Here is a 1,153,433-nt window from a genome sequence, read left to right as displayed (position 1 = left end):
TTCTCTCACTATCAGTATGCTCAACTTCAGAGGAGCTGACGTCTGTCTCGGAACGTGTGTCTCTCTCCAAGTAGACTTTGTTAGTCTTAAAGTCTTGGAGATCCCTATTAAATTGTATATGTTTACGTTCCTTTATTTGTGATGTCAATTTTTCAATATTATTCTGTAAAGCCTTTTCCTTTGCTGCAAAATCTGCATCAGAGGCAAAGGTTTTGGCTTTTTCTAACAGATCAGTGAGTTTTTTCTGATTATCAATTAGTGTCAGTTTCTCCTCCTCAAGTAAGAGTTTAATAAGCTGGAGAGAAAAAGATGTGGACTCACTTTCCCATTTCTTAATAAAATCCGGATTTTTTATCCTCCTGGGTGGAATAATGGGATTCCTTAGGCCCCTTGGGACTATTTTGTGTTCATCGTATCTCTGCAAGCCCTGAACTTCCCACCAATTGCGCGTAAATTCGCGATATTGTGTGGTTAGGTCCTTAAAGCATGTGTCTATAGAATAGCTCTGTGATTGATGACTTAATTCTCCTTCTGAGAAGACAGCACCGGCATCTGACAGCCACTGGGTGGCGGTGAGGTCCCTCGAAAGGAAGGGATGCAAGATGGTGTCCTAAAAAAGCTGCGAACACCACTCATAGTATTTGCGCTGACAAACTACACTTCTCCAGGTAATGATGGAAGGACATCTGTCCCTTATAAATCAGGGAAAGTGCCGAACACCTGCCTAAAAGCAGGGTGATTGTCCCAATAATGACAGCCCTACTGTCTTCATCTGTAACCTGGCTATCCATGATAAGGAACCTGGAGAGATGCACCAAACACAGGACACGACACTGATCACACACACTGAACACAGAACATGACAGTTCACACCTCATGTCTGGCCACCTGCACAGACATACAAAACATGTCGCTGTTCACACCAATACACAAGGTTACGCAAACCACATAGAACAGGACTGCACATAGACCACATGTCTGGCCACCTGCACAGACATACAAAACACATCACAATTCACACCAACACACAAGGTTATTCAAACCGCATAGAACAGAAGCCCCACCCAGAACTCACATGCATCCAGATAGCAAACCATAGCTAGTCCAAGTGTCCTCACACCAAGGGGATAGAGAGTCAGCCACCATGCTGAGATATAAGTGTATCACCCACCTGACACCCACACCAGACATCAGACGTCTGGAGCCCGCAGCTGCCAAGGGATAAGGAGAAACCTGCGGGCGCATGCACCTGCAGGGTCACCGTACCACACACTACTCAATGCATGCCCCCCAGAATGCAGGGAAGGAAGGGACAACAGATGTCCAGATTGTCCTCAGGGAAGGAGAAGCACACTTCAGACAAGTATGCATAACACCAGCTCTGAATGGGTTTACAAAACAGTAAAACAAGTAAAACACTAAAATGATTAGCATCTACTACAAAGAGATGCTGTTTTTAAATGCAGCAGACCAGAGGGGAATGGCTGGTGGAGAATACCACACCCAGCCAGCTCAATTAACCCTCACCTGTGAAGCTGTGCTCATGGAAACCTGTAGAACCACAGGTCCCAGATGCACAGCCTAACAGCAGCCATTCATAAAAGAATCCCTTCACAGATGTAGATAAAAATTAATAACGTTTATTAAATTATTTTAAAAGACATTGGTTTACGCTGACACAAACACACAAAGATCAAGACGAAACGGGAAAAACCAAAGAAAGAACCCTGGTTTAGAATTGAGTGGGGGATTCAGCACCTCGATAGTACGTAGAGGTGGGTATATTCATCCCTTGTGATGTATATAGGGATAGCCCATAGGGATTAATACAGACACGATTTGTTGAGGGGTAGATGATGTGAGACACGTCGGATCTAAATACTCAGATCATACTAGAGTCTACTCAAACGGGGTGTATGTATACCCTTAGGCGATTGGTGGCAGAACACCTGTATAGATATGTAGTCATATAGTGAATCCCCAATGATGCCACAATCATTATTCATATATATAGAGATTTTGTTTCAGGGTCTGGTTATGGTGCACTTGGATATTATTGTTAACCAGAACCCGCAAAAACAAGCTCTTTGCACCTTGGTAGTGTTGGATCTACCAGTACGAGGCCAAGATTGGCCCTGGCATTCGGCAAGTAGGAATCTACAAGTTCACAGCTTGCCGTAATGCCATGTAGTAATGTTTAGGAAATAGATTCATGCTCAAAGATAGGCTCGACGCGTTTCCCTATCCGATTTTTGGATAGTTCCTCAGGAGCAAAAGGTACGTATACCATCAGTACATATATAGTCCTTTTACTGTGGACCAGTCAACACCAGGGTAGGTGAAAGAAAAAATGTGTAAATGATAAAATGGTTTTTCGGTGGATTTGCGATTTAACCACCAGTTTCTATTAGAAAAATACCGTGAAATACGGTTGTAGATTACTACTCTTACTCTCGATAGGCGCAAGCAACGTATCCGCACTGACTGTCGGACCGACTGGTGTTAAAATATAACCATCGCTGCTGTTACAAGATCAGTCATTTAGTGAGATAGGTTGGAGCCAGGTAACCCTGGATGTATATCAGTTGCTTCACAGGAAATTGTCTCAAAATACGAGCAATCTCTATTGTGAACCCGGTTTTTGGAGGGTTATTTTTTATCTAAGTGCTCAATCCCCCCATTAATCCTGTAAGAGGTTGCGTAAGCAAGTCCCCTACAGGTTAGTTATTAACACCTGATCTATCAGTGATATGGCTGTATGTCAGTCTATAGACAGCCAGAGTAAATACTCCATATATCACTCAGTAGTAGCTCTGTAAAATTAGAAAAAAGGGAAAAAGGTACCCAGATGGCAACTTCCAGGGTTAGATCCCAACAGAGCAATACAGGGAGAGCCTAAATAGAGAGGACAACAACACCCCTAAAAATAGTCCCATCCACAGTCAGATGGGGCCCGGGTGTGTGGTCAGAATGAGGAGAGCAAGAGATAGTGCCTGCGGCTCTGATGGTGAGCGGCCGGCTATAAGGTATTGAGGCTAATGACGGGGGTTTTATAGGAATAACTCCTCCTCTGGAAGGGAGGGGTGTAGACTAAGTGGCCTATCCGGGCCATCAGGAGGCGGTCCCTTCCACGCTGGTACACTTCATTATATTTGTTGCCAGTACCGCTCCTTTTATACAGCAGCCCTGTGTTGGAGGCAGGTTTCTGGTGAACGGAGCTGCAGGATTGCCGTAGTCGATCGCCGCTAGCGCCCCCCGATCGATCTCCCCACAGACGTTACTGATTCTTCCGCGTTCCATGCTGGAACGCTAAACGTGATGCACGGTTGCGTCATCACGCTAGTACAGCGCCCCTAGGTGAAACGCGGTGACGTATATACCGTGCCGCGTCACCGTGGGCGTGGTCAGACGTAGCTGGTGTGGCTTCAGCGTTCCAGGCTGGAACGCGTCGCACGCTGCGTGACTACGTCATACCAGCTGAAGTCCTGCATTTGGGTAGCGCTGTAGCGCAGTCACTTCCGCGCTCCAAACTGGAACGCATCACGTGCTGCGTGACAACGTCATTACCGCTAGAACCCTAACCATTGGGTAGCGCTGTATGGTAATGACGTGCCTCATAACCATGGGAGGAGTAATTTCGTCCAAATGATGGATATGGGTGGACCATTTGTGGAGCATCACTAACCTACGTCACAACTCATGGTAAGTTGGTGCGCATAATGGATGTAAAAGAATACATTAAATGGGGTATCAATACGGAGGAGACGTGTGTGCGGGGGCGGAGTTAGTATCGTTACTAATAAGGCAACTTAAAATATATAAAGGAAAGGGGTATTGATACTTCTTAGTCTTATCCTATAAGTATTAACCCTGTTTCAGTCATCTTATAATATCTCAATAGATAGTACAGTCAAGTGTAAATCCAATGAAGTTACATGGATAAATATTTAATATGTCAGAAGTCACAGATATAGGTGCCCGGTGAATGAATATACACGGACAATACCGTAGGACAATGCCTTAGTGTGTCGATTTATAAGTCCTCAAGGGACAGTCATATTTTGGAGAATTAGATAATCAGAGCTTATAGGAAACAATTGAAATTCAAATTCAAAACTGCATTAAGACCATCTGGTTTCACTGTATTTAATCTGAAGATCCAGCCGGCTTCCTTTTGCAGGAGTTTTTTGTCAATATTCCCACGTCTTGCATTGGTCCGTAACAACTCGATGCCTTGGAATTTTAGATCTTTTACTTCGCCATTGTGGACGTCATGGAAGTGATCTGCAAGCGGGGTTGATTCGCCGCGACAGATATTGCCCACGTGCCCCAGGATACGACGCCGGAATTCTTGAATAGTTTTTCCGACGTAGTTCCTGGGGCACAGGCAGGAAGCCATATAGATGATGTTACGTGTTTTACAGTTTATAAAACCCCGATTTTGATAAGTCTTGCCTGTGCTTGCACAGTCTTCCCCTGTCATAATTGTGTAGCTTGTACATTTATCCTCAAAAGTAACACCTTTACGAGTGCAAGCACAGGCAAGACTTATCAAAATCGGGGTTTTATAAACTGTAAAACACGTAACATCATCTATATGGCTTCCTGCCCGTGCCCCAGGAACTACGTCGGAAAAACTATTCAAGAATTCCGGCGTCGTATCCTGGGGCACGTGGGCAATATCTGTCGCGGCGAATCAACTCCGCTTGCAGATCACTTCCGTGACGTCCACAATGGCGAAGTAAAAGATCTAAAATTCCAAGGCATCGAGTTGTTAGGGACCAATGCAAGACGTGGGAATATTGACAAAAAACTCCTGCAAAAGGAAGCCGGCTGGATCTTCAGATTAAATACAGTGAAACCAGATGGTCTTAATGCAGTTTTGAATTTCAATTGTTACCTATAAGCTCTGATTATCTAATTCTCCAAAATATGACTGTCCCTTGAGGACTTATAAATCGACACACTAAGGCATTGTCCTACGGTATTGTCCGTGTATATTCATTCACCGGGCACCTATATCTGTGACTTCTGACATATTAAATATTTATCCATGTAACTTCATTGGATTTACACTTGACTGTACTATCTATTGAGATATTATAAGATGACTGAAACAGGGTTAATACTTATAGGATAAGACTAAGAAGTATCAATACCCCTTTCCTTTATATATTTTAAGTTGCCTTATTAGTAACGATACTAACTCCGCCCCCGCACACACGTCTCCTCCGTATCGATACCCCATTTAATGTATTCTTTTACATCCATTATGCGCACCAACTTACCATGAGTTGTGACGTAGGTTAGTGATGCTCCACAAATGGTCCACCCATATCCATCATTTGGACGAAATTACTCCTCCCATGGTTATGAGGCACGTCATTACCATACAGCGCTACCCAATGGTTAGGGTTCTAGCGGTAATGACGTTGTCACGCAGCACGTGATGCGTTCCAGTTTGGAGCGCGGAAGTGACTGCGCTACAGCGCTACCCAAATGCAGGACTTCAGCTGGTATGACGTAGTCACGCAGCGTGCGACGCGTTCCAGCCTGGAACGCTGAAGCCACACCAGCTACGTCTGACCACGCCCACGGTGACGCGGCACGGTATATACGTCACCGCGTTTCACCTAGGGGCGCTGTACTAGCGTGATGACGCAACCGTGCATCACGTTTAGCGTTCCAGCATGGAACGCGGAAGAATCAGTAACGTCTGTGGGGAGATCGATCGGGGGGCGCTAGCGGCGATCGACTACGGCAATCCTGCAGCTCCGTTCACCAGAAACCTGCCTCCAACACAGGGCTGCTGTATAAAAGGAGCGGTACTGGCAACAAATATAATGAAGTGTACCAGCGTGGAAGGGACCGCCTCCTGATGGGCCGGATAGGCCACTTAGTCTATACCCCTCCCTTCCAGAGGAGGAGTTATTCCTATAAAACCCCCGTCATTAGCCTCAATACCTTATAGCCGGCCGCTCACCATCAGAGCTGCAGGCACTATCTCTTGCTCTCCTCATTCTGACCACACACCCGGGCCCCATCTGACTGTGGATGGGACTATTTTTAGGGGTGTTGTTGTCCTCTCTATTTAGGCTCTCCCTGTATTGCTCTGTTGGGATCTAACCCTGGAAGTTGCCATCTGGGTACCTTTTTCCCTTTTTTCTAATTTTACAGAGCTACTACTGAGTGATATATGGAGTATTTACTCCGGCTGTCTATAGACTGACATACAGCCATATCACTGATAGATCAGGCGTTAATAACTAACCTGTAGGGGACTTGCTTACGCAACCTCTTACAGGATTAATGGGGGGATTGAGCACTTAGATAAAAAATAACCCTCCAAAAACCGGGTTCACAATAGAGATTGCTCGTATTTTGAGACAATTTCCTGTGAAGCAACTGATATACATCCAGGGTTACCTGGCTCCAACCTATCTCACTAAATGACTGATCTTGTAACAGCACCGACTGTTATATTTTAACACCAGTCGGTCCGACAGTCAGTGCGGATACGTTGCTTGCGCCTATCGAGAGTAAGAGTAGTAATCTACAACCGTATTTCACGGTATTTTTCTAATAGAAACTGGTGGTTAAATCGCAAATCCACCGAAAAACCATTTTATCATTTACACATTTTTTCTTTCACCTACCCTGGTGTTGACTGGTCCACAGTAAAAGGACTATATATGTACTGATGGTATACGTACCTTTTGCTCCTGAGGAACTATCCAAAAATCGGATAGGGAAACGCGTCGAGCCTATCTTTGAGCATGAATCTATTTCCTAAACATTACTACATGGCATTACGGCAAGCTGTGAACTTGTAGATTCCTACTTGCCGAATGCCAGGGCCAATCTTGGCCTCGTACTGGTAGATCCAACACTACCAAGGTGCAAAGAGCTTGTTTTTGCGGGTTCTGGTTAACAATAATATCCAAGTGCACCATAACCAGACCCTGAAACAAAAACTCTATATATATGAATAATTATTGTGGCATCATTGGGGATTCACTATATGACTACATACAGTATCTATACAGGTGTTCTGCCACCAATCGCCTAAGGGTATACATACACCCTGTTTGAGTAGACTCTAGTATGATCTGAGTATTTAGATCCGACGTGTCTCACATCATCTACCCCTCAACAAATCGTGTCTGTATTAATCCCTATGGGCTATCCCTATATACATCACAAGGGATGAATATACCCACCTCTACGTACTATCGAGGTGCTGAATCCCCCACTCAATTCTAAACCAGGGTTCTTTCTTTGGTTTTTCCCGTTTCGTCTTGATCTTTGTGTGTTTGTGTCAGCGTAAACCAATGTCTTTTAAAATAATTTAATAAACGTTATTAATTTTTATCTACATCTGTGAAGGGATTCTTTTATGAATGGCTGCTGTTAGGCTGTGCATCTGGGACCTGTGGTTCTACAGGTTTCCATGAGCACAGCTTCACAGGTGAGGGTTAATTGAGCTGGCTGGGTGTGGTATTCTCCACCAGCCATTCCCCTCTGGTCTGCTGCATTTAAAAACAGCATCTCTTTGTAGTAGATGCTAATCATTTTAGTGTTTTACTTGTTTTACTGTTTTGTAAACCCATTCAGAGCTGGTGTTATGCATACTTGTCTGAAGTGTGCTTCTCCTTCCCTGAGGACAATCTGGACATCTGTTGTCCCTTCCTTCCCTGCGTTCTGGGGGGCATGCATTGAGTAGTGTGTGGTACGGTGACCCTGCAGGTGCATGCGCCCGCAGGTTTCTCCTTATCCCTTGGCAGCTGCGGGCTCCAGATGTCTGATGTCTGGTGTGGGTGTCAGGTGGGTGATACACTTATATCTCAGCATGGTGGCTGACTCTCTATCCCCTTGGTGTGAGGACACTTGGACTAGTTATGGTTTGCTATCTGGATGCATGTGAGTTCTGGGTGGGGCTTCTGTTCTATGCGGTTTGAATAACCTTATGTGTTGGTGTGAATTGTGATGTGTTTTGTATGTCTGTGCAGGTGGCCAGACATGTGGTCTATGTGCAGTCCTGTTCTATGTGGTTTGCGTAACCTTGTGTATTGGTGTGAACAGCGACATGTTTTGTATGTCTGTGCAGGTGGCCAGACATGAGGTGTGAACTGTCATGTTCTGTGTTCAGTGTGTGTGATCAGTGTCGTGACCTGTGTTTGGTGCATCTCTCCAGGTTCCTTATCATGGATAGCCAGGTTACAGATGAAGACAGTAGGGCTGTCATTATTGGGACAATCACCCTGCTTTTAGGCAGGTGTTCGGCGCTTTCCCTGATTTGTAAGGGACAGATGTCCTTCCATCATTACCTGGAGAAGTGTAGTTTGTCAGCGCAAATACTATGAGTGGTGTTCGCAGCTTTTTTAGGACACCATCTTGCATCCCTTCCTTTCGAGGGACCTCACCGCCACCCAGTGGCTGTCAGATGCCGGTGCTGTCATTTTTTGCATATATCAGTGGTATACACAGGATTCCTGATATATACCTTGATGTAAAGTTGCAACATGTCCTACTGTAAAAGAATATAGGGGGGTGTTTTGCATATATAGAGCTCCCCACACACCCATGGATAATTATCACTGGAGCTGAGCCACAGCTGTGCAGCACAGTAGAAGATATGGCAGGGAGATCAACCCTATACGGCAGTGTCTATGGTGTCTGGTAGCAGCCGTTCCAGCAGGGCTCATAACAACTAGGGTGCTGGAGTTGTGGTGCTGTGTAGCCTGGAAATGAGGGATAAGCAGTGACATCCTGGGCTGCCAATTTCCCATAGCTTTATATGAGCTATGGGAAATTGGCAGCAGATCATTTGAGCAAAGGACTGTATTTGGGAGACCTTACAATGGCTCCCCCCCTTGCTTCTTCAGTACCTGGCTACAGTCTCAGTGTCAAAACTGTGCAGTGAAGTTGTGAATATGGCAGGGAGAATAATTCCCCAGGCTGGTTAGGTGCCTTGTAGCAGCCCTATAGGTCCACCAAATACAGTGGTACAGACAAGTGAAGCAGTGTTTACTAGATACATTAGGTAGGCGCACAGTACATACAAGCTTACAATCTACATAGAACAGAAAGTAGGTACAGAAAAGGGAGTAAACAGATCTATATATCTCAGGTCATAGTGATCTTGGAAGGACAGTAGGAGGACTCTTTAGGCCAGGTTGTTTGCATGAAAAAATGGACTTGGTGATTCAATTCACAAGAGATGCTAATTAAAATCCATATCTTTATTGAAGCAAATTGAAAGATACCCATGCTGATGTTCACAAAGAAATTTCCAACATGTTTTAAACTCCATGTGTGTCCCTAATCATGGCATGCAGTCATGGTGTCATCTCAAACCCAGGCAAAATCCATCCACCAGGAGTACTAAACCAACGGTGGGATGGTTTGATTTTCTTTGGCAGGTTATATACATTTATGAAAATGTAAGTTTTTACTGAGACCATGAATAGTTAGAAAATGTCTAATAGAATGACGGAGGGAATTACAGAAGAGAGAGAGGAGGTGAGAGAGAAGTCTTATATGCAGAAATGTGAGGAGGTAATTACAGTAGTAGGCCTCAGTCAGACGGGCGTTTTTTGCCGCGATCTGCAGATTGCATGACGGATGCGCATCCGCAAATCGCGTGACCGGGGCCGAAAAATCGCCGGAAAATCTGCTCCTAGCTGCATTTCCTTTGAAGCGGGCCGGAGCAGAGGAGCACTGTCCAGCGCATTGATTTCAATGGAGCCGGCAATACAGCCGGCTCCATTGAAAGCAATGGGGTGCTGGCGAGTGCGGGATGAATTTTCGGGAAGGGCTTAAAAATATAAGCCCTTCCCTGAAAATCATCCAAAAAGTGAGTGAATGCTGCCTCTGATTGGCTCAGCGCAGGGACCAATCAGGGGCAGCTCTCAGCTATTGAATGACAGCTGAGAGCTGCCCCTGATTGGTCCCTGCGCTGAGCCCATCAGAGGCAGCACTCATTCAGCCATTCAGGAATTCATGAATGGGTGAGTGAGAGCTGCCTCTGATTGGTGAGGGCTGTTACCAATCAGAGGCAGCCCATTCAGCAGGCGGGGATTTTAAATCCCCGCCTGCGGAATTCTACTCACAGCAGTTCAGGAGAACTGCTGGCCGGCCGCGGCTGAACTCCGGCTGCACGGACAAGGTGAGTATATATATTTTTTTTATTTTTACACATTTTTGGATGATTTTCAGGGAAGGGCTTATATTTTTAAGCCCTTCCCGAAAATTCATCCTGCGCTCCCTGGCACCCCATAGCTTTCAATGGAGCCGGCTGTATTGCCGGCTCAATTGAATTAAATGGGCAAACATCATTCTTCTCTGCCACAGCTGTTACAGCTGTGGCAGAGGAGAATGATTTGTGTAGTATATGTTCTCAATGGGGTCGGCGCTGCTGCCGCCGGCCCCATTAAGCGCATATAGAGAACACAAGGAATCGCAGTTAGCCGCGATCTGCGATTTCTTGTCCTATAATTTATCGGACAAACGCATAAAAAGCGCCCATGTGTCCGATACCATTGCAAAGCAATGGTTCTATAAAATCGCCGACCGCGTGCGCAAATCACGCGAAAAATCGCCCGTGTGACCGAGGCCGTAGAGTGGAAGTTGTATGTGGGGTGGGATTCATAAATTATAGGAGAACATAGAGAAAATATTCTATGACCATTGTCAAACAGTAGTTAGCATTAGGCCTTGATCAGACAAGCGTTTTTTTCTGCACATAAATAGGTGCGCAAAAATATCGCTACTATTAGAACCAATGCTTTCCTATAAAAGTGTTCACATATACGTTTTTTAGAATCACAAAATACTCGCACCTGTCAAAGATAGGACATGCTAGTGCAACTCGCATCTAAAGGTCTGTGGTGCACACAAAGATAGAACCTGTCCTATCTTTGGCGCATGCTTTCAATGGACTCCTATGGAAGCTGGAAAACATGCACCACGCACTTCCGATCATGTAAATGAGCTACTTCAATAGCTGGAATTTACCGGGTCACGCAATTTTTTCCATATGTGAAGCTGATCTTTTAGCACGCGTATTCGTGCGTGGAAAAAACACTCGTCTGACCGATGCTTTAAGGTGCATTGTACTGGACATTATTCAATATATTAATGTATTTATTTCATGGTGGTTATATTTTACATAGAATGGCAAAGAGCAAATTGAAATATGTGCTTTATCAGTGCTTTATCTCTCTTCTGCTGACACACATCTGCCACCAACTTCAAGAATTCATAAAAATGTCATATTGTGGAACTCACAGAAATAAAGCTCTCACCTGCTGTCAGCTACGAACAGTGGACAAATGACTACAAAAGTGGATATTCTGAATCTAAATATAGATATACATAAAAAAATTGAAGAAATGAATATCTAACTGATATATATGACATTATTGTTACAGCTATAGTAGAAGACTTTTCCTCAAACAAATAATGTATCGCTTTAATGCAGATCGATCAAATACAATTCCATTTAAACAGCAACAGTTACCATGTATACAAATATATGCACATACTATAGTTTGCTGCAAAAATGAAAAACAGTATTCAATTTCATAAATATTTATAGCCCATGAACATATTCAAGCTAGCGTCTATTGACAGATAGCTATGGAGGCAGTTGTGACAAATAGCCCAAGTGGCACAAATGTATAATCTGGCGATTAGTTTGCACAAATGCTTTACTTTAGGAATAAATCAACTGTTCCATGTGAAATTAGCTGCATTTACATTACCCTCCCTTCAGTGTGTTTTTAAGGAATCCCAATACAGATTTTCATGAACAAGGCATTATTTTACAAGTGAAATTTATTGAAACATTTTAGCACAGCATCTTTACTGCTAAATTACAGTGTTTATACATTGCAGTTGGTACAGTAAGTTCTTTATTATCACAATCCATTTCTCTAAAAATTACATAGTTCTATAATTGGTTCTGTGGAAAAGAAACCACTTAATCTGCTAGTAGGTGAATATAATAATTCACAAACCTTACAAATATAATTATATGTTTTCAATGTATGTAAAACCTGCATTGTTTTGCAGCATATTAAAAAGAAGGCAAAACCTTGGATTTTACATGGAGCTTAGTTCATATGGTACATATTTGAAAGGACACTAACTTTTCAGGCAACATATGATCATTTGATAGTCTGTGTGTTTCATCAATTTTGTAATAGAACTTTGTTTTTGTTTTACCACTGCAATTCAAGTTCGAAGTGCAGCCCCTCTGCAATGTACAGCCTGTTGTTCATTCAGCTTCTATAGTTGTTTGTTGCAGGAGGTAAGGGGGGGGGAGTCTATCATCATAGCCTTGCTATCGTGCACTAAGGGTTCCTTCACGCAGGTATTTGCGTATGGTTTTGCATGTGTAAAATTTGCGTATGCAATAAGCAGAGAATAGAACATATTAAATTCAATAGATTTGTTCACATTTCCTTTTTTCATGCATGCATTTTGAAAAAAATGCAGTATGTTCTACCTTTTTACACATGTCCCTATAAAAGTCCATGGGGGTGTGCAAATGCGTGTGAAATATGCAAGGAGATGCAAAACACGTTCCACAAACCCACGAAAAAAGATACTCATTAGGCTAAATAGCTATTTAAATGGGGGCATGGTTATGTACCCTGCACAAAAAAACATGCCTTGTGTGTGCAAAAAATACACCGATATGCATGCAAAAAAGCCTCGTTCATAGCGCAAATAGGTACTCATCATCATCAACTACTTGACATAGGAGCTGCAGCCTCTTCTCTTTCTGCTAGCCCAGGAAAACAGAGGCAGACACTGGACATTCTATGCAAAGGCGAGCGATTCATCACATACACTGTAACACTAGATTCAAATTGAGTCTAATATTACTGGATATTCTACACTATCGAATCTCCTATGGGTCTAACTGAAAGATTCCCTACATCTGTTTCTCCTACTATCACTCCTACCTCATCGTCACTCAATTAGAGAGGGAAAGACGGAATTACCTGTGGCAAAACATTTCTGTGGCTAGGAACACAGCATAGAGCAGATGGGAGTTATCATACTAAAAGGCAACTTCAAATGTCAGTGTCACAGAAGAATTTGGAAGTATAAATTTATGGCCATGTTTGATACCCTCAAGAATGGAATGAACCTCGGCCCGGGATTCTTGCATAAGTGGAGAATATGAAAGGTCTGAAGTAGGTCAAGAGAGGTGTCCTCTTCCCAATCATTGTTTTTTTTCTTTTGTTTTTTTTTTAAACTTCATAAAAATTCAGAAATTGATTTGTAAAACTGTTGCCCTCCAATTGGTGGTGCTGCAGAGGTATTGATCCATATTCTTCTAAATGCAGGTTGACGAAGAGATAACACTCATCATAAAACTGTCACATTCCTGAGCTCAGTGGAAGGATTAAGTATTTATCTCTCAGCTCAGATGGTCTGGTGTTTTGAGTTGTGAGTGCAAAACAATCTCAAATTTCTGTGCGTGAACATTTGTATTTAGATTAAGAGGGGAGTCGTCTCTGCATTTGTATATTATTTATGTGCCCCATCCGAACTAGTTTCATTTTTGTCTGATGAAGGGGCGTTAGAAGACCCAAAAGCTTGCTGTAAGATCATGCATTTTTGTTAGCCATTAAAAGGTATCATATCTACAAGATTACTTGGTTTTTCTTACTGAGAACAATCACACCACACCCTAACATAACTCTGATCAATGGTTTCTAGCATTCCAACTCAGTTTGAAGTCATCTAATTGTGCAAATCACCTAGAAACCAATAGAAAGCTTTTATACAAATGGTACCTGACTCCTTATCATTTAGCAAAGATTTCACCACAACATTCAAACGTATGTTGGAGATGCCACAAACAGGCACGCTGATACATATCTGGTGGTTGTGTGATTCACTCAGGCCTCTATGGGAGCAAATACATCTATCACTCTGCTACAATCTACAGATTAATTTTATCTGGAGCGTAAGTGTAGCTCTCCTATAGCTAGTCGTAGAACGATGTAACCCCCCTGACCTTTACATTTTATCCCATGTACTGACAGTAACTAGATCAGCTAGTGCTAGAAAATGAAAATGCTCTGATATCCTCTCCTTTTCCGAGATTTTCCTAATGGTCCAACACAACTGCGTAATGGAACATTTCATTACTACTAGACTGGACCACTTGGCAAAATTTAAAAAAAACTGGGTGAAGTGGCTTCAATTCTCAGATTATTCATGTTAAATCTCTTTCCCTGCACTATGATCATTGGATATAGGAAAGAGGAAAAGAGGTAGTGTGTTGTAGCATTTGGCGTGTATCTTAAATTAACTACACTCAGCGGTATGGCCAGACTGTCCTGGTGAAGCTTTACCCAGACCAACAGTTCTTAATTTTAAAATGTTGTTATTAATACTATTTGTTATTACTGTTTTCCCCAGGAGATATACTTTTGCATGGTTATTTCTCATCAGTCTTATGTCCACAATTCACAGGAACTAACCATTATGGCTACCCTATAATTGGTTATGCATATATAAAATACATGAGTACATATGAGAACCCTAACAAAACATCTTTCATGTCTTGTCACAACAGGGTACATGATTGACCTAACTTTAAGTACATAGTTATTGAAGCCTGTACAGTTATGATGTCAGAAGACATCCGGCAGGGTATTCTTACCGTATATTACTGGACGTTCTGTTGTCGAGTTGCCTCTCCGGCATGTCACATACTGCAGTACTGGCTCTAGCAAGCAGATAGCGCCATTGTAAAATGGCAGAAAGAAAAAGCCCCCTAATCCAAAAACCCTGAATCCAAAATTGAAATTTTCAAAGGGTTAATAGTCCTTAAAAAGGGCATACATTTGGGAAAAAGTTAAGTCACTGTCCTCATATATTTTTGTGCACAACAGACACATGTAGCCTTAAAAAACACTTTTTGTATGAAGAACCCAAGCTATCCTAACATATTTCAATCCTATTACAATTCCAGATCTAGAGGAGTGTTAATTGTGATAAAAACTTCTGTAGCATTTCAGCTTATTAAAGAGGAAGTAGACACACAAGGAAGATATATTATGCTCCATAAATAACACAATCTATCCACTAGCTTTCATTTATGCTCCAAATAAAAAACATAGGAGCTTTACCCACAAACTTTTATGCATTCTTTCCAAACTAAAACAAGCAAACTTCTTATTTGTGGACATTTCAACACAGTTTCAGACATTAGCAAAGATACAACCTTTAAACTGCATAGACATGTCCAGTCTCTTGGTGATATATGGTGGAAAGAAGAACTGTTTGATGTTTGGCGAGCTATGCATAGCTCTGAAAACTATTATTCCTTTTACTCATAAGTACATAAGAATTATTCGTGGATCAACATGTTCATAATTGATAGACATTAGAGATGAGCGAACGTACTCGTCCGAGCTTGATACTCGTTCGAGTATTAGCGTGTTCGAGATGCTTGTTACTAGAGGCGAGCACCACGCGATGTTCGAGTTACTTTCACTTTCATCTCTGAGACGTTAGCGCGCTTTTCTGGCCAATAGAAAGACATGGAAGGCATTACAACTTCCCCCTGCGACGTTCAAGCCCTATACCACCCCCCTGCAGTGAGTGGCTGGCGAGGTCAGGTGTCACCCGAGTATATAAATCGGCCCCTCCCGCGGCTCGCCACAGATGCATTCTGACAGAGATCAGGGAAAGTGCTGCTGATGCCGGAGCTGCTATAGGGAGAGTGTTAGGAGTTATTTTAGGCTTCAAGAACCCCAACGGTCCTTCTTAGGGCCACATCTGACCGTGTGCAGTACTGTTGAGGCTGCTTTTTGCAGTGTTGCACTTTTTTTTTTTTTTGTATATCGGCCGTGCAGAGCATTGCATCCAGAGCATTGCGTCCTGCAGTAATTTTACATAGTCCACGGCCAGTAGTGGTGGTGAGGCAGGGACAGTGAAAGACATATCCAGTCTATATAGGCAGTGGGCTTTTCCAAAAAAATTTGGGAAAAAAAATCTATTTGGGCTGCCTGTGACCGTCCTGACTGTACTGCTGTCAGAACCAGCAATTCTAGCGGCCGCCGTGCACCACCAGTCATGCCACCCGGGTTACAGAAGTGCGGCGCAGGGGAGCCCCGGTTCTAGTAATCTCCCCGGGCCGCTGGAAAACTGGTCACCGCCGGGTTGCTAGGGAGGCAGCAGGTGCTTCTCTAGTTACTTGACTACCTAGCTGGCTTCCCTGGTAACGGTCTGTTCTGCAAGGCTGGGGGCGTGTCCCCAGCACCTCCTTGATTGCCCTGCTGCTGTCAGACTCCCCACCCCAATCAGCTGCTGGGGCGGGAGCTCTGACAGCATTTAAAAGTGTGTGTTTTCCTTCCAGCCCTTGCCAGTGTTAGTTTGGTTCTCCAGCTGCACCCGCGTTATTTTTGACTGCTCTTGTGACCCCGGCTTTCCTTACCTCTGCTTTTGGACCTTGACTTCGTTTTTGCCTGACCCCTCTGTACTGCGTACCCTCCTGTTGCCGACCCGGATTGTCTGACCACTCTACCGTTTGTTTGTCTTCAGTGTCTGTTTGTCTTCCCGTGTCCCGCTTCCCTAGTGAGGGTAGGGACCGCCGCCCAGCTGTCGCCCTGGGGGTTAGCCCAGGGGGGCAAGTAGGCAGGGACAGGGGTTGCGGGATATCTCAGGGACCCCCATATCCCGGACACTGTCCTGACAGTAACACTGGCCGAATGAAGGTCGGACCCTTGCATCCGCCCGGCAACTTTGAACCCCTCGATGGAGGCCGTGGCGGCCTTAGCAAACCAGGTCCAGGTCCTTACGAACCTTGCGCAGGACCTAACCGCCCGCTTGCAGCTACAGGAAAAAGTGGCGGTTGCAGGTCCCATGCAGCCCCCTTCCGCTCCAGAAGCGATGCCAGAACCTCGAGCCACGCTTCCGGATTGCTTCTCCGGAGAGAGGGATCAGTTTTTTGCATTTAGAGAGAGCTGCAAGCTCTACTTTGATCTCCGACCCCACTCCTCTGGTACTGAGTACCAGAAAGTGGGAATTGTAATTACCCGCCTGAGGGGAGAGCCCCAAAATTGGGCCTTCTCGTTACCAGCTGGCTCTCCCGCCCGACTATCCCTTGACGCTTTTTTTTCTGCCTTGGGCCAAATTTATGACGAACCCGACCGGGCCGGCTACGCAGTCTCCAAGCTTCTGGCCCTGCGCCAGGGTTGCAAGATGGCGGAGGACTACTGTTCCCAATTCCGCCAACATTGTATGGAATCCGGGTGGAATGATGCCGCCTTAAAAGACTTATTTTTGGCCGGTCTGTCTGAGGGTCTCAAGGACCTACTCGTGGCCTACCAGGAGCCAAGAACCCTGGAGCAAGCCATGTCGCTGGCTATTCGGTCCGACCGATGTTTGAGGGCCAGACACGCCGCTCAGACCACTCCACTCCCCACGCCCACTTCTTCTACGGACCCGACTCTTTCACCTCCCACCACCGAGCCAATGGAGCTGGGAGCCATGAACCCCAAGCAGCGACGGGAATATCGCCTGAAGAAGAATCTCTGCTTCTACTGTGGGGAGCCGGGTCACCCCATTGCAGCCTGCGCCAAGAAGCCACGGCAGGAAAAACGTCCGCTCCTAGGTAGTTGTCGGGAGGACTGTCTAGGAGCCAAGGTACTCCCTGTGTTGTCCAAAATGTTATTGCCCTGCACCCTAGAATTCCATTCTTTCCACCGTACGGGGCAAGCCTTCATTGATTTTGGGGCTGCTGCAAATTTTGTTAATTTTAATTTCGTTGCTCAACTGTCCGGGGTTTTGATACGCTTAGAGACTCCGATTTTTGTTTCAGGAGTAGACTCCACTCCATTGCAGGCAGGGGTAGTTAATCTGGTTACCCCTGAGGTAAGGTTTACTATAGGAGCCCTACATGTTGAAACCTGCACATTTCTGGTGATGCGAGATTTGTCTGTGGACGTCGTCCTAGGTCTTCCCTGGCTTCGGGAGCACAATCCGGAAGTAAATTGGGACACGTTGGAACTGGTAAAGTGGGGTCCCCGCTGTGCCAACCACCTATGTCCAGTGGAAGTGGGTATCTCCACCTGCAAGGGGGTTCCCCTACCAGATTACCTCTCCGAATTCTCGGACGTGTTCTCCAAGCAATTATCTGAAGCCCTGCCCCCTCATAGAGAATGGGACTGTAAAATTGATTTGATTCCTGGGGCCAAACTTTCCAAGGGCCGCATTTATAATGTTACGGTTCCAGAGAGAGAATCCATGAGGGATTATATCCAGGACAGCTTGGCCAAGGGGCACATATGGCCCTCAGAATCCCCGGTGGGTGCCGGGTTTTTCTTCGTCGAGAAAAAGGATGGGGGTCTCCGTCCCTGCATAGATTATAGAGAGCTAAATAAAATCAGTCAGAAACCAGTATGCTCTTCCACTCATTCCTGACCTCCTCAACCAGGTCGCTGGGGCCCAATGGTTTTCTAAACTGGACCTCAGGGGAGCGTACAACCTCATTCGCATTCGGGAGGGGGATGAGTGGAAAACCGCCTTCAATACGCCTCTCGGTCATTTCGAATACCTAGTAATGCCTTTTGGATTGTGTAACGCCCCCGCCATTTTTCAGGGGTACATGAATTCCGTGTTTCAGGATATCATGTGGGTGTTCGTTGTTGTATATCTAGACGACATTCTGATTTTTTCCTCCGATTTGCCAAGTCACCGTACTCATGTTCAGACCGTGCTAGCTCGACTCAGACGTAACCAGCTGTTTGCTAAGCTCGAGAAATGTGTTTTCGGGGTACAAAAGATATCATTCTTAGGGTATATCATCACGCCATGCGACTTCCAGATGGATCCTGGGAAGGTGAAAGCCATCACGGAGTGGGCCCGGCCAGGTACCTTGAAAGCTCTTCAACGCTTCCTCGGCTTCGCCAATTACTATCGCAAGTTCATTAAAGACTTCTCCGTGGTTCTCCAGCTGCACCCGCGTTATTTTTGACTGCTCTTGTGACCCCGGCTTTCCTTACCTCTGCTTTTGGACCTTGACTTCGTTTTTGCCTGACCCCTCTGTACTGCGTACCCACCTGTTGCCGACCCGGATTGTCTGACCACTCTACCGTTTGTTTGTCTTCAGTGTCTGTTTGTCTTCCCGTGTCCCGCTTCCCTAGTGAGGGTAGGGACCGCCGCCCAGTTGTCGCCCTGGGGGTTAGCCCAGGGGGGCAAGTAGGCAGGGACAGGGGTTGCGGGATATCTCAGGGACCCCCATATCCCGGACACTGTCCTGACAACTGCGTCTCTGCTGGGGGTAGTTGTCCTAATTCATACGCAGCCAGCTAAGTGTTACAGCAGGCTTGCACAAAATTCTTTCCTGCCTCTGCGTTGCCTCTTACATCACTGCTGTCATCCTGTCCAGAGTGAAACAGTCTGCAGTAATTTTACATAGTCCACGGCCAGTAGTGGTGGTGAGGCAGGGACAGTGAAAGACATAGCCAGTCTATATAGGCAGTGGGCTTTTCCAAAAAAATTTGGGAAAAAAAACTATTTGGGCTGCCTGTGACCGTCCTGACTGTACTGCGTCTCTGCTGGGGGTAGTTGTCCTAATTCATACGCAGCCAGCTAAGTGTTACAGCAGGCTTGCGCAAAATTCTCTCCTGCCTCTGCGTTGCCTCTTACATCACTGCTGTCATCCTGTCCAGAGTGAAACAGTCTGCAGTAATTTTACATAGTCCACGGCCAGTAGTGGTGGTGAGGCAGGGACAGTGAAAGACATATCCAGTCTATATAGGCAGTGGGCTTTTCCAAAAAAATTTGGGAAAAAAAATCTATTTGGGCTGCCTGTGACCGTCCTGACTGTACTGCGTCTCTGCTGGGGGTAGTTGTCCTAATTCATACGCAGCCAGCTAAGTGTTACAGCAGACTTGCGCAAAATTCTTTCCTGCCTCTGCGTTGCCTCTTACATCACTGCTGTCATCCTGTCCAGAGTGAAACATTCTGCAGTAATTTTACATAGTCCACGGCCAGTAGTGGTGGTGAGGCAGGGACAGTGAAAGACATATGCAGTCTATATAGGCAGTGGGCTTTTCCAAAAAAATTTGGGGAAAAAAATCTATTTGGGCTGCCTGTGACCGTCCTGACTGTACTGCGACTCTGCTGGGGGTAGTTGTCCTAATTCATACGCAGCCAGCTAAGTGTTACAGCAGGCTTGCGCAAAATTATTTCCTGCCTCTGCTGTGCGTTCCGTAAGCGAAGTCAGCCTACAACCACAGGCCAATATGCGGCACATTTAATTACAGCGTTCTGTTTCTGCACTACTGGTAATACAGAATGCTGAGGGGTAGGGGTAGGCCTAGAGGACGTGGACGCGGGCGAGGACGCAGAGGCCCAAGTCAGGGTGTGGGCACAGGCCGAGCTCCTGATCCAGATGTATCGCAGCCGACTGCTGCGGGATTAGGAGAGAGGCACGTTTCTGGCATCCCCACATTCATCTCACAATTAATGGGTCCACGTGGTAGACCTTTATTAGAAAATGAGCAGTGTGAGCAGGTCCTGTCGTGGATGGCAGAAAGTGCATCCAGCAATCTATCGACCCCCCAGAACTCTGCGCCATCCACTGCTGCAACTCTGAATCCTCTGGCTGCTGCTCCTCCTTCCTCCCAGCCTCCTCACTCCATTACAATGACACATTCTGAGGAGCAGGCAGACTCCCAGGAACTGTTCTCGGGCCCCTGCCCAGAATGGGCAGCAATGGTTCCGAATCCTCTCCCACTGGAGGAGTTTGTCGTGACCGATGCCCAACCTTTGGAAAGTTCCCGGGGTCCGGGGGATGAGGCTGGGGACTTCCGGCAACTGTCTCAAGAGCTTTCAGTGGGTGAGGAGGACGATGACGATGAGACACAGTTGTCTATCACTCAGGTAGTAGTAATTGGGGTAAGTCCGAGGCAGGAGCGCATAGAGGATTCGGAGGAAGAGCAGCAGGACGATGAGGTGACTGACCCCACCTGGTTTGCTACGCCTACTGAGGACAGGTCTTAAGAGGGGGAGGCAAGTGCAGCAGCAGGGCAGGTTGGAAGAGGCAGTGCGGTGCCCAGGGGTAGAGGCAGGGCCAGACCGAATAATCCACCAACTGTTTCCCAAAGCGCCCCCTCGCGCCATGCCACCCTGCAGAGGCCGAGGTGCTCAAAGGTCTGGCACCAAAATGCTCGGGTGCTCGTTACTCGAGACGAACTTTTCGCGATGCTCGAGGGTTCGTTTCGAATAAAGAACCCCATTGAAGTCAATAGGCGACTCGAGCATTTTTGTATATCGCCGATGCTCGCTAAGGTTTTCGTTTGTGAAAATCTGGGCAATTCAAGAAAGTGATGGGAACGACACAGCAATGGATAGGGCAGGCGAGGGGCTACATGTTGGGCTGCATCTCAAGTTCCCAGGTCCCACTATTAAGCCACAATAGCGGCAAGAGTGGGCCCCCCCCTCCCAACAACTTTTACTTCTGAAAAGCCCTCATTAGCAATGCATACCTTAGCTAAGCACCACACTACCTCCAACAAAGCAAAATCACTGCCTGCATGACACTCCGCTGCCACTTCTCCTGGGTAACATGCTGCCCACCCCCCCCCCACGACCCAGTGTCCACAGCGCACACCAAACTGTCCCTGCCCAGCCTTCAGCTGCCCTCATGCCACGCCACCCTCATGTCTATTTATAAGTGCGTCTGCCAGAGGAAAAGCAGGCACACACTGCAGAGGGTTGGCACGGCTAGGAGCGACCCTCTTTAAAAGGGGCGGGGCGATAGTCCACAATACTGCACAGAAGCAATGAGAAATCCAATCCTGTGCCACCTCCATCTGGAGCTGCACACGTGGGCATAGCAATGGGGAACCTATGTGCCACACACTATTCATTCTGTCAAGGTGTCTGCATGCCCCAGTCAGACCGCGTTTTTTTATAAATAGTCACAGGCAGGTACAACTCCGCCATGGGAATTCCGTGTGCACCCACAGCCTGGGTGGCTCCCTGGAACCCACCGGCTGTACATAAATGTATCCCATTGCAGTGCCCTGGACAGCAGAGCTAACGTCAGACTAAATGCAGGTGGGCTTCGGCCCACACTGCATGCCCCAACCTGACCGGGGTTTTTAATTCATAGACACAGGCAGGTACAACTCCCTATTGTGAAGTCTTTGTGGACCGACAGCATGGGTGGGTGCCAGGAACCCACCGGCAGTACATAAATATATCCCATTGCATTGCCCATCACAGCTGAGGCAATGTCATGTTTAATGCAGGTGGGCTTCGGCCCACACTGCATGCCCCAGTCAGACTGGGGTTCTTTAGAAGTGGACACATGCAGTTACAACTCCCTGTGGACCCACAGCATGGGTGACTCCCTGGAACCCACCGGCGGTACATAAAAATATCCCATTGCATTGCCCAACACAGCTGATGTAACGTCAGCTGTAATGCAGGTGGGCTAAAAATTAATTGGATTACACTGTAGGCGAGGGCCCCCCAAAATTGGTGTACCAACAGTAGTAATGTACCTCAGAAAAATTGCCCATGCCCAACCAAGAGGGCAGGTGAAACCCATTAATCGCTTTGGTTAATGTGGCTTAATTGGTAACTAGGCCTGGAGGCAGCCCAGTAAAAATAAAAATTGGTGGAGGTGAAAGTTTCAACGCTTTAATGAGTATTGAAACGTATAAAAATTGTTTAGAAAAATTATATGACTGAGCCTTGTGGGCCTAAGAAAAATTGCCCGTTCGGCGTGATTATGTTAGGTTTCAGGAGGAGGAGCAGGAGGAGGAGGAGGAATATTATACACAGATTGATGAAGCAAAAAGGTCCCCGTTTTGGATGGGGATAAAGAACGATGCTTCCATCCGCGGGTGCAGCCTACGTATTGCTTAGGTATCACTGCTGTCCGCTGGTGGAGAAGAGAAGTCTGGGGAAATCCAGGCTTTGTTCATCTTGATGAGTGTAAGCCTGTCGGCACTGTCGGTTGACAGGCGGGTACGCTTATCCGTGATGATTCCCCCAGCCGCACTAAACACCCTCTCTGACAAGACGCTAGCCGCAGGACAAGCAAGCACCTCCAGGGCATACAGCGCGAGTTCAGGCCACGTGTCCAGCTTCGACACCCAGTAGTTGTAGGGGGCAGAGGCGTCACCGAGGACGGTCGTGCGATCCGCTACGTACTCTCTCACCATCCTTTTACAGTGCTCCCGCACTGACTGGGGAGCGGTGACACAGTCTTGCTGGGGAGCCATAAAGCTGTCAAGGGCCTTAGAGAGTGTTGCCCTGCCTGTGCTGTACATGCTGCCTGATCTCCGCGCCTCCCCTGCTACCTGGCCCTCGTAACTGCGCCTTCGGCCACTAGCGCTGTCGGATGGGAATTTTACCATCAGTTTGTCCGCCAGGGTCCTGTGGTATAGCATCACTCTCGAACCCCTTTCCTCTTCGGGTATGAGAGTGGAAAGGTTCTCCTTATACCGTGGGTCAAGCAGTGTGTACACCCAGTAATCCGTAGTGGCCAGAATGCGTGTAACGCGAGGGTCACGAGAAAGGCATCCTAACATGAAGTCAGCCATGTGTGCCAGGGTACCTGTACGCAACACATGGCTATCCTCACTAGGAAGATCACTTTCAGGATCCTCATCCTCCTCCTCCTCCTCCTCAGGCCATACACGCTGAAAGCATGACAGGCAAGCAGCATGTGTACCCTCAGCAGTGGGCCAAGCTGTCTCTTCCCCCTCCTCCTCATCTTCCTCCTCCTCCTCCTCCTCACCGCGCTGAGATATAGATAGGAGGGTGCTCTGACTATCCAGCGACATACTGTCTTCCCCCGGCTCTGTTTCCGAGCGCAAAGCGTCTGCCTTTATGCTTTGCAGGGAACTTCTCAAGATGCATAGCAGAGGAATGGTGACGCTAATGATTGCAGCATCGCCGCTCACCACCTGGGTAGACTCCTCAAAGTTTCGAAGGACCTGGCAGATGTCTGCCAACCAGGCCCACTCTTCTAAAAATAATTGAGGAGGCTGACTCCCACTGCGCCGCCCATGTTGGAGTTGGTATTCCACTATAGCTCTACGCTGCTCATAGAGCCTGGCCAACATGTGGAGCGTAGAGTTCCACCGTGTGGGCACGTCGCACAGCAGTCGGTGCACTGGCAGATTAAACCGATGTTGCAGGGTGCGCAGGGTGGCAGCGTCCATGTGGGACTTGCGGAAATGTGCGCAGAGCCGGCGCACCTTTCCGAGCAGGTCTGACAAGCGTGGGTAGCTTTTCAGAAAGCGCTGAACCACCAAATTAAAGACGTGGGCCAGGCATGGCACGTGCGTGAGGCTGCCGAGCTGCAGAGCCGCCACCAGGTTACGGCCGTTGTCACACACGACCATGCCCGGTTGGAGGCTCAGCGACGCAAGCCAGCGGTCGGTCTGCTCTGTCAGACCCTGCAGCAGTTCGTGGGCCGTGTGCCTCTTATCTCCTAAGCTGAGTAGTTTCAGCACGGCCTGCTGACGCTTGCCCACCGCTGTGCTGCCACGCCGCGCGACACCAACTGCTGGCGACGTGCTGCTGCTGACACATCTTGATTGCGAGACAGAGGTTGCGTTGGAGGAGGAGGGGGAGGAGGAGGGTGCTTTAGTGGAGGAAGCATACACCGCCGCAGATACCAGCACCGAGCTGGGTCTGCAATTCTGGGGGTGGGTAGGTTGTGAGCGGTCCCAGGCTCTGACTCGGTCCCAGCCTCCACTAAATTCACCCAATGTGCCGTCAGGGAGATATAGTGGCCCTGCCCGCCTGTGCTTGTCCACGTGTCCGTTGTTAAGTGGACCTTGGCAGTAACCGCATTGGTGAGGGCGCGTACAATGTTGCGGGAGACGTGGTCGTGCAGGGCTGGGACGGCACATCGGGAAAAGTAGTGGCGACTGGGAACTGAGTAGCGCGGGTCCGCCGCCGCCATCATACTTTTGAAGGACTCCGTTTCCACAACCCTATACGGCAGCATCTCCAGGCTTATAAATTTGGCTATGTGCACGTTTAACGCTTGAGCGTGCGGGTGCGTGGCGGCGTGCTTGCGCTCAAACACTTGCGCTAGCGATGGCTGGACGGTGCGCTGACAGACATTGCTGGATGGGGCCGAGGACAGCGGAGGTGAGGGTGTGGGTGCAGGCCAGGAGACGGTAGTGCCTGTGTCCTCAGAGCGGGGTTGGATCTCAGTGGCAGGTTGGGGCACAGGGGGAGAGGCAGCGGTGCAAACCGGAGGCGGTGAACGGCCTTCGTCCCACCTTGTGGGGTGCTTGGCCATCATATGTCTGCGCATGCTGGTGGTGGTGAGGCTGGTGGTGGTGGCTCCCCGGCTGATCTTGGCGCGACAAAGGTTGCACACCACTGTTCGTCGGTCGTCTGCACTCTCAGTGAAAAACTGACAGACCTTTGAGCACCTCGGCCTCTGCAGGGTGGCATGGCGCGAGGGGGCGCTTTGGGAAACAGTTGGTGGATTATTCGGTCTGGCCCTGCCTCTACCCCTGGACACCGCACTGCCTCTTGCAACCTGCCCTGCTGCTGCCCTTGTCTCCCCCTCTGAAGACCTGTCCTCCAGTAGGCGTAGCAAACCAGGTGGGGTCAGTCACCTCATTGTCCTGCTGCTCTTCCTCCGAATCCTCTGTGTGCTCCTCCCTCGGACTTACTGCCCTTACTACTACCTCACTGATAGACAACTGTGTCTCAACGTCATCATCCTCCTCACCCACTGAAAGTTCTTGAGACAGTTCCCGGAAGTCCCCAGCCTCATCCCCCGGACCCCGGGAACTTTCCAATGGTTGGGCATCAGTCACTATAAACTCCTCTGGTGGGAGCGGAACCACTGCTGCCCAATCTGAGCAGGGGCCCGAGAACAGTTCCTGGGAGTCTGCCCGCTCCTCAGAATGCCTCATTGTAATAGAGTGAGGAGGCTGGGAGGAAGGAGGAGCAGCAGCCAGAGGATTCTGAGTTGCAGCAGTGGACGGCGCAGAACTGTGGGTGGACGATAGATTGCTGGATGCACTTTCTGCCATCCACGACAGGACCTGCTCACACTGCTCATTTTCTAATAAAGGTCTACTGCGTGGACCCATTAATTGTGCGATGAATGTGGGGACGCCAGAAACGTGCCTATCTCCTAATCCCGCAGCTGTCGGCTGCGATACACCTGGATCAGGAGCTCGGCCTGTGCCCACACCCTGACTTGGGCCTCCGCGTCCTCGGCCGCGTCCACGTCCTCTTGGCCTACCCCTACCCCTCAGCATGCTGTATTACCAGTAATGCAGAAACCGAACGCTGTAATTAAATGTGCCGCTTATTGGCCTGTGGTTGGAGGCTGACTCCGCTTACGGAACGCCAGGAAATAATTTTGCGCAAGCCTGCTGTAACACTTAGCTGGCTGCGTATGAATTTGGAGAACTACTACACCCAGCACAGACCCAGAACACTGAGGACACTCACAGGCAGCCCAAATAGATTTTTTTCCACAAATATTTTTGCAAAGGCCCACTGCCTATATTCAATCAATAATATGTCTTCTGTCCCTGCCTAAGCATTTCTGGCCCTGGAGTATTACTGCAGGGCGCAATGCTCTGCACGGCCGATATACAAAAAAAAAAAAAAGTGCAACACTGCAAAAAGCAGCCTCCACAGTACTGCACACGGTTAGATGTGGCCCTAAGAAGGACCGTTGGGGTTCTTGAAGCCTAAAATACTCCTAACGCTCTCCCTATAGCAGCTCCGGCACCAGCAGCACTGTCCCTGATCTCTGTCAGAATGCATCTGTGGCGAGCCACGGGAGGGGCCGATTTTTATACTCGGGTGACACCTGATCTCGCCAGCCACTCACTGCAGGGGGGTGGTATAGGGCTTGAACGTCGCAGGGGGAAGTTGTAATGCCTTCCCTGTCTTTCAATTGGCCAGAAAAGCGCGCTAACGTCTCAGAGATGAAAGTGAAAGTAACCCGAACATCGCGTGGTACTCGTCACGAGTAACGAGCATCCCGAACACGCTAATACTCGAACGAGTATTAAGCTCGGACGAGTACGTTCGCTCATCTCTAGACATTACATAAAAAAAAAGAAAGAACTAAATGCCATTAGGAGATAATATTGTTTAAAAGGTCCTTGAAACACAGAATAAATGAATACAAATAATAATTTCAGTGCAGACAGGCACTCTGAATTACATTGCTTCAGAATTATGAGACAAAATGCAAAAGAATTAAGAGACTAATACTACATACAAAACACCAAATCTGAGAAACTATTGGCTTTTTGTCTTAAGGCCCTGCATCCTAAATCTTGAATCCCAAATAACACAGGGAAATTAAGGATTCCAATAGATATTGCAAACAGTTTTAGAGACTACTATTCAGCCCTATATAATCCGAAAGATGACCCTTTACCATTTCCAAGTGCAGCTCATCATGTTCAAACATTTTTATGATTAATTTACCTACCATTTCTGCAACTCAGAGAGAATCTCTTGACTCTCCAATCACAGTACTAAAGTGCTTAAACATAATTCCTTCCTAGTGGGTAAATCACCAAGCCCAGATGAACTCACAAATGCTTACAAAATTTTGTGGGTAATTCTATCTCTGCATATGTGTAAAACCTTTCAACTAGTGACCACAAAGGATTCTTTTACAAAGGAAAATCAGCAAGTACTAATTGTCACCCTTCCTGAACTGGCGAAATACCAAGATGTTCCCCAAAATTTCTGACCTATATCACTACTGAACACAGAAATCAAAATTCATGTAAAAATTCTAGCCTCTATATTGACACCTATTTTGTAAACGTTAATTTGGGAAGATAGGTGGGATTTGTGAAATGCTGCCAAGCTCTGTATAACACATGGAGAAGCATTCTATTCAGTTTTCTTGAGGAAGGGGCTGTCTCCCCCAAACACTTAAAATAGGAATTTTCAACATTAAAGTCAAGTTTTACTCCCTAGTCTCTATTGTTCTTCATCAAAGGTCATGCCATTCAGCCCAGTATCTTTAGTTTTTCCTTTCACTATCATTCCCAGTTCTATAGATTGTGGCATTTCTTGGGTTGGCAGTACCTATAAATGTATCTTCTTTACCTGAATCCTGAAGAAGAACCCTAAGCAGGTTGGAAAGCTCACTATAACATCATGTCTTTTTGTTAGCCATTAGAAGTTATCATATCTACAAGATTACATGGTTTCTCTTGCTGAGAACAATCACATTATTCTTCACCTCATCACTCTGATTGCACTCCATTGTTCATTGGAATAGCTCCACTTCTTGCATATGCTTTGATGCTAGATTTGACTCTGCCCTCTCCTTCAAACTGTACAAGTCCTCACCACCTCCAGCTCAAATAACTTTTTGGATATAATCTTTTCTCAACCCTTAGGCCTCGGTCAGACGACCGTTTTTTGCAGCGATTTGCGGATCGCATGACGGATGCGCATCCGCAAATTGCGTGACCGGGCCGACGATTCGCCGAAAAGTCTGCAGCTAGCAGCGTTTTCGGCGAAACGGGCCCGATCAAAGCAGCGCTGTCTGGCCATTGAAATTCAATGGAGCCGGCAATACAGCCGGCTCCATTGAAAGCAATGGGCTGCCGGCGAGCGCAGGATAAATTTTAGGGAAGGGCTTAAACATATAAGCCCTTCCCTGAAAACCATCCAAAAATGTGTAAAAAAAAAAATATATATATATATATACTCACCTTGTCCCTGCAGCCGGAGTTCAGCCGCGGCCGGCCGGCCGGCAGTTCTCCTGAACTGCTCTGTGTAGTATTCAGCAGGCGGGGATTTTAAATGGCTGAATGGGCTGAATGGGCTGCCTCTGATTGGTCACAGCCCTCACCAATCAGAGGCAGCTCTCGATCACCCATTCATGAATTCATGAATGGGTGAGTGAGTGCTGCCTCTGATTGGCTCAGCGCAGGGACCAATCAGGGGCAGCTCTCAGCTGTCATTCAATACCCTGTTTCCCCGAAAATAAGACGTGTCTTATATTAATTTTTGCTCCCAAATATGTTCTACGTCTTATTTTCAGGGGGTGTCTTAATTTTCAATGAATAAGAATTCCCATTTATTGTTTAACAAAAAAAATGAACATTTATTACCGCATATACTGCACAGTACCGTAGTTGTCACCACAAACCAATATAGCTAGACAAACTGTGAAAACAAAGCAAAAATTACTCAATGACAGTCATGTCATCATTTCCTGGCACAGAAAATTTGCCTGACTCACATACAGGGCCACAAAAAATAAGGGCTATAAAGTACCTGGCTCCCACACACTGTCTGGAGACTGTAATGCTCACCCCCTAAGGCTGGAAATACACTCTGTGAGAACCCAGCCTTAAGAATCACACATATGGTTGCCTGACTCACACGCAGAGCCATAAAAAAAATAAGGGCTGTAATTTAGTAACGTACCAGTCTGCAGACAGAAGTTCCTGTACCACTTGTAAGCAGGGATGGTATTGCAGCTTCCGGCCACCAGGGAGAGCTCATCACAGCAGACGTGTACAGCAGGAATAGAACATATAGTATGGACTTTTCCAGCCAGCAAGGGGAGCTCACAACAGCAGACTCGTACAGCACAGGAGGAGGTAGGAGACAACGGGGATGGTAGCAGGGGACAGGCCTCTCGACTTGCCTGCACACTTTAGTATGCCTTACTATCGGGGTGTGCCTTATATTTGCGATTTCTGCAAATTTCTTAATGTGTCTTACTTTCGGGGGTGCCTTATTTTCGGGGAAACACGGTAGCGATTCGTCGTATCCTATAATTTATCAGACATCCGCATAAAAAGCGGACATGTTACCGATCCCATTGCGAAGCAATGGTTCTATGTATGCACAGATCGCATGCGCATCCGCAAATCGCGGCAAAAAACGGTCGTCTGACCGAGGACTTAGTCAGCAAAAATGCTAGTGCATGCCCTCATCTCCCATATAGACTACTGCAACATTCTCTTTTGTGGTGCCATTTCCAATGCTCTTGCATCCCTTTAATTAATGCTCAATTTAATAGGTGAAAAGTAGAAATGAGCGAGCGCACTTGTCCAAGCTTGATGCTTGTTTGAGCATTAGGGCTCCAACCCACTTGTGTTTTTTTCACGCGTTATAGCTTGCCTTTTTTCACGCGTTATAGCTTGCTTTTTTTTTTCACGCGTTATAGCTTGCCTTTTTTTCACGCGTTATAGCTTGCTTTTTTTCCACGAGATTGTCAATGGGACTTTCTAATGTTAAAATTGCTTTGCAAGTTGGTGCGTTTTTAAGATTAGAAAGTCCCATTGACAATCGCGTGAAAAAAAAGCAGCAATATAGCATGAAAAAAAGGCAAGCTATAACGTGTGAAAAAAACGCAAGTGTGCAGGAGCCCATATGGCATGAAAAAAAAGCAAGCTATAATGCGTAAAAATAACACAAGTGGTTGGGACTAGAGATGAGCGAGCCTACTCGGCCACGCCCCTTTTTCGCATGAGTACCGCGATTTTCGAGTACTTCCGTACTCGGGCGAAAAGATTCGGGGGGCCCCGTGGGTGTGGGGGGGGGGGGAGAAGGAGAGAGAGAGGGCTCCCCCCAGTTCCCCGCTGCTACCCCCAGCTCCGTCACGCCTCCCCCGGCGCCCCCCGAATCTTTGCACCCGAGTACTGAAGTACTCGAAAATCGCTGTGCTCAATCGAGTAATTACTCGAAATGAGTAGGTTCGCTCATCTATAGTTGGGACCCCTTAGGGTGTTTGAGATGCTCGTTACTCGAGACGAGCACCATGCGGCACTCAACTCCATTACATTTCCTTCCCGGAGAAACTTGCGCCCTTTTCTGGCCAATAGAAACACAGGGAAGGCATTACAACTTCCTCCTGTGACGTTCCAGCCCTATCCCACCCCCCTGCAGTGAGTGGCTGGCGAGATCAAGTGACCCCCGAGTATTTAAATCTGCCCCGTCTGCGGCTCGCCACACACACACGCTAAGAGAGATCAGGGAAAGTGCTGCTGATGCTGCTGCTGCTATAGGGACAGTGTTAGCGTCTTCAAGAACCACAACGGTCCTTCTTAGGGCCACAGCTCACCTAGTGCATTACTGTTGTGGCTGCTGTGAGCAGTTTTGCACAATTTTTTTAAAATGTATATCGGGCGTGCAGGCTGTAGCGTTCTCAGGCTGCAGTCTGTACTTGAGTATAGGGCCAGTATTGGTCAGGCAGGGACAGTGGTAGTGTAGAATCCTGTCTACAAGAACCCCAACGGTTCTTCTTAGGGCAACCTGTGACCGTGTGCATTAATTCTGTGGTTGCTGGGAGTTGTAGTACCTCTGTATTGCACAGCAGAGCTTGCGTGCAGCCTTCATTTAAACATTTTTCTGTCCGTACTTTGCGTTGCGTCAGTTCAGTCTGCCTTTAAGTGTACGCCAAGAAACCACACATTTTCTACAACGCTCTGTCTTATACGTGTGCTGTCTCACAAGTGCACAGTATGCCCGACACCCATAGATTGAAAGTAGTACACACTGCATAGCCTCAGCCTGCATTGCATAGAAAAATAAGGAGATTTTTTTAAAAATTCCTTTTTACGGCTACCGGTGACCCAGTGCATTTGCCTGCGTGGCCTGCGGGACTTCACGTGCATTCAAACTGCATACTTCACAGCTAGGCCTAAGTGCAGCCTTCATTTAAACATTTTTCTGTGCGCACTTTGCGTTGCGTCAGTTCAGTCTGCCTCTAAGTGTACGCCAAGAAACCACACATTTTCCACAACGCTCTGTGTTATACGTGTGCTGTCTCGCAAGTGCACGGTGTGCCCAACGCCCATAGATTGAAAGTGCAATACACACTGCATAGCCTCAGCCTGCATTGCATAGAAAAATAAGCCGTCCACTGCTGCAACTCTGAATCCTCTGGCTGCTGCTCCTCCTTCCTCCCAGCCTCCTCACTCCATTACAATGACACATTCTGAGGAGCAGGCAGACTCCCAGGAACTGTTCTCGGGCCCCTGCCCAGATTGGGCAGCAATGGTTCCTCTCCCACTGGAGGAGTTTGTCGTGACCGATGCCCAACCTTTAGAAAGTTCCCGGGGTCCGGGGGATGAGGCTGGGGACTTCCGGCAACTGTCTCAAGAGCTTTCAGTGGGTGAGGAGGACGATGACGATGAAACACAGTTGTCTATCAGTGAGGTAGTAGTAAGGGCAGTAAGTCCGAGGGAGGAGCGCACAGAGGATTCGGAGGAAGAGCAGCTGGACGATGAGGTGACTGACCCCACCTGGTGTGATAAGCCAACTGAGGACCGGTCTTCAGAGGGGGAGGCAATTGCAGCCGCAGGACAGGTTGGAAGAGGCAGTGGGGTGGCCAGGGGTAGAGGCAGGGCACGAGCGAATAATCCACCAGCTGTTTCCCAAAGCACCCCCTCACGCCAAGCCACCGTGCAGAGGCCAAGGTGCTCAAAGGTGTGGCAGTTTTTCACTGAGACGGCGGACGACCAACGAACAGTGGTGTGCAAGGTTTGTCGCGCCGAGATCAGCCAGGGAGCCACCACCATCAGCCTCACCACCACCAGTATACGCAGGAATATAATAGCCAAGCACCCCACAAGGTGGGACGAAGGCCGTTCACCGCCTCCAGCTTGCGCCACTGCCTCTCCCCTTGGGCCCCAACCTGCCACTGAGATCCAACCCATCTCTCACGACACAGGCACGACCATCTCCTGGCCTGGACCCACACCCTCACCTCCGCTGTCCTCGGCCCCATCCAGCAATGTCTCTCAGCACAGTGTCCAGCTGTCGCTAAGAGAATCGTTGGAGCGAAATATGCCGCCACGCACACGCACGCTAAAGCTTTAAATGTCCACATAGCCAAACTGATCAGCCTGGAGATGCTCCCCTACAGGCTGGTGGAAACTGAGGCGTTCAAAAACATGATGGCGGCGGCAGCCCCGCGCTACTCTGTCCCCAGTCGCCACTATTTTTCACGGTGTGCCGTCCCAGCCCTGCACGACCACGTCTCACGCAACACCGTACGCGCCCTCACCAACTCGGTTACTGGCAAGGTCAACTTAACAACGGACACGTGGACAAGCACAGGCGTGCAGGGCCACTATATCTCCCGGACGGCACATTGGGTGAATTTAGTGGAGGCTGGGACCGAGTCAGAGCCTGGGACCGCTCATGTACTACCCACCCCCAAAATTGCGGGCCCCAGATCGGTGCTGGTATCTGCGGCGGTGTATGCTACCTCCACTAAAGCACCTTCCTCCTCCTCCTCCTCCTCCAACGCAACCTCTACCTCGCAATCAAGACTTGTCAGCAGCAGCACGTCGCCAGCAGTCGGTGTCGCGCGGCAGCACAGCGGTAGGCAAGCGTCAGCAGGCCGTGCTGAAACTACTCAGCTTAGGAGAGAAGAGGCACGCGGCCCACGAACTGTTGGATGGTCTGACAGAGCAGACCGCCCGCTGGCTTTCGCCACTGAGCCTCCAACTGGGCATGGTCGTGTGTGACAACGGCCGTATCCTGGTGGCGGCTCTGCAGCTCGGCAGCCTCACGCACGTGCCATGCCTGGCCTACGTCTTTAATTTGGTGGCTCAGCGGTTTCTGAAAGGCTACCCACACTTGTCAGACCTCCTCGGCAAGGTGCGCTGGGTCAGCGAACATTTCCGCAAGTCCAACACGGACGCTGCCACCCTGCGCACCTTGCAACATCGGTTTCATCTGCCAGTGCACCGACTGCTGTGCGACGTGCCCACACGGTGGAACTCTACGCTTCACATGTTGTCCCGGCTGTATGAGCAGCGTAGAGCTATAGTGGAATACCAACTCCAACATGGGCGGCGAAGTGGGAGTCAGCCTCCTCAATTCTTTACAGAGGAGTGGGCCTGGATGGCAGATATCTGACAGGTCCTTGGAAACTTTGAGGAGTCCACCCTGATGGTGAGCGGCGATGCTGCAATCATTAACGTCACCATTCCCCTGCTATGCCTGTTGAGAAGTTCCCTGCAAAGCATAAAGGGTGATGCTTTGCGGGCGGAAACGGAGGCGGGGGAAGACAGTATGTCACTGGATAGTCAGAGCACCCTTATATCTATATCTCAGCGCGTGGAGGAGGAGGGGGAGGAGCATGAGGAGGAAGAGACAGCTGGGCCCACTGCTGAAGGTACCCATGCTGCTTGCCTCTCATCCATTCAGCATGTATGGCCTGGGGAGGAGGAGGAGGATACTCAAAGTGATCTTCCTAGTGAGGACAGCCATATGTTGTGTACAGGTACCCTGGCACACATGGCTGACTTTATGTTAGCATGCCTTTGTCGTGACCCTCGTGTTAGACGCATTCTGGCCACTACGGATTACTGGGTGTACACACTGCTTGACCCACGGTATAAGGAGAACCTTTCCACTCTCATTCCCGAAGAGGAAAGGGGTTTGAGAGTGATGCAATACCACAGGGCCTTGGTGGACAAACTGATGGTAAACTTCCCATCTGACAGTGCTAGTGGCAGAAGGCGAAGTTCCGAGGGCCAAGTAGAAGGGGAGGCGCGGAGATCAGGCAGCATGTTCAGCGCAGGCAGGGGAACACTCTCCAAGGCCTTTGCCAGCTTTATGGCTCCCCAGCAAGACAGTCTCACACCTCCCCAGTCCAGGCTGAGTCGGAGGGAGCATTGTAAGAAGATGGTGAGGGAGTACGCAGCAGATCGTACCACCGTCCTCCGTGACGCCTCTGCTCCGTACAACTACTGGGTTTCAAAGCTGGACACGTGGCCCGAACTCGCGCTGTATGCCCTGGAGGTGTTGGCGTGCCCTGTGGCTAGCGTCTTGTCAGAGAAGGTGTTTAGTGCAGCTGGGGGAATCATCACGGACAAGCGTACCCGCCTGTCAACTGACAGCGCCGACAGGCTTACACTCATAAAGATGAACAAAGCCTTGATTTCCCCAGACTTCTCTTCTCCACCAGCGGACAGCAGCGCTACCTAAAGAGCTTTGTCAATCTGTGTATGATATTCATCCTCCTCCTCCGGCTCCTCCTCCTGAAACCTCTCGTAATCATCGCGAACGGGCAATTTTTCTGTGGGCCAAAAGGCTCATATAACTTTTCTAAATAATATTTATCTGTTTCAATTCTCATTAAAGCATTGAAACTTCCACCTGAACCAATTGTTTTTTAGACTGGGCTGCCTCCAGGCCTAGTTAAAAATTAAGCCACAGTACGCTAAGCGATTAATGGGTTTCACCTGCCCTCTGGGTTGGGCATGGACACTTTTTCTGGGGTAAATTTGTACTGTCGGTACACCAATTTTTCTGGCCCTCGCCTACAATGTAATCCAAGTAATTTTTATGGGCTTCGCCTGCACTCATGGTACACCACTGTGTCTGGGGTTGGCCTACACTTTTGCTACAGAAATGTAACTCTGTTCTGCCTACCTATACTTCTGCCACAGTAATGCTACAGGGGTCTGACTTAACTTCAGCAACAGAAATGTTACTTCGGTCTGCCGATACTACTGCTCCTGAAATGTTACCTTGGTTGGTGTATACAGTTACTACTGTAATTTTACTAATACTGGGCTCTGCCCATAATGCTTCAACGGAAATGTTACTGGGGCAGGTCTATACTGCTATAACAGAAATGTAACTAATAGTGGGCTCTGCCCATACTGCTTCTACATTAATGTTACTGGGGCCTGTCTATACTGCTACTACTGAAATCTTATCAATACTATGCTCTCCCTACACTGCTGCCAGGGAAATGTGAATCTGCTGCTTTGCCCATACTGCTTCTACGTTACTGTTACTGGGGTCTGACTATACTGCTACTACTGAAATGTTACAAATGCTGTGCTCTCCCTACACTGCTGCCAGGGAAATGTGAATCTGCTGATTTGTCCCTACTGCTTCTACGTTAATGTTACTGGGGCCTGTCTATACTGATACTACTGAAATGTTACAAATGCAGTGCTCTCAGTACACTGCTGCAAGGGAAATGTGAATCTGCTGCTTTGCCCATACTGCTTCAACGTTACTGTTACTGGGGTCTGTCTGCACTGCTGGAACTGAAATGTGACTGGGGCATGTTGCAACTGATACTACTGAAATGTTACTGGGGTCTGTCAATACTGCTGGAACTGAAATGTTACTGGGGTCTGTCTAGACTTATACTACTGAACTGTTACTGGGGTCTGTCTATACTGATACTACTGAAATGTTACTGGGGTCTGTGTATACTGCTGCAAATGAAATGTTAGTGGGGTCTGTCCTCACTGCTGCCAATGAAATGTTACAGTGGTTTGTGCATACACTTACCGCTGAAATGTTACTAATTCTCGGCTCTGCCTATACTGCTGCTACTGCAATGTTACAGGGTAGTGGAAATGGAGGCTTCCCAAAGACATGATGGTGGCGAGGCCGCGCTACTAGGTTCCACAGGCGCGACAACTTTTCGGCGACGCGGTCACTGGGAAGGTGCATATAACCATGGACACGGGGACAGGACACGTACTGCCTCAAAAACTTCCCCGTGTGAAAACCTACTTGGCTGAAGCCCACCTGTATTTAATCTGTCTTTAGCTCTGCTGTCCAGGGCACTGCAAGGGGATATATTTATGTAGCGCCGGTGGGTTCCAGGGAGCCACCCATGCTGTCGGTCCACACGGACTTCACATAGGGGATTTGTACCTGCCTGTGTCTATGTATTAAAAACCCCGGTCACACTGGGGCATTCAGTGTGGGCCGAAGCCCACCTGCATTTAATCTGACGTTACCTCAGCTGTGCTGGGCAATGCAATGGGATATATTTATGTACCGCCGGTGGCTTCCTGGGACCCTCCCATGCTGTCGGTCCACACGGACTTCACATTAGGGAGATGTACCTGCCTGTGTATACTCATAAAAAACTCTAGTCTGACTGGGGCATGCAGTTTAGGCCGAAGCCCACCTGTATTTAATCAGTTGTTAGCTCTGCTGTCCAGGGCACTGCAATGGGATATATTTTTGTACCGCCGGTGGGTTCCAGGGACCCTCCCATGCTGTGGGTCCACACGGACTTCACATTAGGGAGTTGTACCTGCCTGTGTATACTTATAAAAAAAAACAGTCTGACTGGGGCATGCAGTGTGGGCCGAAGCCCACCTGCATTTAATCTGACGTTAGCTCTGCTGTCCAGGGCACTGCAATGGGACATATTTATGTACCGCCGGTGGGTTCCAGGGAGCCACCCATGCTGTGGGTGCACACGGAATTCCCATTGCGGAGTTGTACCTGACTGTGACTATTTATAAAAAACCCCGGTCAGACTGGGGCATGCAGTGTGGGCCGAAGCCCACCTGTATTTAATCTGACGTTAGCTCTACTATCCGGGGCACTGCATTGGAACAAACTACAGGAGCAATACAGCGCTAATGAGACGTGCACAGCTACGCTATCATTGGAGTCCGCTGTAGGCCCGCGATTGCTGAGGGTTTGTGCAGAGGCCTATGTCCTTGGTGCAGTGAAAGTCCGCTTCCTGCCTAGGATTGCTGAAGCTGTGGGCCGAGGCCTATGTCGTGGGTGCGGTGTAAGTCTGCCATGTTTGGCCGCTCAGATCAATTTTTTGTTCATGTATTGGGTTTCCTAGGACCCACCTATGCTGTTGGTGCAAACTTAGCTCCCATCGCGGTGTTTGACCTGTCTGGCACAAAGACACTGACTGACTTGCGTATGGGGGCAGAGCGCAGATGGCTTTCCCCTTGCAGTGTCGATTGAGCTATGCGACACCTTGACAGAATGAATACTGTGTGGCACATGGATTCCCCATTGCTATGCCCACGTTTGCAGCTCTTGACGGAGGTGGCACAGGATTGGATTTCTCATTGCTTCTGTACAGCATTGTGGGTTATCGCCCCGCCCCTTTTAAAGAGGGTCGCTGCCTGGCCCTGCCAACCCTCTGCAGTGTGTGCCTCCGGTTCCTCCTCATGGCAGACGCACATATAAATAGACATGAGGGTGGTGTGGCTATGAGGCCAGCATGTGGCATGAGGGCAGCTGAAGGCTGCGCAGGGACACTTTGGTGTGTGCTGTGGACACTGGGTCATGCGGGGGGGGGGGGGCAGGTTGGGCAGCATGTAACCCAGGAGAAGAGGCAGCGGTGTGTCCCACAGGCAGTGCTTGTGCTTAGTGGAAGGTAGTGTGGTGCTTAGCTAAGGTGTGGCTTACTAATGAGGGTTTGTCCAAAGTAAAAATTGTTAGGGGGGGGGGGGCCCACTCTTGCCCCTATTGTGGCTTAATAGTGGGATCTGGGAACCTGAAATGCAGCCCAGCATGTTGCCCCTCGCCTGCCCTATCCGTTTCTGTGTCGTTTCCATCACTTTCTTGGGTTTTGCAGATTTTCACCAATGAAAACCTTAGCGGAGCATGGGTGATATACAAAAATGCTCGAGTCGCCCATTGACTTCAATAGGGTTCGTTACTCAAAACGAACCCTCTAGCATCGCGGAAAGTTCGACTCGAGCAACGAGCACCCGAGCATTTTGGTGCTCGCTCATCTCTAGTGAAAAGCAATGGATATGCATTGTTTGAGTTTAAAGTGGTTTTTGATAAAGATAACTATATTTTTAATGTATTGTCAGTCCAAAAATACCTGCAATGCTATATTATCTACCAGCAACATTATCGGTTGTCCTTCACTAGTTGGAATAAAAATCATGCAATTTTCAATAATATCTGAAGTATTTCCATCTGGAGTTCTTTGGATTTTTATTTTTAAAGGTTTATGCTATGTCCTTTTTAATGAGGAAAAACACAATTTTGGACAAACTACAATTGAATCACTTCCAATCACTTCCAACCAAATTGCAATATGGAGGAGCACTGCACCAGGTGCAAAATACTGATAAACAGCCACTCACATACCTACCATATACAAAGTGTGCTAGACCAACTGATACATGTGGTGCACCATGCAGGCTTACAATCTATTAATCTATTAATTATGTTACATACGATTCAGCCAGATGGGTTGCCCTGCATCTCAAAAATGAACCACACTAGCACTGCAACTCTGGCCTCCTCCAACATATAAGACAGATAACCATAAGTTATTAGTTAATATTTTGGCAAAAATATGTAACCCAACATCATAGAATCGTGGAATTGTATATTTAGAAGGGACCTCCAGCCTTATTGTGTCCAACGCCCTGCTCAATGCAGGATTCCCTAAATCATCCCAGACAGATGTCAGTTCAGCCTCTGTTTGAAGACTTCCATTGAAGGAGAATTCACCACCTCCCATGGAAACCTGTTCCACTCAGTGATCACTCTCACTGTCAGAAAGTTTTTTCTAATATCTAATTTATGTCTCCTCCATTTCAGTTTCATCCCATTGCTTCTAGTATTTTTTTGTGCAAATAAAAATAAAACTGACCCTTTGTACTGTGACACCCCTTCAGATATTTGTGCTAATATAACAAATGGTTGCTTCAAATTCAACACAAAGTGCAACTTAAATAACTTTTGCAGTCTCAGAATTACAATATTCAATCCTCTGAATAGTATGCCTTAAATGAGCACACATTTGCAAATCCGGTGTTGTCTCAAGCACAGCTGATGCAACTAATCAAGGGCTGAATTAGTAGTATCAGGTGTGCTAGGGATAAAACACATCAAATTTCTGGACTGGCTACGGCTTAGTTGACTGTGACGTTTGATTGCATGTTAAAAGTATAGATAATTCAAGAGAGTGGTCCAAAAACTTAAAGAGATCATTACTTTACAAAGCAAAGAAAAGAATACAAAAAGATAACAAAGGTACCAAAATTTCCTAGAGACACAAATGGAAGCAGTCTGAAGTGTTATTTATTCAGTTCAAAACACAGAAACTAAAGGAACAAAATCAGGGCTCAGTCACACGGGGCGCATCGGCGCCCGTGTTACTGCAGGTAGCGGACGGCCGTACCTAAAGACGAACGTCTCTCTGCAGCGCCGGAGGAAAGAACATGTGACCGGCTTCATTGCTGGTCATGTGTTCTTTCATCAGCGCTGTAGAGAGACGTCCGTCTTCAGGCACAGACATCTTCTAACTGTTAGTCACACGGGCGCATCGGCGCCGGTGTATGGGTGCAGATGCGCCCGTGTGACTGAGCCCTTAAACTGTAAGCTTTGCCTTCAATTTAATTTTTAAACCCATTGAAATTAATGGGGAAAAATACAGATCAAATTTTAATTCACTTTTTCTGCACCAAAAATGGCACAGTGAGACATAATTATAACTCTTTTAATTGTAATTTTTGCATTGTTATATGTGATTTTTTAATTAGAATTTTTTATTGATTTTATTTTAACAAAATGTATTCACTCCACAACAGGACATAAACATGTGATAACAATTTGATTGCTTAGATGATGCACTACTTAGATACTGCAGTGTATTATCATCAACTGTCATTTTCTTTATTGACACTGAGGCCTTGCAAACCCTGCCTCTGGTTATCTCTAGTCCTGACAAGCTGTCTGTTATGGCTGGCATTCGCTGAGGACACTCCAAGCTCAACTTCTGAGCCCCCATAACACAAAAGGCCTATATGCACAGCACTAAGCACTAAGAGTTTGATGGCTGTGACTTACATGTACCTCATATGTTGCCAGGGGGTTAAAAAGACACAAACCCTTTAATATTGTTAATAACTAAACTCATGTTTAGTGAGTAAAGCTTAATCCACACAGAAAAATCCAGGAGTAGATACTAAAGAAAAGAAATACTTTTACTTCTCTGCTTGTTTTGTATCCAATTCTTGTTCTGGATATAAATCAGTCAGAAATGAATCATATACTGCACTGTATGAATCTGAAATTTCAGCTTTTCTTTTTTTTTTTTTTTTTATTTTCTTAATATGTTTGACAGAGGACAGCAGCACAGGCTTATTCCTTAGGCTTCTTGTCTGTCTTTTTATTTTGTATTTTTTTAAATTTATTTTGCCTTTAAAACCAGGTAAAAATATGATGGAAAATTCAACTTTTATTTTTATAGTAAACAACATATTGTAATTTGCATAGTTCTGTAACTTATTTTATGTTTTCATTTTTATGGCAAATTCCATCATTAAAGTGGCAGATTTTAATACAATACATTAAACCAACATATTTGCATTGACGTTTATTCATTTGAAAATGTAATTATTTGTTTTTACAATAGACATAGAGGCACATTGGTACAACATTTTCTGGTATTCTGATGTGCTCTGCAGTCATAAATTTGCTATTTATTTGAACTTATCTAGAGTAACATTAAACTGTAATTTTTAGCGTTTGTTGGTTTGACATGGTTTTTATTTTTTTTTTATTTTGTCAACACAAATGCTTTTAAAGAAAGGGAAAAAGTTTTAGACCCAGTGGACACATTGCAGTTCTATTTAGGATTTTTTTTTTATCTACAGGTTTTGCAGCTTAATCTATAAATGCATGGAAAAAAACAGCATTTTCTTATCCTTTCTGTAAGCCCCAGTATTTATAAGCTCATAGATTTTACTGCAGCCAAGCATTGTATTTGTACTGAGACCAAGGTCACTGGATGAAATTTGCTAAGCCAAAGCCCTTTCAAGGATGTCTCTACAAGGCCTCTTTCACACAAATGTAATTTTGCCACAGAGTAGACGCATAAAAAAATTGCATCTGAAAGAACCAATCGTTTCCTAAGGGATGTTTTGGACAAACGATTTTTCCACACACATAAAAAAATAGCAAATTTTTTTAAGCCGATACTTTACTTCATCAAAAGATAGAACTTGTACTATCTTTTGATGGCTAAACATTGGAGACTCCATAGAGTGCCATGCGTTACTAAACAACATCAGGTACCCCCGCTTCTAAATTCCCTCCCCGGTAGCAGAAAAAGGGAAGAGGAAGGAGTTTAGCAGCACTGCTAAACAATGACAGGTTCATTTCATTTCATTGTACATTGTCCTGGTGGCTGAGGGATTTCGGGGCAGTGGTGTCAGTGCACTGCAAGACGTTGCAGCCTGCCAAGTAAAATGGGGAAAAATAGTCGTGATGTAATCATGGCTATTGTTCGTTCACACCAGTTAGTACTCCAATAGCCACATTTTTTTTAGCGCGGCTATTGGAACGCTACAATGATGTTACTGTGAAAGAAACCTAACCCTATGACTTTGGAGGGATGGAAACAATTAAAAAGGAAGTACTCTAGATGGAGCATAGTGTGTGGGTACAAGCCATGGGTCTTCATTCCATTGTTACTGAAAATCAAATTCACAAAGGGATGGGAGTTTAGAGAAAAGGGGCACTTGTTAGCTTAATATCGCTAATTGGTATGTTTTTAGGCATCCAAATTATTTGTTAATTGCTCGAGCATTGAGGATGCTTACAAATCACACACACCAGATGTGATTGGAAAGAATCTCTCACTTTATTAATGGTACATTCCATTATATAGGGTAAAAGTAAAAAGAGAAACTAATTTTACCATGCGTAATAAGCTTCTAAAAACACAATTTGCAAAAATAAGATATCGATTTTTCTTGGAGCACTGGTTATGATCACACCAAGGTTGTGTTGTTTGGTTTTCTTGTCTCAAAGTCCTCAACGTATGGGGTGTTCTGACCAAGCAAGGTTGTGTACTAGATGTACATCTACAAAGTTTTCGTAAAAGGAAAATGTCAACAATATAATATGACAGGCTAAAGCATACAAAATGGAAGATGGACACTAAATGGATACATATTTATTGCTCTAACACACTAAGCTGGCAAAAGGCCAGGCCATCTTCTCAAATTCGTTAAACTCTTCCGGGGTTTTGTCTAAAATGCAAGTCAGTAAATTTCCCGTATGCCATCAGCTCTGCTCTCAGCACCTTGTAGTTGTGCATGGCATCCTGAACGTCTTTTAAAACTTCAGTATGTTTGGTTCTTTGGTTTAGGCACACTATGTTGGTAGCAAACACTGGAATTAGGTCACTATTAGAGATGAGCAAGCACCAAAATGTTCGGTTGCTCGTTACTCGAGTCGAACTTTCATTGATGCTCGAGAGTTCATTTTGAGTAACGAACCCCATTGAAGTAAATGGGCGACTCGAGCATTTTCGTAAATAAGACTGGTGCTCCGCTAAGGTTTTCATTTGTGAAAATCTTAGCAAATCACCAAAGTCATGTAAAAAACACAGAAATGGATAGGGCAGGCGAGGAACAACATGCAGGGCTGCATTTTGGGCTCCGAGGTCTCACTATTAAGCCACAATAGTGGCAAGAGTGAGACCCCCCCACTGTCAGCATAACGATCGTTCTCCTCTGCCACAGCTGTAACAGCTGTGGCAGAGAAGAACGATGTTAGCCCATTGAATTCAATGGAGCCGGCAATACAGCCGGCTCCATTGAAAGCAATGGGCTGCTGGCGAGAGCGGGATGAATTTTCGGGAAGGGCTTAAAAATATAAGCCCTTACCTGAAAAAGAAAGATTTTAGTGTAAAAAAGAATAAAAATGCAGGCATTCTCTTCAATGGAGCCGCTGGCACATCTGAATTCTTTTTCAGGGAAGGGCATTACATATAAGCCATTCCCTGGAAATGAATTAAAAGTGATTTAAAAAACAAAAAAAATAGATACTCACCTCCCTTCAGCTGCCGGGGCACAGCTGCGTCTTCTCCTGCTGTCCCCTGCACTGTGGTGCTGAACTGCTGTCATTCAGCTGAGAGCTGTGCTGAGCCAATCAGAGGCAACACTCACTCACCCATTCATGAATTCATGAATGGGTGTGAGTGAGATCTGCCTCTGATTGGCTCAGCGCTGAGCCAATCAGGGGCATGTCTGACTCACACCCCCTTCACACCCACTGCAGGCCGGCCACGCTGAACTCCGGCTGCCGGGACAAGGTGAGTATATATATATTTTTTTTTATTTTTACACATTTCTGGATGAATTGCAGGGAATGGCTTATATATTTAAGCCCTTCCCGACAATTCATCCCGCGATCGCCGGCAGCCCATTGCTTTCAATGGAGCCGGCTGTATTGCCGGCTCCATTGAATTCAATGGTCAGTGCTCGTTTAATCGAGACGAGTACCGCGTGGTGCTCGTCTCGAGTAACGAGCATCTCGAGCACCCTAATACTCGAACGAGCATCAAGCTCGGACGAGTATGCTCGCTCATCTCTAGTCACTATCTTTTGCTGAACCATGTGAACTTATTTTATCATTGCGTAAGGTATCAGTGATCTATAGGATGAGCAGCTTTATGTAGATTGGTATTTTTCTCATATTTTGTATTGTTTAATAGAATTTTCAGGTGCATGGTTCAGGAAAGGAGGAACATCTAGGATGCTATGAATTATCTTGGTGAATTATAGTTTTACGAGAACATCAATGAATGTCCAATTTTCATTACTGTACAGATTGAGAATTTTAATTTTATATCGACACCTAAAAGGAATTAGTGTTTTGCAATAAAAATAATTTTAGAGATCAAGATCAATTCCCTTTATGTTGTATGCAAATTATTTGCTGAGTTGCTTTAAGATAATTTGGAAGACTTATTGGGGGTTAGTAAGCTGTGTAGCAGAAATGGAAGTTTTACCTCCAGTAACTCTAGTCACTGTGTTTCAGGAAAATTGAAAGTGCTTCATTCTAATTGTCACAGACTACAGTAGGTGATAAGGAGAGGCGCCATAGGATAAGGTGGTTGCTCAACCAAGAATCTCATGGAAAAGCTTATTTTTAAGTGATGCAGTAGAAGCAGTAGCTAGTGTGAAATATCATGCTACTTCAATTACACCTTCATAGGTGACATTTGGGATCCATTGCGTAATGATTTTTCTCAAATAACCTGCTGCAAATATCCTGTATCTTTCAATGGTCCTTGTGATTATGTGATTATGGTGGCTTATTGATGCTCACAGTAATGACTTGCCTACATTGTGACATCAGTTTTGCATTGATGGACTGGCCACTGTCTTCACGTGATATGTCATCTAATGAAAAATAAAATAATAGCAGAATTTTATTACGTTTTATATGCTACATATGCTATGTATTTTTATCTTATGCAACTTTTCTATATTCTTGTTCTTTGTAATAAACCATGTGATAATATATACTTTGTGTAGTATAATGTGTACAATAATATTAAAAACTGTACACATTCTTGATTAAAATCTTAAAGATATATTATTGGACCTTTACATACATCATCAAGCAGAAATGATCATGTATAATTTTAGAATTATATTGTAGCAATCTCTGACTTTCTTTTATCGTTTCAAACTACTGCCAAAGTGATGGATCGTCCCAATAGTGAGGTGATGTTAGACTGTATATTTCTTTGTTTCTAGGCCAAAAGCAAATACTGTGAAGGTCAGGTGTTGAATACTACTACTATAATTCAAATCAAGCCTTGTGAGGCATCAAATTACATGAGCCTTAGTGATATCACAGCAAGCCTGAAGGTGGAATAGACATTTTTACTCTTTGTTTAATGGAATCCTCATTTTGCTATCAAAGAGAACAGCAAAAGACTCTAATAGCCTGACGTGAGTTGGTTATTAGGTCAAAAAATGACATATTTAAAATATATACAAATACTATTTTGCTGTACAATTTGTATTTTTAATGTCAAATAGTAGCATTTAATGTAACAGCATGGCTATTAATAAGGCAATATTCAATAGTCATAGTCTGTATTGTGTGTACATGTATGAATAAATTGTGTATTTACCTATGGATAAATAAAATATCTGAATAATCGCATCTTCTCACTTTGGGCAAAATTATTTGACCGCTTCACGACATCCGATATTAATTATTGTTAGATGAGTGAGAATTTATTTTAACCATGGCATTTTAAGGCAAGTGCTTGTAAGGTCTTACCAACGCTGGATTGGAGCCCAGATGTAGTAGCCAAGCCGGACTGTAGAGTAGTCAAGAGGAAGCTGCGTTGTTAACATGTAGTCATGGCTGTGGTATAGAGGATGAGGCAGGAATCGTAGTCAAGTGGAAGCCGGGTCGTTAACAGGTAGTCGCAGTTGTAATAACAGAGGCGTTAGTAGCAGTGGGACTTGATTACAGGCTGAGAGATCAATAATCAAGAGGTTGTGGGTTCGAGCCCTGATAGTGCTCCTTCTGTCTCCTGAATAGCCCTCTCATGACAACATTGCAGCCTGCAATTCAGTTTCCATGGTAGCCTGGGGCCTTATGTAGGCTCCCAGGGCTGTCATGTGTTTCAGTCTATTAAGCCCTCCCTGTAGCACGGATATCATGTGTTTCAGACTATTAAGCCCTCCCTGTAGCAGAGCTTAATAGGTTGCCATCTAAATGTTCAATATACTACAATATGCGGTATCATGATCACAAATGTAGGTCCTCAGTAGGGATTAAGAAAAAAGAAAGTAATATATCCATCTCTTTTGTATGTATTTAAGAATTACCCCACACTTGCCTAGTGTAATTTTTCTGTAGTCAGACCTGCCCCCTGATTGGCTCAGCGCTGAACCAATCAGAGGCAGGTCTCACTTACACCCCCTTCACACCTACTGCAGGCCGGCCGCGCGGAACTCCGGCTCCCGGGAGCAGGTGAGTATATATATATTTTTTATTTTAACACTTTTCTGGATGAATTGCAGGGAAGGGCTTATATTTTTAAGCCCTTCCCGACAATTCATCCCACACTCGCCCGCAGCGCATTGCTTTCAATGGAGCCGGCTGTATTGCCGGCTCCATTGAATGCAATGCGCTGGACAGCTCCGGCCCGTTTCTAATGAAACGCGGCTAGGAGCAGATTTTCGGGCGATTTTCGGGCACCGGTCACGCGATTTGCGGATGCGCATCCGTCATGCGATCCGCAAATCGCTCGAAAAAACGCCCGTCTGACTAAGGCCTAAGAGTTCTAAATTGATGGAAGAATTCCTGGCAGGCGGTTCGGTGTGAAGAGAATCATGTGGTGACTTCATGAAAGTTCTTGTGAGTTCCGGAGCATCCCTACACACAGACCAGCAGTAATCTGCAAGCATTGCTTCATATCACTGATATCTTTGTTCCATTACAGAAATATCCTGATTGAATCTTTCTCTGTGTTCATCACTGACAGCTCCACAACTAGGAGGGAAAAGGTCTAGGTGGCAGTAGAGAAAATGGATTTTAAGGGACATGTTGCATCGGAGTTGATGGTATTTTTGCAGAAGTATTGTCACCAACTGAGTATAGTTTTCATCTCTTTTGCTGCCTAAGAATATATATGAAGCGGTGACCCAATTACAGATGAATTAGCAATTACAGACCAAGGTGCAGCACCTAATCATGTGAAGAGAGGCATGACCAGAGGAGCCCAGGATCAAGGCAGGCAGCTTAAAATTCAATGCAAAAGACACGAAAGACAGTCCAGAGGTCAGGACACACAGAGTTGGTTCAGTATGGTGAAAAAAAGGCCAGGAGTTGTGACAAACAGCAGACAGGAGAATGGTCAATATAACAAGCTGAGATGAGAAGTGGAGAATGCAGAGTAGTCAGGGTATAGCCAGAATCAATAATCAGGTAATCAGGACAAATAAATAGCACCCTTAGATGGGCAAGCAGATCAAAAGCTTAGGTAGCTTTTTTAAGGTGAATGTGCTTAATGGCTTGGGGGCACAATTACAGGATGTGTGCTGACCCTTAAGACTTTGGGTGGTGTGTGTACAGATCATTTGGGTAGTAGAGAGTGGCTGATAGGAGGCCAGTGTCTTGCACAGATAGGAAAAGAGAGTGTGTCATGGCTGTCACTGGGGTCAGGTGAGGCAAGATGGTGGGCACAAATCCTAATATATTGTTTGTAGTCACTTTGCACCAAATTTCAATAAAATATGTTTTTAAAAGTTGTTAAATATGCATACACCACAAAATGGATAAAATATGTGTTTAAGATAGTTTAAGAAGCAGGAACATATTGCCCAATTCAATTTGAGAAATAAATATATTTTTTTATTTTAGCAATTTATTAAAGTATTATGTCCATTGTGACTGTTTAATTTGTACATTATACAGTAAAACCTCTACTGGCATTGAGATCTACATAGACCAATTTCGAGTAAGGCCATTTTTTTACCCCAAATTTTGTCTCTAGTAGCATTGGTTGCCTCTAATAATACCGCTGTGTGCCGGCCCACATGACCTTGCTGCTGAACCCACGTGATCTCCTGCTCGACATCTCTTCCTACTCCTGCTGCTAATGCAACCCACCCATCTTCATCATAGGCGACGGGTAATACTGTACAATTGCACTCCAATGTAACAGAACACAGTAATAACGCTGAGGACAGATAATGGTGTCACCTATAGTCCTATGTAACAGCACAGAGAACTCAAAAATAACGCTGAGGACAGATAATAATGTCACCTGCAGTCCTGTGTAACAACACAGAGAACACAGTGATAACGCTGAGGACATATAATGATGTCACCTGCAGTCCTATGTAACAGCACAGAGAACACCGTGATAATGCTGAGGACAGATGATGTACTGTAGTATAGCAGATGTCACCTGCAGTCCTATATAACAGCACAGAGAACACAGTGATAACGCTGAGGACAGATGATGTACTATATGTGACCTGCAGTCCTATGAAACACCACAGATAACACACAGTAATATGTTCAATAACATGTTAAATGTTCATTAATTCTTTACAGTAGTCTTTTATATTCATTTATTATTGTTATTGTTTTTGGCATTAAAGACCATATTTATTCTCCATTAAACGTTGTTTGGTGGGTTTTTGAATGTCTACAATGAATTAATTAGATTTACATTGATTCCTATGGAAATAATTACCTAGAGTAGCAACGGTTTCAGGTAAAGCCGATTGCTTTCGGACAGATTACCAACGTTAGTAGAGGTTTTACTGTATTTCTAGCAAAAATTTGTTTTAAATTGCAACAATGCTGGTTGTATCTGCTTAAATCCTAATTAAAGAAACAGATCTAAACAACTGTACAGAAATAAATGATTTACATATGAATATTGTAAACCTCTCATAAGAATTATGCAAATTACATACTCTATTTATATCCTGGGAACCAAAAAAATCCTTTGGTACCTCTAATGCAACAAATTTAGCAATTGAAAGTTAGTCCTGTGTAATATGTACTGCTATCACTCTTTTAATGAACATAACATTATAAAAAAATGTATTGTAGGACTAATAGAATGATTGAGAATTCTGTTTAAAGGTATTATACTCCTAGATTCCTGATGTATTACTTGATTTTTTTGTCTAATAATCTATTTGTTAGATCACAAAATGTTCATATTACTGTATCTTGTTACTAATTATATTATGATTTACAAAAAGCGGTAACCCAGCCAGAGAAAACAAATAAAAAGCATACATACACTCTTTAAAAAAGAAAACATCAAGCACCTAGTAGGAGTTCTCATTTTGCTGCAAAACTCAGCATGCAGTTACATCACAGGCAGATTTGCTAATGATTAGAGTTGTGGTGATTAGATCAACAGTCTTGACACTGAAGGCCCTAAAATTGGTTCCACCCATAGCCTATAAAAAGGTTCTACTTGTGTGTAGTGACTAGAGATGAGCGAACACCAAAATGTTCGGGTGTTCGTTATTCGGAACCAACTTCCCGCGATGCTCGAGGGTTCGTTTCGAACAACGAACCCCATTGAAGTCAATGGGCGACCAGAGCATTTTTGTATTTCGCCGATGCTCGCTAAAGTTTTCATGTGTGAAAATCTGGGCAATTCAAGAAAGTGATGGGAATGACACAGAAACGGATAGGGCAGGCGAGGGGCTACATGTTGGGCTGCATCTCAAGTTCACAGGTCCCACTATTAAGCCACAATACCGGCAAGAGTGGGCCCCCCCCCCCCCTCCCAACAACTTTTACTTCTGAAAAGCCCTCATTAGCATGGCATACCTTTGCTAAGCACCACACTAGCTACAACAAAGCACAATCACTGCCTGGATGACACTCCGCTGCCACTTCTCCTGGGTTACATGCTGACCAACCGCCCCCCCTCCCCCCCACAGCGCACACCAAAGTGTCCCTGCGCAGCCTTCAGCTGCCCTCATGCCACGCCATACTCATGTCTATTTAGAAGTGCGTCTGCCATGAGGAGGAACCGCAGGCACACACTGCAGAGGGTTGGCATGGCTAGGCAGCGGCCCTCTTTAAAAGGGGTGGGGCGATAGCCCACAATGCTGTACAGAAGCAATGAGAAATAGAATCCTGTGCCACCGCCATCAGGAGCTGCACACGTGGGCATAGCAATGGGGAACCTATGTGCCACACACTATTCATTCTGTCAAGGTGTCTGCATGCCCCAGTCAGACTGGTAATATGTACCTTAACAGTAACCGCGTTGGTGGTAATGTGGTGGTGACTGAGGACCTAGTAGCACGGTTGTATTTTGTTGGTTTTCGGAATGCGGCCAGGATTAAGTGGGCCGTGGCGGGGGGATGGTGTGGGGGCTCTCGTTGTGTCGGTAAAGGTGAAATTCTTGGACTGCCACCAGACGAACCAATGTAAAGGCATTTGCCAAGAATGTTTTCCCTGTTGGAGGAGGAGGGGGATGTTTTTGAGGCACTACGTGTCCTCTCCACGTGTCCGTGGTTATATGCACCTTTACAGTAACCGCGTTGGTGGGAAATGGCCTCGCCGCTATCATGTCTTTGGGAAGCCTCTGTTTCCACACCCCAGAGACATACCATTAGCAGCAGTATAGGCAGAGGCCAGAATTCGTAACATTTCAGCCGTAGCATTAGGACAGGCCCCACTAACATATCACTAGCAGCATTATAGGAGGAGCGCAGTCTTCGTTCCATGTCAGCAATAGTAGCACTCAAGACAGGCCCCAGTAACAATTCCGAAGCAGTATAGCGGGAGCGCAGTCTTCGTTCCATGTCAGCAATAGTAGCACTCAAGACAGGCCCCAGTAACAATTCCGAAGCAGTATAGCGGGAGCGCAGTCTTCGTTCCATGTCAGCAATAGTAGCACTCAAGACAGGCCCCAGTAACAATTCCGAAGCAGTATAGCGGGAGCGCAGTCTTCGTTCCATGTCAGCAATAGTAGCACTCAAGACAGGCCCCAGTAACAATTCCGAAGCAGTATAGCGGGAGCGCAGTCTTCGTTCCATGTCAGCAATAGTAGCACTCAAGACAGGCCCCAGTAACAATTCCGAAGCAGTATAGCGAGAGCGCAGTCTTCGTTCCATGTCAGTAGCCTTAGTATAGCCAAGGCCCAAGTTACATTTATGTAGCTAAAGTGTAGGCCAACCCCACACACCTTTCTGTACCATGAGTGCAGGCGAAGAACATACAAATTGCTATGATTACACTGTAGGTGAGGGCCCCAAAAATTTGGTGTACCAACAGTACTAATGTACCTCAGTAAAAATTGGCCATGCCCAACCAAGATGGCAGGTGAATCGCTTTGGTTAATGTGGCTTAAGTGGTAACTAGGCCTGGAGGCAGCCCAGTGTAACGAAAAATTGGTTCAAGTTAAAGTTCCAACGCTTTTAAGCGCATTGAAACTTATAAAAATTGTTCAGAAAAATTATTTGAGTGAGCCTTGTGGCCCTAAGAAAAATTGCCCGTTCAGCGTGATTACGTGAGGTTTCAGGAGGAGGAGCAGGAGGAGGAGGAGGAATATTAGACACAGATTGATGAAGCAGAAATGTCCCCGTTTTGGATGGTGAGAGAGAACGTAGCTTCCATCCGCGGGTGCAGCCTACGTATTGCTTACGTATTGCTGCTGTCCGCTGGTGGAGAACAGAAGTCTGGGGAAATCCAGCCTTTGTTCATCTTGATGAGTGTTAGCCTGTCGGCACTGTCGGTTGACAAGCGGCTACGCTTATCTGTGATGATTCCCCCAGTCGCACTAAACACCCTCTCCGACAAGACGCTAGCCGCAGGACAAGCAAGCACCTCCAGGGCATACAGCGCTAGTTCAGGCCACGTGTCCAGCTTCGACACCCAGTAGTTGTAGGGGGCAGAGGCGTCACCAAGGATGGTCGTGCGATCGGCTACGTACTCCCTCACCATCCTTTTACAGTGCTCCCGCCGACTCAGCCGTGACTGGGGAGCGGTGACACAGTCTTGGTGGGGAGCCATAAAGCTGGCCAGGCCCTTAAAGACTGTTGCACTGCCTGGGATGTACATGCTGCTCGATCTACGCACATCCCCTGCTACCTTGCCCTCGGTACTGCGCCTTCTGCCACTAGCGCTGTCGGCTGGGAATTTTACCATCAGCTTGTCCGCAAGGGTCCTGTGGTATAGCAACACTCTCGAACCCCTTTCCTCTTCGGGAATCAGAGTGGGCAGGTTCTCCTTATACCGTGGATCCAGCAGTGTGTACACCCAGTAATCCGTCGTGGCCAGAATGCGTGCAACGCGAGGGTCACGAGAAAGGCATCCTAACATGAAGTCAGCCATGTGTGCCAGGGTACCTGTACGCAACACATGGCTGTCGTCACTAGGAAGATCACTTTCAGGATCCTCCTCCTCCTCCTCCTCCTAAGGCCATACACGCTGAAAGGATGACAGGCAATCAGCCGGTGTACCGTCAGCAGCGGCCCAAGCTGTCTCTTCCCCCTCCTCCTCATCCTCCTCATGCTCCTCCTCCTCCTGTACGCGCTGAGAAATAGACAGGAGGGTGCCCTGACTATCCAGCGGCATACTGTCTTCCCCCGCCCCCGTTTCCGAGCGCAAAGCAGCTGCCTTTATGGTTTGCAGGGAATTTCTCAAGATGCATAGCAGAGGAATGGTGACGCTAATGATTGTAGCATCGCCGCTCACCACCTGGGTAGACTCCTCAAAATTACCAAGGACATGGCAGATGTCTGCCAACCAGGCCCACTCTTCTGAAAGGAATTGAGGAGGCTGACTCCCACTGCGCCGCCCATGTTGGAGTTGGTATTCGACTATAGCTCTACGCTGTTCATAGAGCCTGGCCAACATGTGGAGCGTAGAGTTCCACCGTGTGGGCACGTCGCACAGCAGTCGGTGCACTGGCAGCTTAAAGTGATGTTGCAGGGTGCGCAGGGTGGCAGCGTCCGTGTGGGACTTGCGAAAATGTGCGCAGAGCCGGCGCGCCTTTACGAGCAGGTCTGACAAGCGTGGGTAGCTTTTCAGAAAGCGCTGAACCACCAAATTAAAGACGTGGGCCAGGCATGGCACGTGCGTGAGGCTGCCGAGCTGCAGAGCCGCCACCAGGTTACGGCCGTTGTCACACACGACCATGCCCGGTTGGAGGCTCAGCGGCGCAAGCCAGCGGTCGGTCTGCTGTGTCAGACCCTGCAGCAGTTCGTGGGCCGTGTGCCTCTTATCGCCTAAGCTGAGTAGTTTCAGCACGGCCTGCTGACGCTTGCCCACCGCTGTGCTGCCACACCGCGCGACACCGACTGCTGGCGACATGCTGCTGCTAACACATCTTGATTGCGAGACAGAGGAGGAGGAGGAGGAGGGTGCTTTAGTGGAGGAAGCATACACCTCCGCAGATACCACCACCGAGCTGGGGCCCGCAATTCTGGGGGTGGGTAGGACGTGAGCGGTCCCGGGCTCTGACTCATCCCAGCCTCCACTAAATTCACCCAATGTGCCGTCAGGGAGATGTAGTGGCCCTGCCCGCCTGTGCTTGTCCACGTGTCCGTAGTTAAGTGGACCGTGGCAGTAACCGCGTTGGTGAGGGCGCGTACAATGTTGCGGGAGACGTGGTCGTGCAGGGCTGGGACGGCACATCGGGAAAAGTAGTGGCGACTGGGAACTGAGTAGCGCGGGGCCGCCGCCTCCATGATACTTTTGAAGGACTCCGTTTCCACAACCCTATACGGCAGCATCTCAAGGCTGATGAATTTTGCTATGCGGACGGTTAACGTTTGAGCGTGCGGGTGCGTGGCGGCGTACTTGCGCTTGCGCTCCAACAGTTGCGCAAGCGACGGCTGGACGGTGCGCTGAACTACACTGCTGGATGGGGCCGAGGACAGCGGAGGTGAGGGTGTGGGTGCAGGCCAGGAGACGGTAGTGCCTGTGTCCTGAGAGGGGGGTTGCATCTCAGTGGCAGGTTGGGGCACAGGGGGAGAGGCAGGGGTGCAAACCGGAGGCGCTGAACGGCCTTCGTCCCACCTTGCGGGGTGCTTGGCCATCATATGTCTGCGCATGGTGGTGGTGGTGAGGCTGTTGGTGTTGGCTCCCCGGCTGAGCTTTGCGCGACAAAGGTTGCACACCACTGTTCGTCGGTCGTCAGGCGTCTCTGTGAAAAACTGCCAGACCTTAGAGCACCTCGGCCTCTGCAGGGTGGCATGGCGCGAGGGGGCCCTTTGGGAAACAGTTGGTGGATTATTCGGTCTGGCCCTGCCTCTACCCCTGGCCACCGCACTGCCTCTTGCAACCTGCCCTGCTGATGCCCTTGACTCCCCCTCTGAAGACCTGTCCTCCTGAGTAAGCGTTGCACACCAGGTGGGGTCAGTCACCTCATCGTCCTGCTGCTCTTCCTCCGAATCCTCTGTGCGCTGCTCCCTCGGACTTACTGCCCTTACTACTACCTCACTGCAAGACAACTGTGTCTGATCGTCATCGTCCTCCTCACCCACAGAAAGTTGTTGAGACAGTTGGCGGAAGTCCCCAGCCTCTTCCCCCGGACCCCGGGAACTTTCGAATGGTTGGGCATCAGTGACGATAAACTCCTCTGGTGGGAGAGGAACCGCTGCTGCCCAATCTAAGCAGGGGCCCGAGAACAGTTCCTGGGAGTGCTCCCGCTCCTGAGCAGGTGTTATTGTAGTGGAGTGAGGAGGCTGGGAGGAAGGAGGAGCAGCAGACAGGGGATTCGGATTGGCAGCAGTGGACGGCGCAGAACTGCGGGTAGACGATAGGTTGCTCGAAGCACTTTCTGCCATCCAGGACAGGACCTGCTCACACTGCTCATTTTCTAATAACCGTCTCCCGCGTGGACCCATTAATTGGGCGATGAATGTGGGGACGCCAGAAACGTGCCTCTCTCCTAATCGCGCAGCAGTCGGCTGCGACACACCTGGATCAGGAGCTTGGCCTGTGCCCACACCCTGACTTGGCCCTCCGCGTCCTCGGCCGCGTCCACGTCCTCTAGGCCTACCCCTACCCCTCAGCATGCTGTATTACCAGTGATTTGATTTCACAGGCAGGAAATAAATTGGCGCAAGACTGCAGGCCAAATATAATTTTTTCCCTTTTTTGAAAACGAAAGGCCCCACTGCCTCTAGTGAATGAATAATCTAAGTTTAATAACTGTGCTGTTTTCCTGCTTATGTGTCACAGAACGTGAGGGTAGCAGAGTTATTAACTGTGGCAGAGCAGGTATTTTTTTTCCCAATTAAGGAAAGCAAATGGCGAAGCCAGGAGTAAAACGTAGCTGGGTGCGTATGATTTTTAAAGGTGTCACACGCAGCCGACACGTGTCCACCGCCCTTAGGACGGACAGAGGCCGGACAAATAGAATTATTTTCCGTTTTTTGGCACCAAAAGGCAGCACTGCGTATATTCTATGAACATGAGAAGTTTAATAACTGTGCTGTGTCCCTGCTAATGTGTCACAGAACGTGAGGGTAGCAGAGTTATTAACTGTGGCAGAGCAGGTATTTTTTTTCCCAATTAAGGAAAGCAAATGGCGAAGCCAGGAGTAAAACGTAGCTGGGTGCGTATGATTTTTAAAGGTGTCACACGCAGCCGACACGTGTCCACCGCCCTTAGGACGGACAGAGGCCGGACAAATAGAATTATTTTCCGTTTTTTGGCACCAAAAGGCAGCACTGCGTATATTCTATGAACATGAGAAGTTTAATAACTGTGCTGTGTCCCTGCTAATGTGTCACAGAACGTGAGGGTAGCAGAGTTATTAACTGTGGCAGAGCAGGTATTTTTTTTCCCAATTAAGGAAAGCAAATGGCGAAGCCAGGAGTAAAACGTAGCTGGGTGCGTATGATTTTTAAAGGTGTCACACGCAGCCGACACGTGTCCACCGCCCTTAGGACGGACAGAGGCCGGACAAATAGAATTATTTTCCGTTTTTTGGCACCAAAAGGCAGCACTGCGTATATTCTATGAACATGAGAAGTTTAATAACTGTGCTGTGTCCCTGCTAATGTGTCACAGAACGTGAGGGTAGCAGAGTTATTAACTGTGGCAGAGCAGGTATTTTTTTTCCCAATTAAGGAAAGCAAATGGCGAAGCCAGGAGTAAAACGTAGCTGGGTGCGTATGATTTTTAAAGGTGTCACACGCAGCCGACACGTGTCCACCGCCCTTAGGACGGACAGAGGCCGGACAAATAGAATTATTTTCCGTTTTTTGGCACCAAAAGGCAGCACTGCGTATATTCTATGAACATGAGAAGTTTAATAACTGTGCTGTGTCCCTGCTAATGTGTCACAGAACGTGAGGGTAGCAGAGTTATTAACTGTGGCAGAGCAGGTATTTTTTTTCCCAATTAAGGAAAGCAAATGGCGAAGCCAGGAGTAAAACGTAGCTGGGTGCGTATGATTTTTAAAGGTGTCACACGCAGCCGACACGTGTCCACCGCCGTTAGGACGGACAGAGGCAGGACAAATAGAATTATTTTCACATGTTTTACAAGCAAAAGGCAGCACTGCGTATATTCAATGAATAATAACTGTGTTGTGGCCCTGCCTATACAATTCTTTCCCTGCAGTATCAATGGAGGGTGCAATGCTCTGCAGAAGCGATTTTGAGAAGCAAAAAAAAATGCAGCACAGCTAACAGCAGCCTGGACAGTACTGCACACGGATAAATATGGCCCTAGAAAGGACCGTTGAGGTTCTTGAAGGCTACACTCACTCCTAACACTCTCCCTGCCTATGCAGCACTTCTGTCCCTAATGCCAGGTGCAACGGTCTGCAGAGGCGATTTTGAGAAAAAAAAAATTGCCACTGCTAACAGCAGCCAACACACAGCTATCAGTGGCCCTAATAAGGACCTTTGGGGGGTCTTGAAGCCTACACTAACTACCAATTCTTTCCCTACAGCAGCTCCGGTACAAACAGCACTGTCCCTCATCTAAATCACACGGCATCTGAGGCGAACCGCGGGAGGGGCCGACTTTTATGTTCGGGTGACACCTGATCTTCCCAGCCACTCACAGCAGGGGGGTGGTATAGGGCTTGAACGTCACAGGGGGAAGTTGTAATGCCTTCCCTGTCTTTCAATTGGCCAGAAAAGCGCGCTAACGTCTCAGGGAAGGAAGTGAAAATAACCAGAACACCGCATGGTGTTCGTTACGAATAACGAACATCCCGAACACCCTAATATTCGCACGAATATCAAGCTCGGAAGAACACGTTCGCTCATCTCTAGTAGTGACCCCTTTTTGTGCAGAGATTTTGACCATTAGCATGTCTCTACAATGCAATCAAGGAGATTTCATCCAGATAAGAGTTTGAGAGGGAGTTCATTATTGGAATGCAAGAAGCTGAATGGTCATTTCAACAAAATTCCGACCACCTGGGACATTCTTACCAGAATGTTAGGACATGTTGGGACCAGTAAATGTGTAAGGGCACGCACACAAGGTTACCAGGCTTAGAATACCCCCAACAGACCATTAATAGAAAGGATAGTGATTGTCTGACAATCATGAGCAGCACCAACTGTTTCATGGTCCACCATCCAGAGACAGGTGACACCACCATTACAGACCCCCTGTGTCTGTCAGAACCATTACCAGCCACTTGATTAAAAAACATTTGGTCTCACAGCACTCACTACATCTTTGCACTAGTGTACTGAATGACAACAGTATCATTTCTACTTTAAGGCAGCAGAAATGCAGTCCTAAGCTCTTGCTCATGACCTAAAGGTTGCAGGTTCAATCCCCATGAGGTTCGAGTCGCTGGCTCAAGGTTGACCCAACCTCCCATCCTTTCAAGGTCAGTAAAATGAGTAATCAACTTGGTGGGGAGTAACCCCCAATAGTCATATGAGGCAAAATGACAGCTCAGCAATATATTCAGGACATCCTGCAGCCACATGTGTTGCCTCTCATGGCAGGGCTTCCAAGAGGCATTTTGCAGCAGGATAATGCTTGGCTTCACACAGCAAGAATGCTACAGGAATGCCTCCACAACATTGCTACACTTCCATGGCCCACTTGGTTGCCAGATTTATCACCAATAGAACATATATGAGACCATCTGAGATGCCAACTTCAATAGCCTACTTGTTTACATGATCTATAGGCTCAGTTACAACAAATGTGGACCAATATGCCACAGGACACTATATAAAACCTGTAGGCCTCCATTCCTCCCCGTATCACATCTTGCATCCAAGCTAGAGGCAGCTCAACATAGTGCTAGAGTGTCCCTTCAAGTGTTCAGTTTTTCACAATAAATTATTCTTTTGCTCTGATATTGTAATCACTGACTTACATTAATATTACAACCACACATATAAAGTTTCATTTGATTCCGACAACCCCTTCTAGGTGCTTGATTTTTTTTACAATGAGTAAGCATTTGGATCCATTTGAAAGACCTTTTATCGTTTAAAGGGAAAGTGAAGCATTTCTGCTATCAATGCACAGCCTTGGTCATATATGAAGAACATCTGAGGAGGAACCCTATTGTGTGTGTTTCAATCCCTATCCGTGTGACTCAATGGCAATTGAAGAACGCATCCTACTCTAATCAACAGTATCAAGTCTATTTGGAAAAAATGGGAAATATTGTCATAATGTGGGCACTCTGAACACATTGTTTCCTTTTTACCATTCAAAAATTTTCCAATGATGTACACCTATTTCAAATTGAGCCAATCAGTTTCCCAATTTCTGGAGGGGGTGGTGGTTCTATCACAATATCCCTGCACTCTGTTGTGAAGAATCCAGTTCTGTAGTTCATCCCCTCTTGGATATTTATTCTACACTTTTCTTCCAGCCTAAAGTCACATGAACAGCACTCTGACAATGCTCTGTATCCTACAGTTAATGGGGCAGATTTATAACAACTGTTGATAGGAAACATTGTCTTTCTTGTGCACGGCAACCAATTTATAGAGCAACTTTTATTCTGCGTTTTCCCCATTAACTGCCGGACACAGAGCTCTTAGAATGCTGGTCATGTGCTCGATACAGGAAAAAACTCATGAACTCTGATTTAATATGGAAGCATATAGAGGTCTTTCTAACAGATAAATGTGTGTGAATTTAGCTGGAAATAATTTGCGAACTCCATTGGACACAATTTCCCTAGAAATATCGATTCCAGAAAAGAACTATGTAAAAAGGTATTGTACAAAGGTTTTATGTCACCTCAAGCAACAGTTCCAACAATGCCAACAACTCCATAGTACCTCTATGGAGGCTCTTTGCATATGGCTCTTCTGAGATCATGGGACCTTATTTTGAATAATAATATCCATTGCACTTTTCTGTAAGATGCACTATTTAAGCAGGCAATTAAACAGTTTAACAATACATATATTGGATTATTCTCAAAGCATTATCTTCCCCTCCCTTCCCTTCGATCCCCTTCCTCTTTTTAATTTGATCACTGAAATTCTACAATATGATAAAATCTAGTGTAATGTTTAAAGCTCATCTTTGTCTTTGAATGAAAATATATCTCATACATTTTAAAATGTAAGCTTTTAACATCAATTATTTTCCTTGTTCTTGCAGAATTAAAATGTAAATAACATACACAACAGGAGATTAGTACAAAAAACACTCAATGGATGTTTTAGCAGAAATTGTAGGACTGAAACATTGATTTGTCACTCTGGATATATTTCTGCATATTCATGTATGCTAGATTCCACTTGATATGTACTAATGGGAATCAAAAGCAATGTGACAACCACCATTGGCTTCTATATTATTGTGCATATTCATCCTATGTTACTGAAGTTTGAAAATTCAGCAATTGCCCAGTATTTTAAGTGTCTTTATAAAACAATCTTCTGTTTCTTAGAATGTATAACATGATTGAGGTAATAAATAATATAATTTGGTAAAACTGTATATGGTCTGCATCAGTAAAAGCCAAGCCAGACTTTTCATGAATAATTTCTAGAGATAAGCGAGCACCAAAATGCTCGGGTGCTCGTTACTCGAGACGAACTTTTCGCGATGTTCGAGGGTTCGTTTCGAGTAACGAACCCCATTGAAGTCAATGGGCGACTCGAGCATTTTTGTATATCGCCGATGCTCGCTAAGGTTTTCATTTGTGAAAATCTGGGCAATTCAAGAAAGTGATGGGAACGATACAGCAACGAATAGGGCAGGCGAGGGGCTACATGTTGGGCTGCATCTCAAGTTCCCAGGTCCCACTATTAAGCCACAATAGCGGCAAGAGTGGGCCCCCCCCTCCCAACAATTTTTACTTCTGAAAAACCCTCATTAGCAAGGCATACCTTAGCTAAGCACCACACTACCTCCAACAAAGCACAATCACTGCCTGCATGACACTCCACTGCCACTTCTCCTGGGTTACATGCTGCCCAACCCCCCCCCCCCCCCCGCACGACCCAGCGTCCACAGCGCACACCAAACTGTCCCTGCCCAGCCTTCAGCTGCCCTCATGCCACACACTGGCCTCATAGCTACACCACCCTCATGTCTATTTATAAGTGCGTCTGCCATGAGGAGGAACCGCAGGCACACACTGCAGAGGGTTGGCACGGCCAGGCAGCGACCCTCTTTAAAAGGGGCGGGGTGATAGCCCATAATGCTGTACAGAAGCAATGAGAAATCCAATCCTGTGCCACCTCCATCAGGAGCTGCACACGTGGGCATAGCAATGGGGAACCCATGTGCCACACACTATTCATTCTGTCAGGGTGTCTGCATGCCCCAGTCAGACCGGGTTTTTTTATAAATAGTCACAGGCAGGTACAACTCCGCAATGGGAATTCCGTGTGCACCCACAGCATGGGTGGCTCCCTGGAACTCACCGGCTGTACATAAATGTATCCCATTGCAGTGCCCATCACAGCTGAGGTAACGTCCGATTAAATACAGGTGGTCTTCGGCCCACACTGCATGCCCCAGTCAGACTGGGGTTCTTTAGAAGTGGACACATGGAGTTACAACTCCGTGTGGACCGACAGCATGGGTGGCTCCCTGGAACCCACCGGCGGTACATAAATATATCCCATTGCAGTGCCCATCACAGCTGAGGTGACGTTAGCTTTAATGCAGGTGGGCTTCGGCCCACACTGCATACCCCAGTCAGACTGGGGTTCTTTAGAAGTGGACACATGGAGCTACAATTCCGTGTTGACCAACAGCATGGGTGGGTCCCAGGAAGCCACCGACGGTACATAAATATATCCCATTGCATTGCCCATCACAGCTGAGGTAACGTCAGGTTTAATGCAGGTGGGCTTCGGCCCACACTGGATGCCCCAGTCAGATTGGGGTTCTTTAGAAGTGGACACATGGAGTTACAACTCCGTGTGGACCGACAGCATGGGTGGCACCCTGGAACCCACCGGCGGTACATAAATATATCCCATTGCAGTGCCCATCACAGCTGAGGTAACGTCAGCTTTAATGCAGGTGGGCTGCGGCCCACACTGCATGACCCAGTCAGACTGGGGTTCTTTAGAAGTAGACACATGGAGTTACAACTCCGTGTGGACCGACAGCATGGGTGGCTCCCTGGAACCCACCGGCGGTACATAAATATATCCCATTGCAGTGCCCATCACAGCTGAGGTAATGTCAGCTTTAATGCAGGTGGGCTTCGGCCCACACTGCATGCCCCAGTCAGACTGGGGTTCTTTAGAAGTGGACACATGGAGTTACAACTCTGTGTGGACCGACAGCATGGGTGGGTCCCAGGAAGCCACCGGCGGTACATAAATATATCCCATTGCAGTGCCCATCATAGCTGAGGTAACGTCAGCTTTAATGCAGGTGGGCTAAAAATTAGTAGGATTACACTGTAGGCGAGGGCCCAAAAAATTGGTGTACCAACAGTACAAATGTACTTCAGAAAAATTGTCCATGCCCAACCAAGAGGGCGGGTGAATCCCATTAATCGCTTTTGTTAATGTGGCTTAATTTGTAACTAGGCCTGTAGGCAGCCCAGTTCAAATAAAAATTGGTTCAGGTGCAAGTTTCAACACTTTATTGAATTGAGAATTGAAACGTATAAACATTGTTTACAAAAGTTATATGACTGAGCCTTGTCGGCCTAAGAAAAATTGCCTATTCGGCGTTATTTTCAGGAGGAGGAGCAGGAGAAGGAGGATGAATATAATACACAGATTAATGAAGCTAAAAGGTCCCCGTTTTTGATTGTGATAGAGAACGATGCTTCCATCCGCGGGTGCAGCCTATGTATTGTTTGGGGTGCAGCCTATGTATCGCTGCTGTCCACTGGTGGAGAAGAGAACTCTGGGGAAATCCAGGCTTTGTTCATCTTTATGATTGTAAGCCTGTCGGCACTGTCGGTTGACAAGCGGGTACGCTTATCCGTGATGATTCCCCCAGCCGCACTAAACACCCTCTCTGACAAGACGCTAGCCGCAGGACAAGCAAGCACCTCCAGGGCATACAGCGCGAGTTCAGGCCACGTGTCCAGCTTCGACACCCAGTAGTTGTAGGGGGCAGAGGCGTCACGGAGGACGGTCGTGCGAACGGCTACGTACTCCCTCACCATCCTTTTACAGTGCTCCCGCCGACTCAGCCTTGACTGGGGAGCGGTGACACAGTCTTGCTGGGGAGTCATAAAGCTGTCAAAGGCCTTGGACAGTGTTCCCCTGCCTGTGCTGTACATGCTGCTTGATCTCCGCGCCTCCCCTGCTACCTGGCCCTCGGAACTGCGCCTTCTGCCACTAGCGCTGTCGGATGGGAATTTTACCATCAGTTTGTCCACCAGGGTCCTGTGGTATAGCATCACTCTCGAACCCCTTTCCTCTTCGGGTATGAGAGTGGAAAGGTTCTCCTTATACCGTGGGTCGAACAGTGTGTACACCCAGTAATCTGTAGTGGCCAGAATGCGTGTAACGCGTGGGTCACGAGAAAGGCATCCTAACATGAAGTCAGCCATGTGTGCCAGGGTACCTGTACGCAACACATGGCTGTCCTCACTAGGAAGATCACTTTCAGGATCCTCCTCCTCAGGCCATACACACTGAAAGGATGACAGGCAAGCACCATGGGTACCCTCAGCAGTGGGCCCGGCTGTCTCTTCCCCCTCCTCCTCATGCTCCTCCCCCTCCTCCAAAACGCACTGAGATATAGACATGAGGGTGCTCTGACTATTCAGCCACATACTGTCTTCCCCCGCCTCCGTTTCCGAGCGCAAAGCGTCTGCCTTTATGCTTTGCAGGGAACTTCTCAAGAGGCATAGCAGAGGAATGAGGACGCTAATGATTGCAGCATCGCCGCTCACCATCTGGGTAAACTCCTCAAAGTTTCCAAGGACCTGGCAGATGTCTGCCAACCAGGCCCACTCCTCTGTAAAGAATTGAGGAGGCTGACTCCCACTGTGCCGCCCATGTTGGAGTTGGTATTCCACTATAGCTCTACGCTGCTCATAGAGCCTGGCCAACATATGGAGCGTAGAGTTCCACCGTGTGGGCACGTCGCACAGCAGTCGGTGCACTAGCAGATGAAACCGATGTTGCAGGGTGCGCAGGGTGGCAGCTTCCGTCTTGGACTTGCGGAATTGTGCGCTGAGCCGGCACACCTTTCCGAGCAGGTCTGACAAGCGTGGGTAGCTTTTCAGAAAGCGCTGAACCACCAAATTAAAGACGTGGGCCAGGCATGGCACGTGCGTGAGGCTGCCGAGTTGCAGAGCCGCCACCAGGTTACGGCCGTTGTCACACACAACCATGCCCGGTTGGAGGCTCAGAGGCGAAAGCCAGCGGTCGGTCTGCTCTGTCAGACCCTGCAGCAGTTCGTGGGCCATGTGCCTCTTCTCTCCTAAGCTGAGTAGTTTCAGCACGGCCTGCTGACGCTTGCCCACCGCTGTGCTGCCACGCCGCGCGACACCGACTGCTGGCGACGTGCTGCTGCTGACACATCTTGATTGCGAGACAGAGGTTGCGTAGGAGGAGGAGGAGGAGGAGGGTGGTTTAGTGGAGGAAGCATACACCGCCGCAGATACCAGCACCGAGCTGGGGCCCGCAATTCTGGGGGTGGGTAGGACGTGAGCGGTCCCAGGCTCTGACTCTGTCCCAGCCTCCACTAATTCACCCAATGTGCCGTCAGGGAGATATAGTCGCCCTGCCCGCCTGTGCTTGTCCACGTGTCCGTTGTTAAGTGGACCTTGGCAGTAACCGCGTTGGTGGGGGCGCGTACAATGTTGCGGGAGACGTGGTCGTGCAGGGCTGGGACGGCACATCGGGAAAAGTAGTGGCGACTGGGAACCGAGTAGCGCGGGGCCGCCGCCATCATGTTTTTGAAAGCCTCCGTTTCCACAAGCCTATAAGGCAGCATCTCTAGGCTGATCAATTTGGCTATGTGCACGTTTAATGCTTGAGCGTGCGGGTGTGTGGCTGCGTACTTGCGCTTGCACTCAAACACTTGCGCTAGCGATGGCTGGACGGTGCGCTGAGAGACATTGCTGGAGGGGGCCGAGGATAGCGGAGGTGAGGGTGTGGGTGCAGGCCGGGAGACGGTAGTGCCTGTGTCCTGATAGGGGGGTTGGATCTCAGTGGCAGGTTGGGGCACAGGGGGAGAGGCAGTGGTGCAAACCAGAGGCGGTGAATGGCCTTCGTCCCACCTTGTGGGGTGCTTGGCCATCATATGTCTGCGCATGCTGGTGGTGGTGAGGTTGTTGGTGGTGGCTCCACGGCTGATCTTGGCGCGACAAACCTTGCACACCACAGTTCGTCGGTCGTCTGCACTCTCAGTGAAAAACTGCCACACCTTTGAGCACCTCGGCCTCTGCAGGGTGGCATGGCGCGAGGGGGTGCTTTGGGAAACAGTTGGTGGATTATTTGGTCTGGCCCTGCCTCTACCCCTGGCCACCGCACTGCCTCTTCCAACCTGCCCTGCTGCTGCACTTGCCTCCCCCTCTGAAGACCTGTCCTCAGTAGGCTTAGCAAACCAGGTGGGGTCAGTCACCTCATCGTCCTGCTGCTCTTCCTCCGAATCCTCTGTGCGCTCCTCCCTCGGACTTACTGCAATTACTACTACCTGAGTGATAGACAACTGTGTCTCATCATCGTCGTCCTCCTCACCCACTGAAAGCTCCTGAGACAGTTGCCGGAAGTCCCCAGCCTCATCCCCTGGACCCCGGGAACTTTCCAAAGGTTGGGCATCGGTCACGACAAACTCCTCCGGTGGGAGAGGAACCATCGCTGCCCATTCTGGGCAGGGGCCCGAGAACAGTTCCTGGGAGTCTGCCTGCTCCTCAGAATGTGTCATTGTAATGGAGTGAGGAGGCTGGGAGGAAGGAGGAGCAGCAGCCAGAGGATTCAGAGTTGCAGCAGTGGACGGCGTAGAACTGTGGGTGATCGATAGACTGCTGGATGCACTTTCTGCCATCCACGACAGGACCTGCTCACACTGCTCATTTTCTAATAAAGGTCTACCGCGTGGACCCATTAATTGTGAGATGAATGTGGGGACGCCAGAAACGTGCCTCTCTCCTAATCCCGCAGCAGTCGGCTGCGATACACCTGGATCAGGAGCTCGGCCTGTGCCCACACCCTGACTTGGGCGTCCGCGTCCTCGCCCACGTCCACGTCCTCTTGGCCTACCCCTACCCCTCAGCATGGTGTATTACCAGTAGTGCAGAAACAGAACGCTGTAATTAAATGTGCCGCTTATTGGCCTGTGGTTGGAGGCTGACTTCGCTTACGGAACACACAGCAGAGCCAGGAAAGAATTTTGCGCAAGCCTGTAGTGAGACGTAGGTGCGTATGACTGAGCTAGTGGAATTCACAGCGCAGAAGCAGTCAAGTGTCCAAAGGCCACTAGTAGGCCTTAAAGGGGTTGTCCGGCCATAATCATTAGGTCTCATTACTTCTGTTTGCCCAATACAATGCACTTTGTAATATACATTGTGCATTGTAAATTAGGCAAACAGAAGTTATTCACTTACCTTTTGGAGTGCCCCCCCCTGTGTTGCTCCTCGGTTGCCATTGGTTCCGACAAGTCTCTTGTCCTCTTCTTGTCGGGCCAGCTCCAGGTGTTCTCTGCACGGGACGCGCTTCTTCTACTCCGCGCATGCGCAGTAGATCTTCTTCTGCCGGCTGCTTCAGGAAGCTCTGGTGTGCCTGCAGGGGACGCGCGGCCGCGGGATCTTCAGCTGACAGGTAAGGGGAGTGGAGAGGAGTGCCGGTCTCTCACGGGGGAGGGGTGCTGCAAGCTGTCAGTAGTCAGGGTGGGGGTGGGGAGGTGTAGGGGTGACAGACCTGTCAGTCAGTAGTCCCGGGATGGGGGTGAGGGGGAAGGTGGGGGAGCTGCTGGTCGGAGCTGTCAGCCAGTGGGGGGGGGGGGATGCTGCTGGTCGGAGCTGCCAGCCAGTGGGGTGGGGGGGAGGAGGAGGATGCTGCTGGTCGGAGCTGTCACCTGTTGGCTTGCGGGGGGGGGGTCTCTGCTGGTCGGAGCTGTCAGCTGGTGGCTTGTGGGGGAGGGGGGGCACTGGAGGGGGACACTGTGGGGTGCATGTGTGGAGGGGGCTGTGTGTGTGTCAGTCATGTTTGGTGCTACTTTCACTTTCAATAGCTGAGGATCGCGATTCTCTGCTATTGAAAGTGATCACGATCCTGCTAGAGCTGTGACAGCTGTTAGCAGGAGATTCCTTCATCTCCTCAGCATGTCCCCTCATCACTGGACACTGTGACAGGGCTGTCACAGTATCCAGTGATGAGGGGACATGCCAGGGAGAAGAAGGAATCTCCTGTTACAGTTATCACAGCTCTAGCAGGAGATCGCACTGCTCTCCCTGCCCTCTCATTGCTCTGAATGGGATCGGACGGCTGCCGGCTCTATCCAAAGCAGTGAAGCGTGCGTCTGCATTATGACGCCGGTCCTCCAGTCATGTGACCGGTGTCATCGGGAGCGCGCACGCTGAGGAGAGAGAGGCAGCAGTGCATCATGGGAACTACCCTGCGGAGCCATCTTTGAAGAATTCTTCAGGCAAACTTTATAAAAGGAAGAAAAGGAATGAAAAGGTAAGCAGAATATCGATTTTTATGGGAAAGGCTGTTGTGTGTGATGCTTCTATTCCACAGGGCATTAATGGGGGGAAAAAAACCAGTTTGGGCGGCGGACAACCCCTTTAAGTATTTTGCTTCTATTTTTTTAAAGGCTGAGCTGAGACAGCAGACAGATACTGTAGGCAGCGTATATATGTATTCTGTTTCCCTCTGGACGGGATGACGGCGGTGATGTAACGGGCAACGCAGAGCCAGGAAAGAATTTTGCGCAAGCCTGCTGTAACACTTGGCTGCGTAATAATTAGGACTACTACCCCCAGCAGGGACGAAGTACACTCAAGACGATCACAGGCAGCCCAAAGATAGCATTTTTCCCAAATTTGTTTGAAAAATCTCACTGCCTATATAGACAGTATATCTCTTTCCCTGCCTCACCAGTACTGGCCCTATACTATGTACAAGGACTGCAGACTGTTTCCCTCTGGACGGGATGACGGCGGTGATGTAACGGGCAACGCAGAGCCAGGAAAGAATTTTGCGCAAGCCTGCTGTAACACTTAGCTGCGTAATAATTAGGACTACTACCCCCAGCAGAGACGCAGTACACTCAAGACGATCACAGGCAGCCCAAAGATAGTATTTTCCCCAAATTTGTTTGAAAAAGCCCACTGCCTATATAGACAGTATATCTCTTTCCCTGCCTCACCAGTACTGGCCCTATACTATGTACAAGGACTGCAGACTGTTTCCCTCTGGACGGGATGACGGCGGTGATGTAACGGGCAACGCAGAGCCAGGAAAGAATTTTGCTCACGCCTGCTGTAACACTTAGCTGCGTAATAATTAGGAGTACTACCCCCAGCAGAGACGCAGTACACTCAAGACGATCACAGGCAGCCCAAAGATAGTATTTTTCCCAAATTTGTTTGAAAAAGCCCACTGCCTATATAGACAGTATATCTCTTTCCCTGCCTCACCAGTACTGGCCCTATACTATGTACAAGGACTGCAGACTGTTTCCCTCTGGTCTGGATGACGGCGGTGATGTAACGGGCAACGCAGAGCCAGGAAAGAATTTTGCGCAAGCCTGCTGTAACACTTAGCTGCGTAATAATTAGGACTACTACCCCCAGCAGAGACGCAGTACACTCAAGACGATCACAGGCAGCCCAAAGATAGTATTTTTCCCAAATTTGTTTGAAAAAGCCCACTGCCTATATAGACAGTATATCTCTTTCCCTGCCTCACCAGTACTGGCCCTATACTATGTACAAGGACTGCAGACTGTTTCCCTCTGGACGGGATGACGGCGGTGATGTAACGGGCAACGAAGAGCCAGGAAAGAATTTTGCGCAAGCCTGCTGTAACACTTAGCTGCGTAATAATTAGGACTACTACCCCCAGCAGAGACGCAGTACACTCAAGACGATCACAGGCAGCCCAAAGATAGTATTTTTCCCAAATTTGTTTGAAAAAGCCCACTGCCTATATAGCCTGTATATCTCTTTCCCTGCCTCACCAGTACTGGCCCTATACTATGTACAAGGACTGCAGACTGAGGACGCAATGCTCTGCACGCCCGATATACTAAAAAAAATGTGCAACACTGCTCATAGCAGCCTTAACAGTACTGCACACGGCCAGATGTGGCCCCAAGAAGGACCGTTGGGGTTCTTCAAGCCTAAAATAACTCCTAACGCTCTCCCTATAGCAGCTCCGGCACCAGCAGCAGCACTGTCCCTAATCTATGTCAGAATGCATCTGTGGCAAGCCGCGGGCGGGGCAGATTTAAATACTCGGGTGACACCTGATCTCGCCAGCCACTCACTGCAGGGGGGTGGTATAGGGCTTGAACGTCGCAGGGGGAAGTTGTAATGCCTTCCCTGTCTTTCTATTGGCCAGAAAAGCGCGCTAATGTCTCAGAGATGAAAGTGAAAGTAACTCGAATATCGCGTGGTGCTCGTCTCGAGTAACAAGCATCTCGAACACCCTAATACTCGAACGAGCATCAAGCTCGGACAAGTACGTTCGCTCATCTCTAATAATTTCCTAACTAGGGTTCTTAGTTCTTCATGCTCAGTCCTAAAAGCAAAATGTAGAAGTTAGTTATATTGCCCAAAGATTCCTTTTACAATATTTTTGTTTTTGTTTTATTATTTTTTATTGTAGGAATAAACATACAGTTTAATGCTATTGTAGATAACAGTATAGCAAAACACTTTCTCCTAGAACATCATTATTGAACATATGTAATCACATTTAAAGACATTTCCAATTCTTTACAAATTGATCTGTAAGATCTAACTGTCCTATGAGTAAACCTTCATTTCTAACATCTATTACTAACTTTCTATTTATTTAAATGCAGCTGTCTTTTGAGTTTAGGGTTTGGGGAGGGTTACTATTAGGAGGGTGGGTAAAAGGTTATATGAGGGGGGAGGAGGGGAACCACACTTTTTTATGACTTCACAGATCTCTGTATGAGTTTTTATAACTATCTTCTCCTCGTACTTGTCTTCAAGATCATTTTATTGTTAGTTTATTAATTCTGTAACATAATTATCTATATATTTAAGCCAACTCTCCCATGCGGCCTTAAAGGCAGGTAGCATATTTTGTCTTGTTGCCAAAGCTGTTCGTAAGAACAGTGTTCGCTAATTCAGTGACTTGATGTAGTGAGGGTACGTTGAGTGATCTCCAGTTTCTAGCGATCATTAATTTCACTGTTAATGGAATGTGAGCTATGAGAATTCCAGCTTTCATTGGGATTGACTCTGTACCCAGTAGCAATAATGCTAATTGGGGATTTGGGGCAAAGTAGGTCCCTATCAATTTATGTATTAGTTTAAACATTGCCTTCCATATAGGTGTAATTTCTTTACATTCCCAGAAAATATGAATAGGGCAGCCCGCTACATCACAGCCCCTCCAACATGTTCCTTTACCTCCCGGGAATAGTCTGGGGGAGTAATGCCACCTTGTTATCACTTTAAAGTGCACTTCCAGAAGATTGGCGCAAGACAAGCCTTTTTGGCCTCTTAAGAAGGCTTTTGTCCACTGAGTTGGGATGAATTACTTTTAATGTCTCTTTCCCAATTTAGTATTTGAGCTTTTTTATATTTCTGCTCTTCTTCCTCATGCCCTCCAATGCATATATCATAGATAATTTTAAATGGTGTGTCAATAGATATAGGATTAAAAATTAACACATAAAATGCATTTGGTATTGAGGCCACACAATGGATGTGATTGCTTATAAAGATTTTTATGTGTAAATATTGGAATATTTCTGAGCTTGGGATTTCAAATCCTTTTCTTAGTTCTTCAAAGCTCCTAAGCTTATTTACTGATAGCATATCCCCAATATATCTGATCCCTTTCTTTTTCCATATTTCTATTTTTAAGTCGCTGATGGCTATTTCAAGGCTTTCAGATGGGAGGGGGATTTCCTTTATGGGGAAAGATTCCTTAGTGAAATGTAAGATTTGGAGCCATCCCAAAATTGAGGCTCTTATTGTAGGGCTATCTGGCAGGTGAAGTGATGGGTCCCAAGCGTATGTCAGTAATAATGCCTGTAATGGTATTCCTCCTGCAAGCTGTTGTTCTAGCCCTGGCCAGCTAATATATTTTGGGTGTGAGTTCCAGTATTTGGCTTCTTTAATTAGAATGGTATTATAGTACGGTGAGATTTTTGGCAAATAGTATTGATGCCACTACCCTTGGTTTTTTGTCATTCTATTTAAAGTTTAGCAGTTGTTTCTGAATCTTGGTTAATAGTTTTAATGGAATGGGAATAATCAATGTGCGGATTATGTAGAGGATCCTCGGCAGAATCCTCATTTTATACAGAGTAAGTCTGCCCAGCTAAGTGGGTTGTGTTTTTGCAAAGTTTTTTAGTTCTTCTTTTAGAGAGCTAATTGACGGGTCTAGGTTCAACTCTGGAAGTTTATCTGTTGGGTAAGAGAGTTTTATTCCAAAGTATGGTATTCCTATTTCTTCCCATTTAAAAGGGAACTCCTGTTTAATAATTTCTTTAAGGTTTTTAGGGATGTTGCTGGAGTTTATCTTATAATAAGTGACCTTTTCAAACTAATCCAGTAGGATTGAAACCTCCCCTAAGAAGCTGAGTGGATGATTTAGCATTAAAATTCTGTTGTTCGCAAATAGTCCTTTTTTATGCTGCCTATATGACATCGGTATCCCTCTTATATTACTGTTGGTTCTTATGGCTTTCTCCAATGGCTCTATTGTCATAATCAATAAGATGGGTGAAAGTGGGCAACCTTGGCGTGTTCCATTTGTTATATTAAAATACCTCAATAATACCTCATTTATTAAGACCTTCACAGAAGGTGCTTTGTATAGCACTTTCATTGCACTTATGTGGATGAGGAGGAAAGAAAAGAGGTATGGAGCAAAACCCATACAGTCATCTTTATTGTGAAGGATGAAACTACATATTTGGTGAAGAGAGTAGAATGGTATCTAAAATGGTGAAAGCTGATGCACCACCTGGGTGAGCATGATAGAACAAGAGAATAGAACTAAAAACTGGCAGTGGAAAAGATGCAACACTCCAGGTTAAAGCATGTAGGATGTGACCAAAGGAGTGGGAAAATTCTCCTTTTATTTCATCCAAAAATACAAAAAAACAATAACCCCCCCCCCCGCGCGTGCGCACGCTCGTAGGATCCAGGTATTCACAGTCAGACGCAGCGGTCCGTATAGTATATATTTATGTAACATATGTTTTAGTTTATATATTTATCATAATATATGAGGATAAAATTTAACACTTGTACGCCATATGTACTGAAATAGAAGGGTTTATTGGTTTTGTAATATATTACATTATATATAAATTATGTTAAATACCTTTAAAATATAGAATAGGGAAGTTTTTATAATAATGTTTTAGAATTAATGTTCTTTTAAAGAAAAGTATTATACATGATTAGATCCGAGATCGAATGAATGGCCATGTGATAAATACATGATAGAACAACGAGAGAGCCCACTAAATAGATGGTGGAGTTTTTATGAATGAATGGACATGTGACTGAAGAGAAAGACGTAACATGCACGAGATAGAATAATGGAATCATTAGGGTTCCAAATGGATCTAATAAAATAGTGGAAACGGGGGATAACTTAACTGCTAGAAAGGTTTTCATGAATAGATCATTGATAGCAAAGACGTAAATAGTCATGTGACCTAATGAATGACGTGCCAACCAACACACGTGACCAATTTCTATGCACGTGATACAAAGATGGCCCCCGTCAGTGGCGGCTACAAGCGAAATGTAAGTCTCTCATTCTATATAAATGTAATACTATTGTACTGTCATGTATGCTTGAAAAGAGTGATTACTATATATCGCCGAAACGCTTTGCATTTTTTTGAAATAAATATATACTATACGGACCGCTGCATCTGACTGTGAATACCTAGATCCTACGAGTGCATTTTTTTTTTTGTATTTTTGTATGTGCAAGTTCATATTACCGCCCTTAAAAATATAAGCCCTTCCCTGAAAATCATCCAAAACTGTGTAAAAAGTAAAAAAATATATATACTCACCTTGTCCCCGCAGCCGGAGTTCAGCCGCGGCCGGCCAGCAGTTCTCCTGAACTGCTGTGAGTAGTATTCAGCAGCCGGGGATTTTAAATGCCCGCCTGCTGAATGAGCTGCCTCTGATTGGTCACAGCCCTCACCAATCAGAGGCAGCTCTCACTCACCCATTCATAAATTCATGAATGGCTGAGTGAGTGCTGCCTCTGATTGGCTCAGCGCAGGGACCAATCAGGGGCAGCTCATTCAGCAGGCGGGGATTTTAAATCCCCGGCTGCTGATTACTACTCACAGCAGTTCAGGAGAACTGCCGGCCGGCCGCGGCTGAACTCCGTCTGCCGGGACAAGGTGAGTATATATATATTTTTTATTTTTACACAGTTTTGGATGATTTTCAGGGAAGGGCTTATATTTTTAAGCCCTTCCCGTAAATTCATCCTGAGATCGCCCGCAGCCCATTGCTTTCAATGGAGCTGGCTGTATTGCCGGCTCCATTGAATTCAATGCGCTGGACAGCGCTGCACTGCTCCGGCCCGTTTTTAATGAAACGCAGCTAGGAGCAGATTTTTCGGGCGATTTTTCGGCCATGGTCACGCGATTTGCGGATGCGCATCCGTCATGCGATCCGCAAATCGCGGCAAAAAACGCCCGTCTGACCGAGGCCTGACTCTACGTGCCATGAACCTGCTACACTAATTGTTGTCCGAGTAATAGGATAATTTGAGAGCCTTCATCTGCCTATCATAGTCTGCTAACAATAACTAAGTTCATGTTGTTTCTTCATCAGCTGTAATGTCGGGTCATACTAGGTTCTTTCCTGATTTGATCCTCTTTCTCTTTATTTGTTGCTATAAGGGATGTTATTTCCTTGCCTTTTCCTTTTTTAGATGAATCATAATGCCTCTAATTACAGATTTATGAGCATTCCATAGTATAAATGGGCTAGTTCCCGGGAGATCATTAAGAGTAAAATATTCTTGCAAGGATTGCCTAATCTTCCCCTGATGCAGAGGAAGCCCCATCAAATATGTATTGTTACGCCAGATCTTTTCCATGTGGGCAAATTTGGACATGGACAATGTCAGTATGACCGGGGCATAGTCCGGCCAGGATATTGTTCCAATACAAGATTTCTTCATCCTCTGCACCAAGAAAAATCGATTTTGGAAAAGGTTTTATGCCTGGATGAGTAGCAGGAGTATTCTCTGGATTGTGCATTAAGGCATCTAAACGAATCATACAGTTCCTCTTTGTCTAACCATGGTGACAGCTACCAGAATCCACTTCCCTATCAGCTACTAAATTAAAGTCTCCACAAATCAATAAGGGGTCTTTTTGAATCTTCATAATTTTATTTAGGAATCTGATCTGTGATGAATTTGGAACGTATATAAAAATTTTACCTTTTGTAGTTATAATTTTAGATTATTTTTTTAAGGGTCAGTTTTATAATTTTGGTGTGTGAAGGGAAATCACTACAGTGACTTCAATCTGTAAAGGAGTTAGGAAAGAGGGTTAGTTTTGTGCATTGCCCTTGGTTCGTGTCACATAATTCCATTTGAGGATGGTGCAATGACTGACAAGGACTCAGCAAGTTCAGCTGCAGCAAGTATTTACTAAGTTTGCGGTAACTAGCATAGTGGTTACAGTCTCACAAAGAGGGTACAGTGTTAGTCTGAGTTACAAACAGAATTAAGGTATTGAACTTGATAGTTACACAACAGAATAAAGGCATAACATAACATTAGTTACCATGTGACAAACTGATATTCTGGCTACAATTCAGCCCTGCTGTTTTTATGCTTCACCAGAAAAACTAAATTATAAATGTGTATTTTAGTTCTGTATGCTGTCTGAGTCTACAGCAGACTAGACTTGGACAGCATATGCACCCATAGTAGTTAATATGCCAATTCAGAGATCATCATTTTCACATGGGACATACAGTACACATGAAAAAAATTACAGAATGGATTACTCTGGTCCAATTTGTGCATGAGACTAGCCCATTCAATTCAACTGGAAAGCAAAATAAATTGACGGCACACGGTCGCCATTCATGTGCTGTATATACTTCATAGATCTATTGTTAAGAGATATAGCCAAAAAAAAGTTGGTCTTTTTTAAAATTTTTCTTTTGCAGACATGAAGAATGGTTGACTTACAGAAAAAACAGACAGACTATATATGGATGTCATAATGAACTTCACAAAGATGAAAAAACATTCTTTTTTGTGAACACAATACAGAAGAGTTTTGAAACGCTTGTGTGTATTATCCTTAACACTCTTCTCTGAGTTCAGGGCTCTGCTGCTAATCAGCTGTTCTGAAGAGTGTGTTAGCTCAGCTATAGATCTCCCTAGCTGTAAAAAAAAAGTAAAAGAAAAAAAAATTAAACTCACCTAAAAGAGCCGCCCTCCAGAACACAGAAGAAGACTGCCGCAACGGAGAGAAGAGTCGGACAGCTCTTCTAGGTGAGTATAATGTTTGTTTATTTTTTTACAGCTAGGGCTGATTTTCAGCGAAGGGCTTCTATTTCAAGCCCTTCCCTGAAAATCTTTTTTCCTTGGGGGATGTCTGCAACCCACTGCTTTCAATGGGGCCGCAGCAGTGCCGGCCCCATTGAAAGCAATGGGATAGCAGCATGGACATCTGCCACAGCTGTGACAGAAGATTCCTGTGACAGCTGTGGCAGGAGTTTCCTTCATTCCTACTGTCCCCCCGTAGATGAAGGAATCCTCTGCCATAGCTGTCACAGCTGTGGCAGAAGTCTGCAATGCACTCCCTATGTTTTCAATGTGGCTAGCACTGCTGCCGCCGGCCCCTCTGAAAACACTGAGCGATATCGCAGATTTTTTCTCTGCAGTGCGGGACTTAAGAGTAAAGATCACAAATGAGTATGAAACCATTGAAAATCATTGGTTTTATAATCATCGCTCTGACATCGCAGGACAAAATAGCCACCCTTATGGGCCCCCTAAGGCTTGTGGGCCTGTGTGCAACTGCATCCCCTATAGTTATGCCCCTGGGTCTATGACCATGCTCCATCCTGCAGTGCTGATCTGATCTGGAAGAATGGAACTAGTTTGATGTAGAATTTGGTTTTTGTAAACTCTTTTTTATTTGCATTTTCATAGATTACAAACATGGATGTACATTTCTACTTCCTCTGTCTTTGCGGTAACAACTTATACAAAAAGAGTTTCTCTAATAAACTTGTTTTCGTACAAAGAAAAGGTTTTTATGCGTATTCTATTTTGTATTCTTACTGATAATTCAGATTTATCTCATTCCCATGTATAATCTTTTCCTTTTTCTTTATTGTCTCCTCTCTCTTGTCTTATAGCTTTTATAAAAAAAAACAAAAAAAAACGTTTAAACATTAAAATATTGAAATATTGAACTGTTGGGACTCGTTGACGGTGTCCAATTTTCCGTGACGTTTATCCTTCTTTAATCTAGATCTTTTGTGATCGGCTTCTCTCATGACATCTCTAATATTCCTAATCTGTTCATATCTTTCTGGCTGTAATACCATGTAGTGTTAGTGTCGAGGGTTAGTCTGCACAAACAGACTGGTCAGTGATGTTGTCCGGTTGCAAATTGACCTAAGTAGGAGCGCTCTTGAGAGTCAAAGTATTGAGCCATACACAGTATATGGTTAAAGCAATGAACTTATTCACTCTAAAATATGGACGGGGCAGAAAATATAGGAAACAGGCAACAACCAACCTCTAGTCCGTTAGAGACACACAGAGATCTAAAGAATCCAGACTGTATAATAGTAAGATAAGCTCTTACCTTTACACCAGTGTTTTCAGTCTGGGGTCTCAGGATCCAGTATCCACGTCAACGGGCCAGGAGTTTGTTTCAGTCTACTGGTTGCGATGTCCCGTAAAGATAAGCCCCGCCCCCTAGTTGGGCGCCAAAAACTGTCGAGGGTTAGTCTGCACAAACAGACTGGTCAGTGATGTTGTCCGGTTCCAAATTGACCTAAGTAGGAGCGCTCTTGAGAGTCAAAGTATTGAGCCATACACAGTATATGGTTAAAGCAATGAACTCTGAGTTTATTATTTGCATGTCTTGGCTTTTATAGCCAGTCCCCCTCGTGGCTAAACAAGGAAAAACTCGTGATTTTACATACATCTTAAACTTGTGATTTCACATGACTTTTAGACAAACACATTAATTTTAGAGAGAGCTGACAACTTCTTTGTGGTTAGGCCATCTCTTGCTAAATTTATGAACATCTGCTATGGTGAACTTCCTGATTTCCACTTAGATCAGACGTACAACTTAAGAGAGAAACCACAAGCCTGTTTCTCAATAGTCATGAGTTCTGTTACACATGAAAATATATTTGCAATATATTCATTTAGATAAGCAACATATATTAACTCCTTCAGCCCCTCTTGGCCCCTATCATTAGTGAATTGCATCATGCATTCCTTGATTTCGTTGGGGTCGAGGAATTTCTCGATGAATTCCCTCCATTTCTCAAAAAACTTTTTGGCTTGAGATTCCACCTTGCGTTCTATTTCAATTCTTTCCATTTTAAGGAGGTGTTTTACTTGCTGTATGACCTCTCCTACTCCCAGTGGGTCGCTTTGTAGCCAATTATTGAGTAAGCATCTTTTGCTAATCAGAAGTATGGTGTGGGTTATTGCAGTTTTTTTTGTCTGGTCTGGTATTACATGTAGTATGAATGTTTGTGGTGTAAGTTGTAGAGGTTGGGGTTGCCCGCCTACTTCTTGTATCAGTTTTTGGATCTCTGCCCAGAACGTTTTAATTTTTGGGCAGTGCCAAATGCCATGCAGGAAGTTAGACTTGGGTGCCGCACATCTCGAGCACGCCTGTAGTCTCGTCGGACCGTTGGAGTTTTGGGGTTTGTCAAATCCGTATATTGCCCTGTGTATTATTTTGAAATAGGTTTCCCTCCACCTTTCGTTTAGTATTGCTTTTCTTACTGAGTTCCAGCCTTCAACTATTCCCTCTTGTAAGTCAGGGTCTTGTAATTCCCGGGTCCATGATTTAAATATGTTCGAGCTCTTGTCTTTCCCCCCTACTTCCCTGATCCTAGTGTATATTGTAGAGATTGAGTTTCTATAGGCGCGGTTGTTGGCAAGAGTGTCTATGGGATTAGTAGTTGCTTCTTTTGAAGCATCAGCTAGTCTATTTCGTAGAAAATTTTTCACTTGTGCATATGGGAGGAAATGTGATGACGGTAGGTTATATTCCTCACTCAGCTCCTTGAAGTTTTTATACCTTGGAGTGTCCCGGTGCATAAGTTGCTGGGTATTTAGGATACCGTTGTGTTGCCACATTTTGAACATTTTATTCTCCCTGCCTTCTTTAAATTCGGGGTGTCTCCATAATTCCATGTGCTTGGATATTTTAAATGGCAAGTTGTATAATTTACGGGTTATCTTCCACTCTGCTATGGTATCTTTGGCCATGACCGAATGTTTGCTTTCTATTGGGAGTTTGGAGAAGCTGGTATGCAAAAGTGCATTTAGGCTCCATGGGGCGAATAGCTCTGATTCAAGGTCGTAGTTGGAGAAGTTGCTAGTTCCCTTTAGCCAATCCAGGGAGTGTCTCATAATGCTTGCTATATTATACAGTTTAATGTCAGGGAAGTTTAAGCCTCCCTCACTTTTAGGGAGCATCAATTTTTTAAGTGTGACGCGTGGTCTTTTTCTTGACCACAGAAAGGTCGTGAACGCTTTATGGAGTTTTTCCAGGTCTCGCCTTTGTAGTAGGAGGGGAATTGTTTGTAATGGGTATAACATTCTTGGGAAGCTTATCATTTTGATTAGGTGGGATCTGCCTATCAAGGAGAGTGGTAAGTTGCTCCATTTGTCTAGTTCCTTAACTATTTTGGCTATCAGAGGAGGATAGTTTAATGAGTATATTGATTCTGGTCTTTTTCCTATATGTATCCCCAAGTATTTGATACTATTTTTGACTATGTTTACTGGGCAGTCTTTGAAGGTTGAGTCTGTTAGTTTGCCTCGTGGTGAGATATCAAGTCGCATTTTGTGGTGTTGGCTTTGAACCCTGATTTTTCCTCAAATGTTTTCAGTAGGTTAAAGATTTTATATAGGTCTGTATGTGGACGCCCTAGTGCTATCAGTATGTCGTCAGCGAATAGCATGGTTTTGATTGTTTTGTTCCCGATTTTGATCCCTTCAATCTCTATGGAGCTTTCTAAGGTTCTTGCTAGGGGCTCTATTGCTAAATTGAATAGGAGTGGGAATAAGGGGCACCCTTGTCTGGTGCCTTTCTGTAGAGGGAATTTTTGTGATAAGAAACCTGGTGTGTATACTTGTGCTTGTGGTGTGGAATATAGGTTCCATAGGTATGTGCAGAAGGGGCCCCCAAACTTCATTTTGTCCATTACTGCCTTTAGCCAAGGCCATAGGACGTTATCAAAAGCCTTCTCTGCATCTATTGCCAAGAAGGCTGGTGTGGGATGGAGCAGAGGGTGTATTTTAATTTCGTCTAGTATTGTCAGTATTTTTCGTATATTAGTGATGGCTGATCGTCCTTTTGTGAAGCCAGCTTGTAGTGGGGAGATTAATTGGGGCATAATTCCGGCCAGGCGGTCAGCCATGATTTTGCCCATCAACTTCAGGTCTGTATTGATTAGAGATATTGGTCTATATGATTTTACGTCTGTTGGGTCTTTTCCCAGTTTGGGTAGTAATTTGACATGTGCTGTATTCATCTCAGAAGGGATGGGGCTGTCTTTCATGTATCCATTGAATAGAGATTCTAGTATTGGGGCAGTCTGGTCTTTTAGTACTTTGAAAAATTCACCTGTATAGCCGTCTGGGCCAGGGGCTTTGTTATTTCCCAATTTCGATATATTTTCTTTGATTTCTGCTATAGTTATGGGCGCATTTAGTTCTGTTTTTTGGTCTTCTGACACTGTAGGCCAGTTTATGTTTATAAAATTGTCTAATTCTGGGTCCTTGTCTGTCTGCGTGTGGGAGTAGAGTTTGGAGTAAACTTTAAAGAATAGTTGGTTAATTTTTTGTGGGTGGTTTTGTGTTTTCCCTAAATTGTCTTTTAGGCCCACTATATTGCTCCTATGAGACGGTCCCCTTGCCAGGTTAGCCATTATTTTCCCTGCTTTGTTTCCATATTTGAATAACTTTGCCTCTTTTCGTGTGTATAGCATTTGTTCTCTTTTATGGAGCCATGTCTCATAAGATTCTTTTGCTGACTTCCATTTTTTTTTGTTACTTTCATTTGGTTTCTCTTGAAATTGGGTGTATGTTTCCCGTAGTTGTTTACTGTAGTTGTTTATTTTGTCCTTGATTTTCTTTTTAAGGGAGATTACGTAGGCTATTATTCTGCCTCTTATTACTGCTTTGGCCGCATCCCACAACAGTTGGGGGTTGCTTGTATGTGGTTCATTATCAGACATATATTCCAGCCACCATCCTTTTAGTGAGGCACAAAAGGTTTCGTCTTCTATCAGAAATGTTGGGAATCTCCATATGTAGTCCGTTCCCCTTGGTGTTTGCTCGTTTAGGGACCATATCACAGGAGTGTGATCCGAAATGATCATTTCTCCTATGGTGATGCTAGATGTTCTAGAAACTAGCTGGGGTGTTGTAAATACATAGTCTATTCTAGACCATGATGTATGTGCATGTGAGAAGTGTTTATATTTGCGCCCCTCTGGATTAAGTTCCCTCCATATATCTTTGAACCTAACGTTGTGTATAAAGTTTGTTAAATTGGTGTCTTGGTGTCTGTTACTATCTCCCTTGTTGTACTGGCCGCGCCGGTCTTCTGATGCTTTGATTGTCGCGTTAAAGTCTCCTCCCACTACTTTCTGGGGCTCTGTGTCTGTAAGTAGTCTGTCGGATAGTTTTGTTAGGAATTGTTTATTGTTTGAGTTCGGTCCGTACACACTGTAAACACTAAATCTCTCTGATCCTATTTTTATATGTAGGTTTACAATCCTCCCCTCTGTGTCACTCCATTGATCCTGCACCTCAAGGTTTAAGCCATTTCTAATAAGGATCAGCACCCCTGCTTTCGATTGCACTGATGGTGATCCATATACTTCCCCTACCTATAGCTTTCGCATACGGAAAAAATCTTCTTTGGTTAAGTGAGTTTCTTGGAGTAGTACTATATCTGTTTTAAGTCTTTTGAGATGTCGGAGAACTGCCGTTCGTTTGTGGGGCAATCTTAGACCCTTAACATTCTACGTTATAATTTTCATTTTTGTGTTGTTTTGTGCTTCTATCTAATTGTTACGTGGGCTGGACTCACCTGGCTACGTCAACGAGTTCTTACTTTTAAACTTTAACTTTTAACTGGGATTAACCTTTTCCTTATCTCTGGTGTCCTTCCCCCTGCGTCTAATGGTTAATGTTGGGATAGCTGTTAGTCGGGCACCAGGAAAGAAATATTATGCTTTCTCCCTTAGGGCGCCCACCCACTGGCGATTTTTTTTCCCTGCGAAATTCGCAGCATTTTTTTCTCTGCAGGGGTCTATGGGACTTGTAATGTTAAAATCGCGATCGCGCAAAATCGCGATTTCGTGGTAAATTGCGATTTTGCGCGATCGCGATTTTAAAGGGGTTGTCCCGCGGCAGCAAGTGGGTCTATACACTTCTGTATGGCCATATTAATGCACTTTGTAATGTACATTGTGCATTAATTATGAGCCATACAGAAGTTATAAAAAGTTTTTCACTTACCTGCTCCGTTGCTGGCGTCCTCGTCTCCATGGTTGCCGTCTAATTTTCGCCGTCTAAAATGGTCGAATGGCCAAATTAGACGCGCTTGCGCAGTCCGGGTCTTCTGCTTTCTTCAATGGGGCTCCGTGTAGCTCCGCCCCGTCACGTGCCGATTCCAGCCAATCAGGAGGTTGGAATCGGCAATGGACCGCACAGAAGAGCTGCGGTCCACGGAGGAAGAGGATCCCGGCGGCCATCTTCAGCCGGTAAGTATAGAAGTCACCGGAGCGCGGGGATTAAGGTAAGCGCTGAGCGTTTTTTTTTTAAGTCCCTGCATCGGGGTTGTCTCGCGCCGAACGGGGGGGGGGGGGGGGTGTTTGAAAAAAAAAACCCGTTTCGGCGCGGGACAGCCCCTTTAACATTACAAGTCCCATAGACCCCTGCAGAGAAAAAAATGCAGGGAAAAAAAATCGCCAGTGGGTGGGCACCCTTAGGGTACAACACCTTGCGTACCTCCCTAGGGAGAGTGCATAAGATGACTTCCTTCAATTCCACTTCGTGAGCAGTTTTCGTGGGCAAGATTTACTTGCAGCCGTGCAATGTCGGCTGTGCTTTTTCTTATTCCTATTCCTTGCTCCTACGTGGGTCACATAGTGGAATGGAACGAAAACAGTTTCATTCAAGTATATGCATACATAAATGTATTCTTTCTTTCCGCTCCAGCATTTTCTATTATCTTGCTCTATTACATTCTATAACATTTTTAACTATAGCATAATGGCATACTGTCTGCAAACCGATTAAATTTCACTCTATATCAAATAATCTAAATCAAAGATTCTCTGCTCTTGAAGTGTCTCTGAAATGTCTCTGAAATGTCTCTCGTGTGTTTTCGTACTCACGGCTGATGATCTCACGGTGGTGGGTCAGACGTTGCTATGTTCTTGCGATGAGGTTCTCTTGTTGTTGTCGTTTCTTCTGATGTTGGCGAATGGTTTGGTTTGTCAGCTTGTCCGCGGCCATTTTCATCTGTCGTCGGGCTTGTGTGGTTCTTCTGCTTTTCCGGTGTTTTTCTTGCTCTTGGGGAGAATAGTACTTGTTCCGCTTTCCTCGGATCATGAAAAATGAGAGTGTCTCCATTAGTATAGGATACTTTCAATATCGCCGGGTATAGCAGTGCAAACTTAAATTTTTTCTTGTAGAGTTCTGAGCATATTGGGGAGAACTCTTTTCTCTTTTCTCTTACGTTGTACTTCCGCTGAGTAGTCTGCAAAGATTATTATTTTGTGGCCCTCGAATTCTAGTATGTTGTTGCGACTTTTAAAATTACGTAGGATTAGCGATTTATCTGTGAAGTCCAGGTATTTTACTATTGTAGGTCTCGGGCGTACTTTAGTTGCTGCGTTTGCGTTAGTATTCGGGTTTACAGATCGCTTGTCAGGGCCTAGACGGTGAGCTCTTTCGATCTTACATATTTGGGAAATTCCCAAAATATTGGGAATCGTTGATTCACATAGTTGGCGTAGATCTTTTTGTAGATAGGATTCTGGGATTCCGATAATACGTAGATTATTTCATCGAGATCTATTTTCTAGGTCCTCTAACAGGTCCCAGAGCAGTCTATTGTCTCGCATCAGTTTCTCTACGTTTTTGGTGTTGGCGCTCTGTTCTGAAGATATTGCCTCTATGTCGTACTCCATTACGTCTAGTCGGTTGCCATGTTGGGATACCGCGTCTCTGAGATCATGCAGGGTGCCCACCACGGTGTTTGCCAGTGTAGTTTGAATATCTGGAGCAATCAGCTTTGCCACCTCAATCGCTAAGGCCTTATAGTCTATCGTTGCCACGTCTTGAGATACTAAATTTTCTTGGTCTAACGGTGAGGGAGGCATAGAGGAGGGATTTTTGCACGATGTCATTTCTTTTTCCGTTGGTGTTTTAGCCGTGGCTTTAGCCGGTGTTTCATTTTGCTTTGCTCTAGTTCTCCCCATCTTGACCACAAAGTCCTCCATGTAATTAGTTTACGTGCTGGTATGCTGTTATATATAGTATTGCACGTGTGTTGGGGAAACAGAATTTTTTTTAACACCTTGCGTTTGTCAGGTGAATGGCTCTGCAGTTAGATGTTAAGGTGCTTCTGCTATTCTCTGCCGTCAATTATCCATTAACGGCAGGTGCTATTCTTTGGTCAGCTTCTCTGCTGTGTTTTGTTGTTATGTTTTGTACAGTTCACTTCGTATTTTAAGTGCTTTCTGGGGTAGCTCCGGGGCGGTTTTTTATTATTTTGAACGTTTGGTTGGTGCTTGCTGGGAACTAGGGGTTACTGGCTTGTTCCTGTGCAGTGTGTCTCACTGCCTCATAGGTCTCAGAATGGCCGTTGTAACTTCTGAGGGGAGGGGGGGAGTGTGTGTGTTTCACTCTGCTCCTCTGCTGTGTCTTGCAGGGCAGTTGGATTATGATGGCTTAGGTTTTTTGTTTTTTTTATTGCCCCCGTGGCAGATTCCCTCTGTCTCTCCCTGCTTCTGTTTCTCCCCTCCCTTGTTACTTTCACTTTGTGCACTGTCCCGATGGTTGGGGCTGCAGCTGTCCTGCACTCTCCTCTGCCCTCCGGAGCCCCACTGTGACTGGTGAGTTGTGGAGGCTGTCGGTCGGCAGTCCGGGGGTCTGAGCTGTATACTCTCACTTTGTGCACTGTCCCAATGGTTGGGGCTGCGGCTGTCCTGCACTCTCCTCTGCCCTCCGGAGCCCCACTGTGGTTGGTGAGTTATGGAGGCTGTCCGGGGGTCTGTGCTGTATAATGTCTTCTACCGGGGGGGGGGGGACACATGTCGCCTACCGTCTCCCGCACCCATCCGACCTCAGCTGGCCCATCCACGTTGTGCCTCCGGGCTCTGCTTTCCTGCTGTTGGCACTGCTCCGGTCCTCCCCATCACTCTGTCTGGGTGGATCAGTCTCAGGGCTGCGGCCGGCGTGCTGCACCTCGCGGTCAGCAGTTTTTGGAGCTGATGGGGTTTGCGCTGCCGTCTTTCTTCCTTCTCCGGTGTTCTATGAAGCCTCCCTGGGGTTAGGGCAGTCTTCTCCTGGTTGGGGGATCAGCGGCAGCTAAAGTCGAGGTTGGTTGCTGGAGCGGCGTTATCGGAGCTCTCTGGCTTCACTGCTCACTCCATGGCGCCGGAACCGGAAGTTGTAGAATATTTTTATATGAACATGAAGCCCATGTCTCAAAGAATTTAATTTTCACAAAAGCCCTGTGAGTTTGCTTTTTGCTAATAATTTTGTATCTTTTTCCTCAACAGTGAGTGATTCACGATTATTTTCCTCCAGATAGAATGCTCTAAGACACATTTTGTTTTGAAGCCCAGAAGCTTCAAATTATGTCTCTAGATTTAGTGATGTCTAAGAATTCTCCAGATGAGGTTATCAATACTTAAATCCTTAAAGGAGAGAATTTAAAATCATTTATTGAACATATTTTTACCAATATACCTGTTATCTAAAACAAATTGCGTTAGGAGTTTTTCCTTGTAGTAAAGTACAGAAATGAGGTTCTGTTTATTGAACGTTGTTATAATCTTTAGGCTAATTTATTGCCATTACCTTTGAGGTTTAAATTAATATTGCCCCTGTAATGACAATATCATGGCTTAAAATTCACACTCCTTTACATCTTAATTACTTGTTAATATTAAAACAAATTTATATGACCACTTCATGGCCAGTGTAGTATCTTTAACTCTTCTCCAATAAAGTTTAGTGTAGGTGAAAGTGAATCATTCCACTTGACTGCAGATGTCTTCATTAAAATGATCTAGCACAAATCTGAAACAGCAACTTAGGAAATAATGTTGGCAACTGCAATTTGTGTTCTTTTTTGCAGGACTAATCCCCCTATTCATATCACTATTTCATTTACCGGCTTAACATTTTATGATACCAATATTCTTTTATGACCTGCTAAGTTTATCAGCTGACAAGACTTTATGCAGCTATTGCAATGTACTGGCTTCAGAAGTAACAATTATTTGAAACATATAAATAGGATACTTCCAAAAAGATCAATTTGTTTGCTTATGCAAACTGCGACAAGTGGATAGTGAAGATTACTCCTACAGAGTTAATCATTAATGTAAAAATATATTTATCTACTTTTGAAAAGCCTGTATTTATATAAATATTCTGCTAATTTCAAAATAATTTAGGTTTTAACAAGTTTTATTTTAAATTAAAAAGTCTAATTTACTTTAGTAGACAAATGCATTTAATGTTGGTCATCTCATCACTCTTTGAATGATGACGTGCACTTTATATCTATACTTTATCATATATTGTCTCTGTTTACTGCAGACATTACACTGTAGTAGGTTGTGAAAGCCAGCCTCCCTAAAGGCTCATAGACTAGGTATTGTGAATCAATATTGCCAGCTCTGCAGTATGGCACCCATGGAAATTTATGGAACAATGCTTTACCACAATGTGCCTCATATTTCATATAAATCTATACAAAAATGTTATTTTCCCCATAAGGACTCATACAGAATTTATAAGTAAAAAATTGCAGCATGCTGTAGTATGAAGGCGTTTTACACTAGAAGCATTGTTTTCACAAAAATACAGTGTGGCATCATATGACCAGACACACAAATTACTACAGCTGTGTGAAACAGACCAATAGAAACTCCCTATGCTTCTATATATCAGTGGTTTTTCTTGTCTTTGTACAAATCTTTGCAATGTGCATGATGTCTGAATACAACATTCTCATCAATTCCTGCTCCTATTTTGTCCCCGGTTGTTGGCAACAGTCATTTTGAAAATAAGCAGGGCCAGTGGACAGGTTGGACACTGACTGCATGGTATGCACGACCACTCAGCCATTCACAGAATTTTGAAGAAGCCAAACTGCTCAGCAAATCAGAATGCTAGCTGTCTAGCTAATCAGAGACCATAGAAATCTTTATGATTAGGTTGAAAGTAGAAGGGCATCAGCTGACCTGCAGGGAAATATTAATGTGCTTTCATTGCACAGAAGTAGGTAGCCTCTGTAGATGCATATACTTGGAGAAAGTCCAGCACATCAAGAATCACATGAAAAAGCTTCAATACAACATGCCATGAATACACTATGCCATGGAAAAGAGCTATAGCTTGAAAAATGCATTTTTAGAGCTATGTTTTGCATAACAAAGCTTTTTCATGTGATTCTTGATGTGGTGTTCTTTCCCCAAGTACGAGGGGCTGCTGATACGTCTTTGGCTTTGTGTTCTTTTTGGTTTCTATGGTAACGAATGTTACATCACATGAAAGCCTTATGTGTCTAATATATGTTATCAAAATTCTGTGTTTGTAGCTTATGGCAACAGTGATCTAGGCACACGGGAAAACAAAATGTCAGAGTCTAAGGCGATATTCACAGCAAATGAGAGCAGAGGAGTGATAAAATTCTTGCTTCTGCAAGGAAAATGCGCGAAGGATATTCATGGTGATATGTCGCAGACATTGGGGGATCAATGCCCTTCATATTCTACAGTTAAGAACTGGGTTGCCAAATTTAAAACAGGCCACTTCAGCACCAATGATGAGGAACGTCCTGGATGACCGATAGAGGTTGTTGTTCCGGAGATCGTCGTTGCTGTACACAACCTCATACTGGAGAATCTGCGAATTTCAGGTAAAGGAATAGCAGACATCATGGGGATTTCTTGTGAACGTGTTTGTGTCATTATCCATGAACATTTGAACATGAAGAAGCTATCTGCAAAGTGGGCCCCCAAATGTTTGACAACAGATCAGAAAAGCATGCGAGTGAAAACTTCCTGGTCCATTTGTCAGCGTTTCCGGACTGATAAGAACTTCCTGGATCGACTGGTCACTATGGATGAGACCTGGATTTATTTGTATGACCCTGAAGCAAAGGAGCAGTCAAAAGAGTGGAGGCACAGTGGTTCTCCTCGCCCAAAGTGCATGGTGCAAAAATCAGCCACTACGGTGATGGTGTCTGTGTTCTGGGATAAGGAGGACGGGCTGCTAGTGGACTACCTTCAAAATGGTTCCACCATTAATGCAATGTATTGAATTGAACTTTTGGACCAATTAAAGGCATCTCTGAAGGCCAAAAGGCGTGGCAAGTTGTCCAAAGGAATCTTGTTACTGCAAGACAATGCCTCCGCTCGCATTGCACAAGCGACCATGGCAAAACTGGTGGAGCTAGGCTTCCAGCTGGTTGACCATCCACTTTATTCACCAGATCTGGCTCCCTCCGATTATCATCTGTTTCCAAACCTGAAGAAACACTACAAGGGTACCAAATTTCACACCATTTATGATGCCATGGCTGCTACGGATGACTGGTTTGAGGCACAACCGAAATCCTTCTTTTTGCAAGGCTTACAGAACTTGGAATATCGATGTAAGAAGTGTGTTGACATCAGTGGAGAGTATGTGGAATAAATTTAACGTTTTATGATCCTATCTCGTTTCTTTCTGGGTATAGAAATCAGCAGCCCCTCGTATATACAATCTTTCTGGGTGTCCTGTGTCATGGCCACAGTACCAGTTATTATTTTTGTGCTATTTAGTATGTTATCCTTCTTTTGGCATTTTTAGATTCTGTACTTGGCAAGTCCCTTTCCTAATCTCACTTTGTGGATTAATGACTTCTGTTAATACATATCAGACAAAAAAGAGGTAAGCATGCAACAGCCTCAATAAAAAGAATCCTTACATTTTAATAAATAGAATAATATTAAAATATCACATTAGAGAAGAGATGAGTTCCCAAACAAAAATAAATAATGCTTCAAAAAAGGAAGTCATGTAAAGAGAGACATATGTATGCAAGAGATATCCAATGCTATCACAATCATGTTTACAATGATGACAATAAAATAACAAGCGTATTAAATACTGTATATTCCCATGTACTGGTCAATAATAGGAACATAGATATAAGAATAGTGTCTCATAAGGGAATCATGGTCCACAAGGACAATTCAGTGTTGAGCAAATAGATACACTATATGGACAAAAGTATTTGGACACTGCATGTGTTTTCAGCAAATATGCAAATACTGAGTTTGCCGAATAGTATGCTGGGAAGGGCATGGGTAAAATAAAAAGCTGCTCATTTTGTAATAACTATTCATTTATCCAATTGAGCACTTGTGGGATGAACTGGAGCGACGGGTAAGACACAGCCACCCACGCCCATCTTCACAACCATCTCTTCTCACAGCCTTGCCTGAGGAATGGTAAGCCATTCCAATCCAGACTTACAGAGAACTTGTAGAAAGTATGCCATGATGTGTTACCGCTGTCATAGAAGCAAAAGGAGGGCTGACATGTTACTAAAAAGAATAATAAAGCACTTTTTCTGAAAACATGCAGTGTCCAAATACTTTTGTCCATATAGCATATATAGATACTACAGATCAAAACCATTTCAATCATGTGTAGTAGTGCAGTACACAGAAGGGCCTGTAGAGGGCTGCAGACAGGACGTCTGGTGCGAGGGTTAACAAAAAGGGGTGGAGCAGGAACTAGATAAGGGCCAGTTCCTGACAGAATCAAGAGAGAGAGAGAGAGGACCAGTGCAGCCAAGGGAGGTGCTGCAGGCTGGTGGCCTAGCAAAGGCCAGAGTCTGATAGGGATGACGCCCCTGGACTCACACCCAAGTTGGGGTGCTTATTTGAACTGTATATATTGACGTTGTGTGATGTGCTGTGCAATAAAGGCTGGCAGGAGCCAGACAAAAAAAAATACACATCTCCTGAGTCGTGTTTACACATGTGGTGCGCCTTTTCACAAGCAAGAGGTCAGCGATCCTGAGGCGAGAGCAGCCCGCTTGCTACATATGGTGGAGGATGCGCTGGCATGATCTGGAGTGGCGCACAAAGCTGCAGGAGCAACACGTGGATGTCGCTGGGAGCAGTGCTGCGGTTAAAGGGCCAGGAGGCCGTGTGTGCGGTTGTGCTGTATACAGTGTTTAAAGGGCCAGGAGGCCGAAGCTGCAGTTAAAGGGCCAGGAGGCCGAAGTTTGCGGTCACTGTGGGAGCAACAGCGGACCAAGCAGAGAACGTCTGTGAGGCAAGTTAGTGAACTTGTTTTATGGACTGTGCAGTCAAGATGGCGGGTGCGGCAGGAGGCAACCAGAAAGAGCTATGCTGGGGGTGTTTGCAAATGGACTTATGTATGTTCGGATGTCTAGTGGTAAAGTGACCAGTAAAACCCCACTGGTCTGTGTTGGAGGCTAACTGCAAAGCTTTGAGGGCACAGCAGGAGGTGTCCCCACCAAAAGACTGTAACCGAGATCTGGAGAAGAATCCATGGAGTGGTGAGGCCACTAAAGAGACTGTGTGTTCTGGGCAGTATGGACTTGAGAGTGAAAGAATTGATGCCAATGTGATTAAAATGCTATATAACAGAATGTTTTCCTTGCAGGAGAGTACTGAGAAAACTGCAGTGTCTGCACTGGGTGCAAAAAAGTTCAAAAACCGTATGGTACATAATGCGTTGGTATAGTTCCTCACACGGGGACATAACTGCGCACTTTATTACAGATTACATAGTCTTATACCCTTTGGTCACATCACTAGGAATGGGTAATGGTCTCATTCGCTCAAACTTACTGCAAAACCATATATGTTATGTCCGGATTTCCGGCTGAGGCACTGATGGTTATATACGTAGTTAAACAGTCGTTATCTAGATAAGGCGCTTCTGGGAAAACAGCAAAGCACACGGCCTTCGTATCCGGTTCTTCCTTGCGGTGTTCAAGATACATTTTGTCTTCGCCTTGCAAGGCCTTTGGAATATCTGATGTAAGGCGACGTATTAAGTTTTTCTCATTTTAGACTTGAATAGAACTTGCATACAGGTATAAAAGCATAAAAAACATATAGCAATATATACATATACCCTCACAAACCCCCCTAAAAACTTAATATGGAGATCAAGCACCAGACCTTGCACTCTTCCTCGGTCGCCTCTCCCTTGTGTCAGGGTTTCCCCACTGCCCGTAAGGCCCTACTCCTAGGAGGGGGGATTCCTACCTCACCTCAGAAGGAGGCCATGGATTCCCTGGGCTCATTTCCGGGCATCCATACCCTTTATCTGTACAAGTTAACACCCGCAGAGTGCTCCCTCGCTGGAATCTAAGGTCTTCTGCACTATCCCTAGGCAAATGGGAAGTCCACTGACAATCCATCTTAGGAGATCGGGGCAGGCGCAGTACTAGTACATTTCTCCATTCTTCTGGTAACGTACGTGGTTGACATTATCGGAACTGGCTCTTCATCTTTTTCAAACAAGGGAAATGTTGGTGTCACATTATCCAGTCCCTTACTCATACTCTTTTTGATCAAAGGGATAATACACATACAGGAAGTTACATACCCCACGTCTTTCTACTAAAATCATATCCAGGGCCACTCTATTTTGGAACGCCATGGATGCAGTGGGCCCTAACTGGTCAACTAACCCTTGCAAAGTTCCCCTGGTGTGGTTTACAAACCTCTGCTGATTGTAATAGATATAATTCATCCAATCTACATTATTATTAACAGTGACAATAGCAAATAAGGACTCAAAACCTGCTTTAACCTGATTTCTAGAATTAAATTAATCTGGCACCCCCCTTGGCACTCCTATTGCATCTATGTGTACATGTGGATCAAAGTTACCACCTGGAGCATCAACTTCTCTCTTAGCACGATGCGGTGTTGGATTCTCACCTTCAGTGTAGTCTTCATATTGCACATTTGATTGTATTACTTTGTTCTGATCCCTGAAACAGGGGGCTAGTGTACAGTAGTCAAAGGTGTGTGTTAGAGGAATTGTACCACATTATAGCATGTAAAGGATATGCAGGATCATGAGTTCTTTCTTCCGGGACCCAGGGCCTTTTTGCAGTGCGAGGTGTGGATCCACGTGGGCTTTCCTTCGAGCTTGACTGCAGTTGGGGTGGTGAGCAACATCTGGTAAGGACCTTCAAACTGGGTTTCTCTCTCAAACTTTTTTACATAGACCCTGTCACCTGGTTTCAGATTGTGACACTCATCTGTAGGACCTGAGAGAGAAGCAGAGACTGCAGAATGCGTTATTGACAATTCCTTGGAGAGACCTATGACAAAATTAACAAGAAAATCCTTCCCCAAACTCAGCTACTGTGGCATGTACCCTCCTGGTAAAGAACTAATGGAAGACACTCAATTCAAGATTTGCCCATTTCCTTCATTGCCTTTTGTATCTACTTTCCCACTACTCCGTGGATGGAAAAGCCTGGAATATACCCAAGCAGACATGATGTGTTGTATTATTTCACCTGTGAAGTGTGTACCTTTGTTTGACTCAATCACTTCCGGTGCCCCATATCTGCAGATTACCTCATTCATGAGCTTCTGTGCGGTTACCTGCTTATTTACTTTGGTAACAGAGTAGGTCTCTCCAACCTGAAAAGAAATCATCAACAAGCACATATTCATACTTCCCAACAAGTGGGAGCTGAATGTAGCCAATTTGCAATCCCTGAAATGGGTACAGTGGCCCAGGCAAGTGTGATGTGGCAAATTTACTTCTGCCCTGTTGCTTACGGCAAAGATCATGCAAAATTGGACAAATGATGCAGCAGCTACAGAAAACCCAGGAGCCACCCGTCCTTTTTCAAGTGCCGATATCATTGCTGCTTTGAGAGGTGCGTCTTTCTATGCGTCAGCTGGGCCATCATGGGGCACAGGGACCGTGGTAGGCAAGTTCTGTTGATTGTTCGCCATACGCCGTCCTGTTTCTGCTGCTCCCATATTTAGTCCATTTGTCTTTTTCTTCCTTTCTGGTTTGTAACTGTAAAGTCTTTAGCATATCAAAGTCCAAAATGTTTATCAAAGTCCAAAGTTATTGTTAAATTCTTCTTTTCTTCCACGGCTTCAGGGCTGCTGCCTTTGCTCTGTGGTCTGTGATGGTGTTGCCTCTTGTTTCTCCGGTGTAGGAATTGGTGTGAGCTTTCCACTTTGTTAGGTAAAAGTAGGGCCTCCGTGAGACTCTGCACCGCTGCACCATTCTTAATTGGCTGTCCTGTTGAGGTAAAAAACTGTCTGGCCTTCCATGTTGGGCCGTAATCATGAGCTATGCCAAATGCATACCGGGAATCAGTGTAAATGTTTGCCGTCTTACCTTCTGTCACTCTACACACCTCAGTGAGGGCCTTCAGTTCCGCTTCTTGTCCTGAGACATGCGGAGGCAGAGCTTCTGCTTTTAGGACATCTTGTTGTGTGACCACTGCATATCCAGTGTGGAGTCGTCAATCCTCACCCTGGGACCATCTACAAAAAACAACTCAAAATATGCATTGTTAACAAGGGGCTTCAGTAACTTTTTAAAACTTAAATTTTCTTGTTGCATCAATGCTAGACAATCAGGCTGGTATTCTATTTCAAAAAGATCAGAATCTTGTTGCAAAAAATTTAAAAATGGCTGATTTGCAATACCTAGATCACCTATGCCTTCTCCTCCCCCCCCCCCCCCTTTGAACCAGGGTACTCAATTGGAAGAAGAGTAGCCGGGTTCAAGGTAGTACAACAATGGAAAAATAATTGATGGATGCAGATAAGGCCTGTAAGATGTTAGCGCTAATAACAGTGACATGAGTTACAACAGGGCAGAATAATCTACAAACATCTATTAATATTTGAAATGTGATATCCTTTAAGCAAATTCATTATTAGTCTGATCCTGCCTGCAATGTCTTATCAAATTTGGGAGAGAAAAAAAAAGCAAAAAAAAAGCAAAAAAAAAAACTTTTACTAGCTGCTCACAATTCTCACCCCCTCCTTTGTGGACGAGAGGGATGACCCATTACGTACTTTTACATCATCTAGCTCCACCCCCTCGATACTGGCTGCTTGCTTCTTTCTTCACACCTTCATTTAAGCTTAACAGTCTGCACGTCCACATCACAACCAAGTGAAGTCTTATGCATGGGGAGGAACTTTTATCCCCAGTCAATATCCGCATCACACATTTTACATTCATCACAGCCTGAACACGGGTCACTAACTCTCATCCATCCATGCACTCAAATCTGCCCCGTCACCCCCTATTGAAGGTGTACCAGTACATACAGATGCACAGACAAAAAAAGTTTGACAAACAAACATACATCAGTTGAAAAACATTGAGGTGAGTGCTATAATGTTATAAAGTACATGATTCTATTGAGATGAGATTGTGAATGAGCGCTATTTTTGACAATTTGTGTGAAAAAGTTTGCTGAGTGACTGAGACATTCTATCTTTCTTATTTACTTAAGCTATTATATGCTATATTAAATGCTGAAGTATTTTAGTTTCTGTGACCCTGAGCTTAGAGTGATGTCTGAAAGCCCCCACCTTTGCAAAATAACTGTTATCTCTCTGCGAATATGCATTCACCGATTGAGCAAAGTTGTTTTAGTTTAACTATTCCCTGCATTTAAACTATAAACTATTATAAATAATACATATGCTGGGAGCTTCTGACAACGCAACATGTTCTTCATTTTCAACCCCTGTATTCTTAAAAGCCCTACACAGGATGTGAGTGGGGTATAACTTTCTTACACCTGTATGAAAGAGACCAAGACATGTCCATTTGTGACCTCAGAACCCAGTAAGAATATACCTTAGAAATTGCTATATTTCCTGCCTTCTAAGACAGTATAATTCATTAGATTCATTTCAAGCTTCCATTCTATTTAAAGGGGTTGTCCCGCGCCGAAACGGGTTTTTTTTTTTTTCAACCCCCCCCCCGTTCGGCGCGAGACAACCCCGATGCAGGGAGGTAAAGAAAGCTCACCGGAGCGCTTACCTGAATCCCCGCGCTCCGGTGACTTCTCTACTCACCGCTGAAGATGGCCTCTTCCTCCGTGGACCGCAGCTCTTCTGTGCGGTCCACTGCCGATTCCAGCCTCCTGATTGGCTGGAATCGGCACGTGACGGGGCGGAGCTACACGGAGCTACACGGAGCCCCATAGAAGACTGCAGAAGACCCGGACTGCGCAAGCGCGGCTAATTTGGCCATCGGAGGGCGAAAATTAGTCGGCACCATGGAGACGAGGACGCCAGCAACGGAACAGGTAAGTATAAAACTTTTTATAACTTCTGCATGGCTCATAATTAATGCACAATGTACATTACAAAGTGCATTATTATGGCCATGCAGAAGTGTACAGACCCACTTGCTGCCTCGGGACAACCCCTTTAACCAAGCAAGGCTACTTTTCAGGGTTAGTATTGCATTTTCTCTCGCTCTGTTATCACTTGGCCTTGGAAAACTAGACACAAGCTGCAGCTTCAAGTAAACAATCCTTCTCCCACTAAAAGCGAGCTCAGTTAACCATTTGTACATATATACATATATACACACACACATACATCTATATCTATCCACCTAATATTATACACCTTTTCCTCTCTTTCTCTGCCAACAAATCACATGTCTTGTAACCTTCTTCTCAACTTTGCTTGTTCCCCATACTTCTCTCCCTACCTGCCAATGTAACCTTCAGTAGACACTCTCCCGACACCCTCCAGATCACTTACTGTACTTTCCAACATTTCACTTACGGATACTTTCTTAAACAAATAATGTGTACATACTAGAGATGAGCGAACGTACTCGTCCGAGCTTGATGCTCGGGCGAATATTAGGGTGTTCGGGATGCTCGTTACTCTTAACGAGCACCACGCGATGTTCGGGTTACTTTCACTTTCATCTCTAAGACGTTAGCGTGCTTTTCTGGCCAATAGAAAGACAGGGAAGGCATTACAACTTCCCCCTGTGACGTTCCAGCCCTATACCACCCCCCTGCTGTGAGTGGCTGGCGAGATCAGATGTCACCCGAGTATAAAAATCGGCCCCTCCCGTGGCTCGCCTCAGATGCATTGTGAGTTAGCTGAGGGAAAGTGCTATTGTGTTGGAGCTGCTGTAGGGAGAGTGTTAGGAGTGAGTGTAGGCTTCAAGAACCCCAACGGTCCTTCTTAGGGCCACATTTAACCGTGTGCACTATTGTGGAGGCTGCCTTTTGCAGTGGTGCACATTTTTTTTTCCAAATCGGCCGTGCAGAGCATTGCGCCCTGCAGTAATACTACAGGGACAGAAGTGGTTAGGCAGGGAGAGTGTTAGGAGTGAGTTAGGAGAGTGTAGGCTTCAAGAACCCCAACGGTCCTTCTTAGGGCCACATCTAACCGTGTGCAGTACTGTGCAGGCTGCTGTTAGCAGTGTTGCACATTTTTTTTTTGTCCCAAATCGGCCGTGCAGAGCATTGCGCCCTGCAGTAATACTACAGGGACAGAATTGTGTAGGCAGGGCCAGAAGACATATATAATTGATTGAATATAGTCAGTGGGCCTTTCCTTAAAAAAAAAGGGCAAAAATTCTATTTGGCCTGCAGGCTTGCGCCAATTTATTTCCTGGCTGGGAAATCACCGCTCTGCTGCAGTTAATAACACTGCACTTCTGTGACACACAGCAGGGCCACACAACACATTTGTTACTTGATTGAATATAGTCAGTGGGCCTTTCCTTTTTAAAAAAAAGGGGGAAAAAATTCTATTTGGCCTGCCTCTGACAGTCCTCAGCGTTCTGGGTACGTGTGTGGTGGGTGGAGAACGTCAAAAAAATCATACGCAGCCAGCTAAGTTTAACAGCAGGCTTGCGCCAATTTATTTCCTGGCTGGGAAATCACCGCTCTGCTGCAGTTAATAGCACTGCAGTTCTGTGACACACAGCAGTGTCACAGAACACATTTGGTACTTGATTGAATATAGTCAGTGGGCCTTTCCTTTAAAAAAAAGGGCAAAAATTCTATTTGGCCTGCAGGCTTGCGCCAATTTATTTCCTGGCTGGGAAATCACCGCTCTGCTGCAGTTAATAACACTGCACTTCTGTGACACACAGCAGGGCCACAGAACACATTTGTTACTTGATTGAATATAGTGAGTGGGCCTTTCCTTTTTAAAAAAAGGGGGCAAAAATTCTATTTGGCCTGCCTCTGACAGTCCTCAGCGTTCTGGGTACGTGTGTGGTGGGTGGAGAACGTCAAAAAAATCATACGCAGCCAGCTAAGTTTAACAGCAGGCCTGCGCCAATTTATTTCCTGGCTGGGAAATCACCGCTCTGCTGCAGTTAATAGCACTGCAGTTCTGTGACACACAGCAGGGCCACAGAACACATTTGTTACTTGATTGAATATAGTCAGTGGGCCTTTCCTTTTTAAAAAAAGGGGGGAAAAATTCTATTTGGCCTGCCTCTGACAGTCCTCAGCGTTCTGGGTACGTGTGTGGTGGGTGGAGAACGTCAAAAAAATCATACGCAGCCAGCTAAGTTTAACAGCAGGCTTGCGCCAATTTATTTCCTGGCTGGGAAATCACCGCTCTGCTGCAGTTAATAGCACTGCAGTTCTGTGACACACAGCAGGGCCACAGAACACATTTGTTACTTGATTGAATATAGTCAGTGGGCCTTTCCTTTAAAAAAAAGGGCAAAAATTCTATTTGGCCTGCAGGCTTGCGCCAATTTATTTCCTGGCTGGGAAATCACCGCTCTGCTGCAGTTAATAACACTGCACTTCTGTGACACACAGCAGGTCCACAGAACACATTTGTTACTTGATTGAATATAGTCAGTGGGCCTTTCCGTTTTAAAAAAAAGGGGGAAAAAAGTCTATTTGGCCTGCCTCTGACAGTCCTCAGCGTTCTGGGTACGTGTGTGGTGGGTGGAGAACGTCAAAAAAATCATACGCAGCCAGCTAAGTTTAACAGCAGGCTTGCGCCAATTTATTTCCTGGCTGGGAAATCACCGCTCTGCTGCAGTTAATAACACTGCACCTCTGTGACACACAGCAGGGCCACAGAACACATTTATTATTGATTGAATATAGTCAATGGGCCTTTCCTTTAAAAAAAAAGGGCAAAAACTCTATTTGGCCTGCAGGCTTGCGCCAATTTATTTCCTGGCTGGGAAATCAAATCACTGGTAATACACCATGCTGAGGGGTAGGGGTAGGCCTATAGGACGTGGACGCGGGCGAGGACGCGGAGGCCCAAGTCAGGGTGTGGGCACAGGCCGAGCTAGTGCGGTGGCCAGGGGGAGAGGCAGGGCCAGACTGAATAATCCACCAACTGGTTCCCAAAGCGCCCCCTCGCGCCATGCCACCCTGCAGAGGTCAAGGTGCTCTACGGTGTGGCAGTTTTACACAGAGACGCCTGACGACCGACGAACAGTGGTGTGCAACCTTTGTCGCGCCAAGATCAGCTGGGGAGGCACCACCACCAGCATGCGCAGGAATATGATGGCCAAGCACGCCACAAGGTGGGACGATGACCGTTCACCGCCTCCGGTTTGCACCACTGCCTCTCCCCCTGTGCCCCAATCTGCCACTGAGATCCAACCCCCCTCTGAGGACACAGGCAGTACCGTCTCCTGGCCTGCACCCACACCCTCACCTCCGCTGTCCTCGGCCCCATCCAGCAATGTCTCTCAGCGTAGCGTCCAGACGTCACTAGCGCCACAGTTTGAGTGCAAGCGCAAGTACGACGCCACGCACCCGCACGCTCAAGCGTTAAACGTGCACATTGCAAAATTGATCAGCCTAGAGATGCTGCCGTATAGGCTTGCGGAAACGGAGGCTTTCAAAAGCATGATGGCGGCGGCGGCCCTGCGCTACTCGGTTCCCAGTCGCCACTACTTTTCCCGATGTGCCGTCCCAGGCCTGCACGACCACGTCTCCCGCAACATTGTATGTGCCCTCACCAACGTGGTTACTGCCAAGGTCCACTTAACAACAGACACGTGGACAAGCACAGGCGGGCAGGGCCACTATATCTCCCTGACGGCACATTGGGTGAATTTAGTGGAGGCTGGGACCGAGTCAGAGCCTGGGAACGCTCACGTCCTACCAACCCCCCGAATTGCTTGCCCCAGCTCGGTGGTGGTATCTGCGGGGGTGTATGCTTCGTCCACTAAACCACCCTCCTCCTCCTCCTACGCAACCTCTGTCTCGCAATCAAGATGTGTCAGCAGCAGCAGCACGTCGCCAGCAGTCGGTGTCACGCGGCGTGGCAGCACAGCGGTGGCCAAGCGTCAGCAGGCCGTGCTGAAACTACTCAGCTTAGGAGAGAAGAGGCACACGGCCCACGAACTGCTGCAGGGTCTGACAGAGCAGACCGACCGCTGGCTTGCGCCGCTGAGCCTCCAACCGGGCATGGTCGTGTGTGACAACGGCCGTAACCTGGTGGCGGCTCTGCAGCTCGGCAGCCTCACGCACATGCCATGCCTGGCCCATGTCTTTAATTTGGTGGTTCAGCGCTTTCTGAAAAGCTACCCCCAGCTCTGCGCACATTTCCGCAAATCCCACACGCACGCTGCCACCCTGCGGACCCTGCAACATCGGTTTAATCTGTCAGTGCACCGACTGCTGTGCGACGTGCCTACACAGTGGAACTCTACGCTCCACATGTTGGCCAGTCTCTATGAGCAGCGTAGAGCTATAGTGGAATACCAACTCCAACTTGCGCGGCGCAGTGGGAGTCAGCCTCCTCAATTATTTACAGAAGAGTGGGCCTGGTTGGCAGCCATCTGCCAGGTCCTTGGAAAATTTGAGGAGTCTACCCAGATGGTGATCGGGGATGCTGCAATCATTAGCGTCACCATTCCTCTGCTATGCCTCTTGAGAAGTTCCCTGCAAAGCATAAAGGCAGACGCTTTGGAATCAGAAACGGAGGCGGGGGAAGACAGTATGTCGCTGGATAGTCAGAGCACCCTCATGTCTATATCTCAGCGCGTTGAGGAGGAGGGGGAGGAGCATGAGGAGGAGGGGGAAGAGACAGCTTGGCCCACTGCTGAGGGGACAGATGCTGCTTGCCTGTCATCCTTTCAGCGTGTATGGCCAGAGGAGGAGGAGGAGGAGGGGGAGGAGCATGAGGAGGAGGGGGAAGAGACAGCTTGGCCCACTGCTGAGGGTACAAATGCAGCTTGCCTGTCATCCTTTCAGCGTGTATGGCCAGAGGAGGAGGAGGAGGAGGAGGAGGATCCTGAAAGTGATCTTCCGAGTGAGGACAGCCATGTGTTGCGTACAGGTACCCTGGCACACATGGCTGACTTCATGTTAGGATGCCTTTCTCGTGACCCTCGCGTTACACGTATTCTGGCCGCTACGGATTACTGGGTGTACACACTGCTCGATCCACGGTATAAGGAGAGCCTTTGCACTCTCATTCCCGAAGAGGAAAGGGGTTCGAGAATGATGCTATACCACAGGGCGCTGGTGGACAAACTGATGGTAAACTTCCCATCCGACAGCGCTAGTGGCCGAAGGCGCATTTCCGCGGCCCAGGTAGCAGGGGAGGCGCAGAGATCAGGCAGCATGTACAGCGCAGGCAGGGGAACACTCTCTAAGGCCTTTGACAGCTTTATGGCTCCCCAGCAAGACTGTGTCACCGGTCCCCAGTCAAGGCTGAGTTGGCGGGAGCACTGTAAAAGGATGGTGAGGGAGTACGTAGTCGATTGCAGCACCGTCCTCGGTGACGCCTCTGCCCCCTACAACTACTGGGTGTTGAAGCTGGACACGTGGCCTGAACTCGCGCTGTATGCCCTGGAGGTGGTTGCTTGTCCTGCGGCTAGCGTCTTGTCAGAGAGTGTGTTTAGTGTGGCTGGGGGAATCATCACGGATAAGCGTACCCACCTGTCAACCGACAGTGCCGAAAGGCTTACACTCATCAAGATGAACAAAGCCTGGATTTCACCAGACTTCTCTTCTCCACCAGCGGACAGCAGCGATACCTAAGCAATACGTAGGCTGCACCCGCGGATGGAAGCATCGCTCTCTCTCACCATCCAAAACGGGGACATTTCAGCTTCATCAATCTGTGTATAATATTCCTCCTCCTGCTCCTCCTCCTGAAACCTCACGTAATCACGCCAAACGGGCAATTTTTTTTAGGGCCACAAGTCTCACTCATATAATTTTTCTAAACAATTTTTATACGTTTCAATGCTCTTAAAAGCGTTGAAACTTTAACTTGAACCAATTTTTCATTCAACTGGGCTGCTTCCAGGCCTAGTTACCAATTAAGCCACATTAACCAAAGCGATTAATAGGTTTCACCTGCCATCTTGGTTGGGCATGGCCAATTTTTTCTGAGGTACATTAGTACTGTTGGTACACCAATTTTTTTGGGCCCTCACCTACAGTGTAATCATAGTAATTTCTATGTTCTTCACCTGCACTCATGGTACAGAAAGGTGTGTGGGGTTGGCCTACACTTTAGCTACATAAATGTAACTGGGGTCTTGTCTATACTGCAGCTACTGAAATGTGAAAGAGACTGTTATCTCCCTAAACTGCTGCAATGGGAATGTTACTGGGGCCTGTCTTGAGTGCTACTATTACTGAAATGGAACTAAGACTGCGCTCCCCCTATACTGCTGCTAGAAATATGTTAGTGGGGCCTGTCCCTAATGCTACCGCTGAAATGTTAATAATTCTGGGCTCTGCCTATACCGCTGCTAATGGTATGTCACTGGGGTGTGGAAACAGAGGCTTCACAAAGACATGATGGCGGCGAGGCCATTTCCCACCAACGCTGTTACTGTTAAGGTGCATATAACCACGCACACGTGTAGAGGACACATAGTGCCTCCAAAACATCCCCCTCCTCCTCCAACAATGAAAACATTCTTGGCAAATACCTTTGCATTGGTCCGTCTGGTGGCAGTCCAAGAATTTCACCTTTAACGACACAACAAGAGAGCACCACCACCATCCCCCCGCCACGACCCACTTAATCCTGGCCACATTCCGAAAACCAACTACATAAAACCGCGCTACCAGGTCCGCAGTCACCACCACATTACCACCAACGAGGTTACTGTTAAGGTACATATTACCAGTCTGACTAGGGGAATGCAGTGTGGGCCGAAGCCCACCTGTATTGTATCTGACGTTAGCTCTGCTGATTAGGGCACTGCAATGGGATATATTTATGTACTACCGGTGGGTTCCAGGGAGCCACCCATGCTGTAGGTGCACACGGAGTTTAACCTACATCTGTCCACTTGTAAAGAACCCCAGTCAGACTGGGGCATGCAGTGTGGGCCGAAGCCCACCTGCATTAACCACGACATTACCTCAGCTGTGATGGGCAATGCAATGGGATTTATTTATATACCACCGGTGGGTTCCAGGGAGCCACCCATGCTGTAGGTGCACACGGAGTTTAACCTACATCTGTCCACTTGTAAAGAACCCCAGTCAGACTGGGGCATGCAGTGTGGGCCGAAGCCCACCTGCATTAACCACGACATTACCTCAGCTGTGATGGTCAATGCAATGGGATTTATTTATGTACCACCGGTGGGTTCCAGGGAGCCACCCATGCTGTAGGTGCACACGGAGTTTAACCTACATCTGTCCACTTGTAAAGAACCCCAGTCAGACTGGGGCATACAGTGTGGGCCTAAGCCCACCTGCATTAAGCACGACATTACTACCTCAGCTGTGTTGGGCAATGCAATGGGATATTTTTATGTACTACCGGTGGGTTCCAGAGAGCCACCCATGCTGTAGGTGCACACGGAGTTTAACCTACATCTGTCCACTTGTAAAGAACCCCAGTCAGACTGGGGCATGCAGTGTGGGCCGAAGCCCACCTGTATTAAGCACAACATTACCTCAGCTGTGATGGGCAATGCAATAGGATATTTTTATGTACCGCCGGTGGCTTCCTGGCACCCACCCATGCTGTGGGTCCACAGGGAGTTGTTACTACATCTGTCCACTTGTAAAGAACCCCAGTCTGACTGGGGCATGCAGTGTGGGCCGAAGCCCACCTGCATTAAACATGACATTACTACCTCAGCTGTGATGGGCAATGCAATGGGATATTTTTATGTACCGCCGGTGGCTTCCTGGCACCCACCCATGCTGTGGGTCCACAGGGAGTTGTTACTACATCTGTCCACTTGTAAAGAACCCCAGTCTGACTGGGGCATGCAGTGTGGGCCGAAGCCCACCTGCATTAACCACGACATTACCTCAGCTGTGATGGGCAATGCAATGGGATTTATTTATGTACCACCGGTGGGTTCCAGGGAGCCACCCATGCTGTAGGTGCACACGGAGTTTAACCTACATCTGTCCACTTGTAAAGAACCCCAGTCAGACTGGGGCATGCAGTGTGGGCCGAAGCCCACCTGTATTAAGCACAACATTACCTCAGCTGTGATGGGCAATGCAATAGGATATTTTTATGTACCGCCGGTGGCTTCCTGGCACCCACCCATGCTGTGGGTCCACAGGGAGTTGTAACTACATCTGTCCACTTGTAAAGAACCCCAGTCTGACTGGGGCATGCAGTGTGGGCCGAAGCCCACCTGCATTAACCACGACATTACCTCAGCTGTGATGGGCAATGCAATGGGATATTTTTATGTACCGCCGGTGGCTTCCTGGCACCCACCCATGCTGTGGGTCCACAGGGAGTTGTTACTACATCTGTCCACTTGTAAAGAACCCCAGTCAGACTGGGGCATGCAGTGTGGGCCGAAGCCCACCTGTATTAAGCACGACATTACCTCAGCTGTGATGGGCACTGCAATGGGATACATTTATTTACAGCGGGTGGGTTCCAGGGAGCCACCCATGCTGTGGATGCACACGGAATTCCCATTGCGGGGTTGTACCTGCCTGTGACTATTTATAAAAAACCGCGGTCTGACTGGGGCATGTAGACACCTTGACAGAATGAATAGTGTGTGGCACATAGGTTCCCTATTGCTATGCCCACGTGTGCAGCTCCAGATGGAGGTGGCACAGGATTGGATTTCTCATTGCTTCTGTACAGCATTGTGGACTATCGCCCCGCCCCTTTTATGGGGGGGTCGCTGCCTAGCCATGCCAACCCTCTGCAGTGTGTGCCTGCTTTTCCTGTGGCAGACGCACTTATAAATAGACATGAGGGTGGCGTGGCATGAGGGCAGCTGAAGGCTGGGCAGGGACAATTTGGTGTACGCTGTGGACACTGTCGTGCGGGGGGGGGGGGGTTGGGCAGCAGGTAACCCAGGAGAAGTGGCAGCGGAGTGTCATGCAGGCAGTGATTGTGCTTTGTTGCAGGTAGTGTGGTGCTTAGCTAAGGTATGCCATGCTAATGAGGGCTTTTCAGAAGTAAAAGTTGTTGGGAGGGGGGGGGGCCCACTCTTGCCGGTATTGTGGCTTAATAGTGGGACCTGTGAACTTGAGATGCAGCCCAACATGTAGCCCCTCGCCTGCCCTATCCGTTGCTGTGTCGTTCCCATCACTTTCTTGAATTGCCCAGATTTTCACACATGAAAACCTTAGCGAGCATCGGCGACATACAAAAATGCTCGGGTCGCCCATTGACTTCAATGGGGTTCGTTACTCGAAACGAACCCTCGAGCATCGCGATAATTTCGTCCCGAGTAACGAGCACCCGAGCATTTTGGTGCTCGCTCATCTCTAGTACATACTTAACTTTCTCTGACTGTCTCTCGCCTCCTCACTTCAGCACTTTCTAGCAACCCTTGGTCATTCAAGGAGCCCTTCTTGGTCCTAAAGACCTCCTCCCAGACATCATGCTGTAATCTACTGTGCGGGTCCTTGTTACACATTTTCATAAGAGTTTTTTTTTTTTTTTTTACATTTTACAAATCGGGACCCTTGTCTCTCCTCCACCAATTCATCCGCACGTTGGCGGTCCATAAGGGGATCCGTCTTCTTTAATAAGGTCTTATGCATATTACAACAACAACAATAATAATAATAACACGCTCCATAGAGTGTATCCTTCTGACCCGAATTGTTAGCCCCTTATATACAGTAAAACAACCGAAGGTATCTCCTTCTATGGAACCAGTCTCATAGAGTGCATCCCTCTCCTCAGCTAAACCATCAACAACTAACTAAACTAAAACCGAGGGTCCCTTCTTCTATGAGACAAAATGAAAAGAGAAAGAGAATAAAAAAAATTCTGCAGATACAACAAACAACCTTCACTATTGCTAAAACGCTACGGACTTCAGAGTACAAATAGACTACAGACTAGTTTCTGGGTGAGTAATCGGTGCGCTTATCACGGTCAGTGGTCCGTGACGGCAAACCCGAAGCCCACGAGTTACCGTGTAGAACTCTTAACCCAACCCGTCCGGTCATAAAACACAGATAGTCCCTCCTGCTGCAAGACTCTCAGTGTAAAACGCAACATAAATATATGTCGGTCTTACCTGGAGTTCTGTGAGTTGATCAGGCTCGGTTTGCAGCAGGACGGCTTCCCTGTTGTGTGGATCCGGGTGGACAGGGCTGCATGGCTCCGGTTTTACCGCCCCACATTTGGGCGCCATTTGTCAGCGAAATTTTTGTGTACAGCACGAATCAGGCCCACCCCAATGCCCCGCTGCCGGCGGTAAGAAAGAGACACCACACACGGAGGTCTGGTATAGTTTCTCACACGGGGACATAACTGTGCACTTTATTACAGATTACATAGGGTCTTATACCCTTTGGTCACATCACTAGGAATGGGTAATGGTCTCATTCGCTCAAATTCACTGCATAACCATATATGTGAAGTCCGGATTTCCGGCTGAGGAACTGATGGTTATATACGTAGTTAAACAGTCGTTATCTAGATACGGCGCTTCTGGGAAAACAGCCAAGCACACGGCCTTCGTATCTGGTTCTTCCTTGCGGTGTTCAAGATACATTTTGTCTTCGCCTTGCAAGGCCTTTGGAATATCTGATGTAAGGCGACGTATTAAGTTTTTCTCATTTTAGACTTGAATAGAACTTGCATACAGGTATAAAAGCATAAAAAACATATAGCAATATATACATATACTCTCACAGTCTGAGCCGGTGAGCAGACTGCAGGTGGAGCTGGAAGCTCAGAGTGAAGAGTCCCAGAAGTTACTGCAAGAAGAGATGCAGCAGAGGCATGGTCCCAGTGCAGACCTGAAGACTATGCAAGATGAGAAAAATGTGTTCCTCAAGCAGGTAGAGGAAGATGCAGAAGCTAAGAGAAACCTGTCAGAGCAGATTGCAACACTTCAGGCTGAGGTGTCTGACGTAGAATATAGACTGGAGAAGAGTGCTGTGTGCTTGGATTCTGTGGAAGAGCAGAAAAGAGAAATACAAGAGGAGTTAGAAGCTACAAGACAGCAGTATGAAGAGAAGACAGCAGCCTGTGATAAGCTTGAGAAGGTTAAAGTAAGTCTTCAGCAAGAGATAGAAGATGTTTCTGTGGAGCTTGGTCTCCAAAAAGAGCTTGTGTCCAAACTAAGAAATACGCAGAAAATATGTGAACAGCAGCTTACAGGGGAGAAAATCAGGTCTGCAAGATATGTCATTGAATGTGAGCATGCTGAAGAAAGGGTCTGTATGAAAGAGACCGAAGTGTTAACTTTAACACACACCCTGAAAATGATGTCAGAGAAAAAGGGGCTGTTCCAAAAGTTTGCCAAGCATTCAAGCGTGAAGATGAAACACTGGGCAGGGCTTGTGGAAGATTCCCAATAATGATGCTGAAAAGCGAACTCTGGTACAAAGAAAACGCAAGGGCGTAGTCCAACAACCGGTGGGAGGAATGAAAAATTGTAAAAACAAGACACAAGTGGTGAAGCATACCAAATTATGTGGAGGTGACCTGGGCACTCCAGGTGAACAGTTTGTAAAGACTGGGACGGTCTGGAGGAAAGAAATCACTTCTATAAACAAAAGAAAAGTCATTAAAGTGTGAGCTGAGCCACAGATGGGAGGTGAGCAATCCTCTGAAGTTCAAGTGACCAAGAGAAGGCAGAAGGTGAAACTGCTGAAGCAGAGAAGGCCACGAAGGTGCAAAGGAATGGAAGTATCTCTGTGGTAAAAAGCACACAGATGGAAATAAGTGCACATGCCGCTACTATAGTGCAGACTGAAGAAATGGCACCTGCAACAGTTGAACAGATGAGTGATGTACGATGTGAAGTATTCAACATGGAAGCTACTGAAAATGCCAGTTAGGGCAAGAAACCCCCGAACCTGGAGTTTTGACCCTGGAGGGCCAAAAAGAAAGTGTGATACGGCCTACAGCCTATATCAAAGGGGAGGGGAGGTATGTAGTAGTGCAGTACACAGAAGGGCCTGTAGAGGGCTGCAGACAGGACTTCTGGTGCGAGGGCTAACAAAAAGGGGTGGAGCAGGAACTAGAAAAGGGACTGCAGGCTGGTGGTCTAGCAAAGGCAAGAGTCTGACAGGGATGATGCCCCTGGACTCACACCCAAGTTGGGGTGCTTATTTGAACTGTATATATTGACGTTGTGTGATGTGCTGTGGAATAAAGGCTGGCAGGAGCCAGACAAAGAAATACACATCTCTGAGCCGTGTTTACACGTATGGTGCGCCATTTCACGTACAAGTGGTCAGCAATCCCGAGAGCAGCCCGCTTGCTACACATGTTAAAATTTGGTTAAACCTAAGGGGAGGTAAGGTAAAAGGGTGGGGGTGGTAGGGCAGGGAAACTGAGTCACCACCGCACATCGTGCCCAAGGGGTGTGATCAGCAACTGCCTCCGTGAATGGGAGAGTTGGTGCACAGCCGTACAGGGCAAGCAGCTCCCAAGTAAAGGTAAAGGTGTGGGGGGAGGGGGTGGGGTGCTGGGTCACCTATGTGCATCCTGGCCAATGTTTATGTTTAATAACTTTTAAGTAGAGACCATTGGTCCATAGGCGTACAGGGGTAAGCAGCTCTAGGGTATAATCAGGTTAGACAAAGACATTTATGATGAGTATATCAACATTTTCTCAAAGCAGTTAACTAAAAAAAAAATTGGTTGTATTCAATAATTTTTCAATCTGATGTATAATAACAAATTGAATGCATGGCGGAGTGTGAAGTGATTGTTGTAGAAGTTGTCTCTGCATTTCTGTATTTCCTCCCAAATGGACCGTAGAGACAGCAACAGCAAGATATGTTCAGGTGGTGGATGAAGTTAGCAACTCTCAGTTACATAGCTCAACGGGGCGGTAATATAAACAAACACTGCAACTATGTCCGATGGGGGTTGTAGTATAGATGAGGTTTGAATTTAGCAGGGCAACTGAGGTGGTGAGGGGTTTCTGTGGCGCACAGCAGATTACTTGTTGGATTGACAGTGTCCACTGGAGATTGCAGCACAAATGGGGTTCATGGGCGAACACCTCAATGGCATCCGAAGGTGGCTTTTGTATAATTGGGTTCAGCAGTCAAACAACTCAGCAGTGTCTGCAGGAGTTGTAGGGCAGATGGGACCTTTAGTAATTCTTTTTGACATTAACGGTAAGGTCTGTAGCATAAATAAGTTGCGGTACAGATGAGATTATAGTCAAACACCCCACCAGCGGATGATGAGAGCTGCCATACAGATGAGGATATAGTCAAACACTTCACTAGTAGTATAAAGAAGTTGAAGTACAGGTGAGGTTATAGTCAAATGCTTCACCAGAGGCTGTTGGGAGTAGCAGTACAAATGAGGTTATGGTCAAACGCATTACCAGCAGCATAAAGCAGTTTTAGTACAGATGAGATTATAGTCAAACATCTCACCAGCAGAAGCTGGGAGTTGTAGAACAGGTAAAGTTATAGTCAAACATTTCACCAGTGGTTGACTGGAGTTGTAGTACAGATGAGGTTCTAGTCAAGTTCCTCACTAATGATAGATAGTAGTAGTAGTACAGATTAGGGTTTAATCAAATGATGTACCAGTGGCAGATGGGAGTTGTAGTATAGATTAAGTTATATTCAAATGCTACACTAGCGGTAGATAGTAGTTGTATAATAGATGAGGTTATAGTCAAGATCTTTACTAGAGATGAGCGAACGTACTCGTGCGAGCTTGATATTCGTGCGAATATTAGGGTGTTCGGGATGCTCGTTACTCGTAACGAGTACCACGCGGTGTTCCGGTTACTTTCAGTTTCAGTTAGCGCGCTTTTCTGGCCAATTAAAAGACAGGGAAGGCATTACAACTTCCCTCTGTGACGTTCAAGCCCTATACCACCCCCCTGCTGTGAGTGGCTGGGGCGATCAGATGTCACCCGAGTATAAAAGTCGGCCCCTCCCGCGGCTCGCCTCAGATGCCTTGGGACTGAGTTAGCTGAGGGAAAGTGCTGCTGCTGGTGCTGCTGTAGGGAGAGTGTTAGGAGTGAGTGTAGGCTTCAAGAACCCCAACGGTCCTTCTCAGGGCCACATCTATCCGTGTGCAGTACTGTGGAGGGTGCTGTTAGCAGTGTTGCACAAATTTTTTTTTTTTCAAAATCGGCAGTCTGCAGAGCATTGCGCCTTGCAGTAATACTACAGGGACAGAAGTGGTGCTTAGGTAGGGAGAGTGTTAGGAGTGAGTGTAGGCTTCAAGAACCCCAACGGTCCTTCTTAGGGCCACATCTATCCGTGTGCAGTACTGTGCAGGCTGCTGTTAGCAGTGTTGCATATTTTTTTCTTTTCAAAATCGGCTGTCTGCAGAGCATTGCGCCTTGCAGTAATACTACAGGGAGAGAATTGTGTAGGCAGGGCCAGAAGACATATATTATTGATTGAATATAGTCAGTGGGCCCTCCGTTTCCAAAAAAGGGAAAAATTGTATTTGTCCTGCAGTCTTGCGCCAATTTATTTCCTGCCTGGGAAAAGTAACCGCTGTGCTGCACTTCATATAACTGCATTTCTGTGCAACACATATCTTATCTGATTGAATATAGTCAGTGGGCCCTCCGTTTCCCAAAAAGGGAAACATTCTTTTTGTCCTGCAGGCTTGCGCCAATTTATTTGCTGCCTGTGAAAAGTAACCGCTCTGCTGCACTTCATATAACTGCATTTCTGTGCAACACATATCTTATCTGATTGAATATAGTCAGTGGGCCCTCCGTTTCCCAAAAAGGGAAACATTCTATTTGTCCTGCAGGCTTGCGCCAATTTATTTGCTGCCTGTGAAAAGTAACCGCTCTGCTGCACTTCATATAACTGCATTTCTGTGCAACACATATCTTATCTGATTGAATATAGTCAGTGGGCCCTCCGTTTCCCAAAAAGGGAAACATTCTATTTGTCCTGCAGGCTTGCGCCAATTTATTTGCTGCCTGTGAAAAGTCTCCGCTCTGCTGCACTTCATATAACTGCATTTCTGTGCAACACATATCTTATCTGATTGAATATAGTCAGTGGGCCCTCCGTTTTCCAAAAAGGGAAAAATTGTATTTGTCCTGCAGTCTTGCGCCAATTTATTTGCTGCCTGTGAAAAGTCTCCGCTCTGCTGCACTTCATATAACTGCATTTCTGTGCAACACATATCTTATCTGATTGAATATAGTCAGTGGGCCCTCCGTTTCCCAAAAAGGGAAACATTCTATTTGTCCTGCAGGCTTGCGCCAATTTATTTGCTGCCTGGGAAATCACTGGTAATACAGCATGCTGAGGGGTAGGGGTAAGCCTAGAGGACGTGGACGTGGCCGAGGACGCGTAGGCCCAAGTGAGGGTGTGGGCACAGGGCGAGCTCCTGATCAAGGTGTATCGCAGCTGACTGCTGCGCGATTAGGAGAGAGGCACGTTTCTGGCGTCCCCACATTCATCGCCCAATTAATGGGTCCACGTGGGAGACCTTTATTAGAAAATGAGCAGTGTGAGCAGGTCCTGTCATGGATGGCAGAAAGTGCTTCGAGCAAGCTATCATCCACCCACAGTTCTGCGCCGTCCAGTGCTGCAAATCTAAATCCTCTGGCTGTTACTCCTCCTTCCTCCCAGCCTCCTCACTCCACTACAATGACACATGCTCAGGAGCGGGCAGACTCCCAGGAACTGTTCTCGGGCCCCTGCTCAGATTGGGCAGCAGTGGTTCCTCTCCAAGCAGAGGAGTTTATCGTCACTGATGCCCAACCATTCGAAAGTTCCCGGGGTCCGGGGGATGAGGCTGGGGACTTCCGGCAACTGTCTCAAGACCTTTCAGTGGGTGAGGAGGACGGTGACGATGAGACACAGTTGTCTTGCAGTGAGGTAGTAGTAAGGGCAGTAAGTCCGAGGGAGGAGCGCACAGAGGATTCGGAGGAAGAGCAGCAGGACGATGAGGTGACTGACCCCACCTGGTGTGCAACGCCTACACAGGACAGGTCTTCAGAGGGGGAGGCAAGGGCAGCAGCAGGGCAGGTTGGAAGAGGCAGTGCGGTGGCCAGGGGTAGAGGCAGGGCCAGACCAAATAATCCACCAACTGTTTCCCAAAGCACACCCTCGCGCCAGGCTACCCTACAGAGGCCGAGGTGCTCTAAGGTCTGGCAATTTTTCAAAGAGACGCCTGACGACCGACGAACAGTGGTGTGCAACCTTTGTCGCGCCAAGATCAGCCGGGGAGCCACCACCAACAGCCTTACCACCACCAGCATGCGCAGACATATGATGGCCAAGCACCCCACAAGGTGGGACGAAGGCCGTTCACCGCCTCCGGTTTGCACCGCTGCCTCTCCCCCTGTGCCCCAACCTGCCACTGAGATCCAACCCCGCTCTGAGGACACAGGCACTACCGTCTCCTGGCCTGCACCCACACCCTCACCTCCGCTGTCCTCGGCCCCATCCACCAATGTCTCACACCGCACCGTCCAGCCGTCGCTAGCGCAAGTGTTTGAGTGCAAGTGCAAGTACGCCGCCACGCACCCGCACGCTCAAGCGTTAACCGTCAACATGGCCAAATTTATCAGCCTTGAGATGCTGCCGTATAGGGTTGTGGAAACGGAGTCCTTCTAAAGTATGATGGAGGCGGCGGCCCCGCGCTACTCAGTTCCCAGTCGCCACTACTTTTCCCGATGTGCCGTCCCAGCCCTGCACGACCACGTCTCCCGCAACATTGTACGCGCCCTCACCAACGCGGTTACTGCCAAGGTCCACTTAACAACGGACACGTGGACAAGCACAGGCGGCCAGGGCCACTACATCTCCCTGACGGCACATTGGGTGAATTTAGTGGAGGCTGGGACAGAGTCAGAGCCTGGGACTGCTCACGTCCTACCCACCCCCAGAATTGCGGGCCCCAGCTCGGTGCTGGTATCTGCGGCGGTGTATGCTTCCTCCACTAAAGCACCCTCCTCCTCCTCCGCAACCTCTGTCTCGCAATCAAGATGTGTCAGCAGCAGCAGCACGTAGCCAGCAGTCGGTGTCGCGCGGCGTGGCAGCACAGCGGTGGGCAAGCGTCAGCAGGCCGTGCTGAAACTACTCAGCTTAGGAGATAAGAGGCACACGGCCCACGAACTGCTGCAGGGTCTGACAGAGCAGACCGACCGCTGGCTTGCGCCGCTGAGCCTCCAACCGGGCATGGTCGTGTGTGACAACGGGCGTAACCTGGTGGCGGCTCTGCAGCTCGGCAGCCTCACGCACGTGCCATGCCTGGCCCACGTCTTTAATTTGGTGGTTCAGCGCTTTCTGAAAAGCTACCCACGCTTGTCAGATCTGCTCGGAAAGGTGCGCCGGCTCTGTGCACATTTCCGCAAGTCCCACACGGACGCTGCCACCCTGCGGACACTGCAACATCGGTTTCATCTGCCAGTGCACCGACTGCTGTGCGACGTGCCCACACGGTGGAACTCTACGCTCCACATGTTGGCTAGGCTCTATGAGCAGCGTAGAGCTATAGTGGAATACCAACTCCAACATGGGCGGCGCAGTGGGAGTCAGCCTCCTCAATTCTTTACAGAAGAGTGGGCCTGGTTGGCAGACATCTGCCAGGTCCTTCGAAACTTTGAGCAGTCTACCCAGGTGGTGAGCGGCGATGCTGCAATCATTAGCGTCACCATTCCTCTGCTATGCATCTTGAGAAGTTCCCTGCAAACCATAAAGGCAGCCGCTTTGCGCTCGGAAACAGAGCCGGGGGAAGACAGTATGTCGCTGGATAGTCAGAGCACCCTCCTGCCTATATCTCAGCGCGTTCAGGAGGAGGAGGAGGAGCATGAGGAGGATGAGGAGGAGGGGGAATAGACAGCTTGGCCCACTGCTGACTGTACCCATGCTGCTTGCCTGTCATCATTTCAGCGTGTATGGCCTGAGGAGGAGGAGGAGGAGGAGGATCCTGAAAGTGATCTTCCTAGTGCGGACAGCCATGTGTTGCGTACAGGTACCCTGGCACACATGGCTGACTTCATGTTAGGATGCCTTTCTCGTGACCCTCGCGTTACAAGCATTCTGGCCACTACGGATTACTGGGTGTACACACTGCTCGACCCACGCTATAAGGAGAACCTTTCCACTCTCATTCCCGAAGAGGAAAGGGGTTCGAGAGTGTTGCTATACCACAGGACCCTGGCGGACAAGCTGATGGTAAAATTCCCATCCGACAGCGCTAGTGGCAGAAGGCACAGTTCCGAGGGCCAGGTAGCAGGGGAGGTGCGGAGATCGAGCAGCATGTACAGCCCAGGCAGTGCAACAGTCTTTAAGGGCCTGGACAGCTTTATGGCTCCCCAGCAAGACTGTGTCACCGCTCCCCAGTCAAGGCTGAGTCGGCGGGGTCACTGTAAAAGGATGGTGAGGGAGTACGTAGCCGATCGCACGACCGTCCTCCGTGACGCCTCTGCCACCTACAACTACTGGGTGTCGAAGCTGGACACGTGGCCTGAACTAGCGCTGTATGCCCTGGAGGTGCTTGCTTGTCCTGCGGCTAGCGTCTTGTCGGAGAGGGTGTTTAGTGCGGCTGGGGGAATCATCACAACCGACAGTGCCGACAGGCTAACACTCATCAAGATGAACAAAGCCTGGATTTCCCCAGACTTCTCTTCTCCACCAGCGGACAGCAGCGATACCTAAGCAATACGTAGGCTGCACCCGCGGATGGAAGCATCGTTCTCTCTCACCATCCAAAACGGGGACATTTCTGCTTCATCAATCTGTGTATAATATTTCTCCTCCTCCTCCTGCTCCTCCTCCTGAAACCTCACGTAATCACGCTGAACGGGCAATTTTTCTTAGGGCCACAAGGCTCACTCATATAATTTTTCTAAAAATTTTTTATACCTTTCAATGCTCTTAAAAGCGTTGGAACTTTAACTTGAAACAATTTTTCGTTAAACTGGGCTGCCTCCAGGCCTAGTTACCACTTAAGCCACATTAACCAAAGCGATTAATGGGTTTCACCTGCCATCTTGGTTGGGCATGGCCAATTTTTACTGAGGTACATTAGTACTGTTGGTACACCAATTTTTTTGGGCCCTCACCTACAGTGTAATCATAGCAATTTCTATGTTCTTCGCCTGCACTCATGGTACAGAAAGGTGTGTGGGGTTGGCCTACACTTTAGCTACATAAATATAACTTGGGCCTTGGCTATACTGCAGCTACTGAAATGGAACTAAGACTGCGCTCCCACTATACTGCAGCTTCGGAATTGTTCCTGGGGCCTGTGTAGGCTGCTACTATTACTTAAATGGAACTTAGACTATGCTCCTCCTATACTGCTGCTTCGGAATTGTTACTGGTGCCTGTCTTGAGTGCTACTATTACTGAAATGGAACGAAGACTGCGCTCCCACTATACTGCTGCTTCGGAATTGTTACTGGGGCCTGTCTTGAGTGCTACTATTACTGAAATGGAACTAATACTGTGCTCCCCCTATAATGCTGCTAGTGATATGTTAGTGGGGCCTGTCCTAATGCTACGGCTGAAATGTTACGAATTATGGGCTCTGCCTATACCGCTGCTAATGGTATGTCTCTGGGGTGTGGAAACAGAGGCTTCCCAAAGACATGATGGCGGCGAGGCCATTTCTCACCAACGCGATTACTGTTAAGGTGCATATAACCACGGACACGTGGAGAGGACACGTAGTGCCTCAAAAACATCCCCCGCCACGGCCCACTTAATCCTGGCCACATTCCGAAAACCAACAAAATAAAACCGCGCTACTAGGTCCGCAGTCACCACCACATTACCACCAACGCGGTTACTGTTAAGGTGCATATAACCACGGACACGTGGAGAGGACACGTAGTGCCTCCAAAACATCCCCCTCCTCCTCCAACAATGAAAACATTCTTGGCAAATGCCTTTGCATTGGTTCGTCTGGTGGCAGTCCAAGAATTTCACCTTTACCGACACAACAAGAGAGCCCCCCCACCATCCCCCCGCCACGGCCCACTTAATCCTGGCCACATTCCGAAAACCAACAAAATAAAACCGCGCTACTAGGTCCGCAGTCACCACCACATTACCACCAACGCGGTTACTGTTAAGGTGCATATAACCACGGACACGTGGAAAGGACACGTAGTGCCTCAAAAACATCCCCCGCCACGGCCAACTTAATCCTGGCCACATTCCGAAAACCAACAAAATACAACCGCGCTACTAGGTCTGCAGTCACCACCACATTACCACCAACGCGGTTACTGTTAAGGTACATATTACCAGTCTGACTGGGGCATGCAGACACCTTGACAGAATGAATAGTGTGTGGCACATAGGTTCCCCATTGCTATGCCCACGTGTGCAGCTCCTGATGGCGGTGGCACAGGATTATATTTCTCATTGCTTCTGTACAGCATTGTGGGCTATCGCCCCACCACTTTTAAAGAGGGTCGCTGCCTAGCCGTGCCAACCCTCTGCAGTGTGTGCCTGCAGTTCCTCCTCATGGCAGACGCACTTATAAATAGACATGAGGGTGGTGTGGCATGAGGGCAGCTGAAGGCTGCGCAGGGACAGTTTGGTGTGCGCTGTGGACACTGCGTCGTGCTGGGGGGAGGGGGGTTGGGCAGCATGTAACCCAGGAGAAGTGGCAGCAGAGTGTCATGCAGGCAGTGATTGTGCTTTGTTGTAGGTAGTGTGGTGCTTAGCTAAGGTATGCCATGCTAATGAGGGCTTTTCAGAAGTAAAAGTTGTTGGGAGGGTGGGGGGGGGTCCACTCTTACCGGTATTGTGGCTTAATAGTGGGACCTGGGAACTTGAGATGCAGCCCAACATGTAGCCCCTCGCCTGCCCTATCCGTTGCTGTGTCGTTCCCATCACTTTCTTGAATTGCCCAGATTTTCACACATGGAAACCTTAGCGAGTATCGGCGAAATACAAAAATGCTCGGGTCGCCCATTGACTTCAATGGGGTTCGTTACTCGAAACGAACCCTCGAGCATTGCGAAAATTTCGTCCCGAGTAACGAACACCCGAGCATTTTGGTGCTCGATCATCTCTAATCTTTACCAGTGGTTGATGGGAGTTGTAATGCATATGAGGATATATTCAAAACACTTAGAAGTGTCCGAAGAGTCTTGTAACTTCTCCGTTGTTATTTCCTTTCTCTCTCTTCAACCAACCCTGCTCTCCTCTGTGGCTTTGTGTGGGAGCTGCTGTTATTATGTCCCTCCACTACTCTGCATCTCAGTTGGTAGCTGAAGAGAAGATGGCGGACAGAAAAGATGCTATGTCTGTGCTGCTCTAATGGTCTCTGGTGACCAAGAACACCAGCTCTGGAGCGCAGTGCAAGGGGCGCAAGATAAGGCAGGCCCTGATGCAGAAGTTGCTCCAGCCTGATTTGTACTGGTGAGGCGATCTGAAGCACCATGCACCAGGTCACCTCCCCAAGATGGCTCCTAAAGGCAGCTGATAGAGGCTCCAGCTACACCGCATTCAGCAGTTCACAGCTGATGGGGCAGAGGATAACAATGAAGGAGCTGCAGCCCCCTTTCAGTGAGTTTCAAAGTCTCATAGACCTCTCCCAATGGCTGTGGGCAGAAATCAAGGCCGAGTCTGCACAGGCCTTAGCAGGCCTCAACTTTGTTTCTCCAATTAGAGAAGGAATATGGGTCTCACCGGCTCCCTAGGTGTTGTAGAGGGCTTTTCAGGGAAACTGAAGCTCTAGCTGCGTGAGGAATCGGCGGGATGGCAGGGATTGTAGAGAAGATTTAGCAGAGCTCGTTGAGACCTGCTTCCTTTAGCGGTTAAGCCATACCATCTTATTAGTTTGCTCTGAGAATAATGTACTTTACAAACAATCATGACAGTCACACTGATTGAGCACAAAAAATGGCTACTGTGCACAGAAAAGGGCCTCTTTACCCTAACATTTTCCCCCTTTTGTGAATGTTCCTGTCTGGTCGCACCATGTCATACATTTTCCATTATGATTTTTTATTAAGAAATCAGTCAGGGAAACATCAATAAAATGACATGTAAAGATTGTGTCATTACAACTGAGCATGCAAATGATTCACATTGTCGATTTTGTATAATCACATAGTTTCTTCTAACAAAACTCCTCTATTATATTAATTATTATAAACATTCAGTTTATACTAATTAGTTACTGATATTCCAGTTTTACAAAAACAACAACTTAAACAACAAATATTTGGCATCCTATTTTCCACACAGCATGTTAGTGTTTAGATTTCCATTTACCCCAGGTCTCTTCGTATTTCTTTATCGAGTTATTTCTATATGCTAACCAACCCTCAAACATACATTGTTCTGCCATCCGACCCAAGAACTCCTCTATTGTTGGAGGGGATTTCTCTCTCCAGTGCTTAGCAATGATCGTTTTTGCAGTCATGAGAGAGTGCCCTAATAAGTATCGTTTGTTCGCAGGGAACTTTTCAAGGCCTATTAAAAATAGGATTAATTTGGCTTTTCTGGGAATATAGCAATTTATAACGTTAGACATTTCGCCCAGAACTCCACTCCAGAACTTGTTTATTTTGGGGCAGGACCAAAAGATATGCGACAAGGAGCCCTTTAGTCCACACTCTCTCCAACATAGGCCTGTTCCCAATTTAAATCTATTTGCCAATATCGAGGGAGAGAAATATCATCTTAAGTATATCTTTGTTTGGGTTTCTAATATTCCCATCCCCTTAGTGGATTTTAAAGAGGTTTTATATGCTTTTTCCCATGAGTCCATGGCTATTGTTTCCCCCAACTATTTTTCCCAATTTAGCATATGAGATTTTTTCTTTGGGGTTGTGTTGTCAGACAGTGCATCATAAAATTTTCTAGTGTCCGATTTGTCTCCGTATACCCCTAAAGTGATTCTATTGATAATTGTGGTGGGGAGTTGCATGTTATGTAACGAGGTTCTTTGTAGAAATGAGGTAATTCTGCAGTATGTGAGGAATTCTTTTTGGGGTAGATGATATTCAGAACTAAGCTCTGAGAAGGATCTCATTTCCCCTGTAGTCACCAGCTCATCTATCTTTTTTATACCTCTTGTTATCCATTCCACTATTGACAGGTCTGGCATAAGAAGGCACAGGGTCTCAAGAGGCAGCAAAGGTTTTATTTTTTTCTCATTTAAAGCTAAGTTCTGTGTAAGATCATTCCACGCCTCTCTTGACGCCAGCATGGGAGGAGACATTCCGGGTAGTTGGCACGTTAGTCCTGGTACCTTACATGTGCCTATCAGGGATACTGCATATAGAAATGCTTGAGTTGAGACACCTCCCATGAGACTTTTTTCCATTCCCACCCATCCCGCAGGTCTGTCCTCGGACATCCATCCTTTAATTTGATTTAGTATAACTGCCCGTTGGTATACTTTCAGGTTAGGTATATCTGCTCCTCCATATCTACGGTGTAGTGCTAAAATTGATAAGGTTATGCGGGTTTTTTTTCCTCCCCATATATATTTGTTCAATTGTTTCTGTAGGTTGGATATAGCTGTGTTTGAAAATGGAATTGGGAGGACTCTAAAATAATACATGATCTTGGGTAGGATTTTCATCTTGTATGACATTATTCTTCCGAACCACGTCAGGTTTAGTTTGGCTAGGTGATCTATTTCTTTCTGTGTGGCGTTGAGCAATATGGGTATGTTTGCGGTTTCTAGGTCTTTGGTCTTGGCTGTCAGTTCCACTCCTAAATAGGGTATAGATCTTTCCCTCCACTTGAAACAGAATTCAGCTTGTATATCTGCTTTTAAACATCTGGGTATATGTATGCCCATGATGAGCGATTTATCTATATTTAATTTGTATAGGGAAGCTTCGCTGAAGTTTTTCAGAATTTTATATGCGGCTCTCAAGGATTCTAGCGGGCGGGCCATTGTTAAAATAACATCGTCCGCAAACAGACCGATTTTGTGCTGTCTTAAATTCATTGAAATACCTCTTATTTCAGACGATAGGCGAATTGTCTCTGCTAAGGGTTCAATTGTAAGAACATATAGGATAGGGGATAGTGGGCACCCTTGTCTTGTCCCATTTGTTATGTGTAGGGGCTCTGATCAAGTTCCATCTACCAGTACTCTAGCGGTCGGGGATGCATAGAGGGCTTGGATAGCTCGTATTACACCTTCATTCATACCATATTTTTTCAAGGTCTCGAACGCAAACCCCCAGTGAACTCGATCAAAAGCCTTTTCGGCATCTAAGGCTAATAAGATCACTGGTGTCTGAGTCGAGTCTGTTCTGTGGATTAGATTTAGAATTCTCCTCGTGCCGTCTGAGGTCTGCCTGCCCTTGACAAAGCCCAGTTGGTCCGTATGGATTAAGTTTGGGAGTATTTTTAACAATCTGTTGGCTAGGGTTTTTGCATAACTTTTTACGTCCGTATTAAGCAACGATATGGGTCGAAAGTTAGCTGGGTCATTTGGATCCTTGCCAGGTTTAGGCAAGACTACAATCGTTGCTTGGAGCATTTCTTCCGGAAATTTCCCTCTTTGCATAGCAGTGTTAAATATTTTGACTGCAAAGGGAGACAGAATATCCCAGAATGTTTGATAATACTCTGCCGAGTATCTATCTGGGCCTGGTGCTTTGTGTTTTTTTAGGGACAAGACTGTTTCAGATATTTCAGATATATCAAATTGTTGGTCTAGTGATGTTGCCTGTGCAGCAGTAACTGTTGGCAATTTAGCACCTTCCAAGAATTCGGCTATTTTGGCACTATTTGGTTGAGTGACCAGTGGATTATCTTTTATATTATATAAGTTGTTATAAAAGGTACGGAAAGCTTCTGTGATTTGTTTAGGGTGAGTTAATTTGTGTTCCATTTTTTTGGAGTTCCATATATATGGGATATTGGCTTTTATTGTTTTCCTTTTTAATAATTGTGCCATCCATCTCGAGGGCTTGTTCAGAGACGAATATATGTTTGCTCTATTAGCATTGACCTCTCTATCAAAGTCCCCAAGTAATAGCTTGCGGAGGTCTAGTCTCAATTTGCGTATTTCGCCTAACGTTTTTGGAGAGGGATGTTGCTGTGCTTCTTTTTCTTTTAGTGAGATTTGGTTTATGAGTTCTTCTGTCCTTATTATTTTTTCTCTTTTAAATTTAGCTCCCATTTTTATAAGAATGCCCCTCATGTATGCCTTATGGGCATTCCACACTGTCAATGGGTCCATATCTGGAGTGTTGTTCAGTATAAAGTACTCCTCTAATGCCTTATGAATTGCTTTTTTTTGGTCCGGCAGATTCATTAAGTGTGTATTATTCCTCCACAACTTATTGGTTTGGCGTTTTTTTCCAAAATTTAAATGCGTCATAGTTGGGGCATGGTCTGACCATGTGGCCGTCCCTATTTCAGCTGCTGACACTGTTGTGGGAAGACTTTTATCCACCAGGCATAAATCGATTTGTGAAAAGGTCCCGTGTCTGGGGAGAAGTAGGAATACTCCTTGGCGGAAGCATTAACACAGCAGAAGGTGTCATAAAGTGCCGACTTGTGTAGCCAATTACTTAAAGTGGGCCCTTTCTTTAATTTTGGGTTAGTGGTATCTGCTATTTCATCAGGAACTAAGTTGAAGTCCCCGCACATAAGCACTGAACCTCTAGCTATCCGGTTTATTTTTTTGATAAGTTTGTTAAGAAAGCTGATTTGCTTCGTGTTTGGGACGTGGACATTGACTAGTGTAATTAAGGTATTGTTTAGGGAGCCCACCAAAATTATGTAGCGACCTTTAGTGTCACATATTTGTTTATCTATAACAAATGTTACGCTATCTTTAACAGCAATCATGACCCTAGCATGTTTCTTGGGGGCGCAGGCGAAGATCCTGTATTGAAATTTTTTGTGTATCATGAGACCTACATCTTTCTCCAGCAAATGAGTCTCTTGTATACATACTATATCTGCGACGCCGGATAGCGAGTCCTTCCAAGCAGCCCGTCTTTTGTATGGAGAGTTGAGGCCGTTGGCATTCATAGAGAGGATTTTCAAAGCCATGTCGAGGGTGGTGATGCTTGTCTCTGGATACCCGGGGTTCTGTGGAGATCTAGGATGCTTAAAATAGAACAATAACAACAGTACCAAACAAAACAGTCCACTGAGCACTTCCTCCCCAGAGAAAGGGGGCCAGTGTAAGTAGATGGCCTTTGGGGAAGAGTCGCGCCAGGGTCTTTAGGAATTGCATAGCAAGCCGGAGCTTGTATGTGCATTTGGGGGGTGAAAGTCCAGCATAGGCGGCTAGGCACTTATGGTGTTCTGTAGTTGTACAGCAGGGTGAGGTGATACCATAGTATTTTCATTTCGGGCTTGAGGAGCCTTTAGTGATAGGCTGGCGACTTCTCTTGGGACCTACAGGCGCAGTGGAGGGTTTACTGATCTGTGGTGATATTCCCCAAGATTTCAAAGCTAGGACAGCATCTTCGGGGGCCTGAAGTATATGTGTTTCATTGTCCTTTGTTACTATCAGTTTAGTGTGGAAGCCCCATCTGTATATGATGCCGGCATTTCTCATAGCCGCGGTGACAGTTGAGAAGCTTCTTCTTGCTTCCATTGTTGCCTGAGAGAGATCTATAAAGAGGCGAATATTTTCGTAAGGTTCTGGGAGTTTTGGCGACTTTCTAGCCACGTTCATCAGGGCTTCTTTGGTACGGAAATAGTGAATACGTACGATAATGTCTCTAGGACTATCTTCGTTTAAGAATTTTGGACGTGGCAGACGATGGGCTCTGTCTATCTTCAGTTCCTGATTGGGAATGTTAGATAGAAGCTTTTTCATAAGACGTGTAACATAACCGTGGATTTCTGCATTGGAGATTTTTTCAGGCACCCCTCTGATTCTAACGTTGTTGCGCCTGTTCCTGTCTTCAAGATCCGTTAACTTGCTTTGAAGTTTGGACACTTTCTCTTCTAGATCATAATGCGCGTCTATAAGGGAGTTGTGAGAATTAACTATTTCTTCCATTTTATTCTCTGTTTTTTCAACTCTGTTTTTCACCTCAAGCACAGACGCGTTCATGTCAGAAGTCAGGTTTCTTATATCAGAGTGTATGGTGTCTTAAAGAGCCATCACTATTCCTTTAATGTACAGTTCTGTGGCATGTCTATCTTGCGCAGAGAAGTTTTTAATATCTTTCCCTCTGGTGCTATCATGAATCTCTTCTAAGTTTCCCTCTAAGTCTTCTGCAGAAGACATTTTTTGCCTCTGCTTCTCTGGGCTGCTAGTGAGAGAGGGAGATGTGCTTCCCTGGGAAAACGTGGCCGGCGCCATCTTTGAGGGAGAAAGCCCCGGACCCGCGCCCCCCTTCTTCATTTCTTTCTCCTCTATATGTTTTCTCACCTGCTGCGCTGAGATGCCGAACTCTGTGCTAGTCTCTCCGGCAGCTTTCTGGTGTCTTTCTTCCTCTGGTGGATTAGTTTTGCAGCCGTCTTTCTCTCCCTCCCTTGTGTCGGAGGGAGAAGCTTCCCCCGCAGCCATGGCAACGGCAGTCCCTCGCGCTGAAAAGAATGTCTCCAGCCTCGTCGGGACAGATTTAGAGGTCCTCCTCTGGGTCATCTCTCGCTGCAGGTACAGTGTAAGGCTCCCAAGGTGTTTTTTCTCACCTCTGCTTGCTTTTTATAGGCTAAGTGCCTTTGCCGAGCGGATCCAAAGCTGCAGCGTCCGTCTCGGCACCTCGTCAAGCCACGCCCCCCGCACCATGTTATACACACCTCCCATTTTTTTCCTCCCAACAGCTATCCCTATTCTAAGAGGGACAGGATGTCTTACCTAAAACAGAAAGAAGTAGTCACTACCAAAGAAGTGCCCAGGTATCTCCACACTTGTTCCTTTGACCGCTTTTCTACCCCTCTGCAGAAAAATAGAGTATGCATATGTTGCTGGGGGACCATCAGAAAAAGTCCACAACACTCTAATGGTAACACTCTAATGTGTATTACCATAAAATGGCTGACTATAACAACAGTGAACAGTTTTTGTAAGTGGCTGAACACCTCTCTTGCTAGTGTTACATAAGTATGGTATACAACAGAGAATTAATCTAAAAATCACATAAGAGGCAAAACACAGTAGCAATATTTGAAAAATTGCTTGCAATATTAACATAAGACAACGCTCCTATGGACTTGAACCAATTTGCTGGATTAATCATAGAGAACTAATCATTTAACCAGGAGTTTTACATTTTTAATTTTCTTTCAGACATCTATCCCTCACTTCCGAAATTATTTCCACACTTGCCCATACCTGCATGTTGCCCTTAGAATCAATGTAAAAGCAATAGGCAGGTCCAATGACTTGGACTTAAAGGGGTTGTCCCGAGAAAGCAAGTGGGGTTTAGCACTTCTGTATGGCCATATTAATGCACTTTGTAATATACATCGTGCATTAAATATGAGCCATACAGAAGTTATTCACTCACTTGTCTCCGTCCTTGCGCTGTCTCTGCGTCCCCGTCGCCATGGTGCCGTCTAATTTCTTCCTCAGCAGTCTGTTTTAGACGCGCTTGCGCAGTCTGTACTCTCCCCACTGTGAACGAGCCGCTCCAGCGTGCCCGCGCGATACAGCTCGTCTGCGCATGCGCAGACGAGCTATCACTGCACGGGAAGCCGCAGGGGCGGCCATTCAGCTCCCGGCCTCCCTTTAAATACTGGTGAAGGCGCAGTCAAGGCTTTCACCCAGAACCAGCAGCAGCTAGCCGGGACCATCAGCCAGCAGCCGCCAGCCATACGGGACCAGCAGCCGCCAGCCATACGGGACCAGCAGCCGCCAGCCATACGGGACCAGCAGCCGTATAATGCAACCTAGGAACTACACAGGTCTAGGAGTTATCACTCTGCACCCTGTATAGTGCTTCTTAGAAGAAATGAGTAGTAAGTAGTAAGTTGGCACCCTTTTCTTTGGTAAGTCACAACTTTCAACATCAACCATGCAAAAAACATACAGAAAAACAATCCTAGGGCAACCTGCATTGCTATTTTACTTGAGTTTTAGTTCTCACATACGTCAGTCCTCTGAAAATGCTCCATCTAGGTTAGTTCTCAAGACAGGTGGTGGTTCCCCCGGACAATAAACTATTATATTCCAGGGCAGTAAGGTCCTAACTACTTCACTTCAATTTTCACTAAGGAGCCTAGGGTCAGGTCTAACATGGAATTTCAAAATATGTACGCTTCTTGCCTCTGTAATGTGATCAATCTTTGAGTCTGTCAAATACTAGGTCACCGCTGGCAGTTATTTGCAATTCAACAGAGAATACATACAAGGGTCATCTGTACATATTAAGACATCCAGTAATTATCACATGACATATCCTTCTTTGGATTCTTGGACACAGGTTGTCAACACAAAGATAAGTGCCATCCAACTCACCTAGACCTTGGGAAATTCCACTCAGGTAACTCCTAGTCTGTCAGTCTTGGGATGGAATCCTCATGGAGGTCTGGAAAAAAAAAAGGAAAAGTTCCCATGCCATTGGGCACCAAATTTTTTTAAGCGCATTTGACGCTGCTAATATGTCGTGGGTATCCAATTATGTAAGTGTAATTATATTGAGCTTGAAGAATCAGACTCATGACACATTGATGGAGTTTAGAAGCAGATTCCTGTCTACGTTTATTGTTGAAAAGTGATATATTATTTTGAATAGAAACAACATCCTAGAAGAGGCAAATAACAAGAGTAGCTTCTATGACAACATAAAACCAAGCCTAACTTGTATTTGTATCAAAGTATTAACATATAGTACAAATCTAACCTCGTGTGACACGAGGGGCCTCGTGTGGTGCACAGTGTTTGGGCAGCAGTATGCAGTCCTAACCTCTTACTCATGACCTGAAGGTTGCAGGTTTGAACTGCATGGTTCAGGTAGCCAGCTCAAGGTTGACGTGGCCTTCCATCCTTCCAAGATCAGTAATATGAGTACCCAGCTTGCTAGGGGTAAAGATGCCAGGGGAAGGAAATGGCAAACCACCCCCCAAAAACAGTCTGCCAAGAAAACGTCACAATGTGACGTCACCGTAGGAGTCGGTCATGACTCGGTGCTTGCACCAGGGGACTCTACCTTTATTAACCTATTAGCATATAATCAATCATGGCAGATGTTAATGCACATGTTGTTTGTCTGTTGTTAGCAAATTTTTTATCCTAAGGGGTACTTTACAAACAAAGCTGATTGCTCAAAAGATGACTTTTGAGCGATCATTTTGCACAAACTACTAATTGGTACTAATGCCAATCTTATTAATGCGTGTGAGATGCAGAGAGCTATATTCAGAGAACAGCAGAGCTGACAGCTGAGATAATGTTATCAGTGCTTCCCATGGAGAACACAGCGTGAAGCCCCTGCTATCAGATCTTCTGCAGAATGGTGGATTTTATGTCAAACATAAAATCATTGCTCAGCAAAAAAGTGAAAGATGGACACATTTACATGCAACGATTATCGCTCAGAAGATGGCTTTTGAATGAATTTTGACCAATAATTGTTGTGTGTAAAAGAGCCTTAAGGCTCCCAAATCATCTGCTATTTGTTTATGGCTAGACCCAGTAAGATGGCAACATTGTTATGGCAACACTTATTTTTGTACCTACTGTAAGGCATACAATCACGTAATTTAATGCGCAGTACATGTTTGTTTTCCTGTTTGTTTATATTTTCCACGCTGTCGCTTAGTAATTGTATTTGCTAAAAGTTCAGCATCTAAATAGTTTGCTCTGAGAATTATGGAATTTGCAAATAATCATGGCTGTCACATTGACTGAGCATACAAAATGGCTACTGTACACAGAGGAGGGCCTCTTTACCCTAACGTGATTGTTGACTAACTGGTTTTGCTGTTGACAAATTAATGTTTCTGATATTTCATATTAAGTTTTATCTATAAATTGTTGTTTTTGTTAGACGTTTAGTCGTAGATGACCCTCAGCAACCCTAAAGGCGAGCTCCTTCCATGTTTTTTGGTTTTACACTGCTTCTTTCAGTTGTGTGCTATCCATACCAGTATCTATATCTATAGTATCAGCTAAACTCACAGCCATCATGCACTTGTCATGCACTGTTCGTTCATCACTCATTTCTAGCCAGGTAGAAATGAGCGATGAGCCTTATCAGCACTGCACACTGAAAATCTCAGCAGGCGGTGCTGATAACATTTTTTCACCGGTATCCCCCTGCTCGTTCTCAGAGGGACACAAGCTGAAAGCCTGTAGAACAAAGCAGCTGTTTGCACATATAAAGCGGCTGCATTGTTCTATGAACTATCGCGGTATTCCGCTCTGCCTGCATTAACTCTTTAGTAGCTAATTAGTGACTTAGAGTTATGCAAAGATGATCGTTCAAAACAATCCCTCTAATGACAAACTTTTGAGCTATCATCGTTCCGTGTAAATGGGCCTTTAGTCATATTTAGATGTCCCTTGCTTGGATCACTAAAAATTGAAGAAAAAAAATATACTTAATACACTTTTTTCCAGGAAAACAGTTGAAACATGTTGGAATATAGAAAGATCGTAGCTACAAATGTATGCGTTCTTAAAAAATATTTCTGCATGGTAGCAATGCCTTAAACCTCTGTTTATATTATATAGATAAGTTATAACCCTGAGAAATTCTGCATCATTTTGAATTACATGTAGATATTCACCTACTTAATTCCTGAGGAATGTAATGATAGTATTAATAGAAATTATGTGTTTCCTGACCTTATAAAAAGAGGGTTGATTTTGTTGTTTCAAATGAACATAAATTATTCAAGAGTTTCTATAAGCAGGTTATCATTACCTACCAAAATGGAGCTCTTAATGCAACATTCAGTATTAAAAATGTATGACTTCTTATGTATTATTGAAACACAGAAAAATGTTAATAATATGCATCAAAACCTGATAAAGATATATTGGTGTTTTAACACACAACACTTGTTAACACCAATATACCACTTGAAGTTTGTAATTCATATTGTCCCACAATGTAAATTATTATTATTCCCTGTATAAAGAAATAGATGACTTCAAATCATGTTATATATATCTCATTGACAAAAAATATGCAAATAGCTTTTAACAAAAAAATTTGTGTTTCTAAAGTATAATTTACAATCTTCGAATATGACTCGAGTAGTAACTAAGGGAAAAAAAACAGCAATCTGGTATGATCACTTGTAAGGCCCTTTTACATGGGCCGACAGTCTGTGAAACGACTGCACGGACGCTAACGGCACCACTAAGATCGTCAGCGCCCATGCAGTGATTTCAAACTGAAAGTGCTGCCCGTGCTGGCAGGCTTCTCGTCTGCTTCTTGCTCCCCGCTCAGCGCTGTGCGGGGAGCTGTCTCTCAGCGTGAGAAGCCAGCAAGCCAGTGAGTGCTAACGAGGTTGTTTAGGCTGATAGAGAAGTCAGCTTTAATGACTGCTAACGGCAGGTGATTGATAGTTTCACTTTCCCACATAACGATTATCGCTAACTTTGGCTGTTTGGACGAATTTTGAGCGATAATCTTTGCGTGTAAAAGGACCTTTAGTCTTCTGGGCTGAAACCAATTACAGATGTCTATATAATAAAAATGTAAATTGCACTTTGTAGGCCATTGTATTCATTTTTGAAAAGAGCTAGTTGAATACATTTCCCAGTGGGCATGGCCTGAAATCACTTTGTCTTTCTACTCATCCTCCTTAGTGCTTATTTACATGGCTGAGAAAATTGTACAGGTTCTGTACGTTTATGCAATAAGCAGAAATAATGTGATGTATTAACCCATTGTTTCCAATGGGTAAAATTACAGGGGCATTTTTCCTTTGGCAACGATTCTGGCACAAAAATCACCCATTATGGTCTATATGGGAGACCAAAAATCCCATTGCATATGTCTCAGTAAAATTTCTCCCCACGTTGGCCAATTTATTTATGGCATGGTGGGAGTAGAATTAAATTTTCAATGATAATAATTCACACCAGCAATCGATTGTCTGGTTTGGCCAATTTATTGACGATTTTATTGTTAATATGTGACTTTGGTAAGAATATTTGAATGACAACCCCTTAATTTTAAGTTTGCAAGTAAACCATTTGAACTGAGTGCAGTTTTTCTGAACTTAGAGTTGAGGGAAATGCTGATACCTTATTGTAATGTAAACCTTGTGCTGGAAGCTAAATCTTACCTGCAAAGAACTACCAACCTATTTACATTGTGCATCCCATTTCCACTGGTGATTATTAGAGATGAGAGAACGTGTTCTTCCGAGCTTGATATTCGTGTGAATATTAGGGTGTTCGTGATGTTCGTTATTCGTAACGAACACCATGCGGTGTTCGGGTTACTTTCACTTCCTTCCCTGAGACGTTAGCGCGCTTTTCTGGCCAATTGAAAGACAGGGAAGGCATTACAACTTCCCCCTGTGACGTTCAAGCCCTATACCACCCCCCCTGCAGTGAGTGGCTGGGAAGATCAGGTGTCCGCCGAATATAAAAGTCGGCCCCTCCCGCGGCTCGTCTCAGATGCCGTGTGAGTTAGATGAGGGACAGTGCTGTTTGTACCGGAGCTGCTGTAGGGAAAGAATTGGTAGTTAGTGTAGGCTTCAAGACCCCCCAAAGGTCCTTCTTAGGGCCACTGATAGCTGTGTGTTGGCTGCTGTTAGCAGTGGCAATTTTTTTTTTCTCAAAATCGCCTCTGCAGAGCGTTGCACCCGGCATTAGGGACAGAAGTGCTGCATAGGCAGAGAGAGTGTTAGGAGTGAGTGTAGCCTTCAAGAACCTCAACGGTCCTTTCTAGGGCCATATTTAACCGTGTGCAGTACTGTGCTGGCTGCTGTTAGCTGTGCTGCATTTTTTTTTGGCTTCTCAAAATCGCCTCTGCAGAGCATTGCACCCTCCATTGATACTGCAGGGAAAGAATTGTGTAGGCAGGGCCACAACACAGTTATTATTCATTGAATATACGCAGTGCTGCCTTTTGGTGGAAAAAAACGGAAAATATTTCTATTTGTCCTGCCTCTGTCCGTCCTAAGGGCGGTGGACACGTGTCGGCTGCGTGTGCAACCTTTAAAAATCAGACGCACCCAGCTACGGTTTATTGCTGGCTTCGCCATTTGCTTTCCTTAATTGGGAAAAAAAATACCTGCTCTGCCAGAGTTAATAACTCTGCTACCCTCACGTTCTGTGACACATTAGCAGGGACACAGCACAGTTATTAAACTTCTCATGTTCATTGAATATACGCAGTGCTGCCTTTTGGTGCAAAAAAACGGAAAATATTTCTATTTGTCCTGCCTCTGTCCGTCCTAAGGGCGGTGGACACGTGTCGGCTGCGTGTGCAACCTTTAAAAATCAGACGCACCCAGCTATGGTTTACTGCTGGCTTCGCCATTTGCTTTCCTTAATTGGGAAAAAAAATACCTGCTCTGCCAGAGTTAATAACTCTGCTACCCTCACGTTCTGTGACACATTAGCAGGGACACAGCACAGTTATTAAACTTCTCATGTTCATTGAATATACGCAGTGCTGCCTTTTGGTGCAAAAAAACGGAAAATATTTCTATTTGTCCTGCCTCTGTCCGTCCTAAGGGCGGTGGACACGTGTCGGCTGCGTCTGCAACCTTTAAAAATCAGACGCACCCAGCTACGGTTTACTGCTGGCTTCGCCATTTGCTTTCCTTAATTGGGAAAAAAAATACCTGCTCTGCCAGAGTTAATAACTCTGCTACCCTCACGTTCTGTGACACATTAGCAGGGACACAGCACAGTTATTAAACTTCTCATGTTCATTGAATATACGCAGTGCTGCCTTTTGGTGCAAAAAAACGGAAAATATTTCTATTTGTCCTGCCTCTGTCCGTCCTAAGGGCGGTGGACACGTGTCGGCTGCGTCTGCAACCTTTAAAAATCAGACACACCCAGCTACGGTTTACTGCTGGCTTCGCCATTTGCTTTCCTTAATTGGGAAAAAAAATACCTGCTCTGCCAGAGTTAATAACTCTGCTACCCTCACGTTCTGTGACACATTAGCAGGAAAACAGCACAGTTATTAAACTTAGATTATACATTCACTAGAGGCAGTGGGGCCTTTCGTTTTCAAAAAAGGGAAAAAATTATATTTGGCCTACAGTCTTGCGCCAATTTATTAGCTGCCTGTGAAATCAAATCACTGGTAATACAGCATGCTGAGGGGTAGGGGTAGGCCTAGAGGACGTGGACGCGGCCGAGGACGCGGAGGGCCAAGTCAGGGTGTGGGCACAGGCCGAGCTCCTGATCCAGGTGTGTCGCAGCCGACTGCTGCGCGATTAGGAGAGAGGCACGTTTCTGGCGTCCCCACATTCATCGCCCAATTAATGGGTCCACGCGGGAGACGGTTATTAGAAAATGAGCAGTGTGAGCAGGTCCTGTCCTGGATGGCAGAAAGTGCTTCGAGCAACCTATCGTCAACCCGCAGTTCTGCGCCGTCCACTGCTGCAAATCCGAATCCTCTGTCTGCTGCTCCTCCTTCCTCCCAGCCTCCTCACTCCACTACAATGACACCTGCTCAGGAGCGGGAACACTCCCAGGAACTGTTCTCGGGCCCCTGCTTAGATTGGGCAGCAGCGGTTCCTCTCCCACCAGAGGAGTTTATCGTCACTGATGCCCAACCATTCGAAAGTTCCCGGGGTCCGGGGGAAGAGGCTGGGGACTTCCGCCAACTGTCTCAACAACTTTCTGTGGGTGAGGAGGACGATGACGATCAGACACAGTTGTCTTGCAGTGAGGTAGTAGTAAGGGCAGTAAGTCCGAGGGAGCAGCGCACAGAGGATTCGGAGGAAGAGCAGCAGGACGATGAGGTGACTGACCCCACCTGGTGTGCAACACTTACTCAGGAGGACAGGTCTTCAGAGGGGGAGTCAAGGGCATCAGCAGGGCAGGTTGCAAGAGGCAGTGCGGTGGCCAGGGGTAGAGGCAGGGCCAGACCGAATAATCCACCAAGTGTTTCCCAAAGCGCCCCCTCGCGCCATGCCACCCTGCAGAGGCCGAGGTGCTCTAAGGTCTGGCAGTTTTTCACAGAGACGCCTGACGACCGACGAACAGTGGTGTGCAACCTTTGTCGCGCAAAGCTCAGCCGGGGAGCCAACACCAACAGCCTCACCACCACCACCATGCGCAGACATATGATGGCCAAGCACCCCACAAGGTGGAACGAAGGCCGTTCAGCGCCTCCGGTTTGCACCCCTGCCTCTCCCCCTGTGCCCCAACCTGCCACTGAGATGCAACCCCCCTCTCAGGACACAGGCACTACCGTCTCCTGGCCTGCACCCACACCCTCACCTCCGCTGTCCTCGGCCCCATCCAGCAGTGTAGTTCAGCGCACCGTCCAGCCGTTGCTTGCGCAACTGTTGGAGCGCAAGCGCAAGTACGCCGCCACGCACCCGCACGCTCAAACGTTAACCGTCCGCATAGCAAAATTCATCAGCCTTGAGATGCTGCTGTATAGGGTTGTGGAAACGGAGTCCTTCAAAAGTATCATGGAGGCGGCGGCCCCGCGCTACTCAGTTCCCAGTCGCCACTACTTTTCCCGATGTGCCGTCCCAGCCCTGCACGACCACGTCTCCCGCAACATTGTACGCGCCCTCACCAACGCAGTTACTGCCACGGTCCACTTAACTACGGACACGTGGACAAGCACAGGCGGGCAGGGCCACTACATCTCCCTGACGGCACATTGGGTGAATTTAGTGGAGGCTGGGACAGAGTCAGAGCCCGGGACCGCTCACGTCCTACCCACCCCCAGAATTGCGGGCCCCAGCTCGGTGGTGGTATCTGCGGAGGTGTATGCTTCCTCCACTAAAGCACCCTCCTCCTCCTCTTCCTCCTCTGTCTCGCAATCAAGATGTGTTAGCAGCAGCATGTCGCCAGCAGTCGGTGTCGCGCGGTGTGGCAGCACAGCGGTGGGCAAGCGTCAGCAGGCCGTGCTGAAACTACTCAGCTTAGGCGATAAGAGGCACACGGCCCACGAACTGCTGCAGGGTCTGACACAGCAGACCGACCGCTGGCTTGCGCCGCTGAGCCTCCAACCGGGCATGGTCGTGTGTGACAACGGCCGTAACCTGGTGGCGGCTCTGCAGCTCGGCAGCCTCACGCACGTGCCATGCCTGGCCCACGTCTTTAATTTGGTGGTTCAGCGCTTTCTGAAAAGCTACCCACGCTTGTCAGACCTGCTCGTAAAGGCGCGCCAGCTCTGCGCACATTTCCGCAAGTCCCACACGGACGCTGCCACCCTGCGCACCCTGCAACATCACTTTAAGCTGCCAGTGCACCGACTGCTGTGCGACGTGCCCACACGGTGGAACTCTACGCTCCACATGTTGGCCAGGCTCTATGAACAGCGTAGAGCTATAGTCGAATACCAACTCCAACATGGGCGGCGCAGTGGGAGTCAGCCTCCTCAATTCCTTTCAGAAGAGTGGGCCTGGTTGGCAGACATCTGCCAGGTCCTTGGTAATTTTGAGGAGTCTACCCAGGTGGTGAGCGGCGATGCTACAATCATTAGCGTCACCATTCCTCTGCTATGCATCTTGAGAAATTCCCTGCAAACCATAAAGGCAGCTGCTTTGCGCTCGGAAACGGGGGCGGGGGAAGACAGTATGCCGCTGGATAGTCAGGGCACCCTCCTGTCTATTTCTCAGCGCGTACAGGAGGAGGAGGAGGAGCATGAGGAGGATGAGGAGGAGGGGGAAGAGACAGCTTGGCCCGCTGCTGACGGTACACCGGCTGATTGCCTGTCATCCTTTCAGCGTGTATGGCCTGAGGAGGAGGAGGAGGAGGAGGAGGAGGAGGATCCTGAAAGTGATCTTCCTAGTGAAGACAGCCATGTGTTGCGTACAGGTACCCTGGCACACATGGCTGACTTCATGTTAGGATGCCTTTCTCGTGACCCTCGCGTTACACGCATTCTGGCCACTACGGCTTACTGGGTGTACACACTGCTCGATCCACGGTATAAGGAGAACCTGCCCACTCTGATTCCCGAAGAGGAAAGGGGTTCGAGAGTGTTGCTATACCACAGGACCCTTGCGGACAAGCTGATGGTAAAATTCCCAGCCGACAGCCCTAGTGGCAGAAGGCGCAGTACCGAGGGCAAGGTAGCAGGGGATGTGCGTAGATCGAGCAGCATGTACATCCCAGGCAGTGCAACAGTCTTTAAGGGCCTGGACAGCTTTATGGCTCCCCACCAAGACTGTGTCACCGCTCCCCAGTCAAGGCTGAGTCGGCGGGAGCACTGTAAAAGGATGGTGAGGGAGTACGTAGCGGATCGCACGACCGTCCTCCGTGACGCCTCTGCCACCTACAACTACTGGGTGTCGAAGCTGGACACGTGGCCTGAACTCGCGCTGTATGCCCTGGAGGTGCTTGCTTGTCCTGCGGCTAGCGTCTTGTCGGAGAGGGTGTTTAGTGCGACTGGGGGAATCATCACAGATAAGCGTACCCGCCTGTCAACCGACAGTGCCGACAGGCTAACACTCATCAAGATGAACAAAGGCTGGATTTCCCCAGACTTCTGTTCTCCACCAGCGGACAGCAGCGATACGTAAGCAATACGTAGGCTGCACCCGCGGATGGAAGCTACGTTCTCTCTCACCATCCAAAACGGGGACATTTCTGCTTCATCAATCTGTGTCTAATATTCCTCCTCCTCCTCCTGCTCCTCCTCCTGAAACCTCACGTAATCACGCTGAACGGGCAATTTTTCTTAGGGCCACAAGGCTCACTCAAATAATTTTTCTGAACAATTTTTATAAGTTTCAATGCGCTTAAAAGCATTGGAACTTTAACTTGAACCAATTTTTCGTTACACTGGGCTGCCTCCAGGCCTAGTTACCACTTAAGCCACATTAACCAAAGCGATTAATGGGTTTCACCTGCCCTCTTGGCTGGCCATGGCCAATTTTTCTGATGTACATTAGTAATGTTGATACAGCAATTTTTGTGGGCCCTCGCCTACAGTGTAATCAAATTAATTTTTAGCCCACCTGCATTAAGCGCGACATTACTACCTCAGCTGTGTTGGGCAATGCAATGGGATATTTCTATGTACCGCCGGTGGCTTCCTGGCACCCACCCATGCTGTGGGTCCACAGGGAATTATAAATGCATCTGTTTCCACTTATAAAGAAACCCAGTCTGACTGGGGCATGCAGTGTGGGCCGAAACCCACCTGCATTAACCCTTTCCAGTCCACTGTCTGACCTGTGAAGACATTAGGGTTTAAGGCTGTACAGCTCCGTTGTTGATAGACGTCCGTCGGGGTTCTCTTACTGTATATTGCCAGCCTCTCTGCTGTCGGAGCCTATCCTACGTGTCAGCTCATGCAGTACTGGCTTTAGCCAGCATATAGCGCCGTTGTATAACGGCAGAAAAAGAGTAAGCCCCCTAGGAAAACCATATACAAATTGGATTGGAAAGGGTTAAGCACAACATTACTACCTCAGCTGTGTTGGGCAATGCAATGGGATATTTCTGTGTACCGCCGGTGGCTTCCTGGCACCCACCCATGCTGTAGGTGCACACAGAGTTTTTACTGCATCTGTACATTTATAAAGAACCCCAGTCAGACTGGGGCATGCAGTGTGGGCCGAAGCCCACCTGCATTAAGCACGACATTACTACCTCAGCTGTGTTGGGCAGTGCAATGGGATATTTCTGTGTACCGCCGGTGGGTTCCAGGGAGCCACCCATGCTGTAGGTGCACACGGAGTTTTTACTACATCTGTACACTTGAAAAGAACCCCAGTCAGACTGGGGCATGCAGTGTGGGCCGAAGCCCACCTGCATTAAGCACGACATTACTACCTCAGCTGTGTTGGGCAATGCAATGGAATATTTCTGTGTACCGCCGGTGGCTTCCTGGCACCCACCCATGCTGTAGGTGCACACGGAGTTTTTACTACATCTGTACACTTATAAAGAACCCCAGTCAGACTGGGGCATGCAGTGTGGGCCGAAGCCCACCTGCATTAAGCACGACATTACTACCTCAGCTGTGTTGGGCAATCCAATGGGATATTTCTGTGTACCGCCGGTGGGTTCCAGGGAGCCACCCATGCTGTGGGTCGACAGGGACTTCACAATAGGGAGTTGTACCTGCCTGTGTCTATGAATTAAAAAGCCCGGTCTGACTGGGGCATGCAGACACCTTGACAGAATGAATAGTGTGTGGCACATAGGTTCCCCATTGCTATGCCCACGTGTGCAGCTCCTGATGGCGGTGGCACAGGATTCAATTTCTCATTGCTTCTGTACAGCATTGTGGGCTATCGCTCCGCCACTTTTAAAGAGGGTCGCTGCCTAGCCGTGCCAACCTCTGCAGTGTGTGCCTGCGGTCCCTCGTCATGGCAGACGCACTTCTAAATAGACATGAGCGTGGTGTGGCATGAGGGCAGCTGAAGGCTGCCCAGGGACACTTTGGTGTGCGCTGTGTGGGGGAGGGGGGGGCCGTTCTGCAGCATGTAACCCAGGAGAAGTGTCAGTGGAGTGTCATGCAGGCAGTGATTGTGCTTTGTTGGAGGTAGTGTGGTGCTTAGCAAAGGTATGCCATGCTAATGAGGGCTTTTCAGAAGTAAAAGTTGTTGGGAGGGGGGGGGCCACTCTTGCCGGTATTGTGGCTTAATAGTGGGACCTGTGAACTTGAGATGCAGCCCAACATGTAGCCCCTCGCCTGCCCTATCCGTTGCTGTGTCGTTCCCATCACTTTCTTGAATTGCCCAGATTTTCACATATGAAAACCTTAGCGAGCATCGGCGAAATACAAAAATGCTCTGGTCACCCATTGACTTCAATGGGGTTCGTTGTTCGAAACGAACCCTCGAACATCGCGGGAAGTTCGTTCCGAATAACGAACACCCGAACATTTTGGTGTTCGCTCATCTCTAGTGATTATGTAAGAGCTAAAAGAGTATGTTTAGAGAAGTCCACTTTTAAGCAACAGTGTAATGAGATTAACACTAGATTAAGGAGAAGAGGCTCCTATTTTTTCTATGCATGCAAGAGGTTCTGAGTGAGGTTTTCTTCCATCTGTGAAGTGAGCAGACTTTAGGTGTGAACAATGACTTGTTCCATGTGTATGTCTGAAGGCGTGGACTACACTTGGTGTGAACAATGACTGGCTCAGTGCATGCCTGGAGGTGTGGACAGCACTTGATGTGAATAGGTTCATGTTCTGTGTATTTTTGTAAATGTTGAGTACATATGGAGTGAACTGTCCTGTTCAGTGCGTATGTTGTATATCCCTTGTCTCGTGTTCCTGCCTGTTACCATCTGGAGAGAGCCAGGCCCTAGGGTCCAACATGGAGCAGTCCTTATTCAGTTGATCATTCTGTTTGTAGGCAAAGTTCCTTTTTTGTTGTTTTAGTTGTTTTGTTAGATTAGGGACTCACAAGTCAATGAGGACTCTTGACATTGACTCGTGAATTCATATTTTTATCTGCTTGAGTTATTGTAGATTTAGTAAATATTTTGCGTCTGTTGTTTTTGTGGTTGTTTGTATGCACTTTCTTTTTTTTGCAGTGTGGGAAATAAGAAGGTAATAGTAGGGGCATCAATCTCAGAAGAAAACCATAGCCCCAAGGTATTTCAATTTTAAGCCTTAGCAAACTCTCTGAATAGGCTTACAGATCCTGTCCATAAAATGAGAATATCATCAATAAAACATATAGAAAAGGAGGCTTTAGATATCCATCTCTCCTTTGAATCTTGAAAAACAACACACTCCTCCCACTAGTCCAGGAAAAAGTATGAACACATGGGGGCACAGGTAAATAGATTCGTGAGCTACAGGCCTTGACTGTCAGAATGCTTTATCTATCCTTCCATGAGGATAAAGTAATATTGGGGTGTTTCCAGCATTAGATTGGAGCCACAAGTGTAGTAGCCATGCAGGTCCAGAGAATAGTTGGGAGAGAGTCAGGAATCAGCAACAGGTGGTTTCAGGTCGCCGTACAAAGGAGGAGGTGGATAGCATTGTCAGGAGGAAAACCAGAGATCAATAGCAGAAGGTCTCGAGTCACAGTACAAAGGAGGAGGCGGGTAGCATTGTCAGCAGGAAAGTCATAGGTCGATAATGGAAGGTCTCAAGTCATTTGCAGAGGAGCAGGGTGATAGTGGAGCTTGACTAAGGATGTAGAGCACAATAATCATGTGTTGAGGGAGTTGCAGGGTCAGGTTTTTATAGTGAGCCTAATCAGGATCAGAGGCAGAGTCAGGACAGGGAAACAGACCAGGAACCTCAGGATCATTGCTAGCTGTTAGCAGAGGAGCTGTCCAAGGGCTTGATGGCTCAGTGGAGAGAGCTGCTGACTGGAGTGAGGAGGTCCAGGTTTGAGCCGTGACAGATATTGAAGCCCAATTGTCCATCTTTCTCCAAAATCAATCATGGTCCTGACAGCCTTCTGTGCCAAACCTATCCCAAAAGGAGGAAAGAAGCTTACAGGTTGAGAAAAATTGTAGCAAGGCCACTCAAATATAAAGCTTCATTTATAGTACCGGTCTCCTATGGGGAAGATAGACTTTATAGGCCCAAAACTTCCAAGGCTTTCTGCATCTATTATACTTATGTCCCTGTCCAGAAGGTGCCTGTGCTAAGTCTACCATAACCACAGCAAAGTAATAGGCAGAGCATGCTCAACTACCAGCTGCAACCATCTGTCAGATAGCATAGTGTAGCACACAAAATAGCTTCCTCCACCATTATATGTTAGACTTATCTACAAAGAAGATTCTTCCTTTTGGTCATTTAGTTTTGCTTGCTGGTATTTCCCACCCTTATAGGATCTTGTCACATCCCCAGCTGTTGGGCCTGAAAAATGAATTCTACCATCACTAGTCAAAACAACAGTTTTCACAAGTAGCCTTTCTTCCTGCTCTGGCAACTCAATTCTAAACAAATCAGTACATTTTTATACAGATAGATCAAATCCTGGAGGCCTCAATAACTGGAAGCTACTATTCTATCATTGCTTGTTCAATACCATGTCATGATTTATTTAACCCGTTAGTGATCACCCAAAAGACTTTTATATTCTGGCTGGCTGGGCTTTAATCCCCAGGGCCATAAAAACATGCTTCCTCTGGGCATTAAAGTCCTGCGGGCTGTGGGCATTACAGCTCCATGCTGAGAGTACTCACCCTCATCCTCCACAATGTCCCACGGCGTTCTAGTTCTCCAAGACCGGGAGGCCCAGGAAATTTAAAAACTCTCTGCTCCCGGCTGCTATGAGTAGCCAAGAGCAGGGAGCTGTCACCACCAACCACTGTATGCGATTCCCGGTCACATGATCGCCATTATCCAATGGACAACAGGGACCATGTAAAAGTAAAAAAAAAAGAGTTAAGAAAAAGAAAAAAAGTTTGTTTCATCTCCCCTCATGGATCATATCAGCTTGTCCGCCAGGGTCCTGTGGTATAGCATCACTCTCGAACCCCTTTCCTCTTCGGGTATGAGAGTGGAAAGGTTCTCCTTATACCGTGGGTCGAGCAGTGTGTACACCCAGTAAGCCGTAGTGGCCAGAATGCGTGTAACGCGAGGGTCACGAGAAAGGCATCCTAACATGAAGTCAGCCATGTGTGCCAGGGTACCTGTACGCAACACATGGCTGTCCGCACTAGGAAGATCACTTTCAGGATCCTCCTCCTCCTCAGGCCATACACGCTGAAAGGGTGACAGGCAAGCAGCATGGGTACCCTCAGCATTGGGCCAAGCTGTCTCTTCCCCTCCTCCTCATCCTCCTCATGCTCCTCCTCCTCAACGTGCTGAGATATAGACAGGAGGGTGCTCTGACTATCCAGCGACATACTGTCTTCCCCCGCCTCCGTTTCCGATCGCAAAGCGTCTGCCTTTATGCTTTGCAGGGAACTTCTCAAGAGGCATAGCAGAGGAATGGTGACGCTAATGATTGCAGCATCGCCGCTCACCACCTGGGTAGACTCCTCAAAGTTTCGAAGGACCTGGCAGATGTCTGCCAACCAGGCCCACTCTTCTGAAAATAATTGAGGAGGCTGACTCCCACTGCGCCGCCCATGTTGGAGTTGGTATTCCACTATAGCTCTACGCTGCTCATAGAGCCTGGCCAACATGTGGAGCGTAGAGTTCCACCGTGTGGGCACGTCGCACAGCAGTCGGTGCGCTGGCAGATGAAACCGATGTTGCAGGGTCCGCAGGGTGGCAGCGTCCGTGTGGGACTTGCGGAAATGTGCGCTGACCCGGTGCACCTTTCCGAGCAGGTCTGACAAGCGTGGGTAGCTTTTCAGAAAGCGCTGAACCACCAAATTAAAGACGTGGGCCAAGCATGGCACGTGCGTGAGGCTGCCGAGCTGCAGAGCCGCCACCAGGTTACGGCCGTTGTCACACACGACCATGCCCGGTTGGAGGCTCAGCGGCGCAAGCCAGCGGTCGGTCTGCTCTGTCAGACCCTGCAGCAGATCATGGGCCATGTGCCTCCTATCTCCTAAGCTGAGTAGTTTCAGCACGGCCTGCTGACGCTTGCCCACCGCTGTGCTGCCACGACGTGCGACACCGACTGCTGTCGACGTGCTGCTGCTGCTGACACATCTTGATTGCGAGACAGAGGTTGCATTGGAGGAGGAGGAGGAGGAGGAGGAGGGTGGTTTAGTGGAGGAAGCATACACCGCCGCAGATACCACCACCGAGGTGTGGCCCGCAATTCTGGGGGTGGGTAGGACGTGAGCGGTCCCAGGCTCTGACTCTGTCCCAGCCTCCACTAAATTCACCCAATGTGCCGTCAGGGAGATATAGTGGCCCTGCCCACCTGTGCTTGTCCACGTGTCCGTTGTTAAGTGGACCTTGGCAGTAACCGCGGTGGTGAGGGCGCGTACAATGTTGCGGGAGACGTGGTCGTGCAGGGCTGGGACGGCACATCCAGAAAAGTAGTGGCGACTGGGAACTGAGTAGCGCGGGGCCGCCGCCGCCATCATACTTTTGAAGGACTCCGTTTCCACAACCCTATACGGCAGCATCTCCAGGCTGATCAATTTGGCTACGTGCACGTTTTACGCTTGAGCGTGCGGGTGCGTGGCGGCGTACTTGCGGTTGCGCTCAAACACTTGCGCTAGCGACGGCTGGACGCTGCGCTGACAGACATTGGTGGATGGGGCCGAGGACAGCGGAGGTGAGGGTGTGGGTGCAGGCCAGGAGACGGTAGTGCCTGTGTCCTCAGAGCGGGGTTGGATCTCAGTGGCAGGTTGGGGCACAGGGGGAGAGGCAGCGGTGCAAACCGGAGGTGGTAAACGGCCTTCGTCCCACCTTGTGGGGTGCTTGGCCATCATATGTCTGCGCATGCTGGTGGTGGTGAGGCTGCTGGTGGTGGCTCCCCGGCTGATCTTGGCGTGACAAAGGTTGCACACCACTGTTCGTCGGTCGTCTGCACTCTCAGTGAAAAACTGCCACACCTTTGAGCACCTCGGCCTCTGCAGGGTGGCATGGCGCGAGGGGGCGCTTTGGGAAACAGTTGGTGGATTATTTGGTCTGGCCCTGCCTCTACCCCTGGACACCGCACTGCCTCTTGCAACCTGTCCTGCTGCTGCCCTTGCCTCCCCCTCTGAAGACCTGTCCTCAGTAGGCGTAGCAAACCAGGTGGGGTCAGTCACCTCATTGTCCTGCTGCTCTTCCTCAGAATCCTCGGTGCGCTCCTCCCTCGGACTTAATGCCCTTACTACTACCTCACTGATAGACAACTGTGTCTCATCGTCATCGGCCTCCTCACCCACTGAAAGGTCTTGAGACAGTTGCCGGAAGTCCCCAGCCTCATCCCCCGGACCCTGGGAACTTTCCAATGGCTGGGCATCAGTCACGATAAACTCCTCTGGTGGGAGAGGAACCACTGCTGCCCAATCTGAGCAGGGGCCCGAGAACAGTTCCTGGGAGTCTGCCCGCTCCTCAGAATGTCTCATTTTCATGGAGTGAGGAGGCTGGGAGGAAGGAGGAGCAGCAGCCAGGGGATTCTGAGTTGCAGCAGTGGACGGCGCAGAACTCTGGGTGGACGATGGGTTGCTGGAAGCACTTTCTGCCATCCACGACAGGACCTGCTCACACTGCTCATTTTCTAATAAAGGTCTACCGCGTGGACCCATTAATTGTGCTATGAATGTGGGGACGCCAGAAACGTGCCTCTCTCCTAATCCCGCAGCAGTCGGCTGCGATACACCTGAATCAGGAGCTCGGCCTGTGCCCCACCCGGACTAGGGCCTCCGCGTCCTCGGCCGAGCCCACGTCCTCTAGGCCTACCCCTACCCCTCAGCATGCTGTATTACCAGGAATGCAGAAACACAACACTGTAATTAAATGTGCCGCTTATTGGCCTGTGGTTGGAGGCTGAGTTCGCTTACGGAACGCCAGAAAATAATTTGGCGCAAGCCTGCTGTAACACTTAGCTGGCTGCATATTTATTTGGAGAAATACTACCCCCAGCAGACACGGACCCAGAACACTGAGCAGAGTGACAGGCAGGCCAAATAGAATTTTTCCAAATATTTTTTTCAAAAGGACCACTGCGTATATTCAATCTATAATATATGTCTTCTGGCCCTGCCTACACAATTCTGTCCCTGATGTGTGTGTCACGGAACTGCAGTGTTGCACTGTTATTAACTGCAACGGACCGGTGATTTCAGAGCCAGGAAATATTTGGCGCAAGCCTGCTGTAACACTTAGCTGGCTGCGTATTTATTTGGAGAACTACGACCCCCAGCAGACACGGACCCAGAACACTGAGCAGAGTGACAGGCAGGCCAAATAGATTTTTTCCAAATATTTTTTTCAAAAGGACCACTGCGTATATTCAATATATAGTATATGTCTTCTGGCCCTGCCTACACAATTCTGTCCCTGATGTGTGTGTCACGGAACTGCAGTGTTGCAGTGTTATTAACTGCAACAGACCGGTGATTTCAGAGCCAGGAAATAATGTGGCGCAAGCCTGCTGTAACACTTAGCTGGCTGCGTATTTATTTGGAGAAATACTACCCCCAGCAGACACGGACCCAGAACACTGAGCAGAGTGACAGGCAGGCCAAATAGATTTTTTCCAAATATTTTTTTCTAAAGGACCACTGCGTATATTCAATCTATAATATCTCTTCTGGCCCTGACTACACAATTCTGTCCCTGATGTGTGTGTCACGGAACTGCAGTGTTGCACTGTTACTAACTGCAACAGACCGGTGATTTCAGAGCCAGGAAATAATTTGGCGCAAGCCTGCTGTAACACTTAGCTGGCTGCGTATTTATTTGGAGAAATACTACCCCCAGCAGTAATGGACCCAGAACACTGAGCAGAGTGACAGGCAGGCCAAATAGAATTTTTCCAAATATTTTTTTCAAAAGGACCACTGCGTATATTCAATCTATAATATATGTCTTCTGGCCCTGCCTACACAATTCTGTCCCTGATGTGTGTGTCATGGAACTGCAGTGTTGCACTGTTATTAACTGCAACGGACCGGTGATTTCAGAGCCAGGAAATATTTGGCGCAAGCCTGCTGTAACACTTAGCTGGCTGCGTATTTATTTGGAGAACTACGACCCCCAGCAGACACGGACCCAGAACACTGAGCAGAGTGACAGGCAGGCCAAATAGATTTTTTCCAAATATTTTTTTCTAAAGGACCACTGCGTATATTCAATCTATAATATGTCTTCTGGCCCTGCCTACACAATTATGTCCCTGATGTGTGTGTCACAGAACTGCAGTGTTGCACTGTTATTAACTGCAACAGACCGGTGATTTCAGAGCCAGGAAATAATTTGGCGCAAGCCTGCTGTAACACTTAGCTGGCTGCGTATTTATTTGGAGAAATACTACCGCCAGCAGACACGGACCCAGAACACTGAGCAGAGTGACAGGCAGGCCAAATAGATTTTTTCCAAATATTTTTTTCAAAAGGACCACTGCGTATATTCAATATATAGTATATGTCTTCTGGCCCTGCCTACACAATTCTGTCCCTGATGTGTGTGTCACGGAACTGCAGTGTTGCAGTGTTATTAACTGCAACAGACCGGTGATTTCAGAGCCAGGAAATAATGTGGCGCAAGCCTGCTGTAACACTTAGCTGGCTGCGTATTTATTTGGAGAAATACTACCCCCAGCAGACACGGACCCAGAACACTGAGCAGAGTGACAGGCAGGCCAAATAGATTTTTTCCAAATATTTTTTTCTAAAGGACCACTGCGTATATTCAATCTATAATATCTCTTCTGGCCCTGACTACACAATTCTGTCCCTGATGTGTGTGTCACGGAACTGCAGTGTTGCACTGTTACTAACTGCAACAGACCAGTGATTTCAGAGCCAGGAAATAATTTGGCGCAAGCCTGCTGTAACACTTAGCTGGCTGCGTATTTATTTGGAGAAATACTACCCCCAGCAGTAATGGACCCAGAACACTGAGCAGAGTGACAGGCAGGCCAAATAGAATTTTTCCAAATATTTTTTTCAAAAGGACCACTGCGTATATTCAATCTATAATATATGTCTTCTGGCCCTGCCTACACAATTCTGTCCCTGATGTGTGTGTCATGGAACTGCAGTGTTGCACTGTTATTAACTGCAACGGACCGGTGATTTCAGAGCCAGGAAATATTTGGCGCAAGCCTGCTGTAACACTTAGCTGGCTGCGTATTTATTTGGAGAACTACGACCCCCAGCAGACACGGACCCAGAACACTGAGCAGAGTGACAGGCAGGCCAAATAGATTTTTTCCAAATATTTTTTTCTAAAGGACCACTGCGTATATTCAATCTATAATATGTCTTCTGGCCCTGCCTACACAATTCTGTCCTTGATGTGTGTGTCACGGAACTGCAGTGTTACACTGTTATTAACTGCAACAGACCGGTGATTTCAGAGCCAGGAAATAATTTGGCGCAAGCCTGCTGTAACACTTAGCTGGCTGCGTATTTATTTGGAGAACTACTACCCCCAGCAGACACAGACCCAGAACACTGAGCAGAGTGACAGGCAGGCCAAATAGATTTTTTTCAAATATTTTTTTCTAAAGGACCACTGCGTATATTCAATCTATAATATATGTCTTCTGGCCCTGCCTACACAATTCTATCCCTGGAGTATTACTGCAGGGCGCAATGCTCTGCACGGCCGATATACCAAAAAAAAAAAAAAGTGCAACACTGCTAAAAGCAGCCTCCACACTACTGCACACGGTTAGATGTGGCCCTAAGAAGGACCGTTGGGGTTCTTGAAGCCTACACTAACTCCTAACACTCTCCCTACAGTAGCTCCGGCACCAACAGCACTGTCCCTCAGCTATCTCACAACGCATCTGAGGCGAGCCGCGGGAGGGGCCGATTTTTATACTCGGGTGACACCTGATCTCCCCAGCCACTCACTGCAGGGGGGTGGTATAGGGCTTGAACGTCGCAGGGGGAAGTTGTAATGCCTTCCCTGTCTTTCAATTGGCCAGAAAAGAGCGCTAACGTCTCAGAGAGGAAAGTGAAAGTAACCCGAACATCGCGTGGTACTCGTTACGAGTAACGAGCATCTCGAACACGCTAATACTCGAACGAGTATCAAGCTCGGACGAGTACGTTCTCTCATCTCTAATAATGACATCAGGAATATCTCAAAAACTAGAACTTAGAATGAAATAGATGGTACTTTTGGAATCAGTCGCACAAACATACCCAGAATTAGGCCTAAAATTCCAGGCACCTTAAAAACTTTGTACCCTCGTGTTATCACTTCTTTGAAAACATAGGAGTAATATTCATTCCATATAAAAGTCCATTACAATTGTAACAGAGTAGGGCATTTAAAAAAGTTTTTTTTTAATTCATCTCATCCTACAATTTGTTTAGCTGTCAGACAACCTCTTCAAATCAATTTTTTACACTAAACATATTTCAATGAATTTTGCCAATCTTTCATATTAACATTATCGATGACACAATGTTTATATATATATATATATATATATATATATATATATATATATATATATATATATATATATATAAAACATTATACTTGCACAAAAAAGCTAATTATATTGGCCAAAATACACAAATTCACAGCGCAGTGTCAAGGGTCTTTGTGTACTTGTGAGTCTACACCAACATCAATTAAAATCGCAGAGAAGGGAAATATAAACAGACAAAAAAATCACAGAGAACGGCCATATAATCACTGATCTACTGATGCAAGAGGGAAGGCAAAGATGCCATATTTCAGTCCAGCAGGTTGCCCTGCACTTCATAGGTGAACAACGCTGGCACAGATAGTATATAAAAGGGTGAAAGTCCTCACTGACTGACTCCCAACTAATTCTCTAACTTCTCAGTGTTGTACAAACTTGAAATTTGGCACAACCATTCTTTGGGTCCTAAATAGGAAAGGTAAAGGGGTCACAACTTGATTATTCAATGCTAAGTGCAAAAATATTGGCACTCCTCTGTAATGTACCTAACCCAATAATCTAACTTCTTGGTGTCATACAAACATGAAATTTGGCATGACCATTCTTTAGGTCCTAAGTAGGAAAAGTAAATGGGTCACAACTCAATTATTCAATGCTAATTGCAAAAGTAAGTGCACTCTATGTAATGTAACTTCCAGTGTCATATAAGCGCAAAACTTTGCACAAGTATTCTTTAAGTCATAAATAGTATAAGTAAAGAGGTAACCACTTGATTATTCAATGCAAAGTGCAAAAGTAAGTGTTTCCCTATGTAATGTAACTTCCCAGTGTTGTACAATCGTAAAATTTGGAGGAGAATCTACCTCTCCTTTATGTGTATATACTGAGAACAATCTAACTGACCTTTGGGGCACATTCTGCATTCTACATAGGGACATTGGTACATAGGGAATCTAATGCTCCTTTATGTGTATACATATTTTACTCCTCACTTCCTCCAAAGTAACCAGGACTTCATGAAAATTTTCTGTGCAAACAACAGCTAGCAATATATGTAATCCTAATACATTGCAGTTTACACAGTGACCACTCAACCTAATAATACTCTGATATTTGCTGTTCTGTAGAAAAAAAATCATCTCATAATCTTCTCAGGCAGGAATACAACAAAAGGTGACAGATTTATATATATATATATATATATATATATATATATATATATATATATATATATATATATATATATATATATATAAATTTATGTATGTATGTAATATAGGAGCCAACATTCACAGTTGTTGGTGGTCACAGCTTGTTTTTGCTCCCTCCCTGCACAGTGACTTCTGCAAAGGTTACATGGCAGGGTATCCCAAAAAGGAAAGGAACTAAAGAGATATACACCCAGAGTAGATGCACCCACTTTTATAAAATCTTAACTATGTACAGAGCCACAAAACAATAAAAATGGCAAGCATGAACATTTTTATTATATGATTTTTCAGTTTTTTTTAATTTAATTTTTATTTAAACTTCAGAGCTAATGTACAACATTTTATTAGTAAATGTCATTGTGTTACATAGGCATTTAAGAGCTAAATATTTGTTACCATGGCTAATGTTTGTACCAATAAAGCTACGAACTAATAGTTTTGATTGCCTGCCAAGTTCTATAATAGTTAATAGGAGAGGAATGTGAGCCCCAGAGCACTAACTCTTCAATGTCACCTGATGTCAGCTGAAATCTTCTAACGTAAAACAAAACCGGAAAAGCAATTAACGATAACTTTTCCATATATATATATGTAAAATAAAGAGAGAGATAAACAGATGTTTTAGAAGATTATCTTTTGTTTAGTGGGATGCAATTTGTATGAGTTAAATATCTTCCATTTAATAGGGTGTGAGACATCTGAATGAAATGTTTACCCTGTGAATAATATATTGTTCATTTTGGGAATACAATCTTTAAAAAAGATGTCCCACTGAAACGAGAGATAAAAATATTTGCAGTCTGTTCATTTCATTAATTTGATGTGCTGTGATGTGAATGGCCACAATGTCAGATATAATTAGACCAAAGGGTGGTATGTCTGCCAAGAGAAAAGTTGCATCTGTTCCAATTTATCAAGTTGCTGCTACTTCATTACTAAATACTTAACGCTATTAGGAGATGTGTTAAAGCTATTATTGAAGAATAGATTTATAATGATAATACTACATTAGCTGAAGTCAACTTTTTATTGCATTTCTCTATTATTACTGACGAGAGTATGAAAATTAAAACACAAGAAAGTTCCTTTGAAAACACTTTTGACCTCTTCAGGACATGGCTTTTTTTAACATTTTTTTCTTCCTACTTTTAAAAAATCATAACTATTATACTCATCCATCAACATAGCTGTCTGAGGGTTTGTGTTTGCAGAATGTTCCATTTTTCAATGGTACTATTTAATGTAACATAGACTTCTGAAAAGCTTCAAAAAAATTCTAAGTGGAGTGAAATGGAAAAAAGCACAATTCTACCATCTTTGGAGCGGTGTTCTTTCTACGATGTACATACAGTGGCAAAAATGACATGATAACTTTGTTCTATGGGTCAATACAATTACTATGATTCCAAATTTTTATAGTTTTATTTGCTGTACTACTTTGAAAATATAAAATATCCTTGGGAAAAAAAATTAATTATTTTCTGCTACCATCTTCTAACAGGCATAACTTTTTAATTTTTTCTTCAAGGACTTGCTTTTTGAGGAACATCCTCTAGTTTCTATTAGTACCATTTTGGCATACATATTGTAATATAAAGAGATGAATAAGATGTCCCCCCAGCTGTCCTGTATCAATCAGCTGCCATTCAGGACACTAGGAAAGCTGAGTTAACATCCTTCTCCTTTGAATTTGCCCTTACTAGATGAGGTGATCGATAGATAGATACATAGATAGATAGATAGATAGATAGATATAAGTGGTAGACATTGTAAAGACTGTGGTTTGGCAACCCGCTGTGGAAGGGTTAAATGCTTTTCCACATCCAGGAAAGCTGAGTGCTGAAATACCTTTGAAATAGACTTCAGCAAAGGCTGTTACACTCCCCCCCCCCCCCAGGGGGTCTCTGATGTCCTACAGCCCCTCTGAAGCCAGAGGAAATGTTTATATTAAAAGATAAGGAGAGGAAACAGGCTTCACACCCCAGTAGTTCTTTCCCCCTCACCCCACCCACTGGTTCAAATGGACGTAGCCAGATCTGATAACTTTTGGAGGCAAAGTTAACAAAGGACGTGCCCTCAAGACAAAGAAAAAATGTAATTTCGAAACTATGACAGATATGTATGTTGCAGTCCGCTGACAAGGATATTTTGTGAAATGTTGCATCACCGCGAATAAGATGCATGGACTCCCATCTTTGCAGAATGCTCAGAAATTGAGAATCACGTATCTCAGTTAGGGTACCCCTGAAGCTGCTCAGGTGTGGGCTCAAAACGCACATAAAATCATGGGAGGAAACATCCTTGTCATATTTTCATGGTGGGTCACACCCACATGGAGTTATGAAGAAAATATGTATTCCAGGGATTATGTGTTCCAAGGTAAGGGACTGGAAGGAACTAAATGAGAGTTACCCCTGTGAGAGTTTAAAAATCGCACACGGCCGTGTGCTCAGGAACAGCCCCTTGGAGGTCACATACGTGAGGTCTGATCTGATGTTCTGTGCACATAAAAATAGTAACACTCTTATTTTAATCCGTTATTTAACTGTCTGTGATATCATATGTACGTCTTTTGCCGATTATCTTGTAACATCATTTTTGTATTTTTCTGTAAATAAGCACTGCTCTTTCTTTGAGAATTAAACTTTGAATTAATTAGTGTGCCTCGTCTGTGTTAACATGAAACCATATTCTCTGAAAATTATGTTAATAAATCAGGGTCCATGCCCGTGAACATTGGTGGTGGCAACATTTTTGTATGCATATTGTAGAGCTTGGGAGTGCGTTAGAATGGATCAGGTGGGTGATTTAAGCTTTTGCTTCGCATACGTGCAGAAGTCTGAGAAAGCTGGGTACAAATTAGCTGGTATTCTAATGACTGCCAGCTTGCAATACCCCTGTCTCCTCTTGTCCAGTGAAGGACAAATTGGTTTACAGTACAGAGCCAGGTGGATTGCTGTGTGTGTTGTGGCTGTAGGTGATGGTTGCTTGTCTGGTTGATGTGCAGAGTCTTGGAAATTTGGATACTAGTCACTCTACAATTTAAGGTCATCCTCCCTCGCTTTGCCTTGCTGTACTTGACACATATGACTTTTTGATCGTTTTTTTCTGACATTTTTTCTTGTAGACAGGGTAACCAAAAAAGCACAATTCTGGCATTGTTCATTTTTTTCTAATGACATTCACCACGTGTGGTAAATAATGCACTATTTTCATTGATCAGACTTTTATGGATGCACTGATACCAAATTTTTTTTTTCAGATATTTCTATAAATATGGTGAAAGTTTTTTTTTTCTTTTATTACCTATTTTTAATAATTAATAAAACTTTTTAAAACTGATATCTAATTTTTTTGTACTTGCAATGGTTTAATCTCTCCTGCAATATGATGTAATACCATCTCTCCTGCAATATGATGTAATACCATAGTACTACATCATACGGCGATCTGACAGGCAATCTATCAAGCCACCCCACAGGCATGGCTTTACAATAGCATCCCTGGGGACTTTCACAAGGCCCTCAGCTGCCATGACAATCAAACGGCACCCCACAATCTTATTTAAATGGTTCTGTCAGAATTAACTTTGGCATTTAAAGGGCTAGCAGCCACACTTAGCATGAGGGCTGATTGAAGCTGTTGCGGATCTGTATCAGTTGTAAGAAACAGCCAGCACCCACATTGTAATTAAATTAAAATTAAAATTAAATAAAAAACTCAAACCTCGATAACGTAACTGTACATCATATAGTAAGAAGGGTTCGAAAATGCAGAAGAACATGACAGTTAGACAGTAAGCGCAGTGTTATGCAAAATATGCTCTTCTTTTGATGATTAGAATGAATTTATATCACCATAGTTAGGAATCTTTACTTCATAGCTTCCTTCTTAATGTCTGCAATGCATCAATAGCCAGAATAGATAGAGATTGATAGGGATTTGGGATTTAACTGTAACTCAGCAATTATCATACTCATCTGGTCTTTGTTGTACTGTTCCCTTGTGTACCTGGTTGTGTTTATTAATCTGTATGTCGATTACAGCATCTGTGACACCAGTCTTTGTGTCTTCTGACTATAAGAATGTTTACTTGCTTGTTGCTGATAGAACAACCTATAATTACCTATCTACTGTACATTTACACTGAAATATTTTCTGGAAGAATTAACTGTTCTCCCATGTATTTGTTTGACATGTACTCTAATGCAATAATGCTCTGAATCTTATCTATTGTTCAGAAAAACAAACGAACACATAAATCAAGTGAGGAAGATAGTTTTATCATTTCTTTACACTGCCTCGTTCAATTGCTCAGAAACTAGCAAATACCAATAATAAGTGCCCACTGTTGAGAGAGAGAGAGAGAGATTTTTCTCATATAATGCCATATTATGGAGGTATTCTCCCCTAAAGGATTGAGAGATTATGCTGCCATGCTGAGCCACCACATGGCAGCACATAGAGATCTTACTGCTCTGCAATATAGAACCATAGGAAGCCCATATAAGAAAGTCTTATAATTTTTTAAGAAACCTTAATCTTCTATACAGATATAAATGCAGAAAGGAGTGTGCTACACAAATCCCCCAAGATATTTAGTAATACGTCATTCATTCCAAATATCTTAGTAATAGCAGCACCACTAGGATTATGTATGTCTTAGCTCAAAAGGAAGAAAAATCATTGTAAAAAAGAAGACTGAAAATATGCATACAGTTATCCAAGAGAAGATAAACTAAACAAGGAATCAGATATGACAATGTGTATCTTCAGATAATGTTATCTACAAAAAAAGGGTCTCAGAAATACAAATTTACCAGTTGGTGTCACAGTATTAAACATGAGCTGTACTCATGAAAATACCATTAAAGAATAATTTAATGGGGGAGGAGCCTGACCACGGAGCGTGATGGCAGCTTGAAAGGAGAGCTTAGTTACAGCGACACTATTACGGGACCAGAGCAGCTGATTACAGAGGCGTAAGATGGGTAAAATGAGCAGACAGAAGGGGGGAGAGCACCTGGGAACCCCCTGCCTGGCTAGAGGTCAGTCGGACATGGAAAAGTACTTTAAAGAGCGGAGTGCCCATTCTCCTCATGCGGCCGGCAAGATGGCACTGAGCCAGGAAGCTACAGTGGCTCACAGTGCAGAGAGGGAGGAAGAGGCCCTTTACTGATGGTGAAGAAGGTGAGCAGATCTCCAAGGGGTTCATGCGGAAGTTGATCTCTCAGGCAATTCGGCCTGATATGTCTGATTTAGTTGAAATCAAAGATGAGATCAGACACATGGGGAGACGGGTAGAGGACTTAGAATCTTCATCAGCCGCCATTACTAATCACTCTCTGGAGATGGCCCGCGTGATTGAGGATCAACATGCTCATCTGAATAGAGCACTTATCATTCAAGAGGATCTGGAAAATCACAACAGGCACAGCAATGTGCTCATCAAAAGACTGCCTGAGTCATAGATGACAGATGCTTTGCACAGAGTGGCGATGGAACTTTTTGTGAACTTACTGGGTATGAACAGAGCAGCCTCTATTTCCATCGAGCGCATTCATAGGGTGCTACGGCCCATGCCTGCTAATTCAGAACCGCCAAGAGGCATTATTTGCAAACGCCTGTCTTTCCCAGACGCGCTAGCTATCTTAGAGGCCGCAAGAAACCGCAGGGATCTGCAATATGCACCTGTGCAGCTGTTTCAGGACCTGGCGCCGTCAACCTTAGCCAAGTGCTGTATGCTGAGACCGTTACTAGATGTGCTGAGGGCCAAGGATATAAAATATGCTTGGTTGTTCCCCTTTGGTTTAGGAATCAACTATAAAGGCAGGAGATTCAACATTCGCTCTCCGGAAGATCTGCAAGGCTGCTGGCATAATTTGGATCTTGATCAGATTGATCTCACATGATGGTTATCCATACCAGAGCTACCATGTTTCTCACAAATACCCAAGCCGGAGGGCTGGCAGATAGCAGTAAATCTCAAGTCCCCTAAGATCAAAAAGAAGAAGAGCGGGGAGGAGGTTCCTATCAGTGACACTTGAAATACGGGTCGGGGGCACCCTTCTGAGTCCCTGTTCTGATGGTCAGACTAACTTTGGTTTGAAACTGCTGCTCTAGTTCTCCTGACCGGTGGCTTGCACTTGGAGATTTAAATTGTTGATACCTTTCCAGTGCTCTCTGCCATGTCATAGATTTTTTGTTTCTTTTATCTGAAAAGAATTATAACTGTTCCCCTTTTTGCTAAGGTCCTGGTCTGTGCCTGTCTGATCAGGTCTAGTTTGTATACTAACTTACGATTGTTAAAGTTGCTGTTTGCATCCCATACACATTCACATATATACGAGGTGGTTCTGAGTTTTGTGTTGAGCCAACTTGTATCTCCCATGAGAAAGTCTGCAGCCTGTTTTATTTGTGTCCACTGTCCCCCCCCCCCCTTCCCCTGTCTCTTGTCTTCTGTTCCCTTCATCACCTGAGAAGGCAGAAGCAAGCACAGGGTATATAAGTTCCCAACTGCTTTTACAACCTATTTGACTACTAATGCATTTATTTTTATTGTATATTTCTTTCCGTAGAGGCTCAAGCTGGTGGTCGTCCCTGTCCGTTCTCTAAGCGCCTTGTGCCGAGATGAATACCATCCACTTTACATCATTTAATGTCTGGGATCTCAACTCCCCTTTCAAAAGGCACAATGTCTCTGTGCTACTAAAAAGGTATGATACGAAAGTCCTACTTTTACAGGAAACACTCTTTTAAAGAAACAAATGTATGAAACAAATCTCTTTTAAAGAAACAAATCTGAGCCCATTATCCATGCCATATCAACGTTATCTCTACAAAAGATGAGTAAATTGGCAGCATGCAAAAATTTCATAAAACAACTGTGATCTTTATTATTCCATGATCATTCCTTTAAAAAAAGGTAAGCTACGTTTCAGCTCTAAAAAGGCCTTTTGCAAGCTACCCAATACATAAACGTACATCACTTAAAAAAATAACAAAAGAAAAAACTGTTTGCACAAATCACAGACAAATACACACCCACATTAATCAATACATATGAGTAATCAGGTGCACATAAATAGCACATACCGAACCTGAGCAGGCAGTGCATCCGGAACGGAACACGGAGACTCCTCTGCTGTATACTGCGTCATCGTGCCCATAATAATTGACTGCACATGCGTGAGAATAGGCCGCTATCGCGGCACTCTCCTGCAATGAAAAACGGTATTATCTGCACATGCGTCATAACCATAGTGATGGCAACGCCAGAAGGACGTTGGGGCGAGCCCACAGACAGTCACGCTGCAGAGTCATGTGATAAAAATAATCACATGACACCCATCATGGAAAAGACACAGAAAAGAGGGCAGGTGCATTCAAAAATAAGAGAAAATATTATATCAACTGCTAAAACAAGCAGGTCAAAGTATATCAATACTTTAAAAAAAATCTTTTAGGGTGCCTACTAGGGATGAGCGAGTATACTCGCTAAGGCACTACTCGCTCGAGTAATGTGCCTTAGCCGAGTATCTCCCTGCTCGTCCCTAAAGATTCGGGGGCCGCCACAGCTGACAGGTGAGTTGCGGTGGGGAGCAGGGGAGAGCGGGCGGGAGAGAGAGATCTCCCCTCCATTCCTCCCTGCTCTCCACCGCAGCTCCCCGCCCCACGGCGGCACCCGAATCTTTCGGGACGAGCGGGGAGATACTCGGCTAAGGCACATTACTCGAGCGAGTAGTGCCTTAGCGAGTATACTCGCTCATCCCTAGTGCCTACCCACTGCTGTTTTTTTTTCACTGAGAATTCGCTGTGTTTTTTTTTTCCAAAGGTCAATGGGACTTTCTAATGTTAAAAATCACAACGCACGGGGGCGGAGCCTGACTGTGGAGCATGATGGCAGCTTAGGACCGGAGCTCCCACAGAACGGTGCCCTCAGAGAGCTCCCAGCAGCGATAATAGCGGCAAAATGCCCAAACAAGCAAAGGAAAAAGGAAGAGAACATACCAGCACACCGAAGACATCTAAGAGCCAGACGGGGATGCAGTGATTTCTAAAGGAACAGGGCTCCCGCTCTCCTCACCCGTCCAGCAAGATGGCTGAGGCCTCGGAGGCTGCTTCTGCATACAGTAAGGAGGGGGAGGGTGATACATCCTCAGATGAAGAGGACTCAGGAACTGTTTCCCGGGGGTTTATGAAAGAGCTGCTGACTAACGCTCTGCGCCCTCTTATCAATGAGCTGTCAGAGATAAAAGGTGATATAAGGCAGATGGGCTGCAGAGTGGAGGAGCTTGAATCTGCCTCTGCATCAGTCACAACACATGCTCTAGCTATGGCTGCAGTCTTAAAGGAGCAGCACGCTAATTTAAATAAAGCTCTCATTATCCAAGAAGATCTGGAGAACAAAAATCGGAGATGTAATGTCCGCCTTAAAGGCTTACCTGAATCCTGGGCGACGGAAGCCTTGCCTAAAGTCGCCTCAGAAATATTTGGTCAGTTACTTGGGCAAGACAGAGCAGCGACAATTTCTGTGGAGCGTATCCACCGCGCTCTGAGACCCCCCCCTCCTCCTACAGAGCCCCCCAGGGATGTTATCTGCAGGCTCCTCACCTTTCAGGACACGTCTGCCGTCCTTAAAGCTGCCAGACAACACAAGGACTTAAAATATGGGGACTCCCCGGTCCAGATCTTCCAGGATCTTTCCCCTGCCACCCTATTAAAGAGACAAATCATGCGTCCTCTGTTGGAGGCCCTAAGAGCACGAGACATTCGTTACGCATGGCTTTTTCCCTTTGGCATCAACATCACCTACAAGGGACGCAGACTTCTCATCCGTACTCCAGAAGACCTCAACGATGCATGGGAACACCTTGGAATGGACCCGATTGAGCTGCCAAACTGGCTGCCTCTCCCGGAGTTCCCCAGGCTCCCTAAGCTGACCCCCCCGGAGGTCTGGCAGCCAGCGGGTAGCCTCAAATCGCCCAGAGGTAAAAAAAAAGAAAGCGAAGGACCCTCCTGCTGGCCCTGACGGGTGAAGATGAGGAGACTCTCAGGTTTTCTTTTTTTCCTATCACCATCCTTTGGATGTACCTGTTGTTCCGCTGCTTCCTGATCTGGGGACCTTTTATTGTTCTCGTAAGATCTCGGCAACGTGTTCGTATATGATGACTTTGTTATTTACCGCGTTAAACAAATTAATGCATTAATGTTCCTTTTCTTCTCCCTTATAGCGATCAACTACCTAAGGCATTTGCCCCTCAGCTCTAGGCTCCTGGGGGCGCCTACCTGTTCAGGCTACTATTGACGCAGTTGGTGGGCCTTCCCGGTAAGGCACACACAACTCACCCTCATCCCCCAGCAGGGTCTGCTCAAGTTTGCTGACCTGCTGACCTAAATTTACGTTTTTAGTGTCGTAGTTTGCGACACATTTTTTTTTTTTTTTTTTTTTTAGCACTTGTTCTCCCTTTTGTGTCTACCCAGTGTTTTCCCCTCTCACTCTCTGCACTTCCCCTCCATCTCCTCTTCCCTCCGTGTCAGACCGTGTGACAAGGAATTAGTTCTAAGTCACTAAGCGCTCACTTACATAATCTTGCTTCCTCTCTCTACCCCCTTGCTAGGGTACTTCCGGCCACTCCTGCGTGTCCGTGATGGCAAAACCTCTACTATTTACTACCTTCAATGTGAATGGACTGAACTCTCCTAGGAAAAGACACCACGTGGCCCTTCTTCTGAAAAGGTATGGCTCTGGGGTAGTGTTTCTGCAGGAGACCCATTTTAAAGGGGACAGATGCCTATCCCTTCCTGGGGGGCAGTTCCCGCTAGCTTTCCACAGCTCCCACACCTCCTCCGCCTCCAAGGGTGTGTCCACACTAATACACAAGTCCCTTAAGTTTAGTTGTGAGGCTCGCTTCGCTGATGAGGAGGGCAGAGTTCTGTTCCTGAGGGGCTACCTAAACGAAACTAAAGTTACCCTTGCCAACCTCTACGCCCCTAATAAGGACCAAGTAGAATGGCTCACAAAACAATTAGAAGCTCTCAGGATCTTCGCCACTGGGCAGGTCATCCTGGGTGGAGATTTTAATCTCACCATCTCCCCCTCCATAGACTCATCGACTGGAAAATCCCAGATTTCACAGAGGAAATTAAGTAAACTCAGCAGATCCCTCGCGCAACTCCATATCGTGGACGCCTGGAGGTACTCTAACCCATCCTCCAGGGATTATACCTTCTTCTCGCAGGTCCACTCCTCCTTCCAGCGGTTAGACTATGTTTTTATTTCCTCCTCCTTCCTACAATACACGAAAAAAGCTGAGATAGACTCCATTGCCTTGTCAGACCACGCCCCAGTCCACTTGTCTATCTACCTTCCAGGCTCCACTCCCCGCGAGTGGAGATGGAGACTCAACCCCTCTCTCCTGGACTCGGCTGAGGATAGAGCCCAGCTCAACAAAGCGTTGGAAGAATATTTCCAACTCAACACCACTGAGAAAATGTCAGTTCCGGTGGTATGGGAGGCTCATAAGGCCTATGTGAGAGGCCTTCTGATCTCTGCTGGATCCAGAGCAAAGAAGAAACAACAGAAAGACATTGACGAGAAACTTGGTCAAATTGCCAAATTAGAGCGTGTGACTAAGCTCTCACAAAGTGTAGCGGCCATGGAGAAACTCACCTCCCTCCGAACTGAACTTAAACTCCTTTTGGAAGCTAGGTTTAACAAAAAGCATCTATACCTCAGACATATCTCTTACGCCCAAGGTAACAAGGGTAGCAAATTCACGTCGTCCCTTATCAAAAAAGCCCAAGCAAGGAACCTTATTAAGGCCATTAAATCCCCCACGGGCCATCGCGTCACATCTACCCCTGATATTGCCAAAGAATTTCAATCCTTTTATTCCCGTCTATACAACCTTAAAGATCCTCCCACTCCTGAAGAAAGAGCTGTCTTGAAAAAACAAATCGACCACTTCCTCAAAGATCTAAACCTCCCCAAAATTCCAGATGGCGAGACCACATCCCTCCTGTCCCCAATCACCCCGCAAGAGATACAAGACCTTATAAACTCATCTCCCCCGGGTAAAAGCCCAGGCCCAGACGGCCTCCCCCTTATATACTATAAGGCCCTGAGTACTTCGCTCATTCCTAGATTAGTAGACTTGTACAATGCTCTCCTGAGCGGGACCCCCCTGCCTAGACAAGCGCAAGAAGCGCATATTACTCTGGTGGACAAAGAGAACAAAGACCCTGAGTCTTGCAGGAGCTACCGCCCCATCTCCCTGATTAATTTCGACATGAAATTGTGGGCCAAAATCCTAACAAAACGCCTAGAAAAACATACTACCTTCTTGATCAACCCTGAACAGGCGGGCTTTGTGCGGGGAAGAGAGGGGAGAGACAGTTGTCTCAGACTCCTACATGCTGCTAGATTTGCCCAAAAACTAAACATATCACTCGCCTTAGTAGGTACTGATGCCGTAAAGGCGTTTGATCGCGTGAATTGGACATATATGGAGCAAGTCTTGCTACACTTTAATCTCCCACCCCAATTCGTCTCAGCGATCTTCTCTCTCTACGCAATGCCCCATGCGAGACTCAAGATTAACGGTTCTCTCTCCCCTTTGAAATAGGAAATGGCACTAGGCAGGGGTGTCCCCTCTCCCCTACGCTCTTTGTCCTGGCCTTGGAGCCTCTTCTCCAAAAAGTGAGATCGGACCCTTCCATAAAAGGTCTCAAAATTGGGAACGACACTCTCTCGACGGCGGCTTACGCCGACGATATTATTTTCCTTATTACTAACCCGGAGGAGGGGCTCCCTCGCCTGGTTTCTATGCTAGAAAATTTTGGTGACCTCTCTAATTTTAAAATTAATTTCACCAAGTCAATTGCTCTAAATGTTTCCATTCCCGCCAACCAAATTAATGCTGTCAAAAAAGTATCCCCATTTGCGTGGTCCGACATGACAATCGAATTCCTAGGCATAAAGATACCCAAGAAAGCGGAAGACCTATTCGCGACAAATTTCCTCCCCGTCCTGGCCAAAGTTAAAAAACTGCTAAGATCATATGATCTCCCTTTTATCTCATGGCTAGGTCGTAAGAACATCCTAAAATCCTATGTTATCCCAATAATCCTTTATAAAATGAGGCTCCTCCCCATTTCCCTCCCAGCCAGCTTCTTCAAAGCACTTCGCACAATCTTTTCCAGATATCTCTGGATGGGAAGGAGGCCTAGACTGGCTTATGGCCTGTTGATTAAAAGGCGCACGGAAGGAGGAGTGGACCTCCCCTGTCCACGGGAGTTCTATCTTGCTACTCTCTTGAACCACTGGATAGAGCTTACACACCCTAGTAGAGATCCGCTGTTACAACGCCTGGCAAAAGGATCCTACGGCCCTACTCTGATAGAGGATCTCTGGTTCCCTGAGGGGACGAGCAGAAGAGATCGGAAGAAAAATCCTCTTGTGGAGGGAGCAATGGAATCCTGGGCTGTCTTGGGGAGGACCTTGCCCCCCCCCTTCCCCTCGCACGCCCCTGTCTGCCTTATATAAATTTATGAATCTTTCCCTAGACTCTTGCTCGACACGGGCGTGGAGGATGCTCTCTGGCAAACACTTCCACGATGTACCTACCCTTGAGCAGGGGGCCGACCTCACTCTTACGGACGATCTCCTACCAAATCTCCCCCTCCCCTTCTTGGTGTCGGCCCATGTTATGAAGGTCCTGAGCGAATTTCGGAAAACCCGCGGTCCCTCTAGACCACTTACCCCTTTTGAAACCGCAATTGGCATCTTCCCTAACCCCTCTTTGAGGAAAATTTCTCTCATCGGCAAAGAGTTCGTTTCCCGCCCCTCGTCTGGGAAACCTGCCTTCCTCTTCTCCTGGGAGAAGGAGCTACACATTTCCCTCTCAGAAAGCGAGACCAAAGCGATTCTGAAGACAGCTTTCGGGCTCTCCCCCTGCGTCACCGCCCAGGAGTCACATTACAAGCTCCTGGCGCGGTGGTACAGGACCCCGCAGTGGCTGCATGACCATAATTTGGTGGCGGAGGACATGTGCTGGAGATGTGGGAGTTCCACAGGCTCCTACCTTCATATTTGGTGGGATTGCCCGAATATCATTCCTTTCTGGAAGGATTTGGCAATCGTGTTAAAAAAACTCCTACCAGACTTAGTGCTCTCCCCAGATGTGGTCCTCCTGTGGAGACCTACCCCTGCCTTCCACCCGTACAAGCACAAGCTTGTCGCCCTGCTGATCGACTCTGCCAAATCTCTTATTCCACTTTTGTGGAAGCAGAGGGACCCTCTGACGATGGCCCTCTGGAAAGTTGATAGGTTAGCGAATTTAGAGGAGCTCTCAAGCTGGTCAAACGGAACACATGATAGATTCTTGAAGATCTGGGAACCCTGGCAGGAAATTAGGAAAGCGGACCCGTGACCCAGGCACTCTAGTCCTTTGCGGTTGAACCCTCCTCCTGGTTTCCCTGTGTGGCGGTTGATCCCCGAAACGCCGTTTGCTCCCCTTAGCTCTAAAGAGGGAAGATATCGGGCGACCTTTTGATCGCGCATACGATCAAACGGCACAACGAGACACGGATCTACTCTGGAAGTGCAGTACCCCTCCCCTCCCCTTTCCTACCACATCTCTCCCCACCCCTCCCCTCTCTTCCCTTCCCCACTACTCTGTAATTTACTCCCCCGACTGTTTGTCTTGTACTGTCTGTATCTAAGAGGCAGCTGAGCGCAACCTATAGCTATCTCACCTCAGTTACAGCCTCACACTCAAGAAGGGGTCCACATACCCCTCTCTTCTCGCTTAAGTGCCCCCCCCCCCCCCAGCCTGTAGATGTATTGAGAGTTACGTTATATCTTGCTCCAGAACTCACGGGGGAGGCGCACCTGTGCCTTTATGGTTTATATTTGTACCCCTTCTTTGATATATGTTTGTTATGTATATCTGTGTTTATTCTAAAACCAATAAATATTAATTTATAAAAAAAAAATCACAACGCACAAAAAATGCAATTTAGTGCTAAATTGCGTTTTTTGTGTGTTGTGATTTTAACATTAGAAAGTCCCATTGACTTTTGAGGAAAAAAAACGCAGCGAATTCGCAGCAAAAAAAACTAAAAACGGTAGTGGGTAGGTATCCTTATTCAAACAATAATATATTAATAAAGTGCATAGTAATCTTTTATTTTTATTAGTACAAAAACAAAGGGACAGTAATGAAGCAGAGGAGACATCCATTCTAGCTGGAGCAACACAGATTTATCAGCAGTGACCTTGGCGCAGAAGCAAAATTTGCTTTCTATTACTTCAATGCTCTGAGATAACAAAATTATATATGGATGGGTATTTCCTGTGCGTCTCCTAATCACCCTCAGCAACAGTACCTTTGTTGTAAAATCGTCAGACAAAGGAAACAGCCTGCTGTACCAGTGGAACATTAATATTTCTATCCTTACAAAACATCCTAAACAACCCACTCAACAACTGAAAGACGAGTGCCAAGTAGTGAAGCCTTGCAAACAATCTCATATCTAACTGAAAAATCAGCCCTGTTAAGGCCCATTTACACGGAGCGATGATCACTCAAAGGTCGCCTAAACGACAGCTGTGGCAGAGGAGAACGATCTTTATGCTGACATTGCGGGGGGGGGGGGGGGGGTGTCTCACTCCCGCGCTCGCCGGCAGCCCATTGCTTTCAATGGAGCTGGCTGTATTGCCGGTTCCATTGAATTCAATGGGCTAACATCGTTCTTCTCTGCCACAGCTGTTACAGCTATGGCAGAGGAGAACGATCTTTATGCTGACATATTTTTTTTTTATTTTTTTTTTACACATTTTAGGATGATTTTCAAGTAAGGGCTTATATTTTTAAGCCCTTCCCGAAAATTCATCCTGAGATCGCCGGCAGTCCATTGCTTTCAATGGAGCCGGCATGGTGCTCGTCTCGAGTAACGAGCATCTCGAGCACCCTAATACTCGAATGAGCATCAACCTCGGACGAGTGCGCTCGCTCATCTCTAGTCACAATAAATTATCTAGACTGGATACAATTATAGTCTCAGTGATGAGTTAAATATGTATTTTTAACCATTGAATGTAAAGAATAAATGTTTTTATTCACTTAAAGAAAAAAAAGTCTTGATAGTGTTGAAGAAAGTAAGCAAAGTATATTAAAAAGTTACATATCTTTTCATTATAAAATAATTATGTTTTTAACTTGTAACAAGAAAACCAATTTAATAATAATGATGTTTATACAGTCCATACATTTTAATCCCACATTGTTACCAATCATTATTTTGTACTTTTTTATTTTCAAACTAGCTTACCCGTCGCGCGTTGCTGCGAAGACAGACAGACATACATTCATTTTTATATATCTAGATAACAACCAATCACAGCACAGCTTTCATGTTACCTCAGTGGTATAATATATAACAACCAATCACAGCGCAGCTTTCATGTTACCTCAGTGGTATAATATATAACAACCAATCACAGCGCAGTTTTCATGTTACCTCAGTGGTATAATATATAACAACCAATCACAGCGCAGCTTTCATGTTACCTTAGCAGTAAAAAATATAACAACCAGTCACAGCGCAGCTTTCATGTTACCTCAGCAGTAAGAGAAATAACAACCAATCACAGCACAACTTTTATTCTGCCTCAGCAATATAAAAAATAGCAACCAATCACAGCGCAGCTTTCATGTTACCTCAGTGGTATTATATATATAGCAACCAATCACAGCGCAGCTTTCATGTTACCTCAGTGGTATAATATATAACAACGAATCGCAGCACAGCTTTCATGCAACCTCAGTAGTATAAGAAGTAGCCACCAATCACAGCACAGCTTTCATGTTACCTCAGCAGTATAAGAAATAGCAACCAATCACAGCACAGCTTTCATTTTACCTCAGCATTCTCAATATCCAGCAATTGTCTTGCGAACCGTTCGGCGGATGCATCATTTTGTAGTTGAACACTCATCCTGTTGCTCGTAATGCCTTTTGGTTTCGTGCTTGAGATGGAAATCAAACGATCTTTGTCTGGGGGGCATAACTGTCGACGATGCTTGTACGCGCGGCACCTATCGTAGGATAGTTGTACTATGCCAGTAATCTTCCCTGGAGTGTACTCAGCAACTTCCCAAAGTCTCATGGCAATTGGATGAATGGTGTAGTAATGCATAAAGGACAGACAGACAGACAGACATACATTCATTTATATATATCAGGAAGTGAGAGAATTAGATTCTGTACGTAAAATTTGGACGCTAATTCTTTTGCGCATAGAATCGAATATTCGAGTTGGGACCCATTAGCTTTTCCTATTTATGACATATTCAATGCCCGTGCCAAATTTCAAGTTTCTATGTGAGAAAATGACATTCCGTACGTAAAATTTGGACGCTAATTCTTTTGCGCATAGAATTGAATAATTGAGTTGGGATCCATTAACTTTTCCTATTTATTACATAATCAATGCCCGTGCCAAATTTCAAGTTTCTATGTGGGAAAATTACATTCCGTACGTAAAATTTGGACGCTAATTCTTTGGCGCATAGAATTGAATAATCGAGTTGGGACCCATTAACTTTTCCTATTTATGACATAATCAATGCTCGTGCCAAATTTCAAGTTTCTATGACATTGGGAAGCGAGAAAATTAGATTCCGTACGTAAAATTTGGACGCTAATTCTTTGGCGCTTAGAATTGAATAATCGAGTTGGGACTCATTAGCTTTTCCTATTTATGACATAGTCAATGCTGGTGCCAAATTTCATGTTTCTACAACATTGAGAAGTGAGAAAATTAGTGGCAATGATGGAAATCGAACGATCTACGTTGGGGGGTCGTAACTGTCGACAACACTCGCGCACGCGCCATTTATCATAGAATATTTGTACTATGCCTATAATCTTCCCAGAAGTGTACTCAACAACTTCCCAAAGTTTCATGGCGATCGGATGAATGGTGTAGTAGCGCATAAAGGACAAACACACAGACAGACAGACAGACAGACACGCATACATTCAATTTTATATATATAGATGTATGTTTTCATCAGACTAAATCAATGTCAATAAGATAATTGTATCCTTTTAATATGGTTTGTATGTTTTCTGGTATTTTTAAAATTATTGCATTATAAATGCCACATCAATACAACCTTGATATGTATTTGCATAATTTTTGGGAGGAATGACTGAAACTAGTTTACCAGAAAGCAGAATCAAATTATATCCTACAGCGATAGCTCTCTAACTGGGAACATGAAGAGCATAGTCATGGTAGTGGAGAAAGCTTTGTCTCCTATTGCATATGTATGAGCAGTCCACAACACGGACTGTGGTCGAGCTGTTTAGGTGCAGAATCGGCTAATTAAGTTTTAAAAAAACTATTATCTTACATAGACCTGCATAATAATGATTTTTTTTTCTATAGAACAGGAAGTACAGTTTACAGAATACTGGAAATGTCTAAATTAGGCTTTAGAGAGCTTGTCACATATTAGGGCATTAAAGCAACCTATTTTCCATGGTTGCCCATTCACTTAAGGGCTCATTCAGATGAACATAAAAAGATCACTGCTAACAGCATTGTAAAGAAGTAGCCCGTTCACTTGATCGCAGGTGCACGCTGCGCATTATCCGGCTCCTGATAGGAGTCAATGGAAAGTCCTGTGCAGCAAGCAGCAAAGATAGAACAGGTCCTATCTTTTGTGCGCACCAAGATGCTACATGCGGCATGCACTCGCATGTCCTATGTTTGTTAGGTGTGCGCCGTTTCGCGCGCCTAACATTCTCTCATGTGAACGCTTCTATAGGAACCTATTGGTTCCTAATAGAGGCACATTCTGTGCACTGCTAGCAGCACAAAAATTACGTTTGTCTGAATGAGCCCTAAGTGAGTGCCACTCGTAGTATGAGTTGCCAAATGTCAATAGCTGTTTTCTGGGGATTAGATAAACATTTCGATATAGTTTAAACCATCATAAATGTATTTATTATCAAGTAGGCAAATTCTTTTCTGGTCCATCAGTGCAATAATTATTTAAAGAATACTTATAAATTAATATTTTATGTTACAAGTCTAGAATTATAGATCAATGCAAAAAACCTGGAAGTGATATCACATTTTCTATTTATTTTTATTTATATTTTGTGTCTTAATAGCAAAATGTTAGGTAATGTCAATGTTATTAGTGCAAACAAATAACCCTAAGGATATTATATGAATGGTAAAAAATGTAATTGGGGTATACCTTAGTTCTTACAAAAGGATTAAAATTTGCACTTTATATTGAAATGGTTTCTTCAACATGGAAGATTTTTAGGGTTAACTTGTTGATCATAGGAAATAGTTTCTGGAAAGATGCCATGTAAGGCAATGTGCATGTCAATGCTGAGTAATAATTGAATTTATAGCAGTGTTATATATAAGAGTTTGGAAATGTTATTTGCAATGGCAATGGTCTTTTTAGATAGACTTACATTGTGCTAATTTATTCATTAAATGTCTGTTATGTTGTCAGCATCTCTTAAATTGGCCCTTGTTTTCTATGATATCACTGATACAGCAGAATATTTTGCATAGATTAGTTTCTTCTCAATGTCTCAGCTTTAATTGTTTTATAGTATCATGGTAACAGCTCGTAGCCTTCAGAGAAAGAATGATGTACTGTACTTAGTTGCATTTGTGCGCAGTCAAAGATCAACCTAATCGGAAAGATGTTGACAGCATACATCTTGTGCGCTGTAGATAAATTGCTTTAATTTATTTTTTGATAGATGATATTCTAATGAATGTTAATGTACTTTGGATTTAAAGTGGGTAAAAGCAAGCAATGGAAAATGTATCCTGCATTACTTAATAAAGGTAAGCTGGTGAATTCACAAAACCCAGGCATTAAGTACAATAAAGATTTTGGTTTTAAATTTAAGTACTGTAGTGGCCCGGAGTTTGCACCACAAAGGGTTATATCTAATTGCATTTTAATATATGTATGTATCTTTAAATTTGTATTTATAACATTAATACCTTTAGTGATTAGAGAACCCCAGTGGGGAAATTAAATAAAATAAAGAAAGAATTTTTAACAGGGGGAAAAATATTGAATTCATGAAAGAAAAAAGAAATTCTCTAGTCATCAAATGCGACACTGTCAAGTGTATCTGCATAGCATCTCTAAGGAAAACTGCGAATAAACAGTGAGTTGTATTGCTTCATCCGTTACTTTGACTCCTGGAGTTCCTTCTCACATAAGACCACCTGCACTGCACCACATACTACACCACCCACCAGGGGAAGGGACTGCAACCCCCAACAAACTATTCCTATGAACTTTTGTGGTGGCAACCCGAATATATAAATCTTTATATATTGGGGTTTGGTGGGCCTTACGGGGAACATTTGTCAATTCAAATGCTTTAATTCTGTTTTGATTCAACTATAGAAGTGTACGTACAATTATGCAATACTTATATTAGGCAATGCTTATATGAAATATCTGTTTTTCATAACTCTGTTGACAAAGATGGAATTTAGCACGCAACCAAAATATATAAATATCTGTTTGTCCAGCTGCATGGGTGATTAAGGGAACTAGAAATTAGACAATTAACCGCATCTGAGACAAACTACCGCTTTCAAGTTACCGCAGAAGTTCCCCCAGCGATTTTACTGGAAACAGACGCGAATAACATGGGCGGTCTATGCTATTACTAACTCATGACGACACAGCCAATCGTTTCGGTGAAGAGACACGTGGGATACGAAATAGTATCCGCCCTATCCAATCTGCTACCACGTGATGAGCCATACCAGATGACCGGATGAAGGAAGATGCTTATCCAGTAATCAAACAATACGTTGTGCCTATGTAACCTTTGCCTGCCCCAAAAGGGCTGTTTTGATGTGCCTTATAAAAGATGATATGCGCCAAAAATAAACAGGAAGTTACTTTTCTCTGAACTCGTGTCAGACTAAATAATTTCAGTGCGCACTGTCCAATACCTTTGATCGATCAATCTGGAAGGGTGTGATCATTCCTAATTGAGTAAGGCGTGGTTCCACAAAGGAAATTCCACGTCACTTTGTTTGTAGTGAGACCAGGGTGTGAATGTGACTACCTGGTTGCCCCTTGCTCAGGCCTTGCTGCAGAATGGTATCACGACAATTATTGTTACTATCATAATTTCCTGTGTACGGTACCTTTTTCATTATCTCCGTGGAGCGGTCGGGAATTGAGATTGGTAGCCACCGTGAACTTCCTAAGCTGATATATGTCCCCCAAATTCCCAGTCAGCAGGCTGCATTACTATTGCTAAAACTTACTGTATTAAAGAAATTTTTATTCTATTAAGTTTAAAATAGATACAGATGTGTCCTTCCTTACCACCATATCTGTTGAGCACCTTGTTCACCCATCTGTCCCAAGCCATTTAATAAGCAGGACTCTACTTTCCCTGAATTTATTTGGAGGCATTGGCCTAAAGAAAGGTGAGGATGGTAGTGTAGGTTCCCATTTACATAAGATTGCATTGACATGGCAGATGGGTAGAGTTGCCAATCGTCTGTGAATTCACAAACAGTCTGCAAAATACAAGTGAATTTTTTCTGCCATCCATAATGTTTGGCAGAAAAAAACACAATCTGTAAATTTATTTTTTCCTACAAAGTTTGCACTGCCAGTGTGCCAGTGTGCGCAGTGCAAAGGACATGACAATGGTGACATCAGCTAGAGGAGTTGGGAAAGGGTGGAGATTATATTCACCCAATCAGTGCTTCTATTGTGACTTTTTCTGCATCAGCAGCAGAGCATGAAGAGTAAAGCAGTATAGTTGAGCCTGCTGATGCAAAGTGATGTAGTGAGAAAGATGCACAGCTTGTAACTGTAGGGGCCGTTAACTGGAAGAGGAAGGCCAGAAACAGAAAGTCAGTTACAGAGGAGAATGGTCACAACAACCAGCAGCTACAGGGATGGTTAGATCCCTTTGAGTTGGTGTAGTGGATTAGGGAAAGAAGAGGAGGAGGCAGTAATAGGATAGGTGTGAGACTGTCAGTGTAAGGCTGTGATCCTTCCCATTGCACTTAGTCCTCCTTCTCTCAGCAAGATTTCCTCTATTCCCCCTCTTTTCTGTGTTTGACCATGCCGTCGTTACTGTTTAACCTTTTCTAATGCTGCAACTTCACTAATGACAGGCAACAGAGACTCAGAATTCAAGAATAGTGATGAGCAATTATTGGGATCATTGGGTCTAATGATTATACTGACTTTCCAAAAATAATTGGGAATTGGGGTGACCTGATCCCGATTCCCAATAAAGTCAATGGGAATAAAAATTGGGCTCACTAATTTGGCCAACAGAAGATCCTTTATACAGCCAAATGCACCCAAATTTTATGGAAATACAGCAACATGCCATGATGGCGGTACCTCCTCAATGTATGTGGTTCAGTGGTTAGCACTGTTACCTTGCAGTGCTAAGGTCCTAGGTTTAAATTTTATCAAGAACAAGATCAGCATGAACTTTGAAAAACTCCATAAATATGTTGTTCTTTGAAAGATTTGAAAGATAGAACTCAAGCATTGAAAGGTATCAATGCTAACAACTGAGCCAACACACTTGTTCTTTGTTCTCCAGAATAGGGGAAGAAGAATGAATAAATGAGAATATAAAAACTCCATACAGATGTTGTCCTTGGACAAATTTGAACCTAAAACTCAAGCACTACAAGGCAGTAATGCTAACAACTTGAACACCATACTTCTTTGTCCTTCTCCCTTCTTCAGAGGAAGAGAAGGAGAAAGAGAAGAAAAAGAATAAACGCTAAGAGAACATACAAACACCATGCAGCTGTTGTCCATAGTCAGACATGAACCTAGAACCCCAGTGCTAGGCACTGACCCACAATTCATCTTCCTTTTTCTGCCTCTTTCTTCTTTCTCCAAAGGAGGAGAATAAAGAAAAGAAGAAGGAAAGTAAGATATTATTCTTATTCTACTTCTCATCTTTCTACTCCCTTCCTATTTCTACTCCTTCTCCTTCTCCTCTCCTCCTCCTCATTCTTCTTATTTCCTTTCTACTTATTTTCCTTCTTCTTCTCTTTCTTCTTCCCCTTCCCTTTCTCCTCTGAAGCAGGAGGAGGAAAAAGGAGAAGGAAGAACAAGCATGGAGGCTCAGTCATTAGCACTGTTGCAATGCTTGGGTCCTTGGTTCTGAACATGGACAACATTTGCATGGACTTTGTATGTTCTCTTTGTGTTTTTCCTTCTCATTCTCCACCAGAGAAGGAAGAAAAAGCATGGTGGCTCAGTTGTTAGCACTATTGTTTTGCTGGAGTTCTAGAGAAATCTGATGAAGGCCAACATCTGTATAGAGTTTTTATGTTTTATTTGTGTTGATTCTTCTTCCTGTTCTCTTCCTCTGCAGAAGAAAGAACAAGTGTGGTGGTTCAGTTGCTAGCACGGTTGCCTTTTAGTGCTTGAGGTTTAGGTCCAAATCTGACCATGGGTAACATCTGTATGGGGTTTTTCAAAGTACATGCAGATGTTGTCCTTGATAACATTTGAACCTGGAAGGCAATGGTGCTAATCACTGAGCCACATTCATTGAAGACAAACACACATTGTGGATAAGCCAATTTTTTTTAGAGATTTTTGCCAAAAATTGGGTTGTGCTGACCTGATCTGGTTCTGCAAAAATCATTCCAATTTTATCTCCCAGCCAAGCAAACCTATTCAGGAACCTCACACAGGCTCTGCACTGCCTATACCTCCATTTCATAATATAACAGAGTGCACACACAACCAAGTATACAGTATAAGGCTTTAGTCACATTGGCATTTTAACCCCTTAAGGACAAGGCCTATTTTTGCGTTGAGGACCAAACGATTTTTGGTATTTTTTCATCTCCATTTTTCAACAGCCATAACTTTTTTATTTTTTCATCGACGGGGCCATATAAGGGCTTGTTTTTTGTGTGGCGAACTGTAGTTTTCATAGGTACCATTTTTGGGTACATAGACTATATTGTAAAACTTTTATTATTTTTTTATGATCGTAGGGATAGAAAACGCATCAATTCTGCCATAGCCTTTTTTTTTTTAAGCGTTAATTATGCAGCATAAATGACAGCACACATTTTTTTCTGCGGGACGGTACGATTACAACGATACCAAAATTCTGGTGTCAATTATGTGGCAGAACAGGTACATTACAATAAGCAGTCCAAATCAGGGAAGGCAGTTGACAGAGAGAGTATTCCAATAAACATAGCCGAGGTCATGAATAGAAAAGTCAGAATAGTCAGGAACAAAGAGGAGTGAGAAAATCAGGAGAGCACACAAGCAACTGATTAGGCTTAAAAAAAAGGTGTAACCAAATTGTATAGAGTCTCCTACATAAAGAAAAGGAGTTTGAGTGGTAACCAACCATGGCAGCTGCAACAGAAGCAGGTGAGCCAAAATGGCAGGAGCAACAAAGCACCATGATAATAAGTATAGCATGGGTAAGCAGCCAAGCCCACTCCATATCTGGTATGTGCTGGCTGTATAAAATAACTGACGACCACCTACAACAACTGCAATCAGAGTTAGCTCCAATCAATGCTAACCATATCATGTAAGCTGTTGGGGTACGGTCCTTCCTCACCCATCAAACTCCCTATAATGTGATTACACATGCTGATGGGCTGCCAAGGCAGCCTGTGGCTTTTAAGAAATTTCTATCGCAGGACTTATCATTGTAAAGTACAATATGTTCCAGTATAGTATTGCAGTATATTGTACAAGCAATCACACCTTCAAGTCTTGAAGTGCAACTAAGAAAATGAAGTTTAATCCTTTTTTTTACATTTTTGAACTTTGAATATTTTATGTTTTCTAGGTAAGAAAAAACCTTTCCACATTTTAGCCATAAATAAATATGAAAATGAAAAATAAACATACATTATGACCTATTTTATAAATCTGTTTTGCAAAAGACCCTTTAGCAAGTTCCTTTTTGAAAGTATCCTAAATATTCCAGAGTAGCTCTATAGTAACAATAACAGAATTCTGAGTTGTTGGTCTAAACTAGAAGCTGTAGATAGTAGAGTTGAGCGAAGGTTCGAGTATTAGCGTACTCGATGGTGATCGTTACTCGAACGAGCATCACGCCATGTTCAACCCAGTTTTTGGCTCCTCCCCGCTGTTTTTCGAGAGAGAGATCAAGTCTCCCAAACGCCGACCCGAGCATTTGGGTGCATGCTCATCTCTAGTAGATAGGAATTGCAAAGATGCCATTGATGCATCTTGGAGTTTCCTGTGTCATGTTGAAACATTCAAGAAAGGTACAAGATCAAAAGCTGTGTATGATACTAAATATCCAAATAGAAGCCATGCAATTCCCATTGATAAACAGGATATAAAAAGATTTGAAGAAATATGAAGGCTGGTAAATATCTATACAAGAGTTGATGCTGTTTTCAAGGCAAAATGTAGTTAAATTTAATATAGGTTTGATTTAAATTTATTTTGTAATAATTCACGTTGTATTTTCCTAATTTAAAAAATAAACTACTAACACTTCTATTATTGAAAGAATTCCTGCTTTGCAGGATTTTTCCACACGCAACAACAAATATATATTTGTCAGCCAGCTGGCAATGCCTTAAAATTGGACTGTTAAAAGTAAATGCAAGTGCATAGTCATATACTTAAGGATGCCAAATCAAAGTTATTTTTCAGGTTCTTTACCTATTGGAATATGGGTGACACAATTGGTGTTAGATTTGCAGTTTTTATACACTTTTAAGGCTTTTTTGTTAAATTAAATTATACATTTAGCATAACTTCAAATTCTTAGAGCTGAATTGAAAACTTGTTAGCTTATCAAAATGATTATTAAAGATGAGGACAATGGATGCATTTACACTGATATATTACTATAATTGAAATATAGCACTAAACACTGAGTTAAATATACTGCACATTTCTTTATCTTGAGAAAACCTATTTAATGTAAACACATTCAAGACTTTCTATAAGATTGTTTCTGTGCACTGACAAATAATTATTTTTGTTTGATGCTTCAGCTAAAGTTTAACTTCAAGGCTCTAAATTTAATGGGTTTTGTTTTTGTCAACCTGAACTTTTGGTTTAAAAAAGTAACATCAAGTAACATCTTTAATCTCATAAGAAGATTTACAAAGAACAAAAAAGACTCACTCCATCAAATATATTCTTTTGAAATCCATGAACTAAGCAATGTTCAAGGAAAAGATTTTGAAGCATTTCATTTGTTTTAGTAGCTGGATGTACTGTATAATGTTTAATAAAAGATCTCTACTGTGGTACAATCTTCATAAAGTTTAATAACCAATAGACATCATTTGTTTTATTGTTTACTTAAAGCATGTACAATAAAAACATAAAATGATAGTAAAATAAAAATAGAACAATTGTTTATAATCTAGTCTGAAATTTGGGAACTGAGTAACGATCATCTTGTCTAATATGTTTATCTTACTGAAATTGTACTATTTGCAAGCAGCCATATTACAAATAGTATTTCATATTATTTGTGGCTGTCCTTCTAGCATTGTCATACAAAAACATCTACATTAATGATTGAAAACACTCCCACAAACAAATTATTTGATAGCTAATAAATAAATATTAAATAGATTTTCCCACTTCAAGGGAAAATGTCATCATGTTTAAGCCCCATAAACTATGTCATACGGCTCAAACGTGATGGAATGTTGAGCCCAGAATACTCATCAAGTCCCCTGTTTCAGCGTTGTGCACCTGCAAAGTTGCTGTGTGCACATAGCATGACTCTAAACAACTGGCTCTCCCGTTCATCTCTGTGGCAGAGCATGCACACATAGCCCACTGAAAAAAGTCTCACTGTGTGTATAGCAACCTTGTGGGGACACAGCGCTGGAACTGGGGACCCAATGAGTATCAAACACAGCTCTCCGTAGTTTATGGGGCTCAAACATGATGACAGGTTTTCTTTAAAGAGAGACAACCCCTTTTCAAAAGCTGCCATCACTTCTGGTTCATCTTCTGTTTGTGGAAATTGAAGCCATTCCCACAGATTACCTGCAGAGATTATGTAACAGCTTTCAATTTTGGCATATAGAGGTGGCATACAATTGAGGATCTCTCTCTATTTATTCCAATGAGTTGTCTTGATGCAACAACCCCTTCAGGATAGTGATGCCATATTGCTCAGATATTTCATTAATGTCCAATTGGTGGAAGTGTGACAAATGTGACCCCTGACAAATTGCTAAAATTATATGATAACAGTGGAGATATCTTCTTTTGGAGATAGTTAAAAAGTGCTGAATTAGCACTGTGATTAGTTTGATCTAAATGGTTGTTCTTGGCATCAATATCTCTATTTTTTACAGATTTTCTCACAATGTAACTTCCTTACATAATAAAGTAATGTGATACTTTCAGTATAATATTTCTAATATCTATTATGTCTATGCTCTGCTACTCCATTGCTGAGAAATCAAAGTTCTGGAGAGATATGCAGTAGATTCTCTTGTTGTTCTATATATTTTTTCTTTTTTTAACCTTTTTGCCTACAGTACATAATGGATTATATAGTAAAACAAAAACTAGACAATCTGGTGGTATAATTTCTTTTAGAGAAAAAAAAGTTAAGTATTCATTAAAGGAGATGTCCCGCGCCGAAACGGGTTTGTTTTTTTTTCAACCCCCCCCCCCGTTCGGCGCGAGACAACCCCGATGCAGGGGTTAAAAAAACCACCCGCACAGCGCTTACCTGAATCCCGGCGGTCCGGCGTCTTCATACTCACCTGCTGAAGATGGCCGCCGGGATCCTCTGTCTTCGTGGACCGCAGCTCTTCTGTGCGGTCCACTGCCGATTCCAGCCTCCTGATTGGCTGGAATCGGCACGTGACGGGGCGGAGCTACACGGAGCTACACGGAGCCCCATAGAAGACTGCTGAAGACCCGGACTGCGCAAGCGCGGCTAATTTGGCCATCGGAGGCCAAAAATTAGTCGGCACCATGGAGACGAGGACGCTAGCAACGGAGCAGGTAAGTAAAAAACTTTTTATAACTTCTGTATGGCTCATAATTAATGCACAATGTATATTACAAAGTGCATTATTATGGCCATACAGAAGTGTATAGACCCACTTGCTGCCTCGGGACATCTCCTTTAAATAGAATTTACTTTGATTAAATTGCTAGCAAATTTGTCTTAGTCCACAATGGTTAACTTAAGTGTTCTGAAAATGTCATCTCACATAATAAAAAAGCATAAACATTAAAAATGCATTGAGTGCTTTGTGTGAACAATGATTATACACATTTCATGCTGTTATTGAATATTGTTTCAGAAACCAGGGAATATAGACTATTGAAGGCATGAAACCCATTAAAAAGTAATTTAAATTGTGCTTCTACTGAAATTATTTTTACCAAAGAGCAACTTATTGCATTTATTCTAAATTGCAACATTATGAGAATGTACAAAATGCCCACATATTTCTTTCTGTACTTCCCTTCTGCAGAAAACATTCACAGGTTAAATGTTCTACTTGTTTCAGTTTTCTTCAATGTTTTATAATTAAAAGATGTATAATATTTAGTTATTTAGCAACAGTGATAACTTAAATCATAAATGGATTTCTTTACATTTTTCTTTTTTTGCATTGATAGGCTAAAAGCAAATCTAAAAATAAATTTAAAGAAATGTTTAAAGCAATTCTTGAATATACCAGATAATAAAATACAGCTTTACCACATTAAATATTTTTTTTATCAAATACTAATCAAAATGATAATCAGAGTAATAAAGTAATAAGAAGCAATTTAACACAATAGTTGTTTTACTAAATATGGGAAATGGAAATACTGTATAAGTTTCATTGTAGGGATTTGCATCGCAAAGTCATATTGAATAGAACAGGAAGCATTATGCATTTAAAATACTATGAATAATGTAGAGAACTCATGTTACTTTAATAGACTCCACTTAACAAGAGATATTAAGGGTATGTTCACAAATTGTCACATGCAGACAAAACCAAATCCACATACAATGCACAAGTTCTTTTGTTGATAATACCACAGTCTTTTTTTCCATTTTTTAGTTTTATTGGAGGTAAAATGCTCCAAAAAAAGATTTTTCTTACATTCACAGTTTTTTTAAATTAGTATATTTACAATAAAGTATAAAAATGGGTTCCTCATTTTGTTTTGAATGTTTTGATATATAATATATATGGTTTTGGATTACAGGGTGCATACGGCAACGGTTTTGGTTGACATCGGCTTTGGATTATTTTCTTTTTTATGTATATGAATTTTTATTTTATTCTGTCATTTTGTTTTACTTATATGTATTTTTTTTCACCATCTATGTCCACCATTATATCATATAATACCTCTGGGGGACATTCACCTGTGTTTTTTATTTTTTTTCCCCCAGTTACAGGGAAAACAGCACCTTAGCCAATCACAGGCAGCTCTCACTGAATGAATGAATGACAGGCAAGAGCTGCCTGTGATTGGCTGAGCACCCCAGCCAATCAGAAGCAGCTCTTTCAGCAGGTGGGGATTTTCAATCCCGGCCTGCTGAAAGAACTGCATTGGAGAGCCGGGGACAGCGCTGAGCCCGGGCATCTGAAGGCAGGAGAGTATGTGGTGTTTATTATTTTTTACACCACTTTTTCTTGTTTTTCGGGGAATGGCTTATATTTAAAGCCCTTCCCTGAAAAACAATTACAGGATGCCGGGAGATTTGTTCTTCATCCCCACGAGGATTTGGAATTCCTTTGCTGCATCTGTCACAGATGTGGCAAGTGCAGCAAAGAATTCTTTTTCCTTGAAGGGATGAAGGAAACATCTGCCGCATGTGGCAGATGTGTTCTTCATCCCCGCGGGGACACGGCAGCAGCGGACAGGTAAGTATTTTTTTTTACACTAAAATTATTATTTTTCAGAGAAGAGCTTATATTTAAAGCTTTTCCCTGAAAAACAATTACGGGGTGCTTGCAGACCATTGCCTTCAATGGAGCCGCTGGCAGCAGCCGTGGCTCCATTGAAGACAATGCGTGCATTCCCTGTGGTGCACGCATGTCCTATCTTTGCAGGCACACGCCTGTAAAGCACGGACATGTGCACACACCATAGGGAATGCATTGGTTCTAATAGAAGTGTGTTTTTGTGCGCGCGTATGCACGCACAAATGTACACTCGTGTGAAGCCACTCTAAAAGTCATAAAGCAAAAACAAAACTATATAAATTTGGTATTGTAGTGTAGTGGCCCAGAATTAGTGGGGCCTCTCCATAATGTTTCATACCTGTCTTGTGTCATTGTCTTGTTAGTGTCTTGTTTGTGGAGTGCATTTGATATATGTGTATTGAATGTTTGCAGGACTGAAAGGGTTAATGTCTGGTATGTTCTGTCTTGTCTGGAAAATGTATCCTATTTAGTGTTTTGTTTGTGGTCAAATGATTAGGATATATGTAAATGTGTTTGTAAGAATGCAGTGCAGAAAGAAGTCAGTCAGTCTAAGTCAGTCTAGGAGTCTGTCAGTAAGTGAGACACCCAGACACTAGAGAAAATGGTCTGTGTGTGGAGTATGGAGGAGGCCGAAAAATTGCCTGATGCTCAGCCTGGGCCCATCTACTGAGCATCAAGAAAAGGACAGACAGCTTCACAGTGAGAAGAAGAATGGGAGCAAGTGAGTGTTTGCTGGTAGAGAGAGAGAGAGTTTGCCAGGGGAGGAATGTCACAGATTACTTGGACTGTGGACTATCCAAATGCCCTGAGAATCCTCCCGGTTACATCACTGCGCCTTGTTTTTTTCTATACAAAGATGGTTTATGTGGATCTAAGTTCAAGAGTTTTCAGTAAATGTGCAAAATCAACTGTTCCCGGTTCTTGTTCAGAAGGCTACCCTGTGTGTGGACTACTTTATTACATCTGAGAGATCTTCCGCAGAGGACAGAATGGTAGCATCATGAGTGACAACTGAACTTAAAGTAACCCCCGTTTACAACCCCTGTGATCTCCCTCAGCAGTAACGTGGTTTGGTCCTAAGCTACAGCCAGGGGAGGAGATGGTAGAGCCCCCGTTACAAGGCCTTCTTCTACCCTGCTGTCTCCTTGGCTGTGAGCCTGCTCCTCTGACACTGCAGTAGTAATCATACTGACCCATAGAATAAAGTTATCAAGTCATTTTTGTTGCAGTAAGTACACCATAGAAACAAGATGCACCCAAAGATGGCAGAATTGCACTTTTTTCCCCATTTCACTCCACTTAGAGTTTTTTAAAGTTTTTCAGTACATTATATGGAACATTAAATAGTGCCATTGAGAAAGGCAACTCGTCCCACAAAAAAACAGGTCCTCATACAGTTATGTCGATGGATAAATAAAAGAGTTATGATTTTTTAAAAGGGGGAAAGAAAGAACACAAATAGGGAAAAAAGGACCGTGTCCTTAAGGGGTTAATGGTCGCACAGTTTTCTAGGTAAAACTAAAGAACCAGAAAAAATCATGTGACCAGTTAAAAGACTATTTTAAAAACTCACTCATCATATGTGACCATGTTTTTTTCCATATGTGGCTAATACAATTGGTGAACATACTCTCAATGTGTCTTATTCAGTGAGGTGTATTAAAGTAGTATGAGGGTGTGGAATTTTTCTGAATATTCTAATATTTTAATTGCATAATGATGGCAAAAATGTTTCCTGTTTAATTCAATATAACCTTTCTCTTGTTGCTGCAGTTTAGCATCTCATGAATAGCTAAACATTAGGTTCCATTCTAATCCTCAAATCATATGTCTTGTAGGCCTCATACAGACAAGTGCTGTTTTCACGCACTATACCTGTGAGAAAAGATCGTGGCTATAGTGCTGTAAAGATCGTGTTAACAGGCTACTTCACCAACTCCAAGGCACGTGCTTTCAAGGCTCCCATAGGAGCCTATAGCAAGCATGCAGCAAAGATAGGACATGTCCTATCTTTGTACGCACCTCGGAGCACACATGCGAGTTTGCACTCGCATGTCCTATATTTTCTTAGATGTGCTGATTCAGCGTGTCTAAAAGTTCTCTCATGTGAATGCATGTATAGGAACCTATTGATTCCAATTAGAAGCGTGTTCTATGCGCTGCTGACAGAGCAAAAATCGTGCTTGTCGTAATGAGCCCTTAAAGCCTAATGATTTTGCACCACAACTCTATCCTCCTTTACATCATTTCCTCTAAAGGGGTGTTTCCATCTTGACTTTTCATTGCTGTTTGTTTCCAACTACCTGTTGGGAACAACTAAGCATTTCCATATCTCTTATTGAAGTGAATGATAGCATAGTACAACATACTATGCTGTATCCATAACTCCCTGAGTTATGGAAACAGCATAGTGCGCTGTGTTACATAGAGGCCAGTGAGCTGATATCTCTTTCTGTTTATTTTTATTCTTAGGTCCCCTTCACACAGGCGTATTTGTGAGCATATGCAGAAAATAGAACCCATTGACTTTATTCACAGTAAACAGGCAATCATTCATAGGTGAAAGACTGCCTGTTTACATGGGCCCATCGTCATTTGATTTTTATGTCTGCATAAAATAAATGGTAAATGTTATGCAAATGAACTACTGTTTGTCATTCAGTTGCTGACAGGGTTTATACTATACAATTATTGTTCAGTTTTGCAGGATCCAGTGATAGGCCTTAGTCAGACGGCGTTCTTTCGCCCGATTTGCGCATGCGCATGCGTCTGGCGATTTTTTTAAAACCATTGCTTTGCAATGGTATCGGACACATGAGCGCTTTTTATGCGCTCGTCCGATAAATTATAGAACAGAAATCGCAGATCGCACCTATCTGCGATCTGCGATTCCTGTTCTCTTCTCTATATGCGCTCAATGGGGCCGGCGGCAGCAGCGCCGACCCCATTGAGAACATATAGAAGACAAATCATTCTTCTCTGCCACAGCTGTAACAGCTGTGGCAGAGAAGAACGATGTTTGCCCATTGAATTCAATGGAGCCGGCAATACAGCCGGCTCCATTGAAAGCAATGGGCTGCCGACGTGCGCGGGATGAATTGTCGGGAAGGGCTTAAATATATAAGCCCTTCCCTGCAATTCATCCAGAAATGTGTAAAAACAAAAAAATATATATACTCCCCTGGTCCCTGCAGCCGGAGCTCAGCGCGGCCGGCCTGCAGTGGGTGTGAAGGGGGTGTGGGTCAGACTTGCCTCTGATTGGCTCAGCGCTGAGCAAATCAGAGGCAAGTCTGACTCACACCCCCTTCACACCCACTGCAGGCCAGCCGCTCTGAACTCCGTCTGCCGGGACCAGGGGAGTATATATATTTTTTTGTTTTTACACATTTCTGGATGAATTGCAGGGAAGGGCTTATATATTTAAGCCCTTCCCGCCAATTCATCCCACACTCGCCCGCAGCGCATTGCTTTCAATGGAGTCGGCTGTATTGCCGGCTCCATTGAATGCAATGCGCTGGACAGCTCCGGCCCGTTTCTAATGAAACGGGGCTAGGAGCAGATTTTCGGGCGATTTTCGGGCCCCGGTCACGCGATTTGTGGATGCGCATCCGTCATGCGATCCGCAAATCGCGTGAAAAAACGCCCGTCTGACTAAGGCCATTAACTGAAGAATAACACGGTGGAACAAAAAATAGGTTTTTGAGATATTCATGATGTCATTATCTATGTTTATTATATTTAGTTTATTTTCCCGCCAGCATTTGCTTACTATTAGTACATATAACACATATTGCCACCATTGCACATCAAACTTGGTTTGATGAAACAATTTGCTAAGACATTGAAGAGAAATGGAATGTGTTTCGGCTACAAATGTAGAAATTTTCCTGCGATGAGCATGGTAGAAGCTAAAAGCAGGTAAATTCAATGGATCACAAACCCGGGAACCAATGAAATACCAGCATTTCCAAGATTCAGTGGATAACTTTGAGACATGTGCGCGGTCGTCCTTTTGTATGGTTGGAAAGCACTTCCTTGGGAACTATAAGGTCGCTAACTAGGGTGTCACTTCTGTTTCAGAACACTTGATTGTAACATGTGCATCAAAATGCAGGACCTGCAGTAATTTTGAATTGATTTCCAGATTGTCTCAGTGATGTAAATGATGAACAGGGTGAACAATTTCACCAGGAAATAAAGACCGTGGAAGAATAGAACTGGAACATCTTATCACAGGAAATCGCAGAAATGTAGTTTCATCAACATGTCTCAATGAAGAAACTTTTTTGTTTTATTTGTGCTCTAGTCTTCTTGGGATTTATCTTTGTGCCTTTAGCTTTTGACTGTCAGTCATTACATATATAATACAATATGTGTGCATATATGAGTTCATATGTACATATGTCATATCTTGATAAGCAGACCTGATGAAGAAAAACTCTTTTTCAGAATCTATGACCCCAACATACCTTCAAAAAGTTCTCACATCTCAGTCACCAAAAATGTATTTCCCAGTGTAATTGTTCCATCTAAAAGGGCCCTTAGACTGTCTCTTCTGCTGTAAGTTTACACTGTCTAAATACTGCTACGTACGTCCTGAACTGGCAACGAGACCCACAGATCACTTGGTACTATGGCAGCCAGGACAAATGTGTAAGCTTGTTATTTAGATGGCTAGACCCAGGAGCAGACAGAAACAAGCAGAACTAGCATCCACCTATCAATGGACGAAGAACGGATGGGTAGGACAAACAAATAGGAACTGGGTGTCAAACAACCAACAAACGGATCAGACATAAAATGGAATACACACATAAAACAGCGACTGACAAAAACCCAAAACACTTACCTAGAATACCTGCACGCATAGGTAGATTTAATTGCTATGGTACATATGAGGTATTGGTTTGTATTTTCGCCAAGACACTTAAACCCACAAGCCAGTGACAAGGGTCCTTGTTGTCATGTCAGTTCCTACTCTCACAAGACAACTTACCCTAGGAGTTCTGCCTGCAAGTGGGGCGGTCATGCCAATAGGGATGGCCCCTCACTGGAACCTATGGACCTAACTTGCCTTAGATGGTAAACGATCCAAGCAGCACAGGATACAGTTCACACCAGCACATAATAGAATGCATACCACATGGAACATGCCAGTTCACATCATATGACTGGCAACCTGCTTAGACTCACAAACCATGTTACTGCTCACAACATACAGAACAGCACTCATGCAAACAAACACCAGGGTGTAGGGAAACTAGCATCCTCTAGCCCCTGGGGCTGGTATATATGTACAGCAGACCAGTGGAGATTGGCTGGCTGGAGAAATCCACACCCTGCCAGCTCAATTATCCCCCACCTGTGAAGGTGTGCTTCTGGAAACCTGTAGAACAACAGGTCCCAGCAACACAACCTAACAAATATTAAACAAGTTTAGTGAAACTGCTTCAATGTTTGTTGTTGTTGTTAGTCATTCACAACCCTCAGCAACCCTGAAGCCGAGCTCCCTTCAAGCTTTTCGGCTTTGCATAGCTTCTTTAAGTTGTGTGATATCCATGGCAGTATCAACTTTAACGGTATGAAGCCATCATGTTCTTTGGAGGCCAGGTCTTCTTTTGCCACTGATCTGTCCAAGCATTATAGATTTTTCTAGCGAGTGAGTTTGAGTCCGGTCATCTTGCCTGTAAGTGATATATGAGGTCTTATACTATTCACGACTTCTCTGTTTGTTACTCTCACCATCCAGAGCATACAAAGCAGCTTTCGCCAGCACCACAAGTCAAACGCATCAATCCTCCTTCTATCAGCTTTTTTCACAGTCCAGCTTTCACACCTATACATGGCTATGGGGAAAATGGCGGTTTGCACTATCTGTGTTTAGTTGGTATGCTAATATCCCTATTATTCCAGATTTTGTTCATGTTTAACATTGCGATTCACCCCAATGCTATCCTACGTTTTTTTTCTCTGGCATAGATTCTCCATCCTAGTGGCTCTGGTGATTTGGTCATCAATTGAAGTGGTATGGTAGCTCTGAATTAAAAATGCCCTTTTAAGATGGTATAGATGTTCCTCTCTGTCTGTTGGATTAGAGCACATCTGGTTGTATCTGATGGCCTGGCTGTAAACAATCAACTTTTTCATGTGTTTAGGGTGGAAGCTGTCCCATCTGAGGTATGTGAGCTGATCAATCATGTTTCTGGTATAGGGATGTCTGTATTAAGTTGTTTGAAATTTTTATTTATGGTGGTGTCCAAAATGTTGATTTTGGTATATAAGTAACCTAATGTCAGGTTTATGGTGGGGTGGAATGCATTGAATCTCTTATGGAATTTTATTAGTTCTTGTTTGGTGTTGGTCCAGATGATTATGATGTCAATAATGTTGCAGAAGTAGGCCAGTGATTTGCTGGAGCAGGAGGCTAGAAAGTTACTCTCCAGTTTTACTATCAATTGATGACCAAATCACCAAAGCCACCAGGATACTCAGAAATCAACTACTCCGATACACAGAGAGTACCTCTAGTAGTGACCTACAATCCACAGCCAGAGGTACTAAGGAAAACCACACGGAAACTTCATCATACCCTACAGAAGGATGATCGTCTGAAAATCCTATTCCCAGACCCTCCCTTTCTGTGTTGCGGGCAACCTCCAAATTTGAGGAACTTTATAGTCAGGAGTGCATTGGCCTCTGACACACAAAAAGGAACTTATCCCTATAATGTAAGGAGCTGCAAGACCTACTCACATGTACAGACCTCTGACAGGATACAAATCCCCAACACACAACGGGACTATAAGATCCCAGGGACATTCACATGTTCCATGTCTGATGTTGTGTACCTGATCCTGTGTAGTAAATGTCCTGTTGGTGCCCTTTATGTTGGAGAAACAGGACAAAAACTTAAAGCGAGGATGAGGTCTCATTGTTACACAATTAAACAGAGAAGGACAGAACTACCTGTTGCAGGGCACTTTTCTAGTCATGGACACAACATAGAAGATATGAAAGTTATGATACTGAAGGGTGGTTTCAAGTCGCAAAGTCATAGAAGAATTTGGGAATATAAATTTATACCAACTTTTGACACTTTCAATGGAGGGTTAAATTCTTCTTGAGGATTTATGAGTGAGTGGGAAGTATGAGAAGTTCATAGCACAAATAACACAGCTGGTGATCCCCCCAACAGTAATTTAGGGACCATAAAACCTTCACTTCCTTATCAATGTCTATTTAAAAATGTTTGTATTTCTATTGCAGTATTCTTTTAAGTGCAAATCAATCACATCCATTTCTGTGCCTTTTCATAAGCCTTAAAAAGAACCCTGCGTTGGTTCAGAAGCTCTCATTAACATCATGTATTTTTGTTAGCCATCAAAATGTATCATATCTTCAAGATTATGTGGCTTCTCTTGCTGGGAGCAATCACATTTTGCTCTACTGGCTAACACGTTACCAAACCTTACTTTCATTATACCTGCTTCTGTTTCTGCAAGCAGAGTTGTGTCATCTGCATAACAGAGATTGTTGATGTTTCTTTCACCTATTTTCATCCCAATTTCCAATTTGTCTAGGTCCGTTTTACCCATGATCACTTCCGCATATAGGTTAAAGAAGAAGGGTGAGAAGATGCAGCCCTGTCGGACACCTTTGCCAAATCCAAACCCATACTGTGTTCTCACAGTGGCTTCTTGATTGGTACAAAAATGATTTTATTAGCTTGACTAGATGTGCTGATACATCCAGCTCTCGTAGGGCCAGCAATAGCTTGTCATGGTCGACACAGTCAAAGGCCTTGATGTAGTTGATCGCATGTAGATATCCTTAGAATCATAGAATAGTAGAGTTGGAAGGGACCTCCAGGGTCATCTGGTCCTTCTCCCTGCTTTCTTTTGGTATTCTCAAGCTTTTTCCATGGTCCATTGCAGATTAGCTATATGATACAACAGAATACCATAGTAGAAAACAGACAGTTTTTTAATTCATTAATATTTTTTCATAAAGATTAATATTCCCAAGTAACCTTAGTCCTAAAATAAACAAGATTGACACTCTGCCTCCATATCCGCCTGCACAGAATATAATTACTGCAAGCCAAAGTATGAAGACAACGTGATTATCTAATCAATACACATTACTGCTTCCTTCAATTCCTTCAACTCTGCTTTATCATGTACATGTGTTTTTATTTTAGTGTGGAGACAAAGTGTCTGCTTTGTTTACATTAGAAACTGTTATTTCAGTCTACTAGCTATAAAGTAGACAATCCCTTTAAGCATAGTTAAAATGTAAGTAAACTCACAGCACGGTGATGTGAACAACTGGATACATAAAGCTTCATTATTTTAAGTGACAAAATGTTATTTTCTCAAGAAAGATGGAAATAAAACATTATATCTATCCCATCAAATAAGATTTGCAAAATGTTTCAGGAGAACCATAAACATAATTTCACAAAGTTTTCAATGTTTCTGTTATATGAGTTAAATGATGCTGCTTCCACACAGGAAGTAATTGCTGTACACAGTACTGTAAATTGCCTAAAACATACAGTATATTGCATTTAGTTGCAGCTATTGTATCTGTCTGATAATATGCTATTTATCTATATGACTTAGGTATTGTTCAAACGAGCGTTTTTTTGCACACAAATAGCCCTGCAAAAAGAATGCCTCTCGCGTGTGTAAAAAACGTGTGAATGAAGTTAAGTGAACGATCTGCATTCGTGCATAATTTGTGTGTTCAAACGAGGGCATAATGCGCGGATAGCAGCAAAGATAGGTCAGATCCTATCTTTTTCACGCAGCATGGACCTTAGATGCGTGCATTGTAGCCATGCTTGTCCTATCTTTTGCAGATGCGAGTATTTTGTGTGTCGAAAAATTGTTCATGGGAACGCTTCCAAATAAAACCATTGGATCTAATAGATGCAATTTTTTCGCAAGTTTACAATGCGCAAAAAAAACCTGCTCTTCTGAACGAAGAGTTAAGTAGCCTTATTTTGCACAGTAACTTAATAAATAGAGATGAGCAAGCACACTCGTCCGAGCTTGATGCTTGCTTGAGTATTAGGCTACTCGAGATGCTCAGTACTCGAGTCGCGCACCACGAGTCAATTTCATTTCCCCTCCCTGCATGTTTAGCGCCATTTTTTGCCAATAAACATGCAGGTAAGGCATTACCACTTCCTACTGAGACGTGACAACTCTCTGCACGTCTACAGCAGTGAGTGGCTGGCGGGATCAGGTGAACGCCGAGTACTTAAACTGGGGCCGTCCGCGGCTCGCCTCAGATGCATGCTGGCAGAGGTTAGGAAAAGAGCTGCTGCTAAGATAGGGAAAGTAGGGAGGATCCTGTCTTCAAGAACCCAACAGTCCTTCTTAGGGCTACTCCTCATTGTGTGCATTACTTTTTTGGTTGGCTGGGAGCAGTAGTGCACAAATTTTTTTTAAAGCATGTAGGCCTGTGCAGAGCATTTCACATCTACCATTCTCTGTGTGCGGTGAATTAGCCATAGTTTTCATCGCTAACCAGTTGGTTAAGTGTTGGCTGGGCCAGTGCAGAGCATCTTACATCTGCCATTCACTGTGTGTGGTGAGCTAGCCTAAATTCTTCAAGCTAAAGAGTGGGTTAATTTTTCCTGGGGCACTATAGAGTGTCTCACATCCGCCAATCGCTGTGTGTGGTGAACTATCCTAAATTCTACACGCTAAACAGTCTGTTGATTTTTCCTGGGGCTCTGCAAAATATCTCACATCTGCCAATTGCTGAGTGTGGTGAACTAGGCTAAATTCTCCATGCTAAAGGGTCCGGTAATTTTTCCTGGGGCACTGTAGAGTGTCTCACATCCGCTAATCGCTGTGTGTGGTGAACTATCCTAAATTCTCCATGGTAAACAGTCAGTTAATTTTTCCTGGGGCTCTGCAGAATATCTCACATCTGCCAATCGCTGAGTGTGGTGAATTAGGCTAAATTCTCCACGCTAAACGGTCCGTTAATTTTTCCTGGGGCACTGCAGAGTGTCTCACATCCGCCAATCGCTGTGTGTGCTGAACTAGCCTAAATTCTCCACGCTAAACAGTCAGTTAATTTTTTCTGCCCCTGTGCACAGCATCTTACATCTACCATTTTCTGTGTGCAGTTAATTAGCCCTAGTTCTTAGCACTATACAGTGGGTTAATTTTTTTCTGCTACTCCATACTGTCTCTCTTATCTACAAGTCTCTGTGAGCGGTAAATTACCCATAGGTATCAGCGCAAGACAGTGGTTTAATTTTTTCTGTCACAGCATAGAGCCTCTGGTATCTACAAGTCTCTGTGTGCGGTGAATTAGCCCCAGTTCTCAGCGCTATACAGTGGGTTAATTAATTTGGGTCCTGCTCTATCCTTTATCCAACATGATGAAAAGTAGAGGCAAGGGTTGAGGACGTGGACGTGGACGCGGGCGTCCAAGTGAGGGTGTGGGCAGAGGCCGAGGTCCTGGGCGGGGTGAATCAGAGCTGGCTGCTGAGGGATTAGGAGAGTGCCATGTCTCTCCACTCCCCAGCTTCATATCACAATTTGCGGGTCAGTGTGGTAGACCTTTATTACAAGCACAGCAGTGCGAGCAGGTCCTGTCGTGGATTGCGGATAACGCGTCCAGCAATGTATTGAGCCCCCAGTCTTCCATGCAGTCCACTACTACCGGGCTAGGGACTGCAACTCTAAATCCTCAGGCTACTCCTCCTTCCTCCCAGCCTCGTCACTCCATGAAAATGACAGATTCTGAGCAGGCAGACTCCCAGGAACTGTTCTCAGGTCCCTGCCCTGAGTCGGAAAAAATGGTTCCTCACCTATCTGAGGAGTTTGTCGTGACCGATGCCCAACATTTGGAAATTTCCCTGAGCCCGGGTGATGGGGTTGGGGATCCCCGGCAACTGTCTCAAGAGGTTTTTGTGGATGAGGATGATGAGACACAGTTGTCTCTCAGTGAGGTCGTTGTAAGGGCAGGAAGTCCGAGTGAGGAGCCCACAGAGGATTCAGAGGAAGAGCTGCTGGACGATGAGGTGACTGACTCCACCTGGCTTGCTAAGCCTACTGAAGACAGGGCTTCAGAGAGGGGGGCAAGTGCAGCAGCAGGGCAGGTTGGAATAGTCAGTTGGGTGGCCAGAGGGAGAGGCAGGGCCAGAGCAAATAATCCCCCAACTGTTTCCCACAGCACCCCCTTGCAGCAAGCCTCCGTGCAGAGGGTTAGGTGTTCAAAGGTGTGAATGTTTTTTAGTGAGAGTGCAGACGACCATCGAACTGTGGTTTGCAACCTGTGCCGCACGAATATCAGCTGGGGAGCCACCACTACCAGCCTCACAACCACCAGCATGCGCAGGCATATGATGGCCAAGCACCCTATGATGTGGAATGAAGGCCATTCACCACCTCCGGGTCACACCACTGCCTCTTTCCCTGTGCCATAACCTGGCACACAGATCCAATCCCCCTTCCAGGACACAGGCATGAGCGCCTCCCGGCATGCACCCACACCCTCACCTCCACGGTCCTCCACTGACTCCAGCAATGTCTCCCAGCACAGCGTTCAGCTGACGCTAACACAAGCGTTGGAGCGAAAGCGGAAATACGCCCCCACCCGCATGCACAAACTTTAAACGTGCACCATGCCAAATTACTCAGCCTGGAGATGCTGCTATACAGGCTTGTGGAACCGGAGGCTTTCAAAAACATGATGGCGGCGGTGGTCCTTCGGTACCCGGTCCCCAGTCACCACAATTTTTCTCGGTGAGCCATCCCCGCCCTACACCAGCACATCTCACGCAACATAAACCGTGTCCTCACCAATGCAGTTACTGGGAAGGTCCACTTAACTACGGACACGTGGACAAGTGCTGACGGGCAGGGACACTACAGCTCCCTGACGGCACATTAGGTGAACTTGGTGGAGGCTGTGACCCAGTCAGAGCCTGCGACTGCTCACGTGCTACCCACACCGGGGATAGCAGGTTCTACCTCGATGATGGTTTCTGCGAAGTATTATGCCACCTCCTCCAAACCCCCCCCCCCTTCCTCCTCCTCCGCCACCTCCACCTCTCAATTAAGAAGTGTAAGCACGTTGCCAGCAGTCAGTAGCGCGTGGCGCGGTTTCTGAAAAACTATCCCCACTTGTCTGACCTGCTCGGCAAGGTGCGCCGCGTGTGCGCACATTTCTGCAAGTCCACCACGGATGCTGCCACCCTCAGGACACTGCAAAATCGGTTCCAGCTGCCAGAGCACAGACTGCTGTGCGACGTGCCCATGCACTGGATTTCTGCTCTGCACATGTTGGCCAGGCTTTACGAGCAGCGTAGAGATATGTAGAATACCAGCTGCAACATGGTAGTCAGCCTCCGCAGTTCTTCACAGAGAAGGCATGGATGGCAGACATCTGTCAGGTCCTCAGAAACTTTGAGGAGTCTACACAAATGGTGAGCAGCGATACGGCCATTATTAGCATTACCATCCCGTTGCTTTGCCTGCTGAGCAGTTCGCTGCTAAACATAAAAGCCAACGCTTTGCGGTTAGAACAGGAGATTGGGGATGACAGTATGTCACTTGATAGCCAGACCATCCTCACGTCTGTATCTCAGCGCGTTTTGGAGGAGGAGGAGGGGGAGGAGGAGGGGGAAGAGACTGCTGGCCACACTGCAGAGGATACCAATGCTGCTTCCCTCTCATCTGTTCAGCGTGTATGGGCTGAAGGGGAGGAGGATCATGAAAGTCATCCTGCTAGTGAGGACAGCGATGTGTTGCGTACTGGGAGTCTAGCACACATGGCTGACTTCATGTTAGGCTGCCTTTCCCGTGACCCTCTCGTTAGACGCATTTTAGCCAACATGGATTACTGGGTGTTCACTCTTCTCAATCCATGGTATAAGGAGAACCTTTCCACTCTCATTCCCGAAAAGGAAAGGGATACGAGAGTGATGCAATACCACAGGGCCCTGGTGAAAAAACTGGTGCAAAAGTTCCCATCTGACAGCGCTAGTAGTAGAAGACATAGTTCAAAAGGCCAACTAGCATGGGAGACATGGGGCAGAGGCAGCATGTCTAGCACAGGCAGAGGAACACTCTCCAAGGCCTTTGTCAGTTTTATGGCTTCCCAGCAAGACTGTGTCACCACACCCCAGTCAAGGCTAATTCAAGGGAGCACTGTAAAAAGATGGTGAGGAAATATGTAGCCAATCTCACCATCGTCCTCTGTGATGCCTCTGCTCCATACAACTATTGGATGTCAAAGCTGGACACGTGGCACGAACTTGTGCTATACGCCCTGGAGGTGCTGGCCTGCCCTGCCGCTAGCATCTTATCAGAGAGGGTGTTTAGTGCTGCTGGGAGGATCATCACGGATAAGCGTACCCACCTGTCAACTGACAGCGCCGACATGCATACACTCATTAAGGTGAACAAATGATGGATTTCCCCACCGGGTGAAAGCAGCGGATCATAAAGATTCTTTTAGCTGCAACAGGAAAAATATGCATCTCAAACCCCAAAAAAGGGGAGAAGTAGCTTGGTCTATCCCTCTCAGATCTTTCTCAATCTCCTAAAACAGCATGTCATCACACTGAAGTGACAATTTTTCTGCGGGCCAAAAGGCTCTGTTAAAACCAACTTTTTCAGAGGACTGCCTCCAGGCTCTATCACAAATTAAGCAACAACAACCTCTATCTTTAAAAAATGATTATTGGTTTAAACCAATTTTCAGTGATACCCTTGTACTCTTGGTACACCAATTTTTCTGGCCTTCGCCTATACTCTTGGTGAACACATTTTTTCAGGGGTTCACCTATACTCTTGCTACAGAAATGTTTCAGGGGTCCACCTATACTCTTGCTACAGAAATGTTTCAGGGGTCCGCCTATACTATTGCTACAGAAATGTTTTTCCGGGGTCCACCTATACTCTTGCTTCAGAAAGGTTTCAGGGGTCGGCCTATACTCTTGCTACAGAAAAGTTTCAGGGGTCAGCCTATACTCTTGCTACAGAAATGTTTCAGTGGTCGTCTATACACTTGCCACAGGAATGTTTCAGGGTTTCGCCTATACTATTGCTACAGAAATGTTATTGGGGTCCGCCTATACTCTTGCTACAGAAATGTTTCAGGGGTTCACCTATACTCTTGCTACAGAAATGTTCCAGGGGTCCACCTATACATTTGCTACAGAAAGGATTTAGGGGTTCGCCTATACTCTTGCTACAGAAATGTTTAGGGGTTCGCCTATACTATTGCTACAGAAATGTTTGAGGGGTTTGCCTATACTCATGCTACAGAAATGTTTCAGGGGTCCGCCTATACTGTGGGTGCACAAAGGCTTTCCTATTGCGTTGTTCAGCTATCTGACACATACACAGAATGAATTGGGCAGAAGTGTGGGCCGAGGTCCTAGGAGGGGTGAAACTCTGCCATGTTTGGGCACTCTCTTTTCTTCATGTTTAATATTGTCCTTGGGTTTCGTGGGCTTGCCTATGCTGTGGATGTACAAAGGTTTCCCAGCACGGTGTCCAGCTGCCTGGCACAAATACACTGTATGACTTGGGTTGGGTGCAGACGGCTTTCCCATTGTGTTGTTCAGCTATCTGACACCTAGACAGAATGAATTGTGTGGGGACAGATGGGTTTCCCATAGCTATGTAACTCACAGCACCTTGGGTCACATAAGGTGGAGGCTGGGACCGAGCCTGACCTTGGGCCCGCTTACATTCTTCCCACACAGAGTATTGCGGGTCCTACCTCGGTCACAGGTTTTTCGGGCTTATTATGCCACCTCCCCCTCCTGTATGGGGTCTGGGGATCAGCGCTATTTGACATGTATTTGCTCTCGTGTTACCACAGTTATCTGAGACACTGGTATGGACCAATCAAAAAAAAACCTAACTAAATTAATTAGACGTTCACAGCAGTACTAGCATCTGAGTCTGCTTTATGCCCACTATTGCTGAGGGTGTGGGCAGAGGCCGAGGTCCTGGGGAGGGGGGATGCAACTGTGCCGGGTTTGGCCTGTGGAACATCTTCGTGGTTCATCCAGTGTTTGGAGGGCTGAAAGGAACCATAACTGATTTAATGATATGTTCACAGCAGTACTAGCATCCGAGTCTGCTTTATGCCCACGATTGCAGAGGGTGTGGGCAGAGGCTGAGGTCCTGGGGGGTGCAACTGTGCCAGGTTTGCCCTGTGGAACTTCTATGTGGTTCATCTGGTCATTAGAGCGATGAAAGGAACGGTAACTGACAGCACATTGGGTCAACCAGGTGGAGGCTGGGACTGAGTCTGACCCTGGGCCCGCTCACAGAGTATTGTGGGTCCTTCCTCGGTCATGGTTTCTTGGGCTTATTATGCCACGTCCTCTTTCTCCTTGGGGTCTGTGGATCAGCGCTGGTCGGCATGTATTTTCTTTCATGTTACAAATTACCACAGTTATCCGAGATACTGGATTGGAACGTTCACAGGAAGCGTAACTTATTTAATGAGACTTTCACAGGGTCACTGTATACCTTTGGTGGCTGCTTTTGCGACACCTCCTGCTTCAAACCAATCTTTGGTGTTAATATGCGCTGCTGCATTGTGGAGATGAGTAGAAGTACTGGCAACTGAGTCCCCTTTATGCCCACGTTTGCAGCTCCTGACAATTTTGTGACGGAGGTGGCACGGGATTGGAATTATGATTGTACGTCAATTTATCATCAATTCTCTTCAGCATTGTGGGCACAAACAGGGTCGCTGCCAGGCCCTGCCAACCCTCTGGAGTGTGTGTCACCTGTTCCTCCTCATCCAGTACGCACTTATAAATAGACATAAAGGCGGTGTGGCTATCAAGCGAGCATATGGCATGAGGGCAGCTGAATGCTGCGCAGGGAAAATTTTGTGTGCGTTGTGGACGCAGGCTCGTGCAGGGGGTTGGACAGCAATGCCAGCATGTAACCCAGGAGAAAAGGCAGTGGTGTCATACACAGACGGGGATTGTCCTTGGTTGCAGCTAGTGTGGTGCTTGCATGTGCCTTGCTGCTTATGGTCTGTCCCAAGTAAATTGTTAGGGGGGTGACCGCCACGCTCTTGCCCCCACTTTGGCTTAATAGTGGGACCTGGGAGCCTTAGATGCACCTCTGCACGCTGCCCCTGCCATTCCCTGTCAGTTTCTGTGGCGTTTCCATGACTTTCTGATGTTTTCAGGTGTTTCACACAACCTCCCCTATGCGGAGCATCGGTCAGCTTGAAAAATGCTCGAGTCTTCCATTGAATGGGGGTTCATTACTCAAAACAAGCTCTCGAGCATTACAAAAAGTTCGACTCGAGTAACGAGCACCCGAGCATTTTGGTACTTGCTCATCTCTATTAATAAACACAGGTCCAGTGATCAGCAGTTTGCTCCAGGTTGGAATAGATGCCAAAAATACATTGTGTAAATGGGACCATGGGTAATTACATTTTGGAATAAGTATTATTCATTAAACAAACTACTTTAAGCCCTTAGAGACAAAGCCTGTTTGCATCTTAATAAACAATTAATTTTTCAGTTTCCCTCCTGGTCGCATTCCTAGAGCCATAGGTTTTTATTTTTTCCATCAACATAGCTGTATGAAGGCTTTATTTATTTTTTAATGACATTATTTTGGGGTATATATAATGTACTGTATAACATTTATTTATTTATTTATTTTGGTGGATTGAGAATGAAAAAGAAATTCTGGGATTTGTTTTTTAATGTAATTTTTACCATTCTCTGGTCCAGCATGATTCCGGCGATACCAAGTTTTTACAGTCTTTTTATGTTTTTCTATTTTTGTACACTAAAAACACTTAAAAAAAGATTTGCTTTTGTATGGCCGTATTCCAAAAGCCGTAGCGTTTTTATTCTTCCATTGACAGAGCTATATGAGGGCTTGTTTTTTGTGGGATGAAGTCTTGTCTTCATTTATCCAATTTTTGAGAACATGTAACATTTTAATTGCTTTTTATTCTCTTATTTTCTAGGGCAAGATTAACAAAATCTGCATTTCTGGCATGTTTTTTATTTTTATTTTTATTGTCTTTCAGTGTGCAGTATAAATAACATGTTACATTAAGTTTGTGGATCAGTATAATTATGTCAATACCAAATTTATACAGTTTTTTGTATGTTTTTCACACTTAACAATTAAATAAATTTATTAATGCATTGGTTGTGTTAGGGTTTTTTCGTGGGATGAGTTGTATTTTTAAATTTTTCTATTTGATGATTCATATGACCTTTTGATGCCTTCCTATTCCATTTTTTGTAGGGCAAGATAGGCAAAGTTAGCTATATTTGCCATGATTTTTGTATTTCTTTCATGGCATGCACCGTGCGGGTTAAATGATGTAATAACTTTATTTTCTGGGTTATACAATTTTGACAGATTATTATAAAGCCCATAAAGCTCAGCCGGAAGCTGAGACCCCTAGGCCACTGTAGCAGGCACACCTAGAAGCCGTATTCAAGCCTCTGGGCACCATAGCAACCAATCAGCACCCCGTGATTACATCGCAGAGTTCCTATGGGTGACAGAGGGAGCCCTCACCCTCTGTTAGCCTTTTACATGCCAAGGTCACATTGACCATGAAAGGTAAAGGGTTAAACAGCAGGATTAGAGGTTTCAATGAATGGCTAAGAGCTGCCTGTGATTGGCTGAGCACTTAGCCAATCAGATACAGCCCTTTCAGCAAGCGGGAATTTTAAAACCTCGCCTGCTGAAAGAGCATCAGAGCAGTGCAAGGACAAGACAGGCTAGATGCGCCTGAACCCAGCAGCTGAGGAGAGGTTAGAATATATATATATTTTTTATAACACATTCTAGGGATGATTTTCAGGGAAGGGCTTATATTTAAAGCCCTGCCCCAAAAATCCTCTCAGGATTTGCATTCAGTAGAACTGCAGAAGTGCCAGTCCCATTGAAAGCAGTGGGAGAACTGAATTCATGAATGGGTGTGCGTGAGAGCTGCCTCTGATTGGCTCAGCGCTGAGCCAATCAGGGGCAGCTCTCACTCACACCCACTCACACCCACTGCAGGCCAGCCGCGCTGAACTCCGTCTGCCGGGACAAGGTGAATATATATATATTTTTTTTTTTTACACATTTCTGGATGAATTGCAGGGAAGGGCTTACATATTTAAGCCCTTCCCGACAATTCATCCCGCGATCGTCCGCAGCGCATTGCTTTCAATGGAGCCGGCTGTATTGCCAGCTCCATTGAATTCAATGCGCTGGACAGCTCCGGCCCGTTTCTATTGAAACGCGGCTAGGAGCAGTTTTTTCGGGCGATTTTTCGGCCCCGGTCACGCGATTTGCGGATGCGCATACGCCATGCGATCCGCAAATCGCGGCAAAAAACGCCCGTGTGACTAAGGCTATAAAGTGTAAAATCATAAATGTTTATAATTATGGGTTTGATTTAACTATAACCAATATTTGTCATGGGATAATGCATCCAAATGTCACTCTGTCTTTTATACTTTGCAGTTCTACTTTAATAGTTCTCAAACCAGGTCACCAGCAATCCTAACATTATAACTGACTATGAGAGAAAATTTACAAAATAATTTTTATTTGGTAAGTGGATAATTCCTGTCTAGGCATGAATTTTCCATTAGGCATGGAAGTTAGTCAACTTCCAGCAACCCTCTAAAAAAATCACTGTCAAATAATCGTATTTGGGTAGCAAGTAAGTAATCAATAAAGCAAATAAATAAGCCTTATGCTAGAGAGAAATGATGTGTCACTAACATTCTGACTCATATCAGGTGCATACTTTTGAGTACAGTAGATACTTTAGATACTAGATATACGCATTATCCAGAAAATGGAAATTATAACTTCACTTTGCTGTCTATATGTCAAATAGATGAAGACAAATCATTTTGAGCAACCTCACACTTTATCTAAACATACAGAATATAAAAAAACAATCCATTGCATGAAAATAAGATTTATGCCATAATTGTAACTGCGTATATATCTTTGGTTAAATTTGAATTTCAACATTATGCATATGAATTGCACTCACACCTAATAATCCTTAACATCTTTGCTCTGCTGCAGTAATGATTAAAAGCTTCTCTTCACAACTCTGAAATGAATGCTGTTTCACTGTGTGAACAGGCAACTGTGTTAAAAATGACTCCATGAAATATTTATAGGATAATGTCTACATCTTTTGCCATGCATGCTTGACAGGAAAGATAAAAAGCCAAAATGTTTCTTATGGACTTTATAATAAATAAAGCTGTAATTATTTGAAATGTTAATAATCAGTCTCTTGGATGGTAGCAGCTTAAAACAAGAAAAGTTACAATTATGATTTATAGAGGCTAATTATTTTTCTAACAGATTAGGAGTGTTTTTCATTGGGATTACATAATTGATTGTTCATAACATAAGTAATTATATTTTAGTGTGTTTTGATGCATAGTCGGTATTAAATAGATTAAAAGCCTGGTTTTATTATTACATGAGCCATAAACAATATTCAACTTCCTAAAATTTATAGTTTAAAAAATGGCCCCTTTAAGGCGGTCTTCACAATAGCCAGAAATGTTGTGGAATTTCCACTGGTGGAATGGCAGCAAAATTCCACTGCATTTACAGTATGAACCATGTGGAGAGGATTTTAAAAAATTTCCTTCACATGGTTCAAAATTTTTTCCCACAACGTTTTAGAAAAAAGGTGCAGATTCTTAATTTGCAGCCTATCTATTTATGAGGTGGATTTATGCTACAGAATTCAACGCTTGCAATACCAGCAGTGGCGTAGGAAGGGGGATGCGGCTGGCTGGGCCTCTCCGGGTGCCATTCCCGAGGGGGGATGACAGCTTTGCTGTGGAAATCGGGAGACTTCTATAGGCGTGCTCTGTGATTGGCTCGACAGCTTCTTGAACCTACTCCCGTAGAACCAGAGAGAAGCCTCCCACACTGGGCCAGCAGCAGCCCCCAGTTTGCGCACAGGACAGCGCTCACTTACTGATGGCCAGCTGTGCTCTCCGGCTGGGCTCTGCTGGCACGCGTCCTACTCCTTTGTGTCTGGCACACAACCCTCTTCATAGTGCTTGCATACAGCCCCAAAACAGTCCAAGCTAACTTGGGGCACAGTGTCCCAGCTTCTTGGTATCCTCCGCTCCACACCTGCTCATTGGTGGCTCCCGCTTGGCTGCAGAGTGACGCTAATTTCATTAATGAATAGAAAGTGAGCTAACAATAGGAGGGCCGGGACGGGGGGAGACACGTGTGTCTGAGATGAGGCAGGCTAGGAGGCAGCTGAGAGGACACTCTACAGGATGGAGAGTGGGGACCGCAGGAAAGTTATCGCTATTTGTATGAGAGGCTCAGAATGTTGGTGTGTATTCATCCCAGGGGCTTATATCCTATGACCAGTTATGTATTGTGATTTGTTATCATATCCTATAGCTATATGCATATGTATATATGTGTGTATATATATATATATATATATATATATATGTGTGTGTGTGATCATATCCTATGGCCAGTAAGATAGAGAGAGAGGTGATATTATATCCTGTGCTAGATTATATATATATATATATATATATATATATATAAAATATCCTATGACCAGCTATGTAGATAGATATCATTATTTCCTATCAATTGTAAGGCCTCCCTCACACAGATGTTTTTTTTAGTGTTTAGCACTCTCGCACAGCCTCGACCACTCAATCGCGGTGATTTTTGAGCGGTGTCTGTATTGTTTTTTGGAGCGTGTAGCACTCCTCATTAATGACGCAGCCAAAATGCGGCAAAGCGCTATGAAAAGAAGCTATCTTTTGGGCGAACACTGTGTCGGGGTGTGCATCTAGGTCTGTGCTTTATATGGTATAAGTATGTTCATTTATTTTGCGTGGTAACATGTGACTGCTATTAATGTATTGTGATATGATGCTGGTCATACATTGTAACACACATATGGGACATCAACCATTTATACTAATGCATATTTGTCTGATGATGTACTGTGCATGGATCAATAAAAATCCATTGACATTCATTGTCTCCATTCACCACGTATCATAAGGCCGTGGAACGCACGCATAGTATGCGGTGAAAATATAGTTGTAGACATGAGCCCTAAAGGTTTCTTCACACGGCCGTATTTGTGTGTGTTGCCATGATTTGTACCGCCAGAAAAAGATAAGACATGTCCTATTTTTCCCTCCCAAAGTGAACAACACCCACAAGAGAGATCGAACTGCCACTGACTTACCGCCTTTTATCTCAAACTTCTGTCCGCTCACGTGGAGTTTGAATTGTGGGAGAAGGGTAAGGGATTCTCATTATTCAGGCACAGTTTTGCCAATGCCAGTGTGAATAAGCCCTTAACCCTTTCCAATCCAATTTGTATCCTGGTTTTCCTAGGGGGCTTACTCTTTTTCTGCCGTTATACAACAGCGCTATATGCTGGCTAAAGCCAGTATTGCATGAGGTGAAACATTGGATAGGCTCTGACAGCAGAGAGGCTGGCAGTATACTGTAAGAGAACCCTGACGGATGTCTTCGAACATCAGAGCTGTACAGCCTTAAATCATAATGCCTTAAGACGTCAGACAGTGAATTGGAAAGGGTTAATGCTGTAGAACACGGTGCATACCAAAGCACAACAGATGTAAAAAATCTGCATACACACCCAAAATGCACCAAAAATGCACATACGTATGCAGTTACAATGGTGTGGTTTTCACAGACCAAAATTGTACATGCTGGTGGGAATGGGACCTTAGTATGAAGGTACTCTTTCACTTTTTCTCTGTTTATGGGCAGCTTCAGATGCCTGTATGCACAAATATGCTTGCTTCAGTACAACATATTTGCACAGTGAACAAGGTTTTTTTGTCCATGCGCCTGTGTACTTTACTGTACATATTTTTGCAGACACAGCATAAAAAACAGCACTGAAATACAATAAAATGCATAGATATGTGCGCTATAGTGCGACCTTCAAAAGTCTGCCTGTGCTTATGCTCTTTGTGCTTATGCTCTTGTAAAGAAGCCCTTAGGCTGACTTTACCTGAGCATCTGCATGTTTGCAGAATTAAAATTGTCATTTGTATGCACATAGGCGTACTTTACTGCACTTTTTATGACTTGCGCATGCTAAAAAATATGCTCCGATGCTCCTAGCCGTTGAAATGGCTAATTAGTCTAGTAAGTTCAAGATGTGTGTGTGTTTTTTTTTTTAACAATTTATTTTATTGAAATACAACGTAAAAGGCAGGGAAGGTAACCCCCTCCCTGGGAGACAGTCAACATAAGTGGACTTGAAGGTCTCTGTGGTTTAAATACAGCACAAGAATAGCAAAAGGAAAAGAAAACCTTTGTGTCCTGCTGAAAGATGAACTTATTGTATAAACTAATTAACATTCCATAATGTTGTCTCCAAAGCTAGCACGGCCAAAAGCAATTGAAATATAACAGCTGAAGGGTTTTTTTGGGGTGGGGGTATATGGGGAGCGAGTAGAGAGGTGGTAGACGGGGAAAAGATACAGAGGAAAGAGGAGTGAGGGGTAAACTGCCAGAGGTCCATTACCATTTAGGCAATACTGGAATGCACATTGTTAAAAGAGGCATGAATTGAACATGTACATGTTAAGTACTGTAAATCACATTTGTGTTTGTTTTGTCTTCACTATAACCAACCCATGGCGTCCACAAAGACAAGAATTTGTCCTTGAGCCTATTTCCCATGCTGGAATTTCCTCAAAGTGGGAAATCTGAGAGACTTTTTTTTTCACTGTGTTACTGTATGGATCTCTTTCGTCTTCCAGTGAAGGGGAATGTGTGGTTTTGCGGCACATAATAGAGTAGTAGCCAAGGATTTATTTGATGGTCTAAATTGTTTAGAGGGTTTCCATAATAGGACCTTCCCGGGTGTGAGGGTCTTAGGTGTTCCACATACCTTACTAATGTTTTCAAGAATTAACTGCCAAAACATTTTGATCATCGGGCAATGCCACCATAGTTGGAGAAGTGTCCCCTTCTGGGAGTCACATCTCCAGCAGATGTCCAGCTTCCCAGGTTCTACTTTTTCCATAGAAAATGGCATTCTATACAATCTAGTGATGATTTTATATGAAATTTCTTTGATTGGCACACATTTGGAGAAACCATGGTAATTTCTTAAAATCTTGGCAGCCTCTTCTTTGTTAAAGGTAGTTTCCATATCCCTCTCCCATTTTGTTGTGTTTATTGTGGCAGGTCTTCCGAAATCTCCTCAAGGCAGAAGCAGAAATTTGCTCTCCCAAGGAAATCCGGAGGATATCCGGTAACATGTGAGTCAAAATATTCTTGATCAAATGTTCCCGCGTCTTTTTTCCTGTGCAATTACAGTGTTTCATGCATGTCCTAGCTTATCACGCACGCTTGTGTGCATCCCCAGTGCTGTGGTTTTTTTGTGCGACCAAAATGTGCAGCAAAAATATGCACGTGTGAATTAACACATTGGAATCAAAGGCTTCTATTCACTGCCTATTGCACATGCAAATAAGCTGTGCAAAGCTGACCTTAGGGCTTCTTCACACAGGCGTATTTGTGCATGGTTTTTTGTGCGGACATATGCTGGCACAAACCGCATACATTAGAATCCATTTATTTCAATGAATTACTGAGGCAGAGGGGGTATCAAAATTACAGAAAGTGCTTCACAGGAAACAACTTCCTAAAATCTAATTTCTTAATAAACTTTGAAAAGATGCGGCTACATGACAATACAAGTAACTGCACCCAATAATCACGCCAATAATAACTTGATGTTATATAAGTGTTTCTCTAGGGGAATCCCATTTAATCAGGAGCCTAATGTCCCAAGGAAAGTTCTTTCTGCTAAAATAATTAGTTTATTGAGCAAAAAGGTTCCTAGTAGTCAGAGGTCTGATAAAATCACTGAACAGCCCATAGCAAATAACACCAAAAATAATGTCTTAACAATTAAGTACTCTCAGAAGAGGCACTATGATAAAATGTAGAGACAAATTTGCTACTGACTTCCAAATGAGAACATGAAAATGGCAAGGTTGCTGATGAAAACAACCATGGTGTTATAGGAAAAATAACAAAAAGCACATAGCCACTAATAAGGCCAGGAGCGATATCCAAAACAAATAATAATAATATTTTTGATGATCCTACTTTAGAAGCATGCTCAACCGAGTTGAGATGGTTATGCTCATCAGTTTAGCTACTTGAACAGAGGCCGTCACTCTCGGACACCAGAGGATGAACCTTGAACCCCTGATGCCTCCTTCTAGGAACAACCACTGCCATCTCACGTGACTGCCAATATCTGCGACACAGCAACCAAAGCAAAAGAACATCTTTGTCATTAGAAGATATAGCTCCAACCTCAGCTACTCTCTCACGAACACGGAAAGTACCAGAAGCACAGCAGAATAGCATCATGCTATGTTGAACAATTATGGGTGATTACAGTGGGCTAGGTCAAGGATGACAGCATTTCATATTGCTAGCGTGTTTTTATGCGTGCGCAAAAAAGACTAGTTCACTATGTTTTTTCCCCCTTTGGCCGTTCGAACTCTGCACCATTCACGAGAAAATAGCTAGTGAAAACGAAACCATTGAACTCAATGATTTTGTTTTCTCCCATCATGTGACCATCATTTTCATGGCCGCATAACAGGACTAAAATACGTTCGTCTGTTTAAGCCCTTAGTCCGTGATATGGCCGAAAAGAGGACGTGCTGCAATTTTTTTTTACACTGGTAAAATTTGCACATAAAAAACACACATCTGAATACACCCTTTAAATTCAAAAGAACCATATTCATTCAGCAAAACTACGAACTAAATACAGACAGAAAATATGACCATGTGAATGGGCCCTAAAGTGTCTTAAACACATAGTCCTGACAAAACTAAAATTATAATACTCCTTAATATATAAACTATTATGTTAATGAATCTAGACTTGTTTACTAGAGATGAGCGAACGTACTCGTCCGAGCTTGATACTTGATACGTTCGAGTATTAGCGTGTTCGAGATGCTCGTTACTCGAGACGAGTACCACACGATGTTCGAGTTACTTTCACTTTCATCTCTGAGACGTTAGCGCGCTTTTCTGGCTAATAGAAAGACATGGAAGGCATTACAACTTCCCCCTGCGACGTTCAAGCCCTATACCACCCCCCTGCAGTGAGTGGCTGGCGAGATCAGGTGTCACCCGAGTATAAAAATCGGCCCCTCCCACGGCTCGCCACAGATGCATTCTGACAGAGATCAGGGACAGTGCTGCTGGTGCCGGAGCTGCTATAGGGAGAGCGTTAGGAGTTATTTTAGGCTTCAAGAACCCCAACGGTCCTTCTTGGGGCCACATCTAACCGTGTGCAGTAGTGTGGAGGCTGCTTTTTGCAGTGTGGCACTTTTTTTTTTGTATATCGGCCGTGCAGAGCATTGCGTCCTGCAGTAATTTTACATTGTCCAGGGCCAGTAGTGGTGAGGCAGGGACAGAATACATATTTAGTGTATATAGGCAGTGGGCCTTTCCAAAAACATTTGGGGAAAAAAATCTATTTGGGATGCCTGTGACCGTCCTCAGTGTACTGGGTCTCTGCTGGGGGTAGTTGTCCTAATTCATACGCAGCCAGCTAAGTGTTACAGCAGGCTTGCACAAAATTCTTTCCTGCCTCTGTGTTGCCTCTTACATCACCGCTGTATTCCTGTCCACAAGTGTACTGGGTCTCTGCTGGGGGTAGTTGTCCTAATTCATACGCAGCCAGCTAAGTGTTACAGCAGGCTTGTGCAAAATTCTTTCCTGCCTCTGTGTTGCCTCTTACATCACCGCTGTATTCCTGTCCACAAGTGTACTGGGTCTCTGCTCAGGGTAGTTGTCCTAATTCATACGCAGCCAGCTAAGTGTTACAGCAGGCTTGCGCAAAATTCTTTCCTGCCTCTGTGTTGCCTCTTACATCACCGCTGTATTCCTGTCCACAAGTGTACTCGGTCTCTGCTGGGGGTAGTTGTCCTAATTCATACGCAGCCAGCTAAGTATTACAGCAGGCTTGCGCAAAATTCTTTCCTGCCTCTGCTGTGCATTCCGTAAGCGAAGTCAGCCTCCAACCACAGGCCAATAAGCGGCACATTTAATTACAGCGTTCTGTTTCTGCACTACTGGTAATACACCATGCTGAGGGGTAGGGGTAGGCCTAGAGGATGTGGACGCAGCTGAGGACGCGGAGGCCCAAGTCAGGGTGTGGGCACAGGCTGAGCTCCGGATCCAGGTGTATCGCAGCCGACTGCTGTGGGATTAGGAGAGAGGCAGGTTTCTGGCGTCCCCACATTCATCTCACAATTAATGGGTCCACGCGGTAGACCTTTATTAGAAAATGAGCAGTGTGAGCAGGTCCTGTCGTGGATGGCAGAAAGTGCATCCAGCAATCTATCGACCACCTAGAGTTCTGCGCCGTCCACTGCTGCAACTCTGAATCCTCTGGCTGCTGCTCCTCCTTCCTCCCAGCCTCCTCACTCCATTACAATGACACATTCTGAGGAGCAGGCAGACTCCCAGGAACTGTTCCCGGGCCCCTGCCCAGAATGGCCAGCAATGGTTCCTCTCCCACCGGAGGAGTTTGTCGTGACCGATGCCCAACCTTTGGACTTCCGGCAACTGTCTCAAGAGCTTTCAGTGGGTGAGGAGGACGATGACGATGAGACACAGTTGTCTATCACTCAGGTAGTAGTAATTGGAGTAAGTCCGAGGGAGGAGCGCACAGAGGATTCGGAGGAAGAGCAGCAGGACGATGAGGTGACTGACCCCACCTGGTTTGCTACACCTACTGAGGACAGGTCTTCAGAGGCGGAGGCAAGTGCAGCAGCAGGGCAGGTTGGAAGAGGCAGTGCGGTGGCCAGGGGTAGAGGCAGGGCCAGACCGAATAATCCACCAACTGTTTCCCAAAGCGCCCCCTCGCGCCATGCCACCCTGCAGAGGCCGAGGTGCTCAAAGGTCTGGCAGTTTTTCACTGAGAGTGCAGACGACCGACGAACAGTGGTGTGCAACCTTTGTCGCGCCAAGATCAGCCGGGGGGCCACCACCACCAACCATACCACCACCAGCATGCGCAGACATATGATGGCCAAGCACCCCACAAGGTGGGACGAAGGCCGTTCACCGCATCTGGTTTGCACCGCTGCCTCTCCCCCTGTGCCCCAACCTGCCACTGAGATCCAACCCCCCTCTCAGGACACAGGCACTACCGTCTCCTGGCCTGCACCCACACCCTCACCTCCGCTGTGCTCGGCCCCATCCACCAATGTTTCTCAGCACACCGTCCAGCCGTCGCTAGCGCAAGTGTTGGAGCGCAAGTGCAAGTACGCCGCCACGCACCCGCACGCTCAAGCGTTAAACGTGCACATAGCCAAATTTATCAGCCTGGAGATGCTGCCGTATAGGGTTGTGGAAACGGAGGCTTTCAAAGGTATGATGGCGGCAGCGGCCCCGCGCTACTCAGTTTCCAGTCGCCACTACTTTTCCCGATGTGCCGTCCCAGCCCTGCACGACCACGTCTCCCGCAACATTGTACGCGCCCTCACCAACGCGGTTACTGCCAAGGTCCACTTAACAACGGACACGTGGACAAGCACAGGCGGGCAGGGCCACTATATCTCCCTGACGGCACATTGGGTGAATTTAGTGGAGGCTGGGACAGAGTCAGAGCCTGGGACCGCTCACGTCCTACCCACCCCCAGAATTGCGGGCCCCAGCTCGGTGCTGGTATCTGCGGCGGTGTATGCTTCCTCCACTAAACCACCCTCCTCCTCCTACGCAACCTCTGTCTCGCAATCAAGATGTGTCAGCAGCAGCACGTCGCCAGCAGTCGGTGTCGCGCGGCGTGGCAGCACAGCGGTGGGCAAGCGTCAGCAGGCCGTGCTGAAACTACTCAGCTTAGGAGAGAAGAGGCACACGGCCCACGAACTGCTGCAGGGTCTGACAGAGCAGACCGACCGTTGGCTTGCGCCGCTGAGCCTCCAACCGGGCATGGTCGTGTGTGACAACGGCCGTAACCTGGTGGCGGCTCTGCAGCTCGGCAGCCTCACGCACGTGCCATGCCTGGCCCACGTCTTTAATTTGGTTCTTTAGCGCTTTCTGAAAAGCTACCCACGCCTGTCAGACCTGCTTGGAAAGGTGCGCCGGCTCTGCGCACATTTTCGCAAGTCCCACATGGACGCTGCCACCCTGCAACATCGGTTTCATCTGCCAGTGCACCGACTGCTGTGCGACGTGCCCACACGGTGGAACTCTACGCTCCACATGTTGGCCAGGCTCTATGAGCAGCGTAGAGCTATAGTGGAATACCAACTCCAACATGGGCGGCGCAGTGGGAGTCAGCCTCCTCAATTCTTTACAGAAGAGTGGGACTGGTTGGCAGACATCTGCCAGGTCCTTGGAAACTTTGAGGAGTCTACCCAGATGGTGAGCGGCGATGCTGCAATCATTAGCATCACCATTCCTCTGCTATGCCTCTTGAGAAGTTCCCTGCAAAGCATAAAGGCAGACGCTTTGTGCTCGGAAAGAGAGGCGGGGGAAGACAGTATGTCGCTGGATAGTCAGAGCACCCTCCTGTCTATATCTCAGCGCGTTGAGGAGGAGGAGGAGCATGAGGAGGATGAGGAGGAGGGGGAAGAGACAGCTTGGCCCACTGCTGAGGGTACCCATGCTGCTTGCCTGTCATCCTTTCAGCGTGTATGGCCTGAGGAGGAGGAGGAGGAGGATCCTGAAAGTGATCTTCCTAGTGAGGACAGCCATGTGTTGCATACAGGTACCCTGGCACACATGGCTGACTTCATGTTAGGATGCCTTTCCCGTGACCCTCGCGTTACACGCATTCCGGCCACTACGGATTACTGGGTGTACACACTGCTCGACCCACGGTATAAGGAGAACCTTTCCACTCTCATACCCGAAGAGGAAAGGGGTTCGAGAGTGATGCTATACCACAGGACCCTGGCGGACAAACTGATGGTAACATTCCCATCCGACAGCGCTAGTGGCAGAAGGCGCAGTTCCGAGGGCCAGGTAGCAGGGGAGGCGCAGAGATCAGGCAGCATGTACAGCACAGGCAGGGGAACACTCTCTAAGGCCTTTGACAGCTTTCTGGCTCCCCAGCAAGACTGTGTCACCGCTCCCCAGTCAAGGCTGAGTCAGCGGGAGCACTGTAAAAGGATGGTGAGGGAGTATGTAGCCGATCGCACGACCATCCTCCGTGACGCCTCTGCCCCCTACAACTACTGGGTGTCGAAGTTGGACACGTGGCCTGAACTCGCGCTCTATGCCCTGGAGGTGCTTGCTTGTCCTGCCGCTAGCGTCTTGTCAGAGAGGGTGTTTAGTGCGGCTGGGGGAATCATCACAGATAAGCGTACCCGCCTGACAACCGACAGTGCCGACAGGCTTACACTCATCAAGATGAACAAAGCCTGGATTTCCCCAGACTTCTCTTCTCCACCAGCGGACAACAGCGATACCTAAACAATACGTAGGCTGCACCCGCGGATGGAAGCATTGTTCTCTATCACCATCAAAAACGGGGACCTTTTAGCTTCATCAATCTGTGTATAATATTCCTCCTCCTCCTCCTGCTCCTCCTCCTGAAACCTGACGTAATCACGCCGAACGGGCAATTTTTCTTAGGCCCACAAGGCTCAGTCATATAATTTTTGTAAACAATTTTTATACGTTTCAATGCTCATTAAAGCGTTGAAACTTTCACCTGAACCAATTTTTATTTTAACTGGGCTGCCTCCAGGCCTAGTTACAAATTAAGCCACATTAACCAAAGCGATTAATGGGTTTCACCTGCCCTCTTGGTTGGGCATGGGCAATTTTTCTGACATACATTAGTACTGGTTGGTACACCAATTTTTGGGGGCCTTCGCCTACAGTGTAATCCAATTAATTTTTTGCCCACCTGCATTAAAGCTGACGTTACATCAGCTGTGTTGGGCACTGCAATGGGATATATTTATGTACCGCCGGTGGGTTCCAGGGAGCCACCCATGCTGTGGGTCCACAGGGAGTTGTAACTGCATGTGTCTACTTCTAAAGAACCCCAGTCTGACTGGGGCATGCAATGTGGGCCGAAGCCCACCTGCATTAAACATGACATTACCTCAGCTGTGCTGGGCAATGCAATGGGATATATTTATGTACCGCCGGTGGCTTCCTGGCACCCACGCATGCTGTCGGTCCACACGGAGTTGTAACTGCATGTGTCTACTTCTAAAGAACCCCAGTCTGACTGGGGCATGCAGTGTGGGCCGAAGCCCACCTGCATTTAATCGGACGTTACCTCAGCTGTGATGGGCACTGCAATGGGATACATTTATGTACAGCCGGTGGGTTCCAGGGAGCCACCCATGCTGTGGGTGCACACGGAATTCCCATTGCGGAGTTGTACCTGCCTGTGACTATTTATAAAAAAAACGCGGTCTGACTGGGGCATGCAGACACCTTGACAGAATGACTAGTGTGTGGCACATAGGTTCCCCATTGCTATGCCCACGTGTGCAGCTCCTGATGGAGGTGGCACAGGATTGGATTTCTCATTGCTTCTGTACAGCATTGTGGGCTATCGCCCCGCCCCTTTTAAAGAGGGTCGCTGCCTAGCCGTGCCAACCCTCTGAAGTGTGTGCCTGCGGTTCCTCCTCATGGCAGACGCACTTATAAATAGACATGAGGGTGGTGTGGCATGAGTGCAGCTGAAGGCTGCGCAGGGACACTTTGGTGTGCGCTGTGGACACTGTGTCGTGCGGGGGGGGGGGGGGGGTTGGGCAGCATGTAACCCAGGAGAAGTGGCAGCGGAGTGTCATGCAGGCAGTGATTGTGCTTTGTTGGAGGTAGTGTGGTGCTTAGCTAAGGTATGCATTGCTAATGAGGGCTTTTCAGAAGTAAAAGTTGTTGGGGGGGGGGGGGGCCCACTCTTGCCGCTATTGTGGCTTAATAGTGGGGCCTGGGAACTTGAGATGCAGCCCAACATGTAGCCCCTCGCCTGCCCTATCCGTTGCTGTGTCGTTCCTATCACTTTCTTGAATTGACCAGATTTTCACAAATGAAAACCTTAGCGAGCATCGGCGATATACAAAAATGCTCGGGTCGCCCATTGACTTCAATGGGGTTTGTTACTCGAAACGAACCCTCGAGCATCGCGATAATTTCGTCCCGAGTAACGAGCACCCGAGCATTTTGGTGCTCGCTCATCTCTATTGTTTACCTGTTAAAATACCAAAAATTGCAGTTCAGCCATACATATACATTATTTTTCTTTGACTTTTAAGTTGTTATAATTGCTTACTTGAGAAAGCCTTATTATAAATGTAGAGAAACCAACATTTGTTTCCATAAACAAAAAAATTTAATTTGCTAGTGTTTTCAGGCTCGGTATTTATTATAGCACATTTAGAAGGATTGTATCCATAATAGTCACAAGATTTAGAAATTATGGAATAAGACAGGGCAAAAAATGCAAAAGAACAACAGCTGTTTATTACAAAGGAGCTTCAAAGCATAAGAAATAATGACTGAAGAATATTTTAGCCTAAAATATATCTCATTTAGCTGTTCACAATTCTAGCCAGGATAATGTAAGATTCAACGTAAAAAACATAAAAATATTAACATTTTGTTATATTTTGTTTCTAACAGCAGTAACTTTGTCTAAAAAGTCTTCAATATAAATTGTGAGGTATCTATAAATATGTTTCTTTGTGTTCTCTGTAGAAACACTTCTATATAAAATTTGAAACATCGATAAAACAAGTAGTTCAATTTAGATGTATACATTTGATCACAACAGCAGTCAGAAAACAAGCAATAATTCCTGTCGCTAAGACTATGGTGGAAGTATAAAGCACGACTGTGGATAATAATAACAACAATGATAAGAATTGTTTATAGATTTGCAAGTGCAAAATAAAGAAATGCAAACTTTGTAGCAAAAAGGGGAGTTTCACGTGTAGTTATTGACAATTCTGCATTTTTTGTGCTTTTTTCATCCTGCAAAAACACTGCTGCCAGATGTTAGCTTTTAGTCAATAGCGAATTAAACATTGCTTTTTTTGTAGTGGCATTGTTCTTCTCACTTTAAGGGCTCTTTTACATGGGTCGACACGCGATTTTGTAGCATCACAATGCTTCTTCTGAGGATAATCTCGCAGCGCATCGCTGCTGCCCGCGATAAAATTGTGAAAGTCAATAGGAATTTCTAATGTTAAAATCACATCACATAGCACGAAAATCGCAAGTTCGTGCTATGCAATACGATAAACAAGGAGGCTCCATAGGGAAATATGGGAGAGAAAAAAATTGCACTTCGCAAAAAGAGCATGCCGCTATTTTTTTTCTCACAATATCACACCAGTGAAACCACCGTTAATGTAAAGAAATCAATCAGAAAGCTTGTGTTTCACAAACATGCGTTTTGTAGTGGTCTCGCATTGCACGATTTTGTAGCCCGTGTAATAGCGGGTTACACGAGCGAAAATGCAAAAACGCACACAATATTGTGACTTAGGGCAGGACCTATCTTCCCTTTTTTTTTTTTTCAAATTAGTGTGCAATTGCACAGAGTTTGAATAGTCAAAAAAAAAAGAAAAACAGGGGTTGTGGCCTAGCTAAGCACCGGCATGGTCGCATAGTCCAGAGCGTAGAGAAACCAGGCTCTCATAAGCGACTCCAAAGCTTTTTCAGTGGCTGTTACAGTATCAGAAGCCCTTCAGTGCCGTTGGACTACAGATGATCCACCACAAGACATCCTATGCCATACCCGGGTGCCTGGAGAATTGTTTACAGTGTGTGGCTTGTCACAGCTTCACCAGCCTCCCTGCCAGACGTTGAAGGGAAATCCCTGACATCAGACACCTCCTCACCGCAAGCACTGGGGTCCGGACAGGCAGAGGATAGTAAGATGAGCTCGCTGCATGTGTTTCCCGCGCACTCTCCCTCTCAAACAGCAAAGCCTAGGCTGTCCTCTAAAAGAAAAAGCACTCATATAGGAACACAGCATGCTTCCAAAATGGCGCCGGTTCCTCGAGTGCAGAGACAAATACAGCTCTCTCCCTCTGCTAGCCCACTTAAACAGTGCCCCAAGTTAACAGAAGGTCAAGCAGGGGGGTTCCATGTACCTCATGAAAGTGACTCTATCTCCCTAATGCTCACATCAGAAAAAAACGAGACTTTCATGAAAGAGATAGTAGTCGCTTTAAGAAATTAATTACAAGCCAATTTTGATCTGCTGACTTCCACTTTAAAATCAAACGCAACAGCGTCAAGTTTAGAGGAATTTCTGAGTCAATTCCCGCAAACAGATATTACAAAATTCCTGCAACAAGTAATAGGAACCATATTGCCAGAGGCAATATTGCCAGAGGTAATTGACAGGGCTCATAGGCTGTCCAAGTCTAAATTCAAATCAGAAGCAGTCCCTATAGATGATCTGGCAAGAATACATTTTTTCCACATCAAGGAAGCTATGATGCAAGCAGCCCACAAACTTAACCAACTGCCAACGTCCTATTCTGACATTCATCTCTATAAGGACCTTTCACAATTTACTCTGCAGGCGAGGAGAAAATTTGCGGCAGTCACCAGCGTCCTCTGCCAAGCGAAAATACCCTACAAATGGGGTTTTCCCCAAAGCTCTTGATTCAGAAAGAGGGCGTCAACCACATATTCTCCAGACCCGAAGATGCGACTTTCCATCTGAAAAAATGGGGCATCGTTCCAACTGATGGAGTACCCGCACTCTCGACCAGAAGACCCAGAGCTCAGAAGAAAAACCACTCGGCTGATGACATAGGCCGCTGAAGATATGAAAAGGTCTTCAGGAATACTGAGATCCTGGCTGTTGCTCTTTTTCAGGTGAACTTTTCCACCCCCTATGTGCAAGCCCACATTTCTCATGGACTTGTTATTCTACTGTGGTTTATTAGTATACGAGTATATACCAAAGTTAAAACCTGTTTTAACAAATTTGTTTTTCCCCCCTTCGGTTCTGAGAAGACATCTAATAATATCCACACTATCTCTTAGCGAAACATATAATATGCATGGCGGCTAAACTTCTTTCCTTGAATGCTAATAGGGTGAACTCACCATTCTAACACTCATCATTATGGAAAGAGGCTCTCTCTAATAATGCAGATATTATATGTGTTCAAGAGACCCACTTTGATGCATCCGCTTGCCCAAAAATATTGCACAATAAATTTCCCAATGTTTACCTGGCCTGTACACCTAAAAAAAAGCAGGCGTTATGATTGTATTTAGAGATACTGTCACTTTGGAGGTATCTTTTCTAGATCTAGACCCTGAAGGTATATTTATAATTTTCTCAGGGAATCTAAATTCTGTTCCCTTTACTTTACAGAAGATATATATGCCTAATTCTGCACAAATACATTTTTAAAATAAGACCATTAAGAGGCTGCAGAAGCATGAAAAGGGCAGATTGATTGTGTGTCGGGATTTCAATCTCATACCGGATAGAGTTATGGACTTGTCAAGCCAACTTTCTAGAGGGGCCCCTTCCTTGCTTACCTGGCTTTAGAAAGAAGTGTTTTATGACAACTTCCACTGTCTAAATGCTTCAGCCAGAGAATACACCTTCTACTCCCCACGACATAGGACTTTCTCACGTATAGACCTAGTGCTAGTGGATAGATGGACTTCACCCTTCGTTAAGCATGTTAAAATTAATATGGCTACCTGGTCTGACCATGCCTCGATCTCTGCAACCTGCTCGTGGGGACATTTGGGAGGAGGAGCGAGGTCATGGAGAAATAATCTCTTCTTGATGGGGATCCCCAAACACTCCAAAAGTATTTCTAATGCCTTGACAGAATATTTTAATAATAATTTCACTGCGGAGGTATCTCCTTTTACGGTTTGGAATGCCCACAAGGCTTTCATTATGGGGGTCCTCATCAAGATGAGTGCCAGACACAACAAAGAGAAGGAGGCACAGATCACTGAAGTTTTTCCACAAATCATTAATACTGAAGTACTACTTCAAACCTCTTCCTTGGATGATAATCATAAAAAACTTTACAGTCGAAGACAAAAACTACGCTCCCGCCTGGAAAACTTTGATAGGTCAATGAGAACCTCTCAAATTAACTACTACACTTCATTAAACAAACCTTCCTGACTGATGGCGAACTTAGTTAAAAAAAATTAATAAAAGCAAAAATCCCTTGTATGATTAGCCCAGATGGCAGAGGTGGGAAAGTTTCCCATCCAAAACAGAAATTTTCCGCCAATTCTATGGAAAACTATACAACCTTAAGGAGGATGTCTCCACGCCCCAGCCAACTCAGCAGGGGATTTCGTCCTTCCTCCAAGACTTAAATCTACCCTCTATCTCAGAGAACCAAAGTAAATCCCTGAACGAACCTATATCGAATGCAGAAATACTAGATACAATTAAAATACTGAAACCTCAAAAATCCCTGGGGGCCAGACGGATTCTTCAATGAATATTAGAAGCTCTTCACAAATTCTTCAATGAATATTATAAGCTCTTCACAAAGATTCTTACACCATGGTTGACTCTCGCTTTTAACCAAGGTACAGCACAATCCAAACTTCCTTTAGAAATCCTTGAGGCAACAGTGGTCACCATCCCCAAACCTGGCAAAGATTCCACATCGCCAGCAAATTTCCAGCCAATATCTCTATTAAATTGTGATACAAAAATGTACTCAAAAATTATAGCCCAAAGACTTCTCAAAATCCTCCATAGCATGTCCACTCAGACCAGGTTGCTTTCACTAAGGGAAGACAAGCACCAGATGGTATGCGAAGAGTTTTGAATCTTCTTACTAAGATGGAATCCTCTCGTTCCTCTTCCATTTTATTAGCCCTTGACGCTGAAAAATCTTTTGATAGGCTACAATGGGGCTTTGCTTTTTCAGTTCTTGAAAAATCTGGCTTTACCGGTAACATCATGAAAGCAATTAAAGCATTATACTCATCCCCTACAGCCAAGGTTTTAATTGACGGCACGTTTCCGAATCCTTTCACATTACAAATGGCACCCGCCAGGGATGCCCACTCTCGCCTTTGATATTTACGTTATTGATAGAACCTCTGGCGGAACATATTATATAAATTCTGATATACATGGAATACACGCTGGCATTAGACAACATAAAATAAGTCTTTTCACAGATGACATACTGCTAACATTAACCAACCCTATGTCTTTTCTCAGAGCAACCTACGCAACGCTCTCTAAGTTTTCTGAGGTCTCCTATTACAGACTAAAGGTCTCCAAATCACTAATCCTAGGGGTACATGTAAATGTGGAATTGAAAAAAAGAACTAAAACAGGAACTTCCCTTTCAATGGCAAACAAAAAGCATCCCTTACTTGGGAATACATCTTTGCTTTCCTCTCACAGATCTGGTCCCTGTTAATTACCTCCCCCTGTTAAAAGATCTACAAACTGAATTAGATTCTTATAAGAAACGACAAGCTGCATGGATTGGTCACATAGTACTGTATAAGACGATGATTCTTCCAAAATTAATGTACTACTTTCATATTAGTATCGGTCCCACAGTCCATAATGTAAAAATTTCAAAGACAATTGACCAACTACGTCTGGGCTGGAAAACTACCTAGTGAAAGGGAGATTTCTTAAAACAATCATACAGTGAACACAAATTTTCATTTAAACAGAGATACACCTGCAGGTCTAATTATGTGATCTACATGTTGGAATGTCCTTTCTGCATGATATATATTAATGAGATTATGATAGACATAAGGAAGAGCCTCAATGAGCATAAAAGTGCTATAAGGCAGGAACTGACATTTACTATTATAATATTTAGAAAGAGGCCATTCAATCAACCAGTTAAAATTCAGAGTCATTGTAATGATGTTGGTTGCAGGTTAAGATTCCTTCAGGCAAGTCTGACCACAGAGCTTTAACTATAGTCCAATTTATTGCAAAACCAAGTCACAGCACAAAGAATAAAACTGAATTGCAATATAAAAACATCAACTAAAGTTCAGTAACATAAATTATCATGGAGCAAGCACTGTGACACATCATGGGGTAACATTATGGAAAAGAAGCCAGATATTGCAGAGTAGAATATCAGAACCAAACTTTCAGCATGGTAAACATTCTGTACATAAGACATAGGCTTCAAGGGTGGGACAGACTTTAAGATACAGGCCTAACAATACATGGAAACATAGAAAACTGAAGGCAGAAAAAGAGCACATGATCCATCCAATCTGCCCTTACATAATTTTCTTTTTATTTCTCTCTTAGGATAGATCTTTGCTTATCTCAGGCATGCTTCAACTTGTTTATTGTTGTTTTTTTAACCATGTCTGCTGGAAATTTGTTCTAAGCATCTACTACTCTTTCAATGAAATAATATTTTCTGACGTTGCTTCTGATCTTCCCCTCAACTAATCTCAGATTGTGCCCCTTTATTCTAGTGTTTAGTTTCATAATGTGGGTCAAGAAGCAAGACTGACCTTTGTGCTGTTCATCCTGTGCAAGCGCACAGAGTACTTTGCTCCAATAAAATGAAAATTCTCGCAGGTGGAAGGGGTTAACTTCAGTAATAAACATAAATGCTGCCCTTTGCTCTGAGTTTAATGCCCTGATTGTCTGTACTATCTTGTATAGCAGAGCTTTTTCACTCCTCCCCAGCCCAGCTTCAGTACTCAGAGTACAAGGACTGGTAGGGGGGGAGCAAAAAAGCTCTGCTATACAAGATAGTATGGCCAATCAATGTTAGAGCAAGGGACAACCCGTGTGTTTATTTCTGAAGTTAACCCCTTCCACCTGCTGGAGTTTTAGATATGAGGCACAGAGTGTCCTATTAGTATGTAAAATTATTAATGCCTAGGCATAAATTAACCATAGGTTACACTAGTCACACAAGCGTTTTTTCGCGCAATTTGCGGATCGCATGACGGATGCGCATCCGCAAATCGCGTGACCGGGGCCAAAAAAATCGCCCGAAAAATCTGATCCTAGCCGCGTTTCATTAGAAACGGGCTGGAGCTGTCCAGCGCATTGAATTCAATGGAGCCGGCAATACAGCCAACTCTATTGAAAGCAATGCGCTGCGGGCGAGCGCAGGATGAATTGTCGGGAAGGGCTTAAATATATAAGCCCTTCCCTGCAATTCATCCAGAAAAGTGTAAAAATAAAAAAAATCTATATACTCCCCTTGTCCCGGCAGATGGAGTTCAGAGCGGCCGGCCTGCAGTGGGTGTGAAGGGGGTGTGAGTCAGACTTGCCTCTGATTGGCTCATTGCTTTCAATGGAGCTGGCTGTATTGCCGGCTCCATTGAATTCAATGGGCAAACATCGTTTTTCTCTGCGACAGCTGTTACAGCTGTGGCAGAGAAGAATGATTTGTCTTCTATATGTTCTCAATGGGGTCGGCGCTGCTGCCGCCGGCCCCATTGAGTGCATATAGAGAAGAGAACAGGAATCGCAGATTGCAGATAGGTACGATCTGCGATTTCTGTTCTATAATTTATCGGACGAGCGCATAAAAAGCGCTCATGTGTCCAATACCATTGCAAAGCAATGGTTTTAAAAAATCGCCGGACGCATGCGCATGCGCAAATCGCGCAAAAAAACACCCGTCTGACTAAGGCCTCAACGTGATTAGTACAATGTTGAATCTTTATTCATTGGTGGACAATCATAGATCATTGTGAAGTTAAAATCTTCAAGACTATAGACATATATAGTTTAAATATTTTTGTACGACAACTGTCAGTATTGTATTAGTAACAGCTGATGGCTGTCAAAACAAAAGGTTTATTACTCTTAATCAGTTTAGTAGATATACTGATAGTATTGTTTAGAATCTAGTAGTAGACTATATTTCTTCTCGTTATGTAATTATCACAATAGCATATTGTAAACCTACAGCTGATAGTCAGATTGGACATGGCAGAAATTTGGCTGTGCTAGTCAGCAAGCCACAATGGTATTGAGAGAAGAAAACTGAATATTGCTGAGGCACACAGTTAACCGAGGCAAAGGACAGACAAGTCTTCATACAGCATGATGGTTAAGACTGCTGAAGAACTACAGAGAAATCCAGAGTTCAAGTTCCAGCAAGCACAATTCCTGATAATCATAGACTGCGTACATATCCTAAATTGGGTAGTGATTGCAAGACATTGTTAAGGCAGAAGGAATTGAGATGAAATTACACATTGAATGCCCTACGGTATAAAGGCTAATTTTAGGATTCCAATGTTAGTAGCATATATAAAGCCATTATGATCTTTTTTGTGCTTTGGATATTTTTTATATTAATGTGGTACAGTTTTACCTTGACTTGACCAATGTAAACATTAGTATTTACTTTTTAATCTTAGGGTAAACCAGGGAGGTGAAAAACACAACACCCCTCAAGCTCAAAGTGGAGCTTTCTGTATATACAGATGCAGCCCTAGATCACAATATGATGAATATTTGGACTGTGCCTCTCCTTTTTTTCAATACAGCCAGTGATCAGTATATGATAAACTTTTGTACTATACTACAAGTAAAAAGGTTGGAATACATCAATTTTTTCAGTTTTCATTGATATTTATACAATTTAATGTCTTAAATGTACTTTGAAATGAAAGCTTACAACAAATAAACAAGTATGGTCAATAAAAATTAATCTAGATTTTTGACTTTCCAAAGTAGCTACCTTTAGCTGATATACCAGCTTTACTCAATTGAAGCATTCTTTCTAAATTTGCATTCAGATATTGTTCAGAAATTTCTTCCCAACATTGTTGCAGAAGTTCCCACAAATGTGCTGCACTTGTAGGTTGCTTTCTAGAGATGAGCGAACGTACTCGTCCGAGCTTGATATTCGTGCGAATATTAGGGTGTTCGGGATGCTCGTTACTCTTAACGAGCACCACGCGGTGTTCCGGTTACTTTCAGTTTCCTCTCTGAGACGTTAGTGCGCTTTTCTGGCCAATTGAAAGACAGGGAAGGCATTACAACTTCCCCCTGTGACGTTCAAGCCCTATACCACCCCCCTGCTGTGAGTGGCTGGGGCGATCAGATGTCACCCGAGTATAAAAGTCGGCCCTTCCCGCGGCTCGCCTCAGATGCCTTGTGACTGAGTTAGCTGAGGGAAAGTGCTGCTGCTGGTGCTGCTGTAGGGAGAGTGTTAGGAGTGAGTGTAGGCTTCAAGAACCCCAACGGTCCTTCTCAGGGCCACATCTATCCGTGTGCAGTACTGTGGAGGGTGCTGTTAGCAGTGTTGCACAAATTTTTTTTTTTTCAAAATCGGCAGTCTGCAGAGCATTGCGCCTTGCAGTAATACTACAGGGACAGAAGTGGTGCTTAGGTAGGGAGAGTGTTAGGAGTGAGTGTAGGCTTCAAGAACCCCAACGGTCCTTCTTAGGGCCACATCTATCCGTGTGCAGTACTGTGCAGGCTGCTGTTAGCAGTGTTGCATATTTTTTTCTTTTCAAAATCGGCTGTCTGCAGAGCATTGCGCCTTGCAGTAATACTACAGGGAGAGAATTGTGTAGGCAGGGCCAGAAGACATATATTATTGATTGAATATAGTCAGTGGGCCCTCCGTTTCCAAAAAAGGGAAAAATTGTATTTGTCCTGCAGTCTTGCGCCAATTTATTTCCTGCCTGGGAAAAGTAACCGCTGTGCTGCACTTCATATAACTGCATTTCTGTGCAACACATATCTTATCTGATTGAATATAGTCAGTGGGCCCTCCGTTTCCCAAAAAGGGAAACATTCTATTTGTCCTGCAGGCTTGCGCCAATTTATTTGCTGCCTGTGAAAAGTCTCCGCTCTGCTGCACTTCATATAACTGCATTTCTGTGCAACACATATCTTATCTGATTGAATATAGTCAGTGGGCCCTCCGTTTCCCAAAAAGGGAAACATTCTATTTGTCCTGCAGGCTTGCGCCAATTTATTTGCTGCCTGTGAAAAGTAACCGCTCTGCTGCAGTTCATATAACTGCATTTCTGTGCAACACATATCTTATCTGATTGAATATAGTCAGTGGGCCATCCGTTTCCCAAAACGGGAAACATTCTATTTGTCCTGCAGGCTTGCGCCAATTTATTTGCTGCCTATGAAAAGTCTCCGCTCTGCTGCACTTCATATAACTGCATTTCTGTGCAACACATATCTTATCTGATTGAATATAGTCAGTGGGCCCTCCGTTTCCCAAAAAGGGAAACATTCTATTTGTCCTGCAGGCTTGCGCCAATTTATTTGCTGCCTGTGAAAAGTAACCGCTCTGCTGCAGTTCATATAACTGCATTTCTGTGCAACACATATCTTATCTGATTGAATATAGTCAGTGGGCCCTCCGTTTCCCAAAAAGGGAAACATTCTATTTGTCCTGCAGGCTTGCGCCAATTTTTTTGCTGCCTGTGAAAAGTCTCCGCTCTGCTGCACTTCATATAACTGCATTTCTGTGCAACACATATCTTATCTGATTGAATATAGTCAGTGGGCCCTCCATTTCCCAAAAAGGGAAACATTCTATTTGTCCTGCAGGCTTGCGCCAATTTATTTGCTGCCTGGGAAATCACTGGTAATACAGCATGCTGAGGGGTAGGGGTAAGCCTAGAGGACGTGGACGTGGCCGAGGACGCGTAGGCCCAAGTGAGGGTGTGGGCACAGGGCGAGCTCCTGATCAAGGTGTATCGCAGCCGACTGCTGCGCGATTAGGAGAGAGGCACGTTTCTGGCGTCCGCACATTCATCGCCCAATTAATGGGTCCACGTGGGAGACCTTTATTAGAAAATGAGCAGTGTGAGCAGGTCCTGTCGTGGATGGCAGAAAGTGCTTCGAGCAAGCTATCATCCACCCACAGTTCTGCGCCGTCCAGTGCTGCAAATCCAAATCCTCTGGCTGCTACTCCTCCTTCCTCCCAGCCTCCTCACTCCACTACAATGACACATGCTCAGGAGAGGGCAGACTCCCAGGAACTGTTCTCGGGCCCCTGCTCAGATTGGGCAGCAGTGGTTCCTCTCCAAGCAGAGGAGTTTATCGTCACTGATGCCCAACCATTCGAAAGTTCCCGGGGTCGGGGGGATGAGGCTGGGGACTTCCGGCAACTGTCTCAAGACCTTTCAGTGGGTGAGGAGGACGATGACGATGAGACACAGTTGTCTTGCAGTGAGGTAGTAGTAAGGGCAGTAAGTCCGAGGGAGGAGCGCACAGAGGATTCGGAGGAAGAACAGCAGGACGATGAGGTGACTGACCCCACCTGGTGTGCAACGCCTACACAGGACAGGTCTTCAGAGGGGGAGGCACGGGCAGCAGCAGGACAGGTTGCAAGAGGCAGTGCGGTGTCCAGGGGTAGAGGCAGGGCCAGACCAAATAATCCACCAACTGTTTCCCAAAGCACACCCTCGCGCCATGCCACCCTGCAGAGGCCGAGGTGCTCTAAGGTCTGGCAGTTTTTCACAGAGACGCCTGACGACCGACGAACAGTGGTGTGCAACCTTTGTCGCGCCAAGATCAGCCGGGGAGCCACCACCACCAGCCTCACCACCACCAGCATGCGCAGACATATGATGGCCAAGCACCCCACAAGGTGGGACGAAGGCCGTTCACCGCCTCCGGTTTGCACCGCTGCCTCTCCCCCTGTGCCCCAACCTGCCACTGAGATCCAACCCCGCTCTGAGGACACAGGCACTACCGTCTCCTGGCCTGCACCCACACCCTCACCTCCGCTGTCCTCGGCCCCATCCACCAATGTCTCGCACCGCACCGTCCAGCCGTCGCTAGCGCAAGAGTTTGAGCGCAAGCGCAAGTACGCCGCCACGCACCCGCACGCTCAAGCGTTAACCGTCCACATAGCCAAATTTATCAGCCTTGAGATGCTGCCGTATAGGGTTGTGGAAATGGAGTCCTTCAAAAGTATGATGGAGGCGGCGGCCCCGCGCTACTCAGTTCCCAGTCGCCACTACTTTTCCCGATGTGCCGTCCCAGCCCTGCACGACCACGTCTCCCGCAACATTGTACGCGCCCTCACCAACGCGGTTACTGCCAAGGTCCACTTAACAACGGACACGTGGACAAGCACAGGCGGGCAGGGCCACTACATCTCCCTGACGGCACATTGGGTGAATTTAGTGGAGGCTGGGACAGAGTCAGAGCCTGGGACCGCTCACGTCCTACCCACCCCCAGAATTGCGGGCCCCAGCTCGGTGCTGGTATCTGCGGCGGTGTATGCTTTCTCCACTAAAGCACCCTCCTCCTCCTCCTCCGCAACCTCTGTCTCGCAATCAAGATGTGTCAGCAGCAGCAGCACGTCGCCAGCAGTCGGTGTCTCGCGGCGTGGCAGCACAGCGGTGGGCAAGCGTCAGCAGGCCGTGCTTAAACTACTCAGCTTAGGAGATAAGAAGTACACGGCCCACAAACTGCTGCAGGGTCTGACAGAGCAGACCGACCGCTGGCTTGCGCCGCTGAGCCTCCAACCGGGCATGGTCGTGTGGGACAACGGCCGTAACCTGGTGGCGGCTCTGCAGCTCGGCAGCCTCACGCACGTGCCATGCCTGGCCCACGCCTTTAATTTGGTTGTTCAGCGCTTTCTGAAAAGCTACCCACGCTTGTCAGACCTGCTCGTAAAGGTGCGCCGGCTCTGCGCACATTTCCGCAAGTCCCACACGGACGCTGCCACCCTGCGCACCCTGCAACATCGCTTTAATCTGCCAGTGCACCGACTGCTGTGCGACGTGCCCACACGGTGGAACTCTACGCTCCACATGTTGGCCAGGCTCTATGAGCAGCGTAGAGCTATAGTGGAATACCAACTCCAACATGGGCGGCGCAGTGGGAGTCAGCCTCCTCAATTATTTTCAGAAGAGTGGGCCTGGTTGGCAGACATCTGCCAGGTCCTTCGAAACTTTGAGCAGTCTACCCAGGTGGTGAGCGGCGATGCTGCAATCATTAGCGTCACCATTCCTCTGCTATGCATCTTGAGAAGTTCCCTGCAAACCATAAAGGCAGCCGCTTTACGCTCGGAAACAGAGCCGGGGGAAGACAGTATGTCGCTGGATAGTCAGAGCACCCTCCTGTCTATATCTCAGCGCGTTCAGGAGGAGGAGGAGGAGCATGAGGAGGATGAGGAGGAGGGGGAAGAGACAGCTTGGCCCACTGCTGACGGTACCCATGCTGCTTGCCTGTCATCATTTCAGCGTGTATGGCCTGAGGAGGAGGATCCTGAAAGTGATCTTCCTAGTGCGGACAGCCATGTGTTGCGTACAGGTACCCTGGCACACATGGCTGACTTCATGTTAGGATGCCTTTCTCGTGACCCTCGCGTTACACGCATTCTGGCCACTACGGATTACTGGGTGTACACACTGCTCGACCCACGCTATAAGGAGAACCTTCCCACTCTCATTCCCGAAGAGGAAAGGGGTTCGAGAGTGTTGCTATACCACAGGACCCTGGCGGACAAGCTGATGGTTAAATTCCCATCCGACAGCGCTAGTGGCAGAAGGCGCAGTTCCGAGGGCCAGGTAGCAGGGGAGGTGCGGAGATCGAGCAGCATGTACAGCCCAGGCAGTGCAACAGTCTTTAACGGCCTGGACAGCTTTATGGCTCCCCAGCAAGACTGTGTCACCGCTCCCCAGTCAAGGCTGAGTCGGCGGGAGCACTGTAAAAGGATGGTGAGGGAGTACGTAGCCGATCGCACGACCGTCCTCCGTGACGCCTCTGCCACCTGCAACTACTGGGTGTCGAAGCTGGACACGTGGCCTGAACTAGCGCTGTATGCCCTGGAGGTGCTTGCTTGTCCTGCGGCTAGCGTCTTGTCGGAGAGGGTGTTTAGTGCGGCTGGGGGAATCATCACAGATAAGCGTACCCGCCTGCCAACCGACAGTGCCGACAGGCTAACTCTCATCAAGATGAACAAAGCCTGGATTTCCCCAGACTTCTCTTCTCCACCAGCGGACAGCAGCGATACCTAAGCAATACGTAGGCTGCACCCGCGGATGGAAGCATCGTTCTCTCTCACCATCCAAAACGGGGACATTTTTGCTTTATCAATCTGTGTATAATATTCCTCCTCCTCCTCCTGCTCCTCCTCCTGAAACCTCACGTAATCACGCTGAACGGGCAATTTTTCTTAGGGCCACAAGGCTCACTCATATAATTTTTCTAAAAATTTTTTATACATTTCAATGCTCTTAAAAGCGTTGGAACTTTAACTTGAAACAATTTTTCGTTAAACTGGGCTGCCTCCAGGCCTAGTTACCACTTAAGCCACATTAACCAAAGCGATTAATGGGTTTCACCTGCCATCTTGGTTGGGCATGGCCAATTTTTACTGAGGTACATTAGTACTGTTGGTACACCAATTTTTTTGGTCCCTCACCTACAGTGTAATCATAGCAATTTCTATGTTCTTCGCCTGCACTCATGGTACAGAAAGGTGTGTGGGGTTGGCCTACACTTTAGCTACATAAATGTAACTTGGGCCTTGGCTATACTACAGCTACTGAAATGGAACTAAGACTGCGCTCCCACTATACTGCTGCTTTGGAATTGTTCCTGGGGCCTGTGTAGGCTGCTACTATTACTTAAATGGAACTTAGACTATGCTCCTCCTATACTGCTGCTTCGGAATTGTTACTGGTGCCTGTCTTGAGTGCTACTATTACTGAAATGGAACGAAGACTGCGCTCCCACTATACCGCTGCTTCGGAATTGTTACTGGGGCCTGTCTTGAGTGCTACTATTACTGAAATGGAACTAATACTGTGCTCCCCCTATAATGCTGCTAGTGATATGTTAGTGGGGCCTGTCCTAATGCTACGGCTGAAATGTTACGAATTATGGGCTCTGCCTATACCGCTGCTAATGGTATGTCTCTGGGGTGTGGAAACAGAGGCTTCCCAAAGACATGATGGCGGCGAGGCCATTTCCCACCAACGCGGTTACTGTTAAGGTGCATATAACCACGGACACGTGGAGAGGACACGTAGTGCCTCCAAAACATCCCCCGCCACGGCCCACTTAATCCTGGCCACATTCCGAAAACCAACAAAATAAAACCGCGCTACTAGGTCCGCAGTCACCACCACATTACCACCAACGCGGTTACTGTTAAGGTGCATATAACCACGGACACGTGGAGAGGACACGTAGTGCCTCAAAAACATCCCCCTCCTCCTCCAACAATGAAAACATTCTTGGCAAATGCCTTTGCATTGGTTCGTCTGGTGGCAGTCCAATAATTTCACCTTTACCGACACAACAAGAGAGCCCCCCCCACCATCCCCCCGCCACGGCCCACTTAATCCTGGCCACATTCCGAAAACCAACAAAATACAACCGCGCTACTAGGTCCGCAGTCACCACCACATTACCACCAATGCGTTTACTGTTAAGGTACATATTACCAGTCTGACTGGGGCATGCAGACACCTTGACAGAATGAATAGTGTGTGGCACATAGGTTCCCCATTGCTATGCCCACGTGTGCAGCTCCTGATGGCGGTGGCACAGGATTATATTTCTCATTGCTTCTGTACAGCATTGTGGGCTATCGCCCCACCACTTTTAAAGAGGGTCGCTGCCTAGCCGTGCCAACCCTCTGCAGTGTGTGCCTGCAGTGCCTCCTCATGGCAGACGCACTTATAAATAGACATGAGGGTGGTGTGGCATGAGGGCAGCTGAAGGCTGCGCAGGGACAGTTTGGTGTGCGCTGTGGACACTGCGTCGTGCAGGGGGGAGGGGGGTTGGGCAGCATGTAACCCAGGAGAAGTGGCAGCAGAGTGTCATGCAGGCAGTGATTGTGCTTTGTTGTAGGTAGTGTGGTGCTTAGCTAAGGTATGCCATGCTAATGAGGGCTTTTCAGAAGTAAAAGTTGTTGGGAGGGGGGGGGGCCCACTCTTGCCGGTATTGTGGCTTAATAGTGGGACCTGGGAACTTGAGATGCAGCCCAACATGTAGCCCCTCGCCTGCCTTATCCGTTGCTGTGTCGTTCCCATCACTTTCTTGAATTGCCCAGATTTTCACACATGGAAACCTTAGCGAGCATCGGCGAAATACAAAAATGCTCGGGTCGCCCATTGACTTCAATGGGGTTCGTTACTCGAAACGAACCCTCGAGCATTGCGAAAATTTCGTCCCGAGTAATGAGCACCCGAGCATTTTGGTGCTCGCTCATCTCTATTGCTTTCCTTTACCTTCTGTCCAGTTTATCCCAAACAAGTTCAATGGGGTTTAAATCTGGAGATTGTGCAGGCCATTCTATTCCTTGATGCCTACCAGCTTCTTCTTGTCTTCTTAAGTAGTTGAGACATAATCTAGAAGTATGTTTTGGATCACTATATTTCTGTAATATGAACCTCTGACCAACTAGGCATACATCAGAGGGTAATTACATGGTGTATCAAAATGCAATCCTGTGCAAGTTACCAACTCTGGATCCAGCAAAAGAGCCCCAGAGGATCATGCTTCCTCCTCCACATTTAACAGGAAATGTCACATGCTAAGGAACCATCATTTAACTACTTTATGGCATACATAAGCCCTGTGTGATGTACCAAAGATGGCAAGTTTTAGTTAATCAGGCAATAAAACTTTCTTCCACTCTTTAGAAGTCCACTGGGGGTGTTGCTAGACTCAAATAAGTCTTTTTTTGTTTTGCAATCTTAGCAGTGGCTTTCTTAATGACGCTCAACCTGTCAAAGCTGCAGATAAAAGTCTTCTCTTCAAAGCTGAAATAGAAACTTGTTTATATTTTGCTGTATTCAGTTGTGCTTTAAGATTTTGTGCTGAGAGGAGCCAATCACTCACACTATTGAGTCTCAAACACTTGTCATCTGATTTTTTTTAGTGGCCTTTGTTCTACAAGACCTGTTAGAGTTTTCTCCGGTTTCCAAGTACTTTTTTATAGTATAGGAAACTGTATTGACTGCCACCTTGGCTTTCTTGGCAATTTTGCTATAGGACAGACCTATACTTCTAAGGGTTATTAATGCCTGTCTGCCTTCTTTGGTTAGCTGTCTTTTTCTTGCTATTATGATAGCAATATGCTCTGTGCTGAGGAGCAAAACTGTTCAAATCCTGTCTTATAGGGTGTTGTAGTGTACTCTGCTCCAATACTGGTTATATAGGATCAGAGGGTTTGAAAGTAATCTATAAAAGTTGAGAGACCTATAGAAATAGTTTATTCCTATTTCAAACTATAATTTGCTTTCTGTGCTGCAGAACAGCATGCCTTGATGTGTTCTCTGAAAAAAAGCAATTTGATTAAAATCATAAATTCAGACTATTGTTGCATTTCAGGTTAAAATGTCATAATATTTTATGGTATTAACTTACTTTTGAACATTTGAACCATTTCACGTTATTTGCTGGACTTGAACTGTGTTAATGTAAAAAATAACTTGAAAAATTGGGTGTTCGAAAACTGCCCACGATCACCCAAGACATTTAGTGGACAGTAGCCATATGATGCATCAAAATCGGATTGTATATATACATTCAATTTTGTCATATATGTTTTTTTAGTAGTTTCCCTTTTAACCAATTTATTGCACCTCAACATATTTAAGATGAAAAATGCTTGCAATTTATACTGTTATTTTAGCTGCCTTTACTTTGGAATATTTGGGCTGCTAGTTTAAATCTTACACTTGGTCCCTATGCACTTTCTGTCACCTTAAAGGTTTCATTCTTTTTGAAGTGTTATCTGTGATTGGGTTATAAGCTACACATGGCAGTAGAAATGATCTTCTTATTGTACCAAAAAGTATTATGTAACTAAATCAAATCTTATCTTAGTAGGTTATAGACAGAAAAATGTATAGTCGTATTATAGAAAAACCTGTTAAAATTAAATTTAAAAAAGATATATACAGTTTTTTAAGATATTGAGGATTTGTCACACTTGACCCACTTAATTTTACATAAAATTAAATTAGATTCTTCCTTCAACAAAGAACGCTCTGAAGCGGTTTTCGTCTTTAAGTTAATAGTGACTCCAAGTCAATGGAAAAACATATTTCATTATAAAGCATTCCTCTAATTTTGACCGTGCAGGTGGATATTGCAATCATTGCATATACATTTATGTACATGCTTTTTTTTCAGTAATTACCATTTACTTTGTATCAATTATTAAATTATTTTGTTCTCATTTACTGCAGTTTTCAGCTTACTAGGATCATAATGATGAATCTTATCAGCTATACAATACATAGCTCAGTAGGTTTCTGAGATAACCCTTGTGTAAGGTATCATGTCATGGAAGTTTCTCCCATTTATGTGAATGTATGTAGGTATTTTTAAACATGTGTTTTCTGAGCTTTGATTTTTTTTTGTAAAGATGTTGTGGATGTTTTTGATCTACATTTGATTTTTTTTTCTTACTGTAATTTTTATTTGAAATTTTCAAATTTTACAATAATGCAGTAAACATTTAACTGAAATACATTTGATCTTTTATGAAACCTACAGATACAAGTAGTCTCTTCACTACTGAAAATGAAACTCGTTTTTTTTGCAGCATGATAGTATTGATTTATTTTTTGTACAGTACATGCATATATGCTTTGCCTTAACTTGGCACTTAACTGAACATTAATTAAACAATATAGCATAAGATGGAAAAAAAAGTATATGTTTGATTGATCCCTTTGACGGATATCATCTGTTGGGCATTTGCTTGGGCTCTCACGTTACAAAACATACACATTCCACCTATATGTTGTTTTACTGGATTGCAATCTGTCTGTTGCGAATATAAACTGTTCATAGATAATCTATTTTTTATATAGGGAGACACAGAGGAGCATTTTTAATGATTTTACGGCTTTTTTAAATCAAAATAAATTTTAATCTATTCTTTTCGGGCAAATACTCTACTAACAATATTGGGTTTTTGGATCTCCTCTTTATCAATGAAGAACGGAAAATCACCAGGAAAACATTTTTCAAGCCCACTGATACAAATAGTCTTTTGGATTTCAAGAGTGCCCATTATAAAAAAAGAAAACTAATACACCCTCTGGGCAATTTAACAGACTACGGAGGAAAAAAATGAAGATTTTGTCTGTCAAAGCAACATTGTTAATAAGAGATTACAACAAAAAGAGTACCCTCACAGCCTCATTACAGCAGCATTCATAAAGGCAAAAACAAATAATACACAATATGATTGCCTGCAGAGAAAAGAAGACTAACAGGAAGACCCCCAAAGATTCAACTGAAGTTTAATTACCACCTATAATGATCTACATCCATCTATCTGCAGAACATTTAACAAACGCTGGCCTATTTTAACACAAGACCCCCATTTACACGAGCAGATAATCGCTCAAACCACAGTTTGAGCAACGGCTTTGAGCAATTATTTTGCTTAAATAATAATTGGTATTTAAGTAGCGTTTCAGCTACTTAAATGCCAATTATGTATGTTAAGGAAGCCTTCACTGAGCGCATGCTAATAGCCTGGGGCTATTCGCTGCACTCAGATGCTTTGTTCTCCACGGGGGAAACAATGCTAACAACACTCCCCCGTGGAGAACAACTGATAAAACTGATTGCTAAAATCAAGCTCACTTGATTTTAATGATCAGCGAAAAGAGCCCGAAATGCGGGTGCCCAGCGCCCATTTACACGCACAGATTATCACTAAAACGATCGCCGATGAGCGAAGTTTTAGCGATAATCGTTCAGTGTAAATGGGCCTTAACAAAATCAATCCCATCAAATCCACAGATTATCTTTCGAAGGGCAAAAACTTTAAAACATTTTTTGGCACCAAGCAGATTAAAAACTGTTAAAAAAAACTGCAGATAACCATCACTTCCTTCCCAATATCATTGGTTGCTTTAGTCGTACAACCCAAAATCTAAAATGCAGACTAAATAAACAAAGATTGAATACCAAAAATAGTTTTCTAGAACAGTGTGTCTAGACATGCGACACTGATGCACAATGGTGACTTTGATGTATTCTCGATAATAGCTATCAAACAGATCCCTATCGAATCCCCTGACAGGTTTGAGGCTCTCAGGAGGAGAGAAATGTATTGGATATATAAACTGAATACACGCATTCCAATGGGTCTAAATGAAGCCTGGGAGAGTATTGAATGAACCAATGAACTGATGATACTAGTTCAGCTTATAATAATAATCTGTTACTATTAAATCATATTTTCCTATTTTTCATATTTTAATCATACTTTTCCCCAACCCCTGAACAAACACATTATTATTTCTTATTCTAATGAACTTACATTGCAATAGGTAAGTTGGCAATTTTAGGTATGGAATATTAATGATGCAATTAACTCAATGTGGTTATCTACATAAGCTGTAGATAACCACAACAAAAACGAATGTTTATTTGCATAACCAACTAATAACATTACATTGATCCACATCAAACTCTAATTCATAATATAGACATGTATCTTCTCATTCCCTAAATAATATGTATTAATTTCAACTAATATTTATAGCTATTTATTTTCAATAATTAATGTTTACATGGTGATTTCATGTATAAAATGCTGCTGATGTAGTAGATTAGCTGGAGACAATGGAAATATCTTTGCTTGATTAACTTTCTAATAGACTTAATTCACATTAAACTTTAATTTTAACCCCTGCTTGATGTACATTGTGACACAAACACAATCCTTAATAAAGGATTGTCACTAGTACTAGATAAGGAGTCCTTTTCCTGTGAGGAAGAACAAAATAAACAAATTCAGAGCACCCCCTATGGCTCCTGAGTATTTAACTCTAATTAATCAACCACATTCCAAAGTAGAGGTGGGAAAGGCTTTTCTCCCTTTTTTACAAGCACTCGAGGAGAAGTCCTTCCCATGCAGCAGCCTATACAGAACGATCTCCGCTGTTTCAGAGCATTATCCTCTGACAGGTCTTTCACAGCGCCTGTGCAAAGCCTTTACAGGGTTTTCGCTCTGCTTCTTGTGAACGACTGCAGGGTGCATGTTTCGGAGTCTATTTCTCATGCTTTTTTTTTAACTCAAATACCGGCATTGAGTAAATTCTATATAAAAAAAAAAACGATAAAAAAAACAAAGATACAATAGCTCATTTCTGTTCATCATGTTTCACCAAAACAGGAATAAAAAGTAATAAAAACTGCTTATACTTCAAAAAGGTACCAATAAAAATTACAAGTCATCCTATAAAAAACAGGCCCCATACAGCTCTGTTGCTGAAAATATAAAAATGCTCTGGTTTTGGAATATTAAGCCAAACAAAAAGTGTTTATTGTGCACAGTAATACAAAATAGTAAAACCTATGTTTATTTGGCATTGCTGTAATTGTAATGACCCTTAGAATAGATTTAACAGAATATTTATAGCACATGGTAAATACTGTACCAATACATTCTAAAATACTATGATGAAATTCCTTTTTTTCCATTACCCAACAGAAAAAAATTAATAAAAGTTATTCAATACATTATATGTCTGTCATTTACTATTGGTTCACTTCTTGTTATAACCGACTTTCAGTCAGCATAAAAACCATCGCTGGATCATGGCCTTGTCATTCATAGAATCATAGAATGGAAGAATTGGAAGGGACCTCTAGGGTCATTTGGTCCACCCCCCTGCTCAGTGCAGGATTCACTAAATCATCCCAGACATTCAGCACAAACACTCCTCGCTCAGCGCTTCACATGCAAACTAGCGGTAAAATCTGTCAGTCCTAACACTGTGCACGAGCGCTAACAACCTTAGTGGTGACATCAGCGCTCATGCAGTCATTTAGACCACTCTTGTCCCGTGTAAAAGGAATATTAGAAATATTAACATTTTCACTATTCCACTATAAATTAGATGGAAAGCCTTAGTTTTCTGTCTTCCTCTTTTCCTCTTCACACCTCAACACCTTAACAATGGAACTGGTTTGTTCTGCCAAGTAAATCTTGATGGTTTAATTTTCACCTTTGGATAATATTAGAGATGAGCGAGCACGCTCGGATAAGGCAGTTACTCGAGTGAACATTGCTCTTCTCGAGTAACTGCATTCTCGTCCGAGCAGGCTCGGGGGGGAGGGGGGATAGCAGCCCTCCAAGCAAGCTCGGACAAGAATGCAGTTACTCGAGAATGGCGATGCTCGCTCGAGTAACTGCCTTATCCGAACGTGCTCTCTCATCTCTAGATAATATGTATACATATACTGCTGAAGCACTGTAGATTGTTTGTTGAGATCTCTCTGATGCTTCTTAAAATATTTGAAGACACACCCAAACTGTCAGACCCTGTGTGCCTTTTAGCATTTTTCTTTACAGAATGACAAGCGATTGCTTGTGAATTTGATTAAGTTTGTTTCTTCAATAAAAAGTTATTTGCAAAACAAGAAAAAATAATTCTAGCGACAGTGACCCCAAAGAATATCAATCATTGCTTCCCAAGAATCCCAGTTACAATCTTTGAATAGTCCAATCCAGAAATGTTCTTATATAGTTACTACCAAATGTCTTCCATACAGTGATCACATGCCAAAGGAGACAACCTCTCAGCAAAAGCGATCTCTGCTTCTGTGGATATGAGCAGTACCATCATTGATGGCAAATGTTACCAGCTGGCTTCACTTTGCCTGTGTTCCTTGCTTTGGTATGGTTAATCAATAATAATCTATCCTGCTGCACTATTCTAACAATTTGGAGAACTGAAAAAAGTAAATTGATGACCTATAATTCACTTTTTATCTTAGTACATCAGCTTGCCTAACTGTGTGGATGTGCCTGATACCACAGCTCAGCTCCAATCAAGATATGCTGATTGGGGGAGGGGAGGGGGGTTCTGTAAAGGGCCACTTACACGAGCTGATGATCGCTAAAAAAATCGCTAAAAGGCGATCGTTTAAGCGATAATCGTTGCGTCTAAATGTGCGCCCATGTGCGCTTTTCGGGCACTGCTAGCAGATCGTTAAATTCAGTCCAAACTAAAAATCATCCACCTTATCAGCAGTTCCCCACGGGTAGTGCTGATAGCATTGTTACTCATTGAAGAACAAAGGATCTGAATGCAAATAAGAGCCCTTGGGCTATTAACTGCATTCAGCTAAGGTTTCATTTGCACTCTTAATTGCTCTTAAGTAGCTGAGTAGCTACTTAATAGTTCGTGCAAAATGATCGCTCAAAGCTGTCACTCAAACTGTCATTTGAGCGATCTTTGATCGATCATCTGCTGGTGTAAATGGGCCTTAAGTTACGAAGCCCCCTGCTGCTTAGGCTAGACCAACAATGTGTTTTCCTTTTAAAGGGAACCTCTCACCAGCAGTAAGCACCATAAACAGATTAAGCTATGATGCTTATAGCTTAGGTGACTTGGAGACCAGGGACCTTCTTTTAATACTCACCTGGTTACCCATCAAAGTCAGTTCGCATTTTAGACCCTGAGTGCTTTTTGAATGCTTTACAAGCTATTGCAGTCCAATAGTTTTTGAAATGAAAAAAAAAAAACATGGAAAATTGTCTTAAGATATGTTTGATTTTAAGAATAAAATAATGTAAATATAAAATATCAAAGTATTTTAAGAAAGATATTCAGTTTGGAATTCACAACTTCAATTTCGTTCACATATTCATTGTTATGTTCTAATTACCATTGTGAAAAAGGATGCAAAATAATAAACGACTCCTTCCCTAGAGAAAAATTAAAACTGTATGCTGTTTTTTGATGCATTTTTAATTCTTGAAAGAAAATCATTAATATGTAACAATGTAAATTGAAATGAAAGACAAATAATGAGGGCAATAGCTGGCCTAAATGGACAAAAAGAATAAATAAAATTAGTGCATTGAAATGTATATATTAGCACTGAAACAGTACAAAAATGTGTGCTATCAAGTCACAATGTTGTTAACCAAAGAACTAGTCACTTTGTAAGGATTTTACCCATGTGGTGGTTTTCTTCAGCTACCAGAATTATTTTTACAGCTTTTTTTTTTTAGTGACTATTTTTTTTATATCTTTTTCCCTGAATATTTTTCGATATTTTAGTTTTTGGCCAAAAACACATGGCTGTAAGCCCTGGAGCATAGTTACGCATGAACTTTTTTTTTCCTCTCAGGCTTTTCAAACTCCGCACTAGTGCACACGAGTTTGAAAAAGCAGTGGGAGATAGGTTCTGCCCTATATTACGTGTGAGAAAAATAGGGAAAGTCCTATCTTTTCTTGCCTGTACAATTAATGAGCGAGAATACGGTAATAAAAACAAAAGCATTGAAATCAATGGTTTCATTTCATCTCATTATGTGGTTGTGAGTCTCACAGCCACATAGCAGGACAAAATCCCACCCATTTGAAGAAGCTTTAATTAAGGGTAAAAAGCTAAATAAAAAAAGATGTTATTTTTTAAAATTAGAATATTTACGCTAAAATAATGTGCAGGGATGGATTCCTCATTTTGTTTTGGATGTTCTAATATTTGTATAGTCTTGGGTTATAGGGTGCATATGGTAATGGTTTAGGTTAGCATTGGCAGTGGGTCATTTTCTTTTTTATATATATATTTTTCTAAAAACTTATTTTTGTAACTCTTTTTTCAACATTCATGTCTCCCATGACATCATATAAGATCTCGGAGGGTCATTCACATTGTCTTTTTTTTATTTCACATTTCACTGCAGCTGGGGAATCCATAGAAGCCTCAGTAATAGGGTAAATCATCCCCCTGTAGTGGCAGTAGTCACTGGCAGAAGCTGGTCTGGGTCTGATAGGACTCTGCAGCTCTGCTGTGGTAGGGGATATCCTGCAGCACTTCCGCTTTCTCTATTCATTACATAGGCCTCATTCTTCTCCGAGTCCTCAGCTGTGACTAACAGCCACAGACCTGGCCTGTTCCTGCTACATTGCAGGAGCAGGACCTTTATTCCTGTGCTGTATTTTTATCATCGGCCAGGATTAAGGTCTGCTTCACAAGGGCGACGTGATTATCGCAGCGAGAAAATTGCAGCATTATCACATCGGTGGTCTGTGCGATATTGCTGCACATTTTCACTATGATATTGTGATTTTGTGTCGCTACAAAGTCGCACGTGGTGCTACAAAGTGCTTGAAATATAAGCCCTGCCCCCAAAATAAGCTCCATCTTCATAAAAAAAAAATAATAATATCACGTATCAGGCACTGCCAGCTCTGGCCCGCGTCTACTCTGCAGCTCTGAGTCAATTTTCTGTAGTCTTCTTTCTGGATTGGAGGTTTAAAATCCCTGCCTCCAGGAAGCACTGACTGTGATTGGTTCATCCAATTAGAGCCAGCGCTCAGTGAACCAATCACAGCCATTCATGTTTTTTTTTTTTTTTTATGCAGATAGGGATTATTTTAAAGTTTTTAATTTTGGATTTCCTATCTAGCAATCCATGATTTTTTCCAGGCAATCTCACAGGCTACAAAACATCGCTAATGTGAAGGAACCCATAGGAAAGCATAAATTTCACATACATGCGATTTGTCGCATTGTCGCATCACGAGAAAATCCCGCGATTTTGTTGCCCGTTTGAAACAGGCCTAAAGCCCAGGACTAAGTGCCACAAATTTACGGCACTTAGTCCTTATCAGGTTAATTTGATTGCTAGCATGAAAAAGGAAGGTGCTAAAATGAAAGGACCAGAACTGAAAAAAAATAAACAAGAAAATAAGGAATAATGCATAAGTGGAACAGCATGAAATAAGGATAATTAGCTTTGCAAACTCTAATTCAAATGCAATTATATGTTATTGCAACTTTGTTTCTTTTCCTTCTAAATCTTTTTTTCTTCTCCACATATCATGGAGGCAGATAAAACAGCTGTCTGTCATATGACTCTTTTTTGCTGTAGGTTTTACAATGCAAGCAATATTTGTACAACAGCAAATACTTGCAATGTGCTTTTCTGTCAATGGACTCAAAGCACATTCTAGGATTAACTAATAGAGATGAGCGAACGTATTCGTCCGAGCTTGATATTCGTGCGAATATTAGGGTGTTCGGGATGCTCGTTACTCTTAACGAGCACCACGCGGTGTTCCGGTTACTTTCAGTTTCCTCTCTGAGACGTTAGTGCGCTTTTCTGGCCAATTGAAAGACAGGGAAGGCATTACAACTTCCCCCTGCGACGTTCAAGCCCTATACCACCCCCCTGCAGTGAGTGGCTGGGAAGATCAGATGTCACCCGAATATAAAAGTCGGCCCCTCCCGCGGTTCGCCTCAGATGCCGTGTGAGTTAGATGAGGGACAGTGCTGTTTGTACCGGAGCTGCTGTAGGGAGAGAAATCGCAGTTAGTGTAGGCTTCAAGAACCCCAAAGGTCCTTATTAGGGCCAGTAATACCTGTGTGTTGGCTGCTGTTAGCAGTGACTTTTTTTTTTTCTTTCTCAAAATCGCCTCTGCAGAGCGTTGCACCCGGCATTAGGGACAGAAGTGTTGGATAGGCAGGGAGAGTGTTAGGAGTGAGTGTAGCCTTCAAGAACCTCAACGGTCCTTTCTAGGGCCATATTTAACCGTGTGCAGTACTGTGCTGGCTGCTGTTAGCTGTGCTGCATTTTTTTTTTTTCTCAAAATCGCCTCTGCAGAGCATTGCACCCTCCATTGATACTACAGGGAAAGAATTGTGTAGGCAGGGCCACAACACAGTTATTATTCATTGAATATACGCAGTGGGTCCTTTTGGTGTAAAAACAAGGGAAAACAAATCTATTTGTCCTGCCTCTGTCCGTCCTAAGGGCTGTGGACACGTGTGAGCTGCGTGTACAACGTTAAAAAATCAGACGCACCCAGCTACGGTTTACTGCTGGCTTCGCCATTTGCTTTCCTTAATTGGGAAAAAAATACCTGCTCTGCCAGAGTTATAATAACTCTGCTACCCTCAAGTTCTGTGACACATTAGCAGGGCCACAGCACAGTTATTAAACTTCTCATGTTCATTGAATATACGCAGTGGGTCCTTTTGGTGGAAAAACAAGGGAAAACAAATCTATTTGTCCTGCCTCTGTCCGTCCTAAGGGCTGTGGACACGTGTGAGCTGCGTGTACAACGTTAAAAAATCAGACGCACCCAGCTGCGCTTTACTGCTGGCTTCGCCATTTGCTTTCCTTAATTGGGAAAAAAAATACCTGCTCTGCCATAGTTAATAACTCTGCTACCCTCAAGTTCTGTGACACATTAGCAGAGCCACAACACAGTTATTAAACTTCTCATGTTCATTGAATATACGCAGTGGGTCCTTTTGGTGTAAAAACAAGGGAAAACAAATCTATTTGTCCTGCCTCTGTCCGTCCTAAGGGCTGTGGACACGTGTGAGCTGCGTGTACAACGTTAAAAAATCAGACGCACCCAGCTACGCTTTACTGCTGGCTTCGCCATTTGCTTTCCTTAATTGGGAAAAAAATACCTGCTCTGCCAGAGTTCATAACTCTGCTACCCTCAAGTTCTGTGACACATTAGCAGGGACACAGCACAGTTATTAAACTTAGATTATTCATTCACTAGAGGCAGTGGGGCCTTTCGTTTTCAAAAAATGGAAAAAATTATATTTGGCCTGCAGTCTTGCGCCAATTTATTTCCTGCCTGGGAAATCAAATCACTGGTAATACAGCATGCTGAGGGGTAGGGGTAGGCCTAGAGGACGTGGACGCGGCCGAGGACGCGGAGGGCCAAGTCAGGGTGTGGGCACAGGCCGAGCTCCTGATCCAGGTGTGTCGCAGCCGACTGCTGCGCGATTAGGAGAGAGGCACGTTTCTGGCGTCCCCACATTCATCGCCCAATTAATGGGTCCACGCGGGAGACGGTTATTAGAAAATGAGCAGTGTGAGCAGGTCCTGTCCTGGATGGCAGAAAGTGCTTCGAGCAACCTATCGTCCACCCGCAGTTCTGCGCCGTCCACTGCTGCAAATCAGAATCCTCTGTCTGCTGCTCCTCCTTCCTCCCAGCCTCCTCACTCCACTCCAATGACACCTGCTCAGCTGCGTGAAGACTCCCAGGAACTGTTCTCTGGCCCCTGCTCAGATTGGGCAGCAGTGGTTCCTCTCCCACCAGAGGAGTTTATCGTCACTGATGCCCAACCATTGGAAAGTTCCCGGGGTCCGGGGGATGAGGCTGGGGAATTCCGCCAACTGTCTCAAGAACTTTCTGTGGGTGAGGAGGACGATGACGATGAGACACAGTTGTCTTGCAGTCAGGTAGTAGTGAGGGCAGTAAGTCCAAGGGAGCAGCGCACAGAGGATTCTGAGGAAGAGCAGCAGGACGATGAGGTGACTGACCCCACCTGGTTTGCAACGCGTACTCAAGACAGGTCTTCAGAGGGGGAGGCAGGGGCAGCAGCAGGGCAGGTTGCAAGAGGCAGTGCGGTGTCCAGGGGTAGAGGCAGGGCCAGACCGAATAATCCACCAACTGTTTCCCAAAGCGCACCCTCGCGCCATGCCACCCTGCAGAGGCCGAGGTGCTCTAAGGTCTGGCAGTTTTTCACAGAGACGCCTGACGACCGACGAACAGTGGTGTGCAACCTTTGTCGCGCAAAGCTCAGCCGGGGAGCCAACACCAACAGCCTCACCACCACCAGCATGCGCAGACATATGATGGCCAAGCACCCCACAAGGTGGGACGAAGGCCGTTCACCGCCTCCGGTTTGCACCCCTGCCTCTCCCCCTGTGCTCCAACCTGCCACTGAGATGCAACCCCCCTCTCAGGACACGGGCACTACCGCCTCATGGCCTGCACCCACACCCTCACCTCCGCTGTCCTCGGCCCCATCCACCAGTGTAGTTCAGCGCACCGTCCAGCCGTCGCTTGCGCAACTGTTGGAGCGCAAGCGCAAGTACGCCGCCACGCACCCGCACGCTCAAACGTTAACCGTCCGCATAGCAAAATTCATCAGCCTTGAGATGCTGCCGTATAGGGTTGTGGAAACGGAGTCCTTCAAAAGTATCATGGAGGCGGCGGCCCCGCGCTACTCAGTTCCCAGTCGCCACTACTTTTCCCGATGTGCCGTCCCAGCCCTGCATGACCACGTCTCCCGCAACATTGTACGCGCCCTTACCAACGCGGTTACTGCCACGGTCCACTTAACAACGGACACGTGGACAAGCACAGGCGGGCAGGGCCACTGCATCTCCCTGACGGCACATTGGGTGAATTTAGTGGAGGCTGGGACAGAGTCAGAGCCTGGGACCGCTCACGTCCTACCCACCCCCAGAATTGCGGGCCCCAGCTCGGTGGTGGTATCTGCGGAGGTGTATGCTTCCTCCACTAAAGCACATTCCTCCTCCTCCTCCTCCTCCGCAACCTCTGTCTCGCAATCAAGATGTGTTAGCAGCAGCACGTCGCCAGCAGTCGGTGTCGCGCGGTGTGGCAGCACAGCGGTGGGCAAGCGTCAGCAGGCCGTGCTGAAGCTACTCAGCTTAGGAGATAAGAGGCACACGGCCCACGAACTGCTGCAGGGTCTGACACAGCAGACCGACCGCTGGCTTGCGCCGCTGAGCCTCCAACCGGGCATGGTCGTGTGTGACAACGGCCGTAACCTGGTGGCGGCTCTGCAGCTCGGCAGCCTCACGCACGTGCCATGCCTGGCCCACGTCTTTAATTTGGTGGTTCAGCGCTTTCTGAAAAGCTACCCACGCTTGTCAGACCTGCTCGTAAAGGCGCGCCGGCTCTGCGCACATTTCCGCAAGTCCCACACGGACGCTGCCACCCTGCGCACCCTGCAACATCGCTTTAAGCTGCCAGTGCACCGACTGCTGTGCGACGTGCCCACACGGTGTAACTCTACGCTCCACATGTTGGCCAGGCTCTATGAACAGCGTAGAGCTATAGTCGAATTCCAACTCCAACATGGGCGGTGCAGTGGGAGTCAGCCTCCTCAATTCTTTTCAGAAGAGTGGGCCTGGTTGGCAGACATCTGCCATGTCCTTGGTAATTTTGAGGAGTCTACCCAGGTGGTGAGCGGCGATGCTGCAATCATTAGCGTCACCATTCCTCTGCTATGCATCTTGAGAAATTCCCTGCAAAGCATAAAGGCAGCTGCTTTGCGCTCGGAAATGGGGGCGGTGGAAGACAGTATGCCGCTGGATAGTCAGGGCACCCTCCTGTCTATTTCTCAGCGCGTACAGGAGGAGGAGGAGGAGCATGAGGAGGATGAGGAGGAGGGGGAAGAGACAGCTTGGCCCGCTGCTGACGGTACACCGGCTGATTGCCTGTCATCCTTTCAGCGTGTATGGCCTGAGGAGGAGGAGGAGGAGGAGGAGGAGGATCCTGAAAGTGATCTTCCTAGTGAAGACAGCCATGTGTTGCGTACAGGTACCCTGGCACACATGGCTGACTTCATGTTAGGATGCCTTTCTCGTGCCACAACGGATTACTGGGTGTACACACTGCTCGACCCACGCTACAAGGAGAACCTGCCCACTCTCATTCCCGAAGAGGAAAGGGGTTCGAGAGTGTTGCTATACCACAGGACCCTTGCGGACAAGCTGATGGTAAAATTCCCAGCCGACAGCGCTAGCGGCAGAAGGCGCAGTACCGAGGGCAAGGTAGCAGGGGAGGTGCGGAGATCGAGCAGCATGTACATCCCAGGCAGTGCAACAGTCTTTAAGGGCCTGGCCAGCTTTATGGCTCCCCACCAAGACTGTGTCACCGCTCCCCAGTCAAGGCTGAGTCGGCGGGAGCACTGTAAAAGGATGGTGAGGGAGTACGTAGCCGATCGCACGACCGTCCTCCGTGACGCCTCTGCCACCTACAACTACTGGGTGTCGAAGCTGTAACAGCTGTGGCAGAGAAGAATGATGTTTGCCCATTGAATTCAATAGAGCCGGCAATACAGCTCTGAGCCAATCAGGGGCAGGTCTGACTCACACCCCCTTCACACCCACTGCAGGCCGGCCGCGCTGAACTCCGTCTGCCGGGACAAGGTGAGTATATATATATTTTTTATTTTTACACATTTCTGGATGAATTGCAGGGAAGGGCTTATATATTTAAGCCCTTCCCGACAATTCATCCCGCACTCGCCCGCAGCGCATTGCTTTCAATGGAGCCAGCTGTATTGCCGGCCCCATTGAATTCACTGCGCTGGACAGCTCCGGCCCATTTCTAATGAAACGCGGCTAGGAGCAGTTTTTTCGGGCGATTTTTCAACCCCGGTCACGCGATTTGCGGATGCGCATCAATCATGCGATCCGCTAATCGCGGGAAAATACGCCCGTGTGACTAAGGCCTGACAGTGTTAAAAAAGCATCACAATCTCATGGCATGCAATTTCCATGCAATTTTTATGCAAGTGTTTTGCGTTTTTAATGTGGGTTACTATGGAGACCACATGTAAAAAAACAGGAAGTGCAGAGCACAGAAAACTGCGCAATAAAAAAACACGCATGAAAAATGTGTCTGAAAATCTCAAAATTGCATAGGGAGAGATCAGCTTTTAGTGGCCAATATTGCACTCATAGTAGAGATGTCAAAATAGCTGTTATCTTTATCACTAAACTTTGATCTGCAGTAGCACGTGTCTTCTTTGAGCTTGACAAAGACCACATAGGTTGAAACTTCGCATCATTTAATGGAGGAATGAAAAGGAAATTTTTGCACCACTCATGCTGCCACTTCTCTGGATTATTTCTTGAACTGCTATTTTGAAGGCTCTGGCTTAGCATGTATGTTTTTAACCCCAACCATTTTGGCCGCCTGCAGACGAGCGGGTCGGATCTGGCAGCGAGAATTCTCACCGCGCGATCCGACCCGAGCGCCTGCAGGGACGAGCGCGTACTCACCCGCGCCTGGCGGCCCCGGCTCTTTCATGTGCCGGCTGCCGCGCAGCCCGGAGCCGGCGGCCGGGTGAGTGCGTGCCCCGCAGAAAATTAGGACATGCCGCGGTTTGTTTGCCGCGCGAGATTTCGCGCTGCCAAACCGCGGCCATCTGCATAGGAGTGCGTATTTTAATGCACTCCTATGCAAACTTTCAGCGGCGGAAATCCCGCGGGAAATCCCGCGGCGGGATTTCCGCTCGTGTGCAGGTGGCCTTAGGCTAATGTGAATTGTGCGCTGCGAACTACAAGTGGAAATTGAAAGTGTCTTCATTTTTAAACTGTGTCATGTCACAATTGGTGAGGTGTCATTCCATTTTTTCTTTAGGCCTCAATCAGATAGATGGGTGTTTTTATGTTACAGGCGTTTGCGATCCGCATCTATATAGAACCAATACTTTTCAATGGCAGCGGTCACATGTCCGATTTTTACATGCGCATAAAATTCGCAACTACAAAAAATAGAACATATGGGTGGCAATGAACATGGTCACACTTTTGTTTACGCGAGCAGTGTGATCTTTTTGATGCGCGAATAAACGCCTGTCTGACTGAGCCCTTAAAGGTTATATTTATTGATTTTTTTTTAACCTAGTCTTGTGTATGACAAGTGAGAAAACCTTGCTTCATATATAAATGTCAGGGTTTTCCATATAATTCTTCCTTGGAGCAAGGAGACGATAAGGATCCAGTAAATAAATCCAGTAAATAAAAGTAAATAAATCTAGTAAATAATAATCTAGTAAATAAAAGGAAAAATATGAACAACATGAACAAAATATGTATTGAGAGAGGCTGAAATTATTAAAGAGGTTGTCCCGCGAAAGCAAGTGAAGTTATACACTTATGTATGGCCATATAAATGCACTTTATAATATACATCGTGCATTAAATATCGGCCATACAGAAGTTATACACTTACCCCCTCCGGTGTTGGCATCCCCGTCTCCATGGCGCCGACTGAAGCCTTCTTCTGCCTGGATTAGACGTGCTTGCGCAGTCTGCTCTTCTGTCCTGTTGAATGGGGCGGCTCCGGCGTGCTCGCGCCGCACAGGTCTTCTGCGCATGTGCAGACCAGCTGTGCGGCACGAGCACGCCGGAGCGGCCCCATTCAACAGGACAGAAGAGCAGACTGCGCAAGCACGTCTAATCGAGGCAGAAGAAGGCTTCGGTCGGCGCTATGGAGACGGGGACGCCAACACCGGGGAGGTAAGTATATAACTTCTGTATGGCCAATATTTAATGCACGATGTATATTACAAAGTGCATTTATATGGCCATACAGAAGTGTATAACTTCACTTGCTTTCACGGGACAACCCCTTTAAATCATTAACATGGATGTACCTTTTTCATATAAAATCTGAAAGCGTGAAGGGAAAGAATATGACCTGGCTTTATTTATTCCATTTGGAAAGATTACAAAAGTAATAAAAGATATATGTAGATAAGTCATACAGGTGTAAATGAGGTAAGAGATGAGGTAGAGTAGGTTATTAGTAGAAGTTTCTCAAAATTTTCTATGGCTTCCATTTTCTGTGGAAAATGCGTCCAGATTAAACCCCCCAGTGTAAAATTTCCTGGAAATCTAAACACTTTTCTTTACCTAATGTTCAATACTAGAAAAATCTTTTGTAAGCCAATGTATAAGCATTAGTAATTTCATGGACACGGAGTTCCAGAAAGAAGAGTCGTTTCAGGTGTTTGAGGAAGAGCAGTGCCACAAATAGGATTATTTATTTCCACCATGAATTAATTTAGTCACAGGACCACCAGATATGATAATTTGGGGCTTTCCAACAGATATCAGAGTTATCAGAGCACATCAGGGTACATTACAGTGATATTTAGCATCTTGTGTTAACTTATGGGTGAAAGTTCCATCCAAATCTCTTTCTCACAGTCTAAGTTATTGGAGAAGTAAAGAAAGGGAATGATTATCTATTTAAAAGATTGTGAGATACAGTAGGTTTATTTGAGTAAATGTTGCTGGCTGGGCATGAAAAGGATGGTGATTTATTTGTGCCAGATATAATAGTTTGCAAATAGCATAATAATAGGTTGTGAATAGAGATGAGCGAGCATACTCGTCCGAGCTTGATGCTCGTTCGAGTATTAGGGTGCTCGAGATGCTCGTTACTCGAGACGAGCACCACGCGGTACTCGTCTCGATTAAACGAACACTGACCAATGAATTCAATGGAGCCGGCAATACAGCCAGCTCCATTGAAAGCAATGGGCTACCGGCGAGCGCGGGATGAATTGTCGGGAAGGGCTTAAATATATAAGCCCTTCCCTGCAATTCATCCAGAAATGTGTAAAAAAAAAAATATACTCACCTGGTCCCGGCAGAGGGAGTTCAGCGCGGCCGGCGGCAGTCCTCCTGAACTGCTCTGAACAGCTGTGAGTAGTATTCAGCAGCCGGGGATTTAAAATCCCCGCCTGCTGAATGAGCTGCCTCTAATTGGTCACAGCCTGACCAATCAGAGGCAGATCTCACTCACCCATTCATAAATTCATGAATGGGTGTGTGAGTGAGATCTGCCCCTGATTGGTCAGGCTGTGACCAATCAGAGGCAGCTCATTCAGCAGGCGGGGATTTAAAATCCCCGGCTGCTGAATACTACTCACAGCTGTTCAGAGCAGTTCAGGAGGACTGCCGCCGGCCGCGCTGAACTCCGTCTGCCGGGACCAGGTGAGTATATGTTTTTTTTTTTTTTTTTACACATTTCTGGATGAATTGCAGGGAAGGGTTTATATATTTAAGCCCTTCCCGACAATTCATCCCGCGATCGCCGGCAGCCCATTGCTTTCAATGGAGCCGGCTGTATTGCCGACTCCATTGAATTCAATGGGCAAACATCGTTCTTCTCTGCCACAGCTGTTACAGCTGTGGCAGAGGAGAACGATCTTTATGCTGACAGTGCGGGGGGGGGGTGGGGGGGTCGGGTCTCACTCTTGCCACTATTGTGGCTTAATAGTGGGACCTGGGAACTTGAGATGCAGCCCAACATGTAGCCCCTCGCCTGCCCTATCCGTTTCTGTGTCGTTCCCATCACTTTCTTGAATTTCCCAGGTTTTCACAAATGAAAACCTTAGCGAGCATCAGCGATATACAAAAATGCTCGAGTCGCCCATTGACTTCAATGGGGTTCATTACTCGAAACGAACTCTCGAGCATCACTGAAAGTTCGACTCGAGTAACGAGCACTCGAGCATTTTGGTGCTCGCTCATCTCTAGTTGTGAGTAGTTGGGATATTGAGTTTCTGAGTGGTAGCATTTTATCAAGAAGATTTAAAATTTAGGTTGTTACGGACCTAATAGCCCAGGTGCACTACCCCACAAGATCTACTAATAACGTCTTTGATCTGTGTTAGAAGCAAAAGAGCGGTAAAGTTATATTTTGGGATAAAACAATTCCAGGATAAAAGGAAGGTCTCTATATGACTTGCGATTATTATTGAAATATAAGGTGCACAGAAGAAATAGAGATGTTATCTTCTTTGTTGACCATGTTTTGTTTTGGGGAAATTTATTCCAATCTATGATTCTAGCAAGGTTGATAGCATTGGAGGACATCTCTGTATCTGATAATCCAATGCTGCAGGCATATGGCAAACAATATGTAAGATTGATCCATCCCCTCTCTATTTTTAACATTTCCTACCAGGTCTAGGTGTACTAGACCCGGCAGGATAGGGAATAGTCTTAGGGCAAAAACTTTGGCAATTAATTAGAAGTCTATTCTTAATAAGGACATTGTTCTATAGTTCCCGCAGTTAGTGAAGTCTTTGCCTTTCTTAGGAATAAAAGATAGGTATACATATGTCATTTGGGGGTATATAGAGGGTGCTTCTACAGGGCCACGTTGCATATGGGGCAGGGAAGTATCGTTTTAAGTGGTCTTTGTCTTTATTAGGCTAGTTTCACATCTGTGTTAGAACGTCCAGTCGGAGGTTCTGCCACAATTCCGGCTCAAAATGCAACAGTGCACACAGTGCTTTTTCTTCCATCCAAAAGCCGGGCACCTGAGCAAAAACCGAACAGACCCTATTATAGTCAATGGGTTTCATTTAGCACTCTTTAGTTCCATCCTGAGGGAGAGCCTTTCAGCCGCAAGGATTTCCCTTTCCTGCTTCCCAAAAGGAGCACGAGAGCGGAACACCAGGATCAGGTGTGAAACCACGCTTAACAGACTATATTTTTATGATATCACAATATTGTATATATTTATTCCCATTCTGTGTGTTATTGTCCCAATGTCACAGTTGCTTTTATTGGTAAACTATTTTCAATAGTAATAATATATCAATAGCAATTGTGTTTTATTGTCATTAGATCATTACAATGTTTACCTTATTTCTTGGCTACATTCTATTATGTGGATGTCACAATAGTTTTTGCCTTCATTCCTGGTCTTTGTTTTACATTGGTAAGATTACAAAAGGCTTGTCTTGTAGAATTTTTCTTTACTTTTTTATTATTAGACTGTGTTTTATTGTGCTAATGCCAGTATAGCTGGTGTATTTATTCCTAGGTTGTATTTACATTGAAGATGTCAAAATTTTGTTTTGTTTCTTTTTATTCATACTCTGTGTTCTCTTTTGACCATATCACTGTACTTTGTGTTTTTATTGCTAAACTGTATGCATAAGATATTTCCTGTCAGATCACCACAGTATAAGACATAAACTGATCCTGCAAAAGGGTGAAAAAATTACTGGTGTGAAGAGATATATAATTTTATATAGAAATATAGAGATAATTTTAATAAAATGAAACCTTTATTTATTAATTAAAAAATAAAAGTATGGCATCTAATAAAAATGTTAAATCAATTTAAGTATTTGCTGGATGCTAATTTTCATTTTACCTGTCAACATTGGAAAAAGTTTTATGATCAGTCATGCCACTATTTTATGATTATTGTTTTATTTACAGTAGATTAGGGCAAAAAGAGAATGAACATAAATATCTTCTGTGCATTATGTTTATACATTGCATGGTCCCAATAGTTGGTATTATTCTGTACAGTAATTATTCCCAGAGCAATTTAACCTATTAGCCCCTAATGTTGTAATTTATATTAGAAATACAGTAAGATGCTATATTTGGATGGGCACCACACAATAGTTGGGGTGTGTAGCGGCCCAGAGTTGGGGTCCATCCAGCACTTAAGAATCATATGTTTTATGTGCGTCTCATGTCACTGTTACATGTGTTGAATGGTACAATATTATCTATCTTAACTCAAAACAGAACATGAATGAGTTAGGGCTCAGACAGATGAGCGTTTTTTTCACGCATGATAGGCATGGGAAAATAATTTGCAAAATGCATGTATAAAAACCATGTGACCGTAGCTTTACATGTGTTTTTAATTCGCACTTGTTGTATGCAAAGATCAGACCACCTGTTATTTTCTGCATGCATCTGGGGGAACATTGACATGGCAGCGAGTTTTAGAACATGCAAGTGGACATTATTATTTGCACTTTATATAAAACCTTTACTAAAAAGGTCAACCTTGCATTGCCCTGGGGATACATACACTAGTGGATATATAGAGGATTATACAATTTTATCTTACATGCAATTGCGTGAGAATTTACAGATGCCCAGATTACAGCTTTTTAGATATTTTCAACTGCGACATGCTCTGAACACCCAATTTCCCCCGAATTTTACCAAAATTTCTAAATATCCAATAGTGGGTATTCTAAAAACACAGAGACCTAGAGGACTTATATCAATACTTTACACACATCTGTTGTCGGCCAAGATAGACCATGATCCACTTTCTATCTATGATAAGTGCAAGGCGAGCATTCCCACACTGATACCGGAAGACTGGCAGGAAATAATGTGATCACATTTGCAAATGTCAACGGCAATCAATAATAAACTTATACAATTATATATAATACACCAGGAATATCTTATGCCAGTCCGACTGTGTAAGATCGGCAGAATTAATACAACATCCTGTCATAGATGTCACCGGTCAAACGCCGATTTTTGGCACTTGCTTTGGGAGTGTTCTCAGATTAGAAATTTTTGGGAAGAAGTCTTCACTTTTTTATCCGTGCTTCTGCCACTCCCTCTGGTTCTAGACTAGAGATGAGCGAACGTACTCGTCCGAGCTTGATATTCGTGCAAATATCATGGTGTTCGGGATGCTCGTTACTCGTAACGAGTACCACGCGGTGTTCCGGTTACTTTCAGTTTCCTCTCTGAGACGTTAGCGCGCTTTTCTGGCCAATTGAAAGACAGGGAAGGCATTACAACTTCCCCCTGTGACGTTCAAGCCCTATACCACCCCCTTGCTGTGAGTGGCTGGGGCGATCAGATGTCACCCGAGTATAAAAATCGGCCCCTCCCGCGGCTCGGCTCAGATGCCTTGTGAGTTAGCTGAGGGACAGTGGTATCGTGCTGGAGCTGCTGTAGGGAGAGCGTTAGGAGTTACTGTAGGCTTCAAGAACCCCAACGGTCCTTCTCAGGGCCACATCTAATAGTGTGCAGTACTGTGTTAGCACTGTAATTTTTTTTTTTTTTTCAAAATTGGATCTGCAGAGCATTGCACCCTGCAATAGGGACAGAAGTGGTGGTTAGGCAGGGAGAGTGTTAGCAGTGAGTGTAGGCTTCAAGAACCCCAACGGTCCTTTCTAGGGCCACATCTATCCGTGTGCAGTACTGTCCAGGCTGCTGTTAGCAGTGTTGCATATTTTTTTTTTTCTCAAAACCGGCTGTGCAGACCATTGCACCCGGCATTAATACTTCAGGGATAGAATTGTGTAGGCAGGGCCAGAAGACATACATTATTCATTGAATAGACGCAGTGTGGCTTGTCCTTTGAAAAACAAGGGAAAAAATTCTATTTCGCCTGCCTCTGACAGTCCTCAGGGCTCTGGGTACGTGTGTGCTGCGTGCAGAACGTTAAAAAAAATGAGACGCAGCCAGCTACGTTTTACTGCAGGCTTGCGCCTATTTTTTTCCTGCATGGGAAATCCCTGATCTGCTGTAGCAAATAACTTTGCATCACTGCAGTTCTCTGACACATTTGCAGGGCCACAACACAGTTATTAAACTTAGTTGTATTCATTGAATACACGCAGTGTGGCTTGTCCTTTTGAAAAACAAGGGAAAAAATTCTATTTTGGCTGCAGGCTTGCGCCAATTTTTTTCCTGCATGGGAAATCCCTGATCTGCTGTAGCGAATAACTTTGCATCACTGCAGTTCTCTGACACATTTGCAGGGCCACAACACAGTTATTACACTTAGTAGTATTCATTGAATACACGCAGTGTGGCTTGTCCTTTTGAAAAACAAGGGAAAAAATTCTATTTTGCCTGCCTCTAACAGTCCTCAGGGCTCTGGGTACGTGTGTGCTGCGTGCAGAACGTTAAAAAAAATCAGACGCAGCCAGCTACGTTTTACTGCAGGCTTGCGCCAATTTTTTTCCTGCATGGGAAATCCCTGATCTGCTGTAGCGAATAACTTTGCATCACTGCAGTTCTCTGACACATTTGCAGGGCCACAGCACAGTTATTAAACTTAGTTGTATTCATTGAATACACGCAGTGTGGCTTGTCCTTTTGAAAAACAAGGGAAAAAATTCTATTTTGGCTGCAGGCTTGCGCCAATTTTTTTCCTGCATGGGAAATCCCTGATCTGCTGTAGCGAATAACTTTGCATCACTGCAGTTCTCTGACACATTTGCAGGGCCACAACACAGTTATTACACTTAGTTGTATTCATTGAATACATGCAGTGTGGCTTGTCCTTTTGAAAAACAAGGGAAAAAAATTCTATTTTGGCTGCAGGCTTGCGTCAATTTTTTTCCTGCATGGGAAATCCCTGATCTGCTGTAGCGAATAACTTTGCATCACTGCAGTTCTCTGACACATTTGCAGGGCCACAACACAGTTATTACACTTAGTAGTATTCATTGAATACACGCAGTGTGGCTTGTCCTTTTGAAAAACAAGGGAAAAAATTCTATTTTGGCTGCAGGCTTGCGCCAATTTTTTTCCTGCATGGGAAATCCCTGATCTGCTGTAGCGAATAACTTTGCATCACTGCAGTTCTCTGACACATTTGCAGGGCCACAACACAGTTATTACACTTAGTTGTATTCATTGAATACACGCAGTGTGGCTTGTCCTTTTGAAAAACAAGGGAAAAAATTCTATTTTGGCTGTAGGCTTGCGCCAATTTTTTTCCTGCATGGGAAATCCCTGATCTGCTGTAGCGAATAACTTTGCATCACTGCAGTTCTCTGACACATTTGCAGGGCCACAACACAGTTATTACACTTAGTTGTATTCATTGAATACACGCAGTGTGGCTTGTCCTTTTGAAAAACAAGGGAAAAAATTCTATTTTGGCTGCAGGCTTGCGCCAATTTTTTTCCTGCATGGGAAATCCCTGATCTGCTGTAGCGAATAACTTTGCATCACTGCAGTTCTCTGACACATTTGCAGGGCCACAACACAGTTATTAAACTTAGTTGTATTCATTGAATACACGCAGTGTGGCTTGTCCTTTTGAAAAACAAGGGAAAAAATTCAATTTTGGCTGCAGGCTTGCACCAATTTTTTTCCTGCATGGGAAATCCCTGATCTGCTGTAGCGAATAACTTTGCATCACTGCAGTTCTCTGACACATTTGCAGGGCCACAACACAGTTATTACACTTAGTTGTATTCATTGAATACACGCAGTGTGGCTTGTCCTTTTGAAAAACAAGGTAAAAATTCTATTTTGGCTGCAGGCTTGCGCCAATTTTTTTCCTGCATGGGAAATCCCTGATCTGCTGTAGCAAATAACTTTGCATCACTGCAGTTCTCTGACACATTTGCAGGGCCACAACACAGTTATTAAACTTAGTTGTATTCATTGAATACACGCAGTGTGGCTTGTCCTTTTGAAAAACAAGGGAAAAAATTCTATTTTGGCTGCAGGCTTGCGCCAATTTTTTTCCTGCATGGGAAATCCCTGATCTGCTGTAGCGAATAACTTTGCATCACTGCAGTTCTCTGACACATTTGCAGGGCCACAACACAGTTATTACACTTAGTTGTATTCATTGAATACACGCAGTGTGGCTTGTCCTTTTGAAAAACAAGGGAAAAAATTCTATTTTGGCTGCAGGCTTGCGCCAATTTCTATCCTGGCTTGGAAATCACTGGTAATACAGCATGCTGAGGGGTAGGGGTAGGCCTAGAGGACGTGGACGCGGCCGAGGACGCGTAGGCCCAAGTGAGGGTGTGGGCACAGGCCGAGCTCCTGATCCAGGTGTGTCGCAGCCGACTGCTGCGCGATTAGGAGAGAGGCACGTTTCTGGCGTCCCCACATTCATCGCCCAATTAATGGGTCCACGCGGGAGACCTTTATTAGAAAATGAGCAGTGTGAGCAGGTCCTGTCGTGGATGGCAGAAAGTGCTTCGAGCAAGCTATCATCCACCCAGAGTTTTGCGCCGTCCAGTGCTGCAAATCCGAATCCTCTGTCTGCTGCTCCTCCTTCCTCCCAGCCTCCTCACTCCACTACAATGACACTACAATGACACTACAATGACACTACAATGACATGCTCAGGAGCGGGAACACTCCCAGGAACTGTTCTCGGGCCCCTGCTCAGATTGGGCAGCAGTGGTTCCTCTCCCACCAGAGGAGTTTATCGTCACTGATGCCCAACCATTGGAAAGTTCCCGGGGTCCGGGGGATGAGGCTGGGGACTTCCGGCAACTGTCTCAAGACCTTTCAGTGGGTGAGGAGGACGATGACGATGAGACACAGTTGTCTTGCAGTGAGGTAGTAGTAAGGGCAGTAAGTGCGAGGGAGGAGCGCACAGAGGATTCGGAGGAAGAGCAGCAGGACGATGAGGTGACTGACCCCACCTGGTGTGCAACGCCTACTCAGGACAGGTCTTCAGAGGGAGAGGCAAGGGCAGCAGCAGGGCAGGTTGCAAGAGGCAGTGCGGTGTCCAGGGGTAGAGGCAGGGCCAGACCGAATAATCCACCACCTGTTTCCCAAAGCGCACCCTCGCGCCATGCCACCCTGTAGAGGCCGAGGTGCTCTAAGGTCTGGCAGTTTTTCACAGAGACGCCTGACGACCGACGAACAGTGGTGTGCAACCTTTGTCGTGCCAAGATCAGCCGGGGAGCCACCACCAACAGCCTCACCACCACCAGCATGCGCAGACATATGATGGCCAAGCACCCCACAAGGTGGGACGAAGGCCGTTCACCGCCTCCGGTTTGCACCGCTGCCTCTCCCCCTGTGCCCCAACCTGCCACTGAGATCAAACCCCCCTCTTAGGACACAGGCACTACCGTCTCCTGGCCTGCACCCACACCCTCACCTCCGCTGTCCTCGGCCCCATCCACCAATGTCTCGCACCGCACAGTCCAGCCGTCGCTAGCGCAAGTGTTGGAGCGCAAGCGCAAGTACGCCGCCACGCACCCGCATGCTCAATCGTTAACCGTCAACATAGCCAAATTTATCAGCCTTGAGATGCTGCCGTATAGGGTTGTGGAAACGGAGGCTTTCAAAGCTATGATGGCGGCGGGGGCCCCGCGCTACTCAGTTCCCAGTCGCCACTACTTTTCCCGATGTGCCGTCCCAGCCCTGCACGACCACGTCTCCCGCAACATTGTACGCGCCCTCACCAATGCGGTTAGTGGCAAGGTCCACTTAACTACGGACACGTGGACAAGCACAGGCGGGCAGGGCCACTACATCTCCCTGACGGCACATTGGGTGAATTTAGTGGAGGCTGGGACAGAGTCAGAGCCTGGGACCGCTCACGTCCTACCCACCCCCAGAATTGCGGGCCCCAGCTCGGTGGTGGTATGTTCGGCGGTGTATGCTTCCTCCACTAAAGCACCCCCCTCCTCCTCCTCCTCCTCAACCTCTGTCTCGCAATCTAGATGTGTCAGCAGCAGCAGGACTTCGCCAGCAGTCGGTGTCGCGCGGCGTGGCAGCACAGCGGTGGGCAAGCGTCAGCAGGCCGTGCTGAAACTACTCAGCTTAGGAGATAGGAGGCACACGGCCCACGAACTGCTGCAGGGTCTGACAGAGCAGACCGACCGTTGGCTTGCGCCGCTGAGCCTCCAACCGGGCATGGTCGTGTGTGACAACGGCCGTAACCTGGTGGCGGCTCTGCAGCTCGGCAGCCTCACGCATGTGCCATGCCTGGCCCACGTCTTTAATTTGGTGGTTCAGTGCTTTCTGAAAAGCTACCCACGCTTGTCTGACCTGCTCGTAAAGGTGCGCCGGCTCTGTGCACATTTCCGCAAGTCCCACACGGACGCTGCCACCCTGCGCACCCTGCAACATCGGTTTAATCTGCCAGCGCACCGACTGCTGTGCGACGTGCCCACACGGTGGAACTCTACGCTCCACATGTTGGCTAGGCTCTATGAGCAGCGTAGAGCTATAGTGGAATACCAACTCCAACATGGGCGGCGCAGTGGGAGTCAGCCTCCTCAATTATTTTCAGAAGAGAGGGCCTGGTTGGCAGACATCTGCCAGGTCCTTCGAAACTTTGAGCAGTCTACCCAGGTGGTGAGCGGCGATGCTGCAATCATTAGCGTCACCATTCCTCTGCTATGCATCTTGAGAAGTTCCCTGCAAACCATAAAGGCAGCCGCTTTGCGCTCGGAAACAGAGCCGGGGGAAGACAGTATGTCGCTGGATAGTCAGAGCACCCTCCTGTCTATATCTCAGCGCGTTCAGGAGGAGGAGGAGGAGAATGAGGAGGATGAGGAGGAGGGGGAAGAGACAGCTTGGCCCACTGCTGACGGTACCCATGCTGCTTGCCTGTCATCATTTCAGCGTGTATGGCCTGAGGAGGAGGAGGAGGAGGAGGAGGAGGATCCTGAAAGTGATCTTCCTAGTGCGGACAGCCATGTGTTGCGTACAGGTACCCTGGCACACATGGCTGACTTCATGTTAGGATGCCTTTCTCGTGACCCTCGCGTTACACGCATTCTGGCCACTACGGATTACTGGTACACACTGCTCGACCCACGCTATAAGGAGAACCTTCCCACTCTCATTCCCGAAGAGGAAAGGGGTTCGAGAGTGTTGCTATACCACAGGACCCTGGTGGACAAGCTGATGGTAAAATTCCCATCCGACAGCGCTAGTGGCAGAAGGCGCAGTACTGAGGGCCAGGTAGCAGGGGAGGTGCGGAGATCGAGCAGCATGTACAGCCCAGGCAGTGCAACAGTCTTTAAGGGCCTGGACAGCTTTATGGCTCCCCAGCAAGACTGTGTCACCGCTCCCCAGTCAAGGCTGAGTCGGCGGGAGCACTGTAAAAGGATGGTGAGGAAGTACGTAGCTGATCGCACGACCGTCCTCCGTGACGCCTCTGCCACCTACAACTACTGGGTGTCGAAGCTGGACACGTGGCCTGAACTAGCGCTGTATGCCCTGGAGGTGCTTGCTTGTCCTGCGGCTAGCGTCTTGTCGGAAAGGGTGTTTAGTGCGGCTGGGGGAATCATCACAGATAAGCGTACCCGCCTGTCAACCGATAGTGCCGACAGGCTAACACTCATCAAGATGAACAAAGCCTGGATTTCCCCAGACTTCTCTTCTCCACCAGCGGACAGCAGCGATACGTAAGCAATACGTAGGCTGCACCCGCGGATGGAAGCTACGTTCTCTCTCACCATCCAAAACGGGGACATTTCTGCTTCATCAATCTGTGTCTAATATTCCTCCTCCTCCTCCTGCTCCTCCTCCTGAAACCTCACGTAATCACGCTGAACGGGCAATTTTTCTTAGGGCCACAAGGCTCACTCATCTAATTTGTCTAAACAATTTTTATATGTTTCAATGCTCTTAAAACTTGAACCAATTTTTAGTTAAACTGGGCTGCCTCCAGGCCTAGTTACCACTTAAGCCACATTAACCAAAGCGATTAATGGGTTTCACCTGCCATTTTGGTTGGGCATGGCCAATTTTTACTGAGGTACATTAGTACTGTTGGTACACCAATGTTTTGGGGCCCTCACCTACAGTGTAATCATAGCAATTTGTATGTTCTTCGCCTGCACTCATGGTACAGAAGTGTGTGCGGGGTTGGCCTACACTTTAGCTACATAAATGTAACTTGGGCCTTGGCTATACTGCAGCTACTGAAATGGAACTAAGACTGCGCTCCCACTATACTGCTGCTTCGGAATTGTTCCTGGGGCCTGTGTAGGCTGCTACAATGACTTAAATGGAACTAAGACTATGCTCCTCCTATACTGCTGCTTCGGAATTGTTCCTGGGGCCTGTGTAGGCTGCTACAATGACTTAAATGGAACTAAGACTATGCTCCTCCTATACTGCTGCTTCGGAATTGTTCCTGTGGGCCTGTGTAGGCTGCTACAATGACTTAAATGGAACTAAGACTGTGCTCCCCCTATAATGCTGCTAGTGATATGTTAGTGGGGCCTGTCGCTAATGCTACGGCTGAAATGTTACTAATTCTGGGCTCTGCCTATACCGCTGCTAATGGTATGTCTCTGGGGTGTGGAAACAGAGGCTTCCCAAAGACATGATGGCGGCGAGGCCATTTCCCACCAACGCTGTTACTGTTAAGGTGCATATAACCACGGACACGTGGAGAGGACACGTAGTGCCTCCAAAACATCCCCCGCCACGACCTACTTAATCCTGGCCACATTCCGAAAACCAACAAAATAAAACCGCGCTACTAGGTCCGCAGTCACCACCACATTACCACCAACGCGGTTACTGTTAAGGTACATATTACCAGTCTGACTGGGGCATGCAGTGTTGGCCGGAGCCCACCTGCATTAAGCATGACATTACTACCTCAGCTGTGTTAGGCAATGCAATGGGATATTTCTATGTACCGCCGGTGGCTTCCTGGCACCCACCCATGCTGTGGGTCCACAGGGAATTATAAATGCATCCGTTTCCACTTGTAAAGAACCCCAGTCAGACTGCGGCATGCAGTGTGGGCCGAAGCCCACCTGCATTAAGCACGACATTACTACCTCAGCTGTGTTGGGCAATGCAATGGGATATTTTTGTGTATCGCCGGTGGGTTCCAGGGAGCCACCCATGCTGTAGGTGCACACGGAGTTTAACCTACATGTGTCCACTTGTAAAGAACCCCAGTCAGACTGGGGCATGCAGTGTGGGCCAAAGCCCACCTGCATTAAGCACGACATTACTACCTCAGCTGTGTTGGGCAATGCAATGGGATATTTTTGTGTATCGCCGGTGGGTTCCAGGGAGCCACCCATGCTGTAGGTGCACACGGAGTTTAACCTACATGTGTCCACTTCTAAAGAACCCCAGTCTGACTGGGGCATGCAGTGTGGGCCGAAGCCCACCTGCATTAAGCACGACATTACTACCTCAGCTGTGTTGGGCAATGCAATGGGATATTTCTATGTACCGCCAGTGGCTTCCTGGCACCCACCCATGCTGTGGGTCCACAGGGAATTATAAATGCATCCGTTTCCACTTGTAAAGAACCCCAGTCAGACTGGGGCATGCAGTGTGGGCCGAAGCCCACCTGCATTAAGCACGACATTACTACCTCAGCTGTGTTGGGCAATGCAATGGAATATTTCTATGTACCGCCGGTGGCTTCCTGGCACCCACCCATGCTGTGGGTCCACAGGGAATTATAAATGCATCCGTTTCCACTTGTAAAGAACCCCAGTCAGACTGGGGCATGCAGTGTGGGCCGAAGCCCACCTGCATTAAGCACGACATTACTACCTCAGCTGTGTTGGGCAATGCAATGGGATATTTTTGTGTATCGCCGGTGGGTTCCAGGGAGCCACCCATGCTGTAGGTGCACACGGAGTTTAACCTACATGTGTCCACTTGTAAAGAACCCCAGTCAGACTGGGGCATGCAGTGTGGGCCGAAGCCCACCTGCATTAAGCACGACATTACTGCCTCAGCTGTGTTGGGCAATGCAATGGGATATTTTTGTGTATCGCCGGTGGGTTCCAGGGAGCCACCCATGCTGTCGGTCCACAGGGAGTTGTAAATGCATCTGTTTCCACTTCTAAAGAACCCCAGTCTGACTGGGGCATGCAGTGTGGGCCGAAGCCCACCTGCATTAAGCACGACATTACTACCTCAGCTGTGTTGGGCAATGCAATGGGATATTTTTGTGTATCGCCGGTGGGTTCCAGGGAGCCACCCATGCTGTCGGTCCACAGGGAGTTGTAAATGCATCTGTTTCCACTTCTAAAGAACCCCAGTCAGACTGGGGCATGCAGTGTGGGCCGAAGCCCACCTGCATTAAGCACGACATTACTACCTCAGCTGTGTTGGGCAATGCAATGGAATATTTCTATGTACCGCCGGTGGCTTCCTGGCACCCACCCATGCTGTGGGTCCACAGGGAATTATAAATGCATCCGTTTCCACTTGTAAAGAACCCCAGTCAGACTGTGGCATGCAGTGTGGGCCGAAGCCCACCTGCATTAAGCACGACATTACTACCTCAGCAGTGTTGGGCAATGCAATGGGATATTTTTGTGTATCGCCGGTGGGTTCCAGGGAGCCACCCATGCTGTAGGTGCACACGGAGTTTAACCTACATGTGTCCACTTGTAAAGAACCCCAGTCAGACTGGGGCATGCAGTGTGGGCCGAAGCCCACCTGCATTAAGCACGACATTACTACCTCAGCTGTGTTGGGCAATGCAATGGGATATTTTTGTGTATCGCCGGTGGGTTCCAGGGAGCCACCCATGCTGTCGGTCGACAGGGACTTCACAATAGGGAGTTGGACATGCCTGTGTCTATGAATTAAAATGCCCGGTCTGACTGGGGCATGCAGAGACACCTTGACAGAATGAATAGTGTGTGGCACATAGGTTCCCCATTGCTATGCCCACATGTGCAGCTCCAGATGGAGGTGGCACAGGATTGGATTTCTCATTGCTTCTGTACAGCATTGTGGGCTATCGCCCCGCCCCTTTTAAAGAGGGTCACTGCCTAGCCGTGCCAACCCTCTGCAGTGTGTGCCTGCGGTTCCTCCTCATGGCAGACGTACTTCTAAATAGACATGAGGGTGGTGTGGCATGAGGGCAGCTGAAGGCTGCGCAGGGACACTTTGGTGTGCGCTGTGGGGGGGTGGGGGGGCGGTTGGGCAGCATGTAACCCAGGAGAAGTGGCAGTGGAGTGTCATGCAGGCAGTGATTGTGCTTTGTTGGAGGTAGTGTGGTGCTTAGCAAAGGTATGCCATGCTAATGAGGCCTTTTCAGAAGTAAAAGTTTTTGGGAGGGGGGGGGCCACTCTTGCCGCTATTGTGGCTTAATAGTGGGACCTGTGAACTTGAGATGCAGCCCAACATGTAGCCCCTCGCCTGCCCTATCCGTTGCTGTGTCGTTCCCATCACTTTCTTGAATTGCCCAGATTTTCACACAAGGAAACCTTAGCGAGCATCGGCGAAATACAAAAATGCTCGGGTCGCCCATTGACTTCAATGGGGTTCGTTACTCGAAACGAACCCTCGAGCATCGCGAAAAGTTCGTCCCGAGTAACGAGCACCCGAGCATTTTGGTGCTCGCTCATCTCTATTCTAGACCCCAAAATAGCACTATTTGGTCTGGTGAATGAGGAGGCTTGGACACATCATGACAAGATATTTATTAGAGAGGTACTGTTGTTGGCCAGAAAAATGGTGGCTATGAGATGGATGGCAATGAGACCACCCTCCATCTCACATTGGAAAAAACTGGTAGATACAATAATTCTCTATTAAAAAGTGGTCTATCAGCATAGAGGATGTCCTGATAAATAAAAAAAAAGTCTGGGGCCCATTGATAGGCTCACACTCCACCTTATAGACTGAATACATACAGTAAAAAGGAAAGAGGAAGAAAATGAATACACAATGAACCAAGCATATTAAAGGTTTTTATTCTCAATTGTCTATTATTTATAATAAAAAATAATGCTGAATTGATAAAGTTTTGCTATAAAACAAACAATAAACATGAGAAATATATGTGTACAGAAATGGATGTAATCTTTGTCTTGTAACCTGCTAATAAAATGAAGTTAAAAAAGGGCGAGTGGCGGGAAAGTCGCAGGAGAAGGAGCTTCTCTGCAGCCTAGCACAATCGGGCTCATACCTGTGAGAGAGGCCACTCAGGAGACTTGAGAGGCAGACGACCGACACCCCTGAGACCGGAGGAGCAGTTAGAGCCGTCCTGCGTCCGGGTTGGCCGCGGGGCGCGGTGCGGCCTGCTCGCCGTGCAGAAGCCGCGGACTAGAGTGCCGGAACCCGTGGACTGGAAGTGAGCGCCGAGCGGATCGGAAGTAAGCACTGCCGGGGGGTAAGAGAGAGGAGCTCTCTGCAGCAGCAGAAGAGGATCGTCCGACCCGGCGATCCTGAGGAGAAGCAGCAGACGGCGGTCCCCGTGAGATGGGAGGTAGGACTTTGCGGAGAGAGGGGAAGTCGGGTGCCAATCAGCAGCGGTAGCCCGAGGGAAGGGAGGAGACCCGCGGCTGCGGGATACAGCACCAGAGCGACCCGCTCACCCTCGCTCTCCCCCCCAAGCACAGCAGAGGCCTCCCCAGGCAGCCATATAAGCCTGGAGGACTAATAAAAGACATTAAAACCTCAGGGTATTAGGCCCTTACACAGGCCAAAACCTGCAAAAGTGGAGGACATAGAGGAAGGGGCATCGGGAGCTCCCCCCTCTCCACCCCTTCACCCCCTGTAAAAGGGTGACGAGAGAAAGAATAACAGAGTGGATTCACTTCCAGTGCCCTGAGGAGGAGTCCCACAGACAGTTAACAAGCGAAGAATCTCCCCAACTAAACTGCCACACAGAACTTGCCACAGCTACACAGAGCTTGACGCTGCGCCAAACGCTTCTGATGCAGAACGCTGCTTGCCCCCTCGGCACCGCACAGACACATCTGAATAGAGGAAAAGAGTACTCCTCTAAATCGGAACTCCGACCCTCGTACCCCCAGGGAAGTAGAACACTCATCTCCCCACAGGCGCCTACCCACACCTAGTCTGAGTAGCTCTAAACCTAGATCACACTAAAGAAAAGACCCTCATCAGGCAAAGCCATACTTAACTAACCTTTCAGAACTCCGTAGGAGCGCTGCTCCACGGCACTCAAGATGGAATAGTAGGACCGAATGTCGTAACCTGATCCGCTACATGTGGCTCCAAGGCAGCACATAACAAGACCACCCAACACCAATGAGCCCCTGAAGAACTTCATACAATTTGACTACGCCTTCCAATGACTCTCATTGATAACACTTCTTCTGGCGGACTAGTAGATATACAAGCGACGGCTAATTCATAATGCATATTCAGACACTAACTGCACAGGATGGTTAAGCGACGCATCAAAACAACTGTCCCCAGGAGACTCTCAGAGTAATTTCCCCCTGGTCCACGGAGCAATAGAAACAAACCCTCTATGCCTCATCCAAGCAACCTTGAAACCAAAGAAACATCCAACACTCAAAGTCCTATGGCTCTGTCCCAAAATTCCTCTCTGGGATCTTTCCCGCATACCCCGGGCAGCCCCAATATTCCCCCCAGGAGTGGTGACAAAAGGAATGCTCAAGATTCATCATCAACCTCCCCCGCCTCAAAAGGTCCGGTGACAAAAAAGAACCAAAACAACAAATCACAAGGTACCCCCCAGCAGACAGATGCTATCAACAACCTACAAGCTTACCCGGACTCTGAAAGCCCATTAACCGTAAATGCTCTAAAGAATATGCTAATCTCAGTACAAAAAGACATCTCCAATGATATCCAAAATCTCTCCGGTCAACTACAGGCTAACATCGACCACCTAGCCACCAGAACTGACCACATCGAGCATAAAATGGGAGACATTACCAAAGCCCACAATGAGCTAGTAGACGCCCATGGTAGCTTAGAAGAAGAAGTTGCATATCTGAGAGAAAAGGTTACAGATTTGGAAGACCGATCCAGAAGAAACAATCTTAAACTCAGGGGAGTTCCGGAGGATGTATCACCTTCAGACATTCCACAATATATACTTAAACTACTCCAAACGCTCCTTCCAGACCTCCCTGAGCTAGAATACGCGGTTGACAGAGCTCACAGAATCCCGAAAGCTCGCTCCAAGGGACATCCTAGCAAGAATACATTTCTACAAAACCAAAGAGGAAATCCTCTCAGTTGGAAGGCGTAGAGGCACACTGCCGGCCCCATATGAAAATATACAAATATTTCTGGATCTATCAGCCACCACCTTGCAGTCTCGCAGAAAATTTGCAGAAATCACAGCAGCCCTACGAGAGGCGAGTATCAAATATAGATGGGGATTCACAACCAAGCTGCTGATTTCTAAAAATGGAACTCTCCAGGTTGCAAATTCAGTAGAAGAAGGTGTTTCCCTCCTAAAACAGTGGTGGATCATTACCCTCCGGGAACCCCCGAGGTCGGCAGAGAAGTCCCCTCCTAGAATTGAACAAGATTGGAAGATAGCAGATAAACACGGCCGACACGCATGAACTGGTGCAGTATAAGGTCTTGTCCCCCCTGCGTATGTTTCCCTGTTACGAAGACTAATGTTGATGGTTTGGAATGCTACCCCCCCCCCCTAATGTTCATTCACCCAGTGCACATAGGTGCTGGATGAACAATATTTTGATTCTGTTGATCGTTAAGGATGTTTTTTTTTTTTATGTTAAATATAGTTTTAAAAGGTTCTCCAGGAGGTAACTTCCCCACCCCCCTGCTGCATGTAATATGAAAAGACGCTACGTCATCCCAGCCTATAAACTACCTATTAGTTATGCCTATTAACATTACATCCCTAAATGTAAAAGGTTTGAATAGCCCTTACAAACGTAGCTTTGGAGACAGGCTCTCAAATCCCACTCGGATGTCTTCTTCGCCCAAGAGACTCACTTCCTGAGGGATAAACATCCCTCTTGCAACCACCCTAAATTCCCAAACCTCTTCCTAGCATCAAATAGGGGGGAAAAAAAAGAAAGGCGTAATGATAGCCATTAGCCGGAATGTAACATTCTCCAAAAAAAAATTATACGTAGACCCAGACGGATGGTTTCTAATACTAGTCTGTGAGATTAACAGCACTACCTATACGTTGGCAAATGTCTACTTACCATTTAAACAACAGGCTAATTTTTTTAGACATGTTTTATCAGAAGTAGCCAAAATATGGGAGGGCAACCTGGTAATCGGAGGGGATCTAAACTCGGTGATAGACCCAGCCTTGGACTCCACTGCGGGCGGCAGGGACATGTCACCCATTGTTCCAATCATTCACTCCGAGGAACTATATGATGTGTGGAGGTGCACACATGGCTCAGAGAGGGACTATATGTTTCTCTCCGCACCAAATGTATCTTATTCTAGGATCAATGTGTTCCTGCTGACGCGGAGAGGCCTAGAGGGGGTTTTGCGGGCCGATATCGGAATGATATCATGGTCTGACCATGCTCCCATATCCCTGATCCTCGAAGAGAAATTCAAATATGCTCCATCATTTCCATGGAGACTAAATGAATATAATCTAAAGCACCCTGAGTACGAACTACTCCTTAAGGAGGAATTAGAGAGATTTTTTGAGAATAATATAGGATCGGTCACGAGCATGTCCACAGTGTGGAACGCGCATAAAGCCTTTATGAGGGGCATGTTTATTAAACTTGGAGCAAGAGCCAAAAGAAAGAGAAAGGAGTAATTCAATCACCTAATGGACCACATTAAAGCTCTAGACTCACTGAATAAAAAGGAACCAACCCCACAAAGAACAACGGACCTCTTTAACCTTCGGGCGAAGCTCCAAAATCTGTTACTTACCAAACATGACAGCACATTTCAAAAACTTAAAATGCAATTCTATGCAGACGGCAACAGAATGGGAGTCTTATTAGCAAAACAACTCAAGGACCTAAGAGATAAAGAAAGTGTCAGATACCTCCTCGACCCACAGGGTGGAAAAATTTTCCACTCTCAAAAGATGACAAACGCGTTTGCCGCATAATATACCTCCCTATACAACCTAAAGAATAACGGAAGTATGCTCCACCCCCAGAAGGAAGCAATTCAGAACTTCTTACAAAGCGTGAACCTCCCTCGCCTTTCCCCCGAGCAAATAGACAATCTTTCTATGCCGATTTCCCCTCAGGAAGTGCTAGACTCAATCAAATTATTAAAGCCCCATAAAGCCCCTGGCCCAGACGGCTTTTCAAACGGCTACTATAAAAAATTTGCTTCACTCCTGTCCCCCCACTTGGCGTCTGTGTTCAACGGGGCGATGGAAAACGGCTCCTTCCCAGCCGAGTTGCTGGAGGCTTTGATTGTTACAATCCCCAAACCGGGGATGGAGGATACATCCCCGGCCAATTTTCGACCTATCTCCTTGTTGAACACATGTAAAAATTTACGCGAAAATCCTTAGTATAAGACTGTTCACGATCCTACCGATGCTGGTAGCGGCGGACCAAGTGGGTTTTGTCCCCTAAAGACAGGCCCTGGACGGTACCCGACGAATTCTGAACCTGGTCAAGGTGGCTGAAAGGAATGGTACACCTGCTATGCTTCTAGCACTAGATGCTGAAAAAGCATTCAATCGTATACATTGGGGGTTCCTGGAAGCCACCCTGGAAAGGTTTGGGTTCTTAGGGCGCATCAAAACAGCAATTATGTCCCTATACTCAGCACCGTCTGCAAGAGTATTCTCCTCAAGATGCCTCTCCATTTACCATCTCCAACGGCACAAGACAGGGGTGTCCCCTTTCACCCCTAATATTTGCCCTGGTAATTGAGCCGCTGGCCAAAAAGTTTAGAACTAACCCAAACATACAAGGGATCAAAGTAGCATCACAAGAGCACAAGAGCACAAGAGCACAAGATCGGTCTGTACGTGGACGATGTCATACTGGCTATCACTAACCCAATTTCCTCCTAGCCACATGCCCAATCTACCCTAGACCAATTTGGAGACATCTCATATTATAAAATTAACAATGCGAAATCTCAAATGTTAAACTTGGAATTGGACGCCATGATGACCAAGACTATCACGGAATCTTTTCCCTTCACCTGGTGCAGCGGGTCTATTCCATATTTGGGCATTAACATAACATACCCTAGCTCCCTCACCTTCTCCAAAAACTACCTCCCACTTCTTAATCATATCCCTAGTATCCTAGGCAAATTGCGCAAACCCTTCATTTCCCTTCATTTCCTGGTCACCCCTTCTCCCAAAAAGTGGGTGAGCATAGAAACAGCGGCCCTAGGAGCCCCTCTGATCTCCCTCCTCGGAGTCAGCCCTCCCCCGCTTCCGGCCCATACTTTACCGAATATACGAGTGTCGGTCCAGATATGGAACCAACTAGTTTCTTCCAATTTGGAAAAGATCACGGTCTTATCCCTCCCCTTGAGATTCATTTCTTCCATACTCCCAGATTTTGAATACAGGACTTGGGAGAGAGATGGAGTAAAGAAGGTTGGGGCCCTATGTAGGGAAGGAGTCATAATGGACTTCCCTACATTAAGTGGAATATTCAACCTACCTAGTAAACTGGGTTTCTCACATCTGAGACTAAGATACGCACTACAATCTTTAGACACTAATAAACCGATATTCCCCAAAACGGCCTTCACTTTCTTCTCGCTCTCCACGGAGGTCTCTGGAGGCATATCTACTTTTTATGAGAGCTCGTTCTCCCAGTTCTCACAGACTAAATCGGCTCATATGATACTAGATTTTAAACAAACATTTGGTCTGGAGGACTGGAGTAGGGCTCTTGTGTGGACGAAAAAGATCTCGCATGCCATCAGTCACTGGGAAACCTCCCAGAAGATTTTCCTTCACTGATACCTTACCCCAGCAAGAATATCCAAAATGAGCAACTCAGCCCTGGAGTCCTGCTGGAGAGAATGTGGGGCAAAAGGCACATACTTTCACATGTGGTGGCTTTGCCCAGTTGTAAGATCATTCTGGAATGCAGTATTTAACTTTATATATTCAGTTACCCACCAATATGTAACTCCTGAGCTGACGGTGGCATTATGCTTTCTGAACACGAATAGGCTATCCCACTTCTACTCGGCTCTCACCTCGCACATCCTCCTAGCGTCACGTATGGCAATTGCCAAACATTGGAAATCAAAAGAGGCCCCCACTATATTAGAAGTAAGGAACTCAGTGAAGCGCACCTTTCCCCTGGAAGAGGCCTACTCAAGAAGATTTGCCTCTAGCGTCCCATGAACGACCTTCTGGACAACCTGGTTAGACTATACGACCAAAAGCCCCTTATGAGAGGGATGGAGGCCTGAGAGGTTAACGGAGGAAACCGCTTAAAAACCAAGGCAGACTAAAAGTACGAAAAGGCAGAGACACATCTCTTACCTATTAAATCCAACCAGTGATGATTAAATAGATCTCACGGGTTCAAACCCCCCCCCCCCCCACACTCAGCTTCAACATCCCCCTCATCCAACTCCCAAAACATAAGGTAGTACTATAATATTTGAGAAACATCAGATTTAAATAAGACATAATTCACACCCATAAGTGTACCTCCTGAATTTATTATTCTTTATTCTGTTTTTGTTCTGTCATATTTTGTGTATTGTTCTAGCAACAGCTTATCACAATATGTTTTCTACAATATGCTAATGCTATTTCCTTTTTTTTTTCTTTTGTTGTTTTTTCCTTTATTGTTGATTATAATGGAAGACTGTTATTAAAAAGATAATTATTAGAGATGAGCGAGCGTACTCGGAGAAGCGGTACTCGCTTGAGTAATTGGCTTTATCCGAGTACCGCTGTGCTCGGGGCTAAAGATTCGGGTGCCGGCACGGAGCGGGGAGCTGCAGGGGAGAGCGGGGAGGAACGGAGGTAAGATCTTTCTCTCCTTCTCTCCCGCCCGCTCTCCCCTGCTTCCCGCTGCGACTCACCTGTCAGCCGCAGCGGCACCCGAATCTTTAGCCCCGAGCACAGCGGTACTCGGATAAAGCCAATTACTCGAGCGAGTACCGCTTATCCGAGTACGCTCGCTCATCTGTAATAATTATTTAAAAAAAAAATAAAGTTAAAAAAAATAATGTCAACCTTGCTATCGTTTAAAAGATTGTAATTGCATGGACGTCTTTATTGCTATGCTTGCAACCAATTCTCTAAAATGCACACAGTGTAGAAAATGACCTTTTTGGCTCCTTGCCAAGTGCCCCTAAATTTACCCTCTGGAAAGGGATTAAATAAAGTGTATATGCAAAATCATTTAACATAAACCCCTTGGGATCACCATGTAGCTCTTGTAGATGTTTTTTGAATACCACCAACCACACTGTAAGTGGCAGAGGGCAAGTGTGTCTGCAGCTAACTTGGCTTTTTGGCCTTACAAATATTGTCCCAGGTTTATTTGTGTTTGTGCTGGTTACCCATTTCTATGTCTGCTTAAGCTGCAAGGTTTTTTAAGTTCATTGTAAGATGTCTTCTCTCTCTCTTCTTCATCCACGTTTCTAGCTACTGAAAATACTTTGGCTTTGCTGCATTTTGATTTCTGGGTTGGCCGCTCTACCATTGGTGGAATCATCAGGGAGACCTGTGACATCCTTTGGCAGCATCTGGTGCGTTTAGTGATGGCTCCGCCCTCTCATCAAGATTGGATGGATGTCACTGGGGTTTTGTGGATGCTGTGCACTTTCCGAATTGGGGAGCTGGAGAGGAAGCATATTCATATCTAAAAGCCACCTAACTCAGGGTCTCAGTATTTCAACTATAGGCTGTTCTTTTCTGTGTTTCTGTTCGCAGTTGCTGTCAATAACTATTGATTCCTGCTGGTTGATATGGGGGCCTTTGGGAGCTCTGGGGATGCTTGCATTTTCAGTGCTTCCAAAATGAGTAGGCATCTGAGGGCCTAGCAGCTCTCTGTGCCTGAGCCCCAGACCCTTCTTGGCTTGTCAGGTCCAGATGCCCCATTTGTCTTTGTGGAGGTTGAGGCATTTGGCCTGGCAAATCATGTTATGAATCCCTTTACTCGCAGAGACATAGACACCAGGAGGCAGGTGTTTAATTACCGTCTTACATATGCCCGGCGTTATGTGGAGTGTGTGTTTGGGATTCTGGTGAACAGATGGAGAGTTTCACTAAGCATCATTCACCTGGCTCCGGAAAATGCAGGTGTGGTAATTCATGCCTGTGTCTTTCTCCATAATTTGTGCCAGCAGAATAATACTGTTTGAAATGCACTGGAGGCTAAGCCCGCTGCTTTCGGGGGGGAAGTTGTGGAGGAGACTGTATAGTATGGTAGGCCAGCACAATCTGCTCTCCAAGTCAGGGACCTCTTTACAGATTACTTCCTGTCGCTGCAGGGAGCAGTTCTGTGGCAGTTGGACCATGTCCAAGGAGACTGATAAACTGGTCTCTCCAGATAGTATGTTTTGTTTTTTTTAAGCTGGCTGTTCCCATTTTTTTCTTAGGTGGCTACTTATTGGCACATGTTTTTAGTTAAGGACTTACAATACAACGAGGACCCTTGACATGGGTTGCGAGCTTATACTAAATTGGCCACCTCCCACTCAATTACAAAAGTATGTAACCCCCTTGGACTTTGGAAAACTTTGATCACAGGAGCAGAAGGTGGCCAATGTAGTTAACCAATATCTCATTTATTTGGCCCTCCCAGGGACCATGTCCAATATGAGAGGTGTCACATCAATTGTCAAGTGATGTTTCTCTCATTCAAGTGGCCCCCCAGGTGCATTTTGCCTCAATTTTGGGTAGCTAGGTTCCAACCAAGATTGATACCATTTGTGTAGGTGCTGCTTTTTGAAGGCTGTGAAAGTACACTTATTTCCTCCAACTTTGTTTGGGAGACAATATATTTGTGACTTTTTGCTCCAGCTCACCACACCTTATTAAAAATGACAAAGTATACCTCTTGTTTAAAAGCTTTTTGGTTGTTATTGATGCATGGCTGAGAGTTAACAAACAATTCTGTGCTGTCTCTATAGGTATTCTTCCCGGATCAGGAGGGCTATTCTGGCCATGGCCCAAAATTGTGTTTCGGCATAAATGACCAGCTAGCAAAGCAAAACTGGATTTCCTAGCCATTTTTGATGTTGTTGTGTAAAAACAGAAGGTGTCCCCACTTCCACTTCTATGAAGGCTGTCAAGCAATATGTATGATCCTCTGGAATCCTTTCACAAATCTCTTAAATGGATGATTTCCCAGTAAAAGTATTCCTAATCGCCAGATCTTGGGATGATTTAGTGAAGCCTGCACTGAGCAGGGGGTTTGACCAGATGACCCTTGAGGTCTCTTCCAACTCTACCATTCTATGATTCTATAAAATGCTATTTTACTGGCGCACAGAGTGGGAATGGATGTTATTATATGTGTTAAAAGAGTGGGGAGGAAGCAGCACAATCTTCTAAGCCGGATTCAGCTGGCCAAGTAAGATGCCAAAGCAATAAAGTGAGCTTGATTCCAAACAAGGCTGAATATAGTGCATTGCAAAAAACACATATGGCAGAATAAGTGGTGCTGTTAAAAATTTACTTATTCCTCCAGATGAAAAGACTTGCATACAACGTTAGTACTACAGATAGTTTCTGTCTTGTAGTATTTCACGAAGACTATCTGTAGTAGAAACATTGTATGTACTTCTCGTCTGGAGGAAATAAGGTCCTTTTTACTGCATAACTTATGTTACCAAACCTGTTTTTTACATTGCATGGCATTATATGTGACTTACAGCTTTCCCAACTAAATGTTTGTTATTTTTGTTTAACTGATGTTGCCCACCTTCTTCACTCATCAGTGTTCTCCATGTGAGACTAAATCTGCTTGTTCTAAGTGCGTCGCAGTGGCTACCCACACCTGGTGGATTTTGGAAGGACAAGGCGTCTAGCCTGCAACACAGATGAGAGCATGTGTAACTGCTCTTTTTCTGCTGACTTACATGCTGCCATCTTCTTGAAGTGACTGGACTGTGGCTCATCCAATCTGTGTGTGTGGTTTTGGCCGATTTCCATGTAAATATTTGTGTGCATTGTTGTCCCTTTGAAAAAATTTATTGCAGCTCAAATCTGGAGCGCACAATATGGCCTTACCCAAATTTGCAAAGGGGCACACAATGTAGACAAGTTGTAACAAGGAAAGAAACGCTGAATGCTCTGTGGATGAAGGCATCAGCTGCAGTAGCTAATATTCCAGACACAATCAGCTCTCCTCTAACAGACTTTCAAGTAAGCCCATGTCAGCCATGCCACAGTTTGAGCAAGGCCATACATACGTGATTCTGCTGATTTCATGGTGACATAGCTAGCCTTTTTCGTACTTTGGTAATACACCCAACAAAAGTCAATTTGTCTACAAGCTTGGGATGCAAAGATGTTTGGTGTGGGAATAGTTGTTAGCTTTGGACAATATATTTCCTTCAAACAGGGTGACTAGACCACTGTGTATGGCAGCAATCAGTTGCCTGTCAAATCTAAAAGACTTCCCTGCTTTTTAAAATGTATTGTGTTGTGGCTAATGTACAGATTTGAATAAATAAAAAATTGTAAAGGCCCTAAATTTTCTTTTTTTTATACAAAATATAAAATTTGACAATAAAATTTTGATTAAACTGGCCAACAAGGCACATGTGTAAAACAAATGTACAACCTCTGAGACATCAGGAAATCCAGCTTCTGTATGTTCAGACAAAGGATGGCAACGCAGAGCCCTTTCTGCATCCCAACAGCCAGAAGTCACCGATGCACAGAAACATCCATGGGCGATGGCATTGACGTTGACTGTGCGGAGGTGCAAGCTGGGTGGAACGACCTCTCTTCTGTCGTTGGGAAGTGATGCACTCCCCACTTATGGAGGTTGGTCAGGCGCTCCCGGAGTCCATCAAGGCCACTTTACAGGGCAAAGAGATGCACATGACAATGATGGATCTCCTGGAAGTACCAGGCCACCCTCTCCTCAGGGGGAACATCTCGCCACGCTGTTGGGGAAAAAAAGCTTGTGTAAATATCACACTTTGGCTTTGCACCCAGAAAATCCACATATGTCTACATGTTTATTTTTTTTTTAAATGGCCCTCTGATTTTTAAACTTGCACATGCATCTCCCAGTCCATGCAGCACAAAGTCATTAGCTTAAGCTTCACCAGCTTGGTGCAGTAAGGACACAGAAGAAGCCTAACCTTGCCAACACACCTGTGGTAAGGAATAATTAGCTAAAAGTTGTAATTTTCTCTTGGATTAAAGTGGCTTGTATTTGAGCACTATATCAAGCTATGGCGTTGCATTGGTTGTACAAGTTAAAGTAGGTTGGCTTTAATTATGGACACTAGCCCATACATGGATGTTACATGCAGCAAACTGTTGGGATACCGCAGAGGCTGTTTGGGGCTAAAAATAGTGTCTGGCAAAACTTGTTATATCATAAAAGGTGTGTGGCCATTGCTCTGTCACTGGCAGTTGCTAAACTATTCCTTTGGCAAATATGTGCAGCGTTTAAAAAATTCTCAATTACACTCATCAGGCGTCAAGGACCACACTAGCTGCAAATGAGCTGGTGTCTATGTCATGTGTTTTTCCTTATTTGGACATACTAGAATACTGTTTGCAGCTTTGTCTACTCTTAGTGCATGGACAGTTTGTCTGGCCCCAGTGTCTGACATCTGCTTAGCAATTACCTGTCACAGGCCGGACGGGTCAAACACTGGTGTTTGCACCTCCACCAGAGCCGGTGGGGACCTCAGAGGAGCCACTCTAACAGGGGAACCCTCTGCCGAAGATGCAAAAAGGGCAGGGGACTCTTCTCCTGACAAGGAGAGAATGCCATTGTGTAAAAAGTTTCTACAAAAACAACCAATTCTAACAAGGCCAGAATGCATTTAGTGGGCAGTATCAAACTTACAGGAGGCTTCTCCATAGCGGCTTGTCGTGGAGGTGTGGCCTGGCGCCCCAGCCGTGGTGTTCAGGGGCCAGTCTGCTCTTGTTCCACCTTGTGATGTTGTGACTCTTCAGTTGGGACATTAAAGATAAATGGGAATTATCAAAACTCAAGCAAGAGCTGGATACTCGTGACAACAAGTTGAAGTAAGGCCTTGCAAAATCCACACATCTCCAGACACAGAGTATCTGGCATGCACCATTTTCTTTCCTTCTCCAACATTTCCAAAGTGTGTATCAACCAATGTCTTCTTTTCAGTCAACGCAAAAATTTAAAGGATACAAATATTTAACTACTGTGGTTCCTTCCATGGACAGGAGCACGCTACATCACTAATGAGGGGGGATTTGCACAATGGCCATGGTAGCATACATTTGACACTCGTCAGACATACACCTCTAATATTTGCAGGATACAAACTCCATGGGTAGCAACACTTAAAGGGGTTGTCTCGCGCCGAAACATTTTTTTTGTTTTTTTCCATAGGCCCCCCGTTCGGCGCAGGAAAACCCCAAGGGATGTGTTAAAAAAAAAAAAAAAACATATTACTTACCCGAATCCCCGCTCTGCGACGTCTTCCTTCTTCTTCCTTCACCAAGATGGCCGCCGGGATCTTCACCCACGATGCACAGCGGGTCCTTTCCCATGGTGCACCGTGGGCTCTGTGCGGTCCATTGCCGATTCCAGCCTCCTGATTGGCTGGAATCGGCACACGTGACGGGGCGGAACTACGATGACCAGCTCTGCGGCACGAGCGGCCCCATTCACCAGGAAGAAGACCGCACAGCGCAAGCGCGTCTAAAAAAGCAAGAAGACATCAGAATTAGACGGATCCATGGCGACGGGGACGCTAGCAACGGAGCAGGTAAAAGTGCATTAATATGGCCATACAGAAGTGTATAACCCCACTTGCTGCCGTGAGACAACCCCTTTAAGACTCCCTGGGACTGATGACATCTCCAAGTCAGAGGGTGATTATGCTTCCTGAGCAAAGAATTTGTTTTATTCTGATTAGAAAAAGGGGAAAAGCACATAATGTATGGCCAAAATATTCTTATTATCAGACAAATAAAATAGTTGCTGTTTGCCCCGCTGTACATTAATATGTGCGAACATTGCTACTTCCACCCAAGCACATAATCATGTTACCTGTTTCCCGACGAAGAAGCTCCCTCCAGATGCTTTGTAGGCACTGGGGGTCCTTTAATTTTAGGTCGCTCCACCTCTTTTGCAGTTGTTGATGGCTCTGCACAGTCCTGTACTTGCGTGCCATCGCCCATGGGATCTTTTGTAAGACGAATTTTTTGTGGCTGTTAGGGTACAGGTATGGACTGTGCTTGCTATCATAGTCAAGCTGGTCCATTATCTGTGTTTCCCACCGTTCCAGAGGTGATGTACAGCCGGACATGCTTACAGTTTGGCTAAAATATCCAAAATGGCGATTTCCATGTTCTTTGGGCCCGCACATATGACGATAGACGCTAGTTGAGTCCTCCTATAGCATTTGGCTCCTACTCAATATTCACTTTTCAGCTCAAGCTGGCATAAATTTGCACCGCATGTTCGGTCAGGCAAGTGAAATTTCTCAGAAAGTGGTATTGTTTGGGTCATTTGGAAACAAAAAAAAAGAGTGACCATATGCTTGTAAATACTAAAGGCTTCTGGGGCAGACAAGTGCCTAGACGCAGGTGACTACACACAGGCGCCCACCCATAGCATTGCTTATGCACGCTGGGTGGAAATATCTAAGATGTTTCTTAAGCCATGTCAAAACTATAAATTTATTTGACAGACAAACCAAAGACAAATGTTAAAAAAAGCCCTTGGGCAGAGAAAGATAAATCAAACATTTTATAAATGATCGAGAGTAGAGATGAGCGAACACCAAAATGTTCGGGTGTTCGTTATTCGTAACGAACTTCCCGTGATGCTCGAGGGTTCGTTTCGAACAACGAACCCCATTGAAGTCAATGGGCGACCAGAACATTTTTGTATTTCGCCGATGCTCGCTAAGGTTTTCATGTGTGAAAATCTGGGCAATTCAGGAAAGTGATGGGAATGACACAGTGACGGATAGGGCAGGCGAGGGGCTACATGTTGGGCTGCATCTCAAGTTCACAGGTCCCACTATTAAGCCACAATAGCGGCAAGAGTGGGCCCCCCCCCCCCCCCCAACAACTTTTACTTCTGAAAAGCCCTCATTAGCATGGCATACCTTTGCTAAGCACCACACTACCTCCAACAAAGCACAATCACTGCCTGCATGACACTCCACTGACACTTCTCCTGTGTTACATGCTGCCCAACCGCCCCCCCTCCCCCCCACAGCGCACACCAAACTGTCCCTGCGCAGCCTTCAGCTGCCCTCATGCCACACCACCCTCATGTCTATTTAGAAGTGCGTCTGCCACGACGAGGGACCGCAGGCACACACTGCACAGGGTTGGCACGGCTAGGTAGCGACCCTCTTTAATAGGGGCGGGGCGATAGCCCACAATGCTGTACAGAAGCAATGAGAAATAGAATCCTGTGCCACCGCCATCAGGAGCTGCACATGTGGGCATAGCAATGGGGAACCTATGTGCCACACACTATTCATTCTGTCAAGGTGTCTGCATGCCCCAGTCAGACCGGGCTTTTTAATTCATAGACACAGGCAGGTACAACTCCCTATTGTGAAGTCCCTGTCGACCCACAGCATGGGTGGCTCCCTGGAACCCACCGGTGGTACACAGAAATATCCCATTGCATTGCCCAACACAGCTGAGGTAGTAATGTCGTGCTTAATGCAGGTGGGCTTCGGCCCACACTGCATGCCCCAGTCTGACTGGGGTTCTTTATAAGTGTACAGATGTAGTAAAAACTCCGTGTGCACCTACAGCATGGGTGGGTGCCAGGAAGCCACCGGCGGTACATAGAAATATCCCATTGCATTGCCCAACACAGCTGAGGTAGTAATGTTGTGCTTAACCCTTTCCAATCCAATTTGTATATGGTTTTCCTAGGGGGCTTACTCTTTTTCTGCCGTTATACAACGGCGCTATATGCTGGCTAAAGCCAGTACTGCATGAGCTGACACGTAGGATAGGCTCCGACAGCAGAGAGGCTGGCAATATACAGTAAGAGAACCCCGACGGACGTCTACCAACAACGGAGCTGTACAGCCTTAAACCCTAATGTCTTCACAGGTCACACAGTGGACTGGAAAGGGTTAATGCAGGTGGGTTTCGGCCCACACTGCATGCCCCAGTCAGACTGGGTTTCTTTATAAGTGGAAACAGATGCATTTATAATTCCCTGTGGACCCACTGCCTGGGTGGGTGCCAGGAAGCCACCGGCGGTACATAGAAATATCCCATTGCATTGCCCAACACAGCTGAGGTAGTAATGTTGTGCGTAATACAGGTGGGCTTCGGCCCACACTGCATGCCCCAGTCAGACTGGGGTTCTTTAGAAGTGTACAGATGTATTAAAAACTCCGTGTGCACCTACAGCATGGGTGGCTCCCTGGAACCCACCGGCGGTACACAAAAATATCCCATTGCATTGCCCAACACAGCTGAGGTAGTAATGTCGTGCTTAATGCAGGTGGGCTTCGGCCCACACTGCATGCCCCAGTCAGACTGGGGTTCTTTACAAGTGGACACATGTAGGTTAAACTCCCTGTGGACCCACTGCCTGGGTGGGTGCCAGGAAGCCACCGGCGGTACATAGAAATATTCCATTGCATTGCCCAACACAGCTGAGGTTACGTCAGCTGTAATGCAGGTGGGCTAAAAATTAATTTGATTACACTGTAGGCGAGGGCCCACAAAAATTGCTGTATCAACAGTACTAATGTACATCCCAAAAATTGGCCATGGCCAGCCAAGAGGGCAGGTGAAACACATTAATCGCTTTGGTTAATGTGGCTTAAGTGGTAACTAGGCCTGGAGGCAGCCCAGTGTAACGAAAAATTGGTTCAAGTTAAAGTTCCAATGCTTTTAAGCGCATTGAAACTTTTAAAAATTGTTCTGAAAAATTATTTGACTGAGCCTTGTGGCCCTAAGAAAAATTGCCCGTTCAGCGTGATTACGTGAGGTTTCAGGAGGAGGAGCAGGAGGAGGAGGAGGAGGAATATTAGACACAGATTGATGAAGCAGAAATGTCCCCGTTTTGGATGGTGAGAGAGAACGTAGCTTCCATCCGCGGGTGCAGCCTACGTATTGCTTACGTATCGCTGCTGTCCGCTGGTGGAGAACAGAAGTCTGGGGAAATCCAGCCTTTGTTCATCTTGATGAGTGTTAGCCTGTCGGCACTGTCGGTTGACAAGCGGCTACGCTTATCTGTGATGATTCCCCCAGCCGCACTAAACACCCTCTCCGACAAGACGCTAGCCGCAGGACAAGCAAGCACCTCCAGGGCATACAGCGCGAGTTCAGGCCACGTGTCCAGCTTCGACACCCAGTAGTTGTAGGGGGCAGAGGCGTCACCAAGGATGGTCGTGCGATCCGCTACGTACTCCCTCACCATCCTTTTACAGTGCTCCCGCCGACTCAGCCGTGACTGGGGAGCGGTGACACAGTCTTGGTGGGGAGCCATAAAGCTGGCCAGGCCCTTAAAGACTGTTGCACTGCCTGGGCTGTACATGCTGCTCGATCTCCGCACCTCCCCTGCTACCTTGCCCTCGGTACTGCGCCTTCTGCCACTAGCGCTGTCGGCTGTGAATTTTACCATCAGCTTGTCCGCAAGGGTCCTGTGGTATAGCAACACTCTCGAACCCCTTTCCTCTTCGGGAATCAGAGTGGGCAGGTTCTCCTTATACCGTGGATCGAGCAGTGTGTACACCCAGTAATCCGTCGTGGCCAGAATGCGTGCAACGCGAGGGTCACGAGAAAGGCATCCTAACATGAAGTCAGCCATGTGTGCCAGGGTACCAGTACGCAACACATGGCTGTCCTCACTAGGAAGATCACTTTCAGGATCCTCCTCCTCCTCCTCCTCCTCCTCCTCCTCAGGCCATACACGCTGAAAGGATGACAGGCAATCAGCCGGTGTACCGTCAGCAGCGGCCCAAGCTGTCTCTTCCCCCTCCTCCTCATCCTCCTCATGCTCCTCCTCCTCCTCCTGTACGCGCTGAGAAATAGACAGGAGGGTGCCCTGACTATCCAGCGGCATACTGTCTTCCCCCGCCCCCGTTTCCGAGCGCAAAGCAGCTGCCTTTATGGTTTGCAGGGAATTTCTCAAGATGCATAGCAGAGGAATGGTGACGCTAATGATTGTAGCATCGCCGCTCACCACCTGGGTAGACTCCTCAAAATTACCAAGGACATGGCAGATGTCTGCCAACCAGGCCCACTCTTCTGAAAGGAATTGAGGAGGCTGACTCCCACTGCGCCGCCCATGTTGGAGTTGGTATTCGACTATAGCTCTCCGTTGTTCATAGAGCCTGGCCAACATGTGGAGCGTAGAGTTCCACCGTGTGGGCACGTCGCACAGCAGTCGGTGCACTGGCAGCTTAAAGTGATGTTGCAGGGTGCGCAGGGTGGCAGCGTCCGTGTGGGACTTGCGGAAATGTGCGCAGAGCCGGCGCGCCTTTACGAGCAGGTCTGACAAGCGTGGGTAGCTTTTCAGAAAGCGCTGAACCACCAAATTAAAGACGTGGGCCAGGCATGGCACGTGCGTGAGGCTGCCGAGCTGCAGAGCCGCCACCAGGTTACGGCCGTTGTCACACACGACCATGCCCGGTTGGAGGCTCAGCGGCGCAAGCCAGCGGTCGGTCTGCTGTGTCAGACCCTGCAGCAGTTCGTGGGCCGTGTGCCTCTTATCGCCTAAGCTGAGTAGTTTCAGCACGGCCTGCTGACGCTTGCCCACCGCTGTGCTGCCACACCGCGCGACACCGACTGCTGGCGACATGCTGCTGCTAACACATCTTGATTGCGAGACAGAGGAGGAGGAGGAGGAGGAGGAGGAGGGTGCTTTAGTGGAGGAAGCATACACCTCCGCAGATACCAGCACCGAGCTGGGGCCCGCAATTCTGGGGGTGGGTAGGACGTGAGCGGTCCCAGGCTCTGACTCGGTCCCAGCCTCCACTAAATTCACCCAATGTGCCGTCAGGGAGATGTAGTGGCCCTGCCCGCCTGTGCTTGTCCACGTGTCCGTAGTTAAGTGGACCGTGGCAGTAACCGCGTTGGTGAGGGCGCGTACAATGTTGCGGGAGACGTGGTCGTGCAGGGCTGGGACGGCACATCGGGAAAAGTAGTGGCGACTGGGAACTGAGTAGCGCGGGGCCGCCGCCTCCATGATACTTTTGAAGGACTCAGTTTCCACAACCCTATACGGCAGCATCTCAAGGCTGATGAATTTTGCGATGCGGACGGTTAACGTTTGAGCGTGCGGGTGCGTGGCGGCGTACTTGCGCTTGCGCTCCAACAGTTGCGCTAGCGACGGCTGGACTGTGCGGTGCGAGACATTGGTGGATGGGGCCGAGGACAGCGGAGGTGAGGGTGTGGGTGCAGGCCATGAGACGGTCGTGCCTGTGTCCTGAGAGGGGGGTTGCATCTCAGTGGCAGGTTGGGGCACAGGGGGAGAGGCAGGGGTGCAAACCGGAGGCGGTGAACGGCCTTCGTCCCACCTTGTGGGGTGCTTGGCCATCATATGCCTGCGCATGGTGGTGGTGGTGAGGCTGTTGGTGTTGGCTCCCCGGCTGAGCTTTGCGCAACAAAGGTTGCACACCACTGTTCGTCGGTCGTCAGGCGTCTCTGTGAAAAACTGCCAGACCTTAGAGCACCTTGGCCTCTGCAGGGTGGCATGGCGCGAGGGGGCGCTTTGGGAAACACTTGGTGGATTATTCGGTCTGGCCCTGCCTCTACCCCTGGCCACCGCACTGCCTCTTGCAACCTGCCCTGCTGATGCCCTTGACTCCCCCTCTGAAGACCTGTCCTCCTGAGTAAGCGTTGCACACCAGGTGGGGTCAGTCACCTCATCGTCCTGCTGCTCTTCCTCCGAATCCTCTGTGCGCTGCTCCCTCGGACTTACTGCCCTTACTACTACCTCACTGCAAGACAACTGTGTATGATCGTCATCGTCCTCCTCACCCACAGAAAGTTGTTGAGACAGTTGGCGGAAGTCCCCAGCCTCATCCCCCGGACCCCGGGAACTTTCGAATGGTTGGGCATCAGTGACTATAAACTCCTCTGGTGGGAGAGGAACCGCTGCTGCCCAATCTGAGCAGGGGCCCGAGAACAGTTCCTGGGAGTGTTCCCGCTCCTGAGCAGGTGTCATTGTAGTGGATTGAGGAGGCTGGGAGGAAGGAGGAGCAGCAGACAGAGGATTCGGATTTGCAGCAGTGGACGGCGCAGAACTGCGTGTTGACGATAGGTTGCTCGAAGCACTTTCTGCCATCCAGGACAGGACCTGCTCACACTGCTCATTTTCTAATAACCGTCTCCCGCGTGGACCCATTAATTGGGCGATGAATGTGGGGACGCCAGAAACGTGCCTCTCTCCTAATCGCGCAGCAGTCGGCTGCGACACACCGGGATCAGGAGCTCGGCCTGTGCCCACACCCTGACTTGGCCCTCCGCGTCCTCGGCCGCGTCCACGTCCTCTAGGCCTACCCCTACCCCTCAGCATGCTGTATTACCAGTGATTTGATTTCACAGGCAGGAAATAAATTGGCGCAAGACTGCAGGCCAAATATAATTTTTGCCCTTTTTGGAAAACGAAAGGCCCCACTGCCTCTAGTGAATGAATAATCTAAGTTTAATAACTGTGCTGTGTCCCTGCTTATGTGTCACAGAACGTGAGGGTAGCAGAGTTATTATAACTCTGGCAGAGCCGGAATTTTTTTTCCCAATTAAGGAAAGCAAATGGCGAAGCCAGCAGTAAAGCGTAGCTGGGTGCGTATGATTTAGCAATGTTTTTCACGCAGCTCACACGTGTCCACAGGCGTTAGGACGGACAGAGGCTGGACAAATAGATTTGTTTTCAGTTTTTTCCCACCAAAAGGCAGCACTGCGTATATTCAATGAACATGAGAAGTGTAATAACTGTGCTGTGTCCCTGCTTATGTGTCACAGAACGTGAGGGTAGCAGAGTTATTATAACTCTGGCAGAGCAGGTATTTTTTTTCCCAATTAAGGAAAGCAAATGGCGAAGCCAGCAGTAAAGCGTAGCTGGGTGCGTATGATTTAGCAATGTTTTTCACGCAGCTCACACGTGTCCACAGGCGTTAGGACGGACAGAGGCTGGACAAATAGATTTGTTTTCAGTTTTTTCCCACCAAAAGGCAGCACTGCGTATATTCAATGAACATGAGAAGTGTAATAACTGTGCTGTGTCCCTGCTTATGTGTCACAGAACGTGAGGGTAGCAGAGTTATTATAACTCTGGCAGAGCAGGAATTTTTTTTCCCAATTAAGGAAAGCAAATGGCGAAGCCAGCAGTAAAGCGTAGCTGGGTGCGTATGATTTAGCAATGTTTTTCACGCAGCTCACACGTGTCCACAGGCGTTAGGACGGACAGAGGCTGGACAAATAGATTTGTTTTCAGTTTTTTCCCACCAAAAGGCAGCACTGCGTATATTCAATGAACATGAGAAGTGTAATAACTGTGCTGTGTCCCTGCTTATGTGTCACAGAACGTGAGGGTAGCAGAGTTATTATAACTCTGGCAGAGCAGGTATTTTTTTTCCCAATTAAGGAAAGCAAATGGCGAAGCCAGCAGTAAAGCGTAGCTGGGTGCGTATGATTTAGCAATGTTTTTCACGCAGCTCACACGTGTCCACAGGCGTTAGGACGGACAGAGGCTGGACAAATAGATTTGTTTTCAGTTTTTTCCCACCAAAAGGCAGCACTGCGTATATTCAATGAACATGAGAAGTGTAATAACTGTGCTGTGTCCCTGCTTATGTGTCACAGAACGTGAGGGTAGCAGAGTTATTATAACTCTGGCAGAGCAGGTATTTTTTTTCCCAATTAAGGAAAGCAAATGGCGAAGCCAGCAGTAAAGCGTAGCTGGGTGCGTATGATTTAGCAATGTTTTTCACGCAGCTCACACGTGTCCACAGGCGTTAGGACGGACAGAGGCTGGACAAATAGATTTGTTTTCAGTTTTTTCCCACCAAAAGGCAGCACTGCGTATATTCAATGAACATGAGAAGTGTAATAACTGTGCTGTGTCCCTGCTTATGTGTCACAGAACGTGAGGGTAGCAGAGTTATTATAACTCTGGCAGAGCAGGAATTTTTTTTCCCAATTAAGGAAAGCAAATGGCGAAGCCAGCAGTAAAGCGTAGCTGGGTGCGTATGATTTAGCAATGTTTTTCACGCAGCTCACACGTGTCCACAGGCGTTAGGACGGACAGAGGCTGGACAAATAGATTTGTTTTCAGTTTTTTCCCACCAAAAGGCAGCACTGCGTATATTCAATGAACATGAGAAGTGTAATAACTGTGCTGTGTCCCTGCTTATGTGTCACAGAACGTGAGGGTAGCAGAGTTATTATAACTCTGGCAGAGCAGGTATTTTTTTTCCCAATTAAGGAAAGCAAATGGCGAAGCCAGCAGTAAAGCGTAGCTGGGTGCGTATGATTTAGCAATGTTTTTCACGCAGCTCACACGTGTCCACAGGCGTTAGGACGGACAGAGGCTGGACAAATAGATTTGTTTTCAGTTTTTTCCCACCAAAAGGCAGCACTGCGTATATTCAATGAACATGAGAAGTGTAATAACTGTGCTGTGTCCCTGCTTATGTGTCACAGAACGTGAGGGTAGCAGAGTTATTATAACTCTGGCAGAGCAGGTATTTTTTTTCCCAATTAAGGAAAGCAAATGGCGAAGCCAGCAGTAAAGCGTAGCTGGGTGCGTATGATTTAGCAATGTTTTTCACGCAGCTCACACGTGTCCACAGCCCTTAGGACGGACAGAGGCTGGACAAATAGATTTGTTTTCAGTTTTTTCCCACCAAAAGGCAGCACTGCGTATATTCTATGAATAATAACTGTGTTGTGGCCCTGCCTATACAATTCTTTCCCTGCAGTATCAATGGAGGGTGGAATGCTCTGCAGAGGCGATTTTGAGAAGCCCCAAAAAAATGCAGCACAGCCAACAGCAGCCTGGACAGTACTGCACACGGATAAATATGGCCCTAGAAAGGACCGTTGAGGTTCTTGAAGGCTACACTCACTCCTAACACTCTCCCTGCCTATGCAGCACTTCTGTCCCTAATGCCAGGTGCAACGGTCTGCAGAGGCGATTTTGAGAAAAAAAAAAATGCCACTGCTAACAGCAGCCAACACACAGCTATCAGTGGCCCTAATAAGGACCTTTGGGGGGTCTTGAAGCCTACACTAACTACCAATTCTTTCCCTACAGCAGCTCCGGTATAAACAGCACTGTCCCTCATCTAACTCACACCGCATCTGAGGCGAGCCGCGGGAGGGGCCGACTTTTATATTAGGCGAACACCTGATCTCGCCAGCCACTCACAGCAGGGGGGTGGTATAGGGCTTAAACGTTGCAGGGGGAAGTTGTAATGCCTTCCCTGTCTTTCAATTGGCCAGAAAAGCGCGCTAACGTCTCAGGGAAGGAAGTGAAAGTAACCAGAACACCGCATGGTGTTCGTTACGAATAACGAACATCCCGAACACCCTAATATTCGCACGAATATCAAGCTCGGACGAACGCGTTCGCTCATCTCTAATCGAGAGCCCTGTGTTTGGGAAAAAGCTCTAACAGGAGAGCCTCTAGAGGGGCCTGCGCCTATATTCCCTCGACACCCTGTGCTCATCTCTCAAACTTATATCTGAAGTAAACTGTAATGGGGAGCGGAAATAAATATCCCACACAGAGGTTCCCTCTGCATAGAGCTCCAGGGATAATTCCTCCGCCCTAGCCCTCGGATATCGGAAGCAACTCTCATTCTTCCACCTACGGTGGTGCCTCCCTCTTCCATGGAGACGCCAGTGGTCTAGGAACCAGAATATTTCCATTGCCGGTTTTTCCTCGAGGGCAGCATCTAGAACAGTCTCTATTGCCACTCTCACTCTCCCATCTAGGCTCCTGGGCAGCTGCGGCAAGCGGGTTGCAATCACCCACCTGAATATGTCAGCACAATCATCATCTGTCTGGACTCTCAAGTATTGCAAGACAGCACACTTGATCATATCTCCGGACAAATTATGATAGAGCTGCTAAGCCGGGCTGGACAGTGACATGACTAGAGATGTGGAGGATGGCAGCTCCAAGTCCTCCTCCACCTCATCCTCAAAGGCAGTGTCATCCCACACATTGCTGTATCTTCTAAGGACAAGAAGGGTTAGAAAAAAAACCAGTAACAATAGAACACATGACCCTGTTATGATTGCATATGGTGGAAGAGCATACAGCCACCTGGCTCAAACATTACATGTGTAGCATTTAGCAAGGGGAAAAGCGACTGCCACAAAAGTAACAATTGGCTAAGGCAAGTTGTAAGTCCAACAAAAGGGCATTAGGGCTCCCACCCACTGGCGTTTTTTTCTCCTCTGCGCTGCGAGAGTAAGTGAAAACTCTCGCAGAGCAGTGCGAGAAAATCGCTGCAATATCGCTGCAACAGTCTTTTCAATGGGGCCAGCGGCAGCAGCGCTAGCCCCATTGAAAAGATATGGAGAATGCCGCGGACTTCTGCCACAGCTGTGACAGCTGTCACAGCTGTCACAGCTACGGCAGAAGTCAGCGGCATGCTATCCCATTGCTTTCAATGGGATCGGCACTGCTGCCGATCCCATTGAAAGCAGTGGTTTCTTACAAGCCCTGCAGAATGATTATCGGAGAAGGGCTTGAAATATAAGCCCTTCTCCGATAATCATAAAAAAGCGGTTAAAAAAATAATAAAAATGTTACTCACCTCTCCTGCTGTCAGCCGCGTCCTCCGGCTGGCTCCCCGGCACTGCTACTCAGCTCTTTCAGCAGACGAGGATTTAAAAATCCCCGACTCCTGAAAGGGCTGTGCGGATTGGCTGAGGGCTCAGCCAATAGCAGCTACTGCTTAGGTATTGGCTGAGCGCTCAGCAAATAGCAGATAGCTCTTAGCTATTCATTCATGAATAGCAATATCTTAGCTATTGTGAGACAGAGGTTGCGTAGGAGGAGGAGGAGGAGGGTGGTTTAGTGGAGGAAGAATACACCGCCGCAGATACCACCACCGAGCTGGGGCCCGCAATTCTGGGGGTGGGTAGGACGTGAGCGGTCCCAGGCTCTGACTCTGTCCCAGCCTCCACTAAATTCACCCAATGTGCCGTCAGGGAGATATAGTGGCCCTGCCCGCCTGTGCTTGTCCACGTGTCCATTGTCAAGTGGACCTTGGCAGTAACCGCGTTGGTGAGGGCGCGTACAATGTTGCGGGAGACGTGGTCGTGCAGGGCTGGGACGGCACGTCGGGAAAAGTAGTGGCGACTGGGAACTGAGCAGCGCGGAGCTGCCGCCGCCATCATACCTTTGAAAGCCTCTGTTTCCACAACCCTATACTGTAGCATCTGTAGGCTGATAAATTTGGCTATGTGCACGTTTAACGCTTGAGCGTGCGGGTGCGTGGAGGCGTACTTGCGCTTGCGCTCCAACACTTGCACTAGCGACGGCTGAACGGTGCACTGAGAGACATTGGTGGATGGGGCCGAGCACAGCGGAGGTGAGGGTGTGGGTGCAGGCCAGGAGACGGTAGTGCCTGTGTCCTGAGAGGGGGGTTGGATCTCAGTGGCAGGTTGGGGCACAGGGGGAGAGGCAGCGGTGCAAACCGGAGGCGGTGAATGGTCTTCGTCCCACCTTGTGGGGTGCTTGGCCATCATATGTCTGCGCATGCTGGTGGTGGTGAGGCTGGTGGTGGTGGCTCCCCGGCTGATCTGGGCGTGACAAAGGTTGCACACCACTGTTCGTCGGTCGTCTGCACTCTCAGTGAAAAACTGCCAGACCTTTGAGCACCTCGGCCTCTGCAGGGTGGCATTGCGCGAGGGGGCGCTTTGGAAAACAGTTGGTGGATTATTCGGTCTGGCCCTGCCTCTACCCCTGGCCACCGCACTGCCTCTTCCAACCTGCCCTGCTGCTGCACTTGCCTCCCCCTCTGAAGACATGTCCTCAGTAGGCGTAGCAATCCAGGTGGGGTCAGTCACCTCATCGTCCTGCTGCTCTTCCTCCGAATCCTCTGTGCGCTCCTCCCTCGGACTTACTCCAATTACTACTACCTGAGTGATAGACAACTGTGTCTCATCGTCATCGTCCTCCTCACCCACTGAAAGCTCTTGAGACAGTTGCCGGAAGTCCCCAGCCTCATCCCCCGGACCCCGGGAACTTTCCAAAGGTTGGGCATCGGTCACGACAAACTCCTCCGGTGGGAGAGGAACCATTGCTGGCCATTCTGGGCAGGGGCCCGGGAACAGATCCTGGGAGTCTGCCTGCTCCTCAGAATGTGTCATTGTAGTGGAGTGAGGAGGCTGGGAGGAAGGAGGAGCAGCAGCCAGAGGATTCAGAGTTGCAGCAGTGGACGGCGCGGAATTCTGGGTGGTCGATAGATTGCTGGATGCACTTTCTGCCATCCACGACAGGACCTGCTCACACTGCTCATTTTCTAATAAAGGTCTACCGCGTGGACCAATTAATTGTGAGATGAATGTGGGGACGCAAGAAACGTGCCTCTCTCCTAATCCCGCAGCAGTCGGCTGCGATACACCTGGATCAGGAGCTCGGCCTGTGCCCACACCCTGACTTGGGCCTCCGCGTCCTCGCCCGCGTCCACGTCCTCTAGGCCTACCCCTACCCCTCAGCATGCTGTATTACCAGTAGTGCAGAAACAGAACGCTGTAATTAAATGTGCCGCTTATTGGCCTGTGGTTGGAGGCTGACTTCCCTTACGGAACGCACAGCAGAGCCAGGAAACAATTTTGCGCACGCCTGTAGTGAGACGTAGGTGCGTATGACTGAGCTAGTGGAATTCACAGCGCAGAAGCAGTCAAGTGGCCAAAGGCCAGTAGTAGGCCTTAAGTATTTTGCTTCTATTTTTTTTTAAATGCTGAGCTGATACAGCAGACAGATACTGTAGGCAGCGTATAATATTATGTATTGTGTTTCCCTCTGGCGGGATGACAGCGCTGATGTAACAGAGACAGCAGATCCAGGAAACAATTTTGCGCAAGCCTGCTGTAACGCTTAGCTGCGTAATAATTAGGACTACTACCCCCAGCAGATAGATACTGTAGGCAGTGTATAATATTATGTATACTGTTTCCCTCTGGTGGGATGACAGCGATCATGTAACAGAGACAGCAGATCCAGGAAACAATTTTGCGCAAGCCTGCTGTAACGCTTAGCTGCGTATTAATTAGGACTACTACCCCCAGCAGATAGATACTGTAGGCAACGTATAATATTATGTATACTGTTTCCCTCTGGCGGGATGACGGCGATCATGTAACAGAGACAGCAGATCCAGGAAACAATTTTGCGCAAGCCTGCTGTAACGCTTAGCTGCGTAATAATTAGGACTACTACCCCCAGCAGATAGATACTGTAGGCAGTGTATAATATTATGTATACTGTTTCCCTCTGGTGGGATGACAGCGATCATGTAACAGAGACAGCAGATCCAGGAAACAATTTTGCGCAAGCCTGCTGTAACGCTTAGCTGCGTATTAATTAGGACTACTACCCCCAGCAGATAGATACTGTAGGCAACGTATAATATTATGTATACTGTTTCCCTCTGGCGGGATGACGGCGATCATGTAACAGAGACAGCAGATCCAGGAAACAATTTTGCGCAAGCCTGCTGTAACGCTTAGCTGCATAATAATTAGGACTACTACCCCCAGCAGATAGATACTGTTGGCAGCGTATAATATTATTTATACTCTTTCCCTCTGACGGTATGACGGCGATCATGTAACAGAGACAGCAGATTCAGGAAACAATTTTGCGCAAGCCTGCTGTAACGCTTAGGTGCGTATTAATTAGGACTACTACCCCCAGCAGATAGATACTGTAGGCAGCGTATAATATTATGTATACTCTTTCCCTCTGGCGGGATGACGGCGATCATGTAACAGAGACAGCAGATCCAGGAAACAATTTTGCGCAAGCCTGCTGTAACGCTTAGCTGCGTATTAATTACGACTACTACCCCCAGCAGATAGATACTGTAGGCAGCGTATAATATTATGTATACTCTTTCCCTCTGGCGGGATAGCGGCGATCATGTAACAGAGACAGCAGATCCAGGAATCAATTTTGCGCAAGCCTGCTGTAACGCTTAGCTGCGTATTATTTACGACTACTACCCCCAGCAGATAGATACTGTAGGCAGCATATAATATTATGTGAACTCTTTCCCTCTGGCGGGATGACGGCGATCATGTAACAGAGACAGCAGATCCAGGAAACAATTTTGCGCAAGCCTGCTGTAACGCTTAGCTGCGTATTAATTAGGACTACTACCCCCAGCAAATAGATACTGTAGGCAGCGTATAATATTATGTATACTGTTTCCCTCTGGCGGGATGACGGCGATCATGTAACAGAGACAGCAGATCCAGGAAACAATTTTGCGTAAGCCTGCTGTAACGCTTAGCTGCGTATTAATTACGACTACTACCCCCAGCAGATAGATACTGTAGGCAGCGAATAATATTATGTATACTCTTTCCCTCTGGCGGGATGACGGCGATAATGTAACAGAGACAGCAGATCCAGGAAACAATTTTGCGCAAGCCTGCTGTAACTCTTAGCTGCGTATTAATTACGACTACTACCCCCAGCAGATAGATACTGTAGGCAGCGTATAATATTATGTATACTATTTCCCTCTGGCGGGTTGACGGCGATCATGTAACAGAGACAGCAGATCCAGGAAACAATTTTGCGCAAGCCTGCTGTAACGCTTAGCTGCGTATTAATTAGGACTAGTACCCCCAGCAGATAGATACTGTAGGCAGCGTATAATATTATGTATACTGTTTCCCTCTGGCGGGATGACGGCGATCATGTAACAGAGACAGCAGATCCAGGAAACAATTTTGCGCAAGCCTGCTGTAATGCTTAGCTGCGTATTAATTACGACTACTACCCCCAGCAGATAGATACTGTAGGCAGCGTATAATATTACGTATACCGTTTTCCTCTGGCGGGATGACGGCGATCATGTAACAGAGAAAGCAGATCCAGGAAACAATTTTGCGCAAGCCTGCTGTAACGCTTAGCTGCGTATTATTTACGACTACTACCCCCAGCAGATAGATACTGTAGGCAGCGTATAATATTATGTATACTGTTTCCCTCTGGCGGGATGACGGCGATCATGTAACAGAGACAGCAGATCCAGGAAACAATTTTGCGCAAGCCTGCTGTAACGCTTAGCTGCGTATTAATTAGGACTACTACCCCCAGCAGATAGATACTGTAGGCAGCGTATAATATTATGTATACTCTTTCCCTCTGGCGGGATGACGGCGATCATGTAACAGAGACAGCAGATCCAGGAAACAATTTTGCGCAAGCCTGCTGTAACGCTTAGCTGCGTATTAATTACGACTACTACCCCCAGCAGATAGATACTGTAGGCAGCGTATAATATTATGTATACTCTTTCCCTCGGGCGGGATGGCGGCGATCATGTAACAGAGACAGCAGATCTAGGAATCAATTTTGCGCAAGCCTGCTGTAACGCTTAGCTGCGTATTATTTACGACTACTACCCCCAGCAGATAAATACTGTAGGCAGCGTATAATATTATGTATACTCTTTCCCTCTGGCAGGATGACAGCGCTGATGTAACAGAGACAGCAGATCCAGGAAACAATTTTGCGCATGCCTGCTGTAACGCTTAGCGGCGTATTAATTAGGACTACTACCCCCAGCAGATAGATACTGTAGGCAGCGTATAATATTATGTATACTGTTTCCCTCTGGCGGGATAACGGCGATCATGTTACAGAGACAGCAGATCCAGGAAACAATTTTGCGCAAACCTGCTGTAACGCTTAGCTGCGTATTAATTACGACTACTACCCCCAGCAGATAGATACTGTAGGCAGCGTATAATATTATGTATACCGTTTTCCTCTGGCGGGATGACGGCGATCATGTAACAGACACAGCAGATCTAGGAAACAATTTTGCGCAAGCCTGCTGTAACGCTTAGCTGTGTATTAATTACGACTACTACCCCCAGCAGATAGATACTGTAGGCAGCGTATAATATTATGTATACTGTTTTCCTCTGGCGGGATGACGGCGATCATGTAACAGAGACAGCAGATCCAGGAAACAATTTTGCGTAAGCCTGCTGTAACGCTTAGCTGCGTATTAATTACGACTACTACCCCCAGCAGATAGATACTGTAGGCAGCGTATAATATTATGTATACTCTTTCCCTCTGGCGGGATGACGGCGATCATGTAACAGAGACAGCAGATCCAGGAAACAATTTTGCGCAAGCCTGCTGTAACGCTTAGCTGCGTATTAATTAGGACTACTACCCCCAGCAGATAGATACTGTAGGCAGCGTGTAATATAATGTAAACTCTTTCCCTCTGGCGGGATGACGGCGATCATGTAACAGAGACAGCAGATCCAGGAAACAATTTTGCGCAAGCCTGCTGTAACGCTTATCTGCGTAATAATTAGGACTAGTATCCCCAGCAGATAGATACTGTAGGCAGCGTATAATATTATGTATACTGTTTCCCTCTGGCGGGATGACGGCGATCATGTAACAGAGACAGCAGATCCAGGAAACAATTTTGCGCAAGCCTGCTGTAACGCTTAGCTGCGTATTAATTACGACTACTACCCCCAGCAGATAGATACTGTAGGCAGCGTATAATATTATGTATACCGTTTTCCTCTGGCGGGATGACGGCGATCATGTAACAGAGACAGCAGATCCAGGAAACAATTTTGCGCAAGCCTGCTGTAACGCTTAGCTGCGTATTATTAACGACTACTACCCCCAGCAGATAGATACTGTAGGCAGCGTATAATATTATGTATACTGTTTCCCTCTGGCGGGATGACGGCGATCATGTAACAGAGACAGCAGATCCAGGAAACAATTTTGCGCAAGCCTGCTGTAACGCTTAGCTGCGTATTAATTAGGACTACTACCCCCAGCAGATAGATACTGTAGGCAGCGTATAATATTATGTAGACTCTTTCCCTCTGGCGGGATGACGGCGATCATGTAACAGAGACAGCAGATCCAGGAAACAATTTTGCGCAAGCCTGCTGTAACGCTTAGCTGCGTATTAATTACGACTACTACCCCCAGCAGATAGATACTGTAGGCAGCGTATAATATTATGTATACTCTTTCCCTCTGGCGGGATGGCGGCGATCATGTAACAGAGACAGCAGATCCAGGAATCAATTTTGCGCAAGCCTGCTGTAACGCTTAGCTGCGTATTATTTACGAGTACTACCCCCAGCAGATAGATACTGTAGGCAGCGTATAATATTATGTATACTCTTTCCCTCTGGCGGGATGACGGCGATCATGTAACAGAGACAGCAGATCCAGGAAACAATTTTGTGCAAGCCTGCTGTAACGCTTAGCTGCGTATTATTTACGACTACTACCCCCAGCAGATAGATACTGTAGGCAGCGTATAATATTATGTATACTCTTTCCCTCTGGCGGGATGACGGCAATCATGTAACAGAGACAGCAGATCCAGGAAACAATTTTGCGCAAGCCTGCTGTAACGCTTAGCTGCGTATTAATTAGGACTACTACCCCCAGCAGATAGATACTGTAGGCAGCGTATAATATTATGTATACTCTTTCCCTCTGGCGGGATGACAGCGCTGATGTAACAGAGACAGCAGATCCAGGAAACAATTTTGCGCATGCCTGCTGTAACGCTTAGCTGCGTATTAATTAGGACTACTACCCCCAGCAGATAGATACTGTAGGCAGCGTATAATATTATGCATACTCTTTCCCTCTGGCGGGATGACAGCGCTGATGTAACAGAGACAGCAGATCCAGGAGACAATTTTGCGCATGCCTGCTGTAACGCTTAGCTGCGTATTAATTAGGACTACTACCCCCAGCAGATAGATACTGTAGGCAGCGTATAATATTATGTATACTATTTCCCTCTGGCGGGATGACGGCGATAATGTAACAGAGACAGCAGATCCAGGAAATAATTTTGCGTAAGCCTGCTGTAACGCTTAGCTGCGTATTAATTAGGACTACTACCCCCAGCAGATAGATACTGTAGGCAGCGTATAATATTATGTATACTCTTTCCCTCTGGCGGGATGACGGCGATCATGTAACAGAGACAGCAGATCCAGGAAACAATTTTGCGCAAGCCTGCTGTAACGCTTAGCTGCGTATTAATTACGACTACTACCCCCAGCAGATAGATACTGTAGGCAGCGTATAATATTATGTATACTCTTTCCCTCTGGCGGGATGACGGCGATCATGTAACAGAGACAGCAGATCCAGGAAACAATTTTGCGCAAGCCTGCTGTAACGCTTAGCTGCGTATTAATTAGGTCTAGTACCCCCAGCAGATAGATACTGTAGGCAGTGTATAATATTATGTATACTGTTTCCCTCTGGCGGGATGACGGCAATCATGTAACAGAGACAGCAGATCCAGGAAACAATTTTGCGCAAGCCTGCTCTAACGCTTAGCTGCGTATTAATTAGGACTACTACCCCCAGCAGATAGATACTGTAGGCAGCGTATAATATTATGTATACTCTTTCCCTCTGGCGGGATGACGGCGATCATGTAACAGAGACAGCAGATCCAGGAAACAATTTTGCGCAAGCCTGCTGTAACGCTTAGCTGCGTAATAATTACGACTACTACCCCCAGCAGATAGATACTGTAGGCAGCGTATAATATTATGTATACTCTTTCCCTCTGGCGGGATGACGGCGATCATGTAACAGAGACAGCAGATCCAGGAATCAATTTTGCGCAAGCCTGCTGTAACGCTTAGCTGCGTATTATTTACGACTACTACCCCCAGCAGATAGATACTGTAGGCAGCGTATAATATTATGTATACTCTTTCCCTCTGGCGGGATGACGGCGATCATGTAACAGAGACAGCAGATCCAGAAAACAATTTTGCGCAAGCCTGCTGTAACGCTTAGCTGCGTATTAATTAGGACTGCTACCCCCAGCAGATAGATACTGTAGGCAGCGTATAATATTATGTATACTGTTTTCCTCTGGCGGGATGACGGCGATCATGTAACAGAGACAGCAGATCCAGGAAACAATTTTGCGCAAGCCTGCTGTAACGCTTAGCTGCGTATTATTTACGACTACTTCCCCCAGCAGATAGATACTGTAGGCAGCGTATAATATTATGTATACTGTTTCCCTCTGGCGGGATGACGGCAATCATGTAACAGAGACAGCAGATCCAGGAAACAATTTTGCGCAAGCCTGCTGTAACGCTTAGCTGCGTATTAATTAGGACTACTACCCCCAGCAGATAGATACTGTAGGCAGCGTATAATATTATGTATACTCTTTCCCTCTGGCGGGATGACGGCGATCATGTAACAGAGACAGCAGATCCAGGAAACAATTTTGCGCAAGCCTGCTGTAACGCTTAGCTGCGTAATAATTACGACTACTACCCCCAGCAGATAGATACTGTAGGCAGCGTATAATATTATGTATACTCTTTCCCTCTGGCGGGATGACGGCGATCATGTAACAGAGACAGCAGATCCAGGAATCAATTTTGCGCAAGCCTGCTGTAACGCTTAGCTGCGTATTATTTACGACTACTACCCCCAGCAGATAGATACTGTAGGCAGCGTATAATATTATGTATACTCTTTCCCTCTGGCGGGATGACGGCGATCATGTAACAGAGACAGCAGATCCAGAAAACAATTTTGCGCAAGCCTGCTGTAACGCTTAGCTGCGTATTAATTAGGACTACTACCCCCAGCAGATAGATACTGTAGGCAGCGTATAATATTATGTATACTCTTTCCCTCTGGCGGGATGACAGCGCTGATGTAACAGAGACAGCAGATCCAGGAAACAATTTTGCGCAAGCCTGCTGTAACGCTTAGCTGCGTATTAATTAGGACTACTGCCCCCAGCAGACACGCAGTAAACTGAAGACGGTCACAGGAGCCCAAATATAGTATTTTTCCCCAATTTTTTGGAAAAAGCCCACTGCCTATATAGCCTGAATATCTCTTTCCCTGCCTCACCAGTACTGGCCCTATACTCTGTACAATGACTGCAGACTGCGGACGCAATGCTCTGCACGCCCGATATACAAAAAAAAAAATTGTGCAACACTGCTAAAAGCAGCCTCAACAGTACTGCACACGGTCAGATGTGGCCCTAAGAAGGAACGTTGGGGTTCTTGAAGCCTAAAATCACTCCTAACGCTCTCCCTATAGCAGCTCTGGCACCAGCAGCACTTTCCCTGATCTCTGTCAGAATGCATCTGTGGCGAGCCGCGGGAGGGGCCGATTTATATACTCGGGTGACACCTGATCTCGCCAGCCACTTACTGCAGGGGGGTGGTAGAGGGCTTTAACGTCGCAGGGGGAAGTTGTAATGCCTTCCATGTCTTTCTATTGGCCAGAAAAGCGCGCTAATGTCTCAGAGATGAAAGTGAAAGTAACTCAAAAATCACGTGGTACTCGCCTCTAGTAACAAGCATCTTGAACACGCTAATACTCGAACGAGTATCAAGCTCGGACGAGTACGTTCGCTCATCTCTAATAACTATATATATATGTGTATATATATATACATACATATATATATAGTTATATAATTAGTATTTTTTTTATGTTTTTGATTTCTTTGGTTTATATTGTTTTTTTCCAGTTTTTAGTTAAAAAAAGTCATAACTTCGTGGCACTCAATTTGGGACAATTTCTCTCTCTCTCTCTTTATTTATATATATATATATATATATATATATATATATATATATATGTATAAAGAAAAATAACCCTACATCCAAGAGTGCGTACAAATATCAGGACACATATAATAATGGCAGACAAAGGGGGGCAAGGCACAATGAAATGGCATGCAAGTGTTTAAGGCTAGTAGGTCAAAATAAATAAGGATAATAGGAATATAGGTACATACAGGGCAAACAGAGTGCATGTACAAAGGTTAACAAATACAGCCACATAAAATACATTGAAGATCAATTTCAGTGCAAAATTGCTAATTGGTAGATAAAATGAATTTGCAAAGGCACAAACATAGTGTAAACAGGACAAAAAAGCTTTGACGAAATATACTCTCTATTGAAATGCCGTGTATTGGGGATGCAAGATCGCTAGAGCCGCCTGTAGACCATTCTGGTGACCTCCTCCCACATCGCTAGCTTCTGCCTGCAGTTCTTATAAGCGCTTCTCTCCTTGTCTGCCACAATGCTGGGCGGTTCTCAACTGCACAGATGAACACTCTTAGAAGTGGCAAAACTGCACCCATAATTAATAAAAAAAAACTTGTGAAAAAATCGTACATCTGAGCGTTTTGCGTAGGGAAGTGCCCAGATTTACATATGCTAACAAAAGTGGCATATTAAGCAGGTGTGGAAACACATGATGAATATAGCTCCAAAATACTAAGTAAATGATTGAAAAAGTGAGGTGACGGCGTGGACAATTACATCTAGTGCAACAAGTATGTACAATGCGTAATATTCTACTCTTACTCGTAAAATTGCCATTCCCAAATGCTCAGGTCAGCGTTATTCGAGTCGAGCCTTTCATAAAATTTGAGAGCTCTACTCGAGTAACTCTCTCTCTCTCTCTCTCTCTCTCTCCCTCCCTCCCTCCCTCCCTCTCTATCTCTTTTTGTGACATTCACCTTGGGGCATAAATAACATGATAAACATATTCATTGGATCAATATGATAATGTATATAATGTTTTGTTTTACTATTTTTGCACAATAAAAATGTTTAAAAAACAATACTGATAATATTTTTTAGTTTTCCGTTGTCAAACCTGTGTGAAGAGTTCTTTCTTGTGGAAAGAGATGGAATTTTCATTAGTACCATTTCTCGGCTGCATGAAACTGGCCTCAGTCTGGCACATGCATGTGCCACCAAGTGCTATAAATGTCTGCGTCTCTTAATACATTTGTCACACTTACTCCAATGCATACTTTACTTAGATGGTTTATGAAACACTGATCTAATTAAATATGTCCCAATGTTTTGTCTTTTTTAAAGGGTCAAGTCTATTTTGTCAGCATATCATAAGAACATCTCAAGTTGTACTTAAGCTGCAAAAAGCAAGTAAACACATTTTTGTTATCATTATTTTTTGTAGGAATAGATACTGTACCTCAACATAAGGTACTATTCTGCACTCTATATTGGCATAGAAAATGTATGTTATAGTTTGTGCCCTACTCTGGGAGAATTGTTGAATAATACATGAGCCAAACTGAGAGATACCTGTTTCTTCATAGGTATTCTGATTGCATTTAAAACTAAAAATGGAAGGTCTGCACTATTAGAACTTTGTTTTCTTTTAGCTTACTTGGTTGGACCTTAAAGAATCCTAAAATATAACTTTTATTCTAACTAATTGAAAAGGTATAGAAGGACAAACATATACATGTATTTACAAATAGAGAAAAGATTGTTGAAAATAATCCGTTTAGATAACAACTAGAGATGAGCGAGCGTACTCGGATAAGCACTACTCGCTCGAGTAATTGGCTTTATCCGAGTATCGCTGTGCTCGGGCTAAAGATTCCGGTGCCGCTGCGGCTGACAGGTGAGTCTCAGCGGGGAGCAGGGGAGAGCGGGCGGGAGAGAAGGAGAGAAAGATCTTACCTCCGTTCCTCCCCTCTCTCCCCTGCAGCTCCCCGCTCTGTGCCGGCACCCGAATCTTTGGCCCCGAGCACAGCGATACTCGGATAAAGCCAATTACTCGAGCGAGTAGTGCTTATCCGAGTACGCTCGCTCATCTCTAATAACGACTGATTTGGTTAAGTTCCAACGGTGGGCGCTCAACCAACTAGTTCAATCAGTCCAGAACGTAACAGATATCTTAGTTGTTTACAGTGATTACAGCGCAGGTGTCTACCCGATAACTGGGTGACTACTACAAAGAGACCTGGACGGTAAGTTTAGCCCTACGCGTTTCCCCCATTAAAGGGTTCCTCAGGGGCAAGAAAAATTGGATGGTTCCAGTCGTAATGAACCGGATAGTGGCTTAGAAGATTAATATATAGAGAGATTAGCTTTAGTTAGACCAGATGGTGGCTAAAAAAGTTGCATATCTGAGTAAGAGGATAATAGCAATCCAAAAGATATAAGTCCAGATGAACTGGACAATGGTTAAAGATATATATATATATATATATATATATATATATATATATATATATATATATATATATATATATATATATATATATATATATATATCAGTTGGTAGATCCTAAAACAGACCGCAATTTCGTGCAGCTAAACGCTGAAAGGAGTAGAGGATAAGCAATCAATCCCCCTCGTTGATAAGGACTAGTATGATAGAATAAGAAGTCCTAATCTCAGTCATGCCATTATATTCTAATGCATGTGATCCAAACTGAACCCTCCACTAAGATATCTGGAGTAAGTATGATGCCAGCTGGTCACTGAAATAAAGCTCAGCCAGAAACTAGATATAACCCAAACTGGATAATAACTTCTAGTACAGCTAAATAGCTAACGGCGCAAGCTAGATCCAAAATGAAAACAAAATAAATGAAAAAAAACGGCGGCATGTCAGCCCTGGTGGTGGACTGACAGCAGTCCACCACCAGGGCTGACATGCCGCAGTTTTTTTCATTTATTTTGTAGGGCTAAACTTACCGTCCAGGTCTCTTTGTAGTAGTCACCCAGTTATCAGGTAGACACCTGCGCTGTAATCACTGTAAACAACTAAGATATCTGTTACGTTCTGGACTGATTGAACTAGTTGGTTGAGCGCCACCGTTGGAACTTAACCAAATCAGTTGTTATATTAGTGCTTTAGTGGCTCTAAACGGATTATTTTCAACAATCCTTTCTCTATTTGTAAATACATGTATATGTTTGTCCTTCTATACCTTTTTAATTAATTAGACTAAAAGTTATATTTTAGGATTCTTTAAGGTCCAACCAAGTAAGCTTCTCGATATATACAATTCTTGGACTCACACTGCCGCTGTGAAATTTTTGTTTTCTCTTACAACTGCTGAAACCATTTTACATTATATATGGATTATCTTTGGTTTCATACTTTTAGACTGAGACTGACCCAGTTTAACGAAAGGATCACTGACTTGTTAGAAAAACAGATGTATGCCCAAGAATCTTAATATAGCAGAACATTTCTGCAAGTTTGTCATTCCCCGATACCACTGTATGTTGCATACAATAGTACAGGCTTATAGTTGTAAATTTTAATAAGCAAGGTAATGATCAACAATAATGTTTTATCTCTTTTCTGATGCAAGATAAAGATTTTAATTAATAAATTAGTGAAAAGCGGAAAAAGTAATCTCACAAGGTATGTTTTAATCCTACAAAGTAAATTACACTATGTGTAAAAATACATAAAAAGGCAAAAAGTCAATCAAAAAAATATTTTAATACTGTACCATTAGACAAGAAACACAGCTATTTAAATGATAAGCCCCATGTACAAAGCATGCCTGAATAGTAGTGGCAACACTTTTGCTCCTGTGCTTTTTCCTTCAAATGTTCACTAATGGTCCTTTCCCATCTGTATTAGGGCTTTCAGTCACAATTTCATTTCTCTGTTCTACTTTTGGAGCAGAAAAACAGAATGAAATGTTTTAGGTCCCCCCCCCCCCCCCCCCCCCATAGATTTAATTTTTTTTTTTTTAAATAATGCTTTCAGTTTGTTTCTGTTTCGTTAGGTTTTTCATTTTTTTTTGCTGGAACAAATAGCCCTGTGGGATGTGCTGTTTGTTCTGTTTAAAAAAGAACCAAACATAATGGAATGAAAGCAAACTTAAAGCACCCTGTGTTTGAAAACCCAATCAAATCAAAGGGGAAAGGTTTAATTCGATTTTAAATCAGATTTTCTGTCCCCAAAACAGAACAGAAATATAGAATTGTGACTGAATGGGCCCTTACTCCCTAAATATTGAAAGTTATAATGTGATATTGACACACATTTCCATCTACACAATCCCTCAGGCTTTGCTAAACACTTGGAACACTTACCCTGAACAGTTTTTGAAATAATGTACTTGCATATATAACCTATCAATAGTTGATATCTAGGATATATTTTTGTAACATTGTTAAAATACTAAACATGTACACAATGGCAACAATTTTTATTGCTTAAAGAGATATTTCAGGCAAATTCTATTGATGTCCTTTTCTCAGCATAGGCCAACAATAGTTGATTGGTAGTTCCAACACTCAGGACCACGGACGATCAGCTGATCATGCACTCCTGTTAGCACCACAATACACAGGAGTACAGTGTGGAAGCAGTTAGCTCTGACCCCTGTGTAGTGGCCAGCACTGGTAATTGCAGACTCTGCTCTTATTAAAATCAATGAGAGCTGAACCTACAATTACGAGCACCGTCCACTACACATGGGTCAGAGTGATCTGCTTCCACTCCATACCCCTGTGTGTTGTGGCACTGACAACAGGCACCTGATCAGCTGATTAGCTAGGGTCCTGAACTGTGGATCCAGCTGATCAAGCACTGATGACCCCACAGGATAGGTTATCATCATTAGTATTGGTTTGCAAAGCTCCTTGAAATGCATTTAAGATAATAGACTGAGCAAGTACACAAAATAGTCTTCAGTAAAAATGTGTTGTTCACATGATGCAGATTTTCTGCCACATAAAATCCACTGCAAATTTCATAGTGGATCCTTGTCAAAATTGGCATAAGAAGGCTCATTTGAGGAGATCAAATATGAGCTGAAAATCTGCAGCATAAATTGAGGCATCTCCAATTCTATCTTGGCACATGGTCAACCAAGAACTGTTTAGTCAGCATTCTAAATCTCAGTATAGTATTGAAGTCACTACTATGCCCTATTATATGATAAGCCTCAAATTTCATACTCAAAACCTTTTCAGAAAGGGGCTCTCCAGTCATCAGAAAGGGGCTCTCCATTCAACAGTTATCTCTTAGGGATAGTAATTGAATAGCCATCTACTCCTTGGCACAAAATTAATGGATACTGAAGGGTATCATAGGATCTGTGGCTTTCCTCCAATCTTTTGTATTGTCTCATGCATGCAGTACTATATCTTGTTAGACAAATTCTTAACCGACAATCATGAGAGCCACCTAATCATTCATGGGTGTATCATATCAATGTTGATGCAGGCCTGCAGGTTTCCTATCTCCGTGCACAATCATCTTAAAAATGCCCAGATTTGACCACTTGTTTGGCTCTGAAAGACGTTATTTCAAAATCATTATTGTAACTGCAGACAAGTCTGATATAAATTCTTTAGATAGCTGATGCTGTCCAGACAACAGCAACATGAGGTTTTCTTATGGAGGTAGTAGAGGTACTAGTTTAACTTTAATAGCTGACAACATAGCCCATTAAGCTTTAAGTTTTAAAGCACAGCAACAATGACATATGTATGTCATTTGTCTAGAATAGATCAATCTATCTTTTATTTATATATCTGATGGTATTGTATATCTCTATTTTCTGAAAATTCTGTATGCATCGATAATGTACATGCCCATTCCTCAAAAGAACCAGTGTGACTGAGATTAAGAATGGCAGAATTCTGGAGTTCAATATGACGAACTTGGCTGCGTTGGAGGTGAGCAGTTATGTTTTTTCAGGCATCTTGTATTCCTGTAGTCAAGCCTATGGATACCGTTTGAAAAAGTGTCATATCTATACTATGCTACTGTACATTTAGAAAAAAAAAAATACCAGTGATCATAAAAATATACCAAAAGCCATAAATGTCTAAAATATTTCTCAAAAGCATTATGTCTGAAACCACCTTCATATGGTTGTCATCTAGGTTCATGAGCCCTCTGCTGCTCTTCTTTATGTTTCATATTTCATTTGGCAGAAAATGAAGGGTCTTTTTTTGTCATGTTCCATACAAATCCATCAAAAAATAGTTGTTGCATGCTCCATCGGACTTTGTATGTATGAAAGTATTTTCCCTTGAAAGTATTGTGTTTAAGAGACAATATTTCCTCACATGCAGAGTCTGACATAGTCTGTATAGCAGTGTACAGAGCCTGTGAAGGAACCCTTAGTCATATCCTTGTGTCGTAAATTTCTGTACAGGCTTATTCTACATAGGAACAAGAAAAGATAAACTTAGCAGATAGGAGTTCCCATGATCATGGTAACAGCTCAATGACTCCCCTCCATATGCAAATACCTCTGCACATGTCAAGAAGTATTTCTAGAACATTATCCAACAGAAGTCAGTGGGTCTGCTCTTGTCCATTGTGTTAATGGCCTATTACTTGTAAGAATCTATGAAGACTTATTTTTGAGTCAGGAGACACACAGTTAGACTGGAACTGGAACATTTGTATAATGGATGCATAAATGTGCCTTTAGGCAAAATTAAAAGTAGGGTCCAACTAGAGAGATATTGTAGCAGCAACAGTTACATTAAGCCAGTTCCACAATTGTGGCGTCTGTGATGTCAGTGTGCTCCCAGGATCAGCGCAGAAAAGAGGAGGAGTGGCAAAGAGGAGGTAAGTATATGGGTTGGAGGGCTGTTATTACTGTGGCTACTGTGGGGTTGATATTATTATTGTGGGGGTTAATATTAATACTGTGGGGATAATATTACTGAGGGGGTTAATATTATTACTGTGGCTACTGTGGGGTTAATATTACTGAGGGGGTTAATATTATTACTGTGGCTACTGTGGGGTTAATATTACTGAGGGGATTAATATTATTACTAGTGCTACTATGGGGCCACAGTAGGGGTCACCTATTATTACTGGGGCTGCAATAGGAGTCACCTATTACTACCGGGGCTGCAATAGGGGTCGCTATTACTATCGGGGCCACAATAGGGGTCTCTATTACTACCGGGGGGCCGCAATAAGGGTCACAAATTACTACCGGGGCCACAATACGGGTCACTATTACTACCGGGGCTGCAATAGGGGTCACTATTACTACTGGGGCAAATATAGGTATGCTATTACTACTGGGGCCAATATAGGGGACACTATTACTACTGGGGGCAATATAGGGGATGCTATTACTACTGAAGCCACTGTGGGGGTCACCTATTACTACTGGGACCCCAATGGGGGTCACCTATTACTACTGGGGCCGCAATAGAGGTCACCTATTACTATTGGGGCCGCAATAGGGATCACTATTACTACTGGGGCCATCAATACATTGGACGCTATTACTACCAGGGCCACCAATATAGGGGGGTCACTATTATCACTGGGGCCACCAATATAGGGGGTCACTTTTACTACTGGGGCCACCAATATAGTGGGTCACTATTATTACTGGAGCCACCAATATAGGGTTCACTATTACTACATGGGGCTAATTTGCTCTGAAATTTACCAGTAGCTGTAGCAGCAAATTTTGAAAATCTCATCCACACACTGTGGAAAAAATCTGCACAAAACCTAAGAGGATATTGTTATGTTGTGTGGGATTTAATTGTGGGGAGTTAATTTTAAATAGAATGTATATCAATAGCCCATCCATCTAATCATATCACAGGAGTGCAGGAAGCACAAAGAGGAATGTGTAGTTACTGTAGAGCTGAACAGTTCTCTCTATAATTGGGAAGTGAGCTTCAGCAGTTCTCTGTATGATTGTCAAGGATGGGGAAAATTGTAAGCAGCATGACAGTGCTGCTGTACAGCTTAAGGGGAACAGGGTCTGTGGGATCCCTTTGGAGATGGGGGTCACATACCCCACTGTTGGCCGTAATGGCAGTATTGTTGATGTCTGGTGCTTTCTGCCTTTACCTACTGTATATATTGCATATTTTATCATATATCTCACAAATCCTGTATGGGTGGTGAACAATGGAACTTGTACTATCATATACAATATTAGTAATACTCCAATACAACAGGAAAATTAAAAACAATCCTGCTTTTTAGTTCATGTTTAAAAACACAATGTACACATCTCAAAAAGTGTTAATAAGGGAGATGGAACAATACCTCTGCAGCACCACCTATTGGATGGCAGAATTCCTTCAAATCAATGCTTGACCCTTTATACAGATCTGTAGAGCAATAATTGGGAATTGAAAACCAAGCCAGAATCCATACACAGACAGCTGTTTTGGGATTTTGTCTTTCATCAGTGTGCAGTAGGATCTTGGCTTGGCTAGTAAGAGGCCTATGACGTAAGTCGAGAGTGGTATTATCGCTCCTTAGGAAGATCATCAAGAAGGTGAGTGAGGAGACTTATAAGACCATTCATGCTCCTCTGGGTAATATGCAAATAAGGAAGATGGAACAATACCTCTGCAGCGCCACCTATTGGATGGCAGCATTCCTTTAAATCATTGCTTGAGCCTTTATACAGGTCTGTAGAGCAATGATTGAGAATAGAAGTCAGAATCCATACACAGACAGCTGTTTCAGGGTTTTTGCCCCTCATCAGTGTGCAGTAGAATCCTGGCTTGGCTAGTGAGAGGCCTGTGACGTGGGTTTACACAATTCAAATCTACAACACAATCTTAGTGAAATATCAATTGTGGATTCGAAATGCATAAGTGCCTTTTTAGATGTGTACATCATGTTTTTAAACATGTACTAATAAAGAAGAATTATTTTTAATTTTCCTCTGGTGTTGCAATACTACTGCTATTGTTTATGGTCTTAGATTACTGGTTAGCTGGCACAATGTCTTCCTCCATGCATCAAGCCCTACCTGGATTCAACTATGTATCCTATAGCAGTGAGCTAATTCATATATTACTTATTGTTTTATTTATTGCACCTACATATAATAGTTGGGGTCCTAGCTTCAAGTTACACTTGTGTACTTATCTAGTAACTCAGAAAAGACTTTATTTTTACTTACTTAGTAGTCATACTCCAAATTACTGTTGATATTTAGAATACATATGACATGAATAAGAAAAAACAGCTGAATTAATCATTGTAATTTTCCTTTTATAACTTTAGAAGCAGTGCTACAAAATGAAATAATAAAATAGATAATGTTGATAAGAAATATACTGTATGAAGAATTTATCATTAGTTGAGTCTCACAAATAAAGTGGTTTGAAGAAAATAATTTGTTTTACTCTGAGAAATGCCACTCTGTTTTCCCCTTTTTATTTAATTTGAATTTCAATGCACCTAATCTTCATAAAAAAATAATTAGGTTGATTTTCATGAAATCTTTAGCCCTTTCTTTAGCATACCAAACCATTTTGACTACATTCAATAGGTTTAACAGCTTTCACCCTAAGGCTATTCTGTTGTTATATTGCCTGTGAAACACAAAGAACACACTACCATCCTTGAAATTGCTAGTGCATGCCCTAACTGCTCATTATGCTTTAATTGATAAACACTATGTTTAACTAATAAATGGCATGCACAATTAAATATAGAAAAGTTAACCTCAAGAGTCAGTCTATAAGTTGGCAAGCTCATCACATTTCTGCACTATTTGTTGTTTCACTATTTGATATTGATCCTATAGCAGCAGTGGAATAAAAAATGTGTTTGTGCTGCTAGAACTTTTTTAAGAGGTAGATGAAAAATAGTTTCCTAATACAACACAAATGTACTGGAAGTTAGCAACAGGAAATGTGAACAACAAATATGAATGAGGACTCAGTAGTCAGGACTCCTGCTTTTCTTCGCTGGGATCTTGGGTCAAAAGAACAATATTAGCATGGGGTTGACAGGTTCTCTTCATGTTAGCATAGGCTGACCAGGTTCCTATGAAGTTGACCTAAGGCTATTTTGCATTAGAGATTCGGACAATATTTTCATGAGCTAAAATCAGGAGTCTAAATAATACCTGAAAAGTAATGTGTTCTAATGGCTTTACACTAGCCATGCATAACAAATAGGAGGTAAGTTGTCTGAGCTTACTGATTTTAGTGAGATCTAATACGTATGACAGCCTTTTAATTGTAGTCCAGCACTAACAGTTGTGTATGGCAGCCTCGTAACTGTACGCCAACAGTAGCTGTCAGGAAAAAGATAAGTCAAGCATGTCGGATTTAAACATGCCTGAGCCTCTGTCTCTCAGGAGATAAGCTTTTGGTTCAGTTATTCCCATATTTCCATATCCTCGTTTAAATTTAAGTGAACTCAAACTCTTGGACAAATGCATGGTGGAATCTGTTATTACCATGAGCCAGTGGAGGTACTCAGCCTGGCCACTGACTGAGATGGCTGCATGTCTGTAAGCACCTCAATTTAACCCAAACTATCAGTTGTGCATTGTCTCTCTAACCTACTCTCATCATCTCTCCAAAAAAACGACCTTGCTCCTTAATTAGAGAACCTCGATGCGAAAGAATACCAGACGTCACCAATTTATTTTCTCCCTCGCAGCCTGCACACTGGCATAATGGCGGCAGAGTCACTTCCTTTCTCGCCTGCTCACAACACTTAGGCATATGACATGCAAGCAGCATCCCACACAGTTCTGACTGTGCAGATGACGAATGAGCAAAACAGGGAGTTCTCTATAATCAATGGATCCAACCCTCGTCTGTAGCAACATCTATGGGTCCTTTCACACTGCAAGATTTTATCCTGATGATGAGTGCCAATTAACAAGATCAGTGTACTTCTAACTCATTTTTGAACAGTTCAATTCAGAATGTATGGGGGGGGGGGGGGTGAAATGCTTATCAGCTGATCAGGTGCAGCTTCACATTGGGCAAACAAAAATTTGTACCTGATTATCCGATTGTGTAAAATGACTTTAACTCTTAAAGTTTCGTGCAAAAGAAGATATAAAAAAAATGGCAGTCAACATCCTAATAGGTTGAGGCCTAAACCAGCTTCAAGTAATACCATCCAGCAATAAACCAGTAAGTGAAAATGCTTTAAAAACGATGCTCACAATACTTCACAAGTTTATTAACAAAGATTTTAGTGAAATAGTATCAAAACTTTAGGCATTTGTTGCAAACCTTGAAATTCACACCCACATATATGAGACAACAAAATGGCGCAGTATGCCACTGAATTTAATAGCATTGTGAATTATCATTCCTCATTAGAGGATGAAGTGCTATCACTTAGGCCTATTTCACACAGGCTACAAAATCACAAGATTTTGCGACATCGCTACAAAATGCTTCTATGTGAAGCCCATGGTTTTCAATGGGTTCTTTCAGGCTGCAAAACATTGCTCATGTGAAAGAACCCATTGGAAACCATGGGCTTCACATGCATGCATTTTGTAGTGATGTTGCATCGCTACAAATTCTCACGATTTTGTAGCCCATGTGTAAGAGGCCTTAGAGCTAAGGTCACAGGCCATAAAGGTGAGTCTAGACAAAGCAACATGGAAAGTGTTGTGCCATGATTGAAAGTTATCCCCTATTTACAGGATAGTTAATAACTTTCTGATTGGTAGGGATCTGACTTCTCAGACTCTCCTGATACCAAGAGGTCCTCACATAATTGGGATGGCAGTCAAGTATGCACAGCACCCTTGCATTTATTTTAATGGCACAGCTGTGGATATCTGAGTTTACGGTGGTAATTGTACTTAGTGATTGATATCTACCTCTGTATACAGTCATACAGGGAGGGCAGTCAGTCACAGAGTAGGGCCATAACTCCAAAACCCAGACTAAGCAGGGATTTACCTTAAATGATTAAATATAAATTATATTGAATGCTTTCCCACAAAACCATATCAATCTACTCAGCTCCTCCTGTTTTATACCTTGCGGTCCACAGAAAGCACTGCATGTACAACATGACAGGTTCCCTTTAACTATCAGTACAATAAGTTACTGTGTACCTAACCTTACCTTTAGTTCTTTTCCTTAATGTTACATTTTTAGCTTGCACATATTTTGTTAGGACTGACTGGCTACTAGAGATGAGCGAGCATACTCGTCCGAGCTCGTTCGAGTATTAGGGTGTTCGAGATGCCTCCAGAAACACACGTGCCTTCAGCCAATCACAGCCAATGACAATGGTGTCATTGAATGCCTGTGATTGGCTGTGTTTCTGGAGGCGGGGATTTCAAGCCCTGCGTCCAGAAAGCAATGCTCTGCCAGGAACCAGGAGGGAGCGACAGCCTGCAGGAGCGCCGCAGAACGTCAGAAGAAGTGAGTAATGATTTTTATTCTTTGCTCCACTGTATTGCCGGCGTATAAGGTGACAGTTGGGGGGTCGTCTTATACGCGCCGTCGCCTTATACGCCGGTATATATTTTTATTGTAACACATTTCTGGATGAATTGCAGGGAAGGGCTTATATATTTAAGCCCTTCCCGACAATTCATCCTGCGATCGCCGGCAGCCCATTGCTTTCAGTGGAACCTGCTGTATTGCTGGCTCCATTGAATTCAATGGGCAAACATCGTTCTTCTCTGCCACAGCTGTTACAGCTATGGCAGAGGAGAACGATTTTTACGCTGACAGTGCGGGGGGGGGGGCACTCTTGCCGCTATTGTGGCTTACTAGTGGGACCTGGGAACTTGAGATGCAGCCCAACATGTAGCCCCTCGCCTGCCCTATCCATTGCTGTGTCGTTCCCATCACTTTCTTGAATTGCCCAGATTTTCACAAACGAAAACCTTAGCGAGCATCGGCGATATACAAAAATGCTCGGGTCGCCCATTGACTTCAATGGGGTTCGTTACTCGAAACGAACCCTCGAGCATTGCAAAAATTTCGTCCTGAGTAACGAGCACCCGAGCATTTTGGTGCTCGCTCATCTCTACTGGCTACTTATAATGTTACTACCATATTTTGGTACAGATGTAATAAAGTTTACCTTGACACAACGCATTAAGATAATGCTCTGTGCCACAATTTACTTGCATATTCAACAGCTTTTCAATGGCTTTTGCAGTGCGAATATAGCATAGCATTTCAATGGTCTACAATAAGATTAATTATTGCAGAGAGTTATCACAGTCAATATAAACGTGGCTACATCTGTATATATATATATATATATATATATATATATATATGTATTTTTTTACACTGAATTGTATTTCTAAGATTATACTAAAGACCTCGTAGTTTATGATTATAACACACTCAAGAGTGTTATTTCCACTTTATTATAATATTGATAAAAACTATCGTTGAAAAAATAAATAGCGAGTGGGCGTTTATTGACAGAAATTGCATGTATATGGCCAGCTTAAATAACATAGTAAAATAGTAAATGTGTGTTTTGAGATGATATATTATGTTTGGATTCCTAACCATTTCTAAAATCTATGATAAAGCTTGTCTATTGAGGAATGCTTGTGATATAATGTGATTCTAATAAAAAGATAATGTAATGGGGCTCATATATCAATAATGTCACTTGGATGAGTCTTGGCAAACTGTTATCAAACTGTCCTAGATTTGATTAATGCCTAATACATATCCCTCAAAATATTGCCAAAACCTATGGTAAATGACTGTAATACTACAAACATTTATCCAGTTATTAACAATTACAGTCTCTGTTTCTGGTTTGACTGAGTATTTAATTAACCTTTTTACAGTAAATTGAAGACTGATACATTTATGGATTAAGGTACAGTACTGCACAAAACTCCTACTATTGTCACCTCTTCTTTTGAAAAACAAAATATAGATGTTATCCATGATGCATACTGTGCTACAGTAACTTTTCTTTGGAATCGGACCACTTTTGGTCAGTATTAATCACTACATACTGGAAATACCCCATGAGATCTGCCATCCAGCCCTGACCCAGATACTCTGGCACAGTCGTCCAGCCATTAGAATTTAGCCCTTGTCTAAGTTGTTTAGATCCTTAAAGTTCCTTTACACAGGCAGATCTGTCCATGCTAACGACCACTGACCAACAATGAGAATGCTGGTTAGCATTCGTTACATTTGTATATAGAGGTAGATTAACTACTGTATGAGGATAACTAATTGTTAAGATAGAGAGATGTGTAGCTGAGCAGAGAGCATTTTTATGCTTGCATACATAAATCAATCAACTGACAAATGAATGTTTGCTCATTCGTCAGCTGATCTTTAGCCCCTTTACATAACTTGAATGTGAACAAACGCTTAGAAGAACGCTCTAGCTCAATAGTTGACCCATGTAATAGGATCATAGACTCGCCAAATTTTACTGTTTTCAACATATAAACCTCCAAACCTGGCTTCATTAATCCGAGTGGCTTCCTCTAGCAGGGCAATCCTTCAGTCATGTTCGTTATGAGAGCCACACAGACCAAAACCTATTATTTTATGACTTCCATTTTGTTCTACCAATCACTCATTAACTTCATATTCGCTACTCCCTGTAGATATATTGTTTCATATGCTGATACTTCAATATGCTTCTGCTGCATAATAAATTGAATTTGTGCTGGATAATACATTTTGGATGTTTCACGACTGCTGTGGACTTTTTGCTTATTATCTGGTGAAATGTCCTCACCACAATAAGCATGGTCATTAGAATGGTGGTTTGCAGAGCATTAACCCTTTATTGTCATAAGAAAATCAATATTTTACCTTACCTGTCAGGGGCTTTAGTCTTATGGCTGATTATTGTGTATACATGTGCATTAAACATGTCTTGTCGTGTGTTATTAGATGCTATATAATGTCTTAACCTATTGGTAATTCCATTTAGCATTCTATTTGCCGAACGTTTTAGAATTTGTTTTTGGCAGGATTACACATATTGATGCAAAGTCTTGGCTATGGCAGTCACACTTAATAGAGTCCTGGAATAGTGATGGTTTTTGGCTACTGGTTTACTGGGGAAAACATTTTGCCATCAGGGATCATATACTATGTATTTTACTGAACTGATTAATATCTGAATAATAAATACTCCAATGGAGATTGGCCTTTCCCCCTTGTTACATTACCAATATGACAGTATAAGATATGTGCTTCTAACAATTAAACCAATAACATTGAGACATACCTTTTCACTGATTTCCAAAGTACTGACAGAGGCATATTAGAAAAGCAATATAAATCATTTAATATGCATGTATATATTACATTGCTTAACTCTCAAAATATTTTGTAGTTTTTAATAGAAATATCAATCACTTCTAGACAATCTGTATACTAATACAATGAGGTTTTGAATATTTGCAGTGCTAATTGTCATAGGATGTTTTATCCTTTATCTTGAGTTCTTTATTACACTGATTGTCTTAAACATATGTATGTATATAGTCATTGTGCTTTTGCATAATGCCCCAGTTCATGTAACAGATGTTCAAATACAAAACCCGGACAGTAAAGGTAAGCATGCTGGAGTACACAGGCAGACTACACGACCATGCACAAAATATAGGTTGAAGACAGTAACATCAACATGCATGTGTATGTAATGTTTTCCGAAGAAGCAGGGATGTTGTCCTATATTCATTTTTCTTGAAAAAGTTTCTTCTGGTTTGAAAAAGAGCCAAGTGCAAAAATATAGTAGGTCACATTGTGTCCTATTTTGCTGTTTTCAATAAATTTTACAGCATGCATTCTGGTCTCTTCCAAGAAATGGTATTTGTTTTAAATACTGAATCAGTACTTGTAGGTTTAAAAGTTTATTGTTTCAGTGTTTTCCTTAACCACTGAAAAAGCTCTTCTCTGTAAAGGAGTTGCCATCGTACATTTGCATCCACTGTTTCCAGCGCTCGAGTCAGAGGAGCCACTGCTGATCCAGTTTTATGAAGCTGTATAAAACTTTTTAGCTGAAAAATACAACACATGGAATAAATAGTTAAATGAGTAAGTAATGAATTATTAAGCAAAAATGCTGACATTGTGCAAATTAGTGCTTTAAAACTACACTAATATACTTAGTAGCAGTTTTCCAATGCATTGATATTACAAAATATGCTATATTTTAGTAGTGAAATACAGAATATGTACAAAGTCAGCAGCTGCAAGGACATCAATTTTCAATGGCTACTTATCAGCAGTCAAGTAGAGGACAATTATGAAGCATTTGGGGCAGAAGTCATACACTGTGTTATGCCTAGTGCAGGGTCTGAGGATTTTCTCCTTGAATCTCTGAGAGTTCAACCCACTCAGACTCTTCATTCAGCATAGCATAGTGTATTGGTTTTCCCTGGAGTGTTCCTTTTGACCTCCTGTTACGTGTGCTGCTGGGATCTGTAGTTCTAAGCTTCCTAGCAGCACAGCCCTCACAGGGTTAATTGAATTAACCCAGTGAGGGCTGTGCTGCTAGGAAGTTTAGAACTACAGATACCAGCAGCACACGTAACACCTCCTTTGTGCACTTTTTTTAGAGCCATGAATTGCAAGACTTTTAATTGCCTATTCTACAAAAATTTGTGGTGGTATTCTTTAATTTATTTTATTAACAAATGTTACTAAAAATAACATCAGTTTACCTGGTGCTTTTTAAGTCCTATACAGAAGTATTTGGGAAAACTTGATATCCAGAACATGTTGTGCTTTGACACAAATGCAACTGACCAACATGTAAAAAAATCATTAAAATATTGCAAGCAAAAATGTATTGTTTGTATTTTGCTATAGACTTGAGTGCAACATTTGGCAACGCATCAAAATGCCACCAAAAGTGTAATTCTTATGAATAATTATGTATGCCTTAGGCTGCCTTCACACTGATTTTTGAGCGATAGGAGAGTGCAGGAAAATGAAGAATTATTGTTAAAACAAATATATTAAAAAATCTGTACTACGCATGACCGGCAAGCATCTGTGGTCATCCACAATTCAGAAAGAGAAGGCACACAGTGTCTCCAGCCAAGGTTAGAGACGGATTCTATTATGCGCTCCCGGATGCGGAATCCGACCTGTCTGTGTGAGACCGGCCTAAGATAGTGACTCGTACACATTCTTCTGAAGGAAAAGCGCTGTTTTTAGCTAGCACTACCTTTAGTTATGATTTATTTTTATTAAATTGTGAATTCATCCTCTGTACAAGTCAACTTTTTATTACTTTCTCACTTTACTCTATGGCTTACAACTGGACCAAACAGTGGTGACTGGATAAGGTTGGATGGAGTCTGTACTGATTAAAACATCATAGAATTGTTGTGCCTTGCATTTGCACAACTAACATAGGTGAATTAAGTCCAATACTCGTGAGCCCATCTATACCATTAAGATACTGAACATGCAGCGATTTTTAGTCTTCTTTTCTAAGGCACAATTTAATTACAAATTGACAGGCAACTACTTATTTTGCAAGTAATCTAAACAGATTGAAAATAAATATAAAATTGACAATTGTTTCCAACATTTAACTATGAAAACAGTTCAACAGTTCTTGAAAAAATGACCATCATGGAAATGATGAAGACTTATGTGCTTTGAGGCTACTTTATGTTCCACAGCAATTAAAATCAACTGTTGCTTTATCTATCAGTCCTGTCAGGTATCTCTGCTCCAAGTAAAAAAAAAAATTTTCATACTCTGTAAGGATTCTTAAAGGGGTTGTCCCGCGCCGAAACGGGTTTTTTTTTTTCAATAGCCCCCACCCCCCCATTCGGCGCGAGACAAACCCGATGCAGGGGTTTAAAAAAAAAAAACGGATAGTACTTACCCGAATCCCCGCGTTCCGGTGACTTCTTACTTACCTTGCGAAGATGGCCGCCGGGATCTTCACCTACGGTGGACCGCAGGTCTTCTCCCATGGTGCACCGTGGGCTCTGTGCGTTCCATTGCCGATTCCAGCCTCCTGATTGGCTGGAATCGGCACACGTGACGGGGCGGAGCTACGAGGAGCAGCTCTCCGGCACGAGCGGCCCCATTCAGAAGGGAGAAGACCGGACTGCGCAAGCGCGTCTAATCGGGAGATTAGACGCTGAAATTAGACAGCACCATGGAGACGAGGACGCTAGCAACGGAACAGGTAAGTGAATAACTTCTGTATGGCTCATAATTAATGCACGATGTACATTACAAAGTGCATTAATATGGCCATACAGAAGTGCTGAACCCCACTTGCTTTCGCGGGACAACCCCTTTAACTCTTAGCCAGAATAAGCAAGTCCTACATAAAGCAACTCTTGCTCCTGGAGCAAATGTTACGTCCTGTGTTACGCAGGCAACCCAATGATTTGAATAGTCACTGTTCAATGTTTAATTTCTTTTGCTGTGATACTGCAGAAAAACTGAACACTTAAAAAAAATTATAAGGACTTAAAATGAAGAAACTTGAATAATCACATATCCCGCTGGCTCTATATCCAGTGCTGCATCCTGTGACCACTCAGCGAGTCACAGGCTCCAGTGGTCATTCTTCCATGACTGCTGAAGCCTGTGACTGGCTAAGCGGTTATGTGCACAATGAACAGAACATAACTGCCCACCACTTCTTCTAGGTTCAGTGTGGGGGGCTCTTGGGCTGCAGTGCTGGACAGGGAGCCACTGAGATATGTTAGTTTTCAATTTCTCTTCATTTTATAGTCATAAAGTTGGAAGGAAACTCCAGGATCATTGGGTCGAATTCGCTGCTCAATGCAGAATTCACAAAATTATCCCAGAGATTCACTAAACCATGATTTATGTCATGATTTATGTCAATGGATCTTTTAAACATGTAGGGAATGTACAAAGCTGAAAACCCCTTTAAAATACACAACATTAAAATTATATAAAAGCTATATTTTCCTAATTAAATAGTTGAGTCCTATGTTTACAATTAGAGATGAGCGAGCCCCAAAATGCTCAGGTGCTCGTTACTCAGGACGAAATTATCGCGATGCTCGAGGGTTCGTTTCGAATAACGAACCCCATTGAAGTCAATGGGCGACTCGAGCATTTTTGTATATCGCCGATGCTCGCTAAGGTTTCTATTTGTGAAAATCTGGGCAATTCAAGAAAGTGATGGGAACGACACAGCAACGGATAGGGCAGGCAAGGGGCTACATGTTGGGCTGCATCTCAAGTTCCCAGGTCCCACTATTAAGCCACAATAGCAGCAAGAGTGCCCCCCCCTCCCAACAACTTTTACTTCTGAAAAGCCCTCATTAGCAATGCATACCTTAGCTAAGCACCACACTACCTCCAACAAAGCACAATCACTGCCTGCATGACACTCCGCTGCCACTTCTCCTGGGTTACATGCTGCCAACCCCCCCTCCCCCCCGCATGACGCAGTGTCCACAGCGCACACAAAAGTGTCCCTGCGCAGCCTTCAGCAGCCCTCATGCCACACCACCCTCATGTCTATTTATAAGTGCGTCTGCCATGAGGAGGTACCGCAGGCACACACTGCAGAGGGTTGGCACGGCTAGGCAGTGACCCTCTTTAAAAGGGGCGGGGCGATAGCCCACAATGCTGTACAGAAGCAATGAGAAATCCAATCCTGTGCCACCGCCATCAGGAGCTGCACACGTGGGCATAGCAATGGGAACCTATGTGCCACACACTATTCATTCTGTCAAGGTGTCTGCATGCCCCAGTCAGACCGCGTTTTTTTATAAATAGTCACAGGCAGGTACAACTCCGCAATGGGAATTCCGTGTGCACCCACAGCATGGGTGGCTCCCTGGAACCCACCGGCGGTACATAAATATATACCATTGCATTGCCCATCACAGCTGAGGTAATGTCATGTTAAATGTAGGTGGGCTTCGGCCCACACTGCATGCCCCAGTCAGACTGGGGTTCTTTAGAAGTGGACACATGCAGTTACAACTCCGTGTGGACCGACAGCATGGGTGGGTGCCAGGAAGCCACCGGCGGTACATAAATATATGCCATTGCAGTGCCCATCACAGCTGAGGTAACGTCCGATTAAATGCAGGTGGGCTTCGGCCCACACTGCATGCCCCAGTCAGACTGGGGTTCTTTAGAAGTAGACACATGCAGTTACAACTCCCTGTGGACCCACAGCATGGGTGGCTCCCTGGAACCCACTGGCGGTACATAAATATATCCCATTGCAGTGCCCAGTACAGCTGATGTAACGTCAGCTTTAATGCAGGTGGGCAAAAAATTATTTGGATTACACTGTAGGCGAGGGCCCCAAAAAATTGGTGTACCAACAGTACTAATGTACCTCAGAAAAATTGCCCATGCCCAACCAAGAGGGCAGGTGAAACCCATTAATCGCTTTGGTTAATGTGGCTTAATTTATAACTAGGCCTGGAGGCAGCCCAGTTAAAATAAAAATTGGTTCAGGTGAAAGTTTCAACGCTTTAATGAGCATTGAAACGTATAAAAATTGTTTACAAAAATTATATGACTGAGCCTTGTGGGCCTAAGAAAAATTGCCCGTTCGGCGTGATTACGTCAGGTTTCAGGAGGAGGAGCAGGAGGAGGAGAATGAATATTATACACAGATTGATGAAGCTAAAAGGTCCACGTTTTTGATGGTGATAGAGAACAATGCTTCCATCCGCGGGAGCAGCCTACGTATTGTTTAGGTATCGCTGCTGTCCGCTGGTGGAGAACAGAAGTCTGGGGAAATCCAGGCTTTGTTCATCTTGATGAGTGTAAGCCTGTCGGCACTGTCGGTTGACAGGCGGGTACGCTTATCTGTGATGATTCCCCCAGCCACACTAAACACCCTCTCTGACAAGACGCTAGCCGCAGGACAAGCAAGCACCTCCAGGGTATACAGTGCGAGTTCAGGCCACGTGTCCAGCTTCGACACCCAGTAGTTGTAGGGGGCAGAGGCGTCACAGAGGGCGGTCGTGCGATCGGCTACGTACTCCCTCACCATCCTTTTACAGTGCTCCCGCCGACTCAGCCTTGACTGGGGAGCCAGAAAGCTGTCAAAGGCCTTAGAGAGTGTTCACCTGCCTGTGCTGTACATGCTGCCTGATCTCTGCGCCTCCCCTGCTACCTGGCCCTCGGAACTGCGCCTTCGGCCACTAGCGCTGTCGAATGGGAATTTTACCATCAGTTTGTCCGCCAGGGTCCTGTGGTATAGCATCGCTCTCGAACCCCTTTCCTCTTCGGGTATGAGAGTGGAAAGGTTCTCCTTATACCGTGGATCGAGCAGTGTGTACACCCAGTAATCCGTAGTGGCCAGAATGCGTGTAACGTGAGGGTCACGAGAAAGCCATCCTAACATGAAGTCAGCCATGTGCGCCAGGGTACCTGTACGCAACACATGGCTGTCCTCACTAGGAAGATCACTTTCAGGATCCTCCTCCTCCTCCTCCTCCTCCTCCTCAGGCCATACACGCTGAAAGGATGACAGGCAAGCAGCATGGGTACCCTCAGCATTGTGCCAAGCTGTCTTGTCCTCCTCCTCCTCATCCTCCTCATGCTCCTCCTCCTCCTCCTTAACGCGCTGAGATATAGACAGGAGGGTGCTCTGACTATCCAGCGACATACTGTCTTCCCCCGACTCTGTTTCCAAGCGCAAAGCGTCTGCGTTTATGCTTTGCAGGGAACTTCTCAAGAGGCATAGCAGAGGAATGGTGATGCTAATGATTGCAGCATCGCCGCTCACCATCTGGGTAGACTCCTCAAAGTTTCCAAGGACCTGGCAGATGTCTGCCAACCAGGCCCACTCTTCTGTAAAGAATTGAGGAGGCTGACTCCCACTGCGCCGCCCATGTTGGAGTTGGTATTCCACTATAGCTCTACGCTGCTCATAGAGCTGGCGCACCTTTCCGAGCAGGTATGACAAGCGTGGGTAGCTTTTCAGAAAGCGCTGAACCACCAAATTAAAGACGTGGGGCAGCCATGGTACGTGCGTGAGGCTGCCAAGCTGCAGAGCCGCCACCAGGTTACGGCCGTTGTCACACACGACCATGCCCGGCTGGAGGCTCAGCGGCGCAAGCCAGCGGTCGGTCTGCTCTGTCAGACCCTGCAGCAGTTCGTGGGCCGTGTGCCTCTTCTCTCCTAAGCTGAGTAGTTTCAGCACGGCCTGCTGACGCTTGCCCACCGCTGTGCTGCCACGCCGCGCAACACCGACTGCTGGCGACGTGCTGCTGACACATCTTGATTGCGAGACAGAGGTTGCGTTGGAGGAGGAGGAGGAGGGTGGTTTAGTGGAGGAAGCATACACCGTCGCAGATACCACCACCGAGCTGGGGCCCGCAATTCTGGGGGTGGGTAGGACGTGAGCGGTCCCAGGCTCTGACTCTGTCCCAGCCTCCACTAAATTCACCCAATGTGCCGTCAGGGAGATATAGTGGCCCTGCCCGCCTGTGATTGTCCACGTGTCCATTGTTAAGTGGACCTTGCCAGTAACAGCGTTGGTGAGGGCGCATACAATGTTGCGGGAGACGTGGTCGTGCAGGGCTGGGACGGCACATCGGGAAAAGTAGTGGCGACTGGGAACTGAGTAGCGTGGGGCCGCCGCCACCATCATACCTTTGAAAGCCTCCGTTTCCACAACCCTATACGGCAGCATCTCCAGGCTGATCAATTTGGCTATGTGCACGTTTAACGCTTGAGCGTGCGGGGGCGTGGCGGCGTACTTGCGCTTGCGCTCCAACACTTGCGCTAGCGACGGCTGGACGGTGCGCTGAGAGACATTGGTGGATGGGGCCGAGCACAGCGGAGGTGAGGGTGTGGGTGCAGGCCAGGAGACAGTAGTGCCTGTGTCCTGAGAGGGGGGTTGGATCTCAGTGGCAGGTTGGGGCACAGGGGGAGAGGCAGCGGTGCAAACCGGAGGCGGTGAACGGCCTTCGTCCCACCTTGTGGGGTGCTTGGCCATCATATGTCTGCGCATGCTGGTGGTGGTGAGGCTGGTGGTGGTGGCTCCCCGGCTGATCTTGGCGCGACAAAGGTTGCACACCACTGTTCATCAGTCGTCTGCACTCTCAGTGAAAAACTGCCAGACCTTTGAGCACCTCGGCCTCTGCAGGGTGGCATGGCGCGAGGGGGCGCTTTGGGAAACAGTTGGTGGATTATTCGGTCTGGCCCTGCCTCTATCCCTGGCCACCGCACTGCCTCTTCCAACCTGCCCTGCTGCGGCACTTGCCTCCCCCTCTGAAGACCTGTCCTCAGTAGGCGTAGCAAACCAGGTGGGGTCAGTCACCTCATCGTCCTGCTGCTCTTCCTCCGAATTCTCTGTGCGCTCCTCCCTCGGACTTACTCCAATTACTGCTACCTGAGTGATAGACAACTGTGTCTCATCGTCATCGTCCTCCTCACCCACTGAAAGCTCTTGAGACAGATGCCGGAAGTCCCCAGCCTCATCCCCCGGACCCCAGGAACTTTCCAAAGGTTGGGCATCGGTCACGACAAAGTCCTCCGGTGGGAGAGGAACCATTGCTGGCCATTCTGGGCAGGGGCCCGGGAACAGCTCCTGGGAGTCTGCCTGCTCCTCAGAATGTGTCATTGTAATGGAGTGAGGAGGCTGGGAGGAAGGAGGAGCAGCAGCCAGAGGATTCAGAGTTGCAGCAGTGGACGGCGCAGAACTCTGGGTGGTCGATAGATTGCTGGATGCACTTTCTGCCATCCACGACAGGACCTGCTCACACTGCTCATTTTCTAATAAAGGTCTACCGCGTGGACCCATTAATTGTGAGATGAATGTGGGGACGCCAGAAACTTGCCTCTCTCCTAATCCCGCAGCAGTCGGCTGCGATACACCTGTATCAGGAGTTCGGCCTGTGCCCACACCCTGACTTGGGCCTCCGCGTCCTCGCCCGCGTCCACGTCCTCTAGGCCTACCCCTACCCCTCAGCATGCTGTATTACCAGTAGTGCAGAAACAGAACGCTGTAATTAAATGTGCCGCTTATTGGCCTGTGGTTGGAGGCTGACTTCCCTTACGGAACGCACAGCAGAGCCAGGAAACAATTTTGCGCACGCCTGTAGTGAGACGTAGGTGCGTAGGACTGAGCTAGTGGAATTCACAGCGCAGAAGAAGTCAAGTGGCCAAAGGCCAGTAGTAGGCCTTAAGCATTTTGCTTCTATTTTTTTTAAAATGCTGAGCTGATACAGCAGACAAATACTGTAGGCAGCGTATAATATTATGTATACTGTTTCCCTCTGGCGGGATGACGGCGATCATGTAACAGAGACAGCAGATCCAGGAAACAATTTTGCGCAAGCCTGCTGTAACGCTTAGCTGCGTATTAATTACGACTACTTCCCCCAGCAGATAGATACTGTAGGCAGCGTATAATATTATGTATACTGTTTCCCTCTGGCGGGATGACGGCGATCATGTAACAGAGACAGCAGATCCAGGAAACAATTTTGCGCAAGCCTGCTGTAACGCTTAGCTGCGTATTAATTAGGACTACTACCCCCAGCAGATAGATACTGTAGGCAGCGTATAATATTATGTATATTCTTTCCCTCTGGCGGGATGACGGCGATCATGTAACAGAGACAGCAGATCCAGGAAACAATTTTGCGCAAGCCTGCTGTAACGCTTAGCTGCGTATTAATTACGACTACTACCCCCAGCAGATAGATACTGTAGGCAGCGTATAATATTATGTATACTCTTTCCCTCTGGCGGGATGACGGCAATCATGTAACAGAGACAGCAGATCCAGGAAACAATTTTGCGCAAGCCTGCTGTAACGCTTAGCTGCGTATTAATTACGACTACTACCCCCAGCAGATAGATACTGTAGGCAGCGTATAATATTATGTATACTGTTTCCCTCTGGCGGGATGACGGCGATCATGTAACAGAGACAGCAGATCCAGGAAACAATTTTGCGCAAGCCTGCTGTAACGCTTAGCTGCGTATTAATTAGGACTACTACCCCCAGCAGATAGATACTGTAGGCAGCGTATAATATTATGTACACTGTTTCCCTCTGGCGGTATGACGGCGATCATGTAACAGAGACAGCAGATCCAGGAAACAATTTTGCGCAAGCCTGCTGTAATGCTTAGCTGCGTATTAATTACGACTACTACCCCCAGCAGATAGATACTGTAGGCAGCGTATAATATTATGTATACTGTTTCCCTCTGGCGGGATGATGGCGATCATGTAACAGAGACAGCAGATCCAGGAAACAATTTTGCGCAAGCCTGCTGTAACGCTTAGCTGCGTATTAATTACGACTACTACCCCCAGCAGATAGATACTGTAGGCAGCGTATAATATTATGTATACTCTTTCCCTCTGGCGGGATGACGGCGATCATGTAACAGAGACAGCAGATCCAGGAAACAATTTTGCGCAAGCCTGCTGTAACGCTTAGCTGCGTATTAATTATGACTACTACCCCCAGCAGATAGATACTGTAGGCAGCGTATAATATTATGTATACTGTTTCCCTCTGGCGGGATGACGGCGATCAATTTTTTGGAAAAAGCCCACTGCCTATATAGCCTGAATATCTCTTTCCCTGCCTCACCAGTACTGGCCCTATACTCTGTACAATGACTGCAGACTGTGGACGTAATGCTCTGCACGGCCGATATACAAAAAAAAAAAAATTGTGCAACACTGCTAAAAGCAGCCTCAACAGTACTGCACACGGTCAGATGTGGCCCTAAGAAGGACTGTTGGGGTTCTTAAAGCCTAAAATAACTCCTAACGCTCTCCCTATAGCAGCTCCGGCACCAGCAGCACTTTCCCTGATCTCTGTCAGAATGCATCTGTGGCGAGCCGCGGGAGGGGCCGATTTATATACTCAGGTGACACCTGATCTCGCCAGCCACTCACTGCAGGGGGGTGGTATAGGGCTTGAACGTCGCAGGGGGAAGTTGTAATGCCTTCCCTGTCTTTCTATTGGCCAGAAAAGCACGCTAACATCTCAGAGATGAAAGTGAAAGTAACTCGAACATCGCGTGGTGCTCGCCTCTAGTAACGAGCATCTCGAACACGCTAATACTCGAACGAGTATCAAGCTCGGACGAGTACGTTCGCTCATCTCTATTTACAATGTATTTTTTTGAATTGTGTTTTTTGCTCTGATCAAGCAATGAATCCTTTACATTTCTATAAGAAAAAATAGTACGTTGAAGTGCATCAGTATTGATCTATAATGAACTTTGAAAACCCCGCCTCCAGCAAAGCGAACGCTGTGATTGGCTTATCGAGCGCTTTCAGCCAATCACAGCCGGCGCTCAATGAGCCAATTGCAGCCATTCAGTGAATAGCATCACTGAATGGCTGTGATTGGCTCATTGAGCGCCGGCTGTGATTGGCTGCCAGCGTTCGATTAGCCAATCACAGCGCTCGCTTTGCTGGAGGCGGGGTATTCAAAGCCCTGTCTCCAGAAGAAGGCTGCTGTGACACGAGGAGGACGCCGCCCCCTGACAGCATCGGGACACCACAGACAAGGTAAGTATAAGCCGCCCCCCAAAAAATAAGACACTGTGCCCTTTTTGGGGCAAAATAAAAATCCTACAGGTAAAAATGTTGTGTGAAGTTGATTGTATCTTAAGAGATATGCAAAGGTGTATTATCTTGGGGCATATATTTGGATCAAACATATATGCTTTGACATTTTATATTTTTTATCATACAGTATTGAATTGTGAATAAATGCTGCCCACACGTATAATAAATTAGCAAAAAAAATGACTAACGTTTTCAAAGCTGATCATTTATATACATTTCTGGCTATGTGTCAGTTTAACAGACAATATTTTAAGGCAACGCTTGTGGAACTGCATTTAGTAAAGGAGAATATAACAAACTTGTCTAAGTTTTGCTGACATCAGGCTGATTATTAATAGTGATTTCATTTTCATGGCAACTATGGAAAGAAAATAAATTGCATAAGCAGTGAGGAGGAACTGCTTTAACAAGATTTTTTTTAATTTAACACAAGATTTTTTTTAAAAAATGTCATATACTGTATATCTAATGAGATGCTTTGTATATACAGAGCAGCTCTTTAAAGTGAAAGATGTTTATGACATAAGGAAAACACTTTTATGCCATAGAGAAAATGTTGCTTAAAGAGAACCTTTCACGTGGGAGACCTAGTAAAGTGAGTATATAATTATAATACTGCAATACAGTATATACTAGTTAGCAAAGTTTTTACAAGTACCAATGTTATATTCACCATAAGAACCAGTGTGCTTTAACTAAGTGCATCTATGCTATTTGTGTAGCACTATCACACATTCAATTTGCATTGAAATGCAAATAGCATACAAATGTTTGGTGCACTATGCTATCACATAGTACTATACACCCACTAAAAATTCCTAAAAGTGCTAAATAGAGGGGTCAAAAAAAAGCACTCTAATTCACATGATGTCTCACATGATCTATATGAACCAGTCAGTAACTGTGAAAAGAATCATGTTGCATATACTCAATGAAGGCAGGGGATTTATTTGTATAGCGTTAACTTATTCTGCAGCAATTTCAGGTAATGTTTTTATTACCCCCCAGGCAAGCTGGGTACTCATTTTACCTACCTTGGAAGGATGGAAGGCTGAGTCAACCTTAAGCTGGCTACCTGAACCATGCAGGGAATGAACTCGTGAGTGAGAGCTTAGGACTGCATACTGCTGCCCTAACACGAGGCCCCTCAATGAGGTCTCAAAAAGAGGTGCCCCAGACTGCATTACATGTTCCTTTTCAGAGTTGCCAGATAGCTCACAGAGAGCAAGTGACACATTAAGCACTTTGTAGGGCTTTTGTGTGGGTGTAATTGCATCCAGTATACAGTAGCTGTATTCAAACATCATACATTCAAGTTATCACTTTAGCACTTAAACTCTGCTATCTCCGCTACTCTGGATGAAATAAGTGGAGAGGTAGTGATCTTGTGCGACCATTATTTTATTTGCGGAAGCTCTGGACCTTATTTTAATGATTGAGAGTTTCCCACATCTGAATCGATAATTATAAACTTATTACTCCCTATCCTGTGGGCAAAGGATAACTTAATTTTGTGGGATAACCCCTTTAAAGATAATACATTAGTATAGATTAGAGATGAGCGAGCCTACTCGGCCACAACCCTTTTTCGCCCGAGTACCGCGATTTTCGAGTACTTCCGTACTCGGGTGAAAAGATTCGGGGGGGCCCGTGGGTGAGTGGGGGGTTGCTGCGGGGAGTGGGGGGGAGAAGGAGAGAGAGGGCTCCCCTCTGTTCCCCGCTGCCACCCCCCGCTCCGTCACGCCTCCCCCCGTCCCCCGAATCTTTGCACCCGAGTACTGAAGTACTCGAAAATCGCGGTGCTCGATCGAGTAATTACTCGAAACGAGTAGGTTCGCTCATCTCTAGTATAGATACAATACGGGTTACTTCATTGTTTTCCTTACGTGGAAAGCCTTTGTTGTGCTCAACAATTTGAAAGACTTTATATAAAACACAGCGAGATTCCAGTATGACAAAACAAAAGTACACAGCTAAACATGTCCTAATCACTCATACACTGAAGAAAAAAATGTTACAATATAATTGAGAGCATGTGGTGACATGAAAAATATAAATTATTTCTTTTCGATTTACCTATCACAACAGTTTTTCAAAATGTATTGTTTGTAAGCTAACCAGGATTCATTATGCATAATAATTTATAACAAAGACAATGAAAACATCAGTTTTTCTAAACCATTTTTACATAAAAGTCATCAGGACAATGGATAAAAACATTTTATAAAATTGATTATAAACAATCTGCTATGATTCATCATTTCACAGACGGAATCTTAAAACAGTTTATTTTTTTTCTTTTCTTAGCCTTAAGAGTACAACATGCTGCATTATTCAGCATGGTAAGTAAGTTTTCTGATGGCACATGTGTAAAATTATGACACATTACGCAGCTATTTCATTTAAATCAATCTCATGCTTTGTTTTCAATAGATTCACTCAAAAGTTTTACATTTAATTTTTTACTTTACGTTAAAATGTGAAGTTTGGCGTACCTCATTCAGTTCTTCTTCTGTATTGAGAAATTCTGTAACACCGCTAATAAGTTTTGAATTCATAAATAGCGCTTCTCCATATCTAAAACACAAGAATATATCATAATATATACATTGTAAAAAAAGGAATATTTCTATCAAAGACACATACGCAGTGTAGCAGAGAGAGAGAGAGAAGTACATGTGACCACCTTGGAACATTAAGGGCTCATGTCCACGGGCAAAATATGATTTAAGATCCGCAGCGGATCTCTCGCATGCGGATCCGCATCCCATAGGGATGCATTGACCACCCGCGGGTAGATAAATACCCGCGGATCGTCAATAAAAGGGATTTAAAAAAAAATGGAGCATGGAAAAATCCGGACCATGCTCCATTTTCGTGCGGGTCTCCCGCGGGGACGGCTCCCGCGGGCTTCTATTGAAGCCTATGGAAGCCGTCCGGATCCGCGGGAGACCTAAAATAGGAATTTAAAGTATTTACCATCCGGCGCGGGCGGGGAAGGTCAGCTGTTCCTCACGGCCGCATCTTCCTTGCTTCGGCTCGGCGGATGTGCCCGGCGCATGCGCGCGGCACGTCGGCGACGTGCCGGCGACGTGCCGCCGGCGTCAGGAATTCATCCGCCGGCCGAAAATGAAGATCCGGCCGTGAGGAACAGCTGATCTTCTCCGCCCGCGCCGGATGGTAAATACTTTTAAATTCTTATTTTCGGCGCTCATGTCCGCGGGGCAGGAGGGACCCGCTGCAGATTCTACATGTAGAATCTGCAGCGGATCTGATTTTCCCCGTGGACATGAGGCCTAACTGAGGTGAACACAGAAGAGAAACAGCAGGTGGAGCCATGGTTACAGAATATCTTTGATTTTTTTTTTCAATAAGTGTAAATACAAAAAAAAAATATAATAATGGTACGAATTTAACTCCTAGTAATGTTACTTTTTCATGGGACAACCCCTTTAACAACTTCCTGACATCTCATACACATGTATGTCACAGTAATATTATGGTCTAAGAGGCTGAGCCTGCTCCATCGGCAGCAGAGTACAGCTGTAACATATAGCTAATACACTGCTACAATGGCCGATGATGTCAACCATTTAACTCCTTAGATGCTGTGATCAATAGTGACTGTAGCATTCAAGTAGTTAGAACAATGGCAGTCACTACTCTAAGATACCTGAGGATGTCAGTTAGCAGCAAAACATTTCTTGGAGGAGCGCTGATATTAATTTTTACATTTCAAAGTAAGATTCTGATGAACAGTGTCTTCTGAGTGATGTGTAATGCAGTTACATCCCTCTAATCATAGGCTAGTTTCTCTTTCCTGATTACTAATAATGGGTGGATATATCTAATAGTAAATACAAGTCAACATTATCAAAAATCCTTGATTTTCAATAGTTAGGCTAATAATAATAATAATGAAAGTTATGTTTTAATAAGGCTTCACAAATGCACTTTTATTTAGGAGCATAGTGGCACAAACACAAATAATATATATTCTACTGTTTTTATTGTGCAGTCGCTGGAACACATAAAAGAACTACAAAAATTTGGTACATCTGTTATTTTATTGACCACAGAATAAAGTTAAAGGGATTGTCTCACGAAAGCAAGTGGGGTTATACACTTCTGTATGGCCATATTAATGCACTTTGTAATATACATCGTGCATTAAATATGAGCCATACAGAAGTTATTCACTTACCTGCTCCGTTGCTGGCGTCCACGTCTCCATGGCTCCGTCTAATTCTGATGTCTTCTGGCGTTTTTAGACGCGCTTGCGCTGTGCGGTCTTCTGCTTCTGGTCGGCCCGTGCACGAGCTGCGTTCTGGCTCCGCCCCTTCTACGCGTCATCGCGTAGCCCCGCCCCGTCACGTGTGCCGATTCCAGCCAATCAGGAGGCTGGAATCTGCAATGGAACGCACAGAGCCCATGGTGCACCATGGGAGAAGATCCGCAGTGCACCATGGGAGAAAACCGCAGTGCATCCCTGGGAAAGGACCGGCGGCCATCTTGGGAGAAGAATTTTATAAGTTCATCTTTCATCACATCAGTGAGTAGCAAGCGGTTTAAAAAACGCTTTAAAATGCTATTTTATGCCAGGGGTGACAGGGGGAATGGGCTAATGTAAAATTTTTATGTTTGCCGCGAGACAACCCCTTTAAGGTGTCATTAATATTACAATGTGAACAACGTAAACATAAAAAAATTGTCAAATTACTGTTTGTTCTATCACCCCCCCCCCCCCCAAAAAATAACACAGATTTCAATATGTTATATCTATCCAATGATGCCATTAAAAAAGGAATTCATTCCACAAAAAAAAAGTCCTCGGTCACGTCAACATAAAAATAACACAGTTTTGTCTTTCAGAAAATGAGGATGAAGTAAATGAGGAAAAAAAAGAATAGCCATGTCATGAAGTTGAAAACTCAATGCAGTTGTAAGGGGTTAAAACATTATTTCCATTGTATTGAGTTTTCTGCTTTATTTTCAACCTAAAACAAGAAATATTTAACCATAATCTAAAAAGACACGTCATACCTGGCATTTAGAAGTTTCCATTTATCCCTGAAGAATTTCCAGGCTAAATCTCTTCCATGTGGATTTCTTGCTACATGAATTATAACGTCTATGGCATCTTGATCCAATACCACTTCAGAATTCAAGGACAGGTTTAAAAGCCTTTATTGTAAATGTAGAAAATTGTATTAATTTTGTCTCAGTGAAAACAAATAGCTATTTTAAGGAATGAAAGGAGAATAACTAAATGGCTATAACCATAAATTCAGTTTTCAGTGTACAATTTTGAATCGAAAAACAAAAGTGGATATCAAAAGATAAGTTTAAGTCTGTCCTTTAGACTACCTACACATGGGTGAGTGATATCGGGTCAATATCGTGCTTGCCAGCCTGTGCTTTCACACAAAAAGTCTTCCATAACTTCAGTAAAGTAGGATTAGCAAATGTTTACTATTGTTTTCAATGAAAAACCTTGCATCGTACTTAATGAATGGCTGAGCACTGCCTGCGATTGGTCACAGCACTCAGCCAATCAGACCCTGCACTTTCAGGATTCAGGGATTTTTAAATTCCTGGCTAAGAGAAAATGCTTCAGAAGAGTGCTGATGAGTCAGGGAGAAGACGCGCTGGAGCTGGACAGCGCCGGAGAGGTAATGTATACATTTTTTTATTTTTTCAAGCAGCTAGGGCTTATTTTCAGGGAAGGGCTTATTTTTTAAGCCTTTCCCCGAAAATCTATGCGGGGATTGACTTCATCCCATTGCTTTCAATGGGTCTGCAGTAGCGTCGGCCCCATTGAAAGCAATGGCATAGCATTACAGTCCTCTGCCACTGCACAGAGCTTCAGTCATGTGTATTTGGCAGATCTGTGGAGGGCATTTTTTTTTGTTGAAGAAAAAACGCTTGTCTGACTGAGCCCTAAAACTCTGTAAAATGCCACGTTTAAAAACATGGCATTTTTTTCAAATGTCTGTGTGAAAGTGGACTTAGGGTGGGTTCACATGAGCGTGTTTTGGTGCGTACTTAGGTGCGTACATACGTCCGCACCTAGGTACGAGCAACAACACGCGTGAACACAGCTGCGTGCTTGTTGTCAATAGAGCCGTGGCTGCTGCCGGCAGCTCCACTTAAAACAATGCTCTGCTGGCCCCCTGCATTCTTTTTCAAGGAAGGGCTTTACATATAATCCCTTCCCTGAAAAAGAAACATTTTAGTGCAAAAAAAAAAAATTACCCCTCCGCCACTGCTGTGACCCCCTTCACCCCTGCTAGTTAAAAGAATTCTCTGCTGCTACATCTGCCACTTCTGTGGCAGATGCAGCAAAGGGAATTCTTCAGTTCTCCACTGCAGCTGTCACACATGACAGCTGCGGTAGAGAATCCTGCTGCCGGCATCCCGTCTATGGCTTTTTAGGGAAGGGCTTCATAAGCCCTTCCCTGAAAAGCCATTTAAAATAGTGCAAAAATTAAAAAAAAAACAATACTCACCCCCCTTCAGCTGTCGGGGCTCAGCCGCGACTTCTGGCGCTGTCCCCGGCTCTGTAGTTCTGAGCTATCAGCAGCAGGGGATTTAAAATCCCCGCCTGCTGGTAGCTCTGATTGTGATTGGCTGAAGTCCCCCCTGAGCCCCGGCAGCTGTCAGTGGCTTTGCAGGGAAGGGATTCATAAGCCCTTCCCTGAAAAGCCTTTTAAAATAGTAAAAAAAAAAAAAAAATACTCACTTGCCAGGGCTCAGCATTGACTTCTGCCGCTGTCCCCGGCTCTATAGCTCTCAGCTCTCAGGGAGGTGAGTATCTATTTTTTTTGTTTTTTAAATCACTTTTACTTGATTTTCATGGAAGGGCTTATATGTAAAGCTCTTCCCTGAAAAACAATTCAGGTGTGCCAGCAGTCTGTTGTGTTCTATGGAGCCACCGGCAGCAGCAGCGGCTCCATTGAAGTGAGTGGCTGCATTTTTTTTTTTACACCAAAATTTGTCTTTTTCAGGGAAGGGCTTATATGTAAAGCCCTACCCTGAAAAAGAATGCAGGGAGCCGGCAGACTATTGTTTTCAATGGAACCGCCGACAGCAGCCGTGGCTCCATGGAAAACAATGCGTGCATTCCCTATGGTGCACGAATGTCTTATCTTTGCAGGCACGCACCTGTAAAACACGGACATGTGCACACACCATAGGGAATGCATTGTTGTAAATACAAGCGTGTTTTTGTGCGTGCGTATGCACGCACCAAAACACGCTCGTCTGAACCCACCCTTAGGCCTCAGTCAGACGAGTGTTTTTTTTCCCGCAATTTGCGCATGCGCATGTGATCTGCGCATATATAGGACTATTGCAATGGGATCAGTCACATGTCCGCTTTTTATGCGGATATGCGATAAATGATTGGACACGACGAATCGCAGATCGCGCCTATCTGCGTTCTGCAATTCCTTGTGTTCTATATATGCATTCAATGGGGCCGGCGGCAGCAGTGCCGACGCCGTTGAGAACATATACTATAAAGATCATTCTCCTCTGCCACAGCTGTAACAGCTGTGGCAGAGAAGAACAATGTTCGCCCATTGAATTCAATGGAGCTGGCAATACAGCCGGCTCCATCGAAAGCAATGGGCTGCCGGCAGGCGCAGCATGAATTTTTGGAAAGGGCCTAAAAATATAAGCCCTTGCCTGAAAACCATCCAAAAATATGTAAAAAAAAAAAAATATACTCACCTTGTCCCTACAGACGGAGTTCAGCCGCGGCCGGCCGGCAGTTCTCCTGAACTGCTCTCTGTAGTATTCAGCAGGAGGGGATTTAAAATCCCCACCTACTGAATGGGCTGCCTCTGATTGGTCACAGCCCTCACCAATCAGAGGCAGCTCTCACTCACCCATTCATGAATTCATGAATGGGTGAGTGAGTGCTGCCTCTCATTGGCTCAGCCCAAGGACCAATCAGGGGCAGCTCTCAGCTATGGAACGACAGCTGAGAGCTGCCTCTGATTGGTCCCTGCGCTCAGCCAATCAGAGGCAGCACTCACTTCCCGCCTGCTGAATACTATGGCTGGCTGCGGCTGAACTCTGGCTGCAGGGACAAGGTAAGTATATATGTTTTTTTTTTTTTTTACACATTTTTGGATGGTTTTCAGGGAAGGGCTTATATGTTTAAGCCCTTCCCGAAAATTCATCCTGCACTCGCCGGCAGCCCATTGCTTTCAATGGAGCCGGCTGTATTGCCGGCTCCATTGAATTTCAATGGGCGGACAGCGTTCCTTTGATCGGGCCCGTTTCGCCGAAAATGCTGCTAGCTGCAGATTTTTCGGCGAATCGTCGGCCCCGGTCACGCGATTTGTGGATGCGCATCTGTCATGCGATCCGCAAATCGTGGCAAAAAACGGTCGTCTGACCAAGGCCTTAATCTGTGTTTTTATTTCCTCAAAAATGTTTGATGTCTATTTGTAGTGATTTTTTTTCACATTTTGTTCTTGCACTTTTGCTTCTCTTCTGAAAGTCTCATAGAGAAATCAATTGAGAAAACTGCCAGAAAACATGTGACATTTTTGGTGCAGTTTTCATAGCTTTTTATTGGTGCATGTTTAAACACATGAATGAAGGCCTAGTAGGTTCTCCACCTTTGACCAGTGTAGCCTATATTACCATCAATAATACAATTTGACATCTTCAGGAGGTAGAAATGTTAACACATTTGAAATTTGTCTTTACTTTTAGATAAGGTAAAGTCTGCTGGTGCATGACTAACTCTTAGGGTGACATCACATTGTGATGTTTTCTTGACAGACTGTTGTTGTGGGGTGGGTTGCCATTGCCTTCTTTAGTTAAGTTTTACCACACAGCAAGCTGGGTAATCATTTTACCGACCTTGGATGGATAAAAGACTGAGTCAACCATGAGTCAGCTACCTGAACCAAATGAGGATTGAACCCATAACCTTCAGGTCATGAGCGAGAGCTTAAGACTGCACCACATCTAGCTTTTCTTTGAGGGTACATGCACACAGAGGATATTTCTGTCTGCATGGATGCTTGGTGCTCTACATCTGTAGCGCAGACTGCAGGGCACATTTTGGTTCTGCTACCCTAATTATGTAAAGTGGCTGCTGCCATTCATAGTGAATCATAGTGAATGGCAGCAATGCTATGTGATTAGCATCGCTGCAGCAAACCACAGCTTGTCACAGCTCAGTAACAAAGTAGCGCGCTAATACACCATGCATTAGCTCTGCTTGATCAGTCTTTAATTTTATCTTGGAGAGAAAATGATCAAAAAGCACAATTTTTAAATACTATGTTTTTATTTTGAAAATGGGAAAACCTTTTTACTATTCTTTAATTTTTATAATAATAAGAATCTTTTAACTTATTTTTACTTTTTTTTACTTTTATCAGCTCAACAACATACTGCAATATTTCAGCACTGTAATAAATTTTATTTTTACTGGTAGTCTATTAAGATGTGCAGCAAGCATGTCTTAATAGGCAGAAATACATGGCAGGATTTGGGGCCTTCAAAAGACAACAGTTTGCCATGACACTCTAACGGCACCAGCAAACTCATTGTTGGGACTGTTCAGGAGAGATCCCACTCTCTGTTGGGTCACTTTAGTCTCTCTCTCAGAATTGAAAGCAGCATTTAAAGCATTAAATCTGATCACAGCCATTTTTCTCCGATCTTTGTCACTTTGTATGGAGCAGGCTCAGCTCCTAACCATACTCCATACAAACCCCATGCACATCCACCATACATGTGCAATGGAAGTCAACAAAGGGCGCCCAGGTATATGTAGAGCACCTATCTGCATCACTATTTGGGAAACAAAATATACTTAAATTGATTTTTGGAGTGTGCAGCAGTTTTACTATATTGAATATTTGTAATTAGGCCTCCACATGGTGTATGTGAATAGAACAATCAGGCAAAACTGGTGTAATCACTCACCAGCATCTTTCTGCCTGCTCCCTTGTGATGCTGAAAGAGGATCAATAGGAAAATGGAGGAATGTAATTAATTTTTTTTTAACTATCTACCACTGCCAAAGATACCCATTGGTGGACCAGAAAGACTGCCTATTCTTCAGACTAGATAAGAAGGAAACAGGAGGTAAAAGGCTATCAAGATGCTAGTGGACACACTGGTGATAAAAATGATTTTATTGAACCAGGAGGTATTGCATTTTGAGGTAGTATATCTCATCATCAGACAGCTGGAAAAGGCAGTTGTGGCCCAATGGATCTTGATGGCTGTCAGTACTTTCTCCCCAGCCACTACTTTCATTTTCACTTGTCTGATGGAGAGGCATTACGCCTTTAAATGTGATACTTGCTGGTTCAATAAAATCCTTTTAAACGTTTACTAGTGTGTCCAGTAATATGTTGATACAGATAACACTAGACCCTAGAATTTTACTTACTATTTTGCTGGTGTCTATGGTCACTAACACAACTATTGGTTGATTAGTGTATTTAAGTTGCCAGTAACTCAGTCCTATCAAATTAAACATGACAAAACCAAAGATCTTGCACACCACATGCTGAAATAAGCCCCCTTTATACCATCCATTTCTCCCTACCTCTAAGGCACTCTTTTTCTATCAATAAGCCTGGATAGGCTGGATAGTCACTCTAACATAACAAGATTTGACCTGGTGACTAAAACAAAGCATTGTATTATGAAATTAGTAATTATAAGATTGTTTTTCATTGAAAGAGTCAACGGATGTTAATTATGCTTTTCATTACTAACTTGAAGACTGTTTTCTGAATTTATCAATGAAAAGATATATTATCCATTAACTTGTTTATCACTCTTAATTCTAATTAACTTATATATGGCAATCTTTACGTTTTAGATGGAAATCATCTTTAATCCACTGACTTGTTCAGTAGGTTTCTATTATCACTGCAAGTAAGTGCTTCCAATAATATCTTCTTTTCGGAAACTGCTGTGGTAGAATGGAACTTCATCCAAATAAACTCCCAAATATCTTCATCCATTAGAGAAACAACTGTGCAATACACAATATCCCGGACATTTGGTGGAATTCTAGGGATTGAAATACACATGAAATATTAGATTTATGTACCTGTAGCTGTAATCGTTTTTATAGACAAAGAAATACAGTGTAATGTTTTAGAGTTTATTCTGCCAATCCAAAGCCTGATCATATCATTGACTTATCCCATTAGAAAGTAATAATAATAGTAAAGGATTCCTGCCCATAATTCTCTTTAAATGTCCTTCCATCAATTTCTTTAAAAGGGAAACGGTCACTAAGTTCGTGTTGTTTGGCCAATGGACCGCATGAACTCAGAATAGGCTTGACCATTGCAGACATGTATGTCTTACTTTGAAATGTTGCAACATTTAAAAAAACAAAACAGTATTTTAAAGCGTGACATGGAAAGCAGTCAGCTGGGCAACATTCTGCTGTCTTCTCTCCACCGATCAACTAAATTGATAGGTCTCTATATACACTAAGAGAGGATCTGTAAGTCTAACCAATCCCACTATAGAGAAGCCAGAGAGGCCCTCCCTCTGTGAGTCCTTGTCCCATTACAAAAGTTTTTTTAATACACATTCTTTTTCTTAAACTTTCATTTTTATTAAAAATTAATATCAAGTAGCATGAATACAATAGGCAAAAAAGAAAAAACATTTTCTTCTTTCCAAAATAGTGTACTGACACATAGGTTAATGTAACAGAACACAGCCAACAGTTTAATAGTGATATTGCATATAATAAACTGCATGGAAAAAATTACTACAAGTATTACCACAGTATAGCCAAATTTAATTTTCAAAGCGGGAAAGTGGGAAGCATGGGGTAATAGCCCACTCCAGAATGCAGAAACGCTTCCATCTGGGATAGCTGCCTTTGAAAGACTGACACTCCAGCCCCACATTGGGCATCAAATTTGTTAGCAAAATATTTGCTAATTGATATGCTTTCAGGTAACCTAATTAATAGTTAATGCTCGAGCATTGAGGAAGCTTACAAATCACACACACAATTGAATGTGGTTAGAAGTCATCTGATATATTTCTCAAACTGCAGAGATATTTTAAACAAAGGCATTTGAAAAAAGGCTAGAACACACCTCACTTTTAATAATTATAATTTATTATAATTCATTTATTATCATTGGTTATTAAAAACTCAACAAAAACAGTGACATCTCTTTAAGGGTGCGGGCAGACGAGCGTAGGCGTATTTACGTTCGCACGAGCACAACGTATAATCGCCCGAGCGATCGTTTTTCACCGATCACGACCAGAGCTAGAAAGCGTATTTTCGTTTGTTCCTACTTTGCAAACGGTCTTTTCGGCGATCGAATATGCGTTGGCGCGTATTTCGGTCGCATATGTTCCGTTTTTTTTCGAATTGCCGTTTTTACGCGCCGTAAAATCGCCCATGTGAACGAATACATTCGAAACCATTGCCTCAGATGGTCACGTATATACGTTTGGTCGCAAAAACGCGCCGTTTATGCGCTCGTCTGCCCGCACCCTCAAGGCAGGACTCTCAGGCAGATTAAAGCTGTTTCTCATGAGACTTCGTAAATGACCTTAGAAGACACCCTTGCATTCTTATGATAGAAACAAAAATATGACCTAAAGAAAGACAGTGAAAGTCTGTAAAAAAGAGCAGGTTACAAGATATACAATGGAGGATGCCAAATCTTATACCTTCCCTTACGGTTGGAAAGAGAAAAGATTCAAAAGAACCTCTGAAAATAAATGTTTAGAAAGATGAAATCTTTATCAAACAGAATGTTAGAGATACTTAAAGGGGTTGTCTCGTGAAATCAAGTGGGGTTATACACTTCTGTATGGCCATATTAATGCACTTTATAATATACATCGTGCATTAATTATGAGCCATACAGAAGTTATTCACTTACCTGCTCCGTTGCTAGCGTCCCTGTCACCATGGATCCGTCTAAATTCGCTGTCTTCTGGCGTTTTTAGACGCGCTTGCGCAGTCCGGTCTTCTCCCTGGTGAATGGGGCCGCTCGTGCCGGAGAGCTGGTCCTCGTAGCTCCGCCCCGTCACGTGTGCCGATTCCAGCCAATCAGGAGGCTGGAATCAGTAATGGACCGCACAGAGCCCACGGTGAACCATGGGAGAAGACCCGCGGTGCATCGTGGGTGAAGATCCCGGCGGCCATGTTGGTAAAGGAAGAAAGAAGTCGCCGCAGCGCGGGGATTCGGGTAAGTAATAAACTTTTTTTTTTTTAACCCATCCCTTGGGTTTGTCTCGCTCCGAACGGGGGGCCTATTGAATAAAACAAAAAACCCGTTTCGGCGTGAGACAACCCCTTTAAGATATAAAGTATGCTTAAAGTGTACCTAACTTTTCAGACAACTTTCACTCATTAATAGCTTGTGTGTGTTTCATCTGTTTTCCAATATGCTTTCATTATTTTTTGTTCTACCAATGAAAATCAATGCTGAAGTCCAGCTCATCTGAAATCCACTGCTTGTTATTAGGCATTTAGATTCACTAGCAACACAGATGTTAGGATATCCTCTTAGCTGTGTGGAAGGGTCTGTCTCCAATGCATTCACACAGTCCTCAGACCTGCAGAGAGTGAGTATACAATCTTTGCCTCTCCTGTTGCTTTATTTACCTAACCTGCTATGTTCACTTATGTTTGTGTAGTAGGCATTATGAGGCCTCGGTCAGACGGGCGGTTTTTCGCGCGATTTGCGCATGCACATGCGTCTGGCGATTTTATAAAACCATTGCTTTGCAATGGTATCGGACACATGAGCGCTTTTTATGCGCTCGTCCGATAAATTATAGAACAGAAATCGCAGATCGCACCTATCTGTGATCTGCGATTCCTGTTCTCTTCTCTATATGCGCTCAATGGGGCCGGTGGCAGCAGCGCCGACCCCATTGAGAACATATAGTAGACAAATCATTCTCCTCTGCCACAGCTGTAACAGCTGTGGCAGAGAAGAATGATGTTTGCCCATTGAATTCAATGGAGCCGGCAATACAGCTGGCTCCATTGAAAGCAATGGGCTGCCGGCGATCGCACAATGAATTTTCGGGAAGGGCTTAAAAATATAAGCCCTTCCCGGAAATTCATCCACAAAAGTGTAAAAACAAAATATATATATATACTCACCTGGTCCCGGCAGTTCAGGAGAACTGCCGACCGTGGCTGAACTCCGTCTGCCGGGACCAGGTGAGTATATATATTTTTTTTGTTTTTACACATTTCTGGATGAATTTCAGGGAAGGGCTTATCTTTTTAAGCCCTTCCCGAAAATTCATCGTGAGATCGCCCGCAGCCCATTGCTTTCAATGGAGCCGGCTGTATTGCCGGCTCCATTGAATTCAATGTGCTGGACAGCTCCGGCCCATTTCTAATGAAACACGGCTAGGAGCAGTTTTTTCGGGCGATTTTTCGGCCCCGGTCACGCGATTTGCGGATGCGCATCCGTCATGCAATCCGCAAATCGCGGGAAAAAACGCTCGTGTGACTGAGGCCTAAATGTCTCCAGTTCATTGTGGGAAAAGCAAAAAAGGTAGCTGCTTTGCACACAGCAAACTGGAGATGTGTATAATGCCTACAATGCTAAGATAATTGCACATAACTCACTACGCATCATAAACCGTCCATTTACCTACAGTCTTGTAGTCCAGAGAGCTTCTCCTCTCACAACATCTGGGTGGACATTTGTCCGACCCAGGAGCCTCAAGCTGACTGCTGATGGAATCAACTTCCTTTCCCCCAAAGTCATCAGGTACCACCTAATTAACAACTTGAGGCACCCTTTCTCTGCCAAAACACTGTTCTAGAGACTTCTAGAGGTGATATCTGGTATTGTTTTGCCATACAGGTTAGGTAAATATAATATCTAAAAAAGCTACAGACTACAAGTTTACAGTCAGAAGGATGAGCTGTGATATCATCTGTTATGGACAGGAGCTGTGTGATCATCATCAGTAACTGTGATAGGAGTATATGTGTCCTCCTCTAAGCAGTTCATATGGCAGGTAAGTAGAAGTTTACTAGAAACTGAGAGAGAGCAGACAGAAATAAATAACCAAGTTAAAGGAGATGTCTCGAGGAAGCAGTGAATTTTTTTTTTGCCCAGTCCCCCTAATTAAGCATACATTACTAATTACCCCTGTAAATGACTTTTCTAGCTGGTTTCTACTTACAGTTCCAGCGTTTCAGCAACTTATAAAAATTTTCCCAAGATGGCTGCCAGCTCTTTTCCCTTCGCTTGCTGTAGCCCGACGTGCGCGCTCCCGAGACGCTACCAGCTGTGTCTCCCTGACAACCAGACGCCCCGCAGCCGCCGACCGGACCCCTGGATTCAACGCGGCCGACCACGGCACACAGTCACCCACCGCCAGGCAGCAGGTAACCGGCGCAGCCCCCCCGGCCCAGCGACAGCCCCCCCCCCGGGCCCAGCGACAGTTCCCCCGGCCTAGCGACAGCCCCCCCCCGGCCCAGCAACAGTTCCCCCGGCCTAGCGACAGCCCCCCCCGGCCCAGCGACAGTTCCCCCGGCCTAGCGACAGCCCCCCCCGGCCTAGCGACAGTTCCCCCGGCCTAGCGACAGTTACCCCGGCCTAGCGACAGTTCCCCCGGCCTAGCGACAGCCCCCCCCGGCCCAGCGACAGTTCCCCCGGCCTAGCGACAGCCCCCCCCCCCCGGCCCAGCGACAGTTCCCCCGGCCTAGCGACAGCCCCCCCCCCCCCGGCCCAGCGACAGTTCCCCCGGCCTAGCGACAGCCCCCCCCGGCCTAGCGACAGTTCCCCCGGCCTAGCGACAGTTCCCCCGGCCTAGCGACAGCCCCCCCGGCCTAGCGACAGCCCCCCCCCCGGCCTAGCGACAGCCCCCCCCGGCCCAGCGGCAGCCCCCCCGGCCCATCACTTACCTGGATGGCTGGGCGGCTTCTCGGCTGGGCGGCTTCTCGGCTGGGCGGCTCTGCACCTTCCTCTAACAGAGGATGGTACAGAATGGCTGCTCCAGCGCGCTCCCGAGCAGTGACAGCTCGTCTGCACATGCGCAGAAGAGCTGTAGCGGCGAGCACACTGAAGCGGCTCGTGCTGAAAGGAGAAGACCAGACTGCGCAAGCGCGTCTAAAAAAGCAAGCTGCCAGTGAATTTAGACGGAACCATGGAGACGAGGACGCTAGCAACGGAGCAGGTAAGTGAATAACTTCTGTATGGCTCATAATTAATGCACGATGTATATTATAAAGTGCATTAATATGGCCATACAGAAGTGTATACCCCCACTTACTGCCGCGAGACAACCCCTTTAACACTAGCTAATTTATGTATACATAAAGAATTAAAAAAATAAACAGGAGTAGCCCTTTAATAAACTTAACATATTGCTCCAAAAACTATCCATATTATTCCAAACAGTATATTAGACTCTGTTTGTATATTAAATCATCATTCGGCACAATTTGGATCTTAAACATTTCTATATTCCGATGCTTATTGTGCTAGTATATTAATAAAACTATTCAAGCATATAGATGTGCATTAAAAAGTGTATCTTCTACACAAAGAGCCATAAGTGTCCCTCTTTGACTGTCCAAAAAACATCAATAAAAGTATGTTACAAAATTGCTAAGACATAGAGACTATTAAATGTGCATAAGTTGTCTGAAAAATTAGGCAATAGAGCATGATGACCAGACTGATCGTCTTCTTTTTAACTAAGTCAAATGATAGCCATTACATGCCATTATAAGCCTGTGCTGTATATGCACGTTTACTTTACAGCAGATCTCTGCAAATGTAGCGGGTGCATTACCTTTCCATTTCGAAGGTAACCATTGTGTCACTGATGTTAAATTTAAAGTATGTTCTTCTGAAACACTTCAGCATTTCAGAATGAACATACATGTCTATAATGGTTGTGCCTGCCCTTAGTTCATGCTGCTCTTGGTTCGGCAACATTAACCTAGTGAAAGGTTCACTTTAAATTAAACAGATTTGTGTTATGTATTGTGCATAAATGATTAATATAAAAAACTGGACAAACAATGGTCTAAAAATATATTGAGTTGCATATTTAAGCTCTGATGATCATTCCTACCCCTGTTATCATCAGCAGCAACATAATGATACGTCTTTATTAAACATTAGACTCACTACTAGCTTGCTGGCATTTCATTTTAGCTTTGCATTTGCAGGCAATTATCTGTATTTATTTTAAAATGTTTGTTGAGAGAATTATTTTGTATAATTGCAGAAAGGTGTAGAGAATGATTTTGTATATAACAACCTGCAATCAGGCTATAGATTTCTACATAATAGTGCATAAAAGACAGTTAAGTCAATTTAAAAAGAAAATGGTGCTGTAAAATGTGGGGTTATCCATGTTCAGAGAAAGCTATCTGATTACTACCATGCAGATAGCAGGAAATGTCATCTCATTCCTAACATCATCATTTACTTCTATCTTTTGGAGTCTAATGATATTTAGATTTCTTCCATTAATGGTATTGCTCCTGACTCCTTTAGAAATTTCTCCGGTTGTTTGGGGATGTACATCACCTTCCATATTCCTCATTTTTGTCTCCCCTCACTCCCTGTTGCCTACAAAAAGTGAGCTTTTTTTTCCTTTTATAAAGCCATATTTCCCACATAAAGGTATCAATAGACACACAGGTTAGTTTCAGTGTCAATAAAAGTATTCACTCATAGGTCAGCTACCCAGGGCAGCTGGACTCTTGCTGTTCCTGGCAGACATGGGCGTCACCCTGTTCCTCCTATGTGATTAATCTTTTACTTTCCATCAGCACTGCAGGAGTTAACCCCTCTGCTCTCACCCAGCTGCAGGGTAATTGGCAATTATCTCCCAATTTTAGCTGCATCGGTGACCCTCCTCTTTGCCTAAGTATTGATGTTTGTTCCTATTCCAGCAAATCTATTCAGTTTCTGATTCCGGTGCACCGAAACCTGGACCGGTTATTTGGATTTTGTTTGAACTCTGCTTGCCTTCCCCTTCAGACTTGTGACCTGGATCTCGCTTGAACACCGCCAGCCCCAACATCGGTCCATATCCAGACTGTATGCGTGGGCCTATCTCATGGTGCGTCGCACCAGTGTTGCCAACCCCTGTGGGTCAGCCGCCAACTACACCGGGACTACTCCAGGAGGTAGCAGCCTAGTTGGTTCCCCTGTGCAAAAAGCCAGATCCCTGTGCAAGGGTTAAAGGGTGAATACTGGAGAAACCCCAGGATAATGCCCTCAGATTTAGCCCAAAGCCAAATAAGTTAGTTGGCACAGTGGGTCCACACCTACTAGTCAAAACATCACCGAAAATTAGTACTAGAAATATCATAAGAGAGGCAGGTTGAATTTTTATGATGCAATGTAGATAATACATTTAAAGGGGTTGTCCCGCACTGAAACGTTTTTTGTTTTTTTTCAATAGCCCCCCCGTTCAGTGCGAGACAAACCCGATGCAGGGGTTAAAAAAGAAAACGGGATAGTGCTTACCTGAATCCCCGCGCTCCGGTGACTTCTTACTTACCTGGTGAAGATGGCCACCGGGATCTTCTCCCTCGGTGGACCGCAGGTCTTCTGTGCGGTCCATTGCCGATTCCAGCCTCCTGATTGGCTGGAATCGGCACGTGACGGGGCGGAGCTACAAGGAGCCGCTCTCCGGCACGAGCGGCCCCATTCAGAAAAGAAGAAGACCGGACTGTGCAAGCGCGTCTAATCCGGCGATTAGACGCTGAAAATTAGACGGCACCATGGAGACGAGGACGCTAGCAACGGAACAGGTAAGTGAATAACTTCTGATAACTTCTGTATGGCTCATAATTAATGCACAATGTACATTACAAAGTGCATTAATATGGCCATTCAGAAGTGTATAACCCCACTTGCTTTCGCGGGACAACCCCTTTAACATCATTAATACAAATCTGTGCCACCATTTCTATATCCTATATGCATTTTGTCACTTTTAGACAGCCATAATGTGACCACATTTTAGCACTTGAATTATGACAATGATGGTTGAATTGAACGTAAAGGGTCTATCCAGGATTAGAACATCATAGCTGTGTTTTTTCCAAAAACATTGCCACAACTGTACACAGGTTGTGCATACTATTGTACCTCAACCCCATTTACTTCAGTGTAGCTGAGATAATATCATAAAAAGCCCATAGACAGGTAGGGCACTGTTTTTGGAATTAAGCAATCAGGTCAACCTAGACAACCACTTTAAATCCATGTAGGCTGACATTACAATCCTGAAAGTAGTCTTACGGAGAGGTACAACAGAAGAATGTTAGAATTATATCATCATTATCATCATCATGTTTACCAGATTGTTTTCTGACTATTATTTCAGTTTTGTAATGTGGAACACACAGGCTCCATAAGATAATTATAAAAATAGTGTTTCTAAATAAAGTGCGAATATGCAAAGCCCTAAAAAGACCAGCTACAGTATAAGCCTACTTAGGATCTCAGAGAACTAAGTGCACCCTATTTAAACCTCCATTTATTCAGATGTACTTGTGAACTCATTGATTTGAATGGGTATATTCACATGGGCTGTTTTACTCAGATAATAAGTCTGAGTAAATGTAATTTCAGCATGTCCTGTTCTTGTCCAACTCCTGAACAAGAATAATATGTGTAAATGTGCGATGTTCTGGACAAATATCTCAGACACAACTTTTAAAACAACCATGTGCGTATAGTCTTAGTCTGAGAACCATGACAACATATCATGATAACATATAGATACATTTTGCACGTAGTCACTGCAATATATACCCATATATAGGATGATCACAGAGAACATGTGAATATTTTATCATAGGCTAAAGAAAATATTTTCTAATATACAATTCTGATAAATTAGGAAAATATTCAGTACTACCTTTCAATTTACAAATGCTTTTAAACATTTACAAATGTTTTTACACAGTGAAAATGAGGACATTCTAAACTGAACTCAGAATTTCTCTTGTCACTTATCATCCCTTGTAAAAAGCATTTGAAAATCTCAATTTCTTTACATTTTTCTTTATTTTAATGGCTGCACCATCTACATTTCCAGTAATAGGCCAGCTGAACAGCTGTCTGAGCAACCCTGCAGCAAACCTGTCATCACTCATCTTTCTTGTCCATCTCTTTTCATCTATCGTGACTTATGTAAGCTTCTGTACTATATTTCAGATGTGTGGAGAGAGCATTTGTATTAAGCATGCTGGCTGGGCTGTGGAACACTTCTATATTTCTTGTATCCATGTAATATTGCGTAACGTGTAACTGTCATTTCCTTGATTCCAAGTTAATGTAGCTATAATTGTTTTTGTGACTTCAATGACAACTATACAGTACATCAATATATATCAGATATTTTACTGCATGCTACGGTTATTATATTACCATCTTTATCTGTCTTTGTACATAGCTATATACCTCTAATTTGTGCCATAGGAAGAATGTGTGCCTGTTTGGACACATTGACTTTCTCCTTAGGGATCAGATAGAATGGTCAATAAAGTTTCTTTTACATGGGTCAATAAAAGGGAATGAATACTAGTCGAAATATTCAATCACCAAATCATTGCCCTTGAAATCCCCTTGAATTCTGTCTGCTTTTTCTTTCACATGATGGATGCGCATCCGCAAATCGCGTGACCGGGGCCGAAAAATCGCCCGAAAAAACTGCTCCTAGCCGTGTTTCAATAGAAACGGGCCGGAGCTGTCCAGCGCATTGAATTCAATGGAGCCGGCAATACAGCCGGCTCCATTCAAAGCAATGTGCTGCGGGCGATCTCACAATGAATAGTCGGGAAGGGCTTAAATATATAAGCCCTTCCCTGCAATTCATCCAGAAATGTGTAAAAATAAAAAAAAAATATATACTCACCTTGTCCCGGCAGACGGAGTTCAGCGCGGCCGGCCGGCAGTGGGTGTGAGTGGGTGTGAGTGAGAGCTGCCCCTGATTGGCTCAGCACTGAGCCAATCAGAGGTAGCACTCACTCACACCCATTCATGAATTTATGAATGGGTGTGAGTGAGAGCTGCCCCTGATTGGTCCCTGCGCTGAGCCAATCAGGGGCAGCTCTCACTCACACCCACTGCCGGCCGGCCGTGCTGAACTCCGTCTGCCGGGACAAGGTGAGTATATATTTTTTTTATTTTTACACATTTCTGGATGAATTGCAGGGAAGGGCTTATATATTTAAGCCCTTCCCGACAATTCATCCCGCGATCGCCTGCAGCCCATTGCTTTCAATGGAGCCGGCTGTATTGCCGGCTCCATTGAATTCAATGGACAAACATCGTTCTTCTCTGCCACAGCTGTTACAGCTGTGGCAGAGAAGAATGATTTGTCTAGTATATGCTCTCAATGGGGTCAGCGCTGCTACCGCCGGCCCCATTGAGCGCATATAGAGAAGAGAACAGGAATCACAGATCGCAGATAGGTGCGATCTGCGATTTCTGTTCTATAATTTATCGGACGAGCGCATAAAAAGTGCTCATGTGTCCGATACCATTGCAAAGCAATGGTTTTATAAAATTGCCGGACGCATGCGCAAATCGCGCGAAAAACGCCCGTCTGACTAAGGCCTTAAGGAGGCCATTTTTGCAAAAGAAAATGCAAGCACATCACTTGACAGTTTTGAATTAGCTTCTCAGCAACTGACAATCCAATTTCATTATTTAAGAATGTTCTTTCAATAAAATAGTGACAATTTAAAAAAATCATAATTCAAAGGTGACAACTGATATAACTGCTAACACAAGAAATCTGAAGAATGACAATATTTCTGCAAAGGCTTGTTCACATCTCGTTTTTATCTATGTCCAAGGGTTCCATCAGACCATATATGTAAAAAGCTGAAAATGGAACCCATGGACAGAACAGTGATAAAGCCTATCTCTTTTATTGTTTAAATCTGAAACAGAAATCAATAGGTCAATGTTTTAGCAGGTTTCCTTTTGTTTCAGACATTTTGTACCTTAAAGAATAATCAGGACTTCAGTGCTAACTATGACATCTAAGCCGTTAGCTGGTGGTATTATGAATGATGCAGTCCCTTAATTATGCTGAACAGTCATGGTCCTGGAGTTTGGACTCATTAATGAAACATTGTTGGACATAAAGGTTAAAATTGTTGGTAGTAGATTAAAGAGGTTTGTGAGTGAAAACTATTGGTGACCTGTTTCTTAGGGTAGGTCGCCAATATAGATTGGAAGGAATCCTTCACCTAGGAGCCCTTATGATGAACTAAATGAGGAGGATGACCATAACTCTCCAAATTACCATCTCTAGCACATTTGCCTAGTTTGGTAATGTAGTTCTCTCCTATTCATTTTAATAATAGAAAGCAGTACTGCTAAACCAGGTCAATGCACTATGGACGGTGTTTGAGAGTTCCAGCTATCAATAGCTCTCCTTCATAGCAGTAAATTGACAGGACCCTCCCCCACCCCCCATGACCGATACCCTCTGATCTGTTCTTGGTAACCTACAGATGTAGAAACATGTCTGACACATCATGCTAACTCAATTCACAGCATTGTAGTTAAGTGGCTATAATGTGTTAAATGTCAAGTTGACATTTGCTACAGGTTTTTGCACAGAAATAACAGGAAGCAGTAGTATAGGTTTAAAATAAGTAAGGAAATGAAAGGATATTTCTCTCTGTGATTTTAATGAAGTCAAGCGGAAGTAGGATTAAGACTTTTCTTTTGTAACTAGGCTTAGCAGAACTTTTAATCAATTTAAACATATCTTCTATATAGTTTTTATTGAAGTGTGATCCAATTTTAGGACTTTAGGTAATAGGATTCCAAAGAAACCTCATTTAGTGTTTAGTCACATTTGAGAAACTCAAAAAATTTGAAATGTGCAAGTTGTAAAGCCAGTAACAAAATAACAAAATAGGAGCTGTTGTATATTACATGAAGTACACAAGAAGGGAATATACTGTTTATTGCTAATCATCTAAGCATTGACATATCAACATAACTGGTGCTTTGTGATGACTGGATTTATTAATGTTCAGCAGTGCAGTACATTGTAGTTAAATTATTGGAATGCGTTAAATGTCAAGTTAATGACAGTTTGCTGCATCCTTATATATATATTTACAGTATATAAAATATATTCATAGATATCAAAATCACTTTAACTCATCTAGCATTACATAGCCTCATGATGCTGAAATAAAAGACAGGACTTTTGTGTTCGTTAGTACAAGTATTTAAGGAAATAATATATCAAATTAATATATCAAGTTTAACCACTGCAATACAAATTTAAAAGGTGAAATCTTTATGGTTTGGAAGCAATAAAAAAATCATATTCATGCTAGATCACTCTTTTTAAAAAAAATAATAAATTCTCTTTTCAGCTGTAAGCCCTTAATGATCACCCATATGATTCTTTATGGCTGTCCTTAAGAGGCCTAATTCTGATACATGAGCTTTTTTACCACACTGCATTAGAAGCCTGGCATGGGTCTCCTGAGCAAGTGGGAGTGTGGGGGCCAGTTGCCTCATGATAGCCATGCAGCAGCTTTAACAGTGAGCAAAGAAACCACAGATCCCTGTTTAACCTTTTACATTTTGTGGTCAATGCAATGGCAGCATGTAAAAGAGTGACAGAGCAAGTTGGCAAACTCTGTCAACCATCAGAGCCCTGCAATGTGAGGACGGGGTTCTGATCGGTAGCTATGGCATGCAAAGGCTTGAAGATAGCCTCCAGGTTTGCCATCTATGGTGGCCTATGAGGCTCAGGTACTGGCTGAGCCTAAAAGGAACATATAATACACTGTGAGGCCTTAGTCACACGGGCGTTTTTTCACGCGATTTACGGATGAATGAGTGTGAGTGAGACCTGCCTCTGATTGGCTCAGCGCTGAGCCAATCAGGGGCAGATCTGACTCACACCCCCTTCACACCCACTGAAGGCCAGTGGCTCTGAACTCCATCTGCCGGGACAAGGTGAGTATATATATATTATTTTTTTTTACATATTTCTGGATGAATTGCAGGGAAGGGCTTATATATTTAAGCCCTCCCCGACAATTAATCTGGCGCATGCCGGCAGCCCATTGCTTTCAATGGAGCCGGCTGTATTGCCGACTCCATTGAATTCAATGGGCAAACATCGTTCTTCTCTGCCACAGCTGTTACAGCTGTGGCAGAGAAGAATGATTTGTCTTCTATATGTTCTCAATGGGGTCAGCGCTGCTGCCGCCGGCCCCATTGAGCGCATATAGAGAAGAGAACAGGAATCGCAGATAGGTGCGATCTGCGATTTCTGTTCTATAATTTATCGGACGATCGCATAAAAAGCGCTCATGTGTCCGATACCATTGCAAAGCATTGGTTTTAAAAAATCGCCGGACGCATGCGCAAATCGCGTGAAAAAACGCCCGTCTGACTGAGGCCTAATACTGAAGTATTGCAGTGTATTATAAGAATAATCAAAAGTGATAAGAATGTGTAAAGAGCAAAAAATATAAAAAAAATACAAATGTCAAAATGCTTCCTTAGGCCTCGGTCAGACGAGTGTTTTTCTCGCACATGAATAGGTGTACAAAAAGATCATGTCTATTAGAACCAATGCTTTCCTATGAAAGTGTTCACATGTACATTTTTTAGAGGTGCAAAATACTAGCACCTGCCATGCTAGTGCAAATCACATCTAAAGGTTTGTGATGCATGCAAAGATAGAACCTGTCCTATCTTTGGAGCGTGCTTTCCATAGATTCCATAGACATGGGAGCTGGAAAACACGTACCACACACCTCCAATCATGTGAACGAGCTACTTCAAATAGCTGGAATTCACACGGTTATGCGTTTTTTTTCCACACGTGAGGGGCAATCTTTTTGCGCATTTATTCGTGCGTGGAAAAAACGCTCATCTGACCAAGGCCTTTTTATGTAAAAAAAAAAACCCACAATAAATTTGGCATGGTTGCATTCATAATGACCCACGTAAAAAAGTTAGTACATTATTCAAACTGGAAATATAGCTAATTTTGAATGTTGCTTCACAAATAATGGAATAAAAAGTGATCAAAAAGTTATATGTATAATCAAATGGTACAATTAAAAGTTCATCTCTTCCTGAAAAAAAAACCCTCACACAGTTCCATTGAAGGAAAAAAAAGTTAAACAGCTGGTGTTCACATTATGTAGATTCTGAGCCAGGGCAATTTAATATGTGATGGCCATCAGTAAATATAATAAAAAATGGCAAGTAATACTTATAGATATATTACAGTAAGGCAAAAAAAATAAAGAGCAACATTTTTTGGTCAAATAATGGTTGCAAACAAAAACTCACATTTTAGCCATCCAAATTCAGGAGCGTTGCCTAAAAATCCAGCAGGCCTCCTGCTGCAGAAGCATCTGGTCCATTATCTTCCCTGGGTCCCAGTTTCAAATGTCAAATTTCCATGAATATGAGGTCTTTGAGATTGTCACCATGGGTTGACCATATATGTCTAGTTATTGGTATGTCTCCCTTAGGGCTCATTCAGACGAGTGTGTTTATGTGCTTACAATCGTGCGCACATAACCATGCGTCTATTAGAACCATTGGTTCTCTATGTTGTGTTCACATGTCCGTGTTTTACAGGCATGCAAACGCACACACCTGCAAAACATAGGACATGTGTGCACGCATAGGTCCGTGCTGCGCTTCAATATTCCCCGCAGGGAGTCCCCTTGTCACTGAACACAGTGTTCAGTGCCAAGGGCACCCCCCCAGGGTAGTAAAGAATCCCCTGCCACAGCTGTCACAGTTGTGGCAGAGGATCGGGTTGTTTTCAACGGGGCCACCGCTGCTGGGATGCAGGCAACCACTGCAGTGATTTGAGGGGAAGGGCTTTAAATATAAGCCCTTTCCTGAAAAGCATCCCTGGCTGGTGTAAAAAAATTAAGAAAAAGATATACTCACCTCTCCGCTACTGTCGGGGCCCGGGTGTGTCTTCTTTGCTTGGTCCCTGGCAATGTAGTGGAGTTCTTTCAGCAGGCAGGGATTTAAAATCCCCGCCTTCTGAAAGGGCTGTATCCGATTGGCTGGGTGCTCAGCCAATCACAGGCAGTGCTCAGCCACTCATTAAATGACAGCTGAGCACTGCCTGTGATTGGTCACCGCGCTCAGCCAATCACAGGCAGCGCTCGGCAATTCATTGAATTCATTGAATTTTAAATCCCCACATGCTGAAAGAACTTCACTACACTGGCGGAAGATCAAGCAGCTAGACGCTCCTGAGCCACAACAGTGGTGAAGAGGTGAGTATATATATTCTTTTATTTTTTACACAAGCCAGGGATGATTTTCAGGGAAGGGCTTATATTTAAAGCCCTTCCCCGAAATTCACTGCCGGGGTTGCCGGCAACAGCAGCGGCCCCATTGAAGGCAATAGGCATGGATCTGCATTCACCCGTGTTTTGATACGTCTGTGGATGCCTGGATTTATGCGCAAATGCACGCTCGTCTGAACAAGGCCATAGTATGAATACTACTCAGATGCTTTGAAATGTGCCTTCTAAGCTCCTGAATGATCTTTTCTATTTAAGTTTTTGAACAGTCACACCATGCCACAGATATACTGTATAACCACAGTGGAACTGCAGTTTATAAATGTTCATAGCTTAGAAGCTTGCTGTCAATCATATTGGTAAATTGTTTCAGTTTAGTTTTTTATATATTGACAGAAACTGCAATTATCACAAGGGTAAGGCCTCCCTCACACAGACATTTTTGTACAGTGTTTAGCACTGCCTTTTCAGCGCTGCGCTAAACACTGTACAAGGTTCCAATTCATTTCAATGGGGCTGTCCCCACAAGCATCAAGATGCAGTGTCTTTAATGCTACACTTCAACAGCGATGCATGTTCTATCTTTGGCCGTTTTCAGCACTGCTGAAAATATGGCACAACTTGGTTCCACGTTTTTTGGCAGTGCTAAACGTCAGCGCTATTTAAAAGGAATACCTAAAATAAAAGGAATACTAACCTAGTTGAAGCTCACTCTCTAGCTGGTCTCCAGTGCTCCCTACAGGCTTCTGGGCACTTGTCAAGCCGACAAAGCATCTTTTGCTAATGATGGGGATTGAAATCCTCGCCTCCAGCAAGATATTGCCCTAATTGGCTGAGCACTGCTGAGTGTCAGCTAGCTCCGCCAATCACAGCCAGTGCTGGATGCACCAATCCCAATCACAGCCATGCCCCCCTCCCCCCGTTCTTTTAAATGGGCCATGCAGGGCATCAAAAATGCTGCAATGCCTGAAAATAGAACACACAGCGTTAGTTTTAGCATGTATTATAAATGCTGCACTAAAACGCTTGTCTGAGAATCCTTGTTGAAATGAATGAAGGCTTAGTGCAACATTTTAAGTGGGCTTTAAAGACACCCACTAAATGCTGTACAAAAATGCCTGTGTGAAAAAGGGTGCCTAAGAACCATACAGTGGGGATCTCAACCAATTAGATATTCCAGTCAGTTCAGTACTAAAATAGCTATGGACTAAGACGTGACATAAGTTTTTTTATCCTGTTGGTATGCAATGGTGGGCTACAAAGAAATTACTAAATCCAGATCTGCAGGCCAGTATTTTTGTAGGATGAAATGAACCTTTGTGACATACCCATCACAGGTACCAATACATCTGATTAATCAACAAAAATTAGCTGACACTTGATCTGGCCTTGGTAAAGGCTTTGCTTAGCAGCCCCCTGGGGTATCCTTACACATGGAACCTGTCATATAGAGCTATACATGCTATCTGGAAATTGAAATCTTCAGAGCAATTATAGCTTTCACACAAATAATGATGACCTATAGACAAACCCTGTTTCATGGCAGGTGGATGCTAATTTTACCTATGTAAAAAGTCGTTCATTGATGTCTACTTTCATTTTATGGTCCAGAAAGTTTATTTCTTTAGGGTGTATCTAGTAGACATATTTTCTCTACTATTCTCCACTTTCCCCACTGCCATGAGACCACATACTGATGGGATAAACATTTCTGTGATTTATTAGTCCACAGCCACTTTAGTATTGAATCAGTTGGAATAACAAATTGGATGAAATCTCTAATGTATGGTTATTATCCTTGTAGTAATTGCAATTCTTGTCAACATATAATTAAAACAAAACAAGTTATCGATATGATTGATAGCAAGGTTTATAAGATATGACAATTTATAAATTGCCCTTCCAAGGCAGTTATATTGTAGTGTAGGTATCAAATCCAATGGATCTTAATAAATAGTAATAATTAAAAATAAGTATTTAATAGATTGCACTGGTAGTGCAAAGTGTCTTGTAGTATTTTGAGTGTGGTGATATACACATTATCAAAATAAAAACAAGCACCTAGACAGAGTTGTCGAAATCAAAATAAACTTTATATGTAAATTGTAATATTGATATAAGTAAGTGATTATAATATCAAAGTTAAAGGATAATTTATTGCAGAAAACTGAACACTTGAAAGTAGGCTCTAGTAACCTGTTGGGTTGCCTTTAACTTGGATGCAAGATGTGATACAGGTGGGCATGAAGGTATGCAGTTTCCATATGGTATCCTGCAGAATATCGGTCCACATTTTCTATAACGGAGCATCCTCAGACCATCACACTCGTAGTGGGGGTAGTGTGCTACTCCACAGCAAAGGCTGGGTTGAGGCGCTCTCCAGACACAAACACGGCCATCATCAGTGCCCAAACTAAATCTGGATTTGTCACTGAAGACAACCTAATTCGACTCCATCGCAGTCAAGATTCCATGAGTTGATCATGGGTGGGTGTCATATGCAGCACAAGTAATGCATGCCATAAGGCCAATGTCCTTCAGCCAAGCACCTGGAAATCATTCCAACAGACACAGGGGCCTGTAATGATGGTGCCACCTGTCTTTGGATGGCAGACAATGAAACAATTGGAGCAGCTCATGCTTGTCAGGCAATTAGATGATCCTCTCTACTAGTGGTATGTTAAAGGCGTCCTGAGCTTGGTCTCCTTGTGTTCATGTCACAACACCTCCTAACAGTCTGGTCAGAACAGCCCAGTGAGCAGGCAATTCATTGAAACAACCATCCAGCTTCTCGCATTCCAAAAATGTGCCCTCTCTCAAAGCTGTTAACTGGGCAAAATCTCTTTGATTGCATTGAAGAGGTATGTCTAGTGGTCAACTAGCTCTACACAAGTGGAAAAAGAGGTCAATAGCTGAAAGCTGCCCCTGATTGGTCCTTGTGCTGAGCCAATCAGAGGCAGCACTCACTCACCCATTCATGAATTCATGAATGGATGAGTGAGAGCTGCCTCTGATTGGTGAGGGCTGTGACCAATCAGAGACAGCCCATTCAGCATCCCCACCTGCTGAATACTACACAGAGCAGTTCAGGAGAACTGCCGGCCGGCCGCGGCTGAGCTCCGGCTGTAGGGACAAGGTGAGTATATATTTTTTTTTTATTTTTACACATTTTTGGATGATTTTCAGGGAAGGGCTTATATTTTTAAGCCCTTCCCGAAAATTCATCTCGTGCTCACCGCCAGCCCATTGCTTTCAATGGAGCCGGCTGTATTGCCAGCTCCATTGAATTGCAATGGGTTGGACAGCGCTCCTTTGATCGGGGCCTTTTCACCGAAAACGCTGCTAGCTGCAGATTTTTCGTGCGATTTTTCGGCCCCGGTCACGCGATTTGCGGATGCGCATCCGTCATGCGATCCGCAAATCGCGGCAAAAAACACCCGTCTGACCGAGCCCCTAGAGTCCATTTTGATTTTTGGTTTTGTCTCATTAATTTGGCACCCAGAGTGAACAGCTGATACGCTCAAATCCTGGCTCTCAGTACCCTTGACAAATACCTGATTTTGCAGGGAATGACAATGGCCAGCCAGAAATGTAATATATTACATGATGGCTATTCAGATGACTGTCACCCTACAATATAAGGATAGCACAAAATTTACTAATATGGTTAACACAAGGAGTCTGAGTAGGGGATCCCTTCCATGGTGTTCACATGTCCTAATATAACAGAAACCCTTAGCGCGATGCCATTAAGCATGATGAATAGAGATGAGCGAGCGTACTCGTCCGAGCTTGATGCTCGTTCGAGTATTAGGGTGTTTCGATGCTCGTTACTCGAGACGAGCACCACGCGATGTTCGAGTTACTTTCACTTTTATCTCTGAGACATTTGCGCTCTTTTCTGGCCAATAGAAAGACATGGAAGGCATTACAACTTCCTCCTGTGACGTCCCAGCCCTATACCACCCCCCTGCAGTGAGTGGCTGGCGAGATCAGATGACACCCCAGTATTAAAATCTGCCCCGCCCGCGGCTCGCCACAGATGCATTCTGACAGAGATCAGGGAAAGTGCTGTCTTGCTGTAGCAGCTATAGGGAGAGTGTTAGGTGTTATATTCGTCTTCAAGAACCCCAACGGTCCTTCTTAGGGCCACATCTGACCGTGTGCAGTACTGTTGAGGCTGCTTTTAGCAGTGTTGCACAATTTATTTATTTTTGTATATCGGGTGTGCAGACCATTGCGTCCTCAGTCTGCAGTCATTTTACAGAGTATAGGAGCAGTACTGGTGAGGCAGGGGCAGTGGGAAAGGTGAAAGAGATATACTGTCTATATAGGCAGTGGGCTTTTTCCAAAAAATTGGGGAAAAATACTATATTTGGGCTGCCTGTGACCGTCTTCAGTGTACTGCATGTCTGCTGGGGGTAATAGTCATAATTAATACGCAGCTAAGCGTTACAGCAGGCTTGCGCAAAATTGTTTCCTGGCTCTGCTGTGCCCGTTACATGACCGCCGTCATAGCGCCAGAGGGAAACAGTATACATAATATACGCTGCATACAGGGTCTGTCTGGTCTTTCAGCTCACCATTTAAAAAAATAGAAGCAAAATACTTAAGGCCTACCACTGGCCTTTGGCCACTTGACTGCTTCTGCGCTGTGAATTCCACCAGCTCAGTCATACGCACCTACGTCTCACTACAGGCGTGCGCAAAATTGTTTCCTGGCTCTGCTGTGCGTTCCGTAAGCGAAGTCAGCCTCCAACCACAGGCCAATAAGCGGCACATTTAATTACAGCGTTCTGTTTCTGCTCTACACCAAGCTGAGGGGTAGGGGTAGGCCTAGAGGACATGGAAGCGGGCGAGGGCGCGGAGGCCCAAGTCAGGGTGTGGGCACAGGCCAAGCTCCTGATCCAGGTGTATTGCAGCCGACTGCTGCGGGATTAGGAGAGAGGCAAGTTTCTGGTGTCCCCAGATTCATCTCACAATTAATGGGTCCACGCGGCAGACCTTTATTAGAAACTGAGCAGTGTGAGCAGGTCCTGTCGTGGATGGCAGAAAGTGCATCCAGCAATCTATCGACCACCCAGACTTCTACGCTGTCCACTGCTGCAACTCTGAATCCTCTGACTTCTGCTCCTCCTTCCTCCCAGCCTCCTCACTCCATTAAAATGACACATTCTGAGGAGCAGGCAGACTCCCAGGAACTATTCTCGGGCCCCTGCCCAGAATGGGCAGCAATGGTTCCTCTCCCACCGGAGGAGTTTGTCGTGACCGATGCCGAACCTTGGGAAAGTTCCCGGGGTCCGGGGGATGAGGCTGGGGACTTCCGGCAACTGTCTCAAGAGCTTTCAGTGGGTGACGAGGACGATGACGATGAGACACAGTTGTCTATCAGTGAGGTAGTAGTAAGGGCAGTAAGTCTGAGGGAGGAGCGCACAGAGGATTCGGAGGAAGAGCAGCTGGACGATGAGGTGACTGACCCCACCTGGTTTGCTAAGCCTACTGAGGACAGGTCTTCAGAGGGGGAGGCAAGTGCAGCAGCAGGGCAGGTTGGAAGAGGCAGTGCGGTGGCCAGGGGTAGAGGCAGGGCCAGACCGAACAATCCACCAACTGTTTCCCAAAGCGCCCCCTCGCGCCATGCCACCCTGCAGAGGCCGAGGTGCTCAAAGGTCTGGCAGTTTTTCACTGAGAGTGCAGACGACCGACGAACTGTGGTGTGCAAGGTTTGTCGCACCAAGATCAGCCGTGGAGCCACCACCACCACCCTCACCACCACCAGCATGCGCAGACATATGATGGCCAAGCACCCCACAAGGTGGGACGAAGGCCGTTCACCGCCTCCGGTTTGCACCACTGCCTCTCCCCCTGTGCCCCAACCTGCCACTGAGATCCAACCCACCTCTCAGGACACAGGCACGACCGTCTCCCGGCCTGCACCCACACGCTCACCTCCGCTGTCCTCGGCCCGATCCAGCCATGTCTCTCAGCGCCAGAGTGCAAGCGCAAGTACGCCTCCACGCACCCGCACGCTCAAGCATTAAACGTGCACATAGCCAAATTGATCAGCCTGGAGATGCTGCTGTATAGGCTTGTGGAAACGGAGGCTTTCAAAAAGATGATGGTGGCGGCGGCCCCGCGCTACTCGGTTCCCAGTCGCCACTAATTTTCCCGATGTGCCGTCCCAGCCCTGCACGACCACGTCTCCGGCAACATTGTACGCGCCCTCACCAACGCAGTTACTGCCAAGGTCCACTTAACAACGGACACGTGGACAAGCACAGGCGGGCAGGGCAACTATATTTCCATGATGGCGCTTTGGGTTAATTTAGTAGAGGCTGGGATTGAGTCAGAGCCCGGGACCGCTCACGTCCTACCCACCCCCAGAATTGCGGGCCCCAGCTCAGTGCTGGTGTCTGCGGCGGTGTATGCTACCTCCACTAAACCACCCTCCTCCTCCTCCTCCTACGCAACCTCTGTCTCGCAATCAAGATGTGTCAGCAGCAGCACGTCGCCAGCAGTCGGTGTCGCGCGTCGTGGCAGCACAGCGGTGGGCAAGCGTCAGCAGGCCGTGCTGAAACTACTCAGCTTAGGAGAGAAGAGGCACACGGCCCACGAACTGCTGCAGGGTCTGACAGAGCAGACCGACCGCTGGCTTTCGCCGCTGAGCCTCCAACCAGGCATGGTCATGTGTGACAACAGCCGTAACGTGGTGGCGGCTCTGCATCTCGGCAGCCTCACGCACGTGCCATGCCTGGCCCACGTCTTTAATTTGGTGGTTCAGCGGTTTCTGAAAAGCTACTCACGCTTGTCAGACCTGCTCAGAAAGGTGTGCCGGCTCAGCGCACATTTCCACAAGTCCAAGACGGACGCTGCCACCCTACGGACCCTGCAACATCGGTTTAATCTGCCAGTGCACCGACTGTTGTGCGACGTGCCCACACGGTGGAACTCTACGCTCCACATGTTGGCCAGGCTCTATGAGCAGCGTAGAGCTATACTGGAATACCAACTCCAACATGGGCGGCGTAGTGGGAGTCAGCCTCCTCAATTCTTTACAGAAGAGTGGGCCTGGTTGGCAGACATCTGCCAGGTCCTTGGAAACTTTGAGGAGTCTACCCAGATGGTGAGCGGCGATGCAGCAATCATTAGCGTCACCATTCCTCTGCTATGCCTCTTGAGAAGTTCCCTGCAAAGCATAAAGGCAGATGCTTTGCGCTCAGAAACGGAGGTGGGGGAAGACAGTATGTCACTGGATAGTCAGAGCACCCTCATGTCTATATCTCAGCGCGTTGAGGAGGAGGAGGGGGAGGAGCATGAGGAGGAGGGGGAAGAGACAGCTTGGCCCACTGCTGAGGGTACCCGTGCTGCTTGCCTGTCATCCTTTCAGCGTGTATGGCCTGAGGAGGAGGAGGAGGAGGAAGAGGAGGAGGAGGACCCTGAAAGTAATCTTCCTAGTGAGGACAGCCATGTGTTGCATACAGGTACCCTGGCACACATGGCTGACTTCATGTTAGGATGCCTTTCACGTGACCCTCGCGTTACACGCATTCTGGCCACTACGGATTACTGGGTGTACACACTGCTCGACCCATGGTATAAGGAGAACCTTCCCACTCTCATACCCGAAGAGGAAAGGGGTTCGAGAGTGATGCTAGACAACAGGACCCTGGTGGACAAACTGATGGTAAAATTCCCATCCGACAGCGCTAGTGGCAGAAGGCGCAGTTCTGAGGGCCAGGTAGCAGGGGAGGCGCGGAGATCAGGCAGCATGTACAGCACAGGCAGGGGAACACTCTCCAAGGCCTTTGACAGCTTTATGGCTCCCCAGCAAGACTGTGTTACCGCTCCCAAGTCAAGACTGAGTCAGCGGGAGCACTGTAAAAGGATGGTGAGGGAGTACGTAGCCGATCGCACGACCGTCCTCCGTGACGCTTCTGCTCCCTACAACTACTGGGTGTCAAAGCTGGACACGTGGCCTGAACTCGCGCTGTATGCCCTGGAGGTGCTTGCTTGTCCTGCGGCTAGCGTCTTGTCAGAGAGGGTGTTTAGTGCGGCTGGGGGAATCATCACGGATAAGCGTACCCGCCTGTCAACTGACAGTGCCGACAGGCTTACACTCATAAAGATGAACAAAGCCTGGATTTCCCCAGACTTCTCTTCTCCACCAGCGGACAGCAGCGGTACCTAAACAATACGTAGGCTGCACCCGCGGATGGAAGCATCGTTCTCTATCACCATCAAAAACGGGGACCTTTTAGCTTCATCAATCTGTGTATTATATTCATCCTCCTCCTCCTGAAACCTCACGTAATCACACCGAACGCGCAATTTTTCTTAGGCCCACAAGGCTCAGTCATATTACTTTTGTAAATAATGTTTATACGTTTCAATTCTCATTAAAGCGTTGGAACTTGCACCTGAACCAATTTTTATTTTAACTGGGCTGCCTCCAGGCCTAGTTACAAATTAAGCCACAATAACCAAAGCGATTAATGGGTTTCACCTGCCCCCTTGGTTGGGCATGGGCAATTTTTCTGAGGTACAGTAGTACTGTTGGTACACCAATTTTTTTGGGCCCTCGCCTACAGTGTAATCCTAGTAATTTTTATGGGCTTCGCCTGCACTCATGCTACAGCAAGGTGTGTGGGGTTGGCCTACACTTCTGCTACACAAATGAAACTGGGGCCTTGTCTATACTGCAACTACTGAAATGTGAAAGAGACTGTTATCTCCCTAAATTGCTGCAACGGGAATGTTACTGTGGCCTGTCTTGACTGCTACTGCTACTGAAATGGAACTAATACTGTGCTCCCCGTATACTGCTGCTTCGGAATTGTTACTGGGGCCTGTCTGGACTGCTACTACTACTGAAATGGAACTAATACTGTGCTCCCCCTATAATGCTGCTAGTGATATGTTACTGGGGCCTGTCCCTAATGCTACCGCTGAAATGTTACTAATTCTGGGCTCTGCCTATACCGCTGCTAATGCTATGTCACTGGGGTGTGGAAACGGAGGCTTCCCAAAGACATGATGGTGGCGAGGCCATTTCCCACCAACGCGGTTACTGTTAAGGTGCATATAACCACGGACACGTGGAGAGGACACGTAGTGCCTCAAAAACATCCCCCTCCTCCTCCAACAATGAAAACATTCTTGGCAAATACTTTTGCATTGGTCTGTCTGGTGGCAGTCCAAGAATTTCACCTTTTCCGATACAACAAGAGAGCCCCCCCACCATCCCCCCGCCACGGCCCACTTAATCCTGGCCACATTCCGAAAACCAACTAAATAAAACCGCGCTACTAGGTCCGCAGTCGCCACCACATTCCCACCAACGCGGTTACTGTTAAGGTACATATTACCACTCTGACTGGGGCATGCACTGTGGGCTGAAGCACACCTGTATTGTATGTGACGTTAGCTCTGCTGAGCAGGGCACTGCAATGGGATACATTTATGTACCGTCGATGGGTTCCAGGGAGCCACCCATGCTGTGGGTCCACAGGGACTTCACATTAGGGATTTGTACCTGCCAGTGTCTATGTTTTAAAAACCCCGGTCAGACTGGGGCATGCAGTGTGGGCCGAAGACCACCTGCATTTAATCGGACGTTACCTCAGCTGTGCTGGGCACTGCAATGGGATATATTTATGTACCGCCGGTGGCTTCCTGGGACCCACCTATGCTGTCGGTCCACACGGAGTTGTAACTGCATGTGTCCACTTATAAAGAACCCCAGTCTGACTGGGGCATGCAGTGTGGGCCGAAGCCCACCTGCATTAAACCTGACGTTACCTCAGCTGTGCTGGGCACTGCAATGGGATTTATTTATGTACCGCCGGTGGGTTCCAGGGAGCCACCCATGCTGTCGGTCCACACGGACTTCACAATAGGGAGTTGTACCTGCCTGTGTCTACTTAGAAAGAACCCCAGTCTGACTGGGGCATGCAGTGTGGGCCGAAGCCCACCTGCATTTAATCTGACGTTAGCTCTGCTGTCCAGGGCACTGCAATGGGATACATTTATGTACAGCCGGTGGGTTCCAGGGAGCCACCCATGCTGTGGGTGCACACGGAATTCCCATTGCGGAGTTGTACCTGCCTGTGACTATTTATAAAAAACCACGGTCTGACTGGGGCATGCAGACACCTTGACAGAATGAATAGTGTGTGGCACATGGCTTCCCCATTGCTATGCCCACATGTGCAGCTCCTGATGGAGGTGGCACAGGATTGGATTTCTCATTGCTTCTGTACAGCATTGTGGGCTATCGCCCCGCCCCTTTTAAAGAGGGTCGCTGCCTGGCCCTGCCAACCCTCTGCAGTGTGTGCCTCCACTTCCTTCTCATGGCAGACGCACTTATAAATAGACATGAGGGTGGTGTGGCTATGAGGCCAGCGTGTGGCATGAGGGCAGCTGAAGGCTGCGCAGGGACACTTTGGTGTGCGCTGTGGATACTGGGTCGTGCCGCGGGGGGGGTGTTGGGCAGCATGTAACCCAGGAGAAGTGGCAGCGGAGTGTCATGCAGGCAGTGATTGTGCTTTGTTGGAGGTAGTGTGGTGCTTAGCTAAGGTATGCATTGCTAATGAGGGTTTTTCAGAAGTAAAAATTGTTGGGAGGGGGGAGCCCACTCTTGCCGCTATTGTGGCTTAATAGTGGGACCTGGGAACTTGCGATGCAGCCCAACGTGTAGCCCCTCGCCTGCCCTATCCGTTTCTGTGTTGTTCCCATCACTTTCCTGAATTTCCCAGATTTTCACAAATGAAAACCTTAGCGAGCATCGACGATATACAAAAATGCTCAGGTCGCCCATTGACTTCAATGGGGTTCGTTACTCGAAACGAACCCTCGAGCATCGCGAAAAGTTCGGCTCGAGTAACGAGCACCCGAGCATTTTGGTGCTCGCTCATCTCCAATGATGAACAATAAAATGGCAAGCCTTATGCAATGCCTCCCTGTCGGAAAAAAAAAGTGTATAACTGAATAATTTCTGACAGTGTAGAAACAACCCTCCACCCCAAATATCTGTAAATTTAAAATGTTGAATAATTCATAAGACATTTTAAGTCAAGTTCATTTTAAGAAGAAAGCAATATACAATATATATTACATGCATGCATGTAGAATATTTCCAATAAAATAGAAATATAGCAGAAAAAATGAAAATTAGTCTGGGAATGAAACTATAAAATCCTCATAGTCTTTACGAATTTAAGTTGAAATGGGTCAACAAATGGGACAATCTCAGAGAATACCTCATTGGATTCCAATTACATGGTTCAAAAGTTGCTCATTGCTTCTAAACTCAATGTCCTTCAGGGAAAGAGAAACAGTATACTTCATTCTTCCCACTGCATGATTTTAGTATGAAAAGAACACAGCTTTGCTGAATAGCTATGATATGGTTAAGGAAGATTAACTTTAAAGGAAATTTCACATCATGGAGTGGTCCATGATAAATAAAAAAAGGCTTATAATTACCAATTGTTATAATTGTAATGTCAATTACAATATCTTGTTGGAAAGAACAGGCTGTAGTCTGCACACCAATAGTCAAGTTAAAATGAGAAAAAAGGAAGAAAAATATAGAATGTACTGTATGGATGTTCTTCGTGTCAACAATATATGCAAAAAGAATAGAATTTTGAATCGTACATTTAGGGATACCAACATAGCATTAACCTCTTGAGTGGAGGGTTTCTTACCACCCTGTCAGACCCACCAGGGCAGATTTTTTAAATGGTCAAATCATTTAATTTCAACTAATTTTGCAGTCGCGTTCCAAGAGCTATACCGTTTTCATTTTTCCATTGACGCAGCCATATGAGGGCTTGCTTTTTTGCGGGAAAGCTTGTACTTTTTGATGGCATCATTTTTGGGTATATATAATATATTGCATAACTTTTGTAAAAAAAATTTGTAGGGAGATTAGGGGAAGAAAAAAAAATTCTGCCATTTGTTTTTTCGATTTTATTTTTACGGCGTTCAGTGTGCAGAATAAATAATGTGATAACCCTATTCTCTGAGTCAACACGATTCTGGCAATACCAAGTTTATACAGTTTTTTTATGTTTTGCTATTTTTGTACATTTAAAACATTTTTTTTTCTTAATGGTTTGCTTTTGTGTCGCCACATTCCAAGAGCCGTATTAATTCTTTTCCCATTGCCAGAGCTCTAGAAGGGCTTGTTTTTTTTGGGATGAACTCTAGTCTTCATTTATCTAATTTTTTGGAACATGTAAAGTTTTGATCGCTTTTTATTCCATTTTTTCTAGTGGCAAGATTAACAAAATCTGTAATTCTGGCATGTTTTTTATTCTTATTTTTCACTGCATTCTCTGAGCAGTATAAATAATGTATTAAAATAATTCTACAGGCCAGTATGATTATGCCAATACCAAATTGTAATAGTTTTTTTTCTTTTTCATGACTTTTCCACACTTAAAAAAAAAAAGGAATGAAAGTTTAACTCACCCTCCTTTTGCCATATCTATAATAAAAAATCTAAATCATAAAAGAAAAATACATATTTGGTATCACCGCGTCCATAAAAGTCCGATCTATCAAAGTAGTGCACTATAAATGCACTTATTCAGTCACCCTGTCTCCCAGAAAAAATGCAATTTAAAGCGATCAAAAAATCTTATGTATTCTGAATTAGCACTAACTTAGGCCTTAGTCAGACGGGCGTTTTTTGCCGCGATTTGCGCATGCGCATGTGTCCAGCGATTTTATAAAACCATTGCTTTGCAATGGTATCGGACACATGAGCGCTTTTTATGCGCTCGTCCGATAAACTATAGAACAGAAATCGCAGATCGCACCTATCTGCGATCTGCGATTCCTGTTCTCTTCTCTATATGCGCTCAATGGGGCCAGCGGCAGCAGCGCCGACCCCATTGAGAACATATAGAAGACAAATCCTTCTTCTCTGCCACAGCTGTAACAGCTGTGGCAGAGAAGAACGATGTTTGCCCATTGAATTCAATGGAGCCGGCAATACAGCCGACTCCATTGAAAGCAATGGGCTGCCGGCGTGCGCGGGATGAATTGTCAGGAAGGGCTTAAATATATAAGCCCTTCCCTGCAATTCATCCAGAAATGTGTTAAAATAAAAAATATATATATACTCACCTGCTCCCGGCAGATGGAGTTCCGTGCGGCCGGCCTGCAGTGGGTGTGAAGGGAGTGTGAGTCAGACCTGCCCCCTGATTGGCTCAGCGCTGACACCCGTCATGCGATCCGCAAATCGCGCGAAAAAATGCCCGTCTGACTAAGGCCTTAAACTGCAGTACATCAAAGTACTGCAATACAGCAAAAAATGAGCCCTTTCTCAAGTACATCGACATAAAAATAAAAAAGTTATTGCACGCAGAAGATGCAGCAGAAAATAATTTTTAAAAATTAAATATCTTTGAAAAAAAAATACAAGTACTACAGCAAAAAAAAAATTGTGCAAGTTTGGTATCGTAGTAATCGTACTGACCCATAGGATAAAGTTATCATGTCATTTTTGTTGCAGTTTGCGTGCCGTAGAAACAAGACGCACTGAAAGATGTCGGAATGTAATTTTTTTTTTTCATTTTACTCCAGTTAGAATTTTGTAAAAGTTTTTCAGTACATTATATGGTACTTTCAGTAGCACCCTTGAAAAATACAACTTGTCCCTCAAAAAAACAAGCCCTCAGACAGCGACGTCGATGAATAAATAAAGGAGTTATGATTTTTTAAACGGGGGGAGGAAAAAAAGAAATGGGGAAAAAAGAAAAAAAGGGGCCGTGTCATTAAGGGGTTAAATCATGTACTAGCTTCCTTCTCTAGGTCATTACGTTGCAGGGATACCACGTGTGTAATTTTATTTTTAATTTTTTACAAAGTAAAGGGAGACAAGTGTTTTTGTTTTAATTTTTTAAATAATTTTTTTACTTTTTTTTGTCCCTTTAGGGGACTTCCAGAGAGACCCATCAGGACCCCCTGATCACATTCCAGGGGTCCGATGGTGACAGCCCTTTACATGCTGCAGTCACTTAGACTGCAACATTTAAATCATTAACACAGCAGAGATTAGAGGTTTTCTCTGATTTCTGCTGTAAGAGCTGGTGCCTGGCTGTCCTTTGACAGCCAGCACCAGCTCTCCCTGCCACAGAGACCATCAGTTGCCATAGAGCCGATGGTCTCTATGGCAACCTGTAAACAAACCAGTGCAGGAGTTTGAATTCAGAAGCGGGAGATTGCCGGCAGATCGGCAATATCTTCCTGCTTCTGTTTTTCAAAGTCCTGCATTGGTTCTCTGTGGGACTGTGCAGGCAGAGCACAATGCCACAGCTTGTGGCATTGTGCTCTGCAGCTCCCATAGTGATACATAGCCTGGAAATCTTCCGGACTATATCGCTATATCGCTATGGGCAGTGGAGCTCGTCCACTCAAGGGGTTAAAGGACATGGCCCCTTTTTTTTACATTTTCATTTTTTCCACCCCCTTTTTAAAAAAAATCATAACTCTTTTATTTATCCGTTGACATTGCTGTGTCAGGACTGGTTTTTGCAGGACCAGTTATATTTTTCACTGGTACTATTTGATGTACCATATAATGTAACAAAAAACTTTTAAAAAATTCTGAGTGCAGTGAAGTGAAAAAAAAGAAAATTCCGCCATCTTTGGCCTCGGTCACACGGGCGTTTTTTCCCGCGATTTGCGGATCGCATAACGGATGCACATCCGCAAATCGCGTGACCGGGGCCGACGATTCACTGAAAAAGCTGCACCTAGCAGCGTTTTCAGTGAAACCGCCCCACACTGCCTGCTATCCTCTGCCACAGCTGTGCCACAGCTGTGGCAATGGAGAACGATGTTCGCCCATTGAATTCAATGGAGCCGGCAATACAGCCGGCTCCATTGAAAGCAATGGGCTACCAGCGAGCGCGGGATGAATTTTCGGGAAGGGCTTAAAAATATAAGCCCTTCCCTGAAATTCATCCTAAAATGTGTAAAAATTTAAAAAAAATATATACTCACCTTTTCCCAGCAGCCGGAGTTCAGCCGTGTCTGGCCGGCAGTTCTCCTGAACTGCTCTATGTAGTATTCAGCAGCCGGGGATTTAAAATCCCCGCTTGCTGAATGAGCTGCTCTGATTGGTCACAGCCCTCACCAATCAGAGGCAGCTCTCACTCACCCATTCATGAATTCATGAATGGGTGAGTGCTGTCTCTGATTGGCTGAGTGCAGGGACCAATCAGAGGCAACTCTCAGCTCTCAGCTCATCGTTTCTTCAATATCGATGTTTGCATGGGGCGAACATCATTTGATTTTTATGCCTGCATAAGCTGAAAATGAATGATAAGCGAAGTAATTATCATTCGTTGTTCAGTCACTTGCAGTATTTTCACTCAAAAGATATGGTTCAGTTTTGCACGATTCAGCAATAAACTGAACAATACTTTTCCATGTAAAAGTATCCTAAGACTACAAATTATGTACGCATCTGGCTTAACAGCTTATGATAAGAACATTATTCAAAGATTTTCCTTTTGCAGTATTTCATCCATGTGTCCCAGTAAATTCTCAATTTTCCAGTTTCCTTTCTATTTTTAGTTACCACCAGCTCATAAGTTATGATTCTTTTCACCAAGTTTCTCCAATTTTTTGGAAGAGGGAATATCTTAAAGCAACCACTTTTTTGTCATAACTAACTGAGCTAAGTGAGCTTTAAAAAAATACAATAGTTTATAAAGAATATTTAGATTTGTTACATCCCTTTTATCCCAAGTAAGTCTTTCAAATTCCCACATATGAATTTATCACTTATTTCAACCTTTTTTGTGGCTTTACTGTACCAAATATTTCATTCCAATATTTCCGTATTGGTGGCACTGTAGAGGTATTGTTCCATCTTCCCATTTTCAGAGGTCTATGAACATCAATTCAGTCTACATTTTCTATTTTTTTTACTTGGCAAAGAATAATATAAAATGTTATGTTTATGTTTGGAGAAAAAATGAGTACTGCATAAAGATGAGCGAACACCAAAATGTTCGGGTTCGCGTTATTCGAAACGAACTTCCCGCGATGTTCGGGTGTTCGTTTCGAATAACGAACCCCATTGAAGTCAATGGGCGACCGGAACATTTTTGTATTTCGCCGATGCTCGCTAAGGTTTTCATGTGTGAAAATCTTGGCAATTCAAGAAAATGATGGGAACGACACAGCAAGTTCTCCTCTGCCACAGCTGTAACAGCTGTGGCAGAGAAGAACGATGTTAGCCCATTGAATTCAATGGAGCCGTCAATACAGCCGACTCCACTGAATGCAATGGGCTGCCGGCGATCGCGGGATGAATTGTCGGAAAGGGGTTAAATATATAAGCCCTTTCCTGCAATTCATCCAGAAATGTGTAAAAATAAAAAATATATATATACTCACCTGGTGCCGGCAGACGGAGTTCAGCGCGGCAGGCTGCAGTTCTCCTGAACTGCTCTGAACAGCTGTGAGTAGTATTCAGCAGCCGGGGATTTAAAATCCCCGCCTGCTGAATAAGATGCCTCTAATTGGTCACAGCCTGACCAATCAGAGGCTAGCCCTCACTCACACCCATTCATGAATTCATGAATGGGTGAGTGAGGGCTGCCTCTGATTGGCTCATTGTTACAGCTGTGGCAGAGAAGAAGGATTTGTCTTCTATATGTTCTCAATGGGGTTGGCGCTGCTGCCGCCGGCCCCATTGAGCGCATATAGAAAACATTTCTCAGGGAAGAAAGTTAAAGTAACCCGAACATCCGAACATCGTGTGGTGTTCGTTACGAATAACGAACATCCCGAACACCCTAATATTCGCCCGAGCATCAAGCTCGGACGAGTACGTTCGCTCATCTCTAGTACTGCACACCAATGCAAAAACCTCATCTTCACTATCATGGTAAAATGTTCATCTTTGTTTGGGGCTGCTTTGGTGTCTCAGGGCCTGGAGGTCTCTCATTCATTGAGAAAACATTGCCTTCTAAGGTGTGTCAAAATATTTACAGGACCTCAAACTGAAGAGATGTTGAGGGCTACAAAATATTTTAGCTCTTTTTTTCTCCTGCATTACGGGACCTTTATGTCTCCTACTATGAAGGAGCTTTGTTTTTAATGCAGTTCTTTTTTACAGTTCTTTAATGGAACAACCTATTCATGGAAAAGTCATACAAATCTTATATATTTTGATTAATTAGCATATTTTAATTTCAGCCAAGTTACAATAAAATGATATACATTTGTAAAATAGAAGATATAATTACTTATCTTCTGGGCAAATTGTGTTCTAATTTCATAAAATGTAATTGAATGCATTTTATACCATTCTTTAATTAAGTGGAAAATTGAAATTCTACTTAGAACTGCAACTTTTTAAAACAAAAAATCTAATCATTCTCTCACTAGTTTAAAGCTGTGTCAGTTCTAAAAATTATGAATAAAAGCTAATTAATATATACAATGATTTTAAGGGAAATTGTGTAATAAAATTAAATGGAAACTGGAGAACAAGTATTCAAGACAAATAATTTATCAATTATTTCTGAAGTTTGGAACTCTGAACACAAAGTCAATTTCAAAGATGTACTTGTTTCATACCAAGAGCTTCTTTGCATTGCATAGACTGCTAGAAGATGGACTCTTAAAACATATATTCATATACATTCCAATTATTTGCAGTGTTAAAGTTTTATTCAAACTTTATTAATTTTACTTTATCTTTGGCACATAAGGAGGAAAAATGTCCTTGCCATAAGTGTTAAACATATAGCCTCAACATATGCACCATACAGATTCATGCATCATCCATGGACTTCATATATATATATATATATATATATATATATATATATATATATATATATATATATATATATATATATATATATATATATATATATATATATATATATATATATATATATATATATATATATATACACACACTATATGGACAAAGGTATTTGGACACTGCATGTTTTTCAGAAAAAGTGCTTTATTATTCTATTTAGTACCATGTAGGCCCTCCTTTTGCTTGTATTACAGCGGCCACACGTTGAGGCATACTTTCCACAAGTTCTCTGGAAGTCTGGGCAGGAATAGGTTGCCATTCCCCTTCCCAGCATACCATTCGGCAAACTCAGTATTTGCATATTTGCTAATTTTCTGCAGTGTCCAAATACTTTTGTCCATATATTGTATGCTTGAAAAAGTTTGGCAGCAACTGAAACATTGCTGCTCTTGTACATTTTTGGGATTTAATAAAGTGACTATATGGACATGTCAGCATCACAAAGTCTTCTGTTAGTGCATTGAAGTTGTAATTGATTGACCTAACAATTGATGTTCTGGTGCTTATCTATGGTAAACAGCAAAAAGGGACATCTGATGCTGTTGATATAACTTATACTCTTTTGGTATATGCCTAAGGGCTCCCACCCACTAGCGTTTTTTTACTGCGAAATTCGCAGCGGTTTTTTTTTCTGCAGGGGTCTTTGGGCTATGGGAGTTGTAAAGCTAAAATCGCGATTGCGCAAAATCGCGATTTCACGGTAAATCGCGATTTTGCGCGATCGCGATTTTAGCTTTACAAGTCCCATAGACCCCCTGTAGAAAAAAAAAACGTGCGAATTTCGCAGTGAAAAAAACGCTAGTGGGTGGGAGCCCTAAGGGCGGACACCCACTGGCGATATTTTCTATTTGCGCTGCGAGAGCTAGTAAAAACACTCGCCTCACAGCTCAAGAAAGACGCGGGAATAAGACCGGGATATCGCCAGTCTTTTCATTGGGGCCAGCGGCAGCAGCGCTAGCCCCATTGAAAAGATATGGAGAATACCGTCGACTTCTGCCACAGCTGTCACAGCTGTGAGAGCTGTGGCAGAAGTGCAGCATGCTATCCCATTGCTTTCAATGGGATCGGTGCTGCTGCCGGTCCCATTGAAAGCAGTCGTTTTTGGCAAACCATGCAGTATGATTTTCAGGGAAGGGCTTGAAATATAAGGCTTTCCCTGAAAATCATCAATAAGTGGTTAAAAAAGTAAAAAAAAGAAAAGTACTCACCTCTCTGCCGCTCACACGCAGTCTCCGGCTGGCTCCCCGACGCTGCTATCCAGCACTTTCAGCAGGCGGGGATTTGAAAATCCACACCTCCTGAAAGGGCTGTACTGATTGGCTGAGTGCTCAGCCAATACCAGCTAGTGCTTAGCAATTGGCTGAGCGCTCAGCCAATTACAGATAGCGCTTAGCTATTTATGAATGAATAGCACTATCTTAGCTATTCATGAATGAATAGCACTATCTTAGCTATTCATGAATGAATAGCTAAGGACTATCTGTAATTGGCTGAGCGATTTTTAAATCCCCGCCTGCTGAAAGTGCTGGATAGCAGTGTCGGGGAGTCAGCCGGAGGACGCGTGTGAGCAGCGGAGAAGTGAGTACTTTTTTAAAAAACTTTTTTAACTACTTATTGACGATTTTCAAGTAAGGGCTTATATTTCAAGGCCTTCCCCGAAAATCATACTGCAGGGTTTGCCAAAAACCACTGCTTTCAATGGTACTGGCAGCAGCGCCGATCCCATTGAAAGCAATGGGATAGCATTCTGCACTTCTGCCACAGCTGTGACAGCTGTGACAGCTGTGGCAGAAGTCCGCGGTATTCTCCATATCTTTTCAATGGGGCTAGCGCTGCTACCGCTGGCCCCATTGAAAAGACTGGCGATATCCCGGCATCATTTTCTCGCACTGCGAGGCGAGAGTTTTCACTTGCTCTCGCAGCGCAATGGAGAAAAAAACACCAGTGGGTGTCCGACCTTACTCATAGTCTAGAGATGTACTTTCCATTTATATTGGAAGCATTTCCCAGTGTAAAAAAATTTATATATAATCACTTGCTCAGCCAATAGCTATTCCTCTTGGCATCTTTCCAGACATACAGATGAACACGCATCTTGGCATGCATGTGTGCTCCATAGGCAGAGGGGAATTAAATGTTGCCATACACCTCAGATTGGGCATGTTGAAAGCCAACAATGCAATTCTAGTGTCCATGAGGGGGTGACACTCTAGCTCCATTAACACTCATCATAACAAAGGGCCAACACTTATCTCTTCATGAATTCCCCACCTCCCTATTAAGTCATGCACTATTTGCATCCTGTCTGTGTCATCAAATGAGGCAAGGTTTCCTTCTCTAGCTGTAGCTTGTCAGAGTGGCAGTGCCGCTTGTATTTCTGCTAGTTCACGGAAACTCTTCCGCTTCTTTACAAGTAGACAACATGTTACACAGATAGAGGAGCTGGGCAAATTAATATATTGTGAAGCGGGATATTATTCACTGTAACTTGGATTTTATTCATTTAATTGAATGCTCATTTTGAGTTTAGCAGTCCACAGGGTAGTCCTAATCAATGATTGACAATTGTCTCATGAAATGATATATCATTCTGCTTAACTCTTGCTGTCCTATAACATGATCTTAGTTTAAACCGAATTTTAAAGATGTTAAGTTTGCTTTAAAAGTGTTTGATATTAATCCAAGAGTATAATTTTTCGTTATGAATGTGCTCTCAAATATCTGTCATTTTTTTTATAGTTCATATACCTTCAATTTTCAACACTGACAATTTTCAGTTTTCTCCAATTAGGAAAATAAAAGCTGTACAAATATATGGATTAGTGTAAAATGAAATAATTGACTTTGTACATTTAACAACCAATACTGTATGCTCCATCTCACACACGCCATTGTTTGCATTACTCGTTAAATCTACAATCATGTTTAATGTAATTTGTATTATAGCGCAATAGTGGTTTCAGTGTGCATGAGAAAAGCAAGCATCAATACTTTATTGAATTCTTAAATATGGATAAATTACACAATTCATGCAGTGTGAATAGCATGACAAATGTGTACAGTGTTTATATTGTATAATGCTCTAGTCTGTCATATCTTTTCAATGAACCAGAAGAATTATGCATTTTCAAGAACTGTTAAAGGTATATTCTATTTATAACAGAGAGTTGGAGACCGCATTTGTATTACTATATCTTGTAATGCAAAAGGTTTGCAGATTCAGCATTTTTCCTAGCGCAAAAGACTTGGGCTACATTTATCAAAAGTGTCTAACAGGAAAATGATCCTTATTGCCCATAGTCATTAATAACAGTGAATCATTTTGAAGAAATTAAAACAGAACTCTAATTAGTTGTTATGGGCAATTTAGTCAATTTTCCTCTTGGGCTAACTTCACACGGGCGAGCACGATATGGGGGCATGTGAAAACAGCCTTGTATCATTTTGGAGATGCAGGCATCCTCTGGCATGGCAAATGATAGTGGAGTTTCCCCCATTGTTTTCAATGGAAGACATCGCATTGCATGCACCTAGCCAGTGGTGTGATGTTGCTGCCGGGCCTATTGAAAACAATGGGTGGTGTAATGCGAGAGCATGCAAAAGATAGAACATGCCATGATTTGTTTCCTGCATAGCATCACATCACGGTGCCATGTGGAAAAACATTACTCATGTGTATGACCCTATTCAAAAGAATGGAGTTACATTTGTGTGAGATTTGTGCATCCCACATTGCACAAATCTAGCGTGATTTTGTCCCCTATGTGAAGCTAGCCTTAGACGCAGTAAAAAGAAAATATATCATATTGTCCATTGTTTATTGTATCAAAACTGTGGAACAGGCTATACGTCTTATCCATAGAAACTAATTGGATGTAAATCTGCAAACGTCATTTATCCATCATGTGCAACATAAGACTAAAAAAGGTCCCAGTAACATTTTTTCTGTGATATTTCAGCATTTTTATGCTTTTATTAACCCTAATCCCACAAGCCTCAGTGTATCATTTGTGATTTGACAATATTAGAAACAAAGTTTTGGTGCCTGTGTCTTATATTTATTTACATTAGTTTCCAATACATTCATCAGATATTTTTTGTAAACAATGGTTGAAAAAAGGTCTATAGGTTAAGGGCTTAGTCACACAGGCGCATCGGCGCCCGTGTTACTGCACGAAGAAGACGGACGCACTTCAGGATGGACGTCTCTCTGCAGCGCCAGAAGAAAAAACACATGACCGGCAATAGAGCCGGTCACATGTTCTTTCTTCGGGTGGTGAGGAGATTCATCCGCATCTGCAGTGCGGCCATCTTTTAGTGCAGGAACACGAGCGCCGATGCGCCCGTGTGACTAAGCCCTCAGAAAGTATTATTTGTATTGGCTCAAGGACAATATCAAGAAATGATTGGTAATTAATTCCTATTCTGAATGGTCCCTGGTTATAATAGTGTACTCCAAAGTTCAATGGTTATTTCACTATATTCACCTTATTTATTAATAATGTAGAAGATAGAAATAATGGTACTGTTTCTGTTTTTGAAAAGGATAAGCTATATTTGGAAAAGAGTTAAATGAGTGCCATCTGTTTCCAACTTTCTTGACAGAAATGTTTCATGTATTAGTCAGAAAAAATGTAGTTGGTATCCAGTTAACTCTCTATTTTGCAGTATGTTTTTTTATTAAACTTTATTAACTTTTTATTAAACTTTTATTCAACTGTATCCGCCATATATGGCGTAATCTGAGCCTCATTTGCATTCCATATTTCTTCTAATATTTGTAATACACCAAAATAGACTAAATAAAGTCCCATATATCAACTGTAAAACAACTCTAAGGCTGGGGTCATATGGGGCGGATTCCCGCCGGAAATCTCGCAGTTTGGCCGCAGCAAAAACCGCGAGATTTCCGCCGGGAGAAGCGCCGTGGCGGCTTTGAAGCGGCCTGGCCGCTCGCTCTTCCACTGCGGACGGCACTCCCATAGAGGAGAGCGCGGCCGCAGCGGAAAGAAAAAAGAATGGACATGCTGCGGTCGGCAAAGCCGCGGCTGCGGTTTTAGACGGATTAACCGCAGCGGATTGGCCGTCCCATGTGAACGAGATTTCTGAGAAATCTCGTCCACATGGCTGGCTAATCCCGAGATTAGCGGCCGCACGCGGATTTGCCGCGGCGAAATTCCAGACGGAATTTCCGTGGCAAATCCGCCCTGTGTGAATCCAGCCTAAATGTTTCAATGTGTTGCTTATTATACTTTCTTTTTTATTTACAGAGTACATACAGTGTGACTTGTTTCAGTTTATTTCTAGTAAGACCTAGGACAGGGAATCACTTAAACAATGGAGTAGATAAATATAAAATAGCAGAAAAGAACATCTGTAGAATGAACAATTGTGGATAGCAAGTCTTTTTATAATTCTTTAAAAGCACCACTAAGCCTAAAAGTTGCTTCCTATAAAAGTGTAGCCCTCTTTCATTATACAGTACCTTGTTTTCTTGCTTTATCAAATATTCAGTTTTGTTTCATGCATTTATTGCACATTTTACCACTGAGTATATTACCTTCCATGGATATAGCAATACCAGAATTAAAACTACCACTTACTTGTTACTGAAACTAATCTGGTATTAACCTTTTGTTCTTACATTTAACCTTTAATTTCAATGTTTTACTATACAGTATGTCTACTTTTCCAACAATTGTCTCCATTGTATTCAAAATGAAATTGTGGCAACTTTTCAATTACAAATCTATCATTCTTTGAGTTCCAGTGGAGAAATATGTGTCTCCATCGATAGAAGCGACACACAATGCATATGTTGTATTGTCCTGCAGCTATAACCTTTTTCATCTCACCCCATTTCATACTAAAAAAAATACATATACTCACCTTGTCCCAGCAGACGGAGTTCAGCGCACCCGGCCTGCAGTGGGTGTGAGTGAGAGCTACCCCTGATTGGCTCAGCGCTGAGCCAATCAGGGGCAGCTCTCACTCACACCCACTCACACCCACTGCAGGCCGGGTGCGCTGAACTCCGTCTGCTGGGACAAAGTGAGTATATATATTTTTTTTATTTTTACACGTTTCTGGATTATATATTTAAGCCCTTCCCGACAATTCATCCCGCGATCGCCGGCAGCCCATTGCTTTCAATGGAGCTGGCTGTATTGCCGGCTCCATTGAATTCAATGGGCAAACATCGTTCTTCTCTGCCACAGCTATAACAGCTGTGGCAGAGAAGAATGATTTGTCTTCTATATGTTCTCAATGGGGTCGGCGCTGCTGCTGCCGGCCCCATTGAGCGCATATAGAGAAGAGAACAGGAATCGCAGATAGGTGCGATCTGCGATTTCTGTTCTATAATTTATCGGACGAGCGCATAAAAAGCGCTCATGTGTCCGACACCATTGCAAAGCAATGGTTTTAAAAAATCGCCGGACGCATGCGCATGCGCAAATCGCGCGAAAAAACGCCCGTCTGACTAAGGCCTTACACACATTTAGAAAGTCAGCAAGAAGCAAGGAATATGGCTATTAGAAAAGAACACATGAGGTCTGTAGTATATAAAAATGGATATACTCAGGTAGACACAGCCTCAAGACTATTTGCAAAGCTTCATTTTTATGCGTGTGTGAGAGCACAGAGTATTTGCATGTAAATATACATGCTGGTAACTACAGTATGCGCCTTAATACTTAACTGTCAGAACAAAGGGGGAGATAGACAGCTCATATACTGTATGTCAGAAGCTAAAGTTATAAGGATTAGAGATGAGCGAACACCAAAATGTTCGGGTGTTCGTTATTCGGAACGAACTTCCCGTGATGCTCGAGGGTTCGTTTCGAACAACGAACCCCATTGAAGTCAATGGGCGACCAGAACATTTTTGTATTTCGCCGATGCTCGCTAAGGTTTTCATGTGTGAAAATCTGGGCAATTCAGGAAAGTGATGGGAATGACACAGTGACGGATAGGGCAGGCGAGGGGCTACGTGTTGGGCTGCATCTCAAGTTCACAGGTCCCACTATTAAGCCACAATACCGGCAAGAGTGGGCCCCCCCCCTCCCAACAACTTTTACTTCTGAAAAGCCCTCATTAGCATGGCATACCTTTGCTAAGCACCACACTACCTCCAACAAAGCACAATCACTGCCTGCATGACACTCCACTGACACTTCTCCTGGGTTACATGCTGCCCAACCGCCCCCCCTCCCCCCCCACAGCGCACACCAAAGTGTCCCTGGGCAGCCTTCAGCTGCCCTCATGCCACACCACGCTCATGTCTATTTAGAATTGCGTCTGCCATGACGAGGGACCGCAGGCACACACTGCAGAGGTTGGCACGGCTAGGCAGCGACCCTCTTTAAAAGTGGCGGAGCGATAGCCCACAATGCTGTACAGAAGCAATGAGAAATAGAATCCTGTGCCACCGCCATCAGGAGCTGCACACGTGGGCATAGCAATGGGGAACCTATGTGCCACACACTATTCATTCTGTCAAGGTGTCTGCATGCCCCAGTCAGACCGGGCTTTTTAATTCATAGACACAGGCAGGTACCACTCCCTATTGTGAAGTCCCTGTCGACCCACAGCATGGGTGGCTCCCTGGAACCCACCGGCGGTACACAGAAATATCCCATTGCATTGCCCAACACAGCTGAGGTAGTAATGTCGTGCTTAATGCAGGTGGGCTTCGGCCCACACTGCATGCCCCAGTCTGACTGGGGTTCTTTATAAGTGTACAGATGTAGTAAAAACTCCGTGTGCACCTACAGCATGGGTGGGTGCCAGGAAGCCACCGGCGGTACATAGAAATATCCCATTGCATTGCCCAACACAGCTGAGGTAGTAATGTTGTGCTTAACCCTTTCCAATCCAATTTGTATATGGTTTTCCTAGGGGGCTTACTCTTTTTCTGCTGTTATACAACGGCGCTATATGCTGGCTAAAGCCAGTACTGCATGAGCTGACACGTAGGATAGGCTCCGACAGCAGAGAGGCTGGCAATATACAGTAAGAGAACCCCGACGGACGTCTACCAACAACGGAGCTGTACAGCCTTAAACCCTAATGTCTTCACAGGTCACACAGTGGACTGGAAAGGGTTAATGCAGGTGGGTTTCGGCCCACACTGCATGCCCCAGTCAGACTGGGGTTCTTTACAAGTGGACACATGTAGGTTAAACTCCCTGTGGACCCACTGCCTAGGTGGGTGCCAGGAAGCCACCGGCGGTACATAGAAATATCCCATTGCATTGCCCAACACAGCTGAGGTAGTAATGTCGTGCGTAATACAGGTGGGCTTCGGCCCACACTGCATGCCCCAGTCAGACGGGTTCTTTAGAAGTGTACAGATGTATTAAAAACTCAGTGTGCACCTACAGCATGGGTGGCTCCCTGGAACCCACCGGCGGTACATAAAAATATCCCATTGCATTGCCCAACACAGCTGAGGTAACGTCAGCTGTAATGCAGGTGGCCTAAAAATTAATTTGATTACACTGTAGGCGAGGGCCCACAAAAATTGCTGTATCAACAGTACTAATGTACATCCCAAAAATTGGCCATGGCCAGCCAAGAGGGCAGGTGAAACCCATTAATCGCTTTGGTTAATGTGGCTTAAGTGGTAACTAGGCCTGGAGGCAGCCCAGTGTAACGAAAAATTGGTTCAAGTTAAAGTTCCAATGCTTTTAAGCGCATTGAAACTTATAAAAATTGTTCTGAAAAATTATTTGAGTGAGCCTTGTGGCCCTAAGAAAAATTGCCCGTTCAGCGTGATTACGTGAGGTTTCAGGAGGAGGAGCAGGAGGAGGAGGAGGAGGAATATTAGACACAGATTGATGAAGCAGAAATGTCCCCGTTTTGGATGGTGAGAGAGAACGTAGCTTCCATCCGCGGGTGCAGCCTACGTATTGCTTACGTATCGCTGCTGTCCGCTGGTGGAGAACAGAAGTCTGGGGAAATCCAGGCTTTGTTCATCTTGATGAGTGTTAGCCTGTCGGCACTGTCGGTTGACAAGCGGCTACGCTTATCTGTGATGATTCCCCCAGCCGCACTAAACACCCTCTCCGACAAGACGCTAGCCGCAGGACAAGCAAGCACCTCCAGGGCATACAGCGCTAGTTCAGGCCACATGTCCAGCTTCGACACCCAGTAGTTGTAGGGGGCAGAGGCGTCACCAAGGATGGTCGTGCGATCCGCTACGTACTCCCTCACCATCCTTTTACAGTGCTCCCGCCGACTCAGCCGTGACTGGGGAGCGGTGACACAGTCTTGGTGGGGAGCCATAAAGCTGGCCAGGCCCTTAAAGACTGTTGCACTGCCTGGGATGTACATGCTGCTCGATCTACGCACATCCCCTGCTACCTTGCCCTCGGTACTGCGCCTTCTGCCACTAGCGCTGTCGGCTGGGAATTTTACCATCAGCTTGTCCGCAAGGGTCCTGTGGTATAGCAACACTCTCGAACCCCTTTCCTCTTCGGGAATCAGAGTGGGCAGGTTCTCCTTATACCGTGGATCGAGCAGTGTGTACACCCAGTAATCCGTAGTGGCCAGAATGCGTGCAACGCGAGGGTCACGAGAAAGGCATCCTAACATGAAGTCAGCCATGTGTGCCAGGGTACCTGTACGCAACACATGGCTGTCTTCACTAGGAAGATCACTTTCAGGATCCTCCTCCTCCTCCTCCTCCTCCTCAGGCCATACACGCTGAAAGGATGACAGGCAATCAGCCGGTGTACCGTCAGCAGCGGCCCAAGCTGTCTCTTCCCCCTCCTCCTCATCCTCCTCATGCTCCTCCTCCTCCTCCTGTACGCGCTGAGAAATAGACAGGAGGGTGCCCTGACTATCCAGCGGCATACTGTCTTCCCCCGCCCCCGTTTCCGAGCGCAAAGCAGCTGCCTTTATGGTTTGCAGGGAATTTCTCAAGATGCATAGCAGAGGAATGGTGACGCTAATGATTGTAGCATCGCCGCTCACCACCTGGGTAGACTCCTCAAAATTACCAAGGACCTGGCAGATGTCTGCCAACCAGGCCCACTCTTCTGAAAGGAATTGAGGAGGCTGACTCCCACTGCGCCGCCCATGTTGGAGTTGGTATTCGACTATAGCTCTACGTTGTTCATAGAGCCTGGCCAACATGTGGAGCGTAGAGTTCCACCGTGTGGGCACGTCGCACAGCAGTCGGTGCACTGGCAGTTTAAAGTGATGTTGCAGGGTGCGCAGGGTGGCAGCATCCGTGTGGGACTTGCGGAAATGTGCGCAGAGCCGGCGCGCCTTTACGAGCAGGTCTGACAAGCGTGGGTAGCTTTTCAGAAACCGCTGAACCACCAAATTAAAGACGTGGGCCAGGCATGGCACGTGCGTGAGGCTGCCGAGCTGCAGAGCCGCCACCAGGTTACGGCCGTTGTCACACACGACCATGCCCGGTTGGAGGCTCAGCGGCGCAAGCCAGCGGTCGGTCTGCTGTGTCAGACCCTGCAGCAGTTCGTGGGCCGTGTGCCTCTTATCGCCTAAGCTGAGTAGTTTCAGCACGGCCTGCTGACGCTTGCCCACCGCTGTGCTGCCACACCGCGCGACACCGACTGCTGGCGACATGCTGCTGCTAACACATCTTGATTGCGAGACAGAGGAGGAGGAGGAGGAGGAGGAGGAGGGTGCTTTAGTGGAGGAAGCATACACCTCCGCAGATACCAGCACCGAGCTGGGGCCCGCAATTCTGGGGGTGGGTAGGACGTGAGCGGTCCCAGGCTCTGACTCTGTCCCAGCCTCCACTAAATTCACCCAATGTGCCGTCAGGGAGATGTAGTGGCCCTGCCCGCCTGTGCTTGTCCACGTGTCCGTAGTTAAGTGGACCGTGGCAGTAACCGCGTTGGTGAGGGCGCGCACAATGTTGCGGGAGACGTGGTCGTGCAGGGCTGGGACGGCACATCGGGAAAAGTAGTGGCGACTGGGAACTGAGTAGCGCGGGGCCGCCGCCTCCATGATACTTTTGAAGGACTCAGTTTCCACAACCCTATACGGCAGCATCTCAAGGCTGATGAATTTTGCTATGCGGACGGTTAACGTTTGAGCGTGCGGGTGCGCGGCGGCGTACTTGCGCTTGCGCTCGAACACTTGCGCAAGCGACGGCTGAACGGTGCGCTGAACTACACTGCTGGATGGGGCCGAGGACAGCGGAGATGAGGGTGTGGGTGCAGGCCATGAGGCGGTAGTGCCTGTGTCCTGAGAGGGGGGTTGCATCTCAGTGGCAGGTTGGGGCACAGGGGGAGAGGCAGGGGTGCAAACCGGAGGCGGTGAACGGCCTTCGTCCCACCTTGTGGGGTGCTTGGCCATCATATGTCTGCGCATGGTGGTGGTGGTGAGGCTGTTGGTGTTGGCTCCCCGGCTGAGCTTTGCGCAACAAAGGTTGCACACCACTGTTCGTCGGTCGTCAGGCGTCTCTGTGAAAAACTGCCAGACCTTAGAGCACCTCGGCCTCTGCAGGGTGGCATGGCGCGAGGGGGCGCTTTGGGAAACACTTGGTGGATTATTCGGTCTGGCCCTGCCTCTACCCCTGGCCCTGGCCACCGCACTGCCTCTTGCAACCTGCCCTGCTGATGCCCTTGACTCCCCCTCTGAAGACCTGTCCTCCTGAGTAAGCGTTGCACACCAGGTGGGGTCAGTCACCTCATCGTCCTGCTGCTCTTCCTCCGAATCCTCTGTGCGCTGCTCCCTTGGACTTACTGCCCTTACTACTACCTCACTGCAAGACAACTGTGTCTGATCGTCATCATCCTCCTCACCCACAGAAAGTTGTTGAGACAGTTGGCGGAAGTCCCCAGCCTCTTCCCTCGGACCCCGGGAACTTTCGAATGGTTGGGCATCAGTGACGATAAACTCCTCTGGTGGGAGAGGAACCGCTGCTGCCCAATCTAAGCAGGGGCCCGAGAACAGTTCCTGGGAGTGTTCCCGCTCCTGAGCAGGTGTCATTGTAGTGGAGTGAGGAGGCTGGGAGGAAGGAGGAGCAGCAGACAGAGGATTCGGATTTGCAGCAGTGGACGGCGCAGAACTGCGTGTTGACGATAGGTTGCTCGAAGCACTTTCTGCCATCCAGGACAGGACCTGCTCACACTGCTCATTTTCTAATAACCGTCTCCCGCGTGGACCCATTAATTGGGCGATGAATGTGGGGACGCCAGAAACGTGCCTCTCTCCTAATCGCGCAGCAGTCGGCTGCGACACACCGGGATCAGGAGCTCGGGCTGTGCCCACACCCTGACTTGGCCCTCCGCGTCCTCGGCCGCGTCCACGTCCTCTAGGCCTACCCCTACCCCTCAGCATGCTGTATTACCAGTGATTTGATTTCACAGGCAGGAAATAAATTGGCGCAAGACTGCAGGCCAAATATAATTTTTGCCCTTTTTGGAAAACGAAAGGCCCCACTGCCTCTAGTGAATGAATTATCTAAGTTTAATAACTGTGCTGTGTCCCTGCTTATGTGTCACAGAACGTGAGGGTAGCAGAGTTATTATAACTCTTGGAGAGCAGGTATTTTTTTCCCAATTAAGGAAAGCAAATGGCGAAGCCAGCAGTAAAGCGTAGCTGGGTGCGTCTGATTTAGCAATGTTGTTCAAGCAGCTCACACGTGTCCACCGCCCTTAGGACGGACAGAGGCTGGACAAATAGATTTGTTTTCAGTTTTTTTCCACCAAAAGGCAGCACTGCGTATATTCAATGAACATGAGAAGTTTAATAACTGTGCTGTGTCCCTGCTTATGTGTCACAGAACGTGAGGGTAGCAGAGTTATTATAACTCTTGGAGAGCAGGTATTTTTTTCCCAATTAAGGAAAGCAAATGGCGAAGCCAGCAGTAAAGCGTAGCTGGGTGCGTCTGATTTAGCAATGTTGTTCAAGCAGCTCACACGTGTCCACCGCCCTTAGGATGGACAGAGGCTGGACAAACAGATTTGTTTTCAGTTTTTTTCCACCAAAAGGCAGCACTGCGTATATTCAATGAACATGAGAAGTTTAATAACTGTGCTGTGTCCCTGCTTATGTGTCACAGAACGTGAGGGTAGCAGAGTTATTATAACTCTTGGAGAGCAGGTATTTTTTTCCCAATTAAGGAAAGCAAATGGCGAAGCCAGCAGTAAAGCGTAGCTGGGTGCGTCTGATTTAGCAATGTTGTTCACGCAGCTCACACGTGTCCACCGCCCTTAGGACGGACAGAGGCTGGACAAATAGATTTGTTTTCAGTTTTTTTCCACCAAAAGGCAGCACTGCGTATATTCAATGAACATGAGAAGTTTAATAACTGTGCTGTGTCCCTGCTTATGTGTCACAGAACGTGAGGGTAGCAGAGTTATTATAACTCTTGGAGAGCAGGTATTTTTTTCCCAATTAAGGAAAGCAAATGGCGAAGCCAGCAGTAAAGCGTAGCTGGGTGCGTCTGATTTAGCAATGTTGTTCAAGCAGCTCACACGTGTCCACCGCCCTTAGGACGGACAGAGGCTGGACAAATAGATTTGTTTTCAGTTTTTTTCCACCAAAAGGCAGCACTGCGTATATTCAATGAACATGAGAAGTTTAATAACTGTGCTGTGTCCCTGCTTATGTGTCACAGAACGTGAGGGTAGCAGAGTTATTATAACTCTTGGAGAGCAGGTATTTTTTTCCCAATTAAGGAAAGCAAATGGCGAAGCCAGCAGTAAAGCGTAGCTGGGTGCGTCTGATTTAGCAATGTTGTTCAAGCAGCTCACACGTGTCCACCGCCCTTAGGACGGACAGAGGCTGGACAAATAGATTTGTTTTCAGTTTTTTTCCACCAAAAGGCAGCACTGCGTATATTCAATGAACATGAGAAGTTTAATAACTGTGCTGTGTCCCTGCTTATGTGTCACAGAACGTGAGGGTAGCAGAGTTATTATAACTCTTGGAGAGCAGGTATTTTTTTCCCAATTAAGGAAAGCAAATGGCGAAGCCAGCAGTAAAGCGTAGCTGGGTGCGTCTGATTTAGCAATGTTGTTCACGCAGCTCACACGTGTCCACCGCCCTTAGGACGGACAGAGGCTGGACAAATAGATTTGTTTTCAGTTTTTTTCCACCAAAAGGCAGCACTGCGTATATTCAATGAACATGAGAAGTTTAATAACTGTGCTGTGTCCCTGCTTATGTGTCACAGAACGTGAGGGTAGCAGAGTTATTATAACTCTTGGAGAGCAGGTATTTTTTTCCCAATTAAGGAAAGCAAATGGCGAAGCCAGCAGTAAAGCGTAGCTGGGTGCGTCTGATTTAGCAATGTTGTTCAAGCAGCTCACACGTGTCCACCGCCCTTAGGACGGACAGAGGCTGGACAAATAGATTTGTTTTCAGTTTTTTTCCACCAAAAGGCAGCACTGCGTATATTCAATGAACATGAGAAGTTTAATAACTGTGCTGTGTCCCTGCTTATGTGTCACAGAACGTGAGGGTAGCAGAGTTATTATAACTCTTGGAGAGCAGGTATTTTTTTCCCAATTAAGGAAAGCAAATGGCGAAGCCAGCAGTAAAGCGTAGCTGGGTGCGTCTGATTTAGCAATGTTGTTCAAGCAGCTCACACGTGTCCACCGCCCTCAGGACGGACAGAGGCTGGACAAATAGATTTGTTTTCAGTTTTTTTCCACCAAAAGGCAGCACTGAGTATATTCTATGAATAATAACTGTGTTGTGGCCCTGCCTATACAATTCTTTCCCTGCAGTATCAATGGAGGGTGCAATGGTCTGCAGAGGCGATTTTGAGAAGCAAAAAAAAATGCAGCACAGCTAACAGCAGCCTGGACAGTACTGCACACGGATAAATATGGCCCTAGAAAGGACCGTTGAGGTTCTTGAAGGCTACACTCACTCCTAACACTCTCCCTGCCTATGCAGCACTTCTGTCCCTAATGCCAGGTGCAACGGTCTGCAGAGGCGATTTTGAGAAAAAAAAAATTTGCCACTGCTAACAGCAGCCAACACACAGCTATCAGTGGCCCTAATAAGGACCTTTGGGGGGTCTTGAAGCCTACACTAACTACCAATTCTTTCCCTACAGCAGCTCCGGTATAAACAGCACTGTCCCTCATCTAACTCACACCGCATCTGAGGCGAACCGCGGGAGGGGCCGACTTTTATGTTCGGGTGACACCTGATCTCCCCAGCCACTCACAGCAGGGGGGTGGTATAGGGCTTGAACGTCACAGGGGGAAGTTGTAATGCCTTCCCTGTCTTTCAATTGGCCAGAAAAGCGCGCTAACGTCTCAGGGAAGGAAGGGAAAGTAACCAGAACACCGCATGGTGTTCGTTACGAATAACGAACATCCCAAACACCCTAATATTCGCACGAATATCAAGCTCGGAAGAACACGTTCGCTCATCTCTAATAAGGATCATTCCAGGTTGTGAGTATTACAGATGCATGTCTAACAGTATTTTTACAATTTTAAGTGATAGCTGTCCCGTGTAAACACAGGAATTGACAAGTTACGAAGTGAAAAATTGCTAATTAGTCACTAGTAGATTCATTTCAGATCACTGAAACAAAGCAACTAGTGACCAACTTTTTGCTCAGTGTAAACAGGCAGTGGTTGATCTTTTTAATGACTGCCTGTTCACAGTAAATGAAGGTGGGTAGCTGAAAGAGATCTCTGGAGATCTCCACCTCCATACACTGAACAACTATTGCTCCTGTGTTGAAAGAACAGGAGTAATGATCATCCTGTGAAAGTACCGTTAGTGTCCGTATAGACCTTGATATTTCTTGTTTGAACGAGCAAAGGAGCGAACAATGTCAGACCTCGTTTGTTCACTCGGGCAGCCTGTTTATACAACCAGATTATGCAGGCTCATTTAAACGAGAAATTGTTTAAACATTCACATTCACTGTATAAGTGAATGAAAATGACTGAATGGTTTTTGTTTAAACTGAACGATTCGTGAATGAGCCAACAATAATTTTTATGCCTGCATAAAATGAATGATGAACGCTAAGCAAACAATTTATCATTCAGTTTTTGTCCATTGGCTGTATTTACACTGAACAATTATCGTTTATTTTCACTAATTTGAATGATTTTTTTGAACAATTATCGCTCTGTATAAAAGGGCCTTTAGGCACAGGAGGGCTGGAAGATTGTGTCTGTGTATCAGCCTGTATGTCAAATGAATTGTGTTAACTCCAGTTCACTGCAGAAGTGAAGAAATGATTAGTTTAAAATGTCTCAAATGACTTTACTATAGTTTTCCTTTAGAAAATAGAAAGCAGGCATAGAAGAGTCAGCAACCACAGAAGAATGCCCAGGGCTATGCAAATTTGTGTTTGATACCCACTGTTTTGTGTATATGTGTAAATTTACGTACATGCATGTGCAAAAATTCACATGGAAAACAATGGTTTTCCCCAAAATTCAGAGTTATTATACATAATTCGCAATTAAAGGCGCCCAATTTACTTTGTTTTTTTTTTGATGGTTTAATACTCACTCACCGATTTCTGTTACTGGAAATCCAGTCAGAGATCATCGTTGCTGCTTCTTGATGACACTGCTTGTTGCCAAAACTGCACGCCAACATTATAACTTCTCTTCTAAGCTCCCTTTAACAAAAAGAGATGAAAAAGGTGATTATTAGAGATGAGCGAACACCAAAATGTTCGGGTGTTCGTTATTCGTAACGAACTTCCCGTGATGCTCGAGGGTTCGTTTCGAACAACGAACCCCATTGAAGTCAATGGGCGACCAGAACATTTTTGTATTTCGCCGATGCTCGCTAAGGTTTTCATGTGTGAAAATCTGGGCAATTCAGGAAAGTGATGGGAATGACACAGTGACGGATAGGGCAGGCGAGGGGCTACATGTTGGGCTGCATCTCAAGTTCCCAGGTCCCACTATTAAGCCACAATACCGGCAAGAGTGGGCCCCCCCCCTCCCAACAACTTTTACTTCTGAAAAGCCCTCATTAGCATGGCATACCTTTGCTAAGCACCACACTACCTCCAACAAAGCACAATCACTGCCTGCATGACACTCCACTGACACTTCTCCTGGGTTACATGCTGCCCAACCGCCCCCCCTCCCCCCCACAGCGCACACCAAAGTGTCCCTGCGCAGCCTTCAGCTGCCCTCATGCCACACCACGCTCATGTCTATTTAGAATTGCGTCTGCCATGACGAGGGACCGCAGGCACACACTGCAGAGGTTGGCACGGCTAGGCAGCGACCCTCTTTAAAAGTGGCGGAGCGATAGCCCACAATGCTGTACAGAAGCAATGAGAAATAGAATCCTGTGCCACCGCCATCAGGAGCTGCACACGTGGGCATAGCAATGGGGAACCTATGTGCCACACACTATTCATTCTGTCAAGGTGTCTGCATGCCCCAGTCAGACCGGGCTTTTTAATTCATAGACACAGGCAGGTACAACTCCCTATTGTGAAGTCCCTGTCGACCCACAGCATGGGTGGCTCCCTGGAACCCACTGGCGGTACACAGAAATATCCCATTGCATTGCCCAACACAGCTGAGGTAGTAATGTCGTGCTTAATGCAGGTGGGCTTCGGCCCACACTGCATGCCCCAGTCTGACTGGGGTTCTTTATAAGTGTACAGATGTAGTAAAAACTCCGTGTGCACCTACAGCATGGGTGGGTGCCAGGAAGCCACCGGCGGTACATAGAAATATCCCATTGCATTGCCCAACACAGCTGAGGTAGTAATGTTGTGCTTAACCCTTTCCAATCCAATTTGTATATGGTTTTCCTAGGGGGCTTACTCTTTTTCTGCTGTTATACAACGGCGCTATATGCTGGCTAAAGCCAGTACTGCATGAGCTGACACGTAGGATAGGCTCCGACAGCAGAGAGGCTGGCAATATACAGTAAGAGAACCCCGACGGACGTCTACCAACAACGGAGCTGTACAGCCTTAAACCCTAATGTCTTCACAGGTCACACAGTGGACTGGAAAGGGTTAATGCAGGTGGGCTTCGGCCCACACTGCATGCCCCAGTCAGACTGGGGTTCTTTACAAGTGGACACATGTAGGTTTAACTCCCTGTGGACCCACTGCCTGGGTGGGTGCCAGGAAGCCACCGGCGGTACATAGAAATATCCCATTGCATTGCCCAACACAGCTGAGGTAGTAATGTCGTGCGTAATACAGGTGGGCTTCGGCCCACACTGCATGCCCCAGTCAGACGGGTTCTTTAGAAGTGTACAGAAGTATTAAAAACTCAGTGTGCACCTACAGCATGGGTGGCTCCCTGGAACCCACCGGCGGTACACAAAAATATCCCATTGCATTGCCCAACACAGCTGAGGTAGTAATGTCGTGCGTAATGCAGGTGGGCTTCGGCCCACACTGCATGCCCCAGTCAGACTGGGGTTCTTTACAAGTGGACACATGTAGGTTTAACTCCCTGTGGACCCACTGCCTGGGTGGGTGCCAGGAAGCCACCGGCGGTACATAGAAATATCCCATTGCATTGCCCAACACAGCTGAGGTAGTAATGTCGTGCGTAATACAGGTGGGCTTCGGCCCACACTGCATGCCCCAGTCAGACGGGTTCTTTAGAAGTGTACAGAAGTATTAAAAACTCAGTGTGCACCTACAGCATGGGTGGCTCCCTGGAACCCACCGGCGGTACACAAAAATATCCCATTGCATTGCCCAACACAGCTGAGGTAGTAATGTCGTGCGTAATGCAGGTGGGCTTCGGCCCACACTGCATGCCCCAGTCAGACTGGGGTTCTTTACAAGTGGACACATGTAGGTTTAACTCCCTGTGGACCCACTGCCTGGGTGGGTGCCAGGAAGCCACCGGCGGTACATAGAAATATCCCATTGCATTGCCCAACACAGCTGAGGTAGTAATGTCGTGCGTAATACAGGTGGGCTTCGGCCCACACTGCATGCCCCAGTCAGACGGGTTCTTTAGAAGTGTACAGAAGTATTAAAAACTCAGTGTGCACCTACAGCATGGGTGGCTCCCTGGAACCCACCGGCGGTACACAAAAATATCCCATTGCATTGCCCAACACAGCTGAGGTAACGTCAGCTGTAATGCAGGTGGGCTAAAAATTAATTTGATTACACTGTAGGCGAGGGCCCACAAAAATTGCTGTATCAACAGTACTAATGTACATCCCAAAAATTGGCCATGGCCAGCCAAGAGGGCAGGTGAAACCCATTAATCGCTTTGGTTAATGTGGCTTAAGTGGTAACTAGGCCTGGAGGCAGCCCAGTGTAACGAAAAATTGGTTCAAGTTAAAGTTCCAATGCTTTTAAGCGCATTGAAACTTATAAAAATTGTTCAGAAAAATTATTTGAGTGAGCCTTGTGGCCCTAAGAAAAATTGCCCGTTCAGCGTGATTACGTGAGGTTTCAGGAGGAGGAGCAGGAGGAGGAGGAGGAGGAATATTAGACACAGATTGATGAAGCAGAAATGTCCCCGTTTTGGATGGTGAGAGAGAACGTAGCTTCCATCCGCGGGTGCAGCCTACGTATTGCTTACGTATCGCTGCTGTCCGCTGGTGGAGAACAGAAGTCTGGCGAAATCCAGCCTTTGTTCATCTTGATGAGTGTTAGCCTGTCGGCACTGTCGGTTGACAAGCGGCTACGCTTATCTGTGATGATTCCCCCAGCCGCACTAAACACCCTCTCCGACAACACGCTAGCCGCAGGACAAGCAAGCACCTCAAGGGCATACAGGGCTAGTTCAGGCCACGTGTCCAGCTTCGACACCCAGTAGTTGTAGGGGGCAGAGGCGTCACCAAGGATGGTCGTGCGATCCGCTACGTACTCCCTCACCATCCTTTTGCAGTGCTCCCGCCGACTCAGCCGTGACTGGGGAGCGGTGACACAGTCTTGGTGGGGAGCCATAAAGCTGGCCAGGCCCTTAAAGACTGTTGCACTGCCTGGGATGTACATGCTGCTCGATCTACGCACATCCCCTGCAACATGGCCCTCGGAACTGCGCCTTCTGCCACTAGCGCTGTCGGCTGGGAATTTTACCATCAGCTTGTCCGCAAGGGTCCTGTGGTATAGCAACACTCTCGAACCCCTTTCCTCTTCGGGAATGAGAGTGGGCAGGTTCTCCTTATACCGTGGATCGAGCAGTGTGTACACCCAGTAATCCGTAGTGGCCAGAATGCGTGCAACGCGAGGGTCACGAGAAAGGCATCCTAACATGAAGTCAGCCATGTGTGCCAGGGTACCTGTACGCAACACATGGCTGTCTTCACTAGGAAGATCACTTTCAGGATCCTCCTCCTCCTCCTCCTCCTCAGGCCATACACGCTGAAAGGATGACAGGCAATCAGCCGGTGTACCGTCAGCAGCGGGCCAAGCTGTCTCTTCCCCCTCCTCCTCATGCTCCTCCTCCTCCTCCTGTACGCGCTGAGAAATAGACAGGAGGGTGCCCTGACTATCCAGCGGCATACTGTCTTCCCCCGCCCCCGTTTCCGAGCGCAAAGCAGCTGCCTTTATGGTTTGCAGGGAATTTCTCAAGATGCATAGCAGAGGAATGGTGACGCTAATGATTGTAGCATCGCCGCTCACCACCTGGGTAGACTCCTCAAAATTACCAAGGACATGGCAGATGTCTGCCAACCAGGCCCACTCTTCTGAAAGGAATTGAGGAGGCTGACTCCCACTGCGCCGCCCATGTTGGAGTTGGTATTCGACTATAGCTCTCCGTTGTTCATAGAGCCTGGCCAACATGTGGAGCGTAGAGTTCCACCGTGTGGGCACGTCGCACAGCAGTCGGTGCACTGGCAGCTTAAAGTGATGTTGCAGGGTGCGCAGGGTGGCAGCGTCCGTGTGGGACTTGCGGAAATGTGCGCAGAGCCGGCGCGCCTTTACGAGCAGGTCTGACAAGCGTGGGTAGCTTTTCAGAAACCGCTGAACCACCAAATTAAAGACGTGGGCCAGGCATGGCACGTGCGTGAGGCTGCCAAGCTGCAGAGCCGCCACCAGGTTACGGCCGTTGTCACACACGACCATGCCCGGTTGGAGGCTCAGCGGCGCAAGCCAGCGGTCGGTCTGCTGTGTCAGACCCTGCAGCAGTTCGTGGGCCGTGTGCCTCTTATCGCCTAAGCTGAGTAGTTTCAGCACGGCCTGCTGACGCTTGCCCACCGCTGTGCTGCCACACCGCGCGACACCGACTGCTGGCGACATGCTGCTGCTAACACATCTTGATTGTGAGACAGAGGAGGAGGAGGAGGAGGAGGGTGCTTTAGTGGAGGAAGCATACACCTCCGCAGATACCAGCACCGAGCTGGGGCCCGCAATTCTGGGGGTGGGTAGGACGTGAGCGGTCCCAGGCTCTGACTCTGTCCCAGCCTCCACTAAATTCACCCAATGTGCCGTCAGGGAGATGTAGTGGCCCTGCCCGCCTGTGCTTGTCCACGTGTCCGTAGTTAAGTGGACCGTGGCAGTAACCGCGTTGGTGAGGGCGCGCACAATGTTGCGGGAGACGTGGTCGTGCAGGGCTGGGACGGCACATCGGGAAAAGTAGTGGCGACTGGGAACTGAGTAGCGCGGGGCCGCCGCCTCCATGATACTTTTGAAGGACTCCGTTTCCACAACCCTATACGGCAGCATCTCAAGGCTGATGAATTTTGCGATGCGGACGGTTAACGTTTGAGCGTGCGGGTGCGTGGCGGCGTACTTGCGCTTGCGCTCGAACACTTGCGCAAGCGACGGCTGAACGGTGCGCTGAACTACACTGCTGGATGGGGCCGAGGACAGCGGAGATGAGGGTGTGGGTGCAGGCCATGAGGCGGTAGTGCCTGTGTCCTGAGAGGGGGGTTGCATCTCAGTGGCAGGTTGGGGCACAGGGGGAGAGGCAGGGGTGCAAACCGGAGACGGTGAACGGCCTTTGTCCCACCTTGCGGGGTGCTTGGCCATCATATGTCTGCGCATGGTGGTGGTGGTGAGGCTGTTGGTGTTGGCTCCCCGGCTGAGCTTTGCGCGACAAAGGTTGCACACCACTGTTCGTCGGTCGTCAGGCGTCTCTGTGAAAAACTGCCAGACCTTAGAGCACCTCGGCCTACGCAGGGTGGCATGGCGCGAGGGGGCGCTTTGGGAAACACTTGGTGGATTATTCGGTCTGGCCCTGCCTCTACCCCTGGCCACCGCACTGCCTCTTGCAACCTGCCCTGCTGATGCCCTTGACTCCCCCTCTGAAGACCTGTCCTCCTGAGTAAGCGTTGCACACCAGGTGGGGTCAGTCACCTCATCGTCCTGCTGCTCTTCCTCCGAATCCTCTGTGCGCTGCTCCCTGGGACTTACTGCCCTTACTACTACCTCACTGCAAGACAACTGTGTCTGATCGTCATCGTCCTCCTCACCCACAGAAAGTTGTTGAGACAGTTGGCGGAAGTCCCCAGCCTCTTCCCCCGGACCCCGGGAACTTTCGAATGGTTGGGCATCAGTGACGATAAACTCCTCTGGTGGGAGAGGAACCGCTGCTGCCCAATCTAAGCAGGGGCCCGAGAACAGTTCCTGGGAGTGTTCCCGCTCCTGAGCAGGTGTCATTGTAGTGGACTGAGGAGGCTGGGAGGAAGGAGGAGCAGCAGACAGAGGATTCGGATTGGCAGCAGTGGACGGCGCAGAACTGCGGGTAGACGATAGGTTGCTCGAAGCACTTTCTGCCATCCAGGACAGGACCTGCTCACACTGCTCATTTTCTAATAACCGTCTCCCGCGTGGACCCATTAATTGGGCGATGAATGTGGGGACGCCAGAAACGTGCCTCTCTCCTAATCGCGCAGCAGACAGCTGCGACACACCTGGATCAGGAGCTTGGCCTGTGCCCACACCCTCACTTGGCCCTCCGCGTCCTCGGCCACGTCCACGTCCACGTCCTCTAGGCTTACCCCTACCCCTCAGCATGCTGTATTACCAGTGATTAGATTTCCCAGGCAGGAAATAAATTGGCGCAAGACTGCAGGCCAAATATAATTTTTGCCCTTTTTGGAAAACGAAAGGCCCCACTGCCTCTAGTGAATGAATTATCTAAGTTTAATAACTGTGCTGTGTCCCTGCTTATGTGTCACAGAACGTGAGGGTAGCAGAGTTATTATAACTCTTGGAGAGCAGGTATTTTTTTTTCCCAATTAAGGAAAGCAAATGGCGAACCCAGCAGTAAAGCGTAGCTGGCTGCGTATGATTTAGCAATGTTTTTCACGCAGCTCACACGTCTACACAGGCGTAAGGACGGACACAGGCTGGACAAATAGATTTCTTTTCAGTTTTTTCCCACCAACAGGCAGCACTGCGTATATTCAATGAACCTGCGAAGTTTAATAACTGCGCTGTGTCCCTGCTTATGTGTCACAGAACGTGAGGGTAGCAGAGTTATTATAACTCTTGGAGAGCAGGTATTTTTTTTCCCAATTAAGGAAAGCAAATGGCGAACCCAGCAGTAAAGCGTAGCTGGCTGCGTATGATTTAGCAATGTTTTTCACGCAGCTCACACGTCTACACAGGCGTAAGGACGGACACAGGCTGGACAAATAGATTTGTTTTCAGTTTTTTCCCACCAACAGGCAGCACTGCGTATATTCAATGAACCTGCGAAGTTTAATAACTGCGCTGTGTCCCTGCTTATGTGTCACAGAACGTGAGGGTAGCAGAGTTATTATAACTCTTGGAGAGCAGGTATTTTTTTCCCCAATTAAGGAAAGCAAATGGCGAACCCAGCAGTAAAGCGTAGCTGGCTGCGTATGATTTAGCAATGTTTTTCACGCAGCTCACACGTCTACACAGGCGTAAGGACGGACACAGGCTGGACAAATAGATTTCTTTTCAGTTTTTTCCCACCAACAGGCAGCACTGCGTATATTCAATGAACCTGCGAAGTTTAATAACTGCGCTGTGTCCCTGCTTATGTGTCACAGAACGTGAGGGTAGCAGAGTTATTATAACTCTTGGAGAGCAGGTATTTTTTTTCCCAATTAAGGAAAGCAAATGGCGAACCCAGCAGTAAAGCGTAGCTGGCTGCGTATGATTTAGCAATGTTTTTCACGCAGCTCACACGTCTACACAGGCGTAAGGACGGACACAGGCTGGACAAATAGATTTCTTTTCAGTTTTTTCCCACCAACAGGCAGCACTGCGTATATTCAATGAACCTGCGAAGTTTAATAACTGCGCTGTGTCCCTGCTTATGTGTCACAGAACGTGAGGGTAGCAGAGTTATTATAACTCTTGGAGAGCAGGTATTTTTTTCCCCAATTAAGGAAAGCAAATGGCGAACCCAGCAGTAAAGCGTAGCTGGCTGCGTATGATTTAGCAATGTTTTTCACGCAGCTCACACGTCTCCACAGGCGTAAGGACGGACACAGGCTGGACAAATAGATTTGTTTTCAGTTTTTTCCCACCAACAGGCAGCACTGCGTATATTCAATGAACCTGCGAAGTTTAATAACTGCGCTGTGTCCCTGCTTATGTGTCACAGAACGTGAGGGTAGCAGAGTTATTATAACTCTTGGAGAGCAGGTATTTTTTTCCCCAATTAAGGAAAGCAAATGGCGAACCCAGCAGTAAAGCGTAGCTGGCTGCGTATGATTTAGCAATGTTTTTCACGCAGCTCACACGTCTCCACAGGCGTAAGGACGGACACAGGCTGGACAAATAGATTTCTTTTCAGTTTTTTCCCACCAACAGGCAGCACTGCGTATATTCTATGAATAATAACTGTGTTGTGGCCCTGCCTATACAATTCTTTCCCTGCAGTATCAATGGAGGGTGCAATGCTCTGCAGAGGCGATTTTGAGAAGCCCAAAAAAAATGCAGCACAGCCAACAGCAGCCTGGACAGTACTGCACACGGATAAATATGGCCCTAGAAAGGACCGTTGAGGTTCTTGAAGGCTACACTCACTCCTAACACTCTCCCTGCCTATGCAGCACTTCTGTCCCTAATGCCAGGTGCAACGGTCTGCAGAGGCGATTTTGAGAAAGAAAAAAAAATCCCACTGCTAACAGCAGCCAACACACAGCTATCAGTGGCCCTAATAAGGACCTTTGGGGGGTCTTGAAGCCTACACTAACTACCAATTCTTTCCCTACAGCAGCTCCGGTATAAACAGCACTGTCCCTCATCTAACTCACACCGCATCTGAGGCGAGCCGCGGGAGGGGCCGACTTTTATATTAGGCGAACACCTGATCTCGCCAGCCACTCACAGCAGGGGGGTGGTATAGGGCTTAAACGTTGCAGGGGGAAGTTGTAATGCCTTCCCTGTCTTTCAATTGGCCAGAAAAGCGCGCTAACGTCTCAGGGAAGGAAGTGAAAGTAACCAGAACACCGCATGGTGTTCGTCACGAATAACGAACATCCCGAACACCCTAATATTCGCACGAATATCAAGCTCGGACGAACGCGTTCGCTCATCTCTAGTGATTATGCAAATTTTGTGAACATACATTTACCCTAGTAAATGGTTTTAATAGAATATTGTAACAAAAGGAAATGGCTGTTTTGATGTACAATCTTGTGATAAAAATGATATTGCAGGCATTTCACTTCCATACAGTTCTATTTTCCAACATAATCAATTTTGATTACTTCTGTCATTGCTAGAAACATGTGGCTGTGTTTTTGTTTTACATCCCAGGCTCCTTTCTCAATTAATGGCTAGCATTAAGCAGCTCCAATTTTCATTAACATATTTATCTTCAGATATTAATTTGCATTTTATGAACCTTACAGGTAAAATATTCAAATTACAGTTTATGGCTTGATAAGGCCATAATTCTGATTTTAATTATGTTCTTTTATTGTTTAAATGTGCTGTTTGCCAAACAACAGCTTTGGGGAAAAAAACAAGAACAAATTGTAAATATTCTGTAAAGAAATCCGAATTTAAGCATTTCTGTTTTCATTTCTTATGCAATTTTAAAGCAACAATGTTTTTAATTAATCAGCAGTCAAAATGAAGTACCTGTTTAAAAAAGGTTACTGGACACCTTTGAAACATGTTGCCTGGCTATTCTTGCTCCTGCTCTGCCTCCCCCATGTGTATGTGTGTGTGTGTGTGTGTGTGTGTGTATATATATATATATATATATATATATATATATGTATTTTTGTGTGTGTGTGTGTGTGTGTGTGTGTGTATATATATATATATATATATATATATATATATATGTATTTTTTTGTGTGTGTGTTTTTCTTGTTTTGTTCAATAATAATTGTTCTGTCCATCTTGGGAAATAAACGACTGGAAGTTCCCTTCAAAACCTTGGGGTGAGTTTAGTATCTGTGAACTTGGCTTAAAGATTGAATCTTTTAGTTGTCTATAACGGTGATATTAATTTAGCAAGCAATAGGGGAGCAATCAGAAAAGAAGCAAAATGTGTGAGTTTGATTTATTTTAGTGCAATACATTTCTAACTTAAGTTTCACTATCAGCACTAAAAGTCAGCACCAAGAAACAGCATCATGTGCAATACTCCTCTATATAGCAATTTGGCTGCATGCTGAAGGATATGGTGTTCATACCTGTCCTTGTATTTTTTATCAGTATATGAGTAAATATGGCTGGCAATGATATTTTAAATATGTCCTTTTTCTGTGATTTGCTTGTAATGTTAATGTAGGTGCTCGCAAGAAAAGGAGGACCCTAGACGTAGGTTGAGAGGTTGCGTATTTTGGCCAAGATATCAACCAATATCACGCATTTATTTCTATTGATCATCATTTCTACAGCAAGCAGTCTGGCTTTAAGTGCTAGGGGAGCCCTGGGTATCACTGCCAGTGTGCTTCACTTTTCAGGAATAGGGCAACTCACCAGGCTGAATCGCATGGGACGTGATTAACACATTGTAAGCCTGAATGGCTTAATTTGGCACTCTTTGAATAATATTAAGCAGACACTCCCCTCAATGTGCGGTAGGTATGTAAGTGGTTGTTCATCAGCACATTGTACTTGTGTAATACTCTTCCATATAGCAATTTGTCTGTCTGCATGCTGAGGGATGTGGTGTCTATAACTACCTTTGTATTTTGTAGTAGTATATTAAGAAATATGGCTGCTGGCAGTGATTACTGTGAAAATCTGATATTAATTTTGTGGAGCAATCAGAAAACAAGTAAAATATGTTGGTTCAATTTCTTTTAGTGTGACATATTTCTAACAGAAGTTTCATTACAAGTGCTAAAAAACAACAAAGAACATTCACCTTAAAATAAAAACATCAGTCAATATAATTATTTGAGTTGGCCCCATATGGCAAGTTGTTCCTCTCTTATCTGCTTTAGAAATGCTATGAAAAGCTGATACGAGCATCATTACCAGTCCAAGATCATTAATAGAAAGTGCAATGTGGGCAGCACCTTGATAGGGGGTCAATGATACTAATAAGCAAATGAGGATGTAACTCACCTGGTGCCAGGGGGACAATCCCGGTATATACTGGGATATCCCGATGGTACCTGTAGTCCAGGTGTGCCTTAAGTATAATCCCACAGAGTACTGATTGGTCTGGAGAGCATGCTTCGAAACTTCCTTCGATACACTCCAGTGTAGGTAGGTAGAATATATAGCAAAAATGCAAAGAGTGCAGAGCACCCCCCAAAAAAAGAGTTTCCTTGGTGCTTCCAACACAAACAGAAGATTTAGACTGATAGTATATTGACCCTTAGGAACGCCAAGAAAACTCTTTCCTTTGGGGGTGCTCTGCACTCCTTGTATTTTTGGTCCAAGATCATTGTCACTCAGTATAAGACCTCAGGTAACTGGCAAATGATGGTAAACTGAGTAGTTATGGAAATGTACTATATAGTTGTAGGCACTTCATATGTTGATAGAGTGAATCTGTATGGTGTTATATAAAGGAGATATTCTAGAGTAGAAACAATGCATAGCAAAGGAATAAGGAGTTATAGCAAAGCTCCATAAACTTCTATTGGTGTCAAATTACAGTTCAAAAAAACTCTGAGCTCTAGGACTATAATAGTTATTGGCATCAGCGCTCATTTTTAGAGTATGTAATGGTAAATCAGCCTAGATTTGTAGCAAGATAGGAGCTGGGATGTATCAGAGAGTAAGTGGAATTTACCCTTCTGCGTAGAAAAGGTGACTGACAGCCATTATGACAACTTTCTCAGGAGCAAAATTGGAACATTTTATTTTTCACAACTTGATAAGAGAAAGCAACTCAAGCATGTAAAATCCCCGATGATGTATCTTTATTGTTATGTTATAGGAAAATACTTTTTAATCATTAACTACTATATTTTTATAAAAAAAGGAAAAATGCAGGTAACAATTGAAACGTTATCAAAGAAATACATTCATGTGAGGAGTTCCAGTGCCCTTTGAATGTACTGACAAGCGTTAGTAAAAATGAATGTTTCATTCAACCAAAAGACTGCATTTAAAACATAAGTATATCTGAAGCACCAATGTTATGGAAAACAACATTTCGTGTATGTGCAAGCATTCTGGTACCCAGTGATAAGCATAAGTTCAAATCTCAACATCACTTTCGGGTCGTAACTCAAGAGATAAGCAGAACATTGTTTGCTTTAAAAATGTCATGCAGGGGAATATAAATCTTAAAGATGCTGGGCCTTAGAGAAATGAAATATCAAACAGGAAAGACAGGAAAAAAGGTGCATCATGCTGCTACAGTCACACTGTGTAACACTAATGGAGCTTTCTTCTTTTGAAGCTACATTGTATGGCTTAACATAAAAGATAAACTCCCTTAGAATTCAGAAGAGTTAACTACAGCAGAAATTGCGTGAGAAGAAGGAAAACACATGAAAAAACAAATAAGAAAAAGCTGTGAACTAATCCTAGTCCAAATATTTTCTGAACTTGTACGTTTGAATGATATAATATCCAATATAGATTCCCCTGCATTTACAATTTAACACAGCAAACTCTGTCAGAAAGAATATTGCACAACCCAGGAAATTTCATGTAGATTATAAGAAAGTACAATACACATGACTGTAAATAACCCTTCTCCTTAGCTATTCTGATATTTTGACAAAAAATATAATGTCATACTCTGTCTGGTAAGATGTCTGGATTATTGATCCATTGTGTCCATTAACAGGCCATCCAAGTCGATAGTACATTGTTGCCACTTGCTTCAATACGTATTCCTAAAAGAAACATACATTATACATTGCATGCCTTATTTAGAACTTTTTTATTCACTTGTGTATAAAAATAAGATATAATAAATATATAAGATCTCACGTATAACACATTACATTCCGTATAACAATGTGTTACTGTTTAAGGCCTTAGTCAGACGGGCGTTTTTTCGCGCGATTTGCGCATGTGCATGCGTCCGGTGATTTTTTAAAATCATTGCCTTGCAATGGTATCGGACACATGAGTGCTTTTTATGCGCTCGTCCGATAAATTATAGAACAGAAATCGCAGATCGCACCAATCAGAGTCAGGTCTCACTCACACCCATTCATGAATTCATGAATGGGTGTGAGTGAGACCTGCCTCTGATTGGCTCAGCACTGAGCCAATCAGGGGCAAGTCTGACTCATACCCCCTTCACACCCACTGCAGGCCGGCCGCGCTGAACTCCATCTGCCAGGACAAGGTGAGTATACATATATTTTTTTATTTTTACACTTTTCTGGATGAATTGCAGGGAAGGGCTTATATATTTAAGCCCTTCCCGACAATTCATCCCGCGCTCGCCCGCAGCGCATTGCTTTCAATGGAGCCGGCTGTATTGCCGGCTCCATTGAATTCAATGCGCTGGACAGCTCCGGCCCATTTCTAATGAAACACGGCTAGGAGCAGATTTTTGGCCCCCGTCACGCGATTTGCGGATGCGCATCCGTCATGCCATCCGCAAATCGCGTGAAAAAACGCCCATGTGACTAAGGCCTAAGGGTGCGTTCACACGAGCGTGTGCGTATGCGTTAATACGCGCGCGTACACATACATGCAGAAACATGCGTGAACGAAGGTCAGTGCTTGTTATATGCGTGTAAGAACGTTGAATTTTGGCTGCGTGGAGCGCCCATAGATGCACTCCATACCTTGCGCTCTATCAGCATACCAGGAAATATGCACGGCGCCAATAGTTAGGCATTGATAGTTCTGAGCATCAGGATTTTATTGCCGCCACAGAGATTCTTTTATTCCTACCTTTTTTCCTTTACCCACAACCATTAGCGATAATATATATATTTTTATTCTATTCTCCACCTCAACTGGCTGTGTGAATGTATGCTGTATATTGGGTAGTTCACACGGCCAGACTCCCGTGCTGCATGTCCCATAGGAGCCAATATAAAGATCAGCGCAGTATGGACCAAACAGCCACGCATGTCCTTTTTCCTGTGGTTCGCGTTGGCACGCAGGAAAAACACGGACATATAAACACTTCACAGGAAAAACATTGTTTTAATAGGCACGCGTATGTACGCGCGAACACACGCTCGTGTGAACCCACCCTTATGGGTAAAAGTTTAATACATTTACAGCATTTTGGGCTATTCTGCCAGTCAACAGTCTTTGGTCATGACTCATATATTATATCCTTGAAGTGATTATTGTAGCTATTAGCTACTAGCTACTAATATTCTTATTTTTTCTTCCAATTTTAAAATTAATTTGCTTTGTTCATTAGATCCTTTGGTCATTATGATGCTGTGTACATTCTGGGCAGTATGAAGACCATTGAATGTTTTGAATTATTGTCCTAATGTAACCTCCAACCTTTTTGAGCTTCTGTTACTTCACTAAATCTGAGACATTGGATTGCATGATTTGTTTCCTCTATCTGCACAATATTGTTAGTTCTATTGGATGTGACACAGCCTAGAAATATCTAAATTCCCTCTGATTTCCCTATTTTTTTGCTGTATGTTTCTGTGTTTGCTAAAAACCTTAAATTGAGTTACATGGGGAGAAAAAATTCAAAAGCTGATCACCATGCTATAAAAAATTCAAAGAAACCATACTCACCTCACCTGCTTTCTCGACGCTTGTGTTCTGCTGATGTCTAGTCTCTCACTGATCTTCACTTTTGACTTCAGATCGATAATATTCCAACATTGGGACATCTTTTCTCCTTAAGGCACTGTGGAGGTATTATTCCATCTCCCTTATTAACATTGGGATATGTGACCACTGCAGCTAATTATCAGATGAACGGAACAGTTACATGTCCCTGGTGTCGGTGACATCGGGGACATGTAGCTCACTTCAGCTGGGAGTAAAGACCAGTAAGAAACTGAAAGCACCAGAAGAGTGGCGGGAGTGGGTGATGTGAGTATGGGTAATTTTGCTTACAGCATGATGAATACCTTTTGAAATAAAAATTGTTCTCGGATAAACTTTTTCTATTTTTGTTTCATTTGTTCAAAGACTTTTTAAAATGCAGGACATATTTGGGACATTTATGAACAAATCATTGTTATGGTTTTATTCTAGTGACATTTATAGTACATGCAGTACTTTGGCATTTTGTTTTGTATATGTGACCAGTTTCTAAGTGGTTCTATTAAAGATTTTTTTTGGTAATGTTTTCAAAATGACATTTTGACTACAACAGTTTCCTGTAACCTTTTCTTTGTTTTTTTGAGCCTGTAGGAAGCAATCCCCCATAAACTGTCTAAAATATCTGGTATCGGCTATGTTGATTTTGTAAGACAGCCCATGTAAAATGATTAATAAGTTGTTTATTTTCTAATAAATGTGTGTATTTTTGGATTTTGAAAAGATGCTTAATAGACGTCCCTACCTAGATTAAGAAAAAAAACAATATCTTATTGGTTGTGCTGTGTACAGACTTCAGAAAAACAGAGGAAGGAGAAGTTAGATGGTTTGTCCTATCTATCTATCTATCTATCTATCTATCTATCTATCTATCTATCTATCTATCTATCTATCTACCTATCTATCTTAACCATCATGTTTTATTACATGTACAATGATGTTAAACATGCCTTTTCATTGGTTCTATTGAGATAGATAAAGCACTAAGAATTTGACATGTGCAATCAAGTGTGGAAGATGCCTGTAGACTCCATAAAAAATATAACATGTTTCCTGTTTCTTTTTAATAGAATATGTTTCTATTGGTGAGTGGCTAGCTATAAGTCTCCACCTCTGGTAAGGATCAATATTGATGTCAATTAGCTTTATTATATTATTTAAAAATGTTTTTGCACATTGCACTTTATGTATGGAACACTTGTAGACAGTGTATATCTAAACATAAAATTCTTATATGCTGCTTTATTGGATATATGTATTTTAAATATGAATTTTGATACTGATTGCTATTTATTGCCTATTAATTCACATCCAATAGAACTACACACTTGTATAAGTATTATGATGCATTTCCTGCACTTAGTTTACTTGAAAGAAGCTTCAGCAGCAAGGCTGAAATAGATGGGCAATTTTTTTCGCGCATGTATAGGCGCGATTAAAAATTGGCTTTATTGGAACCAATGCTTTTTAGGCTTTAGGGTGGCTTCACACAAGCGTGTTTTTGTGCGTGCATACGAGTGCACAAAAACACACGTCTATTACAACCAACGCACTCCCTATGGTGTGTTCACATGTCCGTGTTTTACAGGCGTACACCTGTAAACATAGGACATGCGTGCACCATTGGGAATGCACGCATTGCCTTCAATGGAGCCGCAGCTGCTGCCGGCGGCTCCATTGAAGACAATGGTCTGCTGACACCCCTGAATTGTTTTTCTGGGAAGATAAGCTCTTCCCTGAAAAACAACCATTTTAGTGTAAAAAATATATATACTTACCTGTCCACTGCTGCCATGTCCCCGGCGGGGATTAAGAACACATCTCTTCTTCATCCCCGTGGGGAAAAAAGAATTCACTGCTGCACCTGTCACAGATGTGACAAATGCAGCAAAGGAATTCTTCATCCCCGCGGAGAATAAAGAATTCCCTACCACAGCTGTCACAGATGACAGCTGCAGTAGAGGATCCAGTTGCCTGCTCCCCTTAATTGTTTTTCAGGATAGGGCTTTAAATATAAGCCCTTCCCTGAAAAACAAGGCAAACTAGTGTAAAAAAAAACAAAACAAAAACACTCTCACCTTTCTTTAGCTGTCGAGGCTCAGCCGCATCCTGTCTGCGCTGTCCCCAGCTCTGCAATGAAGTTCTTTGAGCAGGCGGGAAATTAAAATCCCCACCTGCTGAAAGAGCTGCTTCTGATTGGCTGAGGTGCTCAGCCAATCACAGGCAGCTCTCGCTGAACGAATGACATTCAGCAGCTGCGGCTCTATTGAAGGCAACAGACTTGCATACATGCGTGTTTTTGTGCGTACAGGGGTGCGCACCTATGTTTGCACCTGTGTACACACAAACACACGCTCGTGTGAAGCCACTCTTAGATATGTTTGTCTTTCAGGCTCTGTGTAGTTGAAATATGTGTATAATATTTGAAAATGTCTGAATAGCACAAAAGCCTCAACATTACCAAAGCACAATGATTAAATGATGGTGGTAAACTTTTATGACCATAAACATACAATATGTCTAACTCTACAATTCGAGTTGTTTCTCATCCTTTCTAAAGAACTAATTGTGCCCTAAGGCTCTAGATTTATGTTCACACTTTACAGTTGCTAAATTCTTCTTTACCTTTGATTATTGTCTTTTCACATACATTGGAAGAATCAATAAAATGTTTTGTTGACCACATTTTTGCCATTTCCCTTATTTGTAACTTGGCTTACATTTGTGAAATATTTTCTCTAAAATACATTTACAGTATAACATTCTGTATAGAGCCTACTTTTAAAAAGAACAACAATTAAATTATGTATGTCTCAGTAAACCAAGGTTTTAGGTTCACAGTAGAAAATAGTTTATCTTTTACACTGAATATACTGTAGTCCTCGGTTCGGTCCAGCAATTTATCTAGAGGATAAAGAGCTCGGCTTGCTGCATGCCATGGAAGAAAATCCTTTTCTTCAGAAAGATATCTTATAATCTCTAGAGGGATATTTTGTGTCAGATATCCAGCTCTGGAAAATTAAAGAAAGAGATATTAAATATGATATACTGCAAAGTTTGTTTGAAGTTATTTTGCAAATAGTAAAACAGACATGTTCTTGAGAGACTAGAGAGCTATTGGAGTCATTTAAATTCTTCATCTAAAAACTCATCTAGCGATCATCCAGATATTAACTGTTCTTTCGTACATTTATCATTAAAATAAAGGGATGTGTGTCACTCTGTCCTCCTAAACTTTCTTTTATGTTAATGTTTTATGTTCATCTATTCTTTTCATTGACACTTGTTCTCTTCATGTTTTAACATTTACAATGACTGTTTGATCTACATCAAAAAGAACATCAAATAAAATAGTCACCCTGAATACATAGAAGTGAATATTTTAGAATAACATTAAGAATTAGTTTTGGTTGTTTTTTTGTCATGTAGCAACCTATGGATATTCTGTTGCTTGAGGTGGTAACAGAAATAGAGTTTTTTGCATTGTGTACATACAAAAAATCCTCTATTTAAAAACTATACATTATTGAAGACAATTGCTTTCATTTTTATCTTTTCAAGATTTTTAATATATTAGAAGAAACAAATATAGTTTTAAACAAAAGAAAATGAGTATCTTTAAAACTATCCATAGTATGGAGAGAAAGTAAAAAGCACACATTTGCATAAATATACTTGGTCAAAAATGTGTAACTTTAGTCTGCAAGAAAACTGGTGAAAATAGTTTAGCACATTCACTTTAATAAGTTTTTGGTCCCCATTCAGTGGCTTGGTAGCCTAGTTGGTGACATTTATATATACCATTATGCCATGAAGGCATAGAGTAGTCCAAACCATGTAAAATAGAAAATGAACACTAAGGTATTAGCTATATGACTTGTTAATATCATATATTTGGTCTTGCAATAATCATGGTCACAGTGACACAACTTATTTATGCATTTTAGGCCTAATGGATAAGAAAAAGTGTCAGTGTTCATGGCAACCACTTTTTAACTTTCATCTTCCAGGGCTTGTAAATTTAAAGAGTTTTTTAACAAGATATATATAGCAAATGTTTTGAAATTATCAATAAAATAAACTGCAACAGAAATACTAAATAAAGATTACTGTGAAACACCATAAGAGGGATTTTTATCATACATCATTATGTGAATAATGGGAAGGGAACAGATTTATGACATTCATGCAGTACGTAATAACATCCTATATTAATGCTCAAAAAGTAATATATAAGCAGCTAAAGCAGCTTGAAAAATGAGTTAAAAAAAGGAATAACTTATGTAACATGTTGAGCTATTACTGTATGATATATAGCATTTAAGGAAAAAAGGTTTAACACATTGCAAAACTTGCATAATGCTATTATTAATATGCAATATATAAACAAGTGTTGTTGACATATTTGTTTTAGATCTATTAATTTTATGCCCTAGTGCCAAAGTACAATGATCCTCAAATAACATTATATGTTTTGAAAGTAAAGTACAGTGGGTTAAGGATTTGAAGATCAAACATACACAATGGGACATAATTCATAGCTTAATACTTGAGTTACCTTAATTTCTTTTTAACAAAAATGCCATTATTTTATAGTGCATAGATTGTATTATACCCCAAAGTGGTTAGTTAAAATTAGTCATTGTTCTGCACAGTAGCAGACCTGAATGTGATTGTATGTAAATCAGATATTGGGTAAATAAAGTTCACAAATCTAATATAGCATTGATAATAATATCTCATTAGATTCTATATCACATTTGTTAATAGAAATGTGTTTTTATGGAAAGGTAATTAAGGTAAAGCAGTATTGAATATTGTAAGGTGAGCTTGGATCCACTGTAAGAGACACTGCCACTACCTTCTCCACAACTTCCTGTTTAGCCAAATGTTCATTGAAATGTCTGGCTTCTCTGAAATGTTGTCACAGTATTCCTGTATAAAACAGTAGTGACCCTGTTTTGCATGCTGACTGCTAGATAGTGTTTCTACCTACTTAAAAAGATGGAGATTGAGGAAGCATAGGCCCCCTTGGTACTATTAGAATTGGTAATGCATCACCAGCTCTACGTACAGAGTAGGGAGGACCCTGTTATGATTGACAGTCAATGGCAGCTTAGAAATAGGAACACGTACCCTTGTATCTAGTATTGGGAGACCTTTTTGAAAAGTTTGGTTTGACTAGTTTGCTAAACTGTTGCAAAAAGTTTGGTTTATTCTGAATTAGTTTAAACTGACTAGGATATTCAACAAAACCCTAAAACTGGTGTATAACACTGTCTAAGAGGTATAAAAGCCCTGTCTAACACTCTGAGTCAGTGTTTAGGACTAGTGCTGAGAAAACCGCACCAGTAGAACTCTGTTTCAGGTAGAACTTTGTTAAAAGCTCTGTTCGGGTTTGTGCCAAACTGAACTTTTAGCAAAGTTTGAACTGAAACAGGGTTCTACTGGTGCGGTCACTCAACACTATTTGCAGGAGAATGAGAATTAGAGCATGTATCCTTCTTCTGTGGTGTGGTCCATTTAGCCTTCTGTGAGTGTTGCAGCAGCAGAAGAGCAGCCAGGGACATCAGGGTTACTGGGACACTTATACAGCTGGCTACAGAAGTAGACCATAGACTACACCAAGAAGACCCAGTTTGTACAGATTCCCCAGCTGGAAATGAATAATGATGACCATGGATATGGAGCTGCTAAAGAGTTTCTTCAATTTGAGTGAAAAGTTTCAAAAAATGTAAGCTTGTCTTGTGTGCATATTTCTCTCCAGAACTATCTTTAAGGTAACTGTTCCCATTTACCAGTGTTTGCTAACTTTTCCAGGCTTGTGGCACCTCTGAGAATTTTTTTTAACCTTGCAACACATGCAAAAGAATATTTAAAAAGCTGAAGCTCTCTTTCTGATCATGGCACCCCTGGTGGGTTTTCATGGCACACCAGGGGGATGTGACTGGTTGGGAATCACTGCCCTATACTTTACAATACACAGTTAAAGATCTTTAAGTACTAACCATATTCATAGGGTATATATAGGTAAATTAGGTCCTTTCATTCACACATATGTACTTTAAAGTAGACATCATGGTCTCTGAAAACCATGGATGTTCTCTTTCAAATATTCACTATTCAGCACCATTTAGTTTAATTAAAATAGGTTACAAATATGGGCTGATTCATTTCTTAGCCACTTGGTAACCTAAATATAGTATATTTAAAATGGCCATTTAAGGGGCCTCTTCAGATACACCATGTTTTTACAGCACTGGCTGCTATTAACAGCAATGGAAGCAATAATAGTCAATAGCGACTACTGCATCTAAGGAGTTTTACAAGGTGGGGGATCCCTTTGCCAGCACATTGGCTCTCCTGAAATGCAATCACAGTGGACAATATTTCAGTATGGTAAACGGGGGGCCAAGAAAGACTCCCAGGTTTGACATAAGCATTTAAATATTTGCCTATTAGGCAGTCTTCCATGGCCCCCTCCAAATAATACTTTTTCATGATTTAACTTTTTTAAACAAAAAAAAAAAATTTGCATCATTACCATCACTGCAAAACAGTATATTAAAATTAATTAAAGGGGTTGTCCCGCAAAAGCAAGTGGGGTTAAGCACTTCTGTATGGCCATATTAATGCACTTTGTAATATACATCCTGCATTAAATATTGGCCATACAGAAGTTATACACTTACCCCCTCCGGTGTTGACGTCCCCGTCTCCATGGTGACGACCGAAGCCTTCTTCTCCCTGGATTAGACGCGCTTGCACTGAAGGGACCGCTCCGGCGTGCTCACGCCGCACAGGTCTGCAAGCACGCCGGAGCCGGTCAGAAGAGGGCAGACTGCGCAAGTGCGTCTAATCGAGGGAGAAGAAGGCTTCGGTCGGAGCCATGGAGACGGGGACGCCAACACCGGAGGGGGTAAGTGTATAACTTCTGTATGGCCAATATTTAATACACGATGTATATTACAAAGTGCATTAATATGGCCATACAGAAGTGCTTAACCCCACTTGCTTTCGCGGGACAACCCCTTTAATAAATTATATACGTACAAAATAGTAATCTTGAACATTTCCCCAAAAAAACAAGTCCTCATGTGGGTAAATTGATGGAGAGATAAAAAGTTATAGCTCTCATGATGCGGCTACATAAACATTCCCTTTCTTAAATAACATTTTAATTGTGCAAAAGTACTAAAACGTAAAAGCTTTATACTTATTTGGCATGTTTATTTTTGTACTAACCCAAAGAATAAAGTTAACTTCTTATTTGTATTGTATGTTAATTAGTGACAAAAATAGCAAGATTCCTGCTTTTATGCATCTCCTCTCCAAAAAAATTAAGATATTTAAATAAATTATATGTACTACAAAGTGGTGCCATAGAAAACTGCATCTTGTCTCGCAAAAAAGAAGTCCTTACACTTCCACACTGACAGAAAAGTAGTAAAAGTAAGCATTTTGAAATGCAACAATGAAAATACAAGCAAAACATATGCAGCATTGAAGGACTAATAATGCTTTAGTAGCATAGTGCATTAGTAGCCATTGCTATGTTGTTTTTTTTCCATTCAGGGCCACAATTCCTTTGTTAAGACAGAATGTGGAGGGGATGTGTAATAAAAAAAAACTATTGTTTAGATAAAGTTTTTTCATGGTAAGTATATACTTTTTAATATTTTTTCAATTTTCCATGTCACTAAGTATATTTGAAAGCAATCTTAATATCTTGCTTCTTTCACAAATGCTAGGCTAATACTTCCTGTCCTGTACGGCATGCTCAGGGAGCATAAAAACAACAGACTTGAGGGAATTCATTCCCTTTTATGTTAGAGTATTCTAAGCATCGCCTCTAACATACGCAGAGGTCACCAGGCAGGCATTTGTGACCATCATCTTTTGTGAATTGTAAATCCCATATTATATACAGATGTTACCTTTCATTGTAATCAAGACTGTGATGATAATGAGATGACTACTGAATGGCTTTCTCTAAAGACCAGAAATTGCAGACTATTTTTAGATTTGTGGCCAGAGTGAAAAGTACGAGAAATTAGGAATTTTTTAAAATATACATAGTGAAATTGAAAAGTTTAAAAAAATCACCAAAAATATAACAAATATATGTTTTAACACAAAAACATGATTTAAAAAGCTACAAATTTTTAATTGCCGTAACTATTCCATCATTATATATAACTTGGCTAGTATTATCTTGTTTAGTTAGTAGTTATTCTGTTCTTTTTGTTAAGCATATAATTTTAGTTATTCCTTTCTATCTGATATTCCTGGAGCAAATTTTTACACTTAGTGAAATCTTATAGTTTAACTATCATTACAAGAATTCTTGACTATGAGAAGTTTCGAATTGGACATCAACTGACTATGTGCAGCATGGAATAGGAGAGTAGCCATATGGTGAGCTGCAATATATGCTATATGTTTAAAGACCTACCAGAAAAAAAAGCCAAACTTCACCTGCCAGAAATGCAAGTTTATGTCTCTATTTGAGGAAAAGGTGCAAAGTACTCGGGATAGAATAGCTACAATGAAACTCATTACAAAAAATGAGGATCTTCTTGACAGAGCAGAAGAAACTCTTCTGAATGTTGAAAAAAATGTGTACCTGCACAAACAGAAGAATAGAAGCATGTGACTCAAAGAAGCAGGAGGATCTAGAGTCAGTTAGCATCTATACGGTTCAGGAATCAGTACCAGGCTCTCACGCAAACCAAGTAAGCACTCAGAAACCTCTTGGATGGAGAAAAAGAAGTGTTATGAGGGAAAAAAAGAGAGGGCTGATTGTAGGGGATTCCTTATTGAAAGGAATAGAGGCAGCTATTTGCAGACCTGACAACCTCACAAGAGGTGAGGTGCTTACAGGTGCACAAATTAAAGATATGTCTGATAGGCTATTAATACTCTTCAGTTCTACAGTCTACTACCCATTCCTAATAATACATGTAGGGACAATGATACAACAAAAAAGACCTTGCAACTATTTGCACAAACTTTGAATACCTAGGCAAGTAAGTGCACTAGTCTTCTCATCCAATCTCCCAGTGGATGGTCATGAAATAGTAAGATGAAACACAATTCCAGAGGTGAACAACTGGCTACATCAATGATGCCACCAGCAAGCATTTGCATTGCTAGACTATATAATGAATTACCTATACAATGGACTCATTGCTAGAGATGGGTTGCACCTTACAAAGACAGGATACCATATATTTAGTAGGCACCTTGCTACACTCATCAAAAGAGCTTTTGAACTGGAACAATATGGGAAAAGAAGTAAAGGCTAGGCAAAAATATACAACGAATGAATACAAATGAGAACCTTCTTATTAGAAGTGAAAAGAAAGAACAAAGACAAAAACATTCAAAAGGAAAGTAGAGGAACAAGAAAAATCGATCACAAACTAAAATATTTCTATACAAATGCATAGAGCATGGGAAACAAACAAGAATAATTGGAGCTATTAACATATGAAGAGAAATATGATGTCATAGGCACAACTGAAACTTAGTGGGATGATACACATGATTGGAATACAAGGGTTGAAGGATACAACTTATTTATTAGAAACAGACCTAAAAAAAGGTGAGGAGGTCTTGCGCTGTATGTTAGGAAAACATTCATCTCCACAGAAATTCAAGCGTCAGACAATAGTAGTTCTATAGAAACTGTTTGGGTAAGAATACAAGGAGAGAACAACAGTAAGGACACCATTATTGGTGTTTACAATAGGCCTCCTAGACAAGCAAAATCTATGGATGTACTCTTTCTACATCGGATGGCTAAGTTCTTAAAAAGTATGACATAGCGATCATGGGGGATTTTAAGGAAGTCGCATTAGAAAGGAGGCTGCACTACATGGAAGTGACTGCAATATACATAGAAGATGTCCAGAGTAACAGGCAATTAAGTACGGATGGCAAGGATGGAAAAATGTATTTCTGCTGGAAGGGCCCTTTAAAAAATAAGTCATTTTCTGATGACACATTCTCTTTAAGAGACAACATGCTGACTACCTGCACCCACTACTGAATACAGACCTTTGTTTACACCCTTACGTTCTGTGGTAATTTTTGACTGTCATCCCACCCATCTACAACTGACTCACACAGGTAAAGGCATGGGTACAGCTTCTAAACTTGCAACAGTGAGCTGTGCACGTTCAATACTATTCAGAAATTAACTTGTCTCAGCGTTATACATGTAAAAAACAGTGGGTTTTGGTGTGGAGCATGAATTATTTAAATAATATGACTTGAAATGAAGAAAAATATGAGTTCTCCCTTTTTCCAGCAAAGTGGTGGAAGGTGCAGGGAACAACATATTGCATGTGTTTTAAGTGATCTATATACAATATATTTTTACCTAAAAACATAATAAAGAGATATTTAATTAGAATAGGAGTTTCAGGTGCTCATCCTCATCAATCTTTTTTTGATAATAAATAAATAATCTAAACTAGTAAAGGCACTCACATGAAAATAGATGTAGTCTCTTATGTACGAGTAGCCCTACATCATGGTGATACATGCGAAATCCCAGAGACACTAAAAGAATTGAACGCATAAATCATGTGATACAAGAAGAAGCAAACAAAATAAACTTCCTTTGCGATCTGGGAAATGAAATAATGACCTCAGAGATTGTGTTATACATCTTATGCAGAAATTTTACATCTGGGAGCTACTAAGCGCTTTGTCCCGGACAACATCAAAACAAGAATATATTAAACTTTGAATGGTCAGTTTCATAACTCATAATGAAAGAAACATCCCCTTTGGTAAGTTATTCTGAGTAGACAAAATAGTTAACTGACGCAATGAAAATGAACCCATCATATTAAAAGCTCTAAATGGACAGCATCATTTGCCAAATAATCTATTTGAAGCTGAATATGTTTTGTTATTTTTTCTGAAATATTATAATAATGATGACTGCAAGAAAACATTGCATACCAAGTCAAAATGATAAGCATGCAAATAAAAGTTCTGAATATGTTTTGATTAGCCACAAAGTAAATGACAGCAAAAAGTGTATGAATCAACTGAGGTACTCACTAGACAAACTGCAGGTACAATGTATTATTATGAAGTGAGGAAGTTCATGTCAAGTGTACATAGGTTAAGGGCTCACTCACACAAGCATATTTTTTACACACATAATACGCAGTGCACAGCAAATATGTATTTAACAGTGGGGCAATATGGTTTCTGATTTGCTCTGCAGATGATCCAGATGGATTTTTTTGCTGGGTGTTCTTGTCCTATATTGCAATCTTTGCTGCTTTCTTTTTTATGGAACCTTTGTGTTGTCCACATTAGGGCTCATGTCCACGGGCAAAATGACATTTAAAATCCGCAGCGGATCTCCCGCGCGCGGATCCGCACCCCATAGGGATGCATTGACCACCCGCGGGTAGATAAATACCCGCGGATGGTCAATAAAAAGGAATTTAAAAAATCTGGAGCATGAAAAAAAACGTGCCATGCTCCATTTTAGTGCGGATCACGCTCCGGATGGCCCCCATAGACCTCTATGGGTGTGGGAGATCCGCTGCGGATTGTAAATACTAGTTTATCGGGTGCATGAGATCCGCTGCGGATTTAACCCCTACCCGCTCCAGGACGTACCGGTACGTCCTCGGAGCATGGTACTTACCGCAACAGGACATACCGGTACGTCCTGGGGATAGTGCGAGATCACATAAGATCCCGCGCTATCCTGCAGCGGGAGCCGGCTGTCAGTCACGGCCGGCGTCCCGCTGCAACAGCGGGGGGGCATGCCCCCCCCCCCACCCCGCTGTTAACCCCTTCCCTGCCGCGATCTAAGTAGATCGCGACAGGGAAAGAGTTGACAGAGAGATCGCGCTCCCTCGGTGTCTCCGGCCGGCGAGAGCCCGGCCTGTCGCCATGGCAACAGGACGCCAGACACTGGCGTCCTGTATTGCCTGTGCCTATAATCGCTGTATAGGCGATAAGGCATGGGGGAGCAGTAGCTCTGCCATGCCTTATGACAGCGATCATAGGCACAGTACTGCAAGTCCCTCAGAGGGACTAGAATAGTGTAAAAGAAAAGAAAAGAAAAATGTAAAAAAAATGTAAAAAAACACCTTTTTTTATGCTTTTTCTAATATTAGCATAAAAAAAGGGAAAAAAAATTAAAACCCCACATATTGGGTATTGACACGTCCGTAACGACGTGTACAAAAAGTTGAACACGCTTTTTATTTTGTACGACAAAAAGCGTAAAAAAACACGCTAAAAAACAGAGGCAAAATGCTAATTTTTAGCATTTTGCCTCCCAAAAAATGCTATAAAAGTGATCAAAAAAGCCGTACATTCCCCAAAATGGTACCAATAAAAACTACAGCTCATTTCGCAAAAAATAAGCCCACATAGAGCTCCGTATTTAGAAAAATAAAAAAGTTACAGGACTTTGAATGCAGCTATAGAGAAACAAAATGATTTCCAATAAAAAGGGGGTTTTATTGCAAAAAAGTGTAAAAACCTAAAAAAAATATAACAATTATGGTATCGTTGTAACCGTACCGACCCCCAGAAAAAATTTAGTGTGTCATTTATGCTGCATGATTAACGCTGTAAGAAAAAGAAAAAGAAATCTATGGCAGAATTGATGCGTTTTCTCTCCCTGTTATCATAAAAACTTCTTTTTCAGTGGCCTTGCGTTTTTTTTCACGCGCAGATGCAAAAATGCCATCCGCGTGCATACACGCGTGAAAAAAAACGCATCCGCGTGTCATCCGCATGCAATAAAATACAATAAAATACTATTTTAAGCTCATCCGCACTGCATCCGCGGCCCAAATCCGCGTTACAAATCCGGAGCAGATTTGATTTTCCCCGTGGACATGAGGCCTTAGGGCTCATGTCCACGGGCAAAATATGATTTAAGATCCGCAGCGGATCTCCCGCATGCGGATCCGCATCCCATAGGGATGCATTGACCACCCGCGGGTAGATAAATACCCGCGGATCGTCAATAAAAGGGATTTAAAAAAAAATGGAGCATGGAAAAATCCGGACCATGCTCCATTTTCGTGCGGGTCTCCCGCGGGGACGGCTCCCGCGGGCTTCTATTGAAGCCTATGGAAGCCGTCCGGATCCGCGGGAGACCTAAAATAGGAATTTAAAGTATTTACCATCCGGCGCGGGCGGGGAAGGTCAGCTGTTCCTCACGGCCGCATCTTCCTTGCTTCGGCTCGGCGGATGTGCCCGGCGCATGCGCGCGGCACGTCGGCGACGTGCCGGCGACGTGCCGCCGGCGTCAGGAATTCATCCGCCGGCCGAAAATGAAGATCCGGCCGTGAGGAACAGCTGATGTTCTCCGCCCGCGCCGGATGGTAAATACTTTTAAATTCCTATTTTCGGCGCTCATGTCCGCGGGGCAGGAGGGACCCGCTGCAGATTCTACATGGAGAATCTGCAGCGGATCTGATTTTCCCCGTGGACATGAGGCCTTACTCTGGACATGTCTCATTACGTTTGCTCTTAATAGCTAAGCAGGGTTGGGCTTGTACAGTATTGCAAGGGAGACATTTTAGAAACATCAGTCAGAGATTGCTGTATTATGCATAGGATGATTGATTATGTTTATATCATTTTATATCATTTTGTATTTTCTTGTCCTCCCCTTACTATCCTTCGGCTAGTCATATTACTCTTGATATACTCATTCTTGTTAGCTTTTAGTAGCTAAGCAGGATTCAGCTTGTACAACATTTAGAAGGGTTGACTTATATTGGGTAATGTGCAATATGTCTTTTAAAATTAGCTTACATTTCATCATTTATATAATATATTGTTCTGTTTTTACCCTGCCTTTTCTGTGCTATCCATATACTGGCTATATTATCTTGGTGATACTTGATCCTGTTTGCTCTTGATAACTAAAGCAAGGTTGTGTCTGCATTATTTTTGAAAGGGGGATTTTGGGGGTATATTGAGTGCTGCATTATGCCATTTTTGTAATTCTTTTTTGTTTTTGAACATGTGAGAATTCGCAGTAGTTGCTCGGTATGGTCTGGTGTGAGTGATTCCAATATAAAAAAATTTTCTTGATGTTGGATATCTGTACTGTATTTGTGATCCTAATTTTACCATCGTGTTTCATTAGCTCATTCTGTTGTTTGTTTATACAAAATTCTTATGCTTGTTTTTGTTCTATTACCGTATGGTGACTAATTCTACTGTTATGGTCCTGCGGTTTTGGTGCATATACTCCAATGTGCCCTTTTTATTTGACTTCCAACTTGGAATGGAGAGATTTGCCATTTTCTTGTTCTTCTTTTGCAATCTAACATTGACCTGTACTGAGTTTACTGTTCATTGAACAGACACTTGCTGTGGCACATACGGGGGTGGATAGTAGTATGAGAGCGCAAGATGATGAGGAAGTTAGCTGGGAGACAAATAGAAGGTGAGGTAGAGAGAAGAGTTCTAGGGAGACTAGTTCTGTTCGTGCACACCCTAACATATTTGCCAAGTTAGTGTATGAGGGGAATGTCAATTAAGGGTTAGCACAGATACAGCAAGACATATCCTCTGTCAGTTAGCAGAATATCTGTACCAGCAAAGAGGGGGAATGGAATGCAAGGCAAGCCAGGTAGGTCCAGCATACATTAATAAAGTATTAGTCCTTCCACACATAAATAACTCTGCAGTTGTGCCAATCGCAAAATAATAATGCCTCATTTGTGCCCACACACAGTTATATCATTTTGTGATTCCCACTGTAATAATTCACTTTTATGTCCCCAAAGTAATATTCCCTCTTTTTTCTTCAAAAACTAATAATACTTCATTTGTGCTCCCCCCAATACAGTGCCCCTCTGCGATTCCCAGAAAGGTAATACCCTCTACACTGTTCCAAAGTGATGGGCAGAATGGAGTGCACAGACATTACCAGTTGAACAAGAAGAGAAACCTATTTCCCTAAAGGGGTATTACAGTTATAAGATGTTCTTTCAAATTTCCCCCCATTCACACAATGGGTGAAAACTGATAAATCAGTGGGGGTCCAACTGCTGAGACCACAACGATCCTGATAATAGGAAACATGTGCCCCCCCCCCCCCCCCCCCCCATTTCACAGTTGTAGATGCAGGCACTCATTTCTGTAGTGTAGTAGGGAATAGAGTCAGTGAATGTACATGTGTGCAATGGCACAGACACATAGCTCCCATTCTTTTCTTTGGGTTAGACACAGATAGGTGAACACAACACCTGGCTATTTCTTTATTTTCAATAGCAATAAATAGGACAGAGGCACTCCATTGATTTCTATGGGGCAGACAGGGATAGCCGAGTGCAACCCTTGGCACAGTGCACACTGGGGTGTGGGGTGCGTTCTCATGGCATGGGTAGGGTCCACTGGTCTACCTAAACATGTCATTGACTGGTGCCTGTTACATTTCACTGCCTGGTGACCACCTGCAGCCATTCATGCAGTTCATGTACCATCCACAATGATGTGATATTCCAGCAGGATAATGCATCATGTTATTGGGCCTAAGTTGCCCAGAATTGATTTAAGGAACATTCTGGAGATACCCTACAAATGGCCTGCTAGTGTTCATGTTTTGCCAACAATTTCCAGGCTGCACCTGCAAGTGCAAGTACAGCCCAGCAGTTAGCGCTATTACACAATTGTTAATGGCGGTCATGTAAGGGTCGGTTCACACATGCAGGTTTTATTCATTTTTTTTAAAGCAGTTTTGAAAGCAAAATTCAGGAGTGGACCCAGTTTCTATGGGACAGACAGTGATAGCTGAGTGCAACCCTTGGCTATGCATCTGTGCCATTGTGTGGTATAGAGCTGCTGCTGCATATGTGTGCGACCAGTGGCTTCATTCCCTACTACACTACAGAAATAGAGCAGTGTATGTTGAACTATGAAACAGGAGGGACAAGGGTCCCCCATTCTCAGGATCAGTGGGTGTTCCAGCGGTCAGACCCCCAACATTCACTGGATGGGTAGAAAACTTTATGCACAACTGAAATACTCTTTTAGGCCTTAGTCACACGGGCGTTTTTTCCCACGATTTGCGGATCGCATGATGGATGCGCATCCGCAAATCACGTGACCGGGCCCGAAAAATCGCCCGAAAAAACTGCTCCTAGCCACGTTTCATTAGAAACGGGCCGGAGCTGTCCAGCGCATTGAATTCAATGGAGCCGACAATACAGCCGGCTCCATTGAAAGCAATGGGCTGCGGGCGATCTCACAATGAATTTTCAGAAAGGGCTTAAAAATATAAGCCCTTCCCGGAAATTCATCCAGAAATGTGTAAAAATAAAAAAATATATATATACTCACCTGGTCCCGGCAGACAGAGTTCAGCCGCGGCCGCCGGCAGTTCTCCTGAACTGCTCTGAGTAGTATTCAGCAGCCGGGGCTTTAAAATCTCCGCCTGCTGAATGAGCTGCTTCTGATTGGTCACAGCCTCATCAATCAGAGGCAGCTCTCACCCACACCCATTCATGAATTCATGAATGGGTAAGTGAGTGCTGCCTCTGATTGGCTCAGCGCATGTCAGTCAGCTGAGAGCTGCCCCTGATTGGTCCCTGCGCAGAGCCAATCAGAGGCAGCACTCACTCACCCATTCATGAATGGGTTTGAGTGAGAGCTGCCTCTGATTGGTGAGGCTGTGACCAATCAGAGGCAGCTCATTCAGCAGGCGGGGATTTTAAATCCCCGGCTGCTGAATACTACTCAGAGCAGTTCAGGAGAACTGCTGGCCGGCCACGGCTGAACTCCGTCTGCCGGGACAAGGTGAGTATATATATATTTTTTTATTTTTAAGCATTTCTGGATGAATTTCCGGAAAGGGCTTATATTTTTAAGCCCTTACCGAAAATTCATTGTGCGATCGCCGGCAGCCCATTGCTTTCAATGGAGCCGGCTGTATTCCCGGCTCCATTGAATTCAATGGGCAAACATCATCCTTCTCTGCCACAGCTGTTACAGCTGTGGCAGAGGAGAATGATTTGTCTACTATATGTTCTCAATGGGGTCGGCGCTGCTGCCACCGGCCCCATTGAGCGCATATAGAGAAGAGAACAGGAATCGCAGATAGGTGCGATCTGCGATTTCTGTTCTATAATTTATCGGACAAGCGCATAAAAAGCGCTCATGTGTCCGATACCATTGCAAAGCAATGTTTTTTTTTATAAAATCGCCGGACGCATGCGCAAATCGCGCGAAAAAACGCCCGTCTGACTGAGCCCTTAATGTCCTGCTGACTGACAGTGCCGTATGCAGCAGCATGTACAGATGTAACATTGCCATCTTTGAAGTATGACACGCTAATTCTACAGCATAGACAACCAGGCTCTTTGTGTAACACATCCACTGCCATTCCCTTTTAGTGGTGGATGGGCCATGCAAATAGCATAGCCATGCCGAATCACACTGAGCCTTGACTTATCACTGCAGTAACCTGCTGATTTGAGTAGCGTTTGTGGTCTTACATTAGTGGTCTTACTGTAAATTTAATCTATGCACATGACTTGCTTAAAAATGTTATATGCTAATACGGTCAGTGTTACTGAGGAATATAGAATTAATATTTGCTCTTAATCATATGACTAAGAGCAAATATGAAATAGATCACAATGCTAACAACCAATTGTTCGGCAGTCCATGTTTGCTGTTTGAGTTACATGCAGAGCCTGACAGCACCAGTGATGATGTCACCATCATGTAATCAGTTACCAGCTCTTAGCTCCGCTGCCTGGTCACATGACAGTGACATCATCAAAGGTCATTTATCCCCTTTATGCACTGAATGAGGGATTATGGGCGGACTACATCCCCCACAAACCCCTGCAGCCTTAGTTGCTATTGATACAGCAGTACTCAGTCTGGAAGTTTGTACCTGGTTGTGAGACTGCTGCACACCTGTGTGGAAACTCCAGTAAATGACACCTCACAAATTTACACATATATAGCTTGTATGCTGACTGTTATGTGTGCTGCTGGGATCTGTTGTACTATGTACTCCTAGTAGCACAGTTAATTGAGCTGGCTGGGTGTGGTACTTCCTGCTAGCCAATCTCCTGGATCTGTTCTCACATATAAACCCAGCTCCTGTCAGTCTCTGGCTGGGTCCCCTAGGGTGAGTACTCATGTTAGTTATGTGTCCTGTAACTTGTTATCAGTCATGTTCGGCTTGTTCCCACTCTGATCTGTGTTTGCAAGTAAGTCTATTGTGTGGCTCTGCTTCCCCAAGATTGTCTGGACACCTGTCGTCCTAGTCTGCAGTACATGCAGCCCCCTTTTCCTTCCCCCTGTTCAGGTGCAGCCTCCAGAAATCTTATGTCTTACTCCGGGTGTCAGTTGGTGTAACTGGACACTCCCTATGTCAGCTTGTGTAGCTGAATGTCTGTCCCTCCCCCGGTATGAGGACACATAGACTTGCTGTGTGTGACATGTGAGTTCTGAGTGGAGTCTGTCTTGCTCTGTTCCCTGTTCTCTGTCCTGTTCCTGATGCAGCTGGCTGTGTGTCCAGTGCTCTGTTCTGTCCTGTTGCAAGCTTTGCTGTGTGATTTCTGTCTTGCTGGTTCATGTCCGTTTGTACGTTTAAATTCTGTCAGTTTCTTGTCAGTCTGCTGTGTAACCTGCTATCTGTGTCCTGTCCTGTTTCAGCTTTCTGTGTGAACTTTGTCCGGTTCTGTTGGACTCCTGGTTAGTGTAGGGACTAGCGGTATAACCAGGAGCCGTGAAGTGGCCCGCTAGCTTCCACATATTGTACAACATGTCAACCAATACCTGGTATTTACGTTCAGCTTATCTGTTTCTAGTGGTTGCATGTTGTGTGCTGTGTATCCTGTCTGTTCTCTGTCCTGTAGCATGTGTATGTCTCCAGTTCTGTGGCATGGCTCCTAGGATCAGCTAGGGCCGAGTTCCGAAGACCGCTGGGCTGCCCTTATTGGGGCAATGTTCCCCGCTTAGGTAGGGCCATGCCGTCCTCCCGGTAGACAGGGTCAGTTGCCTGAAACCTGTGTGAATCCTGTGTGACCCTGGTGCCTACCTGTGTGCATCCATCCCATCCATTACATTTCCCTTTTAGGGTGCGATCGTGTGGGCTCCCGTGCTTAGGTTGCCCACACTATCGTAACACTGACTGGACCTGTGATGATGTCACTGTCATTTGATCAGTCTCATCGTCTCTGAGCTGAATGAGGGATTATGTGTGGACTACATCCTCCACAAACCCTCGTGGCCTCAGTTGCTATGGATACAGCAGTACTCAGTCTGGCAGTTTGTAGCTTGTTGTGAGACAGCTGCACACCTGTGTGGAGACTAAAATAAATGTCCACATACATAGCTGGAAGTGCATATTGACCAACAACATTGAAGCATAGTCCTTCACCACTATTTTCACATCTCCTGAACGTGATATCATGTCATCTCAAGTGCTAACGCCCACACCAGTCCAGCCTTCATCTAATCATCACCCATTGTCCAGTGTTGAAACCAGCTGTTGCTGCCATGCAAACATGCCACCACAGAAGGTTCAACACTGCTGTGTAGCTAATGCAGCTTACATGACACAGTGACAAGCCACAATTTCACCTCAGCCACCAGCTGAAGTTTGTAAACCACGTGCAGCTTATATGCGAAAAAAACGTTATAGAGCTGTGTTTGTGTGTGACGTGCATGTAGCAGAGCTGTATGGTGCAATGCACCACCAGAAACATTGGTACTATGATTTCCTAACAATTACTAGTCTTTAATAATACAGTAAAAATGGACAAACTTCATAACAAATTTGATTACATAAACACACTGAATGACCAGAAAACATTAATTAGCCTCATATTTTGAGATACACTTTTGAAATTCTGCTATATTTTATCATAGTCTGGAAGAAGTTCCAACTGAATAATGGACAGCACAGTGTTGCCTTCCAAAATATACAAAATAAGGCATTAAACCAGATATATAATGTAGTCCTTTAATTATGCTGTGTAATACAGTCATCATTCACGGTACTCAATGATACCTAGCAAAGGAAAAAAATGTTTGAGGAAATAGAGGCATTCCAAAGTTACATATATTTCTTGTATGCCAGCGTGTTCACTTAATTATTAATATGAGCACACAGAGACAATATATTCTTGTTATATATTGTATTCCCAAAGAGACTACAAAGTATATAAGACATACTACTCCTCATGTATAAAGGAACGTTATAAATACAATCTCTTCTGAGGTGCTTTCTCTAGAAATACTTGACCTCTTACCATTCTATTTTCTAACCGCATGAGCTGCTAATGAGACAGACAGAGACAGAATTAAGCCTCAATATATTCTACAGCATTTTGACCTTGCTTTGTTCTTTAAAACAAGCTGCTGAACTCAGGGATATATCCTAGTGAATTCATTCTCCCTGTGGACAAAGTACCAAATGGTGATATAATTGCCTAGGGAAAATTATCAGTGAGATACGAATTATCTCTACCATAAATTCAGAAAATGTGTAACAGACCCAGTCATTAGCATGACAGGGTAGATTGACAAGCAGCATGTCTACACTGACGAAAGTAAACAATTAATGCTAACAGCGCACAATAGATGTCTAGCTAAACTTCATTGTAAATTAACTTTTATATTCTATTAAATTCAAAAGCCTAGTATGGTTGCAAATCCAACTAAGGTACAGATGAATGGCAAATCATTCTCATGACTGGCATATTATTATAACTCAATTTACAGCATTGTAGTACATTATAGTTAAAGGGGTCATGTAATTGCAAACAAATGGAATGGCTGGCCATGGGTTAAAATAAATAAAGATGCCATCGTCACCTGTCTTCACCACTCCCCCCCCCCCCTCCCGCGACACAGCTGAGCAGTTCTTGGAACTTCTGCTATCAGTGCTCACACCATGAGCATTATGATGCCTGGAGTTTGGGACAGAGATGCTGCAGGCTCTGATTTCCAGAGGCCTTCTGAACCATGTGCAGGAGATAGGGCCACAGAAGATGCTCTCCTGTTTCCCAGAGAGCCAAGGACAGGTAAGTATACCTCTTTTTTGTTTTATCCCATGGCCAGTTGTTAAAGGGGTTGTCCCGCGGCCAAAATGAAAATTTTTTCACAGCTCAGTCCCCCATGTTCAGCAAACATCACAAACTACCCATGTAAATTGTTTGTATAGAGCATTTCTACTCACCATGAAGCAGTTTTATGAAGTTATAAAATTCTTTTTCCAAGATGGCTGCCATCATTTCCCAAGGTGCACCGCTGGTCTTCTCCCAGGGTGCACCGTGGGTCTTCTCCCATGGTGCACCGTGGATGTTCTTCTCCAGTCTGAGCTCCACTGCCGATTACAGCCACTTCATTGGCTGATCGGCACCATGTGACGGGGCGGAGCTATGTGATGACACGGAGCAGAGGGAGGAGCCAGGACGCAGCTCGTGAGCCCGGACCATCCAGAAGAGAAATCTTCAGTGCGCAAGCGCGACTGTTCCTGCGACCAGAGGAGAAGTTTGGTCGGCGCCATGGAAATGGGGACAACAGCACGGGGGGGGGGACCCCCTGTAGGTAAGTAAATAACTTCTGTATGGCCAATATTTAATGCACGATGTATATTACAAAGTGCATTAATATGGCCATACAGAAGTGTTTAACCCCAGTTGCTGTCGCGGGACAACCCCTTTAAATTTAACATGGTAAAATTAAACATGTTAAATCTTGAATTAATGTTTGCCATATCTGTAAATACAACAGTCCAAAAAATTGTTTAGTCTCATGTATGTATATTTTCACAAATTCAACTCGGAACACGTGTCAAAGAGTTCATAGAGATGAGTGGGAGAGTATGCTCACACAGCATTGTGAAAAGAGTTGAGTTGTGTGCATGAGCCTCACCTTTGAGACCCATAATATAGTTTATGGGACTCAAAGATGAAGACAGATGCCCTATAAAAGGGTTGTTTGGGGGAAGGGGGGTATTTTGAAAAGTTATCAGTGTTGTGTAAAAACATAAAAGAAGGCAAATTTACATTGTTCGATCCCCCATTACTTTCTACTTTCACCTTGCTGCAATAAGGACGTCCCAAAACACGGACATATGACCCCTGCAGTTAATCACCAGTTACTCGCTGTGAGTTTCTGCAGTCATCTGACTTGTATCTTCAATATGTGTAGCTTATCTAGGCCATCTCAACCTGTGTGATGTACTCCAAGGATTACATGACATGCCATAGATATCTAAGGTACTTGTGTTATCCCAAGACCCTGTTTTTATCAAAGAATTCCTCCACCCTCTTTTGCTGTTGCAGGCTTGCTGTCTCATTAGCAAACTACGGTACTGAAATCTGGCTCTAATATGGTTAGTGGTGGGGTCTGTTGCAGGTTGCTTCTACAGTATGATGGTATTTTTGAAGTCTGTTTTTATATGTGGGCAGTATTGCAGGCTAGAACTAATGTACAGTAGTGACACATTGGCTAGCACTGTGAAGGAAGCATTTTGAGTAACTCTGTTATGAGTTCAAAGTGGCACTTAAAGGGGTTGTCTCGCGAAAGCAAGTGGGGTTAAGCACTTCTGTATGGCCATATTAATGCACTTTGTAATATACATTGTGCATTAAATATGAGCCATACAGAAGTTATTCACTTACCTTCCCTGCTCTGGCGTCCCCGTCTCCATGGCTCTGTCTAACTTCAGCGTCTAATCGCCCGATTAGATGCGCTTGCGCAGAAGGGTCTTCTGCCTTCGGATCTGTTCGGCAGCAGCGGCGTTTTGGCTCCGCCCCCTTCTACGCATCATCGCATAGCTCCGCCCCGTCACGTGTGCCGATTCCAGCCAATCAGGAGGCTGGAATCGGCACACATGACGGGGGTGGAGCTACGCGATGACGCGTAGAAGGGGGGGGAGCCAAAACGCCGCTGCTGCCGAACAGACCGGAAGGCAGAAGACCCTTCTGCGCAAGCGCGTCTAATCGGGTGGTTAGACGCTGAAGTTAGACGGAGCCATGGAGACGGGGACGCCAGCGCAGGGAAGGTAAGTGAATAACTTCTGTATGGCTCATATTTAATGCACAATGTATATTACAAAGTGCATTAATATGGCCATGCAGAAGTGTATAACCCCACTTGCTTTCGCGAGACAACCCCTTTAATTTTTTTATTTACACATACTCAGTGTACAATGTAGTTATGTCCTTAAGGCTGGATGTACATGGCCACATGCGAGTTGGGCCCGAAAAACTCTGGCACGATTCGTATGAGACAGCACACACACCCAACCATGTGCTGTTTGATTTCTAGTGACAGAGCACATTGCATGTCCTATTGTAGTCCATAAAAAAGGATGAGAATAGAACATGTAGGAATTATTTTTGGTCTGTGTGAAAAATAATTCATGTGAATATCCTCATAGTCTATAATGGGGCTGTGTGCTGACCATGGAATACACGGACAGCACACAGCCCAAAACTAGAATCGTGTGAATTTGCCCTAATTTCTGTTTTTGAAATCTAGATATGTTCTCCCACTATGGCCCACAGATTTTAGTAATGCGTCTCAAAGGTATAAAGCTAGAAGGCACCCACTTTCCATGAACCAAGATTTCAAAGAGAATCAATTTAATAGAAACAGTTAATAATGAAGCAGCATGTCACTAATTGATACAACACCATATAACATGACGAATGTTGAGCATTTTGTTCCAGATCTTCACTAAGCATACCCTTGGGGCAGTTGTTGGCTTAAAAACCTTTGAAACACTATTCACCGGTAGGTAATAAAAGTGCTTTTATTTAAATTCAACTACGTGTAATATAATGAATACCCCTGAGTGTCTCTCCCAAAGCAATTAATATCTACCTACTATAGTTGGCTTTTGAACATGAGGAAAATCATAGATATTTGATAAATTAAAAATAAAGAAATAACTAAGTATATCTTAAGGTGGTTCTGTGGGATACCGTAACACATTTTTGTTTCAGCACTGAAATGTTTTAATTTACAATGATAATGAAATTTATGCATGCAGCATGTTAAGAGACTGTGCTGTCACTTATTAGTAAACACACTGAAGAAATAATGGTATTTGTAGTGCTACAGCATCCACAAAAAAGTCCATCTTTATTCAAAACTTCATTAAAAGCAAGGTTTCTTAATCATAGTTGATATAAGAAATGGATACATGACTAAGAATGGTGATATGGGAGGGGAAATTGCTCCACCATCAATAGACGATGAAAAACCACATATAAGTACATCATTAACTGCTTCTTAGCCTGCAATGTGCAAACATGCAAGGCAAAACATAACATTGTCAATCAATAAAAGTACTTCATATCAGTTTTAGGCTGGGTTCACACAGTGCGGTTTTGCCGCAGAATGCCGTTGCATATCTGCACTGCGGCAAAATCGCTGGGTTTGCAGCCCAATGCAGCACAAATGAGTTTTGCCAAAAAGCTGTTCGCACAGTGCAGATTTTTTCCGCACAGCCGCAGTGCGGAAATGCAACTGCGGCACGGTTTTCAAAGATGCAGCATGTCTATTCTACTGTCTTTTCCGCAGCGCTTTTGTGTCAATAGACCTCTATGGACGCAGCTAAATCTGCGGCAAAAAGTAAAAAAGCGCTGCGGAAAAAACCGCTTGCGGATTTTTCCGCACGAAAATCAGCAAGCCAAAATTAACCTTTGAAGCGGTTTTGCCGCAGAAGTATTTCTTCTGCGGCAAAACCACAACGGAAAAACCGCAGCAAAATTGCGGCAAATTTGCCCTGTGTGAACCCTGTCTTAAGGTTCAATCCCCTTAGGCCCAGTGTCCACAGAATTGCAGAATATGCACGGGGTACCCGTGCAAAAGATCCGCAGTTCAACCCATCCACAGGGAAGCATGGGGCATCCTCATCTCAATTAACACATGCGGATTTGATTTGCGGATGCCCTGTGCGGAAAAGAAATTGCTCTATTTTAGCATGGATTCCATGCAGAGGAGCTCCATTAATCTCTATGAAAGCGAGCAAGCCACAATGCATCCGCAATTCAATTGCGGATTTGTAGGCAGATACCACTCTGGTTGCTTGGAGACCAATCAGGGAGGTGGGGAGGAGAGGGAAGGCAGTCACTTTGGGCTTGTGATTTTTTTCCCCCTGTGTGAATAATCTGCAGTACATCCCTGCAGGAAAAAAAAAAATCGCACTTGCGATCGCTAGGAAGCATTTAAAAGTAATTTCCATACTGACTCACAGGTCTTCTGCAGCAGAGTGTTAAGGCAGCAGTATGCAGTCCTAAGCTCTCCCTCACGACCTGAAGGTTGCAAGTTCAATCCCAGTATAGTTCAGGTAGCTGGCTCAAGGTTGACTGAGCCTATCATCCTTTCGAGGTTGGTAAAATGAGTACCCAGCTTGCTGGAGGGTAATAAATAAAATTACCTGAAAGCGCTGCGGAATGTGTTGGCGCTATACAAATAATGAATCCCATCCCAAATTTACCTTTAAGGTGACTCTATTTGGAAATAACACTTGCAAAATATGAAACTAACTATATTGAAAAACGACCTCTGGCAACACCCTATGACATGCCGCAAGCGGTTACACAAGGCACTTCACAACAAATTTACCAATTGGGGAATATTTGAGAACATGTAGGTCATGTTTATGAAAAGAAGCAAGCCAGATACAATGTGGAATTATCGATACAAGATTATTGTAATAAGGATGTAACAATGGACTTGTTTACGAACAAAAATATAGTAGGTGTTAAGCAAAGTTCATCCTTTATATAAAAATGTGATTAAAAAAATGAAGTATAAGTGGGGTAACCTTTTCTATTACCTACAGCTGTCAGTACAGACAAGTGGTAAAAATCATTCAGAAGACGTTACCTTTACTATCTTAAGGTTCTTTACCTTGGTATAGTACAGGTAACTTCTTCTTGCAGATATTCTAACAAAGGAAGATATTTTCTAGCCAAGAAAGGATTGTCTCTTAGTAGGTTACTGTCCCTCAATTTGTATCTGCAAAGTGGTTTAAATCTTACCAGGTTAAAATATACAGACAGTATGGGATGTAGAATACTGCAAATGTGGTTTGTGTAAATATATAATAAAGACAGTAATTTTACTTTTATGTCCACAAGTATTAAATATCCCTTTAGGGCATATGTCAATTGCAATGATATCCACTCTTTCTATATGATTACATGCATGGAATGATGTGTACATAGCAGGTGTGCTGCTTGTTTTAAAAGCAATTACATACATTTTTCTAAGGACACATAGAAGAAGCAGGAGGAGAACAGCAGCAGCACCATCACCATCACCAGCAGAACTGGCAGTACCTTTAGGGCAGAGTGTGCTCCTCATGAAAAAATGAGAGCTGTAGCTCTGTATTTCCATATTAACATATTTTTCATCTGGAGGGGGGGGGGGGGGGTAGGAGGAAGAAACTGGTGGAAGCAGGAGAAATATAAGTACATCAGCAGTACCACCACCAACACCAGCAATAGTACCTTGAGGGCAGAGTGTGCTCCTCATGGAAACATGAGAGCTGTAGCTCTGTATTTCCATTTTAGCATATTTTTCATTTGGGGGGAAGTAGGAGGAAGAGACAAAGTGCCTAAGGATGATGGTTCACATTTCTTGGGGTCAGGACTTCGAGTGTCCCCCAGCTTGTTCTGTCATCCATGTTGAATAGCTGGCTTAGTGATGAATAGAACAAACATTGTATAGCCCCCTCCTCTGCCTCTGGACCTATTTAATCTCCTCTTCAGCTTTCTGCTCTTTCTCCTATATACTTCTTCCATGGGTAGAAAAACAGTTGAAGAAGATGCCCCCTATGTTTCTCAAAGCCGCCCTCTCTGGGATGTTGAGCAATGGTCAGAGTGTCCAGAAAGTTGGGAGATTGGTATACCTTCCTTCTTCTCCTGTGACAACAACATGTTGTTGTCCCTAAGGCTCTGTAGCATCTGTTCCAGCAGGCAGAAGACAGGGATAGTCACACTGTGTAGTGCATCATCATAAAAGACTATTGCTGATGCTCCCTCAAAGTAGGCGAAAACAGCACAAACATCTTTGATCAGCAGTCACTCTACAGTCATCCAGTGAACAACCTCCATACAGGGCCTCCTTTTGGCATACACCATCTGTCACTCTGTGATCACTCTCTGCTGCTAGCTTACACTCTGAAACATATACAATATAGAATTCCACCATATAGACATGTTGGAGATGAGGTGGTTCGGAGGTAGGCTGAACTGTCATTGCACCTCTGCCAGATGAGAGGCGGTTTGGTGTGAACACTAAAAATTCCAGCACTGGATGTAAACATGGATAATTGTTTAAGAATTGCTGCATTATAAGGCTTATCACCTGGGAGGGTAAGGTTCATGTGAGATATCCAAGGTGAAGGGCTGCCAGCTGGATGGTTCCTTTGTCACACATGTCCTTGCCTGTCCTGTGCCTGTAGAGCTGTCAGAAACTCTTTTTTCCTTGTGGCTGCACTCCCCGAGATTTATAAGCTTTAGTAAAGCATGTTGGTATTTACCGCATGCAGCATTGTATGGAGGCCGGGTTTTGTCACATACTGTTATCTATGTTGATGTGGAGGGTGTTGAAAGATCGTACGAAGAGGTGAAGGAAAATATTGAGGAGGAGTAGAGTGAGGAGGGCACAGACATGGGAGAATGTCCAGTAAGTCTTGTGAGTACCATGAAATGTGAACCATCACTTTTGGCTTCATATGCCACCTGCAGAACATTAACCCAGTGTGCTGTTAAGGATCTGTAACACTCTTGGCCATGCTTGCTAGACAATGTGTTCATGGTCAGGTGCACCATGGCACTGACAATGTTCTACAACACCAGGGACATGTTATCACTCACATGGCGGTATAGTACAAGAATGCAAGCTTTCCCACCAGCAGCAATATATCTTCTGCAGAATATCTCTCCCTAAGAATAGACAAAATTTTATATACACATGTAAAGATGATGTAGTTTATCTATCCTATGCTCAGCTGTTAAAAGCGCTGCTGGTTACACTGTGCCTATGATAGTTACAGCTAGCTGGAATCTCTGTGGGTAGAAATACAGGGAGGAAAAAATAACAAAATCCTGATAGGGGTCTTCTATCGACCACCAAAAGCAACAGAAGAAACTGAAGACTTACTACTAAGGCAGATAGAGGAGGTGTCAAAACGAAACGAAGTAATTATCATGGGGGACTTTAATTACCCAGATATAACATGGGAGAACGAAACCTGCAAATCTCACAGGGGTGATAAGTTCTTGAGAGTAATTAAAGACAATTACCTGAACCAACTTGTGCAGGAACCAACAAGAGGGAAAGCCATTCTGGACCTAGCGCTAACTAACAAACCGGAACGTATAAAGGGGGTGCAGGTTGAGGGGCACTTGGGGAACAGCGACCACAATATAATCAACTTCCAGCTGTCAATCAATAGGATGCCTTATCAAGGAGTGACAAAGAAACTAAACTTTAGTAAAGCAAAATTTGATGAGCTTAGAACTACTATCGGTAACATTAATTGGGACAACATCCTCAAAAATATCAGTACGGAGGAAAAATGGGAAAAGTTCAAAAGGATCCTAATCGCCTCATGTGAGCAGTTCATTCCCTTTAAAAATAAAAGAAACTCAGCTAAAAGGAAACCAATGTGGCTCGACAAGACGGTACGAGGGGCAATAAATGAAAAGAAGAAAGCGTTCAAACTACTAAAGCAACAAGGCAGCGAAGAAGCGCTAAAATCATACAGGGAAAAAAACAAAATATGCAAAGATACGATTAAAACTGCCAAGGAGGAAGCAGAAAGACGGATCGCAAAAGAGAGCAGAAACAACCCGAAGCTATTTTTCAACTACATAAACAGCAAAAGGATTTGCAGGGAGAGCGCTGGCCCTTTAAAAAACAATGCAGGAGAAATCATTGATGATGACGAAGGGAAAGCAAATCTAATAAACAGTGTCTTCTCAAGTGTGTTCACCAAAGAAAAGGAAATGCCACACGAGGTGCAGGGGAATAAAACGAACCCCTCACAAAATATCTCATACCTAACGCAGGAGGAGGTGCGGAAGCGTCTAAAGAAAACTAAAATTGATAAATCACCGGGCCCTGATGGATTACACCCAAGGATACTAAAGGAACTAAGTGACGAGATAGCTAGGCCGCTATACCTTATATTTCTAGACACTATCAAGACCGGAGTAGTACCATTGGACTGGCGCATTGCCAACGTGGTTCCAATTTACAAAAAAGGGAGCAAAAGTGAGCCTGGTAACTACAGGCCAGTAAGTCTCACTTCAGTAACGGGAAAAATTTTCGAGGGGATTCTGAGAGGCGCCATCAATGAGTACCTCAAGGAGATTAAGGGAATAACTCCTCACCAGCATGGATTCATGAAGGGTCGCTCATGTCAGACAAATCTGATCAGTTTCTACGATGAAGTAAGCTCTAAGCTGGACCAGGGAGAATCTATTGATCTTGTATATCTGGACTTCTCTAAAGCCTTTGACACCGTGCCACATAATAGGCTAATATACAAAATGAGGCAGCTCGGACTGGGCGAAAACGTGTGTAAGTGGGTAAAAAATTGGCTCAACGATAGAAAGCAGAGGGTGGTAATAAATGGTTCGTACTCTGATTGGACCACAGTCGCTAGCGGGGTGCCACAGGGTTCAGTATTAGGCCCCACTCTGTTCAACATATTTATTAATGACCTGATAGAGGGGCTGCACAGCAAAATATCAATATTTGCAGATGACACAAAATTATACAATGTAATTAATGCAACGGAGGACAATGTGTGGCTACAAACGGACCTGGATAAGCTGGGGGCTTGGGCAGAAAAATGGCAAATGAAGTTCAATGTTGAAAAATGTAAGACTATGCACATGGGCAAGAGGAACGGATGTCACAAATATTCACTTAATGGGGTACCACTAGGGAAAAGTGATATGGAAAAGGATCTGGGGGTATTAGTGGATAATAGACTAAACTGGAGTAACCAATGCCAGTCAGCCGCTGCAAAGGCAAATAAAGTCTTGGGGTGCATCAAAAGAGGTATAGGGGCGAAGGACGAGAACATTATCCTTCCATTATATAAGGCACTTGTCAGACCTCACATGGAATACTGCGTACAATTCTGGACACCGGTGCTCAGGAAAGATGTCACAGTGCTTGAGGGGGTTCAAAGAAGAGCGACTAAACTAATACATGGAATGACGGGACTGGAATACCCAGAGAGGCTGTCCAAATTGGGACTATTTACTCTAGAAAAAAGAAGGTTAAGAGGCGACCAAATAACCATGTATAAGTACATGAGGGGACAACACATGGATCTCTCCCGCGATCTGTTTACACCCAGGACCACGACGGTAACAAGAGGACATCCGCTACGATTAGAGGAAAGTAGGTTTCATCACCAACACAGAAAGGGGTTCTTTACTGTAAGAGCAGTTAGACTGTGGAACTCTCTACCGGAGGAAGTGGTGATGGCAAAATCCATAGAGGAGTTTAAAAGGGGACTTGATGTCTTTCTGGAGAAGAAGGATATTACAGGATATAAATATTAGGTTAAGTGTCAATCCTGGTATATAGGCAGGTAGGAACTATTAGGGGTTGATCCAGGGAACAGTCTGATTGCCATTAGGGAGTCGGGAAGGAATTTTTTCCCCAAAAGGGCTAATTGACTTCTGGCCTTGGGGTTTTTTGCCTTCCTCTGGATCAACACAGTAGGATAGACAGGCTGGACTAGATGGACAATGTCTTCATTCGGCCTTACATACTATGTTACTATGTTACTATGTTACATAATGCAGGTGTCCAATGAAACTGCTGCCCATATACAAGGAGAAGGACATATTTGGTGACACATATTTTGGTATCAGTTATAGAGGACTTTCATCTTGTTTTTCTTAAATGTATTTATCTCAGAATAATTCTGAGCTATAAATGCTGCTGAGGTGCTTAAAATGAACTATTTATTGTTGTCTATTCTCAACATTCAGGTTAATTTTCCTGTCAATATATGCACAGTCCATATTATTGTAGTGTATGAATAGTTCATAGCTACCTAGGGTAAAGTACTTTGGAAAAGGAAAATGACGCCTGTTCAAAATCAATGTCCCTATTATCTGCTTTTTATAAATAAATGTTTATTCAAAGTTGTTAGTAGCAAACAGTTTTACAGCTCCACTGCCCACACTGACAAATTGTTAGAGGTTATTACTATCTATAATATGCCCTTTAGTATGCTTTGTACTACAAAGATAATCACAATAAAATAAAATGCCACTGATTAATGAAGATAAATTGCTTTGAAAATATTTAATGAAGCATGCTGTAGCTAGCAATACATAGAGGTGTTGTTTGGGTACAAGGGTTCAGAAGAGCAAACTTCAGAGAGAACGCAGAACCGTATATTCTTTCACATATTAGGAACTGCAGGGAACCGTACATAACCACACTATTTTCTAAACATTACAGTCATCTAATGAATTGATCAACATCCTTTTAAAGGAGAAAAAAAGACCTTGATACGAAAAAAAACCAACAATATCATTTTCAAGGAACTTAACGACTGTTCCTAACGGTGCATTCACACGAGCGTGTTTTTGTGCGTACTTAGGTGCGGATGTAGGTACGAGCAAAAACACGCATGAACACAGCTGTGTGCTTGTTGTCAATGGAGCCGCCGGTCCATTGAAAACTATGCTCTGCTGGCCCTCTGCATTCTTTTTCAGAGAAGGGCTTTACATATAAACCCTTCCCTGAAAAAGAAACATTTTAGTGCAAAAAAATTAAAAAAACTTACCTCTCCGCCGCTGCCGTGACCCCCCCGGCAGATGTTTCCTTCACCCCCGCTAGTTAAAAGAATTCCCTGCTGCTACATCTGCCACATCTGTGGCAGATGCAGCAAAGGTAATTCTTCAATTCTCAACCGCAGCTGTCACACATGACAGCTGCGGTAGAGAATCCTGCTGCCGGCATCCCGTCAATGGCTTTTCAGGGAAGGGCTTCATAAGCCCTTCCCTGAAAAGCCATTTAAAAAAGTTTATTAAAAAAAAATACTCACCTCTCTTCAGCTGCCGGGGCTTAGCAGCGACTTCTGGCGCTGTCTCTGGCTCTGTAGTTCTGAGCTATCAGCAGACGGGGATTTAAAATCCCTGCCTGCTGGTAGCTCTGATTGTGATTGGCTGAGCACTTCAGCCAATCACAATCAGAGCTACCAGCAGGTGGGGATTATAAATCCCCGGCTGCTAATAGCTCAAAACAGCAGTGCAGAGCCGGGGACAGTGGCAGAAGTCGCCGCTGGGCCTCGACAGCCGTCAATGGCTTTTCAGGGAAGGGCTTCATAAGCCCTTCCCTGAAAAGCTTGTTTAATAGTGTCCAGAAACAAGAAAATATTCACCTGCCGGGGCTCAGCTGCGGCTTCTGCAGCTGTCCCCGGCTCTGCAGTTCTGAACTATCAGCAGCCGTGGATTTAAAATCCCCACCTGCTGGTAGCTCTGATTGTGGTTGGCTGAAGTGCTTCAGCCAATCACAATCAGAGCTACCAGCTGACGGGGATTTTAAATTCACGGTTGCTGATAGCTCAGCAGCGCTACAGAGCCGGAGACAGCGGCAGAAGTCGCCGCTGAGCCCCAGCAGCTGTCAATGGCTTTTCAGGGAAGGGCTTCATAAGCCCTTCCCTGAAAAGCCTTTTAAAATAGTGAAAAAAAAATAAAAATACTCACCGGGGCTCAGCGGTGACTTTTGGCGCTGTCCCCGGCTCAGTAGTTCTGAGCTGCCGCCGGCAGCAGCCGCGTCTCCATTGAAAACAATGCGTACATTCCCTATGGTGCACGCATGTCCTATCTTTGCAGGCACGCACCTGCAAAGTACGGACATGTGCACACACCATAGGGAATGCATTGTTGCAAATAGAAGCGTGTTTTTGTGCGTGCATAGGTACGCACAAAAACCACGCTTGTGTGACTGCACCCTCAAGTCCGGTTACAATTAATGTATTGTAACACATCTGTAATACAGGCATTTACATTAGTTCAGTATTACGGTCCAAAAAACACATACCAAATATACGAGTAAATATATGCTCATCTGAGAGCTGCGTAAATGTCAGGAACACAAATTTTAATTAAAAAGGCTTAATTATCTCCATTAAAGGACTATTTTTTCAGAAGATTTATTTAATTTAATGATCTTCTTGTTTTATTATTCAGCTTCAAAGTTACTTAAATTGCCCAAAGTAGAAAATGCCATTAAAAAAAGTTTCATAGAATTTTAAGGAAAATATAGCTTATCATTTCCGTCGACTAGAATTAAACTACAGTACATTTCATGGTAAAATTAAATAAAACCTATCAAGCATCATCAAAATCATGTACATATATATGACTCCTGTCATCTTCTGACCACTCTCCTTATGATTACCTTTAGCTCTGTTTCTAACTATGCTACTGCTGCAACATCACTACTGCCACAAATCACAGACAATTCTGGGCAATGCAATTTAAGAGTTCTCGTAAGATCATATCAGGAATATTGTGCTTACTTCTGGAGACCTTACCTACAGAAGGAAATTGATAAAATAGAACATGTCCAAAGATGAGCTTTTCCAAAAAGAACATTCATTGGAGTAGTATCTGCTGCTGAGACCTATTTAAAATAATCAAAACTATGAGTCTGGTTTGATTTAACATGTGGTTTGTTTTAAGAGTGTGTGATTTATAATGGGGTGAAATCTCTGCTGAATTTTATTAGTATTTTTATTTGTGTTTTATATCAAATTGCAGTGGTCCAATAGTTTATACATGATGGCTATAGTTGTCTTTCCTAGAGGTTAATACATTGTGCTAATGGAGTACATTGGGGGATACATTGTTATATTTAAAAACATATATATTGTTACATTTAATAATGCATATAGTCTGCTAGGGTGTTGGATCTCTAGTGTATTGCACAGGTGATTAATTAAGGGCGGGGTTACATAATTAAGATGGAATAAATTGCATCTGCTAAACTTACTGTATCCTTTCCAAACAGATGATTTATTAGAGAAGTTACTGTTGCTAAGGGCTATGTAAATCAAGTAAAACTACAAGTGTGCAAGCTTGTGAGTGTGGTTTGCTTTAAGTGTGTGTGACTTAAAATTGGGTTGCATTAGATTTGGGGCCTCTAAAAGGGAGTCACTTATATCTAATTACTGTTACTTTTCACTTGTATAAATTTCTTGATTTTTATCTGTATAGTGGGAGACTCAATTATTAGAGGGATAGACAGGGTATTCTGCCACAAAATCTGGGATCATTGAACAGTCTGCTGTCTTCTTGGCGCTCAAGTTTGACACATTACTTGGATGGGCTGGTTGGGACCCAGTGGTCGCAGTGCGCATTGGCAACAATGACGAAATTAGAGGTAGGTTGAAGGTCCTTAAAAACTATTTCAGGAAACTAGGATGTAGGTTTATGGTAAGGACCCCCAAAGTATTATTCTCTAAAATACTACCTGTTCCATGTGCCACAACAGAAAGATAGTGGGAGATTATGGAGGTAAATGAGTGGTTTAAGAGTTGGTGTAGAAAATAGGGATTTGGGTTCCTGGAGAACTGGGCTGACTTTGCTGTTAGTTTCAAGTTCTACTATAAAGACGGGCTGCTTCTTCTTGGGGAAGGTGCAGCTCTGCTGAGAGAGAAGATGGCTAGAAGCTTGGAAGAGTATTTAAACTGGGTACTGGGGGAAGGACACCCAGAGACATAGATGGGAAAACAGTATAAATAGTGAAAATTGGGGGTGGCGTGGTGGGAGGGGTTAGTACAATTAGAACTGGCAGGATACTTAATAGGAATACACTTAAAGAAAAAATAAGCAAAAACCTCTAAACTGTATGGTAACAAATGCTAGTAGTCTGACCAATAAGGTTAACAAACTGGAAGTAATACTTTTTGGAGAAAAACATAGTGGGAATAACTGAGACTTGGTTGGATAAAAGGTGTGACTGGGCAGTTAACTTACAAAGTTACAGTTTGCTCATAAGGGACTGTAAAAATAATTGGAAAGGAGGTGGGTGTGTCTTTATGTAAGGTCCTGTTTAAAGCTTACACTATGTGAAGATCTATGTGAGGGGAATTTACATGTGAAGCCTCTATGGTTAGAAATACATGAAGAGAAAAACAATAATAAAATTCTAAAAAGGGGTTTGCTATAGGCCACCAAATATACCAGAAGCCACTGAAAATCTAATACTGAGGCAAAGAGATGAAGCAGTAAATCACAATGACTCAATTACTATGGGGGACTTTATCTGGATATAAACAGGGAAACTCAAACCTGCAGATCTCATAAAAAAAACAAGTTTCTCTCGAAAAATTAAAGATTATTACCTTCATAAACTTGTGCAAAACACAACTAAAAGAACAGACTTTTTGGAATTAATATTAACCAACAAACTTGACAAAATAACAGGGATGCAGATTAGTGGGCACCAAGGAAATAGTAACCATAATATAATACATTTTCACTTAGGAATAGAAGTAAACCAATGTGACACAATAAATATGTAAAGGGAACAATAAACAACAAAAATAAAGCATTTAAAGTTCTAAAACAAGAAGGCAGCAAAAAGTACTAACAGCCTATTAGGCAAATAAAATTATGAAAAAGCAGATAATAGCAGCAAAAATGGGGGCAGAGAGACTCATGGATAAAGAGTAAACCTCACCATAAGCTGTTCTTCAATTATATAAATAGTAAAAAGATTAATACTTAAAGTGTTGGCCTGTTAATAAATAATGGAGGAAAAATTGCAGAGGGTGATGAGAAAAAAGCTAATCTATGAAATAGTTTTTTGCTCCAGTGTATTCTCAGAAGAAAATGAAAAGTCAGATAAGATGAAGAGTGAAAAAGTAAACTCTCCACTATCACCACTTTAACCTCAGGAAGAAGTGCAGAGCCCCCTTAAAAGATTAAAATAGACAAATAGCAGGTTTCCGATGGCATAGACACCTGGGTTCTAAGGGAATTAAGTAATGTGCCAGACAGACCATTGTTTCTTATATTTAAGGACTCTATGATTGGCATCTATTCCACTGAATTGGCACATCACCAATTTGGATCCAATATTCAAAAAAGGTGTTGAAAAGTGAACCTGGAAACTACAAGCCAATAAGTCTTACTTCTTGTTAGTGCAAAAAATAATATTTGCTATGATATGTTTTGGGGTCCAATTATTATTTAAAGGATAGGCTGAGTTCAAGAGAATAACTCTCACCAGAACAACACTTAGCAGGATCAAAGTTATGTTTATTGTTTGACAGGCAACCGTTTTTATAGGGGCACATGCTTCGATTACAATAATTCAAATCTATTATAATTCATTTATTACAATTAGTTAAAAGAAACAAGCACAATATGAATATGCAAGATAAGGAATTTAACATCTAAAATGCCAAGCAAATAATCATACATGATTAACTTCTTGAAATAGTTAATCTAAATAATAAGTTATTTAGAGAGAATGCTTAGAAACATATGTGAATAGCTAGGAACATGTTAGTTTGATCCGTCGGCCAGTCTAAATGCCCCATAGCTATTTTCTGGAGCAAAAGCCTTAATGATTCACTCAAGGTATATTAAATAACCATTTAATATCCAAAAATCCTCCAGAAAAGGACAAATAAATATAGTGAAAAGAGGCACAGAAGATGGCTACCTGCTTACAAAATGGCTATGCATAGAATAGAACATGGAGTCATATTTATTTCACTAACAGTCCTCCTTTTTGCGGCTACTTCATCATGCTGTACAGTCCCTCAACCATACTGTCAATGACATGACATCCTCCCTCATCCCAAGAACTTGAGCTAACCACCAGGGAATGTGTTCCTTAACCTAACCAGGAAGATGGAGGTTCCTAGGAGCCATCCATGATCCTCTGAGTACACCCACATAGGGTGGTCCCAACTCGTCCCTAAGGCTTTTATTCTATATATACAGAGGATTCAAATATGCTGCATACTGGGATAGATGATGAAGCATGACGCAACCATTTCATCATATCTGACTTCACATAAACAACATAACCATATTTTTCTTTTTAACAAAACAAACTACAAATCTGTGTATTAATGGACCCGTGAACCAATTATTGTATAAATACTAGATCAGGTATGCACAGAATGCAACAGCTAAGGAGTATACTAATTACCACTACATTACAAAGTATGCACAAAAATAAGCAAAAACCCAAAAATACACTGACGCAGGAACTGGGAAGTAAATCAAACTATTAGTTAGGTTGAAATAAATACCACAAAATTTCTTACATCTATTATCAAATAACATCAATTGTAGCTCTGCTCTGTAAAACAGCATCCCAAGTACTTTGTACATCCACCAGTAATAAGTCAAAAGTCTATAAGGTAACATTAGGTGCTCGTGCTAAATCACGTGATATACCATTTATTATCCTTCCACTAGTTATTGCTAGTCCCCAAACACCCACTAGTGATGCTCTCAGAGCCATTACTTCACGATAAAGGTGTGTTTACATGGGACGAATGTCAGGCAAATGATGCACGACACTCGTCCCTGTGTGTCCTCGCTCCCGTGCTCATCCTAGTAGTGCTGGCTCACTCACAGAGCGGCCAGCAAGGGGTGGGGCAGCTGCAGGAGATTTCTCTCCTGCCCCTCTCCATTGACATAACACAGCGGCCATTCAGTACTGAAAGGCTGCTATTTATACTGAACGATGAGCGATCAGCAGGTGCATGGGAGTTAGTATGTGAGGGGACCAGTGTCGGGCATCGTTTGCCCGACAGTCGTCCAGTCTAAAAGGTCCTTTACTCAGCAGTGTGGAAGGTTTATCACAGGCTTCAACCAGTACAAAGGATTGCCTTTAGTTCTAAATTGTAGTCAGGTGTTCGATGCATGAGAATAACTAAATGCAAAAAAAATACAAAACATACTAACATATACCACTCTTCAGGCAGCTGTAAGGTAATCTAGCACTGTTGTGTATTGGTTAGTAACACAGTCAATTAATTAATCTTGAATTGCATTAGTTGGTTAGCTAGCCTTAATATTCAAAAAATGTTATAATCTAGACCAGGGGTGTCAAACTCATTTTCACCGAGGGCCACATCAAGCTTATGGTGACCTTCAAAGGGCCGATAGTAAGAAAGTATAGTAAGGGTCTGTTCACACAAGAGTATTTATGTACATAACATGCAGTGAATGGAAGCCATTGATTTCAATGTGTTTATTCACATGATGTATATTTTCATACAGCATGACCTATTTTGTTGCGTACTGCGCACCCCAATAGGCCATTGAAGTGAATGGGCCGCGCAAATACATGGTAAATGCGCAGGAAACCTGTGTATTCAATGCATATTTGCGCAGCATCACAGTGGCCCCAGTAGTAACAGGGCACCCCACAGTGGCCCCAGTAGTAATAGCGACCCCCACAGTAATATTAATCCCTTCAGCAATATTATCCCCGTCAGTAATATTAACCCCCTCCCAGCAGCAATATTAACCCCCTCCCAGCAGCAATATTAACCCCCTCCCAGCAGCAATATTAACCCCCTCCCAGCAGCAATATTAACCCCCCAGCAGCAATATTAACCCCCCATAGCAGCAATATTAACCCCCCCAGCATCAATATTAACTCCCCCAGCGGCAATATTAACCCCCTCCCAGCAGCAATATTAACCCCCCCAGCAGCAATACTAACCCCCCCAGCAGCAATATTAATCCCCCCCAGCAGCAATAGTAACCCCTTCAACAGCAATATTAAACCCCTCCCAGCAGCAATATTAAACCTCTCCCAGCAGCAATATTAACCCCCTCCCAGCAGCAATATTAACCCCCCCAACCCAACCCATATACTTACCTCCTCCTTGCTGTCAGCGCGCTCCTCCTCTGCTCACGCTAAGCCTGGGTACACACTGACATCAGTGTGTACGCCCGGAATGTGTCCTCCCTGAGTCCTCTCCTGCGGAACTAAAGCGCAGGGGACTCAGAGGAGGAGGATCCTGGCTGCACACTGGCATCAGAGAGTGCATCAGGATCAGCAGTAACAGCGCGATTACCAGCGGGGAGCTGCAGCACCCCAGCTGGTAATCGCTACAGTGTTGAGCCGCCGTCGGCATGCCGTGGGCCACATAAAATGAGGCAGCAGGCCTTGTGTTTGACACATGGGATCTAGACAATCGGTAGCTTGCATGAACTAATCTCTCATTCATAGTATGATTGAGCAAATAAAATCATCTAGTTGTTGCGCCTGTCAGCTCATAGTTAATTTTGCCAGCACAGCTTGTTCTGTCCAGACTAGCCAGGGTTAACATCTCCTGTGCCTTCTAGTCAGGTTAATTACCCTGCTATGTGTCTGAGAAGTGTGCTGGTGATTGACACATCTATCTACCTATCGGCTCCCCCCGCCTCCCTATAATCTCCAGCTCTTGCTGCCTGGGAGTTGCCGATTATTCTTCAGTGTTCTGTTTTCTGTGTCCTCAGAGTAGTCCGGCTACTCTGACCTGCTGGTAGTCTGGCCCTGCTACTTTGGGTTTATGGTTCTTTGTTCAGTGTTCAGTGTCTGTTGAGTAGTCCAGCTACTCTAACCTGCTGGTAATCTGGCCCTGGTACTTTGTGCCATTCCCTCTGTCTGCTAGCTTGTCTGCCTGGTTTGGTATCCTTGTCCTCTAGACCTCGCTGTTATCAGCCAGGGCTTTACCATCTGCCTCTGTCCTGTTTGTACTGTTTGTGTTGGTTTTGTCATCTGCCTTTCCTGTCAGTGCTAGTGGGTAGTAGTCTCTTGCATAAGTACGGCGGTCCCTGCCTGTTCTCCCCTAGGAAGCATAGGATCAGAGTTGGTGGCCTGGACGAGTCCACCACCAGGGCTATCTCCAGGAAGGGACAGTGGCGTGGGTTTAGATCAGGGAGCCCTGCGCCGTGAGTACCTAGGCACCCCACTCGTACCGTAACATAATAATCGGTCCAAACAAACTGCTCTAGACGCAGTGTGGATCCTGTTCAGGCTCTTTCAAGCCAGTTTAGTATCATGTCTGTACAGGATCCAATGCAAGTCCTGTTTCAGCAAGTGCTAGCGTTAACGCAGTAGGTGGCGGACATCATGCAGCAGAGGTCTGCCATTAAGTATGTGCCTGCAGCTTTGGACTTGTCTGCACAATCTGAACCAAGGTTTGAACTACCAGACCGTTTTTTTGGCAAACGTAGTGAATTTTTTTTTTACCCCGTGTTCCAGTATAGCTAGCCATCCGTTGGTGGGCGGACTCCCGATCTGTATCCTGACCCCTAGTCCATTGGTAGGCGGATGTAGGGCCCTGTCCGCCTGAGCCACCCATCCTTTGGTTGTGGACGCCCATTTCTTGTTACTTACAGACTATTGTGGCTGTGTCCTATTGTGTAGGCGCAATAAGTTCTGTTCAAGGTATATATGCATTTTTTCCGCTCCTTATTGTGACTGCTATGCGTTATTGCAGGCCATATTCATGAGTCCTGTAAGACGTGCATCCATTAAAGGAGTTGGTATTTCTATATATTTTTGCCTAAAGGGTCTGAGGCCCCTTTTTTTGAGGGGGGGGGGGGGGGGGGATAATGTTACATCTGTCAGCTCATAGTTAATTTTGCCAGCACACCTTGTTCTGTCCAGACTAGCCAGGGTTAACATCTCCTGTGCCTTCTAGTCAGGTTAATTACCCTGCTATGTGTCTGAGAAGTGTGCTGGTGATTGACAGGTCTATCTACCTATTGGCTCCCCCCGCCTCCCTATAACATCCAGCTTGTCCGCTAGACCTCGCTGTTATCAGGCAGGGTTTTCCAGTCTGCCTCTGTTCTGTTTATATTGTTCGGGTTGGTCATTTACACCTGCCTTTCCTGTCTGTACTAGTGGGTAGTATTCTCTTGCATAGGTACGACAGTCCCTGCCTGTCCCCTCTAGGAAGCGTAGGGTCAGAGTTGGCGGCCTGGACGTGTCCACCATCAGGGCTATCTCCAGGAAGGGACAGTGGCGTGGGTGAAGATCAGGGAGCCCCACGCCGTGAGTACCTAGGCACCCCACTAGTACCGTAACACTAGTAGGCCTAGTCTATAAACACTACATGAGGCTTACTATTTTCCTCAGCCAATTATCTGCAGCTCCCCTGCAAAAGTGTGCACTCTGAGCTCGCCATTCATGACAAACTATTATGTGGTAACACAAAATTTAGCATGACTACTACCATGTAATCTAGGGTGCCAGACAATTTGTGATTTAAAAAGGCAGAGCATAGCTCTGGCCCAATTTTCTACCAATTTTATTTCACATATTGTATACTGCTTTACAGAACATATAAACAAAGCTCACTATTGTAGACAGTGGGCAAGAAAACTGAAGTATGCCCGGGTATGTGGGAGACCTAAAGAGGGTGTCTACTAGAGATGAGCGAACACCAAAATGTTCGGGTGTTCGTTATTCGTAACGAACTTCCCGTGATGCTCGAGGGTTCGTTTCGAACAACGAACCCCATTGAAGTCAATGGGCGACCAGAACATTTTTGTATTTCGCCGATGCTCGCTAAGGTTTTCATGTGTGAAAATCTGGGCAATTCAGGAAAGTGATGGGAATGACACAGTGACGGATAGGGCAGGCGAGGGGCTACATGTTGGGCTGCATCCTAAGTTCACAGGTCCCACTATTAAGCCACAATAGCGGCAAGAATGGGCCCCCCCCCCCCTCCCAACAACTTTTACTTCTGAAAAGCGCTCATTAGCATGGCATACCTTTGCTAAGCACCACACTACCTCCAACAAAGCACAATCACTGCCTGCATGACACTCCACTGCCACTTCTCCTGAGTTACATGCTGCCCAACCGCACCCCCTCCCCCCCACAGCGCACACCAAACTGTCCCTGCGCAGCCTTCAGCTGCCCTCATGCCACACCACCCTCATGTCTATTTAGAAGTGCGTCTGCCACGACGAGGGACCGCAGGCACACACTGCACAGGGTTGGCACGGCTAGGTAGCGACCCTCTTTAATAGGGGCGGGGCGATAGCCCACAATGCTGTACAGAAGCAATGAGAAATACAATCCTGTGCCACCGCCATCAGGAGCTGCACACGTGGGCATAGCAATGGGGAACCTATGTGCCACACACTATTCATTCTGTCAAGGTGTCTGCATGCCCCAGTCAGACTGGTTATATGCACCTTAACAGTAACCGCGTTGGTGGTAATGTGGTGGTGACTGCGGACCTAGTACCACGGTTGTATTTTGTTGGTTTTCGGAATGTGGCCAGGATTAAGTGGGCCGTGGCGGGGGGATGGTGGGGGGGCTCTCTTGTAGTGTCGGTAAAGGTGAAATTCTTGGACTGCCACCAGACGAACCAATGCAAAGGCATTTGCCAACAATGTTTTCCCTGTTGGAGGAGGAGGGGGATGTTTTTGAGGCACTACGTGTCCTCTCCACGTGTCCGTGGTTATATGCACCTTAACAGTAACCGCGTTGGTGGTAATGTGGTGGTGACTGCGGACCTAGTACCACGGTTGTATTTTGTTGGTTTTCGGAATGTGGCCAGGATTAAGTGGGCCGTGGCGGGGGGATGGTGGGGGGGCTCTCTTGTAGTGTCGGTAAAGGTGAAATTCTTGGACTGCCACCAGACGAACCAATGCAAAGGCATTTGCCAACAATGTTTTCCCTGTTGGAGGAGGAGGGGGATGTTTTTGAGGCACTACGTGTCCTCTCCACGTGTCCGTGGTTATATGCACCTTAACAGTAACCGCGTTGGTGGTAATGTGGTGGTGACTGCGGACCTAGTACCACGGTTGTATTTTGTTGGTTTTCGGAATGTGGCCAGGATTAAGTGGGCCGTGGCGGGGGGATGGTGGGGGGGCTCTCTTGTAGTGTCGGTAAAGGTGAAATTCTTGGACTGCCACCAGACGAACCAATGCAAAGGCATTTGCCAACAATGTTTTCCCTGTTGGAGGAGGAGGGGGATGTTTTTGAGGCACTACGTGTCCTCTCCACGTGTCCGTTCCATGTAAGCAATAGTAGCACTCAAGACAGGCCCCAGTAACAATTCTGAAGCAGCAGTATAGCGGGAGCGCAGTCTTCGTTCCATGTAAGCAATAGTAGCACTCAAGACAGGCCCCAGTAACAATTCTGAAGCAGCAGTATAGCGGGAGCGCAGTCTTCGTTCCATGTAAGCAATAGTAGCACTCAAGACAGGCCCCAGTAACAATTCTGAAGCAGCAGTATAGCGGGAGCGCAGTCTTCGTTCCATGTAAGCAATAGTAGCACTCAAGACAGGCCCCAGTAACAATTCTGAAGCAGCAGTATAGCGGGAGCGCAGTCTTCGTTCCATGTAAGCAATAGTAGCACTCAAGACAGGCCCCAGTAACAATTCTGAAGCAGCAGTATAGCGGGAGCGCAGTCTTCGTTCCATGTAAGCAATAGTAGCACTCAAGACAGGCCCCAGTAACAATTCTGAAGCAGCAGTATAGCGGGAGCGCAGTCTTCGTTCCATTTCAGTAGCCTTAGTATAGCCAAGGCACAAGTGACATTTATGTAGCTAAACTGTAGGCCAACCCCACACACCTTTCTGTACTATGAGTGCAGGCGAAGAACATAGAAATTACTATGATTACACTGTAGGTGAGGGCCCCAAAAAATTGGTGTACCAACAGTACTAATGTACCTCAGTAAAAATTGGCCATGCCCAACCAAGATGGCAGGTGAATCGCTTTGGTTAATGTGGCTTAAGTGGTAACTAGGCCTGGAGGCAGCCCAGTGTAACGAAAAATTGGTTCAAGTTAAAGTTCCAACGCTTTTAAGCTAATTGAAACTTATAAAAATTGTTCTGAAAAATTATTTGAGTGAGCCTTGTGGCCCTAAGAAAAATTGCCCGTTCAGCGTGATTACGTGAGGTTTCAGGAGGAGGAGCAGGAGGAGGAGGAGGAGGAATATTAGACACAGATTGATGAAGCACAAATGTCCCCGTTTTGGATGGTGAGAGAGAATGTAGCTTCCATCCGCGGGTGCAGCCTACGTATTGCTTACGTATCGCTGCTGTCCGCTGGTGGAGAACAGAAGTCTGGCGAAATCCAGCCTTTGTTCATCTTGATGAGTGTTAGCCTGTCGGCACTGTCGGTTGACAAGCGGCTACGCTTATCGGTGATGATTCCCCCAGCCGCACTAAACACCCTCTCCGACAACACGCTAGCCGCAGGACAAGCAAGCACCTCAAGGGCATACAGGGCTAGTTCAGGCCACGTGTCCAGCTTCGACACCCAGTAGTTGTAGGGGGCAGAGGCGTCACCAAGGATGGTCGTGCGATCCGCTACGTACTCCCTCACCATCCTTTTGCAGTGCTCCCGCCGACTCAGCCGTGACTGGGGAGCGGTGACACAGTCTTGGTGGGGAGCCATAAAGCTGGCCAGGCCCTTAAAGACTGTTGCACTGCCTGGGATGTACATGCTGCTCGATCTACGCACATCCCCTGCAACATGGCCCTCGGAACTGCGCCTTCTGCCACTAGCGCTGTCGGCTGGGAATTTTACCATCAGCTTGTCCGCAAGGGTCCTGTGGTATAGCAACACTCTCGAACCCCTTTCCTCTTCGGGAATCAGAGTGGGCAGGTTCTCCTTATACCGTGGATCGAGCAGTGTGTACACCCAGTAATCCGTAGTGGCCAGAATGCGTGCAACGCGAGGGTCACGAGAAAGGCATCCTAACATGAAGTCAGCCATGTGTGCCAGGGTACCTGTACGCAACACATGGCTGTCTTCACTAGGAAGATCACTTTCAGGATCCTCCTCCTCCTCCTCCTCCTCAGGCCATACACGCTGAAAGGATGACAGGCAATCAGCCGGTGTACCGTCAGCAGCGGGCCAAGCTGTCTCTTCCCCCTCCTCCTCATCCTCCTCATGCTCCTCCTCCTCCTCCTGTACGCGCTGAGAAATAGACAGGAGGGTGCCCTGACTATCCAGCGGCATACTGTCTTCCCCCGCCCCCGTTTCCGAGCGCAAAGCAGCTGCCTTTATGGTTTGCAGGGAATTTCTCAAGATGCATAGCAGAGGAATGGTGACGCTAATGATTGTAGCATCGCCGCTCACCACCTGGGTAGACTCCTCAAAATTACCAAGGACATGGCAGATGTCTGCCAACCAGGCCCACTCTTCTGAAAGGAATTGAGGAGGCTGACTCCCACTGCGCCGCCCATGTTGGAGTTGGTATTCGACTATAGCTCTACGCTGTTCATAGAGCCTGGCCAACATGTGGAGCGTAGAGTTCCACCGTGTGGGCACGTCGCACAGCAGTCGGTGCACTGGCAGCTTAAAGTGATGTTGCAGGGTGCGCAGGGTGGCAGCGTCCGTGTGGGACTTGCGGAAATGTGCGCAGAGCCGGCGCGCCTTTACGAGCAGGTCTGACAAGCGTGGGTAGCTTTTCAGAAAGCGCTGAACCACCAAATTAAAGACGTGGGCCAGGCATGGCACGTGCGTGAGGCTGCCGAGCTGCAGAGCCGCCACCAGGTTACGCCCGTTGTCACACACGACCATGCCCGGTTGGAGGCTCAGCGGCGCAAGCCAGCGGTCGGTCTGCTGTGTCAGACCCTGCAGCAGTTCGTGGGCCGTGTGCCTCTTATCGCCTAAGCTGAGTAGTTTCAGCACGGCCTGCTGACGCTTGCCCACCGCTGTGCTGCCACACCGCGCGACACCGACTGCTGGCGACATGCTGCTGCTAACACATCTTGATTGTGAGACAGAGGAGGAGGAGGAGGAGGAGGGTGCTTTAGTGGAGGAAGCATACACCTCCGCAGATACCACCACCGAGCTGGGGCCCGCAATTCTGGGGGTGGGTAGGACGTGAGCGGTCCCAGGCTCTGACTCTGTCCCAGCCTCCACTAAATTCACCCAATGTGCCGTCAGGGAGATGTAGTGGCCCTGCCCGCCTGTGCTTGTCCACGTGTCCGTAGTTAAGTGGACCGTGGCAGTAACCGCGTTGGTGAGGGCGCGCACAATGTTGCGGGAGACGTGGTCGTGCAGGGCTGGGACGGCACATCGGGAAAAGTAGTGGCGACTGGGAACTGAGTAGCGCGGGGCTGCCGCCTCCATGATACTTTTGAAGGACTCCGTTTCCACAACCCTATACGGCAGCATCTCAAGGCTGATGAATTTTGCGATGCGGACGGTTAACGTTTGAGCGTGCGGGTGCGTGGCGGCGTACTTGCGCTTGCGCTCGAACACTTGCGCAAGCGACGGCTGAACGGTGCGCTGAACTACACTGCTGGATGGGGCCGAGGACAGCGGAGATGAGGGTGTGGGTGCAGGCCATGAGGCGGTAGTGCCTGTGTCCTGAGAGGGGGGTTGCATCTCAGTGGCAGGTTGGGGCACAGGGGGAGAGGCAGGGGTGCAAACCGGAGGCGGTGAACGGCCTTTGTCCCACCTTGCGGGGTGCTTGGCCATCATATGTCTGCGCATGGTGGTGGTGGTGAGGCTGTTGGTGTTGGCTCCCCGGCTGAGCTTTGCGCGACAAAGGTTGCACACCACTGTTCGTCGGTCGTCAGGCGTCTCTGTGAAAAACTGCCAGACCTTAGAGCACCTCGGCCTCCGCAGGGTGGCATGGCGCGAGGGGGCGCTTTGGGAAACACTTGGTGGATTATTCGGTCTGGCCCTGCCTCTACCCCTGGCCACTGCACTGCCTCTTGCAACCTGCCCTGCTGATGCCCTTGACTCCCCCTCTGAAGACCTGTCCTCCTGAGTAAGCGTTGCACACCAGGTGGGGTCAGTCACCTCATCGTCCTGCTGCTCTTCCTCCGAATCCTCTGTGCGCTGCTCCCTGGGACTTACTGCCCTTACTACTACCTCACTGCAAGACAACTGTGTCTGATCGTCATCGTCCTCCTCACCCACAGAAAGTTGTTGAGACAGTTGGCGGAAGTCCCCAGCCTCTTCCCCCGGACCCCGGGAACTTTCGAATGGTTGGGCATCAGTGACGATAAACTCCTCTGGTGGGAGAGGAACCGCTGCTGCCCAATCTAAGCAGGGGCCCGAGAACAGTTCCTGGGAGTGTTCCCGCTCCTGAGCAGGTGTCATTGTAGTGGAGTGAGGAGGCTGGGAGGAAGGAGGAGCAGCAGACAGAGGATTCGGATTGGCAGCAGTGGACGGCGCAGAACTGCGGGTAGACGATAGGTTGCTCGAAGCACTTTCTGCCATCCAGGACAGGACCTGCTCACACTGCTCATTTTCTAATAACCGTCTCCCGCGTGGACCCATTAATTGGGCGATGAATGTGGGGACGCCAGAAACGTGCCTCTCTCCTAATCGCGCAGCAGACAGCTGCGACACACCTGGATCAGGAGCTTGGCCTGTGCCCACACCCTCACTTGGCCCTCCGCGTCCTCGGCCACGTCCACGTCCACGTCCTCTAGGCTTACCCCTACCCCTCAGCATGCTGTATTACCAGTGATTAGATTTCCCAGGCAGGAAATAAATTGGCGCAAGACTGCAGGCCAAATATAATTTTTGCCCTTTTTGGAAAACGAAAGGCCCCACTGCCTCTAGTGAATGAATTATCTAAGTTTAATAACTGTGCTGTGTCCCTGCTTATGTGTCACAGAACGTGAGGGTAGCAGAGTTATTAACTGTGGCAGAGCAGGTATTTTTTTTCCCAATTAAGGAAAGCAAATGGCGAACCCAGCAGTAAAGCGTAGCTGGCTGCGTATGATTTAGCAATGTTTTTCACGCAGCTCACACGTCTCCACAGGCGTAAGGACGGACACAGGCTGGACAAATAGATTTCTTTTCAGTTTTTTCCCACCAACAGGCAGCACTGCGTATATTCAATGAACCTGAGAAGTTTAATAACTGTGCTGTGTCCCTGCTTATGTGTCACAGAACGTGAGGGTAGCAGAGTTATTAACTGTGGCAGAGCAGGTATTTTTTTTCCCAATTAAGGAAAGCAAATGGCGAACCCAGCAGTAAAGCGTAGCTGGCTGCGTATGATTTAGCAATGTTTTTCACGCAGCTCACACGTCTCCACAGGCGTAAGGACGGACACAGGCTGGACAAATAGATTTCTTTTCAGTTTTTTCCCACCAACAGGCAGCACTGCGTATATTCAATGAACCTGAGAAGTTTAATAACTGTGCTGTGTCCCTGCTTATGTGTCACAGAACGTGAGGGTAGCAGAGTTATTAACTGTGGCAGAGCAGGTATTTTTTTTCCCAATTAAGGAAAGCAAATGGCGAACCCAGCAGTAAAGCGTAGCTGGCTGCATATGATTTAGCAATGTTTTTCACGCAGCTCACACGTCTCCACAGGCGTAAGGACGGACACAGGCTGGACAAATAGATTTCTTTTCAGTTTTTTCCCACCAACAGGCAGCACTGCGTATATTCAATGAACCTGAGAAGTTTAATAACTGTGCTGTGTCCCTGCTTATGTGTCACAGAACGTGAGGGTAGCAGAGTTATTAACTGTGGCAGAGCAGGTATTTTTTTTCCCAATTAAGGAAAGCAAATGGCGAACCCAGCAGTAAAGCGTAGCTGGCTGCGTATGATTTAGCAATGTTTTTCACGCAGCTCACACGTCTCCACAGGCGTAAGGACGGACACAGGCTGGACAAATAGATTTCTTTTCAGTTTTTTCCCACCAACAGGCAGCACTGCGTATATTCAATGAACCTGAGAAGTTTAATAACTGTGCTGTGTCCCTGCTTATGTGTCACAGAACGTGAGGGTAGCAGAGTTATTATAACTCTTGGAGAGCAGGTATTTTTTTTCCCAATTAAGGAAAGCAAATGGCGAACCCAGCAGTAAAGCGTAGCTGGCTGCGTATGATTTAGCAATGTTTTTCACGCAGCTCACACGTCTCCACAGGCGTAAGGACGGACACAGGCTGGACAAATAGATTTGTTTTCAGTTTTTTCCCACCAACAGGCAGCACTGCGTATATTCAATGAACCTGAGAAGTTTAATAACTGTGCTGTGTCCCTGCTTATGTGTCACAGAACGTGAGGGTAGCAGAGTTATTAACTGTGGCAGAGCAGGTATTTTTTTTCCCAATTAAGGAAAGCAAATGGCGAACCCAGCAGTAAAGCGTAGCTGGCTGCGTATGATTTAGCAATGTTTTTCACGCAGCTCACACGTCTCCACAGGCGTAAGGACGGACACAGGCTGGACAAATAGATTTCTTTTCAGTTTTTTCCCACCAACAGGCAGCACTGCGTATATTCAATGAACCTGAGAAGTTTAATAACTGTGCTGTGTCCCTGCTTATGTGTCACAGAACGTGAGGGTAGCAGAGTTATTAACTGTGGCAGAGCAGGTATTTTTTTTCCCAATTAAGGAAAGCAAATGGCGAACCCAGCAGTAAAGCGTAGCTGGCTGCGTATGATTTAGCAATGTTTTTCACGCAGCTCACACGTCTCCACAGGCGTAAGGACGGACACAGGCTGGACAAATAGATTTCTTTTCAGTTTTTTCCCACCAACAGGCAGCACTGCGTATATTCAATGAACCTGAGAAGTTTAATAACTGTGCTGTGTCCCTGCTTATGTGTCACAGAACGTGAGGGTAGCAGAGTTATTATAACTCTTGGAGAGCAGGTATTTTTTTTCCCAATTAAGGAAAGCAAATGGCGAACCCAGCAGTAAAGCGTAGCTGGCTGCGTATGATTTAGCAATGTTTTTCACGCAGCTCACACGTGTCCACCGCCCGTAAGGACGGACACAGGCTGGACAAATAGATTTGTTTTCAGTTTTTTCCCACCAACAGGCAGCACTGCGTATATTCTATGAATAATAACTGTGTTGTGGCCCTGCCTATACAATTCTTTCCCTGCAGTATCAATGGAGGGTGGAATGCTCTGCAGAGGCGATTTTGAGAAGCCCCAAAAAAATGCAGCACAGCCAACAGCAGCCTGGACAGTACTGCACACGGATAAATATGGCCCTAGAAAGGACCGTTGAGGTTCTTGAAGGCTACACTCACTCCTAACACTCTCCCTGCCTATGCAGCACTTCTGTCCCTAATGCCAGGTGCAACGGTCTGCAGAGGCGATTTTGAGAAAAAAAAAATCCCACTGCTAACAGCAGCCAACACACAGCTATCAGTGGCCCTAATAAGGACCTTTGGGGGGTCTTGAAGCCTACACTAACTACCAATTCTTTCCCTACAGCAGCTCCGGTATAAACAGCACTGTCCCTCATCTAACTCACACCGCATCTGAGGCGAGCCGCGGGAGGGGCCGACTTTTATATTAGGCGAACACCTGATCTCGCCAGCCACTCACAGCAGGGGGGTGGTATAGGGCTTAAACGTTGCAGGGGGAAGTTGTAATGCCTTCCCTGTCTTTCAATTGGCCAGAAAAGCGCGCTAACGTCTCAGGGAAGGAAGTGAAAGTAACCAGAACACCGCATGGTGTTCGTCACGAATAACGAACATCCCGAACACCCTAATATTCGCACGAATATCAAGCTCGGACGAACGCGTTCGCTCATCTCTAGTGTCTACCCATCTCCGACCACCATATAGTGTGCGGAGCAAGCGGACAGTTCGGACCTCCCTAGCATAGCCGTGCATGTGGGGGCATAGAGCGAACATGTCCCACAAGGAGGGAGACTGGGCGAGCCGCCCAGACCTCAGAATTAGCTAAGCTAAGTAGGGGGTGTGAGTCACAATAATTCTTATTGTAGCTGGTGCCGAGCGCATTCCACCACCGTACCGCCCTGGCCACACACCCAGAGAGATGGGGAGGGAATGGGCGAAGGGCCACGCGCCAGCAGGAGGAGAACGGCCCCAGCTGCATCCAACATAGCATACATGAAATCAACATGAGAGAATGTATCTGAACTCATTAGAAGTTTCTTGAGTGTTGTTACAAGTGTGCTCAAGAAACTTCACAATAAATTTAGTGTGTAACACGCAAGCTTCATTTTTCTTTTTTTAATTTACAGTAGAGTTCTGTTGCAACCTTGCTGCCGGAGGTCTTTTGAAAGTGAGCTAAGATCGTATTAAGGGCTGCCTCACAGCCTAGTTGCGAAGGTGTTTCCAAAGCACCAGTAGGTTGTCTACTGGGGTTGATCCTGTCCCACTGCCATGACCCACGGATCATCGGCCACTGGAGGCGACGAAAACAATAAGGTGGGCGGGGGGGACACAGCAGTAGGAGAGAGCCTCTCCATAACCTAGACCCAAAGCAGCTACAACAACAAAATACAATGCATCCATTGTGGGCTTATGAACTCACGAGTCCCAAGGAGGTGAGATCTCCAGAGTCCTAGCCGATTGAAGTCTGCAGAGAGTTTGTGCGTGAACGGGGGGACCTTTGTTCTCATAAAGAGGGAAACAGAAAAGAAAAAAAAGCAACAACTGTCAAACTATGTGATTTATGAATCGGCAATCAACTTGCTTCTGGAGGTTTTGCACTTTGTAGTAAGCTTCCACTTATCCAGCATCGTGAGCTGTGGTATCTGATGTTGTAGTTGAACCAGAAGCCACGAGGGGATGTCGATTGGTGGAATTTCTTTGGCCAAGCTTCTTTGAGGTCTTCTGGCGATCTGATGGAGATCTGTTGACCTTCTTTAAAGGTGGTGAGACCAAAAGGGAAGAGCCATTTTATTGAAAGCTTTTTTGCCTTCAGGGTGTCTGTTAGAGGCTTTAGGATCTGTCTCTTTGCCAGTGTACTTGGTGCTAAGTCCTGGAAAAGTAGGATCTTGGAGTTTTCTAGAAAGACGTCCTGAGCCTCTCATGCTTTTTAGAGTATGGCTGAAGTGTCCACATAGGAAAGGAGGCCACAAATTACATCTCTTGGCGGGTCTGTAGAGGAGGATTTGGGACGTAGTGCTCTATGTATGCATTCAATTTTTATGTCCTTTGCGAGCTCCTCTCCAAGAAGGGTCTGAAAGATCTGCGAGGCAGTAGACTCAAGAGCTTCTCTGGCGATGGACTCGGGATGCCTCTGAAGCGAATGTTCTTGCGCCTGCTGCTGTTTTCTTGGTCCTCAAGTAGTAGCATGGCCTGGTTCAGCTGATGTTGTTGTGCTATTAGGTTGGCCTGCAGTGCAGAACTTTGGAGGAGTACATCCTGTTGGGTGTTTTCTAGTTCTTCGACTCTACGCCCTATGTGTTTCACCTCGGTTTTGATGTCAGCTAGCTCTTTTAGGACAGGCGAAATAGATTGTGTTAGAAATTGTTTAAAGAAGGCATTTGAGATTATGCCTTGATCTTGGTCTTTGCTGTGATCTGAGGTGATCGATGCACTGTCTATAGCAGAGTCCTCCATATCCAGATTTGGTTGTGCATCATTTGTGGCTTTGCTTTTCTGTATAGCTGGGGAACTATGCTTTTTCTTAAGATATTTATCTATCTCGTTTTGATTTTTGTTTGGTCTTGGAGTTCCCATCTGTTCCCTACTCCTATCCCTGTTGGTCTTCACCATTTTTGCGCTTAGAATTAAATCTTAGAGATAAAGAAAGCCTGTGCGGAGGTCTTGTGGAGGCTCGTCCCACATTAGTTTAAGTTATTCATAAGTATGCAGCATTGTTCCTTTGCAGGAACTGGTAGACGTTAGTTTGCAGTTTATACCCTCCATTTTAAAGAATGCAGCGCCGGGAGCTGCGGACAGCGGTATCTCGGGTCTTTGTTGCTCACCACACAGCGCGGGGGGGGGGGGGATGGGGGAGGGGGCATCCAGCATCGGATCTTGTGCCCTCAAAGCAGGAACACCTTGAGATGGGATGAGGGGTCAGGTTCTCCTCAGGAGCTTGAAGGAGACACGTGCGTTCACCGGATGTACCCTATCAATAAGGAGAGTAGAATGGCTGCTTCTCTCTGTTTGAATTACTTATTTATAGGTCCAGAATTATTCTCTGTCTAGCAGGGTGAGATTAAGTTGTGAACAAGCTCCAGGAAGAGGTAGACACAGAGTCAATTGCCACATGTATATTTTTCAGACACTAGATGGTGCTGCAGTCCACCAGACTGGGGACAGAAATATGGGACTTGTTTAATAGAGATAGTTTAGAACTAGAAATGTTCTGGGCTATTTGCATCCACCCCTTTTTGTGATGCAAGATATGGCTTATATGTTGGGTGGCTCTGAGCCCCACCAGACTCAAATGAGCCACCTTATGTTTAATATATACTATTCTGCAGTTCCCTCCAATGGGGCTGTTTGACGTCTAGGTTGCTCCCCTAGTCCTCCCGATGGGCTTACAGCTATATTTAATAAATGAAGAAGCGGGGGTGCTACATAACTTTTCCCCTCCTGCACTTATATTGGGTGTTTTGGGAGTTTGCTGAAGGTCTCTCTTCACTCTCTGGCTCCAACTGTCTGAGGGCCGCACTATGCATCCCCTCTACACAGATCCTAGATTGCCGCTGCCTTACCAGAGAGCGGGAGCCTCCGCTGAACTTGAGATGCATCCCGACTGCAGTACCCCGCCGTCAACAGCACCAGAAGGCTTTGGAAATGGATCTGTCCCCGGAGGTCTTCACCCGGCAGGTGTATCACTTCAGATGTGTGCGGGCCGAGCAGCTGACCGCCAGCAGCGGTGAGTGTGGTGGGAGTTACAGTGGGGATCAATTAACTGTAAACTTAACTGAAGCAACCAGTGCCAGGCAGCTGCAACCAAGGCAAATAGGATCATGGGGTTTATCATAAGAGGAATGTGATGACAACATTAATCTTCCTCTTTACAAATCACTGGTTAGAAAAGACATGGGATATTGTGTACAGTTTTGGGCACCGATACTTAAGAAGGACATATCAGAGCTTGTAAGAGTTGAAAGACAATCAACTAAATTAATAAATGGAATAGCTGAACAAAAATACCCAGAGCAGTTCTCCAAATTGCATTATTTAGTTTAAAAAAAAGATGGCTGAGGAGGCAATCTAATAACTACGTATAAATATATCAGCGGCAATACTCCCCCATGATCTATTGGTACCAAGGATTTGTGACTGCAACAGGGGGCATCATTTATTCCTAGAAGAAGGAAGATTTCTATACCAACATAGACGGAGGTTCTGCAGTGAGACTGGGGAACTCCATGCCTGAGGACAAGCGGATGGCAAACTCACTAAAGGAGTTCAAGAGGGGCTTGAATGCCTTTCTTGATTGCAACAATATTATAAGGTATAGTCACTGATTTCTTCAGAAGGATCGTTGAGCTAGGGAGTTATTCTGATTGCCAGAATGGAGTCAGGAAGGATTTTTTCCCCTTAAAATTAGTACATTTTACTTCTACCTCATAGTTTTTTTTACCTACCTTTGGATCAACATTGCTGGATAATAGGTTGAACTGGATGGACATAAGTATTTTTCAGCTTTACACATTATGTTACTATGAATTTTCAAAAGAACAAAACGTACCAGGGAAGACTTAAACCCTGGAGGAAAGAAGGGAAAGAGGGAACATGATCAAAACCTTTAAGAATGTTAAAGGTTTAAAAAGGTTCAAGGGCAAATTATTGAATTTTAATATGGTTGCTAAACACTAGAATAAGGGGGCAAAGTCTGAGACTAGTTGGTGAAAAATCTGAAGCAATGTCAGAAAATATTATTTTACTGAAAGATTAGTAGAGGCTTGGAACAAACATCCAGCAGATGTGGTTGGAAAATCAACAGTACATAAATTCAAGCATGCCTGAGATAAGCATCTATTTAAGAGAAAATTAAAAAATAGAAATAATATACATGTAAGGGAAGGCTAGATGGACCATATAGTATTTTTCTGCTATCAATTTTCTATGTTTCTAATCTGACCAGGAATGTCCATACCTTATTGCAGGTGAAAAACAGAGATAATCCTCAGACTCGGTTCCCCAGTCTAGTCAGTATTAAACTGATTGTGCCAAAAGGCCCATTTAGATGGGATGAATGTCAGGCAAACTATGCCTGATACCTGTCCCTGCACATACTTGCTCTGGTGCTGCTGCATGGGAGCTAGTATCGCTGGCTAACAGCAGGGCAGCTGGAGGAGATTTCTCTCCTCACACTCCCCCGCCCATCTCCATTGACTTAACATAGCGGCCATTCAATACTGCACCATAAATGATGGACGATGAGCTGAACAATGGTCATTCAGTATAAATAGCAGCCGTTCAGTATTGACTGGCCGCTATGTTAAGTCAATGGAGAGGGACAGGGGAGAGTGAGGAGTGAAATCTCCTGCAGCCTCCCTGCCCTTCTGCTGGCCACTCTGTGAGTGAGCAAGTGATACTAGCGCCAATGCAGGAGCACAGGAGCGAGTCTGTGTACAGACGAGTGTCGAGCATCGTTTGACCGACATTCATCCCATCTAAATGGACTATAAGAGACTTCAAATATATGGTAAAGACATAACAGTATCAGCAAGAGATAGATCCCAAAAGTACTTCAATGTGTATCTCTTGGCTGTTTGCCAAACAAGTGGCCCAAAAAGGCTCCTGTCAGCAATAAATTATACAGGCTCTCCTGGGAATCCCATGTCATTTGAATGGCTTGTAAAAGTGTTGATGACGCTTGGGTTTATCCTTGACAATGCTACTGCCTCTAATTGGTGACTATTCTGGAGATTCTGAATTGTGAATCCAGTGGGGTAAGTCCATACCCCATTGCAGGGTTAGGGATGAAAATAGGGTAAATTTGTTAGACTCTGCACCCCAATCTTACCAGCACTAATGTGGTTTAGAGAATCATCATTTCTAATAGGGGACAGAACAGTTGAATAATTGAGCTATGTTTGTAATAACATTGAGTTGTCTTCACCAAGACACAGTTCATGTTTGCCATGAAAATAAACATCTGTTCAGATATAATTGTCAAATTTTACAGTTCTTGAGATTTGTGATACGGGCTTTTACTTATAACTACAATGGGTCTTTTATTTCTATTGTTGATGTAAATTTTAATATTCTTTATTTAATTGAACAACACACATATTTGATTGAAATAAAAAATAAATATTAATTATTTAACTAATTAATAATACTAATTTAATATTGACGCTGATTTACCTCATCAATAACTATGGCTCAATCCGAATGTCCCATTATTGATAGTAATAATAGCCAATTATTTACTGATTTGTACACATTTTTCCAACAGTTCTCATTGATTAACTTTTTACATGGCTCAATGGCAACAGTTTTCAAAATATAGTAATAATGATTCAATTGATTCACTAGTCAAAATTACACAGCAAATCAGAGTGATTTTAACTTTGTAGAAAATCTAAAATGAACTTTTAGAGATTTGTTCAATTATAAAATGTAAATTTACAAAAGGCAACCTTCACACAGACAATAAGGGCTGCAAACTTTCCACCGACGGAATCACTGTGGAAATTTTGCAGCATTTAAAGTACAAGCCATGTGGAGATTTCAGAAATCTTGCTCACATGGTGTAGAGATTTTCTGCAATGAATCCACAGTGTTTTTGAAATTCGAAGAATGTCCATTTATTCTGTGGATTTATGTTGTGGAATTCAACCTTTGAAACACCCTTGAAAGTGTGTATTCTGCCATTGGTCCACTATTTAAAATCTGTGAATTTTCAGCAAAATTGCTGTGGCGAAATGCCCACAGGGATTTTGCCACAAGTGAAGATACCCAAAATACAATCTATTATAGGTCTTACCTCTCTATGCTAATTTATGATAACACTATTTATAAGATTTTATTTATTGAGATGCTCCAAAATACCAGCTCATTAATTTTATTCATTGTTTCTTTAGTTCTTTATATCCACGCAGGTTCCAAAAATAATTTCTAATCATCTCAATTCTACATGTATACAACTCATGCATCACATTGATATTTATTGTTGTCTGTATTACAGCCAATCAAATGAGGATTTGCAGTCTATTGTTATATAGGTCAGATGAATAGTGACAATTGGGTTATAATGCTCCATCATTCAGAATGATTTGCCTTATCTATTTGCAAAAAGCAAGAGTTAGTCATGCTAACTGGATAAATATTTACAGAAGAGTAGATAGTCAACAGAATATATGAGTGAAAATTATTATTTTCAAAATCTAATTGAATTTCCTTGATTAGAGCTTTTAGAAATGTACCTAAAAGTTAAATTAACTTAATAAAATATGTTCAAATACTTAAAAGATAACAATAAGAGGACCACTGAAAAACATTTGTCAGGGCAAAACAATACAAATAACAAGAATTTTCTTTTAGAAAATATTCCTGGTTACGAATGGATTCACCAAAATTCTAAACATTCTTCAAACTGGTAAATTGTTTGATGTTCATGTTCAAGAAAGTCTATACTATACAAAGACAAACTACTGTACTATTACAATGTTAATTGGGTTAATTTTTAGCTTTTACTTTGTAATACAACTTGCAATTTAGTTTTTCTTCTATAATGTTAGCACACTTTATTTGATCACTCATATTTATAACATACATGTCAAGACCTTTACTAGATGTAATGTTCTTTACATTGCCTTTGTGTTATCTATGAAGGAGGATATGTTGTGGAAAGCAGAATATGTAATTGTGAAACGTATTATGATACATTCTTGAGTTATGGGTATCTGAAAGCACTAAAAAAAAAGAGTAAAATGAAACATATCTTTCAAATGTACATTTTCGGGCAATTTCTGAAACTCAGTGATAACAAAAAACTATAGTTTAAATACAGTTTAATACACCTAAACTAAATAATAAAAATGATAAATTTTTATAGTGATCAAAATAATTAATTTTCAGTAACTTCATGCTTTGTGAAAACAAAACAGAGTAATTCAAGCATGAAGGTGTCTCCTTTGAAAAATGTAATATAGCATCCTCGTCATTCTTAAATCAGTTCATTAGCTAAAGAAAAAAGTGGTGGATCATTAATCTTCAGCATAAACCTGCTAAGAAATTGATCAAGCCTTTGTGTCTACGGAAATACCCTGAAGCAGCTATTGATCAGTAATGGAGTGAATGCTTCAGATTGTGGAAGGATAGCATAGAAAGAAATAAAAGAAGTGTTATGCACAGAAAACCAGGAGACAAATCTTGCCTCTTCAAGTGTGAAACCCATCCACATAAACTGAAAGGAAAAGTGGTGCCTTATCCACTGAAGCTTTCAAACAATAGTTGACAAGATTGCTCATTAAGCTGGACATCTGCAAGAAAACATACCTTGCCAGATTGAAAGCATCATCGATCAGTCCAGCACGATTACTGACAGAAATGACCTATGAGAAAAATGGAACCATTAAGGATTATTATGCCAGCCGGGAGCCTTAGATCAAAACAAAGCCTTGCAAAAGTAACTTAACAAGAACTTACAGTACCTCATAGTTCCTCATTAGCTGGTCAATCAGTAATCTCCAGTTCTTGATATCATAATTAACTCTAAAGTAACCAATTTGATCAATGTTCCCAAGGATCCAACTGCATTCATCCAATGTGGGAATATGGTGGTATTCTTAAAACATGAAAAAAATGCAAACTGTTTGATATAGTATAAATTGTGCTATTTTTTAACAATTAGTAGAAACATGTTACAATAGGAACAAAAATGGATGATAAACAGTAGTTTATGCTCATTAAGCTTACTAATTGTCTGAGGCAATTACTTTGTCATTAAGAATGAAATTTTCTCTGTCTAAATAACAGAGCATTTGGAATTATTTATACAGCAGCTGCAAACAGAAAAAAAAGCATTCATAATCTAAGAGGTTGAAGTGATACACATTTTTCTAAGCACATGCATGTTCTAAAGTTGGCACTATATTAAATTCTGTTTCCTTTTTACAGTCAATGCAATTAGATATATGTTCAGTCTTAGTTTTCTGTCAATCAATTAGGACAAAAATGAAACAGCCATATATTCAATATGAGAAATATATGAGAAAATTCAGATATGCTACTTAAAAGCTATCTTTATGTACAATACAGAATATACATATTATTCAAACTGTTTAAAAGAAAAGTTACATTTTTCCAAAAGTTTAGATTGGACAGTATTTTTTTCTTTTGGATAACTAAAAAAAGCATACTGTAGAACATAATTAATCATTTATTTACAGAATATAAAATGTATGCATTACAGTCCATATACTGTAAGTAGATTTCATGAATCATAGAAAGGTAGAGTTGGAAGGGACCTCCAGGGGCATCAGGTCCAACCCCCTGCTCAATGCAGGATCCACTAAGTCAACCTAGACATATGTCTGTCAAGCCTCTGTTTGAAGATCTCCATTGAAGGAGAACTCACCACCTCTTGTGACAACCTGTTCCATTCACTCATCACCCTCACTGTCAAAAGGTTTCTTATAATATCTAATCGGTGTCTCCTCCCTTTTAGTTTCATCCTATTGCTTTTTTGGAGTTTCCTTGTGGAAATAAGACTAGGGCTGATCCGCCTGGACTGTGGCAGCCTTTCAGATATTTGTAGACCGCTATTAAGTCTCATCTCAGGCTTCTTTTTAACAAGGTAAACATTCCCAGGTCCTCTAATCATTCCTCATAGGACATAGGTTGCAGACAGCTCACCATCCTGGTAGCTTTTCCTTGAACTAGCTCCATTTTGTCTATATCTTTTTAAAATTGTGGTTCCCAGAACTGCACACAGTATTCTGGATGTGGTCTGACTAAGGAAGTTTAGAGGGGGATAATTACCTCACATAATCTAGACTCTATGCTTCTCTAAATACATTCTAGAATTTCCTTTTTTGCTGCTGCATCACACTGTTGACTCGTGTTTAGTCTGTGATCTATTAGTATACCCAGGTCTTTCTTCACATGTGCTGCTGCTAAGCTCAATTCTTTCCACAAAGTATGTGATTTTTTTAATTTTTCTTGGCTATATTTCAGACCTTCCATTTCACCTTGTTCAATACCATTATGTTAGTCACTGCCCACTGTTCAAGCTCATCTAGATCTTTTTGAATCCTCTCTCTTCTCTAGTGTTAGTGTAAGGATTGGCGGTTCGCGGGTCCGTCGTGCCCGCACCGCCGGTCCGGTCACACGTGCGGCCGCTGTGCGGCGCAGGGGAGCCCCGGTTCTCGTCACCTCCCCTGGCCGCCGGGCCCCGCCTCGCCGCCGGGTGGCTAGGGACGCGGTGGGTGTTGCCCCGCATTGTGTCCTAGGTATCCTGGCAACTAAACGTGTGTCTCCTGTCCTGCCTCCTGCTACACCAGCGTACTGCATATTTCTGACTCCTGTTACTGACCCTCTGCCTTTGGACCTGACGTTGCCTTTGCCTGACCCTCTTGTACCGCATACCCTCTTGTTGCTGACCCAGATTGTCTGACTCTCCTTGCTGTTGTTTGTTCCAGTGTCTGTCTGTTCGTTAGTCCCCGTGTCCCCCTTCCTTAGTGAGTGTAGGGACCGTCACCCAGTTGTCGCCCTGGGGCTTAGCCCAGGGGGGCAAGTAGGAAGGGACAGGGGTTGCGGGTATTTTCAGGGATCTCCAGTTTCCCGGACCCCGAGTCCTGACAGTTAGCTATCTCTCCTAGCTTTGAGTAGATGACAATAATATATTCGATCATCACTGCTGTAATGGTCCTTATAGAGAATATTGCACTGTCCTTTTTCCACTAAAGCATTAAAACATGTCTTTATCATTTAACTAGTTGCCAGTAATTATGAGGCAAGTATGCTCATCCTGAGTGTGACAGACTGGAGTCACATTATGACAAACATACTCATCAAGTTGATTGCACAAGCACTGATACTGTGTCAACATGACTAAGAAATGGACAACATAAGATCTTTATGACAGATTATGACATAGACTATTGTGCAAGTCCACTTTTTTCATGTCAGAAGCCCAATAAATGCAGACACAATAGCATAAATTAATTCATAAGACAGTATTTTTAGACATGGTGCTAACTTTTATTCAATAGATTCCAAATCAATCATAATTAAACCCAATTGAAAAACTCAACCAATAAATAGGCATCAGATATTAAAACTGCTGTACAATTATAGAGCAAAGAAAATAATTTGACTTGACACACTGAATCTCCAGGGACAGAATACGGGTCTGGAGAACACTGATTAATCTTTTCCCGTCTGCGCTACATAAATTAACAGACTTTTGACTGGTCCCTGTGCATGAAGTCCATTGACTCATGTGCTGAGTTTGATAGAGCTGCGCAGCTCTACATACAACACCATTAGCAGGATGGGGCTGTCACATTGACAACCCATTTTAGTCGGTTGAAGTAATCATTTCTTTATCACAAAGACTCCGAGCATTCATATTCAGTGCTGTGTTCTCAAATGCAGAAGGTCTGCTTCTGATTTCTTGTGATTACAAAATATACAGTGACATCAGTAGTGATGTCACAGGGACTCCCTCTGCAGACTCTGCAGGAAGCTTGGAGGCCCGATGTCCATCCTCTCTGCATATCTTTGAATACAGATTTCTGGTAACAGTGATATAATGGGCTGTTATCATTAGATCACTATTTAGCAGTGACCTGGATACATGGACAGCAAGAAAGATATAGATTATAACAATTTGTTCCTTGCTAATATTTGCCCCTTTGTAAAACAAAATAATAATACTATGATGAAATGTTAAAAAATAAATAAAATGGGAAAATAGATAATAAAAAAGGGGAAAAAAATAGAAAGCAACCCTCTCCCGAAAGTGTGCATTTCTCTGAACCCATGCGCACCAATTTTGCATCATGGGTAACGTGTTTTGTACAAGTGTCATGAATTATTATGTTTCTGACATTCTGAATGTACTGTATGCAATGCCAAACATACAATAATTACCTCCAGCACCAATTTTAGTTTGTTCTATCCTGACCTTATTTGCTTTTGTGCCTTTACTAACAACATTTTTTTACTTTGAAAATTATCATCCGCATACATCGGCTGTGGGTAAGTATAACCGAGGGAGATACAGTTAAAGCTAAAATGAGGTTTTTGCTTTTGGTGCTATAGCAACAACATATATAACACAATGTGCAAATATTTAATATTGTTATGAACAGGAGAATTATAAGATTAATTTTAAGGTACATAACATTGAACAAACTGCCTTAAAGCAACACAGCAAAAGGAGGAAAAACTATTCTTTTCCTATCTCTGACCATTTTTAATAAAAAAAGAACTACAAAATTAATAATTTATCTGCTCCAATTTTAAATTATATGTAAGACCCATGTGTCCTGAAAAAAAAAGAAACAGACATGTTGGGGTAGATTAAGAATAAAAAAAATGCCTTCAGGATTCTCTCTTTTAAAAAAAAAATAATCTGAACATGCATTATTCTTAGATATATTGTTGAAAAACAATTTTTCACCTAGTCAATACAATTTTATTTACTAGTCAATACATATGGTAATTTCTAGAGATGAGCGAACCTACTCGTTTCGAGTAATTACTCGATCGAGCACCGCGATTTTCGAGTACATCAGTACTCGGGTGCAAAGATTCGGGGGGTGCCAGGGGGCAGGGGGAGGCGTGACGGAGCGGGGGCAGCAGCGGGGAACGGGGGGGAGCCCTCTCTCTCTCCTTCTCCCCCCCCACTCCCCGCTGCAACCCCCCACTCACCCACGGGGCCCCCCGAATCTTTTCGCCCGAGTACGGAAGTACTCGAAAATTGCGGTACTCGGGCAAAAAAGGGGCGTGGCCGAGTAGGCTCGCTCATCTCTAGTAATTTCCATTCTCTTACACTGATTTACAGATTAAGGTATTTAATTATATTAAGCAATACTACTTTTAAAGCAGCTTTGCTATTAGGGCTCGGTCAGATGAGTGTTCTTTTTGGGTGTGCAAAAAGAGCGCTTCTAAAATAACTAATGGGTTCCTATAGAAGCGCTCACGTGAGAGAATGTAGTAGCGCAAAACGGTGCACTCCTAACATAGATAGAACATTTTCTATCTTTGGTACGTGCTGTGCAGAAGTTTCCATTGACTCCTATGGGAGCAGGAGTTAATGGAAACACCTGTGCTTGGAATAGATTTCCCCCAGGTTAAATCAGGGCATTTAAAAGGTGCTGCCCAGAAGCACATTTTAAATGTCCCTCTGTAAACTCCTGGAGTCGGCGCAGGGATACGGAGGCTCCCCGGGGGTTCTGTTAATCTCCGCGGGGACTAACAGGGAGAGAGAGCAGAGTCTCCTCTATGACACTGTGTTTAAGCACCCAAACATATGAGCATTGTCATGTCATTCCAGTTCTTAGAATTCCGTGTCTCCTATTGACATGTTCCTTATTAATGAGTTTATGTTACCTGAAGTATGTCAAGTTGAACATTGGAGTAGAATTCTCTCATAAGGGAACAGATCTTTCTATTGTTAGTTTCAACTTAGCCCAAATCATTTATTCACAATTGTGACTAATGCATGTTCATGCATGTAAAAGTACGCTCTTTATTGTCATCATTTGACAATATATTAAAAATTAAGAGAAATTTTACGTTTTTTTTTTTCATTTTCTCATAAGCAATGTTTTTCCATCCCTCAAAAAAGTTAACAAAAGTTAGCCAATAAAATATTGTATATGTACCTCAAAAAGTAAAAATCCTGCAAAACAAAAGCTCTCCTACAGCCATGCTGATGATTAAATGAAAGTTATGACTTTCTGATTGCAGCAAAAAAATGAAATCAAAAAAGTTCAGTGTTCCTCAATTGCAAATTATATAATCCTTAAGAGGTTGAAATTATTATGCAAGTAATCATTCTCTATTCAGGGGAATATACTGCTGAGCTACAGCTTATATTTTATATTACTAGCAACAAATAGTACCTTATTACAAAATAATAATAAAGCGCTGACATGTTGATTGCGGAATCTATGTGATAGAAAACTAATGTATATATGTCATGTGAATTAAAATCAGTCTATTAAAAGTTCTAAAATACAAGTACGGTAATAAAACAGCTTTTGCACAATGTTTTAGGCTACTCTAATTTAATTATTTTCTAATGTATAGTTGCAGCCTTTTGTCATAGTCTATGTGTTTCTGAGCATGACATAAACAGCCTCCCACATAATCTTGCTATGGAAACTATTTTCCTTGTAAAGTAGCTGTCAATGAGAGAGAAACTAATCTAAAAATAACGAATCAAGGTGAGGTAAAGTTAAAAAGAACTTTTCATAAAAACGGAAAAGTTCATATTTAAAGACAAATTTATGGACTTTGTATAGTAATCATGATTAAAACTTTGGGAATATGCTGCATTTGTAAATATAAGCATAACTAAACCTGCTGTATCATTTAAAGCTATGTAAATTTGCTAATCAACTTTTGCCTGGAAATCCTACAAGAAGAGCTAAAAGAAGAGTCATGTAGCACATTGACTAGTTGCTCCAGACTAAGCTCTTAAAATAGGAGGAAAAAATATTGGCAAAGCCTTAAAGAGAACCTGTCAGCTTTTTAAAACCTTGAAACTGTCTTATTACATGACAATCATGTAGTCACCTTTTTTTAAAGACCATGCGCTTATATGTATACTAGCTGATATACCCGGCTTCGCCCGAGTTAATTTGGTACTGGTGTTTATCTGGTGTTCACACAGAAAATCTTATGAAGTCGTGGTTACTTTAGAGATACTAAGGAAAAACATTTGTTCACCATTTTGCATAGTTCTCTGCGTTACCCAGGAAACACCACATAGAGGCAACCATGCGACGTTTCCTTCATATAAAATGACATCAGGAAGTGAGAGAATTAGATTACATACATAAAATTTGGACACTAATTCTTTTGCGCTTAGAATTGAATAATCGAGTTGGGACCCATTAGCTTTTCCTATTTATGACATAATCAATGCTTGTGCCAAATTTCATGTTTCTATGACATTGGGAAGTGAGAGATTTAGATTATGTACGTAAAATGTTGACGCTAATTCTTTTGTGCATAGAATTGAATAATGGAGTTGGGACCTATTAACTTTTCCTATTTATGACATAATCAATGCTCGTGCCAAATTTCCCGTTTCTATGACACCGGAAAGTGAGAAAATTACATTCCGCACGTAAAATTTGGACGCTAATTCTTTTGCGCATAGAATTGAATAATCGAGTTGGGACCCATTAGGTTTTCCTACTTATGACATAATCAATGCTCGTGCCAAATTTCACGTTTCTATGACACCAGAAAGTGAGAAAATTACATTCCGCACGTAAAATTTCGACGCCAATTCTTTTGCGCTAGAATTGAATAATCAAGTTGGGACCCATTAGCTTTTCCTATTTATGACATAATCAATGCTCATGCCAAATTTCATGTTTCTATGACACCAGAAAGTGAGAAAATTAGATTCCGTACGTAAAATTTGGACGCCAATTCTTTTGCGCATAGAATTGAATAATCGAGTTGGGACCCATTAGGTTTTCCTACTTATGACATAATCAATGCTCGAGCCAAATTTCCCGTTTCTATGCCACCGGAAAGTGAGAAAATTACATTCCGCACGTAAAATTTCGACGCCAATTCTTTTGCGCTAGAATTGAATAATCGAGTTGGGACCCATTCGCTTTTCCTATTTATGACATAATCAATGCTCGTGCCAAATTTCCTGTTTCTATGACACCGGAAAGTGAGAAAATTACATTCCGCACGTAAAATTTGGACGCTAATTCTTTTGCGCATAGAATTGAATAATCAAGTTGGGACCTATTAACTTTTCCTATTTATGACATAATCTATGCTCCTGCCAAATTTCCCGTTTCTATGACATTGGGAAGTGAGAGATTTAGATTATGTACGTAAAATTTCAACGCCAATTCTTTTGCGCTAGAATTGAATAATCGAGTTGGGACCCAATTTCTTTTCCTATTTTGGAGATAATCTATGCTTGTGCCAAAATTCATGTTTCTACGATATCGGGAAGTTGGAGAACTTTTGGCGAGTCAGTCAGTGAGTCAGTCAGTCAGTGAGTGAGTGAGTCAGTGAGGGCTTTCGGTTTTATATATATAGATTATCTTTAAGGAGCCACCTGTAGGTTGACCAGCAGGCTCCTCGATTGTACTCTACATTACGAAAAGTCACATAGTCTGAACTGTAACCCATCCATCCTGGATTGATTAACGCTACCTAGATAGTCTACATCACCAACAGCCTCCACCAAATCTCATGTATGCATGACTGATAGTGTATGTAATAGCTGGACATTAACAGTGCTGTGAAGTGTACTGGGCCCAGCTTTACCATTGTACTTCTTTTTTAGGTAGTCACAGAAAGGATAATTCTTTGGGAATCCTTTTCTGACAGTCATGTGGATAATCTAGAGAATGCACAGCACAGTACTAGATTGATAAAGAGAAGATACAGAACATTACTCTGTGCATCTCCGAGATGAAGGATGTGAGATTTATGGGTAATTCATAACAATTGATATGAGTCATAGGGAAAGATATATGTAAGAACTATATAAAGCACCTTCCTCAATGTGTAATGTTGCCATAGAGATGCAATGGGAGAGATGTGCCAAAAATTGTGCCAAAATTATAGCATGATGCAACGGAAAATTTGATGCAACGGAAATGTGCATGCTAACTAGATACTTATTATATGATGCTCTGATATAAAAAGGGACATTTTTTTGCTGCATGATGTGTGTGCTGATGCAGGAAGAAAGGCTGAAGAAGCAGGAGGTGGTCATACCAAATATTGATTTGATTTACATCCCTATTTTGTTCATTCACTTTGCACTTTGTTAATTGGCCAAAAAAACACTTCTACTTTTAAAAGCATTCTTACTTTGAAGCATTTTTTCACAGCTGCCTAAAACCTTTAGGCTGTGGTCACATGGGGCAAAAATTCTGTGAAATGACCGCAGCGGGTCTGCACGGAAATAAAACAAGATTTTTGCACGAGAGAGGAGAGAGGCCGCCGTGGAAACAGCAATATAATTGATATGCCGCGGCTTTGAATTCTGCATGGCATGTCAGCTTCAGTGCGGCTTGGCCACTGGCTTTTCTGCAGCATGTGGATGAGATTTTTGCAAATCTCATACAATTTGCTGGTTAGTCTCGGGTTTAAGATTGACAGTTGAATTTCCATTTGGAAAGTCCGCATGGAAATTCTGTAGCAATTTCACTTTGTGTGAACCGAGCCATAGGGCTCTTTCACACAAGCATATATCGTCCTTAATTTTTACGGCCGGCCGATATACCCTGCAATCTGATGCATTGGATTCCAATGCATCAGATCACATGGCTGTAATCCCGCGGCAAGAAATCACCGGCCGCACGAATGTAGCACCAGGGGCTTTCCCGCTGGGCGGAGAAGACAGTCCTGGAACTAGCTTTCCAGATGGAGTACCTCGGCCGCTACATGGGCTCCTATGGGAGCCAAAGACACCAGCTGGAGAAGGGAGGTGGGAAGAAGTTTAGCAGCGTGACTGCTAAACTCCCTTCCTCTTCTCTCCTCCTCTCTCCTCCCCTCTGGCTGTTTGCAATGGGAGGGGGTGGGTGCTTATCTCTGCCCCTCCCCACTCCCACTGCAAACAGCTAGAGGGAAGGAGAGAGGAGGTGAGCCGTTGAGGGGGAATGAAGGGAAGGCAACGGCATTGTGGTTTCGGCATATGTGCGCTGGGACCCGTGACATCTGAATGGGCGCACAATTTTTAGATTTGTGTGCCTATTCACGCATTTTTACGCCGCCGGCGGGTGCACATAAAAATGGTTACGGACGTGTGAAAGAGGCCTCACACAGCACTGTTTGTATATCACACCAAGGTAAAGAGAATTATTTAATAGTTAGCAAGCTTGCTGCAGCATCATTGGCTTTTGTTAGGGAGATTGGACTGTAAGAGATACTGGTATATCACCCATTATTCATGGACTGAAATATTTTGCAGGTGTAAATAGAAAGCAACTTTACAGGTAAGTGATTACCGCACAGAGAAAGTATGTATTATGTTCTACATGGTAGTTCAGTGGTTAGTACTATTGTCTTTGGGGCCTTTCAGATGGGACAGAATTAGCTTGTGTGATGCAGCCAAATCCGCAGCTGTAGAATTCCAGGCCAAAATCTGCTGGTCTAACTGTAGATTTTGATGCAGAATTATATGAAACTCCATTATACCCTACACAAGGATGACTGTCTGAAAACCATATTCCCAGACCCTCCCCTTCTGTGTTATAGGAAACCTCCTAATTTGAGGAACTGTATAATCAGAGGTGCATTGCCCTCGGACACACAAAAAGGAACATATCCCTGTAAGGTAAGGAGCTGCAAGACCTGTTCACATATACTGACTGTGGGTAGGATGCGGATCCCCAACACAGAGCAGGACTATAAGATCCCTGGGACATTCACATGTTTCACATCCACTATTGTGTATCTGATCTGCTGCAGTACATGTCCTGTTGGGGAGGCTTTATATCAGGGAAACAGTACAAAAACTGAGGGCCAGGATGAGATCTCATTGCCACTCAATTACAGAGGGAAAGACTGAACTACCTGTGGCAAAACATTTTTGTGGTCAGGGACACTGCATAGAACAGATGAGAGTTATTATACTGAAGGGCAATTTCAAGTCGCAGCATCACAGAAGAATTTAGGAGTACAAATTTATAGTCATGTTTGATACCTTCAAGAATGGAATGAATCTCAGCCCGCGATTCTTGCATAAGTGGAAAGTATGAAAGGTTTGAAGGAGGTCTAGAGGGATGTCCTCTTCCCAATCATAATTTTTTTTTAATGTTTTCCTTTCTTCATAAAAGCTTTCCTTTCTTCATAAAAATTCTGAACTTGACTTGTAATGATGTTGCCATTCAATAAGTGGTGCTGCATCTCCTTCCACGTACAGTTTGAAGGAGAGATAAGACACATCATAAAACTGCCCTGAGCTCAATGGACTGATTTTTGATTTATGTCTCAGCTCTGTTTGTCTGTTGTTTTAAGTTTTGAGTGCAAAACAGTCTCAAATTTCTGTGTGTGAACATTTATTTAGATCTCCCCTCTTCATCTGTATGTTTATAATTATGTGCCATCCAAACTAGTTTCATTCAATAGCCTGATGAAGGGGGCGAGATATCCCCGAAAGCTCGCTGCAACATCATGCATTTTTGTTAGCCATTAAAAGGTATCATATCTACAGGATTAGGCCTTATTCACACGGGCGTTTTTTCCCGCGATTTGCGGATCGCATGACGGATGCGCATCCACAAATCGTGTGACCGGGGCCGAAAAATCGCCCGAAAATACTGCTCCTAGCCGCGTTTTAATAGAAACAGGCCAGAGCTGTCCAGCGCATTGAATTCAATGGAGCCGGCAATACAGCCGGCTCCATTGAAAGCAATGCGCTGCGGGCGATCACAGGGTGAATGTTCGGGAAGGGCTTAAATATATAAGCCCTTCCCTGAAATTCATCCCGAAATGTGTAAAAACAAAAAAAATATATATACTCACCTTGTCCCGGCAGACGGAGGTCAGCCGCGGCCGGCGGCAGTTCTCCTGAACTGCGCAGAGAATGAGCTGCCTCTGATTGGTCACAGCCTGACCAATCAGAGGCAGCTCTCACTCACACCCATTCATGAATTCATGAATGGGTGTGAGTGAGAGCTGCCCCTGATTGGTCCCTGCGCTGAGCCAGTCAGAGGCAGCACTCACTCACCCATTCATGAATTCATGAATTGGTGTGAGTGAGAGCTGCCTCTGATTGGTCAGGCTGTGACCAATCAGAGGCAGCTCATTCAGCAGGCGGGGATTTTAAATCCCCGGCTGCTGAATACTACTCTGAGCAGTTCAGGAGAACTGCCACCGGCCGCGGCTGAACTCCGTCTGCAGGGACAAGGTGAGTATGTATATTTTTTTGTTTTTACACATTTCTGGATGAATTTCAGGGAAGGGCTTATATATTTAAGCCCTTCCCGAAAATTCATCCCACGATCGCCGACAGCCCATTGCTTTCAATGGGCAAACATCATTCTTCTCTGCCACAGCTGTTACAGCTGTGGCAGAGGAGAATGATTTGTCTACTATATGTTCTCAATGGGGTCGGCGCTGCTGCCGCCGGGCCCATTGAGCACATATAGAGAAGAGAACAGGAATCGCAGATAGGTGCGATCTGCGATTTCTGTTCTATAATTTATCGGACGAGCGCATAAAAAGCGCTCATGTGTCCGATATCATTGCAAAGCAATGGTTTTATAAAATCGCCGGACGCATGTGCATGCGCAAATCGTGCGAAAAAACGCCCGTCTGACTGAGCCCTTACTTGGTTTCTCTCACTGAGAACAATCACACATAGGAATGTGAAGCACTGAACTAGAAGTGAAAAATTCTTAATGATGATCTACCTGTGTAAACATTCTTCTTGTGCGAAAATAACTGCAAATAAATTAGTTGTGACGTCACTCACTTGTGCACTTGTTTAAATGAGAATTAGCTCATGTAAAAGGGGCATTAGGGTATAGAAAATGCCCGCAGGAATGTAAATTCTAGACAAACTTGAGTCCCAGTTGAAATATGATAGGATCAATGAGGCTTACACAATAAAATCATACCGGGGAGAACCACAGGTCAAAACACCCTTTGAACAACACAACTATTAGTCTACAAAATATTACATATTGTCACATAGAACTTATAGATTGGCATTGATATCTATCTCTTACTTAAGATAACATGGGCAATCGTTGAAGCAGGTGGCTACACAGAGAGTTTCAGGTTTTCAATGAGACCACAAGTCATGCACAATCAGAAGCATATGAACATACTACAATATCACAGAACCTCCCAAAATTAAATGAAGCTCAGATGACTCAGGGAGGATTAAGGGTTAAATCAGTGACATTTCCAGTGCAGTGTTTCATTGGCATCTCACCTTCTGCAAGGACACAGCAGCCGGAGGCACGGAGAATGTGTTGCCAGAGGATAAGAAAGTAGAAAAGTCATAATGCCCACTAGCTTAACAGTAAACTTACATGTTCTGGTTAAGCTGCACATGCTGAGAAATATAGACTGCCACATCAGCCAATATCTCACTTCAGTGTAGGTTGATTTTTTTTCTTGTTCTTGGATGACTTAGCTTTAGATGCCTCTTAATCTTAGGGAGGGGTGGCAGAGCTCCTAGATCCTGTGTGGGCATCCAGAAAGGGACAGTAATAGGATCAATGCCCAGTGCAGGTCTCCAAGCTTGCAGGTGTATGGATGATGATCATTCTGCCATTATTCTGTATGGATGTGCAAAAAGGAACAGCCATGCATATTGTAAGTAGTTCGCCTGCAGGATATCTCGTAGCGGTCTTAACTTGTGGCACTTGACTAATGTCAAGGTAGAGATGTATTGGTAGAGCTGTAAGGGTGCATCTCCAAATTTGACCTGGGGTTTTTCTCTTGTGGTTGACAGAATTGCAGTGCTATCTGTAAAGGAAAGCAATCCACAGACTACATCCCTAGGGGGTTCATTTAACCCGTGCTTGGTCCTCAATGCTCTATGGATCCTTTCTATCTTGATGCCAGCAGCTTGGTCAGGATCCAGCAGCTCAGCAAATAGTTACCCCACTACAGGCTTTGTGGTCCAGGACTATGGTAAGCTTTTGATGCAGATATTACGTATGTTGCTCCTATTTTCCTGGTCTTTGATGATGGTAAGCGCTCTCCGAGTAAACCTTTTGTTGGGAAACCAGGTCAGCTAAAACTCCAGAGTGAGTACTGAGCTCTGCATAGACACCCTGTATGTCTTCGACTCGGTGGTTTCTGTGTTGCATTTAATTCTTAGTATCAACCAACTCTGTCATGACTGGGCACATTGCCCGCATGAGCATTTTGCTAAGGAAACCTTTGGAATTGGGAGCTGTTAGATCACTCTAATCTCCATCGGCATTACTGTCTAAATTGGAGTCAATCTGCATGATGTCCTCAGGAGTGTAGTCTGGCACTGTTTTGTAGGCCACAAACGGAAAGTGTGAGTTCCTACTCCTCATTTCCAATATGTCTGTTTGCTCATTTGTGGGGATGCAGGAGAGTCAATAGCTCTGTCTCTTCTATTTTTTACCGTACTGTTGTGGGATTTTGCTTTTGGAGTGCTCAATAGAAGAAAAGTGTGATGGAGTAGCAGGCTCAAATGTCCGTCGCAGTCCTCAGTCAGGCTCTGCTCCCCCTCACAAATTGAGCTGCTTTTTGACCCTTCCAGCATTCATTTGTTTTCTGTCACTAGGCATCAAAAGATGTAAGTCCTCTTTGAAACATGTTTTGGGGTTATTAATACAGCTGTTCTTAATTAATTAAAGTACTGTATTAAGCTTCCATTTTCAAGTTGGATATCCACTCTTGTGGCCCTCAAGTTATTCCTACTCTCTTGAATATGGGTCTTGACAAAGCATATGAAATGGAGGAAGTCTCATGGTGATCTGAACTGTTGTTTATTCTTACTTTATGATTATGGCTGAATGCAGATGGCCGAATTGGATTCCAACTGCAAGATTCTCGCAGCGGGATGTGACCCGTGCCCCTGCAGTGATCTGCGGCTTACCTGTCCAGCGTCTTTGCTCTGCTCTGCAGATGTGCCTGGCTGGCACACAGCCACACATGCGCAGTGCAGAGCTGGTGCATCAGTGATGTAATAGGACATGCCACAATTTTGTTATGGCATGAGTTTTCCATGATCAAAATTGCGGCTATCTGCATAGGATTGCATTTACCAATGCAATCCTATGGCAGTGTGTAATGGAAGAAATTCGGCTTGAACCTTTATCTAGCTTCCCTTTAAAAAGTGCAGTGTTCCTTTGTATTTGAAACCACCCCATGACACTCTTCTATTTGCTAACAAGTTCAGACTACTGCGCTAATGAAGATAGAAGGCAGCAAGTCTGACTAAGCTGGGAAGCTAGCTGCATATATCTTTATTCATATCAGATCTTTATTTTAATACATAACTAATAAAAGTTATATTTTAGTTCCCCTGCAGTGATTAAATGATTGTAGGTTGGTCTTTCTAGACCGGTGTCTTTTTGCAAACTTTTAACCCATATACAAATAAGAAACTGTTCAGTGTGAAGATGGCAAATGTGCAATTCTGTTTCAGGCACTATTTGAAAATAGAATATTTATATAATCTCATCTGTATAACTTTAAAATAGTTAGATATGCTGGTTTTTTGAAGGTTAATGTTCACCCAGAGTATTTCCTGTCTTTTCTAAGACAACGTACATTCAAACTAAAAATCTTAGAAAATTGTTGCCTTATCTGCAGGTCCTGAAACATGTTCTTACCTGTTTTGTTAGACACCCATAAAACTGTTTGGTGGGAGATGTGGCTGCTATTTCCTACTGCAATGGTTAATGGAATCTGCCAAAGGTAACTGCAAAATAATAAAAGAAAGCATATGCAAGCAGTCATCAGATTATTCATACAGGAAAGTGAAAAATGAAAAGCAAAGTATCTCTTATGGTTTCCAATCCTGGCAATTAGTAGTAGGTACCATTGGCAAGTTATACAGCTTTTTGCTTCTCTGTTTGTAACATAAAACTGAAGACTCTCTATATCTCTGTGGAAGTGTCCATCTTGTTCATTTTTACTTCCCTATGAATGGACTGAGTCATAGTCCATTTCTCTCATATACAATCTGAAGATATATTTTGTTCACTTGTTAACAGATTGATAACTTTTCTGTAACCTGAATGTTCTATAGCTATTAAAGGAAGTTGCCAGAATGTCAATGTAATTCACTATTATGTAAATAAAATGCTTGGCATGTAAAAATGATATGCCTAAAATTAACAGAATTTATAGTGAAAAAAGTGCAGTGATCTTGAGAAATTGTGGAATATTTGACAATTAAAGCATCACAAATAACACTACATGCTCCATTGTACTTGATTACAAGACTTCTCCAGAGCAGCACCTGTCCTCTGGAACGCACTACCAAAGGCTACCCGAGCAATCCAGGACTCGCAGAACTTCAGGCGTGCTCTAAAAACGCACCTCTTCAGGGAGGCATAATGCATTCCCTAAGAAAAAAACCTCTGTACTCCGCCTGATAACATGCTCCCTGACCTACTGACTGCAATCCCTGCTAGCCATCATAAACCGCTCCTGCAGTCACACCGTTTCTGCCGTCACACGGCTAAATGTCTGACCATTGTCTATGTGTATAACATCGCTCACACTTCGCCATACCGTGCACATCTCCAGCCCCTTTACCTTCTGTATCCCCCCATTACTTGTAGTATGTAAGCTCGTTGGAGCAGGACCCTCACCCCTATTGTTTCCATCAACTGATTACTATATGTAACCGTGGTTCTGTAATGTTTGTATTTTGTCTTTCTGTATTCCCCCCTGTCTATGTAAGCGCTGCGGAATATGTTGGCGCTATACAAATAAAGTTTATTATTATTATTATTATGAAAAATATGTGGTACAAAATATATTTAGCAAAACAGTGGCAAGATCAGCCCAATGCAAATAATGATCTATTTCCGCTTATCTCTGGATAATATCCAGTCAATATTATCTAATGCTTCTTAAGGGACAAGGTATTGGTGTTAAATAGTTTCATATCTTGAAACATTTTAAAAAATGACAGAAACTCTAGGGATCACCTTCTACTTGCAGGTCTGAATATGAGATGACACCTGCCCTCTTGTGAGTCACTATGTGCACCACCACATACAGCCTGTTCTCTGAGTCGCTCCAAATGTCACAGCGCAGAGCGGACATGTGAATAAACAGTGGATAGGCTGTGAGTATCCTTGGGAAGATTTGTTCCAATTGTTGATGTCCAATTGTCCACACCTGGTCTGTTGCCTGAAGGTCGTCCAACAAATGTGGTTTGTTTTAACTCAGTAATTGTTGTATGGTGATTGGTGAAGGTGGATATATATGTGAACTGTTTGTGTAGTTTGGCATTAGCTTGACAAAGACTGCTGGTGCCATTGAAACATTGCAGGCTGTATGCTGTGGACCGAATAAAGAATACATTTTATGATGTGAGGACTCCATACTCCTTTTTTATGTACCCCTTCTGCTGCTCATCCCTTTTTTGTATGTCTACAGATCAATGGGGGATTCAGGACTCTATACCCCTGAAGTGAGCATGCAGGACTGTACAAGTTGTGTCTCCCTCTGTGAGTACTTTTTGCTGTGCCGCTGACATTTCTCTGCATTGATTTGGTCCCATTATGCGTCCCTGATAATCACGGCCACATAACAGGACAAAATGAAAACATTGATTTTAAATGATTAAGTTCTCATTAGTAGTATTCTCGACCATTAATAGTACGGGCGAGAAAAGATAGGACTTGACTTATCTTTCTTGCAAATAGCATTAACTAAGTGCAGGAAAGATAGGGCAGGACCGAACTTCCCGCTGTTTCTCACTAGTGCAGAGTTTGAAAAGTCCAAGAAGAAAAGAAAACCCTGTTCATGCTCAACTATGCTCTGCAGTAATATATATATATATATATATATATATATATATATATATATATATATATAATGTGTATATGTGTATATATATATATATATATATATATATATTAATGCTGAATACTAGCACAATTAATATATTCACTAATTATGAAATAGGGATAATGTCTTGAATTCATTGGGAATGAGGGAATTCTTGTCGTACCTTTTTTATTTGAGCTACATTATATATCAACATAGAACAGTATACTGATCAACATTGCACAATGACAGTGATTTCAATCATTTAGACCTTTTAATCAATTAACAGTGATTATATTAGGCTTGCAAAAAAAAAGGTGAAATGAGTGATAATAACTTCTGCCTGAAGTTATTGACCTTTAGGATGATTTAAAGCAATCACCTCTGGGGGGTTATTACTAAGAAATTAAAGTTTTCCAGATGATATAATTTGTCATTTTTTACAAGTAGCATAAGTGTCATTTAATGATGGTGATGATAAATATGCAACATTTTAGTGAATTATAACTCAATGGCAAAGTATGTGAGAAAATGATCATAGTAACCTCTTGTACTTCATATAAAAATCCATGCAGACCAAGGATTTTGGATAAATAAGACAAACTTTAATTATGAAAATGATAAAGTATGGAAACTTTTGAATGCAATACGGAAAATTTTAAAGGTAAGCAGAAAATATATAATAGTACATAAACACCTTATATTTTAGTGGTTCATATACGTTATATAAAAGCAAACATTTAACATTTAAAAAGTAAACTTTAAACTGGTAAAGCCTTACTACAGTTTTTTTGTTTGCTCATGGTTGCTTTGCTGTCTAGATTCCACAATTTAAAAAAGTATTTTATTATCACATTTTCATAGTTGTTTATAATTCGCCTGTTGCTATCACACAATTTTTGAAGTCCTTATCTCTTCTATTATTTTGGTCAAGATGCTAAGTGGATTGTCTCATTTTGAAAACTCATTTAATCCTCCCTTTTCAGGAATTCTGAGTAGAGATGAGCGAACGCGTTCGTCCGAGCTTGCTATTCGTGCGAATATTAGGGTGTTCGGGATGTTCGTTATTCGTAACGAACACCATGCGGTGTTCTGGTAAATTAAACTTTCTTCCCTGAGACGTTAGCGCTTTTTTTTGGCCAATATAAAGACAGGGAAGGCATTACAACTTCCCCCTGCAACGTTTAAGCCCTATACCACCCCCCTGCTGTGAGTGGCTGGGGAGATAAGGTGTCACCCGAGTATTGAAATCTGCCCCTCCCGCTGCTCGCTATGGATGCATTCTATATGCGCTCAATGGGGCCAGCGGCAGCAGCGCTGACCCCATTGAGAACATATAGAAGACAAATCCTTCTTCTCTGGCACAGCTGTAACAGCTGTAGCAGAGAAGAACGATGTTTGCCCATTGAATTCAATGGAACCGGCAATACAGCCGACTCCACTGAATGCAATGGGCTGCCGGCGATCGCAGGATGAATGGTCGGAAAGGGGTTAAATATATAACCCCTTTCCTGCAATTCATCCAGAAATGTGTTACACTAAAAATATATACCGGCGTATAAGGCGACGGGGCGTATAAGACGACCCCCCAACTGTCACCTTATACGCCGGTAATACAGTGGAGCAAAGAATAAAAAGCATTACTTACGTTTTTAGATGATCTGCGGCGCTCCTGCAGGCTGTCACTCCCTCCTGGTCCACGGCAGAGTATTGCTTTCTCCACGAAAGACTTTAAATCCCTGCCTCCAGAAGCACATGTGCCTTCAGCCAATCACAGCCAATGACAATGATGTCATTGAATGGCTGTGATTGGCTGTGTTTCTGGAGGCGGGGATTTCAAGCCTTGAAATCCCCGCCTCCAGAAACACAGCCAATCACAGCCATTCAATGACATCATTGTCATTGGCTGTGATTGGCTGAAGGCACATGTGCTTCTGGAGGCAGGGATTTAAAGTCTTTCGTGGAGAAAGCTTGTCTGCCGTGGATTAGGAGGGAGTGACAGCCTGCAGGAGCGGCGCAGATCATCTAAAAACGTAAGTAATGCTTTTTATTCTTTGCTCCACTGTATTACCGGCGTATAAGGTGACAGTTGGGGGGTCGTCTTATACGCCCTGTCGCCTTATACGCCGGTATATATTTTTAGTGTAACACATTTCTGGATGAATTGCAGGAAAGGGGTTATATATTTAACCCCTTTCCGACCATTCATCCTGCGATCGCCGGCAGCCCATTGCATTCAGTGGAGTCGGCTGTATTGCCGGTTCCATTGAATTCAATGGGCAAACATCGTTCTTCTCTGCTACAGCTGTTACAGCTGTGCCAGAGGAGGACGATCTTTATGCTGACAGTGGGGGGGGGGGGGGGGGGGCACTCTTGCCGCTATTGTGGCTTAATAGTGGGACCTGTGAACTTGAGATGCAGCCCACCATGTAGCCCCTCGCCTGCCCTATCCGTCACTGTGTCATTCCCATCACTTTCCTGAATTGCCCAGATTTTCACACATGAAAACCTTAGCGAGCATCGGCGAAATACAAAAATGTTCCGGTCGCCCATTGACTTCAATGGGGTTCGTTGTTCGAAACGAACCCTCGAGCATCACGGGAAGTTCGTTACGAATAACGAACACCCGAACATTTTGGTGTTCGCTCATCTCTAATTCTGAGTTAAAAGAGGGGAGTCCCCCATTCAGAACCCTCCTGTCTTAATCAAAGTATGGAGCAACTGCAAAAAGCATTTTTGTCTCTGGAGGACCCAATAAATCTGTGCATTATACAAATTATCTATTAATTTCAATAAGAACACTGTGCTACTTTATTTACAAGCCTATGTAAGATTTTTGTCTGGTGCATGGACTTTGGTGGTATGCAATGTGGGAACCAGGATGTGTGTGAGTATGAAAAATATAGCACCCAGCTCCCTGTCACCTGGCCTTCTCATCCAGTCATTCAGTTTCTGCATGCTTTTACACAGAATGATTATCGTTCAAAATGATTTTTAAAATGCTAATAGTTCCATCTACAAGCAGCTATAGTCTCTTGTTTATCTGTTCCACTTGTGGGTAAAGAATAACTGAAGGAATGGAGCTTGACAATATTTTTGTCATACTTCAGGTAGGGCACAACAGGGAGGCACGTGCCCCAAACAATTGAAAGTTCTAACACTGAAAAGTTTAAGGTTTCTAGTAGAGATGAGCGAACACCAAAATGTTCGGGTGTTCGTTATTCGAAACGAACTTCCCGCGATGTTCGAGGGTTCGTTTCGAATAACGAACCCCATTGAAGTCAATGGGCGACCAGAGCATTTTTGTATTTCGCCGATGCTCGCTAAGGTTTTCATGTGTGAAAATCTGGGCAATTCAAGAAAGTGATGGGAATGACACAGAAACGGATAGGGCAGGCGAGGGGCTACATGTTGGGCTGCATCTCAAGTTCACAGGTCCCACTATTAAGCCACAATACCGGCAAGAGTGCCCCCCCCCCTCCCAACAACTTTTACTTCTGAAAAGCCCTCATTAGCATGGCATACCTTTGCTAAGCACCACACTAGCTACAACAAAGCACAATCACTGCCTGGATGACACTCCGCTGCCACTTCTCCTGGGTTACATGCTGACCAACCGCCCCTCCCCCCCACAGCGCACACCAAAGTGTCCCTGCGCAGCCTTCAGCTGCCCTCATGCCACACCACCCTCATGTCTATTTAGAAGTGTGTCTGCCATGAGGAGGAACCGCAGGCACACACTGCAGAGGGTTGGCACGGCTAGGCAGCGACCCTCTTTAAAAGGGGCGGGGCGATAGCCCACAATGCTGTACAGAAGCAATGAGAAATATAATCCTGTGCCACCGCCATCAGGAGCTGCACACGTGGGCATAGCAATGGGGAACCTATGTGCCACACACTATTCATTCTGTCAAGGTGTCTGCATGCCCCAGTCAGACTGGTAATATGTACCTTAACAGTAACCGCGTTGGTGGTAATGTGGTGGTGACTGCGGACCTAGTAGCACGGTTGTATTTTGTTGGTTTTCGGAATGCGGCCAGGATTAAGTGGGCCGTGGCGGGGGGATGGTGTGGGGGCTCTCTTGTTGTGTCGGTAAAGGTGAAATTCTTGGACTGCCACCAGACGAACCAATGCAAAGGCATTTGCCAAGAATGTTTTCCCTGTTGGAGGAGGAGGGGGATGTTTTTGAGGCACTACGTGTCCTCTCCACGTGTCCGTGGTTATATGCACCTTAACAGTAACCGCGTTGGTGGTAATGTGGTGGTGACTGCGGACCTAGTAGCACGGTTGTATTTTGTTGGTTTTCGGAATGCGGCCAGGATTAAGTGGGCCGTGGCGGGGGGATGGTGTGGGGGCTCTCTTGTTGTGTCGGTAAAGGTGAAATTCTTGGACTGCCACCAGACGAACCAATGCAAAGGCATTTGCCAAGAATGTTTTCCCTGTTGGAGGAGGAGGGGGATGTTTTTGAGGCACTACGTGTCCTCTCCACGTGTCCGTGGTTATATGCACCTTAACAGTAATCGCGTTGGTGGGAAATGGCCTCGCCGCCATCATGTCTTTGGGAAGCCTCTGTTTCCACACCCCAGAGACATACCATTAGCAGCAGTATAGGCAGAGCCCAGAATTCGTAACATTTCAGCCGTAGCATTAGGACAGGCCCCACTAACATATCAGTAGCAGCATTATAGGAGGAGCGCAGTCTTCGTTCCATGTCAGCAATAGTAGCACTCAAGACAGGCCCCAGTAACAATTCCGAAGCAGCAGTATAGCGGGAGCGCAGTCTTCGTTCCATGTCAGCAATAGTAGCACTCAAGACAGGCCCCAGTAACAATTCCGAAGCAGCAGTATAGCGGGAGCGCAGTCTTCGTTCCATGTCAGCAATAGTAGCACTCAAGACAGGCCCCAGTAACAATTCCGAAGCAGCAGTATAGCGGGAGCGCAGTCTTCGTTCCATGTCAGCAATAGTAGCACTCAAGACAGGCCCCAGTAACAATTCTGAAGCAGCAGTATAGTGGGAGCGCAGTCTTAGTTCCATTTCAGTAGCCTTAGTATAGCCAAGGCCCAAGTTACATTTATGTAGCTAAAGTGTAGGCCAACCCCACACACCTTTCTGTACCATGAGTGCAGGCGAAGAACATACAAATTGCTATGATTACACTGTAGGTGAGGGCCCCAAAAAATTGGTGTACCAACAGTACTAATGTACCTCAGTAAAAATTGGCCATGCCCAACCAAGATGGCAGGTGAATCGCTTTGGTTAATGTGGCTTAAGTGGTAACTAGGCCTGGAGGCAGCCCAGTGTAACGAAAAATTGGTTCAAGTTAAAGTTCCAACGCTTTTAAGCGCATTGAAACTTATAAAAATTGTTCAGAAAAATTATTTGAGTGAGCCTTGTGGCCCTAAGAAAAATTGCCCGTTCAGCGTGATTACGTGAGGTTTCAGGAGGAGGAGCAAGAGGAGGAGGAGGAATATTAGACACAGATTGATGAAGCAGAAATGTCCCCGTTTTGGATGGTGAGAGAGAACGTAGCTTCCATCTGCGGGTGCAGCCTACGTATTGCTTACGTATCGCTGCTGTCCGCTGGTGGAGAACAGAAGTCTGGGGAAATCCAGCCTTTGTTCATCTTGCTGAGTGTTAGCCTGTCGGCACTGTCGGTTGACAAGCGGCTACGCTTATCTGTGTTGATTCCCCCAGCCGCACTAAACACCCTCTCCGACAAGACGCTAGCCGCAGGACAAGCAAGCACCTCCAGGGCATACAGCGCTAGTTCAGGCCACGTGTCCAGCTTCGACACCCAGTAGTTGTAGGGGGCAGAGGCGTCACCGAGGATGGTCGTGCGATCGGCTACGTACTCCCTCACCATCCTTTTACAGTGCTCCCGCTGACTCAGCCTTGACTGGGGAGCGGTGACACAGTCTTGCTGGGGAGCCAGAAAGCTGGCCAGGCCCTTAAAGACTGTTGCACTGCCTGGGATGTACATGCTGCTCGATCTCCGCACCTCCCCTGCTACCTTGCCCTCGGTACTGCGCCTTCTGCCACTAGCGCTGTCGGCTGGGAATTTTACCATCAGCTTGTCCGCAAGGGTCCTGTGGTATAGCAACACTCTCGAACCCCTTTCCTCTTCGGGAATGAGAGTGGGCAGGTTCTCCCTTTAGCGTGGGTCGAGCAGTGTGTACACCCAGTAATCCGTTGTGGCCAGAATGTGTGCAACGCGAGGGTCACGAGAAAGGCATCCTAACATGAAGTCAGCCATGTGTGCCAGGGTACCAGTACGCAACACATGGCTGTCTTCACTAGGAAGATCACTTTCAGGATCCTCCTCCTCCTCCTCAGGCCATACACGCTGAAAGGATGACAGGCAATCAGCCGGTGTACCGTCAGCAGCGGGCCAAGCTGTCTCTTCCCCCTCCTCCTCATCCTCCTCATGCTCCTCCTCCTCCTCCTGTATGCGCTGAGAAATAGACAGGAGGGTGCCCTGACTATCCAGCGGCATACTGTCTTCCACCGCCCCCGTTTCCGAGCGCAAAGCAGCTGCCTTTATGGTTTGCAGGGAATTTCTCAAGATGCATAGCAGAGGAATGGTGACGCTAATGATTGTAGCATCGCCGCTCACCACCTGGGTAGACTCCTCAAAATTACCAAGGACATGGCAGATGTCTGCCAACCAGGCCCACTCTTCTGAAAGGAATTGAGGAGGCTGACTCCCACTGCGCCGCCCATGTTGGAGTTGGTATTCGACTATAGCTCTACGCTGTTCATAGAGCCTGGCCAACATGTGGAGCGTAGAGTTCCACCGTGTGGGCACGTCGCACAGCAGTCGGTGCACTGGCAGCTTAAAGTGATGTTGCAGGGTGCGCAGGGTGGCAGCGTCCGTGTGGGACTTGCTGAAATGTACGCAGAGCCGGCGCGCCTTTACGAGCAGGTCTGACAGGCGTGGGTAGCTTTTCAGAAAGCGCTGAACCACCAAATTAAAGACGTGGGCCAGGCATGGCACATGCGTGAGGCTGCCGAGCTGCAGAGCCGCCACCAGCTTACGGCCGTTGTCACACACGACCATGCCCGGTTGGAGGCTCAGCGGCGCAAGCCAGCGGTCGGTCTGCTGTGTCAGACCCTGCAGCAGTTTGTGGGCCGTGTGCCTCTTATCGCCTAAGCTGAGTAGTTTCAGCACGGCCTGCTGACGCTTGCCCACCGCTGTGCTGCCACACCGCGCGACACCGACTGCTGGCGACATGCTGCTGCTAACACATCTTGATTGCGAGACAGAGGAGGAGGAGGAGGAGGAGGAGGGTGCTTTAGTGGAGGAAGCATACACCTCCGCAGATACCACCACCGAGCTGGGGCCCGCAATTCTGGGGGTGGGTAGGACGTGAGCGGTCCCAGGCTCTGACTCTGTCCCAGCCTCCACTAAATTCACCCAATGTGCCGTCAGGGAGATGTAGTGGCCCTGCCCGCCTGTGCTTGTCCACGTGTCCGTGGCAGTAACCGCGTTGGTGAGGGCGCGTACAATGTTGCGGGAGACGTGGTCGTGCAGGGCTGGGACGGCACATCGGGAAAAGTAGTGGCGACTGGGAACTGAGTAGCGCGGGGCCGCCGCCTCCATGATACTTTTGAAGGACTCAGTTTCCACAACCCTATACGGCAGCATCTCAAGGCTGATGAATTTTGCTATGCGGACGGTTAACGTTTGAGCGTGCGGGTGCGTGGCGGCGTACTTGCGCTTGCGCTCCAACAGTTGTGCAAGCGACGGCTGGACGGTGCGCTGAACTACACTGCTGGATGGGGCCGAGGACAGCGGAGATGAGGGTGTGGGTGCAGGCCATGAGGCGGTAGTGCCCGTGTCCTGAGAGGGGGGTTGGATCTCAGTGGCAGGTTGGGGCACAGGGGGAGAGGCAGGGGTGCAAACCGGAGGCGGTGAACGGCCTTCGTCCCACCTTGTGGGGTGCTTGGCCATCATATGTCTGCGCATGGTGGTGGTGGTGAGGCTGTTGGTGTTGGCTCCCCGGCTGAGCTTTGCGCGACAAAGGTTGCACACCACTGTTCGTCGGTCGTCAGGCGTCTCTGTGAAAAACTGCCAGACCTTAGAGCACCTCGGCCTCTGCAGGGTGGCATGGCGCGAGGGGGCGCTTTGGGAAACAGTTGGTGGATTATTCGGTCTGGCCCTGCCTCTACCCCTGGCCACCGCACTGCCTCTTGCAACCTGCCCTGCTGATGCCCTTGACTCCCCCTCTGAAGACCTGTCCTCCTGAGTAAGCGTTGCACACCAGGTGGGGTCAGTCACCTCATCGTCCTGCTGCTCTTCCTCCGAATCCTCTGTGCGCTGCTCCCTCGGACTTACTGCCCTTACTACTACCTCACTGCAAGACAACTGTGTCTGATCGTCATCGTCCTCCTCACCCACAGAAAGTTGTTGAGACAGTTGGCGGAAGTCCCCAGCCTCTTCCCCCGGACCCCGGGAACTTTCGAATGGTTGGGCATCAGTGACGATAAACTCCTCTGGTGGGAGAGGAACCGCTGCTGCCCAATCTAAGCAGGGGCCCGAGAACAGTTCCTGGGAGTGTTCCCGCTCCTGAGCAGGTGTTATTGTAGTGGAGTGAGGAGGCTGGGAGGAAGGAGGAGCAGCAGACAGAGGATTCGGATTTGCAGCAGTGGACGGCGCAGAACTGCGTGTTGACGATAGGTTGCTCGAAGCACTTTCTGCCATCCAGGACAGGACCTGCTCACACTGCTCATTTTCTAATAACCGTCTCCCGCGTGGACCCATTAATTGAGCGATGAATGTGGGGACGCCAGAAACGTGCCTCTCTCCTAATCGCGCAGCAGTCGGCTGCGACACACCTGGATCAGGAGCTCGGCCTGTGCCCACACCCTGAATTGGCCCTCCGCGTCCTCGGCCGCGTCCATGTCCTCTAGGCCTACCCCTACCCCTCAGCATGCTGTATTACCAGTGATTTGATTTCACAGGCAGGAAATAAATTGGCGCAAGACTGCGGGCCAAATATAATTTTTTCCCTTTTTTGAAAACGAAAGGCCCCACTGCCTCTAGTGAATGAATAATCTAAGTTTAATAACTGTGCTGTGGCCCTGCTAATGTGTCACAGAACGTGAGGGTAGCAGAGTTATTATAACTCTGGCAGAGCAGGTATTTTTTTTCCCAATTAAGGAAAGCAAATGGCGAAGCCAGCAGTAAACCGTAGCTGGGTGCGTCTGATTTTTAAACGTTGCACACGCAGCCGACACGTGTCCACCGCCCTTAGGATGGACAGAGGCAGGACGAATAGAATTATTTTCAGTTTTTTTCCACCAAAAGGCAGCACTGCGTATATTCAATGAACATGAGAAGTTTAATAACTGTGCTGTGGCCCTGCTAATGTGGCACAGAACTTGAGGGTAGCAGAGTTATTATAACTCTGGCAGAGCAGGTATTTTTTTTCCAAATTAAGGAAAGCAAATGGCGAAGCCAGGAGTAAAACATAGCTGGGTGCGTCTGATTTTTAAACGTTGCACACGCAGCCGACACGTGTCCACCGCCCTTAGGACGGACAGAGGCAGGACAAATAGAATTATTTTCAGTTTTTTTCCACCAAAAGGCAGCACTGCGTATATTCAATGAACATGAGAAGTTTAATAACTGTGCTGTGGCCCTGCTAATGTGGCACAGAACTTGAGGGTAGCAGAGTTATTAACTCTGGCAGAGCAGGTATTTTTTTTTCCAATTAAGGAAAGCAAATGGCGAAGCCAGCAGTAAACCGTAGCTGGGTGCGTCTGATTTTTAAACGTTGCACACGCAGCCGACACGTGTCCACCGCCCTTAGGACGGACAGAGGCAGGACAAATAGAATTATTTTCAGTTTTTTTCCACCAAAAGGCAGCACTGCGTATATTCAATGAACATGAGAAGTTTAATAACTGTGCTGTGGCCCTGCTAATGTGGCACAGAACTTGAGGGTAGCAGAGTTATTAACTCTGGCAGAGCAGGTATTTTTTTTTCCAATTAAGGAAAGCAAATGGCGAAGCCAGCAGTAAACCGTAGCTGGGTGCGTCTGATTTTTAAACGTTGCACACGCAGCCGACACGTGTCCACCGCCCTTAGGACGGACAGAGGCAGGACAAATAGAATTATTTTCAGTTTTTTTCCACCAAAAGGCAGCACTGCGTATATTCAATGAACATGAGAAGTTTAATAACTGTGCTGTGGCCCTGCTAATGTGGCACAGAACTTGAGGGTAGCAGAGTTATTAACTCTGGCAGAGCAGGTATTTTTTTTTCCAATTAAGGAAAGCAAATGGCGACGCCAGCAGTAAACCGTAGCTGGGTGCGTCTGATTTTTAAACGTTGCACACGCAGCCGACACGTGTCCACCGCCCTTAGGACGGACAGAGGCAGGACAAATAGAATTATTTTCAGTTTTTTTCCACCAAAAGGCAGCACTGCGTATATTCAATGAACATGAGACGTTTAATAACTGTGCTGTGGCCCTGCTAATGTGGCACAGAACTTGAGGGTAGCAGAGTTATTAACTCTGGCAGAGCAGGTATTTTTTTTTCCAATTAAGGAAAGCAAATGGCGAAGCCAGCAGTAAACCGTAGCTGGGTGCGTCTGATTTTTAAACGTTGCACACGCAGCCGACACGTGTCCACCGCCCTTAGGACGGACAGAGGCAGGACAAATAGAATTATTTTCAGTTTTTTTCCACCAAAAGGCAGCACTGCGTATATTCAGTGAACATGAGAAGTTTAATAACTGTGCTGTGGCCCTGCTAATGTGGCACAGAACTTGAGGGTAGCAGAATTATTATAACTCTGGCAGAGCAGGTATTTTTTTTCCAAATTAAGGAAAGCAAATGGCGAAGCCAGGAGTAAAACGTAGCTGGGTGCGTCTGATTTTTAAACGTTGCACACGCAGCCGACACGTGTCCACCGCCCTTAGGACGGACAGAGGCAGGACAAATAGAATTATTTTCACTTGTTTTACAAGCAAAAGGCAGCACTGCGTATATTCAATGAATAATAACTGTGTTGTGGCCCTGCCTACACAATTCTTTCCCTGCAGTATTAATGGAGGGTGCAATGCTCTGCAGAGGCGATTTTGAGAAGAAAAAAAATATGCAGCACAGCTAACAGCAGCCAGCACAGTACTGCACACGGTTAAATATGGCCCTAGAAAGGACCGTTGAGGTTCTTGAAGGCTACACTCACTCCTAACACTCTCCCTGCCTATGCAACACTTCTGTCCCTAATGCCGGGTGCAACGCTCTGCAGAGTCGATTTTGAGAGAAAAAAAAATTTCCACTGCTAACAGCAGCCAACACACAGCTATCAGTGGCCCTAATAAGGACCTTTGGGGGTCTTGAAGCCTACACTAACTACCAATTCTTTCCCTACAGCAGCTCCGGTACAAACAGCACTGTCCCTCACTAACTCACAAGGCATCTGAGGCGAGCCGCGGGAGGGGCCGACTTTTATATTAGGCGGACACCTGATCTCCCCAGCCACTCACTGCAGGGGGGTGGTATAGGGCTTGAACGACGCAGGGGGAAGTTGTAATGCCTTCCCTGTCTTTCAATTGGCCAGAAAAGCGCGCTAACGTCTCAGGGAAGGAAGTGAAAGTAACCCGAACACCGCATGGTGTTCGTTACGAATAACGAACATCCCGAACACCCTAATATCCGCACGGATATCAAGTTCGGACGAACACGTTCGCTCATCTCTAGTTTCTAGTGAACACCTACAATTTTATGATTATAAATATGTTATGCAGAAAAAATAGAATATAACAAAAAAAAAGTTTAAATTATAACAAAAAACAACCTGTTTTCAGAATTCACAGTATATCATTATGATTGAAGCAAAAACTCTCCAGCTTCAATTTTGGGCAGTACTTGAATTGATTCTGCTACTTAATAATTTACTGAAAAAGCATAGTTGTACTATCACTCTGTCACAATAGCCCTTATAATAATATACCAAACAACTTAGGCATCCTATTAATGCTTTTTCCCCATTTTGAAATATGTAATGTTGATCATATTCTAATATCCAAAACTTAATGAGGCGAGATGTGTTCAATCAAATTAATCTACCAATCAATTTTGACTGGTCAGTTGGTTGCTAATTTAATTATTTAGTTAGTATAGTAAATTATTGGTAAGTAATCGTTGAAAAAGTACATCTCTGCTTAGTTCCTATTATGTAAAAATCATATGAAGAAAAAAAATGTGAATGAAGCATTAACAAGGAGAAATTTAGATTTAAAAGCAGTTACAAACAAGATTTCCAGAGCTCATATTACCTTAATGGAAAGAGGAAAGGCTTTGGTGTTATACGCTGATGGTCATCACAGTTTAAAAAAGGTTAGGCTGACCACCTCAATTTCATGTAATATTTTAGCCCAGCTTATTTCATCATGTGTTTGGAAAGTTGTCAGTTAGCAGCCAGAAATAGAAATAGAAAATGTTCTGACACACCCGATACTTTATTATAAAATATTAAAACGTCTTACAAAATGGTTCAAAAAGAGTGGTGTGCATCCTACACATCTCAATCCTTTTAGTTCTTGATCACAAAATCAAGGGTACATTGCCCAAAACTATTTAAAAGCAAATTTAAAGTCAAATACACCATATTTCTGAGATACAATTAACTATATACTGAGAGCTAGAGTTTCACTGTTATTTACTTAGCACTCATAACATAGAGATCTTTCTACTAAACACAAATTAAATATATAAAAATACATTTTGTAATTCATACCTGCCAGGTATTTGTACCCAAGTAAAGAATCCAAGAGGTCTAATGATTGTGAACTAGAGATGAGCGAACGTGTTCTTAACGAACACTTACGCACCCGAACACCGGCTTTTCCGAGGACTTCCGTGTTCGCGCGTAAGTATTCGGGGGGCGCCGGGGGGCGGGGAGAGGCGCGGCGGCGCGGGCGGCAGCAGCGGGGAACAGGGGGGAGCCCTCTCTCTCTCCCTCTCCCCCCCACTCCCCGCCGCAACCCCCCGCGCTGCCACGGCGACCCCCGAACTTTTTTCGCCCGAACACGGAATTGCTCGCGAAGTTCGGTGTCCGGGCGAAAAGGGGCGGAGCCGAACACGTTCGCTCATCTCTATTGTGAACACATCGGCTCAATTTGCCCCTTGTTTCTCTTGAAACAAAAAGCATTAGAGATGAGCGAGCACCAAAATGCTCGAGTGCTCGTTACTCGAGTCGAACTTTCAGTGATGCTCGAGAGTTCGTTTCGAGTAACGAACCCCATTGAAGTCAATGGGCGACTCGAGCATTTTTGTATATTGCTGATGCTCGCTAAGGTTTTCATTTGTGAAAACCTGGGAAATTCAAGAAAGTGATGGGAACGACACAGAAATGGATAGGGCAGGTGAGGGGCTACATGTTGGGTTGCATCTCAAGTTCCCAGGTCCCACTATTAAGCCACAATAGTGGCAAGAGTGAGACCCCCCCCCCCCCCGCACTGTAACAGCTGTGGCAGAGAAGAACGATGTTAGCCCATTGAATTCAATGGAGCCGGCAATACAGCCGGCTCCATAGAAAGCAATGGGCTGCCGGCGATTGCGGGATGAATTGTCGGGAAGGGCTTAAATATATAAGCCCTTCCCTGCAATTCATCCAGAAATGTGTAAAAATTAAAAAAAAATATACTCACCTTGTCCCGGCAGAACGATGTTAGCCCATTGAATTCAGTCATTCAGCTGAATGTCAATCAGAGGCAGCACTCACTCACCCATTCATGAATTCATGAATGGGTGTGAGTGAGCTCTGCCTCTGATTGGTCAGGCTGTGACCAATCAGAGGCAGCTCATTCAGCAGGCGGGGATTTTAAATCCCCGGCTGCTGAATACTACTCACAGCTGTTCAGAGCAGTTCAGGAGGACTGCAGCCGGACGCGCTGAACTCCGTCTGCCGGGACCAGGTGAGTATATTTTTATTTTTTTTTATTTTTACACATTTCTGGAAGAATTGCAGGGAAGGGCTTATATATTTAAGCCCTTCCTGACAATTCATCCCGCGATCGCCGGCAGCCCATTGCTTTCAATGGAGCCGGCTGTATTGCCGGCTCCATTGAATTCAATGGTCAGTGCTCGTTTAATCGAGACGAGTACCGCGTGGTGCTCGTCTCGAGTAGCGAGCATCTCGAGCACCCTAATACTCGAACGAGCATCAAGCTCGGAAGAGTATGCTCACTCATCTCTAAAAAGCATCCAAAGAGCCCCTATTGTATTTTTTAGAAAATGTTTTAGGAATCTGAAATATGAGATTGTTTCTTCTCTGTGCCTGATAAATATTTTGTGGTCCAGACATTTAATTTTCTTACAGCAAAGCCAATGTAAGACATGCTATACACCAAACAATCTTTTGCTCAGATAACATGGTGTATTTTACAGTTAACAAACTTTTTGACTTGGGATGTATTCTAAAATCATCTATGGAACATAAAAGACTGCATTTACTAGCAAATGTACATACCTTTAATCTTGCCTTTCCACACCTAGAAAAAACTCTTTTGAAATACCCAGGTTTTGCTTTGTGCAGGGGTTCTAAATTCACTGTGTGATAAAAGATTACCTAATGTCTTACATCTATTTGTCACACATTTTATACTTTCTTCCATACTTTTCCCAGGATTTTACCTTGATACAAGACTTGGGAAATTCTAAAGCTATTTTACAAATATCTGCCCAAAATTCTACAGTATTATTCTATTCAACAAACAGTCCCTGAGTTGCTATCTACAACTTTGTGAACTAACTTATCAGAAAGCAGCATCTTTGTAATATTTTGAACACTATGTGAAACCCACATTGGTCTCAGCTTATATACTGGATCGGTTTCCCCCAAAAGGAGACTTTGGCTTGTTGCATCTTTTTCTAGAGGCCGTCTTACCTTTTGTTCATAGGCACTAACATGAGCATATATTGCATCTAGGACTCACAACTTTGATATACATCACTTGGCTCTTCACCTTGAGCACAGTGATTTATCTTTGCAACTTTTGTTCATAGGCATTAGCATGAGCACATATTGCATCTAGGACTCACAACTTTTATATACATCACTTGGCTCTTCACCTTGAGCACAGTGATTCACCTTTGCAAATTATACGACTTATTTAGTACTATCACTCCTGATGATCCACATTTACGAAGTGGTGAAACGCGTCGAGATTATAGTACGATGCAATAACCCGAGACCAAAAGTGTGATGCAATAAACCTAAGAATAGTGTACCTAGTGAGAAAATTCTGTAGTTCTTGCACTAAGACGCGCAAGTCCTTATTAAGTATTTTGTTGCGTTAGCTACATATGGAGACGTGACCGTGACACTATCATCAGTTTCGGTCTGACTGAAATATCTGAACAAAGTGTATGATCATCTTATCCTCTGGTTGAGGATTTATCATTCCCATACAGTGACACGATCCATAGTTCTAGTTCCAATAAGTATATCTCTCTAACAAGAGTATTTTTGTAGCTAACGACGTCTTGTCCTAGGTTGGTCGGAGGCGCTGCCACCTGGTGGCTTGACCACCCTTGAGTGGCTGCAACATCCTTCCCAACTCTTTGCTTTGTGTTGTGCCCTGAGTCTACTGTCTCTTTTTAAATTATTCTAATAAAGATTATTATTTTAGCATAAGTCTTTCCTGTGAATAGGGTAGAAAATCTGGGACAGGTATGACCCAGCCAACTACTGAGGCATATGTGTTAGCAGTAATTTGGGGAAAGTGTTCAATAACATCCTGAACTAGAAGATTCTCAGCTTCCTTACCTAGCCCAAAGCCCTCAAAAAATGCCAAGCAAGGTTTATGCCAAACTGGCGCAACACGGACCACATCTACACCTTGCACAGCCTTATCAAGAGCCACATCCACCACACAAAGCAGGAAAAGATCTAAGCCTGTTTTATTTGATTTCAAAAAGGCTTTTGGCACCATTGACAAACTTAGAGGCATGTGGAAGGTCCTTAAACACATTTCAGGGACTAGGATGTAAGCTTAGGGCAAGGACCTCCAAAGTAGTATTTTGGAACTATTACCTGTATCATGTGCCAAACAAGAAAGGCAGTGGGAGGTTGGGGAGGTAAACAAATGGTGTAGAAAGGAGGGATTTGGGTTCCGGGAGAACTGGGCTGACTTTGCTGTCAGCTACAGATTCTACTATAAGGATGGACTGCATCTCAATTCGGAGGGTGCAGCTGTGCTGGAGGAGGAGATTGCTAGAAGGTTGGAGGAGTGTTTAAACTAGGGACTGGGGAAGGGCAATCAAAGAGATAGAGGGAAAGATAGTGCAGACAGCAACCTGGGACTAAGTAATGGAAATGGGGGTGCAATGGCAGTAGGGGGTTAGTAAGGTTACAACTGGCTGAATAGTTAATAGTGAGACACTTAAAATAAAAAAATAACCAAAACTTTCTAAAATGTATGGTGACTAATTATATAAATCTGACCAATAAAGTAGATTAATTTGAAGTAATATTGTCTGAGGAAAAGTACAACATAGTGGGATTGCTGGAGACCTGGTTAAATGAAAGCTGTGACTGGACAGTTTATTTACAGGCTTACAGTCTGTTCAGAAGGAATCGTAAAAACTAGAAAAGGGGAGGGGTTTGTCTTTATCTAAAATCCTGTTTAAACCAACACTTCGGAGTCTGTATGGATAAAAAATCATGGAGGGAAAAACAGCAATAAAATCCTCATAGGGGTTTTCTAAAGACCATGAAATATAACAGAAGCTGCTAAAAATTTACTACTGTAGCAAATAGATGAAGCTGCAAATCACAATGAGATAATTATTATGGAGGACTCTAACTATCCGGTTATAAACTGGAAAGCCGAAACCTACGAATCTCATAAGGGTAACAACTTTCTATCAATTACTAAAGATAATTTTCTTATCCAGCTTGCACAGGGCCCAACTAGAGAGACAGCCATTTTTGGCTTAATATTAACCAACAGACCTGACAGAAAACAGGGGTGAAGATTAGGGGGCACCTGGGAAATAGTGACAATAATATAATACAATTCAACTGTTCTTTCAAGAAAGAGTTTTATAGTGGAGTGCCAAAAATACAAAACTTTAGGAAGGCAAAGTTTGACCAGCTCAGAAGTGTCCTAAACCATATTGACTGGGACGATGTCTTCAAAAATAAGAACATGGACAATAAATAGGAAATGTTTAAAAACATTGTAAATACTTATAATGAGCGGTTCATACCTTACAGAAATAAAAGGGTTAGGGATTGGAGAAAATCAATGTAGATCAATAAAGATGTAAAGGGGGACAATAAACAGCAAAAAGAAAGTGTGAATGGCAATGAAGCACTAAAAAGGTAAAAACTAACTTATAAAAAAAAAATCGGATAAAAGCAGCAAAAATGTAGACAGAGAAAAACTAACCCTAAGCTGTTCTTCAAATTATATAAATAACAAACAGATTAATATTGGAAATGTTGGCCGTTTTAAAAATAATATAGGAAAAATTGAAGAGGGTGATGAGAAGAAAGCAAATCTACTAAATAGCTCTCCAGTGTATTAACAGAGAAAAATTAAATGTCAGATGAGATGCAGAATTATAAAGTAAACTCTCAACTAAGTGTCACCAATTTAACCCACTGATAAATGCAGAGCCATCTTAAAAAGATCAAGATAGACAAATTGCCAGGTCCTGATGGCATACACCCCTGGATTTTAAGGGAATTGAGTAATGTGATAGACAGTTTCTTATATTTAAGGACTCTATAGTGACAAGGTCTGTTCCATTAGATTGGTGCATAGCGAATGTGGAAACTACAGTCCAGTAAGTCTTACTTCCACTGTGGGTAAAATATTTGAAGGGTTTCTAAAAGATGCTATCCCGGAGTACATCAAGGAAAATAGCTGTATAATTCCATATCAGCATGGGAAATACCGGTCACCTTTACACACTAAATGGAAAACTATTAGCTAGCACGGACATGGAAAAGGACTTGGGGATTTTAGTTAACTGTAAGCTTAACTGGAGCAACCAGTGTCAGAAGGCTGCTGCGAAGGCAAATAGGATCATAGAGTGCATCAAAAGAGGTATAGGGGCACATGACAAGAACATTGTTTTTCCCTTTTTAGAGGCAACTCTTTAGACCACACATAGAATACTGTGTACAGTTTTGGGCACCGGTACTCAAGAAGGATATAGCGGAGCTTGATTGGGTTCAAAGGCAGGCAGCTAAAGTAATACATTGAACGGGTGGACTATAATACACAGAGAGGCTATGGTGTTATTTAGTTTAGAAAAAAGATGACTGAGGGGCGACCTAATGACTATGTGTAAATATATCGGGGAATAATACAGAGATCTCTCCCATGATCTGTTCATATCCAGGATTGTGACTGTAACAAAAGGGGCATCGTCTACATCTAGAGGAAAGAAGATTTCTATACCAACATAGAAGAGTGTTCTATACTGCCTGAGGATTTGGTAATGGCAAATTCACTAAAAGAATTCAGGAGAGGCCTGGATGCCATTCTTGAGCGATACAATATTATATGTTATAATCACTTGTGACTTCGGAAGGGTCGGTGATACAGGTATTATTTTGATTGCCAGATTGGAGTCAGGTCGGAATTTTATTTACCTTAAATGGGAAAAATTGGCTTCTACCTCATTGGATTTTTTTTTGCATTCCTCTGGATCAACATTGCCTGGGGGTAATAGGCTGAAGTGAATGAACATATACCTTTTTTCGGCTGTACATACTATGTTACTCTGTATGGCACCCGGGCATGTTCCTGAAACTACAGGAGAGTGGAATATGAGGGAAAACATACAACATCATCAAGAGCTTTAACACCAAGAAAAGGTTCAGCGTGAAAGTGAATGGGAGGAGATTAGCTTATTTCCAGCAGAGTCTAGAAGTCAGACAGGGTTGCAGCCTGAGTCCAATGCTCTTCAACATCTACATTAATGAGCTGGCTACAGCTCTGGAATCCTCCACAGCACCAGGTCTCACCCTGCACAACACCAAGGTGAAATTCTTGCTATATGCAGATGACCCCCTGCTACTATCACTAATTGAAAAGAACTCCAGGACAACCTGCAAATTTTGGAAAGACTCAGCACCACATTGGTACTGCCCATCAACCCAAAGAAGACCTACATCATGGTGTTACAGAAGAGTAACATATAATAACCTGGCCAACTTACCTTGATGCTGAACAACTGCCTACTTACAGCAACTGACAAATACGCCCATCTGGGTCTAGAAATCAATAAGTCAGAAAGTCTCAAATCAGCCATAGTGACTCTAAAAGATGAGGCATGCAGAACCTTAAATGTCATCAGAATCTTTGACAGCATCATTGCCCCATTCCTCCTGTATGGAAGTTAAGTCTGGGTTCTGTACACATACCCAAAGCAGTCAAAGTGAGATGCCAGCCTAATTGAAGTATTCCACTTGAAATTCAGCAAGCACTTTATCCAAATCCATTAGTGCACCTCAAACAGCATCGTTAGAGCTGAGATAGGAAGATTCCCTCTACACCTTACAATCTAGAAGAGGGTGCTATCATTCTAGGCCCACCTACAAAATAGCAGTCTAAACTTCTACCATCACAAAGCCATGCTACACCGAAGGGCCCCCAGCCAACCAGACACCTGAACAAATCCAGCCAAACCCAGCCAGACTAAATCCCCACCCAACACTGCCTCACAAAAGATAAAATGAAGAAATTGATAAACGAGAGCAAAGTGAAATATATATCACAGACTGTAGAACTAACATAAGAGCAACCCGGAAACTGACAATATACCAGGGCCTACAAGGAATCTAAAACTGACCCCATATCTAGAAACTCTACCAGATCCGAGAGAGCACCACCTCTACAGACTGTACACTGACTGCCAAGCCCTTAAATCAGGATGGCACAGGCAGAACAACAAGCTCAGGGAGAGCAGACTGTGACTACATGGCGACCAAAAGACAATGGAGGATAAGGCCCACTTACTGCTGTAACATCCCCAGTACTCAGCAGTGAGGGCCACTCACTTCAGAGGACTGTCTGATCTCTGCACAGAATTCAACTCCATGGAGTAAGAAGAGAAACTGCACATTTTGCTGGGGGAAAGGAAAGACACTGTTGCCATAGCAGCACTCTATCTGCCATAGACCAAGAGGAGTGTGATATGCTATGGACTCTTATATCCCCTTCATGATATGCCATGAACTCTTCCTCCCACCCCAGAAGTGCCCCATAACACCTAAATACCAAGACCTAATCTGCCACTCCTATTCTCCTATGCTTTGGCGGTACTGATGTCTATTTAGTCCTTCCAATAAAGCATCTTTGATTCTTGGTGTGTCATTTATGCTGTGATCTGGAACCTAGAAACATCTAAAGATGTACACCAAGCTTTATGAACCAAGCTGTAAGACATTTTAATACTTTACAATAAAGAAATCCTATATGAAGACAGCTGTAATCCAACCAGAAAATGTCAGTCCTACATTTTTATTAATATGACAAACCCAAAATCAATGTCCAAGACAGTACTACAAAAATTCTCATTAAAAAATGGTTTATTGAAAATTACATATATAATAAAAAAATAAAAATAACAGAACATGAAGGAAATACTGCAACAATACATAAGCAAATACATCACCTCAGTTCACACTTATAAGAGGTTCCTAAAGAAAATAAAGCTCATATTAACCTGCAATAGACGCAACCAAGCTCAATGTCATGCATATTATAAAGTGTTACCACATAACCGAGGGTCTGGAAATCCCTGTGCCCTGACGCCCACGTTTCGCCTTTAGCTTGGACATTGATTTGGGGGTTTACTTTACTTTAAAGAAGATTGTATTGGATGTGCCAGACCATTTTATATTTCTGATGTCCATCAGAGCAGCCCCCCCTCTCTCTCTTTATTGGCAATACAAGTGAACAGTGGTAATGAGTAAAGCTGCTATATAGTATGAATTGCCGTATAATTCCTAGATCTAGTAGATTCATCATGTTTACATGGTTTATATAAATACACTAAATCAGTTTCTGTGCAATTCTCAGTTAACTGCTTTGAGCAAATATGAACAATATCAATTGGAAGATTTCTGCGCAATATATGAAACAAACAAAAAAATTTTAAAACTTGAAAAAACATACAATATAAATTAGTTTTTTAAAGATAAAGTCAAATATTATTTATACTATAAAATATTAATATAAAATGAAAATGTAATGTAGACTGCACATATATTGTAAACAATCAATATTAAAAATAAAATGTCAGGGACATATAAGTAACCATACCTATTATTCCTTTGTTCGAGGTCTCGGATATTTACATCTATATTATATAAAAAGTGTTCCTGAGTAACTGTTATGCCATCATCCATAGTCTCATTTCTTATTATAGTTATGACAGGATATCCCATTTGTAGTGTCCACTGGTCCATCACTTCTTGAATGTTGACAGATTTACCTTCATTTTTCAATACCTTAAAGATATGTTAAATTAGTTTTTCTTGCATAAAAATAAAGTCTCTCTGGTTGTATAGCCTCTTTTTGTAATATAATATATGATGCCACTTGCAGAATACTATATATGTACTGTCAAATATTGCATGGGACTCCCACATGCTAACAGAACAGCTCTGACACAATGAGACATGGACCCCACAAGACCTACAAAGGTGCTGTTGTATCTAGCACATATCATTGGCAGCAAATCTTAAGTCTTATAAGTTTCAAGGTTGGACCTTTATGGGACGGACTTGTATCTCTACCAGATGATCACGGAGATTGAGCAATTTGTTGGAAGTTTATGCAACTTTATTAAAGAAAAAAAATGGAGTTACTAGTTGATCAGTCATCCATTGATGCTTGCATCATTTTATTCAGTCTTATATTAGCAGTGTTTTAAATAAAATTTAAATAAAAGCCTGTGTGAAAAGATTACAAAAAACTTTGGATTCTATCTTTGTTATTTCATGGGGTTTCACTTCCAATTTCAATCTGTCATGTTTATTGACATGCATAAAATACATTGCGTCTGCAACTATATCATGTCAACACAGGCTCTCCACCCAAAACATAAATTATGAACATAAAGTAAATGAAAGTCTTAAACATCTGGAGATTGTGACAATATCCATAGTAATTCCACATTTTTTAATTCTACAATAAAGCGAAGATTTAATTTTTTGTCTGTTTTAATTTTGTCCAATACCTTTCTCCCCCCACCCCAAAGAAAAGGCACTAATCTTCACCACTTCATTAAGAAGTGAAGAATGAGTTTATCTCATAACCAAGTTACAGTGAAGACGACAGGCATGTTTTAACACATGCTCAGTTTGATAAGATTAAGAATCTCGGGCAATTGTATTCTGGCAACGAATTGACAGTCTAGAGTAGTTTATGCCCAATAATCTAAATTCTTCTGATATACGGATGTGCATGAAGGGAGGCAGCACAAATAAAAAATGGGGATTCGGGGTAAGTAGATGAGGTCAGAAAGGGAGGTGAAAACAGTAATTTAAAGTTGTTTTTTTTTCAGCTAAAATGATTGTGTATTTAGACTTGAAGGTAGCATCATGTGGCATACATCTGAGTCAATTTCCGAACTATTATGTTAAACTTTTTCCTGTTTTCCTGTGCAATCTCTGGCACTGGAGGGTCAACTTGGTTTAGGTCCCATAACAGTGAACAAATTGACAAAAGAAACTCAGAAATAGTTAAAGCGGGGGACCAATGTGATCTGTGTATGTCAAGACAAATGCTGCCATTGCTGTTAATATTTGGATGCTAGATTCTTGTAAATGCAAGTTGTAGTAAATTTAATGGGGTAGTCTGTTAGATAGTGGATTGTCAAGAAAAACACCACTTTGATATGAACTGTCATTAGAGCCCATTATTGTTGCTTTCCAATGTCATCTCCAACTGCACCTGTAGAACATTGTGCAGGAGGATCATGGACCAAGTCATTTGGTTCCTTGTAAATCTGCTTCACTGCCATGATGCTCTTGCTGCTGCTGATGGCAGGCAGGTATTTTGGTGAGCTGAGCAGAGGAGGAAAGCCGAGGAAAAGGTACAGTAAGAAAAAAAAGTTGAACAATTTTTGTAGAGCACCAAAGCGTATCATGCTACTGAAAGAAACCAATGACATCAGGGAATATCATTGCCATGAAAGCATGTACTTGGCCTGCTGCTTTTCTATCATAGCCAGCCTTAATTTTTAAGCATTTTATGATACAGTAGCTCTTCTTTGGAATTAGGCCAGACCATCTCTGGTGCCCATGACTCTATCACTGGTTCCCTGGTTGACTTTCCTTGGACTATTATAAATAGGTAGAGACCAGTGCATGTCAAGATCAATCCACAAAAACTGCAGTATTGGAGATACTCTGACCCAGTCTTCTAGTGATCACATATTGACCTTTGTCAAAGTCAGTTTCCTATGCCCGTTTTTTGTTTTTTTGTTTCTAACACATCAACTTCAAGAACTGACTGTTCACTTGTTGCCTAATGCATCTGTCTGTGTATGTACGTGTTACTCACCTTTGAAAGTATATTCCACAGATCCTTCCTTGCAGCATTACCATATTTGTGGATTGTTAAATAATCCTATGAATAAAAAAGTTTATTGAAGACAATGTATTGCAATTTAAGATACATTCTGCATCGAATAAAACAAACAGAATAATAACATTTAAGGGCTCAGTAACACGGGAGTTTTTTCAAAACTGATGCACACAAAAAATTGCATGACCGAAGCCAGCATCATGGCTGAAAAAAATGCTGCTAGCAGCGTTTATCAGCCCGCAGGGCTCGGTCACATGGGCGCTACCCGCTATCCTCTGCCACAGCTGTGCCACAGCTGTGGCAGAGGAGATCGATATTCACCCATTGAATTCAATGGAGCCAGCAATACAGCCAGCTACATTGAAAGCAATGGGCTGCTGGCAAGCGCTGTATTAATTTTCAGGGAAGGGCTTCAAATATAAGCCCTTCCCTGAAAAGAATCCAAAAAAAGTGGAAAAAGTAAAAAAAATATGTATACTCACCTTTTTGCAGCTGCCAGAGATCAGCTGTGTCCAGACGGCTCTTCTCCTGAACTGCTTTCTGTAGTATTCAGCAGGCAGGGATTTAAACTCCCCACCTGCTGAATGGGCTGCCTCTGATTGGCTGAGCACTGTGACCAATCAGAAGCAGCTCTCAGCTGTCATCCAATATCTGAGAGCGGCCTCTGATTGGTTACAGTGCTCAGCCAATTCACCCATTCACCCATTCATGAATACATGAATGGGTGAGTGAGTGCTGCCTCTCATTGGCTAAGGGCTGGGACCAATCAGAGGCAGCCCATTCAGCAGGTGGGGATTTTAAATCCCTGGCTGCTGAATGCTGCAGAAAGCAGTTCAGAAGAAGAACCGGCTGGACGTGGCTGATACCTGGCAGCTGCAAAAAGGTGAGTATATATTTTTTTTACATTTTTTACACTTTTTTTGGATGCTTTTCAGGGAAGGGCTCATATTTGAAGCTCTTCCCCGAAAATTAATACAGCGCTTGCTGGCAGCCCATTGCTTTCAATGGAGCCGGCTATATTGCCGGCTCCATTGAATTCAATGGGAGAACATCGTTCTCCTCTGACACAGCTGTGACAGCTGTGGCAGAGGAGAACGATCTGTAGTATATGTTCTCAAAGGGGTCGGCGCTGCTGCCGCTGGCCCAATTGAGCGCATGTAGAAGAACAACGATTTGCGCAGAACGCAGTTACATGCGTTCTGCGAATCATTGTGACATATAATTTTCGGTCCATCCGCATTAAAAACGGACATGTGACCGCTCCCATTGCAAAGCATTAGGTATATATAGGTGCGGATCGCAAGCGCACCTGCAAATCAGGCTTACAAACGCCCGTGTGACTAAGCCCTAAGAGTAGATATGACAATTGAAAAATTCCAATACTAGTATGTCATTTACTTGACTGGCCATGGATGAAGTTTTTTAATCACAACAAAAACTTCAAATGACCTTTCATAAGCAGGCATGTGTGTGTACTGGGAATTACAATAGTCTCCAAAAGTATATAATTTTATTCTGCATTTTTAAGCCATTTTAACCTTTGAATTGTTAGTTTTTTTTGTCACCTCAGCTCCAGGAGGGATGGAGACTAGCCACTATATTTATCACATAGCACACCCCTACTCTCAGAAGGAGCAGCAAGGAGGATTTGATGCAACACTACTGAGCTATTAGCCCATTGGGATGGCTGACGTTAATTCCCTGGCAGCATTTCCAGCACAAGTATGCTGACATGCACTCCATTTGCTTATTGTCTGTGTTATTTGAGAAAAGGGACCATGGCTCCCCAAAGCACATTGTTTTTATGAACTTTTATTGTATGCAATAAAGTGTGCTTTTAATCTATGTTCAGTTTGCAACTGAAGTGCACAATCAATCTGTAGATCTGTTTTTTAACTCATTAAGGATCAGGCGCGGTAAATATACGGCGCCTGGTCCTGGGCTTAAAGCCCCGCCGATAGTAAATTACAGCAGCGCTTTAAGCCTCCTGCTCGGCAATCAATTAGAGGCAGGATGGGTTATCAGCTGTTAGTGACAGCTGATAACCCAAAGGAGGAAGCAGGAGCGTTATTTAACTCTTCCTGCTTTTTCCTTCCACAAGTACACAGTGCTCATTGAACACTATGTACTAGAAAGTGAAAGCAGAAGTGTAGCTTTCACTATGGGAACCGGGGGGGTCATGTTAACCCCGGGGTTCTCTGCTACAGCAGAGCTGGAGGGTCATACTAGACCCTGGCCAGCTCTGCCAGTGACTTATGTCACTACAGGGGTTGCTTTCCCCTGTAACTGGGGCTCCTATGGATGCCCCAGCTACAGTGGGGAAGTGTCAAATAAAAAAAAAATGAATGTCCCTCAGAGGTCTTATGTGACATCATGGGGGACACAAATAGTAAAAATCCATGATGGCATACACAAATAAAACAAAATTACAGAATAAAACAATATATGCATAAGGGCTTATTCAAACGACTGTATATTGGCCGCGTATTCACGTCGGCTGATATACAGTGTCCCTCTCTGCAGGGGGAGTAGGCTGGAAGAGACGGGAGCAGTGCTCTGAGCTCCCGCCCCCTCTCCGCCAACTCTCCACCCCCTCTCCGCCCCTCTGCACTATTTGCAATGAGGGGAAGCGGGACGGGGCAGAGCTAATTGCCAAAGCTTAGCCCCCCCCCCCCTCTCATTGCAAATAGTGCAGAGGGGTGGAGAGGGGGTGGAGAGGAGGCAGAGAGAGGGCGGGAGCTCAGAGCACTACTCCCGGCTCTTCCAGCCTCCTCCCCCTGCAGAGTGAGACGCCGTATATTGGCCGACGTGAATACCCGGCCGATATACGGTCATCTGAATAAGCCCTAAGAAAGAAAATAACACAAAGCTGACACCAACCAAAACCGACGCCGTATGCACCATGTAAACCAAAACCATACATACTATATATCAAAATGTCTGAAACAAATAGAGCAACCCATTCCAATACTTTATTTTGGCATAAATATACTGAAAAAAAAATAACTATAAATGTTTTAAAAAATAATTTTATTTAGCATTTTACCCCCAGAAAAACTAAAAAATGGGAGAAAAAGTCAGTGAAAAAGATATTTTAAAAATTGCCGTATATGTCACGGGGAAAAAAACACAGTAAAAATTATTTTGGTAGCTAAAGGAAACAAAATAGGGCAGTAAAACCGCCACATGGGTTAAATCCCTAAAACGTGTCTGGTACTTAAGGTACAAAACAGCCTGGTCCTTAAGGAGTTAAGCACAGACTATTGAGGCTCATTGGGAATTGCACAATGCACCATGGGCTGCAGACCTCTGATATAGGGCTTTCTGTAATTCCAAACTTCAGTGAATAAAATTAATCAGTTTAAGAATATTTTTCTTACAGTATCATGATAACAAATCATGTGCTTGTTTGTCTATGTCATGTACTTGATTTTATTTTGAATTTTGACATATAGTGGCTTATACAACCAATTTAGCCTGTTTAGCTAATAGAGGTGAATTTTTCTCTCTCATTAGCTAAAGTAAATAAAGTAAACGGGGTACCGACCTTCATCCCTACAGCCATTTGCTTACAATAATTGAAGTTAAATGATGTTAATGCCATGCTAAAATGCTTAACAGTGTATTGTACTCCCTTATAGTACTGTACATGTTGATACAAGGTTTTATTTTCTCTTTACAAAGCCTTACAATTCTTTTTCTTGAGTTATTTTGTTCTCAGGTCATTAATATAAAATATGTTAAAGTTATTGCGGACATGAAGATAGCCTCTGGGTCTGCGAACTATGGTGGCCTATGGGGCTCAGCTCTGGCTGAGCTTTATAGGTTTCATAAAACACTACAATACTGAAGTATTGTAGAGTATTAGAAAATTGATCAAAAATGGAGAAATTCAAATCCTCTGGTGTGACAAAAATAAAAAAAGATATAGTAAAAAATGCATAAAAAATATCAAAATTACCTTTCTCCCCTCAGTACATCCAAAAGAAAAACTCCACATATTTGGTATCACCAATTTTGTAATGACCCATGTAAAGTTAGTATATTATTTAACCCACACAGTACAAGACATTAAAAAATACAAAAAATGCAAGAAATAGCAAATTATGCCTATTTTGCCTTACAAAAACAAGAGAAAAAAGAAAAATACCTTAACCCACCATCAGGTTTGAGGGCTATGCTCTCCATTTGTTATTTTATGCGCTACTCTTAAGAGACTTAGAGGCAGGCGATCATTCTACCATAAAGGAGAAAATAGACCTCTACTTTAAGACCAGCCAGTGCAAGATGAATCCTGACTGGGTGCTACTGAGTGAGGGAATCTAAGCTTTATGTGGGGACATTAACCCTGACAGGGATAGTGTATTGGTCATATACATCTCTTGAGCATCTACACTATTTTTATATACTTCTAGGGGTCTTGAACTCAGAATTCTACTGCATCATATCTGCATGGGTATAACGACCCCTGACAAGAGTAGTGGATTGAATATAGTTATCCAACACTACTGATCTATACTAGTTTTACAATTTGAGGTATTCCCACTCGCCCAGATTTTATGTCTCAATACTATCTGCCATTAAGCTGATACCCCCCATTGTCCATCCTGTTTGTGCAACACTGATTCATTGACATGGGAGGTGACTAGAGATGAGCGAGCACCAAAATGCTCGGGTGCTCGTTACTCGGGACGAAAATTTCGCGATGCTCGAGGGTTCGTTTCGAATAACGAACCCCATTGAAGTCAATGGGCGACCCGAGCATTTTTGTATATCACCGATGCTCGCTAAGGTTTCCATTTGTGAAAATCTGGGCAATTCAAGAAAGTGATGGGAACGACACAGCAACGAATAGGGCAGGCGAGGGGCTACATGTTGGGCTGCATCTCAAGTTCCCAGGTCCCACTATTAAGCCACAATAGCGGCAAGAGTGCCCCCCCCTCCCAACAATTTTTACTTCTGAAATGCCCTCATTAGCAATGCATACCTTAGCTAAGCACCACACTACCTCCAACAAAGCACAATCACTACCTGCTAACACTCCGCTGCCACTTCTCCTGGGTTACATGCTGCCCAACCCCCCCCCCTCCCCGCACGACCCAGTGTCCACAGCGCACACCAAAGTGTCCCTGCGCAGCCTTCAGCTGTCCTCATGCCACACCACCCTCATGTCTATTTATAGGTGCGTCTGCCATGAGGAGGAACCGCAGGCACACACTGCAGAGGGTTGGCACGGCTAGGCAGCGACCCTCTTTAAAAGGGGTGGGGCGATAGCCCACAATGCTGTACAGAAGCAATGCGAAATATAATCCTGTGCCACCGCCATCAGGAGCTGCACACGTGGGCATAGCAATGAGGAACCTATGTGCCACACACTATTCATTCTGTCAAGGTGTCTGCATGCCCCAGTCAGACCGCGGTTTTTTATAAATAGTCACAGGCAGGTACAACTCCGCAATGGGAATTCCGTGTGCACCCACAGCATGGGTGGCTTCCTGGAACCCACCGGCTGTACATAAATGTATCCCATTGCAGTGCCCTGGACAGCAGAGCTAATGTCAGATTAAATGCAGGTGGGCTTGGGCCCACACTGCATGCCCCAGTCAGACTGGGGTTCTTTAAAAGTGGACACATGCAGTTACAACTCCGTGTGGGCCGACAGCATGGGTGGGTCCCAGGAAGCCACCGGCGGTAGATAAATATATCCCATTGCAGTGCCCAGCACAGCTGAGGTAATGTGATGTTTAATGCAGGTGGGCTTGGGCCCACACTGCATGCCCCAGTCAGACTGGGGTTCTTTAGAAGTGGACACATGCAGTTACAACTCCGTGTGGACCGACAGCATGGGTGGCTCCCTGGAACCCACCGGCGGTACATAAATATATCCCATTGCAGTGCCCTGGACAGCAACGCTAACATCAGGTTTAATGCAGGTGGGCTTGGGCCCACACTGCATGCACCAGTCAGACTGGGGTTCTTTAGAAGTGGACACATGCAGTTACAACTTCGTGTGGACCGACAGCATGGGTGGCTCCCTGGTACCCACCGGCGGTACATAAATATATCCCATTGCAGTGCCCAGCACAGCTGAGGTAATGTCAGGTTTAATGCAGGTGGGCTAAAAATTACTAGTATTACACTGTAGGCGAGGGCCCCAAAAAATTGGTGTACCAACAGTATTAATGTACCTCAGAAAAATTGCCCATGCCCAACCAAGAGGGCAGGTGAAACCCATTAATCACTTTGGTTAATGTGGCTTAATTTGTAACTAGGCCTGGAGGCAGCCCAGTTAAAATAAAAATTGGTTCAGGTGCAAGTTTCAACGCTTTAATGAGCATTGAAACGTATAAACATTGTTTACAAGAGTTATATGACTGAGCCTTGTGGGCCTAAAAAAAATTGCCCGTTCGGCGTGATTACGTGAGGTTTCAGGAGGAGGAGCAGGAGGATGAATATAATACACAGATTGATGAAGCTAAAAGGTCCCCGTTTTTGATGGTGATAGAGAACGATGCTTCCATCCGCGGGTGCAGCCTACGTATTGTTTAGATATCGCTGCTGTCGGCTGGTGGAGAAGAGAAGTCTGGGGAAATCCAGGCTTTGTTCATCTTTATGAGTGTAAGCCTGTCGGCACTGTCAGTTGACAGGCGGGTACGCTTATCCATGATGATTCCCCCAGCCGCACTAAACACCCTCTCTGACAAGACGCTAGCCGCAGGACAAGCAAGCACCTCCAGGGCATACAGCGCGAGTTCAGGTCACGTGTCCAGCTTCAACACCCAACAGTTGTAGGGGGCAGAGGCATCACGGAGGACGGTCGTGCGATCGGCTACGTACTCCCTTACCATCCTTTTACAGTGCTCCCGCCGACTCAGCCTTGACTGGGGAGTGGTGACACAGTCTTGCCGGGGAGCCATACAGCTGGCAAAGGCCTTGGAGAGTGTTCCCCTGCCTGCGCTGTACATGCTGCTGATCTCCGCGCCTCCCCTGCCTTCTGCCACTAGCGCTGTCGGATGGGAATGTTACCATCAGTTTGTCCGCCAGGGTCCTGTGGTATAGCATCACTCTCGAACCCCTTTCCTCTTCGGGTATGAGAGTGGAAAGGTTCTCCTTATACCGTGGGTCGAGCAGTGTGTACACCCAGTAATCCGTAGTGGCCAGAATGCGTGTAACGTGAGGGTCACGAGAAAGGCATCCTAACATGAAGTCAGCCATGTGTGCCAGGGTACCTGTACGCAATACATGGCTGTCCACACTAGGAAGATCACTTTCAGGATCCTCCTCCTCCTCCTCCGCCTGCTCAGGCCATACACGCTGAAAGGATGACAGGCAAGCAGCATGGGTACCCTCAGCAGTGGGCCAAGCTGTCTCTTCCCCCTCCTTCTCATGCTCCTCCCCCTCCTCCTCCTCCTACTCAACACGCTGAGATATAGACATGAGGGTGCTCTGACTATCCAGCGACATACTGTCTTCACCCGCCTCCATTTCCGAGCGCAAAGCGTCTGCCTTTATGCTTTGCAGGGAACTTCTCAAGAGGCGTAGCAGAGGAATGGTGATGCTAATGATTGCAGCATCCCCGCTCACCATCTGGGTAGACTCCTCAAAGTTTCCAAGGACCTGGCAGATGTCTGCCAACCAGGCCCACTCTTCTGTAAAGAATTGAGGAGGCTGACTCCCACTACGCCGCCCATGTTGGAGTTGGTATTCCACTATAGCTCTACGCTGCTCATAGAGTCTGGCCAACATGTGGAGCGTAGAGTTCCACTGTGTGGGCACGTCGCACAGCAGTCGGTGCACTGGCAGATTAAACCGATGTTGCAGGGTGCGCAGGGTGGCAGCGTCCGTGTTGGACTTGCGGAAATGTGCGCTGAGCCGGCGCACCTTTCCGAGCAGGTCTGACAAGCGTGGGTAGCTATTCAGAAAGCGCTGAACCACCAAATTAAAGACATGGGCCAGGCATGGCACGTGCGTGAGGCTGCCAAGCTGCAGAGCCGCCACCAGGTTACGGCCGTTGTCACACACGACCATGCCCGGTTGGAGGCTCAGCGGCGAAAGCCAGCAGTCGGTCTGCTCTGTCAGACCCTGCAGCAGTTCGTGGGCCATGTGCCTCTTCTCTCCTAAGCTGAGTAGTTTCAGCACGGCCTGCTGACGCTTGCCCACCGCTGTGCTGCCACGCCGCGCGACACCGACTGCTGGCGATGTGCTGCTGCTGCTGACACATCTTGATTGCGAGACAGAGGTTGCGTTGGAGGAGGAAGAGTAGGGTGGTTTAGTGGAGGAAGCATACAGCGCCGCAGATACCAGCACCGAGCTGGGGCCCGCAATTCTGGGGGTGGGTAGGACGTGAGCGGTCCCAGGCTCTGACTCGGTCCCAGCCTCCACTAAATTCACCCAATGTGCCGTCAGGGAGATATAGTGGCCCTGCCCGCCTGTGCTTGTCCACGTGTCCATTGTTAAGTGGACCTTGGCAGTAACCGCGTTGGTGAGGGCGTGTACAATGTTGCGGGAGACGTGGTCATGCAGGACTGGGATGGCACATCGGGAAAAGTAGTAGCGACTGGGAACCGAGTAGCGCGGGGCCGCCGCCGCCATCATGCTTTTGAAAGCCTCCGTTTCCACAAGCCTATACGGCAGCATCTCCAGGCTGATCAATTTGGCTATGCGCACGTTTAACGCTTGAGCGTGCGGGTGCGTGGCGGTGTACTTGCACTTGCGCTCAAACACTTGCGCTAGCGACGGCTGGACGGTGCGCTGAGAGACATTGCTGGATGGGGCCGAGGACAGCGGAGGTGAGGGTGTGGGTGCAGGCCGGTAGGCACTCATGCCTGTGTCCTCAGAGGAGGGTTGGATCTCAGTGGCAGGTTAGGGCACAAGGGGTGAGGCAGTGGTGCAAACCGGAGGCGGTGAACGGCCTTCGTCCCACCTTGTGGGGTGCTTGGCCATCATATGCCTGCGCATGCTGGTGGTATTACGAGTAGAGCAGAAACAGAACGCTGTAATTAAATGTGCCGCTTATTGGCCTGTGGTTGGAGGCTGACTTCGCTTACGGAACGCACAGCAGAGCCAGGAAAGAATTTTGCGCAAGCCTGCTGTAACACTTAGCTGGCTGCGTATGAATTAGGACAACTACCCCCAGCAGAGACGCAGTACACTGAGGACGGTCACAGGCAGCCCAAATAGATTTTTTTTTCCCCAAATTGTTTTGGAAAAGCCCACTGCCTATATAGACAGTATATCTCTTTCACTGTCCCTGCCTCACCACCACTACTGGCACTGGACTATGTTAAATTACTGCAGACTGTTTCCCTCTGGACAGGATGTAACGGCCAACGCAGAGCCAGGAAAGAATTTTGCGCAAGCCTGCTGTAACACTTAGCTGGCTGCGTATTAATTAGGACAACTACCCCCAGCAGAGACGCAGTACACTGAGGACGGTCACAGGCAGCCCAAATAGATTTTTTTCTCCCAAAATTGTTTTGAAAAAGGCCACTGCCTATATAGACAGTATATCTCTTTCACTGTCCCTGCTTCACCACTACTGGCCCTAGACTATGTAAAATTACTGCAGACTGAGGACGCAATGCTCTGCACGGCCGATATACAAAAAAAAAAAAAAGTGCAACACTGCAAAAAGCAGCCTCAACAGTACTGCACACGGTCAGATGTGGCCCTAAGAAGGACTGTTGGGGTTCTTGAAGCCTAAAATCACTCCTAACGCTCTCCCTATAGCAACTCCAGCAAGACAGCACTTTCCCTGATCTCTGTCAGAACGCATCTGTGGCGAGCCGCGGGAGGGGCCAATTTATATACTCGGGTGACACCTGATCTCGCCAGCCACTCACTGCAGGGGGGTGGTATAGGGCTTGCAGGGGGAAGTTGTAATGCCTTCCCTGTCTTTCTATTGGCCAGAAAAGCGCGCTAACGTCTCAGAGATGAAAGTGAAAGTAACTCGAACATCGCGTGGTGCTCGCCTCTAGTAACGAGCATCTCGAACACGCTAATACTCGAACGAGCATCAAGCTCGGACGAGTACGTTCGCTCATCTCTAGAGGTGACATATAATATCAGCAGAGATCTTCTTCCTCCTCAGTCTGGACCCCGTCGCTAAGTAGCAGCATTTTTAGACACCTGTTTTACACAGTTGGTGTGTTCTAGGACAGTGAGAGAACATAAAATCCTGTCCTTGATTCATGTGTTCTGATGAACTAGTAGGGAAACGCATTGAATGAATAATGAGCCGAATGAATAATTTACTCTTTAAAGAATGAATATATGAGTACAATGAACTGTGAATTAAGACATAATTCATTGAATCAAAAAAAAAAATTAATATTCATCATAACCCCCTGAGGGCTTAGTCACATGGGCGCATTGGCGCCCTCTGTTACTGCAGATAGCAGACAGCTGTACCTGAAGACGGACGTCTCTCTGCAGCGCTAGAGGAAAGAACATGTGACCGACTTTATTGCCGGTCATGTGTTCTTTCCTCCAGCGCTGCAAAGTGATGTCCGTCTTCAGGTACAGCCGTCTTCTTTCTGCAGTAACGGTTCAGTCACACGGGCGCATCGGCGATAGTGTACGGGTGCCGATGCGCCCGTGTGACTGAGCCCTGACTCTATGTATCCTGAACAACTGAACAATTAATGCTGTGATCAAATTGGGTCAAACTTGAGGATCTACGGATCCTCCTGTTTTTGTTCAATACATGGCACCATTCTTTTAAATGAGGCCATCCACATGAGTAATGTTTTCCTGCCTGGCACCGTGATGTAGGAAATAAATTGTGGAATGTTCTTTCTCGTTGTGTGCTCTTGCATCGCAGCGCGCACTGTTATCTATTGGGCCAGCAGCAGCAGTAAAACATCTCCAACTGAAAACAATGGGAAAAACTCTGCGATCCTCTGCAGCGGCTGATAGCTGCTCCTTCCCTGAAGTGATGCAAGGTTATTTTGACATGAAAACGCCTTACATCCTCATGGAATTCACATTATGGGAAGCACAATATGGGGGGCAGGATTCACAGCCCCGTATCGCTCTCGCAATAATCATTTGAAGCCCCTTTGAATATGGCCTTTATATGATCACATGACATTGTGGTGGAATCTGAATTTCTTTTCATTTGCTGAAGGGGGCACATTATGTACATATAATTATTATCTGTACTTTAATGATTTTCTTGGCTGTAGCACACTTGCTGAAAATGCAGTTCAATTCAAAAGGGTGAGTGTTGGGGAACTGCTGGGGTTAATCCACTGAGCAGCCTTTGGAATTCTTGTACTTCCTCTAATGGGGAGAAGATTGTTCTTGCTAATAGGCTACCTGGCTCTGATAACATGCAAGCACAGACTGATTATATTTAACATTATCAGTGATCAGAAAAAAAGAGGTTAATGGACTACTTACATTGGACAATTAGCACTAAAAAAAATTTCTAACGGATTGAGCAAAAATCGTTTAATGTAAATACAAAAAAAGTCATTTACTATTTGCTCACTACTCATTATTGCTGACTTTCAGGCCACTCTTCCAGAGACCACTTTTTATCACAAATTGAAATGCAGCCTTCATTGATTTCAATGAGACTGCACAGACTAGTACTCGAATTTGATGTTTCTAATGCTGCGATTTTTTGAGCACTGTCTCTATTTTCGTACATTTTAGCACTTGTAACACACTTCATCACCCATTACAATGATGGGATGTATTAAAGAAAACACCGTCAAACACAGTAGAATGCATTAGAAAACACTGTGCAAAATTTCATTAAAATGCTGAGGTTCCGAACGCAGCATTTTGAAAACGCATGTGTGAGAGTGATCTAAGTCAGTATAAAAACCATAGCTGGATTGCAAGCTTGTTGTTCAGTGTAAATGTTCCCCACTAAGAACTTCACATAGAATGTGAAGTGCTGAGCGAGAAGCCAACAAGAAGCCAGCGATCCAGTGGGGAGATCTGTCAGTCTAAACGTTCTGCACGAGCGATAATGACCTTACCGGTGATGTTAGCGCTCGTGCAGTTGTTTACTTGACTATCTGCCCATATAAAAGGGCCATTAGAAGCTTGGCAAGGGTCATAAATAACATACAGTATAGTGAGGACAAATGCTAAAGGCTGCATGAAACAAATAAACACTTATTAGGTAAATCACACTTAAGAGAGTACAGATTTTCCCTAAAGAACGGAATAGATATCTAGGTTCCAAGCCAAGCTTCAGAGTCTTTTGGCAGTAGAACATGATATTGTTTTTCTAAAAATGAATATTCAGTTTAAGCACATGATAACTACACTGGTGCACTATTGGCCAAACAACTTAAAAGTCTTAAATCTAAGAAACAAGTAGATATCTTAGACTCTTGTGGGCATAAAATTATTCATGCCCAAGAAATTGGTAATGCATTTGCCTCATATTACTCCTCTCTTTATAATCTAATAGAAGATACAAATATTCATCAATCCAAATTGAAAGAAATTTCAAATTTTTTTCCAGAGCATTAATCTCCTGTCTCCTGACCAATTAGCCTCTCTTTCTACACCAATCTCTACGTCTGAAGTTGTAGAAGCTGTCAAAATGCTAAAACCCCTCAAATCTCCGGGACAAGGTGGCTTCTCTATTGGGTTTTATTTTTAAAAAATCTCCACTTCTGGCCCCATATCAGGTGCCGGTGTTTAATGAGACAATGGATAAGGGTTCTTTTCCCTCAGAAATTTTAGAGACCCTTATTGTCACTTTAGCCAAACCTGCCAAAAAACACTACTTTCCCAACTAATTTTCATCCTGTTTCCCAATTAAATACTGATGTAAAAATGTATGCCAAGATCCTCAGCTTTTGATTCTTTACCATTTTTCTGCAGTAGTTGCGGCAGATTAAGTAAATTTTGTCCCACAGAGACACGCTCCCGATGGAACCCACCGACTGCTGAACCTGATTGTACAGTATTCCTAGCACTAGATGCAAAAAAGGCATTTGATCAGTTTAACTGGGGTATTTAGAGGCTATCTTAGGGAAATTTGGTTTCTCTGGTCCCATTAAAGCTGTATTATATTCGGCACCATCTGCACACATTTTTTCATCTGGGTGTATTTCCCCTTTGTTTACAATTTATAAAAGTACTTGAAAGGGCAGCCCTCTCTTGCCTCTTATTTTTACCATACTTATGAAACCTTTACCTGAACAGATTAAAATAAATAATAATATCAAAGGAATTAAATTAGGACATTGGAAATGCAAAATAGTATTATATGCAGGTTACATTATCTAAGCTTTAATGGACCCTATCTCCTCTTTAAAACAGGCATCTGTAATTTCTAATTTTGGAAAAATTTCATATTATAGGGTAAACAATACAAAATCCCAATTCCTAGGTGTTGGGATTGACAATAAAACTAGGCAACATATAATTAATTCCTTCTTGTATGTATAGAATGATCATTCCATGCTTTAGCTAGGTATTCATTTACATCTATACATTCACCAAAAATGATTTGTCAATTGCTTAACTACATTCCATAAATCTTAAAAAAAAACTATTGTAAACCCTTTATTTCCTGGGCAGGAAGGGTAACAGCTAGAGATGAGCGAGCACCAAAATGACGAACTTTTCGCGATGCTCGAGGGTTCGTTTCGAGTAACGAACCCCATTGAAGTCAATGGGCGACCCGAGCATTTTTGTATATCACCGATGCTCGCTAAGGTTTTCATTTGTGAAAATCGGGGCAATTCAAGAAAGTGATGGGAACGACACAGCAACGGATAGGGCAGGCGAGGGGCTACATGTTGGGCTGCATCTCAAGTTCCCAGGTCCCACTATTAAGCCACAATAGCGGCAAGAGTGGGCCCCCCGCCCGCACTGTCAGCATAAAGATCGTTCTCCTCTGCCACAGCTGTAACAGCTGTGGCAGAGAAGAACGATGTTAGCCCATTGAATTCAATGGAGCCAGCAATACAGCAGGTTCCACTGAAAGCAATGGGCTGCCGGCGATCGCGGGATGAATTGTCGGGAAGGGCTTAAATATATAAGCCCTTCCCTGCAATTCATCCAGAAATGTGTTACAATAAAAATATATACCAGCGTATAAGGCGACGGGGCGTATAAGACGACCCCCCAACTGTCACCTTATACGCCGGTAATACAGCGGAGCAAAGAATAAAAATCATTACTCACTTCACCGGGCGTTCTGCGGTGCTCCTGCAGGCTGTCGCTCCCTCCTGGTCCCAGGCAGAGCATTGCTTTCTGGACGCAGTGGTTGAAATCCCCGCCTCCAGAAACACACGTGCCTTCAGCCAATCACAGTCATTCAATGACATCATTGTCATTGGCTGTGATTGGCTGAAGGCACGTGTGTTTCTGGAGGCGGGGATTTAAAGCCCTTCGTAGAGAAAGCAATGCTCTGCCGGGGACCAGGAGGAAGCGACAGCCTGCAGGAGCGCCGCAGAATGCCCGGTGAAGTGAGTAATGATTTTTATTCTTTGCTCCGCTGTATTACCGGCGTATAATGTGACAGTTGGGGGGTCGTCTTATATGCCCCGTCGCCTTATACGCCGGTATAGATTTTTATTGTAACACATTTCTGGATGAATTGCAGGGAAGGGCTTATATATTTAAGCCCTTCCCGACAATTCATCCCGCGATCGCTGGCAGCCCATTGCTTTCAGTGGAACCTGCTGTATTGCCGGCTCCATTGAATTCAATGGGCAAACATCGTTCTTCTCTGCCACAGCTGTTACAGCTGTGGCAGAGAAGAATGATTTGTCTTCTATATGTTCTCAATGGGGTCGGCGCTGCTGCCGCCGGCCCCATTGAGCGCATATAGAGAAGAGAACAGAAATCGCAGATCGCACATAGGTGCGATCTGCAATTTCTATGGCCTAAGAAGGACCGTTGGGGTTCTTGAAACCTAAAATCACTCCTAACACTCTCCCTATAGCAGCTCCGGCATCAACAACACTTTCCCTGAACTATGTCAGAATGTATCTGTGGCGAGCCGCGGGAGGGGCAGATTTTAATACTCGGGTGACACCTAATCTCGCCAGCCACTCACTGCAGGGGGGTGGTATAAGGCTTGAACGTCGCAGGGGGAAGTTGTAATGCCTTCCCTGTCTTTCTATTGGCCAGAAAAGCGCGCAAATTGCTCAGGGAAGAAAATGAAAGTAACCCGAACATCGCGTGGTACTCGTCACGAGTAACGAGCATCTCGAACACCCTAATACTCGAACGAGTATCAAGCTCGGACGAGTATGCTCGCTCATCTCTAGTAACAGCAGTCAAAATGATGGTTCTGCCAGGCATTTCTATCCCAAACTCATTCTTCACTAAACTGCAGAATATTCCTAACAATTTAATTTGGGACGGCACTCTTACTAATAAATTTTACACTTTAGCTAAGCCATAATAAATCGGTGGTATGAAAGCCCCTGACATCAAATGTTATTTTCATGCAGCACTTTTGGACTAAATCAAACATTGGTAGATAATATCTTTGAATAAAAAGACTGTATCAATTGAGGCCACCTTCTTGGGAGCCCCTCTATTTTCTGTTTTGGGGGTTAAATCTTCCCCTTTCCTGTCTCACTCCTTAATGAGCTTGCTAATTGTGACCTATGTCTGGCAACATTATGTTTCCTCATCAGTATCTCTGGTTCCAATCTTCGTCATTCCTTTATGTTTTTTATTCTCCATCCTCACAGACTTTGAATTTGGAACTTGGGAATCACTTGGCATAAGGAAAATTGGCGATTTTTATGAAGATAATTCAATATTAGATTTTCCTACACTTTTTAAGTAATTCCCAATACCTAGTAGTATGTTTTTTGCCTTTCTAAGGTTGAAACTCGCTTTTCAATCCCTAGATGTTGATAAGCCTAATTTGCCCAAGTCCACTTTTATTTATTTTTTTCTTTGTCTACTGGGACATCCAAAGGCATTTCCATCTTTTTAACACTTTTTTCTACCTCCTCAAAGCAAATTTCTTCACATGCAGCAATGGGAACAATACTTTAAACATCAATTCCAACTGAGGGAATGGAAGGTGGCTTTCTCTTGGACTAAAAAGTTTCATGTGGAATCAGGCATTGGGAGTCCTTGCAAAAAATATTTGTGTGTTGGTATCTTATTCCTGCTAGACTCACCAAAATGAACAATTCCATCCCTGAAACATGTTGCGAAGGATGTTGCCTCGAGGGTTACATACTTCCATATGCGGTGTTCCTGCCCTTTCATTCGTTCATTTTGAAATATGATTTTTGATTTTGTTTATACTGTATCATGTCCGGGCCCATATGCCATGGGAGACCATATGGCCTGCTGTTTTGATATGTTCAACCCCTCTTTCTTTTCTGTTTCTTTTTCCTTTCTATGGTTCTCAGTAATGGTGAACACTTGACTCCTACTCCTAATTATTATTTTTAATCTTTACTCATCTTTTTGTACACTCATGCAATTATTTTGAATGCACACACTCTCTCTAGCACCGATTGTTCTAAATTTGTGATATGTCTACCGAGTCTTTGTTTTAGATCCAGGCTGTTAACTCTCAAGTTTGCTTTATGTTATGTTAACTATTTCAAAATAATTTTAATTAATAAGTGGAAAAATACTGACATAAATATAGCAATAAAAACTAAGTGGAAAAATACTGACATAAATATAGCAATAAAAACTAAGACATGTGCATGTTGTAATGTACAATCTTTTACAGTAAAGATTATTATTGCATGATGTATTTTAAAAAGTATGAACTTGTAAAATAACATAGGTCATTGATCTGTCCTGTAGCAATTGTAATAACATTGACACTGTTGAGTTATCAAGCAGAAGTTGATTTACAGGGGCTGGTATCTCCAGAGACTGAAAAACAATATAGTCTCCACAGCAGTCATTTTGTATCTCAGATAAGGGCAAACTACCTTCTCATCAAAGAAAGCTGCATAGTTTAGCTATCTTACAGTTATTGTATGTGGACTACCAAAGCACTAAATAGAATCCAATATTATCACACAATTCCCAGAGCTAATTTAGGTCTCTTTGGCAGATAGAAAAGAGATTACTTTTAATTAAGTTGACTTTTCACAGAAGGTTGCAACTTTATCAACCTCATATTGATTAAAAATACACAGCCCATTTCCAATTTGCTCTGATTGATCATTTTATTCATTTATCTATTAGAGATGAGCGAACGTGTCCGTTACGGACACATCCGCACCCGGACACCGGCTTTAGCGAACACTGCAGTGTTCGCGCGTAAGTGTCCGGGTGCCGCCGGGGGGCGGGGAGATGCGCGGCGGCGCGGGCGGCAGTAGCGGGGAACAGGGGGGAGCCCTCTCTCTCTCCCTCTCCCCCCCACTCCCCGCCGCACCCCCCCGCGCTGCCACGGCGGCCCCCGAACTTTTTCGCCCGAACACCGAGGTGTTCGCAAAGTTCGGTGTTCGGGCGAAAAAGGGGCGGGGCCGAACGTGTTCGCTCATCTCTATTATCTATCTATCTATCTATCTATCTATCTATCTATCTATCTATCTATCCATGTTGTTATCTAATCAGTCACATAGCTTGATTGTTGGTACCAAGTAAGGATGGAGATTAATATAGTGGCTTCTGCATGTTCAGGCCTTAGTCACATGGGCATTTTTTCCCGCGATTTGCGGATCGCATGACGGATGCGCATCCGCAAATCGCGTGACCGGGGCTGAAAAATTGCCCGAAAAAACTGCTCCTAGCCGCGTTTCAATAGAAGCGGGCCGGAGCAGTGCAGCGCTGTCCAGCGCATTGAATTCATTGGAGCCGGCAATACAGCCGGCTCCATTGAAAGCACTGCGCTGCGGGCGATCTCACGATGAATTTTCGGGAAGGGCTTAAATATTTAAGCCCTTCCCTGCAATTCATCCAGAAATGTGTAAAAATAAAAAAAATATATATACTCACCTGGTCCAGGCAGACAGAGTTCTCCTGAACTGCTCTCTGTAGTATTCAGCAGCCGGGGATTTAAAATCCCCGCCTGCTGAATGAGCTGCCTCTGATTAGTCCGAGCCTGACCAATCAGAGGCAGCTCTCACTCACACCCATTCATGAATTCATGAATGGGTGAGTGAGTGCTTCCTCTAATTGGCTCAGCGCTGAGAACATATAGTAGACAAATCATTCTCCTCTGCCACAGCTGTAACAGCTCATAGATATCCGTGAGGGGAGATGAAATTATGTACCTGAGGACTTTACCCCGGCTTCTGCGCACGCGTCCGTCGCCAAAATGATGGATGCAGGCCCAAAAGCCACAGATTGCCAGGGTAATTTGAAATCTCCTCGCACCTGGCTACTAAATGTAGCCAAGAGCGTGGAGATTTCATGGGGGGCCACAGTACATGGTTCACAGTCACATGATTGCCATTATCCAATGTTCCTTGGTCATTTGATTGCCATTATTCATGGATAATGGCGATCACGCAAAAGTTAAAAGACAGCGTTGTGCATCCAAACAGAAGATTAAGGCCACAATGGGTATGTTTCTGAACACGGGACACATGGGAGTATCGATTTTGGGGTGAAAGTCTTCATTCATATGTATACTGTACAAAAAAAATATTTTTAAAATGACACAATTGTCAAAACACCAAAAATACCAATTTTTTCCTTCTGCTTTGCTTCAATTCGTTCAAAAACTGGTCCAAATAGTTCTAGTCAATAGGTCTAGTTTTCGAAATGGGGTCATTTCTGGGGGTTCTCTGTCGTTTTGGCCTCTCAAGGGCTCTACAAGTGGGCAATGGGGCCTAAAATGCCTTCAAGCAAAATGTCTGTTCTGAAAGCTGCTCCTTTTGGTTTGGGCCCCGTTGTGCATCCGGACATAATATTAGGGCCACAGTGGGTATATTTCTGAACACAGGACAAATAGGGGAATCCATTTTGGTGTGCAAATCCTCATTTTCATGTGCAATATAGAAAAAAATCCTGGGTTTAAAATGACATATTTGCAAAAATATTACATTTTATTTTTTCTCGTCTAAATTGCATTAATTCCTGAAAAGAAACTGTTAGGTCAAAATACTCATGACCCCCCTCAGTGAATATATTAAGGTGTGTTTGTTTGTTTTTTGTGGGGGTATTTATCATTCTGACACCTATGAGCCTTTACAATCTTGGCTTGGTCCGGGAAAACAAAGTGTTCCTCAAAATGTTAATAATCAATGTTAAATTTGTACTTCTCCTAAATGGTAAAAAAAAAATGAAAGCTTTTCCAATATGCACCCAAAATAAAGTAAATAGATAAAAATATATATATTATCAAAATTTTCTATATTATGTTTGCACATATTTGAGATATTGTTGGAAATGTGAAAAAAATTACGATTTTTTCCAATTTTGGCACTTTTAATAAATATACACAAATTCTATCGATCTATTTTTTCTGCCTAAATGAAGTACAACATGTGGCGAAAAAACTATGTCAGAATCACTTGGATATGCAAAACCTTTACAGTGTTATTCCATGTAAGAGTGACACATGCCAGATTTCCAAAATTTGGCCTGGTCATTAAGGCGCAAACAGGCTTGCTCACTAAGGGGTCAAAATGCACAGAAATTTCCATAGCACAATAAGGACAATGGGGTCTACAGACCTTCATCAAAAAGAGCAGCTGATCACTGAGGCAGCCAACTGATCTCAAGGAGACATACAATCTGAAAATGCAGAGTCTTCTGCATGTGTTATATTTTGGCCACCATGGGCAATTTGTTGTTGACCATAAATCGATGTACACAATATAATCACACTTTACTAAGACATTGTCAGCTTGCAAAGGAGGATAATTGGAAGAAGTATATAATGTTTATATGCTCATTGACATATTTATTGTTTTTAGTAACCAGATCACATTTCATAAAGGCAGGCTAATAATATACTTTCTGGCTTCTAATCTGTTTTGTGCAAATACAATTAAGGCACCAAACAAATAAACTGGAGAGTAAATACACAATAATAAAATCAAGCAGGGCAAACATAACAAATTCGTCTTGTCTTATTTAGCTTGACTCAGGTCCCAAATTATATGAAAACACATCCCTAATTAGTTAACTACAAAACATCTTATGTGCTTGGCTACAATGTAATAGTTTTATTCAAAGTTGATAAAGTTAATAAAGCAATTTTAATGTATAAATAAATCTATAGGATTACTTTATTCTGGGAAAGTGAATTATACAACAATGAGTTTTCAGCAAAAAGTGTAATTACAAAATAAAGCTATATATTACAAAGGATAAAAATGATTTACCCAATGATCTTACTTATGTACAGTAAAATATGGTTTTCCCTTTTGGATTCCAACAAAGAATAATTTACTTCAGATTTGAAATATTTTTTAAGAAGTACACATGAGTCATGTAGGAAGAAAAGAATCTAAACTCAGCATCTAAGTCACATATTATTTTACTATTGTACTTTTACAGAGTTTTATGCTGCACTTCACTTTAAGGGTTATTTCAATCACAGAAAATGATGGTTCATTGGATAAGCCAGCACTTTATGATGACTGAGAGTCTGATTGCGAATATCCTGTACATAGTAACTCACAAATACCTACACGCTGTGGTTTTCTGCACAGCCAGTGGCGGATGCTTTCGTTGTGCAGGAAAAACATTGAAGGGTACACAAGTAAATTAGCACTATGGCTCCTTTTATCTCAAGATTACTGGGGAACCTGGAAGTTGGGGAACCATTTATCACAAAGTAATGGAATATCGTAAATATGCAAGTGGCGTTCAAAAGTTTGTGAACCCTTCAGAATTTTCCATATTTCTGCTTATATTTGACCTAAAACTACATCGGATTTTCACACAAGTCCTTAAAGTAGATAAAAAGAACAAAATCAAATAAATAAGCCAAAAAATATTTAACTGGGTTATTTATTTATTCATTATGGAAAAGTTTAATATTTTATTTTTCCAATAGCATTTTGGCCTGTCCAGGTGATCTTCAGCAGACTTCAGACAGGCAGCAATGTTCTTTTATTCCCATTGACACCATAGTTTTTTTTAAATCCTCCTGAACATTAACCCCTTCCCGCTCCAGGGAGTAAGTTTACATCCTGGGAGCGGGGTACTTCCCGCAACACGGCGTAAACTTACGTCCTGGGGATAGCGCAGGATCACATATGATCCCGCGCTATCCTGCACAGTCACAGCCGGCATCCCCCTGCTGTTAACCCCTTCCCTGCCGCGATCTAAGTAGATCGTGGCAGGGAAAGAGTTCACAGAGGGAGCGTGCTTTCTCTGTCTCTTCAGCCAGCTCTCGCGATGTTATCGCGACAGCCTGGCCTGTCGCCATGGCAACAGGACACCAGACACTGGCGTCCTGTGCTGCCAGTGCCTGAGATCGCTGTATAAGCTACTGCAATGCCATGCCTTATCACAGCGATCATCAGGGCTGTGGGGAAAGTCCCCAGGGGGACACAAATGTTGTAAAAAAAAAAGATTAAAAAAATGAATTAAAAAAATGTAAAAAAAAGTCAAAAAACCCTTTTTTGATGCTTTTTCTCAGATTAGCATAAAAAAAGGTAAACAAATTAAACCCCCCACATATTTGGTATTGTCGCATCCGTAACAATGTGCATAATAAGTTGCACATGCTTTTGGCTGTGCACAGAAAAAAGCGTAAAAAAAAAAACACTAAAAAACTGAGGCAAAATGCTCATTTTTAGCATTTTGCCTCACTAAAAACGCAATAAAAGTGATCAAAAAGCCGTATGCACCCCAAAATGGTACCAATAAAAACTACAGCTCGTCTTGCAAAAAATAAGCCCTCATAGAGCTCCGTTCATCAAAAAATAAAAAAGTTACAGGACTTTGAATGCAGCGATTTAGAAAAAAAAAGATTTCCAAAAAAAGGGTTTTTATTGCAGAAAAGTGGAAAAACCTAAAAAAATGTAAGAATTTTGGTATCGCTGTAACCGTACCGACCCGCAGAAAAAATGGATTGTCTTATTTATGCTACATGATTAACGCTGTAAAAAAAACCCATCTATGGCAGAATTGATGCGTTTTTTCTCCCTGCTATCATAAAAAAAAAAGTTTAACAATATAGTCAATGCACCCAAAAATGATGCCAATAAAAACTACAGTTCGCCACGCAAAAAAACCAAGCCCTTATTTGTCCGCGTCGACGGAAAAATAAAAAAATTATGACTTTTGATAAATGGAGAAGAAAATCCGCCAAAAATCCTTGAGTCCTTAAGCCCAAAATAGACCATGTCATTAAGGGGTTAGTATTAGCTAATGTGAGAGAAACTTTCAGTTGCTAAAAGGTTACCTGGGGTTCCTCTGTGAACTTGCAGACTATTATACACCTTGCTCTTGGCATGATCTTAATTGGTCGACCACTCATGGGGAGGGTAATAACAGGCTTGAATTTCCTCCATTTATTCACAATCTGTCTAATTGGCGAATGGTGGACTCTACAAAACTATCTCTAAAGAGTTTAAACTGTTCCAGCCTGATAAGCATCAACAACTTCTTATCCTCAGAAATCTCCTTTGCCATGATATACTTCCACAAGCATATGTTGTAAAATTCAGACTTTGATAGTCTCCTATTGTCTACATAAAGCAGGTTACTGACTCACATCTGATTGTCATCCCATTGATTGAAAGCACCATGCTCTAATTTTACCTGCAAATTATCTGCTAATCCTAAAAGTTCACATACTTTTACAACTCACAGACATGTAATTTGAATCATTTTCCTCACTAAATAAATAACCAGGTCTAATATTTTTGACTAATTTTTTCTATTTATTTCTCTTTAGCTGCTTTTATGATTTGTGTGAATATCTGATGTCATTTTAGGTCAAATCTAAGCAGAAATATTGAAAATTCTGAAGGGTTCATAAATAGAGATGAGCGAACGTACTCGTCCGAGCTTGATACTCGTTCGCGTATTAGCGTGTTAGAGATGCTCGTTACTAGAGGCGAGCACCACGCGATGTTCGAGTTACTTTCACTTTCATCTCTGAGACGTTAGCGCGCTTTTCTGGCCAATAGAAAGACAGGGAAGGCATTACAACTTTCCCCTGCGACGTTCAAGCCCTATACCACCCCCCTGCAGTGAGTGGCTGGCGAGATCAGGTGTCACCCGAGTATATAAATCGGCCCCTCCCGCGGCTCGCCACAGATGCATTCTGACAGAGATCAGGGAAAGTGCTGCTGATGCCGGAGCTGCTATAGGGAGAGTGTTAGGATTGATTTTAGGCTTCAAGAACCCCAACGGTCCTTCTTAGGGCCACATCTGACCGTGTGCAGTACTGTTGAGGCTGCTTTTTGCAGTGTTGCACTTTTTTTTTTTTGGTATATCGGCCGTGCAGAGCATTACGTCCTGCAGTAATTTTACATAGTCCACAGCCAGTAGTGGTGGTGAGGCAGGGACAGTGAAAGACATATCCAGTCTATATAGGCAGTGGGCTTTTCCAAAAAAATTTGGGAAAAAAAATCTATTTGGGCTGCCTGTGACCGTCCTGACTGTACTGCGTCTCTGCTGGGGGTAGTTGTCCTAATTCATACGCAGCCAGCTAAGTGTTAAAGCAGGCTTGCGCAAAATTCTTTCCTTCCTCTGCGTTGCCTCTTACATCACCGCTGTCATCCTGTCCAGAGTGAAACAGTCTGCAGTAATTTTACATAGTCCACGGCCAGTAGTGGTGGTGAGGCAGGGACAGTGAAAGACATATCCAGTCTATATCGGCAGTGGGCTTTTCCAAAAAAATTTGGGAAAAAAAATCTATTTGGGCTGCCTGTGACCGTCCTCAGTGTACTGTGTCTCTGCTGGGGGTAGTTGTCCTAATTCATACGCAGCCAACTAAGTGTTACAGCAGGCTTGCGCAAAATTCTTTCCTGCCTCTGCTGTGCGTTCCGTAAGTGAAGTCAGCCTCCAACCACAGGCCAATAAGCGGCACATTTAATTACAGCGTTCTGTTTCTGCACTACTGGTAATACAGCATGCTGAGGGGTAGGGGTAGGCCTAGAGGACGTGGACGCGGGCGAGGATGCGGAGGCCCAAGTCAGGGTGTGGGCACAGGCCGAGCTCCTGATCCAGGTGTATCGCAGCCGACTGCTGCGGGATTAGGAGAGAGGCACGTTTCTGGCGTCCCCACATTCATCTCACAATTAATGGGTCCACGCGGTAGACCTTTATAGAAAATTAGCAGTGTGAGCAGGTCCTGTCGTGGATGACAGAAAGTGCATCCAGCAATCTATCGACCACCCAGAATTCTGTGCCGTCCACTGCTGCAACTCTGAATCCTCTGGCTGCTGCTCCTCCTTTCTCCCAGTCTCCTCACTCCATTACAATGACACATTCTGAGGAGCAGGCAGACTCCCAGGAACTGTTCTCGGGCCCCTGCCCAGAATGGGCAGCAATGGTTCCGAAGCCTCTCCCACTGGAGGAGTTTGTCGTGACCGATGCCCAACCTTTGGAAAGTTCCCGGGGTCCGGGGGATGAGGCTGGGGACTTCCGGCAACTGTCTCAAGAGCTTTCAGTGGGTGAGGAGGACGATGACAATGAGACACAGTTGTCTATCACTCAGGTAGTAGTAATTGGAGTAAGTCCGAGGGAGGAGCGCACAGAGAATTCGTAGGAAGAGCAGCAGGACGATGAGGTGACTGACCCCACCTGGTTTGCTACGCCTACTGAGGACAGGTCTTCAGAGGGGGAGGCAAGTACAGCAGCAGGGCAGGTTGGAGGAGGCAGTGTGGTGGCCAGGGGTAGAGGCAGGGCCAGACCGAATAATCCACCAACTGTTTCCCAAAGCGCCCCCTCGCGCCATGCCACCCTGCAGAGGCCGAGGTGCTCAAAGGTCTGGCAGTTTTGTCACTGAGAGTGCAGACGACCAACGAACAGTGGTGTGCAACCTTTGTCGCGCCAAGATCAGCCGGGGAGCCACCACCACCAGCATGCGCAGACATATGATGGCCAAGCACCCCACAAGGTGGGACGAAGGCCGTTCACCACCTCCGGTTTGCACCGCTGCCTCTCCCCCTGTGCCCCAACCTGCCACTGAGATCCAACCCCCCTCTCAGGACACAGGCACTACCGTCTCCTGGCCTGCACCCACACCCTCAACTCCGCTGTGCTCGGCCCCATCCACCAATGTCTCTCAGCGCACCGTCCAGCCATTGCTAGCGCAAGTGTTGGAGCGCAAGCGCAAGTATGCCGCCACGCACCCGCACGCTCAAGCGTTAAACGTGCACATAGCCACATTTATCAGCCTGGAGATGCTGCCGTATAGGGTTGTGGAAACGGAGGCTTTCAAAGGTATGATGGCGGCGGCCCCGCGCTACTCAGTTCCCAGTCGCCACTACTTTTCCCGATGTGCCGTCCCAGGCCTGCACGACCACGTCTCCCGCAACATTGTACGCGCCCTCACCAACGCGGTTACTCCCAAGGTCCACTTAACAACGGACACGTGGACAAGCACAGGCGGGCAGGGCCACTATATCTCCCTGACGGCACATTGGGTGAATTTAGTGGAGGCTGGGACAGAGTCAGAGCCTGGGACCGCTCACGTCCTACCCACCCCCAGAATTGCGGGCCCCAGCTCGGTGGTGGTATCTGCGGCGGTGTATGCTTCCTCCAGTAAACCACCCTCCTCCTCCTCCTACGCAACCTCTGTCTCGCAATCAAGATGTGTCAGCAGCAGCACGTCGCCAGCAGTTGGTGTCGCGTGGCACGGCAGCACAGCGGTGGGCAAGCGTCAGCAGGCCGTGCTGAAACTACTCAGCTTAGGAGAGAAGAGGCACATGGCCCACGAACTGCTGCAGGGTCTGGCAGAGCAGACCGACCGCTGGCTTGCGCCACTGAGCCTCCAACCGGGCATGGTCGTGTGTGACAACGGCCTTAACCTGGTGGCGGCTCTGCAGCTCGGCAGCCTCACGCACGTGCCATGCCTGGCCCACGTCTTTAATTTGGTGGTTCAGCACTTTCTGAAAAGCTACCCACGCTTGTCAGACCTGCTCGGAAAGGTGCACCGACTCTGCGCACATTTCCGCAAGTCCCACACGGACGCTGCCACCCTGCGCACCCTGCAACATCGGTTTAATCTGCCAGTGCACCGACTGCTGTGCGACGTGCCCACACGGTGGAACCCTACGCTCCACATGTTGGCTAGGCTCTATGAGCAGCGTAGAGCTATAGTGGAATACCAACTCCAACATAGGCGGCACAGTGGGAGTCAGCCTCCTCAATTCTTTACAGAAGAGTGGGCCTGGTTGGCAGACATCTGCCAGGTCCTTGGAAACTTTGAGGAGTCTACCCAGATGGTGAGCGGCGATGCTGCAATCATTAGCGTCACTATTCCTCTGCTATGCCTCTTGAGAAGTTCCCTGCAAAGCATAAAGGCAGACGCTTTGCGCTCGGAAACAGAGGCGGGGGAAGACAATATGTCGCTGGATAGTCAGAGCACCCTCCTGTCTATATCTCAGCGCGTTGAGGAGGGGGAGGAGGAGGAGCATGAGGAGGATGAGGAGGAGGGGGAAGAGACAGCTTCGCCAACTGCTGAGGGTACCCATGCTGCTTGCCTGTCATCCTTTCAGTGTGTATGGCCTGAGGAGGAGGAGGAGGATCCTGAAAGTGACCTTCCTAGTGAGGACAGCCATGTGTTGCATACAGGTCCCCTGGCACACATGGCTGACTTCATGTTAGGATGCCTTTCTCGTGACCCTCGCGTTACACGCATTCTGGCCACTACGGATTACTGGGTGTACACACTGCTCGACCCACGGTATAAGGAGAACCTTTGCACTCTCATACCCGAAGAGGAAAGGGGTTCGAGAGTGATGCTATACCACAGGACCCTGGCGGACAAACTGATGGTAAAATTCCCATCCGACAGCGCTAGTGGCCGAAGGCGCAGTTCCGAGGGCCAGGTAGCAGGGGAGGCGCGGAGATCAGGCAGCATGTACAGCACATGCAGGGGAACACTCTCTAAGGCCTTTGACAGCTTTCTGGCTCCCCAGCAAGACTGTGTCACCGCTCCCCAGTCAAGGCTGAGTCGGCGGGAGCACTGTAAAAGGATGGTGAGGGAGTACGTAGCTGATCGCACGACCGTCCTCCGTGACGCCTCTGCCCCCTACAACTACTGGGTGTCGAAGCTGGACACGTGGCCTGAACTCGCGCTGTATGCCCTGGAGGTGCTTGCTTGTCCTGCGGCTAGCGTCTTGTCAGAGAGGGTGTTTAGTGCGGCTGGGGGAATCATCACAGATAAGCGTACCCGCCTGTCAACCGACAGTGCCGACAGGCTTACACTCATCAAGATGAACAAAGCCTGGATTTCCCCAGACTTCTCTTCTCCACCAGCGGACAGCAGCGATACCTAAACAATACGTAGGCTGCACCCGCGGATGGAAGCATTGTTCTCTATCACCATCAAAAACGTGGACCTTTTAGCTTCATCAATCTGTGTATAATATTCATCCTCCTCCTCCTGCTCCTCCTCCTGAAACCTGACGTAATCACGCCGAACGGGCAATTTTTCTTAGGCCCACAAGGCTCAGTCATATAATTTTTGTAAACAATTTTTATACGTTTCAATGCTTATTAAAGCGTTGAAACTTGCACCTGAACCAATTTTTATTTTAACTGGCCTGCCTCCAGGCCTAGTTACAAATTAAGCCACATTAACCAAAGCGATTAATGGGTTTCACCTGCCCTCTTGGTTGGGCATGGGCAATTTTTCTAACGTACATTAGTACAGTTGGTACACCAATTTTTTGGGGCCCTCGCCTACAGTGTAATCCAATAAAGTTTTTGCCCACCTGCATTAAAGCTGACGTTACATCAGCTGTGCTGGGTACTGCAATCGGATATATTTATGTACCGCCGGTGGCTTCCTGGCACCCATCCATGCTGTCGGTCCACACGGAGTTGTAACTGCATGTGTCCACTTCTAAAGAACCCCAGTCTGACTGGGGCATGCAGTGTGGGCTGAAGCCCACCTGCAATAAACATGACATTACCTCAGCTGTGATGGGCAATGCAATGGGATATATTTATGTACCGCCGGTGGGTTCCAGAGAGCCACCCATGCTGTCGGTCCACACGGAGTTGTAACTGCATGTGTCCACTTCTAAAGAACCCCAGTCTGACTGGGGCATGCAGTGTGGGCCGAAGCCCACCTGCATTAAACATGACATTACCTCAGCTGTCCTGGGCAATGCAATGGGATTTATTTATGTACCGCCTGTGGCTTCCTGGGACCCTCCCATGCTGTCGGTCCACACGGACTTCACAATAGGGAGTTGTACCTGCCTGTGTCTATGAATTAAAAACCCCGGTCAGGTTGGGGCATGCAGTGTGGGCCGAAGCCCACCTGCATTACACATGACATTACCTCAGCTGTGATGGGCAATGCAATGGGATATATTTATGTACCGCCGGTGGGTTCCAGGGAGCCACCCATGCTGTCGGTCCACACAGAGTTGTAACTGCATGTGTCCACTTCTAAAGAACCCCAGTCTGACTGGGGCATGCAGTGTGGGCCGAAGCCCACCTGCATTAAACATGACATTACCTCAGCTGTGCTGGGCAATGCAATGGGATTTATTTATGTACCGCCTGTGGCTTCCTGGGACCCTCCCATGCTGTCGGTCCACACGGACTTCACAATAGGGAGTTGTACCTGCCTGTGTCTACTTATAAAGAACCCCTGTCTGACTGGGGCATGCAGTGTGGGCCGAAGCCCACCTGCATTAAACATGACATTACCTCAGCTGTGATGGGCTATGCAATGGGATATATTTATGTACCGCCGGTGGCTTCCTGGCACCCACCCATGCTGTCGGTCCACAGGGACTTCACAATAGGGAGTTGTACCTGCCTGTGTCTATGAATTAAAAACCCCGGTCAGGTTGGGGCATGCCGTGTGGGCCGAAGCCCACCTGCATTTAATCTGACGTTAGCTCTGCTGTCCACTGCAATGGGATACATTTATGTACAGCCGGTGGGTTCCAGGGAGCCACCCATGCTGTGGGTGCACACGTAATTCCCATTGCGGAGTTGTACCTGCCTGTGACTATTTATAAAAAACCGCGGTCTGACTGGGGCATCCAGACACCTTGACAGAATGAATAGTGTGTGGCACATAGGTTCCCCATTGCTATGCCCACGTGTGCAGATCCTGATGGCGGTGGCACAGGATTATATTTCTCATTGCTTCTGTACAGCATTGTGGGCTATCGCCCCGCACCTTTTAAAGAGGGTCGCTGCCTAGCCATGCCAACCCTCTGCAGTGTGTGCCTGCGGTTCCTCCTCATGGCAGATGCACTTATAAATAGACATGAGGGTGGTGTGGCATGAGGGCAGCTGAAGGCTGCGCAGGGACACTTTGGTGTGCGCTGTGGACACTGGGTCGTGTGTGTGTGTGTGTGTGTGGGGGGGGGGGGGTTGGGCAGCATTTAACCCAGGAGAAGTGGCAGCGGAGTGTCATGCAGGCAGTGATTGTGCTTTGTTGGAGGTAGTGTGGTGCTTAGCTAAGGTATGCATTGCTAATGAGGGCTTTTCAGAAGTAAAAATTGTTGGGGGGGGGGCCCACTCTTGCCGCTATTGTGGCTTAATAGTGGGACCTGGGAACTTGAGATGCAGCCCAACATGTAGCCCCTCGCCTGCCCTATCCGTTGCTGTGTCGTTCCCATCACTTTCTTGAATTGCCCAGATTTTCACAAATGGATACCTTAGTGAGCATCGGCGAAATACAAAAATGCTCGGGTCGCCCATTGACTTCAATGGGGTTGTTTACTCGAAACAAACCCTCGAGCATCGCGAAAATTTCGTCCCGAGTAACGAGCACCCGAGCATTTTGGTGCTCGCTCATCTCTATTCATAAACATTCAAGCACCACTGTAAGCCGTGATATTTTGTGATGAGAATAACTCTTTAATAATGATCAGTGTCTGTTTTTCTTTATTCGAAAGTGGACCTCTAGACCCCTTTCAATATTTTTCTTATATGATCCAGATGATGTGTGGCAGGTACCTAATATCACTTTGTATTTGTCACTGTTTTTTTAAACACTGCCCATGCTGTGAAGAAAAACATCTCTCCATCAATGTCTTGGTAAGCTTGCAGAAAGCATGTGTTAATAACCCAGTAGTCAATTTGAACAAAAAAATGACCACAGTGTACACCATGGTGGTTAGGTATCAGTCTGAGATAATGATTATTTAAGAGGTCAATTTCAGATAACTACATCCAAGTAAGCGCTGATCATAACTGTGTCCTATTGACATGCATCATCCATTTATACCCGTTTGTCAAGTTTAAATAAACTTCCAGAGAATGCATTTCAAGCAATGTATTTCATTTCCAACATGCAATGTTGCCATTTTGTTTCATATTCACTTTCACCATAGACAAAAAAAAATAAGGTTTCCCATGTGTAAAGTGCAAGATACTTCATTTCAAGAATACCTTTTTTCTACTAATACCTTCCTGATTAATTTGACAATTTTTACACATAACATTATTTCTGTATCCAGTCAGACTATAAATAAGACATGCAATAAAGAATGACTTGTAGTGCCCCTGGAAGAAGCTGTCATGCTGAAACACATGTTGGGTACAATAGTTGCTCTGTACTGTAGAGAATCAATCAAACTACCCAGCTCACAGCAGTATTCATCATGCTGACTGATATCATCTGAACTTAGACAAAAACCTGGAAAAGCTCCCACTGTTAAATACGAAGAATAAATTTGTGAAAACTCTGATTTGGCGTTCCATGGGAAGACACTCACTGCCATTAATAAAAATAACCCACTGTTCTCACAGAATACAGAAGCTGTTGTTCCAGGTGCAAAGCCTTAAAAACATATATAATTAATTCCCACTACTCTAGTGGTGTATTGCATTTTGAGCCAAACACATCCTTGTTGCCATAAAAAATGAGGTTATCTTCAAGATGACCCACATGCTGTGAAAAGAATACCTTGTATATGTTAAACAATGCTCTCTCTCATATCTATCTATCTATCTATCTATCTATCTATCTATCTATCTATCTATCTATCTATCTATCTATCTATCTATCTATCTATCTATCTATCTATCTATCTCATATCTATCTATCTATCTATCTATCCCATATCTATCTATCTATCTATCTATCTATCTATCTATCTATCTATCTATCTATCTCATATCTATCTATCGATCTCATCTATGATTTTAATACTATAATTGTATTATTCTATAATTTTATATGCTGTTAACTAAAACGTACTGAACTGCTTTATATTGTTCATTATGACATCTATTTTGATTATAAGAGCAACGAAAAACAAGCTATAACTACATTTTATATTTGGTCTCTCTCCTGGAAGTGCACAAAGATGTACAGATGTAGCAAAAATTAACTTGACTAAGATAATTTCTTTTTCTTTGGGGGGGGGGACAAGTTAGTTTATCTTAAGCCATTGAAAAACTGTTGTTTTCTTAACGCAGCAAATGCTTTTAAAAAACTATTGAAACTACAAACTGTCACACAGAACATTTTCTTAGAGTGTTAAGTGTCAAGTTAAACTTTGCTAAATCTGTTAGATGTACTAACCAAAACATTTTCAATTTGCGTGTAATGAAATTATTTAGCTAAGCTACAAATTGAATGCAACAAAGTTAACGTTTGTTCACACCTGTTCATTTTCTGACTATATATGTGGTATCTTTTTAAGCAAAAAATAATTGTAAATGGCATCAGAACAGGTTTGATCAGTTTAAAAGGTTTTCTTTTGACCAAACTGCTCCAGTTGCTACCTGCCATGGTAACTGATATTATCAGAGTCAGAAAAATGTTTTTTTTAAAAATGTATATTTTTCCGTCTGACTTTGTCCTAATGACTCAAATGATGGACAGGCTCATGTTTTAATCCACAGATGTGAACTGGATGTTGCCAACTAATTCATGATGGTGCATAGATCCTAATAGAACAAAACATTCTGTGGTGCTTATGGAGTAGCTATAGATGTAGCAAAGTTAAATGTGACACTCTTTACTAAAAGGTTTTACAATATGTGAGAAAAGCAATGGATAATAATACTGTGCATTCCCAAATAAATCTAGATAATATCAAATGGTATTATTAACAAGACCAACAACACAAAAAATATCAACAATATTCAAAGCCACAAAGACATATCAAAAACTCACATTTATACTATAAGGTTACCCCCTTAACGACCAGCCCATAGACTTTTTACGTCCTCACTTGCTGGGCCTTATTCCCTGAGGACGTAGAAATATGTTTCCTGCAGGGATTAAGGCCCTGCAAGCTGAGGACGTGGCAGCTCCATGCTGCCGGCTCCGGGAGGTAGCCGGCAACCTGGAGCTGCCATTCTGGTCCGCGGGTCCCCTCCCTGGTCACATGACCGCCAGCATTTACCGAATGCCGGCGATCATATAAAAGTTAATAAAAAGTTTAAAAAAGTGAAAGATTCAGCTGCCCTGGTGGATCGGATCCATCGGGGCAGCTGAAAGTACTCACCCGCCTTCGCCACGATGACCGGTGGTGTCCCAGCCTCCAGGTCCAGTTGGCGCCTTCTGCACATGCGCGCCAGATGTCATACGTCGGGCGCGCGCTTAGAAGGTGTGCGCAGCCCGGGAAATTTAAAAATTCTTCTGCTCCCGGCTCCCATGTGTAGCCGAGAGCAGAGGGATGTCACCGTGAGCTGGAGTATGCGGTTCCCGGTCACATGATCGCTGCTATCCAATAGATAGCAGCAATCATGTAAAGTAAAAAAAAGTTTTTAAAAAGTTAAAAAAAAAGAAAAAAAAGTTTAAGTTTCATCTCCCCTCACGGATCATATCCGTGAGGGGAGATGAAATAACATACCTAAGGCACCGCATTTATCCGTGGACTTCACCACGGCTTCTGCGCACGCGCCCACCGCCAAGATGGCGGACGCATGTGCAAAAGGCACAGATTGCCACGGTAATTTAAAATCTCCCTGCTCCTGGCTACCAAACGTAGCCGAGAGCCTGGAGATTTCACCAGTGCCTGCAAAACGCGGTTCCTGGTCATGTGATCACCGTTTTCCAATTGAAAACGGCGATCACGTAAAAGTAAAAGAAGTGAAAATTTCACCTCCAATCACAGATCAGATTCGTGAGGGGAGGGGAAATTACTTACCTAAGGCCTCCGGCGATGTCCCCCGATGGGATCTTTATCCACGGACCTTTCCCCAACTTTGGCGCATGTGCCCATTAGCAAAATGGCGGACACAAGCGCAAAAGCTGTTGAGGGCCCTGGAAATTCAAAGTCTCCTTGCTCCTGGCTACTAAATGTAGCCAAGAGCCTGGAACAGTGACCGAGGTCCGCAGTGAGTGGTTTCCAGTCACATGATCGCCGTTATCCAATAGATAATGGCGATTACGTAAAATTTAAGACACAGTTGAAGTTTGATGCACCTTTCCTTTTGAGTCCCGTTCTGCATACAGACATAATATTAAGGCCACAATGGGTATGACGCTGAAAACGGGACAAACGGGGGTATCCCTTTTTGCGTGAGCTTTTTCATTCTTATGTACGCTATACAAAAAAAATGTTTTTAAAATGACACAATTGCCCAAAAAATTAAAATCGTAATTTTTTCCATCTGATTTGCTCAGATTCATTCAAAAACTGTGGGGTTAAAATATACAGTACACCCCTAGGTGTATGTGTTAAGTGGTCTAGTTTTCAAAATGGGGTCATTTGTGGGGGTCCTCTGTCATTTTGGCCGCTTAAGGGTTCTGCAAGTGGGCAATGGGGCCTAAAACGCCTTCACGCAAAATCTCTGTTCTTAAAGCCATCGGCTGCTCCTTTCGTTTTGGGCCCCGTTGTGAATACAGACATAATTTTAGGGCCACAATGGGTATGTTTCTGAACACGGGACAAACAGGGGTATCCATTTTGTGGTACAAGTCTTCATTCATATATGTGCTGTACAAAAAAAAAACGGGTTTAAAAGTGACATGATTGCCAAAAAAATGAAAATCGTAATTTTTTCCTCCTGCTTTGCTTAGATTCATTCAAAAACTGTGGGGTCAAAATGCACAGCACACCCCTAGATAAATTCATTAAGAGGTCTAGTTTTCAAAATGGGGTCATTTGTGGGGGTTCTATATCGTTTTGGTCCATCAAGGGCTCTACAAGTGGGCAATGGGGCTGAAATCGCCTTCAAGCAAAATGACTGTTCTGAAACTCACCGTCTGCTCTTTTGGGTTTGGACCCTGTTGTGCATACGGACACCAGATTAGGGCAACAATGGGTATGTTTCTGAGCACAGGACAAACGGGGGTATCCATTTTGGGTGCAAATATGCTTTTTCATGTGCATTATAGAAAAAAAAACATCTTTTAAATAGCATATTTGCAAAAACATGAAATTTTATTTTTTCTCCTCTAAATTGCATTAATTCCTGAAAAAAAATCTGTGGGGTAGAAATACTCACGGCCCCCTCAGTGAATACACTAATGGGTGTAGTTTTTAAAATGGGGTCATTTTTAGGGGGGTATCTATCATTCTGACACCTATGAGCCTTTGTAATCTTGGCTTGGTGCCAGAAAATAAAGTGTTCCTCAAAATGCTGAAAATCAATGTTAAATTTGCACGTCTCTTAAATGGTTAAAAAAAAACTGAACTTTTTCTAATGTGCACCAAGAATAAAGTAAACAGATGGAAATATATATCTTATCAAGAATTTGTACAGTATGTTTGCACATATTTGAGATATCGCAGTTGAAATTGTGAAAAAATGAAAATTTTTTCAAAATTTTCCCAATTTTGGTGCTTTTAATAAATATACACAAATTCTATCAGACTATTTTCACCACCTAAATGAAGTACAACATGTGGCAAAAAAACAGTGTCAGAATCACTTGGATAAGGAAAACCTTTACGGAGTTATGCTATGTCAAAGTGACACATGTCAGATTTCCAAAATTTGCTCTGGTCATTAAGGCGCAAACAGGCTTGGTCACTAAGGGGTTAAACACAGTACAAAAAGTCTATAATAAGACAATAAAAATTACACATGTCATTTGATGCCGAAAAATGAAAAAGGAGTAGAGAATACTGAACTGAATAAAGTGTAAAATTGTCCTAAAATTAGCAAAATCATCAAATATGGATAAAGGCCCATTTACAAAAAAAAAAATTGTTTGAGCGATCATCGTTGCATCTAAATGCACGGCCATCGTGCACTTTTGCTAGCTGATCGTTAAATTTAGGCCAACCTAAAAATCGTCATTTAGCCTTATCAGGAGTTCTCCACGGGTAGTGCTGATAGCATTGTTTCCCGTCAGAGAACAAAGAAACTAAAGCAAATAAGAGCCCTGGGCTATTAACTGCTTTCAGCTAAAGGCTTCATTTGCACACTAAATAGCTATTAAGTAGCTGAGTAGCTACTTAATAGTTTATGCAAAATGATCGCTCAAAGCTGTCACTCAAACTATCATTTGAGCGATCTTTGGGCGATCATTGCTCCGTGTAAATGGGCCTTAAGAAAAGTGCAAAGTGTATGGATCAACAACGGATTTCACTGCAATAAATGAATAATCTTACATCCAAATAAAAAATAAATAAATACTTTGTTCATTGTGAAATATGTCCTCAAACACTGTAGATATAAAGAATATATGCATCAATAAAAGGTTATGCTGTGAAGTAGAATCTTTGAGGAAGTTATGTATATAGCGACATATATGCATATTTATTATTTGGATGTCACATTATTAGTTTATTGCAGTGGAATATTTCCTTGTTCCATACATTTCACTCATCCACTTCTAATGATTTTACTTATTTTAAGGTACTTTTTGCACTTTATTCAGTGTCCCCTCTTCTTTTTTTATTTTTGTGTATTTACTAGCATCCAGAATTTATATTGTCTTATTATGAACTTTTTCTGGTTTTAACAAGTCACAAAAAGACAGAGAAAAATAAGAAATAAGGCTAACATCACTGAAGGTCCTTCTATAACAGATCAATGTATGATAAAGAATATAGGAGGCATAAATATAATATGCCACCAAATAGATAAAAAAACACAAAGATGTATGATAAATGTGTTGAAACAAATAGGAGACAAAATGTTCTGTCTATTCATCTCAAATAGAATAAAGAGAGAGAGAGAGATGATGATAATGAATGAAATAAAATAATCAAACCTCAATATTATATATCGATTCTCAATTAAAAAGTGACAAAGATTGTAGCAGTCATTCTGTATGGATCAACTACCAAAAGATAAATGCTAATGGTTACTAGTAAACCTGGATAAACTGCATATTCAAACCAGATAGGCTCTATGATCAAAACTGCTATGTGCTCCACATCTAATGCTCTGATGTGCAGTGAGGGAATGATGATATGAGCTCCCCATCCAGCTGTGTGCAACATCCCATCATAAGTTAAGTTCCATTTACATAGGATGACTGTCAGGCAAACAATGTCCGACACTTGTCCCTGTGTGTACTCACTCCTGTGCTGTCACAAAGGAGCGAGGATTGCTGGCTCTCTGAGCGGTCACCAGGGGGGCGGGATGGCTGCAGGAGAATGGCTACTATTTACACTGACCAATCATCTTCAGGATTATCGATCATCGTTTAAGCTGCATAAAATCCTGAATGATCATTGTTCACTGCAAATAGCAGCCTTTCAGTACTGGACGGCCGCTGTGTTAAGTGAATGTAGAGGAGTGGGGGAGAGCGAGGAGTGAAATCTCCTCCAGACACTCCAGTGTGAGCCAACGATACTCACTCTTTTGCAAAAGCACGGGAACAAGTACATGCTGGGACAAGTGTCGAGCATCATTTGCCTGACAGTCATCCCATGTTAAAAGTGCTTTAGTAAGTGATAATTATTCAGACTAGATAAGCTCTATGCTCAAATAAGCTCTGTGCTCAACACGTTTCCTTCAATATGAATTCCTCAGAAGTAATAACCAAAGTAAATACTGTCAGTTCCGATTACGTGCATCTCCCTCCTACTCCTAACTACTGGAGTGCAAACTTGTTTTCCAAAGGAGGCGCAATGCAGAACTTTTGGCTCTGGTACTCTCTGACTGCCCCTGCTGCGGTCAGTCCCCCATAATTGTTCGCCCCAATACATGTCTCCCTTCATCTGCACCCATATGCTTAAAAAAGGTGTATGCTAAACACCGAACATGTTGCATCCCCTTTTGTGTTGTCCTGCACAGATTAAATTTTTCCACCCTTTATTGGACTACTCTTGGCTTTCTGGATGTCTCTTCAGGGAGAAGAGGTCTGGTTTACTAACATACCCCCTCAGTAAGTGTAACTGCTTATATCTATTATTGCCCACGCTTATGAGCGCAAAGTTTTTTTTCTCATTTCTATATTGTCTTTTTTAAATACTAACTCTTCATTTGGAGTTTTGGATTCTTCTGATGCTCTCCTGAATATCCAGATGTCCCGTGTCACATAAGAAGTGTTGCATATTTTTACCTACAAGGACTATGGGCGCAAAGGTTGGCCCCTTTCTATGGTCCAGCTGTTTACACAAGGTGAGTCCTTTTTTTGATCATCACCACAACTATTTGTATCTGAGGCGCTGTACGTCTTGCTCTAAATTCTGCTTTAAAATATGTGTTTTTAGTACACCCTTAAAACTGTAGATGTTGAGAATTATCCTGATTGTCTGGCAAAGAACTTTCTAGAGGCCTGTTGCAGCTTGAGAAAAGTATTGGTGATAGTAGTTGGAGGTTTGGGTTAAGGAGGATGTTTGACTGAAATCATTAGTAGTAGAGAGCATGTGTAGCCTTTGTGAAAGGAAGTAATACATTTAAATTGGATTCTATAGTGGATGAGCCACCAGAACAGTGACTCCCATATGGCGGAGGCAATAATATAGCGGTATAATAGAAAGATGAGCCTGGCTGATAAATTCAGATAAGTTTGAGAGAGAAGAGTTTATTGAGTGGAAGACTGATTAGTTGTGAGTTAGGGCTTAGTCAGACGGGCGTTTTTTCGTGCGATTTGCGCATGCGCATGCGTCCGGCGATTTTATAAAACCATTGCTTTGCACACATGAGCACTTTTTCTGCGCTCGTCCGATAAATTATAGAACAGAAATCGCAGATCACCTATCTGCGATTCCTGTTCTCTTCTCTATATGCGCTCAATGGGGCCGGCGGCAGCAGCACCGACCCCATTGAGAACATATACTAGACAAATCATTCTTCTCTGCCACAGCTGTAACAGCTGTGACAGAGAAGAACGATGTTTGCCCATTGAATTCAATGGAGCCGGCAATACAGCCAACTCCATTGAAAGCAATGGGCTGCCGGCGAGCGCGGGATGAATTTTCGGGAAGGGGTTAAATATATAAGCGCTTCCCTGCAATTCATCCAGAAATGTGTAAAAATAAAAAAAATATATATACTCACCTGGTCCCGGCAGACGGAGTTCAGCCGCGGCCGGTGACAGTTCTCCTGAACTGCTCTCTGTAGTATTCAGCAGCCGGGGATTTAAAATCCCCGGCTGCTGAATGAGCTGCCTCTGATTGGTCACAGCCTGACCAATCAGAGGCAGCTCTCACTCACACCCATTCATGAATTCAACGCCCGTGTGACTAAGGCCTTAAGGTGCATTTACACTAAAAGATGATCGCAGAAAAATCGCTCAAATGAGTTGGAGTGACAGTTTTGAACGATCATCTTTGCACAACTCTTTAAGTAGCTAATTAGCTACTTAAAGAATTAAATGCAGGTGGAGCGGGACACCGCTCATAACTCTGAGAACAGCCGCAGTTTTGTATATACAAAAAGCTGCTTTGTTCTCGGAGCTTTCAGCTGGTATCCTGCTGAGAAGTCTCTGTACAAGAAACCCAACAGTCCTTTTTAGGGCTACTCCTCACCGTGTGCATTATAGTTGTAGCTGGCTGAGAGCAGTAGTGCACCAATTTTTTTTTACCCATTTAGCCCTGTGCAGAGCCTTTCAGTTATACCATTCTCAATCTGCAGTGCATTAGACCGAGGTCTCACCACAAAACAGTACTATATTTCCTGGGCCACTGCAAACAATTTCAGTTATACCGTTCTATCTCTGCAGTGCATTAGACAGAGGTCTCACCGCTAAACAGTACTCTAATATTTCCTGGGCCACTGCAAATTATTTCAGTTATACCCTTCTATGTCTGCAGTGCATTAGACAGAGGTCTCACTGGGGGGCTGAGATAGCCGCAGTTACCAGCACTATGCACTGGCTTTAGAGTCTTCTCCCACTCCATACAGCCTTTCTTATCTACAAGTCTCTGTGAGCGGTAAATTACCCCTAGGTATCAGCGCAAGACAGCGGGTTAATTTTTTCAAGTCACAGCGTAGAGCCTCCGCTATCTACAAGTCTCTGTGTGCGGTGAATTAGCCACAGTTGTCAAATTAATCAGCCTGGAGATGCTGCCGTACAGGCTTGTGGAAACGGAGGCTTTCAAAAACATGCTGACGGTCCCCAGTCGCCACTATTTTTCCCGGTTTGCCGTACCAGCCCTACACCAGCACGTCCCCCGCAACATAAATTGTGTCCTCACCAATGCGGTTACTGGGAAGGTCCACTTAACCACGGACGTGGACAAGTACTGGCAGGCAGGGACACTATATCTCCCTGACGGCACATTGGGTGAACTTGGTGGAGGCTGGGACCGAGTCAGAGCCTGGGACCGCTGACGTTCTACCCACACCCAGAATGCTGCAGCATTTTATGCCACCTTCTCCAACCCCCCCCCCCCCCCCTCCTCCTCCTTCGCCACCACTACCTCTCAATTAAGAAGTGTGAGCACGTCGCCAGTAGTCGGTAGCGTGCGGCAGCACAGCGGTGGGCAAGCGTCAGCAAGCCGTGCTGAAACTAATCAGCTTAGGTGACAAGAGGCACACGGCCCCCGAGCTGTTGCAGGGTCTGGCAGAGCAGACTGTCCTCTGGCTGTCGCCGCTGAGCCTCCAACCAGGCATGGTCGTGTGTGACAACGGACGTAACCTGGTGGCGGCTCGGCAGCCGTACACACGTGCCATGCCTGGCCCACATCTTCAATCTGGTGGTTCAGCGGTTTCTGAAAAACTACACCCACTTGTCTGAACTGCTCGGCAAGGTGCGCTGCGTCTGCACACATTTCCGCAAGTCCACCATGGACGCTGCCACCCTGAGGACCCTGTAATGTCGGTTTCAGCTGCCAGAGCACCGACTGCTGTGCGACATGCTAATACGCTGGAATTCTACGCTGCACATGTTGGCCAGGCTGTACGAGAGCAAGAGGCGTAGAGCAATAGTGGACTACCAACTGCAACATGGGCAGCGGAGTGGGAGTCAGCCTCCTCAATTCTTTACTGAGGAGTGGGCATGGATGGCAGACATCTGCCAGGTCCTCGAAACTTTGAGGAGTCTACCCAAATGGTGAGCGGCGATGCGGCCATTATGTGCATTACCATCCCGCTGCTTTGCCTGCTGAGAAGTTCGCTGCAAAGCATAATGGCCGATGCTTTGCGGTTGGAACAGGAGACGGGGGAGGACAGTATGTCGCTTGATAGCCAGACCACCCTCATGTCTATATCTCAGCGCAGTTTGGAGGAGAAGGAGGAGTAGGAGGGGGAGGAGGAGCAGGAGGAGGAGGGGGAAGAGACTGCTGGCCACACTGCAGACGGTACCCATACTGCTTGCCTCTCATCTGTTCAGCGTGTATGGGCTGAAAAGCAGGAGAAGGATCCTGAAAGTCATCATCCTAGTGAGGACAACGATGTGTTGCGTACTGGGACCCTGGCACACATGGCTGATTTCATCTTAGGCTGCCTTTCCCCTGACTCTCACGTTAGATGCATTCTGGCCAACACGGATTACTGGGTGTACACTCTTCTCGACCCACGGTATAAGAAGAACATTTCCACTCTCATACGCGAAGAGGAAAGGGGTACGAGAGTGATGCAATACCACAGGGCCCTGGTGGAAAAAGTGATGCTAAAGTTCCCATCTGACAGCACTGATGGCAGAAGACGCAGTTCAGAGGGCTAACTAGCAGGGAAGGCATGGGGAACAGGCAGCATGTCAAGCGAAACACTCTCCAAGGCCTTTTCCAGTGTTATGGCTCCCCAGCAAGACTGTGTCACCACTCCCCTGTCAAGGCTTAGACGAAGGGAGCACTGTAAAAAGATGGTGAGGGAGTACGTAGCTGATGTACCACTGTCCTCCGTGATGCCTCTGCTCCATACAAATATTGGGTGTCAAAGCTGGACACGTAGCACGAACTTGCGCTGTACACCCTGTGCTGGCCTGCCCTGCCGCTAGCATCTTGTCAGAAAGGGTGTTTAGTGCAGCTGGGAAAATCATCATGGATAATCGTACCCGCCTATCAACTGCCAGCACCGACATGCTTACACTCATAAAAATGAACAAAGGCTGGATTTGCCCAGACTTCTCTTTTCCATCGGCGGAAAGCAGCGGAACCTAATGATTCTTTTCACTGCAACAGGAAAAAAATGCATCCTCTATCACCACAAAAAAGGGGGAATTAGCTTTGACAATCACTCTCGTATATTAATTCTCCTACTCCTCCTAAAACAGCACGTCATCACACTGAACTGTCAATTTTTCGGTGGCCCAAAAGGCTTTGTTTAAAATTTTTTTACAACTTTTCAAAGTTTCAAAAGTTTTTATGCTTTAACTGAAACCAATTTTTTCAGAGGGCTGCCTCCAGGCTCTGTTACAAATTAAGCAACAGTGAGCTGTATCTTTAAAAAATGTTTATGGGTTTCACCTGCCCTCATGGTTCAGCAATTTTTCAGGAGTACACTTGTACTCTTGGTACATCAATTTTTCAGGCCCTTGTCTATACTGTTATCTAACTAATTTTTCCGGCAATCGCCTACACTTTTGGTAACCAAACTTTTTCAGGTGTTCGCCTATACTCTTGGTACACCAATATTTCAGGGGTTTGCCTACACTCTTGCTACAGAAACGTTACAGGGGCCCGCCTATACTCTTGCTACATAAATGTTACTGGAGTCCACCTATACACTTGCTACTGAAAAGTTTGAGGAGTTTGGCTATACTCTTGCTACATAAATGTTACTGGGGTCCGCCTATACTCTTGGTACAACAATGTTTCAGGGGTTCGCCTACACTCTTGCTACAGAAATGTTACAGGGGTCTGTCTATACTCTTGCTACATAAATGTTACTGGGGTCCGCCTATACACTTGCTACAGAAATGTTACTGGGGTCCGCCTATACTCTTGCTACATAAATGTTACTGGGGTCCGCCTATACACTTGCTACAGAAATGTTACTGGGGTCCGCCTATACTCTTGCTACATAAATGTTACTGGGGTCCGCCTATACTCTTGCTACCGAAATGTTACAGGTGTCCGCCTATACACTTGCTACTAAAAGGTTTGAGGGGTTCGCCTATACTTTCACAACAGAAAAGTTTCAAGGGTCCACCTATACACTTGCTACTGAAAGGTTTGAGGGTTTCGCCTATACTCTTGCAACAGAAAAGTTTCAGTGGTCCGCCTATACAGTGGGTGCTCAAAGGTTTCCCATAGCAATGTTCAGCTGCCTGACACATACACAGAATGAATTGTGTAGGGACACATGGATTTCCCATTGCTATGTAACTCGTGGCACCTTGGCCCACACAAGATGGAGGCTGTGACTCAGCCTGACCCTGGGCCCGCTCATGTGCTTCCCACATAGAGTATTGCGGGTCCTACTTCGGTCATGGTTTCTCGGCCTTATTATGCCAGCTCCTCCTCCTGCTTGGGGCCTGGAGATCAGCGTAACCACAGTTATCCGAGATACTGGATTGGAGCATTCACAAGAAGCGTTAGTGATTTCATGAGACTTTCACAGGGTCACTGTATACCTGTGGTGGCTACATTTGCGACACCTCCTGCTTCAAACCAATCTTTGGTGTTAGTATGTGCTGCTGCTTTGTGGAGATGTGTTGAAGTGCTGTCACCTGAGTCCCTTTTATGCCCACGTTTGCGGCTCCTGACAGTTTTGTGACGGAGGTTGCACGGGATTGGAATGATGATCGTACATCAATTTATCATCAATTCTCATCAGTATTGTGGGTTTTCGCCCAGACTTTTAAAGAGGGTCACTGCCTGGCCCTGCCAACTCTCTGCAGTGTGTCTCTGGCTGCTCCTCATCGCAGACGCACTTATAAATCGACATGAAGGTTGTGTGGCTATGAAGCGATGTGTGACATGAGGCCAGTTGAACACTGCGCAGAGAAAATTTTGGGTGCGCTGTTGATGCAAGGTCATGCGAGGGGTTTGAAAGCAATGCCAGCATGTAACCTTCTCTTCTTCTCACTGAAGAACAATAGGTCAGGACATTAAGGACTTTTAAAACAGCAGGAAGAGACACTTGATGCTAATGACCTTCTCCCTCTGCATCTGGCTCAGCCAATCTGGCTCAGCCAATCAGGGGGCAGGTCTGACTCACACCCCCTTCACACCCACTGCAGGCCGGCTGTGCGGAACTCCGGCTGCCGGGAGCAGGTAAGTATATATATATTTTTTATTTTAACACTTTTCTGGATGAATTGCAGGGAAGGGCTTATATATTTAAGCCCTTCCCGACAATTCATCCCACACTCGCCCGCAGCGCATTGCTTTCCATGGAGCGGGCTGTATTGCCGGCTCCATTGAATGCAATGCGCTGGACAGCTCCGGCCCATTTCTAATGAAACGCGGCTAGGAGCAGATTTTCGGGCGATTTTCGGGCACCGGTCACGCGATTTGCGGATGCGCATCCGTCATGCGATCCGCAAATCGCGCGAAAAAACGCCCATCTGACTAAGGCCTTAGTGTCACAGAATCTGCACATGGCCATGGAGTCCTTGAGCAGCAGTGGAGCATTCACATGAAAGCAGAGGACAGTTAATTATTATGAAAGGTGCTTTTGAAGTTAAAACACTTGAAAATGCAATGAAAAATCTTGAGGTAAATTGTTCTCCACTTACTGTTCAAATCTTTTACCCATTATTGGGAAAGTTTATCTTGGGTGCTGACTAGAGATGAGCGAACATACTCGTCTGAGCTTGATACTCGTTCGAGTATTAGCGTGTTCGAGATGCTCGTTACTCGAGACGAGTACCACGCGATGTTCGAGTTACTTTCACTTTCATCTCTGAGACGTTAGCGCGCTTTTCTGGCCAATAGAAAGACAGGGAAGGCATTACAACTTCCCCCTGCGACGTTCAAGCCCTATACCACCCCCCTGCAGTGAGTGGCTGGCGAGATCAGGTGTCACCCGAGTATATAAATCGGCCCCTCCCGCGGCTCGCCACAGATGCATTCTGACAGAGATCAGGGAAAGTGCTGCTGGTGCCGGCGTATATCGGGCGTGCAGAGCATTGCGTCCGCAGTCTGCAGTCATTGTACAGAGTATAGGGCCAGTACTGGTGAGGCAGGGAAAGAGATATTCAGGCTATATAGGCAGTGGGCTTTTTCCCAAAAATTTGGGAAAAATACTATATTTGGGCTGCCTGTGACCGTCTTCAGTTTACTGCCTGTCTGCTGGGGGTAGTAGTCCTAATTAATACGCAGCTAAGCGTTACAGCAGGCTTGCGCAAAATTGTTTCCTGGATCTGCTGTCTCTGTTACATCAGCGCTGTCATCCCGCCAGAGGGAAAGAGTATACATAATATTATACGCTGCCTACAGTATCTATCTGCTGGGGATAGTAGTCCTAATTAATACGCAGCTAAGCGTTACAGCAGGCTTGCGCAAAATTGTTTCCTGGATCTGCTGTCTCTGTTACATCAGCGCCGTCATCCCGCCAGAGGGAAACAGTATACATAATATTATACGCTGCCTACAGTATCTATCAGCTGGGGGTAGTAGTCCTAATTAATACGCAGCTAAGCGTTACAGCAGGCTTGCGCAAAATTGTTTCCTGGATCTGCTGTCTCTGTTACTTCAGCGCTGTCATCCCACCAGAGGGAAAGAGTATACATAATATTATACGCTGTCTACAGTATCTATCTGCGGGGGATAGTAGTCCTAATTAATACGCAGCTAAGCGTTACAGCAGGCTTGCGCAAAATTGTTTCGTGGATCTGCTGTCTCTGTTACATGATCGCCGTCGTCCCGCCAGAGGGAAAGAGTATACATAATATTATACTCTGCCTACAGTATCTGTCTGCTGTATCAGCTCAGCATTTAAAAAAAATAGAAGCAAAATACTTAAGGCCTACTACCGGCCTTTGGCCACTTGACTGCTTCTGCGCTGTGAATTCCACTAGCTCAGTCATACGCACCTACGTCTCACTACAGGCATGCGCAAAATTGTTTCCTGGCTCTGCTGTGCGTTCTGTAAGGGAAGTCAGCCCCCAACCACAGGCCAATAAGTGGCACATTTAATTACAGCGTTCTCTTTCTGCACTACTGGTAATACAGCATGCTGAGGGGTAGGGGTAGGCCTAGAGGACGTGGACGCGGGCGAGGACCCGGAGGCCCAATTCAGGGTGTGGGCACAGGCCGAGCTCCTGATCCAGGTGTATCACAGCCGACTGCTGCGGGATTAGGAGAGAGGCACGTTTCTGGCGTCCCCACATTCATCTCACAATCAATGGGTCCACGCGGTAGACCTTTATTAGAAAATGAGCAGTGTGAGCAGGTCCTGTCGTGGATGGCAGAAAGTTCATCCAGCAATCTATCGACCACCCAGAATTCTGCGCTGTCCACTGCTGCAACTCTGAACCCTCTGGCTGCTGCTCCTCCTTCCTCCCAGCCTCCTCACTCCATTACAATGACACATTCTGAGGAGCAGGCAGACTCCCCGGTACTGTTCTCGGCCCCTGCCAAGATTGGGCAGCAATGGTTCCTTTCCCACCGGAGGAGTTTGTCGTGACCGATGCCCAACCTTTGGAAAGTTCCCGGGGTCCGGGGGATGAGGCTGGGGACTTCCGGCAACTGTCTCAAGAGCTTTCAGTGGGTGAGGAGGACGATGACAATGAGACACAGTTGTCTATCACTCAGGTAGTAGTAATTGGAGTAAGTCCGAGGGAGGAGCGCACAGAGGATTCGGAGGAAGAGCAGCAGGACGATGAGGTGACTGACCCCACCTGGTTTGCTACGCCTACTGAGGACAGGTCTTCAGAGGGGGAGGCAAGGGCAGCAGCAGGGCAGGTTGGAAGAGGCAGTGCGGTGGCCAGGGGTAGAGGCAGGGCCAGACCGAATAATCCACCAACTGTTTCCCAAAGCGCCCCCTCGCGCCCTGCCACCCTGCAGAGGCCGAGGTGCTCAAAGGTCTGGCAGTTTTTCACTGAGAGTGCAGATGACCGACGAACAGTGGTGTGCAACCTTTGTCGCGCCAAGATCAGCCGGGGAGCCACCACCACCAGCCTCACCACCACCAGCATGCGCAGACATATGATGGCCAAGCACCCCACAAGGTGGGACAAAGGCCGTTCACCGCCTCCGGTTTGCACCGCTGCCTCTTCCCCTGTGCCCCAACCTGCCACTGAGATCCAACCCCACTCTCAGGACACAGGCACTACCGTCTCCTGGCCTGCACCCACACCCTCACCTCCGCTGTGCTCGGCCCCATCCACCAATGTCTCTCAGCGCACCGTCCAGCCGTCGCTAGCGCAAGTGTTAGAGCGCAAGCGCAAGTACGCCGCCACGCACCCGCACGCTCAAGCGCTAAACATGCACATAGCCAAATTTATCAGCCTGGAGATGCTGCCGTATAGGGTTGTGGAAATGGAGGCTTTCAAAAGTATGATGGCGGCGGCGGCCCTGCGCTACTCAGTTCCCAGTCGACACTACTTTTCCCGATGTGCCATCCCAGCCCTGCACGACCACGTCTCCCGCAACATTGTACGCGCCCTCACCAATGCGGTTACTGGCAAGGTCCACTTAACAACGGACACGTGGACAAGCACAGGCGGGCAGGGCCACTATATCTCCCTGACAGCACATTGGCTGAATTTAGTGGAGGCTGGGACAGAGTCAGAGCCTGGGACCGCTCACGTCCTACCCACCCCCAGAATTGCGGGCCCCAGCTCGGTGGTGGTATCTGCGGCGGTGTATGCTTCCTCCACTCAACCACCCTCCTTCTCCTCCTCCTACGCAACCTCTGTCTCGCAATCAAGATGTGTCAGCAGCAGCACGTCGCCAGCAGTCGGTGTCGCGCGTCATGGCAGCACAGCGGTGGGCAAGCGTCAGCAGGCCGTGCTGAAACTACTCAGCTTAGGAGAGAAGAGGCACACGGCCCACGAACTGCTGCAGGGTCTGACAGAGCAGACCGACCGCTGGCTTGCGCCGCTGAGCCTCCAACCGGGCATGGTCGTGTGTGACAACGGCCGTAACCTGGTGGCGGCTCTGCAGCTCGGCAGCCTCACGCACATGCCATGCCTGGCCCACGTCTTTAATTTGGTGGTTCAGCGCTTTCTGAAAAGCTACCCACGCTTGTCAGACCTGCTCGGAAAGGTGCGCCGGCTCTGCGCACATTTCCGCAAGTCCAAGACGGACGCTGCCACCCTGCGCACCCTGCAACATCGCTTTAATCTGCCAGTGCACCGACTGCTGTGCGACGTGCCCACACGGTGGAACTCTACGCTCCACATGTTGGCCAGGCTCTATGAGCAGCGTAGAGCTATCGTGGAATACCAACTCCAACATGGGCGGCGCAGTGGGAGTCAGCCTCCTCAATTCTTTTCAGAAGAGTGGGCCTGGTTGGCAGACATCTGCCAGGTCCTTCGAAACTTTGATCAGTCTACCCAGGTGGTGAGCGGCGATGCTGCAATCATTAGTGTCACCATTCCTCTGCTATGCCTCTTGAGAAGTTCCCTGCAAAGCATAAAGGCAGACACTTTGCGCTCGGAAACAGAGGCGGGGGAAGACAGTATGTTGCTGGATAGTCAGAGCACCCTCCTGTCTATATCTCAGCGCGTTGAGGAGGAGGAGGAGCATGAGGAGGATGAGGAGGAGGGGGAAGAGACAGCTTGGCCCACTGCTGAGGGTACCCATGCTGCGTGCCTGTCATCCTTTCAGCGTGTATGGCCTGAGGAGGAGGATCCTCAAAGTGATCTTCCTAGTGAGGACAGCCATGTGTTGCGTACAGGTACCCTGGCACACATGGCTGACTTCATGTTAGGATGCCTTTCTCGTGACCCTCGCGTTATACGCATTCTGGCCACTACGGATTACTGGGTGTACACACTGCTCGACCCACGGTATAAGGAGAACCTTTCCACTCTCATACCTGAAGAGGAAAGGGGTTCGATAGTGATGCTATACCACAGGACCCTGGCGGACAAACTGATGGTAAAATTCCCATCCGACAGCGCTAGTGGCCGAAGGCGCAGTTCCGAGGGCCAGGTAGCAGGGGAGGCGCAGAGATCAGGCAGCATGTACAGCACAGGCAGGGGAACACTCTCTAAGGCCTTTGACAGCTTTCTGGCTCCCCAGCAAGACTGTGTCACCGCTCCCCAGTCAAGGCTGAGTCGGCGGGAGCACTGTAAAAGGATGGTGAGGGAGTACGTAGCTGATCGCACGACCGTCCTCCGTGACGCCTCTGCCCCCTACAACTACTGGGTGTCGAAGCTGGACACGTGGCCTGAACCCGCGCTGTATACCCTGGAGGTGCTTGCTTGTCCTGCGGCTAGTGTCTTGTCAGAGAGGGTGTTTAGTGCGGCTGGGGGAATCATCACAGATAAGCGTATCCGCCTGTCAACCGACAGTGCCGACAGGCTTACACTCATCAAGATGAACAAAGCCTGGATTTCCCCAGACTTCTCTTCTCCACCAGCGGACAGCAGCGATACCTAAACAATACGTAGGCTGCACCCACGGATGGAAGCATTGTTCTCTATCACCATCAAAAACGTGGACCTTTTAGCTTCATCAATCTGTGTATAATATTCATCCTCCTCCTCCTGAAACCTGACGTAATCACGCCGAACGGGCAATTTTTCTTAGGCCCACAAGGCTCAGTCATATAATTTTTGTAAACAATTTTTATACGTTTCAATGCTCATTAAAGCGTTGAAACTTGCACCTAAACCAATTTTTATTTTAACTAGGCTGCCTCCAGGCCTAGTTACAAATTAAGCCACATTAACCAAAGCGATTAATGGGTTTCACCTGCCCTCTTGGTTGGGCATGGGCAATTTTTCTGACGTACATTAGTACTATTGGTACACCAATTTTTGGGGGCCCTCGCCTACAGTGTAATCCAATTAATTTTTTGCCCACCTGCATTAAAGCTGACGTTACATCAGCTGTGCTGGGCACTGCAATGGGATATATTTATGTACTGCCGGTGGGTTCCAGGGAGCCACCCATGCTGTGGGTCCACAGGGAGTTGTAACTGCATGTGTCCACTTCTAAAGAACCCCAGTCTGACTGGGGCATGCAGTGTGGGCCGAAGCCCACCTGCATTTAATCGGACGTTACCTCAGCTGTGATGGGCACTGCAATGGGATACATTTATGTACAGCCGGTGGGTTCCAGGGAGCCACCCATGCTGTGGGTCCACAGGGAGTTGTAACTGCATGTGTCCACTTCTAAAGAACCCCAGTCTGACTGGGGCATGCAGTGTGGGCCGAAGCCCACCTGCATTAAACATGACATTACCTCAGTTGTGATGGGCAATGCAATGGGATATATTTATGTACCGCCGGTGGCTTCCTGGCACCCACCCATGCTGTCGGTCCACACGGAGTTGTAACTGCAGGTGTCCACTTCTAAAGAACCCCAGTCTGACTGGGGCATGCAGTGTGGGCCGAAGCCCACCTACATTTAATCGGACGTTACCTCAGCTTTGATGGGCACTGCAATGGGATACATTTATGTACAGCCGGTGGGTTCCAGGGAGCCACCCATGCTGTGGGTGCACACAGAATTCCCATTGCGGAGTTGTACCTGCCTGTGACTATTTATAAAAAAACGCGGTCTGACTGAGGCATGCAGACACCTTGACAGAATGAATAGTGTGTGGTTCCCCATTGCTATGCCCATGTGTGCAGCTCCTGATGGCGGTTGCACAGGATTATATTTCTCATTGCTTCTGTACAGCATTGTGGGCTATCGCCCCGCCCCTTTTAAAGATTGTTGCTGCCTAGCCGTGCCAACCCTCTGCAGTGTGTGCCTGCAGTTCCTCCTCATGGCAGACGCACTTATAAATAGACATGAGGGTGGGGTGGCATGAGGGCAGCTGAAGGCTGCGCAGGGACACTTTGGTGTGCGCTGTGGACACTGCGTCGTGTGGGGTGGGGGTGGGGGGGGTTGGGCAGCATGTAACCCAGGAGAAGTGGCAGCGGAGTGTCATGCAGGCAGTGATTGTGCTTTGTTGGAGGTAGTGTGGTGCTTAGCTAAGGTATGCATAGCTAATGAGGGCTTTTCAGAAGTAAAAGTTGTTGGGAGGGGGGGGGCCACTCTTGCCGCTATTGTGGCTTAATAGTGGGACCTGGGAACTTGAGATGCAGCCCAACATGTAGCCCCTCGCCTGCCCTATCCGTTGCTGTGTCGTTCCCATCACTTTCTTGAATTGCCCAGATTTTCACAAATGGATACCTTAGCGAGCATCGGCGATATACAAAAATGCTCGAGTCGCCCATTGACTTCAATGGGGTTCATTACTCGAAACGACCCCTCGAGCATCGCGAAAATTTCATCCCGAGTAACGAGCACCCGAGCATTTTGGTGCTCGCTCATCTCTAGTGCTGACCTGTTCCAGCAGACTAGCTGGACTTGTGATTTGAGAGGGTCATAGAGTGCAATTCTCACCCACGTAGTTTTTACATTTAGGTTACTCTTCTTTCTTTATACACTTTTACCTTACCCTTATTCCCCCCCCCCCCTCTAGATTCATTTGCAATTGACAAACCATAACAAACCTATGACAACTCTCACAAATGCTTTACCACAATCTTACAGAGAAAAGACAATTATCTCCACTTTCAATGTCAGAGAATTCAACTCACCAAGCAAACATTATCATATTGCCTGGCTTCTGAAGACAACAGGCACCCATATAGCCTACTTTCAGGAAATACATTTTAAAGTTGACAAAATACCCTCGCTTCCTAAAAACTACTTTTCACAATGGTTCCATAGCTGCCACCCAACATCAGCGTCAAAGTGAGTCACCATTGCACTGCACAAAGGTCTTTCCTTTAACTGTGAACAACAATATACTGATGCAGAAGGCAGATATATCTTCATAAGGGCAACAATAAGAGGAGTTGCATACACTTTTGCAAATGTATATGCCCCAACACACAACAAACCAAATGGCTGATTGAGACAATGGGTAAACTCAAGCCCTTTGCTGTTGGCCAAATAGTCCTGGGAGGGGATTTAAATGTCACCCTTGACCTTACGCAAGACTCTACAAAGGGTAGGTCCCATGTCTCACAGATAGCATTGAGGAGGATATATCTGGCTCTTCAAGATGCCACATTAAACATGGTACTCACAACTACAGGTGAGTGGCAGTGCAGCTTAAATGAAACAATCTTAAACTCTGAAGAAATACACTTGGAGATAAATACTAAGCTGTCAGAAGTTTTTGAACTAAATTCTAGAGACAATAACAAATCAAGTCAAAAGAGTTCAACACAGTGTGACATGGGACCACCTCAAGTCCATTTTGGCACCCTTCTCTTCACCAATCATTCCACTCCAATTACTGCCACTCAAAACAATGGAGTCTATAACTTCACCAGAAAAAAATCTGGAATATTTTCAGAGGATGAACAATTGGAGATATGCAGAAAATAAGACACAAAGACGCATTAGATATAATTAACACACTAGCCCCAAAGAAATAAATATCTAACTAAAGTTCCATTTACACAGGACGAATGTCGGCCAATGATGCCCAACACTTGTCCCTGTGTTTCCTCGCTTCCGTTCACAAAGCGGCCAGCAGGGGGACGGGGCAGTGCAGGAGATTTCTCCCCTCTCGCTCCCCCACCCCTCTCCATTGAGAACACAGGGGCTTATCGCTATTGAACAGCTGGTGTTAAAAACTGCACGATGAGCTTCATCGCTGATTTTTTATGCAGCATAAAAAATCAGCAATTAAGCTCATTGCTTATTACTCAGTCTAAACAACGGGCGTTCAGTAGTGAACGGCTGCTGTGTTATGTGAATGGAAGGGAGTGAGAGGGGAGAAATCTCCTGCACTGCCCCCTTGCTGGCCGCTCCGTGAACCAGCCAGCACTGCTAGCTCCCGTGCAGGAACACAGGAGTGAGGAAACACAGGGACGAGTTTTGGGCATCGCTTGCCCGACATTCATCTCGTGTAAAAGGAACTTTACACCCAGCACATATCAATGTCATATTTTCATGATCGGTCACACCCACACGAAGTTATGAAGAAAATATTTATTTTCAAGGATATTGTGTTCCAAGGTAAGCCAGCCACTATGGGGGCTGAAAGGAACTAAATGGGAGTTACCCCTGTGAGAGTTTAAAAATCACACACGGACGTGTGCTCAACGTCAGCCACTTGGAGGTCACTATACGTGATGCCTGCCCCATAGTAATTTGCAAGACTCCACACATAAGAGCGGTAACACTCTTATTTTAATCCTTGTTATCTTACTGTCTGTAATATCATATGTAAGTCTCTTGCCAATTATCTTGTAACATCATTTTTGTATTTTTCTGTAAAAAAGCACTGCTCTTTTCTTTGAGAATTAAACTTTAAATTAATTAGTGAGCCTCATCTATGTTAAAACGAAACCATATTCTCCCAAGATTGTATTCATAAATCGGGTTCCAATTTAACGTAACAAAATTGGTGGTGGCAGCGTTTTTGTATGCATATTGTAGAGCTCTGGAGTGTGTTAGAATGGATCGGGTGGGGGATTTAAGCTTTCGCTTCGCATGGGTGCAGAAGCCTGTGAGAAATCTGGATACAAATCAGTCTGTACTCTAACGACTGCCAGCTTGCAATACTGCAGAGTGTTTGAGGACCAGAGGCGGGATCGTGGGTATCGTCCCTTCCACCTCTCCTCTTGTCCAGTGAAGGACAAATTGGTTTACAGTGCAGGGCTAGGCGGATTGCTGTAGAGTTGTGGCTGTGGCTCATGGACGCTTTTTTTTGGTGTCTGGAAAGTTGGGTACCAGCCACTCCACAATCTATGGGCCTTCCCGCCTTCACCCTACTCTGCTTCATGACAGCACCGTCACCAGATACAATTTTTCTAAGTAGACCCAATACCTCCTTCAGCCCACTGAGAGATAGGTTGGCCTCATACTTAATCGGGGCAGCAAAAACCCTGATTTCCCTTTTATGGGGTAACCAAGACTCTCCTACTGTCTGCTTGTGGAAAGACAAGGTTAAACAAATATATAGATTTGAAGAAATCATATATATATATATATATATATATATATATATATATATATATGACTTTTCTGACATACAGTGCACCTTCTATAGTTTAAAGGGACTAATGGATGTTCTTTAAAAGGATGTGTTACACTACCTGAAATTTGTTTGGATTGCTTGAACATTAGATGCCGAGAGATAATGTTATAAATTGTCATATGTTATGATATAGAAATGGAAATAGTTGAAAAATATACTTCTGGAAGCAATCATTTCTGCTATGTTTCATATTTGGAAAAGTTGTATTGGCAAAATTGTGTAATTGAATTGTTATTATATGAACATATAAATTGAAATATCAATAAAAAAATAGATTCAACAAAAAGCAAGAACAAGGCTTTTGCTGCTTTCACAAGAGGAAAGGGGTATATTCTAGAGGTGTTTTTGAAGTGGTGTGAATGTAAGTGATTGAGTACAGGGAGAAAAGGAAAGATTTGAGTCATATATAGCCCCTAGGCAACAAGCAGTGATACCACCACACACTGAAATGAAAATATCAGGCTTTTGAAAGATGCTGTTTCAGACAGAGAGGAGACATGATGTTAGAGACAAGCACTGTCATTTTGTAGTAGTGAGAGTCATGGGAAGGCATGTATAATTGGGTGTTGTCTGTATTGAGATGGTACTGAAAGCTCAATCTACTGATAGTTGCCCAAAGGGAGAGAATAGTGAAAAGGACTAGGACTGAACCCTGAGGAACCTCAAAAAAAAAGAAGACAAGAAATAGAACAGTCAACTGATACACTGAACACAATAATCCAGAGAGAAAGGGAAAAAGCAAGAGAGAACAGTATCATTTAAAGGGTTAGCCACTTTATAATTAATATTTACAGTTAATATTCTAACTAATTTACGAATGTACTTTGCATTCATTGTGTTCTGCTAAGTCCCCGAAGCCCCACTCATATTAGCCCTATAAGATGATAGACTGTAGAGGGGCATGTGACTATAGATGTCACTCAGCCTCCTCCAAATTAATACACAGAGCACAACTGCAGTGGAGAAGGCTAAGTAATGTCTATGGTCACATACCACTCCATAATTACCCATCAGATGGATGGAAAAGTAGTGAAGATTGAATGAGGGACAATCAGAGTGCAGGACATTATGGACTCAGCAGAACAGAGCAGTGCATGAATTACACTAGCAAGTTACTCAAAATCACATTTGAAAAGCACATTTCCTATTAACCCCTTGATTGGTGGGTTTCTTACCACCCTGTCGTGGCCACCAGGGCAGGTTTTTTAAATGGACCAATTATTTGATTTCAAATAATTTTCCAGTCGCGTTCCACAAGCGATAACTTTTTCATTTTTCCATTGACACAGCATATGAGGGCTTGTTTTTTACGGGACAAGTTGTCCTTTTTGATGGCATCATTTTTGGGTGTATATATAATATATTGCATAACTTTTGTAAAAAAAATTTAGGGAGATTGGGGGAAAAAATGAAATTCTGCCATTTGGTTTTTGGATTTCATTTTTATGGCGTTCAGCGTGCAAAATAAATAATGTGATAACATTATTCTCTGAGTCAACACAATTTCAAGTTTATACAGTTTTATTATGTTCTGCTATTTTTGTTCATTTAAAACATTTTTTTTCTTAACCCCTTGAGTGGCACGCCCCGGAAATTTTCCGGGACGAGCTCCACTGCTCATAGTGACATAGCCCGGAAGATTTCCGGGCTATGTATCACTATGGGAGCTGCAGAGCACAATGCCACAAGCTGTGACAGTGTGCTCTGCCTGCACAGACCCAGAGAGAACAAAGCAAGGGCTTTGAAAAACCAGCAGAAGATATTGCCGATATGTCGGCAACCTCCTGCACTGGTTTGTTTACAGGTTGCCATAGAGACCATCGGCTTGTCAGAAGCAAGCCGATGGTCTCTGTGGCAGGGAGAGCTGGTTGTTAGCTGTCAGAGGACAGCTAGGTACTAGCTCTTACAGCAGAGATCAGAGAAAACCTCCGATCTCTGCTGTGTTAACCCTTTACATGCTGCAGTCTATGTGACTGCAGCATGTAAAGGGCTGTCACTGCAGCATGTAAAGGGCTGTCACCATCGGACCCCCGGAATGTGATCAGGGGTCCTGATGGGTCCCTGTGGAAGTCCCCTAAAGGGACAAAAAAATAAAAAGTAAAAAAATTATTAAAAAAAATAATAAAAACACTTATCTCCCTTTACTTTGTAAAAAATCAAAAATACAAACACACATGTGGTATCCATGCGTCGTAATGACCCAGAGAAGGAAGTTAATACATTATTTAACCCCTTAATGACATGGCCCCTTTTTTTCTTTTTTTCCCATTTCTTTTTTTCCTCCCCCCTGTTTAAAAATTACAACTTGTCCCGCAAAAAACAAGCCCTCACATGGCCATGTCAATAGAAAAATGAAAAAGTTATGGCTCTTGAGACGCAACTGCAAAATTAGTTGAAATTCAATGATTAGACCATTTAAAAAAACCTGCCCTGGTGGGCACGACAGGGTGGTAGGAAACCCGCCACTCAAGGGGTTAAAGGATTGCTTTTGTGTCGCCACATTCCAGGAGTCGTATAATTTTTTTTCGCCATTTCAGAGCTCTAGAAGGCCTAGTTTTTTGCAGGATGAACTCTGGTCTTCATTTATTTAATTTTTAGGAACATGTAAAATTGTGATCGCTTTTTATTTTTTCTAGTGGCAAAATTAACAAAATCTGTAATTCTGCCATAATTTTCTTTTTATTTTTCACTACATTCTCTGAGCAGTATAAATAATATATTAAAGTCATTCTACAGGCCAGTACGATTACGCCAATACCAAATTGTAATAGTTTTTTTCTTTTTTGTGACCATAGAATAAAGTTATCATGTCATTTTTGCTGCAGTTTGTATGCCGTAGAAACAAAACGCACTAAAAGATGTCTTTTTTTTGTCATTTTTCTCCACTTAGAATTTTGTTAAAGTTTTTCAGTACATTATATGGTACTTTAAATAGCACCATTGAAAATACAACTTGTTCCGCAAAAAACAAGCCCTCATGCAGTGACGTCGATGAATAAATAAAGGAGTTATGATTTTTTAAAGAGGGGGAGGAAAAAAAGAAAAGGGGGAAAAAAAATAGGGGACGCGTCATTAAGGGGTTAATGTACTAACTTCCTTCTCTGGATCATTACGACGCAGGGATACCACATGTGTAATTTTGTTTTTAATTTTTTACAAAGTAAAGGGAGAAAAGTGTTTTTATTTTTATCTTTTTAATAATTTTTCTACTTTTTTTTTTAAACTATTTTTTAAAAGAGACTCCTACAGAGACCCATCAGGATGGGCAGTGGAGCTCCTCCTGGAAAATTTCCGGGTGTGCCACTCAAGGGGTTAATTGTGAAGAGGTCAACAAATTTAACAGCTAATAGAGTTGAGCATACTGTGTAGGAGTTGCATGGCAATAGTATAATAAATATAATACAATAACATCAGCATAGAGATAGATTATCTCCTGATTCTGACCATACTTAGAGCCCTTTATCATATTCTCTGCTTTGAAACGTTCAATTGCCAAAGCAAATAACACATGAGACAGCTCTCATTGATCCCTCAAGTTAAAAAAAAGGGGATAGAAATATTTCTTATTAGTAATCACTCTTGCCTGCGAGTCAGCAAACAGTAACCTAATCCAGGAGATGAAATTGTGAACAAAACCAAATCTCTGAAGTACAGCTCATAAATATTTTCAATTGATGCAATAAAATGCTTTCAATGCATCAAGAGAAATAATTGAATGGTCACCTGTATTGCAGAGGTCAAATTGCGCACTCAGAAACACATTCAGTAAATTATCATTAACTGATTTATTTGGTATGAAACCACATTGGTCATTAAGGATACGGTGAATATAACCTGCTTTGGCCTTGTTGAGAGGATCATTTCCAACAATTTAATGTCTAAGCTCAAAAATAAAATAACATAACATAACATAGTAACATAGTATGTAAGGCCGAATGAAGACATTGTCCATCTAGTCCAGACTGTCTATCCTACTGTGTTGATCCAGGGGAAGGCAAAAAACCCCAAGGCCAGAAGTCAATTAGCCCTTTTGGGGAAAAAATTCCTTCCCGACTCCCTAATGGCAATCAGACTGTTCCCTGGATCAACCCCTAATAGTTCCTACCTGCCTATATACCAGGATTGACACTTAACCTAAAATTTATATCCTGTAATATCCTTCTTCAGAAAGACATCAAGTCCCCTTTTAAACTCCTCTATGGATTTTGCCATCACCACTTCCTCCGGTAGAGAGTTCCACAGTCTAACTGCTCTTACAGTAAAGAACCCCTTTCTGTGTTGGTGATGAAACCTACTTTCCTCTAATCGTAGCGGATGTCCTCTTGTTACCGTCGCAGTCCTGGGTGTAAACAGATCACAGGAGAGATCCTTGTGTTGTACCCTCATGTACTTATACATGGTTATTTGGTCGCCTCTTAACCTTCTTTTTTCTAGAGTAAATAGTCCCAATTTGGATAGCCTCTCTGGGTATTCCAGTCCTGTCATTCCATGTATTAGTTTAGTCGCTCTTCTTTGAACCCCCTCAAGCACTGTGACATCTTTCCTGAGCACCGGTGTCCAGAATTGTACGCAGTATTCCATGTGAGGTCTGACAAGTGCCTTATATAATGGAAGGATAATGTTCTCGTCCTTCGCCCCTATACCTCTTTTGATGCACCCCAAGACTTTATTTGCCTTTGCAGCGGCTGACTGGCATTGGTTACTCCAGTTTAGTCTATTATCCACTAATACCCCCAGATCCTTTTCCATATCACTTTTCCCTAGTGGTACCCCATTAAGTGAATATTTGTGACATCTGTTCCTCTTGCCCATGTGCATAGTCTTACATTTTTCAACATTGAACTTCATTTGCCATTTTTCTGCCCAAGCCCCCAGCTTATCCAGGTCCGTTTGTAGCCGCACATTGTCCTCCGTTGCATTAATTATATTGTATAATTTTGTGTCATCTGCAAATATTGATATTTTGCTGTGCAGCCCCTCTATCAGGTCATTGATAAATATGTTGAACAGAGTGGGGCCTAATACTGAACCCTGTGGCACCCCGCTAGCGACTGTGGTCCAATCAGAGTACGAACCATTTATTACCACCCTCTGCTTTCTATCGTTGAGCCAATTTTTTACCCACTTACACACGTTTTCGCCCAGTCCGAGCTGCCTCATTTTGTATATTAGCCTATTATGTGGCACGGTGTCAAAGGCTTTAGAGAAGTCCAGATATACAAGATCAATAGATTCTCCCTGGTCCAGCTTAGAGCTTACTTCATCGTAGAAACTGATCAGATTTGTCTGACATGAGCGACCCTTCATGAATCCATGCTGGTGAGGAGTTATTCCCTTAATCTCCTTGAGGTACTCATCGATGGCGTCTCTCAGAATCCCCTCGAAAATTTTTCCCGTTACTGAAGTGAGACTTACTGGCCTGTAGTTACCAGGCTCACTTTTGCTCCCTTTTTTGTAAATTGGAACCACGTTGGCAATGCGCCAGTCCAATGGTACTACTCCGGTCTTGATAGTGTCTAGAAATATTAGGTATAGCGGCCTAGCTATCTCGTCACTTAGTTCCTTTAGTATCCTTGGGTGTAATCCATCTGGGCCCGGTGATTTATCAATCTTAGTTTTCTTTAGACGCTTCCGCACCTCCTCCTGCGTTAGGTATGAGATATTTTGTGAGGAGTTCGTTTTATTCCCCTGCATCTCGTGTGGCATTTCCTTTTCTTTGGTGAACACACTTGAGAAGAAACTGTTTATTAGATTTGCTTTCCCTTCGTCATCATCAATGATTTCTCCTGCATTGTTTTTTAAAGGGCCAGCGCTCTCCCTGCAAATCCTTTTGCTGTTTATGTAGTTGAAAAATAGCTTCGGGTTGTTTCTGCTCTCTTTTGCGATCCGTCTTTCTGCTTCCTCCTTGGCAGTTTTAATCGTGTCTTTGCATATTTTGTTTTTTTCCCTGTATGATTTTAGCGCTTCTTCGCTGCCTTGTTGCTTTAGTAGTTTGAACGCTTTCTTCTTTTCGTTTATTGCCCCTCGTACCGTCTTGTCGAACCACATTGGTTTCCTTTTAGCTGAGTTTCTTTTATTTTTAAAGGGAATGGACTGCTCACATGAGGCGATTAGGATCCTTTTGAACTTTTCCCATTTTTCCTCCGTACTGATATTTTTGAGGATGTTGTCCCAATTAATGTTACCGATAGTAGTTCTAAGCTCATCAAATTTTGCTTTACTAAAGTTTAGTTTCTTTGTTACTCCCTGATAAGGCTTCCTATTGATTGACAGCTGGAAGTTGATTATATTGTGGTCGCTGTTCCCCAAATGCCCCTCAACCTGCACCCCCTTTATACGTTCCGGTTTGTTAGTTAGCACTAGGTCCAGAATGGCTCTCCCTCTTGTTGGTTCCTGCACAAGTTGGTTCAGGTAATTGTCTTTAATTACTCTCAAGAACTTATCACCCCTGTGAGATTTGCAGGTTTCGTTCTCCCATGTTATATCTGGGTAATTAAAGTCCCCCATGATAATTACTTCGTTGCGCTTTGACACCTCTTCTATCTGCCTTAGTAGTAAGTCTTCAGTTTCTTCTGTTGCTTTTGGTGGTCTATAGAAGACCCCTATCAAGATTTTGTTATTTTTTCTTCCCTGTATTTCTACCCACAGAGATTCCACCTGTTCGTCTCCTACCCCTATATCCTCCCGTAGCCTCGGCTTCAAGTTCGATTTGACGTACAGACATACCCCTCCCCCTTTCTGGTTCCTTCGGTCTCTTCTGAAGAGTTTGTACCCCTGCAAATTCACCGCCCAATCGCACTTATCATCAAGCCATGTTTCAGTAATTCCGACCATATCATAACTTTCATCAGTCATTCTTGCTTCAAGCTCGCCCACTTTACCGATCAGACTTCGTGCATTCGTGATCATACAATTTATTTCATTTTTTTTGTTTTTTAGATTTGTTTTGTTGCTATTCGTACTTATGGCTGATCTATCAGTTCTAACTGTACTAACCTCACCCCCTGCTCGTCCCCCATTCCCTTTGCTTGGACCCAGATCGCTAATTACACTGGCTACCCCACTATTTCTCATTTTACCCTCCCCCCCAGTCCCTAGTTTAAACACTCCTCCAGCCTTCTAGCCATCTTTTCCCCCAGCACAGCTGCACCCTCCCCATTTAGATGCAGCCCGTCCCTACGGTAGAGCCTGTAGCCGACCGCAAAGTCAGCCCAGTTCTCCAGGAACCCAAATCCCTCCTTCTTGCACCAACTCCGGAGCCACTTGTTTACCTCCCTAAGGTCCTGCTGCCTTTCTAGTGTGGCTTTAGGTACAGGTAGTATTTCCGAGAAAACTACCCTGGAGGTCCGCGCCCTGAGCTTGGACCCTAAGTCCCTGAAATCATTTTTGAGGGCCCTCCATTGACCTCTAACTTGTTCATTGGTGCCAACGTGCACCATGACTGCTGGATCCTCACCAGCCCCTCCCAGTAATCTGTCAATCCGATCCGCGATGTGTCGAACTCGAGCGCCAGGAAGACAACACACTGTTCGACGATCCCGGTCTTTATGGCAGATTGCCCTCTCTGTCCCCCTAATAATTGAGTCCCCCACCACTAGAACCTGTCTAGCCTGCCCTGCGCTCCCCGTCCCCGTCTCACTGGAGCAGTCATCCCCCTGGCGTTCAGAGGGCGTGTCGTGCTGCAGCGGTGCTGGCTCTGTAATGGCATCCCCCTCATCTGCCAATCGTGCAAACTTGTTGGGTTGTGCCAGTTCAGGACTAGCCTCCCTGGTTCTCTTCCCTCTATCCCTCCTTCTTTCTGTCACCCAGCTGACTGCCTGCTCCCCCTGCACTTCCGTACTACCATCCGCCCCCGCCTCTACCCCAGCGAGTGCCTGCTCAGTGAGCACCAAACTCCTTTCCATGATGTCAATGGCTCTCAGTGTTGCCAGTTGCCCATTTAGATCCAGAATTTGGGCTTCTAAATTTGCAACGTGCATGCATCTTGCGCAACAGTATGCACCCTCGATCGGCTGATCAAGGACCGCATACATTGCACAAGTAGCACACTGGATGACATTGCCAGGCATGGAGCTCATCCTAATGGGGATCTACAATTTACTTGTGGAAATAGTGAAGATAGACTTGCTCACACTCCGCTCACACGCTGCCGCAACCGCTGTCCCGCTGCCGCAACCGCTGACCCGCTGCCGCAACCGCTGACCCGCTGCCACAACCGCTGACCCGCTGCCGCAACCGCTGTCCCGCTGCCGCAACCGCTGACCCGCTACCGCAACCGCTGTCCCGCTGCCGCAACCGCTGTCCCGCTGCCGCAACCGCTGTCCCGCTGCCGCAACCGCTGACCCGCTGCCGCAACCGCTGTCCCGCTGCCGCAACCGCTGTCCCGCTGCCGCAACCGCTGACCCGCTGCCGCAACCGCTGTCCCGCTGCCGCAACCGCTGTCCCGCTGCCGCAACCGCTGTCCCGCTGCCGCAACCGCTGACCCGCTGCCGCAACCGCTGACCCGCTGCCGCAACCGCTGACCCGCTGCCGCAACCCCTCACCCGCTGCCGCAACCCCTCACCCGCTGCTGCAACCCCTCACCCGCTGCCTCTCTCGCGCAACCTCTTACCCACTGACACTTATGCGCAAGCAGTCAAAAAATTTTTTTTTTTTTTCCCCCCCCTCACAAACACTTAGACCCCCAGACACACACACACACAGAAGACACAACTAACCAGATACACAGAAGACACACAGCTCACAAACACACACAGAGGTAGATACTCAGCTCCTCCGCTCCTCCTGGTGACGTCACCCGCTGTCCCGGCGGCCGCTCACTCTGCCCTCCTGTCTCAGCTGCTCCGCTGAACTCCTGGTGGCCTCTTGGCGCCGGCTGCTGTGCTCCGGTCACACTTGTTACTCCTGCCCCCGCACCTGCTTCGGCTGCCGCTGCCCCCGCACCTGCTTCGGCTGCCGCTGCGCTCCGGTCACACTTGTTACTCCTGCCCCCGCACCTGCTTCAGCTGCCGCTGCCCCCGCACCTGCTTCGGCTGCCGCTGCCCCCGCACCTGCTTCGGCTGCTGAGCTGCTCCGCTGTCCCCTTCAGCTCCCCGCTCGCTCGTGCCTCCGTCTCGTGCCGCTACTCCTGGCGTCTGACGTCACTTACCGGAAGCAAAAAGTGTCAAGTGTAACATACAAGACATCCTGATAACCAATGTATTAGTTATTGGAATAGCCTTAAGGTTGCCATATTAAGTTCAAACTATAGTGAATGAAAATAAATCATATTTAAATATGCATCAATCTCCAAGTCAGTATAAAATGTCTTGGAGGTATATGGAGACTTATAAAACATAACAAATCCATCCAGAAGAGACACATTATTTCTTAAAGCCCGCCCATCTGTAAAAGTAATACTGGCTCTAAAGGATGACTTATTGTAATTCTTTACCACACTGATCAGCCCATAACCTGTATGCTCCTTCATTAAAAATATATCCCCCTGTGCTTTACCAACATTTAAAGCTTTTTTCATGACCAAGTTACTGAACATGGTCTAAAGCTCTTCCATCAAAACCTTGTTTTGAGCTGTATTATTACTCCCATGCCACTCCTCAGCTTCTTGAAGCCTTTTTTTGTAACTCAAACTTAGCTTCTCTTCATTTGCTTCTGTCTCAGCCACTACCCCAAGAAAACATCCTCTCACACAGGCCTTAGCAATATCCCATCCAACTTTTGCTAACCCACTATTAGGATGAAAAAAAAACATTCTAAGTTGGATCCTATGGAATCTTTCTCATTAAAAATATCCAACTAGGCAAGGTAAGTTTTATATCTTTCAAATAAAGAACCTGTGGAAATTCCCAACTCCACAATCAAAGGAATATGAGCAGAAATTTCTCTTGCAGTATAGTCAACTTGTTTAACTAAGCAAGTACAGATTTGTTTCTGTAAAATCGCCCTGATTATCAATTTTTGTGGGAATAATTCAATTTGTATACACTTGTAAAGACGCCCCTCTAGAATTATAGGGATATTAAGTAAAAATCTTGGCCATGCCCACTTCTCTAACATAATGTGTGGTATCAATTTTCATATTTTAGTGCAGCTCTTGTAAACATACAAACGTTGGTCAATGGGTTGAAATTAAGCTTAACCCAGCAAAAATTTTCACCTTATCTGTATGACCCCCGTTAATTTCAAGACAGAACTCTAACATTTACAGAGAGAGAGAGAAAAAAAAACCGCACCTCTCCTTGATTCCCTTCGTCTCCATTCCCAAAACCAGAATAATCTATTGTGCTCTCCAAGTATACTCTTTCACCTAAACACAACTCTCGCTCTTAAGGAAGCATGGAAAGAAGAAGTAGAACTACAGATGTCTTTTTGATTACTATAACCATTATTGGCCTGGTAGTCAGATTACAGTCATTATAGTCCAGTCACGCAGATGAATTTTCATTTGATAATTAAGTACCAATCTTGGCATCAATCCACTCAGTCATTTCTGAAACACGGAAAAAAAATACAGTCACTCCATTAGATATGATCCTTGGTTTTATAGGGTACAATAGGGAATACTTGATGTCCGCATACTTCAATCTTTTTCTCTGAAAATTACATGCAAATTATTTTTCGTGTTCATGGCATAGCTTGGGAAGTCAATGATTTGTTGATTGCCGTAAGTAAGATACCTGACAGCTCCAGAGCACATCATTTCAATAAGAATAGGCTAGGGTCTACTGCCCAGAGTTGGGTAAAAGGTGGAACCCCTATAGTTAAGACATATGGAACAAGATACAGACTCACAATACCAACAAACTAAGTCTAATGAAACACCGAATAAAAGCCATTCCTAGATAATTAAATGGATAATTTCCCTTGCTCTTTTCAGGAAAACCAATAATCCTGAAATTTGATCCTAATGCACCTCTACACAAGACAACTATTGGGTGAATAATCACTTAAAAGAGCACATGCAAGCTATAGTTGTTCAGTAAAAACATGGCCACCTACAGGGTAATGATTTAGTCGTTTCATTTCAGCTTACCAAAAAAATACTCACTGCTTGATCAAAAGTTGTTTGGTGTAAAGTTATAGTTGTTCGTATTTGAATGACTTGCAAATGATTTTGCATGGAGATCTGCTCTATGAATTGTATCTCTGCAAACAACTAATGAACAATCATCGCTCTATGTAAAACAAATGACTGTTTATATGCTTCAATGACTTTTCTGAGCAACTATCTGAACAATAATAGTTCTGTGCAGTTTTATTCTCCGCATCAATAACTTTAGCCTTTAAGAGTTTGTCTTAAAAAGCTCCAGCATCTATTCCTTAATACCTGTAACCTTGTCTTTCAAGCTCAGTTATTCTCTCGCTGAATTTGCTCATATCAGTCCTAAAGAGTGAAACATCCATTTTAATATTGCCCAGCTGCTGAGTCAGATTAGATATCTGCATATTGCACATATAAAGGTTTTTTAAAAAGTCCACAGGACTGGTTTCCCCCACTGTGGAAAAATCTAATTAGACAGAATACGAGGCCCAGGCAAAAAAAGTTCTGTGTGCAAAGGTCAGAGCAGAAGCAAATGAAAACCATTTTTGGGATAAGAAGGGAGTCCTGTTCATGGACTACCTCCCAAAGGGTTCAACCATCAATGCAACATAATACTGTTCGTTATTGACAAAGCTAAAGCGACATATTAAGGAAAAACATTGAGGAAAGCTCTCCGAAGGTGTCATCCTGTTGTATGACAATGCCCCGTCACACACTGCAGGTGTCAGTATTGCAAAAATGACCTTCTTAGGCCTTAAACTGATGCCACATCCACCCTATTTGCCCGACCTGGCTCCATCTGACCACCATCTGTTCCCTAATCTCAAAAAACACTTAAGGGGACAACGGTTTGGGAGTGCTGCAATTGAGTGGTTTGACCAGCAGTCAGAATAATTTTATTTGCAGAGACTTAAAAAGCTGCAGCAGAGATGTCACAAGTGCTTTGACATCCCGAGGGAATGTGTAGAATAGTGTGGCAGTTTCAGCTTCCTAGCTCTATTTTTTTTTTTTGGGTAAGGCTCAATACGTATCAGCACCCCCTTCTATCCTTCAATATCACTAGAAACACTTTCAGCACAGTTATCGACCATATTAAACTGTTGCAGCATGGCACCCACTCTATCATAGCCTGTTACAGCAATGCTAATATTTACTTGTTGCATGTGCTTCAGATTTTTTTTAACTATCTGATTGATACCTAGTAGTGATGAGCGAGCATTGCCCTTAGCGAGTACCTGCCCGCTCGAGACAAAAGGTTCAGGTGCTGGCGGTGGGCAGGGAGCTGCGGGGGAGAGAGGGGAGGAACGGAGGGGAGATCTCTCTCTTCCTCCTCCCCCCCCCCCCGCTCCCCCCTGCTGACTGCAGCTACTCACCGCACCCCCGCGCCGCCACCCGAACATTATGTCTCGAGCGGGCAGGTACTCGCTAAGGGCAATTCTCGCTCGAGCAATTGCATTAGCGAGTATACTCGCTCATCTCTAATACCTAGCTTATTTGACCTTCTATCTTTTATAGTAGTATTAATTCTATTAAGGATATCAGCATTCTTTTTATTGGATATGGTTTAAATTTCAAGTGTATAAGAGTCGTTTGCAAATAAGGGAGATGGAAAAAGTAATACCTCCACAGTGCCACCTACTGGAAGGCAGCATTCCTTCAAGCCAAAGTCAAATTCTTTATACAAGCCTTGTAACAATGAAGGGAATTAAAAGCAAAGCCAGAATCCATGTACAAACAGCTGTACAAACAGGTATTTGCTCTTCATCAGTGTACAGTAGGAGTCTGGCTTTGCTAGTGAGAGGCCTGGGACAGTGGTCAGAAATGCTTTTTTTTTCTCCTTAGGGAGAGCACCTAGACGGTGAGCATGGAGACTCAAAAGGCCATTCATGGTCCTCTGGGTAATATGCAAATAAGGGAGATGGACTAATACCTCCACAGTGCCACCTACTAGAAGGCAGAATTCCTTCAAGTCATTCTTCCATCTCCCTTATTTACATATTACCCGGAGGAGCATGAGACAGCTGTCTGTACATGGAGTCTGGCTTTGCTTTCAATTCCCAGTCATTGCAAAAGGCTTGTATAAAGAGTTCAACTTTGGCTTGAAGGAATGCTGCCTTCCAATAGGTGGCACTGTGAAGGTATTATTCCATCTCCCTTATTTGCATATTACCCAGAGAAGCATTCATGGCCTTTTGAGTTTCTTTACTCACTGTCTAGGTGCTCTCCCTAAGGAAAAAAGATAGCGTTTCTGACCTAAGAGTCGTTTCACACGGGTGAGAAAATGATTTTTGTGCAATTTTCGCCTTATGCAAGAGTTAGTAAAAAAACAGATTATGAAACCAATGATTTACAATGTTTTCCTTCCCATCTGTAATGTTTTCACTGATGCGATGTTGAGAGAACAAAAAAAATCATAGCATGCTCTATCTTTCTGCAATGTGCAATTTTTTTTTCTTTTATCTCTCATGTCTACAATGCGATTTTAAGATTAGAAAGTCCCATTGACTTTTGCGTTAAAAAAAATGCACAATTTTCTGGCACGATTGTAATACGGGCAGCGGTGATGCAGTATTATTCTTAAAATAAAAATGGTCAATAACGCTCAAAAATCAAGAACAAAGATGCGATTTTGCCGTGATTTTCTTGCAGCAAAATCGTGATCGCCCATGTGGACCTAGTCTAAGAAGAAGAGAGAGGGAGTGAATGAGAGAGAGATAGAAAGAAAGAAAAGCTGTATCAGCACTGTGAAGAGAAAAATGCCACTCAGTTATAAATACTGTGTATCAGCACCTCAAAGAATCCATAGTAGTGACAGGTAGTCTCAATAGATATGTAAGCTCAGTCAACCAGAAAGATAACATTCAGTATGGTCAAAAACCAGTAGATGCCTCACTTATTTAGTATGGAAAGTGAAGGCACAGAACAAATGAGAGTCAATGAGTCCAGATTTATATGCACAGTAATCACTTGCTAGTTAACAAAACATTCTCTACATGGCTAAAATGCAAGCAGCAGCAGAGATCCACCTTTAATTCAATATTTAACTTTAACTTTTTATGTCAGCACCAGGCCTGTGACCCAACAGGATCTCACCACCAAACCCCTCTCAGGGCTAGTGGCCCCTTTAGACGGCAGGAATGTCAGGCAAATGGAGCAAGTATCATTGGCTCGCAGCGGGACGGCTGGAGGAGATTTCTCTCCTCGCTCTCCCCCACTTGTCTCCATTCACTTAACACAGCGGCTGTTCAGTACTGAACGGCTGCTATTTACACTGAACGATCAGCGTTCAGCTCATCGTCCATCGTTTAAGCTGCATAAAATCCTGATCGCTGATCGTTCAGTGTAAACAACAGCCATTCAGTACTGAACGGCTGCTATGTTAAGTGAATGGAGAGCGGCGGGGGACTGCGAGGAGAGATCTCCTACAGCCGCCCCGCTGTGAACCAACAATACTCGCTCCAGTGCAAAAGCATGTGAGCGAGTACATGTGGGGACGAGTGTCAAGCATTGTTTGCCCGACATTCATCCCATCTAAATGGGCCTTAACACATGATATTTCAGCAGATCAGTGAAACAAGCTGTGAATATGACAAGACCAGATAGACAGTGATGTCAGTGGCATCCAAAGAGAGGGAACACAACAGGAAAAATGCTTTAACCTCCGAGCCCTCTGTACTCCTGTAATTCCTTCCTGTACTTCCTGCATTTTTCACTGCAGAGCAAGCCTGAATTGTGCACAATAAAGGAACTGTGTTAGCAAGTGGGAGCCGCAACAGCTCATTTCCGCCCCACATGCTCTTCCTACTTCGCTAATTAAGGCTATTTCCACAGAATGCTTGTAGCTCTGTTTTACTGCATTCTCATGGCATTTCAACAGTGTTTTTGATTGGTGTGTCGATTGCACTTGAAAACGCTATCTGCAAACATTTTTTTATGAAATGCTACACATAATGCAGTTTTCAGCCAATCGGCTTCTAGAAGTAAATCGTATAATTTTAATGTGCTTCACTTTTGTCTGGTGCTTTTCCGCATCAGACATATGACTAACACTTTATTTCAGGAGATATTTACATGGTATGCTTAATATTCAGGGGTGTCAATAATGTTGACCAGAACTGTATCTGATTTGTAAAATCATTCTAATGACCTAAATGACCTGGAAAACACAATAATCATTCTAATGACCTGGAAAACACAATATTACATATTCAAGTAGTACTTTGTATTTTTTATTCATTTCACTGCTTACCAGGAATAAGTAGGGATATACAGTAGACAATTTTAAGTTGTTTTATTTTTTACATTGTGATAATACCTTAGCATCAACATAAAATGTCACAGTATTGCTGGTAATCATAAAGCCATAACTTTGACAGATTATGTTTGCTATCACATGCAGCTTTATGGCCCAACTGCGCTGCAGAGAGAAAGGACTGATGAATCTTATGGGAATGTTAATGGTCCCCTAATTTTATTTTTCATGCTCAGCTAATAGTTCATGCAATTTTATTGCATACATTTTCTGGATTATTATCAATCAAAACACTTATGTTTACACAATATTAATGTAGACCAGTTATTTTCAGACTGTTCATACAATAATAGTCTTGAAACAGTAACATTTGAAAGTTGCTAAGTATTTCTAATATACGTCTGCTGTGTGGAGAATTGTTGCAGCTGTTGGTAAAGGTGATTCAAACAACACTATGTAAGAGGACAAAGGGAGAAGTGTTTGAAGACATATGCATTTCTCTCAGGGTCATGTCTTATTTCCTGTAGGCAGAAAATGGCATTGAAAGCAAGGAAACAGTGTATAGCCTTGGTTTATGGTTTGAGGTAAAACCTGAATAAAAGTCCTTGTTGCTGCAATATGGAAAGTTGAGTGAGTCTCTTCTCAGGTGTTGGAGATGACTTGGCTAATTACTGGAAAAGTTCACATGTGCTTTTAAAGAGCAAACAGCTCACAAGCTGAGGTCTCTGTTTGCTCTTGCAACAAGCTTGACTGAAGTTGTGAGAAAAGCTAACTTCACATTGGTGAGAGCAATATAGGGTTGTGAATCACGGCCCCATATCGTGCTCCCCACTATGTGAATTCCCCATTTTCATGTCAAAACAGCCTTGCATCACAAGGTTTCTCCCATTGTTTTCAATGGGAAACCTCACAGTGCATTGCGTGCATCTAGTACGTGGGGCGATACTGCCGCCGGCCACATTGAAAACATTGTGTACTGCTATACAAGAGCACGCACAGAGATAGAACATTGTGGTGCCATGCAGGAAAACATCGCTCATGATTAGGACCCCATTCTAAAGAAGAAGGCTCATATTTGTGCGAGATTTGTATGTCTCGCAATGCACAAATCTCACACAATTTTCTCGCCCATGTGAAGCTTGTCTAAAGAGGCTCTTGGAACATTTTATTTGGGTGCTATGCACTAAGCCCAACTGTGATAGTTAGGAAGTTGGTGTGTTGTAAGCAGCTTGACAGGCCTATGATTTTATATCTGTATTGTTCTCATTTACTGCTTGAAAAGCAAATAAAACTCTTTGCAGCCAGTTGCACGACAATTGTCTCCAGTGATCTGTGTTCTGGATGTGCCAAAAGTGCCTGTCTAAGGGCTCCTTTCCACTGGCAATAGTGATATCTCTGCGAGAAAATCGCATCACAACGCTGCAAAATCGCAAGCTTTTGCGTTGCGATGCGAGAATCTGTTTTGCCATTGCAATGTAAGGGCGACAGAAAAATGCAAAACACTGTAACAATCCTCCTGCTGCGATTTTTAATCCTCACATCGCAGCTTGTCCTTAAACATCGCTAGTGGAAAGGTTGTCATAGAACAACATGTGCGGGACTTTCCTGCGAGAGCTCGCACTCTCACATCGCACTGAAAACGTGCGACTACCTCGCCAGTGGAAAGGAGCCCTAACCCATGAGATGGTGATCACATAAGCTACCCTCTTACAACTATCATTTTGTAATGAAATGTATCTTTTTGGTTTCACAAGAGGCCACTCCTTAGTGTCCTATGTGCCCAAAACAGGAAAGAGTGTTGTGCTTCTCTCCTCAATGCCCCACACTTCTGATGGTATTGCGGAAGACTCTTGCAAACCAGAAATAATTCATTACAATAAGGGCTCCCACCCACTGGCGATTTTTTTTCCTTTGCGTTTTGCGTTTTTTCTCAAGAGCAATTAGGATAGAATGTGTTCCTGTCCACTTGCGTTTTTTTTTTCAGTCCGTTGCAATTTTTAACATAGGAACTGTCAGTTGCCTATGTGTCCTTATTTTTCTCTTAATGCACCCATGAATGTCAATATAAATTAACGGAAAAGGTGCGGAAAAGCCGCGAAAAACGCCGCGAAAAACGCGCGGAAAACGCTGCGTTTTTCACGCACGAAAATCGCAAACGCCAGTGGGTGGGCACCCTAACAGAAAAGGAGCTGTCGATACTCTTGATCAGATGGTACATACTTACACTTGTATGAGAAAAACAAGAAGATGGTCACTCAGTGTTCATAAACTGCATTAGCTTAGCTGGAGTGGCATCATACATAGTCTTTTTGACAAAGAATTCTGCCTGACATGTGACCAAAGAGAAAGCCAGAAGACAAATCTTCCCTACTGATCTAGCTACAGGTTTAGTTCAGGAACATAACAGAAGGAGGTCAAAATGGGCTGCAGAAAAACATCACTCAGTCTATAGAAAACATTCTTCTCATGTCAGTGGAAGCTCACCTGTTTTTATGTCAGATACACGAAAGAAAAAAAGGTGCCAACTATGTGATCCCAGGAAAGGACGTACGCAAAAAAACTGTGTATAATCAATTGTAAGAATAATGTGTGCAGTGAACACTCTTCAGTTACAAGGGCATTCCAAGAATGTTTAAAGTAAAATCACAGGGCAGTATTATTTAGTAATAATATCAAATACCGGCAGCAATATCTTGTGTAAGAAAAGAGATTAATAAGGGATAACTAATAATGTACGTTAGTGATATTCTGAACAGCTTAATGGTAATATAACAGAAAGTAACAAATAGTTAAAGGAGATGTCCCGAGGCAGCAAGTGGGGTTATACACTTCTGTATGGCCATAATAATGCACTTTGTAATATACATTGTGCATTAATTATGAGCCATACAGAAGTTATAAAAAGTTTTATACTTACCTGCTCCGTTGCTAGCGTCCTCGTCTCCATGGTGCCGACTAATTTTCGGCCTCCGATGGCCAAATTAGCCGCGCTTGCGCAGTCCGGGTCTTCTGTAGTCTTCTATGGAGCCGCTCGTGCCAGAGAGCGGCTCCGTGTAGCTCCGCCCCGTCACGTGCCGATTCCAGCGGCGTCAGCAAATCACAGCCATTCAATGATGTCATTGAATGGCTGTGACTGGCTGACGGCACGTGAGTTAGCTAATCACAGCCATTCAAGAACGCCAAGGGAGGTAAGTACTGCTTTTTTTTTTTTAGACACTTTTTTTTTGCGTAGAAAATGACCCCCGACAGCAGAGCAGATTTTTTGGGGTTAAAAGGTCGTCTTATACGCCAGAATATACGGTAGTTGCTTATAGTTCTTATCATTCTATTCTTACTGTAATAGAAATCAGCATCCCATGCAGTGACTTCTTTCTGAACTTCTGCTAGGTAATGTTGCTCATTTTGATCATCTGGGCGATAAAATCGCCCTGATTTTCGTCAAATCAGATTGGGTAAGTCGGAGTTGATTTTTGTTGAAAATTGAATTTTCCATGCTGCCTGTTACTGAGGTCAGTATGCAGCCAATCAGCAGTCAGGGCACCTTGATGATGTCACCAAATGTGTCCTCCATCTTGAGAAGCAGTTTTATTGGATGCCTGCATCACATGACCTAGCCATACATAATATAGGGACAGTTCAAGCAGCCGCCATTTTACAAGACAGAGAAACAGTATCACTTTTATTTGCCTACATAAACGTCGTCTGTTGTTAAAGAGATATATTCTACAGAGGATATATTGCTGCTGAGTGTGAAAGCTTACATAACAGCAGAGAACTCAAACAGGGTTCTATTGGAAGCAGCAGAGAAGGAAACTGCGACACGTTTATATGCTATATGAAAAGCAGTCTGTACATTCGTAGAAGGTATATTTCTGCTGCTATCAACATACATGGCAACAAAGCAGACAGACAAACTACACTTCGGTGTGGGGAATATTGCAGTTTTCCGTGGCCTCAGATGTCAGAATTATGCAGCTAGCAGCGGTTTTCTAAAAAACTACAAAGTTAGCTGAAAAGTTACATAAAACTACACTAAAAAGTAAACAAAAAAAAAGGACTAAGTAAAAAAATAATAATTAAAAGGAAATATAAAAAAATCAAAGGTTAATGGGACATGTTGGTGGAGGTGGTAGAAAACAGTCCAAATTGGCACTTCAAACAGCTGTCCACGTTCTGCAGAAGACTAGGAAAGCTTTCTGCTATGCACGTAGAACAAGTCGTAAAGTAGGTGACACAGCAGGCCTCAATTACCACCACTTCTTCTTCCTCTCAGTCACAGCCACACCGTAGTCAGTCTTTACCAGTCAGCCATGAGCATCAGTTCGAGTGTAGATGCACTCAGAAATAGTGTTGGCCCCTGAGTGTTTAAGCTGGCACAGCTCCTATTGAAATCAATGGTTCCCCAGCCTGCAATTACAAGTGCAGCTTCCATTTATTTCAATAAGAGCTGCTCCTGCAATTATGAGTGCTAGTCGCTACACAGAGGGCAGAGCAGTGACTTCTGCTGCCTTCCCGATGTATCCGAGTGGGCGCTGCCTGGATAACTCCTTTAATATGTCAAGCAATGTACTTGACAGATTTAAGCAACTGTAGGGAATATGTATTGTAGAAACAAATAATTTAGAATAGTTAACAATGTAAAACTATGAATGTCTTTTATTGGAATATCACTTTAAAGGACTGCTTGGTTCCTTTTAGGAAGATCAATCAGTTTTGAAAAAACACAGAAATTGACAATTTTTTTCAGTATGACAAGGTTACAGTTGTTTTTTCATTTTGTGAAATTCTGACTGTATTTCAATCTTCTCTAGAACATGCCAAGTGTGAGGAGGATGAACTGATTCTATACAGCATATCAATGCTAAATTCATTCAGGGTGAGCAAGTCAATTCCCCAGTTTTGCTGTTTTGTAGATCACTGATCTATAGAATACAGTAAGAGAAATGATTTGCCTATTTTTCTGCTAAAAGCAAATCATCAATGCATCCTAATGGGCAGCGAATCAGCAAAATACCAAAGGAGCAAAACATTTTTTCACCTCCAGCCAGGAGCTTCAAATTTAATGCATGCAAAATATTGTTGTTTTATCAGTCAACTATTAATATTTCCCTGTATGTAATGCAACTCATCTGGAGTAGGAAGCCAGCATTGTTTGTAAAGGGTTAATTTGAGTCTCTTACTACATGCCCAGAGAGCAAACAGCAGTAGCAGGGTTGCCAATTGTCTATAAATTCCTGGACAGCCCATATAAACAGGGCACTTTTTCAGTATCCATGAAAAAAAAGATGCATCCATGTTTTTTTTAGGCTGGTGATACTGTAGTGGTCCAGTACAATGGGGCCCCTCCAGAATGGTGTGTTTGCTCAGTATTGTGTTGTCAGCATCTTTCATGTTGCAAGAATGGCGTGCATTGCATAGCTGCAGCACTGAATGAGTTAAGTGTCTGGTATGTGGGATGACTGTCTGGTTTTGTATATTTTTGTCCGTCACGTGTGGATGCTGGATATATGTGTTTGCAAGCTGAGGGAGGGGGAGTTCTGTTCTGAGTCAGTTCGGAGTTCTGTTCTGTTCTGGTCCTGTCAGAGAGAGCAGTACAAGGTAGCTGTCTGTGGGTACCTTCAACCCACAGACACAGACGGGAGGAGGCAGACAGGATGGCCTAGTGATTGTGGGAAATTACTACTCCCAAGAAGTTCTGCAGCATGATTTCGTCCATGCATGTGAACCAGTAGAGCCTGAGAGAGAGAGGGAAGTGTGGTACCGGGCCAGGACCTACAGATAACTGTGGCAGTGGTTTCTCCTGACGACCGTGAGTCCTCCCTGTCACATCTCTTGTCAAGAAGCTGCTGAACTGTTTCTGTTTTCTGAAGTTAAGTAAAACGACCAGTCAGTCGTCTGTTTTTGGAGGCTGTGTCTTAAACAATACCCGTGTATGTGTGTATTTACTCTGTCACCTTGGAATTTCCCCATGGAAGTCACACGGGAGGGGATTTACTCTATCATACAGGCTCCCCTGCTGTGGAAGAAACGGTGGCGTCACGAGAAAAAACAGGACTGAAGGTAATCCATTATTTGGGTTCCCCTTTATTAACCTGCCCTCGGCCCTTGAACATGTCGCCGGTTACCCTCTGGGTAGGAGACAGTAAAGCCACTGTGACAAGGCCAACCTCTACCCTGCTGTCTCCTAGGCCATGGCCCACTCCTCAGTCACTGCAATAGTTGATTAGGTTATTAGGACTGCAATTATCATCATTTTACAGTTCATAGTACATACTAGTAATCAATTCAGATCAGTATCTGACCTGTAAATATGTTATCACTTATGTTTATCATTCATTATTGTTTTCCTATGTGTCTGTAAAAAATGTTGGCTGTCAGTAATTTTTGAACAATTTGTCAAGAAAAAAAAGAATAATCCACGTTGGCAACCCTGAACAGCTGCCACATATCGAGGAGAAAATGGGTAAAAATGTGTGACAGGATGTACCTTTTCTATATGTCTGGTGCTACTAGTGAGATATTCAATCAATCAATTAATCAATCAATCTTGGTATTTGTATAGCGCCAACTTATTCCGGGTTATCCAACAGCCTTCTCCTCCATCTCCTTCAGCTGTTTCATAATATACAGGAATCTATCTTACATTTTTACTAGTATAATAAAATATAGCAACAAGTCTGAGAAGACAGCAGCGTAGATGTCTATGATAAAAGTTTCACACTTACAGCCTCCCCCTCACAGTGATCTCTCAGCTCAGAAGGAGAAAGTTTAAAGGTGTTCATAAAAGTTACACTAAGGCCCATTCACACTTCAGTATTCTGCTCAGTAGTTTTCATCAGTATTTGAGAGCTAAAACCAGGAGTGAGTCCAAAATATGGAAGATGTGCAAATCTTTCCATTATACTTTTTCTCAGCAAGTTTCACTCCTGAGTTTTGTTCCCAAATATTGATGCAAATTACTGAGCAGAATACTGACACGTGAATGAGGTCTAAAGTCTAAAAACAGATTACTTCAACCAAAATGAACAATTTTCAGGTCAAATTTAATATTTAGCCAACTGATGACAGGTAATCATTAGGAAAGAAGTCACCTGCATTTGAACTTTTTATCCAATGGGTGGACGAAAGATCTTTTGTCGTTGAAAGAAAGTTCCAAGAAAGATAATTAGTCCATCCCTCATTATCATTGAATATGTATGGTTAGTTTGAATGACTGTAATGACCAATATAAACTAAAATACAATATATATGGCTGCACGTGCAAAATGAATGTTCCTTCAAATGTTCACCCATCAATCTTTTTCTGTCTAATGTATATGGCCACCTTTAGAGAAAAGTCAAAATCTCCCGAGACTTTGGACTATTCACTTCTATAAATGGCATCAACTTCAGCTGAATTAGGAAAGGTTTTATATTTTGGTCTCTATTACTTCATGAGAATCCCTAAGAAGTAATAGGCCCCCTGACCATTCACGTAGTACCAGTTTCAAAATGCAGGACTGCAATGAACAAGGCTGGGATACCATGGTACCACCCAAGGGTTAAAGTCTTGCTTTGGTTAAACAGACATAAGCTAGTTCATAAGCTAGTTGATTTGTAAACTATTTGATTGCCTATTCTTGGGATAGGCCACTAGTAGTGAATTGGTGGGGTTGCCATCTGAGATCCTCACTGATTAGCTGTTTACTGGGCTGATGCAATCGTACACTGTGATGATTTCTGCAGTAAGCAGACAGCTCCATTTCCACTACAATGGCCAAGCTTGGCATTGCATGTACAGCTACAATTCACTTCAATGGGAATACTGCCTGTAATACCAAGTCTGGCAACTGCAGTAGGAGCAGAGTTCATCTCAGAGAAGGAATACATCATACTAGCAAACAGCTGATTGGCAAGGGTCCCGACCAGAAGATCTACTGTTGATGGCCTATTCTACAGATAGGCCATCAAAAGTTTACAACCAGACAACCTTCTTTATGGAACACATTTCTTTAAGGTCTATAACACAAGATCACATCGCTGACATGGAGATAGCCAGGGCCAGTATTAAGGGATGCAAACTGGATAATTACCCAGGGCTCCATAAGGCACCTCTTGGGAATCTGGGGAAACAGATAAAAGTCTGGTACAACAGATCACTGCAGGAGAGACACTTTCAACTGTATTTCATACTCAGGGAGCAGATACAATTCAAACTTGTGGCACAGCAGGGAGCAATAGGTTTCCAGTCCCTCTTTTATTGGCCACCAGACTACAAGATACCTGAAATTGCTTTATATTTATTGAAATCAGTTCAGAAGACCACGTGTTTGGGAAGAGTTCCCCTAACCTAGACCATATTTATACAACAATAATTTTTAGTCCCATTACAGGCTTAGTAAATTATCCCTCTTCATTGAGAGGATCACCCCATGTTCACTGCTATTTTGGGTGGATTTCTCAAATATGTTGTAATCTATACATAAACACTGTAATAATATAAACATAGCTAAGGAATCCTATGGGAGTACATCATTTCTGAGCAATTCTATTTAGCAAATAGTTCTTTAAACTGGAGTTACAGCAGTGATTTATTATAATATGACATATTAGAAAGTAAATTGTTTTAACACACATGAAAAAAGCATCGTGGCACTGCAGAACAATATCACAACTGACTGTTCTACATGTTCTTAAAGGACATCAAATATACTGCATTGGCAAATATGACTACATTATTGTAGCTTATTATGTACTTCCATTTCTTCTCATTATATACTTTCTCATGATTGCGTCTGACTTGCTTGCCTGTCTAAGTAATAAAACGCACAATTTGTGCACCTTATTTATTTTTATTTTTTAGCTATGGTTTTGAAAATTTCCAAATCAAACATGTAAATCATGTGAAAATGCTAAAATAACTCAATAGTCATTTGAGACATTATAGTCAATGCACAAAAATGTCAAACCTTTAGCTGTTTAATATTCTGTGCATTACAAAGAAAATTTGAAGTCACTGAGCTATAGATAACAGTGATGCTAATGTGGCACATTCATTTTCTTTGTATTATTGAAAGCTTAAATATCTTCAATCTACTGAATGCAGTTAAAGATCCCAAATATTAATAGACATGTATAATTATATGAATTGGCATTTCTTACCATCAGAACAATGCATTATTGGAAGTTCACTGGAAAAGTGCTACTGAATTATACAGACCATATTTAAGATCTGTTAAGTACTGCATAAAGTATATATCATTTAAAGTTTAGTTCCTTTAGATGTGGCTGAAGATTTCTTTTTGACATAGTACAGCCGGAAATATGGACCTTTTACGGCATTCTGCATCAATTTACTAAGGGAGCTTGGTGTTGTGCTGAAGAAGTAATCTGATCTTTCTGCTGCATCCCCTCCTTTAGATCTCATGAGTTTTGAGCTACTTTCTCATTGCGTTTGCAGTTTAAATTGGGCTGCTTCCACATGGGTGACACTCAGCCAATCAGAGCCAGCGCTCGATAAACCAATCACAGCCATTCATTGAATCATTGAACGGTTGTGATTGGTTCATTGAGTGCTGTCTCTAATTGGCTGAGCCACAGTGCTCAAAAGGTAGTGCTTCCTGGGGGTGGGGATTTTCCAATCACTGACCAGAAGAGATGCCTGAAAACAACTGTCGGGGACCTGGGATAAGGCATGGCGGAGCAGACAGTGCTTCTGAGGTGATGTATGTCTTTTTTTGTTTTGTTTTTTTAATAAAACTAGAGCTTATTTTAGGGCTTTGACTGTAGGATTTCCTACTGTCAAAGTTGCATCGCACAAAAAACTTGTTTTCATAAGATGCGGTGCAACACAAAGGAAGGGTTTATAGGGAAACATGGGCTATAAAATATCACAAATCGCAGCTGTATAGAGCATGCCGCAATTTTGTGGTCTCACAATGTCGCAGGCTACAGAACATTGCTCATGTGGAAGAACCCATAGGAAAGCATAGGCTCTACATATATGCGATCTGTCGCACTGTCGCATTGCGAGAAAATCGCCCGTGTGGAAGTGGCCTTAGCTGTATCCATGGAAACAGCTCCCAGAGCATATGTCAAGCTTATTTGCTAACTCAAAAGAGGTTCCATAAGCTTGAAAAAGGCAAAATAGAGTATTCTATTGGCCCTCATTTAGCCAAAATACATCAGTATACCATTTTTTGCTTTATTGAATAGCGGGATAGACTGCACTATCCCCTACAGAAGCATCCAGTAATAATAATAACAAAAAGTATACAGCATGGTACACAAGGGGGAAACAATACAGTAACATCTATTAGTGGTATACTTTGGGAAATCTTCCCATTATATACCTCTGAATGACACAGTAAAGCCAATTTCAGACGGTGATTTCTGAAACCAGCACTGTTTCCATTCTACATGTATGAGTACAGAAACCGGAAAGGCACTATAAGGATCTCTGTCTCACAGTGTTTCTTTTGCTATTAGTCTTTTATAATGGACAGAATAGTGCCAAGCACTGCTCTTTTCCACCTAGTGTAAAAGACTAATGGGGACAGAAATTATGTGAGACAGTGGTCAAAGAGGTTATGATCCTTGTGTTGCTGTCCAGGTTCCTCCCCCGGTTTGCGTGTCCATGCAGTCTTTTGCGTGGATGGAACCCAGGACAGAACTACTGCTGGATTCACAAAACATATTCTGAAACCATGTTAATCTTATACAGAAGCTGAAGCAGAGAGAATACAACTTCTTCTTCCTCCTCTCTGTCCCTCTTATTTTTTATTTAGTTTTCCAACTTTAATTACTGTGTTATTGACATTACACATTTTACTGACTGAGGCCAGTTTCACATGGCCAAGAATCTCGCGCAAGTTTGGTGCGCTGTGAGGCATACAAAACTCATGCGGATATGAACTCTATTCTTTTGAGTGGAGTCATATACAGGAGCGATCTTTTCCCTCACCACATCGAAGTGAGAGAAAAAAAAAATTTCTGCATGTTCTATCTTCTTGCATTCCTCGGAACACATCACCCATTGTTTTCAATGAGACAGTTAAACAGATCTCACACCATGTAATGTTTCCCATTAAAAAAAAAATGGCACAAAGATAGAAAAAGTTTTCCCCGTGCTTCAAGAGCAAAAAGGATTGGTGTGGACTAGAGTTGAGCGAACGTACTCTGCCGAGCTTGATGCTCGTTCGAGTATTAGCGTACTCGATGGTGCTCGTTACTCGAACGAGCATCACACTGTGTTCGACCCCGCCCCAGTTTTTGGCTCCTCCCCGCTGTGACTTGCCTGTTTTGGTCCCTCCCCGACGCGACACAGCAAGCGTGTCAATGGCAAGTTTTTTGGCAGGCAGGCAGGAGGAGAGAAAGAGACCCACATACAAAAATGCTTGAGTCTCCCATTGTAGTCAATGGGGTTCGTTACTCGAGTAGAGCTCTCGAATTTTCCGAAAAGTTCGTCTCGCATAACGCGGACCCGAGCATTTGGGTGCTCGCTCTTCTCAAGTGTGGACCCAATAGTCCGTGCGTTTTCTTTTGAAAGTTTTATTGCAACGCGTTTCAGTACGCTTATCGCACTTTTCTCAAGCAGAAAAATATAATTCCTATACACAAATACACCTATATATACCATAACACATAGATGTAGATCCTACTCACACATGTGGAGCTCGAAGCAGACGCCCGTCCAGCAGCGATGACGGCATCATAGGCAGGCAGGGGTTTCCCCCATCATGTGACTCGGAGCGTCACTGAAACGCGTTGCAATAAAAAAACTGACATGCAAAACTAACCAATGGTTACAAATTTACACTTATGGGTTGGTGACAGTCATTGCTGCTCAAGAAACTCATATCAATACATGAACTCATAGGTAAACAAGTTTTATCCAAGTAAATTAACGTTGGATAATTTGACCAAGATGAAAAATGATGCCACTGATAAGTCATAAGAGGATAAATAAATTATAGGAAGATTTGACAGCATATTGGTCAAATTATTTTCAAGACTACCAAATATTTTTCAGGGTATTTATGGCTTATATATGAACAACCGCCTTAACTCAACTGTAAATTGAATTGATTTTTCTATATCAGCCATATATCTTAAACCTATCTGTATGTTTACCCTCATCGAACAAAGCACATCTTTTTACGGAAAAATCTGCTCATACTAATAGCACACACAAGTTTTCAGCTGTACGGAAAGGATGATGTTACACCTTGGGGAGATATTTAATTGACATGCATCAATTAAAATGTCTGATCACAGATTCCCTTTAACTGTGTATGTATTTGCTAACTTGGCCAATTAATTACAAATAGTATGATTTGGCTCTTAATATGCACAAGGGAATTTGAGTGGTGTCAATTGAATGCAACATATTTATTGGAAATTTAGAGCGTTTCTGTAGTCAATACTATTTGCTGGTCTCAGAGAAGCATTTCTGGTTTCATGTATTTAAATCAACAGCAGATGCCAATTCAAAATAAGAGAACAGAAGGAGAGATCAGGTACAGAGGAATTCATTAAGTGTGATCTGCCCATTGTAAATACCATCAAGATGTAGTCCTCTTTATCTTAAAGGAGATGTCCCGAGGCAGCAAGTGGGTCTATACACTTCTGTATGGCCATAATAATGCACTTTGTAATGTACATTGTGCATTAATTATGAGCCATACAGAAGTTATAAAAAGTTTTATACTTACCTGCTCCGTTGCTGGCGTCCTCGTCTCCATGGAGCCGACTAATTTTTGGCCTCCGATGGCCAAATTAGCCGCGCTTGCGCAGTCCGGGTCTTCAGCTTTCTTCTATGGAGCCGCTCGTGCCAGAGAGGGGCTCCGTGTAGCTCCGCCCCGTCACGTGCCGATTCCAGCCAATCAGGAGGCTGGAATCGGCAGTGGACCGCACAGAAGAGCTGCGGTCCACGAAGGTAGAAGATCCCGGCGGCCATCTTCAGCGGTAAGTATTGAAGTCACCGGACCGCCGGGATTCAGGTAAGCGCTGTGCGGGTGGTTTTTTTAACCCCTGCATCGGGGTTGTCTCGCGCCGAACGGGGGGGGGGGTTAAAAAAAAAAAAACCCGTTTCGGCGCGGGACATCTCCTTTAAGTTTGCTTTTCATTTCCATGCTAAAGACTCAGTGCTTTACTGCTCAACATTAAATTCACAAGGGCTATTTACAGTGCTGAATTGGCACAAGTAATCTCAGCAAGATCTGGCGGTAAATATATCTAGCATATAAAAGAACCAAAACAGAAATGTAAGGAAAATAAAGCTCCAGAAATTACAAACAATGTGGCTGAAATATGCCATTTAAAGGGTTGGGTTTGTTAAAAAAAAATTATATACCGTGCATTTATGAATTCTGAGTTAACAGAGAGGGTCCTATCTTCAGAATCCTAATTTCTTGGTTAGAGTAGATAATAATTACAAATAGCATCTAGACATTATGCAAAGTCACAGGCGCTGCTGTCAATGGCAGAGCTCAGCAATTGATTTCTGAGGTCTGTCATTGGCTGCCGTGCTTGTGGAATCCCATAGACAGGCTGGAGCAGCATGTAAACCTTACATCAGAGAGGAGACCCGGAGTGGAAAATAATCTGTCCATATAGAATTTGCTGCAGATTTCTATTACAATAAGTACACTTTTGGATATTGATGTTTTTCATGGATTTAGAGCAGAATCTGCCGAGAATATATTCCACTTGGATTCAGCATCAAAACTGCAGCAAAATGCGGCATGTGAACATGGCTTAAAAATTCCTGGTTATTTTGGGTAATTCTGTAAGTTTATTGTCTTCAGTAAAATCAATAAATAACCATATTGTTGCAAGATGTGTTTAGCTCTTTCAATATAGAACCCTACTGTTCAAATATTGATGGCCTATGTTAAAGGATAATGCCCACAGCCGGATTTCTGCCATGTTCTATATTGAGAAATAGCTCAGCTCTCACTTTCTCAATGACTTTTCTCTGGTTTACAGACGCAATTTCTATCCTCTAGACTTTCCCAGTCTCTATAAACTGTTCACCTGTAGCGCCCAGGTCACCTTTGCATAATTTGGCATGCTTCACTACTTGTGTCTAAAGATGAGCGAACACCAAAATGTTCGGGTTCGCGTTATTCGAAACGAACTTCCCGCGATGTTCGGGTGTTCGTTTCGAATAACGAACCCCATTGAAGTCAATGGGCGACCGGAACATTTTTGTATTTCGCCGATGCTCGCTAAGGTTTTCATGTGTGAAAATCTTGGCAATTCAAGAAAATGATGGGAACGACACAGCAAGTTCTCCTCTGCCACAGCTGTAACAGCTGTGGCAGAGAAGAACGATGTTAGCCCATTGAATTCAATGGAGCCGTCAATACAGCCGACTCCACTGAATGCAATGGGCTGCCGGCGATCGCGGGATGAATTGTCGGAAAGGGGTTAAATATATAAGCCCTTTCCTGCAATTCATCCAGAAATGTGTAAAAATAAAAAATATATATATACTCACCTGGTGCCGACAGACGGAGTTCAGCGCGGCAGGCTGCAGTTCTCCTGAACTGCTCTGAACAGCTGTGAGTAGTATTCAGCAGCCGGGGATTTAAAATCCCCGCCTGCTGAATAAGATGCCTCTGAATGGTCACAGCCTGACCAATCAGAGGCCAGCCCTCACTCACACCCATTCATGAATTCATGAATGGGTGAGTGAGGGCTGCCTCTGATTGGCTCAGGGGCAGCTCTCCTGCCCCTGAGCCAATCAGAGGCAGCCCTCACTCACCCATTCATGAATTAATGAATGGGTGTGAGTGAGGGCTGGCCTCTGATTGGTCAGGCTGTGACCATTCAGAGGCATCTTATTCAGCAGGCGGGGATTTTAAATCCCCGGCTGCTGAATACTACTCACAGCTGTTCAGAGCAGTTCAGGAGAACTGCAGCCTGCCGTGCTGAACTCCGTCTGTCGGCACCAGGTGAGTATATATATATTTTTTATTTTTACACATTTCTGGATGAATTGCAGGAAAGGGCTTATATATTTAACCCCTTTCCGACAATTCATCCCGCGATCGCCGGCAGCCCATTGCATTCAGTGGAGTCGGCTGTATTGCCGGTTCCATTGAATTCAATGGGCAAACATCGTTCTTCTCTGTCACAGCTGTTACAGCTGTGGCAGAGAAGAAGGATTTGTCTTCTATATGTTCTCAATGGGGTTGGCGCTGCTGCCGCCGGCCCCATTGAGCGCATATAGAAATGATTTCTCAGGGAAGAAAGTTAAAGTAACCCGAACATCCGAACATCGTGTGGTGTTCGTTACGAATAACGAACATCCCGAACACCCTAATATTCGCCCGAGCATCAAGCTCGGACGAGTACGTTCGCTCATCTCTACTTGTGTCCCATTTTCACAATTTCTCAGTATTTTTCCTTTCTTTCCCATCTGAACTGGGTCTTAGACCTCTCTAATCTTTGAATCTCACTTCTAGCAATGCAACTATTTGACTCCCAGAGCTTCACCTCTGCATTTAACTTCCTAACGAACTTTTGAAACATCACTTTTTTTTCTGACACCACTTTCAGGGTGCATGTCAAGGTTAGCGCTTCAGTCTCTTTCCTAATATTCTCCAACAAGGCCTCCATTCCTTCTACTTGTTGGAACACACTTTTTTTTTTCTTCAAAGTATTTTTTATTGGTTTTCTAAAAGCGTGCATACAAAAGTTGACATACAAATGATATGAAGGCGAGAATGTATATATAGAAGTCAATACATTGTCTAGTAAAGTATTACAGATGCATAGTCATAAACTGTTAGTTGGTTATTGTAACGCTTTTCATTAAGTTGACATACAAATGGTATGAAAGTGGAAGTGTACATACAGAACTCAACATATTGACTAGTAAAGTATTACAGATGTATAGTCATAAATTGTTAGTTGGTTGTTATAGCGCTTTTCATTTAGAGATTGGTAGAAACTTTGTCGATTGTGGTCAAATAGAGATTTGTGGTAAGTAGTTATAAAACGTACAATTCAAACATTTTAACTTGAACAATTTCATTCAAATTGCTGCCAGGGTTTCCAAACAAGGTTATATTTAGAGAGAGAGTTGTTATGCTTTGCGTATATTTTTTTCGTAGCAATGATGGTCTGATATTAAGTCCAACAAGTCCTTCAGAGTGGGGGACAGACCTCCTTCCATTTTCTTGCTATAATATTTTTTGCGGCGAGAAGAAAGTGGCAAATCCATTTTCTTTTGTCAGCAGGAAGAGAGTCACAGTCCAGAAGAAGGAGAGCAAGTTGGGGGGTGAAGGGAGGACGCACTCCTGCGATGTTTTGGATAGATTTGAATATGTCTTTCCAGAAATTTTTGATTTTAGGACAATCCCAGAATAGATGGTAGAGTGAGCCTTCACAGCCACAGTTCCTCCAGCATTCTTTATTGTAATTCGGGAAGCATTTAGCTAATTTTGTGGGGGTGTAAAACCACCTAGATAACACTTTGTAGTGGGTTTGTAGAAGGCCGGCTGATAAGGTAGCCTTATTAGCTTTCTCAAAAGCATTCACCCATTGTTTGATATGAAATTTTTTCTGCAGGTCGTGTTCTCAATTTAATAGGTGTATTTGTTTTGTGTAATTTGCATTACGGGAGGTAATATTGTAAAACATTTTGGTTAAGGAGTTATGGGAATTTGTGGATTTGTGGAAAATGGTCTCTAACTCCTCTGGAAAAGAGCATTTCTCCAGGCGATAACTTTGTAAGAAAGAGGATATTTTTACATGGTTGAAGGCTTCTTTGTCGGCTAAGCCGTATTTGTTTTTAATGGCCTCAAAGGATAGGGGTTTTCCTTTTTCTAGGATGTCAGATGTAAATTTGATTCTTTTTCTAAGCCATTCTTTAAGGTTCAGGTCTTGTATAAAGTAAGAGATGATCTCCAAAGGAAGGTCTGTTGGTGGACTTTTTGAAGTATGCTTAAATTTATGAGCTAGAAGATTCCAGCAATGAAGGGTCATCAACATCAAGGGGGAGAGGCTCTGTGTGTAAATAAGAGGTAAGGCTTCTGGATATAGGATGCCTAGGGTTGAAGCCCTTAAAAGAGAGCCCAAGGTCTTATTTTGGTTTCTGAATTTTTCTATGTGGTACCAAGATGGGAGCTGCAAATCTTTTAGCCAAATGCATGATTGGTTTAGAATCGTTGCATTGTAATATGCTTGGAGATTTGGAACTCCCAGTCCACCTTGTTTTCTGTGGAGGTATAGGATGGAGGCTGCCAATCTTGGCTTTTTGTTGTTCCAAATGAAATTAATAGCTGCTTTTAAAAGTTGGAAATTGTGTTTTGGGGAATCGGATAAGACAGTGTGCGGAAAAAATATAAGATTTTAGGTAAAATTAACATTTTATAGAGAGCTATTCTACCAAACCAAGAAAGCTCTTTTTTTCCGAGTTCCTCCAATTCCCCTCCAAGGGAAGAGAAGAGAGGGTCCATGTTCAGCGAGACAATTTTTGATGCGGAGCTGCAAAGTTTGACCCCTAGGTAGGGAATCTCCGATCTCCACTGAAAGGGAAACTCCTCTTGGATGTCTTCCCTTAATCTCCTATCTATATTGAAGCTCATGATTTGGGATTTATTTAAATTCAATTTGTAGTAGGAGGCCTGGCTGAATTTTGAAATGCATCTTTGGGTTTCCCTCAAAGAGTTTAGGGGGTCGGTTAGGGATATGAGGACGTCATGTTGCCTCAAGTCGACTGGGATGCCTTTGATTAGAGGGGACATTCTTATCATTTCCGCTAGTGGTTCTATTACCATGACAAATAGTAGGGGGGAAAGGGGGCATCCCTGACGGGTCCTGTTAGAGATGAGGAACGGAGAAGATATAGCTCCATTGACTAAGACTCTGGCTGAGGGCTTCGCGTAGAGGGCCTGAACCGCTCGGAGAAAGTTATCTCCCACTCCAAATTTATGGAGAACAGCGAAAGCGAACCCCCAGTGGACTCTATCGAACGCCTTCTCTGCATCCAGGGAAAGGAGGAGAGAAGGCGCCCGACTCAAGTTAATCAATTCCACCAGATTCTGGGTTTTTCGTGCTCCATCTGTTGCGTTTCTGCCCTTCGTGAAACCCACTTGATCTATATGTATAATCTTAGGTAAAAGATCTAATAGTCTTGTTGCTAATATTTTTGCGTAAATCTTTATGTCAGAGTTTAAAAGGGAAATAGGTCTGAAATTCGCTGGAGAAGTGGTGGGTTTCCCTGGCTTGGGGATTGTGGTTATAATAGCTTGTAGCATTTCTTCTGGCATTTTCCCCTGAGTAATTGAGTCGTTGAAGGTAGCTGCGAGATGTGGGGCTAGGGGAGAAATTAATATCTTGTAGTACTCATTTGTGAGGCCGTCAGGGTATTTGTGCTTCTTGAGGCCATTGATGACTTTTGTTATTTCTGGAATAGAGATTGGTTTATTAAGGGATTCGTTTTGAGAGCCCAAAGAGGGGAGGGACACACCATCTAGAAATCTTTTTTATGATGTCTGGGGTGGGCTGGGGGGTGTCTTCATCACTTGATAGATTATAGAGGTGGGCGTAAAAGGTTCTAAATTGCTCAGCAATTTGTTGGGGATGCGAGATTTTTTGAGTAGGGTTGTTAGCGTGGATAATGTAAGGGATTTTAGTTTTAGTTTGCCTTCTTTTTGCTAGTTTGGCCATTAGTTTTGAGGGTTTATCTATGTGGGAATAAAAGTTTGCTCTGAAAAAAGTGAGGTTTTTGTTGTAGTTATCTAGAAGAGTCTTTCTCAATTCTCTCCTCAAGGAGAAGAGCTCTGCATGGAAACTGTTTTGAGGGGATTCTTGTGCTTTTTCTTGTTTGTTGATATTTACTAATAGAAGATCTATCTTCATTTGTTTATTTTTGCGTTCATGTGTTTTGAGTTTTATTAAGACCCCTCTTATCACTGCCTTGTGGACATCCCATAGCGTGAAATTGTTTATGTCAGGGGTTGCGTTTATAGAGAAGTACTCCTCCAGGGCATTCTTGATTGTTTCTTGGTTAGAAGGGGAGTTAAGTAGGTTTATATCATTGCGCCATATTCTAGTTGGATTGAAAGGGAAGTTGATATTTAATCTTAAGTAGATAGGGGAATGATCGGACCATGCGGTGGTACCTATTGTGGAGCTTGTGACTAAAGTGAGGGTCCATCTGTCTACTAGAAGAAGATCAATTCTAGAGAAGGTTTTGTGTCTCGGTGAGTAGTAGGTAAATTCTTTTGAAGAGGAATTTAGGCATCTGAAGGAATCGTAAAGCCCTTCTTTATGAAGCCAAGGGATGAGTACTGGAGCAGTTCTTGATAATGCTGTAGAATCTAGTTTTTTGTCTGGGATGATATTAAAATCACCACACAGAACCAACTTACCCCATGAAATTCTTTTAACTCTCTTGACTAGTTTGTTTAAGAAGGAGATTTGCGCTTTGTTGGGCGCGTATATATTAACTAATGTTATTGGGATCTCGTTAAGTGTGCCTAGTAGAATGAGGTATCTACCTTTAGGGGGGTAGATTAGTATCATTATTTTGCTCTGTTAAAGAGAAACGGATATTTTCTCTGAAGGCTATTAACACTCCTGCATGTTTTTTCTGGGCATTCGCGGAATAAATGTTGGGATAGAATTTGTTCGTGAATTTGGGATGTGACTGTTGTGCGAAATGAGTTTCTTGTAAACATAGAATATCAACATTTGCTGACCTTGTGTCCTTCCAGACCATCGCCCTCTTGAAAGGGGAGTTTAGTCCCTTGACATTAAGTGAGCAAATGTTGATCGACATAATGAGTGTTGGGTGAATGCTTTTGGTTTGGAATAGGTTTGGCAGCATGGTAAACAAACAGTATAGTAACTTTCAAACTTACAATAACAAAGACAAAGACAGGTCTTCTGTAGGATGACAGCAGAGGTGTGCATCTTCTGGAGTTGTTGTTGGAGGCGAGAACAAAATGAGACTTCCGTTGGTGGGAGGGTGGAAGTGAGTGTTCTCTGAGAAGGTAGTTAAAGACCTGCAAATAAAAACAAGTAGAACAGAGAAGAGCAGGTGTTAAAACCTGGTACATTCGGGGGTAGAAAAGTTCGGCGAGCAGACAATAGCCTTTTGTCTTGTATTAGGAAGGTTTAGAGTCCAGCAAATGAAGTGGGTCAGATCCTATCAGGATTAATTCAATGCTTTCAAGAAGGAGTGGTAGGAAGAGCATGGCGGTTGGGGGCTTTTTGAGGTCTTGGAGGTTTAGCTGAATGGAGGGTGTCTGGAAGAGGGATATTTCATTTCCGTAGAATCTTTTCTCTGTCTTCTGGGGATGCAATTGCTTGCAGTGCATTGTCTTTATAGACTAGTATCTTTGCTGGGAAGCCCCATTTATAAGGTACTTTGGCTGATCTCAAAGCTAGTGTTATTTGAGAAAAGGCTTTCCTAGCTTGTATTGTAGCCTGAGATAGAGGCTGATGTTAGTATAGGGAGCTGGAAGAGGTCCGGAGGTTCTTGACGCAGACATCAGTGCTTCCTTGATGTGGAAAAAATGAAGTCTTGCGATCACGTCGCGTGGGATAGAGTCCGGGAGAAAGCTCGGTTTTACTAATCTGTGGGCTCTGTCGATTGTGCAATCTTGTTCTGTAGAGTTCGGTAGGAGATTCTTTATTAATTTGGTGAGAAAATGTTTCAGATCAGCTTGGGATACGCTTTCAGGTATTCCTCTGAATTTAACATTATTTCTTCTACTTCTATCCTCCAAATCAGTCAATTTGTTTTTAATGAGTTCCACTTCTTCCTCAAGAGTATAATGCGCATCAATTAACTTGTTGTGGGATGTAGTAATTTCTCCCATTTTGTTTTCAATGTGATCCATGTACACCTCCAGCTCCTGCACTGAGACATTGATTGTGTTTGAGAGAGCTTTGATGTCTTTTTGCAGAGATCCACATAGGGCCAGGATCATGCTTTTAAAGAAGTCTTCTGATGCTGGAAGTCTAGAGGAGGGGAGATCACTAATCATATCTTCCTCTGCTGAAAATAGTTGCAGGCCAGGGCTGGTGGAGGGGGAGAGACGGGGTCTTTGTTTTTCCGGGCTGGCAGAAGGAGTGGAATGTGTAGATGGGGAATGTGAGTGTTCCGCCGCCATTTTATGACTGCTTGCCGCGTTAATGTCAGGCCTTTCGGCTCTCTCACTCACCCCCCCTTGCGATGGAGAAGTCAGCGGCGCGCCCTGTATCTTCATCGGGCTGTCAGGAGAGGCATCTCCTTTATCTGTAGTTACTGCCGGGGTCTGTAGAGGCTCCGTGCTCCCGCCGGAGCTTGAAGACTGAGGGGAGCCATTTCTGTTTGTAGGTCCCATCCGTCCCGGTCCGCGGGAGGAGAAGAAATCCGAGACCTTTTGAAGAGGTGGCTTTGTGGATCTTCTCTTCGGCATGTTTACCGGAGGATCCTTCAGCAGGGTTTTGAGCGATTTTGAAGCGCTGGGGAAGCTTTTAGTAGCTTAAAAGGCTATGGATAAGCAGAGCTCAGATTAGCACATCTGCCTGGGTCTGCATCTAGGCCACGCCCCCCGTTGGAACACACTTTTGAACTTTTTCTGTATCAGTGTTCTCTTTTCAGCATCTGTTTTGGTGCTAATCCCACTTTGTATTTCCATGTGCACTCGCTTGTTAAGCTGTTCTTTCTCCTCTTTAGGAGACAAAAGTTTTCTCCTCCATAAGCCACTGTTCAGAAATCTTCTGTTTCTTCTCCTAGTTGGACACCTTCTGCCATTGCCAACCCAGCTCTATACTAATGACTTCTACTTCCTGCTGAAGACTCACTGCAAACTAATTCATCATAGACATCAGTAGGAGGAAAGAACAGCTTATTTATAGCTTCCAATTCTTCTAGGACTTTGCTCTCTTGCTCTTCAACAGCGATCCAGTATGCAGGGTTCTCATCCATTTTCTTTTCCATATATGACACCTGAGTCTGAAGTGTTGCGTACAATGAGCGGGTACAGCAGCACACAGAAGAAGCACCCAAAAGAGGGAGGTGGATAAACTGCAAGCCATAGTGAGAGCCCGAACCACAAGACTCCAATAGCAATTTGAATGTAATTGGGTATAGTGGCAGCATGAGCAAAAAATCAATTTCTTGATTAAAAAAAAAGATGCAAAAAGCTTTATTAATCCATGGTCAGAATAAAAAGTAAGCAAGCTACATTTCGGCCATATTAGGCCTTTTTCAAGCTACACCAAATCACATTTAAGTAGTAAAGTACATAGACAGAATAATCAATAGTGGAACAAAGATACACCCACAATAATCAAATAAAATTAAAAACGTGTGTAATACATCAACATACCAGGAATAGTCATAGACACAAATCAAGCCCCTCAGTGCCTCCTCCTCCATGATCAGCCACGATCCAGCGTCCAAAAATGGTCATTTCGCATGTGTGAGATTGCCAGCTACTCGCATTGTTTAGAGATACACAGCTAACCTTTCAAACTGGAATAGCCACCAAGCATGCAGAAATGCTCAGAAGACATAGATTGTCATAAAGTCTTGCGCTCACCAGCCTTTATTCAGTATCAAAGAGGTATATCACACATAGCATACAAAGTCCATAAACACCCCACCTGGGGGGTGAGTCAAGGGTTGCTGTCCCCGTCTGACTCCAGGCCTGATTTGGTTCCCAGTGGACCCCATCTTGCAGCCTGTCCAGCACTGCCAAACTGTCACTTCTCCCCTCTTCTGGCAGGATCTGCTTCTTTTATATAGTTCCTGCCACTCCCAACAGGTGTTAACTCTCTCTGTACCTTTTGCATTGTATCAGAACGCCTGTTTAGAACACTCTGCAGGCCATTCTAATACTGCCCTACTATAATATATATATATATATATATATATATATATATATATATATATATATAAAACAATGTTTTAAGGCAACAGTGTAATCTGTTTTAGCAAGCAGGAATGCATATTAATTGTAATTTAAACATTTATATATTTTGTGTCACAGTTTAAAAGATGCATTTTTCATTATATTATGCACTTGTATTTCTAATCCGCTTACAAGTAATAGCTTGGCAAACAATAGGTTATTTCTTTATTGAAATAAGCTTGTGCATAAAATTGGATTTTTATATTGCTTAAAACTAGTTTTATGATCAAACAAGAAACCAACAACTGCAGTCTCTACTTAGATGTGGTACTTCAACCACAAACATGGAGATACACATAAACAGACATCTTTCTATAAATAGTAAAGAGCTCAGCCATTCCATATTATTTAAATCATTAATTAAAAATGCTAAACTCCTACTCAGTAATTCACAATCCATTAGGTAGAAAAAAGTATATGCATTTAACATACTGCCAAAGATCAGAGTGGGACTTCCCCTAGAGAACAAGAAAGACCTAGGCCAAGTGTCAGTTTGCATACTGGCTATGGCCCAACATGGAGTCATGGTTAGCAATAGTGTCATGAGGTGTTCATGTCCCGGCTTGGGCAATGATAAATCTGATTTGGGCTATGACCGAATCTGTCTGAAATAGGCAATGTTGCCATTCTCATCTGTCGTGAATGACTGACATAGGCATCAGACATCTTCCATGCTGAAAACCACAATTCTACTTTATTTTAACAGTGCAAGGAATACAACAGAGTTCTAGGATGAATACAGGTCAATTATCAGTAAAGTTTCGTTCCTGAGTCACAGAAATTCAAAAGTCCTTTCTCCCTTCTCCAGAAGTTTAACAGGTGAAAATAAACCGTCCATTTTTTGCACCAGTACTTCACAACCTGACTTTATTTGTGAAGACTATCCAACTCGGCATTAATCGACTCGTAGAGCGGAAACAGGAGGACACAAGCCAGCAGTGATCTCCTAATCATGCAGATGCTCTGTTAATCAGCTTCAGCCCTTGGGGCTTTGCAATCATCCCATACTCATCCATAGGGCTCCAGCAACTTTGCTTTTTCCTGTGCAGCCCCACGCTGCTCACTATATTACAACCAGCTCTACACTTTAGCTGTCCTCACTGCAGACACTACACTTCAACTGCACTCTGCCCCCTTCTCGGATGCTAGTCTGTGGTTGCACAGAAAATCTCTGTATCCTACATTCTCCCTCTTTTAAAGTCACAGAGTTGAATACACAAATTCAGGCACAACTATCACATATATAAATTACCTCTACACAGCAGAAAATGCATATCCTGTTCCATAGATAAGTGTGTCTAAGTAGCTCAGAATCCAGATTATAAAAGCCTTGGATATGTTTGATAATCTGCATTCTTTTCACCAGGATGTTACTGATGGGGCTGACATGAGAGAAACCAATAAGCCATTCTGTCTTGACAAGACGTTTAGATGTAATGCTAGGGCAGCAAACTGAATGGTTTTCCTGGGTGAAAGAAAACCTAGCTACAAATCGGGCTTCCATCGCACAGTATAAAGTGGAATTGTACAAGGCCAGTAGCAGAATCCAGCTAAGAAACTATTATTCAAAAACATAAAGTTTCATTGGATGACAGAACTGTTCTCCCCAAAAAACATTCTTTCTAGCAGAAAATAATTAGAATACAATACTAATACTGCAAAAGGCTGCCATGGTGACTTGTAAAGGGATTATGTTATGCCTGTGTGTATGTAAAGTGTGTGCATTTAGTGTGCATTTAGTGTGCTACCTTGTTCACAACCGAAACGCGTTCTCTGTATCATTCAAGCACCAAAAAGAAAATAAAAAGCAAGTTTTTTCCACAATAAGCTGTATTCCCGCAATTGGATTGTTTTGCGTTTAATAGCCTAAGGGCTATTATCTGTGCTCAGATCATTTGTTCTCTAAGGGGAAACAATGCTATCAGCACTCCCCATGGAGAACTTCAGATAAGAGTGAAGGACAATTCTTAGGTTGGACTCAATTTTAACGATCAGCTAACAGTGCCCGAAAAGCGTACGATGGGCACACATTTAGAGGCGCCAATGATCATTATAACAATCGCCGATTAGCGATTTTTTAGCAATCATCGGCTGGTGTAAATGGGCCTTAAATCAGTTCTGATAAGACATTTATGTAGTGAGTTGAGTTGTGATGCCATATCTATGCAGTGAGCTTAGTTCTGGTATTGTATCTATTAGCTAATCTCAATTCTGTTTCTCGTCTTTGGTATTGTATCTATGTAGTAAGCGTTAGGGGGGCCAACAAACTTCATAAACCTCGGGGTCCATGCTTGCCTTAATCCTCCCCTGTGTATACTACATAAACCTATTATATTTATTTGCTGAGCATTTACATATCGCTAAACATATATAAAGAGTCAACATAAAAAAAATCAAAGTAATCCTTTTAAAAATATACAAGTGATGCAGATGTGCAGAGTATTGTAGCTTTTTCCTGTTCACTTGAACTGGCACAAGCTGTTATATCCAGCACAGCTGCTACTAAATAAAGGCCCTTTTACACGGGACGATTACCCTTCTGGTTTTTCAAAAATCTTGCGCTCCGTGGGGTTTAAATGATCATTGTTCCATGTAAAAGCATACAGAAACTGAATGACTGGACGAGAGTTGTTCAATTTTAAGCATGCTTAAAATCCGAACGACCATTGTTCAGTACGGAATGGCCGCTGCTTACAGTAAATGGAGAGGGGTGGGAAGAGAGCGGGGAAAGAACTCTCCTACAGCCGTCCCACCTCCCTGCTGGCAGCTCTGTGAGCGATCCAGCGATACTCGCTCCTGTTTAACAGCATGGGAACGAGTATTAGCGGGGACCAGTGTCGGACGTCGTTTGTCTGACACTCATTACATGTAAAACGGCTTTAAAACAATATGCCAGTGTACAAACCAATATGGACAATGAAGTATATCTGCACATGTCTGTCCACTGCACCAAATCAAACAGATGATCTCAATGGGTGGTGGAAGTATAACACACACCTATATAAACATTATCAACGCTTCACAATCCCAATATGGAAAATGACACTGGCGACATAACTAGTGCGTTCAGAGAGTCTGCCTAAAGTGTGAATAGATCAATGCAGGGGGTTATGATTGAAAGTTGATTAGATTGATTTGATTATGGAGATGTGATGGGTTACACAGTGTGATACAGACTGCCCTAGCTGTGCATATTATTAGACTGCTGTGATACATTACACGGTGTGATGCGAAATATCCCGGCTGTGACCAGTGAGTAACAGGCTACTGTAGTGCATTACATGGTGTGATTTGCACTTTGCAAGATGTGCCTAATGAGTATCAGACCACTATGATGAATATGTCAGTATGATTTACACATCCAGCTGTGGATAATATCAGTCCACTGTGATCTGCATTGCCCATGCCATTCCCAGTGAGTATCAGATAGCTTTGTGCGATGAGCACTAGTTTTATTTATCCATCTTTTTATCTATCAACATTACATGTGAATGTACAGTATATATTTGTGTAATACCAACATATATTGTGGCAGATGTACTAATACTGTTTAATAATTAGACTAAAGGCCCATTTACACAGAGCTATGATCGTTCAAAGATCGCTCAAACGACAGTTTGCATAAACTTTTAAGAAGCTACTCAGCTACTTAATAGCAATTTAATGTGCAAATGAAGCCTTAGCTGACAGTAGTTAATAGCCCGAGGACTCTTATCTGCTTTAAGTTCCTGTGTTCTCCAAGGGGAAATTATGCTATCAGCACTACCCGTGGAGAACTGCTTTTAAGACTGAACGATGATTTTTAGGTTGGCCTGATTGTAATGATCACCTAGCAGTGCACGAAAAGTGCACAATGGCTGCGTGTTTAGGCACAACGATGATCGCTCAAAGGATCGCTTTTTAGCGTTTTTTGAGCGATCATCGCTCTGTGTAAATGGACAATCTGAAAATGAGCAAGTTTTATCACAGTCAGTCATGCTTGATAAATCGGATGCATCTTTAGAATGTCTAGACTTACTTTATACCACTTATTAGTTGGCTAAGTTTAGAATAGATTTTGCGCAAAACAACTGGAACAAATTTGACACAACTTTTGTCACATCCAGGCCATACGCTGTTTTATGAAACAATGCCCCTTTTGTCAGATGCAACAAAGAGAGCATTAGCAAGTTTTTAAAACACATTATAGATATGCTGAAAAGCATGTTAGGCAGTTTTCTGAAGCAATTTGTGACAAAAAATTAGCAGAGTTTCAATACTAAATGTGATTGGGTGGAAACATGGCAAATGAAGTTCAATATTGATAAATGTAAGGTTATGCAAATGGGCAGGAGAAATAGATGTCACCAATATACACTAAATGGGATACAGCTAGGGAAAAGTGATATGGAAAAACACCTGTGGGTACTAGTTGACTGTAGACTTAACTGGAGCAATCAATGCCTGTCAGCTGCTGAAAAAGCAGATAATGTCTTGGGGTGCATTAAAAGAAGTACAGGGGACGAGAAACGAGAACATTATTCTTCCACTGTATAAGACACTTGTCAGGCCTCCCATGGAGTACTGTGTACAGTTCTGGACACCGGTGCTCAGGAAAGATGTTGCAGTGCTTGAGGGAATTCAAAGAAGAGCAACTAAATTAATAAACGGAATGGGAGGACTGCAATACCCAGAGAGGCTATCAAAATATCATAGTCCTGGTAAATGCCTTTAACCTTTTCTGCAATTTTTGCTACAATAGCTCTTCTAAGGAACTCAACAAAACTGGCTATCCTTTCCTCCCCTCATGCATCAATGAATCTTTGATGCCCACAACTTTGTCACAGTTTCACCAGTTGTCTTGCCTTAGACCGTACTAACCATTTTATACTAAGAACACCTCACGGGACCTGCTGTTTTAGATAAGCTATAATAGATTTGTCTAGCTTCGGCCCTTGTCAAAATTGCTCAGATCCTTACTCTTGCCCATATTTTTCTGCTTCCACCATCTTCAAAAATGGACTTTTTACCTGCCGCCTAATATATCACATTCATTGACATATGTTGTTGTCACAAGATAGATAATCAATGCTATTAATTTTACCTGTTAAGGCCCATTTACACTGAAAAATGATGGCTCAAAATTCGCTCAAATGACAGTTTGAATGACAGTTTTGAGCGATCACTTTGCATAAACTCTTGAGTAGCTAATTAGCAGGAGAGCTGTTATCTGCAAACAGCCGCTTTGTTCTCAGAGCTGTCAGCGGTATCCTGCTGAGATCTCAGCATGCAGCGCTGATAAGGCTCATCACTGACTTTAAGCTTGCTTAAAGTTAGCGATGAACGAATAGTGCACGAAAAGTGCACGATGGGTGCTCATTTACACATGACAATTATCGCTCAAAAGATGGCTTTTGAGAGAACTTTGAGCAATAATTGTTGTGTCTAAATGGTCCTTCAGTGGTTTTAATGTTCTGATTGGTGTATAAAGTGAAAAAAATGCCAAGTTCCCTAAAATATAACTTTTATTAGATGTAAAATTACTTTTTCTTGCTAAAGGTTAAAAATCCAGATTGCAGGCTGCCTGAAACAAATAAACACTCATTAGGTAAATCACCCATATAAGAGTACAGATTTGCCCCATTTCCCAGGGACATGGATGGAAGACTCAAACTCCCTCCTCCGTATAAAAAACTGCCTAAAATATATGATTGTAATCAGGTGCAAAGGGTCACATATAATGTCCTATGAACGGAAGACTCAAACCTCCTCTACTGCTGTTAGCCTCCCAACATGTTTTGCCAGTTCCCTTGAATCCTCATGGAAAATCAAGGCTAATACTGTGCTGGTCGGCTTATCAGCATATTTATTACACAAAAAGGTGAGATCACAGTATACTCAACCACCCATACCAACCCTATTCCACACTCCCCACCCAATGATTGGCTGGAATGCCCCTACTTGCCATACATCCTGTACCCAATCTGATAAGAAGGCAGCACCCAGCTTACATCAAAGCAGGGGACTGCCAGTAAAGTGAAGCCTCTTTTACAAGGGACAAGCTGTCAGGCAAATGATGCCTGAAAGCTCATCCCAGTGACGCTCACTCCTGTGTTGATACACAAGAGTGAGTTTCGCTGGAATTAGTCAGAGCGCGGCCAGCATGGAGGCAGTCAGCAGGGAAGTACTCTTCCCCGGCTGCGTCCATTCACTTTAAGCAGACATTCATTCAGATGTGAACTACTGTTATTTTTACTGAACGGCTAGTTTTTTAGTTTTCTGCATGCAGAAACTGAATGACTGAGAAACTCTTGTTTAGTCTCTGCTTGCATTTACACAGAACGACTATTGTTCAAATTCCTGCGAGAGCACGGGAATTTGAACAACTCTGAATGATAATCACCCTGTGTAAATGAGTCATAAGGCTGGTACACAAGCCTGCTCAGTAACAAAAACGAGACAGTTCGTTTCCAGAGATGTCAAGCTGACACTTTGCAAATAAACTAAAGCCAATAAACGAGCATGTTCAGTAGCAAAAAGGGTACAACGTCTCCAGAAATGTCTGATACTAGCTTTCAAATAAGAAGCTCACTAAATGAGTGAATTTGCACAAGACATACACAGAAAACCTGGATATATACACAAAATCAATGTCTTTTAAGGGGGTACATAAAAACACGCCAGAGTAGCCAAAAACAGGCAGATGTAGGCAATTTTTGGTTGCGCAAAAACTCTGCGATTTTGCGTGACCAAAATGTGTTTAGGCTCATGTGAACAAGACCTTATATAAATGCTTTACCTCACTGCTGCATTGCTGTACAATTGTGCAGTATTAACCAATAGTTGATGATCATAACGCTATATAAAACAATTCTAGTCAAAGGCAGTGAAAATGTAATAGGCGTATTGCAAGAGCTGTAAAGAGCTGAAACAGTGTAAGATTTCAAAGCAATTTCACTGCAATTATGGCCTTGTATTGTAACCTGTAAAAGTGGCAAATGCTCATAAATGTCGACTCAGATTAGGTTAGATGTTGAAGGTCATGAAAGACAAATGAGAGGAAAAACAATGAAGTTCAAATGCCAAATATATTGTAAAGTGCATTCCACCATCTGACATATAGCATTACAATTGTGTCTTTTTAGTTTCTTGGTGCTCTTCAAAAAGTGATTTAGATTCTGTTTCATGTGAGCTATAATTTGTAAAATGTAGGTTAGGTGGTTTCATTCACAATCCACAACCATTGTATTACATACTGTAAGTCAGTAGTTATGAGAATATTTATTTAGGCTTTGGGCACTTTATATAGAGACATATTGTTAGCATTAACTTAATTCAACCCAACAGTATAAGCTTCTTTTTCAAAACATTTCCCTTCTTTAAACTCTACATACCTTTTCCTAAGGATATATTTTAGAATTAGGCAGAAGAAAAGTCAAGACTTCATAAAATCAATAAAGATATAATGTAATATAACTGCTCAGGAAAAATGTGCTATAGGTCATCTCCTCTATCAAAACCCAAGGGAGGTTGTTAAAGCTCTTGCTTCTATAATCCCCAAGTAAGATACATGCAATGACTTGGAAATGGGGAGATGCAATTCTTAAAGCATTAAATGCACTGATATCATAATAAAGTTTTTTCTATTACTTTAAAACACCAAAAAAATCAAGTTTTATTTTTTGTAGTTAGCTTTAAAATTCTAATGGGTCTATGTTAACCTTCTGAATTGCCCAGTCTATCCATCTCCAATAGACATGCACTGAGCAACAAATATATGTGCTTGCTAGGGGCCAGTCTACCCATCTCCAATGGCCATGTGCTGAGCCATGTCCATATGGGAAAATGGAAAAACAGTACTTCAAATCTATCTCTAACATAATCCATTTTTCTAGATAAACCAGGTACTTTTTATGATCAGGGAATACAACTGCTTCATATTCCTCTAACATCAAGATTGTCCAGATGTGTTCTGCAGATCTCCTTGCTCTGGATTTCAATCTACTTAGTAAACGTCTGGTAGTCTTTATTTTATACCCTTCTATTTTATACTATCTTCTCTTGCACTGTATGTCAGTTTACATTGCCTTGTAAGTCCTTATAAACATGGAACCTTTAGTATTAAAAGTTTAATAAATTTGGTTCATGTTACTGTATGAAACCTATAGCCTTGTATACCCTGTTTAACATGTTGAATGCTGGAGTGCAGTGAGTATTTGCATTCATTGGTGCAGTACAAGAATAATGGCTTTGGCCTGGAACCTATTAATTAGTTCATAGTGGTAGCATGTATTTTGAGGCATGTTGGGTTCTGTAGAGCTTTGCTATGGATTTTGGTGCAGGCCTGCAGCTGATTTGCATCAAAATCTGTAGGTATTCAGCTGTGTGTAATTGCACCCTAATGCTCCACTTGCAAAAAGAGAGGTTGAGGAAGGGGAACCTAAACTCCTCGCAGTCATACCAACATCACAAACTGGGCACATGTGGTACATGACACTGTGTGTTTGAGATGCATTTGGATACTAGATCTAGAATAGGTTATGTGGGATGTAGTTCAGAAGCCCTTGTCAATTTTAATGCTTGGAGGCCACATATTTCAAACACTAAACCATTACGTCATGCAAGGAACTTAGGTGTGTGTAACTATGATGTGTATTTTGTTAAATAACATCTGTATGCTTCTGTTCTTGTTCTTGTCCCTGCCTTACAATTAAAGTGATTTCAGCTGTAATACATTGAGAGTGGAAGGCTATCAATAATCACTAATATATTAGCAAATTTAAGAAATAGCAATAGCCTTATGTATTCCTAATGTCAGACCACATGATACAACTGAATGCATGTGGTAGAATCTCGCCCACTGGTGGTGGCCAATGTCCACTCAGTTTTGCTTGTAAATCCTGTGGCCAGTCACCACGGCATATTGGAATGATTTTGCCCCATGTGTTCAGCTGCACTGTGTGGTCTCACTCTTCCTACCTTAAACCTTTTACTTACAAGTTGATTACAGATGTAAGAATCATTAGCATAACTTGTGCGTCATAATAACTCCATTTACAGCATCATGGTGCATTGTAGTAAAGTTATCATAATGCATTACATGTCAAGTTAAGCTTTGCTTCATTTGTATTCTAATAATTCCTCAGGGGAGCCACAAGCATTCTATTTCTGAATTATTCTCTATCTGTCGATCAGTAGGTACACAATTTTAGGATAGCTTGTAAGTTGTGTTCATGTAGGACATAAATTCAAATATTCTTTCCGATATTAATAATAATAATAATAATCGCCAACTTATTCCGCAGCGCTTTTGATATTCAATATTAAATTGTCTTATAAGGGAAGTGAATAGATTAGTGATTTGCTACTTATGCAAATCTTTAAAATATCAGTAAAGTTCATGAAAACTGAACCTACATTTCTCAGACAGTTGTGGAAATATCTATATTCAAAACAACCAAATGTGGAAGTGCATGATTTGTGCTCCCTGGAGATACACATTGAAGAAACAATGGGACAGAAGTAACACTGAAAATGTTTTTTTAAGTGTGTGCTGAGACATTCTTGAGACATTTCAGAGTATTCATTTTCAAAAAAGGCATGGTAGGGTAGCATATGGTGTGTTTTGTGGCATGCTTATCAATGTATAAAAAAAGGTTATTCTTTAGAAAAGTGTAGCACGTTAACATGCTAGGTCTGAAACTTAAGACCATATTTGGTGTCCATAATACACAGATCCACAATATGGCACTCAAAGCACCTGCTATGGGCTAACCTCATTCAGCCTCCTGTTACAGAAAGATTCTAGAGCTTGGAGAATAGGTTACTGCAACCATTGACTACAGTGACTTTCCAAATAACCCTTTCACTGTCTTAGATCACCAGGAGTATTTTCATTAACCCCTTAACCTCATTAATGTTGACACAAATAAGCTCTTACTGACCATATTATATATCTATGTGCTTCTGATTTAATTTAGAGGCAGACAGCGGCTCATTTAACATCACATGCTATAATGGAAGCAATGTCATCAAGCAGAATTGCTTCGAGTGCTGCATGGATGCAAATAAAGTGCTTATGGGTCTGTATTATTCTTGTAGGCACTTTATGTACAGTATGTTTTGACATAACCATATAAAACATAAGCAAATATTATTGTGTGAATAATATATTTACCTATGTGTTATAACATCTACAGTTTGTCAGTGAGATTGACATTCATTTAACATATTGGTTGCTCCTTTAACAACGCTAATAAATGTATTTAAAAATAGAAAGTGGTTGATTTTCAGCAAGCTAATTCCTAGACTTCCAACAAAATTTGCATTAATCAGTAAGTATAGACAGATACTGGATAAGAAACTTTGTAATATGTCTTATAAGAGATGAATGCTTATTTCTACATATATCAGGTTCCTGGTCCTTCCTACTAAACTGTTCCTTTACTTTGAAAAGCTGTGAAAATCCATTTTAGTACACAAGATGGACTAACAGCCCATCGACAGGTCAGTTTGCATGCTGTCTTTAGAAATCTATGAAAAAGGAAGGGGAGGAGAAGCCCATAGAGAGACACACATAGACATTGTGATACATAAAATGTGTTTTACTCTGTCACAGCTATAACATCTTCCATGCCACTGATGATTACCTTCATGCAATAAATTGTGATAGTCAGAAATAGTGCTATTCCTTATGCATCCACACATTACAGTTTATCCTGAAAGTTTAGGTACTTATAAGGTGTCATTACTATAGATGAGCGAGTGGACTCGCTAAAGGCAATCGCTCGAGCGAGCATTGCCTTTAGCGAGTATCTCCCCCGCTCGAGACTGCAGGTTCGGCTGCCAGCAGCGGGCACGGAGCTGCGGGGGAGAGCGGTGCGGAACGGAGGGGAGATCTCTCTCGCCCTCTCTCCCGCCCCCCCCGCTCCCTCCTGCTGACAGCCGCTACTCACTGCTCCCCTGCGCCGGCACCAGAACCTGCAGTCTCGAGCGGGAGAGATACTCGCTCATCTCTAGTCATTACACATTAGGCTAAAGTTAATCAAAAACATACAATATTGCTACCACACATTTATGATGACCTAAACTTATGGTGTATGCTGCAAAAATAACATGAAAATCAACGCTAGAATTGCTGTTACTTGTTCATCTACCCCCCAAAGAAGAGGAAATAAAGTGATTAAAGGTCATTAGTAGAGATGAGCGAACGTACTCGGATAGGCACTACTCGTCCGAGTAATGTGCCTTATCCGAGTACCGCTGTACTCGTGCTCAAAGATTCGGGGCGCTCCGCTGCTGACAGGTGAGTCGCAGCGGGGAGCGGGGCAGAGCGGGCGGGAGAGAAGGAGAGAAAGATCTCCCCTCCGTTCCTCCCCGCTCTCCCCTGCAGCTCCCCGCTCCGCAGCGCGTCCCGAATCTTTGAGCACGAACACAGCGGTACTCGGATAAAACACATTACTCGGACGAGTAGTGCCTATCCGAGTACGTTCGCTCATCTCTAGTCATTAGTATACAAAAATGAGATGAAAGGGTCATATGTACCCTAAAATGGTACCAATAAAAAAACAATTGTCCCACAAAACAGGTCCTCATACACCTCCATTAATGGGAAATACAAATGTTATGCGTATTTGAATTTAGTGACACAAAGACAAAATATTTAATTTTTTAAAGTGTTTTTGTCATGCAAAAGTAGTAAAATATAACAAGTTATGCATTTAGGATTGCTGTAATTGTGTTGATGCGGATGATACATTTACCACTCTAATCTCTCACATGCTTATGTGTACTGGAAAATTTAAAAAAAGTTATGATTCTTAGAATATGATGAGGAAAAAATAAAACAAAATGCTTGGTAATGAAGTCCAAAAATAGGCTGTTATCTAAAGGGTTAAGAGCCCATAAGCACAGATTCTCTATAGCCTTAGGCTGCCTGTCCACAGGTGATGATCCGCTGGCGATTTATTGCCAGCTGATCATGCTCTGTAAAGCTTTTTATAGCATTGCTATGCAAAGCGCAGCGCCGGTGTCCATGAGCGTAGAATCATAGCGATTCTACGCTCGCAGGATCTAAATTGCGGCATGCTGCGATCCTCAGCAGTGAGTTTATCTATTAGATAGGCTCACCTCGGAGACCTGACAGTGCTCCCCCTCCTCCCCCTTGGCGGAATCTCGCTAGTGATATTCCCCCTTGGCCGTGGACAGGGAGCTTCATGGTGCAATTACACTTTAGCATTTAATAAACACATGTAAATACTCATGCACTTTGTGCTTTACATCACTGAGAACGAATAACAATGTTAAAATGCATTTGTTTCATATCCATTTTTTTTAAAAGGCTGACATGTAATAGCACCCATAGATTCTACCAATGAAGTAATCCACACCTGCAGTTATAGATGGATTTTTAAAAAGTTTCTTGTTTAGTAAGCATCCTCTACTCAGGGAATGTACCTACTGTACCTAGAGGTAAATCTAGCCCGGACTGAGGGAGTTATGCATTCATGGCGCTCCATTTGTCACATATCATTCCATTTAAATGCAATGAATATTTACAGTAATACTTAGAGATTAAGCGTGACCATGTGTTAAAAGGCTTCTTTCTTCTGTGAATATTACATTACACGCACCATTTTACTTCAACCTTACATTGATCAAAGATTCTTTGTTGGGAAACTTAGCAGAGGAATTCATCCTTTGGTGAATATACTGTTGCCCAGCGCAGAGGAGAATTACAAATTATAGCTGATCCAGAGATAGCTTTTAGAAGTCTTTAGACACAAAAAATAATCAATTATTATTGAGCTATGCTAACATGTTAACGGTTCATCACATTATCTGCAGTGGCGAAACCTCCATGGATCACTTACTGACAATAACACAATAGTTAAATGTTTGTAATTAAAGTAAAAGTAACACTTCTGGACACGATTTTAGAACAAATAACGTAGTTTTTTGCGCCTTACATTAAACGTATTGCCAATATATTTCATTTTTCTTATTAATAAATATTGGAGTACATTTTGATGTGGGAATGCTTCTAACATATTTCACTAAAAAAGTGTAGGATCCCATGAACAAGGATAGTATTCGTAGTAGTGAGTAGTTTTTATGAATGGCAGGGGTTCATTGATGAAAAACAACGATGTGTAGGTTCATATGACGAGGAAATGACGTCTTTACACGTGACACCAAGATGGCCCCGGTGGCGGCGTGCACAGTGGGTGAAGTGAGTTAATTTTATTGTATATATAAATGTGAATAAATGTAATGTATGTTATGCTTGAAAAGGGCAAATTGTTTAACTTGCCGAAAAGCGTTGCATATTTGAATAAAGAAGAAATTATATGGACCGCAGAGTCTATTACTAATCCGTGGGATCCAGGAGCGTGGGGATTTTTCACTTTTTGTCGGCTACTTTGTACGACAGCCCGATGGAGGGCTGCATCCCAGAGACGACTCTCCGGTTATCCGGATCAGGAACCCAGGGGGGTAAACCAGGCGATCGTGGACATCGGGTGCCAGTGGGTTCTCAGGGCTGAGAGTCCCACTGAGCACCAGGTGAGTTGGCTTTTATACTCACCTATATTTTAAATCCGTGAGAAAAAATGAGGCGTTGATACCAAGTTTTAACTAAAAAAGATATAATACATAAAATCTTTTTATTTCAACACCAATTTTTGCGAAATGTGGCTCCTGTATGGACCTTGATATGACTTAGTTTGGATATTCATTAGCACATGTTCTGCTTCGAAATTGAATACAACAAAATTAGACCCATGTCCCTGTGCTGCCCATTGTTCATGGAGCCCCACACACTGCATGCCCTACTCTCGTTTGTGAAAGCAGATGAGAACAGGACATGCAGCAATTTTTAATCACATGGCACATTAGTCAGTGTAAAGAAATCACCCTTATGGATCTCTTCATTGGCTATTATGGGTCTGTGTGCTGTCTATAGAATTAATTGGCATTGTTTATGGATCTGTATATGATCCCTCTTATAATTATAATATTTAATATGTACATCTTAGCCTTATGTGGTGTGGTTTGTTATCAAGTGTATGCATTATGTGCCACTACACGCTATTCCTCACAATCACACTAACTCATTATCACCATAGCATCTACAACAACATTCATGCCTCACATCTTCTACATTTACACAAGCAGCATGCAAAGACAATCGTTTCATAAACCAATGACAAAATTTTAATTAACAAATTCCAAACTTAAGTCCTGTGAAATCATTGTACATTCTTAAATATATAATATCGAAGAGGAGCACCAAGCTGCACAAACAGAGAGAATGACACAACAAAGTAACCTCCATGTGCGTTTGTCCTGTGTATTTGAAATATATATATATATATATATATATATATATATATATATATATATATATATATATAATTTCCCAATACCTTATGCTGCATTAAGACTTGCAAAGGGCAAAATTGATATTAGTTTATATTCTTCATTACATCTCTATACATTTATAATATACTAAGTTAGCTGCTATACTATCAGCTCCAGTAGTCAGTAGATCATTACCAGAGAGCTCACGGTCTTCTGTGTGTCCTGTTTAGCACTGATCTGTGTAAGAAGTGCAGGGAAAGAGAAAGGAAACTGAGTGTGATCAAACTAACAGAGGCTAACCTTGTCCATCTTCTTGATACAGCAAGGAATCTGAAGACTTGAGTAACCTACTGGATACCAAGTATTCAACCCCTGGACCACCAGGGATTTTAGAGTTAATCACTTCCCTGCCCTAGGCATTAGACAGTCTACGTTTAACCTCTGTACTACTTTAATCTTTGCATTATTATTTGCCGCACTTGAACTCATAAACTCAAGCCAACATTTATTGTTTACTCTTTGTATCACATCTAACTGTAGTAACCACTTTCAGACAGCCAGTAACATACAGTTATAGGATGAAGCAAAAGAGGAATAGATGCACGTTATAAATATAGTACTACCATTTTAGAACTCACTATTTATACTACATGTGAAATATTTATGCGGTTTTAAGCACTAGTGTACAAGAAATGCATTACAGTAAACAGTAGACATGTAGGATAGGACAGTAGAATGGGTTCAAGAACAGACACCCAAACTGCTAAATTGAATTGATGGACTCCAGCACCCAGAAAGATGAACACAATTATGGCTATTTAGTTTAGAAAAATATGGCTGCCATGAAATAATATGGTAACATGCCTCACCGGACTATGAAACTGTTCATTAGTCACTTGTCCAATTATTTTTGAACTTGTGAAAATAGAAGAACTATGTAAAGTTGGCTATAATTCCTAAAAAAGTTAATACAATATTTGTAGTTAAATCCTTTGAATTAATTTGTTTCAAATCCATTGCGGTGGGGTGCAAAGGCTAAATTACGAAAAATGTGTCACCGTCCAAATACTTTTGCATACTACTGTAAATAACATTATCTGCCACATATTTCCATACATATTCACATTCCTTGATAACCTACATTTGGAAATAATTAAAACATTTTAAAACTAGCATGTTTTTCTTCTATGTTTCAGCATTTTCAAAGCTTGGGTTAACTATATTTAACAGTACTTTTACTTAAAAAAATAAAAACTGTTTAAATATTCTAATACTTTCTTATATTTGCCTGATTGCAGAAAAATACATAGCTTGTGATTTTCTGACAGTGTGGTCTCCAAGCCAAGAGGTTTGTAAATATCATTATTTATTAATCTAATTATTGTAGCTGATTGTTGCTTTGTCGAAGGTATTTTCTAGTACACTTGTCTGTACACTTTCCAAATTTATTAGAAACTAAAGAAATCTTCAAATGTTCCAGCACTTGAGTCAAGGCAGGGACACCAAGGCTTGTGTGAATTCTTTGAATCAGGAATAAAACAGGACTGCTTAAGGCAAAGTGCTTATGATTACTATAATGAACACCAGTTATCCCCATTGTGACCATATATTTGCTTGTTATATATTTCAAGAACATAAAAGGTAGTGAACAGAGTCCAAGTAAGTGACTGATGGCTACAATGACTATAACATTTTAGCCTCCTCTGCAATCAGCGACAATAATATTTATTACAGTCTCCTTTTATATTGTGACAGTAAAGAAAAGAGTCCTGAAGAACAACAAATCTTAACCAATCTGCTTTATACAGCAACTATTTTGCTATTGCCCAATTGTTTTTCTATTTTAGTGTGACAAATGATACAAGGAACTACAGAGAGGCTCGACAGTGCATCTCTTCTGGGAGGCCTTTATAACCTAAAAGAGTATTTCACTCTTTCACTTCTCTCCGTAAAGCTGGGAAGGAAATTTTCTTTGCCTGGCACCCAGATTGTTCACAAATGCATTCAGTGGGGGCTTTATAACTCACGGGAATATTCTGACTGTGATAAATGTCTTACAATTAGTTATATTGAGGCCTTTACTCATTCTTGCATGCCCATCTATCACTGCATTCAGATTAGAATTTAATTTGATGGATTTAATTTCCTATTATTCAATTTATTACATACTGCATGGCACGCATCATATGACCATACAAAAATGTGTATGTAGTATTGATGCAGGATTTGCATTTAACATTTTAGGCTTTGTTTATACAGTGAAATTTGCACAGAAAGCAACAGCAAATGCACATCCTATTCGGTTGAATGGAAATCTGCAATGGAGTGTACACTAGTATATATAGATTTTCAATATTGCATTGTAGTTAAAAAAAAAGTGACATGCAAATTCTTAGTGCAGATTACACATGGAATGCATTTCAGGATATTTGTGTGAAGATTAGCCCCATTGAATGGAGCTAATCTGCATGCAGATTAGCAGCTGGCAAAATAGGCAAACGTAAACGTGGGTTTACATGGGACGAATGTCGGGCATACGATGTTCAATACTCGTCCTTGTGAGTCCTCGCTCCCATGCTCCTGCACGGGAGCTAGTAGTGCTGTCTCGCTCACAGAGGGGCCAGCATGGGAGTGGGGCAGCTGCAGAAGATTTCTCTCCTCTCGCTCCCCCGTCCCTTTCCATTGACATAACACAGGGGCTGTTCAGTACTGAACTGCCTCTATTTATACTGAATGATGAGCAATCAGCTCATCTTCCTTAGTTTATGCAGTATAAATGATGGATGATGAGCTGATCACTGATCGCTCAGTGTAAATAGCAGCCATTCAGTACTGAACGGACGCTGTGTTATGTCAATGGAGGGGGACGAGGAATCGAGCGGAGAGAAATCTCCTGCAGCCTCCGCGCTGTGAGCCAGTGATACTAGCTCTCGTGCAGGTGCACGAGAGCTAGTATGTGTGGGGATGAGTTTCGTGCATCGTTTGCCCAACAGTCGTCCCGTCTAAAAGGGCCTTCAAGATCAAAGTGACTCTGGCAAGTGTTAAATTGTGATGGCTAGATTACTGGGTCACAGCATCTCTAAAAAGAGCAGGTCTTTGTCGGATGTTCCTGATATGCAATAGCTATTAACTACTAAAAGTTATCCAAGGAGGTATCACTGGATAACTAATGAGAAGGTCATGGCTGTCCAAGATTTACTGATGTGAGTGCAGAGAGAAAACTAGTTTATCTGGTCAGATCATACAGAAAAGCTACCTTAGCACAAATTGATGTAAAAAAGTTAGTTGTGTCTATGACAGAAAGGCGTCAGAGCGCACAGTGGATTGCTGCTTGCTGCACATTGGTCCGCGTAGCTGCAACATGTTCAAAGTTCCCATACTGATCCCTGTCCATTGCTGAAAGTGTCTAAAATGTAAACCTAAGCAAAACTAGTTCGTGAAGCAATGGAAGAAGGTCTTTGGGGAAGAAACGGCATGGGCCGCATTACAAGAATGCTAGAGAATGGAGGCAATGTATTACTTTGAGATGAACAGTAGAGCCTACCTAAACATTGTTGCAGATTATGATGACAATATATGATGTGTATATATATTTATATCCACAAAGTTAACCTGGTCTTATCTGGTAGGCTCTTTGCACTGGCCAAGATGTTTTTTTACAGGAAAGAGCTCTATAGGGAGTGCTCTCATCTTTGGAGAGAATTGCATAGTAAAATATCAATATTTACAGATGACACAAAACTATGTAAAGAAATTAACACAAGAAAGGACACAAGTAGATTGCAAGAAAATCTGGATAACTTGGGGGCTTGGGCAGAAAAGTGGCAAATGAGGTTTAACACTAATAAACCTAAGGTTATGCAGATGGGCAGGGAAAATAAACGTCACCATTACACACTAAATGGGAAACTACTGGGAAACACTGACATGAAAAGGACTTGGGGATTTTAGTTAACTGTAAGCTTAACTGAAGCAACCAGTATCAGGTAGCTGTTGCCAAGGCAAATAGGATCATGGAGTGCATTAAAAGAAGTTTAGGGGCACATGATGAGAACATTATTCTCCTCTTTACAAGTCACTGGTCAGACTACACATGGAATATTGTGTACAGTTTTTGGCACCGTTACTCAAGAAGCACTTATCAGAGCATGAGAGTGTACAAAAGGCAGGCAACTAAAGTAATAAATGGAATGGGCGGACTACAATATCCAGAGAGGTTTTCAAAATTAGGATTGTTTCGTTTAGAAAAAAGTTGGCTGAGGGGCGACCTCATAACTATGTATAAATATATCAGGGGACAATACAGAGATCCCTCACATGATTTGTTTATACCAAAGACTGTGACTGTAACAAGGGGGATGTCTAGAGGAAAGAAGGGGGTTCTACACCAACATAGAAGGGGGTTCTTTACTGTAAGAGAAGTGAGACTATGGCACTCTCTGCCTGAAAACATAGTGATGGCAGATCCTACAAGAGTTCAAGAGGGGACTGGATGCCTTTCTTGAATGACACAATATTATATGTTTAATCATTAATAACTGTAAAAGGGTGGTTGATCCAGGGAAACTTCCAATTGCCAGATTGAAGTCAGGAAGGAATTTTTTCCTTTAAATGGGGAAAATTGGCTTCTATCTTATTGTTTGTTTTTTTTTGCCTACTTCTGGATCAACATTGGGGGGTAATAGGCTGAACTGGATGGACATATGTCTTTTTTCGGCCATACATACTATATTACTATGAGTGCCATATTTATCACCTAAAGCTGGTTCATAGGAGGCCAGAGGCAGACAGGACAAGCTTCAAAAGAAAAAACAGATGGACATTTGCTGGCCAAATCCAGCATTCCCCACTACCTGCTGGGGAAGAGAAAGTACAAGAAGGTATACTGTTAAATATTAATTTGGTTTGCCCCTTGCTACCTAGCTTCCAAGTCTTAGGCTGGGGATTTGCTTAATGTACTAAGGGTAAGTACATACCTGAGGTCAAATTTTGGTAGCTGAAGAAAACAAATATGGCAGTAAAACCACCACATGGGTAAAATCCCTAAAAAGTTGAAGGAGTTAATATTGGGTGAGTGACTGCTGCCTCTCATCTGATTGGTCCCGCTGAGCCAATGAGAGGCAGCAGTCACTCACCCATTCATAAATTCATGAATGGGTGTGTGAGTGAGATCTGCCTCTGATTGGTCAGGCTGTGACCAATTAGAGGCAGCTCATTCAGCAGGCGGGGATTTTAAATCCCCGGCTGCTGAATACTACTCACAGCTGTTCAGAGCAGTTCAGGAGGACTGCCGCTGCCCGCGCTGAACTCCGTCTGCCGGGACCAGGTGAGTATATATTTTTTTTTAATTTTTACACATTTCTGGATGAATTGCAGGGAAGGGCTTATATATTTAACCCCTTCCCGACAATTCATCCTGTGATCGCCGGCAGCCCATTGCTTTCAATGGAGCCGGCTGTATTGCCGGCTCCATTGAATTCAATGGGCTAACATCGTTCTTCTCTGCCACAGCTGTTACAGCTGTGGCAGAGGAGAATGATCTTTATGCTGACAGTGGGGGGGGGGGGTCTCACTCTTGCCACTATTGTGGCTTAATAGTTGGACCTGGGAACTTGAGATGCAGCCCAATATGTAGCCCCTCGCCTGCCCTATCCGTTTCTGTGTCGTTCCCATCACTTTCTTGAATTTCCCAGGTTTTCACAAATGAAAACCTTAGCGAGCATCGGCGACATACAAAAATGCTCGAGTCGCCCATTGACTTTAATGGGGTTCGTTACTCGAAACGAACTCTCGAGCATCATTGAAAGTTCGAGTCGAGTAACGAGCACCCGAGCATTTTGGTGCTCGCTCATCTCTAGAGCTCGCATATTTCACAGCTTCAATCTGAAACCAGTTATATGGTTAAAGATAACTTGGGCATTCTACATACTCTTAGTATATATTAAAATAAATTATATTCTTCTAGCTATCTGAATTTTGAAGTTGGTTTGGATAATCATATTTCTACAATAAAGCTGCCCATGTGTCAGAGTCAGTAAAAGCATTGCTAGAAGAACCTTGGAGCTTAGAAGAACTAGAGAAAGCATTACAGACAATCTTTAATTAAAAGACTGCAGAATCGGATGATCTTCCAGAAGAATTTTTTTTTTAACTATGGGAATATGTTGTTGCCACATCTTCTTTATGTAATCCAAGAGGTGGTTGAGTTAGGTCAGTTACCAGATTCTATGAGAGAAGCTATTGTAGTTGTGCTGTACAAGCCTGGTAAAGATCATACTCTCCCAGAGTCTTACAGACCTATTTTGTTACTCCCCTTGGATGTTAAAGAGGTATTTTGAATATTGGAGGAAATTCCAAGTTTCACCCATCCACTGGATCAGTGAAAACTGATAGATTGATGGGGGCCTGACTGATGCCTTGATCACATTTCTGTAGTGTAGAAATCACAAAAAAAGCATATACAAAAAATCACCTAAAGCAGGTACATACTTACTAATATACTAATGCAAAATAGAAGGGTAGATAGAAGCATCACATCCCTCAGTATGCAGACAGCCAAACTACTAAATGGATGAGCATTGAACAGGTGCTAAGTACTGGTGAACAACCACTACCACACCTAGCTAATACTGAGGGGAGTGGCTGCTTAGTACCATTCATAGCTAAAACATTTCAGTAGTGTAGGAGCAAATGAGTCTCTGGTTGGGTTGCACATACTTGGCCGCAACTCCATTAATTTCAATGGGGTAGGCAGATAGAGAATTGCTATGCTTGGCTATTTTTGCAACCCCATTGAAATTAATGAATCAGTGCCACTGACGGAAATAGTTGAGTGCTATGGTTGGCTATCTCTGTCTGCCCAATTGAAATTAATGAAGCTGTGGATGTGCGTATTGACTACGCTTACTGGTGACAAATTCTCTAGGTTATTGTTATTAAGATACTTTTCATACCTGAATGTGTGACTTGTACACTACATTATTTGCTAGGTGGAGTGGGTGCAGCAAGTGAAGTTAAACCTTTGCCCTGGGTGCAGGAAAACCTAGCTACATCTCTGCTCAATGGGAGACTGTGCTCAGTTTTCTACGGAAGTTGTTTTCATGGGAAGGTCAACTCTTGCCCAAATATTATCTGTTATATAGAATTTATAAGACTCTTTCCCATTTAAAATAGGTTTGCCTTCAAATGCAAACTGCCCATGATGCAATGCACAAGATGTACATTTGATGTATATATGTAATATTGCAATATCACATATTTTGTTTCAGGCTAGGGGATTGATTAAATTCCACTGGATGAGAGTAGAACATCCTAAATTACGGAAATTTAAAGCTAAAATTAATACCTTATATTAGAAAAGGAAGTATATAAGAAAAGGAATGCTTTCTACAGACTGATTGTTTAATATATTAGGTTAATGGGTTAAACCTAGAGATGAGCGAGCATGCTCGGATAAGGCAGTTATTCGAGTGACATTGCTCTTCTCGAGTAACTGCATTCTCGTCCGAGCAGGCTCGGGAGGGTGGTGAGGGGTAGCAGGGGGGAGAGAGAGAGATCTGGGAGTGTGTGTGTATATGTGTATAATCAGTATTAACCTCTGATTTGTCATTTGGTAATGGGTACTGGATTGCAAACATTCAAAATGGTATGTGCCATTTTCAATTCACACAATCTAAAAAGGGAAAGTATATATGATGACTGTATATGAGTATATGTGTATATATTTGATACCCACAAGGTTAATTTGGTCTTCTCTGGTAGGTTCTTTTGCACTAGCCAAGATGTTTTATTACAGGAAAGAACTCTAAGGGGAGTAATCTCATTTTAGAAAGGAGTGCCATATTTGCCTAAAACTGGTTCATAGGATGCCAAATGCTAAGTAGACAATCCAGCATTCCCCCATTAGCTTGGGTGAGAAATTACAAGAAGGTGGACTATTAAATATGAATTGACTTTGCCTCTTGCTACCTGGCTGCCCAGCCCTAGGCTAGAGAGTTTCTTAATTAGCTAAGTGGGGGCAGATATCTGAGGTCAAGGGTGGAAAGTATTAAAATTTATGCAGGATAATTGGACAGTGTCATATCTGATAAGAGCAGCCTGAAGCTAAAATCTGTGCCATTTTCTTATCCATCCCTAGGATTGCACAGACTTAAGAACCCCTCTCAGTTCTAGGTTTTTACATGTTTTTTTTTTCATTTTAATTTTCAGAATTGTCTTGCATTTATTGTATGCCATTTTAATGTTGTCTTCTTTTTATCATGTTTTTTATGCACTACATTCTTTGTATTAAAGTCTACAAATTTTAATCATTAAGCTTTCAGTAGTGTTAACTCTTTGATTCCTGGAGAGCTGATCACTTAACCTTCTCCGGAGCTGTGGGCAGCAAGAGTTTGGGGTGTATCTATTGTGTGGGGTGTGATCTATTCTCAACAATTATGGTCCATGAAGGTTCCACATGAAGGGTTATATTAAGTTTCAATAGTCCCTGTAAGAGGACCATGGGCAGGTTGGGGAAATGGAGATTTAGAAGTGGCCCCCTGTGTTTAAGCACTTAGATGCTGTGGCTGCAAGTGATCGTGGCATTTAAGGGATTGCACAGCTGGGATCAGAGTTATCTCAAATTGAATGCTGGTTTCAGCTGCATAACACAACCAGAATGCACTACACATAGAAAGGGCTCAACTGCTGAGTAGGTGAAGAAGGCAACTTACAAAATTTTAGATAGGTGGTTATAATGTTATGGCTTATGGATGGATAGATAGATAGATAGATAGATAGATAGATAGATAGATAGATAGATAGATAGATAGATAGATAGATAGATAGATAGATAGATAGATAGATAGATAGATAGATAGATAGATAGATAGATAGAAACTGCATACAATACAAGTGACAATTTAATCAATGGTGTCCCCCACAAAATAGACATTATTAGAAGTCCAAATATAGGCACACAGTTCAGACACCTTATGTAGCTTAATATATTTGCAACTCAAATAATTACATAGCTGTGAAAAAAGGTCACACTTTTACTATTCTGAATTGTTTTTTTTTTTTTTGTTCTAGCAGACGAAATATGAACTGTGTACTAGCACAGAATTAAAGTCTTTTTAAAAAGCAGTAAGCTAACACAGCTTTTCAATTGTAGTTTTAACCTTTTTTGGCATGGGAGACAAGTATACTCTATGGGATTTAGTGTAACATTACAATAGAATTTAGCTCTCATGCTATGTGTCTATAAAAGCTTTAATTAGGCTTAACTTATCAGAGATTCTTATTACTGCTGCCCCCTTTGGGAAACCTCTAATAAGCAGATTTATATAGCAATCTCTGCAGTGTATTCCTGAAGATTACAAGGAGCAGTTCAAACAGTTGTTGCAAATCATATTAAAATGATATTTCTAGACCTGATATTTTCAACTCTAAGCATGCCATCTAGTATAATCATTATTTTCTTCTAATAATTTCTGTGTTTCACTAAGTTTAAGGGTTAAGGCAAGGGTGCTAAATGTGACCTAGTCCCAAATGTAGTTTATTTAAAATTCCAATTGAAAAAGCTTACCAAGAACAGATAGGATTGATTGCTCTCTCTATTTTAGCATAATTGTATTTCAGGTGAACATCAATTTACTTTAAGGGACATTTGTAAGTAGCATACCACAATATAAATAATTCATTGTTCACTGCCACCCGTAAAATGATTTCCCCAAAACAGATTTCACAAAAATAAATGACATTCATTGGTTTTGTTTATTTTTAATGTTCTTTTTGTTTGCTTTAAATTGGTTAACCCCTTAGTGACCAAGCCTGTTTGCGCCTTAATGACCAGGCCAAATTTTGCAAATCTGACATGTGTCACTTTAACATGGAAAAACACCAGAAAGGTTTTGCATATCCAAGCGATTCTGACATTGTTTTTTCGCCACATGTTGTGCTTCATTTAGGCGGAAAAAATAGACCGATAGAAATTGTGTTTATTTATTAAAAGCGCCAAAATTGGGAAAATTTTGAAAAAATCGTCATTTTTTCACATTTACAACTGCAATATCTTAAATATGTGCAAACATAATATAGAAATTTTTGCTAAGATTTATATTTCCACCCGTTTACTTTATTTTGGGCGCACATTGGAAAAACTTTCGTTTTTTTTTAACTATTTAGGAGACGTACAAATTTAACATTACTTTTTAGCATTTTGAGGAACACTTTATTTTCCTATACCAAGCCGAGATTGGAAAGGCTCATGAGTGTCAGAATAATAGATACCCCCCCAAATGACCTCATTTTAAAAACTACACCCCTTAATGTATTCACTGAGGGGTGTCATGAGTATTTTGACCCCACAGTTTTTTTTCAGGAATTAATTCAATTTAGAGGAGAAAAAGTAAAATTTCATATTTTTGCAAATCTGTCATTTTAAAGACATATTTTTTTCCTATAGTTTACATGAAAATCAGGATTTACACCCCAAAATGGATACCCCTATTTCTGCCGTGTTCAGAAATATACCCATTGTGGCCCTATTGTTATATCTGAGTCCACAACGGGGCCCAAAATGAAAGGAGTAGTCAGTGTCTTTCAAAACAGAAATTTTGCTTGAAGTCCTTTTAGGCCCCATAGCACACATGTAGAGTTCTTGAGCGCCCAAAACCATAGAAAACCCCCACAAATGACCCCATTTTGAAAACTAGACCCCTTAAGGAATTTATCTAGGGGTGTACTGCATATTTTGACCCCACAGTTTTTGAATGAATTCAAACCAAGCAAAAGGAAAAAATTGTGATTTTCGTTTTTTCGGCAATTCTGTCATTTTAAAAACAGCTTTTTTTGTACAGCACACATATGAAGGAAGACTTGCACCCAAAAATGGATACCCCTGTTTGTCCCGTGTTCAGAGACATACCCATTGTGGCCCTAATCTTATGTCTGGATACACAACGGAGCCCAAAATGAAAGGAGCGACCGGTGGCTTTCGGAACACAAATTTTGCTTGAAGTCCTTTTAGGCCCCATTGCCCACTTGTAGAGTTCTTGAGCGCCCAAAACCATAGAGAACCCCCACAAATGACCCCATTTTGAAAACTAGACTCCTTAACGAATTTATCTAGGGGTGTACTGCGCATTTTGACCCCACAGTTTTTGAATAAATTCAAGCAAAGCAAAAGGAAAAAATTTGGATTTTTGTTTTTTTGGCAATTCTGTCATTTTAAAAACAGCTTTTTTTGTACAGCACACATATGAAGGAAGACTTACACCCCAAAATGGATACCCCTGTTTGTGCTGTTTTCAGAAATATACCCATTGTGGCCCTAATCTTATGTCCGCATGCACAACGGGGCCCAAAATAAAAGGAGTAATCGGTGGCTTTCAGAACATAGATTTTGCTTGAAGTCCTTTTAGGCCCCATTGCCCACTTGTAGAGCTCTTGAGCGCCCAAAACCATATAGAACCCCCACAAATGACCCCATTTTGAAAACTAGACCCCTTAACGAATTTATCTAGGGATGTACTGCATATTTTGACCCCACAGTTTTTGAATAAATTTAAGCAAAGCAAAAGGAAAAAAATAGGATTTTCATTTTTTGGGCTATTGTGTCAATTTAAAAACAGTTTTTTTTGTACAGCACACATATAAATGAAGGCTTTCACCCCAAAATGGATACCCCTGTTTGTCCCGTGTTCAGAAACATACCCATTGTGGCCCTAATAGACTTACAGGACCCATGGCTAGGCCTACAATGAAAGGAATACCCGTTGGATTTCAGGATACCACTGAATAAATTCCAGGCCCCATTGCCCCCTTGTAGAGCCATTGAGCGGCCAAAACTATAAAGAACCCCCTCAAATGACCCCATTTTGAAAACTAGACCCCTTAACGAATTCATCTAGGGCTGTACTGCGTATTTTGACCCCACAGTATTTGAATGAATCTAAGCAAAGCAGAAGGAAAAAGTTACGATTTTCAATTTTTTTGGCAATTTTTTCAATTTAAAAACAGTTTTTTTGTACAGTGCACATAGGAATGAAGACGTTCACCCCAAAATGCATACCCCCGTTTGTCCCGAGTTCAGAAACATACCCATTGTGGCCCTAATCTACTTACAGGACGCATGGCAAGGCCTATAAAGGACGGAACACCTGTTGGATTTTAGGGCACAACTGAATAAATTCCAGGCCCCATTGCTTATTTGTACAGAATAAAGATTGACTCCCTAAAAATTCCCCCCCTCCCCCTCCGCGCCCTTTTTGGCGTTCGCAAATCTTAGATAAAAGTAAAAATGTGAAATGTGTAGTATTTCCGAAGACAGGGGTAATTACGGAGGCTGGTTGAATGGGCCCATGGGGCAATAAAACCGGGTATCCCCCCCCCCCCCCCCTCCTCTCATGCTTTTTGGGGGTATTTCATGACCTCAGTGGCGGGTATGGGGTGTAAAAAGTGGCGTTCCGTGAGTCTCCGTAAGCTTGATGAGGTGCGGCGGTCTCACACAGAAGGCGCTCAACAAGGTGCTCCTGGAACTGCAGGAAAGCGAGCGTTCCCGGGGCTTCTTGTAAAATACGTATCACAGGTAGCGGTCTGAATAACGCCGGGCTCACGCGGGTGCAGGCGGAATCCGCTTGCGGAGGCCCACAGCGGATCCCATCTGTGAGCCCGGCTGTGACCCTGCGTACGGCTGCGTAATGTACTGCGCATAACTGCGTACTCACACAGGCGGTCATGCACAGTACACCTTTGTTTGTATTTCCCGCACCATCGCTTAGCGATGACGCGGGTACCCGCAGCCCGTATACAATGTAGTTGCGTATGGACTGCGGGTATATCCGCGACCATGGAGCACAATGGGCTCTATGTTGCCGATATCCGCAGTAAAATAGAACCTGCTGCGTTCTCTTTTCTGCGAGTGGATTACACAATTCCAACCCGCTAATGTGAGCGGAATTGTGTAATCCAATGCGATTGATCTGCGTAATACCGTGGATCAGACGCATGTGGAATCCGTCATTCCTATCCGGTCATGTGAGACCGGCCTAAGGTAGATCGCTACCTTTTTATCACGTGACCGGGGACCGCTCAACGAGGCCACCCGTCACTGCTCCAGGCTCCCTGTGACCGTTGGTCGCTGGGAGCAAGGAGATTTTAAGTTTCCTGGGCTCCCTGACTCCTGCGCATGTGTCTGGCTTTTTGCCGGCAATCGCATGTGCAGAATCCTGGAAGGTCCACGGAGGAAGATCGCGTCGGGATTCAAATACGCAGGCCTCCGGTAAAAAGATTCATCTCCTCTCACCGATCGCATCAGTGAGGGGAGATGAAACTTCAAATTTTTTTTTAAACTTTTACGTGATCGCCATTATTGGATAACGGCGAACACGTGACCAGGAACCGCTCACTGCGGACCCCCATTAAATCTCCATGCTCTTGGCTACGTTTTGTAGCCAGGAGCAGGGAGAATTTAAATTATCCTGGCAATCCACAGCTTTTGCGCATGCGCCCGCCATTTTGGCGACGGGCGCGTGTGCAGAAGCTGTGGTAAGGTCCGCGGATAAATCTGGGGGCCTTAGGTACGTACTTTCATCCTCCCTCATGGATATGATCCATGAGGGGAGATGAAACGTACGCTTTTTAAACTTTTAAAAACTTTTTTAACTTTTTTTTTTTTTAACTTTTTTACACTTTTTTCTCACTTTACATGATCACTGTCATCCATTGGATGACAGTGATCATGTCCCCGGTATAATCTCTCTGCTCCTAGCTACACATGGCAGCCAGAAGCAGAGGGATTTTAAATTTCCCGGGGCTCGAGCCCGTCTGTTCACGCGCCCGATGTCAATCATCGGGCGCGCATGCGCAGACGGGGATTCGGGTCCCGGGACATCGGGACACCGCTGAGGACTGGGGGTGAGTATTTTCACCTCCCCTCATGGATCCGATCCATGAGGGGAGGTGAAACTGACTTTTTTTTTACTTTTTCGCGATCGCCGCTAACCATTGGATAACGGCGATCGCGGTACCGGGGACCGCTCACCGCAGTCCCCGCTGACATCTCCTGCCTCCCGGCTACCTACAGGAGCCGGGAGCCAGGAGATTTTAAATCTCCCGCGCCGCCGGGCCTTCTGCGCATGCGGCTGACGTAATGCCGCCTGGCGCGCATGCGCAGAAGACCGGCTTCGGGCCCCGGAGCGGCAGGAGAGCGGGGAGCAGCGTGCCGGACCTGGGTGAGTAATTTCAGCTGCTCCGATGGATCCGATCCATCAGAGCAGCTGAATCTTTAACTTTTATATACTTTTATTTACTTTTTTTGCGATCGGCGCTATCCATTGCATAGCGCCGATCGCAATGCCGGGGGGGGCTCCGAACAGCCCGGGATGACAGCTCCATGCTGTCAGCTACCTGCGGACACCGACAGCATGGAGCTGTCACGTCCACAGCCCGAGGGGCACTATTCTCTGCAGGAAGCATGTTTTTACGTCCTCAGAGAATAGAGCCCACTTCGGGAGGACGTAAAAACACTATGGGCTGGTCGTTAAGGGGTTAATGTAGATGTGGTTGTTACAAAAACTGTCACATATGGTAACAATCACAAAAACAAATGTCATTTTTGTTGTTAAAGTAATCTTGAAAAATTAGTGGCATCTTCCAGCTTCCTTAAAGGGGTTGTCCCGAGGCAGCAAGTGGGTCTGTACACTTCTGCATGGCCATAATAATGCACTTTGTAATGTACATTGTGCATTAATTATGAGCCATGCAGAAGTTATAAAAAGTTTTATACTTACCTGTTCCGTTGCTGGCGTCCTCGTCTCCATGGTGCCGACTAATTTTCGCCCTCCGATGGCCAAATTAGCCGCGCTTGCGCAGTCCGGGTCTTCTGCAGTCTTCTATGGGGCTCCGTGTAGCTCCGTGTAGCTCCGCCCCGTCACGTGCCGATTCCAGCCAATCAGGAGGCTGGAATCGGCAGTGGACCGCACAGAAGAGCTGCGGTCCACGGAGGAAGAGGCCATCTTCAGCGGTGAGTAGAGAAGTCACCGGAGCGCGGGGATTCAGGTAAGCGCTCCGGTGAGCTTTCTTTACCTCCCTGCATCGGGGTTGTCTCGCGCCGAACGGGGGGGGGGGGGTTGAAAAAAAAAAAAACCCGTTTCGGCGCGGGACAACCCCTTTAAGTTCATGAAAATTATACAACGCTGAATTTCAGAGACATTGCAGAGAATGCTTTGATTTGCATATATTTTATTTTCAGGTGGGAAATGGAGAATAGACAAATCTTTTAACCCATTAGTGACTGCTCATATGCCTTTTTATGAAGCCAATAGTTCTGTATATGCAGTCTGAGTTCTGTCTGTATTCATGAGTTTGTGTCCGGATTCTGTTCATGCTGTCTGAGCTCTGCATCAGTCTGTACATTTGTTTTCTGTCAGTTCCCATTCCTGTTTATGGTTTGCCCTTGCTCTGTCCTGCATCTGTGTGCTCCTCTTTCTGCTGCCAGTTCCTATGTTTATTCCCCCATCAGGGATAGTCAGACCCGAGGTTCCAGTGCAGGATTGCCCTTATTGGGGAGATTATATTGCTTATAGGTAGGGGCCTTCCATTCCCTCTGCAGCCAAGGGTCAGTCTTCCTTTGCCTGGCAACAGTCCCTCTATCTGAGGAATCAGCTGCTAACTACACCATGACCTGTCTAGGCTTGGTTGGTCCAGTGGATCCACAATCCACAATCCGTAACACCATCTTGGGTTATCCTTATTTGTACTGTAAGGGGTATATGTTTTGTTTATCTGAGTTTGTCATGTTTGTATTAGTTTGTATATTAGTCCTTTAAGGACATTTATATTTACTCCCATGTAGGCTACATAAGGATAAGCCATGCACAAACATAACAGAAAGAAACATTTTTTGTAGATGCAAAAATTGTTTAATTATGAGCTGAATTTAACTATAAACAATATTTTTAATGGGCAAACCCCTATAAGGAATCCGATTTTGCAGGATATAAAATTGATACACTCTTGCAACATCCAGATACATTCAACATAATCGTGTTTTTTTTTACATAGAAGGTTATGGGCAGCACATGACTGATGAATAGCATCTATTAATGGCATCCATCACAGAAATACAGATTATAACACGGCAGCATGTCATCTCTTGCTACTCATGTTGGAATATGTATAGATGCTTTCCCCATTATCTTTTCATAGATTTCATTAAGGGCTCTGATTTGTCATGATACAGATTCAATATAGTATCACAACATGCTAGCAAAACTCTGGACAAATGGTCACAAAGAAAAAAGACGTATTACAGCTCACCATGATAAGCTCACATCATCAATCAGCATAGCAGATGTCCAAAGCAGGTGCATGGAGAGAGCGCTGAGCTGGTACTCAGGCAAAATCCCAATGAATGTAGTAGGTAGTAACTACAGCACATACTTAAAAACATCCAATTTTTATTCAAAAAAGGATAAAAATGTATGGAAAGCACAAGTCCACAAACAAACAAAAAAACTACATGTTTCTGCTCATAGATGCCTTAGTCATAGCATGCTTTTCGGCTTGTGATTTGTGCTTTCCATATGGTTATTATTCATGTTTTAAATAAAGTTTGATTGTTTTTAACTACATGGTGAAATTACGACTTACTACATTCATTAAAACACTGGACAGGATGGCATTCACATTACAACCATAGAGTGGCTACATACAGACACATATAGCAGACAAATCCACTACAAAGTATCTTTCCAAAGCTTTTCATCTTGCACCATTTATATCAAAATATGTGGAGCCAAGAGGTAAAAAAGGTCACAAACATACCTATATACTAACAAAAAAGTTAACTTTTTAAGGACACGGCCTATTTTGACGTCGAGGACCAAACAATTTTTGGTAGATTTTCATCTCCATTTTTCAAAAGCCATAACTTTTTTATTTTTCCGCCGACGCGGCCGTATAAGGGCTTGTTTTTTTGTGTGGCGAACTGTACTTTTTATCAGTGCCATTTTTGGGTACATAGACTATATTGTAAAAGTTTTATTATTTTTTTTATGATCGTAGGGAGAGAAAACGCATCAATTCTGCCATAGATTTTTTTTTTAAAGCGTTAATTATGCAGCATAAATAACACACTACGTTTTTTTTTCTGCGGGCCAGTACAGTTACAACGATACCAAAATTCTTAATTTTTTTTAGGTTTTTCCACTTTTCTGTAATAAAACCCCTTTTTTTGGAAATCTTTTCTTCTTTCCAAATCGCTGCATTCAAAGTACTATAACTTTTTTATTTTTCCATGGACAGAGCTTTATTAGAACTTAATTTTTGCGAGACGAGCTATAGTTTCTATTGATTCCATTTTGTTTTTTTTAATCACTTTTATTGCATTTTTTGGGAGGCAGAATGCTAAAAATTAGCATTTTGCCTTAGTTTTTTAGCGTTTTTTTATGCAGGATAAAAAGCCTGTTCAATTTATTGTACGGGTCTTTACGGACATGACGATACCAAATATGCGTTTCTTTGGGGTTTTTAAAAAAATGTTATGCTAATATTAGAAAAGCATAAAAAGGGTTTTTTTTTTTACATTTGTGTATTACATTTTTAATTTTTGTACATTATTTAGTTTTTTTTTACACCATCTGTGTCTCTCTGAGGGACTTACACCATACCACCGATGAGCGCTACGATAAGGCATTGCAGGACTTCTCTCCTGCAATGCCTTATCGCTTATTACAGCAACCATAGGCAATGGCAATACAGGACACCGGTATCTGGCATCCTGTTGCCATGGCAACCAGCCAGGCTCTCTGCGATAACATCGCGAGAGCCGGCTGAAGTCACAGAGGGAGTGCGCTCCCTCTGTGAACCCTTTCCCTGCCGCAATGTACTTAAATCGTGTCAGGGAAGGGGTTAACAGCGAGAGGTCGGCTATCAGTGACAGCCGGCTCCCACTGCCGGATAGCTTGAGATCTGTCATGATCTCGCGCCATCCCTATGACGTAAGGGTACGTCGTTTTGCAGGAAGTACCCCTCTCCCATGATGTACTCTTATGTCATGGGGAGGGAAAGTGTTAAAGGACACATCTGTGCCTGTCAACAAGTCATTGGTGAGAAAAAAGTAAATGGATAATAAAGGAAAATAATTTGTATTAGAACAGCGAACTTCGACATCAAGTATGTCACAAGCCAAAATATTATGCACAGGATGGCATACTAACTCTGCACAGCCAACTGCCTGGCATCTTTAAGCCATGATACAATAATTGTGTAGCATGGCTGCTGCTATTGACTTTGAACAGTAGCTGTGACATGGAAATAGCATAGCCATGCATAGTTGCGCTGAGCCATGACTCAGTAACCCACTAATGTGAGATGAGTGAATTGAAGTAACAGAAAGAGGCATGTACTGTACAATGCCAAAGTAATGATAAATTCTTAACATCATGTCTACATCTAAAAGTAAAATTTCACGGGAAATTAGATGAATTTGCTGATGTATAACAGGGGTTCTCAACGTGGGTGGTATTTCCCCCTAGGGGGCATTTTCTTACTTCTCAAGGGGGCGGTAGAACAAAAAGGGGTGGCAGGAGGGCATTGGAAGATAAAAGGGGTGGTAGGGGGGTGTTCTGTGTTTGCTTTGTTGATTTTTTTTCGTTTAGTAACTACATTTTTCTAAAAATTACTAGTGATACCTCGGTTTTCGTCGATAATCCATCCGAAAACAATCAGTGAAATCTGAAATCGACGGAAAGTTAGGCAATTATTTCCATATGAATAACTTACATGTAATAGCAGTTGTGTGCAGCCTGCACGCCTCTATCATATAGTGTATGACTTTTATAACTCCATGACTCCGCTACAGATCAATCACACTTCATAACACAGGGTAACCTACAGCACAACCTAAGCTGCTATATTCCATAATGCTGCTGATTGGCTGGAGCCGCTTCAAACTTTCACTTATGTGAGTCTCTGGGAGTTGTAGTCTTAGTGGACACCAAATGTCTTTGCAGAACACTGATATTAAGTACAACTCCCAGAGACCCACACAATTGAAAGTTCCAGCTAATCAGCGGCATTATGGAATACAGTGGCTTAGGTTGTTCTTTAGGTTATCCAGTGTGTTTGATCTGTGCAGTGTCAAAGAGTTTTAAAAGTCATACAGCATTTTATGATAGAGCGACATAAGCAGTGCATTCTTGAAGCACACTTTATAAAAATGGCTGAGAAGAATAAATGCCATTAATATTCAAATGAATACTTGAAATACGGATTCATCCCTTCTCCTACAAAAGGGACACCTTCCCTTGTGCCTCATTTGTAAAAAGGCATTTTTGAATGAGGCTATGAAGCCTTCAAGTGATCACCTTGCAAAAATGCATTCAGACAAAGTGGGTAAGCCTATTTAATTTTTCCAAGGTTTAAAGTCAAAGTTTGAGAACCGCAGCACTGTAGGTAAGCTATTTGGAAATTATGCTCTCAATGCTGACAAAGACCTCCTTGCTTCCTATAAAGTCTCTTTAATAATAGTGCAGTGTGGCAAATCACATACTATTGGAAAAACACTTGTGTTACCCACAGTTAAAGAGATTGTCAGTAATATGCTGGGGCCTGACACGTGTGCCATGGTGAAATCAATTCCTTTGAGTAATGACACCATTTCAAGAAGAATTGCTCAGATGGCTGCTAATGTGGAAGAAATGCTTTTGGATGTGTTAAAGAACACAGAATTTGTAATGCAAATTGACGAGTCAATGGTTAGAGACAATGAAGCATTGCTGCTAACTTATGTTCGTTTCATTTATCAGAATGAAAAGGTAGTGGAGGAGCTGTTGTTTACCAGAAATGTAACCACCGACACAAAAGGCTCCTCTATATACAAAAGAGTGGAATAATTTTTCCAAGAAAAAACATCCCTTTAGCAAATGTACTTGCTTGTGCAACTGACAGAGCTGCATCCATAATTGGTCGATATTGCGGATTTATAGACCATTTAAAATCTGCTTGACCTGGCATAATGGCAGTCCACTGTGTGATCCATCAGCAGCGCCTTTTGCTAAACATTTATGTGAGAGATTTCATGATTCTATGTGCTATGTAATTAATGCTGTTAACAAGATAAAAGTGCACTCTTTGAATGAACGTCTTTTCCGTAAGCTCTGTTGGGACCATGACGAAGAATTCAAATATTTACTCCTACACACCAAACTGAGGTGGCTGTCAAGAGGAAACTGCTTATGGCGCTTCTATGAAAATTTTGACACAGTAGTTGAGTTTCTTTGGCCGATTGATGCAAGCCTTTGTGATGCAATAGAACTACGACATCTTGACGTTGCCTATCTCGCAGACATATTTAACAAACTCAACGAGGTCAACAGAAAGCTACAAGGAGACAAAATGAATTTCATTAAGGCTGAGGCCTTATTCACACAGGCGTTTTTTCCCGCGATTTGCGGATCACATGACGGATGCGAATCCGCAAATCGCGTGACCGGGGTCGAAAAATCGCCCGAAAAAACTGCTCCTAGCCGCGTTTCATTAGAAACGGGCCGGAGCTGTCCAGCGCATTGAATTCAATGGAGCCGGCAATACAGCCGGCTCCATTGAAAGCAATGGGCTGCGGGCGATCTCACGATGAATTTTCGGGAAGGGCTTAAAAATATAAGCCCTTCCCTGAAATTCATCCAGAAATGTGTAAAAACAAAAAAAAATATATATATACTCACCTGGTCCCGGCAGACGGAGTTCAGCCGCGGCCGGCCGGCAGTTCTCCTGAACTGCTCTGAGTAGTATTCAGCAGCTGGGGATTTAAAATCCCCGCCTGCTGAATGAGCTGCCCCATTCAGCGCATATAGAGAAGAGAACAGGAATCGCAGATCGCAGATAGGTGTGATCTGCGATTTCGGTTCTATTATTTATCGGACGAGCGCATAAAAAGCACTCATGTGTCTGATACCATTGCAAAGCAATGGTTTTATAAAATCGCCGGGCGCATGCGCAAATCGCACGAAAAAACGCCCATCTGACCGAGGCCTAAAGGTGTAATCTCTCCCTACATCGCCAAACTGAACCTTCATACCAATAACCTGAGTCTACGTGAGCTCTGTCACTTTCCGAGTCTTCAAGAAATTGCAAGCAAAGATGGAGACAAACTTGAAAATAGCCAAAGAAGATATGCAAACTAGGTTTCATGATCTAGGTACCCTTGAAATATCATCATGGGTACTAAATCCATTTTCAGCAGACACAGGAGAATTTCATCCCTGATTACAAGAGCAATTGATTGACTTGAAATGCGATAGCGAAGTCCAAGCACTTTTTCAACAATGTGGCTATGAATGGTTTTGAGTGAAAGTGAAGAATTCCTATCCTATCGCAGGAAGTTAAGTTGCTCATGTTAGCTTTTCCATCTATGTACTTAGTGGAGAGGGGCTTCAGCGTGCTTCAGCAGCTCCTGACAAAACCGAGAAACAAACTTCAGATATGTGTAAGCAGCGACTTGAGACTGCGGTTGATGAAGATAGAACCAGATATCGCGAAATTGGCATTTGCTTATCTGGCCCAAGGCAGCCATCAATGACACAGATTGATTGTGGCAAACATTATTATTAGTCAAATGTCATTGTTCTTGCATTTTCTTTATGCATTGTATGTTCCTTTTGAATGATAAAAGATGGTATTATTGCTTGCTTCCCAACAAAAATGATCTTCTGCAATAAAACCTATTTATTATTGTACCCACAATTAACCTGTTTTAAAATATTTAGCACCTACATTTTAGCAGCTAAAATTTAGCTGACTAAAATACTTCTTTGGTAATTTTTAAAGACATGTTTTCACAATTAATGCCAATCTTTAAAACACTATCAAACTGAGCCAATCAGGGGGCAGGTCTGACTCACACCCCCTTCAAACCCACTGCAGGCCGGCCGCTCTGAACTCCGGCTGCCGGGACCAGGTGAGTATATATATATTTTTTATTTTAAAGCATTTCTGGATGAATTGCAGGGAAGGGCTTATATATTTAAGCCCTTCCCAACAATTCATCCCGCGCACGCTGGCAGCCCATTGCTTTCAATGGAGTCGGCTGTATTGCCGGCTCCATTGAATTCAATCGGCAAACATCGTTCTTCTCTGCCACAGCTGTTACAGCTGTGGCAGAGAAGAAGGATTTGTCTTCTATATGTTCTCAATGGGGTCGGTGCTGCTGCCGCCGGCCCCATTTAGCGCATATAGAGAAGAGAACAGGAATCGCAGATCGCAGATAGGTGCGATCTGCGATTTCTGTTCTATAATTTATCGGACGAGCGCATAAAAAGCGCTCATGTGTCCGATACCATTGCAAGGCAATGGTTTTATAAAATCGCCGGACGCATGCGCAAATCGCGGCAAAAAACGCCCGTCTGACTAAGGCCTGACATCTAAAGATATTCTGATTGAAGGCTGTACAGCTCCGATGCCTGAAGACGTCCGGCAGGGTATTCTTACTGTAGATTACTGGCCGCTCTGTTGTCGGGGGCCTCTCCGGCATGTCACATACTGCAGTACTGGCAGAAAGAGAAAGCCCCCTAGGAAACCCTGAATCCAAAATTGGATTGCAAAGGGTTAAACAGATGAGCACATGCGCAAAAACAGTCACCACTAGGGAGAGTATTTGCGCATGTACAAGTCAAAATTCTGTTCTTTTTACTGTTTAAATTTTGTGCTATCATGTGAAAAAAAAAAACAGCAAGTAGATAAATCCTGTCCGATCTTTTCTCACATGTAGAAAAACTACGTGTAAGAAAGATAGGATGAGGTCTACCTTTTCTTGCATGTAATAACATGGCTCGAGAATCACGTTAGTGAAAATAAAACCATTGAAATCAATGGTTTTGTTTCATTACATTTTGCAAAACGTGACTAAATCACGGCCATGTGTTTAAGCACTAACAGATACAAATACTGAAATATTTGATGTATGTTGTTGGTGAAATTTTTGTGAAAACATTCAGTTAAATATTTTTCCCAGTGACACCGAAGAATGGATAACCTAATCTTACTGACAATTTGTTTGGAAATTTAAGAAACAAAAGAATGGCTTCTGATTTTTGGACATTGTTGTTTCTTTGTTGTTTGTTTTTTAAATTTACTTAAAAATCATGTGTTTCAGTTGCAGTGCCTCTTAGCCTTACCTTGTTATGTATTCCATTCATCCAAGACATGCCATATATAAGTACTGTATTTTATAGCATTGAAATCATAAAAAATATAAATAAGCATATTCATATACAGTAAGCTACATTTATAAGAAATATTTAACTTACTTGCAGTCCTCTCTGGAATACTTTATGGCCCATAAAATTAGCCAACATTCGAATTAAAGCTGCTCCCTGTGGATAAAATAGATCAGTTAGATGAGTTAGTATTTTAGACCCAGTGATAATAATTCAGGTCTATTGTCTTATAAAAATGCAAGCAGAACTGGCTGAATTCCAAATGATATATTCATTTGAGCATTTTCAATGTTGAACCCTGAAGCCAATTTTGTACAGCGTACTACTGTTTTGTAGTGCAAGTTGTTAGGATAGCGAGACTTAACAGATATGATTATATCTGCGGCTTAAGAGTAATGCTCATAATGAATATAGTTACTTCAATAAGAAATTATGTCAAGCACCACATATTTTATTACTACTAATAATATTATTCACTTTACATATGTGAAATATGTGAGATTTTGGTTCACTATAAAGGAAAACTCCCTGAAGTTACCTCAAAATGAAAAAAAATGCCAACTGAATTCTACTCACCTTTGGGAAAAAAACAAGGTATCAGGAGAGCGCCAAGTGAATAAATAAAATAATGCAGCCTACTTGTGACTTTTAAGAGGAAAATGAGTATTAACTCACCTGGTGCAAGGTGGGATGACCCTGGTAAGGGAAAACCCACCTGCACCTCTTGCCCTGGTTTGCGTATCGATTAGTCCTCATCCACTATTCAGACTCTGGAGAGACGTCAGGAGTAGAAAGCAGCCTGAGTGATCAGACACCCTAATGAAGATCACTGGGTAGAAAGAAAAGGCTCCACTCTCCTATGGATTTGACTAACGGTCCGTTCAAAATCCATTAAGATGTAAAGTTTTGTCATTGTTTTTATTAAACAAAGTCCTTAAAGCAATGTATTTTGGCAATAATGCCTTTTAAAGCACAGAAAAACATGATAAAGTGCAGAACACAACTATATATACACCTACAAATTTTTTTTGTTCTTACTATCAGAGGACACCGTGCGTCCATGCCTTATGTCACAGACGGGGAGGGGAATCTATGTGTGAGAGACGTCACATACGTGTTTGTTCCATGGAACGCGTGCTGGTTCCATATTCTGAATAAACTTTATTTCACTCCGTCAGTGTGACAGTGTGCTAGCACAAATGTAGGACAGGGAACATCGATACAAAACAATATTCCTTCTTGGTGTAGGAATAACAATTTCATAAATGCAGCAAAACAATTAGCACAATGATCCATCATTAATAAAACAATGGATGTTTAAGATAATAAATATTTGGTAAAAACTCTAGATAGATGTTAAACTTTAAAACGCCATAAATGCAGTATTAAATGACTAAAAATAAATTATATATCCAATAGAAACTCTAGAAAATTGATTATCAGTATATAAATCAATAATTTTGCCATAGATACACTATTAAATGACCAGGTATAAAAACATATATAGTGAAAAAAAAGTGAGGGGGTTGGAGCTAGTTCTCAAGCATAAAAAAGTACTGATGTATACAGTAGTAGATATAAACATATTTAAAAATAATTAGGAAATGTATTATAATAAAAGAGGTGATAATTAGAGAGCGAGCATACTCGTCCGAGCTTGATGCTCGTTCGAGTATTAGGGTGCTCGAGATGCTCGTTACTCGAGACGAGCACCACTCAGTACTCGTCTCGATTAAACGAGCACTGACCATTGAATTCAATAGAGCCGGCAATACAGCCGGCTCCATTGCAAGCAATAGGCTGCCGGCGAGTGCGGGATGAATTTTCGGGAAGGGCTTAAAAATATAAGCCCTTACCTGAAAATCATCCTAAAATGTGTAAAAAAAAAATGTATACTCACCTTTCCGCTGCAGCTGGAGTACAGCCGCGTCTGGCCGGCAGTTCTCCTGAACTGCTCTCTGTAGTATTCAGCAGCCGGTGATTTAAAATCCCTGCCTGCTGAATGAGCTGCCTCTGATTGGTCACAGCCTCACCAATCAGAGGCAGCTCTCACTCACACATTCATGAATGGGTGAGTGAGTGCTTCCTCTGATTGGCTCAGTGCAGGTACCAATCAGGGGCATCTCTCAGCTGTCATTCAGCTGAGAGCAGCCCCTGATTGAATTCAATGGGCTAACACCGTTCTTCTCTGCCACAGCTGTTACAGCTGTGGCAGAGGAGGACGATCTTTATGCTGACAGTGACTCTTGCCACTATTGTGGCTTAATAGTGAGACCTCGGAGCCCGAAATGCAGCCCTGCATGTTGCTCCTCGCCTGCCCTATCCATTTCTGTGTTTTTTACATGACTTTGGTGATTTGCTAAGATTTTCACAAATGAAAACCTCAGCGGAGCACCAGTCATATACAAAAATGCTCGAGTCACCCATTGACTTCAATGGGGTTCGTTACTCGAAACAAACTCTCGAGCATCACTGAAAGTTCGACTCGAGTAACGAGCACTCGAGCATTTTGGTGCTTGCTCATCTCTAGTGATAATATTAAATTTCAATTTTTTCTAAAACCTTATTCAGGCCATTAGGTGTGAGTGTTTTGAGACGGAAGATCCAGAATATTTCTTTGCAGCGAAGGCTAATTATAGATTTGGAAGGTACAACTCCAAGGGGGGTTGCTTTTAGTTCTTGATAATTAAAATTGTGTTCTTCACTGAAGTGTCTAGATATGCTATGCAGCTGAAATCTCTTTTTAATATTGAGCCTATATTAAAGAACTCAGCAACAATTATAAGACATATAGGAACTAGTAAAAAGAAAGGAGACTCTCAGAAAACAAAGCACGAGGAAGAAAAATTCTCATTCATCACGAAATATAGTAACAGCAACACCAAGATTAAATAAATTCTAAATAAAAACTGGTCCCTTCTCAAAAATGACGCCTATTTAGAAAACACAGTACAAAAGCATCCACGACTCATTTTTAGAAAGAATAAAACCCTTCAAAACATTATAGCTCCTTCCAATCCCAATAAGAACAAGAATAGAAAGAATAGAGATGAGCAAACGTGCTCGTTTAGGACAATTACTCAATCGAGCATCGCTTTTTTCGAGTAAATGCCTACTCGGGCAAAAAGATTCGGGGGGCGCCGGGGTGGTGCGGGGGTTAGCAGGAGGGAACAGCGGGGAGCTCTCTCTCTCTCTCTCCCCTCCCATTCCCTACCGCAACCCCCTGCTCACCCCCGGCAATCACTGAATCTTTTCCAAACTACGGTATCTTTACCATCTCTAATTAAAAAAGCCCCTGGTGCCTACAGATGCGGAAAGAAGAAATGCAGCTGCTGTTCATACATCATGCAAAAAAGAGTAAAATTGGAACAAGGAGATGAAGTTATTAATCTACAACAACACATCACATGTGAAACGGAAAGGGTTATTTATTAGAGTTGAGAGAGCATACTCGCTAAGGCAAATTACTCGAGCGAGTATTGCCTTTTGCGAGTACCTGCCCGCTTGTCTCAAAGGATTCGGGTGCCAGCGGGGGTGGTGAGCGGTGAGCTGTGGGAGTGAGCAGGGGTGAGCGGGGGGGGGGGGGGGGGGAAGAGAGAGATCTCCCCCCTGTTCCTCCCCGTTCTCCCCCGCCGCTCCCTGCCCCCCCCCGCCGGCACCCGAATCATTTGAGACGAGCGGGCAGGTACTCGCAAAAGGAAATACTCGCTCGAGTAATTTGCCTTAGCGAGTGCGCTCTCTCATCTCTATTATTTATCTAATTGAATGCCCATGTGGAAAACAATATGTTGGTAGGACCAAAAACAAACTAAAAACCCGCATTAATAGACAGCAGCTCAATATTAAAAAGAAATTTCAGCTGCATAGCGTATCTAGACACTTCAGTGAAAAACACAATTGTATTTATCAAGAACTAAAAGTAACCCTCACTGAAGATGTACCTTCCAAATCTATAATTAACCTTCACCACAAAGAAATGTTTTGGATCTTCCGTCTCAAAATGCTCACACCTAATGGCTCGAATGAGGTTTTCGAAAAAATCCAAATATGATATTATCACCTCTTTTAATATAATACATTTCCTAATTACTTACATTTATTTATATCTACTACTGTATACATCAGTACTCTTTTATGCTTGTGAACCAACCCCCCCCCCCCTTTTTTTTCTCACTACATATGTTTTAATACCTGGTCATTTATTAGTGTATCTATGGCAAATTATTGATTTATATACTGATAATCAATTGTCTAGAGTTTCTATAGGATATATTATGTATATATTTATATTTAGTCATTTAATACTGCATACATGGCAAGTTTTTAATTTTAACATTTGTCCAGAGTTTTTTTTTACCAGACATATTTATTATCTTAAGCATCAATTGTTTTATTAATGATGAATCATTGTGCTCGTTATTTTGCTGCATTTATGAAATTGTTATTCCTATACCAATAGGAGTATTGTTTAGTATCGATGTTCCCTGTCTTCTGTTTGTGCTAGCACACTGTCACACAGACGGAATGAAATAAAGTTTATTTGGAATATGGAACGCAGCACGCATTCCATGGAACAAACACGTATGTGACGTCTCTCACATGGGGATTCCCCTCCCGTCTGTGACGTCGGGCAGGGACACGCGGAATCCTCTGATAGTACCGGTACGTACACAAATATGTAAGTGTATATATAGTTGTGTTGTGTACTTTATCATGTTATTCTGAGCTTAAGAAAGGCATTATTGCTGAAACGCATTGTTTAAGGACTTTGTTTAATAAAACCGATGACAAAACTATACATCTTAAGTAGAGATGGGCGAACGAGCTCGTTTAGGACAACTACTCGATCGAGCATCGCTTTTTTCGAGTAACTGCCTACTCGGGTGAAAAGATTCGGGGGGCGCCGGGGGGCGGGGGGGGGGGGGGAGCGGGGTGTAGCAGAGGGGTGAACAGGGGGAGCGTTCTCTCTCTCTCTCTTTCCGCCCACTCCCCACCGCAACCCCCCCACTCACCCCCGTGCCCCCTGAATCTTTTCGCCCGATTATGCAGTTACTCGAATAAAGCGATGCTCGATCGAGTAATTGCTCTAAACGAGCACGTTCGCTCATGTCTAATCTTAATGGATTTTTTAATTGATCGGTAGTCACATCCACAGGAGCACAGAGCCTTTTCTTTCTACCCAGTACTCTACATCTATTGGCCTCAGGATGTAAATTCAGAACATAATGCAAGATAACAGGTACAACTGGAAAAATAGCAAGGAAAAGAAATGGCACACTATTACTAAATGGCTGACATACTGAGCTCTGTTCAGGTCAGTAATGCTGGAAGGAACACCAAAATGGGGCTACACTGACTTAAATTGTTTTGAGTTCCGATATAGGTTATACAACATGATATTATGCTGCTAGTTGTTGCATTTTGTGATTCACCAAGGGCAAACTAGAAAATCTTATTTTGCCAAAACAGCCAATTTTATCACAAATGTTGATTATTCACTTATTATCCTTTCTATGTTTAAGATTGCACTTTATAATATGAGTGATGAAAGAGTGTTAGACTACAGTCATATATTTAGGCTTGTGCAGTCTGATCCAACACTAATAAGAGATATAAAGCTCTACTTTATGTTATATCTCTCCCAGACTAATCCAAAATCAGAAATAAGGTGATAATCCAAAGAATATACTGTGACCTCTCAGAACTTTTAAACTGTTTAGATGATAGTTATAGAAAATCATTGGTAATATTGCACAATGCAAAAAAAAGAATGATAAATGTCATAAAAAACGTTTGTTAGTTGATGAGGTTTATGAAACTTTATTGAAGTGCATTCATTAAGGCCTCCTTCCCACGAGCGTGACGGGCTCCGCCGCGTAATATTACGCTGTGAAGCCCGTCACGGCGCCCCCCAGAGCCCCTATACTTACCTGCGGGAGATAGCGTGAAATCGCTTCCCCGCCCACCGCCGCCGCGTCACCGCCCGTCACCGCCCGTCACCGCCCACCGCCGCCGCGTCACCGAGCGTGTCACGTGACGCGGCCGGCCGTGTCATGTGACGCGGCCGGCCGCGTCATATGGCGTCATATGACGCGCGGCGGTGGGCGGGAAAGCGTTTTTTCACGCTATCTCCCGCTGGTTACAGCGGGAGATAGCGTGAACGGACGGCTTCCATTGACTGCAATGGAAGCCGTCAGTGCGTACAGCCCGTCCTCACCCGCAGAAAATAGAGCATGCTGCGGGTGAGGACGGGAGAAATCGCGGTGCGTAATTCCGCGGTGGAATTACGCATCGTGAGCATTGTGCTATTAGGTTCAATAGAACCTAATAGCTGCGGGCAACGCAGCGGATTTTCGCCGCGAATTACGCGGCGGAAATCCGTTCGTGGGAAGGAGGCCTAAGTGTTGCGCTACATCACCACTTCTTTTATTATGAATGGTCTACAAAACTGTTTACTTAACCGAATATTTCATATAACAGCAAACTTTCAGTTCTAACAATACACAGCTATCAAAAAATGTTCAGGAAGTGACAAGATGGATTCTGTCAGATGTTCCTGCTGACTACTTATTTTTTATGAACACTGAACTTTATCATTCCACTACAATATTTTATTTTGCAATAATACAAAAGTTTTGCAGTGACTGTTTAAAAAAAAAACAAAAAAACAAAAAAACAGCAATTCAATTTAGACCTCAAGGTCACAAACTACATGAGAAGGTAAGAAGGATAGAAGAAAAGCAGTGACAATTCTGATCTGCGAGTGAAACAGAACTGAAGAGCAAAATATTGGCCAGCATTTAAGAAAATGTAATCTAGTAAGATTTGATTTGATATTTTAGCCCAGCTTATGATCAGGAAGACATACAGTACTGCATAATGACAACCTAATAAAGAAAAGAATCTAATCTACCTGGTGCAGTTTGTGCTCAGTGGAATATACATAAGTTTCTTAGAAATTAACCTCTTAAAGACCAGGGCGTATCTGTCCCAAATGACCAGATACTTTTTAAAAAATGTACTCATGTGGTTCTTTCATGGCCCTGTATTTTTCCTGGTCTTACAAAATTATTTTTACTGCATTTTTTTAATGACATAAAGGGCTATTTTTATTACCTTTTTTCACTGAATTTATTTCCATTTTTTATTAGAATAATATGTACAACAAGTACATTTTGTTTAAATTTATAGTTTTTTTAATTATTATATTTACATTAAGATAAAGTACAGGAATGGGTTTGCCATTTTGTTTTGGACATTTTGATATACAATTTGTACAGTCTCGGAGAGTGGATATGGGGAAGTTTTAGGTTGGAATGGACTGTGGGTCTTTTCCTTTATCTATCTATCTATCTATCTATCTATCTATCTATCTATCTATCTATCTATCTATCTATCTATCTATCTATCTATCTATCTTTTCTTAACACCTATCTCTCTCTTGATGTCATCATATCAGAACTCTGCAGGACAGTCACAATATCTTTTTCCTTCACAGTTCACTACTTTAACTGGGGCATCCATAAGAGTCCCAGTTAGAAGTGAAAACAACCCCATATAATGACATTAGTCACAGTGAAAGCTGTCCTATGGTCTGCTAAGACCTGGCAGCTCAGAGTGATGCTTCTTGCATTCTCTGCATAGCACTCATTGAGCACTATGTAGCCTATGTAAGAAAACAGAAGCAGTAAAAAAACTGCTTCTGCCTTCTCCTTTGAGTCTTCCGCAGTCTGTGACAGCTGAGGAACCAACGTTCTCCTGCTATATTGCAGGAGCTGTAATCCCCCTCCCTGTGGGATCTGCAGAAAAACGGAGCATGTTGGATTTTTTTTTCCTGCATGCGATTTAAATACCTGTGGATGCCCAATGATAGTCTATGGGCATTTGAACTGTGGATACGCAGATTCTGCAATTCAATTATGCCCGTGGACATGAGGCCTTAGACTAGTGGCTGTGGTATGTGTGCAGTGTGTCTATCACATAACAAAACTGCTAAAATGCATAACAGCATCTATTAGTCAACAACTTACTAGTTGTGTAAATTGGCTACTTGGATTTTTTAAGGTTGACAATGTAGAAAAGCTATGGTCTTCCTATCTGCTTGCAGTATCAGGTAGGTGGTCCATCAACGCCAGCCAGTACATTTGAAAGCACAAACTTGACGTTTTGACTATTAAAAATAAAAAAAATACAGTCACAAAATTGTCATGTCAATGCTACCACCTTGCTTTTTGCCGGTACTATTGTATTATGTCTCCACCAGAAGAATGGGTGGAGACAAGATGCATGCCCACAACCAATGCCCCCAACTGGATTGGCTGGCCAGAAGAATGGGTGGCCATCATCCCCCCTGCCGGTGTCTGTCATTCCCCCCTCCTGTGTCACTCGGACTTGTTCCCTTTTGCCGCTCCTGTGCTGTCAGTCTCCCCACTGCCATCACATATGCTGGCCATAATGCGAGGCCAGCGAGGAGAGTGACACCGGCTGAGTGACTGCACTAGAGTAGGGACGAGAGAAGGCAGAGCCCCGGTGGCAGTGACACTCCAACGCCCTTCCTTGTCCCCTTTCCCGGCTGCAGCGCTGTGACAGTCACCTCCAACGCTCCCCTCACCTCCCACATTCTCCGGACATGGTATTTCCAGGTAACACATGTCCCCGGCAGACTCTCTGCCTCACTCCCCCCAGTGCTGCACTCATAACTACCTAACTGGGCCAGCTAATACACATCTTCCCTCATGTCATCTTCTCCGCTGAGCCAATACGTCTCCTTCCATACCGTTTCCTCTGCGGCCGCTGTCACTTTCCTGTCCAGTCTCACAGTTCACTACCACGGCACTGTCCTCCATGCTGTCATCCTGCAGAACGATGTAATTTCCAGCCAGCGGGGAGGCACAACACCCACAATCACTAATCCACAGCTGGGGGCATCACCTGGGGCGTTCGCTCTCACTAAAGCCAGTTTCCGGTGTCGACAAGAGACAGCAGTACCCCGTTTGCCAATGTTTTCTATTGCCATTAACATTTTTTTCTGGTGAGTTTTAACTATATACTTTATTTATGCAGAAATATAATCATTTTTCTTATGTTGCTTCATTTTTTATTTGCTGTCTTGTTGGCAAATATCAACTTGACTTATATACTATTTATTTAAAAAACTTGCAATATATCATACAATATGTACAGTGCTACAACTTAATGATAATGATTATAGCAAAATTACAGGTTTCTTGTGCAGTACTGTATACGCTCTATCAGCTTCTATCATTTAATGAGTCTTTATTCTGTCAAATTACAGTATGTGGTAGACAGTGTTCATATTCTCATTTTTCTCAATTGACTGCAAAGTCGCTGCAGTGCAGCCACTTTAACTAGTATTAATCCCTACAGAGAAATCTGTTTGCCATAGCTAACTTTAGTATTATCATGATTTTCCCATTGCAAGCACATTTGCAGACTGAGCTCTGAACCACACTTAATCATAGCAAGTAATCAAGCTACAACTATACTTCCCTAGTTGTGTATTATATAGCACAATTCTGTTTATTTCCAGTGTACTGTACAAAAAGAACATTGTTTCGGGCAGGGAATAATTTTCACTGTTTTATTTTTTCACTTATTGCCTGAGCTATGATTTTATCCCTGAATCTAAGTATTACCATGTATTTGTATAGCTATAGGCCCCTTTTAAATCTAAAGCTCTTTCTTAATCAAGACTCTTTTTACAATAGGGTGGGTATTAAAAACTAATGATGCATAGAGAAGATAACATGCCTTTAAAGACTTACTGGAGCAATCAAAATATTTTTAGCATTTTAACTGCATTAAGAGCAGCAATTGGAATCAAATTAATCAATTATTCTAATGATCAATATCAATTTCTAGAGAGTTCATACTTAAGTGTCTGTCTGAACAATTAGAGCTTTGCCAAGTTTGTTGTAGCAGTTTCAGGCATGAGGCTGGAGCCTCAGGTTTAATGGCCGCAGGTCTGGAGAGTAGTCAAGGATGAGCTAAACGTCAGCAATTGAGGGTCTCGGTTTGTAGTACAAATGGATGAGGCAGGTAGCATTGTCAGAAAGGAAGCCAGAAATGGGAGGTTTTAGGTTTGCAGCACAAATGGATGAGGTGGTTAGCGTAGTCAGAGAGGAAGCCAGAAGTTAGTATCAGAAGGTCTTGCAGAAATAGTGGTGGAACAGGCAATGTGGAGCTTGCTTAAACAGTGCTGTGAAGCAGATCTATCATGTGCTGGTGCAGTGGCAGGGTCAGGCTTTTATAATGAGCCTAATCATGGACAGAGGTGGGGTCAGGACCTGGAGGCAGAAACTAAATAACTGGGATCATGGAACAAGGCTGGTAGTAATGCAAGAGTACTGTCCAGACACTGGATGGCTCAGTAGTGAGAGCCACTGACTGGTGAGCAGGAGGTGCCCGGTTCTATTCCTGACAGTTGTTTTTTTTACTTGTAAGAGTGACTATAGAAGCTCAGGTGTGCCAATATACTGTCACATTAACTCAATAAATAATTTTCATGTTATTAAAGCTATCACACTATGGGTGTGGTCAGTTGCACTTTCATATATAAATTTGTAATTGTCTGCGCACCTCTATGATTCTATAATTTAGGATACAAAAGTTAATCAATTTGGAAGGTTAAAGATTTACAGTGAGTAAGCCCTGGTGCTCTTGGAAGAGCTGTGTGTGAAGCCTGTAGAGTAACACACCTCGCTGTACTGAGCCAGGAGATATTCCATGTGCCACTGTATGGTGCCTCTGCAAGGGTGATTTCACTCACAGAATTTTTCCATGTATTCTTTCATGTTTTTCTGCAGCAAAAATACACTGCAGCAAGATTTTAGCTTTAGGTTAACAGCAAAATATGAAACACATTGCAAATATTCAGGGTCTTTTTTGTGTGTGTCATTTTTGGCTCTTGCCATGTATTTTTTGTGTCTGTGGCTTCTTTTGCATACACAGCAGGCTGTAGGTTTGGCTTTTTTTCCTGACAGTTATTGTACAAGTTTCATTATTAGAAAAATAAAGACATAAAAAGAGACCTGTAAAAAATGTGTAAATTAAAAAGTCCCCTAAAAAACATTTCTAAAAATGCATGTGCAATTTCAAGTAATGCTTCTAGAGGAGTAAATCCCTAAGACTATGCCACACTATACAGGTATAGGATCCAACAGCACCCACTTAAATAATAAAGTCCAAGTAGGATGGGGAGGAAAGAAAAAATGCAAAGCCGTATGGGATCAATGAACAAAAAATACCCCCAGGTAAATATACTAAGTATAGAAGTACGGCAGCATAAGAGGTAGATAAAGTATTTTCAAGCCTTTATTGTTCTATATTTAAAAAGGAAGAACCGGCAACGTTTCGACCTACAAGGTCTTTGTCAAGCCTGAAAAAATCATTAATGTAACTAATTCCATTCAAAAGAATGGAGTTCATATTTATGCGCATTTTGTGCGTCTTGCAGTGCACAGAAGTGGGCTTAGTACTCGTGCACATATAGCCTAATTCATATGTATTTCATAAGGGAATTGCATTCTAAGGCTCTTTTGTGTATGCATCAGAGTGTATATTATTATTATTAGAGATGAGCAAGATTTGCTTTATCCGAGTATCGCTGTGCTCGTCCCTGAAGATTCGGGTGCCCGCACGGAGCGGGGAGCTGCAGGGGAGAGCGGGGAGGAACAGAGGTAAGATCTTTCTCTCCCTCTCTCCGGCCCGCTCTGCCCCGCTCCCCGCTGCGACTCACCTGTCAGCCGCAGCGGCACCCGAATCTTCAGGGACGAGCACAGCGATACTCGGTAAAGCAAATTACTCGAGCGAGTAGTGCTTTTCCGAGTACGCTCGCTCATCTCTAATTATTATTAATAATTTATTTACATAGCACTAACATATTCTGCAGCACTTTACAAATCAAAGAGTACATGTAGAGATACAATCAGACATTACATATAGTATAAAACTAATAACCAAATTGACAAGAGAAGTGAAGGTAATGCCTGTAAGATTTTACAGGGGTGACTCAGGGGTGACACAGGAGATATACGTGCTAGTTCTGGTCCGGTCATCTTAAATAAATAGGGTACTATACAATAAGCTGTATGAGTTGCCAACCAGCCAATATTTGTATATGTGCATTTGTGCATTAGGATGTATGGGGCATGGGGAATATTGTTATCATGTTCGGGGGGAGAGTGTTGCAATAAATGAGAAAGAATTAGACTAGCGAATGTGATAGTCTTCCCTAAAGAGATATCTTTTTAGGGCACACTTAAAATTATGGGTGTTCAGATATAGTAAAGTTATACCTACTCTCATAGTAGTAATACCACTCTGTCATAACTACCCTTTCTACAAGCCAGATAGCTTACATTATATTTGCCAACCCTCTACTCACCCCTCTTACATTCTCTCCATTTCAGAAGGGAGGAAGTAAAGGGCTGCAGTAATTAAAGTCTCCTTCTACTCTGTCCCACAATGACATGTACAGCCTGCAGGTGAATGAAGCTAACAAACCACACAGAGCACTCACTCTTGATTAAAAATTTGAATTTTAACACTGAGTGGCATGTCCTAAGAGGTTTTCATGTGGATCACCCAGAAGTGGGAAAAAACTAGAGAAGTAGTATAACCGTTTTGGTTCCTGCAGTTTCCCCTACCTAAAGATTAACCCTTTCCAATCCAATTTGTATCCTGGCTTTCCTAGGGGGCTTACTCTTTTTCTGCTGTTATACAATGGCGCTATCTGCTGGCTGAACCCAGTACTGCATGAGGTGACACGTTGGATAGGCTTTGACAGCAGAGAGGCTAGCAATATACAGTAAGAGAACCCCGACAGACATCTTCCAACATCGGAGCTGTACAGCCTTAAATCATAATGTCTTGAGACGTCAGACAGTGGATTGGAAAAGGTTAAAACATAATAAAAATGCAAAAATGTCAGTAGACTAATAAATTGGAAAAAGAGAATAAGACTGCAGCTTTCTAAAAGCCATCATTTTGCTTTGGATTCAGAAGTGAATGATGACCCTAGAATATGAAAGGGTTAAGGCAAGTATTGACTTCTTCCTTATCACTGCTTGCCAAATAACCGCCTCTCCTTGAGCACTTGCTGTTTTCTCTCTCAGACTCCGTAGACATTTCAAAATGCATTGCAGAAGCATTAGAAAAGATGTATTTCATCAGCTGAACTCTGGGCAGGTTTGTCACTGCCATGTACCGCTGTTACTGACCATTTTAATCTGTACAGAGGGATATTGCAAGCTGTTTTTCGACAGCAACAGAAGGAGATATTTAAAATTAATGATGATGCAGAATGAGGCTGATGTGGTTTCTGGCCTGTTGGCAAGAACACCAACCTCACTGTAACAGTCACCTTGACACCTCTTGAACCTAATCTATTTCTTATGTTGTGTATAAAAGGGTAGGGGACTCATTTGTATAAATGCCAGTTGTAATATAACCACTTGTCACATTTGTTATAAATATCATCTCTTTCAAAGCACTGACATACTCTAGAATCAATGCACTTAACCCACATTTGCACTGTTTCCTAAATCCACTGCACTGTGATATTGCAATCCACTTTTGTAATCCTGTATCTGTTTAGCACTGCAAGTAAATGATGGATTCCGAAGACATTTTTGCATCAACTACACTTGATGTATATTTTATATTCAGTTTTTTTTTTTTATTGAGACAGTTCCAAATTCTTTGTTAAGCTACTAATCGTTTTATCTTGCGTATTTTGCCTCATGCATACTAAGGTCCTTCTGATAAATGTGTACATCAGTCCCAAATCAATCCATCTGTTATATCTCTCCCTAATTCATTATGCTATATTACGCAAATAGCCTGACCATCTGCAAAATGTAGGTCACCATGATAATTTGCAGAGCTCTACTGACTAGCTTTATAAGGCATTTTGCAATTTATTAGACTTATTTGCATGGTCTTTAATTTATGTATGACCTTCTGATCATTTTCTCTCCAGCACTTTTATAGGTAAAATACCTTGAATGTCTATGTTATGTTGCTTTCAGTAGCCACTTAGCTAAATGAATTAAAATCATATATTTCCAAGCCAAGAGATCTGTTTTACAGACTGATTTTTCTTTCGTATTTTATGCCTGATGTAGTGTAATGATAGTGTATTGTTTGATTGATTTTTCTCTTGTACACTCTTTGTAAAAAAAAAAAAAATAGCACCTAGATCAAGTTGTCATTTTGCTGGAAATCTCAGCATGCAATTACATCTCAGACAGATATGCAAATGATTAGAGTTGTGGCGTGATAAGATGAACAGCCTTGCCACCTGAGGCCCTAAAAGTGGTTAATCCTCTTCTTACACTTGCGTGTAGTGGAACTCTTTTTCTGTTTGAGTAGAGCTTGTTGACCACAAAACCTACCTCTACAATGCAGTCAAAGAGATTTTGCCCAGTTAACAACGTTATTTGAATGCGAGAAGTTGGATGGTCATATTGACAAATTGCCTGCTACCTAGGTGATTCTGACCAGACTGTTAGGAAGTGTTTAGACTAGTGGATATGTGAGATCATGCTCACAAGGTGACTAGGCTCAGGACACCATCGACAGATCACCAGCAGAGGGGATCATCTGATCATCTAACAAGCATGAGCAGCTCCAACTGTTTTGTTGTCTGCCATTCAGAGACAAATGGCACCATCATTACAGGCCCCTGTGTCTGTCAGAACCATTACCAAGCACTTGGCTGAAAGACATTTGGTCTCACTGGCCCCACTCTGTGCACTGCCTTTGACACCCATTGTCACCTTTGTTTACAGTGGTGTTGTGATCCATGAAACTGGACTGCCATGAAGTGGAAGCAGGTTGTTGCCAGCAACAAATCCAGGTTTAGATTGGGCGCTGATGACAGTCATGTTCATGTCTTGAGATCTAGGGGTTAGTACCTCAATTCTGTCTTTGCTGTACAGCAGTACACTGCCCCCACTGCTAGTGTGATGGTCTGGGGGTCCATTGCATATGAGAATCAGTCACCCCTAGTAGTGGTATGAGAGACAAGGACAGCTCCGACAAATTTGTTCAGGACTTCCTGCGTCCACATGTCTTGCCTCCCATGGCAGGTCTTCCAAGAGGCATATTATAGCACAATAATGCGCGGCTGCACACAACAACGGTGTCATAGGAATGCCTCAACAACATTGCCTCACTTCCATCGCCTGCCCATTCGCAGATTTATTGCCAATTGAACATGTATGGGATTTACTGGGACGTCAACTTTGACAGCCTATGAGTTTGCATGATCTAGAGGAAAAGTTGCAGCAAATGTGGACTGATATGCTGCAGGATACCACATGGAACCTGTATGCCTATCACACCTTGCATCCAAGATAGAGGCAGCCTACAGGGTACTAGAGCCTTTCTTCTTATCCTTTTGCTCCGATATTGTTATCACTTATGTCAACGTTACAAATCAATATATAATGTTTCATTTCATTCTGACAACTCCTTCTAAGTGCTTGAGTTTTTTTGACAATGAGTATATTTTATGTCCAATGTAGTATGATGATAGCATATACTCTGTTTCTCTATGAGGCCATTGTTTATTCGTTCATTACTATTACATTACAAATAGAGGGTGCTGGACCTCCGGTTGAACAGTTTTATTTACTTGACTGCACAATACACTGTATAGCTACGAAAAAACAATAATCACCCCTCCACCGCAAACATTTCAGTAATTGGAAAAATGATAATTTTTTTGTCAGCATTTGCTGTCGAGTAGACTACCGCTACACATTTTAGGGCACTTGAGTGGTCAACCAAGTCTCAATTAAAAGCATGAAGACTTCTATCACAAAGTATTAATGTGAAAACTAAGTTATTTCCCAAAAACAACAGGATATCACTGAAAGTCATTCTATAACCTCTGTCATTAATTTTTTTTAATATCAAATCTATATATCGGGAGCATGATCAATTTTATACCACCCTACATAGTTTAAACAGGCCCAACCTCATTATTTGGCTTAGAATTAGGCCATGTGTGGGAAATATTTAACAGTCTTTGCCCATTAAAATAATACTTCTAAAGGCAGTCCTTTATTACAGCACATTGAATTCAAGGAGGATATACAACCCCCTCCATTACCCAAAGCAGAGGGCCTCTGCAAAAGTGACTCTCATTCTGGAGGACTTATTACATGGTCGCCCATTCATTTCATTGGGTGCTATTAAATGCCACATTTATTTTGCAATGTGCAACAGGCAACAACCTCACTGTTAACATTAAAGGTACTCATTTATATAAAGTACTATCCAACTACAACAAGTCCATTTAATTTTAGATAAAGGACCTCCATGTATAAGTCAATGTCCAACCCCTGTAAGGGTGCTTTCACAAGTACCAGAATATTCCACAATATTCAATGGAATTTTCTGTCATGTAAACAAATCTGCACCAAAATCTACAAGTCTACAGTGCAGATTTTGATACCGATTTGAAAACGGTTAAATTATGTGACAAATTCTTGACAAAATCAGCATGTTAAACACACGGGTTTTGGTGCAGATTTTCACGGTGGAATATTTTGCTTTGTGTTCCAGAATGTTCAAGGACATCTGAAAGTACCTGTAAAAGGTCTGCTAAAGGCTCAGACATTGACTAACAGCTCATGTCAAAACCATTAATTTCATCTAGCTAGACAAACTAAAAATAGGACTACTGGGGTTTTATTGTGTTTTTCTTCCTACTTTTTGTTACTTTAATTAAAAAAAAAACTAATGGAACCCATCTCTATACTTTGCTCCATCAAAAGACAAACTCATTACTTTTATAATTACTGAAGCTAAATTACTTATTTTTTTTAGACTGGAGATCCAAAGAGCCTGCTTCCATACAAACATCAGTGAAGAAAAAAGACGACTTGTGCAAAGCTAATTGGGAAGATAGACAACATTTTTAAATTCATCAGAATATGTGGTCCATGATGCTCTTCTAGAAGCAAACTTGTCCTTGAAAAATAACCACAACCTTTATCCCCCACCACCGCTCATTCCACTGAACACGTCTTTAAAATACTCACAGGCAGGTTTACTATTGAAAATTTGCTGTTCCTTTTAAATTGTGCCAGAAAACTGCTTCATGTTTTGCACCAAATTTATCATGCGTTTTAGATGCTATCAAACACTTTTTTGGCCACGTCTGAAAAACAGGCATGGCGTAATGGAAAAAAAAGCATGATCTGAAGGCAACAACATGTTTCAAAGATTGAGTCAAATTTATGCCAACATTTTGGCTCAAAATGTGTAAACTAAGCCAACTGCAGTTATAGGTAGTACGGGGTTAAACTAAACAGCCTAATAAGAAACCAGATTTATCATCCAGTAGAGTCACTGTAATAAATCAGACATATTTTAAGACTGTCGTGTCTAATTTTGCATTAATTATAAGACAAAATTAGTAAATCTGTTCTTCTATTTGGAGATATTCCTCAATGTTTGACCAACAAGTAGGAATTTTTGTGTATTGTTCCTTGTTATTTCTTATACTGTACAAGTCTTCTCTTGGCACTAAAGGGAAACACATTTGGGTCTGCACGCCTTCCATGAATCTTTTTAGATTGGGATATGTAATGCTATTTACCTTTTCCCTGTTTGCCCTTTAATAAGATGTAAGGTTAGTCACTGTAACCAAGACCCGAGGTTATTAAGATTTATAATTGGGAACTGTTGTGGCTTGAACCTATTGATTGAAAGTAACCTCACCACTAAAGACAGCTCATCTGATAAGAAGTATATACTAAACTGTAGGAAAGGGACTCATTATTTGTTTTTTTCAGCTTGCTTAGAATATAATGCTTGCAATACGTTGCCAAATGCTTATTATGGCTAGAGATGAGCGAGCACCAAAATGCTCGGGTGCTCGTTACTCGGGACGAAATTATCGCGATGCTCGAGGGTTCGTTTTCAATAACGAACCCCATTGAAGTCAATGGGCGACTCGAGCATTTTTGTATATCGCCGATGCTCGCTAAGGTTTCCATTTGTGAAAATCTGGGCAATTCAAGAAAGTGATGGGAACGACACAGCAACGGATAGGGCAGGCGAGGGGCTACATGTTGGGCTGCATCTCAAGTTCCCAGGTCCCACTATTAAGCCACAATAGCGGCAAGAGTGGGCCCCCCCTCCCAACAACTTTTACTTCTGAAAAGCCCTCATTAGCAATGCATACCTTAGCTAAGCACCACACTACCTCCAACAAAGCACAATCACTGCCTGCATGACACTCCGCTGCCACTTCTCCTGGGTTACATGCTGCCCAACCCCCCCCCCCCCCCCGCACGACGCAGTGTCCACAGCGCACACCAAACTGTCCCTGCGCAGCCTTCAGCTGCCCTCATGCCACAACACCCTCATGTCTATTTTAAGTGCGTCTGCCATGAGGAGGGACCGCAGGCACACACTGCAGAGGGTTGGCACGGCTAGGCAGCTACCCTCTTTAAAAGGGGCGGGGCGATAGCCCACAATACTGTACAGAAGCAATGAGAAATATAATCCTGTGCCACCGCCATCGGGAGCTGCACACGAGGGCATAGCAATGTGGAACCTATGTGCCACACACTATTCATTCTGTCAAGGAGTCTGCATGCCCCAGTCAGACTGCGGTTTTTTATAAATAGTCACAGGCAGGTACAACTGGGAATCCCCAACTCCGCAATGGGAAATCCATGTGCACCCACAGCATGGGTGGCTCCCTGGAACCCACCGGCGGTACATAAATATATCCCATTGCATTGCCCATCACAGCTGAGGTAATGTCATGTTAAATGCAGGTGGGCTTCGGCCCACACTGCTTGCCCCAGTCAGACTGGGGTTCTTTAGAAGTAGACACATGCAGTTACAACTCCGTGTGGACCCACAGCATGGGTGGGTGCCAGGAAGCCACCGGCGGTACATAAATATATCCCATTGCAGTGCCCATCACAGCTGAGGTAACGTCCGATTAAATGCAGGTGGGCTTCGGCCCACACTGCATGCCCTAGTCAGACTGGGGTACTTTAGAAGTAGACACATGCAGTTACAACTCCCTGTGGACCGACAGCATGGGTGGCTCCCTGGAACCCACCGGCGGTACATAAATATGTCCCATTGCAGTGCCCAGCACAGCTGATGTGACGTCAGCTTTAATGCAGGTGGGCAAAAAATTAATTGGATTACACTGTAGGCAAGGGCCCCAAAAAATTGGTGTACCAACAGTACTAATGTACGTCAGAAAAATTGCCCATGCCCAACCAAGAGGGCAGGTGAAACCCATTAATCGCTTTGGTTAATGTGGCTTAATTTGTAACTAGGCCTGGAGGCAGCCCAGTTAAAATAAAAATTGGTTCAGGTGCAAGTTTCAACGCTTTAATGAGCATTGAAATGTATAAAAATTGTTTAGAAAAATTATATGACTGAGCCTTGTGGGCCTAAGAAAAATTGCCCGTTCGGTGTGATTACGTCAGGTTTCAGGAGGAGGAGGAGGATGAATATTATACACAGATTGATGAAGCTAAAAGGTCCACGTTTTTGATGGTGATAGAGAACAATTCTTCCATCCGCGGGTGCAGCCTACGTATTGTTTAGGTATCGCTGCTGTCCGCTGGTGGAGAAGAGAAGTCTGGGGAAATCCAGGCTTTGTTCATCTTGATGAGTGTAAGCCTGTCGGCACTATCGGTTGACAGGCGGGTACGCTTATCTGTGATGATTCCCCCAGCCGCACTAAACACCCTCTCTGACAAGACGCTAGCCACGGGACAAGCAAGCACCTCCAGGGCATACAGCGCGCATTCAGGCCACGTGTCCAGCTTCAACACCCAGTAGTTGTAGGGGGCAGAGGCGTCACGGAGGACGGCCGTGCGATCGGCTACGTACTCCCTCACCATCCTTTTACAGTGCTCCCGCCAACTCAGCCTTGACTGGGGAGCGGTGACACAGTCTTGCTGGGGAGCCAGAAAGCTGTCAAAGGCCTTAGAGAGTGTTCCCCTGCCTTTGCTGTACCTGCTGCCTGATCTCTGCGCCTCCCCTGCTACCTGGCCCTCGGAACTGCGCCTTCGGCCACTAGCACTGTCGGATGGGAATTTTACCATCAGTTTGTCCGCCAGGGTGCTGTGGTATAGCATCACTCTCGAACCCCTTTCCTCTTCGGGTATGAGAGTGGAAAGGTTCTCCTTATACCGTGGGTCGAGCAGTGTGTACACCCAGTAATCCGTAGTGGCCAGAATGCGTGTAACGCGAGGGTCACGAGAAAGGCATCCTAACATGTAGTCAGCCATGTGTGCCAGGGTACCTGTACGCAACACATGGCTGTCCGCTCTAGGAAGATCACTTTCAGGATCCTCCTCCTCCTCCTCAGGCCATACACGCTGAAAGGATGACAGGCAAGCAGCATGGGTACCCTCAGCAGTGGGCCAAGCTGTCTCTTCCCCTCCTCCTCATCCTCCTCATGCTCCTCCTCCTCCTCCTCAACGCGCTGAGATATAGACAGGAGGGTGCTCTGACTATCCAGCGACATACTGTCTTCCCCCGCCTCTGTTTCCGAGCGCAAAGCATCTGCCTTTATGCTTTGCAGGGAACTTCTCAAGAGGCATAGCAGAGGAATGGTGACGCTAATGATTGCAGCATCGCCGCTCACCATCTGGGTAGACTCCTCAAAGTTTCCAAGGACCTGGCAGATGTCTGCCAACCAGGCCCACTCTTCTGTAAAGAATTGAGGAGGCTGACTCCCACTGCGCCGCCCATGTTGGAGTTGGTATTCCACTATAGCTCTACGCTGCTCATAGAGCCTGGCCAACATGTGGAGCGTAGAGTTCCACCGTGTGGGCACGTCGCACAGCAGTCGGTGCACTGGCAGATGAAACCGATGTTGCAGGGTGCGCAGGGTGGCAGCATCCGTGTGGGACTTGCGGAAATGTGCGCAGAGCTGGCGCACCTTTCCGAGCAGGTCTGACAAGCGTGGGTAGCTTTTCAGAAAGCGCTGAACCACCAAATTAAAGACGTGGGCCAGGCATGGCACATGCGTGAGGCTGCCGAGCTGCCACCAGGTTACGGCCGTTGTCACACACGACCATGCCCGGTTGGAGGCTCAGCGGCGCAAGCCAGCGATCGGTCTGCTCTGTCAGACCCTGCAGCAGTTCGTGGGCCGTGTGCCTCTTCTCTCCTAAGCTGAGTAGTTTCAGCACGGCCTGCTGACGCTTGCCCACCGCTGTCCTGCCACGCCGCGCGACACTGACTGCTGGCGACGTGCTGCTGACACATCTTGATTGCGAGACAGAGGTTGCGTAGGAGGAGGAGTAGGAGGGTGGTTTAGTGGAGGAAGCATACACCGCCACAGATACCACCACCGAGCTGGGGCCCGCAATTCTGGGGGTGGGTAGGACATGAGCGGTCCCAGGCTCTGACTCTGTCCCAGCCTCCACTAAATTCACCCAATGTGCCGTCAGGGAGATATAGTGGCCCTGCCCGCCTGTGCTTGTCCACGTGTCCGTTGTTAAGTGGACCTTGGCAGTAACTGCGTTGGTGAGGGCGCGTACAATGTTGCGGGAGACGTGGTCGTGCAGGGCTGGGACGGCACATCGGGAAAAGCAGTGGCGACTGGGAACTGAGTAGCGTGGGGCCGCCGCCGCCATCATACCTTTGAAAGCCTCCATTTCCACAAGCCTATACGGCAGCATCTCCAGGCTGATAAATTTGGCTATGTGCACGTTTAACGCTTGAGCGTGCGGGTGTGTGGCGGCGTACTTGCGCTTGCGCTCCAACACTTGCGCTAGCGACGGCTGGACAGTGCGCTGAGAGACATTGGTGGATGGGGCCGAGCACAGCGGAGGTGAGGGTGTGGGTGCAGGCCAGGAGACGGTAGTGCCTGTGTCCTGAGAGGGGGGTTGGATCTCAGTGGCAGGTTGGGGCACAGAGGGAGAGGCAGTGGTGCAAACCGGAGGCGGTGAACGGCCTTCGTCCCACCTTGTGGGGTGCTTGGCCATCATATGTCTGCTGGTGGTGGTGAGGCTGGTGGTGGAGGCTCCCCGGCTGATCTTGGCGTGACAAAGGTTGCACACCACTGTTCGTCGGTCGTCTGCACTCTCAGTGAAAAACTGCCAGACCTTTGAGCACCTCGGCCTCTGCAGGGTGCTATGGCGCGAGGGGGCGCTTTGGGAAACAGTTGGTGGATTATTCGGTCTGGCCCTGCCTCTACCCCTGGCCACCGCACTGCCTCTTCCAACCTGTCCTGCTGCTGCACTTGCCTCCCCCTCTGAAGACCTGTCCTCAGTAGGCGTAGCAAACCAGGTGGGGTTAGTCACCTCATCGTCCTGCTGCTCTTCCTCCGAATCCTCTGTGCGCTCCTCCCTCGGACTTACTTCAATTACTACTACCTGAGTGATAGACAACTGTGTCTCATCGTCATCGTCCTCCTCACCCACTGAAAGCTCTTGAGACAGTTGCCGGAAGTTCCCAGCCTCATCCCCCGGACCCTGCGAACTTTCCAAAGGTTCGGCATCGGTCGCGACAAACTCCTCCGGTGGGAGAAGAACCATTGCTGGCCATTCTGGGCAGGGGCCCGGGAACAGTTCCTGGGAGTCTGCCTGCTCCTCAGAATGTGTCATTGTAATGGAGTGAGGAGGCTGGGAGGAAGGAGGAGCAGCAACCAGAGGATTCAGAGTTGCAGCAGTGGACGGCGCAGAACTCTGGGTGGTCGATAGATTGCTGGATGCACTTTCTGCCATCCACGACAGGACCTGCTCACACTGCTCATTTTCTAATAAAGGTCTACCGCGTGGACCCATTAATTGTGAGATGAATGTGGGGACGCCAGAAACGTGCCTCTCTCCTAATCCCGCAGCAGTCGGCTGCGATACACCTGGATCAGGAGCTCGGCCTGTGCCGACACCCTGACTTCGGCCTCCGCGTCCTCGCCCGCGTCCACGTCCTCTAGGCCTACCCCTACCCCTCAGCATGCTGTATTACCAGTAGTGCAGAAACAGAACGCTGTAATTAAATGTGCCGCTTATTGGCCTGTGGTTGGAGGCTGACTTCCCTTACGGAACGCATAGCAGAGCCAGGAAACAATTTTGCGCACCCCTGTAGTGAGACGTAGGTGTGTATGACTGAGCTAGTGGAATTCAGAGCGCAGAAGCAGTCAAGTGGCCAAAGGCCAGTAGTAGGCCTTAAGTATTTTGCTTCTATTTTTTTAAAATGCTGAGCTGATACAGCAGACAGATACTGTAGGCAGCGTATAATATTATGTATACTGTTTCCCTCTGGCGGGATGACGGCGATCATGTAACAGAGACAGCAGATCCAGGAAACAATTTTGCGCAAGCCTGCTGTAACGCTTAGCTGCGTATTAATTAGGACTACTACCCCCAGCAGATAGATACTGTAGGCAGCGTTTAATATTATGTATACTGTTTCCCTCTGGCGGGATGACGGCGATCATGTAACAGAGACAGCAGATCCAGGAAACAATTTTGCGCAAGTCTGCTGTAACGCTTAGCTGCGTAATAATTACGACTACTACCCCCAGCAGATAGATACTGTAGGCAGCGTATAATATTATGTATACTGTTTCCCTCTGGCGGGATGACGGCGATCATGTAACAGAGACAGCAGATCCAGGAAACAATTTTGCGCAAGCCTGCTGTAACGCTTAGCTGCGTATTAATTAGGACTACTACCCCCAGCAGATAGATACTGTAGGCAGCGTATAATAATATTATGTATACTCTTTCCCTCTGGCGGGATGACGGCGATCATGTAACAGAGACAGCAGATCCAGGAAACAATTTTGCGCAAGCCTGCTGTAACGCTTAGCTGCGTATTAATTACGACTACTACCCCCAGCAGATAGATACTGTAGGCAGCGTATAATATTATGTATACTCTTTCCCTCTAGCGGGATGACGGCGATCATGTAACAGAGATAGCAGATCCAGGAAACAATTTTGCGCAAGCCTGCTGTAACGCTTAGCTGTGTATTAATTACGACTACTACCCCCAGCAGATAGATACTGTAGGCAGCTTATAATATTATGGATACTGTTTCCCTCTGGCGGGATGATGGTGTTCAATTTTTTGGAAAAAGCCCACTGCCTATATAGCCTGAATATCTCTTTCCCTGCCTCACCAGTACTGGCCCTATACTCTGTACAATGACTGCAGACTGCGGACGCAATGCTCTGCACGGCCGATATACAAAAAAAAAACTTGTGCAACACTGCTAAAAGCAGCCTCAGCAATACTGCACACGGTCAGATGTGGCCCAAAGAAGGACCGTTGAGGTTCTTGAAACCTAAAATAACTCCTAACGCTCTCCCTATAGCAGCTCCGGCACCAGCAGCACTTTCCCTGATCTCTGTCAGAATGCATCTGTGGCGAGCCGCGGGAGGGGCCGATTTATATACTCGGGTGACACCTGATCTCGCCAGCCACTCACTGCAGGGGGGTGGTATAGGGCTTGAACGTCACAGGGGGAAGTTGTAATGCCTTCCCTGTCTTTCTATTGGCCAGAAAAGCGCGCTAACGTCTCAGATATGAAAGTGAAAGTAACTCGAACATCGCGTGGTACTCGCCTCTAGTAACGAGCATCTCGAACACGCTAATACTCGAACGAGTATCAAGCTCGGACGAGTACGTTCGCTCATCTCTAATAATGGCTAATACATGTGACAAAAATCTTAATACATAGTATATATTTGAAGTATTTGAGTAAAACAATTCAAGAAAAATTTGTTATACGTGTATAACTTAATATTTTGTTCACCACCACTAGGTACCCATTTCCATCACTTGATGTGAGTGAATAAAATCAGTATACAACTCAGTAAAATATGTTCGACTCTGCTCACCTTGGTGTCATGACAGATATGTCGGATATATTATGATCCATTTGACAGATCCAGCATAATCTGCTATGACCAGTTAGTATTTTTTTGACTTATATTGACTTGTAATAGTTCTGTCAGGTACAAAATAAAATTATGTAGCTCAAGTTATGTACATATTAATTCTTCAATACATTAATCTTGGACTTCTACTTTGTTTTAATTATGTTACAGCTAGCATTCTAAGGAATTATGCTGCACACTATGCAGAACTTATATACATTTTTAAAGAATGTTTCCTCTCTTTCTTTGGCTCTTGTATTTAGAACATTTTACTACCCCTACTAAATGTATTAGAAGCAGAATGCATATCTGCATACATAAATTAGTGCACATTCATAAAAGAGGGAAATCACTAACCAACCAAATTTGAATGTAGTTGATTTGTTTTACTAGCATTTCTTAATTTGCTATCTTGTAGTATGTTTTAAAGAGGTTGTCTGATGAGTAAGAGCCTCTTTCAGAATGTGACATCAGGAGTAGAGATGAGCGAACGCGTTCGTCCGAGCTTGATATTCGTGCGAATATTAGGGTGTTCGGGATGTTCGTTATTCGTAACGAACACCATGCGGTGTTCTGGTTACTTTCACTTCCTTCCCTGAGACGTTAGCGCGCTTTTCTGGCCAATTGAAAGACAGGGAAGGCATTACAACTTCCCCCTGCAACGTTTAAGCCCTATACCACCCCCCTGCTGTGAGTGGCTGGCGAGATCAGGTGTTCGCCTAATATAAAAGTCGGCCCCTCCCGCGCCTCGCCTCAGATGCGGTGTGAGTTAGATGAGGGACAGTGCTGTTTATACCGGAGCTGCTGTAGGGAAAGAATTGGTAGTTAGTGTAGGCTTCAAGACCCCCCAAAGGTCCTTATTAGGGCCACTGATAGCTGTGTGTTGGCTGCTGTTAGCAGTGGGATTTTTTTTTTTCTCAAAATCGCCTCTGCAGACCGTTGCACCTGGCATTAGGGACAGAAGTGCTGCATAGGCAGGGAGAGTGTTAGGAGTGAGTGTAGCCTTCAAGAACCTCAACGGTCCTTTCTAGGGCCATATTTATCCGTGTGCAGTACTGTCCAGGCTGCTGTTAGCTGTGCTGCATTTTTTTTGGGCTTCTCAAAATCGCCTCTGCAGAGCATTCCACCCTCCATTGATACTGCAGGGAAAGAATTGTATAGGCAGGGCCACAACACAGTTATTATTCATAGAATATACGCAGTGCTGCCTTTTGGTGGGAAAAAACTGAAAACAAATCTATTTGTCCAGCCTCTGTCCGTCCTTACGGGCGGTGGAGACGTGTGAGCTGCGTGAAGAACAGTGCTAAATCATACGCACCCAGCTTCGCTTTACTGCTGGCTTCGCCATTTGCTTTCCTTAATTGGGAAAAAAAATACCTGCTCTGCCAGAGTTATAATAACTCTGCTACCCTCACGTTCTGTGACACATAAGCAGGGACACAGCACAGTTATTAAACTTCTCATGTTCATAGAATATACGCAGTGCTGCCTTTTGGTGGGAAAAAACTGAAAACAAATCTATTTGTCCAGCCTCTGTCCGTCCTTACGGGCGGTGGAGACGTGTGAGCTGCGTGAAGAACAGTGCTAAATCATACGCACCCAGCTACGCTTTACTGCTGGCTTCGCCATTTGCTTTCCTTAATTGGAAAAAAAAATACCTGCTCTGCCAGAGTTATAATAACTCTGCTACCCTCACGTTCTGTGACACATAAGCAGGGACACAGCACAGTTATTAAACTTCTCATGTTCATAGAATATACGCAGTGCTGCCTTTTGGTGGGAAAAAACTGAAAACAAATCTATTTGTCCAGCCTCTGTCCGTCCTTACGGGCGGTGGAGACGTGTGAGCTGCGTGAAGAACAGTGCTAAATCATACGCACCCAGCTACGCTTTACTGCTGGCTTCGCCATTTGCTTTCCTTAATTGGGAAAAAAAATACCTGCTCTGCCAGAGTTATAATAACTCTGCTACCCTCACGTTCTGTGACACATAAGCAGGGACACAGCACAGTTATTAAACTTCTCATGTTCATAGAATATACGCAGTGCTGCCTTTTGGTGGGAAAAAACTGAAAACAAATCTATTTGTCCAGCCTCTGTCCGTCCTTACGGGCGGTGGAGACGTGTGAGCTGCGTGAAGAACAGTGCTAAATCATACGCACCCAGCTACGCTTTACTGCTGGCTTCGCCATTTGCTTTCCTTAATTGGGAAAAAAAATACCTGCTCTGCCAGAGTTATAATAACTCTGCTACCCTCACGTTCTGTGACACATAAGCAGGGACACAGCACAGTTATTAAACTTAGATAATTCATTCACTAGAGGCAGTGGGGCCTTTCGTTTTCCAAAAAGGGCAAAAATTATATTTGGCCTGCAGTCTTGCGCCAATTTATTTCCTGCCTGTGAAATCAAATCACTGGTAATACAGCATGCTGAGGGGTAGGGGTAGGCCTAGAGGACGTGGACGCGGCCGAGGACGCGGAGGGCCAAGTCAGGGTGTGGGCACAGGCCAAGCTCCTGATCCAGGTGTGTCGCAGCCGACTGCTGCGCGATTAGGAGAGAGGCACGTTTCTGGCGTCCCCACATTCATCGCCCAATTAATGGGTCCACGCGGGAGACGGTTATTAGAAAATGAGCAGTGTGAGCAGGTCCTGTCCTGGATGGCAGAAAGTGCTTCGAGCAACCTATCGTCTACCCGCAGTTCTGCGCCGTCCACTGCTGCCAATCCGAATCCTCTGTCTGCTGCTCCTCCTTCCTCCCAGCCTCCTCACTCCACTACAATAACACCTGCTCAGGAGCGGGAGCACTCCCAGGAACTGTTCTCAGGCCCCTGCTTAGATTGGGCAGCAGCGGTTCCTCTCCCACCAGAGGAGTTTATCGTCACTGATGCCCAACCATTCGAAAGTTCCCGGGGTCCGGGGGAAGAGGCTGGGGACTTCCGCCAACTGTCTCAACAACTTTCTGTGGGTGAGGAGGACGATGACGATCAGACACAGTTGTCTTGCAGTGAGGTAGTAGTAAGGGCAGTAAGTCCCAGGGAGCAGCGCACAGAGGATTCGGAGGAAGAGCAGCAGGACGATGAGGTGACTGACCCCACCTGGTGTGCAACGCTTACTCAGGAGGACAGGTCTTCAGAGGGGGAGTCAAGGGCATCAGCAGGGCAGGTTGCAAGAGGCAGTGCAGTGGCCAGGGGTAGAGGCAGGGCCAGACCGAATAATCCACCAAGTGTTTCCCAAAGCGCCCCCTCGCGCCATGCCACCCTGCGGAGGCCGAGGTGCTCTAAGGTCTGGCAGTTTTTCACAGAGACGCCTGACGACCGACGAACAGTGGTGTGCAACCTTTGTCGCGCAAAGCTCAGCCGGGGAGCCAACACCAACAGCCTCACCACCACCACCATGCGCAGACATATGATGGCCAAGCACCCCGCAAGGTGGGACAAAGGCCGTTCACCGCCTCCGGTTTGCACCCCTGCCTCTCCCCCTGTGCCCCAACCTGCCACTGAGATGCAACCCCCCTCTCAGGACACAGGCACTACCGCCTCATGGCCTGCACCCACACCCTCATCTCCGCTGTCCTCGGCCCCATCCAGCAGTGTAGTTCAGCGCACCGTTCAGCCGTCGCTTGCGCAAGTGTTCGAGCGCAAGCGCAAGTACGCCGCCACGCACCCGCACGCTCAAACGTTAACCGTCCGCATCGCAAAATTCATCAGCCTTGAGATGCTGCCGTATAGGGTTGTGGAAACGGAGTCCTTCAAAAGTATCATGGAGGCGGCGGCCCCGCGCTACTCAGTTCCCAGTCGCCACTACTTTTCCCGATGTGCCGTCCCAGCCCTGCACGACCACGTCTCCCGCAACATTGTGCGCGCCCTCACCAACGCGGTTACTGCCACGGTCCACTTAACTACGGACACGTGGACAAGCACAGGCGGGCAGGGCCACTACATCTCCCTGACGGCACATTGGGTGAATTTAGTGGAGGCTGGGACAGAGTCAGAGCCTGGGACCGCTCACGTCCTACCCACCCCCAGAATTGCGGGCCCCAGCTCGGTGCTGGTATCTGCGGAGGTGTATGCTTCCTCCACTAAAGCACCCTCCTCCTCCTCCTCCTCCTCTGTCTCACAATCAAGATGTGTTAGCAGCAGCATGTCGCCAGCAGTCGGTGTCGCGCGGTGTGGCAGCACAGTGGTGGGCAAGCGTCAGCAGGCCGTGCTGAAACTACTCAGCTTAGGCGATAAGAGGCACACGGCCCACGAACTGCTGCAGGGTCTGACACAGCAGACCGACCGCTGGCTTGCGCCGCTGAGCCTCCAACCGGGCATGGTCGTGTGTGACAACGGCCGTAACCTGGTGGCGGCCCTGCAGCTCGGCAGCCTCACGCACGTGCCATGCCTGGCCCACGTCTTTAATTTGGTGGTTCAGCGCTTTCTGAAAAGCTACCCACGCTTGTCAGACCTGCTCGTAAAGGCGCGCCGGCTCTGCGCACATTTCCGCAAGTCCCACACGGACGCTGCCACCCTGCGCACCCTGCAACATCACTTTAAGCTGCCAGTGCACCGACTGCTGTGCGACGTGCCCACACGGTGGAACTCTATGCTCCACATGTTGGCCAGGCTCTATGAACAACGGAGAGCTATAGTCGAATACCAACTCCAACATGGGCGGCGCAGTGGGAGTCAGCCTCCTCAATTCCTTTCAGAAGAGTGGGCCTGGTTGGCAGACATCTGCCATGTCCTTGGTAATTTTGAGGAGTCTACCCAGGTGGTGAGCGGCGATGCTACAATCATTAGCGTCACCATTCCTCTGCTATGCATCTTGAGAAATTCCCTGCAAACCATAAAGGCAGCTGCTTTGCGCTCGGAAACGGGGGCGGGGGAAGACAGTATGCCGCTGGATAGTCAGGGCACCCTCCTGTCTATTTCTCAGCGCGTACAGGAGGAGGAGGAGGAGCATGAGGAGGATGAGGAGGAGGGGGAAGAGACAGCTTGGGCCGCTGCTGACGGTACACCGGCTGATTGCCTGTCATCCTTTCAGCGTGTATGGCCTGAGGAGGAGGAGGAGGAGGAGGATCCTGAAAGTGATCTTCCTAGTGAGGACAGCCATGTGTTGCGTACTGGTACCCTGGCACACATGGCTGACTTCATGTTAGGATGCCTTTCTCGTGACCCTCGCGTTGCACGCATTCTGGCCACGACGGATTACTGGGTGTACACACTGCTCGATCCACGGTATAAGGAGAACCTGCCCACTCTGATTCCCGAAGAGGAAAGGGGTTCGAGAGTGTTGCTATACCACAGGACCCTTGCGGACAAGCTGATGGTAAAATTCCCAGCCGACAGCGCTAGTGGCAGAAGGCGCAGTACCGAGGGCAAGGTAGCAGGGGATGTGCGTAGATCGAGCAGCATGTACATCCCAGGCAGTGCAACAGTCTTTAAGGGCCTGGCCAGCTTTATGGCTCCCCACCAAGACTGTGTCACCGCTCCCCAGTCACGGCTGAGTCGGCGGGAGCACTGTAAAAGGATGGTGAGGGAGTACGTAGCGGATCGCACGACCATCCTTGGTGACGCCTCTGCCCCCTACAACTACTGGGTGTCGAAGCTGGACACGTGGCCTGAACTCGCGCTGTATGCCCTGGAGGTGCTTGCTTGTCCTGCGGCTAGCGTCTTGTCGGAAAGGGTGTTTAGTGCGGCTGGGGGAATCATCACAGATAAGCGTAGCCGCTTGTCAACCGACAGTGCCGACAGGCTAACACTCATCAAGATGAACAAAGGCTGGATTTCCCCAGACTTCTGTTCTCCACCAGCGGACAGCAGCGATACGTAAGCAATACGTAGGCTGCACCCGCGGATGGAAGCTACGTTCTCTCTCACCATCCAAAACGGGAACATTTCTGCTTCATCAATCTGTGTCTAATATTCCTCCTCCTCCTCCTCCTGCTCCTCCTCCTGAAACCTCACGTAATCACGCTGAACGGGCAATTTTTCTTAGGGCCACAAGGCTCAGTCAAATAATTTTTCAGAACAATTTTTAAAAGTTTCAATGCGCTTAAAAGCATTGGAACTTTAACTTGAACCAATTTTTCGTTACACTGGGCTGCCTCCAGGCCTAGTTACCACTTAAGCCACATTAACCAAACCGATTAATGTGTTTCACCTGCCCTCTTGGCTGGCCATGGCCAATTTTTGGGATGTACATTAGTACTGTTGATACAGCAATTTTTGTGGGCCCTCGCCTACAGTGTAATCAAATTAATTTTTAGCCCACCTGCATTACAGCTGACGTAACCTCAGCTGTGTTGGGCAATGCAATGGGATATTTCTATGTACCGCCGGTGGCTTCCTGGCACCCACCCAGGCAGTGGGTCCACAGGGAGTTTAACCTACATGTGTCCACTTGTAAAGAACCCCAGTCTGACTGGGGCATGCAGTGTGGGCCGAAGCCCACCTGCATTAAGCACGACATTACTACCTCAGCTGTGTTGGGCAATGCAATGGGATATTTTTGTGTACCGCCGGTGGGTTCCAGGGAGCCACCCATGCTGTAGGTGCACACGGAGTTTTTAATACATCTGTACACTTCTAAAGAACCCCAGTCTGACTGGGGCATGCAGTGTGGGCCGAAGCCCACCTGTATTACGCACAACATTACTACCTCAGCTGTGTTGGGCAATGCAATGGGATATTTCTATGTACCGCCGGTGGCTTCCTGGCACCCACCCAGGCAGTGGGTCCACAGGGAATTATAAATGCATCTGTTTCCACTTATAAAGAAACCCAGTCTGACTGGGGCATGCAGTGTGGGCCGAAACCCACCTGCATTAACCCTTTCCAGTCCACTGTGTGACCTGTGAAGACATTAGGGTTTAAGGCTGTACAGCTCCGTTGTTGGTAGACGTCCGTCGGGGTTCTCTTACTGTATATTGCCAGCCTCTCTGCTGTCGGAGCCTATCCTACGTGTCAGCTCATGCAGTACTGGCTTTAGCCAGCATATAGCGCCGTTGTATAACGGCAGAAAAAGAGTAAGCCCCCTAGGAAAACCATATACAAATTGGATTGGAAAGGGTTAAGCACAACATTACTACCTCAGCTGTGTTGGGCAATGCAATGGGATATTTCTATGTACCGCCGGTGGCTTCCTGGCACCCACCCATGCTGTAGGTGCACACGGAGTTTTTACTACATCTGTACACTTATAAAGAACCCCAGTCAGACTGGGGCATGCAGTGTGGGCCGAAGCCCACCTGCATTAAGCACGACATTACTACCTCAGCTGTGTTGGGCAATGCAATGGGATATTTCTGTGTACCACCGGTGGGTTCCAGGGAGCCACCCATGCTGTGGGTCGACAGGGACTTCACAATAGGGAGTTGTACCTGCCTGTGTCTATGAATTAAAAAGCCCGGTCTGACTGGGGCATGCAGACACCTTGACAGAATGAATAGTGTGTGGCACATAGGTTCCCCATTGCTATGCCCACGTGTGCAGCTCCTGATGGCGGTGGCACAGGATTCTATTTCTCATTGCTTCTGTACAGCATTGTGGGCTATCGCTCCGCCACTTTTAAAGAGGGTCGCTGCCTAGCCGTGCCAACCTCTGCAGTGTGTGCCTGCGGTCCCTCGTCATGGCAGACGCAATTCTAAATAGACATGAGCGTGGTGTGGCATGAGGGCAGCTGAAGGCTGCCCAGGGACACTTTGGTGTGCGCTGTGGGGGGGAGGGGGGGCGGTTGGTCAGCATGTAACCCAGGAGAAGTGTCAGTGGAGTGTCATGCAGGCAGTGATTGTGCTTTGTTGGAGGTAGTGTGGTGCTTAGCAAAGGTATGCCATGCTAATGAGCGCTTTTCAGAAGTAAAAGTTGTTGGGAGGGGGGGGGGCCCACTCTTGCCGCTATTGTGGCTTAATAGTGGGACCTGTGAACTTAGGATGCAGCCCAACATGTAGCCCCTCGCCTGCCCTATCCGTCACTGTGTCATTCCCATCACTTTCCTGAATTGCCCAGATTTTCACACATGAAAACCTTAGCGAGCATCGGCGAAATACAAAAATGTTCTGGTCGCCCATTGACTTCAATGGGGTTCGTTGTTCGAAACGAACCCTCGAGCATCACGGGAAGTTCGTTACGAATAACGAACACCCGAACATTTTGGTGTTCGCTCATCTCTAATCAGGAGTCAATGTCCAATCACCTCGTATCCCACTTATGGCACCCTTAGCAAACCACTGATTTTGCTAGGAAAAGCTGCAGTAAGCCAGACATTTCTACTCCAGCAAACATAATATCACAAGGCAGCCATTCACATGAATTGCTGTCCTGTAATGCAAGTACAGCCAAAAGTCTGACAGAAAGTTCCCCAAGGGCTCGGTCAGATGAGCCTATTTTACACGGTACTAAGCAACATGTAAACCACACTGCTGTTATCCTGACAACGATTGCGTGACTGGGCTCCTTCTAGCTCTGTGAAGCAGCCTGATCACACATTCGTGGTGTAGGCTGTGCGCTTCCATGCTCCCATAGGAGCTTATGGAAAGCACCCTGCATCACTGTGCACTACAGAGCTGACAGGCAAGTCGGCACTCACTCTCTGTTCTTTTTTAGAACCGCAGATTCTGCACTTCTAAAAAGGGTCCATGTGAAAGCTTCCATAGGAACCTATTAGTTCCTATAGCAGCGTGGTTTACACGCTGCTGTAGCGGTGTGTAAACCACGTTTGTCTGACCGATCCCTAATAGAGTATATTAACAGGGGTTGTGATCTGCTTGATTTAAGTAGGCAGTTGAATACCAGGAGTCACATGACATGTTTTGTGGGTCACAAGATTGATATCCATTACTACAAACAGACCAGTCCATGGACTGTACCATTCTATTTTGCAAAGAGCAGCCACTACACTAGTATAAGAGATGCATTTCAGCAGAATTTTAAATGCATGTGTAATGGAAAAAGGTATAATTTCCTATTCTTTAGCTAAATAGCTAAAAACAATAGAAACAATTGAAGGTGGACAATCCCTTTAAGGACATAACAATGCAAAATGAGCTATATTAATTCACACCATTTTGGAGTACATATAATGTATTGTTAATTTTTTTTTTAGGATTTTTTTGGGTGGGTTTTGGGTGGGATATGGGAAAAAGTAGCAATTTCACTTTTTTCCAGATTTCTTTCTTATGGTGCTTAGCATGTGGTACAAATGACATGTTAGCTTTAATCTGCAGTTGGAGTAACACCAAGATTATATAGTGTTTTGTTTTAATTGCTTTTCTGCAATAAAAGCAGCTGGTTTTGTGCTTCCACATTGTGAGAGTCATAAGTTTTACAGTCACAAAGCTTAAAAAGGGCTTGCTTTTTGTGGACCACTTGTAGGTTTCATTGGCAGTATTTTGAAGTATGTATATTTTTATAGATGAAACTTCTGTTGAACAAAATAGGGAAGATGAACTAAATTACTGCAATTCTTTCTTTTTTCATGCCATTCACCATGTTGGGCCATGGCAATCCATAGGCACATTGCAGTCCCATCATGGGTCCATCAATGAGGTAGCAGAGAATGCTCCCTTCCTATGTCTAATCACTTAATGCAGCAGTGGTTACTATCCACTTGCATATAAGGACTAAATAGCTTCTGTAAGGGTTAAACCATAACTGCGTAAATTCAATGCTACTTTCAGTATGTATATTTATCTGACAGGACCTCCCAAGAAAGTACAGATGGTAGGAAATAGAAAAAAAGGAGCAGAGCTACCCCAGTGGAAGTTAGGTGCAATAGAAACAAATTAATTGTTGTCCAAGTACATTTTCTTGACAGTGGAATGGCAGGATCAACATACGCATGAAGTGGTGGGTGCAGCCAATGCAGGAAACGTTCAACCTGTGGGTAGATGTGTATAGCAGGGAATGGTATGGATAACAAACTATGAATAAGGTGCAATCATTTGATGAACAGCACATATGCAATTATTGCCTGATTAATTTCTCTGTTTTATTGAGAATAGTAGCTAAAAAATACATTTCTAAGATGGTTATTGTCTCCAGGAGACCCCGGATGTGTATATTGGATCATCCAGATCTATTTTCATGGTCTTCATATTTAGCTTCCATTAATTTTTGTTTTCTTCCAAAGCATCAATAATATTATCCATTTTGCATTCCAGATCTTCCGTTTGGTGGTCCAAGTCCCTTATCTAGTCTGCAAAGTCCTTGACAGCCCCGGACAGTCCTTCCTTAAAGATGACTTTCATTTGAAGAAGTAAAGCAGATTATGGTCCCGTAAGATCAAAGGGATCATTATCCTGGTTTTATGAAGGATGAAGTGAGTTGGTTATAGAGTCTGTTGGACTCTGTGGGCCAGATGGTACAATTAAATCAATCTGGTAATAAGATGCAAATAGTTCCATAAGCATGTCCCGCATTGGGGTTTGTGAGTCACTGGGTTTTTTCCTTTTATTTCCAGTCATTTTCTCAGATGAGAGCCATGATGTGTTAAAAAAATGAGTATTCATCCCACATCGCCCATGTGCAATATGAAATCCAATAAAATCGGGTCCTTAGTTTTTAGTAGATAAAGCACTCAGCTAGTGTTCCATAGAAGGAGCCCACCAGATGGTCCAGAGATGCTGCCTGGGACCCATTCTCTGGTTCTGTCCACCCTTGCAGTATGCAGAGAACAGGGGGAATCTCCTGCCTCCAAAAGAGTCTATTGCCCTGGTCCTCTGTTCCCCACATACAAAGGAACTCACCAAGACCCAATAGTCCTCTCCAAGTCCTCCTGGAACCCAGCAAGAAATTGAGTCAATTAGGAAAACTAAACGCACACCAGCACCGCTGTGCTCAGCCCTGTGACAGTGTAGTTGGAGAGCAGCTTCCCCCAGGTATTTGCATGCGTGTTTTGTACAATATGCAGAGAACAGAACACACTTCTCATTTCAAGGTTTTGTGCAGGCATTACATGCGCAACCAAAAAAATTGGACCTGCTCTATTTTTGTAACAGCTGTGGCAGAGAAGAACGATGTTTGCCCATTGAATTCAATGGAGCCGGCAATACAACCGCCTCCATTGAAAGCAATGGGCTGCCGGCGTGCGCGGGATGAATTGTCGGGAAGGGCTTAAATATATAAGCCCTTCCCTGCAATTCATCTAGAAAAGTGTTAAAATAAAATATATATATATACTCACCTGCTCCCGGCTGCGCGGAACTCCGGCTGCCGGGAGCAGGTGAGTATGTATATATTTTTTATTTTAACACTTTTCTGGATGAATTGCAGGGAAGGGCTTATATATTTAAGCCCTTCCCGACAATTCATCCCACACTCGCCCGCAGCGCATTGCTTTCAATGGAGTCGGCTGTATTGCCGGCTCCATTGAATGCAATGCGCTGGACAGCTCCAGCCCGTTTCTAATGAAACGTGGCTAGGAGTAGATTTTCGGGCGATTTTCGGGCACCGGTCACGCGATTTGCGGATGCGCATCCATCATGCGATCCGCAAATCGCGCGAAAAAACGCCCGTCTGACTAAGGCCTTAGTCTAAGGCACTACACACTGCTTTGATTAACCAGTGCTGTGCAGTGTTTTAGACCATCAATTTAAATGAATGCAATGTTTTTCACAAGTAGAGAAGCGGTGAAACATTCTTTGTTTTTACAGAATAGGAGGCTTGCTTTAAACTGACATGAGCTGAGTTTATGACATACCATACTCTATGAGCAACTGTAGCTTTATTAATATTTATATTGCATGTTTCCACATGAGCTGTAGGTATAAATAGAAAGATATGAAAGTGAATGATAATCAGATTTAGTGAATTGCAATTTTTCCACATGAATTGTAAAGAATAATATAGATGCACCAAATGCTGCTTGTTATATAAATGATAAAAAATCTTTGTGCTTGAAGTCTGATTAAGGAAAGTATGCTTAATGCATTTCTGGATTATTTTGTTATAGTTACTGGGAAGATTAAATACACTTTGTTAAAAAAAAAGAATCAAAGACCTAGATGGAGTTGTTATTTTGCTGCAAAACTCGGCATGTCGTTACATCTCAGGCAGATATGCAATATTGTAGAGTTGTGGAGGGATTGACGAACAGTCTTGTCACCTGAAGCCCTAAAAGTGGTTCCTCCTTTGGCCTATAAAAAGGCCCTTTGAGGCTACTTGTGTGTAGTGACCTGTTTTTTCACTTGTGTAGAACTTGTTGACCATCAAGCGTCTTTGCAATGAAATTGAAGAGATTTCACCCAGTTAACGGAATTTGAGAAGCTGAATGTTCATATTGATGAATTGCCGCCACCTGGGTCGTTCTGACTAGACGGCTAGAAGGTGTTGGGACCAGTGGATATGTGAGGACATGCACACAAAAAGTGACTGTGCTCAGGACGGCCTCGACAGAGCACCGGTAGAGATAATTGTCTACTCATTCGACAAGCATGAGCAGCTCCAATTGTTTTGTTGTTCACCATTCATTACAGGCCTCTGTGTCCATTGGAACTATTTCCAGGAACTTGAATGAAGGATATTTTGTGTCATGGCACCCATTACATGTACTGCCTTTCCCACCCATCCACTGATGCCTACATTTGCAGTCGTGAATGACAAAACTGGACTGTTACGAAGTGGAACCATGTGGTATTTAGCAACAAATTCTGGTTAAATTTGGGCACTGATGACAGCCATATTTGTGTCTGACCTTTGCTGTGGAGTGGCACACTGCCCTCACTGTTGCTGTAATGTTCTGGGGGACCATCGTATATGACATTCGCCCACCTCTAGTAGTGATATGAGAGACAATGACAGCTCAGTGATATGCTCAGGACAACCTGAAGCCACATATGTTACCTCTCATGGCAGGGCTTCCAAGACGCATTTTCTAGCAGGATAATGCTTGGTCGCACACAGCAATGGTGTCACAGGAATGTCTTCACAACATTGCCACACTTTCGTGGCCTGCCCATTCACCAGATCTATTGCCTAAAGAACATGTATGGGACTGTCTAGGATGCTAACTTTGACAACCTATGATTTTGCACGATCTAAAGGTGACCTTACATCAAATGTGGACTGATATGCCACAGGATACCATACAGAACCTTTATGCCTTCATGCCCATCCTTATCAGTTCTTGCATCCAAGCTAGAGGAGGTACAACAGGGTACTAGAGCCTCCCTTTAAGGGGTCAGTTTTCCACGATAAATGATCCTTTCGTTTTGATATTGTAGTCACTTACTTATATCAATGTTATAGTCACACATAGAAAGTTTCATTTGATTCCAACAACTCCTTTAAGGTGCTGGATTTCTTTTGACAATGAGTGTAAAATGTAAAAAGATGGAGATAAAAAATTTTTTTATTGTGCATAAGGGCTTAAACAGACAGACGTGTGTGCAAATATGCTTGCTACAATGAAGCTTATTTGCATATGAACAAGTTAGAAGTCTTTGTTTTTTTAACTCTCAAACCACACGCTATTGCGCAAGCAAAGAAAGCAGAAAGATAAGGTAGGACCTATCTTTTCTCGCATGTATAAAAAATGCGTGCAAGAAAGATTGGGCAAGGCCTATCTTGTCTCGCACGTAGACTTTGCACTCGACTAACATGCTCGTGAGAACAAAACCATTGAATGCAATGGCTTCACTTCGTCAAGTTTTGCGAATGTGATTTTCATGCATGCAAAAAGCTCTGAAAATGCGTTAGTTTTAGAGATGAGCGAACGTACTCGTCCGAGCTTGATACTCGTTCGAGTATTAGAGTGTTCGAGATGCTCGTTACTCGTAACGAGTACCACGCGATGTTCGGGTTACTTTCACTTTCATCTCTGAGACGTTAGCGCGCTTTTCTGGCCAATTGAAAGACAGGGAAGGCATTACAACTTCCCCCTGTGACGTTCAAGCCCTATACCACCCCCCTGCAGTGAGTGGCTGGCGAGATCAGGTGTCACCCGAGTATAAAAATCGGCCCCTCCCACGGCTCGCCACAGATGCATTCTGACAGAGATCAGGGACAGTGCTATCTTGTTGGAGCTGCTATAGGGAGAGCGTTAGGAGTATTTTAGGCTTCAAGAACCCCAACGGTCCTTCTTAGGGCCACATCTAACTGTGTGCAGTACTGTGGAGGCTGCTTTTTGCAGTGTTACACTTTTTTTTTTTTTGGTATATCGGCCGTGCAGAGCATTGCGCCCTGCAGTAATACTCCAGGGCCAGAAGTGCTTAGGCAGGGACAGAAGACATATTATTGATTGAATATAGGCAGTGGGCCTTTGCAAAAAAATTTGTGGGAAAAAATCTATTTGGCCTGCCTGTGACTGTGCTCAGTGTTCTGGGTCTGTCTGTGCTGGGTGTAGTAGTTCTACAAAATCATACGCAGCCAGCTAAGTGTTACAGCAGGCTTGCGCCAAATTATTTCCTGGCTCTGTCTGGGCTGTGAAATCACTGCTGTATTGCAGTCCACAGTGCAACACTCTGCAGTTCTGTGACATACTCCAGGGACAGAAGTGCGTAGGCAGGGACAGAAGACATATTATTGATTGAATATAGGCAGTGGGCCTTTGCTTACAAATTTGTGGGAAAAAATCTATTTGGCCTGCCTGTGACTGTGCTCAGTGTTCTGGGTCTGTCTGTGCTGGGTGTAGTAGTTCTACAAAATCATACGCAGCCAGCTAAGTGTTACAGCAGGCTTGCGCCAAATTATTTCCTGGCTCTGTCTGGGCTGTGAAATCACTGCTGTATTGCAGTCCACAGTGCAACACTCTGCAGTTCTGTGACATACTCCAGGGACAGAAGTGCGTAGGCAGGGACAGAAGACATATTATTGATTGAATATAGGCAGTGGGCCTTTGCTTAAAAATTTGTGGGAAAAAATCTATTTGGCCTGCCTGTGACTGTGCTCAGTGTTCTGGGTCTGTCTGTGCTGGGTGTAGTAGTTCTACAAAATCATACGCAGCCAGCTAAGTGTTACAGCAGGCTTGCGCCAAATTATTTCCTGGCGTTCCGTAAGCGAAGTCAGCCTCCAACCACAGACCAATAAGCGGCACATTTAATTACAGCGTTCTGTTTCTGCATTACTGGTAATACAGCATGCTGAGGGGTAGGGGTAGGCCTAGAGGACGTGGACGCGGCCGAGGACGCGGAGGCCCAAGTCAGGGTGTGGGCACAGGCCGAGCCAGTGCGGTGGCCAGGGGTAGAGGCAGGGCCAGACCGAATAATCCACCAACTGTTTCCCAAAGCGCCCCCTCGCGCCATGCCACCCTGCAGAGGTCAAGGTGCTCTACGGTGTGGCAGTTTTTCACAGAGACGCCTGACGACCGACGAACAGTGGTGTGCAACCTTTGTCGCGCCAAGATCAGCTGGGGGGGCACCACCACCAGCATGCGCAGGCATATGATGGCCAAGCACCCCACAAGGTGGGACGAAGGCCGTTCACCGCCTCCGGTTTGCACCACTGCCTCTTCCCCTGTGCCCCAACCTGCCACTGAGATCCAACCCCCCTCTCAGGGCACAGGCACTACCGTCTCCTGGCCTGCACCCACACCCTCACCTCCGCTGTCCTCAGCCCCATCCACCAATGTCTCTCAGCGCAGCGTCCAGACGTCGATAGCGCCACTGTTTGAGCGCGAGCGCAAGTACGCCGCCACGCACCCGCACGCTCAAGCGTTAAACGTGCACATTGCCAAATTGATCAGCCTGGAGATGCTGCCTTATAGGCTTGTGGAAACGGAGGCTTTCAAAAGCATGATGGCGGCGGCAGCCCCGCACTACTCAGTTCCCAGTCGCCACTACTTTTCCCGATGTGCCGTCCCAGGCCTGCACGACCACGTCTCCCGCAACATTGTACGTGCCCTCACCAACGCGGTTACTGCCAAGGTCCACTTAACTACAGACACGTGGACAAGCACAGGAGGGCAGGGCCACTATATCTCCCTGACAGCACATTGGGTGAATTTAGTGGAGGCTGGGACAGAGTCAGAGCCTGGGACCGCTCACGTCCTACCCACCCCCCGAATTGCGTGCCCCAGCTCGGTGGTGGTATCTGCGGCGGTGTATGCTTCCTCCACTAAACCACCCTCCTCCTCCTCCTCCTCCTCTGTCTCGCAATCAAGATGTGTCAGCAGCAGAACATCGCCAGCAGTCGGTGTCGCGCGGCATGGCAGCTCAGCGGTGGGCAAGCGTCAGCAGGCCGTGCTGAAGCTACTCAGCTTAGGAGATAAGAGGCACATGGCCCAGGAACTACTGCAGGGTCTGACAGAGCAGACCGACCGCTGGCTTGCGCCGCTGAGCCTCCAACCGGGCATGGTCGTGTGTGACAACGGCCGTAACCTGGTGGCGGTTCTGCAGCTCGGCAGCCTCACGCACGTGCCATGCCTGGCCCATGTGTTTAATTTGGTGGTTCAGCGCTTTCTGAAAAGCTACCCACACTTGTCATACCTGCTCGGAAAGGTGCGCCAGCTCTGCGCACATTTCCGCAAGTCCCACACGCACGCTGCCACCCTGCGGACACTGCAACATCGGTTTAATCTGCCAGTGCACCGACTGCTGTGCGACGTGCCCACACAGTGGAACTCTACGCTCCACATGTTGGCCAGGCTCTATGAGCAACGTAGAGCTATTGCGGAATACCAACTCCAACATGGGCGGCGTAGTGGGAGTCAGCCTCCTCAATTATTTACAGAAGAGTGGGCCTGGTTGGCAGCCATCTGCCAGGTCCTTGGAAACTTTGAGGAGTCTACCCAGATGCTGAGCGGGGATGCTGCAATTATTAGCGTCACCATTCCTCTGCTATGCCTCTTGAGAAGTTCCCTGCAAAGCATAAAGGCAGACGCTTTGGAATCGGAAACGGAGGCGGGGGAAGACAGTATGTTGCTGGATAGTCAGAGCACCCTCGTGTCTATATCTCAGCGCGTTGAGGAGGAGGGGGAGGAGCATGAGGAGGAGGGGGAAGAGACAGCTTGGCCCACTGCTGAGGGTACAGATTCAGCTTGCCTGTCATCCTTTCAGCGTGTATGGCCAGAGGAGGAGGAGGAGGAGGAGGAGGATCCTGAAAGTGATCTTCCGAGTGAGGACAGCCATGTGTTGCGTACAGGTACCCTGGCACACATGGCTGACTTCATGTTAGGATGCCTTTCTCGTGACCCTCGCGTTACACGCATTCTGGCCACTACGGATTACTGGGTGTACACACTGCTTGACCCACGGTATAAGGAGAGCCTTTCCACTCTCATTCCCGAAGAGGAAAGGGGTTCGAGAATGATGCTATACCACAGGGCGCTGGTGGACAAACTGATGGTAAACTTCCCATCCGACAGCGCTAGTGGCCGAAGGCGCATTTCCGCGGCCCAGGTAGCAGGGGAGGCGCAGAGATCAGGCAGCATGTACAGCGCAGGCAGGGGAACATTATCCAAGGCCTTTGCCAGCTTTATGGCTCCCCAGCAAGACTGTGTCACCGGTCCCCAGTCAAGGCTGAGTTGGCGGGAGCACTGTAAAAGGATGGTGAGGGAGTACGTAGCCGATCGCACGACCGTCCTCGGTGACGCCTCTGCCCCCTACAACTACTGGGTGTCGAAGCTGGACACGTGGCCTGAACTCGCGCTGTATGCCCTGGAGGTGCTTGCTTGTCCTGCGGCTAGCGTCTTGTCAAAGAGTGTGTTTAGTGTGGCTGGGGGAATCATCACGGATAGGCGTACCCACGTGTCAACCGACAGTGCCGACAGGCTTACACTCATCAAGATGAACAAAGCCTGGATTTCCCCAGACTTCTCTTCTCCACCAGCGGACAGCAGCGATACCTAAACAATACGTAGGCTGCACCCGTGGATGGAAGCATCGTTCTCTATCACCATCCAAAACAGGGACCTTTTTGCTTCATCTATCTGTGTATAATATTCTTCCTCCTCCGCCTGCTCCTCCTCCTGAAACCTCACATAATCATGCCGAACGGGCAATTTTTCTTAGGCCCACAAGGCTCAGTCATATAATTTTTGTAAACAATTTTTATACGTTTCAATGCTCATTAAAGCGTTGAAACTTGCACCTGAACCAATTTTTATTTTTACTGGGCTGCCTCCAGGCCTAGTTACCAATTAAGCCACATTAACCAAAGCGATTAATGGGTTTCACCTGCCCTCTTGGTTGGGCATGGGCAATTTTTCTCAGGTACATTAGTACTGTTGGTACACCAATTTTGGGGGGCCCTCGCCTACAGTGTAATCCAATTAATTTTTTGCCCACCTGCATTACAGCTGACATAACATCAGCTGTGTTGGGCACTGCAATGGGATATATTAATGTACCGCCGGTGGCTTCCTGGCACCCACCCATGCTGTGGGTCCACAGGGAGTTGTAACTGCATGTGTCCGCTTCTAAAGAACCCCAGTGTGACTGGGGCATGCAGTGTGGGCCGAAGCCCACCTGCATTAAACATGACATTACCTCAGCTGTGATGGGCAATGCAATGGGATATATTTATGTACCGCCGGTGGGTTCCAGGGAGCCACCCATGCCGTGGGTCCACAGGGAGTTGTAACTGCATGTGTCCACTTCTAAAGAACCCCGGTCTGACTGGGCATGCAGTGTGGGCCGAAGCCCACCTGCATTAAACATGACATTATTACCTCAGCTGTGATGGGCAATGCAATGGGCTATATTAATGTACCGCCGGTGGCTTCCTGGCACCCACCCATGCTGTGGGTCCACAGGGAGTTGTAACTGCATGTGTCCACTTCTAAAGAACCCCGGTCTGACTGGGGCATGCAGTGTGGGCCGAAGCCCACCTGCATTAAACATGACATTACCTCAGCTGTGATGGGCAATGCAATGGGATATATTTATGTACCGCCGGTGGGTTCCAGGGAGCCACCCATGCCGTGGGTCCACAGGGAGTTGTAACTGCATGTGTCCACTTCTAAAGAACCCCGGTCTGACTGGGGCATGCAGTGTGGGCCGAAGCCCACCTGCATTAAACATGACATTACCTCAGCTGTGATGGGCAATGCAATGGGATATATTTATGTACCGCCGGTGGGTTCCAGGGAGCCACCCATGCCGTGGGTCCACAGGGAGTTGTAACTGCATGTGTCCACTTCTAAAGAACCCCGGTCTGACTGGGGCATGCAGTGTGGGCCGAAGCCCACCTGCATTAAACATGACATTATTACCTCAGCTGTGATGGGCAATGCAATGGAATATATTAATGTACCGCCGGTGGCTTCCTGGCACCCACCCATGCTGTGGGTCCACAGGGAGTTGTAACTGCATGTGTCCACTTGTAAAGAACCCCAGTCTGACTGGGGCATGCAGTGTGGGCCGAAGCCCACCTGCATTAAGCACGACATTACATCAGCTGTGTTGGGCACTGCAATGGGATATATTTATGTACCGCCGGTGGCTTCCTGGCACCCACCCATGCTGTCGGTCCACACGGAGTTGTAACTGCATGTGTCCAGTTCTAAAGAACCCCAGTCTGACTGGGGCATGCAGTGTGGGCCGAAGCCCACCTGCATTAAGCACGACATTACCTCAGCTGTGATGGGCAATGCAATGGGATACATTTATGTACCGCCGGTGGGTTCCAGGGAGCCACCCATGCTGTGGGTGCACACGGAATTCCCATTGCGGAGTTGTACCTGCCTGTGACTATTTATAAAAAACCGCGGTCTGACTGGGGCATGCAGACACCTTGACAGAATGAATAGTGTGTGGCACATAGGTTCCCCATTGCTATGCCCACGTGTGCAGCTCCAGATGGAGGTGGAACAGGATTGGATTTCTCATTGCTTCTGTACAGCATTGTGGACTATCGCCCCTCCCCTTTTAAAGAGGGTCACTGCCTAGCCATGCCAACCCTCTGCAGTGTGTGCCTGCGGTTCCTCTGGCAGACGCACTTACAAATAGACATGAGGGTGGCGTGGCATGAGGGCAGCTGAAGGCTGGGCAGGGACAGTTTGGTGTGCGCTGTGGACACTGGGTCGTGCGGGGGGGGGGGGGGGTTGGTTAGCATGTTACCCAGGAGAAGTGGCAGCGGAGTGTCATGCAGGCAGTGATTGTGCTTTGTTGGAGGTAGTGTGGTGCTTAGCAAAGTTATGTATTGCTAATGAGGGCTTTTCAGAAGTAAAAGTTGTTGGGAGGGGGGAGGGCCCACTCTTGCCGCTATTGTGGCTTAATAGTGGGATCTGTGAACTTGAGATGCAGCCCAACATGTAGCCCCTCACCTGCCCTATCCATTGCTGTGTCGTTCCCATCACTTTCTTGAATTGCCCAGATTTTCACAAACGAAAACCTTAGCGAGCATCGGCGATATACAAAAATGCTCGGGTCGCCCATTGACTTCAATGGGGTTCGTTATTCAAAACGAACCCTTGAGCATCGCGAAAGTTCGTCTCGAGTAACGAGCACCCGAGCATTTTGGTGCTCGCTCATCTCTAGTTAGTTTGTTTAAGGCCTAAATTCCACAAATTCAAGACAAAGGAAAATATGTAGACTATAAAAAGTACTCAACCTGCCTTGACATTTCCCTGTTTTATTCTGTAACAACATTAAATCACTGTGGATTTAATCAAACTTTTTAAAACATTGAGCAACAAAAAATGCTCATCAATATCAGAGTGAAAACAAAGTGATCTACATTTCTGACAATTATATAACGTCTAATGATTAGCTGACAGAATATTCTTTTTTGCCATTAATTCTGCAATAGATATCACACAGTAGGCTACAGTAACTGAGAAGATCCATGTTAGCACAAGCAGGAAGTACAGAGACTTTGTAACCTGGAGTAATGAGTATGGATAGTAAGTAGTGGTTTCTTCATTGTACAGTAGGAGAGAATGATTTCACACAGCAGAGAGTGTCACAATGTAGTTTGCTGGGATGAGACTTATCACGCAGCAGCCATGAATGGAATATTTGCCACACATATCACTGAAAGGGGATGCCCTGTAGCCTAATTTTTAAAGAAGTCATCCTGAAAAGTTTTAAGGGTTCTTTTACGCCAAATCATTTCTTTAACCCCTTCCCCACATATTATGTAAGGGTATGTTATGGCAGGGTGGTACTTCCCACAACATGACATACCCTTACGTCTTGTGGATTGCGCGAGATCATGACAGATCTTGCGCTATCCGGCAGCGGGAGCCGGCTGTCACTGATAGCCGGCCTCCCGCTGCAACAGCTGGGGTGCATTGGAGATGTGATCCCCGCTGTTAAGCCCTTCCCTGTCGCGATCTATATAGATCGCGGCGGGGAAAGGGTTCAAATAGGGAGCGCGCTCCCTCTGTGACGTCAGCAGGCTCTCGCGATGTAATAGCAGAGAGCCCGGCTGGTTGCCATGGTAACAGGACACCACCTATAGGCGTCCTGTATTACCATTGCCTATGATCACTGTAATAGGCAATAAGGCATTGCAGGAGAGAAGTCCTGCAATGCCTTATCACAGCGATCACTGCTGCTATGTTGAAAGTCACCCAGAGTGACACAAATCGTGTAAAAAAAGATAAAAATAATGTACAAAAAATAAAAATGTAACAAAAAATGTAAAAACCCTTTTTTCATGCTTTTTCTCATATTAGCATAAAAAAATCGTTGCGTCCAATAAGTTGAACATGCTTTTTATCTTGCTCGGCAAAAAGCGTAAAAAAAACGCTAAAAAAATGAATGCCTCACAAAAGACGCAATAAAAGTTATTTAAAAAGCCGTATGTACCCTAAAAATGGTAACAATAAAAACTACAGATCATCTCGCAAAAAACTAATGTAAAACTAAAAAAGTTATAGGACTTTGAATGCAGTGATTTAGAAAAAAAAATCTTTTTTTATTGCAGAAGGGCTCAATTACACGGGTGCCTCGGCGCCCGTGTTTCTGCAGGAGAAAGACAGCCGTACCTCAAGATGGACGTCTCTCTGCTGTGCCGAGAGAAAGAACATGTGACCGCCTTCATTGCCGGTTATGTGTTCTTTTTTCAGTGCTGCAGAGAGACATCCGTCTTGAGGTACGGCCATCTTCTACCTGCAATACGGGCTCAATCACACGGGCGCATCGGCGCCTGTGTACGGGTGCCGATGTGCCTGTGTGACTGAGCCTGAAAAGTGTAAAAACCTATAAAAAAAAAGAATTTTGGTATCATTGTAATTGTACCACCCCGCAGAAAAAAAATGTATTGTGTCATTTATGCTGTATAATTAACGCTTTAAAAAAATCCAAAAAAAAATCTGTGGCAGAATTGATGTGTTTTCTCTCCCTATGATCATAAAAAAATAATAAAAGTTTTACAATATAGTCTATGTACCCAAAAATAGCACCAATAAAAACTACAGTTTGCCACGCAAAAAACAAGACCTTTTATGGCCGTGTCGATGGAAAAATAAAAAAGTTATGGCTTTTGAAAAATGGAGATTAAAATCTGCCAAAAATCGTTTGGTCCTTGAGCCAAAAAAAGTCCATGTCCTTAAGGAGTTAAGATATTCTTATCGATTGGCGCTCATCTACCTGGCCTTTATACAGGTCATTCGTTGGGTGATCAATGATATATTCAGACAAGACTATGATTGGGTAAACGAATGTTTGAACAAATTATCATGCACAATACTCAGCCTATGTAAAAAGCTCTGAAGTCAGAGCAGCTTGAAGGATATCAACATTTCAAAAACAGCTGATGCATCTTTTAAAGGTCCAGACACCTAACCAATTACAGCCAATAACTATACCAATCCAACAATAAAATAGTTAAAGAGGTTGTATGATTAAATAAAGTTATCTATTATCGACAAAATAGGAGATAATTATCTGATTGGTGGGGGTCTAATGGCTGGAACCCCCACCAATCAGGAGAATGGGGCTCCCAAAAGTCTGAGATTGAATGTTGTAGTGGTCATGAATGCATACTGTTGCTTTATTCATTTTAATGGGGCTGCCTGAGATAGCCAAGTTCATAATCATAGAATCATAGAATGGTAGAGTTGAAAGGGACCTCCAGGATCATCGGGTCAAATCCCCTGCTCAGTGCATGATTTTCTAAATCATCCCAGACAGATATTTGTCCATAAGGAATATTCTTTCCAGAGATATTTGTCCAGTAGAGATGAGCGAATATACTCGCTAAGGCACATTACTCGAGCGAGTAGTGCCTTAGCCGAGTATCTTCCCGCTCGTCTCTAAAGATTCGGGGGGCGGGGAGCTGCGGGGGAGAGCGGGGAGGAACGGAGGGGAGATCTCTCTCTCCCTCTCTCCCCGCCACTTCTCCCTGCCGCAACTCACCTGTCACCGGCGCCGAATCTTTAGAGACGAGCAGGGAGATACTCGGCTAATGCACTACTCGCTCGAGTAATGTGCCTTAGCGAGTATACTTGCTCATCTCTATTGTCCAGCCTTTGTTTGGACACTTCAATTGAATGAGAACTCACCACCTCCCATTGTAACCTGTTTCACTCATTGATCACCCTCACTGTCAGAAAGTTTTTTCTAATATCTAATTTGTATCTCCTCCCTTTCAGTTTCATTCCATTGCTTCTAGTCTTTCCTTGTGCAGCCCTTCGGATATTTGTAGACAGCTATTAAGTCTCCTCTCAGCCTTCTTTTTTGCAAGCTAAACATTCCCAGATCCTTTTATTGTTCCTCATAGGACATGAGTTGCAGACCGCTCACCATCTTGGTAACTCTTCTCTAAACTTGCTCCAGTTTGTCTATTTCTTTTTAAAGTGGGGTGCCCAGAACTGGACACAGTATTCCAGATGATGTTTGATTAGAGAAGAGTAGAGGGGGATAATTACCTCACGTGATCTAGAGTCTATGCTTCTCTTAACACATCCCAGAATTGCATTTGCCTTTTTGGCTGCTGCATCACATTGTTGACTCATGCTCAGTCTATGATCTATTAGTATACCCAAGTTTTTTTCACATGTGCTGCTGCTTAGCCCAATTCCTCCCAATCTGTATGTGCTTTTTTCATTTTTCTTGACCAGATGTAGGACTTTGGATTTCTCCTTGTTAAAAGCTATTCTGTTAGTCACCACCCACTGTTCAAGCTTTTCTAGATCTTTTTGAATACTTTCCCTCTCTTTTCTAGTGTTAGCTATCCCTCCTAGCTTTGTGTCATTGGCAAATTTGATCAGTTTTCGATCAATTCCCTCCTCCAGATCATTTATAAAAATGTTATACAACACTGGGCCTAGGACAGAGCCTTGTGGTACCCCACTTGATACAATCTTCCACTTGGATGTGCAGCCATTTATGACCACTCGTGGAGTATGATCACTTGGCCAGTTGTGAATTCACCTAACAGTTGCCTTGTCAATCCCATATTTAGTCATTTTTTCAATAAGTATAGTATTAGATACTTTGTCAAATGCTTTACTAAAGTCAAGATATACTATATCCACTGCATTTCCCTGATCAACCCAGTTGGTGTTACTGTCATAGGAGGAAATTAGATTAGTCTCGCAAGACTTGTTTGTTACAAACCCATTCTGGCTCTGGTTAATTACTCCATTTTTATCCAGGTACTTGCATACATGCCGCTTAATAATTTGTTCAAAGATCCTTCCGGGTATAGAAGTCAGGCTCACAGGCCTGTTGTTTCCTGGATCCACCTTATTCCCTTTTTTGAAGATAGGGACAACATTTGCGCTTTTCCAATCTTCTGGGACTTCTTCTGTTCTCCAGGAATTTTCAAAGATTATCGCGAGTAGTTCAGCAGTTGCTTCCTTTAGTATCCTAGGATGTAATTCATCTGGACCTTGAGACTTGAATTAATTTAGGTTAGCTAAGTGTTCCCACATCATCTCTCTGCTTGTAGATAGCCTGCATTCTTTTATTCCCCCAGTAGCACAGGGGAGATCAGTTGATGTTCAATCTACTTTCTGAGAGAAAATAGATACAAAATAGGAATTTAAAAGTTCGGCCTTCTTAACATCATTCTTAACCAATTTACCATTTTCATCCTGTAAGCATTAAAAAGAATCTTTGACTTTTCTTTTGACATTCTCCCAAAATTGCTTTTGGCCTCTGTTGCAAGCCTCAATTCATTATTAGCTTTAGCTTTTCTGACACCTGCCCTACAGTTTCTGCAGACCGCATTATATTCTTCTTTATATATTCCCCCCTCTTTCTAGTTGCTAAACATATTTTTCTTCCTTTTTTAATTTGTGCAAGTTCTGTGTTCATCCATCCTGGTCTCTTTAAATGCTTCCCATTCTTTCTTCTTTTAGGGATTGTTATTGATTGTGCTTTGAGAATCTCATTTCACAATACTTCCCAACCTTCTTGGAAATTTCTGTCCTTAAGAACATCCAGCCATTGGATTCTTCCTATACTCTTTCTGAGTTCATTAAAATCTGCCTTTCTAAAAACCAACCTTAAGGTCTAAGTCTTCTCAGGTCTTCCTCCTCTTTTTATCCAAAATTCAAGGATAGCATGATCACTGCCTCCTAAGGTCTCAGCCACTGTTACTTCCACAACAATTCCCTCCCTTTTGGTAAGAATTAGGTCCAAGATAGCAGATCCCCTTGTTTTCTCTTCTACCTTTTTGGAAGATAAAGTTGTCATAAAGAGTGGATAATAATTTGTTGGATGCATTACTTTTACCTGAGAGAGGTTTCCAACAAATGTCTGGATAGTTAAAATCTCCCATGATCACTATGTCATGCTTTTTTGAGAGCTTGGCCATCTGGTGTAGAAAGAGTTCATCAATATCTTCTGCTTGTCCAGGTGGCCTATAGTAAATGCCTGCAATGGTGTCCTTTCTGTTATTCTCTCCTTGTATTCTTACCCAAACAGTTTCTACAGAACTACCATGCTATGAAGCTTAAATCTCAGTGGAGATGAATATTTTCCTAACATGCAATGCAAAACCTCCTCCCCTTTTTTTAGGCCTGTTTCTAATAAATAGGTTATGTCCTTCAAGCCTTGTATTCCAATCATGTGTATCATTCCTCCGAGTTTCCGTGATGCCTATGACATCATATTTTTCTTTTTGTGTTAGAAGCTCTAATTCTCCATGCTTGTTTCCCATGCTCTATGCATTTGTGTAGAAACATTTTAGTTTGTGATCGGTGTCTCTTGCTCCTCTACTTTCCTTATGAATTTTTTGTCTTTGTTTTTTCTTTCCACTTCTAATAGCAAGGTTTCAAATGTATTAATTAGCTGTATATTTTTACCTGGTCTTTCACTGCCCTTCCCATATTGTTTTAGTTTAAAGCTCTCCTAAAGTTCAAGTGCTCAACTGCGTGACATGAGTGACTACCATTCCATTCATCCAGGGGGCTTTGATATCCTATTCTTGTAAGCAGTGAGGGTTTCAGTGTGAGATTTCACTGATCATAGTGGATACAAGATGACTTTATTTCAAGAGATAACCACTTCAAGTATAAAATTGAACTTTCACTTTAGGGATTGTCCAAAATACCACAGAACTTTTAGAAAAAACTTATACTTTAGCACGATGTTCCCTAATATATAGGCTGGGTTCACACGGGGCGGATTATCGTCGGAAATCTCGCGGTTTGGCCGCAGCAAAAACCGCGAGATTTCCGCCGGGAGAACCGCCGCGGTTTAAGCCGCGGCGGCTTTGAAGCGGTCCGGCCGCATGCTTTTCCATTGCGGCCGGCTCTCCCATAGAGGAGAGCATGGCCGTAACATAAATAAACAAAAATCCGAATGTAAACAGACATGCTGCTTCTTTTGAAACTGCGGCTGCGGCGGCCGCAGCCGCGGTTTCAACCGGATTTACCGCAGCGGATTAGCCGTCCCGTGTGGACGAGGTTTCGGGGAAACCTCGTCCACATGGCTGGCTAATCCCGAGATTAGCGGCCGCGGGCGGTTTTACCGCGGGCGGATCTGCTGCGGCAGAACCGCGGCAAATCCGCCCTGTGTGACCCCTGCCATAAGCATATGAAGAAGTCTCTAATTTCTCAACCTTTTTTTTTTTTACCACAGTGAGAATAGATAAACTGCTAAGTATGTATGAAGACTGAGTGAAGTGCTGGATAAATGAATGTATTTTTATTGCAAAAGCTTACACTAAAATTGAAAACATGTTATAGGCGTTAAAAGTTTAAAGGAATAGTAAAAATATATCTTCAAAAGTAACATATCTCATTCTTGTGCACTTTTAATACATACATTTTAGTGTTGCAGCCAGATGCAAAATTGATCCAAAACAGACTGTATTTCCAACCTTTGATAAAAGCTGTAACTATTATTTCCCATTTTTTTGTTAAACTAAATGAGTGGACAGCAACACTAGTGTTACAACACAGGTATGAAAGCAGAGATATCTCTCCCCAATACTGAGCAGATGACTGTCAGGGTAGCAAGAATGCTAAGAGCACTGCTACTTTGTAGTGTATGCCCAAATGTGGTGTGATTTCTACAGTGGAAAATTCACTGCATATTTTAGTGCAGATCTGTATCAAAATCCATGTCAGAATCTCAATGTGATTTTGTTGCATATTTGAAGGGATAAAATCCACTGTGAACATCCACTACATAATTTGTCATGCTATGGATTTAAAGGGGTTGTCCCGTGAAAGCAAGTGGGTCTATACACTTCTGTATGGCCATATTAATGCACTTTGTAATGTACATTGTGCATTAATTATGAGCCATACAGAAGTTATCAGAAGTTTTTCACTTACCTGCTCCGTTGCTAGCGTCCTCGTTTCCATGGAGCCGTCTAATTTTCAGCGTCTAATCGCCGGATTAGACGCGCTTGCGCAGTCCGGTCTTCTTGTTTTCTGAATGGGGCCGCTCGTGCCGGAGACCGGCTCCTGGTAGCTCCGCCCCGTCACGTGCCGATTCCAGCCAATCAGGAGGCTGGAATCGGCAATGGACCGCACAGAAGCCCTGCGGTCCACCGAGGGAGAAGATCCCGGCGGCCATCTTCAGCAGGTAAGTAAGAAGTCACCGGAGCGCGGGGATTCAGGTAAGCGCTGTGCGGTGTTCTTTTTTAACCCCTGCATCGGGGTTGTCTCGCGCCGAACGGGGGGGGGTTGAAAAAAAAAAAAACCCGTTTCGGCGCGGGACAACCCCTTTAATACTGCAAGTTAATTTATACTAAACATTTTTTCCACAGAGCATGGGTGAGATTTCTTTACAAATCAAAGGGTACATGTAGATAGAAAATCTGACGATACAGAGTACTAAACTAGTCAAAAATTCAAACAGAGGAAATTTATAAGGAAGCAGAGATGACACAAAGGATAAAAGTCACTGGCGTAATATAGGGGATGCGGTTGCACCACGGCCCAGGAGCCTTAGGTAGCCAATAAGGTCTCTATTCTCCATATAGGGAGCCCAGTACTATAAATAAAGCATTATATTTGGGGGCCCTGTTACAGGTTTTGCATTGAGGCCCAGAAGCTTTAAGTTACAACTCTGGAAAGTACCATATATAATCAAGTATAAGCCGACTTTTTCAGCACATTTTTATGCTGAAAAAGCCCTCCTCGGCTTATACTTGAGCGAGGGTCCCATGCACCATTGCCTTCAATGGGGTTGAGGCTGCTGCTGCCCCATTGAAGGCAAAGGTCTGCCGGCAACCCATGCAGTGATTTTCGGGGAAGGGTTTTAAATATAAGCCCTTTCCTGAAAAATCATCCATATTTGTAGTAAAAATTTAAAAAAATCTATACTTGCCTCTCCGCCACTGCCGGGGCTCAGGCACGTTTAGCCGCTTGGGTCCTGTCACTGTAATGAAGTTCTTTCAGCAGGCAGGGATTCAAAATCCCTGCCTGCTGAAAGGGCTGAGTCTGATTGCCTGAGCCCTCAGCCAAACACAGACAGCACTCAGCCATTCATTGAGTGACAGCTGAGTGCTGCCTGCTATACGTCACAGCGCTCAGCCAATCACAGACAGAGCTCGGCGATTCATTGTATTCATGTTAAAATTGGAAAACTCCTTCTGAAAAATTGACTTTTTTATTTTAGATTTTGAATTTATGTCTCATGCAAATGGATTTGATGTTGAACTTCGTCGTCTTAAGTATATTTTTATCTTCTTAGAGACATAACTAATTTAGGCCATCCTTATTGCCTTAGTGACCAAGCCTGTTTGCACCTTAATGACCAGGCCAAATGTTGGAAGTCTTGCATGTGTCACTTTAACATAGAATAGCTGTGTAAAGGTTTTGCATATCCAAGTGATTCTGACATTGTTTTTTCACCACATGCTGTACTTCATTTAGCTGGTGAAAATAGTCAGATAGAATTTGTGCAAATTTATTAAAAGCACCAAAATTGAGAAAATTTGTAAAAAATTGTCATTTTTCACATTTTCAATTGTAATATATCAAATATGTGCAAATATACTGTACACATTTATGATCAGATATATATTTTATTTGTTTACTTTATTTTGGATGCACATTTGAAAAGCTTTAGTTTTTTTTAACCATTTAGGAGATGTACAAATTTAACATTGCTTATCAACATTTTGAGGAACTTTGTTTTCCTACACCAAGCCAAGATTGCAATGGCTCATAGGTGTCCGAATAATAAATACCCCACAAATGACCCCATTTTAAAAACTAAACCCCTTAATGTATTCACTGAGGAGTGTCATGAGTATTTTGACCCCATAGTTTTTTTTCAGGAGTTAATGCAATTTAGAGGAGAAAAAATAAAATTTCATATTTTTGCAAATATGTCAATTTAAAGTCAGGTTTTTGTTTTCTATAGTGCATATGAAAATGAGAATTTACACCCCAAAATGGATACCCCTGTTTGTCCCTTCTTCCATTGTGGCCCTAATATTATGTTCGTATGGACAACGGGACCCAAACTGAAAGGAGCAGCCGGTGGCTTTCAGAACAGAGATTTTGCTTGAAAGTCATTGCACACTTGTAGAGCCCTTGAGTGGCCAAAACGATATAGAATCTCCACAAATGACCCCATTTTGAAAACTAGAACCCTTAATAAATTCATCTAGTGGTGTATTGTGTATTTTGACCCCACCGTTTGTGAATGAATCGAAGCAAAGCAGAAGGAAAAAATTACGATTTACATTTTGTTGGCAATTGTGTCATTTTAAAAAAATTTGTTTTTAAACAGCACACATTTGAATGAAGACGTGCACCCAAATTGAATACCTCTGTTTGTCCTGTGTTCAGATACATACCCCTTGTGGCCCTAATATTATGTCTGTTTGCACATTGGGGCCCAAACCGAAATGAGCAGCCTGTGGCTTTCAGAACAGACATTTTGCTTGAAGGTGATTTAGACCCCATTGCCTAATTGTAGAGCCGTTGAGCCACCAAAATTATGGAGAACCCCCACAAATGACCACAATTTGAAAACTAGACTGATTTAGGTTCTGAAAGCCACCAGCTGCTCCTTTCATTTTGGGCCTCGTTGTGCGTATGAAAATAATATCAGACCCCATAGGAATGAAGACTTGCACCCCAAAATGAATACCCCGGTTTGTCCCTATTCAGAAACATACCTGCTGTGGACCTAAACTTCTGTTTGCATGCACAATGGGGCCCAAACCGAAAGGAGCAGCCGGTGGCTTTCAGAACAGACATTTTGCTTGAAGGTGATTTAGGCACCATTGCCCACTTGTAGAGCCCTTGAGCCACCAAAATGATGGAAAACCCCCCACAAATTACAACATTTTGAAAACTAGACCCCTTAAAGAATTCATCTAGTGGTGTACTGTGTATTTTGACCCCACAGTATTTGAATGAATCTAAGCAAAGCAGAAAGAAATAATTAATAATTAATAGAGATGAGCGAACGTACTCGTCCGAGCTTGATACTCGTTCGAGTATTAGCGTGTTCGAGATGCTCGTTACTCGTGACGAGTACCACGCGATGTTCGAGTTACTTTCACTTTCATCTCTGAGACGTTAGCGCGGTTTTCTGGCCAATAGAAAGACAGGGAAGGCATTACAACTTCCCCCTGCGACGTTCAAACCCTATACCACCCCCCTGCAGTGAGTGGCTGGCGAGATCAGGTGTCACCCGAGTATATAAATCGGCCTCTCCCGCGGCTCGCCACAGATTTATTCTGACAGAGATCAGGGACAGTGCTGCTGGTGCCGGAGCTGCTATAGGGAGAGCGTTAGGAGTATTTTAGGCTTCAAGAACCCCAACGGTCCTTCTTAGGGCCACATCTAACCGTGTGCAGTAGTGTGGAGGCTGCTTTTTGCAGTGTTGCCCTTTTTTTTTTTTGTATATCGGCCGTGCAGAGCATTGCGCTGTGCAGTAATTATACATAGTCCAGGGCCAGTAGTGGTGGTGAGGCAGGGACAGAAGACATATATTTATTGAATATAGGCAGTGGGCCTTTCCAAAAACATTTGGGAAAAAAAATCTATTTGGGCTGCCTGTGACTGTCCTCAGTGTACTGGGTCTGTGCTGGGTGTAGTTGTCCTCCTAATTCATACGCAGCCAGCTAAGTGTTACAGCAGGCTTGCGCAAAATTATTTCCTGGCTCTGTGTTGGCTGTTACATCACCGCTGTATTCCAGTCCATAGTGCAACAGTCTGCAGTTATTTTACATACTCCATGGCCAGTAGTGGTGAGGCAGGGACAGAAGACATATATTTATTGAATATAGGCAGTGGGCCTTTCCAAAAACATTTGGGAAAAAAATCTATTTGGGCTGCCTGTGACTGTCCTCAGTGTACTGGGTCTGTGCTGGGTGTAGTTGTCCTCCTAATTCATACGCAGCCAGCTGTGTTACAGCAGGCTTGCGCAAAATTATTTCCTGGCTCTGCTGTGCATTCCGTAAGCGAAGTCAGCCTCCAACCACAGGCCAATAAGCGGCACATTTAATTACAGCGTTCTGTTTCTGCACTACTGGTAATACACCATGCTGAGGGGTAGGCCTAGAGGACGTGGACGCGGGCGAGGACACGGAGGCCCAAGTCAGGGTGTGGGCACAGGCCGAGCCAGTGCGGTGGCCAGGGGTAGAGGCAGGGCCAGACCGAATAATCCACCAACTGTTTCCCAAAGCGCCCCCTCGCGCCATGCCACCCTGCAGAGGTCAAGGTGCTCTACGGTGTGGCAGTTTTTCACAGAGACGCCTGACGACCGACGAACAGTGGTGTGCAACCTTTGTCGCGCCAAGATCAGCTGGGGAGCCACCACCACCAGCATGCGCAGGCATATGATGGCCAAGCACCCCACAAGGTGGGATGAAGGCCGTTCACTGCCTCCGGTTTGCACCACTGCCTCTCCCCCTGTGCCCCAACCTGCCACTGAGATCCAACCCCCCTCTGAGGACACAGGCACTACCGTCTCCTGGCCTGCACCCACACCCTCACCTCCGCTGTCCTCGGCCCCATCCAGCAATGTCTCTCAGCGCAGCATCCAGACGTCGCTAGCGCCACTGTTTGAGCGCAAGCGCAAGTACGCCACCAGGCACCCGCACGCTCAAGCATTAAACGTGCACATTGCCAAATTGATCAGCCTGGAGATGCTGCCGTATAGGCTTGTGGAAACGGAGGCTTTCAAAAGCATGATGGCGGCGGCGGCCCCGCACAACTCGGTTCCCAGTTGCCACTACTTTTCCTGATGTGCCGTCCCAGCCCTGCACGACCACGTCTCCCGCAACATTGTACGCGCCCTCACCAACGCGGTTACTGCCAAGGTCCACTTAACAACGGACACGTGGACAAGCACAGGCGGGCAGGGCCACTATATCTCCCTGACGGCACATTGGGTGAATTTAGTGGAGGCTGGGACCGAGTCAGAGCCTGGGACCGCTCACGTCCTACCCACCCCCAGAATTGGGGGCCCCAGCTCGGTGCTGGTATCTGCGGCGGTGTATGCTTCCTCCACTAAAGCACCTTCCTCCTCCTCCTCCAACGCAACCTCTGTCTCGCAATCAAGATGTGTCAGCAGCAGCACGTCGCCAGCAGTCGGTGTCGCGCGGCGTGGCAGCACAGCGGTGGGCAAGCGTCAGCAGGCCGTGCTGAAACTACTCAGCTTAGGAGAGAAGAGGCACACGGCCAACGAACTGCTGCAGGGTCTGACAGAGCAGACCGACCGCTGGCTTGCGCCGCTGAGCCTCCAACCGGGCATGGTCGTGTGTGACAACGGCCGTAACCTGGTGGCGGCTCTGCAGCTCGGCAGCCTCACGCACATGCCATGCCTGGCCCATGTCTTTAATTTGGTGGTTCAGCGCTTTCTGAAAACCTACCCACACTTGTCATACCTGCTCGGAAAGGTGCGCCGACTCTGCGCACATTTCCGCAAGTCCAAGACGGACGCTGCCACCCTGCAACATTGGTTTAATCTTCCAGTGCACCGACTGCTGTGCAACGTGCCCACATGATGGAACTCTACGCTCCACATGTTGGCCAGGCTCTATGAGCAGCGTAGAGCTATAGTGGAATACCAACTCCAACATGGGCGGCGCAGTGGGAGTCAGCCTCCTCAATTCTTTACAGAAGAGTGGGCCTGGTTGGCAGACATCTGCCAGGTACTTGGAAACTTTGAGGAGTCTACCCAGATGGTGAGCGGGGATGCTGCAATCATTAGCGTCACCATTCCTCTGCTATGCCTCTTGAGAAGTTACCTGCAAAGCATAAAGGCAGACGCTTTGCACTCGGAAACGGAGGAATGGGAAGACAGTATGTCGCTGGATAGTCAGAGCACCCTCATGTCTATATCTCAGCGTGTTGAGGAGGAGGAGGAGGGGGAGGAGCATGAGGAGGAGGGGGAAGAGACAGCTTGGCCCACTGCTGAGGGTACACATGCTGCTTGCCTGTCATCCTTTCAGCGTGTATGGCCTGAGGAGGAGGAGGAGGATCCTGAAAGTGATCTTCCTAGTGAGGACAGCCATGTGTTGCGTACAGGTACCCTGGCACACATGGCTGACTTCATGTTAGGATGCCTTTCTCGTGACCCTCGCGTTGCACGCATTCTGGCCACGACGGATTACTGGGTGTACACACTGCTCGACCCACGGTATAAGGAGAACCTTTCCTCTCTCATACCCGAAGAGGAAAGGGGTTCGAGAGTGATGCTATACCACAGGACCCTGGCGATCAAACTGATGGTAAAATTCCCATCCGACAGCGCTAGTGGCCGAAGGCGCAGTTCCGAGGGCCAGGTAGCAGGGGTGGCGCAGAGATCAGGCAGCATGTACAGCACAGGCAGGGGAACACTCTCTAAGGCCTTTGACAGCTTTCTGGCTCCCCAGCAAGACTGTGTCACCGCTCCCCAGTCAAGGCTGAGTCGGCGGGAGCACTGTAAAAGGATGGTGAGGGAGTACGTAGCCGATCGCATGACCATCCTCCGTGACGCCTCTGCCCCCTACAACTACTGGGTGTCGAAGCTGGACACGTGGCCTGAACTCGCGCTGTATGCCCTGGAGGTGCTTGCTTGTCCTGCGGCTAGCGTCTTGTCAGAGAGGGTGTTTAGTGCGGCTGGGGGAATCATCACAGATAAGCGTACCCGCCTGTCAACCGACAGTGCCGACAGGCTTACACTCATCAAGATGAACAAAGCCTGGATTTCCCCAGACTTCTCTTCTCCACCAGCGGACAGCAGCGATACCTAAACAATACGTAGGCTGCACCCGCGGATGGAAGCATTGCTCTCTATCACCATCAAAAACGTGGACCTTTTAGCTTCATCAATCTGTGTATAATATTCCTCCTCCTCCGCCTGCTCCTCCTCCTGAAACCTGACGTAATCACGCCGAACGGGCAATTTTTCTTAGGCCCACAAGGACGTTACATCAGCTGTGCTGGGCACTGCAATGGGATATATTTATGTACCGCCGGTGGGTTCCAGGGAGCCACCCATGCTGTGGGTCCACAGGGAGTTGTAACTGCATGTGTCCACTTCTAAAGAACCCCAGTCTGACTGGGGCATGCAGTGTGGGCCGAAGCCCACCTGCATTTAATCGGACGTTACCTCAGCTGTGATGGGCACTGCAATGGGATACATTTATGTACAGCCGGTGGGTTCCAGGGAGCCACCCATGCTGTGGGTCCACAGGGAGTTCTAACTGCATGTGTCCACTTCTAAAGAACCCCAGTCTGACTGGGCCATGCAGTGTGGGCCGAAGCCCACCTGCATTAAACATGACATTACCTCAGCTGTGATGGGGAATGCAATGGGATATATTTATGTACCGCCGGTGGCTTCCTGGCACCCACCCACACTGTGGGTCCACACGGACTTCACAATAGGGAGTTGTACCTGCCTGTGTCTATGAATTAAAAACCCCGGTCAGGTTGGGGCATGCAGTGTGGGCCGAAGCCCACCTGCATTTAATCGGACGTTACCTCAGCTGTGATGGGCACTGCAATGGGATACATTAATGTACAGCCGGTGGGTTCAGGGAGCCACCCATGCTGTGGGTGCACACGGAATTCCCATTGCGGAGTTGTACCTGCCTGTGACTATTTATAAAAAAACGCGGTCTGACTGGGGCATGCAGACACCTTGACAGAATGAATAGTGTGTGGCACATAGGTTCCCCATTGCTATGCCCACGTGTGCAGCTCCTGATGGCGGTGGCACAGGATTATATTTCTCATTGCTTCTCTACAGCATTGTGGGCTATCGCCCCGCCCCTTTTAAAGAGGGTCGCTGCCTAGCCGTGCCAACCCTCTGCAGTGTGTGCCTGCGGTTCCTCCTCATGGCAGATGCACTTATAAATAGACATTAGGGTGGTGTGGCATGAGTGCAGCTGAAGGCTGCGCAGGGACACTTTGGTGTGCGCTGTGGACACTGCATCGTGAGGGGGTGGGCAGCATGTAACCCAGGAGAAGTGGCAGCGGAGTGTCTTGTGTTTTGTTGGAGGTAGTGTGGTGCTTAGCTAAGGTATGCATTGCTAATGAGGGCTTTTCAGAAGTAAAAGTTGTTGGGAGGGGGGGCCCACTCTTACCGCTATTGTGGCTTAATAGTGGGACCTGGGAACTTGAGATGCAGCCCAACATGTAGCCCCTCGCCTGCCCTATCCGTTGCTGTGTCGTTCCCATCACTTTCTTGAATTGCCCAGATTTTCACAAATGGAAACCTTAGCGAGCATCGGCGATATACAAAAATGCTCGAGTCGCCCATTGACTTCAATGGGGTTCGTTACTCGAAACGAACCCTCGAGCATCGCGATAATTTCGTCCCGAGTAACGAGCACCCGAGCATTTTGGTGCTCGCTCATCTCTAGAAAACACCTATTGTCATATAATCAAAAACAATGCAGGAAAATTAGGGATAGGTTTACACCAGCACTAGATTTCTCCACTGTTTAGTTATGGCCTAGAAGCCAAACAAAAGAAAAACTGGAAGTGCTAGATCTGGCATAAGCTGGACCCTCAGGCCTTAGTCAGACGGGCGTTTTTTCCCGCGATTTGCGGATCGCATGAAGGATGCGCATGCGCAAATCGCGTGACCGGGGGCAAAAAATCGCGGGAAAAATCAGCACCTAGCCGCGTTTATCGTCGCAGCAAAACGCCCGTCTGAGCGGAGTAAAATCGCCGTGCGCATCAAAATGCGCATGAAACTTAGCCTGGCCGGAACTTTGTTTTGCAGGACTTTTTCGCACCTTTTTCGCTGTGCACATCAAAATGCGCATGAAACTTAGCCTCCATATTACGACCACCTTGTCAGCCTTTGCCATTTCATTCAAGTTCTCACATCCTACAAGACTATGCACTCGCCAGATGATGGTAGTACAGTGCGGTGTGCTCGCCAGCGAAAAAACGCAGCTAGCTGCAGTAAATGATTTTGGTGCGCACATAAAACGCCGAACGCAGATAGGCGCGATCTGCGAATCGTCATGTACTATAATTTATCGCATATCCGCATAAAAAGCGGACATGTGACCGATACCATAGCGAACCATTGGTTCTATATATGCGCGAATCGCATGCGCATGCGCAAATCGCGCGAAAAAATGCCCATCTGACTAAGGCCTCACAGTGTAGAATAGACCCCATTGACTATGATGAGGTGCGTCTGGTTTCCAAAACACAGGCAGAAATTTTCCCAAACAAAATAGTGTAGCATGCTTTGCTATTTCCACCAGGCTTATGGAATATAAGTACATTTTTTATATTTTTCAGCTACAGCATGCTACATTAGGATCAAGCATTATATATAATGTTAGCTTGTGATTGTGTTAATATCTGCATGTGTTGTGTATGTGGATGTATTCCCTAATTTTTTTTAATATTAGTGTGAAATAATATTCAATTTTTTTTTATTTAGAGAAAAATATTCTTCTGCTTTTGCTTACAGACCTTTCCATATTGTTCATATTTTTATTATTCATCTTCATATTGTTATAATAAGCTTTCTCATATGTGTTTTTGTGAGAAAGAAACTACATGGGGAGTTGCAAAAGACCTAATAAATCTCATTATGAAAAGTACTATGAAATAAAGTGTTTTTCTTATTTTGATTCATGTCCATTCAGTAGGGGTCCTAGTGCTCTGAGCGCTTTTAGCTATTGGTGCAGGCTACAAGATTGACTAAATTATGTTGGTTGTGTGGCATCCAAAGAAAGTTGAGTAGAACCTACAGGAACTAAAATAATATAGACTTTTCCTAGTACTGTTGTCACTTTGTTCTAGCAATGGACAGAGTTTACATCAGTTGAGCCCCCACTAATCAGGCATTGATGGCATATCACCTTTGTGTCTTACTTTACTTCGTAAAATACATTTTGTGTATTTGTTAGGAAGAGTTCTTAGACATAAAAGATACAGTACAAAATATAATAGCTGGATAGTTGGCTAGGCAAAAATAAGGCCATCATCCATTAAGATAAAAAAGATTATCAAGGTCATTGAATAACATTCATGTTTATAAATTATATGTTTACAAATAGTTGTATTAATATTAGTGCGAAGGAAGACAATTGATAAAGACTTCCAACTTTATTTTTCTTTCTTATAGCCAAACCAGCAGCTGATATTTATAAGGATAGATCCTCATGCCATGTGATTTGAACAATTACACGAAAAGCTAATAAAAATTAATCAACAATATAAAAATGCCTTAGATACTTTTACTTTTGTGTAATTTTAAATTTAAAAAAAGTTTATTGGAAGGATACTTATGTGCTGCTATCTGGAGCCCAGGAAGAAGGATAGCATTGCAAACGCAGTCTTTTCTGGACATCCTACAGTGCAGGACATACATGTGAGGATATATCATGATTCATGAACCTTTAAGGAGGGAAAATGCCAGTCATCAAAACTGAATGACCAAATTAGGAGCCTTCTCTAGCAGAAAACTCTAATCTGTTACAGTGTATAAAAGGTATTAGATGTGCTCCACAATGCCATCTGATACATGATCTCAGCTGGAACTTGCACAGGTTTTGCGCATTCCATGGTTGTGGCTCTAGTCAAGTGAGTATGGACACATTCTAAGTTCAGATCTTTCCTCACTTTTCAACAGGTGCTAATAGCATCTCTTAGCTACCTAGCTATAGTTGTTTGGCCATGTGTGAGCACAAACAAATGGTTCTTCTTTCAGATGCTCTATGTCTGGCATAGGTAAACTTTCAGACACTTCTCTTCATCTACTGTCTGTAAGTATCTTTAAGATAGATATATTCCTGAACGAAGACCATTTCGTGATTGATATTGGCAAGGATGAACATTTGCATCTGAAAAAGGTAACACAACCTTATCTTCAGGGAGGGACAGATTAGCTTCCTTGGTGACCAAGGAAAACCATGTTTTCTGATAGGATGAACACGTTTGCCACCTGTAGAGGTTCAAAGGAATGTTTGTATCATTTTTTTAAGAATAGAGGTAAATCCCATCTTTGATAATGGTTGACTCTAGCAGGTCAGCTTTTGAATGGCTATCTGGTACCACTTTATCATGGATTATGATCTATCCAGAACACTGAGATAGCAGAGACCTGGACCTTAATTGTACTGGGGCTCAGCCCCATCCATACTGCAGGAATTGTATGATGTCTTCAAAAGATAGCCTTCTTTATTCACACCATCTTCTAAAAGTGCACAGTATACAGACATAGGTCTTGATTAGGGCTATTCCTCAGGCAGCCAACAGGATGTAAATAATTGTATTGGATAAGCCCTAGTACTTAGTAAAAGCCCATTAATTTTTATGGAATCAGGCAGCATAACTGAAGATTCTTGGAAAACATCCAGTCCAGTGTGGGTGGAATCCTCCAATGGGTTCCCTAACTGATCCTCAGAAGCAGGGAAAACCACACTCTGCTCAGCTAGAATGGTATGACAGCTATTACAGAGACTCTATCTTCCCTGACCTTCACTAGGACTCTCAAGATGAGTGGCACAGAAGAAGACACATAAACCAGGTGGAGATTTCACAGAATGGAAAAGGCATCTAGGATGTGTAGTTGGTTGTAACAATAGATTGTGCAGAACATTTTTGCTTAGGCTTATCACCATCAGGTGTATATCTGGAGGGCCCCATTTCTCAACCAGCTCATCAAATTTCTCTGAATGAAGAGTTAATTCGCCTGGTATTGGCTGGAACCAGCTGATGATCTGCACACACATTGAGTTTACCTCATGGCTGCATCACTAGGGTTCTTAAGTAACTGATTTACTGCTCTGCAGTTGACAATGCAAGTCACAGGATAGCTGGAGGACTTACTCAATGGTGGAGACACTTTTTATGCTACAGACAATTTCATATATACAGTAGTATGGTATACTTTTTTACATATTTTTATTTCCTAGTCTTTTTTTTTACCTTTTTATAGGCAATCCAGTCAAATACTCGATCAATATCAGTAGCCTTTAGAACTTCTTGTGACACCGGATGTGAACTGGCCAAACCATCTAGTAGCATCACTTCATGCAACACATCCGTCAAAAACCTTTGTTTTTCCTGGAAATAAAAGATTTTCTTAGTTAATGTTAGTATTTTCATAATTTTCTTCATGATTTGTCTACTTCACATAAGACTGTTCAATAAGTAGCATTCCTCATAGAGCATTTTTATCATTCGGTGATAGATATCAATCTATCAGTCAGATGAGCGTTTTTTGTTGCGCATGTGTACTTTGCATTTGCAATTTGCATCTATTAGAACCAATGCTTTTGAATGGCAGTGGTCACATGTCCGATTTTTACCTACGCAAAAATTTACATCAGTAAAAAATTGGACAACGAATTGCAAAATGCAACAAACAGCGGCATCAGGATTCTGTAGATGTGACACCCCTGGATGCTGTCACATCCAGGGGCTTTACCTTGTGGTCAATGTGGCCGGTAGCAGCAGTGGTGGCCCCATTGACAACATACAGAGAAGATCGCGATCGTCTGCCTTCAGCTCCGCAGGGAGTCCCCTCATTGAGTTCAATGAATGGCTGAATTCACTGAATGACTGAGCGCCGCTTCTGATTGGCTAAACGCAGGGACCAATCACTGGCAGCGCTCAGCTGTCATTCAATGGCTGAGTGCTGCCTCTGATTGGTCACAGCGCTCAGGCAATCAGAGACAGTGCTTTCTGAGGGGGGGATTTTCAATCCCCGGCCACCAGAAGGGAGACAAACACTGCCGGGGATGGAGCGAAGAGCCAGTCAGCGCTTCTAGGTGAGTTTCACTTTTTTTTGTCTATAGTTAGGGATGGTTTTCAGGGAAAGGCTTATGTGACAGCATTCAAAGGTTTTACATCCAAGGAATCCCCTGCTGCAGCTGTCACAGCCACAGCAGGGGATAGCGATGGCACCGCAAATTTTGAACGCACCCAAGTGCAATATTTAAACTGTGCCGTCCGCTTTGGTAACGCGAATTTGTTGACGCATGCGGTTTGTGTTTTTTTTACGCAACTAAATGCACAACCAAAAAGGCCTGTCTGACTGAGCCCTGATTGTGACCAAGAAAATTAAACACCCAGTTTTTCAATACAATTAAGAATATTTAGGGCTGATTTAACAAATATTACTGTATACATTTTAGAATTTGATTTAAGATCAAATTCTAAAATGTATACAGTAATATTTGTTAAATCAGCCCTAAATATGGAAGATTTAACCGTATAGGTGAACAAAGGACTCATCATGTTGAATCCATAAAAGAGCATCATTATTTGCCTAGATGACTAATTTTGAAATGATTGATTAAAGCAAAACATATAATTATAGAAGTAAAATGCTTTTCTAGCTAGGATTTTGGGGTCCTGTGAAGAAAAGATAAAGTAGAGATATTTGGAAGGAAAAGATTAAATTAAAGTATAAAAAGTAGATAAATTAGCAATAATTTCTAATCTTTGTATGGTTTAAAGCTAAACTTTTAAATGGCTTGGCATGAGTTAACCCTACAATGCATGCTGTAGAATTTTGTATCTTATGATTTAAAGCAAAAAAAAAAAATCATGCATTGTAGGGCTAAAATTAAAAAACAAGAATACTCATCTGTGTTCGATGTCCTGAGGCACGGCTGATCAGGGATGGATTGGCAATATATTCTTCCCGGTGGGCTGATCACCCCTACATACACACTGGGCTGCCGCTGTGGTTGATTATACACAGGGCCAGCTGCTGTAACTGGCATATAACTAGGAGTGGCTTGCCCTGTGTATAATGAACTGCAGTGCCCCAGCAGATCCTGCTGCAATACTGTCGTGTCAAAAGGAGGAAGGAGCACAAGACAGAGCAACAGGCTGCTTCTACTCCCTCCCCTGTCTGCCAAATTAGTGAACTACATTGATTGGTGGACTATCAGTCAGTCTACTGTTCCACCAATCAGAGTACAGAGCTCCTATTATATTGAACCTCCGCAGAGTAAGCCTGCCTGTAACTAGAAGTAGAGACTGGAGTGGGACCTTGCCTCCTGCACTGCTATGTGTTGCCCCTACTGAGTATCTCTGGATCCCTCTTTAATCAGCTATAAAACTGGCACTGTGAATTCTGGAGGCTACGGGACTGGAACCAGCCTGAGCAACGTGGAGCCAATAGAGGTTTAAGGATGCATATATGTGAGTTAAAAAGTATGCATGTGTATGTATGTGTGTATATTTTGCTTGTGTGTGTATATATACTATACATGTTTGTGCGAAATGTGTGTATGTACATATGAATTTGCTCTACCAGATCTATAGCTAATTTTTTTTCCTGCTGTTACTGAGTAAAAATCCCTAAAATTGTACTGTATTCAGTTGCAGAATTTTGTTATGGATTCCTTATCCAAAATTTAACAAATAGTATGCAGTAGGGAAAATTTACTAAGCCCAGTATTTCTGATGCTGGGCACAGAATAATTTACTGTGGCGCATGGTGCACCTAATAGATGAAAAGGTGAATGTATTAGGTTCATCATCATTGCTCCTTCTCAAAAATGTACTTCAGGTCCGACCTGATGAACATTTCTGGTAAAATGTATGCCAGTTTCTGGTGTAAATTTTACATAAATCTGTCAGTCCTGAGTGGCCACACCCCTTCCAATAAGCTTTACCCACTTTCCAAAAAAACTGGTGAGGCAAACGCAAAAAAGAATACTGGCGTAAAAGCTTTTGTCCCCCAGTGTGTGCAATTGGCCTAACTTAGGAGGCACTCACATCACGTTTTCAAACGTATCCAGGAATACTACAGAAAATGGGATGCAATTGTATGACTACTATATTCTGTTTTTGATAGATCCATTTTTTATAATGATGGTGGATTTATATTTCTGCCACTGAAAAATATAAGCATATTCCTAGTACTGTATTTATGGGGTTAGCTTATTTCTGTATCTATGTAGTAAGTTATTTTCTGTTTTAGTATGTAGTAAGCTCAGATTTGGTACAGTATCTAAGTAGTACGTTTGGTTCTATTCTTGTATTTATGTAGTTAGCTTGGTTCTCATACCTAATCTGTGTCATAACTTTGTAGTATGTTTATTTCTATTGCTATGCTCTTCTCCCCAACAGAAACCCATGCATTCTTAGCTGAGCATGTATGTCTATGTGGAAATTGGTAGAGATAGCTGTTGGTCTAATGCGTAATGGGCCAATAGCGATCTAAAGTGTATGCGTAGCAACTTTTTCCTGATTAATCATTAGGAGATGTGAGTGTTAGGTTGTGCTGCTGGGACATTTTGTTCTATGGGTTTCCAGGAGCGAACCCTGTTGGATAATTGAGCTGGCTAAGTGTGGAGTTTCTCCAGCCAGCCAATCCCCACTGGTCTGCTGCACATATATACCCCCCACCTCTGGCTAGAAGATGCTGGTTTCCTCATTCCCTATTGTGTTTGCTTTATTGAGCTGCAATGTGTTCTGTGTGTCTGTGCTGGGTGCCAGACACATGGTGTGAACAGTCCTGTTATGTTTTGTATGCACTCCATGCTGTGTTGGTGTGAACTGTCTCCTGTGCTGCTTGGATAGTTTATCTTCTGGGGCTAGTTAAGTCCTCAGGTTCCAGCAAGGAGCTCCCCCTATCGGGACGATTGCCCGGTATGCAGGCAGGTTTCATGGTGTAAGTTGTCTTGTGAGAGTAGGGACCCACAAGAAAATGAGTATCATTGAAGTGAGCTCGTGGGATTAGGTATCTGGGCCAATATACAAACTAATACCTTGTACACTCTATTCCATCTGTGTATGTGTGCAGGTAAGCAAGGTGACTGTTTGGGGTGTGTGTCAGTCTTTGTGTTATGTCTGCCTGTGAGTCCAGTTCACTGTTTCCGAGTTCTGTCTGAGTTCCCAAGTTCATGTAAGAAGTGGGCGTAACAGTGAGCACTTTTAAATTCCTAGGACCTCACTTCAGTGCTGCCTTAGGCCCCCTGCACACGAGCAGAAATTCTGCGGTGGGATTTCCCGAAGAATTTCTGTCCATGCTCGCTGCCATAGGATTGCATTAGATAATGCAATCCTATGCAGACAGCCGGGATGTGACTGCATGACAACTCGCACTGTAACTTACAGAGGCCCACACAGAAATGACATGGCTGACATGACGGTTCTGTACTGCGCATGTGCTGGCTGGGCAGCAGCCAGCACATAGCAGAGCGGAAGAGCCGGCAGAGCAGGCTACAGTGATCACTGTAGGGGCATGGCTCGCATCCTGATGCGAGAATTCTTGCAGCGGGATCCAACCTGGTTGTCTGCAGGAGGCTCAACCTCAGATTGTTAATGAATTTACAGTATAGAATTTATAAATACGATAAAGAAAAGTTCATATATGATGGTGCCCATTAGAGATGAGCGAACGTACTCGTTTCGAGTAATTACTCGATCGAGTACCGCCATTTTCGAGTACTTCAGTACTCGAGTGAAAAGTACTCGGGGTCGCCGGGGGGCGCCGTGGGTGAGTGGGGGGTAGCAGCGGGGAACAGGGGGGAGCCCTCTCTCTCTCCCTCTCCCCCCCACTCACCCACGGCGCCCCCCGAATTTTTTCGCCCGAGTACGGAAGTACTCGAAAATCGTGGTATTCGGGCGGAAAAGGGGTGTGGCCGAGCACGTTCACTCATCTCTAGTGCCCATACAATACTGGGTACAGTAAAGCTTGGTATAGGAACATTCTCCCAATGCCTCCGTGTTGAAATGCATTCATTTAGAATCTACCTAGTGCCCATCTTAATATCTTACTATGTCTCAAATGGGGCCACTTTTACATTTTTTCCAGGGCCACTTGCGGCTGAATATCTCCCTACATTTGGGAGGAAGACAGACAAGTCAGTATGCTTTTTATTTTATTTTAACTCATGTCCAACCATTAAAATTTTTTTACTTGAAACCACACAACCCTTTTAACATTTTAAATTATTTAGAAAACCAAGATAAGTTCAAGTTTTTTCACAGCTCACTATTTTGCACACGGAAACCTAAATATGCTTACAACAATTTTTTTTTTAGAATTTTGCCAATGTATTAAGTTTGTAAAGACATGTATTACTATTTTTGAAGTAGAATGAATTTCCCATTCAGTAGCTAAATAAACCTTTTTTTGAAGGTTTTGAAGGTTATTATGAAATCTTTGTTTACTGTAGGGAGAATTACTGCCGCATCACAGGGAATCAAGTCGCCAATATTTCCACTATAAAATTACTGATTCCCAAGGCCTTGCAAATGTAACTTTGTTTATTTTTTAAACAATATTTAGATTCAATACTATTTCCTCAAGAGCAATATTTCTCCGGAGCCAGTTTTATAGAACTGCAAATCCTACAGCAATAAATAATTGAAACAATGGCATCCCTTTATAAGGGCGGCTTCAGACAAGCGTATGCGCAAATCCCATCGCAACGTACTTGCACAGTGAATGAGGTTGATTTGACTCCTAACGGCTCCTTCAGATGGATGTATTTATATGTGTCTTTGCGCATGGAAAAATTGCCACACAAAACACAGAGACTAGATTTTTTTGATTTCAATAGGTTTGTTCTCACATCCTTTTTTGCGTGTGCATTTCTCATGCGCACAAAAAAATAGGACATGCGCTATTTTCCTGCATATTTACGCACCAAAGGCCCCATCAAAGTCTATGAGTGGTGTGCAAATGCATGCACAAAATTCAAGAACATGTGCAATATGCTACAAAATTCCATGAAAAGGAGAACACGTCTGGACCTCATTAGGCTAAATAGCCCTTTAAATCATGGTCTGGGGGGTGGGGGGGGGGTGTAACACACACATGTGAACAGGCCCAGCATGTGCAAAAAAGTACAGTACTACTTGCCCATATGTGTGCAAATCAACCTCATTTACTGTGCAAATATGTTGTGCTGGAGCGAGCGTATTTGTGCATACGCTTGTCTGAAGCTGCCCTAACAGTGTAGTTAGTAAAAACCATCAACAAATTCCAGCAAAGTGAATAATTGAATCAGGACTAACTTCTTTTAATAACAGAGGAGCCAATTAGAGCTATTAGTTGTAGAGCAACAAACTCCAGTAATGTGAATAATTGTATCCCCACTAGATCCTTTTTGGTACACAGAATATAGATCACCAAGCGGCAACAGAATCCAGTTTATATTATAGATACAGTATGAGAAGCAATCATTGTATACATTTTTGTATTATGGACATCAATGAAAGACTTATGAAAATGTAAAATGGGGAATGAAGATGAAAAAAATTAAAAATGACTGGTCCTCAAGGGTTAAAACTTATTTAGCTGTTTTGAACAGTGTGAGACACTGGGTCAATAAAGATTTTATTCTACAGTAATATTCACTATGGGATATGACAGTTTAATTGGCTGAAATATATGTCTGACCTTACCGGAAAATCGTTTACTACATTTTTGAAAAAAAAAAGAACTCCTTTAAAAATAGTATGTTGGTCCAAGGACCTTCGTAACACTGTGCGGTATGTACTGTAATATATGTATATGATTTTGTCAAAATAAATAAACTTTAAAAAACAACGAAGCAAATACTTATAAACTATTTAACTTACATATGTTATCCCTATATACATATTTTCGGATGGTCCTGCAAACCTAACTATTTGTACCTCTCTGACCAGGCTTGCTTGAAAAATCTCTTGTTCATGATGATAAAGCCAGTGCTATTGAATTATGCAAAATGTTAGTGTATCCAATTATATATTGAAGAATGAGCTCAAGCTCAGTTGAGGAAGAGAAGTCTTTCCATTTATGATTCATCATTTTCAGTGTCAGTGGATTTCTGTTTAACTCATTTGTTCTATTGTAATAATAGCTTAGCTTTATACGTATTTAGCTGGCATCATTCAGGTACAGTATTTCTGAGCTCTTCATTTTTAAAGTCACTCAAAGTTTCAACTAAACAAAAGCCATTGCCTCCAAAAAAGCTCTAGTGTGAAAGAGGATCAGCATTTATTATGTGAATATGTGCACAACATATATTTCTGAGTAACATCCTCATTAGGTAGAAGGCATAATACTCAGTTTGACATTATTTCTGTGCAATCCAATTTGTACATCTTTTTTGCCACACATGAAACGTCAATGTGGCATCATTTGCTTCTTGTGCTGTCCTGATACCTATATATTTTTTTGTATATAGAAACATGATTAGCATTTCCTTAATGAATAGAGCTGCAATACAAAATGGAAACATGCTAGAAACAGTTTTCTAATATATAATTTAATATATGTATATGATATATGATTATAATATATAATATAGAGCCTTGTGAGGCGCAGAGTTTTACGGCAGCAGAAATGCAGTCCTAAGCTCTTGCTCATGACGTAAGGGTTGCGAGTTCAATCCCCGCATGGTTTAGGTAGTCGGCTCAAGGTTGACTCAGCCTTCTATCCTTCCGAGGTCAGTAAAATGAGTACCCAGCTTGGTGGGGGGATAATAAATAAATTAGCTGACAGCACTGCGGAATACGTTGGCACTAGATTAAGAACCCCCTTTTAGAGTTTCGAGAAAGTATAAAAACACCATGTGCTTTTGTTACATTTCATGATTTTAAAATGTCTGCATAAATAGTGTTTGTATTGACACCTGGATGCTGCACCACTGTCATATGTGAACCATCATAACATTACAATACCTTTATCTTATTCATCTTTATCTTTCTTTGCATGTATAGTTGACAAATGTTGTACAGTACAGAGTATTGCTTATCAGAATACTTTAGTTATTCTAGCTATTGTCTGAATAGAAGTTGAACATAAACCCATGAAAAACCAGTGGAAAGTACAAGCAAGGAAATTCATCTTTTTCAGAGCTCGTTCACACGAGCGCTGTGGGCGCGCAGTATAGCCGTGTGCAAAGATCACGGCTATACTGCACTAAAGATCACGTGAACTGGTTAATTGATGCTGCTTAAAATAGCCAGTTCACATGCGCCGAGGAGCATGCTTTCCACCTCTCATGGGAGTCTATGGAAAGCTCGCACCAAAGATAGATCAGGTCCTATCTTTGCGCACACTATGGAGCTTTGATGCGACCTTGCGGTGCACAAATTTAGTGCATCTTACATTCTTTCATGTGAACACTTCTATAGGAAACCTTTTTTTCCTATAGAAGCGCTTTCTGTGTGCAGCTATGCTGCCAGCCCACCGTGCTCATGTAAACGAGCCCTCATTCAAAGTGGCAGGAACCTCTGTCACCTCTGAGGGAAGTTACATTGCTTATATATTGTCCTTCATGTTTCACAAAGCTGTTACTTGTTGTATTGCTTTGTTCCAAACAGCACTTTGATGACATCAGCAAAAAACAGCACTATGCTTTTTGTCATCATAAATACACTTAAGCGTACCTCTTTTTTATCATACAAGACCTTCACCGTTTAAAGCTAGAGGGTTTTGGTCCAAATGGCCCAGACACTTTTTAGCGATTATACCCATGTGGTGGTTTTATGGCCCTATATTTTTTCCTGGCTTGTCAAAATTATTTTTCCTGCATTTTTTTTGTTACATATTGGGCTATTTTATAATACCTTTTTTCAATGAAATTTTTTTCATTTTATTTTATTACGGGTAAGTGTCCAAAAAGTTTAAAATATATATTTTTTAAATTTATAGTTCTTTATTTTAACATACATTTAACAATTTAAAAAATAAACTATAAGAATGGGTTTGCCATTTTGTTTCTGATGTTTTGATTGATGTTTTATAATTTGTATAATCTCAGATACAGGGCAGCTATGGCAATGGTTTAGGTTGGCATCGGCAGTGGGTCATTTTCTTATTTTTATATGTATTATTATTTTATACTGTATTTTTTTCAACTTATTTTTGTCTTTTTTAACATCTAGTACAGTATCCCTGGGGGACATCCAAAGGAGCACTAGTTATAGGGAAAAAGATTCCCCTAGTCACTGTCAGAGCTGGTCAGGGGTCTGCTAAGACCCTGCACTTGACATGCTGTGGGTCGCCAGCGATCACATAGTTATTGAGTTCCATGGAGCAAACAGCCCTGCCACTTCCTGCATTCTCCGCGTAGCAGTCATTGAGCGCTATATAGTCTTTAAAACAAAAGGCGAAGTGGTTTAAAGCCTCTTCTACCTTTTCATCGGATTCTCAGCTGTGTCTCACACCCCAGAACCTCACCTGCTCCTGCTAGATTGTAGAAGCAGGAGCTTTGATCCCATACCATATAGTTACTATCCAACAAAATTAAAAACCAAGGCACTTTGTCCTTAATGGGTTAATACCTTCCAAAAAAAGAAGTCAAATTTTTTTATCTTGAAGAAAGTTAAAGCTCACATAGTCTATTTTCAGGAAGACCATTTTAGAGTAAGGCACAATCCCAGCCTATCGCATACCCACTTTCCAATTAGTTTCCATAGCTCATATATTTCGGCATCTCAAGGAATGAGAATTGCTTTTTAAGCATGTTCCCTTTTAAAATGTCCACCTCCATTGCAGATTCAAAAGGAAGATACTTATTTTTGAAAGCTGCTATTACCAACCCTGCAGTGATCTGTATGTGACTAATGCAAGTCATGTAGCTTGACTTACTTCTACAATGAGTGAATTATTACCATTCGTAGAAGGAGTAGTGCTGCTAGGTGGTGACTATAATGTTACTATTAATCCTCTGACTGGCAACTCAAAACAAACTGGTACACCATCCCCTGCGGCGCTTGGCAAGCTCAGGAGGAATCTTCCCTCTTTTAATCTAATTTAGTAGCTTCATTACTCTAATGTCAGATACTAGACTATACCTTCCTCTCAGCACCCACACAGTACGTAGCATAAACTTTACTTTATATTTGTTTCTGATAGACATTTGAAGTGTGTTTCATAGCCAGAAATAGGCACTATTTTAGTCTTTGATCACCCACCTATATCTATCACTATCACTTTAGCCTCCTAACCAGTGAAGTCTTAGACATGGGTATTAAATAATACATTGCTATCATATACCAAACATTGTTCTATAATAGACTAAGCAATTAGTGAAGTTTATCAATTTAACAGCACCTTTGAGACTTCCAAGTCTTTACTCTGGGAAGCCCATAAATCAGTGATTAGGGGGGAGCTCATCACCATGGGTAGCAGATTAAAAAAGCTGAGACATGCCAAATTGAATAAACTACTTCTACAGATCTCAAGACTTTAAAATATGAGGAAAATATCCTATTATCTTGCATTTCTGATCAAAAAACAAAAGAAAAAATATTTTATCCATGCTTATAGATCCTTTTCAGGTTTTAAAGCGACCAATATAACCAAAGTTGCCAATGAATTTAAAAGAAAAATGGACAAAGCTTTATATACTATTGACAAAACTGAGAGGTTGTTAGATACTCTAGTTAAGATAGAGCTTATCAACAAATCAACAGGCCATACATTTGCCTAATCTTCCTCTTGACACACAACACAAATCATTCGCCCCTTCACTCTTCAGGAGATTTTAGATGTCCTTTCTTTTATACTGTCTGGAAATAGCCCAGACCCTGACTGCTTCTCCATCAGTTGTTATAAACAATTTAAAGAGGTACTAACCACATGATTTTTACACATTTGTAACTCAGTTGTCTGGTGATCTTCTTCCACAACAATCTTTAGAGGCGTACATAATGATCATTCTAAGAGAACCAAGTTAAAGTGGTGGTCAAAAGTTTTGGCACAACATACAAGAGGATTTTTTAGACGATCTGATTGCCTCAGAGAAGATGCGTTTTGTTTGCAGAAAGGAGGGTAAATTAAATACTTGAAGAATCAGTCATTTTACTTACTATGCAAAAAAATCCAAAACATTACTATAGTCCTATTGAGTACTGATGCCGAAAAGGCATTCACTACGGTGGAGTGATGCTTTCTACATCAGGTATTAGATATATATAGAAGCCTCATTGCCTTTCTTGAGAGTCCTCACATTTAGTTTGATCTTTGATCATAAGCAACAAGTCGATATAGAAAAATTTATACTTAACATTCCTCTATAAATTGACCTTTAGACAACCATATAGAGGGTTAATTGGGCAACTTAATTATTTTTTGACGTGACTTGAAAGCTTTCTACTCCTTTCCAAATTCCCTTCAAAGTTACTTTATAGGATCTATGGTCTATTGGTTAACTCTGTTTCACCTTGTACTACTTTTTACATTTGAGCCTGGGATAATAAATTAGACAGGAAGTTTTCAGTAAATGAAGTAACGTTTATCCTTAAACACTCCTATGACTTCTCTAGCCATGTTAGAATCCAAGAGAATTCCTTTTAAACATTGGCAAGATGTTATAAGACTTATGCCTTCCTTAAAATAGCACATTTATCTACTTCTGATGGAGATGCCACTAAGCACCAGGCACTTTATTCAACTTTTGCAATCTTGGAGTGAAGTGAAGCTTGTAATAAAAAAGGTATGACAAATAAATATCTGTCTCATGCCTGAGTTTATCCTACTTGGGGTCCTTACATAATTTCTCAGACCCTGAAAGTATAACCTGCTGACCTGGCTGCTAAAAGCTGCTAAATTATTAATCCTGAAACACTGGGATTCTCAAATTGTTCCTACTGTTCAAGAGTGGTTTGAAAAAAATGTCAGCTATATAGATTTGAGGAACTAATGGTATGGAAAATAGATACTAAAGGCTAGTTTATTTCTGGGTGGGGTAAATAGACCTCTTTTATACGTTCATCTTAACATCCTTTTTACCTTTCTTTACACTATACATCGACAATCTAAAAATACTAATATCACATGCTTCTTTATGGTATCCTACCAGGAAAGTCTTTTTGGCCACTCTGATTTATAATATTAAAAGCCTACCTGTTTTGTGCCCCTAAACATTCTCTTTTCTAAAAGGCTTTGCCATGTTATAATAGTTTATCAACAGTATACTCTCATAATGCTCATTTATTCTGTACTATGAGTAATCTAACTTTGTACTACTGTATTGTTAATATATCTGCTCTGGTTGTTATGTTTGAGAGCTATGTAGCTGGGAAAGGAGAAGGTAGAAGCAGTTAAAAAAAACACTTCTGCCTTCTCCTCTGGGTTCTCAGCTGTGACTGACAGTGGAGAACCTGGCCCGCTGCTGCTTAAATGTAAGAGTAGAATCTTCAATCCTGTATTTTTGATATTGGGCAGGATTAGAGCCCAGGACCAAGCATTGTATATTTACTATGCTTGGTCCGCCATGATACATATATATATATATATATATATATATATTTATTTATTTATTATACTTTTGGGCACAGGGACACCAAAACTATATAAACAAAATCAACTTAGACAACTTCCTTAACTGGAAATTGAAATGTTTATTGGTTACAGTGTTAGGCCTTAGTCAGACGGGCGTTTTTTCGCGCGATTTGCGGATCGCATGACGGATGCGCATCCGCAAATCGCGTGACCGGTGCGCGCAAGTCGCCCGCAAATCGCCCGAAAATCTGCTCCTAGCCGCGTTTCATTAGAAACGGGCCGGAGCTGTCCAGCGCATTGCATTCAATGGAGACGGCAATAGAGCCCGCTCCATTTAAAGCAATGCGCTGCGGGCGAGCCCGGGATGAATTGTCGGGAAGGGCTTAAATATATAAGCCCTTCCCTGCAATGCATCCTAAAATGTGTAAAAATAAAAAATATATATATACTTACCTGCTCCCGGCAGCCGGAGTTCCGCGTGGCCGTCCTGCTGTGGGTGTGAAGGGGGTGTGAGTCAGACCTGCCCCCTGATTGGCTCAGCGCTGAGCCAATCAGAGGCATGTCTCACTCACACCCATTCATGAATGGATGTGAGTCAGACCTGCCTCTGATTGGCTCAGCGCTGAGAGGCAGCAGTCACTCACCCATTCATGAATTCATGAATGGGTGTGTGAGTGAAACCTGCCTCTGATTGGTCAGGGCTGTGACCAATCAGAGGCAGATCATTCAGCAGGCGGGGATTTTAAAGCCCCGCCGGCTGATTAGTGCCGAGAAGCAGTTCAGGAGAACTTACAGCGGCCGCGGCTGGACTCCGGCTGCAGCGGAAAGGTGAGTATACAATTTTTTTTTATTTTAACACATTTTAGGATGAATTGCAGGGAAGGGCTTGTATATTTAAGCCCTTCCCGACAATTAACCCCGCGCACGCCGGCAGCCCATTGCTTTCAATGGAGCGGCTGTATTGCCGGCTCCATTGAATTCAATGGGCAAACATCGTTCTTCTCTGCCATAGCTGTTACAGCTGTGGCAGAGAAGAATGATTTGTCTTCTATATGTTCTCAATGGGGTCGGCGTTGCTGCCGCCGGCCCCATTGAGCGCATATAGAGAAGAGAACAGGAATCGCAGATCGCAGATAGGTGCGATCTGCGATTTTTTTGTTCTATAATTTATCGGACGAGCGCATAAAAAGCGCTCATGTGTCCGATACCATTGCAAAGCAATGGTTTTATAAAATCGCCGGACGCATGCGCATGCGCAAATCGCGGCTAAAAACGCCCGTCTGACTAAGGCCTTACTGTAGAGGTATATGATTGTCAACCCAACAGTTTATTGCTCCATGAATGTTTATTTGGTGCAATTAACATTTCTCCACAAATTGTTTAGCCCTGCTAATGCCATTCAGTTTGAAAGGCTGGCTGCGCTACGCAAATAGAGTGGCCATGCTGCACCATCTTCATAGCAAGCTGACACCAGATGCATATTTATATATATATATATATATATATATATATATATATATATATATATATAATTTTATAATATGAATGATATGAAGGCAAAGTCTTAATAGTTTTAACTACATTGGAGCTAGCTACAGGACTAGTTATTGTTGTATAAATATATGCTTTTTAGGCGTAGGTGGAGCTTTGGGGGCTATTTAATGTTGTAGTCTGTGTATGTTATTTAGAACTTGATAAAGACCCTTGGATGGAGGGTTGAAACGTTGTGTGGGCACAATAAAGATTTATTCTTTTATTTAACCCCTGGAGTGCTGCTCTGATACATACTTTGCTGCTGAAATTGTGATCCAGGATCCAGGATCTTTGATGAGCGTGCACCAGCTGGTGAGGACTGTCTTTCCTGCATATTTGAAGGTGAAGTGTGTGCTGTGATCAGTGTTGTATATTGGATTACTGCTTTTTAGGCGCTAGTACAGTTAAATTACAATTTTTAGAATCTGCTTATTTGATTAAGCATGATAATATAGTTAACTAAAAAAATGTAAAACTGATTAAGAAAAGTTATATTTCAAAGTTAGCCTAAATGAAATAAATATACTTTTCTAGGTGACATTCTACAGGCGATCAAGAGTTATCCATTTAAATCTTATTCAAGAGAGGAACAATTACACTATAATTCAAGATTTGTTCTCTTGAAAGATGAGTAAGAGTAATATTTAAACTTCAGTAAATTAAGCAGGTTCACCTGAAATATGCACAGATGATGTGTCAGCTAATAATAAATTATGTTTTTTTTTTGTTTTAAACTAAAATCTAATTATAAATCATTAATATACTCGGAATAGTGAAAGTCACAGAAAATGTCACAAATCAATTCTCACAGAAAGATAACTATGGCACAAGTTCAGATGTTCATTTACTTAAGGTTCTTCATGATCATTTATACTCCTACTTTTCCCCCGGATTTATTCTCCAAATTATTTTTGTGCAAGATGTCAAATAGTACAATTAGTGTAGCTTATTTAGTACTGAAATGTTCAAATGTGTCTTGTTGTAATACACGCATTAAAGCTAATTTTACAAAATACACATAGAGGTGAATGAAGAAGAGCATAGACATATATGCATAATAAAATTGTGCATGAATATAGTGTATAAACAGGTTGGTGGTAGGGAGACATCAGAATAAATGAAAAACAGTTGTCGGAAACACCATTCTGTGTGTGGTATATCGCTAAAGGGAAGGGGGCAAATCTGTGAGAGGTGATGTCCAACATGGCAGCGATTTTAAGAGTTACCATCTTGGAACCAAGTTGATATTTGCAAATAGAAAGGGGTGCATGCGACATATGTATTTGATAGAGAATTTGATTAAGAATCTAAATATGGGCTTAAATGTTACATATTTTATTCTTGCCAAAGTTATTATTAATTTTCTCTTTGCTACAGATATGGCTGTGAGATTAACACATGAGAATAATATAGAGATCCTGCTATTCTCCGGCGAGCACAGTATCGAGTCATTGCAGTGGATTTCAATGGTTGTCACACTAACAGACCACCCATTCACCATGGCACTGTTGGCATATTGCTTGCCAAATTTTGCCAAACAGGTTTTGTGTTTGACCTGCTTAAAAGTGGATTTAACAAAATTACCACAGACTAAGCAAAAACAGTGGCCACCCTGGTGTCGTTTTGCAAGAGTCCACATCGTAGCACCTAATATCTGTCACAGGAGAGCAGGGTGAGTCAAACCACCTTCAGGCAGATAATAGCTATGCACAAATGGTACCCATACAAAATCCAACTGCTGCATCATCTCAATGATGATCCCAAATGCTGTGTTCCATTTGCAGAGTGGGTGTCATAGCGAACTGTGAAAGTGATAAAGCAAACTGGACTGATCCCTCCAAGATGGTCGGTGGAAAAAATCAATACTTACCTATTCCTCCCCAGGTAGTCTTCTTACTACATCTCCTCATCGCTGATCTTCTCCATTCCCCTGGGTCACCTCATCTCCAGCTGACCGGATCCTCTTCTTCTTGTTATGATGTGTCCATTGCCAGCATTCTTCTTCCTGACGGGTAATGTACGCTAAGTAACTATTGATGTGACGTTTCCTGCCGAGGAAGGAATGCCGATCTATTGCCGAGACTGTGCATGCACGCTGTCTTGCTGTGAGAGTCCATAAACTATTGCAGAGAGACAGCGCACATACACAGTCTCGGTAATACTACAGCACTGCCAGCTAGGCTATAAATGCTACATCGCTAGTTCCATAACATACATTGCCCTACAGGAAGGAGACTGCAGAGAATGAACACTTCGGGGGACTGCAGGAGATGGGAGAAGACACAGTAAGAAGACTGACAGGAGAGGAATAGGTAAGTATAGAATATTTGTTTCCTAATGACAGAACCCCTTTAATCATTCACCTGACTATAATTCTGCAATATCCCTGGCTTTATACAAATGTACCTAGAAGAATTGCTGCTGTTCTGCTATATATATATATATATATATATATATATATATATATATATATATATATATAGCACATAACATACACATATATATATATATATATATATATATATATATATGTCTGTGTGTATAACAGAGCGTTGAAGTCCATTAAAAACTGTGTTTATTCCTCCATCATTATAATGTTTCTGCTCTATACTGGAGCCTTTTTAAGTCTATTATGGAATTTAAACATTGTCTTGAATATTTGTGAGTAAATCATTGGATCTTTGTGGTGCTGCTACTTCTCTGGAGTTTACTCCATTTTAAGTGACCCTTGATTAGAGCAACTCGATCATCAGGTTCAACTTGAATCCAGGACAGAGGTGTCTGTTGCCCTTGGATGGATTTGAAAATACAACTCTAAGGGTGCGGTCACACGAGCGTGTTTTTGTGCGTGCATACGCGTGCACCAAAACACGCTTGTATTTGCAAAATCGCATTCCCTATGGTGTGTTCACATGTCCGTACTTTGCAGGTGCATGCCTGCAAAGATAGGACTTGCGTGCACCATTGGGAATGCACGCATTGCTTTAAATGGAGCCGTGGCTGATGCTGGCGGCTCCATTGAAAACAATGGTCTGCCGACACCCCTGCATTCTTTTTTAGGGAAGGGCTTTACATATAAGCCCTTCCCTGAAAAAGAAACATTTTAGTATAAAAAAAAAAAACACTTACCTCTCTGCCGCTGCTGTGACCCCCGCGGGCATGAAGAACACATCAGCCGCTTGCAGCAGATGTTTCCTTCACCCACGCTAGTTCAACGAATTGCCTGCTGCTATATCTGCCACATCTGTGGCAGATGCAGGAGAGGAATTCTTCAATTCTCAACTGCAGCTGTCACACATGACAGCTGCGGTAGAGAATCCTGCTGCCACTGTCCCCGTCATTGGATTAAACATAAGCCCCTCCCTGAAAATCCAAGAAAAGTAGTGTAAAAAAAAAAAAAAAAAGCACACCCACCTCACTTCAGCTGCCGGGGCTCAGCCGCGACTTCTGGCGCTTTCCCCGGCTCTGTAGTTCTCGGCTATCAGCAGCCGGGGATTCAAAATCCCCGTCTGCTGGTAGCTCTGATTGTGATTAGCTGAGCACTTCAGCCAATCACAGTCAGAGCTACTGGCAGGCGGGGATTTTAAACCCCCGGCTGCTGATAGCTGACAACTATAGAGCCGGGGACAGTGCCAGAAGTCGCCGCTGAGCCCCGGGCAGCCATCAATGGCTTTTCAGGAAAGGGCTTCATAAGCCCCTCCCTAAAAAGCCATTTAGAAAACTGTAAAAAATCAATGCTCACCTGCCGGGGCTCAGACGCGACTTCTGCCGCTGTTCCCAGCTCTGCAGTTCTGAGCTTTCAGCATCCAGGGTAGCTCTGGTAGCTCTGATTGTGATTGGTTGAGCGCTTCAGCCAATCACAATCAGAGCTACCAGCAGGCGGGGATTTTAAATCCCTGGCTGCTGATAGCTCAGCAGTGCTACAGAGCAGGTGACAGCGGCAGAAGATGCAGCCATCAATGGTTTTTCAGGGAAGGGCTCTGCACTGCTGTGCTGAGCTATCAGCAGGTGAGGATTTTGAACCAAGGAAAATGTAGTCTTACACGCATTCTTTGGCCTCATTGTTGATTTTGATTTGATTTTGGCCATTTTTAGCAGTTGTCATAATGCTTTAAATTCAGGTAGAGGCCTATTTTTTCATTTTCAGTTTTGTGAGACGTGTGAGGCGCTCTCCTTGATTTTTTGTTACAAGTAGATATTTGGTATTCTCAAGCTTTTTTCATGGTCCATCGCAGGTTTGCAATGTGGTCGCGGATGCCGCATCCTCGCCAGAATCCTGCCTGTGCATCAGGGAGTGCCGCTTCAACTACTGATCTCAATCTTTTCTGTATAATTTTGAGAAGGATCTTGCTTGCATGCAGAATGAGGGCTATTGTTCAGTAGTTGGAGCAATTCTGGGAGTCACCTTTCTTTGATAGAGGGATGAAGACAGATTTTTTCCAGTCCTGCTGCCATAGTGTGGATGCCCATATTGCCTGGTACAGTGCTGTGATGGTTTTCACTGGTACTGGCAGCGATAGCTCTGCCGGTATGTTATCTATGCCTGGTGCTTTATTTTTGGTTAGTTGTTTCACTGCTATAACCACTTCTGACTCTATAATGGAAGGTCCAAGTCCACAGGCTCCACCTCATGTAATGGTCCAGGTATGTGGATGCAAGCATGTAGTTCCTCTGAGTATTCCCTCATGCATATTTACACCCATTAGCAGCTGCTTTGGACTGTGACACATGGATTTGATGGTTCCTTTTCTCTTGATAGGGAGATGAGTCATACATTTCTTTTAGCCTAGTACCTTTTTAACCCATTAGGGACAAAGCTCTGAAAATATACGTTGAGTGGTCCTAGGCTTTAATCCCGGCCGATAGTTAATATACTTTGCAATTTAGCAGAAGCAGGTCAGGTCCACGGATGTCAGAGACATACAAGTACCTGAAGAAGATGACAGAAGCAGTTTTTAGCCCTTTCTGCCTCCTCTTTTACAGGGTTCATAGTGCTCAATGAGCGCTATGTAGAGAATACAGGAAGCAGTGGTGCGATCACATGATCTCTGGCGACCCCGTTATGTCAGGACCTTGACCATCTTTGACAGTAACTACTGTCATTGTAGGGGGAGGTTTTCCTATGAATGCTCCAGTTACTGTGGAAAAGTGTGAATTAACAAAAAGACAGTGTGAATGTTCCCCAGATGTCTTATATGATGTTAAAAAAAGTTACAAAATAAGTTTAAAAAAAATACAAAATAAATAAAAATATAAATGAAAAATAGAAAATAACCCACCACCAACATGAATATAAACCATCCTCTTATCTGCCCTGAAATCTGAGATTATACAAATTATATAACTTCAAAATGTCCGACACAAAATGATGAACTCATTCCCATACTTTATTTCAAAGTAAAAATAATATTAAAAATTAAGAACTATACATAAAAAAATGTTTTGCATCTAGTACAAATTACCCCTTATAAAATAATAGATTTCAGGGGGGGAAGTATTAAAATATAGCCCTGTATGTGACAAAAAAAAACAGTCCAGGAAAAAAAATAAGGCCAAGAAACCACCACATATGTAAAATAACTGAAAAGTGTCTGACTTCTTAGGACCAAAACACCCTGGTCTTAAAGGGGTTAAAGCTGTTACAATTTATACAGTATAGACAATTATTTTACAGCAACTTTTTTGCTTTCCTGGAGTTCTGGTGCTTGGAATCTTTGAGCAGCATGTATTGTGTTTTAATATTTGCAATGGTGAAAGTCCCAGCTCACAGACTACGACAGATGGAATCCTCTCATAAGTCTGTATGACATTTCAAAAGATTAAATTATGTAGAATTCTTCCTAAAAAAAAGGTCAAAGTAAAATGTGTTTAATTAAGACAGGATAACCAGAAAGGTTATGATGTGGTAAGATGGAAGGCACCAAGTAGGCCTGCAGTGAAATTCCATCAAGTCAAAAGGGATTGTACATGATCATGTTACACATAGAATCATAGAATGGTAGAATGGTAGAGTTGGAAGGGACCTCCAGGGTCATCGGGTCCAACCCCTGCTAAGTGCAGGATTCACTAAATCATCCCAGACAGATGCCTGTCCAGCCTTTGTTTGAAAACTTCCATTGAAGGAGAACTCACCACCTCCCGTGGTGAGTTCTAGAAAGTTTGTTCTAATATCTAATTCGTGTCTCTTCTCTTTCAGTTTCATCCCATTGCTTTTAGTCTTTCCTTGTGGAAATTAGAATAGGGATGATCCCTCTGCATTGTGACAGCCCTTCAGATATTTGTAGACAGCTATTAAGTCTCCTCTCAGCCTTCTTTTATGCGGGCTAAACATTCCTAAATCCTTTAACCATTCTTTAAAGGACATGATTTGCAGACCGCTCACCATCATGGTAACTCTTCTCTAAACTTGCCTTAGTTGTCTATGTCTTTCGTAAAGTGAGGTGCCCAGAAATGGACACAGTATTCCAGATGAGGTCTAACTAAGGAAGAGTAGAGAGGAATAATTACCTCACTTAATCTAGATTATATGTTTCTCTGAATACATCCCAAAATTGTGTTTGGTTTTTTCGTTGCTGCATCACATTGTTTATTCATGTTCAGTCTATGATCTATTAGTATACCCAAGTCTTGTGCTGCTGCTTAGCTTAATTCCTCCCATTCTGTATGTGCTTTTTTTCATTTTTCTTACCTAGATGTAGGACTTTGCATTTCTCCTTGTGAAATACCATTCTGTTAGTCTCCACTCACAGTTCAAGCTTTTCTAGATCTTTTTGAATACTCTCCCTCTCTTCCCTAGTGTTAGCTATCCCTCCTAGCTTTGTGTCGTTGGCAATTTTGATCAATTTTCCATCAATTCCCTCCTCCAGATCATTTATAAAAATGTTGAACAACACTAGGCCTAGGACAGAGCCTTGTGATACCCCACTTGATGCATTCTTCCACTTGGATGTGCAGCCATTTATGACCACTCTTTGAGTATGATCACTCAGCCAGTTATGAATCCAACTAACAGTTGCCTTGTCAATCCTATATTTGGTCATGGTATGAGATACTTTGTCAAATGCTTTACTAAAGTCAAGATATACTATATCAACTCCATTTTCCTGATCAACCCAGTCGGTGAGTCTGTCATAAAAGGAAATTAGATTCATCTGGCATGAATTGTTTGTTACAAACCCATGCTGGCTCTGGTTAATTACTCAATTTTTATCCAAGTATGTTCATATATGTGTTTAAAAATTTGTTCAAAGATCTTTCCCGGCATAGAAGTTGGGCTCAGAGGCCGGTAGTTATCTGGATCTACCTTCTTTCCTTTTTTGAAGATAGGGACAACATTTGCCCTTTTCCAGTCTTCTGGGATTTCTCCTGTTCTCCAATAATTTTCAAAAATTATGGCGAGTGGTTCAGCAATTACCCCCTCTGCTTCCTTTAGTATCTTAGGATGTAATTCATCTGGACCTTGAGACTTGAATTCATTTAAGTTAGCTAAGTGTTCTCTCACATCTCTATAGATAGCCTGCATTCTTTTATTTCCCCAATAGCACATGAAAGATCAGTTGATGTTCATCTACTTTCTGACAGAAAACAGATACAAAATAGGAATTTAAAAGTTCGGCCTTCTTAACATCATTCTTAACCAATTCACCATTTTCATCTTGAAAGCATCCAATGGCATCTTTGACTTTTCTTTTGCTTTTGACATACGCTTAAAATCCTTTTTTTATTGCTTTTGGCTTCTGTTGCAAGCCTCAATTCATTATTAGCTTTAGCTTTTCTGACACTTGCCCTACAGTTTCTGCAGACCGCATTATATTGTTCTTTAGATATCCCTCCCTCTTTCCATTTGATAAGCATATGTTTCTTCCTTTTTAACGTGTGTGCAAGTTCTGTGTTCATCCATCCTGGTCTCTTTAAATGCTTCCCATTCTTTCTTCTTTTAAGGATTGTTAACGTTTGTGCTTTAAGAATTTCATTTCACAATATTTCCCATCCTTCTTGGACATTTCTGTCCTTAAGAACATCCAGCCATTGGATTCCTCCTATCCTTTCTGAGTTCATTAAAATCTGCCTTTCTGAAATCCAACCTTGAGGTCTGAGTTTTCTCAGGTCTTTCTCCCAAAACCATCTAAAACCTATATTTCCTTTTAGGATAGGGAGTAGAACCATACAAATTATTCCATTTTGTTCTTGTGGCTTACTATGCCTCCAGAACCACTGGAATAAACAACAGCCTATTATTGTAAATAAACAATTCCGAATAACATACAGCTGATGCAGGCTTGTCAGGTCACATCAATTTACGATATAGAAACCATTGCTCTATGGAATAAGATTCCTGGAATTATTAGTCAGAAATGTTATGTAGGAATGAGCCCATGGATTTTTCTTGAATTCTACCATGTTCTGTATAAAAGTAGCACTTTAGTAAAATATATGATATAGACAGACCATATGAATTGATAAAATACCCTAATAAACACAGATGATGCATTTTTCTAAGCTATCACTGAAATAATCAGATTTTACCAATCATACTTCCTGCAGCCTTCTCATTGTGAGTTTCCAGGAGCCATTCAATGCATCCTAGTGAAGCACTACATTACTGGTATTAGGTAATCTAATTGATGCATTAATTCAACAAAATCTGTCTCCATTACAGATCGTCCTGAAAAGAACAGATAATAAATGCTGTCCAATTAGTTGTAAAGAGCAAAATTGTTTATCTGCAATGCTGCTTCACATAGGGGCCATTTAGATTGGATGATTATCGCTCAAAATGTGTTCAAACTAAATTAAGCCATAATACTGCTATGTAAATGAAAAAAAGAAAAATCATTTACTAATTATTCACTTCTCATTATCGCTGACTTTCAGTAAGCATAAAAACATTGCTGGATCGCGAAATTCTCACTGAGTGTAAATGCTCCCTGCTCAGGGCTTCCCATTCTATGTTGAGCAAGAAGTCAGCAAGAGGCCCGCGATCCAGCGGTGAACTCTGTCTGTCGAAATGCTGTGCACAACTGCTAACAACCTTAGCGCTAACATCAGAACTCATACAATAGTTGAGACAACAGTCATCCCATAGACATAACTCTAGTCCTTTACATTGTGGGAACTTTATTTTCTTTGTTTTCCCTAAAACTTGTTGGACTGTCCATAACAGTGTTCTCTTGTACAAGCTAACTGCTTCACCTTCTCCATATGCCTCCTCTATAGTGGTTAGCACTGTTGCTCGCAATACTTTTATCCCAGATTAAAAGGCATAGTTTCATCATAAACAAACCCATTAATATTGTTACAGCAATCAGCTGCTTTCTGCAGGTCTGTCTCCCCAGACCCAAAGTAAAGAGCTAATTCTGCTGGGAAAAGCTACTGTTAGATGACATTGTTTTTTTTTTTCTTGCATTTTGTTAACTTTTAAAATTCAAAATAAACATTTATAAGAGCAAGTAGTATTGTAAAAATTATCATGCATAGGTAGAAAGAGGAAATGTTCAGAGAAATCAGTTAGAGGAGGAATATAGTCGAGGTAAAGCTGCTGACCTGATCCATAGAACATTTGGATAATGAGATGTATTGGTTATACCACAGCTACTGAGAAATTCGAAAACTGCAGGTAAACTAAAAGAGCATTAAAGTCCTTTTACACTGATTGATTATCGTTCAAACGAGCAAAAATGAGAGAGAATTGTTCAGTGTAAATGCAGTCGATGGTTAAACGGCGAACAATAAATCATTCCCTTTAATTTAATTTTATGCAGGCATGAAAATCATATCTGGCTGCTTCAGTATTGTTTGGCTTAAACACAGATTATTTAGCCATTCTCATTCACTTATACAGTGAATGTGGGCGACTGACCGATTTCTCTAAACGGGCCAACAATGTATCTGCCTGTATAAACAGGCTGCATAAGTGAATTGTGACATTGTTCACTTGGGCAGCTTAACATAGGTACACTGAAGAGAAGAGAGAATATTTAGTACTTGGGCTTGACTTATAGAACCAATTTAAATACATGAGAACTAGATATACTTTTACTTTCCAATCTAGGATTCTTAAGAATGTTTGTTTATTTATGTGTGCATTATTTTTGAATACCCAAAAATCACTTTTTAAGCATCATTAACAGAATGAAAACACTTTGAAAATAAGAGAGGGGGTAGGGGGTAAGGAAGAAATACTGTGCTAACCTGTACAAATATAGAAATAACATATGGAAATATGTTGATCTGTAAAATCATATTGCTAAAAAAGCTCTATAATTTAAGAAGTTAAGGACACTTTGACTGTGAGTATTATGGCAATGTTAACTTTGATAAAAATAAATGTGTATTATCTCTAAAAGATTATGTTATTCATGATGTTTTCTCTGGAGAGGAAGAGAAACGTGCAAACAGCTGGTGTTTGTCATTGTAGACTAATGATGCTGAAGACCTGGAAACGTTCTTGTGCCATTAAGGCAAAAGAGATCTCTTGTGCAAAACTCATCTTGTTTTAATTTTCTCCTGTCAGTATTGGGGTCTTTGCCAGAAATGTCTGACATTTCTTAAACAGGTATACCAATTCATTTTTTAATGAACATGAAAAAGTTGCATTTGGCTTTTTTATGTGTGTTCATGAAGTATATAATGAAGCTTTTTACTTTTCAAATGAACAGTTCAACAAGACATAAAAGTAGAATAATTTGTTGCATTAAAAAGACAGAGAGACAGATAAAGAGATATAGAAATATATAAAACATGCATCATAACAAATAATGTTGTGTTTAGGGAAGACAAGGCAAAACTCATCATGTTTTGCTTCCTTATATCATCATGTACAATTTGCAGTTTAAGTTTCAAACACAGGGGGGTTTGCACTGGTATGACAATAGGCACTCAGGACAACACAAAACTGGGATGTGTTTTTAAAACCGCACTCAGCAATATTAATGCAAATGTAGTCCAGCAGAGGAAAAGAATGATATTGCAACACACACCACTGTAATCAAAAAGATTTACTTGATTCCAAGTCAATAGAAAAATTGCATCACGTGACAACAGGTGTAGTGGCAGACAACAACCATTTTGCTTGATATCAGGATTCAGTTTTTTTCCATATACAATATAGGTACCATGATGAGTGCACCTGTTATAAGTACCTATGCTAAATTATTCCTGGCATTAAAAAAAATAAATAAATAAAAAAATATATATAATAATAATAATAATCTTTATTTGAATAACGCCAACTTATTCCGCAGCACTTTTGACGTACAGGGGAGCTCAAACAGTACAAAGGTTCCAAATGGTATTCAAAAGGTTTTGGAAACAAAAAGGGGGTGGGGTGATACATAAGGTACAGGGCAGGTAATATGGCGTGTGTCAAGTGCAGGAGATACGGGGGTGAGAAATTTTCGTGATAGGCGTATTATGGGACAGGGGGCTAGATATGGGGAGTTTGCTTCTTAGAAGAGGTGAGTCTGAAATGCTTTGCATCAGGAATTGTCTGGATGTCTTGGGGTTGAGCGTTCCATATGGTTGGTGATGCTCTGGTGAAGTCCTGGAAGTAAGCATGTAAGGTCTGTATTATAGGGATGTTTAGTCTGGATGTGTTAGCAGATCGGAGCGCGCAGGATGGGCGGTAAATGGACAGGAGGGAAGCGATGTACAATGGTAAAACACCATGGAGAGCATTGTGCGCGAGGGTGAGGAGTTTAAATTGAGCTCTGAACTGTGTGGGAAGCCAGTGCAGCGACTGGAATAGGGCATAGGCATCTGAGAAGTGGCTGGATTAGAAGATGAGTCTAGCTGCTGCATTTAGTATGGATTGGAGTGGAGAGAGTCTGGAGCAGGGCAGGCCGATGAGCAGCATGTTGCAGTAGCTGAGTCTGGAATGGATGAGGGCAACAACGAGTATCTTTAGCGTGTCCATGGTCGGCTGGTTAGAGGCAGAGAGACGAGCAGATCAGTTTCACAGAGGTTAAGTTTGATAAAAAGGGAGGACATGGTGTTGGAAACAGTGGGCAGACAGGTGATATTTTGGAGGAAAGGTGCAGAGATTTCATGGGGGAGGTGTAGAGCTGGGTGTTGTCAACATAGAGGTGGTATTGGAGGCCGAATCTGCAGATGGGTTGTCCGATTGGGGATGTGTAGATAGAGAAGAGAAGGGGGCCAAGGACTGAGCCTTGGGGGACACTGACAGTGAGAGGAAGTGGAGACACTGATAGAGCAGTCAGAGAGATAGAAGGAGGACCAGGAAAGAGCAGTGTCACTTAAGCCAATGGAGTGAAGCGTAGTGAGGAGGAGATTATGATCGACAGTGACGAATGCAGGGGAGAGATCAAGGAGGATTAGTAGAGAGTAATCGCCCCTCGACTTGGCCATCATCAGGTCATTTGACACTTTTGTGAGGGAGGTCTTGGTCGAGTGTAGGGGGCAGAAGCCAGACTAGAGAGGGTCTAGGAGAGAATTATCAGAAAGAAAGTGTGATAGGTGGGAATAGACCAGGCGTTTGATTATTTTAAAGATGAAGGGGAGGTTAGAGATGGGTTGGTAGTTGGCAGCGTCAGTCGAGTCAAAGGTTGGTTTCTTTAGTAGAGAGAATATGATGGAGTGTTTAAATGAGCAGGGGAAGATGCCAGAGGTCAGGGAGAGGCTGAAGATGGTGGTGAGGTGGTTAATGACAAATAGGGAGAGGGACCAGAGAAGGTGTGAGGGAAAAGGGGTTCTAGCGCAGGTGGTGAGGCGGGCAGCGGAGAGCAGTCTGCTGACCTCTTCTTCTGTTGTTGGTTCTAACATGGATAGTTAATGAGTGGTGGCTGCAGTGCTGAAGTGACTGGGATTGGGGCTAGCCGTACAATATTTGGAGATTTCTATGCAGATGTTCTCAATTATTTCTTTGAAGTGTTTGGCTAGCTCTCAAGCACTGAGATCCATTACAGGGGCCTGCTCTTCGGGGCTGAAGAGGGAGTGGAAGGTGTCAAAAAGTCGTTTGAGGTTGCACAATAATGAGGAGATGAGGTGAAATAAACTTGTTTGGTGTAGTGGAAGGCGAGATTGTAGGTTTTGAGCATTAATTTGAAGTGGGAGAAGTGTGCTTGCTGTTTGATTTGCACCACAGCCGCTCAACACACCTAGAGCACTGCCACATGAAGCGCATTTGGGGCATCAGCCAAGGTTGTCGTGTTCTGCATAGGATAGCTCAGGTCACGGGGGGGTACCACTTCGTCCAGAGCACGTCTGAGGGTGGTGTGGCAATGTTCGGCTGCCAGGTTTGGGCATGAGAAGAGAGCGATGGGAGAGAGGGAGGACTGTACAGTCTCGATGAGCTGATGGGTGTGGATGGTCTGTGGAGGTTCCTGGAGGTGCAAAAGGTGGGAGGGTCTGCGGAAATGTTAGGGTGCCTCATGGAGAAGGAGAGGAGGTTGTGGTCTGAGAGTGGGAGGGGAGTTGGTAAAATGGAAGGCAGAGTAGGGGCAGAAAATTAGAGTGGGAGAATCAGAGAGTTGAGATATGCTGAGGGAAGAGGTCAGTGTTAGACGTTGGGAGGCAAATGGGAAAATGGGGTCATTAATGGGAATGTTGAGGTCACCAAGAATAAGGGTTGGGAGTTTTGCAGGATAGGAAATGGGAGAGCCAGGTGACAAAGTGGTCTAAGAAGAGGCAGGTGGGGCCTGTTGGTCAGTATATAACTGCTACACGCAAGGGGAGTAGATGGAAAAGTCGCAGGGTATGGACTTTGAATGATGGGAAGAGGAGAGAGGAGTTGGGGAAATGACCTGAAAGGTGCAGTTTGGCATAAGGAAAATGCCTACTCCTTCACCACATAAAGGCAAAGGAGTGCAAAAAAAAATTGCAAAAATCTAAGCTCACCTCTCCTGCAATGCCTCAAAGTTCTGGTTGAAGATGTAATAGGAGCTAAATCTTCATAGAGCTGTCGGCAAGCAGCTGAAGTCCAATAAAGAGCAAAGAAAAAAAAATTGTAGAGGATAGCTGCAACCATAAAACTTCTCCTTCATTAGCAAAAGAGCATTGCACACATAGATGTGAAATGTGAGGATGCTGAACTCGTATCAACCGTCAGGTTTTTCTCAACAGCCTCTTTTGGCTGAACGGACAGTCTTAAGAAAAAAAAGACAGGATTTTGCCGTAAGGAGGACAGATTGCTGACCACTCAACATTTAAGAGCTGTTTTGCCCATTTTATTTTCAAAAAGGATTTTTATTTATTTTAAATCAAATTACATATGCTACATATTACAAATTACTTATGTTAGTTCTTCTATTTAAGTTTTTGAGATCCTCGCCTAGATCATTAATTTGCTTAGATATATCTTGGACAGCTGAGTGCAGGTCGTCTCCTCGCCTAGATCACTAATTTGCTTAGATATATCTTAGACAGCTGAGTGCAGGTCACCTCGAAACAATTTTTTAATATGATGGAGGAGTGAGCTCTCTGAGTTAGTGAGATCTTTGTTGGAAGTTGGTGAGGAGGTATCCGATAACTGCCTATCATTTGACTGGTCTTTGGAGCCATTAATTTCTGAGTCCACCAATGGTAAATCTGAATGTCTAGTACCCGAAACCTGAGGCTCTGAGAACAATGCAGGAAGAGTACTTTGTGCAGTTGACATTTGCATATTGGTATGTTTTCCACCTTTTTGGGTCATTGCTTATAGTACAGTAAGTAGCCAGAAAGTCCAGCTATTCTTGTGTGTGTGTGTATGTGTGTGTGTGGCGGGGGGTGGGGGGTGGGGGCGGGTTCTGCTGCAATAATCAGGACGGGGAGTGAGCACAGCTTATGGAAGGACCATCGTCATCCCAAAAGCCATGTATGATTTCAACCTTTGGGGGGGGGGGGCACGGATCCTACAGCATCGCCATAGGTCAAGAGCTTGGTCCTTACACATATTATATAGGATTTAGAATAGTGGTATCATATCCTGTGTAGTAAATAAACACTGTGGTTTGCATTAATCAATGCATTTTCTTGATTTCACCACTATGTGGCAGCAAAGCAGCACAGCTCTGTTTAGAATCTATAATACTGGTATCAGATCTTGTGTAGTAAATTAGCCCTGAAGTTTGTATTAGTTGATGTATTGTCTTGAATTCACCACTAGGTGGCAGCAAACCTCCGTTTTTGGGTATAGAGCTAGTAGCTGGCATATATCCTAACTTTACAACTTGGACAAGATGCTGTGAGGGTAGAGACAATGCTCTGCAATGCCTCCAGAGCTGGTAGGCAGTCTCTCTTTTCTTTTTTTTCCTGTGCTTTTCAGTAGGATGGAGAGGAAGGGCAATCTTCAGCTTTTTATTGTTTCTATCTAGAGGGGGAGTAGGAGGGGGGGATCTGTTATGCAGGGTGTGGGCTGCTTCTCTAAACTCAGGTTTTGGGATGTAAATGAGGGCCCTTTGTTTCTCTCCCTTGCTGGCTATCTTCTATTGTTCCACTCTGTGGTCTCTCACTCCTCTGTAGCTCTCACTTCTGGCAGTCCTAGTTGCACCAAGGAGCTGTTCAGCTTGCTACAGAGGCTCTCTCCGCCTGCCCTGCAGGCCGTGGTCGGTGCTTGTAGTTCCCGGCGGTGGGCCCGCATACCCCCCTTCTGATATCTCCTCACCTCTTGGTCCTCCTGTCGGGGGGTTCCGCTCCAACCGTGGGTGGTCTGCGGGCTTTCCTCCTGCTTTTTAGCGGCACTCACTCGCAGGTCCTCCCACAAATCGAGCCCCCTACTTCAATACTCTCTGCTAGGCCACAATCTGCGGGGTTGGCTTAGTGGGTCATGCAACCCCTCTTTCTGTTCCCCTCAACTCTGGGGTGAGGATGGTGGGATTTTGAGGATGTTTAAGGCCCCCTTGCTTTAGAAAATTGCAGATAATGCCACATTTGTATGGAAGCACTCCTGACTTGCGTCCTTCCTGTGCTCCAGTTAGGCCACGCTCCCTGTTTTTCCCATTTTAAAGTTGATCAAATGGACTGTTAAATACAGGACTGTGCCATAAAGATATCTATATCCTGTGATAACCAGGAGCCACATAATACCTCCCAGCCGACCCTCCTTTAGCCAACCCTTGACTGCAAAAGAGGGCAATGCAGTGCAGGAGAAAGTGCAGGGGGTAGTGCAGGGAAAGAAGGGGGAGATACAGGATGCAGCTGAAGTGGAATTTTCCTCCACCAAAGCCCCTAGTGGCCGGAATGTTAAACACTGCTTGTTGTCTGACTTTCAGGAGGTTTTAGCACCTTACCTTTCAGGGGCTCAATCTTGCCCTCAAGTATACTACATTACTGAAAATGCGCCCTTGGAACCCAATGATCAGCTGGCTATGTGCCAGCAATTGCCTGATCCTGAATAACGCCCTGTTCTATTTGCTATAATAATGCGTACTATACAATATACCGATAATTGTACTTGGTGAAACTTACAGAATTTGACAGAAGGGAATGAGGAACCTGTAATAACTGTAAGGGCATGTAGCACCTGGGACTATGGCGCTGGAGCAGTTTGATAAAACCATCCCTTCTGGACAACTTTTTGTTGTGACTCTTGAAGAATGGGCTAAGACAAGATTATTTGAGCAGCCAGCAACATTGATGGACATGAAACAGGAGAAGAATGAGACTGTAGAGAAATTTTACACTCGAGTGTATGCCCAGTGGCAGGACATGGGCTATAGCACTCAAAGCTCCATAGACATGTGCTTGCTGGCCACTTCCTTTGCAGATGGCTTGAAAAAACCATTGCAGATGGGGCTTGTTAAGGCATGGCCAGAATGGTGTAAGCAAGAGCCCTTCCAACTTCTTGATGTGGTGAAAGGGTTGGAACAAGAACAGAGGTCAAAACGTAGAAATATGATGAATTTTCAACCTCAAAGAAAGAGAAAAAGAGGGCGGGGAAAGGAAGCCATTACGCTGCTACAATTGCGGAAAGGATGGACATTTCTATGAATGTAGCAGTCCACCGGCATGCCTCTTGCCAGTGCTCCATAGGGTGTTGGCAACCCAGTATCAAATGTGTGCCCACTTACTGTTCCTCCACTGTTGAGCACCAAGGTCAAACTTACCTTGCGGTGGGACAGAGCTATTAACTTTTTAGTAGATGCTGGAGAATCCAACTCAGTGGTGCATTTAGATAATATCTTTCCCTATGAAGTAACAAATTACTTCATTACTTGCTCTGGAGTGGATGGTAATCCAGTGGAGATTCCCCTCACCAAACCACTTGCAGTCTCCCTCACTCCCATTTACTCCATGATCACCCAATTTTTAGTCAGTAATACCGCACCGGTTAATTTGTTGGGGGCAGATGTATTACAAGCAATACAAGGAAATATTTATTTTCTTCCTGATGGGACAGTTATATTGCATAAGTGTGCCAATGAACAGCAATGGTGTTTACTGAATGCCTTTGTACTTTTATGGAAAACAGAGTCCTTTTCCAAAGGTCAGTCCTACCCAGCACTGATTCACGTCCCTGACTCCTTGTGGGCTACCAGCAAGACAGACATTGAACATCCTCCAGTTTCCCCTATCATGATAAAGCTTAAACCTGGGGTTATAATCCCAAGAATCTCACAGTACCCATTGAGCCCTGCCTAGAAAGCAGCTATACAGGAAACCATACAAGTATTGGTGCAGGCAAATGTTGTTCAGGAGACTACATCACCCTGCAATAATCATTTGTACCCAATCAAGAAGAAGACTGAGAAGGGCCAACCCCCCACCTAATATAGGGTCCACGTCCTACAGGTGGTGAATTCAGTAACTGAACTAATGACTGTTATGTGCCAAATCCTCACACTCCGTTGGCACACGTACCGCCTACATCCACCCACTTTACTGTGGTGGATTTGGTCAATGCCTTCCTTGGAATACTTCTGCATAAGGACCGCCAACATTTGTTTGCATTCACATTCAGAGGCAAACAATATACGTGGTTGGTATTATGGCACTGGGTGCCCCCAAATTCACAGATGGTGCTGATACAGTACATTGATGACCTCATTCTTTGTGCTGCTTGTGTGACAGTCTCCATTTCTTTTCTCTCTTTCCTGGCTGAAAATGGATGTAAAGCCTCTAAGAGCAAACTTCAGTTTGCTCAGACTAAGGTCATCTTTCTAGGCCATTGTATCTCCAAGGGGGCCTGACATCTCACTGAGGCCCACAAGGAAGCAATACAAAACATTCCTGTACCTACCAATGTGAGCAGGCTAGGGCATTTCTAGGCCTTGTTTCTTGCTGCAGACCATGGATTGCTCTGCTTCCCAACTCATGCATCCTCTTTATGACTGCTTACCATCAAAACCTTTCCAGCTTATACAAGAAGTCATAGACAATTTTCATTCCTTGAAATTGGCTGTAGTTTTGGTACCGGCACTGGGAACCCCCAACTACTCAAAGCCCTTTAATCTGTACTTCACAGAAATCACTGACAATGTCCAGTTGCATATTACTCTGCCAGATTGGACCCAGTTGCAAGGGGGCCCCTTCCTGTCTCAGAGCCAAAGCCGCAGCAGTACAGCTATTGCTTAACAAAGCAGGTGAAATTATACTCACCTATGATATTACCATCTACACCACCCATGATGTATACGGCATCCTGAACCAAGTTCAGCCACACAATATATATTAATGGTCAGGCAGTTACAGCTTCAATATGCCCTTCTACTGCCCCTTAATGTCATCTTGAAATGCTGTAGCACTCTGAATCCAGCTACATTACTTCCACTGAATTCAGAAGGGGTAGCGAGCACTCATTATTTCAAATCTCTTGACCCAAAGGAGCAGGATGAGACTCTGCAATCCCATGGCTGCATAACGCTGATGTCACAAGAAACTATGGGGTTTGAACATGTAAAAGATGATCCAATTTTTAACTCAGATTTTGAGTTCTTTGTAGATGGCTCCAGGTACCAGGAAAATGGTAGATTTTGCATTGGCTATGCTATTGTCACACAGGATAGAGTAAGAAAAGCTGAACCACTTTCTCCACACTTGTCAGCACAGGAGGCAGAGATAAAGGCCCTAATGGAAGCATGTAGAGCAGGTATGATTCCAGGTATGCTTCTGGCATAGCCCATGACTATGGACCCATCTGGAGAGCAAGAGCATTTCTAACATCAAGTGGTAAACCCATCAAAAATGCAGAGTGTGAGGCAGCTAATGGAGGTTCTTACATTACCTACAGAGTTAGGAATAGTGAAAGTAAAAGCCCATACTAGAACAGACAGTCCAGTGGCTAAAGGGAATGCAAATGCAGATACTGCTGCAAAAGCAGCTGCTATAAAGTGCAAATCAAAGGAAGAAATCTATCTTCAGTCTGTAACCCCACCACTCCAATTAATCTGGAGCTGCTTCAGTCTCTCCAGGCGCAGGCCTCACCTCTTAAACTGAAGAGTTGGGCAGCGGCAGGGGCCAGCCACAGAGATGATGGCATGTGGCAAAAAGGATGATATCTGTGCCTTCCCCGTGTCCTCTATCCCATGATGGCACATTGTGCTCATTGGAAAATGCACCAGTCAAAGACTGATATGTGCAAATTAGTCACCCAACACTGGATTTTTCCAGGATTTAACCTGCACAACACTGGTAAGGCAGTGAAAGTTCCTCAAAAACACACACCACAACCACTCTACCCACTTGAAAGGTTGAAAATTGGTTACATACAGCTGCTGAAAACTGGTATAAATGAGTATTCCCTCATCTGTGTTGATGTTTTCTTAGGATGGCCAGAGGCTTATCGCGTGCCAAATGCCTCTGCAAAATTGGCAGTTAAGAAACTGTTAAAGGAAATGATCTGCAGATATGGAGTACCTGAGACCATAGAATGTGATAGAGGTACCCATTTCACTGCAGATTTCTTGAAAGAGGTCATAGCGGCACTGGGAACGGAACAAGCCTTTCACGCTCCCTATCACCCACAAAGTAGTGGGAAGGTGGGGAGAATGAATGGGACTCAAAACAAAAATCCTAAAACCTATGACAGAGTCAGGTAAACCTTGGACTGAGTGCCTACCTTTTGCCCTCTTTTCTATAAGGTTGACGCCCAGCAGGAAGACAAGATTGTCCCATTTTGAGATCCTCTTTGGATTGGCCCTCAAGATGGGTTTGTACTTTTTGCAAAGTATTGTAAATGCATCATGATGCTCTTGCGGGACATGTCCAGACCTTACAGAAAAATAAGGTGCATAAACAAGTTTTTGATTCTCCACCAGATCTTAATACTGTAACCACCACACACTCATTGCAGCCAAGTGATTGGATTGACACATAAGAGAGCTTGGAACCAAGATATGAAGGACCCTTTCCAGTTCTGTTAACAACTACAACCTCAGTGAAACTTGAGGGAATGCCAAATTGGGTTCATGCCAGTCAATGTTAAAAGATTATCAAGGGAGGAGACAAATGCAGCCCATAACCTTCATAATATGTGTAACTCTTGCGGTCATTGGGCTGCCAGTTTTCTTCTTCCTCATAAGAGAAATGGGATACATACATCATGTAAAGAGGTGGTTGCAGTGGGCAGAAGGTCACTCTAATATGTGGGAATATTTAGCCAGAGATGTATTAAATATCACCAATAAGTGTATGGTGAACCTTAAGGGTGGTAAGGATATATTGCAAACTTGTCTATTAGCCATACCCACTTCTACCACAGTATTGAAAGAAATATTCTCTGCCGTAAACAATGACACTGATGTGGAAGAGGAAGATGTTCCGAGCTTTATTAATATATATGAATACTATTTTGTGTGCCTCCAAGTGGAACACAAATGATGGTCAAATATAGTCACACAAGTTTAGCAGGGGGCTAGCCAGAGGTTTGTTACTGCTTCACGTGTAATAGTTCAGAGATTGGAAAATGTCAGCAGATACAACAAGGTAGCAGTAAGTCTACCAGTGATTCAATGATATCATGTAATTGGACAAAATGTCAACAGGTAGTAAATAATATAATCTGCAACTGTACCATGGTAAGCCCTAGTCATTTTACACATGTAAAGTTTCCAACATTTTTTTTCTCTTGTGGGAATAACACATATACATATATCCTCAGAAGTGTGACAGGGGACCCCTGAGCCTTGTCTCGCTGGAGTGTTTTTATGTATCAGAAACCTGACTATAATTTCAGAGAGAAAAGGAATACTATTAAGTTAAATGAAGACTGTATTGGCAATCCTACACTTCTGAGTAACACAAAAGTTACAGCCTTAGGGTGCATTCACACGAACGTATATCGGCTCGGTTTTCACGCCGAGCCGATATACGTTGTCCTGATGTGCAGGGGGGGGGGAGGCTGGAAGAGCCTAGGAGCAGGAACTGAGCTCCCGCCCCCTCTCTGCCTCCTCTCCGCCCCTCTGCACTATTTGCAATGAGAGGAGGCGGAACGAGGGCGGGGCTAAGTTGCAGGAATTAGCCCCACCCACGTCCCGCCTCCTCTCATTGCAAATAGTGCAGATGGGCGGAGAGGAGGCAGAGAGGGGGCGGGAGCTCAGTTCCTGCTCCTGGGCTCTTCCATCCTCCCGCCCCTGCACACGAGGAGGACGTATATCGGCTCGGCGTGAAAACCGAGCCGATATACGTTCGTGTGAATGCACCCTTAGGAGCATCAATAATGGGAATTTGGGGTCTGGCAATATACAATGGTAATAAACGGAATAGCATGTGATATGGCAAAAGCTTTATCTATTGCTTTTGGATGTATAAGGCATACAAAATGACACTCTGCAAAATAGATCCACTATTGACTATATGTTAGCATTAAATCATCATTGTGAGGAATTTGAAGGTACGTTTTTTTTATTTGATGGATAATTTATACTGTATATCAAAATATCCAGGATATGAGGAAGGCTGTACAAACCCTCAGGCAAGATAGGGATCAAAGGTGGTTTGACAGGACTGGCTTTTTGGCTCATGGTTTAGCATGAGCTGGCTCTGGCATCTCATAAGAATTATATGTAGTATAGTAATTATCTGTGTTTCTTTATGTTGTTGCATTCCATTGTGCCTACATTATTTAATCTATGTATGAGTTGGGTTGCTCAACCCCACAGAGATGTTGGGAACAAGATAAATCTTTTAAGAGCCAACTACCCAGAATACCTTTGAAAAATGTATTGTGTTGTAATGTATTTTCCTTGGATATCACTTAGCAGTAGAAAGGGGGATATGAGACAAGAAAAGGCTGGAGGCATGAGCATACTTCATTGCGGAAGTAGACCTCATGGCTAAGGTGACAGTTAGGGTCCCCTATAGAAGATAGGAAAAGTCCCCAAAATGTTATGTAGGAAGGAAAAGACTATCCAGGAGAATGAAAATACTTACAAAAAGTAGGGAATTGTGGGACATGACAGAGATTTTCTCCATTTTGTATGTGTATTTTCTGTTGTTCACCTGTGTAGGTCTAAGATGGAGGAGTGTGAAGAAAATGTAATGTCTCATATAGTTGGTTTGTGTTTCAGTCTTTGAACCTGTTTATATCAGCAACCATCCGCCATACACAAAGAGAGTGTTGATTTATTTTCTTCTCTTATTTAGAGACCTTTTAAATTAAACAGGACAATCAGGACAAACCAGGCTTCATATATTTACAAATTGAGGGAGAAGATGCAACAGTGTGTCGCTAATTTGGCCATGTGGCAAAATCTGTACTGAGCATGTCTGCTAATCTCCTTCCCTTTTCTGATTACATCATAATCACTCCCCATGAGAATGACTTATCAGCATACAAAATGTTGTAATATTTCTGAATGTCAGGTCCTCTTTTGTTTGAATTACTATATAGACCATTTATTAAAGGTAGATGCCTTCTGGTCTTACACACTATCTGGCGTGTCATTCATTGGCTTCTCCGAGCTTGCATTAACCTATTAAAAACAATTTGTTGGGAACTCCTGCTTATTCCTCTTTCAAAATACATTGCAGCAGTCTCATCTTCCGCGTAAACCTACACATTAAACTCCCAGATCCGATCTGTCTTGCACTACTGAGAGGTTGTAAATGGAAGAAAAGCTCTGCTTTAATTTTTTCTGAACTGGTAAATCCAGCTCTACTCTGCAACAATTTTTTCCGAACAAAAGGGGACTGCTACCCGAATATTTACATTACAATTTTTTCAACTCTTTTAAAGGAGTGTATAAACTTACTGTCTCAATTTTTTTTCCGGTTTCTCTGATTTTTCAATTTTTATGGAACCTGCAGAAATGAGTTCCGAACTTGAACAATTCTAGATAATATAAAGACTACCTAACTAAAAAGTTAATTCTCGGAGGGGGCGCCTGACCGCGAAGAGTAATGGCTCTTTGAATCCAGAGCCTCGTTACAACGGCACAACCCGGGACCCATATCAGCAGCGATCCTGAACAAAATATGGTCAAGACAAGCAAAGAGAAAGGGGGAGACCTCCAAGTAACCCCCCGTCCAGTCAGAGGGCAATCGGACCTACAAAGGTTCTTAAAAGACAGGACCGCCCGCTCTCCTCATGCAATAAACAAGACGGCTTCATCTCAACAGACAACAGCAGCAATGGCAGTAGATAGAGAAGCTGAAGACTCCTCAGAAGGGGAGGATGAGGGGAGAGTCTCAAGGGGCTTTATGAAAGAGCTAATGTCATCAGCCCTTCGCCCGGTAATGGCGGATCTTAATGAAATCAAGGAGGAAGTCAAAAGCATAGGGAGGAGGATAGATGATCTCGAATCATCGACATCGTCCATCACAACTCACTCGTTGGAACTAACTCAAGTAATTAAAGACCAACATAATCACCTGAACAAAGTTCTTATTTTACAAGAGGACTTAGAGAATCGTAATAGACGCAACAATGTACGTATAAAAGGTCTACCAGAGTCCTGGGCCGCAGAAGATCTGAACAAAGTCACATCAGAAATCTTCGCTTCTCTCCTGGGCCCTGAAAGAGCGACTACCATTATTGTGGAACGCATCCATAGAGCGTTGAGACCGACTCCAACAAATACAGAACCCCCCAGGGACATAATTTGCAAACTATTGTCTTTTCCGGATGCTCTGGCGGTTCTAAGAGCAGCAAGAAACAACCAGGACTTACAATACGGAGGAGCTCCTATTCAAATTTACCAAGATCTGGCTCCATCCACACTGATAAAAAGACGGGCACTACGCCCCTTACTGAACGCTCTAAGACTGAAAAACATAAAATATGCGTGGCTATTTCCCTTTGGCTTAGGCTTTAGCCACAAAGGCAAACGTTTCAACATCCGTTCGCCAGAGGAATTACAGAACTGCTGTACCGATCAGGCTACGCTCCCTAAGAGCACACACACAGTTCGGAGTATTGTACTCCTCTTACCCCCCTCACACCCACCTATATACGGTTACACACCCCCACGAATCTTTAGAGGAACCGGAGGAAGTTTTTTCCCCCACATTTTAGCTACACCCTAAAGAAGAACTAAAGAGGGTGCCGTAGTTCTCTATATTGATTGATTGAAGGTTACATACTTCTTTCTTCTTTTCTTTCTTTCCTGTTCCGTTTCCCTTCCTTTACGCCACTTTCCTATTTGTGTCTCCCCCCCCCCCCTTGACTTCCCTCGCACCCTCCTGCCCTTGCTGATCACACCGGAAGGACTCCCTTGGGTAAACCGAAGGTGAACCCTGAATATAGCAAAATCTCATTGTAAACTCTGCTTTCAGTACTCCAAGAGAAGGTCGAGGATCCTGCCGGAAGTCGTTCATCAGGACACTAAATGGAAGCCACCCGCATCACCACGTTCAATGCCCGGGGCCTGAATTCGCCTCTCAAGAGACACAACTTTTCTCACCTGCTAAAGAGGTATGGCACCAAGATACTCTTTCTCCAGGAGACTCATTTTAAGGGCAACAAACACGTGACACTCCCTGGGAAATTCTTTTCACAGGAGTTCCACAACACACATCCTACATCAGCCTCAAAGGGGGTCTCCATTTTTATCCACAGGTCCATCCCATTCAAATATGAAGCCCAATATGCAGACGGTGAAGGGAGAGCTCTCTTTATAAAAGGCACAATTAATAACGTGAAGTTAACCTTCGCAGATTTATATGCCCCCAATTCCGATCAGGTCCCATGGTTAATAAAACAATTAGAAATCCTCAAACAATTTGCAGTGGGCCAGGTCTTTGTGGGAGGGGACTGGAATTTAACTCTGAATCCAGCGTTAGACACATCGACGGGTCGCTCTCAGGTCCCAAAGAGGAAACTTGGAGCATTGCTCCGAGCCCTCCAGAACTTAGAAGTTACAGATGCATGGAGATGCCTACACCCGTCTACAAAGGACTACACGTTCTTTTCAGCCGTACACTCCTCTTACCAGAGGCTTGATTATCTATTTGTATCTTATTCCCTACTTCAACAAGTGGGAAAAGCCCATATAGATATTATGACCATCTCGGACCACGCCCCAGTACATATCGACATCAGACCCCATAAAATAGAGCCAAGAGAGTGGAGATGGCGACTCAATGAGTCGCTATTAGACTCAGTCGAAGAAAAGTCAAGACTATCCGAATCTATAGAAGAATTTTTCAAACTAAACACTGTAGACGAAACAGAAATGCCAATAATTTGGGAAGCCCACAAGGCCTATACAAGAGGCCTCCTAATAGCTCTAGGGACAAAAGTGAAAAAACAACAACAAAGGGATATTGATAATAAACTAAACCAAATCGCAAAACTGGAGCAAAAAGCAAAAACCTCCCAGCCCAAAAAAGAAATGGAGGAACTAGTTGTCCTGAGACGGGAGTTAAAAAATTGCTTGGAGGCTAGGTTTAACAAACGACGCTTATATTTCAAACACACAGTTTATGCTCACGGCAATAAAGGGAGTAGATTCATGTCAACTCTAATTAAGAAAGCCCGCGCCAGAAACCATATAGCAGCGATACAAACACAAAAGGGTGGGGTGGTCTCCTCCACCAATGATATAGCTAACGAATTTCAGAAATATTATTCTGAATTATACGATTTGCATGGTCAGGGGAAAAACCCTATCCCACAAAAAACAAAAGCCGAAATAGACAACTTCCTGAGTACCCTTAATCTTCCCAAACTTGACGACACAGAAGCTAACACCTTAATAACTCCAGTCACAAGCACAGAAATTGAATCGGTTCTAAAATCTTGTCCAGCGGGGAAAAGCCTGGGCCCAGATGGCCTATCCTTAGCCTATTATAACTCCTTTAAGGAAATACTGATTCCTCGACTTAGAGACCTATGTAACGCGCTTCTTCTGGGGAAGCCCCTGCCTAAACAATCCCTAGAAGCGCATATCACGCTACTACATAAAGAGGGGAAAAACCCTGAATTATGCGGCAGCTATAGGCCTATCTCACTCATCAATGTAGACGTGAAGATATGGGCTAAGGTGCTGGCCAAAAGACTAGAGGACTTCATCCCCGAACTGGTTAATAAGGAACAAGCAGGATTCGTTAAGGGAAGAGAGGGAAAGGACAATTGCTTCCGACTACTTCATGTGGCAAAGTATGCCCAATCCCGCAATATCCCTTTGGCCCTGGCGGGGACCGACGCTGAAAAAGCGTTTGATAGGGTGAGCTGGACCTACTTAGAGGCAACCCTCAGACATTTCAACTTACCACCTCCCTTCATTACTTCAATCATCTCCCTTTACTCTAGACCGTACGCAAGACTAAAAATAAATGAAATCTTATCCCCCCCATTTGACATATGTAACGGAACCCGTCAGGGATGCCCGCTACCCCCCTCTCTCTTTATCCTCACATTGGAGCCCCTGCTTCAGAGGGTGAGACAGGACCAGATCATTAGAGGACTGGAGATAGGCTCCAACACCATATCCACCGCTGCGTTCGCCGATGACGTCATGTTTGTAGTCACAGAACCAGCGAAAGGGATCCCTAGACTTGTCTCGCTCCTGGAGGAGTTTGGGACGCTATCAAATTTCAAGGTGAATTTCTCAAAGTCAACAATCTTAAACATCTCCATTCCTAAGCACCAATATGACCTCATACAGTCCAGCTCACCCTTCAAGTGGTCCAATTCTCATATCGACTATCAGGGTATTAAACTCACCAAAAGGGCCAAAGATCTATACACCTTCAATTTCCTCCCCTTAATTACTAAAATCAGCGACATACTCCACTCATATGACTTGCCCCTAATCTCTTGGTTCGGCAGAAAAAATATCCTCAAATCTTACATGCTCCCGATAATTCTTTACAAAATACGTATGCTCCCAATTTCCCTCCCAAAATCCTTCTTCAAAGCCATAAAAAAAGCTTTTTCGGACTATGTATGGAGGCATAAGAGGCCTCGCTTGGCCTATAGTTTAATGATAAAAAAACGACACGAAGGCGGAATGGACCTACCCTGTGTCGAAGACTTTTACAAGGCAGCACAACTAAGCTATTGGATGGAACTTAGCCATCCCATAAAAGACCCAATCCTATTTTTACTAGCAGAGGGAGTATACGGGCACTCTCTGACGGAAGACCTTTGGCTCCCAACAGGACTTAAATCCAGGAAGCGTATCTCAGAACCTCTCCTACAGGGCCCTAGCGAGACCTGGGAGGGACTTCGGACTACTTTGGCGCCAATCCCTTCCCCCGTGATGCCCATACGCACGATACACAAGCTATTAGACATACCCCCAGACTCAACAACCACTAGTATCTGGAAGAAATTCCAGGGAATCACTGTAAGGGACCTTCAAACCCAAGCCCACAAAAAACCAGCAGAAATATTACAGAACCTCCTTCCCCAACACTCCTCAGTTTTGCAAAAAGCCCATGTAATAAAAACCATAGAGAAATTCCTGAAAACATATAATTCCACCAGACCCAGGACTGCCTTTGAGGAAGTCTTGGAAGAAATATCACCAGAAAAGAGGAAACTATCTAAGATAAAGAAGCGCTTTATAGCTCCGGCCTCTCCCACAAAGACCGCCTTTCTTTTGTCATGGGAAAAAGACCTGAATATTAATCTCACCTCTGATGAGGTGAGAGTGATAATGAAAATGGCCTTTGGACTCTCTCCCTGCGTGTTAATACAGGAAAACCATTATAAGCTATTAGTTAGATGGTACAGAACTCCACAGTGGCTGCACGCATACAAGCTAGCACCCCATAATAAATGTTGGAGATGTGAGGCCGCCGTGGGCTCCTTCCTACATATCTGGTGGGAATGCCCGATTATAGTCCCCTACTGGAAAGAAGTAGAGAAAAGCCTACAAAACATCTCCCCAAACTTAACACTGACAGCCGACATCATTTTCCTATGGAGACCATCCAGCAGCTTCCACCCGTTAAAAAACAAATTAACAGCAATATTGATAGATGCTGCAAAAGCTCTGATTCCATTATTGTGGCTCCAGAAAACCTCCCCCACATTGAATCAGTGGAAAGAAAAAGTAGACTCAATTTGTAACCTAGAAGAACTAGCGAGCCGGGCCAAAAACGATCGGGATGGCTTTGTGGAGATGTGGAGCCCCTGGAAAGCTTTGATCTGAGTCATTTGAGGAGGGAGAGGTCTGGTGTCGGTGCTTCCCTCTGACGTGTGACGTTGAGGTGAAACCCCGGGCAGTGAGCGAGTGAGAAGGAAAGGAAACAGAGAGAGATACTAAGTAAGGTGCTTGTACCACATATTCCCCTCTCCCCTCCCCCCCTCGACCACCATTTCCCACCCTCCCGTCTGTACGTCCCCCCTTACACCTACCCTTCTCCCTCCCCTTTACTAAGATGTTCTTTAATTCTATATAAAAATCTCTGCACTCTCTCAGACTCTAAACAAAGGAAGATATATGTCTGTAGCTCTGTGCAGAGACAGCAGTTTAAAGTTAGACGTTAAATGTTTGGCTTCTCCCAAGGATGGATCGACAATGTAAACCATCGTTTATTATGCATTTTTCAAGATCTATTGTTATATGACATGATATGTGATGTAAAGCCTGAAAAAAGTCTAATAAAAATTCAGATTTAAAAAAAAAACAAACAAAAAAAAACCAACAATTTGTTCACCTGAGACATATCATAAGAGTGATTTCACTCATAGCATAAATGAGTTCCAAGTAAAAGGTCAGGGCTGGCAGCAGACAGTAGCAGAGTCCAGTATCAGAGAGCCAAGGTTGGGGAACACAGAAGACAGAATGGTCAAAAGCAGTTACATGTCAAAACCAGGACCACATAGAACTAGGGATTTATCACAATGATGATAAAACCAATTGCATAGGCATCTTTCATGTGAAGAGGATACCTGATATAGCAGGTACCAGTTGACCTAATAAGAGAGGGGGCAGGAGTGCACACAAGCAATACGGGCCAAGTCCTGAGAGTAAGCGGAGACTTAGGAGTGCTGTGCACTTTATGACCAGAAGTTGTGTCTGACCACAACCCCATGAGCAGGAGAGCAGCAACAGTGCACTGTGAAAGGTATATTATGTACCTCGGGATCTAGAAATCTAACTGCCGCAAATGTAGATCTTTATGACTCCAATCATCATCCCAACTAAACAAAATTTGATGGCAAGTTTTTGTGCCTTAAACGTCTTAATAGTAACAATGATAGGTTTTTTTGAACAAGCTTCTGATTTGAAAATATGCCCTTTAGAAAGAGGTTATCCTTGTAAAACACTTGAAACAGCCTTAGAAAAAGAGAGAAGGTTAGATCTGGTAGAGCTTTTAAATTTGAAATTGAAACAAAGGCATAATAGAAACCATTAATTTAATGTTGTTTTAATTTTAACTATTTAGCTCCTGTTATTCGATCTGCTATTCATGGTAATTGGCATATTTTCGAATGAGGTCCAATTTTTAAAGACATAGGTAGCAAGAAACCTTTATCAGCTTCAGACAAAGCAGTAATGAGAAAGATACACTTGCCAGATGTAGGTTACGTAGAAAAAATATTAACTAGCTTGCAAAAAATATGCCAAAAAGGGAATTTCACATACAGTAATTGTTTGTAATATAAATTTTATTCTTAATGCAAAAGTTTATCCTTAGCAGAAATTTTTGACAAAGTACTCTAAATCAATTTATTAGCTGCTTTAACATAACTACGACTATAAACTATTTTTATATGGGTTGCAGAAAACTCTAAATCTATTACAACCAGCATAGGATCCCCTTGTTTAATCCAGTATGCTTACGATACACATTTTCATGAAACTAATTCAAATATATTACATTTTGCAGGTATAGTGTGTATGGAAATCCCAAAAGCCAGTGGCTATTGGCAAAAATTACTATTGTAAAGAGACACTGGATGGATTATTAATATCAGTGCTCTGGGCACGCAGGACTGAATAATCACAATTTTCCAAGCATGTGTTTATTATATTCACCTTATTGCACTTTTAAACATTCCCATAGCAACCATGTCACAATCCACTTTAACTACTTCACGACCACAAATGGTAAATTTACATCGCTGCTTGCTGGGCTCTGTGCAGCAGTGACGGAAATTTATGTTCTGCCCTCCACTGTATCGCATCCCCTACAGAGGCTGAAAGACCTAAAGCAGGCTGTTATTAACAGCCTCCGGTTCAAGTGATTTATCAGGGCCTGACTAATTCAAGTCATGATGATGCAATCTCAGTAAAGGTGCCTTCACACTTGTGATTGTGATATCGCTACGTTTGTTTACACGAATGTCAATAGGACATCACACAAAATTTGTGCTTTGCGATTTTTTTGCAATGCGTTTTTAACATTAGAAAGTCTTATTGACATTTGTGTTTAAAAAATCATAGCGATATCGCAATCGCAAGTGTGAAGGCACCCTTACAGTCACTTATTGCTGTGGCTGGCAATGTTTGTTGCAGTAGTTATCTTTCCCTAGCATTTGAGCTCTGTAAAGGCTTCTCTCTCCCCCTCTCTCCTGTCAGTGTGAGATTGAAGGAGAGATATACAGAGAAGAAGCAGAGGTACTGATGAAGAAGCACATTAACTCCTTCTGTTACTTAGTTCTAAGTAATACAAGCATCATATTAACCCCGTCTGTTACTTATGGCCAGAAAATATTTTTAGATTTTTTGTAGGTAGGATTAAGGTAGTATAGGTGATGGTTTAGTGTAGGCATCATTTTTTTCTAGTTATTTACTTTTAAAGTTAATCAGTAAGTTATTTAATCAATTAATTTCATTTAATTGTAAATTACTTTCATATGAATAGTCTCCTAAATTGCTACCAAATAATAATTAAAAGAGTAAATATACTGTATATATGATTAAATATTTGTACCGTATGTACAGTATTTGATTTGGTACAGATGAAAATATGACATTTTAAAAAAACATTTTCTAAATTGTAGTGTTTTTTTAAATAAATATATACAATTCTTATCTATCTATTTTTACCACCTAAATAAAGTACAAAATATGATGATGAAACAATGTCAAAATTACCTGGATGTGCAAAACAGTTATTATCTGTTAAAGTTACACATGCCAGATTTCCAAAATTTGGCTTCGTCATTAAGGCAAAAACAGACTTGTTCCTGAAAGGGTTAAGCAATAGTGATGATATGTCTGCTTTGTTTAATTCACATTGTATACAGATGTCGGCTTTCTGCAGCAAACAGCTAGAAGTGGGACAAATCCTTTCAGGACATGGACTAGTTTGGTACTTAAAGATTGGCAAAAAATGTAAAAGGATCCAGCGTTCATAAAAATAGAGTAGTGGAAATGAGGGAACTTACTTACCTAAGAAGGGGGTGTTTTTACCTCGAGACTCGCTAGTGTGGAACTATGCAGCCAGTAGATGAAAAAAGTTTCAAATGTTTTATTAAATATCACAAGAACAGAGGGAGGAGATGTCTACAGACTACAACAGAAGGTATGCAATGTGTTTCTGGGTGAAGGAAACCCATTTTTCAAGCATTGTTACTGTGAGCAAGAGTGCTTACTTTTATAGTGGGCTGAATACAGCCTATTTCCATGATGTTCATGTCACATGGCACCAGAGGACTGACACGGCATTCCACAGAAAGTGTTACCATACAGTGCGGCATGGGGTCCCGCGGTCGGCGCGCGTCGCTCCGGCATCGGCTCCAGCAGCCTGGAGCCCTGTGTCGAGGTCATCCCAGCAGCTTGGGTTGGCCAGTGGGCGGTGGCATGGGCGTGCCCGCCCGTAGGGTGCCGCCCGCACTCCTCTGTGCTTCTTATACAGCAGTGGGTGGAGTTGCCTCCTCCCACTCTCCGCCCCTGGGCGGAACCTTGTGGTTAAAAGACTGGCAGTGAACTGAACTCATTGCCAGTTATTGGTTCTGCATGCACCTAGCCAGTCTGTCTGCGGTTCGCCTCAGCCAGTCCCTAGTTGTCGGTCAGCTCCCTCTGGTCCCCTATTACTCTGTCTGTTTTTGTTGGTTCTGTTTGCCTCTAATCTAGTCTGGCCCAGTCAGCACTAGTTGCTATCCAGCACCCTGCCAGTTTGCCTGTGAGTTCCATCTCCAGCCTTGTAAGTTTTGTTGGTCTGATTCATCTGCCTCCTCTGTCGGCACTCTGTTCCCCCCATTAGGTAGTCTCCTGCTTGTCAGCCGCCAGGTCCCTAGCCAGGGCAGGGACCGCCGTCCAGTTGTCCGCCTGGGGTTAGCCAGGGCCGAGGCAAGTAGGCAGGGACAGTGGGGTGCGGGAAGATCAGGGCATCCCACTTGGCGCTCGGGGGGCAGAGTGCCGTAACATAATAACTGGCCCTTAAAATATTGTTTTTCTTTTCATGGCGGCGATCAGCGCCCTTGCAAACCAGCTGCAAGACCTGGTGCCGGTGATCCGGGATTTGTCAGCTCGCATGGTGGCCCAGGAGCAGTGGGCGTTGTCGCAGGGGCAGAACGCCTTTACCTGTCCCGAACCCAAGTGCCCTCTTCCTGAGGTGTTCTCTGGGGAGAGGAACAAGTTTTTTGTTTTTCAACAGGCGTGTCGCCTGTTTTTTCGGATGCATCCCCATTCTTCCGGCTCGGAGGTCCAGAGGGTCGGGCTTATAATGTCCCTGCTGCGGGGCTCCGCCCAGACCTGGGCCTTTTCCATTCCCGAGGGTTCCCCCTCCCTACAGTCGGTGGACTCCTTTTTTCAGGAACTCGGGGGTATCTTCGATGAACCGGACCGAGTGGGGTTGGCGGTTTCGCGGTTGCTGGCGCTGCACCAGGGGTCGCTTTGTGTGGAGGATTATTGCTCCAATTTCAGACGCTATGCGGGCGATACTGCATGGAACGATAGCGCCCTGAAAGACGTTTTTATGCAAGGTCTCTCGGACGCGGTCAAAGAACTGTTGATCTCCCATCCCGTTCCCGGGTCCTTAAAGGAGGCTATGGAGTTAGCAGTGAAGGCAGATAGGAGGCTCAGGGCTGGGAAGCAAGATAGACCGACCCATAGAGTCAGGGAGGTCATTTGTCCTGTTCCCTCCCCGTCCGTACCAGTCTCTGTTCCCGAACCTATGGAACTGGACCCGCTGGACCCCAAGGAGCGACGCCGGATTCGGTTATTACATCATCTCTGTCTCTACTGCGGAAAAGCTGGACATCGGGTGATAACTTGCCCCGGGAGGCCTCAGCGTCCACAGTCTGAATCGGCAGAAAGACTTCCAGTCCTAGGCGATTGCAGGGAGGGTCGCCTAGGACCCCAGGTACGTCCTAGACTTCTGATACCCTGCCAGGTTAGATTCCGGAACTTCTCCCGCCTAGGGCAGGCGTTTATTGATTCCGGAGCAGCTGCTAACCTGATAAGCATGCGTCTCGTTGAGCCCCTGAGGGCTGAATTTGTGGCGCTGAAGACGCCAATTCGTTTTGCTAGCATTGATGCTACTCCTCTTGCTTCGGGCTTGGTACGATGGAGGACCCCAGTGTTACAACTCACGGTGGGGGGTCGCCATTCGGAAGGTCTATCATTCCTGGTGATGGAGAAAATGTCGGTAGACATGGTACTAGGGATGCCGTGGCTGGCGTTGCACAACCCCCAATTCGATTGGGCCACTGGGGAGCTAACCCAGTGGGGGCCGTCCTGCCATAGCCATCGCGCTCCCCCTCCTCCCTGCTCAGTCGATACCGCACTCAGTCCCCGAGGTATCACTTACCCTCACACCCCGTCCACCCGTCCTGCTGCTGATGTCGCCGCCGGTGCGCTGCAGGGGGGACGGAAGTAAGGGGTGGGGTCTCGTATGCAGTTGCATTGTGAGGAGAGTCGGTCGGTATTTGAGCCGTACAGGGTGGGACAGAAGGGGTACCGGTCCTCTGGAAATCGCAAAAGGAGGGGTCGCACGGGGTGCCATAAGTCTTTGTCGAAACCTGTTGTCTCTTCTTCCTAGCCAGGGCAGGGACCGCCGTCCAGTTGTCCGCCTGGGGTTAGCCAGGGCCGAGGCAAGTAGGCAGGGACAGTGGGGTGCGGGAAGATCAGGGCATCCCACTTGGCGCTCGGGGGGCAGAGTGCCGTAACAGAAAGTGCCACACATGTGCTCCAAAGGACACTGGGCATCCAAGGACATCCTCAAAGAGGTTCACACCTGGGTGATGTCATACGCATCCCTGGAGGGGCACTATGCTTAAAGATAAAGCGCCTGATGATACAGATCCTGCTGAGTCAACAGGAGGTGTGTGGATCATTGAACACAGCAGTGCCTTTTGAAACAACAGATAATCATAAGAGGAATGGGGCAAATGATCATCTGTTGTTTCAAAAGGCATTGCTTCGTTCAGTGATCCACACACCTCCCGCTGATACAGCAGGACCTATATCATCAAACACTTAATTTTTTAGGTGCCTATAATGTCACCCAGGGGCATTCTTTGTTGCGGACGTCCTTTGGACGCCTAGCGTCCTTTGAAATGCATGTGCTGCACTCTCTGTGGAATGCAGTGTTGGTCGTTTGGTGGTACTGCAGGCTCAAGAAATGTGTATGTGGTGCTGTGTGATGACATTCGGGTGTGCCAACAGGAGACCCCTTGTTGAGTAAGTAATTTCACTCATTTCCACTCACTAAGCCTTACGAGCGCTACATCATTTTGCATTCATTGGCTTTATTTCCTAAATTTCTTTCACGTTGTTTGGTGTTATCCTGCATACTCTCCTGCCCTGTGGATGTATCGATTTACATAAGGATTGAGTGCACTATTTGCTTCCAGGGACATCTAGGTGTTGCAGCTGGCCTATTTCTAAGTTAGGCTGCTAACACCAGGTGAGTCTCTTTTCATTGTATCCACATCCGTTTTTGTTACCTTTGCCAGAGTGCTGTCCCTAATTTATGTTTGCAACATTTTGGGGGGATTTTCATCCCAACTTTTCAAAAGCCATAACTTTTTTGTTTTTTCATCAACATAAACATATGAGGTGATATGCATTGTGTGGTGAACTATAGTTGTTATTGTTAACATTTGGGAGTATATATAATGTATTGTATAACTTTAATTAATTATGGTGTGCACAGATAAAAAAAATATATCAATTATGCATTTTTTAATGGTGTTCACCTTACAGTCTAAATGATGAAATAGCTTTTTTTGAGGGTCAGTATAATTACAATGATGTGAAAACTATTTTAAAAAATTTCCACTTTAGCACAATAAAACCACCTTTTTTGGAAAATAACTTATTTTTGGCATCACTGCATTCAAAGACCCATAACTTTTTAATTTTTCCATCAACTTGCTGCTTGTCTGATCACCTTTAGTTTTTATACGTATCATTTTGGGGTTCATATGACTTTGTTACTTTTATTGCTTTTTTTTACTTGAACAACAAAGTGAACAAAAACAGCATTTAGTTTTTTTTTATTTGTTTTTTTACAGTGTTTGATGTGAGGGATAAAAAAGTGTGTAATTAATTGTATGGGTTGTTATGGAAATGACATTACCAAATGTATTTTTAGCATATTTTTCCTTACAATAAAAATGGAAAATGGTGCAAAAAATATTTTTTTGCTTTCTTTAACTTTGTCATCATTATTTCTTCGTTTTACCTTTTTATGTCTTTTCACAGTAACTTGAGTCTATGATTGATCAGATAATACATTGCAGCACTACTGTACTGCAGTGTACTATCTCTTTACTGCGATGATAACAGACATAGCAGACCCCAAAGTATGGCATAGGGATGATGACATCACAAAGGTATTCTACATGCTGCTATTGGAATTATCTCTAATCTCTGCTATTGCAACAGAACCCTGGCTATTAATGTAGGTACATCTAATGTTTACTGTGGATGAATGGCATTTTGCACTAAGTGCTTCCATCCCAGGATGTACATGTACCAGGAAGGGGTTAAATTACCAACATATTATTTTTGGTGAATATTATCATGACAGCTTGTATATGGATATAAGTGAGTTTTAAGAACCAATATTACTTTTTCTTATAATTGGATATTAAAAATTCACAGCATATTAAAGCAAAAGTTGTCATACGGAAAAAAATGTTTTAAATAATTAGAAGCCCTAATCTATTTTCATTGAACATTTTATGAAATACAATTTACAAAAAAGGAAAAAAGATGTGAATAGATGTTGGACTAAGAAATAGTGAGTTGTCCAGCCACAGATAGAATATTATTATTACTTCATTATTGAAAACATTTACTGTATAAGCTATTATAAACCCGAGTTTACAAGAAATAACTATGCTTACACATTCCAAATGCAATACACATACTTAATCATAACAAGTTGTCACATAGGTAAGACTATTGATATCCAAGGGCCGCTTTGACATTAAAATATAATACAGCTACTTAAAGTCATAATAGTTTTGCATCTTTTAAACAATCTTGCTATTAATATTTTTTCAATTCCTACTTGAGCCTTACCATGTTCCATCCAGGATAGAGGTAGTCTGTTCCAACAAACTCAAAATAATGAGCTAGGCCTTCCTTTAGCCAAACATCTTCCCACCATACAGGAGTTACTAGATCTCCAAACCACTGTAAAGCAAATGAAAACATTATGAATAGTGCAATAACTTCTCTGCTTGCACAATTTTTTCAATTATTTAGTCAGATATATACAGCAGCTTGTAAAATTCAATAATCTGAATAAACATATAGCGGTTTCCAAAATATGGAAATACATTGGCTTAAAGATAACAATTTCTATAATATTTGTTCCAATTGAGAGCATTTCATCCATTCTTCAGATATTCCTCATACAGAGTTACAATTTCAATAAAAAAAGATAAATGTCAATCAGTGAAACAATGTGGTGAAATAATAGGTCATTACGCATAATGCATGAATCACAAAATTAGGCAACCATTGCACAATACCTTTCTGTAACCTCCTGCATGATTTAATTAATATCATTACCAGAACATTCTCCCATTAAAAATTTTAGTTTGGCTTTTGTTTAACTGTAAGAAGACACAGTCATTAACTTTGCTGTACCTTTGTTAAAGACTGTTGCTAGTCTTCATAACATTAATAGGATCAGAATTTTCAAAAAGAAATGTACTAAAATAATTAAATGATCGGTGTCTCAAAGCAGAGGCAACCATTAAATTAACAAATAATGTCTCTAATATTAAATTGACATGACATTTCGTCTCTAATATTAAATTGACATGAAATTTCTTAGTACAATTTATTAGTTCAGTCACATGTAATAAAAAAAACTATGCAAACATTTGATTGGTATTGCAGGAGTTACATCATGAACCATAGCAGTTGTGTACTTTACCTATATGGTTAGTTTACCCTGGAGTTTCATATTACCCTATTGTATCTGCAGCTCAAAATCATTTTACTGAAGTCAGAACAGTTGTTTGTAGATGTAGAAGGCTTGAAATCACTTCATTCTCTATCTACTAGTGCTTCATTAACCATATTTTATAAATTAAGTTAGATAACCGATTTTAAAGAAAGGTGTATAACTGCTCATATAACTGTAAACCAGTGTTTCACAAACTCCAGTCCTCACGAACTTCAACAGATAATGTTTTCAGGATATCCTATAGAGAAAACACCCGTGGCAATGCCTGAGGTGAAGACAATAATTACATCACCTGTGCAATACCAAGGAAATCCTGAAATCCTGACCTGTTGAGGATTACAGTCAATGTCATTCTTACCATATGAATAGAAAAAAAAAAGAAATAATGGAAACATAGATAAATAGAAATATAGAAGACTGGCAACAGAAAAAGTTACAGGAGTTGCCCACAGGAAAACAGGTGAATCCCTTGGTGCAACCTGAGCCAGAGTGGGTACCTAGCCCCCCAACCCTTTTCATGAGCTGCACACAAGATCTGCACATACTGGGTAAATGAGAGTCTACCATGCCTTCTGCCTTTTCCATAAATGTCAAAGCCACCTTTCTATTGACGTATATGGAGAATGTCTATTAGTGTTAAATTACTCATGATTAGTTGTCTGGCAGGGCCTGGGCATTTAAATACCCTCAGAGAAAGCTATGATCAGCTAGAGTATACACTAATGTGTGACCATGAGGCATGTTTAAGCTTTTCTATAGAAGAACTGTCAGTGTGCAGTGGCTCATAGAGTTGGGGTCTCCAGTAATAAAACCCTCTATATGCTGTTTATACTTCGTATATGGACAACCCTTTCAATATAATAATTCTGGTTATTGGTTATTTGTCCCAGAAATGTCTTTTTCTCTGCTTTTTACCTGATTTCCATTCTGCTTAATGATGACTTCTATTAGTTTAAAAAGAAAGATCGCTTGTACTAAAGAGCTTTTGAGAGTATTATAAAACAAAAAGCAATTTCAACAGTTCTTTGAACTCTTATCAGGCAGTCACATGTACATTTCTTCAAAATATTCTATAGACACTAATGCACGTTTAAAGGCAGGTCCACTTTAAATAGGCTTAAATGGAAATGATTATATAACATGTATCCCGAGAATAGATTGACATTGCCATACTTTGTTAATGCCCACACTGTAGCATTTTCAGTCAAAAATATCTACTCACAATAAGCCGGGGATGTTTTATTGACCATTAAATGTAAAATAAACCCTGCTTATAAATAGGTCTATTTTTCCTTTAACTATCTTGCTATTAAATTGGTTTAAAAACATTGCTCTGCATGCGTCTTCAAAGCTAAAGTGTATTCCAAAGGAATATTGTATATTGAACAGCTTATACAGTTTATCAAATTAAAGCTGCAAACATGTATTTAATAAAACAGAGGATTAAAGTGAAGAAAATGAATGGACTGTGACCTTGGGTCAGTTTGCTGCAAATATGTGTAAACAACTGAAGGAGCTGCATGCAAGAGGATTTTAACTATATTAGGAATTATTTCTGAGTTTTATTTCGTATTCAAAATGTGATAATCACTTGCAATGGTTCCTTTCAAAGAGCTCTGTCTAAGGTTAAAAAAAGATGGAAGACATGCTGATTGCACAGCAGGGTCTTATTCTTTTCAGGGTTTGAAGCCTATGATTATGGTTGCTACCTACTAAGAAAAGATAACTTTTTGTTCCTCTAGCAACCTTCCTTAATACTCTCTGTGTTTAACTAGATACAATTAAGTGCACTATATAAAATGTAGAAGACAAAACTATGGTGCAAAATTCTTTTACGAAGTTTAGAGAAGTCGTGCTTATTGTCAGAAGTGGAACATCCTGTGCATACACTAGAAGGATGTCTATAAATTTTTAATAGAGCTTAGAGAGAAAGCGTAATAGAGTAACATAAATCTGTTCTCTGAGTCTTTGAGGGTGGGTTAATGTCAAGCTGATTTCAGCCAAAACAAAGTTTGACATGTATATGAAGCTTGGCCAGAACAGTCTGGTCTTGCAGTAAATCATATTCCAGGTCTTCTGCTCTGCTGTATCTGAAGCACAAAAATTGCAATTGTGATAAAAGAGAAGAATTGGTTAACGTTAGAGATGAGCGAATGTACTCGTCCGAGCTTGATACTCGCTCGAGTATTAGGGTGTTCGAGATGCTCGTTACGCGAGACAAGTACCACGCGATGTTCGAGTTACTTTCACTTTCATCTCTGAGACATTTGCGCGCTTTTCTGGCCAATAGAAAAACATGGAAGGCATTGCAACTTCCTCCTGTGATGTTCCAGCCCTATACCACCCCCCTGCAGTGAGTGGCTGGGGAGATCAGGTGTCACCCGAGTATTTAAATCTGCCCGCCCGCAGCTCACCACAGATGCATTCTGACAGATCAGGGACAGTGCTGCTGATGCTGCTGCTGCTATAGGGAGAGTGTTAAGAGTTATTTTAGGCTTGAAGAACCCCAACGGTCCTTCTTAGGGCCACATCTGACCGTGTGCAGTACTGTTGAGGCTGCTTTTAGCAGTGTTGCACAATTTTTATTTTTATTTGTATATCGGGCGTGCAGAGCATTGCGTCCTCAGTCTTCAGTCATTGCACATAGTATAGGGCCAGTACTGGTGAGGCAGGGACAGTGGGAAAGGTGGAAGAGATATACTGTCTATATAGGCAGTGGGCTTTTTCAAACAAATTTGGGAAAAATACTATCTTTGGGCTGCCTGTGACCGTCTTGAGTGTACTGCGTGTCTGCTGGGGGTAGTAGTCCTAATTAATACGCAGCTAAGTGTTACAGCAGGCTTGCGCAAAATTGTTTCCTGGCTCTGCGTCGCCCGTTACATCACCGCCGTCATCCCGTCCAGAGGGAAACAGTCTGCAGTAATTTTACATAGTATAGGGCCAGTACTGGTGAGGCAGGGACAGTGGGAAAGGTGAAAGAGATATACTGTCTATATAGGCAGTGGGCTTTTTCAAACAAATTTGGGAAAAATACTATCTTTGGGCTGCCTGTGACCGTCTTGAGTGTACTGTGTGTCTGCTGGGGGTAGTAGTCCTAATTAATACGCAGCTAAGTGTTACAGCAGGCTTGCGCAAAATTGTTTCCTGGCTCTGCGTTGCCCGTTACATCACCGCCGTTATCCCGTCCAACGGGGAAACAGTCTGCAGTAATTTTACATAGTATAGGGCCAGTACTGGTGAGGCAGGGACAGTGGGAAAGGTGAAAGAGATATATACTGTCTATATAGGCAATGGGCTTTTTCAAACAATTTTGGGAAAAATACAATCTTTGGGCTGCCTGTGACCGTCTTGAGTGTACTGCGTGGCTGCTGGGGGTAGTAGTCCTAATTAATACGCAGCTAAGTGTTACAGCAGGCTTGCGCAAAATTGTTTCCTGGCTCTGCGTTGCCCGTTACATCACCGCCATCATCCCGTCCAGAGGGAAACAGTCTGCAGTAATTTTACATAGTATAGGGCCAGTACTGGTGAGGCAGGGACAGTGGGAAAGGTGAAAGAGATATACTGTCTATATAGGCAGTGGGCTTTTTCAAGCAAATTTGGGAAAAATACTATCTATGGGCTGCCTGTGACCGTCTTGAGTGTACTGCGTGTCTGCTGGGGGTAGTAGTCCTAATTAATACGCAGCTAAGTGTTACAGCAGGCTTGCGCAAAATTGTTTCCTGGCTCTGCATTGCCCATTACATCACCGCCGTTATCCCGTCCAGAGGGAAACAGTCTGCAGTAATTTTACATAGTATAGGGCCAGTACTGGTGAGGCAGGGACAGTGGGAAAGGTGAAAGAGATATACTGTCTATATAGGCAGTGGGCTTTTTCAAACAAATTTGGGAAAAATACTATCTTTGGGCTGCCTGTGACCGTCTTGAGTGTACTGCGTGTCTGCTGGGGGTAGTAGTCCTAATTAATACGCAGCTAAGTGTTACAGCAGGCTTGCACAAAATTGTTTCCTGGCTCTGCGTTGCCCGTTACATCACCGCCGTCATCCCGTCCAGAGGGAAACAGTCTGCAGTAATTTTACATAGTATAGGGCCAGTACTGGTGAGGCAGGGACAGTGCGAAAGGTGAAAGAGATATATACTGTCTATATAGGCAGTGGGCTTTTTCAAACAATTTGGGGAAAAATACTATCTTTGGGCTGCCTGTGACCGTCTTGAGTGTACTGCGTGGCTGCTGGGGGTAGTAGTCCTAATTAATACGCAGCTAAGTGTTACAGGAGGCTTGCGCAAAATTGTTTCCTGGCTCTGCGTTGCCCGTTACATCACCGCCATCATCCCGTCCAGAGGGAAACAGTCTGCAGTAATTTTACATAGTATAGGGCCAGTACTGGTGAGGCAGGGACAGTGGGAAAGGTGAAAGAGATATACTGTCTATATAGGCAGTGGGCTTTTTCAAACAAATTTGGGAAAAATACTATCTATGGGCTGCCTGTGACCGTCTTGAGTGTACTGCGTGCCTGCTGGGGGTAGTAGTCCTAATTAATACGCAGCTAAGTGTTACAGCAGGCTTGCGCAAAATTGTTTCCTGGCTCTGCATTGCCCATTACATCACCGCCGTTATCCCGTCCAGAGGGAAACAGTCTGCAGTAATTTTACATAGTATAGGGCCAGTACTGGTAAGGCAGGGACAGTGGGAAAGGTGAAAGAGATATACTGTCTATATAGGCAGTGGGCTTTTTCAAACAAATTTGGGAAAAATACTATCTTTGGGCTGCCTGTGACCGTCTTGAGTGTACTGCGTGTCTGCTGGGGGTAGTAGTCCTTATTAATACGCAGCTAAGTGTTACAGCAGGCTTGCGCAAAATTGTTTCCTGGCTCTGCGTTGCCCGTTACATCACCGCCGTCATCCCGTCCACAGGGAAACAGCAGACAGATACTGTAGGCAGCGTATATATGTATACTGTCTCAGCTCAGCGTTTCAAAAAATAGAAGCAAAATACTTAAGGCCTACTAGTGGCCTTTGGACACTTGACTGCTTCAGCGCTGTCAATTCCAATAGCTCAGTCATACGCACCTACATCTCACTACAGGCTTGCGCAAAATTCTTTCCTGGCTCTGCTGTGCGTTCCGTAAGCGAAGTCAGCCTCCAACCACAGGCCAATAAGCGGCACATTTAATTACAGCGTTCTGTTTCTGCACTACTGGTAATACACCATGCTGAGGGGTAGGGGTAGGCCTAGAGGACGTGGATGCGGGCGAGGACGCGGAGGCCCAAGTCAGGGTGTGGGCACAGGCCGAGCTCCTGATCCAGGTGTATTGCAGCTGACTGCTGCGGGATTAGGAGAGAGGCATGTTTCTGGCGTCCCCACATTCACCTCACAATTAATGGGTCCACGCGGTAGACCTTTATTAGAAAATGAGCAGTGTGAGCAGGTCCTGTCGTGGATGGCAGAAAGTGCATCCAGCAATCTATTGACCACCCAGAGTTCTACGCCGTCCACTGCTGCAACTCTGAATCCTCTGGCTGCTGCTCCTCCTTCCTCCCAGCCTCCTCACTCCATTACAATGACACATTCTGAGAAGCAGGCAGACTCCCAGGAACTGTTCTCGGGCCCCTGCCCAGAATGGGCAGCAATGGTTCCTATCCCACCGGAGGAGTTTGTCGTGACCGATGCCCAACCTTTGGAAAGTTCCCGGGGTCCGGGGGATGAGGCTGGGGACTTCCGGCAACTGTCTCAAGAGCTTTCAGTGGGTGAGGAGGACGATGACGATGAGACACAGTTGTCTATCACTCAGGTAGTAGTAATTGCAGTAAGTCCGAGGGAGGAGCGCACAGAGGATTCGGAGGAAGAGCAGCAGGACGATGAGGTGACTGACCCCACCTGGTTTGCTAAGCCTACTGAGAACAGGTCTTCAGAGGGGGAGGCAAGTGCAGCAGCAGGGCAGGTTGGAAGAGGCAGTGCGGTGGTCAGGGGTAGAGGCAGGGCCAGAACGAATAATCCACCAACTGTTTCCCAAAACGCCCCCTCGCGCCATGCCACCCTGCAGAGGCCGAGGTGCTCAAAAGTCTGGCAGTTTTTCACTGAGAGCCACCACCACCAGCCTCACCACCACCAGCATGCGCAGACATATGATGGCCAAGCACCCCACAAGGTGGGATGCCTCTCTCCCTGTGCCCCAACCTGCCACTGAGATCCAACCCCCCTCTCAGGACACAGGCACGACCGTCTCCTGGCCTGCACCCACACCCTCACCTCCGCTGTCCTCGGCCCCATCCACCAATGTCTCTCAGCGCACCGTCCAGCCGTCGCTAGCGCAAGTGTTTGAGCGCAAGCGCAAGTACGCTGCCACACACCCGCATGCTCAAGCGTTAAACGTGCACATAGCCAAATTGATCAGCCTAGAGATGCTGCCGTATAGGCTTGTGGAAACAGAGGCTTTCAAAAACATGATGGCGGCGGCAGCGGCCCCGCGCTATTCAGTTCCCAGTCGCCACTACTTTTCCCGATGTGCTGTCCCAGCCCTGCACGACCACGTCTCCCGCAACATTGTACGCGCCCTCACCAACGCGGTTACTGCGAAGGTCCACTTAACAACGGACACGTGGACAAGCACAGGCAGGCAGGGCCACTATATCTCCCTGACGGCACATTGGGTGAATTTAGTGGAGGCTGGGACCGAGTCAGAGCCTGGGACCGCTCATGTCCTACCCACCCCAGGAATTGCGGGCCCGAGCTCGGTGCTGGTATCTGCGGCGGTGTATGCTTCCTCCACTAAACCACCCTCCTCCTCCTCCTACGCAACCTCTGTCTTGCAATCAAGATGTGTCAGCAGCAGCACGTCGCCAGCAGTCGGTGTCACGCGGCGTGGCAGCACAGCGGTGGCCAAGCGTCAGCAGGCCGTGCTGACACTCATCAGCTTATGAGAGAAGAGGCACCGGCCCACGAACTGCTGCAGGGTCTGACAAAGCAGACCGACCGCTGGCTTTCGCTGCTGAGTCTCCAACCGGGCATGGTCGTGTGTGACAACAGCCGTAACCTGGTGGCGGCTCTGCAGCTCGGCAGCCTCACGCACGTGCCATGCCTGGCCCACATCTTTAATTTGGTGGTTCAGCGCTTTCTGAAAAGCTACCCACGCTTGTCAGACCTGCTCGGAAAGGTGCGCCGGCTCAGCGCACATTTCCGCAAGTCCAAGACGGACGCTGCCACCCTGCGCACCCTGCAACATTGATTTAATCTGCCAGTGCACTGACTGCTGTGCGACGTGCCCACACGGTGGAACTCAACGCTCCACATGTTGGCCAGGCTGTATGAGCAGCGTAGAGCTATAGTGGAATACCAACTCCAACATGGGCGGCGTAGTGGGAGTCAGTCTCCTCAATTCTTTACAGAAGAGTGGGCCTGGTTGGCAGACATCTGCCAGGTCCTTGGAAACTTTGAAGAGTCTACCCAGATGGTGAGCGGGGATGCTGCAATCATTAGCGTCACCATTCCTCTGCTATGCCTCTTGAGAAGTTCCCTGCAAAGCATAAAGGCAGACGCTTTGCGCTCGGAAACAGAGGCGGGGGAAGACAGTATGTCGCTGGATAGTCAGAGCACCCTTCTGTGTATATCTCAGCGCGTTGAGGAGGAGGAGGAGGAGCATGAGGAGCATGAGGAGGAGGGGGAAGATACAGCTTGGCCCACTGCTGAGGGTACCCATGCTGCTTGCCTGTCATCCTTTCAGCGTGTATGGCCTGAGGAGGAGGAGGATCCTGAAAGTGATCTTCCTAGTGAGGACAGCCATGTGTTGCGTACAAGTACGCTGGCACACATGGCGGACTTCATGTTAGGATGCCTTTCTCGTGACCCTCGCGTTACACGCATTCTGGCCACTACGGATTACTGCATGTACACACTGCTCGACCCATGGTATAAGGAGAACGTTTCCACTCTCATACCCGAAGAAGCAAGTGGTTCGAGAGTGATGCTATACCACAGGACCCTGGCGGACAAACTGATGGTAAAATTCCCATCCGACAGCGCTAGTGGCAGAAGGCGCAGTTCCGAGGGCCAGGTAGCAGGGGAGGCGCGGAGATTAGGCAGCATGTACAGCACAGGCAGGGGAACACTCTCCAAGGCCTTTGACAGCTTTATGGCTCCCCAGCAAGACTGTGTCACCGCTCCCCAGTCAAGGCTGAGTCGGCGGGAGCACTGTAAAAGGATGGTGAGGGAGTACATAGCCAATCGCACGACCGTCCTCCGTGACGCCTGTGAAAGATATAGTTTGGTTCATTGACATTGGTTCACTCTGAAGATCCCTTTAAGGCCTTCAGAGAAGAACACACTGGCCTGGTCATGAACTGTGTGCTGATTTAGCAGGTCACGTACACATAGTGATTAATACAAGGATGTTTGTGCTGGAAACTATCTTTATTATGGAACCAGGATGCATTGAGCTTGTGGGGTGCGTAGGGGTTATCCTTTCATTGTGTGATTTCTCAATATCTGCAAATTCCAATGTTTCTATGTAAAATGTGATATTTCGAGCTTGGGAAAGTCATTAATTTGCCAATAACGTATACGCCCATATGTCTTACCTATATCTTATTTGAATATGCCTTCCCTCATCTATATGTTGATTACGCCTTTCCTGTGTACTCAATAAAAGGTGGGTGCCTGGCTCGCCGAACACTCACTGCCATTAACTACATTCGGATGTCGTGTCTGAATTCTGGTTAAGGGTTAAGTCACTAGTGACTCTTATATTCAATTTTACCTGATCTAGGTGTACTTCTTTAGAAATTCTTTAACAGTTTTGGAGGCCCCAGCGAGATGCTATACCTTTACACTCTTTTTACTGAACGGGGAGCAGCGGCCTTCTTCTCTTGGATGAAGCAGTTCCCCGGGGCAAGAGATTTCTCTTGACTTCTCCACAGAGAGGGGGTCGTCTGCGGTGTCAGTGTCAGGTGTACAGCTTCAGCATTTCTGAACTTGCTCCCTATCAGGTAAAATTATCTTTCTGTTTGTTTGTCTTTCTTTGTCTTACTATAAGCAGCACAGCAATAGCTCTGCTACATATCATTTCCTGCCTTGTATTCATGCTTTAACTTTTCCTATCCCTACTGCTTCCTCGCCTTCCTGTGTCGTTATTCAGCTCTGCTACATCGTGTATTGTTTTATATTAATGTTGTGCAGTATTACAGTATGATTATTGATATGCAACATCCCTGTGAGACAGCTCTTATTCCCCAGAAGACTGCTTTATTCTTTTCTGCACAATTACAGAAGATGAGCTTGAATGTAAAAATAATATTAACGCTTCAGAGAGAGATTCTGGTATTGACGCATAGATTTTCACTTGTGGTTGTGTTTTTATGCTCTGTACGCTTCCCTTACTCATGGTTTCAATACGACTCTACAGTTTTTGGCTACCGATAGAGTGTAGGTATATGTAACTGGGCTCTGGGATAGCCGCCCACTGACAGTTGCGGGACACAAGGTTTTGCACATAGCTAGATATCTGAAGACGGGACTGGCTCTCCCTGTCGGATTGCTATGGGTGTGATGGGTGGAAGGCCAAATTGCCAAAAGCTGGCAGTCCTGACCTTAATGCCAGGCGCTAATTTTCAGCGATTGCAGAATAATTTTATCCAGTTTCCTAAGAGTGGGACCTCTGAATATGTCCTAGTGTGTGTCAGTATGGAATACCAGAGGTGATTGAGAGTGACAGAGGTATACACTTTACTTCTGGAGTATGTCAAGAGGTGAAAAAGGCCTTGGGAATAGAGCAGGCATTCCATACTCCATGCCACTCACAGAGTAGTGATAAGGTGGAGCGATTAAATGGATGTATGTAGTGATGTTTACGAGGGGGGAGAGAATGCTATGTGACATTCCTCTAAGAGTTTTGTTGTTAACACTAGTAGACTATTACTATGTTACACTACGGAAAGTTAAAGTAAAACTAGATGTTTTAATAATGTGCAATGAAGTATGTTATGCAATAAGAGAATGTAAGTCTGTCTGATGGATCTGTTACCTTTAGGTATAGGAGTATGAAATATGATGAAATATGACTGGATTTAGTTTTCTGCTGTGAATGGTTTGTTATTTGTGTGTCTGTACTGCGATTGTAGGTACATAGCTGATAGTCTGTTGGCTCTGTGCCAAGTACGTAGCAAATATTTCATCATGCAATCTCCTCTTTAACTGTCTTTATTATGTTTGGTAATGTTTTAATTTGATAATATATGGTGGTTATTCACTGTATAAGTTTTTATGTTCATAACTGTATGTTTGCATTCTCTTACTATTCTAAGAGGAATCTTACTTGTGTGCTGATTGATGTTTGGATGTTACTTTTGCCTGTATAAGTGTGAGTACAGTTTTGCAATGTGAGCTTTGGGTGAATGCTTTGTGGTTCGTGTCTATATAAATCAGTAACATAATGTTTTTTTACTGGTTATGTAATTTTAAAGTTTTCATGAGGACGATTTGTTACGGACTGATGTGTCTACACTGTAACCTTAATTGAATAGAAAACTGAAGCTCCTTTAATTGCTTGGCATACGTGCAAGCATTATATCATGACTATGTTCTTATGTTTTCAGTGGGTGTACAGTATTGCTAGAAATACTACACAATCACTTACGTGAGTATATGTTTAAGGGTTACAAGTGCAAGTTCCTCTCCAAAAATCTGCTGGTCTATATTTGGTTGCCTGGATTAAACTGGCTACTGTAATGTGTGGGACACTAGCCAGGGGTAATGACAGAGTGCCAAAGGATCGCAACCCGCGGCCAGGTGTCATTTTGGTAAACAGATTTTACATAGCAAATACTGAAGATAAAGTTCGCTACTTTTGACAGTTGCTATGGGACCCATGACCGATCAGAGAATATCCACGATGTGATGGGATCAGGGAAAAACTGATTAGGGAAAGTTCATGATGGGATCTGGTATGGGTGGTATATGAGGCAAAAATACATGAGAGCAGGTATGGAGATTAAGGGAATTTGCACCTGGACAGGAATGTTAAGTAGAAATTCATGACTATATGATGTGTACTTAAGTGAGTAAGTATGCAGTGGTTTAACATTTTGGAATACTCAGAAAATTAACCTCTGCTCCTCCATAGTATGCAAATGCAGACATTGTGGAAGGGGTGAAGGGGGGCATTCTATTTAACGGAAAAACTAGTAATATAAAAGATACATATATAATGTATATATGCAATTTAAGATACGTGAAAATCCTACTGAGCTGAATCACAAGGGCTGCGATACATTCACATCCCGTCCACAGCCAAAGAAGGGCGTTACGGCTGTGGAGCGATGGGTTGCATGAAGGGCAATTGCCCACCATGTAGAAGCCAGACATAGGAGCAGATGTTTGGCTAAAGTACTCCCTCCCCAGCCGGCTGATCGATAATATGTAAACAGGACATACGTTCTAGTTTAATTGAATCTAATAAGAAGTGGGAGTTAATAGATTTTGCTTGCTATAACATACAAAACCTTTAAAAAATCATTTAGTGGAGGTTCTGCTGATGATACTTATATCCAGCTGTTGGTTTCTAAGGACTGTCCTGTAAATCTAATGAGTACGAATGTGTGAAGTCCTATTAATGCAAGTATAATGAGGTATTGAGGTGTGCTCTGATCATCCATATTTTTGCATTTGAGGTTTAACGGTCTAAACAACTGGCTGGACTCAAAGGGGTGGAGCTGGATGATGTGGAGAGAGGGAATGTGCAGTGGGTCCCTCCCCCGAAAAGGAGGGTGTGAGGGAAGAACTCTGAAAAGGCTAGACTGACAAAGTATGAAAGTTGCTAATTATAAATGTATGGATGATAATGATAAATCTTAAGATTGTGTTTTAAACTTGATTATCTTAATTTGTGATGTTTGAATAATTTTAAGGAATTATTACTGTTTGTTCAAAAGACTGATTCATGAGTTGTATGTATAAAGTATATAGAAGTTGTTCAGGCTGTCATAGAAATAGATATTTATTAAAAATATTTGTTTGCTGCAGTAGAAAGCTAATAGGGTCACTCTGGGCAGAGATTGATAAAGCTGACATATAGAAACTGGTTTCATCCATTTTTATGGACGGATGAAGAAGAGTACCACAAGACCCAGGACTGCGATTTTGTTTTTTTGTTTTAATTTATCATGGACTGAACTATTTGCGATCAAGGTTATTTTGGACTGAATGAATTCATGAACTGAGTTATATCTGGCAGGAGATTGGAACTTTGCAAGTGTGATTTTAATTTTTATCTTCTCTAAGTGCTAGCTGTATCTCTCCATAGCTGTGACTATTCAACTGAGCCTGAAGAACTGACAAGTGTTTAAAACAGTGCCTAACTGCCAGTTGGCGACTAGTCAAAGGAGGGCTAAGCATTATAGCTCCTCCCTGGAGACCTGAGACGACCAATGGTGTGCAAAGGGCATGTGGAAGAGTGGAATCTACAAGGAACAAGGGGCTCTATAGTCACCTGTGAATACCTTACATCCATGGGTATGATGAATGGAGGAGATTGACTGACACCAGACTAACCAGGGAAAGTGGTAAGGACGCAATAATTGCTCTGCTTCCCTGCATTAGAGACCCTGTATATTTGGGATGTAATTAAAAACAACGGAAGGAAGACCTCAAGATAAAGAGACATTTGTATTCCATATATGACTGTTTTGTTGTTTTATTTTTATATATTTATTTTTCATTTTTGCTTTTGTTTTTGTTTTTTTCTCGAGCCCAGATTTGACAGGATTGGTTTTGTGTTGCTAGCAAATGAAATTCTAGGGTGTAATAAATTTGATATTAGATTATCTGATTGTTTATGCAATGTATCATTGTTATGAAAAACATGCAGCATTTGAGAGAAACATTTAGAAGTTACCAATCATTTAATAACAGAGTTATAAAATGTCAAAAAGGTATGTTCAAACTTTTAGTTGGAAGGTGATTTTATGTATTATAATCACATTCTTGATCCCATTATGTAATCCTGTTTTAGTTATAAAAGGGTTGAGTTCAGACACCCTGTTACCTGTGCCATCTCACAAGGACCTACACATCAGTTCAAAGAGGCAATGGTGAGTCTGGTAAACAGCGCTGGGTAACATCAGGATGTCAGCACGCTATTGCTAGGTTTGTGCAAGGATTGTGCCATTTGCACCTGCCAGAACGTTGGAAAAACTGTTAAGGTTGCACTTAAATTTTTCTCTAAAATATTTCTCTTATACCTGTTTCAGTGACCAATAGATGCTGTTTTGACATTTTATGTAGAAAATATTGCGGCAGATTCATAAACATGTTTTCAGTTCTATTCCAGATCTATTATCATTACAAAATACTCATAACCTGCAACCAGGAGATGGAAGGCCTTTACCAACTTTAATTACTTCTGTAAAGGAACAAAAGAAAATATTTTACTTCCCTTCCTGTATTATTGGCAAGATTTCAATTGTGTCTAATGAGCATGCATTAGATAAAGAATGCACTAACAAAATCATTATGTATCATGAGCTCATATCTAGAGTGACAAAATCTGTTAGAAGGTTGGGTATGCTGTCATGCCCCTTTGGTCGCTAAAGCGTTCTATTAGGAATTTATTAATGTTGAAGCTTATTCTTGGTGTTTATTTCCTAATACTGTGTTATTAGTTTATATTGCAGATGCGTTCATACATGGGATACAGATTAAGCTTCCAGGTGTTTATGCAGTATGTGGTAGTAAAGCTTACAGGTGGATCCCACTTGGAGCTGGAGGTACATGTACCCTAGCAAAATTGGAGCAGGCCACCTGGGTTTGGACTAGTGATGAATTTCCCTATCAGCATGTTCCATCACATATGTTACGTTCCAGAACACAAGGTACACTTTGCATATACACATTGGGCCTGGAAGGCTGGAGCAGTTCTGGGAGGACCAATAGGTATGATATTTAACTCATTAAGGAACACTCACATGATAGAGGCTTTGGGAGATGCTTTTGATAACATCACTGATACACTATTTGACATACCCGGTGTTCAAAATGAATATACTAAACAATTAATCCTAGTCACCAATCAACATACAGTGGTTCTAGACTATCTCACCGCCTCACAAGGAGGGTTATGCCAGGTAGTGGGCCCGTCTTGTTGTCACTACATAAATCCAGCAGGAACATTGCAGATCACTCATGATTTGGAACAAGCAAGAAAAATAAAAGAGCTGTACCGAAAGGCTATTTCTGATGATGAGACTAAATGGCCAGAATGGTTATCTTACTTGAATCCTGTAAACTGGTTTAGAGGTTTGGGTGGTATAATGTCTGGGGTAGTGGGTCTGTTCCTACAGGGAGTTTTGTGCATTGTGGTATTAGCCATTATTATTAAGATTGTCATGGTAATCATTAAGAAAATTCTGGGTACTAATTGCAAATGTTTTTCAGGAAAATCTGCTGAGAAATTACCTGGTGTGTTAAAAACTGAAACTCATCTTATGACCATGTTGACAACTGACAAGGCACCTTGCACCTAATGTAGAAAACCTACTTTGCAAAAGTTTGACAACTGCATGTACTGTGGATATGAGAGTGTGATCTAAAGGATCTCAGCCTTAAAGGACTATACTCTTTTTGAGAGACTTATACACCTAATGGACTGTCAATCATACCATGGACATTTCATTATATGGACTTTCATTGGACTCATTTATTCTCATCTATTTGCATATAACCAACACCCTTGGATGCTGTACACTGGAATGTGATAACCCCTTTTCGTTGTGCTGTGTTTTGTAAGACAGACATAGGGACAGTAGAGACCTGAACCAGTTGGGGGACGGGTAGAGGAGTGGGAGGAAGATCTCCTGACTTTCCTCGGGGCAGGTCTCTCTAGGCAGGGCTAGTGAGTGTAGCAAAGATAGCAGGTCTGCTTTGTCATAAATCCTCTAGCCTAGGGCTGCATCCTCAAAGGCCATTATAAAGATATTTTAGGAGGGAAATTGTGAAAGATATAGTTTGGTTCATTGACATTGGTTCACTCTGAAGATCCCTTTAAGGCCTTCAGAGAAGAACACACTGGCCTGGTCATGAACTGTGTGCTGATTTAGCAGGTCACGTACACATAGTGATTAATACAAGGATGTTTGTGCTGGAAACTATCTTTATTATGGAACCAGGATGCATTGAGCTTGTGGGGTGCGTAGGGGTTATCCTTTCATTGTGTGATTTCTCAATATCTGCAAATTCCAATGTTTCTATGTCAAATGTGATATTTCGAGCTTGGGAAAGTCATTAATTTGCCAATAACGTATACGCCCATATGTCTTACCTATATCTTATTTGAATATGCCTTCCCTCATCTATATGTTGATTACGCCTTTCCTGTGTACTCAATAAAAGGTGGGTGCCTGGCTCGCCGAGCACTCACTGCCATTAACTACATTCGGATGTCGTGTCTGAATTCTGGTTAAGGGTTAAGTCACTAGTGACTCTTATATTCAGTTTTACCTGATCTAGGTGTACTTCTTTAGAAATTCTTTAACACGCCTCTGCCCCCTACAACTACTGGGTGTCGAAGCTGGACACGTGGCCTGAACTCGCGCTGTATGCCCTGGAGGTGCTTGCTTGTCCTGCGGCTAGCGTCTTGTCAGAGAGGGTGTTTAGTGCGGCTGCGGGAATCATCACGGATAAGCGTACCCGCCTGTCAACCGACAGTGCCGACAGGCTTAGACTCATAAAGATGAACAAAGCCTGGATTTCCCCAGACTTCTCTTCTCCACCAGCGGACAGCAGTGATACTTAAACAATACGTAGGCTGCACCCGCGGATGGAAGCATCGTTCTCTATAACCATAAAAAAACGGGGACCTTTTAGCTTCATCATTCTGTGTATTATATTCATCCTCCTCCTGCTCCTCCTCCTGAAACCTCACGTAATCACGCCGAACAGGCAATTTTTCTTAGGCCCACAAGGCTCAGTCATATAACTTTTGTAAACAATGTTTATACGTTTCAATTCTCAATTCAATAAAGCATTGAAACTTGCACCTGAATCAATTTTTATTTTAACTGGGCTGCCTCCAGGCCTAGTTACAAATTAAGCCACATTAACCAAATCGATTAATGGGTTTCACCTGCCCTCTTGGTTGGGCATGGGCAATTTTTCTGAAGTACATTTGTACTGTTGGTACACCAATTTTTTTGGGCCCTCGCCTACATTGTAATCCTAGTAATTTTTAGCCCACCTGCATTAAAGCTGACGTTACCTCAGCTGTGCTGGGCACTGCAATGGGATATATTTATGTACCGCCGGTGGGTTCCAGGGAGCCACCCATGCTGTCGGTGCACACAGAGTTTTAACTGCATGTGTCCACTTCTAAAGAACCCCAGTCTGACTGGGGCATGCAGTGTGGGCCGAAGCCCACCTGCATTTAATCGGACGTTACCTCAGCTGTGATGGGCAATGCAATGGGATATATTTATGTACCGCCGGTGGCTTCCTGGGACCCACCCATGCTGTCAGTCCACACGGAGTTCTAACTGCATGTGTTCACTTCTAAAGAACCCCAGTCTGACTGGGGCATGCAGTGTGGGCCGAAGCCCACCTGCATTAAGCCTGACGTTACCTCAGCTGTGATTGGCACTGCAATGGGATTTATTTATGTACCGTCGGTGGGTTCCAGGGCGCCACCCATGCTGTGGGTCCACAGGGACTTCACATTAGGGATTTGTACCTGCCAGTGTCTATGTATTAAAAACCCCGGTCAGAATGGGGCATGCAGTGTGGGCCGAAGACCACCTGCATTAAACCTGACGTTACCTCAGCTGTGATGGGCAATGCAATGGTATTTATTTATGTACAGCCGGTGGGTTCCAGGGAGCCACCATGCTGTGGGTGCACACGGAATTCCCATTGCGGAGTTGTACCTGCCTGTGACTATTTATAAAAAACCCCGGTCTGACTGGGGCATGCAGACACCTTGACAGAATGAATAGTGTGTGGCACATGGGTTCCCCATTGCTATGCCCACGTGTGCAGCTCCTGATGGAGGTGGCACAGGATTGGATTTCTCATTGCTTCTGTACAGCATTATGGGCTATCGCCCCGCCCCTTTTAAAGACAGTCGCTGCCTGGCCGTGCCAACCCTCTGCAGTGTGTGCCTGCGGTTCCTCCTCATGGCAGACGCACTTATAAATAGACATGAGGGTGGTGTGGCTATGAGGCCAACGTGTGGCATGAGGGCAGCTGAAGGCTGCGCAGGGACACTTTGGTGTGCGCTGTGGACACTGGGTCGTGCGGTGGGGTTGGGCAGCATGTAACCCAGGAGAAGTGGCAGCAGAGTGTCATGCAGGCAGTGATTGTGCTTTGTTGGAGGTAGTGTGGTGCTTAGCTAAGGTATGCCTTGCTAATGAGGGTTTTTCAGAAGTAAAAATTGTTGGGAGGGGGGGGGGCACTCTTGCCGCTATTGTGGCTTAATAGTGGGACCTGGGAACTTGAGATGCAGCCCAACATGTAGCCCCTCGCCTGCCCTATCCGTTGCTGTGTCGTTCCCATCACTTTCTTGAATTGCCCAGATTTTCACAAATGAAAACCTTAGCGAGCATCGGCAATATACAAAAATGCTCGGGTCGCCCATTGACTTCAATGGGGTTCGTTACTCAAAACGAACCCTCGAGCATCGCGAAAATTTTGTCTCAAGTAACGAGCACCCGAGCATTTTGGTGCTCGCTCATCTCTAGTTAACGTCTAAAGGGCTTGTCACATGGAATTCGATCACGTTTTCAACTAAACATAAACAATTCATGTCCCGATGGAGCTATTCATTTACCAAATTAATCTGTTAACATAGTATTAATATTTATTCTTTAATTACATATGCAAATATAATGTATGATAGCTTATTGTTTTATTCTGATATATTTCGAAATGATTCACTGAAACATAAGAGGCAGGCATATTATGTTTAAAGACACTGATTTATATTAAATCTAAGAGTTAGGCCTAATGCCCACGGCCGGATTTCCACCGTATTTCAGTGGTGTTTTACCACAGCTATTAGATTCCAATGAACCTAATAGCTCAATGGACATGCTGCGGAATTCGGCAGCGTGAAATTACCCGCGGCGTGTCCTATTTGCCGCGGGCATATGCGCAGACGGCTTCCATTGTAGTCAATAGAAGCCGCCCATCACGCTATACTTCCACTGTAGCACAGTGGAAGTATAGTGTGAATCCGCGCCCCGCCCACCGCCGACCATGACATATGATGCTGCCAACGCATCCTATGACACTGCCGGCGCATCATGCGCTGTACTGCACATGTGCGCCAGTGCGTCATGTGGGACTTTGCGCAGCAGATCCGGAGGTAAGTATGGGGTCTTTGGGGGGACGCCATGACGGACTATGCTGCGGTTTTCCACTTGCGGAGCACGTCACGGCCGTGTGCATAAGGCCTTAGGTGAGTTTCAAACAAGCATACTTTATACGGCTATAATACGCATCCATAATGAGATGCATTACTGATAAAATTGAATCTGTATTGCATGTGTATTTAATCTATATTTGCCTCCTTATTTGCTTGTATTAGTTTTATTTTTTCCCCAAATGAAAATAATACCAATGAATTCAAATAGAGATGAGATACTGATGATATATGGATGCAGTACAGATGTCCTTTTTTAATTTAAAAAATGGAGAAAAGTAGTGCATGCTGTGTATTTTAGGGAGAGTTTTGAAAAAAAAAAACATACATATGAATAGCCCTATAGATTTTCATTAGATCCGCAAAACGCATATAAAATACAGAGTTGAAATTCACTATTAAGAAATCAGCTTTAAATAAATTTCCTGATCTCAGAAAGTGATTCCACATTGCTAAAATGATCCTGACCTCAGACTGAAGGATCTGCAGAGCTGATTCAGCAGTGTGTTCCCTTCACAGCTTTTCCCTGTTCAGTGACTCTCTTGGATACAAGCTACACTATGCAGGGAAATGCAGCATTACCCTATTCATTCAGACCACCACTTAGACCTCCATTCAGTCAGACACCATTGAACAGAAAGTGATATAATTGTTAAATGAATATATTTGGGCAAAATAGAAAAAAATACAGTGATACCTTGGGATACCTTGGGATGCGAGTGCCTTAGCTTGCGAGTTTTTTGACTTGCAAGCAGGCTCTCTCACGAATTTTTGCTCTCATTTAGGAGCAAAAACATGGTGTATAAGCCATTTGAGACTCGGGGGGAGGGGGAACTATACTCACCTGTTGCTGGCGTTTTGTCCTCGCGATGGTCTGCGTTGCTGCTGCAGGCTGTCGCTCCCTCCTCCACGCCGACACAGAGCATTGCTTTCTAGATGCGGGGCTTGAATGCTGATGTCATTGAATGGCTGTGATTGGTTAACCCAGCGCCATCTTTCATTGGCTGACGTGGCACTGAGGTAACCTATCAGAGTTTAGCTTGCTGGAGGCGGGGCATTCAAGCCCCGCATCCAGAAAACAATGCTCTGTGTCGGCGTGGAGGAGGGAGCGACAGCCTGCAGCTGAGCCGCAGATCATCGGGGAACGCCGGCGGTAGGTGAGTATTGATGTTTTTTTTTTACTTGCAGTTAGTTTCCCTTTTGAAATGCATTGGAACACATTAATGGTGTTTCAATGCATTTCAATGGGGAAAAGTACTTTGAGATACGAGTTTTTTGGCTTACGAGCTCCGTCTCGGAACGGATTAAACTCGTATGTCAAGGCACCACTGTACCTGTGTAACAGTCACTTTGGATATTATCTCAGGCAAGACATCCAATTTTCACAAGTTTTATAATCATAGTAACATATCAATAAATGTATCTTGCAAGGCCTAAAAAAAGCCATACTTGTAAGTCTGTCAATTGAACTAGAGGAAAACAGAAAGTAGAAACAAATTTTCCCCATTTGGGAAAAATGTTCCTTTCTGGCTTCAAATATGACAATCAGAAAAAATCCCTGAATCAGCAACCCCATCTGTCATAATCTAGTAACCACAATGTGTAACATTATTATACTCAAAAACTGCATCTGAGCCCTATTTCAACTCTTTTAGTAAATTCATCCTGATGACCTCCTTAGGCAGAAAATTCCACAGTTTCATTGCTCTTCCAGTAAAGAATCCTCTTCTATGTTGGTGTAGAAACTTTCATTTGCCTAGACAGAGAGGATGCCTTCCTGTGGGCGCACATTGTGCGCAATGATCCCGGCTATACTGCTCTAAAGATCGTGCGAATGGGTTAATTCAAGTTACGTGAAGTAGCCCATTCATACAATTTGTGGTGCGGGGTGCATGCTTTCCAGCCCCCATAGGAGTCTATTGAAAGCACGCATCAAAGATATGACAGATTCTATCTTTGCGCACACCATGGAGCTTACATGCGACCTGCAGTCACATGTCCGATCTTTGTTAGCTGTGCTAATTTAGCGTGCCCAGCAATCGTTCATGTAAAGCAATTGGTTCCTATAGAAGTGTGTCCTGTACGCACCTCTAATGTGGGCCTACAGCACTCGTCTGACGAGCCCTTATAGACACAGTCCTGGTATAAATAGGTCATAGGACAGATCTCTGTATTTACCCTAATATACTTATATATAGTTATTAGTAGAGATGAGCGAACGTGTTCTTCCGAGCTTGATATTCGTGCGAATATTAGGGTGTTCGGGATGTTCGTTATTCGTAACGAACACCATGCGGTGTTCGGGTTACTTTCACTTCCTTCCCTGAGACGTTAGCGCGCTTTTCTGGCCAATTGAAAGACAGGGAAGGCATTACAACTTCCCCCTGTGACGTTTAAGCCCTATACCACCCCCCTGCTGTGAGTGGCTGGGAAGATCAGGTGTCACCCGAACATAAAAGTCGGCCCCTCCCGCGGTTCGCCTCAGATGCCGTGTGAGTTAGATGAGGGACAGTGCTGTTTGTACCGGAGCTGCTGTAGGGAAAGAATTGGTAGTTAGTGTAGGCTTCAAGACCCCCCAAAGGTCCTTATTAGGGCCACTGATAGCTGTATGTTGGCTGCTGTTAGCAGTGGCAATTTTTTTTTCTCAAAATCGGCTCTGCAGAGCGTTGCACCCGGCATTAGGGACAGAAGTGCTGCATAGGCAGGGAGAGTGTTAGGAGTGAGTGTAGCCTTCAAGAACCTCAACGGTCCTTTCTAGGGCCATATTTATCCGTGTGCAGTACTGTCCAGGCTGCTGTTAGCTGTGCTGCATTTTTTTTTGCTTCTCAAAATCGCCTCTGCAGAGCATTCCACCCTCCATTGATACTGCAGGGAAAGAATTGTATAGGCAGGGCGACAACACAGTTATTATTCATTGAATATACGCAGTGCTGCCTTTTGCTTGTAAAACAAGTGAAAATAATTCTGCCACAGTTAATAAGTCTGCTACCCTCACGTTCTGTGACACATTAGCAGGAAAACAGCACAGTTATTAAACTTCTCATGTTCATAGAATATACGCAGTGCTGCCTTTTGGTGCAAAAAAACGGAAAATAATTCTATTTGTCCTGCCTCTGTCCGTCCTAAGGGCGGTGGACACGTGTCGGCTGCGTGTGCAACCTGTAAAAATCAGACGCACCCAGCTACGTTTTACTCCTGGCTTCGCCATTTGCTTTCCTTAATTGGGAAAAAAAATACCTGCTCTGCCACAGTTAATAACTCTGCTACCCTCACGTTCTGTGACACATTAGCAGGAAAACAGCACAGTTATTAAACTTCTCATGTTCATAGAATATACGCAGTGCTGCCTTTTGGTGCAAAAAAACGGAAAATAATTCTATTTGTCCTGCCTCTGTCCGTCCTAAGGGCGGTGGACACGTGTCGGCTGCGTGTGCAACCTGTAAAAATCAGACGCACCCAGCTACGTTTTACTCCTGGCTTCGCCATTTGCTTTCCTTAATTGGGAAAAAAAATACCTGCTCTGCCACAGTTAATAACTCTGCTACCCTCACGTTCTGTGACACATTAGCAGGAAAACAGCACAGTTATTAAACTTCTCATGTTCATAGAATATACGCAGTGCTGCCTTTTGGTGCAAAAAAACGGAAAATAATTCTATTTGTCCTGCCTCTGTCCGTCCTAAGGGCGGTGGACACGTGTCGGCTGCGTGTGCAACCTGTAAAAATCAGACGCACCCAGCTACGTTTTACTCCTGGCTTCGCCATTTGCTTTCCTTAATTGGGAAAAAAAATACCTGCTCTGCCACAGTTAATAACTCTGCTACCCTCACGTTCTGTGACACATTAGCAGGAAAACAGCACAGTTATTAAACTTCTCATGTTCATAGAATATACGCAGTGCTGCCTTTTGGTGCAAAAAAACGGAAAATAATTCTATTTGTCCTGCCTCTGTCCGTCCTAAGGGCGGTGGACACGTGTCGGCTGCGTGTGCAACCTGTAAAAATCAGACGCACCCAGCTACGTTTTACTCCTGGCTTCGCCATTTGCTTTCCTTAATTGGGAAAAAAAATACCTGCTCTGCCACAGTTAATAACTCTGCTACCCTCACGTTCTGTGACACATTAGCAGGAAAACAGCACAGTTATTAAACTTCTCATGTTCATAGAATATACACAGTGCTGCCTTTTGGTGCAAAAAAACGGAAAATAATTCTATTTGTCCTGCCTCTGTCCGTCCTAAGGGCGGTGGACACGTGTCGGCTGCGTGTGCAACGTTTAAAAATCAGACGCACCCAGCTACGTTTTACTCCTGGCTTCGCCATTTGCTTTCCTTAATTGGGAAAAAAATACCTGCTCTGCCACAGTTAATAACTCTGCTACCCTCACGTTCTGTGACACATTAGCAGGAAAACAGCACAGTTATTAAACTTAGATTATTAATTCACTAGAGGCAGTGGGGCCTTTCGTTTTCAAAAAAGGGAAAAAATTATATTTGGCCTGCAGTCTTGCGCCAATTTATTAGCTGCCTGTGAAATCAAATCACTGGTAATACAGCATGCTGAGGGGTAGGGGTAGGCCTAGAGGACGTGGACGCGGCCGAGGACGCGGAGGGCCAAGTCAGGGTGTGGGCACAGGCCAAGCTCCTGATCCAGGTGTGTCGCAGCCGACTGCTGCGCGATTAGGAGAGAGGCACGTTTCTGGTGTCCCCACATTCATCGCCCAATTAATGGGTCCACGCGGGAGACGGTTATTAGAAAATGAGCAGTGTGAGCAGGTCCTGTCCTGGATGGCAGAAAGTGCTTCGAGCAACCTATCGTCTACCCGCAGTTCTGCGCCGTCCACTGCTGCCAATCCGAATCCTCTGTCTGCTGCTCCTCCTTCCTCCCAGCCTCCTCACTCCACTACAATGACACCTGCTCAGGAGCGGGAACACTCCCAGGAACTGTTCTCGGGCCCCTGCTTAGATTGGGCAGCAGCGGTTCCTCTCCCACCAGAGGAGTTTATCGTCACTGATGCCCAACCACTCGAAAGTTCCCGGGGTCCGGGGGAAGAGGCTGGGGACTTCCGCCAACTGTCTCAACAACTTTCTGTGGGTGAGGAGGACGATGACGATCAGACACAGTTGTCTTGCAGTGAGGTAGTAGTAAGGGCAGTAAGTCCGAGGGAGCAGCGCACAGAGGATTCGGAGGAAGAGCAGCAGGACGATGAGGTGACTGACCCCACCTGGTGTGCAACGCTTACTCAGGAGGACAGGTCTTCAGAGGGGGAGTCAAGGGCATCAGCAGGGCAGGTTGCAAGAGGCAGTGCGGTGGCCAGGGGTAGAGGCAGGGCCAGACCGAATAATCCACCAAGTGTTTCCCAAAGCGCCCCCTCGCGCCATGCCACCCTGCAGAGGCCGAGGTGCTCTAAGGTCTGGCAGTTTTTCACAGAGACGCCTGACGACCGACGAACAGTGGAGTGCAACCTTTGTCGCGCAAAGCTCAGCCGGGGAGCCAACACCAACAGCCTCACCACCACCACCATGCGCAGACATATGATGGCCAAGCACCCCGCAAGGTGGGACGAAGGCCGTTCAGCGCCTCCGGTTTGCACCCCTGCCTCTCCCCCTGTGCCCCAACCTGCCACTGAGATGCAACCCCCCTCTCAGGACACAGGCACTACCGTCTCCTGGCCTGCACCCACACCCTCACCTCCGCTGTCCTCGGCCCCATCCAGCAGTGTAGTTCAGCGCACCGTCCAGCCGTCGCTTGCGCAACTGTTGGAGCGCAAGCGCAAGTACGCCGCCACGCACCCGCACGCTCAAACGTTAACCGTCCGCATAGCAAAATTCATCAGCCTTGAGATGCTGCCGTATAGGGTTGTGGAAACGGAGTCCTTCAAAAGTATCATGGAGGCGGCGGCCCCGCGCTACTCAGTTCCCAGTCGCCACTACTTTTCCCGATGTGCCGTCCCAGCCCTGCACGACCACGTCTCCCGCAACATTGTACGCGCCCTCACCAACGCGGTTACTGCCACGGTCCACTTAACTACGGACACGTGGACAAGCACAGGCGGGCAGGGCCACTACATCTCCCTGACGGCACATTGGGTGAATTTAGTGGAGGCTGGGACAGAGTCAGAGCCTGGGACCGCTCATGTCCTACCCACCCCCAGAATTGCGGGCCCCAGCTCGGTGGTGGTATCTGCGGAGGTGTATGCTTCCTCCACTAAAGCACCCTCCTCCTCCTCCTCTGTCTCGCAATCAAGATGTGTTAGCAGCAGCATGTCGCCAGCAGTCGGTGTCGCGCGGTGTGGCAGCACTGCGGTGGGCAAGCGTCAGCAGGCCGTGCTGAAACTACTCAGCTTAGGCGATAAGAGGCACACGGCCCACGAACTGCTGCAGGGTCTGACACAGCAGACCGACCGCTGGCTTGCGCCGCTGAGCCTCCAACCGGGCATGGTCGTGTGTGACAACGGCCGTAACCTGGTGGCGGCTCTGCAGCTCGGCAGCCTCACGCACGTGCCATGCCTGGCCCACGTCTTTAATTTGGTGGTTCAGCGCTTTCTGAAAAGCTACCCACGCTTGTCAGACCTGCTCGTAAAGGCGCGCCAGCTCTGCGCACATTTTCGCAAGTCCCACACGGACGCTGCCACCCTGCGCACCCTGCAACATCACTTTAAGCTGCCAGTGCACCGACTGCTGTGCGACGTGCCCACACGGTGGAACTCTACGCTCCACATGTTGGCCAGGCTCTATGAACAACGTAGAGCTATAGTCGAATACCAACTCCAACATGGGCGGCGCTGTGGGAGTCAGTCTCCTCAATTCCTTTCAGAAGAGTGGGCCTGGTTGGCAGACATCTGCCATGTCCTTGGTAATTTTGAGGAGTCTACCCAGGTGGTGAGCGGCGATGCTACAATCATTAGCGTCACCATTCCTCTGCTATGCATCTTGAGAAATTCCCTGCAAACCATAAAGGCAGCTGCTTTGCGCTCGGAAACGGGGGCGGGGGAAGACAGTATGCCGCTGGATAGTCAGGGCACCCTCCTGTCTATTTCTCAGCGCGTACAGGAGGAGGAGGAGGAGCATGAGGAGGATGAGGAGGAGGGGGAAGAGACAGCTTGGGCCGCTGCTGACGGTACACCGGCTGATTGCCTGTCATCCTTTCAGCGTGTATGGCCTGAGGAGGAGGAGGAGGAGGATCCTGAAAGTGATCTTCCTAGTGAAGACAGCCATGTGTTGCGTACAGGTACCCTGGCACACATGGCTGACTTCATGTTAGGATGCCTTTCTCGTGACCCTCGCGTTGCACGCATTCTGGCCACGACGGATTACTGGGTGTACACACTGCTCGATCCATGGTATAAGGAGAACCTGCCCACTCTGATTCCCGAAGAGGAAAGGGGTTCGAGAGTGTTGCTATACCACAGGACCCTTGCGGACAAGCTGATGGTAAAATTCCCATCCGACAGCGCTAGTGGCAGAAGGCGCAGTACCGAGGGCAAGGTAGCAGGGGATGTGCGTAGATCGAGCAGCATGTACATCCCAGGCAGTGCAACAGTCTTTAAGGGCCTGGCCAGCTTTATGGCTCCCCACCAAGACTGTGTCACCGCTCCCCAGTCACGGCTGAGTCGGCGGGAGCACTGTAAAAGGATGGTGAGGGAGTACGTAGCGGATCGCACGACCATCCTTGGTGACGCCTCTGCCCCCTACAACTACTGGGTGTCGAAGCTGGACACGTGGCCTGAACTAGCGCTGTATGCCCTGGAGGTGCTTGCTTGTCCTGCGGCTAGCGTCTTGTCGGAGAGGGTGTTTAGTGCGGCTGGGGGAATCATCACAGATAAGCGTAGCCGCTTGTCAACCGACAGTGCCGACAGGCTAACACTCATCAAGATGAACAAAGGCTGGATTTCCCCAGACTTCTGTTCTCCACCAGCGGACAGCAGCGATACGTAAGCAATACGTAGGCTGCACCCGCGGATGGAAGCTACGTTCTCTCTCACCATCCAAAACGGGGACATTTCTGCTTCATCAATCTGTGTCTAATATTCCTCCTCCTCCTCCTGCTCCTCCTCCTGAAACCTCACGTAATCACGCTGAACGGGCAATTTTTCTTAGGGCCACAAGGCTCACTCAAATAATTTTTCTGAACAATTTTTATAAGTTTCAATGCGCTTAAAAGCGTTGGAACTTTAACTTGAACCAATTTTTCGTTACACTGGGCTGCCTCCAGGCCTAGTTACCACTTAAGCCACATTAACCAAAGCGATTAATGGGTTTCACCTGCCCTCTTGGCTGGCCATGGCCAATTTTTGGGATGTACATTAGTACTGTTGATACAGCAATTTTTGTGGGCCCTCGCCTACAGTGTAATCAAATTAATTTTTAGCCCACCTGCATTCCAGCTGACATTACCTCAGCTGTGTTGGGCAATGCAATGGGATATTTTTGTGTACCGCCGGTGGGTTCCAGGGAGCCACCCATGCTGTAGGTGCACACGGAGTTTTTAATACATCTGTACACTTGTAAAGAACCCCAGTCTGACTGGGGCATGCAGTGTGGGCCGAAGCCCACCTGTATTACGCACGACATTACTACCTCAGCTGTGTTGGGCAATGCAATGGGATATTTCTATGTACCGCCGGTGGCTTCCTGGCACCCACCCAGGCAGTGGGTCCACAGGGAGTTTAACCTACATGTGTCCACTTCTAAAGAACCCCTGTCTGACTGGGGCATGCAGTGTGGGCCGAAGCCCACCTGTATTACACACAACATTACTACCTCAGCTGTGTTGGGCAATGCAATGGGATATTTCTATGTACCGCCGGTGGCTTCCTGGCACCCACCCAGGCAGTGGGTCCACAGGGAGTTTAACCTACATGTGTCCACTTCTAAAGAACCCCAGTCTGACTGGGGCATGCAGTGTGGGCCGAAGCCCACCTGTATTACACACAACATTACTACCTCAGCTGTGTTGGGCAATGCAATGGGATATTTTTGTGTACCGCCGGTGGGTTCCAGGGAGCCACCCATGCTGTAGGTGCACACGGAGTTTTTAATACATCTGTACACTTGTAAAGAACCCCAGTCTGACTGGGGCATGCAGTGTGGGCCGAAGCCCACCTGCATTACGCACGACATTACTACCTCAGCTGTGTTGGGCAATGCAATGGGATATTTCTATGTACCGCCGGTGGCTTCCTGGCACCCACCCATGCTGTCGGTCCACGGGGACTTCACAATAGGGAGTTGTACCTGCCTGTGTCTATGAATTAAAAAGCCCGGTCTAACTGGGGCATGCAGACACCTTGACAGAATGAATAGTGTGTGGCACATAGGTTCCCCATTGCTATGCCTACGTGTGCAGCTCCTGATGGCGGTGGCACAGGATTCTATTTCTCATTGCTTCTGTACAGCATTGTGGGCTATCGCCCCGCCACTTTTAAAGAGGGTCGCTGCCTAGCCGTGCCAACCCTCTGCAGTGTGTGCCTGCGGTTCCTCCTCATGGCAGACGCACTTCTAAATAGACATGAGTGTGGCGTGGCATGAGGGCAGCTGAAGGCTGCGCAGGGACACTTTGGTGTGCGCTGTGGGGGGGGAGGGGGGGCGGTTGGTCAGCATGTAACCCAGGAGAAGTGGCAGCGGAGTGTCATCCAGGCAGTGATTGTGCTTTGTTGTAGCTAGTGTGGTGCTTAGCAAAGGTATGCCATGCTATTGAGGGCTTTTCAGAAGTAAAAGTTGTTGGGAGGGGGGGGGGGGCCCACTCTTGCCGGTATTGTGGCTTAATAGTGGGACCTGTGAACTTGAGATGCAGCCCAACATGTAGCCCCTCGCCTGCCCTATCCGTTTCTGTGTCATTCCCATCACTTTCTTGAATTGCCCAGATTTTCACACATGAAAACCTTAGCGAGCATCGGCGAAATACAAAAATGCTCTGGTCGCCCATTGACTTCAATGGGGTTCGTTGTTCGAAACGAACCCTCGAGCATCGCGGGAAGTTCGTTCCGAATAACGAGCACCCGAACATTTTGGTGTTCGCTCATCTCTAGTTATTAGGTTACCACTTAGCCGTCTATTTTCTGTACTAAATAATTTGAAATGAATTTCAAATAATTTGTCATTTAAATATTCCAGGATAGCTTTTCTTAGAAAAACCTCAAACAGTTTATACACATAAGAAGCTAAACGTATAGGTCTATACTGTAGTGTCTAGGATCCTTTTTTGACTAATTTTAGAATAATAGCATTACATTTTCTATGTGCCTGTCTAGTGGAACTGTCATGATACAGACTTTAAATTTCAGAAAGAATGCACATTTTACCAATCTTTTAGCAATTTATCTCCCTTCTTTACTTGACCAATACACTTAAGGCATTATTCTATCCTATGAGGGACATTCATTAAAGATTTCCCTTGACCCACTTCTATTTATCTCAGAATACTGAAACTACACATGTGTAATCATATGTCTCTGTGTGTTACGTGCCAATTTGCAACTCTGAACTGATAACAGTCTTTCTTTTACAGGTGCTTAAGTGGTCTGAGGTCTGATAATGGACTTGGGGGAATACAAAGGAGTCATTAAGTTTGTTTACTAGAAAATCTACACACCAAGGGACACGTTTGATGGGATGAAAGAGGGTTATGGGGCGGATTGGCCATCATATGATGCAGTCAAGAACTGGCATTGTCAATTCAAATGTAGTCAGACTTCAGTGGAAACGGCTCCAATTCCAGGGCGACCCCACGTGGCTATCGATGAAGACACCATCCAGCAAGTGCAGGCAGCCATTTTCAAAAATTGCCACATAATCATTTGTGACCTAGCCCAAAATGTCAAGATTAGTGTGGGGTCCATGGAAAAAAAAATTATTCAAGACCATTTTCGTACGCATAAGGTAGATCTGCTCACTAGATTTACCAGCTACTAATACTTTTCCAGAAGCAGGAATGAGTTGAATGCTCCCAGACTTTTTTGACGATGTGCCATGGAAACCAGGAGAACTTTTTCAACAGACTGATCACAAAGGATGAAAGCTGGGTCCATCACTATGATCCAGTGACTAAAGTCCAAAGTGCAATGAAAGCATCTGGACTCACCACCTCCAAAGAAGGCACGTGCCCAACTCTCAGCAGGCAAGGTTATGCTCACAGTCTTTTGGGACTAGCTTGGAGTAGTCTTAATGGATTTTCTAGCGAAGGGTACCATGATTACTGGTACTATTCTTCACTGCTGTGGAAATTGTGGGAGGCCATCAAAACCAAGAGACATGGCATTCTCACCGAGTGTGTCCAGCTTCTGTAAGACAATGCCCCAGTTCTCATCTCACACATTGCCCAGATGGAAGCATGCTACTGTGGGTATGAAATTCTACCACATCACCCTTATTCACCTGACCTCGCACAATCGGACTTCCCCCTTTTTCCAAAAATGAAGTCATTTTTGAAGGGCAAGTGTTTTCCTGATGATGAGACTCTGATTTCCAAAGTCACAAAGTGGCTTTTGGAGGAACCAATCGACTTGTACAAGCAAGGTGTTTACAGTTGCATAAAGAGATGAGAGAAGTGTGTGCCCCTATGTGACACCTATGTAGAGAAGGACTAATAACTGTGCCAAATTTCATTGCTCTCAGTCAACAGAAAGTGGATCAGGGGAAAACGTTAATGAGTGTCCATGGTATACCCTAGGCCATTGTAGGTGCTTACTTTACATAGGGTGTCATTACTCTAATAGACACACACATATATTATATACTACCAGTCAAAAGTTTTATAGCGCCTCAATTTTTTTACAGTTTTTTTTTAATTAACACATTCCATGTGTAGCAAATAATGTGAAATGGTTCAAATGTTCATAAGAGAGTTAAAAACATAATTTTTTAAAATTAAATTTAATACAGAATAGAATGCAAATTATGGTTTAAAATTGGATGCAAACTATTCCTACGGTTATCTAAACTTTTGTAGATTACTTTCAAACCCTCTGATTCAAACTAACCAGTGCTGGAACAGTCTGCATTACAATACTCTCTAGGAAAGGATTTGGACAGTTTTATTCTTCAGGACAGAGCACACTACTATCATAATTGCAAAAAAAAAATGCAAATAACCAAAGAAGACTGACAATTATAACCCTTAGAAGTACAGTGCTGTCCCACAGAACAATTGTCAAGAAAGTCAAGGTAGCAGTCAGTATAGTTTCTTATACCATCAAGACACACTTGGAAACAGGAGGAAACTCTGACAGGAATAGGGCTGGAAGAACAAAGGTTACTACAAAATCAGCTAACAGGTAGAGATGAGGGAGCACACTCGTCCGAGTTTGATGCTTGTTCGAGTATTAGGGTTCTCGAGATGCTCATTACTCGAGACGAACACCACGCGGTACTCGAGTCAATTGCATTTCCTTCCCCGCATGTTTAGCGCCATTTTCTAGCCAATAGACATGCGGGGAAGGGATTACCACTTCCTGCTGTGACGTGCCAGCCCTCCCCAACCCCCCCACAGTAGTGAGTGGCTGGGTCCATGAGGTGACCGCCGAGTACTTAAACTGGTTCCGCCCGCGACTCGCATCAGATGCAAGCTGGCAGAGGTTAGGGAAAGCGCTGCTGCTTATACAGGGATAGTGTTAGCATAGGATCCTGTCTTCAAGAACCCCAACAGTCCTTCTTAGGGCTACTCCTCATCGTGTGCATTACTGTTGTGGCTGGCTGGGAACAGTAGTGCACCATTTTTTTTAAGCATCTCGGGCTGTGCAGGCCATTTCAGCTATTGCGGTCTCAGTCTGCAGTGTATTACGCAGAATTTAGGGACAGAGCTGCCTATATAGGGAAAGTTTTACTGGACTCCTGATCCTCTGTGCAAGAACCCCAAAGGTCCTTCTTAGGGCTACATTTTTTTAAGCATCTCGGGCTGTGCAGGCCATTTCAGCTATAGCGTTCTCAGTCTGCAGTGTATTATGCAAGAGTTTAGGGACAGAGCTGCCTATATAGGGAAAGTTTTACAGGACTCCTGATCCTGGCTGAGAACGCTATAGCTGCAAGGCTGGGAACAGGCCTAGATGCGTAATACAAAGGTTGGTGCACTACTGCTCCCAGCCAGCCACAAGTAGTAAAGTAGTACATTTCACCGTGTGCTTTACAGTTGTAAAGTAGTGCACCAACTTTTGTATTATGCATCTAGGCCTGTTCTCAGCCTTGCAGTTATAGCGTTCTCAGCCTGCAGTGCCGTACAACCAGCTCTCACCGTGAAACTGCACTCTAAAATTTCCTAGCCTACTGCAAAGTAGTTCAGTTATACCGTTCTGTGTGTGCAGTGCATAACGCAGAGTTTAGGGACACAGCGACTTCTATAGGGAAAGTTTTACAGTCCTGATCCTCAGTACAAGAATCCCAACGCTCCTTCTTAGGGCTACATCTCACCGTGTGCTTTACAGTTGTGGCTGGGTGGGAGCAGTAGTACACCAACTTTTGTATTATGCATCTAGGCCTGTTCCCAGCCTTTCTGTAATAGCGTTCTCAGCCTGCAGTGCCGTACAACGAGCTCTCGCCGTGAAACTGCACTCTAAAATTTCCTAGCCTACTGCAAAGTAGTTCAGTTATACCGTTCTGTGTGTGCTGTGCATTAGACAGAGGTCTCACCGCTAAACAGTACTGTAAAATTTCCTGTGCCACTGCAAGCTATTTCAGTTATACTGTTCTAAGTCTGCAGTGCATTAGAAAGCGGTCTCGCAGCGAAACAGAACTCTAATATTTTCTGGGCCACTGCAAACTATTTCAGTTATATCGTTCTATGTCTGCAGTGCATTAGAAGGAGGTCTCACCGCTAAACAGTACTGTAATATTTCCTGGGCCACTGCAAACTATTTCAGTTATATCGTTCTATGTCTGCAATGCATTAGACAGAGGTTTCACCGCTAAACAGTACTGGAATATTTCCTGGGCCAACTCGAACTATTTCAGTTATATTGTTCTATGTCTGCAGTGCATTAGAAAGAGGTCTCACCGCGAAACAGTACTCTATTTCCTGGGCCACTGCAAACTATTTCAGTTATATCGTTCTATGTCTGCAGTGCATTAGACAGAGGTCTCACAGCGAAAAAGCACTCTAATATTTCCTGGGCCACTGCAAACTATTTTAGTTATACCATTCTATGTCTGCAGTGCATTAGACAGAGGTCTCACTGCTAAACAATACTCTAATATTTTCTGGGCCACTGCAAACTATTCCAGTTATACCGTTCTATATCTGCAGTGCATTACAAAGAGGTCTCATCGCGAAACAGTTCCTGGGCCACTGCAAAGTTTTTTAGCTCTGCCACTGTGCAAAGCGTCTCTCAATACCCTTTCCTTGATGGGGTTGAGATAGCTGCAGTTGCCAGCACTATTCACTGGCTTTAGAGTCTTCTCCCACTCCATACAGCCTCTCTTATCTACAAGTCTCTGTGAGCGGTAAATTACCTCCAGGTATCAGCGCAAGACAGCGGGTTAATTTTTTCAAGTTACAAGTCTCTGTGTGCAGTGAATGAGCCACAGTTGTCAGCGCTATACGGTGGGGTAATTTATTTGGGCCCTGCTCTATTCTTAATCCGCCATGCTGAGGAGTAGGGGCAAGGGTCGATGACTTGGACGCGGGCGTCCAAATGAGGGCGTGGTGAATCACAGCCGGCTGCTGAGGAATTAGGAGAGAGGCAAGTTTCTGGTCTCCCCAGCTTCATATCACAATTTACGGGTCCGCGTGGTAGACCTTTATTACAAACAAAGCAGTGCGAGCAGGTCCTGTCACGGATGGCAGAAAACGCATCCAGCAATGTATTGACCACCCAGTCTTCTATGCAGTCCACTACTCCCGGCTTAGGGACTGCAACTTTGAATCCTGTGGTTGCTCCTCCTTCCTCCCAGCCTCCTCACTCCATGAAAATGACATATTCTGAGCAGGCAAACTCCCAGGAACTGTTCTCGGATCCCTGCCCTGAGTGGGAAAAAATGGTTCCTCTCTCACCTGAGGAATTTGTTTTGACCGATGCCCAACCTTTGGAAAGTTCCCAGAGTCCAGGTGATGAGGCTGGGGACTTCCGGCAACTGTCTCAAGAGCTTTTTGTAGATGAGGATGATGAGACACAGTTGTCTGTCATTGAGGTAGTAGTAAGGGCAGTAAGTCCGTGGGAGGAGCGCACAGAGGATTCGGAGGAAGAGCAGCTGGATGAGGAGGTGACTGACCCCACCTGGTTTGCTAAGCCTACTGAGGACAGGGCGTCAGAGAGGGAGGCAAGTGCAGCAGCAGGACAGGTTGGAAGAGGCAGTGGAATAGCCAGAGGTAAAGCAGGGCCAGAGCAAAGAATCCCCCAACTGTTTCCCACAGCACCCCCTCGCGCCAAGCCTCCGTGCAGAGGGCTAGGTGTTCAAAGGTGTGGATGTTTTTTAGTGAGAGCACGGAAGACCGACGAACAGTGGTGTGCAACCTGTGTCACACCAAGATCAGCTGGGGAGCCACCACTACCAGCCTGACCACCACCAGCATGCGCAGGCATATGATGGCCAAGCACCCCACAAGGTGGTATGAAGGACATCCGGGTCACACCACTGCCTCTTCCCCTGTGCCCCAACCTGCCACACAGATCCAATCCCACTCCCAGGATGCAGGCACAAGTGCCTCCCGGCCTGCACCCACACCCTCATCTCCATGGTCCTCCACTCCATCCAGCAATGTCTCTCAGCGCAGCGTTCAGCTGTTGCTAACACAAGTGTTGGAGCGAAAGCGGAAATACGCCGCCACCCACCTGCATGCACAAGCTTTAAACGTGCACATTGCCAAATTAATCAGCCTGGACATGCTGCCGTACAGGCTTGTGGAAATGGAGGCTTTTAAAAAAATGATGGCGGCGGTCCCGAGCTACTCAGTCTCCAGTCACCACTATTTTCTCCGGTGTGCCGTCCCAGCCCTACACCAGCATGTATCTTGCAACATAAATCGTGCCCTCACCAATGCAGTTACTGGGAAGGTCCACTTAACTACGGACACGTGGACAAGTACTGGTGGGCAGGGCCACTATATCTCCCTGGTGGCACATTAGGTGAACTTGGTGGAGGTTGGGACCAAGTCAGAGCCTGGGACCACTCACATCCTACCCACACCCAGAATAGCAGGTCCTACCTCGGTGCTGGTAACTGCAGTGTTTTATGCCACCTCCTCCAAACCCTCCCACTCTTCCTCCTCCACCACGTCTACCTCTCAATTAAGAAGTGTGAGCACATCGCCAGCAGTTGGTAGCGCGCGGCAGCACAGCGGTGGGCAAGCATCAGCAAGCCGTGCTGAAACTAATCAGCTTAGGTGACAAGAGGCACACGGTCTCCGAGCTGTTGTAGGGTCCGACAGAGCAGACCAACCTCTGGCTTTCGCTGCTGAGCCTCCAACCGGGCATGGTCGTGTGTGACAACGGCCGTAACCTGGTGGCGACTCTGCAGCTCAGAAGCCCCACACACATGCCATGCCTGGCCTATGTCTTCAATCTAGTGGTTCAGCAGTTTCTGAAAAATTACCCCCACTTGTCTGACCTGCTCGGCAAGGTGCACTGCGTCTGCGCACATTTCCGCAAGTCCACCACGGATGCTGCCATCCTGAGGACCTTGCAACGTCTGTTTCAGCTGCCAGAGCACCATCTGTTGTGCGACGTGCCCACACGCAGGAATTCTACGCTGCACATGTTGGCCAGGCTGTACAATCAGCGTAGAACAATAGTGGAATACCAGCTGCAGCATGTGTGGCGGAGTGGTAGTCAGCCTCCGTAATTCTTTACTGAGGAGTGGGCATGGATGGCAGATATCTGCCAGGTCCTTGGAAACTTTGAGGAGTCTACCCAGATGGTGATCTGCGATGCGGCCATCATTAGCATTACCATCCTGCTGCTTTGTCTGCTGAGAAGTTCGCTGCTAAGCATAAAGGCTGACGCTTTGCGGTTGGAACAGGAGATGGGGAGGTCAGTATGTCGCTTGATAGCCAGACCACCCTCATGTCTATATCTCAGCACGTTTTGGAGGAGGAGGGGAAGGGGAGGAGGAGAAGGGGGAAGAGACAGCTGGCCACACTGCAGAGGGTACCCATGCTGCTTGCCTCTCATCTGTTCAGCGTGTATGGGCTGAAGAGGAGGAGGTGGATCCTGAAAGCCATCTTCCTAGTGAGGACAGCGATGTATTGCATACTGGGACCCTGGCATACATGGCTGACTTCATGTTAGGCTGCCTTTCCAGTGACCCTCGCGTTAGATGCATTCTAGCCAACACGGATTACTGGTTGTACACCCTTCTAGACCCACGGTATAAGGAGAACCTTTCCACTCTCATTCCCGAAGAGGAAAGGGGTATGAGAGTGATGCAATACCACAGGGTCTTGTGGAAAAAGTGATGCTAAAGTTCCCATCTGACAACGCTAGTGGCAGAAGACACAGTTCAGAGGGCCAACTAGCAAGGGGAGCACGGGGATCAGGCAGCATGTCCAGCGCAGACAGGGGAACACTCTCCCAAGCCTTTGCCAGCTTTATGGCTCCCCAGCAAGGCTGTGTCACCACTCCCCAGTCAAGGCTGATGCGGAGGGAGCACTGTAAAAAGATGGTAAGAGAGTACGTAGGCGATCGTACCACCGTCCTCCATGATGCCTCTGCTCCATACAATTATTGGGTGTCAAAGCTGGAGGCGGGGTACGAACTTGCGCTGTACGCCCTGAAGGTGCTGGCCTGCCCTGTTGCTAGCGTATTGTCAGAGAGGGTGTTCAGTGCAGCTGGGGGAATCATCACAGATAAGCATACCCGCCTGTCAACTGACAGCGCCGACATGCTTACCCTCATAAAGATGAACAAAGGCTGGATTTCCCCAGACTTCTCTTCTCCACTGGTTGAAAGCAGCAGATCCTAAAGAATCTTTTCGCTGCCACAGGAGAAAAATGCATCCTCTATCACCCCAAAAGGGGGAGAATTAGCTTTGTGTATCCCTCTCGGATATTATTACTCCTCCTCCTAAAACAGCATGCTCTGTTTAAAACTTTTAAAAAAGTTTTATCAGTTTTTAAAATTTTAAAAGTTAAACTTAAACCAATTTTTGCGGAGGCTGCCTCCAGGCTCTGTTATAAATTAACCAATAACGAGCTGTATCTTCAAAAAATGTTTGTGGGTTTCACCTGCCCTCGTGGTTGAGCAATTTTTCAGGGGTACACTTGTACTCTTGGTACACCAATTTTTCAGGCCATTGCCAATATTGTTAGCAAACTAATTTTTCCAGGCTTCGCCTATATTCTTGGTACACAAATTTTTACAGGTGTTCACCTATACTATTGGTACACCAATGTTACTGGGGTTCGCCTACACTATTGCTACAGAAATGTTGCAGGGGTTCATCTATACTTTTGCTACAGAAATGTTACTGGGGTTCGCCTATACTTTGGCTGCAGAAATGTTACTAGGGTCTGCCTACACCTTTTACTACTGAATGGTTTGAGGGGTTCGCCTATACTCTTGCTACAGAACTGTTACTGAGGTCTGCCTATACTTTGGCTACAGAAATGTTACTGGGGTCCGCCTATACTCTTGCTACAGAAATGTTACTGGGGTCCGCCTATACCTTTTCTACTGAATGGTTTGAGAGGTTTGCCTATACTCTTGCTACAGAAATGTTACAGGGGTTCACCTATACTTTTGCTGCAGAACTGTTACTGGGGTCTGCCTATGCAGTTTCTACTGAATGGTTTGATGGGTTCGCCTATACTCTTGCTACAGAAATGTTACTGGGGTCTGCCTACAGTTTCTACTGAATGGTTTGAGGGGTTCGCTTATACTCTTGCTACAGAAATTTTACTGGGGTTAACCTATAGTTTTGCTACAGAAATGTTACTGGGGTCTGCCTATACTTTGGCTACAGAAATGTTACTGGGGTCTGCCTATACTGTTTCCACTGAATGGTTTGAGGGGTTCGCCTATACTTTTCCTACAGAAATGTTACTGGGGTTTGCCTATACTCTTGCTACAGAAATGTTACTGGGGTCTGCCTATACAGTTTCTACTGAATGGTTTTGGGGGTTCACCTATACTCTTGCTACAGAAATGTTACAGGGGTTCACCTATACTTTTGCTACAGAAATGTTACAGGGGTTCGCCTATTCCTTTGCTACAGAAATGTTACAGGTGTCTGCCTATGCTGTGGGTGCACAAAGACTTCCCATCGCAATGTTTTACCTATCTGGCACAAATACACTGACTGACTGGGGCAGAAATGTGGGCCGAGGCCGAGGTCCTTGGCGGGGTGAAACTCTGCCATTTTTTTGGGCACTCTGATTTCTTCCTGTGCAATACCATCTTTGTGTACCGACAGCATAGACAAGCCCAAGGAACTCAAAGACTTCCCATTGCGGTGTTGAGCTATCTGACACCTACACAGAATGAATTGTGTGGCGACCCATGGATTTCCCATTGCTATGTAACTCGCGGCACATTGGGTCCCACAAGGTGAAGGCAGGGACCGAGCCTGACCCAGGGCCTGCTCACGTACTTCCCACACAGAGTATTGCGGATCCTACCTCGGTCATGGTTTCTCGGCCTTATTATGCCACCTCCTCCTACTGCTTGGGGTCTGGGGATCAGCACTAGGCAACATGTATTTTCTCTCATGTTACCACAGTTATCTGAGACACTGGTTTGGGCCAAACAAAAGGAATGTTACTGCATTAATGAGACATTCACAGCTGCACTAGCATCCGAGTCCGCTTTATGCCCACAATTACTGAGGGTGTGAGCCGAGGTTGAGGTCCTTGACAGGGTGAAACTGCCTTGTTTGGGCGCTCTGATTTCTTTATGTGTAATACTTTCCTTGGGTTCCAGGGGCTCGCCTATGCTGTGGGTGCACAAAGACTTCCCATTGCGTTGTTTTACCTGTCTGGCACAAATACACTGACTGACTAGGGTATAAATGTGGGCCGAGGCCCTTAGCAGGGTGAAACTCTGCCATGTTTGGGTACTCTGATTTCCTCATGTGTAATACCATGTTTGAGTTCCTTGAGCTCGCCAATGCTGTGGGTGCACAAAGACTTCCCATCGCAGTGTTTTACCTGTCTGGCACAAATACACTGACTGACTAGGGCAGAAATGTGGGCCGAGGTCGAGGTCCCTGGTGGGATGAAACTCTGCCATGTTTTGGGCACTCTGATTTCTTCCTGTGTAATACCATCTTTGTGCACGGACAGCATAGGCGAGCCCAAGGAACTCAAAGACTTCCCATTGTGGTGTTGAGCTATCTGACACCTACACAGAATGAATTGTGCAGGGACACATGGATTTCCCATTACTATGTAACTCGCGGCACCTTGGGTCACACAAGGTGGAGGCTGGGACCGAGCCTGACCCTGAGCCCGCTCACGTGCTTCCCACACATAATATTGCCTCATTGTGGAGATGTGTAGAAGTGCTGGCACCCACCTGAGTCCCCTTTATGCCCTCGTTTGTGGCTCCTGACAATTTTGTGATGGAGGTGGCACGGGATTGGAATGATGATCGTACGTCAATTTATCATTTATTCCCAACAGCATTGTGGGCTATCGCTCACACTTTCAAAGAGGGTCGCTGCCTAACCCTGACAACCCTCTGCAGTGTGTGTCTCCGTTTCCTCCTCATCCATTACGCACCTATAAATAGACATGAGGGTGGTGTGGCTATGAAGCGAGCATGTGGACGCAGGGTCGTGCGAGAAGGTTGGACAGCAATGCCAGCATGTAACCCAGGAGAAGAGGCAGCGGTGTCACCCACAAGCATTGATTGTCCTTGGTTGCAGGTAGTGTGGTGCTTAGCTAAGATGCCTAGCCAGCGCATGTGTCTTGTTAATGAGGGTTTGTCCAAAGTAAATTGTTAGGGGGGTGATGCCAGACTCTTGCCCCCACTTTGGCTTAATAGCGGGACCTAGGAGCCTCAGATGCAGCCATGCATGCTGCCCCTGCCCTTCCCTATCCGTTTCTGTGGTGTTTCCATGACTTTCTGATGTTTTCAGGTGTTTGAAGAGTCATCACCTATGCGGAGCATCAGTCCTATGCAAAAATGCTTGAGTCGCCCATTGACTTGATGGGATTTGTTATTCGAAACGAGCTCTCGAGCATTACAAAAAGTTCGACTCTAGCAATGAGCAATCGAGCATTTTGGTGCTCGCTCATCTCTAATGACAGGTATTTGAGAGTTAACAGTTTCCTTGATCAATGCCTCACAGCACAAAATCTTCAAGAATAGCTTAAAGCAGAAAAAAACACTTGTGAAGAGGAGACTTCTATCTGAAGGCTTAACAAGTAAACTATCAGTAAGAAAGCCAATGCTAAGATTTCAAAATTAAAAAAAGACTTGCCTGGGCTAAGAAGCACCTCCAATGGAGTGAATAAAGGTCTTAACGACTGATTAATCAAAATTTAGCAGCACACTCCCCAGACTTAAATCCCATTGACCTAGTTTGGTATGCACTGCACAGAAGGGTGAATAAAAGCAACCTACAAGTGCAGCACATTTTTGGAAACTTTTGCAACAATGTTGGGAAGAAAATTTCTGAATAATATCTGAAAGAAATTGTAGAAAGATTGGCTTGACTGTTTAAAGCTGTTATATCAGCTAAAGGTGGCAGTCAAGGAGAGAGAGGAGGGGGGGTCACCGTTTTGTCATGGATCGACTATCTGAGCGCACTTGCCGCAACCAATTTGTCACTGCAGAACCTCGATTGATCACTCTAGCATGGAGTTGTTAGAATACAGACAGATTTGTACCCAGCTTTCCCAGAACTAAAACTCAAATCACCCCCTAGCCAGTCTAACATCTGCAGCACTGTACAATACCCACATACTCTCGCTGTCACCACCAGCTTGTATATTACCAGTAAGCTGGAATCTGGAGAATAAATTATGAACACACTCTTGAAGTTATGGTTCGTTTTAAAACGGACAAGGCTTGACTAATAAATTGCAGATTTATTCTAAAAAAGACTAGCCGTACTAAATGTATATAAGTATACAAAAATATGCAGAGAAAGATGTTACAATAGACGTAATTAACACCCACCTGTCAATGCCTTAACAGGTAATTAACATCCACCTGTCAATGCCTTAACTTTATGGCCCTCTGAACAAAGCACTTCCTAAGGCCACATGGTCATAAAAGGCCTGGCAATTGTGAGGGAGGGAGGAGATAAGAGTTGAGGTTGTCAGTTCAACTTTCCCAGTATCCTGAATGGCAGCTGACAAGCATCTGGCTGATACTGCATCAATCCTTATACGACACCTCCCCTTTTAGAGTGGGTCTAGTAGGTTAATCCCCCAGATCACCTACTAAGCGCATCTCAGCTGCCTCCCCTCAACTTTTTGTGCTGGATTGTGAAATCATACTGCTGCAGCACCAAGCTCCAGTGGAGCAGTTTCTGATTGGCGCCTCTGGCACTATGCAACCAACTGAGTGGGTTGTGTTCTGTCACTATGGTGAAATTCTGCCCAGAGAAGTATGGCTGCAGCTTCTGCAGGGCCTACATGATAGCTAGTCACTCCTTTTTTCTTTGTGATTGTCCTGGGAGCAGAATAGCTTAACAGGAAGAGCCACTGCTTCGAGAACAGGAGCTTCAGGGTTTGAGCCCTAAGAGTAGTCCCTCCTTCTAGGATGGCCTCTGGACATCTCAGGGTCTGGTTTTCCCTTGAGAATCCCCAGTGATCCTAGTTAAACAAATGATGTGTAGTTTTCAGCTCACATAAGTTATTTAGGCTTATTATAATGTACTTTACATAAGGGCCATTTACACTGGACAATTTCATTCAGAATTGTTAAAATTCCCGCACTCCCGTAGGAATTTGAATGATAGTTGTCCAGAGTAAATGCATGCAGTGACTGAACTGAACAACAATTGTTCAATTGTTCAGTTTCGGCAAACAGGAAACTCAACAACGAGCCATTCAATGTAAACAGTAGTCATTCACTTCTGAATGGAAAAAGGCAGGGGGGAAAACGCTCCCAGCAGCACTTTTAGCAATACGAGTGATACTTACAGCATCACTAGGACTTTTGCCTGACAGCTTTTTCCATCTAAATGGGGCATTAACTTTACCACACTTTGTGACAGCATGCTAGTTTAATGTAATAGCCAATATGATAACTAGCAAAAGTGCAAATCACCTTATTTAAGCTACCCAACAAGATGTTTTTATGTTGAAAAATCAAGGGTATTATTTCTTTTTAATTTTCTGTCCAATGTCTGTTGTCAAGCAAAGCCCATCACTAGTAACAGAGATAACAGAACAGAACAAAAAAAGGGGAGAAGAGACATGACTCATGCTGCCTATGAAAGTCTTTGGAGGTGCAAGGAAGGCGGAGGAGGACAAGATGAAGAAAGAAAGTGAGAGACTCTCACAGAAGCGGCTGAAGCAGCTAACTGGAAGCAATTTACAGGTACTGAAATAGTATTTGTACAGCTCAGTACTTTTTTAGTGTACTCCATGCTCTTCCTCTGTGTTGGCTAAAGATAGGTGGGGAGCAAAATCTGGTGTTTTCTCCATGTGCAGTGTGTAGAAGACATCATAATATCTCAATTACACTCACCAGCAAAAGGAGAAATGAAAATTAAAGATACACCCTGCAGAGGAGGGAAATTGGTTACAACTATATGACACAGTCATATAATGTTGAGAAAGTGTTATTCTTCATGTACACAAACATGACTGGTTATTCTCAAATATCACCAGAAAAAGAGGTTACATTTTAAAATCCATGTTATAAAAAAGTTAACACTTGACACTAAGGTAAAATGATTTAGCTCCTATAGGTTCGCCTAAATAGGCCTCAGTGGTCTGACTCGTTGTTCTGCTTAGTAGAGTCTTTGGGGCTCCTAGTCTTTTCCCTTGCCTCCATCACAGTGGGTTGGATTTGGTTGAAAGTAGCCCCCTGGTTATATTCACATAGCGACTGCTGATGGTAAAAGTCTGGGCCAGAAAAATGCTGGAGTGCAAGACAAATTTCAGTACCAAGTAAACAGAGGAAAAGGGCAAAGTCAAGGATATATAGGAGACAAAGTCAGTAACAAGACAGAATCAGAACTGGGAGAGGGCAACAAGACACAGGACAGCAGGCAGAAATCCACAATCAGAGTCCAAAACAAGACTGTTAAGGAAAACAAGAAGACAAGCTGAATAAATCACACCAGAGCACACTGACTGGTAGTAACATTAACAGGTACCCTGTTTCCCTGAAAATAAGACCTATCCTGAAAATAAGTTCTACCCTGATTTTTCAGAGGCTCGAGCCTCCCAGACAAAAATAGACCCTACCCCAAAATAGACCCTAGCTGCATTGCATTAAAAAAAAGGAATACTTACCTAGCAGGCTCAATCCAGGTCCCTCCAGCTGCTCTCTGGAGCCGCGACACACTTCTTGCAGTACTTGGCTGCCCACAGAAGATCACTTCCTGGTTATGGGATTCATAAATCCTACCTCCAGGAAGCGATAGTTTTGATTGGTTTTTGAGTGCTGCTCAGCTAAGAAGTTCAGCGCTCGGTGAACCAAAGTGATGGCTTTCTGGTAGTAGAATTTAAGGATCCTGTAACCAAGAAGTGATCTTCTGTGGGTGGCTGAGGACTACAAAAAGCACATCAAAGCTTCAGAGAGCAGCCAGCGGGACCTGGGATGCGCCTGCTAGGTAAGTATAATAAGACATCCCCCGAAAATAAGACTTAATGCCTTTTTGTGACAAAAATTAATATAAGCCAGAGTCTTATTTTCGGGAGAACACAGTACCAGAGGTCTGGGACAGTAAAGCTATATAGCCAAGTAGATTAATAAAAGGTATACAGCTGAGAAGCTGAGAGCAATGAGCAGAATTGACGTCTATTAATCTGAAACCCTGAGTGTGGTAACACAGATGATCTAGCAGAGTTGAGCAACTTATGAGGGAGGGAAACCTGCAATCATACGCGCTGACCAGACTGACAACTGCTGGCCGAAGTGTGGTTTGTGAAGATAAATATTTAAAACAATCATTGGTCGACAATATAGCAAGTTTTCACATGATAATCGCTTAGTGTAAAAGTTCCATTAGGTCCATACCTGTACATGTGCTATAAAATCACCAGTTAACACATGATCTATAGCGACAACATTGTTTTCTGATTATATTTTTAGCTTGTTCTTATAGCGGTTGGAGCTTTGGTTTTGTTATACAGGGATTCAAATGCCTTGCGTAGACATAGAGTTAAATTATGCAACTCTAATTGTTTTTAGCTTTTAACTGGAGCCTTATTCTTGAAGGCTTGAGGAATGACCACTGACTTGTCTTGCACCTAACTACTGACTATACCTTTCCCTTTGTGCAATATAGTGCTACTACTTTCTTGATTATCTTTTTAATTAATGCCTATGTCGGGTTTTAAAGTTCCATTATATAAGATATATAGTAAGAATTGAATTAGTGCAGACTTTTTAAATTTACTCAAATTAAAAAAAAAAAATCCAATAGTGGACATTCAACTGAAAGTTCATTTTAAACCATAACAACCAAATGAACAGTTATACGGCATTAGTACCCTACATACCATTGAAGTGATAGCCTTATTATTTCTTTTGACTTTTTTTTAGAACATTCATTGAATAGCTCTTTACCAGCACTAAATGCCATTGTTAAGTTAAGGACTTTGAAAATGTTTTTTTTTTTTTTTTCCAGCTAGGTATAATAGAAGTTAATAATATAAGCTAAGCTGAACCTTGAACTTTATAGCTGTGGGCCCAATGCCAAACAGTTTAATTTCCTCTTCAGTTCTATAGACTGTATTATCATCTTATTCTTATCATAAATTAACTTCAGCCTTCATCCTCATCATTTTGATATTAGCTCTAGGCTAATATCTGGATTTAAAAAGGAAGACTTAAAAAACTATTCATTTGATTTTAGGATGTTAAACACACTTTAAAGTGTTGACAGAGGAAGCCCTCGAAGGACTCTGCAGAAATATACAGTATATTGGACATTTAGGCCAGACCCTTCTGATCTTGTTGCTCATCTGATACATCCAACTTAAAGGCATCAACCCACCAAAAGCATGTGTCACCTATCTACAGCATAGGTGCTAAATGCATGATCTTTGTTGATTTCACCACCTGGACCTCCAGGGATCATAAGAATGGGGCATTTCAAGTCCTTTTATTGAATAGCTGAGGGAATCACTCAGCTATCTCAATAAGCAGTGAATGGACCATTGATCACCCATATGCAATGATGCTTTGCTCACTCAAGGAACTCTGAGTTAACTGCTCTCAGGATCCATGGGGGACACAGCAGTCAGATCACCAGCGATCACACATTTATCATCTATCCTATGCATAGGTGATAACTATGTTTGGTGGGATAACCTTTTTAAAAATTGGAGCATTGCTCCTGATCATCATCATCAAATGGTTGGAAAAGTGTTGCTATTGTTTACAAACCTACTTTATGTGAGAGAAGCAATAATATCTCCTATACTCCATCTTGTCTTTTACCTTATTTTGTCTTTCTTCTTCCATTTTGTGTATCTTGATTCTATCTTGTCCTTTATCCTGTTCTGTGTATTTTTCCACTGCTCTGTATACTCCTTTGCATGTATACAGATGTTTCGGCTTATGTACTTCGCAGTCAAAGGAATTCAAGGTCTTTTTAAAAAGCCTCCTGAAGAAAGCCCAATTAACTCCCTCTCCTACACAAGGATGAACTGCAGATGATCCTCCCCTCCCCCCGCCATTCCCGGGGAAGGTGGTTCAAGAAAAAGGAAGCAGAAGTTGGACTTTATTTAAGAAGATTGACATCACTGCTCGCGCTAATGACCAATAATAATAACAGATTGTAACAAGCTATGCATATGTATAAGTAGGGTGTTTTCTAGCCTCATTTCAAATGTCTTTGTATAAAAACTATAAACATTACTGTCTGTTAACAAATAAAGAAGAAGTTGTCATGATTACACAAAGTGCTGTGTGATGTGACAATGATTAGGGAGCAGCTCATACTTAACTCTTTAAATCGGAACATAAGGAAATACCTATAGCGCTCTATTGCATTAATATTTAGCATTTTCACAGACTACTCTCCTTTAACAAACAGCCCTAATTACTTTTATATGGCTTATAATAAATGGAAAGAACCCTACTATATAGGTGAGTAGCTGCTACTCCATAAAATTACCTGCTTCCAGGTTCAAAGCAAGTAGTGCATATTTATTTATTTAAGATTTACACCATAATGTGATCTGGCTGAAGATGGTGGCATATACTGCTAAAGTTTCTAACAACTCCACTGGCAGTACGGACTGAACATGTGGCATTATTGGTATGATATTCTGTCACATTAAATAAATTATCAATCTAATATTAAATGATTAGTAATGGTAGAAACACTCTAAAATACAACAAATTGTGTTCAGACAACCCAGCAAAGAATAAACATTTAGCTAGGCACAACATCACCACTGAAAATCAGCCACAAAACAAGACCACTGGTGACATTGGAATCCGGTATTGTAAGGTTGTTTTAAAGAAATTACTAGCCAGGCAATATGTTTCAATAACGTATCTTTATCTTCATCAGGTCATATATATATATATATATATATATATAAGATACACAACAGGAATGGCAATAAATATAAAAAAGGAAGCAGACTGATTGACCTTTGACCTTGTTCAGAAAAGGAAGTCTTTTAAGATAAAGGATAAAAACATCAAAACAAGGAATAAACACAAGACATGTCATTGCCTTTATAAAACTCACTCAAATATAAAAATGTGATAGATATAAACTTACTACAATATGTATATAAATAAAGATGGGGGGAAAAGGCTGGGTGACAAAAGAAAAGCATGGCTGAGTATAATGACTAGAAATGCTAGGTGAAAGGAACAAAAAAAATATGAGTGAAAAACAGCAAAAACGCTTTGAGGCAAATGCAGTAGTATTAATAAAGCTGGATCAGAGAGAAAAAAAAAAGAAAGAAAAGCTAAGTTAAAGAAATAAAAGAGAAGACAGCCTAAAGATACCAGTAGGGTACCAAAATGTGTAGCCTGTCTAGTACATTTTTCAGTAAAACAACCTCACAAGATTGGATTCCAGCAAGTCTTGATTATTATTTTTTTTGTAGCAGATATAAAATTATATATTTTTAGGACTTTAGTTTTTTAATAGCTTTGATCTTAATTAGAAGAAAATATTGTCTACAAACCTATCATATGTCATTTAATGTAGCTTACCTGATGACAAATTTCATGTACAATTACCATGGTGACATCCAATAAGTATGAAATTGAAGAAATGCTTTGGTCAAGAAGAATTCTTTGCTCCACAAATACACTTAATCCCCAGTTTTCCATTGCAGCATATGGATGTTTTGGTACAGCTAATAAATCTATAAAACATAAAAATAAATATGATTCATCAGGTCTTGTGTATATAGGCAGACAAAGCTATAATTCCCACATGTTTTATGTAGAACATTTGCTAGTTTTTCTAGCTGTTTTAGAAATATTATATTATTGACCTACAAAATTCATTTCATCTAAATTCCATGCAGCATCAGTGCTAGGAGTGAAGAAGGTATGTTTGACACGCATGCTGAGCAACAAAAGAACTGCCACCTATAGGCACTGTCCTACTGTGCCTAATGATAAATCCACCTCTGCATTTCAATATAGCATTTCTGGATTTCAATCTTTATACAAAAGAAAACAATACAGGAAGGAAAATTGCTGTATAAGTATTAGCAGTGATATAAACACACATAATGATCAGGGGCACAACTAACAATGGCTGGGCACCTTATTAGACTTCTGAATGAGCCTTCCCATCGAGCATGGACATATATCAGCTTCATATGAATGTTAAGCTGCAGTCAGCTACACTGCACATGTTTCAATACCTAACACATATTTTGTGCCACTTTTGATGCAGTAGATTTTTACCAGAATTACATGGAAAATAATGGCAAATTATTGTGAAACTGCATGCATTTTCAATAGTACCATTTTAACAGTAGGGGTTTTAGACACACCTCAGCTAGGACGACTGGATAAAGCCTTAAGGTGAGGACACGCTATCCTGCTGGGTCACATAAAAAGAAAACAACCAAGCTGCCAAGTGTGACCTTACAAATAGGCCGCCTGCAGACGGGCAGAAATTCCACGGCGGGATTTCCCACGGAATTTCCGCCCCTGGAGGCTGCCATAGGATTGCATTAAGAAACGCAATCCTATGCACACGGTTGCGATTTGGCCGCGCGAAATATCGCACGGCAAACAAATCGTGGCATGTCCTATTTCTGTGCGGGGCTCTGCGCATGCGCTGCCAGGCAGCCCGCGCATGAAAGAGCCGGGGCCGCGGGAGCAGGTGAGTATCACGCTGCTCTCTGCAGACGCTCGGATCGGGTCCCGCTGCGAGAATTCTCGCAGCCGGATCCGACCCGGCCGTCTGCAGGCGGCCTTACAGGTTTCAAAATAATGTAGCAAACAGTTAAGCACTGAATGCCAACAGACCAGACCCCTTATTTATAAAACTACAGACCAGACAAAACTAAAGCTGATACCTTAAGCCAGACCTCAATATCTCGATTATCTGCATACTACACAATCAAGATGGGACAAGCCCTTGTCTCCCAAGATGTATATACCGTATACACGCATATTAACATATACATACAGTAACAATCAAACCCCCCATTGGAAGTTAGGCTTCATTGCCAAATTAACAAACTTTCAGCTGTTTGTAAAAAGAAACAATCTGACAAAAAAATGTATATAGCTCAACACAATATAATTACAGGTGCACTTCAGATACAACATATCAAATGCCTAGACTGCCTAGGTCTTTGTTGGCTGTGACATTCGATTGCATGTTAGAAACATGGCTCAATCAAGAGAGTTGTCGAAAAAATTAAGAGATGAGATCATTGCCTCAAACAAACAAGAAAAAAGTTACAAAATGATATCAAAGGCAATGAATGTGTCTAGAGAGACATTTGAAAGCATAGTTTGCAAGTTCAACGTTAAAGGAACAGTGGCTAAATTACTTAGACATGGTGGAAAGAAATAGCTATAACTAACTGCCACCAGATTCCTGAGTAACGTAAGTGGCCAAAAACCTTCAAGTAACTGCAAAAGACCTAAAGCAAGATTTGATGGCAGCAGGCACAAAGGATTCCATTTGTACAGTAAGGTGGATGATAAACGTAAAGGCTGAAGGTCTTCATGCCCGGTCTTTAAGACGTACACCTCTACTTACCCAAAAGCACAAGAAAAGTCAGTTCCAACATGCTCAAAACAATGTAAATATGCCACAGCAGTTTTTTGTTTTTTTTTCCCCACTGGAGCGGTGAAACAAAATGGAACGTTATGCATCTATGAATCAACAATATGTCTGGAGGAGAAAGAATGAAGCATTTGCTAAAAAAAAAGAAATCTCTGCCTACACTGAAGCAGGATGGTGGCCTCACAAGACTTCTTTGCTATCCCTGGCACTATGCAGTATGTGGAGGGCAAGATGGATTCAAACAAGGATAAAGGAATGCTAGGAGACATTACCATTCCTTCTGTGAGCATTGCAACGAAATATATATATATGTGTGTATATATATATATATATATATATATATATATATATATATATATATATATATATATATATATATAAAACGTTTGTTTAATTATATTGTTGTTTTCTAAATCTACTGCGTTGCACATGCAGCTAGACATTTACGAATTAGTAGAGCTCAGAGCATACGGATCAATGCTATTGTAGGTGTATGTATCATATTAGAGAAGCTCTCCCTAGTAACTGTAGCATAGTATCAAATTGCTTACTCTTTGTGTCAGTGTTGCTGGAATGCAAATGGAAACTCTTCAGTGCCACTACAGTAACATCTGTTGGAAGCCAGCTTCCCTATAAGTCAATGTCTGACCTTCCAATAGGCCTTGTAACATGAATGCCAAAAGGAGGAAGGAAAAGATAATCATATACAGATGGGATGCTTTGGACTTTTTAGACCTCATCAGTATAGAGTAAGTTTCTGGGTGGCTGGATGAAAGGCCTGTGATGTTGGTTGGGAGGAGTACAGTTTATGCTTGTGGAGAACGCAAATTATAGATGGTACCCTATAAGTCAATGTCCAACCTTCTAACAGACAATATGAAGATAGGCTGTTTTAGAATTTTTACCACTTATCATTGTACAGTAGGGCTCTGGCTAGCTGGGTGGCCTGTGATGTGTCTGTGACATGCAAATCACTAATAAGAAACATCTCAGACAGGATTTCCACCAAGAATGGAAACAAATCCTGGCCAAAAAAGTTGATTCTTCACATAAGATATTATGGAAGGATGTCAGATAGGGTGGATACTTTAAGGAGTCCAAAAATTTAAAGTTAGTTCCAGATTACAAGAGTCAGTTGGAGGATTGAGCTATTTTTGTTTTGTCTATGGTTCAATAAATACATACATTAAAAGCATTCATATTTTTTACTATTTCTACCCAATTTTACATTTTAAGGTGTGTTTCCAAACGTCTGGAGAGTACTGTAAATAAATGGAATATGGTTCTACAATATTAGGTTTGATGACTGGCAAATAGGTCATCTCTTTTCACAGTATGTTATTAAGATTGTAGAATTGAACATAGTTTGCTTTGTGATAAATTAAACTCTATTACATTATCCCTTTAAATAAGACAGCAAATGTACCAGGTCATGGCTGCATTGATTTTACTTTAATTGAACCCACTGGCTTAAATATTGCAAGTCATGTTCCAACTGTATAAGAAGGATGTTAGAAAGCAGAGGACAAAAGCTTGAGATTTAAATGCTCAATGTAGCTATAACTTGGCACAATGTCTATCACTATTGAAGGAAGAATTCAAAAGAATACACTAGAATGTGTTATATATATAGTTAGAGATTAATACATGGGCCCCGTCTATTATTGTGCCAAATTTGAAACATCTTTTTTCTCACTTCAAAGAAGAAAACAGGAAAGAAAAAGGGATGAGGTGAAGCTGCACTTTTAGACTTATTTATCTAAGGCAAAAGTTAAAAATAGTGCTCATTTAGTTGTAGCAGTGCTCCCAAAGATAAAATATAATATTCCAAATAAAATGGTATAGATCATGAACATGTCAGTCCATAGTAATGGACTAAACATGACATCACTCATGTGACCCACAAAATATGTCATGTGAACCCTAATACTCAACTGACACTGATCAGATATCTAACAGGCGAATAGTAGTTTATTAAGGAGCATAATTCATATATAACCTTACAATAACTCACAATAATCAATCTGAGAAAGGCTGAGAAATAATAACTTGTCAGCAGCTATGCTTTGTGAGTCTTTATTTAATGAGCAAAGCACCTTTAAAACCACTACATTCAATCTCAGCTCCTTAACTGAAACAGCTTTATCAATTAGCTTTTGGAGAAGTCATTACAACAAAGGTTCATTCCTTGCTTTGTAGAAATTTACTCAATGTGTTTGGTAAAATAAATGAATTTTACAACTTTTTGTGTTATTATTTCAGTTAGACTGTGTTTGTCTACAATTGTGACTTACATAACAATCAAACCACATTTTATTAGCAATCAATGCAGAAATTCATTTTTTTCCAAAGAGTACACCTCCCTCACACAAATATTTTTTTACAGCGTTTAGCGCAATTTTACTATGGGAGAATAAACAATCTTGTGTTTTAATGCACCTATGGATGCTGCCATATTACTTTTGATTTGAAGATATACTACAGAGATGGTCTGGCTCTGAATGGCTATTGCATTCCTATATGATTGATCCATCTACAGGAGTGGTACAAGTGACGTACTGTTGGGATACTCCCTAACCTAGTGATGCCTTTTCAGCGCTGCACTAAACACTGTACAATGCTCCCATTCATTTCAATAAGGCTGTTCACACAATCGTCAAAATGCAGCACCTTCAATGCTGCGCTTTGACAGCGATGCATGTTCTATCTTTGGCCGTTTTCAGCCCTGTGTCACCCATTGAAATGAATGGGCAGCTGTTTTAGCTCTGCATGTCATTCAGCTGAGAGCTGCCCCTGATTGGTCCCTGCGCAGAGCCAATCACAGGCAGCACTCACTCACCCATTCATGAATTCATGAATGGGTGTGAGTGAGAGCTGCCTCTGATTGGTGAGGCTGTGACCAATCAGAGGCAGCTCATTCAGCAGGCGGGGATTTTAAAGCCCCGGCTGCTGAATACTACTCAGAGCAGTTCAGGAGAACTGCCGGCCGCCGCGGCTGAACTCCGTCTGCCGGGACCAGGTGAGTATATATATTTTTTTTTATTTTTACACATTTCTGGATGAATTTCCAGGAAGGGCTTATATTTTTAAGCCCTTCCCGAAAATACATTGTGCAATCGCCGGCAGCCCATTGCTTTCAATGGAGCCGGCTGTATTGCCGGCTCCATTGAATTCAATGGGCAAACAGCATTCTTCTCTGCCACAGCTGTTACAGCTGTGGCAGAGGAGAATGATTTGTCTAGTATATGTTCTCAATGGGGTCGGCGCTGCTGCCACCGGCCCCATTGAGCGCATATAGAGAAGAGAACAGGAATCGCAGATCGCAGATAGGTGTGATCTGCGATTTCTGTTCTATAATTTATCAGACGAGCGCATAAAAAGCGCTCATGTGTCCGATACCATTGCAAAGCAATGGTTTTATAAAATGGCCGGACGCAAGCGCATGCGCAAATCGCGCAAAAAAATTGCCCGTCTGACTGAGCCCTTAAAGTGTATTAAGATATTCAGCATTTTATATTAACTACATATTAAATAATTTGGCAGCATCTTTGTTATTCCTTCTAGAAAGTTACACATACATTTACAATTAGATGCTTCCTTTTGCCTTGTTCAAGGGGTGTGTCCATGCATAGATGGGCATTGTTAGCACTGACTGGTTACTATCAGACTGAGTAGAAATATTCCCCCCATCTGGTAACACCCAGTTATTATTTTACAAAAAAATTCCAGTTAGAATAATAGGAAAAAGGCACAAAACAGAATTGCAAGAAAAAAATACTCCAAAATTGTAATTTTATGTGGAATATAATTATTTAGTAAAACAGACTGGAATGCAGTAGTGACATGTCTTTAGGTTACTTTTTTAAATGTGCAAAAGGGGTATTTTCATTTAAAGGAGTTTTCCTACTACTTAAAGTTGCTTCGGAACCACACTGTCCTTCCTGTTTGCTGCTGATTAGGACATGTGACTGCTGCAACCAATCATTGGCCACAACAGTGACCTTCTATAGCCAGTGATTAGCTGCAGCAGTCACATATCCTAATCAACAGCAACCAAGAAGGACTGAGTGGTTGTGCAGCACTTTAAGCAATTCAAAAACTCCTTTAATGTGCAACATACATACCTTACACATACTTATGTGGTGAAGAGTATGGATAACTGCATTTATATTTAAAAGATCTTTTGTTACCTTGCATAATTTATCTAGTTTTTCAACATTCACTATAGCTACATTAAGTTATATCCTTACCTATATATTTTTAAGACTTAATACATTTCCCTAAACTACATTAGCACCATTATATAAAATATTAAATTAATACATACATAAATTATTTTTCTTTACTTTTATGAACAATATATCTGAGGTTTTTCTTCTTCATAAATACCCAGTAAAACATGTTTCAGTACTCAGTGCCTACAATCTGATTTCAGGGCTAGGGACAATAAAAGCATATAATGTAATAAATCCTTTCACATTTAGAGATGCTGTAATGCATTTATTAAGCTTTTATTGCAAAGGTGAATACTTAAAAGTTTAGTGCATTTTCAAAATTCTCTCCATCAGAAAATTAAAACGCTATGTTATAGAGGAATACTGATTATACATGCTTATTCTAATTTATGCAAAAAAATTTATCCCATCTATATGAAGAGACTTAGTGATCTCATTTAAAAAGATTACTGCCTGACTGTTAAGGAGCGTTTTACAATTCCACACTGTTGCATGTTAATATGACACATTTTGGATTTAAGTTTTGAATGAATTTGATGGGATTAATATAAATTTTGATACTTGTTAGAATTTTAAAGATCATCCAAAATGGGACATTAATAATAAACCAAGTGTTTCAGCATTACACGTGACAGTTGCCTGTATTTTGACACTTTATCTATACATATGTATCGCTATAATGATATACTGACATCATATTAAAGTCACACAACATAGCAGAAAATTACATATAGAGACCGCAGAGAGAGATGGCCGTGCGTTAGAGCTGCTCCGTCATTGAGGCAGATATACAGGCACCCCGCTGCAGCTATCTTTCCCCGATATGGGTAAATTCACCAAGGACAGGAGCGGAGACCCCTCGGGAACACCCAGACCAGCCCGGGGACAAGCGGACTTACAGAAGTACCTCAGAGAGAGGGCCGCTCGTTCCCCCCGCGGCCCAGGCAAAATGGCGCCGGCAGCAGAGACAACACCTCAGACTGCAAGAGGGGGTGAGTCATCCTCGGAGGGAGAAGAGGATCAGGGAGTCTCCAGAGGCTTCATGAGGGACCTCATAGCTAGAGCTATGAGCCCCATTCTGGCTGACCTAACAGTCATTAAAGAAGAAGTAAGGCACATGGGCAGAAGAGTGGAGGACCTGGAGGGTTCCTCAGCCGCCATTACCTCACACTCCCTGGAGCTTGCACAGGCCCTCAAAACCCAACATCAGCAATTAAATAAGGCCTTGCTGCAACAAGAAGATTTGGAGAATCGCAGCCGCCGCAGTAACGTTCATATTAAGGGGGTCCCAGAATCCTGGGCGACGGAGGCCCTCACTAAGGTCGTTTGGGAGATTTTTGCTACACTGGTGGGCTCACACAGAGCAACAGCAATCACAGTGGAGCGGGTACACAGGGGTCTACGTCCACAACCAGCAGCAGAAGACCCCCCAAGGGACTTAATATGCAAACTGCTCGCCTTCCCGGACGCGGTTGCTGTACTTGAGGCTGACAGAAATCACAGGGGACTACAGTATGCTGGGTCAGAGATCCCCCTCTACCAAGACCTATCCTCCACCACACTGGCCAAACGCAGGCTTTTGAGACCCCTGTTGGAAGCCCTAAAGGCGAAGAATATCAGATACGCATGGTTATTCCCCTTTGGCCTGGGGGTGACCCACAGGGGAAAAAGAATTAACATTAGAACACCAGACGACCTGCGCAACAGCTGGCAGCTCCTAGATCTTGAGCCCATGGACATCCCCAATTGGCTCCCTATGCCGGATTTCCCCACGTTACCGCATTTGCCTACCACAGAAAACTGGAATGTAGCAACCCATACAAAATCTCCGAAGAACAAGTACAAGAAAAAACCCAGAGATGACATCGTAGAGGAAGAAACCTGACGGCCCAACCTAAAGCACGACTTCGTCTACGAAAGTGGAGAAATCTTTGAGAGAGAGAGCCAAAAGACCGAGTTTGTATACAAAATGTCTACTGGTTGACCTGGACTTTGTTGTTTGTCTCAGAGACTCTTCCCCTTTAACCCCCTCCCCCCACTAATGAGTCCTGGACATTTTCATTCTATCTTCAAGTCCATCCTTGAGTTACCCCCGCAAACAAGAGGTGCCTGCCTGCCTCACCCGGATCAGGCATTTAGTTCACATAGCTAGATTAATATTTGTTTAATCCTGCCTCCAAATAACGGACGAACTGAGGTTTAACTTAGTAACCGTCCGTGTCTCCCACACTAAGTGAGAGAAAAAGCATTGTTTTCTTATCTGTTGTGTTGTATTGTCTAACCCTTCCCACTTACCCACCCCTGCTTTCCCTCCTATATTCTCCCGACTACCTAACTTCCATCTTTGCGCCCTTATCTTAGCTCTCATCCTTGCACAGCCAAAGCCGTAAAGCTTCTGCTGAACTTTATCTAGCCCAGTCAGCCGTCCCAGACCAGCAAAACCCATAGTGTCCGTGGGCACTCATACCCTCGATCCCTGTGTATTGCTCACAGACTTCTGCTCTCTCATATTTTCCTGCAGGTAAACGGGGACACCCCTCGCTTAGTTTGTCGCATGGAGGCGCTGAGATGTACATCCTTCAACGTCCGGGGTCTCAACACGCCATGGAAAAGGTATGGAATAGCCCAATTGATAAAAAGATATAACTCAAAAATACTGCTCCTACAAGAGACCCATTTTAAAGGGGTCAAAAACTTCTCACTACCAGGGAAGCAGTTCGTGCAATCCTTCCACAACTCCCATCCCTCATCAGCTTCTAAAGGGGTATCAATCCTCTTTCACAAGTCGGTGAATTTCATCCTGACCGCAGAATACTCCGACGAAGAAAGCCGTGCCTTATTTCTGAAGGGCTCCATTAACGGGGTAAAACTAACCATAGCAAACCTGTACGCCCCCAATTCCCACCAGGCAGACTGGCTACATAAACAGATCATAACCCTCAAAGAGTTTGCTAATGGCGGGATCCTGCTGGGAGGAGACTGGAACGTAACCTTAAATCCCCTTCTCGACTCTTCAAAAGGCAGATCCCAGGTCTCACAGGGTCGCATCAGTAAAGTTATCAAAGCAGTGGGAGATTTGGGCATGGTGGACGCTTGGCACACTCTATACCCTTCGGCCAGAGATTACACGCATTTTTCGCAACCACACAGGTCTTACCAAAGAATAGATTACATATTCATCTCCTTGTCTCTCCTGCCACAAGTGGTGCGAGCAGAGGTTGACGTTATTTCAATATCGGACCACGCCCCTATTCACTTAGACATTAAGATAGCTAATGAGGGCCCAAGGGAGTGGATTTGGTGATTGAATTATACTTTACTAGACAGGGAGGAAGATAGAGTAAAACTTACGGAGCTCATGGAGGAATACTTCCGGTTGAATGGTGAAAACGGCCCCGGGATCCCCCTGGTCTGGGAGGCACATAAGGCCTACATAAGGGGGCTTCTCATCGCCCTAGGGTCCAGACGAAAGAAACAGCAACATAAGGACATAGACACATTACTCTCCCAAATTGCGACACTAGAAAAGACATCCAAACTTTCACTAGCTAAAAAGGGCCTGGAAGAATTAACAGACAAAAGAAGGGAACTGAATCGATTAATAAGATCTAGATTCAACAGAAAACATCTATTCCTCAAGCAGACTGTATATATACAGGGAAATAAAGGGAGTAAATACATGACGGCACTCCTCAAAAAAGCCAAAACCAGAAATTATATTAATTCAATAAAAGACCAGACGGGCAAATCATTGACCACATCCCAAGAGATAGCAAAAGTCTTTCAAACCTTCTATACTAAATTCTATAATTTAAGAGACCAACCAACCCCAACGGAACAGGAAGCGCAAATAAGTAAGATTAATGCTTTCTTAGAGACACTAAACCTCCCCAGACTGACCGAAGAAGACGCACAAGCACTACTGACACCTGCAACAGACCAAGAGATAGACGACTTAATCACATCCAACCCACCAGGCAAGAGCCCAGGCCCGGATGGCTTCTCTGCCACATATTATAAAACTTTCAAGACAACACTTATCCCCCGAATAAAAGACTTATTCAACTCTCTCTTACAAGGGGAAGCACTTCCCAAACAGGCATTAGAAGCCCACATCGCCCTCATACAAAAGGGAGATAAAGACCCAGAAAACTGCGCAAACTATAGACCAATATCACTCATCAATTTAGATGTGAAGCTGTGGGCTAAATTTCTGGTCAAAAGGATGAAGGATCATATCCCTAACCTGGTCCATAAAGAACAGGCAGGGTTTATCAAGGGGAGAGAGGGGAAAGACAATTCCCATAGATTACTCCATGCAATAAAGTTTGCACAAACGCATAAAATACCAACAGAGTTTATAAGTACAGACGCGGAAAAAGCATTTGACCGCATAAATTGGACATACCTAGAGAGAGTGCTAATTAAATTTCATTTCCCAAGTCCTTGGATATCAGCGATATTTTCCCTCTATAGCAACCCACACGCAAGACTAAAAGTTAATAACTCTCTCTCACAGGCGTTTGACATTCGCAACGGGACGCGCCAGGGGTGCCCCCTCTCCCTGACTCTGTTCGTTCTAGCACTAGAACCCCTGCTTCAGGAAGTGAGACTTCACCCAGAAATTGGGGGATTGACGATAGGTCGGCAAAAACTTTCAGTAGCGGCATACGCTGATGACATTATGTTTGTCATATCCAACCCACCGAAAGGGATCCCTACCCTAATCTCGACATTAGACGCATTCAGTACTATTTCAGACTTTAAAATAAATTACGCAAAGTCCGAGATATTGAATGTGTCGGTCCCGCCAAAATTGAGTAATATCCTGAGGCCCGGGTCACCATTCATCTGGAAGGAGAACTCATTAGAGTACTTAGGCATAAAAATTACCAAGAAAGTGGAAAATCTTTACGCAACCAACTTTCAACCCCTGCTCCCACACATTAAGAATCTACTCCGAACATATGATTTACCATATCTATCCTGGTTCGGGAGAAAAAACATCGTCAAGTCATATGTGACCCCTATTATCACATATAAATTCCGCATGCTCCCGATCCACATCCCGAAATCGTTCTTCCACGCACTTCGCTCATTAATGTCCAGCAATGTATGGAGACAAAAAAGATCACGAATTGCATTTAGTCTATTATCTAAGAGGAGAGAGGAGGGAAGGATGGACATGCCCCACATTCCTAACATATACAGATCAATACAGCTTACCTATTGGATCGACCTCGTCCACCCAACAAGGGACCCTCTCATCCAAAAACTAGCAGCAAGTGCACATGGAGACACTATGGTCGAAGAACTTTGGTGCCCGACGAAGCATCGCTACACCGCCAAGAAATTTAACCCCCTGCTGAGGGTGCCCTGTGAGACCTGGGACACGCTGAGGTCCAGCTTAGCTCCCGACCCCTCCTTGATAGCTCCACTGAGCACCATATGCAACCTATTGGGAATTACAACAGACCCGAGTAGTAGGAGCGCATGGCACAGACTCGCAGACACTAAGATAGGAGACTACAGACTCTGAACAGTCAGGGACCGAGGGAGACAGGCCAAATCTTGACCGCGGACCTTCAAATATCCTTCTTAAATAAAGCACATATATCCAAAACAATTGAAGAGTTCTCCAAGAAATATAGATCCACCAGACCCTCCACACCCTTCGAAAAATTCTTTTCTGAAGGTGCTTCCAAACACAAACAAGTAGCCAACATTCAGAGAAAATTCATTGCCCCCCCCCCCCCCCCCCCCTCAGACTATAAACCTGCGTTTCTCACCTCGTGGGAAAGAGAGTTAAATATCACCTTATCCATAGAGGACACAAAACTTATCCTGAAAATGGCCTTCGGCCTTTCGCCGTGCGTGCTACTACAAGAATGCCACTATAAAGCCCTCGTCAGATGGTACAGAGCCCCTCAGTGGCTGTTCTCACATCAGCTAGCCACACATGATAGATGTTGGCGATGCGAAGCCGAAGTCGGTTCGTATCGGCACATCTGGTGGGACTGCCCGATCATCACCCTGTTTTGGAGAGAGATTGAGAATTCCATAAAAAGCATTAAACTAAACTTTGCGCTGTCACCGGAGATAATTTTTCTGTGGAAACCCGCTCCCCACTTCCACCCTCTGAAAGACAAATTGATTGCCCTTTTCATAGACGCAGCAAAAGCACTCATTCCGGCACTATGGTTACAAAAACTGCCCCCTACTGCAGCCCAATGGAAAGATAAGGTCGACCAGATTTACAATTTGGAGGAACTCACCAGCTGGAAAAGGAATACCCACGAGAAATTCATAAAGGATGGGTAGTTGTGGAAGCGCATGACCTAGATCTAGGAACTAACTCACCAAAAGAGGAGGGGATTCCCTCCCCCGGGTATCCCGGGAGGAGTCACCCCTACCCTCATTCTGTAGTGAGCACTTTTATCCCAGCTGAAGGCTTCCCAACCTGGCCCACTGAGGAGGAGCACCCCGGATGTTGAGGGAAGACCTGAGAGAGAATGGCCCATGTGAAACTCACATCAAAAACAGGCTGGGGAGGTCGACCACGACGTCGCACGGATGATGGGATCAGTGTCTGTGAGGAATCTTCTCTGAGAGGTAAACAATAAGGTGCCACCACCATTCCCCCCCCCCCCAGACCCTTGCCACCCCCCCATCTGACCCTACCCCCTACCCCGTGTTATGTTCTGAGCTTGTAAAATGTAGCCGCACTTTAGGCTACCTTAATTTTGAGAGACCCAGGAACCCTTGCGGTTAGTTGCCTAAAATAAGTAAAGTAACGTAATTATATTTTGATATGTCTATTTGTCTTGAAGTGTACTCTACACGACCCGCAACCGACCTGGGTCCATTTAAAGGAGATGTCCCGAGGCAGCAAGTGGGTCTATACACTTCTGTATGGCCATAATAATGCACTTTGTAATGTACATTGTGCATTAATTATGAGCCATACAGAAGTTATAAAAAGTTTTATACTTACCTGCTCCGTTGCTGGCGTCCTCGTCTCCATGGTGCCGACTAATTTTCGCCCTCCGATGGCCAAATTAGCCGCGCTTGCGCAGTCCGGGTCTTCTCCTCTTCTCTATGGGGCTCCGTGTAGCTCCGTGTAGCTCCGCCCCGTCACGTGCCGATTCCAGCCAATCAGGAGGCTGGAATCGGCAATGGACCGCACAGAAGCCCTGCGGTCCATGAAGACAGAGGATCCCGGCGGCCATCTTCAGCAGGTGAGTATGAAGACGCCGGACCGCCGGGATTCAGGTAAGCGCTGTGCGGGTGGTTTTTTTAACCCCTGCATCGGGGTTGTCTCGCGCCGAACGGGGGGGGGGTTTAAAAAAAAAAAAACCCGTTTCGGCGCGGGACATCTCCTTTAATGTTAATGTTATTGTTATGGAAAAACCCTTGAATAAAGATTTACATATTAAAAAAAAAAAAAAAAAATTATATATAGAATTAAGTTTTTTTTCATTTTATTGTTTGCTTTATTTTATTCATGTAACTATATATATCTACATATATATATATATTCTAGTTTCCACTCTATTTACAAAGGCAATCATAATAGGATCATACTCCCAATTTTGTGTAGTTCATCCATCAACTCTGTTATAAACACTAAATGGACACTTTCATGATTGGTTCTGCCCTATATGGAAATAAAACAGGTGACCCAGGAGTACAGCATACGATCACGTGAGAAAGTTTTGTCTGGTTCAGTCTCAGGCCTTAGTCAGACGGGCGTTTTTACGCGCGATTTGCGGATCGCATGACGGATGCGCATCCGCAAATCGCGTGACCGGGGCCCAAAAATCGCCCGAAAATCTGCTCCTAGCCGCGTTTCATTGGAAACGGGCCGGAGCTGTCCAGCGCATTGCATTCAATGGAGCCGGCAATACAGCCGGCTCCATTGAAAGCAATGCGCTGCGGGCGAGCGTGGGATGAATTGTCGGGAAGGGCTTAAATATATAAGCCCTTCCCTGCAATTCATCCAGAAATGTGTTAAAATAAAAAATATATATATACTCACCTTGTCCCGGCAGCCGGAGTTCAGCGCAGCCGGCCTGCAGTGGGTGTGAAGGGGGTGTGAGTCAGACCCGCCCCCTGATTGGCTCAGCGCTGAGCCAATCAGAGGCAGGTCTCACTCACACCCCCTTCACACTCACTGCAGGCCGGCCGCGCTGAACTCCGGCTGCCGGGACAAGGTGAGTATATATATTTTTTTATTTTAACACATTTCTGGATGAATTGCAGGGAAGGGCTTATATATTTAAGCCCTTCCCGACAATTCATCCCACGCACGCCGGCAGCCCATTGCTTTCAATGGAGCCGGCTGTATTGCCGGCTCCATTGAATTCAATGGGCAAACATCGTTCTTCTCTGCCACAGCTGTTACAGCTGTGGCAGAGAAGAATGATTTGTCTTCTATATGTTCTCAATGGGGTCGGTGCTGCTGCCGCCGGCCCCATTGAGCGCATATAGAGAAGAGAACAGGAATCGCAGATCGCAGATAGGTGCGATCTGCGATTTCTGTTCTATAATTTATCGGATGAGCGCATAAAAAGCGCTCATGTGTCTGATACCATTGCAAAGCAATGGTTTTAAAAAATCGCCGGACGCATGCGCATGCGCAAATCGCACGAAAATACGCTCGTCTAACTGAGGCCTTAGTGTGAATCCACATTAGAATGAGAAGATCAAGTGATCTGAGCAATGTGGAATGAGGTATGGTTATTGGTGCTCGACTAGCCATTTCAAAAAATTGATAACATTGGGGGGGGGGGGGTTCACACAATGATACTGATACAATACAAAGTATTGCTAGATTGATGAAAAACATGCAGCAAACATGGATCCTGTGGACAACAGCAACTTGTTAATTAAAAAGATTTTGACCATGCCAAGAATCAAACAAGCAGTACAAAGTAAAGTAAATTGCAGCCTAATACAATGCTGGTGGTCCAATTAATGTGTCAGAACACACAATTCTTCATGTTGTTAGCACAGATAGGCGATAATAGCAGATGCTAAGCTGTTCCCTCTTCCCTCCCTTTGCTCCCTACTTGCCAATTTTGTCACAATTTCAATCCACATCAATGTTTCTATCTGTGCTGTGGTGATTCATTAGGAGTTCCCCATAAAATTGAGAATTTTGTGTAAGATCAGATGGATCCAAAGCTATATAGCTTACCTTTATCATTGCTTTATAGAATTTATTATTTCTCTTCTGCCTTACTCTTCACCAAAACAAACAATGTAGATACAATGGTGCAGATTTACTAATACTGTGTAATAGTTAAACAATGCAAACTCAGAGATTCTCAAAATGCCATAGCTTTATCACAGTGACTTTGTTGGATGATAAATCTGGTGCAGCTTTAGACTCTCTAGTCTAATTTTATAGCACCTACAGTATTAAATCTTGGCAGATATTGGTGGGAAAAGGTCACTTTTAGGCCACAGTTCTTTCTCCAGAAGCCACATCCCATTCTCCTGAAGCCCTTTTAAAACTCGTTGAAAAGTGTGAAAAGCACATTTTAAATGTGGTGCAAAGCATGTAAAAGAGTTTTCTTGTACAATTTGTGCCAGAGATCTGTTTTGGTTTTTTTTAAAGCAAATGTGCCCCATTATATTGTAAAATTATTTTACATGAAATATATTCAAAAGTAATACAAATTACAAACCAGAAAGTTTATTTTTGGAACACGTTTAGCATTCTGCATTCATAGACAACCACTTCCATCATAGACTTGCAATAAAATCTTCAGGTACATGTGGATTAAGTTACAAAAGACACCGGAACCTATTTACTTAGATCGGTGTGTGACAAATGTTTTAAGAGGCACAAGCCTCTTAATGTATTTGTCTCATCTGCGGCACTTCTGTGCACCAGATGAAAACTAAGCCAGCACTAAGCTGGAGTAGGTTTCTGCTGTAATCTACACCACTTACTGGTATAGTTTATAGTGAATGAGATGGACTGTGCATGTTCTCACCGCCTAAAACAGGCTCGCCCACCTTTTAAAAGTGGGTGGGACACCAGCCAGACAATATGCCCCTTCAACGTAGTACATCTATCGTATAATTGTCAATCTGGATCATAAAGCAGAGCTACCAGAATCCCCTTTTGTTCAATTACTTTATAGATTTTTTTCTCCCTTCTCACTTCTTTTCTTGATTAATTGTATTGCAAGTGTAAACATAACATTAATGATGTGAGGAATTTTGTTTCTTGTAATCCCTTCCCTCACCTACTCTTTTCTGCCCCACCCCAAAGTTCACAGATAAAGAATTTTCTATAATAAAAAAAAAGTGGGCTAGACAAAAACTGGAGTAGATGAGGCTGTCCACAGCATGACAGATTTAATGTAATTTACACTATCAATTAGTATAAATTATAGTTGAAATCTACATCAGCTATGAGCTGGTATGGATTTCAGTTTGTGGTGCACAGCCAGCCCAAGATATACTAAATGTATTCAGATGAAACTCTTAATACATTTTGCACATCTTCCTCCAGTGGGTTGTAAACTAAGATTGGCATATAAAATGCTGGTTTCAATAAATCTGCCACCTTACTTTTTCTTTTTTGATCCTTTTTTGATTGCAATAAATCTCCATCAAGGGAATTTTAACTGAACCCCACTCTAAATTATTTCATCTGGGCTATGGACACCAACTTTTGTTATTTTCATCTTGTATCCATCCTTTTCTTCTGTCAATTCTGACACTCTGGGAAAAGAAACTCGGGCGGGTTCTGTTAGATAAGCTCCTACACGTAACAGGCTAGTAAATCACTAGTCTGTTTATGTGATAGCTAAAGAAGCAGCAGATTGGTGAACGGGGTGTTCTCTATAGAGAAGCAGGGGGCTAGTGCTTCTCTCCTTTTCCTCACCTGGGGATATGTGTCCTGAATAAGCACAGGCACAAAAACCCTTGCGATACCGGCTTAGCGTCCCAGTATGCATATTGCATAGGACGAACCGGCTATCCAATCTCTGGACAGAGACGGATTGCTCCAATACTACTTTACTCACAGCATAATACTGCATCCCTATGGTATGTTTCTGTGAGTAGTAGCAGCTTGAACATTCCCGTATCAGTCCTGAACACCCCACGCCAGACATTCGCATTCAAGGCTGATTTGGGTCATTAGGATACGCTATCTCTGGCAAATCTCAAATTATTGCTTTTGTCAATAAGAGAAATTTGAGTATCGAACTTTCTACCCAGGCTAGACCCGATCCTTTGAGAAACCTGCTGCATGAACAGGCCCTCCAAAAATTAAGATAATCGTTTCTTTATCAATTGGTCTATTGGTGACCTCATGATATCACCTATACTGTCTCTACTCAATCCCGATTTATAATGTTCCTGATGATCCACGAGAATTGAAGTGGTGAAACGCGTCGAGCAATTAAATACGAGAATCAGCATACTAAAAAGGGAAATTCGAATACGCTTGGGTCAAGTATTTACACTACGACCCTTATCTATAGAGGCGAGGCCGTCCTATACTAACCGGGAGACTCTCTCTGGAGGTTGGCATCATACATATCTAGCAACCTCGGGAGATGATCCCTACGGCCAAGGCCAATTCCGACTATCCATTTAGGAATTGGTCAGGTACCTCTACCCTCCTTTGGAAAAAAAAGGGGGGGGGGGCAAAAAAGAATTGTGAAGAAACGAACGTTCAAATCACTAAAAATTGCATCCATCTACGGTGTGTGGGCTTTATAAATAAAAAAGACCAAAACAACTGGGGATTATCTTACAAACCCCAAGTACCAATATACCCCTGCCTCATACATTACCGGCTTTAAGCAGGACAAAAAAACTTCGTGGTCGCCGGTGACCAGATCACACAAACACCCACACACACAGCACAATTGGATGCCCATCTTTAGTGACGGTGTGGTTGGATGGTATTTACCACGCCCCTTACTTACTTTTTTTGTTTTTGTTGTTTTATGTGTTGTGCCCCTATATGTGCATTTTTTAAAAAGTTCAAAATAAAAATTATATTTTTTAATTCAAGTCACCACTGTGAAAGGGCTACTCAAGTTAAATTTGGAGACTTTTTGCTCTGCCTACTCTGTGAAATATTGTCCACTCTAAATTATTTCAAGTTTGATGTCGAGGGCCTTGTGTGTTGCAAAGTGTTAAGGCAGCAGAAATGCAGTCCTAAGCTCTTGCTCACGACCTGAGTGTTTGCGAGTTCAATCCCTGCATGGTTTACTTAGCCGCCTCAAGGTTGACTCAACCTTCCATTTTTCCGAGGTCGATAAAATGAGTACCCAGCTTGCTGAGGGGTAAAGATGACTGGGGAAGGCAATGGCAAACCACCAAGCAAAAACAGTCTGCCAAGAAAACATCATCATGTAAAGAGGGGTCAGTCATGACTCAGTGCTTGCACCAGGGGACTTTATCTTTTACTACAATCATCTAAACTCAATAAAGAAAAATAAAATAACAACAAATATACAAAATTTAAATTCTGTTTTTTTTAATGAAAAAAGAAACATTTATACTTTACATTGTTAAAGTAAAACATTAGGAAAATGATATGTTTTTTAAATAGTGTTTGTCTGCATCAAATTTTTCCTTGGTACTAGATAAAGAATTATACATTCATAGGGATAAGTAATAAAATAGCATGAACGACTTCACTTGGGTGATATAAGTATGCAGCCTAGACAATGAAACATACATTGCGGATTTATCAGTATCATTCATGTAATCTATTCCTTATACATGGTATATAACATCCTTAATTCAATACACTCACTGTGATATGCTAGAGCATATAATAAATGTCAAAGTAAGTTATATATGTGTTCAAAAGCAACCAAAGCCCAACACTTTATCATCTCAAGTGGAATTTTGAGTTGAACATCAATAAGACATATTAGTGACACAAAGGAGGCTATTGGTGCATTTTTATTGTTCCTTATTACAGCACAAATGTATTACCTAACATTAAAAGGCATAAACAATGGATTGCTTTCATGGAGCTTTTGATATAAACAGCAGCTGCTGTATGCCTTGTGAATTTTAAAGGTCCCATGAGAAATACTTAAAGTGGGCAAAAAACAATCAGGATAGAAAATAATGTAATAGAAACTAGCCTGAGAAGGAAAATCAAAATACCATTCCGGAACATCAAGTCTAAATTTTTACAAGCATTATATTGTCTCTTAATTAATCTTGGTAGCTAAATGCTGATAAACTGAGTTTTTCATCATCCTCTTAGTATAATAAAGGAGAACAACCTGAATACTGCACTGCTGAAACTGCCAGTTTTAGACGCTCACTCCAAAGTCCTTTCCATACTTATCAATGTCATTGTGGTCATACCAGACATTTTCTTTTCTTACTAAATCTCAAAATTTTATTCTAGAGTTATAGACATGTCTTTCCTTACTTTTCCTCTTAGCGTAACATATTGTGAGATGAGTGATGTGAGATGACCAGATTTGAAAAGACGTTATTTTGCATTGCTTTGTTGGGAGATGTGCATGCCTTATGTTTCTGTATGTGGCCATCCAATGATTGGGATGTGAATGTAGGCCTGCCAAGGATTTTGCTAGCTTGTCGCAATACTGTATTGTTTTCATATCATAAGAAACTGGAGTCTTTAACAAAATTTGCAGGAAGATAAGAGTGGGCAAAACAGTATTTTTCTGTTTGCATGCTTTATTGGAAGTTTGATTTATCTTAGATGGTAATGAATTAGTTTTTTTATTCTATTAGGTGAACACTTTATGGCAGTATTATCATGGTTCAGTATAGCATAATTTTTTCTACTGTACAACTATGGTAGTACTATTTAGACTCTATATGATGTTGGGAATAACTGTTACTTTTGTGCAGGTTGTAAGTATAGCGGTGTTCATGGACATCAGCAACATGTCAGACTGAGGCATAATTAATGTCCACAATGAACCAATATAGACATATATTATATAACCATAATGTGGGGAACACAAGACAGAAAAAAATAACAGTAACAGAAATATAGGGATGAGAAGGTTATCCCAAAGCAACTTTGGTGTGGCAGATCTTGACTAGAAGCAGAGCGATCAACCCAATAGTGGTAGCCTCAGGTCAGAAATTTAAGGGGCCAAGTTTTTTCCTAGATGGATTATATGGGAGATGCGTAAAGGGGTTTTGCCATTAAAACAAAAAAAACTGTTTACCTGTTAGGCTCAGCCTAATCTAAAAAAGTAGAGCATTTTGGCCTGTCTTGGCACCTCGAGATGCAACTGGCCAATTACCAACCTCTAGGTGGATGGTAAACAGAAGTCAGGTGATTGCTGCTGCCAATTAGAGGCATCAATGCTCACATCCTGGGCAACATGATGTCAGGAGTTTGAGACGGTGATGTTTCAGCCCCTGATTGGCCACAGCAGTCACCTAACCTTTGCTGGGCCATCTACTCAGAAGCCAGTGGCAGGCCCATTAGAGACTGTTAGCTGTGTCATATGGCACCAGGAGAGGTGAGTATGCACTATTTTCTCTCACTCTCTCCCCTGCTACCCCCCGCTATACCCCGCCGCCCCCCCCCTCCGAGCACGCTCGGACTAGAATGCAGTTACTCGAGAAGAGCGAGGCTCCTCTCGAGTAGCTGACTTATTCAAGTGTGCTTGCTCAGCTCAACATTTGATCTTTATTTATCTTTTTCGTTTTTTTAAAGGAACTTTTATTTAGCCAAAATAAAATAGACAAATAAAAACAGTGGGCACAAAAGGTGCACATCATAATGGTACCACATAGTACAAGAAAACAGAGGGAGCATAATTATTTGCATATATGTGTGCATTCCTCATAAGGGCTTAGTCCCATGGGCGCATCGACGCCCGTGTTACTGCAGGAAGAAGACGGCTGCACTTCCGGACGGACGTCTTTCTGCAGCGCCGGAAGAAAGAACATGAGACCGGCTTCATTGCCGGTCATGTGTTCCTTCTTCGGCGCTGCGGGGAGTCGTCCGTTTTGAAGTGCGGCCGTCTTCTTCCTACAGTAAGGGCTCAGTCACACGGGCGCATCGGTGTCCATGTACGGGCGCCGATGCGCCCATGTGACTAAGCCCTAAATCATAAAATAAAAATATATAGCCAAATGTTAACAATCAATTATTAATAATGAGAATAACCACAGAAACTATAGCAACCCCAAAACCTGATCTTTATTTATCTTTGATCTACGGTCGGTCTTTATCTGGCAATTTAATGTTATTGCTTTCGATTTTGATATCTATAGTAACCTATTTAATAAAAGTTATATTTTACTGGGTTCATTTTCTGTTGTGCTGCTGTTAATTAGGATAAAAAACTTGCAATATGTCTGGAGTGAGGACACTCATCAGTGCTCTGCACCTAATAATAGGGTGCATATGCCAAAAGAGTAGTCACATGGGTCATCGCTGATGTTACGCCAATTCCACTTTGTAATTGCGTCCAGCACACCACGTTTCTGAGATCCCAGCCACCAGATTTAGAAGAGAGAAGTGTGCTAGCACCGACCTTCTCTGATCTGTTTTCCTTGCAACAAGCAGTAAACAACCAGAGGACGGAGGAATCAATATCTTCAATATCTGAATCACAGAGCATTTTGGAAATAAACACCTTATGGGTGATTGCATTGTTTTGCAATTTTGAGCACATTGAAATAGGATTCCCATGATGGAAATACCCCTTTAAAGAGTTATTCTATGGTATTGTTGTTAAACCTTTTAATATCACTGTTTTACACACTGTATGCCAACTATTATTTTTTGTTATTAGATTGAAAATGAACTAACTATATTGTGTATTGTGTAATGGCAATTGAGTACTATGCTTTGAAAAATTTATATAAACTATCAAAGGCCAGGTTCACATCTCATTTTACCACACTTTTTTCAGGTTTTATGTCTGAGTCCCTGAAAAAAACTGTTCGATGGAACCTCTGCATGAAATCTGAATGGAAGCATTAATTTGTATTGCTGAGATGGAGATCAAAAGGTCTCCATTTCAGCAGGGTTCCATTTGTTTGTAGCATTCTGTGGACCTTATTATTCTTTCTACCACAGAATGCTGGAAATGAATAGAATCCTGGACATAAGTTCAAACGAGATGTGAACACAGCCTAAGGCTTGGATGATATGTTGCAACACATAGCTAGTGCCCATATATAATCTAAGTGGTTTGAGTGTGTATATGTAGATTCACCAATGGAATAACTAATTTGAACCTGATTGGACGTCAACCTATTACTATACACATGTACAATAAATATTATACAGCAGTTTTGTGAATATCCCCTCCATTATTATTATTAAATCTATATTAAGTTTCCTTTTCTTAACATACTGACCTGTGTGCTTAATTAATCTTTGCTTGCTCCCAGCAAGAGAAACCAAGTAATCTTGTAGATATGATACCTTTTAATGGCTAACAAAAATACATTGTTATTACAAACCTTCAGATCCTCCAAGGGTCCTTCCTCTGGCTGTATTTCCGGCTCCATTGAATTCAATGGGCTAACATCGTTCTGCCGGGACAAGGTGAGTATATTTTTTTTTTACTTTTTACACATTTCTTGATGAATTTCAGGTAAGGGCTTATATTTTTAAGCCCTTCCCGAAAATTCATCCCGCGCTCGCCGGTAGCCCATTGCTTTCAATGGAGCCGGCTGTATTGCTGGCTCCATTGAATTCAATGGTCAGTGCTCATTTAATTGAGACGAACACCCCGTGGTGCTCGTCTCGAGTAACGAGCATCTCGAGCACCCTAATACTCGAACGAGCATCAAGCTCGGACGAGTATGCTCGCTCATCTCTAGTCTTAACCTGAGGACAGCATGGTATAGTGACAGACACACTCTGATTTCACTGGTCTGTTGCTTATATTAATCAGTTCAGCCATTTTGAAAAGCTTTCTTTTGAAAGTTCACAACACTCTGCAAAGTGAAGTTTGGTGTGGCCTGATGACATTTATTTATTCATGCTCCCTTGCCTTCCTCCTCCCTCTTGGTGCTGATTTAAATGGTCTGTCTGTGTTACTGTGCATAAGTAGAGACCTTTCAATAAGTTCCAGGAGAAAGAAGGAAGGTGGGAGGAACAATGTGCCTCCAATAGACAGGAATCTGTAAGGAACTTAACAGATTCCCTTTAACCCATTAAGGAGATTCTCCAGGTCTGCCAGCTTTATAAGAATGAAGTAAAGAAGTGTATTACAAGAATGATAGAGCGTGGTGCTATTTAAGTCCCCTAGTGGAACAAAAATAAAATGTTCCTTTCCTCCTTTAATATGTAAAAAAAATAATTCACAAATCTGATATTGCCACATTCATAAGGACTAGAGATGAGCGAACGCGTTCGTCCGAGCTTGATATTCGTGCGAATATTAGGGTGTTCGGGATGTTCGTTATTCGTGACGAACACCATGCGGTGTTCTGGTTACTTTCACTTCCTTCCCTGAGACGTTAGCGCGCTTTTCTGGCCAATTGAAAGACAGGGAAGGCATTACAACTTCCCCCTGCAACGTTTAAGCCCTATACCACCCCCCTGCTGTGAGTGGCTGGCGAGATCAGGTGTTCGCCTAATATAAAAGTCGGCCCCTCCCGCGGCTCGCCTCAGATGCGGTGTGAGTTAGATGAGGGACAGTGCTGTTTGTACCGGAGCTGCTGTAGGGAAAGAATTGGTAGTTAGTGTAGGCTTCAAGACCCCCAAAGGTCCTTATTAGGGCCACTGATAGCTGTGTGTTGGCTGCTGTTAGCAGTGGGATTTTTTTTTCTTCTCAAAATCGGCTCTGCAGAGCGTTGCACCTGGCATTAGGGACAGAAGTGCTGCATAGGCAGGGAGAGTGTTAGGAGTGAGTGTAGCCTTCAAGAACCTCAACGGTCCTTTCTAGGGCCATATTTATCCGTGTGCAGTACTGTCCAGGCTGCTTTTAGCTGTGCTGCATTTTTTTTGGGCTTCTCAAAATCGCCTCTGCAGAGCATTCCACCCTCCATTGATACTGCAGGGAAAGAATTGTATAGGCAGGGCCACAACACAGTTATTATTCATAGAATATACGCAGTGCTGCCTGTTGGTGGGAAAAAACTGAAAACAAATCTATTTGTCCAGCCTCTGTCCATCCTTACGGGCGGTGGAGACGTGTGAGCTGCGTGAAAAACATTGCTAAATCATACGCAGCCAGCTACGCTTTACTGCTGGGTTCGCCATTTGCTTTCCTTAATTGGGAAAAAAAATACCTGCTCTCCAAGAGTTATAATAACTCTGCTACCCTCACGTTCTGTGACACATAAGCAGGGACACAGCACAGTTATTAAACTTCTCAGGTTCATTGAATATACGCAGTGCTGCCTGTTGGTGGGAAAAAACTGAAAACAAATCTATTTGTCCAGCCTGTGTCCGTCCTTACGCCTGTGGAGACGTGTGAGCTGCGTGAAAAACATTGCTAAATCATACGCACCCAGCTACGCTTTACTGCTGGGTTCGCCATTTGCTTTCCTTAATTGGGAAAAAAAATACCTGCTCTGCCACAGTTAATAACTCTGCTACCCTCACGTTCTGTGACACATAAGCAGGGACACAGCACAGTTATTAAACTTCTCAGGTTCATTGAATATACGCAGTGCTGCCTGTTGGTGGGAAAAAACTGAAAACAAATCTATTTGTCCAGCCTCTGTCCGTCCTTACGCCTGTGGAGACGTGTGAGCTGCGTGAAAAACATTGCTAAATCATACGCAGCCAGCTACGCTTTACTGCTGGGTTCGCCATTTGCTTTCCTTAATTGGGAAAAAAAATACCTGCTCTGCCACAGTTAATAACTCTGCTACCCTCACGTTCTGTGACACATAAGCAGGGACACAGCACAGTTATTAAACTTCTCAGGTTCATTGAATATACGCAGTGCTGCCTGTTGGTGGGAAAAAACTGAAAACAAATCTATTTGTCCAGCCTGTGTCCGTCCTTACGCCTGTGGAGACGTGTGAGCTGCGTGAAAAACATTGCTAAATCATACGCACCCAGCTACGCTTTACTGCTGGGTTCGCCATTTGCTTTCCTTAATTGGGAAAAAAAATACCTGCTCTGCCACAGTTAATAACTCTGCTACCCTCACGTTCTGTGACACATAAGCAGGGACACAGCACAGTTATTAAACTTAGATAATTCATTCACTAGAGGCAGTGGGGCCTTTCGTTTTCCAAAAAGGGCAAAAATTATATTTGGCCTGCAGTCTTGCGCCAATTTATTTCCTGCCTGTGAAATCAAATCACTGGTAATACAGCATGCTGAGGGGTAGGGGTAGGCCTAGAGGACGTGGACGCGGCCGAGGACGCGGAGGGCCAAGTCAGGGTGTGGGCACAGGCCAAGCTCCTGATCCAGGTGTGTCGCAGCCGACTGCTGCGCGATTAGGAGAGAGGCACGTTTCTGGCGTCCCCACATTCATCGCCCAATTAATGGGTCCACGCGGGAGACGGTTATTAGAAAATGAGCAGTGTGAGCAGGTCCTGTCCTGGATGGCAGAAAGTGCTTCGAGCAACCTATCGTCTACCCGCAGTTCTGCGCCGTCCACTGCTGCCAATCCGAATCCTCTGTCTGCTGCTCCTCCTTCCTCCCAGCCTCCTCACTCCACTACAATGACACCTGCTCAGGAGCGGGAACACTCCCAGGAACTGTTCTCGGGCCCCTGCTTAGATTGGGCAGCAGCGGTTCCTCTCCCACCAGAGGAGTTTATCGTCACTGATGCCCAACCATTCGAAAGTTCCCGGGGTCCGGGGGAAGAGGCTGGGGACTTCCGCCAACTGTCTCAACAACTTTCTGTGGGTGAGGAGGACGATGACGATCAGACACAGTTGTCTTGCAGTGAGGTAGTAGTAAGGGCAGTAAGTCCCAGGGAGCAGCGCACAGAGGATTCGGAGGAAGAGCAGCAGGACGATGAGGTGACTGACCCCACCTGGTGTGCAACGCTTACTCAGGAGGACAGGTCTTCAGAGGGGGAGTCAAGGGCATCAACAGGGCAGGTTGCAAGAGGCAGTGCAGTGGCCAGGGGTAGAGGCAGGGCCAGACCGAATAATCCACCAAGTGTTTCCCAAAGCGCCCCCTCGCGCCATGCCACCCTGCGGAGGCCGAGGTGCTCTAAGGTCTGGCAGTTTTTCACAGAGACGCCTGACGACCGACGAACAGTGGTGTGCAACCTTTGTCGCGCAAAGCTCAGCCGGGGAGCCAACACCAACAGCCTCACCACCACCACCATGCGCAGACATATGATGGCCAAGCACCCCGCAAGGTGGGACAAAGGCCGTTCACCGCCTCCGGTTTGCACCCCTGCCTCTCCCCCTGTGCCCCAACCTGCCACTGAGATGCAACCCCCCTCTCAGGACACAGGCACTACCGCCTCATGGCCTGCACCCACACCCTCATCTCCGCTGTCCTCGGCCCCATCCAGCAGTGTAGTTCAGCGCACCGTTCAGCCGTCGCTTGCGCAAGTGTTCGAGCGCAAGCGCAAGTACGCCGCCACGCACCCGCACGCTCAAACGTTAACCGTCCGCATCGCAAAATTCATCAGCCTTGAGATGCTGCCGTATAGGGTTGTGGAAACGGAGTCCTTCAAAAGTATCATGGAGGCGGCGGCCCCGCGCTACTCAGTTCCCAGTCGCCACTACTTTTCCCGATGTGCCGTCCCAGCCCTGCACAACCACGTCTCCCGCAACATTGTGCGCGCCCTCACCAACGCGGTTACTGCCACGGTCCACTTAACTACGGACACGTGGACAAGCACAGGCGGGCAGGGCCACTACATCTCCCTGACGGCACATTGGGTGAATTTAGTGGAGGCTGGGACAGAGTCAGAGCCTGGGACCGCTCACGTCCTACCCACCCCCAGAATTGCGGGCCCCAGCTCGGTGCTGGTATCTGCGGAGGTGTATGCTTCCTCCACTAAAGCACCCTCCTCCTCCTCCTCCTCCTCTGTCTCACAATCAAGATGTGTTAGCAGCAGCATGTCGCCAGCAGTCGGTGTCGCGCGGTGTGGCAGCACAGCGGTGGGCAAGCGTCAGCAGGCCGTGCTGAAACTACTCAGCTTAGGCGATAAGAGGCACACGGCCCACGAACTGCTGCAGGGTCTGACACAGCAGACCGACCGCTGGCTTGCGCCGCTGAGCCTCCAACCGGGCATGGTCGTGTGTGACAACGGCCGTAACCTGGTGGCGGCTCTGCAGCTCGGCAGCCTCACGCACGTGCCATGCCTGGCCCACGTCTTTAATTTGGTGGTTCAGCGGTTTCTGAAAAGCTACCCACGCTTGTCAGACCTGCTCGTAAAGGCGCGCCGGCTCTGCGCACATTTCCGCAAGTCCCACACGGACGCTGCCACCCTGCGCACCCTGCAACATCACTTTAAGCTGCCAGTGCACCGACTGCTGTGCGACGTGCCCACACGGTGGAACTCTACGCTCCACATGTTGGCCAGGCTCTATGAACAGCGTAGAGCTATAGTCGAATACCAACTCCAACATGGGCGGCGCAGTGGGAGTCAGCCTCCTCAATTCCTTTCAGAAGAGTGGGCCTGGTTGGCAGACATCTGCCATGTCCTTGGTAATTTTGAGGAGTCTACCCAGGTGGTGAGCGGCGATGCTACAATCATTAGCGTCACCATTCCTCTGCTATGCATCTTGAGAAATTCCCTGCAAACCATAAAGGCAGCTGCTTTGCGCTCGGAAACGGGGGCGGGGGAAGACAGTATGCCGCTGGATAGTCAGGGCACCCTCCTGTCTATTTCTCAGCGCGTACAGGAGGAGGAGGAGGAGCATGAGGAGGATGAGGAGGAGGGGGAAGAGACAGCTTGGCCCGCTGCTGACGGTACACCGGCTGATTGCCTGTCATCCTTTCAGCGTGTATGGCCTGAGGAGGAGGAGGAGGAGGAGGAGGAGGATCCTGATAGTGATCTTCCTAGTGAAGACAGCCATGTGTTGCGTACAGGTACCCTGGCACACATGGCTGACTTCATGTTAGGATGCCTTTCTCGTGACCCTCGCGTTGCACGCATTCTGGCCACGACGGATTACTGGGTGTACACACTGCTCGATCCACGGTATAAGGAGAACCTGCCCACTCTGATTCCCGAAGAGGAAAGGGGTTCGAGAGTGTTGCTATACCACAGGACCCTTGCGGACAAGCTGATGGTAAAATTCCCAGCCGACAGCGCTAGTGGCAGAAGGCGCAGTACCGAGGGCAAGGTAGCAGGGGATGTGCGTAGATCGAGCAGCATGTACATCCCAGGCAGTGCAACAGTCTTTAAGGGCCTGGCCAGCTTTATGGCTCCCCACCAAGACTGTGTCACCGCTCCCCAGTCACGGCTGAGTCGGCGGGAGCACTGTAAAAGGATGGTGAGGGAGTACGTAGCGGATCGCACGACCATCCTTGGTGACGCCTCTGCCCCCTACAACTACTGGGTGTCGAAGCTGGACACGTGGCCTGAACTAGCCCTGTATGCCCTTGAGGTGCTTGCTTGTCCTGCGGCTAGCGTCTTGTCGGAGAGGGTGTTTAGTGCGGCTGGGGGAATCATCACCGATAAGCGTAGCCGCTTGTCAACCGACAGTGCCGACAGGCTAACACTCATCAAGATGAACAAAGGCTGGATTTCGCCAGACTTCTGTTCTCCACCAGCGGACAGCAGCGATACGTAAGCAATACGTAGGCTGCACCCGCGGATGGAAGCTACGTTCTCTCTCACCATCCAAAACGGGGACATTTGTGCTTCATCAATCTGTGTCTAATATTCCTCCTCCTCCTCCTCCTGCTCCTCCTCCTGAAACCTCACGTAATCACGCTGAACGGGCAATTTTTCTTAGGGCCACAAGGCTCACTCAAATAATTTTTCAGAACAATTTTTATAAGTTTCAATTAGCTTAAAAGCGTTGGAACTTTAACTTGAACCAATTTTTCGTTACACTGGGCTGCCTCCAGGCCTAGTTACCACTTAAGCCACATTAACCAAAGCGATTCACCTGCCATCTTGGTTGGGCATGGCCAATTTTTACTGAGGTACATTAGTACTGTTGGTACACCAATTTTTTGGGGCCCTCACCTACAGTGTAATCATAGTAATTTCTATGTTCTTCGCCTGCACTCATGGTACAGAAAGGTGTGTGGGGTTGGCCTACAGTTTAGCTACATAAATGTCACTTGTGCCTTGGCTATACTAAGGCTACTGAAATGGAACGAAGACTGCGCTCCCGCTATACTGCTGCTTCAGAATTGTTACTGGGGCCTGTCTTGAGTGCTACTATTGCTTACATGGAACGAAGACTGCGCTCCCGCTATACTGCTGCTTCAGAATTGTTACTGGGGCCTGTCTTGAGTGCTACTATTGCTTACATGGAACGAAGACTGCGCTCCCGCTATACTGCTGCTTCAGAATTGTTACTGGGGCCTGTCTTGAGTGCTACTATTGCTTACATGGAACGGACACGTGGAGAGGACACGTAGTGCCTCAAAAACATCCCCCTCCTCCTCCAACAGGGAAAACATTGTTGGCAAATGCCTTTGCATTGGTTCGTCTGGCGGCAGTCCAAGAATTTCACCTTTACCGACACTACAAGAGAGCCCCCCCACCATCCCCCCGCCACGGCCCACTTAATCCTGGCCACATTCCGAAAACCAACAAAATACAACCGTGGTACTAGGTCCGCAGTCACCACCACATTACCACCAACGCGGTTACTGTTAAGGTGCATATAACCACGGACACGTGGAGAGGACACGTAGTGCCTCAAAAACATCCCCCTCCTCCTCCAACAGGGAAAACATTGTTGGCAAATGCCTTTGCATTGGTTCGTCTGGCGGCAGTCCAAGAATTTCACCTTTACCGACACTACAAGAGAGCCCCCCCACCATCCCCCCGCCACGGCCCACTTAATCCTGGCCACATTCCGAAAACCAACAAAATACAACCGTGGTACTAGGTCCGCAGTCACCACCACATTACCACCAACGCGGTTACTGTTAAGGTGCATATAACCAGTCTGACTGGGGCATGCAGACACCTTGACAGAATGAATAGTGTGTGGCACATAGGTTCCCCATTGCTATGCCCACGTGTGCAGCTCCTGATGGCGGTGGCACAGGATTGTATTTCTCATTGCTTCTGTACAGCATTGTGGGCTATCGCCCCGCCCCTATTAAAGAGGGTCGCTACCTAGCCGTGCCAACCCTGTGCAGTGTGTGCCTGCGGTCCCTCGTCGTGGCAGACGCACTTCTAAATAGACATGAGGGTGGTGTGGCATGAGGGCAGCTGAAGGCTGCGCAGGGACAGTTTGGTGTGCGCTGTGGGGGGGAGGGGGTGCGGTTGGGCAGCATGTAACTCAGGAGAAGTGGCAGTAGAGTGTCATGCAGGCAGTGATTGTGCTTTGTTGGAGGTAGTGTGGTGCTTAGCAAAGGTATGCCATGCTAATGAGCGCTTTTCAGAAGTAAAAGTTGTTGGGAGGGGGGGGGGGCCCACTCTTGCCGCTATTGTGGCTTAATAGTGGGACCTGTGAACTTGAGATGCAGCCCAACACGTAGCCCCTCGCCTGCCCTATCCGTCACTGTGTCATTCCCATCACTTTCCTGAATTGCCCAGATTTTCACACATGAAAACCTTAGCGAGCATCGGCGAAATACAAAAATGTTCTGGTCGCCCATTGACTTCAATGGGGTTCGTTGTTCGAAACGAACCCTCGAGCATCACGGGAAGTTCGTTACGAATAACGAACACCCGAACATTTTGGTGTTCGCTCATCTCTAATAAGGACCCAGAGAAAAAAGTTAGCACATTATTTAACCCACGTACACACGAAAAAAATTACAAAAACATGGTAAAAATAGCAAATTTTCACTATCTAGTTTTACAAAAAGCGGAAATGAAAGTGATCCAATTGTCAAACAGATGAACAAATGCTACTGCTATAAAGTAAAACTCATCCCACAAAAAAATCCTCCTACATCACCTTTGACAAAAAAAGAAAAATGTTAGGGTTTTTTTTGAATGCGGCAATAAAAAAAAATATTTTTTAATATTTGGTAATATAAATTTGGTACTGATGTAATCACACTGGCCTACAGAAATAACTGACAAGTTTTACTTCACGGTGAACACCATTAAAAATAAGAAAACATATCAAAATTGCAGATTTTGTTAATTTTGCCACTAGAAACAAATGTAATAAAAAACAATTAAAATGTTACATACAGCCAAAAATGGGATAGATGAAATCTAGAGTTCATTTTGCAAAAACAATCCCTTATAGAGCTCCAACATTTAAAATAAAAATCCTATGGCTCTTGGAAAGCAGCAACACAAAAGCAAATCTTTTGTGTTTTTTTTGGTGTACAAAAATAGCAAAACATAAAAAAACTATATAAACTTGGTATTGCCAGAATTGTGCTGACACAGAACGCCATAAGAATAAAATCAAAAAAACAAATGCATTTTTTCCCAATCACCCTTAAAAAATTATAAATTATACAATCTATTATATGTACCCCAAAATGATGTCGTTAATAAAAAAAATACAACTCTTCCGGCAAAAACAAAAACAAGCCCTTATATGACTATGATGATGGAAAAATACAAAAATTACAGCTTGAGGCCTTAGTCAGACGGGCGTTTTGTCGCGCGATTTGCGCATGCGCATGCGATTCGCACATATATAGAACCAATGGTTCGCTATGGTATCGGTCACATGTCCGCTTTTTATGCGGATATGCGATAAATTATAGGACACGACGATTCGCAGATCGCGCCTATCTGCGTTCGGCGTTTTATGTGCGCACCAAAATCATTTTTTTCGCCGGCCAGTCTAAGTTTCATGCGCATTTTGATGCGCACGGCGATTTTTCTCCGGTCAGACGGGCGTTTTGCTGCGACGATTAACGCGGCTAGGTGCAGATTTTTCACGCGATTTTTTGCCTCCGGTCACGCGATTTGCGCATGTTCATGCGACATGCGACGGATGCGCATCCGCAAATCGCGTGACCGGGGCCCGAAAATTGCCTGAAAATCTGCGCCTAGCCGCGTTTCATTAGAAACGGGCCGGAGCTGTCCAGCGCATTGCATTCCATGGAGCCGGCAATACAGCCGGCTCCATTGAAAGCAATGCGCTGCGGGCGAGTGTGGGATGAATTGTCGGGAAGGGCTTAAATATATAAGCCCTTCCCTGCAATTCATCCAGCAATGTGTTAAAATAAAAAAAAAATATATACTCACCTTGTCCCGGCAGACAGAGTTCAGAACGGCCGGCCTGCAGTGGGTGTGAAGGGGGTGTAAGTCAGACTTGCCTCTGATTGGCTCAGCCTAAGGCCTTAGTCAGACGGCGTTTTTTCGCCGGATTTGCGCATGCGCATGCATCCGGTGATTTTTTAAAACCATTGCTTTGCAATGGTATCGGACACATGAGCGCTTTTTATGCACTCGTCTGATAAATTATAGAACAGAAATCGCAGATCGCACCTATCTGCGATCTGCGATTCCTGTTCTCTTCTCTATATGCGCTCAATGGGGCCGGCGGCAGCAGCGCCGACCCCATTGAGAACATATAGAAGACAAATCATTCTTCTCTGCCACAGCTGTAACAGCTGTGGCAGAGAAGAACGATGTTTGCCCATTGAATTCAATGGAGCCGGCAATACAGCCGCCTCCATTGAAAGCAATGGGCTGCCGGCGTGCGCGGGATGAATTGTCAGGAAGGGCTTAAATATATAAGCCCTTCCCTGCAATTTATCCAGAAAAGTGTTAAAATAAAAAAAATATATATACTCACCTGCTCCCGGCAGCCGGAGTTCTGCGCGGCCGGCCTGCAGTGGGTGTGAAGGGGGTGTGAGTCAGACCTGCCCCCTGATTGGCTCAGCGCTGAACCAATCAGAGGCAGGTCTGACTCACACCCATTCATGAATTTTTATTTTAACACTTTTGTGGATGAATTACAGGGAAGGGCTTATATATTTAAGCCCTTCCCGACAATTCATCCCACACTCGCCCGCAGCGCATTGCTTTCAATGGAGCTGGCTGTATTGCCGGCTCCATTGAATGCAATGCGCTGGACAGCTCCGGCCCGTTTCTAATGAAACGCGGCTAGGAGCAGATTTTCGGGCGATTTTCGGGCACCGGTCACGCGATTTGCGGATGCGCATACGTCCTGCGATCCGCAAATCGCGCGAAAAAACGCCTGTCAGACTAAGGCCTTAGGAGTGTGACAATAAAAAAAAGCATCAAAATTAGTTGGTTATTAAGCTGCAAATATGATTTGTCACTAAGGGGGTAAAGGGTTTTTGGAGATGAAAACAAAAATTATGTCCCCATACCTCAGCAGAGCTCAGGAGCCCATAGAGGTGGGGGAAAAAACAGTTATTCCGGGCACCTGTGATCACAGGAGAGCCCTTTGTTACAGTTTATGTTCTGCATCTGAGGGGTGTGTCTGTTTACTCTGCTATGCAGATTACCTGAGCTGGCTGTGTTTAGCCCCTCCCCCTGGCACTACTCACAGCTCCAGCAATGATCCACCATGCAAAACCACTGAATAGCACAGCTTTCTTCACATAGCAACTTCTGTGTCTCCTGTGTTCTTTCAACCTGCTCATTTTCCCTTCTGCGTCCCCTGATTCACTAGTCCCTATATACTATTTAGTGGGAAAAAATCCACTAGTTAATGCTTTTGTAAAGAGTAATTAAAAAAAAAATTATTAGTGAATAGTAGTTTTTAAAAATTAATTTCTTGTGTATTTTTCGCATACCTTTATGCTGAGCAGCTATTGTTCAGGTAGTCAGTCAGAAAAGTTGCTGAAGCATATGAACAACAGTCATTTGAAATCTTTTACACAAAGGGATGATTTCTTATTAGTTGTCGGCTGAGATATTGTTCATAGGGGTGGATCTTCACACAAGTTATTTTGGAAGTCGCTCAAATAATAACGACTGTGACTTTATACCAGACATATTTTGATCAACCAGAGGCTATTTTTTTGGTTGATGTGAATTGCAATGACTAGAGACTAGTGAGCAAAGTTCTGCATAGCACCCTGTTGGTGGCCATGTTGACATGGAATGACTGTTGTTTGCATTGACTAATTCAACCAATTATTTGGGAGACAGCTGTTCTTTGTAAAGCTACCCTGAGGCCTTAGTCAGACGGGCGTTTTTTCGCGCGATTTGCGGATCGCATGACGGATGCGCATCCGCAAATCGCGTGACTGGTGCCCGAAAATCTGCTCCTAGCCGCGTTTCATTAGAAACGGGCCGGAGCTGTCCAGCGCATTGCATTCAATGGAGCGGCAATACAGCCCGCTCCATTGAAAGCAATGCGCTGCGGGCGAGTGTGGGATGAATTGTCGGGAAGGGCTTAAATATATAAGCCCTTCCCTGCAATTCATCCAGAAAAGTGTTAAAATAAAGAATATATATATACTTACCTGCTCCCGGCAGCCGGAGTTCCGCGTGGCCGGCCTGCAGTGGGTGTGAAGGGGGTGTGAGTCAGACCTGCCCCCTGATTGGCTCAGAGCTGAGCCAATCAGGGGACAGGTCTGACTCACACCCCCTTCACACCCACTGCAGTACGGCCGCACGGAGCTCCGGCTGCCGGGAGCAGGTGAGTATGTATATATTTTTTATTTTAACACTTTTCTGGATGAATTGCAGGGAAGGGCTTATATATTTAAGCCCTTCCCGACAATTCACCCCGCGCACGCCGGCATCCCATTGCTTTCAATGGAGGCGGCTGTATTGCCGGCTCCATTGAATTCAATGGGCAAACATCGTTCTTCTCTGCCACAGCTGTTACAGCTGTGGCAGAGAAGAATGATTTGTCTTCTATATGTTCTCAATGGGGTCGGTGCTGCTGCCGCCGGCCCCATTGAGCGCATATAGAGAAGAGAACAGGAATCGCAGATCGCAGATAGGTGCGATCTGCGATTTCTGTTCTATAATTTATCGGACGAGCGCATAAAAAGCGCTCATGTGTCCGATACCATTGCAAAGCAATGGTTTTATAAAATCGCTGGACGCATGCGCATGCGGAAATCGCGGCAAAAAACGCCCGTCTGACTAAGGCCTTATGCACTACAACAACAGCATGTGCAGAATGTAAAATCAAAGTTTGATAAATTTACAGTCCCCAACATAATTCATAACAGTAATGTGAGACAAAGATTCAAGATGGAGTAGCTCCACATGGACACCAAGTAGGGGCTCGTTCACATCAGCGTCAGAACCTCCGTTGCTCATGTATGTTAAAACACAGGACAAACTAACACAGCATGAAGTGCTTTGTCATCTTGTAAAATACAGGACAGGATATATATAATACAAATGTCAATAACATTACCAACAACTGTTACCTTACTGACAACGGTCAACTGTCAGTAAAGTTAATGACAAGTGTCCGTAACATTACTTACAACTGTCAGTAATCTTGATGATAACTATCAGTAACATTACTGCCAACTAGCAGTAACCTTACTGACAACTGCCCCATTGCCAACAACTATAACGTTACTGACAAAGTCAATTGTCAGAAACGTTACCAATACGTTTCAGTTAAGTTACTTAGAACTGTTAGTAGCCTCGCTGACAACTGCCAGTAACCTTGCTAACTGTCAGTAATGTTACAAACAACTGTAACATTACTGACAATGGTCAACAGTCAGTAACATCACTGACAACTGCCAGTAACCTTGCTGGCAGCTGGCAGTAACATTGACATTTTGCTGTAAGTACTTTAAGGGCTCGGTCAGACAAGTGGGTTTACACGCTGCTAAGCAACGTGTAAACCACGGTGCTGACATGCAGGGAATTCTGCGTGTAAACAGAGCTGCCCCTAGCTTCATTGAGCAGCCTGTTCACATGTCCGTGGTGCGAGCAGCCTGCTTCCATGGCTCCCATAAGAGCCTATGGTAAGCACCCTGGACAGCGCGTACCATGGAGCTGACCGACGAGTCGGCACTTGCTGTCCGTTCTTTTTGAGAAGCGCAGATTCTGTGCTTCTAAAAAGGGTCTGTGTGAGCGCTTCCATAGCAACCTATTGGTTGTTATAGAAGCGTGGTTTTACACCCTGCTGCAGCAGCATGTAAATCACGCTCGTCTGACCGAGCCCTAGAGAAGTAATAGTGCAGGAATGCAGCTGCATTAAGAAAATAATAAAATAACTCGTACAACCCCTTTAATTTACGTATCTGTGTCAGCAGTGCTGGTCTTGTTTCTACTTTTTGATGGGAATATTAACTAGTAGGTAATATGTCATCTTCCCTTATTGATAATGACTTACATATAATGCTTCAGCTCTTAACTGGATAGTCATATTTAGATATTAAAATCATTTTGTCATTTTTTCTCAGTTTTAAAAGCAGAACATTTATTTTACATATGTTCTTGACATGAATTGGCTGAATTATTCAAAGAAATAATAATCCAGATAGAGCCACTGAATTAGTAATAAAATGGGGTAGATATGACTCCCAACAAATGAGTTCTACGAAAAGTTAAACAGAAGTAGTTGAAGACAAGTGTCTTCATTTGTATTAATATTTAAAGCCTGACTATATAATTTCTCTCTATTTCTAAATGTCACACCATATTTTATTTATGTCTTCATTTGTGAAACGCTGGGCACTACTCACTGTCATATGCCAAGTTGATAAAAAACCATTCATATATCATATATTAAATCATATGTTCAGTGTTCTCAATAAACGATGGTATAAATAGGAGTTCTGGACACAGGAATACAGGCATAAAAGCATGTGTGCCTGGAGCTATGGACATATTTAATATGATGAATCTTCATTTTGTTACATTTTCCATGTTGTCCCTAAAGGCATTTATTACTAATAATGTTTCATGGCAGATGGCTAGGACATGCAACATCACTATGTTATTGGTGTTGATCTCACTAATGGGACACGGATTGATCAAGGCAATGAGGATGCCATGGCACTTTTGGCTTTTACAAGACATAGCTTCATCTATGCTGTGTCTGGTTTAGAGCTCGTTCACATCTGCATTGGAAGCTCTGTTCAAAATCTCAATCACAGATTTCTTTAAAGCCCTGGATGAAATAGCACAGCATGTTGTTATCTTGTCCAGGAAATTGCCAGAGAGCATAATTAAAATCGGGCAGTTAATTGATGAAACAGGAAAATGGAATCCATAAATGGCAATGTGAATGAGTCCTTACTTGGGTGGCACAAAATGGCAATGTGAGTGATAAAAGCTAAAGAGGTAGTGGATTAATTTTTCTTTTGTTTTTAGTGGGAGACCTAGCAATTCTAACTAATCCCGTATTGATGACATATCCTAGTAATATGCTATCAACTATGGAAAGTACTGAACCAATGTAAAGTTAGACTACATTATTAGTCAAGTACTAAAATGGTGAGGCACTGTCTCATGATTATTCTTCTCAAAGATTCATATTTCTTTGCATACACTGGAATAGATCAATATCAGAGAAGAATCCAGCCAACAGAAGTCCCATTCCCATAAATAAATGAAATGGATGAAAAACTGTTTAACCAATCATTAATGCTTAACAACTGAGAGAGGCTGAATTACGTGGTAGACACCAAGGCCTTAGTCAGGCCTCCCGCTACAATAGGAACTTATTGGTATCTTGCAATCGCATTGCGGTGAGCCAATAGGTGACAGGAGGAGACCCCTTCCCCTGTCATCTGCTTAAATGCTGCAGTTGCAATTGATTGTAGAACTTTAGGGGTTAAACTGCCAGGATCTGAGGTTTTTCTGCTCCTAGCAGCTAAATCAGGAAACTGGCTATCAGTAGTTAGCCAAGCCCCTGCCTTAAAAAGGTGTATGTGCAAATTTAAAGTTCATTAGTAAGCTCAGTAAAAAAGGCATATTGGCGGTCACTAAGGAGTTAAATAATGTCAGACATTTCTGGCAGGAGCAAGAAAGAAGAAGCTTAATATAATTGTTGAGGAATGAGCAGGACATTATTGCTAAACACATACAGTATAATGTACATACCTATTTGACCATACTTGACCATACTTATTTGAAAGTCAAACATTCAAATAGGAAACTCTTGTATTCATGTACAGTATACCAAAAAACAGGAAAAAACATAGGATTAAAGCCATGAATATTTTGTTTTAATGGTTTTCATTGGAATTTTTAATTTGAAAACAAGATACAGTAGATTGAGTACTTATCTGACATGTACATAGATTATACCATTACAGCACATTAACTGGCATAAATATGAATCATACAGTGATTGAGCAAAGTAATAAAGATACATTAACATTAAACTTCCAAACATAAAAAAAAACAAGTGGTGGGTAAGTAATTATCAAGTAGTCAGAAAAATTGAAACAGTCAAAACTTTAAGTAATTGTCATTTGAATAGCACAGGTTGCATAGAGATATTGTAGTAAAACCCGGAATGTACAATCATCTTGATATGCAGTAGATTACCATATATGATTACATTTAGGAAATGTAAAGGCATTGCATGCAAGCATTTTCTTATAAGTCTGATTTATCACATTGTTTCTCCTATATTGGGGATGTATAAACTTGTCCAGTCTCTCAATATAACAAGTTTCAATAAAGTTAACACTTTACATCCAAATACTCAGTTTTTCAATGAAATTTCATACGATTCAATATTCATCAGGCCTAAGCATGGAAGTTTCAGTATCATATAGCCAACCAAGGAGGATAAGAGCTGAAACACAGAGCCCCACTCTGTGTTAAAGAACTGGGTTGCTCCATAATGTAAGAAGCACTCTACTCCTGCTACCACAATTTCTCCAACAATCAGTCTCACGATTAGGGTACATTTGGGCTAAACAAACTTGTGTGTGATACTATCGCAAAGTTATTTTTAAATTATCTCAATATGTGAACTACATTTGAGAGCTTTATGTACCTAGGGAAATACTTGCCTCCACTTCTTATCGCTAAATTCTTGTGCTAACTCCCTCTCCCATTCTCTTAATGGATATGTTTTCTGGAAATTTACATGGTCATGAAGTAAATTATATATGAGTTTTAACCCTTTGATTCCCTTTGAAAACATCTTAAATATATTCAGGTTTCTACTAGAGATGAGCGAGCACCAAAATACTCGGGTTTCGAGTAATGAACCCCATTGAAGTCAATGGGTGACTCAAGTATTTTTCAAGGTGACTAGAGATGAGCGAGTATACTCGCTAAAGGCAATTGCTCGAGCGAGCATTGCCTTTAACGAGTACCTGCCCGCTTGAGACGAAAGGTTCGGGTGCCAGCGCAGGGGAGCGGTGAGTAGCGGCAGTCAGCAGGAGGGAGCGGGGGGGAGAGAGGGAGAGAGATCTCCCCTCCGTTCTGCCCCGCTCTCCCCCGCAGCTCCCTGCCCGCTGCCGGCACCCGAACCTTTTGCCTCGAGCCGCCAGGTACTCGCTAAAGGCAATGCTCGCTCGAACAATTGCCTTTAGCTAGTATACTCGCTCATCTCTAAAGGTGACCCATGCTCTGCATTGTTTTCAATGGAGCCGCGGCTGCTGCCGGCGACTCCATTGAAAACAATGGTCTGCCGGGACCATTTACACATAAGCCCTTCCCTGAAAAACAACAATTTTAATGTAAAAAATTTTTAAAAACTTACCTGTCCGACGCTGCCATGCCCCATTCTCCTAACTTATGTTAGATAGGCTGATTAGAATCTTTAGTAGGTATTGGAATAGTTAGGTACCATTGACGTAGGAGCTTGAGCCCATCGTCCAGTGATTTGATGCCAAAATTGTTTTTATTGGTATGGGGAATCCACATTTGTATGGGATTTTGTTCTCACTAATTGTTGTGGTAACAGGGAGTAGTTGTCGCCTCTGTGCTAAACTTGTTGCTGATAATTCTGTATAGAGAGATAATGATTGGTACGGTGCAGGTAGCAAACTAGCTTTCCTAGCAGCCTTGAATAGTTTCTCTTTCATGTGGTAGAAATGGAACACAGGAAAGAACATTTCTTGAAATGTAGTCAGCCAGATGCTTAGGGCGAGGAAGTCTGTGCACCCTATCTATTATGAAATCATGCATGGAGCACTCTGGTAGCAATGCTTTCATAAATTTGTGCAGATATTACATCAATTTTGAAGCAGACATAATCTCTGGCATCCCATGCAATGTAATATTATTGCAATGTGACCTGTCCACTAAATCGGCCAGCTAAATTCTGAGTCAATCTAGCTCTAATTCAATAGTATAATGTGCATGAATTAGATTGTTATGTGAACATTAGTCTCCACATGATTAGTCATATTCTCCCCCTAAATAATAGATGAACTGATAGGTTGAATAAATTGAGCAAAATTAGATTGCAGAGAAATTTGCAAAACTATTAGCATTGATTTCATGGAGGTGTCAGTAACGGATGTGTCAGTTACAGGATTATTAAAAATGTCCATCACATTTGAGAGTATATCCTTAGGAGATGGTTAGTCGCGCACCCTTACACTGGGTTGTCCGTCCTGAAGGCCCAACGTCTGCCTTTGCTCTGCTGGCATAGTGAAAGGGGAATAGCCTGCTGCAGCCATGCTGGCCTGATGATGATGATAGATTTGTTGTGGAGGCTTTTGCGTGATTTCTGCAAGACTTTTCGTCAAACAGCTGAGTGAAGTAGCAATTTTAGCTGCATGTCATATGGGAGAAGCCTCCCTATTTAAAGGCACAAAGTTGCTCCTTTGCCACTGCTCTACAAAATTTGCATGCTCGGTCGAGCACTCCATGGGTTCTGATGCTGGGGAGCTTCCCTGCAAACATCCAGTTGCGCCATCTTGATTGTGCTGGCTTGGTAGATTCTTGCTTCCCCTTCTGCAGCGTCCATATGTAGGCAATAGGTAAGGCCCATATAGCTTTGTTTTACACTGCTGTGAAGTTGCTGTTAGGCCCTGGTAGTACAGGAGCTCTGCACTCCGGTGGCCATTCATCTCGGCAGCCTAGCTACTCCCACAAATCATGAATATTTTAACTGGTAGTAATGAAAATGTATCCTTCATTATAATCATGTTAATAGACATTTCTCTAAAAATTTAGCCCAAATGCATTAATTATGATTTGATTCAATATCGTTTCAAAGACTGTGGGTTTAGTGTTCAATTATTTTTTTTTTAACTAAAGTATTAGTTACAGATACCATTGAATATAATATTATATAAACAAACCTCTTCTTCAAATTAAATATCAGAACAACAGCAGAAAAACATCTTCATTTGGTTATATAATATGATCTCAAAGAGGACACAAAGTAAAATAATAAAAAACAAAAAGAAAACACAAAAATGACCTACATACATATCATATTTTATTAGTCAGAAGATTTGTATGTTATTATAGGTGCATCTTGGCATAAAAAAACAAATGTCAAGTAAAATTTGTATTTCAAATCTCTTATGATTAAATTTATATAAGTAAATATAACATTTAATTTATCTAATGCATCTATAAAAGAGAAATGGGAATCAGACCTACACATTTCAATAACAGAAGACTAATGGAATAATAGTTGTTCCTCTATGTCATAGGTTTCCATATGCACTAATCATTTGGAAAATCTATCTAAATTATTATACCGTTAGTATCTCACTCCCCATAGACCTTATAAAATCAAATGACCCCTAATTCCACACTGGCTCTTTTAGTATAGACTCTGACCAACTACCTTATAACATACATACCCCAATACTTCATATCTTGATAGCTACCAGGATATCTATCGCTTGATTTTGAAATGACAAATCTCCCCCATCCATCTCTGATATAATTAAAGCAGTGAATAGCAACAACTGGTTCGAGTGTATGCATTCTAGTTAGAGATGAGCGAGCATACTCGTCCGAGCTTGATGCTCGTTCGAGTATTAGGGTGCTCGAGATGCTCGTTACTCGAGACGAGCACCACGTGGTACTCGTCTCGATTAAACGAGCACTGACCATTGAATTCAATGGAGCCGGCAATACAGCCGGCTCTATTGAAAGCAATGGGCTGCCGCCGTACGCGGGATGAATTGTCGGGAAGAGCTTAAATATATAAGCCCTTCCCTGCAATTCATCTAGAAATGTGTAAAAATAAAAAATATATATATACTCACCTGGTCCCGGCAGAACGATGTTAGCCCATTGAATTCAATGGAGCCGGCAATAGAGCCGACTCCATTGAAAGCAATGGGCTGCCGGCGATCGCGGGATGAATTGTCGGGAAGGGGTTAAATATATAAGCCCTTCCCTGCAATTCATCCAGAAATGTGTAAAAATAAAAAATATATATATACTTACCTGGTCCCGGCAGACGGAGTTCAGCGCGGCAGGCTGCAGTTCTCCTGAACTGCTCTAAACAGCTGTGAGTAGTATTCAGCAGCCGGGGATTTAAAATCCCCGCCTGCTGAATGAGATGCCTCTGACTGGTCACAGCCTGACCAATCAGAGGCATCCCTCACTCACACCCATTCATGAATTCATGAATGGGTGAGTGAGGGCTGCCTCTGATTTGTAATATACATCGTGCATTAATTATGAGCCATACAGAAGTTATTCACTTACCTGCTCCGTTGCTAGCGTCCCCGTCGCCATGGATCCGTCTAAATTTGCTGTTTTCTGGCATTTTTAGACGCGCTTGTGCAGTCCAGTCTTCTCCCTGGTGAATGAGGCCGCTCGTGCCGGAGAGCTGGTCCTCGTAGCTCCGCCCCGTCACGTGTGCCGATTCCAGCCAATCAGGAGGCTGGAATCGGCAATGGACCGCACAGAGCCCACGGTGCACCATGGGAGAAGACCCGCGGTGCATCGTGGGTGAAGATCCCGGCGGCCATCTTGGTAAAGGAAGAAAGAAGTCGCCGCAGCGCGGGGATTCGGGTAAGTAATAAACTTTTTTTTTTTTTTTAACCCATCCCTTGGGTTTGTCTCGCGCCGAACGGGGGGCCTATTGAATTAAAAAAAAAAAAACGTTTCGGCGTGAGACAACCCCTTTAACTGCTTTAAGTATGCAATTTTGTGTATTGGTTTGATGACCTGATCTATAAATTCTTCTCTTATACTTTTTCTTTTTACTTATAATATGTTAAAATTATGCAATTTATATGTTTTGCATAAAATGTTCTGATGTCTACTACATCAATGATAAGCTAATATCTATTTTCAAATTTTGTACATCTGAAAATTTTTTCAAGAAAAATCGAATGTTCAAAAAAAAAATTATAATAGCTGAGCTGTGAAGGGAAAAGCTTCACAAAACTTTGAGGACATTCCAGATAAAAACATTGGTATCTTTCACTGGATAGTTTAAATCTGAAATAATTATCTGCTCCAAATATCCTTTAATAAAAATAGTGTTTTATTTTTCAAGTTTGTGTTTAAGAAATGTATTGACAATGTTTCCCAGAACAAACTGAGCTTGGATTAAGATGAATAGAGATCAATAATGTTTTGGATTGCATTTGAGCGCTGAGGTCTAAGATTATTGGCTGCAGAAGCCTGTGACATCCCCAAAACAGGCTGTTTCAGCCTATAAGAAGAGCATCATGGCAGCGTGGAAGCTATGGAGACACTGGCTAGATGAGTATAAGCTTCTTTGTTAGGTTTTTACATAGGCTACTCGTTTTGAAAAACAGAAATTGAATCAGACAACCACTTTAATAGTTTTGCTAACAATATTGGCTTTAAAAAATGCATTCATTATAGAAACATAGAAAATTAACAGCAGAAAAGAACCACATGGCCCACCTAGTCTGCCCTTATATTATTTACTTTTTATTTATCTGTTAGTGTAGATATATGCTAATCCAAGACATGCTTGAATTCATTTATTGTTGATTTGCAAATCACATCTGATGGAAGTTTTTTCCAAGCATTTACTACTTTTCAATATAAACATTCTCTGACAGTGCTTCTTATGTATCCCCAAACTAATCTCATATTGTGTTCCCTTCTTCTAGTGTTTAGCTTCCTAATGAAAACACTTCCCTCCTGAACCCGATTTATACCTTTAACATATTTAAAGGTTTCAATCATGTCTCCCTTTCCCCTTTTCTCCTCCTGGCTATACAAATGAAGTTCTTCAAGTATTTTTTGATAAGCTTTGTTCTTGAGACCTTCCACCATTTTTGTAGCCTATCTTAAGACTCAACTTTATCAAGGTCTTTCTGTAGATGAGGTCTCCAGAACTGAACACAGTACTCAGATGTGATCTCACCAGAGTTATATACAGCGGGATCACAATCTCCCTCTTTCTACTGGTCATACCTCTAGCTATGCAGCTGAGCATCCTTCTTACTTTCTTTGCTGCCTGACCACACTATGTACTCATTTTGAGGCTGTCAGAAATCAGAACTCCTACATCCTTCTCTTCTGATGTCCTGGATAACAGAATAGCTAATTCAATACTCATTTGGAGGTTTTTTTTTCTCCCTAAATGCATTACTTTACATTTGGAAGCAATAAACTGCAGTTACCATTGTTTTGACTATTTATCCAGTAAAGTTAATTTTTTCACCATATTCAAGACACCACCAGGAGTATCAACCCCATTGCAGACTTTTGTGTCATCAGCAAACAGATCTTAACTGTCAAACCTTTTCTTATGTCACTTAAAAACTTAGTAAATAAGAATAGGACCCAGAACAGACCCTTGTGGTACACTACTTATAATTAGTCTCTTTTCAGAATACACTCCATTAACAACACTCTATCTTTTAACCAATTGCAAATTCACTGGACTATCAAAGGATTAAGTCCAATTTTCAATTATTTAGGTATGAGCTCTTTATGTGAAACTGTTTTAAAAACTTTACTTAAAACAGATAGGCAATATCCACAGTATCACCTTCATCCACCCCTTTTGTCAAAGGAATAAATGATATTAGCTTGACATGATCTGCCTTCAGTAAAGCCACGCTATTTAAGGTCTAACAGGTTGTTGGTTTTTAAGTGGTCAAATACCTTCCTGTTCAGGAGAGTTTCTATTAGTTTAACTATTACAGATGTCAAACTAACTTTTCTGTAGCTTTTGGCTTTCTTTCTACTACCCTTCTTATGGATTTGTGCAGCATTGGCCATTCTCCAGTCATCAGAAACATCGCCTGTTAGAAGGGAACAGTTAAACAAATCAGTTCATAGCTACTCTCACTCTCCCCAGTTTTATTAAATACACTGTTATGGCTCCTGCTATGAGCTTTAGACATCTGGGCACCGTCTTCTATGGGTCCTCTCTTTGAGTGCTGACATCCTCCAGATCAGTACCCAGAATTGCAGAACCTTGAGACGCATGCCCAGAGACTACATCCTGGATGTCTCCCACACTCTCCACCATAGTAGATAATAGCTGAGAGATTCTCAAAAGATTGCTCACCTTCCCCACCCCTTATCTTTAACACATTTGGACACTACTGGGACACTATTGGTTCTGACACAGGGTTAGCGATGCTTGTGCTCTCCCACCCACTCACACTGTCCCCTCAGGCTTATGCCCACCACCACATGCATTTGCATTTGTTATATAATAGAATCAGATCATACATTTGGCACATACAGAACACAGAAATATTTTTTTTCCAATCATTTCCTGACAAGACATCAACAAGTATTTCACTGGACACTCCCACTTCTCCAATGTTTCTACCTGCACCCCAGTCCAGGTGAACTTTTTTTGACTCGCACTCCTGGATAGCATCTGGCCACCCCCTTCACAGGTAAAATCTTTTTAGGTATAAAAAGAATTTATCATCTATGGATGGACCAGAGAACAACTAACATCTGAGTCCCTTAGCCCCTGGTCACTTTTGCCTAACCATCACATTCTGCATGTGGTGCTGTAAATTTTCTGTTCTACTAGAGAAAAACAAAACTACTGGTTCAACAGTAATAACTGTTGCTCCTCTATCTGGACAAGTAGACCTTAAATGATAATAATAATTAACTTTTATTTGTATAGTGCCAACTTATTCCACAGCACTTTACATCTACACCAATTGCCCTGAGATAAGATTTCCCCCAAAGCAGCAATCTCACTTGGCTTGGAAACAGCTAAGAGGCTATGGTGCCTTCATGGCTTGCTTCTCCTCCCAGCTTGGTGACCTATTTTTTGTTTCTAAAATCTTTTTAGCAGTACATGAATCTTCCATCTGCACTGCCTGATCTGTGATTTTAGGCTCTCTGTCACAGACAAATTGTTGTACATTCAGAAGACATATGTAAAAAAATTGGTCCTTGATCATGAGATCATCTAGGTCCTCAAAGTTGGTAATGGACAGTTCTCTAATCCACTGTTGGAAAGTAATGCTCAATCTACACACAACATATTCAAAACTGTCAGAAGAACTCCACTGCAGTCTGTAGAAATTTTATGCAATACACCTCTGGAATGAGGTTATGCTTTTTGATCAGGGCCGGCTTTATGGCATCATAGTTCTCATATAGGTCAGGTGGAAGCTCAAACACCTTCAGTGCTGTGCCCATCAGTCCTGGAGATACCATGCCCTCGGCTCATGAGACGGATGGTGCTGTCTGCAGGTCTTTTGAAACCCCACAGAAAAATGTTGAAATCTCTATCTCTCTTCATCACAGGAAAGTTTTCCAGCAGGGTATTTGTGGGTATACATCCTGGGATTGGGTTTGCTTAGAGTTGTTATTCCTTTTAATCCACAACTCTAGCTGGAACTCCCTCTCTACTTGCTGAATCTGTAGAATGAGCTGCAGGTGCAGGCTATGGTCACATGCACCCAACTGTTGTACGGCCATTTTCAAAAAGAAATCCATGCCCTCCTGAAAACTGGTAGTATGGAATCCAGGGGAAACTATTTTTGAAACAATGCCCAATGTTTGGCTCTCTTGAGTGCTACTTGTGCCTTGCCTAGATGCCAGTGTATGCTGCTCCACATTTTGCTCCATTAGTGAACAAATTAGCAGTTCCTTTGTCTTGTCCTCTGCGTCAATTCCTCTCTGCTCACAGAGGATAACCATAGCTCCCTTGCTCTGTTTCTTGTACCTGGTTGTCATATCCAAGAGCAAACATTGTCAAATAAAAGTTAGCAAAGGAAAAACTGCTTTCAAGTATGTCTTAAAAATGAGCATTGAGACAAGCCTTGTAGAAACAGTGTACTCCTTGCAAGATTATAGCCAACTCTTTAGTGTAGGGAATAATTACTTAAAGACAGCACAAATGCTCTAATTAACATAATAATATCCCACCTCTCTGCCACCAAGTTGCTATTAACACACTCTGTCAACATGTGACTTGGATGTTACTACAAGAGGTTGATCTATCTGAATCACTCGATCTTGCGCTCACCTTCCACTCAGGTTGCAAATTTAGCACAGATCATACCCCAACACAGTCCACAGACCCCAAAATCTCGCTGCCACCATTCCTAGATCACGGGGTCAGATGCACACACTATTCTCGAGCAGTCAAAGAGTTAACTCTATCAACGCCTATAAGGACTCAAAGCAATAAGGTAAAAGTTATCAAAGATTTGGACATGAATGCAAAAAATACAGTGCTTACAAAAAAAGATAAAAAGAAGACAAAATTAAAATGACATATAATAAATGCAAAATAGTTATGAAAAGAAAATAGAAAAAAAAGAACAGAAACCTAAACTTACAGAAAGTTCTTAACTTCTGTGTCTCCAAGGCTGGGATGAAAATTAAAACATATTTTAGCTTGGCTGGTCCTACATTTATGAACAAATTTATATTGCCCCACACATCTTTTAAAGTTCACAGGCCCTTGGGTTAGGTAGCAGAATTGTCCATCAGTTAATTAGGAAAATCCCTGAATTAGGATTGGACAGTGAGGTAATAGGGTGTAAATGCAACAAATATTAAACAGTCCATTGTCCTGTACTTCCTCCTCACTGGAATAGTGGGGTTGTTTATCATGGACAAATAGAGGTCGATCTGACTGTCCTTTGAAGCTTGACCAATTTTCACCTGGCTCTCTCTGGAACCAGTTTGGCCAGCTATAGGTAGCAAATATGGCACTACTCTTCAAGGATAAGAGCAATTTCCCCAGAGCTCTTTCCTTAAAATAAAAGAGGTTGGCCTCAGTGTAAAGAGCTTACCACATAATATCAAGTTAACCTTGTAGGCATCAAGTATAAATACATATAATCATCACACAGTATAATGTCATCACAGAGAGCATGTCATTAAATACAAGTCCTGAACTGTTACAGTGGCTATATGCAGCTGCCACTAGTGAGTACTCATTGCTTACAGATTTATAACCCTCATTAGCTCCTAGCTGTATAAATCCATAAATTTGTGTCGCCGTATGCATGCAGAATTATATAATTTATAAACTTAGAAATAAAGAAGTCACCAATACAAAGAATGGGATCAGTCTATAATTTTAGAACTTTGAACTGAACAGTAGAGATCAAGTTTTATAAAGGTGGAGTTCATTTAACAGAGCTCTTATTATACCCACTCTGTACTTTGCTAAGAGACCTTATGATTTCAGTGTCATTTGTTCTGTTTCTACTTACGTTTTCTCTTTGTTATATAAATGAAACATACCATGAGTATCCTGTATTTAAAAAGAACACGTTAAAATCTAATTACTTATTCTTGTATGCACTCAAAGCATAAGGATTAGAGATGAGCGAGCACCAAAATGCTCGAGTGCTCGTTACTCGAGTCGAACTTTCAGTGATGCTCGAGAGTTCGTTTCGAGTAAAGAACCCCATTGAAGTCAATGGGCGACTCGAGCATTTTTGTATATCGTCGATGCTCGCTAAGGTTTTCATTTGTGAAAATCTGCAAAACCCAAGAAAGTGATGGAAACGACACAGAAATGGATAGGGCAGGCGAGGAGCAACATGCAGGGCTGCATTTTGGGCTCCGAGGTCTCAGTATTAAGCCACAATAGTGGCAAGAGTGAGCCCCCCCCCCCCCGCACTATCAGCATAAAGATCGTTCTCCTGTTACAGCTGTGGCAGAGAAGAACGATGTTAGTCCATTGAATTCAATGGAGCCGGCAATACAGCCGGCTCCATTGAAAGCAATGGGCTGCCGGCGAGCGCGGGATGAATTTTCGGGAAGGGCTTAAAAATATAACTACTCCTGAACTGCTCTGAGTAGTTTTCAGCAGCCGGGGATTTAAAATCCCCACCTGCTGAATGAGCTGCCTCTGATTGGTCACAGCCTCACCAATCAGAGGCAGCTCTCACTCACACCCATTCATAAATTCATGAATGGGTGAGTGAGTGCTGCCTCTGATTGACTCAGTGCAGGGACCAATCAGGGGCAGCTCTCAGCTGAATGACAGCACAAATGATTTGTCTTCTATATGTTCTCAATGGGGTCAGCACTGCTGCCGCCGGCCCCATTGAGCGCATATAGAGAAGAGAACAGGAATCGCAGATCGCAGGTAGGTGCGATCTGCGATTTCTGTTCTATAATTTATCGGACGAGCGCATAAAAAGCGCTCATGTGTCCGATACCATTGCAAAGCAATGGTTTTAAAAAATCGCCGGACGCATGCGCAAATCGCGCAAAAAAACGCCCGTCTGACTAAGGCCCCATAGTGTGCTTTATTAAGTTGCGTAGACTTTGAAATGAGCTTATTTAAGCTTTATATTGACTATACACATAAAATAATATTTTGAAGATAAGACATTACATAAACAGTTAAAAATCATGTAACGACGTTAGTGTAAGTATGCTTCACTGAAAAAAAGTCTGCATTTTACTATGATAAATATTGATTTGTGAAAATTTTCTTTCATAGGAATTATGTATTATACAAATAACAGTTTAATTCATTTATCAATACAAGAGACAATAGAAGGATTTCTCCCTGATCTATTTATACCCAGGACTGTGACTGTAACAAGAGACTGTCCTCTACGTCTAGAGGAAAGAAGGTTTCATCACCAAAATGGAAGAAAGTTCTTTACTGTAAAAGCAGTAAGACCGTGGAACTCTCTGCCTGAGGATGAGGTCATGACAAAATCAATGGAGGAGACTAAACGTCTTTTTGGAGCACTACAACATTGTAGGATGCAGGATGTATAACCAGAAGGGTCCTTGATCTGGGTCTTGGAAATAGGTTGGAACTTTCAAATGTTGATCGAAGGATTATTCTGACTGCTAATATGAAGTCGGGAAGGATTTTTTTTCCCCCAAAATGGGGCAACTTGGCTTCTACCTCATTGGGTTTTTTTTTACCTTCCTCTGGATCAACAAGGAAGGGGGGTGAAAACAGGCTGAACTGGATGGACATTTGTCTTTTTTAGCCTTGCCTACTATGTTACTATGTAATAAAAAAAAACAGCCTGAAAATAATTGGGACTTGTAAGCTTTACTTGGCTTAAAATAAAAAGTGTCTGAAATGAAATAGGAACAAAACCAGGAGCAAGTTAACACCCCAGCACACTGTGAATTATCCAACAGTCTTGTTGGTTATGGATCTTAAAACATCTGTGTAAACATGTACAAAATAGAACCAGTTGCAAAACCACGGTGGGGTTTTCGTATCTGTATGCAGAAAATCAAAAACAACGTCAAGGAACTGCATGAGTTTGTTGCTTATTCATTAAATGCAGCTGTGTAGCTACGCATGTAAAGGAAACCAAATTAAGTTCAAATAATCAAAGGTGGTTTGCCGCATATATAGTTATGTAGGTCATATAAAAATGACATTTGAGCATTCACAAATAAATGATTTTTTCATAGAAAACATCACTCTTCAGATTTAATTTACTTGATTTTTTTGGTCAACTCAAGTGAACAGAATTCTTATTTGTAAACAGCAGGACAGTGATTATTCTACTATCAACTGATCTAGTGTTGAAATAAGAACAGAATAAGCAATCTCAGGAGACAGATGCAACTCGGCATGACTGAGGCAAGACACATAGCAAAGTCTAATATAAGTCACAAACATTTGTTAAATTGCATTTTTTCCATTCCTGCATTTGCAAATTACCTACGGACCTCACAAAACCTTTCAGACATCAGTCTTTTCTTTAAGTGATTTTTTTGCAATTTAAGGAAAGAAAGGAGATTATAAGTGGGAAACTTATGCTTTTTGTCTAATTAAATCTGAAGATTTTTATAAGATTAGGAATATAACAAGGCTTTATTAGTAATCATATATATTAAGAGGAAGCCTATTTACTATATAAGGTTCGAATATTCTAGGTAGTTTTCGAATGGATGCTGTTAATGCAGATCTGTCAGGTCTCCTATAGTACTATAACTGAGAAAGGCATATAATAGGAGACAGTGAGCTCTGGGATATATAGATCTGTAACATTTGATTCTTTATTTTCAGATAAAAACTGTGTAAATGCTGCCTGGGCTCATACACAAAGTCTTTGAGTTCTCTATTCCTCATCCACTCAAAATGACTGACAGTTTTTCATGTATGAGTTTGTATGAGGCGAGAACTATCAATCACTGTGTGTGGAGAAAAAACAGGGCTCACATGCTTTCCCTGTGATTTCAGATGGCATTTAAATAGCTTTATACATGAAAATGTTGAGTCAAACCATAGAAAATTATATATCTCTGAGTTAGCCTATCTACCTCTATCCTGTACTGCTCTGATGACTGATTTGCATGAGGTTTGAACAGATATGTTTAAAGGGCTTCTTCAAGGCTGTAAAAGTAATGGCTTATCCTACTCACTTGCCATTCGCAATGAATGGGACATGGTGCTCCTGTGAGTGCCTCAACACTCTCGTTATTTTTACAGGTAAAGCGGCTCGTCCATACAAGCCTCTGTGCTTGGTACTGTAGTTTACCCAATTCACTGGAATTTGAATATTTGGTGACACATTACAAGAAGTAATTCTTCAGTAAAAATAGAGATTGATACACAGATAGGTTGCTGTCCCACAATGTATGCAAAACGAATCTAATAAGCCTACATTTTATATAAAATACTCACTTTTCTCAACATGATAATCCATAATGGCTCTATTTTCTCTCTTACATGTATTTATTTCATGCCAAAACAGGAGCAGAATCCACCAAATGAAAGTCTTTCAGGTAAGTCCTAGAAAATTAAATAACTGCTATGAAGTGCTTCTGTGGCTATATCTATATTATATCTCATTAAAACACTTTTTGCTTCTATTTTGAATGTAGGCCTCTTCATGTTCTGGTTTGTCTTTACTAAATGATCACAATTAAAATCGCTAAAGCTTAAAATTAAATGGAGTATATTATTATTACTATATGTCTAATTAGCATTTTAAACTGCAGTCAATTTCTTATTTCATTGTTATAGATTTTATGGAGTTTTGCAATACACTGTCCTCTTTTACTATCCCTACATCTCCTATCTCCTGTCTAGTTTGACAATGTGCTTTAAATTTGTAGTCCGAGTACCATGAAAATAAGTTATTTTACAAAGGACATAGTCAATAAACAATTGGTGTCTTCATAGCAAAGCTATAATAATTTCATGATCTTATAGTAAAGAATTGATATATCAGATTACAGTGTGACAATGCTTCAGAAGCTGCCCTCATCTGTAAATAAAAAAGAAAAGTGGACGAGCAATTGCTTTTGACACCTTTCTAGCCCTTGTGAGTATGTTGGCACAGAATTTTCAGGAAACTATATCAGAATAGAAAAAAGCATCATACAGTTGATAAATATGTCAACTGTAAGTAACTTCATTTGCAACAATATGATTCTAATTTTAAAAAATGCGTAATTTCAAATACAGTCAATTTAAAGGGGTTTTCTGGGACTTTATACTAGTTTTCTAAACTTAGAATACAACTCCTGGCATCCCCAACTATACGTTAATTGAAAGGGACCTCAATGTTCTGGTGGGTGCTTCAGCTTCTTTGTTGTTTACCAGGCACAGCTCTGTGCATTTGGTGGTGGCTGTGGATGGTATTGAAGCTCACTGCTGATATTGAACCCCACTCATCTCATATTCATGGCTTATCCATCAATATTAAACTCCTGGAAAGCCCCTTTAATGTGACTATACAATATACTGTATGATGGTTACAGTACTTGTATATCCTCTTTTTATGCTTCTTAATTTCTGTGTATTATAATTAATAGTACTGGATCCAATTACATGGTGGCCCCTGGGCAGAACGTTGAATGTTGGCTCCTTCAGCATCAAAATATATGCTAATGGTGATGTATGTTTACATTTAATTTCTCAAGCCAGAGACACTGATGTATCCTAGGGCTGACCTGTTACAGCCTATCACAGTCCAGAAGAAAACTAACGTGGACCTATGGAATTTCCACCCTTAACTTTCTCCCAATTTAATTAAGGACTCCAATTTCTCACTATAAAAATTTAATACATTATTGTGACTTGCTAGTAAAATCCTTGATAAGCTTCAACCCATAACAAAACTACAGAGTGGCAAGATACAGAAACATGTGGTATATACATTTGGTATATCAGAATGGGGCCAATATTTTAAAGGGGATGGCGTTTAGCCCTACGGTGACTGACAGAGTGGGAGTCACTCCTCAAATGGCTACATTACAGTAAAATATGGGGGTGATGGTAAAAGGTGATTTCTGCTCCCTGGCCTGCTGACGTGGTATAGTGGAAGGCCCCCATGAAAGAAGAGCCCAAAGAGTCAGGTTGACAGTAAGGTGAAAATAAGAACTTACTTTACTTAGAAGGACTTGAGTAGAGCTTTATACAGGCAAGATTCTCTTGTTAGTAGCAGCTAAAAATCAGATAACGTAAACTCAGACAGACTCAACAGGCTGATTACTTCCTTTCCCAGGTAATATCCTCTTTAGCCATGCTATAATTTTCTGGCAACTAAGGTTAGTTTCCTTGCTTGCTTTCCTTCAGATCTGAACCTTCACTTTTTTGTCTCCTCTGTGGAATATGTCTGTCAGCGCAAAGGTGATAAAAACATGTCCTCACCTCATGGAGGCTGGCTCTCAACTCACTAAAATCTGGCCACATGGTGAGCCTTAGCTCCACCCCCTCACACTAAGCTACATCAGTCTCAGCCATTGGCTGTCTGCTATCTAAAGGTTTCCTTCTAGCACCTTCTAGCCTGTTCTGGATATTAAGCAGGATTGAGTTTTTGTAAGCACATCCTGCAAAAAGGGATTTAATTCTGTAAGTGCTGTCTCTACATGAGTTTACAGATATCACAGTAATTCATATTAATCAAACATCACATTATGCAATAAAATACAGTGTATGTTTGACACTCTGGAGGCGTCCACTTTGTGGATGATACCACACACATCCTTGAATGAATAGCAAGAAATTGTTTTATATTCCACCCCTTATCTTGGGATATGTCGAGCCAAGAGGAAAGGTAACAAAGGACTATTTTGTCGGTGAGACTGGCGTGTGCAGCAAACAGTGGTTAAGGCAACTCTTAATGAAGTTTGCCAGTACAGTGTCGCATAATAAGTCAATGTCAAGTCATAATAAGTCAAGGTCAGTGCCCCTCCTAGAGACCTCAGTTCAGTTTCCTCATTTTACCTCTCTTTAGCCTTGCCCTGATAATGAATTATATCTTCATATTAATAGTTGAGGGAAATGTTTAACTAGGATTCCTGGTGCAAATTGTGAAATTCAGAAAGACTATTTCTCTTCAAAAAGATTCTGAAGCTATTTCTAGTATAACTCTTGGCTAAGCCAAATAAGGACAACCACAATATTTATGAAGCAATTTTTTTATTATGATAAGTATGACATTATATTGATTGTTCCTATTATATACAACTTTAAATAGAAATCTCTTCTTTTATGAGGAGAGAGAAATACTGTTCTTTTCCACTGCATATTCTGACTATAATCTTCTCCTGAACAAATGCAATCAATAACCATGTACATAAATAGGCTTGGTGAGATAAAAAGGTAATAAACACCTTAACAACATATTAGAACAGATAGCTATTTCCTAGGAGTTAATAAAGAGGTTGGATCTGATTTACAAGAAAATGAGACGGACATGCACACTAAAGCACAGAATTATTTTACTAATAATATTAAATACACATTTTTGTGTTTAATACTTTTATAGATAAAAGTCAATAAAAAGTCCACGAGTAATCTAACGAAAATAGAATAAACAGAAAAGTATGCTGGTTTTATAAATGCAGAAATATGAACAGCATTAAAAAAGTGACATTTTTATGCAGGGCATGATTTATTCTTTGAGTACAGTACACAAAAATAAGAGTAAACAGCCTATGAAAGACAAAAGCTACATTAAGTTTATGCTCTATAGTTATGATTAAATAATATAAGAACGACAGACAGCAATCATAAAAGTTTAATTAATAGTTTGATGAATAAAGTATAATGAGATTTCTCCTAAAGCAACCAATCAAGCATTTGTTGTCAGTAATCTAACTTATACTTAACTACTAGTCTCAGTTTAAAATATTCCCATTAACTAACAACCAGCAGAGATTTTTAAAATTGCGGGGTATTGTGGAGAGGAGGGAGTTCAGCCAGGGACATGCTAACAGGCTGCAGGGAATGAATAAGAGGCACATAGACTCCTGTCTGTCCCTGTACAAATGGAGATGATATCAGAAGTGGTGAAGCGGGGAGTTAAGGTACATGTACATTGACGATATTTCCATACAACAATAAAAAAAAGGTCCAAGATCTGACAAATAGCACCCACTGATTTGAATAGGTGTATGCACATGGGCTTTTTTTACTTGGACGAATATTCCAATTAAAAATAAATTGCAGCATGTTCTACTCTCTCCCTCTCCCCCCCCCCCCCCCCACTCCCCGCTGCAACCCCGCACTCACCCACGGCACCCCCCGAATCTTTGCGCCCGAGTACGAAAGTACACGAAAATCGCGGCGCTCGGGCGAAAAAGGGGCATGGCCAAGTATGCTCGCTCATCTCTACTAATAATCCTTCTGCACCTGATATGACTGCTTACCGACTCCACAACCCAGATGTTTATCAGCTTCTAGATTGCAGTGTCACATTTGCAGAAACATGCAGAACACACACACAAACATCAATAAAGTATATATGTTTTATATTGCCCATATCCTGGCTGTACATGACTTTTAGCATAAGACATGCTGACAACAACTTCTCCACTGATGCCCATTGTATCAATATTCAATAACAATTAGCAGTAGAGAGATATGTTTGATAGATTTTCGACATGTAGAAAAGATTCCGTCATTTAGAAAGTACATTTTTACCACTGACTATTGCCATGAGCAATCATTTTTAAGTTTTTCTTAAAAAAAAAATTAAAAAAATCAGTATTTGACCACTTTTAGAGGGACACAAAAATGGTTTTTATAATACCAGTTTTATGGACACAGCACCTGGATTTTGATTAGAATTAGAGTTATGACGCTCTAACTCCAGTTCTGAAGAACCACATCTTAAACATACGTATTTAAGAAAGTTATTCTTCTTTGTCACAAAGATATGTAAAGGTTGATTATTATCTGCTAATGAAGACAACTGTAATAAACAAGTTGTCTCCTTCTAAGGAAATATATAGGGTTTAGACATGCACTTGCTTTTCCATGTGTGCAATTCTTGAATTTTATATGCTACTACTTTTCGTCTTTTTTAGTTTCCAGTTTAAAAACTAAGTTCTGATGATTTTATGACTATAGGTGCATGTATACATGGGCCTAAGTGGTATACTTGAACTGTGCACATGTTGAACCTTGTAATTTTATAATTTAGGTTTTATTCCTACAAGTCAAAAGTGTGAAAATTATCCTCTTATCAGAGGTGTAAATGCCCCCCTAATCTCTCACAGCAAAAAGGTTAAGGGCTTCATTTTGGCACAAACTCAAGTTGGTTAAAACTTGATGTGTAGCACAGTAAGCTTAGTGGTTTCTGAACACACTGGATGTTACTAAACACTTAAACACTTTTCAGTAGTTGTTTTTTGGGGGTTTGGGATGAAGATGTGATACTCCACTGGTCCACAGAGACTTGTGTTACATCCAGAATGGCTGATGTCTTTTACTTATCTCTCAGCACTAATGTCTCCAAGAGGCTACCTTGTGCCATGGCCTGCCTCACTTGGGTATTTTTCTTGGGATCACACAAGCCAGTCCTGTATTGTTCTTCCCTGCACCTCCATGGGTTCTCCTGACCACTAAGTCACTACCTTTCATAGTTTTGCTCTCAACTACAAATGGCAGCGGACATTAAACCATGCATATTGCCCAACCTTTGGTGTAATAGAAGTATTTTCCCAGACTATGATGTGGTCACATAGTCCAAAGCCTTGTTAACAAAGGTCATTACCTCTCAAATAACTCCTCATGTCAACGTGCAGCAACAGTCATACAGTGGTTTAAATTTAAAAAAATCTGTACTTTAAAATAGTTCTTAATAATGGTAATAGATCAGCTTAAGCTTGTCACAGGTTCACCTTTCATTGCAACAAACAGCATACCACTTATACAAAGTTCTCGCATTGTGTCTCTCACCTTCCTCAGGAGATCAGAGGACAATGGAGTCTTCTGTGCAATTTTACAAATCATCGGTGACTATGTAAATTACAGAAGCATACCATTTGTACCTCCACTGTATGTTGGATGAGAGTTACCTGTCTAACTCCACTTTCTCTTACAGGGTCACCTTATGTTGGTCCAAGTGAACTTCACCAGTTGACTTGCTTACAAGACTAGAACACAAACAGGCAAACAGGCAAAGGGTAGCCAATCTCCCACTGAGTACAGGTTGCTTACTCTCCTTCAGGGCTAACATTCTCACAAAGCCCACAGTGACCACACCATGGGTCACCACAAGGTTGAATCTCATACAGTGCCAACAGAAGTCTACTAACTCACTTTCTCTTAGGGCTGAATTGTCAACCCACACAGTCTCTCAGCATTGAACAAGTCACACAATGCCCAGACAGTCCATAACATAACGACTTCCCCTTAACCAGCTCACCAAGTGTCTCTTAGAGACTATACTCTTGCCTAGCTACACTGTACTGATGACCTAAATACAATACTAAAGACTTTCTTAAAGAGGTGTATTACCAGCCTTTTCTATAAGGCGGAGGGTAAAACTAATGTCTCTTCCAAATATATTTTAGTACTATGCTAAGTTTGACAGTAATAGAGATAGTGATGCACGGCTTGCATAGGATTAAAGCTGTCTCTACATTTTAATATTCTCAAATGTGAAAAACTACATTTTTTGGTAAAAGATTATGAAAATAAAATATCTATGTACCACACATAACGTTAATTTTGAGTATCTACTGAGAATATGTAATTTTCCTCAGTATGAAATTATAGTTATTGTTGCTGAGTGCAACTGCATCTAAAATATAGTATTTCTAAATGTTTCGTTTTAGAAGCGTAAAACCTTAGTCTTTAAAAGTCTTCAATGGCTTATTTTTCATTTTGACAATAGGTATACATGCCTGAAAAGCTTTTGTTTTCTCCTTCTCTATGATTTTAATGATAAATACATAATACACCTCTTTTTCTTTCACTTCACTTTACAGTTGTACACTGTTTTCTAATCAATGTAGGCTCAAATCTACAATACACAAAAGTTCCTTTCTTTGTGTTTATATGGTGGATTCAACTGATTATATTTCCGACAGAATGTCAATTTGTATTATTTATTATGCCTGCATATTACGGATGTATGAAAGTGCATATGTGTTAGTCATTCCCATTGCTGTAGTATTTGAATAATGAAGCTGAACAGGAAGGACGTATTCAGGGAATCGAAGAATCACAGAAAAAAACTAAATATTTATGAATGTCTGAAATTCAACTTTACTCTTAAGGCACAAGAGGAAGATAATATAAAGAGGCATAGACATATTAATTCCCCAATCTATGAGCATATTGTAGAACTAATAACACAGGAACTATTATAACTATAAATATTTCAGAGTGTGAAGTTTACATAAACAATCTGCTACTTTATACAGATGAAATACATAATTATAAACATTACTACATAAGAAATAAATTGACCAGGGCAGCGTTAGTGATTTTCAAAATGCACTGAATATTACATTACGGGATTATATGCACATAAATAGCTATAGGATTTAAAAAAGACATTATTGTAAACGTAAAAGGTATTGGCTACTTTATCATAATTTTTCAAAATGTGCTGGAAACACCACTATAAGTCAATAATTCATATAGTGTTATTATGGAATCAGTGCCAATGTTTTTGTAAAGGCCCTCTTCCTTGGTCAGTACTTTCCTCACTGACTGTATGGCCCTCACATGCAGAACATGGCCATTGATGAAGGAGCACATGACTCGAAGTATCCATGAATAGCCTCCATGGAATAACACTGCATATGGCACTATGAATGCACTAGTTTCTGTTGTCATTTGCAGTGTTATTCAATGCAGGCTGCTGAGGGATGTGTCACATGCTCCTTCATCAGTGGCCAGGTTCTGAATGGGAGTGTCGTACAGCCAGTAGACATGATTGTATTAAATAAAAAAAGATGCGGCCTTTACAAATAAAAACATTGTTGCAGATTCCATTATATATATATATATATATATATATATATATATATATATATATATATATATATATATGTAAAAGTGAAATCTCTCCTTCAATGACTCACTCACTCATAGAATCATAGAATTGTAGAGTTGGAAGGACCTCCAGGGTCATTGGGTCCAACCCCCTGCTCCGTGCAGGATTCAATAAATCATCCCAGACAGCTGTCTGTCCAGCCTCTGTTTGAAGACTTTTATTGAAGGAGAACTCCCCACCTCCCATGGCAACCTTTTCCACTCATTCATCACCCTCACTTTCAAAACGTTTTTGCTAATATCTAATCTGTGTCCCCTCCCTTTCAGTTTCATCCCATTGCTTCAAGTCTTTCCTTGTGCAAAATGAGAATAGGTCTGATCCCTCCGCACTGTGACAGCCCTTCAGATATTTGTAGACAGCTGACTGACTCACCATTAATTCTCTAACTTCCTGGTGTCATATAAAATGTAAAATTTGGCACAACAATTCTTTAGGTACTAAATAGGAAAAGTAAAAGGGTGACAACTTGATTATTCAATTCAAAGCGCAAAAATCTGCAAAAAAGCACGATACATGAAACCATAAAACTCTCTGTGTATATACTAAGAAAAATCTGCCCCATCTCTATTTGCATATGCTCAGGAGAATCTACCTTAACCTTTATGTGTATACTAGTTAATTTGGTGGAGGTGTCTACCCATTGTTCACAGGAAAAATTTATGAAGTCATGATTACTCCAGAGAAACCGAAAAATAAAATATGTTCACCATGGGTAACAGAAAAAAACATGCAAAATGGTGAACATATTTTTTCCCTTGGTTCCTCTGAAGTAACCACAACTTATTAAAATTTTCAGTATGAACAATAGGTAAACACCTGCACCAAATTAACTTGCGCAATGTTGAATATGTCAGCTAGTAATATTGTATAAATAAGTAATTTATAGTGCTATTGCCAGCATATTTCTACAATGCTAGGGTTTTGACTTCAAAACCCAGCATTGACATGCAGTTAAATGATTCAATATTGTCTGCTTGTACCCATCACTCAAAGGAGTTTGAGAAGCTTACAACATACAGTTTAATTATTTAATTCAAGTTATTTATAGTATGCAATAAGATCTTAAGGTCAGCAAGCAGCTCAACTTTCATAAGCAGGGCCAAATGATCTATGGTGTCATAAGAATTTAAATTGACTTTAAACAAAGTTAATCCACATAATTCATAAATTCATACATACATTGATACATACAGCATCCCCCCATATTCATGAAAATATATAAGTAGATTAAAAAGAAACCCAATCAGGAGCTATAGTTCTCATTACTGTAGCAAAACTTACACTTGTACTATACTTGTACTAACTTGTCCAAAATTGGGTTGCATTGAGATTTTCAGGGCCTTTGTAGCCTGCAACTTATGTGTTAGGCACTGGAATATCATCCAAAATGTCTGCTAAGGGTGAAGATATAGTGATAATATATGATGTGTCACACATCTTTGTATGAGAAGGCTCCTCCAGAGTGTCCAGTCTCTGCCTTTCATTCTCTGGGCTAGCAGAGGGAGAAGAGTCTGCAGACACCATATGGCTGGGCAGTTGATGATGATGATTTTGGTTTAGCAGAAAATCCCAGCTGATTTCTGCAGAACTGCTCTCCGAGAGATAATTCATTGAAGTGATCAGAGCAGTGTGGCTAGGAAGGAAAGCCTTGCTGTGCAAAGGATTGGAGCTATGCCTTCATCTTTACTCTGTAAATTCTATAAGCTCAATCAAGAATTTCATGGTCTTTGAAGCATGGGAGCTACCCTGCAAGCTTCCGGATGTGCCATCTTTGTCTCGCGGTAGGGACAGCAGAAAAAGCATTAATAGGCTTGCCTATGTTAACTGCAGATCTCTTTCCCCTCTGAGGCATCCTGGAGATATCAGCAAAATTGAGACCCATTTGTTAAGATATTTAGCTGCTGTAATGTCACTTTTGGGCTGTGGTGGTGTAGGAGCTGTGAACTAAGCAGCTATTCAGTCCAGTAGCCAAGTCATGCCAGCTCTGTAAGTGTTATTAAGAGAGTTTGATTGTAGGCATACTAACAATAATGCCCATTTATCTGTTTCTTTATTTTCAAGTTTTTAACGGCATAAAGAAGTTCCATTGCATATGCATGGCTAATTAAATTATAGATTCTTCTTAAGGAAAGTGTGATAGTACTTTTTAAGTTTCATCAGTAACTTGAAAAGTAGTTCTAACTGACAATAGTATTTGTGAATTGATAGTCCCAGCAGGTAATGGGATATTGCTCGTATGTATAAAACTTAGCGTTAGTTATAAGTTACATCATGGAGACAATTTGACAACTTTGTTGAGAAAAGAGAATACCAAATTCCAAAAAGGGGAAAAAATTGAATAATTCCTCTATGCTTTTGTGTATATGCCACTTTTTCCATATCCCATCCAGCATGTATTACGGTATCATATTGATTTTAGAAAATCCAACTGATGTTAGATACCATCGAAGAGAAAGTTTATGAGAAATATCTCAGTAATGTGCGTCTTTAGAGACATACTTTGTGCAATTCAATGGAGCCCCATTGATACACTTTGCAAAGCACAGGGCAATAAAGTAATGTGTATATAGCTAAAAAGCAGTTAAAGTAAGAAACAAAAGTATTTATGGGGGAGAAAATACCATTTTGATATACTCATATGATTGTCAATATACTTATATGGATAAGCAGTGCCAACCACACCACTAATAAATCAAATTAGATGGATATATTAGATAAATTTACTAAATAGATGGACAATTAAAAGGATGGCTATCAAAATAAATTTGTACATAGTGATAAGCAGCATCTCTCCAAAAATGAGTCAAAAACAGGGAAAGAACAATTGCCTCCTTAACTACTCTACAAATCTACGGGTAGCTGTACAACTAAAGTTCAGCTGCTTGCTCATACTCAACGGTGATACCATCTACAAACAGAAAATCCATGGAATCTCTTATGAAAGATGCTTCTGTCCCAGTCTCCTCTTTCTCCTGTTTAGCCTTACATATTATGTAACCTATGTAATTACCATTTTTGTGTACTCTCATCTACACTCATGGTTAGAGATGAGCGAACGTACTCGTCCGAGCTTGATATTCGTGCGAATATTAGGGTGTTCGGGATGCTCGTTACTCGTAACGAGTACCACGCGGTGTTCCGGTTACTTTCAGTTTCCTCTCTGAGACGTTAGCGCGCTTTTCTGGCCAATTGAAAGACAGGGAAGGCATTGCAACTTCCCCCTGTGACGTTCAAGCCCTAATACCACCCCCCTGCTGTGAGTGGCTGGGGCGATCAGATGTCACCCGAGTATAAAAGTCGGCCCCTCCCGCGGCTCGCCACACATGCCTTTTGAGTTAGCTGAGGGAAAGTGCTATCGTGCTGGAGTTGCTGTAGGGAGAGCGTTAGGAGTTAGTGTAGGCTTCAAGAACCCCAACGGTCCTTCTCAGGGCCACATCTAATAGTGTGCAGTACTGTGTTAGCACTGTATTTTTATTTTTTTTTTCAAAATTGGATCTGCAGAGCATTGCGCCCTGCAATAGGGACAGAAGTGGTGGTTAGGCAGGGAGAGTGTTAGCAGTGAGTGTAGGCTTCAAGAACCCCAACGGTCCTTTCTAGGGCCACATCTATTCGTGTGCAGTACTGTCCAGGCTGCTGTTAGCAGTGTTGCATATTTTTTTTCTTTCTCAAAACCGGCTGTGCAGACCATTGCACCCGGCATTAATACAACAGGGATAGAATTGTGTAGGCAGGGCCAGAAGACATACATTATTCATTGAATAGACGCAGTGTGGCTTGTCCTTTGAAAAACAAGGGAAAAAATTGTATTTCACCTGCCTCTGACAGTCCTCAGGGCTCTGGGTACGTGTGTGCTGCGTGCAGAACGTTAAAAAAAATCAGACGCAGCCAGCTACGTTTTACTGCAGGCTTGCGCCAATTTTTTTCCTGCATGGGAAATCCCTGATCTGCTGGAGCCAATAACTTTGCATCACTGCAGTTCTCTGACACATTTGCAGGGCCACAACACAGTTATTAAACTTAGTAGTATTCATTGAATACACGCAGTGTGGCTTGTCCTTTTTTAAAAACAAGGGAAAAAATTGTATTTCGCCTGCCTCTGACAGTCCTCAGGGCTCTGGGTACGTGTGTGCTGCGTGCAGAACGTTAAAAAAAATCAGACGCAGCCAGCTACGTTTTACTGCAGGCTTGCGCCAATTTTTTTCCTGCATGGGAAATCCCTGATCTGCTGGAGCCAATAACTTTGCATCACTGCAGTTCTGTGACACATTTGCAGGGCCACAACACAGTTATTAAACTTAGTAGTATTCATTGAATACACGCAGTGTGGCTTGTCCTCTGAAAAACAAGGGAAAAAATTGTATTTCGCCTGCCTCTGACAGTCCTCAGGGCTCTGGGTACGTGTGTGCTGCGTGCAGAACGTTAAAAAAAATCAGACGCAGCCAGCTACGTTTTACTGCAGGCTTGCGCCAATTTTTTTCCTGCATGGGAAATCCCTGATCTGCTGGAGCCAATAACTTTGCATCACTGCAGTTCTGTGACACATTTGCAGGGCCACAACACAGTTATTAAACTTAGTAGTATTCATTGAATACACGCAGTGTGGCTTGTCCTTTGAAAAACAAGGGAAAAAATTGTATTTCGCCTGCCTCTGACAGTCCTCAGGGCTCTGGGTACGTGTGTGCTGCGTGCAGAACGTTAAAAAAAATCAGACGCAGCCAGCTACGTTTTACTGCAGGCTTGCGCCAATTTTTTTCCTGCATGGGAAATCCCTGATCTGCTGGAGCCAATAACTTTGCATCACTGCAGTTCTGTGACACATTTGCAGGGCCACAACACAGTTATTAAACTTAGTAGTATTCATTGAATACACGCAGTGTGGCTTGTCCTTTGAAAAACAAGGGAAAAAATTGTATTTCGCCTGCCTCTGACAGTCCTCAGGGCTCTGGGTACATGTGTGCTGCGTGCAGAACGTTAAAAAAAATCAGACGCAGCCAGCTACGTTTTACTGCAGGCTTGCGCCAATTTTTTTCCTGCATGGGAAATCCCTGATCTGCTGGAGCCAATAACTTTGCATAACTGCAGTTCTCTGACACATTTGCAGGGCCACAACACAGTTATTAACCCATTCCCGCTGCAGGGCGTAAGTTTACGTCCTGGGAGCCTGGTACTTCCCGCAACAGGGCGTAAACTTACGTCCTGGAGATAGCGCGGGATCACATATGATCCAGCGCTATCCCGCAGCGGGAGCCGGCTGTCAGTCACAGCCGGCGTCTCGCTGCAGCAGCGGGGGGACATTGGAGATGCGCCCGCCACTGTTAACCCCTTCCCTGCCGCGATCTAAGTAGATCGTGGCAGGGAAAGAGTTCACAGCGGGAGCGCGGCTCCCTCTGTGTCTCCGGCCGGAACTCGCAATGTCATCGCGAGAGCCCGGCCTGTCACCATGGCAACAGGACGCCAGACACTGGCGTCCTGTATTGCCTATGCCTGAGATCGCTGTATGAGCGATAAGGCATGGGAGAGCAGTAGCTCTGCCATGCCTTATGACAGCGATCATCAGGGCAGTGATTAAAGTCCCTCAGAGGGACACAAACAGTGTAAAAAAAAGAAAGATTTAAAAAATGAATTAAAAAAATGTAAAAAAAAAGAGTTAAAAAAACATTTTTTATGCCTTTTCTCAGATTAGCATAAAAAAAGGTAAAAAAAAAATAAAACCCCACATATTTGGTATTGTCGCATCCGTAACGATGCGTACAATAAGTTGCACATGCTTTTGACTGTGCACCGAAAAAAACGCTAAAAAAAAAGCTAAAAAACTGAGGCAAAATGCTCATTTTTAGCATTTTGCCTCACTAAAAACGCAATAAAAGTGATCAAAAAAGTCATATGTACGCCAAAATGGTACCAATAAAATCTACAGCTCGTCTCGCAAAAAATAAGCCCTCATAGAGCTCTGTACATCAAAAAATAAAAAAGTTACGTGACTTTGAATGCAGCAATTTAGAATAGAAAAAAGATTTCCAAAAAAAAGGGTTTTTATTGCAGAAAAGTGGGAAAACCTAAAAAAAATGTTAGAATTTTGGTATCGTTGTAACCGTACCGGTCTGCAGAAAAAATTGAAAGTCTCATTTATGCTGCATGATTAACGGTGTAAAAAAAAAAAAAAAAAAATCTATGGCAGAATTGATGCGTTTTCTCTCTCTGCTATCATTAAAAAAAAAAAAAAAAATTTTACAATATAGTCTATGTACTCAAAATTGGCATCGATAAAAACTACAGTTCGCCACGCAAAAAACAAGCCCTTATACGGCCGCGTCCACGGAAAAATAAAAAAGTTATGGCTTTTGAAAAATGGAGATGGAAAAATACCAAAAAATCGCTTGGTCCTCAACGCCAAAATAGGCCATGTCATGAAGGGGTTAAACTTAGTAGTATTCATTGAATACACGCAGTGTGGCTTGTCCTTTGAAAAACAAGGGAAAAAATTGTATTTCGCCTGCCTCTGACAGTCCTCAGGGCTCTGGGTACGTGTGTGCTGCGTGCAGAACGTTAAAAAAAATCAGACGCAGCCAGCTACGTTTTACAGCAGGCTTGCGCCACTTTCTTTCCTGCCTGGGAAATCAAATCACTGGTAATACACCATGCTGAGGGGTAGGGGTAGGCCTATAGGACGTGGACGCGGGCGAGGACGCGGAGGCCCAAGTCAGGGTGTGGGCACAGGCCGAGCCAGTAAGGTGGCCAGGGGTAGAGGCAGGGCCAGACCGAATAATCCACCAACTGTTTCCCAAAGCGCCCCCTCGCGCCATGCCACCCTGCACAGGTCAAGGTGCTCTACGGTGTGGCAGTTTTTCACAGAGACGCCTGACGACCGACGAACAGTGGTGTGCAACCTTTGTCGCGCCAAGATCAGCTGGGGAGGCACCACCAACAGCATGCGCAGGCATATGATGGCCAAGCACCCCACAAGGTGGGACGATGCCCGTTCACCGCCTCTGGTTTGCACCACTGCCTCTCCCCCTGTGCCCCAACCTGCCACTGAGATCCAACCCCCCTCTGAGGACACAGGCACTACCGTCTCCTGGCCTGCACCCACACCCCCACCTCCGCTGTCCTCGGCCCCATCCAGCAATGTCTCTCAGCGTAGCGTCCAGACGTCGCTAGCGCCACAGTTTGAGCGCAAGCGCAAGTACGACGCCACGCACCCGCACGCTCAAGCGTTAAACGTGCACATTGCAAAATTGATCAGCCTAGAGATGCTGCCGTATAGGCTTGTGGAAACGGAGGCTTTCAAAAGCATGATGGCGGCGGCGGCCCCGCGCTACTCAGTTCCCAGTCGCCACTACTTTTCCCGATGTGCCGTCCCAGCCCTGCACGACCACGTCTCCCGCAACATTGTACGCGCCCTCACCAACGCGGTTACTGCCAAGGTCCACTTAACAACAGACACGTGGACAAGCACAGGCGGGCAGGGCCACTATATCTCCCTGACGGCACATTGGGTGAATTTAGTGGAGGCTGGGACAGAGTCAGAGCCTGGGACCGCTCACGTCCTACCCACCCCCAGAATTGCGGGCCACAGCTCGGTGGTGGTATCTGCGGCGGTGTATGCTTCCTCCACTAAAGCACCTTCCTCCTCCTCCTCCTCCAACGCAACCTCTGTCTCGCAATCAAGATGTGTCAGCAGCACGTCGCCAGCAGTCGGTGTAATGCGGCGTGGCAGCACAGCGGTGGGCAAGCGTCAGCAGGCCGTGCTGAAACTACTCAGCTTAGGAGAGAAGAGGCACACGGCCCACGAACTGCTGCAGGGTCTGACAGAGCAGACCGACCGCTGGCTTGCGGCGCTGAGCCTCCAACCGGGCATGGTCGTGTGTGACAACGGCCGTAAGCTGGTGGCGGCTCTGCAGCTCGGCAGCCTCACGCACGTGCCATGCCTGGCCCATGTCTTTAATTTGGTGGTTCAGCGCTTTCTGAAAAGCTACCCCCACTTTTCATACCTGCTCGGAAAGGTGCGCCAGCTCTGCGCACATTTCCGCAAATCCCACACGCACGCTGCCACCCTGCGGACACTGCAACATCTGTTTAATCTGCCAGTGCACCGACTGCTGTGCGACGTGCCCACACAGTGGAACTCTACGCTCCACATGTTGGCCAGACTCTATAAGCAGCGTAGAGCTATAGTGGAATACCAACTCCAACTTGCGCGGCACAGTGTGAGTCAGCCTCCTCAATTATTTACAGAAGAGTGGCCCTGGTTGGCAGTCATCTGCCAGGTCCTTCGAAAATTTGAGGAGTCTACCCAGGTGGTGAGCGGCGATGCTGCAATCATTAGCATCACCATTCCTCTGCTATGCATCTTGAGAAGTTCCCTGCAAAGCATAAAGGCAGACACTTTGCGCTCGGAAACAGAGCCGGGGGAAGACAGTATGTCGCTGGATAGTCAGAGCACCTTCCTGTCTATATCTCAGTGCGTTCAGGAGGAGAAGGAGCATGAGGAGGATGAGGAGGAGGGGGAAAAGACAGCTTGGCCCACTGCTGACGGTACCCATGCTGCTTGCCTGTCATCCTTTCAGCGTGTATGGGCTGAGGAGGAGGAAGAGGAGGAGGAGGAGGATCCTGAAAGTGATCTTCCTAGTGAAGACAGCCATGTGTTGCGTACAGGTACCCTGGCACACATGGCTGACTTCATGTTAGGATGCCTTTCTCGTGACCCTCGCGTTACACGCATTCTGGCCACTACGGATTACTGGGTGTACACACTGCTCGACCCACGGTATAAGGAGAGCCTTTGCACTCTCATTCCCGAAGAGGAAAGGGGTTCGAGAATGATGCAATACCACAGGGCGCTGGTGGACAAACTGATGGTAAACTTCCCATCCGACAGCGCTAGTGGCAGAAGGCACAGTTCCGAGGGCCAGGTAGCAGGGGAGGCGCAGAGATCATGCAGCATGTACAGCGCAGGCAGGGGAACATTCTCCAAGGCCTTTGCCAGCTTTATGGCTCCCCAGCAAGACTGTGTCACCGCTCCCCAGTCACGGCTGAGTCGGCGGGAGCACTGTAAAAGGATGGTGAGGGAGTACATAGCCGATCGCACGACCGTCCTCCGTGACGCCTCTGCCCCCTACAACTACTGGGTGTCGAAGCTGGACACGTGGCCTGAACTCGCGCTGTATGCCCTGGAGGTGCTTGCTTGTCCTGCGGCTAGCGTCTTGTCAGAGAGTGTGTTTAGTGTGGCTGGGGGAATCATCACGGATAAGCGTACCCACCTGTCAACCGACAGTGCCGACAGGCTTACACTCATCAAGATGAACAAAGCCTGGATTTCCCCAGACTTCTCTTCTGCACCAGCGGACAGCAGCGATACCTAAGCAATACGTATTATGCACCCGCGGATGGAAGCATCGTTCTCTCTCACCATCCAAAACGGGCACATTTCTGCTTCATCAATCTGTGTATAATATTCCTCCTCCTCCTCCTCCTGCTCCTCCTCCTGAAACCTCACGTAATCACGCCGAACGGGCAATTTTTCTTAGGGCCACAAGGCTCACTCATATAATTTTTCTAAACAATTTTTATACGTTTCAATGCTCTTAAAAGCGTTGAAACTTTAACTTGAACCAATTTTTCGTTAAACTGGGCTGCCTCCAGGCCTAGTTACCACTTAAGCCACATTAACCAAAGCGATTAATAGGTTTCACCTGCCCTCTTGGTTGGGCATGGGCAATTTTTCTGAGGTACATTAGTACTGTTGGTACACCAATTTTTGTGGGCCCTCGCCTACAGTGTAATCCAATTAATTTTTTGCCCACCTGCATTACTGCTGACGTTACATCAGCTATGTTGGGCACTGCAATGGGATATATTTATGTACCGCCGGTGGGTTCCAGGGAGCCACCCATGCCGTGGGTCCACACGGAGTTGTAACTTCATGTGTCCACTTCTAAAGAGCCCCAGTCTGACTGGGGCATGCAGTGTGGGCCGAAGCCCACCTGCATTAAACATGACATTACCTCAGCTGTGTTGGGCAATGCAATGGGATATTTCTATGTACCGCCGGTGGCTTCCTGGCACCCACCCATGCTGTGGGTCCACAGGGAATTATAAATGCATCTGTTTCCACTTCTAAAGAACCCCAGTCTGACTGGGGCATGCAGTGTGGGCCGAAGCCCACCTGCATTAAGCACGACATTACTACCTCAGCTGTGTTGGGCAATGCAATGGGATATTTTTGTGTATCGCCGGTGGGTTCCAGGGAGCCACCCATGCTGTCGGTCGACAGGGACTTCACAATAGGGAGTTGTACCTGCCTGTGTCTATGAATTAAAAAGCCAGGTCTGACTGGGGCATGCAGAGACACCTTGACAGAATGAATAGTGTGTGGCACATAGGTTCCCCATTGCTATGCCCACATGTGCAGCTCCTGATGGCGGTGGCACAGGATTCTATTTCTCATTGCTTCTGTACAGCATTGTGGGCTATCGCCCCGCCCCTTTTAAAGAGGGTCGCTGCCTAGCCGTGCCAACCCTCTGCAGTGTGTGCCTGCGGTTTCTCCTCATGGCAGACGCACTTCTAAATAGACATGAGGGTGGTATGGCATGAGGGCAGCTGAAGGCTGCGCAGGGACACTTTGGTGTGCGCTGTGGGGGGGAGGGGGGCGGTTGGGCAGCATGTAACCCAGGAGAAGTGGCAGTGGAGTGTCATGCAGGCAGTGATTGTGCTTTGTTGGAGGTAGTGTGGTGCTTAGCAAAGGTATGCCATGCTAATGAGGGCTTTTCAGAAGTAAAAGTTGTTGGGAGGGGGGGGGCACTCTTGCCGCTATTGTGGCTTAATAGTGGGACCTGGGAACTTGAGATGCAGCCCAACATGTAGCCCCTCGCCTGCCCTATCCGTTGCTGTGTCGTTCCCATCACTTTCTTGAATTGCCCAGATTTTCACACAAGGAAACCTTAGCGAGCATCGGCGAAATAGAAAAATGCTCGGGTCGCCCATTGACTTCAATGGGGTTCGTTACTCGAAACGAACCCTCGAGCATCGCGAAAAGTTCGTCCCGAGTAACGAGCACCCGAGCATTTTGGTGCTCGCTCATCTCTACTCATGGTCTTATAAATTATGCCTTTTAACCCACAGTTGACATGCAGAGCTATTACTTCTCTCAAATATGGTGGTATTTGCTTTTCTTGTTTTATCTTTTAATTCTTTGCTCTCCTCATTGCCCCTTGCCATGTGGCATTGATTGCAACATAAAAAGAGTTAAATGGGTTGTCCCACGAAACAAAGTTGGGGTATACACTTCTGTATGGCCATATTAATGCACTTCGTAATGTACATTGTGCATTAATTATGAGCCATACAGAAGTTATTCACTTACCTGTTCCGTTGCTGGCGTCCCCGTCTCCATGGTACCGTCTAATTTTCAGCGTCTAATCGCCCGATTAGACGCGCTTGCGCAGTCCAGTCTTCTCCGTGTTGAATGGGGCTGCTCGTGCTGGAGAGCTGCTCCTCGTAGCACCGCCCCGTCACGTGTGCCGATTCCAGCCAATCAGAAGGCTGGAATCGGCAATGGACCGCACAGAAGACCTGCGGTCCACCGAGGGTGAAGATCCCGGCGGCCATCTTCGCAAGGTAGGTAAGAAGTCACCGGAGCGCGTGGATTCGGGTAAGTGCTATCTGTTTTTTTTTTTCAACACATGCATCGGGTTTGTCTCGTGCCGAACGGGGGGGCTATTGAAAAAAAACAAAACCCGTTTCGGCGCGGGACAACCCCTTTAAACAGCTGGAATCAGAAGCTTCTACCAGCTAATGGAGTTGGAACCTGTCTGTCAAAAGACAGCTGGGCCTCTGGGGTTATTCCAATGTGCCACAAAATGTATTGATCGGGATAAGACTAAAGATGAGCGAACACCAAAATGTTCGGGTTCGCGTTATTCGAAACGAACTTCCCGCGATGTTCGGGTGTTCGTTTCGAATAACGAACCCCATTGAAGTCAATGGGCGACCGGAACATTTTTGTATTTCGCCGATGCTCGCTAAGGTTTTCATGTGTGAAAATCTTGGCAATTAAAGAAAATGATGGGAACGACACAGCAAGTTCTCCTCTGCCACAGCTGTAACAGCTGTGGCAGAGAAGAACGATGTTAGCCCATTGAATTCAATGGAGCCGTCAATACAGCCGACTCCACTGAATGCAATGGGCTGCCGGCGATCGCGGGATGAATTCATGAATGGGTGTGAGTGAGGGCTGGCCTCTGATTGGTCAGGCTGTGACCAATCAGAGGCATCTTATTCAGCAGGCGGGGATTTTAAATCCCCGGCTGCTGAATACTACTCACAGCTGTTCAGAGCAGTTCAGGAGAACTGCAGCCTGCCGCGCTGAACTCCTTCTGCCGGCACCAGGTGAGTATATATATATTTTTTATTTTTACACATTTCTGGATGAATTGCAGGAAAGGGCTTATATATTTAACCCCTTTCCGACAATTCATCCCGCGATCGCCGGCAGCCCATTGCATTCAGTGGAGTCGGCTGTATTGCCGGTTCCATTGAATTCAATGGGCAAACATCGTTCTTCTCTGTCACAGCTGTTACAGCTGTGGCAGAGAAGAAGGATTTGTCTTCTATATGTTCTCAATGGGGTTGGCGCTGCTGCCGCCGGCCCCATTGAGCGCATATAGAAAAGATTTCTCAGGGAAGAAAGTTAAAGTAACCCGAACATCCGAACATCGTGTGGTGTTCGTTACGAATAACGAACATCCCGAACACCCTAATATTCGCCCGAGCATCAAGCTCGGACGAGTACGTTCGCTCATCTCTAGATAAGACCCATTAGTGGCTAGCGTAAATATGTGTATGAATGGTTACTAACGGATTAAATTAAAAATTAAAGTTAAAAAAAAAACAATAAATGCACATGTGAAAGTACCCTAAATGTAATATTTTAATTACATATACTAAACAGCAAGCACAGCATAACTATTGATTATTTATTTATAGCTACACATTGACTAAATATGAGATTTTTTTGTTTGCTTCAAATGTAAATCCATAATTCTTGCTATAAATATTGCTAAGGTCTGATCATTTATTTTACTATTTGTGCCATAGTATTATGTAATCCAATTATGAAGCTAACATTTACCATTAAACAAATACAATGGGATGCATTCAGCTCTGTTACTGAATAGAGAATAGTGTAAGAATAAATGAATGTAAGTTAATTACACTTAAATTAAAACAGCTATCAAAGTGAAATAAAGGATCTTCAAGATGCAAAAAGCAATGCAGTGTAAAATTATCTAAACAAAAATCCCCGTAATTGCAAAATGAAAACATATTTTCCTTCTATTTATACACGATTGGTATTTGCTCCTTAAATTGCACACTGGAGGACAGACTGCTCAATAGCAGAAATATCCTTGGTTCATTAACAGTTTCTAAATTATTTGTATTAAAACAATTAGATGCAAGTTTATGGTCTCATTTTAGCATCAAACAGCTTGGACACACAAATATCTTTACAGAAATAATTACCTTTAATTATCTATTGTTCTCACTCCTAGCCATATATTTTGCACTGTAACTGGCCCTTGATAGCTCACATTATACTGGCAAGTGCAGAGCATGAAATAAACTATGGAAAACTATTTTAAAAAGTCAAGAAGATAGATAAATAGATTTTTTGTCTCATCAGCCCAATTAATAAATTAGGAGTTTAAGTTCAGGCGCTAAGATATATAGGCAAATAGTCATGGTAGGCTGCATTATAAAGTGTGAATGTAAATATATACAGGGTGTTGTCAAAAAGATTGATCCAATGCTACTTCTCAATAATGGTGTAGGGAACTGCTGTTTGTCAGGGCATAGAAACTGATCATAAAGGACTTGTCCAACACCCTTTGGGTTTAGATGGAGTTGGTTCAGTCCTAGCCCTTGCAGTGTTGCATCAACCCCCCCCAGGGGCTTGAGTATTAAAAAAAGCTGCCTACAAAACGATTTCAGGGACCTAGGAATTAAGCTCAGGGCAAAGACCTCCAAGGTAGTTTTCTCGGGAATACTACCGTATATACCGGCGTATAAGGCGACGGGGCGTATAAGACGACCCCCCAACTTTCACCTTATACGCCGGTATTCAGTGGAGAAAAAAAAAAAATCATTACTCACCTCCCCCGGCGTCCTGTCGCGCTCCGGCAGGATGTCGCTCGCTCCTCGTCCCCGGCGCAGCATTCCTTTCTGAATGCGAGGCTTGAAATCCCCGCTTCCAGAAAGCTAATACACACGCCGGCAGCCATGACATCATTGAATGGCTGTGATTGGCTAAAACACACGTGGCTTCAGCCAATCACACTATTCAATGACATCATTGAATGGCTGTGATTGGCTAAAACACACGTGGCTTCAGCCAATCACACTATTCAATGACATCATTGAATGGGTGTGATTGCTAACACGTGCGCCTTCAGCCAATCACAGCCATTCAATGCTGTCATGGCTGCCGGCGTGTGTACTAGCTTTCTGGAAGCGGGGATTTCAAGCCCCGCATTCAGAAAGCAATGCTGCGCCGGGGACGAGGAGCGAGCGACATCCTGCCGGAGCGCGACAGAACGCCGGGGGAGGTGAGTAATGAATTTTTTTTTTTTACACTTTTTTTTTTTTTGTATTACCGGCGCATAAGACGACCCCCGACTTCAGACCCGATTTTTCGGGGTTCAAAAGTCGTCTTATACGCCGGTATATATGGTACCTGTATCACGAGCCACACCAAAAAGGCAGCCGGAGATTAGGGAGGTAAACAAGTGGCTCCAGAGTTGGTGTAGGAAGGATGGGTTTGGGTTCCTGGAGAACTGGGCTGACTGGGCTGACTTTTCTGTTGGCTACAGGCTCTACAGTAGTGATGGGCTGCATCTCAATTTAGGAGGGTGCAGTTGTGCTGGGGGAGAAGATGGCTAAAAGGTTGGAGGAGTGTTTAAACTACGGACTGGGGGAGGGCAAAAAGAGTAATAGGGGGAAAAACAGTGACCTGGGGCCAAGTAATAAGAATGGGGATCAAGTGGGGGGTTGTGTTAGTACAATTAGAACTGATAGAACAGCTAAAAGCACCACAAGTAGCATAATGAATATAAAGAACAACAACCATGTAAATAGTATGGCAATGAATGCAAGAAGTCTAATCAGTAAAGTGGGTGAGCTCAAAGCAAGAATGTCTTAAGAAAATTATGATATAGTAGGAATAACGGAAACATGGCTTGATGATAAGTGCGATTAGGTAGTTAATTTGCAGGATTACAAACTCTTCAGAAGAGACCATGGGAACCAGAAAGGGGGAGGGATATGTCTGTATGTTAAATCATACTTAATGCAGAGGCTACAAGATGATATAGGTGTAGAAGATGAACCCGTGGAATCTCTGTAGGTAGAAATACAGGAGGGAAAAAAAACAAAATCCTGATAGGGGTTTTCTATAGGCCACCATAACTAACAGAAGAAACTGGAAACTTATTAATAAGGCAAATGGAAAAGGTGTCAAACTGCAGTGAAGCATGTATTATGGGAGACTTTCATTATCCAGATATAATATGAAAAGATGAAACCCGCGAATCTCACAAGGGCAATAAGTTCTTGAGAACAATTAAAGATAACTACCTTACCCAACTTGTATGGGAGCCAACGAGAGGGAGGGCCTTCCTGGGCTTATTATTAACTAACAAACCGGACAGAATCACAATGGTGCAGGTTGAGGGACACTTGGGAAATAGTGACCACAATATAATTAATTTACAACTGTCATTCAATAGGAAGCCTTATCAGGGAGTGACAGAAAAACTAAACTGTAGTAAAGCAAAGTTTGATCAGCTCAGAACTACTATTGGAAATATTTAGTGGGACAATGTCCTCAAAATGATAGTGCAGGAGATAAATGGGAGAAATTCAAAAATATCCTAATTACCTCATGTGAGCACTTCATACCCTTTAAAAACAAAAGATCTACAAATAGAAGGAAACCGATATTGCTCAACAAGACTATAAGGGAGGCAATCAACGAAAAAAGAAAGTGCTTAAATTATTTAAACAAGAAGGCAGTGAAGAAGTGCTGAAAATGTACTGAGGAAAAAACAAATTATGTAAGGAAAAAATCAAACTGCAAAGAGGAAGCAGAGAGACAGATTTCCAAAGAGAGCGAAAAAAAAACTAAATAAATGGTAAAAGGTTTTGCACTGAAAGCACTGGCCCTTTAACAAATAATGCAAGAGAATTCGTAGAAAATATTAGGGGGAAGGCGAATCTATTAAATAGTTTTTTCTCAAGAGTGTTCACAAAGGAAAAAGAAATGTCACATGAGATGCAGGGGAATAAAACAAACCCGCTGCTGATTATCACCTGCTTTACACAGGAGGGAGGCAGAGCCAGTTAAGAAAGATTAATTGACAAATTGCCAAACCCAGATGGAATACACCCAAGGGTTCTAAGGGAATTCAGTGGCGTGATAGACAGACCGCTATTTCTTGTATTTAGGGAATCTATTGAGACTGGGGTTGTACCACTGGATTGGTGTATTGCCAATGTGGTTCCAAAAAAAAAGGAACAAGAAGAGAGCCTGGTGACTACAGGCCAGTAAGTCTCACTTCAATAGTTGAAAAAATATTAAAGGGGTTTCTGGAAGATGCAATCCTGAAATAATTCAAGGAACACAATGGTATAACTCTATCAATGGTATTACTCTATCCCCAACACAGAAGGGGGGGGGGTTCTTTACTGTAAGAACAGTGAGACTGTGGAACTCTCTGCCTGAGAATGTGATGATTGCAAAGTCAATAGAGGCGTTTAAGAGGGGAATAGATGTCTTTCTAGAGCGCTATGATATTACAGGATAGAGACATTAAATAACCAGCGGGGCTATTGGTCCAGGTCTTGGAGTCAGGTAGGAACTTCATTATTATTCTGACTGCTATTATGGGGTCAAGAAGAAATTTTTTTCCCCCAAATGGGTTAAATTGTTTTCTGTCTCATTGGGTTTTGGGGTTTTTTTTGCCTTCCTTTGGATAAACAAGGATGGGGGAGTGGAAACAGGCTGAACTAGATAGACATTGTCTTCTTTCAGCCTAACATATTATGTTACTACGTTATGTAAATCGAAGTGTCTATCACATGTGCCCCTAGAGGGAGCTGCTGTTATACTCTGATTAATAGTTATCCAGAGAAGGCAAGTAAGCATTCTAATGTTTATAGCTAGAGAGAGGCAATAGTTATCTGCATGCACCAGTGCACATATAGTAGCTGATAGTTAGACTGTAGGTGAGTAGCACAGAATTTGCTGTTCATCTTTGCTCAGATTCACTGGTCAGAGCCATTAATCTAATCTCTGTTACATCTATGATTTAGTGCCCTGAGAATGCCTTGTATACCTGGATGAAATAATTTTGTTTGGGGATGCTTTGGAAGAACATGAAGAAAGACTCATGCAAGTACTGCAACACCTAAAAGAAGAAGGGTTGAAGTTATGAGCGGATAAATAAAAATTCTGCCAGTCTTTGGTCATATATGTACGTCATATCTTCTCTGCTGAAAGAGTTGCCACTGACTCCGCTAAAATTGAAGCAGTGATGGACTGGCCTCATCCATTACATTCTTTTCTAGGGTTTTGTGGATACTACCGCTGATTTATAAAAGAGCCACATGTGGCACAGTGCTAAGGCAGCAAAAATGCTCTCGCTCACGACCTGAAGGTTGCGGGTTCTGGTAGCCAGTCCAAGATTGACTCAGCCTTCCATCCTTCCGATATTGGTAAAATGAGTACCCAGCTTGCTGGAAGTAAAAGATGATTGGGAAAGGCAATGGCAATCCACCCAGCAAAAACAGTCTGCCAAGATGTGACATCACCCTAGGAGTCAGTCATGACTCGGTGCTTGCACCAGGGGACTTTAACTTACTTTAAAATAGCTCAAGCCCTCCTTGTTCTGTTGAAAAATATGAAGATGAACCAACTTTAGCATATGCTAATTCTCATAAACCATATGTGCTTCATGAGAATGTCAGCTTGAAGTATAAGGTGGGGTATTGCACCAGGAATATCCAGCTGGGCCAGCTGAAGCCTTGCTCATAGTGAGCGAATCTATCCAGTTAACTAGTTGTAGTTTCTAGTCCTTAAGTGAGCCATTGTCGATAGTCTGCAAGACCACCTGTATGGAGCGACATTTGAAGTAAGAACAGATAACAATCCCCTGACTTACATCTTAACAACTAAACTTGATGCTATGGGACATTGCTGGTTGGCAGCATTATCTAACTATTTACACTAAAGTATAAACCAGGACCAAAGAACATTAGGGCAGATGCTCTATCGAGATGATCTGGATTACCTAATGTGGAGAAGAGAATAAGTGGGAAGAAGTACCCAGTCCTGGAGAAGGAGCGCTGTGTGACACGGCTAGTTGAAGACCAAGTAGCCTTCTTAGAAACCCGACTTATAGACTGCATTTGAGCTGGTCCTGAAGCTGTACCAGACATGATTGTATACCGAGCAGCCTTGGGATCATTTTAGAATTTCTCTATACCCCCTAAACGGATGATCTGAAGTCAGAATGCTGATCCTCTAATTGGACCACTTTACCGAGCAGTGAGTGGTAAAGGATATGTTGAAGACGTCTCTGCCTTCAGAGTGTAGTAAATTCCAACGACATTGGGAAAAGTTTGAAATTGACAAAGGTTTGCTCTATTGTTTAATGCTGTATCATGATCATCATGGAAGGTGTCAGTTGGTTATCCTATATTGCTTTCAGAAGATGGTTTTCAGAATTCTGCATGATCAGCATGGTCACTTGGGACTTGAGAAGACTTATGGTTTAATACAAGACCGATACTACTGGCCCAGAATGAGAGATACAGTGACAAGATTATGTAAATGCTGCCTTCGATGTTTGCAGAGGACGCCTTTCCCAGCCAAATCAGCTTTTATGGGGCACTTGGAGAGTTCAAGCCCCATGTACCTTGTTTGCATAGATTTCTTTTGTATCGACAATGACTCAAGTCATTCGGAAATGTATTGGTGGTACCTGACAACTTTACTCGCTATGCTAAAGCTTTTCCTAATAAGGATCAAAGGGCAGTCATCATTGCAAGAGTGCTTTGGGAAAAGTATTTCATCCATTATGGTCTCCCACACTGGTTGTATTCTGATCAAGGCAGGGATTTTAAGAGCAAAATAATCAAGGAGTTACTTCAGTTGCTGAATATCAGCAAAAGCCAAACCACTCCTAATCATCCTGAGGTAGATGCTCTTCCTAGAAGATTCAACAGGATTTTGCTTCACATGGCCGTATTCTGAAAATCAACAATAAACGGTCTTGGAGCGGAAAAGTCAAGACCATGGTGCACGCCTAAAATAACACTGCACATGAGAGTACAGGATATTCCCCATACTTTCCAATTTTTGAAAAGAGTCTAGGTTACCTATAAAAATCCCACTGGGAGTTTCCACTGATAGAGTTAAAACCATTACTAATATATGGCCAGTTTGAAAGAAACACTCAGGAGAGCTTATCATCTGGCTGAAGAAAATGCAGACAAATAAAACAAAGTAAATAAGAGACGATTTAGCCTTTGTGTAAGATACGAAGAATTGAACCCAGGTGACCGAGTTCTGTTACGAAAAGTAGGAGCATCTGCAAATCATGAGTTAGCGAACCAATGGTAGAATGAAATCTTTACAATGGTGGAATAATTGCCTGGAATAACAGTTTACAAGATCAAAAGGCCAGATGGTAGGATTATGACTTGGCATAAAAATCATCTGTTACTTATTCCTCAGGTTGATGATTTAGATATTGACAGTCCAACCTGTGATTCTCCTCAGAGTCCGATTAACATCACATCTGACCTTCTCGAGACAGATGAGAGTGATTGGACGACAACTACTGAAGCGCCTAGTCCAACAGTTTATCCATCAAGTAGACTAATGAATCCACAGTCTCCTGAATTTGTGCCTGAAGCTGAGAATACATTGGGGCAGAGGTCTAGTTTTGTTATGACACCACCTCCTTCTTTTATTATGAGACCCAGTATTTCAGTTCAGAGTCTGGGAGCAATTGGTCCTGTGGTGTTGTAACAAAAAACCCAGGGGCTTGGGTATAAAAGGAAGCTGCCTGCAGATTTAGGTGTGTGCCCTAGCACATGCGCCCCCAGAGACAGCAGCTGTTATACTCTGATTAATAATTAACCAGATAAGGCAAGTAAGCTTTCTAATGTTTATAGCTGGATAGAGGGAATAGTTAGCTGCATGCACCAGTGCACATATAGCAGCTGATAGTGAGACTGTAGAGAGTAAAACCCAATTGCAGAGTTGAAGAGTAGCATGTCATAAGCAGAAATCTGCTTACCACATCTCTAAGTGTTGTGGCATTGCTGCTATGACTGAAGTAAGGAAACATAAGTCCTGGTAGTACGGCCTATGCAAAAGTATACTCAAAGGAGGCCGGATACCTGATTCTCCTGCAGACGACGAGGCATGACCTCCTGGATTATCTGCCCTTATCTTAGCAGAAGGAGGCCACTTTTAGTACGGTATCATAGCAGTCACACATCATTTTGTTATTGGGATTTACTCTCTATCTCTTACAGGGGCCACAACACAGAATTGAAATCTGTGTTCCAGAGCCCACAGGGACACCATACTATCCTGTAGTGTATCCATGCCTTCCTAATCAAGAAGGCTATTTGTATTTCAACATAGCACACCAGTATTGAGATCAGTCTTTTTGACTATACCCTGTAAAAGAACAAGCAAGAATATTAATGGCAGGAGAATTCTTGCAATGAGTCAAAAAGTTAATTTGATTTGCAAATGTTATATAAAAATTCTACACTGAGAAAGGTGAAATAAGATTGAAGTTGTTATAAGGCTCATATCTCTATAGCAGTGAAATACATCAAGATATCATAGCATTGGCACTAGAACAGAACATAGAAATAAAACACAGTCTAAATAAAAGCATTCATTTCATGAAGTTTAACATATTTGTAACAGAGGATGTAGTGATCTGACAGCAGTGAACTGAATTACAGTATGTAATGATTTTAGAATCTATAGCAAGAAATTATATCAGTTTAAGTATACGTAACATTACCCTAGTCTTCGGTAATTTAAATTCTTAGTATACTTTGTTTTAGTATGAAAAAATTAAATATGAAAAGCTAGTAGTCAAATTATTAGTAATTTAGAGTCAATGAAATAACTTTTAAAACTAAAGAAATTACCTTACATTTGCAATATGCTCATAGTAAGGTGACCAACCTCTCAGCTGTGCCGTATTCTTTTTACTTTTCCAAAGCCATGGGTTGCTTTTACATCATTTGCTTTTTGTTCCAGAACAGAACACAAACTGAAATGCACTAATGTAGTAAAAAACAAGGCGTTGGACTCCCCAATGTTTTCCTTTCACTGATGATAAAAGGATCCAAGAAGCACCATGTTATAGTTAGCCTGTTTACAAAAAACACCACCACTCATTGCATTTATCATTAAATACACTCATTGTCAAAAAGAAATCAAGAACCCAGCAGGAGTTGTTGGCGTCGAATGAAACTTTATATGTATAATTGCAACGTTAATATAAACGATTACAAGATCAGAGCAAAAGGATAATTTACAGCAGAAAACTGACCCCTTGAAGGGAGGCTCTAGTACCCTGTCGTACGGCCTATAGCTTGGATACAAGATGGGATATTGTGGGCATGGATGCTCTAGTACCCTGTTGTACCGCCTCTAGCTTGGATGCAAGATGTGATACAGGTGGGCATGGAGGCTCTATTACCCTGTTCTACCGCCTCTTGCTTGGACACAAGATGTGATACAGGCAGGCATGGAGGTTCTAGTACCCTGTCGTACCACCTATAGCTTGGATACAAGATGGGATATTGTGGGCATGGAGGCTCTAGTACCCTGTTGTACTGCCTCTAGCTTGGATGCAAGATGTGATACAGGTGGACATGGAGGCATACAGGTTCTGTATGGTATTCTGTTGCATGCTGCTCCACATTTGCTGCAACTTAGCCTCTTGATCATACAAACTCGTAGGCTGTTAAAGTTGGCATCCCAGATGGCTCCATACATGTTCTACTGTTGATAAATCTGGTGACCGGGCAGACCATGGAAGTGTGACAATGTTGTGGGGGCTTCCTGTGACATCCTTGTGTGTGCGGATGAGCATTATCCTGCTGAAAAATGTCTCTCGGACGCCCTGCCATGAGAGGAACACATGTGGGTGCAGGATGCCCTGAACATATTGCTGAGCTGTCATTGTCCCTCGTACCAATACTAGAAGTGACCGACTGTCATATGCAATCATCTAATCATGCCACAACTGTAATTATTTGCATATAAGCCTTAGATATATATGCATGCTGAGTTTTGCAGCAAAACAATAAATCCTTCTAGTTGCTTGATTATTGAAATATTGGATATTTTTCTGGAATGAAGCAAATTTTGGGTCTCATTTATTAAGAATGTGTAAAATGAAACTGACCTTGTTACCAATAGCAACCAATCACAGCACAGCTTTTGTTTATGTACAGAAATTTTTGAAATGAAATCTGAGCTCTGATTGGTTGTTATGGGCAACAAGGTCAGTTTGTTTCAGTCAGCTTTGATAAATTATGACTATCATTTATATGCATTTTTGAACCATGTAAAAACATTTGTTGGATTCTCATTGTAGATAAGGAAAACAGTTTGTGGTCTAACAGTCTGTATATATATATTAAAATGCTCCACATTGAAAGGTTCAACTCCCGCATATTAGAGGATTACCATATTCTCCATAAATATAATTGATTTTCTGGCTAAACATGATAAATGCCATATGCCTGGTCTAAACTTACATAAGTCCTGGCTGCAATTAAAGCAGCCGTGTTAAAGGAATGTAACAGGATATAAAGTTATCCACTATACAAAAGGCTAGAAGATATTTTTATGATCCGTGGATGGAAGTCTGATTTTTGGGACCCCAACCAATCCTGATAATTCGTGTCCTGGTATTTTCTAAATAAATGGAGCAGAGGATGCACATACATAACACTGCTTTATTAATTTCAATACAATTAAAACAAAGGCAGCACTGCAAGGATCAAAAACCAAAAAAGGCTCCTAACAAGAGACAACTCACCTGGTGTGAACAGCCTATCTTATACACGGACAGCTGTCATGCCTTGCTCTGGGTTAGCGTTGAAATTATATTCTTTTTGCATTGGTAGGAACCCCTCATTTTTCCAGAACATCCAGTAATGGAGAGTGTCTGTGGAACTCTGTAGGTGAAACTCACCACGGTTGAGTACAGAGTTAGTAAAAAAAAGTCCCAGTGCTCTAGAGGTTCAGCAAAGAACATTATACTGATACAAATAATGCCAAATAATGTTTGCACTTACATTTTGAGGGAGTCCTGAGACAGAGAAATCCTCCTAAAATGCAGATGTGCCTTGAACCAATCAGCGGTATGGAAATGAAGTCTGGGGTCACAGTTTCAGTTCTAACAATTATTAATTGATATATACATACAGCAAATGGATGTGCATACCTTCTTTATCAAGCTAATCAACAAGGTATAACCTTTGAAACACATTGCACATCCATTAGCTCTATGCATATATCCACTAATACAATGTCAGTAGCCCTGAAACTGTGGCTCTAGACTTCATTTCTATACTGCTGAATGCTTAACGACATATCTGGATTTAGGGGGGGGGGGGGTTCCCTGTCTTAGGAACCCCCAGAACATAAGTGCTAACATTTTTTGGCGTTCAATATTCTCTTCTGAACATCTGGAGTACTGGGACTATTTTATCTACTTTGCTTGTATAATTAATTTCAATGACAGAGCCAGAGATTACTGAGTGCTTGTACTCAGCAATTTCTGCCACTGTCATTGAAATGAATGGAAAGGTAGCATACATGCATGTCCTCTATTTATTCATGCAGGAATTATCAGGCTCACCATTCTCTGGATCGGTTGAGGTCCTGCAGCAAACGAGAACCAAGGCTTCAGCTAAGGAGACCGCGGGATACAAAATGGCAGCGGTTCACAGTGGCTCTACCGTCTCCTTTCCTCAAAGGCTGAAGTGTAAGGCTGGGTTCACATGGGGCGTATTCCCGCCGGAAATCCCGCGGTTTGGCCGCAGCAAAAACCGCGAGATTTCCATCGGGAGAACTGCCGCGGAAAAACCTGCGGCGGCTTTGAAGCGGACTGGCCGCTCGCTCTTCCGCTGCGGCCAGCGCTCCCATAGAGGAGAGCGCGGCCGCAGCGTAAAGAAAAACAGAATGGACATGCTGCATATTCAGCCGCGGTTTCAGCCTGACTTACCGCAGCGGATTGGCGGCCCCGTGTGGACGAGATTTCTGAGAAATCTCATCCACATGGCCGGGTAATCCCGAGATTAGCGGCCGCAGGCGGATTTGCTGCGGCGAAATTCCGTGGCAAATCCGCCCTGTGTGAACCCAGCCGAAGGCTTGACAACTGCAATTCAGTCCTAAATTATAGTAGTGATGCCAGTATCCCTAGATGAGTCATCGGTTAACCCGCAATTAATAAATAAATTCACAGACAAACAAAATGCTTTTCAAAACAGGGATCACATGATTTCCTTTTACTCATGTTTCAACTTTGATTTTCCAATACAGGCAAATTTACTGGTACTTCTTAACATGAAGTTACAGGCTTCGGAACAGTTTCTTGAACTCTACTTTTCTGAACATATTTGTCAATAGACAGTTCCTCTCCAAAGCACACACATCCTCAGTCGCTGTTATCTGAAGGGTACTTGCTTGGGATACACGGTCTCTCATATCACTCTCATTTTAGCAGTTAGCATTAACAGACTTCTGCGCTTCCCCTCTATATGCAGTACAGCGGGCATGTATGGCGCTTGCATTCCCATATCGACTCTTAAGCAGCATCTCCTGTGCTTTCATCCCCGGAGGAGACAAGTTTTCCAGCAGCAGAGACATAGCCACGGCCAAGACCCAGCAGGAGCATCAGCACATCTCTCCTGCGCACACCTCCTTCTCTGATGACACACACCACACTACTCCACTATCTCACTTACTAACTCCTCCCTATTCTCCTCAAACCACCAATCACAACACACTGATGAGATAGAGAGACAAACAGACTTACAAATGATGGAGGGACACTACTTCGGGTCACTACAGTCCCAACATTCAGACCCCCACCGATTATAAAGTTATCCCCTATCATGTGGATAAGTGATCACTTTATATCTTGGTACAACCCCTTTTATAACTTTTAGTGTAACTATACTAGTTTGTCTTTCTTGTCCTACTGCTGATTAATTTGTATTTGTTAACTTTGTCAATATCTGTGGTCTATACCTGTTATATCTAGCATTTGTTTTAAAAATAAAGATTCTAATGGGGGAATTTATCACACACGGAATTTCTGTAGTCAGTTTAACTGAAGACATTTATTGTATTTGTATTGTAAGTGTCTCAGAAGGTTAATAAATTTGTCATATCTTCACAGAGAATCTGTCACCTCAATATAGCACCATAAACTAAGTTATGGTGCTGTTCAGGGAGTTGACAGGGAGCCGGGTGAGGTATTTTTTTACTCACCTGCTCTTCCTAGCCTGTGTTGTCATCCACTGAATTCCGCATTCCTCATGAAAATCTTACTCTTTTCTGATTGCCGGCCACGTGCTCTCCCATACAAGTCTATGGGAGAGTGCGCACAGCAATCAGAAAAGAGTAAGATTTTTTTGCTGTGCACAGACTTCAGCAGGATAGGGAGAGTGATTCAGTATAAAAATTACATCACCCAGCTCCCTATAACCTACCCTAATAGCACCATATTTTAGTTTATGGTGTTGTTGGGAGTTGACAGATTTCCTTTAAATATTTCTAGGGACTACTTATCTGAGGCAATAAAAATTGCACAAAAATGTGGGACTCTATATTTCAAACTCTTTATAATCTCTTTCCTCTCATCTTTGTTCAATTTTCTTCTGAGTGATCATGCAACCCAATGAAAGTCACTGTATGCCACTCATAGTTATATATATATATATATATATATATATATATATATATATATATATGTCTCTTTATCCAATATATGACTAATCTGGAGCAACCGCTTTATTTGTTCTTTTGTTCATGTTTAACCTTTGTTAGGATTTTGTTTTACAATGTATAGGCATAATTCTTATGCAGAGACCTATGCATCTCCTTTCTGCAAAAAGTGTATGTTAATATATTTATTACTCAATAAAAAGAAATTGCATAAAAAAGGCGACTTTTTTAAACACTTACATTACATAAATGTTTTGAAATCCTGGCTAGTAAGTAAGCGACCCCCCCTTTTTACCCTATTTTCGCAGTCTGATGTGCTTGGCACAAATGGCTCTAATTTCTGGTATAAGTGGATAATAAATGTGTCCACAGCAGATCAGACACTATTTTGGAGTAAACAGCATCAGAATAAATGGCATAGATACACTGATAAATGTGAGCCTAGTTTCTGAGGAATTCTATTGAATTAAAGCCCCTTTCAGATGCCAGTATTGTTCAGTATTTGGCATCAGTATTTGTAAGTCAAAAACTGGAGTGAGTCCAAAATACAGAAGAGATGCAAATGTTTCCATTATACTTTTTCTCTATAGTATTCATTCTTGGTTTTGGCTTACAAACACTTGGGCACGTTTATTTAGACTGACATTTGATACGTCAATCTAAGTAAATTGCGCTTCTAATCACCAGTGACGAATTTATTAACCTATTAACCCCTTAACGACGGCCCCATCGGGAAACTACGTCCTCAGAAAGTGGGCCTTAATCCTAGAGGACGTAGTTTTATGCATCCTCTTTGGATTGATGCCCACTGGCCTGAGGACGTGACAGCTCCATGCTGTCGGTGCCCGCAGGTAGCCGACAGCATGGAGCTGTCATCCCAGGATGCGGGCAGTCCCCCCCGGCATTGCGATCGGCGCTATAAAATGAATAGCGCCGATCGCAAAAAAGTAAATAAAACAGTGAAAAAAAGTAGTAATTCAGCTGCTATGATGGATCGGATCCATCACGGCAGCTGAAAATACTCACACGGCTTGTCGGCGGTGTCCCCCGGAGATCTGGTCCTCCCGGACCCGCCGGCGGCCTTCTGCGCATGCGCGCCTGACGATGACGTCACGCGCACGCGCAGAAGCCCGGGTGTCCCCGGCAAATTTAAAATCTCCTGGCTCCCGGCTCCTGAAGGTAGCCGGGAACCAGGAGGTGTTACCGGGGACCACTGTGAGCGGTCCCCGGGCCCGCGATCACCGCTATCCATTGCGATAGCGGTGATCGCGAAAAAGTTTAAAAAGTAAAACAAAAGTAAAGTTTCACCTCCCCTCATGGATCGGATCTATGAGGGGAGGTGAAGATACTCACCCCCGGTCCTCTGCGATGTCCCGATGTCCCGGGACCCGAAATCCCCGTCTGCGCATGCGCGCCCGATGATTGACATCGGGCGCGTGCACAGAGGGGCTCGAGCCCCGGGAAATTCAAAATTGCTCTGCTCCTGGCTGCCATGTGTAGCCAAGAGCAGAGGGATGTCACCAGGGACATGATCACTGTCATCCAATGGATGACAGTGATCATGTAAAGTTAAAAAAAAAGTGCAAAAAGTAAAAAAAAAATAATAAAAAAAGGGGTAAAAGGTAAAAAAAAAAAAGTGCAAAAAGTAAAAAAAAAAGTTTTAAAAAGTAAAAAAAAGCTTGCGTTTCATCTCCCCCCACGGATCATATCCGTGAGGGAGGATGAAATGACGTACCTAAGGCCTGCGGATTTATCCGCGGACCTCAACCCAGCTTCTGCGCACGCGCCCGTCACCAATGTGGCAGGCGCATGCGCAAAAGCTGTGGTTTTTTAAAATCTCCCTGCTCCTGGCTACAAAACTTAGCCGAGAGCCTGGAGATTTCACGGAGGGCCGCGGTGAGCGGTTCCTGATCACGTGTTCGCCGTTATCCAAAGAATAATGGCGATCACGTAAAAGTTAAAAAAAGGTGAAGCTTCATCTCCCCTCACTGATGCGATCGGTGAGAGGAGATAAAATTTTTTACCGGAGGCCTCCATATTTGCACCCCGACGCAATCTTCTTCCGTGAACTTTCCCGTATTCTGCGCATGCGACCGCTGGCAAAACACCGGACACATGCGCAGGAGTCGGGGAGCACAGGAAACGTAATATCTCCTTGCTCCCAGCGACCAACGGTCCCAGAGAGCCTGGAGCAGTGACGGGTGGCCTCGTTGAGCGGTCCCCGGTCACGTGAAAAAATGGTAGCGATCTACCTTTGGCCGGTCTCACATGACCGGATAGGAATTACGGATTCCGCATGCGTCTGATCCGCGGTAATACGCAGATGAAGCGCATTGGATTACACAATTCCGCTCACATTAGCGGGTTGGAATTGCGTAATCCACTCACAGAAAAGAGAACGCAGCAGGTTCTATTTTACCGCGGATATCCGCAACATAGAGCCCATTGTGCTCCATGGTCGTGGATATACCCGCAACCCATACGCCCGTATACCTTGTATACGGGCTGTGGGTACCCGTGTCATCGCTAAGCGACGGTGCGGGAAATACAAACAACAACAAAAAAAGTGTACTGCGCATGACCGCCTGTGTGAGTAGGCAATTATGCGCAGTACATTACGCGGCCGTACGCAGGGTCACGGCCGAGCTCACAGATGGGATCCGCTGCGGGCCTCCACAAGCGGATTCCACCTACGGCTGCCTGAGCCCGGCGTTATTCAGACTGCTACCTGTAATACGCAATTTACAAGAAGCCCCTGGAACGCTCGCCTTCCTGCAGTTCCAGGAGCAGCTTGTTGAGCGCCTTCTGTGTGAGACCGCCGCACCTCATCAAGCTTACGGAGACTCACAGAGCGCCACTTTTTACACCCCATACCCACTACTGAGGTCAAAAAATTACTCCCAAAAAGCATGAGAGGAGGGGGGATACCCGGTTTTATTGCCCCATGTGCCCATCCCAACCAGCCTCCATAATTACCCGTCTTTGGAAATACTACACAGTTCACATTATTACTTTTATCTAAGATTTGGGGAACGCCGAAAAGGGCGTGGAGGAGGGGGGGGGGGATTTTAGGGAGTCAATTTTTATTCCGTACAAATGAGCAATGGGGCCTGGGATTTATTCAGTTATGCCCTGCAATCCAACGGGTGTTCCCTCCATTATAGGCCTTGCCATGTTTCCTGTAAGTAGATTAGGGCCACAATGGGTATGTTTTTGAACACGGGACAAACAGGGCGATCCAGTTTGGGGTGAACGTCTTCATTCCTATGTAAACTGTACAAAAAAAAAGTTTTTAAATTGACAAAATTGCCAAAAAAATGAAAATTGTAATTTTTTTCTTCTGCTTTGCTGAAATTTATTCAAATACTGTGTGGTCAAAATACGCAGTACACCCCTAGATGAATTCGTTAAGGGGTCTAGTTTTTAAAATGGGGTCATTTGTGGGGGTCTTTATAGTTTTGGACGCTCAATGGCTCTATAAGTGGGCAATGGGGCCTGGAATTTATTCCGTTGTACCCTAAAATCCAACGGGTGCTCCTTCCATTATAGGCCTAGCCATGCGTCCTTTAAGTAGATTAGGGCCACAAGGGGTATGGTTCTGAACACGGGACAAACAGGGGTATCCATTTTGGGGTGAAAGTCTTCATCCCTATGTGTGCTGTACAAAAAAAAACAGTTTTTAAATTGATACAACTTCCAAAAAAATGAAAATTGTAATTTTTTTTCTACTGCTTTGCTTAAATTTATTCAAAAATTGTAGGGTAAAAATACACAGTACACCCCTAGATAAATTCGTTAGGGGGTCTAGTTTTCAAAATGGGATCATTTGTGGGGGTTCTCTGTCGTTTTGGCCGCTCAAGGGCTCTACAAGTGTGCAATGGGGTCTAAATCACCTTCATGCTAAATTTCTGTTCTGAAAGCCACCGACTACTCCTTTCATTTTGGGCCCCGTTGTGCATCCAGACAAAAGATTAGGGCCACAATGGGTATGTCTCTGAACACGGGACAAACAGGGGTATCCACTTTGGGGTGCAAGTCTTCATTCATGTGTGTGCTGTACCAAAAAAGCAGTTTTTAAAACGACAGAATTGCCAAAAAAACGAAAATCACAATTTTTTCCTTTTGCTTTGCTTCAATTCATTCAAAAACTGTGGGCTCAAAATGGGCAGTACACCCCTAGATAAATTCATTAAGGGGTCTAGTTTTCAAAATTGGGTCACTTGTGGGGGTTCTCTTTGATTTTGGCCGCTCAAGAGCTCTACAAATGTGCTATGGGGCCTAAAACTCCTTCAAGGAAAATCTATGTTCTTAAAGCCACCGACTACTCCTTTTGTTTTGGGCCCCATTGTGCATCCAGACATAAGATTAGGGCCACAATGGGTATGTCTCTGAACACGGGAGAAACAGGGGTATCCATTTTGGGATGAAAGGCTTCATTCATGCGTGTGCTGTACAAAAAAAGCTGTTTTTAAAATGACAGAATTGACAAAAAAATGAAAATCACAATTTTTTCCTTTTGCTTGGCTTGAATTCATTCAAAAACTGTGGGGTCAAAATTGTCAGTACACCCCTAGATAAATTCGTTAAGGGGTCTAGTTTTCAAAATGGGGTCACTTGTGGGGGTTCTCTTTGGTTTTGGCCACTCAAGAGCTCTACAAAAGTGCTATGGGGCCTAAAGCGCCTTCAAGCAAAATTTATGTTCTGAAAGACACCGACTACTCCTTTCATTTTGGCTCCCGTTATGCATCCAGACATAAGATTAGGGCCACAATGGGTATGTTTCTGAACACGGGAGAAACGGGGGTATCCATTTTGGTGTGTAAATCCTCATTTTCATGGGCTCTATAGGAAAAAAATATGTCTTTAAAATGACATATTTGCAAAAATATGAAATTTTATTTTTTGTCCCCTAAATTGAACTAATTCCTGAAAAGAACTGGTGGGGTCAAAATACTCATGACACCCCTCAGTGAATACACTAAGGGGTGTAGTTTTTAAAATGGGGTCATTTGTAGGTGTATCTATTATTCTGCACTTATGAGCCTCTGCAAACTTGGCTTGGTGCAGGAAAACAAAGTGCTCCTCAAAATGCTGAAAAGTAATGTTAAATTTGTACGTCCTCTAAATGGTTAAAAAAAACACAAAAGTTTTTCAAGTGTGCATTCAGAATAAAGTAAACAGATGGAAATACATATCCTATCAAAAATTTGTACAGTATGTTTGGACATATTTGAGATATTACGGTTGAAAATGTGAAAAAATGACAATTTTTTCAAAATTTTTCCAATATTGGTACTTTTAATAAATATACACAAATTATATCGGTCTCTTTTTACAATCTAAATGAAGTACAACATGTGGCGAAAAAACAATGTCAGAATCACTGGGATATGTAAAGCCTTTACGGAGTTATGCCACGTTGAACGACGCATGTCAGATTTCCAAAATTTGGCTCCGTCACTAAGGCGCAAACAGGCTTCGTCACTAAGGGGTTAAGGTAGCGACCCCCTTTTTAAAATTTCTGGTTGCTCCTCCCCACTTTCAAAAAATTATAACTATTTTATTTGTCCATTAACTTAGCTATTTGAGGGCTTGTTTTTGTGGATGAGCTGTATTTTTCAATGCTACTATTTAATGTACCATATAATGTACTTAAAGGGGTTGTCCCGCAGAAGCAAGTGCAGTTATGCACTTCTGTATGGCCATATTAATGCACTTTGTAATATACATCGTGCATTAAATATTGGCCATACAGAAGTTATACACTTGCCCCCTCCGGTACTGGCGTCCCCGTCTCCATGGCAACTACCAAACTTCTCCTCTGGTCGCCGCAACAGTCGCGCTTGCGCAGAGAGGAATCCTCTTCTGGGATGGTCCGGGCTCACGAGCTGCGTCCTGGCTCCTCCCCCTTATCAGCGTCATCGCTTAGCTCCGCCCCCGTCACGTGGTGCCGATCAGCCAATGAGGCGGCTGTAATCGGCAGTGGAGCTCAGACTGGAGAAGAACATCCACGGTGCACCATGGGAGAAGACCCACAGTGCACCATGGGAGAAGACCAGCAGTGCACCCTGGGAAATGACGGCGGCCATCTTGGAAGAAGATTTTTATAACTTCATGAAACAGCTTCATGGTGAGTAGAAACGCTCTAAAAAAACGATTTACAGGGGTAGTTTGTGATGCTTGCTTAACATGGGGGAGTGGGGTGTGAAAATTTTTTTGTTTTGGCCGCGGGACAACCCCTTTAAGTGAATAACCTTAAAAATTTCTAAGTGGAGAGAAATTGGAAAAAAAATTACATTTTGCCATCTTTGCGGGGATACCGTTTTGATGGCGTATCCATGGTGGCAAAAGTGACATGATAACTTTATTATGTGGGTTGAATTTATTTAGTTTCTTTTTTGCTGTAAAAAATAAATTATCTTTAAAAAATATACATATATTTTTTGTTGCCATCTTCTGACCACCATAACTTTTTTATTTTTACGTCAACAAAGTTGTGTGAGCACTCGTTTTTTTATGTGTGGTTTCACAGCCAGAATGGATAGCGGTGGTATTTTTTCTTGTGGATAGCTGCATACTTGGTAACATGCCACTAACCCCGACAAGCTGGATATAAGTGGTTATAAATAATTGTTATGCTCGCTCTACTTGCAAACTGGACTTTGAGTTTTCTTTGCCACTCTTCCCTTGCAGATATCAAGTGCCCAAAGCCCAGCCACAGACTACTGCACTCCACTGTGCCACCCGCTTTCAAGATTCTTGGAGCAAGTATCAGAAGCATTTCATCACTACTGTGCCTCAACATCGAGGGCAGGAATAGGACCCCCTTATATATTAATCAATTCCCAATGACACCTGAGAAATGCAACGCTCTTGTATTCTTGTATCCTTAAGTTGTTCCAACATCTTGGTGTTCGCACTATTCTGATAACAAATTGGCTGAACTCTCCCACATGTTCTAGTGGATACCAGTATGCCTTATAGTATAAAGCAATATAATTTCAGCAGGACAATGAACTTTTTAATGCGCACATTGTAGAATGACAGCAGCACTGGTGTACCACTAGGGTACGAGCGAACGCCCACATGCCCCCGCAATTAGCCGTTTTACCTCCGTGGCCTACGAGCCAGCTGTGGGTGGCACCTAAGGAGGGGAGGGACTCTTACCCGGGGAGCTGACAGTCAGTTATAGGCTGCAGACTCCCCGGCATGCAGTCTTCCCTTCCACTGATAGACTGCAGTTGTGATTGGTCACAACTGCAGTCAGTTAGTGCACTACCGGCTGCGTGATTCGTCCGGCTGGTGGTGCACTGAAATTAAAAATGAGAGCGGAGTCTGCGGTCCATGCTATACAACCAGGTATTTACCACATGTAATTATGTATGTATAGCTGGTATTACTTATACCAGCAGTATATATGTTATTATATAGAGGATATATCCAGGTTAAACCAGCATGTTCCATATCACTATATAGGGGGGTGTATATCTCCTGTATATAGTGATATGGAGCATGCTGGTATAACCTGGATTTCTCCTATAAATAATTATATATGTACTACTGGTATAAGCTATACATCCAGTATGCAGGGATATAGACCATGCTGGTATAACCTGGTACACCACTATATACAGGGAGATGTATAATTTATAATAGTTGTTGTTGTTTTTAGCTGTTTAGTCATTCACAACCCTCGGCCATGCTAAATGTGAGCTCCCTCCTTGTTTTTCGGTTTTCCACTGCTTCTTTCAGTTGTGTGATATCCATGCCAGTATCAGCTCTGACAGTATCAGCCATCGTGTCCTTTGGCGGCCAGGTCTTCTTTTGCCACAGATCTGTCCAAGCATTATACATTTTTCTAGCGACTCTGCTCGCATTACATGGCCACAATCCGTGAGTCTAAGCCCGTTCATCTTGGCCTCCAGTGATATATTGGGTCTTATATGATTCAGGACTTCTCTGTTTGTTACTCTCACCATCCAGGGCATACACAGCAGCTTTTGCCAGCACCACAATTCAAAAATGCATCAATCCTCCTTTTATCAGCTTTTTTTTTGCAGTCCAGCTGTCACATCCATACATGGCTATGGGGAAAACGTTGGTTTGCACTATCCTACGTTTAGTTGCTATGCCGATATCCCTCCTTTTCCAGATTTTTTCCATGTTTAACGTATACCAGTAGTACATATATAATTATATAGAGGACATATCCAGGTTACACCAGCATGCTCTATATCACTATATACAGGGAATTGGGGATTCCACTTTTCTGCTCCATTCGGGGAGCTGGAAAGGGGAATTCCCATGGTCAAACGGATCTGTCTTTAGATGGAACCGAACAGCATCAGACGGACCCCATTGTCAGTCTGCTTTCTGCCCAGATGGCCGGCTTTTGGATAGAAGTAAAAGCGCTGCATGCAGCACTTTTTCTTCCGGTATTTTGAGCTGGGTCTGTGATGGAATCTTTGACCGGAGGTTCCAATGCAGCTGAGAAAACGGCCTTACACCAGCATGGTCGATATTGCTGCTTACAGGAGATGTGAATCTCCCTGTATATCATCATATCATATAGTGATATGATCCATGTATATAGTGATATAGCCATGGTGGCATAACCTGAGTATCTCCTGTATATGATTGCACCTTTTACACAAATAAAAATGCACCAAAACCTGTATGCAGTTTGTTTTTTTTAAACTAAAAAATGCATGTGTTGTTTAAATCCACATGTGTTTTTTTTCTAGTGCATGCAGTTTCTTAAAAGCGTTTGTAGTTTTCGAATGCGGCATGCAGTTTTTTAATGTTTTTTTTTTTTTAAATTGTGGTTCAAAAATGAAACAAAAAACATGAACACAGCCCAATGCCGGGCTCACTCTGCTGCAAGCATAAAGCACTGTGTGGGTCATGCAGCGTTTTACCGCTGTGTATCGCAGCACAATCGTACAGCACATGACAGGGTATCTCACGCATGCTGTCATGCACAGTCCACCTGTTTCTTTTTGTTTATATTTACTGCACCGTTGCTATGCAGTGGCGCATATACACTTCGCCCATACGCAATGTAATTACATATGGATGGCGTTGATTATGCTTCAATAGAAAACAATGGGCTCACTTGCGTGTAATACGCCGCAAGATAAAGGAGGCTGCGTTCTTTTTTGTGCTCACATATTAAGCAATTCCTATTCACAAGTGTGAGCGGAATTGCATATGGCAATGTATTTGATTGCCAGCGAATTACCTTGTATCAAATGCACGTACAACACACACGTAATGCACGGTAATAATACGTTCATGTGAGCTCGGCCCAAGGGGCTAGAAACACATTTTCACATAGTCGAGGAAATAAGTCATGCTTGGAAAGTTTAAGCAAAGGGGCTAGATCATGCATGTAAATTCATTTTTTAAGCAGTTTGCTGGAGGGCTAAGGTATGGGTACGTTGGTAGGGCCTGAGCTGAACTTTTTGCACCTGAGCTCCTAAACCTTTAGTTATGCCCCTGGGCAACCGTATCCCTATAGAGGTGTCCCTCCATGTATTACATAGCTACAGAGATGCACAGTTACCAGTCACACCTGGGTCCTGTTGTCTGAAGGGACTCAAACCCTTTGTCACATGTGAAGACATCCGCATTAAAAATATCCCATTGTATGTGGGATGATCTGGTACAGATTTTGCAGTGGGGCCTAGAAGCTTCAGGTTACGTCTGCCCCAAAACCCTGATTGTGAAAGATTAAATGCCCAATGAGGGTATTTAATGAAGACGTATGCTCCCTCATTAATATAAAGGGTACATAATCTGTGGTCCAACAATTCTCCAGAGTGCCTACCAATTCGTCACAAATGAAGGATCTTATAGATAGCATTAAATGAAAATCTCTATATAATACCTTTTTTATAAATTCAATAAACATAGCATTGCACTTTTTAAACTTTTACCTTGGTTCTTTTCTGGACTAATCTGAACTTTAAAATGTATTTAAAAATGACTTGAAATAATTTCCCAAAAGAGCTACAAAAGTCATTCTACCTTGTTAAATGACCCTTTACCGAGCTAGATGAAAATTAAACATATTGCTGATTACATTGTTGTGCTTCTTGTCTGGCAGAAAATGAGTTAATGCATGTAATAATAATGAATAGCAAATCTAAGATAAAAGATTAATGAAGAGAACTGGCTTGATTAAACCATTGTATTGTCACGTTTGATGTATCCTTCTTTATATCAACATTTCTCATTAGTGTGGTGAACAGGCTTCAACAAAACCTACTAATGAAGAATCCCTAATGGTTCTCAGAGCAATTGACTAAAATGTTTTCCTTGTTCTCATTTACAATTTGAAGGTAGCAATCTCGCTTAGTATGCCTAATAACACTAGAGTAAAAATATGTAAGCCACTGATTTAAATACATTTGTTATTCAGGTGTACACTTACATTTTTTTCAAATACTTTTTTTTTGTCTTTTTGAAAAACTTAAAATACAACACATATTTCTATTAGAGATGAGCGAACGTACTCGTCCGAGCTTGATACTCGTTCGAGTATTAGCGTGTTCGAGATGCTCGTTACTCGTAACGAGTACCACGCAATGTGTCTACGCATGCCCCTCTATTCAATGTCTATGGGGCCAGCAGAAATAGCCAAGCACTGTTGTAGTGATCTGATAGGGTCCCATCGATGGGGCTCACAATGATCAAACATTTAGCATTTATTCTATGATTTATTATATTTGTGGGACACCCACTTTAAATTACACCTATATATACACATGTAGAATCCTTTTCTCTAAAGTTCAGCCAGTGATAAATGCTAGTCAAGGTTTCTTACTTGCATATTAATTAATTTCTGACACTTATTTGACCAAGCATAATCCCAAGGAACCTTCAGTTAGACACGGGTAACTTTTATGCAACATGACTAGATATCTATTTACTGCACTTTAATAGCACAGTACAATTTTTACATCTCTATAGTAAATTATATGTTTACTATTAGAGATGAGCGAACGTACTCGTCCGAGCTTGATACTCGTTCGAGTATTAGCGTGTTCGAGATGCTCGTTACTCGTGACGAGTACCACGCGATGTTCGAGTTACTTTCACTTTCATCTCTGAGATGTTAGCGCGCTTTTCTGGCCAATAGAAAGACAGGGAAGGCATTACAACTTCCCCCTGCGACGTTCAAGCCCTATACCACCCCCCTGCAGTGAGTGGCTGGCGAGATCAGGTGTCACCGGAGTATATAAATCGGCCCCTCCCACGGCTCGCCACAGATGCGTTCTGACAGAGATCAGGGAAAGTGCTGTCTTGCTGGAGTTGCTATGGGGAGAGCGTTAGGAGTATTTTAGGCTTCAAGAACCCCAACGGTACTTCTTAGGGCCACATCTAACCGTGTGCAGTAGTGTGGAGGCTGCTTTTTGCAGTGTTGCACATTTTTTTTTTTTGTATATCGGCCGTGCAGAGCATTGCGCCCTGCAGTAATTATACATAGTCCAGGGCCAGTAGTGGTGGTGAGGCAGGGACAGAAGACATATTTATTGAATATAGGCAGTGGGCCTTTCCAAAAACATTTGGGAAAAAAAATCTATTTGGGCTGCCTGTGACCGTCCTCAGTGTACTGGGTCTGTGCTGGGGGTAGTTGTCCTAATTCATACGCAGCCAGCTAAGTGTTACAGCAGGCTTGCGCAAAATTATTTCCTGGCTCTGTGTTGGCTGTTACATCACCGCTGTATTCCAGTCCACAGTGCAACAGTCTGCAGTTATTTTACATACTCCAGGGCCAGTAGTGGTGAGGCAGGGACAGAAGACATATTTAGTGAATATAGGCAGTAGGCCTTTCCAAAAATATTTTTGAAAAAAAATCTATTTGGGCTGCCTGTGACCGTCCTCAGTGTACTGGGTCTGTGCAGGGGGTAGGTGTCCTAATTCATACGCAGCCAGCTAAGTGTTACAGCAGGCTTGCGCAACATTATTTCCAGGCCCTGTGTTGGCTATTACATCACCGCTGTATTCCAGTCCACAGTGCAACAGTTTGCAGTTATTTTACATACTCCAGGGCCAGTAGTGGTGACGCAGAGAGAGAAAACATATACAGTGTATATAGGCAGTGAGCCTTTCCAAAAACATTTGGGAAAAAAAATCTATTTGGGCTGCCTGTGACCGTCCTCAGTTTACTGGGTCTGTGCTGGGGGTAGTTGTCCTAATTCATACGCAGCCAGCTAAGTGTTACAGCAGGCTTGCACAAAATTATTTCCTGGCTCTGTGTTGGCTGTTACATCACCGCTGTATTCCAGTCCACAGTGCAACAGTCTGCAGTTATTTTACATACTCCAGGGCCAGTAGTGGTGAGGCAGGGACAGAAGACATATTTAGTGAATATAGGCAGTAGGCCTTTCCAAAAATATTTTTGAAAAAAAATCTATTTGGGCTGCCTGTGACCGTCCTCAGTGTACTGGGTCTGTGCTGGGGGTAGGTGTCCTAATTCATACGCAGCCAGCTAAGTGTTACAGCAGGCTTGCGCAACATTATTTCCAGGCCCTGTGTTGGCTATTACATCACCGCTGTATTCCAGTCCACAGTGCAACAGTTTGCAGTTATTTTACATACTCCAGGGCCAGTAGTGGTGACGCAGAGAGAGAAGACATATACAGTGTATATAGGCAGTGGGCCTTTCCAAAAACATTTGGGAAAGAAAAACTATTTGGGCTGCCTGTGACTGTCCTCAGTGTACTGGGTCTGTGCTGGGGGTAGTTGTCCTAATTCATACGCAGCCAGCTAAGTGTTATAGCAGGCTTGCGCAAAATTCTTTCCTGGCTCTGCTGTCCTTTCCGTAAGCGAAGTCAGCCTCCAACCACAGGCCAATAAGTGGCACATTTAATTACAGCATTCTGTTTCTGCACTACTGGTAATACAGCATGCTGAGGGGTAGGGGTAGGCCTAGAGGACGTGGACGGGGGCGAGGACGCGGAGGCCCAAGTCAGGGTGTGGGCACAGGCCGAGCCAGTGCGGTGGCCAGGGGTAGAGGCAGGGCCAGACCGAATAATCCACCAACTGTTTCCCAAAGCGCCCCCTCGCGCCATGCCACCCTGCAGAGGTCAAGGTGCTCTACGGTGTGGCAGTTTTTCACAGAGACGCCTGACGACCGACGAACAGTGGTGTGCAACCTTTGTCGCGCCAAGATCAGCTGGGGAGCCACCACCACCAGCATGCGCAGGCATATGATGGCCAAGCACCCCACAAGGTGGGACGAAGGCCGTTCACCGCCTCCGGTTTGCAACACTGCCTCTCCCCCTGTGCCCCAACCTGCCACTGAGATCCAACCCCCCTCTGAGGACACAGGCACTACCGTCTCCTGGCCTGCACCCACACCCTCACCTCCGCTGTCCTCGGCCCCATCCAGCAATGTCTCTCAATGCAGCGTCCAGACGTCGCTAGCGCCACTGTTTGAGCGCAAGCGCAAGTACGCCGCCACGCACCAGCACGTTCAAGCGTTAAACGTGCACATTGCCAAATTGATCAGCCTGGAGATGCTGCCGTATAGGCTTGTGGAAACGGAGGCTTTCAAAAGCATGATGGCGGCGGCGGCCCCGCGCTAGTCGGTTCCCAGTTGCCACTACTTTTCCCGATGTGCCGTCCCAGCCCTGCACGACCACGTCTCCCGCAACATTGTACGCGCCCTCACCAACGCTGTTACTGCCAAGGTCCACTTAACAATGGACACGTGGACAAGCACAGGCGGGCAGGGCCACTATATCTCCCTGACGGCACATTGGGTGAATTTAGTGGAGGCTGGGACCGAGTCAGAGCCTGGGACCGCTCACGTCCTACCCACCCCCAGAATTGCGGGCTCCAGCTCGGTGCTGGTATCTGCGGCGGTGTATGCTTCCTCCACTAAACCACCCTCCTCCTCCTCCAACGCAACCTCTGTCTCGTAATCAAGATGTGTCAGCAGCAGCACGTCGCTGAAACTACTCAGCTTAGGAGAGAAGAGGCACACGGCCCACGAACTGCTGCAGGGTCTGACAGAGCAGACCGACCGCTGGCTTTCGCCGCTGAGCCTCTAACCGGGCATGGTGGTGTGTGACAACGGCCGTAACCTGGTGGCGGCTCTGCAGCTCGGCAGCCTCACGCACGTGCCATGCCTGGCCCATGTCTTTAATTTGGTGGTTCAGCGCTTTCTGAAAAGCTACCCACACTTGTCATACCTGATCGGAAAGGTGCGTCGGGTCAGCGCACATTTCCGCAACTCCAAGACGGATGCTGCCACCCTGCGGACCCTGCAACATCGGTTTAATCTGCCAGTGCACCGACTGCTGTGCGACGTGCCCACACAGTGGAACTCTACGCTCGACATGTTGGCCAGACTCCATGAGCAGCGTAGAGCTATAGTGGAATACCAACTCCAACATGGGCGGCGTAGTGGGAGTCAGCCTCCTCAATTCTTTACAGAAGAGTGGGCCTGGTTGGCAGACATCTGCCAGGTCCTTGGAAACTTTGAGAAGTCTACCCAGATGGTGAGCGGGGATGCTGCAATCATTAGCATCACCATTCCTCTGCTATGTCTCTTGAGAATTTCCCTGCAAAGCATAAAGGCAGACGCTTTGCACTCGGAAACGGAGGCGGGGGAAGACAGTATGTCGCTGGATAGTCAGAGCACCCTCATGTCTATATCTCAGCGCATTGAGGAGGAGGAGGAGGGGGAGGAGCATGAGGAGGAGGGGGAAGAGACAGCTTGGCCCACCGCTGAGGCTACCCATGCTGCTTGCCTGTCATCCTTTCAGCGTGTATGGCTGGAGGAGGAGGAGGAGGAGGATCCTGGAAGTGATCTTCCTAGTGAGGACAGCCATGTGTTGCGTACAGGTACCCTGGCACACATGGCTGACTTCATGTTAGGATGCCTTTCTCGTGACCCTTGCGTTACACGCATTCTGGCCACTACGGATTACTGGGTGTACACACTGCTCGACCCACGGTATAAGGAGAACCTTTCCACTCTCATTCCCGAAGAGGAAAGGGGTTCGAGAATGATGCTATACCACCACCAGGGCCCTGGTGGACAAACTGATGGTAAACTTCCCATCCGACAGCGCTAGTGGCAAAAGGCGCAGTTCCGAGGGCCAGGTAGCAGGGGAGGCGCAGAGATCAGGCAGCATGTACAGCGCAGGCAGGGGAACATTCTCCAAGGCCTTTGCCAGCTTTATGGCTCCCCAGCAAGACTGTGTCACCGCTCCCCAGTCAAGGCTGAGTTGGCGGGAGCACTGTAAAAGGATGGTGAGGGAGTACGTAGCCGATCGCACGACCGTCCTCCGTGACGCCTCTGCCCCCTACAACTACTGGGTGTCGAAGCTGGACACGTGGCCTGAACTCGCGCTCTATGCCCTGGAGGTGCTTGCTTGTCCTGCGGCTAGCGTCTTGTCAGAGAGGGTGTTTAGTGCGGCTGGGGGAATCATCACGGATAAGCGTACCCGTCTGTCAACCGACAGTGCCGACAGGCTTACACTCATCAAGATGAACAAAGCCTGGATTTCCCCAGACTTCTCTTCTTCACCAGCGGACAGCAGCGATACCTAAGCAATACGTAGGCTGCACCCGCGGATGGAAGCATCGTTCTCTATCACCATCAAAAACGGGGACATTTTTGCTTCATCAATCTGTGTATAATATTCCTCCTCCTCCTCCTGCTTCTCCTCCTGAAACCTCACGTAATCACGCCGAACGGGCAATTTTTCTTAGGCCCACAAGACTCAGTCATATAATTTTTCTAAACAATTTTTATACGTTTCAATGCTCATTAAAGCGTTGAAACTTGCACCTGAACCAATTTTTATTTTAACTGGGCTGCCTCCAGGCCTAGTTACCAATTAAGCCACATTAACCAAAGCGATTAATGGGTTTCACCTGCCCTCTTGGTTGGGTATGGGCAATTTTTCTGAGGTACATTAGTACTGTTGGTACACCAATTTTTTGGGGCCCTCGCCTACAGTGTAATCCAATTAATTTTTTGCCCACTTGCATTACAGCTGACGTTACATCAGCTGTGCTGGGCACTGCAATGGGATACATTTATGTACCGCCGGTGGCTTCCTGGCACCCACCCATGCTGTCGGTCCACACGGAGTTGTAACTACATGTGTCCACTTCTAAAGAACCCCAGTCTGACTGGGGCATGCAGTGTGGGCCGAAGCCCACCTGCATTAAACATGACATTACCTCAGCTGTGATGGGCAATGCAATGGGATATATTTATGTACCGCCGGTGGCTTCCTGGCACCCACCCATGCTGTCGGTCCACACGGAGTTGTAACTACATGTGTCCACTTCTAAAGAACCCCAGTCTGACTGGGGCATGCAGTGTGGGCCGAAGCCCACCTGCATTAAACATGACATTACCTCAGCTGTGATGGGCAATGCTATGGGATATATTTATGTGCCGCCATGGCTTCCTGGCACCCACCCATGCTGTCGGTCCACAGGGACTTCACAATAGGGAGTTGTACCTGCCTGTGTCTATGAATTAAAAAGCCCGGTCAGGTTGGGGCATGCAGTGTGGGCCGAAGCCCACCTGCATTTAATCTGACGTTAGCTCTGCTGTCCAGGGCACTGCAATGGGATACATTTATGTACAGCCGGTGGGTTCCAGGGAGCCACCCATGCTGTGGGTGCACACGGAATTCCCATTGCAGAGTTGGGGATTCCCAGTTGTACCTGCCTGTGACTATTTATAAAAAAACACGGTCTGACTGGGGCATGCAGACACCTTAACAGAATGAATAGTGTGTGGCACATAGGTTCCCCATTGCTATGCCCACGTGTGCAGCTCCTGATGGCGGTGGCACAGGATTATATTTCTCATTGCTTCTGTACAGAATTGTGGGCTATCGCCCCGCCCCTTTTAAAGAGGGTCGCTGCCTAGCCGTGCCAACCCTCTGCAGTGTGTGCCTGCGGTTCCTCCTCATGGCAGACGCACTTATAAATAGACATGAGTGTGGCGTGGCATGAGGGCAGCTGAAGGCTGCGCAGGGACAATTTGGTGTGCGCTGTGGACACTGGGTCGTGCATGGGGGGGTTGGGCAGCATCTAACCCAGGAGAAGTGGCAGCGGAGTGTCATGCAGGCAGTGATTGTGCTTTGTTGGAGGTAGTGTGGTGCTTAGCTAAGGTATGCATTGCTAATGAGGGCTTTTCAGAAGTAAAAGTTGTTGGGAGGGGGGGCACTCTTGCCGCTATTGTGGCTTAATAGTGGGACCTGGGAACTTGAGATGCAGCCCAACATATAGCCCCTCGCCTGCCCTATCCGTTGCTGTGTCGTTCCCATCACTTTCTTGAATTGCCCAGATTTTCACAAATGGAAACCTTAGCGAGCATCGGCGATAAACAAAAATGCTCGGGTCGCCCATTGACTTCAATGGGGTTCGTTATTCGAAACGAACCCTCGAGCATCGCGAAATTTTCGTCCCGAGTAACGAGCACCCGAGCATTTTGGTGCTCGCTCATCTCTAATTTCTGTCTATTTTGAGGGATTTTTAGTTCTTGAGTTTATTTTTGAGAGTAAAAAAAAGTTTATATAACAATGGCTATGACATGTATTGCCCCTTTTAAAACCGTACTGTATATTGTTACTGTAGCAGAACTATGCACTTTAGTAATCAGCTGTGCACATGCTTATCTTTAAAGAATGACAGGGAATACACAGAAGGTCATAATTTACAATAGACTTTTGATCTCCTTCCGATCCACTGTGGCATAGCTATAAGGGTCACAGTGGTCACAATTGTGAACAGGCCTCAAAGCCTATGGAACCTGCAAGCCCCCTGTCACATCAACTTGATACTTCCTATGCCCCATAAGCTTTGAGGCCTAATCACAATTGCGACCCCTAGGTATGCCACAGCTTAAGTCCTACTGTACCAATCCATTCACAGATCAGGATAAAGTAGTCTAACCACTCACTTAGACAATGCCTCAACAATTAAAGGTTAAGTTGAAATCCTGCACTTAAACTTTTAACTATTTGTACCATATGTAGGTGATAGTGAGTGGAGTTAATCATGATCCACGGTCTATAACAAGCAACTGACTTTCTCCCTTTTTTGGCTGTGCAGTGAATGACTTTATTGTGCCAGCAGAAAACAATTACAACTCGCTGCTGTAGATCAGCACTTCATGTAGTGCCATGGCTGAGCTATACACTTACATGCTTCTGGAGATAACTCCCTGTTGCGCCCAAAAGGGTGGGAGCTGGCTGCTTGGTAGACATGAATAGTGTGATGTCCTCTTCCAGCATGATCCTGGGGCTTACTTTGACATTATGCTCAGCTGGCTATCCAGGCTATCAATGGTGCCAGGCTATCCAGCCCCAACATAACAGGCACACTAAATTAGCCATTGTTTGTATATTTATGTATGTGTATATGTATTCTTTTTTTGTATATATGTGTGTACGTTGTTATTAGGGAACTATTATTTAAACAATGTATATAGTATTTTGTGTATGTGTATCTTATTTTTAAATAACAATAATCTTCCTCATTTGTATAGTGCCAACATATTTCAAAATGGAGGAGAAAGAGAGGGGAAAATATTATTTACTTGTTTATATATTGGGCGCAGATAACAGCAGGAGAGGGAATAGGGACAATAATATTAATTATTTTTATATATAAAAGCACAGAAGAGAAGATGATGGGGGGCATATTATTTATTTATATAGAGGGTACAGAGGAGTAGGAAAAAGGTAGGTGTGGAACATTTCACATGTTTGTTCATTACTAGAGATGAGCGAACGTACTCGTCCGAGCTTGATACTCGTTCGAGTATTAGCGTGTTCGAGATGCTCGTTATTCGTGACGAGTACCACGCTATGTTCGGGTTACTTTCACTTTCATCTCTGAGACATTAGCGCGCTTTTCTGGCCAATAGAAAGAGAGGGAAGGCATTACAACTTCCCCCTGCGACTTTCAAGCCCTATACTACCCCCCTGCAGTGAGTGGCTGGCGAGATCAGGTGTCACCCGAGTATAAAAATCGGCCCCTCCCGCGGCTCGCCACAGATGCGTTCTGACATAGAGGAGGGAAAGTGCTGTCTTGGTGGAGCTGCTATAGGGAGAGTGTTAGGAGTATTTTAGGCTTCAAGAACCCCAACGGTCCTTCTTAGGGCCACATCTAACCGTGTGCAGTACTGTGGAGGCTGCTTTTTGCAGTGTTGCACTTTTTTTTTTTTTGGTATATCGGCCGTGCAGAGCATTGCGCCCTGCAGTAATACTCCAGGGCCAGAAGTGGTGGTTAGGCAGGGACAGAAGACATATTGATTGAATATAGGCAGTGGGCCTTTGCAAAAACATTTGGGGAAAAAAATCTATTTGGGCTGCCTGTGACTGTCCTCAGTGTTCTGGGTCTCTGCTGGGTGTAGTAGTCCTCCAAATTCATACGCAGCCAGCTAAGTGTTACAGCAGGCTTGCGCAAAATTATTTCCTGGCTCTGTCTGGGCTGTTAAATCACCGCTGTATTGCAGTCCACAGTGCAACACTCTGCAGTTCTTTGACATACTCCAGGGCCAGTAGTGGTGAGGCAGGGAGAGAAGACATATTGATTGAATATAGGCAGTGGGCCTTTGCAAAAACATTTGGGGAAAAAAATCTATTTGGGCTGCCTGTCACTGTCCTCAGTGTTCTGGGTCTCTGCTGGGTGTAGTAGTCCTCCAAATTATTTCCTGGCGTTCCGTAAGCGAAGTCAGCCTCCAACCACAGGCCAATAAGCGGCACATTTAATTACAGCGTTCTGTTTTTGCACTACTGGTAATACACCATGCTGAGGGGTAGGGGTAAGCCTTGAGGATGTGGACGCGGGCGAGGACGCGGAGGCCCAAGTCAGGGTGTGGGCACAGGCCGAGCCAGTGCGGTGGCCAGGGGTAGAGGCAGGGCCAGACCGAATAATCCACCAACTGTTTCCCAAAGCACCCCCTCGCGCCATGCCACCCTGCAGAGGTCAAGGTGCTCTACGGTGTGGCAGTTTATCACAGAGACGCCTGACGACCGACGAACAGTGGTGTGCAACCTTTGTCGCGCCAAGATCAGCTGGGGAGCCACCACCACCAGCATGCGCAGGCATATGATGGCCAAGCACCCCACAAGGTGGGACGAAGGCTGTTCACAGCCTCCGGTTTGCACCACTGCCTTTCCCCCTGTGCCCCAACCTGCCACTGAGATCCAACCCCGCTCTGAGGACACAGGCAGTACCGTGGCCTGTACCCACACCCTCACCTCCGCTGTCCTCGGTCCCATCCAGCAATGTCTCTCAGCGCAGCATCCAGACGTCGCTAGCGCCACTGTTTGAGCGCGAGCGCAAGTATGCCGCCACGCACCCGCATGCTCAAGTGTTAAACGTGCACATTGCCAAATTGATCAGCCTGGAGATGCTGCCGTATAGGCTTGTGGTAACGGAGGCTTTCAAAAGCATGATGGCGGCGGTGGCCCCGCGCTACTCGGTTCCCAGTCGCCACTACTTTTCCTGATGTGCCGTCCCAGCCCTGCACGACCACGTCTCCCGCAACATTGTACACGCCCTCACCAACGCGGTTACTGCCAAGGTCCAGTTAACAACAGACATGTGGACAAGCACAGGCGGGCAGGGCCACTATATCTCCCTGACGGCACATTGGGTGAATTTAGTGGAGGCTGGGACAGAGTCAGAGCCTGGGACCGCTCACGTTCTACCCACCCCCCGAATTGCGTGCCCCAGCTCGGTGGTGGTATCTGCGGCGGTGTATGCTTCCTCCTGCTACGCAACCTCTGTGTCGCAATCAAGATGTGTCAGCAGCAGCACGTCGCCAGCAATCGGTGTCGCGCGGCATGGCAGCACAGCGGTGGGCAAGCGTCAGCAGGCCGTGCTGAAACTACTCAGCTTAGGAGAGAAGAGGCAGACGGCCCATGAACTGCTGCAGGGTCTGACAGAGCAGACCGACCGCTGGCTTGCGCCGCTGAGCCTCTAACCGGACACGGTCGTGTGTGACAACGGCCGTAACCTGGTGGCGGCTCTGCAGGTCGGCAGCCTCACGCACGTGCCATGCCTGGCCCATGTCTTTAATTTGGTGGTTCAGAGCTTTCTGAAAAGCTACCCACACTTGTCATACCTGCTCGGAAAGGTGCGCCGGGTCAGCGCACATTTCCGCAACTCCAAGACGGACGCTGCCACCCTGCGGACCCTGCAACATCGGTTTCATCTGCCAGTGCACCGATTGCTGTGCGACGTGCCCACACAGTGGAACTCTACGCTCCACATGTTGGCCAGACTCTATGAGCAGCGTAGAGCTATTGCGGAATACCAACTCCAACATGGGCGGCGTAGTGGGAGTCAGCCTCCTCAATTCTTTACAGAAGAGTGGGCCTGGTTGGCAGCCATCTGCCAGGTCCTTGGAAACTTTGAGGAGTCTACCCAGATGCTGAGCGGGGATGCTGCAATCATTAGCGTCACCATTCCTCTGCTATGCCTCTTGAGAAGTTCCCTGCAAAGCATAAAGGCAGACGCTTTGCACTCGGAAACGGAGGCAGGGGAAGACAGTATGTCGCTGGATAGTCAGAGCACCCTCATGTCTATATCTCAGCGCGTTGAGGAGGAGGAGGAGGGGGAGGAGCATGAGGAGGAGGGGGAAGAGACAGCTTGGCCCACTGCTGAGGGTACACATGCTGCTTGCCTGTCATCCTTTCAGCGTGTATGGCCAGAGGAGGAGGAGGAGGAGGAGGAGGATCCTGAAAGTGATCTTCCTAGTGAGGACAGCCATGTGTTGCGTACAGGTACCCTGGCACACATGGCTGACTTCATGTTAGGATGCCTTTCTCGTGAGCCTCGCGTTACACGCATTCTGGCCACTACGGATTACTGGGTGTACACACTGCTCGACTCACGGTATAAGGAGAACCTTTCCACTCTCATTCCCGAAGAGGAAAGGGGTTCGAGAATGATGCTATACCACCACCAGGGCCCTGGTGGACAAACTGATGGTAAACTTCCCATCCGACAGCGCTAGTGGCCGAAGGCGCAGTTCCGAGGGCCAATTAGCAGGGGAGGCGCAGAGATCAGGCAGCATGTACAGCGCAGGCAGGGGACCATTCTCCAAGGCCTTTGCCAGCTTTCTGGCTCCCCAGCAAGACTGTGTCTCCGGTCCCCAATCAAGGCTGAGTTGGCGGGAGCACTGTAAAAGGATGGTGAGGGAGTACGTAGCCGATTGCACGACCGTCCTCCGTGACGCCTCTGCCCCCTACAACTACTGGGTGTCGAAGCTGGACACGTGGCCTGAACTCGCGCTGTATGCCCTGGAGGTGCTTGCTTGTCCTGTGGCTAGCGTCTTGTCAGAGAGGGTGTTTAGTGTGGCTGGGGGAATCATCACGGATAAGCATACCGACCTGTCAACCGACAGTGCCGACAGGCTTACACTCATCAAGATGAACAAAGCCTGGATTTCCCCAGACTTCTCTTCTTCACCAGCGGACAGCAGCGATACCTAAGCAATACGTAGGCTGCACCCGCGGATGGAAGCATCGTTCTCTATCACCATCAAAAATGGGGACCTTTTTGCTTCATCACTCTGTGTATAATATTCCTCCTCCTGCTCCTCCTCCTGAAACCTCACATAATCACGCCGAACGGGCAATTTTTCTTAGGCCCACAAGGCTCAGTCATATAATGTTTGTAAACAATTTTTATACGTTTCAATGCTCATTAAAGCGTTGAAACTTTCACCTCAACCAATTTTTATTTTAACTGGGCTGCCTCCAGGCCTAGTTACCAATTAAGCCACATTAACCAAAGCGATTAATGGATTTCACCTGCCCTCTTGGTTGGGTATGGGCAATTTTTCTGAGGTACATTAGTACTGTTGGTATACCAATTTTTGGGGGCCCTCGCCTACAGTGTAATCAAATGAATTTTTAGCCCACCTGCATTACAGCTGACGTTACATCAGCTGTGTTGGGCACTGCAATAGGATATATTTATGTACCGCCGGTGGGTTCCAGGGAGCCACCCATGCCGTGGGTCCACAGGGAGTTGTAACTGCATGTGTCCACTTCTAAAGAACCCCAGTCTGACTGGGGCATGCAGTGTGGGCCGAAGCCCACCTGCATTAAGCACGACATTACCTCAGCTGTGTTGGGCACTGCAATGGGATATATTTATGTACCACCGGTGGCTTCCTGGCACCCACCCATGCTGTCGGTCCACAGGGAGTTGTAACTGCATGTGTCCACTTCTAAAGAAGCCCAGTCTGACTGGGGCATGCAGTGTGTGCCGAAGCCCACCTGCATTAAGCACGACATTACCTCAGCTGTGATGGGCAATGCAATGGGATACATTTATGTACCGCCGGTGGGTTCCAGGGAGCCACCCATGCTGTGGGTGCACACGGAATTCCCATTGCGGAGTTGTACCTGCCTGTGACTATTTATAAAAAACCGCGGTCTGACTGGGGCATGCAGACACCTTAACAGAATGAATAGTGTGTGGCACATAGGTTCCCCATTGCTATGCCCACGTGTGCAGCTCCAGATGGAGGTGGCACAGGATTGGATTTCTCATTGCTTCTGTACAGCATTGTGGACTATCGCCCCGCCCCTTTTAAAGAGGGTCGCTGCCTAGCCGTGCCAACCCTCTGCAGTGTGTGCCTGCTTTTCCTCTGGCAGACGCACTTATAAATAGACATGAGGGTGGCGTGGCATGAGGGCAGCTGAAGGCTGGGCAGGGACAGTTTGGTGTGCGCTGTGGACACTGGGTCGTGGGGGGGGGGTTGGGCAGCATGTAACCCAGGAGAAGTGGCAGCAGAGCGTCATGCAGGCAGTGATTGTGCTTTGTTGGAGGTAGTGTGGTGCTTAGCTAAGGTATGCATTGCTAATGAGGGCTTTTCAGAAGTAAAATTTGTTGGGAGGAGGGGGGCCCACTCTTGCCGCTATTGTGGCTTAATAGTGGGACCTGGGAACTTGAGATGCAGCCCAACATGTAGCCCCTCGCCTGCCCTATCCGTTGCTGTGTCATTCCCATCACTTTCTTGAATTGCCCAGATTTTCACAAATGAAAACCTTAGCGAGCATCGGCGAAATACAAAAATGCTCGGGTCGCCCATTGACTTCAATGGGGTTCGTTACTCGAAACGAACCCTCGAGCATCGCAATAATTTCGTCCCGAGTAATGAGCACCCGAGCATTTTGGTGCTCGCTCATCTCTATTCATTACTATATGAACATGAACTCTTCATTGACTCTTTCATGTCCAAAGGTCCAGGTCAATGATGCTCCTATGTTCAGTTAACATTCCGCAGTTCTGGTATTCCTATTTCCAAAAAAATCATAATTTGTTCATTTTTCCAGTGACATATCTACATGAGGGTTAATTTTTTTGGGGGGTGACGGGTTGTATTTTTCAGTGCTACCATTTAATGTACCATATAATGTATTGTAGTGTAAGTGGGATGAAATGGGGGAAAAAGCTATTACATCAATTCCGGGGGGATTGAGTTCATGGTGCCGTAATAATGACATCTTGTTTTTATTCTGATTCAGTACAATTACAGTAATACCAAATTTATATAGTTTTTGATGTAGTACCACTTAAAAAAATAAAATATCTTTTTTCTTTTAAAAAAAAATAATTTTTGTTGCCATCCTTTGACCCCCTATAACTTTTTTATTTTTCCATCAATAAGGCTGCATGAGGTCTCATTTTTTGTAGGGCAACCTGTAGTTTTTATCAGTATTATTTTTGGGTACATACAATTTTTTCTTAGAGTTTGGGTTACTAAAAACACAATTTTGGTATTACATTTCTTTTTTTGACGCTGTGTGTGATTAATAATGTGATATTTTAATAAATTGTATCTTTATGGGTGCAGCAGCAACAGATCACAGTGTTTTATCCAGAAGATACACTAGATTGTTAACTGAATCTTTTACAGTGGCTGTGCAATATTCGAAGAATCGGGCATGTAACTTAAAGCAATATGTCTCAAAAGCATATAGCTTAGCATACGATTTTTGCACATTTAAGTAAACCATATATTTAAATTCTCTGTTAGTGGCTCTTTCTTGCATAAGTGATAAAACGTCTAAGTATCCAAAAACAGACAGGTTGACTTTTAAATGGCATATGTTACCCTTTTCAAATTATTTCAGTCAACAGAAGACATAAGTTAAGCTTAAAATAATGCCTACGAAATGCTACATATTGCAGTCAAAAAAACTTTTGAAGCTAAGGGCTCATGCACATGGGCGTATTGTCACTGCGTATTATACATGCATATATGCCGTGCGTTAGACACAGTGAATGGAGTCAATGAAAGTCAATGGATTTTCATTGATCCATGCAGACCTGCGTGTGAACACTGTGTATAGATATGTAAGAGAAATAAATTGCAACATGCTCTATTTCTCTGCATATTACACGCAGCCCTTGTATGGGCTGGATATGATACGCTGTCCATACACAATAAATTGTATATGGGCAGCATTAAAAAAAAAAAAAAAAATCACATTGCGCATTTCTGTGAGTGCAACATTCATGGGCATGCACAATGCCATACATAGCCCATACGTAGTCTCTGCTGGCTCTCTGCCAGCAGTCCATATGGACTGTAATTTGTAAAGTACTGCGGCAAACCCGCAGCATTTTACACATACAGCCATGTGAATGAGCCCCAAAGCAAACGTGTCCCATTGTAAGTATTCATTGGAAACTCCTAGGTTGGAGGATGTATGTGCAGACTAGAGGTGGGACAGTTGGGTCTGGGGTCCCTGCATAGGGGTGGAGTCTAATGCTACACTATTCTGAACAATATAGAATTAGGCTATACCCATGGCTCAGTCCATTCAGTCTTTAACCCCCTTCAACCCCCCATGTGCACATGCATTCTCCTGTTCCTAGACAGGTTGCCTTAGGATGATCGACATTTTGTGGCATTCCTGGACATTCCCTTTAAGGAAAAACATGACTGCTTCTATCCAAACACCGTGCCACTCTTGTCCATAGCTCTGTTTGTGACGTTGCAGCTCAGCTCCTTTGAAGTGAATGGGAGCTAGGCTGCTATACCAGGCACAAACCATGGGGAAGGGTGGTGCTGTGTTTGGAAGAAAGCAGCCATGTTTTTCTAACCCTGGACAACCACTTCAAGATAGAAAAACTTGACAGAAAGGAGTGTCATAACAAATAATACTAAAGTAAAAGTATAAATGTGTCCTTCCTCACCTTTCCTCTTGGCTGGATTTATTCAGATATTTGTGTCAAGAGATAAAAAACGTTCGGAGTTATACATGTTAAATAAGGAATTTTCCTCTGTAGGTGCCCTGTGCACATTTTTCTGCATGTGGGCTCCAAAGGGGCAAATTAGGAACCCAAAGTAGCCCTGAAAATATATTACCAAGTGGCCCCATGTTGTAGGTAGGTCCATCCAGCAGCCAGTAGGGCGAACACAAGTAGACAGAGTTGAGAAACTGCCAGCTGCACCTATACTGACTGTAGGGGTGGAAAGCCTATATAGCATGAAGAGCTCACCGCAGCAGACTTTCATCACAGCACAGAACATGTTAGAAATGGAGGTATATATTAAGGTGCCATCTATTTTTAACCCGTTAAGCCTCCATGACAAATATTAATGTCAAGGGTCTTGATATAACCATGATAACCATGATTACCAAAAGTTGACTGGCAACCAAGCTCTCGCTACAATGGACAGGATCAGATAAAACTCCGATTCTAGTCATTTATCTCCCAGTCAATAGCGATCATGGCATCTAGGGGATTAGAAAGAGGGAAGGAGCTGTTTCCTTCCTATTGGCCTTCCACAAATGCACTTGTGGGACCCGATGGGTAACTATGGCAGCCAGAGGCTTGAGAAAGGTCACCAGACATATCATAACTTCATTCCTGTTATGCAGCAAAATAGACTGATATATTGCTTTGCAGTTTTAGACTAACAGGGAATAATTCTTTGCTATACTGGTATACCAAAGCATTAGAACTGATCAAATGATCACATTATGATGTCATTTGTGGGACTAAGTATATAATGAAATAAATATTAACTCTTTCCAATCCAATTTGTATCCTGGTTTTCCTAAGGGGCTTACTCTTTTTCTGCCATTATACAATGGTGCTATATGCTGGCTGGAGCTAGTACTGCATGAGGTGGAATGTTGGATAGGCTCCGACAGCAGAGAGGCTGGCAATATACAGTAAGAGAACCCTGACGGATGTCTTCTAACATCGGAGCTGTACAGCCTTAAATCATAATGTCTTCAGAGGTCAGACAGTGGATTGGACAGGGTTCATAAAGTTTATTAAAAAATGTACACAGTTAACAAAATTGTTTTATTCAGTAAAAGTGCAAAAATACCAACACATGATATCTTTGCAATCATGACTCATAATTACCTCCATAATGTGACTGTACAAAACCGACTATACCAAGGGCCAAATTATAACACCGCACGATAACCATATATTACCACCACATAGTGATTAATATCACCATACTTTTACTAAACAAAAGCCACTATAAAGATAAATATTGCTGATAATAACACTATATGAGGACCAAATTATTCCTCTACACCATGATTACATATTACCACAACATATTGATAGAAAAATACCACTAAAGGATCAATATTACCAATAATAGAACTAAGAAAGCCAAGTAATACTCCCAGAATGTAACCAAATAATACCTCCATTGTGTTACTGAAAAAAAGTATACAAAGACCAAGATTACCCCATATAGTATCCATACAGCAGTATATACCAGTTCATAATAACAGTTCAAGAATGCGCTCTGCAGATTGTATAAGTGATTACATTCCAGTTACCTTCAGTGATTACAGATGACATTTCCTTTTACTGAGGGCTCTTTCACACAATTGTATATTGCCCACCATTTTTGCGGCTGGCCATATATACGCTACAATCTGATGCATTGGATTCCAATGCATCAGATCATATGGTCGTATTCCCACGATGTAAAAGCGCCTGGTCTGTCAAATAAAGCACTGAGTGCTTTCACGCCGGGCTGCAGAGATAGTCCTGGAGCTATCTTGCTGGCCGGAATATGTTGGCTGCTGCTTGGGCTCTTATGGGCTCCTCCTGCTCTGCCCTCTCCATTTGCTGGCTGTGGACAAGGGGCGGGTACTTAGCTCCACCCCACCCACTCCCATTGCAAACAGCCAGAGGGAAGAAGAAAGGAGGCGAGCCGGCGAGTGGGAGGCAAGGGGGGGCAACGGCATTGCGGCCTCGGTGTATATACGCTGGGGCCCGTGCCTTCTGAATGAGCGCACAAACGTTAGATTTGTGCGCCCATGCCCATCTTTTTACGGCGCCAGCAGTTGCACGTAAAAACTCCTACAGTCATGTGAAAGAGCCCTGAGGTTGTTAATTTTCCCTTTTCTTCTCCATCCAGCCAAAACCGCAATCATGACTGCTCCATGTTACAGTTTGTCTCTCCATAACTTGAGACGCAGACATCTTTGATTCCTTATTTTTTAAGCTACCTGCCTTTGATTTCCTTACCTCCCTACAATCGTTCCATATATAGTGCTCCAGATAGTCATAGTGCATAATAGTATATCCTTTTCTTTTGCCCTGTAGGCCCAACACAGTTACGATCACTTTTAGTGCCCCCTTTTATGTCCTCACTCTGTAATTTCACCCATAGCCTTTTTTTTTGTAATAATGCCTCTTCTAATGCCCATATAGTAATAATAATTACTAGAGATGAGCGAACACCAAAATGTTCGGGTGTTCGTTATTCGGAACGAACTTCCCGTGATGCTCGAGGGTTCGTTTCGAACAACGAACCCCATTGAAGTCAATGGGCGACCAGAGCATTTTTGTATTTCGCCGATGCTCGCTAAGGTTTTCATGTGTGAAAATCTGGGCAATTCAAGAAAGTGATGGGAATGACACAGAAACGGATAGGGCAGGCGAGGGGCTACATGTTGGGCTGCATCTCAAGTTCACAGGTCCCACTATTAAGCCACAATACCGGCAAGAGTGGCCCCCCCCCCTCCCAACAACTTTTACTTCTGAAAAGCCCTCATTAGCATGGCATACCTTTGCTAAGCACCACACTAGCTACAACAAAGCACAATCACTGCCTGGATGACACTCCGCTGCCACTTCTCCTGGGTTACATGCTGACCAACCGCCCCCCCTCCCCCCCACAACGCACACCAAAGTGTCCCTGCACAGCCTTCAGCTGCCCTCATGCCACGCCACACTCATGTCTATTTAGAAGTGCGTCTGCCATGCTGCCATGAGGAGGAACCGCAGGCACACACTGCAGAGGTTTGGCATGGCTAGGCAGCGGCCCTCTTTAAAAGGGGCGGGGCGATAGCCCACAATGCTGTACAGAAGCAATGAGAAATAGAATCCTGTGCCACCGCCATCAGGAGCTGCACACGTAGGCATAGCAATGGGGAACCTATGTGCCACACACTATTCATTCTGTCAAGGTGTCTGCATGCCCCAGTTAGACCGGGCTTTTTAATTCATAGACACAGGCAGGTACAACTCCCTATTGTGAAGTCCCTGTCGACCCACAGCATGGGTGGGTGCCAGGAAGCCACCGGCGGTACATAGAAATATCCCATTGCATTGCCCAACACAGCTGAGGTAGTAATGTCGTGCTTAATACAGGTGGGCTTCGGCCCACACTGCATGCCCCAGTCTGACCGGGGTTCTTTACAAGTGGACACATGTAGGTTAAACTCCCTGTGGACCCACTGCCTGGGTGGGTGCCAGGAAGCCACCGGCGGTACATAGAAATATCCCATTGCATTGCCCAACACAGCTGAGGTAGTAATGTCGTGCGTAATACAGGTGGGCTTCGGCCCACACTGCATGCCCCAGTCAGACTGGGGTTCTTTAGAAGTGTACAGATGTATTAAAAACTCCGTGTGCACCTACAGCATGGGTGGCTCCCTGGAACCCACCGGCGGTACATAAAAATATCCCATTGCATTGCCCAACACAGCTGAGGTAACGTCAGCTGTAATGCAGGTGGGCTAAAAATTAATTTGATTACACTGTAGGCGAGGGCCCACAAAAATTGCTGTATCAACAGTACTAATGTACATCCCAAAAATTGGCCATGGCCAGCCAAGAGGGCAGGTGAAACCCATTAATCGCTTTGGTTAATGTGGCTTAAGTGGTAACTAGGCCTGGAGGCAGCCCAGTGTAACGAAAAATTGGTTCAAGTTAAAGTTCCAACGCTTTTAAGCGCATTGAAACTTATAAAAATTGTTCAGAAAAATTATTTGAGTGAGCCTTGTGGCCCTAAGAAAAATTGCCCGTTCAGCGTGATTACGTGAAGTTTCAGGAGGAGGAGCAGGAGGAGGAGGAGGAATATTAGACACAGATTGATGAAGCAGAAATGTCCCCGTTTTGGATGGTGAGAGAGAACGTAGCTTCCATCCGCGGGTGCAGCCTACGTATTGCTTACGTATCGCTGCTGTCCGCTGGTGGAGAACAGAAGTCTGGCGAAATCCAGCCTTTGTTCATCTTGATGAGTGTTAGCCTGTCGGCACTGTCGGTTGACAAGCGGCTACGCTTATCTGTGATGATTCCCTCAGCCGCACTAAACACCCTCTCCGACAAGACGCTAGCCGCAGGACAAGCAAGCACCTCCAGGGCATACAGCGCTAGTTCAGGCCACGTGTCCAGCTTCGACACCCAGTAGTTGTAGGGGGCAGAGGCGTCACCAAGGATGGTCGTGCGATCCGCTACGTACTCCCTCACCATCCTTTTACAGTGCTCCCGCCGACTCAGCCGTGACTGGGGAGCGGTGACACAGTCTTGGTGGGGAACCATAAAGCTGGCCAGGCCCTTAAAGACTGTTGCACTGCCTGGGATGTACATGCTGCTCGATCTACGCACATCCCCTGCTACCTTGCCCTCGGTACTGCGCCTTCTGCCACTAGCGCTGTCGGCTGGGAATTTTACCATCAGCTTGTCCGCAAGGGTCCTGTGGTATAGCAACACTCTCGAACCCCTTTCCTCTTCGGGAATCAGAGTGGGCAGGTTATCCTTATACCGTGGATCGAGCAGTGTGTACACCCAGTAATCCGTCGTGGCCAGAATGCGTGCAACGCGAGGGTCACGAGAAAGGCATCCTAACATGAAGTCAGCCATGTGTGCCAGGGTACCTGTACGCAACACATGGCTGTCTTCACTAGGAAGATCACTTTCAGGATCCTCCTCCTCCTCCTCCTCCTCCTCCTCAGGCCATACACGCTGAAAGGATGACAGGCAATCAGCCGGTGTACCGTCAGCAGCGGCCCAAGCTGTCTCTTCCCCCTCCTCCTCATCCTCCTCATGCTCCTCCTCCTCCTCCTCCTGTACGCGCTGAGAAATAGACAGGAGGGTGCCCTGACTATCCAGCGGCATACTGTCTTCCCCCGCCCCCGTTTCCGAGCGCAAAGCAGCTGCCTTTATGGTTTGCAGGGAATTTCTCAAGATGCATAGCAGAGGAATGGTGACGCTAATGATTGTAGCATCGCCGCTCACCACCTGGGTAGACTCCTCAAAATTACCAAGGACATGGCAGATGTCTGCCAACCAGGCCCACTCTTCTGAAAGGAATTGAGGAGGCTGACTCCCACTGCGCCGCCCATGTTGGAGTTGGTATTCGACTATAGCTCTACATTGTTCATAGAGCCTGGCCAACATGTGGAGTGTAGAGTTCCACCGTGTGGGCACGTCGCACAGCAGTCGGTGCACTGGCAGCTTAAAGTGATGTTGCAGGGTGCGCAGGGTGGCAGCGTCCGTGTGGGACTTGCGGAAATGTGCGCAGAGCCGGCGCGCCTTTACGAGCAGGTCTGACAAGCGTGGGTAGCTTTTCAGAAAGCGCTGAACCACCAAATTAAAGACGTGGGCCAGGCATGGCACGTGCGTGAGGCTGCCGAGCTGCAGAGCCGCCACCAGGTTACGGCCGTTGTCACACACGACCATGCCCGGTTGGAGGCTCAGCGGCGCAAGCCAGCGGTCGGTCTGCTGTGTCAGACCCTGCAGCAGTTCGTGGGCCGTGTGCCTCTTATCGCCTAAGCTGAGTAGTTTCAGCACGGCCTGCTGACGCTTGCCCACCGCTGTGCTGCCACACCGCGCGACACCGACTGCTGGCGACATGCTGCTGCTGACACATCTTGATTGCGAGACAGAGGAGGAGGAGGAGGAGGAGGAGGGTGCTTTAGTGGAGGAAGCATACACCTCCGCAGATACCACCACCGAGCTGGGGCCCGCAATTCTGGGGGTGGGTAGGACATGAGCGGTCCCAGGCTCTGACTCTGTCCCAGCCTCCACTAAATTCACCCAATGTGCCGTCAGGGAGATGTAGTGGCCCTGCCCGCCTGTGCTTGTCCACGTGTCCGTAGTTAAGTGGACCGTGGCAGTAACCGCGTTGGTGAGGGCGCGTACAATGTTGCGGGAGACGTGGTCGTGCAGGGCTGGGATGGCACATCGGGAAAAGTAGTGGCGACTGGGAACTGAGTAGCGCGGGGCCGCCGCCTCCATGATACTTTTGAAGGACTCCGTTTCCACAACCCTATACGGCAGCATCTCAAGGCTGATGAATTTTGCTATGCGGACGGTTAACGTTTGAGCGTGCGGGTGCGTGGCGGCGTACTTGCGCTTGCGCTCCAACAGTTGCGCAAGCGACGGCTGGACGGTGCGCTGAACTACACTGCTGGATGGGGCCGAGGACAGCGGAGGTGAGGGTGTGGGTGCAGGCCAGGAGACGGTAGTGCCTGTGTCCTGAGAGGGGGGTTGCATCTCAGTGGCAGGTTGGGGCACTGGGGGAGAGGCAGGGGTGCAAACCGGAGGCGCTGAACGGCCTTCATCCCACCTTTCGGGGTGCTTGGCCATCATATGTCTGCGCATGGTGGTGGTGGTGAGGCTGTTGGTGTTGGCTCCCCGGCTGAGCTTTGCGCGACAAAGGTTGCACACCACTGTTCGTCGGTCGTCAGGCGTCTCTGTGAAAAACTGCCAGACCTTAGAGCACCTCGGCCTCTGCAGGGTGGCATGGCGCGAGGGGGCGCTTTGGGAAACACTTGGTGGATTATTTGGTCTGGCCCTGCCTCTACCCCTGGCCACCGCACTGCCTCTTGCAACCTGCCCTGCTGATGCCCTTGACTCCCCCTCTGAAGACCTGTCCTCCTGAGTAAGCGTTGCACACCAGGTGGGGTCAGTCACCTCATCGTCCTGCTGCTCTTCCTCCGAATCCTCTGTGCGCTGCTCCCTCGGACTTACTGCCCTTACTACTACCTCACTGCAAGACAACTGTGTCTGATCGTCATCGTCCTCCTCACCCACAGAAAGTTGTTGAGACAGTTGGCGGAAGTCCCCAGCCTCTTCCCCCGGACCCTGGGAACTTTCGAATGGTTGGGCATCAGTGACGATAAACTCCTCTGGTGGGAGAGGAACCGCTGCTGCCCAATCTAAGCAGGGGCCTGAGAACAGTTCCTGGGAGTGTTCCCGCTCCTGAGCAGGTGTCATTGTAGTGGAGTGAGGAGGCTGGGAGGAAGGAGGAGCAGCAGACAGAGGATTCGGATTTGCAGCAGTGGACGGCGCAGAACTGCGGGTAGACGATAGGTTGCTCGAAGCACTTTCTGCCATCCAGGACAGGACCTGCTCACACTGCTCATTTTCTAATAACCGTCTCCCGCGTGGACCCATTAATTGGGTGATGAATGTGGGGACACCAGAAACGTGCCTCTCCCCTAATCGCGCAGCAGTCGGCTGCGACACACCTGGATCAGGAGCACGGCCTGTGCCCACACCCTGACTTGGCCCTCCGCGTCCTCGGCCGCGTCCACGTCCTCTAGGCCTACCCCTACCCCTCAGCATGCTGTATTACCAGTGATTTGATTTCACAGGCAGCTAATAAATTGGCGCAAGACTGCAGGCCAAATATAATTTTTTCCTTTTTTTGAAAACGAGAGGCCCCACTGCCTCTAGTGAATGTATAATCTAAGTTTAATAACTGTGCTGTTTTCCTGCTAATGTGTCACAGAACGTGAGGGTAGCAGAGTTATTAACTGTGGCAGAGCAGGTATTTTTTTTCCCAATTAAGGAAAGCAAATGGCGAAGCCAGGAGTAAAACGTAGCTGGGTGCGTCTGATTTTTAGAGGTTGCACACGCAGCCGACACGTGTCCACCGCCCTTAGGACGGACAGAGGCAGGACAAATAGAATTATTTTCCGTTTTTTTTGCACCAAAAGGCAGCACTGCGTATATTCTATTAACATGAGAAGTTTAATAACTGTGCTGTTTTCCTGCTAATGTGTCACAGAACGTGAGGGTAGCAGAGTTATTAACTGTGGCAGAGCAGGTATTTTTTTTCCCAATTAAGGAAAGCAAATGGCGAAGCCAGGAGTAAAACGTAGCTGGGTGCGTCTGATTTTTACAGGTTGCACACGCAGCCGACACGTGTCCACCGCCCTTAGGACGGACAGAGGCAGGACAAATAGAATTATTTTCCGTTTTTTTTGCACCAAAAGGCAGCACTGCGTATATTCTATGAACATGAGAAGTTTAATAACTGTGCTGTTTTCCTGCTAATGTGTCACAGAACGTGAGGGTAGCAGAGTTATTAACTGTGGCAGAGCAGGTATTTTTTTTCCCAATTAAGAAAAGCAAATGGCGAAGCCAGGAGTAAAACGTAGCTGGGTGCGTCTGATTTTTAGAGGTTGCACATGCAGCCGACACGTGTCCACCGCCCTTAGGACGGACAGAGGCAGGACAAATAGAATTATTTTCCGTTTTTTTGCACCAAAAGGCAGCACTGCGTATATTCTATGAACATGAGAAGTTTAATAACTGTGCTGTTTTCCTGCTAATGTGTCACAGAACGTGAGGGTAGCAGAGTTATTGTTACGGCACTCTGCCCCCCGAGCGCCAGTTGGGGTGCCCTGATCTCCCGCACCCCCGCTGTCCCTGCCTACTTGCCTCGGCCCTGGCTAACCCCAGGCGGACAACTGGACGGCGGTCCCTGCCCTGGCTAGGGACCTGGCGACTGACAAGCAGGAACCTACCTAATGGGGGGAACAGAGTGCCGACAGAGGAGGCAGATGATTCAGACCAACAAAACTGACAAGGCTGGAGATGGAACTCGCAGGCCAACTGGCAGGGTGCTGGATAGCAACTAGTGCTGACTGGGCCAGACTAGATTAGAGGCAAACAGAACCAACAAAAACAGACAGAGTAACAGGGGACCAGAGGGAGCTGACAGACAACTAGGGACTGACTGAGGAGACCCGCAGACAGACTGACTAGGTACATGCAGAACCAATAACTGGCCATGAGCTCAGTTCACTGCCAGTCTTTTAACCACAAGGTTCCGCCCAGGGGCTGAGAGTGGGAGGAGGCAACTCCACCCACTGCTGTATAAGAAGCACAGAGGAGTGCGGGCAGCACCCTACGGGCGGGCACGCCCACGCCGCCGCCCACTGGCCAACCCAAGCTGCTGGGATGACCTCGACACAGGGCTCCAGGCTGCTGGAGCCGACGCCGGAGCGACGCGCGCCGACCGCGGGACCCCATGCCGCACTGTATGGTAACAGTTATTAACTGTGGCAGAGCAGGTATTTTTTTTCCCAATTAAGGAAAGCAAATAACGAAGCCAGGAGTAAAACGTAGCTGGGTGCGTCTGATTTTTAGAGGTTGCACACGCAGCCGACACGTGTCCACCGCCCTTAGGACGGACAGAGGCAGGACAAATAGAATTATTTTCCGTTTTTTTGCACCAAAAGGCAGCACTGCGTATATTCTATGAACATGAGAAGTTTAATAACTGTGCTGTTTTCCTGCTAATGTGTCACAGAACGTGAGGGTAGCAGAGTTATTAACTGTGGCAGAGCAGGTATTTTTTTTCCCAATTAAGGAAAGCAAATGGCGAAGCCAGGAGTAAAACGTAGGTGGGTGCGTCTGATTTTTACAGGTTGCACACGCAGCCGACACGTGTCCACCGCCCTTAGGACGGACAGAGGCAGGGCAAATAGAATTATTTTCACTTGTTTTACAAGCAAAAGGCAGCACTGCGTATATTCAATGAATAATAACTGTGTTGTGGCCCTGCCTATACAATTCTTTCCCTGCAGTATCAATGGAGGGTGCAATGCTCTGCAGAGGCGATTTTGAGAAGCAAAAAAAAATGCAGCACAGCTAACAGCAGCCTGGACAGTACTGCACACGGATAAATATGGCCCTAGAAAGGACCGTTGAGGTTCTTGAAGGCTACACTCACTCCTAACACTCTCCCTGCCTATGCAGCACTTCTGTCCCTAATGCCAGGTGCAACGCTCTGCAGAGCCGATTTTGAGAAAAAAAAAATTGCCACTGCTAACAGCAGCCAACACACAGCTATCAGTGGCCCTAATAAGGACCTTTGGGGGGTCTTGAAGCCTACACTAACTACCAATTCTTTCCCTACAGCAGCTCCGGTACAAACAGCACTGTCCCTCATCTAACTCACACGGCATCTGAGGCGAACCGCGGGAGGGGCCGACTTTTATGTTCGGGTGACACCTGATCTTCCCAGCCACTCACAGCAGGGGGGTGGTATAGGGCTTGAACGTCACAGGGGGAAGTTGTAATGCCTTCCCTGTCTTTCAATTGGCCAGAAAAGCGCGCTAACGTCTCAGGGAAGGAAGTGAAAGTAACCAGAACACCGCATGGTGTTCGTTACGAATAACGAACATCCCGAACACCCTAATATTCGCACGAATATCAAGCTCGGAAGAACACGTTCGCTCATCTCTAATAATTACCCTTCTGGCCCCATTTAGTAATAACAATGCCCCTACTGCCCCGTTTAGTAATAATATTACCCTCCTGCCTTGTTTAATAATAATAATCCCCCTCCTGTCCCTGTTTAGTAATAATAAAGCCACTCCTGCCCATTTAGTAATAATAATGCCCATCACGTCCCATTAAGTGATAATAATTCCCTTTCTGACACATTTAATAATAATAATAATAATAATGGTCTTTTTGTTCCCTGTTTAATAATAATGCATCACCTGTCCCCTGTTTAGTAATAATGATGCCCACAACTTGTTTAGTAATAATAATTCCTATCCTGGCTCCCATTTAATAATAATTCGCCTCATAGTCCCAATTTAGTAACAATGTCCATCTTGTCTTCCTTTTAGTTACAATATCCCCCCTGGCCACCTTCTCATAATAATAATGCCCCTTTTGCCCCTTATAGTAATGCCTGATATATGCATAAAATAAAAAAACACATATACTCACCTCAGTCTATCTAAGCAGCCTACGCCTATGAAGATCATGCGGCAGCAGTTCCACACTGGCATTAAAGGGGTTGTCCCGAGGCAGCAAGTGGGTCTATACACTTCTGCATGGCCATAATAATGCACTTTGTAATGTACATTGTGCATTAATTATGAGCCATACAGAAGTTATAAAAAGTTTTATACTTACCTGCTCCGTTGCTAGCGTCCTCGTCTCCATGGTGCCGACTAATTTTCACCCTCCGATGGCCAAATTAGCCGCGCTTGCGCAGTCCGGGTCTTCTCCTCTTCTCTATGGGGCTCCGTGTAGCTCCGTGTAGCTCCGCCCCGTCACGTGCCGATTCCAGCCAATCAGGAGGCTGGAATCGGCAATGGACCGCACAGAAGCCCTGCGGTCCATGAAGACAGAGGATCCCGGCGGCCATCTTCAGCAGGTGAGTATGAAGACGCCGGACCGCCGGGATTCAGGTAAGCGCTGTGCGGGTGGTTTTTTTAACCCCTGCATCGGGGTTGTCTCGCGCCGAACGGGGGGGGGGTTTAAAAAAAAAAAAACCCGTTTCGGCGCGGGACATCTCCTTTAACATTGCACGATCACATGATCACTACATCTAATCTCAGAACTGGTGAAGCCTGGAACTGGATGCCGTGATCACGTGATTATGTAACGTGGAAGATAGTGTAGGAATGCTGCTGAGCAATCTGCAGAAGCCAGGAGGATCAACTCAGGTGAGCATAGGTGTTTTTTACTATAAGTCACTTCAACAGCAATTTTTTATTTTTATTGTCTGCCCCAGCACCCAATAGCTGCACCCCTGTGGCTAGATACTGTCTATACTGACCACATATGGAATAGAAATCATTTGCACTACTGTATATTAAATTCACTCCTTCTTTATTGTAGGAATATACGTTGTTAAAATAATACTGTAAAACTGCAGGTTAGTATATAATAGTTAACACACACACACATATATATATATATATATATATATATATATATATATATATAATTGAATATAGATTAGAATGCTTATTTTTACAATAAAATGTTTTGCAGCATTAGGCCTTAGTCAGACGGGCGTTTTTCCGCGCGATTTGCGCATGCGCATGCGTCTGGCGACTTTATAAAACCATTGCTTTGCAATGGTATCGAACACATGAGCGCTTTTTATGCGCTCGTCCGATAAATTATAGAACAGAAATCGCAGATCGCACCTATCTGCGATCTGCGATTCCTGTTCTCTTCTCTATATGCGCTCAATGGGGCCGGCGGCAGCAGCGCCGACCCCATTGAGAGCATATACTAGACAAATCATTCTTCTCTGCAACAGCTGTAACAGCTGTGACAGAGAAGAACGATGTTTGCCCATTGAATTCAATGGAGCCAGCAATACAGCCGGCTCCATTGAAAGCAATGGGCTGCCGGCGATCGCGGGATGAATTGTCGGGAAGGGCTTAAATATATAAGCCCTTCCCTGCAATTCATCCAGAAATGTGTAAAAATAAAAAAAATATATATACTCACCTTGTCCCGGCAGACGGAGTTCAGCGCGGCCGGCTGGCAGTGGGTGTGAGTGAGAGCTACCCCTGATTGGTCCCTGCGCTGAGCCAATCAGAGGCAGCTCTCACTCACACCCATTCATGAATTCATGAATGCATTCTTAATTGTTCATTTTGAGGCCTTAGTTACACGGGCGTTTTTTGCCGCGATTCGCGGATCGCATGATGGATGCGCATCCGCAAATCGCGTGACCGGGGCCGAAAAAGCGCCCGAAAAAACTGCTCCTAGCTGTGTTTCAATAGAAATGGGCTGAAGCTGTCCAGCACATTGAATTCAATGGAGCCGGCAATACAGCCGGCTCCATTGAAAGCAATGTGCTCCGGGCGATCTCACGATGAATTGTCGGGCAGGGCTTAAATATATAAGCCCTTCCCTGCAATTCATCCACAAATGTGTAAAAATAAAAAACATATATATACTCACCTTGTCCCGGCAGACGGAGTTCAGCGCGGCCGGCTGGCAATGGGTGTGAGTGAGAGCTGCCCCTGATTGGTCCCTGCGCTGATCCAATTAGAGGCAGCACTCACTCACACCCATTCATGAATTCATGAATGGGTGTGAGTGAGAGCTGCCCCTGATTGGTCCCTGCGCAGAGCCAATCAGAGGCAGCTCTCACTCACACCCATTCATGAATTCATGAATGCATTCTTAATTGTTCATTTTGAGGCCTTAGTTACACGGGCGTTTTTTGCCGCGATTTGCGGATCGCATGATGGATGCGCATCCGCAAATCGCGTGACCGGGGCCGAAAAAGCGCCCGAAAAAACTGCTCCTAGCTGTGTTTCAATAGAAATGGGCCGAAGCTGTCCAGCGCATTGAATTCAATGGAGCCAGCAATACAGCCGGCTCCATTGAAAGCAATGCGCTCCGGGCGATCTCACAATAAATTGTCGGGCAGGGCTTAAATATATAAACCCTTCCCTGCAATTCATCCAGAAATGTGTAAAAATAAAAAACATATATATACTCACCTTGTCCCGGCAGACGGAGTTCAGCGCGGCCGGCTGGCAGTGGGTGTGAGTGAGAGCTGCCCCTGATTGGTCCCTACGCTGATTCCATCAGAGGCAGCACTCACTCACACCCATTCATGAATTTATGATTGGATCAGCGCAGGGACCAATCAGGGGCAGCTCTCACTCACACCCACTGCCAGCCGGCCGCGCTGAACTCCGTCTGCCGGGACAAGGTGAGTATATATATGTTTTTTATTTTTACACATTTCTGGATGAATTGCAGGGAAGGGCTTATATATTTAAGCCCTGCCCGACAAGTCATCGTGAGATCGCCCGGAGCGCATTGCTTTCAATGGAGCCGGCTGTATTGCCGGCTCCATTGAATTCAATGCGCTGGACAGCTTCGGCCCATTTCTATTGAAACACAGCTAGGAGCAGTTTTTTCGGGCGCTTTTTCGGCCCCGGTCACGCGATTTGCGGATGCGCATCCATCATGCGATCCGCAAATCGCGGCAAAAAACGCCCGTGTAACTAAGGCCTCAAAATGAACAATTAAGAATGCAGTGTTTTGTGTTCAAGTAAGTTTGTTCCTTTATAGTTAGTTGCTCTTATAAAGACGGTTTAAGCAAAGTTGACTGTTCATATTATGAGTGATGTGACTTTCAGATTTTCATATTAACCAAGCTTTTGCGTTAGTTCTGCCATTTTCTCACTCTTTTGTGTAGTTCTTTCAGATTTTTGTTTACAATAAATCAGCCTACCACAATTATGTTTAGCTTTTCAATCAGAATATCCACGAATGGTTAGGCAATCTGTAATGAAAAGGCTTACACTGCACACTGTATCAAAAACGCATAACGTAATAGTGTACCTAATTGCATCATGTAAATGTCCACAGTATTTACAATGTAGTGAATAATGTTTTAAACAAAAGTTTTATTTCAATATGCAGTTATTTCCTGTGTCCTTTTGATTGTGAGGAGACTTATAAGGCCATCCATGCTCCTCCAGTAATTTTATGCAAATAGAAAGATGGAACAACGCCTCTACAGTGCCAACTCCTGCAAGTCAATGTCAGACCTTTTAACAAGCCTTGTAGCAATGACTGGAAATATAAGCCAGAAACCTCTCTAGAAGGAAAAGATAACCATGCACAGACAGCCTGTTAAAAGGTCTCACATTGACTTGCATAAATGTTGCCTTACAACATGTGGCATTATAAAGTCATTGCTCCATCTTTCCATTTGCATAGATTTTTCAGTAAAGTATGCACGCGCTTCTAAGACTTCTAACAAGACGCTTTTCCTAAGCAGAAACCATATCCTTCCTGACCAACATTATAGGCCTCTCACTAGCCAAGCCAGTAACCTACTGTACACTGATGAGGGACAAAAACCCCAAAACAGCCTGTCTGTGTATGGTTATCCTTCTGGAGAAAACTCAGGCTTTTGCTTATATTTGGTGTTATTGTTAGGGCTCCTGCACAATTGCGGTTTTTTGCGCATTCTTTTCACATGATATCGCTGCGTTTTTTTTCCCGCAATTGTTAATGGGACTTTCTAATGTTAAAAACGCATCGCAAATTGGTGCTTTGCAATTTTTGTACAATGCGTTTTTAACATTAGAAAGTCCCATTGACAATCTTGTGGAAAAAAAAAAGCACAAGAAAAAGATAAGTGTGCAGGAGCCCTTAGAAGTCCTGTCTAAATGGCTGACATTAAATTGCCTTCTAATAGGTGGCGCTGTAGAGGAATTGTTCCATCTTTTCATTTAGGGCGCCTACCCACTGGCGATTTTTTTTCCTGTGATGTTTTGCGTTTTTTCTCAAGAGCAATTAGTATAGAATGTGTTCTTGTCCATCTGGGTTTTTTTTTCCGTTTCGTGGGGTTTTTTTCACATATGAACTGTCAGTTGCATATGTGTCCTTATTTTTCTCTTAATGCACCCATGATTGTCAATGGAGGGCTGCAAAAAACGCGCAAAAAACGCTGTGAAAAACGCGCAAAAAACGCGTGAAAACGCCGCGTTTTTCGCGCGCGAAAATCGGCAACGCAAGTGGGTAGGCGCCCTTACACAGAAAAAAAAAACTGCAATATATAACATAGTGCTTCTCAATTAAGGGAGATGGAATAATACCTCAGCAGTTCCATTGTTTCATCTCCCTTATTTGCATATTACACTGAGGATAAAGAATGGCCTTATAAGTCTCCTCACTCACTCATCCTCTAGGTGTTCCCCCTAAGGACAAAAGATAGTGATCCTGACCCATAGTGCTTCTCTGCATGACAGTCCCAGTTACTGCACTAGAACAATTGCAATCCATTAAAGAGGTGGTCCGAGTTATATTTTTCTGTAAAATCATGTTCCCCAAACAATAATAAACTGACATATACTCACCTCTCCCCACTCCTGCTATGTCCTTCACTGATGCTTGGTCCTCTGCTGCTCTGTTTATTGTTCTCAGAGGCTATTCGTGTGTGGTGGACCTCTTTTTCTTCTTGTGTATGGCTTGTTGACCACTAGACATGATTCTATGATGCAATCAAAGGGATTTTGCCCAGATAACAGGATTCGAGAGAGAGCACATTATTGGAGTGTGAGAAGCTGGGTGGTTGTATTAACGAATTGCCTGCCACCTGGGCCATTCTGACCAGTCTGTTAGGAGGTGTTGGGACCAATAGATGGTCACGCACACAAGAGGACCTGGCTCAGAATGCCTTCAACAGACCACCAGTAGAGAAGATTGTTTGATTGTCTGCCATCCAGAGACAGGTGGCACAATTGTTACAGTCACCTGTGTCTTTATTTCCAGGCACTTGGCTGAAGGACATTTGATCTCATGGCACCCATTGAAGGTACTGTCTTTGACACCCATCCACTGTCACCTGTGTTTGCAGCAGTGTTATGAACGACAAAACTGGACTGCTATGGAGTAGAATTGGATGGTTTTCAGAGACTAATCCAGGTTTAGTTTGGGCACTGACAACGGCTGTGCTCATTTCTGGAGACCTAACAGTGAGTGCCTTAATCCTGACTTTGCTGTGGAGTGGCACACTGCCCACACTGCTACTGTGATAGTCTGTGGGGCCATCGCATATGACAGTCAGTCATCCCTAATAGTAGTATGAGGAACAATAATAGCTCTGTCATATGTTCAGGACATCCTGCAGCCACATGTATTGACTCTTATGGAGGCTTACAAGAGGCATTTTCCAGTAGGATACTGCTTAGCTGCACACAAGGCTGTCACAGGCATACCTCCACAACCTTAGCTCACTGTCACAGCTGCCTGGTCACCAGATTTAACATCAATAGAAAATGTATGGGACCATCTGGGACATCAACCTCAACAGCCTACAAGTTTGAACAATTTAGAGGCTCAGTTACAGCAAATATGAACTGATATGCTGCAGGATACCATACGGAACCTGTATGCCTCCATGCCCGCCCGTATCACATCTTGTATCCAAGCTAGAGGTGGCCCAACATGGTACTAATCATTTACTCATATCAACATTACAATCACACATATAAATTTTCATTCAATTCTGACAACTCCTTCTGTTTTTTTTGTGCAATGATTGTATGTGAGTTACAAAAGTTGCAAATAATAATTTACCTCAAAAGTAGTTTCACATCCAAAATGACTTATCTATTATAGTTTTTAAAAATATATTGTTTCATAGACCCCAATTAGAATATAATATGCATACATGTAATATTATGGTCTATAGGGTTAAAATAAAACTTCTGAATGGTCTGCACGCATTGCAGAAAGGTAAATGCACTGCATTTATATTTCCTTATGTGCAGTAATGACAGAGACATGAGAAATGATGATTTCCTGTCAATCTAGAGAGCTTCAGCTGAGAAAAGGCTGCCTGCTGAGTAAGATTATTTATGAATTCTGCATGTGTCATTCCATTAAAGATCAATTCCAATCAGACATGAATGTTCTACCCATAAGATACAGTACTATAGAAGTTAGGTGTAGTGATGCTCTTAGCTTTGGTTTTTCATTCAAAAGCATGAGAAAGTTTAGGAACTGACAATCATTTTGTGAACCAGATATATTCATAGAGAAGTTCTCTTCCTTCTTTAAAGACCTATGCAAGGTCATACAATGACATTCACCATAGAGAAAAGCAATAACCAAATTAACTCTTTCAATGTGAATCTTTTGAGCCTTGAAGCCAAGCGCAAAATTTCATATTTTAAGGGCCTTTTATGCAGCCTAAAAGCCCTGTAGACAAGCACTGATATTATTATTTAATGCTGGAGCGAATTGCTCTGTACAAAAGGACCTTAGCTAGTTATATGTTATACTTTTATTGCTTGCTTTTTCAATTGACCCTCAAAGTATTGGAGAACGCATGATCTGTGTGTTTCCACCATTTAACTATATACAGGGATCTGTATATAGGAATATACAAGGAACACACAGACCTTAATCTCTTCTTCCCACAGACTCCTGTAACTTCAGAAACCTGGGACTTAAAGGAGTTTTCTAGTGAAATACTACTGGTCATCAATAGTTGATTGGCTAGGGTCCATTGCTCCGGACCCTGACTGATCAGCTGAGCGGGTGCAGCTGTCAGTGCCACAATAACACAGAAGTCGAAGCAGTAGCCTCTGCACTGATCTCAGTATAGTGCCAGCACTTGTAACTGCAGGCATGTCTCTCATTAAAATCAATGGGAGCCGTGCCTGCAGTTAGAAGCGCCGGCCACTACTTGGGAGGTCGGTGCAGAGACTTCCGCTCCAAATACACAGAGGTTGGAGTGGAAGCCTTATAGTGGTCGGCCCTTTCAACTGCAGGCACGTCTCTCATTGAAATCAATGGGAGCCGTGCCTGCAGTTACAAGTGCCGGCCACTACATGGGAGGTCGGCGCAGAGACTTCCACTCCCAATACACAGAGGTTGGAGTGAAAGCCTTATAGTGGCCGGCGCTGTCAACTGCAGGCATGGCTCCCATTGATTTCAATGAGAGCCCTGCCAGCATTTACAAGCGAGGCTGTGTTACTGGAACAGCATGTGCCCGCTCAGCTGATCGGCGGGTCCTGAGCGATGGATTCCAGCTGATCAACTATTGATGACGTATCCTGATGATAGGTCATCGATAGTATTTCCATGGAAAACCCCTTTAAGAAATTACCTCACACAAGAGCCTGTTTATTCAGAAAAAAAGTTATATCTACTAATGTTTGATGTGTGACTCTTTTTTCATTCACTATAGCAGACCATGTCCTGGCCCTCATAGATATGGTGTATTCTGTGTAATGTCTTAATCCCAGGCTGATGGCCATTTTAAAGTTTGTATAATGGTTACCATGCAAGGCAGCGTATTTGAGTCTGTTGGATGAATTGTAGGGCACATCAGCAGATGATGCATCCTGCCTGTGAAAGAGGTTGTGTACAGCCGACAATAGTGAGTTGCAGAAAGTCCTGGAGCTTCCTAGTCATTACAGTGGAAGAGTGAGTGAGAATACTATGCTATGAGAAACCCATGGAGCCTCCAGACTGTGGAAGCAGACTGAGCTCTCTTCAGTGTTCTGCTGTATTATGGAGAGGTTGGATGTCTTGCCAACATACAGAGAAAGACTACTTTTTTGCTATAAAACTAAATATTTCAGTTCCATGACATAATTCAGAAATAGTAAATCTGGCAAAAAGCAACATTCTCCTTTGGTGCAATTTGCCACTACCCACTAAAGGGCATTTATATCAGCATAGAAAACTGGACATTTCCCTAGGTTTAGAAGTGATAGAAAATAATAATAATAGGAAGATCAGTATTTTCCACATTAAAACATAAAATAGAAACTGATTTAGATCTCTGAATGTCTTGATTTATCATTTAAGGTTCTTGAATTGAATACATATTGGTAAATACATCAAATTATCAAGTAACAATTTGACATAACCCTGCTTTACATTGAAACCCTCCATTTACATTGCAATTTAAGTACAGCTCTATGCATTTTAATAGGTGCTCTGGGAATAATAATAGTAGGAAGGGTGGATTAATTATGCAAAACCGAGAATGAAATCGAAAAAGGGTTATGAAACAAAGAATTCAATGTTCTAGTTTAATAAGAAATAACTGAGTGCACTCCATCTACAGAAAACATAATAAAATTCTGACTTGGCCTGTGAATAGCAAATATACTGAAAAGTTAATTATCCTAGTACAAACTACTAATTGACACCTCCCAAGAGCTTCACCTTTTTGGGGATGTCAACTATCAATTTACATAGTTTACACATCTTTAAGTAAATGCAAAGACAAAGGAAAGGGGGTGGGGTGGGAGATATTGGACATCCTAGGAGAGGAACTCAATGATGTAAACTATAAAAAGCAGGAAGTCTAATCTGGAGGCCATGCTTCCAATGCACAACAGCAGTCACGCTCCAAACACATTTTTGCAAAGTCTATAAAATAAATTCTTGCATAGTGCATTTTCCAGAGCACTTGTCAGTTATCAAAAGAAAGAATGGTATACTTTTAGAATTATTGTAAAAAAGGTCTAAACCCCCTGCCCTCTAGAAAAAATCTGATATGGCCACAAAATGTATGAAGGGTTCAACTCTGAGCAAAACGCTAACAACTGGACAGATCTAACATTCAGATAGTCAACATGACTCAAACAATACTCCTGCCACTTTACACATCACTGACTGCATCATTTACATTTTATAGTCGATAACTGGAAATGAATTAAAAACTCATAATATTCAGAATGTATTTTTCCCCTTACCTAATTTTGGCAAAGAGTATGGAACCTTGAAGTAATCCTCATAGAATTCTAATAGCCTTTTTGTTATATTAAGCGCGTAGTCCCCAGAACCTCTTCTTATTGCGTCCGGTCGGGCATATAGTCTCACCTAAAATGAAAAAGAAAACACAAAACCAGCTTAGAAGACTTGTCACTTCTTGTAATATGAGCTGCAGATAAAAAAAAATAGTATATGCAGACACTTATATGAATAGAAGATAACATTGCTGTTTTTTTAACCATAAAAAGATTCATCCCTACACTGTATTGTAATAACATTTTTTTTCTGTAGCTCCATAAAAGATTTATGCTATTTTTAAAGTCAAGAAAATATTTCAAAGGAATTACTCACATATGTTTGCAAAAGATATGATGCTACACTGTATTAGCAGAATGGATGTCAATTTTATATGCAGGTAGGGTGTGCTGGAACACTCAAAAAAGAGAAATTTATTATTGAGGTTTTTTTCTTCCCCTAATACATAAAAATAATACATGTCAGAATATAAAACTGCCGCACAGTTTCTTCTGATATTTCCTCTGTGCATGTTATTTATATAGAGCTAAACTGCTGCATGAAATAAACCTTGTTTTAGTTATTCTCTCAACAGACAATTAATATTACAGATCTATTGCTGCTGTGAACTGCTAAATATTGTTGTACTTTTCTGCATACTTTTAAACACCCTAGTTTTAACTTAAATACTATCATAAAATGCTGAAAAAGTATTGTTATTTAAATTATTATCAATTATTCATACAGGACTCATAAATAATGCTGTCAATGTGGAGAATAATTAAAGTGAGCTGTTCTATTCACAAGCCAACATGCTAGCTTTATTCTGCAAAAATTCACATTTACATGAAAGTAGGTTCTTTGAAAAATAGTTGACATAAAAAGACAATATTATAGATTCTGCTATGATTTCTCTTGGGTAGATCCATTTTCTACACTGTATGCAGTTTTAACATGTTTTTTTTTACCCCAATCACAATGATTCCTAAGATATCTCTAAAACCAATGTGCTTTATTTTTGTATCACATTCTGTACCCGGCACTGATTAGTCCAAATATACAAGCTATATATCCTATTTGAGGGGTTGAAAAAGATGCATGAAAAAACTCCCATCTAAATTATGTTCTAAAATTTACAAGCTGTTACTTAAGTCTGACTCACCTCATACGCAAATATACATTAGGCCCCGGGAGACCGAATTAAACAGATAATTTGCACGGGATGAGATGAAATTCATCCTTAAGCAATCTCATGGCTTCTCCTGCTGTGTTAGAATACAGGAGAACTCCTTCAAAACTTTGACAAGGTGGTATAAAACTTCTCTCTCTCTTAAAAGAGCTCATTTATCCTCTTCTCACGCCTGTTGGAGATGTCACTCAGCCCCAGGTTCCTTATCTCATTTGTAGCTTTCATGCCCCAAAATCTTGCAATATTAGAGTCAGGTAAGGCTTGTTATTAAGAAAGTCTGCCAAGTAGATAGATATTCCCCTTACTCTCAAGTTGATCCTATTCTGTGCTCCCACCTCTCAATTTAAACTCATGAAGCATGTCCTTGTGACCTGGATGCTTTCAACTGCTAAACTGCTTATTCCAAAATACTTCTGCTCTCAGACTGTCCCATCCATATAGCATTGGTTCGAGAAGATCGACCAGCTGCTTAGATTTGAAGAACCCATGGTGTGGGAGGTTCATGCAAGAGATCAATGGGTAAATGTTTCGAGGAGGTGGGCTACTTTTAATCAATCATTATAGTAGCCCCTTTATCTTCTTCTACTGTGACCAACCAGCTTTACACACTAAAAATTTACAGCCCCTTAAGATCTTTTGCCCTATATAGCAATTCTTTATTCATTTCATTGATATAATATGTTTTTATATTCAAAGAAATCTACAGGATGTTTTGTTCTTACCAGAATTGTTTTTGTATTCTAGCAGGTATACCAGGTCTAGCAGGTAATAGTGATATTACTGTGCATTGTGTACTACAGATGTTTTTCTTAAATTATACTTTATCATACCTGACCCTGTATTGTTTTGACATTTCTAAAATGTATTTTTTTTAAAACGTTCAAATGTTTATTAGATTTCAAGTAAATACTTGACATTTAGTCAAGTAGAAAAGCATTGTGATAGTAGGGGAGATTACGGATGCCCATTCCACCATAACAAGGGTGCCTGGACATGATAGAAAATGGAATTCTATGTTTAAGCTTACGCCAAATTAATTTATAATTTTGTTTTTGAAAGGAGGAGAATATAGCCTCTAGGATATGTATACAGAGTGTACAGACATTATATAAAATATAGGAGGTAGAATAAGCATTTTATATCAAATAATCTTACCTATCCAGCTAATATCAAAGGATGACAGTCTATCAAGCTCTTTTTGTAGAGAAAGGAAATGGGAAAGTTAGCATCCACTATAGCGCTGATTGAGCGAGTTAATTGGATGTCCAGATATGGGATATAAGTAGAGCACTATTGGAAGGTAAGGTGCATGGCTATGAAGCGTTCCATGTCATTAGCCAGGTGTATACCCATCATTTGTGATTTTGCAACATTAACCTTCTAGTAGGATACTAAAGTGAAACTTTTTAGGGTGTACAGAAGAGAAAATTTGGCATCTGCCAAAGGATGCATTAATAGAGAGAAAATTAATGGGGAGAGAAGCAGCCTTTGCAAATGCCATTAGTGATATCGAAGGCTTTAGACATAATCCCATTGACAAGTTCTGAGGCTGAAGGAAAGATACACAAAACTGAAATGAAAAAAAGTTTGGCCCAGAAAATCCAAAACGTTCCAAGATATGCACCCTGTCAAAAGCCTTCTGTACATCCAAAGAGAATAGCAAAGAAGGCATCCAGTAGGAATTGTCCCTAGCTATGAGATCAATTAAATGCATAGTCCCATCTGGCACCTGATGTATCTGGGTAAAGCCAACTTGTTCATTCTTTATTAAATTTGGAAGGATGGGGAATAACCTATTGTCTACAAGCTCAGTATAAAGCTTGCATCACAGTTCAACAAGGAGATAGGGTAAAACCTACATGGAGAGTGATGAGGTTTTCCTGCCTTAGGGAGGGCAACAATTGTAGCATTCAATATCGGCAAGTTTATTTTTTCCCACTTCGTCCTCCAGATGTTTGTGCACATCTATAAGAAAGTCATGGGCTGAAGAGAATGCCCCCATTTTATATTTCACATGATCCACTCATTCTGCAATAGAATCCACGGTAGCACTGATAACACTAAGAGTAACTCTGAGGTAGCCTGATTAATATGCCGCTCTCACACAGCGTGCTTTTGTGCGGTGTTTCAAATGTCTTGCTAATCATGGTACAATGCCTTTATTGGTTTCAATGGGGCTTTGCAGACTACTACTCGAACGTGGCATTTCTAACGAGTGCTGTTTGCTCTATTTTTGTGCATTTTAGAGCTTTTTAATACATTTCATCACCCATTACAATGATGGGGTGCATTAAAAAACGCTGTCAAATACAGTTTTGTATGTACTGCAAGCAGAGCCACACGTTGATGATTTTGCTCTGTGCTGGATAGAAATCTGTTAATTTCTTTGGGTGAGCTTTTTTGGTCTTCTGAGGTATGATAGTCTGGTGGCTAGAGGTCCTAAGTAGAAATCAGCAGAAAGCATAGTTCAGGTCATGTTTTTTCAAGTCGCTGTTGTAGGCTATTAATTGACAGTAGAACTAGTATGCAGTCATTCAGCACAATTTCTGGGCCACATTTTCCTAAAATGTAAAATCTTAATAAATACAGATCTGAGAAAAAAATGCATGAAGAAAGCCTGACTGGATATGAAAGTAGTTTCCCACTTTGGACAGTATGTCATTTACAAGGGCATACAATCCATAAAATCAGACTGCTACATGCCCCCAGAGAAAAGTGACCATTTACGTAAAATTGAAAAATGCTCATAATGTTCATATAGAGTCCTGTGGTATGTAACAGCCCTAAATCAGTTATAAAATATAGAGCATTTAAAATAACCGAAATACCTAACATTCCCATTAAAATTAGGTTAGGTTTATTTATATACACCATTGCTTTGCTAGTTATATTTTACACAGGAAAGAATCTTTCAAAATTCTAACTTCTTCTGTTTTCTATGATATGAATCAACCAAAGCCTCTGTAAATATCAGGTCTCAGTAATCGATTCGTCTAGCTATGGTATATTATACATGATGAATTGACACTTTTTGTTGTTTGATCTATCTGCTATTATGCAAAGGATATAAAACTAAACATTTCATATGAAAATACTTTTTAAAAGTGTATTTTTTTTAGAGGGTGATATGTACAGTAAAACCTCTACTAACGTTGGTTATTCATCTGAAAGCAATTGCCTTTACCTGAAACTGATGCTACTTGAGGTAATAATTTCCATAGGAATCAATGTAAATCCAATTAATTTGTGCTAGACATTCCAAAAGACACACCAAACCACATTTAATGGAGAATAAATATTGTCTTTAACACCAAAAACAATAACAATAATAAACGAATATAAAAGACTATTGTAAAGAATAAATGAACATTTAACATGTTATTGAACGTGTTACTGTGTGTTATCTGTGGTGTTACATAGGACTGCAGGTCACATCTACTACATCATCTGTCCTAAGCATTATCACTGTGTTCTCTGTGCTGTTACGTAGGGCTGCAGGTGGCATCTGCTGTACTACAGTACATCATCTGTTCTCAGCATTATCACTGTGTTCTGTGTAGTGTTACATAGGACTGCAGGTGACATCATTATCTGTCCTCAGTATTATCACTGTGTTCTCTGTGGTGTTACATACGACTGCAGGTGACATCATTATCTGTCGTCAGCGTTATCACTGAGTTGTCTGTGCTGTTACACAGGACTGCAGGTGACATATGCTGTACTACAGTACATCATCTGTCCTCAGTGTTATCACTGTGTTCTCTGTGGTGTTACATAGGACTGCAGGTGACATCATTATCTGTATCCAGCGTTATCACTGTGTTCTCTGTGCTGTTACATTGGAGTGCATTTGTACTGTACAGTACTGTACTATACTAGTGTATTACCCGTCGCCGATGATGGAGAAGGGTGGGTTGCATTAGCAGCAGGAGGAGGAAGAGATGCTAAGCAGAAGATCGCGTGAGTTCAGCAGCAAGATCACGTGGGCCGGCAAACAGCGGTGTTATTAGAGGCAAGCAATGTTACCAGAGACAAAATTTTAGCTAAAAAAACGGCCTTACTTGAAATCGGCCTTAGTAAATGTCAATGCTAGTAGAGGTTTTACTGTAGACACAGAACAAGACATTGTTCATACCGAACACCTGTGAACAGATACTGAACAAGTCACCGTTCACACGAGGTGTCTGCCACACCTACAGGCAGACACTGAACAAGACATGGTTCTTATGTTGTTAGAGCCGCATCAGGGATTCCAGAAAGCACAGTACTCACATGGTTAATGTGAGTACTGTGCTTTCTGGAATCCCTGATGTGGCTCACAACATAAGGACTTTATTGGATTATATAGGTCTTGGATCTATACCTATTTTTTGAGCCTGCATCGTGTGCCCAGAATATACCTTCCCTCTGACCGAGGTGCGTTTAAATGCTGTTGCCACTATTTAGTGTTGCGAACAAGACATGGTTCATACCTAACATATGAACACCTGTAAACAGACAGTGAATAGGTCACTGTTCCACTCTACAAACAGACACTAGGGAATCCCACCCAGAACCTCATACATGCAACTTATCCCGAAACAGAACAATAGATTAATGGCAAAATGACCAGCACCATCTGGCAAGTAGTAGATGTCAATGCTAGTGGAGGTATGACTGTATCTGTAAAGCAACAAATATAGATATAACAGGTCTTAGTGGTAACTAAGCCTACTTCTATTTTGGCAACAGCTATATAGGTACACAAGTTAAAAGGTGCTATATACACTATATGGACAAAAGTATTTGGACACTGCAGAAAATCAGCAAATATGCAAATACTGAGTTTGCTGAACGGTATGCTGGGAAGAGCATGGGTACAATAAAACGCTGCTTATTTTGTAACAACTATTCATTTATCCTATCGAGCCCTTGTGGGACGAACTGGAGGGACCGGTTTACTAAAATGCAGAAGGCAATGGCAATTTCAATCAGTACTCATGGCTATTCTTTAAAATTTGCATCTGTAATGTGTACTCTGGATTTAGACTTTGTTACTGAGATGCTAAGAAACAATGTGCCAAATATTTTCACAGATTACTCGGTATAACGTGGTAGACCTGGATATATACAAGGGCCCACTGGGCATCGTGGATGCTTGGCATTCTGAGAAAACAGGCTCTAAACTTGTCGATGTACACTTACAGCCATTTAAATAAATAATTACATTTGCAATGCTGCATTCCAAGACCCACACCATTGTTATTTTATCGCCAAAGGAGCTATGTGAGGCCTTGCTTTTTCTCCAGGATGAGTTGTGGTTTCCATTGGTGCCATTTTAGAGTAAATGCCACTTTTTAATCACTTTTTTAGGCCTCAGTCAGACAAGCGTTTTAGTGCACACATTTAGGTGCGGGAAACTGATTCGCAAGACGCAAGTATAAAATTGGCGTGACTGAAGCACAGACGCATGTTTAAATCCGCACGTGTTATGCGATCACACGATGGCAAAATTCGAACATAAAAGTGCGTTCCTTCGTTATCCCTGATGGATGCTAAACCCCTGGATGCTGTCACATTCAGGGGTTTCACCTTGTTGTCAATGGGGCTGGCAGCAGTAGTGCAAGCTCCATTGAAAACCTATAAGGAAAATTGCGATCCTCTGCCAGATTTGTGACAGTTGTGGCAGGGAATACCTTTGTCCCCGAGAGGAGTCCCCTTATCACTGAACACTGTGACAGCACTGTCACAGTGTTCAGTGACAAGGGGACCCCCCGCAGGGATGACGAATTCCCCTGTCACCCCATTGAACTGCTGCCACCCCATTGAAAGCAATGGGATAAAGGCAACCTCCGTGGGGATTTTTAGAGAAGGGCTTGAAATATAAGCCCTTCCCTAAAAAAAGCCATAGCAGCTTAAAAAAGTTTTAAACAATAATAATACATCACCTCTCTGGCGCTGTTCAGCTCCAGCTTGTCTTCTCCCTGGCTCCCCTGCAGTGTTCTAAGGCATTTTCCTCTGACTGTAGATTTAAAAATCCCTGCCTCCTGAAAGTGCTGCCTAGGATTAACTGAGTGCTGTGACCAATCAGAGGCAGCGCTCAGCTGTCATTCAAGGAATGACACCAGCGGGGATGAAGGCATTCCCTGCCACAGCTGTCACAGCTGTTACAGAGGATCGCAATCATCTCCATATGTTTCCAATGGGGGCCAGCGCTGCTGCTGTCGGCCTCCTTGACAACAAAGTGAAACCCCTGGATATGAAAGCATCCAGGGATTTCACATCCAAGGATTCCCCTGCGGCAGCTGTCACAGACGCAACAGGGGATAGCGATCCTATCCCATTGCTTTCAATGGGCCGCACTATATGAGCGAATTTTAGTATCGCGTGACCACACAACAAGTGCGAATCACAAAACACTGTCCTATAATTTGAAGGTGTGAATTTTTATTTGCATGTAAAAGATGGACATGTGACCACTTTCATTGGAAAGCATTAGTTCTAATAGATGCAATTCGCAAACGCACCTAACATGCATGCACAAAAACACTCATCTGACTGAGCCCTTATTGTGTTTTTTGGGAGCTATATGAATGAAAAATAGCAATTCTGGCAATGTTTTGTCTTTTAAGCCGTTAACGCTGCAGGATAATGGACATAATATTTTTATAGTGGGGGACATTATGAAAGCGACGATATTTAATCTGTTTTTTCATAGTGAAGGTAGCTTTTGGGGGGAAAAACATTTCTAATATGTCTTTTTTTAAATTAAACTTTGTATAACTTTTTACAAACTTTTTTTTGTCCCTCAATGTGATCATTTAATTGCTAATATACTACACTGCACAACTTTTGTAGTGCATTGATTTATACATTTCACAGCTCTTCCTTCACAACTTGACAAAGGCAGGGCCTGATATGCCAGCTTGCATGGCAGACCTGGAGGCCTTTATCAAGCCACTGACTGTCATGTGTACCTATAATTGCATGTTGCCAATAGGTTACAGGGGAAACTCAACCCCTTGTCAACTGCTTACATGATCGCAGCTTTAAGGGGTTAAATGGTCAGAATTGGAGATTTCTCTGCATCTGAACATTAGAGCAGGATCTCAGCTAACAGTAGACAGCTCAACCCCAGCTCTTCCCCAGCTCTCAGCTATTGAATGACAGCTGAGAGCTGCCTCTGATTGGTCACAGTGCTCAGCCAATCAGAGGCAGAATTCATGAGCTGCCTCTGGTTGGCTGAGGGCTGTGACCAATCAGAGGCAGCCCATTCAGCAGGCGGGGATTTTAAATCCCCGCCTGCTGAATACTACAGAAAGCAGTTCAGGAGAAGAGCCGGCTGGATGCAGTTGATCTCCGGCAGCTGCAAAAAGGTGAGTATATATATATTTTTTTTACATATATTTGAAGCCTTCCCTGAAAATTAATACAGCGCTTTCCGGCAGCCGATCTCTTTCAATGGAGCTGTCTGTATTGCCAGCTCCATTGAATTCAATGGGAGAACATCGTTCTTCTCTGCCACAGCTGTTACAGCTGTGGCAGAGGAGAATGAGCTTTAGTATATGTTCTCAATGGGGTCGGCGCTCCTCTCGCCGGCCCTATTGAGCGCATATACAAGAACAACGATTTGCGCAGATCGCAGTTACATGCGTTCTGCAAATCGTTGTGTCATATAATTTTCAGCACATCTGCATAAAAAATGGCCATGTGACCGATCCCATTGCTAAGCATTGGGTATATATATTTGTAGATCGCAAGCGCATCTGAAAATCGGGCAGAAAAACACCCGTGTGACTGAGCCCAGAAAGAGAGAGAGAGAGAGAGACAGACAGACAGATAGAGACAGAAAGAAAATGAAAGAGACAGACAGAGAAACAGAGCGATACCAAGACAGAAAGAGAGACAGAGAGAGATAGACAGAAGCAGACAGAGACAGACAATGAAAGAGACAGATAGAGAAAGAGAGAGAGAGCAATGGAGAGACAGAGAGAGTGAAAGAGACAGAGAGAGCCATAGAGAGATACAGTGAGAGAAAGAGCAATAGAGAGCAATAGAGAGACAGAGTAAGAGAGCGATAGAGAGAGACAGTGAGATAAAGAGCGATAGAAACACAGAGAGAAAGCGATAGAGAGACAGAGAGAGCGATAGACAGAAAGAAAGAGAGCATTAGAGAGACAGACAGAGAGAGCAATAGAGAGACAGGCAGAAATAGAGCAATAGAGAAACAGACAGAGGGAGAGTGATCGAGAAACAGAGAGAGCAATAGAGAGACAGACAGAAAAAGAGAATGATAGAGGGACAGAAATAGCGATAGAGAGAATGATAGAGACAGAGATGGAGAGAGTAGAGAGACAGATAGAGCGATAGACAGAGAGAGATAGAGAGACACATAGAGAGGGATAGCAATAGAGAGACAGAAACAGACAAAGAGCGATAGACAGACAAAGAGAGACCGATAGACAGGCAAAGAGAGAGCAATAGACAGAACGAGGGCAATAGAAAGACAGAGAGAGAGACCAATAGAGAGACCCAGAGAAAGTAATAGAGAGTTATAGAGAGAGCAATAGAAAGACAGAGAGAAAGAGAGCAATAGAGACAGAAAAAGAGTGACATAGCGAGAGACAGAAAGAGACAAAAAGAGAATGAAAGAGGCAGAGAGACAGAAAGAGAGTGAGATAGGCAGACAGAAATAAACAGAGAGAGACAGACAATGAAAGAGACAGATAGAGAGAGAGACAAATAGACAAGGAAACAATGAGACAGACAGACAAACAGAGAGAAAGAGACAGAGAGACAGACAGAGAGATATACAGACAGAGAGAAAGACAGACAAACAGAGAGAAAGACAGAGAGAGACCTGTAGGCTTTTTTATATTAAATATTTGCTCCAACTACAAAGTGACACCCTAAATAATCACCTAAGCCAGCAGATTTAGAAGTTCCCAACCACCACTTTTTAAACATTTTATGTTCGTGTATCGAACATCAGGTCAATCTAGTTAATATTAAAGGGCTGCAGTTTGTGCATCCCTGTGCTAGGCTATAGAACACAGGTGTGTGGTTACCCATATGTAAAGAATAGAGAAAATCTATATACATAAAAGTGAAAATTTGCTTGTTTTTCATAGAATCCTGCATGTCTGGATGGATCTCAACCAATCTTGATGTGCATACTCTTTTTTGCCAACTTAAAATACTAAGGGAGGGGTGGTTTCAACTGTTTGTTGCTCATAGCAACCAATCACAGTACAGCTTTCATTCTACTAGAGCAGCTTAAGGAATAATGATTGGCTGCTACGTAAAACAGTTTTTTACACAGTTTTAGTAAATGATTCCTAATGTATAATATATGGTAAGTACTTTCTGATTCAGTGTGGTAAATAATTCAGATGTATGGTGGATCCAGAATGCTACCAGAAAATGGATACCTATTAAACAAGTCCAGCCAAAAGCAAAGAAAGTAAAATACTGTGAGTGAGACAAATGAACAATGTGACCAATGACTTAAGAATAAAGGGGAAAGAGCCAAGATATAAAGGGTTGCAAAAACCTTGGAACAGCATGAGGCCCAAATTTAAAAAGAAAGGGGAAGAGCCAGGATATCAAGGGTTAAAAAGACAAAGACAGAACCAGTGCATCATGTATAGCAAGGCATTCCAATTTGTTACTGGAAGGTTTTGAATATGATCTTCACAAGCTCTATAATCAACATCTCAATGTTATTATTGGATAAATAGACCAAATATGTAGCTACTTTCATGCCAAAAAAGTAAAAATGGATCCTTCTGGAATGTGCTGCAGCAGTGGAAAGCCATGCAAGACTGAGCAAATAGGCTAGTGGATTAAATTAATACCTAGGTAATGAATATTATTTTTCCATCAGCATACAGTGAATTCTGTCATTTAAAACAAAAAGATTCTAGATTTAAATTTTCCATTACAGGGTTGAAAATTATGATTTTTTTCTTCCTCGCAGTAGATTTGATATATGAATGTATTATCTCACTGGTAAGTTTCAACTCAGGTCTGCTACGCCTGTATTGTGGGCAGCAAAAACAAGCACCAAATATGTATGCTTCAGCACTAGAGATGAGCGAGCGTACTCGGCCACGCCCCTTTTTCGCCCGACTGCCGCGATTTTCGAGTACTTCCGTACTCGGGTGAAAAGATTCGGGGGGCGCCGTGGGTGAGTGGGGGGTTGCAGCTGGGAGTGGGGGGGGGAGAGGGAGAGAGAGAGGGCTCCCCCCTGTTCCCCGCTGCTACCCCCCGTGCCGCCACGCCTCCCTCCGCCCCCCCGGCGCCCCCCGAATCTTTTCACCCGAGTACTGAAGTACTCGAAAATCGCGGTGCTCGATCGAGTAATTACTCGAAACGAGTACGTACACTCATCTCTATTCAGCACCAAAAGAATGCTACTGCATGCTGCCATCATGGCACAGTAGAGTGCCATGTGGCAAATAACCAATAATTGATTTGGTCTTGCAACACAGATGTGCAGCTTTTACATATGAAACACATGATTACAACTGCAAGCACACTATGGTCCCTAACATATGACAAATTCACATACTGTTATTCACCAGTAAAGGTACTTTTATACCAACAATTTATTGTTTACACATGCAAGCAATGTCATAACTCACTCATTCGCTCATGCAGCCTGTTTATATGGGCAGATAAATTGCTGGCTCGTCCACTCGCTAAATTGTTGAGTCATTCACATTTACTTGCATGAAATGAATGGTGAACGACAAGCAAACAAATTATTGATGATCGTTGACTGTGTTTACACAGTTTACATTTTTGGTCATTTCACCGATTTTTTGAACAATCCGCCAGTGTAAAAGGGCATTCAGGTTATCCCTCAAAGCAGATTCTCATGCCAGCAGTTGTGTAACTGATTAATATGCTCATTCCATTGACATTACCTGAATTAAATTAGCATGTTATATGACATAGCTATCAAGTTGAAAGATGTAAAGCATTCAATCATCGGGAGCCAAACAAAACAACTGCATCGCACACCTTTAACTAATAAGACTCATATGTGTTAATTAATTTAGAGCTGGCTAATGAAAGATTTATCTTTCACACCTACTAATTATTTTACTAGAGTTAAAGTGATAAAAGAAATTAAACATTTTATGGAGAACTTCAACAGAATAAATGAAAATAGGCCGCTAGACTGAAAGGAAAGTGCTAAAGCAGCTGAGGAAAAGCAAAGTCATAGAGAGCATCTTAATTTAACTCTCTGTAGGAGCTGCTAACAGGAAAACATACTTAAACTTACCGCTGCATGGAAGAAATGATCTAGAACACCTGTGATACCACAGAGACAAAGAATATAATAAAAGACAGTATATGGCCTGAATTAGGTTATAGTCTTTTATAAAAGACTATGGCTAAACAGTTTCATTTGATCTTTTACAGAGCTAGTTCTGAATCCGCAGATCCCTGAAAACATTTGTTGTCTAAGTTAAATATTTACATAGTAACATAGTATGTTAAGCCCATCAAGTTCAGTCTGTTTCCACCCCTCCTTGTTGATCCAGAAGTAGTTATTGTTAACAAGACTGGTATATTGTGACAACTCAGTTTACAGCATTGTAGTACATTGTAGCTAACTTATAACGTGTTAAATGTAGAGATGAGCGAGCATACTCGTCCGAGCTTGATGCTCGTTCGAGTATTAGGGTGCTCGAGATGCTCGTTACTCGAGACGAGCACCACGCGGTACTCGTCTCGATTAAACGAGCACTGACCATTGAATTCAATGGAGCCGGCAATACAGCCGACTCCATTGAAAGCAATGGGCTGCCGGCGATCGCGGGATGAATTGTCGGGAAGGGGTTAAATATATAAGCCCTTCCCTGCAATTCATCCAGAAATGTGTAAAAATAAAAAATATATATATACTTACCTGGTCCCGGCAGACGGAGTTCAGCGCGGCAGGCTGCAGTTCTCCTGAACTGCTCTGAACAGCTGTGAGTAGTATTCAGCAGCCGGGGATTTTAAATCCCCGCCTGCTGAATGAGATGCCTCTGATTGGTCACAGCCTGACCAATCAGAGGCATCCCTCACTCACACCCATTCATGAATTCATGAATGGGTGAGTGAGGGCTGCCTCTGATTGGTCACAGCCTGACCAATCAGAGGCATCCCTCACTCACACCCATTCATGAATTCATGAATGGGTGAGTGAGGGCTGCCTCTGATTGGCTCAGCGCAGGGACAGCTGAGAGCTGCCCCTGAGCCAATCAGAGGCAGCCCTCACTCACCCATTCATGAATTCATGAATGGGTGTGAGTGAGGGATGCCTCTGATTGGTCAGGCTGTGACCAATCAGAGGCATCTCATTCAGCAGGCGGGGATTTTAAATCCCCGGCTGCTGAATACTACTCACAGCTGTTTAGAGCAGTTCAGGAGAACTGCAGCCTGCCGCGCTGAACTCCGTCTGCCGGGACCAGGTAAGTATATATATATTTTTTATTTTTACACATTTCTGGTCGAATTGCAGGGAAGGGCTTATATATTTAACCCCTTCCCGACAATTCATCCCGCGATCGCCGGCAGCCCATTGCTTTCAATGGAGTCGGCTGTATTGCCGGCTCCATTGAATTCAATGGGCTAACATCGTTCTTCTCTGCCACAGCTGTTACAGCTGTGGCAGAGGAGAACGATCTTTACGCTGACAGTGGGGGGGGGGGGTCTCACTCTTGCCGCTATTGTGGCTTAATAGTGGGACCTGGGAACTTGAGATGCAGCCCAAAATGTAGCTCCTCGCCTGCCCTATTCGTTTCTGTGTCGTTTCCATCACTTTCTTGTGTTTTGCAGATTTTCACAAATGAAAACCTTAGCGAGCATCGGCGATATACAAAAATGCTCGAGTCACCCATTGACTTCAATGGGGTTCGTTACTCGAAACGAACTCTCGAGCATCACTGAAAGTTCGACTCGAGTAACGAGCACCCGAGCATTTTGGTGCTCGCTCATCTCTAGTTAAATGTCAAGGTAATGTTTGCTATATATGTCTGTCTGTCAGTATTATTAGGACTCATGCACACTGACTTATAGTATGGAGCTGTAATATGGCTGCCACAAAGGACCATGAAGCCTCTATTGCACTGCTTCTATGAGAGAATATCTCTGTATATACAACACATCAGAGCCTGCATGGCAATACATGTAGGCTATATAGCTCTGTACTAAGAAGCTATATAGGCTCTGCGCACAAGCCTCTGCTGAATATATGCTCCAAAATATACTATTTGCTTTCACTGTACAAACCATATATGTCACATAGTTCACAGTTTTTGAGATCAACAGTGAAATAAAAGTTATGCTGATACTTGCTAAATAATTATAAGCAAGCATAATGAACATACCTTTGCCATATATCAGGCCAACTATAATCTCAACATATGCAACTTTCTGCCATACAGTTGCATATGTCGCCCATTAATTCTCATTGTAAAAAATATACGAGTATATGCCCCATCCAATGCTTTTGTTTTTGGTATATAGGTAATGAAATAAACGTTATGCTGAATCTTGCCATTTGAGCCTACATTATGCCAAATAGTACACTTGTGCCATACTGTGAATATAAAGAGTCAACACACCACTAAAAAAGCTATTTTTTGTCAGGCTAAAAAAGATTAATCATTTTAGATTTATTTCGACCTTCAGCGAGACCCATTATCTGTACAAATCCATTAAAAAAAAACAACTGAAAACTTTTAAAGTGAAAAAAAAACTAAAATAATGTGGTTGCATAAATATGCACACCCTAAAGTTGATACTTTGTTGATGTACCCTTTGACTTTATGACAGCATTCAGTCTTTTCGGATAGGTGTCTATCAGCATGAAACATCTTGACTTAGCAATTTGATAAACCTTGGAAAACAGAAGAAGTCCCAGATGAGTGGAGAATGGCAAATGTTATTCCTATCTTCAAAAAAGGAAAATAAGATGGATTCATGAAACTTTAGGCCTGTGAGCCTGACTTCTAAGCTAGGAAAGATCTTTGAACAAATTATTAAACAGCATGCATGCAAGTACTTGGATGAGAATGGAGTAATTAACCAGAGCTAACATAAGTTCATAGCAAACAAGTCATGCCAGACTAATCTAATCACCGACTGGGTTGATCAGGTAAGTGCGGTGAATATAGTATATCTTGACTTTAGCAAAGCATTTGACAAAACATCTCATACCATCCTAAATGAAAAAAATTACCAAGTATGGGATTGACAAGGCAACTGCTAGGTGGACTCACAACTGGCTGAGTGATCATACTCAAAAGGTGGTCATAAATGGCTGCACATCCAATTGGAAAAATGTCTCAAGTGAGATACCAGAAGGCTCTGTTCTGGGCCAACATTTTTATAAATGATCTAGATGAGGTAATTGAGGGGAAAATGATCAAATTTGCAGATAAACACAAACCTAGGAGGGATAGCTAACATTAGAGAAGAGAGAGAGGATTTGGAAAGATAAAGAGAAGCTTGAACAGTGGGCTGCGACTAACAGAATGGTATTTAACAGGGATAAATGCAAAGTCCTACACCTGGGCAACAAAAATATAAAAAATCACATACAGAATGGGAGGAATTAAGCCAAGCAGCACATGTGAAAAATACTTAGGTACACTAATATATCACAGAATGAACATGAGTCAACAGTGTGATGCAGGAACAAAAATGGTAAACACAATTCTGGGATGTATTAAAAGAGAAGCATAGAATCTAAATCACATGAGGTAATTTCCCCCCTCTACTCTTTCTTGGTCAGACCTCATCTGGAATACTGTGTCTAGTTCTGAGCACCCCAATTTAAAAAATACATTGAAAAAGCTGGAGAATTACGGTCTGCAAACCATGTCTCATGAGGAACAGTTAAAGAATCTGGGAATGTTTAGCTTGCAAAAAAGAAGGCTTAGAGGAGACTTAATAGCTGTCAACAAATATCTGAAGAGCTGTCACAGTCGAGAGGGATAAGCACTATTCTCATTTGCACAAGGAAAGACTAGAAGCAATGGGATGAAACTAAAAAGGAGAAGACACAGATTAAATATTAGAAAAAATGATTTGACGGTGAGGGTGATCAATGAGTAGAACAGGTTGCCACAGGAGCTGGTGAGTTCTCATTTAATGTAAGCCTTCAAATATAGGCTGCATAAACATCTGTATAGGATGATTTAGTGTATACTGCATTGAGCAGGACGTTGGACCTGATGACCCAGAAGGTCCCTTCCAACTCTATGATTCATTCTTCCTACCAAATGCGCTTGAAATCTGTCAGATTGTGAGGGTATACAATATATTGTGTGCACAGCACTTTTCAGGTCAACCCACATATCTTCAATGGGATTCAGGCCTCGGCTCTAGCTGCACCATTCCAAAACTTTGATCTTTTTGCAAAGTCATTCTTTTGTTGATTTGGAGGTGTGCTTTGGGTTGTTGTTGTGCTGAAAGGTGAAATTCCTCTTCATCTTCAGCATTTTAACAATGGGACGGAAGGGTTTTTGCCAAAATGATATGATATTTGGAGCTTTTCAAAATTCCCTCCACCGTGACTAAAGCCACAGTTCCAGTAGCAGAAAAACATCCCCAAAGGATAATACTGCCTCTATCATGCTTCACTGTGCGTATGGTGTTCTTTTGGTCATGTGCAGTATTGGCTTTACACCAAAAATACCTTTTGGAATTATAGCCAAAAAGTTCAACCTTGGTCTCATCAGATTATAACATGTACTTCCACACACTTTTGGCAGACTTGATGTAGGTTTTGGCAAAACATAGCTTGGATTGGATGGTTTTCTTTATTAGAAAAGGCTTATGTCTTACCACCCCACACCCCACATCCCAGACATATGAAGAACACAGGAGATGATTGTCACATGCACTACACAACTAATACCTGCCAGAAGTTCCTGCAGGTCCTTTAATGTTCCTATAGGCCTCCTAGACCAATTTACTTCTTGTCTTTTCAGCAATTTTTTAGGGATGTCCAGTTCTTGGTAATGTCACTCTTGTGACAAATTTAATCCACTTTTTGATGACCATCTTCAATGTGTTTAATGGTATTATTGACTTGGAAATTGTTTGGTACCCTCCTCCTGACTTATACCTTTCAACAATGAGATCACTTTAATGTGTTGTAAGCTCTTTATGGACCATGGCTTTTGCTGAAAGATGCAACTAAGAAAATGTCTGGAAAATCATACTAGAAGAGCTGAACTTTACATGGGCTAAATCAGAATGACTTTAAATAAGGGCAACTGTGTCCTGACTACTATTTAACGTTAGTTTAAATGTGATTGGGTAATTATGAACACAACCATATGCTCAAATAATAGAGAGTGTTCACACTTATGCAACCACATTATTTTAGTTTTGTTGTTTTTATTTGTCCACCCTAAATGATTTCAGTTTGTTTTTCAATGGATTTGTACAGATAATAGGTCACATGACCTATTTGAAGGTAGAAATAAATCTGAAATTATTTGTCTTTGGCCACCTGCAGACGGGCGGGTCGGATCCGGCGGCGAGAATTCTCGCCGCGGGACCCGACCCCAGCGCTTGCAGGGAGGAGCGCGTACTCACCCGCGCCCGGCGGCCCCGGCTCTTTCATGTGCCTGCTGCCGGGCAGCCGGCGCATGCGCAGACCGGAGCCGGCGGCCGGGTGTAGGACATGCCGCGGTTTGTTTGCCGCGCAACATTTCGCACGGCCAAACCGCGGCCGTCTGCATAGGAGTGTGTATTGTAATGCACTCCTATGCAGGCTTTCAGTGGCGGAAATCCCGCGGAAAATCCCGCCGCGGGATTTCCGCCCGTGTGCAGGCGGCCTTTGTCAGATTTTTTTAACATTGCAAAAATATGGCGTTTTAATGGGTTTGTGGACCTCTTATATCCACTGTATATCAAGCTTTTTATAACCTGTAGACACAAAGGTGTATGTGTTGGGAGGCTTTCCTGTGGTGTGAACATTGCCTTACATGCACGAAACATTGGAGACAGGTACTACACTTGTACAATAGAAGAGGCTAGGGTATAGAAACAGTCAATATCTTACTGACTGAAAAAATGAAAGCTGTTCTCTTTTTTGCCTCTCAGAAAAATACATACTGTAATCACATTTAGGGAAAATTCTAAGATATATTTATAGTGTATGAAAGTAGAATTTTACCTGTCTCATGCATTCTCCATTACTCCACAATGAATTAACAGTAATTGAATTAAGTAACTGATGTCAACAATAAGCCTGAAGGGAAATAGATGATTCTGGCAGGGATGATTACGCCACAGGGAAAATACATATAAATGGAAGAATATTTCAGCTTAGGATCGCTTATTCAAAACTGAAGAAAGATTTGCTTTCTAAAACTTTCTTATGGTAGGTAAAAACACAGACATATAGTTGTAAGAAAAAGTAAGTGAACCATTTGGAATTTGATAACTAACCAACCAATTACCTGCATTGATTACTAATAAAATGTGGTCTGATAACACACAAACTATTGTACTGTTCATATATTTTATTGAACACATTGAGTAAACATGCACACTGCAGGTAAAAACAAGTGAACCTCTGTGTTTAATTATGTCTCCAAAGCTAAATGGCAAAAAGGTATATCAATTACGGAAATTCAATTGGAAATCTGGGTTTCACAGGTGCTTTTCTCTATAAATAAAGGCGCACAAAGCCTAGTTATTAATAAATTTATTCTTCTCAAAAAAAGATTGGTTAGTGTGAACCACGGTTTGATGCAAACAACTATCAAAAGATATGTTGTAGAGCCACATGAAGCTGGTAAAGGCTACAAAAGCACTGCTAAAACTCTGGGTGTACATCAATTCAAAATTAGACAAATTATTTACAAATAGAGAAAATTCAGGACTCTTGCTACTCTCTTTAGGAATGCCCAAGTCAGAATCCTGACCCTAAACTTACTGAAATGCTGTGGCATGAAATAAGGATGTCTGTGTATGCAATGCATACCAAACATGTTGATGGAATGGACCACTTTTAAAGAAAGGTAATGGTCCAAATTTCCTTTTCACTCTTGTGCAAATCTTACCTGTAGCTACAGGAAATGCTTAGTGGATATGATTGCTGCCAAATGAGGAATCCACAGGTTATTAAATTTAAGGGTTTACTTCCTTTTTTTGCTGTATTGTTGATATTTAGTCAATGTGCTCAATAAAGGCTATGAACGGTTCAATTATTTGTGTGTTATTAGTTACATTATGCATGTCTATAATTGTGAGTTAGATAACAATCAGACCGCGTTTTATAAATAATCAATGCAGAAATTCAGGTAATTCCAAAGGGTTCACTAACTTTTTCTTGCAACTGTAACTCCTGATGCTTATTAAGTAACTTTAAGCCAATTACGGTACATCAGATTGAGGGGTGCAACATAGCAACATAGATAATAATGGCAAAAAAGGGCCCTGTGCTTCATCCAGTCTGCTCCTTTCCTTTTTATTTATCTCTTAGAATAGATTTATGCTTATCCCAGGCACACTTCAATTCATATACTGTTAATTTTCCAACCACGTCTCCTGGAAGTTTGTTCTAAACCTCACTGCTCTTTCAGTAAAATAAATATTTTGTTACATCGCTTCTGGTCTTCCTCACCTAATCTCAGATTGTGCTACCTTGTCCTTGTGTTTAGTTTTCTAATAAAAAAAACTTCTGTTCTGAACCTTATTTATGTCTTTAACTTATTCCTTTATTTATATATTTAAAGGCATTGGTTATGTTTCCCTTATTTCCTCCTGGCTATAAAAATTAAGTTCTTTAAGTCTTTACTGATAAGTTTTGTTCTTGAGACCTTCCACCATTTTTGTAGCTCATGTTTGGATTTGGATTTTATTAATGTCTTTCTGTAGGTAAGGGTTTTCGTAACTGAATACGATATTCTAGATGTGATCTTACCAGAGTTCTATACATAATTCACAGTCTACCTCTTTTGACTGGGCATATCTCCAGCTATTCAGCTGAGCAGCCTGCTTGCTTTCCCTGCTGCCTGATCACACTGTGCACTCATTTTAAAGCTGTCAGAAATCAGAACCTTCTAATTTAGAACTTCTGAATAACACAGAACAGCCAATACGATACTCAGACCGAGGATTCCTTTTACTCAATTGCATAATTTTACATTTGGAAACATTGAACTACAGTTTCCATTGTTTTGACCATTTATCTAGTAACACTAAATCATTTGTCATGTTCCGGACACAACCAGGAGTATCAACCTTAGTGTACAACAGATATACCTTTACTATTAAAATTTCTCCGATGTCAATTCTGAACATATTAAAAAAGGACTTAGGGCAGACCCTTGTGGTTATCATTTGTAACTCTTCCCTGTTCAGCATAAACTCTGTTAACTACAAAACTCTAATATGTATGTTTTAATCAATTGCAAATCCATTGGACTATCAAACGGTTAAATACAATTTGCAATAACTTATCTTTGAGATCTTCACTTGGAACTGTATCCAAGGCTTTACTGAAATCTAGATAGGCAATATCTACGGCACTACCCTCATCTACCAATTTTGTGACATAGTCAAAGATATCAATAAGATTAGTTTTACATGATGTACCTTCAGTAAAGCCATGCCATTTATGGTCCAACATGTTAGTTTTTATGTGGTCAAATGTAATCTTTTGAGGAGAATTTCCATTACTTTAACTACTACAGATACCAAACTAACTGGCCTGTAATTCCTGACTTCTTCTCTACTCCCTTTCTTATAGATGGGAATTACATTGACTATTCTCCAGCCATCAGGAACATCACCTGTTAGATGGGGCTAGTTAAACAAATCAGTTAAAGGTGCAGCAACCACAGATTAGAGTTCTTTAAGAACTCTGAAGCAGATGTCATGTGAACCCGTCACCTTATTTAACTTTAAGCTCACAAATTCACCTACAACATCAGCTTCAAAAAACACTGGATCAGGGGCCTTACAAGTACAGATAATACTAAGCCCCATCATATTATCATGCTGAAAAACAGCTTTTGAAAAAATTGAACAAAAGTAGTTATTCAAATGGTCAGCTATGACCTTATCTCTATTAATATAGTAATTATTTCTGTTTTTTATTTTTTAATTCCACAGTTGTTCTTCTTTCTATGAGGCCTCAGTCAGACGGGCGTTTTTCGCCCGATTTGCGCATGCGCATGCGTCCGGCGATTTTTTAAAACCATTGCTTTGCAATGGTATCGGACACATGAGCGCTTTTTATGCGCTCATCCGATAAATTATAGAACAGAAATCGCAGATCGCACCTATCTGCGATCTGCGATTCCTGTTCTCTTCTCTATATGCGCTCAATGGGGCCGGCGGCAGCAGCGCCGACCCCATTGAGAACATATAGAAGACAAATCATTCTTCTCTGCCATAGCTGTAACAGCTGTGGCAGAGAAGAACGATGTTTGCGCATTGAATTCAATGGAGCCGGCAATACAGCCGGCTCCATTGAAAGCAATGGGCTGCCGGCGTGCGCGGAATGAATTGTCGGGAAGGGCTTAAATATATAAGCCCTTCCCTGCAATTCATCCAGAAATGTGTTAAAATAAAAAAAATATATATACTCACCTTGTCCCGGCATGAATGGGTGTGAGTGAGACCTGCCTCTGATTGGCTCAGCGCTGAGCCAATCAGGGGGCAGGTCTGACTCACACCCCCTTCACACCCACTGCAGGCCGGCCGCGCTGAACTCCGGCTGCCGGGACAAGGTGAGTATATATATTTTTTTTATTTTAACACATTTCTGGATGAATTGCAGGGAAGGGCTTATATATTTAAGCCCTTCCCGACAATTCATCCCACACTCGCCCGCAGCGCATTGCTTTCAATGGAGCCGGCTGTATTGCCGGCTCCATTGAATGCAATGCGCTGGACAGCTCCGGCCCGTTTCTAATGAAACGCGGCTAGGAGCAGATTTTCGGGCACCGGTCACGCGATTTGCGGATGCTCATCCGTCATGCGATCCGCAAATCGCGCGAAGAAACACCCGTCTGACTAAGGCCTCACTGATATACATGAAAATGTGTTATCCCCCTCCTTAACAAAATTTGGCATTTCTTCCAGCTTTTGAGCTTTGTCAGCATTAACCCTTTCCAATCCAATTTGTATCCTGGTTTTCCTAGGGGGCTTACTCTTTTTCTACCATTATACAATGTCGCTATCTGCTGGATTAAGCCAGTACTTCATGAGGTGACACGTTGCATAGGCTCCAGCAGCAGAGAGGCTGGCAATATACAGTAAGAGAACCCTGACAGACGTCTTTCAACATCGGAGCTGTACAGCCTTAAATCATAATGTCTTCAGATGTCAGGCAGTGGATTGGAAAGGGTTAATAATACCATTTATAAAATTAGTCTTTCTAAAATCTAATACTTTGGTTGCAGTAAAGGATTACTCAGTTTGTTGTTATGTCTAACCATAAAAATTAATGGTCACTGGAATCCAAATTTTCTTATACCTTAGGGCTTATTCACACAAGCGTATATTGGCCGACGTTTTCATGGCCGGCTGATATATGCTACCGTCTAATGTATTGGATTCCAATGCATCAGATCACATGAGCGTATTCCCACAGCGTAAAAGTGCCCAGCCAGCCAATATAGCACTGGGCGCTTTTACGTCGGAAAGGAAAGTTAGTCCTTGAACTATTTTTCTCGGGCCGGAATACAGCCGCTGCCATAGACTCCTATGGGAGCCACGACAGCTGCAGAGATATGATGTATATATATTTTTTTATTTTTTACAGCAGCTAAGGATGATTTTCAGAGAAGGACTTACATTTCAAGCCCTTTCCCAAAAATCATTGCGGGGTTGCCTGCATTCAATTGCTTTCAATGGGGCAGCTGCAGCGCCAGCTCCATTGAAAGCAATAGGATAACATCACGATCCTCTGCCACAGCTATGACAGCTGTGGCAGGGGATTATTTCGTCCCCGCGGGGAGTCTCAACATCACTGAACACTGTGACAGTGCCGTCACTGTGTTCAGAGAAGAGGGGACTCCGCGCGGGCACTGACCTTGCTGGTGCACAGATGTCTTATCCTTTGCAGATGCAAACGTTTTGCACCTATAAAAAATGGACATGTGAACACTGCATAGGAAACCAATGGTTCTAATAGACGCCCTTTTTTTGCACACATAGATGCGAGCAAAATAACGCTCGTCTGACTTCGCCTTTGCAAACAGAATGGGAATTTAAACAATACATGTGTTCAAAAACCTGCCTGCAGGTTGATTTTTTTAATGTGTTTTTTTAATTGTGTGTAAAGTGAGCATCTGCGATCATATACAGAAGATGCATAGGTTATATCAATATGGTCTATATCACTTTATACAGGTTATATAACTTAACCAACTGGACATATATTATTATAAACGGGAGATGCCCAGGTTATACCAGCATGGTCTATATATAGAGAGATGTATAACTTATACCAGCTACCATAACAGCCTGTAGTTGTAGTGCGGGAGGAGATCCGTGCACTAGGGTGGGGGAGGGCTTTCTTTTGGGTGTTGCATTGCAGTGGTAAGGGGGACCTCTGGGCAACCCTGGTTTAGGAGCTAGGTCGCAACTGCGATTCCTGTGACCCCTTTAGATACTATAGCCACCCCTATAGCCACTGAACAAAGCTGTCTGATGGTTTGTATTTTTGTGGGACAAGTTGTATTTTTCAATGGTATTATTTAATGTACCATATAATCTGCTGAATACCCTTTACAAAATTCTAAGTGGAGTGAAATGGAAAAAAAAAAAAATTCTGACATCTTTGGTTGAAGTTAGAGATGAGCGAACGTACTCATCCAAGCTTGATACTCGTTCAGGTATTAGCGTGTTCGAGATGCTCGTTATTCGAAACAAGCACTACGCGATGTTCGAGTTACTTTCACTTTCATCTCTGAGACGTTAGAGCGCTTTTCTGGCAAATAGAAAGACATGGAAGGCATTACAACTTCCCCCTGCGACGATCAAGCCCTATACCACCCCCTACAGTGAGTGGCTGGCGAGATCAGGTGTCACCCGAGTATATAAATCGGCCCCTCCCGCGGATCGCCACAGATGCATTCTGACATAGCTCAGGGAAAGTACTGTCTTGCTGGAGTTGCTATAGGGAGAGTGTTAGGAGTTATTTTAGGCTTCAAGAACCCCAACGGTCCTTCTTAGGGCCACATCTGACCATGTGCAGTACTGTTGAGGCTGCTTTTTGCAGTGTTGCACATTTTTTATTTTTTTTTTGTATATCGGCCGTGCAGAGCATTGCGTCCAGAGCATTGTGTCCTGCAGTAATTTTACATAGTCCAGGGCCAGTAGTGGTGAGGCAGGGACAGAAGACATATACAGTCTATATAGGCAGTGGGCTTTTCCAAAAAATTTGGGGAAAAAAATCTATTTGGGCTGCCCGTGACCGTCCTGAGTGTACTGCGTCTCTGCTGGGGGTAGTTGTCCTAATTCATACGCAGCCAGCTAAGTGTTACAGCCAGCTTGCGCAAAATTCTTTCCTGCCTCTGCGTTGCCCGTCACATCACCGCTGTATTCCTGTCCAGAGTGAAATAGTCTGCAGTAATTTTACATAGTCCAGGGCCAGTAGTGGTGAGGCAGGGACAGAAGAGATATACAGTCTATATAGGCAGTGGGCCTTTCCAAAAAAATTTGGGAAAAAAAATGTATTTGGGCTGCCTGTGACCGTCCTGAGTGTACTGGGTCTCTGCTGGGGGTAGTTGTCCTAATTCATACGCAGCCAGCTAAGTGTTACAGCAGGCTTGCGCAAAATTCTTTCCTGGCTCTGCGTTGCCCATCACATCACCGCTGTATTCCTGTCCAGAGTGAAACAGTCTGCAGTAATTTTACATAGTCCAGGGCCAGTAGTGGTGGTGAGGCAGGGACAGAAGACATATACAGTCTATATAGGCAGTGGGCTTTTCCAAAAAAATTTGGGAAGAAAAATCTATTTGGGCTGCCTGTGACCGTCCTCAGTGTACTGCGTCTCTGCTGGGGGTAGTTGTCCTAATTCATACACAGCCAGCTAAGTGTTACAGCAGGCCTGCGCAAAATTCTTTCCTGGCTCTGCTGTGCGTTCCGTAAGCGAAGTCAGCCTCCAACCACAGGCCAATAAGCGGCACATTTAATTACAGCGTTCTGTTTCTGCACTACTGGTAATACACCATGCTGAGGGGTAGGGGTAGGCCTAGAGGACGTGGACGTGGACGCGGGCGAGGACGCGGAGGCCCAAGTCAGGGTGTGGGCACAGGCCGAGCTCCTGATCCAGGTGTATCGCAGCCGACTGCTGCGGGATTAGGAGAGAGGCACGTTTCTGGCGTCCCCACATTCATCTCACAATTAATGGGTCCACGCGGTAGACCTTTATTAGAAAATGAGCAGTGTGAGCAGGTCCTGTCGTGGATGGCAGAAAGTGCATCCAGCAATCTATCGACCATCCAGACTTCTGCGCCGTCCACTGCTGCAACTCTGAATCCTCTGGCTGCTGCTCCTCCTTCCTCCCAGCCTCCTCACTCCATTACAATGACACATTCTGAGGAGCAGGCAGACTCCCAGGAACTGTTCTCGCGCCCCTGCCCAGAATGGGCAGCAATGGTTCCGAATCCTCTCCCACTGGAGGAGTTTGTCGTGACCGATGCCCAACCTTTGGAAAGTTCCCGGGGTCCGGGGGATGAGGCTGGGGACTTCCCGCAACTGTCTCAAGAGTTATCAGTGGGTGAGGAGGACGAAGACGATGAGACATAGTTGTCTATCACTCAGGTAGTAGTAATTGGAGTAAGTCCAAGGGAGGAGCGCACAGAGGATTCGGAGGAAGAGCAGCAGGACGATGAGGTGACTGACCCCACCTGGTTTGCTACGCCTACTGAGGACAGGTCTTCAGAGGGGGAGGCAAGTGCAGCAGCAGGGCAGGTTGGAAGAGGCAGTGCGGTGGCCAGGGGTAGAGGCAGGGCCAGACCGAATAATCCACCAACTGTTTCCCAAAGCGCCCCCTCGCGCCATGCCACCCTGCAGAGGCCGAGGTGCTCAAAGGTCTGGCAGTTTTTCACTGAGAGTGCAGACGATCGACGAACAGTGGTGTGCAACCTGTGTCGCGCCAAGATCAGCCGGGGAGCCACCACCACCAGCCTCACCACCACCAGCATGCGCAGACATATGATGGCCAAGCACCCCCCAAGGTGGGACGAAGGCCGTTCACCGCCTCCGGTTTGCACCGCTGCCTCTCCCCCTGTGCCCCAACCTGCCACTGAGATCCAACCCCCCCTCTCAGGACACATGCACTACCGTCTCCTGGCCTGCACCCACACCCTCACCTCCGCTGTCCTCAGCCCCAGCAATATCTCTCAACGCACCGTCCAGCCGTCGCTAGCGCAAGTGTTGGAGCGCAAGCGCAAGTATGCCGCCATGCATCCGCACGCTCAAGCGTTAAACGTGCACATAGCCAAATTTATCAGCCTGGAGATGCTGCCGTATAGGGTTGTGGAAACGGAGGCTTTCAAAGGTATGATGGCGGCGGCGGCCCCGCGCTACTCAGTTCCCAGTCGCCACTACTTTTCCCGATGTGCCGTCCCAGCCCTGCACGACCACGTCTCCCGCAACATTGTACGCGCCCTCACCAACGCGGTTACTGCCAAGGTCCACTTAACAACGGACACGTGGACAAGCACAGGTGGGCAGGGCCACTATATCTCCCTGACGGCACATTGGGTGAATTTAGTGGAGGCTGGGACAGAGTCAGAGCCTGGCACCACTCACGTCCTACCCACCCCCAGAATTGCGGGCCCCAGCTCGGTGGTGGTATCTGCGGCGGTGTATGCTTCCTCCACTAAACCACTCTCCTCCTCCTCCTCCTACGCAACCTCTGTCTCGCAATCAAGATGTGTCAGCAGCAGCACGTCGCCAGCAGTCGGTGTCGCGCGGCGTGGCAGCACAGCAGTGGGCAAGCGTCAGCAGGCCGTGCTGAAACTACTCAGCTTAGGAGATAAGAGGCACACGGCCCACGAACTGCTGCAGGGTCTGACAGAGCAGACCGACCGCTGGCTTGCGCCGCTGAGCCTCCAACCGGGCATGGTCGTGTGTGACAACGGTCGTAACCTGGTGGCGGCTCTGCAGCTCGGTAGCCTCACGCACGTGCCATGCCTGGCCCACGTCTTTAATTTGGTGGTTCAGCGGTTTCTGAAAAGCTACCCACGCTTGTCAGACCTGCTCGGAAAGGTGCGCCGGCTCTGCGCACATTTCCGCAAGTCCCACATGGACGCTGCCACCCTCCACACCCTGCAACATCGGTTTCATCTGCCAGTGCACCGACTGCTGTGCGACGTGCCCACACGGTGGAACTCTACGCTCCACATGTTGGCCAGGCTCTATGAGCAGCGTAGAGCTATAGTGGAATACCAACTCCAACATGGGCAGCACAGTGGGAGTCAGCCTCCTCAATTCTTTACAGAAGAGTGGGCCTGGTTGGCAGACATCTGCCAGGTCCTTGGAAACTTTGAGGAGTCTACTCAGATGGTGAGCGGCGATGCTGCAATCATTAGCGTCACCATTCCTCTGCTATGCCTCTTGAGAAGTTGCCTGCAAAGCATAAAGGCAGACGCTTTGCGCTTGGAAACAGAGGCGGGGGAAGACAGTATGTCGCTGGATAGTCAGAGCACCCTTCTGTCTATATCTCAGCGCGTTGAGGAGGAGGAGGAGGAGCATGAGGAGGAGGGGGAAGAAACAGCTTGGCCCACTGCTGAGGGTACCCATGCTGCTTGCCTGTCATCCTATCAGCGTGTATGGCCTGAGGAGGAGGAGGGTGGATCCTGAAAGTGATCTTCCTAGTGAGGACAGCCATGTGTTGCGTACAGGTAACCTGGCACACATGGCTGACTTCATGTTAGGATGCCTTTCTCGTGAACCTCGCGTTACACGCATTCTGGCCACTACAGATTACTGGGTGTACACACTGCTCAACCCACAGTATAAGGAGAACCTTTCCACTCTCATACCCGAAGAGGATAGGGGTTCGAGAGTGATGCTATACCACAGGACCCTGGCGGACAACCTGATGGTAAAATTCCCATCTGACAACGCTAGTGGCAGAAGGCGCAGTTCCGAGGGCCAGGTAGCAGGGGAGGCGCGGAGATCAGGCAGCATGTACAGCACAGGCAGGGGAACACTCTCTAAGGCCTTTGACAGCTTTATGGCTCCCCAGCAAGACTGTGTCACCGCTCCCCAGTCAAGGCTGAGTCGGCGGGAGCACTGTAAAAGGATGGTGAGGGAGTACGTAGCCGATCGCACGACCGTCCTCCGTGACGCCTCTGCCCCCTACAACTACTGGGTGTCGAAGCTGGACACGTGGCCTGAACTCGCGCTGTATGCCCTGAAGGTGCTTGCTTGTCCTGCGGCTAGCGTCTTGTCAGAGAGGGTGTTTAGTGTGGCTGGGGGAATCATCACAGATAAGCGTACCCGCCTGTCAACCGACAGTGCCGACAGGCTTACACTCATCAAGATGAACAAAGCCTGGATTTCCCCAGACTTCTCTTCTCCACCAGCGGACAGCAGCGATACATAAACAATACGTAGGCTCCACCCGCGGATGGAAGCATTGTTCTCTATCACCATCAAAAACGTGGACCTTTTAGCTTCATCAATCTGTGTATAATATTCATCCTCCTCCTCCTTCTCCTCCTCCTGAAACCTCACGTAATCACACCGAACGGGCAATTTTTCTTAGGCCCACAAGGCTCAGTCATATAATTTTTGTAAACAATTTTTATACGTTTCAATGCTCATTAAAGCGTTGAAACTTGCACCTGAACCAATTTTTATTTTAACTGGGCTGCCTCCAGGCCTAGTTACAAATTAAGCCACATTAACCAAAGCAATTAATGGGTTTCACCTGCCCTCTTGGTTGGGCATGGGCAATTTTTCTGACGTACATTAGTACTGTTGGTACACCAATTTTTGGGGGCCCTCGCCTACAGTGTAATCCAATTAATTTTTTGCCCACCTGCATTAAAGCTGACGTTACCTCAGCTGTGATGGGCACTGCAATGGAATATATTTATGTACCGCCGGTGGGTTCCAGGGAGCCACCCATGCTGTGGGTCCACACGGAGTTGTAACTGCATGTGTCCACTTCTAAAGAACCCCAGTCTGACTGGGGCATGCAGTGTGGGCCGAAGCCCACCTGCATTAAACATGACATTACCTCAGCTGTGATGGGCAATGCAATGGGATATATTTATGTACTGCCGGTGGCTTCCTGGCACCCACCCATGCTGTCGGTCCACAGGGACTTCACAATAGGGAGTTGTACCTGCCTGTGTCTATGAATTAAAAACCCCGGTCAGGTTGGGGCATGCAGTGTGGACCGAAGCCCACCTGCATTTAATCTAACGTTAGCTCTGCTGTCCAGGGCACTGCAATGCGATACATTTATGTACAGCCGGTGGGTTCCAGGGTGCCACCCATGCTGTGGGTGCACACGGAATTCCCATTGCGGAGTTGTACCTGCCTGTGACTATTTATAAAAAACCGCGGTCTGACTGGGGCATGCAGACACCTTGACAGAATGAATAGTGTGTGGCACATAGGTTCCCCATTGCTATGCCCACGTGTGCAGCTCCTGATGGCGGTGGCACAGGATTATATTTCTCATTGCTTCTGTACAGCATTGTGGGCTATCGCCCTGCCCCTTTTAAAGAGGGTCGCTGCCTAGCCGTGCCAACCCTCTGCAGTGTGTGCCTGCGGTTCCTCCTCATGGCAGACGCACTTATAAATAGACATGAGGGTGGCGTGGCATGAGGGCAGCTGAAGGCTGCGCAGGGACACTTTGATGTGTGCTGTGGACACTGGGTCGTGCAGGGGGGGGGGGGTTGGGCAGCATGTAACCCAGGAGAAGTGGCAGCGGAGTGTCATGCAGGCAGGGATCGTGCTTTGTTGGAGGTAGTGTGGTGCTTAGCTAAGGTATGCATTGCTAATGAGGGCTTTTCAGAAGTAAAAATTGTTGGGTGGGGGGGCCCACTCTTGCCGCTATTGTGGCTTAATAGTGGGACCTGGGAACTTGAGATGCAGCCCAACATGTAGCCCCTCGCCTGCCCTATCCGTTGCTGTGTCGTTCCCATCACTTTCTTGAATTGCCCAGATTTTCACAAATGGAAACTTTAGCGAGCATCGGCAATATACAAAAATGCTCGGGTCACCCATTGTCTTCAATGGGGTTCGTTATTCGAAACGAACCCTTGAGCATCGCGAAAATTTTATCCCGAGTAACGAGCACCCGAGCATTTTGGTGCTCGCTCATCTCTAGTGGAAGTCTTTCTTCATGCAGAAAACTGAATGATGCACCATTCAGCGTAAACAGCAGTCATTCATTTTTGAACAACTGTCTGTTTACTGTGAATGGAGGTGGACAGGAGAAGAATGCTCCCCCACCCATACCAGCAGCGCTGTGAGCAATGCCAATGATACTCGCTCCTGAAACCAATTGCGATTTTCCACTTGAGGGGTTAAAAAAAATCACAGCATGCTCAATTTCTATGTGGATTCTGTGCGGATGGCTTCCATTGAAGTCAATGGAAGCCATCCGACCCGCTACCCTTCCGCAATTATCATTGCAGAAAGGTGGTGGCCTCCGCATCATCACCTGGCGATGGCGCAGCATTATTTGTACTGCACATGTGTGCTGGTGAGCCAGCCGGCACGTCCACAATACAGATAAGAAGACTGCGGACAGATACGCAGGAGTCACTGGCTAGCCACAGGGGCAGATTCCCCTGTGGGATCCCGCATGCGGAATCCAACCCATCCGTGTGCAGGCAGCCTTACTAGAAGACTAATTTTTCTAAAGTTTCTAGAACATTGTATATATGCCAGACTATATCTGCTGGTTAGTTTTTAATCCTGATTCTTTGCACAATTATTTTCGTTTGTCTAAGACATTATTTATTTTCTTTCCTCTAACTTTGACTATTTTTAATTTATTGTCTGGTGTGAAAGGAACGCCAAGGACATTATATTTATTTACTGACCCTTTGAGACATTCTCAGACTGGTAGGTTTATCTTGTTATTTTATATGTAACACTGTAACTTATGATAGCTCTGGAGGTGTTTCTGCCATCTCATTAATCTTCTTGTTATCCACTCTGTTGACTACATATTTGACACATTCTTTTCTTTTATATTTGATCCACGACTATTTACATTCCTATGCTAAGTATTACTAGATTTTCAAATAATTACATTATTCAGCTCTTAAAAACATTTAAACTACTGCACACAAATACTGAGGACCATTTTGAAAACAGTAAAATATCTGTATCTAGATGCTTAAAGGAAAAAAGTGTGTATACTTAGCAGCAGAGGCAGGACTGGATATTAATACACCCTTGTCATAAAATCTGTCATGCTTTGTAGTAGATATCATTTAAAGGGATTTTGTCATCAGCTAAGGCTGCCCAAACCACAGGTAGCATGAACCCAAGACAGGGAAGCCGGTGGCTCCTGTGGGTGTTTTATTCTGAAATGTTGCAGTGTTTCAGGATAAATACACTTTAAAGTTTGACTTGGAGCTGAGCTCCGAGCCTCTCCCTATACATAAACAGATAGAAGAGCTGATTTCCTGCATGCAGCGGGCGGGGAGAGGCCAGCAGAGTCTGCCTCTGTAACTCAGAGATCAGCTGTGAGTCAGACTACAAAGTGTAATTATCCTGAAACACCACAGCATTTCAGAAAAATACACCTATGTAGGCAACAGGCATTTCTTTCTTCGGTTCATGCTGCCTGTGGTTCGGGCAGCAAGAACCTGATGGCAGAATCTCTTCAATTGTCAGTTTGGTCAGCAATGTACAGTTTGCTAACTGTAATAGTTTGACATTATTTCCCATATAAAACTCTAACAATATATTGTTTATTGTCTTACTGTAGATTATGTACGGATTAAGATTCTCAGAGGTTTCCAGTTAAATACTATTGATGACCTATCATCAGGATAGTATCATCAATAGTTGATCAGCCAAGGTCAGAGCCTTCCTCCTTACCGAGCTCTGTGTAGTGGCCGGCGTTTGTAACTGCAGGCACGGCTGTCATTGAAATCAATGGAAGCCATGCCTGCAGTTACAAGTGCCGGCCACTACATGGGAGGTCGGCATGGAAGCTTCTACTCCAAATACACAGAGGTCGGAGCGGAAGCCTCCGCGCCGACGTCCCATGTAGTGGCCGGCGCCTGTAACTGTGGGCACGGCTGCTAGTGATTTCAATGAGATCCGTGCCTGCAGTTACAAGTGCCAGCCACTACATTTCTGCTCCAATACCTGTTTTATTGTGGCACTGACAGCATGCACCTGCACAGCTTATCAATTGGGATCCCGAACAGCGGACCCCAGCAGATCAACTATTGGTGACTTAGCCTGATAATAGGTCATCAATAATATTTAACTGGAAAACCCCTTTAATAATGTACCTCCAAAACATTTAGAATGAATTAAAACTGTAGAGATGTTAGTTAAGACTGCTTTCAAAATTAGAACTGGACTAGGACAATGTTCTGGAATCCTGTGGACACAAGCAGAAGGGCGGAAAGAAAGGAGCCCTGACACTTTTTTATTCGTGAATTAATCTATTAACGTTTTCCAATCCAATTTCCATCCTGGTTTTCCTGGGGGGCTTACTCTTTTTCTGCCGTTAACGGCTCTATATGTTGGCTAAAGCCAGTACTGCATGAGGCTCCGACAACAGAGAAGCTGGTAATATACAGTAAGAGAACCCTGACGGACGTCTTCCAACATCAGAGCTGTACAGCCTTAAATCATAATGTCATAACACGTCAGACAGTGGATTGGAAAGGGTTAAGGCTTTTCACACCTGTATCTGGTCTTAGTTGAGGGTTAACGTCTTGCTGATCCATTTCTACAGGAGAGAAACGGAAATAAAACATTCAATTTTATTTAAACACCATTGAAATCAATGGGGGAAAAAAATGATCAATTTTTTTCTTGTTTAATTTTAGTTTCTCTCCAAAAATGGAGTAGAGAGATGTACACCCTGAACTGAGACCTGACACAGGTGTGAAAACAGCCTAATTTATTCTAAAGCATGCTATATCCTAATGAAATAAACCAATCTAAGAGAAAAATGCAGGAAAAGTTTTACAGTGAACTGAATTTACAAAAGAGCCTATTAAAAACAGTTTGGTGGTTAGAGGTATATCAAGACTACATAATTAAGCATTCTGCCAGCGACTCATGCTGATTTTATAATGATGCGTTAAAATATAAAAAGACTTTTTGTATAGGTGTAAAATACTTAAATTAGAGTCAGTCAATTGAATAGAAGATAACAGACGTCATTACTCATCTGTAATGCCCGCAAACTAAGCAGTATTCCCTGTATGTTATTATAAGCTAATTTATTTCCGCACGTTTTTTGTATAGCTTCTCTAACTTTATGGAGCAAAGTGAAGTGAGTGGATCAAAGTAAGTACTGCTGTTAATTTGTTGTTTGAAGATTAAACATAACTATATGAATATATGAGTCAGACTGATGTATTATATAGCAGATGAGTCAGACTGATGTATTATATACAGATGAAGGTAGTACATGAAGATTGTAAAATGCAATGCTGATAATAGATCAACATACATTTAGAAGTAGGGGGCCTGAAGTATGCCAGTATAATTCTAATTGGAAGTTGATATCTATAAGAAACACCAGCAACGTGTCATAGAAAGACGTTCGCTATTTTGAAAAATTATAATTATTAGTATAAGGGCTTATTCACACGAGCGTATATCGAGTGGCTGTGAAAACGGCCATCCGATAAGTACACTACTATGTGTTTCGGGGCTTGGCGTATTGCCATCGTCCAGCTCTCTAAATGGAGAGGAGGCGGGATGGGGCAGGAGCTAGTGTGCTGAGCTCCCAACCCCTCTTTGCCCCTTGCCGCTGTTTGCAATTAGATGGGTGGGGCAGAGCTTAGCTCTGCCCCATCCTGCCTCTTTTCATTTCAAACAGTGGCATGGGACAGTGAGGAGAGATGAAGGGGGATGGAGCTTAGCAGTCACGCTACTAAATTCCCTCCCACCTCCCTTCTCCGGCAGTTATCATTGGCACCCATATGTCACAGAAATATGCCCCTGTGCACTGATGCATTGTAAACCAATGCATCAGAGGGGCAGCGTATATCGGCCGGGCGTGAAAACCCAGCTGATATACGCCCGTGTGAATAAGCCCTGTACCATGGTTTCCAGATCTTATGTAACTTATCATGTTTATGATCCATCCAGCTAGAGATTTCCTTCATTCTTTATTTTTGATGCACTTTATCCTACTATATGTCAATCATTACAAACCTATCTTGAGACCAGAAGAAAGGAATTAAAGGCCCCATAGCAGCCAATAAATATGTTATTAAATTATGGCATAACCCCTACATGGCAACTATCTGTATACATACATACATTCTAATTGTTGATGTGTTGTGTAGCTAGGACATATATATATAAGTAATTAACTTTAGTAGCACATCACATTGTGTAGCATTCTACCATTAGATGGATTGGGCCAGCCTTTTTTCAGTTCTACCCTAATGAAGTGACAGGGAGTTGTAATGCTCAGCTCTCACTAATGAAAAGTGATGAACATAATGATAAAAGAGAGTCAAATTAACGGAAATTGACAAGCAAAACAAAAATATAAAAATGGAGATCTTTCCTCCCAGGTCTTCCAGCGATGATAGGTTAAACAAAACACACAGATATTTGATATTGTTAGGTACAGAAGTGTAAGAAACATGTTTTGTATACATTTTTTAATTTAATTTATTGCATTGAATTAGAAACAGAAAAAATGAAGAAAATGAGAATTTTATACTATTTCTGCCCATTTTTCTCTACACAAAAATAAATAAATAAAAGATACCGACCTTCTCTTGGTACCATAAGAAAGCATAATCTATGCCACAAAAATTAAGAATTAGGCATCAAATAAAATATATTAATTTTTAGAATATTATTTTGAAAATATGAAATTTTGATATGGACATTTAGGCATGAAAGGCCACAAAGGGGTTAAAGGTCTACACATGCTTATGCCATGGTCCAGGCAAATCATTGCAGGAGAGACAAGTTGCATTTATATATCTCCTAAATTACCTATTCTTTCCCCTTCAAAAAATGGTTGTATATGTACACAGGCATACTAAATATGTTGGAAAAACCCCATATCACTGTGACATCTCCAACAAGTTTTGGAGAAAGCCAAACCCATGAGATATAATAAGTCTGAGGTTTTACACCAGCTGGCTAGTCATTTATAGTTATTTTCTTTTAACTGTATTCATCTAAAAAAACATGAATCTTTCAGGATTTACAAAATCTTCTGATTCTACCAACAGATCTTCAATTGAGTTGTCTGCCATGAGGAGAGATACTGTAGTTAGCTGAATCTGCAGTATTTCACTATCTCTCAATAGTTAAACAAAAATGATATTTTAGCTACTTTTGATAATCTAACTCTCAAAGCAGCTTCAAATGTGTTCAACAGCTTGAGTGAGCCATTTTTTTCTGGAACAGAGTACATAGAATCTGAAATTGATGGAATACTAGGAAATTGCTTTGATACCTTCTCAGGAACCCTGCCAGGACTGTCTCAGTGGTGACAATTTGTTTATTTATCACATCTCTTGCAATTACTTGGTCCAGGTAAGCCACTACTCTGGAGAGTCATACTTTTTCTCTAATGTGATATGTGTCAATAAGCTGGCAGTGGCAAGTGGAGAGGGGAATGTATATAAGTTTTAGTTTATTATTCATCTTATGCAAAGTCCTAATCATAGCCTGAGTCGAATAATTAGTCAGGTGTAATGTTTTGTTACAATGAATAACAAATTAGCTATGTTGCAATGTGAAAAATTCTACATTTGTGTGTCACTCACAAAACTGTAGGATTGGGTTTGGCAGCCCCAATAATATCAAATAACTTTTACATTTCTGGATAAGTTAATAAGATGCAAGTCAACATCCAATAATGTCTTATTTATCATGACAGCAGAATGGTTAGAGATAGTCATGACCTCTATATCTGTGAATAAGACATTACTAAAAAACAATATTGGGGTGAAGGTATAAATGTAGCAAACATTAACTAGATATTTACGACATTAATGATAACTTAACTACAATGCACTGCAATGTTGTACATTGAGTTCTCATGATGTGTTGGTCATGTAAATGATGACTACATGTAATTAGGGATGAGCGAGTATACTCGCTAAGGCACTACTCGCTCGAGTAATGTGCTTTTGCCGAGTATCTCCCTGCTCGTCCTTGAAGATTCGGGGGCCGGGGCGGGGAGCTGCGGGGGAGAGCGGGGAGGAACGGAGGGGAGATCTCTCTCTCCCTCTCTCCCGCCCACTCCCCCCCGCTCCCCGCCACGACTCACCTGTCAGCTACGGTGGCTCCCGAATCTTCAGGGACGAGCAGGGAGATACTCGGCTAAAGCACATTACTCGAGCGAGTAGTGCTTTAGGGAGTATACTCGCTCATCCCTACATGTAATCCATATCTCTCGAATGGCAATTGTATAGTAGAATAGAAATAGTAATTAGAGATGAGCGAACGTGCTCGACCCCGCCCCTTTTTCGCCCAAGTACCGCGATTTTCGAGTACTTCCGTACTCGGGCAAAAAAATTCGGGGGGCGCCGTGGCGGCGCGGGGGGTTGCGGTGGGGAGTGGGGGGGAGAGGGGGAGAGAGAGGGCTCCCCCCTGTTCCCCGCTGCTACCCCCCGCACCGCCGCGCCTCTCCCCGCCCCCCGACGCCCCCCGAATCTTTACGCTCGAGTACTGAAGTACTCGAAAATGGCGGTACTCGGGTGCGTAAGTACTCATTACGAGTACGTTCGCTCATCTCTAATAGTAATCCTTCTGTATGTGGTGCTGTATTCTACAGGCATATATGTAATTTGATTCTAGGAGAACTTTTATTTTTTTACAGCACAAGGAGTATGTGGATTGTTATTGTCACAGCATCCAACTAAGGAACAACTAAGGAACAGGATCGAGGTGACATCATGACGTCAGCCTCAGTTTACATAAGTTATTATTTGGCACATGCTCAATCATTTTGGTGCTGGGCACCAAAAGGAGCACTTCTCTGCATGTGTATGGGTAGATTAGTTGGCTGGGGGATAGGACATGCCAGCTATTCAATCGCCATTAGTTTGAGTACATTTATCTGGCTCCTCCTTTCAGAGAACACTGGTCATTCACTTGGTCTAGTCTGACTTCTTGTCTTATAAAGACGCTTGATGGTGATACATGTGGAGTTGGGTTTGATTTCAGGTTATGTACACTGCTTTATTTCTGCAGTATCTTCCTTGAGGAATGACATTTAGTATTTTTATATGCCATGACATTGAAATTAAATATGTGGTTGTATTACTTTTTGATGTTTATAATACATATGTTTCTTTTCCCTTTATGGTTATACTATTTTGATGTTCTAGTTATCTTTCTTAGCTGCTTGTGATTTTCTATATAAATGGCGTTACACTTATATTAGCCAATTCTTTTATCTTTTGAACCTTTGCCGGTCCTTGTCCCAATTCTGAATTTTTGAGTGATTTTATACTCATTCTGCCTAGAATAAAGAATGTTATGTATTTTGTATTTTATTTGGGGTGCGCAAAACATCTTTCGGTGTAATTTTTCTTTTCTGTGTATTCCTGTGACTTTGTTTGGTCACATTTTTTGAAGATCTGATCTGGTCTGCAACTTCCTGTCAGTTTGACTCATTGCTTGAAGGTGTATCTGGTCTGTTTTGCTGTTCCCTGTTTAAAGTCTGCCATTTATTTACAATAACATACAAGGTGTCAAGACATCTTGTTCCCTGTGCTACTGTGGTCATTTTCATATTGTGTAATCTTTACGTTTCCACTATTCCCTGTCACCATCTGGCATTTAGGGAAAATCAGAGTTGCCCAATGTTCCTGACATTGGATGATGCTCAACAGGGTGATTGCCCCTCTTACAAGAATAGATTTCTTGTATTAGAGGGACTAGAGTCAGTTTCCCCATTTCCCATTTTGTGTTTCCTTTGTATACCTGTCCATTTTTATACTAGTGGGTATAACATAGAAATCACTGCACCATTAATTGTCAGACTTCTCTGACTTGTGGGTATAACATAGAATCGTAGAGTTGAAGGGAGGCTCCAGGGTCATCAGTTCCAACCCCCTACTCAATGCAGGATGCACTAAATCATCCTAGACAGATGTCTGTCCAGTCTATGTTTGAAGACTTCCATTGAAGGTGAATTCACCACCTCTCGTGGTAACGTGTTCCACTCATTGATCACTCACTATCAGAATTTTTTTTTTTAAATATCTAATCTGTGACTCCTCCCTTTCAGTTTCATCCCATTGCTTCTAGTCTTTTCTTGTGCAAATGGGAATAGGGCTGATCCCATTGCACTATGACAGCCCTTCAGATATCAGTAGACAGCTATTTAGTCTACTCTCAGCTTTCTTTCTTTGCACGCTTAAACATTCCCAAATCCTTTAACCCTTCCTCATAGGACATGGTTTGTAGACAGTTCACTATCCTGGTAACTCTTTTCTGAAATTGCTCCAGTTTGTCAATGTCTTTTTTCGATTGGTGGGCCCAGAACTGGGCACAGTATTCCAGATGAGATCAGACTATGGAAGAGTAGAGGTGAATAATTATCTCACGTGATCTAGACTCTATGCTTTTCTTAATACATTCCCAAATGTGTTTGCCTTTTTTGATGCTGCATCACACTGTTGACTCATGTTCAGTCTGTGATATATTAGTATTCCCAAGTCTTTTTCACATGTGCTACTGCTTAACTTACTTCCCCCTATTCTGTATGTGATTTTTTTTATTTTTCTTGCCCAGATATAGGACTTTGCATTTCTCCCTGTTAAATACTATCCTGTTAGTCACAATCCACTATTCAAGCTTGCCTATGTCTTTTTGAATCCTCTCTCTCTTCTCTAATGTTACCTATACTTCCTAGCTTTGTGTCATGAGCAAATTTGATCAGTTTTCCCTCATGGAGATCATTTATAAAAATGTTGAATAACACTGGCCCCAGGACAGAGCCTTGTAGTACCCCACTTGAGATATTCCTCCAGTAGGATGTGCAGCCATTTATGACTACTCTTTGAGTATGATTGCTCAGTCAGTTGTGAATCCACCTAATAGTTGCCTTGATGATCCTATATTTGGTCATTTTCTTAAATAAGGATGGTATGCGATACTTTGTCAAAGGCTTTACTAAAGTCAAGATATACTACATCTACTGCATTTTCCTGATCAACCCTAGTCAGTGATTCTATCATAGAAGGAAATTAGATTCATCCGGCATGACTTGTTTGTTACAAATCAATACTGTCTCTGGTTAATTACTCCATTCTTATCCAAGTACTTGCATACATGCTGTTTAATTATATAGTCATCATTTTAGGATATTCCATTTACATCTGAGTAAGTCACACCTTGCACAAACATAACAGTTGTGTTAGGGAATTACAGAGATCTGAGGTTGCATTTATTTCTCCTCCTATGAGAAAACCCCTCACAGAAAGGAATTATAATGTATGCAATGTGTCACCGATCCATTTGCATTGGCCCATATTAGGGACATAAATAGATGCAAAAGTATATTTAACATTTCCTATGGGGTCCTTCACAAAATAACTCTACCTTCAGAGTGTGCATATTTGTCTAGTAAATCAAACAAACCACAGCACCCTACAAATTTTTTGTATTAGTGACTGAACAGGAGCCACACTTGCCTGTTATACAAGTGTCCAGATAGAGATGTACTATTGAAAAAGGTCAGGCTCTTTACATGGATCAAAGCATGAATATGCCCTCCTTTTCCACCGTAGATGGTCAATCACAGCCTCAGGGAAAAACAGACACTTTATAAGAAATCTTACTTTTTTGTGTACAGTCTGCTTTGTCTCTGCATCTTCCCGGGGGAGTGAAAGTCACTAAATTCTTCACTGGGGTCCAGAGTTGATCCAATGCCCCACATTGGACGCCAAGATCTTAGTGCAAAAATCAATATTTGCTATACGATATGGTTTTTGGGGTCCAAATTCTTAGATAGAGGTAATCTGAGCTCAGATTAACTCTCACTACAACAACACTTAGCGTGATCAAAGTAATCCATTTTTTGATTGACAGGCAACAGTTTTTATAGGGGGCAAATGCTTCAATTACAATAATTCAAATCTATTATAAGTCATTTATTACCATTAATCAAAAGAAACAAACAAAATATGAATATGCATGGTAAGGAATTTAACATCTGAAATGCCAAATGCACACATTCAAGTGCAGAAACTATCACACATGAATAACTTCTTGGAACACAAGAGTACAGTAAATCTAAACAATAAATCGTTTAGAGAGAATGTTTGGGATAATATGTTACAGTTAGGAACATGTCAGTTTGACCCACCAGCCAGTGTAAATGCCACATAGCTATCTTCTTGGAGCTCTGGCCTTAGTCATTCACTCAAAGCTTATTGAATAACTATTTAATATCTATAATTTGTCAAGAAAGAGGACAAATGAATATAACGAAAAGAGGCATAGAAACGGGCTACTTGCTTAAAAAATGGCTATGCATAGGATAGAACATGGAGTAATATCCATTTCACTAACACATGTTAACACCAAAACGCTCACAAGTACATTGTTCATCATTACTAATCATCATCTGTTACAAATCTGAGCCTGGATGCATGTTGATGATATAAATGAAAGTGAATAAAGGAAAACTAATAAAATATTAATTACTGTTACACAAGAATTTGGACAATGCTGTGGATTATTTGATTATCTGAGCACCTCCTTTATACAGTGGGCAGTGTGCCAAACATATTCTATAGGACATTTGTCTAATAAAGATAAACAAACTGTTATGCATGCCACTGGCTACATATTTGGCAAAAGAGATGGGTTACTACTGTGACACTAATATCTAAAGTTATGTGTGTGCAGTTTAAGATATTTTAAACATTAGTTTCTTTAAAATGCATTTCTTTTATAAAAGCTATGTCAGCCTATATTTTCTTAAGGTATGAAAAGATATGACATTTATTAAGTGAGTTTAGTCCTTTAACATTAAGAGAAACTATGTTAAGATCCGACATATTTGATTTGAGGTCTTTGGGGATTGTGATAGTTTAATAACCAACAGAACACAAGACCAGCTCAGCTGTTACTTGCTAGGATGCACAGATGTGTTTGGGACACACCCTGAATGCAGCAAGAAAAAGACCAACATCCTTTTAAAGTGAAAAATTAATTTCAAGATTTATTTGTCAACTTCATAAAATACATATCAGAAAAAAACTGCTTACATGTTTCAGGTACCTATTGCACTCTAAGTCATACCATAGTTTTATTTGAATCCAAAAGTTTATGTATCTATATAGCTTAGCGGAAAGCATTTGCATGTGATAAAGCAGTAGTCTATAGATAAATTTGTATTGTGGACTACATCAGAGCAGGGGAAAATAGTCTGCTAACAGGAAAGTCATCAGGTAAAGATCTGTTCTTCCTTAACATCTCTCTAAACCCAGCATATCCTGAGAAGTATGGTGTGAGAAGTTAAAAAAAACTGGTAACAAAAAAAAAACATGCCATCCATCATCCATTGACTTCCATGTTAAATATATGTTTAACGTGTTTGTGTATGCTTTTATACTGGATGGCTGTGATGGATATTTGACAGATGCAATCCATCGGCCATCTGTGACCCATAGGCTTCAATGTTAAAAAAGCATACAGTATATGTTGACGTTTGCTTTTTCATTGATGGAGTGAGATTGTATTGAATTAGTATCATAAAATGTTGTATAACTTATGAAATTCAAGCTAACCTAAGGGTGAACACATCTCTAGGTAGAGGTCTAGAAGATTGTTATCATATTTTTTTTCAGTTTCTCAAGCAGCTGCCAATGATCTTGTCTTTGCAGGGATGGAATTGTTATATCATCTATGATTTGCAGTGAAGTTTGAAATGTTAAGGCAGTGCAAGGCTTTCCTGAAATCCTCTAGGATGCAAATTATGAGTTTACGGCTCTCTTTGGTGTAGAATAAGTAGAACGGCCAGCCATTTGTAATAAATATTTATTTACTACAGTTCAAAGAACAGCAGCTTAAAGCACTTCTATCTATGCCTCCATCTCTTGTAGCTGCTAAACTTCATCTCCAAGAGCTTTAAAAAAAAAAATCTCTATATATAAAGCAATAGGCTTCTGGCTTGGCTAGTGTCAGGCTAATAGACTTATAAGGCCGAGAGACTTATAAGGCCATTCATGCTCCTCTGGGAAATATATGTAGAAAAAAAAATGGGGGTGGAGCTACCTGAATGAGTGAGGGATTTGGATAAATATAGGTAAAGGAACATGTAGAAGATGTGATCTTCTCTCTCGTTAAGATGGTGGGTTGTGAAAAAGACCTGGTTGTTCGGGTGCAGCCAACCTAATGTTAGTTGCACTGGCAGGTGAGACTATTCTGATAAATTAGTGAAGAGAAAAATTTGATGGGTGTAGGCACAACTGACTGAAATAACAATACAGGAATTAAGCTCAGCTTCTCATTTTTTATTTTATACCAGCATAAAAAGACGTATTTCACGGCAATGTTCCTTTCTTAGTTATAGCTGGGATACACCTTATGTTAACGGTTATTATGTGCATGGTGTACCAGACAGAGAGGCAATACTTATTGTGTTTTTATTGATCTTTATATTTCGGTCAGTTATGCCTATACCCATCCCATTTTTCTCTTCACTGACCTCTAGGAAATATGCAAATAGAAAGACAGAAGTCAGGTCATCCCAATTTTTAGCAAAAATTCTTTGAATTTGGCTCAGTTGTTAGCACTTTGGCCTTTCAATGCTAGGGACCATCCCATCAAGGGTAAAATCTGCATATACTTTTAAAAACTCCCCCCACATGCTGCCCATAATCAAATTTGAACCTACAATTCTCACACTGCAAAGCACCAGCACTAACAGCTGAGTCACCGCACTTGTTTGCCTCTCTCCTAGCTGGCTGTTCACTTAATCAACAGGAGAGGTTAGATCGAGGTGAAGAAGGGGATGAATAACTGTGCTTGCACAGCAGCAGTTCCTCCCACCAGTCCTGAGAGGATTGAGAATTGGTTGTACATCCTGCAGAGAATAAAATGGGGAAAATACAAGATACAAGTCATATAATGGGCATAAATAGTGCTATTTCTTATGTATGCATATGACAGCTTATTCGTTAATGTTATCTGCATAGTTCAGTGCACTTTAAATTGTTTGCCTGTTAATATATTTTTATTTTATTCGTTTTACCATTGTTTTAAAAGATAATCATTGACATTCTATTTTGAATATAAAGATTTGAAAATTATTTTTTAGCTACTTTTACAACAAGCCCTCTGACAATATTTCACAGGCACAGATGTGGACAATTTTTATTTTACCCATTGCAAAAGATTCCAGTGTATTGTCCATTTACCATGAAGTAAAGCAGGGGCGGATTGACCATAGACTCCACCTGGGCTGGTCAGGTCCTGGGGCCCACGTGTATGCTCTCGAGTTAAATGAAAAACAGCCTACACTCACTTCCCAGGAGCTACAGTCTACATTGCTCATGTCCCTTTTTCCAGGTCCACTTATCATACATATACTGTATGATTTTGTAGTTTAGTATCTCAAAAATTGCCCTGTCATAGCCCAGCATTATTTCTGGTGGACGGTGGTAACACTATTTTTCACCTTACAAAACAGCATGTATTGATGATGGTGCCAATGCAAAATCCCCTCTCCCTCCTTACTCACTCAATTACAACTATGGTGTATGACACCCAATAAGTATGCAGGCACTTATTCAGTATTTCTAGATATTTTGAAGTGCCATTTATCACTGTATTATTCTTTGCTAAGTTTTGGGGGTTACTGGTTTACTTCTGAGTATCATAAATGAAGATGTAATGATTTAGGAATCTAAAGTATTATTTACCCGATGTAATATCACAGTTTTTTCTTACACTAACCTATGTCTCATCTAGTCTAAGCATTTTTTCTTAAAAATTAGGTGTTGAAAGTTGAAACTTGTTTTACCCACATGCCACCGGCACATATTGATCTTAATGTATCAGGTTATTCACTTTACAAACCTGTTTCAGCATTTCTTCCTACAATTTCACATTTTTGCTGTGTAGATACTGCATGATAAATTATGTTCAATGGACTGCCATACTGATTTATAATCCTGCATAAATAAATCAACCTATCTCATCTTGCTTGACGCTTCACATTTACTGTACGTTATTCAATTTTGATGGTGCTCATCTTGTGGTTTGTAAAGTATAATTTACTAACAAGTAATTTATTTAAATTTATTTAATAAATGCCTCCTCTGTTTACTGTATTTCTGAATGGTGCTAACCCTGGGCATGATTAAAGTTAGACAATGTGATTGATGGAGTTGATTTCCAGCTGCATTTATTGCTGTGCTCACTCATACTCAACTGGGGAGAAAGCAGACAATCTTGAGGGTACCCGTAAATGCTGCAAATCTCTGCTGCAACCGCCTGCAGACCTTCTCTGATTGATGAGCAGCACTTGGAAATGACGGGCAGCACCTGGACTCACTACTAGTCCAGGTGCTGCCCAGCAATCAGTGGAGATCCACAGGCAGTTGCAGCAGAGAGCCACAGCATGTACCGTATGGGCAGCCTTGCAAATATAAAGTTCTACACCTGAATATAAAGTTCTACACCTGAATTTACTGCTCTATTTTTGCATTTGTGTGCTTCATTAAATGCTGTTAATAACTAAGCTCCAAACTAATTGTAGAAAAATTACAACTGCCAGGATTATGTTGCTGCATGTGGCTGCCAGATCAAGCTAAGAGATTTAGTATTTCAACAGGGTTGAAAACCACCATTGTAAATGGTTTCACCACTCAAGCCATGAGCAGAATGGATACCAAATGTAAATTCTCTTTGTTTATATATATAGATAAGGCATACGATTTAACAAAAAGCCCATACTACCATCAGAATAAATATAAGTAAAATGACTATATTTATTTTTTTAATTGTTAAAGTTTATTAACAGGATGAGTTATAGATGACAAGAGAACAGAATAAATGGTGAGGTGGTTGGCCATGTGTGCAGCTATCTTCATTCAAATATATATAGTAGTTAAACTAATTGAGATAGCAAAACATAAATGGGGGGAATTATTAAACTAGTTGCATCATAGTTTTGATGTTAAAAATGTGAAAGTTTTTCTACCAATCACTATGCGAGTGTTGCACCGAGTCATGACTGACTCCTAGTGTGACAGCACATCGTAATGTTTTCTTGGCAGACTGTTTTTTTAGGATGGTTTGCCATTGCCTTCCCCAACCATATTTTTACCCCCACAGCAAGCTGGGCACTTATTTTATTGACTTTGGAAGCATGGTAGGCAGAGTCAACCTACCTGAACCACAAGGGTATTGAACCCGCATCCTTCAGGTTGTGAGTGAGAGATTAGGACTGCTGCCCTAACACTCTGCACAGCACAAGGCTCTTGGAGGGCCTCGTTAGTGGGTTAGTGTATTGCAAATGTTTTATTAGCTCTAGTTCTAGCAGGTTGGCAGGGGAACATTAAAATACTTGCAGACCTGGAGAAGTGATCATTCATAAGATAATTTACAAGTTAAAGCAACCCTTTGGTTTCACTACAAAATTCTTACACAGATCTGGATGGGATGGAGGCTATATTATGTGGAGTTGTTCTTCTCTGCTATCCCTCCAGTCTGCCAGCTCTGAGTAGTTGATTTTGGCTATCCAAGATGTCACTGTAACTTCCAAACTAGCTAGTGCACATTGTACTTAGGCAATGCTGGGCTATCAGAAAACAGGTATAGTGCTACCAATGCACTATGGATAATTAGGAAATATGATCTAGTTAATAGGCAAGATGCTGTGGGATATTCCGCCTGAAAAATCTGCATCAAGATCCCCATGTCTAATATAGGGATATTGACCCTGATTAAAACATTGTGTTAAAATTCTCCATCAAAATTCACATTTCAACATGCAAATTTTGGAATCTTCCATTACGTGTGAAAGCACCATAGGGATGCAAGGGTTAATAAATCTTCGCATTTGCAAAACAAAGTCATCAACTGTCAGTGAAAAAGGTAACATAAGTTGATTTAAGCAAGAAAGTAAAGAAAACTAGAAAAAAAAAAAGAGGAAAAGATGTGGAATATTAAATTTATCATGTTGGGGTGCATACAAAAAAATTATATTAGCACCAAAAAATGTATTCTATGAATATATTTTAGCACAAAATTAAGTGGCCTTTGAAAGCTAAAGGTTGACTTCAATTTTACCTTCTAACATTGTAAAACGTGAAAGCACATATCCAAGGAATGTCTTCAGAAAAGGACAATCAAAGTCTTGAATAGCCTATTCAAACTTGAATGGTCTATTAAGCTCAGAGTTTTATCCCATAGAAAACCTATGGAATGAGAATATAGTTCTAAAAACATTAGACATTATGTTAATTTGATGATGATTGAGTGTTTTCTTTCAGGAAACAGTCCAGGCATGCAAAAGTTGCTAAAGATTTCCATAAGGCATCTGTAGAGGAGTGTGCAAGCACCTTGATGTATCTGACATTATCTACTGTACCTTGCTTTAACGCTTCAGTGCACAAAAACAACTTAAAGTTCAATTAGAATTCTACATGTATTGTACATGGCTGGAAACTGAAGATAAACTGAAGATAGGTAGTTACAATTTTAAGTGAGATGTCCTGGAGATCAGAGCTAGAAGATAGTGCTGAAAACGATGATAGTAAACTATGAGATTACTAAAAGAATTTTCTGTATCTTTATACATATAAAACATATGGACTTATATTTGGAAATATGAGATATCAATTTAAAAACCTGTATCATGAAATTTAAAATATATACATGCACGGGATATACTCTAAATATCATTTCCCCAGCAAATGTTATTTTGTGTTTAACCCCTTAAGGACCAGACTAGAGATGAGCGAACGCGTTCGTCCGAGCTTGCTATTCGTGCGAATATTAGGGTGTTCGGGATGTTCGTTATTCGTAACGAACACCATGCGGTGTTCTGGTAAATTAAACTTTCTTCCCTGAGACGTTAGCGCTTTTTTTTGGCCAATATAAAGACAGGGAAGGCATTACAACTTCCCCCTGCAACGTTTAAGCCCTATACCACCCCCCTGCTGTGAGTGGCTGGGGAGATAAGGTGTCCGCCTGATATGAAAGTCTGCCCCTCCCGCTGCTCGCTATGGATGCATTCTATATGCGCTCAATGGGGCCAGCGGCAGCAGCGCTGACCCCATTGAGAACATATAGAAGACAAATCCTTCTTCTCTGGCACAGCTGTAACAGCTGTAGCAGAGAAGAACGATGTTTGCCCATTGAATTCAATGGAACCGGCAATACAGCCGACTCCACTGAATGCAATGGGCTGCCGGCGATCGCAGGATGAATGGTCGGAAAGGGGTTAAATATATAACCCCTTTCCTGCAATTCATCCAGAAATGTGTTACACTAAAAATATATACCGGCGTATAAGGCGACCGGGCGTATAAGACGACCCCCCAACTGTCACCTTATACGCCGGTAATACAGTGGAGAAAAGAATAAAAAGCATTACTTACGTTTTTAGATGATCTGCGGCGCTCCTGCAGGCTGTCGCTCCCTCCTAATCCACGGCAGAGTATTCCTTTCTCCACGAAAGACTTTAAATCCCTGCCTCCAGAAAGACACGTGCCTTCAGCCAATCACAGCCAATGACAATGATGTCATTGAATGGCTGTGATTGGCTGTGTTTCTGGAGGCGGGGATTTCAAGGCTTGAAATCCCCGCCTCCAGAAACACAGCCAATCACAGCCATTCAATGACATCATTGTCATTGGCTGTGATTGGCTGAAGGCACATGTGCTTCTGGAGGCAGGGATTTAAAGTCTTTCGTGGAGAAAGCTTGTCTGCCGTGGACCAGGAGGGAGTGACAGCCTGCAGGAGCGCCGCAGATCATCTAAAAACGTAAGTAATGCTTTTTATTCTTTGCTCCACTGTATTACCGGCGTATAAGGTGACAGTTGGGGGGTCGTCTTATACGCCCCGTCGCCTTATACGCCGGTATATATTTTTAGTGTAACACATTTCTGGATGAATTGCAGGAAAGGGGTTATATATTTAACCCCTTTCCGACCATTCATCCTGCGATCGCCGGCAGCCCATTGCATTCAGTGGAGTCGGCTGTATTGCCGGTTCCATTGAATTCAATGGGCAAACATCGTTCTTCTCTGCTACAGCTGTTACAGCTGTGCCAGAGGAGGACGATCTTTATGCTGACAGTGGGGGGGGGGGGGGGGGGGGGGCACTCTTGCCGCTATTGTGGCTTAATAGTGGGACCTGTGAACTTGAGATGCAGCCCACCATGTAGCCCCTCGCCTGCCCTATCCGTCACTGTGTCATTCCCATCACTTTCCTGAATTGCCCAGATTTTCACACATGAAAACCTTAGCGAGCATCGGCGAAATACAAAAATGTTCCGGTCGCCCATTGACTTCAATGGGGTTCGTTGTTCGAAACGAACCCTCGAGCATCACGGGAAGTTCGTTACGAATAACGAACACCCGAACATTTTGGTGTTCGCTCATCTCTAGACCAGACACTTTTTAGGGATTTTACCCATGTGGTGGTTTAACTGCCCTATTTTTTTCCTTCAGCTACCAAAATTAATTTTGCTGAGTTTTTTTTTTTCTGTCACATATAGGGCTATTTTTCTAATACCCTTTTCATTTACTTTTTTGTCCATTTTTTAGTTTTATGGAGGGTAAAAAGCTAAAAAAAAATGTTGTTTTTTTAACATTTGTAGTTATTTTTTTAATTAGTATATTTATGCTTAATAAAAGTATGGAAATGGGTTCCTCATTTTGTTTCAATCGTTTTGATATATCATATGTATGGTTTTGGATTACAGGGAGCATGTGGCAATGGTTTTGGTTGGCATCGGCCTTGGGTTATTTCCTTTCTTATGTATATATTTTATTTTTATGTAGTAACTTTGTTTACTTATTTATGTAATTATTTTTTTTACCATCTTTGACATTTTTCCACTGTAGCTGGGGCATCCATAGGAGCCCCAGTTATAAGGTAAACATCCTCCTGCAGTGACAATAGTCACTGTCAGAGCTGATCAGGGTCTGCTAGAACCCTGTAGCTCTGCTGTAGCAGGGGATTCCGGTGGTCATGTAATTGGTGATTGCTGACTCATGTAGAGGAAGAAACACTTTTACTTCCACTCTTTAGTACATAGCGCTCATTGAGCACTGTGTACTGAGGAAAGGAGAAGGCAGAAGAAGTTAAAAAACACTTCTCCCTACTCCTCCAGGTTATCAACTTTGACTAACAGCTGATAACCTGTCCTGCTTCTGATTGATTGCAGAAGTAGAGGCTTTAATCCCATGTCGTATTTTTACTATCAGCCGGGACTAAAGCCCAGAACCAAGCGCTATAAATTTACTGTGCTTGGTACTTAATGGGTTAATTAAAAGTTATACAATTGTAAATATATTTTGTTATCAATTTCTTTAAAAGTCTCTGCTCCATTGTTTACATCCCCTAGATTAAAAAAACAAACAAACAAAAAACCTGTACTGGCCATAAGGATGGACACTCAAGTGCAGGAATAATAACAGTTACATAATGTATATCACCATACTTGTTTTCAATAAGCCGTGCACCTCTGTGATTACCACATGACTAGGACAGATTTTTATCTGCTGGGTAAAAACAATTAAAGTTTCTATAAAATAATTGCAAGCACAGATCTTGTGCTAACTAATTCTATTTAAAACCTTTCCTTATACAAAGAAAACATTTATATGCAGAAGCCAGAATACTCTTTTGTTCAAGACTAAAGGTGCTCCATCAAAACACCATCAATAAATGTTGGCTAAACAATTGTTCAGTTTTCAGTTGTTCCCTGGAACATAAGCTAGCACCGGGGCTGTTTAGATGCAGCTTACCTGGCTGAGCTAAATGTTTATGTATATGGGGGCTGCTAAGTAGTCCACCCATTATAAATTTATAATGGCCGGACTACTTAGCATGTTGCTGCAACTTTAAGCGCTCACACTGGAGGAATGATGGGGAAACTGAGTTAAAAAGTTACATCCTCGGACTCAGCAGATCAGCTACTTTCAGCCCATATGCTTAGCCTGTAGGGATAAAAGTAGCTAACCTTTCTATTTTTTTTTATTAAGGAAAATTTATGATGAACATAGTATGCGTTTTTTCCTATAAAAGTGTGTTTCCTGTACAAATATGAATTTAACTTTATTGCAAGAGCTTAATTTTTGATGTAATGAATTTTTGTCTATAATAAAGAGTTGCATGAATATACCTAAATGTGCAGACACTACAAAACATAAACCAGTATGATAATAACATCTCAGTATAGTAAAGCATATAGAGAAGAGAATATAGGGTACAGTTCTACAGAGAGCTAATAGCTATATGTTATAATGTACAGATGTGTTGCCCTTTACCTTAGCTTAATTTAGGTTACTTTTTCATGAATTTAACTGAATACAATACAATTATATGACATGCTTGCAAAAATCTTGAAATGCTGTAACGTACAACACAACCCCTGGGTGTCCACACATAACACATAAACGATAGACATTCCATGATACAGTATCACAAAGTCATACAAATCACTTTTTTAAAGTTAGTTATTCACACAAACATCTCCGGATTTGTTAAGTTAAGAGGAAAGATAAGGAATGACATATCTATCAACTTGCAAATCCACAAAATAGACCTGAGGTTTGTCTCCTAAGTAGGTGAGATAGCACATTACTGTAAGAATATTGTTTGTCAAGCAACAAGAAAAGTCATGTATTTTTTATCATAAATGAAAGTTCATGTTTTAGCTAAATGATTCATGTCATCACATAGCAGGCTCTCAGTAGATAGGTATTTAAGTGGTTAGAAAGTAGAAGGAAACAGCTTATTTCACTTGATCTTCCCTGCCCCACGATTACGAAGCTCCCTTGTGGTTCTAACAGCAGCCGTAGACTAGTGATGAGCAATTAGTGGAATAATCAGTTTGTGTCGGGATCAGGCTAATTTAATCAAAATCATTATGAATTGGGACGGTCATGTACGACTTCTATTAAAGTCAATGGACTCACTATTTTGCCCTACAGTAGGTCCCCAATGCAACTAAAGCCCCCAAATTGCATGGGAATGAAGCCACATATCTGGGGAACACTGTGCTTCTCCCAAAAATGGTAAAAGTAGTGTACAGTTGTGTAGGGGTCTATTATAGCACACAAAAAGGACAACATAGGGTGTCTTAGATTTAAAAAATTGCGCAAAGGAAGACAGCAGGTGTGGTGCTTGTTTTAAAAGCAATGTCATACATTTTCTAAGTTCACATTTTACCAGTTGAACACAACACACAAGACGGGGCCTCCTACTCCTCCTCCAAGGAAAAGCAGTAGAGTTACCAAAAATTACGCTAAGGAAGAAAGCAGGTGTGGTGCTTGTTTTTAAAGCTATGTCATAAATTTTGCAAAGGACAAATACTACCAGGTGAACAGAACAGCAAAGTGCAAGCCTTCTCCAATGAAAACCTGTAGAGCTACAGCTGTTTCGTGTGCTTTAGAAAATTTTCATTTCGGAAGAATAAGGAGGAGGAAACATGGTGTAAGCAGGAAAAAGAGAGTAGCAGCAATGCTACGTATCACCAGCAACAGCACCTTAAGGGCAAAATGTGCTCCTTGTGAACACAGGAGAGCTGTAGCTCCATATTTCTGTGTTGAGGGAGACCCCACCCCCCTTTCTTTTCCAAAGCCAGCTTCCCTGCAGTGCTGTTGCTTCAACCTGTGATGGACTGAAAAAAATAATGTTATACCCCTGTTAGACTACCTCTGCCACTGATAGTGGTGATGCTGTGGAAGTTTCCTGTTCATCCACCATGAGCCTCAGGGCTGCGATCTATTGTGGATGTATTCCCGCCACCCATGTAGAATATTGTGGATGAGTCCCACCACCCACGTAGAATAGCTGGTGGTAGTGATCAATAAAAGGAATGTTGCGCAGTCCCCTCCCCTGCCTCTGGACCTATATTATCTCCTTTATTTTTTTTCTTTTCTTCCTCCTCTTGCTCTTCCACCTTTACACTTCTCCCATAGGTGGAAAAAAACATGTTGGAGAAGACACCCCACTTTCTTGCCCAAAGGCAACATGCGGTGTTGAGTTATGGCAGACTGGCCTGAAAGTTGTGAGACTGATATCCTTTCCTCTTCCTGTGACAACAACAGGTCATTGTCCCTAAGGCTCTGTAGCATCTGTTCTATCAGGCAGATAACAGGAATTGTAATAATGATTAGTGTATCATCATGACTTGATCATTTTGGTCCCTTCCTCAAACCAAGCTAAAACAACACATGTGTTTTTGCTCGCCAGCCACTCCACAGGTGTCAAATGACTGATCTTCGTACAGTACCTGCTAGAACATCAAGTACTTTTTCATTGCCCTCTGCAGCTGGCTTAGCCTCTGCAACATTTACAACATGGAATTCCACCATGTGAACATATCACAGATGAGGTGGTTGGGTGGTAGCCTGAACTGTTGCTGCACCTCTGCCAGATGAGAGGAGGCTTGGTATAAATGTCAAAACTGTGAGCATAGTTTCCTAGCCTTTTACAGCAGTGGATGTAAACCTAGGTAATTGCTTAGGAAATGTTGCCCTATCAGGTTCATCACATGGGCCAAGCAAGGTACACATGTGTGATTGCCAAGGTGAAGGGTTGTCAAGCGGTTGGCCCCATTGTCACACATGACATTGCCTGGCTTCAGATTATGCGGGGTCAGCCACTTGTTAACATGGGACTTCAGAACCGTCAACAGCTCTTTAGACATGTGGCTGCACTCCCATAGAGATATGAGTTTTAGACCAGCATATTGGGGCTTACCACATACAGTGCTGTATGGAGGCTAGATTTTGTCATATATGGATATCTGTGCCGATGTGGAGAGTGTTGAAATATGTCATGAGGAGGTGGAGGAAGAAGGGAGTAAAGAAGGGACAGCACCTTTTTCAATCAGCAAAACTCCAGTGTCAAAGGTGCCAAAAAGCGAGAACATACTATATCAGCATTTAGTATATTTTATGCAATCACTGTAGCATTTGCCTCTAACTGTTGAGCTACTGTAGTACTTTTGCAATATTTTAAATGTAGTTCTGCCATCTCTTAAAAAAGCATAAACATGGACTTCTGCAAAATGCTGAATCAAATAAAGCAGAGGTGAAAGGTGAGGGGGGGGGGGTGTATATGGATATTCTATAACAAACAGAATAGAATAGACTACAATATATACTCATTAGCTATAACATGCAACACATCTGTGTAAATGTATAGATACACAGACTCTATAAGACCTCTGAAGGTGTCTTGTAATATTTGTCACCCGTATATTAGCAACAGAAACATGAAGTTCTTTAAAAGTGAATTCTTTAAAAGCAAACCCAAAAAATGACACAATTGCATTTTTTTTCTATTCCGCCCAACTAAAATATTTAAAAGCATTTTAGTGCTTTAAACAAAGGTTTAATGTTAGTATTAAAAATACAAATTGTCTCACAAAACACAAGCCATCATATAGCGATATCAACAGAGGGTTAAAATATTATAGTTATTGGAAGGAGAGGATGAAAAAACTGACAATGAAGTGTTTGGCCATTTCACTGAACCTTAGCAATTAAGTTTGAACCGAACGGGAAGTTTATCAAAAGGTCTAAAACTAGTGTAGAACACAATTTGAGAGTGTTATACAGGGCTTTTATGGCTCTTAAACACTGCTACACAGCAGTGTACAACACTAGTGTAGAGAGGAAAGCAGAAGAGCCTTGTTTTAGGTAGAACTTTGCTAAAAGCTCAGTTTGTGTTCATGGTGAACCGAACCTTTAGCAATGTTTGACCCACAACAGGGTTCTGCTGGTTCAGCTCACTTAACACTATCTTTTAAGTTGTCAGGTGGGGCCTCCATGAATCTGACATGTTTTTCCTGCATATACAACATATGTTCATCCAGATTGAGATATGGGAAATTTGGAGGCAATGTCAACACCTTAAACTCATTTTGAAGTCTCTTAACCCATTTTTGAATAATTGTGGAATTGTGTAAGTGCACATTATCTTTCTAAAAGAGGCCATTACAATTAGGAAAAACTATTACCATGAAGGGATGCATTGGGTCTTTTAGATATGGTAGTAACAATCATGTTTTTTTTTTACTGTTTAGATTCTTTGTGAAAAATGGAAAAAGTTTTAATTTTTTTTATAGGTTTTGATTGTCTATATTGCATGTATGCTCTTGGCAATTACGGGGTTAAAGGCCATGAACTCCTGTGAGATACAAAAAAATCATTTTTATAAATGTTAGGATGCATTTACATGGGTGATTTTCCCTGAACAATTTCTGTGCATTGAGAGATCACAGAAATCGCACAGAAAAAGAACCCATTATTTTTGATGGGGGTATTTACACATGTAATTTTTCCCTTGCATTGCTGTGTGAAGAAATGATGCAGGGGGAAATTGCAGCAAATCCTACTATTGGGTGATATCATGCATTCTTGTTTATGGGAGTTAAAAAATTTTTTTTTTACTCTCAGGAAATAATGGGCGATTTTCACACGTTTTTCGTGCACAAGTAAATCACAAGTGCAATGCTTTTTTCTCTCAAAACACACCGTACTTGCTTGAAAATCACATGTGCAATATCAATCCACGTTTTTCCCACCGCATGAAACTCATCTGTGTAAATGCACCCTTAGGGCTCAGTTAGAAGGGTGTTTTTTCACGCGATTTGCGCATGCGCATGCGTCCGGCGATTTTATAAAACCATTGCTTTGCAATGGTATTGGACACATGAGCGCTTTTTATGCACTCGTCCGATAAATTATAGAACAGAAATCGCAGATCGCACCATTCTGCGATCTGAGATTCCTGTTCTCTTCTCTATATGCGCTCAATGGGACCGGCGGCAGCAGCGCCGACCCCATTGAGAACATATGGTAGACAAATCATTCTCCTCTGCCACAGCTGTAACAGCTGTGGCAGAGAAGAATGATTTTGCCCATTGAATTCAATGGAGCCGGCAATACAGCCAGCTCCATTGAAAGCAATGGGCTGCCGGCGATCGCACGATGAATTTTCGGGAAGGGCCTAAAAATATAAGCCCTTTCCGGAAATTCATCCAGAAATGTGTAAAAAAAAAAAAATATATATATACTCACCTGGTCCCGGCAGACGGAGTTCAGCGCGGCCGGCCGGCAGTTCTCCTGAACTGCTCTGTGTAGTATTCAGCAGCCGGGGATTTAAAATCCCCGCCTGCTGAATGGGCTGTCTCTGATTGGTCACAGCCCTACCAATCAGAGGCAGCTCTCACTCACACCCATTCATGAATTCATTAATGGGTGAGTGAGTGCTGCCTCCGATTGGCTCAGCCCTTCCCAAAAATTCATCGTGAGATTGCCCGCAGCCCATTGCTTTCAATGGAGCCGGCTGTATTGCCGACTCCATTGAATTCAATGCGCTGGACAGCTCCGGCCCGTTTCTATTGAAACGCGGCTAGGAGCAGTTTTTTCGGGCAATTTTTCGGCCCCGGTCACGTGATTTGCAGATGCGCATCCGTCATGCGATCCGCAAATCGCGGAAAAAAACGCCCGTGTGACTAAGGCCTTATAGTTATCTTCAGTAGGAAAAAAAAAATCTTTTATTCATTTGTAGAACACCTGATATGCAGTTTGCAACTTTCTCTTAGCTTCAAAATGTTCTCATGTGAGCATGTCCCTCCTAGTAATGCATGCTGCATGTGAGCTATATGACTCCAGGATGCTGCTGTCCAACCCATCACTTATGTACTAACGTTTTCCCTGTAATGGTTTCCCTTCTACATCCTGTAAGGAATCTCATTTGTGTTGATAGAAACTGATGCTGATTTCCCCGTCCCTTCCCCTGCAGGGTTTGCCTTGTGCACTCTTCTTTCACTCTACACACCTACATAGTCTATGTGATTCAGACTACCTTTTGTGTGTTCTCTTTCTTGCCTACAGTGTGATACTGTACAGCCTGTACTCCATCCTCCTTGAAGACTTCGATATTTTCATCCAGTTCTACACTCTGACCTGTCCTCTACCTCTTAATATCACTGTGCTGTCTCATCTATATCAGAACCAGCAGCATTACTAGTTGGGTAAAGGAGTTAGACTCTACAACAAAATAGTTGGAAACTTTTAATTGAGATTACTTAGAAAGTTGCTTAACTTTGAAGTCAAATGAACAATAAGAAAAATAAGAACAAAGGTGTCAATAGCCTTAATAACCTGCTATTTTATACTTTATCTCATCAATATAAAATATTCAGATTTAATGAATGAATGAATGAATAATGAATGAAAAAATTTACATATTTTTTTTGTCAATATAATTCTTGGTATCCTTAGTGGAGCCCATATGTTTTAAGTAAATTGCCAGTTTTCAGAGTTCCCTTGTAAAAAGAAGTGGGTTTAACTGAAAATTATCTGCAGTTAGTGGCTCTCAGTTTGACTTCACTAAAGGAAAGCTGATGTCCAGTCAGAAAGATGATATGCAGTGACGGTTAGTGAGATAAAAGTCTACTAAGACATAGCAGGAGCTCAGAGAGAGCAGTTAAAGAATAAGGGAACACATGCAAGTAGAATCCAAAAAAAGGCTAGATTTTAGTTTTGCCTTTATACACATGGGGAATGAAGAAACTAAGTAGGAACGAAAAGCAAAGACAGAAAATAGGCACAATCCACACATTAATTTCAAGGAACACTTTAAATTAAAACAATGCTGCACAGACAAAGCAGAAAAACTATTTAATGGAATAAATATTGCACTGATTGAGAGGTGTAATTTGTTTTATTACTTTAAACAGCACCAACAAGTGCAGGGAATGTACTCATATCAGTCAACATCCATAAGGTTCAGGCTCTGATTTCCCTTTTTATCTAATAAACATACACTTTAGCATGTGATGATAATTTAAGGGGTGTTAAGCTGTGGACAATTCCTTTGTGTCAATAGAGTTCCATGATAATAGGCTGCATCAAAGGTTATGCCACTGAGCAGCATGGTGTCCACCTTTTTTGGATCACAAGCAAATTGCTGTGGTCTGTGTGGCAATCTAGCAGTAAATTGCATTACCACTACCGGACCCAAGAAGCATTATATAACATCCACTTAAATTGATAGGCAAGTCATATAATTATTGGATGTGCTGAGTACTCTTCAGAACGTGAGTCAATTAAAATAGTAACATAGTATGTAAGATAGAAAAAAAGATATATGTCCATCCAGTTCCACCTATTACTGCCCAATGTCGATCCAGGGGAAAGCAAAAAAAACAAAACAATGAGGTAGAAGCCAATTTTCCTCAATTAAAGGGAAAAAAATTCCTTCCCGACTCCAATCTGGAAACAACCCATCTGATGTTATTAGTGATTATAACATGTAATATTGTATCACTCAAGAAAGGCATCCAGGCCACTTTTGAACTCTTTTATCGAATTTGCCATCACTACGTCCTCAGGCAAAGAATTCCATAGTCTCGCTGCTCTTACAGTAAAGAACCTCCTTTTGTGTTGGTGTAGAAACCTTATTTCCTCTAGAGGTAGAGCATGCCCTCTTGTTACAGACACAGTCCTGTGTATAAACAGATGATGGGAGAGATCCCTGTATTGTCTCCTGATATATTTATACAGTTATTAAGTCGCACCTCAGCTGTATTTTTTCTAAACTAAATAGCTCCAATTTTTATAACCTTTTTGGCTATTGTAATCCAGTCATTACATTTACTAATTCCGTTGCCAGCCTTTGACCACACACAAGCTCTGATATGTTCTTACAGAGTGCTGCTGCCCCAAACTGTCCACAATATTCCATGTGTGGTCTGACCAGTGACTTGTAAAGAGGAAAAAAAAATGTTTTTGTCATGTATTCCTGTACATCTTTTAATGCACCCTATGATCCTACTTGCCTTGGCAGCAGCTGCCTGACACTGGTTGCTCCAGTTAAGCTTACAGTTAACTATTAGAAAGGGATCCTGGATGTTAAACTCTCGATTACATAATGTAGATGTTGCATTGGGTGAATTGAAATCCAGGAAAATAATACAGATAGTCCCCTACTTGCGAACAAGTTCCGTTCCAGGAACCTGTTTGCAAGTCCATTTGTTCCCAAGTCCGAACAAATGGTTGTATGGAGGGGATCGCGGGTGGATCCCGCTCCATACAACATCAGGGGCAGGCTGTTCTTACAGCGGACACCCGGTGGCAGCAGTTCCGGCGAGACGCACCACTCGTCGGAACTGTTAACACTTTAAATACCGCGGTCAGAGCGGTATTTAAAGTGTTAACAGTTCTGACAAGCGGAGCGGCTCATCAGAGCTGCTGCTGCCGGGTGCCCGCTGTAAGAAACAGCTGGCACCCGACGTTCAGGGGGCACGCACACTTCCCGCGATAAGATCGCGGGACTCTGTGCGGTTGCTAGGCAGCCGGGGGCCTCCTGAAAGGCCTCAGGGCTGTCTATGCAGAGTGCCTATCAAGCACACGGCTTGATAGGCACTCTGCATAGGCAGCCCTGGGGCCTTTCAGAAGGCCCCCGGCTCCCTAGCAACCGCACAGTGTCCCTCAATCTGACTGGACAGGCTTCTATCAGGCTTGATAGAAGTATCTCCCGTCCCTAGCCTCTCTGGCCATAGCATTACATCATACTGTGCAGGACAGATTGCTCGCATCTTGCGAAGTTCGTAACTCGAACGTTCGCAAGTCGGGGATTATCTGTACTGTATGTTTTTAAATCAAAAATACTATGCATACAGTCACCACACTTCCTCTATGTATCGTCTCCTTCTATAATAACATTTAAAGGATTTTCTGATCTTTAAAAATTGTGTACAAACTGTTTAAATGCAGAAAGATTTATTCCATATTACCACTTGTAGCTGAAATGCCTCTGTTAGTCAGGCTGGGCTCACATGACCGTTTTTACCTGCGAGCTGCACAAGACACTTGACATGCGTACTTACTGTGTGACGCCAAGCCCCATACACGATATTGGTGTTTGCATGCGTAATATGTGCCAAAATAGGACATACTACAATTACTTGCATGGAAAAAACACGCAAGGACTTTCGGCGTTTATGTCTTGCATGTCTTGCATCTATGAAGAACAATGTCACATATTCTCTTTTCTACTCTGCCTGCAGCCACTGGTTTTCTCACCACCTTCCCCATCTCTAGAGGTGGCTTGTTTCACATGCTGGGCAGCAAACTATACAGTGTAAAAGATAGCAGAGCAGTGTCCTAGGGTGTGTTTACATCTGCATTGAAGGTTCCAATTCAGATCTGGCACAAAAATACAGACAAAGTAGTACAGCATGCTGTGCTATTTCATCTTGGAAAATTCCAGGCGCATTCTGAAAGCCCGAAGGAGTCCATTACAGTAAATGGGGTCCATCTGTCGCTATTTATGTCTAGAATGTGCGGGATCCAGTTGTCGTGTTCAATCTGAGCAACTGAAAGACCTGAAAGACTCACAGACTATGAACAAACAGACAGCAAGTGCACATGAAACAGTGGTAAACCACAAAGAAAACAGACACCTAGGAAACACTGTCCCTATAAACCCTTTACCCAGGAAAGAGGGATCTGCCTATACGCAGATAACCTGCCCTAACAAGAGTGAACCTGACCACATAACTAGGCCACTAACAGACCCTATGGGGGGAGAACAAGATATCAACAATAATAATCTCAGCACTTAGCTTAGAAAAGAATGAGGAAAGCAGGAGATCCAGCATCAAGCACTGACTTCCATCACAGTCAAAGGGAGGTTGAATTAAACAACAATGAGCTAAGCACAAGGCGAGGTTAAATAGTCCTCCCAAATAAGCCACAGGTGAGACCAATCAAATCTCATCTAAAACCACTCCCACCAGAGCCAGAAGATGAAGAGACCCAAATACGAGACCTGAACCAGATTACTACCGTAGAAAGGAACAGATCCCAGAGCTCCCACAACACCAGTGCTTCCATTTTTTGTCTTTGTTCAGTTCTTATGACAGAGTGTAACAACCAAAAATCTAGCAGAGGGAAGATATTGGGGAGATTTATAAAACTGTGTTAAGAAAAACTGTTTTGCTGCTCATAGCAACCAGTCATTACAGAGCTTTTATTTTGTATTATGCTCTTGATTAATGAAAGCTGTGATGTGATTGGTCACTGTGGGCAGTTTTTCTTTTAGACACTTTTCATAAATCAATCCCCAATTACAGTACTCCATCACACCTTGTAATAGAGCAGTATGCATGCTGTGATAAATAGATGCAGTGGCAATCAAAATAATTCGAGCACCATTGCAAATTAGGTTTATTTGGCAAATTTGTAAACTTTCACCAGTGTGAAAAAAAACTATAAAACAAGAAGAATTTTAATTGCTCAGAACAAATAATATAAAAAGTGTCTTCTAGGTGTATTTGGGACATATTTAACTTGTAGTTTTTTTCACTTCTCTGTATGAATATATTTATTTCTAGAACTTTTTTTGGTCTTTTTAGACCTTCTCTGTAAGGATTACATTTTTATGAATATTACCTACTCGCACAAACTTGATTGTATTTAAAGCTCTTTGCTGTATCATATGCTGGAAGACATCTTCCATTCTATAGCATGCATACCATTGATTAATTGTCTCTCAGAAATCCATGTTTCTATGTTTTAAGGTCCCTTTACCGAGACGACTGTCGGGCAAACGATACCCGACACTCATCCCCATGTCTCCGTGCTCCCGTGCTCCTGCACAGGAGCTAGTAGTGCTGGCTCGCTCATGGAGCGGCCAGCAGGGGGGTGGGGCAGTGCAGGAGATTTCTCTCCTGTCTCTCCCCCGCCCCCCTCCATTCACATAACACAGTGGCCGTTCACTACTGAACAACGGCTGTTTAAACTGCCCGATCAGTGATGAGCTTAATCGCTCATCCTTTATGCAGCATTATCACCCTGTGTAAAGTTACCTTAACCAAGTGCACTCAGCTTCTGACCATTATTCTCTTTAAACAATATACTGCCTCCATTTTTTCCATTCTACTAATATATTTTAGAAGTTTCTTTTCACTTAAAAACAGTGCACGATGTTGGTTCATACAATATTATATGTGGTATGTAAAAACAGAATGAAAAATGATCCTAATCAACTAACTTCATTTAGTAATATGCAGAGCCATCTACAAATGGACCAAGGGAATCAAACTAACCTGAGGCAATATGTCGCTAAAGAATTCATGACTGAGTCTGTAAATTAAAATTAGAAATAAAATATAAAATGTGGCAGACATGTATTCACATTAATTAGTACTGTAAGATTTGTTTGACTGAATAAGCATCTTGCAGATCACAAGGGTGTCAAGAAAACCACTTTAATCTTTTCTTATATATGACTATCATAATTTTCTTGTTCTTTAAAATTCAAGCTGATGGCAATAGTCATTCTTTCAATTGATATAATGTAAGAAAATAATCCACAGTTACAACCACAGTGTTTGGAATAATTGCTAACTGGAAGTTCCTTCCTTGTTCTCTGATAATTGATCAATGGGGATGCTGTTGATAATGTTCCTGTTAACATTGCTCTTGAGTAGCTTTTATGTAAAAAGCTCTCTTCCATATATGTTTTTATTGTTATTATTTGTCATGCTGTGGTTCAAATTCTATTAAAATGACACCATTATTTTTCGTAAGTTCGGTTTGATTAACAGCCCTACTGGGAGATTTTATATAAAAGGTAAAACTGTATAAGTCTTATTCAGAGGAATCTCTGAGTTCCATCAAATATTACAAATAAAATTACATTTGCCATTATGTCTGAATTATACTGACTTTGTAAGAAACTTATAAACCTTTGTATGACTAGTGAAAGCTTCCTTGGAAAAAAAGGAGCTCTGTGGTTGACAGTATTTTACTAATTATACAGTACCATGTACTGACAAGTTATAGAAAGGGTTAATTCATTGAAAAAAAAATATTTTTTATGTTAACCAATTAAGGGGTTGCCTAATTATTAAATATCATATCTGCTGTATTGTTCTTAAAAAAGGAACACTTGCCATTACTACTCTGTTAAGAAAAATGATCCAGTAAAGGGTTACGGCACATAATATACTGCCACCTAGTGTCTAAAAGTCTATAGCAATGTGCATATCCACCAAATGAGTTAAAGGGGTTGTCCCGCGCCGAAACGAGTTTTTTTTTTTTCAATAGCCCCCCCGTTCGGCGCGAGGCAAACCCGATGCAGGGGTAAAAAAAAAAAACGTCCAGTACTTACCTGAATCCCCGCGCTCCCGCGACTTCTTACTTACCCTAGTAAGATGGCCGCCGGGATCTTCACCCACGATGCACCGCGGGTCTTCTCCCATGGTGCACCGTGGGCTCTGTGCGCTCCATTGCCGATCCCAGCCCCCTGATTGGCTGGAATCTGCACACGTGATGGGGCGGAGCTACAAGGAGCAGCTCTCCGGCACGAGCGGCCCCATTCGGAAGGGGGAAGACCGGACTGCGCAAGCGCGTCTAATCGGGCGATTAGACGCTGAAATTAGACGGCACCATGGAGACGGGGACGCCAGCAACGGAACAGGTAAGTGAATAACTTCTGTGTGGCTCATAATTAATGCACAATGTACATTACAAAGTGCATTAATATGGCCATACAGAAGTGTATAACCCCACTAGCTTTCGCGGGACAACCCCTTTAAGTGCTGGTGGACACACTTGCTCAGTCATTCTCATCATTCCTAGCTCTCTGCACAGCAGCCAACAGATATGACTGCATTTCTTGAATGCAGGGCAGAAACCTACATCTTTTGGCTACTCCGCAGTGTACAAAAGACGTGAAGTGTGATTGTTATATCCATTGCTTCCTGCATGCATGCACATACTGGCATTTGGGTATCTGTATATCACATCTGTATACAGTGACATACCATCAATCTTGGCAGACCATGCAGCCAGTATGGAGCTCAGGTAGCCCAACCTTCTATCCGGTTCCATCAATTGAATGAAACTTCAACCAGCGGTAGTTTAGAACCTTTATTCCTCATGCTGCTAGCAGACACTGTTAGCTCTGTGTAGAGCTCTTTTCTGATCTCCGTTGCATTAGATACTCTATTAAGAGTGGGAGACGGTGGAAAGAATCGGACTCTGCCCAGAGCTGCGTTGATTCCAACCGCATTATGAAGAATGAATATTTCTCTGCACTGCTGGTCAGTTTCTTTTTCGGGGTTTGGAAGAAGGCACTGTTGTTGTGTTGGCCTCAGAAATTGAAATACTACTTTGAGGGCCTCAGGGAGAGATCAGTTACTTTGAAGAAGCACAGGTGAGCCTCTATTACTTTAAAGGGGACACAAAGTGGGCAGTGTTATATTGTAAGGCCCGAGGGGGCACTAGTACTATGGGGGATATTGAAAGGGATTCTGTTTTCAGAGAGGAGTCATGGCTGAAAGAATTCTTAAAATGATATGGACCCAGATAGAGAAGAAAAATGAAAACAGACAACTCCAAAAGAAGATGTCACTGTGAAGAACTGGTATCAGATTACAAAAGTTGGTGACTGCAATACTGAGAGGTATACTACTATACATAGACCTGAGCCAATATATTTATGCCTGTCGTGTTAATAAGAGCAGTCTTATAGATATACTGTCTCACCACATATTATACATATATATGTATGTATATATGTATACTGCTATAGGGCCTATTCTATGTATATCCCCTTCTATATATGCTCATGAGATGGGATACAGTTTAATGACTATGCTGACAGATATTTTAAAAGGCAATGGGAGGGTATAATGGCTAAAACATTCACATCACATATCAAGTGTATTCAAGAGTTAAAAGGCAGGCTGGATTTTTTTTTTTTGAGGGGGGGGGGGGGGGGGGTGTTACATGCAGCACAGCTATTTTGTCCCCCAAAAAAGTTATATAATTTTCCACTTTATGATGTGTGGGCACAAATGATGAGAAACCAGCCATTCTTTCTTATACATACAGTAAATAAATTAGTTTACAAATTTTAATTGTGTTTTTCTGTATTTACTTTTATTCTGATTGTCTAAAATGTTAAATTTTTCTTAACCTAAACACTCACTTATCACTCAAATGTACTTTCGTACTTTATGTCAAAATAGGTGTTTTATATCAACCTAAAAAAGAAAGTCCTAAAATTAAATCCTAGAGAAACAGTAGATAATTTGCTTGCTGGTGAAATTGACAGAGTAAAATCATGAAAATCTAACAGCTGGCTTACTCTAAATTATACTCATTTTCCCTACAGCAGTGCTGCAGGGGAAATGATTTCATTAGATGCTGCCTTGCACTGTGAGCCATAACATGAACTAACTCTGTTCCAGGCACAAGGGGTCTTCCATACAACATATTTATTGTACATTGAGGTCATATTAAATTAAAGAAAGGATGCCTAAAGTCATGTTAACCTTGGGGACATAAGTGGGAAAGGTAGATGAGATAGAAAATACATAGCAAACTTATGGATTAGCCTCTACCACCTAGTTGAGAGTAAACTAAAATGCAGTAATTCAAATAGCATAATTAATAGAGATGAGCGAACACCAAAATGTTCGGGTGTTCGTTATTCGGAACGAACTTCCCGTGATGCTCGAGGGTTCGTTTTGAACAACGAACCCCATTGAAGTCAATGGGCGACCAGAACATTTTTGTATTTCGCCGATGCTCGCTAAGGTTTTCATGTGTGAAAATCTGGGCAATTCAGGAAAGTGATGGGAATGACACAGTGACGGATAGGGCAGGCGAGGGGCTACGTGTTGGGCTGCATCTCAAGTTCACAGGTCCCACTATTAAGCCACAATACCGGCAAGAGTGGGCCCCCCCCCTCCCAACAACTTTTACTTCTGAAAAGCCCTCATTAGCATGGCATACCTTTGCTAAGCACCACACTACCTCCAACAAAGCACAATCACTGCCTGCATGACACTCCACTGACACTTCTCCTGGGTTACATGCTGCCCAACCCCCCCCCCTCCCCCCCCCACAGCGCACACCAAAGTGTCCCTGGGCAGCCTTCAGCTGCCCTCATGCCACACCACGCTCATGTCTATTTAGAATTGCGTCTGCCATGACGAGGGACCGCAGGCACACACTGCAGGCTAGGCAGCGACCCTCTTTAAAAGTGGCGGAGCGATAGCCCACAATGCTGTACAGAAGCAATGAGAAATAGAATCCTGTGCCACCGCCATCAGGAGCTGCACACGTGGGCATAGCAATGGGGAACCTATGTGCCACACACTATTCATTCTGTCAAGGTGTCAGACCGGGCTTTTTAATTCATAGACACAGGCAGGTACAACTCCCTATTGTGAAGTCCCTGTCGACCCACAGCATGGGTGGCTCCCTGGAACCCACCGGCGGTACACAGAAATATCCCATTGCATTGCCCAACACAGCTGAGGTAGTAATGTCGTGCTTAATGCAGGTGGGCTTCGGCCCACACTGCATGCCCCAGTCTGACTGGGGTTCTTTATAAGTGTACAGATGTAGTAAAAACTCCGTGTGCACCTACAGCATGGGTGGGTGCCAGGAAGCCACCGGCGGTACATAGAAATATCCCATTGCATTGCCCAACACAGCTGAGGTAGTAATGTTGTGCTTAACCCTTTCCAATCCAATTTGTATATGGTTTTCCTAGGGGGCTTACTCTTTTTCTGCTGTTATACAACGGCGCTATATGCTGGCTAAAGCCAGTACTGCATGAGCTGACACGTAGGATAGGCTCCGACAGCAGAGAGGCTGGCAATATACAGTAAGAGAACCCCGACGGACGTCTACCAACAACGGAGCTGTACAGCCTTAAACCCTAATGTCTTCACAGGTCACACAGTGGACTGGAAAGGGTTAATGCAGGTGGGTTTCGGCCCACACTGCATGCCCCAGTCAGACTGGGGTTCTTTACAAGTGGACACATGTAGGTTAAACTCCCTGTGGACCCACTGCCTGGGTGGGTGCCAGGAAGCCACCGGCGGTACATAGAAATATCCCATTGCATTGCCCAACACAGCTGAGGTAGTAATGTCGTGCGTAATACAGGTGGGCTTCGGCCCACACTGCATGCCCCAGTCAGACGGGTTCTTTAGAAGTGTACAGATGTATTAAAAACTCAGTGTGCACCTACAGCATGGGTGGCTCCCTGGAACCCACCGGCGGTACACAAAAATATCCCATTGCATTGCCCAACACAGCTGAGGTAACGTCAGCTGTAATGCAGGTGGCCTAAAAATTAATTTGATTACACTGTAGGCGAGGGCCCACAAAAATTGCTGTATCAACAGTACTAATGTACATCCCAAAAATTGGCCATGGCCAGCCAAGAGGGCAGGTGAAACCCATTAATCGCTTTGGTTAATGTGGCTTAAGTGGTAACTAGGCCTGGAGGCAGCCCAGTGTAACGAAAAATTGGTTCAAGTTAAAGTTCCAATGCTTTTAAGCGCATTGAAACTTATATAAATTGTTCTGAAAAATTATTTGAGTGAGCCTTGTGGCCCTAAGAAAAATTGCCCGTTCAGCGTGATTACGTGAGGTTTCAGGAGGAGGAGCAGGAGGAGGAGGAGGAGGAATATTAGACACAGATTGGTGAAGCAGAAATGTCCCCGTTTTGGATGGTGAGAGAGAACGTAGCTTCCATCCGCGGGTGCAGCCTACGTATTGCTTACGTATCGCTGCTGTCCGCTGGTGGAGAACAGAAGTCTGGGGAAATCCAGCCTTTGTTCATCTTGATGAGTGTTAGCCTGTCGGCACTGTCGGTTGACAAGCGGCTACGCTTATCTGTGATGATTCCCCCAGCCGCACTAAACACCCTCTCCGACAACACGCTAGCCGCAGGACAAGCAAGCACCTCCAGGGCATACAGCGCTAGTTCAGGCCACATGTCCAGCTTCGACACCCAGTAGTTGTAGGGGGCAGAGGCGTCACCAAGGATGGTCGTGCGATCCGCTACGTACTCCCTCACCATCCTTTTACAGTGCTCCCGCCGACTCAGCCGTGACTGGGGAGCGGTGACACAGTCTTGGTGGGGAGCCATAAAGCTGGCCAGGCCCTTAAAGACTGTTGCACTGCCTGGGATGTACATGCTGCTCGATCTACGCACATCCCCTGCTACCTTGCCCTCGGTACTGCGCCTTCTGCCACTAGCGCTGTCGGCTGGGAATTTTACCATCAGCTTGTCCGCAAGGGTCCTGTGGTATAGCAACACTCTCGAACCCCTTTCCTCTTCGGGAATCAGAGTGGGCAGGATCTCCTTATACCGTGGATCGAGCAGTGTGTACACCCAGTAATCCGTAGTGTCCAGAATGCGTGCAACGCGAGGGTCACGAGAAAGGCATCCTAACATGAAGTCAGCCATGTGTGCCAGAGTACCTGTACGCAACACATGGCTGTCTTCACTAGGAAGATCACTTTCAGGATCCTCCTCCTCCTCCTCCTCCTCCTCCTCAGGCCATACACGCTGAAAGGATGACAGGCAATCAGCCGGTGTACCGTCAGCAGCGGCCCAAGCTGTCTCTTCCCCCTCCTCCTCATCCTCCTCATGCTCCTCCTCCTCCTCCTGTACGCGCTGAGAAATAGACAGGAGGGTGCCCTGACTATCCAGCGGCATACTGTCTTCCCCCACCCCCGTTTCCGAGCGCAAAGCAGCTGCCTTTATGGTTTGCAGGGAATTTCTCAAGATGCATAGCAGAGGAATGGTGACGCTAATGATTGTAGCATCGCCGCTCACCACCTGGGTAGACTCCTCAAAATTACCAAGGACATGGCAGATGTCTGCCAACCAGGCCCACTCTTCTGAAAGGAATTGAGGAGGCTGACTCCCACTGCGCCGCCCATGTTGGAGTTGGTATTCGACTATAGCTCTACGTTGTTCATAGAGCCTGGCCAACATGTGGAGCGTAGAGTTCCACCGTGTGGGCACGTCGCACAGCAGTCGGTGCACTGGCAGCTTAAAGTGATGTTGCAGGGTGCGCAGGGTGGCAGCGTCCGTGTGGGACTTGCGGAAATGTGCGCAGAGCCGGCGCGCCTTTACGAGCAGGTCTGACAAGCGTGGGTAGCTTTTCAGAAAGCGCTGAACCACCAAATTAAAGACGTGGGCCAGGCATGGCACGTGCGTGAGGCTGCCGAGCTGCAGAGCCGCCACCAGGTTACGGCCGTTGTCACACACGACCATGCCCGGTTGGAGGCTCAGCGGCGCAAGCCGGCGGTCGGTCTGCTGTGTCAGACCCTGCAGCAGTTCGTGGGCCGTGTGCCTCTTATCGCCTAAGCTAAGTAGTTTCAGCACGGCCTGCTGACGCTTGCCCACCGCTGTGCTGCCACACCGCGCGACACCGACTGCTGGCGACATGCTGCTGCTAACACATCTTGATTGCGAGACAGAGGAGGAGGAGGAGGGTGCTTTAGTGGAGGAAGCATACACCTCCGCAGATACCACCACCGAGCTGGGGCCTGCAATTCTGGGGGTGGGTAGGACGTGAGCGGTCCCGGGCTCTGACTCTGTCCCAGCCTCCACTAAATTCACCCAATGTGCCGTCAGGGAGATGTAGTGGCCCTGCCCGCCTGTGCTTGTCCACGTGTCCGTAGTTAAGTGGACCGTGGCAGTAACCGCGTTGGTGAGGGCGCGCACAATGTTGCGGGAGACGTGGTCGTGCAGGGCTGGGACGGCACATCGGGAAAAGTAGTGGCGACTGGGAACTGAGTAGCGCGGGGCCGCCGCCTCCATGATACTTTTGAAGGACTCAGTTTCCACAACCCTATACGGCAGCATCTCAAGGCTGATGAATTTTGCTATGCGGACGGTTAACGTTTGAGCGTGCGGGTGCGTGGCGGCGTACTTGCGCTTGCGCTCGAACACTTGCGCAAGCGACGGCTGAACGGTGCGCTGAACTACACTGCTGGATGGGGCCGAGGACAGCGGAGATGAGGGTGTGGGTGCAGGCCATGAGGCGGTAGTGCCTGTGTCCTGAGAGGGGGATTGCATCTCTGTGGCAGGTTGGGGCACAGGGGGAGAGGCAGGGGTGCAAACCGGAGGCGGTGAACGGCCTTCGTCCCACCTTGTGGGGTGCTTGGCCATCATATGTCTGCGCATGGTGGTGGTGGTGAGGCTGTTGGTGTTGGCTCCCCGGCTGAGCTTTGCGCAACAAAGGTTGCACACCACTGTTCGTCGGTCGTCAGGCGTCTCTGTGAAAAACTGCCAGACCTTAGAGCACCTCGGCCTCTGCAGGGTGGCATGGCGCGAGGGGGCGCTTTGGGAAACACTTGGTGGATTATTCGGTCTGGCCCTGCCTCTACCCCTGGCCCTGGCCACCGCACTGCCTCTTGCAACCTGCCCTGCTGATGCCCTTGACTCCCCCTCTGAAGACCTGTCCTCCTGAGTAAGCGTTGCACACCAGGTGGGGTCAGTCACCTCATCGTCCTGCTGCTCTTCCTCCGAATCCTCTGTGCGCTGCTCCCTTGGACTTACTGCCCTTACTACTACCTCACTGCAAGACAACTGTGTCTGATCGTCATCGTCCTCCTCACCCACAGAAAGTTGTTGAGACAGTTGGCGGAAGTCCCCAGCCTCTTCCCTCGGACCCCGGGAACTTTCGAATGGTTGGGCATCAGTGACGATAAACTCCTCTGGTGGGAGAGGAACCGCTGCTGCCCAATCTAAGCAGGGGCCCGAGAACAGTTCCTGGGAGTGTTCCCGCTCCTGAGCAGGTGTCATTGTAGTGGAGTGAGGAGGCTGGGAGGAAGGAGGAGCAGCAGACAGAGGATTCGGATTTGCAGCAGTGGACGGCGCAGAACTGCGTGTTGACGATAGGTTGCTCGAAGCACTTTCTGCCATCCAGGACAGGACCTGCTCACACTGCTCATTTTCTAATAACCGTCTCCCGCGTGGACCCATTAATTGGGCGATGAATGTGGGGACGCCAGAAACGTGCCTCTCTCCTAATCGCGCAGCAGTCGGCTGCGACACACCGGGATCAGGAGCTCGGCCTGTGCCCACACCCTGACTTGGCCCTCCGCGTCCTCGGCTGCGTCCACGTCCTCTAGGCCTAACCCTACCCCTCAGCATGCTGTATTACCAGTGATTTGATTTCACAGGCAGGAAATAAATTGGCGCAAGACTGCAGGCCAAATATAATTTTTTCCCTTTTTGGAAAACGAAAGGCCCCACTGCCTCTAGTGAATGAATAATCTAAGTTTAATAACTGTGCTGTGTCCCTGCTAATGTGTCACAGAACGTGAGGGTAGCAGAGTTATTATAACTCTGGCAGAGCAGGTATTTTTTTTCCCAATTAAGGAAAGCAAATGGCGAAGCCAGCAGTAAAGCGTAGCTGGGTGCGTATGATTTAGCAATGTTTTTCACGCAGCTCACACGTGTCCACCGCCCGTAAGGACGGACAGAGGCTGGACAAATAGATTTGTTTTCACTTGTTTTTCCACCAAAATGCAGCACTGCGTATATTCAATGAACATGAGAAGTTTAATAACTGTGCTGTGTCCCTGCTAATGTGTCACAGAACGTGAGGGTAGCAGAGTTATTATAACTCTGGCAGAGCAGGTATTTTTTTTCCCAATTAAGGAAAGCAAATGGCGAAGCCAGCAGTAAAGCGTAGCTGGGTGCGTATGATTTAGCAATGTTTTTCACGCAGCTCACACGTGTCCACCGCCCGTAAGGACGGACAGAGGCTGGACAAATAGATTTGTTTTCACTTGTTTTTCCACCAAAAGGCAGCACTGCGTATATTCAATGAACATGAGAAGTTTAATAACTGTGCTGTGTCCCTGCTAATGTGTCACAGAACGTGAGGGTAGCAGAGTTATTATAACTCTGGCAGAGCAGGTATTTTTTTTCCCAATTAAGGAAAGCAAATGGCGAAGCCAGCAGTAAAGCGTAGCTGGGTGCGTATGATTTAGCAATGTTTTTCACGCAGCTCACACGTGTCCACCGCCCGTAAGGACGGACAGAGGCTGGACAAATAGATTTGTTTTCACTTGTTTTTCCACCAAAAGGCAGCACTGCGTATATTCAATGAACATGAGAAGTTTAATAACTGTGCTGTGTCCCTGCTAATGTGTCACAGAACGTGAGGGTAGCAGAGTTATTATAACTCTGGCAGAGCAGGTATTTTTTTTCCCAATTAAGGAAAGCAAATGGCGAAGCCAGCAGTAAAGCGTAGCTGCGTGCGTATGATTTAGCAATGTTTTTCACGCAGCTCACACGTGTCCACCGCCCGTAAGGACGGACAGAGGCTGGACAAATAGATTTGTTTCCACTTGTTTTTCCACCAAAAGGCAGCACTGCGTATATTCAATGAACATGAGAAGTTTAATAACTGTGCTGTGTCCCTGCTAATGTGTCACAGAACGTGAGGGTAGCAGAGTTATTATAACTCTGGCAGAGCAGGTATTTTTTTTCCCAATTAAGGAAAGCAAATGGCGAAGCCAGCAGTAAAGCGTAGCTGGGTGCGTATGATTTAGCAATGTTTTTCACGCAGCTCACACGTGTCCACCGCCCGTAAGGACGGACAGAGGCTGGACAAATAGATTTGTTTTCACTTGTTTTTCCACCAAAAGGCAGCACTGCGTATATTCAATGAACATGAGAAGTTTAATAACTGTGCTGTGTCCCTGCTAATGTGTCACAGAACGTGAGGGTAGCAGAGTTATTATAACTCTGGCAGAGCAGGTATTTTTTTTCCCAATTAAGGAAAGCAAATGGCGAAGCCAGCAGTAAAGCGTAGCTGGGTGCGTATGATTTAGCAATGTTTTTCACGCAGCTCACACGTGTCCACCGCCCGTAAGGACGGACAGAGGCTGGACAAATAGATTTGTTTTCACTTGTTTTTCCACCAAAAGGCAGCACTGCGTATATTCAATGAACATGAGAAGTTTAATAACTGTGCTGTGTCCCTGCTAATGTGTCACAGAACGTGAGGGTAGCAGAGTTATTATAACTCTGGCAGAGCAGGTATTTTTTTTCCCAATTAAGGAAAGCAAATGGCGAAGCCAGCAGTAAAGCGTAGCTGCGTGCGTATGATTTAGCAATGTTTTTCACGCAGCTCACACGTGTCCACCGCCCGTAAGGACGGACAGAGGCTGGACAAATAGATTTGTTTCCACTTGTTTTTCCACCAAAAGGCAGCACTGCGTATATTCAATGAACATGAGAAGTTTAATAACTGTGCTGTGTCCCTGCTAATGTGTCACAGAACGTGAGGGTAGCAGAGTTATTATAACTCTGGCAGAGCAGGTATTTTTTTTCCCAATTAAGGAAAGCAAATGGCGAAGCCAGCAGTAAAGCGTAGCTGGGTGCGTATGATTTAGCAATGTTTTTCACGCAGCTCACACGTGTCCACCGCCCGTAAGGACGGACAGAGGCTGGACAAATAGATTTGTTTTCACTTGTTTTTCCACCAAAAGGCAGCACTGCGTATATTCAATGAACATGAGAAGTTTAATAACTGTGCTGTGTCCCTGCTAATGTGTCACAGAACGTGAGGGTAGCAGAGTTATTATAACTCTGGCAGAGCAGGTATTTTTTTTCCCAATTAAGGAAAGCAAATGGCGAAGCCAGCAGTAAAGCGTAGCTGGGTGCGTATGATTTAGCAATGTTTTTCACGCAGCTCACACGTGTCCACCGCCCGTAAGGACGGACAGAGGCTGGACAAATAGATTTGTTTTCACTTGTTTTTCCACCAAAAGGCAGCACTGCGTATATTCAATGAACATGTGAAGTTTAATAACTGTGCTGTGTCCCTGCTAATGTGTCACAGAACGTGAGGGTAGCAGAGTTATTATAACTCTGGCAGAGCAGGTATTTTTTTTCCCAATTAAGGAAAGCAAATGGCGAAGCCAGCAGTAAAGCGTAGCTGGGTGCGTATGATTTAGCAATGTTTTTCACGCAGCTCACACGTGTCCACCGCCCGTAAGGACGGACAGAGGCTGGACAAATAGATTTGTTTTCACTTGTTTTTCCACCAAAAGGCAGCACTGCGTATATTCTATGAATAATAACTGTGTTGTGGCCCTGCCTATACAATTCTTTCCCTGCAGTATCAATGGAGGGTGGAATGCTCTGCAGAGGCGATTTTGAGAAGCCCAAAAAAAATGCAGCACAGCTAACAGCAGCCTGGACAGTACTGCACACGGATAAATATGGCCCTAGAAAGGACCGTTGAGGTTCTTGAAGGCTACACTCACTCCTAACACTCTCCCTGCCTATGCAGCACTTCTGTCCCTAATGCCAGGTGCAACGGTCTGCAGAGGCGATTTTGAGAGAAAAAAAATGCCACTGCTAACAGCAGCCAACACACAGCTATCAGTGGCCCTAATAAGGACCTTTGGGGGGTCTTGAAGCCTACACTAACTACCAATTCTTTCCCTACAGCAGCTCCGGTATAAACAGCACTGTCCCTCATCTAACTCACCAGGCATCTGAGGCGAGCCGCAGGAGGGGCCGACTTTTATATTAGGCGAACACCTGATCTCGCCAGCCACTCACAGCAGGGGGGTGGTATAGGGCTTAAACGTTGCAGGGGGAAGTTGTAATGCCTTCCCTGTCTTTCAATTGGCCAGAAAAGCGCGCTAACGTCTCAGGGAAGGAAGTGAAAGTAACCAGAACACCGCATGGTGTTCGTTACGAATAAAGAACATCCCGAACACCCTAATATTCGCACGAATATCAAGCTCGGACGAACGCGTTCGCTCATCTCTAATAATTAATTGTGTTTTGAGCTATAATCAAGTGAAGTAGGGTAGTTTTACATAGCATATATTCTGCATCCTCTGGAACTCCTTCAGATTTCTTTCCAACCCACGTAATGAAGCAATAGAACAAAAATCTGCCAATTTCCTTTTCACTACTTAGATATAACATTTGTACAGGAGTGAGCCCCCTCAGCCTCTGGTTCCCAAGGTTTCCACAGCTATAGTTGACAGACAGACTATGCTGATATTTAGAGGAGTGGCAGACAACAATATGTAGTGACACCGCCATATCCTATCTATATTTTTTTTTTTGCTTACCATTGGGTAAAAAGAAAAAGGGTTGCTATCATGTTAGCCAGTAGAGCTAATCAAAATGTGATTGTTCTTAGTAACAATCAAAGAAACAAAGTAATCTTGTTGATATGATACCTTTTAATGGCTAACAAAGAGATGATGTTACAGCAAGCTTTCAAATCTACTTAGAGTTCTTCATCAGGCATAATAGGATAGATCTGAAAAAAAAAACCCATATATATATATATATCTGTTACGGTATACTACCCTTGATACGCCAGCCCGGGTGCCCTAGATCTCACCCACAACCCCTGTCCCTGCCTACTTGCCTCCACTCCTGGCTAACCCCAGGCAGGCAACTGGGCGGTGATCCCTACTCTCACTAGGGACCGAAAAAGGGACGCTGGCATACCTGGATGGAAAGGGTAGAATACTAACAGAAAAGGCAGATGTAAATAACCAACACGAACAATACTAAGCAGAACTGAGGCAGATGGAAAAACCTGGTGGATAATAGCAAAGTATAGCAGACAAGATGACAGAAGCAGGAGACCAACCGAGGCAGGCTAGCTAGCACACTGAGGGAAACCAATAACTGGCAGTAGTTGCCAGTCTCTGCCCGACCTTTAAAGAAAAGCCTCCGCCCAGGGACGGAGAGAGGCAGACAGCCAACACCCAACAGAACATAATAAAAGGGAGCTCATGCACGGCAGCTGCACTCACAGGTGCACACGCGCACAGTGCCACACGCCATCAGCACCACGCCACCCATGCCGGCCAGGCACCCACACCCCCGGCAGCCGGACAACAAGCCGGGGGGGGAGGCACCCCGGCCGCGGGATCCCGCACACCGCCGACCCGGGAGGACCAGCAACCGCCGCATGGTAACAATATCTTCAGATTTATCCTAATATGCCTGATGAAGAACCCTAAGTAGATTTGAAATCTTACTGTAACATCACCTCTTTTTGTTAACCATTAAAAGGTATCATATCTTATTTGTTTTTCCTACTGAGAACCATCACTTTCTGCTTAAAAGCATGTAGAATGAGGCAGCATGGGACCAGAAAAAGCTCATTAGTGATGTAGGTGCTTGCATTGTGGCGCTAAGGTGTTGTGCCACAACAATGGTAGAATGAGGCAAAAGAGAGTGTATATACAGTGGGGGAAAAAAGTATTTAGTCAGATACTAATTGTACAAGTTATCTGACTTAAAAAGATGAAAGAGGCCTGTAATTGACACCATAGGTAGACCTCAACTATGAGAGACAACATCAGAAAACACATCCAATAAATTACATTTTGCTGATTTTTAACGAATTTATTTGCAAATTATGGTGGAAAATAAGTATTTGGTCAATAATAAAAGTTCATCTCAATACTTTGTTATATATCCTTTATTGGCAATGACAGAGGTCAAACGTTTTCTGTAAGTCCTCACAAGGTTGGCACACACTGTTGCTGGTATGTTGGCTCATTCCTCCATGCAGATCTCCTGAAGAGCACTGATGTTTTGGGGCTGTCGCTGGGCAACACAGACCTCTAATTCCCTCCAAAGGTTTTCTATAGGGTTGAGATCTGGAGACTGGCTAGGCCACTCCAGGACCTTGAAATGCTTCTTACTAAGCCACTCCTTCATTGCCCTGGCGGTGTGCGGGGATCATTGTCATGCTGAAAGACCCAGCCACGTTTCATCTTCAGTGCCCTTGCTGATGGAAGGAGCTTTGCACTCAAAATCTCACGATACATGGCCCCATTCATTCTTTCATGTATACGGATCAGTCATCCTGGTCCCTTTGCAGAGAAACAGCCCCAAAGCATGATGTTGCCACCCCCATGCTTCACAGTAGGTATGGTGTTCTTTGGATTCAACTCAGCATTCTTTCTCCTCCAAACACGACAAGTTGTGATTCTGCCAAACAGTTCTACTTTGATCTCATCTGACCGTATGAGGCCCCAGCTCTCTGCAGGTCATTCACTAGGTTCCCCCGTGTGGTTCTGGGATTTTTGCTCACCGTTCTTGTGATCATTTTGACCCCATGGGGTGAGATCTTGCGTGGAGCCCCAGATCGTGGGAGATTATCAGTGGTCTTGTATCTCTTTCATTTTCTAATTGTTGCTCCCACAGTTGATTTCTTCACACCAAGCTGCTTACCTATTGCAGATTCAGTCTTCCCAATCTGGTGCAGGGCTACAATTTTGTTTCTGGTGTCCTTCGACAGCTCTTTGGTCTTCACTATAGTGGAGTTTGGAGTGTTACTGCTTGAGGTTGTGGACAGGTGTCTTTTATACTGCTAACAAGTACAAACAGGTGCCATTACTACAGGTAATGAGTGGAGGACAGAGGAGCCTCTTAAAGAAGACGTTACAGGTCTGTAAGACCCCAAAATCTTGCTTGTTTGTAGGTGACCAAATACTTATTTTCCACCATACTTTGCAAATAAATTTGTTAAAAATTAAACAATGTGATTTTCTGGATGTGTTTTCTCATGTTGTCTCTCGTAGTTGAGGTCTACCTATGATGTCAATTACAGGCCTCTCTCATCTTTTTAAGTGGAAGAACTTGTACAATTGGTATCTGACTAAATACTTTTTTTCCCCACTGTAGGACAGTGTTTTGGCATCAGAAGGGATGAGTGCAGTGTGACCATGTACATTTTCTAGAGAACCTGTCACTGGCCTGCAAGAACTGTAGGTCTAGGCCTGTCCATCATCGGAGTTTCAGTGGACTGGAGGCCAAAATAAATTTGCCTGTTGAGAACCTGCATATTGGCATATTGAATCTTATTAGACCAGAGAATCTGAGATACTAGAGTTGTGGCGCATCTGAGAAACTAGAGTGCTGGCGCATATCTAAGGGGATTATTAAGATGAAGTACGTGCATCCTGTACTTCACCCCTTAAAAAATATGTATATTAACTAAACTGTTATTACTGCAGGAGAGTTAACTCCTTTGTGTCCTATGATGTAGATATCGTATATTTATAGAATGTAGATAAAGTGGGCTCAGGAGCTAAACTCACCATCTACAGTGAGAGCTGTCTGTGCATGACAGCTGGCAACTGACTACAATGGCAGGGATCGGCACTAACACTGATCCCCACCATATGGCATAAACTAAGTGAACAGAAAGAGGGTGCTCTCTTTGTGAAGTCATTGGCCTGCTGCCATGAAATTATGGAGTGCCAATGTTTTGCCATGGCAACCAGAGGCCTTACAGTGGACTACAGGTCTGCCATAGTAATTACTGACAAGTAAATCACATAATACAATATAATAAAATCTGAGCAATCATAAGATAGCAGGTTCAACTTCTCTGCAGGGACATAAAAAGGTGAAAAAAATAAAAATAGTATAAAAATCCACATAAAAACAGTTTTTTGCACATTTTTCCCTTTATTTAAAAAATCACACATGGTCCGTATTATCACATCTATAATGACCTGTACAATACATTGAACATACGCATTGAATTACAAAGCAAAAAAGGATGAAAAAATGCTTCTTTTGTTCATTTTGCCTCCCCAAAAATGTGCTAAAAAGTTATATGTACCACAAATAGTACCAATAAAAACTACTTACAATAAACAATCCTTCACAAAGCTCTGCCCATGAAAACATAAAAAAGTTATGGGTCTTAGATATAATTTTATAAGGTATTATCATCATATTTCTAATCATATCGACCTGCAGAAAATGGTTAGGCCGGCTTCCCACAAGCATACACATATTTGCGCGCATACAACCGCTTCGTATTTGCAGAATAAATGTTGCTTCTTTCCGTGTGTATCAGCCTAAAAAATAGCACCGAGACTCTTAGCCATTGAAATGGCTAATTAGTCGAATGACTTCAAGATGTGTTCATTTTCCTGCGTAAGTTCGCAATTAGAGATGAGCGAGCACCAAAATGCTCGGGTGCTCGTTACTCGAGTCGAACTTTCAGTGATGCTCGAGAGTTCGTTTCGAGTAACGAACCCCATTGAAGTCAATGGGTGACTCGAGCATTTTTGTATATCGCCGATGCTCGCTAAGGTTTTCATTTGTGAAAATCTGCAAAACACAAGAAAGTGATGGAAACGACATAGAAACGAATAGGGCAGGCGAGGAGCTACATTTTGGGCTGTATCTCAAGTTGGCGTACGCGGGATGAATTGACGGGAAGGGCTTAAATATATAAGCCCTTTCCTACAATTCATCCAGAAATGTGTAAAAATAAAAAATATATATATACTTACCTGGTCCCGGCAGACGGAGTTCAGCGCGGCAGGCTGCAGTTCTCCTGAACTGCTCTGAACAGCTGTGAGTAGTATTCAGCAGCCAGGGATTTAAAATCCCTGCCTGCTGAATGAGATGCCTCTGATTGGTCACAGCCTGACCAATCAGAGGCAGCCCTCACTCACCCATTCATGAATTTGAATGGGTGAGTGAGGGCTGCCTCTGATTGGTCAGGCTGTGACCAATCAGAGGCATCTCATTCAGCAGGCGGGGATTTTAAATCCCCGGCTGCTGAATACTACTCACAGCTGTTCAGAGCAGTTCAGGAGAACTGCAGCCTGCCGCGCTGAACTCCGTCTGCCGGGACCCGGTAAATATATATATATTTTTTATTTTTACACATTTCTGGATGAATTGTAGGAAAGGGCTTATATATTTAACCCCTTCCCGACAATTCATCCCGCGATCGCCGGCAGCCCATTGCTTTCAATGGAGTCGGCTGTATTGCCGGCTCCATTGAATTCAATGGGCTAACATCGTTCTGCCGGGACCAGGTGAGTATATATATATATATTTTTTTATTTTTACACATTTCTAGATGCCGGCAGCCCATTGCTTTCAATAGAGCCGGCTGTATTGCCGGCTCCATTGAATTCAATGGTCAGTGCTCGTTTAATCGAGACGAGTACCGCGTGGTGCTCGTCTCCAGTAACGAGCATCTCGAGCACCCTAATACTCGAACGAGCATCAAGCTCGGACGAGTATGCTCGCTCATCTCTATTCGCAATCTTTCACGCATCTTCTAGCATATTGCATGTGCATCTCTATTGACTTCTGCATGGACTTTTTGTGCACAAATGAGCATGAAAATAGAGCATGATGCAGGGTAGTTTTTGCGCGACCAAAATGTGCATAAAAAATGCACTTATGTGAACGAACCCATTGAAATCAATCGGTTCTATTCATTGCATATTGCATGTGCAAATTTTGCCTGCACACATATGCCCATGTGAAGTCAACCTTGTTGTGTCATTTACACCAAATAGCGAACATCGTACAAAAATAGATATATAAGGCAGAGTTGATGTGTTTTTTTTTTCACCCTACCTCACCAAACAATTGATAAAAATTATACAAGAAATTATATGTATCCCATGTAGCAATAAAGAATACAGCTTACCATGCAAAGAACTAACTTTCATATGGCTATTTCAGAAGCAAAAAAAGTTATACTTTTTGAGTAGTGCAGATTTCTGTGGGGACTTCAGCTTTGGAAGAAGCTATAGCTGAATCAGAGTAGGCCAAAAGAAACTTCAGCTTTCAAAATATTAGCAACCTGCGGTTAATGAAGGATTGATGCCCTGTGGTCTGTAAAGTGGCCTGCTACAGTATATCCAGTCCAATAAAGTGGACTGGTGTGGAATAGAGGGAGCCCAAGGAGCTTTTGAAAGTTGAACCAAGTGAACAGAGTATAATTCCTTCTAGCAAAAATAGAAAGTGTTGGATATGATGATGAAAGTTGAATTTATCCTTTGTAAAAGTCAAGCTATCTATATGAAGGTAACACTTAGCTATCTCCCAATATTGTGGTCTTTGTCAAGATAACACTGACTTGGGAAGGCAAAGTTGAGTGACTGAAATACTGAAGCAATTGTACAATAATTTTACTGTTAATGAACGCCAAAATAAGCATTTGCTAAAGAGGTCATACCCCTTATATAAACCAAGACTACTGGCTAGACTGAGTAAGCCACACTGTGCCCTATGAATCATGTGTAGCTACTGCAGTCAGTGTTGGGTGATATACTTTCTGTATGCTTACTGACGTGAGTAACTGAGCCAGTCAGTGAAAGGGAGAGGTTTAGCAGTCACAAGGATCCACAAAGAGGTAGTGGTTGCCCATACATAGAAACTGGTCCAACTTTGAAAATTACTCCTATATGAAGCAGATTGTGACCAGGAGCATCTTCACTGTCAAATGCAAAGATGGGCAAAAAGTGTCTATCACTTTGTGAGCAACCCAGGTATAGTGGGCCTGTGAAGTATCTCAGTCTCCATCTTATAACCTGTTCCTGTTATTAAAAGTGTTCAGCAACTTTAGAGTGTTATCCGCAACTAGCAAGTGTACTGTGCCTTTAAGATTATTTAGCAACCATTAAGTGCATTGTGCCACACCAAGTGTTTTGTTCCATCAAGATTTTGTATCAATATGATGAAAAAGAAGTAAAGTCATCTGTCTTTATGGATAGTCTTGTTAGATTTCCATAACCATACAGTATATTGCTCTCCCTCTAATATATATCTTATTTTTATACAAAACTATTACTTGATAAATGTAAGTTATTCAGTCTCATCATTACAGGTATTCTTGATTTAAGTCGCCTGCACACGACTGGGTGGGATCCCGCAGCGGGACTGGGTGGGATTCTGCAGCGGAATCCAACCCCGTGCCAGGCTGGTGACCCCTGCGTACCTGTCATAATTCTTCTACTCTGTACTGCAGATGTGCTGGCTGGTGCGCCAGCACACAAGTGCAATACAGATAACGCCTCGCCGTCGCTAGGTGGTGACACGGATCCCGCGACCTTTCTGTAATGATGATTGAGGAAAGGCTTTAGGTCGGATGGCTTCCATTGACTTCAATGGAAGCCGTTCACATGGAATCCAACTTCAAATAGAGCATGCTGTGATCTTTCCCCTGCAAGCAAAAAATCGCAATTGATTTCCACTTGTGGGCAGGAAAAAAACGCTTTTCCATAGCATGCTATGGATGGTATTTCCTGTGGAATCCGGAGGTGAACGCCCATTCCGGGTTTCGCAATGCAAATCTGACCATGTGCAGGCAGCCTTAGGGTATATGCATATGGCTGTTTACATAGTTGCACTTGGGCGCGATTTTACATCAGACGTCACACAGGCATCCCATGCATGTGCTGTCCAATGTGCGAAACACTGTATGTTGACATGTGCTACTTTTGTCCAAGGATCGGAAAAAAATAAAACATCCTGCAATTTTTTTTTTACTCGGACACTTTATAAGATTTTGGCTGGATTCACACGGGCGTATATCAGCTGGGTTTTTCACGCCCGGCCGATATACGCTGCCCCTCTGATGTATTATTTTACCATGCATCAGTGCACATGCGCATATTTCTGCAGGGTAAAAGTGCCCGGCCGACCAAGAGAGTGCATTTCGGCAGGGCGCTTTTACGCTGCTGGCGGCTGCATAGACAGCTTATGACAGCTGAAAGAGAAGTGAGGTGGAAGGGAGTTTAGCTGTGTGACTCCTCCTCTACACCCCTTGTGGCTGTTTGCAATGGGAGCCGGTGGAATAGAGGTAGAGCTAAGCTCCACCCCTCCTTCCACTGCTGGCTCCTGCCCCATCCTGCCTCCTCCCCTTACAGAGAGCTGGAGAGGGGAGGGGAAGAACAGTTTAGCAGAGCTAAACTGTCTCCCCCTGCTCATTGGCATTTCATGCTCGGAGTATATGGGCCGGGCTCAGGCAGTGTGACCGGGCGCACAAACATGAGCTTTGTACGCTCCTTCATGCATTTTTACGTCGTCGGTGAGCACACATAAAAACGCCTATGGCCATGTAAATAAGCCCTAAAAGAGAGCCCAAGTGAATACATCCTATCAAATGAATGAGTGTTATTTCTGTCCAATTTTCAGACCAAAAATCGGATGGAAAAAATGTCCTTGTGCTTAAAGCCTTATAACTGATTTTTTTTTTTATTAGAACAAAAAGTCACTATCAGCTTGCATTAAAATCTAATTAAATATATTCTAATTATTAAAACGTCAAAACAACAGACATGAAGATAATTATCTTCCCTGTTTAATAGTTGCTTATATGAAAATGTTTTATTTTTCCTTATTCCTCCATATCAAGCACATTTATTTTATTCTTTACCTAAATTGCTATCTACGCACAAAATTTGAAAATGGCACTTTATGAGCAGTGACATACTAAAGCTCATTATAGGAGCTTCTTCTCTGCCTTGAATTAAGCCATCTGTAGCTTAGGAAAACAAAGGATATAAAACACTTTTGGGTATGTGTTAAGGCCATACAGAAATGCAATCTTTGCAGTGGCAAGAATAATAACACAGCTAAAAGAGGTTTTATTGCAGTTGTTTAGTTGATCTATCGTCATTTTGGCTTTTTTCTAAATTTGATATAACAAACTTTTGTCTTATTTACAAAAAGGTGTGATATTTTCATCCAGCTTACCTTTAAACCCTTAAGAGTGCCTTCATACTTGCGATCGCGATATCGCTGCGTTTATTTAACTGGAAAGTCCTATTGACATTCGCATGTTAAAGACGCATCACACAAAAATCGCGAGTTAAAAAACACAGCGATACAGCGATCGCAAATGTGAAGGCTCCCTTAGGGCTTATTAACACGGGCGTATATTGCCCGGGTTTTCACGCCCGGACCGATATACGTCGCCCCTCTGATGCATTGGTTTACAATGCATCAGTGCACAGGGGCGTATTTCCGCGATGTAAAAGCACCCAGTCGGGCACTTTCACACTGGCGGCAGCTGCATAGGCTCTTATGGGAGCCAATCACAGCTGCCAGAGAAGGGAGGTGGGAGGGAATTTAGCAGTGTGACTGAAAAAACTCCTTCTCCTCTTCACACCATGATGCTGTTTGCAATTGGAGGGGGGGGGGGCAGGGCGGAGCTAAGCTCCACCCCATCCCATCCCTCTCATTGCAAACAGCAGCAAGTGGCGGAGATGGGGCGGGAGCTCAGCACACTATAGCTCCTGCCCCATCCTGCCTCCTCCCCATTCATAGAGTCGGCAAGAGGGGTGGAAGGGGAAGACAGCTAAGCTGTTTTTCACTGCCCAATGCTAATATGCCAAGTCCCGAATTACATAGTCGCGTATATCAGCCGGCTGTTTTCATGGCCGCCCATAAACACTCTTGTGTATAAGCCCTTAGGACTCCTACCCACTTGCGTTTTTTTTTTCCTTTTTTTTTTTTAGAAGAGAGATTTACTTAACAGCAATTTTACGTTACATTTAAGGTATATAAAGTAACTTAGGGTAGTTGAGGTGTAAGGAGATGGGGAAGGGAAATGTTTGGAAGGGGGGAGTAGGAGGGAGAGGAGAGTAGGTTGGGAGAGTAGGAAAGAGGGGGGGGGGGGTTATTATAACATTTCACTCGTATCTGTATATAAATTTCTGACCTTATTGTAATGCCAAAAACTGATAATAGAAAAGCATTTATTTTATTATGAGATTAAGCTAGAGTTCAAGTGATGTATTTGGAAATAGGTGATCCAAGGCGTCCATTGATCATTGAAATGGTTTAATTTGTCTTGTCTCAGGGCAAAGACGTTTTCCATAGTCATGTGGTCTTTTAGTAAATGTACTATTTCTGAACAGGGTGGGTGGTTTCGCGACTTCCAGTTTCTAACGATTAATAGTTTCATAACCAAAAGGCCATGGGCGAACAACTTCCTACAGTCTTTTGGGATGTTTTCTATTCCAATTAGTAGTATTGCGAGTTCTGGTATTGCTTGGATTCTGAGGCCTGTTATCTTAGCCATAAGGTTGAAGAGTTCCCTCCATATGGGTTTAATTTTGGGGCAATTCCAAAATATATGTAAATGGGAACCTCTTCCTCCACATTCCCTCCAGCATCTGTCTGAAACCTCTGGGAAGAAGTCTGCTAGTCTAGCTGGGGGGGTCTATACCAGCGAGTTATTGTTTTATAATGTACTTCTGTTAAAGAGGCGCATAATGAAGCTTTGTTAGCCCACTCGTGCGCTTTGTTCCATTGGGATAGAAGGAAAGATCTTCCCATCTCTCTCTCCCAGTTTAGGAGATTGGCTTAGTTGGAGGGGTTTTGTAGGGTGTTTCTTTGGCTGTATAGAAGATCATAAATGTTTTTGAGTGGGAGTTTTTTAGTAGAAGGGTTGAGCAGATTATCAGTTATGATTGTAGGAATGGAAGTCGTTACTGATTTGAATTTGGGCCAATTGCTTTTAATTTGCGAATATAGTAAAAAGTCTCCGCTATTGAGATTGAATTCCTCTTTAAGGTTCAGGAAGGATTTTATTTTTGTACCAATTGCTAGATCTGCGATTACTCTAATTTCTCTAAGTCTCCAGTTTTTTGTGTTTACATTATTTATATGGAAGTCGATGATTTCTAGTGGGAGAGGGATCTCCGTTCTTGGAACGTAGTTTTTAGTGGTCTCTAATAGATGTTTCTATGGTGATTTGTACTATTGGATTTTTAAAAGGACCTGAGCCTATTTTACTGCTTATAGCGAGAAGCAGGTTCCTGAGGGATTTGTTTCCTATGGAGCTTTGCTAAATATTGGGCCAACTGATTCCTCCTTGGGGTACACTCCATGGTCTTATCTGGGATATGATGATTGCTTCATGGTAGGCCACTAGGTTCGGAACCCCGAGTCCACCTAATCTTCTAGGTTTAAACAAGATGCTTGCGGCTACTCTTGGTTTTTTGTCGTCCCAGATAAAATTCATGAGTTGTTTTTGCAACTTTTTTAGTAGCTTGGGATTACATTTTAAAGCGATAATTCTAAATATATACAATATTTTTGGCAGGATCATCATTTTGTAGATGACAATCCTGCCTAGCCATGTAAGGTCTACTTTGTTGAAGGAGGCCAAGTCTTTCTGGATATTTTCCAGTAGTAAGGTTAGATTGTGTTCCATTATATTGTTTATAGGTGTGTTTATTATAGTGCCTAGGTATTGTATTCCAGAAGGGTCCAATTCAAAAGGGAATTCTGTTTTTATGAGTTTTTGTATTCCGAGTTGCAGGTTCAGTGGAAGTAACTTAAATTTGGACAGGTTGATTTTATAATAGGAGATGTCTCCAAAGTTTTTTAGGAGGTCTGTGGCTGCTCTAAGTGAATTTAGGGGGGATGACAGCATTAATACGATATCATCCGCAAATAATCCAATTTTATGTTGTCTGTTTGTTAATGGGATCCCTAGGATTTTATCAGACATACGTATTGCCTTCGCCAACGGTTCCATAATCAAGATAAATAATGCAGGTGAGAGAGGGCATCCCTGTCTCGTTCCGTTGGTAATATCAAACGATTTGGACATTACCCCGTTTACGAAGACACGGGCTGAGGGGGCTTTATACAAGGCTTGAATTGCTTTCATTATGTTATCTTTGAATCCCAGTTTTTCAAGGACTGAGAAGGCGTATCCCCAGTGTATTCTATCGAACGCCTTCTCTGCATCCAAAGTTAGGAGCAGAGAAGGCGTTCGAGAGACCTCAACCTCGCTGATTATACCCAATAATCGTCTTGTCGCGTCTGATGCTCGTCTGCCTTTTACAAAGCCGACTTGGTCGCTATGTACGAGGCTAGGAATCACTTCCTGGAATCTCTCAGAGAGGATTTTAGCGTAGATTTTGGTATCATTATTTAATAATGATATGGGCCTAAAATTAGCAGGGGATGTGGGGGATTTGCCTGGTTTAGGTATTGTTATAATGTTTGCTTGGAGCATCTCAGGTGGCAAAGAACCCTCCAAAATTGCTATATTAAATAATTCTCTCATATAGGTCACCAGGTGGTCTTTATATAGCTTGTAATATTCCCCTGAGAAGCCATCTGGTCCCTGGGCTTTATCTTTTTTGGCTTTGTTAATAATTAGGAGGATTTCCCGGACCGAGATAGGTGCGTTTAGTTTTTCTAATTGTATGTCTGTGAGTTTAGGGAGTTGCAGCGGGTTCAAAAAGTTTTTTATGGTTATTTTCGTGGGTTGGGTTACCTGTGGATTTTGTTTTAGGTTGTATAGTGCTTCATAAAACTTTTTGAATTCCTCTGCTATGGCGATGGGATTAGATAGCTTGTTTTTTGTTTCTGCATCTAGTATGTAGGGGATCTTTGCCTTAGTTCTTTTTTGTTTGACTCTATTGGCCATCCATTTGGTATTTTTGCTGTTGGCGGTATAATAAGTTGTTTTTAGGGATTTTAGATTTTTTTCATATTCATCTATCAGTAGGTTACGGATGTTAAGTCTAGTTTCTCTGACTTTGTTGGCTAGGCTTGGTGAGGGATTTGATTGGGCCGTTTGTTCAAGGTTTTTTAGTTCTTCTATGGTATTTTTTAATAGGGAGTTTTTTCTTTTTTGTATATGGAACCTTGCTGTATCATGACCCCTCTTACAACAGTTTTGTGAGCATTCCAGAGCGAGAATCGACATGTCTCTGGGATATCGTTGTTCTGAAAGTAGTCTATGATTGTTTCTTTGATTTTCTTTTGGTATTTAGGAAGCTTCATTAGAAACGTGTTGTTTCTCCAATTATTGAACAGAGGAATGCTTGGGCCCAGTCTGAGTTTCAATGAAATCGGGGCATGATGAGACCCTGTGGTAACGCCTATTTTGGCTTCTTGTATTTTATCTAGAATTTTGAAGTCCGCTAAGAACATGTCAATTCTCGAAAACGAATTATGTCTGCATAAATAAAAGGTGTATTCTCTGGAATTAACATTCATAATTCTAAAAGTATCAAATAAATCAGATTTATATAACCAAGATGAGAGGTCAAAGCTTCTACCTCTCCCCGTATGGGTTGAGTCTAGGTCCTTATCTGCAATGGCATTAAAGTCGCCACACACAATCAGCGAGCCTTTTTGTATTTTTCTTATTTTCCTCACCACTCTACCCAAGAATCTTAGTTGTTTTACATTGGGTGCATAGATGTTGGCCAGAGTGGCAAGGAAACCATTAATTTTACGCACCAGAATTAGGTATCTACCATCAACATCTCCGACCTCCTCTAGCAGTTGGAAATCCACTGAGTCTTTGATTGTTATCAAAACACCTGCCTTCTTTTTAGTTGAGTTGGCCATGTAAGTCCTAGAGAACTTAGGGTGGGAAAGCTTAGGTGGATTAAGTTTAGCCAGGTGAGTTTCTTGGGCGCAGAAGATGTCTGTCTTTGATGCCAAGGCCTCTTTCCATAGGGCAGCTCTCTTAAAGGGGGTATTCAATCCTCTAACGTTTAAAGAGATTAATTTTATATCCATGGGGGAGCTGGGTTGGGTTTGCGTGATTGGACTGACCTTGCATGTACTCTTGAACTGTAGGTTAGCTTTCCTTGCTTCAGGTTGGTGGCTGGGAGGATTCAGTGGTTTGTATGAGCATCCTGTTTTGGGACGGAATCGATAACAAGTGAAGAAAGTAAGGGAAAGAAGAAAAACATGTTAAAATAAAACTTCTTATTCTTTTTGAATAATAACTTTTGCGTTGCAACCAGCAACTGAGAGGGACCTTTTCCAGTAGTTGGGATGGAAGTCCTGTGGATAAGGTCTTTTGTGGAGGTTAACACAGTTCAGCCTATGACCTAAACGCAGTTCTGATTAGCGCGAGGTCGCAGAAAGGATGAGAATGTAATGGTTGTTGAGGGAAGTTCAGCGGTTTGGCTCCGGGTTTTTGCCTTGGTTGTTTGATTGCTTGCGAGACCAATCTCTTGAAGTGTGGTTGGGGTTACGGTCTTTGGGTATTGGTAAATTCCACTTTTGAAGTAGGTTTAGGCCTTCCTCGTGGTTTGTTATAGTAGTGACATGGCCGTCTTTGTTGATAAAAAGCTTTGTGGGGAAGCCCCATCTATATAAGATGTTATTTTCTCTCAGAATCTCTGTGATAGGAGAGAGCTTTCTGCGTGCATTCATTGTTATCTGGGAGAAGTCAGAGTAAAGCTTAATGTTCCCGTAAGGATGTGGGAGAGTTTTGAGGTTTCTGACTGCTTTCATTAAGTTTTCTTTGATGTGGTAAAAATGTACTCTTGTAATTACATCCCTTGGTGCATTTTCTGGGACGCCTTTTGGCTTAGGCAGTCTGTGTATTCTGTCCAGAATGTGATCTTCAGTTTTTGAATCTGGCAGTAGGGTTTTAATGAGATTTTGGACGTAGTTATTTAGCTCGTCTGTTTTGACGGATTCTGCTATGCCTCTAAACTTTATGTTATTACGGCGGTTACGGTCATCAAGATCCGCCATTTTGTTCTTAAGGGAGGTAACTTCTTCTTCAAGTTTGTAATGAGCGTCTATAAGCTCATTATGGGAGCTAGTGATCTCTCCTGTTTTATTTTTTAGGTGATCGACTCTGGCTCCCACCTCATCTATTGAGTTGTAGATTTTTGTATTTATTTCCGTTAGGTCTTTTCTGATAGATCCCTTGAGTGCAATTACCATGTCTCTGATAAAGCACTCAGAGGCAGTCTGGCTAGAGCACTGGATATTAAGAAGGGGGTCTGGAGATTCTTCATCTAGCCAGCTAGGGAAGGAGAGTTCTGCAGAATTAGGTGCAGGATCTTTTCTGGGGCGCCTTTTCTCTGGGCTATCTTTAGATGAGGAGATGCCTTTTTTTTCTGTGTGAGCTGTAGCTCGTGGAGGGTAAGATGGCTGCGTCCCCCTGGTGTCCCCCCCCCCTTCTTCTATTGAGCCTGCACTGTAAGCTTCTTCTCCTCTCTCTCCCTGTGCTGCTATCGGGTTACATGAACGGAGGGAGTGTGTTTCTTTAGTGTTGGAGTGAGGGGACAGCTGCGATGAAGGGGCTGATGTATTTAGCTTACCGCTGGTGTTTTCAGCTGTCATCTCCGAGCCCCGCGCTTCTGCCTCCTGCTCTCTGTCAGCGCTGTATGTCGGCTCCTCCATTGCTCTCTCCTCTTCCTCGGGGCAGCGCGCTGGATAAGAATCTGTCAGCCGCTTCGGTCCTGGTTTCCCCGTTCTTCTCCTTGACATCTCTGTGCTCTGGAGGGCTTCCCTCAGCTGTCGGGTAAGTTTTCTGCGAGTTCGGCTTGTTTTTAGTTGCTTTTTAGGCGATGGAGGCAGCGGAGGCTCTCAAAGCCCGTCTGCCATTAACTCCATCCAGGCCACGCCCCCCACTTGCGTTTTTTTAACACTGCGATATCGCTGCTTTTTTAAATGTGATTGTCAGTGGGACTTTCTAATGTTAAAAACTCATCACAAGTTTGTGCTTTGCAATTTTTGTGCAATGCGTTTTTAACATTAGAAAGTCCCATTGGCAATTGTGTTCAGAAAACACAAGTGTGTAAAGCCCCATTTAGACACAGAGATTGAGTGATGAAAAGGTTAAGGAAGGTATTTTTGTGGGGCCACAAATTCGACAACTTGTAAAGTTTTGGAGGGAAAAGAAAAGGAAGCTTGGCAAGCCTTAAAGGGGGTTATTCATGGATTCTTAGGCAACAAAAGAGATGATAACTACACTCAGTTGGTGACAGTACTTCTGGAAAAATACTATCAACTCGGATGCAACATGTCCATATTCTCCACTCCCACCTAGACTTTTTCCCTCCTAGTTGTGCAGCTGTCAGTGATGAACACAGAGAAAGATTCCGCTAGGATATTTTTGTAATGGAACAAAGATATCAGGGCCCTTGGAATGAAGCAATGCTTGCAGATTACTGCTGGTCTGTGTGTAGGGATGCTCCGGAACTCGCTTACAAGAGGCAAGCCAAAAGAAAATGATTTCATGAATTCACCACATGATTCTCTTCACACTGAACCACCTGCCAGGAATTATTCCCTCAATTTCAAACTCTTAGAATGTAGGCAGTCAGTTGACATTACCTGTAGATTTGTAAACATTATAAACTTTAGCTAAAAAACTTGGTTGCCTTCTCTGCTTCTTTCCCTTGATACTGAGAAGGCTTTTGACCAAGTCCATTGGGGATACCTAAGTGAAATTCTGCTCAAATTTGTGATATCTGGAGTAGCATATGACTCAATTAAGGCACTATACTTCCTCCCATCTGCTGCTGTACTAACATCAGGATACACCTCTAAAACATTTAATATCTTCAATGGCACTCTGCAAGGATGTACCTTATCACCTTTAATATTTACTCTTGTCATGGAGCACTCAGCGGAATGGGTGAGGAACATAAAAGATGTATCTGTAATTACTACAGGAGGAAGAAAGCACAAAATTGGTTTGTTTGCAGACTACATAATTACACCCCTTACCAATCCAGAATCTTCATTACCTGCAGTGTTAGAAATCCTAAATACATTTAGCAGCATCTCTTATTACAACTTAAACGTCACCAAATCTCAAATCTTAGACATGTATGTACCTGACTTTGTTATTTGGAGATTAAAAGCAAATTTTCATTTCCCTGGGTATCAGATGCACTTACTTATTTAGGGATTAAACTATCCTTCCCATTCCAAACACTATTTGTGAATAATTATATTCTATTACTCCATGATATTGAACATGATTTAAACAATTTTCTTAAATATGAAGCATTGTGCTGGGAAAAGCAACCATAAAGATTAGAGATGAGTGAGCATTCTCGTCCGAGCTTGATGCTCATTCGAGCATTAGCATACTCAAAGGTACTCGTTACTCGAGCGAGCACCACGTGGTGCTGGAGAAAATGTCACCCTCTCCTCTCCACGTGTTTAGCAGCTTTTTTTAGCCAATGAACATGCAGGGAAGGCTTTGGCACCCCCTGCTATGACGTGCCAACCTTGTGCACATCTATAGCATTGACTGGCTGGCCGGATCAGGTGACCTACGAGCATAAAAAGTCAGATCACCTGATGCTTGCCTCACACACAGGCTGGATTAGCTGAGGGAAAGAGCTGCTGTGAATGAGAGAGAGTGGTAGTGTAGGTTAAAGAAGCGTTTAGGCAGGGATCCTTTTTCCAAGAACCCAACAGTCCTTTTTAGGACTACAACTCCACTTTTGTGCATCAGCAGTTTGGCTGGCTGGGACCAGTAGAGCGCACAAAGCATTCACAAGCATCCCGGCTGTATACTGCATGCTGTTACCGGTTCTATACAGTATACTGCTACTGGTGTACACAGACTAGATAGGAAGCAACAAAACTCTAATTTTTCATTTTTTGGGGAGCTTAAAGCGTACACCAAATCACCCTGTGTGTGTCCTGTAGATCCACACTATCTAACAAGACTGTATGCAGTTTACAGTGTCTATTTGGGGCCTAAAGCATACGCTAAATTAACCCCTGGGTGTGTTGTGTTGATCCACACTATCTAACAAGACTGTACGCAGTTCACAGTGTCTATTTTGGGCTTAAAGCGTGCACAATATACCCCTGTGTGTGTCCTTTCGATTCACACTATCTAACAAGACTGTATGCAGTTTACAGTGTCTATTTTGGGCTTAAAGCGTATGCCAAATTAACCCTTGGGTGTGTTGTGTCGATCCACACTATCTAACAAGACTGTGCGCAGTTCACAGTGTCTATCTTGGGCTTAAAGCATACACAATATACCCCTGGGTGTGTCCTGTGGATCCCTACTATCTAACAAGACTGTACGCAGTTCACAGTGTCTATCTTGGGCTTAAAGCATAGGCAATATACCCTTGGGTGTGTCCTGTCGATCCACACTATTTAACAAGACTGTACGCAGTTTATAGTGGCTATTTTGTGCTTAAAGCATACGCCAAATCCCGCTGTGTGTGTCCTGTCGATCCACACTATCTAACAAGACTGTACGCAGCTCACAGTGTCTATTTTAGGCTTAAAGCGTGCACAATATACCCCTCGGTGTGTCCTGTCAATCCTTACTATCTAACAAGACTGTATGCAGTTTACAGTGTCTATTTTGGACTTAAAACGTACGCCAAATTAACCCCTGAGTGTGTCCTGTCGATCCACACTATCTAACAAGACTGTACGCAGTTTACACTGTCTATTTTGGGCTTAAAGCGCACACCAAATTAACCCCTGGGTGTGTCCTGTCGATCCACACTATCTAACAAGACTGTACGCAGTTCACAGTGTCTATTTTAGGCTTAAAGCGTGCACAATATACCCCTGGGTGTGTCCTGTCAATCCTTACTATCTAACAAGACTGTATGCAGTTTACAGAGTCTATTTGGGGCTTAAAACATATGCCATTAACTCCTGGGTGGGTCCTGTCGATCCACACTATCTAACAAGACTGTACGCAGTTTACAGTGTCTATTTTGGGCTTAAAGCATGCAAAATACACCCTTGGGTGTGTCCTGTCGATCCACACTATCTAACAAGACTGTACGCAGTTTATAGTGCTTATTTTGGGCTTAAAGCGTACGCAATATACCTCGCAGTTTGCGTAGCATTTTGACGCAGTGCATTATACAACATGATGAAGACTAGGGTTAAGGGTCGAGGACAAGGACGTGGGTGTTCGAATGAGGATGAGTCTGAGCTCATGGGCGGGGTGAAACAGTGCCTGCTGCTGAGGGAGAAGTACAATGCCTTGTATCTACGCTCCCTAGCTTCATCTCACAATTTTCAGGTCTGCGTGGTAGATCATTATTAAAAGCACAACAGTGTGATCACGTGATAACGTGGATAGCAGATAACACGTCCAGTAATTTATCAACCATCCAGTTTTCCACGCAGTCCACTCACGCTAGCCAAGGGACTGGACCTGTGAATCCCACCGCTGATCCTCCTTCCTCCCAGCCAGGTCCCTCCAGGAAAAAGAGAGATTCAGAACAGGCATACTTACAGGAACTGTTCTAAGGGCCCTTCCCTGAGTCGCAAACAACGGTTCATGAGCCACCTGAGGAGTTTGTTGTGACTGATGCCCAAAATTTGGACCTTTCACAGTCTCAGGGTGATGTGAGTGGGGACTTCCAAGTAGTGTCTCAAGAGGTATTTGTTGATGATGATGATGAGACACAGTTGTCTGTCAGTGAGGTTGTTGTTAGGGCAGTAAGTCTGAGGGAGGAGCAGACTGAAGATTCAGAGGAAGAGCTGGTGGATGATGAGGTGACTGATCTGACCTGGGTTGGTAAGCCTACTAAAGACAGGGCTTCAGAGGGGGAGGCAAGTACAACACCAAAACAGGTTGGAAGAGGCAGTGGGGGGGCCAGAGGGAGAAGCAGGGCCAGAGCAAGCAATCCCCCAACTGTTCCCCACAGCACCTCCTCGCAGCAAGCTCCCATGCAGAGGGCTAGGTGTTCAAAGGTCAAGAGATTTTTTAATGAGAGCGCGGACGACCGACGAACAGTGGTGTGCAACCTGTGCTGCACCAAAATCAGCAGGGGAGCCACCACTACCAGCCTCACCACCACCAGCATGTGCAGGCATATGATAGCTAAGCACCCGACGAGCTGGAACGAAGGCCATTCCCCGCCTGTGGGTCACACCACTGCCTGTTCCCCTGTGTCACATGTTCGCAGTGAGATGCAATCCCCCTCCCAGGATGCAGGCACAAGCGTCTCCCAGCCTGCACCCACCCCTTCACCTCTATGGTCCTCCACTGCCTCCACCAATGTGTCCAAGCACAGCGTTCAGCTGCCCATAACACAAACATTAGAGCGCAAGCGCAAATATGCAGCCTCCCACCCGCATGCACAATCGCTAAAAGTGCATATCTCCAAACTGCTGAGCCTAGAGATGCTGCCATACAGGCTGGTAGAAACTGAGGCTTTATGCAACCTCATGGCGGCGACCATCACTCGCTACTCGGTCCCCAGTTGCCACTATTTTTCCCGCTCTGCCGTCCCCACCCTACACCAGCACGTGTCACGGAATATCAACCGTGCTTCTCACCAACTCGGTTACTGGGAAGGTCCACTTAACCACGGACAAGTGGACAAGTGCTGGCGGGCAGGTACACTACATCTCCCTGACAGCACATTGGGTTAACCTGTTGGAGGCTGGAACTAAGTCTGACCCTGGGTCCGCTCACATGCCACCCACACCAAGGAATGCGGATCCTACCTCGGTCATGGTTTCTTCGGCTTATTATGCCACCTCCTCCAACCCCCCTCCTCCTCCTCCTCCTCCACCTCTCAATTACCATCTGCGAGCACATCGCCTTCAGTCGGTAGCTCGAGGCGCTGCAGCACTGCCATGGGGAGGCGTCAACTGGCCGTGGTGAAACTCCTGAGCTTAGGTGATAAGAGGCACACAACCCAAGAGCTGTTACAGGGTTTGACGGAGCAGACAGATCTGTGTCTTTCGCCGCTGAATCTCCAACCACGCATGATCGTGTGTGACAATGGGCGCAACCTGGTGGCAGCTCTGCAGCTTGGCAGACTGACACACGTGCCATGCCTGGCCCACTTGTTCAATCTGGTGGTTCAGTGCTTTCTTAAAAACTACACCAATTTGTCTGAGCTGCTCAGCAAGGTGCATAGCGTGTGTGCATATTTCAGAAAGTCCAGCACAGATGCTGCCACCCTCAGGACACTGCAACATCGCTTCCAGCTGCCAGTGCACCGACTGTTGTGCGACATGCCCGCGCGCTGGAATTCAACTTTGCACATGTTGGCCAGGGTTTACGAGCAGCATAGAGCAATTGTTGAATACCAGCTGCAACTTACCCATCGGAGTGGTAGTCAGCCTCCGCAGTTCCTCACAGAGGAGTGGGCATGGATGTCTGACATCTGTCAGGAGTTAGAAAACTTTGAGGAGTCAACACAAATGGTGAGCGGTGATGCGGCCATTATCAGCATAACCATCCCACTGCTTTGCCTGCTGAGAAGGTCGCTGATAAGCATTAAGGCCAATTCTTTGCAGATAAAACAAGAGATGTGGGATGACAATACGTTGCTTGATAGCTAGACCACCCTCAGGTCTGTTTCTCGGCGCGTATTGGAGGGGGAGGAGGAGGGGGAAGAGACTGCTGCCCACAATGCAAAGGGTACCCATACTGCTTCCTTCACATCTGTTCAGCGTGTATGGGCTGAAGAGGAGGAGGAGGAGACTGAGAGTCATCCTCCTAGTGTTGCGTACTGGAACTCTGGCACACATGGCTGACTTCATGTTAAGTTGCCTTTCCCGTGACTCTCACATTAGACGCATTCTGGCCAACATGGGTTACTGGGTGCTCACCCTTCTCCACCCACGGTATAAGGGGAACCTTTCCACTCTCATTCCCAAAGAGGAAAGGACTACGAGAGTGATGCAATACCACAAGGCCCTGGTGGGAAAGCTGATGCTAAACTTCCCATCTGACAACGCTAGCGGTAGAGGACAGAGTTCAGAGGGCCAGGGGAGATGAGGGGAACAGGCAGCATGTCCAGTGCAGGCAGAGGAACACTCTCCAAGGCATTTGCCATTTTTATGGCACCCCAGCCAGACTGTGTTACCACCCCCAAGTCTAGGCTGAGTAGGAGGGAACAGTGTAAAAAGATAGTGAGGGAGTACATAGCTGACCGTATCACTTTCCTCTGTGATCCCTCTGTTACATATTCTATTTGGTGTCAAAGCTGGACACGTGGCATGAACTTGCGCTGTACTCCTTGGAGGTGCTGGTCTGCCCAGCCACTAGCATGTTATCAAAGGGGGTGTTTAGTGCTGCTGGGGGGATTATCATGGATAAGTGTACCCGCCTGTCAACTGACAATGTCGAAGGGTTTACACTTATTAAGATGAACAAAGCCTGGATTTCCCCAGACTTCTCCACTGGTGGAAAGCAGCAGAACATAAAGTATCTTTAAGCTGGAACTGGAGAACCATGCACCCTCTATCACCCTAAAAAGGGTAGAAGTAGCTTGGTCTATCCTTTTGTGATCTTCCTCCTCCTAAACCAGAATGTCAGCGCGCTGAACAGCCAATTCTTCAGATGGCCCAAAGGCTCTGTCAAAACAATTTTTCTGAGGGCCGCTTCCAGGTTCTCGTCCCAAATTTTGAAGAGGTTCACTACTAGAGTCCAGCAAACGTGCTGGTTCCAGCTTCATACGCCCACAGAGTCCACAAATGTATCCTAGCGCAGTGTCTAGCTATCTGACACAGAGACAGAATAAATTGTCCTGGTTTGGCCACTCTAATTTCTTCATAGTACATGCTGAATTTCCCTGGGGGACTGGTTAAAAAGCCCTTTCAGGGAGAGGCAGGGGCTGGGACAGGCGGTAGATTGCCTGTCGGTGGACCACCACCTAGATCCCATTAAGCAAGTACGAGCTTTATGTTTAAAAATGTATTTCAGGGGTTCACCTGCACTCTGGGTAAACAAATCTTTTAGGGGTACACCTATACTCTGGGTTCACAAATATTTCGGGGGTTCGCCTATACTCTTGGTAAACAAATCTTTCAGGGGTTCACCTATACTGTTGGTAAGCAAATACACTGCACTCTCACTCAAAAAATCTTTCAGGTTCTCACCTGCAATATTGGTTAAAAAAAAATTCTTCTTTTTTAAAATGGGTTGTTTTCTTCATTAAAAATGTAGAAGTACTGGCCTCTGAGTCCCCCCTATGCTGGCATTTGTGGCCAATGAAATGCTGCGATGGAGGTGGCATGGGATGGCACTTACAATCATATGTTAATTTGTCTGCAATTTGTCAGCTATGAAGCACAATTTTAAAAGGGTCACACGGCGTACGGAAACATATCCCAGTGTGGTGTCCATCTTTGACCGCTAATTTCTTTACAGTTCATGCTGTCTTTCCCTGGGGCACGCTGCGCTGGGAAAAATTTCAGTACGCTGTAGCCTACTGAGTAAGCGAAGGGGTGCGCCTTACCCCGCCTGGGATGGGGACAGCTGAACACTGCACTGGGAACAATTTCAGTATGCTGTGGCCTACTGGGTAGGCGAAGGGATGTGCCTTACCCCGTCTGGGATGGGGACGGCTGGACGCTGCGCTGGGAAAAATTTCAGTACGCTGTGGAAGCAGGCTCGTGCCTGCATCCTGGGGCGGATTGGATAGCAATGCCAGCATGTAACACAGGAGAAGAGGCAGTGCTGTCACCCGCAGGCAGTAATTGGCCTACGTTCCACCTAGTGTGGTGCTTAGCTAAGATGTGCCAGCATGTGCGCCTTGCTGATTATGGTCTGGCCCAACTAAATTGTTAGGGGGGTGACCACAGGCTCTTGCCCACAATTTGGCTTAATATTGCGACTTGGAAGCCTCAGATGCATCCACGCATGCTGCCCCTGCTGTTCCCTATCCATTTCTGTGGTGTTTCCATCACTTTCTGATGTTTTCAGGTTAATCACACACCCTCCCCTATGCAGAGCATGGGTCACCTTGAAAAATGCTCGAGTCTCCCATTGACTTCAATGGGGTTCGTTACTATTAGGAAAAGCTCGACTCGAGTAACGAGCACCCGAGCATTTTGGTACTCGCTCATCTCTAATAAAGATGCTAATAATTCAAAAAATCCTATATATGTTTAGGAATCTCCCTATCCCTACTTCAGTGTCCTACCTCCATAAACTACAAAAAAATTCTTAATAAACATGTTTGGAAAGGGAAAGGTGGATTAGCCTCACAATAAGTTTCTCATTACTACTATGCAACCATAATTGATCAAGTCAGACATTGGAAAGCCAATACCATCACAAAGCATTGAAGGAATATTGAAACATTGTTTACAAACACTAAGCCTGCTGATGTTTTATTATAGCAAATAACTCTGGTAGCTTCTGTACCTAAATCTTCTTATAATACTTTTGAAGCTGGGATCACAGCATGGAAATCTATTATCCCCTTCAGACTGCCTGAATTACCTCTACAGGTGATGCCCTTTATTGTCCCAGATATCTCAATTAGAAACTGGATCACTGCAGGGATAATTTCTATCTCAGATATATGGGAAGGTAATCACTTAATGTGCTTTAATGACATTTCGAAATTTCACATTCCTAACAAAGATTTTTATAAGTTTCTAAGAATATGCCATTTTATTAGACAGACTCTTAATTTGTGTTTTCTTCCTAAAACTACATTTGAATTAGCATTCTCTAATTTAAATTAAGTTATCAAAGGCCTCTTAAGGCTTTATATTCCTATTTTGGAAAGATCTCTGCATTGAATTTGCAGAATGGGTATCACAGTAATTGCAACAGGACCCACATTTTATAGAGGCAGTACTGTTCAGTGATGAAGCAAACTTCTACATGAACAGAGAGGTAAGCAAACAAAACCTTCACTACTGGTCCCACACAAACCCGCATTGGTCAGATCCTACACACAAAAAGTCATGGTGTGGTGCGGTGTGTAGGGGAAAAAAAGATAATGGGCTCTTTCTTCATCAGTGATAACCTTACTGGTGCCAAGCATCAATTGTTATGTGACAAGGTGTTCCTATCACTATGCAATGAAGATGGCACATTTCCAGTATTCTTTCAGTAGGATGGCTCCCCCATATTATGGACATATCGTCCATGAGTTTTTGAATCAGCAGTTTCTAGGAAAGTGGATTGGGGGTTGTGGCCTCCACGCTCGCCAGATTGGACCCCCTTGGCACACGCGCAACAGCGGATTCTGGATGCCAGTACAAGCATTTCTGCTGAAGTGTTGCTGTCAGTGCAAAGTTCTTTTATTTCCCTCATGACCTAGTTATTTGAGGGCTTGTTTTTGCAGGATTAATTATTTTTTCAGTGTTACAATTTAACATACTATGTAATATGTTGGAAAACTTTTTAAAGTGGGGAGAAACATAAAAAAAACAATTGAATTGCACCATTTTTGGAGGGCTTGATTTAGCGACGTTCACAGTGCAGTAAAAATAACTCATCATCTTATTCTGTGGGTCAGTCTATTTATGACAATGCCACAAATTTATGTAGTACTACATAAAAATAATAATAAAATACCAGAGCCCAGACCCGAATCCCATTGAAGATCTGTGGGTTGACTTGAAGAGAGCTGTGCACAGAAGATGCCCTCACAATCTTACAGATTTGGAGCACTTTTGCAAGGAAGAGTGGGCAAAGATTGCCAAGTCAAAATGTGCCATACTGATAGACACCTACGCAAAAATACTGAATGCTGTCATATAGTCAAATGTTACATCAACAAAGTGTTAGTTTTAGGACTTATTCAGACATCCATATATCGGCTGGGATTTCACGCCGGCTGATATTCAGAGTCCCTTTCTGCATCACGGGGAGGCACTGAGCTCCTGCCACCTCTCCACCCCTCGCCACTATTTGCAATGGGACGAGTGTGATGGGGCAGAACTTAGCTCCGCCTCATCCCGCCAATTCTATTGCAAACAGTGGCAAAGGGCGAAGAAGGGGCGGTAGCTCAGTGCACTGCTCCCGGCCTGCCTCTTACCCCTGCAGAAAGGGACACCATATATTGGCTGGGCGTAAAAACCCAGCCTATATACAGATGTCTGAATAAGCCCTTAGGGTGTATATATTTATGCAACCCCATTATTATAGTTTTCACCCTAAAAGATTTCAGTTTTTTAAAGGAATTGTACAGCAAGTGGGTCACATTGAAGGTGAAAATAAATCTTAAATGATTAATCTTTGTGGGAGGTTTTAACATGACAAAAACATGTCATTTAACAGGGGTATGTAGACTTTGTATATCCACTGTAAGTGCATCTGCCAAAGGGTTAATAGCTGCAATCGGTGTGATCTCCAATTGCCAGTTGCATGTAAGTATCTTCTGTTAAAGACAGGTGACACCCACCATGTATGGAACAGGCTCAGCTCCGGAGTTTGCCGTACATGGACTTCTGACATGCACCACACATGTACAGCAAATGTTGGAGAGGGGTTAAACATTTTTACTGTCCCCTTTCCCAAACATGTAAAAAGAATGATTAAATAATGAAATTATGTGCTCAATAATACTTAAATGTTTGCAAAAGTGTAGTTATTAAAAAGGAAGAGAGGCCACTGGAATTGCAGGTTTATGGCAAGAAGGGGCCATGTTGCAGAACCAGATATCAGGAAAATTGACGTCAGGGAAAGGGTTTTCTTTGTTTCATATTTGGCCAATTAGGCTAATAATGCTCCACCTGAAAGAGCTTGAAAAAAGAAAGGCTCTCAGTTTCAGAGAAATAGACAGCATTGACCAGCATACGAGGGGGCCCTTTAATGATTCAAGGTATAAAACTTGTCTAGGAGAACATAATGTAAAAAACTGAGTACTCAGTTCACACTTTCCTTGCTGCTGGTGCACACTGCTGTGGTTTCCCCTTTACCACTTGCCTCCTGCCCATCAGTCACATAACTAGTCTCTGGTATGACTTAGTCAGTGACTTGCCACAATGGTCATGTGATCACACTACCCCCAGAAGATGAGGAAAAAGCTGAACAGCAGAGACCAGCAGGAGAAGCGAGTGGTGAGGTAAGTAAACTGTTTGTTTTATTTCATAAGGCCATTATTAGTACAGAATGGGGGCACTGAGACTAGGGGCATTACTAAAAAAAGGGCATAAAGGGTGAACAAATTAAAAACTGAGGGGGAGCGGTGAGTAGCTACTGTCAGCAGGAGGGAGTGAGGGGGAGAGAGGGAGAGAGAGCTCTCCCCTCCGTTCCGCCCCACTCTCCCCCGCAGCTCCGTGCCCGCTGCTGGCACCCGAACCTTCAGTCTCGAGCGGGGGAGATACTTGCTAAAGGCAATGCTCGCTCGAGCAATTGCCTTTAGCGAGTATACTCGCTCATCTATAATACTTACATATAAAAACAGTGTATCATTTGGGGTTGCTGTGTATTACACGTCACAATCCAAAATACTTTCCATGGAAAGATAAATTGTGGAACTGAAGGTTGGCACCTAACAAACATCTTTGTTTATCTATTATTTATCAGAAGAATCAATCTTACAATTAAAAGGATCATTTTTTAAATTGTATTACATAACTGCAGCAAAGAATTTAAAGGTCATGTTTTATTCATGTTGGAAAACACTATTATATTTGCTTGCAAACTGAATAATGGTTGTAAATACATACACTTTAGTTATAATTACCATTTTAGTTAACCCACGGTGTCTTTAAAGTTAATGGACACTTTTGGGGCCGGACTGATGATTTAAGAGCCATTTACACAGGACAATTACCACTCAAAATGTGTTCACATAAACGAAAATGTACGATAATCGTTACATCTAAATGCCAAAACATTATTTACTTGTTTTCGTTATCACTGACTTTTCACAATTCCCACTCAGCATTTCACATAGAATGTGAAGCACTTAGCGAGATACCGGCAAAAAAAGTTAGGCCTCATGCACACGGCAGGTCAGATTCCTGCAGCGGAATCCTGCATGGAATTCAGCCCTGATTGTGGTGGGTGACCTTGCGTACCTGTTGTCTTCTTCACTGGCATCCACGTGGACCTATCTTCTTCCAATTTCACTGTACTGCGGATGGTCCGTATGGTTCGCCAAATCTTTTTAAACTCCTGCTTTTCCCATGGAATCCGCAGCCCACGAGTCGAACAGCTTCCATTGACTTCAATGGAAGCCATCCGTGCGGGAAACGCAGGAAAATGGAACATGCTGCGATTTTTCATCTGCGATCGGAAACCGCAATTGTTTTCCACTCGTGCATGACAAATCATTGTTCCATAGCATGCTATGGAGGGTTGTTGCCTGTCTAAATGCTCTGTACGAGTGCTAACAATTAGCAGTAATGTCACCGCTTGTTCAGTCCTTTAGTTTTCCTCTACTCTCTCCTTAATGTTATCTAATAATTTTTAAGCTCAACAAAGTTTATCTGTAGCAGGTAAGAACATTCAAGAGGGGAAAGGTAACAACTGAAAACTAACATACATACCACGTCTGCTCAGAAGCAGAAGTTACAAGCTCCATCACATAATCCCTTTTTAGTGCTGCTGACAAGCTGCAAGGGATTATATAAAGCACAATGTGACACCACAAAAGCAAACATCATTTCAGCCTTTCTATTTGTCACTGTTGTATTTTCTATTATAACTCTGTTAGGCTATCATACGGAAGTTCTTAGAACATTGCGCTTGAATTTCAGTTGTTTTATCTCCATCAAAGGAGACAAAAATAAACTGAATTCAGCAGAGATGGACATGATCTGCATACGATGGACCTTGTTGACTGTAATGGAATTAGTCGGACTTCTATCTTGCTGCCCAATATCTTAACAAAGTAGTGCAGCACGTTACGCTACTTTGTTCTGGATTTTGTACTGGATCTAAATTGGAGGCTCTGAATGGAACATTCAATGCAGATATAGATGCAACCAAATTTTTACTGATCAGTCATAGCGGTGGGTTCTCTCTAAATTCCTGAAGTTTTCTGGTACAAAAATGTTAATGAAAATACAGTGATTATGCTCACAGCAATGATTTATCGGTTAACCCATTCATTATCAGTGGCATTTAGGGCCTTTGTGCCCAGAATAAAATTTCACCTTTTGGAAGGCTATATCCTAAAGATGAATTATTTTTCAGTTTCTTAGTCCACCTCAAAATGTTTTGTAACTTTATTTTTTGAGTACACATGGCGCTCTGTATTTGAATAATAAATATTCAGGTTGAAAAATATATTTTTAGTAAGCAAAAATGAAGAGGTGCACACTTTTTTAGGGGGAGGGCAGGTGTTGATTTTCTTTTTACTCTTTAATTTTTTTATCTTTTTTACATTTAGTTTATTTTTATTAGTTTACTTAATTTTTGTTATTTTTTTGTTTAAATGATATTTTTTTACTATAGGAACACAGGTTAGCAGGAAGCACTATATTTATGTGTTCCTTTCTGTCCCCATATACAGACCACTGAAAACAATGATCTAATGGTAATAGCCTATTAAATCACTGTAGCGGTTATCTGTAGTCATAGACATGCAGAGATGTGCATCTGATTCTCTCCATTTGGGGGTTCAGACCAAACTTATTTTATACTGCAGGAAACCCTGTGGTTGGCAGGTCCCTGCAGCACATGAGGGATTAGCTATCGCAGTGAGTAACATCGGGAACAGCCATAGCTGGCTTCCAGCTTCAAGAAAATACCAGGACTTGAACCAATCAAGTCCTAATGTTTTCACTCAGATCAGAGACTGTTAGTTATAGCCATAGCTGGAACTTCCTTAAAGTTGAAAGCCATCTATGGTTAAACATGGAAGCCAGCTATGGTTGTAGATGGAAGCCAGCTATGACTGTAGATGGAAGCCAGCTATGGTTGTAGATGGAAGCTAGCTATGGTTGTAGATGGAAGCTAGCTATGGTTATTGATGGAAGCCAGCTATGGTTGTAGATGGAAGCTAGCTATGGTTGTAGATGGAAGCCAGCTATGGTTATAGATGGAAGCCAGCTATGGTTGTAAATAGGAGGACGGTAAATATATGTCAGCTTAGCAAACTGGCACATTGCTGGCTTCCATATATTTACATGAGTTGATCGGAAAGGGGTTAAAGACTTTAGCACATTTCTGATTTAACTGTATGCTTCTAATTTGTAGCACAATTAATACCCACAGGCACAAGAGAGAATGCAAATTTGTGTTATGGAAGACATAGAGAAATAATCATTGCTAATAAGCATAGATCTATATAATGGTAAACTCTTGCAGTTTAAATATTCTCAAAATAGATAATGTTTTGGGGGTTTTCAATTAAGTGACAGAAAATATATGCTGAACATATAGCATTATTTAAAATGCTTAACTGCTGGAAAAAATGTTTGATACTTACTTGCAAGTCACTTTGACCTCCTAACAGCCACATTAAAATTGAAAAATCCTCCCAAAAATATTGCTTCTTTTATTGTACTGTAACATAGTATGTTAGGCTGAATGAAGACGATGTCCATCTAATTCAGCCTGTTTTGACCTGTAGATTCTTAATTTATTTTTCAAGTGGTTATAGCTGCAGCATAACTCAGCCCTTGTTTTTTTAGGAATGCTGTAGTCATTTGTATTTTTCCCCACGAGTTGTTTGCTCAGCTGGTCATGTATTTAGGCAATTGTTATTGTATAAACACTTCGCCCAACTGAGCAAACATCTTTCTGACACATTCCATTGTTCTCCTCAGGGCTCCTCATGGCTGCGTAAACATTGCATTCATTGAGTATGCAAAGCAAAGCCATTGCTTGGCCCCTGGAAACACTAAACGAACTGCATTCAAACTGAAAGAATTTCCAGCGACTAGACGATGGATTTTATACCAGCCTAAAAGCTTTGGCTAGCGATAACTGACAGATTAGTACACAACTACCTGTGTTTACGTGTAAAGATTATCGCTCATTTTCGGCCGTTTGAATGAATTTTGAGCGATAATTGTTGTGTGTAAAAAGGTCTTTAGTCTCACTTAATGAGATCAGGGGAACTGCTTTTAGCATATTAATCCATTGCTCATCAGTAATAGATCTCACATCCTCCTCCATTTGTTTTTGAGCAGCAAAGGATATCTAGATAAATGGTCCTGTAGAAGTGACTTATACACACCTGAGACAATTCCACATGTGGAACTCTTAGAAGCCAACATATTTATAATAATGTAATCAAATTACAAAGGCATGGCATATATGTAGAAATAGGTAGAAACTCCTGTAGGGCAGTTGAAAATTCTGTTGTAACTGCTCAATGGACTTAAAGGGGTTGTCCCGTGAAAGCAAGTCTGGTTATACACTTCTGTATGGCCATATTAATGCACTTTGTAATATACATCGTGCATTAAATATGAGCCATACAGAAGTTATACACTTACCTCCTCCGTTGCTGGCGTCCCCGTCTCCATGGCGCCGACTAAAGCTGCCTTCTCCTTCCATTAGACGCGCTTGCGCTGTCCGGTCTTCTGCTCTGTTGAATGTGTCCGCTCCGGTGTGCTCGCGCCGGAGAGCTGGTCTGTGCATGCGCAGAAGACATGTGCGGCCCCATTCAACAGAGCAGAAGAACGGACAGCGCAAGCGTGTCTAATGGAAGGAGAAGGCAGCTTTAGTCGGCGCCATGGAGACGGGGATGTCAGCAACGGAGTGGGTAAGTGTATAACTTCTGTATGGCTCATATTTAATGCACGATGTATATTACAAAGTGCATTAATATGGCCTACAGGAGTGTATAACCCCACTTGCTTTCACGGGACAACCCCTTTAAGTTCCCCAGAGGAAAGTAATTGATACCCGCCAACGTCCAAGACTCAAAGCCGGGAAGGCAAACTCCTCCAAACTGTTGTTGCGCCAGTTAGGGGCATATACTGTACATCTTGCAATACCACACATAGCTTTTAATTTATCCCATGCTTTCAGAATCAAATTAAATGTGGGCATTCTAATTTGAGGGTTACTAAATCTGCCAGCCTCCAATGCTGATAGCAAGGGAAAAGACATAGCCATGGACAGACATGATGTAATCCAAAACTTGAGGTGCTCCAGAGGCTTTGGACTAAGCTTCCAATACAGATACAAACAAGCCTTTAGGTGCCACAATTAACATTGACAGTAGCATCTGAGAAATTAAATGGCCAGGTTACATTCTTTCCCTGTACAGTGACCTTTCCAGCCATTTGGTGTGCAGGGAACTACAGCCCAATTCGATTCACTTGAAATACAAAGAAACCTTAGTCTCTTTGTGCTGGGGACCAGTAGGGTCCTAGATATTGGACTCCCAGTGACTGTAGTACATCCTAGTTATTTGCTATAAAATTATAATATAGAATTTCCCCTCTGAAGACTATTTTGTGGCCCAAAAAGATCAAGATCAATAGAGATTCTAATCCTTTGCAGATACCGTGTTTCCCCGAAAATAAGGCACCCCCCGAAAGTAAGACACATTAAGAAATTTGCAGAAATTGCAAATATAAGGCACACCCCAATAGTAAGGCATACTAAAGTGTGCAGGCAAGTCGAGAGGCCTGTCCCCTGCTGCCATACGCGTTGTCTCCTACCTCCTCCTGTGCTGTACGAGTTGCTGGCTGGAAAAGTCCATACTGTATGTTCTGTTCCTGCTGTACACGTCTGCTGTGATGAGCTCCCCCTGGTGGCCGGAAGCTTTAATACCATCCCTGCTTACAAGTGGTACAGGAACTTCTGTCTGCAGACAGGTACGTTACTAAATTACAGCCCTTATTTTTTTTTATGACTCTGTGTGTGAGTCAGGCAACCATATGTGTGATTCTTAAGGCTGGGTTCTCACAGAGTGTATTTCCAGCCTTAGGGGGTGAGCATTACAGTCTCCAGACAGTGTGGGGGAGCCAGGTACTTTACAGCCCTTATTTTTTGTGGCCCTGTATGTGAGTCAGGCAAATTTTCTGCGCCAGAAAATGATGACATGACTGTCATTGAGTAATTTTTGCTTTGTTTTCACAGTTTGTCTAGCTATATTAGTTTGTGGTGACAACTACGGTACTGTGCAGTATATGCGGTAATAAATGTTCATTTTTTTTTGTTAAACAATAAATGGGAATTCTTCTTCATTGAAAAATAAGACACCCCCTGAAAATAAGACGTAGCGCATATTTGGGAGCAAAAATTAATATAAGACGCGTCTTATTTTCGGGGAAACAGGGTAGGAAAATATTGCAATGCATATAATTATGTTTAAAACTGAAATAAAATGTCAAGAAGAATATTTCAGAACACTCAGATATTTACTGACACTACATACTGTATGGAATTTGTCATCAAAGCTCAAAGCAAACATTTAGATGATTTAATGTTAAAAATACCTTTTTATACCTGGTAATGTCACAGAATTCTATAAATTGTAGAATTCTTGGAATTACAAACATGAAGTGTGACTAACTTATAAAGTACAAAAACTACATATGAAAATGCTTCCTCAGTCATCATGCTGATTGCTCTATATGCTGAAGAGCAGGGAACAAAGGAGAAGACATTTCTTCAGCTTATATAAATGGAATCTGTCATCCTGTCAACATGTTACCTTAAGCTATTGAAACATGCATATAAAATATATAAGATTGCCCTAAAGTCACGACACAATTAAATTTAATAAATACAAATATGCTCTGTAATTAAACCAGCATTGGCACATTTTAATCTGTTAATCCTTTAAAAATAGAAACACTTGCCAGATTTTATTTCCAGTTAGATTTTATAGAGTGGAAATACAGTAGCTTGCTGTTATTTTATTGTAGCAATATTTCAGAACAAGCATTACAAAAGATGGTATCTTGTGTATTGATACCTTAGATATTTTTGCAGCAAATATTTAGTTAAAGTGGTTGAATTCCGCTAAACACTGTAAACAGTATAAAGGATATTTGAATTAAAAACTCCAAAACTTCGTCTGAAATGAATAATTACAATTTCAAGGATTTCTATGGGTATGAACCCCCTCTACTGTAAATTATTGTAATATTAAAAGTCACAAGGCTGCGTGAATTTACATAGATCACATAACACCAAGGTGACTCTTAATATTCTTAATAATTCATAGTATGGGTTGCATTATTCCATATAATGGAATAATGCAAAATCTCTTGGCAAAGAATAGGAGGAGTATCCTGTTCATAATTGATTTAATCATATGAAATGTACTAATGATGTCTGCAGCATATGAGAGTTTATTTTTGAAAAACATCGGTTGAAATGGATCACCCCTCATCTCTGTATAAATGGCAGGTTTTGGCATTAAAAGTGACATTTAAGGAAATATTATCTAAAGACCTGTTACTAAAAATGTATACTGTTGGGTATTATAGGTATATACTGTGATTCAAAGCTTACTTTATTTCATTAGGGACCTTTTTGCAGGCCTAGATAGGTAGACGTTTTCCCACTATTTCAGCAAAACAATTTTAATACAGGTATAACTAAACCTTGTATCACTACTTATTTACACTCTTTGTAAAAGAGAAAATTGTGCACATTGTCATTTTGCTACAAAGCTCTCCAAGCAGTTAATTCTTAAGGCGCATTTACATACACAGATGATCGCTCAAAATTCGTCAGAAACTGACAGTTTTGAGCGATCATTTTGCATAGGTACTATCGGCTAAATCATCCCTTTAGTTCTGTTTAGTGGTCTGTTCTCTTAATACATCACTATTGTTCTCCAGCGGAACAGCGGCTATTAACAGCTGTTACGGAATGTCATAAGCTGTTATCAGTGCTGCCCGCCGAGAACACAGCGTGTGGTCCGTCTTATCTTATCGTCCTGAGGGACAAGGAATTCATGTGGGCCTGAAGTCAGCGATAGACGAAAAGTGCACGGTAAGTGCACAATGAGCGCACAGTTATACACAACAATTATCACTCAAACATGGCTTTTGAGCGAATTTTGAGCAATATCATTGTGTGTAAAAGGGCCTTTAGACAGATATGCAAATGATTGGAGTTGTAACTTGATTAGATGAACAGTTTTGTCACCTGAGTCCCTAAAAGTGCTCCCACCTTTGGCTTATAGAAAGACTATCAGAGACTACTTGTGTGTAATGGACCTCTTTTGCCACTTGTGTACAGCTTGTTGACCACAAGACATGCCAATTATGATACAATCACAGAGATGTCGACCAGTTAAAAGAGTTTAAGATGGTGGCATTATTGGAGCTGGATGGTCATGTGAATGAATTGCCTGCCACCTGCACCATTCTGACCTTGACCAGTGGATGCGTGAGGGCATGCACACAAGGCAACTGGGCTCAGGATGCCCTCAAGAGACATCAAGTAGAGAGGATTGTCTGATTATCCGACAAGCACAAGCCGCTCCAACTCTTTTGTTAGGATAGGTGGCACAGTTGTTACAGGCTCCCTGTTGGAACCATTTCCAGGTGCTTGGCTGAAGGGCATAGTATCATACATAGTAATATAGTAAGTTAGGCTGAATGAAGACAGTGTCCATCTAGTTTACCCTGTTTCAATCCCCTTGGTGATATAGAGGAAGGCAAAAAAAAACAAAAGGTAGAAGCCAATTAGTTCATTCAGGGAAAAAATTCCTTCCCGACTCCATAATGGCAGTTAGAATAATCCCTGGACCAACCTTTGATAGTTCCTACCTAAATGTAAGACCCGGAACAACGACCCCGCTGGTCACCTAATGTCTTTACCTGTAATATCATAGCGCTCTAGAAAGACGTCTAGTCCCCTCTTAAACTCCTCAATGGATTTTGCCATCACCACATCCTCGGGCAGAGAGTTCCACAGTCTCACTGCTCTTACAGTAAAGGGCTCTCTTCTGTGTTGGTGATGAAATCTGCTTTCTTTTAGACGTAGCAGATGCCCTCTTGTTACCGACGCAGTCCTGGGTATAAACAGATCATGGGAGAGATCTTTATATTGTCCCCTAATGTATTTACACAGCCTCTCTGGGTATTCTAGTCCTCCCATTCCATTTATAATTTAGTTTCCCTTCTTTGAACCCCCTCAAGCACTGCAACATCTTTACTGAACACACGTGTCCAGAACTGTGCGCAGTATTCCATGTGAGGCCTGACAAGTGCATTATATAGTGGTCTCACAGTCTCACAGTGCCTATTACATGTACTGCCTTTGACACCCACACACTCTAGCTCCCATTCACAGTGTTGTCATGAATGACATACCTGGGCGTCGACTGAGTGGAACTGTGTTGTTTTCAGCTGTTAATAATGCTTTAGTTTTGGCACTGACAACGGCCCTGTTTCTGTCTGGAAGCCTTGGAGTGAGCACCTCAATCCTGCCTTTTCTATGGAACAGCACACTGCCCCAGTAACTGGTATGATGGCTGAGAAGGCCATCACATATGTCAGTCATGAATGCTATCTTTTCTCGTTAGGGAGAGCACCTGGAAGGTGAGTGAGTGAGGAGACTTATAAGGCCATCTATGCTCCTCTGGTAATATGCAAATAAGGGAGATGGAACAATACCTCTGCAGTGCCACCCATTGGAAGGCAGCATTCCTGCAAGTCAATGTATTGCTGAGGTATTGATATATTTCCCTTATTTGCATATTACCCAGAGGAGCATCAATGGCCTTATAAGTCTCCTCATTCACCTTCAGGTGCTCTCCCTAAGGCCTCGGTCAGACGGGCGATTTTTCACGCGATTTGCGCATGCAATCGCCGATTTTATAGAACCATTGCTTTGCAATGGTATCGGTCACATGAGCGCTTTTTATGCGCTTGTCCGATTAATTATAGAACAGAAATCGCAGATCGCTCCTATCTGCGATCTGCGATTCCTGTTCTTCTCTATATGCACTCAATGGGCCTGGTGGCAGCAGCGCCGACCCCATTGAGAACATATACAACACAAATCATTCTCCTCTGCCACAGCTGTAACAGCTGTGGCAGAGAAGAATGATGTTTGCCCATTGAATTCAATGGGGCCGGCAAAACAGCTGGCTCCATTGAAAGCAATGGGCTGCCGGCGATCTCAGGATGAATTTTCGGGAAGGGCTTAAAAATATAAGCCTTTCCCTGAAAATCATCCAAAAATGTGTAAAAAGTAAAGAAAAAATATATATACTCACCTTGTCCCCGCAGACGGAGTTCAGCCGCGGCCAGCCGGCAGTTTTCCTGAACTGCTGTGAGTCGTATTCAGCAGGCAGGGATTTAAAATCCCCACCTGCTGAATGGGCTGCCTCTGATTGGTTACAGCCCATTCAATAGCTGAGAGCTGCCCCTGATTGGTCCCTGTGCTGAGCCAATCAGAGGCAGCACTCACTCACCCATTCATGAATTCATGAATGGGTGAGTGAGAGCTGCCTCTGATTGGTGAGGCTGTGTGACCAATCAGAGGCAGCCCATTCGGCAGGCGGGGATTTTAAATCCCTGCCTGCTGAATACTACTCACAGCAGTTCAGGAGAACTGCCGGCCGGCCGCGGCTGATCTCCGACTGCGGGGACAAGGTGAGTATATTTTTTTTTTACTTTTTACACAGTTTTGGATGATTTTCAGGGAAGGGCTTATATTTTTAAGCCCTTCCCGAAAATTCATCCTGAGATCGCCCGCAGCCCATTGCTTTCAATGGAGCCGGCTGTATTGCCGGCTCCATTGAATTCAATGGGCTGGACAGCGCTCCACTGCTTGGGCCCGTTTCAAAGGAAACGCGGCTAGGAGCAGATTTTTCGGGCGATTTTTCAGCCCCGGTCACGCGATTTGCGGATGCGCATCTGTCATGCGATCCGCAAATCGCGGCAAAAAACGCCCGTGTGACCGAGGCCTAAGGAGAAAAGATATCATTCCTGACCCAAGTTACAGGCCTCTCACTAGTCAAGCCATAAATCTACTGCACACTGATGAGGGGCAAACACCCCAAAACAGCTGTTTGTGTATGGATTCTGACTTGGCTTTTAATTCGCAGTCATTGTTACAAGGCTTGTATAAAGAGTCTAACATTGACTTGCAGGATTGCTGCCTTCCAATAGATGGCACTATAGAGGTATTATTCCATCTTTCTTATTTGCATATGGCACTCAGACATCCCTAGTAGTGGTATGAGGGACAATGACACCTCAGCGACATATTAAAAACATCCTGCAGCCATATGTATTGCCTTTCATAGCAGGGCTTCCAAGAGGCATCTTCCAGCAGGATAAAGTTTGGTTGCACACAGCAAGTGTGTCACAGGAATGCCTCTACAACAGAGAAAAATCTAGCATGTCAGTTTGCATGATCTAGTGACTCAATTATAGCAAATATGGAGCCATATGTTGCAGGATACCGTATGGAATATGTATGCCTCCCTGCCCACCTGTATCACATCTTGCATCCAAACTAGAGGTTGCTTAACAGGGTATTAGAGCCTCCCTTCACATGTTACGTTTTCCACAAAAAAAAATAATCATTTTGCTCTGATATTGTAATCACTTACTTAAATCAACATTACAATCACACATAAAATCTCAATCGATTTTGAAAACTCCTTCTAGGTGCTTGATTTTTTTTTTTTACAAGGAGTGAAAATATTTTTGTGTATTATATTCAAAGCACGCAAAGTTATATTCCACTTTTGCCAGAAAAGGTATACTGCCCAATACTGTATTTTCTGCCAAGAAGATTAAGAAGATTACATAGATTGTTAGGACTGATATTTTAGCAATCTCAAAACTGCCAATGAAAATCATTAAGCTCAGTTTGAGCTATATTTTCTTTCTACTGATCCACAATTCCTCATGTTTTTCATTAACTTTACAAAGTTCAAGGAAAGCAATTGTGACAACAGTGCCATAATAATGTTCATATTAACCCTACAAAATTCAACTCCAGTATAATATTTTTAATTGCAGTAGTTTAGCCCACCTGTACAAACAAATATAAAGCTATTAATACATCCTAAATAGAGATGAGCGAGCACCAAAATGCTCGAGTGCTCGTTACTCGAGACGAAGTTTCAGTGATGCTCGAGAGTTCGTTTCGAGTAACGAACCCCATTGAAGTCAATGGGTGACTCGAGCATTTTTGTATATGACCGATGCTCGCTAAGGTTTTCATTTGTGAAAGTCTGGGAAATTCAAGAAAGTGATGGGAACGACACAGAAATGGATAGGGCAGGTGAGGGGCTACATGTTGGGCTGCATCTCAAGTTCCCAGGTCCCACTATTAAGCCACAATAGTGGCAAGAGTGAGACACCCCCCCCCCCCAACTGTCAGCATAAACATCGTTCTCCTCTGCCACAGCTGTAACAGCTGTGGCAGAGAAGAACGATGTTAGCCCATTGAATTCAATGGAGCCGGCAATACAGCCGGCTCCATTGAAAGCAATGGGCTGCCGGCGATCGCGGGATGAATTGTCAGGAAGGGCTTAAATATATAAGCCCTTCCCTGCAATTTATCCAGAAATGTGTAAAAAATATATATATATACTCACCTGGTCCCGGCAGACGGAGTTCAGCGCGGCCGGCTGCAGTCCTCCTGAACTGCTCTGAACAGCTGTGAGTAGTCATTGCAGGGAAGGGCTTATATATTTAAGCCCTTCCCGACAATTCATCCCGCAATCGCCGGCAGCCCATTGCTTTCAATGGAGCCGGCTGTATTGTCGGCTCCATTGAATTCAATGGGCTAACATCGTTCTGCCGGGACAAGGTGAGTATATATTTTTTTTATTTTTACACATTTCTGGATGAATTGCAGGGAAGGGCTTATATATTTAAGCCCTTCCCGACAATTCATCCCGCAATCGTCGGCAGCCCATTGCTTTCAATGGAGCCGGCTGTATTGCCGGCTCCATTGAATTCAATGGGCTAACATCGTTCTGCTGGGACAAGGTGAGTATATATTTTTTTTATTTTTACACATTTCTGGATGAATTGCAGGGAAGGGCTTATATATTTAAGCCCTTCCCGACAATTCATCCCGCAATCGCCGGCAGCCCATTGCTTTCAATGGAGCCGGCTGTATTGCCGGCTCCATTGAATTCAATGGTCAGTGCTCGTTTAATCGAGACAAGTACCGCGTGGTGCTCGTCTCGAGTAACGAGCATCTCGAGCACCCTAATACTCGAACGAGCATCAAGCTCGGACGAGTATGCTCGCTCATCTCTAATCCTAAACTAAGACTATGTATGTAAAACAATCACTACATTCGTATCAACCACTCAATAATAGGTTGGTGAACATTTTACGTGATCATGTCTTTCAGACATTGAGGAACAGATTCCACAAGGTGGTGAACATCTTCCATACTCAATTTGACCAATGCCTGCTGCTGCAACTTTATCAGTTAGTGCACATTTTGCCAATAAATGGGAGCATAATTCACAGCCTTTTCCAGCATATCACAAAAATGTTCATTGGGCTTACAGTCTGCTGAGTTTGGTGGTCAAGCCAGTGTGGTGTATTCATTATCGTGTTCTTCCAACCACTCCCTAGTGATTCAAGCTTGATGACATGAAGCATTGTCTCGTTAAGAGATGGCAGTGTAGTTAGGAAAGACTTTTTGAAGATATGGGTGTTTAGATGGGCAGCTAACAGGTCCCTGTAGCATTAGCATTCACCATTTAAAGTATGTAGTATGATGACCAAAGGTCCTAGACCTTGCCAGGAAAATGCTCCTCAAACCATGACACCCACACCACCGATCTTTTGAATTTCGAAGGTACACCCATGGGATACGGATCATGCAATTTATGCCAGATGAGAACCTGGCCATTTGTATTGTTTAGCAGGAAATGAGACTCAATACTCCAGACAACCTTCTACCATATGTCCAAGGTCCATTGATGTCTTGCCAGAGCCCATGTGAGGCATTGTTGATGACAATGTGGGGTCATCAGGGGCACTCTTGTCAGTCTTTGGCTACTGAACCCCACTCGATCACAAGCTGTTTCTAATGCAGTAATTGTTCTAAATGTTTTTATTGAAAGCTTTTACAATGGCTTGATAATAAAATGTACAATATAACCAAAAAACTGATCATTCTTCCAACCACATTTTTTTATCCATGATTGCTTTAACCCCTTAGTGACGGCCCCATTGCCTTTTTATGTCCTGGCCTACTGGGCTTAATTCCCAGAGGACGTAAAAACATGCCTCCTCTGGGAATGAAAGCCCTGCAGACTCAGGACGTGATAGCTCCATGCTGCTGGTTACCGCAGGTAGCCGACAGCATGGAGCTGTCATCCAGGGCTGCGAGACCCCACCCCCGGTCACGCGATCGCCAGTATCGATCGCGTTAAAGTTAGCGAAAAGTTTTAAAAAGTTAAAATCTCAGCTTACGGATCGGATTCGTAAGGGGAGCTGAGAGCACTCATCCCCCGTCCTCCGCACCGTCCGGCGTCTTCTTCGTTCTCCTGGGCCCTGCCGCCGGTGTGTGCGTGCCAGGCGCATTACGTCACGCGCATGCGCAGAATGCCAGGAGGCGTGGGAAATTTAAAAACTCCCTGCTCCCGGCTAGTATCAATAGCCAAGAGCAGGGAGCTGTCACCAGGAGCCACTGTATGCGGTTCCCAGTCACATGATTGCTGCTATCCAATGGATAGCAGCGATCATGTAAAAGTAAAAGAAAAAGTTGAAAAAGTGTAAAAGAGAAAAAAAAGAAAAGAAGTTTGTTTCATCTCCCCTCATGGATCATATTCATGAGGGGAGATGAAATTAGGTCCCTAAAGCCCCCAGATTTTTTGCGGATGTTGCCCGGCTCCTGTGCACGCGCCCATCGCCAAAATGGTGGACGCAAGCGCAGAAGCTGAAGAGGGCAAGAGGAAATTTAAAATCTCCTTGCTCCTGGCTACTAAAGGTAGCCAAGAGCTTGGAGACGTCACGGGGGACCGCGGCGAGCGGTCTTCGGTTACGTGATCGCCATTATCCAATAGATAATGGCGATCACGTAAAAGTTAAAAGACAGTTAAAGTTTGATGCTCTGTTCAGTTTGAGCCAAGTTGTGCATTCAGACAGAAGATTAGGGCCACAATGGGTATGTTTCTGAACACAGGACAAATGGTGGTATACATTTTGGGGTGAAAGTCTTTATAAAAACGGTGAAGTCAAAATACGCAGTACACCGCTAGATGAATGCGTTAAGGGGTGTCGTTTTTAAAAAGCGGTCATTTGTGGGGGTTCTCTATCGTTTTGGCCGCCCAAGGGGTCTACAAGTGATCAATGGGGCCTAAATCACCTTCAAGCAAAATGTCTGATCTGAAAGCCACCGGCTGCTCCTTTCGGTTTGGGCCCCGCTGTTCATACAGACAGAAGATTAGGGCCACAACGGGTATGTTTCTGAACACAGGATAAACGGGAGTATGCATTTTGAGGTGTAAATCCTCATTTTCATGTGCACTATAGAAAAATATCCTGTGTTTAAAATTACGTATTTGCAAAAATATGAAATTTTATTTTTTCTACTCTAAATTGCATTAATTCCTGAAAAGGAACTTTGGGGTCAAAATACTCCTGACCCCCCTCAGTGAATACACTAAGGGGTGTAGTTTTTTAAATGGGGTCATTTGTGGGGTTATCTATAATTCTGATATTTATCAGCCTTTGCAATCTTGGCTTGGTGCCGGAAAATAAAGTGTTCTTCAAAATGTTGATAATTAATGTTAAATTTGTACGTCTTCTACATGGTTAAAAAAAAAAACGAAAGTTTTTCAAACGTGCATTCACAATAAAGTGAACAGATGGAAATATATATCTTAGCAAAACTTTGTGCAGTATGTTTGCACACATTTGAGATATTACAGTTGAAAATGTGAAAAAATGACAGTTTTCAAAATTTTCCCAATATTGGCACTTTTAATAAATATACACAAATTCTATGGGTCTATTTTTATCACCTAAATGAAGCACAATATGTGGCGAAAAAACAATGTCAGAATCACTTGGATATGCAAAGCCTTTATGGAGTTATGATATGCTAAGTGACACATGTCAGATTTCCAAAATTTGGCTCCGTCACTAAGGCGCAAACAGGCTTCGTCACTAAGGGGTTTATGTAGGTTGTTTTCAAAGTATATTTGGTAAAACTAACAAAAACAATGACAAAAGGTACAAAACAAAGTACCAAGAGGCAATGGATGGGCCAGATGGGAAGCACTTGTCTCTTTGCAAAACAGACATAATTAAATACATGGCAATCATGTATGTATATCTACGAGGGCACAGTGCCATTAAATAGCCAAATACTCAGCTGGGGGGGGAGCAGAATAAAGAATATGGGGACCAAATACTTTAGAAATTGGCATACTTATTGTCAACTCTAGTTCTAATTTCTTCCATACGCCTTAGGGCTTAGTCACACGGGAGCATCGGCACCCATACACAGGCGCCAATGCGCCCGTGTGACTGATCCCTTAATACAGGAAGAAGAAGGCCGTACTTCAAGGCAGACGACTCCCCGCAGCGCTGAAGAAAGAACACATGACCGGCAATGAAGCCGATCCCATGTTCTTTCTCCCGGCGCTGCAGAGAGACATCCGTCCTGAAGTGTGGCCGTCCCCTTCCTGCAGTAACACGGGCGCCGATGCGCCCGTGTGACTAAGCCCTTAAGGTGCTTCAGCACACAGTTACTTGGATGAAAATACTAGGGTATATTTATTACCAAAGTTCAGTCAGTTTTATGAAATGCTATATACTGCTTTTAATTTAAGTCCCAGTCCAACACTGTAATAAAGCCTAAATTCTGTAGAAACAGACCATGAAAAATGCACCTGAATTCCATGTTGCCAGAAATGCAGTCACTTTTAAAGGATAGTGGATAGATTCTATTAACAAATATGAGGGAATCTCAATACAACTCTATAATATTAATGTTGGCTGATTAAAGGTGAATCAGCTAAATTAATATTTTTCACAGAGAGGGCAGCAAAAAAGTCTCCGAAAAATATTAAAGCCCTATCACAGTAAAGACTTGAAATAAAATAATGAACTTATTACTTATAACTGTACATTTTGATCAATTTCATGTATTTTGATTCTTCACTCTTGAAAAATATTAATTTCGTATCACAGTAAAGACTTGAAATAAAATAATGAACTTTATTAATACTTGTTAAAAACCACCCCAGGGCACAACATATAACAAAAATGAAAAGACGACACGTGTCGCATAAACAAATAAGTGGCACGTCCAACTAGTTTAGGACAGACATTAATTAGTCACGTATAGTTTCCATCCTCACCACTGAAAGATATAGATTGATTAATTTCTGTGTTGAGAGAATATCACACAGTTGAGTAAGCCAAGAGTCTAAGGGTTATACCATTCGTTCCTGTCTTCTAATGACAGTATATTATCTCTTATCTGTCAAGAGTTCTATGACAAACTGTCATATACAGTTGGCATACTAATTGGGTAGACGTAAATTACCCCTGGATCTGAGAAAAGATGGATGATTTATTTCATATAAGGGTCTCCTAGGGTGACAGAGGCTTAATTGTCGCCAGTATACCCAAAGTCCCTTGTACTGTATTTCATCGGTGGGTTTTTTTTGTGATCAATACTAAATCATAGGTGGTTGATCACTGGGATCATAGGTGGTTGATTACTGGGATAACAGTTTTGGACGGTCATTCATAGATTAATTCAGGTCGAAAGTTTGCTTATGTTGTCCATTACTCTATTTTCCCAATAATCAATTGTGTAATCACGGGATGCTCATGTGATGACTCTTAAGTGAAATGTACTCCTCAATTGGATCTGCTCCAGTGTTTAATTTAAGTAAGAGTCTGTTCTGCGATTATGCAGTATATCACGGCTCTAACAGTAGGTCTATAATGGAACAGCACTACAACAAGTCACTATCAACTTGTAGTAGGCTGATTGTTCGACAGTACTTATCTCAACGTGTTTCACCACTGCATTGAGTGGATCCTCAGGAGAATTTAGTACTTATGGATTAAGATAGATTTTTTCAGGAGTCTGCATAAATTGAGCTTAATCGGATACACATAAAGATAATGCATGTCCTAAAAGATGGCGGAGTACGCTTCCGATTTTGTTAGGGAACCAAAGATAGAAATTGGTCAGATAGCCAGAAGGATGAGCGGGTACTGAAGCGGTGTCTCCGTTCTCTAGGGTCTGTTTGTATGTATACAGACAAAGTTAAGCTGATTGGTGAGGCTACTTTTAGAGATCAGGAGCCAATATCCCCTATGAGTCACTTGCATATGTTACAAGAAACTCAATGCGATATCCCAAGGAGTGCCTCCAGTTTTAGTCAGACTTAGAGAGTAACGGAGTAGCACCCGTAGCCCAGATGGTAGGCTAGGGAATGAGGGGCCACCCAGATCAAACCTGCCTTTATAGTCCTTAGTTCACGTCCCTAGGGGGGTTGGTGGAGTTCCACTATCCAATCCCATTGCTGACCCGCCCGTCAACATCAAGGCCATGTGTAGCTACAAGACCCTCTGTGGGCCCATTCTTCGGGCCAAATAGTCCCAATGTAATGTTGCAATTTGCAAGTTGTATACGCATCCTCTGATGGTCAAAACTAGGCTGCGATTCTACATATATAACTGTAGTAACCTGAGGGGGGGTATGGTGTCTGTATAGAAGGGCCAATGTGGAGGGGCGGGGTGGAGCGAGGTCCAGCGTGTCATCGTGATGCATGGTAAACCAGCCAATTCGGAGAAGCGAGGTGAAACGCGGCTCATCGCGTCATCATGACGCATGATGGCAGTGCGTCGTGACGTGTGTGTCCCGACATATAGGATACGACAAGAGGCTGGGCATCGGCGCTGTGCATCATGACGGCCCACATGACGTAATCACGTCATGATGCCGGTAGCGCTGAGAAGGGAGGGGGCGGCATCTATTACTTGCAGCCCGCCTCCTGTCTTTATGCCATTATATACAATGCGCTTACGTCAAGGAGGGGTGGGAGGTGGAGAAGGGGTCGCTCGGATGGCATGTTTGGATAAAGGACAGGTCCAGATAGAGATTGTCCGGGAGTAATTGTTCTTGCTGATGTTACATATTGAATTAAAAAATTATTAAAATGGTACGCGTAATCCTTGTTGGCTACTTTTTATATGGGAACGATGTCCTCAAATTTACATGTTTGTTCAAATTTATGGCTAGCAGTGTGAGTGGTAAAAGATGCATATATGAAAGTCATATCCATTTGAGAACTTGTCACACAAGTGATGTCGCTATACAGATTACAGATAACGGTGTTAATGTCTATTAGGTCATTCATCTGATCCAGAATATTGTAATTTCTCATCATAATTATAAGCCATAAACTGAATCATAAAGGGGAGATAAGGAATAACGTTGTACCATAATCCTAGAGTGGGTTGTAGGGTAAACACTGTGTTTCTTTTATATTTTTAGTTTTCTCATATTTACTAGAGGTAACAATTGAATGATAACTGTTCGTTAAGGCCTGCTGGTTGGATAGTCTCACATCGATAAATCCAACCAGCTTCCTTCTGGAGGAGCAGGTTGTCCACATCTCCTCTTCTACCGTCCGATCTGATCATTTCCATTCCTTGGAACTTTAGACATTCTGGGTCACCACCGTGTTGCTCCCACACATGGGTTGCCACTGAGGTCGCCTCCTTTCTCCCAATGTTCCCAATGTGGGCGAGAATTCTGCGTCGCAGTTGTTGTCGGGTTTTTCCTATGTACTGCTTACGGCAAATGCATCTGATGAGATAAAGCACATTCATGGATAGGCAGTTGATAAAATCCCGTATCTCGTATTTCTTGCCAGTTGTTGTCGATTCGAAGGAGTTGCCCTTTTTGATATATTTGCATGCCATACAATTAGAGCATGCAAAAGTTCCCACAGGTATAGAACGGGAGAGCCAATCACTTTGTACTCCTGTAGGTCTCAAATAGCTTTTAACGAGGTGATCTCTGATATTGCATCCTCGTCGACAGGTGACCTTCGGATAGGCTGGAATGTACGACTGGATATCCTTGTCATTCTGAAGAACATCCCAGTAGGATCTTAATATCTCAAGGATTTCTTTACGCCCCGTGTCAAAGGTTCCCACTATTCGCATCTCTGTTGTGTTCTCCCGTTGTTTGGGTTTCAGTAAGTTGCTTCTCTCGCAAGTGCGTGCATGTTGTTCGGCCATATCTAAGACTTGGGTTGGATAGCTTCATTGTTTGAATCGCTCTCTTAACTTTTGGCATTCAATATTGAAAGAATTTTTCTCTGAGCAGTTTTGTCTAATTCTCAGGAATTGCTCCTTAGGGATACCTTTTCTGAGGGACAGTGGGTGGTAACTATCCCATGACAACAGACTATTCTTCGCTGTTTTTTTCCGGTAGAGGTTGGTGGTAATTCTCCCATCCAGTTGGATCTCAATACTTATATCCAGAAAAGTCATGGTGACTATCAATTTCTGCAGTAAAGCTCAGGTTCAAATCCTTGTTATTCAGCCATGCTACAAATTCTTCAAATTGTGATTTTGTGCCCGTCCAGAGGATCAAAATGTCGTCAATATAACGAATCCAAGTCAAGATATATTTTGACCAGTCCGTATTCTCAATGGAGAACACACATTTCTCTTCCCACCAGCCCAGGAGCAAATTTGCGTAGGTGGGGGCACATGACGTCCCCATCACGGTGCCCCTGAGCTGGTGGAAAAACTTCCTGTCAAAGAGGAAATAATTGTGTGACAAGATGAAACTCAAAAGTTGTAACGTGAATTCATTATGTAGCTGGTAGTGTATACCTCTCTGTGCCAGGAAGTGCGAGACAGCTTGTAGTCCTATATCATGAGGAATAGAGCTGTAAAGAGCCTCTACGTCGAGGCTCGCAAGCCAGGTGTCGGAACTTACTGAGATCCCCTCTATCTGACGGAGGACGTCCATTGTGTCCTGAGCAATTAGTATGCCAACTGTATATGACAGTTTGTCATAGAACTCTTGACAGATAAGAGATAATATACTGTCATTAGAAGACAGGAACGAAAGGTATAACCCTTAGACTCTTGGCTAACTCAACTGTGTGATATTCTCTCAACACAGAAATTAATCAATCTATATCTTTCAGTGGTGGGAATGGAAACTATACGTGACTAATTAATGTCTGTCCTAAACTAGTTGGACGTGCCACTTATTTGTTTATTCGACACGTGTCGTCTTTTCATTTTTGTTATATGTTGTGCCCTGGGGTGGTTTTTAACAAGTATTAATAAAGTTCATTATTTTATTTCAAGTCTTTACTGTGATACGAAATTAATATTTTTCAAGAGTGAAGAATCAAAATACATGAAATTGATCAAAATGTACAGTTATAGTAGTGTTACACTGCCGCCAACAATCTAGTCTGCAGCATAGAATAGAATCAAACTAGCTAGGAAAGCACTATTGATCTCTGCACAACTGAGCTGTTTCACTGAAGCTACAGTATAGTTTCTTCAGATATGTTCTAGACACTTTAAAGCAAATAATTTCAGTTAAAAATCAAATGGCTTCACTAGATATAATTTTGGTGGTTTCTTAGATTGAAACCTCCTCTCTATTCAATGGATTAAAGTTTTGAGTTTCTTTTCTACAGGTTGCTAACACTGCATGGAAAAACGTTTCCCATTAAGTGACTCTTTTACTCAATTCTTTATATTTAGCACTATTATTATTAATAATGCTAATTAACATTCCAATATCACTATGTTTTTAACTGTATTGTAAGATAGTGTAATTTGTTAAAAAAAAAAAAAAGTTCAAACATCCAGTCATAAATGTGTGGTACATTTAAATACATGAACAACACTGCTCCCACTGCTAACACGCGCAAAAAGGTGCAAAACAACACATAGTCTTGACATTGAGGGCGCTAATGTCTAATTGTATTTAAAGGCAATGGACACCTAAGGGACATTTTTTTTTATTGTATGAACTGTATTGTATTCAATTTAGAAGACCATTTAGTAGGACACAGGGGTATGTGGGAGTGAATTCTGAAGACCAATCCTTTGGGGAGACAGTCTGATTCTATGGACTATGAATGGGATTCTACAGCTTGTTATCTATTACAATTCATGAGAGTTACAGAAGCCAAACTGCAATTTTTTTAAATAAAAAACAATTGCAGATATGTTTTATATCTCATTACATTACATTTACTCATTAATAGAGATGAGCAAGTATACTCGCTAAGGCACATTACTCGAGCGAGTAGTGCCTTAGCCGAGTATCTCCCCGCTCGTCTCTAAAGATTCGGGGGCCAGCGCTGGTGACAGGTGAGTTGCGGCGGGGAGCAGGAGGGAGGGGGGGGGGAGAAAGAGGGAGATAGAGATCTCCCCTCCGTTCCTCTCCGCTCTCCCCCGCCGGCCCCCGAATCTTTAGAGACAAGCGGGGAGATACTCGGCTAAGGCACTACTCGCTCGAGTAATGTGCCTTAGCGAGTATACTCGCTCATCTCTACTCATTAAATATACTCATTAAATACATTCCCTGCAATAAAAAAAATTACCTCAAAGATGGCCATTGCCCTGAAGTAATGATTATGAATTGCTATTTTTTTCTTATTCTACAACTATAGCAACCTTTAACTTGGCACTTAACATGTTAAAAAAAATGTTCTGTGCCAGTTTATTTATAATTTCAATAGCTTTTCAATGGTTGCTGCTGTTTTCAGATAACAATAGCTGTTAAATTGTTTAAGAGAAAATAATTTGTTGGCGAAAGTTATCACAGTCAAGTTAAATTTTGGTACATCTGTACATAAACATAATAACTTATCTGACCTATATATTTACTTGTTTTGATACAAAACAGGTGTAAAACCAAGCCAGGTAATAATCTGTATAAAATTAGACTAGCCAGTCTAAAAATGAATCATCCAGCATGATCTACTCTCATGTATCTGGCACATTTTAAGCCTAGTCTAAGTTTGCACTGTCTATTAGGATTAATAAATGTGCCCTCCATGTTAGAAAACATTCGGCAACTAGAATCTAAATTTAAAGGGGTTGTCCCGCGGCAGCAAGTGGGTCTATACACTTCTGTATGGCCATATTAATGCACTTTGTAATGTACATTGTGCATTAATTATGAGCCATACAGAAGTTATAAGAAGTTTTTCACTTACCTGCTCCGTTGCTAGCGTCCTCGTTCCCATGGAGCCGACTAATTTTCGGCGTCTAATGGCCAAATTAGCCGCGCTTGCGCAATCCGGGTCTTCTTCTTTTATCAATGGGGCCTCTCGTGCAGGATGCCGGCTCCGTGTAGCTCCGCCCCGTCACGTGCCGATTCCAGCCAATCAGGAGGCTGGAATCGGCAATGGACCGCACAGAAGCCCTGCGGTCCACCGAGTGAGAAGATCCCCGCGGCCATCTTCATCAGGTAAGTAAGAAGTCACCGGAGCGCGGGGATTCAGGTAAGCGCTCTCCGGTGTTCTTTTTTAACCCCTGCATCGGGGTTGTCTCGCGCCGAATGGGGGGGGGGGTTGAAAAAAAAACCCGTTTCGGCGCGGGACAACCCCTTTAACTTGAAAATTCTACTCTGCAAATGCAGCTAGTAAAAAAAACTAAATGTGGAAAAAAAATCCATTTAAAAAGCAACATTATATGATAATTTTAACTGCCAAATTCAAAACATTTAAGCCCCACTCCATTAATGCCCTAAAACACTCATTTTTGGATGGGGTTTGTACAAAGCTATGCCACTTTGTGGTTCAGTTCACTGGATTGTCCAGCAAAATCAAGACTGTTGACAAGTATGAAGCATTATTTAAAAAAATGAGTTTCTAAGATGATCTCCTTTATAGGTACTATGTGCAGGAAGTTAATCTCATATCACAATTTACGTATTAAGAGAATCTGTTGCCATGAGAAAGAAGAACTACAGTATTATAATGTGTGGATAGCTGGAGAAACTGAGATTCCAATAATGCAATTCTTATCTCTGAACTCACTTTCATTCCACTACAGTAAAGGCGCATTTACACTGAAAGATGACCGTTCAAAAATTACTCAAACGACAGTTTGATTGACAGTTTTGAGCGATCATCTTTGCATAACTCTTAAGTAGCTAATTAGCTACTTAAAGAGTTAAATGCAAGTGGCGCTGGACATCGCTAATAACTCTGAGAACAGCAGCTGCTTTGTATATGCAAACAGCTGCTTTGTTCTCAGAGCTGTCAGCTAGTATCCCTCTGAGCTGATAGCGAAGAGGACAGCAGGAGTGCTGACAGCTGATTTGTTCTCAGAGCTTTCAGCTTGTATCCTGCTGAGAAGTCCCAGTGGGATACCAGCTGAGAAAATGCTAGAAATCAGTGATGAACGAATAATGCACGAATAGTGCACAATGGCAGCGCATTTAGATTATCACTCAATAGTGGCTTTTGAGCAAATTTTGAGCGATATTCGTTGTGTCTAAACGAACCTCTTGGCTGAAATCTACGCATCATAATCCACCTCCAGACTCCTTAATTCAGACAAAAAGTAGAGTGGGTTCCTAGACGCTTCATTAGTATACAGAGCATGGGCTGTGTGCAGCCCTATTGCATGGAAGTAAACATGAGTTCAAGGATTACATAAACTATCCATACACTATAGTAGATCTATGTGGGGGATGGGGGTGGAGGGGTTCCTGGTGACAGATTCTTTTCAATATCTCAAGATTAAGCTATACTAAGAGGAGAAACAATTATTCCAGCTAAAACCCATCTCAGTGCTGACATCACATGAAAGGATCTACTATCTTAGTAAATATATTTATGGAATACGGACACTTATGTATATTTTTATAGCTGAAAACAACTTTGAATGCTGCTAAATGTTTGTTCCATCTTAACGAAATGCCCTTTTGTGAAATGTACAATTGCGAGCTTCAAAATTTAAAGAAAGGTGCGATGGTTATAATTCATGTCTTCTGCCCTCTCGATATATGTACACATTCAAATTAGGTCAGTGGAATTTTATTTCCGTGTAAGGGCTTTTTCAGATGGACGTATTTGCGTGTGTTTTTGCACACATAAATTATACACACGCAATAAGTATAGAATAGAACTAGACTTGAGCAAACGTACTCTTCCGAGCTTGATGCTTGTTCGAGTATTAGCATACTCAATGATGCTCGATACTTGAGCGAGCAACATGCCGTGTTCGATCCCGCCCCAGTTTTGACCCCTCCCCGCTGCGACGTTCGTGCGCACGTCAATGGCAGTTTGTGGCTGGCTGGACTGAGGGGAGAGGGAGAGGGAGAAAAAAAAGGCTCGGCACCCGGCGGGTCATATACAAAATGCTCGAGTCTCCCATTGACGTCAATGGGGTTCGTTACTAATAGAGCTCTCGAATTTTAAAAAAAACTCGACTCAAATAACGAGGACTCGAGCATTTTGGTGCTCGCTCATCTCTAAATAGAACCCATTGATGTCAATGGATTCATTATGATTAAAGTTTTTTTCATGCGCATTTTGTGCACATTACAAAATAGAGCTTGTTCTCTCTTTCTGCGTATTTGCGCAGCAAGTATTCCATAGAAGTCTAAGGGAGGTGCGCAAATATGCAACACACTGCACAATTATGTGAAGAAGAGAACAAATCTTAATTAGACTAAGTAGTATTTAAAATCAAGACGGGGGTATTTCGCATATACAGGAGAAAAGGCTCTGCATGCACAAAATGTACAGTACTATGCACCAATATGCACGCAAATCAACCTTGTTCATGTATTTGCACATGCTCTCAACTGAAGCCCTAAATTATTTAATGTAAAAAAATGAAATGCTGAGATACAGTACCCCTGCTTTATGTTTTATTAACAGACAGGTTTTGCTAAGACATAATTATGTTTTGGTCCATGTACTTGTGTTGAAAAACAGAGAGAAACTTGATTGTACTTATGAGAATAACATGAAGTCATTCCCACTGGTGTACATTGCAAATTGAAGAATATCACAAATATTGTTGTGGCTGATTTAAGAAAATGTCTAAGGAGCATATTGTAAAAAATATGATCATATCATTTTATACTATGCTACAAACCTAATATGCTGCTGTTTGAAGCTGAATAACAGACTGATGTCCGGATTGAGTTAAATCTAGGCTACTGCAAAGAATAAATGGGGATGAAAAGGTAAATGATTAAGGTAACCATATACAATTGATCAGAATCTTTGAAACATTATGACTGTCAGAGAGAAAGTCACTGTGATGCACAGAAGGAACTGACGCATATAGTATAATGAGTTCTTTAGAAGAAACTGACAACTTGGTAAAAAGTAGAAAATGTTGCACAATGATTTTAATGTACCTTTACTATTATGCTTCCTGCACAATGATACACTGTAAAGTCTTTGCCCATCTTAATTTATTTACCCCTTCGGCTACAATCAGTAAAGATAATAGAGTAACTTAATGCAAACCTAAACAAAGAGAAATGATTAAGCCATTTCCTTGCACTTAAGGCATCATTAGAAGAAAATCAATTTTCGGCATTTTATTCTTGTTCCTTCATACATATTTTACAATTTTTTCTGAGACAAAATTTATATATTTCTTTTTCTTAACCATCTCTTATATTCTACCAAATCTATAAATCTATAAACACTTAGGTCTCATCCACGTTCAATTTTCAATTCTATACGTTCAGTCACGTCAAATTCTTGGATACTCTGTAGGCCAGTCCTCTCTACGCTTCTCTATTCTCTGCGGCTGCTTTCAATTGCCTGATGTCTATTCCCTTGTCCTTCTTGATAGCCAAGGTGTCTTTTGTCTTCCCTGTTCCCTTTTACCACTGACCATTCCAAGTAGCATCTCTGTTTCCAACTAATTCGCTCTCATCACGTGTCCAAAGTAAGTCAGTCTCTGTCTCGTGATCTTGCCTTCCAGGGATACCTCTGGGTTGATACGGTCCAGGACAGCTTTGGTGGCCTCATTGACACGAGCATAAATATGCTCCCCATTATGTGCATAATACGTAGCACTGAATCCCCATTGATTTGCATTGAGACATTCAGATTACAGTTTTTACGTTCATATTTACGTGTATGCAAACAAAATGCAGCATGTCTTATTTTGCATCCCTTCTCTACTAGGTAGAGACTAGAGCCACTAGAAAAAGCAATTCCCATTGTTATGGGAATTTATTTTATCAATGTTATTTTTATTTTAAAAAGATATCAAAAACATAATGCATTACTATTAGTGATGAACGAGCATACTAGCTAAGGGCAATTGCTCGAGCGAGCATTGCCCTTAGCGAGTACCTGCCCGCTTGTGAGAAAAGGTTCGGCTGCCGGCACGGGTGACAGGTGAGTTGCGGCAGTGAGCAGGGAGAGCGGGGGGAGGGGGGAGAGGGAGAGAGAGATCTCCCCTCTGTTCCTCCCCGCTCTCCCCCGCCGCTCCCTGCCCGCCGCCGGCAGCCGAACCTTTTGTCTCGAGCGGGCAGGTACTCGCTAAGGGCAATGCTCGCTCGAGCAATTGCCCTTGGCAAGTATGCTCGCTCATCACTAATTACTATACCTGTACCATATGAAATAAATATTGCTTACAGGAACTGTACAGGAAAAAATGTTTTATGCCTCGTTCCACGCCTTTTACTTATTGGTGTGTCTCGTAGTCCAAAACATAGAACATCTCACAAAATAATGGCACTTAGTATGGTAAGCCTATAAATTTCAATCAATGCAATAATCATGAAATGATAGTAACAAAAGTGTAAGGGTACTTTTAAATGGGATGATTGTTGGGCGTGTCATCACTTAGTAAATACAGATGGAGCTGGCCAGTAATCGCCTATTTACATAGGCTGATCACTGTTTAATTCTTATGCCTGCAGAAACTGAATAATGAACAAATCCTTGCTCATCCTTAAGTCACTGTCGGAATTCACACTGAATAATTATCATTCAAGTTCCCTTGATTCATCAATAATCTGAACAATTCCCGTTCAGTGTGAAAGTGCCCTATGTGTCATTTCCAGTCTGAAGTAATGCTTTTTTTTCTAAGTAATTTTATGGAAATCCAAACAAAACTTTTGCAATGACATGGTAAAAGGTAGACTTGTCCAGTTGACAAACATCCACCCATTGACTTTTGACAAACGATTCTGAGAATTCTGATTGCATCAAAGAATTCAAACAGACAATACTTATTTTAAAAGGTTCTTTAGAATTAGGATTTCAATAATCTTTTTTTCTAATCCTGAACAACCCCCTTTAAGAGTTATGTTCACTAAATAAGTAGACAAAATAAAATATGTTCCAAAATAGCTTTTACCTCATGCCACTTAAGGTTGGTCACTCCTTTAGGCTTCTTTTACATAAGTGAATATCGGCCGGCCGTTTTCACAGCCGGACGATATACGCTACGCTGTTAGTGAAAAATCTGGTGAACGAGTGCACAAATCAAACTTCTGTGCACCCATTCATATGGCCTGGTGAGGCCGGAGCAAATGCGCTGAGCTCACCAGGCCATCGCCCGTTTCCCCTCCCTCCCCATCGCAGGCTCACCTCTAGTTCCTCCCCGCTCATTCTGTGCAATGGGAGTGGGCGGGACAGGGCAGAGCTAAGCGCTGGTCTGCCCCGCCTTCTCCTATTGATGGCTATGGACAAGGGGCGGGGAGAGGGTGGGTGCTTAGCTCTGCCTATGTCCCGCCTCTTGTCCATAGCCATCAATGGGAGGAGGCGAGGTGGACAAGTGCTTAGCCCCACCCCCGCCCCGGCGAGCCTGCATGGGGGGGAGGAGGACAGAGGGAGTTTGGCAGCCATGCTCCTATACTCCCTCCAATATACGGCTGCTGCTATGGGCTCCCATAGGAGCCCATGCAGCGGCCAATGTATTCCCTGCCCAAAAGAGAGTTCCAGGACTATCTTTTGGGCTCGATGTAAAAATGCCACGCGCTATATAGGCTTGGCCAGGCATTTTTATGTCTCAGAAATACGCCCATGTGATCTGATGCAGTGGAATCCAATGCATCAGATCACAGCGCATATTGGCCTGCAGTGAAAACGGCCATCTGATATGTGCTCATGTGAAAGAAGCCTTTTGGTGCATTCACCCAAGTGTGTGCGTGTGTGTACATAGGTATGCATAAAATTGCGCAACCATGTACGTGCACAAACATGCGTGAATGCAGGTCGGTGCCCATCGCCTTCAATGGGGCCGCATCTGCTGCCAGCGGCCCCGTTGAAAGCAATGGGATGCGGATGGCCCCATTGAAAGCAATGGGCTGCCGGTAACCTCTGCACCAATTTTTGGGGAAGGGCTTGAAATATATGCCCTACCCTGAAAATCATCGCTTGATTGTGTAAAAAAAATAAATATATATATATATATATATTCTCACCTCTCCACCGCTGCTGTGTAAATAATCCCTGCGGGGAGTTCCCTTGTTACTGAACACTGTGACAGCTGTGGCAGAGGAATTCTTCATTTCCACAGGGAGTCCCCTTGTCACTGAACACTGTGACAACACTTTCAAAGTGGTCAGTGACAAGGGTACTCTCTGCGGGGGGTAAAGAATCCCCTGCCACAGCTGTGACAGCTGTGGCAGAGGATTGCAATGTTTTCCCATTGCTTTCAATGGGACTGGCGCTTCTGCAGCCACATTGAAAGCAATATGGCTGCCGGCAAGCTCTACAGGGATTTTCGGGGAACGGCTTTAAATATAAGCCTTTCCCTTAAAATCATCCTTAGAATGTGTTAAAAAAAAATTATATATATTTATATATATATATATATATATATATATATATATATAATTTTTTTTAACACATTCTAAGGATGATTTTAAGGGAAAGGCTTATATTTATATATATATATATATATATATATATATATATATATATATATATATACTCACGTCTCCGCAGCTGTCAGGGTTCAGGTGTGTCCAGCCGCATCTTATCCCTGCACTGTTCAGAATTTCTTTCAGCAGACAGGGGATTCTTTACTCCCCGCGGGGAGTACCATTGTCACTAAACACTGTGACAGTGCTGTCACAGCGTTCAGTGACAAGGGGACTCCCAGCGGGGAATATTGTCATGAACCACAGACCTATAGTGCATTCATGTCCTATGTTTTGCAGGTACGTGCGTTTGCATGCCTGTAATCCACAGACATATGACCACACCATAGGGAATCAATGGTTCTAATAGACGCATGGTTTTGTGTGCACCAATGTACGCACACGATCATCTGAAAGCACCCTTACTAGTAACTGCTAAATATATAATACAAAAATCTTTGCCAAATAACAACAATAGTCATACTAAGGTGGAGCTTGCTTGTTTTAATTTGTAATACTTTACTGTTGATTATAGTTTTTTAAGAATTAAGTTTTGTACTTTCGCTTTTTTAAATTTTTTAAGCACAAAAACTACTTTTTGTAAATGTATTCTCATTAGCACAAGACATGTCTGAAAGTGATGTGGTGTCTTTACTTTAGAAGGTAATTACTGTAGATCACAACCAGAGAATTTAGGATGAGAAAGCTTACCATTAATGACATTGAAGCAATTTAAATGTATATCAAGGGATGTTTCACTTTTAGAGAATATAATTAGTAATGATAATTACTGTACTATGGTTTAAGGAAGTGAAAGGTCATGTTAAAGTACCCTCATTAAGTTATCAAGGAAATGTATCAAGAAAGTAGACTGTCACTGTGAAGCGTTGAGAATGTAACAGTTTGCAAAATATGTTTATACAGTACTGAATGAATAAAGAGATAATTGCAGGATAATGTATGCATATGTAGCATGGTGTTTTTTATTGCTGGTCTGCTTGCTAACATGCTTCATTGCATATTTTTTCTCAGTACTAGCATAGTATAGAAATCAAATGTAAAATTTATATTTAAATGTAGCTATTATGTAGCCTACTCAATATGTTGGGCTGGATAGTAGAGTCTTGTTTCCTAAAATTCATGGTGTATCAAGGTAATTAGTACAGGCAGCAACATTTGATCAAAACATCTAATCAGAACACAAAATTGTAGTAAAGTTTTAAAGAGAACCAGTTAGTTCTTCTGATATGTCTAGTTTAGCAAATATGCGCATTCCTCATAAAATAACATTTGTGGAGAATATTTTCTTAGATCTATGCATTTTGCATTATGCAACTCCTCTGTTTCTAGTAACCTCTAAACTTTTTTGGAATTGTTAGGTTACATCTTTAGTTTCATGCTGGATACAGTCCAATCAAAGCTGACAGTACTTAGATATCTCTAGCGGCCCCATAGAGTCAAATGGAGTGGCTGTTCACATACTAAACTATCATTCCATGCATTACAGGGGTAGTCTGTTTTTCTTTTCAACTGATGACGTGTGGATAGGTCATCAGTTATTGATGGAAGGGGGTTTGCTATTTGGGATTCACATCCAGTAGCCGATCATCTGGTCCTATGCAGCAGGCTGGTCATTGTCATGAACAGACAGGGGAGGAAGTGAGAGTGCAGGATGTCAGTAATGAGAAGCAGGAAGTGTAATAGCAGAGCGGTGCACCAAGTGAAATCAATAGGTATGAAGCCAGCACTCCCACTTCCTGTGCTGACCGCTGAAGATGACGTCTGGCCCTCTGCAATGACAGCTGACCAGACAATTAGCTGATGGATGGAGATACTGAGTGGCGCTCCCCAATCCATCAATTACTGATAACAAGAGCATAGGAATCAATTGAAAAAAGCCCAAACTAGTCCTTTAAGGGGGACAAGGGATTCCCATTCTAATGATTGGTTGCCTCGAAAATTAGATCCTCATCGAACAAACACATTCCATATCATGTGGATAAGGAATAAGTTGAAATTTTACTATAACCACTTTAAGAAGCTGATATACAGTCTATTAGAAAATTGTGTAACTTTTCATTTTATAATGTATATGCTTTTTATGTTTAAACCATTGTGCTCCCTTCCATTAGTCTGAGTTATCTGAGCTAGTTCACCTTTCTTAGAAAAAAATGTAGGGCCACCCAAAATGTTTTGCTAATGGTAAACCTCACTCCATAGCCCAGTCCTACTGTCAACTGTTTTGTCATAAATATGATAAATCCACATTAGTCATACAATAATATTATCAATATTTCAGTTTTGTTAGCAGTAAGGTGGTTATGAAGTATATTAAGATATTTTAATTAAATGGAGAGATTACTATTATGTCCCCATTTATTTCTACTTTAATATAGGCATTTGTATATTTCGAATTTCAGAATCACATTTTTTGTATTTACCATGTATTTCTCTTAAATAATTGCATTTGCTCCCACTAGTCTGAGATCTCTCAAGTAACTGGGCCTTAACATTAGCTGCCCAAAAACTGTATCTTTTTCACTTTTAATGTTAGTATGTGTCCTTTTTTGCTTCTTTTACATGAATACTTAGCAGTTACTTTTATTTATAGTAGTGCAAAGATAAGCCGTATTCAAGCTCAAAAGATCAGATTTTTACGTTCCTTAGCAATGCCTTCTAATTGCACACATTTTCCAAGGGGAAAATTGAATTCAACAGGAACTGTGTTTAATTTCACAGTTGTTCATGCTCACACATAAACCACATATTGCTTCCTTTGGATAGTTTATGCATGATTAAGCATACAGCATCTTAACATTACCAAATGTGCATATATAATTAAAAAAATATGCTGCTCACAAATTTATTTATAGTACTGTATAATAATTAATGCAGATCTACAATTAAATGATAAAAAAATTCACATGACACGATTTTATGAAATTTTTAGGGAACTTATATTTTTCTTAATTTCGTAACGTTACGCAACAGACTGCCATAGATTAGGCACTGAACTGATTTCAGTGCAAAACACGAGGAGCGCTCTTTAGTTTTTATTACAGCTTTATGTGACGCTGTATGATATGTTTGTAAGTACACTACCGTGTAGTAATAATATGCGCAGACTCAATTTGAATATATTGTTTGCACTGTTTACATCTTTTAAAAGCTGTATCATATATAATGTATGCAGAGGTGATTGTGGGGTCATATCCCATTTATTGTAGAATGTGGCAAAAATGGAGAACTGTGTGCACTATATTAGCCCTGTCCCAACATATGTTTTCCTAAATTACAGAATGTTGGCAACTATTTTCATATTATTTAGTAGTATTATTTAATATGTGACACAGTATTTAAAATGTAGCTAATGCAATTACTCTTATTCTTATGCAATTACAAGTAAAAAAGGGTTGTGCCAGAATTTCAAGTCATCCCCCATCCACAGCTTCTCCTACTCCTTCTCCTCATAGCAATAAACATTTATTGTTGCCTTTTAAGACATGCGAGTAGATGGGGCATCAGGGCTCTGAAATGACCCACAGAGATATATTAAGTTTTATATTAAAATATATAATGTAATAATATTTGAATTTTCTCCCTATATATAAACTAGCTGATATACCCAGCCCCACCCGAGTTAATTTGATACAGTTGTTTACGTGTTGTTTGCACGGAAAATTTTATGAAATGAAGGTTACTTTAGGGTAACCAAGGAAAAAAATATGTATACACATAGAGGAGTGTTAGATTCTCCTCTGGCTGCATGTAGCAATGTCCCTCTGCAGAATGTGCCATCCCTCCTACTCTCCTCACTTAGGACCTAAGGTATGCTCGCACCAAATTGCACGCTTGTACAAAACCAGGAAATTACACTACATGGGGGTGCACTTACTTTTGCAATTAGCATTAAATAACCGAGTTGTGACCCTTTTACTCTTCCTACTTAGGACCTAAAGAATTGTCATGCCAAATTTCATGTTTGTATGACACCGGGAAGTTAGAGAATTAGATTAGGTACATTACATAGGGGTGCCAATACTTTTGCACTTAGCATTGGATAATCAAGTTGTGATCCCTTAACTTTTCCTATTTCAGACCTAAAGAATGCTCCTACCAAATTTCATGTTTGTACGACACCGGAAAGCTAAAGAATTAGATTAGGCACATTACACAAGGGTGCCAATACTTTTGCATCTAGCATTACATTTTCATGTTGTGACCTCTTTACTTTTCCTACTTAAGACCTAAAGAATGCTTCTGCCAAATTTCATGTTTGTACAATACTGAGAACTTACATTACATAGGGGTGCCAAACTTTTTCACTTAGCATTGAATAATCAAGTTGTGCCCCCTTTACTTTTCCTACTTAGGACCTAAAAAATGATCATCCCACATTTCATGTTTGTATGACATTGGGAAGTTTGAGAATTAGATTTGGTACATTACACAGGGCTGCCAATACTTTTGCATTTAGTAGTGAATTCTCGAGTTGTGACACCTTTAGCTTTCCTATTTAGGACCTAAAGAATGCTCCTGTCAAATTTCATATTTGTACGACAGCGGGAAGCTAGAGAATTAGATTAGGTACATTACACAGGGGTGCCAATACTTTTGCACTTGACATTGAATTTTCAAGTTGTGACCTATTTACTTTTCCTGCTTAAAACCTAAAGAATGGTCATGTCAAATTTCACGTTTGTACAATACTGAGAAGTTACATTATATAGGGGTACCAACACTTTTGCAATTAGCATTAAATAATCAAGTTGTGCCCCCTTTACTTTTCCTATTTAGGACCAAATTTTATGTTTGTACGACATCGGGAAGTTAGAGAACTAGATTTGGTAAAATACACAGGGGTGACAATACTTTTGCACTTAGCATTGAATTTTCAAGTTGTGATCTATTTACTTTTTCTACTTAGCACCTAAAGAATACTTCTGCTAAATTATATGTTTGTGCGACACCGGGAAGGTAGAGAATTAGTGGCCATTCAGTCAGTGAGTCAGTCAGTGAGGGCTTTAACCTTTTTATATATAGATATACGCAAGCACAATTATTTATATATCTATCTTTATAGATAGACAGATATCTGCAAAATATTCTCTTCTGCCACATAATGTTTATGTTACTCCCATAACTGGCTGCTTAGTAAATTTGTATTAAAATGAATTTAATGAAATATACATAGAATTCTGTAATTCTCAGCCACAACTCATGGTGCCATGGCATGCAGATGAAGTAGTTGACTTCTATTCTTGATGTTGACTACATGTGTTTTTTCTTTTTTACCCTAAATTACAGGATAACAAACACAATTAGAGACAGTTGCTGGGCCCAACGCAAGATCTGGAATGGAGCTTCCCAACTATAATGCTTAATTTATAGTAGTTGTCTAATGATACAGAGCAGACATCTTATTGGCCTCTCTAGGGTCTGGGTGCAACCATACGCCCTGCTCCCACTATAGTTATGTCCATGATTATAAACTAAAAACTCAGTACATCTAATTACAGTGTTTCTGTTTATAAATAAGTATATCATCACTTAATTACTGGCAAAATAGCTGAATGACTAATCCCATTGTATAAAGTAATGAAGGAGCATTCAGGCTCATTATCTAAAACTGTATACATCTGCTATACACTAGATTCAATAAACTGATCTGTCCTCCTTATGAGCTGCTTTGCCTGTAGTTTACTGTACTTGTCAGAGAAGCCAGGATAAATTTCTCTGTACCTGTGAAAGCAGAAAAAGGCTTGTAATTCAAGATCACTCCATCTTTCATTTTGGAGGGTCAGTGATAAATCATGTGCAATATGCTATAAACATTTTGGTGTTTTTATATTAGCAAAAACTTTTATGTTAGCTGCCAGAAGGATTTGTATACTTCTAAAATATTGTGTGTATGTAAAAACTGTGACTTTTATGTATCTGAGATGAATAGGTATGAGTTTGTTTTTGTATCATAAGAAACGATTTAAAACACCATTGTATTATATTGTGTATTTCTTAGGGATCTACAAGGTATTTACAACTGAAAATAGTCAGCATGAAAACTGCTGGATGATAGGTACATGCCACAGTTGCTAAGTGTGTTAATATTGTAGTTTTTAAACTCTGGATTGTGCAAATAATGCTTCCTGTTTTGCCATTCTAAACACATCAGAAGCTAATGGTTTTTCTGAATTTGTATCCTATCCTTATATGCTTTCCATCTATTGTCAATCAGCAACTGGTGTACAAATGGAGAAATTAAAGGATAAGCATAGAACAGACATTTATTGCCAGTGATGGTCGTGTGAACAAACACCCACTATTGGCCCTACTCTCTTTCCAGGATCCAAAGTGTCACAAATGCAGCTTAAGAACAACCACTGAATGTGTCTTCACTCCTTAGGGTCCAAGGCTACTGTCTCACTAGTGGGTACATTTTCTTTGTGACCCCTGTATCCTGCCACACAGTTAAAAGAAAGATAGAATAAATATTCAGAAATGTGTTAGGGATTAAAGTGGTTGTCCATAATCACTCCTGACTGATATGACATTTGAGCATGAAGAGATGCTAGTGCACACTATTTCCAGGCAGGACAGTTGCTGAGGCAATGGTCCAATGCCCAGCAAATATTATACACAGGTTCTATTCTAGTAAATAGAACCCATGCATGATGATTGCTGAGCTTCAGATGGTTTCCCCAGCAACAACCCCAACCAGCATGCATGTAAGTGCTGAGACATAGCTGACAGATTAGAGCCAATGTCCTCTTTGCTTGTGTTTGGCTATTCCACTGCTCTCAAATATCAAGTTGGTTTGAATATGTATCTACCTTCCGATAGCTGGCCTAATGTTGTTGTCTGCTATTATACTGTATAAAGATTAGTATGATATTGAGATTGCTACCATTTCTTTTTTTGTTATTTGTGCTTAACCCCTTAGTGACCACCCCATTGTCTTTTTACATCCTAGCCTGCTGGGCTTTAATCCCCATGGACGTAAAAACATGCTCCCTGCGGGGATTTAAACCCCGCAGGCTGTGGATGTGACAGATCCATGCTGTCGGTTCCTAGAGGTAGCTGACAACCTGGAACTGTCATCCCAGGCCGCGGGACACCCTTCCCCCCCAGTCATGCGAGCGACGCTATCCCATGGATAGCGCTGATAGCATAAAAGTAAATAAAGAGCTAAAAAAAAGTTAGATTTATAACTCCCCTCATGGATTGCATCCATGAGGGGGGCTCAAACTACTCACCCCATTCTCCGTGATGACCCACGTTGATCTGGTCCAGAATGGACCCTCCACTGTCTTTGTGCATGTGTGCCAAAGGAAAAATGGTGACGCATGCGCAGAAGCCCAGATCGGTGTGAGACATTTAAAATCTTTTGGCCCCTGGCTACTGAAGGTATCTGGGAGGTAGGAGATATCACAGAGGACCGCGGTTAGCTACCTTTCAAAAGGTGAATCTAGAGAAACAGCTTTCTTCTTCCTAGAGGAGAGCTAACTTTCATATTATTGTAAAGATAGTATGATGAAATGAGTGGCACAAGATGATGACCAACTTCGAAAAAAACCATGATTTTCTGATAGTTTGTAATGAGATGTCTGTGCTATATTTCTGGTTACACTGTGGTTGTGATGCTAAATTCAGTTTATCGAGGGTTTTGCTAACATTTTGCAGTGAGATATTGAATTTATATCATAAGAAATTGGTGCCCTTAATGAAAATTACACAAAAGTAAGGGTAGAAACATTTGCATTAAGCTTGATCTCAGAACAGAATTCTTTTAAAAGATTTTTTAATCTAGACAACCAATTTTCGAAAAACAGCCTGTTGGAGCATTTTGAGTTCCCAGAGGGAGGCTACAGAGTGTTATTTACGTCTGGAAGACACATATATTACATGCGTTACACAAAAAGTCCATGGAATTATTGCATACAATGTACTACTAACTTCACCCTGTGATGACACTATAGAAAAGCTGAACATTTACAGATGCTGCTGATAACTGGTGGTCCAAGCAGCAAATTTAATCTCATGTGCACCTTCTAAAAAAGGCCTTGTGAAATGAGGTCACCCAGGGAGAATAAAGCTATACAGTTAGGTTGGCAGTGTAATTTATGGATGCACCAGATTTTCCAGTCATTGACTACAATGGGTTTTCAACCAAACAAAGCACATTAAAAATTAGGAAAAGTGAGAAAGACATTGGAATAACTCCACTAAGTCCCATCAACATATTTTATATAGAGTGTCATCTATTCATTATTAAAAGGGAGGGAGGATAAAAGATTTTATGAATGGAAAGTGTCTTCTCTTGAGAAAAACCAAATAATATTACTGAGCTTTAGTTTGAGAAGGTCATTCATAGCATGATAGTTTAACTGCATAGCAGCTGGGTAAGAAAATTTCCTTCTTTCATAATACAGTAGTGAGATCTAGTGTTATATTGTCATCGCTTAGCTTGATCTCATAGGGTTAATGTTGTGTGTGAAATCACAAGAGGTCATTTCATTCAGCAGTTAAAGTTTTCACAAAAGGTTGTAAATCTTGTCATTTTCCATGGATAAGTGTAAGTCACTGGGCCATCACTCTGATTGCCTACTTTTAAAATGACAAGATAAATGTTGGATAATTTAACTGAGACTATATACTGCAGTTATAGCAATATCATGCATATCCCACCATGCAGTTTATGAACAATACCACATCAAAATCGTCCCATGGCATCAAAAATTAAACATATGTCAAGAATGAAGCACTGCTCAACATGTGTATATTTTATACACTTTATACACAGTTCCAATAGCAGTTTCTAAGCAATTTTTAAATACAAATAAAGGAACTTTTCTGTTGATTTATTTGGAATAACCACAAACCAGGTTTAGCAAACTCAAAAGAAACCACAAGGTAGCTTTGGCCTACTATAAAGAAATTAATATAGCTAGATGACTTAGTTGATTTCTCAATAGACTCCCCTACAATAAATTTTGAAAAAACTCTCCTGAGCACTGATTGCCACTATCTCCTCTGGTCAACTCGCTTCATTAAAAAAAAAACGATATCACATGAGCCCTATTATGAAAGGCACAATTTTAGTTATGCAAGAGACTTAACATCTCTAAGACTCTTAAACTACCCCCCATGCTTCCTTAAACCCCTCTATAGTACCTAATAAGCCCTTAAAACTTCCTGTGCTTGGAATTACCTGAACTCCTTAACGATACATTATGTTCTCATGTATTGTTAAGGTACTAAAATTATTAGCCCAGATTGAGTTAAAACACTTTTGCAACACCCCCTACTTAATTTCGTGGAGACATTGAATATTTTCAATTCTATTAAGAAATTCCAAAACTTATTCAAAAATAAACTGTGACCTATTATTGTTTGAAACTTATCTTTACCCGTCAGCTCAATTGAGCAAACTCATCATACGATTATACACGGGGCTATTTCTCAATTCTTCTCTTAATAAACCTTAGTTCTTAAGAGAATGGGAAATTAAATTTTTCAGAGAAGACAAAATTGCTCACAACATGGTATAACACATGTGCTTGTCTTTTTAAATTAAACTTACAACCATCAGACAGTTGATGGTGATGTGGACTTCATAGTGGTTCCCTACTTCACATTGAGCCTTTCTTAAAACAATTACTCAATTAATCTTGATTTTTCCCCTAAGGAGGTTCTCCTTTGAAAAAAACCCTGCCCATTTTAAATCCTCAAACAAAAGCCTTCCAATCTTCCTAGTATCTGCAGCCAAGATCCTTATTCCCTTGATGTAGCGAAATGCTAAACCACCAACCCTCTCTCAATCGGGAGAAAAAGTTTTTCAAATACAAGTGATTTCAAGTTGGGAAGCTGGATCTAGAAACAAATTTGTAGCAATGTGGAGGCTTTGGTCTGAATAAGTCAAAACCACAAACTAAACTTCTTTATAAATATACCCTTCTCACACCCTTCCTCTCCCACTTTATTTCCAATTGCTAACATCACTACTTAAGTAGTCACTTAACTTATGTCCTTTCTTGAAGCCACACATACAACCACTTTTTGTGTTACTTATGCTTAGATTTTCTTGGTTTAACATTGTAGCAGTTATAAATTAACAATACACAATCTCCTGATTTTGTCAAATTCTTCATTGAAAAGCATATGGGATACTTCTATGATGTAACATGTATCTTTATTCCTCAGAAATGAAGATACATGTGAGCCTCTGTGGGTCTTGATTGGTTGATATATGTGATATGCTAACTCCATCCTTTCCTTTTGATTTTTATCTCCTTTGCTTCTACAAAATAATGTATTGTTGAAAAAGAATGAAGAACAGCAGTACACTGAAATAAAATCACATATTTATTTATTTATGTGGGATAGAAAAAGAAAAAAACATCATGGATATTATGAAGAAATTCCTTTTATTGACTTAAAATTCCCTCAAATGTCAAGCTTCAATTTGTCAAAAGGTATCAAAAAATGCACAAGTGCTATTCTCTAGTCCTATCACACCGTAGAGAAGCATATATAACACTGCGGCAGATTCCCACAGCACAAATACATTACATTATATATTAATTGGAAATTATTAAAAATATTTATATTTGTCCTGTTGCATTGGCACTTTGTCTTTGTTTATTTTTGCTAATTATTTTATACATTCACAGATTGCTAAATATGAAAAAACATTCAATAAAAATAGAATTGAAAAAAAAATATTTAAGTTTATTTGAAATAGCATTGAAATATAATTTTACAGTACTTTTGCTTTAGATACTTATAAGGTTTAATAACTGAAGGTTTATTTACACCGGCGATACTCACGCAAGATTTACATGACTCATTTTTGTATCGAGCCGGAAGTTCAAGATAGACAAAGTTGCAGCGTGTCCTATTTTTGGGAGATTCTATTCAGGAATCACGCATTCTTTTCTTTGGGAGATAATTGGTATTGCACTCACATGGAAATAAGAGTGTCATACGAGTGCAATTTTTCATTTTTTCTTTTTAACGCCATGCGATTTTCATGGGCGTAAAAATTAAATGTGCAATGATACTATGCAAAGCATTTTTCTTTCAAAAAGCAATGCACTCACTGGAAAAATCCCAGGTTTGAATGGCCTTTTCCTTAGCTTACTTTGCTTTTTCTGCAACTACAACTACTTTGTGAGGTCAAGAAGACTCCAGTCTTGTAAATGATGGTTGTAACCTTAAATTAAATATATTTTGCTTGTTTTTTTAGTTTTTTTTAATAAAATAGAATGCACTCTTCTAATATAATCATATGTTTTTCTTACATTTTAATAAATTATAATTCATAATCAATAAATGTCTCAAAAGTAGAACCCATCACATTTTGTGGAGTTTTTTTTAGGCATTACACTTAGGGTTTTATATCTTAAAACTAAATATTCAAACAGCTTATACACTGGTTACACCAAATCACATAATACTTACAACTTTCTTTATAAAAAAAATACAATAAAATGTATAAACTTACATTAAAAAATCCCTGACAGCTTCTTATCAATGATTGGAACATATAAAAATCAGCCTTGTAATTTGGTACTATGAGGAATAGAGATGAGCGAACGTACTCGTCCGAGCTTGATATTCGTGCGAATATTAGGGTGTTCGGGATGCTCGTTACTCTTAACGAGCACCACGCGGTGTTCCGGTTACTTTCAGTTTCCTCTCTGAGACGTTAGCGCGCTTTTCTGGCCAATTGAAAGACAGGGAAGGCATTACAACTTCCCCCTGTGACGTTCAAGCCCTATACCACCCCCCTGCTGTGAGTGGCTGGGGCGATCAGATGTCACCCGAGTATAAAAGTCGGCCCCTCCCGCGGCTCGCCTCAGATGTCTTGTGAGTTAGCTGAGGGAAAGTGCTGCTGGTGCCGGAGCTGCTGTAGGGAGAGTGTTAGTAGTGAGTGTAGGCTTCAAGAACCCCAACGGTCCTTCTCAGGGCCACATCTATCCGTGTGCAGTACTGTGCAGGCTGCTGTTAGCAGTGTTGCATATTTTTTTCTTTTCAAAATCGGCTGTCTGCAGAGCATTGCGCCTTGCAGTAATACTACAGGGAGAGAATTGTGTAGGCAGGGCCAGAAGACATATATTATTGATTGAATATAGTCAGTGGGCCCTCCGTTTCCAAAAAAGGGAAAAATTGTATTTGTCCTGCAGTCTTGCGCCAATTTATTTCCTGCCTGGGAAAAGTAACCGCTCTGCTGCACTTCATATAACTGCATTTCTGTGCAACACATATCTTATCTGATTGAATATAGTCAGTGGGCCCTCCATTTCCCAAAAAGGGAAACATTCTATTTGTCCTGCAGGCTTGCGCCAATTTATTTGGTGCCTGTGAAAAGTAACCGCTGTGCTGCACTTCCTATAACTGCATTTCTGTGCAACACATATCTTATCTGATTGAATATAGTCAGTGGGCCCTCCATTTCCCAAAAAGGGAAACATTCTATTTGTCCTGCAGGCTTGCGCCAATTTATTTGCTGCCTGTGAAAAGTCTCCGCTGTGCTGCACTTCATATAACTGCATTTCTGTGCAACACATATCTTATCTGATTGAATATAGTCAGTGGGCCCTCCGTTTCCCAAAAAGGGAAACATTCTATTTGTCCTGCAGGCTTGCGCCAATTTATTTGCTGCCTGTGAAAAGTCTCCGCTCTGCTGCACTTCATATAACTGCATTTCTGTGCAACACATATCTTATCTGATTGAATATAGTCAGTGGGCCCTCCGTTTCCCAAAAAGGGAAACATTCTATTTGTCCTGCAGGCTTGCGCCAATTTATTTGCTGCCTGTGAAAAGTAACCGCTGTGCTGCACTTCATATAACTGCATTTCTGTGCAACACATATCTTATCTGATTGAATATAGTCAGTGGGCCCTCCGTTTCCCAAAAAGGGAAACATTCTATTTGTCCTGCAGGCTTGCGCCAATTTATTTGCTGCCTGTGAAAAGTAACTGCTCTGCTGCACTTCATATAACTGCATTTCTGTGCAACACATATCTTATCTGATTGAATATAGTCAGTGGGCCCTCCGTTTCCCAAAAAGGGAAACATTCTATTTGTCCTGCAGGCTTGCGCCAATTTATTTGCTGCCTGTGAAAAGTCTCCTCTCTGCTGCACTTCATATAACTGCATTTCTGTGGAACAGATTTCTTATCTGATTGAATATAGTCAGTGGGCCTTTTCTTTTTAAAAAAAGGGAAAAATTCTATGTGCCCTGCCTCTGTCAGTCCTCAGCGTTCTGTGTACGTGTGTGGTGGGTGGAGATAGTAAACAAATCATACGCAGCCAGCTACGTTTAACAGCAGGCTTGCGCCAATTTATTTCCTGCCTGGGAAATCAAATCACTGCTAATACACCATGCTGAGGGGTAGGGGTAGGCCTATAGGACGTGGACGCGGGCGAGGACGCGGAGGCCCAAGTCAGGGTGTGGGCACAGGCCGAGCCAGTGCGGTGGCCAGGGGTAGAGGCAGGGCCAGACCGAATAATCCACCAACTGTTTCCCAAAGCGCCCCCTCGCGCCATGCCACCCTGCACAGGTCAAGGTGCTCTACGGTGTGGCAGTTTTTCACAGAGACGCCTGACGACCGACGAACAGTGGTGTGCAACCTTTGTCGCGCCAAGATCAGCTGGGGAGGCACCACCAACAGCATGCGCAGGCATATGATGGCCAAGCACCCCACAAGGTGGGACGATGCCCGTTCACCGCCTCCGGTTTGCACCACTGCCTCTCCCCCTGTGCCCCAACCTGCCACTGAGATCCAACCCCCCTCTGAGGACACAGGCACTACCGTCTCCTGGCCTGCACCCACACCCTCACCTCCGCTGTCCTCGGCCCCATCCAGCAATGTCTCTCAGCGTAGCGTCCAGACGTCGCTAGCGCCACAGTTTGAGCGCAAGCGCAAGTACGACGCCACGCACCCGCACGCTCAAGCGTTAAACGTGCACATTGCAAAATTGATCAGCCTAGAGATGCTGCCGTATAGGCTTGTGGAAACGGAGGCTTTCAAAAGCATGATGGCGGCGGCAGCCCCGCGCTACTCGGTTCCCAGTCGCCACTACTTTTCCCGATGTGCCGTCCCAGGCCTGCACGACCACGTCTCCCGCAACATTGTACGCGCTCTCACCAACGCGGTTACTGCCAAGGTCCACTTAACAACAGACACGTGGACAAGCACAGGCGGACAGGGCCACTATATCTCCCTGACGGCACATTGGGTGAATTTAGTGGAGGCTGGGACAGAGTCAGAGCCTGGGACCGCTCACGTCCTACCCACCCCCCGAATTGCGTGCCCCAGCTCGGTGGTGGTATCTGCGGGGGTGTATGCTTCCTCCACTAAACCACCCTCCTCCTCCTCCTACGCAACCTCTGTCTCGCAATCAAGATGTGTCAGCAGCAGCACGTCGCCAGCAGTCGGTGTCACGCGGCGTGCCAGCACAGCGGTGGGCAAGCATCAGCAGGCCGTGCTGAAACTACTCAGCTTAGGAGAGAAGAGGCACACGGCCCACGAACTGCTGCAGGGTCTGACAGAGCAGACCGACCGCTGGCATTCATCGCTGAGCCTCCAACCGGGCATGGTCGTGTGTGACAACGGCCGTAAGCTGGTGGCGGCTCTGCAGCTCGGCAGCCTCACGCACGTGCCATGCCTGGCCCATGTGTTTAATTTGGTGGTTCAGCGCTTTCTGAAAAGCTACCCCCACTTGTCATACCTGCTCGGAAAGGTGCGCCGGATCTGCGCACATTTCCGCAAATCACACACGCACGCTGCCACCCTGCGGACCCTGCAACATCGGTTTAATCTGCCAGTGCACCGACTGCTGTGCGACGTGCCCACACAGTGGAACTCTACGCTCCACATGTTGGTCAGACTCTATGAGCAGCGTAGAGCTATAGTGAAATACCAACTCCAACTTGCGCGGCGCAGTGGGAGTCAGCCTCCTCAATTATTTACAGAAGAGTGGGCCTGGTTGGCAGCCATCTGCCAGGTCCTTGGAAAATTTGAGGAGTCTACACAGGTGGTGAGCGGCGATGCTGCAATCATTAGCGTCACCATTCCTCTGCTATGCATCTTGAGAAGTTCCCTGCAAAGCATAAAGGCAGACGCTTTGCGCTCGGAAACAGAGCCGGGGGAAGACAGTATGTCGCTGGATAGTCAGAGCACCCTCCTGTCTATATCTCAGCGCGTTCAGGAGGAGGAGGAGGAGCATGAGGAGGATGAGGAGGAGGGGGAAGAGACAGCTTGGCCCACTGCTGACGGTACCCATGCTGCTTGCCTGTTATCCTTTCAGCGTGTATGGCCTGAGGAGGAGGAAGAGGAGGAGGAGGAGGTACAGGTACCCTGGCACACATGGCTGACTTCATGTTAGGATGCCTTTCTCGTGACCCTCGCGTTACACGCATTCTGGCCACTACGGATTACTGGGTGTACACACTGCTCGATCCACGGTATAAGGAGAGCCTTTGCACTCTCATTCCCGAAGAGGAAAGGGGTTCGAGAATGATGCTATACCACAGGGCGCTGGTGGACAAACTGATGGTAAACTTCCCATCCGACAGCGCTAGTGGCAGAAGGCGCAGTTCCGAGGGCCAGGTAGCAGGGGAGGCGCAGAGATCAGGCAGCATGTACAGCGCAGGCAGGGGAACATTCTCCAAGGCCTTTGCCAGCTTTATGGCTCCCCAGTAAGACTGTGTCACCGCTCCCCAGTCAAGGCTGAGTCGGCGGGAGCACTGTAAAAGGATGGTGAGGGAGTACGTAGCCGATCGCACGACCGTCCTCCGTGACGCCTCTGCCACCTACAACTACTGGGTGTCGAAGCTGGACACGTGGCCTGAACTCGCGCTGTATGCCCTGGAGGTGCTTGCTTGTCCTGCGGCTAGCGTCTTGTCAGAGAGTGTGTTTAGTGTGGCTGGGGGAATCATCACGGATAAGCGTACCCACCTGTCAACCGACAGTGCCGACAGGCTTACACTCATCAAGATGAACAAAGCCTGGATTTCCCCAGACTTCTCTTCTCCACCAGCGGACAGCAGCGATATCTAAGCAATACGTAGACTGCACCCGCGGATGGAAGCATCGTTCTCTCTCACCATCCAAAACGGGGACATTTCTGCTTCATCAATCTGTGTATAATATTTCTCCTCCTCCTCCTCCTGAAACCTCACGTAATCACGCCGAACGGGCAATTTTTCTTAGGGCCACAAGGCTCACTCATATAATTTTTCTAAACAATTTTTATACGTTTCAATGCTCTTAAAAGCGTTGAAACTTTAACTTGAACCAATTTTTCGTTAAACTGGGCTGCCTCCAGGCCTAGTTACCACTTAAGCCACATTAACCAAAGCGATTAATGGGTTTCACCTGCCCTCTTGGTTGGCCATGGCCAATTTTTTGGATGTACATTAGTACTGTTGATACAGCAATTTTTGTGGGCCCTCGCCTACAGTGTAATCAAATGAATTTTTAGCCCACCTGCATTACAGCTGACGTTACATCCGCTGTGTTGGGCAATGCAATGGGATATATTTATGTACCGCCGGTGGCTTCCTGGCACCCACCCATGCTGTGGGTCCACAGAGAATTATAAATGCATCTGTTTCCACATCTAAAGAACCCCAGTCAGACTGGGGCATGCAGTGTGGGCCGAAGCCCACCTGCATTAAGCACGACATTACTACCTCAGCTGTGTTGGGCAATGCAATGGGATATATTTATGTACCGCCGGTGGCTTCCTGGCACCCACCCATGCTGTGGGTCCACAGAGAATTATAAATGCATCTGTTTCCACATCTAAAGAACCCCAGTCTGACTGGGGCATGCAGTGTGGGCCGAAGCCCACCTGCATTAAGCACGACATTACTACCTCAGCTGTGTTGGGCAATGCAATGGGATATTTTTATGTACCGCCGGTGGGTTCCAGGGAGCCACCCATGCTGTGGGTCCACAGGGACTTCACAATAGGGAGTTGTACCTGCCTGTGTCTATGAATTAAAAACCGCGGTCTGACTGGGGCATGCAGACACCTTGACAGAATGAATAGTGTGTGGCACATAGGTTCCCCATTGCTATGCCCACGTGTGCAGCTCCTGATGGCGGTGGCACAGGATTATATTTCTCATTGCTTCTGTACAGCATTGTGGGCTATCGCCCCGCCCCTTTTAAAGAGGGTCGCTGCCTAGCCGTGCCAACCCTCTGCAGTGTGTGCCTGCGGTTCCTCGTCATGGCAGACGCACTTATAAATAGACATGAGGGTGGTGTGGCATGAGGGCAGCTGAAGGCTGCACAGGGACACTTTTGTGTGCGCTGTGGACACTGGGTCGTGCAGGGGGGGTTGGGCAGCATGTAACCCAGGAGAAGTGGCAGCGGAGTGTCATGCAGGCAGTGATTGTGCTTTGTTGGAGGTAGTGTGGTGCTTAGCTAAGGTATCCAAGTGAGTTAGGAGTTAAAAACAGAAATGTGCATGTAAATCTACTACTTTATCATTGACAGTAATGCTAGCCATTTACATTACAGTTGCCTTAACTCTAAATTTTATCAGTCGTGGCTAACAATGTAGCAAAATGGGGGCTGCCTATCAGCTATCCAATGGCAGGCTAAGGTAGAAATGATACAGCATGGTTGATAAACTATTGGAATTAGATATTATGGACTTTGGTTTTTAACAGTGGCCAGAGCTTAAGAGTTGTCACTTTATGAAGCCGTAGACCTACACCTGGTCTATACAAATTTCAATGATGGGTAAATGGACATGTTCTCATCATCTAAACTTGGGAATCATAGTGAGGTGAATTAAAAGAGAATTTCCATCCTTATCACTTCACTGCCCATTTACAAACACTTCACCTCTTGAAATCTGACCAATGGCTAAAGATTGCCATACGCAGGTTGATGGTTGAACACCTATCGAATGAATTATTGTCTTGGGAATGACAGTCATTCAAATTAGCCATACATTTCTCTTGACACAGGGCAAAGGGCAAATGTTCTTTCACAAAAAGTTTATTCATGGACAAAACTTCTGTTATAAGATTTCAAATATGGCTGACTTGTCAGAAAAATATATCATTATGATAATGGTGTGTCATTGGTTGGCTAAAATGACTGTTTAGTGTTAAAGTTTACCTGGGGATTGTTTGGTTGAAATCTTCTAATAATCCAATGTGGGTATGGCCGAGTGCAATGTTGGTCCAAGAAACTCACTCTTAAACCTGCGATTTTTTTTCCTGCAAGTGCGATGTGTTTTGCAAGAAAAACACATTGTATTGCTACACATGAGATTTTGAAAATCGCATGTTGTTTCAATAGTGTAAAAAGAAGAAAAACTTTACATGCGAGTGTGAATCGATTTTTAAAAAAGAATGGGGGGTTTTTCTATCTCTAACTTTCAGTCTGAAAGAAAAATTGCCCATGTAAATTAACGCATTTAAAATAGTGGGTTCTTTCTTACCATGTGCAATTTCTGTGCATCTTGCAATGCACAAAAATGGCGTGTGGAAATCGCCTGTGTAAATACACACTTAAGAATATAAAAATATGACTTGAGCAATTAAAAATAGTTTACATTGTGGGGTACAGATCCAAGTTTTCAGTGTTTATCCTATTCTTCCTATCGTCAAGGAAACAAAAGAGACTACTTTTAAGTATGAAGGCCTATCTGTCTATTATCACTTTCCTTTTTAAACGGTATAGTATACCATATTTTATGCCATCTTATTTTGTCTCTTATGTACTACTTTTGTTGTCACTGTAAAATTTTAATAGGTTTGGTCCAGGTATTACCTACAGGTATGTTCACATGCAGTGGATTTTTCACCCTTAAATACATCGGTAGATTTTTTTACTAATTGTATGGCAAATTCCATGTTTTACACGTGGATTTTCTTGTAGATTTGCAGCACATTTCACCATGAAAATCAGAAAGGATGCTACTTGCACGTTACTGTTTTAAATTCCATACTGCAAATTAATTTCCAAATGTGTTTTTTTCCGCAACCTGTGCATAAAATTTTAAGAATTTCATTTAATTACGCATCAGGAACTCCACAGCAACAAAACAACATAAGTTTGTGAAACAATCAGTGATAATGTAGTGTAGTATATTTTGATTTTAGATTGGAGACAGAAAATAGTTGGTAATCTTTTCTCCTGAATTTAATCTTGTTTGGGACTTTTTTAAATCAAAACTAGAGATGAGCGAGCACCAAAATGCTCGGGTGCTCGTTACTCAAGACGAACTTCCCGCGATGCTCGAGGGTTCGTTTTGAGTAACAAACCCCATTGATGTCAATGGGCGACCCGAGCATTTTTGTATGGGACCTATGCTCCGCTAAGGTTTTCATTTGTGAAAATCTGGGAAATTCAAGAAAGTGATGGGAACGACACATAATCGGATAGGGCAGGCGAGGGGCTACATGTTGGGCTGCATCTCAAGTTCCCAGGTCCCACTATTGAGCCACAATAGCGGCAAGAGTGGCCCCCCCCCAACAATTTTTACTTATGAAAAACCCTCATTAGCAAGGCATACCTTAGCTACGCACCACACTACCTCCAACAAAGCACAATCACTGCCTGCATGACACTCTGCTGCCACTTCTCCTGGGTAACATGCTGCCCAACTGCCCATTTCAGTAATAGTAGCAGTCAAGAGAGGCCCCAGTAACAATTCCAAAGCAGAAGTATAGGGGGAGCACAGTATTAGTTCCATTTCAGTAGTAGTAGCAGTCTAGACAGGCCCCAGTAACATATCACTAGCAGCAGTATAGGGGGAGCACAGTATTAGTTCCATTTCAGTAGTAGTAGCAGTCTGGACAGGCCCCAGTAACATATCACTAGCAGCAGTATAGGGGGAGCACAGTATTAGTTCCATTTCAGTAGTAGTTGCAGTCTAGGCAGGCCCCAGTAACATATCACTAGCAGCAGTATAGGGGGAGCACAGTATTAGTTCCATTTCAGTAGTAGTAGCAGTCTAGACAGGCCCCAGTAACATATCACTAGCAGCAGTATAGGGGGAGCACAGTATTAGTTCCATTTCAGTAGTAGTAGCAGTCTAGGCAGGCCCCAGTAACATATCACTAGCAGCAGTATAGGGGGAGCACAGTATTAGTTCCATTTCAGTAGTAGTAGCAGTCTAGACAGGCCCCAGTAACATATCAGGGGCGTACCCCTATCCCTCAGCATGGTGTATTACGAGTAGAGCAGAAACAGAACGCTGTAATTAAATGTGCCACTTATTGGCCTGTGGTTGGAGGCTGACTTCGCTTACGGAATGCACAGCAGAGCCAGGAAACAATTATGCGCAAGCCTGTAGTCAGACCTAGGTGCGTATGAATGAGCAACTGGAATTCACAGGGCAGAACCATTCAAGTGGCCAAAGGCCAGTGGTAGGCCTTAAGTATTTTGCTTCAATTTTTTAAAATGGTGAGGTGAAAAACCAGACAGACACCATATGCAGAGTATATATGTATATTCTTTCCCTCTGGCGGGATGACGGCGATCATGTAACGGACACAGCAGAGCCAGGAAACAATTATGCGCAAGCCTGCTGTAGCGCTTAGCTGGGTAATAATGAGCGACTACTACCCCCAGCAGACACGCAGTAAACTGTACACGGTCACAGGCAGCCCAAAGATTTTTTTTTCAAATTTTTTTGAAAAAGCCCACTGCCTATATAGCCTGTATATCTCTTTCCCTGTACCACTGTCCCTGCCTCGCCAGTACTGCCCCTATACTCAGTAAAATGACTGCAGACTGAGGACGCTATGGCCTGCACGCCCGATATACAAAAAAAAAAATGTGCAAGACTGCTAAAAGCAGCCTCAACAGTACTTCACACGGTCAGATGTGGCCCTAAGAAGGACCGTTGGGGTTCTTGAAGACGAAGATAACAGCCTAACACTCTCCCTATAGCAGCTACAGCAGGACGGCACTTTCCCTAATGTCTCTCAGCGTGCATCTGTGGCGAGCCGCGGCCGGCCCCAGTTTATATACTCGGGTGTCACCTGATCTCCCCAGCCACTCACTGCAGGGGGGTGGGATAGGGCTGGAACTTCACAGGAGGAAGTTGTAATGCCTTCCCTGTGTTTCTATTGGCCAGAAAACGACGCAAACGTTTCTGGGAAGAAAATGGAAGTGACTCGAACACCGCGTGGTGCTCGTCTCGAGTAACGAGCATCTCGAGTACCCTAATACTCGAACAAGCAACAAGCTCGGACGAGTACGCTCGCTCATCTCTAATCAAAACTGATCCAAACTAATTGTAAATTGATACATGAAGGTACATGAGTTTACACCTATTATTTTTTTAGATGTGATTCTATTTGCAGGACTCCAAGCTGTTCACACTATTGTTTGCCTTTACAATTTTGTACTTTGTAATTTCTTCATATATTCACTAATTTGCTTTCTTGAGAGCATGCAATGTAGGTGTTTAATTAAGGAAGAAATAACAATAGTGATATTTTTGTAAGTATGTATGTCATTGGAAGGAAAAGGTGAAAGTACAGTATCATATTACAGAGCATTATAGCTTCAGGGCTTTATTTAAATAAGATTTTAAAATCATGATACATTTGTTATAAGATTGCAATAGAACAAGGCTCATTATTAAGCATTCTAGCATTGGAGAATGTTTGTTTCTTGAGTTGATCCAGTGAAAGAAAGAAAAATTGACAAGCATAAAGATCTGAGTGATTTTAATAAGTGCCAAATTGTGATGACTAGATGACTGAGTGAGAGAATCTCAGAAATGGAAGGCCTGTGTGGGCGTTCCCGATAGGCTGTGGTTAGTACCTATCAAAGTGATCTAAGGAAGAACTACTTACTGATTTGTGAGTCATAGGCATCCAAGGTTCCTTAATGCACATACAGGGGGTGGACAAAATGTGGAAATCATTAGCACTGTGTTGCCCTTTGGATCCCTGCTTTGTTGAGAGATTTCCCACCAAAATTGTCACCTCTTGTCCAGCTCTAGGTGGTTTTGCAAGCCAGCAAGTAATAGCAGTTGAGTGGCTGAAACCCCTGACCAACGGAACCTTGTTACTCATGCAGATGTTCACTTCTGCCTGGCAGCATTTGTGTTATATTACCTCCACTTAAAATCAGTCTCTACATGTCTTATTGAATTATGATTTATAATCCCATGTAATTTAAGACATGCAGTTTGTATGGTGTTTCCATATTTTTGTCCACCCCATGTAGGTAGACAAAGTTAATCCTATAGGTCTGATAAATAGAAGATTTATAATAGTTAATGTAGGTTATGATGCAAAGGTTTCAAAACATATTACAACTTTCTGTGTATATATAGGACTGACTAGCCACAGATCGGTAAGAGTAATATCTATCTATCTATTTATAGATATATATTACTCCTACCAATCTATGCCTAGTCAGTCCTATATATACTATATACTTTTGGTCTGATACGGTCTATATATATATATATATATATATATATATATATATATATATATATATATATATATATACCGTGTCAGACCAAAAGTATCACTAGAGAGCATAATCACCAAACAGTGGGTCTAATACTTTGGTCAATTCTCTGGAAACTAGCCAATTCTCTGGAGACAGCATTAATGTTCGGCACAGGCAGTGGGTCCAGAAGAAGAGGGGGCCAAAGAACACACTGGCTAGACACAATCAAGGTTGACATGTACACATGACTTTAGAAAATCTGAAGGAAACGGCCAAAGACAGGGAAGCATTGCATATGTTGATCCACAAGGTGACCAATATATATATATATATATATATATATATATATATATATATATACATACATATACAGGAGGGAGAGAGAAAGAGATTAAATATGTCTGACCATTTGAGACATGAACTCCACTAGACCGCTGGAAGTATCATATAATATCTGGTACTACCGTAAGGTGTTAGCAACAGACCCTTTAAGCCCTTAAGTTATGAGGTGTGTCCCCTATGGATCGGACTTGTTTTTGTAGCATATTCCACAGATAAATATATACATATATGTATATTAGTAAGTGACAATTTTAAATAAAAAGATTTCTCAAGTGACAGTAGCCCCTGGTATCGGCTGATTGGTCGGAATCTGAGCTGTGGGTCCCCGCCAACCATACTGTTCATCAATAGCAGAAGTACGAAAAAGGATGGGAATACTGCTTTAAAGGGGTAAAGGGAGGCTGTACTACTTTAAAAAGACACAGAGGCTCTATTTATTAGGCCACAGGGGAGTTTATGTCTTTAAAGGGGTTGTTAAAGTTAGAAAAAAAATGTTTTGCCTCCCATGTATAAAAATAATAAACAGTTACTTGCTCACCTCTTCCAGCTTCCTGCAGCTGCAGCACCACATACTCAGGTCTCTACTATGTATTGAGAGCTTGCAGTCAGCCTGTGTACAAGATGTCAAACGCTGCTGCAGCCAATCATAGATCTCAGTGTTCAAGTGCTGACACCTGCAGTGCACTGCACTGCTCCTGGCCCCGCCTGCCTCTCCCCCTGCAGAGAGGGACAGCGTATATCGGCCGTGCGTGAAAACCCGTCCGATATATGCATGTGGGAATAAGCCCTAAGGGACACAAACAGACCACTATTGCTTTGTGAATATTGGGGTGGTATTATTCCTTTTCTGGAGCACAAAATGGGCATTATTACTTTGCAGGGAACACAGAAAATAATTATTTTTACAGAAAGAACTGTTATTACAGTGAGAAGTTATAAAACAGGTATTATTTCTTGTGCTGGTCAATATGGGTAAATTATCAATGTGTGTGAGCAGTATCACTTTGTGGGGCACAAGATGGGGCACTTTTACTGTGGTAGACACTGTAGTGGCAGGATGGAACGTCTGCAGAGACAAGTCATAAATATAGGAAATCTTCATGGCTGACTGGACTGAATGAAGAAGAAAAGAGAAAGTGAATCACAGCAATCAGAGATGATGTCACGTGTGATCACTAGAGGTAACTGCACTATAATTACTATCACTGTGTAGAACTGGTATCTGATTATTATATGGTGACTGCACTATTTAGAGGTTAGTAGAGCTGAGGCATTGTATGATATTTACATTTATTGTATTTTTCGGGGTGGATGTAGCTGTGCTTGAGGGGGGGGGGGAGCAGTGAGGGCCCAAGTTGAGCTTTTGTATCAAGAGCCTTTAGCTACACCCCTGAGTCTTTTTATCTGGCTGGATCATATTCTGAATCTTCCATATATGTTCTGACAGATTTCACATGGCTAGCAGCAGGTATTCATACAGGCCAGCACATATGTTTAAACAAATGTGCTTCAAGCAGGCCATTGTTTTTGAATGCGCATTGTGTTGTGTGATGCTTCACAGTTCGGGCTTCGACACACAAGTGTGTAACGAAATACACTCACTCCTGTGCATTTATTTGTGCAGTAAACGATTGTATTTAACGCTCATGCCTGCACAAATGCGGAGTGGTTTTTTCACAGGCACCACTCGTTCACATAGACGGGGGAGTCCCTCCACCCTAATGACGTGTCAGTGAAAACAACAGGTGCAAAAAAAGAAAGTGAGAATGAATCCATTGAAATGAATGGGTTCTATTCTCCACATTATATGCACGGGTGTTTCATGTACGTCTGTCGAAGCCCTCACACCTGCATCTAGTGCTGCCTGTACAATATCAGTAAGTATTTATAATACTATGGCTAATTGGGGTATATGAAACATAAAAAAGCATTCAGGACTGATATTTTTATGGAAATACATGCCATCTTGAGTCCATAATATGGGGCTAGGGTGGTTTTGGACAAACACATGCACAGCATATTTGCACCATAATCGAAGTTTGATGAGGTAGGCTTGCGTGAGTATCGGCGTGTAGTACTGCAGTTTGTACGCATGCAGCGATGGTTCATATGTACAAGCGGCACACCCCAGCCATGATTTAAAAGGTCATTTAGCTTAATGAGATACAGATGTTGGCAACCTATTTTAACGCACCCCATCACTGTGATGGGTTGTGAAGTGTGTTACAAAGTGGTATAATGTGCAAAAATAAAGCAGGCATCGCTAAAATATCTAATGCTGCGATCGAGTGCTGGTCTACAAGGCCCCATTGAAATCAATGGCGGCGTTGTACCGCAGTTAGTGGTAAAAAGTGGTGAGTATGAGAGCAGCCTTAGAGTTTTTTTGGATAGATCTTAGAGAACATGTAACCAGTTTATAATGCTCCAAATGATTTTAGTGAGCTTAGATCTTATTTTAGAAGACGTGTTTTAGAACAGACAGCTCAGCAACAAAACAACATGAAGCTGTGAAACAATCAGTGGTAACGTAATGTAGAATGTTTCAATTTAGAATTGGAGACAGAAAATGATTGGTAATCTTCACTCCTGTATTTTATCAGTGATATTTTTTGGACTTTTTTTTATCAAAACTGATTCAAAGTGATTATAACTGATACATGAAGCCATGGTTCTATTTGCAAGACTGCCAGGTGTTCACACTACAGTTTGCATTTACCATGTTTTGACATATCTCCTTTGACGTTAAAATTTCTATGAGATATAAACTCGTAAATGCATCTGTTTGCATTAGTTTGTATCAGTTCAGTGAGGATTCATTTGTTTTTCTGATGATGCAAAAAGCCAAGATGATCTCTGTCCACACTCTTGTCATCGTTTCCATCTTTACAATTTACCCTAATTTGATCTGACTAAGGGCCCATTCTGACAGCCATATATTTGGGCTGTATGCTATCCCACAGACAGCATACGGCCTTATGATAGCCTAGGAGGCTATTCACATGAATGTTCTTTCATACAAACAGATAGTCCTTGTGAAAGAAATCATTGCATGTCCTATTTTTGACAAAAGGGGCTATTCTCGTCTGTGAAAATAGACGATAATAGGCCATGCAGTAAAATGCAGAGTCTGTAAATATCTGACAGAGTGAGTTGTGTCCTTTCTTGAGCACAATTCACATATGGTTGTTTGAATACCATGTTAGGGCTTATTCAGATGGCTGTAGGCGCAACCATGCTCGCCATTACAAAGCGTAGTTGCACCTGAACCAGGGGAATCTCTTCGCCAGCTTTTTAAACTCTGTTCCAGAGCCCAGGAATTTGAAAATTGCTGTGGGAACACAGGTGCCACCCCAATCTTTCCCGCATATAGTTTAACTACATGCGGGAAAGATAGGGCAGGTGCTATCTTCTCCTGGCCGTACAAATAACGGTTGGGTAAGAAGTGGTGAAAACAAAAACACTGAACTCCTATTGCGATTAGAGGTTTTGTTTTGTCCCGTTTTATGGCTGTGATTATCACAGCCATATAGGGGGAGAAAACTATGCTTGTCTGAATCCGCCCTTAACCCTGTCCAATTCAATTTGTATCCTGGTTTTCCTAGGAGGCTTACTCTTTTTCTGCTATTATACAACGGTGCTATATGCTGGCTAAAGCCAGTACTGCATGAGGTGATACATTGGATAGGCTCCGACAGCAGAGAGGCTGGCAATATCCAGTAAGAGAACCTCGACGGACCTCTTTCAACATCGGAGCTGTACAGCCTTAAATAATCATGTCTTTAGATGTCAGACAGTGGATTGAAAGGGTTAAACTTAAGACAAGGTGTGCAAGTTATAAGCAACAAAAATACCGCTGTGGATAGAGCTATTCATTTATTCACACTAGAGTTTTAATACTAGTTTTATTGATATGTTGTTTGCTAGAAATCTGGACCATGAGGGTTTATTGATGATCAATGGATCAGTAGGTACTAAAGGTAGATACTAAATTAATGATTAGTCCCAATGAAATTGATAGCATCTGCTGATAACTTATGAGTCATATTTTTAAAAGTAAAGTGCATCAGAAAAACTGGTTCAGGCCTTAGTCAGACGGGCGTTTTGTTCGCGCGATTTGCGCATGCGCATGCGTCCGGCGATTTTTTAAAACCATTGCTTTGCAATGGTATCGGACACATGAGCGCTTTTTATGTGCTTGTCCGATAAATTATAGAACAGAAATCGCAGATCGCACCTATCTGCGATCTGCGATTCCTGTTCTGTTCTCTATATGCGCTCAATGGGGCCGGCGGCAGCAGCGCCGACCCCATTGAGAACATATAGAAGACAAATCATTCTTCTCTGCCACAGCTGTAACAGCTGTGGCAGAGAAGAACGATGTTTGCCCATTGAATTCAATGGAGCCGGCAATACAGCCGGCTCCATTGAAAGCAATGCGCTGCGGGCGAGTGTGGGATGAATTGTCGGGAAGGGCTTAAATATATAAGCCCTTCCCTGCAATTCATCCAGAAAAGTGTTAAAATAAAAAATATATATATACTCACCTGCTCCCGGCAGCCGGAGTTTCGCGCGGCCGGCCTGCAGTGGGTGTGAAGGGGGTGTGAGTCAGACCTGCCCCCTGATTGGCTCAGCGCTCTTACCCGCAGCGCATCGCTTACACTGGAGCCGGCTGTATTGCCGGCTCCATTGAATGCAATGCGCTGGACAGCTCCGGCCCGTTTCTAATGAAACGCGGCTAGGAGCAGATTTTCGGGCACTGGTCACGCGATTTGCGGACGCGCATCTGTCATGCGATCCGCAAATCGCGCGAAAAAACGCCCGTCTGACTAAGGCCTCAGACTGTATTTTGGATCCTTAAAACAAATAAAATTGATTAAAAACTGATGTGATTTAATGTTTTTTGGTGCAGCAGTTATCCAATCAGTTTAAACTAAACTAATTGCACAAAACATATCTATAACAAACAGTTCACCCAGATGTTTTCCTTTTTTTCTAAACTTTCTGCTGAAAGAATGGCTGTATCAATACATCCCACTCATAATTACTGGACTTAAACTAAAGTCAAAGTGTGCATCAGTTAAAAAACTGATAAAATGCCTTGTGAAAACGCCAATAGTAGTCAAAAATACTGTACTATGAATATTTCATAAGTCTTTTAGGTCCCATACGCAAGAGAAAGATACCAAACTGCTGAAAAGCGATGCATGTCAAACAATAACTGTCGTTGTCTCTTGTCACATTGGTTTATTTTGTAAGTGTTCTTAAAAATTCATCAATCTATTGGAACCATCAAGCTACTCTGACAAAAAAAACGTAAAGAAAAACCATAGCCTACTATTATTACATAACAAGTAACGTATTTAAATTCACAGAAAATAAAATGCAAAGATGTACTTACTACAACACCACTCCGAGTGATAGCTTCACGGTATGTGAAGTTGCATACTGCCCATGCAAGATAATATGTTGACATTAAAGGAGTCTGTGAGAAATGGTCTGTAACCCATCCACCTTCTTCAAAAACAGACGTCTCCACAGGCATATTAGACAGTGAGATGTAAGATGTTTGATGCCTGATACTAATTTTAAATGTTGCCTTGTAAATAGGCTCATCAAAGCATGGGAAGGCTTTTCTGGCATGAATGGGAGAGAATTGGGTAACTCCAAGTGACCTAGGAGAAAAAGAAGTTTAAGATTAAAAATAAATCCATATTGTCATTTATAAATACGATATTAACATACTATATAATTACATTTTACTGAAAACATTTATATTTGAATCAACTCTAAAACAGAATATATATTTTATATATACTGCATAAGCAAATATTAAAATGTTGCCATAAATAATTTTTTTATATATAATCAAAGAGATCACAGTGAATCATCACCTATGAGGTTTGAGAATTAGGGCTTATTTACACGAGCGTATATCGGCTGGCATTTTCACGACCGGCCGATATACGCTTCCATGTGACCAGTCCCAGCCTTCCCTTACCCTCGCTGGCTCTCTGCCTCTCTCCTCCCCTCCGAGTGGTTTGCAATGGGAGGCAGCAGGGCAGGGGGGGAGCTGAGCTCCTGGCCCCTCCTCACCCCTTGTCCATAGCCAGCAATAGGAGCGGGCGGAACAGAGCGAAGCATAGCTCTGTCCCAACACTGGATTGGAGGAGAGAGGCAGAGAGCTGATGAGGGAGAGGGAAGGGGGTTACTGCTGAGATGGAAGCGTACATCGGCCGGCCGTGAAAACGCCGGCCGATTTACGCTCGTGTAAATAAGCCCTTAGGTTGATTTTTCAGGAAAATCAATATAAAAGAGAATTTCACCTGTCTTCAATATCAATGAAATGTTTAATATATTAAAATGCTAAACCACGGTGTAGATTCTGCACTCCAGATGATGCTCGGATTGGAGTTGGATGGTCTAGATTCTGAATATACACCAAAACCTTGCTTTCAATTAGAGGGCTTATATGAAATAAGATTTTAAAAGATCTGCTTTATTTTCCAGAACCAGTGCCTCTCTTTTCCCCCCATATCCCATTCACTTAAATGGATAAAGAGGAGTTTTTCATTGAAAAGTGTACGCTTTTTTCTAAATTCAGGCAACTTCTTTATTATACCTGAATAATTATATAATGTAAATATATATATACAAATGAAGATACAATATATTGCCAAAACTAGTGTTGCCATAGCACTCATCCATCACATCTCTTACAGTATCAAAAGGGATATTGCAAAATTATTCTGATTAATCTGAGAAACATCAGATTATAGTAATTGATCTACCAGCATTCAGTATGTTTTACATCAATATTGACAACACCAGAATGTGTAACTACTAAAACAGTATTATTTGACACAAAGCATTTACATTCTACATCATAAATAAAGAAAAACTACAGCACAGCAATAAATAAATATGAAGGTCATTTGTCAGTATTCAGTGTTTCTCATGGCATGTCACTCTAATTAATCTGAAATCATGTTCAGCTACCCCAGAAATGTCATGCCATATGTTCCTAGAAAGGGCCCTAAATTACCTTTATCCCTTGATATAACACAATCAAAAGTCTGCAGAAAAAAACACTATAAAACATTAAAGAAATCGATGCATTAAAAAAAAGCTTTTTGTACATGTTTAATTGTTAATACGTTTTAATACAAATATTTCAGAATTTAGTTTGATGAAAAATATGCCAGTATAGGTATCAGTTTATCTACATTACACATACTGCATAGCCCTAGTAGGAAGCATTATTGTTGCTACATCCACACCATGCCAGATTGCCACAAAGTCAGATTAACTTTCCACTCTATTTTATGTTGCACCCACTGTGATGTGTTTTGTATGTATTTTGGTTTAAATACTTGGCAGTGAAGCTAATAGGGCTTTAAAACCACTTTCGCACAGCTATATTCTGGTCAGTATTTTGCATCAGTATTTGTAAGCCAAAGCCAAGATTTGAACATACAGAGAAAAAGTAAAAGGACGCTTTTCACAAGGGACGGAATGTTTGGTTGGATGCTTTGGAATATTTTGACATTGGAAAAATGCGGACCAAAATTCATGTGCCTAACATGCGGATTTTGATGTGGAATTGAAAATCACAAAATTCAAATGGCAATTCCACATCAAAATCTGTATTTATAACTACAGATTTTGGTGCAGATTATGGCAGAGGAATATTCCGCACAATCCCATGTTCCATATGAAGGGACCCTAATGGAAACTTTTCTGACATTTCCATATTTTTGACCCACTCCTTGCTTTGGACTGATGCAAAATACTGATCAAATTACATATAACAGTGGCCTAAAGCTGCATATAAGAGAAGCTGCTATAGAGACATTGGTTTAAAATGGTTTTCCCCATGGATATGCCATAAATGTCTAATTAGTGACGACCCTATCTCTAGGACTTCCACCTATCAGGAGAACACAATGGACTAAAGCCCCTCTTACACTGGATGATTATTAGAGATGAGCGAACGTACTCGTCCGAGCTTGATATTCGTGCGAATATTAGGGTGTTCGGGATGCTCGTTACTCTTAACGAGCACCACGCGGTGTTCGGGTTACTTTAACTTTCCTCTGTGAGACGTTAGCGCGCTTTTCTGGCCAATTGAAAGACAGGGAAGGCATTACAACTTCCCCCTGCAACGTTTAAGCCCTATACCACCCCCCTGCTGTGAGTGGCTGGGGAGATAAGGTGTCACCCGAGTATTGAAATCTGCCCTTCCCGCGGCTCGCTACGGATGTATTCTGACATTAGTTCAGGGAAAGTGGTATCGTGTTGGAGCTGCTATAGGGAGAGTGTTAGGTGTATTGTAGGCTTCAAGAACCCCAACGGTCCTTCTAAAGGCCATAAATCGTCTCTATATGCGCTCAGTGGGGCCGGCGGCAGCAGCGCCCACCCCATTGAGAACATATAGAAGACAAATCCTTCTTTTCTGCCACAGCTGTAACAGCTGTAGCAGAGAAGAACGATGTTAGCCCATTGAATTCAATGGAACCAGCAATACAGCAGGTTCCACTGAATGCAATGGGCTGCCGGCGATCGCAGGATGAATGGTCGGGAAGGGGTTAAATATATAACCCCTTCCCTGCAATTCATCCAGAAATGTGATACACTAAAAATATATACCGGCGTAAAAGGCGACGGGGCGTATAAGACGACCCCCCAACTGTCACCTTATACGCCGGGAATACAGTGGAGCAAAGAATAAAAAGCATTACTCACTTCTTCAGACGATCTGCGCCGCTCCTGTAGACTGTCACTCCTTCCTGGTGTTCTGCGGTGCTCCTGCAGGCTCTTGCTCCCTCCTGGTTCCCGGCAGAGCATTGCTTTTTCTACGAAAGGCTTTAAATCCCCGCCTCCAGAAACACACGTGCCTTCAGCCAATCACAGCCAATGACAGTGATGTCATTGAATTGCTGTGATTGGCTGTGTTTCTGGAGGCGGGGATTTCAAGCCTTTCATAGAGAAAGCTTTAGTCCGTGGACCAGGAAGGAGTGACAGTCTGCAGGAGCGGCGCAGATCGTCTGAAGAAGTAAGTAATGATTTTTATTCTTTGCTCCGCTGTATTCCCGGCGTATAAGGTGACAGTTGGGGGGTCGTCTTATACGCCCCGTCGCTTTATACGCCGGTATATATTTTTAGTGTATCACATTTCTGGATGAATTGCAGGGAAGGGGTTATATATTTAACCCCTTCCCGACCATTCATCCTGCGATCGCCGGCAGCCCATTGCATTCAGTGGAACCTGCTGTATTGCTGGTTCCATTGAATTCAATGGGCTAACATCGTTCCTCTCTGCTACAGCTGTTACAGCTGTGCCAGAGGAGAATGATCTTCACGCTGACAGTGCGGGGGGGGGGGCCCACTCTTTTGCCGCTATTGTGGCTTAATAGTGGGACCTGTGAACTTGAGATGCAGCCCAACATGTAGCCCCTCGCCTGCCCTATCCGCTTCTGTGTCGTTCCCATCACTTTCTTGAATTGCCCAGATTTTCACACATGAAAACCTTAGCGAGCATCGCGATATACAAAAATGCTCCGGTCGCCCATTGACTTCAATGGGGTTCGTTACTCGAAACGAACCCTCGAGCATCGCGATAATTTCGTGCCGAGTAGCGAGCACCCGAGCATTTTGGTGTTCGCTCATCTCTAATGATTATCATGCAAATCACTCAATAGATGAAGCAGTTTGCACAATCATTTTGAAGTATGAACGCATGCAATGAAAGGCCAATCGGCTATAAATCTCAGATTGGATCTTTCATGCAGACCATAAAATTATCATCTGGCTTAAATATGCAGTTATTCATCTATGAATGACTGCCTGTTTATTGTGAATGGAGACGGGTGGGCCGAATGATCTCCTGTCCTCTCCCCCTCCATTCACTGAGTGATGATCCTTCTGTGTAAAAGCCCAAGAGCAATCATCACTTGGATAGCTGTTGGGCGCTTCGGCATCCGACAGCTGTCCTGTGTAAGAGGTCCCGTGTAAGAGGGGCTTTATACTATCGTCCACTGATCCCCTTCTCTTCAGACAAGGTAAGAAGTGACGGAAGCATGCAGAAAGAAAATGAATGTAAAGCTGATTGCACATTGGTGCAAAGTGATTACTTTCATAGAACCAATAAAACAGACAAACAAAAGAGAAGTTAAAAATCAGGCAATAGTAAAGATTGGTTATAACAAGATGTTCAAACAACAAGAGAAATACCGGTAGCAGGCAAAAAGAGTCAGAGAGACATTTTGCACTGAACTGACTTTTCTACAGAGCACCAGTAGAGTACCTGTAGTGAAGTAGTTTTCGAGCCTGTTAGGCCAGCAACTGGTAGACTTCTAGTATAAACACAGCTGCAGATAGATGCATTATGGAAATGTTATTGTAATAAAATAGCAATTATACATGTATAATAAATAAAGCTGTTCCTTTGTATTCATTAATAGGGATGGTTGGATGAACAACATTTTCTGAGCTGTATTTACAGTACTCCATTGGAAAAAGAAAAACTATTCCTATTGCAAGCTGCCCATGCTCTTAAATAGCTGTCAGCTGAACATTTATTTGGAGCACAACTATTCCTCCCAACTCTGCTATACACATGCAAATTATAGGAAGGTGAGGGGGTGGGGAGTGCTTGTACTTAGTGATACAACGTACATATAATAAATACTCAGGATGTGAATAAAGATCAAAGGCCATGTGTGGATATTCACTGGCAATGCAATTTAGTGGTGGATAATATTATTGTTAATGATCTTGTGTCGAAATGGTGAGTCATATATGTGTAATGGTCCTGGATTGAAAATTGTAAATGGGAAGAAAAAAAAAAAAATATATAGGACCCTATGATGTAAAATTATGAGCGCCACTCAAATGTCCACAATGGATGTAGTGCATGTAGGCACGATGCTACTTTACACAATAGTGATTTCACCTCCTTTTCTGTTACATCCACTGAACAGATTTATTTAAATGCTAATGACAGGTCTGAAGATTTCAAATGCATGGAAATGTTTGGGATATTTCACTTGAACAGTCTAGTACCCATGGGGCTGAATGTAACCTGAGAAAATGTCTATGATTAATAAAACTCTGCTAGTTGGGGGCCCCATTCTTTTTTCCAATAACGCAAAATCAATACAACAATAGCAAAGCAAATGAAAAAAAATTATACATTGTGATATAAATTGATATTTATTTTATGTTAAATAAAATAGGTAAATCTGTTATGATAAGCTAATTTTCAGAGGAATTTTCAAAAAGAATAAAAATTGTTTAGAGTGAATAACTCCTTTAAAGATTCAGCATCAGCATACAGCACAGTAGGCTCCATGTTGATGACTGTAATATGACTAACATCGTTTGAGCTGTATATATAGTGACAAGAATGTAATAGGATCCCATTGGCATCTATCAATAACAATATACAACAGTACACTATTTTATTTTTGTGCCAGTGTTATTAGCAGTTGAAGTTATTCACCTCTTATAATAAAACATTTGACCCAAAACTAGGATTTAATGTGATCCACATATCATTTTTTGTTCTATATGGTATTCAGATACAGTATGAAATCATCATAAGCCTATGGATGGGGGAATCTCATTTTCATGATTTATATAAGTGTGGAATCCTAACTGGATTCTGATGTAGTAAATGTTTTGTATGAATAAACATTGCAGCTATTCTTTTGAAGTAACATCTACTAAACAGAAAAATAATTAAAATATTTTTTTTTTTCATGAGCAAACTGACCTACAGGTACAGCTTTTGCAATAAAATTAGAATGGAGAACTTCTGCATACCATAAAGTATTATTATTAGTTTTGTGTTGCAGCGGTTCTGGGATTACTGCCATGTAGATAGTTTGGTGCAGGTTTTGCAGGTGGTTCTCCATCTTCTGGCCCTGGTCAGTGTGCTATTAGGTGAGACATGCCTAGCCGCACCTGTGGGTAATTGTCATGGCTATTTAGTCTGGCTGATGCCGGACTGAATTGGCATTGAATCTTTAGTCTAGCTCTGACTGTGGTCTCAGTTAGAGCGTGTTCCATGATTATACATTTGCCTGCTGCATCAAAGCTAAGTTTGTGTTTCCTATTGTGTTGCTTATATTACCCCGGTCCCATGTAGGGTTAACTAAGGGCCAAGGTATGAGGACAGGTACGTCCTTGTCAGGGCAAATTGCCTGCATTTAGGGAGGTCTCTGTCCCTGAGGTTATTTTGATAGGGAAAGAGTTCCCATATTTTGGATTGTTATTGTTTTTACACAGCTTGCGCACATTTTGTGCGAGATCTGAAGGTTATGGATCCAGTGACGTGACATTTTGCCAATTACTTCATGTTGTAAAAAAATAACAGACAACTACCTATAGTAATTCATACTTTTTGAAATATAGTTATTCAATTTACTTACTAGTATGGCTAATAGTGATTTACTCCATATTATCCCAGGTTCATAAGCAAACATATTGCAATACAGCAGACTGCAGTGGGGTAGGCAGCAGTAATGGCAGTAATCACGGTGGATCCACTGCTCCCCTTATGACTGGGTGGTGGTTCACAGTTGTAGGGATAACTAAGTTAGGCTTTTTTGGTGCTATCCACTAGGTCAAGCAGGGTATGATGGTAAATTTGTCAAGTTTGTGATGCAAGTCCGTATACAGGCTGAGACCTGTGCCAGACAAAATAATAATAAAGATGGAAAACGTAAAATAAAATGGGGATTTATACATTTCTCTGGATAGTAGTTTGGTATCTCACTGCAGATATTACAATGGTGAGAAGGGACTCCAGGAGGAAGGATATGAATTTTAAATCAGTGGAACAGTTCATTTTCTTAGAGAAAAAGGATCTTCAACAAATTTCCTACAATAAGCATTACTTTGCTGCTTGAGGTAGATACACACATCTTTTTACATGTAGGCATTAAGTACAGGAACCACATCTGTACACTGGGGTTCTATAACAACTGAAAGCACAGGAATCTCTCTTTTCCACTACGCTTTGCCCTTCTGCTTCTCTTTCTTTCTTTGTCTTCTATTACTTAAGTTATAAATCTTCTTTCTTTATTTACAATTACTCAAGCTGTTCCTTTCCTCTTCTATCTTTACATAAACGGATTCTTCTCCCTTTAAACACAATACTACTTTTGTACTCACACTTTCTCCTTCTCACTGCGCTGTCTCTGTTCAGCTCTTGCTTCTTCCTCCTCTCTTCTCTAAGCTTCCCTCCTAACTCTCAACCTCTACTTCTCTTGCCACTCACTCTGACCCCTCTTTTTATACCAGCTACTCCCAGCCAACCCATGCAAAGGACCTATTCACCAAATGCAGGTTTGCTAACAGCTTACTTACTAATTAGCTAGCCAATACCTGGGCTGTGTCTCAGTAATTGATGGACCATCAGTATTACTGGACTGAACAACCAATAGAGTACAGTTTTGGCTGTAAGGATGAGTGACAAACAAGTAAACAGATAAACCTCTTAAAGTCATACACATACACTTAGCAAGCAACACATTGATTTATGGAGTGTACAACTCTCGTACGCTACAGTGTATGTGGTAAAATTACTGGACCTCAGTATAAAAAAAACTACAACCTTCAATAAGGGTATTTTCACATGGGCAAAATTATTCTGCTAGGATGCAGTAAAATAACTGGTCCTGCAGAAAAATCTGCATTAAAATCCACATAACTAACATGTGGATTTTGGTGTGGAATTGCAAATGACTTAAATCTACTTACAATACTGCATCAAAATCCACTTTTAGGGTATGTTCGAACAGTGGATTCTGCCACAAAATGTTCAGTGTTAAACCGTGGCAGAAATTCCCGGCTTTATTTGCCATGACTATGAATCCTCACACAGATTTAGCCCTGTCAATGGGCAAATTCTGTATGTAGAATTTCAGAAATGTTTCCAAGTAGATCCATAGAAAAAAATGTGGCAGAACAGCTGTGGTTTTCTTCCATGATTTTATGGAGTATTCTGCATGAAAATTGTGTGGCAGAGTCCACAATGTGAACATGACCCACAGATTTTGGTGTAGAGTTCTTCAGTGGCAAATTTCGCTGCTTCCTGCTGGCATAATTCCTTCTGTATGAAAGAGTTCTAACCTTTCTGCTACTACAATACCATATAAGCTTATAGGTCAAAGTCATCTTTCTCCCTCTTTACGATTCTGTCACTTATTTAAAGGTGCATTCACACAAGCGTGTGCATATGCGTACATTGGTGTGCACAAAACCGCGAACCCACCTACGTGCACAAACACGCATGAATGCAGGTCCGTGCAGCATCGCAATCAATGTGGCCATGGCTGCGGCCGGTGGCCGCATTGAAGGCAATAGGGTGCTGGCCCCCCTGCAGTGATTTTCAGGGAAGGGCTTGAAATATAAACCCTTTGTGCTAAAATATATATATATATATATATATATATATATATATATATGTGTATTTATATATATTGACCTCTCTGCCGCTGCTGTGTAAATATTCCCTGAGGGGAGTAAAGAATCCCTTGTCACAGCTATAGCAGAGGATTTTTTCATCTCCGCGGGGAGTCCCCTTGTCACTGAACACTGTGACACCATTGTCATAGTGTTCAGTGACAAGGGGACTCCCCACGAGGCTGAAGAATTCCCCTGCCACAGCTGTCACAGCTGTGGCAGAGGATCGCAATATTCTCCCTTTGCTTTCAATGGGACCAGCACTTCTGCAGTCCCATTGAAAGCAATGGGCTGTCGGCAAGCCCTGCAGGGATTTTCGGGGAAGGGCTTTAATATTGAATTCAATGAATGGCCATGTGCTGCCTGTGATTGGCTGAGTGCTGTGACCAATCACAGGCAGCACTCAGCTGTCATTTAATCAATGGCTGAGTGCTGCCTGTGATTGCTGAGATTTTAAATCCTCACCTGCTGAAACAGATTCAGAGCAGTGCAGGAATAAGACAGGCTGGACGCGCCTGAGCCCTGCCAGCTGAGGAAAAGGGAATAAATATATATATATATATATATATATATATATATGCACACACACATTTTTTTAACACATTCTAGGGATGATTTTCAGGGAAGAGCTTATATTTGAAGCCCTTCCCTGAAAATCCCTGCAGGGCTTGCCGGCAGCTTATTGCTTTCAATGGGACTGCAGAAGCGCCGGTCCTACTAAAAGCAATGGTAGAACATTGCGATCCTCTGGCACAGCTGTGAGAGGTGATTCTTTACTCCCCGCGGGGATAAAGAAATCCTCTGTCACAGTGTTCAGTGACAAATGGACTCCCTCCTGGGGAATATTGACATGCACCATGGACCTATGGTGCACGCATGTCCTATGTTTTGCAGGTATGTGCATTTGCACGCTTGTAAAACACAGACATGTGAACGAAACATGCTTGTCTGATTCCACCCATATCCGCATTTTTTTTCTCTTTGTTATGTACTGCCAACCTTTTTCTTACCGTATATACCGGTGTATAAGGCGACGGGGCGTATAAGACGACCCCCCAACTGTCACCTTATACGCCAGTATACAGTGGAGAAAAAAAAAAAAATTCATTACTCACCTCCCACGGCGTTCTGTCACGCTCCGGCAGGATGTCGCTCGCTCCGGCAGGATGTCGCTCGCTCCGGCAGGCTGTCGCTCGCTCCGGCAGGATGTCGCTCGCTCCGGCAGGCTGTCGCTCGCTCCTCGTCGTCCCCGGCGCAGCATAGCTTTCTGAATGCGGGGCTTGAAATCCCCGCTTCCAGAAAGCTAATACACACGCCGGCAGCCATGACATCATTGAATGGCTGTGATTGGCTAAAGCACACGTGGCTTCAGCCAATCACACTATTCAATGACATCATTGAATGGGTGTGATTGCTAACACGTGCGCCTTCAGCCAATCACAGCCATTCAATGCTGTCATGGCTGCCGGCGTGTGTATTAGCTTTCTGGAAGCGGGGATTTCAAGCCCCGCATTCAGAAAGCTATGCTGCGCCGGGGACGACGAGGAGCGAGCGACAGCCTGCCGGAGCGAGCGACATCCTGCCGGAGCGCGACAGAACGCCGGGGGAGGTGAGTAATGAATTTTTTCTTTTTACACTTTTTTTTTTTTGTATTACCGGCGCATAAGACGACCCCCGACTGCAGAGCAGATTTTTCGGGGTTCAAAAGTCGTCTTATACGCCGGTATATACGGTATGTAGTGTCCTGACAATAACGGTGCTTTAAAAATGAATAACAATAATTGTTAATATGGAATGTATGGAACTTTTAAAATAAAGAGTATCTAGCACTAGAATTTTACTGTCGGACACTAAACACAAAGCTTCAGTATAAAATGAATAAATGAAGTTTCATATTAATAACTGAAAGTACAGTTTGTCACAAACAATGCAAGTCAGGTATGCACACACAAGTACTTAATCAGTATCCCAAATGAATAGAAAGACTTCTGGAAATTATATTTAGGTCTTGGAATTAAAGTGAGAATCTTCTATCACTCAGTGCCATGATAATCTTTAGTTTAATTTGATTAGCATCAAATCCAAAAGAAACTGCATTTTGACCTTAAGCTACTCTATTAGTACAAAAATCCATATTTAGCCTCCAACTAGTTGAAGATTCATTGCTTATTCCTGAATCAGCATGTTAGCTCAGAAATAAAAAATCACTTCAGTACATAAAAGATCAGGATATGCCACAGTTCAACTTCCTCGATTTTATGTATCGTTCTCAAAAGCACTGCTTTGGTATTAAGCTGAATAAAAAATGTTTTATATGCTTTTTAGATAATTTCTGGAATAGCACAATAAATAAATGCTATAAGAACAACTAAAATATTCATGAGCTGAATGAAACATTTAGAATCTATGTACCAAGAAAATATACTTAACTATATTAAACAGTATGGCATGAACAAAAAGCATGTCTAAAGTCAAGTTTCCATAAACAAAATTTAGTAAAATTTTATATGTACTACATTCTCAAAAAGGTGCAAGAGTATTTAAAAATTAGGTATACTCGGTATATATTGCCATCCTCCTGCCAGATTTTAGTCATTTGGATAAAGAAGAACACTGTAAGATAGCATTGTAGTAAAGAATAGCAGTAAGATACAAACTATTAAATGAATGCATCAGCCAGTATCACAAGTACAGGGCCTGTGCCTAGAGGCAATGATTTAAAGGTGCGGGGGGGGGGGGGGGGGGGGAGAGACTGAGAGAGATCTCTCTCCCCCGCTACCCCCTGTTGCCCCTCTTGGACCAGTAAGCAGTTACTTGAGAGGAGCGATGCTCACTCGAGTAACTGCTTTATCCGAGCGTGCTTGCTCATCTCTAGTGAACATACTTCAGGGTGACTTCACAGGGAATATATTTTTATGTCACAGAGAAATCCACCACAAATCTACATGTCTTGGATCTGGGTGCAGATTTGTCATGATATATGCAATTAAATGGGCGTAATCCACAACAATTCAGTGGCTACCCTGTGACACATCCACATGCAAACCCCAATGTAATGCATGTAGATTTTGGGACAGATTAGTTTGTGGCCAAAAATGATGCCCCATGTGAAGACAACTTTACTCTAAATTAGGTACTAAGTGTGCAACATTATTTCACATGACTGATGGATATTTATCTGTCACCCATGAGAAAAGTTAGAACAACCAGCATCATTTTTTTTTAAAAGTGATTGATTCAGCATGCTAAACCAAAGAACCTGAAAGGTTTTAGATATGTGGGTGGATAAACAGCAGCCTCTGGGACATCACCCTGCAAGGCACTTTCTAAAGCAGTGTGTTCCACAAACTGTTTATTAATACAACATTAATAGTTTTAATTATGTGAGCAGCCATAAACATTTTGCTACCCTCACAATAATTCAGTGATCAGAAATGAGTAGTTAATGTTAGTTAGAGCCCTATATAACAAACTTGATAATTGAGTTTCTTAAATGTGACACCTAAGTTCAAGCTATTAAGCTTGCAATTGCTCTAGTCTTGCTTAGATTAATTGAAACAAGAACAGGGGGACTGGGCGTCATGTGGCAATGTAAACAGTGTTTTACTTTTGGTTGAATAAGTAATGCACTTGTAAGACAAAATAATGAAACATGTTTATTGCAAAAGGCCTTGAGGTCACACAATGTCAATAAATGGCTTGCAGAGTTTGGAAATGTACAGGTCAATCCAGCAAAGAAAGCTGTCGGTATGTATTGTTGCTACTTGCATTTTCTTTTTATAAAATCTTTTCTTCAATCTAAATCTTTGGTAATATTAATAGTAAATTATTATTATTATTGTGTGTTAAATGTTTAACTTGGTACAAAGTGCTAAGCTGGACAGCGGTAAAAGCAGAGCAACCAAAGCAATGGAAAAATTAAACCTGGTGTTTGTGTGTGTGTGTCCAGGTCTAGAAACTTACTGACATAGTGACATAGATTTAGTATAGCTGCTTTCTGTACCAACATTAATAAGTTTTGGTTTAGATGTAAAGTTTCTAGACTTTTATGCAGTGTATGTGGTCCAACCCCAGTGATAGAAAGGACGACAGGCGCAATAAGTACCCCATCCGTTCTCCACATGCGTCTCACCTCTAGTTCAGTATATTTATTGATTTTCTCAATGTATGTATTTTGAATGTTGTGTGTGTTTGGAATGGATGTCTATGATGTATGTGGTTTCGTCATGTTGGTGTTTTGTCTTCGTAATGCATTGGAAACCACCCAGCAACCTAGGATGGCATTATGTATTAGCTTAAAATGTGTGCAGAGTTCATTAGTGTGGCCTTTTGTAACTAACAGATGTTAATTTTGTCAATAATTAGTTATTTCAAGTGCCGCTCAAGGTCTTTAGGTACAGCACCCAGTGTAATGATTACCATTGGGTCCACCACTGCCAGCAACACTGTATTTCAGTCTTCAAATCTTCATTTTTGGCTTTTTTCTGTTGATGTTTTTTCATGGACCTTGCCATCACCAGGTAAACAAATGTTGATGAGCCACACCCTTTTCTTTTCACTGTTGGCCAAATCGACTTTGTTATGGACCAAGACTTTTTCTGTTTGTATATGGAAATATAACTATTTTCACAGCTTCGTTTTGAGACACATTTTGGGGCTTATGGACTCTCACAGTTTCTTATTGTAGGTAGATGGTAGATTTACAGAGGATCCAATGAATCATCTTTTTCATTGAATTGTGTCTTTCTTTTTACTTAATCTGTGCAATTTTTTGCAACAGCTGAGTATGTAGTTAAATATTTCATCAGCTTCTTTACAGACTCATCATTTTGCATTTATTCTAGAATTTTTCCACCCTTGCTTTTATCCCATTAGTCCTGATCGCCTGTTCTTGTGTGACTAAAATTAATCCTTATGTTTCTTTTTTCAGAGTTCCCACTGTTAACCATAGCCAGGTCTTTCTTCATCCACTTTACTCTTGATTTTTTCCCCATAAACCAGTCATGTAATGCTTTGCTGTACCACTTAGCAATCCAAGTTTTCAGTCCCATTCCAATATTTTTTATTTCTTTGCTGTACTTTAAGCAGCTTCTGCTTATTAACTTGAACACTCAATATTAAATAGGACGGGAGAAATCCTCCTTGGAAACCTCACATTTACCTTATGCAAGAGAAACAGATTGCATCAGAAATCTCTTGTGCTTCCTTCTGTAAAATGTGTCAGGTCATAAGTTACACAAATAGAACATCCAGTTCTTCTCAACAAAGTTCCGTTATAATCTAGAGTTTTTCAGTGATTTAAAGAGATTTTGTCAGCAATTTTGCCAATGCAAAACTGCTAAAAGTACTAATTAGTGGCAGGGGAAATGGATAATTTTGGGGTCCACAGCAATGGAAAAATAAAGCTTGATGCCACTGCCTCAAGTGCTCTGGATGTGGGACTTTTCTCTCAAGTGCTCTCTACTCTGTCCAATGAGCTGCTTCAGAGCTCTTACTGCCAACTGTAGTGCCCAACTAAGAGACACAGCTATCCATCAGAGCTATGGAGCAGCTGACTATCAAAACTGCTGATAGATTCCTTTTAAAGAGACTCTGTCACTTACTTTTAGACCTATAAACTAAGTTTATGGACTGAAAGTAGGTGACCCATGGAGTTTAGGGATGTAAGTGTAATGTAAGGAGAGAGTTAAAGTGTCCCCCCTCGGCTATTCAGTATCAATTATCTGCGATTCAGAACACCAGTAAAGGGGAGTGACATCCTTCACGCTTGAAATTCTACCTACTAGGTGTAAGATGGGAGATAAGGGCAGTGAACTTCTCCTCCCACTGGTCCAGCTGGCCATGGCCAGACCTGATAACTTTTTGGAGACAAAAGTTAACAAACGAAGCCTGTAATTTGAAAAATTATGGCTGATCTGTGCACCGCAGCCCACTGACAAGGATATTTTGCGAAATGTCGCATCACTGAATAAGATGCAGAGATTGCCATCCTTGTGTGATGCCCAGAGACTCCAAACCACATATCTTGGAAAATATGTATGTCAACATAGTGGTTTGGGGGCTCGAAAACGCATGTAAAATCATGAGAGGAAATGTCGCTGTCATATTTTTGTTGTGGGTCACACCCACATGGAGTTATGAAGAAAATATGTATTCCAGGGATTATGTGCTCCAAGGTAAGCCAGCCCCCCCCCCCCCACAGGGGCTGGAAGGAACTAAATGGTAGTTCCTCCAATGAGAGTTTAAAAATCGCACATGGACGTGTGCTCACGGTCAGCCCCTTGGAGGTCATTTACGTGAGGACTGTCCAATTTCCTGGGCGAAATCCCACATCAAAGAATGATAACACTCTTATTTTAATCCCTGTTATTTTACTGTTTGTGAATGTCATACTTAAGTCTCTTGCCGTTTATCTTGATACATCATTTTTGTATTTTTCTGTAAATAGGCACTGCTCTTTTTTTTAGAATTAAACTTTAAATTAAATAATTCATACATAATTAATACATAATTCATAAATCGGGTTCCAGTTTACCAATAACAAAACTGGTGGTGGCAGCGTTTTTGTATGCATATTGTATAGCTTGGGAGTGCATTGGAATGGATCAGATTGATGATTTGAGCTTTCGTTTGGCATACATACAGAAGCCCAGGAAAGCTGGGTACAAATCAGCCTATATTTTAACAACTTCAAGCTTGCAATACTGCAGAGTGATCAAGGACAGAGGCAGGAATGATAGGTATCGTCCCTTCTCCTCTCTCCTCCTGTCCAATATGGGACAAATTGGTTTGCAGTGCAGGGCCAGGCACATTGCTGTAGAATTGTGGCTGTAGGTGATGGTCGCTTGTCCACTGTCCTGGAAAGTTGGGTACCAGTCACTCCACAATCTCAGCTTTCCTCTTCCCCTCATCATGTGACAGTAAGTTGTATACTTACCTTCCCAATCATTCCCCTGGTGTGAGTATTGAAATCTGCCCATGCAGTGCATTGAGCTTATAGGGCTAAAAGTAGGTGATCGATCCCCCTTTAGCTTTTGTAATTGTGGAAGGATATGTTAGCAACATAACCTAAAAGGCTTCCAGGAATCAGAACCAGCATTGGTAACACAAGAGATAAGCAACAGGAACACACTAAATCTATATGCTTATGATGTCACCATGAGTTTCTAGTTGCTATGGAAACACAATATGCCTGTTTGAAATACGTTGAATTCACAATTTATTGGGCTGACCTGATACCAATTAACTGATATGATCTTGCCTTTAGATTTTATGATTATTACATTAACAGTTAAACATTGTCCTTTACCCCATCTCACTAAGGAGTATTGCCTCATAATTCTGTACCATGTCATCAAATCCTAATATAATATTACTAAAGTAACTTATTCTCACAAGCTTTATTCTTATGTATTCTTATTTAAGTACACTAATTATTTAATCTAGATGTCATTTCAAGTCAAGCAATTAAGCAAAGAATTCGGGCTCAAAGGTTTCACTTTTCTAACAGCTGGTAGAATTTTGAAATAAACAGACTTCAAAAGAACAGGCATTTCAATGTAAAAATATCTTTATTCCTATTCTGTATTCAACTGTGTTCACTGTTTTGCCCATAAATATTATAAAGATGTTCTATCACACAACTGTCTCTCACAAATTGCAGTCCAGCTAGAGAATGAATACATGTCAGGAGGCCAAAATTGAATGTGGTAGATGGTATGGCAGATCATGCTTTTGTGTCAACATTATTAGGATCACCCTAGTCTTAGTAGATGACAGAAGACTAAAATGTCAGATAAGACTTATGCCATGGGTATATTGGGAATATAAAAGGGAGGCATAACCAATGTAATCATTAGATATGCAGATAGCTAGTAGGAGGCATGTTATTGACAGCTCCCATTAAATCTCTGTAACTTGTAAAAAGAGAAATGGAAGGTAGCTGCAGCTCAATAAAGTATAAATAAAATAAAGGAATTTAAAATAAAGCCCCCAACCAGGTATCCACAAGTCACACAGTTTGTTTTCCTATTTATGCTCGGAAAGTTTTGAAATGTTGAAACACAGACAATAAAAAAATTAATATCTCAAAATCTATACTATTTTATACATTTGGACAATCAGAACCCAGGTGTCAAATAGCTCAGGGGGGGAAAAAATCAATCAAGATTATTCGGAATCTGCTCAGTTGAGCAAATCCGTTAGCGCTGCGGAATAATTTGGCGCTATACAAAAAAAGATTATTATTATTATATCTGTCTAGCTATAATTAATAAATTGAAGTCATGCTACTAATGTGCTAATATTCATTAAAATTCACAGGTACCATACATGGCAAATATATATAAGCAGTAAGCCTAACAAGAAGAATAGAATCCTTAGTTTCAAGTGACATTCCCACTGAAAATTCGAAAAGTAGCTTTTCTTTTTAAAGGGGTACTAACTTTTCAGACAACTTTTGCTCATCTGCTAGCTGTGTTAGTCTCACTACTTCTGCAAAATGCCTTCATTAAAAATGTTGTTGCTTCACCACTGTATATTATGTTTGAATGTACTGCCACTAGGAGTATCACTTCAAGCTCCTCTGCAATCCACTGTCTACAGAGCTTCTGTAGTAACAGGGAAACAGGATGGTTTCCGTAGCAATGGAAAGAGGAGCTATCTTCACGGTGACACTCCTGTGCACTCAGAGGCTGCAGGTTGATGGATCTGCAGACACTGTGATAGTGATCTCCACAATCTCTGCCTCTTCAGGGTGTGTGTACACACATTATATTGGTTTTACTCCCAATTTGGCCAGAATGCCTGAATCATACAGGGAGAGCAGAGAAGTGGCCATTCAGATATTGCCCTCTTGCTGATTTGACCACAGACAGTGCAAAGCAGCATGGGAAGTGAGGACAAGGAAGTGCAGGACAGTGAAGTACTGGCAGAATACTAGGCTTGCTACATGACCCCTGCATGAAATTGGTAAACAACAGAGCAAGAGAAAAATGTGGAAGACCAGCTGAAAATCAGAACTTACAGACATGAAAGCGGGTAAGGCAAACGTCTTATGTTTTAGAAAACTTGTTAAAAACTAAAGTACACATTCAACTTTTTGATTTTGGTTTTGCCATATGTTTTCAATGCGAGTTAATAAAGAATATGAAGAATATATTGCAACCTCTAGATAAAAATTTCAGATGTTATTAAACAATTGCTTTGTGCTCATCTTTGTAGCATTTAAGTACTGTAAACAGAAATTCTGTATCAAGCTGAACTAATCATGCCACATTCTTGCTGCGTACCAACAGCAAATTACTCGGTATAATTCAAGACCATTAGTAAAAGATTACTACTACCCTTTTGCTATTTTATGTTTGATTAAAATTATTAAAAACACTTTTATGCAACAAATAAAAACCAAACCATACTGTGTTTCTCACTTGAGGCATAGAAAAATAATTGAAAAATGTTCTGCCTTACTGGTTTGTTTAAAGAAAATCTGCTTTTTTTTTTTGTATGACAGCTCATAAATACAGAGGACAGATTCTGTAAAATACATAATAGGTTCTGCTCTCATCTCCAGTATAAGTGTTATAGATAAGTGGAACTTGAAAAGGATTTAAATAATATCATACAGCAACATGTCTAGCATTAGAGGAAAAGGAAGTGTTCCATCAGGAAACAAAACACATTGAATTGCTAATTCAGGAAAGACAAAATAGTTTTTGCTGTCAATATGTATTCTAAGTAAATAAGAATTAAGCCGTAGAAGACTGTGTATAAGTCTCATTGGTTTATCTTAACTCTTTTCAATATTGCAAATGGTACACATTATGTGGTTAAGCAATCTATAGAGCTATGTACAATACAACAATATGCTTAATTCATATGTACAATGTAAGCAATATCTAAAAAAAATCATATACAAGTGCATTAAAAAGCAGACACCACCCATTATTCTATTAGCAAATTTGTTCCTCGTATCACACTTTTTGTAACTGTGTCTTATGACTAAATGATAATAACATGAAAGCTTCTAAAGAATGATAATGTATTGAAATATTTGCCCTGGTTTATTCAACTTATCTAAAATGAGAGGATAAAAGAGGGAGCGGAGCATGTACTTGAGAGTTTCAAAGTCTATAAACCAATGTTTTGGTTTGGAAATTTTATTTTAATTTCTTCTTTCTTTATTCAATATATGGGAGTGGGATTAATTGTTTACTGATGAGTCTGAGAGGGTGCATCAGACCACAAAACCTCACACCTTTCCAACAAGACGTGCAAATACATAGAATGAATCCAGCACACAATAGGCGCGTTTCGGAGCCATTGCCCTCTTCCTCAGTATTTTACCTGGGGACACACAGCCGACACTGGTGTTCTCAGCTAAAATACTGAAGGGGTGCAAGTGTACTGAAACATGTATTTTGTATGCGGGATTAATTCTTAAAAAAAAACACAGATGAGTCGAGCTTAAAAATAGATCTCGTGCCTCTTTAAGAATAAGGATTGCGCCTGCAACCACTTTTTTCCCTATATTTATTCTATGTATTCAACTTATGTAACCTGATAATATTTCAGGACTCAAATCTAATTGTGCACTGAATGTCAATACACTGAATGTCCACTTTATTAGAGACACCATTTATTAGCACGTTGGACCTTCTTTGACCTTCAGAGGTTGAGTAATTTATTGTGGCACAGTTTCCACTAAATGTTGAAATTGTTCTGCATGAATGTTGACCTACGCAATATGATAACTTCTTGCAGTTTCCACAAATAACATGGAGATGACATATGCTGAACAGCTGAGTAGTAGGGTTCATCAATTCATGCTGCTTGTGACAAACCTTTACCCTCCCATCAGCATGGTGCAGTAGAAATATGGATTTTCCATTTCTCAGTGACCTAATTTTGGACTCTTTTGTCCACTGGAGTCTTGCCTTTTTTTGTTTCTCATCGTCAGAAATGACAATCAAACTGATCGGCAATGTTATAGCCTATCCATGCTAAGTAGCAATAAGTTGAGTATTTCAATATGTTAATTGGAGCATCATCATTGTGTTTGGCTGCAATTTGCTTGATCTTGCACCATCTTTTCAACAGAATGATTTTTGAGATCCTCCTTTTGTTGACAAGTTCTTTACATCCATTGGATCACCTTTCACTGGATGTTTTCCCTTGATCACATTATTCTTGATATACTCTTGACACTGTTTTTCCCAGCAATAACAACAAATTACCTGGCATAAGAGAAGCCATTCTGGGTTCATGTTAAAAGGATTGTAAGATCAGGCAGCAACCCCAGATATAAGAAAAGCCGCCCTAGTATATTGACTACTGTCACTGTTGGACTGCACTGGGTCTAGTTATACCTAGGAACATCCTCCTAATACTGATATTCCAACAGTCATGTGACCAGACTCATGTCTACCAGGATCAATAGAAGCAGTGGTGGTGATGTTGCCTCTACTACATGCACAGCATTCATTGAACACGGTGTATGTGAAAAAAGAGAAGATAGAATCATTTTAAAATGCTTCTATGATCTTTCTGGGGACCTTGGCGGTCTATGACTGCAGAACACTAAAAATGTTTCTGTTCAATCACTCAGGCAGCCAGCTTAAACCTATACCGTAAATATACAATGATTTAGGTTTTAAAATTATCTTCATTTACTCATGGATAATACAGTTGTACATCTACAAATTGTTCCTTATAATATTATTAAGCATATACAGTATATAATTCTAAGAAAAAAAAACTGAATTACTTAGGATATCTATCTATAGATAGATATATCTATCTACATATAGGTATCAATGACCACTTGTCAGTGAGTTACATCCTCTATCCCTGATCACATGACAGTGATGACATAAAAGGTCCTAAAACATAAAACATGCAGAACTTGACAGCAGCCGTTTGTTTATAGGACCTGTGATGATGTCACCATCATGTGATCAGTCACCTGGGCTCTGACCTCTACCCCTGATATCATGCTAGTGACATCTTTACAGGTCCTTCACTTTATTAAAAACCCGCAGAGCTGGATAGTAGCCATGTGCTTACAGCAGTTGGGATGATGGCACCATCATGTGATCAGTCACCTGTGTGGAAGGAGTCAGGGGTCACATGACCAAGGGGTAATCAGTGTGTGCAGGACTTTGCTGTGCTGCTTTTGATCCCTGTTGTATGAAGAATGCATGTAGCAGTGCTATGTGTGTGTGATGTGCATGTAGCAGAGTCGTGTGGTGCAATGCGCCACCAGAAACACTGGTGCTATATAATTTCTTAATAATTACTACTATATATATACAGTATATGTATGTAATAATTACTAGTATCTATATATGTATGTATGTGTGTATATTCTCAACATATATATATATATACTCAACATAAAGAAAAAATGTTAACTTACTCATGTTCAAATTGCAATTCAGAATTGTATGATTCTGAGGCCATATGTCAAGCCAGTTAAGTGTTGTAATCTGCTAAACAAGAGATACCATTTTCTGTGCTCCAGGATTTTTAAAGCCAAAATGTTAACATGAACTTCATTAAAATTCTAGATCTGAAATGAAAATTCTTTGAATGTACATATGCTACAAATCACTGCAATAAATCTGAAAGGACCTAGAGTGCTTGTTACTTGTGTCACTCAACATTAATTCAATAAGAAGTATGGGGAGCTGAAAACAGCACATAAATTAAATACAACCTCTGGCTAAATTTCAAACATAATTTGGCTTAAAATCTTTTGTAGTTATGACAACTTAGAGAGATTATAAAATGAACAGTGTTGATTGAGTTTTATATTGATGTTCCTATAAAGTTTACTAATTAAAGAAAAATTTGCTAAAAACTCACAACTTTACTAGTAGCTGTATTAGAAACTCATTTTAATATTCACAGAATTTAAACACAGTTTTTCATAAAAATCAGAGCAATTTTTTTCAGTTATAAATCCCTTATTAATGGAAAACCAAAATTAATTAAAATGTTTGTTGCAAAAGAACAACTTGTTTATGGAATGCAGCTGCAGTGATTGGCTGATTATCGAAGGGCGGACTGCTACAATCCTTGTGGATCAGCTGGAGTCTCATTTTACAAATCTATAAGTGACTATGTAATGCATGGCTTAACTGCATCCTCCAAAGTGTGAGTTAAGACAATGATTTTCGTTCAAAAGATGTCTTTTGAGTGACTTTTGAGCGATAATCGTTGTGTCATTTACAGCTGTTGAGCGATCACCTTGCGCTGTGAGCGGAGGATGCAGAAGACAAGCGGGATGTCCCGCATCCAGCTGTTCCCCGCTTCGAGCACTCGGTTGTTATACAGCCGAGCTCTCTGAGCGGAGGATGCAGGAGACAAGCTAGTGTCCCTGCTTGTCTTCTGCATCCAGCTGTTCTCTGCTTGGCGCGCCCGGCTGTTATACAACTGAGCGCTTCGAGCCGGGTATGCAGAACAGAGCTGGCCCGCTCTGTTCTTCATACCCAGCCTGTCATCAGGGAGTGGAATGCAGCTGAAACAATACTATCAGCTGTATCCCAATGTGAATCCCTGATAAAGCTGATCGTCGTCTTTCAGCACGCTGAAAGACAACAATGAACGACGGCTTAAGGCAAACTGCACGATGTCTGTGCAGTTACACACAAGGATTATCACTCAAAAGATGGCTTTTGAGCGAATTTTGAGTGATAATCATTTTGGCTAAATGGGCCTTTACTCTCTGTAGCAGATCTCCATTCTAGCTAATATAGAAGGACAGAAGGAGACCCTTTCCTCTATCATGTCAACATGCCTAGTAGAACAAATAGATAGAAGTTATCTTGTTGGGGAAACCACTAAAGATATTTATGTATTATTATTATTAGCTTACTTGACATGTTTCAAATTTTGTTTGTGTTTGAAATACGGCAACCTCATCAACATGGAGTTCAGATGTTTTACTCTATTATTTTTAATTACCCTGATTTGATGTGTTTTGCAAAGTCAGCAAATTGTATAAAAATGAAAAGACTATTACTTTTTTGCACCTTTTAAACTTAGGGTAATTTTACATGAGACAATTGCTGAGTGATTAAGTGCTTGACAGTTGTCCCCAAGATATTATTCCTGTGCATTTACACAGAAGCCATAATTGCTTACTGAATAGAGGTGGAGCGGGCCAGAGATCTCTTCCAGCCGCCCACCTCCATTCGGAGTAAACAGGCCGTTGTTCATTGATTATTTACAAGGGTCAATAGTTGGTTGATTTGTATGCCTGCATAAAATGAACGATGAACGATAAGGGAGCAAATTATAATTTTTCATTCAATTGTTGGCTGAGTTTACACTGAACAATTATCATTCAGTTTTGCATGTTCCAATGATTAATTAAAGTATCATTGTTCCGTGTAAAAGGTGCTAAATTAACTGACCTAATTGAATTGAAAAGAAAAGAATAACATCTGGTTCAAAAGTTTGACCCAAGAGCCCTTTTCAAGCGTGATTGGATACAGATTGTTTTGCACAACAGAATGCCTACTGCAGGCATTATATTGTAAATGCCAAATGCAGGCTGTCAAACAGTTTTTCCGTATTTTGCTGAAGGGAAGCAGTTGAAGGTCCTAATTTCCTACCATTGCACTGTTGTATTGCTGGTATATGTCATGTCCAAACTGGATTTGCTGGATCTGTAACCCTGAAATACTTACAAGCGGTGAAAAACAAATTGCAAGTGCACACAAAGCAGTGATAAACAATAAAGAAAACAGACACCAGAAAAACACTGTCCCTATAAACCCTTTAGCCAGGAAAGAGATCTGCCCATATGCAGATAACCTGCCTTAACAAGGGTGAACCTGACTACGTACGCTGGCCACTAGCAGCCCCGACATGGGATAAGAGAAAACTACAGAAAACAAGATATAATGAATAGTAACTGCAGCAATACAGAAGCATCAGGCAAATAGCAGATCCAGCACCAATCTTTGACTTCCACCACAGTCAGACGAAGACTCAAAATAAGGCTTTATTCTCACGAGCATATATCGGCCGCCGTTTTCACAGCCGGATGATATACGCTATGATGTGAGGTGTAAAACTTCATGAATGGGTGCACAAGATGGCATGGGCGTTCAGACGGCATGGACCACGGAGCATATATGGCGAGGCTGCCATGCCGTACCTCCTCCTCCCCCCCTCCAGCTGATTGCTTAGCTCTGCCCCTGCCCCTTGTCCACAGCCAGCATTGGGAGGAGGTAGGATGGGGCAGCACTTAGCTCTGCGCCCCCCCCCCCCGTCCTTCCCCCTCCTATTGGAATCAGCCAGAGGGAAGGAGGGAAGAGGGAGGTAGTTTAGCAGTCACGCTGCTAAACTCCCTCCCTCCTCTCTTCTCCGACCGCTGTCATAGGAGCCCATGCAGCGGCTGACGTATTCCAGCCTAAAAGATAGTTCCAGGAGTATCTTTTGGGCTCGACATAAAAACGCCCGGCGCTATATTGGCCGGCTGGGCGCTTTTACGTCATAGGAATAGGTCATGTGATCTGATGCATTGGAATACAATGCATTAGATCACAGCGTATATCGGCCGACCATAAAACCGGCGGCTGATATACGCTCATGGGAAAGAGGACTAAATAAACTAAATGCAAAGCCAGGCTAAATAGTCACCCCAAATTACACACAGGTAGAAAAAAACACAAATGCCAGCAGAATAATCCCTTAAGCCGTCTCAAGCGGGACAACCAAGATGCAGAGCCCCTGCAGAGCCAGAATTCAAGGCTCCAGATATAGACAATAAAATAAGAAAATGCATTATGTAATATATATTTTTACTATGTAGTAATAAATAACTCAAGTGCTAATTTACAAATAATCTTTAGAATACAAATGAAAACCAAAACTGCAGGTACAGGGGGCTAGCAATAGTCAAAGACAAATATTGAAACATGATTGCATGAGCTAGAAATAAACTGCCAATTCCTAAAGAGCAGCTATCAGCTTTCCTAACCTGTTTATATTTCAAGATGCTTGTATTCCCATGAAATAATAATTATAAACCACCTTTCCTTAGAACTTTGAGTTGCCCACCCCACTGTAATTCCTTTACGAAAGTAGGAATAAATTCATAACTTTGTGTTAGAAATCCATGTATACCCAACTTGGAATATTATGGTACAGAGTGGGCTATGAAAAAGCAGTCTAGCTCTGATCCCGACAGTACAGTCTTATGAAAGTGGTCTAACAGAAAATCTATCTTTGTTGCCCAAAGTAACCAATCATTGCACAGCTTTCAGTTCTTATACTGCTGAGGTAAAATGAAATCTGTGCTGTGATTTCCTGTTTATGTGCATCAAAGACAAATTTTCATTCAATAACTAACACTAGCCCTTCATAGTGAGCGTTATAGTTAGATCCCTACAGATTAGGGAGTGATAGCATATTATAGCCATATACCATCATTCCTATAATAGAGAACACATTTGATGCAACAACTTTGTCAGTAGTTTATGCCCATACACAGTCTTAGGGTACATTCAGACGAACGTATATCGGCTCGGTTTTTACGCCGAGCCGATATACGTTGTCCTCGTGTGCAGCGGGAGGAGGATGGAAGAGCCAGGAGCAGGAACTGAGCTCCCGCCCCCTCTCTGCCTCCTCTCCGCCCCTCTGCACTATTTGCAATGGGAAGAGGCGGGGCGGGGGCCAGGCTAAGGTGCACGAAATAGCCCCGCCCATGTCCCACCTCAACCCATTGCAAATAGTGCAGAGGGGCGGTGAGGAGGCAGAGAGGGGGGCGAGAGCTCAGTTCCTGCTCCTGGCTCTTCCATCCTCCCCCCCCCCCTGCACACGAGGACAATGTATATCGGCTCGGCGTGAAAACCGAGCCGATATACGTTCGTCTGAATGCACCCTCACACTGTCAGAACTAAAAGGAAAGTTAGGATACTTTATGTAGGGACATGCCCTGATAACCAAGGGAGTACTGTACTAGCACTCTGTTATTAATTCATTCATACAATTCCAGGAGGAATAACAGGGGAGCAACACAGTGCATAATTCTAAACAAAAATGTTCCAAAATGGGTATTTTATGGGAAAGAGAAGTGATTTCTAGAACAGGTATGTCAGATAGTTAATAGGTCCTTTTAAAAATTAATTTCAACTATACATCTAAAACTTTATTTTATGAATATACTTTATCTAAGTTTGAATTCATTACTTAGTATTCAGTATTTAATTGCTGTGTCCATTAGCAACCACTTCACTTCACTCAAATAACATACATTGGCTATAGAACCAGGGTGTTTACATAAATCAAACAGACCACTACTATTTGTTAATTAACTCTACAATAGTTTTATATGGTTCATTTCCTGTTGTTCCATATAATTGCAACCAACTGGCCAATGCAGAATTTAGAATGCAGAATTCACAAGGAAGCATTACAAATATAAAGACCATTTATATATTTCGAACAAACAAAGTTTGGAGTATTTCCAGAGGCTAACATGACTGTTTTCCTTGAATGTTATACTCTGAGGAGTTACTTAATATGTATGCTTTTGAAAGTGAAGCAATAAATAAAATAACCACTATTCTAAATGTACAGGGAAATTAAGAGAATTAAACTTTGCATTATTCAGGGCAAATGTATACAAAGCATACAACTGCATAACATGCAAAATAAATCAGTCCCATGAGCTACCATATTCTAAATGAATGAATGACGAAACAATGACCGCCTTTGTTTGCATAGGACAACATGCATAAAACATAGAGCATATATATTTTAACAATACATTGCAGCACTCTTATTCATGAAACACTAAAAAAGAGTCATACTCTATTAACATGAATGCAATTCAAAGTGTCATAAACATTATGTGAAAACTACCTTATGTTATCATTTCTGTTGCTGTATCTTAACCCCTTAAGGAAATGGCCTATTTTGGGCTAAAGGACGCAATGATTTTTGGCGGATTTTTCTCTCCATTTTTCAAAAGTCATAACTTTTTTATTTTTCCATCGACGAGACCGTATAAGGGATTGTTTTTTGTGTGGTGAACTGTAGATTTATCGGTGCTATTTTTGGGTACATAAACTATATTGTAAAACTTTTATTATTTTTTTATGATAGCAGGGAGAGAAAGCTCATCAATTCTGCCATAGATTTTTTTTTTACAGCGTTAATCATGTAGCATAAATGACACAATCCATTTTTTCTGCAGGCCGGTACGGTTACAACGATACCAAGATTCTTACATTTTTTTTAGGTCTTTCCACGTTTCTGCAATAAAAACCCTTTTTTTGGAAATCTTTTTCTAAATCGCTGTAACGTTTTTAGTTTTTTATGCACGGAGCTCTATGAAGGCTTATTTTTTGTGGGACGAGCTGTAGTTTTTATTGGTACCATTTTGGGGTACATACGGCTTTTTTGATCACTTTCATTGCGTTTTTAGGGAGGCAAAATGCTAAACAATTAGCTCAGTTTTTTAGTGTTTTTTTAATGCTTTTTTCCGTGCACAGTCAAAAGCATGTTCAACTTATTGTACGCTTCATTACGGATGCGACAATACCAAATATGTGGTATTTTAAATTTTTTTTTACCTTTTTTATGCTAATATGAGAAAAATCATAACTTTTTAACTTATTTTTTCACATTTTTCTTTTTTGTTCATTTTTATTATCTTTTTTTTTACACAATTTGTGTTCCTCTGGGGCACTTACAGTACAGCACTGATGACTGCTGCGATAAGGCATTGCAGGGCCTCATTTTGCAAAACTTCCCATCTTTCTTAAACATTTCTGTCCTTAAGAACATCCATCCATTGGATTCTTCCTTCCCTCTTTTTGAGTCCATTAAAATCTTTCTATCTGAATTTTAACTTTAAAGTCTGAGTCTTCTCATTTCTTCCTTCCCTTGTTATAAAAATGCATGATCATTGCCACCCTTGCTTCCTGAACCATTTCCTCCTCATTGGTAAGATTTCAGTCCAAAATAGCAGATCCCAATGTTTTCTCTACTACCTTTTGAAAGATAAAGTTGTCAACAAGAGTGGATAAGAATTTGTTGGATCTATTAATTTTGCCTGAGAGAGATTCCCAACAAATGTCTGGGTAGTTAAAATCACCCATGATCCCTATGTCACACTTTTTTGAGAACAAAGCCATCTGATGTAGAAAGGGTTCATCCATATCCTATGCTTGTCCAGGTAGCTTAAAGTAAATGCCTACAATAGTGTCCTTTCTGTTGTTCTATCCTTGTATTCTTACCCAAACAGTTTCTATAGAAATACCATTTTATGGTACACATACAATGCAATACCTCCTCCTCTTTTATTATGTGTGTTTCTTATAAATAAGTTGTATCCTTCAAGCCTTGTATAACAATCATGTGTATCATTGTACCAAGTGTCTGTGATGCCTATGACATCATATTTCTCTTCCCTTATTAGGAGCTCCAATTCTCCTTGCTTGTTTCCCATGCTCTATGCATTCGTGTAAAAACATTTTAGTTTGTGATTGGTGTCTCCTACTCCTCTACTTTCCTTCTGAATTCTTTGTATTTGTTCTCTCTCTCCCTGCCTAATAGCAAGGTTCTAAATTGTATTTATTAGCTGTATATTTTTGCCTGGTCTTTCCCTTCCCTTCCCAAATTGTTCTAGTTTAAAGCTCTCCCGATTAGTGTAGCAAGATGCCTGCCATATGTTTTCCTGTCTTTGTAAGGAGCAAGCCATTTCAAGCAAGGAGTCCATCATATAGGTACTTCACTTCATGGTCTAGAAATCCAAATCTGGCTAATGGCACCATTGATGTAACCAGTTGTTCACCTCTAGAATCCTGTTCCATCTCCTTATTCCACGGCCATCCACTGGGAAGTTAGGTGAGAAGAATACCTGTGCTCCCAATTCCTTCACTGCCCTGCCTAGATCTTCAAAGTCTTTGCAGATAGTTGCAATGTCTTTTTTTGCAGTGTCAATTGTCCCTAGATGTGCTAGTAGGAATGGATAGTAGTCTTCAGAACTGAAGTTTGCTGTAGATGCTATGGGGATGATGCACACCTGGAGTTGAGGATTTTCTGACTTTTTTGAATGGATACTCTCAAGCTCTATCAGCCTGGGTGGGGACCTACTGTGGACAACCATTTTCAGGTCTTTACAGGGATATTTGATTGAGTTGAAATCAGGGGTGTGCTGGGCTACTCGAGGACATTTACAGAGTTGTCCCAAGCCATTCCTGTGTTGTCTTGGCTGTGTGCTTAGGATTATTGTCTTATTTGAAGATTGACCTTCTGCCTAGTCAGAGGTCCTTTGTGCTCTGGATCAGGTTTTCATTAAGAATACTTTGCTCCATTTAGCTTTTTATCCACTCTGCCCCATCTTCCTGTCACAGATGCATAAAAACACACTCACAGCATGATGTGCCACTACATGCTTCACTGCAGGGATGGTATTGGGCAGGTAATGAGCAGTGCCTGGCTTCCTTTAGACATAACTCTTGGAATTGAAGCCAAAAAGCTTAATCTTGGTTTCATCAGATCGGAAAATCTTGTGTTCTCATACTCTGAGAGTCCTTTACGTGCTTTATGGCAAACTCCAGGTGGGCTTCCATGTGTCTTTTATTGAGAAGAGTCTTTTTTATGGTCATAAAGCCCAGATTGGTGGAGTGCTGCAGTGATGGTTGACATTCTAGAAGTCTTTCCCATCTGCACACAGGATCTTTGGAGCTCAGCGAGGATAACCATTGGGTTCTTGGTCACCCCTCTTACCAAGGCCCTTCTCCCCCAATTACTTCTCCCCCAAGTTTAGTGAATTAGCAAACTCTAATTAGAGTCCTGGTTGTTACAAACTTCTATTTAAGAAATGTAGAGGCCACTGTGCTCTTGGAAACTTTCAGTACAGCATTTTTTTTGTAGCCCTTTCCAGATCTATGTCTGCACACAATCATGTCTCTGAGCTCTAAAGGCGGTCCTTTTCTCCTCATGGTTTTGTTTTGGCTCTGTGAGACCTCATAGAGACAGGGTTGTGTCTTTTAAAATCATGTCCAATCAATTTACTACGTGTGGGCTCCAATCTAGGTCTAGAAATATCTCAAAGATAATCAAGAGAAATAGGAGGCCACAGAGCTAAATTTCAAGTGTCACATCAAAAGACCTTAATACTTATGTCAATGCAAAATGTTAGTTTTTCATTTTATATATAGATAGATAGTTATATTAGATGTTCATGAAACCAAACATAAAGCTTTTCCATATTTTTCAGAACATTTTGTATGCTCCTTTTCATATGCCAAAGGGGCATAAAAATGTTCAGCAGCCTCCATGCACTACATGTGTTAACCCTAGTGAATCATCTAACTAAAACTCTTCAAATATAGGTTTTATAAATAACAAAAAGTCTTACTTGCTTTTTTGTGGGTAAAACAGGTTATATCAGTTCATGAATTGTGTTTATTTAAAAAAATTACAGTTTTCTGACAGCAGTTTTATATAATGGCTTTCTAAAAACACATTATCCTACAACTTTTGTAACTTAAATTGTTTGTATACTTTTTAGAAAGCTATAAAAAGCCTGTTGTCATACTTTATAAAGCTCTTTAGATTTGGGTGACCCAGTCAGCATCCACTTGCATTCTTGCACCTTTAAATATTTGAACCTATAACTTCCATTAAAAGTGCAGTATCAAAAACTGAATTTTCTCAAGCAGACAACAACCTAGCATTGCTAGAAATTGGTATAATCATGAAAATATGGACTTTCTTTCTTATTTTGAAATAGCTGTTAACAATTTTTCTACTGTACAAAATGATATGACATAAAATGTGTTCCAACCCTTTGAATAAAACATTGGGCAAGCCATAAAACAAGAGCAAAAATTATAAATCTATCCAAATATGAAGTCTTGCTCCATAAAATATCTTATTACAGAATGTTTTATCTAAATGTTCACAGCTGTATGTATAGGTATTGTAATTTACATAAAGGTTCCTAAGTAAATGTACAGCTAATTTGGGCAGTATGTGACTCACGTATGGATGGCAAAAAGCTTATTAGAAACTATAACAAAAAGTATATTACACTTAAAAAAGCTTTGGGTAAAATGTAATCACATGCATTAAAAATAACAGATTGAGTACTTGTTAACCCTCCTTAATGCATTGCTAATTTGAAATAAAAAATATGAAATTTAATGCTAGAGTGGGCAAAGTGGGTTACATCAAAATGCTAGCAAGCATCTGGTATTTAGTCCATGAATAAGCTCAAACACCGCCCCTACACCTTCAACAACTTTCTGAAGAATGATTGTTCGTGCAACAGTTATTTCCACTGGCTCACTATACACATGACCATTTGGCTAAGCCAAAGGTTTGTGTGTTTGAGAAGTTAAGCCACATACTAACAGCTTTAGTGGTGGCTTTTCTCAGAAACAAAAGGATTGCGTGGAATTTCAACATTCACAATCAGAGGCGTAACTTGAAGCTTCTGGGACCTGATGCAAAACCTGTAACAGGGCCCCCAACTATAATACTTTATTCATAGTACTGGGCTCCCTATACTCAGAAGAGAGGCCTTATGGGCCCCTAAGGCTCCTGGGCCTGGGTGCAACTGCATCCTCTGCATCCCCCATAGTTACACCTCTGTTGACAATTTTTTATTGCCCTGACATCATCTGTCACTCTGAACACTAAACCTAACAATAATCTGACACTTCCTATTCTCAAAAGAAAGCTTTTCAGCAATCTCATTGCCATCACAGGCAGGATTGCAATAGCTGGTATTGCCCCATGTAAACGGGACGAGCTGTCTGGCAAATGATGCCCGACAGCTCTTCCCAGTGATGCTCACTCCTGTGCTGTTACACAGGAGCGAAAATCACTAGCATCACTGAAAGCACTGCTAGCATGGAATCGGAGTGGGCCAGGGAATGCTCTCCCCCAGCCTGCCTCCATTCACTTTAAACAAATAGTCATTCAGAAGTTGTTTGCATGCAGACACTGAACAACCGAATCACTCTCATTCAGTCACTGCATGCATTTACACAAGATGACTATTGTTCAAATTCTCATGAGGGTGTGGGAATTTTAACAATTCTGATAATCATCAATGATAATCATCCTATGTAAATGGTCCTTAACACCTATATATAGATAACACTGTAGGTGATGATCACAGCTTATCTACTCCCATCCCTGCACAATAACCTCTGCTCATGTCACACAACATACCTAAAAAAGTCTTCCATTGAAGTCAATGGTATCAGCTCCTGTCAATTGTATGAAAGGCTCAGGCTGCTATAAAGCATCTCTAAATGCTTTTAACTACAACTCAGGCAAGATGGCAGCCTCCATAGTCATGTAACGAAAATAGAATAAAAAAATAGAGATGAGCGAGCACCAAAATGCTCGAGTGCTCGCTACTCAAGTCGAACTTTCAGTGATGCTTGAGAGTTCGTTTCGAGTAACGAACCCAATTGACGTCAATGGGCAACTCGAGCATTTTTGTATATGACTGGAGCTCCGCTAAGGTTTTCATTTGTGAAAATCTTAGCAAATCACCAAAGTCATGTAAAACACAGAAATGGATAGGGCAGGTGAGGAGCAACATGCAGGGCTGCATTTCGGGCTCCGAGGTCTCACTATTAAGCCACAATAGTGGCAAGATTGAGACCCCCCCCCCCCCCGCACTATCAGCATAAAGATCATTCTCCTCTGCCCCAGCTGTAACAGCTGTGGCAGAGAAGAACGATGTTAGCCCATTGAATTAAATTGAGCCGGCAATACAGCCGGCTCCATTGAAAGCAATGGGCTGCTGGCGCGCGCGGGATTAATTTCCCGGAAGGGCTTAAAAATATAAGCCCTTACCTGAAAATCATCCTAAAATGTGTAAAAATTTAAAAAAAATGTATACTCACCTTTCCGCTGCAGCCGAAGTTCAGCCGCGTCTGGCTGGCAGTTCTCCTGAACTGCTTTCTACATTTAAAATCCCCGCCTGCTGAATGGGTTGCCTCTGATTGGTCACAGCTCTCACCAATCAGAGGCAGCCCATTCAGCAGGCCTGGATTTCAAATCCCCACCTGCTGAATACTACAGAAAGCAGTTCAGGAGAACTGCCGGCCAGACGCGGCTGAACTCCGGCTGCAGCGGAAAGGTGAGTATAATTTTTTTTTTTTACACATTTTAGGATGATTTTCAGGTAAGGGCTTATATTTTTAAGCCCTTCCCGAAAATTCATCCCGTGCTCGCCGGTAGCCCATTGCTTTCAATAGAGCCGGCTGTATTGCCGGCTCCATTGAATTCAATGGTCAGTGCTCGTTTAATCGAGACGAGTATCGCGCGGTGCTCGTCTCGAGTAACGAGCATCTCGAGCATCCTAATACTCGAACGAGCATCAAGCTCGGACGAGTATGCTCGCTCATCTCTATTAAAAAACCATTACAATCACAAAAAAAAAGTAGAGTAGAACAATGGAATATGTTCCGCTATCTGGTTTTCATTAGTTAAAAAATAGGTGCTACATTGCTGTTGGGGCTTCTACCCACTAGTGTTTTTTTAACGTTGCGATATCGCTGCGTTTTTTTAATGCAAATGTCAATGGGACTTTCTAATGTTAAAAATCGCATTGCACAAAAAGTTTGTGCTTCTGTGATATTTGTGCAATGCGATTTTAACATTAAAACGTATGCCTACAGTGTTAAAGGGATCCTCTTTTTTCAGTACACTGCAAAGGAAAACAATAGATGACCTCAGTTGGACAGGGAAGAGGAGGAGGAGGTAGAAATCCAGCCACCATCCACCAGCCAGGAGTGTGTGTTGGGCTGGCTTTGAGAAAGAGCTCTGGTAGATCTTCCAGAGTGAAACTTATGGAGTATACAGTGACCTGCATATCAAATAATCAGCTACTCTACCCCCAAAAAAGGTATTTCGCATGCATGCATCAGTTCTGTTTCAGTTTGTAATCAGTCTACATTCAGTTAAAAACTGATGAGTTTTAAAAAGACTCCAAACAGAAACCACCCTTACCCTTTTGTGACACACATACAACTATTTACGTCTTAACTACACATACCCCAAACGTAAACAGTTGTCCACAGCACATGCTCCATACATGGCAGCCACGATCAGAGAAAACTTTGGTTATGGCTGTTAACCATTTAAATGCTACTGTTAGTTCTGACAGTAGCATTTAGATGTTCCAACCAGGATTTAAATGTCCTGAATACGAAAAGAGCCCTCACACAGCCATATTAAAGGAAAAATAAAAAAGTTATGAGCATCGAAATATGGCTGCATAAAGCAATTCTTTTCCAAATAAAAAGGTATTTTATTTGTTTCAGTACCACTATGTAAATTTGCTATCACTGTAGTCGAACTGACCCATAGCATATAAAGACAATGCACAATTTTTTACTGCATCATGAACACAGTGAAAATAATCCCCCACTCCTCCTTTCCCTCTAAAAAAGGCACAATCCTGGAGTTTGTCCAGCATCGCACAACTTAAAAATTTTCAAAAGTCTTCCAATTCATTATATGATACGCTAAATGGTGCCATTTAAAAATAGCAAGCCCTTACGTGAATATGTCACCCAAAAAATAAAAAAGTTATAATTTTTCGAAAGTGGGAATATCAGGACTGCAGAATATGACTTTGACACAGGAGCATCACTAACTGTTGGTAATGAAAGGGTTAAGCAACATATGGCCCTACATTACCTTTCTTTCTTTTGAAACTAAAAACTATGCTCATGAAGCCGCATAAAGGAGAACGACTAGCAGTAATTTATAAATGGCCCAACAACGTGAAAATATTTGCAAATACTGTAGTTTGCTTGATGTTACAGACCCAAAACATGTAGTTTTTCTTCTCCCATCTTCTTAATAAGACTTTATTTTCTGCCTAGCTACATTTTTAACAAACTACAGTAGCATGTAAACATTCATGTAGATTTACACACTTTCTGTATGTGAGGAAAAACAAGGCGAGAGCTCAGAAGCTGTAACATTGGTGTGAGAACTACTAGTTTTTCTCATTTACAGTCAATTTATAGTTGCTGCTATAACACTGGAGATTTCTTCAGGCATATTATGCCCAACCATAAAGAGCAGAAAATCTCACTTCTTTTCCTCTGCTATGAGGTCTCTGAAGCAGGTGGATGATATGTTATGGCATGGCAGTGGCAGATGGAGCCAGAGGCAGCACACTTTTTTTTAACAAATGGACTTTATTTAACCCCTTAAGGACCAAGCTGTTTTGTACCTTAAGGACCAGACACTTTTTAGGGATTTTAGCCACGTGGCGGTTTTTCTGCTGTATTTTGTTTCCTTTAGCTACCATAATTATTTTTGCTGCGTTTTTTTTTTCTGGGACATATAGGGCGATTTTTTAAATATCTTTTTCACTGACTTCTTTTTCCGTTTTTTAGTTTTATTGGGGGTAAAATGCTAAAAAAAAAAAAAAAAGATTTTTTTTATCATTTATAGTTATTTTTTCAAATATAGTATATTCATGATAAAATAAAGGATGGGAATGGGTTCCTCTATTTGTTTCGGACGTTTTAATATATAGTATGTATGGTTTTTTACAGGGCGCAAAAAGCGATGATTTTGGTTGGCGTCGGCTTTGTGTTATTTTCTTTCTTATAGATATATATATTGTTTTATTCTGTAATTTTTCTTTACTGATGTATATAATTATGTTTTTACTATCTATGTCCCCCATGACGTCATATAAGACCTCTGAGGGACATTCACTTTTTTATTTGATACTTTCCTACTGTAGCTGGGGCATCCATAGGAGCCCCAGTTATAGAGGAAAACAACCCCTGCCGTGACATTTGTCATTGGCAAAGCTGGGCAGGGTCTAGTATGACCCTCCAGCTCTGCTGTATCAGGGAACCCCAGCGGTCACATGGCCCCCCGGCTCCCATAGTGGAAGACACCCTTCCACTTTCACTTTCTAGTACACAGTGCTCAATCAGCGCTGTGTACTCTGCTAAGGAAAAGGCAGAAAGGGTTAAAAAAAACCTCCTATCTTCTCCTCTGGGTTATCAGCTGTTACTAACAGCTGACAGCCCGTCCTGTCTCTGATTGATTGCAGGGGCAGGAGGCTTAAAGTGTCACCGTAATTTTACTATAGGCGGGGTTTTACGCCCAGGACCAGGCACCGTATATTTACTGTGCCTGGTCCTTAATGGGTTAAAGAACTTTTGGGTTAAATGCCTTCACTACAAAAAAGGGCAACTGCACTTAAATGCTGCATAAAAAACACATAGCTTGATAACAAATTTTGTGTAGCATTCAGGTACATCACCTCTGGAACTGGGCAACGACAAGTCACCTGATCAAATTTTGGGTATTTACTCCATATGCATAATAGGCACTTAATGATATGCATACTAGACCTATGCCACACCAGTGGGGGCTGTGTCTTTACTCACAAGACACCTGATATAATTGAATTCCATTTAACAATTTACTTCGGGTCTATCCCGCTACAACAATTCCTTGTTAATGCATCAAGTCCTGGTTCTTTCCCATAAATATTAGCATTACTTTACACTTGTACTTCCCTTGGTACCCTACACAAGGATGTCCAACTGAATATCGTATTCCCCTCCTATGTTATGTGATCAGGAGTGCATTGCCCTTAGACACCCAAAAACAGACTTGTCCCTGCAATGTAAGGAGCTGAAAAACCTGCATATATGTACCGACCGCAGACCAGATATGGATCCCTAGCAGGACTATAGGATCACTGGGACATTCACATGTTCTGCGTCCAAGGTTGTGTACCTGATCCTGTGCACGAAATATCTGATTGGGGGTCTTTATATGTTGGAGAATTGGACAAAAACTTAAAGCAAGGATGAGGTCTCATGCCCAGAGACTTAAAGAAAGAAAGACTGAGTTATCTGTGGCGGAGCATTTTGGTAGCCAATGACAGAATATAGAACATATGACTGTTACTATATTCAAATACAACTTCAAATCTGTACAGCATCACAGGAGAATTTGGGAATACAAATTTATGATCATTTTTGATATTCTCAACACAGGCATGAATAACACTCAGAGCTTTATGGTGGGGTGGGGTAGGCTATCAGAAAATTCTGGTGCAGAGATAGTTCAGAGGCCCGATATCCCCTGTATCCTCATTTTAGAGACGATAAAACTCTCACATACCTATCAGTGGATTAAGAATATATCCTAGAGTAGCCTGATGATGAATCCTAAACAGATTTGAAAGGTTGCTGTCAAATCTCTTTAGGTTAGCCATTAAAAGGTATCATATCCAGAAGATCATTTTGTTTTTCTTATTGCCTCCACTTTTGTCATGCACTCCATCCACCCATTTGTCCCAAGCCTTTTTATTATACTATAGTATATAGCTTGGTATCCTGCCTTCCCTAAATTCATCTGGAGGCTTAGGCCAAAAGAGAGAAGTTTGTTAAGGTTAGAAAATCCATCTTTTCTAAGTCTCTAAATTAGAGAATATAGCCTGGTATCCTACTTTCCCTGAATTCACCTGGAGGCATAGGCTCAGAGAGGCATCTATTGGTGCTAGAACCCATCTCAAAGCAATGGTGGGCTGGACGTAGCAGATGGGCCCACATGTTTTGATAAAAATTTGCGCTAAGTACCTTGCATTTTTCTGTGGTTAGTATATATAGTAGTCATGCAATTTTATTCAGATATTACATGTGTATGAGTGCTGTTGCCACATGTTTTTGGTTTGACTGTGTTGTTGCACCCATGGTTTACATGCACCTGCACATTTAAGTTATTTGATGGAAGTACTGACTTCCAAAGGATTGGACATAATTATCTTATTGGTGCTGGTCTAACTTCTGGGTTCCCCACTGATGACAATAATGTGGCTCCTGAAATTTCTCAAATAGGCGGGGGGGCGGGTGGGGTCAAGCATGAGTGCTTCTGCTCTATTTATTTTAGTGCAACTGATATCCAGGTGCTTGAACTCAGCTGTCTCCAGCAGTCTCATTGAAATGAATAGAGCTTCAGCACGCATGCTCGACCGCTGCTCCATTCATTCAGGGACCTTTCGAACCCCTGGTCTTGTGATTGGTAGAGGTCCCAGAGATTAGATCCACACCATTCAGATAATTATTTCCTATCCTGTGCATATGGGATTACATTTAATCTTGGTACAGCCCCTATAATAGTGCTTAGATTTACGAGCAAAGATTTGTTTCATGTGCAGCACTTTCCAAGCTTTGTAAAGGTGGTCCCAATGAAAATGTAGAACCATATACATGTAATACAAACTCAATAAAAACATTTACACCCAGTTTCCACTGGCTTAGAATCAGCAATTAAAGTTTATAATGTTTTTTATGTTAAAATGAGAGATATTGGATTTGATTGATACAGTGTATGTAGTGTTGCAATGAATTTTAGGTTATATGTGAACAACCTATTTTGTAGTATCAGTTTTCTTAGTCTATTAAATTCACAGGTTTTCTTCAGATTTAGGCCACCTGCACATGGCCAAGTCGGATTCTGCATGCAGGTTCTCGCAGCGAAATCTGACCTGGTGTCCGTCCGGTGCCTGGCGCAGTACAGGTTATGCCGAATCGTCACCAGGCAATGATGCGGATCCCACAACCTTTCCGCAATGATGGTTGCGAAAGGGTTGTGGGGCGGACGGTTTGCATTGGAAGCCGTCCGCATAGGAGTCTCATGGAATCACAGCATACTGCTATTTCTTGTGCACAAGTTGAAAATCGCAATCAATTTCTGCTCGTGGGCAGGAAATCGCATTTTGCCATAGCATTCTATAGGCGGCATTTGCTGCGGAATCTGGAGGCGGATGTCCAGTCCAGAGTCCGTAATGCAAATCCGCCCACGTGCAGGCAGCCTTAAGGACTAAAATTAGGTGCTATCTCCATGTTCAATAAAAGTCAAAGAGTTGATGATCAAGACGGACAGCTTAACGTCAATACATGAAACAAGCCAGAGGTCAGCGAACACAGAGCAGGTTCAGTACTGTACAACTTGCCTTGAGACAGGCAGGCAGCAGACAGGAGAATGGTCAATTCAACAAGCTGAGGTCAGGAATGGAGAATGCAGCAAAGTCTGAAACCGAGGAGTCAGCATAAATAGCACTTTCAGTCTGACCAGAAAAACTGAAAGCTTAGACACCTTCATCAGGGAGAAGATGACTGGTATAACCAGAGGAGATCCATGATTTGCAGGGGACCAAAAAGGAAGTTGCACACTGGCCTTTAAGATTGTGAGCATGTGCACATCCTTCGGGCAGCAGAAAGAGACAGGGAGGATGATGGCTGAGCAGCTAGAGAGAATGCGCTGTGGCCACCAGTGGGGGAAGTTAAGAAGGCGACTATGGCCATGAAACATACCACAAAGCCACTTCTACAGCATTCTTGTGGTAGTATAACAAGCCTCATGCGATGCCTCAAAAGAATATTCATGTTTGCAATGTTCAGCTAACAGCTCACAACAGGATCATACATGTAAGATCATATTCCGTAAAAGTCTATAAAAAGAATAGCAACACTGCCCCTCAGTGTTGGCAAGTGGTGAGGTTTAACGGGAATCTTGGACCATACATTGGCATTTTATATATATATATATATATATATATATATATATATATATATATATATATTCATATAAGCTGCCAATACAAGTGAGCAAATACAATATGTGTAGCTTTCTTATAGCAAGCTGAAAGATGCCTTGGGCTAGAGAGAAACAGTTCATGCTGTAGCAGCAACAGTGTTAGTTGCCATCAGTCATTTCACCTAACAAATTTGCACATGTTTTATTAAATCAGTGGGGCAACTACTCAAGTATATAATTGGTTTCTCTCTTAAATAAAGTAAATGACAATGTGTATCTTCCGGGCACAAGCCATGTTACAATGAATAATCCAAACAGTTCCAAACTCATTTAACCAGTTTATTGAATAATGTCAGTGCTACAAGTGCTTCTTTGTAACTCTGGCTGTTTCCATTGCACCTACATATAAAACTGTGTTTACAGAATATCTTTTTGAAACTTTTAGGGCTTTTACGGCTCCTTTACACAGGCATATTTGCATGCACAAAATTTGCACACACAATACACAGAGAAAAGAACCAACTGATTTTACATTTTCTTATTTTGCGTGCTCATTTCTATGGGGAAAAAAACACAACAGCCTCTACTTTTCTGCTCATTTGCGGACCAAAGGTCCCCAAAGAAGTCAATAGGGGTTCCGCAAATGTGAGCACAATACGTAACGTGATACGCTGCATAATTCCGCTGGAAAAAGAACACGTCTAAAACTTATTAAATGAATTAGCCATTTCATGCGGTGTGTGTTTGAAACTTTGGAAAAAGTACAGTAAAATACACTGAAAAAAGCAAAGTTCATTCCACAAAAATTCAGCACTCAGGCGTACGCAAATGCACATATCCTCGTGTGAAGGAGCACTTAAAAACATCAGTCAGACAGTTTTTTTTTGTTTGTCCTGTTGAAGAACAGCCACGGGCAACTTTAAAACACTTACATTCATCTCGGAAAGCCTCAGGCACCTTAGAGTCTATGACAGCAGGGAAATGTTACTTTATAAGGGCTTCTTCACACAGGCTTCTTCACTGCCCTCGCAATACTCAGAGACTAGAACTCATTGTTTTCAATGGTTTCATTCTCACTTTTGCACACAACAAAAAAAAAGCTGAAAGCTTGATCTTGGTGTGCATTTGCACACCAAATGCACCATAGGAGTCTACCTATACCCACGCAATTGTGCAATGAACTGCACAATTTCGCAGGGAAAACAACACACCAAGGGCTAATTACGGCTGCACAGCCTCTGTACGTGGGCTGGCAATTGACTCCACTCATTCCCCAGGGTGCCGACAGGCAGCAGTATCATTGAGCGCCACCTCCTTGTGACAGAGACTTCAAACAGACTGGGATCTGATATCTGCAGTAGTGCTTGTCAGCACTGTGCTGCTATGTGTCAGACATCCTCTGAGTGGACTGGCTTCACCATCATTTCCTCCTTTGCCATGCTTTCCTAGCCTATGATTTTAGTTTCCCTGTCTTCAGAGCAGTGAGTCACCCCAAGGCAAGATAGCATTCGGTGCAGAGTCTTCCAGAATGCAGGCTAGTCTCACAGTAATTTCCAAAGCCCACAATCCATAGTCCACTGACTCCACAACCACAATTACAGTGCTGTTAAAAAGTATTAGTGTCCTTCCAAAAGCATGGAAGAAAAGTGTCATCGAAAATTCCCCCGCTGATAAATATCCCTCTGCCCCCCAACACACACACTATTTATTCCATCTAGTGAACACCATTAATAAAGTTGTAGAATGACTGTTTTTTTTGTTGCCTTGCCTGAAAAATGCTTTTATTATGCAGAAGTAGTAAAACATAAAAAAAACAATATAAATGTAATATTGGCATAATTCTACTGACTTGTGGAATAAAGGTAAGACTGGGCTCACATGAACGTATTGGAATTGCGTATTACACGCGAGATGTATGCACATATGATATGCAGTAATTCGCAGGAAATCAAACACATTGACTTATGCTGTTTTGCTCACATTTGCGTGTATGCAGTTACATGAACGCAAAAAAGAACGCAGCATGTTCTACTTGCCACGTATTACGCACGAGATAGCGCATTGTTCTCCATGGGCACAAAATCAACACTGTGCAAAAGCAATTGCATTGTGTATGGGCAGCATTGATATGTGCTGTTGCGAAGTGACAGAGCGTGAAATTGAAACAAAAAAAACAGGAATGATGTGTGAAGTTAGGGACACATTTGAAGACCGTACAATATATCAAGTTGAGCATCACTGTTTTAGGCCATTCACAATATAAAGACTTTGTAGCAATCCGGGCATGCCCCAAAACAACAGCATGGGTGGCATCAGTTTGGGCAAACCAACAAACAGTGATTAGTGATGTGTAGAATATAGCTTCTGTGTGCTTCACACATTGAAAGTTATTCTTGAGATTTGTGTCCTCTAACACTTGTAGTACCCTTGCTGGTGTGAATAGGCTAAATTAAAGATTATCACGTTAATAAATAATTATAGATGAAGCATTATATTCATTAACAACAAAGTGAGGAAATTAGCTTTCATGTCTGGAGGCTAAACTCATTTCGTATATTCTCAGTCATTTCTATTAACCACTGTATGTTTCATTGTATTATTCAATGTATTCTGCGCATTAAATAAAGTCTCTCAGCATATGATACTCCTATTAACTATTCACACCATTGGATCAGTGCTAAGGCAGGCAGTGGTTATAGCCTTTAATTTCTGTTGCTAGTGCTACTATCATGGATTTTTTTTTTTTGGGACTGGCACATACCAATATGGGTGCTAGACCATCTGATGGGCATCCTTCTAGGCAAAGACTGGTCCTGCATTTCAGCTCTGACCTCCCTAACCATTCCCCCATGCCTAATGATTGACCGCTCCCTTCTGTTTGTGACTGTTCTGAAGCAGAGAGGAGCTGTCAATCATTAGACAAGGGGAAGGGGTGGCGAATGGCCTAGTGCTCTTTTGCATATTGTATGCAGGGTAGAAAATGGTAGCACTAGCAAGATTAATTTAAAAAAAATCTACCACAACCCCTGTTAGTACCAATCTAATGGTATGAACGGTTAGTAGTTGTGTAATTTGCTCATAGACTTCCTATAGATAATAACCAGAGTTGAGCGAACATACTCTGTCGAGCTTGAGCATCAAGGCGTGTTCGACCCAGCCCCAGTTTTTGGCTCCTCCCCGCTGTGATGTGCCTGTTTTGGCCCCTTCCTGCCACGATGCAGCGTGCGTCAATGGCAAATTTTTTGTCTGGCAGGCGGAGAGAGAGAGAGAGACGAACCAAGAAAAAAAAAAAGCTTGGGACCCGGCGTCCCACATACAAAAATGATCGAGTCTCCCATTGTAGTCAATGGGGTTCGTTACTCGAGTAGAGCTCTCGAATTTTCCGAAAAGCTCAACTCGAATAGCGTGGACCCGAGCATTTGGGTGCTCGCTCATCTCTAATAAAAGCACACTGATTACACTAATGTTACTGTACACTCATTCTACAGTCATCATTTTTGGGTGATATGCACATTCCTATTCTTCTTATTGAAGTAAAATTATAGTTCTTCATAGATTTGTCCAGTAAATAGAAGTATATTCTTTCTCAAAAAAGTTTTTTTAAAAACTATCAAATTTATACTTTTCAGTGGCTAACTAGCATAAAGCAACAAACACAAAGCTTTCAGTACATTAGACAATTTAAAAAAACTGCCACAAATGGAGATTCCTGGAGGTACACCAGTAGCAAAGTTTAACTTGACTGTGATAACATCCTGCAACAAGTTATCTTAAGCCATCTTAAGCTATTGTTATCTCAGCATAGCAAAGGCAATTGAAGGGACAAATAAATTGTGGCAGAAAGTTATCTTAAAGGGTTTTTTCATGCACAAAACGAAGATTCTGAAAATGCTGAAACCTAGAAGGCACCGCTAAGTAGTGACAACTTGTAGCTTTTATCTGCTGCTCTGGACTATCTTCTTCTTCCTGTACAGCCGCCAACCTGCTACCATGTTTACATGTATTACGTTTACTGTAAACACAACTAGACTGTTACCTATAACTTCCAGCATACATGTCTCCCGGCCAGTGCTGTAGCTCCGCCCACAGCTCACAGGTCCTGTAACTTATCAGCACCAACCTCCCTCCCACTCAGTGCCAGAGAGCCTGCTGAAGCAGACGGACAGGAGCTTCCAGCACTCTGAACTGCACATGAGCAATACAGTGGAGTGCTTCCACCCCTACCCTCCCATCATGCACTGCTCACAGGATGTTGGAGGCTATGGCCGGAGAGGAAGTAGCAAATGCGAACAAGATGTCAGAGGAAGTGGAGATTTTTTGGGGGCATAGAGAGACAATCAAGTAATAACTTATTGTGATGATGTACATTAAATGTACATTTAAAATGTTAGTCTGCATCCAGAATACCTTTTTAACGTGTTGAATTAAAATAAACTTTGCTACATCTGTATATTCAGGCCAAGATAGTGGGGTAATGACCTCTTAGGCCAAGGGTTCATTAAAAACCAATATACTGCTTGTTTATGGTACAATCCTTTATGCATGATTATATATGGAGTTTCTTGGCTGTTATTGGGGGGTTGTTTATAGTTTCCCATATTTTTTCATATGAAACAAGCATAGCATCTAGATTGGATATATGGTTATCCATTCCAACATTTACGTTTTTCATGTTTAATTCATTATGTACATTTTTGTAATTAATTTTGGTGCCAAATAAGTGATTTTTGTGGAATTTGTCAATATTTACAGTACGATAGAAAGCAAACATTAAGGGTGTATTTGCATGGAGAGGAAATACTGAGTATTTTCCATGCAGCATAATCAATGTATCGCATATACAATGGTAAAGTGGAAAGTACCAGAAAAAAAAGGGTTAAAGGGCAATGCTCTGAGTAATAATGGAATAAAAATAGAAAAAAAAAATAGAGTGTGTCATCTAAAGAGATTCGTACAATGAGAGATACCTAAGTCAAGTAACAGAGTATCCTGAATGGTGTCTGTCCCAATGTGTGTTTCTGCCCAGATAGTCTTCACCTGGGGGTCGTGATGCATAGTCACAGACCAGTGTTTAAATGTGATGTCAATCAATAGTAGTCATCTGCCTGCATCTGTGAATAATAACTAAGCAATGCCTTGTACTAAGCAGGTGCTCATTACTTACTAATTCATAGATGTCCATTCATATTGCCAAATTTTAGGGCTATGTGTTGTTCCTATATTCCATGGACAGCACATGGCCCCATAATGGCTTAGGAGGCAATTCAGACAGTTTGTGTGTAAAAATTGCAGTAATATATTACTCTGAGCCGTTTTAATGACCAAAGTAGGTCATGCAGTATATGTAGTCCAGGCACAGCATGCAGACAGTATCCTTGTGCTGTGAGATGTTTTTTTTCCCATTTTGTTACCTTTGCAACTCACATACGGTCACATGCATGCAATCTAAAGTCCAGTTAAAGCTGCAACATGTTTTGAAAGTGTTCTACATGTTCATAAATATGCTAAAAATTACTGTAAATCAGGATTTAAAAAATGTGTCTCATACTTTTGAAATGTGACCACATAAGTGTGAACAGGTGATGGAATTGAACTCACAAACCTTCAGGTCGTGAGCAGAGCATAGGACTACATTTCTGCTGCCTTAGCACTCTGCACCACATACAGAGCTCATATGGCTTGTGCGCTGATAAAACTCATACCCTTGTATATATATTCTAAGATATATTTTTGAGGAGGTTCTCTGGGATCATGTAAATAGTGCTAAAAGAAGTGAACATGTATACTCAGACTTGTCTCCTAAATGTTGATATTGGGACTGCTGCTACAAGGTAGGTATTTGACAACTCTGGAAACAAAGGTTTATAGAAGACATAAATATATGTCTCATACTTTTAAAATATGACCATGTAGGTGTGAACAGGTGATTGAACAGGTTAGAAGAACCAATATGGCTTGTGCTCAAATAAAGTATATATATATATATATATATATATATATATATATATATATATATATATATACAGAATATGAAAGTTTATTGACCTTTAACTGCTATTTGGATCAGTAAGGTGATAACTTAAAGATCTTAGTTCAGATAAATACCCTAGGAGTCATAAGATGAGATAGATCAATGCAGCAAATGTATGCTTTGAATATGTCAAAGATTCTTGCCCAATAGCAAAAGACAATCACTGTCTTAGACTTGGCAATGTAGCAAGAAGCAAATGTGTCCAGTGCCAAAGTAAATCAGAAGCAAATGAAACTCTTGTAGTGCCCTATATCCAAAGCACTAAAGAGAACAGCAAGGAAATCTAAACCAATATTGTACATAGACAACCAGAAAACATAGGAAGAGACTTTGGAATTATAATTTTCTATTACTATTTCCAAAAATGGGGGAAATGTTTTGCAAAATAAGAGAGGTAATGTGCACAGGAGTTTGGAGGAGTCTGCATGACACTGTGAACCAGATGAAAAAATGAATAAGAGTCAGTGACTTGGTGTGTACTACATTAAAGTGACCGTCTTGAGTGCAATGAAGTGCTAGAGTGCATAAAACAATTCCACTATGTATTCTTATTACTGGAAACACTTTATTTACAGATGGAAGTGCTCCAATAATAGAGCATGACAACAACAGAGAATTCAAATTCCCTGCTGCTCTTCTGTAAAGCATCAGAATGATTGTGATCACATAGAAGATACAGAAATTTGGAAATACATATGAATTTGATGCATTTTAAATATTTTTTTTCTAGTTAATGTATTGGATATTTGGGGGGTTAGGTGGGTTTACATATAAAGACAGTGATGTACAAAACAATTTAACTCATACTAACCCAAGATAAGGAACCTAGTGTTAACACTGTAGGCTACAATCCTGAATATTAGCTTGATCTATCATTTGAGACCCTCTATTAAGTTTTAAAACTACTTTAGACCAAAACTACAATGTGAGTCATGGCCACCTTTGGTTATTCAGAATTCTCTATTGGAGTTTTTGAAAAGAAGTTTTCCAACTTAGACAACCATTTTAATAAAAAGAATTGCACAAAAACTATGTAACGAAAAGCAAGAGATGACACTCTATGATATGTATTGCCAATTAAACTAAAATCCTTCAAGTTGTTGGAGCATTTGTAAGCAACCAGTCTGGGCATGTACCCAAAAATGAGCTGAGTACCTATACAAAAACAGAAATGGATGCATACATGTTCAAGCTGTAAGTATATTTCGTGTGTATATTACAACAGTTTAGACAAATCTTTGTAGTACCGTATTCATGTGATATGATGGGATCAGTGAGTACATCACTTTGTGTGAGGAACATAGCCTGGGAAGGTCAAAAGAAAAGTTGTCTTCTCTGTCACTAACTCAGAATGTGTATTGATTGGACATGCTGAACTTTTATTCTATAGGATTACTGAATATCGTTCAGCCTGTGGATCACTTGAGTAATGGGTAGGCATGTAATTGACCCATGTTACTATTATATGCAATGCAAAGTCGTCGTTTCATTGAGCTAGCTAAAGACTGATTGATTTTTAGAACTTTCTCAGTTTCTAAAATTAGATGTTGATGTCTTTTATACTGACGACTAGAAGCATTTATTTCAGCCTTAATTCATGGTAGATGCAGCGTCTGCTTCTCCATGTGGATGAACATGCTCTATATTATTGGACCATCATTTGTGTTAATGAGTTGTACTCTGAACTTTAAGCATTCTCACTTCATCAGGCTCTGGCAGAGCTGAGAAACTCAACCAACAAAGACTAAAGGAAATGAAGGAAAGATGTACACCCTATATTAAACTCCATCTCTTTCATGCAGTGCATTTTCACTTTGTATAAAATAAGTAAACAATATTAAAATGAATTTCCCTGTCTAGTCAATGAATATTTAAACTACTGAGATGTTGATTTGTTTCCTGAAGTGAACTTCCATCTTGAAACAACTTTAAATTGATCTATAATGGTTTTCAAAAAGTGTAAGACTAGTTTGATAACCATAGTCTTTTGATGAGTGAGACACATCTACATGTAAAATGTAGTGTGGGGGCTGTTCTATTATAGCAATTGAGTTGGCATGTGGCATTCACAATCATGAGTCTGTCCTTCAGGATAAATGCCAAACAATCCCAATGTGACTAATTTTCCTTTTTTTCAGCAATGGTAATTTAAATTAAGATATCATGTGCCCCTTGAGCTAAGTAAACAAGGCCAAGTTCACATTTTTCTGTTTTCTGTGATATTTTTCAGCAACAGGTAAAAAAACAAAAAGGCCTCTAGGACTCCCTGTAACTTTCTGAAACAATAACAGGACTCACTGTACCCTTCTTAGGCTTGTCAAGTTTTGTCCACATTGTCATCAAAAGCATGCAAAAACAGTGATCACGGATTTTGGATGCAGTGCCATAATACTGTTTTCCTTGGAACATCTTCTGTATATGCTCCTTTAGAAATTACCCAACAATTTTGGGGTAAAGAGGTTGTCATTTTAAAACATCTTTATGCCATGCTACTAGGCAAAGTCTAAACCTGACTTAAACGTATGTGAGAGTGTAAATATTAATAATCATCCATAATAATCAACACCTTTAGTGGGAACATTTTTCTACACCAAAACTTTATACACTTTTTTTTTCATTTTCGCAGTATTTTATTTGCAGTTTTTCTCTTATTTTTCTGCTTCTGCTGCTACAAATGATACTTTCTTGATGAGTAATAACTTTTTCCATCGTTCAAGTAATGATTACTTTATCATTTCGATATAGGATTGATCCACTTCAGCAAAAGTTATATGCCAGTTACACTATTTCAAGGCTTTGAAATTGCTCTCTGCTCTTTAAGTGCTCACAAAAAAGGCTAAATACACATCATAGAAAGGTGTATCTTGTCCCCCCCACCCCCACCCCTCCACTAGACATGAGCTACAGTGAAAAGGAGCTAAGAGACCCACTGCTTTAATCCGATAAGGGTTTATCTTCAAGAGGGAACCTGTTTAAGTAGAAAATATAAGTCCTTGAATTGTTTCTTTTTATATTCTATTGAACTGAATTGTAGTTATATCTGATTCTGGGGAAGTTAGGTAATATCTAGTATAACTTTCTTTACCCCTCTTGCAAGGGTAAGTAGAATATTAAAAGACTTCACGCAACACAACTGTCAGAATCCTAATTAAACTCAGGGATATTCTTGTATTGGAGAAATGTTCTTTAAAATTCAACAAGTTTGTTTTTTTATCTACAGTTTCCACATGTATCACCTTAAATATTAACATAAGTGCACAAGCTACTTACAAGGATGTCTCAAAGAAGGTGCATTGTTACAAAGCACCCGGAGTTCCCCAGAGACTGATTTTTACAAACAAGCTCATATTGTTAATAATTTAAAAAGGAATGGCTTTACTTGCAAAACTAGGGCAAGGTGCTGTAAATTGTGCTTACGTTTGTCAGATGCAATTTACAGTGGCTGTCAGTTTTACACACTGTGGCATGCACTGTGTGACACTGTGCTGGAGGCTTTTCAATTATATGCAAATTATACAAATTGGGAGTAGTTTATGCAGATTTTGAGAGTCTACCCCAGTGCAGTAATTAAAAGGAAGGCATAGCAAATAAAATGCATGCTAATGAGATTTTGCAGTATGAAGTTTTCCTGTTCTTTGCTGTCAGAAGGGAGCTAGCAGTAAAAAGAAAACTGACACTTTTCTTTTATCCCCAAACACATGACAAATCAAACGTTGGTGAAAAAAGCCAATAACCATGGATTTTATTATTACTGAAACCATGATAAACAAGTTAATTAACTGCATGTGGATGTGTCCCATCGCTGCTTTCCACGTGATGTATCACATTTTCAAATCAATATGGAGATCTTAATTGCTACAACAAGGGAGAAAAAGTAAAATATGCTACTTCTAAGCTGCCAACACTTTCCCACAGGGTTGTGCTATGTCAACTTTTTTTCTTCTTCACGTATTAACACAACAGAGTTGAAAGAAAACTCAGAGAGAGTTTAGATGTGTGTCAATATTTTTGTCCGTAAAAATTGGGATATCGCTTAAAATAGTTATTTTCATTGTCTGTTTTGAGGTGTATTCTTCAAAGTCTTATGCCTGCTTTATATGCTCTGCAATATAGACAAGAGGTGCACATAATGCATTACAGTTACTGGCGCACATTGGAGTATTATTATAAACTATAACTTTTAGTGCTGCACTTTATCCATTATTTCAATGTAATGTTATATGACGCATTCACAATTTGGCAAAGGAGATGAAGCTGTCTTCCATGTGTCAAGTCACTACGTCTAGTGGTTACATATTGTAGATTCTGGATACTTGATGCATGCACAGAAGATCAAGAGGTACAAGAGAAGTTTCACGTCTTATAATTTGACACATCAGAAAGCCATAAAGCATTATTACTGAAATAGATATATCAGCAAGGAGCCTGCAGTTTCCCCAGCTGCATATCTGTTATCTGCAGACATAGGCACATGAACTGGATATGGGGAAATGAGAGAGTAGGAACAGATGAATAAAAATAAATCAAAGAGTACTAAGGATGAAGCAGAGCTACGGAAAGAAACCTTTCAGACACTGTAGTAAAGGAGTGATATTAATGAGACATGGAGATGGAGGGGGCATCTGCTCACTGCAGTCAGGTGGGTGTTTTTTATGTCATTATAAGCTAAAGTACACGTATGAGGGAGCACACAGTGAGGGAGCCCTGGCAATCAGTTATGGAGAGCTTTCTATTTGATAAGGGATACATTAGTAGTATGGATATATAGTTACCTTCTTTCTTCATGTATCACATAGGAACTCCGGAAGAAGCCAAGTAATTCATTCTCTATAATTGCATTATAAATGATCTTCAGGTTATAACTTTTCTGTGCCTCCAGGGTCCTATTTAGAACAACCACTAATACCTGGTTGGTTGGATAAGGAAAGAAGTTTGAAACTTTGACGTCCCCTGCCACCTTGTCCTCTGCTACTTGGACTCTCTCCACATTTAGTCTGTGAGCATGGACCACAATGTACCTGCTAGAGTTTAGACATTCAATCTCCACATTAAGTTCTCCAGAAAAAGTAAAGTTTTCCATAAATGCAGTGATCATCAGGTTATAGTGCAGTGGTCTCAAGTGTGTGGGTAATCTCAGGTAAGTCCATGGCTTCCAATCTTCTTCCTGGTCCTTATCCTGCAGATGATTGGTCCCATCCCCAGCATCCTTACCTACCTCCAGATTTTGGTTGAACCTGGCTGCCTCCAGGATGCTGCTGTTAATTGTACTAGTGGATGCATCTGGGCATTCCTCAAAACGAACACTGAGGAAGACTGCAATGATAGTCACAACGATCAGAGCCAAAATAGATAGAGCAAAGCCCACAACTAGCTTCCTGTGCACAGTAATCTGCCTCTCAGTGGTCCTTGGTCTCACAGCCACTGTATCAGCCCACTGGTCCTGCAGACCTCTGCCGTTCCTCATTCCGGAGTCTTGTATCACCATGGAGCTGTGGAGTAAGCTGTTCTTATGTCCCTTATTGACCACATCCATAGCAGCTCATCCTGGAACTCCAAAGCAATAAAAGGAGCAGACATTCACTCTGCATGCAGATGTCCCACACTAGGACTTGGGGCATCACTGGCTTCTTCATATTCTGGGATGCAAGGATGTGACCATTAACCCTTAGTGCAGGATGCCACAACTAGAATCCTTAAGATGCTGTGACTGTGCAGGAGCTGCAAGAACTTGAGAAGGAATGGCTTTGGTTCTGGACTAGCCACTTTGTTTATAGTGGGATATTCAAGGCAACTCTGTGCTTATGAGGGGGAGGAGAAGTGACAGGACTGCATGACATTTCACAGAACTCCAATGGTAGGCAAGGAAATCACACACACTTCTGATTGGGCTGGTGTCCCCTTCTCATGAAAGGAGCACAGATCCAAGACACAAATACATCCCGGGGAAGTTGCTGTGCTTCCAGCAGGCTCATGTCCTAGAGCATCCCCATCTGGCCAGCACAGCTTTCCTGAGCACACTCTACACGGTGGATGCGGATTCCTCTTGCAGCATCTGCTCTCCTCTGTGTCAGGCAATGCCAGGGACAGTGGACCAGGAGGACTGCTCAGTCACCAAGATCCAGGGATGCAAGCAGGATGCCAGCAGACGACAAGGCAAGTGGAGTAGTGCACTGACTAGTATTTCCAGCTAGTGATGGAAGCTTATAATGATTTAGCTTGCTGTAGTAAGTGTATAAAACGAGAGAGAGCAGATGCCCCCACCGTCTGCATGTCTCATTAATATCCCTCCTATAGTACAGTGACTGCAAGGTTTCCCTCTCTACCTCTCCTTCGTGCTCCCTCTTCTATTTATTCTTCTTAATCAGTCTGTTTCCCATTTTCCCTCCCCCCATATCCAGTATATGTCTGGCTATATGCAACTGGGAGGAATGTAGGATCTTTGCTGATACATCTCTCTCGACAACAGTGCTTGATGCCTTTCTGATGTGTCAAATCATAAGACATGTTATTCCTCTTGTACTCCTTGATCTTTCCTTATATGTGTGCATGCATCAAGTAAGTGGGGAGTTTCAGCATTAACTGTATGCATCCACTAGATGTAGTTACTTCACACATAGGATCCATTATTAGAGCTTTTGCCATGTTATGCATATGACATAAGGCATATTTAGAAATACAGCCCTATTAAAGCTTTTTAAACAGTATTCCAGTTTGTCCAGCTGTCTGTATTAGCATACAACAGTATGACATTTTGAAGAATACATAGTAAGACAGACAATGGCAGCTTTAAACAAGAATGAGAGAGGTGATAAATGAATAGGTTTAAATATAGAAAAAAATATATCATTTTGTGTTTTGGTGCCAAGGAAACAGAAAAAAGCACTCGTGGTGTCAAAAGTTTTTTTTATTAAATATAATTTTTAGTCATATTATCATTATGTCTTTTCTGGGAAAGCTGGGTAATAACCAGTATGGCTGCCAGTAGAAATTTGTTTAGTTATGTGATAATACAGAAGGTATATCATTGATCAATTTGGCAAATCTGCCATTCTAAATGCTGAGAAAGTAGAGAAAGAAACTTGCTGCTTGAGCAGTAAGGGACCTTTGACACATGCAGAATATTTCTGCAAGACTCACTTCAGGGCTCCTTCACAAAGCTGTGTTTGTGCACATTTTTGCACAAGCAAAATCTGCATGTGCTAAACACAGAGACTAGAATGCATTGATTTCAATTAGTTCATTCTCGTGTGTTTTTTTACCCACGCATTTCATGCATCTGCAAAAAAAATTATTGTCCTGCATTTTGTGCAGCGAATTTGCCATAGAAGTCTATGGCAGGGGTGAAATTATGCAAGAGGAAGGGTGTGCCACTGTGCAAAACACAGGGAAAGAAGGCAGCTAGACCTTATTAGGCTTAAATAGCCATTGAATTCCACAGAAAGGATGTGCCACACGCGCATGTGGACTGGTCCTGTGCGGGCAAAAAGTTCAGTCATATGTGCAGACATGCATGCAACAGGCTGATTATGTTGCTCTTCAAAACTCATTCATATGCAAATATGCTGCGGCCAGTGCATTTGTGCAAATGCTCATGTAACGCCGCCTAAAGACGCAGAAAATTCTGCACCAAAATTCGGATGTGCGCATGCGGAATATGCAACAGAAATCCACAGTGGCAGAATAAGCTGCATCTCCAGGTACTTCTTTAGGTATATCTTGCGGAAATATTCCGCATGTGTGAAAGGTCCCTAATGGGGGTTACATTGGTTGCCACCTAGCTTTCCCAGGATCAGTGCAACATGTTTGTACGAGTTTTCTTTTACCACATCCCCTAATTTATTCAAAAACAACAATATTTAGATTTATAATATTAGCTGAAGTTTTAGAATATTTTATATGTTTCATACTTTTATACATAAACACGTTAAAGCCAAAACTCAACTTTCTGAGACTCCTGAATGACAACTCTGCCTAATTATAGCAACATACACCAGAGGATAGATCGCTGTGTAATTTGGCAGATTTGCTATTCGGTACCCTAAGAAAGCTGGGTGACAATTCCTGTGGCAGTAATGGTAGCAGCATTTGTTGTCACATAGAACTTCCAGGCACAGATATAACTGAGCTGACAAGAGTGTTTTACAACTTGAGACAGGCAGATAAACTCATGTATATATCACTTCTTGTAACTAGAGATCATTATTTACAAATTACATAAAAAGATATATTTTAGATGCCGTTTAAACAAAACAAATGTTGCACAACATTTACACAATATGGCAAATGCTATTAAAAGGGGGTATAGGGGAAGGAGAGAATGGACAAACACTGCTTCTAAAACATAAATCAAAGAGTGAAGGTAAAGGAGAGGCACAGAGGAATCCCATGCAGTCACTGTAGTACAGGAGGGATATAAATGAGACGTGCAGATGGTGGGGGCATCTGCTCCACTCATTCTATACATTCACTTCAATGAGCTTGCTGTTTTTATCATCATTACAACCTCGCATTACTAGCTAGGAAATACTAGTCAATACACGATTACACTTGTCTTGTGATGGACTTGACTCCCTAAATCATGGTGACTGAGCAGTCCTGGTCCATTGACTGCCATAGTTTAACACAGAGGAGAGCAGACGCTGCAAGAGAAAACCACATACAGCATGTAGTGTGTGCTCAAGGAAGCTGTACCACTGCTTGATACTGGCTGATTTTCTAAATCAATCCATTTGCCATGTTTTCTATCACCAAAAGGGGAAAATGTAAAAATGCTGCTACATTGCCATCTATTGGAAGGCAGCATTCCTGCAAGTCAATGTCAGACTTTTTAACAAGCTTCGTAACAATGACTAGAAGTTATGAGCCAAAGCAAAAGTCTACTCCAGAAGGAAAAGATAACCCTGCAAAATCAGCTGTTTCAGGGTGATTACCTCTCATCAGTGTGCCATAGATTTCTGGCTTGGCTAGTGAAAGACCTATAGATGTGGATTGGGAAGGGTATTGTTTCTCCTTAGGGAGAGTACCTAGCAGGTGTAAAGAGATTTAAAAAGCCACCCATGCTCCTCTGAAAAATATGCAAATGGAAAGTACCATATTTGTCCTGGATTGCTGACAAAACCATGGGTGATATGGTACTGGAGCAGTGAGGACAAGCATGTATGCTCATTACTAAGGTGGCTTAGACATAGGAGATACCGATCAGAGCGGGGCACTCTGAACCACTCTGACAGAACCCACCTCGAAGAAGAGCACCCGTCCCGAAAGGGGAGACCCTACTACTTGCACAAAGCCTGGTACAGAGTCAGAGGGGAGCCAGAGTACAGAAACCGGAGACAAACAGTAACTGACAACAAATAAAGGTTGAGAATACAAAACAAACAGGAACACAGGGAACTAACCAGAAGACAGACAGGCAACAGACAGGTAAACTGAGGTTACAAACTAGACCAGAGATATTGAAGTATAACGGGTACTTCCAGCCAGGAAGAGCCAGATTATATAGGGAAAGGGGAGAAGCTGATGGGTTATCAGAGGTGTCAGTCAGCACAGACAGCACAGCAGCTGACATAATTAAACAAACCAACTGATTTGCTGAAAGAGCTGTCAATCAGCAGCCACTACCTTAGCTAACAGCCATAGGGATTTATTAACCCTAACTAGTCAGGACAGAACCAACCGCAGCAAAAGGTGTGCTAGCAGTGACATGACAGGAGGATAGAACAATGCTGGCATATTGCCACCTGCTGGAAGGCAGCCTTCCTGCAAGTTAATTTCAGACCTTCTAACAAGCCTTGTAACAATGTCTGGGTATTATGAGCCAAAGGCAGAATCTTCTCCAGAAGGAAAGGATAGCCTTACAGAGACAGCTGTTTTAGGGTGATTGCTCCTCATCAATGTGCAGTAGATTTCTGGCTTGGCTAGTGAGAGGCCTATAGATGTGGGTCAGAAAGGGTATCATTTTTCATTGGAGAAAGCACATAGGGGGTGTGAGGAGACTTGTAATGCCATCCATCCTCCTCTGGGAAATATGCAAAATGCAAAGATGGAACAATGCCTCTACATTGCCACCTGTTGGAAGACGGCATTGATGCAAGTAAATGTCAGACCTTTTAACAAGCTCTTCCTAAAGAGAAATGATACCTACAACTATAGGTCTCTTATAGAGATGAGCGAGCATACTCGATAAGGCAAACTACTCGAGCGAGTAGTGCCTTATTCGAGTACCTGCCCGCTCGTCTCTAAAGATTCGGGTGCTGGCGGGGTGACAGGTGAGTTGCGGCGGTGAGCAGGGGAGAGAGAGATCTCCCCTCCCTTCCTCCCCGCTCTCCCCTGCAGCTCCCCATCCCCTGCCGGCACCTGAATCTTTAGAGACGAGCGGGCAGGTACTCGAATAAGGCACTACTCGCTCGAGTAGTTTGCCTTATCAAGTATGCTCGCTCATCTCTAGTCTCTTACTAGCCAAGCCAGAAACCTATGGCACATTGATGAGGGGCAATTACTTCAAAACAGTCTGTGTATGGTTATCTTTTTCCTCCTGGGAAAATTCTGTCTTTGACTCATAATTCCAAGTCATTGTTACCAGGCTTGTTAAAAGGTCTGACATTGACTTGCAAGAATGCTTCCTTCCAATAGGTGGTGCTGTAAAGGCATTGTTCTATCTTTTCATTTGCATATTTCCCAGAGGAGCATGTATGGCCTCTGTAAGTCTCCTCACACTTTCTAGGTGCTCTCTAAGGAAAAACAATACCCTTCCCAACTTCAATCACCAATACCACGCTGATACCTGTCAGTATGGCTATAACAGGATATACAGCTGTATAGCAGTCCTTAGCACATTTCTGATATATCAAAATCATTTAAAATCATGCCTAGAATTGAGCATGAGTCCCTTTTGAGTTATGTAGCTCTAACTTGTATTTTCTCTAACCATTTATCAAATCATATCTTCATTAGCACACTTCAGCCTTACCTCTTGTATTATCTATTATTACTATATTAATACATTATTAATCTGGTTACAATTGCAGCAACCATCTCAAGCATATTTACTGTTACATAACCACAATTATTAATGTTTCAATACGTGCAGCAGACATCATTGGTTTCTTCTTATTGTCTATTCTGGTTTTCTTTCATAATTGAAGGTGTCTCATATTCTGTAAATATTCTAATAGAGTCTTTTTTAGGGCTCTTTCACATGAGAGTTTCCTTTTCACACATCGGCTGCATCACAGCCAAAATACGCATGATAAGGAAAAAGCCACGATCAAATTTATCCTAGTGGCTTATGCTGGATGATAAATTTGATGTACTTTTAGGTTCTTTTTCTAGCTTTATTCAACCTATTGATTAGTTTATTTTATTACAATACTTTGCATCAAAAGTTTAGTGCATATTGTCACATTTAAGCTACACTACTTTCCCACAAAGCTACACCCCTTTCCTACACATCCTATTTATTGCATTAGGTGCAAAAGGTGTCAAAAACACAGAAGCCTAGGGATACATGGTGATTTTGAAAAAGCACTGTAGTGCATCGACTTTGCACTGCTATTGAACTCAGTAGAGTCACAGGTTGTCATGACTGCAATGTCGCAGTTGCCGCAACATGCTCCTTGCACTGTGACTTCATAGAGTTCAATGGCAGTGCAATGTTGTGCTACACAGCAAAAGTTGTCATGTATTCTTAAAGGGGTTGTCCCGCGAAAGCAAGTGGGGTTATACACTTCTGTATGGCCATATTAATGCAATTTGTAATATACATCGTGCATTAAATATTGGCCATACAGAAGTTATACACTTACCCCCTCCGGTGTTGGCGTCCCTGTCTCCATGGCGCCGACCGAAGCCTTCTTCTGCCTGGATTTGACGCGCTTGCGCTGAAGGGGCCGCTCCGGCGTGCTCGTGCCGCACAGGTCGCAGAAGACCTCTGCGGCGCGAGCAAGCTGGAGCCGGACAGAAGAGGGCAGACTGCGCAAGCGCGTCTAATCCAGGCAGAAGAAGGCTTTGGTCGGCGCCATGGAGACGGGGACGCCAACACCGGAGGGGGTAAGTGTATAACTTCTGTATGGCCAATATTTAATGCACGATGTACATTACAAAGTGCATTAATATGGCCATACAGAAGTGTATAACCCCACTTGCTTTCGCGGGACAAGTTCTTTAACCTAAATCTGGTGTACCACATGTGTGTTGGATTTTGGTGCAAACTGAATAAGAATTCTTGCACTTTTACCCTAGGAAAACTCACCACTATGTGCAGCTATTGTATGAACTGTTTCTCTTAATAAAACTCAACTGTTGGTACTCCAGTTTTCTCTTGTTTCAGTTTCTGGGACAAAAAGCAGTTGTCTGACATCTTCTATTGTCAGCCATATCAGTGCTTATTAGCTAATTTCTTTGTCACGTTGTCACCCAGAGTAGTCCTTTTACCTTTCTCATGCTTTCTTGGCAGTAAAGAGGTATGGTATATGCTTGATCTAACCCATGTCTTCGGAGTGTGAGAAATTGTATCATAGGTGTGACCAAATACAATGCTGGGACTTACTCCTTATCGGTGACATCAGTGTAGGTACTATTTGAAGCCTAAGGCTGCCTGTCCATGGGCCTAGCGTTTTCCTATAGCGGATTTCAACTGTGGGAGAACGCTTAAGTCACTGCCATTTTCCGTGATGAACCTATCATTAATGATAGGCATCACAGCCGCAGGGGAATCAGCAATTTAAGTATGCCTTCCATGATAACTAATCTGTCAGCAGAAAATAGCTTGTCGGAACAATATTGTGGACCTATTTATCCTACTGCAGAACAGAACGGTGCATATCTCAGTCCAATAGTCAACTGATTAAACAGGTAGTCCTTGATTAGGTGAAAAATTATATGATAAACAAGGACCTTTTTAGAAATTCTGCATATATACCAGATCATGGAGACCTCTATGGTTCGTTTGTATAGATGTAACTATTTGTTGGCTCTGGATATAACTGTTTGTCAGCTCAGCGCGTTTCTGTCGCAAAAGCGACTCATCAGGAGTAGAGATGAGGGAGCATACTCTCTAAGGGCAATTGCTCGAGCGAGCATTGCCCTTAGCGAGTACCTGCCCGCTCCCCGCCGGCAGCCGGACCTTTTCTCTTGAGCAGGCAGGTACTCACTAAGGGCAATGCTCACTCGAGCAATTGCCCTTAGCGAGTATGCTTGCTCATCACTAATCAGGAGCCCTATTACTCAAAACAGAACCAAAGATAAGGTTCAACTATATCCAGCAATAGAGGCAAATGCTCAATAAATAAAACAATGCCACTTGGTGCTAGGCAGAATGTTCATCTATAGAACATAGAACCAACACAAGGGTCCAAGTTTGCACCAGCAATAATAGCGTGTGCTTCAACAGCAAGGACAGTGCTGAATTCTGCTAGGCAACTGGTTCTTCTATACTCTCCAGGTTACAATGCCCATTCTGACAACCAGGAGTGTGTATGTCAGATCCCTATATCTCAACCCTAAGGCTGCCAGTATCGATATGTTATGTTTCTTATGAGATCTTTTTCATTTTTTAAAAGTCATTAGTAAAAGTTACGTTTTAATATAAAGGAGTCAGGTCTGTGAAGGTATCATTAATGATAGGTTCATCACGGAAAATCGTAGCATGCCAAGATTTTTGGACACGAGCAGAAAATTGCGGAGATTTTCCGCCCGTGTACATTGACTTAGGCTGCCTGTCCACGGGCGAGTTGTCATTGCGTTCCCCCAGGCTAACTATGGAAAGCGAAGCCTGATGTCCACGAGCGGAGAATCATCGGTATTCTCCGCTTGCGGGATTCAAATAGGCTAACCGCGGAGACCTGTTAGTTCTCCCCCGTGCTTCCCCGTGGCAGATAATCACTAGCGATAATCCGCCTTTGCCATGGACAGGCAGACTAAGGAGCAAATCTCATCAGACAGCACACACCAGTGCATGTACTGTCTGATGTACATGGAAGCAGCACATTGACATGCATTGGTATGTCTTATTTCTCTTCGGTAAAACAGATGGGAATGTGGCATGTAATGAGTTTTTTCATGCAGACCATGTGAAAAAACTGTCCATGTGTACAGCGTAACAGGCTATGATGGGACCTCTTCTGCCTTTGGAATTACATGGACAGCACACAGCCCCAAAATATGCTAGTGTGCCAGGGCCTGAGGATGTCGTGTAACAGCTACACATAACAAGTTTGAGAATTAAGAGACACAAAGACAATGGTCAGTTTGTTTGTTTTTTATCACATAGATCAGTGTTATGAATCATGCATCTATTATGTATGTGAAAGCTTTGGACAAACGTAAGGCAAGTTGCCTGATTTTTCATCCACCAGCTACAGGTTACAAATTTACATCTGCTCATCATTGGCATACTTAGAATACTGCAATAGAAACAAGTCATTCAGGGGAAATCAGCCTAGACAAAATTGGAAATTATTGTTAGTTCAAACAAACCTCGAACCATGAATTTGTTAAAAGTGAATCTGTCAGTAAAGGTTAGCAGGTCTGAAAAGAATTAATAGGTAGAGTTTTGCCAAGTGTCCAATAAGTCATAGGAGGATTATTATAGCAATTCAGACACCAGCAATGTCCCATTCTGGCTTATTTTTCCCAAGTGAGCTACAAATTCAGGTTGATTTGATGTGTATATATTTATGCATTTAACACTGTAGTTTGGGGATAATGTCAGAAAGCAGATTTTTTTGGATATTATCCAAGAACCAATAATGTCACTTTATATTTGTGTCTGTATCTCACAAGAGTAGCAACATATTCTATAAATGCTTATGGGAATATGATGTCGGTTCACACATACAGGTTTGTCCTGTTGTTTTGCCTAATTCCCCTCAATTGAATATAACTTTGCAAAAATGTAAGTGACAAACTCATGTGCCTTAAACTTAAAGAGGTTACAGGTCCTTAGGGTAGGTTATCAATATCTGATCAGTGAAGTTGTCTGACTCTTGGACCCCTACCAATCAGATGTTTGAAGGGCCACAGCACTTATATAAGTACTGTGGCCACTTCAATGCTTACCTTTGAGTATGATCCAGCTCCTACTCAGAACACCATACTTTTTATAGTGGTCATTCTAAGTACTGCAGTCTTGTCCCTTCCACTTTGATCGGACAGGCCACAGTAGTCAGAACAGTTGCTATAAGGGCGTTTTAGTCCCGTTATGCAGCCTTGAAAATCACTAACGCATAATGGGATGAAACAAAACCATTGATTTCAATGGTTTAGTTTTTACTAGCTTTTTTCTCAGGCGTGAATACATGAGCAATGTTTTCCTGCATGGCACTACAATGTGATGCTATGCGAAAAACAAATCGCAGCATGTTCTATCATGCTGCTGCGCATTGTTTGCTATGGGGCTGGCGGCAGCATGGCACCACGCTCCAGGAGCACGTGATGCGATAAAAGATCTCCCATTGAAAACAATCTGAAAAACTCCACAAACCTTTACTGTGGCAGCCACGGCGGAGGTTCCCTGCATCCCTGGAGTGAAGCAAGGCTGTTTTCACATGGATGGCGAGCGGGACATGGGGACGGGATTCACGACCCCAGATTGTGATCGCCCCTTTGTGAAGTTAGCCTTAGTATTTCTTCATACTACATTCAGGAAAGATAGGGCAGGACCCATCTTCCTGCTGGTTTTTTCAAACTCGTGCACTGTGGCACAGCGTTTGAATGGCCTGAAAAACAAAACCCTGGTTCATTCGCAACTGCATTCTGTAACGGTGAGTATAGTTGCGTATACGCCCATGTGTTTTTGGCCTAATCTGAAGTTTTGCTGTGAGTGTAATGGAAAGCACTTGCCAATCCCCCGAAAGCCATGACAGAGGAACGGGTAGTTTCTCCCACTGTTTTTAATTGGAAAACCTCGCATCACATAGCATCATATGCACCTAGCAGGTGGTGCAATGTTTCCGCCAGCCCTATTGAAAACATTGGGCAATTCGAGGGCACGCCTAAAGATAGGAGGTGCCACAATTTATTTCCCACTTATGTTTATGACCACTTTCAAAATATGGGGTTCATACTTGTACATCACACAATGCACAAATCATGCTCGATTCTCTTGGCTGTATGAAAATAGCCTTACTGCATTTTTGAGTCCACGGCATTTTTTAAAAATCGCAACATGCTCTCTATCTGGTACTTTTTCTGCTATTTAAAACAAAAAACACCAAAGAAAAAACTCATGCATGTCTAAATAAACAACTAAAAATGCTTGTAAAAAACTATTTTTTCTGACATTTTTTATAGCATCTGTATGAAGGAAGCCTAAGCTACATTTGTGCGAGCAGTCAGCAACTAGTAAGAGTACAGAATGTTCTGCTACATTGTGTCTGAGATTTTGCTGCAATATTTACATGTAAATAAACACAGCAGAACAAGTAGTTGGATCAGTATATAGCAAAGGTCTGTAATGTGCAGTAAGCACATTAATCACAGTAAGCCAAGTTCTTCTTTGTACATTACAGCAGTCAGAGCCAGCACTGTAATACACACATAGGCAATCTACTGTACAGTGCTGTAGCCCACCATTAGTTAAACAGCAGACTTTCTGTTGGTGTCGAGCCTGCATATTGGCCTTACTTGTCACCTGTGACACATACACAATTGATTATTGATTTCAGCTAATCATGTGCATGTTCTTATGAAAAGACACATGCTAATTGGTTGGATCTTCCAGCCAATCATGTGTTCCGCAGATTAATGCACATAGAGCAATCACTAGCTAAATACACACTTAAATGGCTATCAAAGCATGAAAATATCTCAACCTGGGTCCGTCACAAGTCAGGGAACCAGCGACTGTCTATATGTGCTATAAATATACTATCTAAATATGTATATGGGATGTAAAATGTCTGAAAGATATGTTAGATGTGAGAAGACAGACCCATCCAGTCAAGTGACCATTGTACTGACCATTGTAATTGTTGTGGCGGCTTTACTTTGTATGGACGTTGAACCCATGAGATTAACCCTTTAGTGCCATAATGCAAGTTTGTATTCTTAGTGCAACAACTCTAACACAGTTCAGTATGTCAAAGATTCCCATAATATAGTCTTGTATTATCTATTCAGATGGTTGTGTGAGTTTCCAGAGCTCAGAATGAATGACCATTAGAAAACTATTAATTTCAATGTAACCAGGGTCATCCATACACTGTCTTGGTTAGGGCTTAGTCACACGGACGCATCGGCGCCCGTGTTACTGCAGGAAGAAGATGGCCGTACTTCAGGTTGGACGTCTCTCTGCAGCGCTGGGAGAAAGAACATGTGACTGGCTTCATTGCCGGTCATGTGTTCTTTCTTCAGCACTGTGAGGAGCTGTCCGTCTTGAAGTACAGCCGTCTTCTTCCTGCAGTAAGGGCTCAGTCACACAGGCACATCGGCGCCCGTGTAGGGGTGCCGATGCGCCTGTGTGACTAAGCCCTTAGACTGTTAAAGTTACTGAAGCCTAAGGAAAGCCAAGCCCAGTTGAGGAGATTTATGTTTGCTAATGGCTTAGTCACACGGACGCATCGGCGCCCGTGTTACTGCCGGTAGCAGATGGCCGTACTTCAAGACGGACGTCTCTCTGCAGCGCCGGGAGAAAGAACATGTGACCGGCTTCATTGCTGGCTATGTGTTCTTTCTTCAGCGCTGTGGGGAGTCGTCCATCTTGAAGTACAGCCGTCTTCTTCCTGCAGTGAGGGCTCAGTCACACGGGTGCATCAGCACCCGTGTATGGGCGCCGATGCGCCCGTGTGACTAAGCCCTAATGCTGTAACCATTTTCTTCATTGTACAAATAAAGGTCCTAACACCTGAAACCCCCCCACTGTAATTGTATTAAGGAAAATACTGGAATCAGTCAATATTTGTAAATATGTCTGGTAAATAATATTTTGGAAAACTTAGGGTGATTACACCCCTTCGGCAGCAGGAAAGGGGAGTCCATGTGGCCGAAGGGTTCTGTCTGTGGATGGAACCAAACACCACTGGGCGGACCCCATTGCCTTTAATGGGGTCCGCCCGCTTTTCGCCCAGCTGCCCATTTTTTGCCCAGTGCATGCAGTACTTTTTCTTCCGGTATTCGCCACCGGATCTGCAACTGACGCAGATGTGAAACCAGACTTATAAAACTATTTTTGCTTTGTTTACTGATTTATATGCAACTTTAGTGTTGCACTTCATGTCATTTTTCATAGCACAGTAATTACCAAACAGGCCAGAAAGTCTTGTTCTTCAAATACATCTCCTCTTAACCATTAATCCGATGTGCTGCAGTCAATAAATGCTAATAAATGCTAATAACTCTCCCAAGGAATTATATAGCTACAGATGAGATAGAAAAGTTCTTCCTTAAAATGCCCTTAAGATATATTGGTTTGTTTTCATTTTTTTTATTTATGTACATTACAGAGCTTTATGCATCCTGTATGATATTAATGGATTGCAAAATGTTCCTATGCGCAGACTGTTTCCGATATACATTGTAATTAAGGAAGCAGATCATTTGTATAAAGATCAATACCATGCAATTTATTCAGGACCTTGGGAAACAAGGGGTCATTAATTTTTGTTCTTTCCTATAAAAAGAATAATTCAGACTGGAGTGAAACAAGATGATTTCATCACTGGAGCCACTGAAGTTTAACTCTGCATACTGTTATTTGTTAAGCAAAGTACTGTGCTTGTGTTGTATTTTCCAATAGAATATCATATAAAAGAAATATGTTCATGATAGAAAATATACTTAAAATATATTGGGGGAGATTTACTAAGACAAACATGCCTGAATTATTCTCTAATTTAAATTGCATATCTTGTTTACAATAAAACCAGAATTTGAATCTTATGCTTTTATAATAAAATGCTACATTTTAAAAATATCTTTGTCTAGCACCATCTTTTTGGGTAAAGAATAATAAGTTAACATCTATCTACCTACATTAGAATAATAACAAAAGTGAGCCTTAGGCCTCAGTCACATGGGCGCATCGGCACCCGTACACCGGCACCGATGCGCCCGTGTGACTGACACCAGCAGACGGACGTCTCTCTGCAGCGCTGGAGGAAAGAATATGTGACCGGCTTCATTGCCGGTCATGTGTTCTTTCCTCCGGCGCTGCAGAGAGACGGCCGTCTGCAGGTACGTCCGTCTCCTTCCTGCAGTCACACTGGCGCATCGGCAGCGGTGTACGGGTGCCGATGCGCCCGTGTGACTGAGGCCTTAGCCTATTTTACATAAATGTATTTTTTACCTGTATTACACCTGTATTTGTATGATACACATTGCAAAGCTAATATTAATATACTGATTTTGCATTGGTATGTAAAATATTCAAAATGCTTATAAAAGTCTGGAGAGCATTCAAAATATAGATCAATGATGCAATACTGATGACACATCTACGACCATAGTATGTTATTGCTGGATAACAATAAGCATATGGCATAACATTAGAGTTGCCCAATCAGTAGCTCCAGTAGCTCTGGAGTAACATGTGGCTCAAGACACTCAGCTGTGTGTCATTATAGGAGCCTCAAGTTATGAATCAAAATACTAATGATCACCTGTCGGTGAGTGAGTGACTGTGTGAGTTACGTCATGTGATCAGTCGTCTTGGCTATTAGCTCCGCCCCTGATCACATGACAGTGACATCATCACAGGTCCTCCATCCCCGATTACGAGCGGACTACATGCCCTACAATCCCCAGTGGCCTCGGTGGCTATGGAATTCTAACAACCACCTGTGTGTGAGTGACTGTGTGCGCTACTTGTAATGATGTCACTGTCATTTGATCAGTCACTGGGGCTCTGAGTTCTGCCTCTGATCACATGACGGTAATGTCATCACAGGTCCTAAAACATGCAGAGTCTGACACCAGCCATGTTGTTATAGGACCTGTGATGATGTCACCATCATGTGATTAGTCACCTGGGCTCTCACAGGTCCTTTACTTTATTAAAAACCTGCAGAGCTGGACATCAACCGTGTGCTTGCTGCAGCCAGCCCCATTGAAAGCAATGGGATGCAGGCAACGCCCGCAGTGATTTTTGGGTAAGGGCTTGAAATATAAGCCCTTCCCTGAAAAATCATCCTTTGTTGGTGTAAAAAAAATATATATATACCTCACCTTCCGCAGCACTGCTCTGAAGCACTTTCTGCTAGCCGGGGATTTAAAAATACCCACCTCCAGAAAGTGCTAGTCTGATTGGCTGAGTGCTCAGCCAATGACAGGTAGCACTCATTGAAGGGCAGCTGAGCACTGCCTGTGATTGGTCACAGCGCTCAGCCATTTATTGAATTCATTGCTCAGCCAATCAGACTAGCACTTTCTGGAGGCGAGGATTTTTAAATCCCCAGGCAGCAGAAAGTGCTTTAGAGCAGTGTCGGGGACCAAGCGACAAGACGCGCCAGAGCCCCAACAGCAACGGAAGGTGATGTATATATATTTTTTTATTTTTTACACCAGCTAGGGATGATTTTCAGGGAAGGGCTTATATTTCAAGCCCTTCCCTGAAAATCACTGCGGGGGTTACCTGCATTCCATTGCTTTCAATGGAGCCCAGCTGCAGTAGCACTGGCCCCATTGAAAGCAATGGGAACGGAGCTTTGGTCATGCGCATTTGTAACATGCGTGGAGCAGGTCTTTTTTGCACACATAGGTGTGCAAAAAAAGAAAAAAAATGCTCATCTGACTGAGCCCTAAAGGGGCAAAAAAGAATTGCATCGCACTTGCATGTACATAACTCGGCCCCATAAATGCATTCTGCTTTAGATGAAATTCATTAGTGCAGTCCCTTACATAGAATCTACTGGAGAGTAGAAAGTGAGTCCCCTTATCTGCAACTACACAGCTTGAACTTCATATATGACATGTTTGCCCCTGATGAGCTCTGCTATCATAATGCATACCCACCCATCAACAATATCATCAACTTGCACAGTGCTAATTTAGATGGTATAACACTGATACATATTTTTTTGTTTATCTACATTTATTTTGCCCCTTCTGCATTTTTTTGCATTTTTTCTTGTATGTGACCATCATTTAGAATTAAATATTGCTCCTATAGCATTAACAGGTGGAGACCCAGTGGTAGACATAGGCCAGTGCATCTGCATAGATGCCAAGAGATCTTTCCAACTACGTTATTGTTGAAAGTAATAGTTTGCAGCAGAGTCCTGACAAGTGGACTAGAATTTACAGCTGCGGTTTGAAGAATCGTGACTTAGTAGTGCTGATGGATGGTCTTTGTCTCCACGAGATTCTGCTTACTGGAGGTCAGCACTGGGATGTGGTGAGTATTCACTGCGGTATGATTAAAGTGTTTTAGTGACATTGTGATGATATTTGTACAGTGTATGAGCAACATACAGTACAGATGTGTTCACATTAACTTATTTCAAATTTCATTAATATTTGCTCGTCCTGATAAGCTGGGCAGAAAAATTGCCCCAATTTTTTACTAAGCCGAATTGTGTAAGTACGACCCCATTTTTGGCGGAAATTGCAGCAAAATCTCAAAACACCTACTACAGAGGTCGGAATGCAGCCAATCAGCAGCTATGGCACTTTGATGATGTCACAGAATGTGTCCATTATCTTGCATATGGACAGCAGCTTCATTGTGCGTCTGCATCACATTACTTAGGAGTATATAAAATAGGTACAGTGTAACCAGCGGCCATTTTACAGCTGAACACAAGACAGAGAAGCTGCATTATGTTTCATTTATATGCCTATATAAAACGTGGTCTGTTCTTAGGGTGAGATCTTTTACTGAGGATATATTGCTGTTGGTGTAAAAGCATGTATACTAGCAGAGAAGTTAAATGGCGTTGTATTGGAGGGACCAGAAAAGGAAGCTTCAACACGTTTATATGCCTATACAAAACGTGGTCTGTACATTGGTAGAGGGGATATTTCTGCTGCTGTCGCTGTGTTTAGCAGCAAAGCTGACAGACAAACTATGCTTTGAGGTGGGGAATACTGCAGTTCACTGTTTGTTGACTCAGATGTTGTTTAAAGTCAAGAGTCTGTGCAACACCCCAGAGGAGTACCCCGGACACTTGACAAACATGGGGAGCTGGGAGGGCTAAGCGTTGACTTGTCACGGTGGCACTTACCAGGCTCCTTTACCAGAGGGATGACATGTAGCCAAGGCCAGAGATGTATTGCAGGCCACCGTTGACATCCCTAGGATAGGGGATGCCAATAAACAGGATGATGGGGGTAGTAGTTGTCACGGGTGACGCCACTGTTCCTACACACTGGTATGTTACGCGGTGGAGAATAAACACTGACACTGATTTTCTAGAACCTCGGGTCCCAGGGAACGGTTGGGGCTCGGTATAAACTTTACTTGGAATAACTTTGGCAAAACAATTATTACACAGCAATTCAGGTACAATTCTTCAAAATGCAGGTAAGAAAGGAACTTCAGAGGTCAGGGAGCATACACAGGATGAAACCGGTCCTACAGTCTGCATTATCTGTCAGGCACCGCTCCTGGACTGGGAGTACTCTGGAGGAGGAAGGGGGTCCCTACCAGACACTCTGGTAGTATTATTTACTTTTAGGATTTGCACCCCGCACTGAAAACGCGTGGGTGTGACTTAGGAGAGTACTTCTACATGGTGATTCTGACTTTGGATGGCCGCATAGCAAAACTTGTAAGTTAGAATTAGTATCTCTGCACTGAGTCTTGTCAGGAAAAGTGATTACTAGAGATGAGCGAGCACCAAAATGCTCGGGTGCTCGTTACTCGGGACGAACTTTTCGCGATGCTCGACGGTTCGTTTCGAGTAACGAACCCCATTGAAGTCAATGGGCGACCCGAGCATTTTTATATATCGCCGATGCTCGCTAAGGTTTTCGTTTGTGAAAATCTGGGCAATTCAAGAAAGTGATGGGAACGACACAGCAACAGATAGGGCAGGCGAGGGGCTACATGTTGGGCTGCATCTCAAGTTCCCAGGTCCCACTATTAAGCCACAATAGCGGCAAGAGTGCCCCCCCCCCCGCACTGTCAGCATAAAGATCGTTCTCCTCTGCCATAGCTGTAACAGCTGTGGCAGAGAAGAACGATGTTTGCCCATTGAATTCAATGGAGCCAGCAATACAGCAGGTTCCACTGAAAGCAATGGGCTGCCGGCAATCGCGGGATGAATTGTCGGGAAGGGCTTAAATATATAAGCCCTTCCCTGCAATTCATCCAGAAATGTGTTACAATAAAAATATATACCGGCGTATAAGGCGACGGGGCGTATAAGACGACCCCCCAACTGTCACCTTATACACCGGGAATACAGCGGAGCAAAGAATAAAAATCATTACTCACTTCTCCTGGCGTTCTGTGGTGCTGCTGCAGGCTGTCGCTCCCTCCTGGTCCCCGGCAGAGCATTGCTTTCTGGACGCAGTGGTTGAAATCCCCGCCTCCAGAAACACACGTGCCTTCAGCCAATCACAGCCATTCAATGACATCATTGTCATTGGCTGTGATTGGCTGAAGGCACATGTGTTTCTGGAGGCAGGGATTTTAACCACTGCGTCCAGAAAGCAATGCTCTGCCGGGGACCAGGAGGGAGCAACAGCCTGCAGCAGCACCACAGAACGCCAGGAGAAGTGAGTAATGATTTTCATTCTTTGCTCCACTGTATTCCCGGCGTATAAGGTGACAGTTGGGGGGTCGTCTTATACGCCCCGTCGCCTTATACGCCGGTATATATTTTTATTGTAACACATTTCTGGATGAATTGCAGGGAAGGGCTTATATATTTAAGCCCTTCCCGACAATTCATCCCGCGATCGCCGGCAGCCCATTGCTTTCAGTGGAACCTGCTGTATTGCCGGCTCCATTGAATTCAATGGGCAAACATCGTTCTTCTCTGCCACAGCTGTTACAGCTGTGGCAGAGAAGAATGATTTGTCTTCTATATGTTCTCAATGGGGTCGGTGCTGCTGCCGCCGGCCCCATTGAGCGCATATAGAGAAGGGCAGATTTTAATACTCGGGTGACACCTAATCTCGCCAGCCACTCACTGCAGAGGGGTGGTATAGGGCTTGAACGTTGCAGGGGGAAGTTGTAATGCCTTTCCTGTCTTTCTATTGGCCAGAAAAGCGCGCAAATTTCTCAGGGAAGAAAATGAAAGTAACCCGAACACCGCGTGGTACTCGTTACGAGTAACGAGCATCTCGAACACCCTAATACTCGAACGAGTATCAAGCTCGGACGAGTATGCTCGCTCATCTCTAGTGATTACTTACAAAGGCTCCCTCTTAGGATGCATTCACATGAGCGTGTGAATACATAGGTGCGCACAAAACCGTGCACCCACGTACGTGCACAAACACGCGTGAATGCAGGTCTGTGCAGCATTGCTTTCAATGGGGCTGCGGCTGCTGCCGGTAGTCCCATTGAAAGCAATAGGTTGCTGGCAACCCCTACAGTGATTTTCAGGAAAGGGCTTGAAATATAAGCCCTTCCCTGAAAATCCTACCTAGTTTGTGTAAAAAAAAATAATATAAATATTCCCCATGGGCAGTCCCCTTGTCACCGAAAACTGTGACAGCATTGTCACAATATTCAGTGACAAGGGGACTCCCAGCGGGAAGAATCCCCTGTGACCAGAGGCGTAACTAAAAGCTCAGGGGCCCTGATGCAAAACGTGAGCTGGTGCCCCCCATCTATTTGTATCTGTACCCGTACCCATACCTAAACCATGCTGCACAGAGACATAACTTGAAGCTTTTGGGCCCCAATGCAAAACCTGTTACAGGGCCCCCAACAATAATGCTTTATTCATAGTACTGGGCTCCCTATATGGAGAAGAGAGGCCTTATGGCCCCCCTAAGGCTCCTGGGCCCGGGTGCAACCGCATCCCCTGCACCCTCTATAGTTACGCCCCTGCCTGTGACAGCTGTGGCAGAGGATCGCAATGTTCTCCCATCACTTTCAATGGGACCAGTTCTTCTGCAGCCCCACTGAAAGCAATGGGCTGCTGGCAAGCCTTGCAGGGATTTTCAGGGGAAGTGCTTTAAATATAAGCCCTTCCCTAAAATCATCCCTAGAATGTGTTAAAAAAAACAAAACATATATACACTCAGCAGCTGCAGGTGGGGATTTTAAATCCCGGCCTGAAAGGGCTGTATCTGATTCAACTAAGGGCTGAGTGGTGCCTGTGATTGGCTGAGTGCTTAGCCAATCAGATACAGCCCTTCCAGCAGGCGGGGAGAAGACGTGGCTGGATGCACTGGAGCCCCAGCGGCTGCGGAGAGGTGGGAAAATATATCTTTTATTTATTTTTAACACATTCTAGGGATGATCTTTAGGGAAGGGCTTATATTTAAAGCCCTTCCCTGAAAATCCCTGCAGAGTTTGCCAGCAGCCCATTGCTTTCAATGGGGCTGCAGAAGCGCTGGTCCCATTGAAAGCAATGGGAGAACATTACAATCCTCTGCCACAGCTGTCACAGTCTATCTAGTTGGCGGTATTTTTTGTGAATCAGCAGCCTCAAACGTTGTTTATAGGCGTGAGTCTTGCCATTACGAATTATTTGCTGGCTTTATGCATCTACCTATGGTTTTCTGCAAACTACAAAGTTAGTTAGTTGAAAATTACATATAACCACACTAAAGAGGAAACAAAAAAAAACTAAATAAAAAATAAAAAGGAAGCATGAAAAAGGCAAATAGTAAGGGATGTGTTGGTAGTGGTGGGGGGAAGTGGTAGAGGACGGGCCAAGTTGGCACTTCAAGCAGCTCCCACTAAAGCAACAACTCCATGTTCTGCAGTAGGTAAAGCAAGTCTACTACTATTCCTTAGAAGCAGTTCTGTGCATTAAACTCACCGCCACAGAACAAGTCTTAGGATGCGTGACACAGCATGCCTTAACTACCATCTTCTACTCTTCCTCCTATTCGCAAGCACACAGCAGTCAGCCTGCACCTGTTGACTATGAACATCCCACCTCTACTACACGCAATGTCAAAATCCCCACACACTCCAAAGCATTCCACATTGATCAGTACAGACATACTGCAATGTATTATCATAGTGATCATATTGTGGGTTATAATTCCCTACAGGGACAAAAAAGTGTGTAAAAAGAATAGTGAAAAAAACTTGTAAAAAACCTAGTAGTAGAAAAAAAAATTGCCCACTTTCTTTTCTTTCTGAAAGAAAAAAAACAAACAAAAAAACCCCAGCATGTTTGGTATCGCCACATCCGTACTGACCTGTATAATAAATTGAAAGCACTGTTTATCCTGCATGGAAAAAAAATATTTTAAAAAACTAAAAATGCTTATTTTGTTAATTTCACTTCCCAGAAGAGCAAAACTAATCGAAAAAGCTGTATGTACCCCAAAATGGAACCAATAAAAATGCTATCACATCATCAGCCCTTTATAATGTAATCATGGAGGGGTGATGAGCTGCTATTGCAACTAGACAATGGCGTCAGGTCTGCCATGTTCTGTGATTGCTATGAGTAAAAATAAGGCTTAGCAGTACAAAACTATTATCTTCCATCTAGTTTTATCCATTTAGTCAGGGCTAATTCTTGGACACCTTAGGCCTCATTCACACAAGCGTTATTGATCCGAAAAACATAGCACATAGGCGACTGAATTCAGTGACCAAAATTTCCTGCTGCCGAAAAATATTGTTCTTCTCTATCTTTGGATCGAAAAATGCTGGAGCCTCTATAGGGAAGAGCTGCAAAAATGGGAGGGGAAGAGAGTTTAGCTGCGTGCAATGCTGGGAAAGGAAGACAGGTGCCTCTATTTAAGTCATTGGTCATTAAAAGGATTTCTGCTGACCGAGGGAATGCCGATAAAAGCAATTGTTCGACAATACTTCACACATATGGATGAGAAAACACTATTTAAGTTCGGGACATCTTTGTTGAAAAACGTCCATTCACGCGATTTTCAGCAGAGATGGTCGCTGCTAACTTAGGTGCGATAAAAATGTTCATGTGAAAGAGGCCCTATGGATCAGCTCTCTCCACGCCTACTTCAGGCCTCTCCTCTGCACTTGATGACCAAGCTGCAGATTACACAGCAAAGAGTAGGAAATGAAGAGCAAAAGTTGAGCCGCAACCATCATGATCTTCACCAACATTGATATATTTCGCATATTCCAGCATTTCCCAGGTCAGCAGCCAGCCCTCCTTCCCTCAGGTATGGGAACACAAAATACCACCCCAAACATCCACTAGTGCAGGGCCTGAATGCAAGCATTGCACGTCTGCATGCAATGGAAATGCTGCCCTTCTGGCTTGTGGAAACCAACGTTTTCCACAACATGATGTCCCATGCTAATCCACAGTACCCAAAGCTCAACTGTCATTTCTTTGTCCAAAAAGCCGTTCCTGCCCTGCATCACTATGTGAGTGATAATGCGTCCCTGGCATTGCTTACCTCTGTCAGTGGTAGAGTGCACCTGAGCATGGACAAATGGTCCAGCAAGCATGGCCAGGGGAACACAGCCACATGGCCAAAGAGCTGTTGTCGGCTCGGCAAAACCAGGCTGACAGCTAGCTGACTCCGTACAATCTGAAGCCAGGCAAGGTCATGTGTGACAATAGGGCCAACATGCTGGCAGCCTTTTGGCTTGGAAATCTTACATATGTACATTGCCTAGCCGATGTGATAAACCTGGTAGTGTAGCGCTTCCTAAACAATTACGCAGGTTTACATCCACAGCTGGAAAAGGCCAGAAAACTGTGCTTTCACTTTAACACCCATCTGCCTTTCATTTGGCAGAGGTGCAGCGACAATTCAGGCTGCCACCCAACTGCCTTATCTATGCTGTAGAATTCCACACTGCATATGTTGCAGAGGCAAAGCCAGCATCAGAGAGTGATCATTGAGTACCAGATGGTGTATGCGGCTCTCAGACGCTGTATGAAGGTCATACAAAAATTTGTTTGTAGCCCCTCAGGCTAATTTCACACGGATCAGTTCGATATAGAGCCGTGAATCACATCTTCTATAAAAGCTAGAGGCGGTACAACAAGGTACTAGAGCCTCCATGCCCGCCTGTATTACATCTTGTATCCAAGTTAGAGGCGGTGCAACAGGGTACTACAGCCTCCATGCCACCTAGTATTAATAGTGACCCCCTATATTGTCCCCAGTATTAATAGTGACCCTGTATTGTGGCTCCAGTAGTAATAGTGACCCCAATATTGTCCCCAGTAGTAATAGTGACCCCTGTTGTGACCCCAGTAGTATGGTAATAGTGACCCCTATTGTGGCCCTAGTAGTAATAGTGACCCCTACAGTGGCATCAGTAGTAATAGTGTCCCTCATATTGGCCACAGTAGTGATAGTGGCCTGAGTAGTATTACTGACCACAGTGGCTTCAGTAGTAATAGTGACCCTCACAGTGGCCTCAATCACAATAGTGACTCCCACAGTGGCATGAATAGTAATAGTGAAGCCACAGTAGCCACAGTAATAATAATAACCCCCTCAGTAGCAATATTAACCCAACAGCAGCCACAGTAGTAATATTAACCCCCTCAGTAGTCCCAGTAGTAATATTAAGCCCCTCAGTAGCAATATTAACCCAACAGTGGCCACAGTAGTAATATTAAACCCCTCAGTAGCAATATTAACCCAACAGTGGCTACAGTAGCAATATTAACCCCCTCAGTAGCCCCAGTAGTAATATTAACCCGTTCAGTAGCCCCAGGAGTAAAATTAACCCCCTCAATAGCCTTGACCCTTTCAAATCCAATTTGTATCATGGTTTTCCTAGGGGGCTTACTTTTTTTCTGCCGCTATACAATGGTGCTATCTGCTGGCTAAAGCCAGTACTAAATGAGGTGACATGTTGGATAGGCTCCGACCCCAGTGAGGCTGGCAATATACAGTAAGAGAGCCCCGATGGATGTCTTCCAACATCGGAGCTATACAGCCTTAAATCATAATGTCTTTAGACGTCAGACAGTGGATTGGAAAGCATTAATAGTAATATCAGTAGCAATTTTAACTCCCTTAGTTGCCCCAATAATAAAATTAACCCCTTCAGTAGCCCCAGTGGTAATATTAACCCCCTCAGTTGCCCCACTAGTATTAACCCCCTCAGTAGCCCCAGTAGCAAAATTAACCCCCTTAGTAGCCTTAATAGTAATATTAACCCCCTCAGTAGCCCCAGTAGTAATATTTACCCCCCTGGAAGCAATTAACTCCGCAGGAGCCCCAGTAGTAACAATAACCCCCCCCCCCCAGTAGCCCCAATAGTAACATTAACCCCCCCAGTAGCCCCAGTAGTAATATTAACCCCCTCAGTAGCCATACTAGTAATATTAACCCCCTCAGTAGCCCCACTAGTGATACTAACCCACTCAGTAGTCCTAGTAGTAATATTAACCCCCACAGTAGCCCCAGTAGTAACATTAGCCCCCTCAGTAGCCCCAGTAGTAATAGCCTCCCCCAACTCATATACTTACCTCCTTCTTGTAGTCAGCATGGCTCCTCCTCTTATCGGCGCTGATCCAGGACTCTTCCTCTCATCTTCTCTCCAGCAGAACTAAGGAGGAGAGGTCAGGGGAGGAGGATCCCCGAAACACACACTGACATCAGAGTGTGTCCCTGGGATCAGCGTCGCTAACAGCTCCTTGGCCGGTAAACACTATTGTGGTGAGCAGCTGTTGGCGTGCATACCCACTCCGGCACACGTGCCATAGGTTTGCTACCACAGACCGCTTGCCTCTGGGCCCCCTCAGCATTGGGGCCCGGTCACCATTGTGACCCCAGCAACCCCTAGCGGTACGCCTATGTCCAGAGGCAGCTATTCTATGTGGCTGGTGGGATCACCCATAGGACACTTTTAGGCCTGGCCTTGAGGAATGTGGGGCATCACCCTTAGGGCTCAAACCCACTTGCACTTTTTTAACACTGCAATATCGCTGCATTTTTTTAAACGCGATTGTCAATGGGACTTTCTTATGTTAAAAACGCATTGCAAGTTGGTGCTTTGCAATTTTTGTGTGTTGCGTTTTTAACATTGGAAAGTCCCATTGACAATCGTGTGAAAAAACGGGCAACAAAAACTTGCAGGAGCCCTTAGGCATATGAGTGCTTTAGTGCTGCAGTGCTTGAACCGTTGCATAGCCCGCATGAAAACATCTTATCATTACTTTATGTCCATGCTTCTTGATCTCCGCTACAATGCTAAAATGACAAATCTCATTCTGGCAGTGGAGAGGGAGCTCAAAATGCAGCAGGGCAGACTGTTAAGCAGCTTGAGTGGAGCATTTCCCCATGGCTACAGAGATGCATCCACAATGGATGGCAGCTCTGTTACTTATGGTAGACGAGCAGGAATGCGCCAAAGCAGCACCACCACCAGTGACAGGAAACTCTAAAAGGGGTGTGACATAGTTTTTTCAGCTTGTCACAGCCTGAAGAAAAATCACAGGGTAGGACTCAAAGTCACAGGCTGCACTGATCCATGATGGTCCAAGATAATTGCTGAACCACTCGTTGTAATCTTTGAAAATTCCTGAAGAACAGGAAAATTCCCAGAAGATTAGAAAAGGGCAAATGTTGTCCCTATCTTCAAAAAAGGGAAGAAGGTGGGTCCAGGAAACTACAGGCATGTAAGCCTGACTTCTATACTAGGAAAGATCTTTGAATAAATTATTAAACAGCATGTATGCGAGTACTTGGATGGAAATGGAGTAATTAACCAGAAACAGCATAGGTTTGTAACAAACAAGTCATGCCAGACAATTTTAATTTCCTTCTATGACAGTATCACCAACTGGGTTGATCAAGCAAATGCGGTGGATATAGTTTATTTGGACCTTAGTAAAGCATTTGACGAAATATCTCATACTATACTTATTGAAAAAATGACCAAATATCGGATTGACAAGGCAACTGTTAGGTGGATTCACAGCTGGCTGAGTAATCATACTCAAAGAGTGGTCATAAATGGCTGGACATCCAAGTGGGTTACTGCAAGGCTCTGTCCTAGACCCAGTGTTGTTCAACATTTTTATAAATGATCTGGAGAAGGGAATTTATGGGAAACTGATCAAATTTGCTGATGACACAAAGTTAGGTGGAATAGCTAACACTAGGGAAGAGAGAATATTCAAAAAGATCTAGAAAAGCTTGCACAGTGGGCACCAACTAACAGAATGGTATTTATTTAACAAGGATAAATGCAAAGTCCTACATCTGGGAAAGAAAAATGAAGAAAGCACATACAAAATGTGAGGAATTGAGCTAAACAGCAGCAGCACATGTGAAAAAGACTTGGGTATACAAATAGATCATAGACTGAACATGAGTCAACAATGTCATGCAGCAGCCAAAAAGGCAAACACAATTCTGGTATGTATTAAGAGAAGCATAGAGTCTAGATTACATTAGGTAATTATCCCCCTCTACTCTTCCTTAGTCAGACCTCATCTGGAATACTGTGTCGTGTTCTGGGCACCCTATTTTAAAAAAGACATAGACAAACTGGGGCAAGCTCAGAGAAGAGTTACCAAGATGGTGAGTAGTTTGCAAATCATGTCCTATGAAGAATGGTTAAAGGATCTGGGAATGTTTAGCTTGCGAAAAAGAAGGCTGAGAGGAGACTTAATAGCTGTCTACAAATATCTGAAGGGGTGTCAGACTGCAGAGGGATCAGCCCTATTCTCATTTGCACAAGGTAAGACTAGAAGCAATGCGATGAAACTGAAAGGGAGGAGACACAAATTAGATATTAGAAAAAACTTTCTGACAGTGAAGATGATCAATGAGTGGAACAGGTTACCACAGGAGGTGGTGAGTTCTCCTTCAATGGAAGTGTTCAAACAAAGACTGGACAAATATCTTTCTGGGATGATTTAGTAAATCCTGCACTGAGCAGGTGGTTAGACCCAGTGACCCTGGTGGTCCTTTCCAACTCTACCATTCTATGATTCTAAGAGTATGTCTGCTATTGCGTGTATGTACTCACACATTGCATTGACCTCTTTGACTTCCTGGTGTCTAAGCTAGATGATTGGCCTGGGATTGCACAACATGCTTTAGCGGTCCTTGCCTGCCCCGTTACCAGTGTGCTATCAGAAAAAGGTGTTCTGCACTGCTGGGGGTGTAAAAACTGACAAACGCATCCTCCTGTCCACAGACAAGGTGGATTGCCTGATGTGTCTAAAAATGAACCAGACATGGATTTCACGTGACTTCTGCACCCCCATGGTAGATTCCACTGATTAGTTAGCATACTGCCAACTTTTAATCACATATTACTGACCATAGCTTTATATGAAAGACCACACTAAAGGTGCTATTGCTGTAAGGGGTAGTAGTGGCGGTGCTGCTGCTTTCCTTCTCAAGCCAGTTGCCTCTGTGTAGTAAAGCACAAGTATTGCATTGGAATTTTGTCTCTGCATGCCTCATTCTATGTCATCAAAACAACTAGCAGTCAGTTACCACTCTGGTCCCTGTGGTCCCTCAATCCTTAGAATTTCTTTTGAAAAGCACACTAAGCAATTGCCAACACATAGCAGCCGAACACAATAACACATCAGCATTCAGCATTCTCTATTAAATCTGGATTGTGCTTAGGACATTTTACATGGAAAACTCTCCTGTAGCCTCAGTTATATCTCTCATCTGCTCCAAGAGCCTAATGTGATTAACAATATTGTATCTGTGTCAGACTTATCAGCAGGCTACTGTTCAGTACTAATGAGTGAGCTTAAATGCTAATTCATCCAAATGTTCAGCAACATTGTTGAGACATTTTGTGATGTAAATATGTTTTATTTAAAGATACCACCATCTTGAAAATATCCCCATTTGGACTTCTTTATACATGTTTAAAAAATAATAATTTTAAAAACTACTTTGAAAACTGAAACAGAGAATACTCATAGTCATAAACCATCATTTAAGAAGATGGGGAAAACCCTTCCTACACTATTTACTTCATACTATGCCTTGGAGAAACCCATTGTCTAGCAAAGGAAAATGCATGATCTATTGCTGGCAGGGCAATCTGCACCTCCACTAGCACAGGGACATAGGTGCTTCAGTAGTGTTATGTAGGATGATGTGTTATAGTATAGGATGAGGGGGGGGGGAGTTATTATAAGTGCAGGGGGAGCAAAATGGTAGCGGACAGCCTTCTTCTAGTGCCCAGTATGATAGCTGTGAGAGTAAGGGCTGTGTGAGCAGGAATTAAAGTAAGGCCCCTTTCACACCTGTGTTTAAATTTCCATTGCTTGGCTCCATTCACAGAGCTGAACAATGAGAAAATGAGAAAAACCTGAACTGCTGTATCTGGCAGATGCCAAATCCTAACAGCTCCAGAGAGACCGCATTAACTATAATGGGGTCTGTACAGCTTTCAGTATGCTAGCTAAAACTTTCCCAGCCAAAAACTTTCCCAGTGCAGTGATGCACTGTTTTGTCCAGGATTTTGTGCCGAACCTGAGCTAGAGGCCCAAAATGGAGTTTCCAGTGCAGACATAATTGAAGTATATATATATATATATATATATATATATATATATATATATATATATATAATTTTTTTTTCTTTTGCTCCTATCTTTATATAGATATAGAAGAAGTGAACAAAAATATTCAAACACCATACGAAATACATGGGATTTTAATAGAGATGAATGAGCATACTCGTTTAGGCAAATTACTTGAGCGAGTATGGGCATTTTCGAGTACATACCTGCTCGTCCAAAAAGATTCAGGGGCTGACGAGGGTGAGCGGTGAGTTGCGGGAGTGAGCATTGGGGAGCAGAGGAGAAAGATCCCCCCCCCCCCAGCTCTCCCCCGCCACCCCCAAAATCTTTTCGGGCAAGCAGACATGTACTCGAAAATGCCCATATTCGCTCAAGTAATTTCCCTTAACAAGTACGCTCGCTCATCTCTAGATTTTAACCATTAGCACTGAGCTGCCCTTTTGACTTCTGCTTGGCTGAGAGCTTTCCTGCTACATTTACCTCCACTTAAGTTAAATGGAATTATAAATCATATTGCAATAAGCCATGTAGAGAGAGACCAATTTTAAGGCATTCATTTTGTATGCTGTTTCCATATTTTTGTCCATTCCATATATATATATATATATATATTAATTATTCAAATTATTCAGATATGGTATCCAATGGTAGCCCCTCTAGACCAAAAGATACTCTAAATGCTACTAGGGAACAGCAAGGTCTGAGTACAAGTCGTAGTTTTTCCTTATGAGGCAAATGGAGGAGAGCCCTCGGGAAGCCCAGCTGATGAAGCACCTCATGAAGAAAGAAAAGGATTGCGCTGTACCAAAGCTCACATACTAGCAACATGAAATGTGTGTGGCATAAGGCTATGGAAATTGGATGTTGTGAAATGCAAATTGACAAGACTTGACATTGATATTCTTGGGATTAGCGAATTGCACTGGACAGGTAATGGTTATTTTTAGTCTGATTACTTCACATTGCACTATGCCAGATAGGGTGAAATTAAGAGGAATGGAGTAGCCTTTATTACAAAAAAGCAGACCTCAAAGGCAGTAGAAAAGAAAATTTTTGAACAATTAGCGACCGTATCATAGCAATCAAGATACGTGGTAAACCAGTGAACATCTCAATCTTACAGGTCTATGCGCCAATGATGGATGCCAATAAGGAAACCATTGAAAGTTTTTATGCCAACCTCTAGAAAACTCTAAACAAAGTGCCAAAAAAGAACATAATTTACATTATGAGTGATTTAAAATCCAAACTCGGCAGCAAGACAGAATTAACCATCACAGGAAGATTCGGATTTGGTGAAAAAAATTAAGCCAATGATCGTCTGGTACAGTTCTGCAAGAAAATTGGTTCAGGATAACAAACACATGGCTTAGGTAGCCCAAGTGAACATCTCCCAATGTCCTTCATCGAAATCAGATTGATTACATTATGTGTAATCGTTGGCAAAGTTGAGTCATTGCAATAAAAATCTTTCCTGGTGCCGACCATGACTCTGATCATGAGCTCCTTGGGGCTAAGATCAAAAATAAATTCAGTAACATTGACAAAGGTGAGAAAATTCGACACCTCTAAATTCCTCCTATCATAGACTACTGATGTAGCAAACAGGGTCGAACTGCTTGACACATTAGAAAAGCATCTAGAGGAGCTATTGCACAAAATACAATCCATGGGTATTGCGGCAGCCAGTGAGCATCTCACCTATAAGAAGCAGGAAAAACAACGCTATTGGTTGTCCAAGCAAACCCTCAGAATAGCGGATAAAAGAAGAGCAGCAAAGGCAGCTGGTAACAAAGATGAACTTCGTCAAAAAATGCAGATTTTCAGTGAACGGCAAGGAAAGACAAGGAAATTTACTGGAATGAGCATTGCGCAGAATTCGAAGCAGAAGCCATGTAAGGCCATATCCGTGCCTATTTTCACAGATCAAGATGGCCCGAAAACCTTTCATTGCACGCAACAGCACAATCAAAGGCAAAAATAGGAAGAAACTGAATGACCAGCAGAGTATCTAGGATAGGTGGAGGGAATACACAAAGAACCTATATCCTTGCAACCATGTAACTGAACCATTGCGTGAGGTGGAGCTTGTGGACATATGAAATAACTAGCCAAAAATAAAGTGCCAGGCATAGATAAAATACCGGTAGAGCTAGTGCTGCCAGAAACAGTGAAAACCATCATGGCACTGATGCCAGACACTATAGGTATCCATGCAATGGCCACAGGATTGGAAAAATCTGTCTTTATCCCTCTTCCAAAGAAAGGCGTCTCCCAGAATCGCTCTAACTCCTGAACAATAGCTCTCATTCTGCATGCAAGCAAGATTCTTCTCATTGTACAGGAAAGACTGAGATCAGTATTAGAAACGTCACTCCCTGATGTGCAGGCAGGATTCTGACAAGGATTTGGCACCCAGGACCATATTGCACACCTGCAATGGACCATGGAAAAAGTTGAAGAATATCAAAATCTGGTTCATTGACTATATCAAGGCTTTTGACTGCATTGACCATGACAAGCTATGACATGCCC

At 43.7% G+C, this 1,153,433-nt stretch overlaps 1 protein-coding gene, 1 long non-coding RNA gene and 1 pseudogene across 2 annotated transcripts; 1 reads left to right on the top strand and 2 right to left on the bottom strand.

Moving 5' to 3' along the window:
• Positions 1–303,601: 303,601 nt before the first annotated feature.
• TRHDE (thyrotropin releasing hormone degrading enzyme) lies at positions 303,602–1,123,111 on the bottom strand. Its single transcript, XM_066589876.1, has 19 exons — positions 1,122,138–1,123,111; positions 1,071,682–1,071,955; positions 913,104–913,230; positions 780,689–780,843; positions 733,161–733,274; positions 682,611–682,748; positions 618,160–618,225; positions 488,911–488,976; positions 486,664–486,851; positions 463,187–463,275; positions 448,340–448,473; positions 448,185–448,240; positions 392,892–393,039; positions 388,058–388,155; positions 375,518–375,625; positions 325,736–325,903; positions 319,886–320,026; positions 317,338–317,419; positions 303,602–304,305 (listed from the first exon to the last, which is right to left on the bottom strand). The coding sequence occupies exons 1-19, from the start codon at positions 1,122,896–1,122,898 to the stop codon at positions 304,159–304,161; spliced, it is 3,060 nt and encodes a 1,019-aa protein (XP_066445973.1). The 5' UTR covers positions 1,122,899–1,123,111; the 3' UTR covers positions 303,602–304,158.
• LOC136613154 (ubiquitin-conjugating enzyme E2 D2 pseudogene) lies at positions 487,945–488,368 on the bottom strand (annotated as a pseudogene).
• Positions 742,580–749,474, top strand: LOC136611791 (uncharacterized). Its single transcript, XR_010790306.1, has 2 exons — positions 742,580–743,038; positions 746,350–749,474. It is a non-coding gene; the product is annotated as an uncharacterized lncRNA (long non-coding RNA).
• Positions 1,123,112–1,153,433: the final 30,322 nt, after the last annotated feature.

This window comes from Eleutherodactylus coqui, chromosome 2, assembly GCF_035609145.1.
Source record: "Eleutherodactylus coqui strain aEleCoq1 chromosome 2, aEleCoq1.hap1, whole genome shotgun sequence".
NCBI lineage: Eukaryota > Metazoa > Chordata > Amphibia > Anura > Eleutherodactylidae > Eleutherodactylus > Eleutherodactylus coqui.
The sequence above is the reverse complement of the archived record's forward strand: the minus strand, read 5'-3'. Positions and strand labels throughout refer to the sequence as shown.

What these genes read in the sequence shown, in the direction of transcription:
- TRHDE (XM_066589876.1), bottom strand. Translation starts at nt 1,122,898, where the DNA reads ATGGATGTGGTCAATAAGGGACATAAGAACAGCTTACTCCACAGCTCC. An exon ending in TCTATCCTGGATGGAACATG is followed by an intron (nt 682,749 to 733,160) that starts GTAAGGCTCAAG and finishes TTTTATTTCCAG; the next exon opens with GAAAAACAAAGGTTTTTGAC. An exon ending in AGGACTACAGTATATTCAGT is followed by an intron (nt 388,156 to 392,891) that starts GTAAAAGATAAA and finishes TGTTTCTTTTAG; the next exon opens with GAATACGTATTGAAGCAAGT.